General features: G+C 41.2%; 4 protein-coding genes and 3 long non-coding RNA genes across 9 annotated transcripts; 2 read left to right on the top strand and 5 right to left on the bottom strand.

Annotated features, from left to right (window-relative positions):
* Positions 1 to 56,914: 56,914 nt before the first annotated feature.
* On the top strand, positions 56,915 to 62,862 carry LOC311516782 (uncharacterized protein; the record flags this gene model as incomplete). The annotated part of the gene is made up of 5 exons (XM_084621119.1): positions 56,915 to 56,956; positions 58,274 to 58,455; positions 59,856 to 60,030; positions 60,109 to 60,225; positions 60,998 to 62,862. The coding sequence occupies 5 exons, from the start codon at positions 56,915 to 56,917 to the stop codon at positions 61,532 to 61,534; spliced, it is 1,053 nt and encodes a 350-aa protein (XP_084477245.1). The 3' UTR covers positions 61,535 to 62,862.
* Positions 62,863 to 84,396: 21,534 nt separating this feature from the next.
* On the top strand, positions 84,397 to 787,813 carry HDAC9 (histone deacetylase 9). Its single transcript, XM_084619569.1, has 28 exons — positions 84,397 to 84,581; positions 135,345 to 135,473; positions 226,789 to 226,896; positions 427,937 to 427,999; positions 499,912 to 500,153; positions 501,201 to 501,342; positions 503,062 to 503,182; positions 505,546 to 505,667; positions 525,874 to 526,005; positions 531,085 to 531,200; positions 540,236 to 540,358; positions 542,940 to 543,150; positions 543,581 to 543,798; positions 557,632 to 557,901; positions 600,912 to 601,089; positions 617,220 to 617,353; positions 629,958 to 630,082; positions 636,070 to 636,115; positions 655,006 to 655,113; positions 667,279 to 667,334; positions 667,578 to 667,665; positions 671,640 to 671,759; positions 672,073 to 672,170; positions 718,666 to 718,784; positions 758,892 to 759,025; positions 770,996 to 771,080; positions 776,401 to 776,554; positions 787,419 to 787,813. The coding sequence occupies exons 2-28, from the start codon at positions 135,452 to 135,454 to the stop codon at positions 787,456 to 787,458; spliced, it is 3,375 nt and encodes a 1,124-aa protein (XP_084475695.1). The 5' UTR covers positions 84,397 to 84,581; positions 135,345 to 135,451; the 3' UTR covers positions 787,459 to 787,813.
* Positions 592,937 to 596,389, bottom strand: LOC311515991. Of its 2 annotated transcripts, none has more exons than XR_014710284.1 (3): positions 596,123 to 596,389; positions 594,098 to 594,174; positions 592,937 to 593,361 (listed from the first exon to the last, which is right to left on the bottom strand). It is a non-coding gene; the product is annotated as an uncharacterized lncRNA (long non-coding RNA). The 2 variants fall into 2 exon arrangements; XR_014710285.1 differs by having other exon boundaries at positions 596,168 to 596,388.
* Positions 770,793 to 834,518, bottom strand: LOC311515993. Of its 2 annotated transcripts, none has more exons than XR_014710286.1 (4): positions 834,417 to 834,518; positions 830,775 to 830,877; positions 772,042 to 772,205; positions 770,793 to 770,817 (listed from the first exon to the last, which is right to left on the bottom strand). It is a non-coding gene; the product is annotated as an uncharacterized lncRNA (long non-coding RNA). The 2 variants fall into 2 exon arrangements; XR_014710287.1 differs by lacking the exon at positions 834,417 to 834,518 and adding an exon at positions 831,521 to 831,573.
* A 1,490-nt stretch (positions 834,519 to 836,008) lies between these two features.
* TWIST1 (twist family bHLH transcription factor 1) lies at positions 836,009 to 838,259 on the bottom strand. The gene is made up of 2 exons (XM_084620093.1): positions 837,368 to 838,259; positions 836,009 to 836,609 (listed from the first exon to the last, which is right to left on the bottom strand). Exon 1 carries the CDS (start codon positions 837,969 to 837,971, stop codon positions 837,411 to 837,413), a length of 561 nt encoding a protein of 186 aa, XP_084476219.1. The 5' UTR covers positions 837,972 to 838,259; the 3' UTR covers positions 836,009 to 836,609; positions 837,368 to 837,410.
* Positions 838,260 to 856,305: 18,046 nt separating this feature from the next.
* LOC311517305 lies at positions 856,306 to 862,458 on the bottom strand. Its single transcript, XR_014710654.1, has 3 exons — positions 862,070 to 862,458; positions 856,967 to 857,036; positions 856,306 to 856,635 (listed from the first exon to the last, which is right to left on the bottom strand). It is a non-coding gene; the product is annotated as an uncharacterized lncRNA (long non-coding RNA).
* Positions 862,459 to 862,600: 142 nt separating this feature from the next.
* Positions 862,601 to 863,433, bottom strand: FERD3L (Fer3 like bHLH transcription factor). Its single transcript, XM_084621727.1, has one exon. The coding sequence runs from the start codon at positions 863,213 to 863,215 to the stop codon at positions 862,718 to 862,720; it is 498 nt and encodes a 165-aa protein (XP_084477853.1). The 5' UTR covers positions 863,216 to 863,433; the 3' UTR covers positions 862,601 to 862,717.
* Positions 863,434 to 1,029,496: the final 166,063 nt, after the last annotated feature.

Below are 1,029,496 nucleotides of genomic sequence, written 5' to 3'. Positions count from 1 at the left end.
TTTGCTGCACTTTTAGGAAAGCAAAAATATAAACGCATAAAAGTATTTATATCCTGCTCTTGCAAAAACACACACATGTTTAACTTGGCCCACGTTAACAGTCCCACGGAAGTCTGTAGGAATGATAATCCCCAGTTAAGTGCACCAGTCTTTGCAGGATCAGGACCTTAAATTTCAAACAAGGACAGCATATCCCTGTTTTCAGGAAAATCTGTCTTGACAGTTCAGTATTCGTCCAGTTTTATATGTACTAAAATTATTAAAGCCTTCAGTTTGTACTGAAAGCAAAACTCCATAATCCCTGGCAGATCTTCAAGGTATGTGAAATTAGGCATGGGTAAGTAAAGTGTAGGGGGGAGTGGATAAAGGGTTATTGCATCACAGGTCTCGTGATGTGCATGAAGGGAAAAGTAGTAGTAGAAGTTAGAGAAAGCCTGGAACCAGAAATGGAAGAGCTCAGGGGACTTTATATTTGGTCTAGTTTGGACTTGGGAAGGGGAGGAAACCTGTTTTCTTTATAGTAGAGGGGTGAGTGGGAGTGGGTAATGAAGAATTCCACTAGGACTACTGAGTTCTAGAATGAACAGGTTTCAGAGTAGCAGCTGTGTTAGTCTGTATTCGCAAAAAGAAAAGGAGTACTTGTGGCACCTTAGAGACTAACAGATTTATTTGAGCATAGGTATTCCACTGCATCAGGCATTTGGATTTTCTTTACATGTTACAAAAAAGGACATAAAAGAATTATCATAGCATCCGATGAAGTGAGCTGTAGCTCACGAAAGCTTATGCTCAAATAAATTGGTTAGTCTCTAAGGTTCCACTAGTACTCCTTTTCTTTTTGCGAATACAGACTAACACGGCTGCTACTCTGAAACCTATCATAGCTTAATTTTCTTTCACACAAAGGATATTTGTTTACCAGAACTAAAAAATTATGCATAGCAGTAAGTCTGCATTCACAACATTCAAGTCTTCATCACATATCTAATTGCACTCAGCCAATTAGCTGCACTGTGCTTAGAGACAGCTCTAAAGGGGGCAATAGTATACCAGAGTGCTTGGTAAACTATCAGTTGTATAATTATGCAAAAACAGAGTGTAAGCACATAGTTACATAGCTATTTTTATATTGGTTGTACCCAAATTAGGTAACATCCACAGGCTGACATTAGTGTGTTCTCTGTGCGTGAGGTATGGAACTATCCAAATGATAAGATAAATTACAGTGTATAAAATGTAGGGAGAAATCATGAGCGAAACAGGAAGTGCAACTGTAGGGATTAAGTGAACATATATAGAGAAAGGGTCATTGTGTTTTGCTGTAATTGAATCATAGATGGTGTTCTAGTAAAATGGATACTTTGTGATTACAATCAAATCTCTCCTCTTTCTGCATCTTGAGTGCCCTTAAGAGCATAGAGTGGGATTTTAAAAAATAAACAAATGAATTAGGAGCACAAGTCCTATTGAAGAAGAAAAAACACTTTTGAGAACCCCACCCTAATTTCTTAAGTGTGCTATGTGCAGAAAGAAGGGACACTTGGTTCTTATAAAACAAAACATCCATTTGAAAGTCAACAGAACTTGTGCTTCTAACTCATTTAAGCACTTTTGAAAATCCCAACTGTCAATGTTACAAGAGTAGAATATTAGGCTGGGCAACTGTACATGCTACTGTGTCAGATGTCCCAAATTCTGGAACAGTATCCTTAACCTCAAATCTTGGCTTAGTTGAACAAACTCTCTCCTCTTCCTTCTCATAGTACAAGTAGCACTTCCTGACTGAGCTCAGTGCAGATGGGAAGCTTGAATTGGCCTCAATGCAACATGTATCATTTTCAAATTATTGAACCAGAGTTTAGTTATATAAATATATAGATATTTTTTCTTGTCATTAAAAACAAATCCTAACTAATACTTTATGCCTGACGTCTTCAAACCTATTCCTTCTTCTGCCTGACGGTTGGCAATGGCAAACAACATGCTGTGCAGGGAACCACCTAACATTCCTGTACTGGTGCAATGAAGCTACTGAATAGTGTATTCACTACTGTTCTTTATCCCTATATCAACAAGGATTCCGTGGACATGAAACATCAATATTGATACAAAAATTATCATCTATGAAAGTTATAATATAGTATTCTAACTTTAGGTTATCAGTAGTTTGACTTCAGAAGACAAGAATAATGTGGCTGCAAACCGCAGGAAGGAGGGTGCAAGGGAGGGTAGGACCACAAAGGCATTTACACAGTGGAACAGAAGACCCCCTAGCAGAGGAGTTATTAACATGGGGCAGCAGTGGGAGTATGTGGTGGGGAAGAGAAATGAAGGTCTGGGAGGAGAGTAGAAATTGAGGAATTAGGAGAGGAAGGCCTGCTGAGATTAGAATTGAAGTGTAAGGAATGGAGAGAACTGCATTTGCGTGGGTCATTGGTGGATTATGAGAAGTTGTGCAGTGAGGTTCTACTGCAATGCAGAAGTTTACATTTGCACATCTTATGCACATTTTTTCTGGCTTTTTCCTGTGGCAGTATAAGACAGTCTGGAAACAAGGCCATTCACACTAGATAAATGGATGACAATATGGATGGTCCCTTCAACAAAACTATTAAAGATAAGCTCAAGCCCTGTCGCGTAAAACCCAAGGACAAAACACTTATTTGCTCTTCAACAGGAACCAACTTCAAGGAACAATCCTGATACTAGGCTTGAGGAATCATTCACAAAATGCCAAGATCACCTGTGTGATCTCTCCAACTCATGGTACACTTTGCATATCACCAAAAGGGTTTGGTGTACCACACAAGATCATCCACAGCTTTTCCTGATCCAAGCTTGCCCAAAGGGCAGTCCCTGATTTTCTTTGCCTGTCCTGCGGCACTGAGACTTTGCAAAGCAATATTTAATGTATTCCTTGATGAACTTTGCTTTTAAGCCTGCAGCCTACACATACACCACCAGGGGATGGAGCAGAAAAGAGAATCTGAGAGTCCTGCAGTTCTGTTCCTTTAGATCTGTTGTGCACCCCTGGATACATTGAGAAATTTACCAGTGATTCTAGTAAATTATAGTTTGTGAAAACATTGAATTTATCTGCCCCTCAACAAAGTTCAGATATGGGCAGGAGGACACAGGAAAGACCAAAGGAAGGAAGAAAGATGATAGAAGAACAGGGTGGAGTGTAAAGAAAGAGATCAAACGGAAAAGATGCAGCAGTAGAAGGAAGAGATGCTGCTCTGACCTGAAAATGAGACAACAGAAGGGAAAGTATTAATTTTTCAGAAACTTAAGAGGACAACAGTGGTGGTTGCAGAGCTGTCAACCCACCTGGAAGGCAAAACCCAACAAACTCAGCAAATCACTGGTCATCTGCATTTGGAGAGGGCATATACTCCAGCTCCATCCCAGAAACTCCGAATTACAGGAGAGAAGACCAAGGGGAAGCGGAAAGATCTGAACACGGAGGAGACAGGAGAAGAAAAACACTAAATGCAAGAGGTGGAGAAGGCCAGACCAAAGAAAAAGGTCTACAAAAGAAAAGTGGAGAATAGGAAAAGAAGAGGAGACACAGTTTGTTCTATACGGCTCTTTGCTTTAATAGTTATTAGGCTTTTTCTAATTAGAACAAAAATCATCAAAAACAAAATCTGAAATTTCCCACTTTTCTTGGTAGGAGAACTTCTCCCTACTTTTACATATTATTGATCAGCCTCACTTTTTATTTTGACAGATTGTGTAGTTTAGGAATGGATAGATCCAAGTTTGACTTGATTCAATTATTCAGCCACCTTTGTTGTTTTCGTGACCCTTTCTGGTGGTCTGTTGGGAAAATGTCCATCTATACATAGCAAATCAAATGCCTTATGTGATGGAATAGCTGTTGATGTGAGACCGTTTTCAAGATTTGATACTGTTGCTAATACCTGATTGCCTAAAGTGACTGTGCTTTTCTTTTAAAAGAGGACCCAGAGGGTTGTGATGCTACTTATATCTCAGGGCACTCATATTCCAAATCTCACAGGATTCCCTCCTGCCACCTATTCCTGCTTAGTGTGCATGGAAGGCCATTAGAGAAGACTGGAGGATGTTTTGGGCTCCTGTGCCATCAGTATGCAAGTGAGAATCAGCACTACAGCTTATTGAATAGAGATACCTCCCTCTCCTTGGTTTCCCACTGTTTAGCTGAGAAAAGGTATAAGAGGAAAACTAACTGGTGTAACACAAGAGGTCATGACTGAAAGGATCAATCCAGACAAGGTTGATATCGGCAGTTAGAGGAAAGGATCTTGAGGAGGGGTTCTCAAACTGGGGGTTGGGATCCCTCAGGGGGTCATGAGGTTATTACATGGGGGGTCATGAGCTGTCAGCCTCCACCCCAAACCCTGCTTTGCCTCCAACATTTATAATGGTGTTAAATATATAAAAAAGTGTTTTTAATTTATAAGGGGGGGTCGCATGCAGAGGCTTGCTAAGTAAAAGGGGTCACCAGTACAAAAGTTTGAGAACTACTGATCTTGAGGAAATGACAGGTGTTATCATTGCTTCTTACGTTGTAAGGGGGATGCAATGCCCACCCTTCCTGTCAATATTTTAGCAGTTTTCTTGGAATTATCATTGCTCCTTGTGGCCTAAGTGCCTTTCATCATGTTTGGCCTTTCCTCCCTGATATAGATCTCACTACAGTTACACATACGTTTGTCAGCTCCGTTATGCTACACTGGACTACTCCAATGAGCCCAAAGGTTCTAGATTTTCTTTACTATTTTTACTTATTTGGAGCATTCAGGAGCTAGATTGTACTTCTGCATTTAGAAAAATGGATTTATTTTTATGGAGACAGCATAATTTAGAGATTAAATCGTTTCATTAGTCTATAATGACCGTGACTAAGATCATTTCAGAACAATGACGCAAGCATCAGTCACTCAGCTTGTGGCCATTCATTATCTGAACAGCATGCAAACAGAGTGTTTCCTGCGCCACTTACCACGCTGTTGCTGCTATGGGCAACAAGTAAATGAAAGAGAGTAGACAGCATGATTGGGAAAATAGGTATTTTAACTGGCCTGTTTTCATTAGTATTTTTTTCTTTAAATGGACTTTTAAAAGATCATTTTTTATTGTTTGCTTTCATTTTAAAGTGAAATCCTCCTTGAAGCCAGACACTTCAGTTAGTATGGAATATGTGGCCACATGTCACAGAAGTGGGTCAGGAGTTACAGGCATACATCTCTGTGCTCTGCAAATGCTCCCTGTCCCTATCAAGGTATTGGGTATTACCTATACAAATCTAAGTGACCTTTGACCTGGATGTCTGAGCAATGTCTCTCCTATGCCCTCTTGTGAAATGTTTGAATGCTCTTCCTCTTTGTCCTAAAGTCTGAACTCCTCCTGCCGGTGGCTGACAGGTTATTGTGGGTGAAGGGCCAACAGCTGTGAAATTTGCTTCCTCTTGAGCTCCATTTGACCATGACCATTTTTAGTACACACTGTAGCCTATATTTGTTTGCCCAGGCTATTTCTTTTGTCAGTGATCAGAGGAGCTAAAGAGAGGGATGGGCTTTATTTGTTCCAGTGGTTAGCAAGCAGGATTTGTTTGAATCTTTGTAACATGCACCCCTCTCCTTATGAAGATATGGACAATACCATTTATTAAAATAAAGTATGGGGCCAGAGTACTCATGTCAGCAGGTCATGAAATTGGTGATGGGGTGGTAGTATGGAAGGAGTATCTAGTGATCCTCTATATGACAGAGAGAGCACAGGTGACAGGTCACACACAAAGATGCTGTAATCTAGTGCTTTGTAGGTAGGGATTACCCAGGATTTCTAAAGGAACTGGGAGATTCTTGGATGGGAATGAAAGACTGAATCAATGCAATAAATTTGACAAAGAAAGGAAGACAGAGTCACATTAATGGCTGAATGACCCAAGGATAGAGGGAGCCAAAAGAAAAGGTGTCTTAAACTAAGTCTGCACTAGAGAGTTTACAGTGGCACAGCTGTACCGATGCAGCTGCACCTCTGTAAGATCTCTCATGTAGCCTCTCTATGCTAATAGGAGAGAGCTCTCATGTCTACATAATTAAATCATCCCCAACAAGCAACAGTAGTTATGTTGGCAGGAGAGGTTCTCCCTCCAACATAGTGCTGTGCACACTACCTCTTATGTCACTCAGGGAGCTGGGGGATTCACACCCCTAAGCGATATAAGTTTTGCTGACATAAGTGATAGTGTAGACATAGCCTCGCTCTGAGAGAAACATCAATAAGTTGGTAAAACATATAACCACCCCAAATTTTATTTTACCATTTTAAAAGGAAAACACTGGATTCTTAGTAGAAAGGGAAAAGAGGAAAGACCCGAGAACAGAGGAACTGGTTGTATTCTGGAGGCAGCTTAAATAAGAGTATATGTTGATAAAAGAAAAGGAGGACTTGTGGCACCTTAGAGACTAACCAATTTATTAGAGCATAAGCTTTCGTGAGCTACAGCTCACTTCCTCAGATGCATATCGTGGAAACTGCAGCAGGCTTTATATATACACAGAGAATATGAAACAATACCTATTCCCACCCCACTGTCCTGCTGGTAATAGCTTATCTAAAGTGATTTCCAGCACAAATCCAGGTTTTCTCACCCTCCACCCCCCCACACAAATTCACTCTCCTGCTGGTGATAGCCCATCCAAAGTGACAACTCTTTACACAATGTGCATGACAATCAAGCTGGGCTATTTCCTGCATAAATCCAGGTTCTCACATCCCCCCCACCCCCATACACACACAAACTCACTCTCCTGCTGGTAATAGCTCATCCAAACTGACCACTCTTCAAGTTAAAATCCAAGTTAAACCAGAACATCGGGGGGGGGGGGGGTAGGAAAAAACAAGAGGAAACAGGCTACCTTGCATAATGACTTAGCCACTCCAAGTCTCTATTTAAGCCTAAATTAATAGTATCCAATTTGCAAATGAATTCCAATTCAGCAGTTTCTCGCTGGAGTCTGGATTTGAAGTTTTTTTGTTTTAAGATAGCGACCTTCATGTCTGTGATCGCGTGACCAGAGAGATTGAAGTCATCTAAACTTTTTGGATGACAAAATCCAAATCAGGGTATCTGTATTCTTATGCCAAACTATTATTAAAATTGAAATATTGCTTAGGAACAGCTGTAAAAAATAGCAGTGGTTGCTAAAGGTTTAACAATGGGGGACCAGTGGGGAAAAAAAGACAGTGAAGAACCAAGCCATTCATTATGTGTTAAGAGAAGGAAATGGAGAATGGGGAGCATGATTCACCCCTGTAGTCCTGCTTATGCCGGGAAAGGGACAAGGTCCTTGTTATGCAAGATCAGCTGTAAACACCATCCTGAAAACTGTTAGAACTGTAAGGAAAAATTAATCTCAGTGCTTTGACACTTCATCAGAGAAAGTGTTCTTAATTAGGAAACATGTTAAACACGAGTTTAAGAAAGGCTGAGTAGAGGATTAGCTCCTTGAACATAAATTCATCATCCTGGAAAAGGAAAATATTAATCCATACCAGTGACTTTCAAGATTTCTTATACTATGGGTCACCTCCTGTCCCAAACTCCTAATCTAGAATCCACAGTTTTCCTGTGGCAACTAGCCTGCCTCCTGTGTACAAGAAAATGTATTATTAGGACAGTATTAATTAGACAAGATGAAAAAACTTTCTAACCATAGCATTACCAAATCCAAGCATTCACAGATCATTAGTCAGGTCTTAACATTTATTTTTTTTTAATCTCTTTTTTTTACTTTTTATTTGCCTTGTGGTTTTTGAACCTCTTAGGGTTCACTCAAGTCACATTTTCAAGCTTTTCTCCACAACCATGAGGGCTAGAAACTTAGTTCTGGCTTTCATTTAAAGGAAAAAATATCTCCTAATTACATGACTCCAGGATCTGAAATTTTAAGAAAATACACCAAATACTGTGAGGGTTGCAATAAACTTGGGAGAACTAGCAGCACTAGTTGTTATGACTATAGCTGGTTGGTTGTAAGCCTCTCTTAATGTGTCTCTCTACTATTTATTTCCTGTCTCCGAGTAGAGAAGTTTATTATTTGTAATGTATCTTCCCTTATTGCCTCAAGCCCCCCACTGCTCCACTCTTTTCAGGACACTTTGCAGTTTGGTTCTGTTTTCCCATGGGTTTGATACCCCTCCCATTTGGCACTATTAGCAAAAATTGATCAAGGTTGAATTTATGCCAAAAAATCACAATAAAGACAGACAAAATAATAACATAAGGTCAGAGTTGTTTGTATGTTTTTAAGTTTAGTCATCAAAACCTCTGGAAATCCTAAGAGACAAATCTGGAACTGGGTGACAGTTTGCAATAAATTAGGGAAAAGACTGTCCTGTAACGATAGTCACTGACTTATCTGAAAGCAAATAACTTGTAAATTGTTTACTCAGACCTAAGCAGTATCCACGGCTTTGTCTGCACTAGAGGTTTTACAAGTCGTGCTGATCACCTTATTTCAATTTTTATCTATTTAAATTTTCACAGTTGTACAAAATTATAGGGTTTAAGCATTTTTTATTTTTATGTATTTACATTTCAGTTGTGGGGAATTATGGGGGACAAGGGAGCAGAGAATAATTTAATGACAGTAGACACAGATTCAAAAAGTTAAAGCTTTATAACTGTTAAAACACAAATTGTCAATGTCACATCAAAATATACAAAGTAAATATCCTTAAGTCAAACTCTAAGAATTTCTCAAGAAACATTTTTCTTTACTTATCTGTAAATTTCATTATTGATGGAAATACTTTTGTTGGTTTGTGTGTGTTTGGTGAAATCAATGTTTACTGACATTTACTGATAAAAATCTAATCCTTCCAAGCCTACTGATCATCCACTCCTGTAGTGTCTTCCTACAATTTTCTCTATGTACCCAGAAGGGCAGACAAGTTCTCCCACAATTTTTTGGTAAAGAATCACAGAGCTGTTCAGTTTACTGCAGCATAAAGAACCATGGGATATGCCCCAGAGGTGGTAACTCAGACAGAGGAACACAGCACTACTGAGGACAGAATAACTCAGGTAGGGCTTTGAAGTGTGGCTGCTCACACTCTGTAGTGAAGATTTACCCTAAAATAGCATTATAGGATTCAGTGTTAGTGTCCTGCTGCTCCTATATCAAATCCATTCATTTTAATAATAAACCGAGGTTCTTCTGTAATTACCAACCCAGCAAACTTAGTCTGAGATCTTTACTTGTCACCCATCATTACAAGAAATAAAGATGCTGCAGTCAAATGATATCCTCACTTACACCTTTGCAATCACACTGCTGACATCATTTGGAGACAATGGAATTGCTCAGGATTAAGTGAAGATGACATTCGGCCTGCAGTAGAATTCTTCTGGATTCTGAATGCCCAGAGTGAGTTTGCAAAGCTTCAAACTAAACATGTTTCTTCTGGTATGACTTAGATACTTAGAGACAATAAACACCGAACCCTCTTACATTCTACTCCTGTTCTGGTCCCCTTCCTCAGTCACTGCACATTTGTGTTCCATCTTTGTCCCCCCAATAGGGCAAGCTATCTCCCTTTCTCCTCACAGAATTACCTCTCTTCCCTTGGATTGGGAAGGGACTCTGGCTAGTGTCTCCACTCTTTCTTCCCCAGTAGGGTGCAGGCTCTGTGGGGGAAGCATGCTCTCAGAAGGCAGAGGAGACTTGCTTTCTATCACCCACTGCTGGCTGAGGAGAGGTCTCATTTCCAGGGATAAGGGAGTGCCCCTGCAAGAACCCCTTCTGCCTCTGACCTTTCTCCCATTCCCTTTAATTCAAGGGGAAGTACTATTGTCTCTGTCAGGGTTCCTTCCCCACTCTGAACTCTAGGGTACAGATGTGGGGACCCACATGAAAGACCCCCTAAGCTTATTCTTTCCATCTTAGGTTAAAAACTTTCCCAAGGTACAAACTTTGCCTTGTCCTTGAACAGTATGCTGCCACCACCAAGCATTTTAAACAAAGAACAGGGAAAGAGACCACTTGGAGACGTCTTCCCCCAAAATATTCCCCCAAACCCTACACCCCCTTTCCTGGGGAAGGTTTGATAATAATCCTCACCAATTTGTACAGGTGAACACAGGCCCAAACCCTTGGATCTTAAGAACAATGAAAAATCAATCAGGTTCTTAAAAGAAGAATTTTAATTAAAGAAAAGGTAAAAGAATCACCTCTGTAAAATCAGGATTGAAAATACTTTACAGGGTATTCAGATTCAAAACACAGAGGATTCCCCCTTTGGGCAAAATCTTAAAGTTACAGAAAACAGGAATAAACCTCCCTCTGAACACAGGGAAAATTCCCATAAAACAAAAGATAAACTAATCCGCCTTGCCTGGCTTACCTATACTGGTTGCAATATTGGAGACTTGGATTAGGATGGGTTGGAGAAGATGGATTTCTGTCTGGCCTCTCTTAGTCCCAAGAGGGAACAAACATGTAAACAAAGAGCACAAACAAAAGCCTTTCCCCCCCAAGATTTGAAAGTATCTTGTTCCCTTATTGGTCATTTGGGTCAGGTGCCAGCCAGGTTAGCTGAGCTTCTTAACCCTTTACAGGTAACAGGATGTTGCCTCTGGCCAGGAGGGATTTTATAGCACTGTATACAGAAAGGTGGGTACCCTTCCCTTTATATTTGACAGTCTCCCTCTGCTCAAATTGAGAGAGGAAATGTCCTCCCTGCTCCTTCAAAAACTATCCAGTGTTGCCAACTCACATCATAGCAAGTCTTGTGATATTTTTTCTTATTTTCTTAAAGCTCCAGCTCATTGTGTCATGTGATTATTTGAGATTCTCAGCTTCAATTTGTTTGTTATCCCTCATGGCTGCAGACAAGAGCTTAAATATGTGAATTCTAAAGGCTTAAAAGAAGGGTTTCTTCAGGTATGTTGGCAACAAGAAGAAAGCCAAGGAAAGTGTGGGCCCCTTACTGAATGAGGGAGGCAACCTAGTGACAGAGGATGTGGAAAAAGCTAATGTGCTCAATGCTTTTTTTGCCTCTGTCTTCACTAACAAGGACAGCTCCCAGACTGCTGCGCTGGGCATCACAACATGGGGAGTAGATGGCCAGCCCTCTGTGGAGAAAGAGGTGATTAGGGACTATTTAGAAAAGCTGGACGTGCACAAATCCATGGGGCCGGACGAGTTGCATCCGAGAGTGCTAAAGGAATTGGCGGCTGTGATTGCAGAGCCATTGGCCATTATCTTTGAAAACTCGTGGCGAATGCGGGAAGTCCCAGATGACTGGAAAAAGGCTAATCACAGAATCACAGAATATCAGGGTTAGAAGGGACCCCTGAAGGTCATCTAGTCCAACCCCCTGCTCGAAGCAGGACCAATTCCCAGTTAAATCATCCCAGCCAGGGCTTTGTCAAGCCTGACCATAAAAACCTCTAAGGAAGGAGATTCTACCACCTCCCTAGGTAACGCATTCCAGTGTTTCACCACCCTCTTAGTGAAAAAGTTTTTCCTAATATCCAATCTAAACCTCCCCCACTGCAACTTGAGACCATTACTCCTCGTTCTGTCATCTGCTACCATTGAGAACAGTCTAGAGCCATCCTCTTTGGAACCCCCTTTCAGGTAGTTGAAAGCAGCTATCAAATCCCCCCTCATTCTTCTCTTCTGCAGGCTAAACAATCCCAGCTCCCTCAGCCTCTCCTCATAAGTCATGTGTTCTAGACCCCTAATCATTTTTGTTGCCCTTCGCTGGACTCTCTCCAATTTATCCACATCCTTCTTGTAGTGTGGGGCCCAAAACTGGACACAGTACTCCAGATGAGGCCTCACCAATGTCGAATAGAGGGGAACGATCACGTCCCTCGATCTGCTCGCTATGCCCCTACTTATACATCCCAAAATGCCATTGGCCTTCTTGGCAACAAGGGCACACTGCTGACTCATATCCAGCTTCTTGTCCACTGTCACCCCTAGGTCCTTTTCCGCAGAACTGCTGCCTAGCCATTCGGTCCCTAGTCTGTAGCGGTGCATTGGATTCTTCCGTCCTAAGTGCAGGACCCTGCACTTATCCTTATTGAACCTCATCAGATTTCTTTTGGCCCAATCCTCCAATTTGTCTAGGTCCTTCTGTATCCTATCCCTCCCCTCCAGCGTATCTACCACTCCTCCCAGTTTAGTATCATCCACAAATTTGCTGAGAGTGCAATCCACACCATCCTCCAGATCATTTATGAAGATATTGAACAAAACCGGCCCCAGGACCGACCCTGGGGCACTCCACTTGACACCGGCTGCCAACTAGACATGGAGCCATTGATCACTACCCGTTGAGCCCGACAATCTAGCCAGCTTTCTACCCACCTTATAGTGCATTCATCCAGCCCATACTTCCTTAACTTGCTGACAAGAATACTGTGGGAGACCGTGTCAAAAGCTTTGCTAAAGTCAAGAAACAGTAGTGTAGTGCCAATCTTTTAAAAAGGGAAGAAGGAGGATCCTGGGAACTACAGGCCAGTCAGCCTCACCTCAGTCCCCGGAAAAATCATGGAGCAGGTCCTCAAGGAATCAATCCTGAAGCACTTACATGAGAGGAAAGTGATCAGGAACAGTCAGCATGGATTCACCAAGGGAAGGTCATGCCTCACTAATCTAATCGCCTTCTATGATGAGATTACTGGTTCTGTGGATGAGTGGAAAGCAATTGATGTGTTGTTCCTTGACTTTAGCAAAGCTTTTGACATGGTCTCCCGCAGTATTCTTGTCAGCAAGTTAAGGAAGTACAGGCTGGATGAATGCACTATAAGGTGGGTAGAAAGTTGGCTAGATTGTCGGGCTCAACGGGTAGTGATCAATGGCTCCATGTCTAGTTGGCAGCCGGTGTCAAGTGGAGTGCCCCAGGGTCGGTCCTGGGAACGGTTTTGTTCAATATCTTCATAAATAATCTGGAGGATGTTGTGGATTGCACTCTCAGCAAATTTGCGGATGATACTAAACTGGGAGGAATGGTTGATACGCTGGAGGGCAGGGATAGGATACAGAGGGACCTAGTCAAATTGGAGGATTGGGCCAAAAGAAATCTGATGAGGTTCAATAAGGATAAGTGCAGGGTCCTGCACTTAGGACGGAAGAACCCAATGCACAGCTACAGACTAGGGACCAAATGGCTAGGCAGCAGTTCTGCGGAAAAGGACCTAGGGGTGACAGTGGACGAGATGCTGGATATGAGTCAGCAGTGTGCCCTTGTTGCCAAGAAGGCCAATGGCATTTTGGGATGTATAAGTAGGGGCATAGCGAGCAGATCGAGGGACATGATCGTTCCCCTCTATTCGGCATTGGTGAGGCCTCATCTGGAGTACTGTGTCCAGTTTTGGGCCCCACACTACAAGAAGGATGTGGATAAATTGGAGAGAGTCCAGCGAAGGGCAACAAAAATGATTAGGGGTCTGGAACACAGACTTATGAGGAGAGGCTGAGGGAACTGGGATTGTTTAGTCTGCAGAAGAGAATAATGAGAGGGGATTTGATAGCTGCTTTTCAACTACCTGAGAGGTGGTTCCAGAGAGGATGGTTCTAGACTATTCTCAGTGGTAGAAGAGGACAGGACAAGGAGTAATGGTCTCAAGTTGCAGTGGGGGAGGTTTAGGTTGGATATTAGGAAAAACTTCTTCACTAGGAGGGTGGTGAAACACTGGAATGCGTTACCTAGGGAGGTGGTAGAATCTCCTTCCTTAGAAGTTTTTAAGGTCAGGCTTGACAAAGCCCTGGCTGGGATGATTTAATTGGGGATTGGTCCTGCTTTGAGCAGGGGGTTGGACTAGATGACCTCCTGAGGTCCCTTCCAACCCTGATATTCTATGAAAAACCAGAAGGCAAATAAAAGGATCCAAAACTTATTTTTGAATAATGTTGTGACTTTTAAGCCAATCTTGTGTTTTTAGGGGCTGATCCATGATTTCTGAACACTGAGGGTTGGCTATACTGAAGCTCTTCTGTACTGATTTGAGAAGGGTCAGAAAGACCCCCCGGATTCAACAGCTATGTATCTCTGTTAGTCAATAGTGTCTAAATCCTGAAAACACTTATGAGAATGCTTAATTTTACTATCCAGTGACTGCTGAAGTGATTTATTTTTGAGACTATATAAAGAAAAATACTCTTTTCTTATCTGATGTAGGTAAAAATGTTGTAAGTGAAATCCTGGTTTTACATTATTCGCTATTTAGCTGGATACACAGTAGCTGTCTTTATCTTTGTAAAAAGAAAAGGAGTACTTGTGGCACCTTAGAGACTAACCAATTTATTTGAGCATAAGCTTTCGTGAGCTACAAGTGAGCTGTAGCTCACGAAAGCTTATGCTCAAATAAATTGGTTAGTCTCTAAGGTGCCACAAGTACTCCTTTTCTTTTTGCGAATACAGACTAACACGGCTGTTACTCTGAAACCTATCTTTGTAAATGCATTCAGAATCTTTACTGTCATGCCCACAAAGGCGTGATGCTGTAAATACTCATGCCTGTGAGTAGCCTGCATATACTGTCTGAATAAATGTCTGGCCTCAACTCTGCAAACAATGAGGATATGTAAATTCTGCTATTATGATAAAATATTTTCTGTCTTTTTTGCAGTCAACATTCTTATCACATTGAGGAGTTCGGTTGTCGATTAAAAGATTGCAGAGTGGGGAGCTAGAAGCAGCATTTTTGTGAACACGCAGAGTGAACTAGGTCCTTTGAGTGGCACTTTGTGGAGGGCTTTTTCCAATTAGAAATTTAATTTTAACAGTTTTAAGTTAATAGCTTGGTGGTTCAGATTCAGGTGTGTTTTACTAGTACTGTAATTACATAAAGTAATTTGCAGGATTTTAGAATGTGAGAAAGTACAGGAAGTCAAAGATTCTTAGGCTATTTTAAAGGCTTCAGTAATAATGTTTATTTTCTGCTGAGCGCAATAAAAAAATGAAGTCATTCTGGTTTTATTTTTATTCTCTTCTTTCTAGAGTATTAGGTAAACTGTGGGTTTTGGCTTGCCATTGATTTTGGTATGCTTTGGATTTGGCACTAAAGTAAGATGAAGATCAAGGGAAAATACAACTTCCATGGGCTTGTACATGATTGTAATTTGTCTCAAAAAGATTACTTTCAATATCTTTAGGTATAAACATTGACTTGACAATTTTTCCATCTTGTTAATCTTACTTCAGAATTTTAAAGGTATATTTTTTGTTGTAGTAATTATTTTGAGCACCCAAAAGTACACTAAATGCTTCACAGAAATAGAAAGAAAATTTATAGTAATTGTGTTATTTAGTCATTGTTGTCTGTTTGACAGGTGCTAACTCAGTTATGTATAGACTTCGTTGCTTTTAAATAATTTTACAGATGCATGCACCTATTACTAACTTCCTCGTTTGATTGTATAGATTTTTATTTTTAATTTGTAGTCATTTCTTAAACTGAGCAGTGAGGGTAGAGTCATATTATGGAGGATTTAATACCCCAAATTAACTCCCTACAGGCTTACACAGGAAAGGGAAAAAAAGGATAATGTGAGTAATAAAGGAAGTTCAGACAGAGTATTGTACAAGTTGGCAAAATGAAGAAGCCTGATATATCACTATACTAATGTTGAAAGCATGGGAAAGCAGCAAGAACGACTACAGGTTTTCATACATGAAAGCAATTACAGTTCTATTGACAGAGACAAAGTTGGATAAGTCACATCATTGCAATGCATATATCATTCCATGCTCCAGTCCTCCCTATACACAGGACAGCTGTGCCATGGACATGGCTGACCGACTATGCTACATGGAAAAGATCTGCACACAGTGGGCTGCCTATGTGGCTAGATCGTGAGTATTTCAGTAGGCTGGGCATTGTGTTAGAAGCGTTTGCTCAGAGCCTTATCCTGCAAGGGGCTGAACACCTGGCCCTTTTTTGGTATCACATACTTTTGTACAGGTCAGGATTATCTAACTGGCCTATTAATGCTACAGAAGCCAGTGTTCCTTGCCACAAAATTTGGTCCTTAAATGCCAGAATATTTTCCTTGCATATTCAAAACATTATGAAAACAGTGGAATAGAAGAATTACAAGTGATCTGCAAATAATTTATTTTAATTGGGCTTCTGTCCTTTTTTACCACTTCATGATGCAAATGAAGGCTTGCAAGTATTTGGGGTATTTGGCTAGGTTTTTTAACCTTAGGAATGTCAACTTTTTGTGGGTGTGTGACAGAATGCTGGGAAGCAACAGTTGAGCCAGCACTCTGATCACTTAAACTCCAATTAAGTCCCTCCAGTGTGGACCTGGCTGTGCCTAATTAATGGCTTAGACTGTGCTGGGCAGGACTAAAGAGCTAATTAGCCCATCAACACAGCGGATAGAAGGCAGCAGAGGAAGAAGGTGTAGGCTAGCAGAGTCAGCACTATGGAAGGCTTTCTCGGTGGTGAGATCTCTCCCTTCCTTGGCAGAGGAGAAACTGATGCTGTAAATGATGTGGTATATAGATCAGTTAAGATGGTGGGAAGAGCAATGTAAATAAGCTACACAGTGGTGTCTTAACAATGGAGGATCTCTGAACGGTAGACAGAGCAAGAAGACAGGAGTGGGACTGTGCCCTTACCCAGGAGAGCTCAGCTGTTTTGAGATCTTAACTGAAGGAGCAGGGTACTGAATCTTTAACAAAGGTAACCTTTCTCTTATGGATTCTTTAGACATTGGAGTTAAACTGATCTTTATCTCAAACAAAAAATAATTTGAGCATGAATCCCTTCTCCTCTCACTTATTCATCTTTGCCTCCTTTCTTTCTTATATTGTAATTTCACTAGAGGCCTGGATCCAAAGACCTTTAAGCTAGGCTCTGATTCCCTGATCACCAAGAGTATTCCACAGTAGATCTGAATTTCTAATGTAAACATTTTTTTTAAAAAACCATCAAGCCTCAAATCCTTCTCCTCTTTTTTTTTTTTGAGGGGTACTGGGGCTACCTGGGTTCTGTTGTGATTCAGCTGTGTGGCTCAGGGGAAAGGTTGTGAGTGGGTAGTGTCCCTGGTCCTAGGGGGTGGAGGATCAAGAGACCAAGAGAGAGCTGAGGAGACAGATTGGGAGCGGGTCCCTGAAGGAAGGTTGTGGAGGGTGGATGGGAAGCGGGTGCTTGGCACTGGGGATGGAGAAGGAGGAGGCCAGGGAAGGTTGTGGAGGCTGGGGAGTTCTGCAGGACAGGATGGGAGGCAGCTTCTGATCAAAAGTATTCTCTTGACTCTGTTAGAATTTGTTTCTCCTAATTAGGCTAGATTCACTGGTGCACTCTAGCTCCTATACAGTATTTTACAATGGAAAATGATTATCAACCTGCTCTGATCAAATTAACCCAGCTAAATTGGGTTTATAGAGTACCCCAAAAAGGAACATGCAGTGACTCTTGCTCCTTATGGGGTAGGATCAAACCCTATCCACCTAGTGTAACTCAGAAGATGTTACAGATGTTGGTGAGAGCTGGCTTTTAATCTAGGTCACGTAACATTTTTATTACATGGAATCACACATAGCATAACTTAGCTAGTAATGTAAAATGGACTAGCTATCAGGATCTTTGAAAAGTGCTGAGGATGTCGTTGTTTTAAGAAAGTGTTCGGGTTTTATTTTATTTTATTTTTAATTCGCTGGCAGTATGGATCCTTGTTTGGTTTGTGAGACAGAGAATGCACTATTGAGAATGGTCTGGGTATTTGTGACACTTGTTTGCATTTGGTGCTCAGCCACATGATTGGTAAATGCAAAGCAAATTGCAAGTTTTTCCCTGGGCAAAACTGTGTGTTCAGGTGTAAAGACTGGGCTTGAGTCTCCATTGCATTACTCCTTTCTTACAGTGATGCAACTTCATTCATTTACTTCCAGTAGAGTTGCATCAACTTGAAAGGCTCATTGGAAGTGATGTAGTGCTAAATTTTATAGTGCAGGAACCCCGCAGAAATAATCCCAAAATGGTAATTCTGTTACGTGAGACAGTCGACAACAGTGGTGGGCAACTTGCGACTTGTGCCGCTTCCTACAGCTCCCATTGGCCAGGAATGGCAAACTGCGGCTACTGGGAGCTGCAGGCAGCTATGCAAATGTAAACAAATGGTCTGGCGGCCTGCCAGTGGCTTGCCCTGATGGGCCACATGCAGCCCATGGGCTGCAGTTTGCCCACCAATGGTCTACAAAATCTATTATGTGTGTGATGCCATCAAAAGATTTTGGAGACTATTGTATGCAACAGAACTACCAACTTGAGAGAGAGTTTTTGTTTTGGGCTGTTTTATTTTATTTTTTTTCTTTCTTTCTTTCTTTAGGCATACCTGTTTTTGTAATACTATACAAACAAGTGATTAAATATCTCTATATAAAAATTCCTATGTTAATTCCTTCACTATGATCGTTCACGGTGTCTTTCTAATACTAGATATATATTCCTTGTTCCATTCTGATCTTTTTAGCTGAAAATATTAAAAATTTCATTTGCAAAGCGTCTTGACAACTCACTTCATTGAAAGCTCAGTGGTCAAAATGTAGCAAATATTTTAATAATATGTAACATATCATTTCCTGTTTATTGCACCTAACAGTTTGTTTACAATGGGGTGCACAGAAACAAAGAACTACTTAACAATGTCCCAATCATAACAACATTATGCATGGGAGTCAAGTTATTCACAAGTAAGTATTTGCTGGACTGAGCCCTTATATTGCAGACTATTAGGTGCAGAGACCATATCTTTATTTGCTGTTTAACAATTATTCTCCTTTATGTATTTCTAGAATTACTTGGCACAAATAGGGCTTTGGGTTTCATCAGCATCTCTTGAAGGACAAAACCCACAGCCCATCCTAAAATGTAAAGAGCAACTAACATCTGAGATGAAGAGTTCTTTCTTCATGCTCATTGTCCCAGGTTGCCCTGGTAATGGTTACAAATGTATACAAGTGTCCAGTTATCTTTTTAGGAAATTGTCAGAAATTCTCTGAAGTTCTCTTACTGACAGCATGTCAGAGGCAAGATGGCTCTTTAATTATACCAGCTGAGGCTTTCATCACAATACTTCTGAGTTTTGTTCCCTGTGTCTCCCTACACTCCCACTAGGCTGGGGACTATGCTATTTGAAGCACTTCCTCTAATTCTAGGGCCACACTAACTCCCTCTGTGCATCCCCTAGATGAGAACGGATAGCTCATGGCTCAGCCTGTGGAACACTTTAAACTTTATTTTAAAACCTCTTTTGGGGAGCCTGAAGGGAGGTTATAGCCCTCATGATATTGGGGAGATGGCAAGTTTCCATCCTGGATTGCTTTGTGTATGTATGTGGGGGAAAGGAGGGTGTTTCTTTGATCATCTTATTTTGGAAAGGTAGAGGGAGACCTTTGGCTGCGATGCCCCTTCTCTAGCAAGGAACTGTCAGGCAGGGAGATCCCAGTTAATTTGGTCTGTGATGCCTTTATAAGTCTTTCCCAGCTGAGTGATAGCCATAGTAGAGCCCATTCTTAATGATGTTAGATAAATTGCTGAGCATAATTCTTAAGAGCCTTGTTACCAGATATACGGAGCAAGCTGGGTAATGTCTTGTCCAAGGATTGGAGGGCTAGCATAATGCTCTATAGCAGTGGTTCCTAAACTTGTTCTGCTGCTTGTGCAGGGAAGGCCCCTGCCGGGCCAGGCCAATTTGTTTACCTGCCGCGTCCGCAGGTTTGGCCGATCGTGGCTCCCAGTGGCCGCGGTTCGCTGCTCCAGGCCAATGGAAGCTGCTGGAAGCGGCGCGGGGCTGAGGGACGAACTGGCCGCCCTTCCTGCAGCCCCCATTGGCCTGGAGCAGCGAGCCGCGGCCAGTGGGAGCCGCGATCAGCTGAACCTGCAGAAGCGGCAGGTAAATAAATTGGCCCGGCCCGGCAGGGTCTTTCCCTGCACAAGCGGCGGAGCAAGTTTGGGAACCACTGCTCTATAGGACCACTTGTATTATGCAGGAGGCCACAAAGGCTCAGCTTGGACTGATCAGTCACTTGAAGACCCTTGCGGCTAAGCAGACCTCAAAGTGACCTTGCCTCCCCTCTTATCTTATCTAAAGTAAAATCCTGTACCGTTGACTTCAATGGGAGCAGAGTTAGGCTGATTCTGAGCGCTTTTGAAAAACCCACACAACATTTTTCCTGCTACAAAGTACACTTCCCAATACAAATAAAAGATATGATTCCTGTCCCAAGGAGCTTCCAAACTAAGGGCAGATCTACACTACAAATTTACATCAGCGCAGCTGCACCACTGTGGCATGTCTGGTGAAGATGCTCTAAGCCAATGGGAAAGACCTCTTGCATCAGCTTAACAACTCCGCCTCTGTGAGAGGCGGTAGCTATGTAGATGGCAGAAGCTTTCACGATGACATAGCACTGTTGACATAGCGGGTTAAGGTTGGTATAACTGCATTGCTCAGGGGCGTGGATTTTTCACACCTCTGAGTGACATAGTTATACCAAAGTAAGTTTGTAGTGTGGACCAAGCCTAAGTTCTGGCATGCTCTAAATGAGGACAATAACAAAACAGAAGGGAGGAAGAAGGACAGAGGTACCAGTAAAATAACAGTGACTCATTGAGAGCTAGTGCAGAGCAAGGTGAATCAAAGGTATTATGTAGATTTTTATTTTTAACAAAGTCTTAGATGGCTAATTTCTTGTAGGCTTCACAGAAAAAGTTGGCCTTAATAGGGGCTATGAATTATAATGACATCTGATCTATTTACTGTGTGCAATTCAGCAAAAAGTAACCAATTTAATAAGGTATTGAAGAAATGTAGTTCCTCAGTGTATAATAATCCATTCTGGAATGTGCCAAAACATAAGACTTGTCTTCCTTCTTTAATACAACAATACAGATAATTAAATCTAATTATACATTTTTCAGACTAGTTTCCCCTGCCTCCTGCAGAAGTGCCAAATAAATTGTGGGTTAGCAAAATTAATGTTATCATAGAATTGTTTTATAATAAGATGTAATGTACAAGTTAACAATCTATCTCCATTGTTTCCAGATTTGACAAATTACAATAACACAAAAATATGTTCATACATTCTGAAGATTTCTTCCTGTTATGACATTTTGGACAGAATCACTTATCCTAATCTCTCCACTTTGGGGCTAAATTCTGCCCTATTCAGCATTGGTGCAAAAGGGGGCATAATCAGAAGCTTTAGAAGACCATTTTTTCACCACTTTCCTCCTCACCCACCCATCCACAAATAGCTAGTCAGGATTGTGTGAAAATTACAGTTAACTAATATACCATGTCCCCATCTGTCAATGACAAGGTATATCTACTTACCCTTCCTGCATCTGTTTAGTCTATATGCAACTTGATACCAGGTACTGTATAGGCTTTGTTTGCTTGTGTGGAACTTGTAGGCAGGAGCTCTGCTCCTACTAAATGATTCAGTCAGAGGGATGAAGGCAGGGAGAATCAACTGGCAATATGCTGAGCTTCCAATAAAGAATTTCATTACTACTAAGCAGTTGCTCCAAAACCTAACAACCTATGCAGCCAAACAACATGTAGGATAATCTGTAAGAGCACCATATAGTTACTTTCAGTGTTACACTGCTTCATCAGTTTCTGGAGTACATCTTCCTTTTAAGAGGGACAAAAAAGTGTGCCATGGGGAAGTGGAAAGACCCCCATTTTAATCAGGCCTGTGGTGCATTTTCCTGGTCCGTCTTGTGGAAATCTTGTCTTGTACCATCAGGATTACACATCAAGTAGCATCTAATTTCTCCCATTCTGTGCCAGTCAGAGGATGGTTTATCTAAATTACTCATTACTGTTAAATAGTTTATTTTATTTAAAGGCTTAAGTAAGAACTCCAACAAAATTTTAATATTATTATTAATTGATAACATTGTACTACTTTATGCTTGGTAAAACAGATCCTGTCCTGCCTTGTGCAGTTAGGTACAAAAGCTTCTTTGCTTAGCCCCTTAAGAAAGGGTTTATTTAAACAAACTAATTGTACTTTTTTTTCAGTGTTTTAAATAGACTTTTGAAATTCTAAAGCAGAAGTATGTGTTAGTACAGTGGGTACCTTGTTCTTCCCAATAAAGCAAAGAGTTTTTCTTTGGCAATTAAATTATTAAGACTATATAAATTTAGCACCAGGAATCAGAGCCTGCTATTGACTTCAGCCTGCAGCTTGTCTGTTATGCTGTGTAGTAACAATCTAGAGTCCCAAATTCCAATATGAAGGGTCATTTATTGACCTTTGTAGCCACACCTTGTATCCATACTATACAATAAAATCTCTTCCACACAGGGCCGTCTCTGAAGTCACATTGATTTTGTGGGAGATAAATGATGAAGTTGGCCCAATATGTGAAGTTTAGTAACACAGTAATTGTTTTAGGGTACTGTACATATGGCTAGGGTTTTTATTTGTAAGATATCAAAATTAGCAGGAATAGATGTTCTTGTCTGTGATGAAACTTCTCTTTGTAATGTTTCCCTTTCATTTGTTGAATTTTGCAGTAAATACTCAGGGATGTATATTGACTTTTATGCCTTAATTGCAAATGCATGTTTGCTTTCTGCCAGGCTCTTGCTTGCAAAGAAAAGTTCATAGACAAGTAAGCATCAGCCTGTGTGTCTGACAGATAGAGGGACACATTTTCATTTAAAATGGTGTGTGAGTCCATAAGAATTTCATATCTTCAGCAGAGTTGCACTAAACTTACACCAGCATAACTACTAGAACTGTACAAAATTTGGAATTTTAATCCCGCAGGACATTCTGATATTTCAACATTTGTTTTTATCCTGAAATGGAACAAAAAGTTGAAATGTAGAAATTTTCTGCAGAACAGAAATTCAAAAAAAATCTGCACAGAAATGCTGGAATGTTTTGTTTTGACATTTTCAAACAAAACTAAATATTTAGATATTCCCAAAACTGAAATGTTTTGTTTCAGTTTGCTGAAGTGATCCAAAAAACTTTGTTTAGATTCATGTCAACATTACAGGCTGTATTTCCTTATGGTGGTGCATTGCCTTATCAGAACTGTCATTCGAGTCCTTGATGCCCCCATTCGTCCTTATGGCCCAGTCTCCCTGGCAGTACTGCATCTCCCATAATGCATCCAAAGTCATGTGACTCCTATTACATACCACACAGCTTGGTCAGAGTGAAATCAGTGAACATTGCCTTAGGAAGATGTAATCCTCCAGGAGCTCAGCCCATTTCAGAGAACAGGGATCAGAACTACAACCATAAGGCAATGTACCCTGATAGAGAAATTCAGTTTAACATTTTGATGAGCTAATTTGAAATTAAACAGGTCAGTTAAAAAACCCTAAATATTCCAGTTCATGTCAAACAGACTCAAAATGAAATGTTTCATTAGATTGAAAATTTTCAGCAAAATTAAAATTCTGATTTTGGGTCAACTTCATTTCCCACTGGAAAATTCCTGACCAGCTGTAAGAGCATAATTGATTGCAACATTTAACCCTGTGTGTTTATCAGTTCTACTTCTTCCCCCCCTCCATCTTTCTGGAAGCAGATTTAATGTACACTTTCAATTTTTCTGAGTTCAAAAAACTTAGAGAATGGGCCAAATTTTCCTTCCATTGACACTACTGTAGTTCCATTAAAGTAAGCAGTGTTGCTGGAGTGTGACTGGAAGGAGATAGTGGCCCTATATGACTTGGTCATTTGAATCGGTTTACCCTTTGAATCCTTATTTACTTCCTTCTCTTCCCTTTTAAAATGAACATCTATACTTATGCACACCCAGCAATTTCTCAGGAAGTTTATGGGACCAACACCATCTGGCTCATCAGTAGGAACTGAACCCAGATCCTACATAGCTAAAAATATGAGAGTCTGTTATGTGAGCTAATGGAGTTAGGGCCAGATTTTTAAAAGTATTTAGGCACCTAAATATGCAAATAGGCACCTAGTGGAATCTTCAAAAGTGCCTAGGCACCTACTGCCAATGAAAATCCAACTGGGAACCTATCTGCATTTTTAGGTGCCTAAATATCTTTAAAAATCTGGCCCTAGTCCTTCAGGTGGAAGCCATAGCAAAATAAAAAATTTTATGTGGATCAGCCACTAGAGGAGGACAAAGATCCACACTATCCTTGTGTGGCTTATATATTTCCCTAGCCGGGGATGTTTGTTCCAGGTATCTGAGGTCTACTAGACTTCAGCATCCGCACTGAGCATAACTTTTGTAACTGAGGGCTATGACTGTTAGCGGGAAACACATTATGTGGACCAGACATTAGAGGGGGACAAAGACCCACATGCTCCTAGTCTGCTCCCAAAGACCCACATGCTCCTAAATATACATAATTCTTAAAAGGAGAATACCTTATAGAACAGTGGTTTTCAAACGGTGGGTCACGACCCAGTACTGGGTCATGGCGGCTCTGGTCAGCACCGCCGACGAGGCCGTTAAAAGTCCCGTTGGCAGTGCTGCCCGGCTAAGGCAGGCTAGTTCCTACCTGTTCTGACACCGTGCTGTGCACCGGAAGCGGCCAGCAGCAGGTCCAGCTCCTAGGTGCGGGGGGAGGGGGAGGATGGCAAAGGGTTCCCCACACTGCCCCCACCCTGAGCACAGCTCCACACTCCGGTTCCGGACAATGGGAGCTGGGGCGGGCGGGGACTGTGGGCGAGAGCTGCTTGTGCACCTTCACCTAGGAGCCGGACCTGCTGCTGGCCATTTCCAGGGTACAGCGTGGTCTGTGGTGCCAGAACAGGCAGGAAGCATGCCTTAGCACCCCCACTGCACCACTGTCCGGGAGCCACCGAAGGAAAGCCCATGCCCCAACCCCATGCTCCAGCCTCAGCCCCACCAAAATCCTGAGCCCCCTCCTGCATTCCAAACCCCTCATCCCCAGCTCAGAGCCTTGACCATCTACTATACCCCAATCCCCTGCCCCAGCCCTGAGCCCCCCCCAAACCCAGAGCCTCCTCCTGCATCCTAAACCACTCATGCCTGGCCCCACTCCAGAGCCTGAACCCCAGCCCAGAGTTCTGACCCTCCCACACCCCAACCACCTGCCCCAGCTCAGAGCCCTTTCCCACACCCTGAACCTCTCACCCCCTCCTGCACCCCAACCCTCTGCCCCAGCCCTGAGCCCCTCCCACACCCCAAATCCCTTGTCCCCAGCTCCCTTGAGTCACAGGTGTAGTGGGGCAATTGCCCCACTCCAGTAAAACAGGGTTAAAAGCAGCCAAGGTAGGCTGATTGGGGAAGCAGCCACAGCTGTGGCCAGCTTAATTAGGGCCCAGCTAGCTCTTATAAGAGGGTTGGGGGCTAGAAGCTAAAGGAGTTTCACTCTAGCCCTGGAATGGGAAGGGCTAGCTGCCTAGGAGCAAGGTACCCAGAGCAAGGCAAGGCAAAGGAGCTTGGGGGGCTCCAGCCTGGTAACGCCACAGGCCTTGAGGAAGGCCTATGAAAAGGTATTGGGGCTGCAGAGGGGCAGCCTGAGGATAGGCAAAGGTAGCAGGTCCTAACCCCTTGCCAACGATGAGTGGCTATTACAGATTGTAGTCTGCCCCAGTGGGTGGGGGCTAGATGATGACTGGCAGTAGCCACTGAGGCAAGGTGGGTTTAGAGGGGAGGGAGTTACCCTGGGAGGGGAGACCCAGAGAGTGGGGGTACTGCTGGGGCAGCACCCCTGAGGTAAAGGGTACTGGGGTCCAGGAGGGACATGGGGCCAGCGGCAGACGAGACACCGGCCTGCAGAGGGTGCTCTGTATGGTGGAAAAGAGCTAATTCCCAAGATGACCGGCAGGAGGCACCGTGCCAGTGAGTCTTTGCCTTGCTACAGTGGGCATCAACAATTTTCTTCAACTGGGTCACCAGAAAAAAGTTTGAAAACCACTGTTATAACATTTAAATTATGCCAGCCTTTAAGGTGCACAGGTACAATTAACGGGCAGAATAGAGCCTTAAACTAATCATTAAAAAGACAGAAGAAACATTCCCTTATAATACTACTACCACTTTTAAAAAATGTGCTATTGATAAGCAATGAAACCTGACAAACACTTCCAAATGTATGAGATGTTGTTGTCTGCCAGCAGCTTTTCAAATCTCTTTTTGATGTCACCAGGTTATATAAAATTAAAGGGAGTGCAAGAATATGTAGTGTGTATGTGCGTGGGAGAGGGAAGAAACAGACTGAAAAGTATAGTAGAGGAGTTCAGTAAAAGTAAGGAAGCCATCATTTGTCACTGTTATGTATAGCTATCAAATGCAAAATAATTATATTTGATGTAAAGTGAACTGCAATGTGTCTTCCAACACTGTGAGCTGTCAATACTTTTATTTCAAAAAGAGCTACAACTCTCTGAGGTGATTAATTCTGTCCAAAAAGTAATTTACTGCTTGGATGAGCATGACATCATAAGCCTACACAAACCGTGATCACTGATCTATAGCAACATCCTGTCTTCCTCTACAGATGTTTTTTTATATAGTAACTTGCTGAATGCTTCAAAATGGCACTATTCTTTCTAACTGAAATGCTTTAGAGACAACTAGATAGTGTGGTTATAACATGTTAATTGCAGTTTAACTGTAGATTACTGCATAGCAGATGTGTATTACTTCTAAAATACCATAACCGAGGGATTTGTTTGAATAACAGTTTTCAAACTTTGAGTTGAGCCGCCGCCCCCTCCCTCCCTTAAGTTACAATTTTTGGTTGTGCCCTCCCCCAATACCGGCCCCTCCCCCTCCGGTTTTCAGGGTTGGGGAAGGTGTGTGCGATGGTCTCTGGGGGCAGAGCGAGCACTGGGGGCGGAGGCTGCCGGGGGCAGAAATCAGCACAGCCGTGGCAGATTTTGGCACTGACCCACAGGCAGGGCGGCCCGCTGAGGTGAGTTGAGGTGGAAGTGGCGCTCCCTCCCTGAGCAGGGCTGGCCCAAGCTGCCTGGTGTCACCACTCTCCCCCCCCCGACCCCGGAATGTTCCTCCACGCCCGCTAAGTAGGTTTCCCCACAGGTTGGAAATCTCTGTGTTTGAATTATTCAAACTCCAGCCAAGTTCTGTTGCTTTACAAGGATACAAGTCAATGGAATTACTCCAGATTTACACCAGTGTAACAAACCCCCTTGCAGGGGGGTCACTGCGAGTATTGTGGGGTACTAGTCCCTTACATGTTTGGTAGCATCTTTGCTATAACAGAAGCTCAAAGGCAAAAGCTGTCGATATTCCAGGCACGAGGCTCTACAGGCTGTAGTTCCTGCAGTGGGTTCCTAAAAGATTCAGAGTGTGTGATGAAACACCAAAGAATTTCTTAGCTAGGGTTGCTCAGAAGAGGAGGTGCAAATACCCTAGGCACAATTGCTTTAGGAAGGATAAAGAGATGAACTGACAGTGTCTAACCCAGCCCTTAGGCATAGACCCTTTTACTGGAAACAGCGTTATAACCTCTTCATTCAATCTTCCAGTCAGCAGGCCATAGCCCTGTGGTCTTCTGTCTAGTACTGGTCCTGTGCCCTCACCCTCCCTCAAACACTGGGTCTAGGAAGGGAGGATGGGGTGCAGAGCTCCTGGAGCTGCCTTGAGGAGGGAGAGAGGGGGTAGAGAGCCCTGCAGCTGCTCCCCAGCCCCGGAAAGACAAGAAGTGAACCCTCTTCAGCTGCCCCCCCGACCTGCAGGGCCCCAAGAGAAGCAGAGGTAGGGCTGGTGGGAATGGGACAAAAAGATGTGGCACCTATGAGGTAGAATTGATACAGAGGCAGAACTGATGTGGGGGGTTGGGAATAGAGGCAGAATAATTGATGTGGATGCTGCGGGACCAGAATTAATTGCTGGCTGGAGGATAGGCAGGTGTCAGGTGGGGAAGACACACAATTAATTAAAATTATAAAGTTTAGGGATAAGCTGGCAGCCAGTAAGAGCTCCAGCAGCAGGAGACAAATTCACTTTACTCAATACAATTGGAAGTGCTGACAGCACTAATACACACACGCACTCATACAAACACACACAGGGGATGGGCAGGGGGAGTTCAAAAATCAAAAAACAACCAAAACCACACTACGGTCTTCTTTTTAAAAAGCTTTGATTGAGACAATCATAATTTTTTGGTGGTCTAACTCATGGGTTGGAGCTCTGGGGGTCAGTCAGTCCCATAGTTTGCATTACTATCTTGCTACTCGACTCTTGTACTCAGAAATGCAAGATAAGTAGCAAAAGGTATTTTTGACTCTAAAGAGGTACTGTATAATACGTATGTTAGATGCAAATTGGATACTTTACTCTTTATACAAACCTCTGGATTTGCTTTAATGCTTGCAGTTATCTAGTGGCTTTTCACAAGCATCTAAGTACTTAGGAGTACAAGTTCTACTGAAAAGCAATAGAGCACTGGAGGTCTGCACTTCATCTGAGTGCAGAGTAGCTGCCAGTGTTACATCAGGATGTGGGGTATGACTACAGAGACCAACCTCCATTCTATATCACGGAAGGCAGAGAGCTGCAAGATGCAGTCAACGCAGCCTGTTGTATTAGCATTATGCAATCTATAAATAAAAAAATAATCTAAGTGTTAAATACAAACTCTCCATAGGTAACATGCCCCTGGGTGGGTTGTTGACAGTGGGGTGTGTACCTGAGACCTTTGGCTCAAAAAGCATGAGGGTCTATGTGCCTGACTGAAAAGGTCCAGCCCTGTTAGCCAAGACTGTGGGAGGCCCATCAACCCCTTTAGATGGCTCAGCCAACACTACAGTGCTACACTGCTTGGTTGTAGGTTATACACTCACCGTAGCACGGTAAGCTCATTCTGAGCTTCAGGGGTCCACTCAGCTCAATTCCCTGTACAGGCCAAAGAATATCACAAACTCCTTCATAAGAACATAACTTGTGTTCCCTTGACCTTTAGGCAGAAAATTATAAAGCCCTTGAGACAGGACCATGTCATCCTATATGTTTGTGCAGCAACTAGCACAATAGGGCAACCATCTGGACTGGGGTCTCTAGATGTTACTACAATAAAAATTTTTAAAGAATGATAAATAATAGGTCCAAGAGTCAAAATATTCAAAAATTTGTAAACATTTAACAACATCTTAGATCAGTGGTTTTCAACCTGTGGGGTCCGCAGACTATGTCAAAAGGTCCATGAAAGATTGTCATTAACGACTTCTCTATGGTTTCAACCTGCTATGTCTCAGATTTCCAAAGGGGTCCGCCACGTCATTTGAAATTTTGTAGGTGTCCGCAACTGAAAAAATTTGGAAACTATTGCCTTAGATTATTTAAACATCAATCATTTGAAAAATTCAAACTTCCTTATATTATATATTGTTTATTTTTTGCATTTGGACAATGAATGTAAGGCCAAGGTCAGTGAAATTACATACACCGAAGTGAAAGTAGAATTTGGCCCAGAATGCTCAGTTACACTCTGGTTTACAGTCAGTTCACATGGTAGATCTATGTATTAGATCAATGTTGCTGATTTAAAAAATTCAATAAGAACAGTTTGATTCTTGTTTTGAAAGTACAAGAAAGAACGTTTAAAGAATCATGTGAACATTTCTGTTCATTTCAAGCTTGGTAAAATGATAGAGACATGCACAAAAATTTAAATGTTAATCCCCAAAAGACACTCATTGACAATATCTGAAAAAGTAAGAATATTGATTTGGGAGAAAGATGACACAGGTATAAACAGTTTACTATACAATGCCTGAAGCCAGTGTGGGTCTGATATTGTAGTGTTTACATCAATGACAGTTAATGGGAGCTTTGTTTGACTTAGAATGGCTGGATCAGGCCCTAGATTTGTGTTAACTGATTATTGTAAGTACAACTGAGACTAAAGCTAAATAGGAGGCATTACTGTTTATCATAATAATAGTATACTGGGATACTAAACAAGGATGACAATCTGATAGATTGCCTTTATCTTCGTGAGCTCATTCTGTATAGTTTTCCTTTATAATTTAGTTCTCTAAATAAAATAAAAAGTTCCACAACAATTTTCTGTAAATATGCGAGCAAAGCACTTTGCCCCCGCAAAAGTATACAAAGAATACTTGTTTCAGAATGCCCCTTTTGACCCATGCACAAATAATCACTCTTCCAACTCACAGGCCAAAGTCTAAGGACATACACACTTCTAGTCATCATTAACGACCTGTCAGAGGGGACTCCTAGAGCACCAGTGTACTCTTTGGTATCCTCGTTGGCCTTTGATTACAAGACTTACAGAGGACTACAGATTCTCTTTTCGCTCAATAACTAGTCCTGTGTTTGGTGCAAAAGGTCCCTGGTTCATTTCCCTGCTGGCATGACTTCTTTACAAATACTTTTTCACTAGATTTCACACACTTGGTTATTATATACCATGCACACCAAACTGTGATTTGTATGTACTCTTGGTAGAATATGATTATGAATTAGGCTGTTTTGAATTTTATAATTGTAAGTGATACAGTCCAAAGCTGCTGTTTGATAAAATGGCCAAAGAATTAAAAGCCATCTTTTACTTATAATGGTGTCCATAATAAAGTTATTGTATTTGGCAGGAAAGGCAGCTTGTTCTGGTAGGTAGAGCAGAGAAGGGGGATTTAGGAAACTTGAGGTCTGTTTCCCACTCTACCATAGACTTGCTGTATGACCTTGGGCAAGTCTCTTAACCACTCTGTCTCCCTTTCCCCAAATGCAGATAATACTGGTCCATCTTTGTAAAACACCTTTGTTTAAAATGGGCAAAGTATCTCATGCATATAAATTCTAGAACATTTCAAAGAAATGTATCTATAATCTTTTCTTGCTACTATGAATGGAAGGCAGCTGTGGCTTGTTCCACTTCGGCATGGTCCAGTTTAAAGAGAGGACCCCATCTGCCCTCTCCCAGGAGTTCTGGCCTGAGGCCCCAAAAAGGAATTAAGTGTAACACTGACAGACCCCGGTCATAAGCGGCCAGGACTGAACAAGAGACCTGTGGAGCTAAATGCATGAGCTAAAAGCCTTGTGTCTCTTAGCTAAGGCTGTAACAGACTCAATGTCTAGCTCACTAAGTGCCACTAGAGGGGGACAGAGCACCACACCAATCAGGCCTGGGTTACACAAACACCCAGGCCAAGCATCAAGCTCACTTTGAATATTTAATCATTTTGCATGTGATAATAGTCCAAAAAGCTGGCGTTCAGGAGGTAGCCAGATGCTCCCATTACTTGAAGATTGTGTGTATTCTGGTGACTTTCACAAATTTATACAGCACTTTCCAACAGCAATAAATTGTCAACCTGTGTGGGCTGTAGGGAACACTTATAATCCCTCTCCTTTAACATCATAATTAATGTCTCATTTACATATGAATGCATATATTCAGATTTCTTATTTAGTAGATTTAGAAGCCCGTAGGACTATCTCTGCTTCAGAATTCACCTATGGGGAAAAAAATAAGCAGCTGATGAAATTGTCAGGTCGTGACATATGTGTACGTCCAATCCCACTAGACTGAAATTTACAGCATGAAGAAATGAAAAATGACTGCCTGTTTTTAAAATATTGGTTCATTTTGCTGATCAGCTGTTACATTTGGAATCCAAACTGTTTGAGAAATATAGATTCTAAAAAATAATTCCCGATCCTGTTGTGTCTTTGAAACAGATTGATATCAGTCAAGAAATTATTCACATCAAACTCACATTTATTTGTGCTCAGTACCAAATTTCTAATCCTTTGCCAATATTCAAAGCCTAGTGCTGACTAGTGGCACATAGCTCCTAAAATATCGTAATGCTGGAGTAGTCATAACACAATACTAGTATCATCCTAGGCTTCAACTCTAGGTGGCAGCTTATTCCATTGCTTTTGTGAAACAAATATTGGCTGCAGAATATTGACTCACAAGCTTTTGCATTACAATGTAAATGTTTAAAAAGAAAACTAGACTCTTACACCGATTTGCTATCTTGATTTTATAGCTGAATGGCTAAATTCATCTCTGGTGTAATGTTTTGGAAGCGAATGGGTTACAGGAGGAATGGATTTGGCTCAGAAATGTGATTTTAATTTAAGATGAATATTTTCTATAAACTCAAGTTTTCTTTGGTTAATCTAGAAAAAGGGTCACATGTAAGGCACCCAAATGTCATTTTAAGCGTTATGAGGTTTTAATATCATGGTGCATATTCAAGACAACCACAAGCCAATTCTTGTACCATAATTGTATATTATTGAACTAAATTATTTAAGTTTGTGTCCTCCAATGTCTTCATTTGCAGATAGTGTAAATAAAGTAATTTAAAACCTCATATTAACTTTTATAGCATACACTAAAGAAGTGTAGGTCAGGTATTCTTACAGGATGCACAGAATAGGGGCTACTTTCACAGAAGGGACTTTCTGGAGGTGTAAGTTACACCTGATGCTACTAGCAAGGCCCCTAGTCCCCCACAGAGATTCACTGCAGGTATCTACTAACTGCCCTTTTTTGGTAGTTCCTCTTGGCTTCCAAAAGAGCACTACTGATAGAAGCTGCTGAGGGAATGCACTGAACCAGCACATCCCCAGACTGGTCTATTTACACCAGTGGTCCCCAACTTGTGGGGTATACCCCGCTGGCAGTGCTGGCCCCACTCCTGATCATGGTCCTGTTCCTGACTGGTATGGACCAGGTAAGCGTAAAAGTTTGGGGACAACTGGTCTACACTCTTCCTGGCCAGGTCCATCCAATCTTTGGTTGTATTGGCTCTCGTCAGGTAGTGGGGAAGCTACGGCTGCTTTTAGCTGCCTGTTTGTTTCTATTGCTGCACCACCTATTTCTATTGGTGGTTTTTATGCTCTTGTCTGTAGTAGATGGGACAGGTTGTGTTCCACTGCAGTACCTTCATACTACTGGAGTAAGCAAAAATGGTGGAAAAAACCCTTACGAAACACTGTTGACATGAAGGAGTTGCCTGGGCATTGTACAGATGCTGGAATAGTTGTGTTGCCCTTCTGACTCCTGCATGTCATTCCACCCCTTACAGTCGCCTGTGCAGGGCACATACTGGAGAAGGAAGGGGTCATAGTCAGACTACATTGCACTAGACCAGTGGTTCCCAAACTTTAACAACCCATGAACCCCTTTCACAAAAATGTCAGATCTCGCAAACCCCCTCCTAAAAATGAATATTTCCAGGGATTTTCTCCCTTACCCAAGCATAAATTATAAAAGTAGTGATCTTGGACATATAAAATTTGTTTTTTATGACACGCTTATTACACACTTATTTATCATTACAGTATTCATTTTATTACATTATGAAAACGGCAACACTCTTACAAGCTACCAAAGTGAAATCTTGGATCACTTTGATTAAGCCTGTTATAGGACAAGGCTCCTATGTTTCATCAAGGAGTATCAGACATGAAACAGCATGAAGGTATTTAAGAAACCAACTCAAATAAAGAGTTCCTCCAACACAAGCATTCAGGTCTTGAGGAGTCCAGGCAAACAACGCATGACTACAACAAAGCTTAAACTTGTTCTTCATAATTTTAAAACACTAGTAGACTATAATTTTAACACCAAACATATCCCTTTCCTTTTCTCAGAAGGAGCCTTGAAGTTTAAATCTCCTCCATGTGATGGATGCACTTGCTTTGATCTGCATAGGTCTTGGAAGTCCAGAACCCTGGAGAAAGATAAAGTCTCAGGTCTGGTTTGGCATTGAGTCTGCTTTGATATTTGGTTTTCAAATGTGCATTCGAGGAAGATTCTTGCAAAAGTATGTTGTTGAAAACAGTAACAAAACTGTATAGCTTTTTGTGCCAGAAGGGGATACTAATTTCTTAAAAATCAGCCTAAAGTTGATCAATGACAGATTTCTAAAACTACTTTTCAGTTCGTAATCACAGGAGATCTCTATCAATTTCTCTTTTTCCTCAGTGCTCAATAACTGCATTGAGTAAGTGGTATCATCAAAGGGTTGCAAATCCAGTCATTATCACCTGACATAGCTGGAGAGTATTCACTGGATGTTGTACAAAGTTTTTAGGTATGTAGTTATATTGGTTTTAGTGCACTGATCCAACTGAAGTTTATGTTCTGCCAGGAAGTCATGAAGAGTACTGGAACACTCAGTTTGATTGTTTTCCAAACACCTTTCCCCGAACTGCAACTTCTTTATCATGGATTCAACTCAGTCTTGCACATTGAAAACTGTTATATTGAGGCCTTGAAGAGAGAAATTTAGGTAATTAATCCTCAAGAAAATGTCTGCTAAATAAGCTAGGCTCTGGAGCCAGACATGATTTTCCATACAGCTGACAAGGTAGAAAGAGTGGCTGTTGAAAAAAAAAAACTTGGATTTCCATTCTAAGCTCAAACAAGCACACAGGGATTTTGCCCCGTGAGAGCCATCTAACTTCTGTATGGGTCAACAGACAATTGTGTACACTACCCATTTCTTTACAAAGTATGTAAAATATTCTGGAATTTGTTGGCCATGATTTTATGACACTCACCATTTTCACTGCATTGTCCAGCACTTTCTTCAGTCCCTCAGGCATGCGTTTTGCCACGAGGGCTTGTCTATGGATACTGCAATGAGTCCAAGAGACATCTGATGCAACTTTTTTTGTCTGAGCTAAAAATCTGGTATACTTCCCCATCATTGATGTGGCCCCATCAGTGCAAGTGCCTAGGCAATGAGACCAATCTATTTCCTTGTCTTGAAAATATGCATTAGTCAGACTGAAGATATCTTATCCAGTTGTACATTCTTTCTATGGTCAGCAAAACACCAAGTCGTCTTCAACCATACCTTCAGTCACATAATATACAAACAGTAGCAACATCAGTTGATTTATTCAACTGTATAGCATAATAGTGACTATTTTTCACTCTGTGTACAATTGTGGTCTCTACATTACTTGACATGTCATTAATTCTCTGCGACAATGTATTGTTGGACAAAGGTACTATCTTTTTTGCAGACTTTTCTCCAAACATGCAATGAACTACGTCTTTTATACATAGACCAATCAAGATCTTTTCTACAGTATGGGCGTCTGATGATTTTGCTACTCAGTACAACGCTTCAAGTGCATTTTCATTATCAATACTTGCTTTGGATACAAAACTGGTAATGTCACTTTTCCACTCGGCTAATTTTCACTTGAAAAAATCAACAGGCTTGTTGAGTTGTGCGGGGTGCCTAGTTTCTAAGTGGTGTCGAAATAGAGAAGGTTTGAGGCTGCTGTTTGCTAGAACATCACCACAAATTACACACTGTGGTTTTGGATGCTCTTGATCACCAATGCATGTAAAGCCATATTTTATATAATTGTAGTAATTTTTTTTCTTCATAAGCAACTTTCCAGGTCCATCATGATCATTTGACTTAGATTTTCTACACTTTGGACATGATGAAACACTAGCTGAAGTTGAACGTTTGTTTTCTAGTGTCTTTACACTTTGCATTTTCAGCCACTTGTCCATTATTGGGTGTACAACAGTTCAAATAAAAGCAGACTGAGAATGCTAACAAATGAACAAACTAGTAAATGAGAAGATTCACTCACCTCTCACTGGAGCAAAACAGTACTCCACAGTGAATGACTGAGTATCGACTAACTGAGGGACATTACCGCCACTACATTGGCTACAATGACCTTGGTTGTGACTGGTTTGATGCGCAACCACTTTTTCTTCCTCCATCACGGCTGTCTCTAGGGGGGTGCAAGACCAGGGATGGCCCCCCAGGTACAGCGTGGCTCCCCCTCCCACTCTGCCCCTCATGCCACCCGATTTCCCCCGCTGGCCCTGCCTGGGGTCCCTAGGGACAGCTCTGTCTGCCATTATGGATTTTTTTCTGAGAACCTCTTGTAACATGTGCAAACCCTCAAGGGTCCATGAACCATAGTTGAGGAACCACTGCACTAGACTCAGCTGTAGAACAGCCCTGAGTTGGCTACTTGTGTGTAAATTACTTTACAGTGTAAGTGTTTGCAGAATTTGCACCTATAAGTTTGTGGCATAATTGGCAAAGTTCAGGGAGTAAGCATCATTGACAGAGTCAATGTGACCTTAGGTGCCTCGGGTATCCCACACTGAAAAATGCCAAGGCCAGAGCAGGCTGCAAAAAAGAGCAGATTCTCCCAGAACTGATGGTTGACACTATAATTAGATTCACCAGCCAGTCACAAACTGTGCTCCTAATAACCAGGGAGGAGGGGGATCAGGGAGGAGGCGATCAAGAAGCTTAAAAAAAAAAAAACCACACAGCCCCCTTATTGCATTTCATTCTGTTGCTCCCAATCAAATAGGTCCACTAAAGTGAGAAGTTACTTAAAACTCTAAGGCTTAGAAGAATATTTTGTAATGTGAATAAAGGACCAGCCACATTACCAGATCAGTATTAATTTGGATCTTACCCAAAATACCATGCTGCCAGCCAATCCTTTAGTATCTAAAAGGAAAGGTTTATTAGACAAGAACAATCAGATATATACATATGACTTCAGAGTCCATATATCAGGTTCTTAGCAGTAGTGGTGCATTTGCTGACTTGTAAAGTCGTGCTGGAGCACATCCAAAGCCTGGATGGATCTACTAGGCATTTGTTCAAAGCTTCAGTTTGTAAAACATTTACTCCAGGAGGTGAGAAGTAAGACTGAAGACAAAATGAAGATGCAGCTTCCTTCTTATATCCTTTGCCATGTGCATCCTTTGTCCCAAACACAAACTCACAGTACATGGGTCACAGCTGACTTATAGATGTATCCCCCAGCTTCTCTCAATGAGTTCATTGTACATCCGCTTGCCCATCAAGCAGGCTGGATAGTGCTGATGCCAATCTGGGGGTATCAGCCAGATGCATAGCACAAGTTTGAGATATCAGTATACAATACATTTATAACTCATGATACAAAGATGATACATACATATAAACAAGCTTATCATATTTAGCAAATCATACCTTTTCCAATATCTTACATGGCAATTCTGGTATAGGATTTATTACAGTTTTGTAACATTGGTATCGATAATATAAGTGGTCCCCCATATTCCATATGTCACAGTCAGTGTGAATATATTCCTGCTTATGTCAATCCCCTCTTTGTACTTTCTGCACCTGTGCAAAGAGACAAAATCCAGGAGCACTAGAGGAAATTCCTAACCAGCGTGGCTGGACATTCACACAGTGTCTACTAGGTGCATGGTTTCAGGAAAAAGGAATAGAGCTAAGCCAAAATCCTGTGATCACATATGCTACCATGATTATAGTGAGCATGTTGCTCCTGACTTTGGAAGCAGTACTGTACACAAGCCTTGAACATCTGAGCATTTTTGCAAGACCAGGCTCTGCCTGTGGTATCCTGGATGTTTCTGGTATTGGACATGCTTTATGCTTATACAGCTGCATGGCTGCTGCCCACTCTGCAGGATTTTGGCCATAAGATTTGCCTCTACATGGGGATATTTGGATGAAAACTGACAAACTAGAGCTACTTACTAATCTTCATTGGCATAAGAATCAAATGCACAAATATTTCTGAAAAAATCTAAATAAAATTATACCACAGACAAGTCATTTTGGGGAAGGAAAAAAAGTGAAAAGAGCTAACATTTTAAAAAAGCAAACGTGGGCTCTCATTTGAAATCTCTAATTTCCCTAAGAATTCTCAAGTGAAGAATATATGAATTGAGGATCAGCAATAAAAGACATTAAGAGGTTATAAACAGACAAACCTACCCACAGGAAAGACAACCTGGCACAGAGAAAATCAGGGCATGGCTACATTTGCAGATGTAGAGTTAAACTCACCTTCGTAGAGCGCAGTAGGGAAAGCGCTGCAGTCTGTCCACACTGACAGCTGCAAGCGCACTGGCATGGCCACATTTGCAGCACTTGCTGCAGCATTGGGAGCGGTGCATTATGGGCAGCTATCCCACAGAGCACCTCTTCCCATTCTGGCACTGTGGCTGGTGGGAAGGGGGCGGGGAGTGCGGGGCATTTTGGTCCTGTCCCAACGCCCCATGATCCATTTGTTCGCATCCCAGCATCCCCTTTGCTTCTGTCCACATTTGGCGCCATCTTTCAATGTTTTTAGTACTGCGCCCTCTGTCTTCCCTTTTGATCTGCGGGAATGGAGCCTGAATTGCTGAGGAGTATGCTGATGAGTCTCGCCAGCACATCATGTTTGGCAGTCGAGTTATTCCTCAATGTGACAGTGAGGGCGCCGATGCTGATATCTACTCGAGTAACGCATATGATGCGAGTTTGCTTGTGGCATTCACGGACATGCTCACCACCGTGGAACGCCGCTTTTGGGCTCAGGAAACAAGCACTGAGTGGTGGGATCACATCATCATGCAACTCTGGGATGACGAGCAGTGACTGCAGAACTTTTGGATGAGAAAAACCACTTTCATGGGACTGTGTTAGGAGCTCTCACCCACCCTGCGGCGCAAGGACATGAGATTGAGAGTTGCCCTGATGGTGGAGAAGCGAGTGGCTATTGCAATCTGGAAGTTGGCAACTCCAGACAGCTACTGACTGGTTGCTAACCAGTTTGGAGTGCGGAAGCTGACCGTTGGAATCATGTTGATGCAAGTTTGCAGAGCCATTAATTGTATCCTGCTCAGAAGAACCATGATTCTTGGTAATGTGCATGACATTGTGACTGGCTTTGCACAAATGGGTTTCCCTAACTGCGGAGGGGCGACAGATGGCATGCATATTCCAATTCTGGCACCAGCCCACCTAGCCTCCGAGTACATTAATCGGAAGGGGTATTTCTCAATGGTTCTCCAGATGCTTGTGGATCACCATGGGCATTTCATTGACATTAACGCAGGCTGGCTTAGAAAGGTGCATGACGCATGCATCTTTCAGAACACTCGCTGGTTCAGGAAGCTGCAAGCTAGGACCTTTTTCCCAGACCAGAAGATCACCGTAGGGGAAGTCGAAATGCCCATTGTGATCCTTGAAGACCCCCGCTTACCCTTTAATGCCATGGCTCATAAAACCCTACACAGGGAGCCTTGACAGCAGCAAGGAGCGGTTCAACAACAGGTTGAGCCAGTGCAGAATGACTGTGGAGTGTGCTTTTGGCCGTTTAAAGGGCCGCTGGTGCTCTCTGTATGGGAAGCTGGACCTGGCTGATGTCAGCATCCCCACGGTTATATCGACGTGCTGTACCTTCCATAACATTTGTGAAGGGAAGGATGAAAGATTCACTCAGGCATGGAACTCAGAGGTTCAACACCTGGAGTCTGCATTTGAACAGCTGGAGAGTAGGGCTATTAGAGGGGCCCAGCTCACGGCTGCAAGGATTAGGGATGCCTTGAGGGAGCAATTTGAGGCTGAAAGCCACCAGTAGTGTCTAGTGCCCTGCACGGGAGTGAAGTGCAGTGGTTCCAATGTTAGTAGGAATTTGTGTTTGCTACGCTGACTTGCAGTGCCTGTTTCTTTCTTGGCTAAGGTATCTTTTACTTTATGCATAATAAAGAATGTTTTCAAAGCCAAAAAATCCATTTATTGAAAAGACACAACTGCTTGGGAAACAGAAAGGGCAAGGGGGTGCGGAACAGTACAATCACAGATTTGTCTATGTCCTGTCTGGAGTGCTGTGCAATGAGTGCTGCAGTTCAGGATGGCTATACTGCATGGTGATGGGGTTGAGTGCAGTGGGTAAGGGTCATAGTTTTCAGGGCTGGGTGGTGAAGCTACAGGTGTTGGAGGCAGCTGGTGGTGGTAAGAACCTGGATGTTGGGGAAAGTGGCTTGGAGGTGACATGGGGGCACAAGGGAAAGAGTTTTGGGACAAGGGCTGCAGGGGAAGCGGACACGGTAGTGCTCCACCTGCATTGCTACGAGCGCCTGTATCGAGTCCACTTGGCGTTCCATGATGCTTAGCAGCTGCTTCGTGCTTTGGTGCTGGCGATCCGCATTCTGCTGGCGGACCCTCCTTTCACTCTCCCGCCACTCCTGCACTTTTTGATTTTCATTACTTGAATGCTGCATTACTTCATGAAACATGTCTTCCTTGCTTCTACGTGGCCTCTTTCCGATTCTTTGGAGTCTTTCAGCCGGTGATAACACAGACGGCTGAGATCTCAAGGTTGCATCTGTAAAGGCAAAATGCAACACTTAACAGAGGCAGCATTGTTCACACCAGGCACAGTAATGATTCCCCTTTACTTAAGGGCAAGCACAGTCTACACAATAGCATAATTTGCCCGTCCCAAAGTGAGTGCACATAACCCACGGGAGCCCCAAAATGGTGAGTAAGCACAGGGTCAAGCGTGACTGATGGTTTCATGGCTGTACTGTCCTCTGGGTTTCTGTGCCTTGGGGAGAAGCAACAGCGGCAGGGGGCCTCTATACTGAATACTGTCCCCACATTTTCTACAGGAGTTCGTCCTGGAAGATAGGAAGATATCTCGCTGACCTGGGAAGCAAGGGAGAGTCTTCTACTGCAATGCGGCTTCCACCATGGCCCATATGCAGCTTGCCTGTGTGCAGCAATGGTCCCCCTGCCCCTCATGGCACAGTGGCGCGGACAAGTTAGCCTGACTGGGACAAGGATCACAGTGGCTCTCCCGAGAAACCTGCGCAAGCCCATTGCCCAAGTTCTGGATGAGACCTTTGAAGAGATCACTGAGGCCAGTTACCGCAATGTGAGAGAGCACATCAACACCCTATTCCACTTCTAGGCATGCATGCAGCCCTAACCTTCCTCGCCCCAAGAGCCCGCACCGAATGATTTCCTTACCAAAATAAAAGCCACTTACCAGGAACTTCCTCTGGTGTTTGTCCTTCCCCAAGCACTGGCCACCACGACTGGCTACCTTCCTCCTGGCTTGAGAACAGCTCCTGGCTGCATGCATCTGGGGATTCTGGGGTGTCTTCCTCCACCTCAGCACCCTCGCTCCCGCTTTGCTGCTCCTCCTCCTGCCTTTTTGCACTGGGCTCTCAAGTGTCCATGGTGGTCCCTGGAGTGGAGGTGGGGTCACCCCCAAGTATCAAATCCAGCTCTTTGTAGAAACGGCAGGTCGCTGGGGCAGCGCTGGAGCGGCGGTTTGCCTCGCAGGCTTTGTGGTAGGCATTCCGCAGCTCCTTCACTTTAATTCTGCACTGCAGTGTGTCCCAGTCATGGCCCCTTGCCATCATGTCCCTTGATATCTGCCCGAAGGTATCATAATTCCTACGGCTGGAGCATAGCTGGGACTGGACAGCTTCTTCCCCCCAAACACTGATGAGGTTCAGCAACTCGCCATTGCTCCATACTTGGGATTGCCTGGCGCATGGAGGCATGGTCACCGGGAAAGATTCTCTGAGAGCACTCCACGCCTGGCTGAGCAAACAGGAAGGGGATTTTCAAAATTCCCCAGAGAATTTAAAGGGTGGGTCTGACGGTTGGTCACCTGAGGGCAGGGCAATAGAGTTCAAAGTGATGACTACAATGGCTAGAACAGGCATTGTGGGATACTTCTGGAGGCCGATAAGAGCGCACTAACAGACCAGGGCATCCACACTGGCATTGCGGCACTCCAGTAGGGGCACAGCAAAAGTTATTCCACTCGCCAAGGTGGAGTACCAGGAGCGCTGTAGCCGCAGAGTCAGAGCGCTCTACGTGCCTTGCCAGTGTGGACGGGTAGTGAGCTAGTGTGCCCGGGGCTCCTTTATTGCGCTGTAACTCTCAAGTGTAGCCAAGGCCTCAGTGAGGGAAATGCCTACAATATTTACTGTAGATGGCCCACACCCTAAGAAATTTTAAACTAGATATTTAATACAAAATTAAATTAAGACCAACTAATGTTAAACAGTTTGGTTACCCCTAATGTAGAGCAAATGTTTCATGACTGACAACTGAGGTAAGAATAAATTATATAATCATAGAATATCAGGGTTGGAAGGGACTTCAGGAGGTCATCTAGTCCAACCCCCTGTTCAAAGCAGGACCAATCCCTAATTTTTGCCCCAGATCCCTAAATGGCCTTCTCAAGGATTGAGCTCACAACCCTGGGTTTAGCAGGCCAATGTTCAAACCACTGAGCTATCCCCCCTTCCTTTGGGGTTGAAAAAAAAAAATCTATGAATTAGTCTGAATCTGATTACTCAGCTTTGTGCCATAGACAAAAAGCAAATGTAGAGCATGACACTCTTAAGCACTGAGCATATTGTTAGAACTGAGATGGGTCAACTGGGACCGTTCTCTCTGGGTGTGAAACTGTGGATGATCAAACAGCCCTATCAAAACTGGCTTTTTATGGAACAATGACTTTGTACTTGGTGCTGTATGTATGTAGATATGGTTGCTGTTCATGAGAGGTAATATTCTAAATTGGATTTTCAGTACAGTTTAGACATACAAAGCCAGATTAAGTCTAGGAGCTGGCTGGAAAGATATGAAATGACTAGTTGGGAGGGTGGTTTAGGAAGAACTTAGGTAGTAGGTTGATGGAAAAAGGAAGCTAGAAGAAAATGTTACTCCCTTCTTGAAACCTATCTGAATGCCAGGAGAGAAAGAGGCTTTTAACAGCAGCATTCTGTAGTCTGGCTTGTTTTGCTTTTAGTGAACTACTTACTAAACAGACCAGTCCTGTTCCAATCAAAGGAAGTGGCAAAACCTATACTGACTTCAATAGAAACAGGATCAGGCCTACAAATGATGTCAGATGGGAATGTGTGCTTCACCTTATCCATTTGCAGGCTGTACCATATGCTAATTGCTTGCTTTAGAGTTGATTGGGATGAATCCACAGCATAGACTTAAGCATTGGTTTTTTTGCTTACTGTACTTTGTATAATAGTATCTCCCCTCCATAAGCTTGTGTTTTTATCCTTTGTGCTAAAGCAGAAATTCTGAATCAATAGTTCATGCAACCGCAGACAGTCATTTTTGGGTAATGTGTTTTTTCACTGGATTACCCGAGAGTATTTTTGGTACCCATGCTGTTTTCCTGAAGATAAGGCAGTGCTCTGTTCAGTAGCTAGCAAAACACCCATATCTAACTGACAGAGAGGCTAATAAATGCAGGTTTTGCTCTTTCAGTAGCTAATAAAAAAGTGTTCACAAAGGGTGAGAAATCAATGTCCAAATTTTCATGACAACATAAAAGCTTAGTTCAATATCATAACACATAATTACAATGCTCGAAAGAAAGTTTGTCAGATTCTACGTGTGCAGAGGAAAATGCTTAAACCAAGATAATATTCTGTTGCAAAGTGGAACATTTGTAACTTATATAAGGGCACTGAAGAATTTCTCATGGGACAATAATTCAGACCTAATGTATTTTGTCAGTGGCCTGTAATTCTCAAGTTTGTTTAGTTTTGAAGTGAAGATTCTAAAAGTTGTAATTTGTTAGTACACATGAATATTCTGTGATGACAGTTTTTACTGTAAGAGTAATTTACTTTTTGCAGCTGTCATGGCTAGAGCTCCAAAAATGCAGAGTTGTTATTTCTTTATTCATAAAGATCTAGCCCACTATCTATTTGTATTTAATTTCAATTTGACACAATCTAAGAAATAAAGTAGATATAGGGCCAGTCTGAGGGAATACAAGCTACCAGTCTGTGCTATTTACATACCTATCTTTTATTATATAGGATGGTGGGGTTAGGCACATCTCTCAGGGGTGTGAATTTTTCACACTCTTGAGTGGCATTGAGCTAGGTTGGCCTAAGTTTTAGGTGTAGACCAGGTCTTAGTCTCTGTGATGCTCAAGAAAGTCTTTAAAGAGTGCTGATGTCTTATGGAAAGCTTTGAAAAAACACTTTCTGCTTTCTTCCCTTTTGTACTCTGTTGCTAAGATCATTTGCATGAAAGCAGAATCATATCATCTGTTCCTACTGTTTATTCCATACATGAGGTCATTAATCTCCCCCCTACCCCGCCCCAATTCAATCCTTTTCCACTGCAACCAACTGGAATGTCAGAAACAGAGGATTATGGCCAGTTATGGAAGGCCTAAGTGCTTAATTTGTAATGGAAGAGATGCCAGGGCTCAAGCAGTTTTTTTACATTCATAACTAATGCAGCAAGCCCAGAGGTGCCAGGGCTATGAACTGCCAAACCTAGAGATGTCAGGACTCAGCCCTGGCACAAATTAAGCCCCGGAATGCCTGATTCTGCTCCCATTGAACCCAATGAGAGTTTAGTTGCATAAAACTTTAAAAATCCCAGGTTGTACATTTTGGCTTGAATGTTTTCAGAGTTTTCCATAGGGTGGGACACAATGATTGTTCCTTTTCTTGCTTTCTCTATTTAAAAATCTCTCCCACCCCCTACACTCTTATAAATAATGTATCTTTTAATTAGTGTTTCATCAGTTCTCCCTAACTCTGGTATTCACCCCCCAGGTCACTTAAATACATGCACATGTGCTGGAAAATAAAAAGATCAAGATGATTTGAACAAGACTGTGGTATAGTGGACTGAGCACAGGCTTGAAGCCAGGAGACCAAGGTTCCATTCCTGACCCTCTGATTTTGGCTAAATCACCGATACAAACATTTCCATTAACTTTGGATTTCTTCTTTTTTGTGCCCCCAACTAATTCACTTGATTTTGAGAGCTGCTAATGACATGCAGCTCCTATCAACTTTAATTGGAATTGAAGAGTCTTAGCAACCTCTGAAAATCTGACCCTACAGTAGGTTTCTGAAGTTGAGTGCTCAAAATCATAGACACCTGGAGTTTATGGATACTTGCATCTGAATATTCAGACCTTAACTTCATGCCACATTTTTCCCACCTGTAATATGGACATAATGTTTACACACCACTGTGAAGCACTTTGAAATCTACAGATGAAAATTGTTATAAATATTAATATTAAATTGCTAAAATTGCCTCACCATTTCAGTGCGATGGTGGGTGCCTTTGCTTGAAGCAATTTAAAACTTTCTATTTACTCAGATTTTGAAAAGAATGGTGCAAGTTCAAAATACCACATGTAGAAGACAGCAAATTTTAAAATGAGGGGATGGTCAACCAGGGTTCAGATCTCCATAGAAAAACTCATTTTAAATATACATGGCAATTCAAAATTATCTTGTGTCTAAGTTTCTATCTATCTTGTTTTTCCTGATGTGTCTCATCACCATGTTATCTCTATGCCTGCACTATAGAATTTGAGCACCAGCTGGATGTGTGTGTTTCAGAACTGACATCTATATAGAAGCATCCAGGCAAATAAAATAATTTACTTCAAGTATCAGAGTACCTTTTTCCATAGTGTGAAGTCTCTCAGAAAGTGCAGATCCCCAAGCTTATATCCAGATGTCCTAGTAAAATATCCCATTCCTCTAATAGCCTCATAGTCCATGGTTCTAAAAGAAGTCTGGAAAAAATAGATTTGATAATAAGAGAATAAAGAAGTTCATAACCTGAAGGACTCTTTACTTACACCTCAGTACAGAAACACTAGACTGAGAAACAATTATCTTCTACCTAGATCAGTATTCTTAGTCTGAGGCTATCCATTGCAGTTAATCCTGTACTCTGTTATGGAAACAAGACTATTTAGCGGACCTAATCAGGCCATTGGATGAAAATGTTCTATATCTGAAATGATTAATTTTCATCTTTTTGCTGGTTTGTTTCTTGTGTATTTTTTTTGTAAATGTCATATTTACAAGTCCTTTATGTTCTATCCAACTGCCGTGTGTTATTGGACCTGATCCTGCATCCTTCACAACCCCATAACTCCCAATGGTTTCAATGGGGGCTTTGAACGTGCAAAAACCTAAGATGTATGAAATTATTAGTTATGCAAATTGATTCAAAGAAGTCCTCAAGAGAGGAACTACAGCCAAACAGCAGCAGAGAGGCACATATGACCTCTCACTAAGGGGCTGATCCAAAATTCATTAATATCAATTAATATTAAATAAATAAATATTTATTAATTTATTAACTACTAAAATAACTACAAACAAAAGTTATGAGCCAACAGTAACAATACAGAGCTATGAAAAAAACCACAAGAAACCCATTTTAAAAAGTGGGTCAAATTGCAAGGTCACTTATGCTAGTATAAATCTGGAGTAACTCCACTGACTTCAGATGATGATTTTTCTAGAGCTAATGGCAGCAGAATTTTGGGCTGGGAATTTAAAAGGAGCCATAGGCATCCAAATCTTACTAAATTTCAATAGGAGTCAGGCACCAAACTGCCATAGACTTCACTGGAAACCCCTGCCTTAAATTAACGTCACAAGGACTTAGAAAGGGTTTCTCTTACTGAAATATAGTACAGATTATGATCATGGACATATGATCATAATATTATCCTGCTAACGCTCTAAAATGAGCCTTTCTCCCTGGTAAAATGGGGATAGCAGTTATCTACATCACAGGAACATTGTGATGCATGGTTTATGTAAAACTATTTGTATGATCGGTTCTGTATTGGTGCACAGTATTACTATAGCATAAGAAATAACTTTTCATTTTTGTCTACCAAACAGTTTAAGTTTGCTTCACCCTGGTGAGAAATTCCAGTACAGGCTCACTCTGAAGCAGTGAATGCACATTGACAGTTGTGACAAGATGATGTTGTTGTGCTTATGTTATATCCCCCCCAAAATTCACTGAGACCATCAGCTCATTTCACTTCTTACTTAGCAAGCCCAGACTACAAAAGCTTGTTGCTAGTTCATTTCTCACTGTGCCACTTAGACATTCAGGTGTGTGAAATACAATCTTTAGACAGAGATCTAATGGCTTATGGAAAGTTAGCCCTGAATTACTGGGCAATGTTACTACTACACTAGTGTCATGTTAATTCCAGAACATGTTTATTTGAGTAAATTTACATATCCTCAACTGTTCTTTAGTTCGTGGAGCTGAACGTATACAGAATAAGCTTTTCAAGAAAAACAACAATGAATAGCCCCATTTACACAAATGGTTCATTTTATCTTTGTTTTGCCAAGTCACATTTCATTGTCCTCCTTGATGGTGCAAAACTAATGGACTCTTATCACAGTTACATTACCTCTAAAGGCAGATAAAATTAATGCACGAAGTGGGTATTCACCCATGAAAGCTTATGCTCCAATACTTCTGTTAGTCTATAAGGTGCCACAGGACTCTTTGCTGCTTTTACAGATCCAGAATAACACGGCTACCCCTCTGATCTCTGATCATGGTGATCCTATCTGGTTAAAAGGGAAATAGATTTGCATAACATTGCTGCAGAAGCCCACAGCAGACTCTTGCAGCATAATAAATCAAGAAGTTCTCCAGGTTATCACGTTGTGCTCTAGTTCATTATTTTGTATAATTTATTTTAACCTTGGGTTGTCCCTAATACATCTGCTTTGCAGTGATTAATACTGCTGATGGAAATAAATTGTTGAAGGGCCGTGCTGTAGTGCATGACTAATTAGCCTATCAAGTTGTGTTCACAAATTTAAAAAAAAGATTGTTTCTATTCATATAAATACATCAAAGCTTGCTAATCCCCCATACCTGGAGTTCTGTCACCTGCTGATGTGACCTCTCCAAGGGGGTCCTTCACTTTCAGAAAGTGTGGGCTTGTATACACTACAAAATTAAGTCTACTTTATCTAATTTGACCCTGAGCCCCTGAATTAATGAAATAGATTGTGCATGGCCACGCTATGCTTGTTGTCTCAATGGAGTGCATCCTCACTAGCACTGCCTGCATCGATGCAAGCTATCCTAAAGTGCAACTTGCCGCAGTGTGTTTTGGGAAGTTTGTGCAGGGCCCCATGGGACCAACACATTGTCGCAGGGGAGAATGGGAACATTGCGCTTTGCTCCCTTTGCTCCCTCCCTCACATCAATGGCAAACAACCCAGTGGTTTTCGCGCCTTAAAACCGCTGTGTTTTTGTATGCCATAACCCCAGAAGCATGGAGCCTGCTCAGTTCTGTGCTCTTGCTGTGAGCATCTCAAACACCTCATGCCTTCTCCTGAAGGATTTCCAGAGCTGAAGCAGGGTCTGCCACGAGAAACATAGCAATGTCCTGCAAGCCCTGGTACAAGCCCATGCCAAGCACAGTAAAGGCACATTAGCGGCCACGTAGTTTGGCGATCCAGAATGTGTGTGTGGCGGGGGGGGTCTACATGCCCTTTTTTCCCCTGTGTAAGAGCACTTTTAATGAGAACTTCCCCTGTTTCCCCTAGGCGACCCTATGTGATATCAGTCTCCCGAGGGTAACAGAGTCGGAAAGGAAGGAGATGCTGCAAGCGTCTGGGTATAGACACAGTCCTTAGGCTGCTATGCTGTGAACCACAATGATGCCAGCACAATTAATTCAGGAGTTTGTGTGGAAAAAAGTGTCCTACCATGGTGGAATAAATAAGTCTGCCCTGCCGAGAAACCTTCTGCAAAGGATTGTAGAGTACCTCCACAAAAGTTTCCTACAGATATCCATGGAGGATTCATAGAATCATAGAATATCAGGGTTGGAAGGAACCTCAGGAGGTCATCTAGTCCAACCCCCTACTGAAAGCAGGACCAATCCCCAACTAAATCATCCCTGCCAGGGCTTTGTCAAGCCTGACCTTAAAAACTTCTAAGGAAGGAGATTCCACCTCCTCCCTAGGTAATGCATTCCAGTGTTTCTCCACCCTTCTAGCGAAAAAGGTTTTCCTAATATCCAGCCTAAACCTCCCCCACTGCAACTTGAGACCATTACTCCTCATTCTGTCATCTGCTACCACTGAGAACAGTCTAGATCCATCCTCTTTGGAACCCCCTTTCAGGCAGTTGAAAGCACCTATCAAATCCCCCCTCATTCTTCTCTTCCGCAGACTAAACAATCCCAGTTCCCTCAGCCTCTCCTCGTAAGTCATGTGTTCCAGTCTCCTAATCATTTTTGTTGCCCTCCACTGGATGTTTTCCAAATTTTCCACATCCTTCTTGTAGTGTGGGGCGCAAAACTGGACACAGTACTCCAGATAAGGCCTCACCAATGTCGAATAGAGGGGAATGATCACGTCCCTCAATCTGCTGGCAATGCCCCTACTTAAACATCCCAAAATGCCATTGGCCTTTTTGGCAACAACAGCACACTGTTGACTCATATCCAGCTTCTCGTCCACTGTAACCCCTCGGTCATTTTCTGCAGAACTGCTGCCTAGCCATTCGGTCTCTAGTCTGTAGCGGTGCATGGCATTCTTCCGTCCTAAGTGCAGGACTTTGCACTTGTCCTTGTTGAACCTCATCAGATTTCTTTTGGCCCAATCCTCTAATTTGTCTAGGTCCCTCTGTATCCTATCCCTACCCTCCAGCGTATCTACCTCTCCTCCCAGTTTAGTGTCATCTGCAAACTTGCTGAGGGTGCAATCTACACCATCCTCCAGATCATTAATGAAGATATTGAACAAAACCAGCCCGAGGACTGACCCTTGGGGCACTCCACTTGATACCGGCTGCCAACTAGACATGGAGCCATTGATCACTACCCGTTGAGCCCGACAATCTAGCCAGCTTTCTATCCACCTTATAGTCCATTCATCCAGCCCATACTTCTTTAACTTGCTGGCAAGAATACTGTGGGAGACCGTGTCAAAAGCTTTGCTAAAGTCAAGGAACAACACGTCCATTGCTTTCCCCTCATCCACAGAGCCAGTTATCTCGTCATAGAAGGCGATTAGATTAGTCAGGCATGACTTGTCCTTGGTGAATCCATGCTGACTGTTCCTAATCACTTTCCTCTCCTCTAAGTGCTTCAGAATTCATTCCTTGAGGACCTGCTCCATGATTTTTCCAGGGACTGAGGTGAGGCTGACTGGCCTGTAGTTCCCAGAATCCTCCTGGGCTATCCCAGTCCACATAAACAGTCTTTTCTGGGGGCCACTCTCTGCCTAGCTGGATTGGTCTCTTGTAAGCAGAGAACCACAGCACCTCGCTTTTTCTTCACAGTAAACATGTAATACCACCAAATGCGTGTACCTGCTAAAGTTTAACTGGACTTTCATTTTAACTGTATACTCACCAAGGGTGCTTCCCTAGCATCGCGGTCAGCCACCATGATGTCCTGTGAGGCTCCAGGGTTAAAAATATTTCCTGGTTCTCAGGGAGAAAGGATCCACCACTCACCTGTCTTCTATTATCCTCCTCATCCACCATATAATTCTCCCTGTTGTCCCTAGACTCACACACCTTTGAGGTGTCCACATTGCTGGTGGGGGTGCTGGTAGGGTCACTCCCGAGAATTGCATGCAGCTCGTTGTAGAACCAGCATGTGTGGGGTTCAGCACAAGAATGACTATTTGCTTCTCTTGCCTTCTGGTACGCCTGGTGAAGTTTTTATTTTCATACAGCACTGCTGTGTATTCCTCATGTAGTCCTTCTCCCCCATTCCACAAACGATCTTCGCATAGATGTCAGCATTTCTTCTGCTGGATCAGAGCTCTCCCTGCACAGACTCGTCTCCCCACACAGCGATGAGATCCACCACCTACTGTGCAGACTAGGCTGGAGCGCATTTGGGGCATCTAGTTTCCATGATCAGCTGTCCTCAAGGTGGCACACTCCCAATGCTGATCAAACAGGAAATGGGAAATCAAAAGTTCCTGGGGCTTTAGCAGGGGAGGGGCTGTTTCCTGTGTACCTGGCTGTAGTGCAGCAGAGTTGAGAATGATCTCCGGAGTGGTCACAGATGTGCATTGTGGGACACCACCTGGAGGCCAATTAAGTCAAATTACACAATGCTGTGTCTGCACTACCTCGCAGTTGGCCCATGAAAATCAAACTAAGTGCTACGCCTCTCAGAGATGTGGATTACAGAAGTATACATCAGAGGTGACTTAGCTCAACATAAAGGACCCGATAGTGTAGACACATACATTAACAGGTCGACTTAAGGCAGCTTTCTTTAACCTAACTCTGTAGGGAAAACAATTCCATTCTTAATACAGGCCTGGTCTACCCACTTTAATTTCCCTCCATTCAGCCCCTGTATCATTTGCCATCTTTCCAGGAGGCTACCCTTTGGAATATGACAGTGCCATTATTTCTTTGCCCAGAGGCTTCACTGTTGAGCAAAGTTAGGTAGTAAATTCCTTTCAGGAAATCTCTCCTGTCCTAGAGAACAAATATCAGGATTGAGTCTGAATGGAGTACGCAACATTATCACTGCGTAGTCAGGATGGCCACTAACTGAGGAATTAAAAAAAAATAAATACCAGTGGTATTTTTTACTCTTCAGAAATCAGGCATGAAACTAAAACCACCAACAAAAATATTGTATTTAAGATTTAAAAAAAGCTATTCCTCAGTGGCAGGCATTTCCATGAAGCGAAAGCAATTAAACTGTTCTACAGAGATCAGCATGAAAAGGTGGCATATTTGAAATCTGGTTTAAGGTAAATTTACCTTAAACTTTAATTCAAAACCACATTTACTAACTAAATTCACTGGTTCCAGTTCCTTTAAAGGCAAAATGTGTCTGGGAGTTTAGATTCCAAATGGGGAGGGGGAAGTTCATAGCTGTTTGCTTTTAAAATATACTGTAACTAAATGAGAGACACTTATTAACAGACCACGAAGCTTATTACCATTTCAATGGGGGTGAAGGGTGGGAGAGCAGAGATTTTGAATGCTTCATTAAAAACACACCACAGAATTCTTCATCAGAGACTAAACCGCACATGTGGAATTTTATGGAATATCTATTTTGTCATACTGTCATGGTACCAGAGAAGCTAATGAAGGTGTAGGGAATATGGAGCAATGCTTTCTGAAGAATGCAGAAAAGGGGAAAAGAGGTTAGAGAAAACCTGGGCTCAGGATGGGGAAAAGGGCAATATTATCTGTCTTCAGATGTAACTTCCACATTCAACTGCTCTAGAAAAGTCCAAAAAGAAAAGGTAGTTTGCTAGAGGAGGGTCGTATGTTGAAACTATCCATTGCTATATAAGAGAGCGATAACTTTAACTATAGTTGAACTAAGACCAGCTTCCTGTTTAAAATGTGATGCTTCCAAGTGCTCTAAAATCCATTTGGTTACTTGGATTGCCTTGAAATGTGGCATGCCTTGTGGGAGCGTGAGGTACTGTCAATGATCCAGATTTGGGAGTCTGTAACAGTGTGGCTTGCCTTGGGAGTTGGAGAGCCTGGGCTAAACCAACCTGATTACAGAATAAGCCCCACCTGTAAGGGTGGTTTTGCCCAGCAGGCTGAGCTGAAAACATGCTGAGAAAGAGCCCCAGAGAGTGCAGAAGGAATTTTGTTTCTGTTAAAGATACTCTTGGACTTTTAGTTTGGGGCAATTGTGACCTTAAAGAGGGTAGACTAAAGTCCCAGCTCAATGGCTGAGTTACCAAGCAAAACCAAAACAAACAAAACCACATACACCACAGTGCCATACAGATCATTGGCAGGGGGTGCTAGCCCTGTGAGAGCTACTATGCCACACAAGGCCATGAGGGGGCATCTAGTGCTGAGTGCACTCTGTTAAAGGGTCATTTGACCAAGGGATTTCTGAGATACAGCCCCCTCCCAAAACAGCTTTTTTTTTAAATTGTGGACACATTCTGGCAACCTTTTTTGTGCCCACGTAGAATTCGAAGTGGGGCTCTAATCATTGAATCAAGGTCTCAGAAGCTGGAGCGTTACCCCCAAAAGAATGCACATCACCCACCAAGCCCTTTGGGGGAAACTAAATTAAAATGATATTTGAAAAAGAGTTTACTTCTATGGTAAGGTGTGCGCCGAGCAGCTCTAAGGCTCAGGCTTATTTGTACACTTAGTGGATTATACTGTACATGTGCACAGAGAGAGAGGCTAACTATCTGGAAAAGTACTCTGACGTCCCAGGAGGTGTGTGGCTCTGAGATATGTCATGGCATTGACTCCACCCACCCAAACACTGAATTCAAATTCAACTCAGGGAAGAAATCTGAAATAAAAAACCCCACATATTCCTCCAAACTGCCTGTCTGAGGGGGGGTTTATTTTGGGGAGATGTAATCAGTACAACAGAATATTCAAAAGGTGCTGAAACTATTTTTTGAAAACAAAATAGATTACACAAATGCTCACTGGGAGGAAAGTATGATTGGGTTGGAACAGCTAGTGGGAATGAGGGAGAAGGGTTGTGAGATCAGGTGATGGGGACTAGGGGCAGTGGGAAGGAAAGATGGGACAGAGGTATATGGGAGTGAATGACAGGGGATCTGGAGGAAAATAGGGCTGGGGCACTTGTTGGAGCCACTTTCTCCTCCTGTCTCATCTCCAGGGGTGTGGTCCCTCATGTGATCCAGGTTATGGGGGCTTGCCTGTCAGAGGGAGATCTGAATCCCTCCCCTTACCCCTACTATGTGAGTTGGGAGTAGGAGTCTCTGTCCCCTTTGTTCCAGGCTATGTGGGGCTGCCTATCTGAGGCAGTCTGACCTGCTATCCCTGCCCCACCCTGATGTGAGACAAGTGGGGGCTCTTGTTTTTCTGGAGGTGTCTGAGACTACCCTCTGTGCCCCCTCCCCCCACTATCTCCTGGGAGGGCCCCAGGATCTGGGGAAGCCCTGGCCCTCTGAGTGGCTTAGAACAGGCATGCCCAGAGCATGCACTACTGAGGGAGGTGGGGAGCTGAGAATGGGCATGTCAGAAACTCTACAGTCCTGGGGAGGGGAGATGAGAAAGGCCACTGACTTGAATGGAGCAATTCATATCTCAGATCTAGTATTTCAGGCTATTTTCATCTCCACTGGGTATTCACTTTCAGATAAGAATATCACATTGAGATGACTGGGACACTTCACACCTCTCTAAATCTGCTAAGCTACTGATGGATGTGTAGAGACCCTCTGCTCCATTCTCCTTTTAGTTTCATACAGTAGTATAATGAGGCTTGGAAGGATTAGGTTTTTATGAATTAGTGTCCATAAACATCAATCTCACTGTACACACAAATGGAGGACAAATATTTCCATCAGTAGTAATCAAAAATTACAGATGGGCAAAGAAAGAAAAATGCTGCTTGAGAATTTAGAGTTTGATTTAAGGATATTTTCTCTGTATTTTGACATGTGTTGTTGATCATTTGTATTTTAACAGTTACAAAGCTTTACCTTTTTGAATCTCAAGATCTATTATATAAATTGTCTGACTCTCCTAGAGGTTCCCATAACAGAATTTAAATTTATAGAAAAATGTAACATTTAACAGAATTCTGCCAAGCATAATTATAAAAGAGCACCAGTTTTGCTCTAGCTTAGGTGGGGAAGCCTTTCCTGTTTGAAGGACAACTCTAATCTAAGAGCTGTGTTTAAATGGATTGTCTTGACATTTGCTATGCCACCTGAGAGTTTAGGGTAGGGTTAGTGATCCAAATGTGGGGTCATTTGAGTAAGGGGTTCCAGAGATACAGCTCTGAGAACAGGTTCATTAAGTGCACCCTGACATTAGCAACTTTGAAGTTTGAAACCTGCCTTGGGCCTCTTCATATTGTGATGTTTGGGTGTGTTTTTTAAAGCAATCTAATCTGAGTACAGCAGAATATTCAGAATTACCCTGCATCAAGGGATATCAGCTACACAACTGACCCCTTGAGAGAAGGCAAGGGATATACCTTATGACTTAGCAAGGCATGCATGGACAGAACTCTAAGGCTTCCAGGCCATGTGCTGGGCAGCTTGTGTTTGAAACCAAGGAAATCAAGCTGCATGGCAAAAGACTATAAAAGGCAGCTGCATCTCCTGCTTCTTGTCTTCAGGCCTGCTTTTTGCCTCTGGAGTAACCTTTCTACAAACAAAGCTCTGATCAAAGGACTGAATGACCCATCCAAGCTGTGTGGATGTGTTCCAGAGGGACTTGCAAGCCAGCAAACTCTCCCATACTGCCAGGAAACTGATATGAGGACTTTGAAGTCATTGTATGTATGTGATTGTTTTACCATTTAACAACTCTCTTCTTGTTCTTTCTTTATAATAAACCTTTAGTTTCAGACACTTAAGGATTGGCTGGAAGCATGGTATTTTGGGCAAGATCGAAACCTGTTCTGAACTGGTATGTGGCTGGCCCTTTGAGGTCAGAAGAACATTTTGTATATGTGAGCAGAGTTTTTTAAATAATTTCTCACTGTGCTGGAGCTAGGTGCTGATTGGGAGCCAGATAACTGGAATGCAATGGGGGTGGGGTGATTTCCCTTTTTGCTTCTTGATAACCAGTGGAGGGGATCAGAAGAACAGTTTGTGGAGTTTAACTTCAGGGTTACTCACCAGTCTTAGAAGCCTAAGGCTTCTAAGACTGGTGAGTAACCCTGAAGTTAAACTCCCCAACCGTGGCATTTCCAGTGGGGGCTGCCCCAGACACACCAGGTCACGTGGATGTCTGTGGATTTGCAGGGCTCTATTTACAGTGGCTGGGCTGAGGCTCTGAGGCACACCCCCATGCACCAAAACTAGGTTGGGGAGAGCTATGCAGGCAGCTGTGGGAAGCCATCATGGACCCGGGCAGGGAGTCTGGGGGGCAGGGATGCTGCCAGGGTCTGCTTTCAGCCCCTCCTCCCCCACCCCACAGGCAGATGGAGGGCCCGCTCACCCAGCTCTCATCATGGTCAGACTGTAGCTCCAAGACCTTCTCCCCCCAGCCAGGTCAGGGTGAGCTGGGTAGGCAGGTGTTGGGAGCCATGGCAGACCCTTCACCTGGCCTGGGCGGGGGGCCCCCCGAGTAGCCCCCGGCCTATGTCCCTGCCAAGGTGCTATCCACAAAAATGGTCCACGGATATCGGCATCTACAGATGTGGCTATCCATGGATATAAAGTGGTTATCCACAGATTTGTAGAGCTCTACTTACATGTTAATGGCATCTACTGTGCCAAATAATGGCTTAATGGGACATGAAGGGTCAGGGGAGCTGGAAATGTTGGCAGGGGGCTACAAGTTGCAGGGAATGATGGGGCAGGGGATGGTGAAGGAAAGACACACACCAGTCTTCTCTCTCATGCTTCAAGTAACTGTAATGACCTTGTAATAAAGGCATCAAGGTTTGGGGATATAGAGCACAGATGAGATTTCTCTCCCCAGGCCTGTTAGCAACCACACATTGCAAACATTTCAAAGCACAACCATATCCCCATTGTACTATAACAAAGCATACAGGAGCTGAGGGAGGAGCATCAAGGAAACACATAGCAACCACAGGGCATACTGGAAAGACCCCTGGCCTGGGATTATTCGTAGTTCTGGCTGACCTTGAGCAAGTCACTTCACCTTTCTGTGCCTCAGTTTCCCATCTGTAAAAGGGGGATAATGATGTAAAATTCTTTGAGATCTAGGGATGGAAAGCACTGTATAAAAGCTAGGGCTTGGTCTATACTAAAAAGCTAGGTGGACATAGCTACATCAGTCAAGGGTGTGGAATACACATAAAACACTGACTAACACATGCGATGCTGACCTAACCCTTTATGTAGATGCAGCAATGTCAGTAGAAGAATGCTCCCATCAATGTAGCTGTTTGCTTGGGGAGGTGGTGTTCCTACACCAAGAGAAACCCCACTTCCATTGTGTAGGATATGTCTATACCAGTGGCTCTCATCCTTTCCCAACTGCTGTGTCCTGTTCAGGAGTCTGATTGGTCTTGCATACCCCACGTTTCACCTCCCTTAAATTATTAGCTTACAAAAATCAGACATAAAAATACCAGTGTCCCAGCACACTGTTACTGAAAAATTGCTTATTTTCTAATTTTTACCATATAATTATATAATAAATCAATTGGAATATAAATATTGTGCTTATGTTTCAGTGTATATAGAGCAGTATAAACAAATCATGGTATGACATTTTAGTTTGTATGGACTTTACTAGTGCTTTTTATGTAGCTTGTTGTAAAACTAGGCAACTATCTAAATGAGTTAATGGCAGACTTCTACATGTACCCCTGGTTGAGAACCACTGATCTGTACTACAGGTTATGCCTGAACAGCTACACCAACATAGCTATGCTGGTTGTCAGGTAACCAGGATGAGGGTGGTCTATCCTAGTGGTCAGAGCAGGAACCAAGTATCAGAACCAGGGACTAGGGTCAGAACCAGAGTCAGTAGTCAGAGACCAGAGCCATGGCTCAAATTAGAGTGCAGGAACTGGATACCAGAACTGAAGGTCCAGCCAGAGGCAGTAGTTAGAAGCCAGAGCCATGGGTCAAAGTGGAGATCTTGCACTGGAGCCGCCAGGGTAGCGGGTAAAGAGTGATTCAAGGCAGGGGCAGAACCAAAGCAAGGCTGAGGGCATCATAGGAGCTGCAGGAACAAGGTAACACAGGAGCAGTTACAGTGGCAGGTATGAGCACTGAACAGGCAGTGAGCTCCTGCTGGCTTAAGGGCCAGTCTGCTGGCCCCTTTGGCCACTCAGGCAGCCTGCAGCAGGCCAGCTGTACTGACAAGGTTGCTTGGACACTAGGTCTTTTGCAGACCCTGCTTCTTGACAATGGTATAATCTCTGTAGTATAGACATAGCATAGGTCTTTTGATTATTACCAATAATAATCCCATTCCTCTCTTTCAGACACGTCCCCTCTTGTCTGGGGCTCTCTCTCTCTTCCCCACCATTGATCTAAGCCTAACACTTTCTCATTCTTTCACCTGACCAGACTTGTGCATTTTCTTCCCCCAACCCCAGGGATGCCATTTAGGGAGGAAAGGGGAAAGGTTTCATACTGGAGGTCTGCTTGTGACACATGCCCCAGCTCTTACCTGGCAGCACCATCAGACCTCCAGGAGTCATGGTTCTCCAGCTGTCATGGTTCTCCAGCTATGGCTTCCATGGTCAGTTTCCTCCATTGTGCTAGCTCACCCACCCTGCCCCCTCATCTGCCTCCCCCAGCAGCTGAGAGGATACAGAATGACTTAACTGGCCTGGGGTAAAGAGAAGGGGGTCACCCCCTTTTACAAAACTATGATAGATTTTGCAAGGTATCATTTGAAAACTCAATTTGCTGATCATTATTGTCATGGTAAAATCTGTGGCAACATTATATGTAAGGTTAAGTGAAGGGTTAATGTCTAGCTATTCCACCTGGAAGCAGGCGGGGCACACCCTGACTGTTTCCTAGGAGCAATGCACACATTGCTCTATCCAAGGACAAGGGCTAGATATGAACCCTGAGAACTTGATTGTTTGGACAGCAACTGTGGGAGGTTTCTTTAGCCTGGGCTCAAGGCCTGAGAACAAGGATTGTAGTAGATAGAGGATGGTAACTAAGCATATGAATCAACGTCATACATTCCTTTGTGTAGCAGTGTGTAATGCTTAGGGGGAGAAATATAATAAAAGGAGAAGGTGGAAGGCAGGGGGCAGAACAGCCCATCTCCGCTGACCAGCCTGTTTGCTTGCATAAAGCTGTGTTCTGTCTCATCACTGAACCGCAACAACTGGCGCCCAAACGTGGGGCCCTCAGCACTCACCTCGCCCGGCAAGGGTTTCAGACGCGTCACTCATCCACTTCGTGGATCCCGGTGAGTATTTTTCATTGTGGTAAGTATGGGAAGCTCCCTCTCTGCTTTGCAAGTGCAACACCGTAATGAGCTGCAGTATTTGCTGCGTAAGGCTCAGCATGACTGCCCGGCTCGAGAACTCACTCTCCTGCTACAGGAGGTGCGTGCCAAGTGCCCGTGGTATCCTGAAGCTGGAAGCCTTAAGTTAGCGGACTGGGAGCGATTGGGCCAGACATTGCACAAAGAGCCTCGGGCACCCGTGCAGGCTTTACATGCCTGGCACCTCTGCCGCGACGTGGTACAGCGTGTCGCCTCAGACAGACCCTCCCTCGCGAGGCTGGTGCTCTCGCCGCCCCCGTCCGCCCCTGCAGTCATCCCCCCTCCTGGCGATGCGACACAGCGTGTCGCCTTGGAAAGGCCCTCTTCAGCACCAACAGAGGAGCTGCCGATCCTGCCACCCCCGTCCGCTCCTGCAGCCATCCCTCCCCCTGCTTCGCCCCCAGTGCCTCTATTACCACCGCCTCCCTGGCCTTCCCCACCGGAGCCGGTGTGTGATCACCCTCCCCCCATGGGGCCCCCCGGAGAGTCATCTGCATCTGCTCAGAAGCTTTCGCTGGTGCAACAAATGGTTCACACAGCGAAAGCTCGATCAGATCTTACAGCAGAGGAGCTGGCTGATCTGGTCTCCGTTTGCCCGGTGACCTGGCAGAATGATGACCAGGGCAACCCCGTGGGCACCTGGACCACTCTGCCATACTCGGTGGTTAGAGAGGTAAAGGAAGCAATTCGTGAATTTGGCCTGACTAGCACCTTTGTGCGTGGTCTCATTGAAGGGATGGGTGCTGGGTACTCCCTAATCCCTGAGGATTGGAAAACGCTGCTGCGCATGATGTTGTCACCCAGTCAGTATGTTATTTGGCTTAGTGAGTATCGGCAGATGGCAGAACGCCAAGCCCAGGTATATAGAGAGCAAGGTATCATTTATGAGCATTTGGCAGGGGAGGGCCAGTTTGCTACTATTGGGATGCAGTCTCAACTCCCTCAGGCCGTCTTCCCCATTATCTCCACCTGTGCCCAGCATGCCTTCAAGAAGGTCCCGGATTCAGGCAAGCCTACCAAAAGCTTTGTCAGTATCCGTCAGGGTGCCTTAGAGTCCTTTTTGGATTTTACCAACAGATTGCAGGAGGACACGGACTTTCAGCTGCCAGGGGAGGTCTGTGCCATACCTACACAGGTGATGGGACCTCTCCCTGCCGGCTTTGTAGGTCTTGTTCTCCCTCGCTCACATGCTGGGAAACAGGGCTTTTTTGTCATTCCAGGGGTCATTGATGCTGATTACACTGGCATTATTAAGGTTCAGGTGTGGACTCATCTTCCACAGTCGCTCCTGCGTGGATGGTCAATTGCACAATTGATTTTAGTCCCCTATCAGGTGCCAGCTGCCGAGGATCGAACTCGGGGCGGAGGAGGCTTTGGATCTACGTTGTCTCACTCGCCGTCTCACAGCGTTCAGAATTGGCTGCTGTTATTTTGGCCTTTCAACTTTTTGCTGATTGTCCCTTTAATTTAATTGTGGATACCCATTATGTTTATCAGGTAATTGATCATTTACCCCTTGCCCTCATTACCCCTCAGGTTGATGCAGACCTCCTTCACCTGTTTTTGTCTTTACAGCATTTTCTTGCCACTCGTCATTTCCCTTACTTTGTTGCTCATATTCGCAGTCATACCCCTCTGCCTGGGCCACTCACTGAGGGCAATGCACGCGCCGATCGCGCGTTGCGTGGTCAGGTAAATTCCCTTTTTTCTGACCCCATTGAAAGCCATGCCTTTTTTCATCAGTCTGCCTCTGTTTCGGCCCGGCAGTTTCACATTCCTGCTGATCATGCACGTTCCATTGTTCGTTCCTGCCCCCACTGTGCTGCTGCTGCTCCTACTTTTTCTTATGCCGTTAACCCCCGAGGTACAGCAGCAAATCAGCTGTGGCAAATGGATGTTACTCATGTGCCACAATTCCGCCCCTATTCATTTTTACATGTTTCCGTTGATACTTATTCAGGCTTCCTTTGGGCAACCCCACAACGTGGGGAAGCCACTAACAAAGTTATTCACCATTTGCTGGCCTGCTTTTCTGTTATGGGTCGCCCTTGCCAAATTAAAACAGATAATGCCCCAGCCTACTGCTCTGCAGCCCTCTCCACCTTTTGTGCCCGCTGGGACGTCCGTCTTAAACACGGAATCCCTTATAATTCCACGGGCCAAGCCATTGTTGAACGTGCCAATCGCACACTCAAAACCTTGCTAGATAAACAATTAAAACAAGGGGAGCTGCATCTCCGAACCTTAGGAGACATTCAACAACAGATGTATATTCTCTTGTTTACTTTAAATAATTTAACACTGAATGCAGATCAGCAGACCCCTGCGGATCGGCATTTTCACAAATCTGAGGTACTGGAAAGACCGCGTGTCTTTTACCGTCAGCTGCCCGATCCACAGTGGCTGGGCCCAGCACCTCTAATCACTTGGGGTCGGGGATATGCTGCTGTGTCTCTCCCTGCAGGACCGTTGTGGGTTCCAGCCCGGTGCGTGCGACCAGCACTTAAACAACATGGCATGGCACCAGGGGCTGTCGAATCCCATACCAGAGTTTCAGCTGACCTTGGAGGAGACCGCGTTGCCCCCCGAGTCGACAACGGCGGGACGGAAACGGAGGAGGCGTAACGTCCCAAGCCAGCCCGTGACAGGGGGAGCAGTAAAAGCATTGGTCGCCACGGCTCAACGAAAACTGGCAGCAGATCAGCAGCCAGAAACTCCTAAGACTTTGTTTGTGGCGATTCTCGCCCAAATCACTGCTAATTCTGTGATGATTGTGTGCCTTTTGTGCCTGCTATTTTTTGTAGGGGTTGGCTCGGAAGCGCCTCCCCCGTTACAAGCCCGAAGGAGAATAAGATACTGCTCTTTGCTTATGCTAATCTTTTCTCCCAGTATTTTAGCATGGCTAATTGGGGCCCGGCCAACTATACTCTGCCTCGCACGGCTATATTCCTTCACACACCGTACCCGGCCGGGGCTCACAATGTCACCTGTGCGCGTGTAGTTAACTGCACTAGTACAAAGGTGCCATTGGGCTGTCAAAAAATTTCTTAATCCCTTTTAAATTGTTCCCATGCTGTTAATGTTTCATATAATTATGGCCATATCATCCTACCATCAGGATGGGTTTTTACTTGTGGTTCATGCACCTTTAATTATATTCCTGCAAATTTAAGTGATGGCACCCTTTGCTGTCTTAGTAGAATGATACTTATATTGCCTTTTGCTGGTTACAATTGTAGTAAAAGAAGTGTATCCCTTTTAGATGATTATATTGCAGATGTTAAGTTTTTGGTTATTTTGTGTTTGTAATTATTGGGCTTATTTTTTGTTGCTGCTGTGTACAATGTATTCCTTTCTTGTTAAGACTTTGTAAAATTTTTGCCCTGGAAAGCTCCCCAGGTTATGTCCTTGTCTGTCTGGGAGTTAATTAGCATGACAAACAAATTGGCGGCTACCATGAGATGGCCAATTATCAATAAACAAAAAAGGGGAGATGAAGGGTTAATGTCTAGCTATTCCACCTGGAAGCAGGCGGGGCACACCCTGACTGTTTCCTAGAAGCAATGCACACATTGCTCTATCCAAGGACAAGGGCTAGATATGAACCCTGAGAACTTGATTGTTTGGACAGCAACTGTGGGAGGTTTCTTTAGCCTGGGCTCAAGGCCTGAGAACCAAGATTGTAGTAGATAGAGGATGGTAACTAAGCATATGAATCAACGTCATACATTCCTTTGTGTAGCAGTGTGTAATGCTTAGGGGGAGAAATATAATAAAAGGAGAAGGTGGAAGGCGGGGGGCAGAACAGCCCATCTCCGCTGACCAGCCTGTTTGCTTGCATAAAGCTGTGTTCTGTCTCATCACTGAACCGCAACAGTTAAGATTCTATTGTAGGATATTACTAAGACATGTTCTACATCTGGAGAGCAATCACAAACCAGTTCACCAGAGATAAAAGGCTAACCAATGCCTCCATGAGGTGCCAATGAAATCAAATGGACCATCACCTTGTTAAGTGGCCACTCTCTAGCAGGAGAGAGGGTATGGGTGGAAAAAAAATCTACACCTGGAGAAAGAAACAGGTTGGCATTCCCACCCACATAGACTGTCTCCTGAACCTCAGCTGGAGATGATTCTCAAAGAGAGAGCTATAAGAAGGGTGAGCAAATGCCCCAAATTATGTCTCCCTTTCTCTCCCCACAGCATCCACAACACCTGAAGACCAAAGGCAACAGCTCTGGACTGGGGAAGAAATCCAGACTGAGAGATTCAGCCAGTAAGATTGCTGAAACATTTAGAGAGAGAGAGAGAGAGAGAGAGAGAGAGGGAAACCGTTGCTTTGAATTCACTTAGCCTGTTAAGTTAGTTGCAATTTACTTTTATTTTCTTGTAACCAATTTTGACTTTTATGCCTCATTACTGATAATCACTTAATCTATCTTTCTGTAGTTAATAAACTTGTTTAACTGATTTTTCTGTTTGGATGGAAGAGTTTGGGAAACTCCATTGGGGATAACAAGATTTGTGCAAATCATTTTCTATTAATGACATGATGGACTTTATATGAGCTTGTATTGTCCTGGAGAGAGCAGGACAGTACAAGATGTACATTTCTGGGGAAAGTCTGGGGCTGGGTATTTGTTGGGGTTGCTCTGCAGTGTAATTCAGGAGTGGCTGACTATAGCTCTCATACAGCATAGCTGGGAATAAAACTTACATGCTAGAGGTTGTGTGTGGGGAGGCCCAGGAGTAGTTGCTCTCACAGTGAAGCAGTGCAAAAGGCACCCCAGGTTGGAGAACGGAGGGGACACAGCTATTCATTGGTCCAGATTGTGTGACAGATTTCTGTTACTAATCTGCCTGAAGCGTCAGGTGATCAGTCTGAGGCCACAGGATTGTTAAGGGAGGAGATAACGGAACACACCAAATGTCTGAGTTTTAAAGCTTTATTGATAAAATAATAAAATAACATCACTCAGAGGAAGGAAGAAAGCATTAGTGCCCCAAGCCCTAACCCACTTTCATACTCACACACGCACTACCCGAGGCTGGCCAGGCCCGGGTGTAACGTAAGAAGAGGGGAGAAGGGTGGATGGGAGTTCTGTCCTGGGCCCAGGTCATCCAGGGTCCGCTGTGATCTCCAAGTTGCTCCAGCTCTCAGGAGGGTTTTAAGTCCTGGGCTCCTTGTGGGAGGGAGGGTGCCAGTCCAAACCGGCTTTCCATGTTGTCTTCAGTTTTCTCAAAACACCCCAGCTCCAGGGATGCAAGGCTCGGCTCCCGCTCTTGCCGTCTCACCGGTGTTTTCAATCTCTGCAGTCTTAGACCTTGTTTCCTACTTTGCTGGCCTTGCAGATCTGTACAGTTGGGTTTTTCTCTCTCATGGCTGCTCCAGCACATTCACACCCCTGTCTTTCTCGGCTGTCAGCCAAGTCTCGGTTGTGAGCAGTGTCCTTGGGCTGGGGCCAGTGTCTTATCATTGGACTGAGCTTGCTAGCTACAGTGTTGAGTTAACCCATTCTCTGCTCTCTTTCTCCTTCCCCCTTTGGTCTCTTGCAGCCCGCAAAAGTATCTTTCACTCTTCACTCACACCTTTGACCCTCACCAAAATGCTTTGCGATGCTTGCAACAGTGTTAGCAACATGCAGTGCTGATCTGCCTTCCCCAGGGGAACCGCTGAGGTTGTGACAATTGTACCCTGAGTAATGTAACAGTGAGTTCGGCAAGGAAGGGATCAGTCGGAGTGGGGGGGAGAGCACAAGGTCCCCAGTACTGGTGGGTAGGAGGGGGGAAAGCACAGGAGCCCCAGAGGGGAAGGAAGACGAGGGTCCCTGGCGGTTGGGGGAGCAGAGGAAATGTAGGGCTCCCTATGGTGACAGTAGGAAGAGGGGGGCACAGGGCACTAGTGGCAGGGCAGTTGTTGGAGTCTGGGGGGATAGTGGGTTGGGAAAGGGAAGTCAATTCCCAGGGGAAGAGAGAGATGGCATAGGGCTGTGCCCTGAGGGAGGGGCAGTGAGTGTGGGAGAAGCAGCGAGGGGGAACAATCCCTGGGGCAAAGATCTGGAGGGAGCAAGAGCTGAAGAAGGGTGGGGGCTAGGAGGCACTAAGAGGGACTTGGGGTCCATTTGTCTTCCGAAAAGCAGGGAGTACCCTCACCTCTCCCTGGGAAGAGACGGGGGACAGACCCTTCCAGTCCAGAGCCATCATGTGCACTAGTGGTTGCGGCTTCAAGGACAGGTGTGTATTCACCCTCTGCTGCAAATTCTGCCAGAAGTGCTGAGCTCACAGGGGACGAGGGCTGTGCTGCAGCATCTGGCCAACACAGATCAACCTGTATGCCACCAATATCCCACTCACCAGGCAAGTCCCTTCAGCTACCATCGGGCATCTCAACAGCTGACTAATGTTCTAGTAGTGCTCAAAGACCTTAATCAATAGGAGTCCCTCATTGTGCTAGGCACCATATAAATCATTAAGATGGCTCAGTTCCTGCCTGTAACAGCATCAGCACTTGCCTCTCATGAGCACCCCCTCTCTGGCTGATATGTGCCTGCAATCACTCAGTTTTGAGTGAGGTGGCACCAACCTTTTGCAGGCACCCCCTTTCTTGGGGGATTGTGAGCCTGTTTTTTCCCAGTTCTTACAACACAGTGCCACCTGCCTCTCATGAGTGCCTGCCCACGCCCCAGCCAATAGTTCTTTTGGCAGGTCTTCAGTGACTCAACCCTCTGGCTGAGTCACACACACACTGTCCCCCATTGCGGGGCATATAGTCTCTAGTTCTTGCTCACAGCCCTCATATGAGGCCATAGTTCTAAGGCTTCCTCCCCAGAGGCAGTGCCTTCTTTAATCACTCAACAGGGGCCCATCTTAGTACCCTCAGTTGATGTCAATTTAGCAGCCCTCACCTGGGCTCAGTCTTCAGCCAGACCATCAGGGCCCATTAGAGTACCCTCGCCCAGTCTGGCTAGGTTCTGGGCTCAGTCCCCTGGACTTAGCCTACCCACATTGACCTGTCCATGGTCCTGCAGCTCTTCCAGCTAGCCAGTCTTCAATAGCCTTACCTAGGCTCAGTCCTGCTTGCAGTGAGCTGTCCACAGTCCTGCTGCTCTTCCAGGCACCCAGGTGCGTAGGTCTCCCTTTTCAAGTTCCAGGCAGCAACTAACTACACAGCCTCTGCTGCCCCTTTTTATAAGATCCTTCTGGCCCCTGATTGGCTGCTCCAGCAACCCCTCTGATTGGCTGCTCCCCTGCAGCCACTCTAGGCTGCCTGGAGGACTTCCCCTCTGCTCTTTTCTGAGGCAGGGCCATGAAGCCTCCAGCAGGGGGCCTCTGGACCTAATCCACCCTGTCACACTGCCCAACAGATCTCAATCTAATCCTTATAATTCCAGATGGCAGGCAGGAAAGTATTATTATTCCATTTTACAACAGTGGGAACTAAGACACAGTGTCCAAACACAGAATGGTACTTTAAAGAAACATATATACAAACTTTAAATAATAAACAAGACTCCATTTTTTTCTCAACTTTAAAATGTGGAATTTTCTTGATGTTTGGTTTTAAATATTCTCCTGTGAGAACTGCAACTCAGTCATTCTAGTGTTGTGTTTAAGAGCCTTCTGGAAAGTGACTAGCCTTTAAACAGAAGTGAAAGTGACTTGAAAGTGTCAGTTTCACTTCTGTTTAAAGTCAGTTTCTAGTCTATTATTATTTGTAGTAGGGTAACACCCTCTAGAGCACTGGCAGGTGCAGTATAAACTCATGGGGCCTTGCCCTAGTAGGATGTTTCCAAAAGTTAAATGATCTATTCCAAGCTTGGTGAACTGCAAAAAGTAAGCAGCCTAAATGATAAAAAGTAATCTAGATTTTTCTACAATTGTTGTATTCAAGAGCTAGTAACAAGGTAAGAATATACATTAAAATTTAAGCCTAAGCAGTGTCACTTAAGTTTCTTGCCACCAGGTGTCAGAGCATGTTAGTATTAAAGCTAGAAATGTATCTCAGCCCTGATCCCCATTCTGCTACTCTACCCTCAAGACCGCACACTCTCCTAGTTAATGACCTAGCCGTAGTTACAAGCACCATGATCTGTCTGTTAAGGCACAGCAGGAGCTAGGCCAGAAGGTACTTGAGCTAAGTAGATTGTGTGAAACTCGCTGGTCGTGCCAGTATAACTTCCTCTGATAACTGCATTCAAGATATGGCATTGTAGTGGAAACACTGGAACCCATTATAGTTCAGAAAGCTGATTGACCATGAGCTAGCACTGCAAAGGTCTTGATGGCAAGGATAAAGAGCTATTCCTTTCTGTTGAGGCTCTTGGTTTTGTAAAGAATATTTGAGATTTTGAATAGTGCTTCAGAAGAATTGCAAAATGAAAACCTGAACTTGTCAAGTGCCATGGAATTAGTAGCAAGAAATGTTGTTGCTCTTAAAGAAATGAGAGCATCTGAGAGCAAATGGAAGGAGCTATGTGGTGAAGCTGAAATCATTGCCAAAGAATTTGAAATTGCTATTCCAGGTCAGGCGGTCACAACTGCTGAGCACAGCAATAAAACCTTACAAAATATCCTCCACGCTGGCCTTGTTTTTTTGTTTCTAGTACACTGGGTCGGTCATCTACACATGATGTTCTCAAGAGCACTCAAGAATTTTTAAAGTCTGGTGTCTGCTATCCTGTTATGAAAAGAGATCTTGCTGAGGAATTAGACACAGTGTTCCTGTCAGCTAATTTCTAAGTTATTATCTGCAAAAAACAAACAAACAAACAAACAAACAAACAAAAAAACCTCGAGTTTTCAGGTGTCTAAGTATCCCCTGGAATGACAGTTAAAGTTGTCCCCCACATAAATCTGAAATGGTGCCTTTGCTCAACCCCTAATATTCCCCATAAATGAGACCATAGTCTACTTCCTTTCCTGTTCCCCTACCTGCAAGGTACACTCCAGATCACATCTTCTCCACCCTTGAGATCCACCTAGATTCCATTTTCCCCTCCCTCACATCCTTCAGTACCCTACTCTCCTATAAAGACCCATCAGATCCCATCTCCCCTCTCTCTATAACTTTCTTTTCAATAGACCCCCTGATGGACTTCCTCTCTGAGACATCTCCAGATCAGTCTTTGCAACCTCCTTGCCTAAATACAACCCATATCCCCTTCTCTCCTCCCTTATGAAACCACCATATCCTAGCCTCCCATCCCCCCCAAACTTCCCTACCATATACCATCTTCTCTTGGAAGGGAAAGGAAAGAGAGAAATGATCCAAATTCAACTAATAGCTGAACTGAGCCCTGACATCATGTAGCATCAGAACAGTGGATGCTCCAAATGCTACCAAGTGAGGCCATCACAAAGGCCACAAAACCCCTTATCTGCACATAAGAAAAGCATTTTAGCCATCAGGAAAAGAATCAGTGTTGTAGTTTAGCAAGCTGTTTGTCTTTTTTAAAAAGTCTATTTTTTCCCCATTGTTGTATGAGTGAGCTGCTATTTGAAACCAGGATTACCTTCTGTTTAGCCATTTCACATCAGAGAATGCAGCTGAGGTTGCTTATTCTTAAATACAGGGGAGCTGGGATTTTGTGACTATAAAAAGATGACTTTACAAAATGTTGGCACTAAATTTGCTTTGAATGTCACCTCTGCAGTTGATATATGTAAGGTGAAACATTGCATTTCATTGGAAAAATAGCCTCATGGATAAGTACAGTTCATATTTAACACAAGGTCCTATTTTAAACCTGATAAGTTAGATCCATTTCTCTTCCTTCTTGTCCACAAGAATATTTGTTATTGCTGCATATAGCCTTGCTTTTAATGGCTTTGAGCTACATTATACCTTCTACTGAAGAGCGGCAGGCCCTCCCCCCCCAGATCCCAGAACACACATGGGGCACTGAGAGAGAGGCTCAGACCCTACATAAGGGCAGGCCCCCAAACTTGGCTCACACACAGGGCAGGGAATGGGGCTCAGCCCCTCCCTGCCCTCAACTGGCAGGGCCCTCCTAGATCCCAGCACTCACACAAGAGGAGAGAATGTTGGGCTCACAAGTCCCTACCCCTAATCCCCTGCTCCTATTTCCCCTGCCACTCACCCTCATGTCCCTTCTCCGTGTCCTTCGTATACCCCAATCCCCTACCCTTGGCCTCCCCACAATTGCTCTCCACTCCCCTACCATCCATCCCCTTTTATGCAACTTGCCACAGCCCCAAACCTCTCTCCCCCTAGGCCAGTGGTGGGAAACCTGCAGTCCATGGGCCACACACAGGCCATCAGGGTAATCCACTGGCGGGCTGCAGGGACATGCTGGCTGTCACTTCCCACAGCTCCCATTGGGCTGGAACGGTGAACCTTGGCCACTGAGAGCTGCGAGCCACCGTGCCTGCGGATGGTCAATGTAAACAAACTGTATTGCGGCTCACCAGTGGATTCCCCTGACAGGCCGCGTATGGCCGTGGGCTGCAGGTTGCACTCCACTGCCCTAGGCCCTGCCTCTCCTTGGCCTCTAAATCTCTCCTCCCGGTACTATCCCAACTCTCACACCCACAGCGCTTCTCTCTCACACACACTCATTTCCCCCTCGCTGCTCTGGTCCCCCATATTCCCCAGATCTCCACCAAAAAAGTTATAAAAATCTAAAAGTTTTCTGAGTACCTCAGAGGACTGTATATTAGGAACCCCTTGACCATAAACTCACTCAATCCCATTGCTCAGGAAACATGATTACATTATCCTGTCTTTCATCTGTCCTATAGAAAACGCTGACTCCAGGTGGAAAAGTATCAACATGCCCAGCATCATTCTCATATATCTGCCCAGTGCATGTGTAATTTATTATTTTTCAGAAAACAGCACTCTCTAAATTATCAGGGCACATTTCAAAAAAAGAAAACAAAGAAACAAACAAAACCCAACAACATAACAGAGGCAGATAATAGCAACATGCCTACAGATTTCTGCTGAGGGTATGGTTCAGATTTACTGTGCATGGATGTAGCTCAGATTCAATGATAACATGTCCCATTGAGCCATCCAGTTACTATGCTGATGGGCTGCTTAAAAACCTTCTTACCTAGTCTTGCTACATATGAACGTTTCGATCTCTTTGGTGCATGAGTGTTTGGCAGATAACTTTCTTGAGAGCCACACACTTCCTTTAATAACACTTTCAATATTGCTTCCAGAAAGGAGCAGTGCGTGCCATGCACTACATGAGGTAAAGGTCAACTGACTGAGATCAGTTTTGGGGACAAGCAGAGCCAGAGGTTGAAACCCAGGAGTGTGCAATTAAAAAATTAAGGATTTGTTGATTTTGTAAAATGCTGTTTTTTGTAAGGCAGTATCTCAGGAACCCATTGCTCAAATGAACCCAGATTTGCACCGCTAACACTACTAATGAGGAAAATCAAATGTCAAGACAATCCAAGTAAGCATGCATATTTAGAGCACTTAGAAAAAATGTCCTTTAAACAGACTTAACTTTAACAATAGAAGAGCTGGTGCTCTGCTATAATACTTCAGAGGGAATGAAAGTTTATCAGCTTTAGATTAATAGAAGTTTCATCTATGCAGAAAATTACTGCATGAGAGGAACATCACAGTTCCTTTAGCAGGAACATTGTGCCTCCTGAAATGACAACTTTCAACCCTGTAGCAATGAATGTATATGTAGAATAACTCTGCACATTTGAGTAAAACTTGTACAACAGTATTATAATCTACTGGTAAGTGGGGGGGGGGGAACACCAAACCCTGCCCCAAACCCGCATGGGTTTGCTACATAACTGTCAGTCAAGTGTATCAAAATGTCAAACACTGAGACATTATTTCCCCATTCTCACCCTTGCTCCTGTGATAGACAGCATAGTACCCGCCTAAATCAGCTCCTCAGGTCAAAAAACACTAATTAACTCTCAGAAGTACCAGTGTCTTTGTAGAAGTACCTCTTAAATTGTTTTAATTGACATTACATTTTGCTCATTTTGCATTCCTCTTTTAAAAGTTCCAACTTCCTTCACTGGAAAAGTAGTGCAATGAAAAAAAAAACCTGACTTGCAACCACTAATCAGAAGAAAAAAAAATTGTCATCTTCCAGGAAGGAAAAAAAAATTGGTGTGTGTGTGTGTGTTTAAGTGAAATAAATGCTTTCCCTAACTATGATCGCAGTTGACAAAATGCTGGATGTTTAGGTAGCAATTATAGCTCTTTCAGAAACTGTCAAATCTTGTCACAACATGTATTATAAACAAGGACAGATTTAGACATCCTTTATGACAGTTATGTGTAGGATGTGGATGGTTGGCAGTTAAATTTCATATGCAGGGAAATTTTCCTTACAATGTGTTGCTTGTTTATTAAGAGGGAGTTACTTTGTGCATTGAATCTTGCATCTACCATGTGCAACTCCTGATACTTACAGCATTTGATGTTTCACTTTAATGTTCTTCATGACAGTCATCTGAATATAATCTGAAGTAAAAGTAAGCTACAGTGCTCTGGAGATGTATGAAAGTTTTAAAGCTCTGAGTGTTTTCATACTGAGATTACAGTTGAAAATATGTCATATTATGCATGGATGGGTAGACAGCAGGAAAGCAAATAACAGTGAGTGAAACAGCAAAAAGAGAAGGAGGAAGCTTCGTGATGTACACAGATGCTGGAATAATATGTTAAGCCCCATATATCATGTCAGATCTGTAACTATACATAATAATAAAAATTAATTAATTAATAATAACCATGTGCATCATATAGCATTTTTCATCTGACAATACCAAACTGTTTGAGAAGATTACAGACCAGATGATGGATTTTAAACCATTGCCTATGCTAAAAAGTCAACGGATGGCAGGGAGAAGGATGTGAAGAGGCGTGTGGAGCAGGAGGGAGATATCTGTGGTACTGTTTATGAGTATGATACGTTCTTCAGTTTAACTGTTTGATGTTATCCTGTCTGGTTACTTAGAGTTAAGTCAAAGGAGGCTGCTGGGGGCTGTTGAGGAAGGTGAGGAAGCAAACAGGAAATTAAACAAAGACATAGAGAAGACTCCCTAAGGGAATAATGGGGGGAACTATTAACTGGAAAATGTTCCTGCCTGTCTCCAACCAGGCTGGGAAGGTTTACTGTTCCTAGGCCTGGTCAAAAGGCATGTTAAAATCGTAAAGATTGTTTTTACCCTTTGCTCTGCTTGCTATGTACCTCTGGGTGAATAAATAATGCTGTGTTTTGCAGAAGTTGTTTCTGAGTCACTTTAATCAGCTGCTGTGGCATGCTCCTGGAGGAAAAGGGCTTACATGTGCCAAACATATTTGGGCCTTTCAGGTTAACATGATTGGGAAACAAGAAACTGCAGCCTAGTGATCCCATATAAAAGTAGTCGGACCAGGTGGTTCCACCCAGCAAGGTCGCAAAATATAACTCCAGAGAACTGCACTCGAGAAGGACTAAAAGGGGTCTAAAGTGCATGTCTCCCTGTAACTGTGACAAGGGGATCACATTGTTGTGGAACCCCAGAAAGAATTTTGGCTGAGTCAGCTTGAATTGTCATTGGGACTCTTGGGGAGCAAATACTGGAGCAACATCACCACTCCAGTTTAAAGGAATGTAGCACATGCCTGCCCACCTGCACCAGTCCAGTTCTGTTATCCAGTGCCGGCAGAGTGGGTGGAGCCCTGCAATCACCCCACCCCCTTTTTTCTAAAGCTAGAGTCACCACTACTTATGAAAAGTGCTAACAATACTCCCTAACACCTGAATTATTCCTGGACAGGTCCCTGAACAGGAATGGGCAGGGAGAAGTATCCTTACCATACTTTTCCCAATCTTTGCACAATTCATGTATGATTGCCCGCAGTCTAGTACGAGTGAATTTTGTTCCACAAAAACCCAGTGAAATAGATAGTTAAGTGTAATTCAACCATTTACCAGAGATCGGGAAATAGGGAGGTCATCGATGACATATAGCATCAAGGTCTCACAACGTGGTCCTACTATTTAGCTGAAGTATTTATATCAGACATTTTAAAAATAGCTAAATAGTTAAAAGTATTTGGTTACATCCTGAAAAGTAGGACAACAGTTTGGGGGCCAGGTTGCATTGATGTCAATGGGACAACTTAAGTGCTTAAAATTAAGTGGGTGCCTAAGTCCTTTGCTGGATCAGGGCTAAAGTGCTCTGTGCATTGGAGAATTGAGCCCCAAAACTGGAACATTGTGGGCAGTTATACTATGCTTTTTAGAGCATTGAAGTTTTGTACTTTCTACTGTCATAGAAGTGATAGTGTTATATAATTACGAAAGGGATGCACTCATGCTCATTCCTAAAGATCATAAAACATTTAGAAATATTTATGAAGTTCTATCTTGGCTCAGACAATTAAAGCCCTTGAATTTTGAAGGGAGGGATTTTGGGGGATCTTTTTCATTTTGTTTTGGTTACAGACCATTCACTTAGCCCTAATTACATGCATACAATTAAATGCTTACCACTTCACAAATGTGAAAACAAATGTACTGTTTCTATTTTTCTCAAGACATCAGCATTTATTGCCTCATTTGGGGAAACAACAGACAGTTCATTTATACTTTACTCAAATACTGTTTTGAAACATGGACTGACATCTTGCACCTTGGAGTTTCCTTACAAAGGCTGACCATGGGGTTATATGCCCTCAGCCATCCTCCTTTCAATCAATTCACTTGTACAAAGGAATATTTAAGGGGAAGAAGACCACAAACCTCTTGAGAAATATACAAATCAACCTATGTACAAACTGCTAAAATCTACAACATGCTAATCTCTTCTGATTTGCTCAGCTGATCAAACTGATTTATAGCACGTTCCCTTTGTCTATTATTGACTTCAGAAGTTTATTTAATGTTCAACCACCCTGTGTGTAAATAAATTCTGCTTGATATTCTGTTTCCTTTTTAACCATTCAATCCATGAGTTCTTGTTATAAATAATTTATTACAAAATGTTTGCTCTCCTGAGAAACCTCCTCTGTGTCTGTTTAAAACAAACAAAAAAGATTAATGACTTCAGAAGTAGTTATAGAAATTATAGATTTGGCACTGGCGTATTTATCGGCTAATTCTACACCCTAAGCCACAGTGTTCAACAAATATTATTGTGATGTGACTGTGAGGAAAGACAAAATCTCTTTTCAGTTTCAGCCCCATTTATTGGTAGATTCAAAAGGGGACTTAGCCCAGGTCTACACTGCAAACTTACATTGGTACAACTGCATTGCTTAGGGGTATGAAAAATCCATGGCCCTGAGCGAGGTAGATATACTGATCTAACCCCCAGTGTAGACAGCACTATGTTGAGAGGAGAGTTATGTTGACAGGACATAGCTACTGCCTGTCCCAGGCATTGATTAACTATGCTGACAGGAGAAGCTCTCCTTCACTAAAGCACTAAAGTGGTGCAGCTGCGCTGCTGCAGCACTGCATGTGTAGACCAAGCCCTTAAGTGTTGCAATGCTGAGTATTGCAGTATCTATCTTTCAGGCACCCTTCCTCCTAGTGGAATTCACAATCCTGACTTATGCACCCAGGATCCCTATATAATGCAGTGGGAAAGTTAGCTGCCTAAAAAGGAATTATTTGGTTTTCCTGTTGACTCAATATGCAAATACAGTTCCCATTATCTCTGGCCAACCTTGCTCCATGTACATTTAAGATTTGGGCAGACAGACAAGTCAACTTTCCTTTGTCTGGGAAACCTTTGCTTATCAACCATCCTTGGTTTGCTAGGTTTAAACATATATTCAGTATAAACACACAACTATTTAATTGTTGTCTGTACATACATCACACAATTATCATGATGACCAACATGATATAGGTATTTGTTTGATACCGTACACAATATTCTTTGTAGATAAATACCATGACAGCGGTGTTAGGTATAATGAGTTGGTCAGGCCAGACAGACATTGCTGTTACATAGCAGCAAACTCTTTGCCAGTTGGCATTGAGGGGCTCTTACGCTCACACATGGTCATTCAGCATAAACAAGATTTAATTAAGTTATACAGATGCAGAGGTATCCAAACTCTACAAAATCCAAAAGCCCCACCTCACTGTTCTTAAATTGGAAAGATGTATGTGTTCTGGAAGCAGGCACCCACTCCCCACTGCAGAGAAGGAGGCTATAATTCCCTGCACTATTCCCACTCCCCAGGGTCAGGTTGTTGGTAGAGGCCATCTGGAGCCAACCCATGCTCTCCCCTGGGCAGGGGAAATGTAAAAAACATCCCTTCTCCAGGCTCTCTGACATCACCTCTGTGGCATGTGAGGTCATTTGGAGGCTGCCCTACCACTGGGGGAGGGGAGCGTATACCACCCCACCCTCCCTTAACCTTTGTCTCCCTGACGTCAGCTCTTGAGAGGGTAGAATCCAGGCAGGGGCCCTCTGGAACCAGGAGCTGCTCTTCATTGAGTTGAGCTCTAATTCTACTTTTGGGCACCTATATACAAGTGGCTTGATTTTAGAGATGCTGAGCACTCATAGCTCCCACTGAAGTTAAAAGGAACTATGAAGTCACCAGCTGGGACAGACGATGTTTATTTAGTAACGTACTAATGTAGATTTATTGCCTAATTCTATCTGCCTATAGTTTAAAGTGTTGGCATAAGCACCCAGGACTAGTACTACATCTCCACTGGTTGTCTGAGTTGATTATTTTAGCCTTCAGTGTCTCCTAAAAGGAAAATTGACTTATACTGTTACATTAGGATTTTGAATCAGATAGGTCCCTGCCCCCTATATTAGTGAAGGCTTTATATATGTTCTTATAATATCTTTCCATAGGACATTGTTAAAGGTAATTTATAATTCCAAGCCCTCTTCCATTATTTTTTTATGGAATTATGGCCTCTTTGGCACAAAACTTGGACACATAATAGTTGTCAGTAGTGTTTTTTTTTTTTTTAAATGTCACAAGTTTTAGGGCAAATGTAATTGGAGTATTCTCCCACCATCATGCTGACCACTCACAGCTTGAATTTGAAGGTTGCTTCATATGGTTGTTTCCAAAAATTCAAGGGTCACAATAACAATATTGGAGGAAAGGAGAGGCCTTGCCTTTTGCCTCTAGTTAACTTCAAAGAATTTGAAATAGCTGAACTGGGTTTGGATTCCTGTTGGTTATTGTATAGTATTTGGACACACACAATAAAATTGGCATAAAATCCATTTTTTCTAGTATTGTATTAAATGTGCATATTTCTATACACTGTATTAAAAAGATGATTCAATTCAACACTATCAAACGCTTTAGTCATTGAGAGGTAAAACAATGCATGAGAACAGCTCCTTTCTAACCAATGGGGTACTAATGCAGTCAGCTTCAAATATTTTCATTATTAATCCTGTTTACTCTTGAGGGGTTATAGTGCCTATATCTTTTTGTAGTCTGCTCACAAGTATTTTTGACAGTATCTTACAATCACGTTGCGAAAGTGAGATCAGTATTAAGAAAGTCTTTGCTGGGTTTTAGCAATAGGGGTAAAATGTGCCATGTTAGTAGAATGGGCAACTGATCTTTCATCAAAAACACAATTGGAATCTAGGTGCCAAGACTTGTTTATTGGGGTGGGAGAGTGAGTTAAGGACCAGAGAACTTTGATTTTATTTTATATATGTGCTGGTGAATATTTATATGTCAGGATGGGATAGGCACACTTTTAGGTTGTGTTATTATTTGTGTATATATTTTTGTATATACATTTTTAACATATGGGATGGACATTCAATGCATAGATGGATGTCTAAAGAGGCTTTTATAAATGCAAACAAAAAGAAACATCAAAATCAATAAACCTATATTTTCTCTAAAAGCTCACCAGTAAATCCATCTGAGATTTATTTAAAGTCAGCTTTTGAGTTTTTAATCTCTTGTTTGTATTTCTTATGAATAGAGTAATATACACTTGTTTAATCTGAACAGACTATGTACAGGGAAAATGTGAGTTTAACAACCCGTTTGCTTATTTACTGGTATTTATTTTTCCTTAATGAACTCCCTTCTGAAGACCTTACATTTGTACTCAGGCACTCCCTCAATAGAATTATTTCCTGAATAAAGGACATCGAGATTGGGCTTATAGTTCAGCTGCCTGACAAGAAAAAGACAGGGATATAGAGAGAATGGATTCTCTATTCTCTCATATTCTCCTATAATTCTAGTAGTTTAATTCAGTGCAATGGAAAAAGTTTAAAATCTCTTAGACACCAAAGATTACTCACAAGGTGAATTTCCATTTTACCCTAAACCTCCTCTTCTAGGAATTTTAATAATTGTTGAGGTAAAATCTCACACACATGCACACGCGCACAAAAAGCAGCTATCAGCTGCACACAGGATAGGTATATGAAACAGTATTATAACATTTTATTTTATAACCTTCAATGCATAATACAGTGTTACTCAAGGGTTAGCATGAACAAAGACGTAATTCTGAATCTGCCTCTTTCTCTCACATACATACACACACTGAATGTTTTACTCCAGCTGAATAGGTCGTATTCAATGGGCATATATATTTTAATCTAAAGTGCCTATTACATTTTGTGAAATCTTTCAGAAAGTGGGCACTCATGCAGTACAATGAGGATGTGTGACCTCTACACCGTTATTCAGTTTAGTGTAGAAGATATTGTACACAGAAGGCTGATAAAAGCTGAATCAGAGGTTGTTGTCCAGGAATATTCACTGAATTGAAAATGGAACTCTTAGGGCAGAGAGATACTAATTGTGACAAAAAGCACAAAACTACCCAGTGAACCACACAAAGTTATGCAATATTTAAATATTTCAAATATCAATGAGATTTCTGTCAAAGTAAAAGACATCCTTTGTTAATTTTGATCTTGATCTTTCTTTTGAAAGTCTTTAGTTTTTTGTCCTCCTCTCAGATGTTTGTGCCCACTTTTGTCAGACATCTTCAACATTTTTTTTATGTTGGGTCTCTAAGAATTGTCTGTAGCCTGCTTTTTAATGTAGCTTTGAGTTTGTGATGCATTGTACTTTAAACTATTGGTGCTATTAAACATAGTACCCCTGTTTGATGGCAATGTACGTTTTAGCATTTATTGGTATTAGCTTTTGGAACTCAGGAACTACTTAAGGGTAGGCCTGTTTCTACTACAGACTAAAAAGGTGTTCTTATTTTTCTTGTCTGATGAATTTCCTCTTTAAAACTTCACGTAATAAAAATGAATCTGGTAAAGAGTTAAAGGAAGCAGACACCTTTTGGTCACTGTATGAACAATCTGAAAGTGGTGTTTTGTACCTTCACTAGAATGGTGGCACAATGCAACATAAAAAGGAGCTCTTTTTCAACACACATTTGAAAACTGAGAGTTTGATGATGCAAGGTGCTGAGGTCCATAACTCCCACTAGATTCAGTGAGAGATGATGGTGCTTAGTACATCCTTTGATTAGGCCGTTAATATATTGCCCAGTCCTTCATGTGTTGAGTGCTTCCTGTAAGCTGTTCAGAATTCTCAAGTCTTACTGAAGTCGTTGGATTGAGCCCTTAGCAAACTTGTGAGACTACAAAGATTGAGTTGCACTATTTATACTCTAACAACATACGCATACTGTACTATGAGTACTAATATTTTTATGAGAATATTTTTGAAAAGTAAAAAGTGATAAGATTTGTGGGCAGTAATCACAAAAAACAGAGATGATGGCTTGTTCCTTCTCTCACTCGCTGTCACACAAACATTTTCTTTTCAAGATAAAATGTAAATGGAATTGATTATTTTCCGTAAATAATATTATGTTGTTGATGGTAGGTGAGTTCCAAAAGGGAGCTGAAATTTTTCAAACAGAACCCAATCACATGACAATATTTTATTCCAATTACTCCATTTTCATTATCCACATCAACTTATAATAATATATATGAATTTGTAAAATACTAGTGTTCATACCAAATTGCCCTACAAACTGAAGCCATATGTAGGGAGCTGTTTAAAGAAGCTGAGAACTCTAATGCTACTTAGTAGGGCTGGCTGGAAAACAAGAATTTCACAATTTTTTTGAGATTTCAAAATGTGTGGCTCTACATCAGAAGGAAAGCAAAACTTTTTGAAAATGAGGTCAAGAGAGACCCAGGAATAGCCAATAGCTCAGTGGGTAGGGCACTCACCTGGGTTGTGGGAGACCCTGATTCAGAGCAGCAACTTGAACTTGGGTGTCACATTTGCCATCTGAGTGCCCCATCCACCTGCCTAAAGAGTCAATCTCTTATGTTGGAGCTATTCCACTTGAATAAGTAATTAAATACTCACTGGGATACAACAAAACTGACTCCATAGCCTAGTAGTCAGGTCACTCAGCTGACATGAAGGAGGCCCAGGTTACAGTCCCTGCACCTAATTAGGCAAATCAGGGACTTGATCCTGGGTCTCCCATAGCCCAGGTGAATGCCCTTACCATAGGGTTGGGTCTCTTGCTCACATAAAAGTCTATCTTAGATCTGATAAATCTTCTCATGAAAGGTTTGTCAAAAGCAATATTTTTCAGTGACAAGTTTGTTCTTACAAATCAGTTTTGTCAGAAAATTTCCAGCTGGCTCTACTCCTGAGAAGCATCCTGCAGTCCTTACCCAGGCACCGCTACCAAGCCAATGAAAGTTGTGCCTGAGCCAGCAGGAGCAATGACAAACAGCTGCAGCAGTTAACAGCTCCAACTTGGGAGGGGGAGCCAAGACCAAGCTGGGGATACCCCTTGCTCTAAGACACTGAATTATGCAGGGGAGAGTCCCTCTCCAGGGACACCAGGCCTCATATGGACCCACCTCTTCTCCCAGCAATGTGATCTCATGGACGAAAAAATTCTGGAAGAGGCCTTCTTGAAACTGAGCCAGCAGGAGCAGAGCGAAGGAGTCATGCAGGGACCTGTAGACACTGATTATGTCAGCAGTGCCTGACTGCTTTTTACAGGAGTTACTCTGGCCGTTCTCTCCCCTGCCGATTAGCTGTTGGGTCCAACTCCCTCCTATCCCCTGCTGCATTGTCTTTTCACATCACTCCACCTATCTCCATGCTCCCTTCTATCATTTTTTTCTTTTCCCCTATCTTCCTTGTCCCTACTTCTTAGTCTCACTGTTCAGCTAATACCCCTCCCAAGCCCCTTCCCCCAATAAATAAATAAACACAAACAAAACAAGAACACTGAAAGAAAGCAATAACAGAAACTGTGGAACTATCATGACATTTGCATTTGTTCACTCTGTTATATACCTTCCCTCTTAATTCCTTGTCTGTTGTGTCTATTTTCAAATAAGGTCAGGCATGTAAGCCTGCTACTGGTACCACGTAACCCAGTACAACTTGCCATGGATCAGGCACTTGGCAACTAAACCATGAATCCCCTACCAGATACCCATTGGAATGAAAAACAATATCCACAAAGGAATGATGCCATCTGGTGCTGCTGCCTTACAGTAGGTAATTCTTGGCTGAACAAAGGCTAGGGGAGAAAATCCTGAATCAAATCCACTGCAGAGAAAATGTCAGGTAATTGGCACTGCAACTCAGCTCTGTCCTCCAGCATCTCCTGCAGCAATGCAGACTTCCAAATGTCTTGGTCTCCAAGCTTTTGGGGTAAGTCGGTACCACAAAAGGGAAGGCTTTGATCCTAAGGCAAGCATCTGGCTCCTTATTTTTTCTGCCTGGGCGTACATGCCAAAGGTTTGTATACATTGGTCTCCCTCTTCGAAGTTGCTCGTTGGAATATGAAGACAATGTTCACCGGTATGTCAAATTATCTAGAGGAGGTCAATAACTCAAGAAAGTCTGTCAACATTGATAGAGAGATGGAGAAGTTAGACATTTATGTAGCCACTCTCTCTGAAACCTGACTTGTACAGGCTCTATACACAAGATGCATGTACTTTTTTCTGGCATGGAGAAAGACCACTGTGAACACAGAGTGCATTTTGCATTCAAAACACTCATTAACACTCATGTTCTAATGTTCTGTTGCAACATCAGAACATATCATGTCACTAAAAATATTTACTACAGATGGCTTTGCCAATATCATCAGTGCATATTCCCCACCACTTTCCTTCATCTCTGAAGAGAAGGACTTGTTCTATTAGCAACTTGACAGCATTATCAATAAGCTACCATTGAGTTAGCAACTATATCTACTGGGAGCTTTCAATGCTAGAGTTGGTTCAGATCATGAGATGTGGCCACCATGGAGGTGGAAAAATGAACAACAATGGGCAAAGGCTACTGGAATGCAGCACTCCGCAAGGACTGTGCACTACCAATACCTATTCCAAGGCTTTCATCGCTGGAAGGTCTCATGGAGACAGCGCAGATCTGGACACTGGTACCAACTGGATTTAATTGCCACCCGCAGAAAACATAGGATCTTCCCATACTCTTAGTTTTCACAGTGCAGAGTGTGACACAGACCACACACTTGTATGCTAAAAACTAAAATCAGAAATCCCCTGCAAAACCCAGAAATCCCATAATGTCAAACAAAGCTGTCGCCCACACATTAACATCAACAACACAAAAGATAAAGGAAGATGTCTCCAATTCACTATGAATCTCAGGGAAGCTATGTCATCGACTGTACCTCCCCTGAATTCCACTGCAGCATGGAACACACTCAGAATGAATATCCATACAGCCGCAACCTTAGCTTTTAGTAAAAAGTCTGTAGAAGATACAGACTGGTTTGCAGCATACTCTGAATATATGCTTCCAGTAGCTGAAGCAAAACGCACAGCATATCTCCACCACAACATGAACCCCTCTCCTGAGGCATTTGCTAACCTCAGCATGGGCAAGAGCACATTGCAATGAAAAGCAAAGGAATATGCTGAGTCATACTGTCTCCATCTGTGCGAGAAGATACAAACATCCTTTGAGATTGGAGGTATGTAAGAGGTATGTAAAATGAAATCAAGAAAGCAACAGGTCCTTCAGTCAAGGAGACTGCTCCTCTCAGATCTCTTAATGGAGACGTCATAACTGATGGGAAGCAAATAGATGAAATGCTAGGGGGAACACTATCACTATCTGTTCATGTGAAACCACTGCTGAATTTTGAATAAAAGACTCAGGCTATGTCTACGCTGCACTTTCGTCGGTAAAACCTTTGTCAGTCAGGGGTGTGGAAAAAACACTCCCTTGACTGACAAAAGTTGTACTGATGAAAAGCACTGGTATGGAGAGCACTTTGTCAGTGGGAGATGTTTTCCCCCCAACAAAGCTATCGCCCCTTGTTGGGGGTGGTTTTAATTTGTTGGCAGGAGAGCTCTCTCCTGCCAACAAAGAGAGGCTACACTGCATATCTTACACTGGCACAGCTGTGCTGCTGCAAGGTGTGCAGTGTAGACATAGCGTCAGTTACCCCAGATGAGGTTGAACTTCCTGAAGCAATTTGACTTGAGGGCTAAGTCACATCCACAGCGAAAGTGGGCTGAGGACCATGTGGGGAAGCTGAGGCAGAGAGCTGCTGTATTGCTATGGCCCTCTATGAAGGGGTGTGCTGGAATGGCACCTTTTACAAGCTAGCTCTTGACTGAGGATCTGGGCAGATGGATTAGTGCTTAATTTGTGCCAGGGCTTGCCAGGACTGAGCCCCAGCCCCTCTGTGCTTGGCAGTTCATAGCCCCAGCACATATGGGCTTGCTGCGTCAATTAATGTAAAAAAATTGCTTGAGCTCTGGCACCTAATTGCTTGAGTTCCAGCACCTCTTTCACCCCGACTGTGGGGATCTGAACTCTGAGAAGGCGTTACTAGAAGAGGATCTGTACCCTGACAGTCTGTCTAGGGACCCAGAGTGAGAGACAGTGGCCCCTGCTCAGGAAGCTAAAAGAGCATACAGAACACAGCTGAGTTTGGCCCCAGCCTGCTGAGTGTTCAGAGAGGGGAGCTCCACCGCAGGGTTGTGTGTATGTGATGGACATTCATGCCAAAAAGCTCCAATTCCCCTTCTCTACAACTAGGGGTTACCTGAACCAATTCTCAGGCAGAGTCAGAGACAAAAACAAGAATAAGGCATAGCAAGAAGCTTTTAACGTTTTTGTCACATAAAGAAAAAAAAATCTGAAAACAAGCTACAAGAAAACAAGTAAGAATCAAATAGAAACAACCAGAATAGATGAAACTTCTCTTCTAATCATCAACATAAATATGTAGATAAAATGTTTTTCCCAGGAACTTGAGAACTCCTCAATAAAATAAACCAAACAAATATAAATCCAAATTAAAATTCTAAAGCCTGTATCCAGGCTGAGGCTAGTGAAAAATTTGAGGAGCTTTTGGATTGTTCAAATTTTTGAGGACCAAACTGCTTTGAGGCTATCCTCCTTCTGCAAGGGAAGAAATAAAAAGTAGAAGCTTGCTTTTTTTCTAAGCAAAAGAGAGGCTAAGATATAAACATAAATAAAACACATTCCCTCCCCTGAAGAGCTCCTAGTGCATATAAAACAATATATAGGATAATATTTTAGGAGAGGGAGGCTGTGGGGATTATTAATTATTAGAAAAGGAGAGATTTAAGAAAAGTTTTTGAGGAAGAGGGGCATCTTGTGGATGAAAATAGTAAGACTGTTCCAAACATACCAGTTTGGCAGAAAGAATAAAGTTGAGCCTGAGAAAAGGAGGCAAAATTGGGAGGTGAAAAGGTCTGCAGGCATAAAGGCCCAGGGGAGTGAAGTTATCTACTCTGTAGTGGAAGGCAAAGTAGCTGGCTAAAATGGGTGCTTCTTCCAGAACTAGAAAGTCAGAGACAGATAGAACCAGTGGAAGATGCCACCCAGGAGGTGACTTCTCCTTTGGCAACTGGGGTCTTCATTACGCTCTACCCCTAAAACGTCCCACTGTCGCAGCTCCACCGGTTGCACCACTGGTCAAAATGCTAATGGGGGCCAGCTGCAGCGTTGCAAATCATCCCATGTAATCCTGCAAAGTGCAGGTCGACATAAGGCAGTAGGGGAAAGCAGGGAGGCTGCTGGTGCCTACTTTACATGAGCGCTCTCACCGTGGGTACCACCATCAAGCCATACATGAAGAGAAAGCGCAGCATAGACAAAGCCAGCGGGAAATGGAGCATCAGACTTCACCAAAGAGAGGGTCGGGTTTAAAAAAACACGACAACAAAAAGCCAAGGTAAATCAGGTTCCCAGGGGAGGTCAATGAGAACTGTGTGGCACTTGAGTCAGCGCCCTCCCTTTCCCTTACAGGGTCTAGTGGGAAGGAAGATGGGATGATATCCCAAAGGAAGGGCTCCACTCCCAGTGCACCTGCCCTCAGCCAGGCCGCTTTCCTTAGGTACCCCTGGCTGTCCCCTGGGCGCTGCAAAGCGCAGGGCCAGGCAGGCCCACACCCTAGGGGCTATGGGAGGGAGGGGGCACTGTACTTGGGGAGCAGCCTGCTACACTGGGCTGTGCCTCCAGCCAAGGAACCCTGCAGAACAAGCCCCCCATCCCCCCGACTCCAGGGCTTTAGCCAGGGCTGCACGCCCCGGGGACCCAGCTCCCGTGGCAAGAAAGCCAGGCGCCAGGCAGCCGCCCCCTCTGCATAGCCCTTGCCCCCGAGGGCGCCTCTTCCCTCCCCCCGCTCTTGGACCATCACCCCCGGGCCGGGCTCCCCCTCCACTCCCCTCCCCGTCCGTGCGCTCGCCCCCCCAGCGGCGGGGCGGGTTGGCTCAGCCCGCCGGCCTCTCCTCCTCCCGGTAGCGAGGGGCTATTTTTAGCAAATCCTCCCTGTGTCGCCACGGGCTGTGCTCGCTGCTCAGCCCCTCGCTGGTTGCAGCCGCGGCTGCCTCCCTCCCTCCCTCGCCGCGCGCTGCCGCCCCTCAGCCCCGCACACACTGAGCCAGCCCCGGCTGCTGCCTGCGCGCCGCCCGGGCCACGGCCAGCTAGCCTCCAGCAGCCGCGGCAACTTTCCCTTCCCCTCCCGCGCCCTTGGAAGATGGCAGTTTGGGGAAGGGCTGGAAGTTGCAGCCCGGGAGCGGAGCGGTAAGAGGCAGCGGCAGGGAAGGTGAGTGGCATCAATGCCAGGGAGCGGCGGGGGCTCAGTGCTGGGTGGCTCCTGTTAGCCAGGTTGCAAAAGCCTCTGATCCACCAGTCTTGCGAGCCAAGGGCTAGCTCTTCCCTGGGGCCCCCTCTCCATCCGTGCCCGGGCAGGCGGTCCCTTGGGTCTCCCACGCCAGCTGGATTTTTAGGACCATTTCACTGGGCTGTCAGAACTTCAGCTCTTGGTTGGGTCAAGCCTGGTGGGCTAGTTGCATGGCTCTTTCATGTTAGGGTGGTGCTGATGGTGTGGAGGGAGGGGTGTGTGTGTGTGCAGGGCATGAGGATCTGCTGCTGGAGACGATTATTCCCCAACGCATTTTTATCTCTTTGGAGAGCAGATACATAATGAGAAGTTTCTTTTAATAATATAACTTGTACTGGGAGGGAAATCTTCCTGACTGCCTCCCTTCGTCTCCAGCAGCGGTTGTCACTGTGCTCTGCAGTGCCCTATCCAGCGACAATGTTAATAAAACAGCCAGGTTTTCATGAAAGTTCAAGAGCTGACAAAAATAATTTCTAGGCCGGTGGAAGGTGAATAGGAAATTATATGCTCGTTAAGGTTAACTGGGTAATTAAAACCTACACTGGGGTGTCACAGTGGGAGATGTTTTGCTACCCACTGCACAGGTGGAAGAGCTCATGTCTGTATCCACAGTATTAAGTGGTTTTTTTCAGTCATTGTAACCTATACGGATTTTGTTTTAAGGTGTGCTTTCCTGGTGTAATAAGACATTTGGTTAAATAATAGGAATGGGCCAGATGTAGCTATTTTAGAAGTATTTGGATGATGCAGTGATAGGAAAAGTAAAGATGCATTTCCTGATGCTAATTTGAATCCTCATTTGAGACTCTTATACCCCTAATTTCAGGAAGGTGTAAGTTTTTATTTTTTATGACTAAGTGGTTGAGTGACTTCGACTCCCAAAAGCTTGTAAGAAACTGAAATAAGCCTAGAATGACTGACTAGTTTTGGCTCTTTAGAATAAGGTAAAATTGTTTTGATATTTTGCAAACAGTGTAAATGTGCCTAAATTTCCTGTATATTACTGTACAGTCTGAAATAGATGATAACGGTAATACTTGATAATTTATACTTCAAGTTACTTTAGAAAAATAGGATTTATGATTGTGAATACTGCAGAAAATGTATCCACCCTTGAAAGATTTACATTCATCATGATGGAGTTTGTAGTTTTAAGAGCCATGCAGCAGTTTCAAAACTTAAAGGTGTTATTAAAATATACAAGAATGAAATGAATTTATGGAAGGAATATTTAAAACAAGCCTAAAACAGGCTTAATGAGGTGTGTTTTGGGAACCTTTTGACATTTGAAAAGGTCTTAGCGTTCTTTTCTAATGCAATAGGTGTTATGATTCTTTGTCATAAACAACACAGATAAAAATTATAATGTAAATCAAGGAATTCATATATATTTTTGCCTGTCTACTTTATGACACATTTAGTTTAATGAAATGATAGAAGTAAGAACAGTTTTGGGACAAGCACGTAAAGCAGTTTTAATACATTTGTGAAGTACAAGGGCTTGCAAGCCTTACCGTAAACTCTATGAGCAATAGAGGAAAAGCAATTCAGATTAAGGCTTTCCCAACTCTTTCCTCTCAGCACCATCTTCCTTGATCTGCCTGAGTTGTAAAACTCTTGATTTTCATCCTGTTTTGTTTTCTAAATTTTCTGTGACAAGCCTACCCATTCCTTTCGGAAGGGCCCAGTCCCACATTTGCTTCGTACCCCAAACTCCTATTTAGTTCAGAATCATGCTCTAACGCAGTACCAAAGTAATATTGTTGGAAGGCAATTCGCTGCCCTCACACAGAAAAGTTGTATCATTTTACAGATGTATATTATACAGTTCACAAGTGTATATATAACTCAATCAACACATTTGTAAAATTAACATTACAACAATACATCATTTTCACACCTCCTTTTGACTGTATCAGCAAACAGACCTGTTCCAACCCTAGAAAAAACATGCCTTTACCCCAGCTGTATTGTGCCTGCCATTGGGGCTAGCCCCCTCACGCACACATTGAAATATCTCTGCTCTATGAGTGCATCTACGCTGCACCCTTCTTTTGGCAGTGTGTAGCGTACATTCATATATAGTCTACCTAGCATGGATATAAATAGCAGCAAAGACAGTGAGGTGCAGCTTAGGTGAGTAACGGCATGCCTGAAGGTTGTGGGTCTGTACTCGAGTACATAACCTACATGCTTCTCTACTTGCCCAATCTGTGCGTCCCTGTCTACACTGCTCTTCTTAGCAGTGTAGTGTCCCACTGTCTTCTCACTGCTGGAGCCTTTCCTCACCACAGAAAAAGACTCTGGTAGTGGGGAAAATCTCCGCCAGCAGGCAAGCTGCTGGGAAAGTCTCCAGCAGCTCCCTGATACTAGGCCCCTTCCAATACTCCCGCAGTGAGGAAAGGCTCTGTCAGCTCCCCATTGTTGGAACCTTTTCCCTCAGCAGGGAAAGGCTCTGGCAGAGGGGAGGCACTGGGAAAGGCTCAGACTTTTCCCTCTGCCTCCTGCCTGCCAGAGTCTTTCCTCCCCGCAGTGAAAGGCTCCAGCAGCAGAGAAAAGCACTCCATTCTACCTCTGCTGCTGTCAAGGTACTCTCACTTACAGCACTAAAGGTTGAGTAAGGTTAACCTTACTCAAAACACTGTTCTCTGTCTCATATTCCATTTCATTCTGATCATTTAAAAATGCACATAGAGATGCAGGTTTTCATCCAGACTAAAATACCAATTTTAGTATTTGGAACCAATGACTCCTGGCCTACTGTTCACCTTCTGTAAACTAGTACTTATCCACAAATGAGTAGCAGGCTTTAGTGAAAACTCCACTAAAGACTGGAGGAACAGTAATTCCTGTTAAGTTGCTTTTAACTTACTACCACCACCTTTCTTCATCTGTCACGAAGATTCTAAAACAAAAGTGAAATAGTGATTTGACTTTATATGTTTGAGACAGATGTTTCTTTTGGAGTTGTAAATGAAAAAAAATAATTAAATATGAAAAACAAAATGAAAAGTCTTAAGGTCAAATATTTAAAACATTTCAAATTTCTGAGGGGGAATAATATAAAAAAGGTCATTTTAAAAGAAAATGTCTAAATATTAGGACATCAGAAACATTCTAATAATGAGAAATCATTTACTTATCCCAGCACTCTAATTAATTTAAATTGAAGGTTTCCGGTATTGCTAAAGGATATAATTCACATGCAGAGAACCACGATCAAATTCAAGCACTTATAGTAGTGTGAATGGTTAATAGTCATTTATAATAATATGATCATTGCAAGCGAATAAAAATGATAGGAGTTAAACTACTGGGTTAAGCTAAACAGGAAAAGACATTCATATTGTGGAATAGGAGTGTTAACACATGGAGTTAAGTAGGAACAGTTAATCAGGAACAACTCCATGTGTAGACATGCAGTGTTTACTACCATGATTGGGCCCACTGAATCAGTGGTACTGCTTGAGTTTACACTAGAGGATTAAGTGCTAGTAGGCAAATGCTGACTACCTTCCCTGTAGCCATGAAAGGCCTTGAATACAGTCTGCTTGTGTGAGGTTCAGGAGCACCACACAGGGACTACAGTGGCAAGCTGTACTCCCCTGTGCCACCACATGCAAGGGGATTTCAAGGAGCAGCAGCAGCTGCAGGGCTGGTGGATCCATGACTACACCGATTCACCTGCTTCTCCTCTGGTTTCTTCAGCCTTGAGGTTGCAATATTGGCCACTAGCCCTAGAGCTGCTCATCTGTTGCTCTGTTGTCTTTGGTGGGAGGAATCTAGCAGGGTACTCAGGGTCCCCCTCACAATGTGGCCTGATTACCCAGGATGGGCAGTGGCAAGAGGATTTGCATGAGAGTGCACTCCTTACCCAGGCAAAGTTCTCATTTAAGTCTGTGCATTCAGAGTGAAGCGTGGAGCATTTTGCAGAAAGAAGCAAAATCTTCCTCTTGTTTGCTAATAAACTGTGTGCAAGGGTGACTGGCCCTTTTAAGTTCAACCTATGACTAATTAGTTGCTTTGCAGTGGGCTCTGATTGAGGGCACCTGGCTTCTGTAAGGAATCAGGCAGCAGTTGAGAAAGGGGAGTAGGGAGAAACTGTAGGGAGTTGCCTGTATAACACCTGAGAGCGCAGAAGTTGAGGTAACAGTACACAGAGCTAATAGGAGAGTGCTGTGGTTGAGAGCTGTTTGAGAGAATTGGACTGTTGGGGGAACCTACTGAGTAGAAGGCTCATGTCTCCCTCTGGGCAAAGTGGGAGAATCAGCCCAGTTGGGGCAGGCTGAGCCCAGAAAAAAAGAGGGTTATATTTTTGTAGAGGGAGGTTCTTATGAGCAACTGCTCAGCAAAGGTAGTACTTGCAGGCAATGGAGGCCTGGAGGTGGAACATTGTGGGGAGCCCTCTTGCAGAAGCCTTGAATTGTGAACTATGGAAAAAGAGTCACAAGAAACATGAAGAACTGCCATAGGTGTGGAGGCTCTGGAACTGGGGCACAGGAATTGAAGAGGAATGATTGTTAACTCACAGGTAGATGGCATGGAGTTTGGGACCGGAACCGTAATAGAGGAATTGGACTCCAAGATTATGTCTGCACTAGAAATAGTACAGAAGCACAGGGGGTTCTTCTATTGCTGTAGTAAATCCACTTCTCCAAGAGATGGTAGCTAGGTTGATGGAAGAATTGTTCCGTTGACCTAGTGGTGTCTGCAGTGGGACTTAGGTTGGCTTAATTACATTGTAAGGGGCACAGCATTTTTCAAAGTCTTGAGTGATGTAGTTAAACTGGCCTACCTCTGGAGTGTAGACCAGCATGAGAAGGACAACATTGTTTTCCTGGCAGGGGAGGTAACCATCAGTCTGATCTGTGGAGGAGAAAATGGTCAACTTCCATCTGTAGGTAAAAACTGGAAGGAGTCACCTGTATCATTGCAGAAGGGTGTCTTTGCATGAGAAAGCTCTGTTTCACTGAAATGACAGTCAAAATAAAATAGATATATATCTTGGCTCATTCAAAATGAGGTACTTTGATTTATGTTGTTTGTTTTTCAACTCACTTAGTTTGTTCAGTGAAACTAGACTGGGTTGGTTAGTCAGTTTAACTTTCTGATTCCTATATGCTAACACAGTCAGTGGCTTTGAAATTGCAGTCCATGGAGCACTTGCTGGTGGTCTGGGGAGAGCAAACATGTCACATGGTGCTGTCTTTTTATCCAGCTGCTAAATCATAATTAAAGACAGATAGAATAATGTCAAGGTTCCTCCCCCACTCTGAACTCTAGGGTACAGATGTGGGGACCTGCATGAAAAACCTCCTAAGCTTATCTTTACCAGCTTAGGTCAAAACTTCCCCAAGGTATAAAATATTACACCCATTACCCTTGGACTGGCCGCTACCACCACCAAACTAATACTGGTTACTGGGGAAGAGCTGTTTGGACGCGTCCTTCCCCCCAAAATACTTCCCCAAAACCTTGCACCCCACTTCCTGGACAAGGTTTGGTAAAAAGCCTCACCAATTTGCCTAGGTGACTACAGACCCAGACCCTTGGATCTTAAGAACAATGAACAATCCTCCCAACACTTGCACTCCCCCTTTCCTGGGAAATGTTGGATAAAAAGCCTCACCAATTTGCATAGGTGACCACAGACCCAAACCCTTGGATCTGAAAGAACAATGAAAAAGCATTCAGTGTTTTACAAGAAGACTTTTAATAAAAAATAGAAGTAAATAGAAATAAAGAAATCCCCCCTGTAAAATCAGGATGGTAGATATCTTACAGGGTAATTAGATTCAAAAACATAGAGAACCCCTCTAGGCAAAACCTTAAGTTACAAAAAAGATACACAGACAGAAATAGTTATTCTATTCAGCACAATTCTTTTCTCAGCCATTTAAAGAAATCATAATCTAACACATACCTAGCTAGATTACTTACTAAAAGTTCTAAGACTCCATTCCTGTTCTGTCCCCGGCCAAGACGACTACAGACAGACACAGACCCTTTGTTTCTCTCCCTCCTCCCAGCTTTTGAAAGTATCTTGTCTCCTCATTGGTCATTTTGGTCAGGTGCCAGCGAGGTTACCTTTAGCTTCTTAACCCTTTACAGGTGAGAGGAGCTTTCCCCTGGCCAGGAGGGATTTCAAAGGGGTTTACCCTTCCCTTTATATTTATGACAAATACATTGCTGCTTCATATTACTTACATGGAAAAGTAACTGTCAGTGTTTGTGAACGGTTATGGAGGCAGTTCACTGGAAAATCTCTATGCAGATATGGTCCACACTATGAAAATAAGTGTAAGAACCTCTGTGTAGCAAAATCTCATTGTTTCTGGAAGTCCAGTACTGCAGGAGTAACAGCTAAATTTAAAAACCAGCAGACTGGTTTTCATTGGAATTCTCAGAACTATGCAAAAATACAGTTTTTAAAAAATTGAACCCAAACTTTAGCTTAAAGTTACACTGTCCCTTTGCCATTTGTGAATAACCTTCACAGAAGTAAAGAAAAACAAATTACAGCAATAGAGAATAATGGACTGTATACTGACTAGGATAGGGAGGAGAATATAAAACAACTGATGAAAATATCTTCCATGCATATGTTATTCTGGTGAATCTTCCAACTTCTGCTTTGAGTCCCCTGCAAATAATCTGTGTACTCTTGAGTGAAGAAGACCATCCCTAGTGTTAGCCTGTTTGTATGTAAAAGGTATATGTCTACACTAGGAAAAAAGGTATATTTTTAAACATGAGCTAACATATGCTAAAGTCCTAATGAAGACAAGGCAATCATAGTTTTAACATGTCAGCTGGTCAAGGTAAAACTTATGGGGGAGTCTAGAGTTTATCTTGACCAGATAACACCTTTTAACACTACAACTGTCTTGTCTTCATTGGGACTTTAATACATTGGGCAACGTGTTAAAAATACACCTTTTTTCCCAGCATAGATAAGCCCACAGCACACACAGTTCTCATGCGACATAACACATTTTAGAATGTTTTTGAAAAATTTCCATCAAGTACTATGATAAAAATTGTATTATTTTTAAAGGACAAGAATGTTGAGAAATTGCATGAAGATATGGATGATCTCTCAACTGCACAAATCTATAGGAGAAAAATTGTAATAATTGATTACTTATTATCTATACCTCCTTGAAGGCACAATAGATGACTCACAAAACAAACAGACAAAGTCACTGACCTGAAGATTTTACAATCTAAAAAGACAAGAAATGGAAGGATAAGGGAAAGGAATACTTTGTATAAGCAAAATGATGAGCGTGATCACTGGCAAAATTTTGGTAATTCCGGTTAAAAAATTTATTATGACAAAGTATCTACAATTTCCACTCTACTTGGCTATTGTTAGTTCCATTTTTAAAAATATAAACTCTACCTAGTTGACCTTGTTGCTACCAGTGTAACCATGACTTGTCAATTCCTTATGGTAACCCGGGATAAAGGTTCCCTCTTACATCACCTCCTGCCTTCCTGCTCCCACAGTTACCTCCTGCTTAACCTGGGGCAAGGAAAGAAAGAAAACAAAAGAAACACTTTGTGAAGGAATGTACTACGCCTTTAAGGGACAGGTCGGAACACTCTGGGGTGTAATCAAGGATGCTGTGCCCTACCCTAGAGCTGAGCTATTTAAACAGGAAGAGCACTAGGTATGCTTAAGAAGCTGGGATCTAGAACCTAGGTCTGTAGAGCCTGCAGTGGTTGATGTTCCCCCAGTGCCACCAGAATGCTGAACAGGAAGCTGAGCAAGTGAGAGGGGAGTAGAAGCCATGCAAGGTGCAGTGAATGGTGATTTCTCTCTGTTTCCAGGAGACTTGCCTAATCACACTCAGGGATTTTGTTTTGTGGACTTTAAGGTTGGGAGCTCTGAACCAGGGTCCTGAGGTGAGGACCTGATGAAGTATTTATTGTCATTGCTCCTCTCCTGAAATCTTATTAAAACAGGATAGGCTGTTTTGTTAATGTGTGTTGGCTTCACCTTACCCTGGACTGTTCAAGTGAACCTATTACTACCCCAACTGAGGGAAATTAAGGCAGGGCATGTCCACATTCCCAGACTGGGCTGCAAAAGGGGTGCAAGGGGATGACATATGCTGTTACATACTCAAATGTTCAAAATTTCCATTATCTAAAGGTTCTTCCTGGTGCTGGCCAGAGGCAGGAGGGAGTAACTTACCCAAGAGTAAATAGCCTGTCTCAGGTCTCTCCTGTCTGCTCAGTTCATCATAGACTTTCACACAAGAAGAGTTGCTCGAGTGGATTTGCTGCTGTGAGCTTTTGACAGCTGAGCTTTGTCTACACAAGAAATCATAATTCCTAGCTCTTATAGAGTGTTTTTATAAGTAGATCTGAAAACAAAGGAGATAAGTATTATCTGTATTTCACATATGGGGGGAAAACTGAGGCACAGAAAGGGAAATGACATGCCCAATGGTACCCAGTCACAGAACTATGAACGAAACTCAGATTTCCAGAGTCCCAGTCTAGCGCTCTATCCAGGTTACACTGCCTGTTGAAAGAAAGTTGAGAATTCATTTAACTTGTGATTTTAAAAACAAATTATTTTTTTTAAAGATTCAGTTAAAGCAGTATAGACACTCATTTCAGTCTGAACCCAGCTTACTTTGGTTCATTGTAAATTGATTAAGAGTTGGTTTATTTTGAGTCATCTTACTCTATTTTTAGAAAGGAATGAGTGCCCACATCAGGGGTTTCACTGGTTTCACTAAATTGTTTTAAATAATGATTTTAGGCCTGGTCTACACTTAAACTTTTGCCCCCATACCTATGTTAGTCAGAGGTGCGATTCCCTCCCATCCCCTGACATGGCTGTGCTGGCAAAAGCCCTATGATGCAGTTATATTGACAAAAAAGTCCTTTTTGCTGTATGGCATACTCTGTTGGGGTAATTATGAGGGTTCTGGGTGGGCAAGTACATCCCATGGTGAAACGGCAGTAGCAGACTTCGGTGCTCCAGTATCCGTGTTAGCTAGATTAAAGCTAGCTCGTGTATGTCTATATGAGCTGCGATTGCTGTGTAGGTATATTGCTGTGTATGTAGTTCAAATGTCTTTTTGCAGTATGGCCATTCTCTTTTTAACTTGAGAGGAGTTTACTCTGCAGTGAAGACATAGCCTAAATGTCCTAACTGCACAACCGTGGGATTACTCTGCAAATGTACATATAAAATGCTGTTCATTTTTGAGGTGTTTTCTCCAATTAATATTTTAATCTTAATTTTTTTTAGGAAGTGGCCGATGGAAGGTTAGCACTAGGGGACTGATCTAAAGCCCAATGGACTTTGGATCAGGCAAGTCTCTTCAGTCACTCCAAACTGAAAGTCTGATTTTCCTGATTTATGCTTTCTTCTGTCTAGAGCTGAGTGAATAATGGATTTTCAGTTCTGGGACCAAATACCAAAAAAAAAAAAAAAAAAAAAATCAAAGTCTAGTTTGTTTTAAACCAAAACTTTCTATTTTAAATTTAAAAATTTGGTTCCACGTCAACTGAAATGTTTTGGGTCAATTTGAAACACAATTTTTTTTTCAGTATTTTTATTCATTTTGGGTTGACAAAAATGTTTTGGTGAATTTGGCCATTTTCAGGTGTCTTCCACCGTGTGTGTGTGTGTGGGGGGGGGGGGGGTTAATTGGCCAGACTTGAATTTAAAATACTATTTTGAAAGAGGAAAAAGTCAAAATGAAACAATTGCTGAAATGAAATGTTTTGACTTTCAGGTTTTTTTCTTGGCTGAAAACATATGTTGAATTTAACCTGAATTTATGAATAGTTTTGGAGCCCTGAAAAATGCATTTTTTGCTGAAAAATGTTTGTTGAAAAATTGCTTTGCTCTACTTCTGTTGCCTTTCAGCACTCTATACATGAACTATACATTTAAAATAAAAAATCCTGTACACATTCCTTCCTTACACTTCAGCACAGCACTTCACATTGATGAATATGACAAGTAGTAAATAGATTAATAATTTGGTACAAGATAATGCACCATTATGGCATTGATCAAAACCACAGCTCCTTGAAACCCATAAAGTTGATTTTAAAAGTTCATAATAAATTCCACTGGAGACTTATTTGTGCATCTTATCTACAGGAAACTCAAATGCACTGATAATTTTTGGCATGTAATGGTTCCTTAATCATTTTACCTTGTAATATGAGGTGGTGTGACATAGGAATTTTATTTTGAAGCTCCTTACATACAGTACTATGACTTCTTTATAAAAGTTAAACAGGAAAGTTGCATAACACAAACATTGCAGTAAGCCTTGGTGTTTAACTGAACAAAACCCTAATTGTTCAGGGTTTTTTTGACATCTATCATTAGGCCTCGAAGAGGCAAAGCTGTTAAACTCAAGCTTTGTTTTCAAGAGAGATGGATTAGCTTGAGGCAAGAGTATAATATTTCCAAGAAGGAGGGGGAAAAATACTGGAGGTATAAATCCCAAATAGAAAGCAAACCTTGGAGTTAAACAGCTATAAATATGGCTCATGTGGCACGCACAAACCAACTGCACTAAATAAATAATAAATGGGTGTGAAATGACTGACTGGTATTTAATTTGTTTGATTCACTTGAAGTAACACTTGAAATCAAGTAACACTTGGAAACAGTTGTCAGTGTATGCACAGAAAATTTGAACCTTTTCAGTCCTACACTCCTCCTCTGGCCTGTCTACATCTAAAATTTAGGTTGATCTAGCTACATCTCTCAGGGCTGTGAAAAATTTCATACCCTCTGCTGTGTAGTTGGGTTTACCCCCGTTATAGCTGCAACTAGGTCAGCGAAAGAATTCTTCTGTTGACCTAGTTACTGCCTCTGAGAGGTGGATTACCTACATTGACAGAAAACTCCCCTCCACTGATATAGGAAATGTCTACACTTCAGCATCACAGCAGAAGTGCCATAGGTACGCTGCTGTAGTGTAGACGTACCCTTAATAAAGTCTGCTCTGTTTAATTATGTTTTCTCCAGAGGCTCTATATGCTATTCTGATTTAAAAGAAATGTTTAATATTCCAAAGTATTTGTTCCCTGACAGTATGCTGTAGGTATAATTACTTCTTTAACGTTACAGCTATCCCTATTCTATAGATCGTACAACCACCATGAATTAACAAACCAGATTATGGATTCCTTAAACTGAAAGCTAGGTATTCTACACTGAAACTGAAACTACCATTTTCTTTTTATATTTACAGTATAGACACATTAAATAAACTTTGAAAAGATGGTATGAATGAAAGGATCAGTGAATCTAAATGAAAATAATAATCAATAGTTGAGTAGTGACTTTTGATTTGTTTTTTTACTGATTTAGCATTTACCTAAGAGAATGTTTTTAAACCTCCACAAAACAGGGGCCCTAGGAGAAGGCAGGTATAAGACAGAGGTGGGCAAACCTTGACATCTGGGCCAGGGAGGCTAGCTCTGGCCCCTCCCCCACTGTCCCCCCTTCCCTGCAGTCATGCTGCTGTGCAGAGCTGTGCGCTCCTGCCGCTCTGAGCGGTATGGTAAGGGGGCGGGGGTTGGGTAGGGAGTCCCGGGGGGCAGTCAGGGGACAGGGAGTGGTTGGATGGGGCAGAGATTCTGGGGCGGTCAAGGGTTGGGAACAGGGGGGGTTGGATAGGGCGTGGGAGTCCCGGGGTGGCCTGTCAAGGAGGGGTGGATAGGGGTTGGGGTAGTCAGGGGACTGGGTGCAGGGGGATTGGATGGGGGGGGATTGGGGCAGGGGGTCCTGGGAGAGGGCGGTCAGGGGACAAGGAGCAGGGAGGGTTGGATGGGTCGGGGATTCCAAGGGGGGCAGGCAGGAGGCGGGAAGTGGGAGGGGGTTAATAGGGGGCGGGGGCCAGGCTGTATGGGGGGCACAGACTTCCTTACCCGGCCTCTATACAGTTTCGCACCCCGATGTGGCCCTCAGGCCAAAAGGTTTGCCCACCCCTGGTATAAGAGAAGCAGCTGCAAATTGTCTACTTATTGTACTTTCCAATTTTCTGAAACATGGAGACTGTCTAGTCTACATCAGAGTATAGATGCCTATAATAGAAGCTGATCAGAGCATATAGTCATTCTGTATCATTTAAAGGGGATTTGTAGAGTGGATTGCAAAGAGTCTTAGTTGTCAGAATATAGCTACTATAATCCTCCCTCCCTACTCATTCCCAAAATATTTCTTTTTAAACAATTATGTTTAATGTTTCTAGGTTGCATATTGCATTAGTGCAAACAGCAAGGAAATAAGCATTTAAGTCATTCTGCACCCCATCTTTCATAACTATGTGGCTCCTCTTCCCGTAGTATCTGAGTGCCTCACAGTTCTACTGTGAGGTAGGGAAGTATTATTGTCTGCATTTTACAGGTTTGGAAACTGAGGGTCGGAGAGTCTAAGTGACTTACCCAATGTCACATAGAAAGCCTGTGGAGGAGCAGAAAATTGAACCTGGATCTCCATAGCCTAGGCTGGTGCCCCTAACCAGTGAGCCATCCTTCTTCTTCCATCTGAACATGGTTCTGTCTAAAACAAACAGTAGAAATAAATGGTTTGTTCATCATGGCAAAAACATTGGGGTGCCCCATTGTTAGACAAGTTAATGAAACCTTGCTTAGTGTGCATTGGTCATCAAAAACTCAAAGAAAATGTTAGGATATGTTCGGATTGAAGATTGGGATAGAAAATAATACAAATAATATTATAATACTATTGTTTAAATCAATAGCATGTCCTACCTGGAAAATAGTGTTCAGTTCTAGTCAACCTGTGTATGTGTAGTAGAAATAGGAAGAGGTTCCAAAATCAGTAATAAAAATGGTTAGAGCCAAGGAGAGACTTCTTTATGATGACAGATTGGAGCGTTTAGGTAGAGACAAGACAAAAAAAGATGGGACATTTACCCTTTCTCATAATACAATAATGGGAGGCATTCAATGACAGTGAAAGGCAATGAATATAAAATTAATAAACAAAAATACTTCTATATACAACATATACTTAACCTGTGGAACTCATTTCTACAAGATATTGAATTGCCTAACAGGACTTACAAATAACCTGGAGATTTATAGGGATAATAAGGATATTCAGTTACATTAAATAGGATACAAAGATTTTTTTAAGGGCTATAAATCCTTAGACTTCAAGATATAAGACAACTAATAATGGATAGGGTTAGGAATAAACTTTCCCTATGGTAGTGGTTCCCAATATTTTTACAGGCATGAGCCCTGCCAAACTTTTGGTTTGTTTTCACCAAAAATAACAACCAGAAACAACCAAAACATTTTTCTTTAATAATAATATAATAATAATTAATAATAAAAAAGTTTAAAAGTTTCAGTTTTTGAAAATGAACATTTTTGTCAAAACCCAAATGTTTTTGTGTTTCAAAAATGCATTTTTGTTTTTTCTCTGAAAAAACTAAATATCTTTATGGGAAATTTATGTTTTCCCCTTGTTACAACATGCAAATGAAGTCAGGCTAACTTTTAAATTATCCCATCTCCCGCTTGTAGCAAAGCGAAGAGAAGTTGTTGTTTTGGGTCCTCCTAATTAGGGTAATAGCTCATAATGTAGCCATCTGTTTGTCCTCCATCACAAACACAGCTCAGGTGTGCTGTGGTTCATGAATCATTCAGTCAATGTAGGTCAAGCTGGCTAAATTTGAAACCAGTTCAAGTGAACTACACCCCAGATTCAGTTTACTGTCTCCCTTCTGTGGGATGATTTTCACTTTTTGCATGCCAACAGAAACTCCCCTTAAATCTGAATGTTTTCAAGTGACCTGGGGGACTCCAGGCTTCAGCCTTCCTTAGATGAGTGTGCTGCCTCTCTGCCTAACCCCGTCTAACAGCTTCTGTGGGGATCCTTCTTCCCCTGTCTGAAGTGCTCCTTATCGCATTCTGGTAAGTCCTACAGAGCCTTATACTGTCCTTGATTTATATGTGGATTACTGGGGATAGAATATGCTGCTTTGTCAGCTGACTTCACTTTTAGTTCTCACCGACAGACACTACAATAATTCAGTCTTAGAGAAACTAATTTAGTTTTCTTTTTAAAACAAATGTTTAATTGTAGTTTGGCTAAAGTAAGGTAGTAGACCTAGTCACTTCAAACTTCGGGTTATTACAGCAATACAAATAATAAATAGAATCACCTAGAGTCCCCAGTTGGGATCAGGGCTCTGTTGTACTAAGAACTGCAAGTGCAGATAGTGATTGTACTTTGAGAAAAGATGTAACAAGTGCGTGTATGACAGACATAAGGAGCAAACGGGGAAGAGGGATGAGGATAACCAAATAACTTCACATAGCTCTACAAAGTAAGCTATATGCACAGCTAAAAGCGGCTTGATGGTTTCAAGTGGGTATGTTTGTCATTTTCAATGTTTCTCCAACTGAAGTACAACCAAACCATTCTTGGTTGGATGTTTTTGTATGTGTCACTGAAGAAGAGGGTTTTGAGGAATGATTTGAAGGAAGAGAAGGTATAAGGTTTATGGTTTAATTCAGGGAGGATGTTCCAGGCACCAAAGCCAGTGTACAAGGCATGAAGGTGATTGTGGAAGAATTGACAAATAGAGCCAATGTAATATTTGACTAAAGTGCAGTTAATCACTGCAGTCCTTAAACTATTGATATCAAAGAGGGATTTATTGATATCAAAGAGAGATTTTCCAGGTAAATAACTGCCGTTTAACTACATACATCAAAAAAAACCCCAACAACCATGAATCAGATAAAGTCAGCCATTGAGCTAGTGTAAACCACACACCTCCTGGGTGTGGTGCTCTGTCCCGTCTAGCGGCACCAAGATCACTTAGAGAGAGATTAATGGTAATCTCTACAGCCTTAGGTAAGGGCCATATGACTTTTAGCTCATGCAGTAGTGGCTCATGCACTAAGCTTCAGAGGCCCCAGGTTCAATCCCAACGGATGGTGTTACACTAGCAGTACAAATGCTAGTGAAGTTTGGTGAGCAAGTCAGTCTAAATTACTGAAAGCCATAATCACTTTTTAATGATATACCTCAGGGTATCCCTCAGTTAAGTCATATAATGTACTCCATTTTATAAGCAGGGTCTGGCTTGCATGAGCATGTTCCTAGTTTAGGGTGGATGCTTTGTGCATAACACACAGCACCGTTTGATATGAAGTAACACAAAAATTGAGTATAGTGTTTAGGCATGTTAATTCCAACTATTGAAAATATGTTAGCCTCATGTTAGCAAGAGCTTTAAATCAAGGAACACCTAGAGGAAAAAACTCTTCTTTAAGACTAGATTAATATGTAAATAGTGAGATGGAGGAGCACAGAGTTTCTGCACTTGGACTTTACTTTTAATCATTCCTTCACCATGAGTGTTCACTAAATCTACCCTTTTTCCCCCACTGAAAGAAGAGCAGGATCACCAGATATTAAACTATCACTACATTTCAATATACTTCAGTTATCATGCAACAATAAGATTCAAACATCCTTAAGTTAGGAAATAAAGTTATCAGTGATATTTGGACCAGTAGGCTTTCATTAGGAACTGTTGGTAGAGAAAGAGATGTGGGGCTGGTGTGATTCATCACTGCATTACTGTAGCTTTATACTCCATGGATTTCAGTGGAATTGCATTGGGATAAAACAGGAGCACCACCAATGGTGAATTGGACCCATAGCTGTGATAAGATTTGTTCCACTGTTGTTCAAATAACTGATATACCTTTTCTCTCTTTTTCTCAGCCTAATGTATGTTGTTGGCACAGTTTTTCAGATAGGTAAATAAGTTACAGAGGAAGATGATAAGGTGAGAAATCTGTATGTGAGTTAATGTGAGCAGTTTATACTCTATAAAATACTCGGATTACAGTGTGTTTAGTAACTTGCTACCCAGTACATTGTTTTAAACAGTATAGTACTAATGTTGAGACTGTGACAAATGTGATCCCGGATTTCTACCGGATGTTCTACCATTGACTTAAAGGGGGTGAGATCCTCCTTGTCCTCTGGCTCCTTTATGCCAGGAAAAAGAAACTGGAGTGGTGAAATTTGGATTGTAGTTTAGGCTTTACAAACAGAAATGACAGGTTAGAGCAGGGGTGGGCAAACTTTCTGGCCCAAGGCCCGCATCGGGGTTGAGCAACTGTATGGAGGGCCAGGTAGGGAAGGTTGTGCCTCCCCAAACAGCCTGGCCCCCACCCCCTATACACCCTCTTCCACTTCCCACTCCCCTCAGAATCCCCGACCCATACAACCTCACCTGCTCCTTGACCCCTGACCACCCCCTCTCCAGACTCCCCCCATCCAACCACCCCCTGGGACCCTGCCCCCAGCCAACCCCCCTGCTCCCCGTTCCCTGACTCCTTCCCCCCCCCGCCCAAACCTCTACCCCATCCAACTGCCCCCTGTCTCCTGACTGCCCCTCGGGACCCCCTGCCCCTTATCCAACCTCCCCACTCCCTGCCCCCTTACCATGCTGGAGCCAGCCACGCCGCCGCCACGCCTGACAGGAGAGGCGGGCTAGAGTGCTGCCCGCACAGTGGTGTGGCTGTGGGGGAGGAGGGACAGCAGGGGAGGGGTTGGGAGCTAGCCTCCCTGGCCGGGAGCTTAGGGACCAGGCAGGATGGTCCCGCAGGCCATAGTTTGCCCACTTCTGGGTTAGAGCAATAGAAATGTTTCCATGAATTTAAAAAAAAATCTGTATGCTCTGATGTGTTTGCAATCCAAATACTGCAGCACTGAGAACGTAAAAGTAAGTCTATTTTCACATGGTTGAGGCTGACAGAAATATAAATGGCAAACAAGTGAAAAGTAAATTAGATTTTTAAAACCTCTTTTGGGGGCAAGTTCTCCTTGCTTATTCTGGTGAAAGCCCATTTTCTTGCATGAAATTGGTTAGTTTTAAGATATTGAGGTATTTATTAAAATATCAGATGATTCTGTCTTTCAGATATTTTTAAGGTGCCTTTTCTTGTGGTTTCTAGAATATAATTTTATACTAATGCATTTTGAGAAAGAGAATACTATGTAATTACCCACCGTCTTGATCCAGACATGTAAAACAGAAGATATTAAGGGCCAAATTCTGTCACCAGATAAGTGTATTTTTATACATTGAAGTCAATGGGAGCTCTAAGCACATATCTAAGGACAGAGTTGAGTTTTAAACTGTTTATCTTACTCTAAACTCCTTGGGAAATCAAATGTGATTCACGCCAAAGGGCAGTAGGATGGAGTCAAATCCACAACTCCCTCACCCATCATGGGTGCATAGTCTTTAATCCTTAAAACACTTACGCACATGAGTAATTTTACTGCATGGGACTTACATATGCATAAAGTTACTCGTGTCCCCCTGCCTTTTGGGGGGGGGGAGCTAACATTGCTGGTATTGTTAGTCGTCCTCTGGTGTCACTGCATCATCTCCATTTTGTTTTCATTCTTGCTTATGTTCCGTTCTCTTGTATCCAAGCTATGGAATATTTGGCCATACATTGTCTAACTCGTCAGAATATGTAAGATGAAATTTTCAAAGTTGCCTATAGAAATTCAGCATACAAATGCCCTTACTTTTAATGGGAACTGGGTTTCTAAATCCCATAGGCAGCATTTGAAAATCTCAGCCATAATGTAAATTTCTATTGAATTAAAAGCAAAGCCCTGTTTGTTTAGACAGACTAAATCAGCATTACCTGAAACATAGCTGCATGTTTACTAGGGCAGTGGACTGCTAGCTGTGAGTATCCTTATGGCTAAATGTTGCTGTATTGCTCCAGAGGTACTCCAGATTAATACTGCTGTGTTATATCAGGGTGCGTCTTGGCTACCACACAGCATAATGGTGTGTTCTCCTCTCCTGCCAAATTCAGCTAGAGGAAATAATTCTCTTGGAATTCAAGTGGGTCTAACTCTCTGCCAGGGGTCACTTGTTTGGGGCCAAAGTTTGATACTCTGAATGTATGCAAGAATCACTGAAGTTAAGTCTCAAACACCACTTGTAACCACTTATATTTCTCTTAGTTTCCATCTTGGAAAAATGTGTGTGTTTGGTTTTTTATACTGAGAAATCTGATGCCATTTAAAACAGAGATAAGTATGAGAGGAGAATGTAAAAGATAATTCCTAACTGGAATAGGTTTGGAAGCACTTAGGGCCACAAACTGCATGTTAGTACAGCACCTAGCACAATGGGATCTCATTTCCTAATAATACCTTTAGAAGCCTTAATGCTGATATTTCAAAGTAAGTTAATTGATTTTCTTTTACAACATAGGGATATTAATAGCGACTATTAGCATTTTCTTGCAGTACTAAGCATAGGAGAGAAAGTGTGACTGCTATTCAAAGAACTGTTTGCAGAATAATAAAAGCTGCAAAACACCTCATTACAAGAGCAACCAAAAAGAAAACTAAATGTTCCAAAAGATGGGGGAGGAGGAAAACAAAAACTAGAGGCTTTGCATTTGATCACTATCATCTAAAGCCTGTGGCCAGTGCAGTCTGGGTAATTGGGTTGGAGATGGCTGGGGAATGCACAGTCAGTCTGCATTGATACCACATTAGTTTTTGCTTTTCCTGCACTCCAAGAAATAATAGGTAGTGGTTCTGTGTAATCAGATCCACCTGTCCCTGCTTCTAAACCCATTTTGATAGGATTTAGAGAACCACTGCAAACCTGTTCTCTGGTGTATGGGGAAATAGCCCTGCTCATAGGGTTTCCAAATCTTACCACTCTTCCTTGGGGAATTCCTGGGGAGTTAGGATCCTCTATGTTGTAGAAGGGAAAAATAACTGTTGTTCTATAACACATCGGTGAGATGTTCAGGCAACTAATGATGAATATACTGGCAAAAAGCCATAGTGTGTATGAGAACTGATGGCATTCTCATCCTGCTGTAAATAGAGAACACAAGTCGTATAAAGCCTTTACCTTTCCTGGAGTGGAAATTCCATAAAACTCCTGTTCTTGGACCAGGTCCTGGACTACTGTACCCTGTGTATCAACCCAGCAGATCTGACTGAGTTCTGGTATTCTTTCCTTCATGAATCAGTGACCAGTGATTTCAGAGGTTTCAGAGTAGCAGCCATGTTAGTCTGACAGGTTTCAGAGTAGCAGCCGTGTTAGTCTGTATCCGCAAAAAGAAAAGGAGGACTTGTGGCACCTTAGAGACTAACAAATGTATTTGAGCATAAGCTTTTGTGAGCTACAGCTCACTTCATCCGATGAAGTGAGCCACATGTCCTCCTTTTCTTCTTTCAGCGGTATACAGACAGCCTTCTCAAACCAAAGTATTATTTGTTTTAACAGGGAACAAAGCTTTTAGCAAAAAGGATTTTGAAACAGACTTACACACGTCTGTCTTATCTAAAGGCTTACCATCCCCTGAGGGTAACACCAGTAGGCCTAACTTCTTCAGACGCCCTCAGCGAGTCCCTGTGCTCTGTCTGGTTCTTGAGAGAGAGTTCCTCTTGGACCTTGCTGTTGTTTTGTTTTTTTCCGCTCTGTTCTCCTGCTTTGGTCCTTCTGGACCGAAACAATCCTGAACACTCAGGAGGAGATCAGGCCAAGTCCTCAGAGCCAATGGCTCTGCCATTGGCACTTAACAACCCTCATGTGTATACTAAGGCTTGGCTTGAGCTTTTTTCCCCCTTCCTGCTTGTTTTTCCAACAGCCCCTAATTAAACTAAACTAATATATTTGTACAGTAAACAGGCCAATAACCACGTCAACATATGGTATTCATGAATTATTACAGAGAAGCTCCAAATGCATCACAGGTCCATTAATTTCATCACAATATCTAGTTTCTAACACATAGTATGCCACAATGCCCCAAGACATTATTTCTAAAAATCACTAATGGCAGTGCAACTTCTCTCTAGGTCTTGCAAGAAGTATGAAAATATCCCATGATACCAGAAGAATTTGATTCTGTGTCCATAGGCCACACAGTATGGATGTGATTACCATGGTTTCAGAAATTCATGCATGGGTTCCATTCAGAAGCAGTGCAAAAGACTGTGGGAGTCAGGGTAATGGAGGAGCTGAGGGAGAGAGAAGTAATTGCTGGGGAGGAGCTTGGGAGTGAACCTGGACGGTTGTTGGGTTTGGGTAGCAGAAGTATGGAACTTTTTTTTTTTTTGGAGGGCGGAGGAATGGATAGGTAAGGACCCTGGCTGATCCCTAGCCTCTCCCATTCAGTCAGGCACATCTGCTCGTGTCCCTGCACCCCCACCTCCCTGTCCCCATGTATCCCTGCACTTTCAGCCAGGCATAGGTGTCCCTCTGTCCATGTGTCCCTGCACCCTCACTCAGCCACTCCCCATCCCCATGTGTCCCTGCATCCCCACTCCTATTTAGCATCTGGCTCAATGTTGTCATCCCACTAGCTCCTATGACCCCTCCAGTGTGTCCTGCCACTGTCCAGTGTGACCACCCCCAGCAGCCCTGTATGCCCTGCTCTGTCTTTCCCATGCCTCCTCACCTGACCCCATGGGCAGGGCACTGTGAAGAAGGCAGCCTCTGGCCCTCCCTCTCCGCATTTGGGTGCTCCAGCCTGTGAGCCAGCTGCTCTCTTTTCTGGTGCCACATCAGCCCCTGATGTGTGAAAGGTGTATTTGAAGCTTCCCATTGCCTCGCAGTCGAATCAATTATTCTGCAGCGGAGGAATCTGTGGAGGACATTAATTCTGTGCTTGCACAGTGGCGCAGGATTTCCCCAGGAGTAAATTGTAAAATATGTCTGAGACAGGAAATATACACCATTGATGGTGTAGAGTTACTCTGTGTATCTATATGGTTATGATTAAAGATTAAATCAGAACCCTATAGATATGCAGAGTAACTCTACACCAGAAATGGTGTCTATTTCCTGTCTCAGACATATTTTTAATCTTCGTCTCCATTCGAAGTCTAAAGTCCTCAGGGTGTCCATTACTGATCTTCAGTATGCTGATGACTGTGCCATCCTTGCACACACTGAGAATGCCCTTCAGTCCACACTGGATTTTTTTGCACAAGCTTACAGAAGCCTAGGATTCTCACTTGATATTGAGAAGACTAAAGTGCTTTATCAGCCTGCTTCAGGCCTTGCACATGACCCACCACAAATCACCATCAAGGGACAGACTTTGGGGATGGTTGAGCACTTCTGCTTCCTCGGTAGTCAACTTTCTCAAAACACAAAAATCAACAGTGAGATCCAGTGCACAAGTGCTTCCTTTGGGAAATTGCTCTGACGCGTTTTCATGGACCATGACCTATGGCAGGACACTGAGATCCAGGTCTATAAGACAACTGTTATCCTTACATTCCTTTATGGATGTGAAACCCGGGTGACTCATCAACAGCACGTCAAGAGTCTGGAGAGGTATCACCAACGGTCAAGTGGGAAGATCACTGCACTAACGCCAGAATCCTCACTGAAGCCAATGTCACCAGCAATGAAGCAATGATCCTCATGCACCAACTCTACTGGCCTGGACATTGTGTGTGGATGCCAGACTCTCTCCTCCCAGAACAAGTCCTTTACTCTGAGCTCACCCATGGTCAGAGATCCTATGGTGGTTAGAGGAAACACTACAAAGACACACTGAAAGCGTATCTCAAGAAAACTGACATGGACATCACAAGCTGGGAGGAACAAGCCACCAACCAACCCCAGTGATGCCACATCTTCGTTAGGCAGTGGCCCACTTTGAGGTGAAGTGCCTTGCCCACAAAGCTAAAGAGAAAGAGAGAAGGAAGGAAAAAGAGAGAACTTTCTCCCAGCAGGCATCTGGCCTGCCAGGAACTGTCTGTACCTACTGCGGGTGGATCTATGGTTCCAGGATCAGACTCCTGAGTCATCTCAGGACTCGTATGTAAATCCATGGTAGCTATCATCCTCAAATCAAGGGATCGCATATGATGATGATATTGTTCTACATCTTTCCTTCTTGTCTGTAGATTTTTTTTCTTTGTTGTTTAGCACCACTTCTTCCTTCCTTTCTCAAGTCTGATTATGAGACAAGTGGGGCTATGCGCAAGAGATCAACAATTATCAGATTTATGTAAGTCAAGCTTGCTTTCCATGGTTTCCTGGGAAATGGAACTGTAGTTAGAGCCTTACTAGGCTACGAAAAGCCCAGATGCTGGATACTACAGACCTAGGCAGTCTCTGGTAGGAATCATGGGATGAAAATGGGGGTAGGGGGTGTCAGGTAGGAGTTGCATCTGTGGGACAAAAGTGTTACAAGAAGAATGTTTTAAATTATTCTCTTCCTTGACCAGTAGGGATTTATAGGTGTTAAGGAGGCACTGTGAATGGCAAATAGGATCCAAGTGAGGGTTTGTCTGGGAGATCATATCTAGTTTATATTTGGATTCAGCATCAACAGGAATCCAGTCTAATGTTTTCATCCTGAAAACTTGTGGATAAAACCCCATTGGCGGGGTGGGGAGGGGTGTTTGTACTTCAATACATAGCACAGTGACCTGTACTGTGTACACTAATACAATAAGTGAAGCTTGTTCAAAATGCACAGTAACCATTACAGCTGCTATTTTTTTGTTCTTCTACAAACAGGCTGAATGGACAAAATCAGGGCACAGCAAAATAAATGCGCAACTTACATAAAGGAAAGATAGCACACTGCTAACAGAACAGAGGGAATCTAAATGCACCATAAAAATACCTTGCAGTGGGAAAGTAGAAACAAAATGAACTAAAATTAAAGCCCACTTGAGAACACACTCAAACATAACATAGAAAGTTAACACCGAGTAGAACCTTCCGAGAGGAAAATAGAGCCTCTTACTCAGTACAGCAGTCAAGCTGTCCAAAAAGAAATGAGTACAAACATTTGATTTAGTCATTTTTAAAACATTAAGAGCACAAAGGGCCAAACCTTTAGAGCAGTGATACTGAGACTGGCTTGCAAGACGCAAGTGATTTTTTTTTTTTGTGTGTGTGTGTGTGTGTCCTGTGACTCTGAATAGCCCATGATATTAAAGCATTGTGTGATTTTTTTTAAATTATTAACCAATTAGGATGCATTTACTTAATGTTAACTGTTTGTAGTTGATAAAATAATACATTATATCTATATCTATATAGTATAGTAATATAAATAGTAAATGAAACAACAATTTCACGCTACTCTGGCTCTCTTGGGTAATGTTGATCACTGATTTGGCTCCGGAATTAGAGATCTGAGTATCACTGCTTTAGAGGCTTCTACCAGCAGCAGTGGAGGATTTCTTATTTGCTGTTCCCCATCACACTCTGACGTGGATGTGAAGTCAGGCTTATAAGTGCCTGAAGTTTTTCCCATCCAAAACCGAGCACCTTTATATATCCTGTCTTTATGCACACAGATTCCATTGACTTCAGTGGGAGTTTATTCACTTAAGGATAGCAGCACTGAATTATTGTTGAATTGTAATAGTCTATTCCAGAAGAAAAGAATCTTGTGCATAGAAACCAGTTGGGACCACAGATAGTACCCACATTAGTTTTGAGAATATATACCATACCATCTTCAGTATACTTTGCAGAAAGTAAATTATATTAATATCAAGGGAGTGGAGACTCTAGTTGTACTTTAAAACTGAAGTAGCAAGATCATGTTGGCAGCAATTTCCTTTCAGGCCTGCTATCAAGATTTAGCTATATTAAAGTTTGTAACTAACACAGAGAAAAGCACACCGAAGATGTCTGAAACAATATTGTCTGGTGAAGCAAGCACATGGAATTTTGGGCCCAAATCCAATTATGTGTTGGGTAATCAGTAGTATTTTCACTGACATTGGTCAAGTTTTGTTCTAGGCGCCTGCGCACTGCGGTTGCTCAGAACCTCACAGCATCAGGCGTAAGGACAGAAATTAAGCAACACCAATGACAATAAAAGTGATTGCTCATCACGTTACTGATAGCAGCTATTTCACCTCCATTTTCAAGCTTTACTTGGTCTAACAAAATGGCTTTATATAGTTTTACTACCATAATATATATATTTTTCCATTCTCAGTTTAAAACAAGCTAACACTTTCCTTCCCTCCCCTCTTCTTCACAGGGCTGAAGTAGGAGGCACTAAATAAGAGCAAAGTCATAGTAGTATGCAATTTTAATTTTTTATTAATGATCTCAGTCCTGTTCTGAGTGGCTAATGCTGCACATCACAAAACCAATATCATATTCAGCACCAGTTAGCATTTACAGCCTGAATCACCATGGAGACTAAACTAGCTTCTTACCACTTACCCATCAGGTTAGGTTTGAGGCACGTTGTCAGGACAGTGCAGAGACACTTGCACTGATATTGTCCCTGTTGTGTAAAAATAAGCAGTTTCTGTCCAAGGGATTGTCAATCCCATTATCTTTAATATACAGTAAAACTAATTAAAAATAATTGGGGGGAGAGGTGCTGTCAAGGGGTCTTTAAATTAAACTGCTGTTGGTGGGCGTTTCAAAAGCACTTCAGCATTTAGCTTAATTCAGGTCCCACTGAAGCAGCAGTTAGGCCAAGGCTGAGTCCTTATGAAAATCCACGAAGAAGTCCACGAGTTGAGGTTGTAACACAGGTATGGGATAGGTGAGGAATATCCAAAAGATTGGGAGCTACTGGGGGGGGAAGGGGAGAGGTGTGTGGAAATCATGAGGTTGGAAAACCAGTAAATAAGCAGTTGAGTGCTTTGGTGTGTGGGTTGGAAGGAAGAATATGCCACTGAAGGAAAATTATTTAATAAAACTTCTTAAACAGCGTAGGACAAGATCTGGCCAGTATTTCCTTGTCATGGCTTAATCCTCCCCTCTATATTACTCACTTCTTATAGCAACCTTATTTTTTAAGGCATTGAAAAATTCTTTCCAATAGTTAATATAATAATTAAAAAAGGTTATTGGCAGGCCCTTTAATTGCCTCCTTCAAATGTATGAGTACAATCACTTAGCCCACGCATGTTGGGTAATTGAGAATGCAAATCAACATTTGTGTTTTCAGGTTTGTATTCTGTACTTAAAAATAAGGATTGCGTACTTATAATGGCTGTACTTGAATATTTTGCAGGTGCAATTCTTCAAGTGCCAGGCCCTCTAGGCATTCGCTGTGGGGTACGCATGTGCTCTGTGTGCCCAGTACTGGAAATTTTTCAATGCCAGTGTTCATTGTTCTGCACCTGCATGCTATGCTGCTTTGTGCTGCAACCTGAGAGCATAAGTGGCAGTATGGACTGCCCACCTTTCTTCAGTTCCTCTTCTACCGCTTGCGGGCTAGGATGGAATCCTCTTGTGTCCATACTCTCCAGCTTGTTCAAAACTCTACTCCCTATAAATATTGTGAATTGTTTAATTAGCACTTTTTAGTATCTTAGTGTAGTTAGTGGGGTTTGGAGGGTTCTCGCCATCAAAGCCAGGGCACTTATGCCCATGGTCTCGAGCTTCAAGCCTTGTCTTGCCCGCCCCTGGGTCTTCCTGGTAAGCAACCTGGACAAAACCTGCCTCAGGGAATCACACATCTCATTGAACTGTAAGTTCTGTTGCTCTTTCCCCCTTTGCATTAGGCAGTCTCAGGAGTTCAGTCTCTGCTGACACCTAATGGAGCTTGCTATGAAACCTTTCTCAGATCTGAGACCCACCTCATCAGCCGGAGCTGCTGAGCAATGCCCTGCCGGCATTACTGAAATCCTCTAGCAGACCCAAAGATTCCATGAAATGGAAGCATGATGATAGTAAGGAGAGGCACCCTTGTAAGAGGTCAGACAAATCCTATCAATGATGAGTGGCTTTCCCCTTTCCCTCAGGACTGAACAAAACTCCACACTCTGGAGCTGGTGTGCCTGGAGCTCATAGGGAATGGGGGAAGGCATCGACAATAACAGGAGCTTCCTGTGCTCCAAGATTGCCAGCCAAAGCATTAAAGGACATTAAACACCACTCAGCCCCTATATCACCAGCAGTACCACACTGTGCTCCCAAGCCTGCACCGATGGATCCCAGACTGACTCTACCTGTTCTCCTCTAGCTAAACCTCGGCATGCCCTGCTCAAGGACCCAGCAATATACAGATCCGGAGTCTCCAATCCTGACAGACCTGGTGTTAGTGAGGGACGTCACTTCACCATCCACATGCTACTCAACTGGTATTGAGCTCGAGCAGAGCTATGGATGCTCGATCCCTCCAGGGCACGACTCTTTAGAGCCTACGTCAGGCCACGTGACCTTAACATAGCTGGTGTCAATGGCTTAACAGTTCCAGTATTTTTTTTAAATTTCTCCTCATGGAAGCTGTTCAGTACCCTTAATCATTTTTGTTAGAGGTAGAACAGGAAGCAGCGAATACTGGATTGAAAGTAAATACAGAGAAAACTGAGATAATGAAGGTAGGAAACTGGACAACAGATGCAAAGGATGGAAAAGAAATCAAACAGGAAGAAGAGATGCTGTCTGGGGAGTGGTGACATTTGAAGGTGGCTATGATAAAGAGATTCATACAAGATTGGGAAAAGCAAACACCACTTTTGCTGGTGAACATCTGGTGAAACAGAAGTGTCTATACCAAACTAACGGTCAGATTATACCATGTGATTGAAAGGAAACAGAGGCACTGGGAGCCAGGGTAAAGAGACCCCAGAAAAGAACACAGAGATGATACCAGAATGACCAAGACTTCAGGTAACAGCTGGGACAGTGCTAATGAGAGTTGGACAAGGCTAACACTTCATGAGGGAAAATTGTTGGCCAGTTGGTCAGGATAGAACAGGAGTTGGCCTGAGGACAGGTGGAAGCTGAGACAAAGAAAACAACGCTTGGCTTTACAGGAAGCATTGGCCCAGGCCCAGTGGGAGAAAACTCAGAGGGCTACAACAGAGACCCAGACAGATTTCCGAGTTCAGCAGGATACTGGGGGACCCCAGGCTAAAATACCCATTTTGCTAACGAGCACAGAGGCCCAGACAGAATCTTCCCAACAGGGACAGGTGAAATAGAAGGGCTGGAGTAGAAAACAGAACATTAGGACAGGGAAGAGAGTAGTGCAGGCAGGTTTTATAAGCTCCCTCCTAAGGGGTGATGGCCTGGCAAAATGACTTGAGGCAGCAGCAAGTTAACTGAGGATGGAAAAACAGCACTTGCTCTATGCGGTATATGATTTTGAGACACAGCTAGAGGCTCAGCATAGAGAGACCCCCAAATCCAGGAGAAGAAAGTGAGTCAAGGGACTACAGACATGCTCTCCAGGTAAGGAAGGCCTGGGAGAGTGGACCCTGAGAGACCAGGGCAAAGACTAGTCTGCAGGAGAGAGCTCTGATTAAAAAGGGGGCAAGGACTAAGATGAACTCTCAAGGTGGAGAGTCCTCAGAGAAAAAGGACCCTGCTTGAAAAGGGCATAGAAACTATGAATAGCTCTCCAGACAGAGATAGGGAGGGAGAAGACCCTACTAGAGTGGGGCACTGGGTAAGACGGGACATTACCTGCAACAGAATCAGCACCCTGATCATGTGTGAGGGGGGGAGGTGTGTGACAGGGTGTTGGAGGCCTCAGTGTCCTACCACACCTTGTCCAGAAAGGAGATGTGGAGCTAAATCCTCCAAGTGACCTAAAGGGGCTGTTGTGGGGGGGAGCCAATTGGAGGGAGGCTGCAGGGAGCAGCCATGTACAGAGCCCAGGAGGACTATGTAAAAGAGCTGCAGAGCTACAGATAGCTAGTTCCTTGCTGGAGTTAGAGTGCAGATGGTGCTCCTGGCTGACCCAAGGGAGGTACAGATGCAGAGAAGTGCTGGCAGAGATCAGGGGAGCAAGAAGGAGCTCTTGGCTGGCTTCTGGGACTGAAGATAGACAAGCCATGGTTGGGGATGCAGGGAAGTGGCCAAGGGAAATGTAGAAGCATCGTGAGTGGTCAAAAGGATGCAGGGGACAGCTGCTATTCATAGGGTCCCTGGGCTGGACCTGGAGTAGTGGGTGGGCCTGGGTCCCCCCATTAGTCACTGGGGAAGTAGTCTGAATATTGGACTTTGACATCCCCTAAGAAGGGGATCTGACCTGTGGGTGGCCTAGCTGGGGCCAGAAGGGCCCAGAAAGGGTGAAACTATTGCCTCCTGGGGGCATAGCCCCACACCAGGGCTGGGACTGTGTAAAGACTTAGAGGCTTTGTGGTAGGCCCTGTGGACTGTTGATCCTGGAAGGGGTCTGCTTTGTTTGTTTCACACAGATTGTGACTTGGCCAGAGGGCTCAGTCACTGAAACCACCTGAGAAACTACAGATAGCTGTTAGGGGGCTTATTCCTTCACCCACTTACTTCCCTGGTCCTTCTCACATGAACAGAGAGCAACAATACCCAAAGTCCAAAGGTGCAAATAATTTGATGTTTATTGGGGTGAACTTCCAGCAAGCATGATTCCAGTTTTCTTCCTTAGTGTCCCCCTTCCCAGCTCTAACACCACAGAGCCTTACCTGTGTCCCTGTTCCCATTCCCCCCCTTAGCAAAACATGATTCCAATTCCCCTCCACCCACACACTTCCTGATTGACTGCAGACTATATAGTAAAACATAAGTTCTGCTTAGCTATACCTTAACCAATCATTTTCCTGAAATTTAACTAACCAATCCTAACATGATTATGTAACCAATTATATCCCACCACCTTAATTAGTTTACACCCAGCAAAATTAATTATACAGCAGACAGAAACAATCACAGAACCAGACAGAGATTATACAGACAAACAATAGCAAAATGGGAACTATAATGACAAAACAATACAGAAGTGAGGATTTCACATCCCAGCTCTTGATAAGTGAGTTCTTGCCAGACAGGATGCTATCAAACTAAGTTTCCTTTTACATTTTCTAGGCACTTCCCTTTCTCTGGAGGCGATAGGCATTATCAGGACAGGATTGTATTCCTAACAGCCCAATAGCACCTTATTTCAATGTGACTAGTTTGGAATGTGAGGATATGACCATTCACTTCCCAGCTTATGGCTGTCTCTGTTGCTTAGCCAAAGATCTTAGCCTAAGCACAGGGCCTCAGACTGTCACAGTAAGAGAAGGACCTTACACCGGCAGACATTGATTTTGATTCTCTCTTTTATACCTCTATAACTAGCTAAGTGATAAGAATACACCTAAATTCTTAGAGTAGAGGCCTTTACAGACAGGCCTGAATATCTATATCCTAACAATAGCTATCACCACAGACTGCCAGAGGTGCAGACACACACCTGGCCAGGGGGTGCTCGGAAGAGGAGTGCCACCATGTTACACAGTGGCTAACAAAAAGAGGTTGGAGGCTGCCCATCACAGATGGCTGAAGAAGATATTACACATGTCATGGAAAGACCAAATAATAACTGTGAGAGTAAGGCTGCTGACACAGCGGGACATATTAAAAAATATCATCAGAGAAAGAAGGCTCAGGTATTTTGGGACATGTACACTGTATGGAAGATGGGAGGCATGTTAAGCAAGTATTGAACTGGGCATCTGAAAGAGGAAAGAGAAAATGAGGAAGGCCAAGGGAAGAACTAGTGAAAGACTGTGATAGAGGATCATGAACGTGTTATCTTCACTTGGGAAGAAGTATCACAACCAGAGAGAGAGAGACCATAATCAGTGGAGGAACTGGACTACTCAACATGTCAGTGGCACAGGAGGAGAACTAAGGTCTAAGGTGAGGGTGTTGGATCAGACCCATAATCTAGTAACCTGATTTACAGCTGGTGGTGATCTGCATCACCTGGTGTTTTAAAGGGGTGTGTGTTTCACAGCTAATCAGCCATTGTACCAGGTCTCTGCCTTCTAGGGACATTATAGTGGTCAGGGTGCTAACCTGGAACTTATAGAACCCTGCTTGTGTGTTCTTAGGTAAACCACTTTGTCTGCCTTAGTTCCCCATCTGTAAAATAGGAATAATAATATTTCCTTTGCTCACAGGGGTGTTGTGAGGATAAATACAAATTGTGAGGCAATCAGAAACTACAGTGATGTAGATAGGTTCTGGTCTGCCTCATGTTTCCCAACTCTCAAGAGAATTTAGTAATTTGTTGGGCTAAATTAATGTTAAAATGTTTTAAGAGCCTCTAATGAAATATTATAAAAATATTTATTTCTTACGCTAATTGGTATCCAAAGCACTAGTGAAGAAAATTCCAATTGGAGGTGTTAAATCTGGAATCTATAGTTTAATTATTGTAAGATATTGACTAAGTTGATCTCATTTTCTGAAAACAGAGTTGTAGCTTTGCCTCTTTATCTGAACCCAGGTTTAGCTTCGGCAGGGAAACAATAATAGAAGGTGTTTTTCATCAAAGCAGCTGCTATAGTTTCATGCCTTTTTTCTGGCAGACACTTATATTTAATTGTGACTTCCATTGCTAAATATAGGTCCCTAAATTTTCTCCATCTTGTGAGAAAGGTGTCTTGCTTATTGGCAGAGATTTAACAAGCTATTTCTGAGTTACAGAAGACTTACTATTTTAGATTAATCATTTATTATTTTTGCTTCTGGACCTTTAATTGAATTCTTTTGTTATATGTAGTTTTTCTAGTGCATCTGGAAAAGTTATTTTAAATATAAGTTCTCAATATCTGTTGTGTTTATTTATCTTTTTCCTGGCGCAATCCTAATTGTTCACTATTCACTAGACTGCTAAAACAAACAAAAGAACACATGAGATTCTCTCTCTCTCGGTTTGTTGGCTTGGTAAGTACCTCTCCATAAAGACTTATTTTACTAATGGCAGGGTGGGGGGTGTTGGGGAGAAAACAAGGGGACAAAAACTCTTACTTTCTCTTTATTCATAATGGGGTAATCCTTCCTTGTAATACCTCATGTTTAATGAAACAGTTAGATAAAGCAAACAGTACACGTTCCTTATTGTCCATAATTGTTATGTCAGTTAACACTTAAAATGTTATGAAACTAGAAGTAATCACACAATTTGGTTACATGGTAACTTGCGCAATTTTTTATATTTATGCTATTGTATACATGACTTATTAATCACTGAAGTGTCTTTATTCCCCCTCCTGCCCTTACCAAGTGTGTCACTTTACCTGTATTAGCTGGGGTGTGGAGGTGGTACTGCTTTAACTATACTAACAGACTAAAAGTGGTACCATACTCCCAATCCCTACACCCCAATTTTTTCCTTTTGTGGAGAAAGCAAGACAATGTCTGTTTGCAATATTGCACTAGGGGCACGCAACTTGTGGCCAAAGCTCTTATAGACTGTATTTGTTGCCAGATGGAGATCTGAAATATGGAATGCTTTTCAGCTGTAAGTGTTCATAATCAGGATATTATAAAAGGAATATTCTCAGAACAAACTTGGTTCAAAACTTAAATTTTATAAAAATCTTATTTTCACAAAACCTAAGGCCAATTGAAATGTTTCCATTAATTTAAAAAATTCTATTGCAAACAATTTTTTAAACATTCTTCTGCATGCAGTATTTGCAACTCACAAGCTTCAGCTTTGTGTGAGAGAAGCTGAAAGTGAAATTAACTCCTCTGTTTTCATTGTTCAAGTTGGGAGAAATGAGCAGCATTAAAAAACGGTAAATTATGTTTTTATAGTCCCTGGTTCTAATCTAATTTTTTCATGTGCTTCAGTGTATGTTGAAGCATTAAGCACTATGGGCTGTAACATTTATCTTGAGAGAATTTCGAGTTATGATTTCAGAGAAGCCACTGATTTACATTTTATGTCTTTTTTCCCCCTCCCAAATCCCTTATCTTTTGGCTATTATTTGCCCAGTTCCATGAATTCAGTTTCAGCTGCTGGTGTTTGGGGAGACAGTGGGGCAACTGAAGATCACCATCCACTGGGATTATAGTTAGCTCAGCACCTTATCTTCTAAATTCTCTGTAGACTATGAGGTCCAAACGGCTCTTACTGCTTAAGGCTCTGATCTGCACCACTGAGGTCATAGGAGCTTTGTCATTAGTTTCAATGGGCATAGGATGAAGCTTCAATACATTAACAGATTATTGATCTGCTCTACTTCTGCTTTCCCCGAAAGCACTTTTTCCTCCAATCTTCCCATCGATGAACACTGAGACATTGGTGGTACTGTTCCATTTAACATCAAAAAGGTGCAGGACACCATGCATGCTTTGATTCACTTACTGTACAAATTGCCATGAACCCTTTTCACTAATTTCCTCCACTTGTGAAGATCCTCTAATCTGTGAATGAAAATTCATGTTTGAAACCTTTAAAGTCTTACTCCCTACTTCTCTACCTTGTCCTCTTACATTATCATTGACTGTCTCAGCTGGAGGCCTATCTCAGAATACAGTTGAGAATTGTCCTTCTGTTTTTGAACTCTCTCCATGGACTTACTCTAGTGAATTTTTTTGACCTTTATCCACCTACTTTCTTGCCTATTTGCTCTGTTTCTGCAACTTTGACCTCGTCTCTCCTCTTGACTGTCCACAATTGGAACTTTTTCCTGTTTTAAAAAAGATCATACTACTTCTCTTTACGAATGGTTCCCATCAAACTCTTGTGATGCCATATAAAGTGCATTTGTGAATGTGAGCCTTGGGGAGGTTCTTTTGTGCCTTTGATAGAGGTTTGTTTCTATGTTCTGCATTTCTTGGAATATCTAGAGTGATGTATACTACTGTTCAGTTTTTTTATTTATTAATTCAATAATAGTGTTATGGAAGCATCAGGAAGGCCAATGGGGGAATCACAAGATCATTATGCTAGGCACTGTGGCCCTGATCCTGCACCATTAACGTCAAGGAGTTTAGGATCAAGCTCTGGAAACATATGTAGTAGTATTCACACACCTTCTATAAAAGTTAGATATGTGATTTTTTTTAGGGTATTTCTGGGTCTCTCCTTTAAGCTTCTCTCTGAAATTCACAAACATTGTTTATTCCTGACAAAGTCTGTGATAATTTGAGAGAAGTAAAGTGTGTGTCTTTTAAATCAGTTAGGAGGTAGACTATTACAATCAACATGCCTGGCCACTGCTCTCTCCTGGAAGTCAGTCTTTACTTAGAGAATTCCCTACAAATTAGAGTTTCTTGGTGCTTGGTTTTGAGTCTGATTTTTTCGTTGAAGTTTAACCATTATTCAACATTTCAGAGTGGGTTTCTTAAATAGATTGAGATCCCCAGAAGTGAGACAAGGCCAACATTCATTTCATGCAGGACCTTCAGGCATACACAGAGGTTGGGAAACAGGTTTTATTGAAGAATCATGCAACCCTTTTAAACTGTGGCCCAGTTTAACTGCTTATTCTGCAGTTACCTTTAATTTTGTGTGTGCATAGCTTTAATTCTGTTTCCCTAATAAACAAATAGGGTTAAAGTCAGAGGGTTGGAGTTCTGATAGTCTTTGTTTCATTACATGATGATGTCTTGCAGTTAATGTTTTTGTGTCTTTTTCATATTTGAATTTTTCATTCATTGTGACTTGTTAATTTAAGGCATTTCCTGTGATGTAATAAAAATTAGGGCTGTAAAGTGACTAAAAATTGCACTGTTAAATACTATAAATTTTTGGATTTTCTACATTTTCAAATATATTGATTTATTACAACACAGAATACAAAGTGCACAGTGCTCACTTTATATTTATTACAAATATAATCACTGTAAAAATAGTATTAATTCACCTCATACAAGTACTGTAGAACAATCTCTATCATGAAAGTATCTGACAAATGTAGGGTTTTGTTACATTGTTTTGTTTTTGAGTGCAGTTATGTAAAACTTTAGAGCCTACAAGTCCACTCAGTCCTACTTCTTCTTCAGCCAGTTGCTAAGACAAACATGTTTGTTTACATTTATGGGAGATACTGCTGACTGCTTATTTACAGTTGCCATGTTATTCACTTGCCATGTGAACACCTGTTCTCACTTTCACTTTTGTAGCTGGCTTTGCAAGGTATTTGTGCCAGATGTGCTAAAGATTCATATGTCCTTTCATTCTTCAACCACCAGAAGACATGCTTCCATGCTGATGATGATAGTTTGAAAATATGCATTAATTAAATTTGTGACCAAACTCCTTGGGGGAGAATTGTATGTCTCCTGGTTTTTTACCTGCATTCTGCCATATATTTCATGTTATAGCAGTCTGGGATGATGACCCAGCGCATGTTCATTTTAAGAATACTTCCACAGCAGATTTGACAAAAAACACACAGAAGGTACCAATGTGAGATTTCTAAGGACAGATACAGCACTTGACCTAAAGTTTAAGAATCTGAAGTGCCTTCTAAAATCTGTGAGAGGGATGAGGTGTGGAGCATGCTTTCAGATATCTTAAAAGATCAACACTCCAATGCGGAAACTACATAACGCGAGCCACCAAAAAAGAAAACCAACCACCTGCTGGTGGCATCTGACTCAGTTGATGAAAATAAACATGCTCTGCTTTGGATCATTCTTGAGCAGAACCCATCATCAGCATGGATGCATGTCTTCTGGAATGGTGGTTGAAGCATGAAGGGACATAAGAATCTTTAGCGCATCTGGCATGTAAATATCTTGCAACACCAGCGCCATGTGAATACCTGTTCTCACTTTCAGGTGACATTGTAAACAAGAAGCAGTCAGCAGTATCTCCCATAAATGTAAACAAACTTGTTTGTCTTAGCAATTGGTTAAACAAGAAGTAGGACCGAGTGGACTTGTAGGCGCTAAAGTTTTACATTGTTTTGTTTGAGTGCAGTTATGTAACAACAAACCCCTACATTTGTAAGTTACTTTCACAATAAAGAGATTGAACTACAGTACTTGAAGCCCACAAATGTTGTAGGGCTGGGTTGTTGCCCTTTGAAAACTTCATCCTATATATTCAAGGCACCAGCTGTGGTAATATGGTTATAGTTTGTTAATTACAATTAATATTTACATTTGGCCATATGAAATGCCACTTCCAACACTTGAACAGTTTCTTACTGGATGCAACACTGTCTAAAGGGATAGTCCCTGACTATAAGTCAGGAGGCTGGGTTTATTCCCAGTTGTACCATTAATTCACTGAGTGACTATGGGCAAATCAATTAACTTCCTGTGTCTGTCTATTCATCTATAAAATGAATCACAAAACAAACTGGTTTAAAAAGGAAAGCAAATATGCTGTCATTAGGAACCAAAAAAGAATATATAGTTAATATGGTTCCCTCATAACCTGAGAATTACTTATTACCATGTATTTAATACCAATATTTAACTCCTTCAGTATTGGTTTTACGTTCTGAGCTATGGTCATTCACATTAATGGAATTACTCGGAATTCACACTGAAGTGATTAAGATCAGAATGTAATAGTCATAATGGAGCTAATAGATTGTATGTGTAGTTAACATGTCAATTGTCAACTTGTCAGTTTTTTTAGGTTTTTTTTGAGATTGTGGTTTATTAACCTTTAATTAAGTTTTGGGGGAGGGGGAACAAGCCCCTATAGATAGAAACTGAAATAATTGTGCAGACTGCTATTTTCAGTCCTAGTCAAAACTGGAAGGGAAACTGAGTCAGTCAGTGCCAAAATATGTCTGTCTCATTTGAAATAGGAAGAGGAATAGCCCAGTATTTTTCATATTTGTGGACTGAGATGCAGGAATCCTTACTACAGGCAAGACTCTGCATTTATAGGATGTGAAATTGTGTGTCCGGTTGATGGTTACAGTTTTGTGGGCACAGCTTAATTGAGTGTTGCCTCTGAGGCTAGGACTTGAGATAATACAAAACCAGTGGTTTTATAAGAATACTTAAAATGGAAGTATTTCTTGGATGAACAGCTATATTCAGGGAAAAACTATTTGGACCACACCAGGCTCTACAGTACAACCGCATTTGCTCCAACCCCTCAGACAAACACCTACAAGATCTCTATCAAGCATTCTTACAACTACAATACCCACCTGATGAAATGAAGAAACAGATTGACAGAGCTAGAAGAGTACCCAGAAGTTACCTACTACAGGACAGGCCCAACAAAGAAAATAACAGAACGCCACTAGCCATCACCTTCAGCCCCCAACTAAAACCTCTCCAGTGCATCATCAAGGATCTACAACCTATCCTGAAGGATGACCCATTACTTTCATAGATCTTGGGAGACAGGCCAGTCCTTACTTACAGACAGCCCCCCCAATCAGAAGCAAATACTCACCAGCAACCACACTAACCCAGGAACCTATCCTTGCAACAAAGCCCGTTGCCAGCTGTGTCCACATATCTATTCATTGGACACCACCATAGGGCCTAATCCCATCAGCCACATTATCAGAGGCTTGTTCACCTGCACATCTACCAATGTGATATGCCATCATGTGCCAGCTATGCCCCTCTGCCATGTACATTGGCCAAACTGGACAGTCTCTACGTAAAAGACTAAATGGACACAAATCAGAGGTCAAGAATTATAACATTCAAAAACCAGTCGGAGAACACTTCAGTCTCTCTGGTCACTCGATTACAGACCTAAAAGTCGCAATTCTTCAACAAAAAAAACTTCAAAAACAGACTCCAGCGAGAGACTGCTGAATTGGAATTAATTTGCAAACTGGACACCATTAACTTAGGCTTGAATAAAGACTGGGAGTGGATGTGTCATTACACAAAGTAAAATGATTTCCCCATGTTTATTCCCCCCGCTGTACTGTTCCTCAGACATTCTTGTCAACTGCTGGAAATGGCCCACCTTGATCACCACTACAAAAGGTTTTTTTTCCCTCTCCTGCCGGTAATAGCTCACCTTACCTGATCACTTGTTACAGTGTGTATGGTTACACCCATTGTTTCATGTTCTGTGTATATAAAATCTCCCCACTGTATGCATTTGATGACGTGAGCTGTAGCTCATGAAAGCTTATGTTCAAATAAATGTTAGTCTCAGGTGCCACAAGTACTCTCTTTTTGCGGATATAGACTAACACGGCTGATACTCTAAATTCTTTGAGTCTCTGTATTCCAGGGCATATTTCCCAATTCTGTAGGCATGGTGGGTCTGCATTCTCTGTTCTTAGATGTTAAAAAAATATTGTTTGCATGGATCCTGGTTAAGTGATCGAAGACTGTTCTGTCAATTATTTACTGCTCTGCCAACCTGTGTCATCCATGTATATGCTGATCAGCAGTGATTCTGTAATTACTTCCAGATCATTGAATGTCAAGCCTAGTATGAATCCTTATAAAAACCCTATTAGAAACACCCCCATTTAGAGATGATTCCCTATTGACAACTACTTTAATATCCATCAGCCAATTCTTAATTCACTTAAGATGTGTGGTACTGACATTGTATAGTGCTACTTTCTTAAATCAGGCTATCATGTGGTACTAAGTCAAATGTCTTACGAAAGTCTAAATATATAACTTTTGCAATTACATTGACCAACTTGTGATGGGGGGGTACCAGGCCCTTTGAGGCCCCCAGCTGGAGGCCCTATTATACCTCACCCCAGAAAAGGACAAGTGAAGGTGGGTCCTCCAGGCCTACCTAAAGATGCTGCAGGTAAACAGCCAGAGTGTAGCAGGTTCACTTAAATGGAGCTGCAGGGGCTGAGCAGGTCTGACCCTTACTACCAGAGGAGTAAGGAAGGTTGCTCCTTAATGGTGGTTGGAGCTCAAGGGAGAACCAGAATATGGTGACAGTCCATGAGGAAGGAGCAAGAACTTCAGCCCTGAAATAAGAGTGAAGAGGAAGGAGCTATGTGGGAAGTGGCTCAGGGAACAGCAGTAGCACCTATTACATGAAGCAGCGCATAGCTGCTATTTGTAGGATCCCTGGATCAGAGGGTAGGCCTGAATCCTCCCACCAGCCACTGGGGAGGTGGCCTAAGCCCCAAGAAGGATATAAGGTTTGTTTAGAGGCCCAAGTAAAGGGCAAGACTTAAAGGGACACCAGAGAACTGGTAAAGGTCTAAAGTCTCCAGGGAGAAAGCCCTGGGGGCACTACACTATATCAGGGCAGGCACAGACTTAAAGCAAGGCCAGAACGGGGCTAAGGCTTGAGCCCACAGGCAGGGCTAAAGATAGTAAGAAGGGTACAGGGATAGGCCCTGTTAGACCTTTGGCCCCAGAAGCAGTTTTCATGTGTTGAGACTGTGTGACTTAGCCAGATGTCTGAGCCACTGACCCACCCAACGAGGGCAACAGCGAGCACAGAGGGCAGGTTTGCACACAACGAACAGGAGATGCTCACAAGAGGTGATTGCACACTGACACAACACCAAAATTATAATAAAAAAATCAGCTTTGACAGTTTTCCATAAAACCATGTTTACTGGCATTATATTCCTGTTTAATTTTTTTTATTGAATCCAGTGTCTGCTTTTGTTATTTTGCCCTACTCTAGGAACGCTGCCAAAGCACCCTTTTGCACTTGTGCAGAGGCACAGGATTTTTCATTTAAGTTCTGCTCAGTTTTTGGATCCAGCACCCATTGAAGTAAAAAGGAGTCCTCTGATTAAGCCTGATACTGTACCCATTAGAGTCAATGAATGCTGACTGAAGGCTACCTTATCTGCAATATTCCAGAACTTGTAAATTATGAGAAAATATTGAAATCCCAAATGTTAATATGCACAGGGGTGAATTCACAGAAATTTCCTTCTGTATTGAAAGCATTATTCCAGATCTCTCAGTGAAATCAGTTTAACTACCTGCTGCTGGAATTTAGATTTTCTTTGCTTCTGTTCCATGGCTGGCATGCCAAAGCATTGATTGAATCTTCTTGTGTTACTTAATGCCTGCCAAAGTAGCTATTAGCATACAGTAAGTTATATTAGAATCATGGGCAGAGTGTGAACAGCCAGCTGGGGGAGGCTAGGCCCCAGCTGCACCCCTTCTGCCTGAAGGCCCACCCCTTCTGCATGCCCCCTGCTGGGAAGCCCATCGTCCCCCTACACGGCAGCTATTGCCTGGAGCACCAGGAGGGTGGGCAGTGCAGCCCCTAGACCTTGGAGCCCTGGGAGGGTGGGCAGCATGGCCCCCTGCCTTGGAGTGCCAGGAGGGCGGGTGAAGCAGCCCCCAGCCCTAGCTGGGACCATGGCACAGGGGAACTGACAGAAGGGGGCCTGAGGGTAGACGGGGCCATATCTGGCTGTTTGAGGAGGGACAGCCTCCCCCAGCCTATACCTGTGTCCCATGATTAGATTATTATAGTTCGGACACAAGCCAACTACTGCAGAGAAACCCACAATTAAAGGGGTATTAATTTATATTTACTCCATAACTTAAATTGAGAGACCAAGGTTTATGTTAAATAAGACCAATAGATGTTTCTACAATTAAACAAATTGAATGCAAATAGTTGTGTTTACACCACAACTATTTATAAGTTTTAAACTTTCCTTTGCAACATTTGGGTTTCAAACACTGCAGCACTGAGAATCCAAAAGTGAAAATGATTATAAATAAAAGCTGACAAAGCTTTTCATCCTCCCTGTTTAGAGGAATTAAACGCAGAGTGTATCTAATGACAAGTGGTTGAATTTTTAAAAATTTAAACTGTTAATAATCTGAGGCATTTCTAATAGATCGGGATGGAAAATGTCTCTCCCCAATAAACTTCTACTTTGTCAAAAAAACAAATGTCATTTCTAGGAACCAACAACCACACAGTTTCGGCCAAAAACTGTTGAAAACCAAAAATTTGGGAGGTTGAGTTTTCAGTTTTGATCAAGTAATCTTTGCTTTCCTCAAAAACAACCAAAACAAAACCCCTCCCCCACTTTCTTGTGATAATTGTCATTTAGTCAAAAACCCAATTTTCCATTAAATAAAAGCATCAATGGGAAATACTTTGACTAGTAGCTATTGATTGTTTACAGCATATGAAACATTCCTCTAAGATTGAAAATTGGGACAAAATTTCACATATGGGTTACTGGTATGTAACTCCTATTGAAGTCAATGGGAATTGTATGTGCCAGTAGTTTGGGGGCAGAATTTAGCTCCTTAACAGTTTCTCATATCTTTCTCCCTCTATTAAATGTCCTTCTCCTTTTGACTTAACCCATCTCTTATTTAAGAAAAAGAGATGGGAAGAAAAGCACACATTATGAACAAAACAAAGTCAATATTTTAAAAACTTATGCATTTAAGATGACATTTGACAGCAATCACCGACTGTTTTTTGTCGTTGTATTCCTTTTTCACACCCTTTGTCTGTCTAGTCTATTTAGGTTGTAAGCTCTTTTGGGCAGGGGCTCCCTGTCCTATGTGTTTGTACAGCACCCAATACAATGGAGGCCCTGATAACAGTTGAGGCGGCTACATGCTATTGTAATATGAAAATAAAAGTAATTGGCCATTCACTCCTTGGTAAACATTTTGAGACATGACAACTTGTACCAGACTATTCTTTCTTAGTTCATGTTTTATCTTTCTGTGCAAGCAGTTTCTGCTCTGTAGCCACATCAGCTTCTTTAATTCCATCATTTTCTCAGAGTCCCACAGGACTCTGTTCTGAGTCCTTTGCTTTCTTTTATGTCAAACTATTTTCCTAAGTTTTTAAAATAGGATATAAATTTTAGATAGAGATTCTCGGATTCAGTATGAAAAGAACAAAATCCAGTGAATCATAAATCCAAATACTCATTGTCAGTTTGGATTTTACAGCATATCAATATTATGTTCTGTTTTCTTTGAAACAGCAGCAGTAATATCCAGCTGAAATAAGTGCCCCTCTAGCTTTCCAGAAGCCAGAAAGAAACAATCATACCAAACTAAATTAGGTTAAATTTGAAAAATCTTGTTCTATAACGTGGAAGGGATGCTGTGTCTAGGACTGGAGATAGTTCCTTTAATGGGGAGGCAGGGCAGTTTGAAACATTTGCTAAGGGTGAGTCTCAACTTACTTTGCCTTTCTGCTTATGAAAACTATTTCTCAGTCCTCAGACAGCAGGCCCGCAGTGTATGACCATGTATTATAAAATGAAATTTCCCCTTCATGACATTTCATATTGATTTATAGAGAGAAAGGGTAGCCTTGTGATTTCCACGTCCTTTAGCTGGTTTACACTGTCAGCTTTTTGGGGCAGAAATGATCTCTTAGAAAAGGGCTCAAAATCTTCGTGGGGCATTCTTGGCACTACTTTAATAGAAATAACAGTTTCATTCAAACAATGAGTATTTTGGTGGGGTATCATGGTTTCAGACAAACTGTGTAAACCATGGCAGATATGCTTGTTTCACATTGTTCTGCAGTTCAATTAAATTCCAAATTCAAAGCAAAACTTAGGTGTGAATGCACATGAATCTACTAACCTGTCCAAAAATATATTAAACCCTTTGCATATCAAGACCACTGAATTTAGCACAGCTCTGTAAATAGCTATATTAAAAACAAAACCAGAAAAACCCCAAACACTTACCTGGTGTTGTAGAGAGATTTGTAGAAGATCATAATTTAGAGATGCTCCCTAATAAGGGACAGTATTATGAACATAGGTATTTGGAGATGCAAATGGAGGCAGGAGTTGGGAACGCCGCCTGGCTGTGTGCAAGCAGTTCACCAAAGACGTTCTCTAGTTTGTTTTTTTGAAGTTTTATTCCTTGCTCAGTCATTGGTTTGTTATTTAATGAACTCCAAGATCATTACAGTTGTTGCACTGAAATTAGAGAAATATATTTATTTTTATGCTTCTAGCATGGGATTTTCAGAAGCCATCAGCCTTGGTCCAACTCTGCTCCTATTGAAGACAGCAGTAAAACTTCTGTTGACTTCATAAGGAGCAGAGTTAGGCCAAACCTGAGCACTTCTGAAAAATCAATGTAAATGGAAGGACTGAAAATTCTGTATTAAATTTAACAACGCAGGAGGGAACAGAGATAGTATGCGGGGGCAGGGGGAGAAGGCGGCACTCTTGATAGCAATGAAGTCTAAAGCAAGATAACACTAAAGATTATTACACATGAGGAAGAACTACTAAAAAAACAACAATTGGAAACATTATTGACTCTCATAAAGATAATTGTTGTTCATAATCCTTCTTGAAGTGCTCAGGCAGAGTACAATGTAATAAAATACATAATTAAAAAACTACCTCTTAAGTCAAAGGGATAAAACGAATAAGGAGATCATGAAATTAAAATCATGTCACCTCAATATCTTCATCCTTCTTCCTGGGCTGTATGTTAGCTACTCACACTCCTCATCGAGGTTCGTTATCATGGCCCACCTTGATTATCACTACAAAAGGTTTTTTGTCTCCTGCTGGCAATAGCTCACCTTACCTGATCACTCTCGTTACAGTGTGTATGGTAACACCCATTGTTTCATGTTCTCTGTGTATATAAAATCTCCCCACTGTATTTTCCACTGCATGCACCCGATGAAGTGACCTGTAGCTCACAAAAGCTTATGCTCAAATAAATTTGTTGGTCTCAAAGGTGCCACAAGTCCTCCTTTTCTTTTTAATCTAAAAAAGATGTTTTAATTCTTTTTAAAAAAAAGCTTCTAAACTTTTGATATAAAAGATGAGCCAAGGGTAACACACTATTTTGTGTGTCTGTTGCTATCTATTAGACTGTTCCAAAGAGTTCAATTTGCCTATCCATTTCCAGTTCCTTAAAACTACCATTTTTTGCTAGTGCTCTAGACCAGTGGTTTTCAAAGCCGGTCAGCCGCTTGTTCAGGGAAAGCCCCTGGCGGGCCAGACCGGTTTGTTTACCTGCCGCGTCTGCAGGTTTGGCCGATCACGGCTCCCATTGATTTTTTGTGAGCAAGTAGTTTTTAAGTGAGGTAACTTGGGGGATATAGAAGACAAACCGGACACCTGAAAGGGGTATAGTTGTCAGAAAGGTTGAGAGCCACTGCTCTAGACAGATACTGTTGTTGGGATTTTATTCAGTTTGTGTAAATCCTTAATGTTCTGGTCTAAGACCCTACATTTTTAGGCATAGGGAATTATATCCCTTTCCCCTCCATTGTGTCTGTCTTGCCTATTTAGAGAGTAAGCTCTTTGGGGAAGGGGTTGTCAACTACTTTATTTGTACAAGGGGATCCTGATCTTGGTTCATTCCTAGGCCCTACTGTAATAAACACAATATCAGTGTTTAAATGATATTTAGTCTCCTCTTAATTTTTCAGAAATCCTATGTTTTTAGGGCAATGGGCAAACTCCAGACAAAGGAGAGGATAATTAGGTTGAACTCAGCATGAGTGTAAGCAGATGAGCTCTGTTGATATAGGTGGAGTTGTGCTCCTTGGACTTCAGTCCAGACTTGGTGCAATGTGCTTGCTTTGCCTGATTCCTGGAAAAGCAAAGTGGGGAAAGAAAAAGATACATAGAGTTCTTCATACCAGAAGTTCTTTCAAAATAATCTATTTGTAAAATATTATTGAGTTCAGTAGCCAACTCTGCCCTACCTCTTCTTCCTCCTTGGTGTGAAACTCAAGGAAGGGAACTACAGCAGAGAACATCTCTTCCAAGGTTCAGCTTGCATAAGTTTCTTCCTGATTGTTGTCAGGAGACTGGGGTGTCTCCATTTGGGAACATGCTGTGGGAACTGCCCACAAATCCTGTGGGATCTTCTGGATGTTGTGTGTCTCCCCCCCTCTCCCCACGCTGGCACCCTCCCCACTGTCTAATGTGTCTAGGCCCCAGTTCAGACAGGTGCTGAAACACAAGCTTAAATTAAGCATGTGAGTAGTTCCATTGGCTTCAATGGGACTAAACTTGTGCTTAAATTTTAAGCATGAGAGTCAGTACTGGGAGTAAGTCCTCTTACCTCAGTAGCAGGAACACTCATTCAACCACCATGCACTTTGTGTATTAGGAAGAGAGGGTGAAATAATGCTGTCAAACAGGGATAGATCCCTGTATATATTTTAGAAGCTAAAAGTCAAGCTGAGGAGATAGAAATCAAGTATTTTCCCCACTTATGATTGGGCGAGTGGGTTGTTCAAATAGTGATAAATTCATTCTTTCCCCAATTTATATGCAAGATAAGGGGAAAGTACAATGACATAAGTTACACAGAGAGAGATGTGCATTTCTTGACTCCCTAGTGAGGAGCTGCCCTACTTTTAGTCATACCCAATGTATATTTACCAGCTTCTTATTATTTTATAGACATAATGTGCACTCAGTGGGATCATGTTTTTCTTTACCAACCTCTTACCCTGTTTTTGGTCCCTGTAGCGAGGTGATGACTCACTGGTAGGACACCTCCTGCAGGTCATCTGGGAATTAGCTCTTTTCCAGCTTACAGAGCACCATCTGTAGGCCAACATCTCACTTGCTGCTGGCCCCATGTCCCTCCCAGACCCCAGTGCCCTTTACCTTGGGGTTCTGCCCCAGCAGTATCCCCACACTCTGGGTCTCCCCTCCCTGGGGAACCCCCAACCCTCTAAACCCACCTTGCCTCAGTGGCTACTGCCAGTCATCATCTAGCCCCCATGCACTGGGGCAGACTGTAGTGTAATGGCCACTCATCACTGGCAAGGGATTAGGACCTGCTGCCTTTGCCTATCCTCAGGCCCCCCCAGTACCTTTGTAGTCCTTCACTAAGGCCTGCAGCCTGGGGTTTATCAGGCTGGAGGCCTCCCCAGCTCCTCTTCAGGTACCTTACTCTCAGGCAGCTAACCCTTCCCATCCAGGGCTAGAGTGAGACTCCTTTTGCCTCTGGCCCACAGCCCTCTTATAAGGGCCAGCTGGGCCCTTATTGAGCTGGATACAGCTGTGGTCAGCTACACAGTCAGCTTCCCCCAGCTGTTCTCACTCCTCTCATTACCAGCCACAGCCTTCTCCAGGGCTGCTTTTACTATTGGCTGCCCCAGGGAAGCTCTCTCCCAGGGCTGTTTTAACCCCTTCAGGGCCGGAGCGGGGTGACCACCCTGCTACAGTCCTCAATCCTACAATGACTAAGGTGCAGGTGCAAGAATCTGATTGCCCAGAGGTCATTGCAGAATTTGGGCCATAGTTTGTTTTTTAGAGCTAGAAATAAATGCATATTGCACTCTATGAACAGGCCTCAGGCCTAATGGCTTTACACATACTTCATTCTTATCTTACTGTATTAATTTTGTTAATATATAAATGTAAAATGTACTAAAACCAAAATAAACACAGGTGTTTTTTAAAACCAGTTTGTTTCAGTTTCACGTATGCATTTCTTTAGACTCCTGACCTCTACCCTGGAACTGTTTGTCTCCATGCCCTTATACCATCTTATTTCCTAGTCTAATTTTTATGGTTTATGCAGGACTTGAGTGGTGTAGACTTGGAGTGCTGTCTGTCTGCACAGGGGTCAGTTTACCGCTATCTAAGTTTCAAAGTTTGCTGTAACCTGAATTGTGGTCTTTCTGTTGCTATACAATGTTGCAGTCAATTTGATCCATCTTCAATAGATTTTCACTGTATCAGAGTATTTTATGAGCAGGTTCCACCATATATGACATTGATACCTCTTCATAATTATGGTGTTAACTTCCATAATTTGGAATAAGTCCGTTTTTATGTTGAAGAGGCCTGTTCTTGCTGCCCTGTAGGGATAGTTGTTGTTGAAGGTGATAAGAGGGTAGGGTTTGTTTTTGAAGCCATAGAATTTTTTAATACTGTATTTCCAACTATAGCACACTGCAAAACCCATTATATTATTGGACAATATGGACTCTATCAGTACTAACAAAGGATTTGGGTCTAAAAAATTCATATACAACAGCTTTAGGAGGAAGGGTATTTTCTGTGCTACTTGAGGTCAAAGGGCCAGAGAATTTGAGGTCAAAATAAAAGAGAACTTTTGCAGCAAGTGATAAACAGAAGCTACTCTTGTAAAAAGAAAAAGAAAAGCAAAAATAGATGGAAAGAGATTCTGATTACTTAACATGTTATGAGGGATGCCAACCTGTTTATAATTTCAGGGAGTACAGCATGCTGTATCTTTTTTTGTAAAATCTATGCATAATTTCCTCATACACTTTTCAAAGGGAAGTATTTTAGAGAAAGGTGTAAAATCCTTCTGGAGGGGGCTCTGGAGATTTCCTCCTTAAGAAATTATTTCAAAAGTATATGCCACTGGGTGCATTTTGAAAGCGCACACACACACAAATGTTCATCTGCTCGGGGTGGGAGGGATTGGAAATAGATACGTCTATTTTATCTAAATTCTGTTAATTTCTATTCAGTGCATCCTATTTTAGAAACCATATTCTCTCAAATTTTGCAATATAGGCACAACATAAAGAATGGGAGTGAGTGAGTGGTCTGGGGAATTGGGGTGAAAGAAGAGGACAGTGCTTAAAGGAACAACGTTAACTTGAAATTCACATTTCTGTCTAAAAATGTTGTACCTAGTTACAATCACAAGAAGCATCTAAGCTTTATTGTGACCATAGGGAAAGGAAATCTATCACCTCTGAGGCTGGTCAGGATGGCACTAACCTTTGCAGCACCTGCTCCACTGTCTTCCCTCTATGAAGGAAATGGCTGGTGAATCCACTGGGCCTGCATTGAGCTATCCTTCACCACCACCCACCATCCTGGGGCATGTAGAGTGCAGATCTGTATAGGATCCTAGCATCCTGAACCACTCCTTGCACATGGAACACTAATGGTTCTGCTGGGGTCAGGACCTTTGCACCTCTACTTGTGGGTGTGGAGGAGTTGGGGAGATGGAATTACCCTTCAAGGAGAATTAGAGTGCCGCACATAAAATGTTGACCTAATGCCAGCACTATTCTGATTCTCTTCAGTTCAAACACAACACTAAAATACATCTGGGACTGCACTTTGTACTGTAGTTCACAATATGATATTCCCTCCAGTATTTCTCTGCACATCCCATCTCACTAAGAGAAATGAAGTATACCCGCTTTTAAAATGTAAGTGTATTTGAATGAGAGTGATTGGATTGCATCTGTACTTCTGTAAGTGATGGTCTGGTATGTTTCATGGGACTAAATGGGAGCTCTGAAAACATGAATCTTGTTGTCCGGGTTTGATTTTAACAACTCTTCAAACCAAATATTGTACTATATTAGAAATAAAAACTCTGTATTTGAAAGAAAGAAATGGAAATATACTGTCTCTTTAGGCAGGATGCCAGTTGTCATTTTGTAAAATATATTACCAGTGGAGAGGAATTTATAAAAGACTTCTATGCAGGTATTTTATACGGATCCTAGCAAAATACTTAGTTATACAAGAGTTATTTTCAGCAAATCTATCCTCCAATAAATATTCAGTGCTGATTCTCTTTATCAGTATCTTGGAATTCAAGGGTTTTCCATTTCATATCAAGGCTCTAAAAAGAAGCAGTTTAATAATGAACGTCGGTGAAATGACTTCCACAATGCAGACAACCACAATTGTTAACTTTTACTGATGAAGCACTGAATGTTAACTAAATACTTAAACAATTGGGTGTCGCAAAGTACATGTAAATTGACACTAATGGTAAAACTCTCTCAAATACAAAAAGTAGTTTAACCTTTTTTTGGGGAAAAAGTCAAACACCTTTTGGTTTTGCCTCTAATATTAGATGCAATTGAACGGCCCGTTCAACCCATCAGATCCATCATTCTGAAGTGATGGGCATTTTTCTCCCAGCTGGTGATAACCAAAATGGTGTCTGGATCTCTGGTAAACTTTTTTTCCTCTTTGGATGGCTTTTTTCTTTCAGTAGTTCAGTGGACATTCCTTGTAAACAAGGTGGAGTTGTCACTTACTGAATTAAAAACATGACTTCTGTCAGCCTTCTCCCAAGTGTTAAGCAGGATCAGGACAGCACATCATATAAAATTTAACATAGTAGCCCTAGATATGGTGGCTGAAATAGTGCTTTTGTAACATTTGGAGCAAATTAAAAGACCCCAATTGTTTTGTTTTATTTCATTTCAAAGCATGATTTAAAACCCCTCCTTGAAAACACTACCAAAGCACTATTTCAGCCACCATATCTAGGACTCCTTTGATAATGCCCACAGTAAATGAGTCATTACAATTTATTATTTTATACCATTATGGTAGTTATTTCAAGGAACCCTCCCCCCAAAGAGAGAAACTTTATCTAAACTACTAAGATATGCATGCACTTAAAATGAATCGTTATGTAACCATAATTAAGGCTATGATTCTGTCATGGTATGTGATGTTCCAGGACTTCTGTGAATCATAGAATATCAGGGTTGGAAGGGACCTCAGGATGTCATCTAGTCCAACCCCCTTGCTCAAAGCAGGACCAATCCCCAATTTTTGCCCTGATCCCTAAATGTCCCCCTCAAGGATTGAGCTCACAACCCTGGGTTTAGCAGGCCAAGGCTCAAACCACTGAGCTATCCCTCCCCGCCTGGGGGAAGGCTGGAGCAGCTGCTAGTCCTGGGACTTCTGGAACAGCTGACTGGCGCAGTGGCTGGGGGTCAGCCCCCTGCCACAGGGGCAGTGGTGGACTGGAGCAGCTGCAAACCCTGGCAGGGCTTTCTTTGTGTTCCTCCCTCCCCTGAGTATTTTTAGTAAAAGTCAGGGACAGGTTGTGGGCATCTGTGAATTTTTGTTTATTGCCTGTGACCTGTCCCTGACTTTTACTAAAAATACCTGTGACAGACTCTTGACCATAAGTGCTGTAAGCCTCATTCATTCTTGTTCTATCCCCTCCTTGTTTGTCTGAAATTTAGGGCCTAACGTTCTATGCATGTTAGTTTAGCTATCTAAGCAGTTGTATTGAAGTCAATAGGAGTATTTGCTGTAGGAGTTCATATCTGAGTGTTTGCAGAATTTTATGCTTAACTTTGTTAGTTTTCTGAGGCAGGAATTGTATTTTTATTTCTTTGCTATGGAGCCACTAGCACACTTGTTAGCTCTATGAATTGAATAATAGTTGTTCTGATCCAAGACACTGCCTTTTTGTTTTGTGTGAAACCTTCGATCTTGGATAGTACAGTGATTCCCCACAGTAGCATTTACTCTAGCCTTGTAAATGGAGAAAAAATACACGGCGCAGACTAATCTTAGGAACTATTCAGGTTTAGTAGCAGCCTTCATTGAGTTGAGGACACTTGCCTCTTGATGTGACTCATGGTAAAGAATTTTGATTCAAATATAATTTTGGAAAGTTTTAGCTTTTCGTAACGTTGTGCTGCACTCTCCCCACCACCACCTTATCTGAATATTAGATATCTGAATGCCAGGTATATCCAAGTATCAGATCTGTGTGAATTATGTCTTTAATGGTGACACTAATACAGGTTCTTCATCTAAACAGGTGAGACTCTCTCTCCCTGCATAGCTAATGTTGATAATGCAAAATTACCAAATTTTGTCATTCTAATTTATTAGCTGAAATTCATCTCAGCTCTGCTTGAAACCCCTTAGTGTCTAAAAAAACATTTTGACAAAATACAGCATTAAAATATCTTCAGACACATCTACAGCACTGATTGAATAAGGTAGTCACAGTTACAAAGCACTGCAACTGGAGATAGAAGGTTGTGCATTATGCTATTCGTATCATGCTGGAATGAAAATATACCTCTGAAAGTGTAACATATCTGCAACTTTCAGTTTTTAGTAGGTAAAGTATTACAAAAGCTTTGCTTCTTTTTGCTTTTGCTCTGACTGTAATATTCTGGAAGGGTATGAAAAAATTCAGTCTAACAGCAGAACTGTGTCCAGTTGTGGGCGCCACAATACAAGAAGGATGTGGAAAAAATGGAAAACGTCCAGCAGAGGGCAACAAAAATGAGTAGGGGACTGGAACACATGATTTAAGAGGAGAAGCTGAGGGAACTGGGATTGTTTAGTCTGCGGAAGAGAAGAATGAGGGGGGATTTGATAGCTGCTTTCAACTACCTGAAAGGGGGTTCCATAGAGGATGGATCTAGACTGTTCTCAGTGGTAGCAGATGACAGAACGAGGAGTAATGGTCTCAAGTTGCAGTGGGGGAGGTTTAGTTGGATATTAGGAAAACCTTTTTCACTAGGAGGGTGGTGAAACACTGGAATGCGTTACCTAGGGAGGTGGTGGAATCTCCTTCCTTAGAAGTTTTTAAGGTCAGGCTTGACAAAGCCCTGGCTGGGATGATTTAGTTGGGGATTGGTCCTGCTTTGAGCAGGGGGTTGGACTTGATGACCTCCTGAGGTCCCTTCCAACCCTGATATTCTATGATTTCTATGAACTTTCTTGACCTACTCTCAAGCCAGCCCACCCTACTAGCGGCATTTCCCTGACGGTGTCATAGATGTCATTAGTTAGTAGTAAGAGATCCATTCAGTGATGCTACACATTTCAGCAAGGAAATTTGTCTATTTCTAAACAAGGTAAACATTAGAAATTAAGACTGTATATTTGCTGGAAAGAGTTCCCAATGTGAAACTGTTTCAGAAACCGAAAGCCTAAATTAGGAAACAGATTGTGAATTAGCCATTGTTTAACTGAAAGATACTAATTCACCTACTTTATCCTCAGGCCTTTCAGTTTCCACAGTTAATCCTCTGACCTCATGGTAAGAGAAATCATGCCTTTGACTTTTTTTTTCCAAGCTAATTTTGAAACTAGAGATGGGCCTAAGCTGCAAATTTAGATGAATTTGAACTTTCCTAAAGTTTGAGGATGTTTAGTTTTAAAGTTTTGTTTTTTGGGGCCATAGCTACTTGAACCTACAGAGCATGATTGTAGAAGAAATTTTGTTTAGAAGAATTGGCTAAAGTGTGCACGGATAGTATATTGTTAATGCACAGATCTATGTTTTTCATCTTTAGATTTCATCTTCAGATTCACCTCATCTTGGCCAGAACATTACAGCCTGGTCTACTGCTGCCGAGATTTGGGCTCAATCTGTTAACAATTTATCGTTTCATCAGCAACGATGAGCTCCACAACACAGCCAGGTCAGTTTTTTCAGATGTCACAGAATATTAACATTTGTTGTAATTTTGCAGAATTCTTCATTCTGTGTCTGTGTTCAAAGCCGAACTAGAGGTGGCAAGTGACCCATATGCCAGTTTCATGTAATTAAGATTTGACTGTCATATGAAATGAAATACAGGAGTATGCATGAAGAAATTATATTGTGTGGATATTTTATCTCAGTTCGATTACAAACTGAATGATTCTGTAATTCTTGTGTAATGTTTTCCATATGACTTGTTTAGGAGCCAAATAATCATAATGAAACACAAATAGACATATTTAACATATTTTTATTCTTTCTTAATATTTGTATACTTGTGCATTAAATTACTGTGCACCTTTACATTATAGCCGTGTTTGAACAATCTGAGTTTGAGCTTCATTGCTCATCATATCCCTATGGTGGAAGGATACTTGCCCACGCAGTCATCCTCTGCTATGTTTTTCTTTGTAGGCACATGCTTAGTTAATATAAGTCTGAGCACCTGCTTTATCTGATGTCAGTAGAATGAGCTAGTTCTGGTTCAGCTGGCAGGAGATGAACTGTGAGCGGTACAGCCAATACCCATCGTTCTAGAGAAAGAAAAGTTAATATGGAACACGCCTACTCTCCACTGCTTTGAGGAGTGAGAATCAAATCTGCACAATGTCCCATATAGCCCACACTCCAGTTCACCTCCACTTTAAAAACATAACACTGTGCAGGTGATTTTATTTATGTCTGCTTTTGGCTTTTGTGAAAATAATTAGCATAAAACAAGAAAGAAATTGTAATAATAAGCAGGGCTCTTAACTGAATTTTTTGTGGAGGATATCATGCAGCTCAATTTAGGAATGTTTTTCAGTTAAGATTTTTTTTTAAAAGCAATATCAGAGATATTGTGATGGAAATGAGGAATAACGGTATCCACATTAGTGCCTCAAAAAGTGGCCTGAATTTCAAACTTGGCCTCCATTTTTGCAAACACAATTTTGCATCTGCAATAATTGTCAGGAAAAAGCTTGAATGACCTGCGGTCAAAACTGATGGACGTAATTTATTGTGGATACAAAATATGCCTCCGATAATGGAGGCCTGATTTAAAAATCAAGTCACTATTGTTCTGGGTCTGAGCAGAACAAATTTTGTAGAAGAGGACTAGATGATCTGAACGTTAAGGCTGTTGTTGACTTCTCCTTCTGCTTTCTTGAAGGAGTTGTGCTCTGCTTTTTGGCTCTGTAGTCTCATGGTTTTGTATGTGTCCCCTTGGCAACAAATATGAAATGTATTACTGTGCTTTTCTCATATACCGTACATGTTACAGCCCTCCACTTTGCATGGTGGTTTTCTAATGTATATTGCTGATCTTTAGTTGATTTATTCCTGGTGTAACTCTCTACTCCAGTTGGAGATGATTTGGCTCTTAATGCAAGGTGTCAAATTGACCCTCGTTACTAGGAGGAAGAGGATTATGGGTGCCTATTGAAGTTTCTACTGTCATTCCAAATGCCATAAAGGAGACCTCTTCAGTTTGATGAGCAGGGTAGTAGTGATATGAGTTCTGTTTGTAGGGTCTATTCCTGCTAGGTGCACAGTACTCAACTCCCAATGGGTCTTTAACTGACTTCCATTAACGTTAAGAGTTGTGTGTTTATGACCGTGCCTCATGCTGAATATTTACCCCTAATAGACTAAAACTGGAACTCTGATTTATTAAAAGAATTAGCCATTGTTGGGTGGTGGTTGGTGTTTGTGTCCACCCCTAATATAAAGAAATCTTTCCATTCTGTGTAGAGGTTGTTTTTTTTTTTTATAAAAAATTGAATGTGAAGTCACCGTATGGTAATCTAGTGTCTCTAACTATTTGTAATTAGGTCATTCAGTAAAATTGTTTTGTGGCAAAAATGGCTATCTGTAAAATGGAATCACTGTTGAATTTAAAACAGCACTAATCTTACTACAGTACAGCCTCGCTATAATGAACCTGTCAGGACCCAAGCCTTTTGTTCATTACAGCAAAAGGACAATTAAAATGAATGGGTGGTAGAGCTGGGGCTCGGCTTCAGGCTGTCAGCCCTGGACAGCTGGGCCTGGGACTTTAGCTTCAGCCCTGGGAAGTGAGGGAGACGGGCTCAAGGGCAGAAACTGAGGAGTTGGCCCTAGCCCCAACGTATGAGGCTAGATAAAAATTGTGCATGCGTGTGCAACATATTTATTTATTTATTTAACAGTACGGTATTGTACTGCAGTAGGGATCCAGGGACCAGGTTTGTTATAGCTGAAGTTTTGTAATAATGAAGGGTGTTATAGCAAGGGTGTACTGTACAAGCACTCTAGAGTACCCAAAAGGCACGGTCTGATTTTCAAAAGTTGTGGATGACTTATTGAAACTACCAGTCATGCTCCACTGCCCACAGTTATGGCATTCAATTGGAAAGTGGAAAAATTGAAAAGTTTCATATCTAACAATTATTATAACCCCAAGTTGCATAGCTTCCTTCCTTTTCCTGTTGGGCTACACAATCAAAGAATGAGTGGGGGAAAAAAACCAAAACACTGCAAAATCTTGGGAGTAGCCGACTGGATTGTATCTGGTTTGAATGAACAATTAGTGCCTCTCTCAGTTGACTTTTTCAAGAAATACAGTATGAACTACTCAGTGCACTTGACCTGTGTATAAATGGATTATCTCTTCAGTGGTTTCAGTTCTTATTCCAAATGGATGATAGAAAATGGTTAATTCTTTCTTACCTTCATATATATGGAGCATTTGTAAATTGTGTTCATCTGTTCTAATCTTCATCTTTGTACATTGTAAATCTGCAGGGTATGAGATCACATTGTTTTTATCTTATGTACATGTAAGCAGCGTCAGGATGAGCTCCACCCTGCCATCTGGTGGAGAGGTGTGGCAAGTTGTGGAAAAGAACTTCAGGGGCCGATCTCATTTGCATAGACACACCCACCCCGCCTAGAATGAGGCCATAGCTGCCCAAATGGTCACTTTGGCTGCTGTGGGATCCCCAGTGTCTCTGTTATTGGGGCAGGAAGAATAAATTGTTATTACCCTGATTATGGGAACTGTGCTTGGAACTGTACTTGGCCTTTTGTTATTATGGAGGGACTCACCATCAACTAAATAGCACTCGCTAGGCAAGGGTCATGGGTTTTAAAACTCTGTGAATGGAGAGAGGCTGGGGATAAGTATTAATACTTGGTGGCATGGGCCCCTTGGTGAGGGTCTTACATGCTAATTGCACTTCCTTCTCTCTCCACTGTGGAATATCAGAGCTAATTTTGATTCCATTAGGAGTCTAGTTACAGGCTGCTGAGCTCACTTTGGGCTAATAGTGTACCAGCACTGAGGCTCCCCTACTACAAGCTGAATTCACCTAAGAGCTGAAATCACTGAGTGTTGTGTTAAGTAGCGGGGGAGCCTGAAGATATATTGTGGAGCAGTTTGCGGGACGGCTGGAGTGCCTTGTGGACAGGCTGGTAGAGCAGTGCGTAGGACGGCGGGAGCTGCTGGTCGGACACGGAGCAGTTTGTGGACCAGCTGGTGGAGTAGTTTGTGGGACGGCGGGAGCTGCTTGTGGGCTGCGGAGCGGAGCGGAGCTGAGCGAAGGAGTTCGTGGGGCGGCTGGTAGAGCGGAGGCCTATGGAGCTGTGGGGCGGTCAGCTTCAGATCATGTAAGGTGCCTCTTACCCCCGTCCCATCTCCACCCAGGTTGAGAGGTAAAGCTCCACAGATAAACTTTCGAACTCTGGGGCTGCCCTGACCAGGGGCAGAGACTTTTGGGTCATTGGACTTTTGGGACTTTGGGTGATTTGGGGTTGCCGGACTCAAGAACCAAAGGGAAAGGGGCATGCCCCAATTTGCTTGGGGTGGGTTTTTTTGCTCATGGGTTGTGTTACGAATCCTGTTGGTGGTGTTTCCCCAACATAATGCCACATTGTTTCTCTCTGTTATTAAAAGGCTTTTTGCTACACTCAGGCTATGTGCTTGCGAGAGGGGAAGTATTGCCTCTTGGAGGCACCCAGCGGGGGTGGTATATATTTGTCCCAGGTCACTGGGTGGGGGCTCGAGCCGGTTTGCATTGTGTTATTGGAATGGATCCCCTAGATATTGAACCCGGCCCTTGTTGCTGCCAACTCTGACGGGCAGAAGGGTTACATACAATACTGTAAAATTACATGGAGGCAAGATTGATCCATGGTATTTCTAAGGTACCTGTCACCTTAATGTATCCCTGCCTCATCCACGGGAAAGCTCTTGTGCTTTAACCAAGATTATATTGAGATTACACTGGGTGAAATCCTGGCTCCATTGAAGTTAGTGGCAAAACTCCCATTGACTACAATGAAGCCAGGATTTCATTCAGTAGCTTTTTAATGCCATGGGGTTTCACATTGAACATCAAGGAGAAAACAAAATATTGAATAGCTGCTTATTAAGTAATCACTGTTAATTCTGTACACTGAATGAGGCTGGGGTCCTGTGGAAAAAACAGCATGTGATCATGTAATTAAAGACTCCTTCATATGCATATGCACCAGGGGGCTAAATTAAGGTTGACTAGGCAGCCTTAATTGTGGCATTTAGTAACCTTTGAATGCTTTATTTGCAAACTTAATGTTCTTTTAACAAAGGTTTTTTGAGTGTATGTAATTTCCTAGGTTTTTAAAAAAACAAACTGGAACACGCCCTTACCCCGAAATTCCACATGAGACACTGTATTGATACCCACATGAGTCATCAGCAGGGTTGGAACCTTTTGATCCACGACACAGACTTCTGCCACTTGAGCTAACAGAGTAACTGATAGCTGTAGTAAGTTATCATCTTCAGTGTAGACTAGCTATAGAGGGGGATAAAACATGCTTTGCCACTGTGTTTCAAAAATATTTATTGATAGCAGAGGAATTGTGAGACTTGGGAATCTTGGGTTTAGGGTTGTCAACTTGCACCACCCCTCCTCTAAGGCCCTGCTCAGGCCCCACCCCTTCTCAGTCCTTCCCCCCTCCCTCTGTTGCTCGCTCTCCCCACCTTCACTCACTTGCTCATTTGGGGTGTGAGGGCTTTGGCTAGGGGTGCGGGCTCTGATGTGGGGCTAGGGATGAGGGATCTGGGGTGCAGGAGGGGGCTCTGGGATGGGTCAGGGGATTGGGGTGCAGGCTCCAGCTGCTGGTGCGTGCTCTGATGTGGGGCAGGGGATGAGGGGTTTGAGGTGTAGGAGGGTTCTCCTGGCTGGGACCAAGGGGTTCGGAGGGCGGGAGAGGGATCAGGGTTGGGGCAGGGGGTTGGGGCATGGGTGGGGGGTGAGGGCTCTGGCTAGGGGTGCAGGATCTGCGGTGGGCTGGGGATGAGGGGTTTGGGGTGCAGGAGGGTGTTCTGGGCTGGGACCAAGGGGTTCGGAGGGTGGGAGGGGGATCAGGGCTGGGGCTGGGGTTGGGATGCGGGGGGACCTCAGAGGTGCAGGCTCCAGGCGGCACTTACCTCAAGCAGCTCCTGGAAGCAGCAGCATGTCCCCCTCCTGTTCCAATGCCTAGGCGTGGCTAGGCGGCTATGTGGTTCCCGGCCAATGGGAGCTCTGGGGGCAGCACTTGGGGCGGGGGCAGCATGCAGAGACCCCTGGCTGCCCCTACACTTAGGAGCTGGAGAGGTGCCATGCTGGCTGCTTCCCAGGGGCCACGCGGCACAGAGAGTCGCAGGGAGCCTGCCAGCCCCACTGCGTGGCGCCACCAACCAGACAGTTAATGGCCCGGTAAGCAGTACTGGGTGGAGCCACCAGGATCCCTTTCTGACCAGGTGTTCCTGTTGAAAATCGGACACCTGGTCACCCTACTTGGGTTACATTCCAGACTCTGAGGGTCTCTGCTCTAATGGATAGACACTTCTGCCCATCTCCCCAAGCTTAACTTCCTTTGTGCTGTCCTCTCCCCATTCTGTCCCTCTTCCCCATTCCTGGTCTTTGTCCCAAGTATCATTCTCTGCATCCCAGTCAGTCTCAGTTTCCATTCCACAGACTTCTCATCCTAGTCCCAGTCTCCTTGACCAGTCATTCCTATTTCTCCCTAGCTCCTTGTCCCCAGTTTTGTTTAGGGTTTTTTTCATGCAGGTCCCCACATCTGTACCCTAGAGTTCAGAGTCGGGAAGGAACCTTGACAACAGCAGAAATAGTCTGCCTGCTCTCAGTTCTGGTGTCCAGCCCTGGCCTTGCCTACAGCAGCCCAGAGCTGCAGTTGCAGGAAAATCCTATTTAGCCCCAGGCTGGAGCATGCCCAGTGCAGATGGAATCTTTGGGGAATTTAGCTGTGAGACTCTGGTAAGTCTTTACTGAGCATGTGTGAACTGAGATTTTTTTTCCAAAGGCTTGTAACTTGTATTTTCACAGGAACAGCAAAAGGCACATATCTGACAGAAAGACATCCCTGGCAGATTTCAATACATGCTCCAGAATGCGGGGTGCTAGAGCTGTTCAAAGAAAAAGTTGCTAGAATTTTTTTAATGTGGGCAAAAATATTTCCCCTCCCCTGCCTCATTCTTGAAACAGCTAGATTGTTTGCTGATTTCTTCCCCCTCCCCATAAAAATTCAGCTTGAGGCAGAGACACACAGTGTGTAAAATTTCATTCCAACTGGTTAAAGATTGGCAAAGTTACGATGGGAGGTATCAGGCAACTTTAATAATGGCAGAACTACTAGCCCTGCCTATAATACACTTTTAAGTGTACATAATTCATTTGTCCCAAATTGTCACCCTGGAGATGGGTCAGGAAATATCAGTTTCTTAATTCAGAGAGAAAAAGGGAGAGAGTGAACGATGGTGCTATTACATTTTACTGCGTGTGTGTTAGTGGATTGGGATGTTTACTGACATCATAAAAACCTTCTGGCCTTGGTGCTGGAGACCTAAATGGGTATCTTTTTATGGCACTGCTTTGTGCTGCCACTAGACTGCCACGTTATCCTATGGAACTATTGTTAATAAAAATATCCACAGGCTTCACTTTTCAGAATTGCACATGCATAGTATCTAATCCAACTTCTGTTGAGGTCATTGGAAAGACTCTTGTTGACTTTGGTGGGAGTTGGATTATTAATTATTTCTATTACTGGTTATATTACAATAGTACCTAGGGTCTCCAATCCAGTTCAGGGCCGTATTTGTGCTAGATGGTGTATAACAACATAGATCTTGCAGTCTAAATAGTCAAAATGGACGAGGGGGGGGAAGGGGAGAGAGAATGCAAAGGAGTGAAATGGTCAATGATGGCAGAGCCGAGAACAGTCCTGGCTTCTAAACACAGGCTCAAGTTACCTCCTTAGTCTACACTTGATGTCCCTGATAGGTGAAGCCATGCCACATGCTCACTGGACGATGCTGGATGAGGTGTGATTCCTCCTAGTGTGCTCAGGCCTATAGTGAGACCTTGCTGCTCCTTAGGTAGATACAATGCTGCATGGGTGACCAGCTCTGACCTTTGTGTGGCAACTCTCCCTGAGGGGCCTTAGGAGGGAGTTTATTTGCACCTGTCTCTGTGCAAGGAGATGGAGAAGTAGAGGTAGGGGAAAGGGAAAGGAAAGCAGCCTACCTTTACTGTTCCCACCCTTTCTACCACCTACATGGCAGGCCAGCCACAAACTGGCCCAACATGCGTCCATGCAGTTCTGGACTCTGGGCCATAATTGCTATGCAGGTATCATTCTTCCTGTACTGTGAATATATGATCAGATTCCAGATCTAGACAATACAGGGGCACTGACTTCTTTAGGTCAAATATTTTGAATTTTTTTTTATTGGCGGAGCTCCTGGAGGTCAGGGCCCCACTATAAAAGGCACTATACAAATATATAACAGAAAGATGGTCCCTGCCCAGAGGAGCGTACAGGCTGAGTTTTAAGATGATAGACAGCAGGTAGATACAAAAGACAGGTGGAGGGGTGGGAGTATAAGGTAACAGTGAGAGCTCTAGACCAGAGGTTCGCAAACTGTGGTCCACGAACTCCATTCAGGTGGTCCACTGATAGTTCCCTCTAAGGTGTACATCTGGGTGGCCGCACACTAGAGAATGAAGGATCACCCACCTAATTAGTGGAGCCGCGCAGGTGTGGCTTCACTAATTAGGTGCCTGGACCCTGGAGAAGATGCACATGTAAGGTGAGGTGGTGGCTTTGGGGGGGGGAGGAGGGAATAGTGGGTAGGTGGGAGGGGGCAGTGAGGTGAGAAGAGGGGGCGGGGTGAATTTGGGACATGCAGAGCTGCAGCGGTCAGAGAAAGAGGCAACTTTCCCCAGCTCCAGTGCTGTGGTTGCCGGGGAGAGATGGCCCTCCTTCCCAGTCTCAGCTCTGTGGCTGCTGTGACGGGGGAGAGACCCTCCTCCTTCCCAGCCCCAGCTCGGGGGCTGCTGCGGCAGGGGAGAGAGGGCACATCCATCGCATTAGAAAGGTAAGACTACTGATATTAAAATATGAGTTATGTGCTTTTATTTGTAGAACAAAAAAAGTTAGTTATTGATGCTTTTTTATACAGCGCTTTTATCTAAAGCGCTTTACAATAGTTAGCTAATGGTACAAACAACATTTGAAAAGATCATTAAGTGATCTGCTGAAACCCTCAGCAATTTTCAAATGGTCCGCCAAAAAAAAATGTGTGAGAACCACTGCTCCAGACAGTGTAACAAGCAACAATTACAGGTAATATGGTAATGACTATGATATGACACAAAAGTATAAAATAGTTGGTCAGTGTTTCATGGGACTAGTTCTTTTAAAATTTGACAAATGAAATAATTAAAAAAAAAGGAGCTCTTAAAATAAACTGCTGACCTGATCCCAGCTTTCAATAGGGCCCGGCCTGTGACCAGGCTGCTTTTTACTATTTAGAGGTAGGTCTACACTTACGGTGGCATTTCGAGTACAGACGCTGCATCCCCAGCTAGCACAGGTATAAGTAGCTGTGTAGGTGATGAGACGTGGCTTAGGTGAGTAGAGTGCCTAATCACCTGAACCCCCTAGTGTTTATACCCCACATGTCTCCTTACATGCCTGAGCCCACATTGTTTTTAGCAGTGTGGGGTCCTGGTGACTCCATGCTGCTGCAGCCTTTCCCCTCTGCAGTGAAAGTTTCTGGCAGGGGACAGGCAGTGTGGAAGAAAATTAAGAAGGCTACAATGGATAGTTTTTTAAGACTCATTCTTGGTTTTAATTTAAAAAATGTGTCTCATCTCGAGGGAAACATGACTCCAACTGATGGTGGAAGTGACACCTTTGTAGCTTTCAGTAATTGTGCCTATGGCTGTGTTGCTTCAAGCTTTGTGTAACAAAATAAGATAAATTAGTAGTATTAAGTTCCACTTGACTTAATTTTTTTTTTTTAACAAATAGAGTATATATGTTTAGAATGACCTATCTGCAGGTGGAAAGCAATTTATAACCTGTAGCTGCTTCAGCACCATGCAGGGTAGCAGCAAAAATCTAAGAAAGTTCATATAAAAAGAAAGTGTGCTTTTAGAAACATAATTCCTGTACTATATATCAAACATAAGAGAATGAGAATGTAAATTTAAATGCTGCAAATAGATAACTTGTGATTTGCTGATTTATGCTGTTATTCCTGAAGGCTAAAATCTGCTCCTCCCAAATAAAGTCCCTATGATCAGGCTCTTGTTAGGCTGGAATGCAGAGAAGTTAGGAAGGTTAAATCTACCCCGCCCCATGCCAGTATTAGTTCTGATTGAAAATCCCCACCTTCCCCATGACTGCTACCTCTTCCCATTCTTAGTTGCTGTTCCAGCCAGTGGGCTGGAATAACAACCTTGACCCCACTGCATGAGTTACCCCTGGGTTTTCAGTCCTTTTGCTAACGTGGATCCTTTAAACCTTCCTTTCCTGGCCTACTCTTGGTTTGCCTACATCCCTCTAGGCTTTGTGCAGATATAGTTTCCATTGCGTATAGGCAGTCCTGTGCATCCACTCCAACTTCTGTTCCCCATGTGTGGTATAGAGGACCTTGTGCTGGACCTCTGCCTACCCATAGCGTACAGTTATCTGTCATCTGTATGTGATGTTGAACTCATGGATTTGTATAGTGTATTCACTTAGTACTAAAAAACAGGAACTCTGTGTTAATAAGCATACTTGCTTGCACACATTGTCGTCAACCCTTGCAAATTTTCCTGCTTTTCATAAAATCCCGGGTCTTGGAGTCACGTGAACATGAAAGAACCTCAGCTTTTATTTAAAAAAAAGAAAAAAAAAAGAAAAGGGGGGAAAAAAGGAAGCTTCATGGTTGTGGAGAAAAGCTTGAAAACACCAACCCTAGAGGCTTAAGGGTCACAAGATAAATCAGATTAAGTCAATTTCGTGATGAGGGGGGCTGATTTGTGATTTTTGAATGGCTTGTGGTTGGCAACATTGGGATTCAAGGTGGAAGGAGCATACATCTTTTTCGTTACAGATGGTACTACATACATAAACTGCATCCCCTTCTACCAGTGGGTGCAGCTATACTGGCAGCGGAATCCATCCCTGGGCGTGGCCAGCAGTAGTACTACAGGCTCCCTCCCTTGGCAGTTGCACCTTGAGGAAGCCACTTTTAAGTTTTGTCAGGGGCTCCAGAGCTGCCTGACTGGCGGAGGCTCCCCGGAGGCGTGTTGAATCGGGCTACAGTAGGCTAGCACAGGGCTTGCGGGTAGCTTGCCCCATTGCACTACCGCTCCCGGTGGCCTAGATGCTTCCAGGGGCCCATGTCTGACCCTGGAAAGGCTATTCTGAAATAGAGCCAGAAGCTGAGAAGGATTTTAAATCACTTTTCAGTAGGGAATGATTGTTGGACTTAATCTGTCAGGTTTACAGTACTGTTGTTTTTCCCTTGTGAAGGAATGGAATGCTCCCTCATTTGAAAACAAACCCACCATGAGGGAGCCATTTAGGGATCTGGGGCAAAAATTAGGGATTGGTCCTGCTTTGAGCAGGGGTTTGGACTAGATGACCTCCTGAGGTCCCTTCCAACCCTGATATTCTATGATTTTATGATTCTACACACATGGTTAGAAAGAACTGCAGGAATGCTATTGGCATTGGTGGTGGTTTGAGCCACTGGTGTAGATGTAGAGAAAAGTTGCCGATAACGCGTTTGAGTTTACATTTTATCTTTTATATAAAAATAATAACACACATGCTATTTACATAGAAGGTGACAGCAATAATAAGTGAAATATCAGTTTGTCACTGTGGTGTCATTTATGCATTTAAGTGGTACTGGTATGTAAGTGAATGTTCCATGCTGATCCATTTTATAGATGGGATACTCATTATTTATTAATCTTCTTTTAACATCTTTTCAGATTTTGCTCAAGTGTAAAATGTTCTGCTAAACTCATTTATAATTTCAGAACATGAGCTGTGGAAGCGTTCTGGGCGTTGGTATTGCTAGAAACTTTGAGGGCTGGAGCAATAAGAGGAGGAAATAGTTACTTTCTTTAGACAAGCTGTATTTTAACAGGCTTCCCTTTATATTGAGTTTGTAAACTCATTGTCCAACAAAACCATTGAAAGAACAGATGTGGACCAAGCAAGAGTTGTACATGTTTTATCCAGATGATATCCAAGGAACCTCTTTGGGTAGGCTTTGTTTCCAGAACCAATACACATAATAAATATTTCCTTACACTGCATGATGCAATAAATAGGCCTCCTGTGTAGCAACATCTACTTACAACAACACCATAACCCAATAAGTTGAAAGCAGCTCTGTGAACCTTTAGGGACCAGGCCCTGGCTAAATGAGTGACTAATTCATGTAGCTATAAAGTAAATGCTGAATCCCAGTAGGGGGTAAAATGCCTGTGTTTGATTGTTTGCTTTGCTTGTTATAAACTGTAAGATCATTAAGGAAGTGTTTACATCCTGTTGCTGTTACATGTTCTTAACCAATCCACGTACATAAAAGTGTTGGGGGGGGGAAAAAGAAAATATTTGCTCTTAAAGGGTGTGGTTAACTTGGTATTGTTTGTGGAAAACTTTTCCTCCTTTGTTTGCTTGCCAATAGTGGTTAAATAAGCAAAACCCCCAGTAGTGGATTAATATATACATGGATATTTTTTATGGCGAGAGATGCTTAGTGGTGTTTGTGTTTACTTCATAATACATAGTCATCAGCTGAGAGCTGGCTCTTTTTTTTTTTTTTTTTTAATAATAATCCATGGTTTTGTGGCTGGGGCTTTGTCTACATCAGATGAATGCCAGTTCTGTTTCTGATGGTTCTATCTCTTGCCAACATGCTGTTTTTATAAGTCTCAGGAGAACAGTTTAATAAAATTGGGTGACAATGAAAGGTAGTTATTTTATGTTAAAGGCAGTTGTCCAGACTTTCAAGGGAAAGAAATATGTGCACACCTGCAAAAAGGAACATACTTCTAATATGCCTGCAAAAAGCAGGGTTATGTAAAAACACTGGGTTTTCCCCCAGTAGGTTTTATTGTTTTCCCCCATTTTTTTTTGAACCAGTATGTCACTCAAAAAGTTCTTACATCAGCAGAATGTATTATTTGAAAGTTTTATGATATTAAAAATAGTGGCCCTAATTTCCATCTGTCAATGAAAACTTTATTCTGAAAGAAGGAAAGTGATGCAAACATCAGTTTTATGAGGAAACTTTTAAAAAAAAGGGTTTGGAGCTGTTTCGAGGCCAGGAGAAGAAGGGGATAGGATGGAGTCACTTGTGGTTGGAGAGAGCGGTGTGACTAATGTCATTACATGTTGAAGACAGGGAAATGGGTGGATTCTGAACTGTCAAGGGTCTTGATCTTCTAGAAATTACCAACTTCTGAAAAGTGGGCAAGGTGTCTCATAGCACAATTCAATATAAAGCTGACTACTTCTTATCCAATTTCACAGTAAATTTACTAAGCAGGTTTTTTTTATTCTCACTGTAGCACATGTGAAAGCTACTGATCAATATATAAAAGGATGTTTAGTAAGAGTTTTTCTACACCCCCAGAACCATGCCCCTTTTCCAAAAGCCTGTGAGCAAATGCTGAAAAGCTAGGGACACTTCAGAACATGGTTTTGCATCCCTGTCTATCCTGGCTAATAGCCATTGATGGACCTATTCTCCATGAGCTTATGTAGTTCTTTTTTTAAGCCCTGTTATAGTCTTGGTCTTCACAACATCCTCTGGCAAAGAGTTCCACAGGTTGACTATGTGTTGTGTGAAGAAATACTTCCTTGTGTTCATTTTAAACCTGATGCCTATTAATTGTGCAGTCTCAATGTTCCATTAACATAGTTTTTGTATTTAATTAGAAATAACCTGAGCACCCTTCCTTTATGCACAGAGATGCTGGTTTATCCAGAGTTACATGAAAGGTTATTGTCATTGCCACCATGTGTTATTAATAGGTAATGCCCCCAGTTATATTTCAAATCTGCTTATTCAGGTTAGAGGGGGGGGAAAGGAAATTTGAAATATGGGAAGAGAGGCCTCTTGAACAATTTTAGATGGCTTCTTTTTATAGGAAGCAATTCCGTTCTTATGTCCGTTCAAAATCCATTACATTTATCTCTGGCTGTGTGCAGGCTTCCTCCCTTCCAGTACAAACCCACCCCAGGCACAGCCCAGCCTACAGTTAGTGTGGCAGTCCCAGGCTGTTTTCCATGCTCTTATTACAAATAGGCTTTGACCTTAACTGCTGCATTTTCTGCATCCTCAGTTCACCAGTCTGGAAGCAGTGATTGTTCTCCACTTTAGGCAAGGGTCTATGAGAGTAAGCGGACTTTCCCCCTATCTGTGTACTATTCAGCTTGTTTCCTCCATTTCTTTCCTCACTGAAAGGCAGTGGCCTTAATAACATTCATGTGTGTTCAGGAGTGAAAGTAAGTTAGAGGACTTACTGGTACGCCGGAGTCCTGAGCAAGGGGCGTGGCCTCAACCGGAAGAGGCATGGCCTCAATGGGAAGAGGCAGGGCCTTAAATCCCCGGGCCCTTTAAATCTTGATTTAAAGGACCAGGACTCCAGCTGTGGTAGTGGCGGGGCTGGGAGCCTGGGGCCCTTTAAATCACCCCCGAGCTACCAACTGCAGAGGCGGCTGGGAACCATGGGGCTCGGGGGCGATTTAAAGGGCCCAGGGCTCCAGCTGCTACTGCAGCGGAGCCCTGGGCCCTTTAAATCACTGAGGAGCCCTGGGGGCTCCTGGCTGCCACCACTACCCCAGGGCTCTGGGCTCTGGCAGAGCTTTAAAGGATCTGGGGCTCTGCTGTGGTAGCGGCTGCTGGAGCTCTGAGCCCTTTAAAACCCCGCTTGAGCCCTGCTGCCCGAGCCCTGGGGTAGCTGTGGCTGGACTCCATCGGGGATTTAAAGGGCCCCGGAGCTCAGCCGCCGCTACCGCCCCGGCCCTTTAAATGCCCGCCGGAGCCCCACTGCCACTACCCCAGGGCTTTGGCAGCAGGGCTCCGGCGGGATTTAAAGGGCCGAGGCAGTAGGGGTGGCTGGAGCTCCGGAGCTCTTTAAATCCACCAGAGCCCCCCACCCCAGGGCTCGGGTAGCAGGGCTCAGGCGGGGATTTAAAGGGCTTGGGACTCCAGCTGCTGCTACTGCCCCGGCCCTTTAAATCCCCTCTGGAGCCCCGCTGCTGCTACCCCAGGGCTTCGGCAGCAAGGCTCAGGCGGGGATTTAAAGGGCCCCGGAGCAGTAGTGGTGGCTGGCGCTCCAGGGCCCTTTAAATCCCAGCCTGAGCCCTGCTGCCCGAGCCCTGGGGTAGCGGTGGCGGGGCTCTGGTGGCGATTTAAAGGGCCCCGGAGCTCCAGCCGCTGCTACTGCCACAGGGCCCTTTAAATCCCCACCTGAGCCCGCCGCCGCTACCCCAGGGCTTTAAATTGCCCTCTCTGAAAGCTGGTCCTGGTACAACGCACCGGCTCTTACCGGTACGCTGTACTGGGGTATACTGGCTTACTTTCACCTCTGGGTGTGTTGTTTTTCTGTTCTCCATTTTATTTTTTCTAAGTTATAGCAAAACTCGTCTATTCCCTATTTAGCTTGCTAGTTTAGATTCCTTTTTGATTATGGAAGCCACAACAACTGGGAACAGTCTACAGGTGGCATAAAGAATCTGGCTTTTATAGTGATGCCTGTTGGTTTAGCAGCAGAGTACAGTACAATGATTTCCCCCCCCCCCAGCAATCTAGGAAGTGGCAATTATACTTCTCACTCAAGCCAAACTTACTGATCACACTATTCTTTGGCTGTGGGGCCTGCTTGTAGTAGGCCAAATTAAGTACATTTAAAATGCAGGTGGTGGGGTTTTTTTTCCCCCTTCAGATAATGCTTCCACATCATTTTGTTTATATGATCGTCTTGTTATTTTATATTTGTCCCACCTACACTTTCAGGGTCCTTTTCAGTTCCTGATTCCTGGCTTCGTTCTTTGTGACTTTTCTTTTCTCTCTCTCTCTCCTTCCCCCTACTTCCTTTCACTTTCTCATTCTCTAACTTAATGAGATGTCAGTAGCTATTTAAACAGTGAAAGTAAATTTTCTACAAAATAAAATTCCCCATGACTCAAACTACAAACTGTTGAAACACATGGTTTCTCATTGACCAAAATCTCATGTTTCTGTGATTTTTGTATGTGTTGTATTCCAGGTTTGGTATGGAAGGACTTATGACAAGGGTGTTTTTACAGTGACACCCCTTGGAGGAACAACATTGGGAACAACATGTAGAAGTCCCTGTTGGCTGGCTAGGATTTCTTCTGGTCTTTCCTCCTCTTTAGTGCTTTTGTCCACACTTCCTGCCTGGTCTCCAGTAACAGTGTTAACCTTTCAAAGGCTTTTATACATTGCAAGAGCTTCTTGTTGTTACAAGAGTTCATCAGAATCTGACTTTTTCTTGATGGACTCTGAAAACAGACAGAAGGCTTCTGTTGAATTGTTCCTCTTCCCACTTCTGCGGCTCCTCTGTGCCACCTTGCTCTTTTGCTCTGGTGGCAGTCTTGATTCTTAATGTTCCTGTCGTAGAATAGCTTGACTTGATCTCCTCCTCATAGTGCCCACTCCCATGTTTCTCAGTTGTTTACTCTTCCTGTCCTCAGCTGTTTTCTTGTTCTGGTTTGCTTTTATTTTTAAAATCTTTTCTATGGTCCCTACAGTGTAGAAAATGTACCTTAATCCAGTGTTAACATTCACCAGTAGAGGAAGGAAAACATCCCACTAGTAGAGGTGGGTAACCCCAGCCTGCTGATATTATCAGACCCAGCAACAAACACCATGGACAGATGAAACCAGAGGAAGTTTGAGGGACAGACTGCATATGGCCACTTTTTAATATATCATCCTCCCAGGTAATCATCTTCACTCATTTTGGAAAATATTTCAGAATTTAGTGCTCACAAAAGATGCTTGATGGATGGAACTGGAGAATGTCTTCTGTTAATACGCAGAACATATATAGCACAATTGCATATGTGCTGTCAGTTCCATTGCAGTCAATATAACTGATGCATGTGCTTGAGCACTTTCTTGAATTGGGGCCTAACTGCACATTGAGGGAATCAAATGTGTTTGTGGTTTGCCATGATTTTTCATTTTGAGGTGGAATGCAAAAGTACCTTTGAATAAAACCTGAGCCAAATTTAGTCCTAGTGTAAGACCAGTGAGCTCAAGGGAGTTGCAGTGATTGACACCAGTGCTGAATTTGGCCCAGTAATTATCCAAATGAATAGATGCTTATTATGGCTTAACAGAATTCATGTCTGGCTTGCTATTGCATCTGCACTGTATATTAAAAGAAGATAAGTTCTGTAAGCTCCTGCAGATTGAACTAGGTTAAAGGAAGATTCATTTTTTAACTTTAAATGCAATGCACAAACTCAAGTGTTTTGACCTTTCAAATCTCCTTACAGACATCCAAAATAGCCTTAGTCTGACTGTGCAACCTGACTTGTCCCTTGGTGAGGTCTGAAAGAAGTTGCTGTTTATAGAGTATATATCTTTCTTTTTCTCTCATAGTGGGTTGAACCCTGAAGTCCTTACTCAGACAGTGTGGGAGTTTGCCTGAATAACAACTTGAGTATGAATTAAAGATTTGGTTGAAGATGTTGCATTTTTTTTTATGTCTGTTCAGCTGCTTTTTCCCTTCAGTTCCCACAGAAGTATTTTAGCAGCTTTCAAACAGGTGACTAGAAGCCTGCTTACCTAATACATGCATGCACACACATTATCAATAGTTATTTAATTGACCTTTTAATTCATTTACATTTCCATATGGAAACAATTCACACATTTTTTCACAGAAAACAAATAATCAAACGGTAAGATTCTCCTACTCCTTGCCCTTATTGTGCAGTTCTTTTGGTGCATGCTTATAGATTCCTTACCGTTGATTTCCATGCTCATTTTTCAGTTTTTAAATGCATACTTAGTGCATGACAGTGTCTTGGAGGCTAGATTGCTGTGGGACATAGAATGAAACAGTTCAAGGTTGGTGGCGTTCATGGAGGAGATGGTGGAGCGCTGGTTCTCAGCCCGAGAAACAAGCACTGACTGGTGGGATTGCATTGTCCTGCAGGTTTGGCATGATGAGTAGTGGCTGCAGAACTTTCAGGTGTGCAAGGCCACCTTCCTTGATCTGTGTGCCAAACTCACCCCAGCCCTCCAGCACAGAGATGCCAAAATGAAAGCAGCCCTGAAAGTTGAGAAGCAAATGGTAGTTGCACTGTGGAAACTTGCAATACCACCGGTCAGTCAGAATTCATTTTGGAGCTGGGAAATCCACTGCAGGGGCTGTTGTCATGCAAGTGTGCAGAGCCATTCATCACCCCCTGCTATGCAGGATGTCTCTGGGCAATGTGTAGAATGTAGTGGATGGTTTTGCAGCAATGGGGTTTCCAAACTGCAGCAGGGCAATAGATGGCACGCATATTCTTATTTTAGCAGCAGACTGCCTTGCCACAGAGTACATCAACAGAAAAGGGTACTTTTCTGTGGTTATGCAAGTGCTGGTAGATCACCAGGGATGTTTAACATCAGTGTGGGCTGATCAGAGAAGGTGCATGATGTACACATCTTTAAGAACACAGGACTGTTCAGAAAGCTCCAATTGGTGACACTGAAATGCCAGTAGTGATCCTGGGCAACCCAGCCTATCCCTTGCTCCCATGGCTCATGAAACCATACATCAACCTCAACAGCAGCAAGGAGCACTTCAGCTACAGGTTCAGCAAGTGCAGAACAACAGTTGAATGTGCCTTTGGTTATTTAAAGGGTCTCTGACATTGTTTACTTACAAGATTGGACTTCAGTGGAAAAAAATACCCCAATGGTTATAGCTGCCTGCTGTGTCTTGGGTAATATCTATGAAGCAAAAGGGGAAAAGCTTCCACCAGGGCAGAGGTAGTGTGTCTGTCTGCTGAATTTGAACAGCCAGATACAAGGGCTATAAGAAGAGCTCAGTACAGAACTATATGGCTCAAGGAGGCATTGAAAGGCCCTTTTAATAGTGAGCCATAGTGGTTTGTGGCACCTTAGAGACTAACCAATTTATTTGAGCATAAGCTTTCGTGAGCTACAGCTCTAAGGTGCCACAAGTACTCCTTTTCTTTTTGCGGATAGTGGTTTGTGTTGATGTAGTATGCTCTCTCTGGCCTTGCTCTTTTGGGGAGCAGAATGAATCTTGTAGTGATTGCTAGGTATGTAGGAATATAACATTGTCAATGCACCTTTTAATATTGTTCGTGAATGAGGTTGTGGGTTCTCTGACACTGCACTAACAGGAAATTGATCACTATCAGATCTGCTCATCAACAGCCAGCATATGTTGTGAACTAATAAAGATAAATTTATGTTCTAAAAAAATAGAATTGTATTCTGTAACATGAACCAGGCAATTAAAAAGACATTTAGAACTTTCCATACACATACACCAACCGTGTTTTTCTCAGGTCAGTGTATAAGAAACTGAGATTATCTTTAATGTCCCCCTGGATGGAGTGATAAGGGTAATGCACCGACCTTTGATGCCACATGGAATGTTGAGAGGCATATATAGGAAGGTCCCAATATAGAGTTCTTTATGGGCTGCAGAGGGAGACGAGCATGGGATTGTTGAACCTGTAGGATCACCAGAATCTTTGGCATTTCTGTTTGCTGTCTGAGAAGCACAAGCATCTGGTGCACGTCCCTCTCCTTTTCCTGCACCTTTCTCCTCTCCACTCTGCCCTTGTCCATGCTGTCTGCGAGGGTGATCCTCCAGGCTCTGCTCAGTCTCTGATGCAGCACAGGCTTGCAGTATCTCCTGGAACTTTTCATCCAAAGTCCTCTTTCTGTTCTTTTTCTGGTTCAGGCATTCTGTGGGTGTGGAGGGGGAGACCCTGAAGGCCACAATGGCAGCAACTGCAGATAAAACACAGAGGTACCATTGTCAGTGTATTCATGATGGAAATCAAAACTTAAGATGCTGAACTGACTCCCCTTGTGCCCGAAAAGTTGTAAGCACCATTCTCATTTCTGCTTGAGATTGATAGAGCATGGTGCCAGTCACAGCAGCCATGGTGAGTGTGGCCCTCAGGGGGTTTGGGACATGAGGAGGGACTAGGTCGCTTGCATTATTCTAGTTGTATAGGCAATAGAACTGGCACCATTTTCCACAGGCAGTGGTGATTTTAGCTGATATCTCACTCCTGAGGGTAACCGAGGCAAAGAGAGCACAGCTTCTGTTGGCATCCCAATTCTTCCTGCGCCTGTATGCTGCTAGTGTGTGTACTGTAATGGTGCCTGCTGAAGTAATTGCTGAGTGGCTTGGGAAAATGTCCTTCTGTGGATGAAGAAATAAGTCAGCCCTCCCCAGAAACCTTCAGTGGTGGATTGCAGAGTACCTGCTTGAAAGTTGATCTCTACAGAGGATTCACAGGACATCCTGGTGCACATAAACAACTGCTCCACATGACCCCTACTGCCTAACTTTGGAAGGGAATGAAAAGCAGAGCAACTCAACCTCTCTTGGTTGTTCCAGGACTTCTTCTAGCAAAAGTAAAAATAAATCAATCAAAAGATGTCCTGCTACTTTGGGGGTAGCTCCCTGGCCTTCTGGTTTGCCTGTCACAGCTCATTGGCTTTCGCTTGACACTGCTGCTGGTCCCTGGTTGTAGCCCTTTTTCTGCATCCTCTGAGCAACGTGCTTGTAGATGTCCACATTCCTCCATCTGGATGGGAGCTGTGCCTGCGCAGCCTCTTCTCTCCGCAGGCACAGGAGATCCAATACCTCCTGTCTGTTCCAGGCAGGAGAGTGTGTCTGGAGCGTCTAGTCATCATGGTCAGCTGGGACGTTGCAAACAACAACGGAGAGTTGCTGGGTGGGCTTGCCAAGCCGGGAAACCAGGAAAAGAAATTTAAAAAAATTTGTGGGACTTTGAAGGGGAGGGGCGGCTTCCTGTCTTCCTGACCTCTGATAGCTGAGTTCACAACAGTGACCAGAGTGGTCACTGTGGAGCATTGTGGGACAGCTCCTGGAGGCCAGTAACAGTTGATATAAGTAACGTAGTGTCAACATTAATATTCAGAGTAACAGCCGTGTTAGTCTGTATTCGCAAAAAGAAAAGGAGTACTTGTGGCACCTTAGAGACTAACCAATTTATTTGAGCATGAGCTTTCGTGAGCTACAGCTCACTTCATGCTCAAATAAATTGGTTAGTCTCTAAGGTGCCACAAGTACTCCTTTTCTTTTTGCGAACATTAATATTGTCGATCTAATTACACTGACCCCGACTCTACGCTGCTTGGGGAGGTGGTGTTAGTAAATTGTCACAGAGAGGCATTTACATCACCAGGAGCCAGATTAAGTGAAGAAACTTCCACAGCTAGGTTGACGTAAGCTGCCATCCCTCGACCTAACAGTGTAGTGTAAACCAGGCCTTAGTCACAATAAGGCATGTTTTCTAATCCTTTTTTATTCTTGTGGCTTCTCTGAACCTTTTCCAATTTATCAACGTCCTCCTTGAATTGTGGACACGAGAACTGGACACAGTGTTTAAAACTGCTGCGTGTAAATTATCCAGACTTGCTGATTTAAAAATGTCTAACTTTAGTAGTTGCTGTTTAACACTCTAAGATACTACGGAATGGAAAGAGTGTTATCATTATGTGATCTGACTACAACACCGTTTCCCCCAACCCCCGTTCTGCCCCCCAAACATGGAACAAATATTTATTGAACACATTCTACATTATTACTGATAATCCTACCATTTCTATCAAATGGTACACCAATACCTTTGTTAGGATTCTTTTTGTTCATTATACACTTTTTTAAAAACATTCTTGTTCTTAACTCTGCTGGCTGTAGACTTCTCTTAGTGTCCCTTAGCCTCCCTTATCAATTTTCTGCAATTCCTAGCTTTTGATCTGTATTCGTTACTATCAACTTCCCTATTTCCCCCCCACTTGTTATATATTATTTTTTATAGCTGCCTTAACTTCCCCTCTAAACCAAGTCTTTTTTTAACCAATATAGCCTTCTTCCTCTACTGTAAAACTGTGGGTTTTGGGGCATGTTTAAACTTATTTTAACTGAAGGAAGAGTTCACACCTACCAACCTCAGGGGAGTTTTAACCCCGCCCCAGACAAATTTTCACCCAGCTCATCACAATATATTAGTGGTCTGGACTGAATTCTGTTTGTACATTATATATCTGGTCAAGTCATGATCGCTTGTACATCAGGTATCAATTTTTAGTTCTGTGACCAGTTCCTCTTTATCTGTCAAGATGAAATCTGATGTAGAATTCCCTCATGTTGGATGTAACACTTTTTGAGTTAGGAAATTATCTGCTATATTTGGAAATTCCAAGGATGTTTTAGTACTAGCAGCATCAGACCTCAAATATCACTCAAATTGAAGTCCCCCATGATCACGGAGCTTTTTCTACTACATATTATAAATGGGGACTGATTGTCCTATTCCCTGGTGTGATTTTGGTTTAACAGATCAACCAATACCCCATCATGTACTTTATCTGCTAGGATATTAATCCATAGGCATTCAAGTTAATTTTCTTCTGAGTTGGAAACATTTTTTGACGTAGAGTGCTGCTTCCCCTTGCCTTTTTCCCATTCAATCCTTCCTAAATAGACTATAGCCATTTATTTTTAACATTCCAGTCATGTGAATCATCCCACCAGGTTTCAGTAATACAACTAGATGTGGCATATTTCAATATAATAGTGTGATGGAATTCACTCACCAGAGCGGCACCTCCTGCTGGCCACCTTGGGGACTAGCTCTCTCAGCTGACGCGCCCGCTCCTGGTGGTGCCTCTCTCCCTGCCTTCTCTTGTAGGCTCTCCTCAGTCCAGGAACCGCAGCTTCCTTTTCATAACTCAGCCCTCTGGCCGTGCCACCATCTGTATTTTCCCCCTTCTGGGGGAAAAGTATCTCCCAGTTCTATAGTCCAGCCACTTCCCCAGTGGCAAATGGGAGGAACCTGGGCCTGCCTACTACTCCAGATCTTATAAATAGCAGCTCCTGCTGCCTCTCCTTAACTTCTCCACAAGTGCTGCTTCAGTTCCCGGGGACACTTCCCCGTGGCCCTAGCACCTTCTGTACCCTCTTCCCAGGGCCTCCAGCCATTGGGTCCCAGCAGCCAGCCAGGAGCTCTCTTCTGCTCCATTGGTCTATACCAGCAGCTGCTCTGTCCAAGGTGCTATCTTCATGCAGCCCACTAGGAACACCATTCTCTCTCATTGGGCTCCCTGCAGCAACTGACCCTGCTCTGCCCTGCAGCTCCCTTTTATGTGAGCCCAATGAGCCCTGATTGGTTGCTCCATGCAGCCTCTCTCTGGTTGGCCGCCCCCGTGTAGCCTCCCTAAGCTGCTTTTAACCTTTTCCTTTCTGGTGTGGGGTGAACACCCCCTTCACAAATAATCTTTTGAAGACATCATGCTTCCCAGGTCAGATATCTGTCACAGGTAAAATAATTAATGCCAATCAACATGGTTTTATGGAAAGCAAGTCTTGTGAAAGATGTTATCTTTTATTGATGAGATCACAAATTTGTTAAAGGTAATTGTGTTGATATAATATACTTACCTTTCTGTAAGGAATTTGATGTACTTCCATATGACATTCTGCTTATAAAACCCCAACATACTAAATAAAATCAATAGCCCATGTTACATAGATTAAAAACTGGTTAACTGATAGATCTTAAAGTAATTGTATATGGTGAGTTGTCAGCCATGGAGGTATTTTTAGTGTGGTCCAGCAAGGATCTCTTCTCTGCTAATGTTGTTAACATCTTGAATGTTAATGATCTGGAAGAAAATTAATTCACTAAATTTTGTAGCTGACAAATTGGTGGTCTGGTAAAAAAAAAAAAATGGCCCGGGCCAATTATCCAGGGCAACCTGGTTTGCTCGATAAGGTGGGATCATTTGAACAACTCCATTTTTAATACAGCCAATGTAAAATCATACATCTATGAATAAAGTGCGTAGGTCACACTTACAAGACTGAATCCTGGAATGCAGTGACAATAATTACAGACGTGAATAGATATCCAATAGAAAATGAGCTCCCAGTCTGATGCTGTAGCTAAGAGAATGGATGTGATCCTCGGCTGTCTGAGCAGGAGAATATCAAGTAAGAGTAGGGAGGTAATTTTACTTCTGGGTACTTCATTAGTGAGAACATTACTGAAATATTCTGTCCAGATTTACATTAATTCATATGAAATAGCTAGAGGGTTCTGGTGTCCACACTTCAAAAAGGGTGCTGTAAAACTGGAAAGGGCTCAGAAAAGAGCTGCAAGAATGATTTGAGGGCTGGAAACCATGCCTTTATAGTAAGAAACTTAAGAAGCCCAATCTATTTAATTTATCCAAGAGAAAATTAAGAGCTGACTTGATCATAATTTAAAAACACCTGCATGGAGAAGAGATTTCTGATAGGAGATGGCATTTTAATCTAGGAGAAAAAGGCATAACCAGATCCAATTGTTGGAACCTGATTCTAGACAGTCAGACTAGAAATTGTGTGTAATTTTTTAAGGTGGTAATTAGCCACTGGAACAACTTACCTAGGGATGCAATGGATTCAACACCAGTTTTAAGTCCTTTAAAGTGGAGTGGATGTCTTTCTAAAAGATATGGTATAAAAGAGGGCTTGATGTAGAGCTCACTGGGTGAGGTTTTTTAGCCTATGCTATATAGAAGGTCAAAATTGTCTTAATGATCTCATCTGACCTTCAAATCCGAGTCCTGTCAGGGAACTGGAAACTGCTTCAACTGGGTTTTAATATCTGACAAAAATACATCATCAACCCCTGTGCTAGCCAGATGGATATCAGCATGCTACAACAAATTTGGCGAGCTATATAGGTAGAGTCCTGTGAAATTAATATCTTCTATCATTTTTCTTTTTATTTTCAGGAATTAATTTTATTTTGTTTTATCCCTCTGGGGGTGGGGGAAATAAAATGAAATAAAATGAAATTCCTGAAAAATTCCCGGGGAGGAGGGCAGCTTCTAGCTGTAGATGATGCCCTTATGCTTGATGACCTGTCTCCCAACAAATACTTAGTGGAAAAAGTGAAGACAGAAGTAGCTGTCTCATGCAATTCTGGCCAATATTGTGTTGCTGTTCAAATTGAGAGAGTCTTGTTCTATTCCAGAAGAGAGTCACTACCACTGCATGACATCCCATTTGACCTTCAGCTAAAAAGCCTAGCCTTATTACAAGAAGCCATGGCTCTTATAACTGTATCATTCTTCCCTCAGTGAACAGTCAGGATCTAAGAGTGATCCAGGCTAGCAAAATGATCCCACAACATTTTATAATCCTAGTACATGTCACACACATAATGAGCTATGATCCAATCCTCTTGCTGGGCCCAATGGATGGTGCTGTGGCTACTACCATCTAGTGAATTTTCTATTTGTTCTAGCAGGACCTTCACATATGACTAATGTTCAGATTGTATCCTGCAAGACTGATCTTAATGAGCTACTAGGGTGTCCAACTTGATTAAACAATGCATCCCAAAGTCTTTGAGGTTCAACCCACTAAAATCAATAGCTCTTTGTGGTACTGCAGTTAATCGCACCTTGGTCAGGAAATTGCCATGTCCACGAAGAAGCCTGACCAAGTCAGGGGACTGGAAAGGTGACTTCTCTGAGCCTTACCAGGGCATGCTTTCTCTCTGCACACTCCCATAGTACTGTATTCACCCAGTTTCATTCTGATTGATCTTAGAGAGAGGATGTATTCATTGGCCCCCTGAAGGTTATTTCAAAGAAGAGCCTGGCACCAAAGTTGTCACATGATTATGCAGGTACTCGGTCTCCAATCCAGAAGTCCTCCCAGATGCATTCAGACTTGCTAGATAATCCATTGCTGAATGCGGCAAGCAAGAGCTTAAAGGCTTGTGAGGTAATAGGGTGATACAGGTCCTTCCATAAGAATGCAACATATACCCAACTTTCTCCATGCCAGTGGATAGGAGAACCCATACAGGGAATGGGGGAGCTGGTTGTGCAGGTGTAAGAGAAACTACCAGCAAGGCATGCTAGCACAGTGGATGGTGATGACAACATATTCACAATTGTTTTAATTCTGGAATTTAAAAAATTTCAGCCAACTCCAATTGTGCCATGTTATTTCTCACACACTTCTAAATTTATAAATATTACTTCTGATTCCCAGCAATCTGACTCTTACACACATGGGCGCACACATGCACAGCAAATTTATAGGGATTTTTTTTAAGCAAAAACATTTTTGCTTTGTTGAAACAATCACGTTGTGTTAATAAGATTAAGCAAATGTTAATTACCCATACAATTTTCCCTTGTAACTAACCAAAAAAAAATCCTTATGTTTGTCCTTTTAAAAATCTCACTTGAAATTTTTTTTCAGAACAACTACATTTCTTTTCCTAAATGCTTCCTTCTTTTTATTGTCTGCTGGTCCAGGATGTCTTGGGTCTAATACTACCCCTCTGGTATTTGGTCCCTGGTTGGCTCACTGGAATAAATGTCCTCTGTATTCTGTCTCACCCCTCCCCTGGCCCCAAGGTTTGTGCTGACTTGTGGCTCCTGCTCTTCGTATCTGTGGATGGCTTTACAACCTCTGGGCAGGTTCCAGCATGTCCTTTGGATCTTGGAGCAATGATTTAGCAAACCATAATGGAGCCCATTAGAGTTTTTGTGGTACTGAAACTCCCCTGAAGTAGCTACACCTCTCTCTGGTGGTTCTTGGCTACTCTGGGCTGGTTTGGTTGCTATAGCTCCACTGTGGCTTCGGTTCTAGCATCCCTGACTGTCCAGTTCTGTCCATGTCCCTGGGTAGAGTTTCTCTGTTTTCCACTACAGTTGGTATGCACCATAATAGGCTCTCCAAGACCCTTTTTATTTTTTTTTAACCTTAAGGGACAGTCTCTATGGGACAGTCTCTAAGCTACAGCTCAGTCTTCCCAAGCTGTACAAAGTTAACTTGATAGCTCAACTGCCCACCTGTCCTCTGTACTTGTTGGGCTTGACATCTGCCCTTGGAGGAGCTGCTTTTTCAGTACCCAGCTTCCAAGGACTCTCCCAGGTCAGTGCTGATCTGTTTTCTATCTAATTGAGAAGATTTTTTGTCAGCCAGTGGAGCCAAGTCCAGGGACCTGGCAATGAGGCTTGGGTATTGCTAACTTTCTCTGCGTTTCTTGCAACCAGGAAAGAGAGAACTAGGAATTGCCCAACATTACAAAGCCCCTATCCCAGATAGGCTGTGAACTACCAAGAATGAATATTGCCTGCCCTGGATCATGGCGGATGGTGGAAAAAGGAAACACTTCTTTGGCAGGTTGTTTAAAAGAAAAAGCAGGAGCCAGTTGCTTGATGCTGCTCAGAGTGCTGGCATGTCACAGGTAATCCTAATGGGCAAGGTGCACATGAAGTGTATTATATCTTTACATCCTTTTAAGACAATCATGCTCTTTTTAATTAACTACAAAGTCTTTTCATGGATGAGACTAACAGCAAGAAAACACAGTAACAACAAAAAAGTGTCATATGGCCCAGTATGTGGGTCTTTATGTACAAACTACATCATTCATTCTTGGGTTCCCTCTCCAACAACAATTGCAGTGGCTACCAAATGACAAGTCCTTTGAACTCTGCTACACAGAATGTTCTAGACCCCACACACATCCCGCAAGGTTCATAAAGCTCCAGTCACCACCAAACTGCTAAAGGTATGTGCAGAATGCATTTTTTTTTCTTTATCACCGGGACTTACAGTTCAGCACCTGGATGTCATAAACACATAGTCAGTGTACGTGTATTTCTACAGATACACAGATAATTGCAGAAATAAGATGTTTTAAACAGAAAATTTCACAAAACACCCTAAATAAATACAAAGTAAAAAGTGTTATAGCATCGCAAACTTTTTCTGTAGTTTCTGAATTCACTAATTAGCTGCATAAATATCAGGAGAAATAATTGGAATAACAGATTAAGTTGAACGACCAAGGAAAGTATGTTTGAGAACTTTTAATTTTTTTTTACCCACACACCACTTCTTAAGTTTGTCTCTGGCAGCCCAGATGTGTCTGCAGAATAAGTGATTCTGTAATGATAATGAGAATACTTATAACAGGTAATTTGCAGATTAACTCTCACAAAGTGGGGCTATTTTGTAGCACCTTGATGTGGAAGTTGGTGCAATTTTAAAACTGTACAGCGTAGTGTAAAAGGATACAATGTATTGAGCATCATATTCTAGAAGGTGACACGAATGCTGGCTTATTAGTTAATTTTAAGCATGCTACCTCGGAACTTTACTCATAACTAGTTTTAGACACAGATTTTATCTTTGCCCAAGTCGCCTCATGCCATAAATGGTGAAACATTAAACTTGTTACAGAAGGTTCTTTATGCGAAGGAAATTAAGGAAAATAATTTCACGCTCTTGTAAGATCTTTGCATTATCATGTCTGTCAAAAGCCACATTTTGATGTTTTGTGTTCTCATATGGCTTTATGGAATCTTGTGTGTTGTGTAGGAAGTTATCAATTAAAATAATTAACATATACACATCCATCACCTGGTTTTTTTTTTTATTTTTTAACTGGGTTAAATGTTGGTCCATTTTCCAGGTGCACTCATTGCCTGAGCTCGGGACTTGAACTGTTTTTCATCACTCACAAAGCGTTGGGGAAAGGTAATAGTTGAAGCAGAATTTCAATTTTGCAGAAAGTATAAATGCACAGAAGTAAAACTACAGAGGTAGCTTATTCATTAATATTATGCCTGTTTAATAACACTATATTTGCAACCATGAGTATAAGATTTATGAATGACTAATCCTGGGGAAAGTGATGTGGCAAAGACATGCTGCATTTTCTGTAGGTGCACAGTCCTGTTACTCATCCTGTTGCCTCTGTGTTCTGTGAATCAGTCATTGCGAATCAAAAAAGAAATATTAACTATTACAGGAAACAACAAGCTCACTAGCTTCTGGGACTACATTAGTAGTCCTTTTTCCTCCCAAGAATGTTCGGCAAATCCTGTTGATTTTACTCAGCTACAACCTGCATGGAGCACAGTGGGACTTGTGCCTGAATAAAGACTCCAGGGCTGTAGTTCATTGGAGATATTCAGTGTGACTAAGGGTGACAAATCTGATGGTTATTAAGCTGTATTTAGGTAATTCATATTAACTTCAATCAACCCAAGATTTCACCCTAAAACCTTACCTCTCAGAAATTCTGATTGAGTTCTTTTTTGTTTTTACACAAATATTTATCACAGATTCCTCTAGAGGGCATATGGGTGGTGGTTGTCCCACTAGCCTGAGGGTATGTCTATACTACGAAATGAGGTCGAATTTATAGAAGTCGATTTTTTTAGAATGATTTTACACAGTCGATTGTGTGTGTGTGTCCCCACTTAAGACCATTAAGTCGGTGGAGTGCCTCCACAGTACCGAGGCTAGTGTTGACTTCTGAAGCCTTGCACTTTGGGTAGCTATCCCACAGTTCCCGCAGTCTCCACCGCCCATTAGAATTCTGGGTTGAGATCCCAATGCCTGGTGGGGCAAAAAACATTGTCGTGGGTGGTTCTGGGTAAATGTCGTCAGGCCCCCCATCCCTTCCTCCCTCCCTCCATCCGTGAAAGCAATGGTAGACAATCATTTCACACCTTTTTTCCTGGGTTACCCGTGCAGACACCATACCATGGCAAGCATGGAGCCCGCTCAGCTCACCATCACCGTACGTCTCCTGGCAGATGTGGGACTGCATTGCTACACAGCAGCAGCTCATTGCCTTGTGACAGCAGATGGTGCAGTACAACTGGTATCTGGTTGTATCGTCGTATCCTGGGTGCTCTTGGCCGGCCTCAGTGAGGTCGGTCGGGGCGCCTGGGCAGACATCATGCTCCTGGCAAACCTCAGTAAGGTCTGTCATGGGTGCCTGGACATAAATGGGAGTGACTCAGGTCATTCTCTTCTTTAAGTTTTGTCTAATGGAGATTCAGTCCTGCCTGGAATATTGGCAGAGGGATAGCTCAGTGGTTTGAGCATTGGTCTGCTAAACCTAGGGTTGTGAGTTCAATCCTTGAGGAGGCCATTCTGTCTCAGGCTGCTCTCCCAGCCAGCAGCACCGCAAGCACCCAGGAGACAATGTCCGCTAGCAATTGTACTGCACAGTCTGCTGCCAGCCTACCCCTTGCTCCCTCTATGAAAGCAATCATCATTTTGCGCCTTTTTCTGTGCAGGCACCATATTGCTGTCAGCATCGTCATACACCTGCCGCTTCTGCTGCCACTCTGCTCTGCTGCTCACGCCATACCATGGCAAGGATGGAGCCCGCTCACATCACCGCGGCAGTTGTGGCTGCTCTAAACCCCATTTGCATTATCCAGCAGTATATGCAGAACCAGAATCAGAACCTGCAAAAACAGGAGAGTAGGTGACGGCAGCGCGGTGAGGAGAGTGATGAAGACATGGACACAGACTTCTCTCAAAGTACAGGCCTCGGCAGTGTGGCCATCCTGGTGGCAATGGGGCAGGCTCATGCCATGGAATGCTGATTCTGGGCCCGGGAAACAAGCACAGACTGGTGGGACTGCATAGTGTTGCAGGTCTGGGACGATTCCAAATGGCTGTGAAACTTTTGCATCCATAAGGGCACTTTCATGGAACTTTGTGACTTGCTTTCCCCTGCCCTGAAGTGCCAGAATACCAAGATGAGAGCAGCCCACACAGTTCACAAGTGAGTGGCGATAGCCCTCTGGAAGCTTGCAACACCAGACAGCTACCGGTCAGTTGGGAATCAATTTGGAATGGACAAATCTACTGTGTGGGCTGCGGTGATGCAAGTAACCAACGCGATCACTGACCTGCTGCTATCCAGGGCAGTGACTCTGGGAAATGTGCAGGTCATAGTGGATGGCTTTGCTGCAATGGGATTCCCTAACTGCGGTGGAGCGATAGACGGAACCCATATCCCTATATTGGGACTGGACCACCAAGGCAGCAAGTACATAAACCGAAAGAGGTACTTTTCAATGGTGCTGCAAACACTGGTGGATCACAAGGGATGTTTCACCAACATCAACGTGGGATGGCCGGGAAAGGTACATGACGCTTTCATCTTCAGGAACTCTGGTCTATTTCAACAGCTGCAGCAAGGGACTTACTTTCCAGACCAGAAAATAACTGTTGGGGATGTTGAAATGCCTACAGTTATCCTTGGGGACCCAGCCTACCCCTTAATGCCATGGCTCATGAAGCCATTCACAGAAAGTCTGGACAGTAGTCAGGAGCTGTTCAACTATAGGCTGAGCAAGTGCAGAATGGTGGTAGAATGTGTATTTGGATGTTTAAAAGTGTGCTGGTGCAGTTTACTGACTCGCTTAGACCTCAGTGAAACCATTATTCCCATTGTTATTACTGCTTGCTGTGTGCTCCACAATGTCTGTGAGAGTAAGGGGGAGACATTTATGGCAGGGTGGGAGGTTGAGGCAAATCATCTGGCTGCTGATTACACGCAGCCAGACACCAGGGTGGTTAGAAGAGCACAGCAGGGCACGCTGCGCACCAGAGAAGCTTTGAAAACTAGTTTCATGACTGGCCAGGCTACGGTGTGAAAGTTCTATTTGTTTCTCCTTGATGAAAACCCACCCCCTTGGTTCACTCTACTTCCCTGTAAGGCACCCCCCTTCCGCTCCCCCCTTTGATCACTGCTTTCAGAGGCAATAAAGTCATTGTTGTTTCAAATTCATGCATTCTTTATTAATTCATCACACAAATAGGGGGATAACTGCCAAGGTAGCCCGGGAGGGGTGGTGGAGAAGGGAAGCACCTGGTGGGGTGGTGGAGGAGGGGAGGATGGAAGGACAAGGCTACACTGCACTTCAAAACTTGTTGAATGCCAGCTTTCTGTTGCTTGGGCAGTCCTCTGGGATGGAGTGGTTGGGTGCCTGGAGGTCCCCCCACCGCGTTCTTAGGCGTCTGGGTGAGGAGGCTATAGAACTTGGGGAGGAGGGTGGTTGGTTACACAGGGGCTGCAGTGGCGGTCTGTGCTCCTGCTGCCTTTCCTGCACCTCAGCCATACACCAGAGCATATCAGTTTGATCCTCCAGTAGCCTCAGCATTGCATCCTGCCTCCTCTCATCACGCTGTTGCCACCTCTCCTCTTGCTCATCCCTCCTCTCCTCTCCTCACATTCATTTTGTGCTTTCCTGGGCTCTGACATTGTCTCCCTCCATCCATTGGGCTGGGCTCTTTCAGCATGGGAGGACTGCATGAGTTCAGAGAACATTTCATCGCAAATGCGTTTTTTTCGGCTTCTAATCTTTGATAGCCTCTGGGACAGAGATGATACATGGAGCGATGAAACATTTACAGCTGCAGGAGGAAAAAAAGGGAGATTAGTCTTTAAAAAGAGACTTTTAAAGAACAATGGGTAGACTCTTTCACAGTGAACCAAGCTGTTAAGATTACATAGCATGTGTGATTTCTTTACAAGGTCACATTTTGCCTCTTATATTGAGGGCCTGCTGGTATGGTGTGAGAGATCACACATGCAGGGCTGGTGGGCAACAGAATTCAGCTTGCAGGCAGCCATGGTAAGCCACAGTCTTTTGGCTTCTTTAACCTTCATAACATGTTGGGAATGGTTTCAAACAGCAGCACCCTCATTTTACATACCAAGTACCCATTGGATTGGCCCTTTAAAATGGGTTTGTCCTTTAAAAGGAGAGGCTGCGGTTTTCAGGTTAATGTGCAGCACAAACCCAACTAACCACCACCCCCACACACATACAATTCTCTGGGATGATCACTTCACCCCTCCCCCCACCGCATGGCTAACAGCGGGGATGATTTCTGTTCAGCCACAGGCAAACATCCCAACAGGAACGGCCACCTCTGAATGTCCCCTTAATAAAATCCCCCTATTTCAACCAGGTGACCATGAATGATATCACTCTCCTGAGGATAACACAGGGAGATAAAGAACGGATGTTGCTTGAATGCCAGCAAACATCAGGACCATACGCTGCCATGCTTTAACTATACTAGTATAATAAAGTGGTACAACACCCCTTCTCCCTCCCATGTAGCAGAGTTATACTGGCATAGCTTATTCTCATATGAGAACATAGTTGCTGGAACAGGGGGTGCTGCTGTAATGGAAGTGGTTTCCATTATATACAGGGTTTACCGTTTGGTTCAATGGCTCTCAGCACCCCCACTATACAAATTGTTTCAGTCCCACTGTATGAGAAGGGAAATAAACTGTACTGGCATAAGCCACATTTATGCTGGCATAACTGTGTCAACAGTAAGGGATGTGCTGGTATAATGATCTTGGTTTTAAAAAAAATCACACCCTAACCAAAATAGTTATATTGGTGCAAAATCTGTGTGTCGACCAGGCCTAAGAGGCAGACGGAAACAGCAAAGAAATATAGGGAGGAATGGGAGAAAGCAGGGGAGGGGGAAGAGGAGGAAAACTCAGGTATGAAACAGAAAACAAGAGGAGATGACAAATGAAAGAGACTGGAAAAAATAGAATGAGGGAGGAGTGTGGGGAAGATGAAAAAGAAATAGATGAAGAGAGAGAGAGGAAGATGAGAGATGGACGATACTGAAGTACCCACATAGGCAAGAGTAATAATAATTTTTAAAAAGATATGGGTAGGGGGCCCTACCAAATTCACAGTCCATTTTGGTCAATTTCATGGTCAAAGAATTTTATAAATCAGAAATTTCATGATTTCAGCTATTAAAATTTGAAATTTCATAGTGGTGTAATTGTAGGGTTCCTGAGCCAAAAAGGACTTTGCGGGAAGGTTGCGGTACTGCTACCCTTACACTGCCTTCAGAGCTGGGCAGCTGGAGAGCAGCGGCTGCTGACCAGGAGCCCAGGTCTGAAAGCAGAGCCGCTGCCACAGAAGTAAGGGTGGCATGGTATGATATTGCCACCCTTCTGTGCTGCTGCTGGTGGGGCGTGGCCTTCAGAGCTGGGCGCCCGGCCAACAGCCGCTGCTCTCCGGCTGCCCAGCTCTGATGGCAGTGCAGAAGTAAGGGTAGCAATACTATGACCCTCCCTAAAATAACCTTCTGACCCCCCTGCAACTCCCTTTTTGGAGACCTCCAATTTGAGAAACACTGGTCTCCCCTGTGAAAGGTGTATAGTATAGTGTAAAAGTACACAAAAGACCAGATTTCCCAGGGGGAGACCAGATTTCATGGGGGTGATGAGGTTTTCATGGCCATGAATTTGGTAGTGCCCTAATTATGGGGAAATGCCTCAAGCTCCCTCAGATATTGATGTCATGAGAAGTCCTGGACCAGATTCTCTCATGTGCTGAGACCCACCCTATGCTATGTCAGGGAGCAGTGTGGGAGCTGGGTATGCTGACTTTATGCCAACTCAGAGCTTCTCTGCTGGACGAATTCTCAAGTGGCCCAATGTAGCTAGCTTCCAGATCTTTTTTGTTTCTGGGGCAGCTCAAAAGGACTAGGTTGGGTGAGACAATCTTAGCAGCTATTTAATAAAGAACTTTCTGATTTTTGTATATGCTGTATATTTTATTGCAACTGAGATGGCATTTAGATGTACACTAAAATGATGAGGTTCTTGGAAGGGATAAAAATCTCAGGTTCCAGATCTTAAAACAATCACTAACTATTAGAGATTAGCATGAGACTTTCATGGAGGGCAAATTATCCCAGTTCTATGGGGTTTCTTGCACGTTCCTATAAAGCATCTGGTGCCGGCCACTGTTGGAGAGAGGATACTGGATTAAATGGACCATAGGTCTGATCAAGTATGGCCATTCTTATGTTCCTTGGTTCTTAAAAGCAGATTTGCCATCCAGATGAGAGGAGGGATTTTGTGTGCGCGTGTGTGTGTGTGGGGGGTTTGTTTTGTTTTTGTTTTTTTTAAATTATAGTCTAGATGTTTGCTAGGTAGTTTGCAGGATGTTCCATGCAGAACAGGTTTAGGAAAACAGTTTTCTTACAGACTTTGAGAATCTTTCAAATGCAAACACACCCTTGCAGCAGTTATGACCTAGTTCTTGCAATATCCTGTGAAACATATTTTAAACATCTGGATTTTAACATGCATTGTTCAAGCGAGCAATACAGCACAAATCATAGATTGGTTGGTAAACTGCCTAGCTCTCATCCCAACCCCAAAATACCAGTTCCTGATATTTGTCTCCAAAAATATCTATATTTGACTCCTTAATGGTAAAATGTGACAAAAATAATATATATTTTTAATCAAGTACACCTCTATTCTTTAGAAATAGTGTACTCTAATGCTAAACATGGTTGGTATTCTTAAGTAATGTGCATAACTTGCAATATATATGTAAATATTTCATTTGTTGCATGATGCTGAAAAGCATGAAGATCTTTATTCATCTCAGAAGTATAATAAACCCTTGAAGTGTCTTATAATTCTGACATTGGATCTCCAAGTAAAATAAGGTTAAAATACTAAACTTGTGCATTCACTGGGTTCATGAACAGTGACATGGATATGACATTGCCGAACATTAAGAGAGCTTAATATGTGTCCAGAGTTCTGAAACCATTGCCTAATAGTTATTACAGAGTATCCTTACATCACTCACTGTAGTGGTCAAAAATCTGTTGTCATAAATAAGGAAATCAGTGAGGGCATCAGAGTAATCAAGTAGCTCACATTCCTAGAAGAGTAGCACGCAGGGTGAAAGCCTGACCCCAGTGAAGTCAAAAACTGATTAGTGATTCAGATTGCTCCCCTATCATAGGTGTACTATAAATAGTTGACTTATAACTGTATTGAAGACCATAGAAAGATCAAGGTATTCTGATGGCACCTTCTCAGTCAGGAGTGGGAAGCCATATTCAGCTTTCTGTTTCCATGCTGCAGCACTTCTTAGATTGGCTATTCTTCCGTGCAGTGGCAGCAACCATTACTGGGTGTCAGGAGCACTCTGTCTCATGGTGCAACTGCTGGCAAATGGATTGTGAGTCAGCTCTGATCCCAGAAGACAGGTGCTGGGTTATGGTAGCATGGGTTTGGCTTGTTTTCTGAAGAGGAGGGAACAAAGAGAATAAAGCCCCAAACACTTTACAGGCTAATATGGGGTCCAACTGAGATCTGAGTTGAAATGAGGGACTCAAAGCTGGTACAATTTACACCTTCAGCTGGAAATCTCAGCATCAGTTAAGACTCCCTTAGGCACAGACAGCCCAATGTGGGTGTCATTTTGGTGACTTTATTATAGCTCAGCTGCAAAGACTGGCTTCTAGGGAATATCTTCAGAGCTGGGGCAGTGCTGCCCACCCGTGTGACCCCCCCCCCATCACAGCCCCTTGCATGGCAGTGTGACTGGGGCCCAGAGTGGGAGTGGCCAGAATGCTCTGTGCACCATCAGTTCTGGATTGCAGAGCAGGCCATTGGTAGCTGTGGACAGCCCCCATAAATTAGAGTAGTTCCTGATGTGGCGCGAACCAATGATCCCAATCTACTTTGTCCCGTTTGTCTCCTTTCAAAGGAAAACAGTCTCTTTCCACATGAGAGGTTTTCTGTGCCCCAGATCATACTGTTGCCCATCTCTAATTCCACAATATCTTTGTTGAGGTGGAGTGTGTGACCAATACTGCACAGTGTATTCTAGATGAGGCCACACCATTGATTTATGTAATAACATTATAACAGTACACATCAAAGGGATAGAAGGGAATGATGTGTTAGGGAAGGCACTTACCAGTAGAGTGGAAGTACATGGAAGTTAAAGTGAGGTGCGTCTAACGGGAATAAGCTGCTTGCTTGATTTGGTTCAGTTACATAATATACAGCATGACTAGCACTGTCTACCTTATATTATTCTTTGAATTGCTTAATGCATAACGGACAATACAACTTCTAGATGTTAATTCTCTAATTTAGGGGTATAGTTGAGTATGCCATACCAACACTTCTCAGTTATACATTTTTAAAAAAAAGGTTTAAAATAGGGGAGAAAAAGCATAAATGTGAACGTGCTGTTTCACTTTTCCCTGAGTTGAAAGCTGAAATAAACCCAATTAAAGGGACAGATTTAAGAAATTAATTTTTCTAAAACAAAGCTATTCGGATTGAAGATTTCTGGAGGCACTCTGGCAAGTTGGGCTTCGGAATTCATGTTTGTTGTGGGAGGGACTTTTCACTCCATCTCAACAGTTCTTGTTGTACAGGGCTGTTTACCACTTCCATTGGATGTTCATTCCAGAACTGAAACTGATTGGAATTTTAAAAACCAAGGCAGACCGAAGTACTAAAAGATTAAATTCAGTTTTACTCTTTATGTATTGGAAGGATATAAATCACGATTAAGGTTCTACTTCACTTGCGATATTGCAGAAATGGTGGATTCCACAATGTTAGGTTTCTTTGCACAGCCCACAATTTTGCATACATTTTTTTCCTCATTAGAGCACACACACTTTTTTCCTCATTAGAACATTAAATGATCTTGGAGAGTTTTGGGATTCACCTTCAGTTCTACAACATTTTCCAGAGTTAGCAGAGACAGCAAAGCAACCACTATCGATCTTAATTCTGTGGATTCTGAGTGTGCAGTATCTCGGTACGGACAAATCTTCACAAAGCAAAGACAGGGCATGAAGGAGACCATTGTAGTAGGGTGTACTGCACTAACATTCAATGCCTGTAAAATATAAATGGCTAAAGTGACTAGACTCGATTTCTACAGCAGTTGTGTTTAGACTTTTAGTCTTCTGAATTTTATAATTAAGCTGTCTTTCTTTTTAAATGAATGTGATCTAGTTGCACCAGATTTTCTGGTTATCAAAAAATTTGCAGGCATAGCATAATAGTTGAGTGTTTATATCATTCTAGCATTTTTTTCTTAAACCAGTAGGTCTACTGTGGCTTTTCCAAATTACTGCTATTAAGAAAGGTCCATTATTAATTTTCTGCAATTTTCCATGTCTTGTCCAAAACTCAGCCACAATTATTTGAAGATCATACTGTGATTCAGGTCAGGTCTTAATTGTGATGACTTATTTCTATTTGTTTTGCTCATTCTCCCATCATGTACTGTATGTACTCTAGTGCCACATACCAATTTCTTTCTGTGAAAAAAGTCTGTTCTTAAGGAAACAAATATTGCAATATCAAATTGCATATGCAGAGATGCTGGTTGACTTTAGTTCTTGCTGCATTTTATTATAGCTATGTGTCTGCTTGATTTTTTGACTATATAATGATGAGGTCAGTTTGTATGTCTGTATTATACAGTAATAAATATGAAATTCAATGTCCTGGCTTGAATGTTTGTCTTCTGCATGCATTTGGTATGTGTGAAAATTAAGGCCTGATAATATTGGAAAGCTTTAAATTTAACAGGTCTCTGCATATTGGTCTGCTAATGCAAGTAAAGATTGAGGAGTAACACCCTTACCCTTACAGTTCTGGGGTTTGTCTTGAACAGAGACCGCCAATCATTCTGAACTGTACAGTAGTTTTTTGCTTGGTACCAATGTCCTAAGGAGACAAAGATCAACCAAATCAATTTTCACTACGGAGGTAAACTATATGAATAAAGATCTTCATGGGGAAAAAAGGCTTTAATAGAGTTATCTAACTCAGGTTTTTTCACGAGTGTTTTGCTTCCTTCGTTGTTCAATTCTCCAGTTACTCCTTGCAATTTTGTAAAGAGTCAGGGAACAGACAGGTCTTTTAATTGGGCCACAAGCTATTTTATTCAGCCTTCTATCCATCTTGAACAGTTCCTGTGCCACAAGAATTGCACAAACTTCTTAACTGTAGGCGGTTGTTCATTTATTAATGTAAACACCATGTGCCTTGGATGTGTGAGCCCTAAAAATAAACTTAGAGATAAAAATAGATCTCTGAGAGTTTTGAGATGCTGCTTAATCAGAACCAGCTGCAAGCTGTCTAGAAAATGTAAGTTATATGAGCCAGATGGCTTTTGCCCTTTTTGCTTTAGACAGCATGTAATTTGGGTAACTGCAGCTATAGTAATATATTTTGTCAGTCAAACTGTTTGATAAACATATTTGTTTAGAACAGACACTACCAATTAGAGAGCCAGTAAAAATGTTAATTTATTTTAATATTTCCCCACATGGGTAAGTCAAAGAATGGTTTCATAATGCTAAATTCATAAGAACATACCATATATGTTCACAAGAAAAGCCCTATTTGAAATGTGCCAAATTTGCACATTTAGAATAATAATTTACTCCATGAATAGTCCCAATGAAGTCACTGCTTGTGGAGTAAGGTATTAAGGGACTGCTTGTGGAGTAAGGTATTAAGGGTAAAGTACTATTCAACATGAGTAGGGGTATCAGAATCTTGCCTAAGATAATTACTAATATTTATATTAGCATAGTACCCAAAAACCCTAATCAAGATCGGGTCCCCATTGTAACAGGTATAGGTAGTTGGAACATTTTTGCTGAAATGTTTCACAGAGACTTAGTAATTTCCATGAGACTTTTGTTGGGAAGGTTTCTGGGTCCAGGTCAACAGAAAGAGTGTGAGAGAGACTCAGTTGGGTGGGTGGGTAATGGCCTGTGATGTGGAAGATTAATATTGAAGTCCCTGATTTGGAGTGATCTGGGAAGGTAATCTCATTATGAATCAGGCAGAGCATGGACTTTAACCTGGTTCTCTCACATCACAGGTTGGTATCCAAACTGCCCACCTGTAGACACACTCTCCTGCTCTGTACCCATCCCAAAGACTTTCCCAATGAAAATATTGTGGAAAGCCCAGGCCAGCACTCTAAGACCACCCAGGTATATTATCTCTTTCTCTCACACGCTCTCCTCTCTCTTGTTTTCATTTTCACAGATGTGGAATGAAAACTGATTTCAAAAGTTGCTGGGAAACAGAATTGTCATCTGGTGGTCAACTCAAATAATAGGTGCCATACATACGCAAGTTCTGTTTCAAAGAGCTTAAACATGTTTCAGTACGCCTCTGTGGCTAATCCTAATGCTGTATTATATCAAATGTTCCTCTGTGTAGAATCTGAGCATCTCATTATAATTGTACTTGCAGGTACAGATTTGAATATTTTCTGCCTTATCACACACAGAACTAACTGTCAAAGAACTCATGGTAATGTACATCATAAGAACTGTATAAAATGCATTAAAATAAAAGCCAAATCAAAGTCTGACAAATATAATGAATCATGCAGGTCCCAGTATAGGAAAAGAAAAAGTGAAATACTATAGAGCCAAGAACGGTCAAAGTAAGAATAACCTCTACAATAAACAGTTGGTTTTTTTAACTAAAGCGAGAGAAATGGAATAAGACAAATTCCTGGGGAGAAACAAGTAGGCTTATTGTAGGAGCCATAATGGCAACAGCCAAACTGTGCACTTGCTTGAAACATGGTAGCAGGATCTGAAAACATTGATAGTATCTGAACACAGATACCCTTTATGTCCAAGGCTCAAAGAGAGGGGTCTTAAATAAAGTGAAGTTCCATACCCTTGTCCCATCACTTCCTTCCATTTTCTTTGAAAGTTTGTTTTGTTAGAGCATTAAGGTTTTTCTTAAATCTCATGTTCAGTTTCCTTTTACTTTTGAGGTTTGGAATGCAATTTCTACCCTAACTTTTGCTATTTGCTTTAATTAATTTTAGCTGTTGCATTTTACTTCATTGAGAAGACCTAAATACTCCTTTCCCCTACTTTAAAACTGTTTTCTGTGCCTCTGTGTTCAGCAAGCAGCATCTTTACTCCTTCCTTCTACTCCACACCCTCACTCAAAAAACTAAGTGCCACAACTACAGTTTCTACCACACAAGTAGATTGAAATCAGAGGCAATGCGTCGGGGGAGGGGAGGCGCCATACAGGGTCACGTGCCCCCCCAGAGTTGCTGCTTGATTTATACTGAGCATGCGCACATGGACTGAGCATGCTCAGTAACATCTGTTGAATCTGTCACCCTCATTCTGCCCGCCCCTCCCCCCCCCACACCCCTCAGCAGGTACTGGTCATCTCTGATGAAACTGCCATTCTCTCCTCGACATGTAATTCTTCTGCATCCATCACAAGTGATGGGTTTGGGGTTTTTTTTGAAATGCAGAAGAATCACGTTAATCAGTCTTTATTGGGCCTGTAAGTTTTTGTACTAACTGATATTAAGCAGAATTTTACAATTTCCAAAAGCTTTTGGAAGCATTTCAATATAAAAGCATGAAAATAACTTTCAAAAGTGACTTAGAAGTGGATGAATTTGTTTTTTAAAGAATTTTTTTTTATCATTGGTTGAAACAAGTGATTTAAAACTTGCAGGTCTGACATCTCCTGCATGTGATTGCATGTTCCACTTACAAGTGGATCTTAAAATAGTACCACTTGTAGTCAAGTTCTAAGATGTCTTAAGGGGAAATCAAACGGAGTGTTTATTAGTTTTTGACAGGAGCAGCGATAAAACTACGCAGATGTAATTTTTAAAGTAGATATATACATGGTTGCACAACATGGGGTCTTAAACAGATGAGTTTCCAGATTTAGATCACCCCAGCTGTAGGAGCAGTTCCGTGATTAGTATGATTGCTCCAGTTTTTTTAATTTAAATATTTAGTCAGTGATAGTAAATGGACTGGAAACTATTTGTGTAAGGGATGATTGTGGCCCCATTCCCTAAACGGGCATACAGGGGAGTAAGGCCCCCTGATGATCCTTGCATAGCCTTCATTCTGGCTGCAGGTGGAGGAGGGAGAGTAGGGGTTGAATAGCTAGCATTCTACCCAACCCCCTAAGCAGATAGGTAGAAGGGGGTAGAGAGGGGCTGGTTTTGGACAGAGCATTGGTTTTACTCGAGATGGGTTGGCCTACAGACCTGAGCCAGTACAAGGAGGGAAGTAGGCTGCACTCAGTAATTACAGCAAGTTATTTCATCGCCCCAGGAGCAGCGGGGTAATAGGGAATGTTATAACTAACAATTTCCTGCTCAGTGTTACATCTAACATGGGGGAATTCAATGTTAGACTTCAAGTTGGCAGACAAAAAGGAACTGTACACAGAACTAAAAATTAATGATAGGTTAGGTACAAGTGATCAAAAATGGGAATGATAAATGGGAATTATATAAAAACACTTTACTAAATGCCCACCACAGCCACAATCCCATAACTGAGTAACACAAATTGTCAGGTTTAGAGGACAAGTGAAGGCAACTATTAAAAAAAAAGAAGGCAAATGGAAGAAAGGGGATAGAAAAATAAGGAAAGCAAAGGAATATAAGGAGAAATCTATGGCCAGCAGAGTTAAGGACAATAAGGAGTTTTTACAGTTATTAGGAACAAAAAGAATCCTAACAATGGTCTTGGCCCATTACTAGATGGAAATGATAAAATTCTCAGTAATGCAGAAAAGGCAGATAAATATTTCTATTCTGTATTTGGAAAAAAACTACTGATGTAATTGTATTTTATTATAACATTCTTTTCATTCCACTAGTATCTAAGAAGGATGTTAAACAGCAGCTACTTGGGTTACACATATTTGAATCAGCAGGTCTGGAGAACTTACATCCAAGAGTTTTAAAGGAGCTGGCTGGATCAGTAACGTTGATTTTCAATACGTTTTGGAACACCAGAGAAGTTGTGGAAGAAAAGAAAGCTAATGTTCTGTCAGTATTTACAAAAGGTAAATATGATGTCCCACCTAATTTATAGGCCTGTCAGTCTGACATTGATACTGGGCAAGATAATGGAGCAGCAGATAGGACATCAATTAATAAAGCTTTAAAGGAGGCTAATATAATACATGCCAATCAACATGGGTTTCTGGAAAATAGATCCTGCCAAACTAACTTGATATGTCTCTTTTTCTAATGAGATAAAGATACTAGTATTAATGTAATATACTTAGACTTCTGTAAGGCATTTGACTTGCACAACATTTTGATTGAAAAATTAGAAAGATGTAAAATTAAGATTGCACATATTAATTGATCAATAAATGGTTTGACAAAGTTCCTTCTCTGCCGTGGTGGGTACTGCGCTTTTTGGCTGATTTGTTCACCTCAGAGGTTCACGGCAGCTCTCAGTTAGGCCGCTTCTGCTAGAGGCTCAAACCTGCCGTACGCTCGGCTAACCTCATCACTGGCCAGCATGGGGGAAAATGGAGAACAATCTCCACAGCCTGTTGTCCCACCTAATAGGTCAGGGACAGGCCAGATCCCTTTCCAAATTAGACCTTACCTTCTGGTGTTGCTCACAGACCAGGTCAACTCCTCCTGTGTCCAATCAGGAGTTGGGGGAATGGGGGAAACCCGGGCCCACCCTCTAACACTGGGTTCCAGCCCAGAGCCCTGTGGATAGCAGCTGTCTACATCTCCTGTATCAGCCGCGTTACAACTACAACTCCCTGGGCTACTTCCCCATGGCCTCCCCCAAACACCTTCTTTATCCTCACTGCAGGATCTTCCTTCTGAAGACTGATCACGCTTGTACTCCTCAGTCCTCCAGCAGATGCCTTCTCACTCCCTGCTTCTTGCATGCCCTCCACTAACTGATGGGAGGTCCTTTTTAAACCAAGTATCCTGATTAGTCTGCCTGCCATAATTGATTCTAGTATGTTCTTAATTGGCTCCAGGTGTCTTAATTAGCTTGCCTGTCTTAATTGGTTCTAGCAGGTTCCTGATTGCTCTAGGGCAGCCCCTGCTCTGGTCACTCAGGGAACAAAACTATTCATCCAGTGGCCAGTATATTTGCCTTCTACCAGACTCCTGTACCCCACTGGTCTGGGTCTGTCAAATATCCTTCCCCCTTGCTCAAAATCAAGGGGTTGGGCAGCTTGGGACGCCAGACAGTGCACACCTGACAAGTCATTGGCATTGATATGATGGCTCCCTGCTCTGTGTTAAACACGGAACTGGAAAGGTTGGAGGGATAAGAACCACCTGGTCACCCTTGTGTTCTTCTCCTTGTTCTGCTGCATCCATTGAAGAGGGGCATGGTCGGTCATGAGGCCAAATCTATGCCCAAGCAGGTAGTAGCGCAATGTTTCCATCGCCCATTTTACGGTGAGGCACTCTCTTTCCACCACTGCATATTTTTGTTCCCTCGGAAGGAGTTCCCTCCCCCCATCTGTGATAGAACAGTCCCCAACCCTACTTCTGATGCATCTGTCTGCAGGATAAATTCCTTGGTGAAATCTGGGGCTATCAGTATGGGGTTACTGCAGAGGGCAGCCTGTAGGTCTGTGAACGCTCTCTCTGCTGCATCAGACCATCTCACCAGATCAGGTCCATAGGCCTTCACTAGGTCTGTCAGGGGACTTGCCCTTGTGGCAAAGTGGGGGATAAATAGTCTGTAATACCCCACCACACCTTGGAATGCCGGACTTGTTTCTTGCGACTTGGTTGGGGCCAATTTTGGATGGCCTCTAACTTATTCAGTTGGAGTTTTACCAGACCTTTTCCCACAATGTAGCCAAGATATTTGGCCTTGTCATAAATATAAAGGGAAGGGTAAACCCCTTTAAAATCCCTCCTGGCCAGAGAAAAAAATCCTCTCACCTGTAAAGGGTTAAGAAGCTAAAGGTAACCTCACTGGCACCTGAGCAAAATGACCAATGAGGAGACAAGATACTTTCAAAAGCTAGGAGGAGGGAGAGAAACAAAGGGTCTGTGTGTCTGTCTATATTCTGTCTTTGCCGGGGATAGACCAGGAATGGAGTCTTAGAACGTTTAGTAAGTAATCTAGCTAGGTACGTGTTAGATTATGATTTCTTTAAATGGCTGAGAAAAGAACTGTGCTGAATAGAATAACTATTTCTGTCTCTGTATCTTTTTTGTAACTTAAGGTTTTGCCTAGAGGGGTTCTCTGTGTTTTGAATCTAATTACCCTGTAAGGTATCTACCATCCTGATTTTACAGGGGGGATTCTTTATTTCTATTTTTATTAAAAGTTTTCTTGTAAGAAAACTGAATGCTTTTTCATGGTTCTTAAGATCCAAGGGTCTGGGTCTGTAGTCACCTAGGCAAATTGGTGAGGCTTTTTACCAAACCTTGTCCAGGAAGTGGGGTGCAAGGTTTTGGGAAGTATTTTGGGGGGAAAGACGTGACCAAACAGCTCTTCCCCAGTAACCAGTATTAGTTTGGTGGTGGTAGCGGCCAATCCAAGGACAAAGGGTGGAATATTTTGTACCTTGGGGAAGTTTTGACCTAAGCTGGTAAAGATAAGCTTAGGAGGTTTTTCATGCAGGTCCCCACATCTGTACCCTAGAGTTCAGAGTGGGGGAGGAACCTTGACAGGCCTCCGTAAATCCTACAGCACACTTGGCAGGGTTTGCTGTAAGGCCAGCTCCCCTGAAGATATCGAGGACTACCTTCACCTTCTCTAGGTAGGTTCCCAGTCTGGGGTATGGATGACCACATTGTCCAGGTAGGCAGCAGCATAATTGTTATGGGGGCGTAATAGCTTGTCCATGAGATGCTGGAAGGTAGCTGGGGCCCCATGTGGTCCAAAAGGGAGGACAGTATATTGGAAAAGACCCTCTGGTGTAGAGAATGCAGTCTTTTCCTTTGCATCTTCAGCAAGGGGAATTTGCCAGTACCCCTTTGTCAAGTGTAGGGTAGTCAAGTACCGGGCATTGCCCAGACAGTCCACTAGCTTATCTATGCAAGTTATGGGGTATGTGTCAAACTGGGATACCTCATTTAGTTGCCAGAAGTCATTGCAAAATCTTGTGGTGCCATCAGGTTTGGGCACCAGCACAACTGGGCTGAACCACAGACTGTGGGATTCTTTGATCCCCAACTCCAGTATTTTTTTTTTACTTCCGCTTTTATTTCCTCCCTTTTGGCCGCTGGCACCTGGTAGGGCCTCATTGTTACTCTGGCCCCAGAGTTCGTGATGATGTGGTGATATGTCTCAGTGGTTCGACCCAGTTTTGTCGAGAACACATCTTGCTTCTGGAAGATCATCTCAGACACTTCATTCTTCTAGTCTGGTGTTAAATTGGGAGACGCTGTCACCTGTTTGGAAGGTTTGTTTTCCTGCGGTAGGTCTTTTCGGACAGCTGCACATGGCTTTTGTGCATGCCAGGGTTTTAGAAGGTTGATGTGATATATTTGCTCTTGTTTCCAACGTCCTGGTTGTCACACCTTGTAATTTACCTCCCCTACGGGTTCAACTATTTCATAGGGTCCTTGCCACTGAGCCAAAAGTTTACTCTCTGTTGTGGGTACTAACACCATGACTCGGTCTCCGGGCTGGAACTGCTGAACTTTGGCCTGGCGATTGTACTGAGCTCGTTGGGCCTCCTCTAGGTGTTCCTGCACAATGGGAGTGACCCGCGCTATCCGGTCCCTCATTTATAACATGTGCTCGATTACATTCTTCCCCTCATTGGGCTCCTCCTCCCTAATTTCCTTGGCTATGTCCAAGATGCCCCAGAGGTGGCACCCATATAATAGCTCAAAGGGAGAAAACCCAGTTAAGGCCTCAGGTACCTCCCGGATGGCAAAAATAAGGTATGGTAGTAGGGTGTCCCAATCCTTCCCATCTCATCTTACCACCTTCCTTATCACAGCCTTCAGGATTCAGTTGAACCTTTCTACCAGTGCATCGGTCTGTGGATGATAGACCGAAGTCCTCAGGGTATATATGTGGAGTAGGACACATAGGTCCCTCATTAGTTTTGACATAAATGGGGTTCCTTGGTCCGTCAGTATCTCCTTTGGTAGCCCCACACAGGCAAAGATCCCCACTAGCTCTTCGGCTATTGTTTTAGAAGCTGTGTTCCACAGGGGGATGGCTTCTGGATACCATGTAGCATAGTCCAGAACGACATGTATATATGGGTGGCCCCAGATAGTCTTCTCTAGGGGTCCCACTAGGTCCATGGCTATTTGCTCAAACGGGACCTCTGTGATGGGAAGAGGTACCAAAGGTGTCCTCAAGTGGGCATGGAGATGGTGCAGCTGACACTCTGGGCAGGAAGCGCAGTATCTCCACACTTCTTTGTGCATCCCAGGCCAGAAGAACCTTTGTAGGATCCTTGCCAGGGTCTTCTCTACCCCTAAATGCCCCCCCAAAGGATGACTATGCGCGAGGCTTAATACAGCCATCTGGTGTTTGTGAGGCAGTCGGAGCTGCTCTACCTTCTGTCCCTGTCCTGGTGCAACCCGGTAGAGGAGATCCTTCTTTATGATGAAGTAGGGGCCAGGTCCCTGTGTTTTCCCTTCCACGGGGACCCAATCTATTTCTGTTACCTCCTTCCTAATGTTGTCTTACCTTGGATCTTTGGCTTGGTCCTGTCCGAAATTTTTCCTCCCGGGGCTGGTCTGCCCAAGTTCTAGGGGACTGGTCTCTACTGCTTCTGCTGGTTCGGAGGCATTAGGGTCTGGCTCAGGTGCTTTTCCCTCCTGGGCAGCCTCCTTTTCAGCTGCCCGGTTCCACCTACTTACAAGGGTGACCCTCTGGCTTTGAGTCAGTATTCGGCTCTCAAGGCCTTAGCTGCCCTTCTTTCCCTTTTTGTCTTTCTGCCCCGCCTGGGAGTGGAGAAAAAATTCTGGGGAAATTTCAGAGAAAATTGGGGGATGACACTCTATCTGCCGTGGACTCCTCACTAGCTGCAGGGTCCTCCCTTTTCTCTGATTCACCTACTGGCAGTAAATCATCCAATCCTGGGAAGTCCCTCCCTATGAGCACCAGGTAAGGGAGTTTAGGCACTACACCTGCTGCTACCTCTGTAGCGGTTCCCCTGGATTTCAATTTTTACCAGGATGGTGGGATAATAACTAACTGTCCCATGGACGCATGTCACCCCTGTGCGTTTTACCTGTAGTAACTGACTGTTTCATGAGCTTTCCTGAGATGAGCGTGATGGTGCTCCCCGAATCTATCAGTGCTGTGATCTCTACTCCATTTAACCTCCAGTGGCCTGGTATATTTGTGTGGGGTTAGTGCAACCCCCACAATGTGAATTAGGGAGCATGGGTTTTCCCAGTTGCCTAGGTTACGTTGCACAGACTCCTCAGCACTGGGGTACTGTGCAGCTATGTGTCCCCACTCCCCGCAGGCGTAACATCTGTATGGGGCCCTAGGCTTTCCCCGGCCTCTTGGTTTGGGCAGTCTAATATCACAATCCTCTTCACCCTCAGTGCTCTGACTTCTAGTGGCCTCTGGTGGGCCTTCAGACCCTTTCTTTTTCCACCTGGGCCTTCCTGGGGGCTCAGTTGCCTGAGGTCTAGGGGTTGGTGCCACTAGTTTAATCTGGGGTGCCTCTTCCTCAACTGGTCGGGTCAGTTCCCTTGCTGTCCTACGCCTCTCTACCAGGGCGGCGACCTCGTTGTAGGTGGAGGGGTCATTCTGACTTACCTGGGTGTGAAGGTCTGGCGGTAATCCTCACATGTACCGGTCGATGACCAGAACCTCTAGTATCTCTTCTGGATTCTGAGACTCGGTTTGTAACCGCTTTGGTGCGAGATGGATGAGGTCATATAATTGGGACCACTGGGTTTTGTTTTCCTGGTACCTCGACTCGTGATACCTCTCGGCCCTCACTGCAGTCATTACCCCAGATCTGGCCAGGATCTCTGTGTTCAGCTGGGGTTAGTCTGCCACAGTCTTTTCAGACATATCATAATACGCCTTCTGGGCTGCCCCACACAGGAATGGAGCGAGGATGCCAGATCACTGTTCTTGGGCAAAGCCTCCTGTAGGGCTGTCCTCTCAAAGGCCAGGAGGTATGCGTCTACGTCATCCTCCTGCGTCATTTTCTGCAGCCAATTGCTGGCCCGTATGACCCATGTCCGATCATGGCTGCAGTTCAGCTCGGTAAGGGCCTTCACTTGATTTACCAGTTCCCACAACATAGCACTGTCTTGAGCGGCCTGGTCCTTCAACAGGTGATTGGTCTCTTGATGCAGCCGCCCTGCCTCCTGTTGGGCACCTGCCTGGACACGGGTAGCCTCCTACAGAGCAACTGTGGCTTGCATCAGTGCCTGCACTACGTCCTCCATTGTGGTGAAGAAAAATAATAAGCCCTCTTTAAACAAACAAACAAACCAAACACCTCCTTCTTCCACCACACTGTGCACCCAAACCAAAGCCTGCCACCAGTGTGACAAAGTTCCTCCTCTGCCTTGATGTGTCCTTTGCTTTTCGGCGGATATGTTCACCTCAGAGGTTCATGGCAGCCCTCAGTTTGGCCAGTTCTGCTAGAGGCTCACACCTGCCATTCGCTCAGCTAACCTCATCATTGGCTAGCATGGGGGAAATGAAGAACAAGCTCCGCAGTCTCTGTTGTCCCACCTAGTGGGTCAGGGACAGGCCAGATCCCTTTCTAAATTAGACCTTCCCTTCTGGTGTTGCTCACAGACCAGGTCAACTCCTCCTGTGTCCAATCAGGAGTTGGCGGGGGAACCAGGACCTGCCCTCTACACCGGGTTCCAGCTCAGGGTCTTGTGGATAGCAGCTGTCTACATCACGTGTATCAGCTGCATGACAGCTACAGCTCCCTGGGCTACTTTCCTGTGGCCTCCCCCCAGCACCTTCTTTATCCTCACCACAGGATCTTCCTCCTGAAGCCTGATCACGCTTGTACTCCTCAGCTCAGTCCTCCAGCACCATGCCTTCTCACTCCCTGCTCCTTGCATGCCCTCCACTAACTGATGGGAGGTCCTTTTAAACCAGGTGTCCTGATTAGTTTGCCTGCCATAATTGATTCTAGTATGTTCTTAATTGGCTCCGGATGTCTTAATTAGCTTGCCTGTCTTAATTGATTCTAGCAGGTTCCTGATTGCTCTAGTGCAACCCTTGCTCTGGTCACTCAGGGAACAGAAAACTATTCATCTAATGGCCAATATATTTGCCTTCTGCCTGACTCCTGTACCCCACTGGTCTGGGTCTGTCACACTGGTTAACTGATAGGTCTCAAAATATAACTGAACAAGAAAATGCCATTGAGCAGCTGTTTCTGGTGGGGTCCTGCAGGGATCAGTTCTTGGCCCTGCGCTATTTAAGATTTTTATCAATGACCTGGAAGTAAACAAAATAATCACTGATAAAGTTTGAAGATGACACAAAATAGGGGGAATGATAAATAATGAAGAATACAGGTCACTGTTATAGAGCGATCTGGAATGCTTGGAAAACTTGGCGGAAGCAAACAATATGTATTTTAATGTGGCTAAATGAATACATCTAGAAACAAAAAATGTAGGCCATACTTACTGGATGGAGGGGCAGAGGGAGACACTCTATCCTGGGAAACAGGGACTCTGAAAAGGATTTGGTGGTTGAGGTGGATAATCAGCAGAACAGGAGCTCCGGAGTGACACTGTGGCCAAACCAGCTAATTCAAAACCCTGGATAAATAAACAGGGGAATCTTGAGTAGGAGTAGAAAGGTTATTTTACCTTTGTGTTTGGCACTGATGTGACTGCTGCTGGGCTACCATTATCCACAATTCAGGAAGGGTGTTCATAAATTAGAGAGGGTTCAGAGAAGCCACAAGAATGATTGAAAGATTAGTAAACATGCCTTATTGTGATTGAGCTCTTTGAGTCTCTATTTACCTTCACAAAAAGAAGGTTAGAGGGTGACTTGATTACAGACTATAAGTACCCACATGGGGAACAAATAAGTGATAACAGTCTTCAGTCTAACAGAGAAAACATCCAGCATAACAGCATCCAGTGGCTTGAAGCTGAAGCTAGACAAATTCAGACTGGAAAAATAAGTTATAAATTTTTAACAGTGAGGGTAATTAACCATTGGAACAATATACGAAGAGTCACAATGGATTTTCCATCACTGGCAATTTTAAAATCAAGATTGGCTGTTTTTCTAAAAGATTCTGTAGGAATAATTTTTGGGAAGTTATATGGCCTGTGGTATACAGGTGATCAGACCAGATGATCATAATTGTCCCTTCTGGAAATCTATGCATCTATGAATAGGGAAGGAATTGTGACTCTTACCCCATTATTAAATGGCAGCATGCCAAACTGCGGTAAGCCAGGTTTAAATTGATGAAGGCGTGTCCACACAGTTGCCCCTATTTAACTAACTCAGTGTAACATCAGGCTTTAAGACATATGGTCTTGATCACACTGGAGTTGAGGGTATCCAGCACCTTGCAGAAGTTCTCAGAATTGAGCACTACCCCTCAACTCAGACTCCCTCTCAATCCCTGGTGCATCTCTGCCTTCTCACTGGTGATTATTTTTTGCCACACAAAGTCTTAGGAACTATTATGAACTATACCTTCTGGAGGTTCTTGCAGGTAGCAGATCAGTTTGGTATTTTACAGCTTGCCCAAGTTTGCAAATGGAACTGAAGTATTTCTGTGTTGTATGTGTCTGAAGCTAGTTTACACCCTTATCTAGACAAGGAAAGAAGTTAAACGCTGTGGAAGTTCCAAGATGACCACAGATTTCACACTTGCACTACCTCTTTTTCTGCAGCTAAATTTAGACTTTTCAACAGAAACACAGATTTCTATATTTCTCACATAAAAATAAGTGTCCAAGCACTTCTGCATATTGAATATTTTAACTGATTTTAGACTGAGCAGGAAATCCTCCTTCTAGTGATGAACAGAAAAAGAAATACGAAACTGGTAGAATGAAATTACTTTTATTATTCTACCAGGAGTACATCTTTGTCTCCTTTTTAGTACAAACAAACTCTGCTCTCTTTCTAAAAATATGATTAGTTTTAATTAAAATGTCCTGCTTCTAAAAAATATCAAGTTTTGCAGTAATTTGGGACAAATTCTGAGGACTCTAAACATGAAAGCGGAAATACTAAATATTTGTGCTCCTAAAACCACCCAGGATTTTCTCCCATGATCCCATTTCCCAGAATCATTTGCAATATGTCAGTCAAGATTTCTAAAAGTGCTATAATACATAACATGCTAGATATTTTAAGCTCATTGTGCCATGTATCGCTCAAGTAGGTACAGACATGCAGGGAGCCAAATTCAGCATTCATTTACAGTTCTGGAAATCCAGAGTAATCCCATTACAGCCAATGGAATTACTCTGAATGTGAAGCTTTGTAGCGGTGTGCAGAACTGGTCCTCTGCATTTAATGTTGATATTTTATTTACAGTATATGGGAAAAAGCATATAAATTATGGGGCAGATTGGGATCACACAGAAAGGGACTCCTCAGTCCTTGCTCTTCCTTCTCTTGTCCCAAATTTAACCAAAAAGGAGGCAGAGAGAAGGTAAGGCAGCAGTCCCATATGTCCTCCACATTGGCGTGCACAGTGAGACCAACGTACGGGGGGGGGGGGCAATTTTCATCATCCCTGTGTACACTGAACAGTCTTAGGAGTAACTGCACCTGAGGCACAATCACTGATGAGGCTCCCTGAGGTGTGGTGCACCTCCTTGACATTCCCCTTCCCCGTACAGAAGGCTTTGTCCAAATGGCACAGATTCACCCTGTGTATTTTGGTTGAAAATATTTTGCACATTCCCCAATCTGGTACATCCAATTATCTCAGTTCCCTTTGGAAGTTTATCTTTGAAACCAGGTGGGGTAGGTTAGGAACATCCTATTACAAATCATTTCAAGTTATAACATTTTTGCACCTGCCCTATCCACCCAGAAAACAGTTTCATAACTCATCTTGGAGTTGCAGACCCAAGTCTGAGAACAGCTGCACTGGTTTTTTTTTTGTTTTTTTTAAACACCTAGCCCCTCCTAAACATCAACTGCACTTACACATTTTGCAGTTATTTAGATTCCTCCTCTTGCAGATTTACCAGTTGTCATTAGCAATAATTTTCACACAGGTTTGCTTCCAGCCCTTAAATTTAGACAAGGATAATCACTGAACAAATGGAATATTGTGATGTACATTTATAACTTTCTTCTATCTTTTCACTATAATCAGATGGATTTAGGGCTTTCAGAGGTCCATTTTCATGTAAAATCCAATATTGTATTTCTTATTAAACATCACTAGGAATTAATGACCCTTTCAGATTTAGGGGATTGATAATACTGGAATATGGTCTGTCTTTTCATCTCTAGCTCTCTAGTTTGATTTGAGCCAATGTTGGTATGGGTGCAGTGTCATTGTCATCTGCTGCCTTTTGATGACCTATAAGAAATTAACTGGGGGTGTCAGTCCCTTTTCTAGTGAACTATTGACATTTTATATAATTTATAATAAGAGATATCCATAGAGTTACCTTGCGTTCAATATCTATGTACATGGATAGGTATTTGCGGGATTTTGTTTCTGGGCCTCTGTAAGGTCTTGAAAGTGACTGCTAGTATTATAATGTGGCTTCCCATAATTTTTGTTCTTATCTCTTCATGTTAGAAGAGATGTTGATCTTATGGCTCAGTTCATTGTTGAGGGATACTGCAGTTGCCCTGTTACATTGAATTGGGCATACAGAAATTAGACAAAAACTCAGATTAAAATTTAACAAACAAAGCAATTTTAGTATAAATTAAATCAGGCAAGTGGGTAGTAATTAGGATTCAGAATACCTAATACAGCATTATGTGGGCAAATTTCTCTTAAAATAATTTGAGTTGAAGTCTGATGAGACTTTCAAATATACTTTTCCTAAGTAATTTAGAATTTATTTCCTCCGTACACCTTGTTAATAGTAAGATGTGGAATTCCTGGGACAAAATTATTTTTATGTTTTAATAAATAACAAAATGTCACCTTGATGGGAAATAGTCTACGTTATTTCCTTTGTTATTTCTGGGATCTTTTTATTCTAATGACCGAAGACTCTTGTGCTGGTAGATGCAGAAGAGGAAAGGGTCAGCTTTTTCTGCCTTTTCCTTGACATATTAGGTGTTTAAATCTTCTGAAGGCATATTCCGGTTAAAACTCAACTGATCTTCACTGGTCCTTTTGATGATTGGCATGAACATTTCCACAATATACTATGCTGCAGTTTTACCTCTCTCTCTGAAAATAAGCTGTATATAAAGGTCAAAATATTTGAATAGCTAATCATTATCGCAGTTCCTCCCAGGTGGAAGTAAAATGCCTAATTCATCTGATAAAACAGTCTCCCAAATTTACATGAGAAAAGCACTTTTTTTTTAAAAAAAGGAAGATGATAAGGCTGTCCCACCCAGCCCCAAACCTGCTCAGCATCAAGTAACAATAAGACATGCTGCTTACTGTCACCTTGCCTCCATTAAAAATATTATGAATTTTTTTTTTTTTTTTACTATCCTACATTTTTGCATGTCAGGCTTCTATGTTAAAGAGTTCTGTTGTTTCTCTTGGATTTCTGATTGTAGTTTGAAAACTACTGCTGGTACTCTTTGATTTGGTGACAATGTGACCCGTGTCAGTGCTTATCTGATGAATTGCATGCTTTGAACGTTTCTTTTCTAAGCTGCCATGCTAATACTTTTCTCAATTTTCTCCCCTCATGTCAGAATAATTATATTTAAGTCTCAGGGCAATCTTCTGTGCTCGGTATGTGTTCAAAAGATTTATTTGCATTTCTATCCTGAATAAATTAAAATGATTTTGTTGGAAATAGCTTCATAGGAATTGAGTTTCCATATCTTTCAATTCCTGTTCAGGTTTTCTAATCTGGTGGAAATGTTAACAATTTAGAGGAAAAAGAAATGCAAATACCTTGTAGGCATTCATTCAGCAAGTCCCGGGGGTGCTCAGAGAGATAAGATTACTTATTAATTTCGAAGAATTTACTAATATTGCTAATCTCGGTTTCAAATTCTGGATTTTACTTCGCTATTTTATTTCACCTTCATTGATAGGAAATGGGGATTTTTTAAAATCCTAGCGTGTAGTAACACGGTTAATTGTATTGATCAGATACTGTGTAACAATACGCTGAGTGTAGCAAACTTGTTAAAATAGTTTAACTTTCCAGAAATTAGAGAAGAAATTCTAGTGTGTGATGTGCAAATATACAAGTAAAATGAGTAGGCTCACCTTTTACATATAAATTCCAAATACTATATTATACTGAATATCTTGCAAGGTTGATTACTTGCAACTGCTAGTGAGATTTTTCCTCTCCCATGGCAGGTCTTAAGTATCCATCTTTTCCATTAGCATTTGGATATATACAAGTACTGTATAGTTATTCATATTTCCTTGCATTTCAAACTAAATGACTTCCAAATTTTCCAGAATAGAGTCAATATTGATGATATTATAAATAGGAAATTTTTCATAGTTGACTAATCTTTTGGTTTAACTGCACACACACACACACACACCATGTTTTCAATATCAGTAAGATTTTAGGATTGCAACAGTTTTCTCAGTTCAGAACCCTCTTATATGCAGTATAGTACATGGTATTGTCTCCTCCTTTCTGATTCTCTTTTCTATCCTACTTCATAATTAGCACACCATTCTGAAACCGTTTTTGAAACTAGTTTATTTTTAGTGCAGATGCAAACAGGGCTGCAATGTTGGTAGAAGTTGCATGTCTGATAAATGGACTATAATGATGATGTTGTTGTTTGTTACTACAAGCACTTATTTGTTGCCCATTACCATGGTATCCTTAAATGTAAAGACAATCCAGCAATATCCTTGAACTTGAATTAATATACTAAAATATGACCCAGTTTATGAAATTAAATGCTCATGCATAATATGCTTTTTATATACAGATTTGCAGTCCAATGCCACTAGAAATGCTTACAATAGTATGCTTCAATCATTTAAACTTGCAGTGTCATACTACAAATGTAGGATCACTGAGCAACGTTCCTTTGAGGGTGGCTATATTTATTTTCTTAAATAGTTTTTGTTAATATGTATGTAAAATATTGTAATGTGTCATATTCAGATTTTAAAAAATGGGATAACACATACAACTACAAAGGTTAAGCTCAGGTCATATCCCTATATCACATACATAGTTAATTAGCGAATACAATAAAGATTCTTGTCTAAAAAGAGAGTTGTTTTATTTTTATAGCACAGTGGGTCAAATGGTAAACTACCTTTGATGAAAACTGACAAGTTGTCTTGTTAGGATCCACAAAAGTTGGCCTGGTGGCTTTCACTTTGTGTAGTGCCACCTGAATACAATTATAAAATCAAAGGCATTCCAGTGAAGGATGGACAGCAAATTCAGTGGGGGTAAGGAACAAGGGGAATTCAGACACATCTTTCTTACACTGAACAATGATTAAAACATTAACATATAAGTAGTCCTCCACTTCTGAGAATTCCAAGAAGCAGGATTGGCTGGCTTTCTGGACCTCTACCACTACAGTTTTAGCCAAATTAATGTCCCAGAAGACAGAGTCAGATTATTAGCTGGTATGAATCAGCATAGCAACACTGTCTGCAACAGAGCTATGCTGATTTACACCAGCTGAGAACCTGGCGCTAAGAATTTTTCTTTCTGGATAACCCAGGATTTTTCAGGGAATAATATAGCTGTTTGCACTTCTGGATGTTCACATGCCAATTTCAGAGGTGCAAGCTCATTCGGATATGCTTCTGTGATGGTGCTCAGGTAAGGAAAAACAGTAACTTGAACTTTATAAATGGCTATTCCTAAGATGCTTCCAGAATTTGTTCCCCGCGACTTGTGTTGGACAAGGTTGCAGTAATAGTGCTGCTTCTATTGTTCTCTTGTTTTGTTTTTGAGTGTAGGGATTTTATAATTCCTCTCCACAGTACAGTGTGCAATTTTAGGAGTTGGAATGGAGTTTTCTATGGCATGGACTCAAGATCAACATCATGTAGAATTCCCAGGATATGGCTGTCTTAAACCTTGACTTGGTTCTCAGATGCTTTCAGTTTTAATTAGCAAATTGTTATTTTTAATAAGTAATCTTGCAAGTTTGTTTTTTTAAGATCAGATTCTATATGGCCTATTCTCCACTAATTTCTGGAAACACTTGAATATATATAAGGCTATCAGCATCCCAGAACTTGACCCCCTTTCTCCTCTACGGAAGAAACAGAGTTTTAGCATCTATATGAAGAACTAAAATAGCTTGTTTAAAAGATCTTTCAGAGACCCTTTCTCTTCAGCCAGTATTTCAGAGGGGCAAGATGCTGCTGGTGAACTTTAATGTGGCCTCGTCTTTCTGTTGGTTTCATTGTGCTTTGGATCAGGCCCATAGAACTCCAGAGTAGAATTTGACTAGTTAGAAATAGGCTACGATTTAGCTAATTAAACAACCATCAGCACTGGGAAACCTAGATCAAGTGCAGCAGAGATTCAGATGAGCAGGTTGATAAAACTGCATCTCCAGCTCAGTAACTTTGCTCTAGCACTAAATCGTATTTGCGGTTCTAATATCTGTGAACAGTCGGGTGTAAATAATCTAATCGTTAATTGTTTGCACCATCCAGAACTATTAGGGAGATGAGGGACAGTCTCCTGAGGCAGATTACTGGCTTCTGTGTAGCTCACATTCATCACAGTATGCACTCAGTCTTGCAGGTGCTAATAAATTATAGATCACTGGATTTTTCTCTTTGCTAGGCTCGCAGACATACAGGGCAGTGTAAAAGGAAGAGATCTTAGAGGGAATCACAAGAGAATACAGAAAATGCTATATTAGCATCTACTCATATGGTTAAAGAGATGCTTGTACCTTAAATTTAGGAGTTTACCTTTTTATTCTCTGGATGTGTCAAACCATTTCATTATTGAAACAGCACCCTCTGCAGTAAAACCCTGAAGAGACTCCTTCTTGCCTCCTTTTCTAACCATGTAGATTCAATTAATTTTGTGTGCTAAAATCAGAGGGGCAGAGTCCACTTTTGGTTATACCTGGCAGTAATATTTAAGTTTATATGTAATTTAGGACAGAATTTGGTCCAGAAGAAAGATTTTTTTTTTTTGTAAACAGAAAGAACGGTTGGTAAAGTAGGTATAGAAATAAAAATGAAGGACTGTAATAAACCACGTGTAAGTGAAAGTTACAAGAATGTTAGTTTTTTCCAAGTTGTTCAGTGTTATTTATTTGTATTATAGTGGTGTCCATAGGCTACCATAAGGATTGGGGGGGTCCCATTGTACTATATGCTGAACAAACACATAATATAAAACAATCCCTACCCTGAACAGCAATTTGTAAGGCATGCAGAGTTTGATTTTCAGAGCTGCTGAATGTCCACAACTCCATTGAATTTAATGTGAGCTAAAGCTCTGAAAAGCAGTTTGGTTTTGCACAGTTTTATCCTGACGTACTGAACTCTGGTTAATGAAAACTCATGATTAATCGAAGGTTGGTTCTGTCTCCAAGGTACACGCTTCAAACTCTGTTCCTGTGGATCTTACTGTTCTTCCCAGGAGCAGAGCTATAGAGAAAGAAAGTCATCCATCTTCCACATGGCCAACTTGCTCAGCATAACCTGTATGCATAACAGTGTAAAATCAGAGCTCAACTGTATTCAGTAAATTACTTGAGTCAAAATTCTTCACTAACTCATTACCAGATATTTCTAGCTCTTAAACTATTTCTAGGCCTAAATAATAAAGGCTTGATTATGTAATCCTTACTCACATTGTGTAGAATTTGTGAATGGTCCCCTCGAACTAGTAAGGTTTTTTTTGTACGAGTATGAATTACTCTATGTAAGGATTGCACGATATGGCCCAAAGTAACTATGTAAATAAAGAAGTGCATAGTTGGTAAGAAATGTGTAAATATTCCTGTATTTGCTATTTAGAATATTTTAGAAGAGAAAAGAAGAAAAATATTATAGTACAGTATGGTACTTGTAGATAATCTGTGTTTCCATGCATTTCTTTATCAGTATATATCTACTGATCTAAATCAATCTAAATCAGTACATGATCTAAATCAGTCATGATAGTTGTAAGTGGCACTATGCAGGATGTCTGTCAGTCTGAGTTCACAACTCCTATTTATTTCAATGAGATTTTCACATGCAGCCATTTTTATCAAAAGAGACCTGAACGGAAGACAAGTTAGTATCTCCTGTAAAGAACAGTGGAAATATATAGCTACTACTGCTTCTATAAGATGTGTAGGGCAGTCTTAAACAAAAAAAATTAGCATCACAAAAGAAGAATGCTATCAGGCTGCAAATATTTATTTTGTGAGATTTGGGGAGCTGAACATACACCTTGGCTTTCTTTTTGGCATTGCCATAGTGTTATATGTCACACCATGATACTTGTGAATGAGTAAATAAAATGTTTCATTGACTGTGAGGGTTGCTGTTCAAAGTTTCTGTGGATCCTAAACCTCAGAGAGTGTGTATGTTTGTTAAAGTAGCACTAGCTGACTTCTTGGTGTTCAAATGCCGTATGGTCACTGAATTAAATTTGAAGTATTTTTAAAATAATTCAAGTTGCTCCAGCTAAATGCATGACAGAAAAATCAACTGGGGAACACAGATTTAGAAAAATGTTTGTCAGAATTTTACACTAACAATTTTGTTAGGAGATCTAACTCTTTCTTAGCACTCTTTTAAATTGCTTCTTAGGGCAGGATAATATTGTTATTGGGAATGCTACCATCCTATGTCCAGAAAACATTATGCATTGCAATAAAAGGTAGCCAGATGAGTGGTTTTGATGTTGGATTTGTTTTCACCCAAGAATTTCCATTAGGGGGAAAATGTACATAAAACTCACATTTTGCATAAGATCTTCTGAGGACTGACAAAGAAATCAGTTCTTGATTCTTTCTTAGTTCAAGTAATGGTGGAGGGTGTACCGGAAACAAGCCTCCTTAAATTAATCTTCTTGTAAGTAAAGTTGGTCTAAAGTAATATGGAAACTAGCCAAAAACCCAATAAGTTTATCTGAAGTAACACTTGCAGCTTTGTGGAAGTATGTGGCTGAGTGATGATATAAAAATAGCAAGTTATTTTGAGGAAGAACTTATGTTCTGTAATAATGAGAAACTGGTATACAGATAAAATAAATTGCTTATCTAAATATACATTTCTGATGAGAAGGATCAGTAGCTTAGTGTTCTAAGTTCTGTGCTAGAAGCAGTCATTAAATGTTGTCTCAGCTTAAAAAATGGGGGGATTTAAAGATGCACTATCATTGTAAGATTTGCGTTGCTTTAGAGATACATACTTGATAGCCTGCCATTGCATTAAAATGAATGGCTCTCTCCTTAGATTTGGCAATACAGTGGTAATTGCATAGTTTTCATTTACAGAACTGTACAAAAGTTGCTTTGTGGAACACTCTATTTGCCTCATGTTCAGATCATGTCATCAAATGCAACTGTGCGTCTCTTATGCCTAGGGTTGCCAAGCCTCCAGGATTAGCCTGGAGTCTCCAGGAATTAACGATTAATCTTTAATTAAAGATTATGTCATGTGACGAAATCTCCAGGAATACATCCAACCAAAATTGGCAACCCTACTTGTGTTCCAGTTCAAGAAAGCACTTAAGCATGTGTTTAATATGCTTTCCTGAACAGGGTTAGATTATAGCATCCTATTGAAATAGAGGGGATTTAGGAATGGCTTAAGTGCTTTTCTGAATGTGGATGCTTTTCTGAAATGAGGACACAGAAGAAAGTCTACCATAATATAATTTATTCTGATTTGGAGTGAAATACTTCTTACTGAATGTCAGAACTGAGCATTTAACAGTTTTAGCTGGGAATCAATCAAGGAAAAAAATTGAGGAGCTCTGAGTAGAACCATTTTCACATTATTTAATGATTATAAAGTGATTTAGTCAGAGTGTGTGTGTGTGTGTATATATAATATTCAGTTTTCCATTGTGAAATTGGACTTTGGCTATAATTTATTTGCCAGTAAGAGAGATAGTTATATAGGTCTGAGAGCTCAATCAAAGGAGGGCCAGGACAGGAAGGGGAAGGTTTAAAAGCAATGTTTATCACAGAGAGTCTGGTGATTTAGAACAGTGGTTCTCTACCTTTTTGGGCCCAGGACCCATTTGTAAGTGTTTATGGCCTGTCGCAACCCAGTAAATAGTCTGAGGGTGGAGATCCTGGGGTGGTTTCGGTTGGGTTCTACCTGGCACTTACCCCAGAGTAGTGACTCCTGCAGCTCCTCTGCTGTGGGGCTGGCTGGGCTTGACCCTTGGCTCTGGGTGTTGCAGTCTCTGGGGTTGCAGTAATGATCAGATTTGGCCCTGCCCCTCTGACTGGACCAAATTTGTGACTGTGAAGTTGTGACCAGGCTCATGGGATTGCAGTGCCATTCATTCAAATTTGGCCTACCTGTTGTCATGATGGCTCGGCCAAACCTGTGTGGTGCAGGGACCCCAGAGGTTGCAGTACATGGAGCCAGAAGGTGAACCCAGCCAGTCCAGTGAGACAGGAGCCACAGGAGCTGCCACGTGACCCTTTGAAACATTCTGGTGACCCAGTTATGGGTCCCAACCCACAGGCTGAGAAACCCTGGTTTTTGAAGATAAAACACTCCCTGTCATAGTCACTTGTGAGACCCAGCTCAAAGGGAGTGTGCACTTCAGTGGATGAGAGATCACTGAATGCAGCAAAATTGCTCTTGTTACAATAAAGTTGAGGTTTAAAGCAGTGTTTTGAGGATTAAAATACTTCTTTCCGGGGAGTGCCATAGAAAGTACTCTACTTCATGGCTGGTTTCAGCAAAGTTCTAGCACACTATAACTCTGGGATTCTCTTGCTCTGGGAGTAAATAAGGGACAAATAGCCACCAATCCCTTTATCCATTTAGCCATCATGAACGTGCACATTCTGCTCTAAAAATCCTTATGTTATCTGATCAGTGATCCTTTTAAGCCTCTTACAGAGCATACCAGTTAAAGAGCTGGTTTACATATGTCTTACGCCAGAGCAATACAGTCACAGAAGATATCAAATTACAATCAGAATTGTTATAACTAGAATTGCTTAAAATCTAAAACCCCTGTAAATGAGATTGAGCTACAGACTGCTGTGCTTTTTAAGGTCTGATCATTCAGCATAAAGCCCTGTCTGATGCTCCCAAAGTTTTAATAACAGTAGAAGTTGTCTAAAATAAAATATGCACAGACTATGCAGTTTTTATAATGTGCTTTTCAGAGGATTTTAGTGCCAGGTTGAAAAATTTGAATGTTTTGGTGGGACAGCTTTTTGCCAATTTTCATTTGGGTTTGGGAAGAGGGAAATTTCTCTGTTTTCCTGTACCCTATGCATCCCAAAAATTGAAATTCCACTTGCTGTGTCATCAGTTCTCAATCTGTATGACATGGATCAGAGGTTCTCAAACTGTAGTGTGCGAGCTCCATTCAGGTGGTCTGTTTATAGTTCCCTCTAAGGTTTGTGCCTGGTGGCCGCACACAAAAATGAAGGGTCACCCACCTAATTAGTGGTGCCGTGCAGGTGTGGCTCCACTAATTAGGTGCCTGGACCCTGGAGAAGATGTACATGTAAGGTGAGGTGGTGGCCTTGGGGGGACTAGGGAATAGGTGGGAGGGCACAGTGGGGTAAGAAGAGGGGGTGGGGGAAAATTTGGGATGTGGAGGGCTGCAGCGGCCAGAGAAAGAGGTGACTTTCCTCAGCTCTGGGGCTGTGGCTGCCAGGGAGAGATGGCCCTCCTTCCCAGCCTCAGCTCTGTGGCTCTGCTCGGGGGAGAGACCCCTACCCCCTCTTTCCCAGTCCCAGCTCAGGGACTGCTGCAGCGGGAAAGAGAGGGCACATCCATCACATTAGAAAGGTAAGACTACTGATATTAAAATATGAGTTGTGTGCTTTTTTGTAGAACAAAAAAACATTAATTATTAAGGTTTTTTTAATACAGTGCTTTTATCCAAATGCTTTATAATAGTTAGCTAACGGTACAAACGACATTTGGAAAGATCATTAAGTGATCTGCCGAGACCCTCAGCAATTTTCAAGTGGTCCGCAAAAAAATAGTTTCAGAACCACTGACCTATATGATCATGCAGGTCTCATGTACCATAACTGGGAGAGATGTTGGCGAGAGATGTTGGCAAGTGATAGTGGTCATGTGGGTATCTGAAGAAAATCTTGGGGGGAGAAAATTCAGTTGACAAGTGGCATAAAATCCCCAATCTGCCTTTTGTGGTTTTATTTTTGTTAAAATCCTTGAGGCTAGAACGTATATGGTAGCTGGTGTAAACCACGTGTGTTGCTGCTATTTGGCAGGATTGTAGTAAGGAACAGAGAGGGAAAGAGAAGAAAAATTCCACAAAATCAGACTGGAGAATGTTTGAGAAGTTAGGAGAGAGTGGAGGGAAAATATACCCACCAGGAAATCCCCCCCAAAAGTTTTCTCTGTAAAGAGAAAAAAGCAGGAGGCAAGTGTGACAAAGTTCTTCCTCTGCCTTGTTGGGTCCTGCGCTTATTGGCAGATTTGCTCACCTCAGAGATTCACGGCAGCCCTCAGTTTGGCCACTTTTGCTAGTGGCTCAAACCTGCCATCCACTCAGCTAACCTCATCACTGGCCAGCATGGGGAAAAGGAAGGAGAACAATCCTCGCAGTCTCTGCTGATCCACCTAGTGGTCAGGGGACAGGCCAGGGACCTTCCATTCTGGTGGGACCCACAGTCCAGGCCAACTCCTCTTATATCCAGTAGTGGGGAGGGGAATGGGGGAACCCAGGCCCACCCTCTACTCCAGGTTCCAGCCCAGGGCCCTGTGGATCACAGCTGTCTACTGTGTTTCTTGTAATAGCTGTGTGACAGCTACAACTCCCTGGGCTACTTCCCCATGGCCTCCTTCCAACACCTTCTTTATCCTCTCCACAGGACCTTCTTCCTGTTGCCATATAGTGTTTGTACTCCTCAGACTTCCAACAGCAGTCTCTCACTCTCAGCTCCTTGCACACCCCTTGCTGCCTGAAGTGAGGTCCTTTTTAAACCAGGTGCCCTGATTAGCCTGCCTGTCTTAATTGATTCTAGCAGCTTCTTAATTGGCTCCAGGTGTCCTAATTAGCCTGCCTGCCTTAATTGGTTCCAGCAAGTTCCTGATTGTTCTGGAACCGCCCCGTTACCTTACCTAGGGAAAAGAGACCTGCTTAATCTGGGGCTAATATATCTGCCTTCCATCACTTTCCTGTAGCCCTGTCACACAAGGTAAATATAGTAACAACAGCAGCTCCTTTGTTTATGATTCCCTGAGAAAGGGAGGTCTGGTTCTCTTATATTAAGTACTGCCAAAGAAGAACATACAGGAGATAAGTGGAATACCTTATTTATGTCTATTAATGCTTTGGGATGGGGGCACACTGGTCTGTTAGCATCTGGTACACTTTTGGTGCTTTCTATTAATCACAAGAGGTACAGTAGTAGTGTTTAAGGTGAATTTAGTGACCTTACTGCATTCCCAAGAACTTTTAGCATTTTCATATTTGCTGTGTTACGCATTCATTTTTTGTATAGCCTTGTTGAGAGAAAAATAAGCCTTAATAATCAAAATGAAAATTAAGTACACTTCTACCCCGATATAACGTGACCCGATATAACATGAATTCGGATATAACACGGTAAAGCAGCCCTCTGTGCGGGCAGGGCTGCACGCTCCAGTGGAGCAAAGCAAGTTCAATATGACGCGGTTTTACCTATAACATGGTAAGATTTTTTGGCTCCTGAGGACAGCGTTATATCGGGGTAGAGGTGTATTTGTTTTTAAGGAAAAAATGATTCATTTACACAACCTACTTAGTTATGGTTGGGCAGTTGTCTTTAATGCTGGTGGCCTGGGTTTGATTTTGGTCCTGATTTTTTCTTCCCCCCAGCTCTGGAGGCCTTGATTTCAGCTCCTAAATGACATTTATGTAGCATCTTTCATCTAAGCACTAATGAAGCCTCACACACTTCTGAGAGGTAAGTGTTCTCCAGAATGGGAAACTGAGGCACTGAGCAGTTATGTGATTTACCTGCGGCTGTACTGTGAGTCATTGGCAGAGCTAGCAATAAAACCCAGGAACTCCACTTTCCTACTCTAACCACTAGATAACACTGCCCAATAGTGACCTCTGGACAGTTAAAGAGCAAAACTGATTAGATCCAAGGGTGGTTCCAGGCAGTGTGCAGTCCTCCTCGGATAAAATGAGCCATTTTGGGTACTGGATATGGAGAAAAAGTGGAGGATCCTTGGGTCTGTCTAGTATGCAGAGGGCCCCCGATAGGAGTGATCACAGCGTCGGATATTTCTTCCACACAGAAGTTTCCAGTTTCTACGGTGTTGCACTTTTTTTTTCTAATATGCTTTATTTCATTTATTTAATTAATTAATTCTAGATTTTAAAAGTTCCATCCCAAAGACCACTCTTCCTGAGCCCTGAGCCCCCTTGACTTACATTAAAGGTACGATCAAGAAAAGTTTATGCAGTCAATCAAAGCAGCAGCAGCACTTGTCCTTCCCCACCCACATCTCATACTAAAAAGCAGACCCAATCTGAATTAAAACTCCCACCCCACACTCTTTATTTTATGACTATATGTTCCCAAATATACTGGACTAGTATATTTAGGAACATATAGTTCCAACGCTAGTGATTTTCAGTGCCTTGAATTTTGGGTGCTCAACTTGAGGCACTTGCAAAGGGCTGAGCACCCTCCCTCTAAACATCAGACTCCTTTAAAGCATCTCAGGTGGGGCACCCCAAATTACTAGTAACTTTTGAAAATATTGGCCACTTGTACTTACCATGTTTTAGATTTGCTGTCCAGTGTGCCACTTTTCATACTTCACCTCAAATTCAATTTACTTTCTAAAAGCTAAAGGAAAGTTTAAAGGCCCATTGGCAACCTATCTTAGCCTGCTGTTTGACCTTGTTTAAAGTTCTTATCCTTTGGTGGGAAATGCTTTCCAGATCTGACTTACAAATATAGCTATTTTGATTTTGGCCCATTTCCACTCTTGGCCCTTTTTAATTCTGAGATCTCTAAGATGGGGGAGGGCCAGAGAGTTCATCCTCGAGGTTCTAGTAATTTTTAAACTTTCACCCCAGGCAGCCTCCAATAGTCATTTTAGTAATGGAATTATACACAGTCTTTAGTGTTCAACTTGTCTTCTTCCATACCGAGAGTATTGAAAATAGAGAGAAAGTAGTATAGAGGGTATGTGGACAAGAAAGAGGTGCTGCAAAAGATCTTATTATCATTTCAGGCTCAGATGCCTGTGGAAAACTCTGAAGCTGAGGCTTTTCGTTACACAAACGTTCCTGTAAATGAGAGAGCACGGCACAGCAGATAGGAAAACCATTAAACTTCAGCCATCAAAGGGCTGGTCTTGCGCATGAGATGCTGATCTCAGTGGGTTTTGACAGGTCTATGTGCAGAATCTTAATTTACAGAAAAAGTGGACTAGTGTCATCCTGATAGAACGTAGCACTTGAAGAGTTTTACTGAAATGTGAAACCTTTCATAATAGTTTGACATTTAGTGCTGAACTCATCTCCAGTTTCTAAATCCAGCTGTGGAGTTTAGACCAGATCACACAGGGCAATGCAGAGATGTTAGATAATGAGAAAAGACATTTGCTGAGAAAATTAAGGTGTCTGCAAAGATTTGAGATCCTCATTGCCTTTTCCAACACATTCAGTCCATGTTATAGGAACATAGAACTGGGAAATGTGGTCTCTACTCAATCCTTAGGGACGGCAAAACAGCATAATGAGATTACTGGGGGAGTGGGGAGCATGCAGTGTTGAATGAAGAGGCTCCACCCAAGCTACTAGCACTGACCCAGAGACTGGGTGTTTTATTTTTGTAACCTTTGGAACGTTTTTTTCTTTAAACTTCACTAAAATTTGAACCTGCTAGAAAACTGTAAAGTGAAAGAACAAAAATGGGGAGTGTTGATCCTCATCTACAGCAGTGGCCCTTTATACCACAGCCCTCACTCTGGCCCCTTTATGTGTGAAAGAGTTGGAGTGTCATAAAGAGGCTTTAAAAGCCCCATGTCTGGCTGGGTAGGATTTTCCTGGTGTAGTTCCTGTGGAAGAGAGCTGTAAGGCTGCACTCTGAGGATACCCTTGCAAACCTGTTCATGCCAGGTGCAGGGCTGCAGAGATTCTGGGCAGCTAAGGAATCTCCCATAGCATGGACAGACTTCCTCCGCACCCACCCCTGAACTATCGAAATTACACTGGAAGCCTCTCTAGCCCCCAGAGCAGCTCAGTGGCTGCAAAGGTGGCTTAAAGCCTTCCCAGGCTGCCCCACGGATGGCAGAGCTTCCTGGCATCTCTTAGTGCTGTGGTCTTGTCCATGTCCAGACTCTAGACGCACAGCACAGAATCTCACCCAGGCTTTAAGGCCCCTTTGTGTTGCCAGAGTGGAGTAAAAGGGCTTTGGTGTAAATGAGAATCAGGCTCAAAATATCTTTTCCCACAAAATACAATGAAGACAACTAAAGCAGTCTCTCTGGTACAATTGTTTATGGAGGGTGTACAAATTCTATAGGATCTTACAAAAACTCCCCGATTTTGTAATAGGGGCAAGTGCAAAATACTGCAGGAATTGTTATAGTAATTTTTAGCCATCTCAGCCGTAAGTTGATACGTAATGGAAAAAGGGGAGTTCTGCCTGCTTATTGGATCAGGCCCATTAATATTACCTTGATAATTGTATATAGGTTTGGCAGAATTTGATTTTTTTAAAATAATTTCCATGGATAATATCAATTTTCATTTTTAAGGATTTCAAAAACAATGTTATCCATTTTATTTTTCACAGTTGTGCAGAATTATGGGGTTTGCTTTTTTCCAATTTTTATCAATTTAAATGTTCACAGATGTGGAAGTTATAGGGATGGGATAGGACAATAGGGAGGTCAGACAATAAATTAATTATTGTGGACATTGCGATTCAAAAAGTTAAAACTTTATAACTGTTAAAACACACGTCAACATCACATGTCAAAATATACAAAGTAAACATCCTTAAGGCAGACTACAAGTTCTCAAGAAACATTTTTCTTTCTTTGCTTATCTGTAAATTTTGATTATATATTATTTTCCATTGGCTTGCAAGTGTATTGTGAAATTGCTGTTTACCAACATTACTGATTAAAAAAAATCTAATCCTTCCAAGTCAATTCTATATTGGTTAGGACGGTCAGATCCTTCCAATCAGTTAGAACATTCTTTTCACTCACATTGAAAGCACTGCTTCTCAGGAGCAACTAAAAGCCTAGACTGTGCAGGCCTTTCTGTGCTGACCACTGGGACATGGAAACACTGAGGCTTTCAGGTAAAGACATTTTGATGTCATGAAAAATTTAGTAAATGTTTCAACTGTAAAAATAAAACTCATTTTCCTCTATAATGCCTGAGGGAAGTCATTTTATAGAGCCAGATTGTGGCCTTTCCTCTGTCACCTTTCAGGGGAATTTTTTAGGGGTGTAAGGTGCTTTCTTACTTCCTTGTGCCATCTACTCAATCTCTGTGGGGTGACTCTGTCCCCTCTGTACATGTGGGTGGATGGAGTGTGAATTAGAAGGAGTAGCTCCACTTCCCTCCCCACAATTCACCAACCAACAAGGCTGCAGTGGGAGATGTACACTGTCCCAGATATAGGTGCTGTGGCACAGGGTGTGTTATGCCAAGCAGAGGAAAACCAGGAGGTAGATTGTGACTCTCACAATCTGTTTCCTGGTCTGCTTCTGGAGCAACACAGCTGCTTGCTGCCCCATACGTGGAACAGATTGTAAAATAATTTTGCTCGTAAAAACCATGGAACCTTGGAACCATGGAACCTTCTCCCGGTACATTAGAAAGCAAGACACTAAAATAGGATAGGACACTAAAATAGGATAATTGTTTTATAGTAGTTTGATTTACTAGTAATATTTAAAAGTCAGTTTTAAAAAGACAATGTATGTTCTGTGAACATGGCCGTTTGTCTCTTGAAAAAAACTGTTTTTTCCTTAGGCAAAAATATTAAAAAGAAACAGCGTGGGGAAATGAAACAAGCTGTCCAAACTTCTGAAAGTTGCACTTCCTCAAGGAATTTCAGCAATGCATAACTGGTCTAAAAGGGGATTGGAGCAGTTGAGATATTTTTATTTTCTTTATTTTTATTTTTTTAAATAGGAAGGAGCATGTAATGATTTCTCAAGAGAGCAGATGAAGCAATGTTTAGATATCTGTCTTGAAATCATAGGGTTATATGTTACTTATGTCAGCACAGCAAACAATTATTTATCTACTAAAAAAATAAACAGCCCTAAAATAGCAAACATATTTATTTTTCACTGGGTTTTATTTTAAATTTAAAAAGTCTGGAAATCTTTTCTGTTACATTGTTATTAACTGAACAGAAACAGTTGAATAAATGCAGCTGTGTGTGTATATTGAATGGTGTGGATAGGGGATGGATATAAACATTGTGATACTAATATGAACATGAACTTTCTGGTGGATGTTGAGATATTGACCCTAAATTGTATATTGAAGAAGAAGAAATGATAGTCATTATGCTATCCCAGTACCCCGAAATGAGCGGAATATATACATACTTTGTTTCCAAGTTGCTGCAACTAAGTATATTGTATTCCTAGGTTTTCCTGAATGTTGGGATTTCAGCTGGTGTTGAGGACTTTTTATTGTCTCCTGTTAAGAAGCAGGTAGCAGCCAGTTTATGTGGACACAGACCTGGAACATTATTAACTGTGTTTTAGTTGCCTTCAGGTTGGATTATTTTCATGCTCTGGGTCTTGCTTTTCTCTTTGGTTCAAAAGAGCCCAGATTTGGCAATCTTCAAGATGCTCTGAAAGAGTCTCAGGTTTTTCATGATGAGAGGGTTTGATGGGGATTATTTTGGTGTGGATGCTGAAGAGGAATTTATTTAATGGCTGGGGAGCTGACCTGAGGGCTATTTATATTCTGTGGGGGATAGCTGGGGTTAATGGGTTGCTGGGTCTTTTTCATTTTACATTTGGGGAAATATTTTGAGAGAACCTCTTAACTGACCTTTTGAAAGGTTTAATAGGGTATATATGCCTTGCAGTGGCACTTGCATGATGGTGATATTGACACAGCAGTTAATATGCTGGTAGATAGTTCTGTTGAAGTGCAGCTGGGGAGTAATGATGTAAAAAGTATTGTGCTTCCATGATGTTCACCTCCACCTAAGTCATGTTTACTTTTAGATTAAGTCCTAGACTGTGCAAATTAATCCACTGTCCCTGAAGGCAGTAAATTTTACACTGAACAGTGGTCAATTCACTGTTCAGTCTTAACCTATTTTACATACACCTGTGAAATATTAGGATTGATTTTGTGTAAGTCAGTGCAGTTCCATTGAAGTCATGATGATTTACATCAGCTCAGGATCTGGCCCATTGAGTTTAAGTGCCTTTGGACTTCTTTTTATGACACACAACAGCTGAAGTCCTGGTCTATTTGCTAAACATGGGAGGAAAGTAAATAAGGCCGGATAATTTCCTGACATAGATAACTCCTGATATGATTGACTCTGTGTTCATATATAATATATATAAAAGCATTGCACCAGATTTATTTCATTGAAGAAAAGGCAGGTGTAGGATTGTTCTGGCTATACTGTACATCTTAACAGTCAAATTACCTTAGCTTTTGTTTAACTGTATTCTAAACACCTTCCTATCTAACGATCACCTTATGCAATACTTGGTATTTTTAGCCTTTTAAGCATAGATCAAGCACTGTATTTAAACATTTGTCTTGAAGACTAAAATTTGCTCAGTGTGAATAACAGATACTCAGGAAAATAGCAATTCAAGATGTCCTGAATTTGTTATTATTCTATCTTTTTCTCTAGGTATAACTTATGTAATGTGCCATGTCTTGGAAATTTTGTATATAAGAACACATAATTAAAATCAAATGTATCTCAAAATGGCAATTGTTTGTATGAGATTTTAATGGACCAGCAGTTATTTGGATTCAGTAAACATAAGAACCTGAAAATATATTGTGAAAAGTCACATGGCAAAAAATATAAAAAGAGAGCAAAAAACAGAGGCCCAGTTTCTGCTTTAGATTACACATGCAAAAAGCCTCATTGACCACCTCCATCTGAAAGCAGAAAGGAGCATAGGGTTTTCTTGGAGGATGATTGTTTCATAAATGGTCGATGTGGCACCTAGACGTGACAGCAATGGTGCTTTATACAGTGACGGAGGCTCGCAGTGTGCACCACTGCTATAATTTGTTTAGAAATGAACATCTTAAAAAAATGAGCAACCTGTTAAAAGAACAAACTTTCTTGGGGCCTGTGTCCTGGCTAAGGGCTGGCTTATACACTCTGCGTTTTGCTGCAGAAGCAATGAAAGTCATGGAAGACCCTCTAAAACAGCCCCAAATCTATCAGGCTCAGCTCCCTTCCTTCAGAGTGCCACCATTTCACCATTCCTGCTACTGTGTGGAAGTCCGTGCTCACAGTCTCCACATAAGAGCCCTGTGAGTTCAGTGGGCAGCACACCTGGGCAGGGAAAGGGCGTGGATGAGGGAGAATTGCACTGTATGATATAATCTGGTGAGTATATAGTCTAAGAATTAATGCCATAAAATGATCTAATGGAACGCTGCATATTAATCCTTAAAGTGCATTTGCTAAGATATAGTGGGCAAGATTATTGGCAGAAGCCAAGGAGAACACAGTGCAGCTCAGGAAAGGTGTGTGCAAAGATGGCTTTCAGAAACCTTTGAAAAATGTTCTGTTCAGAAATAATTTTGTTTGTGCATCTTCTGAGCCAACCCTGCCTTGCCTTGCACTTACAGTACTCATTTATACCTGTGTTAACATGGGTGTAAAATGCATTTTGCACTCACTTTGCATACATGTAAATGGCTGCATTAAGTGCAAGGCAGGGGAGAGTCACACTTTCTATTTTGAGTAAGAAACTTCTGCTTCTTAGAAATCGAACTGCTCACGCTTTTTATTCTTTGCTTTAACTGATAATCCTCTTTGTCATTTTGATTTCATAATAACATTGTCAGCAACTGATTGTTAAGATTGTAAAGGATTATGACTTTGCGTGAGGAGAATTTGTGAGATTCTGCAGGAAATGATGGAAAATCTGCTTTACAATACACTGTTTCCTGCTAAAAATGATCCCCATCTTCTTAAAGCTCTCAGCAGAAAACACACATATCAGTGTTCCCCATGGTAATATGAATATGCAGCTGGACAGAGAGTTATGTTCTTGTTTCAAAATGCTGACCTGCATGTGTAAAAGGAAGATATTTACATAGCTGAACCTGATCCTTGGGGTTCAGTTTTGTCCTCTGAGGCGTCAGCAATCCCTGATTTTCTCCATGCTACAGCACACAATGTTGTGCAATATATATGTTGAAAATGGGGTCATGCCTGTGTTCCTGTTAGTTGGAGGGTCTTTAAATTTTGTATTGACTCCCAAGTTTGAACAGTAATAAATAATACACAATACCACATTCTTCCACCCCCAAAGTGGTCCAAATTTTATTGGCATAAATTCTAAGCAGCAAAGAGGGTAGATACTGTTAGGGATAACTCTATAAATTGGTACTTTAACAGATAAATTTACGAGCTTATATCCTGGGAAACTGAAGCTTTGTACTGCTTGGACAGTCTATATCTAGTTTCTTCTGCCATATCATGGCCATAGTCATGTAACACCTGCACTGAATATAACCCCCTGAAAACTAGTTATATTTTAAAACAACCAAAAGGAGGAACTTGGTTGGAAAGTTGAATGATGTGTCTACGGCAGGTACTGTTACAGTGGGAGGGAGTAGTAATAAAAACAGCTAGTTGACTAACCACTTCCCTTCATTGTTACTTGTAATTTTTTAGGTCAGTTATAATATTAGCAGAGCCCTGCTAGTTTTCAAAACCACTGTGAGCTATATAAATGAGACAAATGTACACTCGGATTGGTAAGTTAATTTTATTTAAGATCTAAGGTGAAGGTTAAAGTGGAAATTAAGTGCAATGTTAAAAACTTTGTTTTACAAGTTGCAGCCTTTGGATAATCATTTGAAATACAGTATAACGGATTGTGTTATGTAGAAAAATGCAGATCACATAGATACAGGTGCTAAAATAACAAGTTGACTTAAAGGGAGGTCACGCTGTCTGCCGAGGTGATGAGGAAATGTATATTTAACTACTGATTCTTCTTAATGCTGTTTATTCTTCAAAGTATTAAGAGCACACAAAAAAAAGGTGGGGAGGGGGTTGGGGGACAATCCTGAGTTGGGGAGAGTAGAAAATGATAAACAGATTAATTGATTAGTTGATCTTTTTGCAGTGAGTTGAAAATGTAGATCCGTATGTAAATGTTAAGTATTAGTACTTCATTGTGTGCAGCCCTTTGCCCCCATGTCACTTGGTTGAATGCAGCCTCATTTATTCCTGTAACCATTTGGTGGCTGTTTGCTAGGTCTAATTTGGTGGTCTCAATCCAGTTCCTAGTAAATAAGTGTTCATGTAGCAGGGAACATCATCACAGTTGATGCTACAGTGGAAATTCAGAGTTACGAACCTCAGGAATGGAGGTTGTTCATAACTCTGAAATATTTGTAACTCTGAACAAAATGTTATGGTTCTTTCAAAAGTTTACAGCTGAACACTGGCTTAATACAGCTTTGAAACTTTGCTATGCAGAAGAAAGATGCTGTTTTTAACATCTTAATTTAAATGAAACACCACAGAAACAATTTCCTTACCTTATCAAAGCTTTTTTTAAACTTTCCCCTTATTTTTTTTAGTAGTTTGTTTAACACAGTACTGTATTGCATTTCCTTTTTTTTTTTTTTTTGGTCTCTGCTTCTGCTTGATTGTCTACTTCTGGTTCCAAATGAGGTGTGTGGTTGACCGGTCAGTTCGTAACTCTGGTGTTTGTAAGTCTGAGGTTCTATTGTAATTTGAAAACTTGTAGCTTGTCTAAGCAGTGGCCACGGAATGGATATTGAACCATCCTCTTACCCCATCCGTGGTGGAGATATATCACACTAGTACTGCTTCTGCCCGGTGTGTACCTTGTTGATGAGGATTTCATTCTCGGGGGGTATGATTACATGGCAGTTGGGAGCATGCTTCCCAGCATGGGTAGACAGATGGGTGCTAAAAATACCAGTGAAGCAGGGGTAGCATGGGTAGCAGCTCAGGTAGCTGCCTGAGTGCAACCCACCTGGATTCCCTGGGTACATACTTGGGTGGCTAACCCAAGCTGCCACCCATCCTGCCCCAGCTACAATGGTATTTTTAGCATGCTAACTTGAACAGCGCTAGTGTATTTCTGTCTGTCTACTAAAGCTGGGAGGGTGAGACCAGCACTAAATAACCTGAATTGAAGTAATGTTATTTTAGACTTATATAATTAAGGCTGAAACTCTAATCTTAACTTACCTCATTAGGCTTACCCACTATTTGGAGACCATTGCAATTTAAGGCCCTGATCCTACATTTAATTGGTTTAAGTGGGAGTTGGATTGGATCCTAAATACACAAGCACAAATATTGACAATGGAGTTTCAGCTGTTTTTTTTTTTAATACAGCACCTGTGATCTGAGTATCTAAGCCCCAAACAAAACTATAAAAAAGCAAACAAATTCAAAATAAATGGCATGTTCTGTCCTGGGCTGCTAGTTTACAGGGATGGGTCAATTTATATGATCAATTATTTTTATTTAATTATGAGTGTTGTTCCTGGGGAAAGCTTTTTCAAAAATGTGTGACAAAAAATAAACCGATGGCTTTTTAGGAGTCATCATCCACAGTAATGCCATCCTGGAGTCACTTCAGTTGGTATGTGAGCACAGATGTTAAGCTCTATAGTCTGTGTGGTTACTTCATCACCCTCTCAGATTCCTACTTTTTTTTTTTTAAGTAGTTTCTTCCTTTTGCGAGTGATCACTTTAAAAAAAACAAAAACTGACTGGATTATACTTGGCTTTTTTGTTTTAAATAGTGAAAGCACTCCACTAAATCACCTGGAAACTTAATGAAAACAAACAGATGTAGTACAGGAAGGTAAAACAGCATCTGAAACCACTAAACATGCTTGCTTTGCCTGCTGTTCTCTCACTGAAAAATTGTGGAAATAATTTAAACAGGTTAGTTTAAGGTTAGTCCAAGAAAAAAACGTGGGCACCTGTGATTCAAGTTTCAGCCAAGAGCAAAATGTTATATGCCAGCTATAGAATAATGGGCTCTTATATTGTAATAAACCAATATTTTATTACAGAAGCTTAATCATAAAGTATCTATACCATTAATGGCACTAGAGGGCACTGCCATAAAGAAGCACATTTTAAATCCAGTAGGTAAGGGAACAAAACATTGTGATAACAATACTTACAGTGAACAAGTTATGCAGTAGCAGGGGCTGCAGAATGCATTACTGTTTAAGGTCATTGGTCTCATTCATCTGAGTGAAGTGGAGAGACATACAGTCTTGTCATAAAATAATTTAACACTGAGCTATCACACAAATCAAAACTGGCTGGCTCATCTGGCCTGTTTTCAGGGGAGATTGATACACCCAATGTGCATTACCTTGATTTTCTTCATTGAATTTCTACATTGAATTTCTTTATTATTCTTTTGCCCAGTTATCTACTTCTGTTAGTTCCTTCTGGAAATCTTCATGGTTCTTCCTAATCCCTCAAAATATTATGTGTGTCATAAATAGATTTTGACTCTTCATTCTTCAGTGTTGCGACTACTGCAATATTTGGGGTCAGAACCTTAGATGCTGTAAATTGTCATAGCTTCATTAACCTCAGTTGAGTTATGATGATTTACCCAAATTAAGGATCTGGCTGTTGCTGTTTTTTCCCAAAGCCGCAACTGGAATCATTTGAGTATCTGAGTTTTTAGTTTAAATAATAATAATAATAAAAAGTTTTCTAGCCCTCATGGTTGAGGTTGGCAATACTGTATGCACCCTCCACTTCAGCATCATTAATACATCAATTGAGCAGCACTGAACCTAGTATTGTTCTTTAAGGCAGCTCACTATTAATCTCTTTTGGAATATAGGAATTGCCGTACTAGATCAGAGCCAATGTCCTATCTCTGACAGTGTCTAGTACCAGGAGCTTCAGAGGAAGGCATCAGAACTGTTAGTAAGTTTGTCTGCCCCATGCATTAGATCCTATCCTGATCTCTAATAGTTAGGTATTAGCTTAATCCCTGAAGCATGAGGTATAATATCCCTTTCAGATTTTTTGTTATTAATTATAACTCTGGATATTCGTGTTATCCATATAAACATAATTTCCCTTTCTGAATCTTACCAAGTTCTTGGTATGCTTTTGCTTCTGAGATATGGAAAATCTATTTTTCCAAGCCCAGATATGGGGCCTGCTTTTCAGACTTGGCCTTCATTTTGACAGGTACAAGTTTGTGACCACGATTCATTCTTTTTCCCTTGCAATTGTGAGTGTAAGGCTGCATGCAAGTGTCACATACACAATTTATGTGTATCTTAGTGTAAATGTAATTTTTTTTTTGGAGGGTAAGAACTGAAGGAAGTGCCTGAGCTATATTTTCCAGTGTCATTTCCCTAAGTGTTTTATAGTATGTAGAGTGGCAGCTTAGAAAAGATATTTTGCATATTGCAGCTTTTCTGAACACTTCGACAGCTGGAAGCAAGCTTCCAGAGAATCAAGGTGATTTCAACAGAGTAATCTTGCAATATACATTCAAAGAGCCAGTAGAGAGAGTTAAATACACTGGGGATTGACTAGCATGATTGACCAAATAAATTTCATTTTTGGGTCTCTTTCTCTACCCAATTCTAGGGAAACAAAAGGTGTGCTGTACAATAAACCAATCCTGAGATGTGTGAATCATAGGAGTGGTTGTGTGTATGTTTGTGTTTTTAAATACCTACTTGAGGTTGCTCTAGAGTGGAGGCTTCAATGTTTTTATCCTGTTACTTGAACTCCTCTCCAGAACAGTATCACTCATGAAATATCAGTGGTGGCTAATCACTTTAATCCCATTCCTGGTTCTTTTGTGCAAGTATTGTACTTCTGGGAATGATGATTCCCAAACTTCGTGTATCTCCAGTCAAAATTAGATAGAGCAGGCAATATACTGCATATAATTTAGTCAGAAAGCTTTAAGCAGCTTTGTATTTGGGGACAGATTTCTTTTAATCTTGCAATGAAACAGCAGATGCTGATAGTCATTTTCACTCTTCCTATCCTTTAGTGCTGTTGAAATCTTCAAATTGTGCTTAGCTTTGTTACTCATTTAATATTCTTAAGCAAGCCTGCCACTGGAGCTCTTGTTATTTCATTTTCATGATTACTTTTGGCTTCAGAAGTGAAATTAATCCTGCTACTTTGTAATTTACCATCCTGTTACTGTAGTTTATTATTTAGTCTTAATTTTATTTTTCTTTTAAAAATGATCAAATCTTAGATATCCAAGTGATTATTATTACTGTTGTTAACTTAGGAGACTGCTAAGGTTGTATAACCCAAAGGGCCACTACTTTGTTCACACCACCCCAGTTTGCAAATGCTATGCAATTCTTTACAAATATATAGATAAGAATAAGTGAAACAAAAGCTTCAGGGCTCAGTAGAGCTGATCTAATACTTTAAAAAAATCATCAAATAAATCATTTGAAGAAAAACAGCAAAGTTTGCTGAATAATGTTTATCAATAATATTCAACCATTTCTAGTGCCAAGATTTGTGTGTGTGTGTGTCTGTTTATCCAAAGCCTCAGAGATGCCCATCACTGGAGATGGGACACTGGATGGGATGGGCCAGTGCTCTGAGGTTGCACAGAATGTTCTGCCTCTCAGGTAGTAGGCTGGCTGGTTCATGCTCACATGCTCAAGATCAAACTGATTGCCATATGTAGGGTTGGGAAGGAATTCCTTTCTTCAGACTGACAGTGACCTTGGAGTTTTACCCCCTTCCTCTGCAGTGTGTAGTGTGGGTCACTTGTCAGGATTGTCTGGGTATATCTCACTGAATCATTTCCCTACTGTTGTAGGGGCCTTGGACATTGGTGCACCTCAGACTCTCCTATTTTTTGCCAGTGGAACATAATAGTTTAGTTTCCTGAGGGCTGCAATGCTTTAATTTAATTTAATTTAATTTAATGCTCTAATTTCGGTTGTTGGGTTTAGTGTGTGGTGCTGGGTGGTGGTGGTGGTCTGTGATGAACAGGAGGCTAGACTACATGACCTGGTGGTCCCTTCTGGGCTTAAACTCTATGACAATGCAGGATTGGGGATGTTTTTCCTGGACTCCCTGAAGCCAATGGCAGTTTTGTCACTGACTCATTTTAGTGGGGGCAGGATTTTGTGGTGATGCTTTCCCTGGTTAATGATAAGGCATTTGACTGTGTAAAGTGGAATTATCCTTTTATCTAGTCAGTTGGTTTGGATTAACAGTTAAATTTAGACATGTACAAATAGTATCATTATGTAACAGTCCTTTAGCAAGAATTTTAATTAATTGCATCCTCTCCAAGTCCATTTTTTCCTATGGAGGAACAAAGCACATCTTATGAAAATTCTTTTTTGTGTATGATCAAGCCTTCATCCATCTCTTTCTAATATGTAATGCATATCTATTAAGAGTTTTTAGTGTAGAGATTAAATTAAGAGACCAATCCTGCTCCTGGTGAAGTCAATGACAAAACTTGGGGTATATCTACCCCAGACCTTTTTTACCTCTAGTTAGTAAGGGCTTGGGCAAAGGGCAAAAAGATGTAGCAGCGCAGCTGTAGTGCTTCAGTGCAGACACTACCTACGCTGATGGGAGGGGTTCTCCCACCACTGGATCTACTACACGTCCCCAAGAGGCAGTAGCTAGATGATGGGAGAATTCTTCTGTCGACCTAGTGCTGTCTAGTTGTGGGGGGGCTGAATCGACACAGCTACATCTCTCAGGGGTGTGGATGTTGCCAGTGTAAGTTCCCAGTGTAGACCAGCTCTTAGTTCTCAATTTGTAGCCCAGATTAAAGACATGGGAAGTGTCCACATTAGCACTGTGAAAAATATGTTAAATGGCAATCAATTAACTTGAGGTAAAAAAGTTTTTTTTTCTCTCTCTTCAAACCAGCCCCTACTTCAGAAGAACCAGACTCGAACTCTACATTAGCATTATAGACTGAAAATGTGTTACTTTTCCTGATCATTTTCCTTTTACCTCTGTTTTTGGCACTGGTGCGATGGCTGCTGGAATACTGTGTCCTGTTCTGGTGCCCACAATCCAAGAAGGATGTTGATAAATTGGAGAGGGCTCAGAGAAGAGCAACAAGAACTTTCAAGAATTCGAAAACATGCCTTACAGTGTTAGGCTATGTCTACACTATGAAATTAGGTTGAATTTTTAGAAGGTGGTTTTGTATAAAGCATTTTTATACAGTCGACTGTGTGTGTCCCCATACAAATGCTCTAAGTGCATTTAGTTGGCAGAGTGTGTCGTCTTCCAGAGTGTTGCACTATGGGTAGCTATCCCACAGTTCCTGCAGTCTCCACTGCCCATTTGTATTCTGGGTAGAAATCCCAATGCCTGATGGGGCAAAAACATTGTTGCAGGTGGTTCTGGGTTCATATCACCAGGCCCCCCCTTCCCTCCCTCCCTTCCTCCCTCCATGAAAGCAATGGCAGACAATCGTTTCGCACCTTTTTTCCTGGGTTATCCCTGCAGACACCATACCACAGCAAGCATGGAGCCCGCTCAGCTCACCGTCACCATATGTCTCCTGGGTGCTGGCAGATGCGGTACTGCATTGCTACACAGCAGCAGCTCATTGCCTTTTGGCAGCAGACTGGTAGCAGTATGACTGGTAGCCATCGTCGCCGTACTCCAGGGTGCTCTTTTAGCCAACCTCGGTGAGGTTGGTTGGGGCGCCTGGGCAAACCTGGGAGTGACTCAGCCAGGTCATTTCCCTTTTAAGTTTCATCTCATGGTGATTCAGTCCTGCCAGCAGTCGTACTGCACCGTCTTCTAATGAGCAGCCAGGAGACGATGATGGCCAGCAGTCATACTGCACCGTCTGCTGCCAGCAAGATGTATAAAGATAGATGAAGTGGATCAAAACAAGAAATAGATCAGATTTGTTTTGTATTCATTTTCTCCCCTTCCTCCCTCCCTCCGTGAAATCAATGGCCTGCTAAACCCAGGGGTTTGAGTTCTATCCTTGAGGGGGCCATTCTGTTTCTCCTTGATGCAAAGCCACCCCCTTTGTTGATTTCAATTCCCTGTAAGCCATGTTGTCAGCACCCCTCCCTCCATCAGAGCAATGGCAGACAATTGTTTCACGCCTTCTTCAGCGCAGACGCCATAGCACTGGGAACATGGAGGCCGCTCAGATCACCGCAGCAATTATGAGCACTATAAATACCGCGCACATTATCCAGCAGGATATGCAGAACCATAACCTGCAAGAAAAGTGAAACCAGGTGACGAGGAGGCGACTGCAGGATGGTGATGAGAGTGATGAGGACATGGACATAGACTTCTCGCAAAGTACGGGCCCCTGCAATGTGCACATTATGGTGTCAATTGGGCAGGTTCATGGTGTGGAACGTTGATTCTGGACCCGGGAAACAAGCACAGCGTGGTGGAACTGCATAGTGTTGCAGGTCTGGGACGATTCCCAGTGGCTGCGCAACTTTCGCATGCGTAAGGGCACTTTCAAGGAACTTTGTGACTTGCTTTCCCCTGCCCTGAAGCGCAAGAATACCAAGATGAGAGCATCCCTCACAGTTGAGAAGTGAGTGGTGATAGCCCTGTGGAAGCTTGCAACGCCAGAAAGCTACCAGTCAGTCGGGAATCAATTTGGAGTGGGCAAATCTACTGTGGGGGCTGCTGTGATGCAAGTAGCCAACGCTATCACTGAACTGCTGATATCAAGGGTAGTGACTCTGGGAAATGTGCAGGTCATAGTGGATGGCTTTGCTGCAATGGGATTCCCTAACTGTGGTGGGGCTATAGACGGAACCCATATCCTTATCTTGGCACCGGAGCACCAAGGCAGTGAGTACATAAACCGAAAGAGGTACTTTTCAGTGGTGCTGCAAGCACTGGTGGATCACAAGGGACGTTTCACCAACATCAATGTGGGATGGCCGGGAAAGGTACATGACGCTCGCATCTTCAGGAACTCTGGTCTGTTTCAACAGCTGCAGCAAGGGACTTACTTTCCAGACCAGAAAATAACTGTTGGGGATGTTGAAATGCCTACAGTTATCCTTGGGGACCCAGCCTACCCGTTAATGCCATGGCTCATGAAGCCATACACAGGCAGCCTGGACAGTAGTCAGGAGCTGTTCAACTATAGGCTGAGCAAGTGCAGAATGGTGGTAGAATGTGCATTTAGGCATTTAAAAGCACGCTGGTGCAGTTTACTGACTTGCTTAGACCTCAGCGAAACCAATATTCCCATTGTTAATACTGCTTGCTGTGCGCTCCACAATATCTGTAAGAGTAAGGGGAAGACATTTATGGTGGGGTGGTAGGTTGAGGCAAATCGCCTGGCCACTGATTATGCGCAGCCAGACACCAGGTTGGATATTAGGAAAAACTTTTTCATGAGGAGGGTGGTGAAACACTGGAATGCGTTACCTAGGGAGGTGGTGGAATCTCCTTCCTTAGATATTTTTAAGGTCAGGCTTGACAGAGCCCTGGCTGGGATGATTTAGTTGGGGATTGGTCCTGCTCTGAGCAGGGGGTTGGGCTAGATGACCTCCTGAGGTCCCTTCCAACCCTGATATTCTATGATTCTATGACCGGGCCGGTTAGAAGAGTACAGGAGGGCACGGTGTGCATCAGAGAAGCTTTGAAAACCAGTTTCAGGAATGGCCAGGCTACAGTGTGAAAGTTTTGTTTGTTTCTCCTTGATGAAACACCCCCTCTTGGTTCGCTCTACTTCCCTGTAAGCTAACCACCGTCCCCTCGATCACCACTTGCAGAGGCAATAAAGTCATTGTTGCTTCACATTCATGCATTCTTTATTTATTCATCACATAAATAGGGGGATAACTGCCAAGGTAGCCCGGGAGGGGGGGAAGGAGGGAAGGACTAGGCCACGCAGCACTTTAAAACTTTAAAACTTATTGAATGCCAGCCTTCTGTTGTTTGGGCAATCCTCTGGGGTGGAGTGGCTGGGTGGCCAGAGGGCCCCCCCCACCGCGTTCTTAGGTGCCTGGATGAGGAGGTTATGGAACTTGGGGAGGAGGGCGGTTGGTTACACAGGGGCTGTAGCGGCGGTCTGTGCTCCTGCTGCCTTTCCTGCAGCTTAACCATATGCTGGAGCATATGAGTTTGATCCTCCAGCAGCCTGAGCATTGACTCCTGCCTTCTTTCAGCTAGCTGACGCCACCTACCATCTTCAGCCCGCCACCTCTCCTCGTGATCATATTGTGTTTTCCTGCACTCTGAGATTGTTTGCCTCCACATATTTTTCTGTGCTCTGTCAGTATAGGAGGACAGCATGAGGTCAGAGAAGATTTCATTGCGAGTGCGTATTTTTTGCCTTCTAATCTTCGCTAGCCTCTGGGAAGGAGAAACACATGCAGCTGGTGGAGGGAAAAAAAAGGGAGAGTGGTAGTTAAAAAGACACATTTTATAGAACAATGGGTACACTCTTTCACGGTAAACCTTGCTGTTAACATTACATAACACATGTTGTCATAAATATAAAGGGAAGGGTAAACCCCTTTGAAATCCCTCCTGGCCAGGGGAAAGCTCCTCTCACCTGTAAAGGGTTAAGAAGCTAAAGGTAACCTCGCTGGCACCTGACCAAAATGACCAATGAGGAGACAAGATACTTTCAAAAGCTGGGAGGAGGGAGAGAAACAAAGGGTCTGTGTCTGTCTGTATGCTGGTTTCTGCCAGGGATAGACCAGGAATGGAGCCTTAGAACTTTTAGTAAGTAATCTAGCTAGGTATGTGTTAGATTATGATTTCTTTAAATGGCTGAGAAAAGAATTGTGCTGAATAGAATAACTATTTCTGTCTGTGTATCTTTTTTGTAACTTAAGGTTTTGCCTAGAGGGGTTTTCTATGTTTTTGAATCTAATTACCCTGTAAGATATCTACCATCCTGATTTTACAGGGGGAATTTCTTTATTTCTATTTACTTCTATTTTTTATTAAAAGTCTTCTTGTAAAACACTGAATGCTTTTTCATTGTTCTCAGATCCAAGGGTTTGGGTCTGTGGTCACCTAAGCAAATTGGTGAGGCTTTTTACCAAACCTTGTCCAGGAAGTGGGGTGCAAGGTTTTGGGAAGTATTTTGGGGGGAAGGACGCGTCCAAACAGCTCTTCCCCAGTAACCAGTATTAGTTTGGTGGTGGTAGCGGCCAGTCCAAGGATAACGGGTGTAATATTTTGTACCTTGGGGAAGTTTTTGACTTAAGCTGGTAAAGATAAGCTTAGGAGGTTTTTCATGCAGGTCCCCACATCTGTACCCTAGAGTTCAGAGTGGGGGAGGAACCTTGACACATGTGCTTTCATTACAAGGTCGCATTTTGCCTCTTATTGAGGGTATGCCGGTTTGGTGTGAGAGATCACTCACGCAGGGCTGGGCAACAGAATTCGGCTTGCAGGCAGCCATGGTAAGCCACAGTCTTTTGGCTTCTTTAACCTTCATGTGCAAATGGTTTCAAACAGCAGCGCCCTCATTTCCCATATGATGTAGCCGTTGGGTTGGCCATTAAAAATGGGTTGGCAATTTAAAAGGAGGGGCTGCAGTTTCCGGGTTCACGTGCAGCAGAAACCCAACTAACTCTTCCCCCCCCACCCCCACCCCCCATAATTGTCTGGGATGATGGCTTCACCCCTCCCCCCACCGCGTGGCTAACAGCGGGGAAGATTTCTGTTCAGCCACAGGCAAAGAGCCTAGCAGGAGCAGGCACCTCTGAATGCCTGCTTACTAAAACCACCCTATTTCAACCAGGTGACCATGAATGATCTCACTCTCCTGAGGGGAACACAGAGAGATAAAGAACTGATGTTGTTTGAATGCAAGCAAACACTGGGATCATACGCTGCAATGCTTTGTTCTACAATGATTCCCAACTACGTGCTACTGGCCTGGTGTGGTAAAGTGTCCTATCATGGAGGACGGAATAAGGCTGCCCTCCCCAGAAACCTTTTGCAAAGGCTTTGGGAGTACATCCAAGGGAGCTTTGCGGAGATGTCCCTGGAGGATTTCCGCTCCATCCCCAGACACGTTAACAGACTTTTCCAGTAGCTGTACTGGCAGCGAATGTCAGGGCAAATTAATCATTAAACACGCTTGCTTTTAAACCATGTATAATATTTACAAAGGTACACTCACCAGAGGTCCCTTCTCCGCCTTCAGGGTCTGGGAGCCCACCTTGGGTGGGTTCGAGGGCTACTGGGTCCAGATCCAGGGTGATAAATAGATCCTGGCTGTTGGGGAAACCGGTTTCTCCGCTTCCTTGTTGTGAGCTATCTACAATCTCCTCACCATTATCATCTTCCTCACTCCCAAAACCCGTGTCCATGTTGCCTCCCACTCCTTGGACAGAGTCAAAGCACAGGGTTGGGGTAGTGATGGCTGCACCCCGTAGAATAGCATGCAGCTCATCATGTCTGGGGCTCTGAACCGGAGAGGCCGTTTGCCTCTCTGGTTTTTTGGTAGGCTTGCCTGAGTTCCTTAATTTTCACGAGGCACTGCTGCAGGTCCCTGTTATAGTCTCTGTCCTTCCTGCCATTGGAGCTTTCTTTTTTCAAATATTATGGCATTTCATCTTTTTGAATGGAGTTCTGCCAGCACAGATTCGTCTCCCCGCTGGAGCTCTTCGGCGATTCTGGGACTGCCTGGTCTCCTGTGATGATGAGCTCTGCATGGTGACCTGTGCAGGTGAGCTCGCCATGCTGGCCAAACAGGAAATGAGATTCAAAAGTTCACAGGTCTTTTTCTGGATACCTGGCCAGTGCATCTGAGTTGAGAGCGCTGTCCAGAGCGGTCACAACTGAGCACTCTGGGATAGCTCCTAGAGGCCAATACCTTTGAATTGCATCCACAGTACCCCAAATTCAACCAGGCAAGGCCGATTTCAGTGCTAATCCCATCGTCAGGGGTGGAGTAAAGAAATCAATTTTAAGATCCCTTTAAGTAAAAAAAAAAAAAAAAAAGGGCTTCGTCGTGTGGACGTGTGCAGGGTTAAATTGAGATAACGCTGCTAAATTCAACCTAAACTCGTAGGGTAGACCAGGCCTTAGATTCAAGGAGCTTAGTCTATCTTAACAAAAAGCATGTTAAGGGCTGACTTGATTACTGTCTTTAAGTACCCTCTTGAAGGGGAACAATATTTAATAATGGGCTCTTCAAATCTAGCAGAGAGAGGTATAACACATTGGCTGGATGTTGAAGCTAGTCAAATACAGACCGAAATAAGGCATATTTTTTAATGGTGATAGTAATTAACCACTGGAACAATTCACCAAGGGTCATGGTGGATTCTCAATCACCGACAATTTTTAAATCAAGGTTGGTTGTTTTTCTAAAAGATCTGCTGTAGGGATTATTTTGGAGAAGTTCTATTGTTCCCATTCCTTTTTTTGTTAAATATTTCCTGAATTGCTAACCACAAGGGATTTGGGATCTCAGTTCTCCCACCCTGTCCAATTTTAAAGTATACACTGACAGTGTTAAGGCTATCACTTCCCACTGCTCCCTTCTGAATCTCATATGGTACAGGGACATAGACACTAGAACTGTTCCTGTGCTTCATCTCGCCTACACTCTCAGTATGCTGCCTCCTTCTTTCCATCAAATTTCTCTGAAAATAAGTCTTGTCTCACCTAAGTAACTGACTGTTTTCAGAACTGATTTAGCTGTACCCACTGCTGACCCCTGTCTATGCTAGTGAAGTTTATAGTCATAATCCAGCACCGGTGGAGTCCCACCAATAGTAGCTGTAATATAGATAGGACTCATGGGAGCAAGGCCGGAGGTTAACACTGCATCTTGTAAGGACTTAATTCTACTTTAATTGAAGTAAAGGGCAAACTTTTCATTGACTTCTATGCTGCAGGATCAGAGCCTGAATGTATTGCACCAGTGGTGAATTATGGCTCTGAAATTGGTTAATGTAGACAGGCCATGTTGTGAGCAATGGGTAAATTTCCTGGTGTTGACCAGGCATTGGAATGATGGCCCTTACGAAGTTCTTACGAAGAGATTTGCATGCGTCTGGGTTTGCGCAGCACTCTGTGTGCAAGGAACCTGAAGCTAGAGCTGTGTTTTCTGGAGCGCTGGCAGTGGAGCTATTTCTGTCTCCGTTTTGTTACTAGTTTTACTGCTTTGTCCATCTTTGTTTAACAGGAACAATGTGCATGTGGTACATGAAAATAAGCAAGGCAGCAATATCTTGAATCTAAAGTACACTTATTACTTTCCCACCAAAAAACTAAACTAGTCCCAACGCCCAAACCCTTTGTGACTATTTGGGAAAGGGGGCAATTGGATGACAGAAAATATGCATGTCAGACATCAAATCAGTCTTTTGTGAAGTGCAAGAAATATAAATGAATAAAACAATGGAGTTAATTAAAACTCAGTTGGTTATTAAACACTAAATTAAAATGACAGTGAAAGAACAGCCTTAGGTGTGTGACTATGCATTTCAAAGCGTTACATTTAATGTTTATGCAAAAGTAAGTCTTTTTATATTTTAAAAAGTGATTAGCACCTTGGTAGTACAGCTCTCAAGATTTTTTTTCTTGGTAACACTGCATAAGTTTTTAAGGTTTTGTTTTAAAAATTTGACCTACTTTAAAAAAAAAGTTCTGCTTAACACCAGCATAATATATTCCCTCTGTTTTGCAAGTACCTTTGGGTAATGTAGAGAAAAGTAATCTCATCTAGGAGTGTAAATGGACCTTATCACATTTAAAGATTTAGTTTATTCACTACTTCTGCCTAATTTAGCCCTCGGATACAGACCTGTGTTTAATGATACTAAATTTTAATAATACTACATTCTATCAACTGGAGGTACCTTACCAGCAAACTTTGGCTGATTAAAAGAAAAGGCCTTCCCTTGAAGTCAGATGGCATGACTTAGTAAAGCTTAATCAGTCTCTTTTTGTTACAAAGACAAGTTTTCACTTACTTTTTTAGAAGGTCATAACACAGTGTAGTTAGCTGAGTATCGATGTTTAAGGCCTAGGGTTGCCAACTTTCTGATTGCAGAAAACTGAAAACCCATGCCCCATCCCTTGCCCCTTCCCTGAGGCCCCACCCCTGCCCCTTCTCCGAGGTCCCATCCCTGATCACTCCATCCCCCCTCCCTCCATTGCTCACTCTCCCCCACCCTTGCTCACTCGCTCATTTTCACCAGACTGGGACAGGGGGTTGAGGGGCAGGAGGGAGTGAGGGCTTTGGCTGGGGGTGCGGGCTCTGGGATGGGGCCAGGGATGAGGGGTTTGGAGTGCAGGAGGGGGCTACGGACTGGGGCTGAGGGGTTTGGAGTGCAGGAGGGGGCTCAGAGCTGGGGAAGAGGGTTGGGATATGGGAGGGAGTGTGGGTGCAGGCTCTGGGCAGTGCTTACCTTGGGCGGCTCCCTGGATGTAGCCAGTACGTCTCTGCGGCTCCTAGGCAAAGGCATGGCCAGGCATCTCTGCACACTGCCCCTGCCTGCAGGTGCCGCCCCTGCAGCTCCCTTTGGCCATGATTCCTGGCCAATGGGAGCTGTGGAGCCAGCACTCAGGGCGGTGACAGCGCACAGGGCTCCCTGGCTTTCCCAGAGCCTAGGAGCCAGAGTGGGGACATGCCACCAGCTCTGCGAGCTGTGTAGAGCCAGGGAAGGCATGGAGCCTGCCTTAGGCCCGCTGCGCAGCTGACTGGACTTTTAGCGGCCCAGTCACAGGTGCTGACTGGAGCCGCCAGGGTCCCTTTTCGATCGGGCGTTTCAGGTGAAAACCAGATGCCCAGCAACACTAGTAGGGCCCCAGAAGACCAAAATTAGTACCTCTGCCTCTGTGTGGGTTAACCTATCCATTTGCAAACTCTGCCTGCCACAAAAGGTAAAATCAACACCACACAGCTTCACATCAGTGGGCTGCAAAGGTGCTTGGAAAAGGAGATCTCATAAGCGAACACCATTGAGCATAAAAATCAATTTTTTAATTTAAATTGGATCTTTGAAATTTGTTTAATTTTTTTATTTAAATAAAATATAGGTTTATTTTTAATAATCTGTTTTAAATTACTTTTGACAACCCATTTTAAGGCCTAAATAATTTAAATTAAATACAAAAAGTAATATTAAGCAGTACATATTTTCTGCCAAGTTTTAAAGAAAGTCAGACCACTGAACTACTGGAAGTCACTGACTAAGAACCTGGAAACAGAGTTTGTTGAAGTGTTAAACCAACTTTTGACATCAGTACCCTCTCCTGCAGAGATCTTCTTCAGCTCTGGAAAACATTCTCTATGTGACTGCTGAATACAAGGTGGAGCAGATTGTTTAACAAACTCCCCCCAGCTGCCTCCCGCTCTCACTTTTATTCCCCCCCACCCTTTGACTGGAGGGGTGTTAATGGGCCACTTCACCTTGAATGGGCTCTTGAAATATGTGTTAAGTACTTAGGCTAAACAATCTGTTCCATCTTGTATTTAGCTGTGACACTATGAGCCCTGGTCACTGCTACAAGGTTAGGTCGACGCAAGGCAGTTTACATCAACCTAATTCTAAGGTATGTCTACACTGCACACCTTACAATGGTGCAGTGTGCCACCACAGCTGCACCATTGTAAGATAGGCAGTGTAGCCACTCTTTGTTGCCAGGAGAGAGCTCTCCTGATGACAAAATAAAATCACCCCAACAAGGGGTTGTCCACACCGGTGCTTTTTATTGTTAAAACTTTTGTCTTTCAGGGGGTGTTTTTTTCACGCCCGAGTGACAAGAGTTTTAACGACAAAAGTGCAGTGTAGACATAGCCTAAGTGTCTACATTAAAATTTCACTCCAGTATAATTCGCCCATGACACTGACTTAATAACTCCACCTCCATGAGAGGTGTAGAGTCATTGTCAATGTACTTAGGTCAACTCAGTGTCTATATAGACACTGTGTTGCTTACATTGACTGTTGCTGGCTTTTAGAATCAATCCCATGATGTCTGACACTGACAATTCAATTTGTGCAAGCGCTCCTGGTAAGGATGTACATCACTGACAGAAGGAGGTAGTCCTGGGGGAATTCTGCACCAAAAACTTTAAAATTCTGTGCACAATATTTTAAAATTCTGCAAAATTCTGCATACTTTATTTGTCAAAATAACACAATATAATCACAGCAGTTTCAATTAATTTGGTAATTTATTTCAAATACCTATCAGCAAGTATGTCTGTAACAATACAGACAACAAAAGATGCTCCCCGGGGTAGAGAGTTAAAGAAACCCCTATGACAATCCAGTTCCTGTTTCTCTGTTATGCTTTTGTTGGATGCCTCAGTCTGGTTGTGTCACATGTCAGCTGGGTATGTTTTGGAGAGAACTCTGCCCCTCTGCTATCAAACACCTGCACTCCATACTCCCCAGGGCCCAATTGTGCCCCTGCCCCCCGAGCCCAGACACTTACATCCACCCCCATTCCGGACACCGGCACATCCATCCCCCCAAAGAGCCCAGCTGCAGGGCACCCCCCGCCCCAGCCCAGACACCCACATCTCCTGCCCCCCTCCATCCAGAACCTAGGGATCCAGAGAAAGAAACAGCCTGATGCTGGATCCAAGGCTTGTACAGCATTTCCTGCACATTGCCTCCTTCCTTCAGGATGTGCCTGGAACCACAGCTGCAGCTCCCCCTCCCGCTCTCCTGGACAGTGTCCTGGCTCTGCTGGGTCCAGCGGCCCCTAGTGGTGGCCAGCAGCTCTGCAGCACCAATTCTGTGGAGAAAAATGAAATTCTGCACACAGTACATTAATTCTGTGCAAATTCTGCATTGCGCAGTGGCATGCAATTCCCTCAGGCGTACAAAGTATAGACACACACAAATAATGTAACTACTGCTGTAGCTGTATGCTGATGTAAGTTATGTCGACTTAATTTTGTAGTGTAGATATGCCCTGAGTATGTTTTCCAGACCTAAAGAAGAGCTCCATATAAGCTCGAAAGCTTGTCTCTCTTACCAGCAGTAGCTGGTCTGATAAAAGAATTTGCCTCATCCACCTTGTCTCTCTAATTCTGTTTCTAAATTTTCAGCTGTGAAGAGCCTGAAGACCTTTTAAAATTTCTTCCATATCAAAGCAGCCAAGGAAGAATTGTCTTAGTTATTACATTGTGGTAGACCTACCAATCACCAATATAATTCAAATAAATCTGTATTAGCCTAGGTAGATTCTAGGCTATACAGTACACTTAAAATGCTACAGTGGCACAGCTGCAGCTGTGTTGAGGTAGTGTCGTAAGCGTAGAGACTTACTACAGTGACGGGAGGGGTTCTCCTGTTGCTGTATGTAATTCACCCCCTCAAGAGGTGGTAGCGAGGCTGAAGGAAAAACTATTCTGTCAACCGACTGCTGCCAACACCGGGGGTTAGGTTAGTTTAACTATGTCCCTCAGGGGTGTGGATATTTCAGACCCCTGAGAGACATAGCTATGCAGATGTCACTGTTCGTTGTAAACCAGCTCTGTGACTCCACTCCTGGGTTGAAAGGTGTAAGGAAGTACTTGGTCTGGCTTTGCATATTTGCTGCCAAGAGAGATACCGCTTGGAACCAAAAGCAACCTCCCGGGGTTCTTGACCTTAGATGCTTATGAAGCAGCAAAAGGCAAACTATAATTTCCATTAAGAGGCACATAAACCTTGTAGTTTAGTTTAGCTTTTTTGACTGTATAAATAAAAATATCAGTCTTGCTTATAGTGGCAGCCTTTTTTATAGTGAATGGTTATCATACTTGACATCAAGTCTAAAGTTTTAATGCCTGATTGAATAAAACAAGAAGGCAAAATTAATGAAGAAAAGGCCAATACTTCCCTCTTAGGACAGTCAAGTAAATTTAATAATTAGGTCCAATTAAAGTAATATGCCTATTGTTTTCAACATCCGTTTAAATACTGGTATTTCCTCGCTACAGTTAGAAAAGACAAAAAAGATGTCAACACTACAGCTTATGTCAGCATAATTTATGTTGCACAGGTTGTGAATAAACCACCCCCAAGCGATATAAATTACACCGAGATTAGCACCGGTGTGGACAGCACTGTGTTCGCAGGAGAGCTTCTCCCACCGACATACCTACTGCCTCTTGCAGAGGTGGTTTTATTATGTCGGCGGGAGAGCTCTCTCCCATTGGTGTAGAGTGCCTTCACCTGCATCAGTGCAGCTGCTCGCGTTGCCAATCCTCCAGGATTAGAGATTAATCGTGAATTAAAAATTATGTCATGTGACTAAATCTCCAGGAATACGTCCAACCAAAACTGGGAACCTTAGCAGCTGCACCACTGCAGCGTTCTATGTGTAGACAAGCCCTACTTTTCCGCGTAGGTGTTTTCTGAAATGATTTTTATGACAAGAAATACCATTTTGACAAGGATATCACTTCTAATTTGTAGTAAGTAATTAAAATAAACGCTAAGATCTATCACAGTATTATTTTCCATTGTGGAATATGGTTAAAATGATCATTTTCTCTCTTGAGCTGAAAGTCACAAGACTGAATTTTGGGGTTTTATTTTGTATAGCCATTGTTAGCATATCCACTATTTTGCATAATAGCTCTTGTTTCTTATGGATTTGTGTGAGGCTGCTACATTTAAAATGCTTTTGGGGGGAACATAATGTCAACTGTTCATTCAGGTAGAGAAAGTTGACTATAATCAAAATTGTGTTTCATGTTCCTGTACTTAGTGTTTTTCTTACTTTGCGCTAAAATGGATTTAGATGGAAAATGTTTGGGATGCATTACAGAAGCCTCTTATGAGAAGCATCTTAACTACCCAGAACGATTTGGACGCCTGCAGAGGGGTCATTCTACGGTATCCCCCACCATGTATTGGAATAGACTTTGGGGCTATGGTAAGTAATGTAAATACATTTTAACACAGGACACAAGTGTTTGACAAATATATTTTTTCTCTTTGCATTGGATTTTCTCCTCTGAGACCAAGATATGGTATTCTAAGATCATTCATCCATACTGTAAAGCAATTTCATGCTCGGTAATGAGAATGAATGAAGCAAGTTTAAAAAAAATAGTCCAGTGTTGATGGTTTTTAATTTTCTGTTGCTTGTTTTTACTATATTTTAAAATAGTAATATAGCTGTCACTACTAACATTTTATTTTCGCAAGCTAATTGCTTAGAATGAGACGGCAATCTTATAAATTAATGTTTTTTGCTCACAAATACCACAGAGAGTAAAAAAGAGGGCTTCTAGATTAGGCAGAAGTAAATGTTCAGTTATGAGTGAGTTTTCCAAATGTGACCAGCTAATTTTGGATATGTAGGAAAACTTATTCTGGACAACAGATTTGTTGTGTTTCACTTGAGGGAATAAGTTGTCATTACATAAGGATGCTGAGGCTATATCAAAGTTGGCAGCTACACAATTCTCTGGCAACAACTGCAAAGTGTGAGATTGCTGTTCTGGAGTATACCTGCAGTATTATCAAATTATACCTTCACTCTTGTCTTGACACGTTATCAAATGTTTGGCTTAATTTTTGATAGGACTTTCCCATTCTTATTGTGGGAAATTATTCAGGAGTGCAACTGAAAATGAGATTTTTTTTTTTGGGCTGACCAGTAGCACAGTCCAGTTAAATTAGGGCCCTATTCTGCAAGGTGCTAAGCACCATCACCCTATCATTCTGCTCAGTGGGAGTTTTGGCAGAGCCAGAAATGTAGGATCAGGCCTACGATGGATATGTCTGAGAGGGTTTGTATTTATATGGCACATTTTCATAGTTACTTGAACTGCAAGATAATATATCAAATTTCAGACTGTCTGAGAACAACAGACATGAGTAAAATTTTTGTATGATTGTGCACACTAGGATGATATATGTTGGGAATAATTTACTGTTTCTGCGTTGTTGTATGTTTTATTTTTGATTACTTATTCTTAGGTATTTTTTTTTTAATTTTGTGATTGACTTCTGAATTTTTAACAAATGTGTTGTATTATAAATTACCTGAGAATATTTTCTCAGTCCATTCACAAGCAAATATATTGCTCAGTAACTTGATTTGTATTGCTTGGAGTACACCTCAGTAATTCCTAATTCCTTACCAATAAAATTCACTTATGCTCTTCAATAGCTGGAAACACCCAAGGGCCACCCATTTATAGATATTTCTTTCATTTAGCCGTGCAGTTGTTTTTATGTTATTAAGCATTATTAAGCAGCTTTTCTGAGAGCTTAAAAAATTTAACCCGTTGGCATAAAATGCTGTTATAATTCAGTTATAAAAGCACATACAAATTTGGCTATCTGAAAATAGCTCGAGAGAGAAGTCTAGAAGAAAAACAGCATTTGTCTAACACTCTATATACCTAAGCAAGGAAGTAGTAAAAATTTAGCTCTATTCAGAAGATCATGCAACTGTAGTCATTGTTATAGACCAGGGATATTTTACTAGTACTGAAAATGTCACCTAGTGGAACGATCTATTAAAATGATACATGGCGATAGTACTAGCTAAAATGTAGCTTCCATGGATTATGGGCCTAATCCTGTTCTTAGTGAAGTCTCTGGCAAATCCCCGCTGACGATGCCCTGTACAGGCTACAGGAGCTCTCTCTGTGCACACTTGATCGCTATAATACTGCTGTGCACTTACATAGTGCTTTCACTCCAATGATCTCAAAGTACTTTATCAACATGAATGAGTTAAGCCTTCCACACCTTTGTTAAACAGTTGAGGAAAATGAGGCACAAAGAGATTAAGGGCTAGAGTTTACCTTTAGGTACTGTCCTGAACAAGGGATAGTGTGTAAACCCCAAAAGTAGCACTGGTAGTCACTGGGCCTCAGAGATGTAACTGAATCACATTTGCTCCCAGGGAATATTAATTTTCTGCTGAACTGTACCAGTAATTAATGACCGTGCTCTCTGTGTTGGCTCAACTACAATGGCCAGCAGATTAGAGGCATTGAACCAAAACTGTACTTCACCCCCCCCCCCCATTCCTTGTCCCTTCCCGACCACTTTCTACTCTGGGAAAGGAGTAAGCAGACAGACAGCTCCACCTACACCTGTGCACCTGGACCTAATGAGTGGGATCCTCCCTCCTGTTCTAGCCACTTTTTGCCATGTAAAAGGGCCTAAAAAGCCCTGGTCCAATGTGGGGAGGAGTCCCGTGGTGAAGATACTGCAGTAGGGAGCCATAAATCTGCCTTCCAAGGACTCCTTTGGAAGTTCCAGTTTAGAGGCTGTCCCAGGAGTGGGGCTGGGAAATGGTGGGGGGGGGTGTTGGGGCTGGACTGCAGCATGTATGGTGTGTAGATTCTGGGCAGTACTGATGCTCATCAGACAGCCTGAGAAGACTGCTGGAACTCAGACAGCCCTGGGAGGCCTGTCTGAATTATGCAAGGGGCTTCTCCATCCCCCAGAGCAGGAGGGCGCAAAGGTGGATTAAACCACATTAGCCTCTCCTGCCTCAGGGCTGCAAGTTCCAGACTGCGCCTCTTAGAGGCACAGCTCAGAATTTTGCCTGAGGTCTGGATAGCATCAGTAGGGGCCTATGGGAGGTTGTTATCCTTCTTGCTTCTTTTGTGCAGTTACATATATTTTGAATCATAGTTTAGTTCTAAGTTACTTGGCCAAAGACACACAAAGTTTGCCGTGTGGCCTTGACTCCTGACTCCCAATCTTTTGTCTTAACCATAGGGCAGTCTTGCATCTCTTAGGAAGGCCTTTCATTTGAACTGAAATTTTGAAGTCTGACACACTCCAGCACCACAATCCTTTCCAAATGTTTGTTTGCAGACAATATTCTCCCTAGTAATTACTAGCCCATCTGTAGATCTGCTGAAGCAACTGAAGTGGCCCTGTTCCTTTGGAAAGGGTTTGGAGGAGTGAAAGCTAGCCTGGGTAAAGGGGATGATGTGCTAGCCATTATTCACTCCAGAAGAATGGAACATGAAGGTGTAATTTTACTAGATTTGCTGGTACATCAAGTCACGTTGGAGTTGGATCAGTCCCATCGAAGTCAATGATCATCCTTCTATTGTCTTTAAAGGGAGTTGCATTAGGATTATGGAGAGAGCGACTGTTACAGTGCGGTGTGTAACAATGTGTGCGTGAAAAATGGTGTGATCCTGCAGGATTACAAAGGAATTCATTTCTTTCTCAATGTATATAACACAAGTGTTAATGAGAGTTGGACATGTAAATCTGCCCCTTGTTTAAGGAAAAAAAAGAAGAAGAAGAAGAAGAAAGCATGGATTTCCAATCTATTCTTACTAGAATATTGTCTAAGAGGAAAAAGTAGACAGTGGTTTCATGACTGGAAGGTAAGGAACAATCTGATAGTAATGTTTTTGTTGTTACTATTATTTTTTATTGCGCACCATCTATGTGATTACACTGTGGAAATATAGAGGAAGGCACTGTCCCCTTCCCACAAGGATCTTACAGTTGAATGACACGGACAATGTATTCAGACAGGTTACATATAAACTCTCTCTTTCGCATGTGCAAGGCAGGGCTGGTAGCACAGTCTATTATTAAAGTTGCCCAACACTTCCCATGTTTTCAGTTGCTTGTAACTTTGACAAACTTGTAATCATTGGGCTGAAATTGTCCGTGCTAGTTTAATGCCTCAAGCTGGATATTGTGGGGAGTGGGAGAATAATTACCAAAATATAGTTCAGCTGTTTCAGAGAACAAGGATAAGGAAAAATACTTCATTTTGCCCAGGTAAAAAATTCTGGCAACCATTTCTTTGAAAAACTCAAACACCTCCATGCTTTGCAGCAGGGATTTTAAATTTGGCAGGGGTGGCCTTTGTGTCAGTATTGTGTCTCTTGTTGTCCCCATGAAAAATCTACTAAAATTTGGCCAAGTGATAAGCCTTTGAAACAAGTCCTTAACAGCTAAATTCCCTGAAGGCTCCATCCGCACTGGGCATGCTCTAGTGTGAGGCTGAGAAGGGTTTTTCCTGCAATTGAAGCTCTGGACTGCTGTGTGCGCTATGTCAGGTCTCGGCACCTGAGCTGAGAGCAGAGTGCCTCTTTCTCCTGCACTCTTAATGGACCAGGTAGTATGGAGGAGGAAACTGCCAGATTAGATTGCAGAGGGGATAAGAGTCGGAGGCTAACAGAGGGGAGGGAGACTTGGACTGGCTGGGCCAGGAGACTGGGACAGAGAGTTGCGGGAGACTGATAATGGCTAGACAAGCAGATTGGAACTGATAACCACGAGGGTTGGGGGAGAGAGGGAAGACAGACCTAATGGTGGGGGCTGGGATGTTGGGGGAGAAGTAGAACTGGCTGGGCAAAGAGACTGGGACAAGTTAGCTGGGAAGGGGCACACTGAGATAGGACAAGGAGATTGGGACAGGGGGAAAGACTGGTTAGATGAGGATTCCAGAGGGGTGAGAGTAGGACTTGCTGGCCAAGAACACTGGGACTGGAATCAGAAGCCTGAGGAGTGGAGACTGGGACTGGGAGTTAGTGGCAAGAGAAAGGAGAGACAGATGGGCGGGGGAGAAATTGGACTGGCTGGGTAAAGAGGTCAGAACTGAATGTGGGGAGTAGGTGAGGCTGGGAGTGAGAAAAGGGATTGGGACCATAGAAAGCCCAGAGGGGGAGACCAAGACTGCGATGAGAAGCCTGAGTACTAAAGAATGTGCGTGGGAACAAGGAATGGGGAAGAGACAGATCTTGGACAGCAGCACGTCAGAGTTCCTGTGTAGTGCTGGGCAAGTTACTTAAACCAAACTTTTCAGAGGTGGTCACTAATTGCATGTTCATAATTTTTTGAGTACCTGAATTAGTACCCTGTGGCACGCACTACAGTAGTTCTGCGTGATCACAGCTGGGACTAAAGTCAGTGGGAGTTGTTCTTTGAACATATAAAGTGCTACAGAATGCTAAGTACTCTGAAAAAACAAGTCCTAGATATGCCAAAATGAGTGGAAACTTTTGTCCTTAATCTGTCTGTGCCTCAACTTTTTTACAGTGGGAATAATACCTTACTCCTTAACCTCACGGGGCTTCTGGAGACAAGAACTGTTTGCAAAGCAGTCATACTATATTGATGAGCACCACAAAGAAGCCCATGAGGAAATTAATAATTCTGTCATCCAAGCAGTGTTTTGAATAGTGTACAATAAATAAGATATGGAGCCACACACTGAAAAATGAGGAGAAACAAAATATTGAGTAACTGATAGGGCTGTCAATTAATCTCAGTTACCTCATGCAATTAATGCAAAAAAAATTTGCAATTAAAAATTAATCACGATTAATCACACTTATAACAATAGAATACCAATTGAAATTTATTAAATATTTTTGGATGTTTTTCTACATTTTCAATATTGATTTCAGTTACAACACAGAATACAAAGTGCACAGTGCTCACTTTATATTATTTTTTATTACAAATATATGCAGTGTAAAAATGATAAACAAAAGAAATAGTATTTTTCAATTCACCTCATACAAGTCCTGAAGAGCAATCTCTTTATCTTGAAAGTGTAATTTACAAAGGCAAATTCTGTTTGATTACATAACTGCACTCAAAAACAAAACAGTGTAAAACTTTAGCCCATACAAGTCCACTCAGTCCTACTTCTTAATTCTGCTAATCACTAAGACAAACATGTTTGTTTACATTGACGGGAGATACTGCTGCCTGCTTCTTATTTACAATGTCGTCTGAAAGTGAGAACACGAGTTTGCATGGCACTTTTGTAGCCAGCATTGTAAGGTATTTACATGCCAGATATTCTAAACATTTGTATGCCCCTTCATGCTTCAGCCACCATTCCAGAGGACATGCTTCCATGCTGATGATGCTTATTTAAAAAAAAAGTTTCAATTAAATTTGTGACTATACTCCTTGGGGGAAGAATTGTATGTCTCCTGCTCTGTTTTACCCACATTCTGCATATATTTCATGTTATAGCAGTCTTGGATGATGACCCAGCACATGTTCATTTGAAGAACACTTTCACAGCAGATTTGACAAAACACAAAGAAGGTACCTATGTGAGATTTTTAAAAATAGCGACAGCACTCAACCCAAGGTTTAATAATCTGAAGTGCCGTCCAAAATCTGAGAGGGACAAGGTATGGAGCATGCTTTTAGAAGTCTTAAAAGAGTAACCAGAGCTGATCCAGAGAATAGAAGGGTGTGCTGTCTTCCAGGTGCTAAGATGTAGACCTGAGGTTGTAAAGGGAGCAGGAAAGAATCTCCTAATTATCCTTCATGTGGGAACAAATGATAAGGCTAGATTCTCGCTGAAAAGTATTAAGGGAGATTATGCTAGGCTGGGGAAGACGCTTAAGGAAATCGAGGCTCAGGTGATCTTTAGTGGGATTCTGCCTGTTCCTAGAGAAGGGCAACAAAGGTGTGACAAGATTATGACTATCAACAGATGGCTTAGGCAGTGGTGCTATAAGGAGGGCTTTGGAATGTACGGCCACTGGGAGGCATTCATGGACAGAGGACAGTTCTCTCGGGATGGACTTCATCTGAGTAGGGAAGGAAATAGACTTCTAGGATGGAGGCTGGCACAACTGATTAAGAGAGCTTTAAACTAGCAATTTGGGGGAGATGGTTGGGAGATGTCCAGGTAATCTCTATGCCAGATTTTAGCATTGTGAGGGAAGAAAATGAAGTAAGAAAGGATACAGCTGTGGATAGGAGAATGTATATAAGGAGGAAGGGCAGTGTGGATTCCAGTCTAATAGGTTATACTGGCTGTAGAATGACCGTGCCTAATAGGGTACAGAATGTGAGCGAGGCCAAACAGCAAAAATTAAGATGTTTGTACACCAATGCGAAGAGCCTCAGTAACAAAATGGAGGAACTAGAGCTACTGGTGCAGGAAGTGAAACCAGATATTACAGGGATAACAGAAACATGGTGGAATAGTAGTCATGACTGGACTACAGGTATTGAAGGGTATGTGCTGTTTAGGAAAGACAGAAATAAAGGTAAAGGTGGTGGAGTAGCACTGTATATCAGTGATGAAGTAGAATGTAAAGAAATAAGAAGCGATGGAATGGATAAGACAGAGTCCGTCTGGGTAAAAATTACATTGGGGAAGAAAACTACTAGAGCCTCCCCTGGGATCTAATTTGGATATAGAATCATAGAATATCAGAGTTGGAAGGGACCTCAGGAGATCATCTTGTCCAACCCCCTGCTCAAAGCAGGACCAATCCTCAATTTTTGCCCCAGATGCCTAAATGGCCCCCTCAAGGATTGAACTCACAACCCTGGGTTTAGCAGGCCAATGCTCAAACCACTGAGCTATGGATAGAGCCCTCTTTAATGTTTTTAATGAAGTAAATACTAATGCAAATTGCGTGATCATGGGAGACTTTAACTTCCCAGATATAGACTGGAGGACGAGTGCTAGTACCAATAATAGGGCTCAGGTTTTCCTAGATGCGATAGCTGATGGATTCCTTCATCAAGTAGTTGCTGAACCGACTAGAGGGGAAGCCATTTTAGATTTGGTTTTGGTGAGTAGTGAGGATCTCATAGAAGAAATGGTTGGAGGGGACAATCTTGGTTCGAGCGACCATGAGCTAATTCAGTTCAAACTGAACGGAAGGATTAACAAAAATAAATCTGCAACTAGGGTTTTTGATTTCAAAAGGGCTGACTTTCAAAAATTAAGGAAATTAGTTAGGGAAATGGATTGGACTGAAGAACTTGTGGATCTAAAGGCAGAGGAGGCCTGGGATTACTTTAAATCAAAGCTGCAGAAGCTATCGGAAGCCTGCATCCCAAGAAAGGGGAAAAAATTTGTAGGCAGGAGTTGTAGACCAAGCTGGATGAGCAAGCATCTCAGAGAGGTGATTAAGAAAAAGCAGGAAGCATACAGGGAGTGGAAGATGGGAGGGATGAACAAGGAAAGTACCTTATTGAGGTCAGAACATGTAGGGATAAAGTGAGACAGGCTAAAAGTCAAGTAGAGTTGGACCTTACAAAGGGAATGAAAACCAATAGTAAAAAGTTCTATAGCCATATAAATAAGAAAAAAACAAAGAAAGAAGAAGTGGGACCGCTAAACACTGAGGATGGAGCGGAGGTCAAAGATAATCTAGGCATGGCCCAATATCTAAACAAATACTTTGCCTCAGTCTTTAATAAGGCTAAAGAGGATTTTAGGGATAATGGTAGCATGACAAATGGGAATGAGGATATGGAGGTAGATATTACCATATCTGAGGTAGAAGCGAAACTCGAACAGCTTAATGGGACTAAATCGGGGGGCCCAGATAATCTTCATCCAAGACTATTAAAGGAATTGGCACATGAAATTGCAAGCCCATTAGCAAGAATTAATGAATCTGTAAACTCAGGGGTTGTACCGTATGACTGGAGAATTGCTGACATAGTTCCTATTTTTAAGAAAGGAAAAAAAATGAGCTGGGTAACTACAGGTCTGTTAGTTTGACATCTGTATCATGCAAGGTCTTGGAAAAAATTTTGAAGGAGAAAGTAGTTAAGGACATTGAGGTCAATGGTAAATGGGACACAATACAACATGATTTTACAAAAGGTAGATCATGCCAAACCAGCCTGATCTCATTCTTTGAGAAAGTAACAGCATTTTTAGACAAAGGAAGCGCAGTGGATCTAATTTACCTAGATTTCAGGAAGGCGTTTGATACCGTGCCACATGGGGAATTATTAGTTAAATTGGAAAAGATGGGGATCAATATGAAAATTGAAAGGTGGATAAGGAATTGGTTAACAGGAAGACTACAGTGGGTCCTACTGAAAGGTGAACTGTCAGGCTGGAGGGAGGTTACCAGTGGAGTTCCTCCGGGATCGGTTTTGGGACCAATCTTATTTAATCTTTTTATTACTGACCTCGGCACAAAAAGTGGGAGTGTGCTAATACAGTTTGCGGATGATACAAAGCTGGGCGGTATTGCCAATTTAGAGAAGGACCGGGAAATCATACAGGAAGATTTGAATGACCTTGTATACTGGAGTAATAGCAATAGGATGAAATTTAACAGTGAGAAGTGTAAGGTCACGCATTTAGGGATTAATAACAAGAATTTTAGTTATAAGCTGGGGACGCATCAATTAGAAGTAACGGAGGAGGAGAAGGACCTTGGAGTATTGGTTGATCATAGGATGACTATGAGCTGCCAATGTGATATGGCCGTGAAAAAAGCTAATGCAGTCTTGGGATGCATCAGGCGAGGTATTTCCAGTAGAGATAAGGAGCTGTTAGTACCGTTATACAAGGCACTGGTGAGACCTCACCTGGAATACTGTGTGCAGTTCTGGTCTCCCATGTTTAAGAAGGATGATTTCAAACTGGAACAGGTCCAGAGAAGGGCTACTAGGATGATCCGAGGAATGGAAAACCTGTCTTATGAAAGGAGGCTTGAGAAGCTTGGCTTGTTTAGCCTAACTAAAAGAAGGTTGAGGGGAGATATGATTGCTCTCTATAAATATATCTGAGGGATAAATACCAGAGAGGGAGAGGAATTATTTAAGCTCAGTACCAGTGTGGACACAAGAACAAATGGATATAAACTGGTCATTGGGAAGTTTAGACTTGAAATTAGATGAAGGTTTCTAACCATCAGAGGAGTGAAGTTTTGGAATAGCCTTCCAAGGGAAGCAGTGGGAGCAAAAGATCTATCTGGCTTTAAGATTAAACTCGATACGTTTATGGAGGAGATGGTATGATGGGATAACATGATTTTGGTAATTAATTGATCTTTAACTATTCATGATAAATAGGCCCAATGGCCTGAGATGGGATATTAGAAGGGGTGGGATCTGAGTTACTACAAAAAATTCTTTTCTGGGTATCTGGCTGGTGAATCTTGCCCATATGCTCAGGGTTTAGCTGATTGCCATATCTGGGGTCGGGAAGGAATTTTCCTTCAGGGCAGATTGGAAGAGGCCCTGGATGTTTTTCGCCTTCCTCTGTAGCATGGGGCACGGGTCACTTGCTGGAGGATTCTCTGCTCCTTGAAGTCTTTAAACCATGATTTGAGGACTTCAATAGCTCAGACATAGGTGAGAGGTTTTTTGCAGGAGTGGGTGGGTGAGATTCTGTGGCCTGTGTTGTGCAGGAGGTTGGACTAGATGATCGTAATGGTCCCTTCTGACCTTAGTATTTATGAAAAAACACTCTGATGCAGAAACTATAGAACCCAAATCACCAAAAAAGAAAATCAACCTTCTGCTGGTGGCATTTAACTCAAATAATGAAAATGAACATGCGTCAATCCTCACTGCTTTGGATCGTTATCAGGCAGAACCCATCATCAGCATGGATGCGTGTCCTCCGGAATGGTGGTTGAAGCATGAAGGGACATATGAATCTTTAGCTCCTCTCGCATGTAAATATTTTGCAACATCAGCTACAACAGTGCCGTGCAAATGCCTATTCTCACTTTCAGGTGACATTATAAACAAGAAGCAAGTAGCATTATCTCCTGCAAATTGTAACCAACCTTGTTTGTCTGAGTGATTGGCTGACCAAGAAGTAGGACTGAGTGAACTTGTAGGCTCTAAAGTTTTATATTGTTTTATTTTGAATATAGGTTTTTTTGTACATAATTCTACATTTGTAAGTTGAACTTTCGTGATAAAGAGGTTGCACTATGGTACTTGTATGAAGTGAATAGAAAAATACATTTTTTTTTGTTTTTTACAGTGCAAATATTTGTAATAAAAATAAATATAAAGTGAGCACTGTACACTTTGTATTCTGTGTTGTAATTGAAATTAATATATTTTAAAATGTATTTAACCTCCAAAATTATTTTAAATAAATGGTATTCTGTTGTTGTTTAACAGCACAATTAATCACGATAAATTACACAGAAGGGAGGAAAATTAAGGTTGTCCAGGCAACTTTAATTCTGGCATTTTCTTAACTTTTGAGTGCTTGACTTTTAACACATTTTTTGTGTGTTTATAAAATACATATAAAATCAGTAGGTTGAAAGTAGAACCATGAAACTGCATTTTTGATGGTTTTGCTTTATTTGATTTCTGGTGGGTGTTTTTGAAAGTCTTTGTGGAAGAAGAAGATTTGATTTTTAAATGAAGGATTTGAAAGCAGAAAGAAAGCTCATCTGGTGATACATATCCATCCCCCTAAGCATTTCTCCAGTAAGGTTCATAATCTAATGTATATATGGTGATCTAGAGCCCGGAACCTCCAGGCAGAAAATGAAGCCCAGCATTCTCTGTATACATTTTACTACTCTCATCAGTCTTCATGTCAATTTAAATAACCTCATTAGTTATACAGCAAAATCCTGCAAACTTTTCTAAAAATGCTTTGTTTCTTTGTCAGCGTATTTATTTTAAATAGTTCAGGGACCTGCTTGCTTAATTTTAGATACTATAAGCAATTAAATATTTTGACAAATTACCACCAGCTTTATTCTACTTAAAATATTTTGACAGATGGGAAAATGTTTCAATCTCAGTTCAAAATTATTTTGAGCTAGGAAAAAATTGGAAAGAGGTAGATTTGATCTTATTTTTGAAAACATCACATTCAGATGCTTCTCTGGTACAGTGGAATGCATGGGACTTAGGGCTTGTTTTGGTCATTGACTGTTGTGTTTGCTGCATATCTTTTCTAGTCACAATATTGTGACAAGAGCAGATGATCTTGAGGGTTATTGCTCTATATGCAAAGGACGTATGGATCCATAAGCAAGAAAAAATATTCTCACTTCTTTGTTATTTAAAAAAATATATATTTTGTTCCTTGTTCTTGAAGCCATAATAGTGGATGTATTTTTCCACACTCCAATAAGCACTGAAAGGTCATATTCTGCCCAAGTCCATTGACTTCCGTATGGGAGTAAAGTTAAGCCAAGGCAGAATTTGTCCCAATGAGTAGAGCTGGTTGGGAATGTTTTGATGAAGTGTTTTTCATCAGAAAATCTGATTTATTGAGATGGGTTCTAAGGTCCAGGGTAGAATTTCTGGTCAAAATGAAAGACAGAGAGCCCCCAGAATAGTCAGTAGCCCAGGGCAGAAGACTCAGCCATCCCCATGAAGAATTTGGGAGACACAAGTTCAAGTTCCCATTCCAAGTGAGTGCCCTAACTACTGGGCTATAGAGTCAGTATCTTGTTGGCCCAATGAATATTTAATTACTTATACAAAGTAGAACAGCTCCAAGAAGAGAGATTGAGAAACTGACTCTTTAGCCCAGTGGTTTGGGCATTTGCCAATCAGGAAAAGCAGGGACTTGAACCTGGGTCAGCCCCATCCCAGGTGAATAAACTAACCCCCAGGTGGTATGTGTGTATCCCTCCCCCTTTTGCTTTGTTGTTGCTGTTGTTTTGGCCCAAATTTTCAAAAAAGCTTTTTTTTTCTTCTTTTTTTTCCAGTGCGGTTCAGAAACCTATTTAGAAACTTCAAAACTTTTTTGTGAAACAGAGTTCTTGTTTTCCAGCCAATCCTACCCAATTAGTGCTATTTTGATTTAACTAAGAGAGTTTACAGTAATTAGTGCAAAACACTCGGCCAAATTCTGCCTATTCATACAACCTCATTGGCATTTTTGAAGTTGCAAGGGGAACAATGAAGAACCCAATGCTGAATGAATTTTAACAAATGTCATTTTCTCTTGGAGCTATAACTGATCAATTGTCTTGTGGTTAAGATGTGTGACTGGGAGTCAAAATTCTGTTCCTAGCTCTGCCACGGATGTCCCTGTGTGACCTTGGGCAAGCCATTTAACCTCAGTTTCCCAATTGGTATAATGGGATTAATTATACGCACCCTGGGGTTTGTGTGTGTGTGTATCATAGATATGTTGTGATGCTCAGTTTGTTAATTTTTGATCAGTGCTCACACACTGTGATAATACACCGTAAAACAGAAAATTTTGCTCTCAGATTTAAAATAAGTGAGGATTAAGTGCCTAATACAACAAAACTCATTGAAGTCAATGGTATCTTTCTACTGATTTCAATGGGCTTTGGATCAGACCCTGCATGGAAAAGAAGGTAGAACTTATGCCTGTGTTATAAAATGATCACTGATACACTATTTCTGAGGAAGTTACTATAGTTTCGTTATTTGTAAGTGAAGTAGGTGCTTTCTTAACGTTGGGCATAAATTCAGACAAAATATTTAGTGTCAGGTTTGTTTTTATGGTGATAGATTGAAATGGTATCCACCCAGACCACAGTAGAGATTCCTAACAGTACCTGTAGCCTGCAGGTGGTGTAGAGGCAGGTGAAAGTATAGTACTGTTTTTTCCCCCCAATGAAAAAAAGGGAAGAGGATGCTAATCTCTAGATACTGCACACATGCATATGCACATATCCTCTCACACGCACACGTATGCACACACCTAGTAAAAGCTAAAAGTACCTTTGTTAAATAGATTGAGAAGTTGACTTTCAGTGTTGGACTCCAAGGGTTGATGGCCTAACACAAGTAGCTATCCACCACAAGTCACTGCCAGGACAGCACTCTATCATTACCTGGACTATGCACATTACTGTATAAAATATTCTTATAAATGTCAGCTGTCTGATCATAACTGAAGTGGTGATAAGTACTCCTCATCTGTGCCTCTTTCTAATGCACCCAAATCTAGAACCTAGATGAGCTACTAATGGCAAATGCTTAGGAATTCTTTAAAAGGTCTCTAATACCATCTTATCATGGACCTTTTATTTTATACGTTTGGATGTATCTTATCTGTGGAGCTCCTATATACTCTGAAATAGTCTGAGGAAGTAGTCTGAATAAACAAGGATAATAAGCTCATCCTAACTTTGCATTCCTGTGGTATGTTTTTCAGCTTTGATGTACACAAAACAGATGTTTAACACTTACAAATAAAATGGTCTAAAACAATTTGACCTGCTGAAAAGTCAGGGCCAAATTTAACCTAGGATGACTCCATTAGCTCTGTTGGAATTACAGTGGAGATGAATTTGGTCCATGATATTCAGTGTTTGTTAATGAACTATGCAATGAAGTCAATAGTTTTTAATGACCAGTCCTTTTTTACTGAGAGGATTTTCCAGTTTGAAGAAGTACAATTTACTTAATCAGCTATATTTCAGAGTCCAAATACTGCTTTGTATGTGATAGATCTCATCACTTAAGAGCAGAAGGCTGTCATGGAAATCAGCGTTGTGTAAATCCTGTCACTTTAATGCATCTTTAACAGAATTTCCATTTTCCTCCATTGCTCTTTTGCAGTTTTTTCCTAGCCATTAAGCAGTGCTTTGAGTTAGCTAGAATGTTTCAAGGCAGTGAAGCATCTGATGTGACCGTTTAAAGTTTGATTGCATGCACAGACATGTAGCAGAAATTTCTAATGTTCTTAACAAAATGGATAAAATAGCTGAAAAAAATTGTGTCAAATAAAAACGGCTTGGGTACTGACAGAATACATCCTATATAATGTATGACTTTCAAGTAAACATTGATTATGGGAACAAGTTCCTTTAAGATGGATTTACATCTCAAAATGTAGAAACATCTCAAAATGAATTAAACTTTAGTTCTTATAGTTCATATAATTGTCTGTTTTATCCTTCAAGAGATAATTATTTATGCTAAGTATATGTAAACAGAAGCATGCTCCTGTATAACCTTCCTCTACCTTTTCACATCAGAGTCATAATTTTTTACTTGAACTTTCTCAGTGTGGAATAGGCAGGTGGGAGGATAAAACAAAGCATAAGGTCTTCTCTGCATCCACATATCTCAAATACAATAAAAAGTATCAGTTCTGAACAGAAAACAATAATAAGCCTTTTGAAATGCAGATGATTTAAATGTGCATGGTATATATATTTTTTATTTTATTAATGGTAAATGGGAAAGTCCATTTTCATGAAAATATTATACTTTGACCCCTGATTGTCACATGTTAAGGCTGTTTAATTTCTCAGGTCTTGTTAATGTGAACCCTATATTCAATGCACATCTCAACAAGGTTCTTGATAAAAGTCAGCATCCTGTAATTGTAGCAGGGTCACACAACGGAAGACTGTCTGTTGTCAGTCTTCTGAGATCACAGTGTTTTGCTCTTTGAATGGTAGGCATAGGTAGAAACTACTTTAGAAAAACAGACATAATGATGATGGGTTTTAATATTAAAAGGGGTGCTTATCACCATCAAGATTTGCAGGCTCCTGATAGTACAGCATTTTTATTAACTGTTTTATGATAGTGATTCCTTGGGGAAGAGAGATACTGTGCCAAATAGTATTTAAAATGCCAAATACTTAATCTACAGTCCATCCACTAAAACTTTAGTTTTCATTAGCTGTGATGTTGAGCCTGACAATTTTTACTGTCATTCCACTGTGAGTTATATATTTGAAAACCAATTGTACTGTGATCTGAGATGTCAGCTCTGGCAAAAATTGCTGTTGTCCACCATACAGTGCACTTTCAGGACACCTCTTTAGTGTGGTTGGAGGCATTATTAAAGGTAAAAGGAGCCAGTGTTCAGTGTGGAGAATAAAATAAGTATCAGTACAGAGATTAGTCTCGTCTAGACATTTTAGAAATGTCATATTTACATAACCAATTCACATGATTATTTATTTATTATTTATATGGCACTAGCAGATACTTTACAGGAAGTTATGAATATATTTGGTCAGGCCAGCTGTCAAGGTTCCTCCCCCACTCTGAACTCTAGGGTACAGATGTGGGGACCTGCATGAAAAACCTCCTAAGCTTATCTTTACCAGCTTAGGTCAAAACTTCCCCAAGGTACAAAATATTCCACCCTTTGTCCTTGGATTGGCTGCTACCACCACCAAACAAATACTGGTTACTAGGGAAGAGCTGTTTGGACACGTCTTTCTCCCCAAAATACTTCCCAAAACCTTGCACCCCACTTCCTGGACAAGGTTTGGTAAAAAGCCTCACCAATTTGCCTAGGTGACTACAGACCCAGACCCTTGGATCTTAAGAACAATGAACAATCCTCCCAACACTTGCACCCCCCTTTCCTGGGAAATGTTGGATAAAAAGCCTCACCAATTTGCATAGGTGACCACAGACCCAAACCCTTGGATCTGAGAACAATGAAAAAGCATTCAGTTTTCTTACAAGAAGACTTTTAATAGAAATAGAAGTAAATAGAAATCACCTCTGTAAAATCAGGATGGTAGATATCTTACAGGGTAATTAGATTCAAAACATAGAGAACCCCTCTAGGCAAAACCTTAAGTTACAAAAAAAGATACACAGACAGAAATAGTTATTCTATTCAGCACAATTCTTTTCTCAGCCATTTAAAGAAATCATAAGCTAACACATACCTAGCTAGATTACTTACTAAAAGTTCTAAGACTCCATTCCTGGTCTATCCCCGACAAAGGCAGCATACAGACAGACAGAGACCCTTTCTTTCTCTCCCTCCTCCCAGCTTTTGAAAGTATCTTGTCTCCTCATTGGTCATTTTGGTCAGGTGCCAGCGAGGTTACCTTTAGCTTCTTAACCCTTTACAGGTGAGAGGAGCTTTTCCTCTGGCCAGGAGGGATTTCAAAGGGGTTTACCCTTGCCTTTATATTTATAACACCAGCAAAGGTGTTAACTGAGATCAATGGACACCAATTTACACCTGTTCAGAATCTGGCCCAAGATATTCTCCTCAAAGAGCTCACCATCTGAATAATCTATGTAGAAACTACTAAGGGGTGTTGTTGAAAAGATGTGGGGTTTAGCTGTGGCAATTTCCTCTTTCTTTCTGTCTTACTTGCAGAGAGAGAGAGAGAAATTTCTATTATTAATTTAACACTTCTGTCTGGGGAGGATTAGGATTTGGATTAGGCCTTTTGGTAGAAATGCTTTTTCGGAAGGGAGTTGGAGTAGTCTAATGACAGGTTGCAGAGTAACAGCCATGTTAGTCTGTATTCACAAAAAGAGTTAACTAAGAAATATATCTGGAAATGAATTTGCCTTCATTATTGGAGGCTTTAGACTTTGGGGATGAAAAAGCTGGGTGCTCTCAAACTTCTTGCAAGAGTATGCAGCACAATGGAAATTTTTCATCCAAGAGGTGAGGTGTTTCACCAATATGTGACAGGCATGCTAAGGAGGTGGTAGACTTGTCTCCCATTTTTTGACTATGTACTGATGACGACTATCAACTCTCCAAAACCATGAAGCATTGTACAGCCTGTGTAGCATGCCACAAGTGTCAAAACAGATATTTAACATGCTTTTCACTTGCACACACACCACAAACACTCATTACCCGTAGCTTTTATGCAAATCCTGACTTCTTAGTTACAGTAAACATGAACTGCACAAGTGTTACATGATAGTTGACCTGCTTATGTTAACACATTCTCTCATGGAACTGTTTTTAGATTGATCTTTGGGATCCTGGTCTTTCAGCACAATTGTAAATGGGAGTGTGAGAGAACACACAGATACTGATGTCAAAGTCACAGACAAGAACAGAAAGAGGCAATAAAAAGCCAAGCAGGAGCCTGGAAGCACAGTGTGACGCCAGAGGTTGGCACCACTATGTTGTGTGACGGACACCTGACCAAATTACTGTACTTAATGATGGGCATTGGGAGGGTTACATCATTCAGCCATTCAACGTTTCTTAAAAAATTACCACGTACCTCAACATTTTTATCACAGACACTTGTGTCAGTGTACGGACACATTGCTGACCCCTATGTGACGCTGGAAAAAAAGCTAGAGAGAGGCTTGGGCACTGGTAAGCTAAGAAACTGCTCATTTTTGTTCTTGGTTCCTTCTGCTTTCAGAGACACAGGACTTCGTACATTTGTTGTAAGTAAACAAGATTGCATCAAACTAAAAATACGTGGCTACCACCAATTTCTATTCTCAACTGAAACACACACACACAGACTCAAATTTTGACAAGCTGTTTAGGTCAAAAAGCGCCAATGCCCCCAAAATTCAGTCTGTCACCTAATTTGAGACTAGCTATTAACACCCACCAGGTCAGAAATAGACTGCTCCAACAATCAGATTTACATGCCGTAATATTTGCTGCAGAAGTTGTTAAACATTTGGTTCTGCTGAGGAGTTAGTGGGGAGGGACTGCAATTCTAGACAGCGTTGGTCTTTTTCTTTTGTTTCCTTTGGCTACTCACATCCTTCTGAGATAAAATGCATCCTAAGGAAAGATCTGTTTTATAATCTGAGTTCACTGGAATGTCCTAATCTTCTAATGAGGGCTTTAGAACTGCAGTATGGTAACTACAGGAGGAACTGCCAATTTGCTAAAAGTGGTGCTGCCCGGATTATATAGAGATCTGCCAAAAATTTGGAGTTAAGTGTGAGACTCTCCCAGATGGTAGTATTTCCTTTTAGAAAATTGTTCCATTTAAACAAACAAACAAAGAAATCATAATGGAAGGGACAATTAATGGAAACTATATTTTCCATGTTAAGGAAGATTGTAGAATGAAAAATGAGTGAGTGACAGGGGAATAGCAAATGTAACATGCACAGGGGTCTTAGTCCATTGACCCCCTTTAATCTCATTTTGGTTTGTGCTGATAGATCCCTACTCACCTTGTTGAAAGCCAACCTGTTTTTTTCTTTCTGTTATAGTGAACAGTGGAGGAATTTTAAAGCCTGCCTTTGCTCTCCTAGCACCCCTCTACAGGAAAGGGTGTAGAGCAGCGGTCCCCAAACAGTGGGGCATGTCCCCCTAGGGTGCGGGGAGGAACGTTCAAGGCGGGATGTGGAGGAACCAGGGCCAGCTCACCTGAGGGGCAGGGAGAGAGTGCCACCCCGCCTCGCTCTGCCCCCAGCTCTAACCCCACCCATAGTCACAGCTGTAACCCCGGATTTTGCGCCCAGCCCCAGCCCCAGCCGAGGCCCACAGCTCCTGGCCCTGCCTGCGGTCCCACTCCCTGCTACAGCTCCGGCCCCCGCCTCAGTCCCTGGTTCCCGACTGTGGCCACAGCTCCTGGGGGAGGAGGTGCAGACAGATTCCATTAAAGGTAAGGGAATGACAGAAAAAGTTTGGGGAACACTGATGTAGAGACTGCCCATATCTCTCTAGTGTGGGGGAGTCCTGAGCAGATGTAGAGCTGATGTAGCCGGCTCCTATGCCTTCCTTCCTGCAGCCACTAGTGGAGGGGGCATGCTGGGACAGAAAGATCAAAGTCATGGTTTGGAGGAGGAACTGCCAGAAGCTGATGTGCTGCAGGTATCCCGCAATTGTGGATGATCCCTGTGATGTTACGCACATTTCTTCATAGAAATATTGTTATGATATGAATATGGCATAACTAAGGTATACTTTATGCAAGATGGCTCATGTAAGATGTCATTGGAAAGGTTATGAATTACTGATGTGATTATCCAATTTGTATGTATGTATCATTTCTTTATCTAAAGTTAGGAATATTGACTATGTAACAATTGAACTCTGTGTATACTTGGGGGGAATGCCCACCAGAGAGTAGGCAATCCTCCTGAGATGCTTCATTGACACTGCAAAGTCAGGTGGTGATGTCGCCTCTTGGACACTGCTGGTACTTTTCCACTGTAGGGGGCTGGGGATCAAACAAAGAATTCCCGCCTTAGGTAAATCCTTTTTTAAGGACTGGGGAGGGGGTTGATATGGACTCTTCTCCATTGCCAACCCAAGAAAAAGGAATCATAGAATCATAGAATATCAGGGTTGGAAGGGACCTCAGGAGGTCATCTAGTCCAACCCCCTGCTCAAAGCAGGACCAATCCCCAACTAAATCATCCCAGCCAGGGCTTTGTCAAGCCTGACCTTAAAAATATCTAAGGAAAGAGATTCCACCACCTCCCTAGGTAAAGCATTCCAGTGTTTCACCACCCTCCTAGTGAAAAAGATTTTCCTAATATCCAACCTAAACCTCCCCTACTTGCAACTTGAGACCATTACTCCTTGTTCTGTCATCTGCTACCACTGAGACTGCTGAAAGAACCTGAAGGGACAAAGGTACTAACCTGAAGTGAAAGGCAGGGGTGAGTCCAGGCTGAGACAGGGATCCAGTCTGTAAGAAGAAATAACTGGAACTCGAAGCTACTGAAACTCTGCAACTTACCTAAAATAACATTTAGGGTGGGAAATTGCTTCTTGAAACCAGTTTCTTTAAGATCCCAAGCTTAGTATGTGTGTTTTGTTTTATTTCCTTGGTAATCTGCTTTGTTCGGTTTGCTATCCCTTATAATCACTTAAAATCTAGCTTTTATAGTTAATAAACTTGTTTTTCTTTATTATTAGACCCAGTTTGTGCAATCCATATCGGGGAGGGAAAGAAGCTGTGCATATCTCTCTTCACATTGAGGGAGAGGGCGAATTTTTATGAGCTTGTGTTGTGCAGTTCTTTCTATACAGTGAAAGACAATATACCTTTGAGTCTACAATCCAAGGGAGGTGGGCACCTGAGTGCTGGGGCAAGTCCCTTCAGCTGAGTCTGCCTTAGGCCTTGTCCTCACTTGGAAAAAAAAGGTGTGTTTTTAACTCCAGTAAGCTAACTTGAGGTAAATCCTAGTGAAGACAAGGCCGTTTGCAGTTTTCACACGAGTTAGCAGATCTTTCACTCAACCTTCTAACTTGTGTGACAACTGCAAATGGCCTGTCTTCACTAGGACCTTATCTCGAGTTACCTAGCACACCATTTTTCCTAAGGGATTGTGACAGGTTGCCCCCCTTAAAGTGCCACCTGATGTACTGGGATACCACTGAACCCTCCTGTTCTGCCAGGCTTTACCTTTACCCAATCTTGCTGAGTCAGGCTCTTAAGCCTCCTCTAGCACATACACAGGCAGGGCCACACCCAGCTGCAGAAAGACAGACACTCAGCTGAAGGGACTGTTGCCAGAAGACAACAGAGCAGCTCCCAGTTAGAGCAGCTCCCAGTAGTGCGGCTTGGTCTGGGCAGAGAATCAGCTAGCTGTAGCCAGTTCTCCAGCAGCCCATCTCTGATGCTTGCAGAGAATCTAGCTCTAGGTTTTGACAGGTTTGATAAGCTGAAAAAAATCAATAAAAGAATGGAGCACTGTTTTCAGGGTGATGTAGAAGAAGTATCTATTACTGGCAGACTTGGAAAAAATAGTAGAATATTTGGTAACTGTATTGTTTGGTTAGCTTTATAATCAGCAAGATACTCAATGGTATTTTGCTAGTTGCTGTAAGTGCCAGATCTGTTTTCTCAGAGAACCACTTTATTAAACCACATACTAAAAACACTGTTGAGAAAAGGCAAGAAGTCTGTATCTATTTGTGGAACTGTTGTTTAAAGACAGAGTGAACTTCCTGCCTGTGGCAAGGTAGATGGTATGAGACCTTGCTGCATATCACACACCTCTCGTCATCTCTTTATCTTATTGCCTGGCCATTGCTTCACAGCTTTGTTTGCCATACACAAACAGAAGACTTTTAAAACATCCAGTTTTGCTCAGGAGTTGATTTGGGAAGGGCTGAACTACTCAAGAGTGTTAGTATATTTCATTAACTTAGACCCCTTTTTAAGATAACACTTTTAAACTTTTTTTTAATGAGGAAAGAGCTGGTTTTGTAGTGTGCATTCAGTGCAATTCAGTAGGCTCCAAAGGGCATTGTAGTCAATGGGGGTCTTTCCATTGACTTTAATGAGCTTTAGATCAGGTCCCTAAAAAGGACCTGAGAACCGAAGTAAGATAAACAGGCCAGCCACCATCAGAATACGTTTTAGTATTTGTTTGGACCAATGCCTGTCATAAATCATGTCAATGTTACATTGGCCGTTGGTTAGGTTGCAAAGAGAGATTATATTTTGAGATCAGTTCAGTAAGAATATTGAGAGGTCCAGGTTTCATAACCTCTTTCCCCTACACATATGGATCCTTCTTGAAGACCCATATTTGTCTTTTGTGATCTACTTCTACTGCCTTTTGTTGACTGTTTGCATTCCAGGTCATGTAAAAATGAACCAGATAAAGTGCTGCAAAGCAGCAATATTAGAGGGACTGACTACAATGAAAAATACTGGCAATCTGACTTCAGGGCATTCCTGTTTATAAAAAATTAATGCATTTAAGTTGAGAGTGACCTGAATGCTTATTTAAACTGTCTTGGTAATTGTCTTTTCTTTGTAAGCGTGATGATTTTGATGTGACCTGTAGTTTGCATGCTGCATCCTTCTCCTCTCTTGTATGAAAGGTCATCAGCACTCACCACATCACCTGCCTGTTTAAAGGATTTCCTTTTCTTTGCTCTCTTTGATTCTGAGTGTTGTGTCCAAAGACAGAATGAAATATTTATTGCACTTGCTGTGTATGACAGTTGAGCCCGTTTCTAAATGTTCTCAGACTTTGTGTAGAAATGGACCCTGAAATGAAACTGAACCTACCAACAACTATTAGCTCATAATGGTGTTATCCAAAAGCCACTCTTTATAATAAACTTTGCTGTAACATTATTATGCACACTTCAAAGAGATGAGAATTGGCAGAGCTTCTGAAGTAGGATCAATGTAAGGTGAACCGACTCTGACTCAGCCTATTTGTGTCTAAGGTAGATTTTTTTTTGATTGTGCCCACCATTGTAATGGCCAAGTTCTGGCTGCTTCTGGAGCGAAGTCTGTTGGTAGGGAATTATTTGGAAGGGGCTATGTCTACACCATCGATGATGTGATTTCTCCTTATTAGACCATATAGTAGCAGTACCTGCACCTACAAATTGATTTCATTTACTGGACAGAAGACTGGGTTTTCCTCTCAAATGCAGACCTTGCACAGTTTTCATTATTACTGATCATGTGCATTATGGTAGTGTCTAAGGACCAACTAAGAATGACGCCCCATTATGCTAGGCACCATAGAAACAGAGTAGCAGATAGAAAGTTGTGAATATATGACACCTGTGTTCACGTCTCTGCTTTGGCTACCTTTTCATTTCTGCAGAGAGTTCAGTGCTGGTGATGATTTTCAAAGGCCTGAACAGCCCAGGAATCAGTTAACTGACAGATCTTCTTCTCACTCTGTACCCTACCACAGCACTGAAGATTAAGTACTTGCTATCAGTAAGTTTGAAAGAATGTCTTCCAATACTTTCTTAATTGAGGTCCCGCCCTCCCGCGTCTATAGTTTTTGCTTCCCTAGGCAGCTCAACAAAGCTGTAGCCTTGCCGGGCTCTGGGCATGATGCAAAGCGTTTTGTTTAGCTTTTGGTTAATTGTTTCTCTTTTGTTCTGTTAGACGCTACAGAAATTAGTAAAATTACATGAGTATGTCTAAATTCCATGGAATACTCTGATAAACTGTGCTTTTCAAATTAAATGGTCCTCTTAAAGCACTTTTCATGTGCTTCCTATTATTGAGCACCAAATATAAATATACGAACATGCAGCATTAATGGCTCCAAGACTGTGTAATCTTGAAAATGTCACACCACAGACAGTATGAACAGCATCAGGCTAAAGACAGAAATAAACCAAGCGTACACTCCAGCCAGGTAGAAATACGTATATATGGCTTGACTGCTCTTCATGTTGTTAGCTGCTGGTACTTTTAAAAACAAACAAAAAAAAGTGCATAACCTGTTATAGTTTGCCTTCTTGACTGATCAGGATGAAATGAGAAAAGGTCGTGTTGGTTTTTTGTTTTTTTTCCCCCCTTGTAGGCCAACTTCTGATAACCTTCTTGGTGCTGAATAACACCTTACTCCAAAAGCTGTTCCTTGACATCAGTGGAATGATTCATGCAGTAAGGTGCTACTTCACATGAATAAGGGTATCAGAATCTGGTCCTGTGCATCTAGAATCTATTTTATTTAATCTGGTAGTAATTGTTCTCAGTTGGCAGTTTTTGAAATGTGAGTTGCCTGTATCCTTGACAGCCTGGTCTACTAGCGTGAAGTGGTCTTTACCGAAATTCTGTTCACTGTAACAATAGTATAAGTGAATGTCAGTGGAATTACTGATTTACTCCAGTGCAAGTGAAGTAGAATCTGGACCTTTCTCTTGAAAAGGATTTCAGAATCAGGGGAAGAAGAGTTACTACTGCTATCAAAAGCATAATCTATGTATTAAATAATCTGCCTGCATGTAGAACAAATCAGTGACTGAGTAGGATATTTTTCTAAAAATATTTTGCATAATATTTCTTATAATTAATTTTATTAAGAGATTAAAAACTTCACAACATGTCACTTATATCAGATTTAACAATAAATTTGATCACATTTTAGGGTGTTTGTTTGGTGGCTTTGTTTTTTTTTTTGTTTTTTTTTTGCTGTGGGGTTATGGAGTGAAGGATGGGTTTGTGAGTGATCCAAAAATACATGTTTGATCACAAGTTGAGTTCCTCATGGCTCATTTCCTTCTACTCAAGCTGGTCTTTGCTTGCCTCGGGATATCTGAATTTGGCCCCCTGTAATTAATAGTTAATTCCCATGTCTACGGGTTCTGAGATCACAGACATTGTTTTCTGTCTTCAGTGCAGGATTGGATTGAAGGTGGGGCAGGACTGGGTGAGAGATCACGCTGAACAAACACTAATACCTGAAATACTGAAAAATTAAATTAAAAAAACATATTGGTAGATTAAACTGCTTTTTGTGTAAATGTTTCCGTCCCTTCTGTTCCCCAAAATTCACTCAGCTTTGAAAGTGGCTCCATAAAATATGTCTTCCAGTGTAGCTATTTGCCTTCTGCATTCAGTGTATGTACCTGAATAGAGCCACTCTACCTCCCTTTCCCTGCCAGGTGGAGCTATCATTATTTTGGGAGGTGCCATTGCATTGTCTTATAGGGAGCTGCAGAAATCATCATGGCTTTAATCACACACCCCCAAGGGCAGCAGAATGTTCCCAAACTGTGCAGGCTGACAGTGTAATGTACTGGCTTTGTGAATAAGTGAGTGATATTGCCCCTGGAGGCAGGTCCACAAAAGGGATAGAGGACCTATTGCTAGGAGCTATAGCAGTTACTCTGCTCAGGAGTGGTAGAACTCTGTGTTTCTGTAGCAGAAGTACGAGGAGTCTAGTCCTGGGTCCGAGCTTTACATGTTCATTAGATTTTATAATGATTGTATCAGTTGTCTGTAGCATGTGAACTTGTTATAGTGGGTGCAGACCATTCCTGGCTTGCCTATGGCAGCAGAGCCCCGAGAGCTGATCCAGACAGGAAGTCCTACAATATTGTGACAGTGGTTGAGTGATACAGATACGCTAAATGAGGGATGAACGTTTCAGGAGCACTGCTGTTTTACAGATGTCAGGCATGCACACTCCAAAAACCGGCTTCATGACCCTGAACTAAACCAGCTTCTCTACTTTTGAACGAGCAAATGCAGGGAAAGAGAGCTGCCTTCAAAACCTCATGACTGAAGATTTTAATACAAGCCCCTTACTTTCTTAACTGGAAGTTTGTTGGTATAGAGGTCTAGGGTAAGCATATTTTTGCAGTTTTGAGTCTCTTATTTGGGATTCTATCAAAAGTAGGGCATAGATTTAAATACTTCTGCTTACTATGGGTAGCCTAGTTCTTAAAGAGGAGTTTAACATTTCCAGCTGGTGAGATAATTTCTTTCCTTTTCAGTGCCTACTATATCTTTTGGTTCCTAGTTGAAAACAGCATGTAACTACCTTCCTGTGAAACAAAGAATCATGAAGCACCCATCTGGATTTCATCCCTGAAACTTAGACTAAACCAAGATTTGTTTTCCAGGTAGCACCACGATAAAAACAGACTAAACATCTTCAAAAGCCAGCACAGTAGTAGCTCCCCAGCTACTTTTCTGCATTTGTCTGCCTTAATAGAATTAACACAGGTGCAGGTGGTGGTGGTTGTTGTTATTTGTAGTGTAGTAGAGCCTAGGAGCCTTAGCCATGGACCAGGATCCCATTGTGCTAGGTGCTGTACAGACACAGAACAAAAAGAGCAGTGATTCCAAAATGGTGTGTTCCACGGTCCACTAGTGGACCACATAGATCTTGCTGGTGGCCTGTGGGGATAGTCACAGTGTCAGCTCTCCTCCTTATTTCCAGCTGTTAAGTCACAGTAAAAGAATCACAAGGTGAATCAAATACTATCCTAATATTACTTTGCCATATAGGTAATTGCTGTATTTGCCATAGGGATGCTAGGTCACTTCCCTTCTGATCTGTGTTTGAAAGTATGATCAGACATTGGACAGGAGATATCCAAGAGAAAATGACCCAAATTAATTATTCTGCTAAGGCCAGTTTATGCTTCACATTCATGTTGTACAAAGTGGCCTTAAACTGGCTGAAGTTTTCCAGCAGAGCTTTCCCCTGCTAGGATAGAGGACCCCACACTCCACTCCATGTAAGAAAGAGCACTGTCATGTGCGGGCTGAGGGTGTGTCAGGAGCAGGGAGGTGTGACAGAGCTGAGCTTCTTATCCTTACACCAGCACTGTAAATTAAAGTAGGATTCCTCCTGCTCTAAATTGTGAGAAGCTGGGGCAGCCCCAAGGCAGGGAACCACAACCAGCTACATGCTCAAGAATCAAGGCTAATATCTTTGTTTTATGATATGGCCATATTCTGAAAACATTTGAGTACCCTGGGGCTGCAACACTGGTTACAAGAGCATATCACCTTTACTGTACTAGACAATAGCAGCATAATGGCTCATGTGGGCTCCATCTTAGCCTGCGTGCATACACTATGACAGGTGCATAACCCTTTAGTTACCGGATTAAATAATTGTGTAAAGGACATATGGAGTGAGTGTGTGTATCTGTTCCTGAGTTTGAAAATTGAAACCTCTTGTTCTGAGGAAGAAGAGACAAGAAATTACCAAAGGCAGTAATTTATGATTAAACTAACATGGAAAACACCCAAACGAAACAGGATGAAGGCAAATAATCTGGGATGTCACCAACCTATATTTATGTAGTACTTGAGTATTGCAGTGTTTCAGAAACTGGAGTGTTACTCAGGCTTGGTCTACACTTAAAACTTAAATTGATGTAGCTACATTGGTCAAGGGTATGAAAAAACCACACATCTGACTGACATAGCTATGCCAACAAAATCCCCACGGGTGCAGTTTTGTCAATGGAAGATTGCTTACATCAGCAGCATAGCTAATATTGTGTGGAGTGGTGGTGTTCCCACACCAGCCGAAAAACTCCTTCTGTTGGTGTAGGCTGCATCTACGCTATGGGGCTATGCCACTATAACTATGCTGGCATAGGCTGTAGTGTAGATATAGCTTCAGCATATCTTCCACATGTTTCTGTCTGGGAGAGAAGGTGCAGTTTTAAATTCTGTATATCTAAATTGCCTCTTGCACTTTTAACTGGATTCTTCACTTTTGTCTTGAACTGTTAGGCGGTATTGCTATGAACTGTGAAGGAACTCTCACCTTTCACTCAGAAGGTAAATACTTTGTGCAACAGTGAAATGCAACCCTTATACGTAGTTGCAAATCAGTTTTTGAACTCTGAGTTAAAGATTCTGTAAATTGTATTGTTTTATCATTAGTATAAGTCTGGGAAGAATATCTAACTTGCCAATCCTCTTATATATTAGGGATGTATTTTGGGCCATTAGGGGATAGAGACCATATGGTTTTGAGTGTGATTTCATTGAAGTTAGTGGCAGTTTTGCCATTGATATGAGTAGAAACAGAATTGGGTCCCTAATCTTTGTAAGAAAGATGAACTTGTTGATATGTAAACTTCTATATCTATTTATATGTGCTTGGTGCTGTACTAATACAGTCATTGCCAATGTAGTCATTGCCCCAAGGAGCTGACCATATAAATATTATACAGACCATTCTGCATATAAAGCTGCAAACACATACATAAAGGCCAGATGTATATAAAGCATGGATGATATGTAAGTGGAATAGCATGGTTTTGTTGCTGCTGTTTATATAGATCTGTCTATCTCAGTGGTTCTCAACCTGTGGCCTGCGGCATGCATGCGGCCCAATCAGCACACACTTGCAGCCTACATGATATCCTCAGGGTCATATGGGTAGAGTATATATATTGTGTGGATGCGGCCCACATAACACATAGAAAGCTGCATATGCGACCTACAGTGGTAAATAGGTTGAGAACCACTGGTCTGTCTTGATCATATTAGTTTATCCATGTGTCTTGGTACTTAGCTCTTGTCATTAGAGGGCTTTGCCATACTGCATGAATGTTAACTGTGTTCTGTGAATAGTCAGATAATGTGGACAACACATGAGCCTGGGATACTTTCTTTGAGGTTATTGGTCACTTCCCAACTCCTTTGTCCTGAGGTAACCAAGAGAACTTCTAGCCCCAGATTTAAGACCTGGGGAGAAGAGGAGGGGAGTCTCATATTTTTAGTTGTAGTACTACTCTGATCTTGAACTTCTTTTGTTTGAGATTCAGATACTATTTTAGTATACAAGATGATGCTTAAGAAACATCTGTTTTCTCTGTCATATCTAATGGGGGTTTGTCGGCTTTTGTTAAAAATTATAAAGAGCCTTGGGATTGTAATGTGACAGACTTCACTTGTGTTGTAGTACATTAAAACAGTGTTAACAGTCACATTTTGTTCCAGCTCTATTTGGACAGCTTTTTAGCTGAAAGCAGACTTGAGCTTTCTTAATTTTATATACAGGATTTGAGAGTCATAATTTGTAAATACTCAATGCTTGTGAGAAAGAGAGAGAGACGTTCCTAGGAACTGTGAAATCTAGCCAGTCTCCCTCATACATATAGACTTGAGAAGTATATTAGAATAAGTGTTGAAGGAGGAGGAGAGATGTCTATAAACCATTGGCCAGGAACGGCAAACTGCAGCCACTGGGAGCTGTGGGAAGTGGCGGCCTGCATGCCCCTGCAGCCTGCTGCTTTCCGCAGCTCCCATTGGCCAGGAAAGGCAAACCGCAGCCACTGGGAGCTGTGGGGGGCTGTGCCTACGGACGGTAAACATTAGCAAAATGTCTCACAGCCCGCAATCAGATTACCCTGATGGGCCGCATGCAGCCTGCGGGCCGCTGGTTGCCCACCACTGCTATAAAGAGTTGTAAATTGAAGAGCAGAACATAAAAAAACCCAGCAAAACAAATATAAAATAGCAAACAAAATATCCTTAATTTACAAGCTTTCAAACTAAATCAGCTGCCCCAAAACTTTTTTAAATTTTTTGGGGAAAAGTTCTTGTTTTATTTTATTATTTTGGTACTGTTTCATAGGGAAAGAAGTCTTGGAACTAGTTTTATTTAATCCCTGGTTTCTTTCAGAATATACAGTGTATTTTATGGCAAGGTACTTTAAGATTACCCCAAAACTATACGTGGTAGTTTGCTGTAGATCATTCAGCATCAGTACTATTATAAAAATATGATCATTCTATGTTGAACTGGGATGCTCAGTTCTCTAATGTTCGGAACTATTCTGCCATAACTGTAGTTACTTGCTAAACTCGTAATATTGGAAAACAAACAGCTAACTTGCTATGCTTCAGTTATAAACAAACAAAACAAGGACTTAACTTTCAGGAAAAACAAAATAAACCCTGTAACAAACTTTTATATCTCCAGCTATCCATGAGGTATCTGTCATCACCACTACATTTAAATCAGCTTTAACTAACACAGACCATTAAACAATACTGAACTGTTATGGTTTTTAGATCCAAATAGCCTTATAATTGTAATAATTTGATAATTAAAAATCAGGGAATTTTACCTAACTACTTTTAATTTTTAATTTGACAATTCATTGCTGAAATATGGGGGCAGGGCAGCAATCCAGTGTAACCACTAGTTCTATAGACCATACCGAACCATACATTTTTTTTTTCTCTGCAACAGAAGTTAATGAACAAACTTTGTCCAAGAGATAGCTCATTTGGAGATGTCTGAACCCAAACATCTTTGGACACTATAACAAGCTGTACAGGTTATGAAGGCTGAGCCTTAAATGACTCAGATATTTGGTTTGACTGAACATTCAAAAAGCTTATTCAAATTTATCAGACCTCTTTGGTCAATAAATGAAACTGGAACCCCTAGAAAATAGCTTTCTTTCTTTCTTTCTTTCTTTCTTTCTTTCTTTCTTTCTTTCTTTCTTTCTTTCTTTCATAAGATGTTTTGGAATTGAGGTTGAAAGTACCAGGAGGGTAGAAATATTCCCCCCCAACCCAAGTATCTCTGATACTTCTATTTTTATCTTTGGCTGAAATCAGAAAGTGCGAGTGCATGGGAACTTTAAACAACAACACAAACAACAAATACAATATTTTTAACCTACAGTAAAACTGCTAGTTATTCTTCGAGCGCTTGCCCATGTCCATTCCATCTTAGGTGTGCACGTGCCGTGTGCAAAGTCGCCAGAATTTTTTTCCTTTGGTGGTATCCCTCTGGTGCTGTGCTCTCATGCGTCAACATAAGGATTCTGCCTGACCCCGTACCCATTCAGTTTCTTCTTACCACCTGTGACAGTTGCTGGAATGGCTCAAGTGGTCTTAGATTACTACCTTTCCCTTTGTTTCTTTCATCCCAGTTCTTTATATCTCATTTGGACTGTTGTCAATTTGTTGTCTATAGTTGGCATTTTTTGCTGTGTAAGCGGAGACTTCATCGCTCCTGGTGCAAGGCATGCCTTGGTCTCTGGGTTTTGAGCTCTGTGCCTCCTGCGGCAAGCCTATGCCTATGAGCAACCTGCACTGCAGTTGTCTGAAGTGCCTGAGAGAGACTTGTATCAGGGATTGTTGGAAAATCTGCCAGGACTTCAACCCCTGCACTAAGAAGGACCAGGAGGCCAGGCTGAAATTCCTCCTGATGGAGGCCGTGCTCCAACCCTCATTGGAACCAAGCCAGTTAGACTTGGCACCGAGTACCTTGTCATGATGCAGAGTGCTCCTCCCACCAGAGTGTCATCTCTTGGCACTGTTCCCCTTCACTGGTGCCGAGGAAAAAACGTAAGAAGCAGCTGGCTGAGAGGGGGTGTTGCCCGACTCTAAAGAAAGCCAAATATGGGGAACACAGTGGAGTATGACCTGAATCTGGCCACTCTTCTGCCCCTGCTCCGAGGGCAGTACTGTTAACTTTGTCCTGTATGCAGGCTCTGTTGAGTCTGGTCCCAGACCAACCTTTGACACCGGAGGGACAATGTGGCACCAATGGGATCGCGGTTCCATTTACCCTGGAAGCATTTGTTTGGCAAGGAACTTGCTGGTGCTTTCGGTACAGCCATCGCCGGCAATACAAGAGTTAGCAGCGTCTGTACCAGTGAGCAGAAGGGGAGTTAGCAGCGACTGTGCCAGTGAGCAGAAGGGAGCATATCTTGTTACTGCCTAGAGGGAGACTGGCTCTGGTGGTCTCGACACAGGTCCCCTCTTGGTACTGTTCCCCGGCACCGATGGGTCCCCAGAGGAAGGCTTGTCATTGGACTTGGAAGTGGCGTTGTATCCTCAGCCAGTACCCCACTCCCCCCCCAGTCAACTCTATCTGGTTGTGGATCTGGGTGCAGGGATACCCCCGAGTACTTGGCAAAGTACAGTCCACATGACGGCCAACAGAGGTCCAGCAGAGAAAACGGATGCAAAGCTCCATGGCCTGAAAGACTCCAGAGCAACCTTCAAGCCTCTGGGTCTCTACACCCCAGCACCTTTGTGGAAGTACTTCAGGCTCCAGCACTTCACCCATTTCTCAGCTCTGCCGCCCCATCAAAGACGCTCTCCCTGCATATATATGTCAAGGAGTAAAGAATGCCTGGCTGTCAGGTGTTCTTACCCCACATTGCAAACAAGAACATGCTAGTGCTCACGGACAATATGCCATATTTTACCTCAACAGGGGCAAGGAAGGGCTTTCCCTTCCTCCCTGTACCAGGAAGCTATTTGCTTTTGGGAGTTCTACATAATGCACTCTATCCATCTCACCTTTTGGGGGCCCAGAATGAGCTGGCAGATCACCTCAGCAGGTATTTCTCCAGTCTAATGGTCCCTGTAGTAACAGTAGTTTGCCATCAGTGGGGGATTCCCCAGTTAGACCTCTTTGCAACCAGGCAGAATAGAGAATGTCACAAGTTTGCTCCCTGTGAGGCCATAGCCTGGGCTCGCTCACAGATGCTTTACTGCTCCCTTGGATGAGGCTCCTGTTCTACTGCTTCCCCCATTCCTCTTGTGCGCAAGGTTCTGCTGAAGAGCAAGCAGGACAGAATGTGAGTCATTTTTGTAGCCCCAGCCTGGCCTTGCCAGCACTGGTTTGCCACAATGCTAGGTCTTTCAGTAGCAACTCCAATGACACTCCCTCTCCTCCCGGACCTGATATTGCAGGACCATGGTCGAATGCTCCGCCCAAACCTCAGCACCCTTCACTTGACAGCTTGGGAACGATATGGTTAAATGCCAAGGAGCTGATCTGTTTGGAGCAAGTCTGCCAGGTTCTGCTAGGTAGCAGGAAGCCTTCTACCAGAGCCTACACACATTGCCAAGTGGAAGCGCTTTTCCATTTGGTCTTTCCAGCAAGGTCTCTCACCCACCCGGTTGTTACTGCAAACCATTCTGAAGTAGTTGGGACATCTGAAACAGCAAGGTCTGGCAATTTTCATTAGTTAAAGTACACCTGGCAGTGATTCATTAGTTAAAGTACACTGGGAGCTCTCCTATTCAAGTGGATGACCGATTGGTTTTCTTGCATGAGATGACCATTCATTTTATCAAGGGACTAGAAAGACTGTACTCACAGAGTCAGGAACCCAGTCCCCTGTGGGACCTAAACATGTCAAAACTCACAGGTCTTCCATTAGAGCTACTGGCAACATGTCCCTTGTACCTTTCCTGGAAGGCAGCGTTTCTGGTAGCTATCACTTCAGCCAGGAGGGTCTCAGAGATCAGGGCCCTTACGTCAGAACCCCGATACATGGTCATCTTTAAGGACAAGGTATAGCTTCGTCCTCACCCTGCATTCCTCCCAAAGGTGGTTTCGCAATTTCACAGTAATCAGGCTATTTGCCTGCCGGGTTTCTTCCTGAAACCACATGCGAGCAGGAACAATATCTCTACACACTAGCCTTCCTATTTCAGAGGATTTCATCCTGGATCACATTGTGCATCCATATATGCTGTGAGCAGGTATTGGGTTCCACCACTGGTTATATTGATGGCTCATTGTACAAGGGCATAAGCTTCCTCAGTGGTGTTCCTGGCCCAGGTCCTGATTCAGGACATCTGTAGAGCCGCGATTTAGTCGTTGGTACATATATTTTCATCCCACTACGCCATCACATAGTAAGGTTTTGGCCGGTTTTGGTCAAGCTGTGTTGCGGTCAGCATGTCCATGAACTCCAATCCCACCTCCTGTGGTACTGCTTGGGAGTCACCTAACTTGGAATGGACATGTGTAAGCACTCAAAGACCAAAAAACAGTTACTAACTTTTCCGTAACTGCTGTTCTTCAAAATGTGTTGCACATGTCTATTCCACGAACCACCGTCCTACCGCTCTGTCAGAGTTACTGGCAAGGAGGAGATCATAGAATCATAGAATCATAGAATATCAGGGTTGGAAGGGACCCCAGAAGGTCATCTAGTCCAACCCCCTGCTCGAAGCAGGACCAATTCCCAGTTAAATCATCCCAGCCAGGGCTTTGTCAAGCCTGACCTTAAAAACCTCTAAGGAAGGAGATTCTACCACCTCCCTAGGTAACGCATTCCAGTGTTTCACCACCCTCTTAGTGAAAAAGTTTTTCCTAATATCCAATCTAAACCTTCCCCACTGCAACTTGAGACCATTACTCCTCGTTCTGTCATCTGCTACCATTGAGAACAGTCTAGAGCCATCCTCTTTGGAACCCCCTTTCAGGTAGTTGAAAGCAGCTATCAAATCCCCCCTCATTCTTCTCTTCTGCAGGCTAAACAATCCCAGCTCCCTCAACCTCTCCTCATAACTCATGTGTTCCAGACCCCTAATCATTTTTGTTGCCCTTCGCTGGACTCTCTCCAATTTATCCACATCCTTCTTGTAGTGTGGGGCCCAAAACTGGACACAGTACTCCAGATGAGGCCTCACCAATGTCGAATAGAGGGGAACGATCACGTCCCTCGATCTGCTCGCTATGCCCCTACTTATACATCCCAAAATGCCATTGGCCTTCTTGGCAACAAGGGCACACTGCTGACTCATATCCAGCTTCTCGTCCACTGTCACCCCTAGGTCCTTTTCCGCAGAACTGCTGCCTAGCCATTCGGTCCCTAGTCTGTTGCTGTGCATTGGGTTCTTCCGTCCTAAGTGCAGGACCCTGCACTTATCCTTATTGAACCTCATCAGATTTCTTTTGGCCCAATCCTCCAATTTGTCTAGGTCCTTCTGTATCCTATCCCTCCCCTCCAGCGTATCTACCACTCCTCCCAGTTTAGTATCATCCGCAAATTTGCTGAGAGTGCAATCCACCCCGTCCTCCAGATCATTTATGAAGATATTGAACAAAACCGGCCCCAGAACCGACCCTTGGGGTACTCCACTTGATACCGGCTGCCAACTAGATATGGAGCCATATGGAGATATGGAGCCATTGATCACTACCCGTTGAGCCCGACAATCTAGCCAGCTTTCTACCCACCTTGTAGTGCATTCATCCAGCCCATACTTCCTTAACTTGCTGACAAGAATACTGTGAGAGACCGTGTCAAAAGCTTTGCTAAAGTCAAGAAACAATACATCCACTGCTTTCCCTTCATCCAGATGAGCAGATGTGGGGTTGGCCAGACGCCTTATATCAGCTCATGAGTTCACGGCACCAGAGGCTGCTAGAGCTGACCCAACAGATACTACTGAGGGAAGAAATTTCCGGCTACTGTGCATGTGGCATGTGCACACTTAAAGTGGAATGGACATGTGCAATACGTCTCAAAGAACAACAGTTACAGAAAGATTAGTAGCCGTTTTTTCTTATTTTACCCAGATTAGTCACCAGTCCTTGTTTCTGTGGAAGCTGAAGTCATGGGGCTAGTTCAATGAAACAGTTGCGTCAATCACTTCCATTCTCAGTGTCCTCTTCATCCATTTCCTCCTCCTGTCTGTGCCTTTTTAAACACAGTCCTCCCAACCCTATTTGCTAACCCTGAGCCCTTCATTCAAATCCCTAAAAACTCACTTCTTTGTTGTGTGAAAAGTGCATTAAGACATTATATTTCATGAATGGTGTGGAAAAAATGAATAGAGAAGTGTTGTTTACCCTTTCCCAGAATACAGAAACAAGGGGTCGCCTAATTAATGTAATAAGCATCAGGTTTAATACAAACAAGAGTAAATACTTTTGTACACAATGCAATTAACCTGTGGAACGTATTGCTATGTGATATCATGATGGCCAAAAGTATAACTGGGTTAAAAAAATAATTGTGTAAGTTCATGGAGGTTAGGTCCATTAATGGCTATTAGTCAAGGTAATCAGCGAGATATCCCAAGTTCTTGTATGTAAATAAACTAAAACATCCCAGAAGCCTCAAGATGTGTATGTGCCTTAACCAAGTAACCACATGATTTTATTGTTACCGTTGTCCTCCCTCTTCCCTCCCTCTTCATGGTTTGTCTTTTAGCCTCTTTTGTTGTATCACATTAGAACTTAGGTCTTGGTCCTGCAAAGGTTTACGTCTGTGAGTAAAGTTATACCCATGAGTATTCCCAGTGACTTCAATAGAAACTACTCAGGAGTGTCAGTGTTTTCAGGATCAGATCTTAGAGTTTAGCTTTTTGGGGGCAGAGATGTTTCTCTAAAGTCCATAGCACAATTCTGAGCACTCGGAAATCATTTATAATGAGAATTCCATCCCCCTTCAAAATACAGGGAAAATGATGTCTCCAGTTAGAAAAGAAGAAAATCAGAGGCGAAAGAAAGCTGTTTAAAACTATTTTAAGGCTCTTACTAACAATGAGAATATAAATGATAAAACTGAAACTTCATAAAAAAGTTATTGGTCCCTTTAAATACTCAAATGAAAAGAAATTACCTTACAATAGTTGTAGTTTAACATTAAAGATCTAATTAAAACCCATAAAGGTGAGAACATTTGAAATTAAGGTAAAAATATACCATATGTCCTCCAGAATTCAGGCATACTGAATGTAATGCCTGGATATTGTGCCTTGATGTAAGAGAACATTTAATTTCAACCTTAACTTGACTCTTTTTGCCATTTTTGGGGTTTCACTTGGATCTTACTTCTAACTTAATGCAGTTTTTATATAAAAACAAACACTGAAAAGTCAGAAATTTTTGTCATTATCTCTGACTGGTGATGATGATTTATGAAGCAGAGTGAACGCAGCTGCAGTTTCTTCCGCTGTGTTAAGCCTTGGTTGCTGAGAATAGCAAAAACATTACTGAGTAGATAAAATGGACAAACATTGTAGAGATAACTGGAGTGGAAGTGGATGTGTTCAAGGTTACATTTTTTAATTATAATTATGCCTATGTGCATTTTTATACTGGGGGATCTGTGACTTGTTCGCATTATAATCTTTATTTTTAAATGGTTTACAATACAGTTGTTATAACTTTCACTGAGCAGACATTAGGAGTGCAGTTTACATGTCAACTGCTCAACTGTAATTGTATTTAGTGTTTTAACTAATATCTCATTTAGTTTGTTTGCTTCAGTTAAATCAGCAGCATATATTTTTGCACATGCAGTCACGGTAACTTTGCGTAAAAATACAGTGCACATTTGTGCACAGACCTGCGGCCTCCTTTTTAAAAGACTCTAGAAGAAACAGACTCTTATCCTACAGTGAGCTCCTAGGCAGACCCCTCTGGTCAGTGCTTTGGGGGTTCCACACAAGCACAGGAACTGGCCTGCATTCAGCTCATTGCAAGTTCAAGGCCTAAATTCTGTATGAAGATGCTACTCCATCTTCAACTCTTTGTTGTTCTAGATATTATAGCACCTGTGGCAGGAAGAATCCATCCATTGCTCTGGGATCCCTGGTAGGGTTGTCAGCTTTCTAATTGCACAAAATGAAACACCCTTGCCCCTTCCCTGAGGCCCTGCCCCCCCACATCAGTTGCTCATTCTCCCCACCTTTCACTGGGCTGGGACAGGGGATTGGGGTGCGGAGGGGCTGAAGGCTCCAGCTGGGGGTGCAGGCTCCAGGATGGGGCCAGAAATTAGGGGTTCAGGGTGCAGAAGAGGGTTCCGGGCTGGGGCAGGAGGTTGGGGTGCGGGAGGGGGTGAGGACTCTGGCTGTGGGTGCAGGCTCTGGAGTGGGGCTGGGATGAGGGGCTTGGGGTACACGAGGGGGCTCTGGACTGGGGCCAAGGGGTTTGGAGTGTGGAAGTGGGCTCAGGGCTGGGGCAGAGGGTTGGGGTGTGGGGCCTGGGAGGGAGTTAGGGTTTGGGAAGGGGTTCCGACTTGGGGCAGGGGGTTGGGGCGCAGGTGGGTGTGCGGAGTTTTGAGTCTGGGAGGGAGTTAGGATGCAGGAGGGGGTTCCGACCTGGGGCAGTGGGTTGGAGCGTGGGAGGAGGCCCAAGGTGCAGGCTCCGGCTGGGCGGCGCTTACCTCAGGTGGTTCCCGGTCGGCACCGCAGCAGGGCTAAGGCAGGCTCCCTGCCTGCTCTGGCTCAGTGCTGCTCCTGGAAGCTGCCAGCATGTCTAGCCCCTCAGCAGAGGCATGGAGAGGCGGCTCTGTGCATTGCATGCTGCCCATGCCCGCAGGTGCAGCCCCGCAGCTCCCATTGGCTGTGGTTCCTGGCCAATGGGAGCTGCGGAGCTGGGAGCAGGGATAGCACGCAGAGCTTCTCTGATTGCCCCTGCATCTAGGGGCTACAGAGATATGCCAGCCACTTCTGGGAGCTGCGTGGAGCCAGGGCAGCCTGGGAACCTGCCTTAGCTCCACTGCGCTGCCAACCGGACTTTTAAGGGCCCAGTCAGCAATGCTGACCGGAGCTGCCAGGTCCCTTGGTCAAAAAACGGACTCCTGGCAACCTTAATCCCTGGACTGCCTACGCACACTGTGGTTGACTAAGGATAGAATGGGGTGGGTGTATTTATATATTTTTTTAAAACTTCCTTTGTGCTATTGACGTGCAGGGATGGTTTCTTTAGCATTTCTCTATAGCATTTCCAGTCAGTTGCCTTACCAGGTTGCATTCCCTTTCCAACCATTTGATCCTGCACCACGCCTGGTGCATGTCAACACTGCAGCTGGGAGTGAGCTGCCCAGCCTGGGTAGACAGACTTGTGTTAGCAGGGCCCATGTAGCCTGCAAAAAAAATAGCTATACGTACATTGCAGCACTGGTGATGGTTTGAACTATCCACCTGTGCTTGAACCTGGGGGTAAGGTGGGCTTGAGCTCAGGTGGCTATCTGAAGCCTTCACAGGTGTCACAACGTCCACATGGCTATTTTAGTGTGCTGGCACAAGCCCTGCTAGCATGAGTTTGTCTACCTGGCTGGTAGGCTCGCTCCCAGGTGCAGTGCAGACATACCCTAAGAGCTTTACCCGTGGCTGCACTTTTGCCTGTACTATACTGTTTAAATGCATCATGTTAGAAAACAAGCTAACACGTTTTAAGTAGCCCTGTGTTAAGTGTGATGTTACCCGTAGGGTTAACCATGACTAGCTAACACGTTTGTAAACATGGCTGTTTTTGTCCAGATAAAGAGCAAAAGTGTGTTTAACATTCCGTTTCTAAAGCATGTTACCATGATGCAAAGTTTCAATATAAACAAGGGTTTTGGGTGATACAAGTGTGGCATTCGTAAAGTACCTCATTTTGCAGCCTTCCTTAGAATTTTGTGTATTTTGGAGAAATTTAGAAGTCAGTTTTTACCTTGAAAAGTTCATTGTAAAATATTCCTGAAATTTAAATGAATCCTTTATTTCCTCTTTCTAATATGCATATTAATTACTAAATCTAATGATAAATAATATGCATATGAGAAAGTGGTATTACAGGATTTATTGTAATTGACATTATCTAGATGCCTGTTGTAAAATCAGTTTGGTTAGGTGGTGGTACATTTGCTTGCTTTGTATTAAATTACTGTATGTCGACAAAAATAGAGCTATTTAAATTACTCAGTAGCTGCAAAGATATATTTCTCTTGAGTCAGGTATATAACGTTGGAAACAACAACAAAAAATGTAAAGCGAGTAGAGCTTACTTTCTGGTATGAAGTATCAAAACTCTTCGTGAACAAAATAAATTGTTGACTTCCTGCCCTCAAATCGCAGAATCTCTAACAAGGAGGAAATCCCACCAAACAGCTCATTTATGGTACAAAGTAAAGGAAGAACGCATTCTTACTGAGGAAAAACCTGCCAATAAAACCTAACAACACCAAAGCTTAGAAACAAACAGTACAAAAGTATGCATACACAAGGGAAGAAAGTCACACACATACAAACTTACGTTAAAATAGTATTTAAAGATCTGGCTTAAACTGAGAGAAGCCAGAAACACTAAAACCCTTTTCCTTAATGTGTCATTGCTGCCAGCATATATAAAATTACCTACTCCTCAGAGGATCATATAAGCTTCATTAACTGGCCACAACAGAGTAGGATGACGAGAATGTCAATCTTAACTGCACTTCCTGGCTTATATTTATTTAAACCAAGCCCTTAAAGTTATTTGAACCTATTTTTACTACATTTTCCCCATTTTTTTGTAACATTAGTTAAAATGATGGAATAAAAATATTTGCTTATAGATTGTTGAGACCACTTTTTGGCAGGATATCAGCAACATAAAAATCATATTTTAAAACAGATGATTAAAACAGAAAGAATTGTAAAAATCTCATTTACTTTTTTACCCTTTATGCTTTTTTGTTTGCTCTTCACACTTCCCTCAACTTGAACAGGGAAACAAGCCTGTTCTGTTCAAGAATATTTACTTTCTCTTTTGCTTCAGTTTCACTTCCCAGTTTTCATGCATTAGTGCAGAGCTGATGAGTTCACATTCACAATGTACAGAGGAATGTTTAACTTTTTTTTTAATATTTAAAGTTTTTCAGAATGTTCTGAAAATATTTCTACATATTAGGTTTTGTACAGCCTTCCTTTAGAAATACAAACCTCCCCAAAACCAAAACAAAAGACCTAAATAACTGATACCCCAGTTTCAAACCAAACTATTTATTTCCTGAGATTTTGAAGGGGGGTGATTTGAAGGTTGGGGGCTTATTTCAAGGGTTTACAGTGCCATTTATTCTGTGGGGATTACGATCTTGTTATATGGGTAGGGTTTTTGTTGTTGTTACATTTTGATTGTGTGGATATTAAGGGTTTTTTCCCCGTCAATTTTCAGAGGTGCTGAGATCCTCAAAGCTCCGGTGTATGATCTGTGTGCTTGCCCTGCTCTCGCACAGGAAAAAAACACATGCACTGTCTCTTCCTCTTCCCCCATCCCCCTACAGTTTGGCTTTCGTACAAGGTAACTCAAAAACAAAACAAGCCCAAGCCTCTTCCCCAGGCCCTAGCTGCTTTTCCCAGAGGGCTACTTCCAACTTCCCTTATATCCATGGTGACATTAACGATCCACATTTACCCAGTAAGTCAGGAAGAATCACCATACAGTGAGTAAAAAGGATGATCTAGTGGTTAGAGAACTAACCTGGAACTTGGAAGACATTAATTCAATGCCCTGCTCCACCACAGACTTTTTTTGGCTTTGGGCAAGGCTAATAGAACTTCCCTACCTGACTGGGTGTTTAATGAATACTCTTAAAGGTTGTGAGTCACTCAGATCAAACAGTAATGGTGGCCATATGATCGAAGATTGAGTCTGCAGCCCATTCCAGGGTTAAAACTGAGTGGGACAACCACTCTACTGACAGTGATCTTGCCACCCTTTTAGAGTCTCATTGATCTTAATAGGAATTGGAAGTGCCAGCATCTCTGAAAATAGCAAGTGATTAGGATGGGCAGAGAGAACTGAAATAACTTACTAAATTATATGTAATATATAAAGAGTATAGTGCTCCTATTCTAATTAGGCAAAAAATAGCGATGGCTTCTCCCGAATGCTTGTCTGGCATGATGTCCTACACATAGGTGATAGCTACTTTTTCCTAAGTGTAACAGCTCATTCATTATTCATTTGTGCATGAATGCCCCAGAACTTAAAGATACAAATCCACAGAAGTACACAAATGCAAGCCTAACGAAAACCCAGATTTGAGTTATACAAATGCTCCAGAAACCACCAATTCCTATTTTTATTTTGCATTCCTATAGCTTAAGAATAGCCAAACTGATTTTCCCTTGACATTTTGTAAAATGAATTTTCTCTAAGGCATTACCTGATGGTGTATGCCAGATCGTAGCTTATGGAGCATTATTGTATGCAAACTGTAACCCTCAAAAGCAGATGCCACGGACACCTCTTTATGTTCATTTGTACTGGCAAATGCTTCAGTAATACAGCCATATGGAAAAATCTCCTAAAAATACAACTATGTAAAATAGAGTATATAGGAAGATTACTCAGAAGTAAAGGACTCAATATAAGATCAGCATATCCATTGTGGTTCATGAATTTTGCAGAAATATGACAAACAGTTCTGACAGGAAGCACAAGAGAAATTAAGATCAAAGCCTAGAGATAAATAAAAACAAATTATATAGTTTGTGCTGACTAATTAACAGTGTGCTTTGCTTTTGGCCTGTAATGATAAACCAAATAGGAAATCAGATTAGGCCACTTTTATAATCAGAAATAGAAATGGCACTTCAGGCTAAAAAGAGAAAAATGATTGCATTTATCTTCACATTGTTTTTATTCTTTCATTGTTGTTTCTCATCAGTCATATTCAGATTAGTTGCCTAATTTTAGTCAGGCAACCAAGTGTGTAATAAATGCATGAATTCCATTTGGTTAAAATATCCTTGTTTAATTATCTTGTGCTTTTGTTATTAATCTCAACTGTTAGCATAATGGCAAGAAGAGTTTTTAGTAATTAAATAGTTAGTAGAATTATTGTAAGGGACTTTGACGGACCAAAACCATTTAATTATAACTATTAATAGTGCCTAATGGCTCCTGGGAGGGGTGGGACTGCGTATTAAGAGAGGAGCAGTTTAATTGTGCATTTCCTGTCCTGGGTGTGTAGTTGGAAATATCTTATTTATGACTTCTGCATTGTTTGCCATTTTTTTTAACAGGGTGTTTAGCTTTTCTTCCTCTAAATTTCATCAGTTTCACATAGCTGCTGAAGAATAATATAGTACTGCTGAAAATCACTTTCCTATAAAACTGAAAGCATTCTTATTTGCTCTTGGGAACCACAGCTACAGTGTTCTCAGTGGGCTGGGATCATGGGATGATGGTTTGTTCCAGGTGAGAAGAGTTCTGTGGAGAGCAGAGGCAGGAGGTTACCCAACGATTCATAGATTCCGAGGCCAGAAGGGCCCCCTGTGATCAATGATCATCTACTCTGACATCCTGTATAACACAGGCCATAGAACTTCCCCCAAATAAAATCTTGATTTAAAAATTACCAGTGATGGAGAATCCACCACGACCCTTGGTAAATTGCTCCAATGGTTAATTACCGTCACCAGTAAAAATTTATGCCTGATTTCCAATCTGAATGTGTCTGGCTTCATTTTCCAGCCATTGGATCATGCTATATACCCTTCTCTACTAGAATGAAGAGTCTATTATTAAGTACTTGTTCCCTCATGTAGGTACTTTCAGTCTGTAATCGAGTCACCCCTTAGCTTTCTCTTTGTTAAGCTAAGTTGATTGTGCTCCTTGATTCTGTCACTGTAAAGCAAGTTTTCTAGTCTTTCATTCATTCTTGTGACTCTTATCTGAACCCTCTCCAATTTATCAATGTAATTCTTGAATTGTGGACACCAGAACTAAATACATTATTTCAGCACTGGCTTTTTGGCACAGCATCTCACTAGGACCTCATGTTCAGCTGTTTATCTGCTATCATCCCCAAATCTTTTTCAGTTATTGCTTCTCAGGATAGAGTCCAACATCCAGTAAATATGGCCTACATTCTTTGTTCCTAGATATAGACATTTAGCTATATTAAAGTATATTGTTTGCTTGCATCCAGTTTACCAAGCGATCCAGATCATTCTGTATCAGTGACCTGTCCTTTTAATTATTTACCACTTCCCATACTTCTGGGTCATCTGCAAATTTTATATCTGGGATGACTTTGTTTTCTTCCAGGTTAAAATGTTAAATAGTGTAGAGCTAAGAACCGATCTCTGCAGGACCCCACTAGAAACTGATTTGTTTGATGATGAAGAGGGGAGCAAATGTGGAAAAAATATAAGTAAGGCCAGTGCGGTATGTGAATGAGATTTGTGGAGTTAGACCCCAGTACAAGCTGCCGGGTTCCACTTCTCCAGCAGCAGAAAAGCATGGTAGCAGTCTAAAAATCATTCTGTATTAAAAATAAGTCTTTGGGTTTCTTAAAGGGAACAGATGTGATAAAGAACTATCTCTGGCTTTTCTGTAAATCCTAAGGGTGGCACTAGGATAACTCAGAGAGGTGGTTCTGTTGCTTTTGCAAAACTGTGTTCCTTATGAAAGAAGTTAACTAAAATCCCACTCCAGTTCTGGCTCAGACCCAAAGGGAGAAATATTGGATACATAATAGTAATAATAAACAGATAGAGACATTCTCAGATCCAGTATCAAAATAAATATTGAATATACAAAAGTTTTGAAGTAGAGCTGGTAAAAAAAGGGGTGGGGAATGAGAAGAAATATACATATATTTTTAACATTTAAAGTTAAAAAATTCTAAGCACTATACTGGAAGTGAATAGTGGGTGTTCAAGCACAGTTATTTTTAAAATATAGTGGGCCTTTGAAATAGTCTTCAATATTTTGGACTTAAATAGCTTTTAACACAAAATTTATTGACAGAAATGTTGTTGAATCATGCAGTATCACTTTAAGAAAATTGAGGGCCATATTTTGAAAAGTTAACACCTAAGGGGTACCTGCAAAATATGTGTGCATGCTCATTGAACTGGCATTTTTGTAAAGACTGGCATTTGCACCTACAACTAGGTCATTGTGTACATCAAGTATATATTTTCACAGGCACATACAGGGATTGCTGGCACAATATAACCTTGGAAAAACTGTCACTTTAGGAAGTTCAGTTTGGCATAAATCAGTGTACGTTTCAGAAATGGCAGGCAAATGAAATTTTCAAGATAAAGGCCAAGACTACACTAGAAACGTTTGCCAGTAATGTTGGTTTGGGGTCTCATGTTTTTATTTTTTATATTTGTATACCTGCAAATGCCCTAGTGTACCTACTGTTATACCAGCCAAAAAGTGCTTCTGCCAATATAGCTTATTTCATTTGGGGAACTGGTATAACCTGTTCTGGCACACTTCTGAACACTGAAGATGCATCTACAATAGGAGGATTTGCTGGTAAAGCTATATTAGTAAAGCTATGCTGTCAGAACCTAGGGGCTGGTCTTCATGGAGAGAATGCACGACCAGCCAGTGTGTGAATCTACAGCACACTAGCTTACTGGCCATTTGGATCCTGTTACGGCACACTAAATGTTCCATAGTCCACTTCGGCATACTGCTGTTTCAAATGGAAGTACGTCAAAAGGCATAGAACTTTTTGTCAGAGGCAGCAGGGTCCACACGGCCAGTTAGTCTATTGTAGATTCACACTCTGGTTTGCCACACACTAACTTTCCGTGTGGACAAGCCCTTTGTTTCAAGGAAGATGACTAGATATTTCTGCCAATGAATATTGACAAAGGAGTCAGCTGAGGTCTAATGGATAGTAAACATGGTTTGGGAGCCAGGAGACATGGGACTTACAGCTCACTGCCTCTGATGTGCTATATGACCATAGTCAAGTCACTTACCTCTTCTTGACTCAGTTCCCTCTGAAATGGGAGTAAAAATGCTTTTTCCATTTGTAAAACGTTTTGAGATCTAGTCAAGAAAAGCGCTATACTAAGTGTTAAATATTTGATAAGGCCAAACTAATAATCAGGGTGGCTATTAAATTATTCAAGTAATTACCATATTTATTTTTTTTGAAAATCCATTTACTCTGATTCTGTTGTAATTTCAAGGTGTACAGGATTAGCATCAACGTAGTGTTCAGACAGCAAACCAAAGCAATGTGATAAAAAGACTAGCTGTTATGTTAGCATTATATATATAAATAATTTTAGACTTTTTTCTACATTACATTTTGTGGATTTTTAAAGAGGAACTGAAAACCCAGCCAACTTTCAAGTGTCCCTTTTCCATACTTCTGCAATTTATTTATAACAAAATGTGACCTTCCTTTACTTGTTCTTTCCCTCTGAAGGGGGAGTTACACTGAAATTGGCTTAAAGCACCTTTGAGCCATTTTCCAATATGTTGTAATTGTGCTGGCCTCTGTCTTTAGAGGACACAGTGGTTATTTTTCTAGTGTAAATTGATTGCATAGTTCTGGGACACATGAATACTTAGTTCTATAAAAAGAACATAGTGTGCTGTAGTGGATAACATCTGATGCAGTGTTTAAAATAAATTGTAAAGCTATGGCTGCTCTGTCTTGGTTTATATATGAGCCCACGGGAATTAAGGGTATAGAATTCGGTTATAGGTTTCAGTGTATTTGTTGGATAAGTGTTTATATTTCAGCTGTTTGGGGTTTTTTAATTATTTGATAAGATTCTCAAAGGGTTGCAGCACTCTTTGTTGGTGATTCAGTTCTTTGACAGCAGGCTCTTCTCCTTTCTAGGCCCACTCTGCCACCTTCAGCTACCTTTCCCTGTACCATCTTTGATTTCGGTCTTCTCTTCCCAGCCCCCTAAGAAGCATTCCCAACTCCCACTGAAAAGCATGGGGGATCAATGGAGCCCTGTACCTCACCTCTTTTTAATATTGCAGAGTGTAAGTGACATCATCATTTCCAGCTTGATAAACTACTTTTGAATGACTGAATTCCTCCCATAATCTTTGATGGCTATCCATGAATAAAATATTGCACCAGTCTCTGAATATCTGATAAGGAAATTAACGTCTATTCAACCATTAGCAATAATCACAGCTATAGAGATAAATCCACTGCTGTCATTTTAAAACTAACAGTTTATTGGTAGAAAACTGAGGCACTGAGGGTTTTTTTGAAATCCATTTCTGTCCTGTAACATGCAGCATTTAGGAAGTCACAAGAAGAGAGAATCTTTTTTTTTCCCTCGATTCTTCACAATAATATCCATACGGATAGTCCAAAGGTGTATCTTGAAGGATTTGGGTAAAAAATCCTCTGAGCAGAGTGATTTAGTTTCAAATGTTTAAAATAAAATTTTCCAATAGAGTACTTAAAATATGCATTTAACATGTGTGCATTTTGTTAGTTATTGCAAAAATCTACATCAAAACATTTTGATGGCATTTCTTAAGCCTCTTAAGAATGAGCTAGATGATGTTTACTAGCAAGGATCTCTCCTGCTTAGCGTTAAGCCAAGGATGCAGAGTAATCGCAGATATAATTTCTTTTTTGATATGGTAAACTAAACAACTCTTATTTTTTCCCTCTCCTCAGTCATTTTTCTCTTCTCAAGTAGTTTTCTATCCTATTTAAATTTTGGTTTCATCCAAAATGACTACAGCGAGAGATAAGCACTTCCTGTATCTCATATTGCTTTGTTTAAAAGAGCTCAATATGTGAAAAAGAAAAGGGGGAAGGAGCCCTAGCTTGTCTTGAGGGCCCTTTCAACTCTTTTAAATCCCCTTGTAAAATAAAGTCATAATATGATAGCAATAAAATAAGGAAATGCCTGTCCTTTGTGGCACTGTATCTCTTTCAGCATATTTACATTTGAAATGTTTGCTGCATTAATGTTTTGTTGAAAGGAAAATTAGCTCCCCAGCTTCTCCCAGATCAGCTCATTGAAACCTACTGTTACTAACACAGATTTTTTTTTTAGCCGTTTCAGCTCTTTGGCTTTCAGAAGTGTTCCTTTTAGCTGTTATGATCTGTGATTATCACAAAGCTAACCACGTTCCAGAAACAAATGCTTTCTTTGTGTGAGACTTGGGTTGGGAAGTGAATTTAGGACTCAAGCCTCCAGGCCAGTGGGACGGGGGCGGGGAGGGGGGCAGGAAGTCAGGTGTTGCAGAAGTAACCTGCTCAATCTAAGCAAAGAAGGAGAGAATACAAGGGTGGAGATGGCATTATTTGGTGCCTTGGAGGTATGGAACTTGGGAAAATTAATTCTTGGGAAGAAATTGATAGGTCCTACTGACTATTCCACAAAAACAACGAGGAGTCCGGTGGCATCTTTAAGACTAACAGATTTATTTGGGCATAAGCTTTTGTGAGTAAAAAAAACCCACTTCTTCAGATGCATGGAGTGAAAATTACGGCTACAGGCATAAATATACTGAAACATGTACCTTACAAGTGGAGAACCAGTGTTAACAAGGCAAATTCAGTCAGGGTGGATGTGGTCCACTCCCAGTAACTGATGGGGTGTCAATACCAAGAGAGGGGAAATTGCTTTTGCAGTGAGCCAGCCACTCCCAGTCCCTATTCAAGCTCCGCAGTTTCTCTTTGAAGTCTGTTTTTGAAGATTTTTTGTTGAAGGATGGCTACTTTTAAATCTGTTATTGAATGTCCAGAGAGATTGAAGTGTTCTCCTACTGGCTTTTGTATGTTACCATTCCTGATGTCTGATTTGTGTCCATTTATTCTTTTATGTAGAGACTGTCCGGTTTGGCCAATGTACATGGCAGAGGGGCATTGCTGGCACACAATGGCATATATCACATTAGTAGATGTGCAGGTGAATGAGCACCTGATAGTGTGTCTGATGTGGTTGGGTCCTCTGATGGTGTAGCTAGAGTAGATATGGGGACAGAATAGGCAATGGGGTTTGTTTCAGGGATTGGTTCCTGGGTTAGTGTTTCTGTGGTGTGGTGTGTAGTTGCTGGTGAATATTTGCTTCAGGTTGGGGGGCTATCTGTAAGCGAGGACTGGCCTGCCTCCCAAGGTTTGTGAGAGTGAGGGATCATTTTCTAGGATAGGTTGTAGATCACTGATGTGCAGGAGAGGTTTTAGCTGGGGGCTGTATGTGATGGCCAGTGGCATTCTGTTACTTCCTCTGTTGGGCCTGTCCTGGAGTAGGTGACTTCTGGGTATTCTTCTGGCTCTGTCAATCTGTTTCTTCACTTCAGCAGGTGGGTATTGTAGTTTTTAAGAAGGCTTGATAGAGATCTTGTAGGTGTTTGTCTCTGTCTGAGGGATTGGAGCAAATGTGTTTGTATCTTAGGGCTTGGCTGTAGACAATGGATCGTGTGATGTTTCCTGGATGGAAGCTGGAGGCATGTCGGTAAGTTAGTGGTCAGTAGATTTCCGGTAGAGGGTGGTGTTTATGTGACCATCACTTATTTGCACTGTAGTGTCCAGGAAGTGTATCTCTTGTGTGGACTGATGCAGACTGAGATTGAATGTGGGGTGGAAATTGTTGAAATCGAGGTGGAATTCTTCAAGAACCTCCTTTCAGTGGGTCAATATGATGATGCCATCAATGTGGTGCAAGTAGAGGAGGGGCGCTAGGGGACGAGAGCTGAGGAAGCGTTGCTCTAAGTTAGTCATAAAAATGTTGGCATACTGTGGGGCCATGTGGGTACCCATAGCAGTGTCTCTGACTTGAAGGTATAAGTTGTCCCCAAATCTGAAATGGTTGTGGGTGAGAACAAAGTCACAAAGTTCAGCCACCAGGTGTGCCATGACCTCATCGGGGATACTGTTCCAGACAGCTTGTAGTCCATCCTCATGTGAAATATTGGTGTAAAGAGCTTCTACATCCATGGTGGCCAGGATGGTGTTTTCCACTATTCCACCATCTTTAATTCCTACATAGTTGTCTTTGCCCAATATCTTTCTGACTTCTTCAAGAAGGCTGACAAGATGAAACATGTCCTTTGCCCAAGCCCCGTCCTTGCCTCACACCTCTTCCTTCTCCCTCTCATCCATATATACTTTCTCCTTTATCTCAGTCACTTTGAGATATCTTTCCTATTCTCACCTTCAATCCTCCACCTGCATCCTGAACCTCATCTCCTCCTGGTTACTGTCTTCTCTATATCTTACACTCATTCCAGCCTTCCTATTTCCTTTCACCTTCTTATCGTCAAGTGCGTTTTCATATGTATACAAGCAGGACCTGGTGTCTCCACCCTAAAAATCAAGAAAATATGAATATCCCCTACCCAAAAATCTTGAACCCACTTGTCTCTTCAGCAGCTATCCCATTTTCCTTCTCCCTTTGCCTGTAAGTGTACGTCTACACTGCAGTATGAGCCCAGAGTTTGAACTGAGCTCAAGTCTAACCCTCCTTTCGCCTACACACAAATTGCACTAACCAAGGGCTTGGACCCAGGTCCCAGGACCCCACAGAGGTGGAGTGTCCAAGCTTGAGCCAAGCCGGGATCCAGGATTCAACCCTATTGCTTTGCAGTGTAGACTAGGTCCCACTGGACTTGTGCTCTGGGAGTCCATCAGAAGTATCCCACAATCTTACAGGCTGACTTTCTTTGTTCTCTGGACAGTTACGTTTGGTGAACAGTCAAGTTTTCCCACACTGCACCAAGAAAAAAGGGCTAGAGTGTCCACATTTAGGGAGGGCACGAGGAAGTCTGGGATATGAGTCATTGGATTCAGGTCTCTGTACTGCAGTGTGGATGCCAGAGCCCTGGTTTTGGGCCCAGGTTAGAAAATTCTTAACCTAGGGTTGACAATCGTTGTAGATGTTCAAGCCCTGGGTTCCTGAACCCAGGCTCCGCTAACTTGAGTTCCACTAATGCTAGGCTTACATTGAAGTGTAGACATACCCAGTGCTGCTTAAATGGGGTAATTCCAACAACTGCAATGAGCTGGTCTTTTCTAACTCCCTCTTAAATCCACTCCAGTCTGGCTTCCATCCTCTCCAATGAGCTGTTCCTAGCCACGCCTCCTCATCCTCCGTCACACTGTCAGAGCACTCTCCTTAGTCCTACCTATCTAGAAAACTGTCTTAGTAAAGGGGGAGCAGGCTCCAGTTCCTCTGAGGTTGGTTTGTTATGTTATTGACACTTTGTTTTGGATGATGCTGGGATCTTTGGGGAGTTCATTCATGTCCCATTTTTATTAAATATTTTTCTTTCCTCGTTCTTTTAAAACCTCTTTTTCTTATTCCCATGTGTTGTGTGAATTGGATTACCATGATTACCATTGTCATGGGGTGCAGCCCTCACTTCCAGACTGGTGCCTCCTCCTGGTCATGCTGGGGATTAGCTCAAGGCCAACACCCATGCCTGTGGTCTGCACATTGGCACTCGGTCTCTGCTTGTGCCTATGGCTCCTCTTTCAGCTCCTAGAACAGCAGCATCCTCTTTGCGACTCAGCCCTCATTGTCTACATTGCCTACATTGTCGTCTGTGTTTCCCCCTTCTGGGAGGGGAGGGCATCTCTGTCCAACAGTCCAGCCACTTCCCCAGTGGCAAGTGGGCGGACAGGACCAAGGCCTGCCCACTACTCTGGGGCCCAGCCCAGGGACCCTGTAAATAGCAACCTCCTGATGGTCCTCTGAAGCCTCTGTCAATGTTGCTATATTTCCCTGGGTCACTTCCCCATCGTCCCAGCACTTTCTTTGTTCTTACCTCAGGGCACTCAGCTGTTCAGCTAGGAGCTCCCTCTCGCTCCCCCAGTCCCTGCTAGCAGCTGCTCTCCAAGGTGATTCATTCTCTCAGCCCTCCAGGGATACCATTCTTATTCCCTGTGCTCCAAGCAGCAACTGACCCTACTCTGTCCTACAGCTCCCTTTTTATCTGAGCCAGCTAGGTCCTGACTGGTTGCTCCCTGCAACTCCCCCCTGATTGGGTGTACTTCATGTAGCCCCTCCTGGCCTTGAAAGACTCACCTCCATCACTCTTTCCAGGTCAGAGCATGATTAACCCCACCTATGCCTGTGTGGGGTAGACACCCCAGCACAACCATCCCTTTGCCACAACCAACCCTGGCCTTTACTGAGACTCCTCCAAGATTAAAAGTGGAAAATGCATCTACAGGTCTGTGGAATCACAGAAGTGATATTGAATGTAAGTGCTTCAGCTGTTGGAATTCATGTTAGGGAGTGAACACTGAGTGGGGAACTGTCCCCCTCCACTGTGACAGCAGCGGAGCATTGGAGCACGCTCTGTAGTAGTGTCCATGCTCATTGTGATCCCTTCGCAAGTACACACTGTGACAGGGTCGGACCAGATGGCTACAGGAGAGTGATCCTATTGGGATCCGGGACATGGGCGGGCGAAGCCGGCTACAGGAGAGTGATAGAAGAGGCAGGCTAATTAGGACACGTGGAGCCAATTGAGAAGCTGCTAGAGTCCATTAAGACAGGCAGGCTAATCAGGGCACCTGGTTTAAAAAGGACCTCACTTCAGTCAGTGAGGGGTGCGCAAGGAGCTGAGAGTGAGAGGGTGTGCTGCTGGAGGACTGAGGAGTACAAACGCTATATGGCACCAGGAGGAAGGTCTGGTGGTGAGGATAAAGAAGGTGTTGGGAGGAGGCCATGGGGAAGTAGCCCAGGGAGTTGTAGCTGTCACACAGTTGTTACACAAAACACTGTAAACAGCTGTGATCCACAGGGCCCTGGATGGAACCTGGAGTAGAGGGCGGGCCCGGGTTCCCCCATCCACCCAACTCCCTACTGGATACAGGAGGAGTTGACCTGGACTGTGGGTCCCACCCGAGTGGAAGGTCCCTGGCCTGTTCCCCCCGACCCACTAGGTGGATCAGCAGACTGCAGGAATTGTTCTCCTTCCTTTCCCCCATGCTGGCCAGTGATGAGGTTAGCTGAGTGAATGGCAGGTTTGAGCCACTAGCAAAAGGGGCCAAACTGAGGGCTGCCATGAATCTCTGAGGCAAGCAAATCCACCAATAAGCACAGGATCCACCAAGGCAGAGGAGGAACTTTGTCACAACACATACATAGGACTTTAGAACACTTTTTGGGCGGTAGATCTGCTTAACTTTGGAACAGCTAGCCCTGCTCTGCCCTAACCTTCCTGCTGCTGCTAAGAGTGTGATGCCACAGAATGCAAATGGGGACATGGTTCAGCTAGATCAGATTAACACTGCTCATTTACCTAACAGTATAAACTGTTGAGGACATATTAAAACTTATCTCTGGAGTCTCCACTGGCTTGTGAGTGCAGTTCAGGGTGTTGATTATGATTTATCAAGTCCTATTTGGTGTGGGTCTCGGACCAGCTGTCACCCTGTGTGGCAGCTGAGTTCAGCCAGTGCATTTCATCTAACAGTCCACAGATTTGCATGCTGTAGTCTTGGAGATGGGGCATCCTCCATGGATAGCCTTCATCTCTGTGAATCACTCAGTTCTGCCAAAAGTCAGGACCCCAGAATGATGAGATTAGTTTAGAAATTCTGAGATTTTTAATTTTTTTGTTTTTATTTGCCTCTTTTAAAGCCATTAAGAGCCATGTTTTCAAGCTTTTCTCCAGGAGGGCTTACTTTTTTCTTTTCTTAAATGAAATCTGAAATTCTTACAACACAACATGACTCCAGAACTTTGAGGCTTTAAGAGAAAGATCAAATATCCTGAAACTCATGATTAAAATTGCAGGAGCTGGCAACAATGTAGGCCCTGATACTCTGGCTGAGGCCTTTGCTTAGGAACGGTGATTGTGGGTTCATGATTGTGTTGTCTTCATGTGTTCATGTTGGCTGATACATTGCTTTGGTTTTTAAATTGAGTTTATACCTACATCTAGAGGCTTGAGAGGGGGCACAGTTTTATAAAGGTAATATAATTAAATTAAAAAAAAATTCAAAGGCATACATGGCTCTTAAGTGATTCACAGAGATGAGGCCATCCATGGAGGATGCCCCATCTCCAAGATTACAGCATGTTTACATGTTACAGCATTTGTTTGCCTTGTTGACTAGGGATGTAGTAATTTCTGTGCATTTAGGCCCAGATCTAGCAAAATACTTCCTCTCTTTCCCTACCCCACAAAAACCCCAATTAAATCTCTAGAGAAGATAATCTTTCCTGCATGGATATAAACATAAATGGGTAATCTTCTGAAATGTTATGGCTTTTATGCAGTGTTTTCTTAACAAAATCTTATTGCCGTCTAGTATGTCCTTGTTTTTGTCATGTCTTGTGTCAATATACATGGGTCAGATTCTTAGCTGGTATAAACTGTCATAGCTCAATAGATCTGGTCCATAGTGCTTAGCAGATGGGAGAATCACTAGTAACGCTGTTGTGAGGGACTAAATCTTGTAAACTTTGACTTCTCCTTTAAGCCACTGTCGTGGTGCAAGGCAGCTAAGTAGACTGCATGTGCAGCAAGTACCAAAAACATTTCCAAACCAATGCAGAGAAAAAAAACCTTCTGGGGTTGAGGTTTTGCTCCAATATAAAGTGTCTGCCCATTATGCAGATGGACAAAAAAGAAAGAAGTAAAAGTAAGAAGGAGCTTGTTAGTACTCTTTGGCTACATCTACACAAGTTGTAATACCGAGCTAGCAGTGAAGTCGTGGCAGCATGGCCTTCAGTGCAAGCTGTACAAGTCCACCTGGAGCCCTGGGTAATTACTCAGATCACACTGAAGCCCAGCCTGTTGTGCCTTCACTCCTCTGATACCTGAACTAGCGAGATTAAAGCTATCTCGGTTGTGTCTGTATGAGCTGCAGTCACAGCCTGTGATTGCAGTGTTGACATACCTTTTGTAATATTCCCAGGTAAGGAAAAGCTGAGAGAAATGAGTGTCTTGGATATGAATACAAGCCTGAATCAGAGCATTGACAATCTCTGACTGTGAAATCATCCTCAGCAATAATGTTATGATGCTAAAAGTGGTAAACACACTAAAATTAGTTTAATATAAGATCTGAGATAAGTCACAGAACAGAGTTAGAAAAATCTACTTGCCAGTGGCAAATGGGAAGCTTTCCCAGGTGAATGTGGGGGCTTAAGATACCAGTTTTTGCAGAACATAACCTTTTGTTTTAAAAAAGAAATCTATCCATTGTGGTTATAAAGAACCCTTTCTACTGTGACAGGAATATAAACTGATTCAATATTATTTTGCTGTATCTTCAGACAGGTAGATCCCATGCCACAGCTTCTACTGCAACAGAGTGAAATTTACAAGACTGCTCAGTTTCAGTCCTGCTATTCAAAACCCTGTGAGTGGCATGAAACTTTAATAATCATGTTAGCTTCATGCTGCTGCTGCTGACTAGCAAACATATGAGCGGCAGCAGAGGCAGGCACAGGAGTTATAGGAAGATTCAGGTTTATTTAAAACCTATCTGCTCTTTTCCTCCTGCAGTTTTCTGGTGACAAAATGCATCTTACACAATTCAGGACCATATTCATATACACAATTCAGGACTTAAAACAAGGGCATTAGTTACTGAACAAAAGGAAGGGGTTGTAACTCTGGGGTCTGGGTGGTTAGTATGTACCTAAGTTTTTGCTGATTGCTCCCGTTGAATAGGAGAAGTGTTAGTGAACATTTCCTTTGCCATATCTTTAGACATGTATGCAATCAAGATAAGTCTTTCTGTATCTTCTGGTGGGCTCCTAAGAGATCTTTTTGTTTTTCTTTGTAATTAAGGTAACACAGAAGAAGGAGCTTGAGAAGAGAAGGGTTAATTGACCTTAATTAAGGTTTATTTGTACACTGTGATCAGTCATTGACTGAGTGTTGGGAGTGGGCTAATGAGGAAAGTGATGAACTGAACTAGCTCATTGACTACCTCCATCTACTTAATTATGCATTCTGCTAGAATTAAAGATGTGATAGAGAGCTTAAAATTTAAAGAAGACGTGGACTCTCTACTCCAACTAGGAGCAGTAAAACCAGTTCCTTCTCCTCATGGGCAGGGGGTTCAACTCAAAGTATTTCTTAGTACTAAAGAAGGATGGAAATTGGAGACAGATCTTAGATCTAAGACTGTTGAACAAGTTTGTAAAGCCTCAAAAGTTCAGGATGGTTACCCTGGCAACTATAATTCCTTTAATAGAAAAAGAGGGTTGATTTCGGCCCTCAACTTACAAAGTGCCTAGTTCCATATAACTATACACCCATCACACAGGAAATACTTACCGTATGTTTCACCAGAGGCCAAGATTATTTCCAGGACCGCGTGCTCCCCTTTGGCCTATCCTCTGCCCCAAGGGTGTTTTGAGAAGGATCTAGTGGTAATGGCGGCTTACTTTGGCAGGAAATGATCCTGGTCTTCCTGTACCTAGACAACTAGCTACTCAAGGGCTGCTCCTTCAAGACAGCGCTTGCTGTGTTCCAGGAGTTTGGCATACAGTTGAATGTAAAGAAATCCACATTGGTACTAGTACAAAGTTTACAGATAGGGGTGTACTTGGACTCCTTGACAACCAGAGCATATCTCCCTTTAGACAGATTTGTGACATTGTCAGTAGGGACAATTCAAGGAAGCCTTCGGATCATAGTAAGGAACAGTCTTCAACTCTTGAGCCATATGGCAGCTTGCACCTTTGTGGCCAATCACTCAAGGCTATGCTTCCACTGCTTCCAGGATTGGCTCAGAACAACCTACTTTCTGAGCAGGGTCAACTTGGACAGGCAGGTGACGAGCCCCTTGCACATAAAGAACTTCCTAAACTGGTGGAAGGAGCAACTCAGGCATCCTTTCTGTCACCCAAACCCATCAGTGACTCTGACTACTGATGCATCCCTGTTAGGATGGGGAGCCCATCTTGGTTCAGGACAGATGGACAGTTCACAAAGCCAGTCTGCACATCAATCTGTTGGAGCTTAGGACAGTCAGGAATGCTTGTCCCCATTTCCTGCGCCTCATTAGGAGCAAGGCAATCGGGGTCATGATGGGCAACATGTTCTGCATGTTCTACATCCATTAAAGCTCTGGAACTAGTGTATAGCACAACAAGATTTCAGCGGTCTACCTTCCAGGCATCCAGAACACAACAGCCAATACGCTCAGCAGACACTTCTTCCATGACTATGAATGGGAGCTGGACACTTAGGTTCTCCACAGCATAATCCAGAGATGGGGACAGCCAGAGATTGATCTTTTTTTGCCACCTCTGAGAACAGGAAGTGCCCTCTCTTCTGTTCAAGGAGGATCTGGGTCATTGTTTCCTGGGGTGGGGATGTCTGGAGAGAAGAGTCTGTTCTCTGCCTTTTCTCCAACACCCCTGATTCTAAGGGTGCTGAGCAAGATCAGACAGGACAAGGCCAGAGTTATCCTCATAGTACCTCATAGAAAAGCTTGGTACCCTTTCCTGCTTCAGATTTGTGTCCAAACTTTGATCAAGCTCTCGACCCTTCCTCATCTCCTGTCTCAGGATGTGGGTCTCATGCTTCACTCCAATCTAATGATTCTGCATCTCAGGGCATGGCTCCTGGATGATTTTCGGGAATGAAGGCTTGCTGCTCAGCAGATATACAGCAGGTGTTATTAAACAGTAGAAAAAATATCAACCCACACTACTTACCTGCAGAAAAGAAGAGATTCTGTCATTGGTGCAGTCGTAGATACCTCCGGCCTGAATTGGTTCCCATTTCCCTGGTCCTAGATTACCTGCTAGATCTGAAGACATCCAGGTTATCCATCAATTCAGTCAAGGTGTACTCAGCTGCCATGTCAGCCTTTCATTCCCCAGTTGAGGGTTGCTCCATTTCTGCTCACCCAGTATTGTCCCGATTTATTAAGAGTCTGCATAATCTCTTCCCCCTCATTAGACACCACACCCCATCTTGGGACCTCAACTTGGTCCTCAATTACCCTCACGAGACCTCTAATTGAACCAATGGCAACCTGCTCCCTACTTCACTTATCTATGAAGACTGTCTTCTTGTTGCTGTCATGTTGGCCTATAGGATCGGAGAGATTAGAGCCTTGATGGCAGATTCTCCCTTTACAGTGTCCTTTAATGATAAGGTCTCTTTATGTTCACATTCTAAAATCCTATAGAAGATGACTTTGGATTTTAATCTTAATCAATCTAGCCATCTATCAGATTTTTTCCCAAAACCTCGTAGTTCTCAGTAGGAATCCTATTTCCATACCCTGGACTTTAGAAGGGCCTTAGCCTTTAACCTGAATAGGACTAAGCAGTTAAGGAGATCACCTAGACTCTTAGTCTCCTTCGCAGATTGATCTTGAGGGGCTCGTGTCTCTTTTCAAAGACTTTCAAAATGGGTATTCGGTTTTTATCTCTACCTGTTATGAGTCTGCATGTGCTCAGCCCCTCAAGGGGCGAGAGCACATTCAGCCAGATTGTAGGCAACGTCTACTGCATTTTTGAAGAATATATCAGTATCTGATATATAGAGAGCCACTACTTGGACTTCAGTTCATACATTTTCAAAGCATTATGCCTTGCTCCATGCCGTCAGATCCGATGCTGCAGTTAGCTCCGCAGTACTATCTTCAGTTCTGGACTCTATTCCAAAGCTCTCTCCTCTTTTGGAGGGGTATGGCTTGGACGTCTCCTGAGGTGGAGCACCTGTAGGAGCACTACTTGAGAAAGAAGGAAGGATTACTCACCCTGTGCAGTAACTGGAGTTCTTTGACGTGGGTCCCTATGGGTGCTCTTCTTCCCCTCTACTTTGATTGTTCCTGAGAGGATGCCTGGGTAGAGAAAGAGGGTGTTTCATCTGCACACTCCTATATAGCCTCGATGTCTGCAACAAGGAGTCTTAGGGTGTGTGCACAGGCCAAGGGGACACTGCTGGCTAGAAATCTGTGATCAAGGGAGCACCCGTAGGGAGACCCATTTTGAAGAATTACAGTTTCTACACAACTTCCTGTTCTTTTCCTGGTAGTCGTCTTATGAACTTAATATATTGCTCTCATTCAAGACCACCAGTTGTGGATTCTTTTTTTGGGGGGGGGGTTCTGTTGATTTATTGCAGTATCCTTCTATTACTCTTCTTCAGTATTTTGGTTCAAGGACACTACATAATAAATAAAATGTAATGTAAAAAAGGAGAATTTTATGTCACTTCTGGGGACTGCATATGATACCACTGAGTCCCTCATTGCTCTAGATTTGTGAAGATCTGTGAAATATGAAGCAGAGACTGTATGCATTAGACTAAACATTATTTAGTTAACATCTCTGAGGATTCAGGTATTTTATTTTGGTGATGAATTGGTTCTCATATTTTCTGTTAGTGCAACAAAATGGAAGAAGGTCATGCTTCCAGCTGGCCTGTGAAGTTGCTGGGATCATCAAATGGTGAGGTGCGCATTTACCTGATTTGTGCATAATTATCCTCTTATATGTGAGTCTTGTTGATCCTAATTATTAGGGCTTTAGTGTTACAAATTGAAAAAGGAAATCATGCAATAATGCAGCACAATTGTTTAGTTAGAATAGTGCAAATTAAAAACTGGTGCAATAATTGTACAGAGTGCTTTGCACAAAGTGTGTCTGAGTAAGGTAATCACAAATAAAAAAATACCATATATATAACCCTGGATTACACTATTGATTATAATGAATGAATGAATCTTTCATGAAAGATTAAATATAACATGGAGTATTGTCAGAAATGTCCCTCCTCTACTCACCAAGAACTTTTTGCGGGCTTGAGCCAATAGATGGGTTTGGCAGTCTTATTTCCCATGTATTGCTTTTTCTTTAGTCTCCAGCATCCTGAAAAGCCACAGGTAGGTTATACTGGGAGGAGGATTCCAGGCTGCCACACCCAACCCTGCAGTTGTGAGGTTGACATTTAGTCCAGCCCCTCATCTACACGGGATATGGGGTTGAGAGATACATCAGAAAGACTTAAATGTGGTAGCAAAGCATTTTTAATGATGTAGTTAGTTACAACTACAGGTTTCTGTTACTCCATCAAACAGTGTTTATGCTGCATCACAACTCCCAAGCTAGTTTAGCCTAGTGACTGAACTTTTGCCTATCAGATGCTATGAGATGGGGAAGATCTCTCCCAATTCTAAAAAATAATTTGAAAGTCCTCACCCCATAAAGAGCTTGAGAGGAGGAATGGGATGTGGAATGTGAACTGAAGCAGGAGGGGAGGTTTGTAACATACTGAATAACCTCTCCAGAAGAGGTTGTGTCGGACATATCTGTATCCTGGGGTATGGGCTGAAGGTCTCTTAGAAAGGACTGAGGGGTTGTATAGTGTAATAACTGCTTCTGGATGCCTGAACATTACCCAAATGAATCAAAATATCATCTGAATATTATACTATTCACTTATTCTGCAGTTGGACTAGTTATTTTTGCATTATGGCTCCCCCTGCTGACCACATTATTGAATGTTTTCCAAATAATATGTTTGAGTATGTTTTCAAAGCAGCCTCTTCTGTAGTATCATTTATGCTACAGATGTGATAAAAGTGAACAGCAAAGTTTAATATTATATTGTATAATATACTAATGTATGCATAAGATTTCACTGCTTCTTATACTGCTAGAAATTCTTTGTTAATTTAAGAGGAAAAAATAGATCAAAGCTGTTCTAAATGAGTAAGTGCTGGAGGAGGCTTTATATTAAAAGGCATTAAAGCTATATTTAAATACTTTTGTGTGCTTGGTTAAGAGGGAGATCTCTTTTCCCAGTGCGGTGTAATTTGTTCTACATTGTTTAGAAAAAAATCATTTTTAAAAAAAGCACAAAATTCAATGAAGTCTTCCGAATTGTTTGTTTAATAAGTGTGTGTGTGTGTGATTATATATATTTATATGCATACTGGCATGCATATCTATACATACACAACCCAGAAAAATCATCTATTTCCATTGACACTGTAATTAAAATTTAGACACGAAGAATTGAAGGCACCAAGAATTCGGCTGTTTCTAGCATTACTCCCCACTCCATCCTTTGCTGCCTTCTTTTATACTGGTAGTTATTTCATGGGATTACATTTCATTTAAAGATTAAATGTTTTTCATTTTCTGCTTCTAGGCCCATATTGCCTCCTGTGTGGTTTAAAAAAAAAAAAGGGTTGTAGTGCCATTAGCTTCACAAGCTTCAATTTTTGAAGTTTCATATACATTTCTTTTCCAGCAGGCTGGATTGTCTCCTCCCTTTCTGTAGCTGAACAGACAGATGGCAATAGCCGACAATCCACAGGTTTTTCTGGACGTAGGCTAAGAAGGGTCTGATGTCCTAGAACCTAAATTCCATAACTATATTTAGTTAATATTTAGCTTTACTTGTGGGAACGGAGATCATGTCAAATGTGCATCTTTAATTTCACTAATCTATCTATGGAGCTTACTCAGCAAAGCAGGTTAAAACTAGAAGCTCTTTCCAGAACATGTGTTAATAGTATTCTAATTTGATTTTAACTTTGCATCAGGTTTAACTTAATGCTTCACATATTGTGAAAAACCCAGGTTCCAATGAACACTTTAAGTGCCGAAACACTAAACAAGCACAGACATTAGAGACGGAAAAGATGTATTACGTCATCTAAGTAATTTATCTGAGAATGCGGGATTACTCCCTGCAGTATATGTTGTTGTTGTTTTATATTATAGATTTACTGAGGGGTGTTGCATAAAAAAAGTCCCAGATCCCAGCACTAAGAGGTTCATGTGGGAAAGACTGAAACACACTATGTATTGTTTTGACTTGAGTGAGGAGGTACTGTAAATCAAAGCATTAATGCCAGCTTGTTTTGTAGCATACAACCTAGTCTTATGGACACCCTGGGGCCTTAGCATTTGTGTAAGGGTTTAATGTTCTTATCCCCCTGCTCTCATTTCAGATAACCCTAATGAAACTGGCCCTCTTCATTTTTATCAATAAAACTACTACAGGAATAAATTACTACAGTTGCTGAGCTCCAATAAAATTTGTTTGTGCCTGAGGATGGATTGGAATTTTGAAGGGTGTCAGATGTTGCTCTGGTTTTCACAGAAGATCTATGTTAAACTCGCGCATTGGAGGTGTCAAGCAAGACATTTATTCAGTCAATTTCAGAGGAATTTTGGAAGGGAAAACAAAGCCTGTAACCCGTTTATGCTTCTGCTTGATTAAAAATGGATTTTAGTGCTTCAGTGAAAGGACCCATTTTAATCCAAGATCACAGAATTGTAGGACTGGAATGGACCTTGAGAGGTTTTCTAATCCAGTCCCTGGCACTCAAGGCAGGACTAAGTATGATCTAGACCATCCCTGACAGGTGATCATCTAACCTGCTCTTAAAAATCTCCACAACCTCTCTGGGCAATTTATTCCAGTCCTTCACCACCCTGACAGTTAGGAAGTTTTTTCCTAACATCCAACCTAAACCACCCTTGCTGCAATTTAAGCCTATTGCTTCTTGTGCTGTCCTCAGAACAAGAACAATTTACCTCCCTCCTCCTTGTAACAACCTTTTATGTACTTGAAAACTGTTATCATGGCCCTCCTCAGTCTTCTGTTTTCCAAAATAAACAGATCCAATTTTTCCTCATAGGGCATATTTTCTAGATTTTTAATCATTTTGATTGCTCTTCTCTGGACTTCCTCCAATTTGTCCACATCTTTCCAGAAATGTGGCACCCAGAACTGGACACAATACTCCAGTTGAGGCTATCTCAGCATGGAGTAGATAGGAAGAATCACTTACTGTGTCTTGCATACAACACTCCTGTGTATGAGCCAGGTTGCCAGGTGTCTCTTTTTTGACCGGTATGCCCGGTTGAAAAGGGACCCACGCGACCATTAAAAGTCTGGTCGGCAGTGCAGCTGGGCTAAGGCAGGCTCCCTGCCTGCCGTGGCTCCGCATGGCTTCTGGAAGCAGCGGCATGTGCCCCTTTCAGATCCTCATGTGCCCCCACTCCAAGTGCAGGTAAGCACCGCCCAGAGCCTGCACCCGACCCCCTTCTGTGCCCCAACCCCCTGCCCCAGACCAGATCCCCTTCCTGCCATCCAAACCCCTTGGTCCCAGCCCAGAGCCCCCTCCTGCACCCCAAACCCCTCATCCCTGGCCCCACCACAGAGTCCTCAACCCCTCCCACATCACAACCCCCTGAGCAAGCCCAGTGAAAATGAACCAGTTAGTGAGTGGGGAGAGTGAGTGACAGAGGGAGGGGGGATGGAGTGAGTGAAGAGTGGGGCCTTGGAGAAGGGGTGAGGTGGAGTGGGGCTCCTGGAGGAGGGGCAGGGCAGGTATTGTCCGCGAACTTTTTATAATTTTACTCTGCCTGCCATTATCTAAATGATTGATGAAGATATTGAACAGAACGGGACCCAGAACCGATCTCTGCTGGACCCCACTTGATATGCCCTTCCAGCTTGACTCTGAACTGCAGATAACTACTCACTGGGAATGGTTTTCCAACCAGTTATGCACCCATCTTATAGTAGCTCCATCTAGATTTTATTTCCCTAATTTTTTTAATGAGAAGGTCATGTAAGGACTCTCTTTTGAGTTTCATATCATTGAAGATCTCCTGGTTAAGCCTGGGTGGTCTCTAGCCATACTTCCGATCTTTCATATTTAGTGGGGTAGTTTGCTCTTGTGCCCTTGATAATGTCTCTTTGAAAAACTGCCAACTCTCTTTTACTGTTTTTCCCCTTAGACTTGCTTCCCATGGGATGTTACCTACCAGCTCCCTTGTACCATTCCTTAGACCTATGGACGCTACCATTTCATGATTACTTTCACTCAAGTTGCCTTCCATTTTCAAATTCTCAACCAGTTCCTCCCTATTTGTCAAAACCAAATCTAGAACAGCCTCTCCCTGAGTGGCTTCCTCCACCTTCTGAAATAAAAATATGTCTGCAATGCATTCCAAAAAATCTGTTGGATAATCTGTGCTTTGCTGTGCGATTTTCCCAACAGATATCTAGGTAGTTGAAGTGCCCCATCACCACCAAGTCCTGTGTTTTGGATGATTTTGTTAGTTGGTTTTAAAAAGCCTCATCTACCTCTTCTTCCTGTTTAGGTGGTCTGTAGTAGACCCCTACCATGCCATCACCCTTGGTTTTTTTACCTCTTTTATCCTTACTCAGAGACTTTCAACAAGTCTACCTCCTATTTCCATCTCAACCTCAGTCCCGGTGTAGACATCTTTGATATATAAGGCAACACCTCCTCCCTTTTTTCCCTGCCTGCCCTTCCTGAGCACATTGTACCCTTCCATACCAATATTCCAGTTATGTATATTATCCCATCAATCTCTGTAATGCCAACTATGTCATAGTTGTGTTTATTAACTAGCATTTCTGGTTCTTCCTGCTTATTCCCCATACTTCTGCATACAGACATCTAAGATACTGATTTGATTTCCTCTCTGTGTTCCCTCTCTTCTCTCCCTTATCCCTGCTACAACAGCCCATGCTCCCCTCAAATTCCGACCCTTCCCCCAGGTCTCCATGTTTTTTGAATTACCTGTGGGCTTTTGTCTCCTGCCCCCATCAAACCTAGTTTAAAGCCCTCCTAACTAGGTTAGCCACTCTGTATCCAAAGATACTCTTTCCCCTTCCTTAATAGGGGACTCCATCTCTGCTCAGCAGTCCTTCATATTTTTACTATCCAGTGTTGATTTACACTGTAAACTAGAGGGAGGAGAAATGGTCTTGTGGTTAAGACACTGGACTGGGATTCAGAAGTCTGTGTGATATTCCCAGATCTGCCACAAGGTTTAAGTCCGATTCTAGGCCACTCACTGGACCTCTGTGTGGCTCAATTCCCAGTAGTCTACTTGTATGTTTTCCCCTTGTTCCCTCCCTTTGTCTGATTTGTCTATTTGGAATAAAAACCCAAGGCAGGGATGACTTTTTCTATATGTTTGTACAGGTTGTACAGGACTTTTACTATGTGTTTGTTGCACGGTGGAGCCCTGCTATTGGCTTGGCACTAGGTGCACCTGTAATACAAATAGAAAATAATACATTAGAACTATAGAGATACAGTTTTTATTAGCTATTCATTAACCCAGTATCAAGAAAAATACTCCCTAGTCTTTACTGTCTTGGGAGGCAGAATATTTTATATCTCGTGGCCCCACCATGATCAGCCTTAATCCTAATTTACCTTGAACATTTAAAGAACAGCACATATTTTTCTGTGTGTATTTAGCTGTTATTGATTTAGGTTAATTTGCATATTATCTGTTCTTTGCCCATTTATCCTACTGTTTCTGTTGTTTGGTGTCAAAATGAAAGTAGATTCCTGTTCCATTTCTGACTGATTTGCATTTTTATAAACTGGCCTTGTTGTGGAAGGTCAGAAATGCAAGTATTACTCCCAGTAGGGGTTAGGGTCCATTTATGCAGTTGTTTTGTGCACAGAAGTCCTATGAAGTCAGTGAGCTTTTCTGTATGTGGTGCAGCTATTAGATCAGGTCCATATTAAAACACATATTTCCCTCATAGTTCTAGAAAATTTGGGAGATCAGTCTTCTCGTTACATGTGAAAAACAAGGCAACGAGGCTCTGTCAGTATCTTGGAATGCAAATGAAACTGATACCAGCCTAGGGACTTGCTATATTGAATTCCTCAGCAGTGCCAAAAAAAAAAAAAAAGTTCTGTTTATGCCAAGGGACCAGTGACATTTTGGACATTGGGTATGTCATAAATAATCAAGGCAAGAAACGACTATTATCTACCTCTGGAAAACTGGAGATCTCATCTTTCAACAGTCAATTACAGTTGTTTCCAGACCAAAAAGCTTGAGTTAAGATGATAAAACCATACCATTCTGATTGCATTCTTGTGTCTTCATTCCTACACTTCAATTCAAATATAATTTTAGAAGGTACTGTCAACAGAACTGCTAAAGCTAGAAAACAGTGCTTTTGTAATATACAATTTAAAATCTTTCAAGTCACAAAAAGACTAAGGAAGTGATTTTTGAATAAATCAGGTGTATAAATCATGTTGCATGCACAAGTAACAATTAATGTAGCTATTCATGTGTGTGGTTCACCGACTTGTTCATGATTTGTTTAAAAAAACCCAATATTTTAATCTCTAAATGTCGCAATTCATCGGATACTGACTACTTAAAATCATTGGAGGTTAGAAGAAAGCAGCATGATCAGAATTATGTTATTTTTTTTAGATTATGAGTATTTCATGACCTATCATGGGCAGATATACTTTGAGGGATCATTTTTTCCCAGGACGTAAAAACAATATGGTACTGATTCTGGGAAGTCATCAGAAAGGAAAAATTTTCATCCTTGATCACCATTATTTCCATATAGTATATGAATGTCATACAAACACACTGTTTAGTTGTGATTTATGAGCTGCTGCTGAGAAATAATTGACCGAATCTTCTATTTTTGCAAACAAAATTTACAAGTTCTTCATCTATATACTTTGTGGCTGAGGCCTATTACCCACTAGTTAAGATCTGGATTTGAATTTCAATTCAACTATGCTCATGGGTGTTTGGATATATTTAATCCATTGTTAAAACAGGAGTTAGGGTGAAATTCACATCCAGATCTGGCTTCATAACCTGAACCCAGATCAAAGGCACAAGGCCCTTGCTATCCAGCATTATAATTTTGGCTTGTTGTATATTATATCATTATTTGACATATCAAAAATATTCAAACAGTTTAAACAGGTGGACAGCTCAGTTTTCTCTTTATTTCTGAATACAGTACATGCAGAGTGAACCATATATGTCTTTTTGAATTTTCTGATTTCATGCTCTTAGATTTTTCCCCTTCTTAAAAAAACAAAACAAAACAAACCCCAACCCCCTCCAAGCCAAAAAAAAAAAAAAAAGGATAGTGGGAGCTTTGAATTTCCATTCTACTTGAACAATAGGGAGAAGCCCTGCCACAAGGGGTTGGTTTGGAATAGTCCATTGCCATAAAGATAAACTACACAAGTTTCCCAGGAATACAGGTTAGTAACACACACAGCTATTTTTTATTTGCTTTTAAAACAGAAGGAATATAATCTATGCAGGATATTAACTAATATCACAGTGTCAAGCTTTGCAGGTGCAGCCATGGGATCCTGACCCACCACTAATACCCATAAGTACTATGACTATGCATGCAGTAGCTTTGTTGTTGGCATGTTTCTTCTTAACCTGTTTTTCAGCTTTGAGCTGCAATGGTTTGGAGAGGACTGGACTGTCTTCCAAGCTTTACCATTGTATAGAAATCTGATTAAAACTAAACAAATCATGTACGTTTGCCAGTAAAAAGTGTCATTAGAATAATGAGAACCAGTGTTTTTAATCATGCTGAAAATACTTGCTGACTTGCCCTTTTCTTGGAGAACACAGGGGAACCTGAGTGATTCACACAAATGGTCCACGCTCTGTGCCGCAGTGCCCAGTATGCAGGAAAAATGTAGGGACCAGGCTAGTGGATATGTACTGTATACATCAATACCACTTTGACATGAGAGGGCAATGGCTTTCCCCAGAATGTGCTCTAAGAACAGGATTTGGCCCTTACATTTTTAAAACTGATGTAAATGTAAATGGCTTGATGCCCCATCTCATTTTCATGCTGTGATACGCAAAACAGTAAGGCCTTGATCCAAAGCCCTTTGAAGTCAATGGAAAGAATCATTCACTTCAAAGGCCTTTGCATCAGGCTGTGTTAACTTGTTTTATAGCGGTTAGAACAATATGGTGATGTGACAGTTATTTTTGCTAGCACAAACATTACTTTGACTGCATCTCTCTCCTGATATTCTTCTAACAGTCTCATACGCCTAAAAATGTGAAATCAATAAGCATTTGAAACCTAGCTTAGTGCATCTGAAATCATTCTCCCTGATCAGGGAATAGAACTTAAATGAACATAAATGGAAAGAAGGCAGGCTACAAGCTAGAAACCTCTAGAGGGAGCTAAAGTCTTATTATTACCATTTTTTGCAGGGAGGGGGGTAGCTTTGCTTTTACTTGAGACACTTTTACAGAGAATTGAAACTAATTTCTGGAATAAGTTAGTGTGTGTTCCTCTGGGATGGTATTTTTCCTAATTTTTTTTATTTTGAGATTTAAACATACCGTATTTAAATACATTTTTCAATTGTACCAACAAGTTACAGACTGAAGTATACATTGCTGATCACAACCATGTTTTAACTTCTTGAAATGTAATGGCAATTAACATCCTTAATGCCTTTAAGTTTCCTAAAAGTTAATGAAAATTAAAAAAGGTTAAATGTAACAACACTAAAAATGTTTCTCAAGGTGCCCAGCAAAGGGAAAGCCCAACACAATCTTTCCAGTTTCTGCAAATAGGCAGAGATGTGAAATCAGAGACGAAAAGTAGCTGTTTTTCATTTTTTTCCCTTTCTTTCAGCAGCCCCTGTGTCTTCACGTCTGTTTGTTCTGCCAGTATACCCTTAGCTTCCCCAAAGTGAAAACTTTCATCTCATAAGCAAATTTGTTGACAGCCTCGCTATATTCTATATGCCTTTCAATGTAGGTCAGGCTCCACAGTCAGCAAAATGTCTACCAATACCTTAGCGAATCAGCAAAATATTTTCAGAAATGCTGTATTTCTATGAACCAAATACCCTGATGGTTATTGGATTTGTCACAGTATATAAGGTTTCTTCTCTAGCCATACTGACCTTCATGCGCTATTGTGTTACAGAACTAGCTCTTTATGTAATCAAATCAGGGTAAGAATGCTTAATTAGAAATAAATGACCCCATATTCAGAAACAAGTAATACAATAAATAATTGTATCCATCATTCGATACATACTTACAAACTCTGGTACTTAGAATTTTTAACCCAGAGACTTAGAAACCTTGCAGTACATACAACTATTTTTTGGAATGGAAAGGCTATCTGATAGATTTCAGCAGGACACCACATTTATGAGTGGACTTAGATCTCATAACTCTAAAGTGCCACAAAAATGAGCAGGTTATGAAAGGCTTTTCTTGTGAGCAAAATAAATGTGCTATTCAATCATAAATCATGACATATTCTTGTTATACCTCAAAGAATTAAAGAATGCTAAGTAAATGACTTTTTCGCCCCCTTCCCCTGTGCTTTTGAGCCTCGTTATAAATGCTGGATTCTGTTGTCAAGTGATCCAAAAGCTACTGTCGCAACCTTGTATTCCCAGGGAGCAAATTAATCCTTTGTAAGGAAATTGATGACATTATTTGCTGTATCTTGGGTATCAACAAGCATGCAAGTGAAAATGGAGCATAAAAACAGTCAACTTTCGAAACCACTTTTGCATGTTAGCAGAAATTTAAGCGATTACTTACTTCACACACATTATTACTTCACACACGCAGTAATATACTTTAAATATTTTGGGATGTTTTCTTCATGATTATACAATGTGTTGCTATTTTGTGTGGGAGCAAATATCTATATTGTAATGAGAAGTTTGTCCTAGCTATGGCTGGCATATAGAATTCATCATTTAGAAATGATGGAGAGAAATATAAATTAAATAAAATTGTATGTACTTGGTTTTAAATGTACTGTAAAACACCTATAGCTATTTCAGTATGGAGGAACTTGTTTGGAATGCCAGTCTCAATAGTGTTTTGTCTTCATAAGGACCCTCAATGATCAGACATGGCCCCCATGAATAAATGGATCAATGTTTGAATGGCCAGCTGAGTTCTGCCCTTCCACAACCATAAACATGAACACTTGATGTGGAGGTTAAAGGGGAAAGTAAAAGAATCTGGCATATAGAAATGATATGTTAATCTTGTATTCTAGATATACAGTTATTGTACATATAATAGTATATACATGCATACATTTTGCTTGGAAGTACTGTATAACAATACATATTGTGAAGAAAATTTGAAAAAAATTCAAAAACAATCATTGTATTTTCTCAAATGTGTTCTTTCTAGCTACATTCCTTCCCGTTACATGTGCTAACCACTTCTTCTTGACCTTGAATTGACCTTGAAGTTTATGGGCTAAAGGTAACAATTATGCAAGAGCTGAAATATGCAGACAGGGCTTTACCGCCTAGAAAGAACTGCTGTCTTGTATTTTGTTTGAATTAACACACTTCACTGTTTATGAAACTTCACTTCACACTATTAGAAAGTGGGAGAAAAAGACTGACAGTAGCTAATGTGCAGACGTGAATTCTAAAGGCAGAGGCGGGGGCTAGTGCAGAAGGGTGCCAGATGCATCATGCTAGATGAATGTCTATTGGAACAGTTGATGGTTCTCTTGGTTTTGGTTGGGGAGGGTGCAGCTTGATGATGCATCCATCTGCAGATTTAATGCTGAAAAAGGTTAGTCACAGTATAAATACATGGAGAAAATGAAAGGAAACCTTGTCTTCTAAAATACTGACTCAAAGTAAAGTGGCTAATAAGCTACACCCTGGTTTAGCTTATTAGCTTGATTTCATTATGCGTTATAACCCACAAGATGCCAAGTAGCTTTATACCTTTCATACACAATTACACGATACAGTAATGCAGCCATGTTACCATTGCTCTACATTGCAGTTCATTATGAGTAGAGACAGAACTTGAGTGTGATTATAGAGTGTGTGGTGTGTGACCTTGGTAGTGTTCATGAATCTCCTTCAGATTTTAAAATGAATTTTGTTACCTGTTCATAAACAAAGGTGGTTATCTGTAGTAAAATACCTTTTGAATTAATCTTCTATCCCATCATCCTGTGTAATGGCTGATAAATTCCAGTGCCCAATGACTGTTTGAAAATGGAGATATCTAGACATTCAGGTAAAGAATAAAATAGAAGTAGATTTGGCAGAGGACCTTTTTGATGTCTAGGTACTTCAAGGCATTGGATGCAATTAGTTACATACTTGCAGTACAGTGACTATGTAGGCAAATGAGACAGCTGTTGTGCCCTCACCATATTTTGGGCTTTAGAGCCTATTTACCTGTGAGGGTTAGCCTAGACACTGGAATTATCCTCTCTTTTTCCTGAAAGTGCTGTAAGACCTGTAGTTTTCATCTTGACTGTCACTTGCTTTCTCTCCACAACCTTGGGGAAAGTCACAAACTCTCCACCTCCTATCTCTAGGTGTAAAATGGGGTTAATACTTACCTACCTCACATAAGTCCTCATGGCAGTGAGTCGACCACGGCATCTCCCCCGTCGACTCCACTTACTCCTCCTGCCGAGGTGGAGTACAGGCATCGACTTGGGGATCGATTTATTGCATCTAGACGAGACACAATAAATCGATCCCTGATAGATCGATCACTACCTGCCGAGCCAGTGGGTAGTGAAGACTTACCCTGAGAGATTCTAACTAATGAGACTTTAGGGAATTACATTGCACAACAGGTGTTACTGTGCCTTTTCTAAATGGCTGTCTTTGCTGCCACAACTGGAAATGGACCAAACCTCTGGATCCAAGTACACGCTTCCCAATTTAGGAGACATTCAAATCCAAATGTTGTGGCTTAGATCTGGCTTATTTGTATCTGCAACACCATCATCATAAAAAAATCAATTAAAAATAAAATGTCCTTTAAATGCTTTTTCAAAACATAGAGCAGGGTAATGATAAATATAAATGTCAGATGAAAATGGGATACTACGTGGAGCATATTTTCCTTGAGGATTATCTGTTGCATATGTGTTGCAAGCACCATTGACCATGTAACTTCAGCTTTTAATAAATTAAAATATAAACAAACCCCAGGGAAAATTTTAGCCTGCATCAGATCATTGAGCTTACATTCAGAGACAATTTTGTGTTATCTTTCTATTGCTATCATTTCTGCTTATATTAGGAGATTACCAAAGAGGGTAAAATCCTGTAGGGAGAGTTGGAAAACACCAGTGATTTACCAGTCTAATACTCAAAGACTTAAAGAATAAATGTGATCTTATTTATTTTGGTGAATTTCCAACAGATTGAGCCCTTTTGCCAGGTTACCTCTAGAGGGAAATGCACTGTTTTTTATTAGGAGGAATAATAAGGATCGTAGAATTTGCAATGTGAAATAAGCTAGCTATAAGGACAAATATTAAAGAAACATTATACTCTTTTGTTAAAGCCCTCAATTCCCTTTAAAGTAAAAACTTACACCTCAAATTTGATTGCTTTTCACAATTCCTTTAAAACTGTCTATGGCTACAAAAAACTAACTTAGAGTAAATATGTATAGAGTAAATATGTCAGTGAAACTAGTGCTAAGTGAACATTTCAATAGACTTTGCATGAGGCCCTTGTAAATGAAATGTGTTTTAGCACCCAGAAGTCGAGATGCTTTTTACCTAAAGTATATCCAAATGTTGTGGAGACTCCTTGCTTAGCTTATGTGACCCTAAATCCACTCCCATCCACCTTCAGGGATCTGTTGAGGTACTTCTTATGTACCTGAGTTCACCACCTGGGGGATATTGCCACTGGTAGTAAAGAATAACAGAACATTATTGCCTTTTTGATTAGGGATTACCTTTTAAAATCAGATAAGCAATTGGCTAGTGCGTGTAACGTAACACATCTTGAATTAAAGAGAGGAAAGAATAGCTTATGCTCAACTTTACATACTCCTCAAAAGGAAGTGTAATGTATAAATAGGCCATTTCTCCATTAACCTGCATGATCTGCAGTCATTTACACCAGAGCCAAGTGGGCGTAAATACTACTAAATGAAAATGGCAGCCTTCTACACTCACTTTGCACTGGTGTGAATGATAACATATAAGGTACGCTAATGGAGAATCAGTCCCACTGTCTTTCTTTTAGCTGAGTGCTTATAGAAGTAAAAGGCACAATAAAAGGCAAAGAACTGCACGGCAGACTAAATTAATGGCATCACTTACAGTACCTATGTGATTTGGAGAGTAGATTGTTCCTAATCTAATGGAAAGTTTAACAAGCCAACTGGCTCCTCGGTCACTGGAAAGAAGGGCTGGAATCAGACAAGCTGTCATGGTAGGACCTGGCACCACTGAGCTTGGATCACTAGTGAAAGTTTAACCAGAAGCATTGAACATTGAGTTTATGCCTGTCAACTGTTTTTCCTTTTTTTAAATAACAGCTGCAAATTTAAACTGCATCTTTAAATCAAATTCAAGCATGAGAATCCTCAGGCTATACCTTTTGCAAACTCTTAACTCAAATTCCTCTGATCCGGGAAGAGGAAATCACATGTTGTTTCTGGCCTAGCCTACCTAGCAGTGTTCAAAAGGAGGTAACTGAACTCAAGATCCAAAGAATCGTATAGATTTGCGTGGCTTAGGGACCTGTGTCTTGTTTTTCAGCTTAACTTTCTCTGTTAACAGAGCAGAAGAGTTAAGTTCAAGCCATTTGAAGAAATGTTGCCTTCAAGGTTTTTTAAAAATATCTGGTTTACAAAGGCAATTTAATGTGGCACTGTCGTTTCTACTTCACACAGAGAGAGAATTTTTTTTGCCAGTCCTTTACTGACAGAGGCAAAAAACTTGCAGCCAATTTTTTGGTTGTTGTTCTTGAGAGATTCTCTCCCTTCCTCTTCTACTTTGGTCCAAATGCAAGTGCTAATTCAGCATTGGCTAGCTCTTTAGTTAGCTGGAGCACATTCCTGCTTTTACAGGAGTTGACATGAGTCGACCAACTAGAGCTCCAGGCAAAGTCCCAAAGGATCTATAGTTCTTCTAGTTTGAAGCACTTTGGTTGCAAGAGAATAGTCTGATTTGTTAAACTGCTGCACAATCTAACCTTTTAATTTGGGCTACTTAACCCCCCAGTGTTTTGTTGTGCAGCAGACCAGCATACGTGCCTCCTGTGACTCTCGGGAACTGGGTGAATGATTGATCTTGTTAGAGAGTCATAGAGTGTTAGAGTTTAAGGACAGAAGGGACCAGCAGATCAACTGGTCTGATCTCCTGTATATCACAGATCGCCAACACCACCCAGCGCCCCACACAAAACCCCAAACCGAAATTAGATCAAAGTATTCCATCCCTCAGGAGACTAGAGTATTGTGTGCCACAGGCAGAGACTAGGAGGGACTGAGGTGCACCGGTGTGAGAGGCCCTGCAATGACCGGGAAATGGTTAAGTGAAGTATAAACAGATAAGCCTGACAAATGAACTGCACTGCCACCCTGCAGATGAAGGCGACAACCCCCTTAGGTCACTGCCAGTCTGACCTGGGAGAAAATTCCTTCCCGACCCCACATATGGCAATCAGTTAGATGCTGAACATGTGAGCAAGAACCAGCCAGCCTAGCACTTGAGAGGGAGAATGCTCAGTGCCACCTCACAGCACTGGCCCTCCCCATCCAATGGCCCATCTCCAGCCATGCCACCTTTGATGCTTCAGAGGAAAGGATTAAAACAAACCCTCTCAGAATACATTCGGGGTGGGGGGGGCGGAATTCTTTCCTGACCCCTGTAGGTGGCCAGCTCAAGCCCTGAAGAATGAGCTTTTAGGAATATTCGACATAAACTGGAAGTGAGCCCTGTTGAGACCTACCCCCTAGCATCAGAAGCAACCCCATAATACAGTTGGACTCCTAAATTTGTCCAGCTGTTTCTTAAAACTAATTAAGTTGTTTGACCCCCACCCCCTCACAGCTCCTATTGGGAGGCTAGTCCAGAACCTCACCTCTCTGATGAGAGGGGAGGGATAGCTCAGTGGTTTGAGCATTGGCTTGCTAAACCCAGGGCTGTACGTTCAATCCTTGAGGAGGTCACTTAGGGATCTGGGCCAAAAATTGGGGATTGGTCCAGCTTTGAGCAGGGGGTTGGACTAGATGACCTCCTGAGGTCCCTTCTAAGCCTGATATTCTATGATGGTTAGAAACCTTCTATTTTCTAGCCTGAATTTGTAGTACTGCATCAAATGCTTTACTAAGCCCCGGTCTACACTAGGACTTTAGGTCGAATTTAGCAGCGTTAAATCGATGTAAACCTGCACCCATCCACACAATGAAGCCCTTTATTTCGACTTAAAGGGCTCTTAAAATTGATTTCCTTACTCCACCCCTGACAAGTGGATTAGTGCTTAAATCGACGTTGCCGGGTCGAATTTGGGGTACTGTGGACACAATTCGATGGTATTGGCCTCCGGGAGCTATCCCAGAGTGCTCCATTATGACCGCTCTGGACAGCACTCTCAACTCAGATGCACTGGCCAGGTAGACGGGAAAAGAACCGTGAACTTTTGAATCTCATTTCCTGTTTGGCCAGCGTGGCAAGCTGCAGGTGACCATGCAGAGCTCATCAGCACAGGTGACCATGATGGAGTCCCAGAATCGCAAAAGAGCTCCAGCATGGACCGAACGGGAGGTACGGGATCTGATCGCTGTTTGGGGAGAGGAATCCGTGCTATCAGAACTCCGTTCCAGTTTTCGAAATGCCAAAACCTTTGTCAAAATCTCCCAGGGCATGAAGGACAGAGGCCATAACAGGGACCCGAAGCAGTGCCGCATGAAACTGAAGGAGCTGAGGCAAGCCTACCAGAAAACCAGAGAGGCGAACAGCCGCTCTGGGTCAGAGCCCCAAACATGCCGCTTCTATGATGAGCTGCATGCCATTTTAGGGGGTTCAGCCACCACTACCCCAGCCATGTTGTTTGACTCCTTCAATGGAGATGGAGGCAATACGGAAGCAGGTTTTGGGGACGAAGAAGATGATGATGATGAGAAGGTTGTAGATAGCTCACAGCAAGCAAGCAGAGAAACCGGTTTTCCCGACAGCCAGGAACTGTTTCTCACCCTAGACCTGGAGCCAGTACCCCCCGAACCCACCCAAGGCTGCCTCCTGGACCCAGCAGGCGGAGAAGGGACCTCTGGTGAGTGTACCTTTTAAAATACTATACATGGTTTAAAAGCAAGCATGTGAAAGGATTACTTTGCCCTGGCATTTGCAGTTCTCCTAGATGTAGTCCTAAAGCCTTTGCAAAAGGTTTCTGGGGAGGGCAGCCTTATTGCGTCCTTCATGGTAGGACACTTTACCACTCCAGGCCAGTAACACGTACTCGGGAATCATTGTAGAACAAAGCATTGCAGTGTATGTTTGCTGGCATTCAAACAACATCCGTTCTTTATCTCTCTGTGTTATCCTCAGGAGAGTGAGATATAATTCATGGTCACCTGGTTGAAAAAGAGTGCTTTTCTTCAGGGGACACTCAGAGGAGCCCATTCCTGCTGGGCTGTTTGCCTGTGGCTAAACAGAAATGTTCCCCGCTGTTAGCCACAGGGAGGGGGGAAGGTTGAGGGGGTAGTCACGCAGTGGGAGGAGGCAAAATGCGACCTTGTAACGAAAGCACATGTGCTATGTATGTAATGTTAACAGCAAGGTTTACCCTGAAAGAGTGTAGCCACTGTTTTATAAAATGTGTCTTTTTAAATACCGCTGTTCCTTTTTTTTTCTCCACCAGCTGCATGTGTTTCAATGATCACAGGATCTTCTCCTTCCCAGAGGCTAGTGAAGCTTAGAAAGAAAAAAAAACGCACTCGCGATGAAATGTTCTCCGAGCTCATGCTGTCCTCCCACACTGACAGAGCACAGACGAATGCGTGGAGGCAAATAATGTCAGAGTGCAGGAAAGCACAAAATGACCGGGAGGAGAGGTGGCGGGCTGAAGAGAGTAAGTGGCGGGCTGAAGACAGGGCTGAAGCTCAAATGTGGCGGCAGCGTGATGAGAGGAGGCAGGATTCAATGCTGAGGCTGCTGCAGCACCAAACCAGAATGCTCCAGTGTATGGTTGAGCTGCAGCAAAGGCAGCTGGAGCACAGACTGCCACTGCAGCCCCTGTGTAACCAACCGCCCTCCTCCCCAAGTTCCATAGCCTCCACACCCAGACGCCCAAGAACGCGGTGGGGGGGCCTCCGGCCAACCAGCCACTCCACCACAGAGGATTGCCCCCCCCAAAAAAGGCTGTCATTCAATAAATTTTAAAGTTGTAAACTTTTAAAGTGCTGTGCTTAAAGTGCTGTGTGGCATTTTCCTTCCCTCCTCCACCACCCCTCCTGGGCTACCTTGGTAGTCATCCCCCTATTTGTGTGATGAATGAATAAAGAATGCATGAATGTGAAGCAACAATGACTTTATTGCCTCTGCAAGCGGTGATTGAAGGGAGGAGGGGCGGGTGGTTAGCTTACAGGGAAGTAGAGTGAACCAAGGGGCGGGGGGTTTCATCAAGGAGAAACAAACAGAACTTTCACACTGTAGCCTGGCCAGTCATGAAACTGGTTTTCAAAGCTTCTCTGATGCGTACCGCGCCCTCCTATGCTCTTCTAACCGCCCTGGTGTCTGGCTGCGCGTAACCAGCAGCCAGGCGATTTGCCTCAACCTCCCACCCCACCATAAACGTCTCCCCCTTACTCTCACAGATATTGTGGAGCACACAGCAAGCAGTAATAACAGTGGGAATATTGGTTTCGCTGAGGTCTAAGCGAGTCAGTAAACTGTGCCAGCGCGCCTTTAAACGTCCAAATGCACATTCTACCACCATTCTGCACTTGCTCAGCCTGTAGTTGAACAGCTCCTGACCACTGTCCAGGCTGCCTGTGTACGGCTTCATGAGCCATGGCATTAAGGGGTAGGCTGGGTCCCCAAGGATACATATAGGCATTTCAACATCCCCAACTGTTATTTTCTGGTCTGGGAATAAAGTCCCTTCCTGCAGCTTTTGAAACAGACCAGAGTTCCTGAAGATGCGAGCATCATGCACCTTTCCCGGCCATCCCACGTTGATGTTGGTGAAACGTCCCTTGTGATCCACCAGAGCTTGCAGCACTATCGAAAAGTACCCTTTACGGTTTATGTACTCGGCGGCTTGGTGCTCCGGTGCCAAGATAGGGATATGGGTTCCGTCTATGGCCCCACCACAGTTAGGGAATCCCATTGCAGCAAAGCCATCCACTATGACCTGCACATTTCCCAGGGTCACTACCCTTGATATCAGCAGATCTTTGATTGCGTGGGCTACTTGCATCACAGCAGCCCCCACAGTAGATTTGCCCACTCCAAATTGATTCCCAACTGACCGGTAGCTGTCTGGCGTTGCAAGCTTCCACAGGGCTATCGCCACTCGCTTCTCAACTGTGAGGGCTGCTCTCATCTTGGTATTCATGCGCCTCAGGGCAGGGGAAAGCAAGTCACAAAGTTCCATGAAAGTGCCCTTACGCATGCGAAAGTTTCGCAGCCACTGGGAATCGTCCCAGACCTGCAACACTATGCGGTCCCACCAGTCTGTGCTTGTTTCCCGAGCCCAGAATCGGCGTTCCACAGCATGAACCTGCCCCATTAGCACCATGATGCATGCATTGGCAGGGCCCATGCTTTCAGAGAAATCTGTGTCCATGTCCTGATCCCTCACGTGACCGCGCTGACGTCACCTCCTTGCCCAGTATCGCTTTGCCAGGTTCTGGTGCTGCATATACTGCTGGATACTGCGTGTGGTGTTTAATGTGCTCCTAATTGCCAAAGTGAGCTGAGCGGCCTCCATGCTTGCCTTGGTATGGCGTCCGCACAGAAAAAAGGCGCGGAACGATTGTCTGCCGTTGCTCTGACGGAGGGAGGGGCAACTGACGACACGGCTTACAGGGTTGGCTTCAGGGAGCTAAAATCAACAAAGGGGGTGTCTTTACATCAAGGAGTATTTCAGGCAGGACTTCACGGAGGGTTCCAATAAGAAATGGTGCACCTAAGTTATTGTTCTTATTGGAACAAGGAGGTTAGCCTGGCCTCTGATTGATACATGGCTAGATTTACCTCGCTGCACCTTCTCTGTGAGTGACTGCAGTGTGACCTAGAGGAATGAGTCCCCTAGACAGGGGAGGAGGCAAATGAGTACAAGACAAATCTGGTCTATTTTTTTTTTTTACCCACTCCATCTATCTTTTACATCTTTGGCTGGCAGCAGATGGTGCAGAAGGACTGCATGCCATCCACATCTCATGGCTGCTCGGCAGAAGATGGTACAGTACGACTGCTAGCCATCCTCATCTCTTGCCTGCCTGGCAGAAGATGGTACAGTACGACTACTAGCAATCCTCATCTCTTGCCTGCCTGGCAGAAGATGGTACAGTACGACTGCTAGCAGTCCGTATCGCCTGCCCGCTCACCATAAGACGGTTCAATAGGACTGACTGCAGGACTAAAGAGAATGACCTGGTCAAGTCACTCCAAATTTAGTCCCGGCGCCCATGTCTGCCCAGGCGCTCCCAGCCGACGTGGCTAGGAGCACCTCGGACATGACGATGACGGCTACCAGTCGTACTGTACCATCTGCTACCACAAGGCAAGGGGTTGCTGCTACTGTGTAGCAATGCCGTACCGCGTCTGCCAGCACCCAGGAGACATAGGGTGACGGTTACCTGAGCAGGCTCCATGCTTGCCGTGGTATGGCGTCTGCACAGGTAACTCAGGAAAAAAGGCTCGAAACGATTGTCTGCCCTTGCTTTCACGGAGGGAGGGAGGGAACGGGGGCCTGACGATATGTACCCAGAACCACCCGCGACAATGTTTTAGCCCCATCAGGCATTGGGATCTCAACCCAGAATTCCAATGGGCAGCGGAGACTGCGGGAACTGTGGGATACCTACCCACAGTGCAACACTCCGGAAGTCGACTCTAGCCTTGGTACTGTGGAAGCGCTCCGCCGAGTTAATGCACTTAATGCACTTAGAGCATTTTCTGTGGGGACACACACACTCGAATATATAAAACCAATTTCTAAAAAAACGACTTCTATAAATTCGACCTTATTCCGTAGTGTAGACATACCCTTACATCCAATTATATTAAGCCTGGTCTACAGTAGGAAATTAAGTCAATATAACTGCGTCACTCAGGGGTGTGAAATAGCTGCACCTCTGAGTAATGCGGTTAAACCAAGCTAATCCCCGGTGTAGACAGTTTACCTACGTTAACGGGACTGTAGGTAAACTGTCTGTCCCTAAAGCACTACAAAATGCTGCTGCAGCGTTTTAAGTATAGACAGGCCAGTAGATCTACTGCACATCCCTAATCTAAAAAGTCGGTTATTTTCTCAATGACAGAAATCACATTAATTTGGCATGATCTACCTTAGTTGCATTACATCCCCTTTACTGTTTACATCCATTAATTTAATTATTCTTTCCTTTACAGTTTGTTTTAAAACCTTACATACCACTGAGGTCAGACTAGCTGGTCTGGCTTACTTTTTTCCCCTTTTCTAAATATAGATACGATGTAAACAGAAACAATCTGTTACTGGTGTGCACAAAACTAGGTTTATTCTATCGCTCTTCATTAGGTGTTTCTTCCTGCACAGTGAAGGGTTTTTTACAATTTATAAATTGGAGAACCTTTGTCATTTTCAAAACAGGAACATGAATCATTGTAAATTAGTTAAACTTAATGATGGTATTGTATAGTAATAGAATTCTCAGATAAACTTTGCTTTCATGAATTTGAGGGCTACTTCTGGACTAATTTGGTCTAAAAATGTGGGAAAAGTAGAATAAATACCAGGGTATGCTACTGATAAAAGTAATTGAATGGACCAACATTTTACTTTAGAAAATTAAAATCCTGTGCATGCAGTTTGACTTTGCAGTGAAGAATGATCCTGAACTGTTAGGACTGCTGTTGACTTATTCTATTGAATGATGAACTGAGTCCTGTATGATCCTACCAAATTACATGTTGTATTTATCATGTTCTCTCAGTGTTCTTCCTAGATTTTACAGCAACAAAAAGTTTTCACTTACCAGAGTATTAAAGGATAATATACAATGAAAGGATATGATATTGGGCAAGTTTAATGTGTATTTTGTTTTACACAAAATATTAAAACATGTTATTTTTGTATGTCTCTAGGCAGTTGTGCATACTGTAACTGATGAGTCACAGAGAGGTAAAAAAAACCAGGTAATGCACCCAGCCAAATATGAAATGAGCAAGATATTCCTACCTAACCTCAGATGGCAATTAGTTTATAACTCGAAGCAACAGGACTGATATTGCTTATGTTTTAATGTAGCTAGAACAACATCATATGCTGTTCCTTATTCATATATATGTATAATCCTTTTCTCAATTTGACTAAATAACTAGCTTCAATAGTATCCTGTGGCAGTTCATTCTACAGGGTAATTATATGATCCATAAAAAGTATGCTAAGTTATCAACATAAGTAGTGCAGCTAGCATCTCTCATACTAGTAACAGAATTATGGTAATATCACATGAAGTAATTAAATGGTGTTTGCATCCATTCTTTCTTGGGCCTGGTCTACAGTACGCGGTTATTTTGGAATTAGCTGAGTAACCTCGAAATAAAACTGGTTCCATCCACATGACCAAACCAGTTTTTTCGATTTAAAGGGCTCTTTACTCCGATTTCTGTACTCCACCTCGGCAAGTGGAGTAGCGCTAAAATCGAGATCGCAGTTCCGGGTTACAGGTACTGTGGACGCAATTCGATTATATTGGCCTCCAGGAGCTATCCGAGAATGCTCCCTTGTGACCACTCTGGACAACACTCTGAACGCCGATGCACTAGCCAGGTAGGCAGTAAAAGCCCCGGGAACTTTTGAATTTCTTGTTTGGTCACCACCATCACAGGTGACCATCAGTACAGTCCACCATCACAGGTAACCACGCAGTCCCGGATTTGCAGACGAGCTCCAACATGGTCTGAAAGGGAGGTACTGGATCTCATTGCATGTTGGGGAGATGAATATGTTATGGCAGAACTACGTTCCAAAACAAGGAACGCAAATACGTATGCTAAAGTCTCCAGGCCCATGACGGAAAGAGGCTACTCCAAGGACACAGAACAGTGTCATACAAAAATCAAGGAGCTCAGGCAAGTGTACCAAAAAGCCAGGGAGGTGAACGGGCACTCTGGGTCACAGCCCCTAACATGTCGCTTCTACCGTGAGCTGCATGCAGTTATGGGGAGTGATGACACCACTATCCCACAACTGTCCGTGGACACCTGCAAGGGGGGAGTAGCATGGATTGAGGAGGATGAGTTTTTGGAAGACGAAGAGGAAGAGGAGGAGGACAGTGCACAGGCGGCAAGTGGGGAATCTGTTTTCCCCCCTAGCCAGGAACTATTCTTAACGCTGGAGCCAATAGCCTCCCCCTACTCCCAAAGCATGCTCCCAGACCATGACCCTGGAGAAGGCACTTCTGGTGAGTGAGAGCTTGATTGGAGCCACACGGTGGGGGGAAACAGCTGGGCTGTTCGCGTTTAGTTTAAAGGGCTCATCCCTTCTCAGAGCCTCACCAGAGCTGCGCTGGGCTGTTCACATTTAGTTTAAAGGGCTCATCCCTGCTCAGAGCCTCATTGGAGCCCCACAGTTTGTGGGGGGGGAGAGGGTGTTGTGTGAAGCGATCATCCCAGAGAGCCCTTAGGCTGCCTGCAAGATGAATTCTGTTGCCTGGCCACTGCCTGCAAGAAGAATTCTGTTCCCTGGCTGCATGTGTTGGCTTACTCACACCAAAGTGGGAGGCACTTCAATATAAGAGGCAAAATGCGACCTTGTACAGAAAGAGCATGTGCTGTGTACTATGAATTGCCTGTTTCACTGAGAAAGAGTGTCCCCTTTGTTCTCTAAAATGTATCTTTAAAATACTACCCTCCCTTTTTCTCCTCCTGCAGGTGCGAATGTTTCAACACTGCCCCTATCGACTCCGTCCCAGAGGCTGGTCCAGATTAGAAGGCGGAAAAAACGAACTCGGGACGACATGTTTGCCGAGCTCATGCAGTCCTCCCGCACTGATAGGGCCCAGTTGAATGCATGGAGGCAAATAATTATGGAGTCCTGTAAAACGTTACATGAATACAAAGAGAGGAGGGACGTGTGCAATGAGAGCAGGCAGGATGCTATGGTCAAGCTCATGAGGGAGCAAACTGACATGCTCCACTGTATGGTAGATTTAATGCGGGAAAGGCAGCAAGACCACAGACTGCCGCTGCAGCCCCTGACGCCCTCCCTCCTCCCCAAGTTCCATAGCCTCCTCACCCGGACGCCCAAGAACACGGAGAGGGAGGCTACAGGGACCCACACAGTCAACCCCAGAGGATTGCACAAGCAGCAGAAAGCTGGCATATCCTAAATTTTTATTTGGTTTCTGGACTTGTCCTTCCCTCCTCCTCCACTCCCCCCCAATCCACCCCCCCTCCGTCTAGCTTCTGATTTCTCTCAGTGTTTTGTGCAACAAATAATACAGAACTGTTTTTAAACAATTGTGACTTTACTTCCTTTAATATATATATAGGGGGCAGGTAACTTTAAGAGAAACAAACACAACTCTCACACCATACCCTGGCCAGTCATGAAACTGGCTTTCAAAGCTTCTCTGATGTGCAATGTACCCTGCTGTGCTCTTCTAATCGCCCTGTTGTCTGGCTGTGTGAAACTGGCCACCAGGTGAGTTGCCTCAACCTCCCACCTCACCATAAATGTCTACCCCTTACTCTGACAGATATTGTGGAGAACACAACAAGCAGCAATTACAATTGGAATATTGGTTGTGCTGAGATCTAACTGAGTCAGTAAACTGCAGCAGCGCGCTTTCAAACATCCAAACGCACATTCTACCACCATTCTGCACTTGCTCAGCCTACAGTTGAACTGCTCCTTACTACTGTCCAGGGTGCCTGTGTACAGCTTCATGAGCCATGGCATTAAGGGGTAGGCTGGGTCCCCGAGGATAACTATATGCATTTCAACATCCCCAACAGTAATTTTCTGGTCTGGGAAGTAAGTTCCTTCCTGCAGCTGTTCAAACAGACCAGAGTTCCTGAAGATGCGAGCGTTCATGAACCTTTCCCAACCATCCCGCATTGATGTCGATGAAATGTCCCTTGTGATCCACCAGTGCTTGCAATACCATGGAAAAGTACCCCTTGTGGTTTATGTACTGGCCACTCCTGTGTTCTGGGGCCAAGATAGGGATATGCGTTCCATCTATCGCCCCGCCGCAGTTAGGGAACCCCAGTGCATTAAAGCCATCCACAATGTGGTCCCACCAGTCTGTGCTTGTTTCCCAGGCCCAGAATCGGCATTCCACAGCATGAACCTGGCCCAACAGCAGCATGATCTCCCAATCACCACATGCCGTGCGGTCTGTGTCCATGTCCTCATCACTATAGTAATTGCGCTGTCGTCGCTTCCTCGCCCGCTTTTGCAGGTACTGCACATACTGCTGGATAACGCGTGAGGTATTTACAATGGTCAAAACTGCAGCAGAGATCTGATCGGGCTCCATGGCTATGGCGCCTGCACAGGCAATCCTGGAAAAAGGACGTGAAATGTAGGAGAGCAGAGTGGCAGTGGAAGCTGTGCTGTTTGGTTCACGGTAGCCAAACAAAGGCTGAAAATGGTTGTCTTCTGTGGCTTTCACGGAGGTGGGACCCCAGGACAGACAACATGGAGAAGCTTGGAAGCACGGCAATAGCGGGAGAGGAGAGTTGGCGGCGGAAGCTGTACTGCTCGGTTCACGATGGCTGAGCAGAGTTGAGTTGGAGAGGTGGATTCATAGTAGCAGGAGAGCAGCGGTGCACCGTCTGCTGAAAGCAGTGTGGCATCTGCACGCCAAAAAGGTGCGAAACAATTGTCTGCCATAGCTTTCTGACGACACACACCCAGAAACACCCGTGAGAATGTTTTTGCCCCATCATGCACTGGGAGCTTAACCCAGAATTCCAGTGGGCGGCGGGGACTGTGGGAACTGTGGGATAGCTACCCACAGTGCACTGCTCCGACATTCGATGCTAGCCTTGGTACTGTGGATGCAATCTGCCGAATTCATGCGCTTTAGTGGGGACACAGAAGACCAAATGTATAAAATAACTTACAAAAATTTGAATAAAATAATTTCGAAATAATTTCATACTGTAGACGTACCCTTGGTTTCAAACCCTGACAAGATGGCTTCTCCAGGACAAAAATCTTAATACTGATGGAAATAATATATTAATTTTACAACATATAGCACCTTTTATCCTGAAGCTGCCGAAAGTGCTTTTCAGGTTCTGAGCAATCCTTAGTTGTGCCAGTCATGCTTGACACAACTCCTGGGGAGGCATATGTGCCTCTAAGCTGATTTTCTGCCTTGCTAGTTAGAGCAGCCTAAGAGTTGCTCTAATTTATGTTTTACATCAGTGAAGCTTGCTGGAGCACAGCTTGGAAGAGACTGTAAGGTGATTGCAGTTGACAAAATATATAACTTTAATGGCTCTGTAGTAAGACACAAGGGCAGAGATGTAAGTGGGGTGGCCCCGGGCAGAGTCTTGAAGGAGAGTGTGCTTTTGATGTGACAGAGGGTCAGATTTCCTGCCATGGCTGTGGAGCAGTCAGTGCAGCTAGGAGGGATTTATGCAGAGATGCCTGGGGCTGCTCTGTGTTGGTTCAGCTTCCTAAGGGAGCCTGGGAGTAGGGGAGTCCTGGCAATTACCTCTTCATCCTGGCAACAGCCCCTGCACTGGCATCCTCTGCACAGGGGCCTGATCCACCAAGCTGAGGGCTTCCCTGTTCCAATGAAGCAGCTAGAATGTGGCCCCAAGATCAAACCCAGAACTGGAAATGTGTTGTATGGTCACTTCAGTTTAACACTGGTGTTTGGAACTGGCATTCTGCCATTTTTCCTTTAATTCTCTTACTATAGAGATTCATAGAGCTTAAGGCCAGATGGGACCATTAGATCATCTAGTCTGTATAGCACAGACCATTACGTTTCACCCACTTACCCCTATATTGAGCCGAATAACTTGTGTTTGACTAAAGCATAACTTATGTTTGGCTAAAGTATATATGCCAGAAAGGCATCCAGTCTTGATTTGGAGACATTAAGAGATGAAAAGTCTACCACTTCCCTTGTCAGTTTGTTCCAGTGGTTAATCACCCTCACTGTTAAAAACGTGTGCCTGATCTTTATTTTGAATTTGTCTGGCTTCAGCTTCCAGCAATTGGTTTGTGTTATGCCTTTCTTTGCTAGATTAAAAAATGCTTTAATACCAGTATTTTCTCCCCAGGATAGTACTTTTATATTCTGTAATCAAGTTGCCTCTCAGCCCTCCTTTTGAAAAGCTAAACAGATTCTTTAAGTCTCTCACTGAAAGGCATTTTTTCCAGTCCTCAAATAATATTTGTGGCTTTTGTTTTCAGCACGCTCTCCAAATTTTCATCATCCTTTTTAAAATGTGGACACCAGAGCTATATTCAGGATTCCAGTGTACTCACCAACGGTGTATACAGAGGTAAAAGCATACTTCTACTCTAGCAAAAGATCACATCAGCCTTTTTGCCATAGTATTGCTCTGGGAGCTCATGTTCAGTTGCTTGTCCACTATAACCTCTAAATCCTGCTAATATAGTAAAATGTTACCCACAATGACAAAATAGCAATAAAAAAAATTAGAAATGAGAAATGCCAACGAGGACATCTAGTGCAACAGTTCGCAGACTATGCGAACTTCTAGACTAGAATGCAAACTGGGCTCTCTGGCACACTCGCTGGCATTCATCATGGTACTGATTATCCTCCTTGCTTCCAGTTGTTAAATGGCATTTAAAGGATCTAAAAATACATTATTGTTCATATATTCCCTTTCCAAGTAAGCAGTTGCTATTCTTGCCATGGAGGCTGTGACTGTGACTGAGAAGGAAGGTGGTCTCTGTGTTTGCAAACAGGCAACAAACTCTCTATTAACATGTTATCCACCCTATGGAGAAAAAATATGGGGAATGACTGAGCTAGTCCATCTTCCTGCCATTGCAGGGTAGCTCCCTATCACTTGTGCTTTTTCATTTCTAGGGGAGGGAATTCTAGCTTTAGAGGAGACCTTCTGCTTTTCTGAGAAATGTGCAGTGGAGTTCCTAGCATGAAAAGAAATGTGCAACTGTTTGGAAGGCACCTGTGAACAAGTTCAAGAAACCCTAGCTTTCCCCCTCCCCCCACCCCACTATCTCTATATTCCAGCACTCTAGGATTTGCCAGCTGTGTGGATAGCTTTCTTCCTGTAATCGTCAGCAAATCAGTGAGTGTAGCTCCACTTAGAATCTCATAAATCACAGTTTTAATTAATTACATATCCTTTCAAACTGCCATTGAAAGAGAAACCTTGGCCAGATTTTTGCTGTCATGGCATGCTCTAAAGTCCGTCTTACGGTCTACAACGTTGCTGAAAACATTAATTTAGATGGTGGGCTGAACACATTGAGCTTCAGCAAACAAAACAAATCATTGGTTTATTCCTTATTCACATCACAAAGAAAGCTTCAGAGGTGAAAACAACACTCCCAATCTCACTCTCTGTATCTGGGATATGCGTTATAAAACACGTTTGTGTTTGGCAAGCAGAACACTATGTCAATAAATCATAAACATGGGCCGGTTGGGTGATTGGGCTATACAAAGAGCGCACTCCATTATAGCTAATTTAACTTGTTTGACTTTTATTTAGCCCTATTTGGCATTACACTTGAATGTTGTTTGGAATGTTGTGCATAAAGGTTGTATTTGTTCCATAACAGTTTTTCTAATGAACTATTTGTCCTCTGCTAGATGACATCTAAGTGCTTAAAACCTGTAATGAGATGTGAGGTGAATTGCATTGATTGGCACTGATGGACGGGCTTGCTGAAATACTGCAGGAGCTCTCCTACAGGGGCAGTACTGTAAAATTGTTGTTTACAGCATCATATCCCCTAGGCACCCAAGCTGTAATTACATAAACAGAGCCACTTCAGCCAGCCCAATGTGTCATCATGAATTTTCCAGCTAATCTATCCATTCATCTTAATGGTCCAGAACTTGTGCTTCATGTCACCGTCTGCCTTTGTTCCACTCTTTGATCTCTTGAAATGTCTGTCACGAAGAAAGTGTTTATCTTGAATTATGTGTCAAAGAAGGTTAGGGTGCACACTTCTAAAGCTCGGGCATGAAATTTCTTAAGCAAACCTTGCCAGTTGCTTCACGAACATAACTGAAGTATGGATTTCAGTTTAACATTATGTATTAATATTTTTGGAAGCCGTTTAAAATAATAGTCCTTTTAATGAATACTGAACAAAAAAATCCCATTGAAGTACACTTGGCATCTTCATTATTAACAAATGAGTTTATCTGTCATAATTAATATTACTACAATAAATATATAATAATTAATAATGGTTAGACTATTATTGTAAAGATTTTCTCATTCAAACATTTACTTGTATTGCATTTCAGCCTAATACAAGGAAAGATTTCAACAACCACTTTATTTCTTGGATATGCTTTGCATTGGGCTAATGCTGGTATCATATTGCTCTACAAACGCATGTAGAAAATAGGTGTATGAGGATGGGTAAAAGAGTATGTTAAGGATAAAGGACCTGTAGGATGTTGAGGTACAAAAAGAAACAAGTTAGGAGCTGCAGAAAGAGACTGGCTAACATGGATTTCAGGGTCCAGAACAGGACGATTTGTGATTTTAACTGCAGACTGCTTTAGCCACACTCTCTGTTCCTCTTTCCAGAGGATACTTTTAATTTAAGTCAGTACCCTCTCCTCACCCCTCAATAAGAGAAGGAATCTGTCTGAGTGTATCCTACTTCTTAGTATTTGCATGCCTTAGGACAAATTGCCTAGAATGTATTCAATCTGTTCTAAACACTGTTTGTAGATATTCTTTGCAAAGGTGCCTGGAGGTTTGGTATGAGGAATTAAAAATAATCAGATGTACTAGTAAGAGTAAAAATATGTTCAAGAAACTTCAGTATTAAAAAAAATGTTAAAGAAAAACATTCACTGCACAGGAACAAATAAATAAACCAGAACAGATGCATCCCGAATGATTATAGGACTTGCAGATTGAGGCACCTACGTTATCTGACTCCCTTGCTCATATAAAAATGTGGGTGTCTGTTTGCATTTTGGTCCAAATACATATTAAGCAATTTACATAAACGGGTCAAACTTTAAGCTTCTGAATAGTCCTATACAAGTCAATGTGACTACTCACTCGTTAGGCATGTGCTTATTTATCTTGCTTCACTGGGGCCTAAAATAGGTAAGGAATACACCCCACCCCCACCCCCAAACATTTTGTGTATCCATTCTAGAATTGCTTGTCTCAACGAGTTGTCAGTTTTTGCTAAATAGAGAGCTGAAAAGTAAGGGCATAATATTGGCATCAACTGGATTGGGGTACCTAATGGTGAAGCCCCTTCCTGGCTGGTGTGATGGAGGGGCGACTGGGTCAAATTTGCATGACATTGTGATGGCGTGGTGTCCACCCTCGTGTTCCCCCTTTCAGTCAGGAATGGTAATGCTTGTGAGTCCTGCCTCACTTCCCTTCACCCAAGTTATAAACAAGTCCAGGCAGATCTTTTTATCAAAGAGTGCCCCCTTCCAAGAGTCTCCTTTATTTACAAGAGCCATGAGTGTAAGTACAAGTGCTCTCAGCTACACCTGGGGCATTCATCGTCTCAGGCTTCATACAACTACCGGTCTTCCTTCAAGAGACTCTTCTTTCCTGGGCTTGTAAACACTCTGTTTCTGGAAACCTTTTTACTTCTTTCTCTGGGTTACTTCTGTCTGTCCTTCCTTAAGCAGGAATTCCCAGCTCTCCTGTCTAGAACTGAGCTATATTAGTTAGTCCCGCACTTTCTTCCTACTCAGGAGTCTCCCAAGTTCTCTTAATTAGATTCTCTTGATATTGTGAAGGCCAAGACTATTACAGGATTTAAAAAAGAAGTAGATAAGTTCATGGAGGATAGATCCATCAATGGCTATTAGCCAGGATGGGCAGGAATGGTGTCCCTAGCCTCTGTTTGCCAGAAACTAGGAATGGGCGACTTGATGATTACCTGTCTGTTCATTCCCTGTGGGGCGCCTGGCATTGGCCACTATTGGAAGACAGGATATTGGACTAGATGGACCTTTGGTCTGACCCAATAGGGCTGTTCTTATGTTCTAGTCTCTCCTTAGCTCTCCCCTCAACTCTCTGAAGCTGAGTTGTGGATTAGCCAGCCGAGCGGCCTTAACCAGCTTCTCCCCCAGCTGGCCCCTTTTCTTAGGCTTCAGGCTGCTCAGCAGGCCAGCTTTCCCTGCTGGTATCCACTCTGAGTGCGGAGACAGCCTTTATGATAAGGCTCCCCCAACTTATCCCCAGTTGGTAGGGAAGAGCGGGGGAGCCTTGCCCTGCCCTCCCTGCAAGGCTTCTGGCCCCGGAGTCCTTTAAGAAATAGTAATGGGATTTCCTCCCAAACATTTCTTACTCCCAGGACCGCTTCCTCTCTCCCAATGTCTCCTGGGTCCTCATGTATAATCAGACTTTTCAAACCCTTAGCAGCCATGCCATGCCACATGATGTGGTGGGCTGACCATTATGCCTTTAAGGGGCAAACTGTCCTGTCACATCACCTCTCTGGGTAAGAGATCTGGTTTGGGTGTGGGAAGGAGAGACCACACGACTGGGTGCGGGGAGGAGAGCTCGGAGCTGGGTGCAGGGCAATGTGTGTCTGTGCGGGGGGAAGAGCATAAGACACAGTGTGCGACAGCAGGAGGGGAGTGTGTGTGGACCTGGGTGGAGTGGGGAGAGAGTGGGTCTGAGTGTGGGGCAGCAGGGAGGGGAGCGAATGTGGGTGTAGGAGGGAGAGCTCCAGGCTGGGTACAGTGGCAGTAGGTAGGGGGAAGTGTGGGGTGCTGGGTGGAGGGCAGCAGAGGGAGAGCTCTATGAAAATTCTGGTTGCCCTTCTGCTGGTCAGAAATAACGTAAGGCATATCATGATAGATGTAATACCAGAAATGCAACGTGCTGTATCCAAATAATGTAATTAGACATGGGAGAGATTCATTGTATTAGTATTTCCAATTTAGAACCCAGGTGAAAATTTGCTCTCAAATAACACCATGCAGCACCATTAACATTAATGGGGTTGAATGGATGTCTTTGAGAACAAAACTGTTTTCTTTTTGAGTCCATTATCTTACCTGACGGGTGTATAAGGAGCTAGTTGGTACCGCACCTGTGTATGAGGCATTCATGTCAGGTCTGTACTCCACCTGCTTTCAGTATCTTAAAGCTGTTAGAAAACACTGCTGCTAAAGATGAACATTAGCTAAAATCCTTAGATCTGAGCAGCCCTCAGTTCTGAGAAGTTCAGACTCTGTTCCAAACTTTGCAGCCTGGAACCGTCTCTACTTATTAGATAGATTATTCAGATTAGGCACTAAAATAACAACTATTTTACATATTTTATTGATTCTTCAGATTCATGTGACTCACATACAGTACTTCTGAAATAGATAATTAAATGAAAGGACAGAAGAAATTCTCCTGGATATGGCAAAATAGACCTTAATATTTTAAAGTATCAATTTAAAAAGGAAATTAAAAGGAACGTTTTGAGGAAGATGATAGAATCAGACCAGTTGTCCTTAACAGTTAGCTAATGGTTAACTAACAGCAGGGTGTCAATATCTAGATGTAGTTAAGAAAGGCATTCTAACTTTCTATCTGTGTAGCTGCAGACATAATTATGTGTTTGTGTCAGACTGGGAGTCTCAGACTTGCATAGATTTTTATAGATCTTGCTCGTTTACATTATGGATGATAGAAGGGTGGAAACAGATGCTTCATCGGTTACTCAAGCCCTAGTACGGCTGTCAGTAAACCTTAAAGCAAGATTAAAATTGGCACCGAAATTCTTAGAGTTTATCTACTGTCTTTCATTCTACTACAGGTTCTTGACAGTGAGTTCCTTTTCTCGGAAAAGCAATGCCTTTTGTAGTTTTGTGGCAAATGAATGCAATGTCATGCTATTGAAATGTCATTGTGTTATACCAGTCCTTTCAGAACCAAAGTGTAAGTGAAACAAAATTAGCTCTGCAAGGACCATATATTTAATACCACTCTCCAACTTTGAACCTGTGAGGTAAATCTTCTTTATTGATCATTAACATTCTTCAGCTGTTCCTTGAAATTTCAGTTATCTATGGATGAGGTTATGATGGTGTATATATTCTTTGCTTTAAGATCATGACACTTCTTGTAAGTAATTGAACTTTTTTTAAAACAAATTTATAGCCTTGGTATTGTTGTGTTCTGCCAAAACCTACCAACCTGTGTTTTGTGGTGCAACATTTTCCTTTTAAAAATATATATGAAAACCATTACACTGGAATTTAAGATATTTAACTCATTGGTCTTTTTCTCATCTTGTTGAATATAAAAACTGTGCTAAAAAGCTTCAAGGGTGTGACTTAAAATTTGCCATAAAACCGAAGACATCCAGAATTAAAGATGACAGCTTAAGTCCTCTACTGAAAGGGTCTCATAATTCACTTCCATCTTAGCTCACCCAGTTATGTCATTTTATTGCAACTCCTATGTGCAAACTCTTCCTGCCTCTGCAGTGGCTATTGAATTTGAGCTACATTATGACAATTGATCAATGTTGTTAATTATTAGGCTTGATTCTCCATTCTGTTACACTGGTTTTACACCAGCATAGCACTCATAGACTTCAAAACCAGTGTAAAGGAACAGAGTATTAGCCCCACTACTTTGATCTAGGGAACAAATAGGCAAGTAGTCATACAAAGAGAAATCCTGTCTCCATTAAAGTCAATGGGACTTTGCCATTGACTTCAGTGGTTGGCTTTAAATGGCCAAGATTTCACCCGCGGTGATTTATTATATAATAAATTCTGTTATTTATCTATTTATTTATTTATTTATTTACTTATAATTTATTCAGTATAGTAGATGTGCCTGGTGCTTTACAGATAAATGACAGATCTCTAGCACTGGGGAGCGGTACAATGAAAGTGCTAGATCATGTGGCCCTGACTTGTAAAAGTAGGTCTTACACATGCAAAGAGTCCTGTTGAAACCAAATGAGAGTTGTGTGATTACATCCTAATTTAATTAATAGAACTCATTTTTTACATGGGGGTTCTGACATTGAAATTGGTAATGCACAAATATGCTGCTGCGCCCATGCAGAACCCCAGCGACTGTATCCGGACTCGGTGGTGCAGTGGGACATCTGCAGGTATGGCCTGTAATTGAATTACATTGAATATGTTCATCCTTGAGAATCTGAAAATTCTGTAGACTTGATACTCATGTTAGTGTGACCTGAAATAATATAAATGATAATACGTAGATAGATATTCTATGATGGAATATACACACATGCCCAACATTCACTGCAGCTGTGAAAATGTATGATATCATGCCCACAAAATTGTGTTCTTATAAAATTTCACAAATTTCACAAAATGGAATTTTGGCACCAAAATATGCAAACATTCAATTTTGGGCACATGTTTTTGAAAAGAAAATGGATCATTTTCTGAATTGAATTAAAATATCATAATTTTTTCTTTAAAATTAGGCCATTTTTGAGTAGTATGATTACATTTTTGTTAGTTATCCTGTTCTTCATTTAAAACTTTTTGTGTGTGTGAAATTGGACCATTTTGGGGAAAACCTCAAATTTTGACTTTCATTAATTTCTTAGTGAATATTTTACACTAAACTATCAATCATTGTAATTAGAAACATGTGTGTAGCTCTCTGAGTGTACTACTGAAAAGATATACTGATGGATTTAAGATAAAAAACAGATAATAATAACAATATGTTCTTTTTTCCTTACCTGCCAAGATCTGCATTTTTACAAGTGTAAAGCTTCTTACTTCCTTGTTGTGTAATTCAGTTTTAAAGACTATGGAATGCTAGTGTGGTGAAGCTTTATCCTGTTGCTTTTGTTGGTAAGAGATGAAGAGTTATCCACAGACAGGCTAAAGGAAATGGTTCATTTTTCACACCTCTTGAAAAATATTTAACCTCTCATTCCAGGAAACCTAAAGGAGATCTCAGATTCCTCAGTAGTTAGAACGGAAACTCCTAAAGCCCAAAGACTTAATAGATATGAGTTTAAATGATCAGTCAGCAAAAATGAAACAACTAATATCTAAGCATTAGGAAAAATAGAGACCAAAGCTAGCTTTGGAATAGTTGATGTTTGTAGGGTTTTGAGTGTTTATTCTATGGCTGGTTCATATTTAGTGACTGGAAGCTAGGGAATTGAAAATGAGACTGTATAGTTAAAGACAGTTTGTTTTTGATATGGTTAATATATTACAGTAACTTGCAGGTGACTAATAAAGAATTTTGGTATGTCCCTAGAGTTAGATTTATGCAATATTATGAAAGCAAACATAGATTTCCTCTTTGCCAGTATACTGATGCTCAAAGGATTGTGTACAGGATTCCTGAGATGATTAAATAAGCATGTAGACTTTCTATATAAATAGTAGTGCATATACAGTAATATATGTGTATATAGTATTGCTTTTTTCCCCTTTAATTCCTGCATGGATCTAATGAAAGAAAGATTCTTACATAATGCAAATGTCAGATTCATACCTTTTGAACTTAGGTTAAGGACACACTAAGAAGGATTAGAATAAAGAGGAGTCTACAGCTGGGTGAATTTTAATAACCATTTTTTCTGTTGAAGTTTGCAAAAAGGTAAAGTAAATCGCATATATCACTTTTGCAGTCAACAACTAGTGAAATCATAAAAATAAGGATCCCACAATGATCTATTATAAATAATTTGAAACATTTGGTTGAAGTACCCAAGCAATATAAGAGCATAAATCAAATAGCAATGAGATTTTGTCCAGTATCTGTTGTGTCTGGAAGATCTGAATATAGACATCCATTCATGATTCACTTCCATTTGCTTATCTGCTCGTTGAGATTTTCACAGCAGTGCGGGGGATTTAACCATTCATTTTCTGTAAAAACTTTGGAAGAGTTGAGTTGAAAAGTTGAATAGTTATAATTTGAATAGATATAATTTGAAAAGTTTCTAGCATAAAAATTCACTTGATGAGTATTTTGTCCACAATTAAAAAATAAGATCCATTCATCTGTACTTAGTTTATTAGAGTGCACATGTTAAAAATGGGTTTCAGAGTAACAGCCGTGTTAATCTGTATTTGCAAAAAGAAAAGGAGGACTTGTGGCACCTTAGAGACTAACCAATTTATTTGAGCATAAGCTTTCGTGAGCTACAGCTCACTTCATCGGATGCCCGATGAAGTGAGCTGTAGCTCACGAAAGCTTATGCTCAAATAAATTGGCTAGTCTCTAAGGTGCCACAAGTCCTCCTTTTCTTCATGTTAAAAATGTGTATGCGTTACACATATGTATGTGTGTATAATACACACGCATTTGGAGATAATATCCATGTGATAAATTACACAGCCATTTGATAGATAAATGTGTGTGTGTGCGCGCATTTGTATTTGAACACACCTGGTATGTATGTGTACTATATTATAAAACCCCAACCCTTTGCACTTGTGGTTTATTGTTGTTGAAAGCTTTTCACAATGTTGTGAATAAAACAAGAACAACAACAATCCTTTGCTCTCAGATGTGTTCATTGAGCTCCCTTTGAAGTTAATGGTGGCCTTGTACATGCAGCCAAGGCAGAATTTATCTTTCATTTTATATCACAAAATGTGAAAAATGTATAATGCATGTTAAAATTAATTTTAAAATGAGTAGAATATTTTAAATAGTGGCTTTGGGGCACGTGCAGCAGCACCCTTGCTGTCCACTGATCAGCTATATTATGAGGTGCCGTGTCACTGTCACCACTCTTTAGAGGCTGTTGCCGGTTTTGAATATGAGTTTCTGCACTTCTATAGAACTGTTGCTGTTGTTGGTGGAAAAAAATTTTTTTTTTACACCTGGTGCTTTTCAATTCAAAAACCATTTCACTTTCTGCCTTTTCAGTTTTTTTGAACTTCTTTTGACTTTGCTGGTAGAGAGAGCTGCAGGTTGAAGTTGTGCCCATCTGGTTAAACAATTCATCCATAAACACAGACCTTTCATTATTCAGTGGATGGGACTGCCTGTATAAACGGTTGCAGAGCTCCAGGGAAAGACCAGTTTCCCCAGTCACTGCATTCAGAAAATGCCCGTTTGGGTACAGAAAAAGGAGAAATCTGGAAATGTGAGCCCTGTATTGTGTCAACAGTCCACTTGGAGAACTGTTTTTAAAAGTAGGTGTTAATTTAAAATTGTAATGGCTCTTTTTAACAACTCAAATGCTGTATTCATAAATGGCACATGTCCTTGAAGGGATACCTGCATGATCCTCATTGTACAGCTCATAAAATCTGCAGGGTTGCATGTTCAGCATTAGGTTACTTTTGTTTTGGGGACTTGTGCACTGTTATGATATCCAGAGGGTATTTGATTTGGCTGAATATTCCCATAATATTCCATCTTACTCCCATTGTGATCCAGTTCCTGCTTTTTCTCCTTTCCATTCCCCTGCTAAAAACTGTCCTTCACATTCCTTGCTGAGCTAGGGGAGAGAATGACAGAAATATTTCTTCCCATGGGGTTAGCAGAGAAAGCAGTCAGATGTGTCTGTCAAAGAGAGAAGTTAGTGTAAGGGATAATCTTTAGAGTACTAGTTCCCAAACCATAGTCCATGGACCACTGCAGCTATGTAGAGGCTGGCTGATCAAGTGATGGTATCTCCTCCTCCTCATTTCCAGCTGCTTCTTCAGGTATCCAGGATCTTAATCGCAAAGAAGAGACTGGAGATCTGTAAAAGTAGCTGGAAAGAAGATTACTTTTTTTTAAAATATACACACCCTTCTTCAGAATTGGTAATATAAAACTCTCCTCCACACAGATTCTGTAGGTTTCAGAGTAACAGCCGTGTTAGTCTGTATTCGCAAAAAGAAAAGGAGTACTTGTGGCACCTTAGAGACTAACCAATTTATTAGAGCATAAGCTTTCGTGAGCTACAGCTCACTTCATCAGATGCATATCGTGGAAACTCTGCTGCAGTTTCCACGATATGCATCTGATGAAGTGAGCTGTAGCTCACGAAAGCTTATGCTCTAATAAATTGGTTAGTCTCTAAGGTGCCACAAGTACTCCTTTTCTTTTTACAGATTCTGTAGGCACTGAAAGCAAGTGTAACTGTGAACACCTGTTCATTAGGGACAAGACAGAGGCAAACAACTAAGCTGACAAAGGCAATTAACAGCCCCTTAAGTGCTTTGTCACAACCAGCCAATGCTGCATTCAACCCAGTGACCTAGGACCTAGAGCAGTAGTTTTCAAACTTTTTTTTTCTGGAGACCCAGTTGAAGAAAATTGTGGATGCCTGTGACCCAAAGGAGCTGGGGATGAAGGGTATGGGGTGTGGGGGTGAGGGTTGTGGCATGGGGCTGGGAATGAGGGGTTCAGTGTGTAAAAGCGGGCTCTGGGCTGGGGCAGGGGGTTAGGGTGCAAGAGGCAGTCAGGGCTTTGGGCTGGGGGGTGCAGGCTCTGGGCTGGGGCTGGGGATGAGGGGCTTGGGGTGCAGGAGGGCTCCGGGTTTTGGGGGGATCAGGGTGGGGCAGAGGGTTGGGGTGTGGGAGAGGGTCAGGGCTCTGGGGTGAGGCCACGGATGAGGGGTTTGGGGTGCAGAAGGGGCTCAGGGTTGGGGGGGGCCTCAGGGCTGGGACAGGGGATTGGGGAGCAGGGTTGGGGCATGGACTTACCCCCAGCAGCTCCTGGTCAGCGGCACAGCCTGGATGCAGAGGCAGGCTTCTCGCCTGTCCTGGCCCCGCGGATGGCGCTGTGCCTGAAGTGGCCAGCAGCAGGTCCATCTCCTAGGTGGAGGCGTGCAAGCGGCTCTGCGTGGCTCTCGCCCATGGAACTGGCCAATGGGAGTGCGGAGCCAGTGCTCAGTGTGGGGGCAGCACACGGAATCCTGTGGCCCTCCTGCCTAGAAGCTGGACCTATTGCTGGTTGCTTCCATGGTGCAGTGTGGTGTCGGAACAGGTAGGCACTAGCCTGCCTTAGCCGGGCAGCACTGCCCAGGGCAGTTGTAACATCCCAATTGACGATGCTGACCAGAGCAACCCAGTGTCTTACATGCCGTGACCCAGTACTAGGTTGCCACCCAAACTTCGAAAAATGCTGACCTAGAGGACAAAGACTCTATAATGTGACTCTTTCCTGCAAAGATTGAGTTTACAACTAAAACTAGACATAGTAATTCCATTTTTTTTTGGTTGGGTTGTGACCAGTTGTCCCTACCACTCACTGTGGTGAAGGTGTCTGTCTGCAGTGTCTCCCTCCTATCTCATGTTGTAAAGGTAATAGCAGAGAGAGATTTATTTAAGGGTCTGGGAGAAAGGATGACTTCAGGGATAGTGAGTATATATACTTCTATTCTATACTTCATTGGCAGAGAAGTGAGAGGCGGAGAGGTAATAAGGAGAAATTAGATACAACAAGGGAGAAAGCTGAAGAAAGTTAAAACAGCAGGGAAGACGAGTTGGAAGGGAAGAAATACTGGAGGTGTGAAAAGATTGGTCAAGCTTTTTTTAGGTTAAAAGGACTCCTCTGTGTCCAGAAGATTTTGTCTTAATTTCAATTTTACTGCATAGGTAATAGCCAGGAATCATCCTCTTAATTTTATCTATTTGTCAGACAACAGAGGAGTACCCAATTTTGCACTGGTGTCCTAGCTGGACAAAATGATCTGAAAAAAGGGTTTTGTTAGCCTTAATTTTCTTCTTTCTCCCACATGATTACACTTTAACTCCTTTAGAGGGAGCTAGAGTAGAAGATTTCACTCTATCTCTGCTGTTTTACCTTTGACTGTTGAAAAGATTTGGGCTGGGTACAGTTGAGGCCTTTTCTATTTCTATTTCCTCCATTTGGAACGTTGACTCTTTGCTTGCAGATAATCTTTTGATCCTTCTTTGTCTGGCCCACAAACTTGTAAATCATGTCATTCATGTCCTCATGGTTGCCAACTGTATTAACATTTAAAAATAAAGAAAGCCAGTATATTTTCTTATGGCAGACATCCTGGAGCCCTCTGTTTTGGATGTTATTGGCATCATGCTACACAAGGGCCAACATGAAAAATTCCTGAGAATAAAGTGATGGAAACAAATTTATATAAAAGATCTCCAGTTAAAAAAATAAAGGCTTTGCAAATTAGGAAACATTTTGGGACAGCAGATTTTCAAATAAATGGCCATGATTCAAGCAAAACTGTATTGACTCATAATCATATCAGTCTAACATTTCTCTCTCCCACTGGGTTGCTGTTTTGGCTTTTCCAACTCACTAATAACGGTGTATGACAATCCTTTTTTATTTCTGATACGGTATTTATGGATTTCCAGAAATTTTTTAAAATACAGCCGTGGTACTATCCTGGAGCTCATGGGATTCAGGCCCCATTGGCTAAATATTTTCTTGTTTTTTAACTTGTAAAAATTAAATTGAAAATGATCTAAATGACTTTAGGTTGTTTAAAAGAGGGGAAGATATTTAGAATCACTGGGGCAAAACTCTGGATGTAAGACTGTTGTTTGGTAGTGGTTTGTTGACGAGACTGTGTTTCTTCTGAAGTTGCCATCAGAAACATCCCAACTCAGCATGGGGGGAGGGATAGCTCAGTGGTTTGAGCATTAGCCTGCTAAACCCAGGCTTGTGAGTTCAATCCTTGAGGGGGCTATTTAGGGATCTGGGGTAAAAATTGGGAATTGGTCCTGCTCTGAGCAGGGGGTTGGACTAGAAGATCTCCTAAGGTCCCTTCTAACCCTGATATTCTATGATGTACGCATGTCTATAGTGTGTGTGTGTGTATATACACATAATTATAGAGGGAGCTGGTAGAAAACCGCTACAGTTAAATTACCTAATACTTTCCATTATAAAAGATTCTTGCAACCTTCTTTTGAGAAGTTCTTGTTTGCAGCAGGCCTTTGAAATTCAGCAGGGACAAAGCCCTCTGGTTAGAGATGTGCCTTTTTGTTTATCCCATGAATTTCTATTCAGGTTTATCTAAAATAGAAATAGTTTAAAAATGGCCATTTCCTTCCTGTTTGCATGCACCGAACAAGAACATTCTAAAGAGCTGGTATCTGCGTTGCCCAAGCAGCAGCAGCAGTTGGCTGGTGGGAATGCTCGGGAGCCGCCAGAGCAGCTGTATCAGTGGTGGAGGTGAGAGAGAGAGAGAGAGAGAGAGAGAGGCAGGCAGGACTCCCCCTCTGTCTAACCCCTAAACCCAGCACATGTACCCAGCGACCCCGTTCCCCTGGAGTGTCTCATGGGACAGGAGCGACCCAATTCCTGTGGCGGGGCAGTCAATAGGCAGACCAAATCTGGACCACCAGATGCTTTTGAATGGACCACAAAATCTTTTTATTTACTTATTATCATTATTGAATATTTTATTATTTTTTCTGAAGTCTGGACCTTTATTATACCTTGACCACAAAATTTGGACCTTGACAAAAAATTATGCATTACCCCTGTTGTGGGGTAGTGAGGGGAGAGCTGAACTAGGCTCCCACGACCATCCCTGCAGCCTCAGCACATGACCTCAGTGACCCATCCTCCCACCCCATGTAATAACTGCCTTCTGCTGTTCCCAGTTAATGTCTTTAGTCCTTCAGTTCATGTGATAGAAATGTGGGTTGCAGGGCTGAAGGTGCTAGGTTCAAATGCTGATGCATGATGTGGGGGTTGTTATGGTTGTACAGAATAGGATTTGATTTTTACCCTTTTCTTAAAAACAATGCTCCCATCGCACCCCCACATCCCTAGGAAATTATATACAAAACATTACACAAAAAAGACCATGGTTTAGATTAAAGTTAAAAAATGTCAGATTTCAGTTGCCCATCGGTCCTTAATTCTGTCTCCTTGTGCATATGTATTATGTATACAGTCTTTAATTACATGATTACGGGTGCTTTGCCTCATTCAGAACAAAGAATGGTGCATGAAGGCAACCTAAATAAATCTTACAATGTAATGATTTTGTATGTAATTATATATGGGGGGGGTGTGTGTTTAGGGACTCATAATTAATGAGACAGACTTTCATACATGTTCACATACACAAATACATATTTGCACACCGAGCTCACTGAATATGCAGTTGCCACAGTTGTACAATATGCACAATATGGGGTGCACTAATTGTGCCTGCCTTTGAAAATGTATTCCAAAGAGTCAAGTTTTAGAATACCTTTCAAACTGACACATTTAACTAACGCTATAACAGTGTCAGTGTGAATATGGCTCAGTACTGGAATGACCAGGGATGAATGTTAAAAACTAGACAATCCAACTAGCTTTTCAGTAGACCACACAGATATTTGTGATGTTTTAAAACAGACAGCACAAAACAGTATGCCATGTGAATTATAAAAAACATTTTCTTAACACATAGCAATTATTACTGTCGTAGTGTATAGTCTGAATATGACTCAGTCTGCAATCAGATCAGATCTGAAGTCCTATGTCTCTAGGGATGTTTTTAAACAGCTGTACAATGGCCTTTTCCTGAAATGCCAAACTACTGTGACACTTTGGTATTATGTTTTCTTAAAGATTGGGAGAAAAGAAGGGGATAGCATACAATGTTTTAATTGAATCAGTAGCACATACCAGGCTGATAGCATAGGAACTGATTTTGTTTCACAGATTTAGAACAGTTCAGGGAAGGATGAGTCTGGGTCCTTCTGTGCAACTGGAGAGCAAATCATTTTGTTCAACAGACTATTGGTGGGCATTGTAGATCTGTTTTGGCCAGTGATCTATCTCCCATTTAGATTTTAAAACAAAAATCAGTCGTACAAGTTATTCCACACAGACGGATTCCTTTACTTGCACGGTGCCCCATTAGCTTCGTGAGTTTTCCTACACAGAACAACTTGTAGAAGAGGAAACTTATGCTCTCTCACTCTTTTATTTTAAAAAAGAAAATAACTTCATTTGAATTCATAGAGAAGGATGGTCTTGTGTTGAAGGCACTAGCTGGGACTTGGGCTTTCTGAGGTCTGTACACAACTTTTCCACTGACTGTCCATGTGACTTTGGACAATTCACTTCATCTCGTTAGTGTTTCAGTTCTCTCTCTGTAAAATAGGGATAATACTCCGTTTCTCACACTCTTTGTTTTCCTCGTCGATTTAGATTGAAAGCTATTCAGGGCAGAGACTGTCTCTTACTGAGTGTTTGAACAGTGCCTAGAACAATGTGGCCCTGATGTCACATGGGCCCTCTGGGCACTGCCATAAACAATAAATAATATTTTAAAACCACAGTCCCAATACAATATAAGGGCCTCTAGAAATATATGTCCACCCTACAGTAAAGAAAAAGATCCTGTCTGTGCTAGTTCAACTGACTCATAAAAGTTTAATAGAAATTTACAGAAATAACCAAAGCCCCATATGTTCTGAGGCAAGTCTGTTGCAAGTTCATTGGATTAATCAGTATTTGAGTGGAAATTCTGTAAATACTTGTAGCGGATTCAAATTCTTAAAAATCAGCATTATAAATTATATATGAAAATGTGCTAACCTGATCAATGCATTACATTCAGTTTATTTTTTCACTGTCTCTGCAATGTCAGTTTTCAGTGGGCCATTGTTTTTGTATTGACAACACATAACCACATGCATCCGATGAAGTGAGCTGTAGCTCACGAAAGCTTATGCTCAAATAAATTGGTTAGTCTCTAAGGTGCCACAAGTACTCCTTTTCTTTTTGCGAATACAGACTAACACGGCTGTTACTCTGAAACCTATCATAAAAGTTATCATCAGCAAGCTGGAGGTTTTGGCTGCTGTGCAGAGGATACGTGGGGCTTTTGTCACCAGGTGAGGTATGGTTGGGATCACAGGAGCACAATCCCTAGCAGGATGTTTGTGAGGAAAATTAGCAGTAAAGAAATGATTAAGTGTTGACATCAGTGTTGCAATCATTAGGTTTCAGAGCTATCACCTTTAAGATGAGTGAGACAGCTCATAGCTCTCATCTCATTTGTTGCTGGCTGTCTGCAGACTCAAAAACAAAGCACTGCTTCATTTAACTTTGAAAATATAAGCCCATTGTTTTCTTTGCAACCATGAAGGCCAGAAACATTTTTAAATAACAGCTTGGATTCTGTAGAACGTTCTGTGGCACAGTGTGACTTTTGCAGCACTTCCAGCACTATTGTACAATAACTATCATAACTTAATTTAAATGTCTTATGTGTATATAAAGTTATATTTTTAGTTGACTCTGTTTGAACTGGTCTAACAAGTAAGGAACTCTACCCATAACTAATGCTATGCCTAAAAGAATAAAAACCAATGGGCCTGATCACCCCCTCCTGCAATAAAAGTTGCTGGAGGGGACTAAAGGGCATGAAATCTGAGGTTTGTCTCTGATCATTACACTGTAGGTGAGGAAGGTATGCTGCTTCTGCCTCCCCCAAACAACAGAATGTGACCCACAAACTGCACGGATCACTAGTGATCAGCAGGAAGCCAGGAGCATTTGTGCTGAGACCATGTTCCCTGGACAGATACTGCATTCCCTGCTGTTGCAGTTCAAATAGAGCCAGGCTCCATGGCTTCTGCAGCTGTTGTGGAGATCTCTCCCCCCCACCCCCCACAAATCCATCATCGGGGCTGATTTATTTTTCCCCTTAATGTGGAATCCCCAAAGCCTGGGGCCGTATGATCTTTCCTCTGTAATTTCTGTGTGCCACTTGGGCCTGCCATCAGCTCCCCTCTCCTTTGTGAGATTTCCTCCCCTTCCACAGACCCTTTAGAGAGCCCTATGAACACTAGAAACACTGCTGTTGAGGTGGTAGTGGCCAGTTTCCACTCAAGATAACTGAAATCTGCAAACAAAGGATTAGGGGAGGAGGGACTCATGGAGCAAACAGCATTTAAAAAAAGCTGTAGCTTTTCAAACTACAGTTTTCCTCTAAAATATGAGTATGGTTCATAAAATAAATATCTAGTGCCCAACTTCGATTACTTCAGTAGGGCTAGTCTCGTGACCAGAGATTGCTTTTGCAAGCGGTGCAGTGTAGATGGCGAGACCCTCGCATGCCTGAACCCTCTAGGGCTATGTACCCTACAAGATCTCTTCTCACCCAAGTGCCACTCCTGTGTACGCTGCTATTTTTAGCTGCAGGGAAAAGCTCCAACCACAGGGAAAGATTCTGGCTGCCCCCTGCAGCTGGAGCCTTTCACCGCCACAGGGAAATGCTAGAACCTTTCACGACCTCAGGAAATTGCCAGAGCCTTTCCCCCAGGGCTGGCCTTATGGGTGGGCAATGTGGGCGAATGCCCAGGGCTTCACGGTCAGGGGGGTGTTGTGGTCAAGAGGCAAGGAGCGGGATTGACCTGGGGTGTGAAGCCATGGAAGGGAGCTTGGGGCAATGGCGGGGAAGCAATGGGTGTGTGAGGAGCCCAAGGAGGCAGCAGGAGAGATGGGGAAATAGGTCGGGGGGAGCATGGGGAGATGGGCAGGGGGCTGGGGGAGGCAGCGAGGGCCAGGAGCCATAAGGGGATGGGTGGGGAGCCCTGGAAGGCAGCTGGGGACAGGGGCATCATAATACAAGTTCTCCCAGGGCGCCATTTTCCCTAAGTCTAGCCCTGCTTCCCCTCTTCCTCCTGCAGTGGAAGACTGGCAGGGAGAGACAGTGGGGAAAGACGCCAGCAACTTTCCACTGTTAAACTTTTCTGTGCCATCTCCCCTGCCAGAGCCTTCTAAATGACATTGCATCCACTGCAGCGTGGACGCAGCCTGCTTTTCACTGCAGTGTGTAGCTACACATACCGTACACACCACGGCACGAGGTGTACAATACAGCAGTAGCCTGAGAGAGAGACACACACAGATTTGTGTGTTAAGTGCAAGTGTCCCTGTGTCAGATTAACTTTGTTTGCCACTGACATCTCCTGTAGAGAACCAGATGCACACTCTGCAGGCTTCCCCAATTACAATCCCAAATTTAAGGAACGTAAATGTAAGGTTAGATATGTAAGATAGACAGAGCAACTTCCAGCTGAGACCTGTTTTCACAGCTCCTACTGACCTGGCGGAGGGAGGCTTCATTTTGGCTCACCCAGCAGAAATGCTGCCTATGTACCACTAGGGACCCAGTTGAGTCTCATTAGAAGTAACAATAATTCATCTACAGAATGGTGGTGGTGACTCAGTTAATTAGCTAGCTCAATTCTGTTTTCTGGGTACAAGGTGGCACAGACTATAATGTTCCCTTCTAGTGCATGCTAGAAAACTAGAGTGCTGTTTTGTCTTCTTGGCAAACTTTTTTTTAGTGTCATAAATTTGTGAGTGTGCGCATGTACTTTCTCTTTTATTCTCTATGGTCTTCCGCTCATTCTGTAACTCTGAAGCCATTATACATTTAGGGCAGGGCTTAAATTCTCACAGATTATTTCCCGGAGCCGCGCTCTCCTCCCGTCCTCCCTCCACCCCCCCCCCCCCGCATTCGGGCCTCCGGGCTTCAGCTCACGGGCAGGGGGTCTTGGGGCTTTGAGGGGGAGCAGTCAGGACTCCTCGGGGCTTTAGCTCCACCGGGGGGGGGCGGTGCCAGGGCTCGGGGCTTTATCTGCACCATGGCGGGGAGAAGGTGCTGCCAGGGCTTCTGCCCCACAGGATGCTCCCACGGTTTTGAAAATATTTACCGGAGCTCTGCTCCGGGCAGCTCTGGCTGAATTTAAGCTCTGATTTTGGGTCTAATTCTGATCTTATTTATGCTAGGGTAAATCAAATGTAACTTCAGTGAAGTCACTTGATTTACATTGGTAAAAAAAAAACAGCGTGAGATCAGAATCAGGCCCTTGTTCATTAGTATCTGAAAATAAATTACTAGGACAGTAAATAACTTAATCAAAGGTAGCTACAAAAATATTTCATTTTTAACTTGAAGATCTTTTCTTTCTTAAAAAAAAATCCCACATTCAGCTCTCATCATTCCAGGCCTCACTAATCAATTATCAGCTGTATTAAAATGTATAATGCTTTTAAGATCTGCCATAGGTGTCTTATGCCTAGATGGACTATGACCTATAGACAAAATCAATTTTCTTAATCTACAGTGAAACTTATCCCTGATTACCATAGATGCACACCGCTAATGAAAATTTCTGCTGCATACCATAACACATGACTCCCCTCCACCCCCCAACTCATTACTGTTCCCCTCAGCTGGTGTAATAGAATTTAAAAAAGGACATTGCGGGGATGAAAATCATATGGGCCAAATCATGGGCTTTTGTGCCACCTTACTGGTCAAAGTGACTTTAAAGCTGCCTTAAATGGGCAGGCAAAGAATCTCAATGAGGGGGAATCCTCAGCTGATGGGTGCTGAGGTGTGCTGGCTCATGTAACCTTTGCAGGGCAGCCACAGAACAGGAGGGCAGGTGGAAAAGTAACTGGAGACTTAGACATCTCATTATGAACTGTTTGATGCGGCAGAGAATTCAGCCCCTATATGTTTAAAATTCTTTCCATGCAACAAAATAGCACCCTCAGTTATTAAAGTGAAAGTATTTTGTAAATCTAATTTGTTACTGATTTTACCTTTTGCATTTTTCTTAGCTTGAACAACAGAAGCCATCTGGCCCAGCAATACTAAGCATTTACCTAGAGCTATACATATTCAAACCATAGTACACATAGTAACTAATTTAACCCTCCCATGCTGCTGTGAATTTAGTGTTACGAGACAGAGAGGTAAAGTGAGTCAGTGGCAGAGCTGTGATTAGAACTCGGTGCTTCCTGACTTCCAGCCCAGTGCCTACTGCCCCAGCCCAGGCAGGTTTCTGATAGAATGGAACATTCATCACTTTTGTTGCTGTTGCCTCACGTGACTTAAAACTTGGAGAAGGCCACTAGGGAAGGGAGGCCTCAGTCAGCAGTGATGCAAACCTCTGTACAGGAAGCCCCTTCACTTTGGGCACTGGATTACAAAGCCATCAGAGCTACTACTGGCAAAGGTTGGGGTTGGCTAGTATGCAAACTAAGCCTTCAAATGGAACTTCTGTTAGATTTTTTTTCAGCAGTTTTTGGCAATGCAGTTGTCATTGTGTTCAAGCAGAAATTATTTATCCCATGAAAAGTTCACAGTTGACACTGGTTACCTTTGCAGCTTGCTGTAAATTGCAGTCACTTGTGACAATGGGCCCCAAAGCTGAGCAAAATTGTAAGTTCCATCTACCACCCAGAAACACGAAGGTCCCCCATATTAGAGTCCCCTTTTTATGCATGTCTTGGCACACCATTTCACAGCTTGATATGATGGAGGCTGTTCATGATACACTGGGCTGTCAGGGAGGCACACTCTTTCCCTGTGTTCTGCATGGCACAGAATAAGGCAGCTTGCTCTCACTTGGATAGGGCATGTGAGGCAAATGACCCTAGCTTCTTTTGACCCTTTGCTTTTTAGCTAACTTTTAATGCTCTGCTAATCAACATGCTGTCTGAATGCCATGTGGGGCAATGTGCACCCGTCAGATCCCGAGGAGAGAGCAACTCTGTCCTTCTCTGAGCACATTGTTCCAGGCTTCTGTGTAGGGTGCGAAAGGGCAGAGAAGTCCCCATGTGCACTTGACCAAGGACCAGGGACAGTGTAGCCCAAAGAGAGGCAAGAGTTTTCATTGGTAATATACAAGATGGTGTGACTTCCTGAGGATACAGTGTAAGGAAGGGTATCGTGTAATATTCATTTATGTATGTTAGAATTTTAGGCCTGATCTTGCAATCTTACTCAGATGAGTATCTACACTGAATGGGATACTCTTTTAAACCTCCGTAGAACACTCAGGCTTACTGAATGGGGATACTCATTTAAGTAAGGATTATATGCATGAGTAACAGTTAAAGAAGGGTTAGAGAACCACATACAGCAAATGTGTTTTACTGTGCAATCAGGTATTTTCCAAGCTGTGTTACAATGTTTAGAGGACTAAGAAAGGGGCCTCAAAGCAAGACCCTCCCCTCCCCCCAAAAAGTGAATGCCTAAATGGAGACACTAGGGAATTAGAAGGGATGTAAGATAGTTTAAAGAGCTGAAACAACAAAGCATTTTCCTTGAACAAGTGGAGTGACCTCTGACCCTTAACCTAAAATTGGAGGCGAACAGGAAGTTGAGCTTGTTTTATATATACAAATGGTTTTAAAATTTATAACTACACTTTCCTACAAGGTAATATAAACGTATCAGCAGTACAAAAACCCTCGTGCTTTAGTTTCAGGGTTTGCAAGGTGAACAAATCGTGTTTTCAGTTCAGTACATTTTCCTGTTAGCTCTCAGGCTTGAGGAGAGCCAGGGCTTCTTCCAACTCCACATTTTCTATGTACATGCAGATCCCAAAAAACCCTGAATAAATAATTATCATTCATCCTTTTGCATAGGATCTGTTCACCAAACTAATAAATTAATGGTTTCCCCCAGCATGTTGAACCGAAGCAGAATAATAATAAATAACAATTATGTAGCACTGTGTCTCAAAAAGTGCTGAGTAGACATTAGCCAGAGATGAGTAGTTCAGATCTGGATCTTACTTTGTGGTTTAGGCCCATTTATCTTCTTAATAGATTAAAGGAATAGTAAAGCAAACCCTATGACTGGTTGTATCACAGAAAACATTCATACTAATTATGAATCAGTAGTCTTCATATTCCGTGTTTCCTGACTGGACCTCATTTCAGTGGCTTTGTACTTAAAAGCACTTTACTGTATTTAATGCCAACCCACTATGTTATTAAGCGTCTGAGACGTACAAACAGTTTGAGGGGTTCTTTTTAAGGAGGGAGAATTTAAGCTATTGTTTTATTATAATTTTTCTTGTGTCTTCAGTGGAGAAACACTTTTTCATCCAGTGTTTTTGGAGACCAGCCTGAGAAGGCTACAACCTTAGTTAAAAACCTGGATTGATTTCAGGAGCATGCGTAGCTACAACAGAAAGCAGTGCACAGATCTCCTCTCTTATGCCACTTCTCAAAGAATGAGTCAAAACGACTGGCATATTTCCTGCCCATTGCAGCTTGGCACAGTATCACCAAAATCAGTATCCCAAGACCACTCTCACTCAGTCTAACCTTAATTCCCAGCCCTGCCCCCCCAATGATTAATGTGCCTTCTTCCTAGTCCTTATAACAAAAGAACATGTTTTGACAGCCTTACTCTTGTTGAGCAGTACCCTTCTCTGCAAGTAGTTGGATTGAATTCAGTGAGACTATATGTGTAATAAGTAGGGCTCCATGTCTGTCACAGAGGTCATGGAAGTTACGGATTCCATGACTTTCCGCTACTTCCGTGGCTTCTGCCGCAGCCAGTATGGCTGACCCCAGGGCTGCCCAAGCAGCTGGCTCCAGGGCTGCTGCTCGGGTGGCCCCAGGGACAGCCACACCTGCCACTGTTGGAGCAACTCTGCAGCCAGCTGCTCGGGTGGCCCCACAGCCAGCCGCACTGGCTGCCGCTGGAGCTGCCCCGGGACTACCCAAGCAATGGTCCCTGGGGTGGCCAGAGTAGCTGCTGCTCAGCAGCCCTGGGCTGCCGGAGCAGCCTCTACTCAGTGGCCCCCAGCAGCTAGTGCTGCTGGCCCCGTAGCACCCCGCCTTCCCCAGCAGTGGCCCCTGGGGCGCACCATCCCCAGCAGCGCACTTCAAGATTTTTTCAGGGGTGTTTATAGTATAAGCCAAGTCACAGGGCCGTGAATTTTTGTTTATTGCCCCTGACCTGTCCATGACTTTTACTAAAAATGCCTGTGATGAAGTCGTAGCCTTATTAATCAGATAATGCACTTGAGTAATGGTGGCAGAGTCTCACCCGAAGAATTTGAACAATTTTTATTGTGGGAAGTTCTTGAATTTTTAAAAAATTGCTTTTGTTTTGTGAAAAGCAAGGATTTTGGAGAAAATGTATTTTCATTATAACATTTTGTTAAGAGTATTTTTCCCAGCACTAGTAAGTACTGGTCTAGGTCAGTAACTTGCACAATGGAAGTCAGAGCTTTTCCAAATTTGACAGTAACATTAGAAAGGGACATCATTTTCTCTTACAATAATATTTCCATTTCACTGCTTTCCACTGACATGTTCCTTATGGAAACTTTTCTTGTTCCTACTATTCTGATCATACTGCTCTGATTTCTTTAGGCGGGGCATTATTAATAACCTGGACAATGCTAAAAGATTTAACAATTGATTTTAGGCAGTGATTTTGAATAAGAATCATTCTTGTTTTATGTTGACTGATATCTCATAAAAAATCTATTAACAATGTCAATTTCCAGCGTAAATGTAACCAGAACACAAAACCACAGATAACCGGACTGATACAAAGCAGTATGCATTTTGAGGAAGTGCTTGTTTTTATTTTTACTTCATACACATGTTTCACTCAAGTTCAAATTATCCCTTCAATCTGTTAATTGAAACCTAGACTTTTTCTTTTTTTTATTAAAGTCTAATCTAGACTAGATTTCAAAAACTAAATAAACAGTCTGCTTGCCCATTAAAAATGAGTGTGTCGGGTTTCTGTGTATTTAAGTCTTTAAATAATCTCCACTTAGCTTTTCACAAGGGGCCTTAAAACCTTTAGGAAGAGGATACCTGAAATCACATTTTGACTGTGAATGGGGTGTGTATGTTGAGGGAGTGGGAAGAATCTTCCTATTATGACTACTATAGCACAAAGTTTTATGTGGTTTGTGTAGTCTTGCATAATCACAATATACTCTGTGTGTGCATGTGTGTGTTCATTCTGACAGTTAATTAATAGTGAACATTGTGGCCCGGATCCTCAGCTCTGATTGAGGAATACATGGGTGACCCAGGAAGGGAAATGCAAAGGAAGCTTTAAACCAGGGCTACACTGTGCCAGGTCAGCACTATGCAGGAGCTCGAGCAGCTTGATGGTACTGTAGCACTAACAAAGAGGGGCAAAGCTGCCCTCACACTGTGTATAATCTAGCCCAATATGTTTCAATTTGTACTAAAGGAAAATGTCTTTCGAGATACTGCTTAGAAAACATTGAGAGCAAGGTCTTGTCTACACTGGCTTTTTAGCTGTCACTGCAGCTGTACCACTGCATACCTTTGGTGTGGAGATGATTTGTACTTGTGCAGTGCCTAGTGAACATATGGTTCCAAACTGGATTAAGCTGCACCAGCACAAATCGTGTCTACACTAGGTATTTACCTTAGATGCATGTGGCTAAAACTCCAGAATATACAAAGTATAAGTGATATTTGTATTACACTATGCAATCTATTAGAGCCTCTCAATTGGAACACTTTGCTATTTAGATTGTATCAAGGCTTGCAACCATAATAACTCACAAAAACATCATATGGAAGTTATTCTGTCTAAAATCCATAAATAGAAACGGTTACCTTGTATGTCCTTCATTTCCCCAAAGTGGAGGCCTCATACCCAGCATCAATGGCTTACAGAAGAAATAAATAGCTACAGACTAGGGACCGAATGGCTAGGCAGCAGTTCTGCGGAAAAGGACCTAGGGGTGACAGTGGACGAGAAGCTGGATATGAGTCAGCAGTGTGCCCTTGTTGCCAAGAAGGCCAATGGCATTTTGGGATGTATAAGTAGGGGCATAGCGAGCAGATCGAGGGACGTGATCGTTCCCCTCTATTCGACATTGGTGAGGCCTCATCTGGAGTACTGTGTCCAGTTTTGGGCCCCACACTTCAAGAAGGATGTGGATAAATTGGAGAGAGTCCAGCGAAGGGCAACAAAAATGATTAGGGGACTGGAACACATGAGTTATGAGGAGAGGCTGAGGGAGCTGGGATTGTTTAGCCTGCAGAAGAGAAGAATGAGGGGGGATTTGATAGCTGCTTTCAACTACCTGAAAGGGGGTTCCAAAGAGGATGGCTCTAGACTGTTCTCAATGGTAGCAGATGACAGAACGAGGAGTAATGGTCTCAAGTTGCAGTGGGGGGGGTTTAGATTGGATATTAGGAAAAACTTTTTCACTAAGAGGGTGGTGAAACACTGGAATGCGTTACCTAGGGAGGTGGTAGAATCTCCTTCCTTAGAGGTTTTTAAGGTCAGGCTTGACAAAGCCCTGGCTGGGATGATTTAACTGGGAATTGGTCCTGCTTCGAGCAGGGGGTTGGACTAGATGACCTTCTGGGGTCCCTTCCAACCCTGATATTCTATGATTCTATGATAAACATGCAGTTTTTGTAAATTGTCACCTGAAGCTAGTATACACGTAAAAGCATTTAAGCAGTCCCACGCACAATCTGATAGAAATTGCTGATTACCTGGGAAGGAAAGGCCAGAGTTCAAATTTATAATTTTTCTTAAATTCAGTGGACCAAAATTAATAAATGTGCTAAATTTCAAGACACTAGCTCCATGGGACCATGGAAAATAATTGTCAGTCATTCACTCAGTGACCTGTTACAAGCATGTACTTTATATTACACACACATTGACATTTATGCATTCACATACATTGAAATGTTAGTGTGTGTATATTATATATGTACATCTGTATAATTATTAATATGAATATAGATACTTTTCACTTTCAACTTCCTAGCAAAATTATTGGGGAGGAGAAAAGAAAAGATCATTTTTAATAGAATTTTATCAAAGGCAGCAGAGCTGGTAGCACTTTCCAATATAAGACCCTGTTTTCAGTTACTTATAACTTAGCCAAACTTTAACTGTTTGATGTGAATTTTTCCATGCTGGGTATCTGCCTCAGGCTGTTTTCTCCTCCCTCAGCCAGAACAGTTCAGTTGTTTCCAAGAATGAGGCTAGGGAAAAATTGTTTTGCCCATGTTAAAAAAAAATTCAAACGTCTTCATTGAAAAGTTCTAGTGTCCTCATGCTTTGGAGCAGGGACTATAAATTTGGCAGAGATGGCCTTACATTCAGGGATGTGACTTATTCTATCCCCATGAAAATCCACCCAAATTTGGCAAAGTTATAAGCATTTGAAAAATTGCAGTTTGCACATGCTCAGTAGAGACTTCTTAGATTTTAGCAGCTAAATTCCCTGATGATTCCATCCACACTGAATGTGCTCCAGCCCAGGGTTAAGCAGGACTTTCCCTGCAGCTGCAGCTCTGGGCTACTACTGGCTGCACCACATCCAGGTCTGGACACCTGAACTGAGAGCAGGGAACCTATCTCTCCTATGCTCTCTCTCTGACCCCCTGTTGGCCCCAGATAGCATGGATAAGGAAGCTGCTTTATTCAGATGTAGAGGGGATCAGAGCCCGACCTGCAGGGAAGGAGACTACTGTCAGTTGGACCCCCTCCCTCAATTATTGCAGAAGCTGGAAAGTGTGTAGTAAATGAGGCAGAGGATTGCAAGGAGAGGAAGGAGGGTCTCTTGGTTAAGGCAGTTGAATGTTGCCCTGGAGATTGGATTCTATCCCTGTCTCTGCTTGAAAGTTCCTATCCGATGATGGGAAAGCCGCTTAAAACAAACTTTTCACTGGTCACTAATTGTGTTCCTTATTTTCTGGGTTCCTGATTTCATACCTGGGTTCTGACTTGCTGTCAGAAGTGCTGAGCACTCATAGCCACAAATGAAGTCAATGGAAGCTGTAGCTTGAACATATAAAGTGTTATATAATGCCAAGTACTCTGCAAAATCAGGACGTAGACATCTCAAATTGGGCCCTCCAAATTACTGGATACTTTTGAGTTTAATCTCTCTGTGCTTCAATTCCCCATCTGTAATATCGGGATAATACGAGCCGTTCATCTCACAGAGATGTTGTGAAAATAAATTAATCTTTGTAATGCACTCAGATAGTCTAGTAATGAGTGTCCTAGAAAAGTCCATGAGAAAATTAATAATTCTTTCTTCAGAGCAGAGTTTGACTAGTGTGCAATAATTAAGGCATGTGGCTACACATAGAACAATGAGGAAAAAACAAATGAGGAGCAGCTATTCAAATTAACATAGTCCATTCTGTGTACTAAATTAGGCTTGGTCCTGTGGGGAAAATAGTGTATGTTCATGTAATTAAAGACTGTATCTTAATGTATGTGCACAAAAAGGCCAAATTAAAGTTTTACAGGCAACTTTAATTCTCACATTTCCAGCTTTTGAGTACTTAACCTTGCAGTCTTAATAATGTTCTTTTAACATAATTGGGTTTTGTGTCTACAATGGGGACTACAGCGGCTCCGAATAACTTGTACTTCGTGTGCTAAAAATAAATAATCTTATTTCAATCAAGAATAACCAGAGAAATTTCAGCTCAAAATCTTCTTTCCAGAAATTGATATGAGATGAAAATTCTGGGATTATAATGCAGTTGGTCTTGTCACCTTTAGTCTAGCAATGCAAGAGTAGTGCAACTGCATCATCAAGGTCTTGCCCTATTAACTTCTAGGACTCTAATGCATAATAAAATACCCCTCCACAGGAGACACTTTATTTTTCCCCCATAGTATTAAAAGTGATCAAATCAAATTTTGGGTTAGTTGCTTGCTTGACACTGAAGTTATATTTGAGTGATACAAATGCAAAATAAAATAAAATAATACTTATTTAAAAAGAAATTGGAAAGAGGGGATCCTTTTCCTTTCTTGAACATCTGCCACCATGCTGAAGAACGCCAGACATGATGTTCCTCCTGCTAGCCTCTGGACGTGATTCTGCACCACTGAAGTCAATGCCAATGTTGCCATTGACTCCAGTGGGTGCAGGCTCAGGCAGTAGAAAGTCTGGACAGAACTACTAGCATGTTAGGTGGAGTAATTCGCTTGTGACTGACATAAGGTGAATAAACAAAATACATCCTCGGAGCTATCTGAGCTATCCTCTGTCATCCTTAGGATCTTTGTAGCATACTTTGGATCCCAATTCAGATCCTTGCTTGTATGGAATTGTTGATGCTTGTCTGATTTAAAAATAGCTAAACTGAGGTTTTCTTTTCTTACTTTTCTTTTGTTTTAAATTCAGTGCAAAAAAATGAGAGAGGGAAGAAAAAAGAAATTGTTGTTGAGCTGTCTTTACATACCATATTTCAGCCCCAAGCAGATTTTTATGGTTGAGTAATAAATCCCTGGAAATAAGCATTTATAATGGAAAATGCAAGTTAACCTTAACTAGAGCAGCACCTTACAATAACACATTTGGAACCTACAAAATCCTTTCCACCCCCGCCCCCCTCGGGTGGTGTCATAGAGAGGAAGGAGTGTAATAACAGTTTAATTTACCATAAATACATAACATATTTTATGATGATTTGATTGTGTTGAAAAATTTCACCTTATAGGTTTTAATAAAGCAACCTACTGGTAAACTTATTGCAGTTGGCTTTCTTTTCCTTTGACTAGTGGTCTCAATGGAGTGAAGTACAGAGCTTTTATAAATGGCTTTAGTTTTAGAAGCTGGCTAATAAAAATAGATTTCCTTTCCTTTTGACTTGTTTATGAAGCTGAAAAATGACTAGGCAGGTCACTAGTGTGTGACAAAGCTAATTTCTGTAGCATTGAGTAAAACAATATGGTATGACTGCATGATCCATTTTCCCCTGCAATCATGAAATTAAAAAGGGCATTTTCAGAGGCAGCAAACAGGAAAGTCTCCTATGACCCTCAGAACTAAAAAGCCAGATAAATCAACTGCAGAATCAAAACTGCAGCATGTGGAAGAATCCAGCTGATTATAAATTTTGAATATCAGTGTGAAACAAAATGTTATAACAATATGAAAAGGAACTGTTATTTGACACTGTTATTTTGATGCCTAATTTGCCTTCTTGTGTAAGTAATATAAACTGGATGGGGTTATTATAGCAACAAGGGAACTATTTATCTGGCCCAAATTTCCTTCCATGGGTTTTGTGGACTCTGGAGCTATTGAAACTGCTACCTCTTGTCCACTGCCAAAGTCTGTGTGATGCCAAAATTGGCCACCTAAGATGATGCCTGATTTAGGGGCGGATTCAAAGGGGAGGAGCCTTAGGGCGTAAATTGCAATAGCGTAAATTGTCATAGTTTCAATCACTGGACTTCAGTGGAGGAACGAGAGTTTATGCCAGCTGAGGATCTGTCCCAGACCCTGACCAATATAATTATTACTCTTGGAAACGACACCAGAGAATACTGAAGGTATCCAAAAATTGACAGAGTTCCTAGGGAGACTTTTTACCGCACCTCCTTCCCCAGTAATAGATTTAACATGTGTGGAATCTTGTTGGGGAAAATGGGGATGTTAAGTTGTGTAACATTTGCCTACATTCCCTTCATGTATGTTGTAATGTAGAAACACAGAGGCTGCTGCTGAATGTAATTTTATTATTACTTATTGTTACGTGTAGCACATCTCACATGTATTAAGCTGGTATTACACAAATAATTATAATGTTGATTTAGATTTTATTGATGGATTTTTGGCGGTTACAAAATTCAAACTGTAAAATTTCACATTTTTAGATTATGTGGACTGCAAGCTTCGTTCAGAGTTGAGAAAGAGAAAACCACAGCTGCATTCTGGGGAGTGGGTTTTATGTAAATTATTATTGGGGCAGTGCCAAAAGCCTCCAATCGGGTGTTCTGCTAACACATAGTCATTGCCCCAAAGAGTTTACTGTCTAAAAAGATAAAAGTGGAAAGGGGGGGAAGGAGAGAGGAAAGGATATGACCTTGGTCTGAAATCAACCAGATGAAAATCCGTAAAGACGAGTGCCAAGTACTTCACTTGGGAAGCAAAAATAAAACGTAGAACCACAAAATGGGGAATAAGTGGCTATGCGGTAGTACTGCTGTATAGGGTCTGAGGTTTATAGTGGGTCACAAACTGAATATAAGTCAACACTGTGGTGCAGTTGCACAAAAGGCTAAGATTCTGGGGTATATTAACAGGAGAGTCATCAGTAAGACATGGGAGGTGTCCCACTCTTCTCGGCACTGGTGAGGCCTCAGCTGGAGTACTTCTTCCGATTCTGGGCACCACTCTTTAGGAAAGTTGGGGAGAAATTGGAGAGAGTCCAGAGGAGAGCAACAAAAATGGTAACAGCTTTTAAAAAATCTGACCATGGGCATGAAGTCTGAGTGGGGAACCTAATAAGTCTTCAAATATGTTAAGGGCTGTTATGAAGAAGACAGTGATTAATTTTTTTCCACGTCCATTGAATGTAGGACAAGAAGTAATGGTCTTAATCTGCAGCAAGGGAGATTTAGGTTAGATATTAGGAAAGCTTTCTAACTATAAGGGCAGTTAAGCTCTGGAATAGGCTTCCAAGGGAGGTTGTGGAATCACCCTCATTGGAGGTTTTGAAGAACAGGTTGGAGAAACACCTGTCAGGGATGGTCTAGGTTTACTTGGTCCTGCCTCAGCACAAGAGGCTAGATTAGATCACTTCTTGAGGTCCCTTCCAACACTACATGTCTATGATTGTAAAGTCTGAACATACTAAATATCAGACTATATTTAGTACAGGAAATATTGTAGGCCCTTTTCATGATCATAGAATCATAGAATATCAGGGTTGGAAGTGACCTCAGGAGGTCATCTAGTCCAACCCCCTGCTCAAAGCAGGACCAATTCCCAGTTTTTGCCCCAGTTCCCTAAATGGCCCCCTCAAGGATTGAACTCACAACCCTGGGTTTAGCAGGCCAATGCTCAAACCACTGAGCTATTGCTCCCCTGCGCCAATGATATTCTTGAACTCTTGTGTAATGCTATCTAATAAGCAAGGTGGCTATATTTGCTGTACAGCATAATTTGTGCTTTGCTTATGTTGATTCCATTGACTAGTTCCATTGATTTCAACAGAGCTATGCCAGTTTATGTCAGCTGAGGATGTAGCCCCGGATTTCTAATACTGTCTGTCTTTGCAATAATAAAATCTGAGGACTGACAAGTGAAGTTGCTAACTTTCCTCTGCGCTATGCAATGGTTACACTTTCTTCCCTGGGTGTGGGAAGTCTTAAATGAAGTATGTCTGATGATTTGACTGGCTCCCCAGGCTCATTACCTGTCTAGACCCTCAGCCAGCCTCCAAATTCCCACACCCCAAAAATAACTTTTAATTATGGTTATATGCATTTTTTCACCACAGCGTAATCAATAAAGAGCATAGCCCTTCTAATTCCAGATATTGCAAGGTCTGTGAGGAAATCCCACACATCTCAGGATGCTGAAAATCCCGGATATTTGCATGGAGGCCCAGTGCCCATCCACCAATCCTGCACCATGGTTGTCTCGGCAGCCATGCTCCCAGCTTCCCTGAGTCCTCTGATGGTACTTTCCTTAGAATTGAGAGGGCCCTACCTATGGCTTTATTCTGGCAAAAATTTGCACTCATGGTAAGCTTTTTAATGGGACTGGTCACAGTACATCAAGTTAAGCATGAGTTTAGTCTTTCAGGATTGAGGCCTAATTTTGGAGCATGTTCCTACAGTATGGTGTAGTGTGAACAAGAAGATGGTATTCTTTTGTAATCCATTGAATTGGGGTGGAATGGATTCCCTAGTAATATGGTAACTTCTGTTATATTATTGGGGGGAGGGGGGAACTTGAATCAAAATAATCCAGAAACTGATGAGAGATTTTAAGCAAATGAGACATAGGAAGAGACAAAAATGACATGGAATCAAAATGATTTTAGTCAGGCTGTACAGCCTGTACCTAATGTTAAAGTTTAGCCTATGGATTTTACTACTAGGTTTTTTTGTTTTTGTTTACTCCTGTATTGCAAAAGCAACAACAACAGCACACTGAGAAATGTTGGTTTCATTCCACTGCTCATAAGGCAAGAAAGGGATACAAAACACATTATGAAATCTGTGTGTGCAGGAAAAAGCCAGACAGTTGGTTAATAAAATGATGGAGGAATATTTGAAAGTGTCATGAAGTGCACTGCTGTTTGTTCACTCAATTTATGGCCTGATAAGAGAGCACAAGTTGTGGTCACTCCTTACATTTGTGTTATTTCCCTTCATGAGGTGTCAAATAGTAATGGTAGTTCAGTGCAAGCTGAAAGCATAGTAGTGTTTTCTGAGAAAACATTTTTTAAGAGAGATTTTAATGAAAATGCAGAATACACACAATTTTGATCTTGCCAACCCCTAACATAGAAAAATCAAATACATTTTGGGTCTTTATATTTCCCTTTATGGTTCATGTTTTTTAGCCATTCTCCAAACAAGGAAGAAACTTAATTTAAAAAAAAAAAATGAAAGCCAAGATTCTGATGTAGTAGAGAGCCTCAGTTTTGGAGTCAATCAGAAAAGAAGCAATTCTTGCGTGACTTGTGATAAAATGTTGAGAGTTAGCAGCACTGAAATTTACTCTTGTGTAAATTTTATTATTTCCTTCATCAGTAAAAATAGTGTAAAATAAAACCTCTCTGATGGGGTGAAATTGACTCTTTTCTCTGCAAAGTCTAAAAGGGGGATGGGGGGGGATTGAAATGCACCCCAGCCTGCCGGCAGAGTGTGTAGGGCACCTCCATAGCTATTAATCCATCTTCAGGTAACCTGCATACAGCTCCCCATATTGGAGTTTTTGACGCCTGAATCCAAGTAGTTGTTGATCTAAGGGCAATGCAGAGTTGCACCAGAGTTCAACTTCATTGTGTCTAGGGCATATGGCTAATATTTATCATAGTATAGCTATCTTATGTTTTGCAGGCTGCTGTGGGAAGGTGAGAGATTGGACTATGAGTTTTTACCCTCTCAGTACCCCTAGAGACCAGGTCCCATTGTGCTAGGTACTGTTTAAGCACACAGGAAGAAACAGTCTGTGCTCTGAAGGTCTTACCCTAACCAGATAAAAGGGAAAACATAGAGAGAAGTGAAATTAGATGCCCATGGTCACACTGCAGGTTAGCAGCACAGCCAGGATTAGAATCAGGAATCCTGATTTCCCCGTCCTGAGCCCAATTGGCTAGATTACATTTACTGATATGTTCCTGAACACAGTTTGAGATCTGTACTTTCTTATCCAACTCTAAAACACATTTCATGTCACATGAAAACTGACATGGTTTTAACTGACGAAACAGGACTAAGAAAATTATTAGGAACACAATTTATCCTCCATTCTTTCTAGTGTCTGTATATGTACTGTATATCTATAACAATAGCATGAGAAGCATTTTACAGTACTTCACATCGTGATTAACAGAGATCTCTAACATCTGAATACTATCCATTCTTTGTGTATCCCACTTACAGGAAATATTTGAATGAAAGTTTCTGCTATATAAAAGAGGCAATTTTCTATCTACTGTTATTTTGCTGCTTCTATGATCCACTGCCCTGTTCTTTTTTTTTTTTTTTTTTGAACTAGATCAGATCAAAACTTTGGCTGATGGTTTGAAGGGAATCTTTGCTATATTTGTGAGTAGCTCTAGGAATCAATCAAAATGTACAAGGCTGGAACGTTACCTAGCTGTTAATTGGCAGGTTAAACTTTTATGGGTTTCTGGTACCCTGGCGATACATGACTATTAAAAATTGCAGGTGGTTCGGGGGAGGGGAAGGTGAGTTCCCATGCTAGTAATATATCATAAAACTGTATATTTCATGTGCCTGTTGTGAAAGTGGAGACTCTAATACTCCTTCACAATATATGCTGATAAAGGAATCTTTATGGATCTCATTAACTAAAGGTTTTCTCTGGGAACACTGAAAAGTGTAATGCTTATGGACAGAAACACAGAAAAATAATTAGCCTCAGTGGTACCTCTTTTGGCCTAACAAAAGCAGTGTGGTACCTAACTGCACCCATCAGTTCAGAGCTTAAATTTCTGTTGTTTTGTCCATAATTTTGTCCATAATTTTGAAGGCCCCCTCGCTTTCTGCTGGCAGAGGTGAGCAAAAGGAAGTGGAAATTTAGGCTGGGACTGTCTACAACCCCACACGCACAGAAGCACAGCAAATACAGACGTATGTCTCTTCTGCAACATGGACTACCATTACACATCAGCCCTGTCTTCCATTCTACACTTACTTCCCATAAAATATCAGATCAAGCTCAAGGTCTTGGTCCTTATCTTCAAGATGCTCCATAGCCTGGGCCCAGGATATATAAAAGATCACCTACTGCTCTGTGATGAGGACTGTGGTCAACAACTCTGCTCCTCAAGCACAATGGAATGTCCTACCATAAATGTAAAATGTACCTGTACAGGAGACAGAGCTTTCTTGAGAGCCAATCTAGGACTATGGAACAGACTCTCACAGGAAATAACTCACTGCCTTCTGCTCCAAATGCAAGCCTCCTTTAACATTAACACAACAGTGTTTATACTTCAAAAAACAAACCAACCAACCTCAAAACAAAAATCCTAGCAAAACATAGCACTGCATTGCAAGCACAATTCTCCCCTGGGTTGAACACAGTTCTTGGTTAGATGGTAGTCACATGACTTGCTGCATTAATGTTTGCTGTGTTGTTGCAGCTGTATTGGTCCCAGGATATTAGAGGGATAAGGTAGGTGGGATATCTTTTATTGAACCAACTTCTTTTGGTGAAAGAGACAAGCAAAGAAGTGCTCTGTGTAGCTAGAAAGCTTATCTCTTTCGCTAACAGAAGTTGGTCCAACAAAAGACATTACCTCACCCAGCTTGTCTCTTTAATGCATTAATGGAAGGCACTGATACACTAGGGCAGTGGTTCTCAAACTTCATTGCACCGCGACCCCCTTCTGACAACAAAAATTACTACCTTATCCCAGGAGGGGGTACCAAAGCCTGAACCGACCTAAGTTGGAGGGGGCAAAGCCCAAGGGCTTTAGCCCTGGGCGGGGGGCCTGTAACCTGAGCCCAGCTGCCCAGGACTGAAGATCTCAGGCTTCAGCTTCAGCCCCAGGCGATGGGGCTCGGGCTTCAGCCCTAGGACCCAGCAAGTCTAATGGCAGCCCTGGCCCCCACTTTGGGGTCCTGACCCACAGTTTGAGAACCGCTGTACTGGGGTGATGAAGGTGGTATAACAACTTAGGAAGAATATAATTGAAGCCCTTGCAGGCACACTGCTCAGCTAGGAGATGCTCCGGTTGGTTGCTTCTGGATCCCTGAGGGATACAGTCTGGTTTCCTCACAGAATTCTTGAAGGGAGCTTTGTGAGGCTCTTCCTGCAGAGGCTGCAGAATATTTTTTGTCTCTGGTAGACTTTTCCACAAAAAGGGACAATTGAACTGTATGGCCTGGGTTTGAAAATGTGCCCTCTTCATGTATATTCTTTAAATGTCAGTAATTATTGTTAGAGGGAAATGTGTGCATTCAGTTCACTAAGCCTATATTTATTTTGATCAATCATAGCAACCTTAAAAGATGGACAGTGATGTCCATTATGTTTTTTCCCAGGAGTAATTATACTTATCTGATCACATACATAAGGGAATAGGGATGGGGGAAGAGGAGAAAACATCATCCCCAGTTGAATCCTAAACCTGTGTTTTGAATGGGATAATAGAGAGAGAGTTGCCTGTGAATTTACACTGATATTTTAGAAGATCATTTTTCTCCCAACTTTCAGAGTAACAGCCGTGTTAGTCTATATTCGCAAAAAGAAAAGGAGTACTTGTGGCACCTTAGAGACAAACCAATTTATTTGAGCATAAGCTTTCATGAGCTAGCTGTAGCTCACGAAAACTTATGCTCAAATAAATTGGTTAGTCTCTAAGGTACCACAAGTACTCCTTTTCTTTCTCCCAACTGTTTGCTAAATGAAATGTTTCTTAGTGAATGCAGAGCTGTCTAGATGTTACTGTCTTAAAATGTCTTCTTAAACTCCTTCTCTGTGTAGACATACTGTGTTCCCAAGTGCATATATGATTGATTTTGTTGATTCTTGTTAGAATTCTGTCTGGCTTCTAAACTCGGACTCCGTTCATGGCTATTGGCTCTTTTTTCATTTCATAAGGTAAACAGCCCTTTGTATCTTTACATTTCAAAAATCCAGCTCCCTTCCGTGCACTAAAACCAACAATTGAAATCTTGGAAAGCTTTTCTTGAAAATGTTACAAAGCAGTTTTTGTGAAGTTTTTTTAAAATTGTATTGAATTAGAAACATTCTTAAAAACTTCCTTCCCCCAATACAAATCTGGTGGCTGCATTTTTATTTAATTAATTGAGAAGTCTCTAAATGAGATTAACTTGTTTGTTTTTAACTAGTGAGAGGTAATGTCTCTTGGCCTTTGTTTTCTGTCCAGTCATAGCACCACATTCAATGTAAATTAACAGAGTAGCAGGTATCAGACAGAAGATAATGACCTAGGCCCATATCATCCCCTTTTTTATGTAACCGGAGGAGACCCAACGTAGGCAAAATGCCCCTTTAGGGTATGGCAGAGAAAGAATGCTTCATTCATGATATTGTCACTCTATTCCTAGAACCTCCTGGAAGTCCCTCCATGAGACATTTTGTGGAGTCATGCTACAGAGCCCTAGAGCAGGTATCAACAGAGATCATGGCAGGGAAGGGGTGACACCAGTCACTCTTCACGGCATTTCTCCCAACTGGGCCCACGGGATACACCTTCTGGCATTAATGCTGACTCAGGCAGCATTGCTTCCTGTGAGGTCCCCTATGCTGCAGCTAGGACAATCAACCAATGACAATGTGGGCCCTGCTGGAACCATGCTGCCTGCAGGGGGGAGTAATAGTATGGAGAAGTGGCCCCTCTGTATGGCCAATCATGCATCTGTTAATCCTCCTCCCCATGGGTTCCCAGGATTTGTGATACTAGCAAGCTGGGCCCCAAAACTACCCCTACTACAGAGGAGAATGTGGCAAGACTCTTAAGTGTATTTTTCCACAGGAAGGAATGATTCAGTCATTAGTATTCTTTACACCATAAATAATATGGCTTATTGCATCCATCATTTACATATTTCAGAGTCACGACAAACTTAAAGTACTTGAGAAAAAAACTAAAGCAATCAAGAAACTTCCTCCATTTCTTTTTTCTTAAAGTTCCTGGGTAGCTAAGCTGTCATCTGATGTTTCGGGGTTGATGAAACACGTTTGCCGAAAATGAGTGTCATCTCAGTAATGATTATAATACCAGCAATCATATGCAAAACGTGCCTTAAACTGCTGAAGCAAAAGCTGAATGGGTCATTTCTTTTGTTTCAACCATATCTAAATAAGATGCCTAAACATAAACCTTAAAAGGGCCTTGCCACAGAAAAATATAATACCATATCACATTTGTTTCCTACACCACAAAAGTGTTTTTTTCAGTAGCATAGCAAGCATGAACGTTTGGGGCCAGTATAGTTTTTGTAGGCAGGAGATAACATCTACAAATAGTTACAGCCCATAATACTCATTGTTTTCAACACCGTATATGTTGTGAAGCAAATAAATAGGCCACTTCTAGCTGTGGTTTTGGTTTCAGATGTATAAAAAGGACAGAACACACTTTTGTTTTTTCTTGTTGAGAAATAGCTCCTTGATGCATTTATCTGATTGAGATCTCACTAAGCTGTACAAATAATAAGTGTGTGTGTAAATCCCCAAAAGGGTCAGAGTTAGGCAGACTGGGGACAATGAGCCTGAAAAGGGGAATGTCCATCCATCCAAGAGAACATCTGTGATATATTATATGGCACAAAGGGTTTAATCTAAGGAAGAATAGTTCAAGTTCTGTGTATCCTTCTAGTAGAACAGTGACCCTGAATGAGGCGGCAGTTAAACACTGTTTATTTGTTCATGAAAAGCATCCATTTTTCTTGTCTCTTCTCTTTATAAACTATTTATGTATTTTGTATTATTGAAGCAGCCAATCAATATTTGGACCTTTAAAGGCCGATGTTACACTCTCTTGTGTGTGTGCTCACTAACTAAGCTGCCAGGTTTGCAGGTGTTCTCTCTTAAAATGTTGGAAAAAACACAATAAAGCAATATACATCCAAGAATTCTTGATCAAACAACACGAGAGACCCTCCCCAATGTGTACTAATAAATGTCAGACCCACTGCTAATTATTGAAATTTGCATATTAGTGAATAAGAACCAAATCCATCAGACCTTACTCAGAGTTACTGTAGATTCAAAGAGTATTTTGTATGAATTTTGCTGGCTAGAGCCCAGAAAAGACAATTGGAGTTCTTCCATTGGCTTAAATAGGCTTTAGATCAGGCCCAAGTAGATAAATATTGAAAAAACAAGGATAAGGCATCACAAAACATACCATTTATCAAGACACCTGTGCAGTAGTCTATTCTAATTTTAACCACTTATAATGCTACATAATATATTAGTAAATGTATTGTAGTGCAAATAATTAAGGCTTAGTAATGCTACACTTCACTACATCATTCTTCTATTAAATCTTTTCTGAGAAGTCCTCTGTGTCTGTGTGTGTGTGTGAGAGAGAGAGAGAATTATAAAGTGTATGATTAGCAAAATACAGCTTGGCAAGCTCTAGTACGCTAACAAGTAACACATGGCTGCTAAGATCCTGCCCCTAGACATCATTAATGCTCTTACAGCTCTAATGGAAGACTCCAAGCATAGAACACCTTACAAATATCTAGTGCACATAGCACATACAATGAAATGTTCTCTGGTATCTCCCATTTCTTTGTTGCAAATGTTTTTGGCTCAATATACAATTGGTCAACTGAGTCAGCAAATACTTTGGACGTGTTTAAGACAGCAGAATGATGTCCTAATGCTCAGAGCTACTGTTCATGTCTGAAAGTTGATGCTGTCTTCAGCAAGTGCAGGGTAAAATCTGAGGCTAAAGCAGAGATTTAGGATTCTTTCAGCACAAATTCTTGAGGTAATCTTGCAATAAATAGTCTTTGGTTTCTGGCTTGCCAGTAGGACAAGATACTAAGGTCTAACAATTTGGTTATGCAGTTCATCTTTGCAGATATAGAGCATGACAGTTTATCAAAAACTGTTTCAAAGATAGCAGGCATTCACACATTTAAAAAAACAAATAAAAATAAAATTAGTAATTTCTCTACATTTTAATCTTCTTGCAACATCAAGAATACTTAAATTCAGAATTATTGCCTTATTTTCCATATTGTCCATCTGTTTGTAGTTCTTTAGTCTATTCAGTGAAGACAGCTACATCTTTGAGATCAAAGAGGTGTTTTAAATAGATCAATCCTCCATGCCTTGGTTGCTGGTGTTTGGAGCAGTAGCTTCAACTCTTTTGTAATACAAATAATCTCAGACAGACTCTATCCTTTTATGCATCACCTCCATGCTACTAAAAATACCACGCTCAGTTTTCTGTGAGAGTTTCTTTTAGCTTCTAAGCATAATTCAGCTAACAGTGGTGGAAAAATTAGTACAAGAAAGGGGCTGGAAAGAGATGTAGGGGTGTGTCCAATGTTTTGCAGCATCTTCACTAAAATTAGGTTTGTTTGGCTAATGCTAGCCAAACCTCTTCAAAGCAAGTACATTTGAAATTCTTCTTCGAAAGAAACATCACCCAAGGCAGTTTAAATAAAACAAACCTGGAGTAGCAAAAAAGACAGCTATGTTTTGGTTGCTGGCATTGCATGTCCCCAATTCCCTTTTGTATATCTCTTACACAACCACTATGAGCACATTCTTTGCCTTTATAGAAATTTTACTGGTCATGCTTGTCAAAGTAGAGCACCTTTTACACATATTGTCAAATGACTACATACCACGCTAATCTCTGGTGTCTCTTACCCAGAAACACAGCACTTAAGAATTAATTGTGCTCAGACTTGCAGAACAACAGATTTAGGTTTTTTTATGAAAACATCTGAAACCTCTTGGGGTCTCTCTCTCTCCTTCTCTCTCTCTCTCTCCCCTCCTGCTCTTCCTGAATAACATGAATATAACTCTCTGCATTCAGCTTTTTCACTATTGGTAATAGTGTCTTTCACTGGGTCTCTTCATTAATGTGTAGTTACCATTTTATATAAGAAAGAGCCATTATTGTGAAAGCACCTCACCAACTGACAAGGTTAAGCCAAAGCAAATCTCGATTTTATATCTACTAGGTAAATTCATCCATCCTCGCAGTTCTATTGAATAAAATCTATTATCTGTGAAGTTCTCAAGTCTGAAGAGTCAGTGAGGATAGACATGCCTGACCTACTCTTGCTAACTCAGTTTACCAGGTAATAGCTCTGACCATGGAATATGGGGATCCCATTCTACCTTTTGAGGCTTTTGGCGATCTTTCACAGCTACCGTAAAACTGACAGACAGAAGCCTTGGACAAGAACTTTAGGAAAGCTCTTCCTTACCCATTTAGATCAGTAGTCAGGTCTTTGGGTAGCGACATTTTTGATCATTGTCCATTGGTGGCTGCAAAGTTTAAGACCATATGCTGCCCTTAATTCACAGTAGATCTCCTGATGGTGAGGGTGGGAGGCTTGCACAAAGACTGAAGGATAGGCTACAGCCCTCTGCAATTGCTTACCGTTATGGCCTGATTCTGTCTTTCTACTTTTGGAATAAGGTATTATTCAGCTTGAGTAAGTGTCCTAAATTAGCGCTGGCCTCTAAATTTAATAAAACTGTTATTACAGCCAGCTTCATACAGTGGGGGAAAAAATGATGCAGAGCTCTTTTAAGATGTCTGTCTTTTGTTTATTTGGCCCCTGGCCCTTAATACATGTACAACTTAAGCATACAATTGCATACTAAGATCATTTGAAAGTATGAGTTTTGAATATCCTTATTAGGCATCGGAATTAGCACCCCAATAAAATGTGCAGGGGTAGTTCACATATATCGTAGAACTATTTTTCAGATTGTTTCAATAGTATTGCGTCAATTCAATAGTATTGCGTCATCCCTATTTGCGTCAGTCAAATTTAGAAAGTTAACTTCATGACCATAAAGAATATTATATATCAAAATCACAAGGAATATTTTATATTTATAATATTTCTTATGATTGTGAAGATAAATTAATATATAATTACATCTCTATCAAACAAGGCTGCATTTCAACAGAATCTAAATATTTCTTGGAGGCCAGCTAAAATACAATAAATAAGCCAGGAGTTTGACACCCTGATATAGATTATGAATTTCCTGAGTGGCTGAGTTTTTTTATTCAGTAGTATTTGGAAGGGGCCTGAGCCACACACATTGGATTCAGATGCAAATTTCACCTAAGTGCCCAGGTGCTCAGATCCATTGTTTTGGTTCAGCTTCATCTTCAATTATCAGTTGAGTTATTAGGTATTGTGACGTTGCCATTTGATTCCTATGAAAAAAATTAAATTATCAGGAGATATTTTGAGATTATTCAGTAGATCCACAGCAACTCCTGCTATACGTGGTGCAATTACAGTGTGTCAAAACTATGTCTTCCTGTCAGTAATGTATCATTTTTCTTTGTCAAGCTAGAAATGACTCTCATTCTTTGCTCTGCATGTTTTGGGTGACAAACACAGACATTTGCCCACTGTGTAAAGATATGGATTTAACCTGGTTGTGGAGAATGTGTGTGTTTCCATCTAGATATGACTTGTATGCTGATATATACAGTGATAAAGCCACCATAGTGTTACACTCATGGACTCAGACTTTAAGGCAAGAAGGGACCATTGTGATCATCTAGTCTGACTTCCTGCACACTGCAGCCCACAGAACCTCCCCTCCCACCCACGCTCCTGTAATAGACCCATAAACTCTGACTGAGTTACTGAAGTCCTCAAATCATAATTTAAAGACTTCAAGTTACAGAGAATCCACCATTTACACTAGTTTGAACCTGCAAGTAACCCCATTCCCCATGCTGCAGAGGAAGGTGAACCTCCCCCACCCACCAGGGTTGCTCCCAATTTGATCCGGGGGAAATTCCTTCCCAACCCCAAATATGGTGATCAGTTAGATCCTGATCATGTGAGCAAGACCTGTCAGCCAGGCACCTGGGAAAGAATTCTCTGTAGTAACTCGGCGCCCCTGGGAAGGGCTCTATTTGGAGAGGACAGGAGGGACATCTGCCCTTCCCCCTTGCAAGTTTGGTACCATGTCTGGGTGAAGTTTGCAGCAGGAGGGAAGATGCTGCCCCACCTCCCCCCACTGCCCTGCTAGGGTTGCCAAACCTCCAGGATTGTCCTGGAGTCTCCAGGAATTAAAGATTAATCTTCAAATTAAAGACTATGTGATGTGATGAAACCTCCAGGAATATGTCCAACCAAAACTGGCAACTCTATACCCTGCCCCGCTGCTATCTGCAGCTGCTGCGCTGCCCCTGCCCCTCCCACCACCATGAAGCTGCTGCTGGCCATGCTGCTTGGGACTGGGAGCCTGCCTCCTGATCTGCTGCGCAGAGCTGGGTGGGGAAGGGTGATGCAATAACCATACGCTTATGATCAAGGTTTTTTAGGGTTTGTGTTCCCAGATTAGATTAAACTAATTTTTCCAAACACATTTGATTTTTTTCATTTCTTTTTCCTTCCCTAGGGAACTTCTACAGGACAGAGTTACGGTTGTCTGGGTACCCTAACTGTGCATTTCAGTAGCATAACATGTCTGAATTTCTTTTAGGTTTAACTCTGAATTTCCTGGATTTATAATGTTTGTTTCTGGAATAATTACAACAGCCCTGTGTTACATTCTACCTTAAATTACTGACAATGACTGTCAAGTTCTCTGAAAACATCCACTCAGTGTAAGCAGCAGTCAAAAATGCTAACAGAAGATTGGAAATCATTAAGAAAGGAATAGATAATAAGACAGAAAACATCGTATTGCCTCTATATAAATCTATCTTGACTACTGCATGCAGATGTGGTTCCCCATCTCAAAAATTGTGTATCAGAAAAGGGCAACAAAAATGATTAGGGGTATGGAACGGCTGCCATATGAGGAGAGATTAATAAGACTTGGACTTTTCAACTTGGAAAAGAGACAATTAAAGGGAGATATGATAGAGGTCTATAAAATCATGACAGGTGTGAAGAAAGTAAATTAGGAAGTGTTATTTACTCCTTTTCAAAACACAAGAACTAGGGGTCACCAAACGAAATTAATAGGCAGCAGGTTTAAAACAAAAGGAAGTATTTCTTCACACAACACACACACAGTCAACTTGTGGAACTCTTTGCCAGAGGATGTTCTGAAGGCCAAGACTGTAGCAGGATTCAAAAAAGAACTAGATAAATTCATGAAGGATAGGTCCGCCAATGGCTATTAGCCAGGATGGGCAGGGATGGTGTCCCTAATCTCTGTTTGCCAGAAGCTGGGAATGGGAGACAGGGGATGGATCACCTGATGGTCCTGCTTTGAGGTCTCTTCCAACCCTAATATTCTATGATTTTATGATTACCTGTTGTGTTCATTCTCTCTGGGCCACCTGGGATTGGCTACTGTCGGAAGACAAGATACTGGGCTAGATGGACCCTTGGTCTGACCCAGTATGGCCATTCTTATGTTCTTAACTCTAACTTCATTTTAACATAGTTTTTGTCTAGAAATATGTACAAAACCTGTTTCTCCTCTCACTTATACAGGTTTTACATAGGTATAACTCCCTTGATTGCAATAGAATTACTCCTGGTTTATACTGCTGTAGCTGAAAGCAGGATCAGGCCAGTGGTATTTTTAGTTGTGACCAATTTTTATTCCCTACTTCAATAATTCTAAAAAAAGTTACATGACGTTGAATGTTACCAGCATTTGGGGATAAATTACCTTAATCTGACTATGCAAAATAGTATAATTAGGCTTGGAAGGATTAGATATTTGTCGGTAAATATTGATTTTACTGTACACACACAAACCAATGGGGAAAAAAATTTCCATTGAAAATAATCAACATTTACAAATAGGAAAAGTATAAAAAGGCTGCTTGAGAATTTAGAGCTTGATTTAAAGATATTTATTTTCTGTATTGTACGTGCTGGAGATTTTAACCTTACACTGTAAAATAATTTAAACAAATCCTCATAAGTCCTATTCCTCATATATTCAGAAAATGGCCTATTTCAGAACTGTGGTGGGGTATATAAATTCCCCCTCTGGGATAGGAGTTAAAGAGCAGTTTTGGTCATCATACCTGCGGAGTGTTCTCCGGCTGGAGGAGGAGTTTAAAAGAGAGCCAGACAGCTCAGAAAGATGGAGAATAGCAGATAGGTCCATCTCTCTACCCTATCTTGAGAGTTCCTGAGTAAGGGCACAGCAGGATTCCTTACTGCTGGAAAGAGGAAAGAGGGGAGGGGAGGGGCTCCACAAACAGCAGTTACCCCAGGCTCCGGAACAGTGACTAGCTTGTCTTTAAAAATTAAGGAAACTAAGGTGCATCTAAATTAGATGTTTGCATGGGCTTAACTGAAGGGATTTTAAACATTTTTTTTTATATAATCAAGGAATTTATTTGTAAAACATGCTGCTAGATGATGCAGGAATGTTTGATACTCCCTGTATTCTCATTTCAATGAATAAATGAACAAAGCAAAAACCTTGGCTTTTCCGGATATCTGATGTTGAAAAGGGAGGGTTAACTCATATAATCAGGATCCACATTCCCTAAACACTTTCATTTTGAATAGTAAAATCAGTCATTTGGTCTCTGTTTGAATTATGCTTCCTGATTGGCAGACCAAACAAATTCCTATTTCCTCCTTTCAGCTAGGACTTTTCATCTTGTTGTCCTTCAGCTTCCCTTTGGCATCACCATTATATTTCTAATGGTACATAAAACAAGTGCGGCGCTACAAGTGAATTATTATGCAAGGGCAATGACATCTGTGTTAATACAAAATAAATTCATTATCAGGAGCAAGCCCCAAATACATTTGTAATGAAAGAGCAATGAATGTCCTACCACTCATCAATTGATCCTGGCTTGTTGCCCTAATTGTTTGGTTTGCTGTTTAAATTTACTACATCTTTTTTAAAAAAACACATTGTTTCCTACTTGTGTCCTTGTACTCCTGTGAAAACAGCTGTTGGGATTGACCATCACAACATCCATCTTATTGCCATGTCTCTAAAACCACCAAATCCAGAGCTCCTTTCTTGGATTTTATTTGATACAACTCCCATGGAAGCAACGGAGTTTGCCTGAGTAAAAATTGAGGGCCTAATCACCATGGGAAGGAAGAGAAAATTTAGTAAGGTTTTCCTGGCCAATATGCATCTCCATTGTTACATCTTGGGCGCGGGGTGGGGAGGAGAGCAGGATTTTCACACTCATGGGTCAGGCTGTGGGACCCAACAGCAAACCCTCCCAGATCATTCAGGAGACTAGGGATACGTTTTTCTAGATGTCTTGTGCCTCCATTTTGTCTCTGTACTCCCAATAGACCCCAAGCAGCCAGCCGCTTCCTATAGGCCCCCATTAACAAGGGAATCTGCACTGTGGAGCTGCATTAACTTTATAGCTTGGAGCTGTATTAACTTTTTTTTTTTTTAAATGGGGAACTATACAGGGCCACTGGGGGTGGATGCATGTCATCTGCAGCCTGGACCACTCCCTAACCGTTTCTCACTTGTGAATCACTGATCACTGTCACAGTGATTTAGTACCAATTAACTGGGCTAATTGAAGTAGTCTTTCGGGGAAACACCTCCTTTCAGATGACAGTTCTCACTTTTAGGGTAGCATACGGGACAGATTCCTTTCCCACAGTAGGGTCCACAGCACAACAGTTCCTCTACTTCTATCCTTCTTGGCATTGAGCAGTTCCCATCAGGCCCTGTCAAAACCTCTCTATGGATAAAAGTCACTATATAAGAGTTAATTATTATTATTATCCTCCTAGGGTTGCTCTCACGTACTTTTAAAGAAACTGATCTTTTTTTTTTTTTTTACCTCAATAGACACTGCTTCTTGTGTCACTTCATTCTTCGTCCAGTGAGGAACACAACTGAGGATTATTTATTTATATTGTGCCCTGACACCATATCTGGGCATTTCAAAGAATGTAAAGAATAATTATAATTAACATAAAGCTGGGCCTGGTAGCCCAGAAAGAAATAGCCACTCTGCCAAATATTCGGAGATAGAAAGCAATAACCAAGAAAAGACAAGCTAATTTTTAACCCTAATTCTGTGAGTGACTATTCAATACTCCATCCATGGTCCAATTAGGCTGCATCAGTGAAAAACCTCACTAACTTATGAGGTGTGAAACTTAGTGGTAGATTTATGGAGATAATCATCATCCTTGTGAAATAATTGAAAGTTTTACGCAAATTGTTTTCTCATGGATGTGGCATGGTTTTCTTTACCATGAGGTCTGCGCTTCCTTTTGTTCCTTTGTCCATGAACAAACACTTACTGAAGCTAGTGCAAGGAAAACCAGACTTTAAACAAAACCAAAACCAAAACAACATACCTTTTATTTCCTCTGTGATCTTCATATACTGTCCCCAAAGTACAAGGTCCTGTTTCATGCTTATGACAGTTTCATTCTGTACATTTCCCGGGGAGGTCACTGGCTGTAATAGTTTTCCATTTAATACCGGGTTCAACACGTTTTTTTCAAAGTGGGGAGGGAGTTGTCGTCTGTTGGAGTACAGGGAGAAAGGACAAAAGGTCTGTTGTATTTCAGATAGTGCTTTTTCCCCATTCCTCTTCAGGTTTGTGGCACGGAGAATCCTCCAGGTAGAAAGATCCTTTTCAGGGACACACCAACTGCCACAGCTGTTCAAATCACTCAGTGTTGAGACTCCACAATCTGCAGGATCCTTCCTGTGAACTTAATGGCGGCAGTCCTAGTAGTACCCAGCATCTTTTTAAACCTTACAGGCCACCACCTCTATGTTGGCACCCCTAAGCAGTTATGTCTATAGCTTGTTGAGAGTCAGGGGAAAGGCAAGTTCTTAGATAAATCAATATCTCTACCCCATTAAGAAAAAAATCATTGTTTGGCTAGGGGCATAGGTACATGTTCTCGGTGGGTTTTTCTGTTTTATTGTCCTGAATTAACTCACCCATCTTTAACTGATATTAATAATTCCAGCATCTCTCTGCAGGACTATTTGTGGGATCAAAAAGAATTTCAGCATTAATGGAGATTGCCACAAATTCAGCCACAAATACATCAGTATTAGGTCCAAAGTAACTTTATAGCACAGCATTAGTGGGTGGGTATACTGTATTTTACTAAATCACAACAGGCTTAAACTGATGGAACATTTTTATTAATACTCATATTTGTTTTTACAGTCCAGTTACCTCAGAACACAGCAGTTTATTCAAAACAGGTATCTTGGATTTCTTTTCTAAAAATGTTTTGATATGTTTTATGAACTTTTAAAACCAAAAAGCTCTCTGTGTTAAAAACAATACATAGAGAGACATTTTATGACAATGACTTTTTGTCACACATTAAGAATGTGCTTATTGTGCCAGATCAAAAAATGAAGGCAGTTCTGGTTAGGAATAAGAGACTTAACTTATTCAACATCAGTTGGGCACAATCTTTGCAGCACCAATGGTCATGTAGACAACTTGTCAGGACCTCAAGCATTGCCCCTAATTTGCATAAAATATACATAGATTTGTGTAAATGTATGCAGCTGAAGGCAAAATAAAATGAAATGTTAAAAACAAAACAAAGAACCAAATGGCAACAGCCAGAGCCCCTTGGACTGTGATCTTTTTAGATCTCATAAGCAGGCTTGGGATGCTTGTCCAGTGCCCCAGGTGCTGGAAGAATTATTATTGGCTGTTCAATAGATGGCCCTTTTCCCTTTTAGTCAACACTAAACCAATGGCCAGCCACAACATTATGACTCACAGTTGTGCTAGAGAGTCTTTTAGATGTAAAACCAAAGTCCTGACTATATGGGATCGTTAAACTATCTCATAGGTGAAATCCCGACTGCTGAAAAAATTAGCAAAACTCGCAGTGACTTCAATGGGGTCAGGATTTCACTCACCCATGTACTTTTCTCAAGAGTAATGACATTTAACCCTGGTTCTTTTATAGCTTCTATTGGAAAAGAAGGTATGCTGTACTTCCTGTTATTAACTGTTTTCTAGCATTATTCATGCACTGTTCATGGCTTTGAATATCCTTCGACTGAGTGCCAAGGTTGTGCGTTTCAAATATGGGTGAAGTAGTCTCAGTATGTGTTGTTATCAGCTTCTTGAGTGCTTTGGGACTTTTAGATGAAATGTCTCAAATATGTCAGGGTTCTTTTTGTTCATTATTTAACATATTTTTAGCAGTCTAGAATTGCTATGAAGCTTGTGTATGTACACAGAGAGTCTGAACTTATACAGGACACTTTTTTAATCAAATTCTAATATGTCTTTATTTCAAGAGTAGTTGTACACTTTACGAATCCACAAATTATTGCCTTTATTGAAAGGTTTGTGTGTTATTCAAGATGACTTGTAAACTTTGGACCTAATACTGATATCTTATCAAAAACAAAAATATTCACAAGGACAATTATTAAGTTTGTCACCTAATCTCAAGTCTGGAAACGCATTTACTGTCTAAAGAAGATTTATGTTACTGGACACTGTGAGTAACTAAAATCATAACAAACAAAAATCCAACCATTGCTTTTTTATTTGCCGCCCTTGTCTTTATTTCAAGAGTAGTTGTACACTTTATGAATCCACAAATTATTGCCTTTATTGAAAGGTTTGTGTGTTATTCAAGATGACTTGTAAACTTTACTCAATCTTCCCTAGCAAGGGAAACAGGAAATACCAGAGAACACTAGACTCAGTAAACCTATAAAATTTGAGAATGGAGCCCATTATTTCTAGTGACTTTTCACATAACACTTTGGGAAGCAATGACTAATTAGTTTTTGGCTTTAACAATAACAGTTTCAGGGGCTTTTTTTGTTTTGTTTTTATAGCTTTCATATTAGGTAGAGGAGGGAAGGTGGCCCTGAATGATGAAATATTGGCAGTATATACACTTGCTTCTCAGTAGGAGCTCAACTCTTTGATCCCCAGTACAATTACATTCATTGCCCAAGCTTTATTGCCATGCCGGAAAGCTAACAAGCAGCCTCTACAGCCATGACAGCATCCTAATAGACTTTTGTTTAGTAGGTAATAGAATATTTAAAATTATTGTCTAAAATTCCATGGATTTTTGGCAATAATTGAATATTCATAACGTCTTATCGACTACTCCACACAAGTATGATGCATGAAATCAGATATTCTTGTCAGGCTCATACAATGCATTGTCACACTCACAGTAGCTGGAATAAAATATTTACCTTTTCTATTCTTTCCTATGTGAATACAATAAAGAGCACATTTATATCCTGGATTCATAAAAGGACAGAATTGTTAATGGGTAGAGGGATTTGAGCTGATTCCACAGCCTCTTGATGAGTCTGTCAATCAATTTTCAGTGTAATTTCATATCATATAAATGGATTGGTTACCAAAACAGCTTAAATTAAATTTTTAAAAGTTGGTCCTATGTATTACTAAGAGTATAGTTTACCAGTTGCCTTTCCCACTCTATTTTGTATCCACCGTCCTCATGAAGCTTATCTTGTAAATGTTATCTGATTATTATAGCTGATCAACAGAAAAGCTGATGTTTAACCATTCAACTAATAATACATAGAATTTACTGTACATAACACTTTCCACTAGGGCCATCCTTAGGATTTATGGGGCCCTACGCAGTATTATTAAACTGGTGCCCCTACACCTGCAGATTCGGCTCTGTGAATACTGGTGTCCCCATACTGCCCCTATACTGGTGCCCCTATGCTGGCACATTCAGCTCTGTGAATATGGCCCCTGCTTTCTGTCTAATAAGGAGACTGCAGCATGTGCTGGGTGTGCGGGAGCCGACCCTTTCTTAACTGCTGTTCCGGTCATAGGCACAGACTCCGTGGATGGGTGCTCTGGGACTGGAGCACTCCCAGGGAAAATGTAGTGGGTGCAGAGCACCCACCAGCACCAAGCTTCCCCCTCCGCTCCCCTCTCCCTGTGCCTCTCGTACGCCAGCAGCCCCACGCTTACCAACTCCTTCCCTTCCCTCCCAGCACTTCCAGAGTGCAGCAAACAGCTGATTGGCGGCGTTCAAGCTCCGGGAGGGAGGGGGATGAGCGGAGATGGGGCATGCTCAGGGGAGCAGGTGGGGAAGAGGTGGGGTGGGGGTGGAGTAGGAGCAGGAAGAGGTGGGGTAGGGGCTTGGGAGAATGGGGTTGGGGCCTGGAGCAGAGTTGGGGGGGGTCAAGCACCCCCTGACAAGATGAGAAGTCATCACTTATGGTCCCAGTGGTGCCCCAAATTTTCGGGTGCCCTATGCAGCCGTGTATGCCCTGCTTTCCACCTTCAACCTTCGGAGGCAATGTGGTCCACTAGGTCGAACATTAGACTAGTACTCAGGAGACTGGGGTGGTATTCCCAGCTTTGCCATCGATCCGCTAAGTGACTTTGGGCAAGCCATCTTACGTCTCCATGCCTCAGTTTCCTTTATTCTTTTTGTCTGTTCAGACTGTGAGCTCTTTGGTGGAGAATCTCTCTCTCACTCTGTGTTTGCAGAGTCTAGCGCTATAGGATCTTGATCTCAGTTGGGGCCTCTAGGCACTACCATAGTTCTGCTAATAAAATCAGTTTACAGGGATCTATTGACATATAACTGCACATCCAAGTATATATTAAAAAGTTTCAACTATTTATTTTATTTTACTTAGTCATTTAATTGGATAGCACAAAATGTTGGTTGTGAGCTAGACTATAAAAAATACTGATGAAGAATAAGTGACTGGGCCAAAATATGCCCAGATGTACCCTTGTTTCCCATTGAAGCCTACGTTATTAGGTGGAAGAATTTGGACCACTGGCTATACTTTGGGCCTCTGGCATTGTGTTCCAGTAGGAAAGAGTAGGAAATTTGAAAACAAAATCTTAAATTAACGCAAACAAATTTTTTTTAATAGTAGTAGGTTTTAACCCCCTCCACAAACACTCATCTATTCTTCTGCTCATGTTCAGCAGGTTTTAGAGAGACAACCTTACTCTTCATAAGGACATCTTCATGTTCAGTGGTAACTGGCTTGCTGATAAGTCTTGCTTCTGCCCATCCCTTAATTGTCACAGGACGATTCAAGAAAGCAGCAAAATCTCCTTTCCCAGGTATATAGTGGGTTTCCCAAATATAGACTGTTTCTCTCAAGAAATACAGAGAAATTGGGTTATGTTAACAAAGAAATTATGGAACAAATTCACAGGATTTCTACGTGTCCATAAGAGAGGGTTCCGTAGAGTCTATGTTGGTGTAACTTCCAAGAGAAGGGGCCACAAGATGTGTATCTAGCAGCAATTGAGAGGTTTAAGATAGTGCCGCCTCATCCCTCAAGTTTAACTTTTACTCTGAAACCTGTCATTATACCTTCCTGTCACTTCTAGCCCCTCAGTATATAAGATTAGCCAACAAAGTGTTCCTTACAAATCTAATCATTGTTCCTTATTGTTGTGTAACTTATACCATTCTACCCAGCACCTCTGAATTTGGCCTATTATCTGATGAACATTTCTGAATTTATTGATCATAGTTGCAGAAGTAATTCCATACTATCGGACTGAATAATAGGTTCATTCTTCAGAGAGAACACAAAGCTGTGTCATGGAGAATGACATGCAGCACTGACAAGATCACAAACACTGTTTTATATTTAGATACACCTTTTATCCCAAAAGATTCCAAAACACTTTATAAGCTCTACACATTCACCACCACCGAACTACAGCTGTCTTTGGTGTTGAGCCTGGCAAGCAGCTAATACAGGAAGGGGGCATTTTGACCAAGGACTTCTGTGCAAACCTCTACTCATATGAAAAATGCCATGGGATCTTTAAGATAATTGCAGAGAAAAGCTAGAAACAAACGGTAAGGTCAAATTTTTCAGACTTTGGTTTCTATTGATAAGTAGCTAAATCTATATTTGTGCAACTAAATAAGAGTGGCTTTCACTGTAGATGTGCTCTGCACTATAGCTGGGCAAAATTTTGGGGCAAAAAATGCAGATTCGGGTTGACCAAAACATTTTGTGATTTAGTGTCAAATTCACCAAACTGTTTCAGTTAAAAAAAACCAAAAAAACAAATCCCCAAAACATTCCACTGTGACATTTGTGAAATAAAATGTTTCTATTTTTTAATTCAAAATGACTTTTTGTTTAGAAATGTCCTTCAATTTTATTTTAAAAAGACTTTAAAGCATAAAAAGCCCACAATAAAAACAAAATGTTTTCTTCAATCCCAAACTATTTTTCCATAACTTCCAGCAAACCAAAAAATAAGTTATCTGCACAACTCTACCCATCACTCACGACACCGACTGAAATCAAAGGAAGCTCTGTGTACGCAGGACCTGTGAAAATTAAGCCTCTTATGTAGGTGTCTAAATATTGATTTTGGTGCCTAACTAGAGACACTCAAATCTGAAAATTTTGGACTAGGTTTTTAAGGTCTCAACACATAGTCCATATCCAGTAAACTGCATGTCACAGAGTATCTGCCAATTAAGGTTTAGCTGACCCCCTCAGAACCTGAACCTATGATTCCCAAGAGTCTAGCTATTTTAAACATGATGCTTAATACTGTGCTGCAGAAGTGGTAACTATGTGTTCACTGTTACAGTGGTACTCAGATTATCTCAGTGGGTGAGACTAGTTCTGTGTTCATTTCAAAGCACAGAACAATTCCTTCTAAAATGACAAATGTAGGACCAGATTCTGAATTTCTTTCTCAGTCCCACTCAGGAAAAAATCCTTCTGAAGTGAAATAATAGATTTCTCTGCATAGCATTTGACCCAAAACTGAGAGCTTGGTAGAGGTGCTGCGGGAAAGATAGAGAAGATGCAAGGAATCTTCTTCCTTCTTGCACCTGTGCATAGGGGCCATCCATAGTTCAGTTGGTAGCAGACTTACTGTGCCATGTTACCACTAGTGGCTGTGCTAGGCTGCCAACATGGGACTAAGGGGAGGGACTCGTCATGTGGCTTGGGTAAAAGTGAGAAGAGCAGGGGCTACATGCCTGATACTCTTTCCAGGAGCAGTTGAGGGGAAATAGTGAAAAATAGAAAATACTGAAAAATAGTGTCAGAATTTACTCCCCCTGCCTGGCCTCCTCAGACCAATGAAGAAACAGGAGGATTTGTGACTGGGTCATAGTCCTTGAAGCTCCTCCTGGATGGTGCAGCTGGGTGTTGCCCCTTACTCAGGGCGGAGTCTAATGATACAACCTAGCCCTTAATTTGGTGTGTCTGAAGATAAAATAAACTGGTCCATTTAGTTTAAGTAAAGTGTGTTCAGTTACTTTTGGGGGACTGGTGTATCATTGTCATGTTCAGCTAAATAATTAACATTTACCTGTCAATGAAAAGTTCTCCCCATAGAAGGGCTGCGGGGTCCCTGCTGAGTATTTTGGGTCAAAAAGTGAGCCAGGAAAGCAATTTAAGAATAGTTCTTGTAAGAATTCCATCTGTCCTGATAAATAGTTGTAGCTCTATATTTATCTGATGGAATTATAGCAACAAGAGAAAAGAGTACTTTGATTTTAAAAGTAAACTTTTTTCTTGAAGTTCTTTGCATTTGGAAGGTTGAAATATCCCATGTCCTGACAGTAAGTCTCTCTTGTAAATCAGAATACCAATGGATTATTTGCTCTATATATGCCTTCTTAAAGAAACTTTGTATTTGTTATATAAACCTTTGCTGAAATGCAATCTTTTATTATGAAACCTGTTGTATATCTAAAGTAGTTAACTAAGGAAACTACCAGGAGTGGGTTGTGGTATTTATTTTTCTGGAAGGGTGAGAGGTAAAGCTGATGCGATGGAAATGACTGACTCCCCAGTGCTGAAACTCTAGACCAGTTTGAGCTAATTCATTGATGTATGTGCCTAAACACATTAATAAGGCTAAAATAGACAGAGGCATCTAATGATGCATGCTGGGCTGGGGATAATGGAATAGCAGAGGGGTTTAGGGAGGATCTATTCCACTGGAAACAGAGACTTTATATCCTAATTAAAGCCCTGTAAACCTCCATTTAGCACTGGAAATCCAGTATCAGGTTTACTGAGCTGATTTTAATTAAAGCTGATGTTAGCCCCAATTCCATTTGGATTTCTGACTAAAATAATCTTTGGTAAGTAGTGTGCGTGTGTGTGTGTACATACACACTTCTGTTTAAGTCTTTTATAATTAAAACAGATTACCTTTGAGTTTAGAAAAGGTAATTTTCTTTATTTGAGGGGAATAATTACTTTTTTTTGTGTGTTATCTGTCATTTTAAATCTGAAATCAGGAGAGGACTCTAACACCCTCATGCCAAAAAACCTTGTGCTTCCCCCATCTATAAATAGGGCTAACCTTCTGTGCCTAATGGGTTCGGAATGAGATGTAATGATGCACCTCTCTACATAAATAGAACTTTAATATCCTAACTGAGGAAATTAGGATTTTTGCTTTTGTTTGTCTTTAGAAACCTGGTATAAATACCATAAATAGGCTTAAGAGCATAAATATAAACTAATCAGGTAGAAATAGAGGAAATATATAAAATACATTTAATTATTATGACTTTATACATACATAAGATGTAACAAAAATAATACATTTAATTATTACATTTAATTATTGTGACTTTATACATACATAAGATGTAACAAAAATATTAAAACATTAAAATTGCTGTGCAATCTAATTCTCCCCTCTTGAGCGTATGTATTATGTACCAGTCAATTACATGATCCCATACTATTTTTTCCACAGGGTCTCTGCCTAAACAGTGCACAGGATGGACATTGCTAGTGCATAGGTTGCTATTCAATATTTCTTTTTACTCTACTCATTCAGTGTGTGGCCCCAGGCTGCCTTATTGCACACCATCTAAATCCTGCATTGAACACAGAATTATTTTTTTTTTATGATGCTGATGACCAGGGTATCTAAATGTTTCACAAAGATTAGTTAATTTATTTTCACAACATCCTTGAAAGGTGAGATGACACCCCCCATGTTATAAATGGGGAACTGAGACACATAGATTAAAGCCAAAATTATCAAGTGACCACGAATTTGGGATGACCAACTTTAGAAGTCTACAGTCTGATATTGCAGAGTACTTTAGCACTTTGTATATTCATAGAACCATGCACTCAACTTCAGATGCAATTCGGAGGGCTGAGCACTTCTGCAAATCAGAACCCCAAGTATCTCAAGTCATTCACTCAGAAAATGAGGAATATGCTGTGGCCACTTGTGAAAACATTGTTTTAAATGACTTGTCCAACAACATAGAGGAACTCTGTGGCAAAGGCAAGGACAGAATCCAGTTTTCCAGTGCAGTATTCTATTGCCTTAGCCAGGAGACCACTTTTCTCTTCCTGCACTCTCTTTTCTCATTCACTACACACCTTCCAACTTCTGCAATAAGTGAGGTAGGGGTTCTACAGCAACATTCACTTCACGGTTGTTTCATTTCCTGAGCACCATCCATCCTGTGCACTGAAAGAGACAGGAATCCTGTGGAAAAAATAGTATGTGATCTTGTAAATTAAAGACTGTATTGTCATCATGCATACACACCAGGGGACCAAGTTAAGGTTACACAGGCAATTTTCTAATGTTTTAGTGCATGAGCTTGCAACCTTAACATTCTTTTAAAATGATTTCTTGCCTGTAATTTTCTAAATTTTTAAACACAAATTGGAAAAAAATCTATCACATGAATTGATTTTGCCCTTCCACATAGAAAGTACAGGACAGACAGTCATTTAGCTCATAGGTCTAGTGCCATGGAAAGTCCTTGCAGCCCAAAGGTGCAATTACAAGAAAAGTCTTTCTCAGCCCTGGCCTGGAGTGTGCATGCTCAGTGCACTCTGTGAGGGTGGAACGTGCTCAGTAGAAACAAAATGCTCAGGAAACTTCACTGCCAGCTTCTGCCTGCTGACTAGCCTCTATGCAGCATGTCCAAATAGTGATTTTTAAGTGATTTTTTAGATTCAGGTGAATTTTCACTGGGCATGGCAAAAGGCCTATTTCTGACCATAGGGTAACTCCCCAGCCAAATTTTAAGTCTCTGTTCCAAAGCTTGGAGGTACTCAAGCTTCTCAATGAAACTGCTATAAGAATTTTTTAACAAAGGAAAAAATACATCGTTTTGCCCAACTTCCTTCTCAGGAAGAGCTGAACTGTTTTAGCTGCAACTTTTCCCAAAAATTCAGCCTAAGGCAGACACATAGTATGGAAAATTACAGCCCAAATAGTTAAACTTTGGCAAAATTATAATCAAATGAAAAAAACCATGGTCATATAACGAAAAGTTTTGGGCAACCTTAACTATAGTCTTCGCTACTTGTGCCATCTATAATATCCCAGAAACTTGGGAATGCAGGTTCAAAGGGTCACACACAAAAGTCCCCATACTGTGAGGCGGTCAGCATCCCCAACATCCATTTAAGACCCTGGTAACTTCTCAGGATTGAGTGCCAAATGTTCAGAACAAGAATCTAGGCCCTTACTCCACGGAGGAGACACCTGCCTGGCCCAAAAGCAGTAAAAAGGATATCCTTCTTGGTTGTCTTGGGAGTAAGCATCGCCGACATGGGTCCAGAAATGTCTCCTCTCATCTTACAGTGAGGAGGTAAGCTTTGTGTAAGGAGGTCTCATTGCTTTGGTTAAGGAAGTCTAGTAGCCTAACTAAAATTGTTGTTTATCCTTGCAGTTTACAATATGCAGCCTGCCCTGGTAACGATAATTCAGAAGTGAGTCTGGCCTTTCATGAGGACTGACACATTGGTACATTTGGCAAAGGGAAGAAGTTTCTTTCAATTTACAGTGAGATATGGCATGTCTGGAAATACTATACCTAAATTTGTCTCTGAAAAGATATTTGCATGCTTGTCTAATATATACAGACCCCTTTTACAGGTTCCTAAAAGGCACATGTCTTTTACAGGTTCCTACAATATGTGACTCTCATGCTCTAAATATTTTGGCACTCAGGTTGTTTTAAAAATTTACAGGAAAATAATGTGACAAAGTCTGGAATCAATTACAATCAGAGTAACTCAGTTGACAACAGGGGAGTTACTCTGGATATGCCCCCTTGTACCTAAGACTGCAATTTGGCCCTGTAGCTTTTACTGTGATATTCAGTACACCATTTATGAGGCACATATTTCATGATTTTGGATGCTGACCTAACTGTTGCATCAGATCAAAGGAGAGATAAAAGTGAGATCACTATACTAGGTCATCAGAATGAATGACAATAGCTTACACCATTCTTCACCCTTTTCTGATGTATATTTACTTATACTAATAATAGTAAGATTGTTTATGATTTATTTTTGGAAGTTCAGGCAGATTTTGAAGAGTTAATATGTAGGGCTCCAGCAGGTGGCAGATGAGACAGGATTGCGAACAGGTGAAGTTTTCAGGTACTTGCTTAAATTAGCAAAGGAAAATTAGTTGTTTGGACTTAGGGAAACTGGTCAGTTTCACTTCAGACAGTTTTACTGAACTCAGATCAGTGCATGCAGTTGGCAGGAGTTTATGTCCTCTACGTGTTTCTTTGGAATGTTGTGTTTGCCTAAAATCCCAGTTGAAACTTGAATGAATTCTGATAGAACTTGCCCATCTTGGGAGTTTAGTCAGAAAGATTATAAAGTTCTTTTCCCCCTGTAAATTCAGTTGTAGACCGCAGACCAATATATGTGCCCTACGGGAAGGAAACCACAATAACAGCCTTGCACTCTGAAGTTATAATACATAGTAAAAGGGACACAAACAAAGGGGTTCTGATTATTTACACTTAGAGAGCCTGAGCTCGATCCTCAATTATAAGACTATAAATCTGAAGTAATATGACTGAAATACTCCATTCATACTGGCATGATTGAAATACTCCATTTACATTCAGTGTGAGACAGGAGCTGTATAATCCTACTGTATATTCAGTAAACCAGCTGCAGAAAATTCTAGATAATAAAGAAACTCTACATAAAAAATAACTGCACAGCACTGAATAAACCATAAAAAGCAAGCATATTGGGCCAGATGTCCTTTCCCTGTTCTTTAAGTGTCTTGCTGTATGCTCCTATGTACACATGAATGAAGATCACTAGCCTCTTATAGGGTTGCCAGATGTCCAGTTTTGGACTGGAATACCTGGTTGAAAACGGACCCCGGTGGCTCTGGTCAGCACCGCCAACCGGGCCGTTAAAAGTCCGGTCAGCGGCACAGCAGGGGCCCGGGACTAAGGCAGACTTCCTACCTGCCTTGGCTCCAGACGGCTCCCAGAAGCAGCCACCAGATCCCTGCGGCCACTAGGTGCAGGGAGGCAACACGCGCTGCTTGAGTGCCAGATCCACAGCTCCCATTGGCTGGGAACCACGACCAATGGGAGCTGCGGCGGAGGTGCCTGTGGGCGTGAGGGCAGCACACCATGCTGTGGAGCCTCTCTGGCCACTTCCTGGGAGCTGTGGTAAGCTCTGCCAGGACCCCACACCCCATTCCACACCCCAACTCCCTGCCCCAGCCCGGAGTCCCCTCCCACTCCCAAAGCCCCTCCCAGAGCCCATACCCTGTACCCGCCCCCCAGCCATAAGCTCTCTCCCACACCCCAAATCTCTCATTCCTGGCCCCACCCAGAGCGTGGCCACCACAGCCAGAGCCCTCATTTTCCTGCCCGTGCACCCCAACCCCCTGCCCCAGCCCTGTGAAAGTGAGTGAGGGTGGGGGAGAGCAAGTGACGGGGGGGGAGGGGATGAAGCGAGTGGGGGTGTGGCTCAGAGAAGGGGTGGGGCATGGGCATGGCCTCTGGGAAGGAGCAGGGCATGGGGTGGGATGGGGTGTTCAGTTTTGTGCTGTTAGAAAGTTGGCAACCCTAGCCTCTTAGCAACACACACACACACAGACACAAGCATATGTGTGAGCATATAGAATATGAACTGTGGAACAGATTCACTAAAGCCTGGCAGGCTGCATTGCCACCATTATCTTCCTCATGTTTTCTACCACAAAATATGTTTAATTTATGACTACAGCTCCATTGGATCCCTATCAGCAGAGTCTGCTGAGGGGATGTGCTGCCTCAGTATGGCTGCTGTCCACCCTGCCCAAGCCTGTTCCAAATAGAGCTGGTGGGAAACAGTTTGCCATCCTGAAAAATTTGAGATTTAAAATAAAATTCCCATTGTACACTGGGACAAAATCTTTTTAAAAAATGTTACAAACAAACCACACACCCAGATCCACCCCAGAGTAGTCAGTTGCCTGGTGGTTAGGGCATTCACTTGGGAGTGGGGGGTCCTAGCTTTAAGTCCCTGCTCTATCTGATTCAGAGTAGGAACTTGAACCGTGGTATCCTACATCCCTGGTGAGTGCCCTAATCACTGAGCTATTGGCTGTTCTGGCATCTTGCTGTTTCTCTGTGGTGTTGATCAGAAATTCCATTCTGGACCTGAGGAACTTTTCCTGACAAATCTGGATTTTCCAACCAAAAAAGTTTGTTGACAAATTTCCAACCAGCTACATGCACTTCGAGGCTATGCTGGCCTGCTATGACCCCCTTGGAAATGTGGATGCTGCAAATTCTCCATTAGGGACTTCCCACTGCCAAAGCCCTACACCTGAATTTACTTTAGTGGGGGGGGGGATCTCTGGCCTTGAGAAATTCAGTGTTCTAGTAAGAGGCTATAAGAACAGCTTTTCCATCACAGTGATCTTCATGTTCCCTCTATGACCCATTCAGATACCAAATTCAGTCTTTGGTGAGAGTAGGCACAACTTCACTGACTTACATAGAGAGCTGACATTGACTTTATGCTACATAAATATACAAAGGGTATCCCAAAATCAGCCAGTTACTGCAAATGGACAGACAGGAAACTAACAGGCTCTAAGAGGAACATTTTTCTGCAACAAACTACAAAATCAAATCAGCAAGTGCTCATCACTAGCCATGAAAAAATCACCCAGAACATCAGTCTGATGACATTTTTACTAGATCCTCACCAACAGGGACAATCAGTTACTTTAAGAATAATTAAAAAGGCCTGTCATTCACTGTATAATGAAGAAGTGTGTATGGAGGGTGGGGAATTTTACTAAAAAACCTGAATACAACAAAACGGAATCATTCCCGGTTTTCGGAAAGTCTCAAGTCTTTTTCAGTTTTCAAGCGGTCGTGGACAAAGACATGATTGTCAAATTTCATGCTTGAATTTGTTAGTATACAGTGAAGATTCTTTTAATATGCATTCTTTATAGGCTCAGTGTATAGAGAACAGGCATTACAATTTTCAATGAGATTTCATTTACTGTGTCTTTCAAAAGAGAAATATATGGGAGAGGGAGGGGTGTCTATATGAGTGTTTTCCAATTTATTTCATTTTGACTTTGCAGTTTTAGAATGTAAATTTCGGGCCAACTTCTCACCTCTGTTATACTGAATGCAACTATTGAAGATGGAGGAATTTAGGGAGATTTTGGCCCCCATTCTCTAAATACAAGTACATGTTACTACCATTCACCTATTCCAGGATGATACTAGCTAACTAATCACAACAACATTCAAATAGATGTATATAGCAACATGTGTGTTAAATGGGGAAAACACCGGGGCCAGCTCCCCTTACTCATGTTGAGTCAATGGGACCATTTGTGGCATATGGTACTATTCAGTGTGAGTCAGGGTATCAGAATCTGGCCTTATAGGATATTTCTTTGTCAACCCCACTGAATTACTATAAATATCCCAAACTGCCTTTTGTATTGTCCTGCCATGACCTTGTTCATGTAGCTAGGACTGAGTGGGAATAGGGTCTGAATGAAGAGGGATATGTGGGTGGATAATTTCAATATCATTTTATTCACTGGGCCCTTTTGGAACCAAAGTATCTATCAGCTCAAGGATAAGAGTTTTATAACTTTTATTTTTATTTCTTGTGTTCAGATAGAATTATTTACTGGGAACTTCCAGACTCCTGAATCTGCTGAATTGCTCTCTCTCCCTACCTCTGAGAACATATGCCCTGAAACTGAAGATGTTCCTCACATCTCAGGATCAGGTCCATAATGAATAGTACCAATATTTTTTTTAAATCTCTGATCAGCAATTAATTTCTCAAATTGTAGAAGAGTGTAAGTGATCACCTTATAATCCAAAGGTCCCCCATAATATATGGGTTACAGAATAGCTTGCAGTGTGCTGAGCATTTCTGTTAGAAGAAAATTGCAGCTGCAGAAAAATGAATAATGCAGTTTTTAAGACAACAATCATGTCACAGCCAACAGATTATGTACTTAATCAGCTGTAATCAGCTTGCACTGATCACGGAAGGTAAAATTAGTTATTAGTGTCAAGTCAAAACTTTCTTTAAGTAGTAGCCTAAATCTAATTAGAGTAAGTTACTTTAATTTTGCCACTTAATACCTCATTGTTGTCCACTGAAGATTTTGCTGAACCGGGGACCATTTATAGACAAGTTAATGTTATTTTGTTCTTCAGTAGCAGCTTTTAGGTTTGTGTCATTGGGTTGAACTGACTTTTTGTTTCTCACTCGAGGATAGCCTGCTTGCTTGATTAATGTTAAACATTTCAAGCTAGATCCTCAGCTTCTGTAAACTGGTATAACTCTGTGAGCTTCAGGATCTGGCTATATAGCTATTTCTATTTAGACCAAGGTTAGAAAAAAAACTGAATTTATTCTCCAAAGTCCTTTTTAAAAAAAATTAATAAAGTTTTAAATCAGTTTAAATTTTTTCAGTGCTAGCAGTTTTCAAAACTATTAAGGGTGCCATTTTCAAAAATGCTCTGGCCTAAATTGGGCTCCCCTTGAATTAGATTTGACTTCAGAGGAAGCAGAGTTAGACCAATGCTGAACACTTTCAAAAATTCCATCCTAAAAACCTGTAGGCCACAGGATGCCCTCCTTTGCATTGTGAAAACCCTAGTGAAAACGTTTAGGGTTGCAATGCTATCTCTGAACACACAGTTTGCCTCTGTGTATTACAAAACGTTCAGTCCTATGGCTATTTTCAACCTCCAACCATGGATAAATGGTTGTACTAGAACGGGTAGGAAAATGATAAATATTTTCCACAAAAAAATTAGAAAGAAAGAAATGTGTCTTGTTTTGCTTCTTAAAAAAATCTACAGACGCAGCAGGATGAAGGCCAAAATTGTCAACTCTTTGTCAAATAAAGGAAAGTTCAAAGAGAAAGTTACCTCAAAATATTTCATTTTGCAAAAAAGGTCATTTTGCATGAAAACAATTTCTCAAGTGAATATTTTTGATCAGTTATAATTTATGTTGTTTAACAGTTGAAAATCATAGGTAAGACTGCAAGTCCATCATGGAGGTCACAGAAGTCACGGATTCTGTGACTTTCTGGGACCTCTGTGACTTCTGCAGTGGCCACCACCGTGCCCTCCTGTGCACCAGCAGAGGACCTGGGCTCCGCCTACCCACCCCCCCGCCCCACCCCCCAGCAGCAGCGGGGATCCCCAGCTACGTGCTGCCACCAGCACCACCCCCTAGCAGCAGTGGGGGGTGCCAGGCTGCTTGGCCTCCCCCCACCCCAGAGCACCCAAGATTTAGTCAGGGATATATAGTACAAGTCATGGACAGGTCACGGCCGTGAATTTTTGTTTACTGCCCATGACCTGTCCAGTACTTTTACTAAAATTGAGGATTAATAGTATTTTTGAGGCAAGAAAACCATGTTCTTTGGGCCTGTCCAGTAGTTTATTCCCTGAATAGGGAGGGGTTTTGTAAGAGTCCACTTACACTGTGCCTGGCCAGGAGGGGTGCATAGCAGTCGCAGTGCCTCACTCTCCTAGTGCCTCCTGTTGATGGTCACTCCAGCTCTGTGGTGGTTTCTCTGTGTGACATTACCCACGATACAATCTGGACTCTTAAACAGCTTTGTATTGTCAACTCTCCAACCTGGGGTGCCTTTTACACTGCTTCTCTGTGAGAACAACCATTCCTGCTCTTTTCACCCACATGCAAAAAATGGACCAAGTGGAATGATATGAGTGCCAGTCACACCTGAATTATATTACAGAGAGATATCAGCAAGTTCTCAGTGCTAGACTTGTCCCCAGAATTGTGCATCTTGCACTGCCCTGCACCCTCCTGGACAATACAAGCTCATAGAAAATCTATCATTTCATTAATAGAAAATGATGTGCCCAAACCCACTTCCTGCAGCTCCCATTGGCCAGGAATGGCAAACCGCAGCCCCTGGGAGCTGCAGGCAGCCATGCCTGCAGATGGTCAATGTAAACAAACTGTCTTGCGGCCTGCCAGCAGATTACCCTGACAGGCTGCATGCAGGCCGCAGGTTGCCCACCACTGGTCCAAAGTGAAGTTCAAAACTCTTTAACAGAAACAAAAGGCTTCCACCCTCTCTGGGCTTTTCTTCTGCTAGGTCATGTTCAGTCTGTAGCCCCTTTGCTGAGCTCAGTTCATCTTGTGAAGGATTTGTATGGCCCCTCTTTGGGGCCAGTAGGGGAACACCATCCCACTCTTGACTCTAGGTTCCAGCCCAGGTCCCTGTACTGCACAACTAGGTCAAATCCTCTACCCACATGGCAGTTTTCCCTGGGCCACTTCCCACCTGATCACTCAGTGTATGTCTACACTGCAATAAAGCACCCACAGCTGGCCCATGACAGATGACTTGAGCTCATGGGGCTCAGACTGCAGGGCTGTAAAATTGCTGTGTAGACATTCAGGCTGTGGGTGAAGCTTGGGCTGTGGGACCCTCCCCCTTATGGGGTCCCAGAGCCAGAACATCTACACTGCACTTTTATAGCTGAGTCAGCTGGCACAGGCCAGCCGCGGGTGTTTTATTGCAATGTAGACATACCCATGGGACTGTTCAGGAGCCTCCCTGCTCCCTGCAGTCTTTTCATAGAATCATAGACTTTAAGGTCAGAAGGGACCATTATGATTGTCTAGTCTGACCTCTTGCACAACGCGGGCCATGGAATCTCACCCACCAACTCCTGTAACAAACTCCTAACTTATGTCTGAGCTATTGAAGTCCTCAAATCATGGTTTAACGACTTTAAGGTGCAGAGACTCCTCCAGCAAGTGACCCATGCCCCACACTGCAGAGGAAGGCGAAAAACCCTCAGGGCCTCTGCCAATCTGCCCTGGGGGAAAATTCCTTCCCAACCGCAAATATGGCAATCAGCTAAACCCTGAGCATGTGGGAAGACCCACCAGCCAGACACCCAGGAAAGAATTCTCTGTTGTAACTAAGATCCCACCCCATCTAGCATCCCATCACAGGTCATCGGGCATATCTACCGCTAGTAGTTGAAGATCAATTAATTGCCAAAATTAGGCTATCCCATCATATCATCTCCTCCATAAACTTATCAAGCTTTGTTTTGAAGCCAGATATGTCTTTTGCCCCCACTGCTTCCCTTGAAAGGCAGTTCCATAACTTCACTCCTCTGATGGTTAGAAACCTTTGTCTAATTTCAAGTCTAAACTTCCTGATGGCCAGTTTATATCCATTTGTTCTTGTGTTCACACTGGTACTGAGTTTAAATAATTCTTCTCCCTCCATGGTATTTATCCCTCCGATATATTTCTAGGTAGGAATCATATTCCTCTCAGCCTTCTTTTAGTTAGGCTAAACAAGCCAAGCTCATTGAGTCTCCTTTCATAAGACAGGTTTTCCATTTCTCGGATCATCCTAGTAGCTCTTCTCTGTGCCTGTTCCAGTTTGAATTCATCCTTCTTAAACATGGGAGGCCAGAACTGCGCACAGTATTCCAGATGAGGTCTCACCAGTGCCTTGTATAATGGTACTAAAACCTTATCTCTACTGGAAATACCTCGCCTGATGCATCCCAAGACCACATTAGCTTTTTTCACGGTCCTAACACACTGGCAGCTCATAGTCATCCTGTGATCAACCAGTACTCTGAGGTCCTTCTCCTCTGTTTATTCCAAGTAATGTGTCACCAGTTTATAACAGAAATTCTTGTTATTAATCCCTAAATGCATGACCTTGCACTTCTCACTATTAAATTTCATCCTGTTACTATTACTCCAGTTTACAAGGTCATCCAGATCTTCCTGTATGATATCCCAGTCCTTCTCTGTATTGGCAATACCTCCCAGTTTTCTGTCATCCACAAATTTTATTAGCACATTCCCACTTTTTGTGCCAAGGTCAGTAATAAAAAGATTAAATAAGATTGGTCCCATTACCCATGGGACCATTCAGGAGCCTCCCTGCTCCCTGCAGTCTTTTCCCTCTAGCTTTTCCCCACCTTGGCCCTCTCAGCACTTAAAGCTGGCTCCTTTTATACAAGAAATACCTGATTTCTCTCAGGTAGAGTCCAGACTGAAATCAGGGCTAGCTGAGACCCGCGCTCTCCAGCCCATGGAGCAAGCCAGCTGGTTACAGGTTTTCTTATCCCTTTTCAGAATTTTTGCTTTTGAATAGTTTAGGCAAACTAGCAATCCCTCTGTTGATTAATCAAAATAGGCCAGGTCTTCAGCTGGCATAAATCAGTTTAGCTCCATGGAAATCAAACAGTGTTTGTTCACACAAGGAAATGGCACTGATTCAATTTACAATATGATTTTAAACCACTTTACTTAAACTACGTCTAACCCCTGCATGGACATTCACATTAAATTAGTCTTATTTTGGTTTAGCATAATTCTAAAAAAAAAAGTCTAAAAGTCTAAAAATCTGGGACAGATTTTAACTAGACCAAAAGAAGTCACTCTTAAATAGAATTAAAGTAAAGGTGGTCACAGACACTTGCTCCAGGTTAACTAAATCAGTTTAAAAACCCATTTAAATTCAACCATTGCAATTCCTACATGCGAATGAGGTCTTGATCCAGTACCATGATGTGTGCAGATGGACTGCTGTACACATGGAGTTCCATGTAAATTGCTGGGTCTCCACCTGGGAGCAAGTGTCCAACCATGCGCACTGCATACAGGATTCAGGCTTAGTGTGTTCTGACCTCTGAAGGAGAACTCTGGGCACAAAGTATCCCTTACTTTTAGCCTTATTTTTCAACAGTTGTAAATGAGTGTGCTATATAAGCAGTTATTTAAAAGGGCATGAATTTAGGGTGATTTCTGTACATATTTATTGATATTTTTAAAGGAGCAATAGCTTTTAGCAGTTTATTTTTATATGGTGTTGTCTACATTTTGCAGAAACATTTCCTAAAGTCATTGCCAAAAATCTGGTTTACGATATTAACCTCAGTTTTGTTGCTACTGCACTCTACATGCTGTCTATGATCATTCTCACTCCAGCTCATTTGCCTGCATTGTAGAAGTGGTACAAAAGCACTGAATCCCTATCATTTTAGACATATTGCAGTGAATTTCCAGAACTACGTTTCTGTGCTGCAAAATGTATTCCTGCCCATTATTTGCTGTCCGTGTTAACATGTGGCACATCTTTTTTTAAATCTCAAAAGAAAGCTCAAAAAAATTCAGTATGAAAAAGCCCTCATGGTTTCAATAAGCAAATAGCATAATAAAAAGAAGGAATAAATGCGATCTAATGATATAAAAGTATACCCACTCCCCCCATATATATATATACACACGCACATGTATGGTTGAAATCATGATGATAGTCTGCATGAAAAGATTTTGTGATTTTTCCTGGTGAAAATTTTCCATGTGTAACAGTAGCATAGAAAAAAGTACAGAGGTGCTGGTGGAGGAGTGGGCAGGAGCTGATGGCTTGATAAACTAGTCGCTTTGATAAGTAGGGTGGTTCTAAATGGTGAAGGGCCTTAAAAGCAAAGACAAGGAGCTTGTGTTTGATGTGGTGAAGGATGAGGAACCAGTGGAGGGATAAAAAGAAAGGTGTGATAAGGTCAGAATAATAAACTAGGAAGATGATCTTAGCAGCAGAATTTATTCAAGGAGGACAAATATGACTGACATCAAGGCCAGAGAGGAAGGGTTTACGGTAGCTAACTGTCATCAGATGTAGTGAAAATGAGAAGGCAGACGTTATTTGTCCTGCTAATAGAGTTGAAATGCAAAGAGGTTTTGAGCTCTTCTTAGTGGTTTTCATAGATGTGTATGAAAAACTGCAACTGATATCTATGGGGAATTAAAGGAGATTTGGAAAAGAAAAGGTGTATTATTTAAATTAAATTACATCTTGGCCCTAGCGTAATTAAAACTGAGCTTTTACTTGCTGCTGATTTTCTTCTTAGTTAAAGAGGCAGAGAAAGAAAGAGGCAGTAGAAACCGTGTTACAATCTCCAGCAAATTATATACAATAGCATAAATTGGAGAGGATGCATATGTAAATAAAGGGGAGATAAAGGCACATCTCTGTGCAGTTACCAGCACAAAACTATTTCCCAGAGTTGATTGAAATTCTGGTGATAAGTTGCTTGAAAATTTGGGGACCTCAGGGAAGAAATCAAACAGTATTTTGATTTGCATTTAGTAATGTGAAGCTGAGCAACTCTCTCTGCTGGGCGAGTCATAACTAGCGGAGGCATGCACCACACAGATACACTTATCTACAAACTTAAGTAGATAGGTAAGAATGTGCCCCGTAGTTGAGTCAGTGTCTTATCGGTGTGGGTGTTCCAGACACTATTAACTGTTGGAAGAAGCTCCTTGTTACCGACCACTAGGTAATTAACATGGACAAATATGTTTTTGCTCAAGCTTTGCTTGATGGACCAAAATTTATTGTTGTTTTTTTTAAATGTATAGCTATGTTGCTTGGGGAGCTGTTACTTGGGGAACCGAAAGGGGAAGTAAACTTTCCTCCCTAAGGCTCTAGAGTATTATCTGTTGTCTGATTTTTTTAAATGATTTTGTTTTGGCTGGCCCTATGCTTCATGACTTCTTTGTTTTAGTTTTCATCAAGAAGGTTGGTGGTGATTGGACCTCTAACGTAGTGAATGCCAGTGAAGGTAGGATCAGAAGAGGCTAAAATATGGAAAGAACAAGTTAAAAATTATTTGGACAAATTAGATGTCTTCAAGTCACCAGGGCCTGATGAAATGCATCCTAGAATATTCAAGGAGCTGACTGAGGAGATATCTGAGCCATTAGTGATTATCTTTGAGAGGTCATGGAAGACAGGAGAAATTCCAGAAGACTGGAAAAGGGCAAATATAGTGCCCATCTATAAAAAGGGAAATAAGGACAACCCAGGGAATTACAGACCAGTCAGCTTCACTTCTGTACCCAGAAAGATAATGGAGCAAATAATTAAGTAATCAATTTGCAAACATCTAGATGATAATAAGGTGATAAGTAACAGTCAGCATAGATTTGTCAAAAACAAATAGTGTCAAACCAACCTGATAGCTTTCTTTGACAGGGTAACAAGCCTTGTGGATAGGGGGGAAGCGGTAGACATAGTATATCTTGATATCAGTAAAGCTTTTGATGCTGTCCCACATGACCTTCTCATAAATAAACTAGGGAAATGCAACCTAGATGAAGCTATAAGGTGGGTGAAAAACTGGTTGGAAAACCGTTCTCAGAGAATAACCATCAGTGGTTCACAGTCATGCTGGAAGGACATAATGAGTGGGGTCCCGCAGGGATCAGTTCTGGGTCCGGTTCTGTTCAATATCTTCATCAATTATTTAGATAATGGCATACAGAGTACACTTACAAAGTTTGTGGATGATATCAAGCTGGGAGGGGTTGCAACTGCTTTGGAGGATAGGATTAAAATTCAAAGTGCTCTGGACAAATTGGAGAAATGGTCTGAAGTAAATAGGATGAAATTCAATAAGGACAACTGCAAAGAACTCCACTTAGGAAGGAACAATCAGTTGCACACTTACAAAATGGGAAATGACTGCCTAGGAAGGAGTACTGTGGAAAGGAACCTGCGGGTCATAGTGGACCACAAGCTAAATATCAGTCAACACTGTAATGCTGTTGCAAAAAAAGCGAACATCCTTCTGGGATGTATTAGCAGGAATGTTGTAAGCAAGACACAAGTAATTCTTCCGCTCTGCTCCTCGCTGATTAGGCCTCAACTGGAGTATTGAGTTCAGTTCTGGGCACTACATTTCAGGAAGGATGTGCACAGATTGGTGAGAGTCCAGAGAAGATCAACAAAAATGATTAAAGGTCTAGAAAACATGACCTATAAGGGAAGATTGAAAAAATTGGGTTTGTTTAGTCTGGAAAAGAGAAGACTGAGAGGGGACATAACTGTTTTCAAGCATGTAAAAGGCTGTTACAAGGAGGAGGAAGAAACATTGTTTTTCTTAACCTCTGAGGATAGGACAAGAAGCAACGGGCTTAAATTGCAGCAAGGGAGGTTTAGGTTGGACATTAGAAAAAAGTTCCTAACTGTCAGGGTGGTTAAACACTGGAATAAATTGCCTAGGGAGGTTGTAGAATCTCGATTATTGGAGATTTTTAAGAGCAGGTTAGACAAACCCCTGTCAGGAATGATCTAGTTGATTAGTCCTGCCATAAGTGCAGGGGACTGGACTAGATGACCTCTCGAAGTCCCTTCCAGTTCTATGATTCTGTGGCCTTATTGGCCAGACCTGCACTGCTGTGCAGGAGAAATGAGTCCAATTTCCAGGCCTATCCTCTCCTCTCATTCCTGGGAGGAGGTACATGTGGATGTCTCATGTTATTCAGCTATGACTTTGTTGTCCAGTTAAGGCATATTATTACTGGGCAATGATGCTATATTACCAGTCTCAGTGTTGCCAAATGCTTTTGATTGGCTTAAATATTGAGAGTTGAAAAAATAATTTAAAATATCATTTATTTTTTAAAATACATTTTGGGTTCTGTTTATTTGCCTTCTGATTTCTGTTTTTAGGTTACACTTGGGTCACATTTTCAAGCTTTCCTTTGTGACCTTGAGGGCTAGAAACTTTTTTTAAAAATAAAAGCTGAGATTTCACCTAATCAAATGCATTCAGGAGGCAGAGCTTGAAGGGAAAAAAACCAAATATCACAAGACTCATGATAAAATTGTGAGAGTTGGCAAGGATGTGTGTTGGGAGCCACATCTAGTCATTCTTAGACCAAAAGAGGGTAGTTAAGATGTATTTTTGTTAACCTGGGGATTACCTGTGAGGAAAATACCGTAGGGGATTATCTTTGTATCCATTGCAGATTCAGTGGTACAGACAGTGATTTCAGTGCTTAACAACAATTAAGTACAATTTTCTGGACTATGGTCTTTTCTCCTGAGAACTAGCTTTACTTACATGGAATTGATTACACTTGATTATTTGCAGGCACATACTACCTTTACAAATGCACTTGCACAACATTAAGCAGAATATAAACTACACTGAAAAGATTCTCTCTCTCTCTCCCCCACCCGCTTTCTCTCCTCCCCCCCCCCCCCTTAATACCAAAACCATGGTGGCATATGTGCAACATTTAAAAACAATTCACAAGGCATACAAAAAATATGTAAATACAAATTTAAATAAAAAATTAATTCAGCAGAAATCTTGAATGTCCATGAATTTAATGTAAGTGATTATAAAGCTTTTAGTATTATGTTTTTACTCAGTCTTTCCTGGGGTTCTCTGAGATCATTTTATAACAGGTGTGAACATCCCTGCTACCAGGCAACCACTTCCCTGGTTAAAACTATAAATATGCAATTCATTGTCCCTGAGGGGACTTGGTAACTATAGGGTTCTCAAGGTATCAGCGTTAGTTGTTAGTATAATATTATGGGGACAGTTTTTCTTTCACTGACTGGTGATGCTGAGAAATAAATGGGGATGGGCTGTGCTGCAGTGTGTTACTCCCAGGCATTAGTCTAGTGCATCTTAATCTCAGATTGTCTGTAGAACAGGATGGTAGGTTCTTGATTGAAATCTTCTCAGTGGCTTCATTTTATTCACGAGTGATTGTTTTAACCTCTTGGAGACTGAAAAATATTCTGTGTACACATTTCCTTAACCATTCTGAACATGTTTTTTCAGGTTTATAAAATATGGTATGATTACATATTATTATTCTTCTATATGCAATATATGTATGAAACTGGAACTGACTGGTTTTTGCAATGACATCACACTGCAAGATCATTTTTACTGTGCTATCGCCTACCCATCACGTATGAGTCTTTTTTGGTTGTCCCTCTGCCTTTATCTGTATTATTCATTTCTTCTCCCCAGATATTGGACTTTGTATGATTGTTACTGAATCTCATCTATTTCACCCAGTCCAGTTACCTACCGTATCTTACCTAGGTTTCCTCTGTGTCTTGCATCCAGTTGTCACTCTGACAGAGACTTTTCCATTCAATCAGAAACTTCACTTATACAATTTCAAGTTTATGAATATAAGTTTTGCACAAGAGAAATCTTATGATCCCCAGCTCTGGGTTTTGCCAGCCCTTCTTTGGTAAACTGATAGTATTGATACTGGGTTTGCATATCTATGAAATATTACAGATAGCTGAAACAGGAACTTCAAATCTCAATCCCTGTTGAATTTCAGGTGGTTCAGATTTTTTGGATTCCAGGTGAAATCCAAAAAAGAAAAAATTTGTATCTTTTGGATTCGAGGTGAAATCGAAAAGAGAAAAAGACTTTCCTCTGTGCTGGCGATGATATAGATGAAAACTCAGAACATCATGCAGGTTGTGAAATCCTGGCTCCATTGATGTGAGTGACAAAACTCCCACTGATTTAAAATGTGGCCAGGATTTCACCCAAGATGGCAAAAGTGTTGTGATCGCTACTGTTTGTACTGGCAGAAATCTCACTACGTTATCTGATTTTACAAGATTCTGCCATTTGGGGATAAAATCTTGCAAGAATGTCATTAGATTTTGGTATGAAATCCAAACCTGAACCCTAACTTTGATTAACTGTCAAATACACATTCCAAAACATTTAGCATACCAAAGTGACATCCAAGCACCATTTTCCTGGCTCAACTTTGATTGCAATACAAAATGAGAACGAACAATAAAACTGAAATGACAATAATAGGAAAAAATGGAGTTCCCCATCTCAGAAAAAGATATAATATGATTGATGAAATTCTTGAGGTCCTCAGTCAAATCTGACACCTTTTTGCAAGTCCATGAAAAAATACCTCTGAAATTATATATGGCCCATCTCTTCATACTAGTGTAGTTCACACTTGATCACTCTGAACATCCAAAATTATATACACTTAGGGTCTAATCCAAAGCCCATTGAATCCAGTCAAGAGTCTTTGACTTCAATGGCCTTTGGATCAGGGTCTCTGAGTTTGTTGCTTACTCATCTGATAAATAGCATCAGACTTGTGCACACACATTAACAAGATACATTATAAAATGCTAAATCTAAATAACATGAACCTTCAAAAACATTGCATTAGGAAATATACTACTACAGTATTGTATGTGAACTTCTTCACAAACCATCATAATTTACAGCACTGTTTAGTATCCTGTTTCTGCTTCAGTTGTGTTTATCCTTTAACTTAAATACAATGTATTTTTTTTTTTAAAGAAATCAACATTGTTGCTTTTGGCAGCAGTCTCACTAGATTTCAGTTCAGGTCAGACAATTCCTATCTGAAGTTACATGTAATTTTGTAGAGTTATGACACATCAGAGATCAGGCTGTGTTTGCAAAAATCACAGCTTTTTATATTTAACAGTTTATAATATCTTTACATTGTGCACTTCAGCAAGGGATTTCCCTACGATGAAACTGTTCATATGCATAAGTTCCAATAGGACATTTTTATGAGACCCTTATATGAATGCAGTGAAAGATGGATTTATTTTAACAATAGTCAAAACAGTCCAATGCTAACTCCTTGCTAGCACTTGCAGCTACACTGCTTGTTATGCCAGACTGAGAAAATAAACAAGAGTTACAAAAAATGCTAGACATAGAATATTAGATTAGGGTGGTAGAAAAATTACAGCAAAATTAGATTACTTTTAGTAAAAACATTGTTGCGTCTATTCAGTAAACAATGCAAATGGTTTGTTTTGTCAAGAGGAAAAGGTAAAAAATACGGTTGGTAGAAAAGATTGAAATATACTCATCAGGGTGATTTAAAATTACTTTACTAACTGATTACAACTGGTATGAAAGTCAAGAGTGTAAATTTAAGACTAATTTAAGACTAATTCCCTAGCATGTAGCTAACATTTTTCAATACAGCTGACATTGACATTGGTGTTTCAGTGTGACTTGGGGAAAAAGTGTTGAAAATTGTGATCTGTCTCTTAAAAAAATAAAATGTATTTGTGAAAAGACTTGTTTCACCCACTAACAGAGGAGTATTGTTGTTCGCATTTGTCAGTATTTTCTAGTAATAGGAAAAGGATTATACCTGACAAAAACAGCTGTTTCCACCTAAATACATGCTTTCTCCATAGATTCGTTTGTGGGATTCTAACATTAAATATGTATGTTATAAATCAGGTTTGTACATGTTTTTCTGTTAGTTGTGATAATAGAATCATAGAATCATAGAATATCAGGGTTGGAAGGGACCCCAGAAGGTCATCTAGTCTAACCCCCTGCTCGAAGCAGGACCAATTCCCAGTTAAATCATCCCAGCCAGGGCTTTGTCAAGCCTGACCTTAAAAACCTCTAAGGAAGGAGATTCTACCACCTCCCTAGGTAACGCATTCCAGTGTTTCACCACCCTCTTAGTGAAAAAGTTTTTCCTAATATCCAATCTAAACCTCCCCCACTGCAACTTGAGACCATTACTCCTCGTTCTGTCATCTGCTACCATTGAGAACAGTCTAGAGCCATCCTCTTTAGAACCCCCTTTCAGGTAGTTGAAAGCAGCTATCAAATCCCCCCTCATTCTTCTCTTCTGCAGGCTAAACAATCCCAGCTCCCTCAGCCTCTCCTCATAACTCATGTGTTCCAGACCCCTAATCATTTTTGTTGCCCTTCGCTGGACTCTCTCCAATTTATCCACATCCTTCTTGTAGTGTGGGGCCCAAAACTGGACACAGTACTCCAGATGAGGCCTCACCAATGTCGAATAGAGGGGAATGATCACGTCCCTCGATCTGCTCGCTATGCCCTACTTATACATCCCAAAATGCCATTCTTGGCAACAAGGGCACACTGCTGACTCATATCCAGCTTCACCCCTAGGTCCTTTTCCGCAGAACTGCTGCCTAGCCATTTGGTCCCTAGTCTGTAGCGGTGCATTGGATTCTTCCATCCTAAGTGCAGGACCCTGCACTTATCCTTATTGAACCTCATCAGATTTCTTTTGGCCCAATCCTCCAATTTGTCTAGGTCCTTCTGTATCCTATCGCTCCCCTCCAGCGTATCTACCACTCCTCCCAGTTTAGTATCATCCGCAAATTTGCTGAGAGTGCAATCCACACCATCCTCCAGATCATTTATGAAGATATTGAACAAAACCGGCCCATACTTCCTTAACTTGCTGACAAGAATACAGTGGGAGACCGTGTCAAAAGCTTTGCTAAAGTCAAGAAACAATACATCCACTGCTTTCCCTTCATCCATAGAACCAGTAATATCATCATAAAAGGCGATTAGATTAGTCAGGCATGACCTTCCCTGGGTGAATCCATGCTGGCTGTTCCTGATCACTTTCCTCTCATGCAAGTGCTTCAGGATTGATTCTTTGAGGACCTGCTCCATGATTTTTCCAGGGACTGAGGTGAGGCTGACTGGCCTGTAGTTCCCAGGATCCTCCTTCTTCCCTTTTTTAAAGATTGGCACTACATTAGCCTTTTTCCAGTCATCCGGGACTTCCCCGGTTCGCCACGAGTTTTCAAAGATAATGGCCAATGGCTCTGCAATCACAGCCGCCAATTCCTTCAGCACTCTCGGATGCAACTCGTCCGGCCCCATGGACTTGTGCACGTCCAGCTTTTCTAAATAGTCCCTAACCACTTCTATCTCCACAGAAGGCTGGCCCTCTCTTCCCCATTTTGTGATGCCCAGCGCAGCAGTCTGGGAGCTGACCTTGTTAGTGAAAACAGAGGCAAAAAAAGCATTGAGTACATTAGCTTTTTCCACATCCTCTGTCACTAGGTTGCCTCCCTCATTCAGTAAGGGGCCCACACTTTCCTTGGCATTCTTCTTGTTGCCAACATACCTGAAGAAAGCCTTCTTGTTACTCTTGACATCTCTTGCTAGCTGCAGCTCCAGGTGCGATTTGGCCCTCCTGATATCATTCCTACATGCCCGAGCAATATTTTTATACTCTTCCCTGGTCATATGTCCAACCTTCCACTTCTTGTAAGCTTCTTTTTTATGTTTAAGATCCGCTAGGATTTCACCATTAAGCCAAGCTGGTCGCCTGCCATATTTACTATTCTTTCGACTCATTGGGATGGTTTGTCCCTGTAACCTCAACAGGGATTCCTTGAAATACAGCCAGCTCTCCTGGACTCCTTTCCCCTTCAAGTTAGTCCCCCAGGGGATCCTGGCCATCCGTTCCCTGAGGGAGTCGAAGTCTGCTTTCCTGAAGTCCAGGGTCCGTATCCTGCTGCTTACCTTTCTTCCCTGCAGGATCCTGAACTCAACCAACTCATGGTCACTGCCTCCCAGATTCCCATCCACTTTTGCTTCCCCTACTAATTCTACCCGGTTTGTGAGCAGCAGGTCAAGAAAAGCGCCCCCCCTAGTTGGCTCCTCTAGCACTTGCACCAGGAAATTGTCCCCTACGCTTTCCAAAAACTTCCTGGATTGTCTATGCATAATAAGTTATCTAGCCACTGCATTCTTGTGTTGTTTTTATTACAACAAACTTGGCCTTTAGTGGCTTGATAAGCCTTTAAAACAGTAATAGGCAGTGCACCTGTTTTTTATTACAGGCCTATTTATAGTGATATTCTGAACAAAGCACTAATTTTGTTAACAATTGTATTGTCAGCTCCTATCTCCAGGTGGGAAAACAAAACATTTGGATTGGACATAGATTTCATTGCTTTACAGTTTGGAGATTTTTTATTCATAACCTTTCAAAGGAAATAAAGTTTATTTCTTTTCCTATTTTTTTCAGCCAATCCAGTCCATCCTGTGGGATCAGTTTCACTCTATTTTTGGAGCTTATCAGTTGTAGGCAACTGTAAGCAATTTCCTATGAGTTACCTAGAGACCATATAAAGTCTTATTGTACATCAGATTGTGATGGGGAGAAAAGAAACCTATGTGAAGAATTTACCTTTTTATGTTTGGGAAGTTGTAGTACTCATAGCCGAGTCTGCCAGGTGCCCCGCCACCTCCACTTCTCCCACCTTTCCCAGGAAGCAATAGAAATAAACTGACATTATCACCTGAATATCCAAGCAGCCCAGGGGTCTAAGTAACAGCCAGGAAATTGATCACAGTCCTGTCAGTTTCAGTCTCATTGTGCTTGGGACCAATGATGCAGCAGCAGATGCTTGGGAATGACCTTTTTTCTAATGGCTCAGGAAGACAGCACTACAGCAATTCACATATATAAGGGTATCTTCCTACCATAAGTGCTGGAAATGTAATTATTTGTAATGAGAGCTCAAACTCTACAGAAGTTGATGGCCCCACACTCCAGTGAACACTGCTTGCTACTGGTAAATAGGCTAGTAGAGTTTTAAAGTCCTCCTATAAAAAACATTGGAACAGTTATCTTTATTCCGCACATTTAAAGGTTAATACCTATATTAAAGTACAATACATAATCAGAATGTCTACATACCTTTTTGCAGCACCTGATGCTGTTAGATAAGTGTGTGCGTTTCACACAGCTATAGTATTCCTTGTTATTTGGATTGTAGGCTCCTTAGAGCAGGATCCAGGGATGCAATCCGGGCCCTTCTGAAGTCAATGGCAAACTCTCATTGATTTCAGTGGAGCAGGATTTCACCCCAGGTATTTTACATGTTGATGAAGTCTGATACACATTTATAGCATTTCACAATCCTTCTTTGGAGTCAGGTGTTTTGAGTAGTAGTTCAGTAGCTTTTGCCAGCCTATCTGAGAGGATTACATTTAATATAGTTTGTTTGTTTTTAAACAAAACAGCTGTTGAAACAATCAAGGTAGCAAAGTTGATCAAGCAACTACTTGGCATTGCTATAGCACGCCCTCAACTCCAGGATGCCCCCTCATGCCTGGACACAGCAGTGCAGTACCATGTGTTGACCACTTCCTCACCTCTGTTTCTTGCCCTGGGCGTGCCGGGGCTGGACCATCTCTATGGCTACAGCTGTACTATAGGCTAGGAGTGTGATGTCCCTGCTCATGTGCACACACTTGCATTAGCTCTCATCAAGCTAGCGCAAGTATCAATAGCAGAGTAGCCAGAGTAGCATGGGTAGCAGGTGAGCAGACATGGCTTAGTCATGCTAAGTATGTACCCCGTTTCAGGGAGGGTTGTACTCCGCACAGCTAAGCCATGCCTGTGGTGCTGCTATCTTCATTCCACTACTATTTATCCTTGCGCTAGCTTATGAGAGCTATCCTAAGTATGTGTACACAATCATGGGAAATCACACCCCCTAGCTTGTAATGTAGGCATAGGTTATGAGTCTGTGGAGAAGGGGGCAGTGTTGGGTAAGAAACAGCTTGGGAGGGCCAGGTTACAGAACACTCGGATAAGGTACGTTTACACTTTGAGCTGTGTGATTCCTAGCTTGAGAAGACATTCTTGAGCTAGCTCTCATTGAGCTGGTGAATTAACAAACAGAATGTGACCACCATAGTACAAATTACAGGAAGGAGTAACCACCTCAAGCAAGTGTCCATCCAAGACCCTGGGTATGTCCTCAGGGTAGCTAGACCTCCCACAGCTCAGACTGCTGCAACCACATTCTATTTTTACCATACTAGTTCAATGAGAGCTAGTACAAGTATGTCTACTTCAGCTGGGAATCACCCCCAACCCCAAGGGACAGATGTACCCTATCTGAGCACTAAATGGCTTAGCCCTCCTAAGCTGTCTTTTACCCAACCAGTTCCCCATGGATCCTTCGCCAGGTATTCCAGCAGTTTACATCAGTGACCTCCTTGTTCTTTGCAGGTCCTATCTCAGAGCTTGAGCCCTGTGAGTCTCTTCCAGCCTGGCTTCCTTGGCCCTTCCTAAAAACTGTGTTCACAGCATAGTTTTAGTAGTTCATTCTCTCTCTCTCTCTGATCCCTCATAGTTGGGGTCAGCCATTATAACTGTATCCATCATCTTCAGCTGCGGCATAGCTGTCTGCTCACAGGTGAGGCTGAGTCTGGCTTGCCTTAAAGGCAAAGTAACCTGCATCCAATCGCGAGAAAACTTATCTAAGTCATAATGACTCTATTGACCTGATATCTTTTCTAAAGAAGTTTCATCTCTCATACTACAGCAGTGCCACTTCCCTTCTGCCTCGTTTTAATCTAACGTGTATTCTAAAATCCATCGAAGATTAAATAACAATGTACAAAAATGAATAATGTTAAAACATGCCTTGAAATAAATTTACAGTTAAATACCAGATTTCTTCCTTAACACACATCATCATCATCATCATCAATTATCACTTTTTATTTAATTAGTTATTATTTATATAGCACTCAGAGCATATTAGTTGATTTACAGATGGGTATGTAGACAAGGATCCTGCCCTCTAAACAGAAGCAGAGAGAAAAAGGATGTAAAGTGGAATGGGCCAAAAAGCCAGGTGACCAAGGGGTGAGGTTTAACAAATGTCTTGTCAGTTCCACAAGTTTTGTTTAGAAGGTTTTTTCCCCTTCATTTTCTAACATCTTGGAGTAGTGTTCACATTTTGCATTTTGAATAGGTGTTGATCTCACATACTATGGGTCAAGAGAGAGCCCTATAATTTAGGTCAGGTTTACCCTAGTACCAGCTACTGAGAACTTGTGATAGTTGCCTGAACAAGTTGCCTTGGACAAGTGTGTGCTACATATAAATAGATAGCACTCTATAGTGCAACTCTGTAATGCACCTGAGCAATAGGGCATTCTAAATCCCCTTTCATTCTACAAGGTCTCTCATTTTGCTGTTGTTTTTTGATCAACCATTCAGCCAAATCCTGTAAGTGCTGAGCATCCTCAAATCCCATTGTTTTGTATTCCCATTGAAGATGATGTGATTTGAGGGTGCCTCAACACCTCTCCAGAGGAGCTCAGCACTTCTCAAGGTTTGGCTCAGTGTTTGAAACAGCATAGCTGTGACGTGTTTCTAATTTAGATATGCCACTTCATCCTTTGTGAGTGTCTAAATTGTGGGTGGAGAGAGGGAGGGGGCTAATCGTGATCATATCTTTAGCTATATATTTAATATAAGAACAATAAGGGTGAGTATACCTTGGGAAGGTGAAGTCTGCTGTATTAACTTGTCATAAATATAAAGGGAAGGGCAAACACCTTTAAAATCCCTCCTGGCCAGAGGAAAAATCCTTTCACCTGTAAAGGGTTAAGAAGCTAGGATAACCTCACTGGCAAACTGACCAATGAGGAGACAAGATACTTTCAAAAGCTGGGGGGGAGGGAGAAAACAAATCTCTCTGTGTCTGTCTGTGTGATGCTTTTGCCGGGGACAGAACAGGAATGGAGTCTTACAACTTAGTAAGTAATCTAGCTAGATATGCGTTAGATGATGATTTCTTTAAATGGCTGAGAAAATAAGCTGTGCTGAATAGAATGGATATTCCTGTCTGTGTGTCTTTTTGTAACTTAAGGTTTTGCCTAGAGGGATTCTCTATGTTTTGAATCTAATTACCCTGTAAGGTATTTATCATCCTGATTTTACAGAGGTGATTCTTTTTATTGTTACTTCTATTAAAATTCTTCTTTTCAAGAACTGAATGCTTTTTTTTATTGTTCTTAAGATCCAAGTGTTTGGGTCTGTGGTCACCTATGCAAATTGGTGAGGATTTTTACCAAATCTTCCCCAGGAAGTGGGGTGCAAGGGTTGGGAGGCTTCTGGGGGGAAAGACGTTTCCAAATGGGCTTTTTCCTAATAAAATAAACCTGGTCAGACATTTGGTGGTGGCAGTGGAAGTCCAAGGGCAAAGGATAAAATAGTTTGTACCTTGGGGAAGTTTTAACCTAAGCTGGTAAAAGTAAGCTTAGGAGGTATTCATGTAGGTCCCCACATCTGCACCCTAGAGTTCAGAGTGGGGAAGGAACTTTGACATAACTGAACTCCATTCCCACGTGGCTAAACAGAAGAAATCAGTCACGTGTTTGATATAATCTGCCTTAACATAAGCATCAGAATTTTCTATAAAACAAGAAAGAAAGAGGAAATTGTAGCAATATTTATCACATATTGAAAGCAAAAGGTTGTGAGAGATTCCTGACTTGATGTTATAGTTATTGCTGACTCTCTTCTTTACATCTTTACCAGCATGTTTGTAGAGCTCAGCAAAGGAGTTGCCAGAGCTCAAGGCAATAAGACACTGTAGGTGTGACTTAACTAAGTGCATTGTATAAGCTCATGATGCTTATTTTAAACTCATCTTTTAATATAACCTAGTAATTTCTTTGCTATTTTTGCTAAACTGGCAGAAGGCACCTGTAAACACTAGTGTTACACATCTTAGTAGAATGATAGACCTCACACATATTTGTTATTGTTACTTCTATAAAGTTTGGCTTATCGTAAACATAGACTGAGCCACTGAGATGAGTGCTGATTTTTATTTTTTTTTTTACTTTTTAATTTGTGAGCTGTTGATTCTCCTTCCTTCATGCTTTCTGACATGCTAAATGGTGCATAGCATTATTTGATAAATAACAAATGGGCATACTGGACTCAGTGTTGCAAACACATATGCTTAACTTTATGCACTGAACAGTCACATTACATTCTGTGTATGTAAAGTTAAGCCTGTCTTAAGTGTTTGGAGGATCAGGGCCATTGTTATTTGTATGGTACCACAGTTGTGCCTGGCTCTTTACAGACACAAATAAGATGTGGGCCCTGTCCTGAGGAGTTACATTGGAAATGACGCAATGGGGGGTTGTGTAGACATTTGTCACTGTGAATCAACTAGCAAATAATGGGACTGTAAAAGTGTGAAGTGTATGGATGATCAGCACATGCCTTCAACATGAGGCAGGCAGCGGGCATACCAGAGAACAGAGAGAGAGGTAGTGAAAGGGTAATGGAAAGTGAAGTTGCAGATGCTGCCCTGTTGACAGCCAGAGGATCTGCTCAATCAGGCAACTGAGCAGTATTACTTGTGCTTCTGATGCTTTTCCTGAGCACCTTTTAAGCAAGGTACAGCTGAACCACGAACACATCCATAGAAAGCGAACAAAATACTGAAAGAGTGTGTGTGTGAGAGAGAGAGAGAGAGAGAGAGAGCTTTTAAACTAATTAACAATTGGATTTGCAGAGTCTTGCTTTATGTTTTGCAAGCTTATCGCTAAGATCCATGATGAGTGTTGTCTGGTAACGCTGATCATATGCTATGAAACCATCATATTTAGGTCCTTCTTAGTTTTTTTCCTGAAGTGCCACATTTGTTTGTTTTCCTAGCAGGCTTCTCTGGGTTTCTTAAGAGTTTCCCATTTCTGTTTGGGAACTACCTCATCACTCCTTCTTCTTTGTTACGCATTCAGCAGCTTCCTGTCCCTTCTCTTAGCCAGTCTTTCCCAGAGTACAGAGTGTGTCCTCTTTCATTAAAAAAAGCCTAAGTTAGTGTGATGTCCATTAAAAACAGTGCTTTCACACCCATTTGTTTCCCAAATGGCATGGAATGAAACTGGCTAAAAAGAGATGACCACAAACTATGGAAATCAAGTACACAAAGCTCCTGTTAAGTTCTCAGTGTATTTTTAGCCTCTGACATGTTGAGTCCTCAGAATCGTAACAATTTGGTGCCCTTTGGGTGTTTTCTATTTCTCTTGTCTGGTCACTGGATTTACATTGGCTTCGGAAATAAAATTGTTCAACTCAGGAGATGTTGCCTTTGTTCTTTGAGTAGATGACAAGTGGGTCAAGATCTCTCAAAGTCTTTGAGTTGCATATGAAGGACCACATTTTCTCAGAGAAGGATGAGAGACAAAATTGTAGCTTCTACAAAATCAAAAATGAAATTATCTGAATCTATAACACGTCACGATCCCCCTCCCCCCAGTCGTGTACTGGGGTGCAATCCACACCAGTGAGGGGTTGTGTTCACTGCTTGTCCTGTAATCTTGGGTGCCTCACAATGCTTTGCTGTTGTAGATCCCAAGCTGGACTACTCAGAACCAGCTGCCAGCAGGCAGGTCAAACCCTGAGAGTATGTGTGCTAGACAGCCCTGGGTCAGCAGCTCTGACCCAAGCAGCCTGTCTATAGCCCCAGAGCCCCCATTCTAGCTTCCTCCAGACTTGGTTACTACTTGTAGGGTGACCCCCCCAACACACTCCCAGTCCTGGTTTTTTATCCAAAACTGTGTGCTCTGCAATCTCCAGACCTCTCCTGGACAGTTCAGAGACATAATATGGCTTGTTTGCTACTTGAAGGAGACAAAACATACCAGTTTGGCACATTAACTGGAGCTGACATTCACTTTAGTACCAACACAGGACTATTGGTTTAGACTGAGAGTAAAACAAGCAAGCATATTAACAAACACAGATGGGATTGTAACTGAATTCAGATATAAGATAGAAAGTTAGATACAAGCAAATGAACATTAAAACATGCATCTAAAACAGGGGTGGGCAAACTTTTTGGCCCAAGGGCCACACTGGGGTTGCGCAATTGTGTGGAGGGCTGGGTAGGAAGGCTGTGCCTCCCCAAACAGCCTGGCCCCTGCCTCCTATCCACCCCCTCCCACTTCCCAACCCCCTCAGAACCCCTGACCCATCAACCCCCCCTGCTCCTTGACCCCTGACCATCCTCTCCTAGGACCCCCCACCCCTAACTGCAACCCGAGACCCCAGCACCTATCGAACTCCCCCTGCTCCCTGTCCCCTGACTGTCCCCCACCCAGAACCTCTGCCCCATCAAACTGCTCCATGCTCCCTGTCCCCTGACTGCCCCTTGGGACCCCCTGCCCCTTATCCAACCCCCCTCCCCCGCTCCCCGCCCCCTTACCATGCCAGAGTCAGCCACGCCACCACGTTGCCTGACAGGAGCAGCGGGCCAGAGCACTGCTTGCGCGGCGGCGTGACTGCAGGGGATGGGGGACAGCGGGGGAGGTGCCGGGCGCGAGCCTCCCCGGTGGGGAGCTCAGGGGCTGGGCAGGATGGTCCCATGGGCCGGATGTGGCCTGCGGGCTGCAGTTTGCCCACCTCTGATCTAAAAGTCTAAAATTTAATCTAGTAAATTTTGGCTTAAGGATTTGTTCAAAATTGCCTTTCTCATCTACAGTCTTCCAGCAAGAAGGTGATTAACCCTATCCTCTGTCAGGATCTCTTGCAGACGCCCAATGGTGCTGGTGCCTCTGTCTTCTTAGGTGAAAGAGATAACTGGGGTTTTCTGTCCTGTTCTTTTATAGTCCAGTGAACCTTTGAAATGGATTCTTCTGGAGGTTACCCCTCCAAGCAAAGTCTATTCAGGTAGGGAGGAAGAAGACATGGAGTTGTGGTGAAGGGGGCTCCATGTTCTTTTTTTCCCAACTTGTGTTTGCTGAAATGCAAATTGTTCTGTTCCCTGCCATCTCCTCCCCTTGCTGTCTTGTTGTCCCTGTTTACTACTTATATGTAAACTGAGGTAAACACACATTCCTTTGCTTAGGATAGGCCCTTTTAACAACATTTGCATAGGCAGGACTGTCTGTTTTGAACAAGTAACATCATACAGGGGGAATTCATAACTTTACAGATAATGTTGCTACAAACATTTCACCATGATATTATCGACCTGAGAGTTATTAGTTTTCAAATGATATCTCACAAGCGTATTTTGTACAAAGATAATGAAAGTAATGTGTAGGGTGTGACTCTAAGGGTGCTTTTGGGTCATACACCCTGCCAAAAACGAGGAAAAAAGAGGATTAGAAGTGTTTTTTGACTGTGACTGAAGTCTTCTTTTGGCTGGGGAACTCAAAGTAGGCGTATCAGTAGGTGGAAAAGACATTGAGTCATAGAGAAGCATGTACGTAGTATAAGGAAAGATGAAAGTCTGTGAGTACAACATGGAAACAAGTGGGTGAGGGAAGTGTTTTTGACTAGTACAACATGAAAAATTATTCAGGATGTATACATGAAGAACAAAGGGACTGGGGGTAAGATATGAATTAATGGATCAAAGAGTAAAAACTGTTCTGAAATATGTGATAATTTTAGGCAGCTAAGAAGATTAGAATTGAGAAGTATTAATCATAGTTAACACTGGGAGGGGGATTCTGAAGAACTTTATGGAAAATGGAGCAAATATGAAAAAATAGAGAAAGCAAGCATCAGAGGAAAAAGAGCTGTGAAAAGTGAAAGGAAAATGTGTGGGAAAGATGTTTATTTATCAGGAACAATGGGAGTCTAGACAAATATATTTGGTGTCAGCTGTTCCTTGATAGATGCCCTGGATTTATTACTGGAGTTCAACACAGACAGGGATCATGGAATTCTCAATTATGTGAAACAGTGAACAATAGGTTGGAAACAAATACCATTTCTAATTACTGCAAGGTGCTCCCCAAACCGATTTGGGATTCATCCAAATGAGCATTTCCTACAAAAAGAATGCAGTTGGTGGTATTCTTGGGAGTAGCAGAAATTTTGGATTAACAACAAAGTAGTACTGAAGCTGCAGTGATCAGAATAGAGTTATAATTAGGGCTATAGAGCCATGATCCCTAAATTCATGTCTGTTAAGGGGCCACTTTATGTTGATAACCATAATAAAAAAATTGTTGCAAAATCTACCTTCTTTTCTACTAGCATAAACCTAGTGCACATATAGTCTAATCAGCTTCAGACTTTTGGCCTATCACATTCTCTTAATAAAATAAAGTTAACAAACTAACCAAATAAATAAACTTGGATACATCCCTGAGTAGAGGAGTGAAAACTGATTTGCTACAGCAAATTTTGATACCCTCCTGGTTTCCAACCCATAATAAGTGTAAGAACTTTTGTGATAACTCAGTTCAAAAGGTTGAGTTCTTCAGAGGTTTGTTAATCTATGTTTTGAGACAATACATGATTCTGTGATGGAATCCTGTTGTGTGAGTCACAGATAATAGAGCAAGGTGAAAAAACAAAGGTTTCATTTTATTTTAAGGACGGGCTGTTCTGTTTGTTTGATGGGAATAATAACATATTTGCTCAGTCTGTGCATGGCCAACAGTTTCTTTATAATGACTATCTGTATCAAATTGGGGGGGTCTCCACACTCCAAGCAGTGCCCCTGATGCTCTAGTTGGGTATACTGCTGGATGGCAGACTGTACCATTAGTAAGAAAGCCCAGATGAATGGAGTAAAGGAACTATCACGTCATTTTAGGTTCTAGGAGATTCCAGATGTGACAATGCCTTCTTGGTGGATCCTGGGATTGAACCAAACACCTACAGAGCTAAAAGTGTGAGTTTCTACAACTTGAGCTAAAGAGCCATGGCTGTAACAGACTCACATTTTCTATGTATCAGGAACAGATGGCTACAAATAATACACATCGACCATTATTACTATTATTTATTAATACTGCAGAAGTGGCTAGGAGCACTCATCATGAACCATTGTACTAGACGCTGTACAAATACAGAACTAAAAGATAGCTTTTAAATTCTTTGAGGCAGGGACTAGGTAGAAGACAAGAGATTATAGATGGACACAGAAAGATACATGGGGAAACAATGAGACAGCACTGGTTGACATGACAGACAGTGGTCTCAGCACACCAGCAGTGTAGCACTTGTCAAGTTTTTTTTAGGCATCATGACAAAGGACAGTTTTGAGGAGGGATTTGATGGTGGATAATGAGGTGGCTTTGTGGATGTTTATGGGGGGCTCCTCCCAACTTTGAAGGGCAGCATGGAGGAAGGAAGCACTAAGGTGATTGCTTGACAGTTTAAGAAGTAGGTGATGGAGGCTGGCATCATGGGCTGATTGATATCAGGAATCTCTCATTTTGACACTGAATGAGAGATAATAGGCAAGATTGTGATAGGCTGTGAAAGGCCTTAAAAGTGAAGACAAGCAGTTTATTTAATGTTATAGAGAAAGGGGAGCCAGTGGAGCAATGCAAACAGAGGAGTGAGGTGATCAAAGTGATGGGCTAGGAAAATGACCTTCGGAATTGCATTCTGAATGGATATTAGCAGAGGAATATTACATTTGCTAAAGCAGAGAAAAGGATGTTGTAGTAATTGAGACATCAGATGATGAGGGCCTGGGTGAGAGTTTTAGCTATGTGGATGAATAGGAAAGCTGGACATGCACAAGTCCATGGGGCTGGACGAGTTGCATCCGAGAGTGCTAAAGGAACTGGCGGCTGTGATTGCAGAGCCATTGGCCATTATCTTTGAAAACTCGTGGCAAACGGGGGAAGTCCCGGATGACTGGAAAAAGGCTAATGTAGTGCCAATCTTTAAAAAAGAGAAGAAGGAGGATCCTGGGAACTACAGGCCAGTCAGCCTCACTTCAGTCCCCGGAAAAATCATGGAGCAGGTCCTCAAAGAATCAATCCTGAAGCACTTAGAGGAGAGGAAAGTGATGAGGAACAGTCAGCATGGATTTACCAAGGGAAGGTCATGCCTGACTAATCTAATCGCCTTCTATGATGAGATTACTGGTTCTGTGGATGAAGGGAAAGCAGTGGATGTATTGTTTCTTGACTTTAGCAAAGCTTTTGACATGGTCTCCCACAGTATTCTTGTCAGCAAGTTAAAGAAGTACGGGCTGGATGAATGCACTATAAGGTGGGTAGAAAGTTGGCTAGATTGTCGGGCTCAACAGGTAGTGATCAATTGCTCCATGTCTAATTGGCAGCCGGTGTCAAGTGGAGTGCCCCAGGGGTCGGTCCTGGGGCCGGTTTTGTTCAATATCTTCATAAATGATCTGGAGGATGGTGTGGATTGCACTCTCAGCAAATTTGCGGATGATACTAACCTGGGAGGAGTGGTTGATACGCTGGAGGGCAGGGATAGGATACAGAGGGACCTAGACAAATTGGAGGATTGGGCCAAAAGAAATCTGATGAGGTTCAATAAGGATAAGTGCAGGGTCCTGCACTTAGGATGGAAGAACCCAATGCACAGGTACAGACTAAGGACCGAATGGCTAGGCAGCAGTTCTGCGGAAAAGGACCTAGGGGTGACAGTGGACGAGAAGCTGGATATGAGTCAGCAGTGTGCCCTTGTTGCCAAGAAGGCCAATGGCATTTTGGGATGTATAAGTAAGGGCATAGCGAGCAGATCGAGGGACGTGATCATCCCCCTCTATTCGACATTGGTGAGGCCTCATCTGGAGTACTGTGTCCAGTTTTGGGCCCCACACTACAAGAAGCATGTGGATAAATTGGAAAGAGTCCAGCGAAGGGCAACAAAAATGATTAGGGGTCTGGAACACATGACTTATGAGGAGAGGCTGAGGGAACTGGGATTGTTTAGTCTGCAGAAGAGAAGAATGAGGGGGGATTTGATAGCTACTTTCAACTACCTGAGAGGTGGTTCCAGAGAGGATGGTTCTAGACTATTCTCAGTGGTAGAAGAGGACAGGACAAGGAGTAATGGTCTCAAGTTGCAGTGGGGGAGGTTTAGGTTGGATATTAGGAAAAACTTTTTCACTAGGAGGGTGGTGAAACACTGGAATGCGTTGCCTAGGGAGGTGGTGGAATCTCCTTCCTTAGAAGTTTTTAAGGTCAGGCTTGACAAAGCCCTGGCTGGGATGATTTAATTGGGTATGGGTCCTGCTTTTGAGCAGGGGGTTGGGCTAGATGACCTGAGGTCCCTTCCAACCCTGATATTCTATGATTCTATGATTCTATGAAAGGCCATGTCTTAAAGATGTTATGCAAAAACAATCTGCAAGATGTAGATATAACCTGGATGTGAAGATTTAGAGAGAGAGGTCTGAGTCAGAGATGTCGTGATCAAGGTTGTGATCGAGAAAAGAGGTAGTGGGAAGGCTTGGGGGGGTGAGTGGAATTCAGAGCTCTGATTTAGCTATGTTGAGCTTGATCTGATGGCTGGGCATCCAGGAGGAGATGTCAGAAAGAAAGGCTGAGATTTTAGTTTGGACAGAAAGAGACATGTCTGGAGTAGGGAAGTGGATCTGTGAGTCTTCAACACAGAGATGGCGCTTTAATTTGTGTTTGTGGATGAAGTTAAGAACATAAGAACAGTCATACTGGGTCAGAACAATGGTCTATCTAGCCCAATATACTGTCTTCTGACAGTGGATCTGCTGGTGGATTTTTGTTTTGATATAGAACAGGGCAGTTTTGAGAGATCCATCCCCCGTTGTACAGTCCCAGCTTCTACAGGTTGGAGGTTTAGGGACACCAGGAGCCTCCAGCCGTGCAAAAATATCTTCCATGGACAGCTGAAAAGTCCTTGGAAATAAGTACCTTGATATGGATAGATCTCTTGTGGTTCCAGAGTCAGGGGTGCTATGGATGGAGGTTGGCCAGACAGTTATGTAGTGGAGAAGATGCAGTTCATCATTGTCTATCATTGTTGAAGTATCCTCAGCCCAAAATGGAAGGAAAACTAGCTGTCCATGCCTGGCCCATGTTGGAGATGAAGTGAGCAGAGCAGGTGCTTATGACCACAAAGGAAGCTACAGCTGAATGGCATAAAAATGACTCCTCCATTCAATCTCAACAAGTCATTGTGGTGCAGATTTAAAGACCAAGATATTTACCCCCATGTTGAAAAATAATGTGTCATTTCCACCTAAGATATAAAAAGGGTTGGTTTTTTATTTTGTTTTTGCATATTAGGTATTTAATATGCACATTAGCTGGATTCATTTCCTGCTAAGAGTTTTTACTGAAGGCATCCTCTCAGTCATGTTGTTCCCCTTTATGAATGGGGGGATTGCTAATAGGAAAACTGGGGAGCTAGAGAGACAGAGGGTAAGAAGGCTTCTCTGCTTGACCATCACTTCTGAAAGCTACTTTCAGGACATCATATAGTGCTGCGAGGTGGAGGCAGTTGGCTTGAGTTCCTAGCAGCCCATGGGGAATCCCCAACATTGTACCCTAAAACCCGTCATCCAACCTCAAGAAATAATGTGCTGGACTATTTAAATGCTCAAGATGCCCTCTAGCTCTACGTCTCCCTTTTCAAATCTGAAAGTGCTGAAAAGACAAGAGGAGACCTGTCTCTCCCACTTATACAAACAAAATGGTGCCTCATGGAATGCAGCTGATGGCCACAGTACTGTTGAAATTAAATCTACAGTGTCCACCCTATAGACCACTGTGACTATGAGTGGGAGTGCACTACAAGCTCTATCCGGATGGATGGGTGAAACAGAAGGCAGAATTTCTGAAGTGAAAGATGATCTCAAAGAGAGCAAATTACAGGTTATGAAGAACTATAATGATATCAAGACTAGTAAGATCAAGCTAATTGATCTAGAACAGTGGTTTTCAACCTGTGGTCTGCGGACCTGTGGGGATCCGCAATATATGTCTAAGGCATATGCAAAAGGTTATTATTATCATAGAACAGTGGTTTTCAACCTGTGGTCCACGGACCCTGGGGGTCCACAGACTGTGTACGATTTCCAAAGGAGTCCGCACCTCCATTTGAAATTTTTTAGGGGTCCACTAATGAAAAGAGGTTGAAAACCACTGATCTAGAAGGCTACTCAAGATGACATAACATCAGGATTGTGGATGTCCCTGAGGGAACATAGAAAGGTAAATTCTCTGAATTTGTTCCTAAACTGGTAACTAAGTTGTTGGATCTGCCAGTGGATTTTTGTTTTGATATAGAACTGGCACAATGGGCTCTTGCCCCCAAGCCAGCTCCAGGAGGTGGTCCTGGACCATTGATTGTGAAGTTCTTGAAGTTTACCACTACGGAGCTTATATTGCAGAAATCCAGAGAAGAAAAAGGAGCTGTTATAGAGAAAACCAGCAATTAAAATACTGCCCCTTCAAGATTATCCCTGTGATATGGTTGCAATCAGCAAAACAACTGGCCAGGAAGATGGACTTGAAGTATTGTATTAAATACTTGGCAACACTCCACATTAAGAATGATGAGAATATAGTATCATTCAGTTCTCCTCAGGAGGCAGAAAAATTACTCAAAAATCTCCATCTCCTCTCTTGCAACAGGAGACACCTAGGAATCATCCAACCATGTGGAATTTATGTATTGCTCTCTGAGATCTGATATGGCTGCTCTAAACAAATTGATGGGTGCTAGTTGATACTGATACGTTAGTTCCTTTTCTTTTCCTTTTTTCTCTCTCATTGCGGTTGAAGGATTAAAGTGTTATTTTCAATTTACTTCCTATTGCCTTAATTCATGAAAAAGGATCATTGAAGTAAAACCTATAATTTGATTGGTAATTATATATGTGTGTGTGTGTATATATATATAGAGAGAGAGAGAGAGTGATGGGTCAGGTCAGATGGCTACTGGAGAGTGATAGAAGGTAGATATATTAGCCCCAGATTAAGCAGGTCCCTTTTCCCTGAGTAGGCTAATGGGCTGTTCCAGAACAATCAGGAAGTTTCTGGAACCAATTAAGGCATGGTAATTAGGATACCTGGAGCCAATTAAAAAGCTACCAGAATCAATTAGGACAGGCAGGCTAATCAGGGCACCTGGTTTTAAGAAGGACCTCACTTCAGTTAGTAAAGTGAGTGCGAGCAGCTGGGAACAAGAGGTGCAAGAAGCTGAGAGTGAGTAGGCATACTGCTGGAGGACGGCAAAGTACAAGCGTTACCAGACATCAGGAGGAAGGTACTGAGGTGAGGATAAAGAAGGTGTTTATCCTTAAGGGAGGAGGCCATGGGGAAGTAGCCCAGGGAGTTGTAGCTGTCACGCAGCTGTTACAAGAGAAACTGTAGACAGCTGCAATCCACAGGGCCCTGGATGGAACCCGGAGTAGAGGGCGGGCCAGGGTTCCCCCCATCCCTCCATCCCCCCAACTCCCTATTGGATACAGGAGGAGTTGACTTGGACTCTGGGTCCCACCAGAGTGGAAGGTCCCTGGCCTGTTCCCCTACCCACTAGGTGGATCAGCAGACTGCAGGGATTATTCTTCTTCCTTTCCTCCATGCTGGCCAGTGATGAAGTTAGCTGAGTGAATGGCAGGTTTGAGCCACTAGCAAAAGTGGCCAAACTGAGAGCTGCCATGAATCTCTGAGGCAAGCAAATCTGCCAATAAGCGCAGGACCCACCAAGGCACAGGAGGAACTTATATATATATATATAAAATCATTGCTTTATTAGATGGCGTTTCCTTATGGACTAATGTATGAAGGTTCTATTGGTAATATGTGATTACTATAGTTGTAATGTTTGGGGCCTCAACAGCAGTAAGGATCTCTAATCCAGCCACCTGATCTGGGTGCCAAGTGTGTATTTTTGAACTGTTTAAACAGATTCTTCCTTTTCATTGTATGGTACTAATGTATATTTCTCTCTCTATTATCTTTGCTGTTTCATTTTTTTCACTTATTTAACTCCTCTTTCTGTCCCCCTCCTGTTACTGTCCAACTCTGGGAATTTTCTTTCCACTCCCATAGAATATGTACTGGGAAGCAATACCCTACTCCTAGATTATATAAATTTTGCTACTGAGATGTGCAAGAACTGTATGTTGCTCAGGAAAATTTGCAATTTCTCATTTAGTCACAAAGTGACTTTATATTTTATCCAGTATATATTAACAACAATGGTTCCAATAATTATCTGTCCTGGAATATAGAGGGTTTTGATAACCCTAATAAAAGAAACAAATATATTCAATGTTTAAAAAAGAGAATGTTGGTATTGCCATCTGCCAAGAGATGCATCTGACAGAACTTGAAGTTTGTAAACTGAATAGAGATCGGGTAGGCCTCGTTTTCTAGTTACTTTAATTTTAAAGCAAGGGGCATTGAAACACCTACTCGTGGGGGCATTCTGCATCAAAAAATTAAAAATTCTAAAAATATTTTAAATTTCTGCAAATTTTGTCTAAATAACACTACATAATCACTCCAGTTTCAATTATTTTGATAAATGATTTCAAAATCACCTTTGTCACATTTATCCAGCTTGTCCTCTTCCGTCCACCATTCCATTTTGTTGTGAAAACATTCTTTCCATTACTAGCCAAAGAGTTTCATCATGGGATCAGCCCAGCACATTTTTGGTCTGCCCAGCAGTCGCTTGTGGTCTCTGTGGATCCAGTCACTGATGGGGGTTGTCCACGAATTGTCTTGCCTGTGGACTACATGACCTGCCCATCTTCACTTTGCATCGTACATTGCCTGCACTACATCAGTCACCTCTGTACGCCTTCTGATCTCCTCATTTGGTATATGATCATGGAACGATATCTTACACATTTGCCTTTCCATTGCTCTCTGGGTGACAGCGAATTTTTCTTCCTCCACTTTCATCATGTTTTTCAAAATACCTGTCAGCAAGTATGTCTGTAACCTACAGAGAGACACAAAAATTCCCCAGGAGTTATTGAATATGTTCAATGAGGCCAAGAATGAGCAAACTCTCCTGCCTACTTTAATAGAAACTGTAATTTCAGTTATTCCTAAACCTGGGGAAGACCTTGACTATGTAGTAATTACAGGCCAGTTTCTTTAATCAATTGTGATGCTAAGAGTTTAGCTAAAGCTCTTACTATGCGGTTGGACAAAGCTCTCTCACACGTTACACATGTAAGCAGAGTCAGGATGAGCTCCACCCTGACATCTGGTGGTGAGTTGTGGCAAGTTGTGGAAAAGAACTTCAGGGGCTGATCTCATTTGCATAGGCACACCCATCCCGCCAAGCATGAGCCCATAGCTGTCCACATGGTCACTTTGTCTGCTGTGAGATCCCCAGTTTCTCTGTTATTGGGGCAGGAAGAATAATCTGTTATTATCCTGATTATGTGAATCAAGGACAGTGGAACTGTACTTGGCCTTTTGTTAAGATGGAGGGACTCGCCATCAACTAAGTAGCACTTGCTAAGCAAGGGACATGGATTCCAAAATTCAGTGAATTGAGAGAGCCTGGGGACAGGTATTAATACCTGGTGGTATGGACCCCCTGGTGAGGGCCTTACATGCTAATTGCACCTCCTCCTCTCTCCACTGTGAAATATTAGAGCTAATTTTGATTCCATTAGCAGTCTAGTTACAAGCTGTTGAACTGAATTCACTTTGGCCAATGGTGCACCAGCACTGAGGCTTCCCTACTACAAGCTGAAAGCACAAAAGAGCGAAACTTACTGAGAGGTGAAATCACTGAGTGTTGTGTTAAGTGGGGGGGGGGGGGGCTGAAGCTATATTGTGGAGCAGTTCATGGGATGGCTGGAGCGGCTCATGGCACAGCGGCCGAGCAGAGCGGCTGGTGGAGCAGTTTGTGGGATGGCTGGAGTGGTTCATGGGGGTGGCTGGCAGAGTGGAGCCCATGGAGAGGTGGGGGCAATCGACTTTGAACCACGTAAGGTGCCCCCTTAACCCCCCCATCTCCACCCAGGTTGGGAGGTAAAACTGCAGATAAACTTTCAAACTCTGGCGCTGCACTGACCAGGGACAGAGACTTTTGGGTTGTTGGACTTTTGGGACTTTGGGTGACTTTGGGTTGCTGGACTCAAGAACCAAAGGGAAAGGACATGCCCCAATTTGCTTGGGGTGGGTTTTTGCTCATTGGCTGTGTTCTGAATCCTGTTGGTGGTGTTTCCCCAACATAATGCCACATTGTTTCTCTCTGTTATTAAAAGGCTTTTGCTATACTCAGACTCTGTGCTTGCGAGAGGGGAAGTATTGCCTCCTGGAGGCTCCCAGCGGGGGTGGTATATATTTGTCCCAGGTCACTGGGTGGGGGCTCGAGCCGGTTTTGCATTGTGTTATTGGAATGGAACCCCTAGATACTGAACTCGGCCCTTGTTGCTGCCAACTCTGACAGGCAAAAGGGTTATACACACACACATCAAGTAGGCTTCCTTTGTAATAGATGTGGTTCGGATTGTTCAAGTCAGCTGATTGATATTATTGCCACTTGCGAGATTATAAAGGACTCACAGCTGTCATTTCTTTAGATGCCAAAAAGGCCTTTGACAGCATAGCCAAGGACTATCTTTTACATGTGTTAGCAAGATTTGGATTAAGATTTTATACTGTAACCTGAATTCTAGGGTAGTTACCAATGGTGTTATTTATTACCGAGAGGTGTGAGGCAGGGCTGCCCCTTTTCTCCTCTTCTGTTTGCTTTAGCTCTAGAACCTTTAGCCATTGCCATCTGAGCAAATCAGCAGATTCATGGTGTTGGGGGGGGGCCAAGAAGAGCACAACATTATTCTCTATGCAGATGATGCTCCTATATTTGTATCTAAGACCAAGGTTACCATTCCTAATCTTTCAACCATTATTAGTAAGTTTGGACTAAGGATATAAGGATCTAAGGATATAAAAGTGATTAGGGTAAATCAGAAAATATTAGGCATTGGCAAATATGTCCACAAAGGCCTTTTCTTAAATTGGGACTCTTAAAGGCAGTCCTCTTATATGACACTTTTAGGAATACTGATTCCCAAAAATATTCAGGACATCACTAAGATAAATATAGAACCAATTATTGCCCATGTGGCTAATGATTTGGGGAGATGGAGTTGTTAACCCTCAGTTTGAGGGTTAAAACTAATATACTGAAAATAAATGTTTTTCCTAAATTTTATATATCCAGAGGGGTCTCCCTATTTCTATTCCTCAAACTTATTTTAAGAAATTCAATAATATTTTCACAATGTTCCTTTGGAACACAGGTAAGAAACCTAGACAGGCTCTGAACAAATTACAGCTACCCCTATCTCTGGGAGGATTTTGTTTTCCCAACTTGGAAAATTATCATATCTCCTATTTGTTAAGCCAGGCATCTTTGTGGCTGTTAGATATGACCACACAGACGCCCACTTTGGGTACAGTTGAATGATAATTTGTGTGCCCTCTCTTCCTTCCAGGCACTGTGGGATCAAATTATTATCGATTTGATGATTAAAGAGCTCCTACAATCATGGCTGTGAGACAAACTTGGTCAAATGTGGCTAAATAGTTCTGCTTCCATCCATTCTTCCATGTAAAAGCAATAGTATGGAGCAATCCTATCATTAAAACCTTTATGTGGCGGGATTGGCTGGAGAGAGGAATTATGACTGTGTTGAAGCTAATTTGCCAATGATAAATTTAAACCATTTGTAGATTTTCAACAACAATTTGGCTTGCCCTGCTCTGGAGCATGGAAATATCTCCAGTTAAAGCATTTACTTGTGAATGTATTTGGACTGGATGCATTGGGAGCTCGAGAACCTCAAGAACTTTTATTATTTTGGAGGAACTTCCAGGATTTTCTTAGCCAGCAGTATCCTATTATGATTTTCTGGCCTGAAAAACTGTGCCAAAGATTGATAATTTGAGAGTTGCTTGGAATAGAAATTTGGATACACAAATATTTCTGACCCAGGGAATACAATCGTATCTAATGTTAAAAAAAAAAAAAAAAAACAACCTACTATAGAGCTGAGAAAATGGCTTATTCACCAAAAGACACTTTTTGGAATATACCAGTCACCACGTAGCCTAATGTTAGTTGGCCTCATAAATGCTGACAGCTCTTCAAAATCTAATTCTCTTCGTGCTACATTAGCTTGTATGTTTTGGGAATGCTTCTGGTTCAAGAATTTCTGGTATGAGGTGAGTCAAAGGACCAACTTGATATTGGATGGTAAGTTGTAGCCCTCCTCCTTGAGTTTCATTCTTGGATATATATTCCTGATACCTGGAGGTCACCTGGTAATAAGGTAGTGTGGTTCCAAAGTGCAGCTTTGGTTACTAAAAAATTAATCTTGCAAAAATGGAAAAATTGATTCCCACCAAATATTGATGCCTGGCTCAGTGATATGACTGATCTTGCAGCTAACAAATCACCAGCATTCCACAGAAAGCAACTGCCCAAAAAATGTAAATTTATGCTGACTCTTTAGAAGTCTATGTTTAACGGAGGCCCTGAAGATAGATAGGTCACTTCCCCTTCCCTCCCTTTGTCCTAACCTCTTTATTTACTTTGTGTATTATGATGAATCTTATATTTTGGTATATTTTTTGTATTTGGGAAATTAATTTAAAATATTTTTAAAAAGCTACTTTAGAATTGATGCTCAAGCAGAGAAGCTTCTTTCTCCTCAGTGTTTCTACTAGATATTTTCCCATTCATAAAGTGGAACAACATGACTTCAAATGTTCTGAAGGGTGGGAGGTTGGATTAAGTATAACATAAGGACAACATTTTTTTAAAAAGGAAAACTTGTGTATGCTGTTTGTGCCTTCTTTATGTTGTTTAAGTAGAAGCCACCTAGCTCAGTGGTACTGGGAGATCATGTAGGGTTGTCTTTTCAACAGTGATTGTACCTCCCAACAATGCAAATAAATAAAAGACTACAGTAGACTCCTGCAGTTTGCCAATTTTAGGTGGCAAAAATGAAGCTTACAAATTATTATAAATAGATAAAAGGTGCTATGGAGATGTTAATGCTTTATACTCTAATCTAAGGAATGTATATGGCCCCCATTACCACAATGTTTGAGTGTCCCTCAATTTCTAATATATTTGCCATCACAAACCCACTGAGAGGTAGGGAAGTGCTATTATCCTCATTTTAGAGATGGAAAACTGATGTACAAGACTAACTTGCCCCGGAATTCCATGGCAGATCAGGGAATTGATCCCATGTCTTCCAGGTCCTAAGTTAATGCCCTAACCACTGCATCATCCTTCCTCTCTTGGATTGTTTTCTCTCATATTAAGTATTATAATAAATATATTAAATAGCCATTAACAGTGCCCTCCAAATAGGGGCTTCGCGGATAGTTACAGTACCTTATTAACATACAAAAAATGTTGTTGCTATGTATGTTCTTTACCTGTGTTACTCAAGAAAAATGGAAGCTTGCAAACTTAAAAATAACCAGTAATTTACTAGTGAATATTTGCCCTCCGGTATATGAACGGAACTCAAGGTTCCTTTCTGGCACAGCCAAACGCAACTGCTGCAGGCCGCACTTGCTGACATAGTACAGAATGTCATTGCTTCAGGTGAAGTAACTAATGTTACTTGTCGCTAGCTTGCAGAATAGAGCATTGGCTCAGGATAATAGTGGGGAGAATGAGTCACATTCAGGCTGGTTTGTTCAGCTTGCAAAAACAAGCCTTTGAAAAGACATCATGGATGCAGGTCAATATCTTTCAAATCAGACTGAATGCTGCCATACCTGTATCTAAAATTAAAATTTAAAAATTCTAGACTCCTTCATTAATCTGAAGATCGACAATTCTGGTTAATTTCACATTTATGTACAGCTGTTACTTATAGTAAAACCACTTGTTTACCCACTTTTTCCTACACAGTTACTAAAAAGAAAAAAAATCAATACAAAGCTTAGCAAACAAAGCAGCCAAATTGTATGGATTGTTTATCAGCCTTTCCAGTGACGTCAGCACAGTCTGAAATGTCACTCTGTCCTCTCACTGCACAAATGGTACGCTCCCATTGTTCTCTCTTGTAGGACACAGGACAGGAAAATTACAGGCTGCAGAGAAGCATGTGTATATGTGCGTGTATGCAGCAAGAATGGGAACAAGAGAAAGATCTGTGAGCTAGTGCAGTGAAAATCAGCTCAGTTTGAAATTATAGAAAGGAAAGGCTGAAGTTGGTAAAAATCCAGTAGAAATGGTTTCACCCTACGTTCTGTTTTCCATACACCTGGAATAGGATGATATGCAGAGTTATGATGTATAGAGCTGGGTCCTATGTAAGAAACGTTTAATGAACTGAAGAGAAAATTTCAATGTTAAAAAAATAATTGGTCCATGATTATGCATAAAAATAATTTAATTTAGACCTGTGCTGTCAAAACTGACCATGATTTTAATTTTGGGGGATTATTAGAGGTTTTGATTTTCAAATGCTTTGCAACCTGTGTCCTAAATATATTTCATAACTTTTAAAACAAAGACTGATTATTTGCTTTGTATACGCCAAGAGTTATAATCTTTAAGGGATGTTTGTTATACTGTCCTGGGACTCTCAGACATATAGATTGTCTAGAAAGAATGTCATCCTCTTAGAGCCTCCTAAAGATAACTTCAGTGGAACAGTTTAATACAATATGAAAGATAATTAGAACTTCTGTCACTGTAATTCTAATGCTAATAAGTAGAACAACGAGTCATGAGGCAGTAGTTATAAGTTTAATGCTGGCTGAGCCTTGAGACCAAAGGGAATGATGCTGAAAATCCTAAAATTCTTCTCCAGAAAGAAGCAGTGTCACACACAACAGAAAGGACAGTCCCAAAATGCAGTCATTAGATACTGCAAAGAATCTGGAGTTTCCACAAACTGTGTTTTTGTAATAATACGAGAGCAAGATGGGTTGGAGCCAGGGCTACCTTCTGATTCAGGAGTCATCCACACAATTTATTTCATGCCCTTCCTGGAAATACTGCATTCCAAAGTGACACTTAAATGGATAACTCCACAGGAAAAGATTTTGATGGATATTTCTGTTGGCAGCAATTCCAAGAATATTGCTAGTCTGTGGGGTCTTCTAGTAGGTAATGTGTTTTGGAACCTTGTTTGGAGGCTAGATAGTTGATATTTGCCAGCTGTTTAATTTCTAGATGAGACATAAAATAGCAAAATGGCCTGCTGGTCAGTGGCTCTCTGCTGTATTTGGAAGTGTCTGAAAATTTATGAAAGAAGAGTACCTGTGAATTCTTTAACGAAACTGATTGTAATGTTTTAGGCTCCAATTCGGCAAAGTATTTAAGCACTCACATGCTTAAAGTTGAGCACGTGGTTAAGTACCTTGCTAAATCCAGGCCTTAATACACTCTCATTTCATGTGTCTGTATAGGAACTTCAGGGTCTTGGAATGCCAGTGGCTAAAAATGCATGGTTTGCGTGGTGTACATGAACATGTACTGTGCAGTGTGTGTGGGAGAGAGATTTTTATCCTTAATGGTATGTGGATACGTACTCATATAAAAACTGTGACATGATTCAAAAGTTTAAATATAGCATTTTATTTTAATTTGACCAAATAAACCTGGCCCTCTTATCTTATTGCAGACAATAGCTGTGAAATCTAAGATCTATCTTGTTTTATGCACACAACTTGAAAATAGAGAAAGAAATGGACTGGGGATGGTAGGAAAATGAATTGTGAAGTATAACAATGCTATTTTTTAGAAGAATTCATATGATCTGTGCTGTGAAAAACAACTTTTGCAGGTTTATTCCAATTTCATAGCACTTGGTTATTTGCTTGTGTGGTTTTCAGCCTTGTTGCTGTTCTGAACACATTTATTTTTAGTCAGGGTGGTGCCCAGTTTTGCTACCCCAATCAGACTAAACAAAGGTAGAACCATGGACATCTTTTGGGCATGTTCACTCATCTCCCAAGACAGAGAAGACTTCCTCACCCATTCCAAACAAACATTTTTCAAGACACATTTTCTTAATGATACAATCTTTGTTTCTTGATTTGCTGTGAATCAGCCCATGATGAATCCTGACAGCACTAGGGGCAACAGTAAGGAGGACTCAGGAAATCCATGAGCACACTAGGCCATGTCTTCTTTAGGAAAAACAGGTATGTTTTCATAATGATATACATGACAGCAAACACATTGCACATTCCTCTGAGGTTCACTTCAGCCAGCAACACTGAGGTAAAACTGCAACTTGCCCTGTCTGTGCTAGGATTTTACAGTGTCATAGCTAGTGCATGTGTGCTATCTCATTGCAAAACACACCTATTTTTCCAAGTGTAGACATGGTCTAAGGGTAAGCGGATGGGTTTTAGGAACTGATAAAACAGTGAGCAATAGTCAGAAGCTTAGGAAGGAAAGTTTTATGCTGGACCTTAGGAAAATGTTCCAATCAGTGTGGCAGTGGAATAGACTGGTGAGGGAAGAAGTTGAGGCACCATCTCTGCAGATAGAGAATTCAGAAGCAAGCTAGCTCAGACATTACTGAATATGTGATCTGAGCATTTAAGAGCTCTGACTGGTTGGCCTAAGAGGTGTTTTTCCTGACAGTATTGTCAATATCTTCCCACCTGCTTTTACCAAGTACCAGTGTTATATGATACACTGAGGCCTGCATTACTATTAGAGGTAGGGACAAGCCACAAAGTTCTGATCCAGATTTTGATCACTGTGAGGTTCAAGCCCATGTCTGATACACTAACTCTGCTGCGAATTATGGGTTTAAGGCTTTGCTCTTCTTTAAAAAAAATAGCTCTTTTCCTGGACTCCCCTTTACATGGTGGCCTGAGTTTTGCCAACTTCCTCCTTCAGCATCCTCACTGAGAATATTTAAAGCGTAATGGGTCAAATCCTGGTCTTATTGAAGTCAATGAGAGTGTTCCCATTGACTTCAATGGGGCAAGATTTCACCCATTGTGGGTACTATATCAACTTTCATGAATGCAAAAACACATATAAAAGTGAACTGCAAAGAGTTAATGTGTCTGTCAACTGCTGAAAAGTTCATAAGGAAGAAATATGTTGCCCCCTTACTAACATTCAGTGGGGGTGTTTTGGTTGGCTAGCTCCCAGTACTGAAAGGGGAAGGGTTGATGGGAAACCAGGACCCTGAGAACAATGGGGAGGGGCAAATGCTCCAGGTCAGCCTGAATGACAGGGCGGGCAGGCTAATCAGGGAGTCAGGAGGCCAGGGAGGTCCCATCCTCCATGTGAGCTGGATTTGCCTGGGTCAGACAGAGTGGGGCCGAGCTAAGGAGAAAGCAGGGGCCCAAGCTGAGCTGGGGAGCAGAGCTGTGCCAGATCTAGAGGGACCAGAAAAGCAGCCCAGAGAGAGCAGACCCTGTCCTGGGAGCAGACCTGCAGCCCCACAGCCAGAGGCACAGCCCAGAGAGAGCAGACTTGCCCTGGGAGCGGAGCTGCAGCAACCAGAGCCAGAGGGGCCAGAAAAGCAGCCCAGGACACAGGTCAGTGCTGGGAGCAGAGTCACAGAAGCAGCCTGCAGAGCAGACCTGTTCTGGGAGCAGAGCTGCAGCAACCAGAGCCAGAGGGGCCAGAGAAGCAGCCCAGGGAGCTGGAGGCAGAGCAGCAGCAGCAGTGCAGAGACCGAGTGGTGGAGCTGGGTGCGGTGAGCAGCTGGGGAGAGCGAGGGGGACCCTGGGCAGCAGGCCCAGCAGAGGGAGACGCCTCAGCCAAGAGGCTCTGCAGGCCAGGTTTGGATCGTAACCCCGACAGGACGGGGGTGACGCTGGGAAGAAGGGGCCTATCACTTAGAGCCTGAGAGCGTGTGGCCACCACCAGAGCAAGTGTCCAACCCACAGCATCCCTGCAGCACAGCCAGGCCTGAGAAGAAGGCCTGGGACTTACAAGGAACAGACTGTGAACTGCCCTGACATTCCAGAGACACTGTTTGTGATGTTCCCTGCCATACAGCGGGTTGATGTGTTTCCTTTAACCTTTCCCATTTTTCCTTATTCTTTTTAAAATTAATTGTTGATTAAATAACTTGCATTTGCTTTAAATTGTATGTAATGGTCAGTGGGTCAGAGAAGTGCCCAGTGCAGAGAGAGTACCGCAGAATGGGGACACCCTAGCCCCTGTCCTAGGTGACCACAGCAGGGTTGGGGGTCGAGCCCCCCAGGAATCCTGGGCCCAGCCTTGTTTGGATTACGAGGACTCTGCCAGGCAGGAGAGTGGAAGGGGAGTCCTCAAGGGCAGGGAGGCCACTTGTTAAAGGAAGTGGGAGCGAGGACTCAGATCCTTCGCTAGCCCACTTCACTGGGGTAGTGCAGAAGCCAGGAAAGTTCCCCACAATAGTGGGACTATTCCCCCGCTTATATATAGCTGACTTAAATGGGAGTGTTGTCTGAACAAGGACAATACAGTGCATGTAATTCATTATTTTCCATAGTCCCTTGTAATTATCAGTTCTCTGTATTTTTCCAGGTACTGCATTATAAGGCCTGCTATTAAGTTTAGTTTTAAAATGTTGAATACAAATATTTAAAAAATCAAGAAGCCGCTCCAAGCTGTGATTTGGTAGTGCCAAAATTTGGTCTTCAGCATGTTACAAGTAAAAGTAATTTTTTTCTGTGTAGCCTGCACATTTAAAGATTTATTTGCGGGGGGGAAAACAAGCAACCTTTGCCCTAGTTTTATCCAGAATTTGGAAAGCTCAGTGATTTGTGTTTACTTTTATTTTGCTTTATTTGGGGTTTTCAGCCTTTTTATTTGAGGTTTGAATAAGAAACATTAAATTTACTGAACTCCTCAGGAGAAATCTCACCTCTGCTGATTTGCATTTATTTCATGAGGATTTAACCTCTCATGTTTTGCTTGGTTTTCAATGAAACAGTAAGGGGTAGATAGATGCTCAACTGTCCATGTAGCTATGAAAATGTATGCCAGTTGAAAGAAAAGGAGTACTTGTGGCACCTTAGAGACTAACAAATTTATTTGAGCATAAGCTTTCGTGAACTACAGCTCACTTCATCGGATGCAATGTATATTCCTGTTTTTGTGTCTTTTTGTAACTTAAGGTTTTGCCTAGAGGGATTTTCTATGTTTTGAATCTGATCAACTTGTAAGGTATTTACCATCCTGATTGTACAAAGGTGATTCTCTTACCTTTTCTTTAATTAAAATTCTTCTTTTAAGAACCTGATTGATTTGTCATTGTTCTTAAGATTGAAGGGTTTGGGTCTGTGTTCACCTGTACAAATTGGTGAGGATTTTTACCAAGCCTTCCCCAGGAAAGGGGGATTTCATGGGGTCCCATAATGAAAGTATTGAAAGGTTCTAGATGTGACTTTTTAATAATAGAGCAGTGAGTGCTAAGTTTGTCTCTGCTATCAGAGGTACGTTTGCATGTGTAATATTATTTCTCTGTGCTAGTCTGCTCTGCAATAAATACAGTTTGTAGAATAATGAAAGCAGAAAAGACGATCAGAGAGCACAACATCACAGCAGGGAAAAGTGGCATGTGAATGCATGTAACTACCATCTGAAATATAGTTGGTACAATAGGTCACATTGTTAATCTACCAATTTAAACAGTGCCTCTTTCAAAGTTTTATGTTAACCATTTGCCATGGGTTAATCTTTCAGCTGGGTTGTTGTTGTATTTCCTAACAAGATATATTTTGCTTTTTGTTTGCTGTTTTTAATCATTATTATTAAATAGAAAATACACTCTGGTTTATTTAAAAATTTAGCAGTGCAAGTGAGAAGCCTTAGCCATTATTTAAGCATCAAATTATCTCGTTTAAAAAGATTGTCCTGTGATTTTCAAGCACTTTATCATCAGTCCAGTAAATATATTGATAACACTGATTTTTATTTTTGTTGTGAGGTTGATTGTTCAAAAATTAACAGATATTTTCAAGAAAGTTACAAAAAGCCCCAGTGTGTTATTTTATTCAAAATGATACAATCTTATAACAAGACAACAGTATTAAAAGACTCTATATTATTATACAGGGGACTGGTAGAGGCCCCTACACTTTCCACTACAAAGGATCCTTGCAACGCTTTCTTCCAGAAGCTCTCACACCTCCACTGTTTGCAGCAGACTTACTATGCAGCCCCCTGAGGCTACAGAACTACCTTTTCTTTGTCCCAGGACATTCCATTCAGATATGATTGAGATAAAAAATGTTACAAATCACTATTTTCCTTCTCTCATTTGTAAGAAATTACCAACATCCCAGAATTGCAGAACACCTTGTGAGTGGGCTCATGGCAATGTCAAAGAATAATAGCAGCACACAGTGCATTGGGACACCAGTGAGCCGCTGGAGCAGCTGTAGTGGAAAGAAGAATGGGGGAATTGTTGAGCTGCCCCCACATGTAAACTCCCAAACCCAGCATATGGCCCACACCCATTTACACTTCCCCAGGTGCACTATGTGGGGAAGGAGCTCCCCTAACTCCAGGGGCGGTGGAGTGGGAGGAGAAAGAGATCGCACCAAGCCAACTGGGCTTCCCCGACCCAGTAACCCATCCACCCCTCTGGGAAAACAACTTTCTCTTGCTGCTAGCCAATGTAGTTAGTCTTAATGTAGCTTAGGTGGTAGCTGCAATGCTGAAGGTGCTAGGTTCACACCCTGCAAATGATTTGTAACAGGGTGCGGAGGCGTTAAAGTTGCACAGGATAGAATTTTTAAAACTTTTTTCTTTAAAAAAAAAAGTCCTAGAAAATTACACACAAAAGAACTTTATTAAAAGAAGGTTAGTTAGGTTGCAAAGCTGAGAACTCAAAAGTTAGGAAATGCCAGATTTTATGGTTGCCCCTTGTGCATATTCATTATGATACCGTCTTTAATTCCATGATCACATACTCTGTTTTCTCCAGAACTGCTGCCTCATTCCTCTGCAAAGGAAGGACGCATAAGAGGACCAAATTAAGGTTACATGGGCAACCATAAACCTGACATTTCCTAACTTCCAAGGGGCATGACATTGCAACCTAAATAGCAGTCTTTTAACTTCATTTTTTAAATGTAAAATCCATACGCTGTGAAACTTACATTAATGGAACATCAAGGCGGAGATGTCTAGCACTCACAAGCATGGAAATTCGAAAAGTTAAGGCTTCACTGAAACATTAATTAAGCCATCTTAAAAAATAGCATGTATATTGAATAGTGCAGATTAAAAAACAACCAGTAATTGTTTGCATTTAACAAAGAAATCAGGAATAAAAAATTACTACTTAATTACAATGTGGCTGAGTTATTCATGCAATAGAAGCCTTAACACTTCCTTATTTTTGAGTGCTTGATTTATCAACATTAATATGGCATTAATGCTGTTTTTTAATGTAATTTACTTGTATTTATTTATTTATTTCAAGTTAGAGGGGCAAAGAGAGAACAACATTGTGAAATCACTGTAATGAGATCTCAGTGCTGCTAGAGTGCTTTGGAGTTTCTTCAGTGTTGCTGAATTTCTTGCCACCTCATCACTATTATGTCACTTCAAGAGCGTACTCTTAAGACTAGTGTCATTAAAGCTCTCTAGGTTTAGGACATGCCTGGGGGGAAAAATGAATAGAAAACTCATGTTCCTGCATGAAAAGGCAGATTGAAACATGCATAGATTTAGAAATATGAAACAGATTTTCCTCTTTATCCTTCCCCTCTGGGGGCTATAAAAGATGTATATAAAATGATGTGATCACAACGTAGTTAAAGATTGTATTATAAGCACTGATTGAGCAATGCATTTAAGCATGTGTTTAAATCCCATTGAGATTAATAGGATTTAAGCATGTGCTTAAGTGTTTGCTGAAAAGGGATGGATTTACACACATGCTTAAGTATTATGCTTAAGCATAAGTTAAGCATTTATTTATTTAACTTGCAGATGGTACCAAGTTACGAGGGGTTACAAGTGCTTTTTTAAACAAGGAACAAGTGCTTTGGAGGATAGTATTAAAATTCAAAATGATCTGGACAAACTGAAGAAATGGTCTGAAGTAAATAGGGTGAAATTCAATAAGGATAAATGCAAAGTACTGCAGTTAGAAAGGAACAATCAATTGCACATATACAAAATGGGAAATGACTGCATAGCAAGGAGTACTGCAGAAAGGGATCTGGGGTTTACAGTGGATAACAAGCTAAATATGAGTCAGCAGGGCCGCTTGGAAATAGTGACCATAATATAATAACATTTAGCATTCCTGTGGTGGGAAGAACACCTCAACAGCCCAACACTGTGGCATTTAATTTCAGAAAGGGGAACTATGCAAAAATGAGGAGGATAGTTAAACAGAAATTAAAAGGTACAGTAACTCGAGTGAAATCCCTGCAAGCTGCCTGGATGCTTTTCAAAGACACCATAATAGAGGCCTCAACATAAATGTATACCCCAAATTAAAAAACACAGTAAAAGAATTTAAAAAGAGCCACCGTGTCTGAATAACTATGTAAAAGAAGCAGTGAGAGATAAAAAGGCATATTTTAAAAAGTGGAAGTCAAATCCTAGTGAGGTAAATAGAAAGGAGCATAAACACCACCAAATTAAATGTAAAAATGTAATAAGAAAAGCCAAAAAGGAGTTTGAAGAACAGCTAGCCAAAAACTCAAAAGGTAATAACAAAATGTTTTTTAAGTACATCAGAAGCAGGAAGCCTGCTAAACAACCATTGGGGCCCCGGACTATCGAGATACAAAAGGAGCACTTAAAGATGATAAAGTCATTGCAGAGAAACTAAATGAATTCTTTGCTTCAGTCTTCACAGCTGAGGATGTTAGGGAGATTCCCAAACCTGAACCATCTTTTGTAGGTGACAGATCTGAAGAATTGTCACAGATTGAAGTGTCACTAGAGGAGGTTTTGGAATTAATTGAGAAACTTAACAGTAACAAGTCACTGGGACCAGATGGCATTCACCCAAGAGTTCTGAAAGAACTCAAATGTGAAATTGCGGAACTATTAACTATGGTTTGTAACCTGTCCTTTAAATCAGCTACTGTACCCAGTGACTGGAAGATAGCTAATGTAATGCCAATATTTAAGAAGGGCTCTAGAGGTGATCCTGGCAATTATTGACCGGTAAGTCTAACGTCAGTACTGGGCAAATTAGTTGAAACAATAGTAAAGAATAAAATTGTCAGACACATAGAAGAACATAAATTGTTGCGCAAAAGTCAACATGGTTTCTGTAAAGGGAGATCACGTCTTACTAATCTATTAGAGTTCTTTGAGGGGGTCAACAAACATGTGGACAAGGGGGATCCAGTGGACATAGTGTACTTAGATTTCCATAAAGCCTTTGACAAGGTCCCTCACCAAAGGCTCTTACGTAAATTAAGTTGCTATGGGATAAGAGGGAAGATCCTTTCATGGATTGAGAACTGGTTAAAAGACAGGGAACAAAGGGTAGGAATAAATGGTAAATTTTCAGAATGGACAGGGGTAACTAGTGGTGTTCCCCAAGGGTCAGTCCTAGGACCAATCCTATTCAACATATTCATACATGATCTGGAGAAAGGGGTAAACAGTGAGGTGGTAAGTTTGCAGATGATACTAAACTGCTCAAGATAGTTAAGACCAAAGCAGACTGTGAAGAACTTCAAAAAGATCTCACAAAACTAAGTGATTGGGCAACAAAATGGCAAATGAAATTTAATGTGGATAAATGTAAAGTAATGCACATTGGAAAAAATAACCCCAACTATACATACAATATGATGGAGATTAGCGACAACTAATCAGGAGAAAGATCTTGGAGTCATCGTGGATAGTTCTCTGAAGACGTCCACGTGGTGTGCAGCAGCAGTCAAAAAAGCAAACAGGATGTTAGGAATCATTGAAAAAGGGATACAGAATAAGCAGAGAATATCTTATTGCCCTTATATAAATCCATGGTATGCCCACATCTTGAATACTGCATACATATGTGGTCCTCTCATCTCAAAAAAGATATACTGGCATTAGAAAAGGTTCAGAAAAGGGCAACTAAAATGATTAGAGGTTTGGAATGGGTCCTATATGAGGAGAGTTTAAAGAGGCTAGGACTTTTCAGCTTGGAAAAGAGGAGACTAAGGGGGGATATGATAGAGATATATAAAATCATGAGTGGTGTGGAGAAAGTGAATAAGGAAAAGTTATTTATTTATTCCCATAATAAAAGAACTAGGCGCCACCAAATGAAATTAATGGGTAGCAGGTTTAAAACAAATAAAAGAAATTTCTTCTTCACTCAGTGCACAGTCAACCTGTGGAACTCCTTGCCTGAGGAGGTTGTGAAGGCTAGGACAATAACAGGGTTTAAAAGAGAACTGGATAAATTCATGGAGATTAAGTCCATTAATGCCTGTTAGCTTGGATGGGTAAGGAATGGTGTCCCTAGCCTCAGAGGGAGGAGATGGATGGCAGCAGAGAGATCACTAAATCATTACCTGTTAGGTTCACTCCCTCTGGGGCACCTGCCATTGGCCACTGTCGGCAGACAGGATACTGGGCTGGATGGACCTTTGATCTGACCCTGTATGGCTGTTCTTATGTTCTTATGTTCTAACAGTGTAACACTGTTGCAAAAAAAAAAAGTGAACCTCATTCTGGGGCGTATTAGGAGGCATGTTGTAAGCATGACACAAGAAGTAATTCTTCCAATCTACTCTGCACTGGTAAGGCCTCAGCTGGAGTATTGTGTCCAGTTCCGGGTGCCACATCTCAGGAAAGATGTGGACAAATTGAAGAAAGTCCAGAGGAGAGCAACAAAAATGATTAAAGGTCTAGAAAACATGACCTATGAGGGAAGATTGGAAAAAAAATGGGTTTAGTCTGCAGAAAAGAAGACTGAAGGGGGGACATGATAACCGTTTTCAAGTACATAAAAAGTTGTTACAAGGAGGAGGATGAAAAATTGTTCTCATTAATCTCTGAGGATAGGACAAGAAGCAATGTGCTTAAATTGTCGCAAGAGAGGTTTAGGTTGGACATTAGGAAAAACTTCCTAACCATGAGGGTAGTTAAGTACTGTAACAAATTGCTTAGGGATGTTGTGGAATCTCCATCATAGGAGGTTTTTAAGAATAGGTTAGACAAACACCTGTCAAGAATGGTCTTTTATTATGTTGTCCTGCCTTCAGTGTAGGGACTAGACTAGATGACCTGTTGAGGTCCTTTTCAGTCCTACACTTCTGTGATTCTTCGCTTTGTTTAATCACAGCCATAATGCATGTGCACAAAGGGGAAGAATCAAAGTTGCAAAAGTCCTAACTTATTCCTTGATTTTGCAAAAAAAAAAAATTGACTTTGCAATAAATAACATTTTAATTTAGTTTTATATATAAAATTTAAAATGTGTATTCTTATATATGCTCAGATACAATACTGATGATCGCTGGTATAATAATTTAGATAGTATAGTATGTTTATGTTTTTATATATGTATGCTAAAAATTAAGGTTGCCTCAAGTTAGGCACTCAAGTGCATATTTATACTCCTACAAAATATTCTGATTTTTCCTAACTAAGCCTCCCTAACTTCTGTTTGAAGTCAAGTGGACCTGTGAATGCCCAGCACCACTGAAAATCAGTCCAGTCCACTTATTTAGGAGCCTAAATACGAATTTAGGCAGCAAGGTTTGAAAATTATGAACATTCTATACTGTATACCGTTTTTAACTTACCCTTTAGGTGGTATTCTGTAACACAGAATTTGTTGATTTGAGGCACTGAATTAGGAAACTGAGCCACACACTCTGAGTGGATGAAAGGCTTTGTGACATACATATGTGTGACAAAAGCTTTTTCTACACTAGAGAAATTTTCTATTCTAAGTAATGTTAGACTTTAACCCCAACCCCACTTGTCAGTCACCTCACACCCACACACAAACGTGCTCCATACTTCATTTTGCGCGTGTTCCACAAAAAAATGGATTATTCTTGCTTTCCACAAGTCTTAAGAATCATTGCTCTCTCAATAGTCAGTTTGCACTGCTCTTTTCCAGTATAGTCTGGCAGCTTAATGCACTTTTTGGCAGTATCTTGTTTTAGTGTCCATACAATGTTTTTGTGCATTATGGATTTCAAGACCCTGAATGCAAAGAAATTCCCTGATGACACTTTGTCACTGGAATAAGAACACCACCGCCTCCTGATTCACAAGCCAGATGTCAGTGAAATTACTTTAATTAAATTTCAATTATTTTATTGAACACTTCACACTAATATTTTGTTATGGAACAGAATTAACTAGGAGGTACAGATGATATATCTGTATTAGTGTCTGTATAAACCGTATAGCTTATTAGTACTTTCCTCTTATCCCCCCAAACCAAGACATCATTATATAGGTAAGAGCAGAAAGAAAAGGAAATGGGCCACTGCATCTAGAAGCTGTGAAACTGATGCTGCTTTGTGTCTTTGTAGTTGGATATGTCAATTACTTGTGATCCAAGGAATCCATGTCAGGTAACATCTTAGAGTGGTCTATGAAGGGTAAACATGTCATGCACCAAGTTCCAGGAATATGAAATGGCAGATGGAGTGACATGTACATTGAAACTACCTTCTTGAGTTATGGCCACAGCCATAGTGGCATCATTTGGATTACCCTGAAGACTTAGATTCGTAGCCTCCACATATGCAGCTGGCTGGTAGAAGACATTGCAAACATAAAGAGCACCAATGAGGCACAAATACAAGAGCTCTACAAAGAAGAAATGAAGTCAAGGATAGCTGCAGATGTGGGAACAGAGAAGCCACTAGTAAGAAACTAGAGCTGTGCATCAATCCTTTACACCCCACTAAGCACCCAAAGTCAATGGTAAACATTGTCAGTGGTGGAATGACACCACCATCCATCAATGTACATGACACTCTTAAAATTGGAATTCGCCAAATGCAAGAATTTGAACATGGCTGACCAAAGAGTTCTATGACACAATACTAAGGATAACAGAGCAACTGGCAGTGACAAAAAAGCACGTGCAGGTTGGTCCAACAAAGATATTTGATACTAACCTTATCTGTTCAAGAGGCTTACAAGACACTTACCAGGGTGAGCATCAAGAATATTTTGTCATGTGAGTTGGCTCCTGTATCAACCTCAATGTTCACTGGCTCTGGTGACATAAGGATTACCCATGCTATGTCTAACCTATAGAAGCAGCTGCAGGCAGAGGTGTCAACTAGGCATACTTCACAAGAGATAACCTGCACAATTATTGACAGTTCCGTAGTTCTTTGGCTAATACACTAGCCAGCAAGAGGTATCATCAACGACTTGTGACCAGTTTCAGAGATTATATTAAACACAAGGCAGCAGTAGGCGATGTATACCTTGTCTTTGACAGGTACAAAGACTTCAGCACAAGATTTAGCAGAGCTACAGAAACAAGCAGAGTGTGTCAGTTGAGTACAAGTACACAGCTTCCTCCACAGAAAGGTTACTTGATAGTAACTGAAAATAAGACACAGATGATTGGCATAGTTTGTACCAAACTCATTAACAAGACAAGAAATTTCACCAGTGACACACATTAAAGCACAAGCTAGTCATCACAGGCAGTGACAACACCACAGCTGAAATAAACAAGGGAGATGGAGTGATCAATAGAGAGTATATGGCCACCTCTCATGAGGAAGCCAACAACATCCTTGCACAACAAAGAGTGATGGTTGCAAAACATAGTCAGTTGGTAATATCATTATTATCAGATGACACTGATGTATTTGTCTTTTTTTTGCACCACTGCCTTGAACAGAGTCTAACCTCTTCCGTGATTTTGGAACCCAGGTACAAGAGAGAGCTGTAATAGACATCCATGCTCCTGCAGAGCAACACCAGAACATTGTACCAGGACTGTTAACTGCCCATGCACTCTCAGGTGATACAGTAGTTTCCTATTTCGGCCTCGGCAAAAGCACTATGTTTGAGTTTCTGTGAGCTGGATGCTCCCTCCCTCTTCTGGATGACTCAGTGCAGCAATGCCTGATGTCATTGAAATTCATGGCTGCATGCTACGGACAATCAAATTGTGCCACCATGTCAGAAGCATGGTAGAAATCAGTAGCAAAAAATGGCAAATGTCAACACCAAATCTCAGTTTCCTACCACTAACAACTGAAGCATTTATAGTAAATGTAAAATGAGTTTCAGAGTAACAGCCGTGTTAGTCTGTATTCGCAAAAAAATACATCAGGTGGATTTGTGCTGGAAATGGCCCACCTGATGATCACTTTAGGTAAGCTATTACCAGCAGGACAGTGGGGTGGGAGGAGGTATTGGTTCATATTCTCTGTGTATATATAAAGTCTGCTGCAGTTTCCACGATATGCATCTGATGAAGTGAGCTGTAGCTCACGAAAGCTTATGCTCTAATAAATTGGTTAGTCTCTAAGGTGCCACAAGTACTCCTTTTCTTTTTGTAAAATGAGTACATTTTCAAGCATGTGTGTGGAAAAGTGCTTTGAATCCAGAGACACCGGCACTTGATCCACTGCAGTATGGATGGATGCACAATGACAGTTCCAAGTCTCTGTTTTCAAAAACTGTACCAGACAATGTCATGCTTGCTTATAACAGGGTTAGAAAAAGAACTAGATAAATTCATGGAGGACAGGTCTATCAATGGCTATTAGCCAAGATGGGCAGGGATGGTGTCCCTAGCCTCTGTTTGCCAGAAGCTGGGAATGAGCAACAGGGAATGGATCACTTGATGATTACCTGTTCATTCCCTCTGGGGCACCTGGCATAGGCCACTGTCAGAAGGCAGGATATTGGGCTATGTGGACCTTTGGTCTGACTCAGTGTGGCCATTCTTATGTTCTCCTCCATATATTTTGGAGTTAATAAAGTACTCTTGTGAGAGTGATATGCCTTGTAAGTCTATGAGAAGTAGATGTAACAGTCCCAATCATATTGTGTGCATGCCAAGGAGGTGTATTGTGTTGCAATGATTTCAAAAAATCAGCATTAGCATTTGCAGATGAAAACTACAATGACAAGTAGTCAGTGGTATTACTCATATGCGGACACTCAACTGTAGTTTGATTGAGAGAGAACACTAGTAATCATTTATAATGATTCCATTTGTTGTTGTTCTTTTGTTGATATATATAATGTGTTGAATATTTTTTACATTAAAAAGAGTGGTCACTATATAAAATGATAATTGAGGTCCATGCTATCCCCTAATTTTCATCCTCATGTACACCTATTACTCAAATATTATTGTTATTGATGATATTGCACATGTTAAATACCTGCATTTCACTTATTAGAATTCTTCTGCCTTGATTTTCTTTGCCCCAAATCATGCAAACTCTTTTAATGATTATGGGGGGTGGTGAAGGTGGAATGAGAAGTCAATATTTCAATATGCTCAACAGTGGTAGAGGGTCATCATCAGGCAGATTCTTAAAATGTATGGTCTTGAGATACAGAATCCACAATAAAACCTTGTATGGACCCTAAAGCAAGGTTGATCAGAATGGCAGCCAGACTGCAGATGCAGGATTAAATTGTTCCAGCAGGCCTTCCGCTACTGACCTGCAGTGCATCCATGGTCTATATAAATGTCCCAGAAACCACTTCTGGGAGCAGTGTGGGGAACTACAGGATGGTTACCCATAGGGCATTGCAACGGAAACATTTAGAACAATGCTAATGTGAATCTGTGTTTACAGCTATAATGGTCTTTAGACCGAATCAGCATGACTAGTGTGGATGCATTGAACTGTCTGTGCTGAAACTAGTTCTATCCTGTCAGTTCAGTGACAAACAATTCAGTTCTCTACACTTGACCTAAAAGCAGAATTGAATCCATAGTTCAGCTTAGTAACCTTGCACCTCCAAGAGAGAAAAGAGGTATGGTTGAAATGGCTCAGCGATTAGTTGAGTCTCATAAGGACAATTGAACATGTGCATCTGCTGCCTTATTTGACTTTCTAGTAGCGTAATTACTAACCTGCTGTGGTTGCCTTCCCCTTCTCAGAACTGGAATACTCTGATGTACCTCTTGAGAGGTTTGTGGCTAGTTTATACTCTTTATATGGTCTATTAAAAAGCTGATATGGTTTGGCTAGAACAATGGTGCACTATTTGCGTACATATAGCAAACTCTATATAGCAATACTGAACCAAAAGAAACCAGGTGTATCATCTGTAACGTTGATTTACGTATCTACTTCTGTGTGTGCACGTATAAAGACCTTTGTACTTAGTTAGCAAATATAATCTGCACCTACCTTTTAAAATGCAAATAGACAGTTCTTGGGAGTAAGGGGAGAAGAGAGCAGGCAACAGCTACACTTGACATTGCATCACACAGTAGCTTGCAAGATGCACAGCAACATGTAGTTTTAACGTTTCTATGAAAGTCTAAAAGCTGCTATTTTGAGTCCACGTTTCCTTTTAAACTCAGATAACTGCAGTAAAAATTGTTTAGAGCTTAAGCTGTGAGAGAGGCAGACTAGTGCAGCTCTTGTCCAAAGACTAATAAATCACTGGAATAGCGCATCTCTAATATGCGGTACTGCAGTTGAAAACAGACATTAGGACTATATCAATCATCCTAAAAATGAACAAACTGCTTATAATGAAAGTGAAAAAATGGATCCCTCATTAATATGCCTCCCACCCACCGCAGTCTGATTGGTTTCAGAAGCCACTGCTTCTGAGCGTACTGTAGGACCTGAAACTAAAAGACAGCAGCAAGATTCTAGTGCTACAGCCAAGTGCAGCGTAGCCAGAGAAACAGGCAACAAAAATAGAATGCCAGGATTGCTGTGCGTGGGTGAGGCAGAAACCACATTATGAGCGAAAGCTTCCAGTATTATTTTAGAACCAATCCAGAGCCCTTCTCATTTTGTTCTCTTTTCACAAAATACCCATGGGGAGGATCGGAGGAGAAAGAAAGAAAGAAATAAAAGACATCTAGAATTTTAATTTATAGTTCCCTTCTTGTTTTCTTGCTTGAAAAGCTGCTCAGAAACATACATTTGTGCACAAATAAGTTTGACAGTGGGAAAGGGTTAATTACTTTTGAGGATTGGCAAGAGAATTGCAGTTTGAAAGACAGAGACTGGACAGCTGTGTTTGCTGTGGTATTTTTAAGTGCATTAATGCAGGCTCCAATCACTGGGCCATGCTTGACCTATTTTTGGCTCAGGCTGGCCATTGTTCTATTTCTGTTGCCTGTGGGCCACACTGTTGTTGATTCATATGCAAATGAGTTATCACTAGCTTCAGCCAACTTTGCAGAGACACAGAGAAAGGGAGATAGAGAGAGAGAGGAGAGACGGAGAGGAGAGAGAGAAAGGAGGAGGGCACAGAGACAGAAACACTTGTCAAGGCTGAGGGTAATTGAAACTAAGCCCTTAGGGGCTGAAGTCCCTGGAAACGGTGCTTATTTGGTTTTATTTTTTAAAGTGGCTTTATTCTCCCCACCACCACCCCACAAGAAAGCCTGAAGCACAAATACATTTCTTCATCCACCTGCTGTTGGCTTCCAGAACACAACTATTCCAACTCAGAGGTGCATAGTCCACTGAGTCCTCCTTATTATTTTGCAGCAGACTGGGGCAGAGCAAAAATGGATTGTTCTTTTGTTTTTTAAATAGATATTTATTCAAATGCTTAAATATTGTTAATTACCAAAGTCTATTATTTCTCCAACCCCCCCCCCCCCCCGTGAAGGAGGTAGGATTAGAGAGGGTAGCTCCTGACACCCCTGTATACAGTGATGAATCTTTCATGTAGCTGAAGTACAGACTGATTGGAATATGCTGCAGACAATTTACGAGAGCGAATCGTGTTTTTCCTCAGATGGAGTTTCTGGACGTGAACAGCTCTTTGCTCAGCAAAGAATGCACAGTATGATCAGCTCAGGTAAGAGGCAGTTCAATAACTAAGGCTTCTCTGTCTGGAGGATGACTTTCTCAGGAAATACAAACTGTCACAGTAAAGCACTTCTGCTTTAAGGAGTTGGTTCTATTTCAAGTTCTTTTATTCTGCTTTTTATTAAATGATTATCTCTACAACAATATTATGTGAACACTTGCTGCTGCTGTTGTGGTTTTCTTTTAAGCCTGCTGCTTCCAAGCAGAAAGAAAACTAGCAAGTAAAATGCAGTGCGGGGTTTTTTTCTCTCTTTTTCTGTGATGGCAAAATGGGGCTTGCAATGATTGCAGGCTCAGTCAGAATGAGACTCCATCAAACAAGACCGTATCAGCAGGCTGCAATTCATATAACTCATATTAGTCAGTTTTGTTCATATATCATTTTGTAAGCAGGAATAGGTCAATTTGTAAGTTTCTTTTTCTCAATTTACAGACAGAGTTTTCTGTAAAAGTCCTTTTCTGTTTTCATAATGCTGTCATTTTTGATTATTCTAAAGTAAATCTGTGTCTTTCTTACATAGGGCTCCCGTAACTTTAAACATATTACTTTACTTTAAACCTGTTTGTACCTTTAAACATATTTGGGAACCTTGGCAGTGCCAGTCAGATGTGATGACTCACTGAAAATGTAAGTTGGATGTGTTTTTAAAGCAGGTGTTTTAAAGCTGCAGTTACAGAATAACAGATATTATCTCACAGTTTTGAAGACCTTGTATTTTCTAGTTTCTGTAGTATCTGTGTTTTAGACCTTGCAAATGATGCACTGAAACTGAATTACGTTGCAAGAGTTTAACAAGATAACTTAGTAAAATAACCCAGAGTGCAAGTCAAATTTGGTCTCTCTCTGGTTAACACTGTGAGGTTCTGGCTTTGGTTTTACAGTGCTTAACTTCATTATGTTTGGGGACACAATGTTATCTGCTTTATGCACTTTCAACTCCTTGTTTCTGGTTCTCCTTTATTACAGTAGTTGTAAAGTTGGCTTTGCATAAGACCTGCATGTGAAATTTGCTGTGAATTGCTCACATAGACTTCAATCTTAGTTAACCCCCCGAAACAGTCACAAAACTTGGCAGTGCTTCCCACTTTCCGAAGTGTGAGCATGTCTGAAAAAACCCTTTTGCTGGTTCGCAACATGCCTGTTCTAATGGTCATATCCTTGGACCACCTGTTGAACCTTCTATGATTAGTATATATATTTGATATCTACTTCCTTTCCTGTTTTGTGGACAGGGATAAGCTGAGAGTTGTATTTGTTTCATACTGGGGTGGAACTGAGAAGCAGAATATTGGTTTCAGATATTAAAATAAATTGTAATGTTGTGAGAGTTTGTCAACTGGGAATGCCTGCCTTTTCAGCCAAGGCATATACATGTCTTAACAGCACAGTAAATAATTTCCGTTGCAGAAAACCCAGGCCACCTAGGAATAATTATACATTGAGAGAAGTGATGAAAGACTGAAGAAGTGCTTAAATGCAATCTCAAGCCTGGAGATAATGGAATGGGAGAGGGAACTTTTGACCAGTACTGCTTAGTATTGTCTGTTTTCTCTGTTGTAAAGCTTTTTTCCCCTCCCATTGTGACTCAGTTTTTGGTCTCCTCTTCAAGAATTTCCAAAGCTGTTTCTTTGTGTTTTGGGAATAGGTTTTGTACCACTCGTGCCAGGTTCCTTGTTTAAAAAAAAATCTGGGGGTAAATTTGTTCATAAGTGTAAAGGTTTAAGCCACGGCTCAGACTGAGGCTAGGCTCCGAAATTTCTTTCAAGCTTTCTCACAACTCTGCCAAGCCACCTAAGCATAGACCTGTTGTTATAATCACTGGCCTACTGTGCACAGATTAATAGGTGTATGGTGGTTTTGTAATAGGCACCGACATAACCCAGAGATCGGACTAGGACCACTCTTTTCGTTTTCATTTGCAAAAAAGCCAATTTTGAACACAGTTTTACAGAGGTGGAAAGTTAGTGCATAACCCTGTGCTTCCTTGAACTACCAGTCAGTGCCATTTGAATAACAGCAGTTATCTGATTTGGAACCCAAGAAAAGCTGGTACTTTTCTGTGAGATTATAGCTCTATTTTCCTTCCTTGGAGACAAGAATGTCAGATAACATCTGTCTTTTATCTGGTATTGTTAGATCCATGTAACACATAAAACTTCTTCTAAATCAATAGATAATGTTTTAATGGCTTCCTTTCTTAATTGGGAGACAAAAGACTGTCTTCCAGTTGAAGGCTTTAAACAGTTTAAAAGTTACTTTGTTTAAAACAAAAAACATTTTTCAGTATTTATGCTGACCTTTAAAATACACAAATAAAATACAACTAGTTAACAATTTACATAGTCTGCAGTTTAATCCATCACATGTGTGACTAGAGGGTCCAGTGTTATATGTTGGCTCATGTTTTACAGAACTTATGAAAAATGTCACATCAATCGATGAAATCTAATAAAACACTAAGGATCCATATATTTCTGAACTGGAAAGGTGCCTCCCGTTTGTTCTATAATATTTTATCACACTGTTATGCAACAAATAATAAATGAGATGCTGCTGTACCTTAATGTGATTTAAAATGAAAACACCCCTACCCCCCACATTTCTGAAATTTGTGAAAGACATCTGTGTCAGCAGAACCTGCTCTACTGCTTATAGGAGAGAGGAGTTGCTCCTCTAAGGCTGCTAGGGTGCTATATGGCTTTGTTAGACAGGGTGGCTAAATTGTCAGCTAATTGTAGTGGTTTTTTGTGTGTGTACACTAATAGCTTAGTGGTCTGTTTTCTCATGTAGACGTGTAACTTCCATTCCTATTAATGCGCTATGCATATTTATCATAAGAGACTAGACCTCTAAATATTTACACTGTGCACCCTTAATCCTTCAGAAATCTAGGAATTAGCACAAATTTAGCACTCAGTTAATGGATTTTTAGATTTGCAAATCTCCAGATTCACTGTGCACGCATTCCTCAGCTCTATTTTTAAGATAGATGGAGTCAACCCCAAAGGAGACACTTCCAATGGGCATCTGATATGTATTCGCAAACCAAACTCTCTGAGGAATTTCTAAGAATACCAGGCATATGAAATACTCCTGTCATGTGAAACAGCACTTCTGGTATTCCCTTAATTACTGCTTTGCCTGCCTGCCTCCATCTCAGCTTGTAAATCACCTTATGAATGGGATGATCTGGATAAGTACCAATCAAAGTATAATCATGAATGGGACAATCCAGATAGGCACCAAATCAAGAAGGTATATAATTACAAACACCTACACCCTATGTCAGACAATAAGAATATCAGCGATCTTGAAAAAGACTGTACTATATGTTAATGTATGGTATTATTTGCTCTGAAATGCACTACCACGTACTCGGCAGGTTTCTTTAACAAGACAATACTGATTAAAATTATGGTATCAACTATGTATTTTAGACAAAAGAAAGTGAACTTCTCTCTTTCTCTCTAAGGAAAAAATACTTTGTCTTGTTAATTTCCCCACTGAAAATGGGGAAAGTGTGTTGGGTCAAGCTGATCTCTAGTGAAAGGCCAGTAAGCTTAACAGAGCAAGGCAAATAATTTGCCCAGAACAATAATAATTGATGTTTAATACTACTAAGCTTTTTTAGAGCAGGGCAAAAATTTGCACTGAACAATAATAATTGGATTAAATGGAGCTTAACCAGTGATGAATTTGGCCTTTGTGTAGAGGGGAGACGTAGATTTACCATGCTGTGAGAACTGAGGATACATGGCTTTGAGAAGTAAACCCAAGATCATGAATCCTTTTATTCATTAAATATTCCTTGCCATTTTTTAAGAAGGGTAGGGATGTTGGTCCTGCTTTCCTGGCCATATTCCAACATGGATTCCTGCATTCTTCCTCCCTGCACTCTACCTGCATTTGTATTTGGATAAAGAATTCTTCTCTTCTGATCCTATACTGTTGTGTTGTGCTTACAAGCCTGGTCAAAGCTCAAGAAAGAGCTTGAGTTCTAAGCCTAAATGTGCTGTTGACTTGCTGGCCCTGGGCAAGTTACATAACTTGGTACATCTCAGTTTTTCCCGTAAAATCAGGAAAATAATTCTTACTTATCAGGCTCACAAGGATGTTCCCCGTGAAGTAAAATAATTCAGAATGACGTATTTGATTAACGTAGCCTCTCTATCTGCTTCCAAAAGATTTGCAATTTCCTGAAATCTAGTCAGTGCATGTATTTTCAAATATTTTATTCTGTGGTTTGATCAAGAAATTCAAGTTGCATTGCTTAGAGGTGAGTGGTGGAATAAATCATGTTTGTTCATAGAATCATAGAATATCAGGGTTGGAAGGGACCCCAGAAGGTCATCTAGTCCAACCCCCTGCTCAAAGCAGGACCAATTCCCAGTTAAATCATCCCAGCCAGGGCTTTGTCAAGCCTGACCTTAAAAACCTCTAAGGAAGGAGATTCTACCACCTCCCTAGGTAACACATTCCAGTGTTTCACCACCCTCTTAGTGAAAAAGTTTTTCCTAATATCCAATCTAAACCTCCCCCACTGCAACTTGAGACCATTACTCCTCGTTCTGTCATCTGCTACCATTGAGAACAGTCTAGAGCCATCCTCTTTGGAACCCCCTTTCAGGTAGTTGAAAGCAGCTATCAAATCCCCCCTCATTCTTCTCTTCTGCAGGCTAAACAATCCCAGCTCCCTCAGCCTCTCCTCATAACTCATGTGTTCCAGTCCCCTAATCATTGTTGTTTCTGTTCTGTGGTTAGATAAGTATGTGAATGGTCAACTGCAAATACTAGCATGTGTGACTTTGAAATCCACTTCCTAAGGCCAAGAAAACTCAGTTGCTCATATGTTCTTGCATGGTGAATGCAAAATGATCATAAGGATGGCTGAATCCAATTCATTTGAAGATTTGCTCTAATACAATGGTTCTCAACCAGAGGTCTGGGGCCCCCAGGGGGGCTGCAAGCAGGTTTCAGGGGGTCCACCAAGCAGGGCCAACATTACATTTGCTGGGACACAGGGCAGGAACCCGAAGCCCCACCACACGGGGCTGAAGCCTGGGGCCCTGAGCCCCGCCATCTGGGACTGAAGCTTGAGAAATGTAGCTTTGTGGGGGTCCTGTGGTGTTGGGCCCCAGGCAGTTGCCCTGCTTGCTATCCCCTAACACTGACCCTGGCTTTTATATGCAGCAAAACAGTTGTTATGGCACAGGTGGGCCGGGGAGTTTTTATAGCATGTTGGGGGTGGGGGGGCGGAGGCTCAGAAAGGAAAAGGTTGAGAACCCCATCTCTAATATTCATGGAAAACTTGAATTATTTGTCCATTTCAGTTAGATACCATATAGCATTTTATATTGGTAAGGGGCTGTATGGATCTTGTGATCCTGAGGCAATGGCACTGTGGCTGTTAAAACACTATTGTGACAGAGAACGCTTGATGTTTCCCTGAACTTGTGCTTTTTGGCTCTCTCTAGAGCTCTGGAAAGAGGATAAGCAGAAAAGCTGAGCATTAAGCATGTTCCAAGAAGCAGAGAATATTTTGCTGCTGTAGATATGAAACCCATAAACTCTTTAAAGCATCCAGAATTTTGCTGCCAAGGGAATCCATTTCTGTCCCACAGACTCAAAGGGAGAAAATAGGATCTATTCAGTGTTACGGCTGTTTAAATTCTGAGGCTTGCCATCACCTTTAATGGAATTAGAAGAGCCAAAGTACTGTGGATACTGCAGTCCTCATGCAGTGAAAACTCCATTGACTTCAGTGGAAGTTTTGCTTGCTCTAGGGCTGCAAGACTGGACATTGATACTACAATGAGCTGTGTGAACAGCCAAGGGGAACAGAAAGCACCTGCTAGATTGGCCCTGTTCTGAGCGACACTGTTTTTGGACTTTACCTTTCCTAAAAGAGGGCATGGATTTGGCCAATTCTCATTCCATCATGTGTCTTGCGATATTTGATATTTTTCTTAAAGCCTTAGCTCCTGGATACCTGAGATTATGTGAAAATCTCAGCTTTCCTTAAATTTCTAGTTCTCACGGTTATGGAGAAAAGTGTGAAAATACAAACCCTTAAAGGCACAACCCCCTCCCCCCGCCAGATTCAGATAAAAACAATCCAATATGTAATATTTTAAAAAAACTTTTAAGCCAGTCTCTTGATTTCCGAATGCTTGGCATTGAAAGTACTGCAGCTGCTCCTTGACTGAATTGCAGGTACTCTCTGATACCAACAACAACTCTGTAGCGTACAGTGCATGATAACTTTCAGTAGGGGAGGACTTAAACTCTTTCTGGTTTTTTCGTTATATTATTTTAGCCACATGTATTAAAATCTTCAGCTCTACTCCATAGATTGGTATGTATTGCACTTAAAAGCAGATAGTATGAACCAAATTCTGTCATAATTTATACCTGTGTATGAACCCATTGATTTCATGCACTGAGTGCAAGGAGAGAATTCGCCCCATTTAATATACAATTTGCATTGTCATAGCTTTAATCAAACTTCCATTTCTGCATTAACCATTCTTTCCCTTTCTCTTGCACAGTGTTTGTGGAGAAAGCAAAAGCTGTGAGAAGGCAGAATGACTGACCATGTAGTATAAAACATTAATACACATCTGTGTGTGTGTGTGTGTATTTGCCATGTGAGGTTTCAGATGGCATTACATGGTAACCCAGTATAAATACTGTTTCTTCTGATTAAAAACACAAAATAACCCAAAAGCATTCTGAGGAAAGAAGATGACAGATTATTGTTAAATCTATGAAAATCTAACATGCCCTATATTGTGGATCTCTTCAGAAGGCTGACTCCAATGGGTCAGTTATTCTTAGCCTAGTTATTTTCATCTTGTGGCATTACAGGTCTAAGATTAGCCTGCTAGGCGTTATCATTCCATCTGAGTTACCTCCTAATATAACTCTACACCGGAATGATTATTTATAGACAGAGCATTCTGTCATTTTTGGGTTATTTCTAGTAGTTTAAATAAAGAAGAGCAACATTCAAGAAAAACCACAGATTCCTTCCTGCTGCCAAAACAACATGATAACAGCCTGCTAAGGGGTGATGATATCGTTTAAAATGTGTGCTTGTAGCAGATGCAACATCCCTTTTATCACTACTACTTCAACTAAAAAGAGATGCCTTAGGATAGCGCTCTCTTCTCCACAGGCAGAGAAAGTGGTCCAGATTAACACACCATGTCACAGGGATCACAAGATTTCGGTTGACAAAGACAACAAGGGTCATTCAGGTTCTATTTTTAGGGGCAAGCACTGTCAAGCTCCGTGTTCAGTGCGAACATGTCACACATATACAGCTCCTCCAGCTTCGACCCTTCTAGTGAAAACTCATTAACCACAATAGAAACGTCTTCAATTCATCTACATGCCAATGTGCATTGTAATTCTCTATGCAAAGACACAATCAGCAACTTCAGTTCTTTGACACATTTTAGCAAACCCCTTCCGACTGCCCCTAAAACATACATGATTACCTGTACAGCTTCAAATCCTACATAGAGAGCTATAGGTCATAACTATGATGGGCTAAATTCTCCACTTGCTTACACCCACAGAACCCTACTGAAGTTAGTGTGGTTGCACAGGTGAAATGAAGGGCAGTAGTAGGCTCAGTGTAGCTTTAGTAGGCAATGTAAGAAGAAAGAATGAAGATAATGTGACAGATCTATAGGTACGTGTTGCTCAGGGAGCTGGTGAAATATACTGCAGTAATATCATAACAGTCTAACAAACTTTCCCCCCAAATTAAACAGCTTATTGTGACCTCTGTGCACATTCCTGACTAAACAAAATGTCCCTGGGTTATATCCACTTTGGAATGCAAGTGTTTAAAAATACTTGAAAAAATGGCAGCATCCATGATATGATGTGGCAGCGCTGCATTAATGCTTAACTCATATAATATAGGATAAGCAAGAGTTTGTTTTTGTCAGATATGCAGTTTTGTACACTACTTTAAGGCTACTTTGGCATTATCATCTGAACATAGCTGATACATCTGCTTTAGTTGTTTTTGTCTCCCGATTATAAACCACTTACTGCTTCGGGAAGCGTATAAACATGACAAGAGCTTCAAGAATTCAGGCCCTTTGTTGATGAGGGTGCTTGAAATGCAGGATGGTTCATTCTAATGATAGCACATTCCTTCTGGTATTGAGACTGAGTATAATCAAAATGAGACAAGACCGAGCACAAAATGAATTCTTTCAAAATGCCAATTTTCAAAATCATGTTTTTACAATCAAAGGTTATTGTTCTCTCCCAGGGTGCGTGCAGCTGGAGGTATGCATACCCCAGGGAGGAATGATAGCTATTCAATTTATGTGCAGCCTGGAATGGAATAATGAGAAAGCTTAATGTTAATTTAATAATTTCCCCCATTTGTTCTGTTCTTAATCCAAGTTTCCTTTTTCTTTCTTTGTGCCCGAGGCCATCGCCCTGTTGGTGTTGAGCAGTAACAATACTGCAGGGATGAGGGAATATAGCCTCTAAATGCCAAATGTTATGCAGTAACTGTGTTTGGTTTGTGCTTCTTCTGCATGCAACCACAGTAAATATGTTAGCAATTGACTTTATTACTTAGTCCTTCATAACTCCACTGTCTACTGAGAATATTTTTTTAGTCCTCTTAATCCACCTGTGTGATCCTTAGTTCACCAGTCATTTTGAAAGGCATGGCTTTTTCCTTGAACTGGATCAACATTATATTTTCATGGGTCTAAAAGAATCTAAACAACCAATCCCAATCTTCTAGACTGTTGTTTTTGACAGTCAAATTTGAATCGGTTAGAAATGACCTTGAAACTGTTTAAAATGCATGCGGAAAATGTATGAATTACAACAACAACAAAAAAGATTAAATACATTTAAACACAGGCTTTTGGGGAGTTTATTCTGAGATGAATAATTTAATGTCAGAGAGATTTAATATCTTGACGCACAAGAAAAAATGTATGAGGTAGAAAGAAAAGATTGCCAGTATATGTCTTTATTAATAAAAGTAGCAGGACAGGTGTATAGTATATTTTCCTTAAGGGTTTATGCCATTCTTTCGTGTCATTGTTTCTTTAAGACATTTGCCATCCAATGACTTTTTTTCAGAGAAAGACAACAATGTACATTTTTAAAGATTAAGAATAGTTTCCATTGAAATAATTTCAGCCTCAGTAATAATATTTAGCTCTCATGTATATTTCTTCAGGTAGTATGATAGATTAAGACCCCAGATGGAAAGTGGTTGGAAAAGGATGAGAGAGGTTAAGAAACATAGTACTTGGAGCAAAAAGGTTAACATTGTAGGTGCACCTCCAGAAAATGTTAAATGTTGCTGCCAGGGAGATTGGTGAAAGAACTGAAAATGAAAGGGAATTGCATAGGAAGTGGAAAAGGGAGATTGAAATACACATTAGCCAGCTAGGAAAGTGTACCTAAAATAAGGAAGGGGAAAACTATTCTGAAATAGCCACGTTTAACTGAAAGAATAGAGGATCTATACAAAAAAAGGAAAATAATGAAGAACACACGGAAAAAATGAGAACATTATGAAATAAGCAAAAGTTGTAAGGGCCAAATTCAGACACACGTTGATTTTCTCCCAAACAGTTGTACATTAAGGCACAAAAGCAATTAGTTCTGAGCCAATATTCAGGCATCCTTCTCCCTACCACATATAGTGTTTTGGCAGAACAACACGGGCTTATCTACATGAACAGTTAGTGCGCAGCAAGCTGGGATGTAAATCTACTTCGCGTAAGTATGTGGACACTAACTGTACGAGTGGTCCCTACTACCATGCACTAAAAGTTCCGTAATGTGGTTTGATCTACTCTGTTTTGAAACAAGAGTAGATGATTTATACCCCAGCTTACCATGAACCTATTTGTTCATCTAGACAAGCCCTTAGTTACCCGTCTAGTGTGGGGTGCATAGGACTATGGGCACGTTACGTGTGTCACAATGTGTGGGATACATCCCTAGGCTCCTTCTTGGAATGCACCTTGGCATTCATAGAGCACTTACAGAGCAGATTCTGCATAGGTTTGTGGGGACATAGAATTAGACCAGAACACTTACACTCATTTCTCCTCCCCTTCATCTTTTTGGCCAATTAGAATTTTGCACCTATTTGCTATTTTTGTGCTGATTTCAATACATAAAGGCTAATACTGAGGCAATCGGAAAACTTTATGCAGGAAGCAAGGAAATTGCAAGTGACAACAGTAGAAAAACCATGAGCAAAGTGGAAACGGAGACAAGGAAAGCTACTGTAACTAAGATTAATAGAGTGACACTGCAGATGACAGGTTTCAGAGTAGCAGCCATGTTAGTCTGTATTCGCAAAAAGAAAAGGAGTACTTGTGGCACCTTAGAGATTAACAAATTTATTTGAGCATAAGCTTTCGTGAGCTACAGCTCACTTCATCGGATGCATTCAGTGAATTCCACTGAATGCATCCGATGAAGTGAGCTGTAGGTCACGAAAGCTTATGCTCAAATAAATTTGTTAGTCTCTAAGGTGCCACAAGTACTCCTTTTCTTCTTACTGCAGATGAATAAATGGTAGTGATACTGACCTTACAAAGGTTCATGGAAATGCAAGAGACTCTGGGGGGCACATCTACACCACAGTAGTCAGGGGTGTAGTTTGCACCTTGTATTGATGTACCCATGCTCACTTTAATCTAGCTAGCTCTCTAAAAATAGAAGTGAGGACATAGCAGCATGCACTTCATTGTGGGCTGAACAAGTGGTTATGTACCCTGGGGGGTAAGGCAGGCTTGTGCAGACTGTGCTGCCACATCGTGACTGCTCTTTTTATTGAGCTAACTAGATTAAAGTTATTATGGGTACGTCTACATGGGCTGCAAATCACATCCTTGGTTCAGTGCAGATGTAGCCTAAGGCTCAAGGGTTAGGTGAGCTCAAACAAGCTTGCTAAGGCTTGTGAGTGGGGCCAATGATTCTCCTAAGGTTATTTGGTAGTTCTCCCATTCTGCAGGCTTCAGTAGGTCAACAGGAAGGGGGAAGCGCCATAAACCTACTGTTCTGTCCCCCATCACCCTCCACTTGCACATATTCTGAGGTCTGTAGCAGTGATGGATTCTCCATTACTGGCAATGTTTAAATCACAATTTGATATCTTTCTAAAAAGGTATTGTGTAGTTCAAACAGGAATTAATTCAGAAAAGTCCTATGGCCTGTGTTATATGGGAAGTCAGACAAGACATTCACAGTGGTCCCTTCTGACTTTACAGTCTATGACTCTATGAAAAGCTTCCTTCATAAGGATCTCAAGGAGTTTGGCCTAATTTGTTTCCTTCGAGGGGTGGTGGTGGTGCTGATAATTATTTTTATTTGTTTTACCATAGCAACTAGGAGCTCCAATCATGGACCAGGACCCCATTGTGCTTAGGTGCTATACAAACACAGATTAATAAATAATATACTACATTTTATTGCTATGCCAAACTTCAGTAGCAGGAGTTCAGTAAATTTAATATTTATTTCTTTTCTGCTTTCTCCTTTTTTCCCCTTTTTTGCTACAAAGTGATTTATTTAGGGTTCCATAACAATCCTCGGCCAACTCTTTTCAAATTTGGTAGAAAAATTCCACCTCATTCCCCAGTCTAGCTTCCCAATTTGGAAGTCAGGGTTTGGGGTTTTTTTTTCATTTTATTTTATTTTATTTTATAGGAGAAACAAAATTGATGGCAGTATACAGTAGAGACACACTCTACTCAGCTGTGAAACTCCATCATCTGCTGGCTACATTTATGTCTAAGATTTTGTCTGCTTCAACCAAGAAGGATTTGTATTAAGAAACTCCTTTGTATTCAACTAGGACTTTACAACTTGCTTTCTCTTTGAGGAATGGTCTCTTTGGAAGATCTCACTGAGTCACCTGAACTCTGCTGCCCTTGACCAAGGTTGCTCTTGACTGAGGTCTAGTCTACACTAGAAAATTAAGTTGGCTTAACTATGTCACTCGGGTGTGAAAAATCAAAACCCTGGAATAGCATAGTTAAACCGACCTAACCCCCAGTGTAGACACTGCTAGGTTGATTGAAGAATTCTTCCATCGACCTAGCTACTGCCTCTTAGGTAGGTGGATTATGGAGTTAGTATCTACACTGAAGTGCTACAGTGTCATAGCGCTGTAGCATTTCAAGTGTAGACAGGCCCTGAGTGCCTAGAAAAAGCACCTCTCAAAATTTAATTGGTAATTTGTATATGAAAAGACCAGAGCTTAGTATTTCACACCTAATTAACACTGTATTAAACACCACTTAATTACATAGCACTTCCCCATTAAGTGGAATGTGTGCTAATACTGTCCTGATTAAAGAGGCACCATTACCGTTCATTGTCCATAGGCTAAATTTCAGGATGTCCCAGTAAAAAGAAAAGACTATAATAATAGCTTACTTTTGTATTGACCCTGAAGTGATGGTTACATCAGCAGCCCACATATCAGCAAACACAAGTCAAAAGGGCCATATTACTGTAGTGCACCATTTGTTGGAGCTGAATACTGGGTCAAGTTTAATGCCCAAATCTTGATTTTCAAGGCTGTCAGTCGATTGTGCCTAAACTACCTTTACTAACCGCACTTCTTCCTTTACCAAGACCTCCCAAGACAATTATATTCATCCCTGCGAAACTCTCAGCAGAGTGTGTTAAACTGGTCAGCGCTGGAGATGGAGCCTTTTTGGTGGCTGGCCCATTGTGGTGGAACGCCCTTCCACACGAGCTGAGGATAACCACAGTCAGGGCAAAATGCAAGACGCACTTCTTTGTCTTAGCTTTCCCAAAGCTCTAATGGGAAACATAGACATATAAAACTAATAATAACAATAACCATTTTGCCTGCTTATGGAATTGGGTGAGAGAAGAACTGAAACACAAACTTAGTGATATGCTCAAAAATTCATCCTGCTATAGGAAAGAGCTCAGTTTCCTCTTTACTCCCACTCTTCTTTAAAGTGTGGTGCCCAAAACTGGACACAGTACTCCAGCTGGGGCCTCACCAGTGCTGAGTACAGAGGAATAGTTACCTCCCACATTTACATTTGATATTCCTATTAGTACACTCCAGAATAGCCTTTTTTGCAACCACAGCACATGGTTGGCTTATATTCAATGTGTGATCCACTCTAACCCCCAGATGCTTTTCCTAATTTATTCTAATTATTCCTCATTTTGATTTGTGCATTTCATTTTTCCTTCCTAAGTGTAGAATTTTGCACTTATTTTTATTGAATTTCTTGTTTTACTTGTTCATTTCAGACTAATTCTTCAATTCATCAAGGTCATTTTGAATTCCAAATTTCTTACAACCCGTCCCAGCTTGGTGCCATCTGCAAATTTTATAAGCATACTCCACTCCATTACCCAAGTCATTAATGAAAATATTGAATAGTACCGGAGCCAGGACGTGCCCCTGGAGGACCCCACTAGATACATCTTCCTATTTTGACAGCAAACAATTAATAACTACCCTTTGAGTATGATTTTTCAACCAGTTGTACACCCACTTTATAGTAAGTTCGTCTAGACCACATTTCCCTAGTTTGCTTATGAGAATGTCATGTGGGACAGTGTCTAAAGGTTAACTAAAATCAAGATCTATTACGTCTACAATATCACCTCTATCCAGAAGGCCATTAATCCTGTCAAAGAAGGAAATTAAGTTGGTTTGGCATAATTTGTTCTTGACAAATCCATGTCACTCTTTTATCCTCTTACAAATTGATTGTTTAATCATTTGTTCCAGTGTCTTTCCAGGTATCAAAGTTAGGCTCCTGGTCTGTAATTCCCTGGGTCCTTTTTGTTTCCCTTTTTAAAGATGGCTACTATGTTTGCCCTGTCCCAGGCCTCTGGGATTTCACTTATCCTCTAGGAGTTCTTGAAGATACTCACTGATGGTTCTGAGATTGCTTCAGCTGGTTCCTGAAGTACCAAGGGTGAATTTTGTCAGGCCTTGCTGACTCGAATACATCTAACTTATCTAAGTAGTCTTTAACCTGTTCTTTCCGTATTCTGTCTTGTACGCCTTCCTCCTTGTTAATATTAATTGTGTTAAACATCTGGTCACAATTAATGTTTTTAGAAAACGCTGTAGCAAAACAGGCATTAAACACCTCAAGTCTTCTTTATGTTATCTGTAATTAGCATATCTTCCCTGCTAAGTAGTGGACCAACAACTTCCTTCGACTTCCTTATACTCCTGATGTATTTATAGAACTACTTCTCATTGTGTTTTATATCCCTTGCGTGGTATAACTCATTTGTGCCTTAGTCTTTTTGATTTTGTCCCTACATGCCTGTGCTATTCTTTGTATTTATTCTTAGCAATTTGTCCTGTTTCCACTTTTGGTAGGATTCCTTTTTGATTCCCAGGTTATTAAAGAGCTCCTGATGCAGCCATATTGGCCTTTTACTGTTCTTATGTTTATTCCCAGTTTAAGGCCCCTTTACAGTGCCACAGTATTGTGTAAATGAGAATCAGATTTATACTTTTTTCACTCTTTCTTCATCTGGAAGTTTTTCCATATCTCTGGTAATTTTTTCATCCAATTTATGCCTTTTTTTAATTTTTGCTGTCTTTTTTGAGTTGGGATGACAAGAACTGAACACAGTATTCCTTGCAAAAATGCTCCATTGATATACATGGAACTGCTCTATTCCTAGTGTATTCTATACCATTCTTTATACTTCCCAAATTTGTTTTGTTTTTTTCTTCAAATTCTGGCTGCTGCACATTGACCTGCTGTTTACATTGAGTTGTCCACAATGCCACCCAGGTCTTGTTTAAAGGTAATGTAGAGCCCAGCAAGGTGCAGTTCAAATTATGCCTTTGTTTTGGGTCCAGTCAACCACCCTCTTTTGGTCACTGCTGTGAGGGGGCCCAGATGCTGGATCCCCAGGTATTTTAAGTCTCCAGAGCCAAAATGGAACACAGGCACTGGCCCCATTTTAGGGTCCCTGGGCTCACTCTTGAGTCACGGATCCTCTGCCTAGCGGAGAATTCTGAGAATTGGAACCTGTTGTCCAGCTGCTTAGCCCCTGGACTCAGTGCTGACCCCTCAGACATCCCTGTAACATAAGCACATCCTGTCCCAGAACTCCACTCAAAGGTGTGAACCTTCTGGTCACCTCTTCAAGGAGTATGTGGTAGATGTAAACACTTAACACACAGAGATAGAAACACTTTACATAGGATTCTAGCACCATTGCTCTTCCATCACACAGAAGGTACAGATAATGTAGAACACAGTAAACATTCTAAATGCAATGCCTGTCACTAGCTCATCCTTCCATTAGGAGACTGCCTGTGTTCCGGAGGGTGGGCAGGGTCCCCTGACTCATTTGAATCCTATATGCTATGTTGCTTTGCCCTCCTCTTGAGCAGGAGAAAAATGGCCCTGAAGAAGACCAGTTTGTTCCTGCCCTTTTATTGCTTTTAGCCCCCCGCTGTCAGGGATGTCCTGATCAGCTTTCTCAGGTACCTTTGAACTTCGTGAACTCTCCCCTGACAATCCAGTTCTCCTGGTTGGGAGCTTGTCTATTGTTTAGAGCTATTCCATTTCAAAGGAACAGCGCTTAATATCAAAGACCGTATTTTGCTATTCTTTTGCCACTAGCCTTTGGAATTTCATGAAGTCCTGTGGCCAACAGAGAAGGCAAAGGAGCAGAACATTCAAAATGGGGATAGCAGGTTGGTAAAGATACATACAGAGAGTTCATAATCTCACACAGTATTCATAGACTGTACTGAACGTTTCCCAGGTAGTCACAGCCTCCCAATAGGAAGTATCTTGCACATGACAACAGTGAATTTAATCTGCCAATGAGCTACCCAATCACATAGCTGTGCTAGGACCCCTAGAGTTCCTCACAGTCTTCCGTTGACTATCCTAAATAATTTTTTTCACTTACAGTTTTATCCAGATCACTGTTCCTCCTCCCATTTTTTGACATCATTAATAAATATATTAAAGCATAATACTGTTGCAGAACTTTGTGGCTTGCCACTGTCTACCTTGTACCATGTTTTACCATGGTTTATTCTTACTCTCTTTTTTTTAAACTCTAAAATAGTTTCTGATCCCAGATAAAACTTTAACTCTCAGCCTATGACTAAGTGAAGCCTGATCCAAAGAAGTCAACAGGTGCCCAGTCCTTAGTTTCCTTAATAACCTCTTGTGATGGATCTTGTGAAAGGTTTTTTGAAAGTCCAGATACATTTTTGGAAGCAGGTTGAAGTCAAGGGAGCTATGACAATTTTTCTAGCTGAGGCTCTGCTCCTGTCTCCTTTAGACCTATTTTTTTGATCCATTGCCTCAAATGCCCCAAAGTTGTATAACAAACATGTATAGCAAAAAGTCAAAGCTTATTACTACAGAACTACAGAACCAGTTTCCTTCAAACTTGAATTGTTCTGTAAATGTCAATAAGATCAAAACAAGCCATGTTTAAACAAAATTGATTTAGCTGTTGGGTTATGTGGGGGATAAAGTTTGAGAGAACATATGGTGAAAGGGCATCTCTCTCTCTCTCAATTTGCACACATACATAATTCAAAAATGGTTGAATGTATTTTGCTGAAACTTTACAAGATTAATCTCTGGATTGAAACAAAACATGGGAAATTTTAGCCTCAAAGCAATTTGTTTTAGAAAGAGCAACTGAAAAAGGGAAAGTAGTTAAAACAGAAACTGTATTTTGATTTTAATTGTAGTGGTCAAAACTATAGTGGCATAGCTTTTAAAACTAGTGAGGTAATTATGTCACTGCACAAATGCAGAGCTTGAGTCTCAACAGTTTAAAAGCTAGAGAAACATAAAGAAGAGTAACAAAACTGATGCAAAGTTGGGAGGATAAAACATATGAAGCGGGATTAAGGGAGCTATATTTATAGCCTATAAAGGAGAAAACTCAGGAGGCCCTGGGCACAAGCTATAAATAACTTCAAGGTAACAATATAAATGAAGGGAGGGAATTATTTGTTCTCAGACGGTGGTGAAACAAGAAATGATGGCCTGAAACAGAGGGGATGGGGAATTTTAGCTGATGAAAGATGCAAGAACTTTTTCATAACAGTAAGAGCAATTGAGAGCAGTGACATAGATAACCAGCCAAGGGAGGAAGCTGAAAAACCATCACCGCAGGTATTCACCAAGAGATCAGGATTAAGTGGAGTAACATAGGGAGAAGAGTTGCAGAATTGAGGGGGGTTAGAAGGGTGACATTAATATATTTTTCTAGCCTTATCTATGATTTTATGTTAACTAGAATATAGCATATAATAGCAGTAAAATGCCTACAGGAATGGGTGCAAAACTGATAACTTCCAGTGGGACAAGAGTGCAGTTTACTCACTCTGTCACTTAATTTCCCCACTGCTGCTTTCTGCCTCTGTCTAATACTTTTTCTGCAACAGAGGCACTGAGGCATTTTATTTTGCACATTACTTACCCAGGAAAGCTGAATGATGGCAACTATTTCTTCCATGGTATGTAGCAGACTGCAGCAGTAATGGGGAGAGAACATGAGGCAAGCACTGGTGGCCTATCGTCTCTCCCTGAGAGGAAGGCCAGAGGGACGCCACACCTCCTGGAGTAATTTGCCCCGCTTCCCTCCCCTATATTATGGATACTGAATCTCAGAGGGAGGTGCTGCAGTAAGTAGTGCTGTGTGCTGGTGATTCACTAGGTGGTACTGTTACCTCCTAGTCTAACGCACAAGTGCCCAGCATGATGTTAGAAGGAACTGTGCTGAGGAAGGTGCTGCCTGTCAGATGAGACCATATGTGCCTACAGTAGACCATCAAGAAACCAGACATCTAATTTGCATAAAATGTACATTTGCATGCTTGCAGCCTATAGAAAAATTGAGTGTTTCTGGGTTTCTCTTCCTGCTTCTTTTTGGAAGATCAGTTAGGTATTCTCCAGAGCATGTTTGTTCTCCTCTTCTGGCTTCCCTGAGCCACTCTACAGCCAGGAGAATTCAAGGACCAATCTGCTAGCTCCACAATGATCCCACTTACCTTGTGTGACTCAGGAAAGTAAGAAGGTTTTGTAACTTGCTTTGGGATCTTTAGGCATGAATGGTGCAAAATAAGTTCAAGGTACAATTTTATTACTGTTGTTGCCCTTGAGTATTAAAAAAATAACAAAATCTACAGTAGATAGTCCTGGCTTTTTTCCCCCTTGATACTAACGAGAATTGGCCACTAAATCAAACTGATACCAAAATTATTCATTTCCCAACCATCTGAAGAGGGCCTTGTCATCATTTGATGTTTCTTTTTTAGATAAAGGGATCTAAAATCCAATAGGTTTCAAATAAGTGAAAATGTCATGAATATGGAAAATCTAATTTTCTGGCATGTTGTTTGGCACATTTCATCATTTAATGTTTATTACATTTTGAATGAGCTGTCCATAAATGTTTTCATATATTTTCTCTGCCAAGAAGCAGCTGTCTCATACTGTAAAAGTCTTTATCATTTTGTTTATTCATGTTCTTGATTGACAGTATCCTTGTTTCATATAGATCTTCCCAAAGTTAAAGAAGTGATACTCAATTTTTTTATTAATATTTCTCCTTTGCAGTTTTTTTCCTTTTTCATTTTCTGCTCACCCAGAGCTGAGGATTTAATTACATTTTCTGAATGCTTGAATTATGTTTTGTTGAAAGTTATAAAATCTGTCCTTGGGAGAAGCGGGTGGGGGAACCAACCAAACAAGCTGTTTTTAAATAATTTAAAACTTGAAAAATATGAGTCATGACTTGTTTGCATTTTATGTAGATACGCAGTTTTTAGAATCAGCTCAAATTGCACAGATCACCTATACATATAATAGTCAATTTCAGATTTCTGCCAGACTTCCAAGGACATGTTTAGTTGCTTGAAAATCGTGTAGATACACTCTTTTCCCCGCCCTTTTCTGGGCCTCAGTTCCAGTCCACTATATTTGTTTTTATTGTTATATTCTTCTTCAGTAGTACCCTGAATTCTTAAGTAATGATGGACATTAAGAAACCTAATTAGCATTTATCACTGATGTGACTGTGTTCAACTTGCCCAAAATAATCTGAAAAATGGTTTTTTGTTTCTACAAAATGAAAATCTATACACTGTGTGTTAATGGCTGAAATTATATGGTACTGGGGTTAAAGGAGGCACCTTCATTCTAATCCCTATTTTCATGTGCCAATAGCTTTCCTGAAAAAATACTCTTTGGCTTGAAACTTCACATCCTTGTTTTGTGCACATGTGTGTAAAAGCCAGTTGTCCAATATTTAGTTGCCAGAACATGAATAAAATCATGTATTAAGATGTTCTTCAGACTTTTGGAGAGTTTGGAGATAACTCAAAAATGCCTATTTTTTAAAAATCTAGGCTCCAATGTTTCAAAGAGCTATGCACTGCTGACCCCAGTTCCGATGCAGATCTACGTATTCCATAGGAATTAATGTGCGCTGAGCCCTGTGCTGTGCAGAGCTACCTATTCCATTGTAGTTAATGTGGGCTCAATGAAGGCGCTGGGGTCAACCTGTGCAGAGTTCACTGAAGGATCAGTGTCCTGACTTGTATGTGGAATGAATGGCTAACGCAAGTTTTGTAAGAATTGGCTGAGAAATAAGTGAGGAGTGAAACAGTGTTTTGTGCATGTTTGGTACATCATGGGAAATATCCTGCTGAGTAGTCTAGCCCTGATCCTGCAAAGAGACTACTCTTGTGCTTAACGTTAGTCATGTGTTTAAGTACATTACTGGACTGGGGCCAGAGCATTCAGCACTTTGCAGAGTCAAACCCCATATCCCTTACTAATTTGAAATGGCAACCACTGCAACAGTAACTTGACCACACTTCATAAGTATATTATGGCAGAAATCTTTTTGTCTTTCAGTTGTAAGCTCTTCAGGTCAGGAGATAGCTCTTTATGTTGTGAAAATTTAAAGTGCTGCATAGTTGTTTTGTAATAATAATTTGCTAACAGAGTATTTACAGTTACTATGGTAAAGTTATAAAAGTAATTATTTTCTGTTAACCTAGTGGATATGTCCCCAGATATGTCCTTTGACTCTGGAAATACTTGGGATCTAATGGTAAGTATTCATGACACAGATACTAGTTAGGTTTTCAAAAATAGATATATACTCCCCATTGACTTCACTGGAAGTTGGATGAAGCCTTAAAGTTGCCTCTTTCCTTGGACTGAACATAAGACACCAAATGGAAGCAAAGAGACCCCTTCCTATAAAAATAAAGAACCATTTCTGACTTTATCTCAGTTGATTCCTCTTAAGGAAAAGATTTGTTTAAATGAATCGTCCTATAGAAAAGTCAGTGAGTTCCATAGAAACCACTCTAGAGAATGAGATATTTGCTGTAGGTTTTTGAACCATGGTATCAAAGTCTATAGCAAAGATATGATTTTCTGTTAAATTGTAGGACAGTTCAGAAACCTATAGCAAGTTTACAATATTTTATTAAATTCTGTGGAACTTTTCCACTAGTGTCAGCTGACTTAAGTGAATTTCTTTCTTCCTTTGAAAAGCACGTATGTAAAAGTGCTGTTGTGTTCATATTGCTTTAATTAAAATAATTTGTCTTAAAACAGAAATTAATATTTTGAAGTGGCACCTGTTGCATGGTGAGAAATTAATTAATACATTCTCTCATCCCTGGTTTCATTTTGACACAGAATTTGTAGGTGAAGTGAATTGAGAATTTGTTTAGATAGGAGTGAATCTTGCCAGACCATGTGTAACCTTGAATCAGGTATTTGGATAGTCTATAATATTCTACTACATCACACATCCAGAATCTTCGTACAAGGGTAAAGTACCACTGTTAGACACAGTCGTACATATAAAGTGCCTAGTCCAGGACAACGAACGGTGCTATATTGTAACTTGCAGGAGTGGCCCTTTTATGAGCTTGGGACTTCAGAAATGCATAGCTATCAATTACCTGGAATTACATTATTCAAGCCCTTTAGTTGGGAAGGTAAAGTGTAATTTAGGATGCCTCTGAAATCAAGGTGGAAAGATTATCAAGTCCAATTGCTGACATCATCTATTTCCCCCAAGTTTTAGCTAGCAGTTAACAGGAAGAGATCCAGTATGATATTTCATTCATCAGCTGTGGCTATTTCATTCCTTCAGTGCAGTGTATTTGCCTGTTGTCTGTTGCCCTTGGATTAAGGCCATACCTTTCATACCAGGTCTAAGTGGAATTACCCAGTCATAACTGTGGTTCAACACACTCCAGTTTGCTTGTAAACAGCACTGTATGGGAGACCCCATTCATCAGGGGAGCATGTGGTTGCAGAGAGAAGAGGGACTGGATAACCCTTTGTTTTATTATTTAAACAGAAATTAATCGGAAACTTTCTCATGACCAATGAGGCAACATCATTTGTTAAACAAACTTATATTAAATATATTTCATGGAAATGTTTATACTTTGTTCCTGAAAAATATGCTGAGTATATTATTAGTATAATACAGCACAGTGATCAATGTATAAACAGAAGGAGGCATGTGTGCAAACTGGTGAGGGGGCTGGGGGAGATTTGGGAAAACACACAGGACCTCTGTCTCATTCAATGCACAGGATAAACCTTTTCTGGGGTTGAATCAAAATTGTATTATGAAGGAGTTTATTGTCCATAGGACCCCTGCTTCATTTGCTCCAGACGGGATCTTGTGGGGGAAAATAGTATTTGATCAGGTAATTAAAGACTGTGTCATAATGCATACACACAAGGGAGCTGAATTAAGATTGCACAGACAACCTTGATTCAGGCATTTCCTGACTTTTGAGTGCTTAGCTTTGCAACCTTAATAATGTTCTTTTAATGTAGGTTTTTGTCTATACTGTATATTGAATTTGTTTTGATTTATTTTAAAGACAAAATATCTGTTCTTCATGCATATTTTTCTAAGGCCATGTAGTATTTAGCCATATCCAGAGAGGAGTGTCCTTGATTAACAGCAGAGAATATTACCCCAGTTTTCTGTTCAAGTAGGCAAAAATGTTGTGTGGTTCCTGGGAGTCATAAATATCCCTTCCAGCATATCACTGGTCTGGATCTTGTTACAGTGTGTTTAGATACGACGTCACAAAAGACAGAGACAGCGAGAGCAGAGAAACCAAATGCAGAAGATAATAGGATACAGGGACTTATGTCAGTACCTGTTGAACTATTATTATTATTTATTTGTTTCTGGTAGCATTTCTGCAAAATGGAAGTTTCCTGACCTGCTGCTCTGATCTCAGAAAAACTTCTGCAAACAAAGCACATCTCTTTTTCTCTGCCAAAGCGTTTTGTGTTGTTTTAGGTAATTTTCTGCCTTACTACTCAGTTGTTCACTCATTTATTTAACGACTGTATCCAAAGTTAGCCATCAGTAGTAATACACACACAAAAACTACATTAAAAGAACATAATTAAGATTGCAAAGTCAAGCACTCAACCATTAGGAAATGCCAAAACTAAGGTTGCTTGTGCAGCTCTTCATATGCAACTTTTCATAAACTCTAGGACAGTATCCAGGGACTTCTCACAGGTTCCCTTGTCTCTAGGTCTAGAGACTATGCACTGGGAAGGAAAGCCTTCTAATTTCTAAAACGCAATTGTTGGAGAACCTCCAAGCATTCTTTAGTTACTAAGCAAGACCTTAAAAGGCACTTAATGCCAATGAGCTCAGTTCAGAGCTGCTACTGCAAGAGTGGGAGGGATGAGAAGGAAGTCCTCCCTCTCTTGGTACTCTTGGGGGTGCTCAGAATACTTTTTAGTCTCCCTGGAAGACACCTGGAATTGTGGAATAGTGGCCGTGACTGGTGACCCCTGAAGATAGGAGAGTGGGGCAATCAGGCATGCTAGAAGTCCAGGATAGGATCTCCCTGACCCCTAAGTCCACTGAGGAGAATAATGGAAGGTAGGGTAATTCCAGGGGTTGATTGATGTTGAGTTGAGAAGAAAGAAATTGTCTCTTAGAAATCAACGTTTACGGCCTTGAACCGCCAAGTGAACATGAAGGGATTGGTTTACTGGCATCCCGACAAACCTAATTGCAGAATTCAGCATGTAAACCTTCCCGTATTCCAAACCCTTCAGGGTTCACCTAGCTCTTAATCATGAATACTGCTGAATTATTGGTTCTTTAAGAGTACACAGTATTGACAGGTACAATAGTTTTTTTGCTGTTCTTCAGTAAATTGTCTAATCCAGTGGTTCTCAAAGCTGGTCTGCCGCTTGTTCAGGGAAAGCCCCTGGTGGGCTGGACCAGTTTGTTTACCTGCCACGTCCACAGGTTTGGCTGATCGCGGCTCCCACTGGCCGCAGTTCGCCACTCCAAGCCAATGGGGGCTGCGGGAAGCGGCGCGGGCCAAAGGACATGCTGGCCACCCTTCCCACAGCCCCCATTGGCCTGGAGCGGCAAACCACCGCCAGGGGCTTGCCCTGAACAAGCGGCGGACCGGCTTTGAGAACCACTGGTCTTAATAGGCAACTTGCTTTATTGTAAAGGGGAAACATAAATGTTATTTCTGCACCTTTATTTCAATCCACACTGAATCAGATACGTAAACCTCGTCTGGATCTTGTATTATATTGAACAGTAATTTTACAGCTTTAATTTTGAGCATGAGAAAGCTGGAGGGATTCAAAATGTTCCAGCATGTCTTTAAGACTCTTAATGGTCAGCCACAGAGATCCCCAGAGTGATTTTATGCTATTGACCTCTGGGCTTCTAACATGTAGAAATTAAAGACAAGAAAGAAAAGACAATTTCATCCTTAGTTTGCTCAGCTGCTCCCTTGAAAAATTACCTTAGTTTAGTACTGTGGTATAAACTCTCTCTTTACTATTTGTGTAGAGGGCAGAAATGGCCTGTTTGCTCACTGCCTTTGATGATTATCTTCCCGGGCAATACATTCAGGTTTTACCTAGACCCAGAAATATTGCCATTTGTGTCAGGCCTTGCGTCAATGGAAACTGAATGAAATATTTGCTATTGTTTGCTAAAGATCAAGTCAGATGATGATGTTTTCTTTTGGTCAGGGATAGCAGTCTTCTGTATTGTTTGTTTTTCAGAATTGGTTTACTTTCTGATTGGAGATGATGCAGCAGTTGACATGCAACTAGGTCCCCATGTCTGGGGTTGATACAGTATCCCTTTAAATTCATTGTTCATTTCACAAATGTTTTAGTCAAACTCAGCAAGAAATATCTGATTTAACCAAATGTGTGGTATAGTGATGCCTCTGAGCATCACAGTGGCCCTTTCTTGTGTCCTGATCTTCCTAAAAACATTTAAACAAACCAATGGTAAATATCGCTATTATAAAGGTGACATATAAAATACGTAGCTATTCCAGGTAATTAAGGCCTCAAGCATGTACCTCACTTTAAACATATGAGTAGTCCCACTGAAGCCTGTGTGTATGTACCTTGATGAACTGGGGTCTAATAGATTGGCCTATGAAGGATTTCTCATAGGCAGGGCTGGATTAATTCTTTGTGGGCCTGGCACCAAATATATATTTGGGCCCCCAGGGGGGCAATCGAAGAAGGCGCAGGGAGGTCAGTCCCCAGAGTGAGGTACGGGCCAGGGGCAATGGAGCTTGGCATGGCAGGAGTGGCCCTGCTCCGCCCCAGCCCAGTGCCAGGGCACTATTTACAAACCTGCAGTTACCAGAAACACACTGGCCTGCCCGGTCCTGTGCTACCAGCATGTTCCTTCCCCTCAGGGGCAGGCCCATGCCGCGCCACACAGCCCTCCCTCCACCCCCCGGCCAACACCCCCCGACTCCCTATGCCCAGCGCCCCTGGACCCACTATGCCCAGCACCCCTCCCCACCAGACTCCCACAAATGCACAGTGCCCTGCGCACCATCACCCCTGCCCAGGGCCACCCCATCCAACACCCCACCACAACTGCTCAGGACCGCCCACAGCACCCCCACTCCTACCACCCCAACACAGACAGATCTCGTCCACTGCCCAGGTCCTGCTGGGAAGTGGCTGTGTCTGCTGGGCTGAGAGGGCAGTGCGGCCAGGGCTGGTTCCTGGCGGGGAATCATTCCGGTCCTTCAGGAGTGGCACAATCGGCCAGGCCAAGGCCTGACCCCACCCAAACCGGGGTCCCTCAGGACCCTTTTGCCTGGAGGGGCTCAGCCAAGTCCCACACACTGGCCCCTCCCCTCCACACTGGCTGAGACTGGCCAAAGCCAGAGCCACACTGGGATCCGGTCAGGGGCAGAGAGGAGCGAGCAGTGGGCAGCGGAGAGGAGCCAGCAGGCTGGCAGGGCCTCGGGGTGCAGCACAAGCAGAGCAGGCTGGGACCCTTCTGAGTGTGGGCCTGGCGCCGTGGCAGGTGACATTGTATATCCGGTACTGCTCCTAGGATTGGAGTGTTTCTTCATTATGTGAAATACTGTACCTTTAAGATTCGTTGACTTTTACACAGATTTGGAGGAACTGTATAAGTGGATTGGAATCAGACATGTCCTTTGTAGTACCTTATACCAGCATTTCTTACATGAAAAGAAACTGCAGGTTTAATATTTTCATTTTTAAAAGTTTCTAAACTTTACAGTAATGGAGAAAACGTTTCAGATGTGAGTGACAATTGCAATTCAAAATTTGAACAGCACATGGGAGGTAAGGATGGTGTAGGGGGAGAGAGCTCTGTTCTACTTTTCTCTGTCCCTTGTGCACTCAGGTAAGTCCCAGATACAGTCGAGCCCTTCTTCTGTAAAGCTTTATACAATCCCTGTTAATGCTAGTTGTATAAATGGATGATATTATTATTCAGAATAGGCCAGACAAACCAACAAGAGTTGTTGACGAATCTAAAATGTTTGATCAATTGGGAAAAAATATGTAATTTGAAAGGAAGAAAATACAATCTCTTTCCTGGGGAACTTACAGGCTAAATAGAAAGATAGGCAAAAACATCCTAGAGGACCCAGTTGAATGTTCTGCTTTAGAACAACATTTCTACTGGTGGGAAGGCAAAAGGTGATTCGTGGTACTTTTGTTAATCTGGGTTAGTGTTTGTGTACTTCCCAGTGAGTTCTGAGGATGGATTTGAATGAAAAAAAGAGAGAGAGAACTCAGTGCACTGTAACAGGAGGGAGCATAAAAGAAATGAAGAAAAGACAAAGAGGATAAATAGAGCGTGGTGAGATGAGATTCATTTGTGGAGGGAAATGAGAAAGGTGGAGAAATGGGAAGAAAGAAGAGCAATGAAGTAGGTAATCTAATGAAAACGTTGGCAATTGGGTAATCCCAGAGGCATTGGTCAAAAGTTTTCTTTATCTGGGACTTCTATCTGTATTTTTTTGGGGGGTGGGGGGTGGGAGATAGAGGGGTTGAGCAAATGCAGGGGTTACAGGGGCTATAAATAGCAAAATAATAAAAAGTAAGAGTTAATTAAATTATATCCTAGCAGCAGAAAATCAGATGCAAGATGACATTTTAGCTGCAAGGCCTTCTTTAGGCTGTTGAAAAATAGTGTAGTACTAACCATGTTCTATTTTTTCCACAGCCCCAAGAAGACCTCGTAGCTGCAGTGTCACAGCTAATTTGCTTTTACAATTCATTGCACTTTGATTTGATTTTCTTTTTTTTTTTTAAAGTTTGTTGTATTTCTTTTGAGTGTTGTAGTTAGATGTACTTGCTCACTGAAAGTAGATGGCTCTTAAGGATGATTTTACCTGTTATGAAGTGATGCTATACACTATTAATATAACTATTTACAGCGTGATTAGTGTCTTAGCATGAACAGGATGCCTTAGTAGAATTAATTCTATAACTTACTAGAATTATCATGAAACAAATACCAATAACAATGAGCAAGAACTAAGTGGAATTGAATAGTTTGAGTTTACTGTTCCACGGTTTCAGGGTACATCTCTGTTACTATGGCTCTTCTAATTCCCTTGTGTACAGGATTGTTTTTCAAAGTTTTAAAAAATAAATAGAAGAGACAAAGGCAGTGGCCATGTTGGGCCTATTTCACTTCTAGAGTAAGTGACTTGTAAGCAGATTGTACTACCCTTAATGTCTTGCTCCATGAATAGAAAGCTATCTGATACTAGGTAGCATAGTGCATCTTTTGGGGTACTAGTCTCATACCAATGTTAGGTTTTATGTAAGAAGATAGCCTATAAAACTGGAGCCCAGCTTGGCTGCGTCAATGTGTCTGGAGCGCACAATAAAATTGAGTTTCCTGCTTTAGCCATAGCTGGGTCTTAAAATAACTGAAGAAATTATAGTTCTGATTACATAGAAAGTGAAGGACTTAGAACATTTTCCTAATAAAGACATGGGATGACACAAGGCTTAGTCATCTGCCGTCTTTCTTTAACAGGCATTTTCAGAGAGGAAAATAGAGCTTTGAAATTGGATAATTTGATTTGCAGTCAGGCCTAATTATTTTAAGAACACAGCAAACCTTTCTTTTTGGCAAAAATAATGATGTGGAATCCAATCAGGAGAGAACAAGCCATTTGAACAATAATGGATACCATGCAGTTATAAGAAAAGGACTTCTTGTGGCACCTTAGAGACTGACCAATGCAGTTATAGGAAAACTGATGTCTTATGAGGAAAAGGCAATGTTTAGAATAGTGTCATCCTCTCTAATTTTCCTCATTGAGAGGGAATCCATTTCTTTCTGAAATAATGTATTATTTCCTTAGTCTATCACTCGTGATGATGACTGAAATGTTTTTGTTCAGAAATGTGCATAAAGCCAACTTCTGATGAATGCCAGCATGATGGGCCTGATGGTTGTGTCACAATGGCTCTACACTAGCATAACTCCACTGTCTGCAACTGAGTTGCTCCCAGTTGCAGGGCCAGCTCTAGGTTTTTTGCCACCCCAAGCACTACCGCCAAAGCAAAAAAAAAAAAAGAAAAAGAAAAAAAGGGGCCAGAGCGCCACCCTTTGAAAAGTCCGCCCCAAGCACGTGCTTGGTTTGCTGGTGCCTAGAGCCAGCCCTGCCCAGTTGGCACTAGTGTAAGATAAGAATCACTTGTTTACATAATGCTAAAATGCACAAAAGGCCCAAGACAATGACAGTATAGTCTACCACTCACTGGAGCCTTTTCATTTAGTCTTTTATTTTTCACAGCAGTGTGAATTAAGGGATGAATATAAGTCACAGCTCCTTCCATCCTCTTCATAGTATTATGTAACTTTTCAAGGGGAAGAAAATGTTTTGAGAAAGTAGTAATGAACTAACAAAGGAAAACCAGTGGCCTTCCACGTCAAAACATAGTTTTAAGAGCACTACTAATAAAATAAAAAGCTTGCATAACATAGTTGCGTAATACTGCCTGAATTAAAATATTATCCAAAGCTCCTTCAGCTCCTCCCATCACCTCTCCTGTCACTTTCTGTTAATTTAGGACCTTTATGGATCTCTAAGGGTATATGTAGACTAGAGCAAAAGGCATTTGTATTTTAGCACATTCTAGCTGGTTGAGTTGAAGCCTAGACGGAAACCTCTATAAATCTTAGGAGGAAGCTGACTGATACACTGGTTTGGTCTGATACAATTATTCTGTCCAAAATTTGCCACTGATTAGGGCCCCAAGGCCCTAATCAGTTAACATGTGTGAGAGTCAGTGGACTCACTGTAAGCCTAAGGGTCCACCGCCTGGATCTCTTTGCAGGATTAGGGCCTAGAGGACATGTTATTTCCACAGTAAAAATGATTAGCCCATTTGCCTCACTTAGTGAAGATTGTAAAAATATATCTATTTGGGTTTTTCTATATAAATGCAAAAATCACTTACAAATACCTAGTTAACGTATTTATAGTATGACTCCGGTTGTGCTAACTTTTCTATTGACAAATTGCCTTTAAGTACAGTAACTACATCAATTGTGTTACATAATGTTAACTAGCTATAGATGGCCATAAACTAAATAGCACAGCTGTGACTTATATTCATCCCTTTATTCACACTGTTGTGAAAAATAAAAGACCTAGCAAATGAAAAGGCTCCAGTGAGTGATAGACTTTACTGTCATTGTCCTGGGCCTTTTGTGTGTTTTAACATTATGTAAACAAGTGATGATTCTTATCTTACTCACACTTGTGCCAACTGGGAGCAACTCAGTTGCAGACAGTGGAGTTATGTTAGTGTAAAGCCATTGTGACACAACCATCAAGCCCATCATGTTTTGCATTTAATTTCATTCTTTTAATTATTTTTTCTCTGGTAGGTGTTTATAAACTGAATAATATTTATTCACATAAATATCCGATGTGCTTTTATTAAAAGGTGTTCCTATGGTACCCAATGCAGGGGTCTGGGATGTCCAAGTGTGGGAAGGCTATAGTTCCCATCGCCCTCTTATACCCATAGTTAACTCTATGGCCTACTGCAGAAGAGCAATAATGCCTCAAAAATCTCCCAAGTTTGTGTCCAAGAAGTTATGGACCGCTCAGGTCCGGGGGAGGGTGAAAGGAGAGCTCACATAAAAATATCCATAAACTCCCATACACTTCACCTCTCTGTTGGATCAGCCCCCCAACCCCCAACACTCACCCCCACAAATCCCCTGTTAGCGCAGCACAGTCCATAAGAGATGTTAGTCTTAGGGCTGGAGTTATACCTTTGCGTAGTGTCAAGAAGGAGAGAAGCATGCATACCAGGGAGATGGGGAGAGATCTCAGCTCTTCCTCACCTACCTTCTGCTGTGGTGGCTCCCTTTTCTCCTTGTCTCTTGGAAACTTCTAAGACCCATAGCTACAGAGGCAAATTTGGGTTAGTTAAAGCCCCATTATTACTTACTGCATATCCTTACTGAGGCCTGTTTCAATAAATAGGCTCGGCTTCATCAGTCTTGCACAGCCTTCCTGATACAGATGTAATATTGTTCTGTAATCCTTAGGAAATTTTTGTGGGAGGCAATCAATGCATATTCTAAATGGAATATCTCAGTCATTTATAATTTGTGCTTTTTTTCACCCCTTTAATTACTGAAAGGCAGCACTGCTCTTAATGGTTTAATGGCTTGGAAAAAATATTTCCAGAGACAAAGCCATTACTGAACCATAGGAGCAGAAGAAATTTATTTTAGAAAATATAAAACAGCAATGTTTGTAAACAGCCCCCACTTTATTTCCTTCTTCAAGTTTGGTAAAAAATTATATTAAATTTAGGGCTGAGACCTTTGCACTAAATTTCACTTAGGGGCAAAATGGCACAGTAGCATAAGTTATGAAACTCTGAAAATGGGATGGATATAGAATGAGTCTAAGTTACAGCAGTGGAAGGCCAAGCAAAAAGAACACAGCCTAGAGGATGAGCAACATAACTGGGAGTCAGGAGACCCTGGTTTTGTTCCCAGTTCTGCCACTGACTTGTTGTGTGACCTTGGGTAAGTCACTTAACCTCTTTGTGTCTCTTTTTTTCTTATCTAATGGGGATGATGATGCTTCCTCCTATTTGAAAGACACCTAACTCCTATTGGAGCTTTTGAAAATCCCACTAAGCATCTATCTGCACATTTAGTCAGCTAAATACCTTTAAAAAATCTGACCTAGAATGGTTATATATCTTGTTTATGTTGCTCTGACTGTTGAGGTGGAATTCTCATTTTGGAGAATCAAAATGGTTCTACCAGTATGTATATACTAATAAAGTTATAGCTCTAGCCAGTGGAGTGCTAGACAGTAACTGCTGTAATGCACTAAAGTGCTGGGTGGGTAAAACCACTGCTTGCTATTGCATCACAAAACTTACTATAAAAAATTATTGCCCATAATGGGGTCAGAGGAAATTGAAGTCGCCTTTGGCTCTGTATTATAGGAACTCTCTCTGAAGTTTCAAACGACAGAGTAACAAGCTAAATTCAGCAGCAGGGAAGCCTTCAATTAACTATATCAGTTCTATTTGTAGTACAAAGGATATGAATGGCCTACATAGCGTAAAAGAAAGGAGGCTAACTGGAACTTAAAGAGGTATGCTGCATATAGCACCCTGAAAGGAAAGCAATGGGATCACTGTCAGTCAGCAGTTTGAGACAGTAACTAATTCAAAGGCCTGGACTGAATTTAGGTGTAGTGTCTATCCAATAAGACATGCAGGCAGAATGTCTTTAGAAGAGGTTGAGAGAGACAAAATAGGTGAGATAATATCTTTTATTGGACCAGCTTCTGCTGGTGGAAGGCACAAGCTTTTGAGCTATACAGAACTCTTCTTCAGGTCTGGAGAAGGAAATCAGAGTGTCTGAGCCAAATACAAGTTGGGACAGATTGTTAAGCAGAAGAGGTAACACAGGTGGAGCCAGTTACTTGAAATGAAGTGGGCAACTGGGGGTTAGATTGTTATCCATAAAGGGTTTGAAGTGCACAATTAAGGTTAGCAGGCAATGTGATGTATTACAAATTGTTGTAATGAGCCATAAAACCAGTGTCCCTGTGAAGTCCATGGTTTTCAGTGTCTAGCAGAGTTATAAATTGAAGTTCCCAGGTTCGCATTTTGAAAGTGTTTGCACAGGTTTCTTTTGAAAGATCAGTTATGGAGTGATCATTCTGTGAATACTGTTTGCCCACAGGTGTTTTTGTCTTTTATCATTTTCCTGTGTGAGTTCATTTAAGAGCATAGTGATTGTCTGGTTTCACCCACATATTTGTTATTGGGGTATATGATTCACTGCAGGTCGTACACCACATGTGATAGGCATATATAGGACCCATGGATCTTGAAAGGTGTGTTGTGGAAGGTGTGGATCATTGTAGCAGTGGAGACATGTCCACAAGTTTTGCATCTGTTGTTCTGGCAGGGTCTGGTGTCATTTTGAGTTGGTGTGTGCTAGTCTGTGGGGAGCTTGGTTCTAATGATGAGCTTGGCAAGGTTGGGGCAGTTATTTGAAGGCCAGAAGAGGAGGTTTGGGAAAGATTTTTTCAGGATTTGGTCCCCAATAAGTATTAGTTATAACTCTTTGATAATCCTCTGTATGTGTTCCTGTGTGGGGTAGCAGATGACAAGTAGGGCTGTTTCTCACCCCCCACCCACTGAAGTAGGTTCTCCCAGGGTATTTAGGTGGCCCATTCCATGATGCAGTCTACTTCTCTGGTGGCGTGACTCTTTATGGTATCCGAGTGCTTGGCTGTAGAGAGCAGATTTTTTATTTTTTTAGTGTCTGGGGTAGTTACTGAATCTGTGGAGGTAAGCGTGCTGATCAGTATTAAAAGAAAATGAGGAGAGAAATGGAAGGTGCAACCAGTAGATGTTGGCATCACTTGAATATATACAGTCACAAAGAAACCTGAAACCTTACATCAGCATTGTTCTTCACATTAAAGCTAAGCATCCAGAGATGCTTAACTTTACAGGACCAAGTCCTGGAACCAGTATGCAACCAAAATGGGTGGGATCTGCAGTGGAGAGCCCTGCAGAGTTGGAGTGAAAGAACCCTTCTTCCACATGGAACACAGCCTCCACTACAGGCTTCGGGAACAGAGGAGAATAGCCCACCCATAAGCACATACTCCTCCAACCTTCTGTGCAATAAAGCATAAGGAGCCTCTGTGGAGAAGGGCTCTGTAGCCTGGTCCATAGATTAATTAATTATATTGATTACTAAGGAATCCCATTTATCACTTTGAGTGTTGACAGATTCTTGTCCCAAGATCAGGCCTGGTATTGTTAAAATTACTATATAGTTGGGAACCCCAATGTGCACAATTGCAGTACTCACACTATAGGAACTCTTTTATATTTCCAAATAGTTTATTAATACATTTAGCAAAGTCACAAACACTCTAACTCAGTAAGGTAGATAGAGAGACTACAGAATGTATATTTGCACATCCATATACTTATCCATCCATTGCAGGACGACCTAAAATGTTAGCCGTTATCTTCCTCATCGCCATCACCTTCTTCCTTATAACCAGTGATTGTCATTCTGGCCTCTTCCAAGGGCTACATCTCTCTCTCTCTTTCCTGTCTTTACAGGCTGGGATGCAGCTTTTATACTATGTGACACTGATGCCGTTGTATCTAATGCATATTCAGTAGGGGTTTTTCTCTTTTTCCTTATTTGTATTTCATCATCCTATTAATGTTGAGGGTCCTACTTCTATAGGTTAGTATACTGATACATGTACATACCATTTCAGGTCATACCCATCACCCCTTGCTTAAACTTTGCAGTTAATACTTCCATGTTCCTTGCAATAGCACTTACTGGAACATTCTACCTCCTACCATTGAGCAAGCCCTCCTTAGTTCCTAAAATCTAAATGTACCTGTTGACCTGTGCCAAGTGTTATGGCCTACTTAACCACACTTATACTAACTTGTGCTTCAGCTAATATCTTACAGGATACTGTAGGTTTCTTATGTTACAGCTGAATATAATAAAACCAGCCAAATATAATGAAGGCAAGGCTGTGAATACAGTAAAGGCAAGCCTGTGAGCTACAGCTCCATGGCATGCAGTGGATGTCAACCTTCTGCATAAGGTCTCCATTTCCTGCCTTCTGATTTTGCTGCAGAATGGTACTATTTCTGCTTAGTCAGGGTCCTCTGTGGTTGCAAAGTAAGGGGCAGGATTTGGCCTGGTCCGGCAGTACCCACTGAAATCAGTGGAAAGACTCTCAGGATTGAATCAGGCCCCTTAAGTCTCCAAAGAGGGATTTCTGAACTTGTTTCCTGGAACTCATGTGTCAGTTACATTTAACGTCAAAATTATTGAGCTACCATTCTGAGACTGTGGAAGAAGGGATTTTTCACTAGTCAAAGACACTTAGAAATGGTAAAGACAAGAATGTCAGAGAAGAATAGAGGTGACCTTACTTATGTGATTAGGCACCAAAAAGGAGCAAGGCTAATGTGAAATTTCAACAAGATTTCTTAATCTGAAGTGCTACCTATCTGTCACTTTATCCAACGGGTAGTCTCTCTTGGACATCCTTTAGATATTTGTAATAGTAAAATTGATTATAATCTTACCTTTATTCTCCAGTTGTACAGTAAAACATTTGTAAGAGGTTTTATTTTAGGAGAAGCATCATTTACCAAGTGGGGATGCCAGAAGGATTTAATTGAATTCTTCAATAATATAAAAGAGATAATTTATAAGAACTGAACACTGATATGACAAAAACAGTGACATTGGTTTGGTTTCATTGTCCAACATGTTTGCACAAACATAAACATTTGCCATGAACTCTAAAATTATTTATATTCATGGGGATTCTAGGAATTTTGTAAGTCAAACTTTCATCTGGACCAATCTAAATTACCTCCATGCACTAAAGGCCAAATTTTGAAAAGCATTTACTACACTTTGGGATGCAGTTTTTCATGTTACTTGCATTTTTCTCCCAAGTAGGGCATTTTACTCTTGTCCTGACGCTGGTTAATCTTTGCTCTCACTCTGTCTTCCAGCCCACGGTTTATCACATTTCTTCCCCTCTGTAGAGATTTAACTGCTTGTAGTGCAGAGGTGGGCAAACAACGGCCCGCGGGACCGTCCTGCCCGGCCCCTGAGCTCCTGGCAGGGGAGGCTAGCCCCTGGCCCCTCCCCCGCTGTCCCTCCTCCCCCGCAGCCACGCCACACCGCGCAGGCAGCGCTCTGGGAGGCGGGGCTGTGCGCTCCTGCAGGGCAAAGCAGCAGCGTGTGTAGCTCTGGCTGGTGGGTGGCTCGGCTCCCAGACATGCTGCTCTGAGCAGCATGGTAAGGGGGCCGTGGCTGGGGGGTTGGGTAAGGGGCAGGGAGTCCCGGGGGGCAGTCAGGGGTCAGGGGACGGAGGTTTCGGGGGGTAATCAGGGGGGAACAGAGGGCGGTTGAATAGGGTGGAGGTTCTGGGCGGGGGTTGGATGGGGAGGTTCTGGGGGGTGGTTAGGGGCGAGGGTTCCAGGAGGGGGTGGTCAGGGGACAAGGAGCAGGGGGGTTTGGATGGGTTGGAGGTTCTGAGGGGGGCAGTCAGGGAGCGGGAAGTGGGAAGGGGCGGATAGGGGGTGGGGGCCAGGCTGTTTGGGGAGGCACAGCCTTCCCTACCCAGCCCTCCATCCAGTTTCACACCCTGATGTGGCCCTCGGGCTAAAAAGTTTGCCCCACCCCTGTTGTAATGCTATGTGTTGCCCCAGGCTGATTTGTTTTCTTGGTGTTTTTTCTTTTAGTTTCAGCCAAAACAGTTCAGCCATTTCCGATAAGAAGGCTAGGGAAAATTCATTGTTTTGCCAATGTTAAATTCTGGCAGCTTTTTCAATAAGATGTATTCCCCCCACCCCATGCTTTAGAGCAGGGACTTGAAATTTGGCAGGGGTGGCCTTTGTGTCAGGATATGCCGTTCACTGTTCCCATGAAAACCCACCCAAATTTGGCCTTTAAAAAAAAATCACACATGCTCAGGACAGACTTGCTAGAGCTGTGTAATTTAGTTCCCTGAAGATTCCAACTGCACTGGGCATACTCCAGCCCAAGGTTGTCCAGGATTTTCCCTGCCATTGCAGTTCCTGGATAGCCTGAGCTATGCTGAGTCTGGGCAGTGGAACTGAGAACAGGCAGCCTCTCTCTCCTGTACTCTCAAAGCCTTCCTGCTGATCCTCAGGCAGTGAGGAGGAGGAAGCTACCTGACTCAAATGCAGAGGGCAGAAGAGTTGGAACTTAAGGGGGTTCGTAGATTGGGACAAGGAATATAATTTAACTTGGGAGGAGTGGGAATATAATTTAATTTAGGGGAGGAGTGGGACTGGAGACTGGTGGGTTGGACAAAGAACTGGGAATGAAGGGGGGAGAATGGGACTGGGAGGCTGGGCGGGAGACTTGGACTGGCTGGGCAAGGAGAATGGGATTGGGAGCCAAGGAGGAAATGATGGGGGAGAGGCTGGGAGCTAGCTGGGGGAAGAGAGGACAGGAGGCAGGGGTCCAGAGGAAAAAAATAGTGTTTGATCATGTAACTAAAGACTGTATCATAATGCATATGCATAGGCAACATCAGTTCTGACATTTCCTAACTTTTTTGAGTGTTTAACTTTGCAACCTTAATAATGTTCTTTAACATAACTTATGTGTGTGTGTGTATGTAATGAGTCCCCAAAATTTGATATTTTGAAATTTTGTTGTTCAGGTTCTGCAGTCCTGTTGGCTTCTCATGGAATTCTCATGGCTTCTCAAGGGCTACAGAATCAGATTCTATGTAGCTTTAGTCTAAATGAATTGGTGTGTTGCAAAAATAAATAAAAAATAACCCATAATATGTTGCATTAAGTAGACGGCTTTAAATAGTTTTAGACAGCTAAGAAATCTGATTTTATGGAAAATGGCTTAGAAAGTGTAGCAGGTGACACTGATTTGATTTAGAAATTTCTTTTTCATGAAGTAAATTGACTGTGAAATGATTTTCCATTGGCATCTGATCACTTGCTAATGTGTATGGACACGTGCCTTCCACTGTGTGCCAGGAGAGGATGCCCTTGGCAGCATGGCACGCTGGTCAAGGTTCTAAAACAGTAGAAGGACCCCCTCAGTTCTTGAAATAAGTCTTTAAATAGTCAAGTCTTCATGATTCTCTTTACATATGTTTATGTGTGTATATATATCAAAAAACCTTGAGCTGATTTTAATTGTCTAACTGCAGATTTATTTTTGTATTAAAGCAAATATGCTTTGGCTATAAATAACAGTTCATAGTTCTTTGTGAGGATGCATTTGAATAGCATTGTTGCAAAGCTACGTGAATCCTTGAGGCTCTGTACATGTTATCATTTTCTTATTAGAAAGCAGAGAGGGAAATTGAACCTCACTCTCTGCAGGCGAGTCGTAAGTGCCTGGACTAGAAAACTATCCTTCCTTTCTCTTTTTCTAAAGGGAAAAATACCACTCCTATCAATGTTCTTGGAAGACAAATAGAAAGGATGGCAAATTCCATTCAAGCAAGTTGTTTTTTTTTCAAATTACCATTCACGGTTACGTGCTACAGAACATGACAGCCACAGAGGGACTTGCCCTGCAGTGTGACAAGAGCCAGTTAAGCCACCCGGCGTTGATCATGCTCAGGACCTTGTACGACTGGATCCAAAAATGACCACAAAAATGTCAGGCTGTGAAATAAGTCAGGGAGAAGAAAATTGGAGAATGAAAAAAAGTAGTTCAAATCAAGATGCCTCTGTTTATTTAGCTTCATAATCCAGTCTCTTGCTTCAGAGTCTCTTACTGACATGTTGCTTTCTGAATGTGCCTGTCACTCAGAGGGTTTCTACACTGTCTTGTTCTCACAGAGTCCCCCTTCCCCGGATGGTTTCTTATCCTCCCCTGGGTCTCCTTTCCCACATGAAAATCTCTTCTTGGCCTTCAAACATAGATGCTGAAGAATTAAAGTTGGATAGAGAGGTGTCTTGCTCTCAAGTGAAGCACCCTGCAGCCTCTTGTGTGCTTTCCTTATGCTTGTTGCTCCTTCGCTCCTGTGCTGTGGAGGACAGAAAGGGAGAGTGGAAGCAGTGAGGAATCAGCTTCTGACTGTGAACAGGAACCCAACCAGTTGGTTCACAGGAGTAAGGTTTTAATACATGTTTTCTTTGCTAACAGACCCAGGTAGGAGAAGTGGGAGGAATCCCCTCGTAGTGACATTTTAATAAGTAGCTCCAGCTTGCTCCCTGCAGCACATCACTGCTGTTCCATGTTATTGAGCCATAATGTCTTCTATCTGCCTTCAAAAAGCATGGAAAGACTAGAGTGATAGTATGGGTTCATTTTCATATCTGCTCATTTTGGGTTCTTTGTCAGACTTACTGCAAAGAAATGAGCGAGTGACACAAGACTAAAGGCTGTGCCCCATGCATCTGTGGGATGGGGCAGAAAGCAAGGTGCATGAGTTGTTCATATCTTGGGTGCATATTGGGAAAGTGATTGAGACTTCTGAAAAAAGGTGTGGTCATGGCCAAAGGAATTCTGCTGTGTACTCCCCTCCAGAAATGGTGTAAATAAGTGAGTAAAGGTTGCAAAACTGAAAGCTCTCAAAAGCAGCCGTACAATTCTCCTTTTCATCTGGCACATGAGAGTGTAGCTGTAAGCAGTGCTGCTGTGGAGTTATTACTCTTTGGGGGCACTAAGCACTTCCATATCCTGTTCAGTGTTTAGTTTCGATTTAGTAAGTGCTGAGCCATTGAGACTGATTCTCCTAATAATGGGAAATCTATCTCTTCTGTGTGATTTGTGTCTGTATTCCATAGCTGTTATCTGTGATGATCAGTACTAAGCAGTCTTATCTGGTTGTAGACACACATCACAAATCTATCTTTTACATTCCACATTCAAAATGTTCATATTTCCTGACTCTTTCCTCCCTCGAGACATGGTAATATGTCGCATGAGACAACAGACCAACATCAAGGATTTGTGCTGTGCTCTGAAGTGACATGAATTCACTAAGTGGTGATGACAGCTGATTTATATTGGTAGAGACTTCCTATGTGTCGAATATGGACATAATCTGCACTTGTACCAGAGATAGGTGATTCCCACCTGCACAATGCTGCTTGTTCCAAACCCAGGTGAACTATTTTAAAAATCTTTGTCTTTATTGTTGTTCACATGCAGTATTTATAGGGGGGAAACTACATGGTTTGCCAATAGAACTGAAATAGTAGAGGATGATTCTTTGGATGACTTTCTTAAATCTTTCCATTTTATGATACATTCTTAAAGAGTACTACAGATATTTGTTCATATATTCTTATTAGGTATCTGGAGAGGGAAATGTATCCTGTCTTGTATGATCATTTCCCTCTGAAGGACAGTTGTATCCAACATATAATTCATGCTTGTATTATATGTATACTACTCTGAGCAGGTATTATCTGCTGTCTTTTATTATATCTGTATGTTCGTGGTAGACCCGATTGCTGTGTTCTACCTTCATAACTGCTAGCACAAATGTGATGAACAAATATGGCAGTGTTTTCAGATGAAAGTGTTTATAAATAAACAACACATGAAATTAGACTTTCAGATTTCAGGCTGTGTTTTTAGTTTTAAGAAGATCAGTAATAAATATGTTACTAAGTTACATATAAATTGTGCTGAAGTTACCATGGCCCAGCTGTTTGCTAGCAGCATAACAAATAGTGAATGATCAAGTTTAATCCAGTGAAACATTACTTAGTATGATGTCAATACCAAATCACAAGGCAGTCTTTACAAGAGAGCTATCATTGTATGATATCAGTCTTGCAAGAAAAATACTATTGCACTGTAGCTATTGGAATGTCAAAGAATCATACGATGTCCACAAAAACTGTCAATGTGACAAAGTAATAAATGCCATGAGTTGTTTAAAGATGCAGTGCAAAACCAAGAGATACATTTAAAAGAAAAGGAGGACTTGTGGCACCTTAGAGACTAACCAATTTATTTGAGCATAAGCTTTCGTGAGCTACAGCTCAGTCCACTGAATGCATCCGATGAAGTGAGCTGTAGCTCACGAAAGCTTATGCTCAAATAAATTGGTTAGTCTCTAAGGTGCCTCAAGTACTCCTTTTCCTTTTGCGAATACAGACTAACACGGCTGCTACTCTGAAACCTGTCATTTAAAAGAAAGTGTGCTCTCTGTACATGCCAATTTATTATTCACTTACCAAGTAATGTATTAAGCTGTCGTAATGGTGACATTTCCAAGGGCTTAATCGGATTTTGGTTTGTGCATGTGCAAACTTCTGTGTCTCTATTTTTTCAACTCTAGATGCACAGGTGAGAGATTCCAAAACTTGGACTGTGAGTGCTGCCTGCAAATCCCCTAGAGGAGTGAGTGGTGGAAGTAGGAAGGGGGGCCAGCTGTAAGCAGTAAGGTGCTGGCCACATGACTTCAAATAGAGCCCTGGTGCCAAGAGCATGAGGAGAGGGGAGGATCAGGGAGTAGCATGGAAAGCCCAACATGTTTTTCAAATGTCAAGCCGTGCATGAATACTGTGTGGTTCATGGGATTTTCTTGCAGATCTTGACACATCAGTTGGGTTGTAGGCCCAGCCTCCTGCTCACTTGAAAAAGGTAAACTCATAACTATTTTTTAACATATTTTTCTCCCCTGTGGGATTTTCTGTGAGTATCTGGCCTAGAAAATGTTCACTTTTCCAAGCAGCATTCCTGGATGTGTGCTCAGAGGTCATAAAGCAAAATAGTATGCAGTGGCTATAGGACTGATAAGATAAGTCAGTTTGACTGGCCAAATACTTTTACATAGGTTAATGGCTGTTGTAAGCAAGCCAGGGGCTGGGAACTAAAAACCTCACTAATCACAAGTGAAGGCTAGTGTGAATAAATTCAGTTCCAGTCTTTGTACATACTTATGGGCTGGGGGAGATTTAAAGCCCATAGGTCCCACTCAAATCTCTTCCTGCCGAGTCATTAGGATTTTTTGTATATGGTATTGGCTCTCCTTCCTTGTTTGCCATAGTCTCATGTACATTGAGGCAAGGGAAGCAGCTGCTTGAAGCAGCAGCAGACTGTCTTGTTCTCTCTCTTAGGCAGCCTTGGCTGCCCTCCCTAGATGGAAAAACAGCCCTTGTTACATTAGCTCTTCCATTTATTTAAAAAAAAAATTAAAAAGAAGTCCAGTATCTGCCCTGATGGGGATCACATGCCGAAGATTGGAGCATCAATCACAGGCCACTTCTCTCAGACCTTCCCAGTACTCTGAAGCCTGCTCTACCACTCTGGCAGTCTGCAGGCCCAGCCACCCCTTCCTAGCACTTTGCAGCTTTCTCCTACCTCTCTGCAATCCCAGCTATCCCTCTTGCCTTATCTCCTTCCTTCCTCTCTGTCCCTCCCCTCTGCTGTGCACTTCTACTACCTCTTTCTCACAGGCTAAAGATCATGAGACGTTTTATGTACTCCCTCTTTCTGGGGTTCCTACCTAATTCACACACCCTTATAGAGTGTGTTGAGGTGGGAGGCTATTGGGTTCTGTTTAGGTCTGCGCTGGTTTCTTGAATACCCGCCAGTCTCTTCCTGGCTAGATTTAGCTGCTCCCTGCTTTGCAGGCACATCCAGCAGGGAATGGAAAAAGAGAGGGGACTGTAGTGTCTCAACAGGGAGACAGAGACCTGTCTGGCAGTGAAGGAAGGGAAGTGACATTTGATATCACTTCCCCAGTGATGGACCCCATGTGGCAGCCAGGCTCAATAAAGCAGTTTAACTTCCCCCTGCATGGTGAGTGAGAATTCTGTCCATGTCTGTATCCCTTTTAACTAAGTATCGTTGCCCCCATCCATACTGTGAAACATCCACGCACTTTGTGGCCCCATCTTCCAGTACACACGATGGTGGTCTATGAAACGGCTCGCAGTGTCATTGTGTAGCAGCCATCAGCCTTTATGATGTGCCACCCCCTGCGCTGAAGTGTGTGTCACTGCTGTGCTATGTCAGATCTCTGCCAAATGTAGAAAGGATTAGATCATTCCTGAACGCAAGAGCTCCCAAGCCAGCAGACCAGCCAACTTCTTAGGTTTTAAGATAGCATCAATATGGTTTTAAGTAGTTGGTGCTAAATACAGAACTACAGTAGGTAGTTGCTAATGTATTTGTAGCCAAGCAAAGCATACAATGATCAAAATTCATGCCTGAGGAAATTCTAATCCCTCTATGTTTTGCGTGCACACAGCTCCCATTTACTTCATAATATTGGGGCCTAACTTTCTAAGGCCCTGATGCTACACTGGGATGCATGGGGGAAGTTCACTTCTCTCAGAGGCGTTGTTTCAGGCTCTCTTCAGACTCAGGCAGATGCTACTGCATTGTTTATACTTAGGTCACATTTTTGACCTTTCCTTCACAACCTGAGGCTAGAAAGTTACAGAAGAAAGAGAAAGAAAGCAAGTTTAGATTCTGACGTAATCACATAACCCTCAGAGCTGCAGCCCTGGGCATGGAACCTGTAGTCCCTGTGCCGTAATCCAGCTCTGTTTCACATATGTTTAACTTTACATTCAGTGGGACCACTCACATGTATAATTGTGAACAATGTATGATTGTTATGTGTAAGGGTTTGCAGGATTGAAGTCTTAGAGAGTTTTTGGTAAGTCTAGGTAGCTGAGCTGAGGCTGCTTTCCTCTTCAGCATCTCCCATCCCAGACTGACTGTTTTATGATAGCACTGAAACCCAATGCTTCTGCAGCTTTAGCTCAGAACTGTGTTTATTTGCTTGTGGCAGGTTTTATTACAAAATAAAGATTTCAAGAATCCTACTTTCAGGGTACTTTTTTCCCAAAGAAGATTATAGTCACTCTGAAGACTAAATGACCAAGTTTTAATGGCATGTAAAGATCCAGTGCAATATAAATCATGGCAATCGTGTATTTCAAAAAGAAACCTTAAGTGGGCTTTTTTTTTTTAACAGCAATGCAAGCTATAGATTCCAAAAAGCCTAGTAAAACCATTAGGAACAAACGGTGCTAGAAAATACAGGTATTTGGATACATTAATCATTTTACTCAGCAACTGAAGAAGTGTGTTAATACTTCTTTACTCCAGAGACTGTGGTTCAGTCCTTGGTGCCCATAGTCGGGAACCACAGTCATTTAGCAGGAAGTTTATACTGGTCTCGAATGTACCTTGCAATGTTGTGTAGCTGATTGTGGAAAAGGAAACCACAGAAAGAAGGAGTTACAGCATCTCTGCACTCCTTCCAAGGCCAATAAATACCACTAGATCAATGGCTAGTCTCAATAAGGTTCCACAATCAGATTAGTAGTTGGAGATGTTGCTTACATGCCATTCTGATCCCACAGATTTAGAGAGAGCATGATATGGAAGGAAATTTTTATAATAGTTTTTTTTTTAAATTATCCAATACATTGCAGTTAAATTTGGTGTCCATTTAAGTCCTTGTTTATTGCCACTCCTTTGGCACTGTCTGTGTTGCGATCCTCTGTGTTTTGTCAGTCAGATTGTTTATTTGCATACATTGCTGCTCCCAATATTGCTGTATGAGATAGGACATATGTTGTTTAGCTTGTGTAGAAAATAGTATTCATCCATAATAAGAGATGGGTAATAGCTGTATACTGAGTGGACTTATTGGCACTTTGCATTCTAACCTGTGTGTGTCATTTATTATGTGTGTTTATATATATATATAATATAAAATCATCAGTCATAATTACTGTAACATATACCAGTGGGGTTTTTTTGTAACCCAATGTGACATTAATGCATGAAACAAAGGTCCAGTAATCTATCAGAGAATAAATAGCTACAAATATGGTTTCTAGGAAAGTGTATCTCCTGATGTTGTTTTAAAGCAGGCAGAGTATAGGTAAGAAATTACTTGTAAAGTAATGCACACAATCATTGCTACTGTTTCGCTGCATCTTATTTTTTATCTTTGATTTTGGCAAGGTCACAAGCAGTAGTTTTTTGGAGTAACAGCCGTGTTAGTCTGTATTCGCAAAAAGAAAAGGAGTACTTGTGGCACCTTAGAGACTAACCAATTTATTTGAAGTGAGCTGTAGCTCACGAAAGCTCATGCTCAAATAAATTGGTTAGTCTCTAAGGTGCCACATGTACTCCTTTTCTTTAAGCACTAGTTTTTGTGAGGCTAAATGCATTGCCGTCTATCCCTGGAACCCGCCGAACCAACACTGTGCGTATAAATAAATGAAACCTACTTTCATAAGAGATTGAGTACATTTTATTGCATTGTGCCTGTGTACTCTGTGTCAAAATGATTCTCGTGTAGAAACAAGAGCTGTGAGATGTGCTGGGGAATAAATAGATATCTTCTAAAAAAAACCTGTTGTCTTGAAATACCAAAGGAAGTGAATCATGCAAGTCCTTAGAATTGAGCAACATTAACTATATAAAAATTTGTTTTACTTCTTGGGTCAGACTGACATTTGCTTCAGAATGAATAATGGTTATTTGTTTTTTCTTTCTCATAATGATAATGGGGAATTTGTGATGGAAAAACGTTTCAGCTGAATTGCACTAGGAAGTTGTGGAAGGCAGTTTGATAGACCATTTTAGCTTATTAAGACTCTTGACGTCACAACTGGAAAAGCCAGCGGAGCTTTAAGTTTGGTGGACCAGGAGCTGAGCCCGACTGTCATTATCAAGATATATGATGTGATTGTTATGACAGTAGTTAGAGCCCAGAAACCCTTGGAATTTGACACACAAAGAAGAGAGGAAATATAAATTGGATTTTTTTGAGCAGAAGATTCTATTTATTAGATTGGAAGATGGTGTGAGTAATTCTACATTCAATAAATGACCATAAGAGTGCAGTAATATGGGCTTAGGTATTGTCATCCAATATTACTACTATAGAGAGGAAAACTGATGCACAGTTTAAAGTAACACTAACTAAAACTAGCAATAGCTTATGATCTCAGCCTAAGAATGATTATACCTAAGTAGTCATACGAGTAACTTGACTGGTAAAGTTCCTCCATAGTCTAAATATCTATTTTTAAATAAATATAAATCTAATATTAACAATATATAATTTTAAAATAATCCGATAAAGCATAGCCATTTGTCATAAATATAAAGGGAAGGGTAAACCCCTTTAAAATCCCTCCTGGCCAGAGGAAAAAAATCCTCTCACCTGTAAAGGATTAAGAAGCTAAAGGTAACCTCACTGGCACCTGACCAAAATGACCAATGAGGAGACAAGATACTTTCAAAAGCTGGGAGGAGGGAGAGAAACAAAGGGTCTGTGTGTCTGTCTATATTCTGTGTTTGCTGGGGATAGACCAGGAATGGAGTCTTAGAACTTTTAGTAAGTAATCTAGCTAGGTACGTGTTAGATCATGATTTCTTTAAATGGCTGAGAAAAGAACTGTGCTGAATAGAATAACTATTTCTGTCTGTGTATCTTTTTTGTAACTTAAGGTTTTGCCTAGAGGGGTTCTCTATGTTTTGAATCTAATTACCCTGTAAGGTATCTACCATCCTGATTTTACAGGGGGGATTTCTTTATTTCTATTTACGTCTATTTTTATTAAAAGTCTTCTTATAAGAAAACTGAATGCTTTTTCATTGTTCTCAGATCCAAGGGTTTGGGTTTGTGGTCACCTATGCAAATTGGTGAGGCTTTTTATCCAACATTTCCCAGGAAAGGGGCGGTGCAAGTGTTGGGAGGATTGTTCATTGTTCTTAAGATCCAAGGGTCTGGGTCTGAAGTCACCTAGGCAAATTAGTGAGGCTTTTTACCAAACCTTGTCCAGGAAGTGGGGTGCAAGTTTTTGGGAAGTATTTTGGGGGGGAAGACGTGTCCAAACAGCTCTTCCCCAGTAACCAGTATTAGTTTGGTGGTGGTAGCGGCCAATCCAAGGGCAAAGGGTGGAATATTTTGTACCTTGGGGAAGTTTTGACCTAAGCTGGTAAAGATAAGCTTAGGAGGTTTTTCATGCAGGTCCCCACATTTGTACCCTAGAGTTCAGAGTGGGGGAGGAACCTTGACACCATTGTTACTGTGGATTCCACAATAAACTATTTTAATTTTGCTTTTAATGTCTTTAATATTATTCAGTTTTAATATTGCTTTGGGATTGTTACAGTAAGTGTAAGCTACTAAGAGTACTTTGCTGTATCTTTTTAAACAGCAATGCTCAAAATCAATAGATTAATATCATCGGGAAAAATGTTTAAAAGTTGGGTGAGGTGTGTGGAGTGTGAACAGGTAGCAAGTGTGAAAAATCGAGTCACTTTTTTTCAGAGGATGGGGGTTATAGTTGCATATATAAGACAAATCCCCTAATATTGGGACATTCCCAATAATATCAAGATGACTGGTCACCTTAGGTATCTGGCATGCATGACAAGGAAGCTCCAGAGCCAGTTTCTTTCTTTCTTTACTCAAGCAGTTTCTTGCTGTAGTGTGTTTATTTACTGAACTGCTTGATGATGGAATTTGAAAAGATAAATATGCCTGAGGGAAAACCAGCTCCTCTTAAATAACAGCAGTTTCACTTTAGGCCATGTTTGTCAAAAGAATCCGTGTGATCAGTGGGCAATGGCTTTTTGGCTGGAAAACTAACTTTAGTTTCCAGAAGTTATCAAACATGACTGCTTGTTGAAATGAGGTGAAGACTGAAGGATTAGATGCCTGTAGTTTTTTGATTGTTCACCCAAAATTCAAAATCTGTTTTGCTAAACTTTCCAAAATGGACAGTGAAGATTTCAAATTCAAATCTAACATCTTTTGGCTGTGGAATGTTGTTTTAATATGAGCTAACTAAGGAAAGCACATTTCTGAAAAATAAAATTAATGTAACTGCAAATAATATGGTATAAAATGCCCATTTGAAGTTCTAGAAGCATTTATCCCCAAAGAGCCGATCACGATCACCAACCTTGTCTCGCTAATATCCTAATATCTAATATTCTGGGACTAATATAGTTATAACAGTGCTCAAGGTCATTCTCAGTGTATTCCCCGTGCAATTCAGTTTTACCATATATCTATTGAATAGCGGCCCAGTTCATCTCTCATTGAAGTCAATGGGAGTTTTATCATTGACTTCAGTTAGAGCAAGATCAGGTCCTGCATAATCATAGAATCATAGCCCTGGTCTACACTAGGATTTTAGGTCGAATTTAGCAGCATTAAATCGATGTAAACCTGCACCCGTCCACACGATGAAGCCCTTTATTTTGACTTAAAGGGCTCTTAAAATCGATTTCCTTACTCCACCCCTGACAAGTGGATTAGCGCTTAAATCGGCCTTGCCGGCTCGAATTTGGGATACTGTGGACACAATTCGATGGTATTGGCATCCGGGAGCTATCCCAGAGTGCTCTATTGTGACCGCTCTGGACAGCACTCTCAACTCAGATGCACTGGCCAGGTAGACAGGAAAAGAACCGCAAACTTTTGAATCTCATTTCCTGTTTGGCCAGCGTGGCAAGCTGCAGGTGACCATGCAGAGTTCATCAGCAAAGGTGACCATGATAGAGTCACCTGGAGGTACGGGATCTGATTGCTGTTTGGGGAGAGGAATCCGTGCTCTTAGAACTCCGTTCCAGTTTTCGAAATGCCAAAACCTTTGTCAAAATCTCCCAGGGGATGAAGGACAGAGGCCATAACAGGAACCCGAAGCAGTGCCGCGTGAAACTGAAGGAGCTGAGGCAAGCCTACCAGAAAACCAGAGAGGCAAATGACCGCTCCGGGTCAGAGCCCCAAACATGCTGCTTCTATGATGAGCTGCATGCCATTTTAGGGAGTTCAGCCACCAGTACCCCAGCCGTGTTGTTTGACTCCTTCAATGGAGATGGAGGCAACACGGAAGCAGGTTTTGGGGACGAAGAAGATGATGATGATGAGGTTGTAGATAGCTCACAGCAAGCAAGTGGAGAAACCGGTTTTCCCGACAGCCAGGAACTGTTTCTCACCCTGGACCTGGAGCCAGTACCCCCTGAACCCACCCAAGGCTGCTTCCTGGACCCGGCAGGCGGAGAAAGGACCTCCGGTGAGTGTATCTTTTAAAATACTATACATTGTTTAAAAGCAAGCATGTGAAAGGATTACTTTGCCCTGGCATTCGCGGCTCTCCTGGATGTACTCCCAAAGCCTTTGCAAAAGGTTTCTGGGGAGGGCAGCCTTATTGCGTCCTTCATGGTAGGACACTTTACCACTCCAGGCCAGTAACACGTACTCGGGAATCATTGTACAACAAAACATTGCAGTGTATGTTTGCTGGCGTTCAAACAACATCTGTTCTTTATCTCTCTGTGTTATCCTCAGGAGAGTGAGATATCATTCATGGTCTCCTGATTGAAATAGGGTGCTTTTCTTCAGGGAACACTCAGAGGAGCCCGTTCCTGCTGGACTGTTCGCCTGTGGCTAAACAGAAATGTTCCCTGCTGTTAGCCACGGGGAGGGAGGAGTGTTGAGGGCGTAGCCACGCGGTGGTGGGAGGCAAAATGCGACCTTGTAACGAAAGCACATGTGCTATGTATGTAATGTTAACAGCAAGGTTTACCCTGAAGGAGTGTAGCCACTGTTTTATAAAATGTGTCTTTTTAAATACCGCTGTCCCTTTTTTTTCCTCCACCAGCTGCGTGTGTTTCAATGATCACAGGATCTTCTCCTTCCTAGAGGCTAGTGAAGATTAGAAAGAAAAAAAAAACGCACTCGAGATGAAATGTTCTCCGAGCTCATGCTGTCCTCCCGCACTGACAGAGCATAGACGAATGCGTGAAGGCAAATAATGTCAGAGTGCAGGAAAGCACAAAATGACTGGGAGGAGAGGTGGCGGGCTGAAGAGAGTAAGTGGCAGGCTGAAGACAGGGCTGAAGCTCAAATGTGGTGGCAGAGTGATGAGAGGAGGCAGGATTCATTGTTGAGGCTGCTGGAGGACCAAACCAGTATGCTCCACTGTATGGTTGAGCAGCAGCAAAGGCAGCTGGAGCACAGACTGCCACTACAGCCCCTGTGTAACCAACCGCCCTCCTCCCCAAGTTCCATAGCCTCCACACCCAGATGCCCAAGAACGCGGTAGGGGGGCCACCAGCCACTCTGCCACAGAGGATTGCCCAAAAAAAAGAAGGCTGTCATTCAATAAATTTTAAAGTTGTAAACTTTTAAAGTGCTGTGTGGCATTTTCCTTCCCTCCTCCACCACCCCTCCTGGGCTACCTTGGTAGTCATCCCCCTATTTGTGTGATGAATGAATAAAGAATGCATGAATGTGAAGCAACAATGACTTTATTGCCTCTGCAAGCGGTGATCGAAGGGAGGAGAGGAGGGTGGTTAGCTTACAGGGAAGTAGAGTGAACCAAGGGGCGGGGGGTTTCATCAAGGAGAAACAAACAGAACTTTCACACCGTAGCCTGGCCAGTCATGAAACTGGTTTTCAAAGCTTCTCTGATGCGTACCACGCCCTCCTGTGCTCTTCTAACCGCCCTGGTGTCTGGCTGCGCGTAACCAGCAGCCAGGCGATTTGCCTCAACCTCCCACCCCACCATAAACGTCTCCCCCTTATTCTCACAGATATTGTGAAGCACACAGCAAGCAGTAATAACAGTGGGAATATTGGTTTCGCTGAGGTCTAAGTGAGTCAGTAAACTGCGCCAGCGTGCCTTTAAACGTCCAAATGCACATTCTACCACCATTTTGCACTTGCTCAGCTTGTAGTTGAACAGCTCCTGACTACTGTTCAGGCTGCCTGTGTACAGCTTCATGAGCCATGGCATTAAGGGGTAGGCTGGGTCCCCAAGGATAACTGTAGGCATTTCAACATCCCCAACAATTATTTTCTGGTCTGGGATTAAAGTCCCTTCCTGCAGCTTTTGAAACAGACCAGAGTTCCTGAAGATGTGAGCGTCATGTACTTTTCCCGGCCATCTCACGTTGATGTTGGTTAAACGTCCCTTGTTATCCACCAGAGCTTGCAGCACTATTGAAAAGTACCCCTTGTGGTTTATGTACTCGGCGGCTTGGTGCTCCAGTGCCAAGATAGGGATATGGGTTCCGTCTATGGCCCCACCACAGTTAGGGAATCCCATTGCAGCAAAGCCATCCACTATGACCTGCACATTTCCCAGGGTCACTACCCTTGATATCAGCAGATCTTTGATTGCATGGGCTCCTTGCATCACAGCAGCCCCCACAGTAGATTTGCCCACTCCAAATTGATTCCCAACTGACCGGTAGCTGTCTGGCATTGCAAGCTTCCACAGGGCTATCGCCACTCGCTTCTCAACTGTGAGGGCTGCTCTCATCTTGATATTCATGCGCTTCAGGGCAGGGGAAAGCAAGTCACAAAGTTCCATGAAAGTGCCCCTACGCATGCGAAAGTTTTGCAGCCACTGGGAATCGTCCCAGACCTGCAACACTATGCGGTCCCACCAGTCTGTGCTTGTTTTCCGAGCCCAGAATCGGCGTTCCACAGCATGAACCTGCCCCATTAGCACCATGATGCATGCATTGGCAGGGCCCATGCTTTCAGAGAAATCTGTGTCCATGTCCTGATGATTCATGTGACCACGCTGATGTCGCCTCCTCGCCCGGTATCGCTTTGCCAGGTTCTGGTGCTGCATATACTGCTGGATACTGCGTGTGGTGTTTAATGTGCTCCTAATTGCCAAAGTGAGCTGAGGGGCCTCCATGCTTGCCTTGGTATGGCGTCCACACAGAAAAAAGGCGTGGAACGATTGTCTGCCGTTGCTCTGACGGAGGGAGGGGCGACTGACGACATGGCTTACAGGGTTGGCTTCAGGAAGCTAAAATCAACAAAGGGGGTGGCTTTATATTAAGGAGTATTTCAGGCAGGATTTCACGGAGGGTTCCAATAAGAAATGGTGCACCTAAGTTATTGTTCTTATTGGAACAAGGAGGTTAGTCTGGCCTCTGATTGATACGTCGCTAGATTTACCTCACTGCACCTTCCCTGTGAGTGACTGCAGTGTGACCTAGAGGAATGAGTCCCCTAGACAGGGGCGGGGGGGAAGCAAGGGAAGAAAGGTAAGCAGCAGGATACGGACCCTGGACTTCAGGAAAGCAGACTTCGACTCCATCAGGGAACGGATGTCCAGGATCCCCTGGGGGACTAACTTGAAAGGGAAAGGAGTCCAGGAGAGCTGGCTGTATTTCAAGGAATCCCTGTTGAGGTTACAGGGACAAACCATCCCAATGAGTCGAAAGAATAGTAAATATGGCAGGCGACCAGCTTGGCTTAATGGTGAAATCCTAGCAGATCTTAAACATAAAAAAGAAGCTTACAAGAAGTGGAAGGTTGGACATATGACCAGGGAAGAGTATAAAAATATTGCTCGGGCATGTAGGAATCATATCAGGAGGGCCAAATCGCACCTGGAGCTGCAGCTAGCCAGAGATATTAAGAGTAACAAGAAGGGTTTCTTCAGGTATGTTGGCAACAAGAAGAAAGCCAAGGAAAGTGTGGGCCCCTTACTGAATGGGGGAGGCAACCTAGTGACAGAGGATGTGGAAAAAGCTAATGTACTCAATGCTTTTTTTGCCTCTGTTTTCACTAACAAGGTCAGCTCCCAGACTGCTGCACTGGGCATCACAAATGGGGAAGAGATGGCCAGCCCTCTGTGGAGATAGAGGTGGTTAGGGACTATTTAGAAAAGCTGGACGTGCACAAGTCCATGGGGCCGGACGAGTTGCATCCGAGAGTGCTGAAGGAATTGGCGGCTGTGATTGCTGAGCCATTGGCCATTATCTTTGAAAACTCGTGGCGAACGGGGGAAGTCCCGGATGACTGGAAAAAGGCTAATGTAGTGCCAATCTTTAAAAAAGGGAAGAAGGAGGATCCTGGGAACTACAGGCCAGTCAGTCTCACCTCAGTCCCTGGAAAAATCATGGAGCAGGTCCTCAAAGAATCAATCCTGAAGCACTTGCATGAGAGGAAAGTGATCAGGAACAGCCAGCATGGATTCACCCAGGGAAGGTCATGCCTGACTAATCTAATCGCCTTTTATGATGAGATTACTGGTTCTGTGGATGAAGGGAAAGCAGTGGATGTATTGTTTCTTGACTTTAGCAAAGCTTTTGACATGGTCTCCCACAGTATTCTTGTCAGCAAGTTAAGGAAGTATGGGCTGGATGAATGCACTATAAGGTGGGTAGAAAGCTGGCTAGATTGTCAGGCTCAACGGGTAGTGATCAATGGCTCCATGTCTAGTTGGCAGCCGGTATCAAGTGGAGTGCCCCAAGGGTCGGTCCTGGGGCCGGTTTTGTTCAATATCTTCATAAATGATCTGGAGGATGGTGTGGATTGCACTCTCAGCAAATTTGCGGATGATACTAAACTGGGAGGAGTGGTAGATACGCTGGAGGGGAGGGATAGGATACAGAAGGACCTAGACAAATTGGAGGATTGGGCCAAAAGAAATCTGATGAGGTTCAATAAGGATAAGTGCAGGGTCCTGCACTTAGGACGGAAGAACCCAATGCACAGCTACAGACTAGGGACCGAATGGCTAGGCAGCAGTTCTGCGGAAAAGGACCTAGGGGTGACAGTGGACAAGAAGCTGGATATGAGTCAGCAGTGTGCCCTTGTTGCCAAGAAGGCCAATGGCATTTTGGGATGTATAAGTAGGGGCATAGCGAGCAGATCGAGGGACGTGATCGTTCCCCTCTATTCGACATTGGTGAGGCCTCATCTGGAGTACTGTGTCCAGTTTTGGGCCCCACACTACAAGAAGGATGTGGATAAATTGGAGAGAGTCCAGCGAAGGGCAACAAAAATGATTAGGGGTCTGGAACACGTGAGTTATGAGGAGAGGCTGAGGGAGCTGGGATTGTTTAGCCTGCAGAAGAGAAGAATGAGGGGGGATTTGATAGCTGCTTTCAACTACCTGAAAGGGGGTTCCAAAGAGGATGGCTCTAGACTGTTCTCAATGGTAGCAGATGACAGAACGAGGAGTAATGGTCTCAAGTTGCAGTGGGGGAGGTTTAGATTGGATATTAGGAAAAACTTTTTCACTAGGAGGGTGGTGAAACACTGGAATGCGTTACCTAGGGAGGTGGTAGAATCTCCTTCCTTAGAGGTTTTAAAGGTCAGGCTTGACAAAGCCCTGGCTGGGATGATTTAACTGGGAATTGGTCCTGCTTTGAGCAGGGGGTTGGACTAGATGACCTTCTGGGGTCCCTTCCAACCCTGATATTCTATGATTCTATTAAATGAATACAAAACAAATCTGGTCTATTTCTTGTTTTGATACACTCCATCTATCTTTTACATCTTTGGCTGGCAGCAGACGGTGCAGAAGGACTGCATGCCATCCACATCTCATGGCTGCTTGGCAGAAGATGGTACAGTACGACTGCTAGCAATCCGTATCGCCTGCCTGCTCACCATAAGACGGTTCAATAGGACTGTCTGCAGGACTAAAGAGAATGACCTGGTCAAGTCACTCCAAATTTAGTCCCTGCGCCCATGTCTGCCCAGGCGCTCCCGGCCGACGTAGCCAGGAGCACCTCGGACACGACGATGATGGCTACCAGTCATATTGCACCGTCTGCTGCCAGAAGGCAATGGGTTGTTGCTACTGTGTAGCAATGCCGTACCGCGTCTGCCAGCACCCAGGAGACATACGGTGACGGTTACCTGAGCGGGCTCCATGCTTGCCGTGATATGGCATCTGCACAGGTAACTCAGGAAAAAAGGCGCGAAACGATTGTCTGCCCTTGCTTTCACGGAGGGAGGGAGGGAATGGGGGCCTGACAATATGTACCCAGAACCACCCACCACATTGTTTTAGCCCCATCAGGCATTGGGATCTCAACCCAGAATTCCAATGGGCAGCGGAGACTGCGGGAACTGTGGGATAGCTACCCACAGTGCAACGCTCCGGAAGTCGTCTCTAGCCTCGGTACTGTGGAAGCACTCCGCCGAGTTAATGCACTTAATGCACTTAGAGCATTTTCTGTGGGGACACACACACTCGAATATATAAAACCGATTTCTAAAAAACCGACTTCTATAAATTCGACCTTATTCCGTAGTGTAGACATACCCATAGGACTGGAAGGGACCTTGAGAAGTCATCTAGTCCAGTCCCCTGCACTCGTGGCAGGACTAAGTATTATATTGATTATTCCTGACAGGTGTTTATCTAACCTGCTCTTAAAAATCTCCAATGATGGAGATTCCACCACCTCCCTAGGCAATTTATTCCAATGCTTAACCACCCTGAAGTTTTTCCTAATGTCAAATCTAAAGCTCCCTTGCTGCAATTTAAGCCTATTGCTTCTTGTCCTATCATCAGAGGTTAATGAGAACAATTTTCTCCCTTCTCCTTGTAACAACCTTTTATGTATTAGAAAACTGTTATGTCCCCTGTCAGCCTTCTCTTTTAGGGAAAGAGGTTCTTTGGTGGAAATGAATTTGGTTTCTCTAAAGGATTTTCAAAGTTGTCAGAAATCTCCTTTAGCAAGCTCTAAAACCAGGTTTTACATATTCTACTTGCACTAATGAATCAAAGGAAGGCTTCTGGAGATGTAAGGCAGTGATTGAGAGATTAAGGTTTGACTATGCTTTTTTTATTTGTGGTGTATTTTTAGGGTAATTTATATGATGGCTAGTAAACATCAAAAGGGCTAGAGATTTAATTAGATAAGCACCTGAAGTGTATATATCTTAGGGTTTTATACTTCTTCCCATCAATCCAGTATCTAAACCCTGACTTCCCTGGAGCTCTGCACCCTCTTCTCTTCTTCCTCAATCCATTTAATCTGTAATCAGTCCCCTCAACTCCATTCCCTCTTTCACCACTCCCCAATGCACCTTCCATCTCACAGACTCTCAACCCTGGCTCACAGCCCATATCTTCTGCTCCTATTCTCATCCCTCTGAATGCCTCTGGAAACAATCCAAGGACCTCCTCCACCACAGATGTATCCTCTCCTCCTTTATGACTATCATCTTTCTCACAAACCACTTGAATTTCCCCTCCCCAGAACTATTGCCTCTACAGGTTGTTCACTATCTTTGATTCCTTCCTGAAAATGTCTGGAAACGTGGCATGATCCCCTTGGCAACCCATATGGCTTCCAAAATATCTAGGCGGTCTTGTCCTCTCCTCCCTGGATGCTTTCTCTAAGCACTATCAGCTAGTTTTACAATCAAGATTTAATGTGATCTCAAAAAAGGTTTTGAGTGTATCTTTGCTGACTGATGGGATTTCACTAATAAACACAATTTTAGAGATACTACCTCACCCACAATTTTACAGCCCTCTAGTTTAAATGCGAACTCACCATCAATCCACCCATCTCAAAGTTGTCCCTTTAATGTAGTGGCTGGGTTTGTATCTGAGGTACTTATAGGCCCCATTATTGTAGTATTGGAGTGCATCAAAATCTTTAATATATTTATTCTTACCATATACCTGTGAGGTAGGGTAATATTTTGCCAGAAGCTGGGAATGGGCAACAGGGGATGGATCACTTGATGATTACCTGTTCTGTTCATTCCCTCTGGAGCACCTGGCATTGGCCATTGTTGGAAGACAGGATACTGGGCTAGGTGGACCTTTGGTCTGACCCAGTATGGCCACTCTTATGTTCTTAATATCCTCATTCTACATATGGGGAACAGAGGCTAAGCAATGTGCCCAAGGTCACGCAGGAAGTCTGGGGCAGAGTAGGCAATAGGACCCAGGTCTCAAGTCCTAAATTATCACCCTAATCACTGAACCATCCTTCCTCTTGCTTAATTGCAGGCTAGCCATTAATTGTGACCCCCGCGTAGCCCTATCCTTTTTAAAGTTTTCCTTCATGTCTGCCAGCATGACTGGTGTTTAGAGCAGTTACTCCCACTTAGTTCTTCACCTAGCTCTTGGTGTACCATATCAGATGCAATAATTCCATGAGGGATTGTGAGTCAGGTCCCATGAGTTGTAGAGGATGTCCTGAGAGAGCAGAAATAGAAATTCTTACCTGGTCATAGTCTTTATGTATCACAATATGACCCCTTCAATTAGGTTACAATTTCAGTTAACACCATTCAATTTTTTTCACAATGAACTATGTTAAGATGGTCTCATGTAACTATTAGTTCAGACCAGAAACAACCTAGAAATATTAGTTTTAATGTGGTAAATAGTTCTTTCAGTGTCTGGTTGATTAGGCTGGGATCCTTGAATTTTAATTAGACTCATTTGAAAATTCCAACCTGAGTGTTTATACTGGGTCTGATCCAAAGCCTACTAAAATCAATGGAAGTCCCTTACGGTCGGGCCTACTGCAGTCTTACAGCTATAGAAAATCTTGCTGGGGAAAAGAATCTTTTGTGAGAATCTGAGGAAAATGTACCAAAAATCCTCTTACTGGAGTGACTTGTTACCTGTCAGATATGAGGAAAAGAGAAGCAACCCACTATATATAAATTGATGTGCACAGATGCAGAAAACCAATTAATGGGTTATAATTTCTGTCTCAGTTTCTCTGAATCAGATGTGATACTTTACTTATTATTTCCTAGCAGCATGGTACAAACTTGTTCTGTGTAGTTACTTCATCTAATGGTCCTATTTCTGTATATATTTAGAAGTGATTCATTTGTCTAGGCAATTAGGTTATAGAGTATTATGGAACATACAAACATTTTTCTGTGATTTTTCAGAATAAGAGTCGTTTCCCTATCTAATGCAGCAGTACCTGGAAAGTTGCCATCACAAAAAAATCCTATAGTTTGTTTGCTTGGTGATTAAAAATTACAAAGGCCAACGTTTGTGTAAATGAAGGGAAATTTTAATTTCTTTCTCACCCAGTATCTTAAAAACCATAACTGTGCTTGTTCACAAGATGACTTAATCAGAAGTAAATTGGAGACAATCTGCTGTGTTTACAGTTGTTAGGTGAGCCAGCGCATGTCTAAAACAGTTGGACTAAGACTCATGGAAGTGACTTGAAGACAAATAAGGAAAGAACGCTAATCTGAATGGAAATCTGGGGTATTGTCCTGACAATGGGAATATTAGAACATCATTCTAGATCAACCTGATCACTCTACAGTCATACATGAAAGATTATATTAAGAGAAATTCTATTCATGGAAAACATTTCTAATAACAATTCAGGATTATTCTTCATTTTTGATAAAGTAAAGACCACACTAAATTCAACCTGATTTTAATTAAATTGCCCATTCATATATGTCTTGATAGAAACCAGGGAGTCTGTTTGCATTCTCTTTCCCTTGTATTTTCTTTTCTTTTAATTCTAAATGTGTTTTTATTGACTTAAAAATAGACTCCCTCTGGTGGCTAAAATAATAGCTTTACATTCCAGTGGATGTTAGCCATAGATCTATTTGGTATAGGGAATGTTGAGTATGCCTAATAACGTACAGTGTTTTTGGATTTCATTGTTAAAAAGATCTTAATATCTATGTTCTCTCTGAGTGTCGGATGGATCATATTTTTAGTGCTCATTATGTCTATCATCACAATATTCTAAATTGAATAAGAAACGTTAAACAACTTTGTGTTAAAGAAGCAAAATGGACCCTTAGCAAAATAAATAAATATATGAGCAAAGTCAGAGCTAAACAGACAATCCAGGAAGTTTTTGGAAAATGTAGGGGACAGTTTCCTGGTGCAAGTACTGGAGGAACCAACTAGGGGCAGAGATCTTCTTGACCTGCTGCTCACAAACCAGGAAGAATTAGTAGGGGAAGCAAAAGTGGATGGGAACCTGGGAGGCAGTGACCATGAGATGGTCAAGTTCAGGATCCTGACACAAGGAAGAAAGGAAAGCAGCAGAATACGGACCCTGGACTTCAGAAAAGCAGACTTTGACTCCCTCAGGGAGCTGATGGGCAAGATCCCCTGGGAGAATAACATGAGGGGGAAAAAGAAAAGGAATACTTGTGGCACCTTAGAGACTAACCAATTTATTTGAGCATGAGCTTTTGTGAGCTACAGCTCACTTCATCGGATGCATACCGTGGATACAGCAGCAGACTTTATATACACACAGAGATCATGAAACAATACCTCCTCCCACCCCACTGTCCTGCTGGTAATAGCTTATCTAAAGTGATCATCAAGTTGGGCCATTTCCAGCACAAATCCAGGTTTTCTCACCCTCCACCGCCCACTCACAAACTCACTCTCCTGCTGGTAATAGCCCAAGGAGTCCAGGAGAGCTGGCTGTATTTTAAAGAATCCTTATTGAGGTTACAGGGACAAACCATCCCGATGTGTAGAAAGAATAGTAAATATGGCAGGTGACCGGCTTGGCTTAACAGTGAAATCCTTGCTGATCTTAAATACAAAAAAGAAGCTTACAAGAAGTGGAAGATTGGACAAATGACCAGGGATGAGTATAAAAATATTGCTCAGGCATGCAGGAGTGAAATCAGGAAGGCCAAATCACACCTGGAGTTGCAGCTAGCAAGAGATGTTAAGAGTAACAAGAAGGGTTTCTTCAGGTATGTTAGCAACAAGAAGAAAGTCAAGGAAAGTGTGGGCCCCTTACTGAATGAGGGAGGCAACCTAGTGACAGAGGATGTGGAAAAAGCTAATGTACACAATGCTTTTTTTGCCTCTGTCTTCACGAACAAGGTCAGCTCCCAGACTACTGCACTGGGCAGCACAGCATGGGGAGGAGGTGACCAGCCCTCTGTGGTCAAAGAAGTGGTTTGGGACTATTTAGAAAAGCTGGACGTGCACAAGTCCATGGGGCTGGATGCGTTGCATCCGAGAGTGCTAAAGGAGTTGGCGGATGTGATTGCAGAGCCATTGGCCATTATCTTTGAAAACTGATGGCGATCGGGGGAGGTCCCGGACGACTGGAAAAAGGCTAATGTAGTGCCCATCTTTAAAAAAGGGAAGAAGGAGGATCCTGGGAACTACAGGCCAGTCAGCCTCACCTCAGTCCCTGGAAAAATCATGGAGCAGGTCCTCAAGGAATCAATTCTGAAGCTCTTAGAGGAGAAGAAAGTGATCAGGAACAGTCAGCATGGATTCACCAAGGGCAAGTCATGCCTGACTAATCTAATTGCCTTCTATGATGAGATAACTAGCTCTGTGGATGAAGGGAAAGCAGTGGACGTGTTGTTCCTTGACTTTAGCAAAGCTTTTGACATGGTCTCCCACAGTATTCTTGCCAACAAGTTAAAGAAGTATGGGCTGGATGAATGGACTATAAGGTGGATAGAAAGCTGGCTAGATTGTCAGGCTCAACAGGTAGTGATCAATGGCTCCATGTCTAGTTGGCAGCTGGTATCAAGCGGAGTGCCCCAAGGGTCGATCCTGGGGCCGGTTTTGTTCAATATCTTCATAAATGATCTGGAGGATGGTGTGGATTGCACCCTCAGCAAGTTTGCAGATGACACTAAACTGGGAGGAGAGGTAAATATGCTGGAGGGTAGGGATAGGATACAGAGGGACGTAGACAAATTGGAGGATTGGGCCAAAAGTAATCTGATGAAGTTCAACAAGGATAAGTGCAGAGTCCTGCACTTAGGACAGAAGAATCCAATGCACTGCTACAGACTAGGGACCGAATGGCTCGGCAGCAGTTCTGCAGAAAAGGACCTAGGGATTACAGTGGACGAGAAGCTGGATATGAGTCAACAGTGTGCCCTTGTTGTCAAGAAGGCCAATGGCATTTTGGGATGTATAAGTAGGGGCATTGCCAGCAGATCGAGGGACGTGATCGTTCCCCTCTATTCGACACTGGTGAGGCCTCATCTGGAGTACTGTGTCCAGTTTTGGGCCCTACACTACAAGATGGATGTGGAAAAATTGGAAAGAGTCCAGCGGAGGGCAACAAAAATTATTATGGGACTGGAACACATGAGTTAAGAGGAGAGGCTGAGGGAACTGGGGATGTTTAGTCTTCAGAAGAGAAGAATGAGGGGGGATTTGATAGCTGCTTTCAACTACCTGAAAGGGGGTTCCAAAGAGGATGGCTCTAGACTGTTCTCAATGGTAGCAGATGACAGAACAAGGAGTAATGGTTTCAAGTTGCAGTGGGGGAGCTTTAGGTTGGATATTAGGAAAAACTTTTTCACTAGGAGAGTGGTGAAACACTGGAATGCGTTACCTAGGGAGGTAGTGGAATCTCCTTCCTTAGAAGTTTTTAAGGTCAGGCTTCACAGAGCCCTGGCTGAGATGATTTAATTGGAGATCGGTCCTGCTTTGAGCAGGGGGTTGGACTAAATGACCTCCTGAAGTCCCTTCCAACCCTGATATTCTATGATTCTATGATTAAACCATTTCATGTGTTCAAAGAAGCCAAATTAGAAAAAGAAGCGTTCAAATACACAGTATAATAGATTAGGGAAGCTAGATAAGTCACATAATTGTGTGAACTAAATATTAGATCTCTCAGCAGCTTAATTTTGTTTTCAGCTCAAGAATGTAATCTGATATTCAAAGAAAACCCACAAAGTATGACTTTGCCAAGTAGACCTCACTGTTTACAGTGGAAAGAGTCCTATAAAATGTTGATTGAGTAGAACTGTGAATATGTGTTGTTTCTCTTCTTCTCTACCTTAAGCAATCCCCATACTCATTCTTAATAGCAGAGGGGAAAAAAGGCTGACTTGGGATTATTTTCCATAAATTGCTGTGGTTTGAATTTGGATGCTGTAAAACCAAAATGTCTTCATGTTTGGGAGGCAGTGGCATGCACTAAGTGTCCATGACGATTGATGGGTACTTCCTTGATTTCCTTTTTTACTTTCTGTTGTGTGTCCTTTTGTGTAATCCCTCACTCTGAAGCTCCTCTCTTATAAGCATAAACACCAGCGGTGGAAAAGATCTGTTGATTTATATATAGTCCATCCCAAAGCCAATCCAGGATTGTTTTCCAAAGTATACACCAGCTGCAGGAGAGGGTGCAGTGGGTATATCAGGGCCATCCAGTCCTCTATAATCCTCTCACCAGACCTAGAGGGGCCCTCCCAGGAAGCAAGTCCCAGTAGTTTCCCCTTCCCTTCTTCATGGGAAACTGAAGCAGTAGCTGACTTCTAATATCAAAATCATCTCAGCTCTGCATCTTGAGCCCTGTATAATTTTTCCATTGGTTGTTTGTCCCCATCATCCCACTCCACTCCTAAAACTGCAGCTCTTCATCGTACCAAACCTCATGCTGTCTGCTCATTGTGCTTTCCCCGCTTCTTCTGAGCCCCTGTAGTCAGCTGACCCTCCGCTTTGGCTCAGCTGTAATGTCTTGAGTCTCTTGCCCTTGGGTCCCCTACAGGAGCTGCCCTTTCCTGAGCAAACTTATTATTCACAGCAGGAGTTCAAGTCATTCCTGGGGTCTTTTTTGAGTCCAATTTACAGTCCCCTAGAATCTATTCCCTGGTGGCATTTCCCAGAACCCACCACAGGTTGTTGGCTAGAAGCAGCTCTCCAGGGCCTTCGCTCAGATTGAGTTTATTGTGTTAGATTGCCCCAAACAGGGTGGTTGAAGGAAAAGTTTTTAGTAACTGCCTCAGGCTGATCTGCCCTTGCTACCGGATATCACAAGTAGTCCTTGGCAGCCTCTCTACTCTTAGGAAAACTGCCCCCCGGCACCCCTTCTGTGGCTAATCTCGCCCTTCTAAACTCCACTTCTCTGGGTAAAGCATGTTCTGCAGGTGTGCCTAACTGGTGCTGCCTCACTGCAGGAGGCCTTTCCATCAGTCATCCCCTTTCATTTCCCCCTTCAGTCTACCCCTAAATTTTCCTGTCCCTTTATCCACTCACCTTATTTGCTTCAACAATGCGTTCGTCTTCCTTGTGTCAGCTACACTACCAGACACACACAAAAATATGGAACTGGAATGGCATGTGTCTGCTATCATCGTGGTCTCTTTGCATTTATGTTGTATCCCTTTGTGTTCTAGTAGTACCCAAAATATTCTAGGTGTGGCATGTGTACACATGCGTGCACACACCCACTCCTTTCCCCCCACCTCCCCACACACACAGTCCCTGGCCTGAATAGCATGCAGTCTAAGAAAACAAGGAACATATTAAAGGTGGAGGAAGAGAGAGATAAAATATACAATGAAATATATCATTTTTTACTAATAAATATAAACAGTAATTAACAACCTTGTATGTACAGGATCTTTACTCTTTGGGTAGCAGTTCAGGTTTCAGTATGTATCTCATTACCAGTTTATCCAGTCCCCCATTGCAAAAGACTTCTAAAGAGATATTATTATCTTCCTTTCAGGATTTTTGTTTCTCCTCTGTAGGAAGGTTCAGTTCAATGCCTCCCCTTTTCTGTTTCTGTGATTAGAAACCATGTTTAGCCCCCTGCTTGTCAAAGACCAGGGTGTTCCAAAAACATTGATTAAAGGCATTGAAATAATCAAGTGTCTTTTTTTTAATTTCCTGGGTATAATGACTTCTCAAGAGGTTGTGAGCTCAGTGAGTTGTGGCACATTAAGTTACACTATGCAATGTGATAAAACCTGGGCATTCTCATATCTCAACAACTTACACGTAGCTGTAGAAATTCAAAAGGCTGAGGCTTTCTAAGTATGCCTTTTAGAAATGTAAATTCTAGAGTCTTTGTTTTTTATATACTTTTTCTAGTTTATGTTATCTGCTGTCCTCTGACAGGTTTGCACTGAGTTGACTGCCTGACATAGCCCTCACTCATATTTTCATGGGCAATGGGTAGCCCATGTTTGAGCTTTATTTGTGGACAGTTTACTTGCACATGTCTGCCTACTGTATGAGCTGCATTTGGTAGCAAATGGTATTAGGGGACACAGCTACCAGCCCACTCAAGTGATACTTCCTTTGGGATCTCAGTGATAGGAGAAAATTCTTGGCCCCTTTCCTATACTTTTGTGATTTGATGGAAACTGGTTTTATCCCCATGCTGGAGATTGGTCAACTGATGGAAAGCCATTATAGCCACTAGCCTTCCTACAGTCTCCAGCGCAAGAGAATGATGGAGTAAGGAGGAGTCGTCAGAACATAGTGTGCTCTGGCTAAGTTTTATTGGCAGACAGTCCCTTGGGCGTGTTGGCAGCTAGCACTGGTTACAGGAGCCCTGAGAGCCATCAGAGCCAGGTGGCAGAATCAGTGATCCGTAATCAGCTGTGTAACCCTCCCGCAGCCTGTCTCCCACAACCATCCCTTTGTTTTCCGAGCCTATTCAGAGTAAACCAGGGAATCTGGCCCATGATTTTTTTACTATTCAATCTCAGTGACTGGGAGTAAAAATTACCTTTTAGGAATTACATTACATTCATTTGACCGTTTCAAAGTGGTGTTTGCTAAAATCCTTCTTTGTTAGATTTTGAACAAAAGTCATTGAGAGTTTTTTTTGCCTTCTTTGATTACATGCAGTAGTTTGAGATGGGAACCGCAGAATTGCTGAAATCACAGTCCAGGTTTTTATATTTTTGAAAGAAAGGAGGATGGGGAAAGCATGTGCCCAGTGTATGACAGCTATCCTTTACTTTTTGCAAATATGACAGGATATGTGCGTGCATGTCTGAACACCAAGGATTCATTCAGATCAATGTTTGTGGCTGTGTGTATACATAGACACACAGCCAGTGATATGCTCCTGTCTAATTTACACTTTAGAACTCTGTTGCTTATGTCACATGGATTGAAAACTGGCTACATGATCTTAAACAAGGGTATTGATAAACTGTATTGAGTCGGGGATACATGTGTATTTAGTTCTGCAGACAATGGTGTCACATTAGATCCAGTCTTCAGTAATGATCAAGAAAAGACAGGAAAACAGGGCTACAGTTGTGTCTGGTCATTGCATGGGGGACATAAGGGTTGAGGAATGCTTAAATAAAGTAAACTGAGAGGAGATCTGATAACAGTCTTCAAATATGTTAAGGGTCATTATAAAGAGGACTGCAATCAGTTGTTCCCCAGGTTCACTGGAGGTAGGACAAGAAGTAATGGGCTTAATCTGTAGCAAGGGAGATTTTAGTTAGATATTAGGAAAAGCTTTATAAGGATAGGTAAGCACTGAAATAGACTTCCAGGGAAGTGGTGGAATCTGCATCATTGGAGGTTGTTAAGAACAGGTTGGACAAACACCTCTCAGGGATGGTCTAGATTTACTTGATTCTGCCTCAGCGAAAGGGGCTGGATTAGATGACTTTTCGAAGTCCGTTCCAGTCCTCCATTTCTAGGATTCTATTATTCCATTTGTATTCTCACCTTCCCTTTCTTGCATACATATGCAGCGGTCAGGCACAATCTGGCCAGGTAGATACAGATATGACGTGTCTACACATAGCATTTATACTGTGTGTATATTATATTATATTAATTAGTTGTCACCATGGGTATAGCATGGACATTGGAGCTGTGAAGGAAGTTCAAAGGTTGGGGAGAGATTCTGCATTTTAAAATATATCTTTGGCATATTTTTATCTTGCTGGCAGGAGAAGTATCTAGAATTAAGACCATTCAGATTCCCTGTAAGAAAAGGGCAGTTTCTGAAAAATGAATAGTCCCATATGTCAGCAGGTGTAGAGAATCTGTGGGTAAGAACAGTACTGGCAGAAGCATAAATAGAGCAACATGGAAATCCAAATATAGCCCAGGTCTGACTTTGATAACATATCATCATGGTTTTGGTTTTAACAGATTTTGAATTTGTTTCAGATTTTAATGTAACATCTTGTGTTCATTTGCCTGTAATCCTCTGACCCCTGCTAGTTAACAGCAAGATGTTGGCTTGATGTTTGCAAGAAAACTGGAACGCTTATAAATGGAGCTTTTTGCTAAGTACTCACTAGTGAAGTAATAGCAAACACTAAAACATTTAAGAACTTTTTGGGTATTACAAATTATGTGGAATTCATGTTTGTATTATGGCTTGTTATGACTGTTTAACTCAAAAACATATTTGCAGAGAAAGAGTCTGAATTTAGTAAATCAATATAATACAGTCTTTGATTTTTAAAACAGCCAGCCAGCTAGCTTTTATTTCAGTGTTGGTATTTCAAGGCCTCTCACTGATATTTTAGAAGTTTGTGGTTGTCTGAGCTTCCTTTTCAGGCCCTTGGGAAATAAGAGAATGGTAAATCAAAGCCCAGAACGCTGTTTGCATTTATTTTACTTCTCATTTATGACATGTATGCAAATGCTTAAAAGAAAGAGAGAAAAGGTATAATCATGGTAAGATCCCTTATGAAGAACAAGGGGGAATACATTTCTAGTCCAATCTATTACTCTGCTGCTGGGTACTGTAACATTAGATGAGTGTCTCATCAGGTTTGGTAATTCATTTATATTTCCAGTTCACAATGGTCCTTTAAGAGTGATCTAAGTATAAATTTATGTTCTGGAAGAAAATAACTGTTATTTAATTTCTTGTGCTTTCCCTTCCAGGCCAATACAAAGGAGGAGAGAATTTCAAAGGCACAAATGGGCACCTAACTCCCATTGAAAGTCATTGTGCCATTTATGCTTTGAAAATCTCCCTGTGTGTATACTATCGGTTTTTTCTACACTTCCATTTTTTCTTTGATGTCCAGAGGACAGACTATGATAGAGAAAATGTAATTCATGTAAATTGCTTAGAGAAAATATTACAGTGAAATCTGTTAAGTGACCACTCCATGATTTACAGCGCAAGTGCCTTCACTTGCCAGTTGTGATGGTAGGGAATCATTCCTACTGATCTTACATTTTGTAAAACCCTTTTTTACAAAACCTAAATTTTAGTCCTAAATGAGGATGCTGGTGTCCCTGGAAGGATAATTAAAATGAGATTCTCCCCAGGCCGTCTAGATTCGTCTCATTCTGGTACTAGTGGCTAAGGTCTTGGGGCCAGATTCTCAGCTGGGGTAAATCAACTTTGCTCCATTGAAGCTGAGAATCTGGTCCTGGGCATCCCTTTCAATTTGACTATATCTCATTGCTCATGGACTGTCTGGCTTTATGTTTTCAATACTTTTAAAAATCAAAACTTCTAGCCCCCTTCGGCAATGTATGGGTCCAATCCTGAGATCCATTGAACACAAATAGCTCCTTCTGAAGCGAATGACAGTTGTGAGCACTCAGCTTCTCTCAGGAACATGTCCAAAATGATGAATTATTGTGTAACTATTTCACATTGGACCATTTCAATAATTTTCTTGCCAGACTCCATGTTTCCTCTATCCCTGGCTGTTCAAAACCATGCTGCTCTCTTAATTTTCCAGTATTCTCACTACTGACACATCACTCCATTATTTGTTTATTTACATTGGCTGTGTGGTCCTGCCACACCACTTTATCAGCATGCCAGAACTGCTCTTAGATTGCTCTTAGGTATGCAATGTTCCTGTAATTCTGTTGCCCAACAGGGAGAAATTTCTTCCTCAACTGACTCTGAGCTCCTGACCCCCTCTCCCTATACTCTGTCTCTGGATGATTGCAAAGATCTCCCTGCATGGGCAGATCTTCTTCAGCCTGCACCCTCTCCCAGTGGCCTTGCCTCACCCTACTTCTCTTACTCAGTCCCCACATGCCTGTCCTGCACTGTCCCATAGTTCTACCAACTCCCACTTGTGGCCCACTACTTCTATACCTTCCCCCACTGTCCCCCTATATCTCATTTCTGCAACCCCCTAGCACTCCATTTCTCCTACCCCCTCCACACACTGCTTCAGGACATCACAGCACTGGGGGAATTCCACGCCCCAAAATTAAAAAGTCTGCACACAATATTTTAAATTCTGTATATTTTATTTGTTAAAATCACACTACATAATCACACCAGTTTCAATTATTTTGGAACTTTATTTCAAAATACCTGTCAGCAAGTATGTCTGTAACAATACAGACAACAAAAGAGATTCCCCCAGGAGTAGAGCATTAAAGAAAACTATATGACAACCTAGTTCCTGTTTATCTTTATGCTTTTGTTGGGCACCTCAGTCTGGATGTGTCACATGTGCCAGCTGGGCACATCTTGGGGGAAAACTCTGCTCCACCAGTCTCAGACATCGCCCCCCCCAGAACTCAACCATGGGGAGCCCATGCAGCTCAGACACCCACACCCCCAACCCACCAGAGCCCTGCTGTGTCATGCCCCCCAGCCCAGACACCCATCCCCCTACACTCTAGAGCCCAGGGATCCAGAGAAAGAAACAGCCTGATGCTGGGTCCCAGGCTTGTATGGAGTTTCCTGCACGCTGCCTCCTTCCTTCATGACATGCTGGGAACTCCAGCTCCCCTTCCCCTCCTTTTTCCCCCCGGGCAGTGTCCTTTATTTGTGAGCTGGAGAACTGGGCTCTGCTGGGTCCAGTGGCCCCTAATGGTGGCCAGCAGCTCTGCAGCACCAATTCTGCAGGGGAAAAATAAAGTTCTGCACAGAACATTAATTCTGCATGAATTCTGCATTCTGCAGTGGTGCAGAAATCCCTGAGGAGAAAACACACCCAGCCTTTACCTCAGTGATTCCTCCCAACTCCTAGATTTTCTGCACGTAAATCCCAAAGTTCAGGGGTTAAAGTAAGAAGTAAGTTCAAAGCATTGTAACTGATTTTTTTAAGCTTTCCCACCACACCACACTCTTACCATTTTAAACTAATTTCTGTGGGTTCTCCAGCACTTTGGTTATGGACATGTGATGATTTGTTGCTGGTCAACCGATCCCTTCTATTTCCACATTGAAAAATATTAATTTTGTACATTAATTTTTCCTCTACTTTTGAATCTTAATTCAAGACTTCTATCTTCTCTGAATGTTCATAACTCTTTATTATGTTCTAGTTTGTTTTTGTTTTCGTTTTATGAAGTGAAGATAATGCTTGTGGATGGTGCTGCACAACTTAGTAATAATTTCAAGAATTACCTCTTTTGGAGAATATAATTAAAAAGAGTAGCACTAACATTTTCCCAATGATGCCCTATAGAAAGGATTGTCTATTTTTTATACCTTGTGTCTCAAAGTTGGGCTGACACTTTGAATAGTTTGTGTCCCTTTCTTTGAAGTTTGTTTCTTTGGGATTTTAATAAATCTTATAAGTTTTCAGAAATCCTCCTTTACCTCTCAACATTAAAATTGCTAGCTTTAGGAAAAGGACGGTTACCTGTTGTCTTTTACATATTCCCTGTTGCAATGTGTCATTTAATTTTAGCTCACCAGCTTTTGCAGCCCTCCTTCTCCCCACAGAAGAAGAGCCACTCCTCCAAACTCTAAAATGCTTCAGCTACCCTCTCCCCGGCAAAAAAGGTGACCAAAAAAACTTGACCTGATCTTAGCTTCTTTAACCTGTCTGCCACCCGTTCCCATCTGAACAACTCAACCTGCTGCCCAGGAAATTCAGTGATGAAGGGATTAACTTGAATTTCTATACGGCCAATGAATGCACTTACACAGTTCCTCTAGCCTCAGAACTGTAAATGAATCAAACAGGTTACAGTAAGCAAACCTATTAGAATTCTTCATTAAATTTCAAATAAAGAATAGCAGACAAATGGTAACCTGATCAGCAGATTACAGCATCTCTTGTAAAAGTTCCTGTATTTAAAAATGACATAATTGTGTACCAAGGAAGGTAATTGCCAAAGGATGGGAAGATTGTCCCTTTTGTGAGAAAATGGTGGTCAATGCCACTGATTGTTGTTTTTTCCTGATGTTTTCTTACAAAAATGGTGAGTAAGACCCTGATCTTTGAATAGGCCAGTCAGCGGAAATTTAAACTATGAGTCACTGGAAACAGCTTGAAATGGCATCCTTCAACAAAGGAGCTGTGCTCCTCCACTGATGCCCACGTGTAAGAGTGGCTTCAAGAACCAAAGCCTCAGTCAGTTAAAATCAGACCTTCTGTATTGTTATACATGAATATGCAAGCTCCATGTGGACCATGCTGTTTTGCAGGTGTTGCTAATATTTGCCTTAGTGTGTCAAAAACATTGCCGTAAGGCCCATATACTGAATGCAGCCTGTATAGAGACCCTTTTGTGACCCTTGTGCTGTTATATTTTAAGATTAAGGCAAAAGAAGCTCTTAAGGGAAACCAATATACTTGTTTTTGCAACTTGCTGAGTGTTTGTTCCTCTAACATTTTGGCATAGTTCCTGAATCGCTAGAGCTTAGAGTAACATCTTTAGTTGTCTCATCAGCAGACAGCAGGATGTCAAAGCTTACTGTTTTCTTTATGCCCATCTTCCCACTCCTTCAGCCAATGATTTTGGTAAGTCCTCAGATGGGAGACCTGAACCCATTGTTTCTTGGGATGTTTAAAAATTCCCACTCCTAGTTCAGCTGTGCACATGTTGCAAACACTGAAAATTAAGGCACCTTGTGTGCACTTGAAAAACACACGTGTTCTACTGTGATGTGGCTGTGCATAACACATGAAGTGTGATCAGAATAAACATTTTTGTGCCTTCTTTGATCTTTCTAAAATGAAAATGGTGGGGGGAAAGGAACCTCAACCATAATATGTCAAAGCTCTTATACACTTGAACGCCATTATTCCATTTTTACACTGATTGGCTCCCTCTATGTCATCCTCATGAATTGGTAGGAAATAACCATAATGAAAATGGCCCAAGACTATACAACAGCCAGCACCAGAGCAGTCTGTTTAATTAATGGTTTCATGTACATTTTGTTCAGAATCATTTCTGAGGTTTTGGTTGATGAGGTTACCAGGGATGCGGTCTCAGTACAGTGGTTGCCATTAAAAAGTCAATATCACTGTACCAATAGTTACTGCACAGCAGAATCCGAGATAACACAATTGCTACCAATACTTTTGACAGGAAATATCTGCATTGTCTCCAGGATCATGCGAATTTATAGGAAAATATTGACTCTTTAACAATGACCACTGTAAATATTGTGTACTGATTTACACAGTCTCTATTTCTGAATACCCACTCGTTGATTTTCTCCCCACTAGTGAGGATGGTAAGTTGAACTTGCTGAAGTGGAGCTACCAGTATGCAGCTAATATTAGAGCTGTGTGAATTCTTTGCAGCAAGAATTTGAATCCCTTCAAAGTGAGCGTGAGTTTCAGGTTTGCTACATTTTGCTGATTAAGAGAGGGAAATGTCCATTGTTAGAAAAATCTATTCACTTTCTCACCCTAACCAGATAGGGGTTTTCTGGGGATAGAGAGGTGGGATGCTTCTGGGAGGTACGATTTATAATCAGTCTTGAATCACCAGGCAAACATGCAGGGATTGGTTTGTAGCCAGTGCCTGCAAACCAAACTGCAGGGTTCAGTTTGCAAACACTATTGCAAACTGAACCCCGCAGGGTTTCCACAGCTCTAGTTACTATTATTGCCCCTGGTGAGGCTTATTATCCTGTCACAGAAGATGTATGAAAATCCATCTCTCCACTTTAAACATCATAAGCCTTTGTCACCTACAACACAAGTAATGTTAAAAATAGAACAGTGCCTATGATAAGATTGTGACTTGCAGGCGATGAGCCATTGTCCAAGTAACAGGGACTTATCTGGAGGGCCAGTCAACCTACACAGAACTGTCAGTTTGCTGATTGCCGTTTCTCTCTGAGTTTGATGAAATATTCATGTCTCTGCTCTGCTCTCTGGAAGCACTATTGATTTCTTGTATAAACGCTGCTATATTTAGTCTAGACAAATGGAATGTGGATTGCAGCTGAATAATTTGGATGAAAGGCTGGGTTCTTGACTGCTGCTTTCTCTTGGTCTGGGGCAATTATTTATAATCAAGAGTAGTTTTTGTAAGTTAAGGGTGATTTTTTACAATTTAGTGATTAGTCTCAGAACAAAAGCAAGCAGTTAGGCATAATCATTCTGTTGGGATAGCAGGTTAAGAAGTCAAATTATACTTTGAGGTTTACAAGCACTGTTTCAAGGAGTAAAACTAAATGTTTGATGTTACCAGTTTATTGACAAAGAGAATATAATAAAAAGGGAAAGATTTGGTGTCTCATGTCTTCTTTAAAAAAAAAAGTTTATTTTTTATTTCGCATGTGTCAGATGTCAAAGTATACCCAACAGATTTTAGCATATGCTTAGAACTCAGCTGAAGATGTTGGATGTGAGTTTTAGCTGTCACAGCCAGCATACTACTACTATGTGTTGGAATGTTTCTACTGTATTCTGTCCTTCTCTTCTTTGTTTCGAACCAAGGGAACAATAAAAGTAAATAAAACATGAGAGAAAATATGTATAGAAGTATGTGCAGCTCATCATTTTGAGACACTGTATTTATATCCACTAAATTTTTTTTCAGTAGAAATAGTTGCAGTGAACTAGTGTGTTTGTGTATAATTCCCCTTTAGTGAATCGAAACACTGCTCAGACTCTGCTCAGTGAGAACTGCTCAGACCCTATACTGCTAACTACCAATGGAGATTCTCTTTTAGCACAAGTGGTGGGTGCTTCTGCCTTTTTGGAACAGATAGATCTGTGTTCTACTCCCCTCAGTTGGTATGAAAACCCAAATGGCTCTGCTGTGTAGCATAGTGAAAATCATTAAGTTTGTATATATCCTTGGATTGAATTCAGGGAATAAAAGATCAAGGGATTCTTCATTACCTGGTTCGATGTTGTGTTAGCAGTTTATTCCATTACTGAGGATGAATTAAAACAGTCTTTTTAGCAAGATCTTTTCATTCTCTGATGAGTAATGCATTGTATGTGCCACATTCTATCTCCTGTAAGCATGTGAGTGTTCATTATTTAAAACTTTAAAAATATATTTTTCCCAGTATTGTCCCATATAATCCTGTGCGTCTTCCTCTGTGCGTAGCACATTTATGGCTCTCACTGCATAATGCAGAATATCTGTAAAGGTGTAAAATCATATGCAGTCAGTCTGAATGTAAGCTTTCTCCACTGAAAATAAGAACTCTTACAACTCCAGGGCTTTCAACTTATGCCAAATACCACAAGTATACTAAATGTGTATTGTTACACAACACTGCATACCCAGTAATATCTCACCAATTAAACTAAATAATGCTAAGTTTGCAAACTGGCAAGTTCTGACCTGTTGTGCAGTGTTTTGTAGGAGCTGGGGTTCTCATTATTCCTCAGGGGGAGATTTCTTTAAAAAATGGGAGGAAAGTAATAGGATGGTGTGTGAATGTGTTAGATTGCTAGTGGAAATGACTAGATTTTGCATATGGCTTACAATGACAGGCATTTTGCTAACTTGATAAATTGACAGGTTTCAGAGTAACAGCCGTGTTAGTCTGTATTCGCAAAAAGAAAAGGAGTACTTGTGGCACCTTAGAGACTAACCAATTTATTTGAGCATGAGCTTTCGTGAGCTACAGCTCACTTCATCGCTCATGCTCAAATAAATTGGTTAGTCTCTAAGGTGCCACAAGTACTCCTTTTCTTTTTGATAAATTGAAGGAATTTGGGGTGAAATTAAATTAGTTCTCCCCAATATGCAGCATAAATTCATTTTTATCTGCATTCATTTATATATTTTCCTTTTGTTGTTGTTACTTTATAGTGGATGTAAAGTCAGAGGTTCCTGTGGGATTGGAGCCCATCACACCACTGGACTTGCGAACAGATCTCAGGATGATGGTTCCCATGGTGGACCCAATTATGCGTGAAAAGCAGCTCCAGCAGGAGCTACTTCTGATCCAGCAGCAGCAGCAAATTCAGAAACAACTTCTGATTGCGGAGTTTCAGAAACAGCATGAAAACTTGACCCGACAGCACCAGGCCCAGCTCCAGGAGCACATAAAGGTAGCAAAATCTTTCATTTATCTTGGGGCTCCTCCACAGTAAGCTAAATATTCTCAGCTGAATACTGCAAAGGGTGTGCTCCTCTCCTGGAAGTTTTACTGTGATTTAAAGATGTTGTTTGAGTGATTATTGTTGTCCATGTGCATGGTATAGAGAAGTGATGGAAACCCACACTGGATTTGATGGTGATAACATTTGGCTATTAAAAAAAGATGGTCAAGCATAATTGGTAGAGGCTATTGCAGTGTTGTACTATACAGGCAGAAAATCAAGGCACTCTGAATTAGAATAGAATACTCTGTCTCATTCAGATGAGACCTTCTCAGTCAATCAAAGTCCACATTTTTAACCAAATTTTCAGTCAGGCCTCCATATGGCTGCCTTTTTTGTAGGAGCGATTTTGATCTGCCTAGTATATGTGACTGTTTTTTTTTTTTTGCACCTGCTTGAGTCTGTGTCCGCAAATCACATAGACAGGCCTCCTGCCTTTTGATATTTGCAAAAATGGGGACAGGTGCTGCAAATTTGGCACTTTGCCCTTCTCTAGGCTACCTCACAGAATATGAAACAAACTGATTTATGGGATTAAACCTGTCATGGAAGAAACACTGAAGTAGATTTTTTGACTGAGAGATTATGGTCTTGTTTTTTTTCTTTTTCTTTCTGAAATATCTTAGACTGCTGCTCTGCTAATGTGGTGAGCTCTTCTATGATGCGACTGACAAATCCAGTTGAGAATAGCATCTCGAGTCTGATGCTGCATTGGTAGAGAGTGACAATAATGTGCAGGTTATACCCACATTTGGCAAAAGAAAAGAAGCAAAACCAATGCAGCCAGCTACTTTGTGATATTAGAGCTGATTTTAGTGGCAGCTGATAACACAATATTCCACTTGAAAGAATAGAAAAGTGGGTTACGGAGTAATATGAGCACAGATGAAAGCTCTTATATCAGCTATTGAAGTGGGTTATTTTGGCCAACACTGACCTGGACAGCGGTGCAGACTGCATTTGCTCATGTCTTTTATTCTTTGCAAGTTACAACAGGAACTCCTCGCCATTAAACAACAGCAAGAACTCCTTGAAAAGGAGCAGAAACTGGAGCAGCAGAGGCAAGAGCAGGAACTAGAGAGACATCGCAGGGAACAGCAACTTCCTCCCCTCAGAGGCAAAGAGAGAGGCCGAGAAAGTAAGAGCCATGGTACCAGGACTCAGGATAAAAAGATTATATGTCCTTCCCCCACCCCCTGCAATGGGTAATGGCCAGGAGCAAGGCTAATAAGTGTGGTCCTATTCAACGTTAAATATTCAGCCACAGGAGTAAGTGGTGTGCCTGCAAAAATGCAGATTCACCTGTTACACCGGCTCAGCCACACTGTTAGTTTATGCAGATGTGGGGGGTTGCACCATGGTTATATATCTTCCTCTCAGATACCTACCTTGCCTTTTTAAAAATATAATGTTATGTAGTTTGAAAGCACAAAGCTTCGTTTGAGATCTTCTCTCTCGGATAGTTTCTTTATTACCTCATGCGGAGTGCACTACCAAAGAGCAGGGTGCTTGCTGGCAAAGAAATTCATTTGAACATTATTTCAAGATGGAAAACTTAATATAGCATTTAAGAGTATTTCAAGTGAGCACATCTGGTCTAGCTACATCACTAGTTCTTTTCAGACGGGCATATCAGTGTTGCTGATGCAGCTTCCCGAGATGTACCCAAGAGTTCTGTTTCCAGCTCCAGTGTGGCTTTAAGGCAAATGATAGAAAGAACATTGCTGGAATGTGATGCTCACTAGAGGGAGACAGATACAAATAATTCCCTCAGTAAGGTCAGTTTAAAACCAGATTGTTCCAGGGTATCAAAAATGTAAAGTGATTCAAAATGGAATTGCTCTAAGGAGATATTACTGCTGGTGCAGCTGAAGGAGCACAAAGAGCAAACCAGAAGAGATCTGCATACCATGCCCACAGGATTTACATTCCTCAGCCTTTTTTAGTTATAAGGAAAATAGTACCAGTTTTGCAGGAGCATCTATAATATGTTTTTGGTTTTAAAAACTAAAGACTCATTGGAACTCCCATCGCGTTAGTGGAAACTGCACACAAGTGTTTGAAGGCAAAATTTGTATCTGAAATTGTGTTTTCAAAAGATTTCCTCTCTTCTATTCAGGCTCTTATTTTTCAGGTTGAAAAAGTATGGCTTGCACTTGAAATGGAACGTGGTGGGTGAGTTCCCATACCTTGGGGCAGTTTGTTCTGCTGTCCCAACTGGCCCACAAGAAGCTGTCTCCAGCACAAATGAGCTTCACTCTTACTGTGGAAAGTTCCATTGTGTCAAGAGCAAAATTGTCAACCACAGGCCTTATCATTAGGTGATCTTTTAGGATCGCAAGCCTAGGTCAGTAAGTGCCTTGAAAATAAAGACTTAGCTCTGAGGCGTCATGCAGCATTCTGTTAGGGGTCAGTGCAGTAGGCAGAGGACAGGTTTGAGGGGCTATTAGCATTGCTTTAGTTCAGTGAAGATATTATCTGTGGGTAACTCAAACTCAAAGGGACTCAGACCATATTTTATTTCTGTCAGCATTTCTTTTTCCTAATGATTTGGGGATATTTAAGAGTTGGTTCTGTACCTGGAAAGGATTCACAGGAGAAAGGGCCTGATTCAAAGCCCACTGAAGTCAACTTAAATGCTCCCATTAACTTCAATGGGCTTTTGGATCAGCCCTGAAAGAGAAGTGTCCTGCAGAGTGAACATTTAGTTTAGACTCTGTCCCAGTTTGACTATGATTTCCACCAGGGCTCCTACTATTTTCCATCACTTTCCACAAGCCGTTGGCTCTTTTTTGTTTTTGTTTCCCCCCTGGTGTTGTGGAGAATGGGAAGAGCTTTCAATCTTTATGTGTTTTAGGGGCAGTGGCAAGCACAGAAGTGAAGCAGAAACTTCAAGAGTTCCTGTTGAGTAAATCAGCAACAAAAGACTCTCCAACTAATGGGAAGAATCATTCCACGAGCCGCCACCCCAAGCTCTGGTACACGTTTGTTCTATGTTAAGATGTGTTCATGTCTCACCGATATACTTGCTAAGGGTGGGCACCCGAATTCCTCACCAACAGGGATATTGAGAACCTGTCTCCAGGCCAAAGTAAAAATTCTCCCAAGAACATTAATAAAGAAACAAAATAAAAACACTTCTTACTGAATGGAGTAGTACTGAGAACCTGTACTCAAAGTGATGTACTTAGAGCTTTTCAAAACAAAGTGGTTTCAATTCACAGGAGTTTGTATTTTTTTTTCCTATTTCAAGTCGCAAGTGTCTCACCTTGAGTTTCACATTCAAACCATCCCCTATCAAACTCAAAGCAGAGCTCAGCCAAAACTGTCACATTTGGAGACAGAATATGTGAATGCATCCGTTTTCCACCCACACCCATAATTTTCCCAGGTTCACTCAAAAGCTGACTCAGGCTGGCTAAAAAGCTTGTGAACCTGGGCCAAGTTTAGTGTTTATAATGATGCTAGGCAATTTTTGTCTGGCTTTAGACCTGGTTATGAAAGTTTGCTGTGGCCTTGTGGTTCACCTGCTCATGGAGAACATGGAGAACAGATTGATAGACTCAGGGTGAGCCATCCCATTTCCAGAAAGGGAAGCTGATGTAATTTGAGGATCTAGGAGGGGTGGAGATTTCTTTTCAACTTTTCTGAAGTTTTAATTGTCTGTAATCTCTTCTGCTATATCATTTATATAAAATCTCAAGCGATCTTGCAAATCTGACCTATTTTTCCATTGGGAATGGCTTTGTGCTTGAGTCTATCAGATTAAGACTCAGACAATGAAATAGCCTCCTTTTAGCCTCAGGTATAATGCAAAGCCATGATATTGTAGAAGATGAAGTTAACAGATATTGTAGAATGCTGCTCTTCGGTCCAGTGTGTTGTGTGGGATTTTAGAAATAATTCTCTAGCATATTGAGAAGTGGTAAAAGATCTCTAAGCTTTTTTCACCATTCTTTTTGAAATTGTTGGCCCTAGGTATCCAAGAATGCACATTGATCTCAGAGAGAGACCTTAACGATGAGGTTCTCAGGTTACTGAGATAGTGATGCTGCTAAGCATTGCAATGGCTGCAAGATAGCCTAAGGGTTTACACTCTTACATTCCTCTGGTCACTTTTTTCACTATTTCAGTCCAGTCTTTTCTGCCATCCTTATCATAGCAGCTGTATCAATATAAAACAATCCTGCAAACAGGATAGTGGACATGTTTCCAAGAGACTTCAACACCATTCCTGAGTCTGCCTGGATAGAGCGAAATATATGGAGCATGCTGGTCTCACCTCCTTCCCAAGAGAGGCTTAGAGACCTGAGGAGCAAACCCAAGATTCCTACCAAGATAGTCTGTTGTGCAATCTACCAAGACACCTAGATGTCCCTTGATTAAACATTTTGATCTGGAGTTAGTTCTTTTTAAACAGTTATTAAAGATTTCCCTCTGGGGTTTTCACTGTATTGTACTCTTTGAGAATCCTGGTAACATGTTTTAATATGTAATTACATTGTTTCCGATGGCGGTACTGTACTTAATAGTTTGTGCTATATAATGTGCACTATTCTACTAACTATGTAAAATTTCTGGCCCAGCAGCCAAGAGGACAGGAGTAAAATGGGTAGATATGAGGTTCCACGAAGGGCCCCACAAGAAAAAAGCTCTGTAAATTATGTTGTCCTTGAGCCAAATGATGCAATTCCCTTGGGCATTTATGGTTTGAAAGAGCTGCCCACAGTTTTTCTTGCATTGCCCACGTGTCAGAAAGAGCTCTCCAGTGTGGGAGTTCACTGCTGACACTAACTTTACGTGCTGCAAAGTACTGCAGTTATGAAGTTTCATTTGCTGCCCAAACTAAAGACAAGGTTTTGCTTTCTCCTTTACGACTCCTGGCAAACTCATCTATATTTTTCCAGCGGAGTAACACCTCCTCTTCAAAATATTGGGTAATTGCCCTACAAAAAGTGATAACTGCAGAGTAAAGGCCACTTTAAATTTATATTTGTATTTAATAAACAGGAATCAAATGGCTTTGCTTCAGCTGGTACAGTTTAAAAAAACGCAACAACCTAAAATGTTCAATTCCCTGATCTGGTACAGATCCCTGTGGGGCAACATGACTCTTATCCTTTGTGACTTTTATGATAAGTGAAAAAGGGCATTCTTGGGAATCCTGAGCAGTTCCATAACTTACTGTAAAAGTGAAATTGGTTACATGAGTCTGTGGTTTGTGCACACTTGGAGGAGTAAGAACATAAACACAGCTGAGACATGTGGACAACATGTGTAGATGGTTACTGTTGGTCACCTCACTTACTGCTAATTCGTGACCTCTCTGTGTCTGCTACAGGGCTGCCCACCATACCTCACTGGATCAAAGCTCTCCACCCCTGAGCGAGGCCTCTCCATCATACAAATACACTTTACCAGGAGCACAGGATGCCAAGGATGATTTTCCACTTCGAAAAACTGGTGAGTCAGAGAAGTTTGTTCTAATCTCCTACCCCACAATTCTGCCTCACTTGGTTGTTAATCAGGCTGTCGCTTAGCAAGGTATATATCATAACCCGAAAAGCCTATTCAGCTGCATGATTCATTGGAAAGGTTCAAAGGTGCTAAGTGTATAGTTTTCCAATTTAGATGGACCCTGTGGTGTCAAGAACCAGTATCTCCCAATGCTAGCAGTCCTGACATATGTACTTGTTGTTAATATTTCACAATATCAGGGGAACTTGTGCAGTATTATTAATAAGTCTAATATTAATTCTGAGTTTAATTTGACAATCATGGCTCTCTCTCTCACATACAGTATATACTGCACTTACATTAAGGTCTTCAGAGTTCTTTTTCTTTTGGGAGGAGGTAGATAAGTATTATATCAGACCATTTTCTTTGGGTGGTTGCCAAGGTTAAATATATCTATTTTAAAATCCTTCAAATAAAAATGTGAAATATTTTAAAAGAAAGTGTTCACTTAGAAAACAAGCTTTAGCTCAACCTCTTTTCCTGACAATCGGTGAAGTGTAGACTTGACTTTGTCTACACCATAGAGTATGTTAAGGGGCTGGTGATGGAGACTTGGTGCCTCTTGCCCCAGGTTGTTGGTGAGGTGACTGGCATCCAAGAATGCAGGGAGACATTAAGGGGGTGAGGGAGAAGAGAAAAGAAAACATTAGATCCCTTATTGTATGCGGCTGCTGTTGAGTGATACAGTTACATTCTGAGAGAAAGTCTACCCCCCTGCTGTGCTAACTGCCTTTGAATGTGCTTCAATCACTGGGAGATTGAAAACTAACTGCAGAACTGGTACTGACATAGAAGAGATGTGGCATTTGAAACCAGTAAGCATCCAGAAAGAAAATCCAATCTACATCTAATTCTTCAGGACAGACACTCAGAGCTCATGTTATATCCCCTAATGTTTTCACAAGAATAGTTTAGTGCTTGTTTTTGTAAAGAATGAAAAACAAACTGCTAATTTATTCCGTCTGAATTATTCAGTCTGCTTTTGGTACACCATGGTGGCAATATAAGGATCCTATAAAAAGCTTGCTGAGGCTATTCTGTCATAATAAGCCCTTTGCAGTTCTTTGCTTAATGGCATTGTACAAGATGTATTTTCTGTGTCAACATGCTATATGTTTACATTGGTTTGGAAAACAAAAGAATAGAGTCTGCACCTTCTAAAATGCTGTGAATGTTTCTGCATTTTCAAAATGCAGGTTTTAATTTTCCTTCCATTTTTACATATTTTAGATAGTATGATTGATATTTATGATGTGTCAGACTGTTGATCTGTAAAACAAAACATTTTCAAACACTGTAACACTAAAGTTCTTGTGCAGCTGTTAATACTTTTATATCTCTGTGGGGGTTTCAAAATATTCCTTAATTCAATTCCCATTGTCTGTATAAGAAGACTATAATATAATTAAATGCAGATGTTTTCCATACATTATCCCAAATATTTGGGCATGCAGTGCATCAGTTACAAATAGAACTCATAAGTATAATTCTCTTTAAAAAATACACACAACATAAATAGACAAATAATGATATGATATATTCATTAGCGTAGCAGTCTTTTTGTCACTTCAGTGTTTGATACTTTTACTTCAACATTCTGCTATGTAAACTACTGATATGTTCAGTATGTCATTTCTTAGACAAGAACTCTATTTGATAGCTAGCTATATCTGTTAATATAACAACTCTTATAAATATCTTGTTTACCTATTAAATACTCCCAATAGCAGAAGAGTCTTAATTTAAGCCTTCAGCAACAGCTCCACAAAGGTTCCAATGATTGTTCCCCAGGTTCAGAGTAAAATCAACAGGAACTGGAACAACACAAGTCAAATGACCCCAAACTGATCTGGGTGGCTATAGGGCCATCCCTTAGGCAGAGGGGACATTGTGGAGCCTGTGTCATCCTCATGGGACCATATCAGACAAAGATGTCCCAGGAACATTCATATATATAGACAGGCTCTCTGCCTGCAGAAATCTGACCTTTGCCATCAGGGTGAGCCTTTTCCTGGGGCTATGAATGCTTATTGCCACTGGCTTTTAGCAGAATTCTGTTATTCTGATCTTGCATGCAGTCAGCAATTGCTATGAAAACGAACCTTTATGTTCTGTTGAACATTAAGAAAGGGATACCTAAAACCCAAATTAAGGGTTAGTTTTTAATAATAGTTCTGATTTGTTTCCCCAGTTCTTATTGATGCTCTTAACATAAAATCAAGAGGTGTCTTTCTCTTCTCTACATTTACATGGTGCCCTCAAAGGATACTTTTGATTATATTTAGTTAGTTTAGATTCAGCATATAGGAATGAGAAGCAAAGCTGAAAAATGCTATTCCAACAGCTAAACTGTGAACAAGAAACACAGTGTTAGGAAAGAAACATACATAAGTCATGAGGTTTTCCTCCTTTTTGTTTCAGCAGAATGTTTCCCCAACCTTCCCTTCCCCATCCCACCATTGTCATCATGGAGAAATGGTGTCTTGCTACTAAATCTGTTCAACTGTATTCAAAGGTCAGACTGTAAAAGGGAGAACTACTCTACTCAAATTCTGCCTACAAGCCACAAAAATCCGGAATAACTGGATATTGTAGCTAATTAGTTAGCAGTCTTGATATTTACATGCTCATCATTAGATTCCAGAGTAATCACCCCACTGCAGTGACTGTGAGCCCATGTATTGTTCCTTCCCCAGCCGGTGTAGAGGGACCTGTGTGTAGTAAAATTGGTGCAGTTCTAGTGCACAGGGGTTTGACACTAGTTTGCGGTCTTTAGGACAAGGATTGCAGCTCCTTGCACAATGGCATTCACATTTGTTGTTTGCAGTGTTGTTGTAGCCATATTGGTTGCAAGTGGGTGACGTGATATCTTTCATTTGACCAACTTCTGTTGATGGAAAGGACAAGCTTTTGAGCTTCACAGGGCTCTTCCTTAGGTCTAGAGAAGGGAACCATAATGTCCAGGCCAAATACAAGCTGAGACAGATTATTAAGCATAAGTGGTTCACATATGTTGTAGGAAACAACTTAAAATGACGTGGGCAATTATCACTACTGCAGTGATAGGATAAAGGAGGATAGAAAGCAGCAGGGTGTGTTACAAATTGTTGTAATAAGCCATGAAACCAGTGTCTCTGTTAATACCATGGCTTTTGGTGTCCCGAATTATGAATTTAAGTTTCCAGGCTCATCTTTTGAAGGTGATGTGCAGGTTTCCTGTAATAATGAGGACTGGGAGGTCAGATATGGAGTGATCACTTTGTGATAGGCTTTTTGTTGACAGGCTCTTGAAGGAGCTGAGCAGGAGGAGGACTGGGGAAGCCATCACTTTGTTAGACACATGGATTTAGATTTACCATGTAGAGGAGTGACACCTGTGTAATTGAGAGCAGAATTTGGCCTACAATATGTAGGGTCAGATTTTTAAAAGTGCTCAGTGCCCAGGAGCTCCCATTAAGATTAGTGTGGCAATTCTCAAAAGCACCTAGATGACTTAGATGATTTCCAATGGGACTTGTGCTCCTAAATCACTCAGGTGTTTTTGAAAATTCCACTCAATGGAAGCTGCTCAATATTGAACACTTTTGAAAGTCAGGTCATTTTTAGAAGGCCTAAAGGGAACTGATCTCTTTTGAAAATCTGGTCACATATTTTGGTGTCTATTTGAAAGCCATTTGGTGTTGAACACCATAATTCTCTGTGTGTCTAACTGGGAAGATGTTATCTTTAGACTAGGCTCCTTTAAAATGAATAAGAATAAAAAATATAACAAACCAGATAGATTTCATGGAGGAGGAGTTGTTCTCTACAAAACTTACTTTTCACCTTGTTGAAACAATACAAAATATTCTGGCATAAAGCCAGAATGTTTGCATTTTCTTGGAACTGTAACATTTCACTTTCTATGCTCTAGTATTGATGCAAACCAGTAAAAGCCAGTAAATTCCAAATGAAGATTAGCCCACTGTTTTAACTAAAGCCATGTGTCTTTTTTAAAAGTTGCTTATAGATGGAGCCTCTGCCTTCATTTTGCATCATTTCTTGGCGTTCGTTGGAAGAAATTCCAGAGAACACCACCATGGGTTGGAGTCCTAATCTGGCAATCGAAAGACTAGACTTTTGAATACCTTTTATATTGCAACATTCTAATAGGAGCTTCTTATCCTTTCTGCATGTTACTTTCATATTTAAATTGTGTTTTGCTCTTATAAACTGTTAGTTATGGTGCTATCCTTGAAATTGTTACTGAGGATAATGTTTTCATTTTTCTAGAGTTATAGATTGTGTTTCACCTGAGTGCCAGCTAGTGCTAACGACTAATGTTTTGGAGGTTATTTTCCTCACACTGAGCATAAATTGCAAGTTAATAGCTCTACAGCGGTGGTTCTCCACAGCCCTGGGGATCCGCAAACTATATCTAAGAGGTCCATGAAAGGTTGTCATTACCACAAAACAGTGGTTTTCAACCTGTGGTCCACAGACCCCTGGGCGTCTGTAGACTATGTCTAAGATTTCCAAAGGGGTATGCACCTCCATTCAATATTTTTTAGGGGTCTGCAAATGAAAAAAGGTTGAAAACTACTGCACCACAGCACAAATGCCTGAAGCAGACATTGAAAACCAGTGCTACTGATCAACACTTCTATTTCTGTAAGGAGCTCTCTAGATTTTGTGTCTTTAGTGCCTTACTTTGTTATGGACTCAACTGCAGACTTTCATCTGTGGTTTAGTACGATCTAAGAAAATTGTTTGCGGCTTACTAGCCAAATATTGGAAGTGTGTACAGATGAAACTCAGAACGGTATGTTTAGTTAGTAATTGCACAAGGTGCTGTTTTGATGCTAGGTTATATTATTTGAGACTGGAAAATAAAAACGTAGTGTAAGCAAAGAGTTCATTTGTGGTAAAGGAGAGGAGAGGTGTGCTGTGTACAGTGAAGCTCCAAACACAAAAACAATAGGACCACGTTGGACTAGCCTAATTAGGTAGCATACTAACAACACAGTTTTAGCAGGTAATCTTGCTTTATTATGGTGAGGTAGAAGATTCTTGTATCAGAATTCAGCAAATGTATTTTTTAAAGAAAGTAATTAAACTTGTTCCTTACTGTGGTTTCTGCTATGCTTATGGATTCACTAATCTGCAGGAGTGACTGAGGTTGAGAAGAAAAACATTTTGTGTGAGAAAGTCTTTTCTTCCTCTCCTTCCTGACCCACACCCCCACCTCATTGTGCCTCTGTCTACATTTTCTACATTACCCCCGCCCCTCCCGCATGAAGTAATACTATAGGAAAAGACTGCATTTGTAGGTTTCTTCTGGGTCTCCTAAGTGCAAATCTTCCATTTAAAAAAGTCTAGAAAGGGCCCAAATCTTCAATTACCAGATTTCCAGAAGGGAGTTATTTTCAGGTTCTTTGGGCATATACATAAACTTTTAAAGGTTAGGACAGTGTACACTGTTATTAAATGGCAAGGGCATATTTGTTGTTAAAACAGTGAAAATACAGCAAAGAAAACATACTTCTCCTTATTTGTGATCTGACTTTGAGGTGCTGACAATCCAGGGCTCCCCAAAACTGGTTGCCAAATTTAGTAGACACTCTTGAGAATTTTGCCCTAACTGATTTGCCCAAGGAGACACAGGAAATCTTTGGCAGAGCTGGGAATAAAAGTCAAATCTCCTGATTCCCAGGCCATTTGCTTTGAGACTCTTCTTCTCCTGTAACAGCTAATTACTAGGTGGAATTTTTAGCCTTGTTAAAGTCTCTATTGATAAGTTTGGAGGGCATAATTAGTAATAATAGGTTTGAGAAACAGAGGAGACTTTCACTTTTGATTAACGAATGAATCTGAAGCAAACTGACGTTAACAGCTTCTTCCGGATTTATATAATGAACAGACTAGAGGAAAGTTGCAATCAATTTGTACTGGAGCCCAATAGCTCTGAAGAAATCTAATACTGTTGCAATCTACTTGGTACTATTAATGTTCTGTAGCTACCTGAGTTAGAGCTGTAAACGTTGTGTTGCTGCAGTTTAGTCTGTGAAGCACTGCAAAATAATCAAACACAAAAATAACAATATGCTAAAATAAACCGAAAGACAGCGTCACAGAAAGGACCCTATTAGGGTTTGATCCATACTTAAAGTCCAGCAGGATGAAACCCTTAGTTCATCCCCCTGTCTGCGGAAGATTGTTTTTGTAATGTATTTTATTCACACACTCTACTTTTCAGTGTGTCAAACAAAAGGGTTCCCTTTAAATGACTATTCTAGCTCACTTTCAGGATGCTTCCCCCTTCCCCCCAGTATATTTTAATGTGAATCTTCTTTTCTTAATTTAGTCCCATTACTTATAGTTACATCACCTTGTATTACACTGAATAATTCCTCTGCCTCCTTAGTGGATAGATGATTACTGTGTCCCCAATTAGTCATCATTTAGACAAACTATGCAAAGTTAGTCCACGTACTGTCTTGTTAATGCTCCCTTTGTCTCCTTCATTTTCTGAATTGTGAGTGCTGCAGAGTTTTTTGATGATTGGATGGCAAGTCTTATGAATGGAGACTGGCTTGGATATTACTTTGGTGATTTTAAGTGATTGAGTTGCTAGGAAATACACATGAGAAACTTGATTTCTCAGTTAACAATGTATTTTGAGTGATATCTAATGTAAGTTCTGGTGCAGGATCAACACTTATGCTTACCTTTAATCATATAACCACTGATGCCAATTGGACTTCTCATGACTAAAAATAGCACAGCCATAAGCCTCAGCAAGATCAGGTCCTTAAATTGTAAGTTCCTCAGCAAAGGAAACTGGGTTACCACATCTCTAAAGACCCATACTTACAGATGGCAATATATTCATAATCATTTCTTCTTACATCAGTCCTCCCAGCCCTGTTATCATTTGTATTACTCTTCTCTGAGCTCACACTAATTTGTTTACTAAGTAGAAAAACAGTCAAAACTGCACCCTATGTATTTTACATTTGTGAATTGTTTAACATGATACATGCAGATTTTGTTACACAGAAAGCTTTCAAAAAAGGCTTTCAAATATGAACACACTTTGCATCAAAAGCAAACAGCAGACATTGGGCCACTTTCTCTACATGCTCTACTCAGGCAAAGATCCCTTTGAAGCCAAGGGAAACTTGCTTGAGTATAGAATATATCGCATAATACATACATATAGGTGAAGATTTTCCAAAGAGCCTTAGGAATTTAGGAGCACAAATCCCATGTAAGGTGAGTGAGACATGAGCTCCTAAATCTTTTGCGGGGCTTTTGAAACTCTCTCCCCTACAAATAAGAGAGTTCCCAGAGAGTCAAAATATGAGGGGTGAAATACTGATCACATTAAAGTCAATGGCGTGGAGCCAGGATTTCACCACTACTGTACCAGTGGCAGGGAAAAGTTGAAAACTGGGGAAAACAAATCAAAGCATATAGAAAGGTGACAAAAGAGAGAGAGGTGAATACTGGAAGTCACATGACATCAGCCCCTCCAAAATAGAATATGCTGGTTTGTAAAGATTATACTTCTTTAAACTCCTACAAAACATAGTTTCAATGAAAATCTGTTCAAACCCACAACTCTAATTAAAGGGTTTAGCTGCCAAATAACATGTTCTGGCTAAAGCCAAATAAGTATTACAGAGTTGTTCATGAATAACGGCACAAGCTTTGTACTTTGCTGTTGATTTTCTCATGGGAAAGTAATATAAATGAGAGTGATACCTCCCTTTTGGCTTTAACTGTTAGAAATGCAAAGCATGCTGAAATTGTACATAATTCTCTTCCAAAGGAAAGGAAATAGCATTTCAATGCTTTTCCTCAGTGTCTCGTTGAGTTATGGTGGTGTACAATTATTCCAGCTAAATTACTCTACCAGATGGAAGGTTACATTGTATATTTAGCTAATTAAGTTTTAGAGGACTGGAATTATATCCCAGAACAAAAAGAGCATATCTGAAAGTAAACTTGTTTTAATTAAGTTCATTGTGGATGTGCAGTATCTATGCCTAATTAAGAGTTTAAACAGGTGGTTTTCTCTCCCCTCCCTTTGATTAACATGACAGTTCCTTTTACAAAATCAACCTTCATACCTACAGAATCATAGGAATTATTGAAACATATGTTTAACAAATATTCAGGGCCAAATTCAGCCTCCACTGACTTCAATGGAGTTGTACTTTCTTATACGAGAGCTGAATTTGGCCCAGAGTTATCCATTCTGAAATCAAGACATATTGCTTTTTGTGTTTAGTTTTCTTGGCATCATGTACTGCTATAGCAAATTCCCTACATGCTGACATTCTGTCTTACCTTTGCACCATACCTAAGCAGTATGCCTAGATAGTGTAGACTTCCTGAGCTTTCATCTACTGAGGAAATTAATGTCCTTTTAAATTTGGAGAGAAGGTGGTGATGTTTAATACTGGGCTTCTGCAGGCTGGCGAAATACAGTGTTGTAGTTTGTTGTCTGCCATCAGATGAGTTATCACTGTTGGATTTTCTCCTAGATTAATATCCCTGGGATTTAATCATCACATTAAATAATTCCTTCTTGTGTGGGGACTAGAGGAAGTGAGCATGAATATTCTGCAGTCTACAAGTCAAGCATCTAAGGGTCAAATGGTGGCCCTGCAAAAGCTTGGAGTGCCAGGGTAAGGGGATTAGCTCTGGCACTTCTTCAATGGAGAGAGTCATTCTGCTTGTGTAAAGCGTAATGACTCCATGGATGTTAGGGGGAGTGGGACTAGCTAGTTACACTCACACAAAGTGTAGCTTTGTGTAGTTTCCCAGCTAGCACTGTTGGGTATACTGGGGTGGAAGAGAGGATGATGCTAATCCAATGCAGGGATATCTCCTTTAAACCAAGCACTGCCAGCCATGAGCCTGACCAGTGATGAGCTGCCAAAATCTTAACAACCGGTTCCCTCCTCACCCCATGAGGGGGTCGTAGCCTGCCTCCCCCCACCTCCCCAGGACCCCTGCCCAATCCACCCCCCTCCCCTGACTGCCCCCGGAACCGGGCAGGAGGGTCACGTGGACCACCGTAGTGGGGAGTCCCAGTGGTGCTTACCTGGGGCGGCTCTGGCCCTTAGGGGTGGGGTTGCGAAACTAGGGTGGGAGCAGGGGGAGCAGCCGGTCCGCCCACTGTTCACATCAAAAGTGGCAGCTTAGACACCAACTCCATGGGTGCTCCAGGGCTGGAGGGCTGAGACGCAAGCGGCAGCTTCGCGATCAGGCCCAGGGAGGCGGAGGCGAGCTGGGGTGGGGAGTAGTTCCCCTGCGCGCCCCCCGTGTTACCTGCAGGCAGCCCTCCTCGCGCTCCCCTGCCCCAGCTCACCTCTGCTCCGCCTCCCTGGGCCTGAGCGCAAAGCTGCTACCTGCTTCTCAGCCCTCCCAGGCTTCCCGCAGAGTGGAGCGGAGGTGAGCTGGGGGCAGGGTGGGATGGGGAGCTGCCAGTGGGTGCTCTGCACCCACCAAATTTTCCCCGTGGGTGCTCCAGCCCCAGAGCACCCACGGAGTTTGCGCCTAAGGCACCACTTTTGACCAGTTGTTAAATTTAGAAGCCTTTTTAGAACCAGTTGTCTCTCGCAGGACAACTGGTTCTAAAAGGGCTTCTAAATTTAACAACCGGTTTCAGCGAACCAGTGCGAACCGGCTCCAGCTCACCACTGAGCCTGACCCAACCCCTAACTAACCAAATCAGGGCTGTCCCTCACACAGGTGTACTGAGAGGTACTTGACTTCCTGCACCTTTTTCCTCCCATAATGTTAAAGTGGGGTCAAAATTTCTAAATTTGAGGGGTAAGGGAGTGGGGAAGTTCACTATGAAGTATTCATGATCTCCTTCCCCCCCTCCACCATATTACAAGACTGTTTTTTAATTTATCTATTATTCCTCTGTTTCTTATAGCAGACAGGATCCTCTTTTAAAATAATCTGGCTTTCCCTGTGATGCCACGGGAAAATTTAGGACAAGCCAGTAAGTCACAGAATTACACCATAACTTAATATAACAAACTTTTCTGTAGGCTAACACCAGAATTATGGGTCTGATCAGGGAAACACTTCATGCACATAGTTCTTATTGAAATTGACTTTTATTGGAGGCCAGTACATGGAGTGGTTACATACAAACTTATGTGAAAGCAATGTGAATAAATAGCTCCATTGCATAAACTACATAGTTATCTCACCCCATTAATGTGCGTAAGCCATGAGCTGAAATATATCCAAATTATGAATGGTATGGAGGGGAAAGAAAGAGACAGCTCAGTTTTGGCAAGAGCAGTTAATGACCTGAAGCTAGGTATGCACATGTCTAAGACTCCAGGAAACCCCGAACAAAATGTGGTCTATGCATCCTACATAATATGTATTAAAGCTCTATAGGTAAAATCCCAGGCCCCATTGAAGTCAATGGGAGTTTTGTCAAGGCAGATGCAGGGCCCAGATCTGGCATATACACACATGGGAAGAACTCCCCATAGCCAGGGAATTCTCTTCTGGCAGATGGCAGCCAGAATCTGTTGCCTTTGCTTCCCAAGTGACACAAAGAGGCCAAATGTCAATAGAGAATCCAACCCAGTGTTCATCATTTGCTCCACCTCCCTAGATTTAAAAGGCACCTAATTCTCTGCAAGAGGATATGGTACAATATAAAATATATAAACCTAAATCAGCAAAGACTTAGTGAGCCAAACTTAATGCTTCCTGGGATGGCCAATGAAACAGGTTTTACATTAATATGTAGACTATAGAGAAAAACAGTGAGGGAGATTCTAAAATGCATAGTAGAAATTTACAAATGGGCTTGAGGGGAGATTTCAGTTCTGAACCTTCTTTAGGCTACAGACGAAAAACAACTAACCTTGTTAAATCTGCTTCCATAGCCCGAAGAAAGCTAAAGGGCTGAAATATCCCTCTAATCTAATTAGCTGTTTTTAACATGTGTTTCACTAACCCTGTTTTTTTATTTAGGGGTTGGATATTTACCTTAGCCTGAGTAAATAAAGCATTTTACCTTTTACAAAACTAAAATAAAGCAAAGGGCTAAAAGGTTTCACATGTGATCAACATTCCCTTTAAACCAAGCGGCTGATCTGGAAACAGTTTCTGTGCATGCTGAAAACACATTAGGTGATGCAAGCCAGAAAAATAAAGCATCTTCATCCTTCACCACAGTACATGATGCTCTAGCCTTGTTGGGACCACCCAACAGTCAAGCCCATCTGAATGGATGCTCCGTGTAGTTCTTGGAAAAGCTTTAGAGGAAATGGTGCAAATGGCTCTCTCTCTCTCTCTCTCTCTCATAAATCTAACTTTAACCTGAAATGGCATTTTAAAATATCAGAATTAAAGAGCCAGTGACCTTTTAGTATAGTGTGCTGGCATTTCCCAGAGCGCCAACCATGAGAGATGCCCATAGTATCCAAAGAGTTAACTCCCCATTACTGGATCTTGTTGGAAAGTAACGTTATAAGCACAGAGGTCACTTAGTGAATCATAGGGTTGGGAGAACTAAATGGCACATCTTGGCCTTTAATAAATACAAATATTCTGAGGTAGCTGAAGAGGCTGGGGCAGCTTAAAATAGCAGCAGCAAGAAACCACCAGGCAGAACAGTGAGTATTTATGCCTCTCCCAGAACCTAGTGCACCCTGGGATGAAGTTGAGATCCTCACACACCTCCAGTAAAGTAAGGGCTACTGGTGGCTCTCTAGCAAACCACTGAGGGAGCAGGAAGTCAAAGCTGGCAACCCTCCTCTCTGAACCCCTTTCCCTCAGCTCTCTGCCATCTTTGGAAGGGTCCTGGGCATCCCAGAAGCTTCAGGAGGGAGCCTACAGCAGCGTCAACTACTTCTTGCTCATGGAGGTGTGGTAATCTTGTGCCCTCTATGCTGTCTAGGTTATTGGGAAGGACTTGGGAGCTTCTGGTCCCTCCTATCTCAGAGGTGTTTGTCTGTGTGTGTGTGTATTTCTCCTGAGCCCTCTTTCCACCCCTGCCTGCCCAGACTCTTGGGAAGCAAGTATGCTCCTCTTTCTTCAGCTGTCTTCACTGGAATGGCTGCTGAGGTGAAATGAGGCATGCACCTTAGCCTCAGATTCTTGGCGTGACACAGGTATTCCTCCCTCAGCTGCCTTTATTGGGGAAGTGTGTATGTGCGTCCTTCCCCCGGATCCTTTGGGGACAGAAAAGGACAAAGATGCTTACCCCCAGTAGTTTTCAGATTGCTGCCCTTCGAAATAGCAGCAGTCCCCTCTCTTCAGCAGCCTCAGTTTCCCCAAGTATTGCTGTGGCTGCCCCACCCATATTGATGTACAAACATACCTAAGTCAGGATGCAGGCTCAGGCTTTTGGAAACAAAGAATTAGGAGAAGAATTGGGGGCCCTCAGTATCAAAAATTATATATATTTTTAAAAGACTGTCCATTTATCTTCCCTGACCTTCACTTTTATAGAATGTACCAGAGGTACATGTTATCCCTTTTTATTATATATTTTAAACCACTCTGTTTTAGGGATGAGAGTATATTAAAACCAGTTTTGTATTATGTTAAGGTTTCTTTTTTATTTCAGTAATTGACTGGTAAATTGCTCCAGTCTAAAGCATCATCCTGCTTATTGAAAATCAGCCCTTGAAAATGTTATTGCCTTTATTGATACTTCTACGATATAACACTGTAAGTTTAAAAACAATTTAAATTATTAGAAATACAACTACTAGTCATGTCAACAATTTTATTTCTTTGTCAATACAATATAATATAGTATGGTAATACCACATAATTTATTCAAAATAAAATATGACCCTCCATGCCCCAAATAAAATGGTCATCTGTACCCGAAAATAAAGAGAAAATACCAACAATTTTTTAAAATTACTAAATAGTTTGCTAATTCTTTATCTTTGTCGTATTTCTCTTTGTGGACTTAAACACATCACAACATTCCTTATTATTATTTCTCTAAATGAACTCAGGAATAGTGATTTTAGCATGAGCTATAGGGAACAAATTTGACATTCTTACATGGGATGCAACAAATCTTGGAAACATACAGAAGTTGCTGCCTGTTAAACTTTAAAAAAAAATAAACAGTCACTATTGCCAAAGTTAGTGTCAACTACCTCTGCTTCCCTACGATTTTCTAAAACCAGCCTATGAGCTAATAAAAGGAAGTGCTTTCACTATAGATCCATCCTAAGCCTTGACAAAAGCTCACTTTCTGCTCCTCAGGTTTCCTATATATGGTTTTAGCCTCAAGATGAGGACTGGCTCACTATACCCCTATCCCATCCCCCATTTCCTGCCTTGGTTCATTAAATGCTGATTTGAAATTGGCACATACTTTTGTAATACAAAAGTACTATTGTTTTCTAGGCACCATCAGAAAGCAGTGTACTATTATCTGTTAAACACCCTTTCTTTATAAGGCTTTCCCCTTCAATGTTAGGTGTTTTGATTCCTCCAACAGGATTCTTAAATATCTGAGTATGTTCAATTAAAGAAATAGTCAAGGTAATCCTATCCAAGAAATCTCAGCCTTGTTTTCACATTGGGGAGTGATCCAGTTCTTGGACTGCATTCTTTAATGCCAGTATCTGTACATTGCAAGTAATTAAGAACACTGTAATATGTGACATGATTTCAGTGTATTACTTTTCTGTCTCCCATGTTTGTGTTACATCATCACACTATTCATGAGAGACTGGGCCTACTTGTGATATCATACAGTTGAGTAAGAGGGGTGATCTCAGTGAAATCATCTGTACTTATGTCAGTGTCATATTTTCTTTCTAATGTCAACAGTATAGGATTGCTGCTCTTTGCTGCAGTACTGTCTCCCTACAGGTACTGGCTACCTAAGTGTGAACTGTTGTATGTCTCACCCAACCATTAAGGAAATTTCCCTAGAGAGCAACTTGCAATGGTGTAAGGGGTGGGTGTCACAAAGTTTTAACCTACCATTTGGTTGATCCACCCCATTGCGACTGGCTTCCTTGCTAATGGTTCATACAGCTCTATAGCAGGGAGTAGTAACATCATCTTCTGCAAGGGCACTCAACAGCCACCTACCTCAAAATTCCAAAAATTCATTCTGATGTAACCCACCCTCCTTCCTCTGGGACCAGAAACATCAGCTCTGCAGAACTACCTTCCTCTCTCAGCTGAAGGAACTCGAGCACTCTTGCTATTGCTCTCAGCTGACCTCCTGAGTTGCCTATAGTTCTTATGTGCTGGTTTAAATTAAAAACATGTGTTGTATGATTTCTAGGTGTTGCCCATTTAGAATAGATTGGAGAAATAATATCGAATGATATTATGGTCAGCATTTCAGTAGACATTAAGCAAACTGATAACAATGGGATGCTAAACTGCCAACATTACTGAAAGGGCCCATAACATTTTAGATCTGAACACACACTGCAAATGAGAGTTGCATGTGCAGAATGATTCTCTAGTGCTTTGACACTCCACCAACTGTCTACCACCAACTTTCTCTTTTTGCTTGCTTTTATCCAAAGCAAACTTGAATAATACATTTTCCCTTCCTTAAATTGGGGAGATACCAGCAAAACTAGACACAAAGGGCTAGATCCACAAATGGAGTTAGGTGTTGCAACTCCTAGCTGCCTTCTGCCCAGTAGAATTCACAGCCCCAAACTGAGTGTCCAGGCTCCATGCATTGTATGGGAAAAGTTAGGCACCTAAGAAAGGGATTCACAGAAGCCAGCAAGGAAGCCACTTAAACTAGCCAAGAATGTGGGAGATCTGTTTTCAAATCCCTGCTCTGGAGCAGGGACTTAAATCCAGGGCCTGCTACTTCCCAAGAGAGTGCCCAGATCACCAGGCTGTTGGGTATTCAGAGACGAGTCTCTCTATCTCTCTTGTTGAAGCTGTTCCACTTGGCATAAATAATTAAATATCCCCAGTAGTTAGGGGAACTCACCTGGGATGTGGGAAAGTCAGGTTCAAGTCATTGCCCCAATGAATAGTTAATTATTTATACCAAGAGGAACAGCTTAAAAGGGAGAGATTGAGAAATGCACCCTAAAATACTCATTAGCATGGTGGCTAGGGCACACAGTTGGGATCTAGGTTCAAATTTCTGCTCCAAATCAGGCAGGGTTGGAGTTCAGATCTAGGTTTCCCACAGCCCAGGGTTGTGCTCTAACCACTGGGCTGTTGGGTATAATGGGAAATACACAGCCAGCCCCACAAAGTCTCATACCCAGCTGTCTTTTGTGAGGGTTAAGTCATGCTCAGAGCATTCCTACCAGACTGGCTCCTACATGTGAGACAGTCAGGGAACACCTAGTTTGAGAATCCTGCCATAGCTTAGGAATGAGGTAGGCACCGAATGACTCAGCAGTGTCTGAATGTAGGTGGTTTTGCACATGCCCACTTGCAGAAACTTAGGCACATAGGGGACTTTAGTGGCAGAAATTTAGGCACCCACAGGCTAGGCAGCAAGACAGTGAAAGTTTTGTGAATACCAGTGGCACCTAAATGTTGACATTAGGTACCTAAAGAGGCATTTAGGCACCTAAGTCCCTTTGTGGATCTAGCTCAAAGTGCTGTGCTGACTGGCAATCCAAAAGCTTGATGGAGCTGAGAGCCAGATGCAAATTTCTTTACAAGCTATGAGCTAGATTCATCTCTGGTTTATGCTGGCTTCTTAGTCAGCATAATCCCACTTCTGTCTCTGCCACCAGGGATGCTATGGAGGCCCTGAGAGAAACTTAAGTTGCCCTATCCCTGTATAGCTTCCCCAATGAAGGGCAATTGTGGAAACACCTCCTGCCCTGATTTAGGGATGCATCTTCTCCTTGGCATGTAAGGGACTGCTGGTTCAGGAAGGTGGAATTTGCGCCATCCTGTACCAGCCAGGCTGAATCTAGCTGTAGACTCTTGTTAATGGGACTGCTCATTTGCTTAAAGTTAGGCACATGCTTAAATATCATGCTGAATCAGAGTCTTAATGCATCAATGAACCATTATATGGAGTCATAAAAGTCTTTTTTGACTGATAATGGGACATAACAAAAGTTACTTCTAAGAACCAATAGTTAAACCATCATACCAAATACTCATTTAAAACCTACTACTGAATAAGTTTGATACTTCTTTAGCATCTTTATCCAAGGATCTCCAAGCACTTTATAAACATTAATTAAATAAAGGGACAATGAAATGTTAAAAATTATATAGTAAGAATTACTAATAAAAAAGCTTGAATATCAGAAGTGAAATAATGTAAACATATAATTTACTTTTCCCTATTTTTTATTTTAGTTTACTTGTTAGCATTTCACTCAGTTTAAACAATGAAAATTTTAATTCTACAAATCATTTATATGACTACTGAACTATGATAAACCTTTTTTAAGAACAAAGACTATATTTGGAGTCTAAACTACCTGACTGTATCTCTTTAACGCTGACAAAACACTGATAGATGCCTGTTGTTACAATCTTTTGATACCAGAATAAACTGAAGCCTGTGGAGATTGTGGGTGAAATCCTGACCTGTTGAAGTCAATGAGCATTTTGTCATGACTTCAGCAGGGCTAGGATTTTACCCTGTGGGCTTTTCCAAGGTAACAGACCAAATTGATATCTCAGCCAGGATTAGAACCCAGGACTGTTTCCTCAACCCTATACTCTAACCATCAGCCCTAACACCCTCTTCTTGCTGTATTAAAATCTGAGTTTTCACCTCTTATCATTAAGAGTCTTGTCTGGCATAGTGCTCTGAGTTTGCTGCATTTCACAACAGATATTCAAGAAAGTCTTTTTCTGAACCTCATACTCTTTCAAGCTTTAATTTTTATCTTTTATTTGGAATATTAAAAAACTGGGTTGTTTTCTTCCTCTTCATTTGAAAATTTATTGTTTTCATTTAAATAATGATATTCCTCTTTTATGCAAGGGTTTTCTTCTCAGCTGGCGCATAAACTCAGATATCCACATAAAAAGACTGCCATCTCTGTTTATGTGATTGATTGAAATGCAGAGTGTGATGGCAACATGGTTAAAAATAGAAAGGCAATCAGTGTGACTGGGCATGAAATACATTCATATACAAGTGGAACTTCTCCCCAGTGAACGCTGAAGAGCTCTTTCTCTGGACCCAGAGGATTTACATCACATTAGTTAGTCACTGGTATGGAAATCATCTCCTGCAGCTTGGGAGTTTGGAGAATTATAAATAGAATGAACCCTAACCGCAAAGTGAGTCAGCACAATATATGAGTTACCTTACTTCCAAATGCAATTATAACTAGATGAGATTCATGGTCTGAGCACACATAGATATGTTCCTAGTACACCAATGTAATCTTATCATACGTTAATTTGTAAGTTGACAGTTCTGTATCAAAACCATATCTTTCTAAAGAAATAAATCAGATTTGCTTTCCTGTGGATGAGTCATATAGTGACTGATAAAGTGTAAAATCAAAGTTAAATTTAAAATTTTCTTCAAAGATTTCTAGTTTTGTATCAGGGTGTTATATAGTTCCCCTGAAAGCAGCACACACTGTAGACCACACAGGAGGCAGTGTTCTCTCAGGAACTATTTAGCACCATTAGAAGAGGCAGTGGCTAGAGATATTGCAAATCCAACCAGTCCTGAGTTTACTAAACATTTTGTACCACTCTTGAGCAGGCAAAATGGCACCCCCATTGATCTATCTCAGGCATTTTGAATGTGCTCATCACTTTAGAAACTAATGGAACAACAGGAAACCAATGCCTTCACAGTGCATGTGAGAAGAGAGCTGGAATTAGAAATCCAGGCCCCACTGAAGTCAATGGCAAAATGCTACTGACTTCAATGTAGCCAGGATTTCATCTCTTCTTTTCTTCCTCCATTTCTAACTCTGTGTGAGTGTGTGCACATGTGCACACACACACAGGAGAGAGAGCATGTGAGAGATAGTTAGACTGTGTGTGTGTTAGAGAGAGAGAGAACTGATCCTGTTTTCCAACCCTCTCTACGTGTTGAGATATTGATGAGCCAAGATGTATGGCCAGACAAAAACATAAACAAATTCTACCCTAAATTTACCTGCCAGGTGGCTGCACTAATCCTTAGCAGTCTGTGTGTTACAGGCTTACTTAGAAGAGCAGATAAATGGGTACATGAAACATTTTTTCATATTAGAGATGCCACAAATTAATAAAGACCACAAAACCTGGTCTCTAGCATTCATATTCAAAGATTTGTCCATTCAGTAAAGGAAAAAGGTGGAAGAACTTGCCAGAATTCATTACATATAATCCCTAGGATTCCTGGCATTTGATCTTACTTCTTCCTTTTCAGGCTGAGTTTATATTTTCATGTATCAATATTCTCAGAGTACGGCAGTAAATGCAGTTGTTTTGGTGCAGTTATTCAGAAAATCCTGAAGGTTTAGGGCTCAGAACTGCTCACTAAGAAATGCTCTCCCAATGGGCTTTGATATGAATTATATGCCTATAAGAAATCAAAAGGCCTCAGCAGAAACTTCTTGCTATTTCTACCATCAGATCAAAGTCTAAACCCAGAAGGGGATTCCCAATGAGACTGTTACCAGTTTTCACCTACAGTAGGAATGTAGTAAAATGAAGCTTTCCTTGGCCTCTGGATAATTTTAATAATAAAACTGCATATTAATAATCCACATTTCTGCTGTTTGTTAACTGCTATGGAAAACTTTATCTATCCTTATGTTGAGATACTTTTCTTTGTATCACAGCTGGGATGAGAGAGAGAGAGAGAGGGAATAGCAGGGATTTCGCTAAGGACTGGAAACAAAAATAAACTCAGTGGCTGACTAGTGAAATTTCTTTCTTTTTCTTCTTTAACATACCCACCAAAATGCCACTCTTATTATAAATATCTTTGACAGCGTGGTAGGTCTGTACTCCATTAAAGAGAGGGAGAAGTATATGGGGAATATATCTGTTTAGAGACAATTTCAAAAGAACTTAAGGGTTTTAGGAGTACAGGTCTCACTGACTTTTAATGGGCTTTGTGCTGCTAAATCTTTCAAGCACATCTCGACCTAATACATTAGGTACATATATACTGTGACAAAGTTCCTGCTCTACCTTGGTGGGTCTTGCGCTTATTGGCGGATTTGCTCGCCTTGGAGCTTTATGGCAGCCCTCAGCTTGGCCATTTTTCTGAATTCACAGTCCAGGTCGACTCCTCCTGTGTCTGACCAGGAGTTGGGAGGATTTGGGGGAAACCCGGGGCCGCCCTCTACACCGGGTTCCAGCCCAGGGCCCTGTTTAATGCAGCTGTCTAGAGTGCCTCCTGGAACAGCTGTGCAACAGCTACAACTCCCTGGGCTACTTCCCCATGGCCTCCTCCCAACACCTTCTTTATCCTCACCGTAGGACCTTCCTCCTGGTATCTGATAATGCTTGTACTCCTCAGTCCTCCAACAGTCCGCATTCTCACTCTCAGCTCCTCACACGCACACCACAAACTGAAGTGAGCTCCTTTTTAAAACCCAGGTGCCCTGATTAGCCTGCCTTAATTGATTCTAGCAGCTTCTTGATTGGCTGCAGGTGTTCTAATCAGCCTGTCTTAATTGTCTCCAGAAGGTTCCTGATTGCTCTGGAACCTTCCCTGTTACCTTACCGAAGGAGAAGGGACCTACTTAGCCTGGGGCTAATATATCTGCCTTCTATTACGCTCCTATAGCCATCTGGCCTGACGCTGTCACAATACCATTCAAGTACTGTAGAATAATAACCACAGAAATTTATAAAACAAAGAGATTCAGTGATTTTGCTTAGAAGAAAAAAAGGAAATAAAAATAAAGTACTTTCTCTGCTGTCTTCTACCGTTGGCTCAGGGCTGGGGTAGGGGGTGGCTAAGGGGGCTTTCTAGAGTGGCACCATTTCTGGGAAGAGCGTATTTTAAGCTTCTCCTTCCTCCTCTGCTCTGCTCAGAGTTTAGATCTGACCTTAGGTATGAAGTGGTAAAAGGGGCTGAGGAGCTGTAATTAAATTGCTCTCTCTTCTCTGATTAGGTGGGGGCTGAGCGAGGGGTATTTCAAGGATAGGAAGCACTGTTTTGTGAAACAGCTTTTTAATTTTAAATTCTCCATTTTCTTCTCTTAATTCCCAGCCTCAGAGCCCAACTTGAAGGTGCGTTCCAGGTTAAAACAGAAGGTGACAGAAAGGAGAAGCAGCCCCTTACTCAGGCGGAAGGATGGAAATGTTGTCAGTTCATTCAAGAAGAGACTGTTTGAAGTGACAGGTAATTAAGGACTGGAGCGATTCTGCCGAAACAACTATGCTAGTTTAGAAGACCTGAAAAATAGTTTAATGGAAATGTAATTGTGTATTGAACATAGGTGTGGAGAGAGATTTCTCTGTCAGAAACGCAACCGTACTTAAGATACAATTGCATACAATAATTTGCTTTATTCACTTGTGAGAAGGGCACTGTCAACTTAAAAATCACACTTCCATCAGGACACTTTTTCTTACTTATAATAATAAGTACAAAAACAAGGAACCCATAGAATTGTTGGAATAAAAAGAGATTAGAAGGAAAAAGATTCTCTATTGTTCCTGTTTGTTTCGTGTGTGGATTGGTAGCACTTTTGTGTAGTCAGTGTCACTGGTTCATTGCTGGTCTTGCATTGCTCTCCTGTTCTGCTCTGTGGAGAGTGTACAAGCTCTTCCTCAGGCTCTGTAAGAGGCTGTTTAGTAGTAGCAGCAGCAAAGCTGAAATGTAAACTGAAAAGGCAGCTGTATGTACAGAGTGGAAGAGGAAGGAGGGAGGCAGGAGCAGTCCATGCCCCTCCCAAAAGACAGCAAGGGAATAGAAAAGCCGATATAATGCTTTAAAGGGATAAAAAAATGCTTTTAAAATACTAATATAGACTATGTAAAGGTTGCACTATCAGAAAAATAGATTAACAATACTTAATATAAACAAAATTCCTGTCCCTTTAATTTGAACAAGAAATGAATGAATAGCTTTCATCATACTCCCAGCTAAAAAGGGAATACTAAACCCAAATTAATCTCTTCGAGAAAAGCAGACCTTTAGGAATGTAGAGAATGAACAGTACACAGATTTTAACAAATCAAAGCAGTAGTTTAACAGGCTTGTGAACAGCTCTGAAGCCAATACAATTTAAGGTCCTGATTCAGGAAAGTACTTATGCACATGCTTAAATCCTATTAACTTCAATGGGACTTGGGCACATACCTAAATAATGTCCTGAATAAGTATGTTCTCTCAAACTAAAACAGGACAGAGCATTATTTGCAACACTCTTATGTGTGTGTGTTCGCTTGTTCTTGGGCTCTTCTAACCAAGAGGAGCGGAGCCGGATAACAGTATTCTAATTAATGCATGGGTAATAGACACAGATTTAATTTATCTATAGTTGCTTAACTGAAGACTATGCAAAGCATACTCATGTCTTGAGCGCACATGGTTAATCATCCATTAAGTCAAGAGGAGGGCTGGTCCCCTGTTGCAACCTGAAGTAACCAGCTGCAGCTCTCCCCATTGTCAAATGTCAGCTGCATGCACTCAGAGCTAGAATGATTGAGAAGCATCTGGCAGCTGACAGTGCTGGAGAGGATGCTCTACTGCAGTGGTTCTCAAAGCCGGTCCGCCGCTTGTTCAGGGAAAGCCCCTGGCGTGCCGGACCGGTTTGTTTACTTGCCGCGTCTGCAGGTTCGGCCGATCGCGGCTCCCACTGGCCACGGTTCGCCGCTCCAGGCCAATGGGAGCTGCGGGAAGTGGCGGCCAGCATGTCCTTTGGCCCGCGCCGCTTCCCGTAGCCCCCATTGGCCTGGAGCAGCGAACAGTGGCCAGTGGGAGCCGCGATCGGCCGAACCTGCGGACGCGGCAGGTAAACAAACCAGTCCGGCGCGCCAGGGGCTTTCCCTGAACAAGCGGCGGACCGGCTTTGAGAACTACTGCTCTACTGTGCTCTTGGCTCTCAGCAGCAGCCCCTAGTGGAGGGAGGGAGGCAGTACAGTGGCAGCCACTGAAGGAACTCTGGAGCTCATTCGCCAGAGGATGCTGCTGGAGACCTAACGACCTTCATGGGACCTCTGAAGTGTAGGGACCCACAAACCATATGAAGCTTTCTGGATGGGAATGCATGTGTCTGTATACAACTCCACTGAAGTAATTGAAATTCCACCTGCTTTTTGGCTTTGTGTGTTTTCCCAGAGAACCGAGATATGCTGTGTGAGAGAACTTGTACTCTTTTTTTATAGAGGGAAATGTTCCGTAATATTCAATAGCCCTCAGTGGCACTATTATGTCTTATGTATCTGCCAGCTTAGTTTATAGTGGGGTGATCTGACAGTTTAGTTTCTTTTGGAGTGTGCAGGTTAGAAATTCAACCTAAGTCTTTGGGATGTTTTTCCCTGTGTTAGGCTTTCTCTGAATTGAGTGATCTCCCAGGGTTAAAGAAATGTCTGAACATTTTGAACAAGATGGGCAAAATAAGAAATATCATCTTGATGATTTTTCCAAACATGGCGGAGGATACCTGATTCCTTAGAAGTGTTGCTTGGATTAACAATTTTGATGAGTGAGAGCTGATGTTTTCAAAAGAAAGAACTTGAAATGAGGGCAACTCTTCACAACCTTTTTGAAATCATATGTTTGACCACTCCTCCTGGTTCCCTTTGTTTGAAAATGTCAGCCTTAATTGTTTTTGATTTTAAGAACTCACCAAGGTATTATGTGACTTGAAGTATTTACAGACCTGCTTAAATATTCATTGGCACATTTTTCAGTCATAGCAGATGGTGCTGCTAGTAATTAGAAGGGATTTTTTAGCAGTTATAACATAAAAGTTTTGCACCTTAGGGAGAAAAGTTGCAGAGAGGGAAAAAAATGCAAAGTGAAAGATTTTAGGTTAATTAAAATTGGTTTTGAATTCCTTTCCACACATTTGAACTAAGTAAATGAAGAGGCCAGTTATCTTTGGATAATAAAGTATACTTTTGCATATTATGTATGCTCATAAAGTGGTTATATATGTTTAGCGTTAGTGTACCATTATCATATATGTTATCTTGGAAAATTATGGCTGAACTTTTCTTTGAAATGTCCCCTCTGCAAGCACATTGGAATCCATACTCCTGAACATGCAGACATTGGATGCTTTCAGGGCCTGGCCCATTAATCTGAATAGAATAGGAGAATCTACAATGTCTGCGCCTGATTCCGATGTCACTTGCTCTTGTTTGACACCACTGCAACTCCACTGGATCACACTTGGTTTACACTTGTTTCGATGTGATGAGACTTAGGCCTTGTGTATATAAGGGTGCTTGATTACTGCTCAGCTGGTTATATATATTGGCATCCATTAGTCAAGGAAGGGTTTAATTAAATCAGGGCATCTCACTGATTTTACATCACCATGTAGATATGACACAATGTAAACAAATTAAGTTCCCTGTCCAATAAGTGCAGTTTTCAGGACAGCTTTTCACAGGGTTTATTACAGACTATGGGATTGTGACATGGGTGCAAATGTAAAAAACATCACTCTCCTGTTCTTAATCTCCAGGGAGCAACTGAATACAGAGCTTTCCATAATATTGCTGTCTGACCAAGATATTCCCAATTAATTTCACAAACAATGGCGTTAAGTGTAATTGCTGAATTTGTTGGGGATCTAAGGGTTGGCATCTTATTGCTGATTCTCTCTTTACTGACACTCTTTCCATATATTTCTAGAGTGGCCCATTCCTTTGTGATACATATATTTTCAAGTGAGTTTCAAAGTAGAACATTAATGATTTTAGTAATAGAGCATTACCTATAGTCATAGTTAAAGTACATGACTGGGTGTTGGCACGTTTCTATTCTAATCCTGACTCTGTGACTGATTTATTATCAATGATTGCTTATATTCCTGAAATTATATTCTCAGGACTCAATTTTACAAGGTTGCCATTGACTTGTTTGTGATTTTTTTCCCCGTCATACTTTGTATAACCCCCCATCGGCTAAAAGTACAGCTGATCAAACATTTTCTGTTGAATCCTTTTTTAGAAAGAAAATGACTTTTTGACTAAAGTAAAATTGATACAAAAAACCGCAATGATCATAAAGTTGTTAGAATCTGAAAAGCAAGAATTATGAGTTTGTGATTTCATTTAAAAAAAAAATTAAAACCTGAAATATTTTTGAGCAAAAACATTTCCTGACCAGACCTATATTATTAGTTTATTGATGGGACAGTGAATTGCAGAAATGTACTCTAGCTGGGAGTAGGAATGGTTCCTTAACGTCACTAGCAAAACTTCCGTTTTCTTCAGTGACAAGAGGAGTGGGGACCTAGAAAACTGACCCCAAAAAGAGAGCAAAGAATTGGTGATAGCCATAAATTGATAGCTCGCTAATTAAAGAAATTCTCTAAATTATCTTAATTTTCTTGAGATAGTTTGTATGAAAGATGTTCTATAAAATATTCTTATCTCTGCTAACACCATACAATTCTGATTTTAGTTATTTATATTCTTTCCTTGTTCTGTACAAAAAACTCTCGTCATCAATATAGGATTTATAACAGTAAGATGTGATGAAGATCAACTAGATCATTAAGTCCATTCCTTTACAAGTGCAGAATACCTTCCCATGGTATATACATCACCGATAGCAGATGTATCATTTCCTAAACATATTACCTTTCGTCTTAACCAAAACTCCTGGGAGTTTTTTCACCAAACCCGAGTAAATTATAGCCCTCAAAATGCTATTTTAAGATTTTGTATGCTGCAAACAGTCCCTCATACCTTGCTGACAGAGATGTATTGCAAATGGTGTATTGTTTTTATTGGTTACTCATATAGAGGTTAGTTCACAACTAAATACTCCGGAGCCCTTCCCAAACAGCAAGGGAATGACAGTAGGCCTCATGAATTGATGACATGTTATCATGACCTTTGCAAGTCTACTGTTTCTGTCATTTTGATCTCTCACAGAGGCAGAAGAGTATGCAATAAAAAGTACTTCCTTTCCTTTTTCCTCATTAGGAGTTCTGTTTGTACATCTCTGCCTTCCACTGAGTAACTTGCCATCTTTGCAGGAAACTCAAGTAATAAATTCCCCCTTTGTGCAGAAGGGATCAAGAGGAGAAAAGAATGAAACTATCTATCTTTTTAAGATTGCAAACAAATTGGGACTGAGAGAAAATCCTTAAGACAGTAAAAAGTCCATTCATACAGGAAAACTATTCTTCAACAAAAGAAAGACTATGCCATAAGCAATATATTGTTCATTATAATCGCAGCTGGATTTCTGTGTTACTTGTAAATTCATGTGTGCTTAATCTTTTTTCAGAGTCATCAGTTAGTAGCAGTTCTCCAGGAACAGGGCCCAGCTCACCAAGCAATGGCCCTACTGGAAGTGTGACAGAAAATGAAACCTCACTTTTGCCATCTAATTCTCAAGCTGAGGTAAGAATAATACACTCAATCCTTTTATTGACTTTAGCTTTTTAAAGTTGGAAAGATTCCAAACAGCACCTTAAAGACCATAGTTGCTCTCTGATTTCCTTCCTTCACCTGGAAGTCACAGTAACTGTGTGTGAAAGAGAAACTGTCTTGTATTTCAGATGGCAGTGGAAACTGGTCTACGGCAGAGATATGATGGTGCTGAGATACATTGTGGAATGACTGTTTTGATATATCATAATGAATATTGGTATCTTAGAAATAATGAAATCCCATGAAATAACACCAGTGTTTCTAAATATTAACATAAACAACTGGTACGCAGGATACTGCAAAGTACTTTGCTTTGGAATCTTATTTGGAGCAAATGATACTCCAGCAAAATGCTTTAAGCTCTCACACACGTATAAACGTAGGGCTAAATTTTATCTGCTTTAGGGCTTGTCTACACATGGAATTATTCCTGAGTGACTATCTCTGTAGACAAGCTCTTACTCATGCTGAGTAGTACCTTGCTCTGTAAGTAGTCTTTTACAGTTTATGCTAGCTAAGGTCCGACTCATTCCTGTTCTGAGTTCCAGTCTGGAACAGAGGAATTCTGGAAGTTGTAGTTCCCTGAGGGACAAGGGAACTGTAGGCTGGTACAAAATATGCTGGGAAAGGGGCCAGGGATATAAAAGATCTCCTTTTTGCTTGCTGTGCAGGGTACAGCTAGCTGGGGAGGTTCTTCAGTGTCCAGGTTTTGAAGACCAGTGGTGGTACACCCAGAAGAGGAGTCAGAGAAGGAGCCCGGGGGAGCCATACTGTAGAATAAAGTGAAAGGAGTTGTGGGGGCAAGACAAATATAGGAGGCGGCTTTGAGGGGAAAGTGAAGCAATGACCATTGAATTTGGAGTGGGCAGTCACCTTCACTCTTTTGGTTTCTAGGGCCAAAGCATGAGCTCCCCTGTGGCACTAAGGTGCCAGCTAGAAGGGCTTGGTTATGCTCCTCAAAGGAAGGAGGGTTACACCGGGTTACACAGACCACAAAAAGAGAGCTATACGCAGAGTCACTGACTTGTATTGTGGACTTCTTGTTTTGCTTACACAGTAGGATATTTTCAGTTTAGCCAAAGGGCTAAACTCATTAAACCATGAAAGGGAGGCTTTGAGGAAACTGAGGTGGCAGCAGCCGTACCTGTGTCAGAGTGGTGAGACACTGTTACGTAGTCCCATTAATGTACATGGGAATGCTCATACAATAAGGCACTACTCACTGTCAGTAAAGTGGCACAGTGAAGCTATGATGGTTTCCAATGAAAACATAAACCAGAAGAGTGAAGCATAGCTCATCAGAACTGTGAATGAAGAAATACAGCCTTACAATATGCACACTTCAGGTGTATTGCATCTTGTTTAATGTGGGCAGACCAACAGAAAGCACAGATACGTAACATAAACTCCCCAAGTAATATATAGTAATTGACAACATTTACTGTTTTTCTTATGACGTATGTATTTGTTTGTTCTCCTACATATGTTTCTCAGAGGTAGTAAAATAATAAATTTAGGTGTTTTGTGGCAGTGTACTCCAGTAACTGAATTAAAAAAACAAAAACAAAAGAGAGATGCTGTAATCTGTTGATAGCATAGCTGTGAAATAGCTTTATATCATAGTTGTAACTAGCTGGCCAGGTGAGTTTTGCTTTGTTAATTAAATAGAGATATACATTCAAATATATGTTCTTGCAGTATGTTTAGAAATTCCTTTCACAAGATAATGTATTTAGTTTATTTTCAGATATGACACACACACCACAACACATCCAGTAAGGCATAATTGGTCTTAGCATCCCTCCAACTGCTGACAAATGTATTAGAAATCAAAGAGCAGATTGTACGAGCTAGACACAAGGGCTAATAGCTTTATTAATGGAGAGAGCGTTCCCATCGATTCCATAACGTATATTAAACCTTTACTATTTCCTCCACTTATAAGGCATCCTGAACTATAACTTTCTACATCTTCCTGTCCCCTCCCTGTCCCAGCCTCTATTATAAACAAACGGCAAGGAGAGGAGGAGGAGACTTGCAGCTTAAGATCCTGCAGGAATGATGCTAGAGGGGCAATTTCTTCCTCTGGGTTGTGCTTCCTGTGCATCTGCAGAGTGGAACCTCTATCTAGCAGACCTGAGCAGGTCTGTCAGATTTCCACTGCAAAAGGTTAACATCTCCAGTAAGACACTGTGGGGAGGGGAAATGGAGTGGGGCACAAAAAGGTTGCTGCATATACCCGGGTGTTTGTGGGGCCCCTGGACCTTTAGCTTCAAGGACCACACAACACGTAAAAAATTGCAAAAGGGGCTCATTTTAAATTTCCTATGTAAAAATTAGTAAATACTTTACCAAAAATAAATAAATAAAATTAATAATAATAATTATGGAAAATTCAATTGTCATCTGAAAACTCACTGTGCTATTTGGAAACAAAATTCTCAGTGAAATAGAAGGATTTTAATCCTGCTTCAAGTATATATCTCAACATAACCTTAATAATGGAGTCACTATTGACACCTCCAGAATTTGGTATTGACAACCATGTGACAAATTGTATTTATCATCATTGACTGCCTCACCTGCACTCTGCCCACTAATCCATTGCCCCAGGACTGCTTTTAACATTCCAAAACTCTCAGGTATGTCAAGCATCTGGCGTTATTTTAAAAATAAACTTTCTAAGGAAGTGGTTCCCTGTCCCTCAAAATGTGAATATTCTCCCTTCCCCCACCTCCAATTATGTTGGCCTAAGACCCAAATGGATATTAATCACTCCAGATGGGTGTAGAGTCCAATATCTTGTTACCTGTCAGAACAACAAACAGAAGTTCAGTGCTATAGGATAGTGGAGTTTCCTAGTTTCCCCAGGGGCCAACCAGCATATACCTCTAGCCCTGGAAAGTCTTGAGGGATTAGACAGAAATGTCCTGACATTTTTTATTTATAAACATGATTTTGTCATTTTTTGAATTATTTTGAATTTTAGTCATTTTCTCTCATGCTGAGTGTCATGCAGTTAGGCAGAGGGTATTCAAGGCCCTTACTCAGCAAAGCACTTACATCCAAGTTAACCTTAAGCAGTGAGTAGTCTAATTGATCTCTGATTGATTTGGATGCTTAAAATTAAGCATGTGCGTAAGTGGTCTGCTGAATGCAGGCCCTAATGAACTGGCTTTAAAGGGATAAAAAAATAGCTCCCAGCACACTACATATGTATACACCCCCCCGCCCCCCTACAATTTGGAAAACCTAACTTGTGGTAAGCAAAGTCCTGCCTTACTGCATTATTGAATAATCTATTAGTTATCAGTTATTATTAAAATGAAGGATGTGTGGCTAAAGCATAGGGCTGGAAGTCAGGAGTCTTATCCTCAGAGACATCATGTGTGCCCTTAGGCAAGTCACTCAGTCTCTCTGTGCCTCGTTTTCCCTATCTGTATAATAATTCCCTAACATAACAAAGGTGTGAGGAGGGTTCATTACTGTTTTGTAAAGCTCTCTGAGGTTTTTAGATGGAAGGCACAATATAGGTACTAATTATTTATTATTTTCCTCCCTCATACAATATTTGCAATACCCATGCCAAAGGCAGTTTTTCCCTATTAGTGCCAAAACACGCAAAAGGACATCTCATTCAATGCTAAGATTTGTATTCCACCCTATCTTCTGCAGCTAATGTCCATAATCATAACTACTTTGATGGCCTAGCTTGCTGTTAATTGTTTTATATTATCTGCTGATTAAACAAAAGAGCATGCGGAAATGTGACTTACCAGAGTTTGGGCTAATGGAGCTGTTTCTCCAGGTCAGTGGCAGGACATTCACCTCAAAAAAACTGGATTGGCTAGTTCAACCTCCAGCAGGGACTCTTTCCCATAATGAATTAATTGTGTGTGTGAACTATGATCCAGAGGGCAGGTAGGTGACCTCTGCACACTGATTAGTAGCCTCTCTGTGGCACAGAGAAAACAAAAAAGTTACATTGATGGCTAACATGTGGTTTTGCCTCATCGCCCCCGTATGGGATTGTAAAGAAATTCAGATTATGTATTGCAAAATATAAAAAAGTTCAGACCACAGACTAGTCAGTACAGTGGGATTAAAATAGCATATTTTCACCTTGGGAAGCACAACTTCAAATAATAGGGGTGTTAATGCTATATTAGATGGAAAATCATATGGAATTGGATACTACAGCTACTTGAATACTTTGCCATTAATGCTAACACCACAAAATAGAAAAGGGAATAATGATGCTTATTTGGGCTTATTTACAGTGTTTGGTACTCTGAATATTCTAGCTCCTAGACATTTGTACACATCATTAAACCACCACAGACACAGTTTACAATCCGGTAGTCTCCTTAGCGGATTCAGAACTTCCAAAGCCAATTTGCGGCAGCTTCATCAGGAAGAGCAGAGCCCTCTGACCACAACCAAAACTGGCCAGTCTGGTGTGATGGGTAGTCTCTGTTCAGGAAAGGTTTGGAAAGACTGAAGCTCTAGGACCATTAGGACTGTATTCTGTGCATTGCTAGAACGCTACATCGCAAAATCATCTTCCCTTGCTGTGCCAGGCAATGGTGGTATTAGTCTCTTACTATCATGAGGGCTGAAATGAGCCTAAAAAGCTATTTTAAAAGCTGAGCTCTATGTGCTGGAGCCACTCACTTAGCTCTTTGGCAGAACACTTGGAAGCTGAAACCACTGGCTTCCATTTCTGGCTCCAGTCAGAGACTTCTTTACCTCACTGGTTACTTGATTGTTAATTTTGTGGTCCTGTGGGTGCAAACATTTTTCCATAGATCTCAACATCAGTACATTTTGATTTTATTTAATAGTTTATTAGTAACCAAACAGCTGAATATTTCTTCTGTAGTTGAACATTAGCTGCCAGCTCTCGAATGGTCTTTATTTAATCAATTTTTTGTCAGACACACAAAGTACAGAGGTTTCTAATAATAGGTTGTGTTCTAAAATCATGCAAAATGTCACTTGTTTTGCCGTAACCCTGCATGACTCACTCTGCTGTTGTTTCCTAATAGTTATTGTGACATTTGCAGTAAGTGTTGTATTCACATCCGAGTGGGCGTATGGCCGTGGTATTCATGGTGGCAAATGAACATTTTTTGCTGGGGAAAAACAGGTTGCGATGACAGAAGAATCATTACCAGTAAAAATCTGAGTCAATACTGTAAATGATCACACTTTAGTGACTAGAGCAATATCAGTAATGAAATGTTGATTCTTTTAAAACATTTCTGCCTTAATCATTTAAATAGCAATCCCTTAAGTGTCTTAACCCACAGCGGGCAGTGTGGTAACCATTTATTTAAATTTTCTGAAAGCACAGAAGAGCACTGTGAGTAAGAAACCTTGCAGATAAATCCCTTGCTATCAATTTCTCTAATAGTGATTTCAGTAACCAGTCTGTTAAAAGACTTTCTGTTATTATATGAGCCTTAAAAGTTAAAAACAACTTTTATTTATAAGATGCAATTATAAGTTTATTAGACCTAGGTTTTGTCTCTGATGTTTCAAGATTCACTGCGGTAACTATTTGTCTGTTGGAGCAAACCATATATTTTCAAATGACATGCTGTGCTTGGCTAAATCCTGCCTGCCTTTCTCATGCAAGGATTCCCTATGACTTCATTGGGACAGCTTGCCTCACTAAGGCACCATTCAAACATAGGTGCTAACTCTAAGCACAGAGAGGGCCTGAGGCAAAGCCCAATGAAATCCCATTCATCCCATTCATCTCAATGGGCTTTAATTCAGGCCCATACAGAATCCACTTACATTTGGTGTACAGAACTTTTGGAGACTGGTATATTGAAGGTAATAGGAGAAACTGAACTGCCTGATTATATGGAGGACATAAATAAACACACATGGTATAAATGTCTCTTAAACCCATCTTGCATAATATTAGTTTATGAACCTCAGCTTTGAGAAGCACACTTAGTAGGTCTTCAACGGTAAAACTTTTAAGTCTCTAGCCAGCATTATGAAATTGAAATTCAATCCAAACATGAAAAAGGAATGTACTTAATTTTTAAAACTAACGAAAAGAACAGAAGTATAAAATAAAAGAAAGTTCTTACTTCTGAGTGCCACTTATTCTGACTGTTCAAAGCAATGGTAACTTCAGACACTGTGTCTGCAACTTGGAAGATTTAAAGCCAAAAGAAAATAGTCCCTTTTCCTCCAATAACGTGTGTGTGTGTGTGTGTGTGTGTGTGTGTGTGTGGGAAAGGGAGAGAGAAGTTGATATTAGACAGTAAAGCCACACACTGCTACATCTAATTACTGTACTTACATTTTAAGAATTAAGTGAACCTGACTGATAGGATTGTTTCTTTTAAAACACTGGCAAGCTGGAAATTTTCTGCCTCAACAAATAGATGTTGTGGGGGACAGGACTATGCTCCATTAGCTTAGGCTATGTCTACACTGGCAATTGAAAGACAAAACTTTTGTCTTCAGAGGTGTTAAACCCCGTCCCCCCTTCCACCGTCCTCCGAAAAGACAAAAGTTTTGCCACGACAAGTGCCAGTGCGAACAGGGCAAGTGCTGCTCATTGGCGGTAGAAGTTTTTTTGTCAGCAGGAGAGCCAACAAACAGCAGCTACACACACTGCACAACTTTTAGTAAATGCATGGCACAGCAGCCTTAGTAAATTGTCTCTAGAGTAACACTTACAGTTGCTCAAAGACAGACATAGGCCCTGATTCCACAGTAACCTCCATGCAAGTGGCCCCCTGAGTCAGCATAAAGCTCATTTCAGGATATGGGTTTCAATATGGCCTTAATCTGAGGGTTGTAGAACAAATACCAGTTGATTGTTAAAAGAAAATGACTATGTTGTAGAGGCATATTCATGCTGTTAAATTTCAGTGCAAGTGTTATTAATAATCAATTTTTTTAACACAGCTGTCTTATTACATATGGTTAACAGAACAGATTAGGAGAGATTCAGTTTTAACAGCCATGGCATTGCCTTTTAGTGCTTGACTTATTCCTTAAATCCCATCATTTCACTCTTGTTCCTCAATTCACACCTTGGAATTTAACAGTGGCATATCATAAAACCAAAAAGGAAACATATATTTTTTAAATGCAGCACCATATAGATGCTGCAACCAGTACAAGTCTGATGATGTCCTAAAAAGAGGATTACATGTTTACAGCATCTCTTTTGGTAAGATCTTTATAGCATTTCACACTAGGTTTGTGTATTTTGGACATACTTTATTTTAATAATGTATATATTTGGATGTTATCAAGCAAGTGCAATTTTAATGGGAAATTAATGTAATATACAAATGAAGCAGTTTTTTTACACTTGTGTTCCATACAGTCCATATCTCTTCTCTTTCATATGCTGTCTTCTAGCATTCCCAAGATACCAAGAGAAAATTACACATCGAGACTTCTACTGTTATTGTCTCAGTGATAGGTCTTATTTCCAAACAAACTATGAGGAAGGTTATGTTTTGGAATAACATCCTGTGTTTTTTGTGCAGCACTAGTTTTCAGTGACAGTCTGAAGTTGCATTGTATTAGCACAAGGTATTTTCAAAGTTAATTGATATCCCAGGTTTGTCCAGGGGAAAATCTACTGCTCCCCACAACATGCTTGACAAGTTATTATATTTACTTTAGTCAAAGCCCGAGTGTGCAGTATCCCTCTTGGAGGTGGTCTATTATTGGAGCCCCATATGCTTTTTGTTTGGGAAGAAAGCAGTCACTGTGTCATACTGTTACACAGGGTATTCTTTTTCAGGGATGTTGTTCCCTTGGGGACCATATCATGCCAGAGTTCCTAAGCCTAATAAGACCTTTGTAGCTCTTATTGTGTAAAAGTTCTGGGAGGGAAGTAAGAGTTAAACAGAAAATGTAATTCAAGCAACTATACTAGACCACATGTTGAAAAACATGACCATTAAAGCAGAATGGCAGAGGCTTCAAAAAGATTCCTCTTGCAGTAAGCATGTGATAATGTAACCTTTTAATGCTTCTTCCCACTGAATGTAAAATGGGTGCTTATGGGGGATCTTTTCAGAATACCTGTTTCTCTGTGCAGGGTAATTTAAAAAATCATATCAGAAATTATATGTCCTCTTCATAAACGGTTTTATCATATGGTTTCAAAACAAGTGTGGGGACTGTCCAGCAAGGTGTTGAAATTGGAGGGCGTTAAGGAGGCTAAGCACTTCATGGGGCAGCTCAGCACCCAACAGCAATGGGGGGGGGCATGTTTTTTAACATTATTTTTTTTTAAATGGCATTTGCTTCCTAAATCACTTTTTACTCAAACTTTCTCCGTCCATATTAAACACTGTAGCCTAATGGTAATTTAGTGGCAAGGGGATAAGATACTCAGAATGAATAGTGTTGAATTACATTGGGTGAAGTTTTGCAGCAAGGCATATGAATTATACTCCTTTAGAACTTTTTCTTCCATTTTAATGAAAATCTCATTTAGGTTATCTGCTCTAGTTCTAGCAAGGAGGATATCCCTCAGCATATCCAAATGATATCCAATACAGCTATATATGTGTCCTTACATCCATTAAGAGGTGAATCATCAGTGTTCCATAAGACATATTATGCAATCCTTCCTGAATATTTACTCAAGCAAAACTCGCATTGACCCTATAGCAATGAATGTGTGGTTGGTGGGAGAAGAGGTAATGGAGCAGGGAATCCTTAATGTTTTGGTTCGGCATAGGAATTTAACTGATTAACTAAGGCAGCATGGTAGGCAGGTGAATATTTGTCTCCATTTCAGGAAAAGAATCTCAGAGCTATCCTGGGGAAATATTAGTAGGCCCCAATACTCAGGATACTCAGTATATCAGGAAATGAAGTACTTTTCCCCAATATTTGGCATCTTAGGCACACTAACAAAGATAACTAACTAACTGGCGTTTGTTGCCAAAGGGTAATAGAAATAGGTGTTACAGATCTGGAGGTGATTTTTTTTCTTGTTTCAGCACTTGGTTTCTCAACAACGTATTCTGATTCATGAAGAATCGATGAACCTGTTGAGTTTGTATACGTCTCCTTCTTTGCCCAACATTACCTTGGGACTTCCAGCGGTACAATCCCAGCTCAGTGTAAGTGATTACTTTAAAAGGATGTCCTTTTTCTATCATGTTTTTTTCTTTGAGACCAACCTCCCTTATCCCTGCTTTCACCACCCCCTCCTCTTCAACTTTTCACTCTTCTGTCGACTTTCTATCACAATACAAGAATACTCTGGTCTCTTTTCTCCTCAAAAAGCCATCTCCATCTCTGTTTTGTCTTTTTGGAGTGTAAGCAATTCAGGGCAAGACCCATGACTTCATTTGTGTTATACAGGACCTGATACACTGTGGGCACTACTTGAAACAATAAATAATCACACTGAATAATAATGAATAAACAAACGTAAGCATAACGCTCCATACAGTGATGTACCAAACACAATTTCTGAATTATAGGTACAAATGCTTGAAGCCACAAAAGTGGTGAGAGATACCTGGGTGGGTCATACAATTTGACCTTTTGAACTACTTTTGTACTGGTGACTACTATCGTCAATAAAATTTCTTCCAGGAATACCCTTCCAAAGCCAATAGTCTTTAAGATGACATTCTAATACTGACTCAGGCTGTGTTGGAGCTAATATATTTGGAGAAGTCCCTTGCATTTAAATTTCTTTGTATTTAAATGTTAAAATAAGTGCATGACTATGTAGACACAGTAGTCTATTAATGAATGACATTTCATGTTTACTCATAAAGAGAATATCAGGTTGAGAAAAAGTCACAGAACTCTAGGGGTGAAATCCTGGCCACGTTCAAGTAAATTAAAGTTTTGCCATTGAGTTCAGTGGGGCCCAAATTTTACCCTAGGACTTCTTAGTTCAGTTTGACTGCCAATAAGGATTTAAAATAGGTTTTATGATGACTCTGTACAATAATATGGAATATTATTAAGAAATCTCTGCAATTTAAGATTTAATTTATGACACAGTGGTATGACTTATGAATTTGGTAGAATTTATATAAATTCTACATGTATAAATGAGTATGTGTCACTTTATAGTATGCAAGAAATTTCATTTTAAATATGCACTTTATTATGGTTTTCAGTATGGTAGTACTTAATTTGAATGCTAAATCTAGTTCAAGTTTTATATCATACCTGTTTCTTTTTTCCAATACAATATAATGTCATTATCTCTGATATATTGTTGTTACTTAGTTCATTTCTGAGGGAAAATATTGTACTATTTTCTAACATCAGACACCTGGAGAAGTTTGCAAAAGAAAATTTTGCAACTCTAAATAAATTCTCTAGGAATCTTGCATCAGACACTTGTAAGCAAATGATTCTAGTTAAGATACTGATCATAAGTAACAGTGAGTAACATTCCAAAATGCACTACTTATAAATAATTTTTCCTTTCTGCAAAAATGTCTTGTCCAGTTGAGAACAGGTACTAAGTAATGTCAAAGTAATTTATTACGTGAAATTAAAAGCTATTATCTTTAAAAAACACATACACACACACACACATCATATAAGCTTGTATTGAGATCAGTTAATACTAAATGCTACTTTTGGAAATTGAACAAACAGGGTATTTGATTTTTGCAAGGTAATGTTTATGCAATTGCTAGAATAAGATAGTGTAATTTAAATTGAATGTAGCCCACCATGGTGTTTTTTCAGGAGAGAATGGCAGAGGCAGAATGTGAAGTAAAAAGTATGTACAAGAAACTTAATGAAAAAAGTTAGGGTTTGCCTGACTAGAACATCTGGAATTCAGATAATCCGGGAATAGCTTTTTTTTACTATTACAAACTGAATGGTAACCATGTACAACCTGGGAAGACTCAATTGGATATTTATTATTGCTATTTATTACTTTTTTATCAACCCTTTTAAAAAATCTAGTTTATATTTTTCAGTGAAAATGTAAGCATCCATTAACTGGAACACAGATCTCAAGTAGATTTGCAATGGTAATTGGTCAAGATTTTCTGAAATGGATGCCTAAATTTAGGTCCTATAGTCTGTATTTAGGCACTTAAATCAGGGGGCTTTAAAGTGCCAATTGCCCAGCAGCTCCCATTGACTCCTGGAATCAAGATTGTTACTTTATAATCCACCCTGAGTAAGGAGGCAGTGTATAATTGTGCTGCCCCAGGAGTAGGCCAGAGAAGGAATTGCTTTGGGGGAAATAACATTCACCAGGTCTATACCAGCTGTAGTTAACATTCCATCTCACTTTGGCTCAGTATTGCTGATTGATCTATTGTGTGAGATGTGTGGAAAGCCAAAGCTCACCTGCTTCCCACTGAATTCAAGGCACCTGTTACCGTTGTTGCTCTCCTTCCCCCTGTACAGAAAGTGTTGATTTGAGTGAGTTATGCAGGGCACTAGGGAAGGCCACACTTCCTTACACACCATTGTAAGGAAAGGTCACAGTCTTGCCCTTCGAGAACAACCTCTTTATTTCTGGTTCCCTGTGCATTGATGCCACTGTGTTAAAATAACTGGCATGTTTTCCATTTTCAGTCAATAGACACAGGGTAAAATGGGGATTTTCTTTTAAATTATAGTATAAATAGCTCAGCTAATTATGTGGAGACCTAATGGACCAAGTCTTTGAAAAGCAGCTAACATTTCTGATGTGTCTTAACACAGGCTTCATCTTCACTCAAAGAAAAACAGAAGTGTGAGACCCAGACCCTGAGGCAGGGAGTGGCTCTTCCTGGACTGTATGGGGGAAACGTGCCTCCCTCTTCAGCTCAGCCTCATATTGCTCTAGAGGGAAAACCTAACAGTAGCCATCAGGCTCTCCTGCAACATTTGTTACTGAAGGAGCAAATGAGACAGCAAAAGCTTCTTGTGACTGGTAATTCTCACAGGCTTCACTGGAGTGTCCTTTAGAGCTTTTTTTTAAACTGGAGTTTTACAAGAGAGTGACTTCATTTTTAAATGAAATGCAATACATGAATGCTACAGTGCTCAGCCATTTGTGGGGGGTGGGGGGGCAGGAGGGGAAGCAGTGTGGTGTTTGATTTTTTTCTCCTGCTTCCAGTGAGATCTGCTCCAATCTCTTGCTTCTGCCTCCAAGGGTAAAATGATTGCAGAAAATGTAGTAGCTTTCTCTTGGGGCTATCAAACTTCCTGTTGTTGCTGGGCATGTGCTAGGAATATTATTTTATTGATATTACTGCAAAGTTCTTCAGTACCCCAGCGACCCTGAAGCTCTCCCTGACTTTTATGTTTTCTTAGTTTTACTGATCCTCATATTTGATGAGTGAAATGTCATTGTTTTGCAGGAGGGGTTCCTCTCCATCCACAGTCTCCATTAGCAACAAAGGAAAGGGTCTCACCTGGCATCAGAGTTGCCCACAAGTTGCCTCGTCATAGGCCCCTAAATCGAACACAGTCAGCTCCACTGCCTCAGAGCACCTTGGCCCAGCTGGTCATTCAGCAGCAGCACCAGCAGTTCCTGGAGAAGCAGAAACAGTACCAGCAACAGATTCACATGAACAAAGTGAGCTCCCAAACTAAAGCCTTTCCAATACATGCAGAGAATGAAAAACTAACAAGATAGCGTGGATATCTGGTACAATGCTGTACTTGAGCAGCACGGAAGTCCCTGCTACACGTGTACATTATATATACATAGGCATGTCAGGTCTGGGTGTGAGTGTTAATGTTAGACTACATATCCATTTTCTGTCATTCCTAAAGATTGTTCAAAGTTGGTTCTCTGGGCATCAGCATTAGGAAGAATATAATTAAATGAAACAGCAACCAGATTCTCTCAAAGTTTTAAATTACCATTTTAAGTCAGTTTCCTGTCGTATTGATAAATGATTCCTCAAAAGATTATTGGATTTATTTTTGACTTATTTTACTTCCCATTTCGCTGTTGGGAGGCAATTCTGTGTTGCTACCTGTGATTCATATTTTAAGCTTACTTGATTAATGGTGAGCAATACATTGGTACTTCTTCAAAATCCACCTCCTTTTCCATCTAGAGGCTTTACTGATCAGCCAAAGCAACTTTTTTATAACCTTCCATCAAGACACTGCTTTCCATATAAAATTGACAAGTAATAAAAAGTTCATTGCCTGCATGTCAGGATAAAAGATTAGTATGTCAGAGGAGAACCAACTATTGCTACTAATATATTTGGGGCTCAATTCTACTACTCTTCCTTATATAAAGTAATACCTTATTTTATTCGTAGCAGAGACAATATAGTTTAATAAAAGAGGTAAGTTATAGCCATGAACAATGCCACACTCTAATACTGAGATATGTGAGTAATTAAATGATCTAATCCCAGGAAAACCTTTTTAGTGCACACCCTTCCGTCTTACTCATTGTACTATACTCATTTTTGAGTTGAAGTTAAATGTATGTTTGCCAGACTGCTTTGAATAATTTTGACACATGTGAATCAATGCATCTTCCCTTTTTCTATCTTGTCAGAGGATTATTTGATGGGTATCTATGAAAGTCAGTCACATGGGAGAAAATAAGATGAAAAGCAGGCATGTTATCCTTGTACATCGGAGAAAGGATCAACCCATCTCACTGGTGAACTTCTCTCATGGGGTGCTGATTTCTTGGAATCTGTTAGGAATTCCCAACAAAATTAGAAACAAACCCAGAGTTTAAGTACATAGTTTGTACAGTGGTTTGGTTATTAAATCTTGTCTTAATTAGGAAAAATGAAGACCAGAAAACTTCAAAGTTCAGAGCTGATCCTTGCATGTTAACCCCTCTCAGCTAGGGTGTTTTGATTACTCAACTAGGACTCCAGTTGGCTTTTCTTTGAGTATGCGTTCCATATGTTTAATCAAGATGGCATATGTACATCTTTTAGCCTCCAGGTTTTGAAAATATTTCACCTGCCCTCAATTGTCTGAAAAAAAGAGAACGTTTTATTAGCGGGTAAAGGACTGAGTCTTCGCATTGTTAAAAGGTATCCACAGCAAACAATGATCATGCTTTTTTTCACAAAATGAAGAATCAAATCTATATTTGTATGAAAGATAAACCTGTGATTCTATTGTAAGACAGTCTGTAGCTTTTAGGGATAAATAATATGAGCTTTAGGGGTGTCTATCCTAAATGTGTCTAATGAAACTTGAATCAAACAACATCAGAATGGAATGATACTGAAGTAGTAATTACTAATCTTTTAATTTTATCCAGGCACACATTTCACCCCTTAGGAAGTGGACTGTAAAGGCTGTGTTTAGTCTGTGGTTCCATTGTGAAGTTTTTTTTCTTGGTTAAAATGTAATTCTAAGAAAAGAAACAAAAATTTATGGGACTAATCACGTCTTGAGACACATACACTTAATTAGTTAGTTAATCATTGGCACTGGAGAATAAATGCTTCTGAAATATTGCTCTTATTTATTGTGGGTAAACTTAACTGTGCCATGTTCAGCCAGTCAACAGCATCTAACCACTGATTTACATCTATGGTAGAAATTAGCAAGGACTATAGTATTCAGTGGCCCAATATCTCCTGAAAATACTTTGTCACACTCGTTTTTACTGGTCTTCTGATCACGAGATTGTGGCCATGATTTCTGGGCCAGCATCCGATGAAGAGGGCTGTAGCCCACAAAAGCTTATGCTCTAATAAATTTGTAAGTCGCTAAGGTGCCACGAGTACTCCTGTTCTTTTTGTGGATACTCTGAAACCATTCTTGTAACTGTACATCTTAGAGAGATTACTGAAAAATGCTGCTGTTCTGGTCATGTAGCTGTTCTCTGCAAACCTACACAAAGCAAGAGGTGATCTTCATATATCTAAAGGGAGAACCTGTATAAATAAATTAAATTTAAAGAACAGCCACCATGAGGCTATAGAAGAGAGTGATGACTGAACAACTGAGAAGGCGGGTGATCATTTTGAGTACTGTGGTAACTTAAAATGTTATATGAATGAGAGTGAAACATACAATTGTGTTATTAAATTATTGCTTGAGATTGAACAGCACTTCACTTACAATAAGCTTTTGATGTTTACCTGAACTATGAAATTATTCACCACAGAGTGTACTGTGTTCACTCTTAAATTTTTGCTAAAAAGAAATAATTCAAAACAGTCTTTTCATCTTCAGGTGGTCCGCTTGTTTTGGATAAAAACATTTGTAAAGGCATTAATCAACTGTATAGGATAGGGTTGATCAGCTAAAAGTTTGCTCTACTTGAAGTTAAAGTTATCTGTTCATAATATCCTACTAATGACTTTAGTTTGTGGGGCTATTTAAAACAAAATAAAAACGGCTGCAAAGCTGGATTATTTGGTTCTTAAACAATACAGTGCAGCGTCTTTCCATGTCCCAAGCATATATGTGCATCTAATGTTTTCCCACTGGTCCTATTGCTCATTGCATTTCTGTAAGAAGGCAGTAAAGTGAAGTGTCCAAAAATCTATCATTCTATTTCCTAAATTTTGTTTATGAAAAGGTGCACTTTATTTAATAAATCAGATAATCTGAAGCATTTTCTTAGCAGTTTTAACTTGGAAAGCCAGGAAAGCAATTTTTGAGATGGCAAGACTCTCGAAATAAAATAACACTCAGTTGTTATGAGCTCAGGACAAGATACTATCCCTTTCCCCTGCATCTTCTTACTCTGCCCTTCTGGAAATTACTGGCATTTCATGACATATTTATTTTTAAAACTTTAAATCAATACTTTTTTAATAATGCAAATGGAAATACTGTATTTGATGTTTCAGCTTGGAATAATTCTTTATGGCATGATATAAACCCCTGAATGTCAAGGAATCTCTTTTTATGGCAATTGGGAAAATTGAGCTATAGCAGTGACAAGGGGAAAAACAGTGGCAATACAGCTAAACTCATGATTTGTAAAGCATTATAGTTTGCAAAACTACAGGCATAAAATATGGTTCCTTTTCTTTGTAAGGGAAATATACTTCCAGCCACAAGCCAAGGCTGTGATTAGAGTGATAAAAAACAAAACCTAACACAGGCCAGAGGTAAAGATTTCCCTGGATCATTTCCACTCTAAAAAGAAACAAATCATTGAGCCAAGAGGTGTGCTTCTATCCTTAGTAACAAAGAGAAGATTCCCCTGTGGACTACTTCTGGTCAATTGTCAGATGGCAGGTTTTTGATGTGGGAAATAGTACACCTCCTCACTAGAGTCTGACTTTATACCTACGGGATCTAGTACACTGACCTTTTCAAAACATTCTAGCTGAAATGCAAATTTTGACATCCCATCCAGAAGTAGGTGGAAAGCCTTGCCCTTGCTTTTGAAAAATCAAATGTGTGGAAACCTGAACTGGGCTTTTCTTTTGGAAGATAGGCTTTGCTGTTGTCAGATTTAATACACTTCTGTCCAAATGACAGCTTATTTCCTTGTGGAGTCCTTTGATCAGCATTTTAGAACTTCATTTTACCCAATAAAAGGAATAGCATGTCTACAAACCCAGTTAAACTTATTGTAGCAGGTACCAAAATACTGACATTGCAACAAAAATCTTACTGTTTCGCTCCTTATGTTATTTGGGTATCTAAAGAACCTTGACCTTACTACTTAAAAGTAGTTTCTGCATAATTAATATAAACACAAGGCCATTGGCAGATGTCTGAATTTAGGAAAACCTCAGAAATTAAAGCAGTGAGGGAATTAAGTGAACATGCTCTGTTCCTTTAGAAGCAGTTTTATCAGTGCAGACTGTGAGTGAAATCCTGGCCCCAGTGAAGCTGATGGCAAAACTCCCAAAGATTTTGATGGGACTAGGACTTTACCGCATCAGTGTAGGAGCACTTCCACATATTGTCATTACATAACATATTTATATTGTACTAAGTGTTCAGTGTTACTTTGTAATGATGAAACTTTGTACTGGAGAGGGAAACTAAACAGTCAAGTTATGGGACAGTTTGCAATATACATTATAATTCCCAATGCTGCTTTCATAACTTAAAGATAAAAGAAGGAGGGCTTGACCTTCAGTTTTCACTTCAGGCTGTTAATCTGTTCATAAAGTCTTTTACTTGGATGAGAAAACAATGGTTAGGCATGACTGTGAGATGAGAAAAGGAGAAAGAAAAATACACAGGGAAATGAAATGAGAGTACTTTAGATTATAGCTCAGTGGTTTGAGCATTGGCCTGCTAAACCCAGGGTTGTGAGTTCAATCCTTGAGGGGGCCATTTAGGGATCTGGGGCAAAAATTGGGGATTGGTCCTGCTTTGAGCAGGGGGTTAGACTAGATGACCTCCTGAGGTCCCTTCCAACCCTGATATTCTATGATTATGATAATAACTGAGATAAAGCATATAAAGAGAGGGAAAATAATTTAGAGGTTTCTCATTCTTGACATGAGTTTGTTGACAGAAAAAACTGAGTTTTTCAATAGGAACTTTTAATGTGGTCAACTAATTCTCGGCAACTAAAGCAATAAATGAACAGCTGTTTAGCAAAATGCTAAAACTGGGTCTGGGCCAGATCTTCTGCGGGTGTGAGTTGGCATACCTCCATTGAGCTCACTCCAGCTCAGGATCTGGCTCTCCATCATATCCTTATGTGTGATCACCATGTCCAGCAAATAGTAGGGTGGAGGAGGGAACCCCAAACACACTTCCTGGTTTAAAAATTCTAATCACACTTTTTCGGACAAGACTTTCGCAACAATAAATGAATAATGCATTGCCGTAGACAGATTATTTATTGAGAACTAGAACCAATGCTTACTTTGGAAAATAATTTTGAATGAACAGCTGACTCATTAGTTTCTTATGTACATGCTCAATACAAAATTTCTATCTTCAAACAGGCCAATACACTGGTTATGCAAGCATAGCAGGTTACAAGCATAGCTCGCTAAGTGCATGGATATGTTGATTCAAAAAACGTATATGCTTATGGAAAATTGTTTTTCCCTCCTCTTCCAATGTTTATTTGATTAATAAATAAGATGATCAAGTTCTGATGGAAATAAATGTAAGTGGCTGTTGCTGCAGGTTCACTCTTGGTGCTTTGTACCTCGTATGTTTGTAGAGACATTTCATTTAAATAAAAAGAAAAGGAGGACTTGTGGCACCTTAGAGACGAACAAATTTATTTGAGCATAAGCTTTTGTGAGCTACAGCTCACTTCATCGGATGCATTCAGTGGAAAATACAGTGGGGAGATTTATAAACACAGAGAACATGAAACAATGGGTGTTACCATACACACTGTAATGAGAGTGATAAGGTAAGGTGAGCTATTACCAGCAGGAGAGTGAGGGCAGGGGAAACCTTTTGTAGTGATAATCAAGGTGGGCCATTTCCAGCAGTTAACAAGAATGTCTGAGGAACAGCGGGGGGAGGGTGGGAGGGGAATAAACATGGGGAAATAGTTTTACTTTGTGTAATGACCCATCCACTCCCAGTCTTTATTCAAGCCTAAGTTAATTGTATTCAGTTTGCAAATTAATTCCACTTCAGCAGTCTCTCGTTGGAGTCTGTTTTTGAAGTTTTTTTGTTGAAGAATTGCCACTTTTAGGTCTGTAATCCAGTGACCAAAGAGGTTGAAGTGTTCTCCGACTGGTTTTTGAATGTTATAATTCTTGATGTCTGATTTGTGTCCATTTATTCTTTTACGTAGAGACTGTCCAGTTTGGCCAATGTACATGGCAGAGGGGCATTGCTGGCACATGATGGCATATATCACATTGGTAGATGTGCAGGTGAATGAGCCTCTGATAGTGTGGAAGAGTACCCAGAAGTTACCTACTACAGGACAGGCCCAAGAAAGAAAATAACAGAACGCCACTAGCCATCACCTTCAGCCCCCAACTAAAACCTCTCTAATGCATCATCGAGGATCTACAACCTATCCTGAAGGATGACTCATCACTCTCACAGATCTTGGAAGACAGGCCAGTCCTTGCTTACAGACAGCCCCCCAACCTGAAGCAAATACTCACCAGCAACCACACAACAGAACGACTAACCCAGGAACCTATCCTTGCAACAAAGCCCGTTGCCAACTGTGTCCACATATCTATTCAGGGGACACCATCATAGGGCCTAATCACATCAGCCACACTATCAGAGGCTTGTTCACCTGCACATCTACCAATGTGATATATGCCATCATGTGCCAGCAATGCCCCTCTGCCATGTACATTGGCCAAACTGGTCAGTCTCTACGTAAAGAATACATGGACACAAATCAGACGTCAAGAATTATAACATTCAAAAACCAGTCGGAAAACACTTCAATCTCTTTGGTCACTCGTGGCAATTCTTCAACAAAAATAACTTCAAAAACAGACTCCAAGAAGAGACTGCTGAACTGGAATTAATTTGCAAACTGGATACAATTAACTTAGGCTTGAATAAAGACTGGGAGTGGATGGGTCATTACACAAAGTAAAACTATTTCCCCATGTTTATTCCCCCCCCCCCCCCCCCACTGTTCCTCAGACGTTCTTGTCAGCTGCTGGAAATGGCCCACCTTGATTATCACTACAAAAGGTTTTTTCCTCCCAGCTCTCCTGCTGGTAATAGCTCACCTTACCTGATCACTCTCGTTACAGTGTGCATGGTAACACCCATTGTTTCATGTTCTTTGTGTATATAAATCGCCCCATTGTATTTTCCACTGAATGCATCTGATGAAGTGAGCTGGAGCTCACGAAAGTTTATGCTCAAATAAATTTGTTAGTCTCTAAGGTGCCACAAGTCCTCCTTTTCTTTTTGCGGATACAGGCTAACATGGCTGCTACTCTGAAACCTTTAATAGTATCAGGAAATTACGGATTTTACAACAGCTTACTCATTGTAAAGGATACATGCATGCCATGGAAAGAGCTATAAAATGCCTGTGTTCAATGGCCAGATTATTTACACACTCTCCCTGTTTTCCTGTAGAGCTAAGCAGCCACAATTGTCTCTTAATGTCCTTTCTGGTTGGACTCTTGTATTAAATAATGCTTATGCATATTCCTTACAGCTTAATTTCCTTAAAACAAAAAAATGAAACAATATGGATTACAAAAAGAAAAGGAGTACTTGTGGCACCTTAGAGACTAACCAATTTATTAGAGCATAAGCTTTCGTGAGCTACAGCTCACTTCCTCAGATGCATATCATGGAAACTGCAGCAGGCTTTAGCATCTGAGGAAGTGAGCTGTAGCTCACGAAAGCTTATGCTCTAATAAATTGGTTAGTCTCTAAGGTGCCACAAGTACTCCTTTTCTTTTTGCGAATACAGACTAACACGGCTGTTACTCTGAAACCTGTCAATATGGATTACAGTAGCTTGAGGTCATTCTCTAAGCTGCTGTCTCAATTTGAATAACTCTAAAATGTATGCATGTTGTTTTGGAGAAGTCCAGTTTGTACAATTCTAATTTAGAACATTAACTGAAACATGGCTTTATCATTATTTTAAAGTATAGTCTCATTAGAGCTCAAATTAAGGACTCCTCTTTCCAGAACTATTACTAAATATTCATGCTAGCAAACAACATATTCATTTTCAGTATCAAAAATCTATGTATTTAACTATAGATTCAGAAACAAAATGATCAGACAAGTTGAAGGAGTAATATCAGGAAGTAAAGTGTAAACTGATGTTTTTAACATATCGAATCATAGAAGATTAGGGTTGGAAGAGACCTCAGGAGGTCCTCTAGTTCAACCCCCTGCTCAAAGCAGGACCAACCCCAACTAAATCATCCCAGCCAGGGATTTGTCAAGCCAGGCCTTAAAAACCTCTAAGGATTGGATTCTACCACCTTCCTAGTAACCCATTCCAGTGCTTCACCACCCTCCTAGTGAAATAGTTTTTCCTAATATCCAACCTAGACCTCTCTCATTGCAGTTTGAGACCATTGTTTCTTGTTCTATCATCTGCCACCACTGAGAACAGCTTAGCTCCATCCTCTTTGGAACCCCCCTTTAGGTAGTTGAAGGCTGCTATCAAATCCCCCCTCGTTCTTCTCTTCTGCAGACTAAATAAGCCCGGGTTCCCTCAGCCTCTCCTTGCAAGTCATGTGCCCCAGCCCCCTAATCATTATTGTTGCCCTCCACTGGACTCCCTCCAATTTGAACACATCCTTTCTGTAGTGGAGGCCCCAAAACTGAACACAATACTCCAGATGTGGTCTCACCAGTCTTAATAGAGGGGAATAATCACCTCCTTCAGTCTGCTGGTAATGCTCCTACTAATGCAGCCCAATATGCCATTTGCCTTCTTGGCAACAAGGGCACACTGTTGACTCATATCCATCTTCTCGTCCACTGATGATCCCCAGGTCCTTTTCTGCAGAACTGCCGCTTAGCCAGTCAGTCCCCAGCCTGTAGCAGTGCATGGGATTCTTTCATCCTAAGTGCAGGACTCTGCACTCGTCCTTGTTGAACCTCATCAGATTTCTTTTGGCCCAATCTCCAATTTGTCTAAGTCACTCTGGACCCTAGCCCTACCCTCCAGCATATCTACCTCTCCTCCCAGCTTAGTGTCATCCGCGAACTTGCTGAGGGTGCAATCCATCCCATCATCCAGATCATTAATGATGAATATATGTGACTAGAAGAGCCATGTGGTATCAGGTATATTTGGCAATATAATATGATAGTGCCAAGCTCTCTTTTAAACCACATAAACAAAATGAAAGTTCAAGGAGGGAGGGGAAGTAGCTGTAGACTCGTGGACTGAACATGGCTGGGACTCAAGGAAACTCAAGGTTCCATCTTCTAATCTGCCATGTGGTCTTGGGAAAGTTATTGCCTTGTTTTTATTTCTCCAGAAATAGGGACAATGTATACCCACCTGGTTAAGCACTTTGAGATCTATGAAACAAGGCACACATTTATTACTTACAAAGGCCTTGATCCCAGTGAAGTCTTTAGCAAATATCCAATGATTTCAGTAAGTCAGGATCAGGCCCTAACACAGCAATATTGCAGATTTAAATGCATGCCACCACTAAATGTAGTCTAAGAATAAAATACCCCTCCTATAGGTGCTTGCATCACTCTACTCATTAGGTCATCCAAAAATGTATTTGAGCACGTGCCATACTTAGGTGAATTTCCCCAAATGACACAATGGGGTTGCATCAGTAGCCTCATCAGCTTTCAGGAACAGTGCCATACAGTAGCATGAAAGGCGAGCAAGCCCACATAAAAGTGAGAAAGCACAGAAGAAAGGAGAGCAATAAGGAAATGAAATATGCTCCCTAACTGTGCTGTGGACTAGCTCTCAATCTCTCTTGGATTCTCCTACCGAGTAACCCACCTGATGTCAGACAACTGGCATATGGAATGTTTTACAGATGGATCAGCGTCAGTGACTCATGCTAGCTGTATATGATTATCTGTCACACAGATGTTTTAGCTTGTGTTTGCTTGCTAGCCAGCCAGCAGCCAGACTCTTTAATTTTATTTTGCTGCAGGATCACCAACAGATGTTTAACAAAAAGACAGATAATAGTCTACTATTCTGCATACATGTAGTTAGCTCCACTGCCTTCTTGGGCAGCATCAGCCCCTGAGAAATAACTGGAAGACATTTACTGGTATGATCTGAGAAATTTTCCAGATTCTTCTTTATAAGGAGTCAGTTAGCGTTAGTTGCGCTAGCAGGGATTCCTCTGCTTATAACGATGCCACCTGCAGCACTGAAGATGCATTTGAAGTGATAGATGAATACTAGAATAACAGAGAGATTTTTTAAGTGGGCTGCTGTGGCCCTCAGTACCAGTGTCCGAAAGGGTTCTCTCTCTTGCCTGAAGACTTTCATCATGGACATATTTTTTTAAATAGCTGTACTATTCGACGTAAGCGCTGAGCTTGCAAATGCAGCTGCACAAGTGGGTACACGCATCTGCTTTTAGGCTCAGCACCTTCAATGGCCTGGGTAATCTTGTCCTACTATGGGGGAATGACCAGAACCCCAATTATCCCTGTAACACACACAACTTGTTCAGGATCAACAATGGTAAAGTAACTTCTTTTAATTATTATTTTGCTGTTGCAGGCTCTGGTTAGTGTTAATGATTAGTGCCTAGGAGATGTAGCTCTTTGTTTCAATTACATCGCGTCGGTGCTTCCTAATGTTTATGGAAAACAATCTGACTGATGTGTTGTAGATGATCTGCATGTGGGATCTAGTAATAGAATAGAAGATGATTTTATGGCCTCCAGCACTTTGCTCATAAATCCTATGTCTACATGGGTGAAAGTGGGGTGTTAATTCTGCCCTTGCCTCAATCAGTGACCATCATAAATCTTTCTCTTTCACACCGGCCCATGATTCTGGAGGTGGACCATAGCCTAAAAGGGATGTTTTGCATTTATAAAAAAAACACTAATCCCAAATTTTAGGCACCTGCACATTATTTGTTAATTTTTTAAACATCATACAAAATGCTATTGGATAAATATCTCAAACTACCATAAATCCCCTCTTCCCAATCCACTCATACCCCATTAAGCCTTCCCTATGAGGCAAAAAAACAAACCCTTGGAAAATAAATATCACATCTCTGCTGCACCAAAAGGAGAATAAGTTCCAGAGTAGAGGGACTCTTCACTGAAAATTTTCTGCCAACCTCTATTCAAGCCAGTGCAGATCTGAAAATATTTTACATTTTGTCCTCAAAGACACGACTCTGCTACCACAGAAGACTTCTCTATGATAAATCTTGGGCTTGATCCTGTAAACTCTTATTCACTTCAAATCAGTATACTCACATGAATAATGACTAGTCCTGTGATTAGGCATTTGCAGGTTCAGGCCCAGTTGCATCTTTTCCAGCAAGTTAAAGGTGCAGTTACTGGACCCCATTCCAGAAACTCACACAAGGAAGTGCAAAACACACCTTCCTGCATCAGAAAGTCCTCTTACATTGCAGCAGATATTTAAGCAAGCAGATGGCTGACGATGTTTTCACTAATGCCTGTGCTCTGTGGTTGCTGCCGAGAGGATTCGCTATAATTTCAACAGGGAGTTCCATGTGAGCTGCACAGACAGGAAGGCCCGGATCCACAAAGAGACTTAGGCATTGTGATGGTGAGCGTTGCAAGGGCTAACTTTCCGGAACCTAGAAAACTGCAGGAACAACAAAGCAATTCACAAAGCTTGAGTTAAGTGCTTAGGCTCCCTATACAATGAATGGGGAGAGATAGGTGCCTAAGAATGCTCTCCACAAAAGCCAGCATGCTAAGCAAGGAGCTGCCTAAGCTAGCCAATGGGACCCTCTCATGGAGATAGATACCTAAGTCTGAACTGCTGGGAGGCACCTATCTCTGCTTGTGATCCACAGCCAGGAACTACCCCCTTTTGGAGACAGGTGGCTTAGGCGCTTAAGTTATTTCTTGTGAGAAAGAGCTAGGGGCCAGTTTCGCACAACACAAAATGGCTGGAGGAGGTGGTGGGGCTGGTGGTTCCAGTGTCCACCTTAACAATTTTAGCCCAGTGGTTAGATCACTCGCCTGTGGGAGACCCAGGTTCTATTTTCATCCTCCTACAAGAGGGAGAGAAAGGGTTTGAACAGGAGTCTCCCTGCTCAAGTGAGTGCCCTAAGCACTGAACTATGAGATAGTCTGATGGTGGGGGCCCCTTCAATCTCTCCTGTTGAAGTTGTTCCACGGTAGATAATTAATTAGAGTGATTGGGACAGAGAGAGACTCTGTAGCCTGGAAATGGGGAGACCGGAGGTCCAGTCCCCCTGCTACAATGACCCCTTATTTATACACAGTGAAACAGCTTCAATAGGAGAAACGGAGGGAGCCCCCACATCAGAATATTCTATAGCTTAGTGGTTGGAGTATTCACCTGAGAAGTGGGAGAGCCCTATTCAAATTATATTCCCCAGCAGGCAGAGGAAGGAACTAAATAAACCTGGGCCTCCCACATTCCAGGTGAGTGCTGTAACCATTGGATTGAAAGTTATGGAATGCCCCCCCCACACACACCTTTTCCAGTAGGCAGTCTCTGAGCACTCCTACTGGATTGGGCCCAATAGGGGGCGGAGCACCTATCTTCCCCCCACTTCATGGATCATACCGATGTTTAGGCAGGAGATAGGCAGATGCCTAGAGGGGGGTAGCAGTGTCCATACTCAGAAGCGGAAACAGAGACACCAAGGGAACTCTTGCAGTGAACACTTAGGGTTAGGCAGCCTTTTGAGGATCACAAGGGTTCCTAAAACTGGGAGTTAGACAGTTAGATAAGTCTGGGGTTTGGGTGCCTAAATACCTTTGTGGATCTGGGACAAAGTGCATATCTTGGCCAGTGCTATTCACTGTTTGAAATTCATTGATTCTCTGTGTCCTGGTAGACACCTTCTTGCACCACCTCCTCTTCCCTTCTAATAGATTCTTCACTTTGGGGTTCTCTACCAGGATTCACACAAGATTTAGCATGTATCACATTTTGCAAATTAATTTTGCCACTACATAAAATTTTCTTTTCATTATTAGGGCTACTTATTTGAGTTAAAGTAAATCATGATCTCTTTTTTTTTCTATCAGTAAACATGTTTCAATACTGATAATATTTTAACAAAAAGATCTGCTAAAAGCTAACTGCCCCTTAAAATAAAGGCCCTAGAGCCTCCCCTGGTGTAAATTGGCATAGCTCCATCAATGACAGGAAAGAGGGAAACCCAGCAAAGCACAGAATCTAACAAAAGCAGAAGTTTCTGTGCTTTGCAGAAGATAAATGGGGAAATGTTTACCACAAAATTTAGTTCCACAGGTGCAGACTAAATTAGTTAGATAGGGAAAATATATTAACCTTTCAGCTGCTGAAATTTTGAATATCACAGAAACCCTGTTTTTCAGCCTTCCAGTATTTGCAAGCTATACATGGAAAATGAGCTTTTAATGACTCAATTCTCCCCTTTTTATATTTTTGTGTATTGTTAATTCTGTTAAGCTTGTTAGAAGTTCAATGCAAACTATATTATGTAAAATGTACTGAACTGCAGGTCAAATATTTGAATTAAAACGTATTTATGTTTGACTGCTAAGGTATTTTAGGAAGAACATCATTTTTAAAAATGTCTATATGGAAGTATTTATAAACACGTCTGTTAACTATGTTGCTATATTGTTATTATTATTACATTTAATATTACTATAAAATGCTATATTTGTACATAGCATCTTCTAAATTGAAAGACGATAGGATCCTGTTAGTGAGGAGCTTACATTCTTCATTCAGATAAACTTCTGCTGCAAAGTTGCATCTTAACTAGTTTTGCCAGGAAAGTTTTGACTCACTTGTCAATACAAATATAGTAATCCTTAGCATGTGGCATCTGTGGAGAAATATTGGCAGTAACTTTAAATTTCTCTCTCTCTCTTTCAGCTGCTCTCTAAATCCATTGAACAGCTAAAGCAGCCTGGCAATCATCTCGAAGAAGCTGAAGAAGAGCTTCATGGAGATCATGCTATGCAGGAAGAAAGAGCTCCCTCTAGTGGTAACAGCATTAGGGATGACAGCTGCAGCGTTTGTGTGGATGACAGAATAGGACAGCACGTGGGGGCTGTGAAAGTGAAAGAGGAGCCACTGGACACTGATGACGATAATCAAACCCAGCAAATGGAATCTGGGGAGCAGGCTGCTTTTATGCAACAGGTAATAGGCAAAGATTTAGCTCCAGGATTTGTAATTAAAGTTGTTATTTGAACATCAAATGCATTTTTAGGGCTTGAATAAGAGATTGACTGTCTTTTGATTCATGGATCTAGCTAATTTCATTTTAGTGTTCAGAGAATCTAACAAAAGTGGGTGCATTTGTGTGCACTCTTAAAACATAGTGACGCTCATTTTAAAGGCCACTAATTGAGAAAATACTTGCTGCACTCAATTATTCTACAAAAGTCAGTGCATAATACAGAGAACTTGTTTTTGCTCTTGACTTCATCACATCAGTTAGTTCTAGGGAAACAGAACTCACTGTTGTTTAACTAATTTGTTGAGATCAGTAGTTGCTGGAGTCCGTTTCCAGAACTGATCAATGAAACATTCTTTCTCTGTTTTTGAATTCTTCTGATGTCTTGACTTTTTCCTTTCACCTATATGTATACAATGTATCATGCTGTAGTCTTGAACACTGTTAAGAGTAGGATTGTTTCCTCCATTAGGCAGATATTGGTTGCAATACCAGAGGCCCTAGGTTTGTGTATAGAGTATGATTATGGAGATATTGGGAGTGCAAAGTGGAAGTAAACATACAAGGCAAGGCACTATTTAAAAGGTTTTTCCTTTTGCACTTCTTAGTGTATTTTTCATTCTTCCCTATTTGATTATGTTGTCTACAAAGGCATGATCAAATGAAGCAGATTCAAATATTGGCAAGGAATGATATGCAACATTGTGTTCCAATCAGATATTAGGGTATATCTGTAATTGTAGAAAAAACACAGATCATCTGATAGTCAATACTTTTTTAAGAAAGACTAATCATATAATATTGTATAACCTTTACCATTAGGGTCTCACTGAAGTGCTAAATTAATGACATAGTGTGTAAGACACCAATATGGCAAAAGGTCATTTAATTTGGTAAAAAGTATTTTAACAATTGCTAAATGATAAATGCACTTATATAGATGGTACTTTCAGAATGCTGGTGTCCTTTTTTTTGCTATAAAATCAGAACAACTCTGAATGCAATAGAAGGCACTGTTTATTTAAGTCAGTACTTTGTCAGGTCCCTGCTGTTCTCCTGCAGAAAAGTGATTCTGTGGGGGTGAACAGGAAATGCCTTATGGAAACAGGAAGTCCAAGTGATTCATGTACTGAGGAATGTAAGGGGGTGGGGGAAGGAATGGGGGGATGGATAGTGTTTTACTCTGTTTTTAAAGGGCACTCTATGAATTGATTTATTGTCAAAGAAAATAACAAAGCAAGTAGGGAAATTGTTAAGGAAGCTTTCCAGTGAAACATTTCCTTCATATTCCCTTTTGATATGTTTACCTTGTTTTATAGGTTTACTTTTGTTAAGCTAGTTAAAGATTCATTGTATTAAGATCTCTTTAGTATGGATAATCCAAAACTGACCTGGAGTCCCTGTCAGTTTTTTTTCTATTCAAAATATTTATATTTCTAAAGCTAAGGTATTTTAAGGTGCAGTATCCTGTTTCAAAAGAGATAGCTGTTTTGCCAAATGTAGAAGTTGTTCTAATATATGTTATTAGTATGTGTTGTTTACATTTTGCTCTAATATTATAAAGTCCCTTATAAAATGTTGCGACTTCTAAAGATACATTATCCTTTTCCATAAAAAGTCTCCAAACAAATTAAATTACTTAAATAGTTGCTGTAAAAGAAAGGCCTCCTGAAACATTAATATCAGCTTTGATAGGAAAGACTTGTTAATTGACAATATATGGTTTTTGCTTAAATATACCCCCCCGTCCTCCGCGCTTAAATACAAAGAGGGAAAATAACATGCACATTCAACATAATGAAGCATATAAACATGTATTTTCCCATTCTGTTTATATTTCATTTCCTACCAAGCCTAATTTTAGCCTCACCAAAAAGGGATAGTCAATCTTTTAAAATACATTTTATTTACAGAGGAACTTGCAAATGAGAAGACTTTTGTACAATATCATTTCAAAGAAGTGTAACAAACAACAAAAGATATTTTTATAGTGTCATTCAGGAAAGTTACCCCAGTAAAGCCAGTGGACTTTAATTCTATTCAAATTTGATAGCCTCTGAATTGAATCAAGAAACTACCTGGAACCAGTGAAAAGGAAAACTGGGTTGAATAACCATATTTCTAATTGATAAATGTCTCTTACATTTTAAATCTACTGTATTTATTATAATCTACACCTTTGGAGGTGATCTCTTGTTTTGTGTTGTAAATATATTCTGTTTGTATGTTCCCTTTCTTGCCTTCTGATATAAGTCTATTTCTTTCTCAAATAAAGCTTTTTTTTAAAAGATCCCCTTTCATATATCTGGCTTTGTGTAAAGTTGATAGTTTTAGTTGGTGCTCTGCTTTTTGTATAACCAAATCTGCTGGCTACGCATTGTTGAAAAAATCCATTAAAGCTTTTAGGAGCAAGATTTTTTATTACACTATTTTTACAATGATTACACAAAGTCTATTTTGGTCTGTTATTTGATCCTACATCAGCCATTATAAACTGTAAAACAAATGGAAATAATATCTATGCATGCTCATTTTCCCATCATGGCATTTGTCTTGGACATGTGATTATCAATGGTACCATACAGAACAAATAAAATACAGATAAACCCAAATTTTCTGACCCCTGATTAGCCAATATGTGGGCTATTTGAAAATCATTTCCATTCCTATTTCCAAAACTCATATATAACCTACAATTTGTTGATCAACTGACGAAAGTTTTGGATGTCTCTTGAAACCTTGATTAAAACAAAGTTTACCTATAAATATAAATCTGGAGAGAGAATTTCAGACTAATTATAGGGTGGTTTTCAACATTGATTCTGAAAAGCACTATAACGATATGCTTAAGTGCTTTGCTGAATGGTGGGTGATGCTTTCTTGAATTGGACCCTAACTTTGCTTTAACTTTAACGAAGATATATTGGAATCATATTCCAATATACATAACTACTTTCGTTGTTAGGAGTCTCTGAATTTTGCTACAAAGAATGTGTGAAGGGCAAATAAAGCATCCAGAAAATCAGATATTGAAAAGGTGGCCTGGCAGAATTATTATCCATCTTCTCTAATTCTGCAATGGTTAGGTTCTTAATGCTTTCACCTCCAGTGGTTCTTGCACCAAGATAAATGGTTTCTAAAACAAATAGATATGAATAAACATGCTTCCATAAATACAGTTTTACATTACAGTTAATTGTATGAGCACTACTTTTCCATGATCTGAGTGCTATACTCAAAATACTTACTAGCTAAAAAGAATAATGGTAAAAGGCTTAATTTGAAAAAGTTAAACAGGTTAATTAGCATTAACCATACTGCTGTAACAACTTACCATATTGATCTCCTATTTATAAACTAAAGTCTTTAAGTAGAGAACACTGCTGACAAAAAATTTTGAAATGAGGCCTGTTATTTTAATAAATATGTCAGAATAGCAGTTTTAAACATTTTCCATCTATAACCCAAGAGCTTATTTTACAGCATTCATTTTCTGAGTGTAGCTAAAAGATTTCTTTATTTGCCATGTTTCCAAGCAAGTTGCGATGAAACAAAAGTTATAATCAAATAAATACCACATGTAATTTTTTTGGGAGGTAAGGTGTCTCTTCTTTGGAACAATAGGTATGTATGCTGTCCTGTTGTCAAAAATAAAGCCTGTATATGTAGCATTTGTGAACAATCACTTCGAAATTAGTAAAAATGCTTCATATAAGCTATGTACTCTGAGAAAACAAACTCTATTCAGCCATACACTGCTGTTATACAGTTCTTGTCCCTTTAATATCTGTTCATTGTTTGTTGTTAACAAAATAGTATTAAAAGCTGAATCTCTGAGCAGCGAAGAAGTAATCTGAGGAGTGCTGACATATCTCTACCATTCAGAAATTCAGTCATGCACCTTTATCATTACCATATCATCTTCAGGAACGCTAAGATTTACTCTGTATATCCATCCTGAGCAATCCAGCTGTACCCTGTTTTTATTTCACTGGCATTCTGAGGTAAACATTTTTGTGAACATTACTCCCAAAATGCTGGGCTATGAACTCTCCACAATTTGCAGCCAGAATTAGTGAGGAAATTAACTTTGCTGTATTATGTTCTGTCCGAGTAGCAGCCTGGCCTACTTATCCATTTAAAGGATGTTGTTTGCTTGTCATTTATTTGTTTACTTTCTGATTTCCTTATGCAATTCCCATCATCTAGGTGGCAGAGCTTTTTCAGTACCTCATTTGCTTGCTGGAGGATCATAGTTTTGAGCATTATACTGTACACTGACTGAAGTCCTCCTCAGGCAAAAGAGAAGTTCACCATGGGTAAAATTATCCTCTCAGTTATTCTGGTACAATCCCGTTGACTGTAACAGGCTTGCATCGGAGTATTTGGTTGTGTATTGTCCTTTGTGCCTTTCATCTTCAGTATAATTCAGCCCAACTTGATTTTTATTTTGCTTTTTATTCTAACTCTGTCAGATCTAAATGCATAGCCAAGGTAGAGTATATCAGTCTGTATTTTTCCAGTAGCTCTACAGTGTTCCTACCTGTGCTGCTCTAGCTTTATGCCATATGTTTATAGAGCATATATTTATTTTTAGCCCTGTTTTCTGGCATTTATGGTATACTTCAATTCTTAGGAGCGGCATCTGTTTTCTGTTCTATATCACAAAACTGAATGGTTCTTATATTTCTAAAAGCACAGTATAATACAACGGCCAGTTTCTTATCTATGACACAGTAGTGCCTAGAAGCCCAGTCAAGCTCAGAACCCCATTGTGCTGGGTGCTGTACAAATTAATGAGATGCCCTTCTTAGGAGGGGATGGGAAGAGTGTGGAACCAAGCACCACTTATAATGGTAAACTCTAGCCATAAATCAGACCAGGTAGATGTGCCTATCACAATGATGTGTACAGACACAGTTAACAATGCTAAGATTTTAAAGTGTTGCTACTGGGCTTCAGAGTCAACATTCAAAGGGGGGCAGTCCACAACTCCTAAGACCAAATGTTCATTTACCCCACATGGAGTGTGAATAAAGAGCTTTTCATGGAGGCTCTACGAAGGGCTGGGGAATAATCTTCCACAACCAAGTGGCTGGCTTGGAGCAAGCAGCTCTTCACAGGCTCCCAGTCCTAGGCCAGTTGTTTTAACCCCATGAATTCACTTGGCACTGAATCTCCTCATCACTCCCCTTCACAGCCCCCAGCGACACAACCAGAAAGCCCTGCAAGAAAGGTCCCCCTTCAAAGTCTCCACTTGCACAGTGTAACCATACTGGGTTGGGCCCATTTAGAGCCTTCTGTGTCTTTTGCAAGGGACAGCATTTTGGCCTTAGAGATGTGGCACTGCCGTTCGTGTTCAGAATAATGTCACAACAAGAAGGGATGGAGGCCTAATTCTGTTTCTGAATGTATTTAGAATTCTAGAGAAAATGTTGTGTCACCAGAAGAGTGTAGGTACAAAACTCCAGTGCATACCAGCTCAACTCAATGCCTTCAGCAATGATGAGATTACTCTTCTTTCTAGGCCAGCTCCTTAAGTCTGTGTCACACAGGAGCCAGGAGGCAGGGAGGCTGCCATTACACTAATCTTCTGCCCCTTCAGTCCTGGGAGCAGTTCAGCCTCAGGTGCTACTTAGAGCAGCTCAAAGCTGCTCTGAATATTGTAATCTGGTAACAGCCCGTTAAGGCCCATTATGCGTCCAGGGATTGGAGGAGGGTAGGGCATTCCAAGCATGTCTTCAGAACCCCCCTGCACCATGAGGGGGAGCTAGAGCGGGGATGTTTTGGTTACACATCTGACAACACAGGCCATTGTCAATCTTCTGAAGTGACACAACTTGTGCGCTGCAGTGACTCCCAGTGCTTGTTCTTTTATTCTTTATGTTATCATTTAAAATGTGTGTTTTCAGGATGAGATTCTGTCAGACTCTGAGCAAAACTGAAAGGGGAGCTTCCTCATGCTGCTCTGCGATAAACCTCAGACCTGACTATGGGGGACCTCTTCTAGGGCCTCTTCAGGACTGTTCAGCCTTTAGCTAGTCCCCCCTCTGCTGAGAATGCCTGTAAGGTTGACAGTTAACATTAATTATGCAGCTGAGTTCTTTATTTATCTGGTCACCCATCTCTTAGCAACCAGATTCTGCCAACTCATTTCACAGACACCACCAAACAGCAGCCAGCAGGACCATCTTTTGGATATATCAGGCTTGATCCATGGCTGAAACAGAGAGTTTTTCATGTCTAAATCACTATCTCATCAGCAATCCCTCTAAACCTCCTCTTTTTTCCAAGATAGATAAAATGCTAGAAGACCAAAAGTAACCAACAGTCTCTTATAGTTCTTCTTCTCTCTTATCTGTATAGTTTCCTTTTGTCTCAAAATGGAAAATTGCTCAAGTTTTATCTCCTGTGGAGTAGTGTGATGGATTGTCTTATGGATATTTTTAAATGTGCTGAATTCTTGACCATATGCTTATATCTTCAATACAATTTCTTCTGTAGTTTTGATAGAAGAAGAAAATAACACTAAATATGATCTCTATTCATCACCACCTTGCTCATTCCAATTACATTTCACTTCATCAAGTAGTTCAAATCTATTCATTTCTAGGGAAGAATTTGCATCGTATGCATTTAAGGCAGGGGTGGACAAACTTTTTGGCCTGAGAGCCACATCTGGATATGGAAATTGTATGGCAGGCCATGAATGCTCACTAAATTGGGGGTTGGGGTGTAGGAGGGGGTGAGGGCTTTGACTGGGGGTGCAGGCTTTGGGGTAGGGCTGGTGATGAAGGGTTGGGGTGCAGGAGGGTTCTCTGGGCTGGGACCGAGGGGTTCGGAGGGGGATCAGGGCTGGGGCAGGGGTGCAGGCTCCGAGCGGAGCTTACCTCAAGCAGCTCCCAGAAGCAGTGGCATGTTCTCCCTCCAGCTCCTATGCAGAGGTGCAGCCCCGTTCACAGGCACTGCCCCAGCAGCTCTCATTGGCTGTGGTTGCCAGCTAATGGGAACTGTGGGAGCAGTGTGCGGAGCCCCCTGGCTGCCCCATGCATAGGAGGTGGAACGGGGACATGCTGCTGCTTCCGGGAGCCGAGCAGAGCCCTGGCATGCGTGGAGCGGGGCAAGCCCCTGACCCCGGTCCCCAGCTGGAGCTCAAGGGCTGTATTAAAATGTCTGAAGGGCCAGATGTGGCCCCAGGGCCGTAGTTTGCCCACCCCTGCCTTAAGGCAAGCAATTTGGACTATATCAACTTGCACGAACCCCTTTGCTAACAGAAATGTCCTTTGTGCCCCATGAAGGACACTCTAAGTTTTCATTATAGTCTTTATATATATATATATATATATATAGTTCTAGCGATTTTCTTTGCACAGAGAGCCTTGGAAACCAATGCAAACCAAGTATTAGGGTTGGAAGGAAGAGCAGGGGAGCACCATTTCTGCAGCAGCAGGGGATGGTGAATACTGCACACGACACAACCACACTCTTTATGTAAAATAAACTTGTCAAATTTGAGAGAGATCCCACCGAATCAACCCTTGGATGTGTGATGAAGGTGGACTGGAATCCATTACATTTGGATTTAAGGGCAGGATAATATTGTTTTGCAGCCTGCCCAAAAGGACTCTGCATCTTGTAAGTTTCAGCCCTCTCTGGGACTGCACCAATTGCTGCTCTTGATCTCTCTAGTCATGTGCTCATATGGTCTCCCACCCTTACGGTATTTGAATCCGCTTGCATATTTAGAAATAAGGCTGTCTCTTTTACGCCAGCCTTTCAAAGAAATAACTCTGTTAGTTTAGTTATTTCACTTTAGAGAGATGGGGGTGCGGGGGCAGGTAGAGAAAGCTTCGTCAAAGAAATACGTTTTGTATCTTGCTCTCAATGTACTGAGGCCAGTGCTCATTCTCATCTCATCTGGCAGTGAATTCCACAGTCTAGATGCTGCTCTGAGGAAAGTTCTGTCTCCTGCACTCTCAAACTTCCCACTGTTGACTGGCAGTTTCACTCTTCCAGTGGAACATGGCTGTATAGCAGGTCATTGTCCTGAGGAAAGCACAACTGCTCAGGTAGCTAGGTCCAGTTCACAAAGGACTTTCAGTATCAGAACAAAGAGCTTGAACTGGACTTTTTTCTATGGGATGCCAGAGCTATGGGAAGGAGTACTTGTGGCACCTTAGAGACTAACCAATTTATTTGAGCATAAGCTTTCGTGAGCTACAGCTCACTTCATCGGATGCATACTGTGAAAAATACAGAAGATGTTTTTATACACACAGACCGTGAAAAAATGGGTGTTTATCACTACAAAAGGTTTTCTCTCCCTCCACCCCATTCTCCTGCTGGTAATAGCTTATCTAAAGTGATCACTCTCCTTACAATGTGTATGATAATCAAGGTGGGCCATTTCCAGCACAAATCCAGGGTTTAACAAGAACATCTGAGCAACAGTGGCGGGGGGGGGGAAGAGGAATAAACAAGGGGAAATAGGCTTGAATAGAGACTGGGAATGGTTGACTCATTATAAAAAGAAACCTAAGTTAATTGTACCAATTTGCAAATTAATTCCAATTCAGCAGTCTCTCGTTGGAGTCTGTTTTCTAAGTTTTTTTGTTGAAGGATAGTCACTTTGAGATCAGAAATCGAGTGATCAGAGAGATTGAAATGTTCTCCGACTGGTTTATGAATGTTATAATTCTTGACATCTGATTTGTGTCCATTTATTCTTTTACGTAGAGACTGTCCAGTTTGCCCAATGTACATGGCAGAAGGGCACTGCTGGCACATGATGGCATATATCACATTGGTAGATGTGCAGGTGAACGAGCCTCTGATAGTGTGACTGATGTTATTAGGCCCTGTGATGGTGTCCCCGAATAGATATGTGGGCACAGTTGGCAACGGGCTTTGTTGCAAGGATAGGTTCCTGGGTTCGTGGTTCTGTTGTGTGGTATGTGGTTGCTGGTGAGCATTCGCTTCAGGTTGGGGGGCTGTCTGTAGGCAAGGACTGGCCTGTCTCTCAAGATTTGTGAGAGTGTTGGGTCATCCTTCAGGATAGGTTGTAGATCCTTGATAATGTGTTGGAGGGGTTTTAGTTGTGGGCTGAAGGTGATGGCTAGTGGTGTTCTGTTATTTTCTTTGTTAGGCCTGTCCTGTAGTAGGTGACTTCTGGGAACTCTTCTGGCTCTATCAATCTGTTTCTTCACTTCCGCAGGTGGGTATTGTAATTGTAAGAATGCTTGATAGAGATCTTGTAGGTGTTTGTCTCTGTCTGAGGGGTTGGAACAAATGCGGTTGTATCGCAGAGCTTGGCTGTAGACAATGGATCGTGTGGTGTGGTCAGGGTGAAAGCCGGAGGCATGTAGGTAGGAATAGCGGTCAGTAGGTTTCCGGTATAGGGTGGTGTTTATGTGACCATTGTTTATTAGTACTGTAGTGTCCAGGAAGTGGATCTCTTGTGTGGACTGGACCAGGCTGAGGTTGATGGTGGGATGGAAGTTGTTGAAATCATGGTGGAATTCCTCAAGGGCTTCTTTTCCATGGGTCCAGATGATGAAGATGTCATCAATATAGCGCAAGTAGAGTAGGGGCAATAGGGGACGAGAGCTGAGGAAGCATTGTTTTAAGTCAGCCATAAAAATGTTGGCATATTGTGGGGCCATGCGGGTACCCATAGCAGTGCTGCTGATTTGAAGGTATACATTGTCCCCAAATGTAAAATAGTTATGGGTAAGGACAAAGTCACAAAGTTCAGCCACCAGGTTAGCCGTGACATTATCCAGGATAGTGTTCTTGACAGCTTGTAGTCCATCTTTGTGTGGAATGTTGGTGTAGAGGGCTTCTACATCCATAGTGGCCAGGATGGTGTTATCAGGAAGATCACTGATGGATTGTAGTTTCCTTAGGAAGTTAGTGGTGTCTCGAAGGTAGCTGGGAGTGCTGGTAGCGTATGTACTGTTAATACTTCAACCCCTGTTGTCTCACCCACTGCAGCAATATTTTGGTATAGATGTTGAATAATATCGATGAGACTGAACTTTGTAGGACTCTGCAGGTAAGGGCTCTGGACTCCGTCTGAGAGGAAGGACACAAACCATTTTGGGCTGATTGTATTCAATCTGCAGGACGAACAGGAGTTTTTATTGATCAACAGCATCAAATGCTTCAGAGGGGTCAAGAAGGAGTATAGCTGTACTTCACATATCTATGCAAGGAGAAGGCCATCCACCAGAACAAGTGTTGGGGCCTGACACCTATCTGAGAGGATTCAAGACACTAGCAGATAACAGGTGTGCCTGGAGATATTTTCTTTTAGTAGCTTATCGACCAGCAGGTGTTCGCTCCCAAATTAGCTACCCAGCCCACCATCAGAGAAGACCCACTCCCCATCTGACAATGCACACCACAGCCAGAGGCCATAGTACAGACCGTCTTCCACCATTGCTACAAAGAGAGGTCACAATACAACCACCTATCACAACTGATGCTGCTGTGAGGAACAGCTGTCAGGTAGGGGAGTCTTCTGGAGGAGCTTTTGGGGGAAATGTGGTGGGTCAAAGAAGTGTTTGGCTAGGGGAATAGGGATGGGTGATTTGGATTGAGAATATAGTGTGCTCAGGTTAAAGGATCAATAAGATTTTGAGTGGGAAAACCAGAGAGAATATCATGTATCACAGACCAAGGGAGAAAGGTTTTGAGGGAACTTCCTTTTTAAATATTGGCTGCAGTTCTAAAGTTACCTACAGGCGGGAGATAAAACAGCAAGGAAACTCCACAAAATGTTCTTCAAACTGTCCCTTTGGACAATTGTGTGGGGTTCACTGTGGAACTGGCTTAGTGTTCCTCAGAGAAAGCAGCATGAGTTCCTCAGCGTTATGGTGATAAAGAGCACAATAATTACAGGAACATTTGCTTTCTAACATTTGCTTTTCTAGCTTTATCAGAATAAAGAGAACAATCTTATCCCTAAAGCTATTATGTTTCCCTCTGCTTCACTGAAGAGCTTTGGCCTAGAAACTTCCCTAGCCCACCCCTTTCTGGCTTCCTGCTATGGTTTTAGTGGAACAGTTCATATATCCTCACAAGTCCCCAGATGTATCAGACCCACCACAGTGTTCCTTGGGCCTTCTGCCTCCTGGCTACATGGTCATTGGAAGGCATGTGCTGTTGCACAAAGGAAACCCTCTCTAGAAGGGTTACAAGCACAGAGCCCTAGTTACTGCTGCTTCACACAGTATTAATTTAGGTCCCAGGTACCTGAGTGGATAATTATGACTTCTGTGGGAAGGTAAACAGAGGACAACAGCACCTGCTGCCATCTCCAAGCCCACCCATAAGTTCTTCAGGAAAGAAGAAAGGGATGGGACAGAGGAAGATGGCACAGGAGCAGCACCCTCCACCCCTTCTAGCCCGGTCTGCATCCCCTCTCGTTCAACTGGATGGCGGGTTTTGTCCCTTTGTACCTACTGATTTGTAGCACCTCTGCCCCTTCCTCATAACATCACTGCTTCAATGGGAAGTTCTGGAATAGATAAAGACGGAGGATCCTGGGTTTTACCTACTACACGTAATAGTTTAGAGAACTATTTATCACAGCTGGTTTTTTTTTTTAAGTACAATTTTGTGATTTTTTTTCTATTTTTTTTCTGTTTTCCCAAAAAATCTAATAATTTGGACCAGCTCTATAGCTGGTTGAATAAATAAAATACAGATTTTCACTGAATATTTTCAGGGAGTCAATTCATGAAGCTTGAGAATTTTTGTTTAAAAAAGTTTAAATTCAAAAATTTTCTACCAACTATACTATTTATGGCTACCTAGCATGACACCCAAATTGATTGTTGCATTTCTATTCTTTGTGACTCCTTCAATGATGTTACATTTATTGTTAAGCAAGAATTTTCTTGGTCTAGTAATGGAGATTATAATCAGTAAGCACAGGATTAAAAAAGTAGAGAAAAAAAAACCTATCCTCTGTTCTAGTCTCTATACTTGTTACATCTAAATCTCAATTTAACAATTTGAGTGCATATTATAATAACCAGAGGCAGAGCCAACAGTATCAACCTCTTGTCATCTCTGTTATACCATTTATGAAATACAAATTTACACTATTATTTTTCCAGCTGGAAGACTGTACCCTGATTTCATTATATCATCATCAATTATTAAGACTAACATGTTAATACAGTGCCTGCCCTGAAATCTAAACCTCTTCAAATATCTGCTGAGGCTATGACCAGCTGCTACAGAAACACATTTGGGGTAAAAATATTAGCAAAAATACACAATAAATACTTAACCAAAAAGATATTGGGCACATTTTTCTTCGTTTCATTAAAATTATTTTAAAAGACATGTCTTGATGTGCCAAGTAGGATTTTCCCAGATTTTTAATCCTCTTTATGTTAAAAACACTTTATAATTTCGAGAATATCATATATGGGAAATGGTTTACCTGTCATTAGTCATCTCCTAGAAATCTCAGTGACTGGACATTTAAACCATAGTGACAATCATTCATTAATAGTGCCTTCCATTCCCGTTTTCAGTCTTGGCCCTATGGTGCAAAAAACTGTACCAGTGATCTAATCTGACATCCTCATCTAGTTAAAAGCTACTCCTAGATATTAGTTCCAAACTAGCATTCTAGATAGTGCTAACAACAGTGCCAACCAAAAACAAGAGTGACAAATTGCACCCAAGTGCAATTCATCTGGATATATGAAGGTGGAGATAAATGTGCGGTATCCTTCAGACAAGTTGTCACAAAATACGAAATTTAAGTTCACGTCATTACTAAAAGTCTGAAAAGGGATTTATCTTTCAGTTCTGAAGTATTTGTTGAGCTCTGGATTAGGATAAAATGCTGTCAGAAATGTGTTAGCACCTTGATTTCAAGCAATACCTGAAATTGCCCTTGACTTCAGTGTGGAGATTTCTTTTTTCTTTAACCTGTTTTCAGCTTGTCTTAATGAACATTCCTGAGTTTTCACATACCCTTAGCAGTTTGAACCACACCTTTAAAAAAAATAACTGACTTAACATTTGAGGACAATGACCAAAGACAGGGAGCTTGCAGAACATGCTGCTATTCTCACTTTAACATTATTTTTGTGGGCACCGTGCACTTCTAAAATGGTTACGCTTTCCCCCCAACCGTTGTTATATAAAAGATTTACTGTTACAGTTTGTGTGTGGCCAGGCAATGGCATATGGAAAACATGTTTCCTGCTATTTAATTTAATTACTCCAATCACGTGCCAGCCTCGGGCATGTCATTCTGGACCTCTGAGGCTCTTTGTCTGTCAAAGAGATGGACAATATCTTGGCTTTGTTTAGCTACTCTGAAGGCTGCAGATAAAACCACTGAAATACTGACTGTTTGTTTAACCAAAACTTTGCATTTTTACCATTTGGCTTTGATTTTTTGTTTTACAAAAAAGATGACATTTTGGCCTTGGTGAGCTGAAAAGGAAATAGTAAAGATATGAAGAAGAACTGTCACTTTTGGAGGTTTAATATACCAAAAAAAAAAAAAAAAAAAAAAGAGAATACTCTAGCTTCCTGGTCAGAAATAAGCTTTGTTAGCAGAAACTTAAAGCATGTATCATTGTGTTATTTCAGACTTGGCTGTTAGGACTTTTCCAGCTGCCCCACACTATGTATAACTGTTCCATCAGAATGCATTTAGTTCTTGTCTGACATGTATTGGTGGGTGCAGGTTTCAGTTTTTCTTTTTAAAAGATGAAATTATAAAAGCAAAACTAAGCGTGACTGCATTGCAAGTCATCACACAAGTAGCCTGATAAGGGCTAACTTTATAAAACACCTTTAGTAATTCAGAAGTTATATGAAATATATGTAACAAACTTTAACAGAAATCTGTGTGGTAAATCCTAGAATTTGGTAAAATGACATTTATGGTGCTGAACATTATAAGCCCCAATTCAGGAAAGCACTTAAGAGTGCTTAACTTTTAAGCATGTGCTTAAGTTCCATTGGCTTCAGTACGATCTGAGCACATGCTTCAGTGCTATCCTGAATGGGTGCTTTCTTGAATTAAGGCCACAGATGGTAAATGCTATTAAGTAATATTTAAAGACCAGAAAACCACTTGTAATACATACTTGAGCCTTTTGGGGCTATATCTTTCATGACAGAGAATAAAGAAAGCAAACTTTCACAGTGTCAGTTCCACGAAGCATCTTTAATCAAGGTGAATTCCTTGATTTAAAAAGAAAAGGAGTACTTGTGGCACCTTAGAGACTAACCAATTTATCTGAACATAAGCTTTCGTGAGCTGTAGTTCACGAAAGCTTATGCTCAAATAAATTGGTTAGTCTCTAAGATGCCACAAGTACTCCTTTTCTTTTTGCGATACAGACTAACACGGCTGTTACTCTGAAACCTGTCCTTGATTTAAGAAACTACTATATGTGGAAAGCCTTTTTATTTTACATTTTTTCAGAGCTGAACAAGTTAAGTGTGACTGCGGACAATAGTTAATAGCTTTGTAGTCAGTTTAAGTTAGAGACTTCACTTTCATGTATATTTGAGTAGGATACTGCACCTATGTCCTAGCATATTCAGGTGGAATTTGCTTACAAATGAAATCAAACTGGTTTCTCCAAAGTCACAAAGTAAAGTAATTCCCAGAGTAATGTGTCAGTAGCTCATTCTGAATCAGAGCTCTGGATCTACTTGGCTCTCAGTTTTTGAGAACCACAAGCTGACACCACTTCCCACAATATTAACAGGTGTTTCTCTCTGTTTTCCATTTACCTAGAAACACACATTGATATGCTGTGAAACCATGTCATTGCAAATCGATTATAGAGGTACTGTGCTGACAACTGTACATAGGTGTGTGCATATACCTAGACATTGATCTAGTGACTGTTTGTGGGTGAGAGTGTGCAAGCAGACAGGAGTCGGGTATAAAACAAAATAATATGTGATTGTAATCTGCATGACTGTGTTGTGGTGTAATGATGTGGAGCTTGAGCTTGATTCAGTAAAACGAAACCAGTGAAGTGATTCAATGGAGAGGTGATGCAACTGGAGCTTGGGGAGGGAGACAGCAGAGACCATTGCTTTTGCTGTGTCATATTGGAAAGAATAGGTGGTGGGAAAGAGAAGAGGCAGAGAGGCCAGGCAGGAAAAGCTTACATTAATCAAGTCAAGAGTTGACATATCTGTGAGCAATAGGTCAAAAATGTGGTTGTGCTGTTGGGCATATCTGGGGAGTCCCTGCTGTGTTTTGTTTTTTGTTTTGTTTTTTTAAACTGGAAACAAGGGACCTTCCTGGGGACATGTGGGCACAATAAACAAGTGACAGATATTCAGGGCCTGATTTTCAAAATTCTTGCAACTCCAGATCATTTGAAAATAAAGTGCCTACATTTGCACACACAAGTACCATAACTGCATATGCAAGTCAGGCACTTGCACGATGGTTTGCCTCTGCAGTTGTGGTAACAGGTATAAACAGGTATGGAATTGTCTTTGCGTACATCTTTGCACATGGTCTTATATGCCTGACGTTTTAAAGAGCTGTCCATCGGCGTATTAACCTCTTCTCACATTCAATATTTAACCTATTTAGAAATTACAATATATGTTTACTTGTATTTAACGGTCTGTGTGATATGCCTGTATGTATCTCTAATCCATCTACCAGCTAGCCTAATTTTTCATACTAAAAGCAAGTGAAATAGTTCTTTTTGATTTAGTAATCTGAACTAGACGTATTTCAGGTTAAATACCAGACTGTTATACAGTCACACCCTGTTTCAAGTCCTGGCCCTCCATTATGTGGTAATACAGGTTATGTAAATCCCCTGTTGTTGCTCAAAACAGTGTCCCACCAACCAATTTATTCTGAGTATCATGGCTTGCTGCAGAAAGGGATTTGCATGGAAGCAATCCTCCACTTAAACTGCCTCCTCTTGCTTTTCATTCTCGCATAACCTACTGTTTCAGCTTTGCTTGTACCCCTCTAATGGCTGGGTACCGTAGAGGAGACTGTGCTACTTCGGCAAGCTAACAGAGACACTCCTGTAGCTTAGGTGGTAGAGACCTCTGCTTTTACTGCTGATAGTCTAGGGTTCATTCCCCCCTGAAAACCTATGCTAGTGGCTTCTTAGACAAAGTTGCAGAAAGTACTGTAAACCTAAAAATATAAAAATAGTAGTTTTTGTGTTGGACAACAGGTGGTCTTTCTCCCTCTTCCTGCCTGTTCATCACAGACCAATTACCTCATAATTTCTCCTAACAGCTCTAAATCAAAAGGTCTGAGACTCCAAAGTGGGTGTTTTAGGGATGTGAAGCACCTAGTAAGTTATTGGAAACCTGCCTTCCCCATCAGTCTTTAGAGGCACTGGGCATGTTCAGCACTTTCCTAAAATCCACTAGTTCCTACGGGGAAGGAGCCATGGACTCCACCTATGGCAAAAAGGAGAAGCTGGTTGGCTGCATGAATACTATGAACCTTAGTGATGGTACTTTCACTCACCTAGAGAATTGCTCCATAGCTGTAGGGAGAACCTCACAAATTTAATCAGTTCTGCACCATGGAGCCACTACATTCGCTACATGACTCAAAAGCAGTAAATAACACATTACCACATTCATGCTATTGTCAGACAGATATGCCTTAAAGAGACACATGCTAAAGTCCTTAACTTGCTGGACAATCTTAGAACACCATCATTCATTAATTGCACCAATTCTGCTTCTTTAGTTCTATCACTTGGTGATGTCATATATTTGCTGTAGTTCTGATGAAGGATTGAGAATACTTATTCATTGGCTGAATTCATTCCATACAGGGCTTAATTCTGCTACACCAGTGTAAGTCCACAGTTGTTACCTTGCACACCAGTGTGACAGCAGAATTTGGCCCATACAGGATTGGCTTCAACTGTCTGTTTACTTCAGCTCTTATTTAAGTAGTCCTGGGTGGACGGTGAGGTGATTTTGTCAGGATTTTGGGCTAGATTTTTGAGCTATAAATTGTAAGCACAGATAATCTATTACTTTTGAAACTCTGTTGGTGAACATTATCCACTTTTTGGGCCTCGTGGTTTTGTTGCTGTTTGTGAACAGTCTCACAAATGGATGTTATTTTTTAAAAAACACTTGCATGTGGAGGAATGGCGGTACAAAGGCCCATTTTTGTATATGAACAAGAGCATCCTACACGTATGAGGGTATTTATTCTTTACTCTGTGTTATTCTATTTCAAAAGTTCCAGCCGTCTAAGCAGAGAACAGAATCAATATCAGGTGATTTTACATGGACAGTTATATGCCAAAGAACAATAAACGAGCCACTAGTTCTGAAATGTTATTAAAAGTTCTCTCTAATATAACATTAGTCTAAACAAATGTAATTTGTTTTCAGAATTTAATTTCTTCTGTAAAATTTTTTTATTGTGTGTTTTGCTTTAAGCATAATGGCTGCGAGGGTTGCTTTTCTTTCTTTGAGTTCCGACAGTTTTTATTTTTTAAATGCAATATGATTGAATGTCCCTTTGAAGATTGTTTATGGAGAGCAAACAGATCTCCACCCTGTTTGTGGCTCACCACAACCTCGCAGAAGGTTAGCTGGAGAACTCTAAAACAAAATGGTCATGGGAAGCCGCACAGCTTCAGACTTGGAATCTGTTGCTGTGTAATGTTTTCTGTGAAAATGTCCTCTGAGTGTATTTGGGCATGTAGTACATATAATCGGGACAAAGTCCATGCACATTTATACTGTGTCTGCACACAGGGTGAGCGTTTGTGCAGCAACTGATAGCCTCCTTCCCCTTGGGCTATGTCTAAGGTAGCTTTAAGCCACCTTAGTATCCTCTCAATTCTGCCCTGCGGCGGGTGCCCAATGTAACCTATGTTATGTAGCTCAAGCCAAACTGCCTATAAGGATAGCACCACATCTAATCACTGTAGTGAAGTCTTTCGTAAGCCTGATCCCTTCCACTCCTGGCCCATCCCCTGTAGCCAATAGCACCATTGGCTTGTGGAGTGGGCATTTTAAGACTTGCTGGCTCTTTTACTCAGTTCCTTATGCTGAAGGAGTTCTCTTTTGGCTGGATCTGGGACCATGGTTAGAGGAAATATCCCTCCCAGAATAACCTGCTAAATTAAGTGGAGTTATTCCAATTTTCCCCCACTGTACTAGACATGAGAGCAGAACTTAGGTCACTCAGTATAACAGGTTTCAGAGTGGTAGCCGTGTTAGTCTGTATCAGCAAAAACAATGAGAAGTCTTTGTGACACCTCAGAGATTAACAAATTTATTTAGGCATAAGCTTTCATGGGCTAGAACCCACTTCATCAGATGCATGGAGTGGAAAATACAGTAGCAGGTATAAATATTCAGCACATCAACAGATGGGAGTTGCCTTACCAAATAGGAGGTCAGTCTAACAAGACAATTCAATTAACAGTAAGATACCAAGGGAGGAAAAATTACTTTTGAAGTGGAAATGAGAGTGGCCCATTTCAAACAGTTGACAAGAAGGTGTGAGTAACAGGAGGGGGAAATTAGTATGGGGAAAATTAGGTTTTGTAATGACCCAACCACTCCCAGTCTTTATTCAGGCCTAATTTAATGGTGTCCAGTTTGCAAATTAATTCCAGTTCTGCAGTTTCATGTTGGAGTCTGTTTTTGACATTTTTTTGTTGAAGAATTGCCACTTTTAGGTCTGTTATTGAGTTGCAGACAACAACCTAGGAACCAAACCCTGCAACAAACCCCGGTGCCAACTCTGTCTACATACCTGTTCAAGGGACACCATCATAGGACCTAACCACATAAGCCACACCATCAGGGGCTCGTTCACCTGCACATCTACCAATGTGATATGTGCCAGCAATGCTCCTCTGCCATGTACATTTGCCAAACCAGACAGTCTCTACGCAAAAGAATAAATGGACACAAATCTTACATCAGGAATTATAACATTAAAAAGCCAGTAGGAGAACACTTCAATCTTCCTGGTCATTCAATAACAGACCTAAAAGTGGGAATGGTTGGATCATTACAAAACCTAATTTCCCCCATACTAATTTCCCCTTACTGTTACTGACACCTTCTTGTCAACTATTTGAAATGGGCCACTCTCATTACCACTTCAAAAGTAATTTTTCCTCCCTTGGTATCCTACTGTTAATTGAATTGTCTTGTTAGACTGACCTCCTACTTGGTACGGCAACTCCCATCTGTTGATGTGCTGTGTATTTATACCTGCTACTGTATTTTCCACTCCATGCATCTGATGAAGTGGGTTTTAGCCCACGAAAGCTTATGCCCAAATAAATTTGTTAGTCTCTAAGGTGTCACAAGGACTCCTCGTTGTTTTTTTCAGTATAATAGCTCACTCGGAAGAAGACTTAGTGAAAAATAAATACACTGCACTGAAGATGACAACAAAGCATTTGTAACCATAAACATATTAGACGATTAAGGAAACTTTCCACATATACAGTAGTTACCATTTACAAGTTGGCTTTTACCAAGAATTACAAAGCATTGCAAGGGACAACTGTGGTAATGGTCAGGAAATACTAATTTTAATTGTTTTTCTGTAGCTATGGTCTTCTATCTATGTTCCATTCATGATTTTCACCTTCTTTTGTTCCTAAGCACACCTCTGTAAAGCAGTTGCATATTCCATTCACAACTTTCAGTTATCCTCAATGGGATACATGAAGTCAATGAGCTTTGGATCAGTCCCTGAATGGGCAAAGTAACTTTCTCCAAAATTATCACCACTCTAGCCTTTCAGAATAATTAGTATAGAGTTTCTTACCACAAGCACTGTATCTGAACCAGTGTTAGTAATTTGAGCTTCTGCCACTGGTACTGGAATGGCCATCATTTTGACAGGTCCTTCCCACTGCAATCTCTGTGACTCAAACCCTTGTTTAGTGCAACATGCCAAGTTCTGTTACAGGTTGTAGCATGCATAAGTGAGTGGGAGATAGGCACTGGTGGTAAACTGAGCTTCAGATCTGAGGTGGACTCAAAGTTTATAAGTGAAGTAGGGAAGGAAGGAGTTTGCTGTCTGGTGATAAAGATGCCAAGGAACTTTCTGGGTAGTACAGCTTAATTGCCTAACTTTTCAGGAAATCATACCTGAGGAGATAGTCTCTTTCCTGCCATTTTTTCCCTCCAGTATGACGAAGAATTCAGTTTACACCAACCTGGGGAAACAGGTTCTAATCTAGACCAAATTCAACTCTGGCATGATTAAATACATTCAATGGACGCCTGTTCTGAATGAGACCTGAATTTGGTTCAGAGTTTAACAAATCTGTATCTCACCTATGGCAGTGACAGTGGTATTCTTTCCTAAAGCAGAAACTTGTACCATGGTTGCTGGTAGCATACGGATGATAAGCTATGTCACTGAGGTCAACAATAATAGCAACAGAGGAGGAGAGAGGTCATAGAGGAAAAAAATACTGTCAAAAGAAAGGGGCCTGAGTAGAAAACATAAGCAAATTTAACAATAAAAGGAATGTAGCAGTAGACCCCAAAAAGTATCGTTTGAAATTTTCTGGAGAACAGCATTCGAAGCATTTTGGGAAAGAGAGAAAAAAAAACTATATGAGACAAACCCTGTGAAATGTTACACCTTCAGTACAATCCCTTTCTAGCAGCTGATCATTTTACTAAAATCATTATAATAACCAGTTTTACACAGTTGAGGTAGCAAGATGAAAGATTTATAGTTTGCACTGGATTTAATGGTATGAGAGGAATTGGTTGCCAAATGGGGCTGTGCTTTGAATAGGGCGCCTTTGGTTTCGTTGGTGTGTTTGTTCTGTGGCTAGAGTTCACTAAAAGAAGTCTTTTGATGTGATGGCCAACAATAACTATCTGGGGAGGGGGAGAAATCCAAATCCTCCATGTTTTAGAGAAAGAACAGAATGAAATACTTGGGTATGTAGAAAAAAATAGGACAACAGATTCCATGATGGTGTGAAGTAGATCAATTCATAGGGTGCTTATTTGATTTGTCACCTTAAAAAAAGATTTATTGACACCAAATCATGGTGGTTAAAAGAACTACCTGGACCTATTTTTGAAGACAAGGCTGCTTGAGAAGAGGGGATAGTAAGTTTGGAACAGAGTCCTGAGCTTTAGAAACAACACTGCTGGTTTGGCTTAGTTTCCAATATTGTTGCCTACTTTTAAATCCTTTCAGCAGGACCTCACTCCATTCTGATGACCAATGAGAATTCCTGTGGAGTAGATTAACCCAACATTTCTCCAACTGCCTAATCTGGTTTCAAAGTGAATTTTTAGCATTAGAATATAAACAGAAGCAAAACGTTTAATATAATCATGAATCTAGGCTGCAATTCCACATATTGTAGCTTTAAAAGTACCTTAAACTCTACAGCATAACTGAAATAAGACTTACAGTTCTTAGAAAGACCTGACATTTCTGCTCTAACCTAGTGCTATATCTTTGAACTTTAACTGTGACTCTTGACTTGCCTGTGAGAATGGAGTTATCCATGTAACATCTTATCCTGTAAATCATTTGCTTAATGGACTCCCCCATTTGGGCTCTTTTTTTATTGCTGGGGATGAGTCTTCAGAAAGAATGTGTCTGTATTCCCTCTCTCTCGCTTGGCATTCTCTCTACTTCTTTGACACTCCTTCTGACATTGAGAAACACCTTTGCATATCATATCTAGCTTGAATTCTTGCAAAGCATAGATGATTCAAAGACTCTGGTTGAAAGTCTAGGCATCACTTTGCATGTCTTTTTAGGTATGGGAGACAGACAAGTCAAAAGTTTATTGCTATTTAACGTTGAATTAATGAGATCAAATGATTCTGTAGCTGTCCTTTATTTTCACTTGATTTCACCAACAAAAGATATCAAGTGCCTGCTCTGATTCAAAAATTTAAAGCAAACAAGAAAATATGTTTTTGTAAACATTTGTGGCACATGGGGTGAATGTTTAGTACAATGCATTAGGTTTAATCCACATAATCCCCACTAGAGGACATGGCAACAGGACACTTCAAGTTATTGATACTACATGATCGGCCCATGGGAGCAAAACAGTAAAAGTTGTTCTGGAAAATGCTAGTACACTAATTGTAGTAAGGAAGGTGGCTAAGTTAGGTATTTTTTACATGGTGTGGTGGTTTAAACAAGTTTAGTTTGTTAGCCATTTCCACATGTACAAACCTCTGTACAGTCATTTTATGGTTAAGGTAAAAACCACTAATGTGTTTTAGGCACTTATTAGGGATATGGCTATATGCCTGTACGTATGTGGGTCACTTCCTAGAGGGCCCAGAATATAATGCAAATGTTCTTTGCCATGCAATGAAAACATATGTGTATTTACTTAATACTTCCATGTGCATCAGCTCTGTTTTATGGGTGAATAAGGCTCATATAATTAATGATGTAGGCAGAGAGGGAGGTACGGGACATGGCAGAAATTCAGAATTATTTTATACACTCTCAAGCTTACTTCATATTTCTCTGAATATTGGACGATGAGGTGTGGGGGGTGGAGCGGGGGTAAAATCAGAAAACTCCACAGCCCTCTGTAATCTGAGGGATGAAGTAAGGGTGCTTTAAAAATTACACAAGAAAATCCTTAAAGTATTTGAAATATATTAAAAAATAAAGTGTGCATAGATGTGCGTATGTCACTTTGTTGCCTTTTCTAGTATTACAGTTAGTTCAGAACTAAAAAAATACAGGGACTCTAGTAAGTAGCATAATATAAAATTATATGTTGATTTTTCCATGGGCTATTAATATCTTCTTACTGTGAGACTGTGCTGGTTGGTGGTTTCTGGCTTAGTGATACTTGGCTTGTAGGTAAAGGGGGAAAAAAGAACTAGACCTCCTCCAACATGAATACTGACCTCCAACTGCTATTTAACATAAATTATTTTTGGTTATTTCCAAATTTATCTTTCAATAGAAGATTAAGATATTATGTCTTCCCAGCCTTATTCTGTTTAAGTTTATATATCCTGAAATACTTTAATCATGCTTACCAAGATCACGATCAAGTCAGTGTTAATCTTTGGATGCTGGATGGAATTCAGACTCTCATTCTTTGTGGCATTATAGTAGAAGATTTAGAACTGCCAGTAAGGAAGACAGAAGAACTCTTGCCAATGGTCAGTCATATGAGACAGTGGGAACAGCAGCACAGGACCAGTGGATAGTGTGTTCCACTAGTACAGTACATCTTATCCTTAGACATTTCTAAGTACATTTCATCCTAATCCAGCCCTTGCTTTTCTTTTATTATTATTCTTCCCCCATTTAAATAAGGAACAATGGTATTATTAAACATCAATGAGGTTCCATTGTTTGGAATAGAAGTTCCCTCCAAGTTTTAGAGTCTAGTGCAAGATTGAATTTCACTTTCCTTTTGAACTTATGAGGAATCAGGACCATTGAAAACATTGCCGTGTAGCCTGTGAATGTTAATGGTATTTAGTTATTGAAATAAAAACTATACGAGGGACTGCATGTCTGAGGAGGTTGGTAATTGGATACAGAGCCTTTCGCCTTTGCGTCAGAGGTTCAAATCTGTCTCTTGTGGATCATGACCGTGATCGGTTATAACCCAACTGTGGCCTATATAAAATGAATGCATAGAAACTATCCCCCTGCCAGTGAAGAATTGTTCTCTGTGGTACGTTTTCTAGTTAGTAGTTTGTCCAGTTTGTAGTGGATAGTTGTCCACATTAAAAACCACTAGAGCTGGTACTAACTGGCACCTAAGAAACCGTGCCTTCAAGATACAGATATTTTGTGGAGTGAAGCTGCATCATTCAAATGAGTGCTTTAGGAGGAACTCTGCACACAGTGGAAATAGCCTTGCTGCTACACCACTTCAGGGGTCGGGGTGTTGGGAGGTAAAATATACTCCCCTCACTGCTGGCCTCAGTTCCTTCCCACTCCTTATGGGGTGTCTTGTAGCCCAAAAGGTTCACAGAGGGAGTAATTCATGGGTATGAACACTTAAATTTCTCACTCCTAAAAGTCTCCACAATATTGTTTCCTTAGCTAAATGTCTGTGAGAAAATTGCAGGGCACCATTATGACATTTGGGGGTGTTCAGATCTGGGGGTTTGGTTCAGGTCATTGTAGACAGAAGGGCCATATATTAGTTCAGATATTGACTGGATTCAAATTCTCCCAAAGTTCAGAATAACTCCATGTAGAGGGGCTTAGTTTGGGCATCTCTCTAAAATGTAGGCATTTCAGTCAATGGGAGATTTCCCATGGACTTGGATGAAAGTAGATCAAGCCTTATCTTTTACAATGGCCATTTGTAAGTAATTAATTGTATTATATAGTGCCCTATACTAAGTGTGGAGAATTGCACATATATATATATATACACACACACCCACACACGAAGGCCAAGGCAATATTAAAGGTAGCTTTGTTGGGAATTTAATGGCTGTCATTGGCTGTTGTGCCATAGATGGGTGTGGTTTCTACAGACTGAAAAAACACATGACAGTGGCCAATTTCAGAAGTAATGCAAAAGGCAGTATAAATTAGACCAGTTTTCTCTTTGTGATTAGGAGTTTAAGTGGGTGTAAGGAAGGGGCTACTTTAAATCACACATTGAGCTCCCCGGCCTGTAAATGACACCACTTAGATAGTTTATCACAGGGTACAGTGGGCGAGAGGGAGTCTGAGTGTAAGGAGGAATTATGCATGGATTTCTGAATTTGGCCTGTCCTGCCCCATAGATTTTATAATCTAATGTTTCCTATTAAAGATGTTGAAAATGCAAATCTGTCTTTGAAGTGATTTAAAGTTAAATTCCCCTCCCTTGCAGTTTCAGTTTCATATAAACTAAACTTCCACTGAGAAAGCCCCCTCTGAAGCTAGTACCAGGACACCACCGTGTAGTGTCCAGCAGGTGTTGCTGTAAGAACAGCATGGCCTGCACTCTTTTCCAAGAGAAGCAAGTACAATCAGTGGGACTCCCAAGTCCTCTGTAAAATGCAGGTCTCTCTGTTGGCAGTGCAACTGACTGCTGCTGTGTTACTGGAGTGAACCCACTTCTGATATTCACTGTGCTAAAAACTTTAGTAGATGAGAAATTAAACTGATGATAGGGAAGAGTCTTTAGATTTGAGAGTCGTCAGAATCCTAATGGCTTCTAAAAACAAAACAACCAATCACACAGTACACAGTTTGCAGTGCATTAGCAAAGGGAACACACCACTATTTCTTCCAAACAAAATCAAAGTGTTAAATTGTTTTTTAAATGCAGATTGAGAGAAATGAAATTATGGGCAATAAGCTAGTAGCCAAAAAAAGCAAGAGAGGCTAGAATGTTGGTAACCAATTGCAAGCACGGAATCCAAGCAAAACATCTTGAATTGCTAGTACTGTAATAAATTACAGTTTTCACTTTTGTATTTTGTAAGTGAAAACAGCACTAAGTCAAGCTTGAGAAACGCAGAATAAATGATGACCTTTTTATTTACCTGCACCCATTACGAGTCCGAAGAACTACAGAGTGGAGCAATAAATGAAACAGCTGAAGCAGAGTTAAAGACAATCAAAAGAATAGCTGCATTAAGGGACAGATCCATCTCTAATGAAGGAGGGTTCCTGTGCGGCTGAAGAGTTAATTGTCAGGTAGCAATAGATGAAAGCCAAACAGTCTGTAGGATGGTCTGCTACAATGGCTGTTATCTCATTTTCTTCCATGGATTAATTTTCCCTCTTTAACTTTAATGAGATAAAAGTCTAAGGGTAGGAGGTGGCCCTGGAGTGTTCAAAGGGCAAGAAGTGGTCAAGAGCTGGTTTATCTCAAACTTTGATTAGCCTATTTGATAAGTGATACTAAGCACCCTGATTGGTGACTGATTGGGAAACTTGGCCTCCCCCAGCTGGATAGTGAACATGTAAACTCTCTCCTTTAGTTAGTATCTACCTTGGATAGGGGCAAGAGTGATTTATTTCCTGGCCAGGTCCTGGAGTGTATCTACTTTGATTGGCTCCCTTGATCTTGACATCAGTCATTTGGTTTTCAGAGAGAGGGGAACACAGAAGATAATGAAAGCTACATTAGAGAGGGTCTTACAGTTTTTGCAAATGGTATTTTATCTTCAAAGGCAAGTATCTTTCAACAGTAAAGGAGAATTTATTTCCTATTTAAAGAATGTTAACATGAAATACATTACTATTTTTTCCTTTGCTTTTACAACTTTTCTGCAGATTTTTCCTTCACTAGAACTGTAGTTAGTCTTGTTTAAAAGAGGAAAAAAGTGGCATGAAGTACCGCCCTCAAATACTGAATAAGACACGTTATGGTACTTTCCATACAGGTGCCCACAGGCAGCAGCTTGATGCAGAAGCTACCAGTCTAGCTTCTCCCAGAGTGTGTAGCCTAGGTTAAGTCTACACTAGGAATGAAAGACGAAACGAGGAGCGTGTAAGGGGCCTAGGAAAATAAGAGCAGAGATGAAGACAAGACAATTTGCAAGTCACACACATTACTGACTCTTAGTGTGTAACTTTCATACAAGAATTCATGGCAGTAAAAACCTTAACAGTTAAATAAAACTAAACTATACCCCAGATTTGGGCTTTGGCAAATATCACCAACATAGCGAACCTCCCCAGGACGGCTCTATGCCAGCCCCTTCTTGACTTTCAGAGTAAGGGACAAACCTGGGGTGTACTGAGGAAGAGAATAGCTGCACACTGCTATTCTCAGCAGGACAGCCCACAGAGCACAACTGTAGCACAGTGTAAGTTAAAGCAGCCCAATGAGCATACGGACCAAGACAGGTGACTTATACAATGGAGAACTGGGAGCATGTTATCTTCCCCAGATTACTATAAAATGCACAAACTCCTAAAAAACTGAAATGCACTTTAACATTATTAATTCTAACACAACAAAACTTCACTTAAATATGTCCTGTCAAACTCTTGGAAAATCCTTCAGCTGTTCTCCAAAATTAGCAAAAGTAATTCACGCTAGCTCCAGAGTGAAATACTTTCCTGCTTTCTCTTTGTTAAGCCACCCACCTGCTGATCTCCCTTGCTCAAAACCAAAAAACTGACACTTACCTATATCCTCCAAGATAAACAATTTCAAATATGCCTCCACTGAGTCAAAAAACCTACCAGTTGCACTTTCTGAAAGTAATGGACTTAAACTCTATAGTTAACTGAAGTGTTCCATACTTTTCTCATTTCCGTTTTATTAGTGATTAAGTACAGTTCAATGTATTTTAAAAGTGAAGGACTTACAATCAAGACATTACCATATAATTGTAACTTGATATGTCAAGGGTAAATAGTACAACACCAGAGTTACAAACTGACTGGTTAACCATACACCTCACTTGGGACCAGAAGTACACAATCAGGCAGCAGCAGAGACAAAACAAAACAAAAAAAGCAAATACAGTACAGTACTGTGTTAAATGTAAACTACTAAAAACATAAAAGGGAAAGCTTAAAAAAGATTTGGCAAGGTAAGGAATGTGTTTTTGTGCTTGTTTCTTTTAAATTAACATGGTTAAAAGCAGCATTTTTCTTCTGCATGGTAAAGTTTCAAAGCTGTATTTAGTCAATGTTCAGTTGTAAACTTTTGAAAGAACAATCATAAAATTTTGTTCAGAGTTATGAACAATCTCCATTCCCAAGGAGTAACACTGAGGTTCTACTCTAGCTACAATATCTAAATTTGGATAAAATAGTTTCAAAACATTTCTCATTAGTGCCCTTTTATTAATCAGTATCTTTCCAGGCAGTGGGCATAGTAGGAATTAATATGCTGACTAAATCTTGCAAGGAGATATTGATAACCAGGAGTCAAAGCATTTGCATTTCTAAGTGGAATACAACCCTCTGTCTGGAAGAACTAATCACGGAGATGTTGCCTGCATAGTCAGGATATTCCTAATATAATCATATTTTCACTGGAGAGGAATTACATAACTAGTTAGGACACACTATATAGCAAAAAAATAAAACATCTCCCAAACAACCACCCCCAGCAAAGTACATGTCCTCTTCTGAGAGGATTCTTTTCCAGTCCTGAATGAGGATTGTAGTGATCCAAAAGAGATCACTGTTACAATAGAACAATTTTCCCCAAAGCACTGTACTGATCATGCCAGGTACTGAGCACTCCATACAAAGTACTGAAATAGCTCATCTTCCATTGAGGTGAATGAGAATGAAGGAGCTCAGCATCTCTCAAGATCAGACTCTAATTGGCCATCAAAGCAAAACTAATATTCTGTACCCTGTACTTCTGCTTACAGTGATGAAGCTGGGGAGGTGTGTAAATTCACAGACAGGCAGAGAAGGGAGGCACGCGTGAGCAGGCAACACCAGTGAATGAACACAAAGCTACCAAAAATCTTACACAAAAGTGAGGTGAACAAGCTACTTCCAGGATCCTTTAACTTGTGGCCATAACAATTCTATAGCCAGTAAGCAAAGCTTTGTCAACACTGCAAGGTCAGTCTTTATGTTAAAAAAAAAAAAACTGCTCTTGGACAGTGTCTCCAATGTATTAGAGAGAGAGTATTCTTTACCATAACGTATGTATGGCTTTTGGGGTTCCAGCTTTCCCCCCCTTGTGTACACAGTTAGTGTGGTCAATCCAAGGAAAATCTGACCATTCATTGAAGTCTGTGATTCCCTTGTATCCCTGCTGTGGTATCCTAGAACAGTGATTCAATAGATAATCCATATACAAAATTCCTTGTTGGCTTTATTGGCTTCCTCTTTAAAACAAACCAACTCCGGTATAGTATAGGAGCTGGTAATCTGTGGGATAACCACCTTTCCTGAGAGTTCAATCTCAATTTAGTGACTAACGATCCAGAATTTTAATGTCACCAGTTGAGGATTTGCAGTGGCACCAACAGCAGAAAACACGCTGGCAGCAAGAGTGGCACAGCTGGGAGTATCAGCATGAAGCAGATGGGATGGAGATAGAACCCCTACACTGTGCCTTGAATGCAACCAGATTTTGTGCGCAACATTGTAAAGGACTACTTCTTATTCTCTAAGTACCGTGAACAGTGTTCAGTCAGTGTTTGCCAGCACAATCCAAAAAGAAGGATCTCCTTCCTCAGACATGCTCCACCAAACTGCAATTCCATTTTCGAGGTTCTTTTTACTTGTTGTAAGTCCCCATCAGCAGACATGCAGAAGAGCCACTGGACAAAGAAATGAAAAAATACTATGTGTATGCAAGTATATAAAATTAGAAGAGAGCTATAGCTGTGCATAAAATCCTTCATAAGAGTAAGTGCATTAATGTATTGGCAGATACTAGTGTATGTTTGATGATAAATCATGACTTGGTTTCTCTCTTCTCCCTTTCCCCTCCCAACAAAATGACTAAAAGCTTTCCCTCATTCCACCACCCTTTTTAAAAAAAAAAAAAAAAGTTAAAAGAGCCTTTTAAAAATTCCTCATTCTTAATGCTCTGAAATGCATGGGTTCATAAAATTAAATTACAATATTTTATCTGTTTGGGATCAGTACTGTTTCCTCCTTTGCCTCGTGTTTACTTTCCTGCAGTAGCTGACATCAAAATGTTTTCTGGAATGCTGGGACTAAATAAGTTATGCTTAACTCAATATCTAATGCAAATAGCCCTGGGGAAGCTTCAGCAACACAATCATAAAAGCTACAGTTTCTTTTAATAGCTTGCCACACTTTGCTGATATAGTATTTCTCTAATCACCAATCTTTACGTGCCTTCCTGACCTTGGAGCTCTCTGCCCAAATGACTTTGTGGTATCAAAGGCCTGTGTCATTGGAAGAGTGAATGGCTTTCATTTTTCCTCCTGAAACTTCCGGTTCCTGGCATCTGCAAAGAATTATTCCAAGTACTGCTTTGCTGCCTTGCGGCCAGTGCCCTATAGTGGCCTGACTGATGGAAGTGACTTTTCCCAAAAAGGTTATTGTGGTCAGCAATAGGTGGAAGCTGCAGTCAGCATGGAATCAGATCTGCTTTCTCAGCTGATTCTGTTTGACTATTAATTGTCACAGTGTCATTATGTTTGTGGTAGTTTAATTACCATCTCTTTTTAGCAGACTTCAAATAAACCAGCTCTTTACCATGTTATATAGGTTTGCTATATCAGAACAGGGGCTTTGAAAAAAGCCAGCCGCAGATTCAGAAAGCATCATGTTGCAATGAACAAGACTATTCAATTCAGTTGCATCTGAAGAAGTGTTTTTTTACCCACGAAAGCTTATGCCCAAATAAATCTGTTAGTCTTTAAGGTGCCCCCGGACTCCTCATTGTTTTTGTGGATACAGACTAATACTTACGGCCATTCAATGTCTATGTTTGAAGATTTGTGTAGCACTTGAAGTGAGGCAGAGGGGCTATTCTTCAGAACACTTTATATAGTACGTGGAGGCCAATAATTCATACATGGATGTGCAGTGACATTTATTAAAATATGCACTGACTTTTCAGGTAGATGGTTACAGAAGGGACAAGCCCTTGAATTTAAAGAAAAAGAAAAGCCCTTGAATACTCTCTCTATTCAGAAAGTCAAATGTTTCTCACTCATAGTTGAAAAATCAAACAAGTAATTCTGGGAACCCTGCACATCAGCACTGGGTTAAAGGATGATTTCCAAGTCACATGAGATAGACAGACCGGTTGGATTCAGATTCTCAGCAATGGGACCTACATTGAATATTGCAGTCAGACCCATAATAAGCGAACAATCTAACTTCTCTTCCACCACTCCCCTTGCTCCTCAGTTCCATCTCAATGTGTTTTTTAACTCTTATCTGTTATATGATTAGCTCTATCTAGAGAACCCCAGATAATTATTGTGGGAGGGCCAACAAATTGTGAGAAATGCACCACTTTTTTTTTTTTTTTTTTTTGGTGGTGGGTTCAACAATAAAAAGATCCCTTTTTCATTATTTTATTATTTGTATTACAATAGCATGTAGAGACCCCAACTGAGGTCAGGAGCCCACTTTGTTACACACTGAACAATTGCACAGTAAAAGACATTCCATGCCTTGACAAATTTACAGTCTAAATTGACAGCACAGATGAAGGGGAAACAAAGGCACAGAGAAGTTAAATGATATGCCCAGGGTCACACAGCTGGTCAGTGACAGCTGCAAACAGAACTCAGGTTTTAGGATTCCCAATCTAGTGCTCTGTTCACTGGGCCACCCACCCCAGGAATATTTTATTTAAATTCTCAGACTCAAGTCTAGACACAAAACAAACAAAAATGGACTCCAATCTGAATCCTCCACTGCCCTGCAAAAAAGCACCAGGGCTTTGAACCATTCACCCAAGTAAACATTTCCTCGGCATCTCTCTACCACCTTTCTTTGGAGCACAGCAGCTCCTTTTATTAAGAATGAGATCCACCTGCTTCTCTCCTTGTCTGCATCCTGGCACTCAGTGGTGCCTTCTCCCTTTCCATAACCAGAGGAAAGGAGGTAGCCACTGTGCCTGGTTATTTCCTGCAGGTTGTTTCCTTCGCACCCACCTCCCACCATTGTCATTAAAAAAAAACATGCAGGTTTTGATCCCAGAGGCCTCCTCGTCCACTCCTTTAGATCCCCAATGGACCTGTATACCACATACACACAAAACCAGCTGACAGGTGATAACTTTCTAAGGGCCATTATCCCAATGACACTGGCATTAGAGTCATGGAAAACAGATAAGGCGTAAAACTGAAGAGCCAGCTACCACGGTATGTGATCTTGGGGTTGGAGTCCTCATGGCCTAACGCCAGTGCAGAGATGCATGATCAGTTGCAGAATGACTGAGTTCCCAAATAAACAATACATTGCAGTGAATGTTCACCATAGCCTGGATTCCAAACCTGTATGGACAGAGATCATCACTAAGATCCAGAGAGCTTCATCCATTGATACAATAGTAGAGGCACCCATTTCTGAATAATCACACTCTAACTTTGGGCAGAATTGATTAATACTGTATGTGCTGGTCAGATGCTGGTAACAGACCCCATGGCAATCAGGCTGATCCTTTTTTGTTCCCTTAATTTTCGTGGGCAAGTGTCCAGTGACTGCAATCACAGGTGAAGGTCTGAGCTTGGCATCCTAGATACACACCATGAGTCCTTGTCCTCCTGACTACCTGGTTTGAGTTCCCTTATCCCATCACACTATCCACAGTGATTCCTTAGCCTGCTTAGCTATCTGTCCCAGCACTCAGGACTTCAGATATGGGCATGGTGGCTTCTCAGGACACTCAGCACTAGGTATTCTTCAGTCCACTATGAGGCATTAGCCAGCAGGGTCTGCTGGTACCAATAAAACCAGCTCTTCACTTTCACAGGCAGAACATCCAAGTACAATACAAATACCATAGAATACAATAATGCCCAGTCTAGCCATCACTGTTTGAATCTCTGGTTTCAGCCCATGGACTGCAGCATGCCAGTAGTTATACAGGTACATTTTTATTAGGAAACATGTAGTCCAGGTGAAATTATTGAACAGCTAAATCCTAAATACAGAACAGGAAAATCAAAAAGGGATTAAGAAATATAATGGAACAATGCCAATAAACAGGTAAACATCTGTTGGGAGGAATAAGCAAGCACAACCTTGTTTTTCAGCATCTCAGGATTTACTTTTTATGATTTTTTTTAAATGTTCTGCATAAACTATATGATTTAGTTTTGCAAAAAGAAAAGGAGGACTTGTGGCATCTTAGAGACTAACAAATTTATTTGAGCATAAGCTTTCATGAGCTACAGCTCACTTCATCGGATGATTTAGTTTGTCACTGGTCCCAAATCAAGAACACTTGGGGACAACTGTAACATAACCCTGAGTGAACACAGGGCCAACATAATTAGGACTAAAGACATGAGATGCGAGGGGAAATAGTCTGCATAATTTCACTTGGTAAACACCCCCATGGAAAGTGGCATGTAGGAAATCTGCATACTAACAAACCTGTCACAAATCAAGGACAACTAAATAGAACAATTAGAATTAACATTTTGCTTTGACTGGTTTTTAAGGCTCTTTTCACTTTTACTATATGCAGTTAAAATTGTGGTTTTTCACTTAAGGCAACATTCTCTATTACATTTTTCCTCTAACTTTGTTTGGGCTTTAGAAATACTCTCTCTTTTCTTTTCTGGGATTTGTTTTGAAGAATAGCTAGTGAAGGTCAAATTCTGCACTTCCTTATCCTAATGTAAATCCAGGGTAACTCTAGTGGCTTCAGTGGAATTAATCTAGATTTACACCAGCGTACATGGTAACACAATTTGGCCTCAAAACCAAATCACAATGATGAATTATGTTTTGTGAATCTTAATTTTAGTAGCCAGTTGAGTTAGGTGACTTCCTTCATTGACTATAGCACTGTTTTCTTCTCTAAGGTAACTAGGTAACAAAAGCAACCTAATTTCATGAAATATAAAGGCCTATGTTTTCAAAAGTGACCAGTGATTTTAAAAAAATCAGTCCCTTCCCTCCACCCCCAAAAGCTAGATTGGGGAAAGGTGTGTGTGTTTGTATATTTTAAAATATTTTTAAAAAATATATTTGTTCCTTCTTCTCTAGTTTGTTCCTTTTCAGCTTCTCTAATGGTTGCCAATTCTTGTGATTTTAATGAAAGTTTTGTGATATGTGAGGATGTACTAAAGTCCCACCTTTCTGAGAAGCCTGATTATGTGAGGAACTCAGCTTCCATTTACATAAAAAGTAAGTTTCTTTTCCCCAGGGTGTTAGAAGTCTGAAAATGTGACCCAAATGCACACTAAAGACTCAAAAAACAGAAGGCAAATAAAAAGAAATCCAAATATATTAATTTTAAAACAGCTCTTGATTTTTAAGCTAATCTCATTATTTTGCCCCCCCCCCTTTTAATGTTTGGAGTTGGCAATACTGCTCTCACTGGTTCACTTCAACCCCTAGTCTTTTTTTAAGTCTTGTCCTAAGTGGAATATGCATCGACTAATGTTTAATAGAGTCAAACATGTTATGTTTGTGTGAGATCAAAGTTCAAACAAGTTCACCCATCCTTACCATGCAACATAATAAATATTACGATTATTTCTGAAATGTACTCTGCCTTCCTTGGTCCAAGATCAGTTGGAGAGTCGAGAAATTGGAAACTACACTTTATTTTGCAGTCTGTAATATAGTATGTGCTGACACAGCACTATTTTCCAATTTTTTTTATCCTCTACTTTTTTGTAGATCAGCAAGTATAGATTTCCCCCCTCTCCCCCAATCAATTAACCCCCTCTGGTAGTGTTTTATTTTCTCTTCATATTAAATACAGTGAAACCTGAGGATTCTACTTGTAACAGACAATCCTGGTCTTTAGTGAACATTTTAAACTCTCCCCAAGGTTTCCAGTACAATTTTGTTCTCACTTCAGTTAAACATCCACTCTACCCCTCAACTGATACTTGCTGGTGGTTGGTTACAAGTGAGAAAAAAAAAGGGGGGGGGAGTTGTTCTTTCTTGATTCATAATGATGTATAGAGAAGGTCTGGAAAGCTTTCAGTTTTATTTTCTTAAGGGTCTTTTTCTCCCCTGTATATTTATATTAGGAAAAAAATCAGGTCTTGTGTCCTGGAAGACTTTATGACGACTGAAGAACTAGTGAAGTGATGACATCACAAAAGCCAAGGAGGTGAAAGCTGAGCTCTTGAGAGGGGAAGGGATTTTGAGTCAGACTGTTTAAAATTCTGCTGGGGGGGGGGGGGGAGGATTGTGTGTGTTTTTGTTTTTATTAACCCCCTGTTAAACTCCAATGACTAATATTTTGGAGAAAGGAAGTCTGTCAAGGATTCCAATCCCACTATAAGTAGGGCATGAGAACTAACAATATGCATCTCTGAAACCCGCAAAAAGTCCTCCAACAAAACAAGGTAAGACCAGATATTGACATCTCTGATATTTCTAAGGTTAAACATCCATGTTAAAAAAAAAAAAACCACAACAGCCCTTCTTTATTATTCACAGAAAACAATTGCGTACAGATTATGGCAGCCCTAAAGGCTGGCTGAGTTTGTGCTCCAGTTGCAGTGACCTATATGGCCCATGGCCAGGGCACAGGATTGCTGAGCTGTAAAAATGTGTTGACCACACTTATCTCTCTCCAGAATGCCCTCTGAGCAGAGGGCTCCTACTCAGGAGATGCAGTCCTGGCATAGCAGTCTTCTGCACAGGACAGAAGAGAATCTGTGCTAGGGGGCTTATGCTTCCCTTAAGGCAACAATGAATCTGGTCCTTTGTGCGTTCATATGTATGGTGGCAGTATATTGAACAAAGAGTTCCTAGCATTTCCTTCATACAATGGGGCTTGAGACTTCTCCCATTTGTACCACAAGAAATCTTGAAGCCAGTGGAGTTACACCTGTATAAAAGCAATGAAGTAAAAGTAGAATCAGGCCATGTATGTCATCAGAGCACATGGCCTATTGCTGAATTTAGTCCATACACTGTACTTTCTGCACAGAATGAGGGCCAAATATTTTTATTTTTAAAAAAATGGTGCTCATTGTTAAAACATATTTATAATACCAAAAATGAATTAACTGAGCAGAAACAAAAATGAAAGGACTGTAGGTTATGATCAGGGATGAAGTGATTCAGATAAAATAACCCATTCGTACTGGTTTGACAGGGTTTTTGGAGAGCATTGAGAATACAAGCTTCCTACAACTATGAACGGGTGGACAAGAGGCTTTTGTAGATGGTTAGCGAACCAGATTCTTATCTGAATTTTTTAAATGCTGCTGGGGTTATGTGGCAATATTATTTATGTGCTAGTACATGTAGAGCCTTGTATATGCATCTTAAATATGTATTTTCTTCTAGTTTGAATTGAATGTAAAATATGGGGATACATTAGTTTCTAGTAGAGTTCACTTTTGTGCATCTCTGCATATCTTGTTTCTGGTATGGAAAGCATCAAAATACTGAGAGAGATCCTTGTGCTATATATAGCCTGAGAAGGTACCAGAAATCTTGTACAACTTTTTTTTATTCATGAGATTTCCACTCTGTTTTGTTTTTTACCTCCAGAGTGTTGAAATAGTTATGAGAAGGTTGAGTCAGGAATCCAACCATAGACGAAGTACCATATTTACCTGAGTGTGTGGTGTGTTCAGTTTCCGTAAAGCTGGTATTCTGGTAAAGATGACAAGTCAAATACTTGCAGCTACACCTATGGGGAAAAGTCAGATCTTACACAGAGCAGGAAGCAAAAACAGCCCCCAGGTGGCTTTGGAGCCATCTTACCACAGTATCTCTCTGTCACTCCCAGACACCACTTTCCACTGTGGCTTTCCTCTTCATTTCTGTCTGCCTTCAGCCTAGTGACTGTCTTAGTCCCACTCTTTCCTGCTGCCTCCTTTTTTCACACAGTCAGGGCCACACACCTGTTTCCTCCATTTCTACCAAGTATTGCCTCTCTTGGGTTAAGGTACCAGAGATTCCTATTCTTTACTTCTCCCACAAGCCTGACTCCTTCACATCCATCATGTCAGGGCCCCAATCTTGTTCTGTCCCTCCTTTTGTGAATGTGGTATTTACTTATTTTTAAATTATGTGTAGCTTGCTATACATATATTTTAAATGGTTAATTCCTGAGGTTTTCTTTAAAATGATGGAAATTTTCAGTTTTGTATTTTTTTTTTTTTTTTTACAATGGGATTCCTGGGGTTTTGCAGTTTTATATGTGGTTTTTCAAATGATAGGACAACTAAAAAATGTAACCTTAAGATCTACATTATTAAAGGCTCCTGGCGGGTTTCCACTTGTATGTAGTTTTGCATTGACAAGTCACTTGTGTGAAGAATATTTGTGCACTCTTGCTTGTGAATGTATTTGTGCACATAAATAAGCACATAACCTATTTTTGCAAGATTTCTAAGTGCAAATAGGATTTTGGGTTTATTTTGTTTTTTTTTAAATAAACCTTCTTGTTCAGGAGTGTCTGCATCTAGAACTTTCTTCTGGAAAGACAAAGATAGGGCTCAGCTGTGAAATTTGGATCCAAGTCCTGGATTGTAACCTGACTCCAAACTTCTAACAGTTGTTCAAAGTTTGGAGTTGTTCAGATCCGGGATTTTGGCTCAGGTCCACAAAGGGGCCTGTGTAAGAAAAGATAATAATTCCTTGCTCTTACAAAGCGCTTTTCATCAGTAGATCTGAAAATCACCTTACAAAGTCTCATTCTTCCCATTTTATGGGAAAGAAAATGGAGGCATGGGCCAGTGAAGTGACTTCAGTATCACAGCATGTCAGCAGCAGAGCAGAGAACAGACCCCATGTCTTCTGAGTCCCAGTCTGGTGCTCTCTCCTGCAAGCAATAATGTCTCCCCGAGCTGTAGCTCACGAAAGCTCATGCTCAAATAAATTGGTTAGTCTCTAAGGTGCCACAAGTACTCCTTTTCTTTTTGCGAATACAGACTAACAGGGCTGTTACTCTGAAACAGATTTCTCAGCTGATTTAAATCAGTAACTTGTTCCATTCCTACTTACAGGAAACACAACTAGGCAAGAACATAAAAATCTCAAAAAGGAGATGGACAGGACAAGTTTCCTGCTCTTCTCTCTCTGAATCCAAAGCAAAAAAAAAAAGAAGTTGTCAGTCACTTATTAGAAAAATACAGTCTTCTAGTCACCCGTCCTTCCCTGGGAAACCTGGGCATAAAGTTCCTCCTATTCAGAGAGCCTGGAGAGGAAAGGACTCTTCTCCTTACTAAATACAGGTGCACCACACCAAGGTCCCTAGCAGTAGGAGTGGAAAGAGCCACCCCCCCCCCAAGGTGCTCCCTACATTGCCCAGGCTGGCTGGGGGAGTGCGTGCCCTGAACTCCACAGCCGGGGCGCGGGACACCCCCAAGGCGGAGACGAAGACTAGCGCCACGTAAGCTCTGCCCTGGTGCTGGTAAAACTCGCCAGGACAGGGTGGCTGGAGAGAGCCCAGCCCGGCAGCAGGGATTAGGCCCGGCTCCCCCATGCACACCCTTTGCACCGGGCTCGCCCTCCCTGGGCGCCCGAGCACGAACTGGCTACACATCGCTCCCTGAGCTGGTCCCACACCACCCCGCTGCCCGCGGGAGCCTAGCCCGGCTGCTCAGTGGCGGCCTTGCCACCCCCCGTCCTACTTCCTTCCGCGCGTCCCCCGGTCACACCGGAGCGCGTCGACCTGCCTCCGCCGGCCGCTCAGGGGTCCGGGCCGAACCGAAACCGGTGCTGCAGTTCCGCCTTCCGCCGCCAGATGCTGCTCTTGGCAGCCTGAGCTGGGGGGCGGCCGGCGGCAGAGGCTTCGCGCGCTGCGGGGCGCGCGGCCGGTGCCCAGCGTGGGCCAGCTGCCGCTAGCAGCCTCCTTGCTCCCGTGCGCTGAGGAGGCGCGGGGGGGCGGAGAAGATCCTCCCTTCACCAGCACCCCCCGCCTGCGCCGCTCCAGGCGCAGTGTGCAGGGGGGAGGCAGCCGGAAGCGGGGCTGCAGGGCAGAGAGAGGAGAGGGCGCAGAGCAGAGATCAGGAACAGCCTTCAGGGCTGGGGGAAGGTGCCTAGCCTCGGCTGCAGCAGGGGAGGCAGGGTCATCATCAGCCCTCAGAAGTGAGAGGAGGAGGGCCCCACCCTGTGCATGTATTTATTTTTGTGCATTTCCAGGTGGTTTCTGGAAATCCGAGCGCACAAAAAGGGGCAGTTTCCACAGGGTTAAAACCATGTTTATGCCGTTCACATGAGTTTTGAACTTGCAGGGCTGGCAATGCTGAGGCCATCGCATTTTTAAAAGGGCTAACATGATGACTGGGCATTACCCATGTTACAGCTCTGAGCACCATGTGCTAGAACAGTGGCTTTCCACTTAGTCTGTGCACCCCCAAGGGTCCACGGAACAATGTCTAAGATTTCCAAAGGGGTCCCTGCCTCCATTTGAAGGTCCCGCAAATGGAAAAAGGTTGAAAACAACTGTGTTAGAAGCACATCAGTAGAAGGTGCTGTAGATGATTATAAAGCATAAGCAAAGGCATAAGCAACCTGCTTGACTTATGACAACAATTCATTTGCACGGATTTCAATCTTAGGAAATTCGAATTTTGAACATTTTATAGGGATAGAAATAAAAAAAGGTTTCCCTGAAAAACAATGAAGAAATAATCCTGTGCAAAACCTGAAAAGTAGTTTTCAGAATAAAATAATTATATCAGAAAACAAACAAAAGATTGCAAAGAGAAATTTGAGCTCATTGTTGTGTTATTTCTAAATGGACAAGGGGAGGTACTCAAATCTGTAGACTAAAACTATCATGATAAATTGAACAGATAAAACAGTACAGAAACTACATAACTGTTTAGAAAAGGGGCAAGTAGACTGGTAGGGTTCCACGTGAAGAAACAACAACCTTCCAGAAGAGCATGAATGCACCTATTTTTTACTAGGCACAGAACCAAATAATCAACGGAGCAGAAGAAATTACTGCAGGTGGTACTAAACCTTATATCAGCTTTACAGCGAACAGAAGGAACGCCTGATCTCATCTTGAAAATTATAACTTCCTGACAACAACAAAATTGACTTACCTTGCTAAACATCAGGTAGCAACTCTCAGACCCATTGGAAACAAAGGAAATAACTCTCATTAAATTCCATAGTCTATACAAAGCATTAGGTTGATGGATATGAATCACATTTGTATATAACTTTCCTAGGAAAAAAATACATAAGCCCCTACAGGGAGCACTCACATCAAGTCTAAACTGAGATTGATTCCCTACAAGCAACACTTATTATGGTAATACTGGAAGAACAACAAGAATTTAACTTACATACCTCCAAAAGACCCATCTCCTTTTTAGAGACAGCTTTGAAAATCCTCCTCAAAATAATTACTAAGGGGCTGATCCAATGTCAAGAGAATTTAATGGATATCTTTTCACTGCCTTGAATAGTTGTTGGATCAGGCCCTAATTGCCTAACTCCTCTAATGAACTAATCTCATGCACCTGGAACAAACAGGCTTCATGCAGGGAGGACAAGGCTCAGATAACCTAAGAAATGTTCCAGATATATTCACACAAATCACTAACTACAGATGTGCAGACAGTTCTCTTGTCCTATCACTGGACACATGGACATTTGTTCGCAGTGCTACGGCACAGGGAATCCAAGGATGAATTCATAGTATTGAGCTAAGCATCATCCTTCCAAGTCCAGGTGCACTTTCTGGGAAACCAGATAAGGGTGTTAATTAACCCTGCTACTCTATACATTAGCAATTAAACCCCTAACCAGTGTGATACAGCATTATTCACAGATAAGGGCATAAATATATAGGAGGGGGAATTTCTGAATGCACTGCTATTTATCAAAAAATCAAAGAGCTCAGTGGCTGTGCTCTTTAACTTAATTCTGCAATTCAGCCTAAATCTCTGGCTCAAAACTAATCAAACCTAAAACAGAAGCAATGATGATAAGAGGACATCCGCTTGGTATCTAAAATCTTGATTCTTAAAGTAAAAGGGGCTTTGTGATATCTTGAAAGAATAATCCACCCCAAAATGAATTCCCATTATACAAATTACTACAAGTTATTTTAACAAATTTTAGAAGATATGCCCAGATTATTAGTTCTAGTGTTAACCTAGCAGTAGAGCAGTGGCTATTAAAATAAATATCCTACCACGATTCCTCTTTCTAAACTGGTTATGTCAAATAGGGTTGTTGCAATTTCTAGATACTTGTATAGGTTTATGTGGGGACAGACTTTGGCAGGATAAGAAACCCAGGAATTAGCTCCTCTCTCGGTCTTCAGCAAATTTTATCAGAAACTCTTGCTAAAATATCTGAAAAACAAGTTGTTAGATACAATACACTCAGCTTAATACACGTGTTAAAATCAGTCCTTCTGGCTACAGTTGAAAACAGTACCCTTTATAGATACCATGTAGATCAAACACAAATATAGAGTGCAGTGAGGTCAAAAGTATTGCAACTATTTAAAAGCACATAAAAAATATTGGATGTCCAATGTCCCTCTCCTCTTGAATTCACATATCCAGGTTCTCAGACTTTGCTCCTGCTTTCTTCCAGGAAACCACAGCTAGATATGAACAGAATAAACTCACTTAGATCGACTCTGCCTGTGTCCTCCACAGATAGAATGTTTCCTGTTTATGCTGCCATTGCACAACTATTCCTTCCCTTCGATGACCACTTCACACAGCTATGGCTACAAAAGACACATTCAATCTGGTGTACAACACATATCTTCACTAACACATTATGCAACTTCAGCAGATGTGTTAAAACAACATACTATTAAGCATTTTTGGCAAGGGGGATTCTTTTTAATGTCTGGTACCTGTGATATGTTCATGAAGGAGTTGGGTGCAGTGATTTCTTGAGCTATTACCAAGTAACTCTGGGAATTTATAACACCCTATGCCACCACCACTGAAAGAAGAAAAGAAGGGAAAAAATAGTTCATGACCTGAAACCAAGCAACTTTCGGTAAAAGCTCTTTTTATTTATTTGCATTTTCTTTCTATGTTGAGTCATTTTATGGCAATAAAACTAGGCAGTTTATCCTCTCTATGACTCAACATCATCTCACTGAAGTGGTGACTCTGGGTATTAATGTGGGTGAGGGGGCTTTCATGTCTTTTAACTGTTGGTTCCCATTTCATCTCATGTTGAATACTCCTCTTTTGAGCATCTGTCCCTTGGAAAAGCTTTAATTCCCTCTCCCACAGGACCACCACTTACATTTCACAGGATCTTGGATTAATTCTATAGCTAGCTAGGGGAAATAGTGTACTCCCGCCTGCTTTTGTGTACAAACTGAACTCTGCTTCCACTCTCTGAACATTGAAAAATACCTTCCATGGCAGGCTAGGCCTTTGGCAAACTGAACTTGCTATTGCACCCAGGTCTGCAGCAGTACTAAATGAGCCAATGCATTGATTATATGTTGCTTAGTTCCAAAGCAAATCGGTAAACATAAGTGCCTAGAAAAGAAAAATGCAGCTTATAGCCCTAAAATGGAGGTCTATATGTCAGTTATTTTTAGAGCTAAATATTTTTGTAAAAATCTCAGTTTTGCACCATCAGTTTTGCATCAGCAATCAGTTGTGGGCCTAAGACTGTGCATAAAAAATTAAGACTAGGGACAAAATTCTGTCTATATTGAAGTCAATGACAAAACTCACGTTGACTTCGGTAAGGCTAGAATTTCACCCAAGAGTGCACTGAAAAATTTTGCATTTCCACATTTTTTGATAAACAAAAAAAAAGGGATACATCTACCTTCCCTTATCTTCCCACATCTGTCTACTGTGTGGTACTTCCACTTTCCTCTGATGCATCTGGTACTGTCAGCAACAGGTTACGGGACTATATGGACCTGGCAATTCCTATGTTCCTAAATTTTTCACAAATATTTCTGTTAAAATGTTACTCATTTTCCAGCCATCTTGATGAAAATTAGATTGAGGCCTTTGTAAAATTTGGCCCACTAGATTAAACACATTTTAAGTGCAAGTGCTCAGAATCCTTCTCTTAGAATGAGGTACTAAAGGAAGATTTTTTTTTCTCCCTCACATAGTCTTATAACAGTACAGAGCCTGCTTAATATTATGTTATCAACTTATTAGAAAAGTCTTCAGTCAAATGTTACTCTCTGTGGGTAGAGCTGTTTCTTTCCATCAGTGAGAATTGAGAGATTGCCTGCCATCACATACTATTCAGCAATGCGGGCAGCCCCTCAGTGTCAGTGTGAAAACATCTGTTGAATGGATTTATTGACGAGGTCTTAGGTGGTTTTTTTTTTCACACTGTTTATTACAGCCCTGACCTAATGAACTTAATTTGTTGACATGTTTCTCTCAGTGTCTTACTTGATCCCTTCTCACATTTCTTTCTACTGTGCTGTTTTCTTGGAAACAGCAGATCCTGGAGCATCAACGTATCCACCAGTTGCAAATGTACCAGGCTCAGATGGCTACAGTTGGCATGGCAGGATTAGATAAACATCGACCTGTTTCCAGGACCCATTCTTCCCCTGCTGCTTCCACATTACCTCATCCAGCAATGGACCGGCCCATCCAGCCTGTCTACATGACTGGTAGGACTCCCTAAGGACCTCTTTTAATAGGCAGAGTGAATGCACTGTTCATTTGGGATCAACTGATTTAAATGCCTTAAATATCTCCTGTAGCAATGCATTCATTTTTAATCTCACCGTTACTGAGTTTTATGATGCTTTATTGGAATTAAATCAACCAATGCAGCTGATAAATCACAGGGTTAATATTCACACAGTCATAAATTATTATTGTCCACTGACTCTGGCAATGTAGCAACAGGTGCATTTTTGGTGTCTTTATGTCATTTACAATTTTTTCTTTCATTTCCCCATCCTCTGCCTCTCTTCTTCATGTTCTTTTTGCAAAGAGACCACCAATGCATTGAAAAGAGACCACCAGTAAGTGTCAAGGCTGGGATATGATTCTCAACATCTTCATTTGATTCCAGTGGGAATGTCACTCAGTCCTGCAGGGGTGCTGCTGTTCACTATGAAAAACAAAGTCCTGGCAGCACAAATGAGGTGATCAGTCACGGGACAGTGATGTCAGCTACAGGCTTGAAGTCTTTTAACAGTTTTGTGTGAAAGCTATCAGTGGAGAGGTTTTGCTGGGCAGTCACCATCTATTCCAGACATTCAATGAGCAGCTCATACGTATATGATCCATAGAAAGATTGAGGGGCCTGAAAGTCTCCAACAATAGGAAGAAAATGCCTTAAACAGAAAGCCTGGTTCCCCAATTGCAGCTAATCAGAAAAAATAGAATCTAACCTATAGGAATATAGGTCTTGGCCTAAAAATACAGTGTGTGCCTATAAGTGGGAGATAAATCATGCTTTGCTTACTCTGATAGGAAGAAAGGGAAAATGACTTGTAAATTTGCTTCTCTTAAAATATTATTTCTTAGGTTTCTCTCTTGGGTCTTAGCTCCTTAGCATGAGACTGGCAGAGCTACCCTAGCTCTTAAAGTTTATAATTCTTGAGGGCAGGGTAGTGGAACAGAGTGCAAGCCAGACCCCTTAATGGTCACCACTGATCAGCCTGTCAAGTATAGTCACTGCCCTCCAAATATTTCATTTACTTGACTATGCAGGAAATAAAGTTTACAGAGAGAAATGACAATTGGAGGTGATCATCATGATATAGAAAAATGTGTCTCAGAGAAAAAATGAAAAAGATGCAAAAGAAAAAACACCTGAAGAAGGTAACCTGTAAACACGAAGGGGAAGTGGGTGAGTGGGTTAATGACTGCAAGACAACATCCTCAGAGAAACGAGATAACAATTTAAGCATTTTTTCCTTCTCCAAAGATATCCTTGGTGTAGGATTCTCACTCTTGGAGAGTAAGAAGCTTGTAGATGTCCCAAAAGAAATGCGTATAAACCTGCAATGAGCAGCAGCAATAAAGCAAATGCCAATAGTGTGAGGGAGTTGTTATTATAGATAATGCTGGGAGTGCTATAAGTGTGATAGGTGATAGGTGCTGCTCGGCATGGAGTCTGGGATAATACGTACACACAAGAGGGCTGAATTCGGGTTGCAGAGTCAACCTTAATTTTGGCATTTCCAAACCTTTGAATGCTTGACTTAAAACTGCCATTGGTCTGTGAGATGTAGGAGAGAACGCTATTAGCAAAATCCTGGGATTCAGAATAGTGTCATGCAAGCTCTGCAGTATTTAGGCACACGACTGTGAGCTAAAGATGGAGAATGACGGCATTGTCTGATGTATATTCATTTGGTCAGTTTATATCAGACTTCTGACATTTTTTATTTTAGATTGTTATGCTGTTTAATTTATTAGAACCCCTTCTCTTGAGCTTTGCTGAAGGTATTATTGTTCTCAATGACTTTTTATGGCTGTAGCTTCATAGAAAATATTGTTATCAAGATATTTGTTAGCCACAATTTAGGTGTCCCCCCCATTGTTTCAAATGGTATTAAAAAAGTTCTTCCAGATAAGGAATTTTGGAATCGAATGAGATTTATGCAATCCTGACTAGGAGCAACTCACCTTTTCTGACACAAATGAAAGATAGATTTCTTTGGTCCCTTATCTTTCATTGCATGGTTGAGTGAGGTCACCATTCCATTCCATCACCAAGGGCCAGATGCTAACTTCAGTTACACTGGTGTAAATCCTGAATAACTCTACTGGCCTCAGTGGATTTACACAAAGGCATATGAGATCAGAATCTGGCCCGAGGCATTTCTTCTAGAAAGACAGAGTAACCGTCTTTTGCTAATGATCCACAGCAGCCTGCAATTGAAAACAGTTGTCTCTTCCTCTGTGGGGGTGGGGAGATTGTTGGCTGAATCCTGTTGGGGAAATCCTACAGGCTATTTTTAGCAGTGAGCGCTGCTGCTGCATTGTGGTATTGTACCAAACACATGTGCTTTGTGTCACTGAATTAGTTGCACATCCTAAATCAATTTAGATGCTTTCAGTAAATGAAAATGTGTATTTCAGTCTCTTTTTAAACCAAATAATCCTATTTAGAAGAAAATTATGCACTTGGTGGTGTGAATATCTTACCATTTAAAATTTTGGGGTGGATGTTTCCATCGTAAAATTATAGGAGTGACCCATTACCTCATCCAAACTGAACTGATTTTTTGATTTGGAGAAAATAACTCAATTACCATAAAAATTATATTTTTGTTTTACTCTGTATTAGAGAACATGCTAATGGAACATTATTGCCACCTCTAAAAATGTAATGTTTGCATAGTTATCTGCATTGCTAGGCATCATCAACCAATAGCCTCAAAATTGTCAAAGCCACATATGTCTATATCATTTCCAAAAAAGTTACTATTACACAGCACCTTTTAATTTATTTTAATAGTATTTTTATTTCTGTTGATTAGAATTGGGGTTACTCTGGGAGACCCTCTTCGGAACTAGCATAATCAGGACAAATCCCCGGGGGAGGGAGGGATACGTTTTATATGCCCTGATCCTGTAAAGACTTTGCAGATGCTTAACTTTAGGCACTGTGAGCAGAACCACTGAAATCTATGGGACTTAGGCACCTAACTTGCTTCGGTGATTTTTGAAAATCTCATTAGGTACCTACTTGCATCTTTAGGTGTCTAAATACCTTTTGAAAATCTGGCCATAGTACTTACCAGAGACATATGGTGTTAGTCAGTCTGAAAAAAATTGTGCTTTATTTTTAACCAAGTAATGCCCACTGGAAAGCTGTACACTGAGCATAAAAAATAAAGCTATATGGGCACAGAAGAGAGCATGTGAGTATGCAACTACATGAGTGTGCATTTGTTGGTTCTGAGAATTTATAAGCCCCTGTCATAAATATAAAGGGAAGGGTAAACCCCTTTGAAATCCCTCCTGGCCAGGGGAAAGCTCCTCTCACCTGTAAAGGGTTAAGAAGCTAAAGGTAACCTCGCTGGCACCTGACCAAAATGACCAATGAGGAGACAAGATACTTTCAAAAGCTGGGAGGAGGGAGAGAAACAAAGGGTCTGTGTCTGTCTGTATACTGCGCTTGCCAGGGACAGAACAGGAATGGAGTCTTAGAACTTTTAGTAAGTAATCTAGCTAGGTATGTGTTAGATTATGATTTCTTTAAATGGCTGAGAAAAGAATTGTGCTGAATAGAATAACTATTTCTGTCTGTGTATCTTTTTTGTAACTTAAGGTTTTGCCTAGAGGGGTTCTCTATGTTTTTGAATCTAATTACCCTGTAAGATATATACCATCCTGATTTTACAGGGGGAATTTCTTTATTTCTATTTACTTCTATTTTTTATTAAAAGTCTTCTTGTAAAACACTGAATGCTTTTTCATTGTTCTCAGATCCAAGGGTTTGGGTTGTGGTCACCTATGCAAATTGGTGAGGCTTTTTATCCAACATTTCCCAGGAAAGGGGGGGTGCAAGTGTTGGGAGGATTGTTCATTGTTCTTAAGATCCAAGGGTCTGGGTCTGTAGTCACCTAGACAAATTGGTGAGGCTTTTTACCAAACCTTGTCCAGGAAGTGGGGTGCAAGGTTTTGGGAAGTATTTTGGGGGGAAGGACGCGTCCAAACAGCTCTTCCCCAGTAACCAGTATTAGTTTGGTGGTGGTAGCGGCCTGTCCAAGGTGTAATATTTTGTACCTTGGGGAAGTTTTGACCTAAGCTGGTAAAGATAAGCTTAGGAGGTTTTTCATGCAGGTCCCCACATCTGTACCCTAGAGTTCAGAGTGGGGGAGGAACCGTGACATGGTGGCACAGTGGTGGGATTAACCTGAAATCATTTTGAGATCCAGTTGAGATTTTTTGAACTAGAAATACAGATTTTAAAAAGGAATTTTTAGGAAGTCCAGAAGGCAGCTTTGAAACTGAAAGCAGCTTGGTTTCTCTCTGCTTTGTGGCCAAGCAGAGACAAAAGGGGATTATCTTGTGAATTGCAGGTTTTCTTTGCCTGGAGGCAGGGTACTTAACTCCTGCAGGGAAATTCACAGTCTTCCAACCCAGAGGTTTTTTTTTTTTCTTTTCTTCCTAAAAGTAAATAGGGGGTGTGTGCTCTACCCATTTGCCTGGAGACAAAAGTGGCAGGGTTTTTTTTAGGATTTTGATTTTTTTTTTTTTGTTTTACAAGGAGCACAGGTTTGAAAAGAAATTTTTTTTCTTCTTTGGGCTGGGTAAGCAGGTTTCCAAGTAGTTGGAGGTTTTTTGCTTTAATTTGGGCCCAGAGCAGAGACAAGGGAATTGTCTTTTTCTGTAGGCTGACAATCACTATCAGAGAATAGGTATTCTATTCCAGCACAGCAAAATTTTACAGCCAAGTTTTGTTTGTTTATTTCTAAACCTCGGGTGTAAAGTTAGTTAAAAACAGAGAGGTTAGAATGGCCAAATCCTCAGCTCGACTACAGCTGGAATTAGCCAAATTTCAGGCTGAGGAAAAACAAAGGGAACATGAAAGACAGATAGAACTCATGCGGCTGAAGGAGGAGGAGAAGGAAAAAGAGAGGAAGCATGTGGAGGAGATGGAGAGGATAAAGGCCCAGCAGAATATACCAACAAACCCTAGCAATCCTTCTCCAGGTACCACTTCCCATCCCAGAAAGTTCCCCACCTACAAGGCAGGTGATGATACTGAGGCCTTCTTAGAAAACTTCGAAAGGGCCTGCCTTGGGTACAACATCTCTACTGACCAATACATGGTAGAGCTGAGGCCGCAGCTCAGTGGACCCTTAGCTGAGGTGGCAGCTGAAATGCCTAAAGAACACATGAACAAGTATGAACTGTTTAAATCCAAGGCGAGAGTCAGAATGGGGATAACACCCGAGCAGTCTCGTCGGAGGTTCAGAGCCCTAAGGTGGAAACCAGACATGTCATTTACCCGACATGCCTACCACATTGTAAAACATTGGGATGCCTGGATATCAGGAGCAAGTGTTGAATCTCCAGTAAATTTGCCCTTCCTAATGCAAATGGAACAATTCTTAGAGGGTGTTCCTGAGGAAATAGAAAGATACATCCTAGATGGGAAACCCAAAACTGTAATTGAGGCAGGAGAGATTGGAGCAGATGGGTGGAGGTGGCAGAGAAGAAGAAAACTGGTCGCAGTTGGAGCGGAGACCAGAAGGGACCACCCCAGACCACACCCTATTACCGGGGGCCGCCCAAAGCCCCACCTACCTCCCAAAGAACCCTCCAGACCCCTTATCGTCCCACCACCCCGTTCTCCAGCAACCCTCCTCGCCCCAGTGACCCGTCAGCTGGATGATGTTTTAAGTGTAACGAGCTGGGGCATGTAAAGGCCAACTGCCCCAAGAACCCCAACAGATTACAGTTCATTGCACCGGAATCACACCAGAGGTCCACAGGCCCAGATACCTCCCAGATACCCTTGGAGCGGAGGGAAACTGTGAGTGTGGGTGGGAAGAAGGTCACCGCGTGGAGGGACACCGGAGCACAAGTGTCAGCTATCCATGCTTCCTTAGTGGACCCCAATTTAATCAACCCAGAGATCCAAGTGACGATTCAACCCTTCAAGTCCAACTCTTTCCATTTGCCTACAGCCAAGTTGCCTGTCCAGTACAAGGGCTGGTCAGGAATGTGGACTTTTGCAGTCTATGATGATTATCCCATCCCCATGCTGTTGGGGGAAGACTTGGCCAATCATGTGAAGCAGGCCAAGAGGGTGGGAATGGTCACCCGCAACCAGGCTAAACAAGCCGTGAGGCCTAGCTCTGTTCCGGAAACTTCTATCAGGACCCAGTCAGAGGTGATGGACCTGGACCCCAGGCCAATGTCTGCAACAGCAGTAGTGGATCCAGTCCCAGAGACCCAGACGGAACCAGTCCCAGAACCGGAACCAGCCAAACAACCAACACCAGACCCCGTGTCAGCACTGAATCCAGTACTTGCAACCTCAACACCAGAGGGCCCCACCGAACCTGAACTGGCAGCAGCCGATAACCCTACACAAGAGGCTCAGCCGGAGCCTGAATCCCAACATAGTGCACCAGCGGAGAGCGGTTCACAGTCAACAGAAACAGCTCCATCCCCTATATCGCTTCCAGAGGGACCAAGCCTAGGTCCACAATCCCATGAGGAACTGATGTCTCCAGCATCAAGGGAACAGGTCCAGACCGAACAGGAAGCAGATGAAAGCCTCCAGAGAGCTTGGACGGCGGCACGGAGCAACCCACCGCCTCTCAGCTCTTCTAATCGATCCAGGTTTGTTGTAGAAAGAGGACTTTTATAAAAGGAAACTCTTTCTGGGGGACACCAGGAAGACTGGCATCCTCAGAGACAGTTGGTAGTTCCAACTAAATACCGGGCCAAGCTCTTGAGCTTAGCCCATGATCACCCTAGTGGCCATGCTGGGGTGAACAGGACCAAAGACCGTTTGGGGGGGTCATTCCACTGGGAGGGAATGGGCAAGGATGTTTCTACCTATGTCCAGTCTTGTGAGGTGTGCCAAAGAGTGGGAAAACCCCAAGACCAGGTCAAAGCACCTCTCCAGCCACTCCCCATCATTGAAGTTCCATTTCAGCGAGTAGCTGTGGATATTCTGGGTCCTTTTCCGAAAAAGACACCCAGAGGAAAGCAGTACATACTGACTTTCATGGATTTTGCCACCCGATGGCCGGAAGCAGTAGCTCTAAGCAACACCAGGGCTAAAAGTGTGTGCCAGGCACTAGCAGACATTTTTGCCAGGGTAGGTTGGCCCTCTGACATCCTCACAGATGCAGGGACTAATTTCCTGGCAGGAACTATGAAAAACCTTTGGGAAGCTCATGGGGTAAATCACTTGGTTGCCACTCCTTACCATCATCAAACAAATGGCATGGTGGAGAAGTTTAATGGAACTTTGGGGGCCATGATATGTAAATTCGTAAATGAGCACTCCAATGATTGGGACCTAGTATTGCAGCAGTTGCTCTTTGCCTACAGAGCTGTACCACATCCCAGTTTAGGGTTTTCCCCATTTGAACTTGTATATGGCCGTGAGGTTAAGGGGCCATTGCAGTTGGTGAAGCAGCAATGGGAGGGATTTACACCTTCTCCAGGAACTAACATTCTGGACTTTGTAACCAACCTACAAAACACCCTCCGAACCTCTTTAGCCCTTGCTAGAGAAAACTTACAGGATGCTCAAAGAGAGCAAAAAGCCTGGTATGATAAACATGCCAGAGAGCGTTCCTTCAAAGTAGGAGACCAGGTCATGGTCTTAAAGGCGCTCCAGGCCCATAAAATGGAAGCATCGTGGGAAGGGCCATTCGTGGTCCAGGAGCGCCTGGGAGCTGTTAATTATCTCATAGCATTCCCCACCTCCAACCGAAAGCCTAAGGTGTATCATATTAATTCTCTAAAGCCCTTTTATTCCAGAGAATTAAAGGTTTGTCAGTTTACAGCCCAGGGAGGAGACGACGCTGAGTGGCCTGAAGGTGTCTACTACGAAGGGAAATGTGCTGGTGGTGTGGAAGAGGTGAACCTCTCCATGACCCTTGGGCGTATGCAGCGACAGCAGATCCAGGAGCTGTGCACTAGCTACGCGCCAACGTTCTCAGCCACCCCAGGACTGACTGAACGGGCATACCACTCCATTGACACAGGTAATGCTCACCCAATTAGGGTCCAACCTTACCGGGTGTCTCCTCAAGCTAAAACTGCTATAGAACGGGAGATCCAGGATATGTTACAGATGGGTGTAATCCGCCCCTCTGAAAGTGCATGGGCATCTCCAGTGGTTCTAGTTCCCAAACCAGATGGAGAAATACGTTTTTGCGTGGACTACCGTAAGCTAAATGCTGTAACTCGCCCAGACAACTATCCCATGCCACGCACAGATGAACTATTAGAGAAACTGGGAAGGGCCCAGTTCATCTCTACCTTGGACTTAACCAGGGGGTACTGGCAGGTACCGCTAGATGAATTTGCCAAGGAAAGGTCAGCCTTCATCACACATCTCGGGCTGTATGAATTTAATGTACTCCCTTTCGGGCTGCGAAATGCACCCGCCACTTTCCAAAGACTTGTAGATGGTCTCCTAGCGGGATTAGGAGAATATGCAGTCGCCTACCTTGACGATGTGGCCATATTTTCGGATTCCTGGGCAGACCACCTGGAACATCTACAAAAAGTCCTTGAGCGCATAAGGGAGGCAGGACTAACTGTTAAGGCTAAGAAGTGTCAAATAGGCCTAAACAGAGTGACTTACCTTGGACACCAGGTGGGTCAAGGAACTATCAGCCCCCTACAGGCCAAAGTGGATGCTATCCAAAAGTGGCCTGTCCCAAAGTCAAAGAAACAGGTTCAATCCTTCTTAGGCTTGGCCGGTTATTACAGACGATTTGTACCGCACTACAGCCAAATCGCTGCCCCACTGACAGACCTAACCAAAAAGAAACAGCCAAATGCTGTTCAGTGGACCGGAAAGTGTCAGAAGGCCTTTAACAAGCTTAAAGCGACACTCATGTCTGACCCTGTACTAAGGGCCCCAGACTTTGACAAACCGTTCCTAGTAACCACAGATGCATCCGAGCGTGGTGTGGGAGCAGTTTTAATGCAGAAAGGACCTGATCAAGAATTCCACCCTGTAGTGTTTCTCAGCAAAAAACTGTCTGAGAGGGAAAGCAACGGGTCAGTCACTGAAAAAGAATGTTATGCCATTGTCTACGCTCTGGAAAAGCTACGCCCATATGTTTGGGGACGGCGTTTCCACCTGCAAACCGACCATGCTGCACTAAAGTGGCTTCACACCGTCAAAGAAACTAACAAAAAACTTCTTCGGTGGAGTTTAGCTCTCCAAGATTTTGATTTCGACATCCAACACATCTCAGGAGCTTCTAACAAAGTGGCTGATGCACTCTCCCGTGAAAGTTTCCCAGAATCAACTGGTTAAAATCGTCCTTGAGATGTGGAAAATATTGTTAGTCTTTATGTACTTGGTAGTATATTTAGAGATGCATGGGTCTTATTAACTCTGTTTTCCTAGAGCTCCAGGAAGAAATCCCAGCCAGTGTTTCACCCTAGCTGAGATTTGGGGGGCGTGTCATAAATATAAAGGGAAGGGTAAACCCCTTTGAAATCCCTCCTGGCCAGGGGAAAGCTCCTCTCACCTGTAAAGGGTTAAGAAGCTAAAGGTAACCTCGCTGGCACCTGACCAAAATGACCAATGAGGAGACAAGATACTTTCAAAAGCTGGGAGGAGGGAGAGAAACAAAGGGTCTGTGTCTGTCTGTATGCTGCGCTTGCCAGGGACAGAACAGGAATGGAGTCTTAGAACTTTTAGTAAGTAATCTAGCTAGGTATGTGTTAGATTATGATTTCTTTAAATGGCTGAGAAAAGAATTGTGCTGAATAGAATAACTATTTCTGTCTGTGTATCTTTTTTGTAACTTAAGGTTTTGCCTAGAGGGGTTCTCTATGTTTTTGAATCTAATTACCCTGTAAGATATATACCATCCTGATTTTACAGGGGGAATTTCTTTATTTCTATTTACTTCTATTTTTTATTAAAAGTCTTCTTGTAAAACACTGAATGCTTTTTCATTGTTCTCAGATCCAAGGGTTTGGGTTTGTGGTCACCTATGCAAATTGGTGAGGCTTTTTATCCAACATTTCCCAGGAAAGGGGGGGTGCAAGTGTTGGGAGGATTGTTCATTGTTCTTAAGATCCAAGGGTCTGGGTCTGTAGTCACCTAGACAAATTGGTGAGGCTTTTTACCAAACCTTGTCCAGGAAGTGGGGTGCAAGGTTTTGGGAAGTATTTTGGGGGGAAGGACGCGTCCAAACAGCTCTTCCCCAGTAACCAGTATTAGTTTGGTGGTGGTAGCGGCCTGTCCAAGGTGTAATATTTTGTACCTTGGGGAAGTTTTGACCTAAGCTGGTAAAGATAAGCTTAGGAGGTTTTTCATGCAGGTCCCCACATCTGTACCCTAGAGTTCAGAGTGGGGGAGGAACCTTGACAGCCCCGATGATGAAGCAGGAAAGCTTGTTAACTGTGAAATGCAAATAGTTGTAGAGAAAGGAAATTCTAAACTGTATCGGCAATGCCAGCAGAGCTTTTAAGCCATATTAGATGATTACCTCCAGATCTTGTTTTTTCCTTTTTTTTCCTTTAAAAGAAAACAAACCAGGTAAGTCAATACAAAAAGTTAGCATTAACGCACTTTTAAGTTTGTTAGATCAAGGATGCTCAATCAGCATGAATTTTGCTATGTTGCATATAGGTCGTTTTTCTTGCTCCTGTTATATGTAAACTTTACTAGCATATTATCATTTTGTAGTGCAATCCTACATTCATACCCACTGAAGTGAATAGAAGATCTTCCAGCACAGGATCAGGTTTAAAGTGCACAGGATTGGTAATACAGAAGAATTAAGGTATCAGAAGCACCATAATTTGGAATGCTCTACCTTTTAAATAGAACCTTAACTTTGCATTGCCCATAGTGCAAACAGGCCCCGATTCAGCAAACCACTTAAGCTTGTGCTTAATTTACACATGTGCTGAATGATGTGTTTGAGTGCTTTGTTGAATCTGAACTTTAATTTTATATTTTCCTCCCTGGCTGACTGTTCAAAAACAGCAGGCTAATACAATTTTACCAGAAATGTATTGGCATCCTCAGTGATCACAGAATATCAGGGTTTGGAAGGGACTTCAGGAGGTCATCTAGTCCAACCCCCTGCTCAAAGCAGGACCCATCCCCAATTTTTGTCTCAGATCCCTAAATAGCCCCCTCAAGGATTGAACTCACAACCCTGGGTTTAGCAGGCCAATGCTCAAACCACCTATCTATCCCACCCCTGATGTTGGTGCATAAGAGGGAGGTTTTAAGCATTGAATTGTGTAATTTACCAAAGTTGTTAATTTCAGTCCCATCCAAATGTAAGGGGGAAAAAATCCAAAGTTTTTCCAAATGAAAAAGATCCAAAGTGGTTAGGAACATATTTTTTATTTCAGTCATTTCTGAGGGAAATACAAACACCAGAGTTAAAATAAATAAATAAAAATGACTTGTCAGTGTCTTTGTCTACACTACAAAATTAGGTCAAATTTATAGAAGTCAGTTTTTTAGAAATCAGTTTTATATATTCGAGTGTGTGTGTCCCCACAGAAAATGCTCTAAGTACATTAAGTACATTAACTCGGCAGAGTGCTTCCACAGTACTGAGCCTAGGGTCGACTTCCGGAGCGTTGCACTGTGGGTAGCTATCCCACAGTTCCCGCAGTCTCCGCTGCCCATTGGAATTCTGGGTTGAGATCCCAATGCCTGATGGGGCTAAAACATTGCCATGAGTGGTTCTGGGTACATATCATCGGGCCCCCGTTCCCTCCCTCCCTCCATGAAAACAAGGGCAGACAAGCATTTCGCGTCTTTTTTCCTGAGTTACCTTTGCAGACGCCATACCACGGCAAGCATGGAGCCCGCTCAGCTAACCGTCACCGTATGTCTCCTGGATGCTGGCAGACGCGGTACGGCATTGCTACACAGTAGCAGCAACCCATTGCCTTCTGGCAGCAGACGGTGCAAAAGGACTGGTAGCCGTCATCGTCGTGTCCGAGGTGCTCCTGGCCACGTCGGCCGGGAGCGCCTGGGCAGACATGGGCGCAGGGACTAACTTTGGAGTGACTTGACCAGGTCATTCTCTTTAGTCCTGCAGTCAGTCCTATTGAACCGTCTTATGGTGAGCAGGCAGGCGATACGGATTGCTAGCAGTTGTACTGTACCATCTTCTGCCGGGCAGGCAAGACATGAGGATGGCTAGCAGTCATATTGTACCATCTTCTGCCAGGCAGGCAAGAGTATCAAGGGTAGTGACCCTGGGAAATGTGCAGGTCATAGTGGATGGCTTTGCTGCAATGGGATTCCCTAACTGTGGTGGGGCCATAGACGGAACCCATATCCCTATCTTGGCATCGGAGCTCCAAGCCGGCGAGTACATAAACCGCAAGGGGTACTTTTCAATAGTGCTGCAAGCTCTGGTGGATCACAAGGGACGTTTCACCAACATCAACGTGGGATGGCCGGGAAAGGTACATGACGCTCGCATCTTCAGGAACTCTGGTCTGTTTCAAAAGCTGCAGGAAGGGACTTTATTCCCAGACCAGAAAATAACTGTTGGGGATGTTGAAATGCCTATATGTATCCTTGGGGACCCAGCCTACCCCTTAATGCCATGGCTTATGAAGCCGTACACAGAAAGTCTGGACAGTAGTCAGGAGCTGTTCAACTATAGGCTGAGCAAGTGCAGAATGGTGGTAGAATGTGCATTTGGACGTTTAAAGGCGCGCTGGCGCAGTTTACTGACTCGCTTAGACCTCAGCGAAACCAATATTCCCACTGTTATTACTGCTTGCTGTGTGCTCCACAATATCTGTGAGAGTAAGTGGGAGACGTTTATGGCGGGGTGGGAGGTTGAGGCAAATCACCTGGCTGCTGGTTATGCGCAGCCAGACACCAGGGCGGTTAGAAGAGCACAGGAGGGCGCAGTACACTTCAGAGAAGCTTTGAAAACCAGTTTCATGACTGGCCAGGCTACGGTGTGAAAGTTCTCTTTGTTTCTCCCCGCCCCTTGGTTCACTCTACTTCCCTGTAAGCTAACCGCCCTCCCCTCCTCCCTTCGATCACCGCTTGCAGAGGCAATAAAGTCATTGTTGCTTCACATTCATGCATTCTTTATTCATTCAGCACGCAAATAGGGGGATGACTACCAAGGTAGCCAAGGAGGGGTGGTGGAGGAGGGAAGGAAAATGCCACACAGCACTTTAAAAGTTTACAACTTTAAAATTTATTGAATGCCAGCCTTCTTTTTTGGGGGCAGTCCTCTGTAGTGGAGTGGCTGGTTGGCCGGTGGCCCCCCCACCACGTTCTTGGGCGTCTGGGTGTGGAGGCTATGGAACTTGGGGAGGAGGGCGGTTGGTTACACAGGGGCTGTAGTGGCAGTCTGTGCTCCAGCTGCCTTTGCTGCAGCTCAACCATACACTGGAGCATATTGGTTTGATCCTCCAGCAGCCTCAGCATTGAATCCTGCCTCCTCTCATCATGCTGCCGCCACATTTGAGCTTCAGCCCTGTCTTCAGCCCACCACTTACTCTCTTCAGCCCACCACCTCTCCTCCCGGTCATTTTTTGCTTTCCTGCACTCTGACATTATTTGCCTCCACGCATTCATCTGTGCTCTGTCAGTGTGGGAGGACAGAATGAGCTCAGAGAACATTTCATCACGAGTGCGTTTTTTTTTTCTTTCTAATCTTCACTAGCCTCTGGGAAGGAGAAGATCCTGTGATCATTGAAACACATGCAGCTGGTGGAGAAAAAAAAAGGGACAGCTGTATTTAAAAAGACACATTTTATAAAACAGTGGCTACACTCTTTCAGGGTAAACCTTGCTGTTAACATTACATACATAGCACATGTGCTTTTGTTACAAGGTCGCATTTTGCCTCCCCGCACCGCGTGGCTACCCCCTCAACCCACACCCCTCCCCGTGGCTAACAGTGGGGAACATTTCTGTTCAGCCGTAGGCAAACAGCTCAGCAGGATTGGGCTCCTCTGAATGTCCCCTGAAGAAAAGCACCCTATTTCAATCAGGAGACCATGAATGATATCTCACTCTCCTGAGGATAACACAGAGAGATAAAGAACAGATGTTGTTTGAACGCCAGCAAACATACACTGCAATGTTTTGTTGTACAATGATTCCCGAGTACGTGTTACTGGCCTGGAGTGGTAAAGTGTCCTACCATGAAGGACGCAATAAGGCTGCCCTCCCCAGAAACCTTTTGCAAAGGCTTTGGGAGTACATCCAGGAGAGCCGCGAATGCCAGGGCAAATTAATCCTTTCACATGCTTGCTTTTAAACCATGTATAGTATTTTAAAAGGTACACTCACCGGAGGTCCCTTCTCCGCTTGCCAGGTCCAGGAAGCAGCCTTGGGTGGGTTCGGGGGGTACTGACTCCAGGTCCAGGGTGAGAAACAGTTCCTGGCTGTCGGGAAAACCGGTTTCTCCGCTTGCTTGCTGTGAGCTATTTACAACCTCATCATCATCGTCATCATCTTCTTCATCCCCAAAACCTGCTTCCGTGTTGCCTCCATCTCCATTGAAGGAGTCAAACAACACGGCTGAGGTAGTGGTGGCTGAACTCCCTAAAATGGCATGCAGCTCATCATAGAAGCGGCATGTTTGGGGTTCTGACCCGGAGCGACCGTTCGCCCCTCTGGTTTTCTGGTAGGCTTGCCTCAGCTCCTTAAGTTTCACGCGGCACTGCTTTGGATCCCTGTTATGGCCTCTGTCCTTCATGCCCTGGGAGATTTTGACAAAGGTTTTGGCATTTCGAAAACTGGAACTGAGTTCTGATAGCACGGATTCCTCTCCCCATACAGCGATCAGATCCCATACCTCCCGTTCGGTCCATGCTGGAGCTCTTTTGCGATTCTGGGACTCCATCATGGTCACCTCTGCTGAGGAGCTCTGCATGGTCACCTGCAGCTTGCCACGCTGCCCAAACAGGAAATGAGATTCAAAAGTTCGCGGTTCTTTTCCTGTCTACCTGCGCACTGCATCTGAGTTGAGAGTGCTGTCCAGAGCGGTCACAATGGAGCACTCTGGGATAGCTCCCGGAGGCCAATACCATCGAATTGTGTCCACAGTACCCCAAATTCGACCCGGCAAGGCCGATTTAAGCGCTAATCCACTTGTCAGGGGTGGAGTAAGGAAATAGATTTTAAGAGCCCTTTAAGTCGAAATAAAGGGCTTCATCGTGTGGACGGGTGCAGGTTTACATCGATTTAACGCTGCTAAATTCGACCTAAAGTCCTAGTGTAGACCAGGGCTTAGACTTGGTTTTAAATCATGCCTTGAAATGAAAGACTAGCACTGAGCCCAATGACCAAAATACCCTAAAAGCTTCTTGCTCCCAAGATACAACTAAAATTGACATGACACTGAGAGTTGTTTGGTACTAAATTGTTCTGGCCTTGGATGTATGAGTAAACCAAATTCAAAGGGAGCCTTGCATTTGGACCTGACAGCAAAATTTGGTCATAAATTCATGCAGGGTATAACTCTTTTCTTTGATGAAAGAAGGGTTTTGGCTCCAGCTGCTGTGTTTGTACCACTCACTTAAATGTCATATGCAGCATGTTTAAAATCTACATTTTATTTTCTATTATGTTCAACACATTGAATCAAACTTTCAGGAGCTGTGTGAGTGATTTCCCCATAATCTGCAATAAATATATGCCCTTCCCATGCCACAAAAAATATCAATTGAATAAACTGTAAATAAATGATTCAGTAATTCAATTGAATTATGCTACTTATTCAAAACTGTTCACAAGGTACTTTTCAATATAATTCTTTGCAGATTACGTGGTCTGGTAGCATTATTTCTCAGTGATTCTACTTTTCTCTTCTATGCTGGGACAAGATATTCTGTGTGTGTACAGTGTCTAGCATAATGGGAGCGTGGTCCATGACTGGGGACCCTAGGTACTGTCATAATAATTAATATGCACATTTGGGATCCATATTTTGATATGCCCAAAGTTAAGGGATGTTCAGATCTGGGAATTTGGTTTTGGTCAATTTGGGTATTAAATAAAATCTGTTCATGATGGAAGCACTATGTATAGAATAATATAACTTGTATTTCAGTTTTACTTCTATTTTCTTGTTGTATTGTCTTTATGCTGAAGGTGTTGTCTATGACAGTCTAATGCTGAAGCACCAATGCATGTGTGGCAACTATGCCAACCATCCCGAGCATGCTGGAAGAATACAAAGCATCTGGTCAAGGCTGCAAGAAACTGGGCTGCTAAACAAGTGCGAGGTAATAAAGACCAGGTAGCTTCAAACGGCAAAATAATAAATCCTAAATCTGTGTCACTTCTGTAATAATAGAATACATAGTCTCTATAATGATTGGTTGACATTACTAAAATATTGCACATTCTGATGCCTCCTTTCCTCTCCTAAAATGGGATCTGCACACTAACATTAATTTTTCCACCTGTAGTTGTGTAAATTTCTTCTACTTGTAATACCATAACATGAAATCCAGACTTCAGCTGTGTTCTCCACCTGGGGATACATAGAGAGAGATAATGTAAAGGATGGAAGGGATGGATGGATGGATGGATGGATGGATAGATAGATAGATAGCGATCAAAAGGGAGTTACAATCTTTCCAATAGGATCATTGTTTCTTCAGACAGCTAACAATTTCACTTTTGTAACAGCATAAGAACATTTGTGTTATTCATTAATCATCTCCATTGTCTTCATAATTGCATGCTTCACCTTGTCATGTTTCTGCATATAAAACTTGCTTTCATAAGCTTTTCTTATTGTCCCAGGAGTGAGATGGACATTGGGTCAGAAAATCAAGACACTTGAAGCCCAATTCTCCAGACAATATCTGGGCAACTTTGGCATTTAATGTATTTATATTTTAATTTCCTTTACATTTACAACATTGTTCAATATAAGGGAAGCTAAGCTCTGGAACAGGCTTCCGACAGAGGTTGTGGAATCCTTATTATAGGAGGTTTTTAAGAACAGGTTGAACAAACATCTGTCAGGGATGATCTAGGTTTACTTGGTTCTGTTTCCACACAGGGGTTGGGCTAGATGACATCTCAAGGTCCCTTCCAGCCCTACATTCCTATGATTTTATGATTGTGTATTAGTGCATAATAAGTTAATTAAAAGTGGACTGAAAACAGCCTACAGTCATCATTTTGCAAATCTTGGAAACACACACAAGGGGCTCAGTCTTGAAAGGCATTTAATGCCTCTTGAGAGGTGCTGAACATGCTCACATCTTATTGAAGTCCCTGGGAGTTGTGGGTGCTCACTGATTCTCAGGAGCAGGCCCTAGCAGAGCTCAATGCACACTACTCCCATAAGTAAAGTTAGCAGGTGCTTACGTTTTGCAGGATCAAGTCATTTCCTTGGCTCACATACTCTGCTTTTCACATTACAATTGTGTTGTTTACTAATATTTTTGCAAATCCACATGAACTAGCACTGTAGGTCACTTCTTCAGGAAACACTAACTATTCACAGAGATTTTTTGCTCTGTAGAGAACCGAGCACATAGAACTATGAAGTAACAAGCACTGTAATGGATTTGTTATATACACTAATTTAACAAAATGGCAACACTCTAACAGGCTGTTTTTTTCATTTGCTTTCATTTTTTTAATGTTTTAGTAGGCTGTGACTCGGCAAGGTCCTCAAGCACATGTGTAACTTCTAGCAGGAGTTGTTCCATCGATTACAATGGGTCATGAACACATGCTTAGTTAAGTGCTTTGCTAAATTTGAGGCCTAATTACTTTGCTGACTCAGGGTCATAGTGAACACAAAAGAACATAAGTAAGATGCAGTGTGGATTTTCGTTACATAATCTCTGCAGTCAAGAACCTGACATTACTAATCAGTAAACTGTGTCGAATCTTGGAAAGGCAGCACCTATAATGTGGTATAAATTGATTCTTAGGTATAAGTGTCACATGCCTGAGGTACATTATAGTTCTGTAGTCCAGTAGTTTTCTGGAACCCTTGAAGTTCCAACGGCATATCTCATTACAACAGCATATCATGGAGTCTGCTTTTACTCTTCATATTACAGATGTACCTAAACTGAAACCCTGGATCCTGACACTCCCAGTCTTTGGGAAAGTTGGATTTATGTAAGCGGGGGAATAGTCCCACTATTGTGGGGAACTGCACTACCCCGGTGAACTGGGCTAGCGAAAGGATCTGAGTCCTCGCTCCCATTTCCTTTACCCAGTGGCCTCCCTGCCCTTGAGGACTCCCCTTCCACTCTCCTGTCTGGCAGAGTCCTCGTAACCCCAACAAGGCTGGGCCCAGGATTCCTGGGGGGCTTGACCCCCAACCCTGCTGCGGTCACCTAGGACAGGGGCTAGGGTGTCCCCACTCCGGGGTACTCTCTCTGCACTGGGCACTTCTCTGACCCACTGACCATTACATACAAGTTAAACCAAATGCAAGTTATTTAATCAACAATTAATTTTAAAAAGAATAAGGGGAAATGGGAAAGGTTAAAGGAAACACATCACCCCGCTCTGTGGCAGGGAACATCACAAACAGTGTCTCTGGAACGTCCGGGCAGTTCACAGTCTGTTCCTGGTAAGTCCCAGGCCTTCTCCTCAGGCCTGGCTGTGCTGCAGGGATGCTGCGGGTTGGACACTCGCTCTGGTGGTGGCCACAGGCTCTAGGTAGCAGGGCCCTTCTTCCCAGCGTTGTCCCTGCCCTGTCAGGGTTACCAGTTCCCCTTCAAGTCTGGCCTGCAGAGCCTCCTGGCTGAGGCGTCTCCCTGTGTTGGGCCCACTGCCCAGGGCCCCCCCTCGCTCTCCCCAGCTGCTCACGACACCCGGCTCCGGACTCCTCCAGCCCCAGCTCCAGCTCCAGCGCCACTCTGTCTTAGCTCCAGCTCCATTCTACCTCAGCACGGCTGCTGCTCTGCCTCCAGCGCCCTGGGCTGCTGCTCTGGCCCCTCTGGCTCTGGCCCCTCTGGCTCTGCTTGCTGCAGCTCCACTCCCAGGACAGGTCTGCTCTCTCTGGGCTGCTTCTGTGACTCTGCTCCCAGCACTGACCTGCTTCCTGGGCTGCTGCTCTGGCCCCTCTGGCTCTGGTTGCTGCAGCTCTGCTCCCAGGGCAAGTCTGCTCTCTCTGGGCTGTGCCTCTGACTGTGGGGCTGCAGCTCTGCTCCCAGGACAGGGTCTGCTCTCTCTGGGCTGCTTTTCTGGTCCCTCTGGATCTGGCACAGCTCTGCTCCCCAGCTCAGCTTGGGCCCCTGCTCTCTCCTTAGCTCGGCCCCACTCTGTCTGACCCAGGCAAATCCAGCTCACACGGAGGATGGGACCTCCCTGGCCTCCTGACTCCCCGATTAGCCTGCCCGCCCTGTCATTCAGGCTGACCTGGAGCATTGGCCTCTCCCCATTGTTCCTGGGGGCTGTCAGTCTCAGGGTCCTGAATCCCCATCGACCCTTCCCCTTTGAGTACTGGGAGCTAGCAACTAAAACACCCCACTGAATGTTAGTAAGGGGGCAACAGTCCCCTTACATTTGGATAGAAATGTTATGAGTGGCCCCCTATCTACCTTTGTGATAAGCCAATCCCAAACCTTGGATCTGAACACTTCTAAAACTTTGGGAAATTTGGATCTGGAACTTTGTGGTTCAGACCCATACTGGAAAATGTGCAGAATAATGCAACTGGCATGTTAACAGGTTACGTGAAGCTGCAACAAGCAGCGTGTAAAAAATAATCAGAGAGACATCTAAAAGAAAAAAGCCTTATTGTTTACAAACACTATCAAAGCAGCTGCCATAATAGTTGTCTGGTCATGTGTGGTCTGCATGGTTTCCTTTCTTTTGTATACACTGTTATGTAAATCATTAAGGTCCAGATTCAGATGCCCTAACTCTGATCTTATAGCACTTTACTTCACAAATCATCCCACTGATTAGTTCTCAATTTTAGCAAGGGTGATATAATGGGACCCCAAACATTTTATAGGTCTGAATACAATTAAAGGTAAAAAAATGTTATGTTTTTATTATGTGTAATATTAGGCCAAAATAACCTTTTTCATATTAAATATATAAGATTTTCCCCTACAATTTAGTTATTTTAGAAGTTAAAATGTAGCCTTTCAGATCTTGTAGGATCTTGTAAGTTTGCAGGAGCTTTGAGGAAACAAAGCAGTTTAACTCAAGCTGCATTCAACTAATTTGGTACCCCTATGTGTTTCAAAGAAAGCATTTTGTGAAAGCTTACTTACGTTTTACAAATGACATTTCATAGCTTGTTGTATATTCATGTTTAATTATTTGAAGGAAAATGGCTTCTTTGTTGAAACTATTCAGAAATTGGTATTGTAATGGTTCCAGTGTAAAAATAGCCTTTTCAGCCAATAAAGTGAAATCTGAGGGGATATAAATTTGAGGCGCTTTGATAGGGAGATGAAGGGAAGTGCACATTGCAGGTGTTTGTCTTGAACTTGTTCTGTGTCTCAAGAGAGGATTTCATTTGACAGTCCAGTCTGTCTTTTACTTTTCATGAACTCTAAGGCCCAGTTTCAGCAAAGCATCTTAAGGACATACTTGACATTAAGCATATGCTTAAGTCTAACCTTATTTAACAAAGCATTTGCAGCATTGGGCTACCCGTAGACATTTTAGTTGTTCATATAAAGATTTGCAAAAAAAAAATGTGTTGAATGGAGCAGGTGTTTGTTTGTTTTTTACTCCTTCCACTTTGCTTTTACTCCAAAATGGCTGGATCATTTCCCCATCAACTTAAAGAAAAGTAAGAATTCCCATTCAGCCCATGACCAAACCATGAAAATTTTAGTTTGAATGGTGAGTTTTAGAAAGTTATTAGTGACTAAAAACAGAGGGTTAGAATGGAATAATTTATACAGCATTTGCAATACTGGGGACTTTAATTTGTGTGTAAAACATTGACATAATATTTTCATATAAGATGAGCTGTTGCTTGTGCATTTATTGATGCACCTACTCTGCCTGACAAAGGTCTATGGACATAGGATAACTGAGTAAGTGTCATGTGATACATCAGAACTGAGCAACTGAAAGTTGCAGAGTGCTACCTAGCTGCTAGATTGGACTTTGCAATGTTATCCTAAGTAAGGAGTGTTTTGATAATTGGGCCTACAGATTTACCCTAATTATTAGCTCAACTATGAGAAGTGACTGAAAGTATATAAAATGACACAATAGCCTATAGCAATAAATGTTGGTGGGAAAATGTGCAAATGGGAGACAAAAAGATTGAATTAGTCTTTCTCCCTTTTGGGATCTCAAAAGAAAAGTCTTGGGGGTGGGTGGGGGAATGAAGAAGAAGAAGTTGTCTGCCAGCAACCACTGCAGCAAGTTTCAACATCATGGCTGCCACCTGCACCATCTCGTGGGACACTGGGATCTTCTTTAACACTGCTGGGCCTCTGTCATTCTGATCCTGAAAGATGGCCTGACCAGGCTGGGCCAGAGAGGGGAAACCAGAAGACATCATCACCTCCACCGGCTTTGGCTAAACCTGAACCACACCTGGGATGTGAAACTTTGTCATTGCCGCGCTTCATGTGTCGTTTTTCTTCCCCACTGTGAACCTAGGTCCCCGTGTATTCACATACTACACACTACAGCAAGGATATTTATACAGAATATGCCCTGTGAGGTATCATTTGAAAACTAATAACACACTGGTCAGTAATATCATTACAAAATGAATGTAACCACATCATATGTAAAGTTATGAATGGTCTCTGTGTAATGTTAGTAGAACATCTTTAAAACCAGACGGCCTAACCCAGGTAAAAGTAATAAACAGGTTTGTCATAAACAAAGGAATGTGGGTTGACCTCAGTTCATATATTAGCAAAAACAAAGCCATCAAGCTAAATGAGCAGGGGTTATCCTGAAACTGTACTCGAGAGACAGAGAATGAACATGGTTCCTGCATCCCAGAGAGACACAGGAGACTGATTCACCAGGAGACCTTCCTGACTTTTAGGACAAAGACAATTCCTTTGGAACATAAGGGTCAAAGAGAGACTCCATCTTTATCTGACACCTGAGGAGACAAAGAAACCTAGAGCTTTGTGGTCCCTGTGTTGGGTCCTGGCCAGAGCATCTGGTCAGCCATGTTAAGTTAGGTCTTAGTCATTAGAAAGTGTATTTTTACTTTTGTTCATTTGTTCACCCATTCTAGCTTCAATCCCTTCTATTTGGTATCACTTAACCTATGTTAATAAACTTGCTTTATTTTTACTATAATCCAGCTCAGTGCCCTGTTTGAATTGAAAAGATTGTTCACTCCAGTCAAAATGATAAACTGCACTTTTATCTCTTTTAAGGCTCAATGAACCTTACTACTTCTCTGAGTGTTCCAGGAGAGGGCTCAAGACTTCCGAGCAGATGGAAATTTGGGAGTTGGAGTGTACAGCAAGTAGTCACCGAGGCTGCTGGAGACCAGGGTAGAGCTGTTGTATTGTAGGCAGCCTGCTGGGGTCAGAGTGCTGAATCAGTGTTGCACAGCGCACACAGAGACACAGGGAACTATATGCTTGTCTGCTGGCTGTTGGTGTACAGGCTGTGAGCACAGCAGCAGAGCATTTAAGGCACCTGGGTTTACAGAGCAGGCGGTGACACAACCTCTCACTGGTCTGGGTTGCACCCCAAAATATTACACTCACCTTATTCTCTTTTCATTCCTTCTCCATTTGTCTTCTGCCTAGTCAGAGTCTGACTCAGTCAGACAAGACTGTATATATTGCAACACTGGTGTAAGCCTGCAATCAAAGAGGCAGTTAAAAGCAATTCCCTAAACAGCCTGATGTTGGCACAAATTTGCTAATTTTCAGAGTGACTAATACAACTGTGTGCCATGCACGTGTTTATTCCAGCAGCAAGGTTGCAAGTGAATATCAACACAAGAGACAGAAGCTGCAGCTTTTATCTTTGCTATTCTTTTCTTTCGCCTTTTGTGTGTGTTTGTTTTGTTTTGTCTTCTAGGAAATAGGTTTGGATTTTAACAACTCCAACCCATCTCAACTAACTTTTTCTCTTTTTCCGCAAAGGACAATTACTACCATCTAAGAGGCTGTCAGACTAGGGTTATTTCCTTCCAAAGACTCTAAAAAGTTAAGAAGATTTTTAGTAGTGTACTTGCCATGGCGCTAAGCAGACTAAGAGCTCTATACACCAAACCCCGAACCTTATTTAAAACTATTTAAAGTTGGACAGTGAAAGGGTCATGTTGACACCTTTAACTCTTTGTCCCCATATAGTCCATCAAAATTAATACCATCAGGGCAGTGCAGAATTGTGCTGCCTCAGGAGCCAGAATAGTGACTGAATTGTGACTCACAAATAACAGTCTGATTACTGCTTCCCACTTGCTTCAGTGTGGGGAATAAGTTGTACCAACTCTTTTGCTGGCACAGAAGAGTACATCCCCAAATGTGCTGGCTCAGCTACACTGGCTGGCACGTGGGGGGAAGAGAGTAGAGACAAGGCTGCAGCTATTCCCCCCCTCCCTAGCATGAGATGGGAAGTAGCGACCCAGCCATAAGTGGCACATACCTCTTGTGTTTCGGGGAGGCTGACGCGAGTGCTGGAAGCTCCCTAAAAGTGGGAGGGCCACCGGTGCCTGAACTGTGGCCCTGCCCCCTCTTTAGCCCAAGGCCTTGCCCTCTCTTGGCCTCCTCCCCCGAGGCACCACCCCCACTCTGCCTGAGGAACCTCTCCCTCCTCCCCCAAGGCCCCTCTGCCTGCTCCTCCCTCCCCTGAGCCCCCCACTCCTCTCCACTCCTCCCCCGAGGCCTCCCCACCCACTGCTTGCTCCTCTCTGCCCCATCCTGCCTTAAGGTTGAGCAGTGGGGGAGAGGCGGTGGAAAGGTGCAGCAGCGGGCGTGGGGATGGCCTCAGAGGAAGAGACAGAGTGGGGGCAGGAAGAGGCAGAGCAAGGGCGAGGCCTCAGCGGGAAGAGGTGCCGTGCGGGTGGGGCCGTGAGGGAAGAGGCTGAGCGGGAGAGGGGCCTCGGGGCGGAACCCCAGTCTGGGTGCCGGTGGTTCGCATGGCACTTCTCAGGAGCGTCCAGCAGTGACACTCCACAGGCAGCAGGACTTCACACCTCCAAAGGGAGGTTTGCCACATCTGGCATTTCTTTCCCCGTTTAGGGAGGCTTAGCCTCCTCACGCCTCTTATACACGCTGCCCATGGACCCGGTCCTGGCTGCTCTCTCAGCTCACAATGTGACCTGCAGTGCTTTCACAGGGGATTAAGGAGATGTTTTATGCTGTCGGGGTCGGTACTACTGCCTTACTACATGGCTGCGTTGGCCAGTTCATGAGCTTTAACTTTCTGGGGGAGGAGAAGAAGTTTTGTTAAAGAAGTCTGAGACTCCTGGATTATTTTTATTATTGAACTTTGAAATAAAGATTCCTTCTTCATAATCTCACTTTAACTCTAAAGGAGACACAAAAGGCAAAAGTGCGAGTAGGAGAGTGATAGGGCATCAGGAGGGAGAGCTGTATGGGCACTTTAAAAACATTTTTTTTTAATGACAAACGCATTCACATGAGATACCGAAAGACCAGGAAAGACGAAGGTATGTACAGAGCAACAAGAACATGTCTTTGTGTGCATGTGTTTTTAAGAGAAAGATACGCACATATGAGAGCAAGAGCGAGACCCTGATGTGCTAACTGGGCAACAGGTCATTTTAGTGTGTGTGTTTTAAGGAACTGAGAGAGAATTTAACCACTGTGAAAAATCCCAAGAAAGATGAGAAAACTGTGAAGACCATTAGTTTGTTTATTTGTATGTTTGCAGACTAGAGAACCTAGTGGAATTTTAGAGGAAGCAGATCCCTCCATGTCGCTGTGATAAAGGAACTGCTTATACTGAGAGACTTGAGTGATAAATATTGTTTAATCCATGTTATCAATTATTTTTAGTTTAATACAATGGAGAAGATGTAGGCCCCTCCAATTCTGGCTGATTCTAGGGTGGACATTTCCCGTTACCCAACTTCAATATTCTACTCCCTTGACATATGCATACCTCCAAGCTGATGTCAGTGAGGGAACTAACCATGATTGGGAAGGAGAATATCGTGGAGTTCAGAGAAGAGAAGTTTGCCCTTGCTGTGGATCTACCCCAAAATGAGCCCTTTCAAGTTCTCCATAATACAAAACCAATGCAATCCATCTGCTCTGCTACATTATTGCTAATTCCTTAACAAAAGTGTACTTTATCATGATTTTACATCTTTTACTGTATTTTACTAAAGGTTGAGATACCTTCAGGGCCAATCAGAACTAATTAGGACATTACATTGGCCATATTTCAGACCTTGAAAGTATTAGGGGACACAGATAAAGCAGTTCACATCTCTCTGTTTATCCCCCAACAAATAAATTATATTTGTGTATACTTAAAGATACAGAAATGCCTATATTATGCTGTCTGACATCTTGTGGCCTATGCGGACTTAAAACAGGAACTTTGCACCATTGGAAAAACTGAGACTCCAAATTTTATAATGGGGTTACAGCATTTACTTATATAACCTTGGTAGGTCTTGACATATTGGACCTCAAAAACTTGACATTATTCTGACCTGAGTCCTGAGTAGTTGGAGTTTGGGTACTATAGAAATTGGCTTTACAGGCAAAAGGTTATAACAATTAATGGCAGTTAAAAAAAAACCTAACCCTCTTAAATATTTCTAAAATAGTTTATCTATAATCTGTGGGCTTGTCTACATGAACATTTAGTTAGCAGCAAGCTGGGGTATAAATCTACCCTGCACTAGCTTGCCGCACATTAACTATGTGGAATCTTCTGACACTCACTAACAGTTCTTTAGTGCACTGCGATCTAGTCCCATTTCAAAGTGAAGTAGATCAAAGTGCACTAGGGGCTAGTCTAAAGTACTATGGTAAATAGATCTAACTTACGCAACTACGATTACATGAATAACATAACTGAAGTCGACGTAGTTAGAGGCACTTACCGCGGTGGCTACACTGAGCTGTGTCAGCGGGAGAATGTCTCCCAGCGACTTCCCTTACGCTTCTCGGGGAGGTGGAGTACTCAGATCGATGGGAGATTGCTCTCCCATTGATTTAGTGTGTCTTCACTAAACCCGCTAAATCAACACTCGCTGCATCTATTGCAGCCGTGCCGATCTACCGGTCAGTGTAGACATGCCCTAAGGAACTGTTAGTGTGTGGCAGCAGTGTTCACTTGGACAGTTGTTGCATGGCAGACTGATGTGGGGTGGATTTAAACCCAGACTTGCTGCAAACTGAATGGGCATGTGGACAAGCCCCCTATGTGATCTAAGTGTATGAACATGCACCTAGTTGAGATGACCTGCTTATTGCACTTGGGCCTTTGCCACTTGTGACTAATACAGCCATTCCAAGCTCATTCTGATAAAATGACACCACATCTGTTTATCTATCTGATTAGAAAACATTTTTAGCTGACCTAAGAACTATCCTTCCCTCCCTATCTCTGTAGAGAATTGTGTACATATGTTGTGAAACAATTGATAGAAATATATACAATTTTTAGAGAGAATGGATGAATGAACAAATCTTACCAGTCACCACGCTTGTGAAGAAAAAATATTTTTATCATTGACTCCACGCAGAAACATAATGTGCTGATTTTGATTGTAGAACATTGTGTCAAAAGGATGTGAAGGTGCTGCTACAAAGTCTCACGTGAGACTGGAGAGGCCTGGAGAACTTGGAGATGAAAAAAGAGCTGATGTCATTTAGTCCATGGATTGTTCCCTAAATTTTATTTTCCATTGCTGTGTCCAGTCTAGTTTTAAATTATGCACCAAATAGGATTTCCACCATTTCCTTTTGGAGACTATTCCACAGTCCCCTAGATCTAGTTTTTAGGGATATTTTTCTGATTATTCAGAAAAATTTGCCTCTGCTTAACTTAGTATAAATTATGCCCAGTCTGGTTGGACACCTCTTTTCCCTCAAAACTTGCTCTCTTCAAATATACGTAGGGCCCTACCCAATTTATGGTCCAGTTTGGTCAATTTCATGGTCATAGGATTTTTAAAATTGTAAATTTCATGATTTCAGATATTTAAATCTGAAATTTCATGGTGTTGTAACTGTAGGGGTCCTGACTCAATGCTGAAGGCAGTAGAACAGAAGTAAGGGTGGCATGGGATGGTATTGCCATCTTTATTTCTGCACTGCTGCTGGCTGGGTGCTGCCTTCAGAGTTGAGCGCCTGGCCAGCAGCCACTGCTCTCCAGCCTCCCAGCTCTTAAAACAGCACAGAAGTAAGGGTGGCAATACTGCAACCCCACTACAATAACCTTGCAACACCCTGTATGATCCTCTTTTGGGTTGGGACCCCAGTTTGAGAAATGCTGGTCTCCCCCGTGAAATCTGAACTTTTGTGTACTTTTATCCTATACTATACAGATTTCACGGGGGAGACCAGATTTCACAGTCTGTCACACGTTTTTCATGGCCGTGAATTTGGTAGGACACTAAATATATGTAATTGTTGCATTTGTGCCCTGGTGAAGAGAAGAGTTTAGTGTTTTGCAATGTGTGTGTGTGTGGGGGGGGGTGGTTATGTAATACTGAGTGCTAGAAATTTACCTCCAGGAAAAAAAAAAGTTCCGAAATGGAAATTATCCAAAAGAAGAGTCATCCAAAGCATGGAAGTACATACTTTGAAAAATGACTCCATGAAAATAGCATGGGGGTTACATGTGTATTGTCCCTCAGTAAATTTCATATCTATTTACTTACATACAGAACATATTTGATGGGTGTAGATCGTCAGCCTGAGTTATGACAGTGTGCACCAGCTGAGGATTTGACCCATGCTGTTTCCAAATGTCAACACTGCAAATAAAACCGGGGATTTTTAAGTTGAGCTGTTTTCTTTCTGCTTCTACAGTAATAAAGATATTGTGATCAGAACTTGCTGCTGTTTATGCATGAACAAGAATAAAATCCATTTCACTCTGCTGTAGCTGTATCAACTGTGTGCAGTACTAACAGGAGAAGAAAGTAGTAAATGCTTATTTATGTCACTGTAGTAAGCAAATATAACTGAATACACACAGGGAGCAGCTCTGTTGAGTAAGCAAGTGTCATTTTTACAGTTTTTTTAACTGACTGTACTTTAATGGAGCTAGAAGAATAGTCCTTGAAGTTTAACATAGCTGTACGGGAAGGGTAACAGCTGGGTAAGTATTTAAAGGGCCAAACTCCAGTTACAATATGTAAGGAAGCAATACAAATAAAAAAGAGGCAGCAAATGAATCTGAGTCTGGCAGAATGAAACTCTATGGAGACCAACCCTAAATTCAAGAAAAAAAGTACTTTTAGCTTCCTTTAAATGTATGATTTTTATATTTTCCTTTCTAGAAGAATAAATTGATACTGTGGTAAGTAATAGTGGCCCTAGCAAAACACAGTGATCTTTATTTCAAAATTCATCTGTGGCTTCCAGGTGTGAATACACTGTTTTCTTTAATACACAGATATTCAAAGTGGATTGGGTTCTATAGAAAACACATTTATATTTGTTTTCTAACACTTATTGGCTTGTAAGAAAGAGAGAGACTTCTATTTTTTCTTATGTGAAATACTGTATCTTGCCAACTATAAGTTAAGACTCAAGCACAGCATTTGTGATAAACCACACATGCATTTGTTTTTCATCTACTATACTTTAATAAACAAATCAGTGTCACATTCCTGCATGACGCAATTTCAACCCATTATTAATCATACTAAATGTTATTTTGGACCTTTACTTTCCCCCCCTAAATATTGTCAGTGGAATATTGTAGGCCTCTGCTGTTTTCTTTCAGCGAATTCGAGGTCGAAAAGCCAGTCTGGAGGAAATACAGCTGGTTCACTCTGAACATCATTCACTGCTATATGGCACCAGCCCCCTGAACAGACAGAAGCTGGACCCCAGGAAACTCCTAGGTCTGTACAGGCCTCTATTCTATTGAGAACAGCACATTCCAGCACTGTCATTAGTCATAGCTGGTGTCAGTTTAAAATACTTGGCAAGCAGTGTGACAAAAATTCACTTTTTCCAAATGCATTGCTAAGTGAAATGAGAATGTTACAGTGGAAGCCAATATACGTTAGTAAAATGCACTGGCTGGAAAACAACAATGGAAGTTTCTCCACATTTGCTTTTACATCATTTTAATATTAACCCTTTAAGTCATTTCCGCCAGAAGTCAGTAACTATGGAAATTTGGAATGCAATAGATCTTCTATTTCTTTATGTCCTTAATCTAAAAATAAGAGTTAAAAATACACTTGCTTGTCAAAACTGTTCTTCTGCTGTTCTCATTCATTTTATTTATTTTAATCTTTATTTCGGTCGGGTTGAATATAGATACCATTCATCAGATTTTGCTGATAATTGAACTTTGTGTAATTGTGCAGTATGCAGTGTATAGTATCTTTGAGTAACATAAAATCATATTTAAAGTTTTAAATGGTTTTAATGGATATGTAAAAATAAAAACAAGCTATCAGCACTGATGCGTCTCAAGAATTATATTCGGATGCATGGTCAGTGCTGAGCATATACTTTAATTTTAGGAACGGTAGGGTTAGATTCAAATCTCAGATAGGTAGTGCACAAGGCAAAGTATCTTGACAAACCTACAATAGTGAATGTTGCACTCTACACATTAGAGTTCTTAGCTACTATTATTTCACCCAGTAAAAGACATGGAGCTTTATATTTATAACATGCCCTTCCCCTCAAAAGCTTTTTTTCCCCCAGAGATTCATTATAACTATTTCTACAACTACATTAAAACTACATTAAAATAGAATAAAACTACATTAAAATAGAATACATTAAAATAGAATCACTTCTAGACCCCTGAAGATTTGAAATATTTCATTGAGATGTTATCATTTTGATAAAAAGAAAAGGAGGACTTGTGGCACCTTAGAGACTAACCAATTTATCTGAGCATAAGCTTTCGTGAACTACAGCTCACTTCATCCAAATAAATTGGTTAATCTCTAAGGTGCCACAAGTACTCCTTTTCTTTTTGCGAATACAGACTAACAGGCTGTTACTCTGAAACCTATCATTTTGATCAATTTCGTTTTGACTTTTGTACTGTATTAATTGTAATATGTTATATACACACAATATTAAACATTATATGTAATTAGGTTTGGCAGAATTTGAATTTTTTTTATAATTTTGAGGGATAATAGTGTTTATTTTTAAGCTTCTTTATTTTTATTGATTTAGATTTTCAGAGTTGCAGGAAATTATGGGGAAAGTCACACAATGGGGGTCAGACAATAATTATTTAATGTCAGTACATGTTGAGATTAAAAATGTTAAAGCTTTATAACTGTTAAAACACAAATTGTCATCATCACGTCAAAATATACAAAGTAAATATCCTTAAATCAAATTCTAATAAGTTCTCAATCATCGTTTTTCTTACTTTACCTAGCTGTAAATATCAATTATTATGGATGGAAATATTTTTTTCATTGATTTGTGTGATACAGTGTAAATCAGTGCTTATTAACATTCTCTGATAAAAATGTACGCCTTCCAAGCCTTAATGTAATGTAATATAATGAATTAATATATAAATGTCAAAGCAAAATAAATTGAGATTATAAAGTCTACGTGAAATATTTCCCATTGAAAATTTCATGAAATCAATAAGTTCCTGCAAAGCATTTCAATTTCAACAAAACTGCATTTTTTTGACAGAAAACTGTTCTGTTGAAATATTTTTGACTAGCTCTACCATTTGGCTTCATGTGCTAACTCGAAGGAAAGATGATGGTTGACAAAATTATACACTCTTTTGTTCCCCACCCTCATCGACCGTTCACACAGTCATGCACAGTAGACACTTTTCAGTGGAACACCGCAGACCGTAGGCCTGGTGGAAACAACAGATTTATATGGCATTAAACTGTTTCATATTCAGAAATATCCAAACCTTTCGCTGTAGCTTAAAAATAAAAAAAGATACCGCTTAGGGCGCTACTGTTAAAAGTGACTTACAGGAGATGGGGTAAATCTAGCATGAGAAATGGAGTACTAGCTAATTAAGTGCGTGTTTTACAAATTACATATTAAATCCCTGATTCAGGAAAACATCTCTCTTCAAAAAGGGTGCTTAGCCACATACTTAAGTCCTGATAAATCAATGGGATTTAAGCACACGGTTATAGTTAAGCAGGTGCTTAAGTGCTTTCCTGAAGAGGGATGGATTTATCCACGTGGTTACATTTTTCCTGAATCAGGGCCTAAGAGTTCAGTTATTACAAATGACCATTTTACAATTTATGTAACTTTTTTAGAAATTATGTAACTTTGCACTATTCAGACGTTAAGCTTTTGATTACTCATGTTTCACTACAGTGTGTTAAACAACATGGCATGTTGCATTACATCTTGATGTGATGCAAATTAATACAGGAGATGATGTGTCATATTACGTTATGGTTTAATGTGACAGGAAACACCATTTCAAACCTCTTTTAACATGCAGAACAACCAGTCATTTCCATGTAGATCCCACAAGTTCAGTGTGAATTTTTTCTCTCCTGCCGTCATTATGAAAATGTTTCTAAAAAAGTAAAGTTTCCAATTACCACAAATTTGTAAATGTGAAAAATTTGCTGTCAGCTCATATGCTTCATTTTAAGTGGAACAAAAAGATACATTTAGACAGCATATGTAAGTATGTTACAATTTTTGTGCATTCCTATGTGATCACTTAGCAATACCCTCTTCAATCTGAGGGTTGATATTGGAAAACAGTTCAGGTCCCCAAACCTCCCTTGTGTTCTGCAAGCTTTCATCCAGTATTACTAGATTGTCCATCTTTCCACAAAGTCCTGTTTTGCTGCTGCCTCTTCTTTTGCACACCAAAGCCTCAATCCTGCACTGTGAGTCACTCACACAGACTGCAGCATCCATGTGGATTGCTGACGTGGCACTTAATTTTGCATCATAACCCTCTCCTCCAAACAGTTTCCTTTGTATGAGAGTTCATCAGAGAATCCTTTCCTTTGTGGTCTTACATATCAGAAAAGGGAATCTTTGTGATTCTCCTATTTTAATATTCCTTTATTTGTGCTCTATATTGTATCCGTGACTAATGGAGTAGGCCGCTGAAACACCATATTCCTCAGATCTTCTCCTGATGGCCATTTTCTTCAAGTGTTTGGCTCTCAATCTTACAAGACCTGTTCTGATGCAAGACTGAAGAACTTATTGTGAAATTTTCACTCTCCTTCCACCTAATCTGGTATATTCCAATCCTTTTTTTTTCCTTTGATACATTTTGTGAAAAATCAAGTAGTAGGCATTTGCCAAGTACTTTTGAATCTTTCCAAATATCATTAGGACCTCTTGAATTGTCTCATTTTGAACATTTTTACTGCTGGTTTTGGGTTGCTTTTTTTGGTGTGTCTTTTTGTTTTGTCAACAAAGCTGGAGGTTCTTTCATTGCTATGACGATCATTAGGTGACCGTCCTATTCCCTCTTAGCAAAACATTTTCATACTGTTCTTTCAAAGAGATCTTGATGTTTTTCCTGTTCTGTTATCACTTTGCTATCTGCTTCTCTGACAATTGTGCAATAGGGAATGAGTGTTTCTGGTAAATTTCTTGATGTGTTGAAAAGTCTTTGTACATATTTTCCCCTGTGTCAATACTTCAGTGTTGAATACTGTCTGTTGATGGATTTCTACATCTTGCTTCACCATCTGCTCTCTTTTTGTGACAATTCCTATATGCATCTAGGATTAAGATATCTGGGAATTCATCTTTCCTCTCTCACGTTCCATCAGTTAGCCACTGGATTTCTTGAAAAAAATTCTAGTTATACAATGTTTTCAAAATGTCATCCTTTATCTCTCATGAAACTTTAGTCACCCCCTCCTAATAGAATCATAGAATCATAGAATATCAGGGTTGGAAGGGACCCCAGAAGGTCATCTAGTCCAACCCCCTGCTCGAAGCAGGACCAATTCCCAGTTAAATCATCCCAGCCAGGGCTTTGTCAAGCCTGACCTTAAAAACCTCTAAGGAAGGAGATTCTACCACCTCCCTAGGTAACGCATTCCAGTGTTTCAGCACCCTCATAGTGAAAAAGTTTTTCCTAATATCCAATCTAAACCTCCCCCACTGCAACTTGAGACCATTAATACTTTGACAGCACCTCAAACCTGTTATTTTTAATTATGTATTTTTAGTGCCCTTTCCCAGACTTTTCCATCATCTCCTCAGAAAAATGTGAAAAAGTGCCATCCACCTCAGCCACTGGATCTGCATTGCAAGTGACCTGATGACCCCCTTCCATATCCCCTTTCTTGCATGCCCCAGAGCATCTACCTACCCTGGTATATCTGGGGTAATCATCCCTCTATGGCATACTGTAAGAGAATATTCTGTACAGCTACTGCATGTGCAATCCCCTTGCATAGTCACATGGGAGCTCTTAAATTGGTGCAGATGGCTTTGTTTAGTCCCTCTTTACCTGTATGATTTTCACCCTATGTTAATTGATCAATATGCCCTGTTCTGCTGATTAGAAATAGCTGCAAATTCAGTGTGTCTTGGGTTTTACTATCAGACTAAGGCACTTTCTTCCAACTTTCCAATCTGGTCTCTCACTGCTGAAAGACTATAGTTTATAATCTTTTTTATACACTTCATTTATACTGGTTAAACACAAGTAACTCTAGCCTTTGCCTCTTCCTCAGCAATGGATTGCTACTTCCTAGGCAGCTTGAATTGATCCACCATCTAGCATTCCCTCTGTGTTGAAGTTACAAAACTAATTCAGTGGTACAGTGGGGGAAATCTATGTTCTCTTCCACAACTGCCCTGGAAAGATTTGCCTAGAGCCAAATTACATACTCCAACAGTGAATGGGTCAAATTCTAAAATTTTTACCTAGTTTTAACATAGTCCTCAATAAGGCAAACACTAAGTTCAAAAAAAGAAAAGGAGTACTTGTGGCACCTTAGAGACTAACACATTTATTTGAGCATAAGCTTTTGTGAGCTACAGCTCACTTCATCTCACGAAAGCTTATGCTCAAATAAATTGGTTAGTCTCTAAGGTACCACAAGTACTCCTTTTCTTTTTGCGAATACAGACTAACATGGCTGCTACTCTGAAACTAAGTTCAAAGGTAATAAAAACTGAATATAGGACTGACTTAAAACTAAGTAACAACTGCAGGATCCAGTGAGTCATCATATTGTGTAAATTAAGGAAAGTAATACATTAGACTGTGTTATCTGTATGTTCTTTGTCTAAGTTTCATTTGGTATAGTAATGCTATCAATTCATATAGTACTGCTGAAGTATACAGTTATTTATGTTAATTATAAGCTATTAAAATACTGATATAATTACACTTTAAATGAGCTCATACTGTAATTGTCTGGACCATTAAAAGTACCGGCATTCACGTTGATTTTCAGTGAGGTTTCATGCCTAACCCCCATTCCTTTGGAAATCCCAGCCTAACCAGTTTAACAGCTTTATTAGTGTTTCAAAATTTAACCCCAAAATCCAAAGACTGATTCTGATCTTTTTAGTACAAATCACAGTGTTACTCTAAAGTTATAGTATTTTTGTTTAACTTCTGTGGGTGAAGAAGACAACTTTCGAGCGCCACAGATTTCTTCTGCAGGAAGACCTGAAAAAGAGCTCTGAGGAGCTTGGAAGCTTGTCTCTTTCACCAATGGAAGTTGGTCCAATAAAAGATATTACCTCCCCCATCTTGTCTCTCTCATAACCTGGGACCAGCATGGCTACAGCAACACTGCAAACTGTATTTTAGTTGACTAGTTATTGAGAGAGATTAATAAATTGGGATTGAATTAATGAAGATTATTTTTCAGTTTTATGTTTATTGTTGTCTTTTCTCTTTAACATATAGGCAGCGTGTCTCAAAAAATCTTTTCCTTGTTGCCTTGTGGGGGACTTGGGGTAAGTAGAGGCTGTTCCAATGTAATCTGTACAGCATAAATAGATTTTTAAAGTTATTGGTCATCTTCAGACTCATGTTCGGTGGGTCCTACGCTTGAGGAGCTAATATACAATGACAGAAAATAAAAATGAAGCTTTTGTCGTACTGCCATACTGATTTTTTTCTAGATACTGTCTATGTTCATAATCTGAGATTGCAGTATCACAGGGCAATATTTTTGTCCTGATAGGAGGTATGTTACTTGTCTGTCACTGGACATATTTTCTTTAGTGCGTTGGTTTTTGAGAAAAGTAATGTGATAATTAGAGGGGCTGTATTGTAGTGAAATGTTCTTAGCTATAGCGAAAGCCTGATAAAGAGTCCTGAATAGTTAATCCAGCACTATGTTCCACTAAAAGGAAAAAAATAAAGTACACACAAATAGCACTTTGCATAATGGGCATTGTTTACTAACTGTCAGGGCATAATTTTTGTTAATAAAATATTAAATAGAATTTTTGACCAACCTTTTTAATACCAAATTATGGAAACTATTTATTCTGCTACATTTTGAGCCAGTGGGTCCAGATTTCTAGGAGAAACTGTTCCAATATTAGGAAAAGAACCAAAATTAAAAAAAAAATCCCCCACAGAAGAGAGCTCTATCAACATTTGTTACCATTCTCCTATAATTTGCTGTTGAAGGTCATTAACAGTTAGAAACAATTTTCCATCTACAATTTTCTTCACTGGTGCTTTCTTTAGCTATGTTCTGTGGTCTAAATGGAACTGTAAACGATCACTGTCAATAAAATTAAGGTGCAATGCTTAGATTATTGGCCACTGATATGCTGGCTGAGAGTTGCACATTTGTTCTAGCTCCCTTTCACTGTTTTTGTCTTCGGGAGTGAAACCACAGTCTCTAGAGTGCAATTGGAACTAGAGGCCAACTTCCATTGAAATACTACAAGTTTGCTTTTTCTCTACTGAAGCTTGCCAACACATTGTATATGCTTTTGTCCCCCACATAGGATAATTTCCATTCCACTGTAATCTTTGCTGTGAGTTTTTCTTATTATGAGATGTTATCGTGAAGCTTGAACCTGACAAAAAGCATATCCAGGCTACCAGGCTTTAACAAACAATCAATTTCACTTTATAATTGTTGTTATTATTTGGTAATTTCTAAAGATTTCACTACTAGGAATTAAGGAACAGACTCTCAGAGGATGTAAATCAATGTGGCTATATAAGCTGAGGATTGGGTCCAGTGTTGTAAGACTAGCGACTAATGGTAATGACATGCTATATATATTCAGGTTGTGAGTGTGTGTGTGTCCAAATCAGGTCCTACTGAGGCAAAACTGTCATTGAAGTTATTGGGAATTTTGTTTGAGAAAGGACTGAGCAAGAAATGAGGAATAACTTCAGGAGATGTTATCTGCATTTATGAGCAAAAGGTAGTTAATAAGAGGTGCCTGATTGCTCGAGAGCATGGGAAAGTAGGTTGCCATGTGCTCACATTATTTTGGAGGGTACAATTTTGGAAAATCTTACTTCTGAGAAATAGGTCATCAAGATATTGACCAATGTGTGCAATGAGAAAAATCAGTGAAGAGAGAGAGAAAGGGGCTTTGCAGTGCTTCTAGAAATGGGAGGCATGTGTGCTGTTCTGCACTAACACAGGTCAGGAAATACTCAGCCAATCTTTGTTCTTTCAGATGTTTAGAGGAACCTGCACTTTGTCAAACTCATTTGACTCATTTCTGATTCAGAATCATATAAACAGAAATATATATTGTTGTATTACACCCTCTATTTAGCGTACCGCTAGTTAGTTTGCCTCTTTTTATTTTATTTTCGTGTTTGGTTAGGAACTCTTTGTAGAGAGGGAGAGGGGAGGTTATGACCTTTTCCAGAGTAAATGCTCAGTTGAGGAGACCTTTTTTTGGCTGAATTAGTTGTCTCTTAGTTAAAACGAGCTCTTTCTATTATGAGGGTGGAAGTAGTGAAGGGTCATTGTTATTTGATAGCTTTTGGGATAAGGTGGGGGAGGGGGTTGTACTGCATAATGCAGTAAACCCAGCATACTGCTTGTCTGAATGTTTTATGTGATGGGATGGATGACTTCGAATGTAGTTTTCTCATTTGCTGGTGAGCAGATCTTTATTTTCTTTTGCTTACTTGTATGAAAATGAAATTCAAGTCTGTATTCTGTAGCAGAGAATATAGTGGGAAAGAATATATGAAAGAATCCCCTTCTTTAAGAAGATCTTCTGAGCCTGTGTGAAGTTCTCTGTTCTGTGTTTGGGGCGTTGATAAATAATCAGAAATGACTTGCAAATGGAAATATCTGGTGCCAGATTGTCAGCTGGCGTCAATTGCAGTAGCTCCATTGAAGTCCATTGACACCAGCTGAGAGTCTAGCTCAGGGAAAGTTCACTCATTCAAAGTATATTATAAACAGTGGTGTTATTCGAAGAAGGTAGCTTTTCCCCTTTCTTTCTGTTATTATTATTATTATTATTTTATTTATTATTTGAGTGTGCACAGGGTGCTTAGCAAGGTTTATGTGATTTTCCTTTCTATGCTACTATAATAATATGTCTAACCTCTTTTTAAGCCTAGTTCCTTGCACAGGGGAGAGAATGATAAGATGCACATTTTTACTTTGACCTCCCTTGTAGTATTTTTGGAATTTAAGCCCTGATTTTGCAAAGAATTGTGCACATGCTTAAAATTAAGTAGGTGCATCATTTTTGGTAGGCTTGGGGCCATAGTGGCCAGCTTTATTAAGTTAAATATTGTTTTGGTGCTGGTTCGAAAGAAATTGTTTTTGTGCTGCTTTGCTTATTAAGTCTATGAGTGGGTTATTATAGTTAGTGACTTATAGAAAATTGTCAAGTTGTCTTGATACTTACCAAGTTTATCAACTCCTCTTGCATTAAAATATAGGGTATAGATGATGATTTGGTGAACCAAGGTCATCCTAGGGAAAAGCACTGCAACTCAACATAGAATGCTGGGTCTTGACTATGGATACATCTAGTACATTAGAAGAAAACAGTCCGAAGCACTACAGAAAACCAAGTGGTGTAAGCTTAAAAAGTTAGCAGGAAGTTTAAAATGAAAGTGTTAGAGGAGATCTCTTTAGAAGGCTTAAGAGAAAATACGAATCAAAGATAGATTCATGTAGCAAGCAAAATTCAAGAAAGTGCACAGAGCCCGCTTGGTGAACAGAAGCAAGAACCTTTGTCCCCAGTAAGATCTGGTGGCAGAATGAGAAAGTTTGAGAGGCTGAGAAGGAGAAGAAAAAGTGTTTTAAACTTTGGCAAGCAATGCTCCAACAGCAGGATTTTCAGAAGTATAAAAAAGCCAAAAACAACCAAAGAAAAAAAAAGGCAAAGAAAGAGATAGCAGCTGCTAAGGCTAAAGCCATGGAAGCCCATTTTAAATGCCCATTTTGAAATGAAGGAAGGTGAGAAATAAATATATTCATTGGCAAAGACCTGTGATAAGTGAACTAAAGACAGTAGTGAGATCAAAGTAATTAAAGATGAAAGTGGCTATAATTAATCAAGGAGAACCAGGTTAAGGAACAGTGGAGAAATTACTTTAAAAAGCTAATGAATGGAGAGAAACCAATAGGACCATGCCCTATAATAAAACCAAACCAAGACCTAAAAGGAAAAGTTATAAAAGCATTGAGCCACACGAAAAATAAGAAAAATCTCAGCCCTGGTGGCATACCAGCAGAGTATGGAAGTGCCTGGAGCAACAGACATGAACATATTGACATAACTGTTTAATTGTATCATGAGGATTGAGACAATGCCTGATGCCTGGAGAAAGAGCACATTAGTACCAGTATTAAAGAGAAAAGGAGACGTACAAGACTTTGGTAACCACGTTGGCATTAAACTCATGAGCCACATGATGAAGATCTGGAAAAAGTTATTGATAAGATACTACAAACAGAAGTAAAGGTCAGTAACAATTAGTTTGGATCCAGGCTAGGCAACTCAACATTGGATGCTATCTTTGCATTGAGATTGCTTGTGGAAAAATATAGAGAAAAGAGGAAAACGCTGTATGTGGTATTTATCAATCTTGAGAAGGCTTATGACCACATTCAGAGAGAAGTAATCTGGTGGCTTATGAGACTGGAACAGATACTGGAAGACTGTAAGTATGTCTAAATTTATGGCATCATGTAGAGTACAAACACTGAACACCCAACTAGCATGGTATAAATAGCATGGCATGCTTAGGTGAAGCAAGGAGAATAAAGTGCCCTACACAACTGAATGCCCAGGGTATATACCCTACATAGGCTCTTTACACACGGAAGCAGTCTTTTGTGTCTGCACAGCTATTTTCACCAGTGTAATGTCCCACTGCCTCCTGGCTGCTGGAGTCTTTCCCCACCACAGTGAAATGCTCTGGCAGTGGGGAAAGGCACTGGTGGGGGGAGGAAGCAGGGAGAGGCTCCAGCAGTGAGGAAAGGTTCTGGCTGGGGGAGACAGCAGGGAAAGGCTCCCCACTGCCAGAATCTTTCCTCACTGCTTCCCCGCTGCAGAACCTAACCCAGCTGTCTCCCGCTGCCAGAGTAGTTCATTGTGACATGTAGCTACACACCACAGTGGCAAGTGTTGATGCAGCCTGCCTTTCAGTATGGCAGGTAACTACACGTGTACTGCCTGTACACAACATGCTGTCGTAAATGTGGACATAGCCTATACCAGACTTATCCAGGACATGTACTAGGGTGCTGTTACCACTGTTAGAAGGCCATGTGGAGAAACTAAACAGTTTCTAGTAAGAATTGGAATATATCAATGCTCAGTCCTTAGCCCCTTTTTGTTCACGATGCACTAGCAGAAAACATCCAGAGAGTGGCACCCTGGCACATGCTCTTTCCAGATGATGCTGTGCTATGTGGGACAGCAAAAAGGAAGTGGAAGAAAGCTTAGTGAGATGTAGGTGTGTACCTGAAAGAAATGGCATGAAAATTAGCAGCATTGAAAGAGACTATATGGTCTGTAGATTCGATGATACCTTTCAGGAAGACAAAGAATACCATAAGTTTGAGGGGTCAGCTACTACTACAAACAGACGTTTAAGTCTTTAGGTTTGATTGTATGGGATAATGATGAACTCAGAGATGAATTAATAAGCAGAACAGGAAAGACATGGACTAAATGGAGAGAATTGAGTGGAATGAACTGCAACAGGAGAATTATCTCATTGCAAATTAAGATCTACAAGATGGTAATTACAAAAAGAAAAGGAGTACTTGTGGTATCTTAGAGACTAACAAATTTACTTGAGCATAAGCTTTCGTGAGCTACAGCTCACTTCATCAGATGCATTCAGTGGAAAATACAGTGGGGAGATTTATATACATAGAGAACATGAAACAATGGGTGTTACCATACACACTGTAACGAGAACCTTGTAACAAGAGTGATCACTTTCGTTACAGTGTTTATGGTAACACCCATTGTTTTGTGTTCTCTATGTATATAAATCTCCCCACTGCATTTTCCACTGAATGCATCCGATGAAGTGAGCTGTAGCTCACGAAAGCTTATGCTCAGATAAATTTGTTAGTCTCTAAGATGCCACAAGTACTCCTTTTGTTTTTGCAAATACAGACTAACACGGCTGCTACTCTGAAACCTGTCAAGATGGTAATTAGGCCTTCACTTTTGTATGGCTCTGAATGCTGGGCACTGAGGAAGAGACAGGAGCAGATCTTGAATGCAGTAGAAATGAAGATGTTAGGATGGAGGCTTGGAGTTGCAAGGATGGACCATGGAGTTAATGGATTAGAGGTGATGTGAAGATGGTAGAAAAGTTGAGAGAATCCAGGTTCAGATGGTTTGGGCGTGTGAAAAGAAGATTGGAAAAATATGTAGGAAACAGGGTGTTAAATTTAGAAGTGGAGGGTAAGAGAAGGGGTGGAAGACTCAAACCTAGATGGATGGATGTCATACAAAAGGATATGATTAGCTGCAGACTTTCCAAGGAACTGCTTCAAGACAGACTGGAATGGCGAAGAGTGACTCAAAGAGCTGATGCATATAGATAGGGCTAAGGCTAGAAGTAGTAGTTTGGGATGGCCTGGATTACTTACAAATGATCCCAAATGGGGGCCAGTACAACCTTCATGACACATTATCCTGTCAAATTCTTATGTGTATTATTACAACACCTAGAGGTCCTAACCAAGATCAGGGACCCTTTGTGCCAGGTACCATGTATAGACATAGCAAGAGACAGGCCCTGTCCCAAAGATCTTATAATCAAAATGGAGGCCAGAATAAATACTGAAGCCCATATTTTCTGTGATTCAGCTTTGCCCTGCACCTTTTGTACAGAAGCAAAATAGGTGTAAAATGCTACCTTTTGTAAGCATTTTATATCCACTTTGCCCTCACTTTCCTGTAGTGAAAATGATCATAAAAAGTACAGGTCACTGGTGAATTGGACTCTGTATGTGCCAAATATTTTTCAGAAAAAATATTTTAAAAATATTTATAGAGTTTTACAAGAAACTGTATTAGAAATAAATCTATTCCTCTTCCTATAAAGTCAGGCTGCCTTATACTACGAGCTGAACTGTACAGGTCTCACAGGGAGAGAGAAATGATGACTAATTCTAACCTCTTAAACTTTGCCTGAAATAGGTTCTTTCACACAAATATTTCAATTTTTAAGGTTTTATATCCAGGGCCCTTCCAGAACTAGCAGTTTGAAACTGTTGAATGGCTGGGAATCTCCCCTTTCCAGTAATATTCCTAATTTTCTTTTTTCAGAGATGCACGTTTTTGGACTTTATACTATTCCTGGACTATTATCAATTCCATACCTCATGCTGTTGTAATTTTGGGGAGAAATTGCACATGTTGGAGAAAGAAAAAGACTGTATTAAGGCCAGTGGTTTTAATAATAAATGATGACTCCCTGAAGTTGATCAGAGGTTTCGGATGTTCGGAGTATCCCAGGAAAAATGAATAAAGTGTTGGTGAGATGGCCAAAAGAGGATTCTAAATGCAAATTATCTTGTGCCTCTGATAATTATCAAAGGGTTCCACAGTTTTTTAATCACCATCTGAGATCTGATTGATCATTACATGATGCCACCTGAGATGCGATTGATTTATTACAACACCTCCCTATGAACTGTGTTATGAAGTTGATAATTATGGGAAGCAGAAACTAATTTTAATGTGGGCAAATTTATCTCCCCCCCAGTATGTCACTGAAAATAGTGATTGTTTTCCTGCCCATCTGACTTGCTGCTGTGTGAAGAAATCTTGAAATCATTTCTCAGCTATATTTTTTGTCCAGTTGATAGGCAAAAAACCCACAAAAGTAAGGAAGAGCAGGCTTTTATGATAATGTCATCATCGGCTCCCAGCTTCAAAAGCTTCTGTGGCTTTTGAGTTGTCATTTATAACTTGGAACTGAATCAACCCATAGTTCCCTTGATACATTTAGAGAAATTGATAACAGACCACTTCTTTTATGGCTCAGAGGAGGCAACTCCGATCACATCACTATTGGCAGTCAATATTATTTTCTGACATGGTTGTAAAAGTATAAAGAGGCTTATGGCATTTGTTTAGATGAGGAATGGGCTCTCAAGCTGTGCTAGGGTTTATGGGTCCAGATTAGTGAATAGCAAAGGGAATATGATGTTTGCAAACAGGATATGATTTTATTTAAGTTTGGGTTTCATACTTTGATCCCTGGGGACTGCCCTGCAGACAGAAGAGAATTCCACTTTTATCATGAAATAGGGCAGTCATCCAATACCAAGAAAAAACAACCACCACCACCCTGCGATGTGCAAAGTCAGATCTTTAAATTGGAAGAGGAGGAGCTGTGGAAGAGTCAAAACAATACTCTGCATGAAATCAGACTTACACAGCATCAATGTTGAGAGGACTAACTGAACAGTAGTCCATGTAATAAATATTGATGTAGTTTGATCAGTTTAGCCACTCTCTGCTGTGCATAATGGGTTTGGGACTATTCCGTATATGCACGGTGAATTCCTTGTAACTTTGCTTTCATATATACGAACCATAGGTAAAAGTATCTGCTGGTGTAAATGGGTGCAGTTTCACTGACTGCAGTGGAGTCCTGCTCATTTACACCAATAGAGAATTTTACCATCTGACTACCCAGAAGAAGAAAGTGTAGATGTGTGTGTTTATATAAATATATTTTTAAAAATGCATGCAGCTTTTCCCCCTAAAGTTACTATCTTTTAAAATACTGAATCAAGTTGGTGAATAATTTATTTGTTTATGTATTGTTCTTTTTTTCTCTGGTTTTAATTAATGTCGTGGTCTGATTGGTATTATCGTATCTCTCAGTGATACAGCTTTACTTCTTGATAGTGGTTTATTAGTGTATCTTTTGGATTGGTAGCTGCACAATTCTGAAAATCCTGGGTCATGTAAGTGGTCCTTACTCACGTGAGTTTGCTTTATTAGGGCAATGGTATTATTTCTGTTAGTGAGGACAAGTCATATGAGTAATTATTTGCAGGACAGGGCTGGACTTGTGCAAATTCAAGCAGTCCACACAGAGGACTACACTCTTCAGGGCTATCAGGGTAGCATCTTTCTCAAGCATGAAATGTATGTGAAAAAGAAAATAAGAGAACAAAACTGTGTACACATAAGACCTCATTTGGGTAGAGGCGCAAAGAAGGAATCTGGAAGGCACATTATGTAATTGTGATAATGTTGATATTTTTCATGTCCTGAAGCAGCCATTTGACAAACCTGTGGACATAGACCAAATCTGCTGAGTCCGGGATCTCGCAACTGTTTCTCTTCCCCTTTGAACGGATGGTGCTGAGACTCTACCTTCAGTTCACTGCCCACAGCACAATTCCCCAGTCTATACAGATTTAAGAGCAGATACTCTGTTCCAGTCTTCTCCCTCTGTAACACTCCTATGCCATCCCCCTCCCCCACAAGCCCCAGCACAGAGTCATGCTGGGGGCAGTGAGAGCTGTCCTGTGTTGTTTAACTAGCAGACAGTCCCTTGGCTTTGTTGCCAATGGGTAAAAGTTAGAAGAGCTTCAATTTGTTCAGTCTTGTACAGGCCTCTGATTGGGGACTGGACAGAAAACTGAAGAGATGTAACCCTTTGCAACGCAACTTTTCTGCCTGGTGGAATCTTGGTAAAGCAAAGAATCTGTCCCTTTAGATCTATTTTGCCTCATTTTTAATAATGAAGCTCTTTCTTAATTGCATTCACTATTTCACAGGTACTAAGACAACCCAAATTATAAAGCACCAAACGTCATTTGGAACGCAGAGAATGAATGTGAAGCTGATAAAGTGTCATAAATTCAATGCCTTGAGGATTTTATTTCATTTTGTGGCTTCCACAAAAATATCAAGTATCCCAAAGCTTGCAAAGTATAGAGTAGTATTATGTAAAACAGAGAATCCCTCTTTATTTATAAGGGTGGTATTGAACATTATACACATAAGTTAATTATAAATAATTTTATATTACATTATATACGGTTTACAAACATACATACATATGTTCATAGCCCCCAAACAAGCTTACACATGCGCACACACATGAGATTTTGATAGAAACTACTTAGCTTTCTGCATTTGTACTTTGAAATTCCACTGTGACATGCTTCAGTGATGGAATTCAGCCTCCAGAATTGGCACAAGAACTTCTTTGTATTTTTCCTGTAATTTTTATCATAGTAAATACCAAGGCTCCATAATAGCTCCATAGTGACTCCTAACAGAAAGAATATCATCTATGTCCAAGAAGAGGGCTGAAACATGATGCATCCGAAAAATGAACTCTGTAGTAAGAGGTCAAACTTTTCAAAGAGGGGGCCTGAGTTCTACATGTAAGTATCTGCAGTTACTGTGATTGCATGCACAAATGGCTCAATTTGCACATGAACTCATAGGAACTGCATCATCAAATACAGGGAGGCAATTGCATATGGATTTTTGCACACAAATACATTGAAAACTGAAGCAAATGTAGAGTTAAATTAATAGAATACTTAGGGCGAGGTCTGCAGTAACTTTTTTACCAGCATCTGGTGATATGTGCCACATATCTGAGACTTGAATCTGTGCCAAGCTGTATTATTTATGATCTTTTTCTAAAAATAAATTCTAATCCATCCTTTCCACCACCACTATTATATCCATCCAAATTTGGGTTCAAGACTTTGTGTTTTTGTGAGGTGTTTGTAATATCTTCAGCTGCTGCAAGAGACACACAGAACCCTGAACTTGAATCTTTCCAAGAATTTAAGGTGGGTTATTAAGTTCAACTACTTCTTTTAAAGATAACATTATTTTAATACTTTTCTTGCACTTATATCGATACAGTTTTGTTAGTGATTTGAAAGCCAAAGAAGATCATTTAAAATTAAAAAAATGAAATGTTTTCCAATTCACTTTTAAAAATCTATCAGCACTGCTGTTACAAGCTTGCTTCTTCAGGCATTTATGGCTCAGAAATTGAATTCACAATGGAACTTTAAGCCCAATCACCAATGCAACAGGGCAAAATAGGGCCCTTGACGTTCTTTTTTTTTCTTCAGCAGGAATATTTTCTCTAAATAAATTTTGGACTGTAGGTCATTCATGAGTAGCTAATTACTTGTATTTATTATTCCAAACTTTAGAAGTCTTGATTAGGGAACGCATAGGTAACATGGCATTTTTCTGTTCCTTGTTTGGAGTGGCTTAGCTCCAAGTATATATATGGCGTACTCTTATGGTATGTCTCTACTGCAATCAGAGGCGTGACTTTGCGAACTTGTTTTGACCTAGCTAGCTCAAATAATAACAGCAGTGAAACCAAGACAGAACAGGTGGCAGCATGGACTAGGCACTTGAATACATACCTAGAGTTCTGGGCGGTGCTGCAATGGTTGTTGTTGTTGTGCTGTTGTTATTCAAGCTGGTTAGATCAAAGCTAGCTCAGGTACCTCTAGAAGTGCTGTGGTCACACCTCTGCCTGCAGTGTAGACATACCATTATAGTAACATTTCTTGTGCAAATAGTTGCCTTTCTAAATTCAAAATTCACTCTCTGGCTATAGTCTCCAATAATACCTGAAGAAGAGCTCTGTGTAAGCTCAAAAGCTTGTCTCTTTCACAAACAGAGGTTGGTCCAATAAAAGATTTTACCTCACCCACCTTGTCTCTCTCATATCCTGGGACCGACACACCTATTGCAACACTGAAAACATTTTCCAAAATCTTCTTAAAATTTGCTGTTTCCGTGGACTTTCCAGCCAGTAGACTCATTTATTAGAATATTATCAGGGAGCAAACACAAATGGGGAGTGAACACAGCCCAAGTGAATTCAGGTTGTTGGCGTGGTTTTTTTAAGTAACTGTGAAAATATTTTGAGGTATTTATCTAGCTCAGATTCTAAAGGTTGCATATTTATTATTTCCTTATAAATCACACTGGAAGTACAAGTACATTCCTGAATAGCTGCTATTCTGAGTACTCGTATATCAGGAAAACCATTATCAAAGCAAAATCTTAGTAAACAGCTGCAGTTTTATAAGTAATTATAATATTATAAGACGCTCAGTATGCCAGTGTTGGAATATATTCTTTCTAAAGTATCCTACTCACACGCTTCAGATAAACGAAATTTATGAAGGAAACACCAGGCCAAGCACACATACTTTCTCTCCTTTGTTCACTATTGAGAGACATGGATGACAGGCCATTTATTAAGGATCGTTTCTAGGTTATGATGTACACACCTTAGCTTCTTTAGTCATGGTGAGATGAAACAGAAGCAGAGAAGCAAGACAGAGGCTCTTTTGATTCCTAGTGAAATCATGGATGTGATGAATGATCACTGTGACCAGTGATTCCATATGGATAGGAGACGGGAACTATTAGCATGGCAGCTGGAGTGTAGCACTGGGCATGGATATGAGCACACTGTTGCAGGCTAGTGCATTAACACTCTTTGGCACTAGCTCATTCCAATGATGACAGGCTCGTTGCTGGCAGACATATCAAAATGCCACACACACGTTTTAGAGGCTGTAATGCTTCAGGAAAATATTCAGTTACTACTTACATGCCAGTAACAAAAAACAGTGAAGGAAACATGTTTGCTCTGACAGAGTGTGAGACTCTGAAAACTTTTATACCTGCTAAGGCACATAAAATTCACTAAGCAACATACAAATTCCTGCGGATCACATGGTCACCTGGGAAATCTGTGATTTCGAGTGTATTTCTTACAGTTTTCTGTTGGTCCATTCCATGAAGGCCAATAACTTAGCTACTTAATATTACTCTGTTGCATTCCATCTTTATATTTACCGTGTCTGACCACAACATAAAATCAATGTAATGGGTTCTCCAGAGTATGTGTTAAGCTACCGATTTCCCCTGAAATATATGTTGGTACAACTTCCATCTGAGAATATTTTAGCACAACTCCTAGTGGTTCAATGGATGAGAGGGAAGTCCCTTTAAATCGCTCCGAAGAGCTATTACTTTTGAACCACAATTACCCGTTTTTGCTTTTGCCCAAGATACTGTGCATATAATATACAGTAACTGCCATTAAAAGGTCATCTTTTGCCAACAGTTCCCACCAACCGGCATATGATCCTACTGGGGGAGCTGCATACATTTTAATTCAATATGTGCGTGTGAGAGAGATGCATTAGGAGTCAGAGGGTACCAAGCAGATATTCTAGCCCTTTGCATTTGAGATCTAGAGCTTGCCTTCACTGCAGTTTTAGCTCAAGGTGTAACTCAAGTGTTACCCCTAACTGACTCCTAACTGATACACATTAATAGCTCCAGTTAAGTGGCACTTTAAACTCAGGCTAGCTGGCCTGTTAGGGGGTGTGGGTTCAAGCTCAAGAGCTGCTGATGCAGGACCTACTAATTCACTAGGGACTCAGCTACTCTGAACTGCTACTACCATCACTCTGAGCGGCTTGAGTGTTTTTTTGTAGTGTGACTGCTCTCACTAGAGTGAGGCTAACTTAAGAGCTGTTAACTAGAGAGTAGATCATTCAGGCTAACGCTGCAGTTGAGACAAACCCCCCAACCTTAAAATTTGAGTTGAATGCACTCTGATTTTTAAAGGATAATATTCAGTGGCAGTTGTGCCCCTCCAACTCGGACATGTTTGATTAATCAGAAGAACCTACAGAGCTTGTAAGTGTGGGACCTAAAGAATGGCCCTGATCATTGCCTTTGTCTTGTATTATTTCCCGGTTATTGGTATATGTGAATTTGAGACTGAGCTTAGTTTCAGAGAAGAAGATAAGCTGTAGAACACTCTGCCTGCCTGCCTGTCTCTCTCTGATAATTGGAAATGACACACTTATATTGTTATATTATGAACAGAAAATCTGGATCCCAAATGCCCACAGGGTAGAGTTGGTGCCAGGATCTTGAAAGGACCCTTCTTAAGGAGGGAGAGAGTTTGGAATAGAGATCAATGGTGGGGGCTGGGATATGTGACGGGTGAGAGAGAGAGAAGAGAGAAAAGTTGCAAGAAAAATGTTTAACTGTTTTTAGAATTTTTTCATCACTCTCCCCATCCCTCAGATAGGATCCAGGCCACCAAAGATAAGCGTATATTTACAGTATTAGGCATATAGTATTTCAGATTTTTGTAATTAAAAAAGCCATTAAGATAAACAGTCCCCCCCACCCACCCAAATGTATCTTCCCTCACCTCTCCACCTCTCCCCACACAATGCATCTGGCCGTAATTTATAGTGGTAACAGCTATTTTCAGCTACTAACCAATCCAGCCTAACACAGAGTGTCCCAGTCTTGCTGTTGTAACAAGCACCCTATAAACTGGACTGTTATGTGTTGCTGTGAGGTCTTTTGTTTGTTTGCTTGCTTTTGGAATGTTAAGGTTTTCATTGTTAGGCCTCAAGATACCCGATATAAATTGATCATAAGAAATACATTCCTATCAAGTTCCTTTTGGTAGTATAAGATATAGCATTTCAAGTGCATCCAACACTTGAAGCATTAGATGCTTTTAGACAGTATAAATGCTTTTCATTTAAGTCATTCTCTCTTCCTTTTTAATATCGTCACATCTACGTCAAGAATAAGTAGTTTAATTTTTATCATTTGCAGCTTTACAGAGTATTAGTGTTGCTATTCATACCAATGGTTGAGCTACGATAGATGTGCTTGAAAGAGCCTGCAAAGTACAGTGTTCATTCAGAAAACTCTGAATGAAGTAAATTCATATGGGTCTTAAAAACTTTACTCTTCAGACTGGGGTTGTGTTTTCTGGCTCACAGCATTATCACAGATTATTCTTATTCTTTGAAGGTCTGCATAAATGATAAGAACACTGATGCCAAAACACTGAGTATACTTATATTTTAATACTGAAGTTTTGGTGCTATCAAAATTCTATTAAAACCCCTTTTTGTTTTATGTTATGTATATTTTATTCTATCAAGATACTGAATGCTCTAGGTTAATTTTCAAAACATCCAAAGCATATGTTCCTCATGGGAAAATAAACAACCATTAATAGGGATTAAAGTGAAAGGATCCTGTGCTAGAAACCAATCGAATTTAGTATAAAATGCTAAATTTTATATAGGGTTTTATTTAAAATATTCTGTAGGAATATCTAACAGGGATAACATTTTCTATTAAAGTCTATAGGATGGTCCAAAACACCTATGGAAAAGACATCACTTTCTATTAAATTCTATAGGACTTTTCCATAAAGAAACTATGACATCTTTAGCAAGAATGTTATGCACTAAGTATATAGGTTGTCCATGAGGTGGACCTGAGGTAGGCAGGAAGTAATGATGGACTACACAAAGACTCAAATCCTACTCCACTTATTCATATATGTTGTCCTGTTGTATTCATCTTGTACAAGTAATCCAAACAAAAATTAGTCTTGTATACCTGACTGGACTTTAACACAGCAGTTGTCTTCACATTTCACTGGGGAACACCCAGTAAAATATTTAAATTAAACATCATTTGTGTAGTTTTAAATGTTTCAGGGGATTGCATTTGAGACATTTTCTGAGGAGCTGTTACCTATTTAATAAATAATCATTTATCTGTAGAGTCGAAATAATTGTAAATATTGCCCTTCAATTTAGTTAGAATTGTTTCTCTTCAAATACCTCTTTCAGACTATGATACATTCAGAAGATACTTAGATCGTGGTATAAGTTACATCCCAGTACATTGGTGTGAGTATATGTAGGTGGCATTAAAACACACAGAAGAGTGGGGTTGGAACAGAAAAAATAAACAAGAGGTGCATAAAAGCAAAAAGAAGCTTCCCATCCTCTTACATTCTGGCTACTTTTTCTACTACAACCTTCTCCTTCCTCTCCAATTTCTTACAGTAGTAACACACATACATTTACATTCAGACACTAGGTTGTTGCAGTGTCCAGCCTATTTATGACACCTCTGAATTTGGCCCATCGTGCGCAATCAAGAAGATACATAGGGCTACCTTCTGCTTTCTTTTACATCCCAGTGTATTGCAATTAAAGAGTGAAATCTAGGAAAACTAACAGACATAACTTTCACATTTGCCTTTTTATACAGTGGTAGTTCAATAGCATGCTGCTGAATAAACTACTGAGTAAATTGCCTCTAAGAAAATGTCTTAGGTCCAAGCAACTGAGATATTTAAAACTAGTAATAATAGGGAAAGAAACAATTCTGCACTGATAGAGGGATGAACTAGATCATCTAATAGAGCTCCTCCATTCCTGACCTCAGGAGTTGAATTTTATGTGCCAAGATCTTCTTTAGTTTTTTCTCAGGGAAATCTCCCATGGAGTTCAATAGAGATTTGCAGGAGTGTGGACTCCAGAATTTAATTTTTAAGGGGTAAAATGTAAAGCTGTATCTCCCCATGTTGATCATCCCTTTTTCGTGTGTGTGTTAATTTTCTTGTACCCTTCTTGCAGCACACACAGTTCCGCAGCTGGAAGTGTGCACCTGTTGCTTTGGGAGATCCAAATGCATGATATGTGCCATCCCCAATTCATCTGTTAAAGTGCTGAATTTCCCTTATACTCTCTGTTAGTCATATTTGAAAATACTTTGAGACATGGAGTACTTGTGGCAGTTTAGAGACTAACAAATTTATTAGCGCATAAGCTTTCGAGGGCTACAGCTCACTTCTTCGGATGCATAGACTGGAACATATAGTAAGAAGAAATATATATACATACGGATAAGTTGGAAGTTGCCATACAAACTGTGAGAGGCTAATTAGGTAAGATGAGCTATTATCAGCAGGAGAAACATGCTGTTTTGTTTTCCAATTTCCCATTATTATCTCAAGTCCCTTTAAAATTAGGCTCTCGTGGGTCAAGAGCTCATAGGGAAATTTCCAGTGGTAAATATTGGGCCTTGTTCCAATTCATTCTCCTTATCCACAGTAGAACACAGAAAATAGTTAACACAATAAACAGTCTGGGCAACAGGGATAGTGCTCAGCTGCTAGCAATCCTTTTCTCATGTTATAGAGGAGACAACCATTTTGAAGGGCGGATACATTCACAAACTGTGGTTACAATTTTTGACTCAACAAGCAAGTCTGGAAATGAATCATAGCCCCTCCAAGGCTGTAGGTTCCCTGCTTGCTTGTATCTTGGCACGTTGAACTGCAGTTGAATCATTTTCATCAACCACTGCTTTGGTTTTTTAACCTTCATTTGCTAGCCATGCACATGGTAGGAAAGGGCTCCTGTTTAGCCCTTCTCTTAATAAGCATTCAAATTGAATACAATACTGTGTTTATCCTACTCTATTGTGTTTAACAAATATCTTCTATTTTTTTCCATTTTTGACTTAAAATAGATCTTAATGACAGCTGCTTCATATGAAGCATTAGAGACAAACGCCGCAGGAGTGTTGTCTAATGGCTGAAGCTTCGGGACTTAGTGCTTGTTGGTTTCATTCTGCGATCTACCTATTGACGTACTGTGTATCCTTGGAAAAGCTGCTTAATTTCTTAAAAAAATAATATTACCCATCTGTAAGAGAAGCATAATAAATCATTACTTATTTGTGTTGTGAGGCTTAATTCATGTTTGTACAGCACTTTGACATCCTCAGATGAAAATACAAAATATCTTCATTCTACTAAGCTTGACAAGCAAATGCAAGTCTTACTATTCAAAGGGCCTAATTCTCCTCTCACACTGATGAGAATGTGGACTGACGCACTTGAAGTCAGTTGTGTTATACCAGTGTAACCTGGTGAAAGAGAAAGAGGAATCAGGTGCAATACACTGAAAAATGAGATCATTACGACAGCTTGAAATTTAATAGTAATGTAACATCAATGATGAACACATTTGACAGGTGTATAGAAGATCAAATTTCTTTCTATTTCTACTATTTCTAGAGAATTCCTCAGAAATTCCAGAGTCAATAACAGTTGCATCTATTTTCAATTACCTGATTTCGTTTTTGAGAAATTAAGAACAGAAATTCAAATTAAAAACATGTCTCAGTGTATTTGGAAACTTTAAAAAATAGGATCTGCCACCTAGAATTGGTATTTCTAAAGCTTTTTTATTTTCATAGTGGACTTGTGTGATATTTTTCCTATTTAAAGGTACTTCCTATAGAGCATCAAAGCAGGCTGCATATTTGCCAGATTCAAATATTTCATACTAATGTGTCTGCTTGGTATGAAATCATACGATGTAAATGCAACCCTTCACCATTTTCATTCATTAGTTTTTATTCTGCTTTGCATTCATTACTTTATGCAAGCACATTTAATGGATTATTGAAAACAGAAGTATTTCATAAGTGTAACTTTTTAAACATATTTACTAAAGTTCTTAATCTATGCTGTCTCATGTCTGCTGTATTCCCTTATTTTTTTTAATAGGTGGCAGGATCTCATTTAATACTTATGATAGAAAATAATTTGAAGAGTCAGCAATCCTGTTAATCTTTAATTAAATGTTAGTAGCTAAAACAAACTGGTCCGAATTCATCCCTGATATAACTGCATCAAATTCAGTGGAATTGCAGCAGAGATTAATTTTTCACATTGTATTTCTTCCTTATTTTGCTCCTATCTCAAGCATGAATCAAATGAATCATAAATGTATAGTTTGCATTCAGAAATCTAACAAACTATTTGATTATATTTCTATTTTCCACTAGGCAAATCCTAGCAAAGTAGCATATAGAAAATAGGATTGGGATTATAAAAATGTGGGATTATCCTGAGGATGCTTTTCTTTATCTGATTTATTATTTTAGTAGTTCTAATTTTTAAATGATTTTATTGAGTGTTCTCAGTAAATCTAAAATTTTCCTTCCATTTATTTAAGGAATATGAACGGTAGCTGTCGTCTTGCGAAGAATATGTGCTACTGATTTCTTAATAACACAAACTTTTGCTTTCCTAATGCCTGTAGTCAAAAATTTCTTTTAAATTCTTTCTTTGTACTGGCACTTGCAAAACTCATTTTCACGTATAACTAAGGGCCCTCTAAGTAGTAGATATATTGTATCTACTACTGAGCCTGGTGTCTAACAGGCCTGTAACTAGGCCAGATCCGGCCTATGTAATGCTGTTTGTAATGAGAAATCTAAACAGGGAATGGCAGTGAGGCATGACAGGAATGTGTTTCCATTGGAGAAGTCAGTGTAGAGAAAAAGTATAAGCAAAGCCATGTCCAGAAGGCCTTTTCAGCTGGCCAAGGCGGAAGACTAATGTTATTGTACATTGGCTGTCACCCTGCCAGCCCTCCCTCACTGATTTGTTTTCTCTTATACTCTCTCTCTTTCTTTCTTTCTTTTTTTTTTTTTTCCTTCTCTACTGACTGTTTGCTCAGGTGGACAGTGACACCATTTGGAATGAGCTGCATTCGTCCGGCGCTGCACGCATGGCTGTTGGCTGTGTCATCGAACTGGCTTCCAAAGTAGCCTCTGGAGAGCTGAAGGTGAGGTCTGGGTTGCGTGGTGTGTGGGAAAACGAGGGAAGAAGCTGAAAGAGAGATGTTATTTTTCTGGAGTTGTGGCAAGCGTGGAAGAGGAGAGAGTGGGAAAGATGGTCACTAAGGTGTGGTAATCTAAATACTCTGCTAGGTAGTTGGCAGATTTTATTACTCAAAACCTTCTGTTCACAAGGGAAAGGTTTGCTGTCGGTATACTGTAGTATTTTTTTTTTAACACAGAGGTGATTAGGGAGCTACAGTCCAAGTTAAAATTACTCATAGTATGTACATATCTGGCAAGCTGTACTGGAATTCCCTTTTGAAGTGATTTTTAATATGATTATTGAGTAGGATGTGTAGCCTCAGAATACCACCCAGAGAGAGGAAAGGTAACTAGTGGACTTGCAAGTTACAGAGGAATAGGGAAATTGTTGATTAGGGAGGTAATGATCCAGGGTATACTTTTCCATCAAACAACTTCAAACTGACTATGCTTCATTGTTCTTCCTCTCCCACCTTATTTTTCTCTTTTCTACATGATCTGAACAGAATGATGTACAAAACCCAAATTATTCCCAGTCTAAACAATTTATAAAAGCTCCAGACATGACAGACTTTGACATTTTATTTGGTATTTTAACACCTCTATTTAAGGTACACCATAACTCTTCTTGAATGCAGAGTTACCCCAATAAATATTGCTGGAGCTAACATGGCTTCTTAATGCAACTGCGTATACATTTTCTTGTCCAAATACTGGTGGACTTAGTCCCGTGATCAAAGCCTAGGTAGGAGGTAAATATTTTAGGACCAACAATGTATGTTGGAATGAAATTATGGTGAATTATGGTGAATTTCCTTCATCTCAATTTTACTTCCGTCAGTATTTCAATTATACCCTAGATAGCGTAGTTCAGTTAAGACAGTACTTTTTAGCTCAATTTCAAACCTGGATGTTGACATTTAGGTGCTTAAATCATGATTATTGTCTGACAGTTTCCTTGTACTCTCCTGTCAGTCTGTCTGTATCCATCTGTTGCCTTTTGTCTTCTACTTAGAGTGGGCAGTGTAAGCTCTTTTGCTCTGCGTTTGTACAGCGCTTGATTCCTGGTCCATGACTAGGGCTTCTATGTGGTCTGATAATATAAATAAATGAATAAATAATAAGTGTTTGTGATTTGAAGCACCAAATGAAGAATTGGGGCACCCAAACATATGACCATATTGTGGAGCCCTCTACTCAGGTTGAAGAGTAATCCTGCTGACTAAATGTCAGGCCTTTATGCACAGAAGTTTGAAAATTGGGCCCTGTTTAGTACTGTGCATACAGTTACAGTGCATTGTTCCTGGCCAGAGGGACCAATGAGGGACCTGTAGAGATTTTTAGCAAGCTTTTATCTTTGTTGACTGTAGGTTGCCCTGCAGAACTTAACAGAGTTTAAAAGGAGGACTAGATAAGAATAAACAGATATGTTGTATGTGCAGTTGACATGACCAGGATCTGCTGCAAGACCTTTATTGCTTATCTCCACGGATTTATGGGGTCTTGCACACTGTGTGATTCTTCTTGGTTGTTTATCTGTATGTAATGAGTAGCTGAGAAGAATAAAGTGTAAGCCACTGTAAGACCTCAGTTACCACTGAAGTGGTTGCAGTCTGGAAGTCAATATTTTAAATCTAGTGCTAATCTGCTATTTACTTTTTAAATAGTAAATTGAAAATTGAATTTGTCTATAATTTAGATACTCAAAACATTGTCATACATTTGTTTGAGACACAAAATGCAATTGTTAGGAACCCTGCTGATGAAGTCTGCACCTTAGATGTATTGAATCAGCACATTCCCCAGCCAGCCCTGCTGCATCCCCCATTCCTCTCACTGTTCAGCACCATCAACTTTTGGCACTACACTGGCTGACTGTAGACCCCTAGTGGTGGGAAGGTTGTGGAGACTTCTGGCACTACAATACAATTCCTGGTAAACTTTTCTCAGCTATGGACCCTCAACTTGGGTGTATGTAAGCGGAGGCCAGTGTCAAACCTAGGTGAATATTGTTACAGGAGTGCTCTGTAGATGAGAGATGTCTAGGTAAATAATTAATAGATAAGGTTCACTAGATGGTGCTCAGGAATACAGAACATAGTTCATGCGGGTTTTAGGACCAATAGTAGTTGTGCACTACAAATAACTTCTTGTGTATAGCTCTTCATATGTGTGAGATCTTATCAAATATGGCCCATGGACTTCATTGGTGAATTAGGCTTTTGGGATGAGATCCTCACCCCTATGCTGGGCCCTTTAAGACAAGTAAAGGGACCAAACATTCCTGTGGAAGAAGACCTTTGTCCTCCAGAGGGAGCATTCCCTCAGTGCAAGCCCTGGTGTAGTGGGAGGGAAGAGGCATGCTGGGAGTGAGTACAAGGCATTGTGGTGTGGGTGGGGTCAGTGTACACAGTGCTACAACCGATACAACCACCCAGGAATGCTGCCGTAATTCAGGAGAGGGCTACATGGCAATCAGAGGTGTGACTGCAGCACATGTGTGCAAACCCGGAGGAGCTTTGATCTAGGTAGCTCTAATAAGAATAGTGATGCAGCTGTGGCGCTGTCTAAGTACAAGCCTGCCCGGGATTCTTGTACGTACTCAGGCAGCTGGCCCATGCCGCTGCCCATGCTGCCATTGTTATTTGAACTAGCTAGATCAAAGCTAGTTTCGGTATGGCTATACATACTGCAGTCACAACTCCCGATTGCTGTCTAGAGATATTTTTAGAGAGGCTCCCAGAGATAGCCTAAGTTATGTCCGGGACTTCACCAGTCCCTGGAGCAGCCCAGCATCAAAAGGGCACACCTTTGCTTTCTTCCTCCAGGTTGTAAGTTCTGTGCTGCACATCTTAGCAGCACAGCACAGAATTTCACCCTTTAATGTTTAATGGAGCCAATAATTGCTCTCTGTGATAGTGTTTGGGTCTTTGGTATTTCCCTAGTGATAACTAAATTGTCATGATTAATACTGGTAACTTTTTAAAACCAGATATTTTACTATTATTATTTATTGTCAGTGCTTATTCATTATATTAGTAATGCTTTTAAGGCTCTAAAATTAATTTATAAGTATATAACAATAAGTAAATTAATACTATAATTGGTTATGTTTACACATTGCTCAGTAATATTATTCTTAAAAAATACTTTTTCGATGCTGCAATATTAGTTTTACTGGATAGTATCTTGTGAAAATGCAATCTCTGAGTGTCTTTCCCGGTTATGTAATGTGCCTTGGATTTCTTTGGCAACCCTGTCACACCTTCCCATTGACAGAAAAATTAACAGATGTGAAATGGGTTAATTCTTGAACTAATGTAGCTGAAGAAAGGGGCTGCCTAATTTGGGGACTAATTCTGCAGTGGGGGGCCTTTTGTAATTAAGTACTACTCAATGTGAGTAAGATTGCACAACTGGGCCTTTGGAATCCACAGGAACATTTCTGATACTCTTTTCTGCAGTTTCCAATATCCCTATTAAGTGCTACTATAAGTTGGAGTTAATTATTTTAAGCACAATACTCAAAATAAGGATTTCTCTTCATTTTATTTTTATATTCATTAAATATGTCAACATTGGCAATGGCAACACTCTATTCTGTGCGAGAAACACATAAGCACCATATATTTTTAATTTGACAAATATGAAACAGAAGAGACCTCTGCAAACAACTGTGAAGAACTGGTGGATTTTGTCTGGTTATTCCCTTTTGTTTTAAAAGTTTCCATGGCAGTAATGTGCAAGGACACTCAAGAAAAAGGCCAAATCAGTTAAAAGATGACAAGGTCCGATACTATCTTGAGCATCTAGTTAAACTGAACCAAAACAAACACAAGCCCCTTCCCATATCTTCAGGTGTGTGGGTGGGTGTAATTACCCTCTTACTAGACAGGGATCATTTAATTGAATTAAAACAGTTTGAAATTAATATCCTCAGAAACAAAAACTGTATCCTTTTATGGGGTGGTGCTTTGCAATATGTCAGCACACATCAGGAACAAAATAAATTTGCTGTATTCAGTCATTGTTACTGTGCTGTTTCCCTGCTATTTCTGGGTAACTGGAATTGAACTTGAAATTGTCATTCCAAATAAGTTTGGATACTGATATTGCTCAAGGCTCAAGTCATACAGGGCCAGATCCTGCCTGTCATGCTCATGGAACTAGCACTATAAAATCAGTGATATTATTCATGTGAGGAGGGTAAGCACAATTTGTCCCAAAATATTCTCCTTCTTTGTTACTCTTTAAAAGGAGAGGCATATATTTGTTCATTTCCCCCTTCAATAATGCACCTCTTTAAAAAAAATTTTTTTTAATTGCCCATACCCTCAGTTCAGATGTATTGCTAAAATCCAGTTTAGGCAAGCAGGGAAAAAGTTGGTTCAGACTTTACCGTGGGAGAAAGGTATTGAGGCCTGTACATAGCAGAAGACGGCATAGTTATTTAGTAGTCAAAAGATGGGCGGAACATGGATTGGAATACGGCTCTGCTTCTGCTTCAAAGCATCTTTATAAAAGTCTGTGAAATCAGTCGAAGAGAAGCACGAAAAGAGCTTTACTCCTGATCTCTTAAAAACAATTAGGAAAAAAACTTCTTTAAAAGACTATTCTAGGAACATAGGGACTGATTTAAACTTCATTGGAGACTCCTATTGACTTCAGTGGGCTTTGAATTAGACCCATATGCTTGAATATGGTGTTGGTCTCTGAACCACTGTCTCACCTCAGTCTATAAAGTATACGGTCAGACAAGATTAAGTGCATGAGATGCAAAAAATGTGCCATACAGTTTGTCAGATATTTTTGGCAGCACTGAACTTGGATACCAGCTGATTTGCGGATAGAGTGAGATGTTGTAATGTCCATATTGTTTCAATCATCATGAAAGAGTTGAATTAGTTGTGTTACTTGAATGTGTGTTGGTGTGCATAATAGATACTGGGGGAAATGATTTATTTTTTTTCTTCCCATCTTTGTAATATGACAAGTTATACCATTTGGGTACAAAGAACTATACTATTTCTGCTTGTTACATCACATAAAATGACTGAGGCATGTTAGTAATATGACATATTAACTTCATCTGTACCAATCTTCCTAATGTGTTACATATGCAGTTATATATTGATTATGTAAGGAACTGCTTCATGGTTTATGCTTTACTTTAGCAGGTATTTGTGTGGTACTGTTTTACTGATAAGTAGTTCTATAAGGCAACTTCAGATGTATAGCAAAGGGGGAAATGAAGAACAATGCCCAAATGCATCCCTGTTGAACTACACTGAAGTAAGTAAGAAATATTAAGGTATGAAGCATGAAAGAAAATGAGCCAGATTCAACCCCACAGATGCAATTTTCACCTTCTCCTGGGGTAACTGTTCCAGAGGTGATACCACTGCTACTCTGCCCAAGGAGTTCCGCTGGGGAATGGCAGTTTTAAAATTCAATCCCAGCTCCACTGTAACAGAGGCTTTTCAGCAGAGACTGATTTAGTTTAGCCCCCAGTAAATCTGTCTCTGCCTGCTCCTGTGGCCGTGGCCCCACTCACATTTGGGATTCTGCTGGCCAGCTCTGTGGGAGTGCAGCAACACAAGCCACTTATCTGAGAAGGACTTACCGCCAGCAGCTCTCATCTTCCTAATGAATGAATTAATGTCCATGGCAGGAGAGATTTCCAAAGGCACATAGGGCGGTTTGGTGCCCAGTTCCCACTGACACTCAGGATTAGGTGCTTAGCTGTCATTTCCACCTTTGAAAATCTCTCCCTGTGCCTATTGCAACAGCATCTATGCACACTGAGTTAAAAAGAAAGAAGAAAAAAGACAAACACAGAGTAAATTGCTATCATCAGAATTGCTTTGTTTATAGTTATTGTTATATTGTTTGTATTGTTTTTATAAAAGCTGGCAACTATAATTGCCTAGTATGGGTTTTTAAATAAACACCATTTCCTTTATTTGCTCTACTTTTAGTCTTTTAAAAATGCATTCAAAAACATCTCTTAGATGTTTTCTCCTAGTAATTATGGCTATGTTCATAGCTAAGTGATTGCTATTATTTTATACAACAATACAACTTGAATTATTCACTTGAACTTCACAGCAATTGTCCTTCTCTTCCTATTGTTTGTTTGATTTTTCACTAGGGTAGTTAATATACATGGCTAGACAGGCCAACCCAGGTACAGCCATCTTAGACTACAAGTCCCACGTTTCCAGTTTTCTCCAATGCTGTCATCTTTACAGAATTGTCACGGATGCAGACAAGCAGTTGCGTATTACTCTGTTTCCATCATACAGTTACATGTTTAATGGCGATTTCTTGTGTTTCTGGCCTCTGCTGGCTTCTTTTGTAAGAAATAATGGCATTCCTGCATGTTCGTTATAGTTTTCTTGGCAAATCTACATGCTGCTTGTACTGCTCTGTTAATATCATGAGTTCTTGTACACAGCATTCTTAGACACCAAGGGCCAGATGTTAGCTCCTGCTCTGGCAAATAGCCTTTAAAGCTACCCTAAAACAGACACCTGAAGATTCCCCTACCTCTTACACTCTTGTTCCCTCCACCATGAGGTATGGCATGTCTTGGGGTCATGCTGAAGCAGGATGATTGGAACACAGTGATTCTCATCCAGGATAATAGCTTCAAAGGGACTATTACAAGCTGGTGGGACTTAGAGCAGCCCTGTGGCTACTCCATGTTGTGCCAGGGAGCTGACAGTATCAGAGACTGGAGGAGCACAAAGGTGTTTTAAGGCCACCTTTGTCCCCTCCCATCGGCTGGCTGAATGGAACTCCTGCACAGCTGCAAATATGGCTACAAAATTATTTTTTTTAAATCACATAGGCCAACTATATTAAAAGTAAAGGTATTTAAAGTATGCTACTGTAAAGGATTTTATTTATGAAAGCATGGTGAACTTGTCATATACCCAACTAGTGCAGTCTAAACAGAGAAATGTAGTAGTGTCTTATGTCAATATTGGCCTGATCCAGAAGACTTGTGCACCCAATTACTATGTAAAAATCCAGAAAATTTGTTAAAACAGAGCTAAAGCCCTCCTATTAAAATCAAAGGGATGTTTTGATGACCAAGAATGGCACTTTGAATATTACTATTGTTAAGCCTTAGGTCCCAGCATCACACTGTTTTACCTATTTACACAGTCAAAAGACAAAGAAGGCTAAATTTTCAAAATTAGACAGCCAAGCTGTGTCTTTAAAAAAAACAGGGCTAGCTTTTTTCACACAAGTTGTCCCATTGGGATGCAGCGGCATGCATGACACTGCAAATGACTGGAACACTTTCTGGGGAGCATTTATTTGTCCTGTAGGGTGAAGTCATGTGAAGCTCATTTGTAAAGATCCAAAAGGTGCTTTCAGTCAATGCACAAGTGGGCTTATAAATATCATACAGTACCAGTTTTGTACTGAACTTGAGGATAGCAAAAGAGGATTAGATGTCTTTTTTCCAAAGGAACCCCTGCTTCTTGCCGCAATAAATATATTTTACAAATGCTGTACGTTTTTTGTAACAAGACATAATATACTAAATACCATTCATTTTAATACAAAAGTTATATTTATCAATTAACTAGTCAAAGTTGGCTGGCAGTGGTTTCAACTGCTGAATCAATGTTACCCTCTCAGGGCCTGACTGCAAGTTATTAATCATCCTAAACTCTCTTTGAAGCCAATGAGAGTTGATAGTGCCCAGCACCTCTAGAAGTCATTCAGCACTTTGTAGGAATGTGTCCATAAACACATGAATCATTGAGGATGGGTACAGGATATTTGAGAAGAACATCAGTAACCATGATCTTGTTCTCACATTGCTGTGAATGGACAAATTCACATTGTGGCAAAATGCTTCTTAGGCCTATATTACCTCATTATGCCGTGGATCCACCATAGAAGATCAGTGCATATAACCTGTACATAAACAGCAGAGAACCCAATAATGTGATGGAAACTATCCTTGACTGCGCATTTCAGCAGAAACAGGATGGATGTCTGATTGTGCTGTTGCATAGCATAGCATAGCATCAAGGAATTAAGTAAAATACTGAAGAAAAGAATGCTAGCATACATGACTGATCTCCCAGCTACTCTTTGGAAAGTAGGCATCCAGCCACATGTATAGCATTGAAAGGGAGCAGAATACTTGCCTTAGTACAGGAAGAGAATGAATTCTTCTTGTTTTTCTCTCCAGTAGCCTGGAGACAGGATCACATAGATCGAAAATGCATCTTCTCTGTGAATTGAAAGTTTGAATATATGACTCCTCTCTCATTCCCAGTTTGAGCCTGTGTAGACTTTATACCAGTGATTCTCAAACAGGGGTACACGTATGCTGCGGGTATGCAGAGGTCTTCCGGGGGTACATCAACTCATTGAGATATCTGCCTAGTTTTACAACAGGCTTCATAAAAAGCACTAGCAAAGTCAGTACAAACTAAAGTTTCGTACAGACAATGACTTGTTTAAACTGCTCTATATGCTATACACTGAAATGTGAGTACAATATTTATATTCTAATTGATTTATTTTATAATTATATGGTAAAAATTAGGAAGCAATTTTTCAGTAATAGTGTGCTATGACACTTTTGTATTTTTGCATCTGATTTTGTAAGCAAGTAGTTTTTAAGTGAGGTGAAACTTGAGGTATGCAAAACAAATCAGACTCCTGAAAGGGGTACAGTAGTCTGGAAAGGTTCAGAGCCACTGCTTTATACCATCTTAGTTGCAGGTCTACTCCTTATCTTCAAGTTTAACCAGAGAACTAAGTATATAATGCCACAGACGTGAATCTTTCTTTTAATGTGCATTTATGTCAGTCAGTTTACATATAATGGTTTCTGTATCCTAGTATAAATAGGTGTATGTAAAAAATGTTTTGAATTTATGTGTTCACTTCATTTTCAACATATTGTTCTTCGTTACTCTGTCTATCTCTACAGTGTATTTTTGCATTTCTGTCTAACCCTCAGCCAGAGCTGTTCAGAGCTCACAGTTTGGTATTTAAATATTGCCTAAATAAAAGAGCTGACATTCAGTTGTGCTAATATAGAGTATGTTTGTGCAAAGCTTGAAGCTAAAGGACATGTGAAGTGTTCTATCAGTTGCATGAATGTTGTTTTTTAATACTGTGTGTTAGCTGATAATCACTGTTCAGTGTTGCTCAATATGGATTAGATTAAATTAACTGCTTGATCACCAGCATAGGGTTTTTTCCTAAGAAAAATGTTTCCCCACATGCCTGTTGTAATGCACTGTATTTCAGTGTAATGTACGGATATATAATGCATGCTCCAGAGGGGTCACATAGGTATTTTGGATGCTCATAGGGGACTGACAGGGTTAACTACCCCAAGATGTCCCAAATTAGCCACTGGTAAGGAAACTAGATCTCCAAATGGATCATTCTAACAATTCTCCTTGCCTTTGTGGATTGCCACAGTAAAGACACAGAAGAGAGGAGTGTACAATGTATTTGTCATGCTGTCAAAAACAGGAAAGTGTCCCATTTTCTCCCCTTTAGATATCCCCATGATGTACTCTGAGAGATAATCATCTTAATTATGTCTATCTTTTGGGAATACTGATAAGGTTAGATAATAATGATCTGTGAACTGAGCAGGGGCAGCTATAATTCTTGCACTGATATTTCCAAATTGTTTTCCAGGATTGAAAGAGCAAAATACATGTCATAACTTGATGAGTGATGCCTCCTTGACTATGTGTTCTCTTGGTTTTCTACCTACATGTACTTGAATGTATATATTATTTAGATTTTCACAAATGATAGAGGGGAGAAACACATCTCAGAATTTGTCTGAATGAGAATGAAATTTGTTACATTCGCCTGTGAAACATATTTTGTGAAAAAAGAGGCCGCAAAAAGTACTAAGATTTTAGCTAGCAGTATTTCGTTTGACAGCTATAGGCTAGCCCATCCTCCTTCTGATTCACTATACTGTATATTAAGTACAATCAGCAGACTAATTACTTTAGACAGCCAGTGCTGTTCAGTATTGCCAACCCTAAGTATTCAAAAATCATGAATTAGATCCCCCATGGTCCGTTACATTGGCTTTAAAATGATGAAATTTTTTAAAAATAGTAAATTTGGGGTACTTTTAATTTGCCATCTGGCCTTTGAGCCTTCAAAGGTTACATTTTCAAGTTTTTCTCAGCAATTATGAAGGCTAGAAATGTTTTTTTTAATCACCTGACTCCAAGATCTGAAGCTTTATGAAAAACAACAAACCCGATGAGTGTAGGCAATCCTGGATATTCCTCTCTAATGGCTATGTAGTTGCCTTGGTTTTTGGTTTTCATTGCTGGTGAATTCAATCAACAGGCAATTTCTGTTCAATTGCCAAGGGAGATATAGCTCAGAACTGACACATATATCTGACGTGTGTGTCTCTTTTTGATAAAGTATGAACATTTATATGCAAATGAGGAGTATGACAATGAGAGATGCTGCCGAGTGTCCTGAAGTCTCTAAATGAGGGTCAGTGGAACTTCCTTTGCAGCTGCCTTGGGCTCCGTTTAGACTGATAACACAATAGTCTAGACTCTAGAAAATATTGTAGTTGGCTTCTCTAATTGCGTTTAGCCGGTAGGTTATATGAGATGCTATTGTAATGTTGCTTGGCTGTTAAATTAGCCTTCAGTAAGGCAACTGCTATTTTTACATTCAATGGCACTTTTGTCTAAGAAAATGGATCTCACATACACCAGTGTAGCTCCCTTGATTTACTTGTAGTTACTCATTATTTACACCTGTGGAAGTGAAAGGACAATCAGGTCCATCGATTCTCATAGTTGTTTTCCTGGATAAGTACTGCAGCACTGCAACCTAACTAGCCTCTTTAGTTCTAATTAGAATAATTTATCAATGAAAGGCATATGTATTCAACAGTACTCTACAGTGTTTTCTTAAAATCCATTGCTGCATTTTGTATGAGAGATTTGAGGCACTCCTTGTTGACTACTTAAAATATAGGTTTGGCTGCCAGAATTATGCATTGATTAGAACCTCATTTTTTTAAATCTCCATTGGCTATGGTTTTAAAGCAGTAGTTGAACACACAAGAGTCCAACTCTGCTCCCCGTCGCATCTGTGTAAACCAAGAGTAAATCTGCTAAAGTAATGGAGTTACTCCTGATTCACACTGGTATAAGAGGGAGTGGAATTTGGCCCAGGTTTTGATTAACAGTTTTTTCCTTATGATAGCAAATTATTTTCATGACTATCCAGCCTACATTTTTGAACAGCAGCTGTCCTGCAAGGATTTATAGATCTTTCCTTTACTTCATGTAGGGGGGACTTCATGGTTTTTTTTTTACGTGATGCATTGCAGTGAATCTGTAGGTTAAGGAATTCCTTGATCATCACTACTTCTGATAGCTGCTGTGTATGAAAATGTTCTATAAAACTCCAGAATGTGTGTTAGAAATTGACTAAGGGAATTCAATAAAGCTTTGGCAGGCCTCCAAGCTTAATTTATAGACTGGAGAAGAATGAGATTTTCATTGTCCTCCTTTTCTACTCTTAGGAATTGCCTTTTCTGTGTGCGAGTGTAAATTTATCATTTAGTTTACACAGAAGGTAGAGCCAACATTTCCAAACCATTGTATGTAAATATCAATGCTTTTTTCCTTTCTACTGTTTTATAGTCTGAAATGGATCAACAGGGAGCAATTTAATTTGGATGAAATGTTAATTTGGGTGGATCAGTGATACTTTCTCTCTACCAACTATGAATTCTGGACTAAAATGAATAAATCAGTTATGCTTGTGTCGTACAGAACAATAGCTATTGTGTATATTTGCCATCTATGTGCTGTACAGCTCCAAAATATCTTACTGTTATCCTGGCTATATTAGAGTCTGTCTCTTTGCTTCTCTTTAAGTTATGATATACATGCAGCTTTGATCACATATATTGTTTCTGCTAATTCTATGAAAGGGTAATGGGGGCAGCAAAACGTGCTCAAGAGCCTCTGGTAGAATCCAATTCTGTTTGCCTGCTGTGCTGTGTTACACAGAGAAACCAGCTTTTTTTTCCAAAAAAATCTGATAATTGAAAACCTATCTTGTTCTTACAGAACGGTTTTGCTGTTGTAAGGCCCCCAGGCCATCATGCTGAAGAATCAACAGCCATGTAAGTACCAGGGAATATTGCCCATCTTGGAGTGCTAGGGTTACTGGCAATCACCTGCACTGTGCATGTCTCTGAAGAACTCTAATTGTTAGCAGATGACTGAAAAGGCTTTCTAGGTACTCCCAGAAGCAGATTTATGGCTTCAGAGATCTTATAGGGTTTTTTTTAAATGCCCTGAACATTATTTATAACTGTTTTCCTGACTGATTTGCTTTCTTATTTCTGTTCTTCTCTATTCCACAGGGGGTTCTGCTTTTTTAATTCGGTTGCAATTACTGCCAAATACTTGAGAGACAAGCTAAATATAGGCAAGATATTGATTGTAGATCTGGTATGTATTCTTGGCAAGCATCACACTTTCAGTGCATCTTGATAAAATATAATGAATTTATATTTGTATGTCAGGCTTTCCTGCCTTTAATACTTACAAGAAATAAAAGTGTGTATTTCCTTTGAATTTGGGAACTCATTAAAGCCAGGATGGCAGTACTGAAACTATAAACATCTATGTTTCACTTTAATGGTGTTAACTGCAACTTAATGAGAAGAAGGCACAGATCAGGGCAACATTTATGGTCCTTAAATGAATTGATACTTCCACTGTTAAAATAACCCAACAGAACCCAAGTTTACTTTTCCCTACAGAATACAGACTTTAAATAGTCTGATATGCTTTAAAGAATGCTGTTGCTTTGGTAACCAAATTGGCCACTTCCCCCATCTGCTTGTTGAGTAACATTGATATTATTAAAACAAATCAACAAGTCATTCTCTCTGAAAAGTTTTCAAATCATATATGCCAGCTTTGGATGATTCCCTGCAGGAGAGCAAAATGATTAAAAGTCAACTTCATTGGATTAATCTAGTATTTTAATAGAATGCATTCTTACACAATAGAGTTCTAATTTGTTTAACAGATGGTTTATTTAAATACAGATGACGTTTGGCATGTTGTCTATATTATTTTCATGAATAATGAATTGGAGCTTTGCTTCATACTTAAAGGATCAGCTCAATACACAGCCTAGAGAAAGCTGAATGTTGATTTATGAGCACCATTTTTGTTTTGCCTACAGTTCATGAGGAGGTGTAATAGGTTGTCTGACAAAGCATAGACAGGAAATGAACCCTGGCATCAAAACCTAACCTGTTACATCTGCACTTAATTAATTTTTGCAGGTGATAAAAGATTTAAAGACAAAATATGTTAAAGGTTTTTTGAAGTGCATGGCTTAATAGTCTAAATCTTGTTCATATCTGCTCTCATAATTAAATCTTATTGTGAAGTCATGGCCTTACCATCTAGCACTTTTGTTTACTTAAGTGTGCATACTAGTAGTTAAGGAAAAAGAGGGGGGAGGGGAAAGTGTAAGCAAGAGAAATAGCAAATGAAGAAATATATGGTTAAAATAAATATAAAAGTAATATTGATATTCTTGGAATAGTTTTCAAATATTTATCAGAAGTTTTACCCTATGGTTTAGGAATGCACTGATGGAGAGAAAGAACAGCGCAAACATATTTCTGCAGAAACTCATCAGGATTTGTGAACAAATTCACTTCCACTGTATTTTGTGTCCATTTGCTCACTGGGGTTAGTCAGGTGATTGGGATTTACTATCATGAAGTAAATTTTAAGTTTATAAACTCCTAGCAAACCTATGTAAAGTTTAGATCTGCTTATAAGTGTTACTGTCATCCAGTCCGGGAAGAGAATTATAAACAAGAGGCCTATTTGACCAATCTCCACTAAGAAACCCAGCTTGAATTTTGAATGGCAAGTAACGCTCAGCTCCCCTCTGGCTCTCCTCCACAAACATGTTGAGCTGAGCTGGTACGGAGGGCTGGCACAGATGACTTCACCCCTGGAACAGTCACAGTCTGGTCTCTGATCTCCTCCAGGGTCAATGCAACAACGTGTTGCCCCTTCTATGAACATAGAGGCAAAGCCACAATCCAAATGTAACTAATTACCTATGAGAGCACTAATGTCCATTCAAAGCAAAGGAGAACTGCCCTTAGTGGTCTCACCTGAAAGATAACATCGAATCATAGATGTTAGGAGCGTGAAAAATCGACATCCTTGAAAAATGTTACTATGCTGACCTAATCCGCAGTATTAGGAAAAATTCTCCCATCAGCCTAGCTACTGCCTCTTGGGGAGATGAATTAACTACATCAGTGGGAGAATCCCTTCCGTGGATGCAGTCAGGGTCCACACTTACAGAGGCACAATTGCAGCGCTGCAGCTGTGCCGCTGTAGCATTTCAAGTGTAGATGTACCCTGGGATTTCTAATTGACCTTCCAGGCTATATGTTTATAGTGGCGAGCACAATGCGGCCCCAAGCTGACTGAGACCTGTAGGGGCTACTACAATAATAATAATAATAATAAGTAATAATAATTAATAATATTCAGTCCAGTGCATTCCTTAAAGTTCAGAAATGCTTTGGTATATATAACTTTAACTTCTCTGTTTTTCATTTTGAAACTTTCTACGTCTACGCCAGGGGAAAAAAACACCTCCCTTTCTGCTTTTCTTTTTTCATTCCTTCCTATGAATAAATCTCAGTTTTTGGATTGATCCATAGTTTCTGAATAAGTTATACATTTCATCCAAGAAGGATAGGCTCAGAACCCAGTCCATACACAAACCATATAACTGATTAATAGTAGAATACACTATCCTTACCATGCAGATATCTTTGTCTACTCAATGGCATTTCCGGACTATTTTCATTGGCAAAATTTAAGTTTACAATAGAAAATTATTTTTTGCAGGATAGAAGATGAAGAAGTATATAAAAGGCCCAAGTGTCTATTTTAATTCCTATAATTTAAAAATTGTTGGAACAAGAACATATTAAAAAAATCAAACCCCATGACAGTAGAAGCCAACTTAAGAATGGAGAGCACAGGCCTTTATATCATTTATTTTTATGTTCCTTTAATTTGTATCTGGTGCCCAGAGATCACAGTGAATAGATGAATGATGAACAGCTGGCAATTTTGTTGCGAGGTTTTGAATAAAATATTTTTTGAAGACTATATATCAGCCCAGATCCAAGGACACTCGTTTGTAATGAAAATGCAGTCAAAGCGTTAGGGTTGCTTTTCAAAATATTTTGTTTATTCTCCTTGCGGTATAGCTTCTTGAAATCTATATTTTTACTCAGATGGAGTAAAGAAGCAGAATCAACATCTGAAATCTTTCAGCCTCTTATAAGGTTCAATGTGGAAGTTTAGAAAAAAACCCCAAACCCTTCAGTTTTCTTCCACCACAGTGCACCTGGGTTTTCCCTTTTCACTTATAAAACCCCATATGTATCTAACCATATACTGTACAATGAGACAATTGTGAAGAAACAAAAAAGAAATTTGAAAAGTTTAAACCGTTATCCATTATCGTATGCTCATTCTCTAAATATTTTTTAAAATATTTTATTTAAAGAAAGAGATTTCCTGTGCACTGGTGTTCGGGCTGTTATATAATGTTTGAAATATGCAAATTGGCTATGGTCATTCCCTGGTTGTGGAAGGCACCATACTATCAGCTCTTCTCTGCCAGATGATTTAATAGCTAATGAGATCATACTGCTATGTCTTTGACTGTTGCCGTCATGATTTTGCAAAAATGAAGTATGAAGTCCTTCTGCATCTGGCATCTTTTGATGTGGATCTAACTGCTGAGGGACTGCTAACTGAACTGAATGTTTCAAGAAAGCCAATTTACTCAGCTGGTCGCAAAGCCTTTGACCTCAGTAGTGGAACTTGGCAAATCAATGAACGCACTTATGGTTAGTGTTCTGTCAAGAATTGCGAAAATGCTCTGTAAACCATAGATCCTTTTGCAAAATACTAGTTTGTAGTTTAAACATTAGTCTTTCTTCAGAGGCCAGTGAGGCTAGTTAATTAAGCCTGAGGGGTTATGAACTGTTGGCAGTTAATAAGTCATAAAATTCCTCCATAAAACAGGATGCTAGATTCCATCACTGAGGCAAGGAGTACAAAGAGCCGGTGTATAAATATCTAATTGTACAAAAGGACTGGGATTTCTCAATGACTGCTCATCTGGAGTCTCCAGGGCACGCTCACTGTGGTTTCCTGATTTTTAGAAGCCAGTTTAAAAAATGAGTGCATTAAAGAGTAATTTGCCTGAAAGTTCAGGAAGTATAGGGGTGGTGGAGGGAGTGGGAAAGAGAAAAGAGGAGGGAGGGGAAGAGAGAGAGAGAGAGAGAAGAACTTATCTCTACTCACCGAGTTGGACATTATTGCATTTGTCATCTATTTAATTTCCCCTTTAGGATGTTCACCATGGCAATGGTACACAGCAGGCTTTTTATGCTGACCCCAGCATCCTGTATGTTTCCCTCCATCGCTATGATGAAGGCAACTTCTTCCCTGGCAGTGGAGCCCCAAATGAGGTTAGGTTTATTTCTTTAGAGACCCATTTTTATTTGCATCTTTCAGGTAATTGCTTTGCATGATTACCCCTAATTTTCTCGTCCTTCGCTGGTGCTTTAAATTACACCAGATTACCAAATTGCCCATTGGGACTGGAGGACCAGTAGAGAACAAGTGTATAACCCAGAACAGTCCCTGTCAAACAAGGCTGGGCTGATTTGACATGGTGTTTGATGTTTGTTTCAAAAGCACACATTTGTATGTTTTCTTATTTTTTTCATCTCCCCTTTTCCTGCTCCCCTCCCCCTTTGGCACTTTCCCCTGTCTTTTCAGGTTGGAAGAGGCCTTGGCAAAGGATATAATGTAAATATTGCTTGGACAGGTGGCTTGGATCCCCCCATGGGAGATGTAGAGTACCTAACAGCATTCAGGTTGGTATTTGTTTCCTTCTAAAAGTGCCAAAACTGGCAGTAGAGTGAAAGCTCACACAAGTAACAACTATAGTAATCCTGAAAGACATAAAAAATGACCCATGGTGGAACTAGTTTAAAATAACTGTTTAAGCAAAATGGCAACAAGACCGCTAACTTTTTTACCTCTGACGTCTGTCAAGACTTGCAATTTGAAAAGTTATATCAAGAATATGCAACTTTATACCGGCACTATATAGCAAATATACTACAAAATATATAAAACTAGACTTTTTATAAAATTTATGATTCTTGGAAACATTATAGGTTTTAATAAACAAGCAATTTACTTGTTCTGGCCATCAACTCAAAATATACAAGAAAATGTTTGATAATTTAATCAGTCACTGATAAACATCATTATTATACGATAGCAGTAAACCAACTTTACATCTACCTCCTCACATGTACCACTATTAAAGTTAAATGTAAACAATTTTACTCGGTATGAGAAAAATACGTAGTTTTAACTGCATTGTAATTGTATAGAAGTATAGAAAATACCAGTAAAGTATAATATGGGCCAAATCCTTCACACCTTACTCAGGTAAAACTCCTACTAAGGTTCATGGATTTGGCCAAGAATGGTATCTTCTGTGCAATACAATAAGGTGTTATTTGCTTTAAAATAAGTACCTGTGAAACATAATATCAGTGAAATATCTCATTCTAAATGACGGATCACTCTTTCAGCCATGAAGCATTGGCTTTTGATAATCTGTTTTCATGGGGCCAGAGGAGAAAGAACCTATTTAAAACATGCCCTACTGTACTTACTTCCAGCAGCCCTACATTTCATACATCATTTCCTTTCACAGTAAAGCAGAATGCATTTGGTCTTATTGCTGTGGAAGGGCTTGGTGAACAAGTGCCAGTCAAGACTGGGCAAACTGTAACTGCTGGGAAATACCAGGCTTCAATTTGTAATGGCTGCAGTTCAAAAATGGCAGTGAGTCCACTAACTTGTACCTCTGACCCTGTCAAGACTTATAATTTGAAATGGTTTATCTAAAATATATAACTCTGAACCTGTACGATAAAGCAAATATACCACAAACATATAAAACTTTTTTTTTTCTGTAACACCTCTTGGGTGGTCCATGAAGTGGTATGTACAGTATCCAAGAAGGTTTTGTATTTAGACATCACACAACTGAATTCAAAGCCTAAACCCTAAACATAGAAAATTACGATCTGTTACTGTTTTTGTGAAAAGGGTTTTAATTTTACTTACACCATTTGCCTTACTTAAAACAGTCTAACCAAACAGCCAGTTATTTCAAGGGACATTATCAAGGTGGTAGGCCCCAAAATTTGACTCCCTTAAAAGTTTCATTTACTCTGTTGCCAAGGTCAGTCTTGTTCTTTGTTTGAGATTTTATAAAAGCAAGGAGATTGGCTGACTCAGGACTAATACTGGGCTATAGTGCTTCTCACCTCTACGTTCCTGGTTCAACTCCAGCCCAGGTTTGTAGTGAGTGAAATTGTCACCATATTATGGCTTATGTGAAATGAGTTGGTGGTCTCAGCCCTTTTTAATGGGTAGAAGTTTACATCACAGAGACCACTGCCATACTTATCACTGACAGCAGAGACAGGAAATTAATGATCCAGCCTAAATCTATTCCCCACAGGTCAAGTTTGAGGCACATTCATGAACACTGTGGAGAAGCTTGTTTTGCTCCTGTCCATGCTGTGCTGGTGTCATGACTAAAAAGAGGACTTCAGACTTTGAAAGGCAAATTTTAGAAAAAGAAAAATATTGTTATTTATTAAAGAATAAATAATTTTAGCAAGTCTGCAACCATACAATAACAACTTGTTCCAACTTTGAAAAAAAAACAGACTTTTATAAATTTAATTTTACTACTATGCCTTCACATAAAAATGTAGGCAGCTTAATTCATTTTATCTAGCTGTTATGTCAAAATTTGGTATTGCCATTCTAACAGTGTCCCTTTAAAACCCATAGTTATGTCCAAATAATGTGGATACCACTTCTGCATTGTTCTACAGTTATTATTATTTTATTTTGAAACTCTTTTTGTGAATGTGATGCTACTAAACAGCATGGGATTGTTTGTAATGGATACTGATGTGCTCCATTTATCTAAAAGAGCAGGTGTAGTAGTAAAAGTGTCCCTTCAGTACCACACCCCTGTGCCTCAAACCTTCCCTGAATAGGAATAAGAATAAGAGGATAATTCAGTCTATTTGCCTCAGTAATCTTTGCCTCTCTTTTGAGAGTGCCATCATGAATACAATTAGTACTAATTGTGATGATGGTTTAGCATAGTTGTCAATATAGCAACCTGAATGGAATTTGGAGGGAGGAGCGCAGGTTTCAGGAAGGAGGAGTTTGGAGGAGGCACCAAAGTCAGTCTGTGTGCTCTTGGCTTGAATGCTAGCTGCAGATACAGCATCTGTGTATATAGTTGTCTTAAAAAAGAGCCAGTTTAGCTCTTCGTTGAGTGCTTGCTCATGTCCATTCCATGTTAGGTGTGTGAACACGTAAGATGATTTGCCAGATTGTTGCCAGAGATTTTTCTCTCAGTGATATTCATTGGGCCAGCTCTGATGCCCTTTGGTGCTGCACGCTTATGCACATGTATAAGGGGCACTGCCGGCTCCACACCCTCTCAGTTCCTTCTTACTGCCCGTGATGGTTGCGAAGCCTATGCCCATGAGCAACCCACACCCCAGTTGTCTGAAGTGTCTGAGAGAATCTCATATGTAAGACCACTGCCAAATTTGTTGGGACTTTAAACCTTGCACAAAGAAGGTCAGAGTGATCAGACTTAAGGATATCCTGATGGAAGCGGCTCTTAGACCGGCTTCAGAACTAAGCCCCTTGGATTCAGCACTTCAGCCTCTGTGCAAAGTGCTCCTCCGCCACTGTGTGCATCCCGGCACTGCTCTCCATCCCTGGTGCCAAGAAAGAAGCACAAAAAGCAGCACACCGATAGAGGGTGCCTCGCTGCTGCCAAAGAAAGGGAAGCAAGGGGAAGGTGATGGAGTGCGACCCACGTTGGGCCATTCCTCCATCCCCGGTACCATGGTGGCACCATTGATTCTGCTGAGATCATTGAGTCCAGTGTGCTCCATCTGATTCGACGAAGCACTTCAGGCCCCAACAGCTGCCATACTTCTCAGCTCCACCTCCAAGACAGGAACCTTATCAGAGAAAAGAGAGAGGTTACAAGTGCTGTCAACTATTTCCATCCACCTCAACCTCCCGTCGGGGTCACAAAGGTTCTCTGGTGGGTCCAAGCAGGCATTTAGAAGGTGCACCCCAGGGTATTATACCACTTCCTGCTTCAGATCCTGCTTCCTCTTTATTTTTGGATTGGCTGCCCCACGTCAGCCCAGCATGGTCCTGCATAACATTGAACCACTGGATTCTAAATACTATGGCAATTTGTTATACTGTGCAATTTTTATCTACCCCTCCCTCCCACCCCTATTCCTGTCCCTCTTCAGGGACCCTTCTCATGAGCAACTCCTTTCCCAGGAGGTGCAGACCCTCCTATGGATGGGGGCTGTGCAGGAGGTACCTCAAAACTTGAGAGGGAAGGTGTTTTACTCCTATTATTTCCTAATCCCAAAGCTAATGGGGGCCTTCATCCCATCCTGGACCTGCATTGCCTCAAGAGATAGCTCAGAAACTGAGGTTCTGCATGCTCTTCCTAGCCTCTGTCATTCCCTCCCTGGATCCGCCCTTGACTTGAAGGACGCTTACTTTTATATTTCTATCTTCTGTGGCCACAGATGATTTGTCAGGTTTATTGTAAACCAGACTCATTACCAATTCACCGCTCTTCCCAATGGCCTGTCCACAGTCCCCCGGGTTTTCACGAAGATATTGTTGCCTGGAATAATGCCTGAAACACTGGAACAGCTGACAAAGGTGCTTGATGAGTGCTGTGACCCCAACAGAATGAGAATGTAGAAAGATTCTGATTTTTTTTTACCTGAAACCAAGAAGCAGAAGAGGGGATAAATTCTTAGGTTACAGAGCTGAGAACTGTGGCATCCACATTGGTGACATTAAACATTCCCTAATTAAAGACCCGTTCTCAGCTTACAGAAATGATTGTTGAGAGAAACAGAGAAATCCCTAGAGAAATGCCTCCAAATAGCAAGGGCAGCTAAATGTTCAGGGAAAGGATCAAAACAATAACAACCACTAGTGCAGAACAGGTAAACAGAAACAGTTAAGAGAATGCCAAGTTAAGCGGGTAGTCCACTACAACAAAGCCGAGGACCTGAGGTTGTTACACGCTGGTGAGCAGGTCTGAGTCCAGCTGTCCTATAGTCCAAAAGCAATGGCAAAAGGCAACTGTTGAAGTTGCAATGGGACAGGTTGTATGAAGTAGCAACAGACTCAGGACACTGATAGAGACAAAACCAAAGACAATGTCGGAGTAGCAGCAGTCAGCTGGCACACCCAGACAGATAGGGCCAAAGCCAGGACCAAGAGGATGTAAAAAGAGCATCAGGTGTCAGCTGGTCTGATGTTGAGAAATGAAAAAAATGAGGTATATGAGCAACACAGAGGACCAAGATGGTGCCACCCAACATAATGAAGGCAGTGACAGGGTAGAAGCAAATCCCCCTCCGATAGCGGTAATACAAACAGCCCTCAGAGCTCTGGCTTCTTCCCAGAATTGCCATAGGCTCATTTTTTAAAATGTTGGCAACTATGGCGTAGGGTGCCAATTATTGCTTGATTGACACTAATTTCACAACAGAGGCCCTTCTAAACAATAATGGCCATAGAAACAGACACCCGCTTTTTTCCCTCTATTAGATTTTTGTTTTATAGTCAGGTATTCGGCCTTCATTGATACTTTCGATGTCATGAATGTAATGCTTTATGTAGATATCTGTTCTTAGGAACCCGCACTCACACGCACAGAAATGCACATCTCGTCTGATATGCTGATCTATCACCGGATGAATCCAATTAACATGTCTTATTTGTGCTGAACAAGAGTAAATCTCAGTCTTTTCCCTCTAAAGCAACCTAGGAAAATCCTGTAGTATTCACAGAAGAAGTGAAAACAAACCACCTTCCATGTATAAGAACCCATGAACCCAGTTGCAGATGAGCTAGAAGCCTAGTACAGAGCAGTCACTTTAAAAGTGTGCTGGATGAGTGGCTCCCATGGGTGTGCTAGGAGAGCTGTGAAAAACCACCATGCTGGCTTGTGGCTGCCATGTTGGTTTCATGCTGTTTTATCACTTCTTTAAACTGACAGACACTCATTTATGTGCAAAACAAAACAAAAACACATTTCAGCACAGATAGAGTTCAGATCACGTATTTTTTTCAATACAAACAAAAGTTTTAAATGTATGCAGCCAGCTTGAAAATGTCTTTCTCTATTGTGTAAAAGAAAATGTTTTTCCTTCAGTTTCTTTTGCATTTCTGCTAAGACTGTTGCTTGTATGGTTATTCATGTTAAGTTTAACACATACTGAAGTGCTTGATTTGTTGACCACAAAGAGATAAGTGGAAAATTTAGCTCGATGCTAAAAGACAGAAGGACAAAGCTTTCTATAACACAAGTAGGAAAGTTGATGTTGAAAATAATTCAGAGTTTTCATTCTGCCAACTAGTTTTTATTTTATGCTTGCTTGTTTTGGCATCACTAAACACAACTGTTAATAATATTGAGGGACAGATTTGGATAAATATGAGGCCTGACACTCTCTCTCATTTATTCAGTTGTACATGCAAATTGGCTAATTGTTTATTAAAATAGTACTTAGATGTCTGTATCCATTCATACATGTAGTTTCTTACTTCATGGCTGACTCATTTTTCCAAAACTACCTAAAAGTATGTGCCCCATGTGTTAAATAGTATCAGTAAGTTAGTTATCCCCAGAGTTCTCAGGATATTTCACTCATGGGAAGAAGAGAATCTCATTTAGGCAGCATTTTCCAAAAGTATGGAGTGAGGAGTCATGGCAATGCTAGTTTCCTCCATGTTACCCTGCTAACCTAGAAGGATTGAAGTGATTGGTTTCATTTTCCTTAATGAGGAGTGAGGTTCAGCTTTCATGTCTGGGAAATGTTGGTCTAAGTTATTGGTCAGTATGAAGTACATATCATATTTTATGCTCACTACCTTTTTCAGACCTTTTGGCTGACCAGCACATAGCTGAGTATTACAGAGATGCCGTTTGTGGCTTCAGATTTAAGGTTGAGCTGAGTTTTGCACTTAAAGCAGGCACCCATCCTCTTAGTTAGATATGAGAAATATAACATTTCCCCCTAAAAATTCAGCACTTATTCTTTGAGAATAGACTGAATTTTCAGAGAATTTACAAGTAAATCCATTAATTAGTTTGAGAGTTAAAATTAATTAAATAATGGGTCTTTCAAGAAATTTAGCACCTGATGTCAGACTTTATTTTAACCCTAAATATTTCAGTAATGGAATAATACAGACTCTTCAAACTACCCATATAATGAAAACTCGCCACCCATCTCTGAAGCCCTTCTCTTTCTGCAATGTCATCTTTGAGATCAGAAGTGAACGTAACATGCCACATGATGGCGTACTATTGATTTATATAATAGTTGTATAATATTTTCAATATTATTATGGTACTATTTAATAAGTAGTATGCCCATTCTACAATGCTGTGTAAATCTCTAGCTGAGAATTAGTATTTTTTGGATAAAATAAGAAAATAAAATATGAGACAACAGATAATGTTTTCCCTAGCTACACTTAGAAGTAAGTGAACTATTAGGACATTAGTATAGTGACTACATGGAATCAATTCCACTATGGATATCCCTCTGTAGAGGAAATTGCCTCTTCTGAAAATTATTACTAGATATCCTTTAATCCGTAAAAAGAAAAGGAGTACTTGTGGCACCTTAGAGACTAACAAATTTACTTGAGCATGAGCTTTCGTGAGCTACAGCTCACTTCATCGGATGCATTCAGTGGAAAATACAGTGGGGAGATTTATATACACAGAGAACATGAAATAATGGGTGTTACCATACACACTGTAACCAGAGTGATCAGTGTTGTTGTATGTACTTGCCTGGTGACCTCAGCTGAGACCAGACCCCCCATTGTGCCAGGCATATGGTCCGAGATAGTCTCAATCCTGAATCCCTTACAGTATAAATAGATGAGATACATATACTGGTTTCTGTGTAAATTGCACAATGTAACCCTAAATTAGAAAGACAATACAGAGGAGTCACAAATAACTCTATAGTCAGATTTCAGAGCGGTAGCCGTGTTAGTCTGTATCAGCAAAAAAACCGAGAAGTACTTGTGGCACCTCAGAGACGAACAAATTTATTTGGGCATAAGCTTTCATGGGAGTGGGATTTAGCCCACGAAGGCTTATGCCCAAATAAATTTGTTCGTCTCTGAGGTGCCACAAGTACTCCTGTTTTTTTTCCTATAGTCAGAGTAGTCACACCTCTATTCAGGCTAAGAATATGTAATTTTGTTACTTTGTGGATCATCATACTAAGGCATTGCAGGAGTGAGTTTTACAGATGAATTTGTGCAAAGGGAAAATAACCACATAAACAATTTCTCATGTATGTTCTTCTGCCAGAGAAAATGTTTTGGGGAAAATGTAAAGGTAACTGGACAAAGCATCTGTGAGAGAGAAGGTTTTAAAATGCAGAGCTGTTTTGCTATGTAAATGTTTGTTTGGAATGCTCTCTCTCAAAATAGCTTAATATATGAGCTTCTAATGTGGTTTATTCAGTTGTCCTGAATGAGGACTGAGATTTTCTAGTAACATTTTTGAAAGTGTGGGTGGTAAATTTTGGAGCTATGCTGTTTTCTTTGTTTCCTGACATTCCCTCTGGATCTGAAGAACTCCAGAGTGACCAGTGCCATTTCACATTTAGATTTGCATTGGTAGATAGGGAGAGGTTGTTCTTTTTTTTTTTTTTTTTCTGCTCTGGAATCGAGAAGGGAGTCACTTGAAACAGTGCAAAAATGGCCTCTCATCATTTTGTTGGACTTCAAAGTTTACCATCAAACTAAAAGTGGCAACAGTGCTTATATCCTGTGACCTCTTGTTCTTCCCTCTTATGTATTTTTATTTGGAAATCCCAACTTCTCACCAAAACACTCTAAATCTTCTTGTCTCCCTAACTGCACCAGCTTTTTAAAATTGCAGATGAAGCTCCTTTAACCTACTGGAACTACAGAAATGGAACCTTTCATTATAGAAATTAATTAGTGTCGGCTTACTTTCCTACAGATGCACAGTTTCTTTTATTAACATGGCCTACTAGGGGGTAGGGGAGAAAGGATAATAAAATATGGCATGTGTCAAGTTTATGGGGTTCAGGTTAAAAACTATTTGATTAAAACCCTAAGCCATGCAATGTCCATGGTTTTCAAAGAGCAGGAATGTACCTGCGCTTTTGTAGCATTATTAGTATTTTCCAATTTCTGTCAAGCCAAAAAGATGGAAGACTAGGGATATATGGAGAATGAATTTGCCAACTTTTGAATACTCTGGTGAAGAGGTAAGAAATATCACCTCATATGTCCTTGAAGAAATTAAATAGAAAAAGTGGTATTAGAGGATTTTTCTTGATAGTCAAAATATCTGTACTATTTAGGGCAGGCAAAACCTCAGGTCTGAAGGTAAAGTCCTGCATCAACACTGGTTTATTGTGTAGTTGTCCAGCCCTAATTTAAAATTTTGTTTCTTTCTAATAACTTATGATAACTATACTATAGCCTATCTATCTATTTATCTATCTATCTCCACATGTTCTCCTCTGGAACAGCTCCAGAGCTCCAGACTGTAACAGAACCACTAGATTGCACCCTAGTGCTTTATGTATTGTTTAATTGTTTTCCTTTGGTGGATATTTTTAGTAAAAGCCCATTATCCAGAATCAGACAGAAGTGTTATTTCAAGAACAGCAGCAACAGAGGCCTTTCAGTTACATAGTTCTTTTTCATACCTTCTTTAGTTAGTTTAGCTAATGAGATCACCACCATTTTTTAAATACTCCAAGAAGAAAAAAGAAGTGGAATTAGTATTTGCCTCCATTAAAACATGATTTGGATTGCAGAGAAGTGCGTGCAAGCACCTGTGTCAGTGTGTATGTCAGTGTGTGTCCATCTGTGGTGTGTATGTGTATGTACTCATATGTGCACATGGGTGTACTAATGGTTGAGTAGCACAAACTTCTTGGGGTTGTATTTTTTAATCCTAGAGGAATTGAGTGGTTGTATCATAGATTGTTCATACCATAATTCCGTCCTTTCTCATACAAAATACATTCTACTCAGTACCTATACATGAAAAAGGCAAGGTGAGTGCGGTAATATCTTTTACTGGACCAACTGTTTGGTGAAAGAGAAAAGCTTTAGAGCGCCACAGAACTCTTCTTCAGGTCACTATGAACAATGCCTGTGCAGTCATTCCAAGGAAGAATAAATCTCTAAGGGACATATTCTAACACACTGTCTTATGCTGAGAAGCAATTGACTCAGTCTTTCCAATTTTTGTGATTTTTATCCTGAGTCCCATGATATAGTATTTTTATTAAAAGCCCCAGCACCTGGAATCCTGTGATTGTGAGAATTTCAGCTTTTATTTTATTTTTTTAACATAAATTTGTAGTCTACATGGCTGTGCAGAAAATCTTGAAAACATGATCCCTAAGGGTTCGTAAACAGGCTACAAAAAAGAGAACCCTCTTTTGTTTTTAAGTCTCATGTTTTTGGGGCACCTGGCTCATGATTATTGAAATTGGCTATACTGCTTTTATCCACAAACAGCCCCACTGAAGTGAATAGAACTCCTTGTAGAGTAAGGTGCTCCTCAGTGTGAGGTAGTGTATTAGAATGAGGTATTAAAGTTTAATTGCTTTTTTACAAATAGTAATAAAAGAAGGCTCAGATAGCAAGCTACCGTCGTCTATTTTTGATGATGCAAACATGGGCCTCCGTTTTATCCACACACCTGCAGAATTGTACACACCTGAGGATCAGGGCATAGGACTGAATCAATCAGCTGTATCGTAAGAAGGCATTGTTACAGGGTAAATTCTATACGTATATATTCTAAGGACTGAGTTCTGATACTTTTACTCACACTGAATAACAGCTTACTCCAGAAGTAATCTCATTAATGCTAGTGAGTGGTGGAACTACTAACAGGGTAAAGGTGGTAGAATCTGGCTTTAAATTAGTTATTTTAGCTATGTTTAAACAACTGTTCAAGTAACGAAAGTTAAAAAAATAATGCGCAAGCATTCACCTGCATCAACATATGCTGAAATAATTTGCTGTCCTTTTAATTATTTATTTAACTTATATGATTTGCCTATCTGAGTCTCTGTAGACACATTAACAATACATTTAAAAATACAAACATGTCAAAAAAAGAATGACAATAAAGAAAATGCATTAGACAGCAGTAGCACTGTAAAGGCTACAAGCTTTGTCTGACTTCTCCATCCTATGCTGAGTGATCCTGAGTTATTGGGCTGACAAGGAACTCTGTGGGTTTATTCACAAATACCCAGCAAGAGGTGTCTGGATGAAGGAACTGTGGCCATGAATATGATAATCTCTTTCCCCTTCCACCACTTCCATTCTCACAAGATAAGGTATCATCATTCCCTAGAGCTTAGGAGCATCAGCACAGCCCTGCCCCCACTCCCCCTCCACTAACTAGCTCCCTGGGGAAGAAGAAAAGGAGCTACAGCTCCTTTCGTGAGCTACAGCTGATTCAGTTTTTCAAATGACAATCAATATCCATTTATCAGACAATAAATGCTTTTTCTTCAATAAGAAACAAAAAACTAACTAACCACCAATAACCCTGAAAATCAAACAGTTTAAACATTGTTGCTATAATTTTTTTCATATAATCAATGCTAACTCAAAAAGAAATAGAGAATTTACAACAGCTCGGATACTGTCTAATGACTAACAGTAACTGACAAGGAAGGCAATTATTTCACTCCTACTTTGCACCATCAGACGCACTCTTAGGGAGGATCAGCAAAATGCCAGCTACCATTGAAAGACACCATTCAACAAATGGAGATTCTGGGCCTGATTCTCTGTCATTTACACCATGCAATTGGGTGTAAAATGTTACCAAATAAGAATGGTAGTAAGATGTGCAGTCATTTACACCAATCCAAAGCACCTGTAAAAGTTGAAGTGAAAGGGAGAATCACGCCCTCTGGTTTAACATTTATTTTTTCAATATATATATTGACTATTTAGCTATTTAAATGATTAGAACAAGTCATTTGCATTTTTCCTTTAAGCAATGGAAATGTATTTGCTAAGACTCCTCTGCACCCTTTTCCCTTCAAATTTCTTTCTTTACTAGAAGCACTCACTAAATTCTCTGAAACAGCATCTGCTTGCCTTCCTTTCCCTCTTACAACTCTCTTCACCTTCCCTGTCACAAACACAGACGTTTCTCATCTACTTGCCTCCTCTAAACCATCCACTTGTCCCACTGACCCCATCCCATCCCATCTGATCTCTCTCACATCCACTCTCATCTCCTCCTTTACTCTTCTCCTTAACCTCTCATTCTCCTCTGTCTTTTTCCCCGCACAATACAAATATATTTTAGTCTCTCCCATCATAAAACCCCTATCTTGGACTCCACTTGCCCCTCCAACTACCGCCCCTTCTCCCTTTCATCTATAAATTCATTGAGTGCGCTGCATATAATCGCTATCTGGAGTTGTTCTCTTCCAATTCCATCCTCGACCCTCATCACTCTGGTGAACAGAATCTGTTAGCTGCCTTTGACACACTTCTTGAAATCTTGTCGTCCCTTTGCTTCCGTGATTCTGTTCTCTTCCTACCTCTCTAATTGGTTTTAATCATGTGTGTTCTTCTGGTGATCCTCCTCATCTCTCATTCATCTTTCACTGAGGGTTCCACAAGGCTTGGTCGTATACACTTTCTCTCTGGGTAAGTGCATCCACAAACACAAATTCAGCTACCATCTCTATGGTATGCTCTTTACTCCAGACCGGTCTCCTTCTGTCCAAACTAAAATCTTGGCCCATCTGACATCTCCTCATGGATGTCTAGCCATCAGCTTAAGCTTAATATAGCTAAAATGGAGCTCTTAATCTTCCCCCCAAGTCTTCCCCATTTTTTCCTTTCTCACTCACTGTGGTTAACATAATCATTCTGCCTGTCATTCAGGCCCCTAACCAATATGTCTTCTTTGACTTGGACCTCTCTCTAGGTCCTTACATCTAGGATATATCCACCTTGGAGATTCTTTTTGCATAACCTTTCTAAGAGACGTCCTTTTCTGTCCATGCACACTGCTAAAACTCCAAGCTCTCATCATCTCATATCTCAAGTACTGCCACATCCTTTCCTCTTGTCTTGACAAATGCCACCTTGCCCCTCTCATATGCATTCACAATGCTGCTGTAATCAATATTTTCCTAGCCTGTCACTTTGACCATGTTACCCACCTTTACATCCCTCCACTGACTTCCTGTCTCTTTTGCATCAGACATAAACTGCTTGTCTTCACTTTCAAAGCCCATCATGGCTTATCCCCATCCTACCTATTGTCTTTAATTCAGTATCAAAATTTCAGCTGAGCAGCCCATGATGTCAGGTTCCATTGCCCACTTGTTACATTTTCACATGAGCACCTTTGTGCTTTCTCCCACAAACAGCCCCTCACGCTTAGGAGGAGTTCCTTGTAAACATCCACAAAACCATCTCATCCTCCTTCAAAGTCCTCCTTAAAGCTTTTCCTTGTGATGCTTACAAAAAAACTTGACCATGGTTAGGCCACTGGTAAGCTGATACCACTGCCTATCATGTTGACCAATATTGTGTTAAATTGTTTCGTTTGCTCCCCCATGTGTCTGTATCCATCTGTTATCTCTTGTTTTATACTTAGATTATAAGCTCTTTGGGGCAGAGACTGTCTTGTTCTGTGTTTGTACATCACTTAGCACAACGGGGTCCTGGTCCATGAGAAGGGCTTGTAGGTGCTATGGTAATACAAGTAATGATAATAATAATAAATAATGGATAAGGTATTCTCAGGCTAGCTTGGCAGATTTTTATGTTTGAATATGGTGTCTTGGGATACAATCCTTCCCAGGTCAGGCTTTGGAACACTGACCCCACCCTTTAGTTACAATTCTAAAGACCATATATGTACCTCAATATCAATTGTAGGATATGTATGATCTCATTAAGCCCCTGAGCCTAGATATCGTGTTGACATTTGAGGAAATATGATGATCATCAACAAAATGTAAGCCCTGTTATACACTATATCACTTCAAACAGAATAAGGTCATTAGGACTTAATTACATCAGAAACAGTATACATAGTTTGCTCGTTTATAAAATGTCACTTTCAGAAGTTGAGAGGTATAAAAGTTTCCTAAATTTGTATTATAGTCAGATTTCCAGCAGTATTCTCTGACAAACTAAATAAATTACTGAATGTATTGGACCTCCGAGGCTTGGGGCAAAGAATGGAAAAATTATTTACAAAAGCTTGAAAATATTTAATCACTAGAGGCAGGGGGCAACAGTGTTTTAATTAGCAGTTCCTCAGGCCATTGGCTGGCTGGAGGCTTTCTCAAACAACCACACAAACGCACTGAATAGCTGTTTGCCAGCCTTAGGGTCAGGCCTGAGATGAAACAGATAAGATAATTGGCTCTAATGAAATCCAGAAGGCCTTGGCTTTCTTGTTTGAGCTTGGATTTGAAAAGTGCGTGTGGAAGTGAGGCTTAATTCAAACCAGTCCTGAACTAGGTCCGTTTCTCAGTGACTTTGATATTGTTTGAAGTTCTAAAAGTGTTCGCCACACCACTAGCCTGCTGGGCTGGGCCTCCCCGGTCACCTTAATTACTGAGCTTTATTGCTGACTTTACTACACAGGAAAGGAGCCATTATATGTTCCATCAACATCAGCTCTCTTCAGATTGGAGGAAAGGGCAGGGTGAAAGGCCACTGTAGGAAGGCAAAAACTTCACTTTGAGGTAGTCAGATCATTTACCAGTGTTAAATTTCACTCTGTTATGTGTGTACATTCCTAACAACACAGAAGCCCAATTTCCATTTTTTTTAACAAGTGATTACTTTTCAAAACATTTTGTTTGTGCCTGATTTGCAGAAGGGCACATTTATTTTTCGGGCTGCAAAGATGGCAAATTATAACAAATGCCTAATTAATCATCACAGAGGAAAGAAATCTAGTTAAAATCTGTCATAAAGTGAAATTATTTTTAATGCTTCTTTGAAGTGGAAATAAGTGAGGAAACCCCTGTGGTGTGTTTGCAGACCTGACACCCTAAAGAACCAACTCCCTTATATCTGGCCTGATATCTTCAGGGTAACGTGAGTGAATGCAAAGGTGTTCTGCAAAAGCAAAAGGGATCCTGTGAACACCCCTACAGTGAATGCAGAGCACATCTGTGCTTTTAAAAGTGAAATACTGTAGCTCACAGGAACAACTGCAGCATTTCAGCACTGTTAGCTGTGAGTTACTCTTTCAAGGATGGTTGCTTTCAGAGTATGGTCCTAGCCCCATAGCTGCTTCTGCTGCTGGTGCTGCTGGATAAATAAGGATCTGCACTCATGCTAATCAATGAGTGTCCAGATCTTGGCACACCAAAGCAGGGAGTGTTCTAAGGCCCAAGCCCATTGAGGTCAATGGGAAGACAGCATTTAAGAAGCCTGGAATGAACCCTGCAAACACTTAGACAGTGTGTAACTTTATTTGTGCAAATAGTCCTGTTAGAGTCAATAGGACTACTCACATCAGTAAAATTACACATCTGCATAAACGTTTGCATTATTGGGCCTCTCAAGAAAAAAGTCTTTACTGTTGGCAAATTTGAGCCAGATTTTATATTACCACCACTGGCATGTTATAAAAGCAATATTAATTGGAGGCGGGGTCCAAACTACAAAGCTCAGATCCAGATCCAGACTCCTCCCCTGTCCCCCTGGCCCCCCACAAAAAAATACACATGCAGAAAAATAAAAATAAAAAAGTTATAAGGGACTGAAGAGTCACTTTTGAGGGCATCTATTTTGTTTTTTTAGTGGAGCATAACAAAGACACCTCACCCAAGTGGCATTTCAGTGATCATTCTCTCTCTCCAGCCAAATGAGCACCGGGGCTACTGTTAGGAAAACTTGTGCGCAGTGACTGTAGATATCATCATAACACACTCAGAGCCCCTTAAAATAATTGTCTTTCGATAAACAGGAAAGGACAAAATTGTGCATGCAAACTAAACTGTGGATCCCAGAATTTCAAGGTCTCCTTTAGTTATTCCTGGGTTCTTTAATATTCTCAACATTTTTAGATTCCATTGGGGGAAAGAATTGAATCTTTTTTATGTTCTAATGTTACATCTATGAGCTGGGATTTATACATTGCATAGATCCTCTGTTAATCCAGCAATATTATATGCATCAAGACACTGTAATCTGGAATTATGCCATTCTGTGATATACCTCAAATACTCTGCATGCAGCCATGCTACTTGTAACTGAAAAATATTTTACCGCAAATGACCCATGTATAAGAAGCATGTTTTTTTCTTTCCCTGTATATGTTCTATAATTTTAATGCATTTTACTCCGCTGAAAATAATTTAGTTTTGTAATGCTTTAAAGATAATCAGCATTGTCTGAGTCTAATCAATACCTTAGAAGAATTTAGCATGATCAATATATAGGTAGCATTATAGAGAGCTTTTTTATCTTGATGGAGATTTTGTTATCATTCATAAGCAACTTGCATGTAAAACTCTATGCACTAAGATGACAAAGTATCCATTTATTTAGTGATAATGCAGTAAAATATTCAGAATATAATGATTTCTCTTCTAATACAGAACAATCCAATAATAATAATAATATAATTGATGAGAAAATGTGCTCTATGTGTCATAGAGTGAATGGTTGTAAGTTTCAGTAGATAATATTTCCAGATGGACAGATGTTATGCTTTTTATTAAATAGCAGATTTTATTTGCTCTCATTTTTAGTGGCTAAATTAAAAAAATGCAAGAGACTTCCTCTTTGATCCCATACTTGATATAAGAGATAGTTTAAACTACCACTTCAGCAAACCAACATATTCTGGACTCATATTTGCCCAGGTAAGATGCAGTTTGAATCCCGTAACAAAATCAGATAGAAGCCTGATCATACCCGTCCTGTAATGTACTGGTGAAGCAGAAGAATACTTTGATGAATAGAATTGGAATGACTGATCTGCTTGCTGTAATGATATTCCTTTGTGAGGAGGCTGCGTGTGTTCAAGTGTATGTAAAATTTGCATGTCTCCACTTTTAACTATATTGACTGTATTTTGTAGCAACTAATGTGATTTTAGGGAATGTGTCTGTGTAGTATTTGTTAATGTTACACTATATTGGACAGTGATCCTTTGAATAGGTGATTTGATTTTATAATCCACTAGTAATTTAATTTGACCTTTGCATTTAGTTTTGCAAATTTTATGGGGCAAAGTTAAGGGTGGATGAATGATGTAAGTCAGGTAGAGTGATAATGAAGCATTCCATTGTTCATTCTGTTCATTTCCAGGCTTTACAGCACTTTTTTAAAATGAGTAGAGTGTTCATTATATAAATGGTAATTTTCTGGTGAATTTTCTCACTTCACTAAGTCATGTTTTCAACCATAACAATTTTTGTGAAAAAAACATTTTTTTAAGACTGCAACCTGAAAAGCAAAACACAATAAAAATATTAGTAAAACGGTCTTTCTGTAACACTGTGTATGTTTAAAGCACTGAAGAGAACACATAATGAATCACTGGCAGAGACAGGATTAGAAGTATAACCAACTCTATGCTGATTCCTGCAGGCCAAGTAGTTTTCCTGACTATTCTTTATGCTCAGAACATTACTGTTGTTGTTATGTCCTACTTTTCAATAGTTTTAAAAATGATGATTAGTAGTAATCCTTTTGTTCCATGTTCACTTTATGTATTGATGTAGCAACCTGTTCCCCTTCCGACTTTTTCTGAATTTAGGGTTTGCTTCTCTTCTTTCTTTAAATCAGTGTAACTTCACTGACTTCAGTGGAATTATTCTTCTTTTACACGTGCCAGTGACGTTACATGTAAAGTGCTTAATTTGTATTTTTGTATATTTTATTATGTTTTATATCTACTTAGAACTTTTTATCTTTGAAGTGCATTACCAACATTTAGTGTGACCCTACCAAATACAGAACTGTCAAAGTGTATCCTGTAGTAATTGAATAGGAAAACCACTTAATACACACAGTCTAATTCACCTCTCTAAGTAAGTATAAAACATAATATAATATTCTTTTTTTTTAACTACTGGAGTGTGGATGCTTCAGCTGTTGTTCTAATTCCAAATTACCTTAAAACAACAGTATATTTGTGCTGCTAAGGGAGAATGAAAGAGTTACTATAATGTAAGGAAATTATCTAGCTGATGTATTAAATGTGGCTTTTTTTGGCTGTGATATTTCATTGCTATACTCAGTAATAGCAGTGGGAGTAATTCACTGCAGAAAACGTGCATAGAGGATATTCTAGTTAGGTTATACTTTGGACTCTGGAATTCCATTGGGACACATTTCTCATACCACGGCACATGCTGCAGTCTCAAAGATTACTTTTGTGTGATGTAGGAGATCAAAGAACTGTACTTTTCCTTTCTGACTACAGTAAATGTGAAAAAACAAAAAGGATAATGGGGAACATCACACAAAACAAATGGTAGCTAGTGTGGTTTAAAGAATAGCACGCTTCTTTATTATTTGTAGTGGTGGTGTGAAGACTTACACCTGCTTGTTAACCAGGTCAAAATTGGGATTAAGAAAAAGCGTGGGGTGCTTTTTGTTGCCGTGTTTTCTCCTAATGTACTGAGTTGCTTTAATTTAATTCATATGTACAACTGCAGTGATTGATAGGATGGTAATGAAACTCAGGAAAACATCCAGGAATTTAAAGTTTCTTTAAGAAGCTAAAAATGGCAAGAGACTTCCTATTAGATTCCATTTATTATTATACTTAAAAAAATCTTAGCAAATGGGAAATGTTGTTTTTCTATCTTTACGTTAGAGCCATGGTTTATGTTTGTGAGGCGTCCTCTCTTGAGCCTCCGAAAAAAAGAGTGCAATAATTCAGATGAGATTAGCAGTAAATCCAGTTTTTATCTAATAGCTGCTTCAATCATTGAGGCAAGGCCCTATGTTCTACTTAGCATTCTAGACTTAAATTATGTGGCAGAGATCCTTAATTTAAAAGACCACTACTCCATTTCCAGTACAGTGCCCCTGGTGTTGATTATTTACATCACTATGAAATTGTTTACTTGCCCAGATTTACCAATGATTTTTTAACTGAAAATGCATAAATGTAGAAATCATCAGAAGGAAACTAAGGTTTTGGCAGCTGCGTAGGGGATGTTACTAGCATTCAGGAAAGCTTGGGAAGTGTTTTTGATTTTTTTTGGCACCCAGGAACTAGTTGAAGAATTTGATCTGGGGGATGGGATTCACCTCCTCTTTCCTTTTGCTTTTGGGCAAAGATGACTTTATATTTGGGAAGAGGAATTGAATTCTGCATTGTTCACCCCAGGAAAGCTTCACAGCTACTAAATGCCCCTCTACCTTGAGAGAGGATGGAGTAACAGTTCTGCTTGTTGGTGTCTTGGTATGTCTGTTTGGCTCTGGCCGTTGGACCTTTGATCAACCCTGTGATTTGAAGTCTCTGAGTGGTTAATCTCTCCCTGGTGTGAGGGGTGGAGCTGAGTTGAGTTAAACAGGAAGGCTTAGTATAAAATGTTATTTGCTAGGCAAACTTGGGAGCTGCAAACAGAGGCACCTAAAAGGGAAGTTTTGGAGGATTTAGGGGCAGACTCAGTGCTTGGAGGTAGCAGGATTTGGGGAGTTGTGCAGTTAGTCCATCTGTGGGATGTTTGTTTGCTATTTGTTAGTTCTCTGTGTATGGGCTGTATGTTGGGCTGTGGGTCCCTAAGTAAGCTGAGGCAGGTCGCTTGGTGAAGGCCATGTGGCTTTGACCCTCAGACCTTTGATCAGCTCTGCTGATTGAAACTTCTTAGTGGTTAATTGCTCCCTAGTACTGAGGGGTGGGGTGGAGCTGAACTAAACGGGAAGATTGGGTATAAAAAGGCACTTGCTCGACAAACTCAAGACCCATGAACAGAAGCAGCTAACAGGAGAGTTTCGGAAGGAGTTTGGAGATATAGTATAAGAGACTTTCCCTCCAGGTCCAGCTCTGAGTGTGATTCCACAATGGCCAGCAATGGAATAGTGGTGGTGACCTTCAGCAGATGTGCCATATTTTCTTTCTTGCCTAAAGCCAGAAGGGACTTCCTGTAGATGAAGTGCATGTTGGTGGCTGTGCTGGAAGAAAAGATTCTTGGATTGGATAGGCAGATAGAAATGCTACTGAGAATCAGAGAAGTTCCTGGACAGCCAGGTTCAGGAAACATCAATACCCCAAGTTCAAGGAAAAAAGGAATGGGGCACCAAGGAGTCAGAGAGAAGGGAAGTCAGAGAGGAGGTTTGGCAGTTCATAATCTCCAGAGGCAAGAGGCCAAATGGCATTCTATAGAGCTGGAGATAGACAAGGATGGGCAGGCTGTGCCCACCAGAGGAAGAAGGACCAGGAGGAATTTCACACAGTTAGGAATTTACACTCAATACTAGGTCCTCAACATGGAAATTGTGGAAGATATCTCTCAAAATCCAGGTGGTCCAAGAGAACGGAGAGATGTATGGGACACACCTGCGGACTGCTGTTTGGCCTGATGTGATGACTCATCTCTGAGTTACCCCTGAGCCTGAGCCTGCCTTATGCTGAGTTATCTCTGAACCTAAGCCTGTTTACGCCAGATGAGTCCTCCCAGAGAGTGTGATAAGTCATCGGAGTCCGTTATCTGCTGGTCTTGTGACAGGCCCTACACAATTCAACTAGGGTTTAGTCAATCCACAAGAGAGCCAAGGCAGGTTATAGACTCCTAAGAGAAGCCGTCTATTCAGTCTGCTCAACATCGCTACCTGGATGGGAACACTCCTATTGCCTATAGTTCTGATAGACTGCCATTGATCCTGCTCCTGCAGCAGCCAGCCCTTGCTTTGCTTCTGCTCTAGTGTGTGCCTGTTTTCACGCTAGCTAGCCTTTGCTACAGCCTGCATCTTCTTCTGCCTCAGCTGGCTGCCTGGCAATTCTGTCAGCCAACCTGTAAGAAAAGCAAGCTTTCCCACAGAGATCTCCAACCATTTAAGGAAGACAGATGATCCTTGATGCGGATTCTGTACAAAGAAGAATTGAAAGAACATTCTGCAAGGGACAGGCAAAGAACAGGATGGTGTGCTGTCTTTTGGATAAATTCTTTCTTAATCCCAATTCTTTAATGGCCTACATGACAATGCTAGGAGACCATGGCAACAAAGAAGAGGAACTGGAATTTCTTGTTGCTCTAACTCAGAAAGTGTTGCATCCAATACAGGAGGATTCTATATTAGATCTTGTCTTGACAGATAAAGAGGAGTTGATCACAGACTTAAAATTAATGGTAGTTTAGGTACAAGTGATTATGACTTGATCACATTTGTAATGTATAAACAGAATAAAGTCCAGACTAGTAGTATGTATCCTTGGTTATTTATAAGGGCCAATTTCAAAGAGCTGAAAACAATTATCAACCAGATCATCTGGGAGGAAGAATTTAGTCAGAAAAAGGTGAATGATAATTGGGAGTTGTTTAAGGACACTTTACTAAATGCCCAAAAATTCACCATCAAGGAAGAAGGCTGTATGGATTGAAAAACTGACCTCATTTAGAGGGAAGTAAAGACAGCTATTTTATGTATAATGATAGTAATGAATATAAATGAGAAGACAGGAATCACAGAAAATTGATAAGGGAAGCAAAGGAACACAAGGGAAAATCTATAGCTTGCAGAGTACTTAAGGGCAATAAGAAGGTGTAGAGAAAGTAGATAAGGAGGTGTTGTTTACTACTTCTCATAACACAAACAAAAAGAACAAAAAAATTCCTAACAATGGCACTATTCCATTACTAGATGAACATAGTAGGATTATCAATAATAATGCAGAAAAAGCAGAAGTGTTCAATAAATGTTTCTGTTCTGGGAAAAAGCCAGATGATGTAGTCATATAATATGATGATGACACTCTTTCCATTCCGCTAATATCTTGGGATGAAGTTAAACAGCGGCTACTAAAGTTAGTTGGCATCAGCATGTCTGGACAACTTCCATTCAAGAATTTTAAAAGAGGGGCTGAGAAGTTCACTGGACCATTAATGTCAATTTCCAATAAGTCTTGGAACAGTGGGGAAGTTTTAGAAGACTGAAAGAAAGCTAATGTTGTGCCAATATTTTAAAAATGTAAATCGAATGACCTAGGTAATTATAGGACTGTCAGTCAGACATCGATCCTGGGCAGCTCATACAGGAATCGGTTAATAAAGAATTAAAGAAGCGTAACATAATTAATGCCAATCAACATAGGTTTATTTAAAATAGATCCTGTTAAATTAACTTGATAGCTTTTTTGATAAAATTACAAGTTTGATTGACAATGGTAATAGTGTTGGTGTAATATACTTAGATTTCTGGAATGTGTTTGTGTTGATACCACATGACATTTATTTTAACAAGCTAGAATGATGCAAAATTAACATGGCATGCAATAAAATGGTTAAAAACTGATAGGTGTCAAAATCTATTTGTAAATGGGAAATCATCAAGCAGGGATTGCCTCTTGGCACTATGCTATTTAACATTTTTATCAATGACCTGAAAGAAAACATAAAATTATCACTGATAAAGTTTGCACTTGACACAAAAATTAGGGGAGTAGTAAATAATAACAAGGACTGGTTACTGATACAAAGCAGTGTGTATCGCTTGGTAAGCTGGGCTCAAGCAAACCATATGTGTTTTAATACAGCTAAATGTAAATGTATACATCTAAGGGCAAAGAATGTAGGCCAAACTTACAGGATGAGGAACTGTATCCTGGGAAGCAATGACTCTTATTTAATGTTTTCATTAATGACCATGGCACAAAAAGTGGGCGTGAGCGAATAAATTTTGTGGATGCCACAAAGCTGGGAAGTATTGCCAATATGGAGGAGTACTGGAATATTATACAAGAAGATTTGGACAACCTTGAAAACTGGAGTAATAGAAATGGGAAGAAATTCAATAATACAAAGTGCAAGGTCATGCAGTTTGGAACTAAAACAAATAATTTTTGCTATAAGCTGGGGGCGTATCAGTGGGAAGCGACAGAGGAATAGAAAGACCTGGCTGTATTGCTTGATCACAGGATGACTATGAGCCGCCAGTGTGTTGCAGCAATGAAAAAGGGCAATGTAATCCTAGGATGCATCAGGCAAGAAAGATGAATTCAAACTGGAACAGGTGCAGAAAAAGGCTATTAGGATGATCAGAGGAATGCAGAGTCTACCTTATGAGAGGAAATTTCAGGAGCGTGGATTTTTTAGCATAAAAAAATGAAGGATGAGGGGAGATATGTTTGCTGTCTATTGATACATCAGAAGGATAAACACCAGGGAGGGACTGGAGTTATTTAAGTGAAGGGTAAACACTGGCTCAAGAACAAATGGATATAAACTGGTCATCAATAAGGTTAGGCTTGAAATTAGATGAAGTGGAGTGAAGTTTTGGAACAGCTTTCCAAGCGGAGTAGTGGGGGCAAAAAGCCTAATGTGTTTCAATACTGGGCTTCATAAGTTTATGGAGGGGATAGTATGATAAGGTTGCCTACAAGGCATATGGCTTATCTACATCTGCTATGAGCAGATATATATGGCCGAGGATGAAACACTAGATGGGGAGAGCTCTGAGTTACTACAGAGAATTCTGAGCTAGGTTCTCGGTTGGTGGGTCTTGCCCATATGCTCAAGGTCTGACTGATTGCCATATCTGATATCAGAAATTAATTTTCCCAGGTCAAATTGGCAGAGACTCTGGGGGAGGTTTGCCTTCCTCTGCGACGTGGGGCCTGGGTCTCTTGCTGGTTTGAACTAGAGTGAATGGTGGATTCTCTGTAATATGAAGTCTTTGAATCAAGATTTGAGGACTTTAGTAACTCAGGCAGAGGTTATGGGTCAATTACAGGAGTGGGTGGGTGAGGTTCTGTGGCCTACGATGTGCAGGAGGTCAAATTAGATAATCCAAACTAGCCTTCTGGCCTTAAAGTCTATGAGACTATGAAAAAAGATGGGGAGGCGGGGTTGGGGTTGGTGGATAATCAACTGAACATGAGCCCCTGGGGCTACGTTTGGGCCAAAAAGGCTAATGCGATCCTGGGATGCATAAAGAGGGGAATCTCAAGTAAAAGTAGAGAGGTTATTTTACTTCTATATTTGGCACTGGTGTGACTGCTGCTGGGATACTGTGCACAGTTCTGGTGTCCACAATTCAAGAAGGATGTAGATAAATTGAAGAGAATAGCCATGAGAATAATTAAAGAATTTGAAAACACTCCTTATATCAAGGGGCTAAATCTATTTACTTTAACAAAGAGAAGTTTAAGGGGTGATTTGATCATAGTCTATAAGTACCTAGATTGAGAACAAATATTTGATAATGGGCTCTTGAATCTACAGAGAAAAGCATAACACTAATCAAAGTCTGGAAGTTAAAACTAGACAAATTCAGACTGGAAATAAGGTGTAAATTTTCAACAGTGAGAGTAATTAACCATTGGAACAATTTACCAGGGATCGTAGCAGATGCTCTATTACTGCCAATTTTTAAATCAAGATTGGATGTTTTTTCCAAAAGATGCACTAGTTCAAAAGAAATTATTTTGGGGAAGTTCTACTGCTTGCTATTCAGGAGATTAGAATAGATGATCACAATGGTCCCTTTTGATCTTGGACTCTATGAATAACCGTAAGCATATTAGCTTGATGTTTCTGCTAAACTGTTCAGTTTGAAATAGTTAACATTGGTGACAGTTAATATGAGATCATTAGGCTTCAGATTTAACACTGTATTTAGGTCCTGATAGAGGAAAACATTTCAACACTTGCTGTAGTCCATCTCTGTTCAGGACAATACTTATGCATATACTTAACTTTAAGCTTGTACTTAAGTCAAACTTGCTGTCCTGAACAGGGTTACTCCTGAATTGAGGTCTAAGATAATGGGAGTACTTTACACTTCTCTCAGAGCTAATATTTTAGGCTGTCCATCAGGAGACTTGAGCGGACCTCACTGCATCCAGTTTATATTTGCTCCACATGCTAAAAGTTAACTTCACAGCCAGAATGGCAGGATTCTAGAGCACAATTATGGGATGATTTTTGAAAAGGAGTGCAGTTATGCTGCCATTATACACGGGGTCCAACAGGAGAGGCTCAAGAGTAAGCTAGTGTGAAGGTAGGGATGAGGACAGAGCCATCTCCCTTACCTAGACAGGATAACCACTTCAGGTCGTTGATGAAGTAAGTAACTGGCGGGTCAGGTACTTAGTAAATTCTTTGGGGGCAGGGAATGTCTTTTTGTTAGGTATTTCTATGGCACCTAGCAGAATGGGGCCCTGATCCATGACTGGGATCACTAGGCACTACCTGAAAACAACTGATAAACAAAATAAAACTTTGGGGTGAGATTGCATTATAGCCCGTCCTGAGCAGTACCTTCACAAAGGGACTGTACACACAGCTGATAATATTTATATGAGTTTCAGAGAGGCTGAAATAGTGGAGAAAGGTCTTTTAACATAGTTAAACAGCAGCACATTCCTCAGGGAGATAGATGGGATCTGTCAAATGAAGATCTTGCCTTAGTTATACTTCATGTTACTGAATGAACAAGTCCTTTCCAACAGAACTAAAATCAGCGATCAGTGTGAAATCTTATGAGAAATCATGTGGGATCTTATGATATGTATGAAATAAGCTTGTGTCATGAGCAAAGAGAGAAACAGTCACATACATGTGATAGGTTCTGTAATTGACATTTTCTGAGATCATCTGCAGCTTGACAGAGTGTGTCTTTTTAGTTTCAGAGTAGCAGCCGTGTTAGTCTGTATTCGCAAAAAGAAAAGGAGGACTTGTGGCACCTTAGAGACTAACCAATTTATTAGAGCATAAGCTTTCGTGAGCTACAGCTCTGAGGAAGTGAGCTGTAGCTCACGAAAGCTTATGCTCTAATAAATTGGTTAGTCTCTAAGGTGCCACAAGTCCTCCTTTTCTTTTTGTCTTTTTAGTGTGATTTATTCTGTAATACAGTACACTCTGGTGGCTGCCTTCCAAAAATGCTGTCCTGAATAACTGTTTATAAATAGGGTTTTGCCAAATTACTCAGTTTCATGAGTCCAACATTTTATTGCAAGAGGCACTTTCAGATTGTGCCTCGTTGAAAATGTAAAATGCTTGTTACTGCTTCCATTGCACATAGCTATGCTTACACTGACAATTAGTAGTAGCCCTAGTTTCTACTAAATTCTAGTGTTCACTATAATATGATATGTCATGGAAGATAGAATGAAACAAGCTATCTTTGTTGTGTAGAATTTAGTATGGTCAAACTCTCTTTCCACTGATACCAGTGTAGCTCTTGGAAATTCAGTGGGAGTTGTTGTACATGGGAGAACTTGGCCCATTGTGTCCCTGGGGTAAATCTTTGAAAGTTTTCATAATTATGGAACTGTCATAGCAACTCCAGGTTCAAGATAAACAGTTTCCTTTCTAAAACCTATTTGGAACCTCCTGAACATTTTGGAATTACCCAATGCCTGATAGAACATCCAGAGCAGAGCAGTGGTCATGCTTTCTGAGCTGCCCCTTTTGGCTCAGGAGTGTCTGCAGACTGTGCTCTTTGGATCTGCAGAGCTTGTAAATTCCATATGCGAGTGAGCCAAGGTTCCAGAATCATACAGACTACTGGCACCAGAGCAGAGCTTGTGGGTCCCACAAAACAAAAACTGGCTCCTTATATGAAGTATTTTTAGCTGTTGGATATGGCAGTTAGAAGCTTCACCAGCTGTCGCAGGGGAAGGAGAGAGGAAAGTAGACCATGTTTGACTCTTGGGGAAGGGACTGTCTTTTTGTTCTGTGTTTGTATAGCACCTAGGACAATGGGGTCCTGATCCATAACAAGGACTCCTAGGCACTATGGTAATACAACTAATTTTTAATAATAATAATGTCTGAATCTTACTGTGTTGGTAATAACTTTGTTAGGTGCTCGACTAGAGTGATAATGAGTGAGATATATAAACACATAGGTAATGCTCTGGGAAATCTTTGCTCCAAGTGGAAATGATGGGCCAAATCCTGAGATGCATCCCATCCACTTCAGTGGACGCTAGCAAGTTGTAGGTGCTCAGACAATATCTTCAGAGTATCATTAGTGAAGGCCAGGTGTTGTGCACAAATAGCAAATGTTGTGAATCCCTCCAAGTGGATGGTGATCACATCTGTGCTTCTTAAAGTTCAATATCCTATTCCTACCACTGACAGCTGCAGGATTTTGTAGTGTTAGTTAATAGTTATTCTTTAGAAAGAAAGTGAAAAAATTATAGTGACTTCTAATTTGGGTTTTAGATTGAATTCAGATTAAGGATTATTTCTAGCACATTTATGGTGGGACAGATTCTGCCATCCAAATCACAACATACATGGTGCTGCATCGGTGACATATTAAGCAGAATTTGGCCTACAGTGTCAGGTCACCACCAATAATTTAATATAGATATTTAGGCCCTGATCCAGAAGAGATTTATGCACATGCTTAATTTTACATAGTATGAGTGACTTCAAATGCTTCATTTATATTGAAGCAACAGTCATTAAAAGACAGTCATTGACTGACTGTCATTAAAAGAAGTCAATTGGTGTTGAAAGAACTTAGCACCTTACAGGATTGAGTCCTTCGTCTTCATCTGCTCCAGGAGACTTGAAAAGAAAAAAGGGAAACAAGAAGAGCAAGGAGTGGGGAAACAGTAATGAGCAAAGAGATGAGAGAAAACAGAGGGAGAACATAGATGAGGCAGAGGAAAGGAGAGGAAAAGATGAGAGAAAACAGATGGAGGCAAAAAAAGCCAATGAAGTGAGAGAGACAAGAACACATTGATTTACACAAGGGATGGAAGAACTAGTCTGGATAAAATAAAAACCAAAGCATACCTTCAGTCAGACTTCAAAATGAACCAAATCTTTGACAAGATTTGAAAAAGTTTGGGAAACTTAAAACAAAACTATTGTGAACCTCTTCATCCTGGGACCGGAAAAAGAGATACTGTGAGAGGGATATTCTGATGATATTGGTGACCCCTCATAGATGAGCTTCAGATAAACATCAAAACATTTACATGTTTATTCAAGCCAAACCTCTTGAGATCTGTCCTTTGCTAATGTACACTTCCTCTTGAAGTTAAGCTGAACCTAAAATTGAACATATGTATAAAATACATAAACACAACCTATTTTCAAGCAGTTGATCCACAACACCAAATATCTATTTTATCTCTCAACAGTCCAGTCTCATAATTATGTATTTTGAGAATAATTTCCTGTCTCCTAAAAATATACCATAATTTATATTTGCCTGGTGACTTTTAGCCCAAAGAATCCCAAGGACTTTTGTAATCTATCTTTACAATTACTTCTTCATTAAAATGCAGCCACCTCTGGAGTACAGTGCAGCAACTGGTAAAGAGCACACAACAATACTACAGGAAATGTAGGTCAGGAGTTTAACCCAGTTGCACCTAAAGAGGGGGACAAATAGAAGATTCTTTTAAACCTTATGGTTGATGTAACAACATCATGTCACATTCCATTTTCTAAATTTTCATTTGTACTGTATGTCTTTTTACTTTTTAGTGGTATTTCACTTTTTAAAACTATAGCACGGTCTCCTAATTCCTTCTAAGCCATTCTTGATAAATTTTCACCAGTACTCAACAATACAGCTAAAAATTATGCTGCTCAGATCACAGGTGGCAGAGTACTTTTGATTCTGGGGAAATAGTTGGTCTAGTTACCAGATTTTTTTTCTCCACAGTCAGGGCAGAGCACACCTTTAGAGGTTCAAGGACATTTTAAGAGAACGGAGAAGAGTCAGGGGGAGGATAAGACCAGTCTTTGCAGGACAGGCTTCTTTTAAAGTATTGTTTGCTTCTTGGTACTCCTCATCACCATTTTTGCCTTGTTAGCTAATGTCATAAATATAAAGGGAAGGCTAACCACCTTTAAATCCCTCCTGGCCAGGGGAAAAACCCTTTCACCTGTAAAGGGTTAAGAAGCTAAGACAACCTCACTGGCACCTGACCAAAATGACCAATGAGGAGACAAGATACTTTCAAAGCTGGAGGCGGGGGAGGGGAGGGACGACAAAGGGTTCTCTCTGTCTGTGTGATGTTTTTGCCGGGACCAGAGCAGGAATGCAGGTCAGAACTCCTGTAAAGAGTCAGTAAGCAACCTAGTTCGATATGTGTTTGATTCAGTTTTGTTTAAATGGCTGATAAAATAAGTTGTTCTGAATGGGATGGATATTCCTGTTTTTGTCTTTTTGTAACTTAAGGTTTAGCCTGGAGGGATTTTCTATGTTTTGAATCCGATTACCCTGTAAGGTATTTACCATCCTGATTTTACAGAGGTTTTTCTTTTACTTTTTCTTTAATTAAAATTCTTCTTTTAAGAACCTGATTGCTTTTTCATTGTTCTTAAGATCCAAGGGTTTGGGTCTGTGTTCACCTATGCAAATTGGTGAGGATTTTTATCAAGCCTTCCCCAGGAAAGGGGGTGTAGGGTTTGGGAGGATTTGGGGGGAGGAGGCGTTTCCAAGCGGGCTCTTTCCCTATTATAAATTTGTTAGACGCTTGGTGGTGGCAGCAATAAAATCCAGGGACAAAAGGTAAAATAGTTTGTACCTTGGGGAAGTTTTAACCTAAGCTAGTAAAAATAAGCTTAGGTGGGTTTTCATGCAGGTCCCCACATCTGTACCCTAGAGTTCAGAGTGGGGAAGGAACCTTGACATGGTGAAAGGGTTTTTCCTCTGGCCAGGAGGGATTTAAAGGTGTTTACCCTTCCCTGTATATTTCTGACAGCTAACAAAACAGACCGGCGAGTGGATGGGACAATTATGCTGATTTTTTCTGTCTTGTAACAAGCAAGCCTCTTCCAGTTTCAGGTTTTCCAAGCAAGTCTCCTCAAAGATAGCCATTTCCTCCCTGACTGTGGGTCTCCAGTTGGTTTGCTAAGTTGCCAGGGTTTTGCAAATGTCTTGGAACTAATTGTCTTTGGAATGTGACCTTAAAGTTTAAGCTTTACAGTTTAACAGCACCATTTTTTAATTTGAACTCAAGGTGTACAATAATGTAAAGGGATTGTTAATTACTTAATGAGGACGTACATCAAATGCAAAAAGCAGGTTGCTGAGATGTGAAAGACACATTGAGAAGTTAAAACTGGCCAATAAACATCCAAACTATTCAAAATAATTTAACTAATGGTAGGAACAAATTCATCATATAAATCACTTGATGAATAATATTTGACCTGCTTATGCAGCAGGTTGAATAATGTGAAAACTTATTTGTCAATAATTTAAGAGGAAAAGTGGACCAAATCAACTCTGGATATTATCTGATCAGCTCAAATTTAAATCACAAAAGTCAGAATATGCTAACGTGACCCCTCCAAAAGCAACCTTAACTTGGCCATGTTGTGTATCCTGTTTGTAACCTTTAATCACCTAAGTTTTTGTACTAATATGCAGGGTCATTTGGTTTTTTAAAATATAATTTCCTGGGCTGTTCTTAAAGAAAAATGAAACAAAGAATAAAAAGTGTAAAACAGAACTAAATCCATAGCTATTCATCTTGAACAGCTGACAAATTCTTAGTTCTGGAGGCAGAAGTCCTCAGTCCTTTCCACTGTGTGGGCCATAACCTAGATTATCTCGAGGACTGTCTCCCCATCCATTTGTGATCACATAGAACACCTTCCCACTCACTGTAATTGCTTAACTTCCCTGTGGCAACTATGGTAACTTTTCATTGAAAAAATCATTTTATTGAAATATATATGGGTTAGATTCTCAGGTGGTGCAAATTGGCAATGCTTCACTTCAGCTGAGGAACTGGTACAATACAGGAATTGAATTTTTGCCTATATTTAAATGCGTTGTGGCAGGTGGGAAATGAAGAGCTCTCTCTTTCAGCAGCCAGATTTTTCAGAGCAGCAGCAAATACTTTGGGGACTGCTGGTAGTTCATGAACGACAGTTTGAAAACTACTGCTCTTGAGCACAGTTTACAAGCTTTACTGGCTATTCCATGGCAAAGGATTTAAAATGGCAAAACTGTGTCACAAAGCAAATGCTTGCTTTTCTCCTGTTTGCTTTAAGCACATTGAAGCCTATAAATACAACTCCTCGTTCAGGATTAATAAATGTTTATGAAGGAGCTTATGTAACTGAAGAGTGTGTGTACACGTAACTCCCCAATTTTGTGAAAGTCTTGGAGGACCTCCGGAATATTTGGAAAATCAAAATAAAATAAACCAAATAAAACCAAATTTGATTTCGATGAAAATTTCAGACATAAGACCAGATAAAGATTTTGGATAACAAGGGCTTCAGAGATTCAAACTGGAAAATGAGGATTTAACAGGTATACAACAAGTCTTGTGTAATTAGAATTATACATCCTCCTTACAGTGTTTTCCCAATAGATTATTGGAAGTTTATAGTCATTTACTCATGTATTTAATTTATGTCAATATGTTATTTTGTCTGTAACTGTGGGAGACAAGTGAGTGAAAAACATAGGTAAAAGTGGAAATCATGCTTATTTGCATGCACTGCCAACAGTTCCAACATATAATATAAATGTAGCTGCACATTGCATACGGAAATATGTTATTCAGTTCATTCTTAAATGTTGAAATTATGATCAATCTCAGTTCCCAAGGCAACTGACGACACAAAGATGGACCAGCCAATAATGGGAAACAGCTTTAAGTATTTTAACTATAACATATGGTAGAAAAAGTATTTCTTATTTCATGCGACTTAAAAAATGCTCATGAAAGGGGCTACCCAATATATCACTTCAAATGGGAATGAAAAAATGATTGAAAGAGGTGTGAGCAGTTTCGCTTCACAGGAAGAATGCAGTATCTTGTAAGTGAGTGAATGAATAAAAGGCAAATTCAGCAACATCATTTTTAAAGTGACGTTGGATGCTAGTGCAAATCCTGCCATGCCCCTTTCCTCTGAACTTGCCCCCTACTCTGTATAGGAGAACAAATGCCACCCCATTGCACTATTGTAAACCTCCCAGTGCCAGATGTCCTGGCTTTCTGTCCAGAATCTGCTGGTGGTGCTGCTCAAAGCTTCCATCTCACAGTACTTCTGGAAGAATTATGTCTGCTCTAGCTTTCACAGGTGTAATGCCACAGGGCCGCATGCATTAACAATGCATCTCTTACCCCTTTTTGGCAGAGCCTTAATAAAACCCATTTGGTGAAATACTGATCTCATTGAAGTCAACAGCAGTTTAATTAAATACTTATTTAACATCATTTTATTGCCACTTAGCTCTGTATTTTCCCTTTTTGTTTCTTGTATTGACCTCCCCAGTGTATATGTCTATTCCCCATTCCTTCCTGTTAAAAACTGGGGAATATTTATTTAGGCGTTCTGCCATTCCTGATTCCTCTGTTATTGCTCTCCATCCTCATTCTTCAGAGGTCCTACTTTGTCTTCAATCTTTCTTCTCTGCTTGATACCTTTGAGAAAAACATTTAGTTTCCATTCATTGGTTTAGTCAACAGGTTTTCATTGATTTTCTTTCAGTGTCTCATAATCTCCCAGTTTATCTCTTGACCTCTATCTTGTTTTCTGCTTTAGATAACAATTTTAAGCAAATCATTTCAGTGACATTGGGCTTTTATGAAACTTCATTTTGGTGACAGTGTTTCTTTTCTATTCTGGATTTCCTTCTTTATGAGATCTCTTTCTTTTATATTTCAGTGATAAAGATTGATTTTTTGGTTTCATTGAAATCAATGGCAAAATTCCTATTCATTTCAACTATACGAAAACAGGCCGCAAATCTGCCAATGTCTCCCATCCCTCCAATTACCTTTTTTGACCCCATCCTTTTAGATGGTGAGCACATTGTGTGATATACAAGGACCATGAACACCTTGCAGGATGGTGTACTTATGTTTTAATATGCCAGCAATCTGATATTGCTCATTGTGGTTCGCAGTCTCCTCCTTTTTGAAGTGTAGTGCTTTCCTTTGGCTGTCTGTGATACCACCCCTTCTTAATATACCTGCTTCAGTTGGTTTGTGATCACTGGCACTGAATTTCCCCACTACTTTGGGATCTGTTATAATTTCTTTTATTGTGCTGAGCAAAAAGAGAGAGGGAAAAAGAGAAAATGAGAAAAGCAGGACAACAGTGTTATCCAGAGCCAAAACAGGTCAGATTTCTAGCTGAACAGTATCTGGAACTTTTACAGAATCAGTAGTAGTTTCTAACACTGTGTAGTATCTAGAGGTTGTAGCATTACTATGAGCATTCTGCCTTGTCCCATGAACAAGGGAAAGGGGGTTTATGTAGTGTAACAAACAAGAGGCCAAAAAGTTGTACTGATTACAGCACATCACTGTAAGGACCTGACTTGGGACTCTACTAAATGTCTAATTATGCAGAATTCTGCACAGCCCATATTAGCAGAATTGGTGTTTGGTTTGTGTACTTCATTAATGTCTGTTCTAGCTGTAAGAAGAAAAGGAGGACTTGTGGCACCTTAGAGATTAACCAATTTATTTGAGCATGAGCTTTCGTGAGCTACAGCTCACTTCTAGCTGTAGCACTGTGGGTGTGAAATCCTGCTTCTTTTTAAATGCATGTTTGGAAAAGAATATAGTGATGTAATGGTTTTTTCTTTGGCAATATTGTGTCATGGTTTCAGTGAAAGGTTCATAGCCCTGCTGAGATAGAGAAGTGCCAACCATCCTGCGTCTCCTAAAAGGGACATGTTAGACACTGACACTGTCTGTAGCATCAACATCATCTTGCTGTAGATCAGAGAGACTCCCACATAGCCTAAGTGTAAGGAAATCTCCATGTCACTTTTCTCAACTCTTTCAGCCCGTTCTTGCCAGAGGGGTAGGGGACGGTTGCAAGGGGGAAACAGGATGGTGGGGGGGGGTGTGTCAAGTGGCAACCTCAGGTTTGGCTTGGTTGGAGCAGGTTATGGCGCACAGAACACAAGCAGGGGAAGGGGGGCCAAGCTGCGGGTGGTGCAATGGACATGGGCACCAATGCCAGATAGGCCAGAGGTTTTAATGGTTCTCCTATGGGATTACCCTAATAAAGCAGATGGGGCATATTTGTGGGGCATTCTGTGGCCAGGCTTGCAGTGTCAACAGTGAAAATAGCCAGGCCACATCATTATATATGAGTTATTAGAGAGATGTAGGAAGACTTGAAGGTGTGGGAACAGTTTCTGAGTCAATTTAATGGGGTGTCATTATGGAGGGAGGAATGGTTATTAGAGGCGGGTTTGAAAATCCATTCAGATGCTTCAGGGATATGGGTTTTGGGGTGTTTTACCAAAGCAGGTTGTGTTCCCAGAAATGGCCAGCCATCTGGATGCAAAACGGGGTAGTGCATGACATGACTTTCCTGAAATTTGACTCCATTTTAGTTGCAGTGGTTATCTGGGGACCAGAGTTAGCGAATAAAAGGTTGTGCTTCTGGTGTGACAACATGGCCGTGGTACTACATGTTATCAGTCACCAAACGTCCCGGTCACACAGAGTTATGATGTTAGTGAGGGCATTTGTGCTACAATGTTTAAGCCTCAACATCTGTTTGTCTTCCAAGCACATTCCTGGGGTGGATAATGGCATAGCAGATGCCTTGTCTCATTTTCACTTCCACAGATATCAGGAGCTTGCACCAGGAGCTAGCAACGAACCCGAGCAGATGCCGCTGGCACTACGGAGCCTCAGCGTACGATGTTGCCAGTGCTATGGAGATCCTTGGCTCCGGGCACATGGCTGAGTTATGAAGGAAATTTTAATGAATTCTTCCAATTTCAGGATCTGGAATGCTAGTCACCGATATGGCCCATCAGAGCGGGGCAGGTGTTGCAGTACATGGCCGTTGGCAATCCAGCTGCTGGTGTCCTTGACAATCCTGACATCATGCAAGGGGCAACTGAGTTATTCTGTGAGGATGGCTGTTCACCTCTCAGACTTGAGGGCTGGCATGTTTAGATGCTATAAAAGAGGCCATTGGGAGATGTCTGGGAACCCAACTGGGTTTGGGGTGGAGGGGAGCAGCCAAGTTAATTGCTGGCACCTCCTTGTGGCCGGTGTCCAGTGCAAGTACTCCACTGGGAAGGCATCCAGTGACCAGATAAATGGCCTGGTAAAGGAATAAAAAAATAGGTGCTGGTTAAAGGAACAGAATAGAGGGTGGTGTTCAGGGCTCCTATGATTGGTATGGCAAGGAGTCAACCCCACTTTCTTATAGCCCACCTTAACCCTCCTACCAGGGGGGATGGTAAGGTCCAAGCTATGGGTTGGCTGGGGGACCTGGATGGAGAATGAAGGAGGGCTGATGGAAGTCCTGGGTAGTTATTTGAATGAACATGAACATGGAGTTGCCTGCACTGTACACTTTTATCCACCGGGTAGTCCCAGACATCTAATAATAAAGTTGCAGCCTGGTTAAATTCATATCAAGTGTCTCCTGTCCTTCTTTTGGTATAGCCGGACAACAGCATCTCAGAGAGACTCCCTCATAGTGAATTTGGCCTGGGTGTAAGGAAATCTCCATGTCACTCTTCTCAATTGCTTCATTTTATACATTAGGACAAAGTAGGAGGAAATAACATATACATACCTCTTCCCTTTGAGGTAATAACTCTTAAGAGTTGACAAAATCAGCTTAAGCACATAAAAGCAACTTCTGAATTCCTTCAGTTCAAGGGAAAAGTGAGCAATGGAATAAGGCTGCCCAGAAAAGTTGTGAAATCATTACCACAAGAGCTTTTAAAGGCAAGAAAGAAAAAAGCAGAGGAACTACATTTTAGAAGCTATGCTAAGTATACTAGGAGCCAGACTAGATAAACTCTGAGGACACTTCCAACTTCACTTCACACAGCTTTCATTACATCTAGGAAAATGAATATGTGAAATATGGGGAAAAAATGTAAAAAGATAACTAAGTTCCATGCATAACACTGTTCCTGACTAGTGGATGTGAAAAGTGATATTTTCACAAATATTCATAAACTTGATCTGGGATTAAGCCTGCTGAGAATCCATGGTAATTACTAGGGCAACTAGCCCGTGCTGCCATCGCTTCATTACTACCGCTACTCAAGCTAGCTAGATTAAAGCTAACTCAGATATGTATACATGAGCTGCAGTTACCACCCATGATTGCAGTGTAGACATACCCTAATACCTTTTGAACTTTGGGGAATTTTAGGCTCTAAATTGTGGCTTGGCCTGTTGCTTTGTATGGTCTCTGAAACAAATAAAGGGTCCATTGGGTCATGAAGGCAGAATGTTTTTTAGTTTATTCCAAGCAGTACCCTTGGCCTTCTTCTCCCTACCCACCTGTTCAATATTCTTCTGGCATGTAAGTTAGCTACTAAATTATCCTTTCTGTTTTACCATTCTCAGATTATTATGTAGTTAGGGAATTCTTGATGTCAAATGCTTTGGAAAGACCACATTAAAAGGTAGTCTTTATTGAAAATACAAATTTTTCCATAGAAACAAACAATTCCATAGACAAGCTATCATTTGTTTTGTGCATTCCATAAACCACACTACATTTACTTACCATAAAGTCTGACCTCTCCATTTACTTATTTCTATTATTATAAATTTTGATTTTTTTTACTTGTCAGGAACAACCACATTTAGTATGTAATATTTAGGTTTACTGTGGGGATTTTAGTAGTATTGTTGGCTTATTGTGGCAAAGATTTAGGCCAAGTCCATTGATTTGTGTGATAAAATTCTGTTGAAAGAAATGATTTAGCGGAAAGACAAAACTGATAGCTATTTAAGCCTAACAAAAAGGATATGCTGTACGGTACCCAGATTTTATAGAAGTGAAATATGAGTGTTAAGCTCCACATTGCATGCCATCCAAATTTTAAAATAGAAAACTCTTTTTTAATCCCTATTATTACTTTTATATTTTATGTCAGAAAAACTTCTGGGGATTATATATATATATGTGTGTGTGTGTGTGTGTGTGTGTCTATATATATATAAAATAAAGTAATAACAGATGGGCAGTAAACGAGTTTCCAATAGGCACATGTTACACTACATGTGCTAAATTCTGGGCTAAGGTATTCCTGAGAGCAAAATTTTGTGGGGTATTTGTGTGTGTGCATAATGTATGTTAGTGTGGTTATAAGGTTTCATGTTTATCATCTTTCTGCTTCTCCTTAGTCATTGTGTTCAGTTTACAGGTAACACGATGTTGTTGTTTTTTTAACCCCCAGCCTTGCAGAATCTAGAAGTTAAGCTGGATTTCTTGCTTCTTGTGCATCTTCACCAATAATAAAGATCTTCAAGGTCAAATTAATCCTGCAGTCACACTTGTCAGTACCATGGTCCACAGCTGAAAGAAACTTAAATACTTTTGTTTATGATCTATAAGATGGAATGATATCCAACTTGATCAGTTTTTAGCTGTGTTGGTTCTGCAGAGGAGAAGGCCAAAAACACTTATTTCTATCACTAAAATACGTAAACACATATGACTATGAATACATGTAGGAGCAGGTTTGTTGAGTAAGCAGGTGCTATTTTACATACTGACCTTTCAGAATAAAACTGCTCTTTAAGGGGGCATACTATTGTATGTGTTCTCTTGGCCTCTTTTCAAATATCATCCACATATCACTTTGTATCTGCACGCAGATGGGCATCTAAGTTCAGCAGCAAATTCTGGATGGGTTTGGACTAAAGCCACATATTTGAACACTGGAGCCTGGCCATGGTTATGGATCTAAACTTCTCTGAAATTTGTCTCCATATTGGGCCAAACTTAAAACCCTATATCTAAACACTGCTAAGCTGTGAATAAACTGAAATCTGAATATAGATATTTATTCTCATTGTGGATGTCTGTATGTCATAGCTTCTAGAAGTTGGATATTTTCATGTGACAATACCATAAGCTCCTTCTTTGTAGTTTCTGAAAATTTCAAAGTAATATTTTTCTAAACTTCCTCCTGTTTGCTAATTTATTTTCCCCATCTTTGGTTATTTTTGAACTAATTCAGTGGATCAGATTTAGGCATGCCATAGATCAAATGTAGAAGGGCCCTTGTAATTACATGAAAACCACCTTTGTAAAGAATAATTTTAAAAATGGAAGGATCAGCACACATTGTAGTAAATATTTCTTATGTTTTTTGGTTGGTGTTGATGTTGCAATTCCAGTTGTAACAGAACTTAGGAAAATTTCAGGCAGGATGCCTAAATCATTATTCATTTAAAAAGAAACCCATGAATAATAATCTCAGGCTCAAAAATGTAAGTGGCAAAAGCCAAAAATAAATAAATAAATAAAAAGAAAAATAAAAGATGCAAAGCTGAGGGTGCCTTTAAACCTTTTGATTCAATGGAAATTGGTGGGGCTACTCACAGTAATAAAGTTAAGCACTTGGTTAATTGTCGGTAGGATTGGGGTCTAAGAAGGGAAGGTCCCTTAAGTATGCTAGAGATTCATTCCTGTTTTAAAACCCCATTTATTCTGATTTAGTGCCATATCCAAGGTTAGCTAGATTGATTAGAAGAGATAACTGTACTACATAATACAGAAAAAATTAACCTGAAGTTCTGGGAGGTGGGGGGAGGGAATGCAACATAGTTTTCTTTTATGTAAGTAGGTAACTTACATGATATTATATTAAAACATACATAAAAACAATGCGTAAAAGTAATAGATAGATGTTGAAGAATTGCCACTTTTAGGTCTGTAATCGAGTGACCAAAGAGGTTGAAGTGTTCTCCAACTGGTTTTTGAATGTAATAATTCTTGACGTCTGATTTGTGTCCATTTATTCTTTTACGTAGAGACTGTCCAGTTTGGCCAATGTACATGGCAGAGGGGCATTGCTGGCACATGATGGCATATATCATATTGGTAGATGTGCAGGTGAACGAGCTTCTGACTGTGTGGCTGATGTGATTAGGCCAGAAGTTACCTACTACAGGACAGGCCCAACAAAGAAAATAACAGAACGCCACTAGCCATCACCTTCAGCCCCCAACTAAAACCTCTCTAACGCATCATCCAGGATCTACAACCTATCCTGAAGGATGACCCATCACTCTCATAGATCTTGGGAGACAGGCCAGTCCTTGCTTACAGACAGCTCCCCAACCTGAAGCAAATACTCACCGGCAACCAAACACCACACAACAGAACCACTAACCCAGGAACCGATCCTTGCAACAAAGCCCGTTGCCAACTGTGTCCACATATCTATCCAGGGGAAACCATCATAGGGCCTAATCACATCAGCCACACTATCAGAGGCTCGTTCACCTGCACATCTACCAATGTCATATATGCCATCATGCGCCCCTCTGCCATGTACATTGGCCAAACTGGACAGTCTCTATGTAAAAGAATAAATGGACACAAATCAGACATCAAGAATTATAACGTTCAAAAACCAGTCAGAGTACACTTCAACCTCTTTGGTCAATCGATTACAGACCTAAAAGTGGCAATTCTTCAACAAAAAAATTTCAAAAACAGACTCCAATGAGAGACTGCTGAATTGGAATTAATTTGCAAACTGAATACAATTAACTTAGGCTTGAATAAAGACTGGAAGTGGATGTGTCATTACACAAAGTAAAACTATTTCCCCATGTTTATTCCTCCCCCCACTGTTCCTCAAACATTCTTGTCAACTGCTGGAAATGGCCCACCTTGATTATCACTGCAAAAGGTTTTTTCCCCCCGCTCTCCTGCTGGAAAAAGCTCACCTTACCTGATCACTCTCATTACAGTGTGTATGGTAACACCCATTGTTTCATGTTCTCTGTGTTTATAAATCTCCCCACTGTATTTTCCACTGAATGCATCCGATGAAGTGAGCTGTAGCTCACGAAAGCTTATGATCAAATAAATTTGTTTGTCTCTAAGGTGCCACAAGTCCTCCTTTTCTTTTTGCGAATACAGACTAACACAGCTGCTACTCTGAAATAATACTTAGTGTTGTCTAGTAACTAAAACAGTGGACATGCATTCTTTATTTCTGTTGTCTGTCCAGGTTTTTCCTAATGATCACTGTGTTACTTTAAGCAAGTTAGTTACCTGTCCTCTGCCTCAGTTTATTCATTTGTGAAATGGGTATAATAATGCCTACTTTAAAGGGATGTTGGGCCAGATCATAGCTATGCTGATTTCCACCAGCTGAGGATGTGGATCATTGTGTTTCTTAGTTAACATTTATAAAGTGCTTTGAGAACTGTGGGTGGAAAGTGCTACTTTTTTGTAGTCAGTGTGAATAATTGATGTTACTAAACCACTATGCCCTGTAGGTTCAGAAAAATGTGGATTTGCCCTTCAGTTATACTAATTACCACCCTCAATGTTCTGTGTAGGTTGTCTGTGCTTCCTCTAAAATTATAAACTCTATCAAAGTAGAGTGGTCATTTATGTCAACTTAGCCCTTTCTCTGGATATATTTGGCTTTATTTGGTGGCACATCCCGATGAATTTCTGGCTTGGGTACTTCTCTGCATGTCTTCTGGGAGAACAAATGTTTGGGAGCATGCTTCCCATGTGCAGTAAAACCACAAAAATAGAATAGAAGAATAAAAGGAATGAGATCAAGTAAATGGTAAAGTCTCTATAATGTCTTGCATCTGATGTTCATACTGTTGGGGAGGGGAAAGAACACATGCTTGATGTTTTCTCTAGGACTACACCCAACTGGAAGCCATCCCATGGCTTCTTTGCAGACAGCAGCATACCCAAATTGAATGCATTAATTCTATGGGGAAATCTCTTTTGTGGAACTAAAATTAATCTCTTCAAATTCCCAGGCACATGCTCTACTGCCAGTGCCATCAAACTAAAGGAGGGGCTGCATTGTCTTGAGTCACTCCACTATAGTTACATCCGATGAAGTGAGCTGTAGCTCACGAAAGCTTACGCTCAAATAAATTGGTTAGTCTCTAAGGTGCCACAAGTCCTCCTTTTCTTTTTGTGAATACAGACTAACACGGCTGTTACTCTGAAACCATCCACTATAGCTGTAAGGCTTAATGGAGTGAAGTAAACTCTGGTGTGAGATAAACCATGACCCGACTGCTCATGATTTTAAAATGTGACATGCAATTAGTGGCACAGCAAAAGGAAGAAAAGAGCAGGGAAGTCCCTAAAATCCTTTTCATCTGAATACTTTATATCCAATAATTATGGCTCTGTATGACACAGGATAACAGAAAATCAGTCTCTCTTTTGGATTTTTTTCTTTAGCGAGGGAAGGAGGGTATGACTAATAGTTAAAATATAAAACTCAGATCTAGTCAGACAATAGTATTTCCATCTAAAGTCTCAGAAATATCTTAGTAATAGATTTTGTTTTCTGTTATACTCATGCAGCCCAGCTGGCTTCCATAGGGTTGCACTACTGCATCTGATAGAAGAATTTGGCCCCTAGTGCACTATTGCCTGGATCTAATTCTTAATTCCCCTCCAGATAAAATAATAACTATCCTGAGTCTTAATCTTGGATACAGCCTCTATCTACAGAGACTTTTAGAGTATTTTTGTTGGGATTGTAAGAAGTGTTTTGACATTCATCATAACCAGAACCCGTCAGATGTGATATGCTATTGAGCATAGGTATGTCCTGAGGAATTAGGGATGGCTAACAAAATGATTCTTTAGAATACACCCAAATGTAATTTTATTGTTTTTTTCCCTCTGTTATTATCAGATCCAGACTTATTTTGGCTGAAGCAGGCCAGAGGAGAATTGCCATGGCGTGGGTGAACTCACTCTGGTGCAAACTCAGTGAAGCGGCTTATGGGCCAACTACCCCACCCCACACTGGTGTCATGGGTGTGCCTGAGGGAGGGTAGATCATGATGGAGCTCTCTGTGTGATGCAGATCCTTCACTAACGCAGGGTCCCAGGGCTGCTCTCTCTGATGCTTGGCCAGGCCAGCACAGGATCAGGGAGCTGTAACCTGCTCTCTGACTGTTCCTTCTGCCCGGAGCTAAACAAAACTTGGGTTCAGGGAAGAACAGAGCCTCAAGTATGGGCGGGGGAAAGGGATGGATCTTCAAGGGGTCCCCAGCCTCCTGATGAAGTGCAGCCCTGATGAAGTGCAGCTTGAACAGGGCTCTGCATGGTGGTCAACTTCTAAAAGCTTTTGCAAAGGACAGTTGTCCAGACAAGTCAAGGAAGTTGGGGGTCTGTGAGAGCCACTGTGACCACAGGGTTCGGTGCGCATTCTGGTGAAATGCATTATCTATATATTTGAGTCAAACAAATTATTCATGACAGCAACCCCATGGGGTATGAAATTATCACTGTCTTGGCTTTATAGATGGAGGAATGTAAGCAGAGATGTTCCATCACTTGCCTAGGCCATAGAAGGAGTCATTGTCAGAGCTGGACATAGAGAGGAGTCATCCCTGGCTTTCAATTCTACATGTAGTCCATTAGACGAGGCCTTTACCATACTTTACTTTACTTTACCATAGACCTTCATGATGAACTGCCCCGTCATGTTTACAGACATATTGGTTGTTCAACAGAGAAACCAGCTTAGATTCATGTTGCTAGGTTTGAGGGAGAGAGCGACATTAGTGCTATCAGTAGCAATTTATGGAGCACTGGAATCCATTACCATGTGAGTCCTCCCCAAAATCAGTGAACCTGCAGCCATGGTTTTCTTGGAGGCCAAAGACCAGCCTTGGGCTGCTGTAGTGAGAACCATAAACAACTAATGATTTTTAGAAGAAAATAGGGACTAACTTTCTATCCTAGCAATCAAATTATACTTTCCTTAGTATTTTGAAAAGAAAAGAACTATACATGTATTTTTATTATTAAAACATGAAAGATGAATTAGATTAAGCCTGATATTCCAGTTACCTCCAGATTTGGAGGGATGAAAGGGAGGGGAAGCAATGACACAGGTTTTCTGGTCTTCATAGGCCAACTCTGTGTGCAATATGCTGAATCGTACTAGCAAAAGTCTGCCAGTTTGTAAAGTAACTTCATTGTTTTGTGGAGGGAGTGGCGGTACTGCTCTGGTGTGAAATACATTCATCCAAGTTGATGCTTTACATCTGCATTCTCAAAAGCAGAATTTCTCATTCTTTTTGCTAATTTTCAGAAAAGTGTTTTAAGGCATTTACTCAACCTTATAGTCTCAGCTATCACTGACAGAACCGTACTAAATGTCACCCCCACCTTTCCAGTTACTATCATTGTAAAAGTCATCTCTTTCTTTTGTCTGGAGGTTTCCATGTATCCTCTCTGGACAGACTTTTTACTACCATTATAGGTGGCGCTAAATAGTGACGCCTGTTAAGTATGGTTGCCTGACATGTCCAATTGTAAGATGCTGTTTTCATTACTTATAACTTTCCCATAATTTAACCATTTCAGCTGAAATTTCCCATGCTGCGTTTTTGCTTCAGTCTGAATTTTTCTGGGACGTTTCAGCTAAAATGCTTGAGCTGTTTCTGTGAACAAGATTAGAGGAAAACACGTTTTGCCTGAGCTAAAAAATTCTTACAGCCATTTCACTGAGACACTTTAGTGTCTCCAGGCTTTGGAGCAGGGACTTGAAATTTGGTCCGCGGCAGTGTTCCCTCTAATTTTTGACAGGCTGTGTGCGCAAAAAATTTCTTCTGTGCAAATATTTGTGTGCACGGGGTTTAGGATCTGTGTGCGCGCCCACATGCGCACAGCTTAGAGGGAACAGCGGTCAGCAGATGGGGTGGGATGCCCTGATATCAGGGATAAGCCTATTGGCTGCCCAGGGGAACTGTGACCAAATGTGGTCAAGTTATAATAATAGCCTCAGTTTGCATATGCTCACTAGAAACCTGTTAGAATATGGGAGCTACACTTTCCAAAGATTCAATCTGTAGCGAGCATTCTCCATCCATTCACAGATACTATTTGATGACCAGGCTGCTCAACTGTAGAACCCATGATCTTCTTTTTATTTTTTATAATTGTTTTGTTTTAGGAATTTCTTGTTCTTTTATTTTACCCATTAATCCAGGCACCCTCATGCCCTCTTATATATCCCCCCTTGTAACAGGGCACCTCCGTCAGTACCTGGTGAATCTCGCAGCCTGGCCAGTTCAGATGGTTTCACCATCACAAACATACACACTGGGTTGTTTATCTTTCACCAAGGTGTGCATTTATGTCCCTCTTACAGAACAGTACTTGTGCAATACAGGCTTACAGCATGGTAGGTTCCCCTGCAGCCCTCACTGCCCAGCTCAGGCTGACTCTCTGGAGCTTCCTTCTGGGCACCTCTTGAGCTCCCCTGGCTTTCTGTTTCCTCTCCTTATATTCTCCCCAATTACCTTGTTAACCTAGTGATTGTCACCCAGGGGCTCACAATCCCCCATCAGAAAATGCGTAATTGCCCTCAGCTGGGCCTGCAGCCTTCTCCAAGCTACAGCAATGTCAGTGATCAGAATACTACTGCTGACACCTGTCAAACCCCTCTCCTATTGACCTTCAGCCCCCCAATCCCATTAGGCCCAGAAACCCCTTCCCTAGCCCCCTTAAATATTCCACCTCCCCTGCTGAGTCCCAGCCCCCCAGGTCCCCCATTAGTCCTGAGGACCCCTCACTTATTCCTCCTTATATATTTTCCCTGTTCTCTGGGTGAGGGGGAACCTAGTGAGGGGTTGGGTCCTGCCCGCAGGAGGTGGAAAACTCTGGGGGAAGAGATCAGGTCTTGCACCTCGGGGTTGGGAGGCCCCAAGGGGTTGCAGATAAAGCCCACCCGCACTCATTCTGCAAGAGTGGCTCCTGTCCTGCAGGTCTAGGCCCAGTTCCCCATGCCAGGCATTGTTACTTGGACATGGGTTCGCAGCATTGCTCAGGTTTGACCCAGCTGCCCCTTCATCAGTGGGGCCCGGGCAAACCTGTGCAGCACTGTGATCCCATGTGCCAGGTTGCAACACCCAGAGCAGGGATCTGGATCCAGCCCTGAAGGACAAGAGCTGCAGGAGCTGCCACTGCAGGGTGCATTTTTGTTTTATGCCATTTTTTATGTTCTTTTTCATTTTGTGTTATTTTGCATTTGCGACAAACATGGGGCTTTACTCATGCACCTTCCCCACAGAGACTAGGGGCCTGAGCAGGACTTCCCCTGCAATTGTTCTTTGTTGTGCTCTCAATGCTGCCCCTGCTGGCATGCTGTCAGCTTGGATAAGGAATATGCAGCCTGTCTGGAATGCAGAGGGGTGAGGAACCAGGGTGGTGGTAGGATGGCAGGAGAGATGCAGTGCTGTAGGTTCAGGAGCAGGAGCTGGGAGTATGAGGGAGAAGGGAGTTAGAAGCATTAACTGGGCTGGGACTTCACATCATCCCCACCTCATTCAGTGCACAGGATGCACAATGCTCTCAGAGAGAATTTGGGGCTGTGCAATGAAGAAGGCTGATGTCTGTAGGGCCCCTGCCTTGTTTGTTGCAGAAGCTGGAAGGTGTGTAGTGAATGAGGCAGTGATCATGGACTTAGATACTGTCTCATAATAAATATGCACGGGGGGGGGGGCTGGATTAAGGCTGCTCAGGCATTTCCTAACTTTTGACTACTTGCTTTACAAACTTAACGTTCTTTCAACATAGCTTTCTTTAAAGGTAATTACATAATAATTGTTCTGTCTTTATGGAATTGTCTGCATACTTGCATTGTAGTGCTTCAGTGCAATCTCAATGGAATAAGCGTAACAGACCTGCAGTAAAGCTGAACTCTCCTCTTTTCTGAGCTAACTTGACAGCCATTTGATTCTCCAGTGTCCTGATCCTACCCTCATTATTTAGATAAAACTCCAACTGACTGCAACTCAAGTGGAGTTTTGGGGGAGTAAAGAGTGCAGGATATGGTCACTAGTGTTAAAAGTACTGTTGAGGAATTTGGAACAAAACAAAGGAAATTAAAATGCAGAAACAAAAATCACACAGAATGGACAAGAACTGTTAACAGTCTAACTTATTTAACATGAAACCTAGATCCTTAACATGCTCTTCTTTCTCCTATGTGCAGTATCAGTAAGGAAATGGACATATGCTTTGAAATAAGGCAGGTGCTATCATAGTTAATATATAAAGATATCCATTTTAAGAAGAATTTCAGTCTGAAGTCTGGAGTTAGTGAATTTAGATTAGCATCTTAATTGACTTTTAATATAATTGAAGACCTTCAGAATTAAACTCAGTCAACAATAATAAAGTATCAGCGTTTGAACCTGTAATTTTTAAGCCAACGTATGAGCAGGAATCCTGAAAAGTCAAGTCAAAGAAAATATTTGTGAATCCAGTTTGAGCTTTACCTTCTCTTTAATAAATTTGCTTTAAAGAAATCTTTAAATGCTGATAAAAGCTAAGCTAAACAATAAAAATCCTAACCCAGGATAAAACCTACGTGAAGGAAAGGGTTAAAAAAACGAGAACATTTGGGAATGTGAAGCATTGAATTATCTGACTGAAACCAGCAGGGGTTGCTGTCACTATTTTGTGGTTGTCACATTCCTGCTATGCTTGACCTTGGAAAGGCTTGACAATGTAGCCTGGATTTGATTAAGGGAATTTCATGTTTTTCCTTTGCTAGAGTCACCCCCCACCTCGACAAACATTTTAAAATGTTAAGAAAAAATATGTTTGGAAAGCAAACATTTTCCCAAAAGAAATTTATAGTTCAAATTTACACCAAGTTCGCACTCACTGGAGCCGTCCAGGTTTCCACTGAGGCTTTGAATATTCTCTGTAAACCATTAGTCACTCCCCTGGAAGAGACAGCTTTTTATAGGCAGCGGGATAAAACAGGCACAGATGTGTGTGTAATATTAGAGGTTTTCACATGTACCTGTACTTTAAAAAAAACCCAGAAAATTGGAAAAGAAAAAGAATGAAAGCAGAGATGGGAAAAGTTGGATTTTTTTGACTAAATATAATGATGATGAATTTAGTTAAAGGAAGATATTAATGTTTTTGATGCCCAGACTTTTGTTTTTGTATAGAGGATTTTGGGGATCATGCCAAGCAGTATGCTTAATGAAGGTGTGAGCTGTAGTTTGTAACTGGCTGCCTTTTTATTCTGCAGGACTGTGATTATGCCTATTGCCAAAGAGTTTGATCCGGACATTATCCTAGTATCAGCGGGATTTGATGCTGTGGAAGGCCACGATGCTCCATTAGGCGGGTACAAAGTCACAGCTAAATGTATGTATAGTCATAAAGTGGTTATTTTTTTCTGTCCTTCTGGGACAGGTCTTCATTTTAGAACCAAACTTTGTCCTCATTTATACACATATAAAATTGCCCTGGTGTAACTGACAGAAGAATTTGTCCTTTAGTTAATATCCGTGAGTAGCCATAGAACTCGCAGGAACCAGTTGAATGTGATACAAATAAAATTATATCTTAGCTATTCTAGCTCACTCCTTGTTGCAGAGCCTCTTGGCATATTTCTGTATAGGTTTGAAAGCTTTATTTTGCTGGCATTCAAATAACCTTTCAGAGATTTCATGCTTTTTTTCAACAGGCCCCACTTCCAAATGAAGTAATAAATTAGTCATTTTTAAACTGTGTCGAACATGATAAATTTGGAGGCTTAATTCTGATCTCACATTGTTTTTATATTACTGTAACCCACTAAATGAGTTACTCCTGATTTACACCACTGTTCATGAAAGTCAAGTTTTTTAAAAGAAATTAGTGATGTGCAGTGCCTCAGTTTCTGGATGCCCAGTTTAAGCACCTAACGCAGTGATTCTCAAAGCCGGTCCACCGCTTGTTCAGGGAAAGCCCCTGGCACGCCGGACCGGTTTGTTTACCTGCCGTGTCCACAGGTTCGGCCGATCGTGGCTCCCACTGGCCGCGGTTCGCTGCTCCAGGCCAATGTGGGCTGCGGGAAGTGGCGCGGCCCGAGGGATGTGCTGATTAAATCAGTAAGAAGTAGGTGACACGGTCATTTTGAAAATTACAGTAGGTAGCTGCATCGTTAGGCACCTAAATACCTTTAAAAATCTGGCCCAATAACAATATGTAGAGCAATGCGCAGTGTAGCATTGCAATATATAAGACACTGTTGACATTCTATGCTGGAATACAAAATAGACTGTTTTCTAATCCAGATCCTTATTTAGTGTAATTTAAAATCACTCCATAGGAGTCAGTGGGAGTTGTGTGTTGGTGTGCAAAGGAGGGAGCACTGTGTAAAGGTTTAGCTCAATGAGTCCTTGCATGCCAGTGGGATGTATTAATCTGCAGTGGGAATGGAGAGGAAACAAGAACATGGCCATGGTGAGGAGCTGACCAGCCACAGAAGCTTAACTGCCATCTCCTTCAAGGTTGGGATGTTATCTGCATTGTGACATGCACGCAGAGTGCAAATAAAAAATGACCTTTAATTTATTATATCTCTAAATTTCTTCTGCAAAGATATGCACTGGGGGTGAAATCCCCCCTTGGCGGAGGGCTCATGCAAGTCCCTCCACGCTGCACAGTCCTTATTATTATCCTTTACAAATAAGGGGAATGGGTAGAGCTGTGATTGCATGAGCTCAACACTCCCAGTGTGCAGGGCAAGAGGGCTTCACAATGACTCTAAAATTGTTGGTTCAGAGGGATCCTTACTTACCTGGATGTCACAGCTAGGAACCCTTGCTCAGTGGGCTTGAGAGGTACCACTTGCTGTTCCAGGCAGGATGGGCTGTGCAGCAATTCCACAACCTACCAGTATATTGGAGGATGTATCTTATTCCCCCCCCCACCCCCCCCGCAACACTGAGAAGGAGAATGGAGTGAATTTCACCCTGACAGTGAAGAAAATTTTTCTTCATCCGCTCTGTGTTCTGAATCCACCCTACCCTCTTTGCGTAGCACATACAGAACCTGAAATTGTCTTAAAATTTTAGTACAAGAGGCCACACATACACACCAGTATAAATGTAAACAAAAAGTTGATTTACAGTAAGTGGCTCTTGTTTAAATTAAAGGAAAAGCAAATATAGGCCCAGATAATAATCACGTATCTAAAGGACGAATAAAGTCCTTTGTACAGAGCCAAAGGATTTTATTATTTCCCTCAACCAAAATTCTCAACATTTCACCATACGTTTTTAGAGCATATATCCTGCATATGGTATAGAGAAAAGTGCATACTGCCTATTAAAAAAAAATCACCTAACATTTGAGAGACAAATTCCATATTAAAGAAGTACAAAGATAATCTAAATGTGGATCCATGAAGAAACAGTAATATCATTGGTTACTTCTCAGACTTGTAAAACGTACAATACAAGCAAGTGCACAGAGAAATTCTAACATGTTTTTGCAGGCCAAACTGTAGCTTGTAGCCAAATGATTATTGTCATTTCATTTATATATTTTTAGTGTTTTGAACCCATTTAATACATTGGTCTCCCTGATTTCCAATGACCCAATACAATCTTTGCACTTGAGAATTAAGACATTTACATCAAAAAAGGAAAACTGATTCTTTGACTATTTTCCCCGCTTGGTAAAGAAGCAATACAGAGATGCTGCACCATTGATGGAGAGCATTTTATGGCCTTCAGTCAGAGCACAGTCACACAGGAATAGCTGTAAAGCGTTAACAGAACAGCAAGTCATGGCTCTGAAGAGCTGGGAGAAAAAGGATGAAGATAGATGATCCAAATGAGAAAATCACTGGGCCAAATACATCCCTGGTGTAACTCGACTGTACTCATGGAATCATATAAATATAGTGCTGCAACGGACCTTAAGAGGTCATCAGGTTCAGCCCCCTGTGCTGAGGCAGAACCATGTAAACCTAGACCATCCGTGACCAGTGTTTGTCTTAAAAACCTCCAATGATGGGTTTTCCCCAACCTCCCTTGGAAGCCTATTCCTGAATTTAACTACCCTTATAGTGCAGAAAGTTTTTCCTAATATCTAATCTAAATCTCTCTTGCTGCAGATTAAGCCCATTGCTTCTTGTCCTATCTTCAGTAGACATGAAGAACAATTGATCACCATCCTCTTTATAAGATCCCTTAATATATTTGAAGAGTTTTATCGGGTCTCCCCTCAATCTTCTTTTCTCAAGACTAAATATGCCCAGTTTTTTAACCTTTCCTTATAGGTCAGGTTTTCTAAACCTTTTATCCTAACCCTAACCTTTTATCATTTTTATTGCTTTCCTCTGGATGCTTTCCAATTTATCTACATCTTTCCTAAAGTGTGGCACCCAGACACCGTATTCTAGCTGAGTCCTCACCAGTGCTGAACAGAGCAGAACAATTGTCTTACGTGCAACACTCCTGTTAACAAATGCTAGAATGATATTAGCTTTTTTTGCAACTGCATCAAATTGTTGGCTCATATTCAATTTGTGATCCACTATAATACCCAGAACCTTTTATGCAGTACTACTGCCTAGCCAATTATTCCCTATTTTGTAGTTGTGCATGTGATTTTTGCTTCCTCAGTGAAGTACTTTACCTTTGTCTTTATTGAATGTCATCTTGTTGATTTCAGACCAGTTCTTCAATTTGTCAAGGTAATTTTGAATTCTTATCCTGTCCTACAAAGTGCTTGCACCCCCTCCCAGCTTGGTGTCATCTTCAAATTTCATAAGCCTACTCTCCACTCCATCATTCCAGTCATTAATGAAAATATTGAGTTGTACTATACCTAGGACTAACCTCTGCAAGACCCCAGTAGATATGCCCTCCCAGTTTGACAGCAAACAATTGATATCTTACTCTGAGTACGGTCTTTCAACCAACTGCGCACCCACCTTATAGTAATTTCTTCTAGGCCAGGGGTTCATCTAGACAAGGTGGCTGAGCCACCGCTTCCCACAGCTCCCATTGTCCGGGAATGGCGAACCGCGTCCACTGGGATGCTCAGGTAAGCAAATCGTCTCCCTCAAGGGCTTACCCTGAACAAGCTGCAAACCAAGTTTGGGAACCCCTGATCTAGACCATATTTCCTTAGTTTGCTTATGAGACTGTCAAGTGAGACTGTGTCAAAAGCTTTACTAAAATCTAGATATATCACATCTATAGCTTTCCCCCATCCACTAGGTTAGTAACTTTGTCACTGAAGGAAATTGGGTTGGTTTGGCATGATTTGTTCATGACAAACCCATGCTGGCTATTCCTTCTCACCCTATTATTCTTTATGTGCTTACAAGTTGATTATTTCATTATTTGTTCCAGTGTCTTTCCAGGTATTGAAGTTAGGCTTACTGGTCAGTAATTCCCTGGATCTTCTTTGTGTCTTTCTCCAGCCCCCTGGGACCTCACCTGTCTTCCATGAGTTCAGAAAGATAATTGCTAATGGTTCCAAGAGTGTTTCAGCTAGTTCCTTAAGTATACTAGGATGGATTTCATTAGGCCCTGCTGATTTGACTACATCTAACTTATCTAAAAAGATTTTAACCTCTGCTTTTCCTATTTTGTCTTGCATTCGTTCCTCCTTCTTGTCGATATTAATTGGTGTGGATTATCTGGTCACCTTTTTATTGAAGACTGAAGCAAAATAAGCATTAAACACCTCAGCCTTCTTGATGTTGTCAGTTATTAACTCTCCTTTCCTGCTAAGTAGAGGACCCACACTTTCCTACATCTTTCTCTTGCTCCAAATATATTTAAAGAATCTCTTCTTATTGGCTTTTATGTCCCTTGCTAGGTTTAACTCATTTTGTGCCTTAGCCTTTCTGATTTGTACCAGCATAGTTGTGCTATTCTTTTGCATTCTTCCTTAGCAATTGGTCCATGTTTCCACTCTTTGTAGGATTATTTTTTTTTATTTTAAGGTAATTAAAGAGCTTCAGATGGAGCCATATTGGGCTGTTACTATTCTTCCTACCTTTTCCTCACATTGGGATAGTTTAAGTTGTGTCTTTAATACTGCTTCCTTGAGAAACTGCCAATTCTTCCAAACTCCTTCCCTTAGATTTTCTTCTTAAACAGCAATAACTATCAGTTCTCTGGGTTTTTTAAAGTCTGTTTTTTTTAACCATTGTCCCTGCAGATCTCAATCCTTCCTTTCCTTAGAATCATGAAATCTATCATTATATGATCACTTTCACCCAAATTGCCTTCCACCTTCAGATTCATAACCCATTCTCATGTGCTGGTCAGAATAAAATCTAAAATGACTGTCCTGTTGTCCTTATGTCTTCCAATTTCTGAAACAAAAAGTTGATCACAATACAGTCCAAGAATTTATTGGAAATTTTGTGTTTTGCCATATTACTTTTCCAGCAGACATCTTAAATTCCCCCACTACTACCAGTCTTATGTTTTGCATATTTCTGTTATTTGTTCTAAAAACACCTCATCCACCTCCTGTTCTTGATTTCATTGTCTACAGTATACCCCTACCATGATATCATCTCTATTTTCCCCCCCTTTTATCTTTACACAGAGACTTTCAAGTGGTCTGCCCCTCACCTCCTTCCTTGGACCTCAGAACAAATGTATATATTCTTGATATATAATGTAACACCTCCTCCTTTTTCCCCTTCCTGTCCATCCTGAACAAGATATACCCCTCTGTATGAATATTCCAGCATGATATTTCCCAAGTCACTGTGATGCTAATTAAGTCATAATTTGGCTTATGCACTAATACGTCCAGTTCCTCCTGTTTATTACCCATACTCCTTGAATTTGTGTATAGACTAAGATATTGAGCAGATTCCCCCACTGATTTCTATCTTTTTGCTCCTATGACCCTACTGTAATTTTCCATGTTCCCCACAACATCTAGCTGTCAAGGTTGCATTTTTATGCCTATCTGTAGGCTTTTGTCACCTGCCCCCTTTGAACCTAGTGTAAAGTCCTCCTCACTAGGTTAGTCAGTTGATGGGCAAAGATGCTCTTCCTTTTCTTTGATGGACCCCATCTCCTCCCAGCAGCCCTCCTTTCCAGAACAGCATCTCATGGTCAAGGAAGCCTAATCTCTCCTACTGACACCATTTGTGCAGCCATGTATTTGTCTCCAGGATGTGTGCGTCTCTGCCTTGGGTTTTCCCCTGACTCAGAGGATGGACAAGAACACAACCTGCACCCCAACTCCTTTGCCATCACTCTCAGAGCATTGTAGTCACTGCTGATCTGCTCAGGGTCATACTGTTAGTGCCTGCATGAATGAGCAGCATGAGGTAGTGATCAGAGGGATAGTGAGCCTCAACAACCTTTCTTTATGTGTCAGATATGGGCTCTATGCAGACAGCACACTTCCTGGGGCATCATGACAGGTCAGATTGATGGATATCTCCATCCCCCTCAGAAGGGAGTCCCCAGCCACCAGCACGCCTCCTGTTAGGTGCTGTGGCCGTGAGCCTCCCACGCTTCATGGCAGATGGCTCCTTCTCCTCTGTTATTGGCATCACGTCCTGTTGCCAGTACAGCATACTGGTTCTTGACCACGTTGGAAATGAGACCTGCATGGAGGATGGAGCACTGTGTCCTACCCTAGGTGGCAGGCAGCCAATTTCCTCCACACAGAGCAGCCAGTTCTCTTTCCTCCTTTGGTGTTGCTGTAGTCATCTGTAGTTGGCTACCATCCTTCATCCCAGATGTTTCCATTTGCATCCTGTCAATGTAGTCCTCACGCTCCCAGATATTACACAAATTAGCCACCTCCTCCTTCAGCTCTCTTACCTCCTTCTTGAAGGACTCCACCAACAGACACCTCTCACACCAGGTGATTTCCCTTCCCTGGCTTTCATTGGCTCAGACATGAAGGCTGCATTCCAAGCAAGTCAAAAACAGGATCTTGGTAGAAGGCTCCAGGTCAGGATGCTTGTCTGACTAGGTACCCCACAGGTGCAGGAAAAGAAGGAGCTAGCAGTGGCGTTGGCAACACACTATTTTCCTCCCATTGTGGGTTCTTCCTTGTGGAGTTACCTGCAAGTTAACAAAAGGGGGGGGGAACAAAACAAAATAAAAAAACCTTCCTCCACTGGTGAACTCAGCTGGCTAACTCCCTTAGACTCCCAGTTGCTTTCGTCTCACCAGCTATGTGTCCAATGATTGTGGTCTGTTATTTTGGGAAGCATGTTTAATTTATAGCCTGTATTAATGCAATCACACATTTTTGCCTGTTACTTTATTTAAAATAAGTGTAGTCTGGGCCACTGCCCGGTCTCAGCTTCCGAACAGTAAATGAATACATCAGCAGCAAATGACTACTCCATACCCTTTCAGCTGGCTCCCATTCAATACCAGGCATGGCCCATGAAGCAGAGTCTTTCCCTGATATTCCCCTGGGGTGGTGGTGCTCCTTGCCGTGCCTAATAGAGCACTGCAGTTTAAAGGCACAGTTGAGTCCTCTGATGATAGTAATGCTGGTTCTGGAGGATCTGTCACCAGACTAACTTATTGCACAGTCCACAGCTAGAGCTATTCCTTCTTTGGTTAGCTTACCAAGTATTTATGAGCCAAATCCAGCGGTCTGTTGAAAGGCTGTGGAAGGAGTCAAAGGTGTCAAAGGAGTCAAACTGCACAGTTGCAGTTCATGGGGGGTCTGAGTCATGGAGAAGCCGTACCATGAAGTGGAGTTCTATAGAAGGGCTTTGAAGGCAATGAGGGAGAGAGGTGGCATGACCAGGGGGCCATGTGGATCCACTGCCTAAAACACCCTATGAAGAGGATTCAGAGGGACCACAGGTATTTCTGCAGTTTTGAGGCTGCAGTTGTGGCCCCAGTTAATCTTGCCAGCTGCTGAAGGGAGGATTCCTTCACCCACCACTCCTCTCAGAGCTACACCACCTCCAGCGTAAGGAAAGGGAAGGGGCTGGTTCAGTTATGTGACATAACAGGAGGGAGCCTGGTCAAGGGGAAGCCGTGGTCCTGATCCTCCACTGGCATAGGGCCTGTTATGGATCTTGTGTTAGCAGTAGAAGTTAGAGTAGGCCACATAGTTCTCTAGCTTCTATTGGGACCGGGCAGCTGAGGATCAGGGACCCACACCCAGCTCCCTGCAGCTGACACTTGTTACTATCTCTGAGCTGAATCCACATATACAGAGAATTGAAGCCTTAAACTTAAATGTAATACATACGTATGTGCTTAAGTGCTCTCCTGAACAGGGATGAGCTTATACACATGCATTAGTTCCTTCCTGAACCGGGGTACATGTGAACACTACTCTCATGCTGAAGTTACTAAAAGCTTGTCTGCACACAGTTTTGTACTAATTCAACTAAATTGATAGATAGAAAAATCATTTGGTTAAATCAGTGAAACCCCATAATGTTTCTGCAGAGAGTTTACAAAACACCTTTGTACTGGTATAACTATATCCACACTGGTGTGTTAAATCAATTACAAAAACTGTTTGTGGAGAGGACCTGTGCAATGGGAGGCTCTCTCTCTGTATTGCTGTTCTTTCAGCAAGCTATCATGATCCAGATAGAATGGCATTCCTGTGCAGCTGACAGCCTCTACTGGCTTAACAGGCATTATTTCTTTAACGATGCTACTTGTAAATATATGTGCAAACATCTAAGGGCACCATCCTCAGCTGGGGTGAAATGGTATATCCCCAGGTCAGTGGCACTATGCCAGTTTTCCTCAGCTGAGGATCTGGCCCAAAAGCTTAAATAGAGGTGAGATGGTAACCAGGTACATGCCCTAAACACATGCCAATCAAATCTGTACACCCCACCATCAAGTATGTATGTGTGTATTTATTATTGGGTTGAAGAAAAGTAATATTGAAGCCTGACTCTAAATTAATTTGTTGCACAATACACAGTTGTATGAAAAATGCAAAACAAACATATAGATTGTCTATTCAGCTTGTATAAACTTATACATGTTATCTAACAATCGGAGCATTTTCTGTCGCACCTTTCATCACACAATGTACTACTATTGATATTCCATTGGCCATTTACTGTAGCACTCAATAAAAGATTTACCAAAATTAGGACCATATACTGCTGCCTTTGATTTTCATACAGAGCAACTATTGATATTACTGGAAGTTCTTTGTATGGATCAAGTGCAGTATATGAGTGTTCATTTTAATACAATCCAAAAACATTTAAGGGGAAAGCCCATATCAGTTACTGAATAATCTTAGTATTTCTCTTTTATGGCTAATCTTTTATTAAACTTTCAATAATGTAACATAAAAAAATCAGTATAATATATAGTATATTATAAAAAATATATGAGCATAAAATACCATTTTTGATATTGGAGTAATGAAAATATCTCCATTAAGGATGAAAGGGAGGAAGGAGAAATGATGCTGAGAGTATGGTATTCTAAGATTTTGGGTTGGCTTGCTGAGCCTTATCTGGAACGCTGAGATGTAGCTGGTATGTCCTGTACTTTCTTTTATAGTTAATTTCTATAGCCTATGCTAGGTCATATTTTCATGCCATTTGATGTACTCTGCACACAGATCTAAGAAAGGACTGTCAGATCTGGTCATAAATTTGCAGTTTGTTGGATCTAGTAAAAGCAACAATTTCAAATTTAGCGATTATAAATAGAGAATTTCTCCCTGTAATATTATCCTTATGTGAATTGCTTTCTTTTTGTCTTATAGTATAGTCCTTAGTATACTGTCTGCAGTAAAGTCCCTTATATCATTTTCCCACTTAAGTAAGGATTATTGGCAATTGGTCATTAAATGGTGATCATTCCATAAAAACTGTAAACAGAGAAGTGTCAAGCAAGACTTAAGATGTTTTGGGGTCTGTTATCTTCTTTGACAACTGCATTTCATTAAGAGCTATAATGATCTGCTGAAGTTTTCCTGTCCTTTTACTCTCTTATCCCAGGGAGACTATTTGACACCAGGGTGCAAAATGAGATCAACAATTAGCAGTAGGAAAAGACGCCACTGCAGGCATTTAAAGAGTAAATCATTCAGTGTCAGGTTGGATACCTACTTACTGCTGTGTCAAATTAGTGACGCACGGTTGCTCAAGTATATGGAATCGATGGGTTCCAACTCACTCTAAGTTAATGTGCTGCAGGCCCATTATATTGCCCATGATGTGTTGGTTTGCTTTCCTTGTGCTTTTTTCTTGAAGAAAATCAAATTGACTTCTCTAAGCTTGTTGAAATAAATATTGCATTATCGAATACTTTGAATGGTGACTAATAAAATCAGTTGTAAAGCACTGAACGCATCCCACCATTCACAGCATAGGGAATGGGGCACCCTCTCATCACAGCACAGGGCCTGTCTCATTAATCACAGCACAGGATTCACTAACATCCTAAGCAGCAATATTTTTCCAAGAGACATATTGCCTTCTGCTGTAAAACTTAATGTGCAAATTAGGGTTGCTCTGCAGCTCCCATTTCTTGGATTAGCTGTGCTCACATCCTGTAGATCAAGCCCTCATGCTTTTTGGGTCCTGGTGGTGCTTCTCAGAACTCAGAGGGAGAATGGGCAATTTGAACCCTAGTTTCTGTTCTGCTCTTCAGATATTTGATCACAGTGTACATGCTTTACATGGGAAAATATGTCTGCCAGTAGAGGGGTCTTTAATCTAAAATCGAATGTTTGAAGTTGACAAATTCAGACTAGAAATAAGACCCATGTTTCGAAGCAGCTTATCTAGTATGATAGATCCATCATTACGTGAACCCTTTCAATCAAGATTATATGTGTTTTTAAAAGGTGTGCTCTAGCTCATCCAGGAGTTATGGACTTGCTCTAGGAATTACTTGGTGAAATTCTACGGAGCATATGTTCTTCAGGAAGCCAGACTAAATCATAATGGTCCCTTCTGACATTAGAAACTATGAAGTCGCAGGGAGTAGTAAATAATATTTTTATGCTCTTTTTTGGGTGCTCATTTCTTACATCAAAATAAATTATTTGGTTCTTTCTCTGTGTCTCTTCAGTCATGTGTGGCCTCCTGAAGTTTTTTCCCAGGTTCAAAGTTGCTACATCATCTCATGAAGTTCTCTTCAGTTTGTCTGTGGCATTAGATTTGTAATATGATTAAAAGGGGTGGATCTGAACTAAAGCCCTTAATCTTTGGGGGACTTTTGATCTGGAGCTAAACTTAGTGACTTAGGCTTGTCTCTATAAGCATGACTTTGATACTTGCTTTCACTAGGATTGATATATTGTTCTCAGTAACTATTTGGCTATTCCAATAACTGATCCTCTGTGGTCTTTTGACGTACTTTGCATTGTCCAGAGGGCTCACAAGAGAATGTTGTACAGTCTGATACAGAGTACCTTAGATAGATTGTAAACTCTTTAGGTCAAGGGCCATGTGTTCCTCTGTGTTTGTACAGCACCTAGCATAATGGAGTTCCAATCCTGGTTGGGTCTTCTAGGAGTTACTGTAATATACAGATAACATAATGTTATTATAAAGGAGACAGGCAAGGGAAGCCCATATAAATATATGATAGATAGCATATAAAATGAATGTTGGTTTGGTATCTTTTTAAGTGGAGTTCTAGTTTACAAAAATTTGTAAATTGTAGGGTTTCAGGGTCATTGTGTCTCACTGATGCCATATCAAATTTCCTCTCTCTACAAGCAAACAGCCAGCCCAACAAAATATGAGCTTTGAGAGTTCAGCATTACCTCATTTTTTCTGGATTCCCTGTTAGCCTGCTGCTTTTCATCCAAAGGGTGAGTTGGGTTGGAAAGCAGATAATGCTGTTTACTTTTGATGTACAGGAGCTCTGCAGGTGACAGCTTGGAGGTGGAGGAACAGTTGTCCATAATGTGAATATCAATCTCAGAGGAAGGTGGCTGCGCCAGGGAATTTCCATTCACTCCTGCTGCCTCTTGGAGTCGGGTCAGGAGTACTTGGTAACTGATGGTATCAAAGGCTCCACAGAGGCCCACCTGAATGACTTGGATGTACTTCCCCTGTTACAGACAGGAGAAGGTTATCTACCAAAGCAACAAGTGTTGGTTCCTTTACTATACCCAGACGTGCTCAAGGAAGATACAGGATAATTGCAGTATTGGCTTCTTCTCCATTAGCTTGCTTAGGAAAGGGATGTTAAACCATGGGAGTTTGTGAGATCTCTTGCAGTGATTTCTTTAATACTGGTTGAATTATTGCATGCTATAGAGTGGGTGGTAGATTCTCCTCATCAAAGCAGTTGCCAAGCTTATTGGCAGCATTCCATCAGTCATCCACACCTTCCATTTCTAAGGCCTGAATTTACATCACTGAAATCAGTTACAGCTTTGTTGTTGATTTCCGTGAGTGTAGGATCAGACACGTAATCTGCATTTCTAGTGTAATACATCTGAAATATAGAAGATTCCAAAACTATATCTGCATCAGAACAGAGAAACATATTCTGTTAGATGTTTTAGAGGTGGAACTGATATATGAGTTAGCTGTATACTAGATCAGTGGTTCTCAAACTTATTTGACCGGGGCCCTCTTTTTTTGTGTCTGTAATCATTTACAGCCCCACACCCCCTAAGTACATGTATCGCCACGCAGCTCTGAAGGCAGAGCGGAGAGCAGCAGCTGCTGGTCGGGTGCCCAGCTCTGAAGGCAGAGTGGAGAGTAGTGGCTGCTGGTCGGGCGCCCAGCTCTGAAGGCAGAGCTGTGCCAGGAGCAGCACAGAAGTAAGGGTGGCAATGTGAAAAGTTTCAGAGTAGCAGCTGTGTTAGTTTGTATCCGCAAAAAGAAAAGGAGGACTTGTGGTACCTTAGAGACTAACCAATTTATTTGAGCATAAGCTTTCCTGAGCTACAGCTCACTTAATTGGATGCATCCGATAAAGTGAGCTGTAGCTCACGAAAGCTTATGCTCAAATAAATTTGTTAGTCTCTAATGTGAAAAGTGATATTCAGCAATATCACTTTTCACAGCAGACTTAGTGCCCCATTGGCACCCTTACTTCTGCACTGCTGCTATCACCTCAGGGCTGACGGCCGGAGCCCCGCCACTTCCAGGTGAGGAATTGGGGTTGGGGGAGAGGTGAGCCCAACCCAGATGGCGGGGCTCCGGCTCTCTCCTTTATCCCCACCTCCCAGGTGTCCATGGTCCTTCAGCACAAGCCCCAGCCACCGAGGGCTGACAGCCAGAGCTCTTTCTGAACATTTTACCTACTATGCCAAGGTGAGAGAAATCCTCAGGTAAAGGAAGTAAACAATTGGCTAGAACTAGGGAAGGGAGAACTTCATAAATTGGTGGTTTTACTACATGCCCCTAACTGGATACTTATCCAAAGCATATCTGAACTATACAGAACTCTTCTTAGCACTGATTTTTTGTGTCCACATTTTCAAAAATTCATCTGGTTATCTAATGTACTTAGATTTTATCGCTGCAACTGTCACTTACTGCTTCCAGGAAGTGTCTGCCTAAGGAGGAAGTGAAGACAACTAAATGTATTAATAGATAAACACTCAATGGATCTACTCCTTCACTTACTCTTACTTTTTGTGAATCATCCAGGAGATATTTTCCTTTCCAAGTGCCGCAGCCCCCCAAAAGAAGATGTGTCTTCTAGCTAGTTAACTAACAAGCACAAGTGAAAAACCACCTGTATACTGTGTTCCAGATATACAGTGCTGACCCATCTGCAGAATACATCAGGTGCCAGTTACTTGATTTAAGGTAGTTTGCTGGTGACAGGGAGGAGGATAGATTACAATGGAAAGAGAACCCACTGCACCATTAAGAAACATTTTTCCCTCTCACTGCTCTTCCTTTATCTCTTTTCCCACTCACATTATTTTTCCCTTTGTGCTATGATAGAGGCACTGAATGATGATGAGATAATAACTAATACAACCCATGCAATAAATATTTTGGTGTTGTATTATCTAGATTCTGTAACTTAAACTCAATCAATCCACACTTTTGCCTGATATCAAAAAGGTTTGGGTAATCCATTGTAAGAGGGAGGAAGATGGAGAAGGATTTTGTTCCAGTCAGGATATTTTAAACTTGACAAAATTGTGAGGCAAAGAAAACCGATAACAGTTAAGCTTTAGGGCCTATTTGAAGGGTGTTGAGGGTGCTCAGCAACTTGCATGAGTTTCTTGGCATTTGTCTGAGAGGAGAATGTTGAAAGCAGTCTCCAAAATGTGAATTTCTACATAAAAGGAAGGGTCTGATCTTTTGCAGCATTGGTGCATTGGGAATTCAGCTTCTCTTTGGGAATTTGTAAAGCCTTTATTAGAAGAGCATGACTTATGTCTTAGAATTGAAGTATTCTTTGTAATAAATAGAAATGTGCCACAAGTATTTACTTGGCTGTGTCATGGGAACATTTCTTAACATATTGTCCAAAGCTTCAGAAAACTACAACGCAAGCCATTTAATTAGGGGGCAGAGCTCTCCTTTGTGATTTTTGACCACTATATTTGATTAATATTCAAAAAAAGAATTAGTGGCCAAAATGTTTACATTTCATTAGGCAGAGAAGGAGAGAGCACACACAATTTTGATTATGAGCTTGGATGGTTCATTTCTTGGGCTTCATATCCCCACTACTTAAGGCAGATTGTAACTTTAAGACGTTATCACTTGGCTGCACAAATGAACAGCCAGTTATGCTTTTTATGGTGGGTAGTTCTGAAACCAACAGGGGATTAGAAGATATTAACTTGAGTTTGTGGTTCCCTACTGGACTATGAAGGGTTCCATGGATTCTTGTCCTGAAAATTTCACAAAGCAAACACCTCTTATCTGTGGTGATATTCTCACACTGGCCTCTTGGCCATGGACTTCAAAAGCTGATCACAGGGAGGGCTAGAGAGGCAATAACCCTTAATATAACAGATCCTATCCTGATAGGGACAGACAGGGTAAAGGTAAAGGCATCTCTGAAGTTTGCTGCTGTGTGTTTAGCCTCAGGGGGTGATAAGGGGCCATCTGTTTTCTGGTCTGAAAACTCATCTCTTTCACACTGTCCCAGTATCAAGTACACTTCATGCTTGACTGGTGTCAGCAACAGGGATCCCTCAATTGTCTAATGATATTTTCTAGACTCATTTACATTGATCCAAACAATTGTCTTGTTTTCTGTTATTTTTGTAAAACATTCAAAATCAAACAGATATCAAATTTAAAACAAAGGTGTAGGAGTTTTTTGTGTCCATTTAGAGATTCAATAGAAAAGAAAAACCCATGGAATTATAATTGGAGTTGTTTTGGTTGAACATTCGCTGATGGGGCCCAATCCTGCAATCCTGCACAGGACAGTATAGTTGCAGAAATCTACTTTATGTGCAATATTGTGCATTATGCTTGAATTTTAACCAATAACTAAAATAGAACATTAGTATTGCTAATCCAAAAGTTAAAAAATCTTGAGTCAAGTCCCCCAAAATCATTAGATATATTAAAAATAAGAAATTTGGCGGCAGGTTTTTTTTTTTGTCTGCTTGTTTGTGAACTCTTAACATATGCTTGCTCCAATTTTCAAGCTTTTCTCTGCAACCATGAAAACTCGAAACTTTCTGTTTAAGGAAAGCTGAGATTCTCATGCAATTTCTTGATTCCAGCAGTTGGAGATTAATACAAGTACCAAATTTGATGCGATTTGCAACAAAACATGAAAGTTGGCAATATCAGAACATGATAAAATTATTACTTTTTATCAATATTTAAAAGATATTTTGTCAAAAGGAAATGGTTCATGCTTCTATCAATGAACGACCGTAAACTGCTAGACGTGCTAGAATGTAGGGTCAGATTCCACAAATCCTTATTCACTTGAGTTGTCCTGCTGACTTAAGTGGGACTACTCTACTAGCATGATTAAGATTTACTGAAATGAGTACTCTAATAATTTTGGGAACAGGCACCAGGTTTGTAAGTGTTAATATAATATATAAATATTCACTATAGGAGGAAAATGTCACATTCCTTCTCACATGAGAAATCACATGAGAAATATTAAAATGATTTAATATTTCCCTCAGTTTCATGGAGATAACTTGGAAGCAGCTGAAGCAGTTTTCCTAATAAAAAGCAGTGTACTTTAAAATGCATAAAAAAGAAGCACATTTTTAGATTCCGTTTTTCCCATTGATTGAGATTCAAACAACATGCACAAATATGTCCAAAAGGCAGATTGCTGAAAGATTGTTCAGTAAAGTAAGAGCAAGCCAAGAATAAGATACTGTACAAAAACAACTAAATATTGCCAATCCATCACAGTTCTCTTCCATTCTGGTTGCTCATATTTACTAATTACTGATATCTATTGAGTTTTTCTCTGTCTCTTTTATCATGTAGCCTTCTCAGCCTCATCCCCTATATACATCCTGGAAGGATGGCTCTTTGGCTGCACTGCCAAAAACTTCCAAAACAAACATCTGCCTATACACCATCCTTTGGGTAGTGCAAATTGATGGTGATGCATGCGTTTGTGAAGCAGCCTCAGTTCTACTTGTACTTGCTTCGCAATCTTAAAAAACACACAAGACTTTACCATTAAAAAATGGGGCGGGGGGCGGATATTCAGATATTTTAAGGGCTGTTCTAAAGAGGAGGACAGAGAGCAATTGTTCTCAATGTCCACTGAAGGTAGGACAAGAAGTCATTGGCTTAATCTGCATCAAGAGAGATGTAGGTGAGATATTAGGAAAAACTGTAAGACTAGCTAAGTACTATAGGAGGTTACCAAGGGAGTTTATGAAATCCCAATCATTGGAGGTTAAGAACAGTCTAGACAAACACCTGTCAGGAATGGTCTAGGTTTATTTGGTCCTGCCTCAAGCTTGGAAGGCTGGACTATATGAGCTCTTGAGGTGCTTTCCAGTCCTACATTTATATGATTTCCTTGTACATAAAGTGTCTGATTTTAAAAGTGGTAAGTGCACAATTGCATGCCTAATCTGCACATGTCACTACTGTGTTTGGGTATGAATCAGATAATCACTTGTATACATACTATAACCCAATTTGTGCCTGCAGTCATGCACATTACATGTGTGATTGCACAGACGATGTATGTGTGCAGTTCTGCATCGACTCTTCTTTAAAAAGTCCAGTTCTAAGGTTCTTTTTCTCTATGTCAAATCAGGTTTAAAGCATGGAAAAAACCCTAACTTAAAATCTTCTGCATGGGATTCTCATGCTGCCAGTAGATCCAGTTAAAATTTTTCATCCAGTACTTTTTTTCAGTAAAAAATGGCCTTTTCTCCAATCAAAGATGTTCATGGAAAATTTTAGTTCCTTGTACATATTTTTATTTTTCAGTGAAAAAAACAAAACCCTTTTGATTTTTCCATCAAAAGACGTGGAAGATTTCCACAAAAAAACTTTTGAAAAAATGAGCAATTTTTGTTTCTTTCAAGCTTTTTCACACTTTCCAACTTCTGGCATGCTAACTATTGATGTTACTAATGCTATCTTTTTTTCTTTCGTTTAGTAAGATAGCCATTACCTATAGTCTCAGATATGAGACTTGTAAATTAAATCCTTTATTTTCAAATACCATTCATAATTTACTCCAAATGAGAACTTTTGAACTTCCATATACTGGAGAAATAGCTTAAGAACAAGTTATTTGTTTGAACGTGATTCCTGTAAATGCTAACAAGTTCAGTAAGATTTGAAGAAAGCAGCATCTGGGGGCAGCTTTAACATGTACGTACCCATTTTCTTCAATATTTCAGAACACTTAGTGTAAGAAATAAAAGTGGTACATAGTATTTAATCTCACATTTAGTATATATGCATTTTAGTATATAAAAATTAACACAAAAAGATGCATTTAATATTTTCTTATTAAACTAAACATAAATAAGTGAGCAAGTTTGCTAAAGCTACACAGTATTAATCAGGTCCTGGGAACAGAATGAAGTAAATCTGTGAATCGAGTGATAACATATTGATTCAAATCTCATAATTTAATGTAACTAGATCAAAGGAAGAGTGTATAAAATTGTGATGTTTCTATACCTTCTGAAGAGAAAGTGACCTTTTGTGTAAAACTTTGTTTTTCTAGTTGTATCAGCTACCACTAATGGTTGTTTTAAAAGAGCACTTTAGAGGAGAGGGTAAGTGTACTGACACATACCTTTTTTTTGTTTGACCCTTCTTGGATGTGTTCGTTCCTGCATACAACATACATCTCTGGCAAATTTCCCAGCATGCCTACCTACATCTTGGTGTAGCGGCATCAGGGTCACAACGTTTGAACCAAAATGCTTAGAGGTCTATGGAAAACAATAATAGAATAGAAATGGGAGTATCCATCAAGAGTTTCTGACCTTCCATTTCACTGATGGTTACTGATCTTTTTTAATCATGTTGCAAATTTGAAAATTATCTAGGCTGACATTGGATTTTATAATGGTTAGTGTTATTGATGAGGAGTAAAGAAGATTACCTTAAAAATACACTTAAGGAGGCCTGGGCAGTTTTAATAGCTTGAGTGAAACAAAACACCAAACAGGATGTCTTGGTCCCCTTTGAACTTGAGGTATCACATGGACATGAAGCTACTGAATTCTCTGATTAGTTATGTGGTGCCAGACTCCCAGTGGCACTTAATGAAGATAAGTTTTTACCTAGTGCTTTTAAAGAGAACGGGAAATTAAATCTGCTGGACCACATTTAATGCTTTATCGCAGACATAGTAAAGTTTGGAGGGAAATACACACACATACACACTGAAAACATACAATGAATCACCCATTTGTCTTCTAAACAATGTACTAAAGATCAAGTAGATCCCCCGAGAGTATTATGTAGTCTGACTTTCATGGTTAAAAATAGAAATCAATAGTAAATAAAGAAAAAATATTGATAAGCTGCATCTTTTGTTCTGAAAGCTTTCAAAGTGCTTTACAGATCACTGACCTGACTTCTTTTTTTTTTTTTTTGCATTAAAGCAATGGGAGTTTTGCAACTGACTTCAGTGAAAACAGGACAGGACATATCAGATAATACACAGAGAGCATTTGGCTACTTTTGTAAAGCAACCTCCTCTGTGGGGGTACATGTCAACCAATCTGTATTTGCCACACTGCACATTATTTTAAAGAGGGGAAATGAGGAGTAATTTCTGCAATTTAAAATGGCATTACCATTAAAATGGATACCAAGGTAAATACAAACTTACTTTAAGCAAAAACTGGGAGGAGATATTTTCAATGCTTTAATAGTCAGGGCTTTTGTTATATCTCATCCAGAAGATAACAGCTCCTCCAGCACACCTTTGGCATTAAATCAATACTGATTCAGAGGGAAGAGTGCCACAGACTAAATCACCTACCCTACTTCCTGAATAACCCACTTTTTTCTTGGAAGTCTGGTTTTTCATCCTGTTGACCTGACTCAATTCTACGTAGTTTATGACAATGAATAACACTGTCAGCATGTTATGGTTGCAGGTGCACTGTGCCTTATCAAATTTACAGTGGGAGGGCCATACCACATGTGATTTGGGTTGTGCTCAGGTTTTTGCATCACTCTTAAGAAAAACTCATGTTTGTACGAGACTGCTTTGGAGAAGAACCATAAATAATGACATAATCAAAGAAGTCAGAGATGGAAAAGATCTGTTCTGCTAGTGCAGGATTATTCCCTCCTCTATATACCATATTACTGAATGCTTTTTCCATTCTCATTTTAAATTATTTTAGTCATGGTGCTTGTACAACTTTCTTTGGGAGGGTGGTCCACTTAAACTTAACTAATATTTATTCTGAAATTGCTCCTGGTTATATCTCCATAGATATTCCTTAAACAATAATTCCTCTCCCTTTGAAATTTTCAGCCTTCAGAGGCACATAGATTATTATTATGTAGATATGCTTCAAAGCCATATAGATGGCATCATTAAGCCAACACCAATAACACCAAATAGCTATAAATATCAGCTGTCATGCACAGCCTTGGAAAATGCCATTGCTAGGTAACTTGACCAAGAAGACCGAGTACACTATTTTTTCATTCAACTACCCCGCAAATTCAGTCAGGACACCGTACAGGGAGTACAGTAAACACTGACACAATAAGGGTTTGACATGTGCAGATGCTGCAGATTTTCTACTCCCTTTTTGTCTTCAGAAAACTAAAATAAACTGTTTTCAGTGAACTAAAATAAAAGCAGAATGACTCAGGGAGGAAAAAAGAAGAGAACTAAGTTCAGAAGAGAAGGATTTGATGTAGAAAGATATATCAGTGACTTTTCCTGTGAAAGATTATTGGGAATAAAGGTGTGGTGTTTTTATTTTATTTAATTTATTTGTTTGTTTATTTACAAACATGAGATAATAACAGCTTGTAAATCAAGAGCACGAAAGCCCAGTTTTATAATATGTGTTGTACTTTAATTTCTCTATATCTTTTTTTGCCACTGTTAAAAAAGCAGCCAAAACTTCAAAGGGAAATTGCATGTGTTCTGAATCAGGCCTTCAGTGCTGATGTGTGACAGCACAAAAATTAGATGTAAATAAATGTGCTGTTTAAACTCCCATGTGGCCCCCAAATTGTTTTTTTATGCATTCAGTTCCTTTAAGGGTGTGTATTTTGTTTTTTTGTAAATCAGCTGTATTGGTTTGATCTTACTTTACCAAACATGGCAATTTCACCATGGTAAAGACCAAAAAAATAGAGAAAGAGACGTTGTCAGAATATGTCTGAACACCGGTATCTGGCTGTTTTGAAGTTTGACAGGAACATAAGGAAGAAAATGAAGCTTTTCAGTGATTTGTCTGATTGTGAATATGAACAAAAATCACAGTTTGCCAAGGTTTTGTTTGGTAGCCAGGGTAAAGAATTGAAATAAAAAATGGAAGTGCAGCAATGAAGTTAAAAACAAGGTTTTAAATATGTTTTCCAGGCTGATAGATTTGGAAAAAAAAATGGGATAAGTTGTTCACAAAAATGTTTGTGTAAATTTCCTGGTGTTGTATAAAAAAAACCCAGCCTTCAAATTTTGAAACATTTTGACCAGCCCTAGTTACAGATGCACTTTCTGTTACTCTCTTTGTAACCTATCCTGCAGTTTGTTGTTCTCAAAGGAAATGACATATCTGCCTGTCTCCGCCTTGAAGGGCTCCATGTGGGTGTACCAGTCCATTTGCATGTATCAAATCACAATTTTGGGGCCTTTGGTGTGTCCTTCATTAAACAGTACTTACTTGTAGAATTATCATTTGCTGTTCTTCTGCCAAGTCGTCTTTACTTTTATCAGCACATTCTTTATGTTTCATCAGGTAGTGGATTGAAATGGAGGCTAGTGACACGGGTTAATGTTAAAGCTGGTTAAATGTGAGTGCTCTTTTTTTAATCAGCAAACATGTGTTTGAGTTTCAAACCTCTGCCCATTCCAGCCACCTTCTTCCCCCTTTTTATTTCCTATTCAAAAATAGTTACAAGCACAAGCTTTTGTTCCCTTTAATGTGTGAGGAGCAGCTGTTCCTTGTATGACTACCTGGGTATGTGTGTGGACAGGAATATTTGTATTTATTACTCTGTCTTGTCTAGTCACTATTCTGCTGTGTGTAAAGCGCCACTCAGGGAGCAGAAACAATACCATGTAAGTTTGGTGATCACCCATGTGCCATGAATTACTACTGGTGAATGGTCAAAGCGAACAGTTAGCAAACAATCTATAGTTTGAAGTTTGTTGAACAGATTATTTGGCAAATACTAACAAATGCATTCACAAACCATTTATGAACATAAATCGGAGCTAAATGTGTTAGATAATTTATTTGCAAATGAATCATTTAATCAGCTGTAATCATTTAAGGCTTGATCCTGCTCTCATTGAGTCGATGGGAAAAAACTACCACTGACTTCCATGAGAGCAGGATTGGGCCCTTAAACAGCATGCCGCTCGTATTGCACAAAAGCCTGTCAGGCTGGGCACCATTTGTAGCATATCTCAAGGTGAATTGCAGACTTTGAGATATTTACTATGTGGTAGCTAATTTTTCTCTCCTCTCCCATGTAAAACCCGCTGGACAACCCAAGATTCTCTTTGGTCCTGGACCGTTAGAGATTTTTGGTGGGCACTATTGATCTAGCAGCTACATTTTTATTCATGGTAAATTTTCTAGTAAGGGCTTGAAGAACCATACCCAAACAGAGAGGTCTATCACTGCTTCAGTGCACTTGCGCAACTTCTAGCAGTGTAATGAAAGTGATGTTCTTGCACTGAGGAAAGAAAAGATTTTAAAGATTAATTGAAATACTGCTTTTAAAAGAATAAATACAATTATTTGTGTTCTTATATAAATACCATAATTAGAGGAAGAGCTGCAGCAACCTCTTTATTTAGGTTGCCTAACACTTTCCATTATAAAGGATTCCTCTGATCTTTTCTTTGAGAAGCTCTCACAGCTCCATTCTTTGCAGCAGACTTTTGATATCTGGCAGCAAAAACTCCCTCAGTCTAGGGAAATGCCTCTTGTTTGTCCCATAAAATTCCGTACAGCTTTTGCTGAGATCTGCTTGTGGATCCATTAAGCTAAGACAATATATACCAGACGAGATATAACTTAAAAATTGGCATTTCCCTTTTCCCACTTTCATTCTTCAGTAAAATTTTAGCAGTTGGGCAAAATAAACCCATGAACATCCTAAAGCTAGACCCTGCTACCACTAAAACAGCAACTGCAGACACTGCATTGGGAGTTGCCAGACCAGCTGGACTTGGGTGGGAGAAATTGCTGAGCTAGGCTCCCCCAGAAAGTGGCACATGTGTGCCCCAGTGGCCCATGCTCCCGCTTCTCTGGGGACACCATGTGGGGCTGGAGTTCCCTCAATTCCCAGTGGATGGGAGAGAGAGAATGAATGCTGGGCCGGCTTCCCCCCCAGCAACCAGCAGACCCAGCATGGGCCCCAGCAGCCCTTCTCCCCTATGGGGGCAGGAGTTCCTCCATCTCACAGGTCGGGGGAGAGAGAGCTGGGTTGGATTCCTCCACAACCAGCACCAGGACTTTGTATCAATGGGCCTTTCCCGCCCCTAGGATAACAGGCTTCTCCTATTAGCAGCTATTATAGTTAGTAGTGCTTTTGTGGGGGTTGCCAGGTTAACTGTGTGCATAACTTGAAGACAGTCTAATTGCACACAGATCCATGAGGTGATAATCTGAAGGTGAAAGTAGGGCTGCACAGGTGGCCTTGCCAATGTACTTTAGTTAAAAATGTTTGATAATGTGCACGGCAAAAAATAACTCCGTTCACTCTCCCAGACCTGTGCTAGTCCTGCAGGGCTGACAATATTCAAATCAAAGAGAAAAATTCTGTCTGGGCCTTATCCCGGTGCAAAATAGGGCAAGGATATGAGGTAATGAGGTGATATCCACAGCACAGAGGGCATAAGAACCAGGAAGAAATTCAGCCCCCTCCTCTTCAAAGAGCACAGGCACGGCTGCTTCCCTGCTTCCTTGAGTACCTAGAGTATCCCAAAGGGGGCCGGGAGGAAACCGGGCCACAGAGCCTCACTACACACGCACACACACACACACTCAGCCACCCAGCTAACCAGTGGTGCTGTCTGGCTGGGGTAGTGTGCTCTACCCTGTAAAGGGGTGTGAGCTCCTGCGAAGATGATGTGGCCCCAGTGCGGGGCTGTGCCTACAAGGTTAAAAGGTTAAAAAAATCCCCAACAAATTACACATGCCCTCCCCTGTGCTCCACAGGCTCCTGTTTTCATCCTCTTACAGTCCCTCTCCCTTTTTATGTTGCTCCCACTCATGACTCCTTACTATTCGCTTCACCTCATATTGGCCCTGCACCTCCTGCCCTCTTGCCCTCAACACTTGGACAAACCATCAGAACAAAACACAGTATGTAAAAACATACATGATGACAAGTTTGAAAGAGCAGCTGCCCTACAGAACTGTAGGACCACAGTTTGGATGCTATTAAGTACTGTCTAGTTTAGGTGTAATTACAGAAGCTTATGAAAATCTTTAATGCCTTGTGATTGCTATAGTCTGTATTCTGCTTCCAAACATGCATCTCTGTCCTTTTGGCTTGAATGTAGATGTTACACACAATTTCTAGGGTTATTTTTGTGATGATTAAAGACTGGGGAAGATATTGCAATTATTGGGCTAAATTCTGCCCGCTGTTACACAGGTATAACTCTATTGTAGTCAATGGGATTACTTCAGATTTACATTGGCCCCCACTGACTAACATGACTGAAGCAATGATACTAAACGTAGCTGAAGCAGTGACAAGGGGTGAGATCTCCTCTTGGGCCACATGCTTTTTGTCAAGGGCCTGGCTATTAGGCTATGGCTTCACCGCAGCCTCTTCCTCAGGTGTTCTCCTCAACCCGCCTCCTAGCTACACAGACTAACTCCTCACCTGCGTTAAGAGATGCTTTGAATCAGGTCTAGTTGACACAGCTGGGGGTGTGGGTTAGAGCTCAGGTTCCACTTTCACTCAGGCTGGTAACTTGCCCAATCTGCAGTGAGGATGCAGGCTGAGCTGCTTGAGTGTTGATAGTCCAGTCCTCCAAATCCCCCCATGTGCCCAGAATGACAGACGAGTTCTCCCAGAATTCACGGACAAAGAGAGCAACTTACTGCAGCACACAGAACCATGGACAATGGCCCCAGTAGTGCTGCCAAATCAGACAGAAGATCACTCAGCACCGGTGAGGACACAGTGACTTAGGTATGACTTTGCAGTCTGGCTGTTCAGACACAGGTTAGGCTAACCTGGTTGCCTGGTGCTGATCGCCCGGTCTAACCCTGCAGTAAAGACGTACCCTTAAAGACTTAATGGATGTATCTGATCAGGACTTTTCTCACACTTGGTCAAAGACAGCATGAGCCAAGCCCTGGGTCCAGGAGCACTCCCCACACTGGATGGGATATCAAGGAGAGTTGAGCAAACAACTGGTAACAATGACTGATATCAACTCACCCTTCCAAAGTGAATAAGAAAAATGGTCAATAAATTCTGCTGTGTAAAATCAGAAGCCGAGCTACATATTTGGCATAAAAGTTTTAGAAATGATCCACTGCTACTTATTTTTTCTCTTTTTTTCATCAGCCTTTCACAGGAACGTCCTCCTTGATTACATTGAAGGTTATATTGGAATTGTCTTCATGGGAGGTGGGATTTGCGCTTCCCATGGAACTGGCTGGGGGTTTGGTCCCTAAACACATCCTCCGAGGTCCACAGGAGCACCATACTTCAACACTGACCTCAAGGCTCTATGGCAGCACAGCTCCATGGACTTCCCTGCTGATTGTTGCCCCTGAATTCTCCCTCAGAAAGTGTGATTTACTGTGTAGTGATCTACACTGTCAAGACAGTGCTGGATTGGGTCAGTATTATCCTGCTTTGGGATGCTGCATGGGCCTGTGAGATCTAATGTTGCAGAAAGCATCACTCATGACCCCTTCCCAGGTTCCACCACCTCCTTCTCCAGCCCACCTCCTGTAAACACACATTACTCAGTCCATGTGAAGCACCTACAAAGGAGCTACCAAAGCATCTCCCCTTATTCATCCCCCTGGGGAGATTCTCTGGCTCTAGGTCCCCTCTGTTTGTAGAGGGAAGTGATTTATCTCTAAGCCCTCTCTGCTCCCTCCTCCTTCCAAATCTCATGATGGGATATACAGTACAGGAAAATACAATTTGTCATCCTTCTGGCCCCATACATACATTCATTTCTACTGTTGCTCACCCACACAGGAACTCAGATATCTAGTCTTCTCCCTTACATGCTTATACTGTCTCTTTGGCACAAACACACACACTTATTCATTGTCATACTCATTCACTGACACACCACACACACTTATCCCTTTTCTGACACACCCACATCCTCTCTGTCTTACACTAGGGTCCAGCTGTGACATTTGGATCTGAATAGCAGAGTGGTGTTTAGATCTGGAATTTTGGTTCTTGCCTATCTTTCTCATAAAAAGAAACTAAGGAGTTCTGCCAAAACTGAGAAGGGAAAAATAATTTCCCCGCATGCAGTAGAACATCTGAAAAGTTGTGATCTGTGGAACTGCTCCAGTTTTAGAACAATTCAGTTGATCTTGTCTGTTTGTACCTAGTGAGAGAGTCAAAGACTTCTTGCTGTCAGGAATTTTGGAGTTGCTTTGCAAATAGGACTGCTTAGCTTTGGATTGAGCTTTCAGCTTCTGTGGCTGCAGAGCTGTGTCTGTTAGGGGACAAATGCAGTCTTTTTTGCTGCAGTTCAGTACATGCTGTTCAAGAAGGTCCTGGAGTTGTTGGAGATCTTCAGGATCTGTGAGCTAGCTCCTTGTCCCTCCTAGTTAGTAAAAGTCAGGAGAGACACAGTGGCTATTATTGTAATTGATTGCCGCAGACAAGATGCTTTCTTCCCTTAAGGAAGCTATTGTTATTGTTGCTGAAGAAACCATCTCTTAACACAGAGAAACTCTCCGTTTATTGCCCCATCTTGAATCTTCTGCTCTAAGGAAGAATTACTGAGAAGATTATGAGGTTGCAGCTGCAGCAATATCTAGATTCCTCGGATCACCTCAATACCAATCTGTTTGGGTTTAGGGCTGGGTATGGTACAGAAATTGCACTGTTGATTGATCCTTCTGCTGATGAATGAAGATTAGGCATCCCACTGATTTCTTTTTAGAGATCTGTCAGCTGCCTGTGATGCTACTCCAATACTATGGTGACAGGGGCCTAGATAGCTAGAGGCCATTAACCTATCTGCAGAGCCTAGTGGGGAAGATGCAACAACTCAAGTGGCGAGACCCAGAGGGTAGGATCAGACAATTGCTGATCTGCCTCAAGGCCTTTCTCATGCGGGGGTCCTATGGGAATATGTAACTGGATGCCAACACTATTTCAAAGTTTCCCTTTGGAAAACCAGAAAACTAATGGATGAGGATTTCCAGACAAAGCTCTAAATACTGAAAATAGCAGTCCTCAAACTGTGGTCCCTGGAGCCACTGGTTTTCAGTAGTGCACAGAATGAAACATTTGAGCACCATATATTGGGGGGTGGGAGAGGGATGTTCTGTGGAAGAATTTTATTCTCATGTACATGTCTACTGAATGAAATAGCAAGAAAACCCTTGCTCTAGATTTTCTAAAATCCAAAGCATCTGAGGTGATGCAGTCACATGTTTTACTTCAGGAAGTAGCAAGAAAGAACTTACCCATGAAAGCTTATGCTCAAATAAATCTGTTCGTCTTTAAGGTGCCACTGGACTTGTTGTTTTTGTGGATACAGACTAACACAGCTACCCCCCTGATACTTGACACCATGCAAGACACTAAATTTAGCCGTATGGAGTGGAAATCCATCAACCTCAAAAAATACTCACACAGATACAGACAGACATCATCATACTCTCCAAGTGCAAACAGATGGACATCATACCAAATGGACTGAAGGTAAAAAATCCATTGCGATCGACATACTACACTGACTATGGTGAGAGACTGTGCCGTACACTCTCAAAGAAACTGAGGAACCATCGCCATCTGTATAGCAGAAAGGAGAAGATCAAGAATGAGCTCTCAAAACTGGAGACTCCCATACAAAACCAACCTTCCACACAAACTTCCACGTGGCTGGACTTTACAAAAACAAGACAAGCCATTTACAACGCACTCTTCACTTCTCTACAGAGGACTAAGGACACTAAACTATCTAAACTCCTACATGCCACAGGGGGCTACAACAGTGGTACCCTCAATTCATCTAACAATATGATTAATCTATCCAACATACACTTAGCCCAGCGGAAGAGTCTGTCCTATCTCGGGGACTCTCTTTCTGCCCCACCACCCCCACGAACATGATACAGTTCTGCGGTGATCTGGAAGCCTATTTTCATTGTCTCCAACTTAAGGAATATTTTCAAGACACCACTGAACAGTGACCCAAAGGAACCCTCCTACCAACACTACAAGAAGAAGAATTCTACATTGACTCCTCCTGATGGTCAAAATGACAGACTGGACTTCTACATAGAATGCTTCCACTGACGTGAAATTGTGATCAAACAGCATCGCTTGCCCCATAACCTCAGCCGTACAGAACGCAATGCCATCCACAGCCTCAGAAACCACTCTGACATTATAATCAAAGGGGCTGACAAAGGAGGTTCTGTAGTCATAATGAACACATCAGATTGTGAACAGGAGGCTGCCAGGCAACTCTCCAACACCACATTCTACAGGCCACTATCCTCTGACCCCACTGAGGAGTACCAGAAGAAACTACACCATCTGCTCAACAAACTCCCTGCTGCAGCACTGGAACAAATCTACATGGACACACCCCCAGAGCCCCGACCAGGGGTATTCTGTCTGCTACCAAGATCCATAAACCTGGAAACCCTGGACGTCCCATCATCTCAGGCATCAGCACTCTTACAGCAGGATTATCTGGCTATTTGGACTCTCTCCTCAGACCCTATGCTACCAGCACTCCTAGCTATCTTCAAGACACCACCAACTTTCTGAGGCAACTACAATGCATTGGTGATCTTCCTGAAAACACCATCCTGGCCACCATGGATGTAGAAGCTCTTTATGCCAATATTCCACATGAGGATGGACTACAAGCTGTCAAGAACAGTATCCCTGATGAGGCCACAGCACACCTGGTGGCTGAGCTTTGTGACTTTGTCCTCACCCACAACCATTTCAGATTTGGAGACAATCTATACATTCAAGTCAGTGGCACTGCTATTGGTACCCGATGGGCCCACAGTATGCCAACATTTTATTGGCTGACTTAGAACCACTCTTCTTCAGCTCTCGTCCCCTAGTGCCCCTCCTCTACTTGCGCTACATTGATGATATCTTCATCATATGGACCTATGGGAGGGAGGCCCTTGCAGAATTCCAACTGGATTTCAACAATTTCCACCCCACCATCAACCTCAGCCTGGACCAGTCCACACAAGAGATCCACTTCCTGAACACTACAGTGCAAATAAGTGATGGCCACATAAACACCACCCTATACCGGAAACCTACTGACCGCTATGCCTACTTTCATGCCTCCAGCTTCCATCCAGGACACAGCACATGATCCATTGTCTCCAGCCAAGCCCTAAGATACCCCTGAATTTGCTCCAATCCCTCAGACAGAGACAAGCACCTACAAGATCTTTATCAAGCATTCTTAAAACTAGAATACCCACCTGGGGAAATGAGGAAACAGGTTGACAGAGGGAGACAGGTACCCAGAAATTACCTACTACAGGACAGGCCCAACAAGGAAAATAACAGAACACCACTGGCCAGCATGTACAGCCCCCAGCTAAAACCTCTCCAGCACATTATCAACGATCTACAACCTATCCTGGAAAACGATCCCAGACCTTGGGAGGCAGGCCAGTCCTCGCTTACAGATAGCCCCCCCAACCTAAAGCAAATACTCACCAGCAACTACACACTACACCACAGAAACACTAACCCAGGAACCAATCCCTGAAATAAACCCCATTGCCTATTCTGTCCCCATATCTATTCTAGTGACACCATCAGAGGACCCAACCACATCAGCCACACCATCAGAAGCTCATTCACCTGCACATCTACTAATGTTATATATGCCGTCATGTGCCAGCAATGCCCCTCTGCCAAGTACATTGGTCAAACTGGACGGTCCCTATGTACAAGAATAAATGGACACAAATTGGACATCAGGAATGGTAACATACAAACGCCAGTAGGAGAACACCTGATCACTCTTGTTACAGTGTATATGGTAACACCCATTGTTTCATGTTCTCTGTGTATATAAATCTCCCCACTGTATTTTCCACTGAATGCATCCGATGAAATGAGCTGTAGCTCACGAAAGCTCATGCTCAGATAAATTTGTTAGTCTCTAAGGTGCCACAAGTCCTCCTTTTCTTTTTGCGGACACAGACTAACACAGCTGCTACTCTGAAACCTGTCAATCTTCCTGGACATTCTGTAACAGATTTGAAAGTAGCTATACTTGAACAAAAAAACTTCAGAAACAGACTTCAAAGAGAAATAGCAGAACTAAGATTCATTTGCAAATATAACGCCATTAATTTGGGCTTGAATAGGGACTGGGAGTGGCTGACTCATCACAAAAGCAGCTTTGGCTCTCCTGGAATGGACACCTCCTCATCTATTATTGGGAGTGGACTACATCCACTCTGATCGAATTGGCCCTGTCAACACTGGTTCTCCAATTGTGAGGTAACTCCCTTCTCTTCATGTGTCAGTATATTTATGTCTGCATCTGTAATTTTCACTCCATGCATCTGAAGAAATGGGGTTTTTACCCATGAAAGCTTATGCTCAAATAAATCTGTTAGTCTTTAAGGTGCCACCAGACTCCTTGTCATTTTCTACTGTGTTTACCTGACTGTGAATCACAATAAAGTGGAGTAAATTCTGAACCTTGGTCCCAGTTCTTCGGACTGGCTCTGTGGGGCAAAGGTCCTCTGTTGGAGCCCAGATGGCTGTATGCCACCTTTGTGTATTCCCTGGGGCAGCTGAGAACTGGTTTTGCCTCTGGCATAAGTTAGTCCAGCCTCAGGACTCTTCCTCCCTCTGCTGTCTGATAACAATGTACCTGACAAGACTCTAACATGATTCCTACATTAGGGGAGCTGGGAGGTGGTGGTATAGATTCAGCTATGTCATTCATATGCCATCCATGATTTTCCTCACACCGGGGGAATCCTTACCTGCCCTTTCAGAGCATCCTTTACAGCCCCTTTGAACCCTCAGAGAGGCACAAAGTGCTGTCGTATGAGGCAGAATCTGACCCTTCATTCTCATATATCTTTTTAACAGACTACAGCAGAATGGTGCTCAGTGTATTTAATTTGGAAATTACGATTATTGAAACCCAAACCCAGTTTCAAGACAGTTTCCTCTCTTTTGCTGAATTTTACACACTGCTTCTGCAATAATAAATGACAGGCAGTGCATTTTTGGGTTATTATAACATGTGTCAGGTGGTGTTTGAAGGCATAAAGCCAGAGACAAAGTGACTAACTACCCAGTAATCCCTTAGAAATGCACTTCCTTGAGTTCCTCTTGCTAGTAGGAAATCGAGTTTATTAAACATAAGGGACCAACTCATAGGAAATGCAAAGCACCCACAACTCATGTTGACTTCACTGGTAGAGTGGGTGCCAATTTGAGCCAGGAAATTCAACATTAACCCTGAAGCTACCTGATCATTGAAAACCCATCCTTGCTGTACCCATTGTAGGTATTGCCGTAATCTCAGCATGGTGCATTATTTTACATATGGGGACCAGATCCTCAGCTACTGTTCATCGGCATGTGCTGCTTTACATAAGCTGAGGATTTGTCCCTGAATTTAATGATTATGTAGGTGTGATTGGGTAAATACATGACAAAGTGAGAGCCTTAGTTCACAGAATGATAGATCTGCACACTGTGAAAAGGTCAGATCGAAGATATCTAGTCCATTCTGCCTTTTTGGCAGAATTCTGTAGACCTTATCCAGTCAGCACCAATCCGTTCTGAATTTCTGAGCCGTGGGCTTAAGTCAGAATCTTTGGGGAGCACCACGGAAAAAAAATTAGCAGATGCTTAGATAAGGGGCACACTAGGATTTTCCTTATCTCCTGAGGATCTCTGTGAAAGCAGCCCCTGAGAACCATCGACAGCTGATGCAGATGGGAGCAGCCTTGAAGCTCATCTGATTGACACTGGAGACTGATCCCAGGCTCTGGGGCTGTCAAGTTGGCTTCAAGTCACCTTTTGCCCTCCACTTCACAAGTCCTGCCCCAAGCACCATTCAGCCTAACTGGAGGATCTGGCCCTCTGTATTTTACTTAATTTTCATACATAAGAACGGCCATACTGTGTCAGACCAATGGTCCATCTAGTCCAATATCCTCTCTTTCCACAGTGCTCAATGCCAGGTGCTTCAGAGGGCATGAACAGAACAGGGCAATCACCAAGTGATCCATCCCCTAACATCCAGTCATAGCTTTTGGCAAACAGAGGCTAGGGAAACTCATAGCATAGGATTGCACCCCTGACCATCTTGGCCAATTGCCATTGATGGACCTATCCTCCATGAATTTATCTAGTTCTTTTTTTAACCCAGTTATAGTTTTGGCCCTCACAACATCCCCTGGCATCGAGTTGACTGTGCATTGTGTGAAGAAGTACTTCCCTTTCTTTGTTTTAAATCTGCTGACTATTAATTTCATTGGGTGACCCCTAATTCTTGTGTTATGCGAAGGAATAAATAACACTTCCTTATTCACTTTCACCACACCAGTCACAATTTTATAGACCTGCTGATTTAAATGATAGGTTACATACCACAGTTAGTTGTTCTGCAATTTCACAATAGAAATGCATTCTAAGGGACAGATTTTCTGGTATGGTATGGCTGTTTTGTGCCACACACCCAGCAGAATGTGGCCCTAATCTAGCTCCACTGTGGAGAATCACTACTGGGAAAAGGTGATTTCTTGTGTAAGGCTCTTATCCTTGCCCTGGAATAGCAGGACAAGAGAGGCATGGGCAAAGGAAAGGGTTTGGCCAGAATACCTTGTGCAATGCCAATCCTAGACTGTGGTTTCAGCCCAGTCGAGCTGTTTGCAGATGGCATAAATTAGAGCAGTCCTCAAGATGCTCTAATTCAGAGGTCGGCAACCTTTGGCATGTGGCCCATCAGGATAATACACTGCCGTGAGACATTTTGTTTGCATTGACTGTCCGCAGGCACAGGCCCCTGCAGCTCCCAGTGGCTGCAGTTCACCGTTCCCGGCCAATGGGAGCTGCGGGAAGTGGCAGCCAGCACGTTCCTGTGGTCTGCGCCGAAGGTTGCCAACCCCTGCTCTAATTTAATGTAGGTGGAAGAGTGCAAGCCAAGTGTTATGCACCCCCCATGACTGGCTCTCTTTGGAAAACAGCTGTATCTCAGGATCTGGCCCTTAATCTTTCTAACAGAAATTATAACATGATGAAAATCCCAATCAGTTCAGAAACCACAAAATCTTGCTGGAGTTTATTCTTCTTTCTATTTTCCTCAGTATGATTTCACTGCCAATTTTTAAAGATGCCTTTTTGCCTCTAACTGCTCCTTGATCATAATAGTCTACAATTCTAGTTTAAATAAGTGGGTGCTGAGGTCCCTTGGCAAGTCACAGGGGATACATAACACCTTGCAGGATTAGACCAGTAATTTGGGTGAGCCAAATCCTCTGCTAGTGTAAATTGATGTAGTTCCATTGACATCACTCATGGTTCCCCATGAGAAGCAACTCACCTGAGAAGGGGCCAGCAGGAAGCCCAGCCTTTAAGCCAATTCACTGGGTGGAGCAATCTGTGCCAGCCTAATGACTTTACTTAGTGTGCCTGCCTCTCTCCTGGGCTGGTGTGGCTCTGAACATCCCCCTACACATAGCTGTGGCATAAAATCCAAGATCTAGCCCAAAGCTTTATTGACCTCAGTGACAGAGCCAAGTTTTCTGGTATTTAGACCTTCTCCATTTATCCCTTCCACTCTACCTCTCTGACTTCACAGCCACGTGCAATACTTTCCTATACATTTCTCCAGTTCTGGCAACTCTTTCCCCTCCTTGTGAATGTGGACCCTTGTTCAGTGTTCAGAGGTCACTCCCTCTTGTTCTGGCTGATCCTCCTAGAACTCTCTTTCTCTTTTAGCCACTGCGGCAATTGCTCTTTAAACACTTTCTTAAAACCTTCATTTTCTCTTTAGCCCTATAAATATGTCTGTGAAAGTTGTAGCCATACTCTGTATTTTGGATACTACATAACGATAAAATGCATTGCATTATTCCACTGTATTTAGTTACAAACGAAATGTTATAACAGCACTAAAAGTGAATAGTTCCCTTATCTTGTACCTTTCCATTAATTTTATCTATGTATTACAGTCATAGAGATAGACAGTGCAAAAGATAATTGAAGGAAGAGGTGGGGGGAACTGCTTCTTCCCTCATGCACTACCTTTGCCTCTTGGAGAGAAGTTGGCTGACATGTCTGCGCTATCCAAAAGGGGCCGCCTTGTGGTAGAGGTGCACAAGTTGCTTCTTACAGAAGGAGTAGTAAGGAGGCATTCAGGGGATGTGGGCCACCGTCGAAGTACCTAGAAAGACGGGGGCATTGCAGTGCACATGGCTTCTGAAGCCCGAGCCATTGTGCCCAATGGGGAAGGCTAGCTCCTGTACTCCCCACTCTTCTCCCTCATTCCAGCACATATTTGGTGAGACGGGTCAATATTACTTGGCTTTCAGTTAGGTGTCTTGTGTCTCCTCAAGTATGTACACCATAGAGGTTTGATAACGTAAGATAGGTACACGGTAGCAGTTAAAAACCAATTAATTATGAAAAACATACTACTGTAGGACTAACAACTGTGTAGGAAAACATCTATTATAGAAATTGTTAATCCTCCAAAAATGCATTTCTGAGAATGCTGGTATTTATTTAATGAACAACTACTGTCTAATTTAATCTAAATTAAATGCCTGCATGAGACATGTAATTTAAAGCTGAGCTTCTTTCTGTAGTATTAAAACCATGAAGTTACCAGCTCTGCCGGGAGGTCAAATATTCGTCTTGTAAACTCAGGTATTTTAGTACTGGCATTAAGAACTTCTGCCATTTGGAAAGTGCCTTTCATAAGAATGTATTTGGCATTAAATGCAGAATCCCTCTCCCTCATTCACTCAAAGTCCAGATCCTATTGACTCAGGCAAACCTCTGATGGACTTCAAAGGAAGTTTTGCTTGAGTAAAAGTAAGGATCAAACCCTAAAAGAATAACTTGTTCTCCAAACAGAGGACAAGCTTTGCAAAGTGCTTTAGCTGTAGCCCAGCACTGGAAGGGTCAACTGTCATTTGACTCCTGTGTGGAGATATTTATTTAGGACACGTAGCCTGATGACTCAGGAAGTTATGTAAAAACTGACCCACTTAATTTTAGATGCGATTGTTGGAAGAATATCAATGAAAAATAATCAAATAGTCATGAAAGAACCGCAAGGATAGAGTGCAGAACACTGGTGGGTAGATTCTTGGCAGTGACCATCACAAAAGTTTTAATGAGAGGAAAACACATTCTCAAGTAAATTAGAGAGTAATGACATGATTAAATGGTAAATAATAGTTAAATGCATGCCTGTAGGTCCAGGACAGAGACTGTGGAGTTTTTGTGTTTTGGGAGTATTTCTTTCTGTACTGTGCTGAATAGCCAGAGGAGATCACCAGCTGTCTGCTAGTAATTTAGGGTCAGATTGTGGCTTTTAAGATACTGACTATGCTGGGGGGGGGCGGCACGGGGGGGGGGGGGAAAGAGGGGGGAAGTGCACAAAGACCCTGCTGCAGCGGAGCTCTCAGGAGGTTTTCTGGGTAATTTAGCAGCTCCACCACCCTTTCAGTGGCTGCACTGTCCCCTCCTCTTTCCACCAACCACCTCCTCAGGAAAGGCGGGGGACCACGTCTCTGACCTCACCCCACCTTTTTACCCAGCTAGCAGGGAGCAATGTCTGTACAAGATAGGACTGTCTTCCTTGTATACAGTAGAGGTGCTATGCTCCCAGATGCAAGCACAGTTCCCATTAATTTTTTAAAAAGTGTATTATTATACAAAAGAATCCTGACAATGGTACATCCCTCGGCCCACACCGCTTCCCGCAGCCCCCATTGGCCTGGAACGGGGAACTGCAGCCCATGGGAGCTGCGATCGGCCGAACCTGCGGACGCTGCCGATAAACAAACCGTCCCGGCCCACCAGTGGATTTCCCTGATGATCACAATGGTTCCTTTTGGCCTTGGGACCAAGAGCCTATTGAATACAAGTTTTGCACGTGCACTGATGAGAGAATAGAGACTGTGCATGTTACAGTTTATGGAAAACATAAGTAGCACAATACTGGCCTGGAGCAGCCCTTCCACATGTGACTCTCCCATCTGCTTGGAGAGAGGAGCACTGAACACAGTGTATTAACAAGTGTTCCTTATGGTCTCTTCCATGGTTACGATTTATGATACAATATATTCTTGAATATTTCATTCTCAGAGTGACTATAGGAGAGATTTTACTTTAAGGCATCTAGGAATACAATATGTGATTTATCCTATGGATGGGTTAACATTAGGAAATGACTTATCTCTTTGCTCCCTACTCACTAACTCATTACGTCAGAGTGCTTTGAGGGTGACCACCAGGTAGCTAGCTCATTTGTGCAAGTCTCCGCTCCAGGGGGTAACTTTGCATACTCTGCTTTTGACCTTCATCATGGAGCAGTACGGCAGGCTGTTCACCCCAGCCTAGGATTGTATGCTGTCTGGTGCAGTAGAATCCAGCACCCCTTAACAGGGCCCACTTTAAAATATAAAGCTTGGGGGGGGGGGTGAAGGGAAAATAATTTGTAATTTTTTTTTATTTGGAATTTTATTAAAATTCCAACCAGCACTATATTTAATCAGAAAATGGGGGATAGGAAGGGAGAGAGGGAGTGGGGGAGTAATATGGACATTTAGTTCAAGTCAATGGGGCCACTTGTAGTGTGTGAAGTTAAACGTGCATCAATCATTGCAGGCATGGGTCTGTAGTTAAGAATACCCATCAAGTGCATAGCCTTGATGTATGTTGCTAACCGTGTATGTCAGTGTCAAATTTACAATTTGCTGTTTACACCATTGCTGTTTAGTTCTACTACTCAACATTTTTATAATTTCTACAGATTCCAAAGAAAAAAATTTGGTTTATAAAGTCTGATTTTCAACCTGGCCATAATCTATCCTTCCTTTCTGAGTCTAGAGATTTGGCACAGTTTGGCACCCACGATTTTTTGTTGGCAAAATTTAAGGCAGTTAGGAGGCAGGCTTCTAGAAACTGCTCCGCATCATCTTGACTGTGGTCCCATTGAAGTCAATGGAAGTTTTATCATTGAATACAATAGGCTCATAATTAGCCAATGCTGGGCACTTTTGCAAACCACCCCCTGTATATCTAAGTACTGGATTTGAGAGGGAAACAAGTACTTCAATGTATGAATTATAAACAGGGTGCCTGAAAATAATTGTTGACACAAAACCATGCTCACAGTTTCCTGGCACAAAAAAAAAAAGGCTATTCTAAAAAATCTGGCTACTGGTGTGTAAGTATTAAGAAATGTACTGATGCAGCACATTCACGGTAGCATTTGGGAAATACCAGCCTGTGTTTAATCTTTTCCTTATTATTTATCCACTTGAAACAATCAATTGTTAACATCCATAGGGATGGATGTTTTCAAAATGACATCCTCTTTTTATACCCTCTCTCATGGGTGCAAGTATTTGTGGGCACAATTAAGCCATTTACGCATCTAAGTAATGGACTGCACTCACCAATTAATGTACGTAGATGTCTAAATGGCCTGAGTTGTCCTTGCAATTATTTCTGTCCACCAAATTGCAGGCTCAAAAAGGGATGCCCATTTCAGGCTAAGCTGCAAATCAAGCTCTTAGTATTTTTAATATGACTTTCCATTTTAAACCTCTATCGGAACCTGTTCTGTTCGCATAAAATGCTACCATACTATACATCTTACACACCGCAACAAAAGCAGACCCTTTTACAGTATGGCAAGGCCAAACTGAAACTGTTTTTTGAAGCCACCATCACAACTGGCACCATTGTCAGCAATGTCAGGAAAGAGGCCAAGAATTGAATCTGCCACTGGTTTTTAAGGATTCGGGTGAGTCTGAAGGTTTAGGATTAAAAATTGGATTGTCTGACCCCTTCCTTGCCCCAGTCACCCCAGTTCTGGTCACTTGGGAATTTAGAGACATGCTCAGTCTCCTTATACCAGGAGAGATGACTGCTTCTTTTCACAGTGCTTGTTTCCCTTTCCTCCCCCATATCCCTTAATTATTTGACATTATTTGGCAATATTGTAACATTGATATTTGCTAGTAGTTTGAGGAAAGCAAGCAAATGAAATAACCTGGTAATGATCTCTGTCACAAGTACTGAGTACGATTTTCAAAAAGAAGAAAAATCTATTGGGAGAGTCTCTGAATTTATTGCCAGAAAATTATGGTGTGGCTGCAGTGACCCTTGTGTTCGTATATCGTTTTCAAACTGTGCAGGGTATTGGATTCAGTAGAACTTTCCCTTCCTGACAGAAGCTGTGTGAAGTGAGGGATAATCGCATCTCAAAGTCCTGTTGCACTTCCCACAAAGCTGAAGGGAGAGTTACACAGCATGTGGATGTGGGGAGCCCAGGAACTATTCATTCGTCTTCATTTCCTTTGAATGCTATGTGTTCATCTCATGGTACCACTGCTGGCACTGTCTTGATATAAGTCTGAAGATCCCATGTGTAGTCTGCAGACAGAAATAAATCCTCTAGGTAAAAGAAAGTGGAAACTGGCTAATGATCAAAGGTTATCCTCATTCCACTTCTTCCTTCACTTTTATTATCCTACTAAATTTGGTCTTTTGCAAAGCTTTTTTTTTTTCCCCCACTGTGAGTGAAGGTTGAGCTTAAATGAGAGATTTAAATTTTTGCTTGTTTTTCAAACCATGTGTAATTTGAAGCACAGTATAGTGGCTTCTGTAGAGTCAACACTGCAGTTCTTACAGAGCTACACTAGGCTGTGAAACGGTTTAAAGAATTAACATTTCACTTCAAGTGTTCTGGGATCAGCCCTGGGACAAGCAGCAAGTAGAATTTTGTGAACAATTAGGCAAAATGTGGAATAATTAAGGACCCGATCCTGCAAACAGTTATAGCCATGCTTAACTATATGTCCCATTGAAGTAAATGGGGTTACTTGTGTGCTTACTTCTTAAGCATCTGTGTAAATGCTTACAGGGTCAGGGCTTCAGGCTGTGTCTCAGAACATTTCTCCAGAATATTTTTTTCATTTATTGCAATGTCGAATTTCTACATTCCTTTCTCACTGGAGCACAGTAAAAATGTCTTTCTGGAGCCCTAGACCCCTGGGTGTCTTTCCAATCTGTTTATTAAACCAAGGGGACATGAGGTGCTCTGGAGATGGTAGGGACCACTGGCGGAAGAGCAACTAGAACAGAGTGGATAGAAGTGTGAGACCCAGGCTGCAAGTGTGTTTTGAATTTAGCTTAAAAAGTCTCAAGGCCTAACCTGCCATTAACCATTGGAAGGGAGGTCAAGCAAAAGCAAAAACTGCCCTTGGAAATTACACAACCATTTTCAAAATTTTCCTCCCCAAATTATCTATCTTTTTATGAAATTTGATTAAACAAAAATAAAAGAATTTCACCGAACTTTAATCTCAGATGAAATTTAAGTGGTGGTGTTACCTGAGTTGAATACCCTCATAAAGCTGGATACAATGGAACTCCATTGGGAGCCTCTGGTTGTGATGCAGGGAAACAGAGTGTTGTGGATCAGGACTGAGGAACACTAGCAGAGCTGTCTGGTAAACCTTGAACAGTTTCAGCCTGCACTAAGCCTGATTCCAGAGATTGTTGTTAGTGCCCTGGCTTTAACAAACACCAAAATGTAACATATAGTATTATTTATTTTTTACACTTTGGTAGTGCATTAAGATCAGGGCCCATTGTGCTGGTCCCTGTACAAAGTGAAAAATGCATCTAAGAGTCTAAAACTTAATTTAGCAAGATACAGTCTTTGTTCAAGATAGTTTCTCTTACCCACAGGCTCATTTTCAGCTTTTACTAGCCTGCCTGGCCAGGATCCATCACAGAGCTCAAATCACTTGTTGTTGGTTTTGTTTTTGTTTTTTGTCTCCTATGGTGAAGGATAAAGGTGGATTCTCTCTTTGTTCCTTATATCCCCAAAGGAATGTCTATGTCTTGCAGGTTAGGAAGACCTCCTGGGGATTTAGTCTCCTGTGTTCTCCGGGATACAGGAATCGTGTTAAATCTCTACCTCTTGAGTTCAGGATCAGGATAAATGCCACTGGTTTAGCTTCATGGTTTTGTTTACTGCTAATATGTAAACTGGGGTAAATCTGCAATGTCTTTTCTAGGACAGACCTGTTCATCACCTTTACCTAGGCTAGCCTGTCTGGTCGTAAACATGTTCTAGTAATGTCACACAGTGGGAATTCACAGCTTCACATATAACTATGTGAATGTGTATCATTTTACAATGATATTAATAACCAGTGTGTTATTAGCTTTCGTATGGTACCTCACAAGGCATATTTTGTACAAATCTCATTGCAGTAGGGTGTGAATACAGAGGTGCCTAGGGTCAGAGTTACACTTTCTTCTGTAGCATTTAGGGCTGACCAATGTTGGAGCCAGGTTACTGAAATAGATGAACCATGGTCCTGATCTTATATTTTTGTGCAATAGCCTCATGTTTCCTACTTTCTGATACAACAGATGCAAAATACGTCATTAATATTTGTTCTGCTTTAATAATTTGCACTACTGTCTTTGCATGCTAGGTTTTGGTCACCTAACAAAGCAGTTGCTGAAGCTAGCAGCTGGTCGTGTGGTGCTGGCACTGGAGGGAGGACATGACCTTACTGCCATCTGTGATGCGTCTGAAGCCTGTGTAAATGCCCTTCTAGGAAATGAGGTAAAAGACAAGTCCTAGAGTTTCAGAGGACAATCCATGTTTTCGAACAGTTCTGTCTTTTTGTTTTCTTTTAATTTTCCCTGTGTGTAGAACTAAGTGCCTTTTGCACATGTCTTAGTAATGAGCAAAATGCAAAAGAGTTGGAAGTTATTTTGGTTTTGATAAGCACCCCACCATCAGATGTTTATATGAATCTCTAGGGTTTGCAAAACTAATCTTGATCCTGAGAAGGACTCAATATGCTGTGCTGAGAACCTGCTGAGAACCTGCCTTGACATCAGTGGGGGTCACTGATGCTCATCATTGATCAAGTCTTCGAGTGAGCTATCATGGAAAAACAGGCTCTTCTTGCAAGATCGTTGGTAATTTCTTGGACTGAAAATAGCAAAAGCACATTTTCATGCCTGTTTTGAAACTTCTCTTTCCACCATTCACTGGCAAATTTCTGCTCTCTGCATATGCTCACTCTGTGGTGAAAATGATAAAGGGTAAACCTGCTAAAGGCACATACAAGAATCAAATACATAAAGGCAATATATCTTTACTTTAAATTGTGGCCCTGTCACATGTTCTCATGCCGTGGTCTGTGAAATCTTGTTGTGGGGAGCAGTATTGCAAGTCATTATTTTTACTGGAAACTGAGACAGCTACAATAATCAGTATTCTTTAGCGTACTTACTCACTTACTAGTCTCCTAATTCCTTTTCAGGGCACCATTTTATGTCTATTAGATTGGTGTGAAGTGCTGTTTCTTATAGTGGAAATTGCTTATAACCTGTAAGATCACCTATGAACGACTTTGTAAAGACCTTTGTGCCCTTTTTTGTTTTGTTTTTTATGATGCATACAGAATGCCTGAAAGGGTTTTTTTCTGCTTGTTTTACTTTATAGATAACAAAAATGTCACATGAGGCCTTCCCTAGTTTTTCTGGAGAACCTATTGAGCATCTCAGAGATGTGTATTGGGAGCTCTCAAACCTAAATCAAAAGGGTAATAGTAATGAACCTTTAACAAAGATATCTTTTCTCTCAAATGTTCTTCAAGCATTTGAGTTGAATACATGTTAAAAAAAAACAATGTTAAACAATTTGTCTAAAAATCCTTTCCCCCTTTCAGCTGCTCAGTTTTCTATCTGTTGGCTCTGGTGAAGTCTCAATTTTATCAATTCTCCAGTATCCATAGAAACTTCCAAAGTAGAAAAGACATGAATTTGTAGTGTTAAAAACAAGCAGGAAACCCCCATATCCTAAGCCTTTCCCCCCTACTTTGAACCAAAACCTTTCAGGCTTTCTTTATGTATCACAAAGAAGCAATAAAGGACACAAGCTCATAATTTTTTTCCTTTGCAGGTTAAGGAAAATTTACTATATGCCAAGTCTTGAAGTTAGTTTACATGTCAACATAGTATGCCCCAACAGGCTGCATATGCTAGCTCTGCATCATAATGGCCTGTTTTGAGAACAAGTAGACTGATTCAGAAGGTACAAGGCACCTCTTCCAGGAAAAGGAACTATAGAGCTTCTTGGGAACAGGAAATTAATGCAAAGAAGCTCTTCTGAGCAAGCCCAAACAGTTCCTCAGCCTTCTCCCTTGCAGGCACCAGGGACAGTGTAGGAATTAATACATTAAGGGAGTGCCACCATGGAGGGGTGAGCAAAGAAAAATGCTACCTTGTGTGAAGGTGGTTGGGGTTGCTGGTTGGGGTTGGAGTAGCTGGAAAGGTCTCTCCTCTCCCCATCCCATTGCGTTCTGTGGGAACAGGTGTGCCATAACAGAATATTCAGGCCTATTTGAGTTCCATGCTGGGTGACCTATGATATGGCCCATAAAGAAAAGTTTTCAAAAGTGCTGAACATCCAGTGTCTCCTTTTGAGATGGATGATCAACACTTTTGAATGTTTGGGTGTTGAAATATGAATTTAGAAGCCTGACTTCAGGCACCTCTGTTTGAAAATCTTATTCATAAGGTTTGGTTGCCCCTCCTGATCAGCCTGCCCTCCTGCCCATCCTCACCCACACCATCGTTCATGAACTTCATATCTGTACACTGCAGTTTCCTGTGGTGGTGATGGTGGCATATCCTCTGAATCCTTCTCCTCCAAAATCAGCCATAACAACAATGTTCTCATGGTGCAATCTTGCCCAGCTTTAGCCTGGAGATGTGTCAGCCTGATTTATGCTTGGCTGTGGTTAGCTTGGACACATTTAAGGTAATATCTCTCTGAGGTTTGCAGCCTCGTGGGGAGACAAATAATGCTAATGAAACTATGCTCCAACCACCATGCCAGGGGCCTGACTCTCTACAGCCAACGATGACCATTTGGTGACTTTGCTTCTTTGTGAGAAAGGCCTCGTTTTGTTTTAATGTTGGATCACCCCTGCTACTGCTTCTACAGCTGCTGACCCTCTGCATTCTCAGAAAAATATCTACAGTTGGAAATAGACATGAAATGTATTTCACTGTGAGTTATGTGTGAGTGTGCTGAAATATTGACCTAACTCTATTGGCACTTAAGGGAGACCAGTAATCTGAGGCCAATAAAGTAGGCTGGGTGATTCAATGGGTTTATCTGTTTGCAAAATATAGCGTAATAAATGAAGGAAGGACTTTTAATAATGGAAGATGAAGACAAGTGTGAGTGCATGTGCATTATAATTCACTTGAGGAAAGACATGAACATTAAGATCTTGAAACCTCTCACACAAGAAATATTCTTCCATGTACACTTACATTATGATTTATAATACAAGCATGCTTATTTTCCAAGTATTAAATCTAACTAGGGACATGCAGGAAACAGGCAGACACACATCTCCAAACCAAAACTGAACAATGTTACAGGAAGGAGAGAGTAGATACTGCTCCCGCTAATTTTGGAGATGGAAGATTCAGAAACTATGTCATTATCACCACCATAAGAAACTGCTCACAGAAAATCTGTGACTAAAGTTATTGATGAGATGGGTAGGCTGATAAGGAAGGGCATATAGATATAGGGCATATAGATATAGGGCCTTGTGTAAATTGGCACAGATCTATCGACTTCCATGGAGTTATGCCAATCAATACTAGATGAGGATATGGACCATAGCATATATATGATGTACACTGCCTCATTTCAACAGAATACTTGTAGATTTGCACAGCCAACTACAAAGTCTCCTCCAGTCAAGGACAGAAAAAATCGGTTCCTTTAAGTCACCAATTATTGTAATTTGAAGATGCATTCTTCCTTGAACGCAATTATTTACAGGTGATTAATAGGGTAATTATAACTTATTATCTGGCACTTCACTTTTACAAATAATGATAGGTATTGCAACCGTAGTTTAAAAACATTGGCAAGACCAACTTTGGCTTCTAAACACTGCACATGCAATTGAACTCAAATTAGAAAGGTCAGGAAAGGCCTTTGTAAGGTACTCTGCAGTTTGTCAGTTGTATTTATTCATGTGCTGAGGATTAGAATTCATAAACATTTTGTAGGGTTTTTTTAAATTCTTTTTTCTTTGCCTATGTTGTTCTTGGCCAGGACCTGTCAGTAGAGCAATACACTGCTACGTATGTCTTCTTATCAGCAGAATAACTTTTAACAAAAAGAGTAACCGTAAAATTAGCAGTAACTTCCAACTTTCATGAGGAGCCAGTCAGACATGCAGATGAAACAACAGACTTACAAAGTAGAAATGCTTGCTTTAACTCATTTGTGTCTGATTCTCTGCAAGAAAAACATGTTGACACCCCAAAACGACAAAACCAAAAGAAATCCCTCAACTCCAAACCCAAACCCAAACTTGCTTTTAATTACATGTGGCCTTCATGAAAGTGATCTGTTAAGGAAGATAGCTTTTACTTTTCCCTTAATAATTATGAGTTGGGTCAATATGAAATAATATGCTATTGAATTAACTTTGTTAAATAATTTGAGCATGGTAAAGGAAAGTCCTTCATGCAAATGTTGACTTTGAAGACTCACCAAAAAATCCATTTCAGAAGGTCTCTTTTTCTTGGAAGACCTCAACATTTAAATGAGTTATCAGCACAATCAATGGGTGATGAATACTTTTGAACTTCTCCACAGAAGTGTTGTGACCATTAATTTTGGAAATTCCACAGAAACATATATGGAACTCTACAAAATAAACACCATTGGCATTTTTTTTTAATCAGAAAGACTTAGCGTAGCAGTTGTTTATTTGTACAGACAATAAATGAAGCAAAAATTAAACAATGTAGACATAATTGTGGACATAAATATATCTAGATTTCAGTTTTTATCATTCAGATTTTTGTACACAAAAAGAAAAACCTGAATTTCTTTTAAGGACAATTTACTGAACTAAATGCAAAGCTAATTAGAAGCACCCTGGGTAGCCTCCTAGGAAGGAAATCTTCCCGAGAGGCGAGAAGTGATTAAGCAATTGGATTCCCCTGAAATCCAAAATCAAAACAGTGAAATCCTTCCTGCATGTACAGAAAGAAGGATGTGGTTAAGTTGCTGTAAAATGTCCTAGACATCTTCTGTTAGTGCTTTTAGATCACATCCATTACATGGGCACCTGTCAAAACAAAAGAAAAGATGGTTTCAGCTAATTAGAAAAGAGAAATTACTTTTAAACCAGGAAGCTGTTGAGATGTTGATACCTTACACTGAAAATTCAGCTCCCGCATTTTCTGTGAACAGTGGCTTTTCCCCTGTTGGCTTCCGTTACTAGCTCAGTGTTGCCCAATCTTATTACACAGGAGGGCCACACAAACCCAAGCACAAACCTTGTGTGGGCCAAACACATTCTACATATTTTAATAAGGTTTAAAGTCACCTGTATCGATTTATATTTTAAGTTCCTCTTGTTTTGTATGTATTTAGATAGGTTGTCTCTATGTACAGTAGTGTCTGTATACACACTTGTGTAAACTAAAATGATGTTAACATGAGGACAAAACACTGATGAATCAGCTGTTAGTGTACTGTGTTGAAGCAGGCCATGGGCCTTATGAAATGCTCTGGTGTGCCATGTATGGTCCACAGGCTGTAGGTTGGGCACCCCTGGATTAATCCATATTTTTCCATCACCGATTAAGTGAATTACTTTACTATATATGTATTTGGAGTGGGTGTTGGGCATCTCTGTGAGGGTGGTAGTGGTGAGAATCTTATGCCCAGGCTGGGGAGTAAAAGTGGTCCCACACCATGGCTTCAAATACAGTCATTGAGCTAGAATAGCCTCTCTGGCCCTTACATTACCATGCCCTGGTAGGTGATGGCTAATAATATATCAGTGCAGTGACGGATTTGCTAAACCTTCTTTCCCCAGACTACTTTGGTTTGAAGTCATAGGCTTAATTCTTCTCTCCACAACAACCTTTCCAACCCCCATTGTAAGCAGCCATACAGGATCTCCCCATAGCTCACAGTCAAACCAATACGAACCCTGTCCCACAAAAGAAATGGTCTCTGGGTTAACTATTAGCCCGATGGTCTGGAGCAAGTGCTAACTTGTACCCTATGCACCTTGTCCCCAAGAAGAAATGGTCTGTGGCTTAGGGAGGTATCTAGTAGCCAGCCCCGTATGCTGTAGCAAGTGTCCCAGAGTCTGTAGCAAATGCTAACTAGTACCAGATGTCCTCCTGCTCAGAGGGAGCAGCAAAGTGTAGTCCATTGTGCATTCCACTCAGCGGGATCCTTGTAGCAGAGGACACACCAGGAAGTGTGTCTGCTCTTTCTTACTGTGCTGGCCAAGGCTGGATTTGGCCCAAAGTAGGAAAATATTTTTCAATGGCTAAATTTAACATCTTCTAGTAAATATTCTTCCTGCTTGAATTATTCTTCTGAAGCGTAATCTGACAAAACATCATGATTGGTTGGCTACCACGTGCATTTAAAAATCTGTACTGGACACTGTTGTTGTAAAGTGTGAAATTTGTGCTGCTTTCTTGCAATTAGTGGATCTTGGGTTTGGGTGTGTGTGGCCATTTAAATGGAAAATTAGTGCTCTGCAGCTTTCATTCAGATGATGAAAAGTTGGCATTTCCCCATTTTTGCAGAATTTGGTGTGAATCTGGGGAAGCTTGCCAGCTATGCAAAGAGCTCTGCTAAGAATGCAGACACGGCATTGAAAAAAAGGAGGGGTGGGGAGAGGAGTGTGATTTGCCAGAATAGGTAAATGCTTCTCTCTCTAAAATGGAAATATTTCCCAAATAGCATACATATAAGTGAAAATTGCCGGAGATCAACTTTAAATTGAAAGTTAAGCCTGGTCACAGCTCATATCTTCATTGTTAATTTGAGTTTGTTATTATTGCCAAGTAATTAATACAGTTACAATCATTGGTTCACCTGAGGTTTATGTCAACTCTGGCTGGCATAAACCTGGGAGAAGGGGCCCAAAAATGAAAAGTCGGCTGTGGGAGGAGTCTACAATAGTGCAAAGTATGTGCCAATAGGGTGACATTATAGTCCCAGAAGTGACCAGTGCTAGCCAGGAGATGGCTTGGCCAAGCAGACTGAAGAGGAACTGGTTTAAAAATTGATATATTACTAGTGAGAGATTTTCCAATGCACAAATGGGAGTTATGTGCCTAACTCCCATTGACTGTCCTTGGGCATTAGGTTCCTAACCACCCTTAAGACCTTTAAAATATACTCCCTAATGAAAATGGATTTACTCATGTTGTACATAACAGTTATGGATCACTGAAAAATTTCCACCTAAAAATAGTTCTATATAAACCTAAAATATAGAAATATTCAGAAAATTCCTAACATTCAAAACAAGAAGGATATATGACTCCTAAATGAAATCTCTCCTAGATTGAAAGACTAGATGGAACAGCATTGTTCCAATTCTGATACAACCTGGGGATACCTACAGCTATCATCAGGGCACAGCTTTATGTCTACATACTTACTACATAGCGTGGCTCCTAACAGGGATTTTCTAATATTTAAAAAGCTGGTTCAAGCAAAGGAAGGTATCCAAATAAAGAGTAGTATAAGGAACAGGACCTCAAATGGAAGCTTTGAGCCATTTTAGAGGAAGAAACAGGGGAGATTAAGAGTCACACTTTAAAAAAAAATGTGTGGGTATAAGCTTTCTATATTTGAAAGGGGATGAATTTCAGGTGTGTTTATTCTCACTGCAGATATTGTACTCAGTTCTGTTATCACCTCCCCTATATTTAGGGGCTAAATGATCAAAAGTGCAAAATTATGATCACTGGAATATTGTCAGAGGTCAAAATCTACACAGGATGGAATAGGAGCTGTGCTGGGTCAAAGATCTTTCTCATGAACCTACTGTTGGTCAGGTCTGCCCCTAGTGAAGTCAATATAATTACTAAAACTCCTGGGAATTGCTAACAGAACTGTTGAATGGAGTTGGAAGCAGCAAACAGCCTGCTATTATGACTTACCCAGAACAATGGTGACTTTGACCACCTCAGGTACCAGAGGGGTAGCCAGGTTAGTCTGCATCTGTAAAAGCGGCAAAGAGTCCTGTGGCACATTATAGACTAACACAGCAAAGAGTCCTGTGGCACCTTATAGACTAACAGACGTATTGGAGCATAAGCTTCCGTGGGTGAATACCCACTTCGTCAGATGCATGTAGAGTACATGCATGTAGAGTACATGCATCTGAAGAAGTGGGTATTCACCCACGAAAGCTTATGCTCCAATACATCTGTTAGTCTATAAGGTGCCACAGGACTCTTTGCCACTTTGACCACCTCAGTCATGGCTCCTATGTGTGTGAGACTCCACATACCCTTCTGGCTCCACTTCACAGAGCTGTAAAATGGTTATCAAGTCAAACCTGTACTAAAGAAAAATCCCGTCTCCAGTAAATCTATAAACCCCCCATGGCCTGTAGACCCACTTTGAAGTGTATGGTTGACTCTCAGGCATCCATGGGATCTGTGGACCCCGTATCTATTACCATCACCATCTCCTTCTCCAGAACCCTTGCTTTAAGCCTGAGATTGCCTAAAATGTTCCTGGGTGTCATTTTTTCTCTAAACAAATTCACCAACACCCATGAATAAATCTAGCTTCTACTCCTTAAAACATGGCAGGGCTAAGGAGGCAGTGCAGTCAGGTACCAAGTCTGGGCTGCTCATCCAGTGCAGATGACAGTTGTCTCAAATTCTGACAAACTGCTTACACCCTTACCATCACTTACGCCACCTTCCAAGCATGTGAAAATTTGATAGGCGGTGTATTTTTATGCCACTTGCTGATAGGACACAATTCAGTTATGGCAACTTTTGACTACCCAAAGTATGTGGTGCACAAGTTGCTTTTTTCCTTTGAAAATGTTTATTGGACACACATTCCATTACGTTCCCTTGGGCACAAAAAAGCCCAGTTTAGTGGTGCAAACCCTTTGAAAATTTTGCCTTCTGTAAATGATCCAAGCTCCCCCTTAAGTGACTTTGTTGGTCCTGCACTGACCTGAGTCATTCCTCTCTGAAAGATTCTGTTCTGCAAATATATTTCCAGTGCTCTTTACGACTTCTATTCTCTTCGGCTCCAGTTCTAATAAACTGCATGATTTGAATGCCAAGAAGTGTAGGAGTGAAGGTGATGGTGCTATGACTGTCAGGTGTAGAGTGATTTCTTTTGTTCACTGTTGGGTCTGTGTCCTGATATTTTCCAGGGACACCCCTATGTCTATGTAGCTATATCCAAAAAGTGGATCACTGCCAACTGAAATTATTCTCCCTGATGCAGAAGGCCATGTTCCAAAGGAGTATAGAAATAGCTGTAATAATCCACTGTCTTTATTTTTACAGTGTTTTTGTAACAATAGTGCATCAGGGTTGAACAGGGTATACAATATAATGAACTTATGTCTGGAGTCTGATGTGGTTTTATTGATATGGAACAGGATCCAGCATTCTGCTTGGCTACTGCAAAGAATATGGAGACAGAGCACATTTCTACAGTTGAAACCAAGCTGGAATAGTTACAGGGAGGGTTTTTTTTTTTAATTTATTTTTTGGGTGGGGTGGGGAAGAAGTTTAGATAACAAACACTGAAAATCCATGTCAGATACTGGTCTGTTACAAGAGCTGACCAAAATGTTCATCTTGCATAATAATGATTGCGAATTTGGCCCTTTTTTCTGTCTGTGGTTGATTCATGAACCTAACCTGATTTTTGTGCATGTATTTGGTATTCATAAGTATTGATCAGACATTTTAGATGAGTTAGCCTATGAGTTATTTGTGAACTCGTCACTTTAATTGTTCGTTGCTGGCTAATTAAGGTGTGTGATTGGCCTCCTAAATAACACAAGGCCATGTCATTGGACCCCAGTCCAACCAATTTATGGACGAGATTCCCTTTGATTAGGAGAAACACTGGTTGGCATAGAGCTACAATAGCTATGGCTGCATCACCAGCTCCTGTCCAAGAGAAGGAGTGTGCAGGGGGACAGGAAGGGTATGTTGAAGATGGAGCAAGGCACAGCTGGAGCATCTTGCACTATGACAATCCCACGGCCTGTGCGATGGCTCCCAGAGGTGCAGGTTAGCGTAGCCTTGACTCTGTTCTAACTTACTCCAGAAGCTAAATTGGGTCCCAGTAGCCATAAGGATTGGAAGAATGTAAGAATGTGGCTTTAAGCCACCTTTGTTCTCCTGCCTGTGGACCTGTGCTGAGCTCAGCCCAGCTGGTCCTGAGCATTGGGCCCATAGTATTTTTTCTGCTTCTTGGTTGGATGCCTGAAACATTTTAAATAGAGAATAATGTATGACAGAAATGAATAATAGTTATTAACAAACACCTGATTTCCGGTATGAATTTTCAGATGAATAATCACTTGTGCTAAAATTTGTGAAATTAGTGATTTGTGAACATTTTCACATATCCTCAGCTTTCATCCAAGTGCTTGCAAATAAGCGAATACTAGGACCTATGAAGACCACTGAAGCAAAGTTGACTTGTTAATTTCAAATATATCACTTACTTTGATTTTTATTATTCAACTAGCTCTAATCCTAAAGCTGGATTGGCATGTCTTAATGCATCAGTTAAAATAGCGGCAATCCACCATTACAATCTGGCATCCTCAGTGGTTTTTTGGAGTTAGTATAGGCTGATATTTGTACCATCCTTTTTCTGGCAGTCCTGTTGAATTCCAGAGAATTTAAACATTTATATTACCTTAATATAAATTATGTTGCTAATTCTTATGGTTTCAAAGAAAATCTTCCAGGTAGATTCCCCATGCAGGACTATAGGCAGATAAAAACAAGAAGTATGAATAGCACCATTCATCTCATGAGAATTAACCCAAAAGCCTGATGATAATTGGAATTTCATCAGCATTAAAATATTTCTCTGCTGATCATTTTACCTGAATCCCAGCAATTCTGAGACTTTGGGTAAATTTGCTTAGTTTGTCACCTCTTTATAATCCAGGCTAACCTCCTTGACTTAATGACTAGAGCTGATCTAATCATTGACAATGAATAAGTGAGACAATTTTGCCTCTTTTTCTGCCCACGGAATATCCATATAAGTTTGAAATTCTCTCCAGAGTATTCATCATACAGATTTATTCAACAAATATATTTTTGAATTTGTTTACTTAGTTTACAAATATTCAAAAGAAGAGCTAGTTTCTTAGTCATGATTGGGCAGATGACTCACATGATGTTATTCCAGCCCTTTGACTGTATGGGTATGCAAATACTTCTGCCATCAATATCTATGTGTACAAATTTCAGCTGCTATTTCCATGAGAACTCACACAGATGGCTGTGAGTATTTGTGCCAGTAAAACTTAATTGCCCTAATATGTGTAGAATGGAAGGTATACAGAAAGGGGCATAAGCACAGCTGAATTCATTTAAAAATTGAAAGGAATGTACGTGGAACATGATTTGCCTTTTTTGCTTAGCTCTTGTGATGATATATCATCATGCATCATGATACAATGTCATCATGTCAGTGCTCAATATCATGACATGTTGATATTTCACAAGTCCCAGTGTTTAATTTAGGATCCATTCATGTCTGATATATTAGGTTCTCTATCCAAGGTACTTTTTAGCTACCATTTCAGTATGAAATAGAGCAGTACTATTATTCCCATTTTACAGATGGGGAACCAAGGCAGCAAGACACTAAGTGATTTGCTTAAGGTCATACAGGAAATCTGTTGGTTTATGGGGGACTTGAACCCAGGTTTATAAAGGCTTTGGTTAGGCCCCTAACCACCGCACTAGCTCTCCTTTCAGAATAGTTAGTGCCATTGAAAATGGAATTATAGGGAAAACAACATATAAGTGTTGGCATTTTGTTTCATGCATGTGCACACTCAAACACATAAACAAACTAAAGGGTATTGAAAGTAAATGTAGCCAGTTAAAAGTACAGCGGAGCCCAAATAAAATTTATATGACTTTTATTGTTGATATGCTTAAGCATTTTGTCTACTATTTTACTTGAAATTAACGCAAGACTACTAAAAGCAGCTGTGTTTTATAGTTTTCCACTGTAAAATGTTGAAATGTGTAAGATGGTTAGATGTAATAACACTAGAAAAATAAAGATAATAGAGTGCACACTTTAGTCCCAATGCGGCTTCAGCAAGGTTTTGTTTGGAGTGCCCAGCTGCACATACAGACGCAATGGAATTTGGTTTGTGAAGAACCTACAAAAATTACACAAATAACTAACATTTTTTTTAATGAATAATACACAGACATGCACCTGCTTCAGAGACTCCATAGATTAGTCTTGCAGCCAATAGAAAAGCCCCTTGGAATTCAATTACATGGCTGAAAAACAAAAAACAAAATTGTGGCTATACTTTTAGAAGCGATACCAACAAAATATTAACTAGTTCTTGGGCTGAGCTTCTCTTGAGGATTAGGCTGTTTCAGTTTGGTTTATTTCCATGTGTCTTATAGTAAATTCATAATATTCTGCTCATATTATTCTGTTCTATTCTTGCAGCTGGAGCCTCTCCCAGAAGATATGCTGCACCAAACCCCTAATATGAATGCAATGGCTTCTTTACAAAAGACCACTGAAATTCAAAGTATGTTTCAGTGTTTTTTCTCATTATTAATTAATGTCAGAGAAAACTGATTAAACTTTTGCTACAGAGTAAAGACTAAGCAAAAATATGATATCTGAGCATATTCACGATATATGTTTATCACATGTATGCTTGTGCTCTTGTTTCTTTGGCACATCTTTTGTTTCATTGATGATTTAACACTTAAAATGCTGAGTTGTTAACGTTAATCAAAGTGTTCCTATTCCCATATAGTTGAAAATCTTTCATTTGCACAACTCTCATTTCAAGCATTTTAGTCTTGCAATCCAGTGAGAGAAATATGTGTGTGTAGATATATGGTGGGTATATTAGGGATATGACATTGTCTCTTTGGATTCAATTTGTAGACAAATATCTTTTCAGTGTATTCATGTTGAGATGGACGTGAGTTTAAAACTACAGTACATCCGGATATTTAAAATGGCTGCTGCCACATGGGATAGTCATGGAAAATATTCAGTGCTTCCCTCCCACCACCCCTTCTCTATGCATATTACTTATGCATCTCCACACCAGTCCTGAACCTTCCCCACATAAACTCTCTGTGGCCCTCTACTGCCACCCAGTTTTTGTTGCTAAGTTTTCCACCTGCTCCTTCCTAACTTGCCCTGCTCCCAGTTGCCTCAACTCAGCTATAGAGACCTTCCTCCACTTGCCACCATGTGCTACCTCAAGCCATGCTAAGTGGGTGGGTGGGGGAGACTTCCTGTTTCCTACCTATCATTTGCCAGTTCTTTCTCATCACCCTCTGGTGCCATTTAGATTTAGATTTGGTTTGAGTACCAGATGTTCTGCTAGTATTAGGTGAATAAAAAAAAGCAGATTCACCATATTTTAAAATGTGCATAATACAGAATTATTGGTTAGTTCTTTATATATTTCTTCACGTGTGAAGAGACACTGGAAAACTCGTGTGAAGCGACATAACTGATAAGTTTACCCTGCTCCCACTTATGCACTCAGGTAAATGAATGTCGCCGTTAAATCAGCTTTCTTCAGGACTTCAGGATAAATGTCAGTGTCAGGTTTGAGGAGATATGTGTAGTGGAGAACTGCAGGAGCTGCTGCTAGGTTCAATCTTCTTTAATATCTTCTGCTAACGATCTGGAGGAGACAGTAAGCAGCTTGTTAATGAAAATCACATACCATACAAAACTGGGTAAGCTGCAAATGCTAATGAGGGCAGAGAAATAATACATAGAGAGCAAGAGAGATGAGAAACCTAGACAAAAAATAACAAAACACAATTCAATTTGAGAGAAAAAATATTTGAGAAAAAGAAAACAGTTGAATGGAAAGAGAAATCTGGAATGCGGTTATGCTGAAAGAGACCTAGAGATGATAGTGGACAAAAATGAGACATGCATGTACAAGGTAATATGGCAGCAAAAATATCACAGCAACTTAGGTGCCATATTCATCACAGAGCACAAAGGCAATAGTCTTTTTCTATAGATCTCTGATGTGACCTGAATCTTGCATTTAGTTCTGTACAATTTATAACCAGAAAAATCTTGACAAAATGGAGAGAGTTCAGAGAAGAGCCATATTAATATGGAAGTGATTGGAGGAATTGACTTAAAAGAACCAAATCTGCATAATTTGGCTAAGAGATGACTGAGAGGATATAACAGTCTACTCATATTTGAAAGGAGTAAACACTAGTGATGGAGAGGAACTAATATGAATTTTACATGGGGGAGTTAGTTCAGTAGGAACAACTGGATGAAATTAAAAGAAGGAAAATATAGGCTGAATATCAGGGACAACTTTTGGGGGTGAAATGTGTTAAACTGTAGAATTATAACCTGGGGAAATCCATCACATATAACATTTAAAACTAGACAGGACAAAATACTGACAAATTCTGCTTTGGCATGTGCATTACTTAATGCTTATGTTTCTGTGATACAGCTCTGATGTCAAGTATTTAAATGTTACGACCTCTGATGAGTGTTTTAGTCCAAGGATTGCCTTTGCTCCATCTCTGTTTCAAAAACAGGCTGGAAATTGCAGATTTTAGATCAGACAAAGAGAAAACCCAAATTGTTTCTAAGTAGAATGGAATTTGTATAAACTTCTTTGTTTGTGACAATGGTATCATGTATTTATGGGAATACGATACAACTGGAAGTAGTATTCCCCACAACCATACAATATGTATTTCTAAATAAGTTGTTCTCACTCGCTTAGGCACCACCCCGGAACCGAGCTCTTTATACATGGAAAATGTCATCCTAAGCCACATACAACATTCCCACATACTTAAAGGAAGTTTGAAATGTCTGTAACCAAACTACATGATATAAACATTCACTGTTACTATTTCCTTTGTGAATGGGAAATGTTCCCATTGCCTTATTGGAGACTTGAGCACTTTTTCATACATCAAACAAAAGCATACCTAGATTACTTATATGGTTTCATAGTTTATTCTTAGAAGTAATCTATGCCACAAGCTGGGCATGTATGGGACCAGCAACCCACTTCATTCCACTTCATAAACTCCCAAATGTTCTTATTAGAAAATATAACAAGATTAGGGGGATTTCACATTTCTGCCTTGGAAAGTGAAAATGTCAGTTGTGAGCTGTTTGTCCCTGGTGCTTTTGTTTCAGACAGAGCTGGATTTTAATACTGATTTGGGCTGCTAGCAAAAGTAGTTGTGCAATTGCCTCCACTATGCAAATACAATTGCTGAGACTGTTCATGCAAATCAGGTAGTCAAAAATACACAAAGGCCCAATTTGTACATTCACTTGTAGTTGTGCATGAAAAATAGGTGATAAATTACACATGCCTTTTGTGCACAGTGTTGGTCATCCCATTGTTATAAAAACAATCCTACAGGTCTCATTTTCCAAAGAGAGTCATCTTGGCATAGGATACAGCTTTGTGTTTTTAAGAAATTTATCTCATATTTTCTTGTAAGTTATCAGGGAGCACTTAGTCCATGAGCCTGTTTAGTGTACCCTCTGCTAACTGGATGCTGTCCCTAATGGGGACTACTTCAGAAGTGCCTCCCCAAACACTGCTCATTCCATCCCCCAGATATCAATACCTAGATGCGATGACCACTACCTGGATACTGCCACCTGCTTCCTGTCCCTGCTCTGCAATTCCCCTCCACCTCCAAACCCCCTCTCATAATGTTAATTGAGTGTAGGGAAAGGGAAGGGGAGAGGGTAATGAATGATTACAGGGGGTGGAAGGTAAAATGGATACTCAGTGCTAACAGATATGCTTGAATTTGGTTGTTAGTTTCAGTGTTAGAAGAAAGTCAGGGGCAGGGGGCAGCTGCTCTGTGTGTGTGTGTGGGGGGGGCGTGTATTTGATGTAGCAGTCCTCTCCGATGCTGTTTTATTGTTGCTGCAGGAGAGCAGCACAGTAGTGGCTAGTTACTACTATTTTATTTTATGAATAGGAGCCCTTGAAAACTCCAGCAGTGAACATGGGTTCATTTCTTTTACGGGCAAAACTGTGTATTATTCCCATGCCAACAGATCTGATTTTCTTGCACATCTGTTTCTGCAACAAAAACCCTGCCCACTTGTGAACATTTAGCCCATAAATTATCCCGTGTATATTGCACAGTCTGATTTTACATATAACTGCTGTGAGAACATTGGGGAATGCCTAAATAACTTTTTTATTTTTTTTTATTTTAAAGACTAGAGAATATGGTCTCCATAGAATATTTTTGTCTTGTTTTTATAGAATTTGCCAGGCCGCAGCCATTTGGTTTAGTGTTATGTGCATAGTTTTTTAGCCATGGCTCTCATGTGTCTGGAGGAAAATCCAGCTTCTAACACTTAATCTTAACTTTGTAGTATACTTAATACACTTTAGATTTTATTCCCCCCCCCATCCCTATTATTTAAAGATCCTGCTAACTATTCAAACATGCACAGTACTAGGGTTCAAAGGAACACCCGTCTTCCATGCTGCCTATCGATCATGGAGATTGACTCATGCTTTCATCTTTTGAGTATATTTTAAATAAGGTTATTGCTATCTTGATTGACTGCTGCTGTCTCATTTGACTAAAAACACTCATCTTTTGAAAAGCCTGGAATGGTGTTATATGCCATGTTATCAAAGAAGGAATTTTTAACACTCAGTCCAGAATACACAGTAGTACAATTGGCCCTGTCTGCCAGTTGTTGAAACCCTCCAGCTATCCCACAGCTAAGCACCTTGACCCAACCCACCTCCCAACTGCCAAAATCTTCCTCCTAGTCCTTGGAAAAGTTCCCCTACTTGAGCCCCCCTCTGTCACAGCTGTTGAAACCCTTCCACTAATTCCCAAATAAGTGCTCTGACCCTGCCGCTGGCCCAGCGGCTGGAAGCCTCTTGCTAACCACTGGATAAGTGCTGGTCCCAAACTCCCTTCCAGCCCCCTTCCAGCTCCTACTTTCCAGGTGGCATGCACCTGGAATTTAGTAAGAATTCTATGGATTATTATACTATGAGGAATATGTATGCAAGTTTTAAGTTGTTCACCTGGTTACCACTAATTGACCCCAGTTCTTGAATAGCATATTACTGAGTGATTATTTTTCATTCCTACTCACCTACACTTTATTTTTTGCTTCACTTGGGAAGTTTTTCAAAGTCTTTTTTGTTGCAGGCAGAAGGCTGACTACTCTCTCACACTTTTATTCCACTGGTGTGTTTTTACCCCCAAAACCAGAAAAATGTCTTTCTTATAATACCTAGTAGCATTCCAACAAAAGCCAGTGCATATATGAATGTTTTAAATAAATTATTGTTCTAGTACACACCCTGAGGTTGGACGAGAAAGAACATCCAGGACTAACAAACCTGATTGTTCTGGCAACATAACTGCAGGCCATGCTGGCATTCATGACTCCACCCCCCACCCCCTCAAGTCAGTGCTATGTGAGCATTTTGTACAATTATTTTCCTTTTTCTATTCCCATTTGTTGCAAATGCACCTATTGCCCGGCACTATCATACCTATCTGCTCTGAACTTCCTTCTCCTACCATAGATATAGCCAACAGTCTGACTGATAATATGAGTTCGTTAGGCTGTGTGTTACTCCTTTAGTTTATTACCTTCTGGGGAAGGGTGTGACACAGTCCTTGGAATGAGAGCACTTTCCAATTTGGCATTCTTAGATCCGTGGCAGCTTGAAATCCCAATTACAACTGCTTACAGTACAGATTTTAACTTATAATCACTCTGCGCTGGACCGAAGTGATTACTGTGCTTATACCACCATGCTAGCTAAAATTCCCATAAATTATTATGTGTGGGGTTTTTTTTTTTTGTAGGCAAGTACTGGAAGTCAGTGAAGCCGTATCCTGTGCTAGTGGGTTGTGCTCTGGCTGAGACTCAGAAACAAGAGAGAGAGGAGACGGAGACTGTCTCTGCGATGGCCTCACTGTCAGTGGGTGCTGAACAGTCTTTTTCTCGGGAAGGCAACAGGTAAGTGGACATTGTTGGAAACCCAGATGGCAAAATTTTGTACCCTGGTGTTGTAAGAACCAGAACCCAGATTTTGAAAAGCATTTGATAATTTTGGGTGCTTTGGGTTTTGACTCCCCAGCTTGAGACCATTAGGAAAGTATATTGAGTTGGGCATCCAAAAAACAGAGTCACCCTATATGAGGGAATCACCTTTGAAAATGTGTGTATAAATATTTATTAAGATCCACAGTTACTAAATTCCCCCCTTCCCCCCTCAAAAACTAAATTAAAAAGCAAAATACTGATGTGAAAAAATCATGAATTGCCAAAGCATAGTTGATCATGGTCTTCTCCTGAGAGGCCATTCAGACCTATTTTAGATTTGACTTTATAAAAATACATTTAAACTGCTTTCAGACAGACTTAGTCATGATAGACTGAAATCACCACTGTGTTACTTCAGTTTTACACTAATGTAATTCCACTGAATTCAGTGTATGACATGATGTAAAACTGGAGTAAGACGGTGGAGAATCAGGCCAACTGTATTTAGTGTACCACGATGAAGATAGGTCATCAAATAAAGAGTGCTGATTTTCCCTTCCTGTCAGCTGACATTTCACACTGATCCAGTAAGACCGACTTGGATGTGAATGTAACAATTCTATAAAATGGAACAATAACTGCCAATGCGCTTTTGTCAATACTGTATTTCAAAATGAAGCACTGATGTCTATTGAATAGGGCCATATGCAGTACAATGTTTCTTTAAGGAATTGTTGGAGTCAGAAATGTCGCTTTATAAAAATTACATTATGGAGTTTCCTATTTATTCTCCTTCACTGCCAAACGTGCCTGGCCTCTCTGCAGTGGAGACCCAAAAATGCAGTGGAACCTTCTGATTCCACTGGACAAGAGGAAAAAGGGGCAGGAGATAGGGAGGCCCTACAAGGGGACTCCTCAGCTCCCTGTGCACTGTGAAGCTGTGCTCCATGACAGCTCTCTCCACAGGAGCATCGAAGGGAGGAGACAGTTGTGGGTGGGCCAAAGGAGCAGTGGGAGTGTAGCCAATGGATCCATGACTTATGTGAATGTACTGGCAGTTGCTGCCTGTGGGCTGAGTGGTAAGGTTCTAGTCCCTTCAAAACCTGCACTGGCTGTTTTAATCTGAATTCAGCTGACAATTTTACTGATGATGCACAAGGGGGATAACTATAGAACTCAGCAGAATATTGTAGAATCTTCTGTAGTTGTATCGGCTCTCACAAGAGTAAAAACTTGGGTTTTTCAGTAAAGTAAGCAGCTGTGACTCAAAGACACAGATCTAGTGATCTGCACTTGAATAATAGATTATGATTATTGTTTCAGAGTAGCAGCCGTGTAAGTCTGTATTCGCAAAAAGAAAAGGAGTACTTGTGGCACCTTAGAGAATGCGTCCGATGAAGTGAGCTGTAGCTCACGAAAGCTTATGCTCAAATAAATTGGTTAGTCTCTAAGGTGCCACAAGTCCTCCTTTTCTTTTTATGATTATTGTTGTTATTATTATTACAAATACATAAATGCATAGGAAGGAACCATTTTTTTCTTTCAGTGACAGACAGTTGGTCCATATGAGTGATCTTATTTTTGATCCACAACATTGTCAATTAACCCTCAGCTAAGGAATGAACCCAAATGTTTATAATCTAAGTGTGTGGTAATTAGTGCTCTCGTTTGTTAGCCAAGGATGTAAAAACCTTTTCCACATATGAGTGAGGGGCTAATGTAAAGGGACTATAATTTAGAGTTTGGTAACTAATTAATATGATGAAATAAAGCCAAGTTTTAGGCTCTCTTAAATAAAATGTAATTAATTTTGCATATAAAATTACATAGGTTAGAATAATCAGTAATTAAAAGTCATGTTATAAACCTATATTAATCTAAAACTATAGCTACTTCACAGTAATTGATTCTATAATCACTTCAATAAAGCAGTACTTCTGCGAACAACGTATATTCTTAATGCTATGTAAATATATCACCTGACTACTGATAACCTGTGGCAATTTCTACCCCTTCTTGACATGGAATGAATTGAGAGTGCAGCTGAAGGGAGTGTGAGAAAAACGGATGTACTGATATGTATACAAATGGAATTCATTTGGCTGCCAGGTTCACTACACTTCATCAGTTCTGGACGGTAATAGGAATGAATCTGTCATGAATTGTTCTGTGGAAAAATGGCTCCACTTGAAATATCGTTTGTGGTGCTGCAGAGGTTTTTCAGCAGCACAATAAAACCTTTGCATGCCTACATTGCTGATTACACTACCACATTCATAACCTGGACAGTGGTCACTCAAAACCAGCCTTTCCATAAGTGAATGACAGGGGCACCTTTGGACCTGTCCTGTTGGACCAAACTGATAGCCAGGCTCTCCAGTAGCTTTGGCCACCATGTTTCCTTCTCCCCCCCCCACCCGCACCTTCCTGTTAACAGAGACAAACAAAAATAGTTACTTCTAAAATCTGCTTTCTAGGGCCTGCTTTCTTTGAGATGCTGGGAACCTCCTGAGAGGAACTGTGTGTGCTTAGCACAGGCATGGAGGAACTCTAAAGCAGTATTAGAAACAAAGGGCCTGATTTACCACTGCATTACTCCAATTTTACCCCATCTTAACTCCCTTAAGTTCTGTGAAGTACAGCAGCATAAAACTGAAGGAGCACTGCAGTGAGACAGACCCATACAGGATAGTAACACATATAACAATTACAGACCAAGTAAGAGAGCCTCACCCCTGCTCCAGGACGTTTATGGCAGATGTAGAGGGCCCCTCTAAGCTCTGGTTTCAGCTGAGTGAGCATTGCACTGAAACTGGCACTAAAGATGAGAACTGTAAGGCTGCCATCGGAGGATCCCCTGGCAAGCCCTGGTACACAGGGTATGCCAGGTCATGTTGAAGGTAGGGCCAAAGCACACAGTGCTGCAGTCCACATGACAGTCTAGGGAGGGTGCTGTAACTTAGACAGGCCCCCAGAACTGTATAAGTTATGCTAAGAGCCTTTCCACAGCTCAGAGCAACCGGAGAGGACGCAAAGGTGGCTTAAATCCCCTCCCTTCCTCCCTCCACGTACACAGGCATCTGGCCTACAGCTTCTTTGCTGTGCTTCTAGGAGGGGCATCCTAAGGACTCAATCCTGCTTCACTGAATCCATGGTAAAGATCCCACTGACTTCAGCTGTGTAGAATCAGGCTCCCAGATGAAGAGAGCAATAGCAGGAGAGTCTCTTTGTAGGAAACTCTTGCCAGTTATGTTGGAGGATATATTGGTGTTTGGAGTGAGATGACTCATTTTAAACTCAGATTTTGGGTAAAGCAGCTCTTTTTCTGGCCAACTCATATCTGACTCATTTACCACTGATGAATAAAGGATAAAATGCTCCTGGCTAAGAACCATTCTAAGTATTTTTTTTCATTTTCTTTCTTTCTTTCCCTTTTATTTTATTTTATTTTTTTTTGCAGGGGTAAATGACAACACAAAGTAGACAGTTGTTTCAATTTGATTGGCCCTGACATGCTGAGTGAAACAGACTTTATGAAAAGCTATTTTTGTTCTTGGTGTTTTTTTGTTAAAATACTCTATGCATTTTAATATACATTTGAAACAAAATTGTAGACTTCAGAAGAGAATAGATAAGGGAGAAGTGATTTATGGATAGGACAGAAGGGAAAATATGAATGATGCAAATACAAATTTAAATACAGAGACAATTAAATAAACAGCCATGGTCCTATAAACATGTTTAACCACAACACATTGTTTGTGTTGATAACTACTTGTTACCTAAATGAGATACACATTTAACTGATTAGAGCTTTGTAGTGGCCAACAATTGTTTTACAAATCTTTTGTTTTGAAAAAGTTCAGTACAATAGTCTCCTTGATTCTTTTACTTCTTTTTTTTTAAGGAGCAAAGGCTATCTGGTACTTAATTGTTTTACAGCAAGTCATTATAAATTTTAGGAATACATTTAAAAGAATTTAAATTCATGCCCCTGGTTTACCTGGATATAGATTTTATCCAACTAGAAATGAGATATGAAATAAGAAAAGGAGTACTTGTGGCACCTTAGAGACTAACCAATTTATTTGAGCATGAGCTTTCGTGAGCTACAGCTCACTTCATCGGATGCATCCGATGAAGTGAGCTGTAGCTCACGAAAGCTCATGCTCAAATAAATTGGTTAGTCTCTAAGGTGCCACAAGTACTCCTTTTCTTTTTGCAAAGACAGACTAACACGGCTGTTACTCTGAAACCTGAGATATGAAATGTAATTCCGAGATGTTGGATTAAAATCCATTTTAGAGGATTCTGTGGTTTCTGAACTAAGGATTGGGATTTTCATCATGTTATAATTTCTTTTGGAAAGATTAAGGACCAGATCCTGAGATGCAGCTGTTTTTCATAGACTGCCAGTCATGGTGGGGGGTGTATGTGCAGAGGTGCATAATGCTGGTTTTTGCACTCCTCTGACCCTAGTGTCATCTCTGCGCAGGACTAATCCACCTGCATCAAATTAGAGTATCGTGAGGGCTGCTCTAATTTATGCCAACTGTAAACAGTGCGAGTGGGAGGAAACCACACTCTAGGATTGGCATGGCACAAGGTATTCTGGCCAAGCCCTTTCCTTTCTTGCCTATCTTGTCCTGCTATTCCAGGGCAAGGATAAGAGCCTTATACCAGAAATCACCTTTACACAGTAGTGATCCTCCACAGCTGAGCTAGACGAGGGCCACATTCTGCTGGGCACTGAAACAGCCACACCACACCAGAAAACCTGTTCCTAAGAATGCATTTCTATTGGGAAATTGCAGAACTACTAACTGCAGTTTGTAACCTATCATTTAAATCAGCTTCTGTACCAAATGACTGGAGGATAGCTAATGTGATGCCCATTATTTAAAAAGGCTCCAGCGGCGATCCCAGCAATTACAGCCCAGTAAGCCTAAATTCAGTACCAGGCAGATTGGCTGAAATGATAGTTAAGAACAGAATTATCAGACACATAGATGAACATGATTTGTTGGGGAAGAGTCAACATGGTTTTTGTAAAGGGAAATCATGCCTGACCAATCTACTAGAATTCTTTGAGGGGGTCAGCAAGGATGTGGGCATAGGGGATCCAGTGGATATAGTGTACTTAGATTTTCAGAACGCCTTTGACAAGGTCCCTCACCCAAGGCTCTTAAGCAAACGAAGGTGTTATGGGATAAGAGGGGTAGGTCCTCTAATGGATTGGTAACTGGTTAAAAGATAGGAAACAAAGAGTAGGAATAAATGGTCAGTTTTCAGAATGGAGAGAGCTAAATAGTGGTGTCCCTGAGGGGTCTGTACTGGGACCAGTCCTATTCAACATATTCATAAATGATCTGGAAAAAGGGGTAAACAGTGAGGTGGCAAAATTTGCAGATGATACAAAACTACTCATGATAGTTAAGTCCAAAGCAGATTGAAAAGAGTTAAAAAGGGATCTCATAAAACTGGGTGACTGGACAACAAAATGGCAGATGAAATTCAATGTTGATAAATGCAAAGTAATGTACATTGGAAAACATAATCCCAGTTATATATACCAAATGATGATCTTGGAGTCATTGTGAATAGTTCTCTGAAAACATCCACGCAATGTGCAGTGGAAGTCAAAAAAGCTTACAGAATGTTGGGAATCATTAAGAAAGGGATAGATAATAAGACAGAAAATATCATATTGCCTCTATATAAATCCCTGGTACTCCCACATCTTGAATACTGTGTTCAGATCCGGTCACCCCATCTCAAAAAAATATATATTTTGGAATTGGAAAAGGTATAGAAAAGGGCAACAAAAATGATTAGGGGTATGGAACAGCTTCCATATGGGGAGAGATTAATAAGACAGGGAATTTTCAACTTGGAAAAGAGATTAATATGATATGATAGAGGTCTATAAATTCATGACTGGTGTGGAGAAAGTAAATAAGGAAGTGTTATTTACTTCTTCTCATAACACAAGAACTAGGGATCACCAAATGAAATTAATTGGCAGCAGGTTTAAAACAAACACAAGGAAGTATTTCTTCACACAACTCAAAGTCAGCCTGTGGAACTCTTTGCCAGAGGATGTTGTGAAGACCAAGACTACAACAGCATTAAAAAAAACCAGATAAGTTCATGAAGGATAGGTCCATCAATGGCTATTAGCCAGGACAGGCAGGGATGCAAAACCATGCTCTGAAGTGTCCCTAGCCTCCGTTTGCCAGAAACTGGGATTAGGTGATAGGGGATGGATCACTTGATGATTACCTGTTCTGTTCATTCCCTCTGAAGCACCTGTATTGGCCACTGTTGGAAGAGAGGATAGTGGGCTAGATGGGCCAATAATCTGACTCAGTATGGCTATTCTTATGTTCTTACGCTATTTGAGCATTTGACAGTCCTCTGTTGCTTAGAACCATACCTTGTACTTTTATTTTTAATCTCAGTGTGATGATGTTGAGCTGAGAAATCTGTGTAATTCCAATTTCTAAAATGAGGAAAACACTTTTTTGGTGACATACAATTTTTTTCTCCTGTATTCTTAACAGTGAATGAAAAAATATAGAAACAAATCATTTTAAACAGTATTCCAAATAAATGTTTTAATTCCAGATTTGGGATCAGAAGGAGGATTTTTTTTTCAGCAGGCTGATTTTTGAAAACCAGACTGTTCATTAAGGGCAGAATAACAAAGTATCTGAAAGATCATAAGATGTTAGGATCTAGCCAGCCTGAATTCTGCAAAGGAAAATCATGTCTCACTAATCGCTTAGAATTCTTTGAACATGTCAGTAGAGTAGTGGATAAGGAAGAACAGCTGGCAGAATTGGTTTAGACTTTCAAAAGGGCTTTGACTGCTACTAAAGATATTAAATAGTCATGGGGTGAGAGGCAAAGTGCTGTAATGCATCAAATACTGGCTCGGAGACAGAAAGTAAAGAGTAATTTTTATCATGGCAAAAGTTAACAAAGGGTGCCTCAAAGGTGTGTAGTAGGTTCAGTGTTATTTAATATGTTTATTAATGATCTGGAAAGTGGGGTGAATAATGAGTAGCAAAATTTGACTCAAAGTTATTTAGGTTAGTTATCACCAGAGAGGACTGAGTGGAACTTCAGAGAGAATTAAACAAGCTATGTGAATGAGCAACTTGATGGGAACTGAAGTTCAATGCTGATAAAGTGCACATTGGAGGGAAAAAGTTGAACTACTCAGACATTTTTCAGGCATCTAAATTAACGGTATCAGCTCAAGAAAGAAATATGGGGATCATTATAGACAGCTCAATGAAGACCTCTGCTCTATGTGCAGCTATAGTCAAAAAGCAAACAAGAAGTTAGGATGCATAAGGAGTAGGATAGCAAATAATAAAAAGAATAGTATAATACCTTTATATAAATGAGTGGTGCACCCTTATCTGCAGCACTGTGTGCTGTGCTGATCACCCCATCTTCAAAAAGCAATTACAGAACTAGAGGGGACTCAGAGAACGGTGATGAGAGTGAGCAAGGGCACAGAAAAATACTTGTATGAAAAGAGATTGAAAAGATTAGGACTCTTGACCTTAGAGGGAGACGAGTAAGAGGGAACATGATAAAGCATATAAAACAATGATGGTATGGAGAAGGTACATCAGGATCTTCAGTTCTCCTTGTTAAAATACAAGAACAAAGACAAAAATTGAAAACTGAGAAAGGAAATGTATTAAACATTGCCACAGAAGTCATTGAGGCCAAGAATTTAACAAGATTCAAAATGAGATTGTTTATTTATATGGATAGCAAGAATATCCAACATTATCGTTATTAATAACAAAATTTGGAAAGGATTCCAAACCTCATTCTTCAGGTTTCAAGCCAATCTCTAACTCTAAGAGACAAGGATGAGACCTAATGTGCGTATATGTGTGTTGGGAGGTGGAGGTGGGGTGGGCAGATTATCCCAGACCTTTCTACAGTCGCCTTCTTTCACCTTCTTGGAGGGATCTACTACCAGTCACTCTCAGAAACAGAACACTGGACTAGATGGATTTCAAGTCTGATTCCGTATGTCAGTTCCTAGATTATGATGTGAGAATGAATTCAAAGGAAGATGGATTAGTGAGCAGAGAAACCAGGTGAAGTGGTCAAAGTTGCAGGATAATATATTTAAGAATCCATGGATTTTCAATTTGGCATGTGGGTATCACTTCTACATAGGCGAGTGTGTGTGTGTGTGTGTAATGATATATATACACAGACACATATATTATATATATATGTAAAATATGGTCAATTTCTGCTTTTAGCTTAATCCTTGCAATCCTATTGAAGTCAATGGTTTGCATGAATATAAAGGAAAGAAAACGGTCTGTTAAAATCAACACAATTGTCAAAATCCCTAAAAACTATTCTCTAATAACTTTTCTATACATAAAAATAGCATGACTTTATAGTCTGATATTTTGTGATCTTCCAGGGCTCTAAGTGGATTTAGTGAAAAGATGGGACTCTCCCCTTGGAACTGGTGGGAAGCTCTGAAGGCTAGGAAGCTAATAGACCTGTAGCCTGTCACTGGTATAGGCTCTGATCCTTCCAGATGAGGGATAAATTAGAATATGGGCGAATTCACATTGTGGGAAAGATGGCTGTGTTTATCCAGCCTGTTGTCTGTAGCACAAAATGGCAGCTATTTGAAACTGCTCAGAAGTTTGAAATATTAGATGCATCCTCTGGGGAGATGGATTAGCAGAGTTCAGGTGAGACAGTCAAGAATCACAGAATCATAGAAAAGCCAATACATCAAGTATAGAATCATAGGAATGCTATGATAAGCCTTGTGGAGAGGTTATGCTAGGAGGCTCTCTCTTCACCTCCACTGGTAGCAGATAGGCAGAACCTAGTAGCTTCTATTCTGGGACCCATTTCTGTTGACAATGATGTGCATTTTTGGGGGCAAATGCTATGAAAACCCTAGGTTATACAACACATCCCTACTCTCTCACACAAATCAACCATCCTAAGATAATTTGTCTATCTGTAGCTTGATTTTTGTACATTTTGTCTGTTAGCCTTAATATACATGTTGTATACACAGTGATGACTCACTTCGAGATGTTGTGATGAGTGCATATTTACCACAGAGTCAGTGGGGCATTTATACCCTATCACTGGAATTCAGTGCACCACACTGAGTAGTGGGCCATGTGTTAGTGATCTCAAGAGGGGACTGGGACGCCTTCATCAGGCCACAGAATGGCTGCGTAGCTCATTGAAACATTTAAAAAATACCACTGAAAAATTTAACCTACTTTTTCCCTAAAATGTCCATGAACATGGGCATATGCTTATGCCCCCTTCCATGTGTGGCAATAGTCTGTCTGGAAATAGATACACCAATCCTATCCAGCCCTGCTCCTGCCACATTTTCAAACATACCTTCACAGAACTGTATGCATGGGAGTACACTTCTGTAGAGCTCCCATAAATTCCATTCCCTTTCAACTCCCAGGAGCAGCAGAACGTGAGTGGTTACGTTGCATATGAGACCCTCCACAGCGTGGGGAAGGGGGAAGGATTTGTGCTTTATGAATTAATAATCCAAACACATTGTAAAAATCTTTATGGAAAGTAGTCAGTTACAAGATATTTGCTTTTTCATATTACACTCGTTTTATTTTATTTTTTTCAAAATACCAGAAGTGATTAGTGATTGGATTAATAACCTGTATAAATTCCTTTAAAGAGACACTGCTGAATTTTCATTGGAGGAGCCTTAAATAAAGTCCAGATTCAGTTAAAGTTCTTTGGCTTCCTTGCTGCAGAAACCCGTGTAAGACTATGCAAGCCCTAAATAATTAATTTTCTAGGGCTTGCATGAGAGCTTCCACTTCCTGGGGGAGGTTTTATTGAATCCAAACGTTAAGTGAGATTTACTGGTGAATGCCTCTTTTTGGTTTAGCCTTCCTCTCATGTAAAAAAATGGCTTGAACTGCCTTTTTTGTTTTTCAATTGAAGTTCCAAGCTTAGATATTGTTTGTCAAATTATTTCTTAGGAAAAAAAATGGTCATGTCCAAATTCTTAAGATCTTCAACAATGAGGTTTCTAATATAATCTTTGACAATCCCTTATATAGTGGATGCTGATACTGGGGCAGATCCTCCGCTGGTGTAACTTGTCGTAAAGCTATGACAGTTTATACCAGCTGTACATCTTTAACAGTCGATTTTGGTTTTGCCTGAGTGGAATGTCTCCCAGATGATTTCTAATAAAGGATAGGTGTCTAATCTGATTATATATTATTAATAGATGCCTGCTGTATGGCAGTGATCTGCTAATCAAATTCAGAATTTGGTCTTAGAAATTTTAGGAAGGCATGCAACCAACCACTGTAGTTACGAAAGTGCAGAAGCAAAAATCAGAGGACTGGCATGTCAGCTAACTACATGGTGACTATTTGGTTTTAATGGTATGGTCCCAGTTGAAGAAGAGTAATTAATTTTTAGTTGCAAATGCTTGAAAAATAAAAGTATTCCAGCTAATTTTTTCATTAAATTAATTGACTCTGCTGACACAACGCATGTACATTTCTGAACCTGACATTATAAAATATTCTGACATATTTTAATATAAACAGGAACATTTGCAGTGATTGCTTAGATCTAAAATGTTTTTCCACTTGACATTTGTTTATACTTCCTAAGAAAGAAACTCTATTTATGGATAACTGAATAACACAAATAAACATCAGAGAGAGTTGAAAAATCAGCTTTGATTATGCATGAAAATCTACAATGTCATTGTGTACTCTTGCGCTGTATTCTGATTGCCTGTTTATTTTTACAGAGCTGCTGGCGAGCCCATGGAAGAAGAACCAGCCTTGTGAAGTGCCAAGTCCTCCCTGATATTTCCTGTGTGTGACATCATTGTGTATCCCCCCAAAGCACCCTCAGACATGTCTTGTCTGCTGCTTGGGTGGCACAGATCAGATGGAACATAAACACTGGGCACAAACCTCTGAACAGCAGCTTCACTTGTTCTTTGGATGGACTTGAAAGGGCCCTAAAGATTCCTTAAATGTAACCGCTACAATTCTAAAGTTACCATAAATCAGGCTTGAGAGAAAGAGCCTAGTGCATGCTTTTAATATGCTGTGTGACCCACTCACTGACATAAATTGTGAAATAGAAATATTAAAATATTTTACATGATAGATTACTGATAGCTACAAAAATTGCAACATCCAGCAAAATTCTGGGGAAACTCCACGAATCACTCTTTCTGACATTCTGAAAAACTTTTTACTGGGTAATCGTTTTCACACTGTTAAATTGTTAATAGAACTTGTTGTCTGTGCTTCGTGTAATGAAATAATGGATAGTTCATAAACCGTGTCTTTTTAAGGCAATGTACTGAATTCTTGTTTGGATAAATTAAAGACGTGTAAATTAGGATGAGAGAATTTTAGCTAAAAGGAAAGCACTGCTTGCTGTACTTTAAGTCCCCCAAAGTACTGTGCTTAGTGGTGTGTTGTTTTATTTTCTCTCTTTCTAGAATTATATCCATGTTTAATGTATAATTTTATATCAATAACACCATAATCAAGGTTCTCTACAATGAGTGATCTTCTGCCTTTTTAAAAATGCTGCACTCTGCAGAGTTGACAGTAGCTTTCAGCATATGTGCGTTAGAGACTCATATAGTCTCTGAAAAATGGATGACTTTTCAAAAGTTGTTTTAGTTTGTTTTGCATCCTGACTCTAAGAAGAGAAAGCTTAAGTATTTGTGTGAGCTCATTGGAAGCTCAGGTGTTTCTGCAGTGATAATTTGTTGAGAGGTTTTTTTACACGTCACCATCTGAATGCAAACAGATTATTTTCATTACTGCAGACTCACAGAAGTTAGTGTTGCTTAAAAAGTTTCAAAGGGTTTAGTCTATATTTTAGATCCTTAAAAGTAGCAAAATGTCCTTGAAAAGTGACTTTAACTCCTTAAATTAATGTTTGAGAGTGTAATATAGAACTGTGCCTTTAGCAGATAATGAACACTTAAACTATTACACATGTTGCCTTATTGTCAGAAGGTAAAAGGGAACAGGGCATTTATGTAGAATACTTTAAATGAACACAAATTGTGATACAGCAAGTTTAGTTTTGTTTACAATGTCCCCCAACCCCCACACCAGTGAACCCTGGGAGCTGTTTTACTTACCTTGAAGAATTCTACTTGCAGTATTTGAAAGCTGGCTTTGCTTTTGAAAGTAAGTGATGTTCATTTTTTATATATTTTCCAAACTCAAAGGATATATTAAAGCCATAAGTGAAGACTGTCATGCTTTTTATTCAAAAATCTCAAAGAAACCTTAATTAAAACAAGATTTTGGGGAATGCCATGATATGAAAGATATGGAACAATATGGTTTCAGTTATAGGGGACTCAAACCTGTAAATCAAAGATGAAAGATTTCACTCAAATAGAATTATATAATTCTCTTTTGTTATGCAGTCAGACTATATTTTTCATGCATTTAGGTTTGTTTACAATTAGCATTTTAATTTTAAAGACTTTTATTACTTATACAAAAACTCTCTTGGAAATCTTGGAAATTTGAGCCACTCTTTGAAATAGGAAATCTAAAAGGAATGTAATTTCCTATAACATGAAGTAGACTTCTATTTTGAAAGAGTTATGTTAAAATGGATATATACCATTCATTAATTTTTAAAATAAAATAAAATTCTGCCCACACCTTTTATGAGCTAATTCCTGCTTGTTTTACTAATGAAAATAGTCCCAACAGGCTAAATTCATTCAGGTGTAATTCTCTCCCATGGAATTAAACCAAAGCTGAATATGGTCCATTGACTTGAATGGGACTATTCAGATGAATAAAGCAATCAGGATTTGGTCCTGTATTATCAAAGGAGCTAGTTATGACAATCTTACCTGTCAGTTATTGCAATTTTCTAGTAATCATCAAAGAAACTGTGCTCCAAGGAAACCAAGAACCATGGCTGATGGATTGGGTATTTTAAAACAGTTGTCCTGATTTAAAACAATGTGATGTAATATTTTATTTGGATACATAATTGGGAGGATTTAAAAATAACCTAAAAATCTATTTGCATTTTCTAGCATATATTCAAATAAGAATGACTGATCTACACTAATTTAACTCTGTATTTATGGGGGGAAATGTGCAGGCATCAGCTAAGTCAGTCTTGGTAATTGGAATCATTTTACAATTTCCAAGACCATTTGGATTAAAAATACATTATTAAAGCAATCACACATTCATGCTTTCCTATAGACAGACATTCATATATGAGACTGTACACTGTTGGTTCCAGTTAGAATCGTTTGGAGAAGCAAATGTGCAGATAAACTACACATAGGATTAATGACATATGACTGTGCCTGCTCTTGTTCCCACTGAAGTCAATAACAAAACTCTCATCGATTTCAGTGGAAGGAAGATTGGGCCCTGTATTTGCAAGTTCAGAGCACCATTGCTTTTTGATTATACCATTACAAGATACAGCATAGCCCTGTGGGACATGACTGAAGCTTATGGAGAATATCAACACTCTCTTTAAAACAAACCAGTGCTTTCTGAGAGGGCAGTTTCACTTGCTGCTGTTTTATTTTCATTGTTTTTTTTTTTTATTTTGATTACCAACAATAGCTCCCCATGGGATGCTGTTTGACTCTCTCCCATTTAAGCACAGATTTTAGCCATATCTCTTGGTCAATAATCACACCCACCCACTTAAAAATGCTTGTTTTTAATTGAAATCAAGCCCAAATTTCCAAAAGTGTTCACTAATTTTAGGTGTCTCCATTTTTCAGTTTCCAAGTTTAGACATGTAAGAATTGACTTGCAGAGGAATGGCAGACTTGTAGCAACCATTGACTTAAACTTGAGTTGGACATGACTCACACTTCTGAAAATTAAGTCCCCAGTGTCTAAAGTTGGCCACCAAAAAAATGAGGCTCACAAAATTAGATTACTTCTGAAAATGTGGGCCTAAATATTCATACAATGGGACATTCATATGGGAGCCATTATGTCATGGAGAAGGTGGAGTCAAAGGAGGCATACAGAGGCCTGGGACCTCCATGTGATTCTCTTACCTACTATGGAAGTCAGAACCTCAGCCAGTTTTGGGGACAATCACTCCCCTGTCATTTCTATAGGTGTTCATGGTTCAGGTGGGAGACCTTGCAGGAAATTCAGAATCGAAACTCATAGTGATTCCAAGCCCCTGTATCTGATAAACCAGATGGGGATAGCATGTAGCATAATATCAAGACCAACTTGTTTTTCTGCACTATAATACCTTTACTGGACTGGGGTGGAAATAACGATGAATATTCAACCGCTAATAACTCAGTGTATCCTGTGGTTCATTTTCTAACTTTTCTTGTGGGAATCATATGTGTACTAATTTGTTTTAGTACAAGGTGCAGCAATTATGGGCCTGATTCTGTGGTTCTTACTTCCCATAAAAGTAATCTAAGCCCACAGAAGTCTAGCCAATGTAAAGACTGCAGGATGGGTCCTTTGCTTGCATACCTACTTAATTTTACTTACCATGAAAGTGAGGAAACTAGTTTGAGGAAATCAAACCTGAAAAACCCACTAACCTCTATTATATAAAACTAATAAAATAACTAGAGAATAAAAATAACTCTTATATAAGCAAAGCTTACTTTGTCTTTTATATTAAAAAAAACCCCAACAAAGCACAGCTAAGGATAAGGTGGCAAAATTATTCTCTGACTGGAATATCTTGGGGTTTTTTTTCCTGCAGATATCTTGTCTGAATACAGACTCCCTTAGAAGCTGGGACGCATAATTGGAGATGAAATATTAGAAAGTTTGTGCTGAAGCCAACTCCAGAGGTACTGCAGAGACCAAGAACTGGAGACAGACTAGTTTGTGTAGACATACAGCTAAACACTTCCAGGGCAATCTGTCTGGAACGAGGAACCCAGGGGAAGATTGCCACAGCCACAAATGGCAATTAGACACCTAAGCCCCATTAACTTGTAGCACAAAGTGCCTAACTGCCATCTACACCTCTGAAAATTCCTCTCCCCTTCCAAAAAAAAAAAAAAAAAAGTAAAAAAAGAATAGCGACAATTAGGTGCCCTGCCCTTAAAATGTGCTCCATGTAGTCATCCCTCTTACCTAAAATGCACAAGCCTCGAGAAGAGATGCTGTCTAACATGAGAACTATAGAGAAATAGAAGGTTCTGCTCCAGTGGTCCTTCCAAGGGCCTAAATAACAGTAAACACAGTTGTTTTATTTTAAAAGGTCGCTCATAGGACCTGGTGAACCACTGTAAAGTGTGTGGGGGGAGGGGAGAGGGGTCATTTTGGTTATTTTTTTCAGACTCCATATGGAGGTAAAAGAGAATAAATATGTTGATAGGGGAAGCCTCCTGGGAAAGAATTTCTCTTAACTCTGCTACCTGGAATTGGAAGGGTTTGGGGATTTTGTTGTTTCTTTAGCTTTTACTTTTCACTTCACTTATTATGTGTTTCATTTTGACTATGCTTTATTTTGCAGAGTACAAAATCTGTTAGTTCTGACAGAAGCCTCTATGCTTGATGTGGGAATAAGAATAACTTATCTCCGTCACTTCTCACAGAATAAACAGTCTTCTTTATTTGCAATTAAATGCTTAGTTTTGTAACAGATCCAAACTGGAGTCAGTATTTTATTAGTTCGATTTCACTGTCTGTCTGCTGATTGTTGTGACTTTGAAACTAACATTCCTTTCTAACCTCAAAAATGGCCCATTTGGGGACTAGCAAGGTAATATTTTCATTTGGTCCGAAAGGGGGATTTTTGTTCCATGGCATCTTGCTACCAGCTCAGCAGAAGCGAAGTTTTAGGCACTAGTAACTAGCACACCACAAGAGAAAAGCTAAAAACAAAAAGAACTTTCCAGCTGGTACTGCATATACTGTATGTACTCTCCAGTCCCTCCTCATAGAGCTGGATTCTGCAGCTCTGCATTTTATGACCATTTATAAAGTATTCTGCATATGAGGCTGCTTGGTTTTAAAAGCTGAATGTGAATGATTAAGCTGTAACACTGTAGGTCCAGTCATGTAGTACTTGGAGTGTGCATAAGGTCCGCAGAAATATGAACCATAAACCTTAGGAGCTCTGTCACTATATTATGTGAGAGGTGATTCTTCTTTGCTAAATCTCCAAATGCTTTTCCTGAATTTTAAGGTACTCCCCAGGGTATTTCTGGATATTCGCTGCCTGTAGGCACATCTGCAAAGGCAAAGTTGCATGGAGCCTGATCCAAAGTCCACTGAAGACAATGGAACATCTCCCATTGACTTCAATGTGCTTTGGATGAGGTCCATTAAGCAGCGCTGGATCCAGACCTAAACTCTGGATCCAAACATGCCTGAACGTGCACATCTGCCCAAGCAAAAAAAAAAGAAAAAAAGGGTGCGGGGGGAGGGCCGGAATTGTGCCGCCCCAAGCACGTGCTTGCTTTGCTGGTGCCTAGAGCCAGTCCTGCTCTGCAGACCCCTCACCCTTGCTACTTTATTTATTACCATGTTAAACTACCTGTTAGGTTTAACATTTTAAAATAAGGATGCAGTAGAACAACAAAAAGCAACACCTGGTACATTTGTTGTTAAATCTTTCAGAACAAGCTTGTTGCTGTGTATGTCAACAATGCTGCTTTTTTCTCTGGTCTAAAGATGCACAGTTGAAATGTCAATTTTTAGTTTAAATTGTTGTTCGCTATCTGTTTCTATAATAAAAGCGATACGTTGGGTTCTCTGCTTTAAAAGTTTCATCGGTCATTTATCTTTCCAGCTTCATTAACGTAGGAGCTGCTGAGAAAAATTTAAATTGCCAAACCTGTTTGGAAAGCAGTGGGATCATCCCAAATGTGCAAAACTCTTCTAGAATAAAAGGTTAATATTAATATTGCTGTGCAACTAAGAGGAGCCAGTGGATCATTATTAGTCCTGATACGTTTTTGTATCTGAAAGCATCCATTGGGTGACTTTGAGTAGTGTTGTGCTCCAAAAATTTGTTGGTTGTAGATATATAGGCGTTGGACTGGTGTAAGTAGACTTCAATCAAGTTGTGAAAATTCCTTTTGTCTTGCGTTTTGTATAATTATTTGACTATTAATCTTGTTCTAGTGTGAATAAAGGCTATTTGAAATAAGATTGTTTCATACTCTGCTCTGGTTTTGCGGGTTTTTTTTCTGTTATTAAAAATCTGGATTAAATAGATGTTCAGCATCTGAACTTGCCACCCTGGTTGAATCAGAGGAATTTGACTAATAAAACATAAAGGGTTGAGTGTGATGAAGCTGGAGTGCATAAAAAACTGAACCGCAAACGTTAATGTAAAAGTAATGTTATATGTCAGACTAAAACCCACATAAGGCAAAAAAGACTCAGAATTAAGGCTGAAAACCCAAGCTCATATTCTGTACTTAATTTTGCTCATTGTTCTGAGGCACTGCGGAATTTGCAGTGGGCCCAATTCTCCCACTATTGAAATATGTATTATCACACACCCTGTTTTGAAAGGTCTTCAGAATCTACTCCTTTTGGGGAAGAAATATACAGTATACTACTGTAATAGTACAAACACTACAGTGTACTACCATATTACTATAATTTGGGGGCTTACTATTGTGTGATAGCATACTAGTTTTCATTTAAGAGCTAAAGACCAGGGTGGAATAAATAAAAAATGTCATATTTAACTTGGAATAAATTTTCATCATATTCACATAATCCAAAGAGGCCTCTGAATTTAGGCCTGTGAAATCCGTTCCTGTGTGTGGTATTTTGTGCTCACAGAATTGGAAAATCTAGCATGCAAATGGCTAGTTGGGTGCACAAGTATCTGATTTGCAAAGGAAAATCCCTGTTTGCCTACACAAATGGGGATTTTGCAGGCACTATTTCAGAGGCCATTTAAAAAAAAAGCCAAAAAAAAAGCCTTATTTCAGTTTAAATTAGTTCTCCAGAATTCAATGTCTTTTTATTTCTTAATCATCCTGATGAGGGGGAGTGGGGGGAAATCTGCCTTGTACAACACATTGTGATTATATAACATTTATATTTGTAGCCATATAATTTACATGGAATATTAAAAAAATGTTCCATGCCCCCAAACAGCTTATATGTCTCATCTATCTGCTTCTCTGGTTGTCTGTAGTTAGTGATATCCATATGAAAAACTGCAGAGCTATGTGATAAATTACACTCATCAGTCTCCTTTTGCAGCCTCACCTGCACACTGTGCATTAGACCATCTCCCCATGGACTAGTTCTAACATTCCAAACTTCTGAGAAACTTCAGACAGACACCAATTCTGTTTTAAAACCAACCTGCCACAGAAATGCTCCTCTGTCTGAAAAAGGGAGGTGCTCTGGTGGACTGGCAGAAGTAAAAGACACTCCTGAGATCCTTCTGCCATTGGGAATGAGTTCCTCCCTACCTCCTCTTGGATTCCTCCTAGCTGGGGAGAGGTTTTCTTCTCAACAATCACAGCCCACCAGCTGCTTTGAAAGGGGTAGAGGGAATTGTCTGGCCCCTTTCTTCTCCTCAGAGGAGATAAATAGCCCTTCAAGGATTGGAGTGTATGTCCACATTGTGCATTCATGTTTGATACCTTGCTTTTCCCCTCCCCTCCAACCAGAGTAAGGTGACATCAAATTTCTGAGGATGCTGTGAGTATTATGCCAATCATCATTGTGTGTGTGTGGTGGGGGAAAGGAAAGGGTGCTGAGAAGGACTTTTTCCCCTCACTAGACACTATGGGTCATTTTGCCTTCCCCACAGGTAGCCTGGATGCTTGAAGTAAGAGATATGTAGGATCCATGTGTGACATTCCATGCTTATTGCACTTTGTCTGGGGACAATGTGGGGGTTGGCTTTGCATGGGGGCCAGTTTCTGAGTAAACCCAATTACAAGGCTTGGATGAGATTCCCTATGTGGCAGAGCTAGCTATTGGTGCCAATGTTTTGTGCAGCTATCACCCTCTTTGCCCTTAGACTGTGAGCTCTCTGAGACAGGGACTCTCTCTTCTAACAAGTGTGCAAACACCCATCACATGGTGAGCACTACCATAACTAAATTAATAATGATCAACTATTAATAACTAACTACAACAACTTTTAATGAATGATGTTTTTACTTACAGAAAACACTATTTTAGGAACATTAATTTTAAGTTACTTGCAGCAGGTGTGACATCCCAGGGTACAATGCAGACCAGGAAAGGGGTATGTCACCCCTACCCTGCAACCTTGGATTCCTTACAATGCGTTGCTGCAGTAGCTCCCACCTCGGCCCCTCACAAACACCCTTGCAGCATGCCACCACACCCCGAGTGTCTGTGTGTAACTGCAACCTGCCAGCCACACTTGGTTTACACTTTGGCTTTTACCAGCCTGGGTTACACTGCAAGGTGACCCCCAACACACTCCAAGTCTTGGATTTCCCTCCCAAAAAATGTGTCTTGCACAGCCCAGCCCTCTCCTGGACAGTCCAAATATATTAAGTCCATTATTCCTTCATAATAATGGGAATAACATACACCAGCTTATTATCTTAAATAGAGTTACCCAGACACTTTAACTTAAACACACTGGATTAACTAAAACAATACAACTACTATTAACTACAAAGAGAGAGATTTTAAGTGAGTACAAGCAAAGCGGCATATGAGTCAGAAATGGTTACAAAAGAAAATAAAGATAAAATGCTTTCTAGCACCTAACTTAGCAAACTATATTAGATTCAAGGCAAAGTTTCTCACCACAGGCTTCCAACAGCATTACTAACCAAACTCTTCAGGTCAGGACCCCTTCCCCAGAGTCCAATAGCTGCTTCTTTTGTCAGGTGCAAAGAGTGAGCTGGACAGGGAGAGAGAGGGGAGAGGTGTCTTTGGGTGCTTGGCCCTCTTTTTTATAGTTTCAGTTCCCCTTCCTGAAAAACATTTCCAGCTGAGAATGTAAGGGACTTTGGATTAGGCCCATACTGAGGCATAATAGTTCCAACCATGGGAGCAGCAGCAGTGCAATCTGTGAGAAGGGAGCAGGTGGAGAGGAGAACTTCAGAAATAGTGCTGCACTCCAGTTGTCTTTTAGCATGTCCAGGCACATCACTCCTTGACTGGGATTAGTGCAGTGACAGACTCTTGTCTAAAATGTAAGTTTTGGAGCCTTTAAGGGACATTCTGGTGCACATATGATGCCAAGGAAGAAAACTACACCTTCATAGGCCTAACCTGAAGCTGATACTATCGCCTTTGAGGCCTGCACTGTAGTTGGGCTGTGGATCTAAGGTGATGTCAGTTAAGTCCTGCTGAATCCTCTTGGTGTGGGTAGACAGGCAATTGGGGTATTTATTCATGATGGCATCCCTTTCTTTTGCTTAGGAGTGTCTCTTTCTATGTCTGTCAGTTTGTTGAGGAAGATAAAGAGTAGTTGAATCATCATCCACCACACACCTCAAACCTCCCCATTCAGGTCTTGACGCTCTTCTTTAGTGTAGCTAAACATGGCCAAAAGGGATGCATACGAGTTTTACCAAACCTCTAAATGGGCCCCAAGTGGCAAAGGGCATCCAAGCAAGTACATTGCTGTATGGGGACAACATTCCTTTTGATTCCTAGAAGGAAAGATCACAGACTAAGAGCTTCAAATGTTTTTTAAAGGTTGTTATTTAGTACAGTATTCACCACCACGCTTTGCCCTGTTCACCTAACAGTGGCGCTATACTGTCAGCATGACTGAGAAGTGACAGAATGAGTCAAACGACCCACACTTACACCTATTTCTATTCAACCCCGCTGACAGGAAATTTTGGTGCCAATGACGCTACATAGGTGTAAGTGACGGCAGAATTTGGCCTTTGGGAGGGAGTCCCAGTCCCTCTTGCAGCTCCCTCTGCCACAATCCCCCTCTGCACATGGATCACTTTTATTCCCTCATTTTATTAGCTCATGTAGCAAAACAGACATTTTCCGATGGCAGTGTGCACCAGCTCTCAACTGGTGTTCAACACCAGTAGGAGTTGCTTAGTTTCATATTCCCTGTAGTTTGCTTTCTTTTGAATAGCAAAACAGCCATGATGTCACAATTACATTTGCTCTCATTGGGCAAAAGTTATGGGACCATATTGATCTATTTATATGCCCCTTGTCTCTGTAGTATTCGAGGCCCAGATCCTCAAAAGTATTTAGGCACCTACCTCCAATTGCTTTCAATGTGAGTTAGGTACCTAATTCTGGTGAGGCTCTCGGCCCAAGTGCCTCACGATCATTAATAGATTTTTATCCTCACAACACAATGAGGCGGGGAAGTATTAGCCTCATTTTACAGATGGGGAATAGGGTGAGTTAAGGGACTTGTCCAAGGTCAGTCTGTGGCTGATCCAGGAAGCTCCTGAGTCCCAATCCTGAAACCTAATCTAATGCCCAATTAAGCCACTTCCATCCTTCCACCGCAATATATTCATATGGGTCTTTAGATGTGTTTCTTTAGCTACTGAATGTTCCTCTTCCTCTAATTTTAGCTCCCCCTTTTGAGCTCCCTTGGTCTCTAGTATGTGTAAAGCCAGGGTAGCCAACTGCTAACTAGAACATTGAAAATAAAGCTTTTGTTCTTGAGTAAAGAAGAATTTAAGAGCTTATAGGGAAGATGTGGCATTTATATAAATCATATTCTGTAGTTTTCTTGTTTTTTCTAACTACCACCTTTTTAGAATGATCTGCAGGAAAACCAAAAAAGAACTATTTGGGCTGTGTACGAAATGCAGGAATAACCGAATTAAATATACTGAATTAGATAATTCCATCAGTTTATTAGATAAACTGTTAGGAATAGTTTGAATTTTTGTTATGAAGAACAAACACATATAATTAAATACTGCCTTTGTTTTTAATCATGGCAACCAAACTACTTCGGGTCTCCTATAATGCTGCTGTCAGTACACTTGGGGATTTGAAAGGAAATTGGATCAACAGCATCCTTTCAGGTGTACATATAATTAGAGAATAGGGCAAGACTGTCACTTGCCTTACTCCCCCTCTCCTGCTTTCCCACATGGTGGGTCACAGCTTGAGGGATGGAGGGGAAGGGGAAGCAGCCTCTGTATGGCCTCTCTATTTGCATCTCCATAGGTGGGCAAACCCCAAGCATTCAAAAGTCATGATTCAGAAAAAAATCCCCCCCCACACACAAAAAAAAATCTCAAGAGTGGCTTAAAAATAAAAAATAAAATGTTTAAAATGATTTATTTATTTGGCCTTCTGGTTTTTGAACTTTCAAAGTTCACATCTTCAATCTTTTCCTTGCAGCCATTGCAGATAGTAGCTTTTTTTCTTTAAAAAAAAAAAAAGAAATCTGAGATTCTCACTTTATAACATGACTCCAGGAGCTTGGGCTCAAATATACGCTAAATATTGCAAGACTATAGCCCTTCAGTCTCAAAGGGCCTTTATTTTACATTGAGAGCAAGAAGATCATCTTGAATGGTTTTATGGGGAATGCCCCTGCAGACAAGTGGGAGAGGGGGAGGGGCGGGGCAAGGGTGCTCTTTACCCTTAAAGATGCAGTACACAGGCACAAGTCATAACAGATACAAACTACATGCACCATCACAACATAGTAGAAGGTAGTGCAAGGCCCTAGGGATGAGTGTTGATTCTGGAAATTAGATCAGGCCTTAGGAGCTTTATAAAACCCTGTTTCTCTGTAGGAAACTGATTTCGCAGAATTCCCTCCGCATGCCTGTTTCTGATTGTTTCGGCTTCCTTTGCGTTGTGTATTTCTGAGGATGCCATTTGTTTAAGCTGCCCATATTATGTACAAGCTGGCTCCTCAGACCAAACCTCTCCAAAGGGAATATCTTGCTGTCTTGTGGTAAAACACTCGGGTTGAGAATTGGAGAGTCCAGGAAATTCTGTAAAGTTCATCTTGCAGTATTTTCTTGGAATGATCCCCTAGTAGAGGAGGCATGTGGGGGAATCGATGGGAAAAGGAAGATACTCTGCCAGCTCCAATCAGGAATGAATCATTAACCCTGTGTGTGGATAGCAGATTGGCATCAAAGCAGTCCAGAGGGAACCATGGACTGTTGTGCAAGCAGATGGTGCTTCCTGACCAGCTGAGCTCCAAGCCCAGGTACATGGGGTAAAAGGGTTTCTGAAGGCCAAGAGAAAAGGGGAAGCACCAAATTATAGGACTAAAAATAAGGCTGCAAACCATACATATGATGACATTGTCATCTCTCCATAATATGCATATGTTTTAGGAAAGGACAGTATAGGAGCGAATAATTAATAATAATAAAAAATAATTAATCACAATGACTATGTCAATAATGCCAACGGACAACTCTCTGAGACCACCTACTATAAAGAACTCAGGGAAAACCCCTCACTCCAGGTCACATGGGAATTTAAATATACCATCAAATCCAATGCCACAAAAAACTCTATAGCCTCATCCCACATGAATCCCACATGAATCTATATGCTTCTCAAGATACATGAACAAGGGAACCCAGGCAGCCTCATCATAGCTGGGCCATGGCACTGAGAGAATATCGGGACTTGTAGAAATCATCCTCAAACAACTCACTACATAAAGACAGGTTTCAGAGTAACAGCCGTGTTAGTCTGTATTTGCAAAAAGAAAAGGAGTACTTGTGGCACCTTAGAGGCTAGCCAATTTATTTGAGCATAAGCTTTCGTGAGCTACAGGCCAGCTTCCTGAATACACTACCGCAACTTCACCAACTTCCCCCTTCCCCTCTGAACACTACCCTTACCATGATGGCATCACTGTCTGTCTCAAATACCTACGAGATAATGTACAATGCTTGGGAAATCCACCCTAAACACATTGCCAAACTCATCTATGTCATCCTCATCCACAACAACTTCACATTTAACAACAAACACTTTCTGCAAGCCATGGGTATTAGGACGGTGCCTCAAAATACCAACCTCTTCACGGGCCACTTCAAGGAAGAATTTCTGGGGGAGGGGGGAGAAATGCACCACAAAATCACCACTATACCTGAGATATATCAATGATATTTTCATCCTCTAGAATTCCCTCATAAATTTTCACCACAACTTCAACCACCGCCACCCATCCATCAAACTCTCTGGAACACTCCCACGCCAGCATCAAATTCCTGGACACCACGATCAGCTTCAGCAATGGAACCCTACAACTGAGTATATACAGTAAATCCACAGATCAACACACTTTACCGCCACAGATCCAGCAACCACCCCTGACATACAAAAAAATCTGTTAACTACAGCCAGGCATCCAATTATCCATCTGCTTTCTCCTGCCCACACATCTTTTGTCATATTTCAGTACAATGAATGATGATCCCAAGCATAAAGTTGAATGAGAGACAAAGTCTTATGTGCCCTGAAAGGGCAAACATGTATAATAAACCTTGTGAAGTCAACAGACGACATCATTTAACAAGCAGATGCCCTTAAACAGTTAATTGAGGTTACGAATGAAAATAAAGGGCATGTTGACTGAAATTTGTCAGTTTTTAGCTGTAGTTTATTCCCATTTGATTTAGTTTATTTTTCCACCAAAACTTTTGGCTTGTTTGAGCTATTGTTTCCCACAATAAAATATGTTAACAGACTGGTAAAGCTTTCCAAAAGGGTTCCCCACCCCCACCCCACAACTTACTTTGGGAAAATTGTTATGTGTAAACTGCTGTATGAATGCAGGCAACGGGTGTGCACTAAACCTGATACGTTTATTTTATCATTTGTAGCTCAAGAGATGTAATTATTTAAGTGGGTGTAATTTAATGTTATGGCAGCCCTCAAATTGCAGTACTAAGATGGCTTAGAGCTAGGCTTTGGCTGGGGAAATGCATGAGACCTTTAAGAGCACACCAAAAAAAACCAGTAGAGAGCTCCAGAGAAGTCCAAGTGACATCTTTTCAGGAAGCCGTTGTATAAGTACTATTTACAAGGTTCACTTTTATGTCTATTTACCTTTTCAAGTAACTCTTTACCAGCTCATCATGCTAGATTAATTTGCCAACAGGCTGCATGTTTATAAAACACTAACTGGGAACTCTATGAAACTATATTGGACACTGGGGCTTCTATTGGCTGCGTAAAGTGCTGCATAGTGCTGCCATTCAGAATCTCAGCCCCATCATTTCAGTGAGAAAGCTACAGTGAAAAGTACTGTACTGTATGTGTGTTTTTGCAGGTACAGCCTTAACAAAGCTTCCCTAACTAAAATTAGAAACACTTAGTTTACCAGTTTCTACCAGTCTTTATGTCAGGCAACATCTTGATAGCAACAGCAGCAAAAATATGTTCAAATGATTCCCGCAATTCACTATATTCAACCTCTTAAAATACTGTACAATTTTGCAACAGTAAAAAGGAGTCTCAGGACTGCTTTCTAGCAACCACTATTCACAGTGAAAATCGTTGTGAGTGCCTAAAAGGGTAGCTTGTTAAGAATCTTTGGTTTATGAACTGGGTGTGGTATCCTGTTTTTTTTAAGTGACTTAAGCACAATTTGAACTATGTAGACTGTGTCTAGTACTTTTGCTAGAATGGAAATACCAAAGTCAGCTCTTATTATTACGGGAATCTCTTCTATGGAGAGCCATCACAAACAGAAGGTTGTCATATCTGGTGCTAAAATAAATTTAGTTTCCTAACAACTACATAGTGATGTTGGGCCAACTCCTATTCCCGTTGAAGTCAGCAGGGATTTGGCTGCATTTAATCTAAGATAATTCCAAAATTGGGGAACTATAATTTCAGTTAGGCATTATGCCTTTTGCCTCAACTTAGCACCAAGTTAAAATTACTTCTTTTAATACACCAAAGTATTGTATTTCCCTTTCATTCCATCTCCTTCTGCCACACATGAAGACTAGGAGACTTGCCTGGGTTTTTTGTGTGTTTATGAGTAACTTTCTTTTTTCATTGTGGATGACTTTATCAGCTGCTCCATCTCCTGATCTCTCAGGGAAAGAGCCAGCTCTGAGGCCTTACAGAGACAGAAGTAGGATGGTTTGCACCTTCCCAGTCATGATGCAGTGGAGGGCTGTTTTGGCTGCTAGGCTGAAATCAAGGTGCAAGCTGTTTTGGATGCTAAGATGAACTCCCTAGAAACACCTAACGCAAACCCTGCTCAGCCTGATTTGCCTTGGGACATCTCCTGTGCTAGGAGCTTCTCCAGGGTGGGCAGGACCAACTCTGTGCCTGGTGGAGAGATCTCCTGCACCAATGGTAGTCACTGGGAAGGGTCCTTACACTTGCTTTCCAGCCCTTTAGCATCAATGATAGCTGATGCTAAGGGACCGTAAGGCAAAAATGAATCAGACCCTGTGACTGTAAATTATACAAATGGGTGAAGTATTGATGCAGTTATCTCGTTGCACATTTTACCAACAAATACATAAATTGGTGAAGAAAACACCTACTTTTTATCTTTATCAATCAACATAAGCAATTTACACTTATCCTTACTTTGCTAGCTACATGCCCCAGAACTGAAGGTAAGCTAGAACATACTCCCTGTGGGTGCCACCCCACAGTAGGAGGCCCTGGCACTAAAACCTCTCTTCCTGATGATCCAGCACTGCACAAACTTCCACTTCTACTGCTTGAGGTGATACTAGAGATACAAAACCACACACATTGCACAGTGCTTTGGTGACTTAGGCCCAGACCTTCAAAGCTATTTAGGTACCTAATGTTGTTGCCTGTCCATGAGTTTGTTTTGTGCTTGCTTGCCATGTGCCTCCTTGATTGAAGTTGGTATTCTGGACTGTTTTGGCGGCTGTGTGCTGAGCCTAGTGACCTGCTAGGCAAGGCTGAGAGCTTCCTAATGAGGCTCTAGCCCGCTATGATTTGATCCCTAATTCCTTTAGGATCCCTTGACAAGGGAGCGGGTCTAACTCAGAGAGAACGGGTTTAATAAAAGCCAGCTCCTAAGCAATCAGAGAAGCAGCAAACAGGGCAGTTTTGCAAGGACGTTCTCCAAGTGAATGAGAAGCAACCACATGACCCTCGGGGTGACTTTGTTGTCTGTTAGATTGTTTGTTGTGTGCTGCCTCGTTTGCTGTGCAAAACAAGCAAACAGCAACAGCAATCAGGGGAGTTTTGTGAGAGAGTTCAGAGAGGGAGCATGAGCCAGATACACCTAACAAACATACTCTAAACTTAGGCCAATAACCCCACCCCCACCCAAAAAAAAATCCCAAAGAACAAACAAACAAAAAGAACCCTACAAGAATCAAAATCATGGAGGCAGAAGTCCAACAGCAGAATGGAGGCTATCCAGTGTACTGTGCTGAATGCAGCATGTATGATTACCTGCCTTGTGGGCAGGTGGCATATTTGTGCATTTGGTGCAAGCAGCTCATGGCCCTCAGAGAGTGAGTACAGGCTCTTGAGATCAGAGGGCTGAACTCGCAGAACTAAGGGAGACAGAGGTACATAGATGAGACTTTCTAGGACATAGTAGAGCAGTCCCACCCTATTCTGACAGCCTTTTGTTGTTGAGGAGGATGAAAGCCTTGGGGAAGCAGAACATCAAGCTGGAGCAAAGGGAAACCTCCTTCCAGATGACATCACGATATCCTCTAAGGAACCGCAGTTATTAGGAAAAGACAGGTAATGGGGAATTCGATTATTATAAATATAGATAACTGAGTTTGTGATCACTGGGAGAACCGCATGGTGAATTGTCCATTGGGTGTGAAGATTGCAGACCTCTTGAAACATCTAAACAGTATTGAGGAGGAACTGGTGACTGTGGTACATGTAGGTACCAATAACATAGGGAAAGGGAGGAGAGAGGTCCTGGAGGCCACATTTAGACTGGTAGGTAAACAATTAAAGTCCAGGAGCTCCATGGTAGCATTCTTTGAAATAAGAAAAGGAGTACTTGTGGCACCTTAGAGACTAAGCAATTTATTTGAGCATGAGCTTTCGTGAGCTACAGCTCACTTCATCGGATGCATACCGTGGAAACTGCAGCAGACTTTATATACACACAGAGAATATGAAACAATACCTCCTCCCACCCCACTGTCCTGCTGGTAATAGCTTATCTAAAGTGATCATCAAGTTGGTCCATTTCCAGCACAAATCCAGGTTTTCTCACCCTCCACCCCCCCACACACAAATTCACTATCCTGCTGGTAATAACCCATCCAAAGTGACAACTCTCTACACAATGTGCGAGGGGGGTGAGGGGGTGAGAGAACCTGGATTTGTGCAGGAAATGGCCCAACTTGATTATCATGCACATTGTGTAGAGAGTTGTCACTTTGGATGGGCTATTACCAGCAGGATAGTGAATTTGTGTGTGGGGGGGTGGAGGGTGAGAAAACCTGGATTTGTGCTGGAAATGGCCCAACTTGATGATCACTTTAGATAAGCTATTACCAGCAGGAAAGTGGGGTGGGAGGAGGTATTGTTTCATATTCTCTGTGTGTATATAAAGTCTGCTGCAGTTTCCACGGTATGCATCCGATGAAGTGAGCTGTAGCTCACGAAAGCTCATGCTCAAATAAATTGGTTAGTCTCTAAGGTGCCACAAGTACTCCTTTTCTTTTTGCGAATACAGACTAACACGGCTGTTACTCTAAAACCATTCTTTGAAATGCTTCCAGTTTCCACATGCAGGATGAGTTAGACAGGAAAAACTGCAGGATCTCAATGTGTGGATGAGATGATGATATCTGGGGGAGGGCTTTAGATTCATTAGGAACTGGGGAACCATTTGGGAAAAGAGGAGTCTATTCAGGAAGATGGGCTCCACCTAAACAAAATTGGAAGCAGACTGCTGGCATGTAAAATTAAAAAGTTTGTAGAGATGTTTTAAAACTAAGGGCTGGGGGGAATGCCAACAGGTGCAGAGGAGCACATGGCTCAGACAGACACTTCCCTTATGGGAGGATTTATTAAAGCGGATCCTCAACATCCTAGTAAAGAGGAGAGTATAGAAATAGATAAAGTACAGGTAGAAGCAGAACAGAAATAGTCAAAGGAAAAAGAATCCCATTCAATTACATCACAGGAAGGCAGAGAACTAAATATTGACAAATTTTATAAGTGCTTGTATACAATGCTAGAAGTCTAAATGCTAAGGTGGGTGAACTTGAGTGCCTGGTATTAAATGGGGAGATTGATATAGAAGGCATCACAGAAACTTGGGGAAATGATGGTAATCAATGAGACATGGTACTACTAGGATACAAAATATATAGGAATGACAGACAGGTCATGCTGGTGGGGGAGTGGCACTATATATGAAAGAAAGCATCGAGTCAAATAAAATAAAAATCTTAATCAAACTGTACCATAGAATCTCTGTGGGTAGAAATTTCATGCTTGAATAATAAGAGCCCAGCAGTAGGAATATACTACCGACCACCTGACCAGGATAGTGTCAGTGCCCATGAATTACTCAGGGAGACTAGAGAGGCTACAAAAACAGAAAATCCAATAATAATGGGGGATTTCAGCTATCCCCACATTGACTCCTGACCTGAGGTGGCAGGTACCCATTCAGAGATAAAATATTTAGATACCTTTAATGACTGCTTCTTGGAGCAACTAGTTCTGGAACCCACAAGGGAGAGGCAATTCTTGATTTATTCCTAAGCGGAGCACAAGATCTGGCCCAAGAGGTGAACATAGCTGAACTGCTCAGTAGCAGTGACCATAATGTAATTAAATTTAACATCCTTGCAGGGGAGACAATACCAAAGAAACCCACCACAGTAGCAGTTAACTTCAAAAATGGAAACTACGCAAAAAATGAGTAAATGGAAATTAAAAGGAACAGTCACAAGAATGAAATGCCTGAAAGCTGCACGGAAACCATTTAAAAACACCATAACAAAAGCTCAAACCAAATGTATACCCCAAATTAAAAAAACAATTGGAGGACCGAAAAAAATGCCATCATGGCTAAGCAACAGAATAAAAGCTGAAGTTAGAGACAAAAAGGCAGCCTTTAAAAACTGGAAGACAAATCTTACTGAGGAAAATAGAAAGGTGCATAAACTCTGGCAAAATCAAGTGTAAAAGTACAATTAGGTAGGCCAAAAAAAGAATTTGAAAGCAACTAGCAAAAGACGCAAATACTAACAACGAAATATTTTTAAGTACATCAGAAGCAGGATGATACAAAACTACTCAAGATAATGAAGTCCAAAGTGGACTGTGAAGAGTTACAAAGAGACCTCACAAAACTGGGTGACTGGACAACAAAAATGACAGATGAAATTCAGTGTTGATAAATGTGACATAATGCACATTGGAAAACATAATCCCCAGTATATATACAAAATGATGGGGTCTAAATTAGCTGTTACCACTCAAGAAAGAGCTCTTGGCATCATTGTGAATAGTTCTTGGAAAACATCTGCTCAATGTGCAGTGGCAGCTTAAAAAGCTAACAGAATGTTGGGAATCACTGGGACAGGGATAGATAATAAGACAGAAAATATCATAATGCCTCTATATAAACCCATGGTCCGCCCACACCTTGAATAGTTTATGCAGTTCTGGTCACCTCATCAGAAAAAAGATACGTTAGAACTGGAAAAAGTAGAGAAAGGGGCAACAAAAATGATTATGGGCATAGAACAACTTCCACATGAAGAGCAATTAAAAAGGCTGGGGGTGATCAGCTTAGAAAAGAGAGTGCTAAGCGGGGGTAGGGTGAATGGAGGTTTATAAAATCATGAATGGTGCAGAGAAAGTGAATAGGGAAGGGTTATTTACCTTTTCCCATAACACAAGAATCAGATGTCACCCAATGAAATTAATAGGCGGCAGGTTTCAAAGAAACGTAAGGAAATACTTCTTCACACACCACAGAGTCAAACTGTGGAGCTTGTGGCCAGGAGATGTTGGGGTGGCCAAAAGTATAGCTGGGTTCAAAAAACAATTAGCTCAGTTCCCGGAGCGTAGGTCGATCAAGGGCTATTAGCCATCATAGTCAGGGACACAATGCTATGCTCTGGGTGTCTCTAAACCTCCAACTGCCAGAAGCTGGACTGGGTGATGGGCTGGATCACTCAATAATTGCCCTGTTTTGTTCATTCTCTCTGAAGCATTTGGCACAGTCACAGTCGGAAGACAGGATACTGGGCTAGATGGCTCATTGGTCTGACCCGCATAACCATTCTTATGTTCTTACTTAAGTTACTTTGACATCAATGGGAGTGAGGCGTCTAAATATCTTTGAGGATCTGGGCAGTAGCAACACAGTCTTCATACAACCCATAGCAATTTACAGCTTGCTCTGTATTTGAACAAGGAAATGTATCTTGATCCTGAACTCCACCCATTCACATCACTACTGGTGAATGGCAGATAAGCCAACACAGGGAACAGGAAGTGGGCAGCTGCATAAAATTTTTTTCAAAATGGTTGCCGCAGACACAAGGATCAGTTAAGTCAAAACAAGTAAGGAGAAAAGAGAGAAAAGGGTGTTTAAGAGTATTGCTTTTACCCGTAACACTAGCACATCTCTGTAACCAACATTATTCTTATTATGTGTTTATTCATTTCTTGAATGCAGTCAGTGTGACTGACAGAAACTTCCTTGCTCATGCAAACTATCTCAGAGACTTCAACATGGCTACATGCCAGAGTAAGAGCTTGCAGAATTACTGTTAGAGAGACAGTACACAGTATTGCCAAGGGCCTCATCCAAAGCACACTGAAGTTAATGGGAGTCTTATTCCAATTACTTCAATGGGCTTTGGATCAGGCCCCAAATGATCGGAGGGTTGCGTCTCCAAATGCTGCAGATAGCTATCTTTTCCATGGCTATTGAAAGACTTAAGAACTACCGAATGCAGCTGTCAATGAAATTTAACATATTATATATTTTGCTGAGTAATTTCCTAAGGTGCCTAACGTGATGTCTATTTGTATCTACAAGGAGGTGAGTTATTTGTGCACGTAAGAGGAGAAAGTGTATTCTCTCTTATATTCTCTCTTATGTACAATGTGAGTTTCTATGGGGATGTAACAATATGAACTGTGGTATTTCTGGTTTCAGAGTAGCAGCTGTGTTAGTCTGTATTCGCAAAAAGAACAGGAGTACTTGTGGCATCTTAGAGACTAACAAATTTATTTGAGCATAAGCTTTCGTGAGCTACCGCTCACTTCATCGGATGTGGTATTTCTATATATGTTGTTGTCCATTGCCCTATTTCTGTCACGGTATCACTTGCATTATACACTCTGTCTCAGCATCATCGTTTTTATCTCAGTTTGCTGTCTGCTTTCTTCATCAGGTCTACTTAGAGTGTGCCCTCTATAATATGATATTCCCAGATGTGCCAGTTTTGTGTTTTTATTGTTTATATCTCCATGCATTATTTTGCCTCAAGACGTACTGTGGTTGGCTGCGGTAATGTATTGCAGTAAATCTGAAGAGCAGACATTAGTCTTGACCCATTTTCCATTTGTACAAATGTTGCTTCACAAAGGAATTAACATGAATCATTTTTAAAAGTGTAAACTGAAGGTGAGGATGTTAAGTGTGTTATGAGGTGAGTAGAGAGTGTGGGGATAATAGAATAGAAATCCACCTGGATGTTCTGTAGAAACTGTTGTGCCTTAAAAAAAAATACAGTTTTTAATCCTTTCTGATTATGGAACCAGCCTGAAGTGTTCTGAAGGGAAACTGTGTTTGCTGAATTAGTTTTAAAGTGCTATTCTACTCTGAAAAATATGTATTCCTGTCAGCCCTGGAGAAGAAACACATCTGTGGGAGACAGAACTATGTTCTACACTGCTTCAAGCATCATAGACAAAATTGTTACCTTAGGGCCAGATTGTGAATGCCTTATTCCCACTGATCAGCAGCCCACAAGCAATCTTATTGAAGTCAGTGGGATAACTCATGGGAGTAACTCCTCACTAGTAGAAGTAAAGGGGTCACAATTTAGCTCTGCCTTTCTGTTGCTGACTCTTTATTACAGTTACATATAATTCATGTGAGAGAACTAACAGCTTGACTTTCGGATCCAAAATTGAGTTTGCAGGTCTGGCAGTTAGAAAAAAAATTTTTTGCTCTTGGAAATGAAGCAAATTAACCAGGGAATTATTGGATAAATGCCAGACCACCCTGGGCACATTTAGGTTAGCTACCCACATTCATCACAATTTATTTGGGACCCAGAGTGCTAAAATATTCTATGTAAGTCTACCTATGTCTAGCTGTACATACTGCATCAATGACTGTGCTATCTGGACCATCGCAGTATCTAAACAATAGGGAGTAGATCCTCAGCTGGAGTAAATTGTCATAGCTCCATCAGAGTCAAAGCCAGCTGAGGATCGACCCTCATAGGCAAACTTACATGACATTAAATTTTGCCATAGATTTCAGTGGGACCAGGTCTTTATCCTTTGTCATTCAATTTTTTGCATCTATTATAAATATGACTACAGAGCAGTTCACTGTATGAAGTGGAATATTCTAATATCATGGAGTATTCTGTTAAATTTATATTCCACAGAACTGTGCTGAGAAATTTCTCCAGGTTTTATCAGCATTTCCTATAGATTCCAATTGGCCCAGAGATTATCTTTACTTAGGGTACAATTTAAAAAACCTGAATTTAATACCTCAAATATCTGAAATCTTTCTGTCTTGTATTGATTTCTGATATTAGTGAGACCAACAAGAATGGGAATTAAAAAGAAGAAAGAAAATTGCCCATGGAAATTTCAAAGCTTGAGGATAAGTAGAAGAGAACTCTCCAACATTTGTGCCAAAATATCACTCAGAAAATTTGACCAAATTCCCATAAGTGTCTGTTTTCTCTGGCAATGGGTGGTGATTTTACTTGTTGCTAACTTTAATGAATATCCTATAAAGTAGCAATTTTAATTAAATAAATACAGTGGCTATGGTGTGAGGTGATGCTAAGTGTTGTGACCAAGCTTATTGTGTTACTTAAATTTGGCCAAGAAAAACTTTATCTGATGAAAACAATAGTTCCCAGAATGCCCTCCTTTTTAGTGCAAATTAATTCTTTTCAACTCTATTTTCCAAAATAAACATACGAGACTATGTTCAATTTACTTACACAAATTCATAAGGACAGGCTAACAAAGCTATGGCCCAAATCAAGATAGCTCAAGATTGTATGCTGCCCCTTAACTCTGGAGCTTCATAATAATTGCTCACTAGTTTCACTTCTGTTTCAAATCCATCCATATGGATTTTGGTGTGTAAATACAAAATAGTCTGGGATAGAGCTTTTTTAAATATTTTTTTGGAAAATAGAGATGGAAAGAATGTTTTTCACAAAATGGAGCAGATTCCATGAGTGATGGTTTTCAGTTTGAGTTATGAATCCAAAAGGGATTCCTACCTCCCACTGAATAGAACCCAGAATTTATATACTTTCTTTGGCCAACGTCTGGATCTACTTTGAAAGCCAGATATTAGAAACAAAGTGTGCTGGATCGTTTGCTTTCTTCTCTCAAGCTTTTGCCCTAGGCACATATATTTTGGGAACGTTTTCAGAGGGGAAAATACGTGCAATTTGTTCATGTTGACAACTTCCCCCCCCCTTTATATGTCATCGCTGACCTCTATTCACTATCCACACTCCCTTCATGTGACTTCCAAGCTTCTTGGAATGCATGCCACATGGCAAAAAGGCAATAAGCCTTTATATGATCTGAATAAGAGATCCAGGCAGTTTTTTTATCCAAATCACATGAAAATCCCTAGAGACAAAACCACTCCCCCCAAAAAACTTACAGCAAAAATCCTTTCTTATTGTAAGGTTAAAGTAGATATTTTAAACACAAATATCTCAATCTTCTGGTTTGGCAGAGCTCCGTTTGGTGCAGGGCACAAAGAATGGTGGGGTAAAGGCTGCGGTATGTGGGCTTTGTTCACCTACAAATTCTAGAGCCAGTTTGGCCCCCAACACAAGTCAGAGCAACCTCAGAGATACTCTAGCTTACACTCAGTTATAATGGCCACAGAATGCAGCCCCTTTTCCTGAACTATCCCATATACTGGAGCCCAGGAGAAGGTAGCCTTAAATCAGCTAATCCAGGGATTTCCCCTATGTTGGAGGAACACTTGAGGTGCTAGCTAAGCCAAATCCCAAGCAGCTGCAACAAGGGGCCAGGACCTGTCCCCAAAAGAGCATGACATTTCTAGTTAAAGCTCCAAAGCCAGCCTTAATTCAAACACATTGCTTATATGCCATCTAATTCTGTATTCCATCATATGATGCTATAGTCTTCACCCACCCTTCCAGCAAAGAGAGGAGGGTGCTCTGGTGTTAGATCTGCACTGCAGCCCATATCACATATCAAGTTCTCCTGCACAGATCGCTGTGCACACGTATTCATTTCTCTCCTGCTGTCACACATCCAGTGGAGTAATCTGACCGAATCACCCACAGCCAGTAACAGCACCACAGCAGCATGACATAGCCTCAGCAAATTGTCAGTGACACTTTGTGGAAGATCCAGCAGTGGGTTACAGTAATCTGTCCTTGAAAGGATGAATGTCTCACATAACATTTCACATCTTTCCTGTTTAGACTGCGGCTCAGTCTGGCAATGTTCTGAAGGTGATTAAATGATGGCTTGATAACAGAAACACAGCCAGATTCACTCCAGGGGTTGCATGGCTCCAAGCCAGAGGTAACCACGTTCTGGGCTCTCAGTGACAGAAAATCCACCTAGAGCAGAAGCACAATGATGTAAATTACCCACCGCACTAGCTCTGCTAGAGGGCTTGTGGCTGACTTGCATAGCATCACAATGGGTTGGAGATGGCAGAGGACTGGTGAAACCCAGGCCAGCTGGGACGGGAGATGCTCTCACTCCATGCCACTCCCAAGCAGTCTCCGTGGGAAGGGCCCCTAAAGAGCCCAGGCTAGAATTTACAGCTCTCCTCCCCCAACAGAAGCCCAGGGGAAGAGCAATAATAGCTTCATGATTTGCTCTCACCTGGAATGAATCCCTTCTCTAGTGCAGCTGCTCCATGGGTGTGTGGGGCGGGGGGAAGGGGCAGGCACATAAATTGCTACCCCTGTGTCTGGGAGAGTGAATCTGGCCTGCTAAATATAGATCAAATGATAGCTTTGAACAGAGAGTAACACTCAGGGTTACTGTAGCTGAAGCTAAGATGATTGTGCTATTATCAAACTGAATTCCCGGAGAAAGAGCCTTTCCCAGCAAACAGCTGGGATGGGCCAAGAAACTTTCAGGCCAGCTAGAGATCAATTAATAAAAATTCTTTGCCATGCAAGCAATTGATCAAAAAAGTAACAGCTCTGCTGCAAAATATGCAGTGACGTGTCTCCCAAAGGAGGCCAAGTGAAAAAGAAAGTGTTCCGACAGAATCCAATAGAGGGGCCATGCTTTCTAGGCCAGCTGCAATTTTGAGGAAAGCTTTCAGCTGCTTCTGCCCACATTGAAAATAAGTCCTTAAAAAAGTTCTAAACACCCTTATTTGCTAAACACACACACACACACACACGCAAATCTAAATGCTCATAGATGCTGTGTACACTAGCCTGGATCATGCCAGGTGCGCGCTGCTCCATGCTGATTAGAAGTCTAACATAGTTAGGCTGTCGTGCCACCCTTTAAAAAAGGTGCACTGTACACGCCCCTCTGCAGCCGGCATATGCAGAGGTGGGGGTTGGGCTGTGACCCTGCCTCTTTCTTGGCTCCTTAAAACAACTAGAGCCAGTAGCAGCGTTACCCTTGTTCAGGTGAGTCTCAGGACTCTGACCATTACTCAGCTCTAGTGCAGGAGTAAAAGGGAGGCCCCATTCTTGTGCATCCGCACAATCTAGCACCATTGTATGCATATACAGTAGTTAAATTACCTTGAAACAGGAGGGGGAGGTGTACCATTAGCAGCAAGAAGGGGAGTTATGAGGGATCACTGTTTACTCAAGCACAGGAGAAGAAAGGAAGCTTATAGCAGAGGACGGGATCTGTGCTGCCCTAAAGCCCCCTTAGTTTAACCCTTGTATATATATTAGCCACAAGCAAAAAGAGACACTTCTTCATTGCACCACTTGTTTGAGAGGGAAATATTAAAAGACAACAAAATAACCAGCCTGCAGGCAACAACCAACATGAAAATGAATCTAGAATTGTGTTGTTCCATGTTTGGATCCCGCTTTCCCAGACAAGGTTACAGGGATCTAAGTTGTCACGTAAAATGATTCACCCTCAACACCTGTTTCACCCGAGAGATCCCTTTCCTTAAACGGAGTTTCCAAGAAGTTTCTAGCATCTCTAACATCAAGGGGGGAAACAAATTATTACCCTCCAAATTTAGCTGGATGCATGATAGATGTAGTGCTCAAAAAAAGCAGTTAGAGAAGCACTTTTGGCAGCTGACAGAGAGCTGGGGAAGGTGTAAATATTTGTTTGCCCTTCTCCTGCTGCATTTCCCTTTTATTTTGTTTATTGCATTCATATAGTACAAGACTTTGTCATCTGAAGTGGATTTATAAATAACTTCACAGCTGACCACCAGTGATATCCCAGATTCAGAAGCTAAAGTTGAAGATGAGTTCTTCAGCAAGTGCTGCTTTTTCATTTGTTTCTTTCGGGGGGTGGGTTCCTGTCAGGATTTGTCAGTCCCTACAAACAACACTTCCCTTACAAACAAGTAGCCCGGTGCTTGGGTACATCTACCTATATCGCCATCAGCAGAAGTCCTAGAACTAGCTATTGGGCCAGATTTCCATACACATGTAGTAGCTTAATTCATGGGTGATAAATCAATTGGATTAAATGTGGAGTAAGAAACTACTCAATGTGATCAAGGGTATCAGACTCTGAAGCTTAATATTTGCACATCTGGCTGTGAGAAGCCTGAGGGAGGGTTGTCTAGCTAGGGAAGATGTGCTCTCTCTCTCTCTCTCTCTCTCTCTCTCTCTCCCTCTCAGAACAAGGTGTGTCCTCCACCAACCACAGTTTTGGAGCTAGCAGGAGAGGGGTTGGCAGACCCATATAGATTTTTATTCTTTTGGTTCTTTAAAATTCAAGACATTTCCTTTGTTATCATTTGGTAAAGGTCAGAATGGAACCTTCCCCAATATTACAGATGGATCCCCTCAGAAAAAACAATGCCACAGAACCAGATGCAGGCTAGGAAGTCTGAGGTTATACAGGCCCCAGTTCAGAAGAACAATGTCCACCACAAGTAATAGGTATAAATGTTTTTAAAGCTACTGAGGTGAGGGGGGAGGGGGCTTGCCATCAGCTAGTCCAGGGCTAGCACTAGCATCAGCAGTACAGGGGGTGCTGTGTGGCCGTAAGACGGTAACTAAAAACACTTCATCCCATGCTTTTAGGACAGACACATTCACTCCATGTGTGCACAAGTACATTGACCCGGGTTCCCTTTATATGACTGCAGATTTGATGGGCTTGTCCCAGCTGCCTCTAGGAAGCCTTCTAGCTGGGAGCTCAGATAGGAACCCTGGACCTGTGTACCCATTTCTGTGAACTGGGAAATGTCACACACTCATATATATTTTGACTCCCATCAGAAATAAGGCCCTGATGCAGTAACCCCTCTGAACATAATTTTAAACATGTTAGTAGTCTTAATGAGCCAGTAAAATCAATGGACTTGCTCACATACTTACAATTAAATGCTTTACTGGAGTGGGGGCTTAACAGCATAAGGACAGTTATTTTTAATGTTTAATTATTTTTAATATTTTTAATATTTAAAAGTTTGCAGTCCCAGCTAACAGCAGCCAGTTCTGGCATCCAGCATATGAAGAATCTCTTCTTAGGCCCTGTCCCATCCCTTTCCACCCAAACACAACCATTTTTTTCCCTGCTCTGCAGGCAGACTTGAGAAGGGGATAGGATGGACTGTGCAAACCAGTGTCATGTACAGGATAGGTACACTGAACATGCATCCCTGTGTACCAGCAGGTGTGTACAAGTGGACTTTTACAAAGTTAAGCCCTTGTGATTCTATGAGGAAGGATGGTCTAGTGGTTTGAGTACAAGGGCAGCACATAGACAAACTACTCAATGGTACTACTTCAGGTAAGTCACTTAGGGCCAGGTATTTAGGTGCCTAAATGTGTACCTCGTGGGAGTTTCAAAAGCTCCTGAACAGATTGGATCCCTAACTTATTTTAGTGCTTTTGAAAATCCTACTAAGCATCCATCTGCCTTTTTAGGTGCCTAAATAACTTTTAAAAGTCCAGTCCAGTTGTGCCTCAGTTTCCCATTTGTGAAAGGGGGATAATAGCACTTCCCTAGCTCACAAAGTTGTTTTCAAGATAAATGCATCAAAGATTGTGAGGTGTTCACATAAATACCTAACATACATAGAACATGGAACTACAGGTCCAATGTGGGTGATAATCAGTTCATCAGATGTAGTGAGAAATTAAGATGCTTTCCCAGAACTACAGAGAGACAAGGGAATTGATCTGATTTGCTAAGAATTTCCAGAAAAATGCAATAAAGATTACAAAGAAAATGACCTCACCGCTGGAGAGATGCAGCAGAATTATTACCTAGAAAACAGCAATCATACAATCTAACAAAAACTTCTCAGGAGGCTCAAGAAATAGTGAATAATATTTCAAATATGAAATAACCCCTTTTAAGTCTAAGAACAAATGTAAATTTAACAATGTGGGCCTGCCAAATAGCCTTCAGCAACAGAGACATTTAAATACATCTCTCTTAGGATAACAAAAAAAATCAAGCTGTTTTACTCCTTCCTCCTCACCAATAAGAAACACAACATTATTTCTTTTCAACTATTTCTCCTTTCTCTTGGCGTTGATGGCAGGATATAGAGATGTTACAGCTCTGACACTAAATGTGCCTTTCCCATGGACCCCAGGAATTTTTTGCTGATCATTCCTGAAACCAAATGCAGATGAAGTCAAGGTAACTCATTTCCAAAAGACAATTTTTTTTCCTCAGCTTTGAAGGTAGGGCTTCAAGTTGCACATAGTGTTGTTTATGGGTCTGATCCTGCTTGAATTGAAATCAATGGCAAAACTCCCATTACTGTCAATGGGATTGGGTCCCATAGTGGCGGTTACACTGGGAGTTGGGGAATGAGGGCCATTTGAAAGAGAGGGCCTATTATACGCTGTTGGAATTTTCTTAAGAAACAATCCCCCAAAACCCAGCAAACACAGAAAAGTAAAGCCGAGGAGAATCCCACACATGAATGATGCTTGAAAAATACCATGTAGCTGAAAAGTCTTTCCATGTCATGCTTTCTGTTCCTAAATGTTTACAGCAGTGTATAGCCATCATAGCAAACAATTATTTATTGGTTCTGCAAAAAGCAGAGCTGTTGTTATCCCTTCAGTTCGCGCTGATTACATGTTGCTGGGATGGAGCCACGTGAAGTCAATGGAGCTGCACCCATTCATGCCAGGGCTAAGTTTGGCCCATCTTTTTTAGTGAAGGAAAACAAGAGCCAGACTGGGCTAGCCAGGGAATCTTTCCTCTTCCATTTTCCTTTTTCAGCACGAGAAGAAGGAGAGCCTGAGTGAGATCTGCTTCACTGAAGGGCAATGAGAGAAGGCCCTGTGAAAGACACTTTTCTTGTCCCCGGCTAAGTAGGAACAGGAATGGCAGAGATTCCCCTTCTACTGAGGACTGAGCCAGAAAAAGTTGTCTCCATGCCCGCATCCAGCACCATCCAACAGTAAAGTACTACTCAGTGTGGATAAGAGTGGTAAAACTGGGCCCATTATTACTCCTTTATTTGTACTATCATGGTATCCCTGTGTGCTTGATGCTGTCCAGACACACAGTGAAACCCTGGCCCCTTTGAAGTCCAGGGGAGTTTTGCCACTTACTCAACAGGACTTCAGTGCCATTGAGTTGACCCGTAGCCTGCCATGAAAAGCTCACAGCTTCAGAAGACAAAGAATGGGATGGAGAAGATGAATAAAACATGAGGTAAAAATGTATTCATTTCAAACATTAAAGAAACATCAACATTCTCCAAATGCCCCTCAACCCAAGCCAGTGCTAGTTGGCTAACTTCTTGCAGGAAACCTGGAAGAAGTGGGTCTTGAAGAGAGGTAGGAGAGAAAAGTGGCCTTACAGATCAGTTCAGGGAGGGCACATCATTCATAAGAGACAGCATGGAAGAAATGCACCAAGAAATGTATGCAAGGCAGACAAACAGGGAAGGCAAGGCTGTTATCGCTGGCAGAGCCTATCTCCATGTGATCATGCAAAGAATTTGTTCTCCAAACTGCACATCTTTGTCAAGCAGGTAATATTTTCAGACAGCATCAGCTCTCAGTGTTCTCACTGGATTTTTTTTCTTATTTGTAATTTAAATGAGAGCAGAGATACCACTCTACCAATGTAGTACATTCCTTGAAAGGTTCCACTCCACATCTGTTGCCTCTACTTAAACCCATCAGCTAAATTATTGGCTGAAGTTCAACAGCATCCATAAGTTTCCTCAATTAATCCATCAGTTAGCAATTCCCAGTTGGTGACCCTAATGTGCCTTGTGGATTAAAAGCCCCCAAGTCCTTTTTTTAGCTGAGACAGAACAAAAATCTATGTTAATAATCTTTCAGCGGTGAATGACCATACATTTGTAGTACAGCGCTGTGAATATGATCCCTTTGCAATTATACAGCACTGTATGTAACTAGTTTAAGGTTCTATGGGTACAGATGTAATGCATCGGCCAATTAGTCATAATCCACAATTAATACTCCTTTTTCCCTATCACCTATTTAGCATAGAATGAGGCCGGTGTGTACTTGAATCCTCATGTGAGTCTTGATTGCATTGCAGAATATGATCAAAAGACTCCAGCTGAACGTGCATGATTGTGTTGCTTGCTGCACTCAATGGCAATTTATTTAAACATGATACTCTGCAGGAGAACTCGGTCAACGTAAAGGCACAACAGGCAGTTTATCATTTCCATGCGAGGTATTTAGGATTTTTGCCTCTCAAAAGCTTTAAAAAAAAAAAAACCCCTCACAGGATACTGCTAGTGGGAGGAGTTAAAATCCTGATATGTTCATAAGGCCTTTTATCTGTGTACAGCACAAGTTAGACCCCAGAGATTCAACAGCTTGGTGGCTTCTCTGTAGCAGAGATCAACTTTCCACACTGAGGAGGAGCAGAGGTAACATTATCAGTGGCCTAATGTATTATAGAAGATAATGCATCTGGGGGTAGAACATGCTGTAATTTTAAATATTCAGTATTGATTACATACCTTACCAGCCCTCCCGCTCCACTCATTTCAGGAACATTTCATTAGCACTAGGGCATTATAAAATTCTACTGAGCTGGCCCAAGCCTGCTCCCACCGAAGGGAATTTTGCCATTGACCTCACTGGAAGCAGGATTCAGAGCATACAGGTGCCTTTTGGATAACCCTGTCTGAGAGGATGAAACCTGTGTAAAAGACTAGTGGGGTTCAATCTTTTTCATAACAGAACCCCTTCAAACCACCTTTCTACCTAGCCAGTCTACCCAGGATTTCTTTCCCATTTAGCAACATGGGAAAGGGAGGGTGAGCAACTTGTGAGCCCTGTTCATGACCCCATGTTGAGAACCCCTGTAGCAGGCCACTCTGAATTGCACTCTAAATGTTCCGGACGATCTGGTGCTTTCAGGCATGGCCCTGAACAAGGGTTGGTATGTAAGCTGCATGACCCCAGAAGCAGACCAAGAGATTGTAGTTCTCAGAGACACTCCCCTCTGGCACAATTCTTCCCTTTGCACCTTGAAAGGGTGCAACTTAGTCCCCGCTTTCTTCCTCCCCAGCTACTCTGGCCAGTGAGTTGGGGGGAGAACAAAAAGCAAGGCTCCACCCACCCACGGGATCTCTCCATCCGGTCCCTACCTACTGGCTCATATGGCAGTGTATCCAGACAGCAGGAGCTGAGGACCAAGAACCCAGTAGGACAAGCAAGGGAGGGGCTACTCAGCTAAGTAAGATGAGCACCAGTCTAGCTTTCCTTCCCAAAGCTGCCCCCAGGGCAGAGCAGTTCCATGCCACTTCTTACAATCAACCAGAATCCAGCCATTTGTTGTCATTTTGATGGGCCAATGATGTAGATTAGGGTGTAGGAAATGCAGCTGTCCTGGAAAAGCAAAGCAGGTGACAAGCCACAGAGGGATCCGTCCTTCCCCTTTATCAATAACTGTCCTGTCAGTAAGACCCTTGTGTGAGAATTTTCTCAGGCATGGAAGGGTTGTAGAACATCCAAAATGCAGTGAAAGCAGCACAGGACAGAACAGGGCATGGGCAGATCATGTAGGGGGATTGCTGACTCCCTGGGTGCAACGAAGCAAAGCTCTCTGGGCATGAGCTGCAAATCTCTGAGCATCTTGCAGAGGTAGGATTTGGAATGGAAGCCTGTGTACCTGCAAATGGGCAGATCTGCTGGCCAAAACCAGGTTGCAGGCTAAGAATGCTAGTGCTGCTCGTAATGGAATTAACAGTGGCTGCAGGGAGTGCGTGCTTCACATTCTTACTCCAGAGTATACGTGGGTTATGAAGAGTAAATATTTATTTAACTTATCCCGTCGTGTTTAGGTGTTGCAGAAGATACAGGGTATGCTACACGACAACAGTCACTCACTGGCTTGAGACACCAGCTGTACCTAGGCATGATGAGGTAAATTAAGGCTGGAGTATCCGAGCAGCATTTCAGCTTTAACTCTCAATTTCCTGGCTTTTTGTGGGTTTTAGGCAGACCCTTAACGTTACTTTAATGTAGGTGTTTTTTTTTTTTTGTGGTTTAATATTTCTAAGGGCAGTAAATTATTTCCAGCATATGTAAAAAAGACAAATTTCTCCTGTGGTTAGTGACCACAAAGCAAAACAAGAAACAGAAATACTCGAGAGTGCGCTTCTCAAGAAAAGGTTATAGTGCTTTAAACCTCGACTTTGATGTTACACATAGGAAAGGAAAGTTCAGTGTGGAGCTGATGGCTGATACCTTTATGAAGCATAGCTGCAAATAAACATTACCAAATACATCATCTCTGCCTGTCGGTGCAAAAGCTTTTTGTCTCCTGCTGCACATACATGCAAACAATCGGAGACACTGCCCTCCTCCCATACATACACAAGATAAAAACGAGCTGCTGAATAACAAATGTATCCTGACTAGTGAGGATAAATCCTATTACTGTCAAGTGGTGAAGAAAAGACAGAACTGAGAAGGCTCCTATTGCTGTTTGGTTCTACCGCTAATTAAATATCCGTATTTTGTCAGTCCCATGGAAGGGAAACAGAACAAGATTGATAATTGATATTGCAATAATGTTTTTACTAGAGCTGAGTGAATGGAGTTTTCAAAGAGCTAATTGATATTATTGGGTGAAACCTACTCCACCTGCAGAGAGCCAAACTCTATGTGGGTGAAGCCCGGGGAGTTGAAGAGGTGAAATCTATCTCCCCAACCAAGGACCAGCCTTCTGCAGTGTGCTGTTTCAACTGCTGGGCTAAAATAATGACCTCAGCCCCTGTATGCCAACTGAACAAGTTACTGGACCTGTATAAATGTGGATCAATAGCTCCTCTTCCTACCTGCCCCCACCTACGACTGGTCTGTCAGCCTATGCGGAACTAATGCATTCTCTTTCCATGATGCATAGAGGGTGGGCAGATATCCCTGCTGCAATCACTGTCAGCAGACTGTCCACATATGCTGAAAATGGGGCTTTAGTGGTACAGAGAATATTGTTTGGGCCATCCACACCCTAGGTGAATTTCACCCATTGTGCATAAAGCCCAATAATTCACTTTGTTGGTGCCTGCAATATCTTTGCTTATTTGCAAACATTTGGGAGAAGGAGTGTTTGTTCACAAGACTGTTTTCAGGAAGCAAAAACAGCGGGGAAAAGTAGCACAGCTAAATCTGCATCAAGGTGTTTACACTGGGCTTGTTCTCATGGCCATTTTGAAAAGCTCCTTTTATTATTCACATCATAGATTTGCTGAGCAATTAGAAACATTCACTGTTAATTTGTGACCAGAAAGAGAAGCTTCCTGTTTATAAAGCGTATATCATCGAATCATTGACTTCAAGGAGCTCCACTAGGCATCAGAGTCCACCCACAGTGATCCAGAGGCAAGATCATAGCCTAGCTTTTAATCCAAAATATGTCCGGGAAGCAATCTGGGAAACCACAGAACAGTGGGCTGGCTGAACTGTCTGGTGGACTGGGTTCAAGAGCAACATTCAGCTTCCTCACTCCATCCAGGAATGAGTGAAGGAGTAGGAAGATATGGGCATGAAGAGGATGGTCACATTCATTGTTTTTTCATATTTCCTTACAGTGTATGACAATGAAGTAATACTGCAGGTCAGAAGAGTCTGCCTAACTTCATGGTCTCAAGGGAAGAGGAGGGACTACAATTGCTAAGACACACAAACAAAGAGTGCCTACATGCCTTTGAGGCTCTGGGCCATCTACATCTGCAAAGCAAAATTCACTTTAGGCCATGAGCCTGTGTGATGTCCAGCCTAAACAAGTTATACAAACACCACTTCCTTGAATTAGCAATGTTTTCCCAGGAGAAATGAATAAGTTAATTAGAAATATTAACAGTTCATTTTAAAATAATGACATGTGAGCTTGTTCCAATATTCCTAGCTGAAGCTGAACTCCCATAATTATTCTTTTACTTCTGTTGGAAAGAATGTAAAAAGGTCATCGTTCCCCCTGCCACCCCTCTGTTTGCAAGAATTATTCACTTTATGCTACAAGATCATTACTATGACTGGAAGACATGTTATTACTGGCAAGGTGATGCACAAAAATCACTCCACCAGTCACATTCTACTTTGTGAATCTATTTTTTCCCTCTTGCATTGGAAACCTATTCTGACTTGCCAAAAGCCCTCAATAAATGCGAATTTTTGCCATTTCTTGTGGATCTTAATTCTTTTTCTAAAAAATAGAAGCAAGAAATTCTAAGGGCCAGATTCCAAGACCTCTGCCCATGTGGAATTATTATTTGTTTATTTAGTTGCATTACTGTAGCAAGTAGTAGCCTTAGTAATGGATCAGGCCCCCATCACGCCGTATGCTGTACAAATACAGAACCAAAAGACAGTCCTCATACCTGACTCCATGAATAGCTCAATTGGCTTCAGTAGGCCTATTTATGGAGTGAGGTGCTACTCAATGTGAGTAAAGGGGTCACTGCAGGGTCCAGTAAGTATAGCATGCTGCATGACTGGCTACATAAAATAACCAGAGAAACACCCCCCTACTGCCCTCTCGTACCTTATGTTATATTTTGCTTACAGCAAATACAGATAAAGGTAACATCAACACAGGCTGTTTGGTTCAGCTTGAACTAGATTTCATTTCAGTTTAGGAAAGGAGAAAGAATTAAACAAACCAGGAGTTTAGGAAGAAAATAAAAATATTTAATGTAACACAAGCATGCTATATAATATAGGGGGGCATAAAGGGAAGTACTCAGAATGGCATAGTCATCTTCTGTTGTGAATCTTCATAATAGCTGACTGCTTTAAATTAGCTAAATATCTACACATGGGTACATAACCCATAGGTTATAAAACCTATAGATTATGTTCCCACTGGTGTAATATATATTGAGACAGAGAATAGTAAAATAATACCTTGCACTGACAGCATCTTCCGGCTGAGGACCTCAAAGCACTTTGCAAATATTAATGAATTAAGCCTTGCATCATTCTTTGAGATTAATCAGTACTAATTAATCAGTATTGCCCCCAATAACTTGCTTGTGTTATGCAGGAAATCTATGGCAGAACTAGAGGGGGGAAAACATATCCCACGATTCCTAACTCTCTCCCTTAAGTACCAGATTAGCCTTTCTCTTTGTCCATACAATACATGATGCCATGGTACAGTATAAAGATTCTATTGGCATGAATTTGGGATGGCTGCATTACTCAGGCATGACGAATCTATGCATGACTGGTGCAGGGCTTCACAATGGGCATCAATAAAACCTTTATATCATACCAGACCATCATGTATCCTTAATTCCACATGTTTGGAATAAAAATGATATTTTAGAGTGTTTTCAACATTTGGGGGGGAGGGGTCTATTTTTCATATTCCTGGCAATTAAGGCAGCTCCTGTGAAGCCAGGCTGCCTTAATTACCATGAATCCAACTGTACAGGTCTCCAAGGAAGAGAAAGGTGATAGCTAATAAATGTTAGAAACCTCGACACACTAAATAAAATAACTTTTTTCATACATAATGTCACAATTTGTCCACTATTTCAGGACCTGCCAGGTTAGAAGCAAGTGCCGTATTCTATTGGAAAGCTGGAAAACTGTGTTTTTCAGTGATATCAGACTATAAACCTGCCATTGCTCCAGGCCTAATTATTTCCTGAACTGTACCTCATTCCATTGTTTTGGATTGGTTTTAGATGTCATCTTTGTGGGATTGGAGGGGGACAGTGAGGGAAAGGCAAATTTGTCTGGCAGTGTTTTGTTTTTCTTTTGCTTGTAATGATGCCTATTTGAAGCTGATATCTGGAATATTGAAAACAGCCCCAGTGTAGACAGATTACTGGGCAGAGTGAAGGTGAGACAATCAAAGAAACATGATTAAAAACAATTTGTCACACAGCTTTGCAATTTAACACATAGATGTCTCCACCACATGATGAAAGGGGGAAAGGGTTGTGTTGGTGCAAATGTATATGTTGTAACAGTTGTGATATTACTATTTCCCGCTTTACTTGCAGTCTATTAAAATACAGGAGTTAAAACAGTGACAGCAGTGATGTGTATGTAGTGTTATTCCTGCTAATTCTGGCATGTATAATCTGATTGCAATCTTAAATTTGAAAGAGTGACTCTTTAGAAGTGGAATGGCTCTGAAGAATATGGCAGGCCCAGGAGCCATATAAGAATTCACGGATGAAAATGTTGAGAAGGCCTTCTCAAACTATTTTATCTCAACCTCCTACATTAAGCCAGAAGAACTTTACACAACTCTTTCCTTTATTCAATGCCTTGTCTTAGCTATGCCATGTCACTCTCCAGGGGCCTGATCCAACACCCACAGAAGTCAGTGGAAGACTCCAACAGCCGTCAGATCCAGCCCTTGGAAAACAATCCCCTGCTTGACAATACCTTTGAAAAATCATTATGTTGAAACTATTTCTAACTTTAAAATTTGGGCCTTGCTTTTTATTCCACTATGAAATGATTGTCTCCTGGTTTCACTTTCTTCCTAGGCCCACATACACAAAGGAGATAACTCATTTCAGACGGCAAGAATCTCACCCATGCAAATATTCTTTTCCTATTGACTATACTAATAAATGCTAAACACATGTTGTTCTCTGCACATAGATGTTCAGCATCAATCTATCATTAAGCAGTATGCAGGTAACCTCCATGGTCACTGATCTATCTTTAGTACCAGCTTTAGAGGCCCTGTCAGGATTAATTACAATTTCAGTGGCTTGTGTTGCCTTTTGGGGGGACAGGGTCTTGACCAGCAAATATGAGAGTATATTGTTGAGTTTCCTCCCAGTATCAATACTTACTATCACGGGTTTGGTCTTGTAAGTGCTCCCATATGTTTCAGAAATAATTAAATTGTTATTGACATTTTGGCCTACCTCCTAAAGATGAATATCCTTCAGCTGCTAAACATTTGATAGGTTTGAAGTTTAGGGGAGTTTCTTTTAATTTTCTTGAAAATATACATGCAGCAGGACAAAAGTGATCCAAGCCATTTGATCTGGTTGGCAAACATGGGAATGGGGGTGGGGAGAAGCAGCCTTTTTCTTTAAGGCCAGACACCATTTTTAGTTACATTTACTTGGCTTTTGTCCTGTGATTAAGGTTTTTACACTAAGGAGCTGTTAGCCGCAAGCCAGTAAAAGCTGACTCAGTCCCGCAATCATCCTCCAGGTGAAAAAACAGGTCCATATGCATACTGAGAGAAAATTAAATCTATATAGACTGTTTGTCCCCCTCTCCCAACTAACCTGTTCTCTACCTTCTACCCAGTAAAACTTTATCTGTGAATTTGCAGATAAACTAATAGCAGGTAAACTGACATGGGCTACATTACACAGGCTTGTAATATAGGTTCGGAACGCTATAATCAAATGTAGTTGTATCTATCTAGGTGCCTGGACAGCTATCTTTTATAGCATTAAGCTTTGTAATAATTTGATGATACCAGCGTGAGACGTTAGATCGTCTGGTAACCTTTTTATTTAATCCCATTAGCAAAATCTCCATTGACTTCAATGGGGGAAGGCTCAGGCCCCAGAACTTCCATTACAAATACTGACAGGTTTCAGAGTAGCAGCCGTGTTAATCTGTATTCGCAAAAAGAAAAGGAGTACTTGTGGCACCTTAGAGACTAACCAATTTATTTGAGCATAAGCTTCCGATGAAGTGAGCTGTAGCTCACGAAAGCTTATGCTCAAATAAATTGGTTAGTCTCTAAGGTGCCACACAAGTCCTCCTTTTCTTATTACAAATCCTAACTGTCAGTGTCTGTATATTGCTATTACTGTCCTCCTGGACTATTCTTCTCAATACTCAGGGCTCCTTGTTGTCTCTGATCTATTCAGTGTTGGTAGTATGCATAACATTTCAGACGGAAGAATTTCTTCTTCTTTGAGAGAAGTCAAGGAGTGGGTGGCAACTGTCTTCTCCCACCTTTTCACTGCTACAAGAAATCCGATGCAGCTTCCAAATATTGAGCCAGATTCTGATGTCCTTTACTCTTAGTGAGTTTTTTTCCCTTGCTTCACTCCCATTGATATCAATGGGAATTTGGGCTGAACAAGGAATGCAGCTGCTGCTCATTGTCTTTGTGAAGTGCATTAGAGCAGGACTGCTACAGTGTTTTACTGTGGATGTTCATCTAACCCATTTCTCTGCAATTGGACAAACCTATTAAACTAGTGGGTCATCAGTAATTCAACCACAATCGATTTCTCCTGAGATTCCAGTGCAGTACTAGCATTCCTACATGCCTCATGTTGCCTGGTGCCTTCTGAATGCATGTGGGTCCCCTGCAGTTCCTTTGCCCAGGTTGGCACTGACTAGATTGCCTCAGGGATTGCTGGGCAGAGAACGCCTGGGTTTGCCTGGCTTGGGAACTCCTGTGGTAATGTGATCATGGGGTTCGAATTCTTTAAAGTAGACAACTCATAAATGCACAACCAGGCCCCAGAGAGGGCTATGAACTGCCCAGAACAGTGTTAGGGAAAGTCACCCTATGCGTGAAGGGGCCGTCGTCTTTCATGGCTCCATGAGGACAGGTTCAGTTCCGCGGGTGTTAACCGAAGAGACACCAACCAAGCACGTGCATGTTTGGAAGACACTATTCGGACCACTCTTGCTAGTGATCTGTTGCAGAGCTGGTGCCCCTCCTGTTAACCCAGCCCAGCTACTGAAGGAGCAGCCATCACTCGCCCTGGCTATTGGAAACAGGTTTTCACACAAACACACGCACACACACCCGCCCCCGATTCCTGCAAGGTAAGAGGTTTGGCATCTGGAGGTGTCAGGAAGGAGCCTTTAGCCATAAATCACCCTGAGAAGCATTCAAGTCAGACAAACGCCTTGAGACCCCTAAGAGGTTCACCTCCAAATGCCTAGATCAAAGAGCATCCCCTCCAGCCATAAACACCTATTATATGCAAAGGCCGACTTATCGAGAGGGTGCATTGAGTAAAGATGGGGGAGGGAGGTTGATACAGACTAATAGGGCTACCCCCCTGAAACCTACAGCCGCAGAACCCCACAGCTAGGAAACGCCACGAGCCGGCGAACGCCCAGAACAGACCTTGCAGCGAACTTGCCTTCGCCTTGCAGGGACCTTGGTGGTAAGAAGGTGCTGCGCGTTTACTCAGCAGAGGTATACGCTTCGCCCTCGGCCCACCTCCCACCCTATGCTCAGATACAAGCTGGGCGAGGAGACCACCCTGACGGTCAGAGGAGCCACGTTTTAAAGATGCCTTAGATTTCCACCCCTCCAGGAGAATCAAAAAGCCCTGGGGCAGAACAAGCCCTCCATGGGGCAAAAGAAAATTATTCTATGTTGTGTGCGTTGGGAGGCGGCGCGGGGGCGGTCAACGAAGCTGACAAAGCTGCTTCAGCACAGGGGTTTACACATGTTCAATGCAATCCAAATACATGGCCCTATTCTCCTGAGAAAGAATTATATCAGATATTTCAGGGCGCAGGTATTAATTCTAAGGGACCAGGGAATTAGGTTTCTGCGTATTTTCTTCCTTGGCTATCAGTATTGTTATCTTCTATCCAAAAGCCAACAGTGCCAGTTTTAGGTTTTCTTTCTTTCTTTCTTTCTTTCTTTCTTTCTTTCTTTCTTTCTTTCTTTCTTTCCCACAAAACTTCCTTGTGCACAGGGTCTTATTATCACTAGTGATCAGGAAGGTTTCCCATTCTTGCTGCTGTTTTTTAAACAAACAAACACAACAAAAACCAGTGCCATAAATCCACTCTCGAAATGAGAAGCACTGAGGGCAGTGTAAGTTAAAGGCAGTATCCAAAAGGCGCAGACGAAAGCCTGATCCCGGGTCCTAATCACACAGACAAAATGCCTCTTTCCAATCCATTTCTTCTGGTGATTTATGCAGCCCTTTGATCAGAAAAGAGTTTTAATTGTCTTAACCGCAGGAGCAGACATATTCTTCATAAAAACCAAACCTAACCCTCTTTCCCACGTCCCCCTTTAATTCCCCTCCCATTGAAGCCTGATTAGATTTTATTAATGCCCCATATTCTTAAAATCATCTTTCAGAGTAACTCTAGACATTGATTGCCAGGTTTGAAAAAATGCCCTCTCGATCTAAAGTGCCCCTTTCAGCCACAGAGCTAACTCCCACACTGCGCCAAGATGAGCTCAAGGTGCAGCCCCTTGGAAATGAAAAATGACTCTAGTAATGAAGAGGGAACACGAGGCCTCAGAGGAGGATTTCTGATGGGAACGAAATGAGGGAATGATCAGAGAAACGCACCGTTACACGCATTCCAAGGAGCGGAATATTTATAGAGAGGAAGAGGGCAAACCAAATACGTATTTTATCATAATTTGGGGGCTGGGAAGAAAGTGGAGTTGCCGAAGCAGGCATTGTCAGGTATTAATAGGACAATTTTCATTAAAACCATATCCTTGAACAAAGGATTTTCTTTCATGTTTTCTCTTTATTACTCTGACAGGTCTCCTAAAATCAGGGATTTTCCAAATCAAAGGCACAAAAGTTGTCTTATTTTTGTGGCTCCCCCTAATCCAACCTCCCCCTCCCCCAGCTTTTACTGTCATTATGCCCGATACAGATTCCTGTTTAAATTCTTGGTTCAAGCCGGAGGACATTTAATAGCTGACTGGATTAAATATTGCAGACTCCAGCTTCGATTCTCTTTGAAAGTACAGGTCGAGCACTATGCCTAAATTCGTTGGATGAAAACTGATCTATGATATATGTTTTAAGTTTAGATCTGAAGTGGGTGGGGAAAGTCTCTGTTTTGGATCTGGTTTATATTGGTGTAAAAAAATTAAAGTTGAAAGGTGCTCCAAGATGCATGAAAACAGAAAGAAAGAAAGAAAGAAAGAAAGAAAGAAAGAAAGAAAGAAAGAAAGAAAGAAAGAAAGAAAGAAAGAAAGAAAGAAAGAGCCAACACAACCGCAAAATTAAATAATTAACCATGTAACTATCCACGTGGGAAAAGGATATATTTTCCATCGACAGAAATTAAATTTGAAGCACATCAACACATTTTGAAAGTGCTGAGGTTCCATGGAAGAATTAGCCGCCTGTTTGAAATTAACACTAATTTAGCTCCTACATCAACAACCCCTTTATAGACAGCACATCACTCTGTCACTAAACGTGTTTGATAGCTCCAGGGTCCGAGAGAGAAAGAGGGAGAGTGCACGGTACCTACGCACGAAGAAAGATCTTAGTTCTTTGTTAAATTAAAAGGCAAAAGAAAAAAAAGCTTCTCGGCCATATTTTTGTCAAGTATATAATGTATTGTAAGGAAAGTTGGCTTTCGCGTCACTGCATAATTGAAGTGCATCATTTATATTATGAGGTGGATAACAAGGAAGAAAGACCCCAGAGTTAATCTTTTGTTTTCAAAATCTTGTATGTGCGTTCGCTTAAAACTTTTTACGAGATCATGTGAGAGGGACTCAAAGGCAATAAATCTAGATTAAGAATCCCGAGGGATTTTTAGACTGATGCTATAGACTATAAACAGTGCATAGCAAAGCAGACTATTCATCTGGTATTATACATACCTAAATTGTCATCCCTAAAGCTAATGTGATCAATTACATTTTTTTTTATCGTTCAAAAGACACAGTAAATCTGGGCGCATTTATGACTACCTCTGTAGACTCCCGATGTCGCAGTTCAACCAAAGAACTATTTAATAGAGACCCACATTATACAGAGCGTCTGTCCCCAAATGCAGAAGACAGAAGATAGACTCGCTCTGGATACTCGCCTGAGTATATGAATATATGTGCAGAAATAAATAAGGAGTATGGACAGTTGGTTGCCATTTTCTGCAACTCGCCAAAAGAATAAGCCGTGGCTGTACCAGACCTATGGAAGACACACACATCTAGGGAATGATTCCTTTCCTGGACTGGAATTGATATTGACGCCTCGTTTAGGCTTTGCAGGTTGTTAGCTTTTTAAAAGCGACAACAACTGAAAAACTGCGGTTTCCCCCCATTCATAAGATGTAATAAGCCCTGTGAAATTACAGGACAGTGCCTGTTTAACAGGACTTTCTCCTTTACACTAAAATATACCTAGATTTTTTAACGTTAGAATTCTGCCTAGAACGAAGGATTTGTGCATTTGTCCTTTAACTTCTTTCAAGTGGCAAAGAAAGATAGTGCCCTGCTGAAGTGTCAACCTCTGGGCAGCTTTTGATTTCCTGCATAGTCGTGGCGTTACTTCTTTTGTCCCAGACCTGCCGTTCACTCACGCCAGATATTTATCTGCTCCTGGCAAGCAGACCGCAGGCAGTGGCAGCCAGGCTAAACGCGCGACAGAATGGGCAGAGCTCTACAACCTGGAAGTAGCATACCAGCCTGTCTTCCCTTCCAGCCTGGAGTCTCCTCCTTGGAGTTTGAAATTTAGGCTCTGTCCGGAGAGGCATTCCTCCACTCTTCTTATCAGCCGCTACCCACCTTCGAAACAAAAATTGATTAGTCTCAGCTTTTTCCCAACCGAGATCCGATACTTTTCTCAGGATCAAACGATTCTGAAAGGGGCTGAGGGGGGGGGGGCGGAGAGAGAGAAAATAACACACACACAACCAAACCCCAAACCCCAACAACAACAGAGAGAGAAGGTGGAGTTTAAAAGACTCCTAATCTTCAGACAGAGGGCCCCTGGATCACACATGGGCGTCCTCCATTCCGCAAACAAACAAAAATTAATGTTTAAATAAAGCCCATTTATAAAGGGGGAAAAAGGCAAGACTGATTTATGTTCGATTTTCCTTCCGTGTAGTTAGAAGGCGTGGCTCCATTTGCGATTGTACATCTGTTCCTTTCACGTGACGTTTTCCTAAAAGCTCCAACATCTGGTCAAAATAAACCTCTTTCAGGTACCTGCTTAACTTTTCACATGTCAAAAGCCCTCCACCTCTGAAGCTCCCCTTTCCTCCACGGCTGCTTTGTGTGCTGCTTTCCCCCACAATGCAAAAAATAAAATAAAATAAAATAAATAAAATAAAATAAATCCTAGCCCTAAAATATTAAAGTGCCAATACTTTCGCTTCCCCCCCCCGCTTTGACCCCCCAAAATTCCAACTTTTGCTTGGATTACCAAAGGTAACATCTCACACCATCCCAGTGCAATCCTTGTGCGTTGGTTTCTGCTCTGGACCAAATAACGGAATTCGAAACAAAACACACCCCTGCAATTCTGGCGTATGCTAATATCTTCCCTGCACTCTTCCTTATAGGAAACGCTCCGCAGGCCAGGTGTTGATAGCTTAATCGGCTAAATCCGAAAGCGAGACACTTTTATTCTGCTATTAATGATAATGTTTTCGACTTGTTTTGCAACGAGATGGTTTGGGAATGAAACTCAACCCCAGTCTCTTGTAGGTGTTCTCAAAGAGCGCGAGTTCAACTGATTCAGTTCCTTTAAGTTTCAGATCACATTATAAAAGTCATTACCGACGTGTTGGTTACTATATACGACAAAGCGATGGAAATAAAAACGGTATAATCCTAGCAAGGAGGGCATTAGACACAGGCAGGGCAGGGTCTCACTGCAGTTTTCCCACTGGGCTGTTCCAAACTATTTTACTATTTCTTTTGGGTTTTTAAAACGTGTGTTACTATTTGTAGCTCTTTATTGTTCCTACTTTTTAAACGTGTGCAAAGTCTTCCAGAATTCTTATCACTTGGCCCTTTTAAATGGTAGACTCTTAAAAACAGGGCAAGGGGGGGAATTTGTGCAAGTGATTTTAACCTGCTCCACCTTCAAGTGACCTGCCAAATGCTCTTTCTTATTTTATAGACATCTGGGAATTCCATACATGCCTTAAACTCCAATTACACACCTTCTTCAAAGGACACGTGCTTTGATTTGCTAAGAACATTAAGCGGACTGAAGTCTAAAGAAACTGGTGCAGAAGTTAATGTAAAATGCACCCTGTGCAATGTTTACTGCGGGCAGATTGTGTGTTGTTCAGCAAATAAAACAAGTTCTGGCGCGAGCTAAATGTGTGCGCCTTCTTTGCTCTTAGCCACATGCATCCCATGGCAGTTGATTCGGATCATTTCCCCCCGACTTCCAAAAGATACTAATTTATGGCAAAGCCCGCTTTTCACAAGGGGTCTGCTCCCAGCTTGCAGGGATGCAGGTGAAGTGACTGATCGTGTGAACAAGGGCACACAGGACTCTGAAGAATGGCCCCAAAGTCGCTTCCGCCTCTGTTTCCTTACAGTTCTCTTTCGATACATTCTGAGGGTTCAGGGACCGATCCTGCTCCCCACAGACGCTCTTTGACGGCAAAGGGACCAGGATCCTTCCCCATCTTTTACAACCTTTTATCCTGTATCTATTGGTCTCCTTTTAACGAGAGCTTGTCGCAGCTGCAGCATCGGTTGCTAACTGCGGTTCCCATGTGGGAGGGATCGGCACTGTATTTACCCGCCAGGTCCTCCCTATCCACACGCAGGGGCAGTGCTGTTTACCCACACCGCAGGTGAACCCCTTTTCTCTACTGAATTTTGTTTGGATTTCCGTCACATTTGTTCCCCCACACGTTTGTTTGTTTTTCTTAAAATTACAGATGCAGGGAAAACCGCCTGACATCATGAGAGCGGGACAAACGCTCACTTTGAAGGATTCCTGGGCAGGACTTCAAGTGAAATCATATGCCTGAGAAGAATTTGATACTGGACTAGAGAAAATCGCTAGTTCTGAGCTTGCCAAACCGTGGAATGTGCAAAATGCTCCACTCTCTTGCACAAGGCCGAGGGTAGCGTCCTAAGAATCTCCATGGAATAAACTGAACCTCAAAATTGCAAAGCCGTGAGGTTGTTGCGTGGGGCAGAGAGATACCAGCTATACATCTGGGCCTGAATCCTGGAACCTTTCCTCGCTCTATTAGCCTACAGGCGTGAGTAAAAGTTCCAGGATCCGGCCCCTTGTTCCCTGGCTTTCCTTGTAACAGGCATTGGGTTTGTTAGCCTGCACAACTATCCATGGATTGCCAACAGAACACGTTTAGTGTGTTCATAGCTAGGGTAACAAAACATGGGAACATTCTGCACGGGAACCTCATCTATGCTACATTTTGTTCTGGAAATAAACTGTCCAGCTTTGTGCCTTGCAAAAAGAATCAATCAGAAATCATAACTTTCAAAGACAGAGTCAGTTTTTGATTGCAGCAGTGCTTAACATTCCCAGAAGAGGAATTCATGTTTTTCTTCAGTAAGGCTGAATCTGAGTTAATAGCTCTTGACTCAAGTGTAGGGGGCCACACAGTAACAAAGTACCAAATGGGAAAGGTCACGTTTGTAGTTTTAAATCAGGATCATCTCCTGTTATTTTTTTTAAATAAAGATAACGATTGATACTAGACAAATAAAACAGACCCCTTTTGTAATGGGAACAATAAAAATATTGGGTATATGGTATTTGCCACCTTTTTATAGTGATCACTGCAAAATACAGATTAAATTTCCTCCTAGGAAACATACAAGGCAAGTAAGGATAGTATATGCAGTAATTAAAAATGTTGGAAGTGACTTGATCCCCCGCCCCTCCTCAGCGTATTGCAAGTTGCTGGAAAGAGTTGATGTAGATTGGGCCAAATTCTGCATTCACTTATGATGGTGTCAATCAGGACAAACGACGTCCAACTCAGCTGATTTAGTCTGGATTTTTCACCAGTAAAATGGGAGCAGAATTTGCTCTTCCCCCCTCCTCCCCCATGTTATTATCCACTGGTCTGCTTTTTTATATTTAGTAATAAAATAATCTGTTCGGTAAATTCCCCTTTCCTTCAAAATTACCCAGCAGTTAGTTACCTATTTCTCTCTTTTGCAAATTTAGGACAAATTATTCTTTAGCATTTGTCATGATACTGAACACATTTTCTGGTGAGCCTTCCCCTCTCTAAGAGAAAACCAGCAAAAGGTACAAGACATTCCTCTTTTCACCATCTCTTTACGTAAGCAAAGGTAGCAGAGATAAGCATTACCTTCTCCTTGATGGTGGGCTCTCATCATTGCTGGAGCTTTTCAAGAAATCTGAATATCAAGCGATCAGACCTTGATGGAGAGAGTCAGAAATCCACTTGTAGGACCACCAAAAATAGCGAATCCCTCTCTAGCACACACACACAAATTTCACCCTTCTGTCCGATGCTTAGTGCTGGGACCACCACAACCCAAATCCAATTTTCAAAGTCCTCGCTAATCCTTTAATATAAACAAACGCTGCAGGCTTTCTACTGTAAACATTGCGCGCTGGTCTAAAATATGCACGATATTAAATTCATAATACTGTTATGTCAGCAATATATGGTAATATGTGGATATGGAAACAAAAACAGTCAGGCAATAAAGTAAACTCAACCTGGGCTAAGCAAACATGACTTGTTTTGAGTAAACACACCATCTTATTTACCCTAGACATTGACTGAATCTGTTCAGCAAAAGGAACTTATAGTTTGCAACCCACACGCCTTTTGTGAGTTACTACGATTTGATCTAGAGTCTTATTTAGGAGCTAAGCAGTGACCGCCCACTTTCCTGTTAGTATGAGCATATTGATCACAACCTGTAATTTACAAAATAAAATAAACGAAGCATTGCTTGTCAGTTTTGTGGTTTGCTTTAAATAAAAACAACAGCTATAGCTAGCTGTGTATATTAATCTGTGGAATACAATACAAATACAATGGTACCGATGACTATACTAGAGAGACTGGCTGTTTTTAGTATTTTAAATAGCTGCCCCTTCCACAATTACTTTGATCATTGAAGCCCGAAGATATTTACAATTGCAGTTTTACCCTACATTAGATTTTAAACCATAAAAGCGGAGAAAAATAGAGACAAAAATGCTTCCTAAATGGCGAAGCCCTCCTGTTTATAGTTAGAAAAGGAAACCAGCGTGAGGTTATTGTATCCCACCCCTTTTTACAACCAAAAATAAGGCTTGTAAGCCTTGCAATTCAAATATTAAAACAACACCTTCTTCATAAAACCCAAATATCCATTTGGTTTCTTATTCCAGCCTCTCTTTGCCTTCGCCTTGTCTGTTTATGGGCCTCTTTAAAACGGATGCGCTCTCTGTCCTCGACTCTTTTTTAGCTAAATCAATACAATTTGCTGTGCACAGAGCGATGGCAGGGGGCATATGCCATCTTTCTGGCTTACATGTCGGAGGCAAATGGTCTGGAAAAAGAATGCCATTACTTTAGATCGGTGGCTAAAACAATTCCGTTCTTCACTTATTGTAACATTATTTGGAGTTCTGATTAAAATAAAAAGACACAGAGAATTTCCGACCCCAAAGTCCAATGAGCACTAAAGTAGAATAATAAAGCTGTCTCTATAAATAACTTCCCGGTGTCTGCCAGTAGCTAGTTTATTTGCGTTTTTCGCCCCCTTTGTTTATATTAGTGCCCCCTCTCTCTTGGGTGTCTTTACAGCTCTACAAGCAGGTATTTATCTCCAGCTTCAGCCCAGCGTTTTCATATAGACCAAACTTTAAGGTTCTTAAAATTTCAATCATATTTATTTATTGCAGAAAAATAATATACAATGATATTTACAAAACAACCATAAAAATATGAATGCATTTAGACACCGGATCTATTTGCATTTTAACATGGGTCATCAATAAATAAATAAAATGTTTATTTTTTTTCTCAGAGGAAAAAATAATAATAAAAAGTAGGAACCGGGTAGGTTTGTGTATAACAGTTTGAGCCCAGTTTGTTTTCCCCCTAAAAAGTGTTCGTCTCTAACGTTTGTTTTGTTTTTCATTATGACCATTCAAGAACGGCGAAAGTCCACAATAATGTATTTTCCTTTTCTCAATGGATCATAGGCCCGACCTCTTGGGAATGCATGCATGCAAAAAAAAAATTAAATTCCAACATTCTTCGTCAAAATTAAAAAAAAACCCAAACCACTGTTCAGACTTCTATCAGAATGCAGAGAGGTGTGGATTGTGCAGATGCCTATCTGGGTGGTCACTGTCCAAGCACCCTTGCCTCTTTCTTTCTTTAAGTGCTCCCCACGCCCTGCTTTGAATTTGGATATAGCTCTTCTAATTTCCAAGAAAATCCTTGGCATATTTTTTTTTTATTTTTTTAAAAAATGGTATCCAACTTCAGAGTCTCTAGACTGTCCATTTTCTCCTTCTTTGGAAACAATGTCATCTGCAAAAACCCAGAGAGGGGGAGGAAAGGTTTGTTACTGATTCTTTTTATTAAAAAAAAAATGTATGCAGAAGGGGAAAGAGAGCGAGTGAGCTGTGCTGTTTTGCATGCGACACAACTGCCCGTGATCCACCACAGCAAAACAATCAGGAGGAATTAAAGCACCCGGCGGTGGGGGTGGGGTAGGGGGGACCATAGCAGGGGGGAAAGGAATTGGGAAACGCACACTGGGAAGTGTACCAGAGACACCGATTCCTCTGTTTAAAAAGCGAATTTACAATGAAGGTTTGGTGGACGAATAATCTCTCTCTCTCTCTCACACACACACACACACAGAGCAAGGACAGGAAACCATCCGAACCCCCACCTTTGCTCATGCAACGTTGGCCGAAGCGACCGCGTCCCCCCCCCCTCCCCGCCCCCCGCACGGGAAGCCGTCTGTATGTTACACCCGCCCACGCCTTGCAAATGTACCGAGTGGTTCTGGTGCCCGGCTCGAGCCCTCTCCCAGGGGCCTGGCCGGGGGGCGCTTGGCTGGGCACTGGCTGAACAGCAGGCCCCTTCCAGACGTCTCCCGCTGGGCACCCAGCAAGCGGAGCCCTCTCCGCTCACTGGCGTTGGGCTCCCTCGGTGCAGGCCCAAGCCCTGATATTTCCCAGCTCTGCCCCACGGCTCCATCCCCCCACGCTCTCCGCCCCCCCCCTCCCAGCCCCACGCGCGCAGGGATGGGCTCGCCCCCGTGCCGCGTCCTCCCTTACCTAGGTCTCCTTCCCTGGGGGTGCGGGTGGGGGCCCCTCCCTGCTAGTGGGATGCGGACATGGACCAGGCGCCCTCCATCCTCCACACGGAGAAGGCGTAGCTGAGCCGCTCGTGGGCCACATAGCTGCAGCTGGCCATCTTGGAGTCCAGCTCGTCGCTCTGTAAGACCTGGTAGAGGAAGTCGATGTACCTGGCCGCCAGCTTGAGGGTCTGGATCTTGCTGAGCTTGTCCGAGGGCAGGGTGGGGATGATCTTCCGCAGGGCGGCGAAGGCTTCGTTCAGGGACTGGGTGCGCTGGCGCTCCCGCACGTTGGCCATGACCCGCTGGGTCTGCAGCTCCTCGTAGGACTGGGGGCTGCCTCCGCCGCTGCTGCTACCGCCGCCTCCCCCGGCGCCGGACTTCTTGCCTCGCTTGCCTTGGGCCGGGCTGCACGGCTCGTCCCCGGCTCCGACGGCCGCCCCTGTGCTGCGCCGGCTGGATCTCCGCTTGCGCCCCCCTCGCTTGCCGCTGGGCTGCTGCTGCCGGTCGGGCTCCTCTTCGCTGTTGCTCAGGCTGTCGTCGGCCGGGGAGACTGGAGAGCTCGATTCGTCCTGCTGCATCATCTCTGGGGGGGGACACACGACGCGGGCCCGGAGGGGGGCAGGGAGAAGAGGGGGGCACCTAACCCGCCAGCTCCCCCTGGATCGCGGCTTGCGGGCCTGCGAGGAGGAGGAGGAGAGGGAGGAGGACCTCAGTTCGGGGGGTGGGGGGATGGCATCAGGATCCAGGAGAAAAAAAAAAACCCACCACAACCCACCCCTCCCGATCCCTCCTTGGAGCCCCTTCGAGGTGTCTGGGATTGGGAGAAAGTTGCAGACTTGGAGGCTCTTATAGCTCCTGCTGGCGGAAAGTTTGGGGCAGCGGCGGTGTCATCGGCCTGACGTGGAGAGGAGGGACTTTGCTGAGCTTTATAGGGACGTTTCCGCTCCCCCCCTCCCCCAATTATGTTTCCAAACCATTCACAAGAGATCTACCCCCCTCCCTCGTCCATCCCTCCCGCTCGGGCTCTTCCCGTTTACACGACCGCTTGGGGGGGGGGGAGGGCTTTGCCACTGCGCCCTGAGCCCCGTTAATAATTGGGAGCACGGCCCTTATTGTTCGGGCTGCACAGGGCGGGTTGTCCCAGCTGGGGCAGTCTGCCCCTCTCCCAAGTTCCCCGTGCGATGGGCAACGGCTTGCAGAACTAAGGGAGGGAGAAGAAATTAACAAGAAGACGCAGTGTGCGGTGCTGGTACACACACCGCTCGCTCCCATCACCTCTGCTGCATGGGCTGCATTTCCGGGGGAGCCAAGGGTTTCTTGGGCGGTCTGTCCTATTGGGGTGATGTAATCTGCAAGGGGGAAGCCTTCTTCTATGTAAATATGGAGAAATGCTGATAGTAGCTCATTTCACGCATATCCTGGAGTTCTTCTTCTGACTTGGAAACCCCCTACCCCCCACATATTTGACATAGTACTGACAATCCAACACTTCGCATACAGAGGGAAGTAAGTGAGGAGACTGTGTTGTATAACTCCTCACTGCTGAGATTTCATTACTGGGGATCAGGCAGTAAGTTTTCCCTCACCCAGATGTGTTTTTTTGGGGGGGGGAGGGGGAACATAGCGCCAATCTGTTTTACATTTGGTTTTTTAGGTTTGCATACACCGCTCTTGGTCCTCCCCTCCCAGTTCCCTACCAGAAAAGGGCAGGTGCTGTGCATTTTTCACAACATCTCAGCTGCAAACCGTAGAAAGCCTGAGTTCGAAGGCGAGGAGTTGCAATGCGGCCAGTCAATATTTTAGATCACGGTATCTGGAGAGCGCAAGGCTTTAATGCAGGGTTTACACAACACTTTGTTAGCTCTCGCTTCTCAACCTTTTGAGTGTCTGTCTGGGTACCTTGTCGAAAGCCAAAGCACGGGACAGTACAGTTATAGTCCCGAATTTACATTGCTCTGTTCCCCGCACGTACTGGGTTAGAAGAAGAAAAGAAAGATGAAATATACAGACTGAAGGAATCCAGAATATTAATACGGCTGTTCTAAACAGGAAAGATGGATGGGGGAAAATCCCAAGAAAGGGGGAAAGCTCACACTTTTGAAGACAACGGTGACTTGTTTTATTAATGACTTAATTTAGTTTTATCCCCCCCCCCCGTCTCAGACTGTTTACTATGAAGAAACACAGAGAGCCTCAGCAGATCCCCAAATGGTGTAAATTGTCATAGTCCCTTTGACTTCAGTGGAGCTGGGGCAATTGACCCCAGCTGAGGATCTGCTCCTGGGTGTGTTGAGGCCGTTTGCGATGGAAGCTTTCATTGATAAAAATCGGAATCCCATGCCCTGATTTCTTTATGCATGGCTTGAATCTTCATCGTTGGCATGCATACTAGATACTATTCTAGCTGGCGTTTCGAAATAACTGTGCAAACTGGCTACTTCGTTGTTGTTTTATTATAGTTACGAACAATGAGGTTGGTCTCCTGGTTGCATTTCCCCCACTGATTTAAACAAAAAATTGCTCGATCCTTTATCGATGGGGTGTGAAAAGCAGATGGGTTACTCACTGAGAAGCGATAAAGGCGCCACCCAGCTCCAAGAGCTGCCCCGCACACATTGGCAAGGTGCAGGTGCAAAGCGCTAGTTGTCATAATGCCATTGGCTTTGCGCGTGTGTCACTCTACAGTGACCAATAGGCCTTTCCCCTTTGACATTGTCACCCTCCCTTAGAATGAGGGCTTGCCTGGGTGGCACCATTTTATCATTTGTTCCCAAAGGAAGATCTGCCCAACTTCTAGATTAGAAGTAATCTAGTACTTCTGCTTTGATGGCAGCTGGCAATGCAAGCGTAACCTTTGCTAGGATGACAATAACATCTTTCTTTCTTTCTTTCTTTCTTTCTTTCTTTCTTTCTTTCACTATGATGCAGGCAGTAAAACTGCAAAATGCGTGGTATCGGAGGGCAAAATGTAACCTAAATATTATCTAGCCAGGAAAAAATGGTGAAGGAAGGTGGTGGGGAGGGGCAGAGAGTCCACAGTAAGCTAGTCAAAGAGTAAAAGGCTTTAGCCTAAAAGGATACAATCAAAACAGCCTTGCCTGCGGAATCGCTGATCCCCGGGGCGTGGTTGTAAGAGAAGTGGCACCCTTCCTTCACCGGAGCACTGAACTTCGAGCGCGCTTCGTAGCGCGTGGCGGTGGTGGATGGGGCGGGAGAGTCTAGTCTGCGTGTTACTGGTTAATCGAAAGGACACGGTGAGAGGAAAATCCATGCGAGGAGCCTAAAGAAACGTTCTTTCTTTCCCACCTCAAAGAAAACGGAAACAGTGGCTGGGGAGAAAGTGATCTTTGTGGATGGATGGACTTCGGAGTCACTCTTCTCTACCTAATGAAAAACTCAGGGCAAGCAAATGGCCATAGCTCGCAGAATAAATGTTAAACATGGTCAAGAAAAGAAAAGAAAGAAAATCTCCTAACTATGGGGTTGCTGACGTCTGCCAAGCTCAGTTATTTTCTTATTGCAACTGGGGTGAAATGCCCTGTTTTCTTAACTGCACAGGGGATTGTCAGCCAGCAGTTGCATTATCTGTAATTTATACCCTCCGATCTGCTATAACCACCCAACAATCGACATCAGATTGATTTTTAATAAGCCACAAATCAGTTGCTAGAAAGAGAATTAAGCTAAGTCCCTTCAGGTACTGCCAGCACAAGAAGAAGTCTAGAAATCGAATGTGTACTTCTCACAGCATGCGAAAGTATTGTAAGCGAGCTGCTAGGCAGACAAGTTAAAACTGGGAAGGACTTTCCATTCCAAACCCTTCTTTTCAGCTGGTCTTAACGTTTTCAGAAATAGCCTTTTGAAGTTTGAAAGTTCTCTTGATTTCAGCCCAAAGGTGAGAGGTTCCTCTCTGTGTGTGTGTAAAGTTCAAAGAGAATCAGTTCAGTATTTTCGAATTATGCAACTGCGGGGGGTTTTCCACTCAAAAAGATATCTTGGTCATTTTGTGTGCTCAGATAACATGAAACTATCTTTATTTAAAATCTGCCAACTGGGATTCAGGAGCGTGTGGTTTCAATGGGAGGTTTGCTTGAGCGAGGACTGAAGGAGACAGTTCCTTGGCATTTATGAGATTGGATCTTAGACTGAGAGAGAACACTGCTTAGCACACAGCAGCAAAATGACTTCCTTATTGAGCCAGAGTTTATAAGACTGTAATATTAAAATATATATTACAGATGTATAAGTGCATATTGAAATGAATAAATGATGGGGCTCATAGGAAGTTGAGTTTGCAGCAACTAGATGGTTGAAAGATCAGGTCTGTGCTGGTCAGTATGACCTTGATCTTATTTGGGTTTTAAAAACTGTCATGGGTGGTCATGGCTAGTATTTGGATGGAAGGCCTCAAAAGGAACAGAGTCTGTGAAACATGTGTACAATTTAGGCACAATCCAGTGTAGGACTACCCCAGACTGAAAAATAAAATCAGATTCTCCTTTAGCTTAATAGATAACCCCACTGCTTTTAGGTGTAGTGGCTCAGTGTTCATTTACAAGTTATGGAACCGTGAGAATTCTAGTTTACATTTTTTTAAATCAATGAAATTCAATAAGAGCGCATACAAATTGAAACACACAGTCAATGAATTAGAAAGGTAATGTTTCTACCAGTGTTAACTCATTACACACACATGCAAGCACAGATTTAACAGGATGTCCAGTAATGCGACATATGACACACATACAAGGTGGCTGCATTAATGATGATGTGAAAAGCCTTACATGTAGAATCTCCTGATATTTTGTACGTTTAGGGCCTGAACCAAAGCCAATTAAAATCAGGAGAAATCTTTCCACTGGTTTCTATAGACTGTGGTCAATCCTATACATTCTAATCCTAAAGACAGAGAGTGAAATTGTGGTCCTTTTAAGTCAATAGCAAAAGTCCTCTGACTTCAATAGGGCCTGGATTTCACCCACCTACTTTCATATTGAATACTATGTTCAAAGCGTGTAGAGGGAAAATGTGCATAAATTCTATAATGCTACAGTACAGACAGATTCAGAGGAGCACAAACCAGAGAGATATGGTAAAGTATAAGTGAACAGGACAGATACAATTTTTCAGTTTCTTTTTCCTTTCTTCTTTTACCCTGTGCCACCTTTCAATCTTTCCATTGTTATTGTTGTTGTTGTTCAGAAACTATCGCTATATAAACTTTAAAATTCAGGTAGTCTCGTGATTGCTCTGGAGGAGCAAAGATTCATGAGTTCAACTTCTGTTCACTTGGGACACTGTCTCAAAAGTGTGTGATTTTTTTTATCCAGTTGTAAGTATACATTACTTGCAAAGGTATTGTGCTGTAATGCTAATACCACAAGAGGGCACAATTTCCTATAGAACCCCGTTTTAAATAAAGGTAGCTCAGGAAGAGCTTAACTAGGACATCAGTGGAGGAAATGGTAATAATTTACCTCTCTTTCCTACTTGAAATGTTGGTATAAAAATATGCAAAAATATACTTATTTGCTGTTGAGTAAATCCAGAGTAACTCCACTGATTTCATTGGAGTTACATAGGATTTACACAGGTGTGTCTGAGGGCAGAGTTAGAGCCTGTATTTTTCCTTTCTAGTAACATTGGGCTTGAAGAACATCAAAATCTCAGGGGTACAGTAAGTCAGAGTGGGTATATTTTAATTCACCACCACCATTTCTTCTTAGTCCCACAAACTCACTACCGCCCTCTTCAAATGCAAATTTGCTTTTTCTTACAAGTACCAATGAGTGATGCCATGAGCTAGACTTTAGTGATTGCTTATGAGGCATTTCCAAGTTGTTCATCTATGTTCGGACACCTCTACATGGAAATGAAACCATTGACATTTCTAATATTTTTCTTACGCTTAAAGTAATTTTTTACCTGTTGAAAATTTGAAGGAAATCAAGTCATTTAATTTAGTTAACGGCCAAAAGAAACAAAACAGGACTTAAAAAAAAAATGGAACTCTGCTATCTGTTTTTTGAGTCACTAAAATTCTGACTAGCTGTGGATCCACTGTACAGAATAGAATGTTACTGCACCTTTGATTCTCCTGCTTTGAACAGAAATCATTTCATTTCAACATGTGCTTACCTTTTACAGTGTTTATTTCCCTTTCACTCCCCTTCCATTTTGATCTCTATTTTTTCTGGGACTTTGATTTTTTTTAAAAAGCCAATCACTGTATTTTCAGAACCAGATTTGTGTTGGGCTCTGCTTTCCCTACGGGTGAAGACATCCTGCTTTAAAACACTGTCGTAGCTTCATTTAGCGGGACTCCCGCCCCCAAATGTTGGTTTGTCATATTTCTCAGAGTATATCATAGTACATTGCCTCTGTTTTTATTTGCTTATAGCAGGTAACCAGGATAATGGGCTGTTTGTTGACCATCAGTCCTGATTTATGTTCCACGTACAGGACTCAGCTGTGGCATTGAGCCATATCTAGCAGGACGGGGGTGCAGCTCCAGGAGGCATTAGGATTCAAGGCTACAGGAGCCTTGGGAGAGCATGCACTCCCACATGTCCTTTGCTCTCTGGGGAAGAAAGCCCTAGTGTGTAACAGCATCTGTGTATTCTCCCCTTTACAGATTCTCACTCTCATCCCTCTCTCTCTTGCAAGCTCATGTAGGGCCAGGCACAATTAAGCCCACAGTCCTGTGGCAATGGTTCTTACACTGGGGCAGAACTCCTAATTATAGTTTTGAACCTTATGTATGTGGTTTTATGTCTAAATTTTAGTAGAGTATCAATTAAAAACTGGCTTAATTGCCGAGAGTTTATATATTCCAGAGGAAAATGGTTATTTATGTTAATAATGCATCTTATTTGCTATTTTAATCTTTTTGGTTTTTTTCCCTTTCACCGCTGTTAAACCATATATTTCCTTTTCTGTATTCTGACTGTTCTCACATTTTACTCAGATTTCTAGGCCCCAGCCTTCAGTGTTGTGGGTTCCTGGAAACACCCTGAGACTCCTGGTCTTTTCAGCCACCGAAGCTACTTTCTTGTCCAAGGAGGAAAAATTTCCTCTCTTTTTTAGGCACAGATGATGGATATAGCATTGCACAAATGCTCTCCTTTTAAGATAGGTTTCAGAGTAACAGCCGTGTTAGTCTGTATTCGCAAAAAGAAAAGGAATAGTTGTGGCACCTTAGAGACTAACCAATTTATTTGAGCATAAGCTTTCTTGAGCTACAGCTCACTTCATTGGATGCATGCTGTGGGAAGTGTAGAAGATCTTATTATATACACACAAAAAGCATGAAAAAATACCTCCTCCCACCCCACTCTCCTGCTGGTAATAGCTTATCTAAAGTGATCACTCTCCTTACAATGTGTATGATAATCAAGTTGGGCCATTTCCAGCACAAATCCAGGTTTTCTCACCCCCCCCCATATATATATAAATATGTATATAATAAGATCTTCTACACTTTCCACAGCATGCATCCGATGAAGTGAGCTGTAGCTCACGAAAGCTTATGCTCAAATAAATTGGTTAGTCTCTAAGGTGCCACAAGTACTCCTTTTCTTTTTCCTTTTAAGATGTGGATTCTGTGACTCACCCCAGAGCCCATGGGATTCATGTTAGAATCATACAAATTGTGAGGGTGAGAGTCTCTTCCCTTGCTAAGACAACAGTAGCCACCTGCAGGAGAACATCAAGAACTTGCTGCCCAAAGGGTCTCTCTGTCTGGCTGATAGCTGCACGGAGGGAGATACGGAGATGAAGAAAGGAGGCATAAAAGAAAGGACAGTGACTGGGAAGACTCTGCAGCAGATCACCAGTCAGTGGAGTCCCCACCTCTGCTAAAGCAGACAGCAAAAGTGGGTGTGAGTGAGATGGAATGGAAGGTTGTCCCACCATACATGTATGTTCTCCTAGGTCAATAGCAGTGTTCTCCTGATTGGAAGTCTGGCTGATTGGAAGCCAGGTTGGATCCCATCCATCTCCTCCTCCCACCCAGGAACCACAAAAGGAGATTACAATAGCCCTGTGGATGAGAGGAGTTGATTAGGGGAAGTCAAAGCTTATGTAAATGAACATGTACCTCATACTTTCCCTAGTTATCCTGGTTCTCAGGACAGTCTGATTCCTTTCTAGGGCCGGAATAGCTCTAGGGAAGGGGTTTTGTTTGCATCTGTGTCAGGTTATCCTTTCTTTTAGGTCTATCTGGGACAGTAGTGCCAGGATCAACAAGTTTCTGTAGATGAAAAGATCATGAATATTTTGTGCTGTGTAGGGCCTTCTGCTTTGACACCTTGAGGCTCTACAATGGAGCATAACTTCTAAATGCAACCCAATTATCACTTTATGGTCCTGGATCTCATTTGCCTGCCTCTGGATAGCGCATTGAATTGGGTGACCAAAGTATAACCTCCTGCTCTCCTGTGTTCTGTGCAACCCTGCCACACTGCTCAGTGCTGCAGTGGAAATGTCCAAATGTGATGCCCAGGAGTTTCCTCATAGTTCAGCAGTGGAATGTGCAGCCACTTGTTTCCTTTTGCTGTTGCCACCAATTTAAAGGGACACAGAAAGGAGATGTTTACATTACTACTATTGCTGCCTTAGCATGCTGATATCTTAATCAATCAAACGGTGATAAAAGAGTGTTCTGAATGGAGTATACGGGACCCGATTAAATCTGTTTGAACCACTGGGGCACTGTAGAATATAAACCATGGTAATAAGTGAATACAGAATTAATGTCCAAGAGTCTTGGACAATTGAAGGACAGAAACTAAGTTTATAACAGCTGTAGTCCAAATGCTAACAAAACATAGCACCTCGCTTTAGAATAGAGGAGCGGTAATCAAATGCTCTGTGAGTAAATAATTACCACTAATCAAGCATGAAATCTTATTTATTAATGTAAAAACTTAGAGGATAGCTCGCTAGCTAGAGTGCTAACAATTGCCATTGCTATGTAATGTTGCACCTTGAATCCAAGGATCTGTAAGTGCTTTACAGACAGGAATGAATTTAATCTCACAACCTTCAGTGAGGTGGGTTAATAATATTATTATCCCCATGTTACAGATGGCAGCAGAGAGATTAAGTAACTTGCCCAAAGCCAGCCAAGAAGCCTAGTGTAGGTCAGTTACAGAATCCGTGTTACCCAGCTCCCTGTGCAGTGCGCTAGCCACAAGATCATCCTTCGTTTCAAGGGGGTCAATCCCAAAGGGTGCTAAGTAGCTTTTGTGACTAGCTCAGTGCTCACAGATCCCACTGAAATCAATGGGAGTAAGCATGCTCAGTCCCTGGAAGGATCAGGTCCTAATCATTAGTTGAACACAGATTTTTTTTTTAAAGAAAAGAAACCATGATACATTAGAGCCCAATCCTGCAGCCTCTTTACATACAAGATTGCTATTGATTCCAGTGGGAGATCTGCACAAGGAATAACTACAGCACTTAGTTATGGGATCACAAGCTACCTTCCTCTAGTATTCTAGGACCAATAGTACAGAGTTCACCTCCACGAGCCAACTCATGTCAAAATACAACGTGCTCGTCTACATTAGGGTTTTAAATTGTGGGTAAATAAATGTGTTCGGTAACAGGATATTTAACATATCCCTTTTATGCCAGGGTAGACATATCCTTTGTGGAAAGGAGAAGCTATAAAGTCTCTGTAGATGGGAGAGTGCAACTCTGTCATTGTCCAAGCCATCACAGAATACTAACTGCTACCCCTCAATGCAGTATGATTTTCACAGTGTCTGATAGGATGGGAAGAAAAAGGAGTCTGACTTAAATCCCACTCTAGCCTCAAAAAAGTGGTTCATATGCCTTGTGTTGGCCCTCTGCACAGAGGCGAATTTAACCCTAAGTGTTTATGATGATGTACACAACTAGAAGACAAGAGGTGAAACCCTCCCCTGGCTCTGTCCCATTTACACTGTCTGAAAGGAATCGAATTAAGAGACCCTGAAAGTCTGCTATGCAGTGAGGGGAGGATCTCACTATAAGACGCACTGCAGGAGACAGCTGTAGGCTGCCTACCCCTGACCCTCACACATCCCGGTGTAGGGGATGTGCTGGGGGGGTGAGAGAGGTATGTCAGTGTTGGGGCCACAGCATGCAGTACTGTGGAGATCCTGGGCAGTGCTGCGACCATAGGACAGCCAGGGAAGGCTGCTGTAACTTAGACAGGCCCCAAGGGCTTTCTAAGATAAGGCCAGGGGCCTTTCCAGCCCCCTGGAGTTTAGGAGTTTAGGACTGAAGGTACAGAGATCGCTTTAAAAAGACCCTTACCCCCCCTGGCTGTGAGTTCTGTGCTGCACATCTTAGAGGCACAAACACAGACATTATTTCATGCTGAACCTACTTCCTTCCACAGGGTCCTTGAAAGATACTCAGCCAGGGAACCTTCTTTGCATATGGAGCTTGTTTATGACTATGGCTTAATTCTGGGCATAAATAATATGTTCTATTTATTTTATATTGGAGTTATAAATCCACAACAATTTATTTTGAGATACCATCTTTCACTACTCACAGTTCGACAGGAGTTAAAAGAAAATGTTTTCTAGAAGGGCTAGTGGCATATTAGCATTATATATATGTGATGCTGGCATACCATGTGCCATCTCTGGCCAAGGCTTTTTAGGCCGCAGCTGAGCACTGACAAATGTATTGTTGGAAACCAGTCTAGCTCACCTATGTGTTAGCATAGTTAGGATGGAGACTGGACTTAAAACAATGTTGTTAGTGTTTAGATTTTATTAAATGCTTGAAATGTCTGTACCCCATGCTATCAGGTAATGCTTAAGTGTTTACTCCATAACTGTAAAATGTTTGTTCCAAACTATGTAACTTGCTAACACAAAACATTGAATATTTACAGAAAGTGTTCTCTTCAGCTCATCAGGAAGGACTATTGAATCCAAATTGGCCAGTGTTACATTACAATACGAAGGCTTTGTTAATTGCCCCATCACACCCATGAAGGTGCCACCTGCAAGAAAGCTTGTCCCATCAGCTTGAATTCTGAAAGAAGGAAATAAAGATAGCTGACATGAAAATTTTCCATCTTTTAGGCTGTCTGGACTCTGATGGCAACAATTCCTAAACACGTGCAAGAAATCCCCATGCTGTTTGGCATGGGTTAGCCCTAAAAGACATTTTGGTGCTGACAGATTACTACAACTCTGTCATCTTTTGGAACCATAGACTGTAACTCATTTGTGTATATATGTTGCCTGCTTTAACCTGTAAATAACTCTCAATTTCCTTTTTCCTAGTTAATAAATCCTTAGTTAGGATTGGCTACAATCCTAAGATTGGCTACAAGCATTGTCTTTGGTGTGAGATCTAAGGTACAGATGACCTGGGGTGAATAACTGGTCTCTTAGGACTGGGAGCTACCTGAATATTTTGTGTTTTTTGGTGCAAGTGACAATTTGTCACTAAATCCATCTTGCTTGGGTGGCAAGACAGATTGGAGTAGATATATCCACAGTCTGTGATTCCATAGTAAGACTGTTACAGTGCATCAGGAGTTCACATTTGTTACTGAGTTGGTGAAATCTAGCAATTATAGAACATACACCTACGATGGGGTCTCTGCTCTGCTTTTTGACAGTCTGCCCTGTGGTTCACACTCATGGTTGTGAACCACTCCTGACAGCATGACTATATATATAGCATATTAATACAGATTCTACCCTGAAATTTGTCTACTGTACTGAACATACTTTCATATCCAAGTCCATTATTCAACCTTGCTGCACTAAAAATAATTACCAGCAGGAGCAGAGAAATATTTGTTTCTTCTTTTAAGACATTTGCGGTCAGTGATCATAATGGGCCTGATCCACAGTCCACTGAAGTTAGTGAGAGTGTTTCCAATAGCTTCAAAGGGCTTTAGGTCAGGCCCTAGCATGTGTAAATTAAAATGACATGTGGCCTGGATCAGTCAGGGAAACAGGGGCTTTCCTGGGGCTCATAGGTGACTGATGCTGGTGAAAAAATGTTTGGAGAGGTCCCTTTTGGAGCACAGGGTGCAAATTAGTCCATCCAGTACTCACCCACTGTTCATTAATATTTATTTTAATTTTAGTTAAAGGGAGTTGATGAAATTTCCAGGAGTGAACAAAATGTTTCATTTGATCAAAATTCTGGCTCAATTGCACTCTTGAGAACTTGAAAATTCCTTAGCGCTTTAAAACTTTGTTTTCAAAGTATGTTGGTCAAGTAAGTGCAAAGGGTGTGTTATTTCAATGATATGTGTATGGGCTGGGTCCTAAATTGTAAGATATGACCTAGATTGCCAGAGGTGGAGCAGGGACTTCATTCCAAAATATTCTCCTGCCATTGAAATATTTCCAAGTTTATGTCTGTGTTCATACTCAGACAGGTCATGAAGTTTTCTAGTGTCTGATTTAATGTTTTTCTTTGCTGTTACACATTTTGCAAATGGGCTAATACAGCCCTCGGTGATAGCAAATGTTGTAAATAATTAGAAGGTAAATAATCTATAATGGAATGTACTAAGAGTTCCAGAATGAAGCAGAGTGAAGTTTATGTCATCTCTTGGGTCAGTAATCCTTTTCCCCCCAGCGACACATAGGGGATAGCAATACACATATTAAAAGAAAACCATTATAAATCCAAATTCCAACCCCCCAACACTTACCCCATTGTGTCCCATGTCCAGACTGAGGGTCATAACGTTGGTTGTTTTTACTCCTTATCCCAAAAGTTTGGGTAATTTGAAAGAAACATGTCTCCTGGAGTTTCTGCTGAACATTGATTATTCAATGAAAGTCATAACGAATAAGAGAGTCTGTCCTGGGTCTGGTACTAGTCCATCTTTTTGTGGAGCGTATGCGTCTAAATTTTGTAGATGACACTAAGATGAGAGGTGTTACAAGCACTTTGGGGAGGACAGGATTAGAATTCAAAAGTACTTGGATAAATTGGAGAATTGGTCTGAAATCAACAAGATGAAATTCAGTAAAGACAAGTGTAAAGTACTACACTTAGGAAGGAAAAATCAAATGCACAAATACAAAATGGGGAAATAACTGGCTAAGTGGTAGTACTGCAAAAAGGGATCTTGGATTCATAGTGGATCATGAATTGAGTATGAGCTAAGAATGTGATGCAGTTACAAAAAAGGCTAATCTCTCTCTCGGGTGTACTAAAAGGAGTGTTATATGTATTACCTCATATCTATGACATGGGAGGTAGTTGTTCCTTTTTACTTGGATTGGTGAGGCCATAACTGCAGTCCTGTGTCCACACCACACTTTGAGAAAGATATGGACAAATCGGAGAGAGTGCAGAGGACACAAAATGATAAAAATATTAGAAAACCTGATCTATGAGGAAATCTTTTAAAAACTATGATTGTTTGGCATTGAGAAAAGAAGACTGAGGAGGGAGCTGATAACCATCCTCCCATATGGTAAGGGCTGTTGTAAAGAGGATGCTGATCAACTGTTCTCCACATTCCGTGAAGATAGGACAAGAAGTAATTGATTTAATTTGAAGCAAGGGATATTTAGGTTAGATATTAGGAACCATAAGGACAGTTAAGCACTGGAATAGGTTACCAAGGGACGTTGTGGAATCCCCTTTATTGATTTTTAAGAAAGTACCTGTCAGGGATGGTCTAGGTGTACCTGGTACTGCCACAGCGCAGGAGGATGGACTAGACGACATCTCTTTTGAGATCCCTCCCAGCCCTACATTTCTATGATGCTATGGTCATTCATTACAGATAAATATGTGTCTGGTCACATAGCTTTCCATGGCCTGCAGCCATACAAACTCATGTTGTGATCTTGTTGGATCAGAAACGCTAATGAGGGTTAGGACTGATCTCTACTTAGATGGGTGACCTCTAGCAAAAATCCACAGGACTTGAGGAAGTGGTACAGATGATACAGTAGATGTGGCATTTCCTCTCTGAGTCAGTGCTGATTCAATGTCCTCACATGATAGTAGAATATATGGTTATGGAGGTGCCACTGATGATGATTATATATTCTTTGCATTATAGTAAAGTGCACAGCTAGGTGCTGTCTGCATCGGAGGAAGACCTTACAGTCTAAAAAGGAAAGTAGCATATGAAGAGTGAGGAAGCGGGATAAAATATACAATCCCATTTAAAATGCCCCTCAACCCAGCCATTATCAGTCAAGATCTTAAACTGAGCAGCAGACTTCTTTTGGTCATTGAAAATCATAGAGCAGCCTTGAAAGAGTAAAGGTGTTAACCCCAATGCCTTGGCCAAATTCTATTATGGATAATACAGCTTGTCTATTTAAATTTAACATCAATAGTTGCTTAGCTATGGTATGGTCCAATTGGCTTACATTTCAAAGAACCGTGGTAATTTTCTATACTTCGTGTCCTAAATTACTGTGTAGTGTTGCTGTGCATGGTGAAGCATCTCCTGGAATCTCCTCTGGAGGTGGCTGCATTTTAGTGGAGGCTGAATTTGGCTTCCAATTTGGAAGCAGAATCTTTCAACCCTAAATAATTGTGCCTGGTTTCTTTTCTTTTCTTTTCTTTTCTTTTCTTTTCGCCTGCAATTAATTGCAGGAACAAATGATTCCATCTAGATGTTAAAGTGCTTGTTCTGTTGAGGAAGTCAGCTAGTTAAATGTCTAAATGTTTCCATTCGAACCAACAATAAATTGTGCACAGAAATTTTCATTTAAGGGGAAAAATGGGGGAGGGGAAATGGTGTTTGAAACACAGTTTAATTGTGTTTAGAAAATTATGGGTTAGGTCAGTAGTTTTCAACCTTTTTCATCTGTGGACTCCTAAAACATTTCAAATGGAGGTGAAGACCCCTTTGGAAATCTTAGACAAAATTTGTGTATCCTCGGTCCTTAGACCACAGGCTGAAAACCACTGTCACAACTTTTCATGGACCTTTAGACATAGTCTTCAGTCACCCAGGGGTCTGCCAACCACAGGTTGAAAACCACTGGGCTAGATAGTCCCTAACCCTAGTTTAATTGTGCAAGGAAGGGGGAAGGCCCTTCACACTCACCTAAACATTCTGTGCAAACACTGGGGCAATCCGAGTGCAAATCCACCACACCCCCATGGGATGCAGATGAGTGGGTCCGTAACCAATTCAGCCAACCAGTTCTGCAGGCCATACCCTTTACCTTGGATGTGCAAAGCTGACCATATGCAGAGGCTCACTGTAAAGGGGGAGCAGGCTGAGCCGTTCTAAAGGATAGTGCAGCACATGCTTTCCCTGTGTAGTCCCCGAAGCTACAGGAGTAGTGTATTTCTTCAGACACTGTTCTGGAGCAAAGAGGTTTGACATTGCCTCTAACTCAGGTTTATAGCTAAATGACTATATAGCTAAAAAGTTGCAAGTAAAAGTTGCTCAAAAATATTTTAAAAAACAGTTTAAAATGTGAGGTTGAGGTCAAGATTGGACTAAACACCATTAAAAAATCCTCATGGTTCAGGGAACTAATACATGACACTATCATAGCACTGGAATGCTAGAGGGAGACAAAAGCCAAAGTAGCTCACACTCTCACTGCATTAGTTAGAAAATCTTCCCAATACAAGCAGTATGTTTACTCTGTATGGATTGCACCTAATAGAAATGTTAAACCTCTCTATGCGGAACAACTCTTGTTCAAATAAATGGAGAAAAACAGAGCAAGTGACATTTATAAAATGTAAAAGACAGGAATATGGGCACAAATCCTTCCACCCTTACCCATACAGAGGTCCAAGACTCAGTGGAACCACTGTGGTTATGCTGGGTGCTAGTGCGGGGTAGGGTGTGGGGCTGTGTGTCAGGAGCTCTTCCCTATTCAGATGTCCCTGAGAGGGCAACTCTAATCATATTCACAAATAGTGGCCCTGTGGAGGTTGTGAAGAGTTTGTAGGGCCTGCTTCTCAGTACTTCCCCTGCCCCTGCTTCTAACTATCCGCTTTGGCTCTACAGCTTGGAGAGAAGACTTCTAACCCTTGTCCCCAAAGAAACCCCTAGTCAACTACTTGGGTTATGCCCTGGGGAGGGGATTTGAGCCCAAGTGCATATGAGACTTGTATGTGGATAACACTTTAATGTTTTTAGCCATGTTCAAGAAAGATATGCTAAACCTCCACAATACCTCTGGAGGTACTTTCAAATCTGCAAGTGTATTGCCAGTAATATGGGGCCAGATCAAGCCCTCCTGCAGAAAAACTCGCAAAGGCAGTACTCGGAAACTTCATGCATTTAAACTTGTGGCGTTTCCAAGGTACCATGTTGTCAGGGTGTGGGGTTTGCCCACTTGTTGAGCTGGCAATCAATGTGGCCTTCATAAAGCCCGTTAGTTACTTATGGTATCAAACATATAATTGTGAGAACTGACCCACCGTTTGGGGAAGCATGTACAGCTGGTATGGTAAAATAATAGACAGAGTAGTGGGGAAAATACCCCTAGATCTAATAGCTTGATATTGTTAATAATGTTAAAGGTTTGAACTATCTTTTGCATCTAACCAAGGCTTGCTCTTGCAATACAAGGCATGAAGGGCACATTGTTAGGCTGATGGAGAAATCCACCTCCACCCACAATTAAGAATTGGAGTCTATGTATGGCTAGGACAGCATTTTATGAAGAGCTAAAATATCAACTTAATGGCAATGCTTCAAGATATCTGAGAAGACTTGGAAATTAAAAACAAACTCAAACATAGGATAAAATTAATTCAGAGCTTCCCTTAGTACAACAAGGGAAGACCTCTGAAAAATATAGTTTTCATTGTCTCTCAGTCACTTTATTCTTTTTCCTGCCTGTTATTCACCCTCCTCCAACTTCTCTTGGATTTAATGATTCTCATTGTAAGGTTGAAGGATACTGTGGAATCATTTCATTAATGCTATTCATACATATTCTAACACATCTTTTAAAATGGGGATTTAAAGGTTCCTCAATTTTTCTGTATATTCAATGAATATGTGATCTGCTGTTATGGCTCTTTACTTTTTTCTTTTGTATATATAATTACAACAATCTTTTTAAGCCACGCAGTGTAAACCATTTATACATTTAAGGACTCCCAAGTGTTCCAGGGAATAGTCCTGAGTCTTAGATCTCACATTAGGATCTCTGAATCAGCTTAAAGATACTTAAAAAGTATGTATTCAGCAGCTCCATTAGCTACACAGATCAGTTGTATACATTATTTGTAAAGACGTCACTTGTAACTTAGGTGGCCAAGACTGGGTCCAAACGCTCCTTGAAAACATAATAATCTATGAAGTACTTTGGCATTTGGATAATTCCAGCCATTTGGGGCCAACACCCACTTCTCTTTGGAAATCCACTTCCCTGCATGGAAGCAGACAACAGATGGATCTCTGCATTTTAGAAGATGTCTGATTTCTGGCAGATAGTCAGCTAAATGAATGGGCTGTTTTCAGATCGTCACTTGTTTGGCTTATGAGGGGGCGGGGGAAATGCAGTTACATAGAATGGGCTGAGTGGCAGCATGTGGGCACTCATGCCAGTTTGCACAGACATCTGACCCCTGTTGCAACATGAGATCTCATGCATTGTTGCTGGATTTAGCCCTAAGGGGTTTCGTGTTTATTTTAAAAGATTTCAATTAACGTTAGTCACCCTTCAAGGGCTCTATGCTCCCCTCTGCTGATGGTGTAAAGAGGAGTGAAGCAGTGAGGAAAAAAATTCAAAGAGCCTCTTGCCCTGGAAGAGGGGAGACTATGCTGTATGAGTCCCCTGAGCTTGCAGAAGCCTCCCCTTCCCCGTGATAAATAGTGTCTGGCCAAGGTTCTGTTTCATTGTGTTGGGTTGTGGGTGAGGCGGTGGAGCTTGGGAGCAACTACTCAGGATGGAATGTTCCATTTCAAATCATTCCAGGTCACTAGCTCTAGGAGCCATGTGGCCATTGGCTCTTCCCCACCCTACACATACCCCATGCTTGCTCCCTCCCTGATCTCCAGAGGAGGTAGAAGGGTTAGTTAATGTAGTTCATTAGGGCAAGGTAAAATACATGCTGGCATTCCATCCATTTTGAACATGTTTGTTAATTGAACAGCAAACGTTGAGAATGGTGACAGTGAGTGAAGAAGAAATGATAACCTTTAATCCAGTGGAGCAAAAGTATCTATGATTGATGGCTCCTGCTGACCAGATTCCATAGAATCTTTGTTGTGCAAGGCAGAAATTTACATCAGCTCCAGTATGCACAGATTCTGAGCCCCACACTTTCCAGTGTGTTTGCACACTTTAGCATTTGCCTGACTTACACACATGTACTAGACATTTCACACACACATACAGAAGCGTACAAGTGCACCTGCACACATCCATTTGAGCCTGAGTGTAGAAGGGTGTTCATTATTTGGAATAAAGGCCAACATTTTCTTAAGTGACTAGTGCCCAATTTGGGACTCTTTAAGGGGTCCTGATTTTCAAGTAGTGCTGAGCACTCATCCTCTGAAAATCAGGACTTTTGTAAGGTATCTCAAGTTGGGCATGCAAAAATGGAGGTCGCCCAAAATCACTGGTCACCTTTGAAAATTTTGACTATTTTTTTTTATCTAATGAGAAAGAATCATCTGCAACATTAGGGATGAATCAGAATTGTTGAAGAAGCTCTGGTGGGGCTTGGCTTCAAGATTTTGAGATTATATATTTACATTACAGTCATCATTAATAAGAAATATTGTCCCCGTTCCCTCTGACCTATGGAATTCCAGATTTAAAAAATAAAGCCATTAACGAAGTGAAGGATGCTACACTAAGTAACATGTAGTAGAAAAAATATATATCAAAGTTTGGATCATCAACTTCTGATCTGTGCATGGAAAAGGACCCTCTACACACAGTTCTCCCCCCTGCCATGTAGACATCTGTGAAAGGTCAGCTGCCTTTGTAGCATCACTCCCTACCTTTGGGGTCCTGGGTTCATGCAGGGTTAGGGGGAAGAGACTCGGTGACTCAGAAAAGGGAGTGGACACACATGGTCTCCTTCTGGCCCCATGAACTGAGGTGAGAAAGGTGATACAGCATGAAGCTCTACTCTATCTTCTGTGGAGTTCTGGAAGGAGGGAGAATATGCAGGTGACAGAGCTGGTGCAGAGGCATGAATGGCCCTGGCCTCCCATGGATTCCTGAGAACCAGCCATCCTCGGATCATTCAGATTTGGCATTAAACCCCCTGGTCTACTCCTTGGCAGTGAGGTCCATGCTCCTGCAATGGGAAGGAATTCCATGAAGGGATCTTTGTAGAAATTTCCTCCTCTTAAATGCTTTGCTATGGGAGAAGATGATCCGAATGCCAGAATGTTACAATTAAAGCCATTAAAATGTATGTAAATAATTCTAAAGTTAAGATAATATACATAAATATTTGAATACCTTTACAGTTCATATGTTCTCTTACAAGTATATATACACATGTAAATATTAACATTATACATCCCAAAACTAAGGATCACCCCTTTAACTTTGAATTCTTTGGTTAAATCAATGGGAATTTCAAATGGCCAAGGATTGTTGGACTGGACTCTCACTATTCTTACCTCCAGTGGAGCCACAGTAGAAAATTTTAGAGGATAAAAGCCTGCTGTAGACCAGACCTGAGAGTCACCTCTGAAATTAGGGGAGAAAAAGGTGAGAAACAAAAGTATTTGTAAAGAGGTTCAGACAACATTTAAGGTCATATGTTATTCAGCTGAATCACATTCTAAGGTCTATCATGTTAACATAAAGACCTACCTGAGGAATTTTTATCAACCAGGTCTATATTCCATTAAGGATTCCATCCTACAGTCCTTAAACAGACAAAGTCTTGAAGGCAATTGCAATTGAATTCTTGATCCCATTGAAGTCACTGGTAGTTTTACCTGGGCATACTGTCAATTGTCGAGGCTGTTTGGGATCAGTCTGTTCTTTTGCATCAAGGCCTAAATGAGAATGCTTCAGATGTAGCAATTCTTTAAAAAGTTTTGTGTAGAACTGTTAACAACCTTTTCATCCTACCCAACAGCCTTTGCAACTGTTATGGTGTATGCATACTAGCAAAAGCACGGTTTGCCCTATTAGATTACAACTGTCCTTCTCGAAAGATGATGGTACAAGCGCCAAAGCAGTTACAATGGCCTGATCTACACTACAGACTTATATCGGTATAACTACGTTGCTGAGGGCTGTGAAAAATCCACACCCCTGAGTGATGGAGTTATACTGAGATAGCCCCAACGTAGACAATGCTATGTTGATGGGAGAGCTTCTCCTGTTGACACAGCTCCTGCTTCTCGGGGAGGTGGATTAACTACAGTGATGGGAGAAGCTCTCCAGTCGGCATAGTAGCATCTTCACTAAAGCGCTACAGTGGTGCAGCTGCACCAGTACAGCAGTGCTGCTATAGGGCTGCACGTGATGACAAGCCCGGTAACGTGCTGAAGTGTCACAAGTGGCTAAAAAGTCCTATTCTCGAACGGCAGTCTGTGCCACCAATGGTGCAGGCGTAATGCACAGGGCTAGTATATGAAACCGGTGCTCTTGAGGCCTGCTGCACTTTCATTATTATGGCTCACTAATATCAACGCACAGAAAAAGATCCTTATGAAAACCGGTCCTACATATATGGAGCAGTCACACTTTAAACCTCATTATCTCAGCTATTTGCAATTTTTAAAAAAATATCAAAGGGTTCAAGTTCATATTAAGAAGCAAAATAGCTGCAGAGAAAATCATCTTAAGAAACACAGCTGATCTGAAGTTAAAGAAGTACCAAAAAAAAATAAATAAAAAAAGTCTAAGCCTCCACCCCATCTATTCTGCTTAGTACCCCTGTGACTTTAAAACCTAATTTCTTTTAAATTTTGCAAAAGGAAAAAAAAAAAGAGTTGTTGGGCAAGTCCTCACTTATCAAGTTTCATCCTGGAGGGAATTTTTATAGCTGAGTTATAAACCCTCCACACTAGTGTGTTTATAATGGAAATGCTGACAAATGTGATAATAAACACCAATCATGGAGCCTTAGTAGCTAGTCAGAATGTGGATGCAGGAGTTTTCAATGCTATCATAATATTTTGTTCTGTTTCCAGCACTAATTTGCTTAAATCTGCTTTCAGGTTGGGAAGTTGTAAAACAAGATCAGCCTGACTATAGATTGTAAAGTCTTTTGATTATTTTTCCTTCTCTTGGAAAGCTTGGTAATGTCTTTCAAATATGATTTCATTTAGACTTATTTTTTGGTTTACATGTCTGAATACTAAGAGTAACCTGATAGCTATGAGGGAACTCAGCTTTTTACCAAAAGGCAGCCTTCAGTGAGCAAAGAGAATATAAACAAACCCGCCTCAGAGCAAGATCTAAAAATGGTATTTGTTCAAACAGCTCTAAGACTTAAAAAACCCCATTATTATCTTTTCCCAGGAATAATTGACACCATCAGTTTTTCTTTTTAATGCGGTGATAAAGGCATGGTCCTTTAGGAGAACCAATAGCTGTGATTAGCTTGTGCATTGGAGGCTGCTGTGTTTTGGAGACCTTTAAATATACTGGGTAAAATCCTACCCCATTGAAATTAATAGGAGTTTAGCCATTTACTTCAATAGGGCCAGGATTTCACTGGATCCCATTCTGATCCCAGATATACCAGATTTATACTACTCCATTGACTTTAGTGGTGTTACCCCTGAATCAGACCAGGGTAAGTGAGATGAGAATCAGGCCAATTGTACATTTGATTGCAATGAGAAGGGATTATACTGCAGCTGGAAACCTGCCCAATATGGTTCCAAAATGTGTTTACATGTCTGGCACACCATGGCCCCAGTATTGCAACTGGATCAACAGGGGCAGATGGATGAGCCCATGTGGAATCCCACTGCCTTCAGTGCAGTCCCACAGGGGTGAAGGGGTCTGCCTGAACAGATCTAGTTACTGTTGTTGATGGGAGCACAAGAGAGCTCTGCACCAAGGATGCGATTGCATCAGATCATGCTTTTTTTTATAAAGTCATCCAAGTCAGTGATAAATCAATTGAAGCAAGCAAAGCCAGACACTTGCACTTGATAGTTGGTTTGTAGGAAGACATTTGTCAGCTCCTCCCCTCATGTAAATCAACACAGAATTGGAGGAGCTCCCTTGAAGGCAATAGTGCGATAGCAATTTACACCAGTGGAGGTCCTTGACATTTGCCCTGAGCTGTTTATACATTTTCTCCTCTGGCATAAACTGCAGTGGCATTTTTTTCTTCAAAATCAATGATTCAAACAGGAATTTCACTATAGCTCTGACTTACCATTGTCAAATTTCCAGTGAATTCTTTAATAATAATTAATTATAATGGATCAGGATTTTGGGTCATACATAAATAATAAAACACAGACTTTGCTTTCTGCTTTTTCCTAATTGTTAACACAAGTATGAAAACAATTTGGATCTTGAAATGTTCCAATGTTTTGTTATTAAGCCAAAAAAAGAGAAAACCAATAATTTCTGAATTATCTGACACAGACATGTTTACATTTTGAAGCTCTTAGCTTAAAATAAAATGGGTTATAGAGACCTAATTTTATCCAGTGACACAGAAAAGAACACTCATGAAGAGATACACAGCCTTTCTATGGAGAGCACAGTTATATAAAAATTATAATATAGAGTAGTTTTAAGAAATGAAAATCTAATTGCACACTCCATTGTCCTTAAAGAATCTATCTTCATGTTGATGCTTTATACAGTGGTAATAACAATATACATCTGGACCATTTGTTGATTTGAGGGGTTTAATCTTCACTTCTAGTTAAATTTTTCATTTTTAGCAGAATATATTCTAATACAGGAAGCACCCCAGTTTTATAGTGAGGTCTGGCCTGTATTAGCCAGCCCACCCTCTCTTAGAAAAGATATTTCAACAACTCAGAAAGCAGATATATTGCAAAGCAACTGATATCTGAATTAGGAAGGTCAGCACAGGTAAGGAATAAGCATCTGGCAATGCAAATGTTAATAGCAATATTAATAGTAAATAATAAACATAATGAGAAACAGCAATAACAATCCTTATGGGAGTTAACAAAACCATGGACTATAAATCATAGATACTTGGGCCAGATTCTGATCTCAGTTATATTGGCAAAAATCCAGAGACACTCTTTTGATTGGCACTGTTGCAGATTTATACCACTTAATTCAAAGGGAGTTCTGTCACTGACTTCAGTGAGGGCACACTCAGACCCTAACCTGTTTATTAAGATGCTTTTGATGTAAGGTCAGGGTAAATAAACCTGTTTTATTTATCTCACTGGAGAAGAAGTAACAAGGGAAAACCATGAGAAATGAAGGTGAGAGGGAGCAGGAACACTAGAAATGTATGTGGAGAGAGAGAGAGAGAGAGAGAGAGAGAAACTTGTCCGCAATGTAGATATAGATGTTCCAGATTTAGATTATAGGTGTTTGGAATTTTCTGAATTGCAACATTCTGAATTTTTTAAAAATTGGGGGGAAATGAAATGAAAAAATTACAATTTTCTTCTGTTTTCAGATCACCTTTAGGGCTAGCCAATTTTTAAAAAACTTTTCAAAATCTCAAATTTATTTTTAGACAAGTCAAATTTTCATTCCCAGGGGCCCCAATTTGCCCACCCTCCTTTCCCCAGATCAGATGCAATTCCAGTGATACTAATAGTGGAGGCAGATTCCTAGAGTCCAAGGCCAGAAGGGACCATTGTGATCATCTAGTCTGACCTCCTGCATAACTCAGGCCAAAATAATTCCTAGGACAGATCTTTTACAAACACACCCGGGCTGGATGTAAAAATGGCCAGGGGTGACTAATCTCGGTCAGTTTCCCCATTGCTTTGGCAGAGGAGCTGGAATGCACATAAGGCGCGAGAGCCAGGCCAGACCTGAGCTCACAAAGCACTCAGGAGCCCCTGCAGGGGACTCAGTTCGCAGGGCAAAGGCCAGAGCTATTGCCGGGGAAAGCAGCCCCGAGTCAAGGGCAGATGGGGGGGCGGGGCAGCTGGGAGGACAGGGGGCTTTTCCCCTTCGCTGCTCATCTCGTCACTCGCCGCTGGCTCTTGCCACTGGTCCCGGGCACATGGGAGCGGGTGACCCCGGCGGCGCTCTCGGATAATGCCAAAATAATTAAACTCGCCCCTCGCCGGGGCCTCCGCCCGCCCCCACCTGCAGGCGGAGAGACGGCAGCGAGCGGGCTAGCGCAAGCCAGTTAGCCTGGGCTGGGCCGAGGGGGCACAACGGAGGACGCGCCGGGCTTTCTAGGGGCGCCGGGCCGCTGCGCTCAGCTGTGTGCCCGCGGGAGGCGAACGGAGCCGGCCTCTGCAGCCGAGTCAGAGACGGGGGGAACAGGGACCCCTCCAGGATCCCTCTGGCCTGCCTCGCTCGCTGGCTGCCAGGCCGGCTCCTTCATCGCAGTGCCTCAGCGGCGGTGAGCCCAGGGAGGCCGGCTGATTGACGCCAGCCGGGGATCGGGCCCAGGGGCGTGTGTTTCCCTGCTCACCCGGAGCACGGATCGCTCCTAGGGCACGTTCTTCCCGGGAGCCATTGGCTCCCCTCCCCCAGGCTCGTCCCCCTCCCCCCTTGTCTCTTTCTTTCCTTCGGGGACTTTTCAACATCGCCTGGACGCGGCTGGACTCTCTCCCAGACCTTACCCGCGGCCCCGTCCTTTCCCAGCACTCCTTTCCCAAGAAACTTTGCTGGGCTTGCTGGAAGCCCCCGTGCCAATTCCCAGCTCTGTTCAAATGGTCCATTCGACGCGTGAGTTGTTATGTGATGCATTAGATTGCCTTTTCCGGCTAGGAGAAAAGAGTGAGGACTTTCGACAGGCGAACCCCGCTAACATGAACGGAGCCCATAGGCAGCACGTGGAAAGCATTTACTCCCCGTCTCTGTAAGGCAGGGATGCCTCCAAGGAAAATCCCTTTGAAAGCCACCAGGTCTATGTCAGCGGGGGAGCCTCAGACCTTTCCCCCAAAGGCAGCAGGCTGCAAAAGTTTTAAGTAAAAAGAAACAAACAAAAATCATCGTCGCTTTTTTTCTTGCCAAAAGTCCCATTAGATATCAACGACTGTACAGATGGTGGCGCTTTCCTCCCTGCCCCGCCCTCCCGTAGTGCCCCTTGATTTGATCTCATCCCATCGTCCCCTGAACCCTCTGCGTGACCCCGGACACTAGCCTGAGCGCCAGGAGCGCTGCCCCTGCTAACCTGCGCCCCCCGTCCTTTCTCCTCCCCCTGCCCTGGCTGGGATGCTGCTGTCCGCCTCCATCCCTGGATGGAGAAGCCCTGCGTCCTCGGCTCTCTAGCTCGCCTCCTTCTTGTTGCAGCTGTCCAAGAGCTCAGTCATAAAGGAGATGTAGACTATGGCCAGGCGTAAGGTCTCTATCCGGGAGAGCCGCTTCTCGTAGGCGAAGGTGGGCACCTTCTTCCTCAGCTGATCAAACGCTTCGTTGAGGTTGAACATCCTCTTCCTCTCCCGTACGTTGGCAGCCTGGCGCTGGGCATAGGTGATGACTCGCTTTCTCTTGGGTCGGTCCAGCAGAGACGTGCCCCTCATTCTCTCCTCCTCCTCTTCCTCCTCTTCTTCCTCGGGGTCTCCATCATCAAAGGGGGCCAGCGGCAGCCCCCTGGCCATGCCCTCTCGGAGAGCCAGGGCTCTCTCCCCAAACGGAGGTGCGGAGGAGAAATCGTACAGGTCCAGGCTGGGCACCCCTCGGGGGTGGCACTCAGGAGACCCCAGGGAGAGATCGGCCACGAAGTCCAGCACCGAGGCGCCCACCGGCCCTTCCTGATACGCCATTTGCTGGGCTCGGCTGGGTATTTCATCGATTCTCCCAGGGCGTGTGCGGGCTGGGAAGAGGCTGATATCTCACTCCACAGAGGGCTTGGCTGGTACCATCCCCAGCCCAACGGCGCGAGGGCATTAATATTTATAACCCAGCAGATAACCGGATTAGCTGGACCAAAGAGGAAGGCTATGAACTGTTTCCCCTCGATGCTGATGAGAGGAGACAGGCAGCCCCTCGGGGACGCGTGGATGTTCCAGTGAGAGAGGTCCCCAGGGCTTCAATCCTGTCACAGCGATCAGGGGCAGTTCCTTCTTGGCAACCGTCCCTAGCTCTTACCTGCTGCGCGCTTTTGTCTCTTCCGACACCCCCGCAACCGAGCGATTTTCAGCCTCTTTCAAGCCCGAGCGGCCAAGATTGTTCTCCCCTGGGCTAGCTTCCCTGCTCGCTGCACGGATCTCTGCACCTTGCGACCGTGCCTGACAATTGATGTCAGACAAGTACATGTAGGCTTTTAATGATGTCCCGAAGAGGGGACCTGCATGCAAAGGGTCACCGGGGAAATGTTTACCCTGTATCCCAGTGCAAGGAGAGCTGAAAGGCAGGACCTCCATTAGCCTAAGCAAGCATTGTAGGGGACCCCATATTGCATTCCCAATAGTAACTGTTGGAATCGGCTCCCTCCTCTCCACCCTTTCAACTAGAGTTCAAACATCTATCCAGCGGGGCAGTAAAACACTGGCTTGTAAAGCCCATTTTGTTTCAGCCAGTCTCAAAGCACTTGATGTGAAATTCTTTCTTCCTGCATTTGAGAAGAATATAGGCTTTAATCCTAATCAACGCCTGGGCATATTCGAAACCAGCTAAAGTCACGCAATGAGAACAATACGATTTTTTAAATCGGAATCCTGCTGACTACCGTTGACTTGCCGAGTTAGCGTTTTTAGGGGGCAGGAGGGTCGTATTTTTCAGTTCAGACACCACCTACTGTATTTAGATATGCACACTACCCCTAGAGGTATAATCATTTGTGAGACCCACCACTCTTTAATTGGAATTGCATCTCTTTATCGATTTCCTACTGTACATCGTTGGTACACGGGGTACCTTTTGTCCTTGACTGGAGTTTATTTCTGAAAAGCAAACGTATCGGCATTTTCTTTAACGCTTATCATGCATCATCAGCACACCACGTCCGCTTTGGGGCTATTTAGCCTTTAATTTTTTGCTGGGATTTCAAACCCCATCACACGTCCCCAGAAAAAAAATTCCCCAGAAACAAAACAAAAACAAACAAACAATCCGGGAAAATCCTTCCTGTTTGGCTACAGGACTGCAAACATTGCCAGTCGATGGCAAAGCTCTCCTCCTATTTCCAACACACTGAGTAGCTGCTGCAAACCAAATATCTTTTTCTGTGAACGATGAGGTTGGAACTATGTCTCCCACATGACTCTCACTCTTCCTTACATATATTTTATATGAAGCAATTCAGGGCTTCCAAAGACAAATGGAAAGAGCTATTCCGCACAGTTAGATGTGATCAGGAGAGAACAGAGGCGTCTGGTACATCACCTAGTTTGGGACACCACCCTGAAGGTAAAGCGACAAGGAGAGAGGTACATTGGACAGCTCCCGGAACTCAGGAGCGTTCATGAGCGACCCAACAGGTAAGCAATATTTCTGCAAGTACTCACCGTCTGAGTGCCAATTAGTATAAAATAGAGGCAAAATGCGCCATTTTCAAATCAATCGGTGCTTTTTTTCCTGCCCTTTTACTCACAAATTAAAGTGCCCCTTTTTTCAGCATCTTATTACACCCGCATTATTAGTAGTGTTATTTCAAAGTTTAGTGGCTTTTTGTGCATTTAAATTACTTAACTAAATATCTAATAATAAAGAAACAGAAATAACGCTGAGATTCTGTTCACTCTCACTAATGTGGTTAGGAGGCTTACATTAAAAAGGAGAGAGCATACCACGACAGTGTGGTATTTATTGTGCATATGTTTAAGTAAACATTTGCTGTAAACCAAGATCATCACAGAGCACTATGGGAACTGTAACACAAGAAGTTGAAGAGTTCAAATTGTTCAGGAGTGTCTGAAGAGCGAAGATGAGCAATTAAACGCATAGGGCGATTTATCTGAAAAGGAACTAACCATGCTCTCTTCCATTTTACATCGTTTCAAATCTGTTTTGTTTAAAGATATACAGGTACAAATAGTTTAAAGTTGTTTGGCAAGAGGGATAGCTGACAACAAATTATTTCCATTGCAAAGTTCCTTATCAGGAATATATTTACGTTAGAAAATGAAACCAACCGGGATGGGGATTGAAAATCTTCAACTATATACATCTCCTCAACATTTCCACTGACGTATGAAGCTAAAATAGATCGGAAGAAGTATCAGATGATTAGCCTAGGCTCCTGAAACACTGATTGGTGTTCTTGGAGGTTTTTGTTGGTTTCTGGTCCAAATTTTGAATTAAAAATTTTAGGAGACAAAACACAAAGAGCAAAGCAAGCAAGAAAGCAACCAAACCCCGATGCTTGCATCACAATGGGTACAGAATACAGTAACATACACAGGGAAAGATTATTACAGAGTCCACCTGCTATTAAGGTTTGAATAAAAACATAGTATTCTGATTGGACAAATGAGAAGTTCTAATGGAAAAGGTACATGGGTATAATCCAAGGGCATCCTGTTGTCAATTTCTGTTCAGCTGTAGGATTGTTTTTAGCTCTTTCCAAAGAACGTAAGCTAAAATATTAATTTTATTCTTATTTCAAAGATGCATAAAGTAAATTCAGTGAGCTATCATTTCAGACATATTTTAACACATTTTGAATGCAGCAGATTGTAACAGCTTGAGAGAAATGGAGGGGATGAAATATATAATGTCCATGCAAAACTTCTGTATAGAGGTATTCCATTTCAACGGAAATAATGTGGGGGGAGGAAGATACTTTTCTGTAAGAAGCTGCTTTGAAACCTTCCCAGAACAGCTCTGTGGTTGATGAAACCTTAGATTATTATGTTCTATGTTTGTTTGAACCAGACAAAGTAATTGCTCAGTGATCATTTAAACTAGTACTCTGAAATTTTGTCAGTGCTTCACATTAATTTTTGAACCTCAGCTTGTTGTGTGTCAAAGGCTGGGTTTTTTTCAGTCACAGACACCACATAGTTTAAAAACAACATCTAGAACTTGTAGATAGATGGTTTACATCTTCAAAGAACTGTGCAAACATTTAGTTATTCACATTTCGTTAAAATCACCTACACCACAAGTCCAGGTGCTTGTATGAATCATTGAAAATATGCAGGATTAAAACCCACAAAAAATTGGCTTGCCTGACCAACCCATCCCGACCTACAAAAAATATAGCTTCCCAACAAAATAATTATAGCTTTCTCACTCAGACAGCAAATCTGGTGTCTCTTAAACCAAAATAAATGGGGTGGATGAGTTCTAGAGCTCAAGGCACTGGTATGGAAATACCCCCGCTGCCTCCCTCTTAAACCAGGATGCTGACAGTCAGCCATTTTGCTGATCACAACTGGCACAGTGTGGCACCAGGAGGAAGGGGTCATTCAGAGAGCCAGGTCTCAAATGATTATGGGATTTGTAGCTATAAACCAACACCTTCAATTATACCTGGAAACTAATTGCAAGTCAGTGTTGATCCCAAAGTTCTCATGTTACCTGCACTCTTTGTGAAATGCTATTTAATAGACAGGCAGCTGCATTCTGCACTACCTTAAGTTTTTGAAGGTGCAATACTGTACAGAATGCATTACAACTGTCTAATCTTAAAGTGACAAAGACATGGATAAATGTAGGTAGCTCTGCATCCAAACAAAAGGCCCCAACCTTCTTCCTAAACTCACATGGAGAAAAGTAGCCTTGGCTACACTTGATCTAGGATCTGCCAAAGGTCTCACACAACTCTCAATCTGTGACCCTGAATATCAAATGTTAGGGGTGCTCTTGGAATCTGGGAGGGCTGATGTAGTCTCCACTAGATATTCCAGTTGCTTTCTCCAATGTTACCTCTGTCTTGTCTATTGTTGTTGAACATTACAGTAGTACTCATGAACCCTATCAAGAATTGAGGCCCCATTGTGCTGGGTGATGTACAAATAAACAAGACAGCCCCTATTCCAGACAGTCTGCAGTTCACATGTCAGACAGAATGCAACATACAGACAGAACAGCCAAGAAGGGTGGGTGTGGGTTAGAGATTACAATAAAATGATGAATAGCGTCTAGCAGAACTCTCAGCTCGTCACACACCTTACAAATGGCAGATGGGAGTGATTTGCAGGGATCACCACAGAGTAGGCATTAAGATGTAAATGAGGATAGAAGGCAGCTTTATAGATTTTAACAGAACTTTTCTTGTGCATAGAGGGCAGGATGGAGAAAATCAAGCAATTGGGGCTGGCATTCCTGGAAGAATGAAGGGGAGGGCTGATGTCTTCATAAGTTAGTAGATATGATAGTTAGGGAGTGGCTAAATGATGAAGGATCATAAAGGCGAAGACAAAGAGCTTGTGTTTGATCCAGTGATGGAGTGGAAGCCTAGAGTGACCAAAAGCTTCAGGTGATGTGGGCAGAGCAATGAGTCAGGAAGATGAGCCTAGTAGCAGTGTTTTGAATGGATGTGAAGGAGACAATGTAGCTGGCATAAAGACCAGAGAAGAGGAGAATATAGAAGTCAGTATGCAAGATGATGGAGGCCCTTGGCAATCTAGAGAGCCAGAAAAGGCCTTTGAAATGTTATGGAAATAGAAGCACACAGGCTAGAGACACAGCCTAAAGACAGGGTCTAGAGAGAGAGCTGAGTTGTCTGGGCCTCAAGCAACTAGCCCTCTGCAAGCTGCCACCACACACCAAGTGAGTTGCTTGACTACACCATCTGGGGAAGACAAAATAGAGACACAGAGCTGGGAGTTTGTGTGTAAGCATTCCAACTTATTGAAAAAAATAAAAGCAACCATTTCAGAGTTTTTGTTGAACTGGATTGATTGGAACTTGGAATCTGTAAGAGACCTCTTGAAATCCCAAGATTCAGATTAGCTTTCTGCAAAAGCTTGACCCTAACATGCAGTATAAATTCCTTGTGTTGATGACATATCTTTTCAGCACCATCTGTTTTCAGAGTTAGTGAATTATTGGAGTTGCAGCCCAGGAGACAGATTCTGATCTCTGCCTAAATCCAGAATAACTTCATTGAAGTTAAAGGAGTTAACACTCTTATTGACATCAGAGTCTGGTCCCTGAGACCATTTTAGGCACTTATCCCACAGTCCCGATGGCGGATGGACCACCACATTCCAGTGTGACGTCAGTAGGACTCTATAAGGGTATATAGGCATCTGCTTGAACAGATCAGATTGCAGGATCGGGAGTTTCCTGAGATATGTGACATTCACTACAGTGCAGCTTCCTGACGTAAGAAGCCAGGGGCAAAATGCGCATTCTGGGCAAAAGAAATTAAAGCAGGGAGCATTCTGCCAATAATGTTCAATTCATTTCCATTTACAATTCTATTACACAGCATTTGGAAGGTTTTAAGAAAATACTTCTTGATATTTCCCCAGAAGGGACTGAACGACCAAGAATGAATGTCAAAAGTTCAGTTTTGGGTAAATCATAGACAAATTAAATGTATAGCTGAGGTTGGGGTGTGATGTGATTCATCATGTGTGCACAGTTTTATGAATGACACTTTATTCTTTAGTCCGTAACCTGGGGCTGAGGGAAATAAGAACAGGGCATGTATTATTGAATTTCCTAGCTTTTTATCAGGTTGTGTGAAAACTGTGATGTAATTTAAACATAGCTTCATTCATCTTGATTTCTCTATATTGTTATTTGTGGAAACTGAAATATAATATAAACATATATTGTTTACCTAGGAGAGTGGAATGTTTTTCCCCATGTCATTATTATAATAATTAATTTTATTATGATATAAATGATTATTTCTTTATAGTTTTTTTCTCCCCTCACCTTTGAAAGAATGTGAGGGTAATGCCAGATTGAATGCTCTGGAGATGGAAGTCCTTTGTTTATCTATCATCAGATCAGGTACAGCACAAATACTGGCAGAGAAAGATTCACCAACCAACCCTACCAACGTGCCTTAACCTTGATCCGGTAGGACCATCTCTAGGCTGAATGGGTAACTGGGTCTTTACACCAGCTTAATTTCTGGTCATTCTTTGGAGACTGTCCTTGCTCATATGACAGTTACAATATTATTGTTTTGGTGTGATATGGAGACTTCTCCACTGAGAACTGGAGGGAGGAAGACCACAAGCTTGTTTCATCCATCACATGGCATTTACTTTCTGCCACTAACAAAGTAGGCTGGGATTTGAACTGATTTGACACAAAGGTTCTGTTTCCTTTGCGAAACCACTGAGCCAGCCAGTTGTCTCACTCACCATTGTTTTTGATACCCTCTTAGAAGTTTGGAAATATTTTTTCCATGCCCATCTTGCTTCTTTCCCTTCTGCAATAAAATAATAGTAGGAAAACTTAACACTTTCCATCTTCAAAGCAGTGTGCAGACATTAACTAATTATCACTTAATCTTAAAAAATGTTTGGGAGGTAGGTAGATAAACACATATCATCATCTTACTGATGGGAGGCTCAGACATGGAGAGGTTAGGGATCCTACAACATTACTCATTTGAATAAGCCTTGTCCAAGGTCACATAGCAAGTTAGTATCAGAGCAATAATTAGAATCAGAGGGTTTGATTGTCCCATCAGTTGTGCATGTGTAATTCCTAATGAAATATATGTTCAGTCCACTACATCACAGTTACCGCCTCAGAGTGGAGTTTTCCTTGTGCTTTGAATAGAGCAGAAACTGACATCTGTTATTGGTTGACATCCCATTTGGTTTAGTCACCACCTAATCATCCCAAACAATCCATGCACAACAGCACCATCAGCAATTTTCACCCTGCTTTGGGAACAGAATTAGCCTTTTGAAGCAGCAGCAGAAGAGGATCACCAGAACCCTGGTTTCTACAAAACAAGAGACTGTTTATGTTTTGGTGTTTTTATTTCTTCACAATGGACCAGTAGACTTGTTTTTTCAAGAAAAATATTTTGTATGAGGAGAACCTTTATGATTAATTTGTAGCAATGAAGCTAGCTTAAATTCTCTGCCTAAACCTTGAAAGCATCTCTTGAAACACACACACATATAAAAACATAACCACACCCCCAAGTCCCACCCCAAAAATAAGCTGTGCTAAAAGAATATAATTAAGATTGTAAAGTCAAGCACTCAAAACCATGAAATGCCAGAATTAAGGATGTCTGTGCAACCTTAACTTGGTCCCCTGGTGAATATACATTATGATATAGTCTTTAATTACATGATCACATACTGTTTTTTCCACTAGACTATGCCTCATTCCAGTGCACAGAATGGACAGTGCTCACTTAATGAGCAGCTATTCAATATTTTGTTGTATCCTTATTACTCAGTATGTGGGCCAATTTATTGCACACTATTAAAATACTGCTCTGAAGAAAGAATTATTAAATTTCTAGTGGGTTTTTCTGTGGCACTCATCACTATAGTTTCTGAGTACTGCACAAATGTTAATTAATTTCTTTTCACAACACGCCTCTGAGATGGAGGGGTATTATTATTCCCATTTTACAGATGGGGAACTGAGGCTTCAAGAGATTGTCAAAACTATCCACTAATTTTGGGTGCCCAATCTGACACATCTCGGATTTGACTTTTCAGAGTACTTAGAAGCTCTTTATACGTTTAATGCACAGCTCCCATTAACTTCAATTATAGTTGTGAGCGATCTGCACTTCTGGAAATCAAAGCCCAATGCCTCAAGTCAGGCACCCAGAAAATGAGGAACACACAATTACTGACCACCTGTGAAAACTGACTTGCTCAATGTCACATAAGAACTCTGTGGCAGGGCCAGGAAAGAATCTAATTCTCCAGGGCAGCATTCAATAACCTTAACCATGAGGTTGTTCTTTCTCTCCCTACATATCCCCTGCTTCATTCACTACATACCTTTCAGCTTCTGCAGCAAATAAGGCAGGGATCCTATAGACAATGGCCTCTTTCATCACACAACCCTGATTCATCCCCAGAACAAGTTCATCCTGTGCACTGAATCAAGCAAGGGCCTTGTGGAAAAAATAGTATGTGATCATGTAATTAAAGACAGTATCATAATGCATATGCACAAAGGGGAAGGGGGCTGAATTAAGGTTACACAAGCAACCTTAATTATGGCGTTTCTTAACTTTTGAATATTTAACTTTGCAACATTAAGACTGTCTTTTAATATAGTTTTGCGTGTATGCAATTTCCTAGGTTTTTAAAAAGCAAACTAACCCCCCACCCCGAAGTTCCATTATGTGACATCAGATTGACACCCACACGGGTCATCAACAGGAGCCATTAGATCCACTACACAGACCTCTGCCACGTGAGCTAATGAAATAAATGAGAGTAATAGTAGGTTGTTATTCTCTAAGTGGACCAGCTGTAGAGGGGGATGGGACACTTTGTCAGTGAGCTTCACAAGCATTTACTGACTGGAATGGCGAGGAATGGCGAGAGTCAGAAATCTTGGGTTCCATTCTGAAGTCTGGAGGGGACTGTGTTCTCGTGGGCACAGGGTCTTCTACTCATTCCCTCCAAGCTTGCCTCCTTCTGTCTTGCCCCCCCCCCAACCTTTCCCTGTCCCAATCCTGCATGGCTCTTCATCCCAGTCCCATTCACCTCACCTCACTAGTCCTAGTCTCCACTCCTCAGACTTCTCATTCCAGTCCCAGTAGCCTCGTCCACAAGTCCTAGTTTCACCACCTCTGCAGAGTCCCAGTCTGGAGCAAGGGAATTGGAACCCCATATCCCAGGTGGATGCTCTGACCATTGGGATATACATTCATTCTCAAAGGCCTAATGCATTTTTGTTTTTTTGTACATGGTGCAACAGCTTCAACATGAGAGTTTAAGAGCAACATATCACAGAATATCCCATAGCCCAGTGGTTAAGGCAGTATTCTGAGAGGGGGGAGACTAAGATCTTCTCTACATCAGACAGAGGGGGGAAATCTAACCCAGGTCTCCCATATGCCAGGTGAGTGCTCTAGCCGCTGGGCTAAAACTTATAAGAGGAGGCACCATTACCTCTTCCTCTGGTATTTTTTGCAAGGAACTGCTTAGTTACCTAATTCCAGGAGAGGGTTCACAGCTAGGAATCCCAAGCAAAGATAGGCACCTCCCTCCATCTTGGATTTAGGTGATTAAGTCCCTTTGAGGGGTGGAGCTATTGGCTTGCTTAACCAGCTCCCTGCTCAGTGTGCTGGCTTTTGTAGCTCCCATTCTTAGGTGCCTAATTGTCCCCATGTGTTGTATAGAGAGCCTCAGCACCTAACATGGGGCGCTGGATTTCACTATGTGGCTAGACACGTAGAAGTTAGGTATTGCAATGTTCAGCCTTACAGTGCCTAAGTCCCTTTATGGATTTAGCCCCCAGCTCTCGGAGTCATGGGAATCTCAGCTTTCTTTTTTTTTAAAGTAAGTTTCTAGCCCTCATTACTGCACAGAAAAACTGGAAAATGTTATCCAAGTGCACCCTACAGGCTCAGAAACCAGATGATAAATGACAAGAACCCCCAAATGTGTTGTTTAAAAAATATAATGATATTTAAGTCAACTGCACAATTTTGAGAGGCCTGACTGATTCATAATATTTGACTGGCTTGGGTTGGCAATACTGAAATCACCATGGAAATATAGTTTATTTTGTATGTATGTAATCACATGCTTCCTGTAATACATTCAGCTTGTACTGCACTCAACAGCATTTAAGAAATATATTATTTTTTGTAGTGGATTTATCTTTTATCAAATAATAATTACTTTCTGACCTTGTAGTTTTCTGAATGTTTGACTAATCAATGCTACATTTATATCATCGTTAGTCTCCACAGACCCCATCCAAAGCCTTGGGGAATCTTTTCCACTGATTTCAGTGGACTTTTGGATTAGACCCTACATACTAATATATTCTGATTATACAAATATTTTGTCTGTAAGGTTAAAAGGTATTTAGAAGGAGTTGAGTGTAACAGCTGGGGAGAACACAGAAAACAAGTTATAGGTATATGCCAATATTTTACAACAAGTTTTTAAATAAAATGAGCTTAATATGTCTGGATTAGCCAAGAAAAGCCATTTCCTTGATAAAGAATATGAATTGAAATGTGTTCATTTTAACTGGACCTGTTAATAATAAAAAAAGAAGTATTGAATCCCAGCCAAAGTAGAAGCATTAGATTTTGGGTGCATAATCTTTTCTGCAACTTGATTAGAATTAGCGAGTGGACAAGAGACAAGGTGATCTGTTAAATGGTTTACAAAATAAGTATGTGAAGATCCCAAGGATAGTTCATTGTGACATGTTTCGACACCTTTAATTGTGTGACAAATCCTTCCACAAAAAAGAAATGTTGGGTTAATTTGATGTCAGTAGTAAAGACACATTTCTGTTGGTTTGTTTTGTGTGGCAATCCAAAGAAGGAAAAGTTCACTTTAATTTTTATGGGATGCCATTTGGATCTCTATTATTCTAGAAGAACAACAGGGGAAAAAATCTTTGTGTATGGCTAAGATTGTGTACTTCCTTATTGTGAGATGGTCTCATTTCTATTTCAGATTTATTTGTCCTACTGGCCTGCCCCGTAGGTGGCAACAGTGTACGAATTCTGCAAAATGCTCAATCTTCAAGGATTCAAGTACATAATGGCTGCACCCAGGATCAGTCTCAGTAAGCGTGGGTCACCCTCACTTCTGGTGTTGCTACTGGTTCTGAAGACCAAAAGAGGTGTTTGATCAAATTCTCTCCCATGCTCAGTGCAGGAGGGGAGGGTTTAGGGATTGTCAGGGAGCTGGTTACAGCTTCCTGATCTGAAGGCCAGCAGCAGCCTTGATATCACTCAGAGGTATTTGCTTGTGAAAACAGACTGAATTCTTCTCGTGAGAGTAGTCTCGACTTTCAAATGCAGGTGCAGGGGCTCTGCTGGTTGTACTACTCTGGGGGCTGAACTCTGTGCTGTTGGGCAAGAGTTCCATTTCATGGCTTCACAGGCTACCTTGTCATTGCCATTTGTCACACATTCTTTAGTGCATTCTCAATCTCACTACAGTCTCATCCCCTAGCCTCAATGTTATACTACCCTCAGGAAAGCTATGACCATGTTCTAAGATCCTGTGTGAATCTCTTCATATTGAACAATGAAGGCTAATAACACACAGAGAGCTTGAGTCTGCCCTGTCTGAGACAGAGTATTATGAACCTCTTAATGGATGCTCTGTAGTATTTTCTGAGTCCAGCTGAGCTGCCTTTATTCCTCCTGAGGCACAGAATGAAATCGAGTAGATCCAGCCGAGATCCCAGACTTGTTGGTTTTCATGTGAGCCATTCATCCCCACTGTCTTGATTGGACAGTCCCACTTTGGTGCATGGTTAATGGAGGGATGTACATTGGGACCACATTCCAAACCAGCAGTGATGGACAAGGAAGAGGGAAAACATGTCGGGAGAGGGGAGCATCAGGCTTTTTAAAATTCTGGCCTGGGCTCACCTTACCCCATTACATGATTCATTATCTCTTGGTGAATTTACGTATAGACTTTCACACGTCTACATCTCTCATGACCTCCCTTTGCCTTCTTTCCCCTACAAATGCATTGCCAGCTAATTTGGAGGCCCTGTGGTTGCATTATTTATTCAGCAAAGGAAAATGTATGGAACTGCCTCCAAATCACCTGATTGAAATCCACACAGTACAGTGTCTAGTCTGTTTTAATTTTCCTCTGTTTTAGGTGATAGCAAACCAGCATAGCTCATGCACTATGTCCTGTAGAGAACATTAAACCTAAATTATGGATCAGGACCCTGGAATTATGCAGCACAGTCATCTCAAGACCTCTCCTTCTTCCCACACCAGTCCAATCAGTACAGTGCCCCTCATGTTATTTAGTTTGCTATTTTATATTATGCCAAATTCTAAATTTGCAGTGTGCTGCAGTTTTGTACTGAAAAGCACAAAGTACAAGTACAAGTAATTACACTGTGGAAGTTGCCAGCGACAAAGCTGGAAGTCTTCACAGCTGAGTAGGGGAAAATTGGGTCTTTTAGCACCCAGAGAGGCCTGGGAGGTGGTTTTGGTTATCCAGGAAGCAGCTGAAGCTTTTCTTACTGGTGGGCAGGTACATTTCTTTCTTTCCTCTCCCAGTTAGAAAACCTGGGGTTACTTTAAATGGTTTCTTGTGGGAATATGAATTCCTCATTTTCCTCGCACCGGCAATTCTTCCAAGCAACTAGCTGTCCTACCACATCTGCCCCAAAATCTGCCATTACATCAAACAATGATGGATTAGCACCCTAGTCTGATATTTTTGTTAAAATGACCTGCATTGAAATAGTTAATGGTGGCATTTAAATTGGCATTTTAAACTTCAGTCTGAATGCCCATTGAGATACAAAAGACATCTGAAATTTCATATGCCTGGCCTATCACTCTGACCATAGTAGTCCCCTCTTTGATTCTACCCTCTAGCTCCTTGTTTCCCTGGGGGCAAATTCAAATTTCGTGACCTTCATCTTCAAGACCCTTCACATCTTTGCTCCGCCCCGAACAATTTATCCGCTGTTGTCGCTTTAGGCCTGACCCAAAGCCCACTGAAGTGAATGGGCACCTCAATGGACCAGGCCCATTTTGTGTTGTCCCGTCCCCTGCAGTCCTCTAATGATGCCAGTCTTGGCTACCCATTATTATCTTTGTGCTTTCTCCCAAGATTCCTTCACTTAAACATGGAACATTCTTTCTGAACTGGCTAATAAACTCACTACACCCTTCTTCTTCACTAGCTACCCCCTAGCTCTTCACTTCTGCTGCAATGCCTACAAGAAATCAGACAGCTAGTAATGGATAGACTGAGAGGCAGCTGATATTTAATTGAGTATTATTTATTTATTTAAATGGACCACCAAGCTGCACAGATATCTGACCAGTGTAACCGCTTGAACTTAATTCTATTAGCCTTGTCCTCCCTCCATCTTGCCTCTTGTCTGTCTTAATCCCTTGTTGCTTCTTGTTTTGCACTGGATTATAATATCGCCTAGGTAGGGACCATCTCTTCCCATGTGTTTGTACAGAGTTAGCAAAATGGGCTGCCCCATTATTTGATTGAGCCAGTTGAGAATTGTCATAATACTAACTGTTCACACTTCTCTCAGGGCTATTGTTTCAGGCCATTTGCAGGCTCAGGCAGAGATAGCTGCATCAGTGTACATTCAGCTCACAGTTCAAAAGTTCTCTCTGCAACCACAAGGGCTAGAGACTGAGGGTGGGATTGCGTGCTATCCCTTTAAGAGACACAGCACACACAGACAGGCAAGGGAAGGGCAAGCAAAGGTGGCATTAATGTAGCTTTAGGATCTCCAGATTCTGGGCTGGTTGGGGGCCAAAATGGTCCCTGGTGTAAGTTATGCAGTCCATGTGCTGCTCGAAGTTATGGCAGCCTCCCTTGTGCTGCCTATGAGCAGTTCCAAAACCCAGAGCTGTCCCAGAATCTAGCACTTTATATGCATTCCCTCCCATCCTGGACATGCTCCTCCTGCTCTAGACCCACCCCAGCACACTCCCCACCCCAGAGTTTGTGGGGTTTTGTGTAAAACAACCTATAGCTGTTCTATGCAATGCTCGCACTGCAGGGATTTTCTCCCGGCCAGCTAAGAGATGCTCTGGTCCTCGTACACTGGCATACAGGGATCATAATGGGAGGAAGAATCCAGCCCTTATATGTTTTTAAAAAATGTCAATGCCATGCAGCAGTTTAAAAATAACCTGCAGTTACACATTAGTTTACATGATCCTGGAATACACGGGGCCTTAATGACAGCATAGGAATCTTTTGGTTATGACTGGTATAAAAATAGTTACATAGCTTAATAATATTACATTACTTTGCACTTTTGTAGGGTCTTTCATTCAAACATCTAAACTGACCTCATAGGCCACAATGCCTCTGAGTAATACCTAAATATATTGTACATGATACATTTTACAAAGTGGTAAACTGAGACCCAGGAAGGTTAAATGATACCTTACATCAACCAAATGAGTTAGTTGCAAAGTTGAGAACAGAATCACTAGCTGCTGAATATCAGTTTGCTGCTTTAATCACTAGGCAATGCTACTTCCCAACTGCAGTGGAAATCAGTAACTTGTACCTTTGAGGTACTAAATCTCAGCAGGATTATGTGATTTGGAAAGCGAGGTCAGATCCAGTCAAAAAGAAATTTGGGGATGAGATGTCCCATTTTATTTGGTGCTCCAGAAAGACAGCAAAAAATGGACATATTTATTTCAGCGTTCAGGGAAACAGAAAAGAAAGAAATAGAAATCCATTTTGCTTAGTTCAGGTACATTTATAAAACCAGCCCTGTGAATTAAGCTACTGACATACAGTACATACTGTTTATTGAAACGGAGTATCCTAGGACATTAGAGATAGCCACGATGGTTATGGTTTAGTCTTTAGTGTCATGAGAGATTTTTTTCCAGGATTTCTTGACTCATTCCCTTAAGCCTGTGTTGAAAGGGAGTTTCTTAATGCATTCAGAAGCAATCCATATCAGTTGTGAGGTTTTCCCCTCATCATTAGTGCTAGAAGAAACTTCTTTAGGACATTTTAACTAATGCACTCGTTTTTCCTAATTACATCACGTATTTGGTTAAAAGTATTAATTTAATGTTATTGTTATTGCAAGTCACACACCCAGCGAGTATTTAAAAAAAAAGTCTGTGGAACAAAGGGTCCTCGTCAAAAGCTATTTAATACTCAAATCAATAATCCCATCACTAATTAAGTTAAAAACTAATGAATGGAGGAAAACAAAACAACTTCATTCCCAAACCTAGGAAGTTGCGTACTATTATTAAACAGATTCCTCATGACACATTTTGGCTAATATCAGTGGATACAGGATACTTTCCCATGACAGATCCCAAGGTCACATATTAGGACTTTTTGCAACTGAGAATTTGTCTACACTTAAATTGCTGCAGCTGCACTGCTGTAATGCTTCAGTGTAGACACCACCTACTCTGACATGGGGGGTCTCCTGTCAGCATAGGTAATCCACTTCCCTGAAAGGTGGTAGCTAGGTCAACAGAAGAATTCTTCCATCAACCCAGTGCTGGCTACACCAGGGTTAGGCTGGCATAGCTGCATCTCTCAGGGGTGTGAATTTTTCACACCCCTGAGAGATGTAGCTGTGCCGATGTAAGTTCCTAGTATACACCAGCCCTGATTTTTTATGTGCACAGGGATAAAAACACCTGCATTAAAATCATATCCTGCTATATTTTCCAAGTCATAGATAAAATTCAATACAAAGTTTTCTGGCCAAGATATTCAAAGATGGGTAGCTCATTTTAGACTCCCACTTTTGAAATTGCTGGACTCAAAATGTAGGGGCAAGAGAAGTTCTGATTTAAACCAGCAGAAGCTAAGTGTTCACAGTTACAACAGAAAGTTTTCCAACAGTGATAGAGGAAGGGAGGGAGGGTGGTCCAGTGGTTAGGGCACTAACTGAGACTCAGGAAACATAGGTTCAACTCCCTGCTTTGCCACAGATTTCCTGTGGGTACCCTGGCAAGTCATGTAGTGCCTCAGTTTCCCCATATGTAAAATGAGGATAATAATGCTTTTTTACAGGGCTGTTGTGAGGATAAATACATGATAGATTGCAAGGACAGCATGATAATAGGGTACCACAGTTAAAAAATGTAGCAGCGAGGAGCCACCAGGTGGCTTTGTGAAAGGGGGGATAGCAAGATGAGCTATCCCTCTTGCCCCCAAGCTGATGGAAGCCCTGCCTCCACTTGGGCCTTGTCTATACCACCGTGGTAAGTTAACCTAAGTTACGCTAGTCCAGTTGCATGAATAACGCAGCTGCAGTCAACGTAGCTTAGGTGTCTTCACTGCGCTGCATCAATGGGAGACACTCTCCCATTGACTTACCTTACTCTTCTCGTTCCAGTGCAGTACCGGAGTCAACCAGAGAGCGCTCTGCCATCGAATTAGTGGGTCTTCACCAGACCCGCTAAATCGACCCCCATTGCATCGATCACAGCAGTGTCCATCTCTGGTAAGTGTAAACATGGCCTTGAACTCTGCAGATCAGGAAGTAGCAGAGGGGGGAGGCAAGAGTAGCCACATTCCACTGTGTGAGCCCTCCTGACAGATATCTGCACAAGACTTACTGCTAATGTTCCCTCTAGATTCGTGGGCTTCAAAGTTCTGGACCCTGCAAATCTCTTCCTCCTGCGGGAAGCATTAAAAGGAAACTCCACATGTGAACCTTGAGGCGTTTGCCAGCCTTTTTGTCTCCCTCCCCTGGGTTAGTCACTGGGTGGAGATGGTCTGGCTCTTTGTGCCTAGGTATTGGTGGAAATTCTGAACTCTGAATGTTTATATATACACATCTATTATGGGGGCGCTGGAAGCCAAGAACTCCCGGATTCTAATCCTGACTGGCTTTGACACTGATTAAAATTATGTGCCTGCTACTTTACTAGCACAGATTCAAAACCAGCAGTTTGGTCCCAATACAGCAAAACACTTATTCACGTGCTTAACTATAGACAGATGAGTAATCCCATTAACTTCAAGTCCCATAACAGTTTTCAGTTAAACATGTGCATAAGTGATTTGCCTTACTCCTTCTTTAAAATGTTTCTCTCTCTCGTGTGTTCTGTACGGGGGCCGGGGCTGAATGTTCAAAGCTCATGAGTAAAAGTAAATAAATCAGTCAAATCAATAATGATTTAAGCAAGTCATTTGGGAGACAAAAAGTCTCCAGGAACTGACTGAGATGACTTGTTTGCTAAACATTTCAACCACCCACGCCAGAATCTCTTTAGTGTCCAGATCATTACTTTAGGTGCCAGTATGGACACAGGTTCCATAGTGAAATAGGGAGTATCAGAAATTCAAAATTAAAACAACATATCCGCTTGGAGTACACTTAATGACTAGATGATATATTACCTACAAAACACACTGGAAACTCACTAATGCATACCATGCTGCAGCAGGTACTTCATAGGTCATATATTTTTCCTTTCTGCTTCAGAAAGGAACAAATCTTCAGATACAACTACTATTTTCTTTCCATACCTTGTAATGTGCAACCCTTTTAAAATCATATGCAAGATTCCACCCATTTGCAGGTTGGATTTCACAGTACTATAAATAACTGAAGTAGAAAATGTCTGTATTGGTGGTCAGTTTTAGTCCATTTTGAGTTGATGTGCAAATTATTGAATTTTCACCAGGTTTTCACAAAACTCCCAAATAGGGTTATCAATCATAAAAAAATAATGTTCCTTTATTTGTTTCCATAAGGCTGTGCTGTAAGATATCCTGTGATGGCAAAAAGGCAAAAGAGAAATACATCTTATCCCTTTCAGATATCTGTTAAATGATTGTTTTACTCTGTTCCAATCACTTTTTTTTTTGGTCATTTTGAAGTGCTCTTTGGAAATAGGTGATAAATGAATGTATTCACAGAGATAATAATTTTTGTCTGTTGAAAACTAAAGCAGAGATCCTGTCTGAAAATTATTGCCTTATTTCTCGTCAGCTGAATCATCCAGAAGATTTGTGGAATTTTAAGAATGGAATTTGTTTTTCCAATCATAAAAAAAATATTTTGCTTACAGGAATCTCTTTCTCTTTTACATGCACAGACCACAGACATACAGAGGACTATCTCCTTTTACACTATGAAATATATAAAATATAATTTACTTGTGTGTGTGCACACACACACAAACATAGGCCTATTCCCTTTTACATTGTGTAATATATGAAGAAATGTAATTTACATCCTCTTGAAGACTACGTTATACTGCTGGAACAGCATAAAGTGGCCTTAGTTTAAATGAGAATTGGGTCCATAGATGTTTATGTGTATAAATAAATGTGTTTGCTATTTTATTTAATAGAAAGGAACTGTTTGTTCCATATATGGGACATTGTCCAAATGAATTATAATTATGTAATAATTAATGTATATAAGTGAATAAATACACATACATACTTTATATCCATTTGATCACTGCTGTCTCTCTACCTTGTTATCATTCATGATCTATCTATACAAGGCAATCTCTATCTAGCCATCCACCCAGATGGTTGATGTTACATATGATTGTATGAAAGCTCTGATATGAAATGCCTATGGTTTACTGGATTACCCTCTGCCCACATGTTTTAAATTAATGATAATAAAAACATAAAGAGCCAGTGCAATCCTGCAACAAAAGAACAAGACTTTATTGTATAACAGGACTGCAGATGTGGAAAGGTGCTCATAATAAAGTTGGACTATTTTTGTTTCATTGTGCATCTGGAATGCCAAAGGATCGCTAAGTCACCAGGAACTAATGCTAGACAGTCTTGGTTTTGTGCTTAATATAACATTCAGAGAAATTATTCTTTTTTCAAACTCTCTGCCATTCATCATCATATTGCCATTGCTGTAATCCCAAAATGATTTACAAAGTCAAGATTTTTTTTCTAATTTCTGAAACAATTTTAAGACATCAAAGAGTTGCAGAAACCAACATCAAAGAGCAGCCCAAATCAGAGATTTCTGGCTAAGACAGTTTAGTTCATTTAATATCCTCTGGTTTTCTAAGGATTAAATTACAGCATATAAAATTCTTGGAATCTGGCTACAGAAGCAGTACTGTATATTTATTATTTATTACAGCCTGGTTCTTTGGTGGGGCAAAGGACTTTGTGGTAAAGAAGATGCCATCTTTTCAATTTATCAAACCAGCAGTGAAATATTAGAGGTACAGTGATCTAATCCTAGTGGGAGTTGGGATATGTGTTAACTGAGGAAATATTTGCACATGAGAGTCCAGGATGAAATTCAGTGAGAAGCACTTAGTTCTTTCTTTGTAACCAACACATTATAGTGAGCTTCTGACATGTATCGAACAAGAATACTGTGGACAGAAGACAGAGAGAGCACAAGAATGAACTGGCTTTTTCACAGGAGCAATACTTTCAGTTGCCATAGTTTCGTATGGCATTAATGGGCCAGGATTCTGATATCAGCTATGATCTCAATGGAATTACTCCAGATTTACAGCAATGTGAGAGCACAGAAATTGGCCTACTGAATCCTGGGTACTGCATGCCACCCTGGCACAGTGTGCAAAACCGTACTACACATCACGCTGACTGTTGGGAAGATGAATTACATCTTTCCGGTAACTGAAGAGAACAAATTCACAAAGCACAGAGAGTATAACGTTGCTCTGCTAAAGTAGTGGCTCTGTAAGATAAGTGCTTTATTCCCTCCGGAAGAGAAGGAAAAAAGGAACTATGCTGGAAACAACAGAGGATGGGGGTATTATGTAATTGGCTGACCCAGGTAGAAGGGAAGGGCCTGTGTGGGAGATGACTTTTGTGACATGAAAGGAAGGGGACTCCATATGGAGTCTGTTCCTATAGGTTAAGAATTTGTACTTCTGGATGCTTATCCCAATCAAACTCATACTTTTGATAGTGGCCCATCAATATTTAAAAGAATTGAACTACAGAGATTTGGGTCCCAGGCAAAAATGTAACAGGTTTTTGTCCTTAAGGTTTCTGCTGTGATGTGCACACAAACAAACTGGGTTAGATCCAAGATAGTTTAAAAACAAACAAAGCAACAAAAAACAGGTTTCTATGACAGAAACCAACATTTCTTGTATTTCCATGTCTTGGTTTCTGGCTCAGAAGCATAATAAAATCACATGTAGAAAAGGTTCTCACTTCAGATCTTGAAAACAGAACTACTGTTTGAGATAAAGATGTGGATGAAAGGTTTCTATAGCTATTCATTAGGAAGGAATGAACAGTATATTTGACTTGAAGACAAAATTCTAACCTTTCAGATTTTTCACTCAAAAATTTGCAGTTTTAATGGGTTGTAGATCTGCTTGAAGGGCTGTGTTTCTTAAACGGTTTAAAAGTGTTTCTTAAAACACTTAAAAGTGTTTCTTAAAAGGAGGAGTTATAATTTAGTAAATCATTGCGGTAGGTTGGAATTTGTAATTACTAGTTTGGCTAGATTTTTGGTACCTATCTTAACTTGTTAAGCAAATAACATTTTTGTTCACATAACTATTCATTATTCATGTTTTTCTTCAGAATATTATTCAACAAGTCACAGCACTGGAAATTATCATAGATTTTATGCTGTTTGGGGCAGGGACTGTCTCTTGTGTGTTTGTACAACACCTGAGATGTGGGGCTCAGATTCTGCCTCTGGGCACTACTGAAGTATATGTTACATAAAAACAATAACATCAGATTTATTGCATCCCAATGAAGGAGAGGAGCACTATTTGAGGACTAACAGTGATGTGTTTTCGCCATTTAACAGGGTCACCAATGTATTCATTCCTATGGTGCCCATCACCCACAATATCTGAGCTCCCTATTCAGTAACGGAGATTCATAATTACAATATGAGCTTTTTATCCACCCCTGTTGGTGATTCAGGATATTAATTGCTTTACAGTTTTGTCACAAGAACTTTATAGGCTTGCAGTGGCCATGTGTGATTTCTTGAGAGTCTGTTCTGGCATGTTCTTTATTCTGGATTCTAATTTATTGTCAAAAATAGTGGCAATGATATTCCTTATCAGCAACGTTTCTAGCAATGTTTGGCATCAGAAACAATAAAAAAGATGTACGTAAAGCATGGAACCATAACACATGCAACCTGTATAACCTTGTTTTGATGCCACATGACATCAAAGTGGTAAAATAAAGTGGGTTCAGTTTCAGAGTATTTATTAATTTTTTTGACAATGTCAGTGCTTAGGTATGCATTCAAAGCACTCATAAATGGTAACACAGAAGTCCTTACTTGACCTGCACCTCTTAATTGCTCTGTTGATGAGCCTACCAACTACTGCTGCATCAACATTTTGTTGCATCAGGAACAGTAGCTTCCTCAGCACTAGAGATGAGCCAAACCAAACACTTTGAAACTTGATTCAACGGGGGTTTGGGTTTGAATCCCTAGATCTGAACTTGCCCTTACGGTTTTGGTTCTGGGTTTGATCCCAGACCATACAAACCAAAAAGCTTATTGTCTGGTTCTAGCATGGATGCAGTTTCCAGGATGCAGTAATCTCATGGAAACAGCTCATGCAATTTCCCCAATTCAAGACAGCAGAAACCACACATGCTCAGCTGGTGGAATGAGATTTATGCAGTTTGATGCCAAAATCTTGTGAAACCAGCTCTGAAATGTCAACATCTCCAATGGCTGGACTAGCCTTCATAAGCCTTTCCATGGCTTCTCCGTGGGGCAGAAGATCAGAGGGTCTCTGTAGCAGGGGCTTGTGTGGCACCATCTATTTCATGCCTTCATGCTTCTTCTCAAGGGGCTTGCATAGAGCAGAGGCTCACACTGCACGGGATGAGCACTACTACATCCAGCCTCCTCTCTGTGCACTGACTCTGCCCCAGTCTGAGGAGCCTCCACAGTGGACTGGGGCTGGATTTGCCTCTGACAGAGCTCTTGGAAAGTCAAGTGTTCTCTGCTATAATCCTTAAATAGGCTTTAAAGAACGAAACAGCTCATGTGGATTTGCTATATATTCTGATACGGTCAAAGGGCTGAGTCCTGTGAGGTGCTGAGCGCCCTCAACTTCAGTAGGAGTTATGGGCAATAAGCACCTCTCAGGAGGTGCTCAACTTCTCATGGGCCCAAGCCCATATATACTCCAAATACTGGGTCAGATCTTCAGCTGGTATAAATTGGCATATATTTCACCACCACCAATTCAGCTGAGGATTTGGCCTAATACATCAAGTCTTTGTGGCTCAAAAGCCTGTGTAAGCTTGGAATCATAAAATCAGGGCTTCAGAGGGGCACAAACAGACTCCACATGTTTTACTGAATTGGACACTTGATGCTTGAATTATAACTTAAAGGAGTTCATGTTCATGCTAGTTTGTCTCTGTCAATATGTTCTCTTCAAGATTCGGTTCTTTTGAAGATGGTTAGGCTACTCTAGTACATGCCAGATGCTCACCACCACTCCTCCCTTTAATTGCTTTCATTTCAAATAGGTTAACAAACAAAGGTGATGGATATGCATGATGATAATGTTAAGTTTCACATTTCAGTAGTCGGGCTGTTCACTCTTCATGTCTTGAAAGTCCTAGAAATTTAGTCCCCCAAAGACGTAGGCTCTTAACTCTAGGACTTTCTTTTAGATCATGTATCATGTAAGTACAAACTTCATTATATCACTGCTTGTAAAGTCTGTGCCAAATTGCAAAACTTTTAACTTACAGAAAGGATTTACCAATGCTTTCTGCTTCTATTATTTTCTTGCGTCAATGACTCTGCAGGGATTGCTGTGGTTTCATTATTTGTGAGACATGATACAGTTTGGGACATGATAAAAAAAATATAAGGAGTCCCTTGATAATTGTCCTAGGCAACACTATCTGCTTGTCAGACAGTTCATATGGTAAATGTGTTTATGTGAGCTCACTCTGGTACTATAAATCTCATGTCTTGTACTGTAGGGGGGCTTTAAGGTGTTTTAGGCTAGCTTTTTCTGCTGCTACTCTTTTGACATTATATTCATATAAATAAAAATGGTTTATAATACCCTGGCAAAAATGATGCCTGCAAATGAATGTCGAAAGACCACAACAAAGATGTAGCATTCCAGCTGTAACATAAAATATGTCTTTTTATAATTCGATGCCAAATAAGTAATTTTAAATAGTGCGCCACATAAAACAAATTTATAGCTGCATCTGAGCAGTTTCAGGATTTCACAAGACAAGGATGATATTTCTTACCTAGTGGCACCTATGTTATGCCTTGCTGAGACTGGTAAATATAAATATGGAAATATACATGCATACTAATAAATAGTATTGCTTTAAGAGCCTATAAATCTCTCTTAATAAAAATATCTAGGGAAATTAGCATGTAACTTGAATAAAACATTATTTGGAAGCCAAACTAGGTTTTGAAGGAGTACTTCCCTGATTTCTGTAAACAGTGGAAAAATATTTCTCAGCCCAGCAACTGTACCCTAATTACAGCCTGAGATACTAAGAAATAAGATAATGATGGAGATTGTCAGGCATAACACTTTCTGGCGAGCCACTGCAGCTATTTTTTTCAACGATATGGTTGACATCCTTCCTTTAACCCTTCTGTCCCTTAACTTTCACATATGCTGGCATGTCTGGCCCTGCAAGTATTTGAACGACCATTTTTTAGTTGTTAAGCATTAGGAGACAATAAGCCATGGGAATCTTGCACAATAATTTCTATAACATTCTTTGAGGCTTTCTATTTGCACGAATAAAGAGTGGAACGTTTAGCTCATACATTGGCATTATTGGGATTTAATCGGCTTGGGATTTAAGTTGCCAGCATCTACTAAGTGACAGCTCAACATTTTAACAGGATTGCGTGATTTCATTCTGAAAAGGTTTAAACACTAAGGTTCATATTCATATTAATGTAACCAAGTGTGCAACTCCATTGATGTCACTAGATCGTTCCCACATAGACCACTGATTAATTTGGCCCTGAATTTCCATTCTTGAATGCAAGGCACTTTATAAGGTAAAAGTATTCTTCTTAGAAAAAAGAAAGCAGAGATTCTGGACAATCTGAATACGTCATATGGGCCACATAAAACAATTGAGATGGATGGGACATTTTTTATAGGTAATTATAGTGTTGGAAAATAAAGATAATCCTTAATTTGATGTTTAACTCACTGGGTTGCCTTAACACACCTTACCACTCCTCTCTACTCTGGCCTTGGAGACTGGCCAACCACAGAGAAAGGAACAGGTTGCACCTTCCCTAGGCTATTTTACTTCATCAAATTGATTTTGATCACAGTGGAATTTCACACCTAGTTATGTCTGTGACATTAATTTTTTAAATGCTAGCTATAAAAAAGCAAAACAGTTGCACTGCTACAAAGATGGCCAATTATGGCCATGGTACATAGAGGCACCGTAGATAAGCCCAATCCTGCATCCATTGAAACCAATGGAAGTTTGGCCATTAAATTCAACACGATGTAACCCTTTAAGAGGGTTCCCAACGCTGCTGCTATTGCATAAGCATACTGACCATTCCCTAGCAGAAGGAAAAGCTGTGCGCTCTGTAGGGGGCATGTAGCTCTACTGTGAACACTTAGGCCTGGTCTACACTGAGGTGGCGGGAAATCAATCTAAGATACATAACTTCAGCTACGAGAATAGCCTAGCTGTAGTCGACGTATCTTAGATTGACTTAGAATCACTTACTTCATGTCCTCGCGGTGCAGGATCGACGGCTGCCATTCCCCTGTCGACTCTGCTTCTGCCTCTCACTGTGGTGGAGTTCCGGAGTCAACAGCAGAGCGACCAGGGATCGATTTATCATGTCTACACTAGACGCAATAAATCGATCCCCAATAGATCGATCACTACCCGCCGATCTGGCGGGTAGTGTAGACGTGGCCTCAGAGAATGTCTACCCTGCAATTAGACACCTGCGGCTGGCCCACGTCAGCTGACTCAGGCTTACGGGGCTCAGGCTAAGAGGCTGCTTAATTGTGTTGTAGACATTCGGGCTTGAACTGCAGCCTGAGCTCTGGGACTCTTCCACCCCCCAGGGAGCTAGAGCCCTGGCTTCCCAAGCTCGAATGTCTGTATTGTAATTAAACAGCCCCTTAGCACAAGCCCCGCAAGTGCAAGTCAGTGGGACCAGCTGATGGTTTTTAACTGCAATGCAGATATACCCTTAGGAAGATATCAGTCTCGTTCTTCTCTCCTATCACCTTTCTTCTGCTTTGCTTGCTCTCTTATCTTTTCCTTCTCCTCTCTCACCATTTTGCATTTTCTTTTCTTAAAATGAAATTACAACTAAGGAAATTCAGCCCCAAATGCTACACGGATGGAATATTAAGAGTGAGATCTAACCCTAAAGAGGTCAGGAAATTCAAAGATAAGATTTCTCCTCTCTCCTTGGTCTCCCACCATCAGTATTCTTACATCTCCCTTCCCACATCTCCTTTATCTTGGATCCCTTGTGAATATATATTAAGATAGGCCTGTCTGATAGAGAACCTCTCAGATGTCAATTTACCTGTACAATCTGATAACATACTGAAATTAGTGTAGGAAATGAGTCTTTGTTCTTGGCCTAGCTAATGAATATTTGTAAAATAAACATTTGTCCCACTGACCAGAGCTACATGGTCATGTAATCAAAGCTCCTAGGCATGAAAATGGTGATAAGGAGCTGTGTAAAGGAATAGAATTTCATATGCTTAAGATTTTTGCTTCAGAACCAAAGAAGAGTGGAGGAAGGTCTAGAGGCAGGGACAGCTGAAGCTTGCTGGGTATATTCTACTCAGTGTGTGATTTTTTTGTGAACTGGACTCCACTTTCAATGGGACTGTTTACAAAAGGTAGGAGGATAGAAGAGATCTTGGTAGTGTGGGATGTATGAAAGATCCCCACTATGTTCTATTCAAGGGCATTAGAAAAACAAAACTAGAAACACTGAAGAAGTCACTCTAGGCTTTACCTAAATTCCAGTGCATGCTGGGAGACAATACTCTGGGAGTTTTACTTATTGAACAAGGAGATAAAGCTTCCATAGAGCAAGGAGTAGTTAATAAAGCTGATCTTTCTGTATTACTCCTGTGAGTTACTCGCTGCTCTACCACTGAAACACTATGTGCACTTGGGTAAATCAGATCAGCTCCCTGCTTCAGTTTCTCCATCTAAAAATGTAGGTGTCAAGGTTCCTCCCCCACTCTGAACTCTAGGGTACAGATGTGGGGACCTGCATGAAAAACCTCCTAAGCTTATCTTTACCAGCTTAGGTCAAAACTTCCCCAAGGTACAAAATATTACACCTTGGACAGGCCGCTACCACCACCAAACTAATACTGGTTACTGGGGAAGAGCTGTTTGGACGCGTCCTTCCCCCCAAAATACTTCCCAAAACCTTGCACCCCACTTCCTGGACAAGGTTTGGTAAAAAGCCTCACCAATTTGTCTAGGTGACTACAGACCCAGACCCTTGGATCTTAAGAACAATGAACAATCCTCCCAACACTTGCACCCCCCCTTTCCTGGGAAATGTTGGATAAAAAGCCTCACCAATTTGCATAGGTGACCACAAACCCAAACCCTTGGATCTGAGAACAATGAAAAAGCATTCAGTGTTTTACAAGAAGACTTTTAATAAAAAATAGAAGTAAATAGAAATAAAGAAATCCCCCCTGTAAAATCAGGATGGTATATATCTTACAGGGTAATTAGATTCAAAAACATAGAGAACCCCTCTAGGCAAAACCTTAAGTTACAAAAAAGATACACAGACAGAAATAGTTATTCTATTCAGCACAATTCTTTTCTCAGCCATTTAAAGAAATCATAATCTAACACATACCTAGCTAGATTACTTACTAAAAGTTCTAAGACTCCATTCCTGTTCTGTCCCCGGCCAAGACGACTACAGACAGACACAGACCCTTTGTTTCTCTCCCTCCTCCCAGCTTTTGAAAGTATCTTGTCTCCTCATTGGTCATTTTGGTCAGGTGCCAGCGAGGTTACCTTTAGCTTCTTAACCCTTTACAGGTGAGAGGAGCTTTCCCCTGGCCAGGAGGGATTTCAAAGGGGTTTACCCTTCCCTTTATATTTATGACAGTAGGTAAGAACATTTACCCCAAAGGGGTGTTGTGAGGTTTAACTGATGTTTGTATGCCATTTTGGAGATATAGAATAATTGCCAGTTATTTATTATTCACCAAAGTTTTAGAAAGCTGATATCTAGTTAAAGATACATCTGCAGAGTATGTGCCTGATCCTGCTTTCACTGAAATCAATTAGAGGTTTTTGTCATTGACTTCAGTGGGAACAGAATCATACCCTGCATGTCCCCCTTGCACTAGCATCAACTTCCTGGACACCACAATCAGCTTCAACCCTCCAGAAAACTATATACAAGAAACACACAAATCTCCACACCTACCTTCACAGATCCAGTAACCATCCCAAATACACCAAGAAATCTGTTACCTACAGCCAGGCACTCAGATACATGGAATATGCTCCAAGGAGACAATCAGAGATACACACCTTAACACACTTAAAACCACCTTCACCAAACAAGGACACTCTACTAGAGAAGTAGATTGCATCATGGAACCGGGCACCCAAGTACCCCAAGAGAACCTGCTTCAATACAGAACCTCCCACCCTCAGTCCAACTGCACACCCCTAGTTGTCACCAAAATTCTCACTGGAAACCATATGGGGTATCATCAAACAACTATAGCCCATACTTGATGGGGACCACATCCTGAAAGAAAGCTTTCCTGAATGCCCTATTCTGGCCTTCAAACAACCCCCCAAACTCACCAAGCTCATAATCAGAAACAACCAGCTTCCCCCCACCCCCACCCACAGCCATTGTCCCAAAACTCTTTCCCCTGTGCCCCTATGTCACCTCCAACCCACTTTCCCCAACAGCCAGGTTCTTATTGCCACCAGCTGCCTCCAACACCAGTAGCTTCACCATCCAGCCCTGAAAACTATGACCCTTACCCACTGCACTCAACCCCCATCACCATGCAGTATAGCCATCCTGAAGTGCAGCACTTATTGCACAGCACTCCAGACAGGAAGATTGAGTATGATAACAGGACATACGCAAATCTGTGATTGTACCATTCCTCACCCCACCCCCTTGCCCTTTCTGTTTCCCAGGCAGTTGTGTTTTTTTCAATAAATGCATCTTCTTTTCAATAAATGGATTTTTTGGCTTTGAAAACATTCTTTATTATTCCATAAAGTAAAAGATACCTTAGCCCAGAAAAGCAACAGGCACTGCAAGTCAACGTTGCAAACACAGATTCCTACTAACATTGGAATCACTGCACTTCACTCCCGTGCAGGGCACCAAACATTACTGGTGGCTTTCAGCCTCAAATTGCTCCCTCAAGGCATCCCTAATCCTTGCAGCCCTGCGCTGGGCCCCTCTAAGAGCCCTGCTCTCTGGCTGTTCAAATTCAGCCTCCAGGTGTTGAACCTTCGAGTTCCATGCCTGAGTGAATCGTTCACCCTTCTCTTCACAAATATTATGGAGAGTACAGCACGCAGATATAACCGCGGGGATGTTGTCATCGGCCAGGTCCAGCTTCCCATACAAAGAGAGCACCAGCGGCCCTTTATATGGCCAAAAGCACACTCCACAGTCATTCTGCACTGGCTCAACCTGTTGTTGAACCTCTCCTTGCTGCTGCCAAGGCTCCCAGTGTAGGGTTTCATGAACCATGGCATTAAAGGATAAGTGGGGTCTCCAAGGATCACAATGGGCATTTCGACTTCCCCTATGGTGATCTTCTGGTCTGGAAAAAAAGTCCCAGCTTGCAGCTTCCTGAACAGGCCAGTGTTCCGAAAGATGTGTGCATCATGCACGATTCCGAGCCAGCCTGTGCCAATGTCAATGAAATGCCCATGGTGATCCAGAAGCACTTGGAGAACTATATAGAGAAACACCCCTCCCAATTAATGTACTCAGAGGCTAGGTGGGCTTGTACCAGCATTGGAATATGCGCCGCATCTATCACCCCTCCGCAGTTAAGGAAACCCATTTAGGGAAACCCGTTTGTGCCAAGCCAGCCACAATGTCATGCGTATTACCCAGAGTCATGGTTCTTCTGAGCAGGATGCGATCATTGGCTCTGCAAACTTGCATCAACACGATTCCAACGGTAGATTTTCTGGTTAGCGACCGATTAGTAGCTGTCTGGAGTTGCCAGCTTCCAGATTTCAATAGCCACCCATTTCTTCACCATCAGGGCAGCTCTCAATCTTGTGTCCTTGCGCCGCAGGGTGGGGGCGAACTCATCACACAGTCCCATGAAAATGGCTTTTCTCATCCGAAAGTTCTGCAGCCACTGCTCGTCATCCCAGACTTGCATGACGATGTAATCCCACCATTCAGTGCTTGTTTCCTAAGCTCAAAAGTGGTGATCCACTGTGGTGAGCATGTCCGTGAATGCCACAAGCAGTCAATATCATCGTCAGAGTCCTCACTGTCAGTTTGGATCTAAAGGAGTAACTTGACTGCCAAACGTGATGTGCTGGCAAGACTCGTCAGCATATTCCTCAGCACTTCGGGCTCCATTCCCACAGACCAAAAGGGAAGACAGAGCACACAGTACAAAAAACATTGAAAGATGGTGCCAAATGTGGACAGGGATTGCTGGGATGCGAACCGATGCATCACGGGGCATTGGGACAGGACCCAAAATCCCTCCCCCACCCCCTTCCCACAAGCCACAGCACCAGAATGGGAAGAGGTGCTCTGTGGGATAGCTTCCCATAATGAACCGCTCCCAATACCGCTGCAAGTGCCGCAAATGTGGCCACGCCAGCGTGCTTGCAGCTGTCAGTGTGGACAGATTGCAGCACTTTCCCTACTGGACTCTCCAAAGGCTGGTTTAACTCAAAGCGCTCTACATCTGCAAATGTAGTCATGCCCTTAATAAAGACACTGGATTTATGGTTTATTACAACAATCTGTAACCCACTAATCTGCCTTTTTTGTCCAGTGACTACAGGGGTGTTAACAGGCCACTTCACCTTGAATGGTTCCTAAGAATATGTATTAACTGCTCATGCTAAACAATCTGTTTCAACTTGTATTTAGCTGTGACACTCTGAGTACCTTTCCCAGATCTGAAGAAGTGCTCTGTTATGTAAAGACTCGTCTTTCTCACCAACAGAAGTTGGTCTAATGAAAGATATTACCTCACCCACCTTGTCTCTCTGAAAATTAAGAGACAGTCTGATTTTTTTCCCCTGAACTAAGATCTTATACATTACAAAACAAATTCTTCAAACATTCTTGGGAACCAAGTTAAAGAGTGATTAGAATCAGTGTATGGTTGGCAGTACTTTAGGCATCATAGGTAAGTAAGTCCCATATGATAGGTTTATCATAGAGTGCAGAGTTATCTGATCCAGCTGACTTAGTACTCAATACTGTGGCTGGCTTCCCTCTTTCATTTATTTGCTGGCATGGATATGTAAATACTTACCCACTTGAACTATGGGGAAAGTAAATTCTTTTCCACCTTATTTGCAATTTGTAATGGTGACATGGTCCAGCAGTGACAAAAAAAAATATTAATTAACAATGGCCCCACAAGACCAGATTCTGATTTCATTTACACCAACATAAATGCAAAGTAATACCATTGAAGTTAATGGAGTAAATAAGATCTGAATTTAGCCTTGTGTGTGTGTGTCGTGGCCCTGCTCCTCACCCTGTCTGTCCCAGCCTTTTTGAATGAAGACATGATATGCCAAGCAAATGGATGTAATTTTAATAACTATTTTCTATTCTTCCTGTCAGCAAAGGGAAGGGGTCTAGTAAGCTGTCACCTGGAATTAAGCATGATTCTGTGTTGTTTACTTTCATATAGTAGTTATAAATTAAAAGATCTAAGGTCTGCTGCCATTGAAGTCAATGGGAGGGGGAGGGGTTCGAATATATAATTTTGTTTCCCTTATCAATGTTGTGGCTTTGAGCGAGTTGTAGATGCTGTTGTAAGTAATCCATAAAATATTTGCCCCACACCCAAACATGTATTATGAATTATTATCAATTAATATGTATGTATTTGAACTGCAACAGCTCCAAAGGATCTGGGCCCTATGGTGCTAGTAAGAGACATAGTAAAAGACAGTCCCTTTCCAGAAAAATTTGACCGTCTAAGAGCTACTGAACATTGTGCTGCCCTGCATATTTGATTGCCTTGATAGCTTTCTGTTTGGTATGTATGGTAAAGCCAACGCTGATATGACTGAGGTGGGCCTGAAACAAATCTCTGGATCCAAACAGCCCCAATCTATGGGGAAGTTTGGATCTGGATGCAGATCTGACTTGTGTGGAGATGCCCTAATCCTGTAATTGACCATACCAACCCCCTGGATCCAAATAATCCTTGAACTTTGAGGAAGTTGTAAGTGCTGTGACCAGCTTTGCAGCTCAGGCCCATCTCTATATATGGCCAAGTGATGCTAAATGTAATGGTGTTTTCTCCACATTTCTTCTAGCAGCCCAATCAGGTTCATCAAATGGACACACGATTTTCAGATTGTTAACAGATGTCATTGCTGATTATTAAAATTCAAAACTAGATAAATAACCAGTGTTACTCTGTCCTCTCTAGTGGCACTGAACCACTTAGAGATTAATGAGTTTGCTACAACCTTAGCTAATGGCCCCTTGCCTTTTAACTCATTCAGTAGATGCTCATGCATTTAGCATCAGAGGTTCCCAGGTTCAATCCCGCCCGCTGTGTTACAAGTGGGAGCTTGCCCAGGATATCAACTGGGAAGTCTCAGAAGCTCAGGACATGCTTCCTCAGCTAGGGGGAAGTATGTAACCCACACACCTCCTGGGTGTGGTGTTCTGTCCCACACCAAGACCACTTAGAGATAAATGAGTCTGCCACAGCCTTAGCTAAGAGCTATGTGTCTTTTAGCTCATGCAGTAGAGGCTCAAGCATTTAGCTCTAGAGGTCCAATCCTACCTCCTGATGACTGGGGTCTGTCGGTGTTACATTTTGTGTTCCTAGGGGGTTGGTATCCTCTGTGCTACAATGTCAGCATTTACTGTGTCCAAGGCCTGGTTTCAAATTCGAGCCCATGACCTTGTCAGTCCAAAGAGAACAGTAATATTAGCTGAGCCATGCTAACAACAGAGATGTGATCATTAGTTTATCTCTGTTTTCAAATGCAAAGTATGAACAATATCTCCTCTGTCCAACTAATAACAAACTTGACACTACTATTTGTTTGACCTTGACATTAAATACATGCACAGCAAAGGCAACACAAATGAAGAAGTAAAGCACCATTGATAATTATCAATACACTATACTTACAGGGTTTTTTAGTCATATGGCACTACAACAACAAAATGTGATTGACCCTAGAGGACTATCCAAAGCCAAATCCTATCAGCTCCAGGCCTTCAAGCTATTTCAATTCCTTCCACCTCACTTTTTGGCATGATCCAAAAGATATGATTATTGGCTCAGCAGGAAAAAAGCTCTATTCTTCTTGTGAGATTTTTCTATCCTAAAAAAGACAAGGGCCAAGATTTTCAAAGTGAATAGTGATTGTGGGTGCCTCAGTTTTTGGAGGCTAAACTTGATTGCCCACCCTCTGAAATTCAGTTCCCTTTTAGGCTTTTTAAATTGGACACCTAAAGATTGAGGAACCCAAAAATAACTAGTCACTTCTGAAAAGCCAATAATTCTTTTCCATACAAACTCTGTAAACTAATCTTGGCTGATGTTTACATGATAAACCTAGCTGAATTTCTATTTTGAGGGCACGACAGAATATGCCATGTGTTGTAGCTGACTTACTGCCTGTTAGAATATCAAAGTACTCAGAAGTCATTCTTGTATTCCACATAACCATGCAACTTTAAATTCTTAATTACAGTCATTTATAAAGGCATTTATCTGTCTCCTGGTGGTAGTTGCTACTTTAACTTCACTTATTTTCCTAACAGAAAAGCAAACACAATGCTTGCATTCCAAGCGTTGCTATAGTGATGGCAAGAAACTGCAGCGGTAGATCTGAAGGAAAAGACGGAGGTAATTTCAGGCCCCAGAGACTTGGTAAATATGAACTGTAAAAAAGCAAACTAAAATAAAGTATCCAAAAATATACTTCATTATAATGATGAGTTAGTCAAGGGCCAAAAAAAGTTAGATTAGCTGTGACGTGTAAATACTTTTTATGGGGTTTCATGAATTTATATGATGACAATGATTTCTCCCCCATCCCTCTGCCCCAAGTTTAAACACTTAATTTCACACTCAGATTGTCTGAGTCCTGACCTCTGAACATAAAAGTTTCTGGTCAGCACCACACAGTTACGGCTAGGACAGGTAGTTAACGGACAACCCTGCATTGCTATAGTGCAGAACCACCCAAATACAAGGGAAGCACAATCATTCCCCGGCGTGCACAGGGGATGAGTAGAGGTCACTATGCTTTAGTGTAGTGTAGCCTGTTCTAGGGGCCAGCGTAAAGGAGGGTGAGGTTGTGTCCACATCTCCTCCCCATGACATTGGGGGTGCTGGGGACTACCGGGAGTGAATTGGTTAAAGCAGCTCATGCACTCCCCTGAGCACAGAGACTTCAGCTGCAGCTGGCCCCTATCCAGGCTCCTTATGCCAGCCTCCCCACACAGCTGTGTAAGGGGCAGCCACCATCTGCCCTCAGTGTCTGAGCCCCTCACAATCATCAGTAGATTTAACAGTTTCACCTCCTGACACCCCTGTGTGGAAGAGAAGGATTATTATCCCAGTTACACAGAGCAGGAGCCTAGGCACAGGGTTTGTTAAGTGACTTCCACCAGGTCACACAGGAAGTCAGTGGCTGAGCTGGTATTTGAACCCAAGTCTTCCCAGGCCAACCCCAGCACTTTTTCAAGTAGACCTTAAGGTTTTCTGGCAAAACACATATACTGTGAAAACACTGGGGGTTTGCCAACGCAGGAGATCTTTTCCACTCCCCACCTAAGTTGGAAGAACTTTCAGAACCAGATCTAATGGAGCTTCGTCTGTCTTTTGTATTTTTATCCTATTACTCACGCAGCTCTATTCATCCAAAATTAATGGAGGAAAGTAGCAGAACTCTTATTGGAAGGAGATTAAAAGGCCATCAGAACTCCCCGTCCAGGTGACAAGTTACTGCAAGTAAGCAGGGCTTGACTTGGTAACGGAAAGAGAGATCTGATGAAGAGGAGAATGGGCAGTGGCTTGGGCCCCTTTGGAGGAGAAAGGAAGTCTACATGTTTCCTAAATGCTACTAGGGCCCTTCAATACGAATTACACCCAAAACAGCTATGTTAAAAGAATATTATTAAGATAGCAAAACCAAGAACTGAAAAGTAGAGATGGGCGGAGAGATGTATTCTGTTTTGTGGAGTATTTTGCTATTTCAAAATATGGTTTTGTTCTGATTTGGAATTAAACCCCAAAATTTTGAAATTTCCTGTGAAAGAGGGTGGTGTCCCAGGTCTGGGGCTGTCTGCATGGTTGGCTGCCCTGGAGCCATGACCCTGCATGGGGGTCCCTGGCCTGAGGCAGTCAACCTGGTATGCTGTCCTGGACCTGCAGCTCCTGGATGCCCTAGGGTCTCTGATTCAGAGGCAGCCCAGCTGATGGGTTGCCTCAGAGCTGTGGACCTGGAAGCCCTGGGGTATCTGCTGCCTAGAAGTTGGGGTGAGCAAACTGGCAATAAACCAGGCAGGTTTTTGTTGGAACTGCGGGTAAATTGAAGGACAAAATTCAGGATAGAGAAATAAGGCAAGAACAGTAATAATGGCCTGAAATTAGACAGGCATGAAGATTATATGGAATAATATACCCAGGGAAGTCATCAAGGCACTAACACTTGCGGAGTCCAAGGGGAAATCAGAAGAACAGGACAGATGAATGCTCGAGTACGGAGGTGGACTGAGTGTCCCAGGAAATTTCTCCCACTTAAGATCTGTGAACCTTTGTTATATGGTTAGCAAATGATTAGACTCCACTAATTTGCAGATTAAATGTCAGGGTGAAGATTCTTTCTGAGTTTCTTTCAGAACTACTGTATATAGGATTCTGAGAACAATTCACATGTAGATTTTTAAGTAGGCAATAAGGAATTTGGGTAGAGGATTAGACATTACGTATTTGTGAAAGTCCTTACTTGTCTCTATATGCAGACATATTTCTCTACAAAAACACAGCTAAAGGAGCACTGGAAAAGTAATATAAATCACTTGAAAAAGAGGAACTGAATTAACTGAGTTATGTACTGTCATGTTCACCAGGAGACACAGACATTAAAAGAAATGCATAAGCATGAGCTAATATTTCAAAAGCGCTTAAGTGATTTAGAATCCTAAGTTCCATTTTCAAAAGTGACTGAGGGATTTAGAAGCCAAACTCTCACTGACTTTCAATGAGACTTAAGTGACTTAGGAGCCTAGTGCTTTTGAAAAACTTAACCATAGCACCTATGCTTTATAAGGGACAAATGAACAATCATCATGTGTTCTGATTTATTTCTAGATTTACTGAATTCTCTAATTCTGAAATATAATAAAATAAAGTTTATTAAATTAAACAAAGTCACCTCCCTGTATGCCTTTAACAAACAGGTTTGTCTCAGGCTTTTACTTGGCGTATTTTCCCGAGCACAATGGTATTTTTTTTGTAAAGGCAAGCAGCAATAATTAACTAAATCATCTGAAAGGAATATGCATTCTTTGTACCCTCATCCCCCAAAAGGAGACTAAACAGAGATGAAAGCTTGGTAGGGTGGTTGTCATCACCAGAGGCATGGTGACCCTGCTTATAGTAAAGTCAATGTCAAGACTCCTGGTGACTTCAGTAGGAGCGGGAGTAGGTTTTAGTTACATGTCTGACAGTGTGCAGCCTTGTAGCAAACTTTGAATCCGTCCCCAACTCCTCCAGATACAATCATAATGAAAAGCAAACTTTCATTTCAAAATGAATTCTTAGTTATCTTTTCTGGGCTCACCTACTTGTGTAGGACTTTCATTCTTAGTTATCATGGCATTTCTTTCTCCCCTCATGCCACAGTGACCCAGAAGCAGATCTCCCATATCCTGATTCAGCCTTCAGAATGTTTTAAAGAAAGAATTATGTGAAAGCCATTATTATTATCATCATCATTTTGCTATTTGAAACAATGAAGGCAAAGTGCTGGCAAAAAAATACAGCAAATTAAAGCTAAAAAGGTAGGCACCTCAAAACATTCCACTGTTTTGTGATTAATAATGCATTTGGCTGTTGTAGAACTTCAATACTGAAAACTGAACCATAGCAAAAAGCAAAAGCAAAACCAACCCCCAACCCCAATAGCATCAACACCAAAAAATCTTTTATTCAAATTTGCACTATGTAGGAAAATAAGGAAGTCCCTTTCCATCCAGTATTGAACTGTCCTTGATAAAGTACATACCAGTGAAAGACCTGATACACCCATGTGCTTTGTTGTAACTTTAAGCAAATTGGGTGACTTTTGTGATTCGCTTCAGGACTCTTAGTCAATGGAACAATTTGTATAGTGGAGGTGCTGAGAGCCATTGAACCAAACTGAAACCCTGTATATAATGACAGGTTTCAGAGTAGCAGCCGTGTTAGTCTGTATCCGCAAAAAGAAAAGGAGGGCTTGTTAGTCTCTAAGGTGCCACAAGTACTCCTTTTCTTTTTCCTGTATATAATGGAATCCACTTCAAGCCAGGGGGTGGTGGTGCAGCATCCACCACAACCTAATTTCAGCACCTATGTTGCTAGATTGGGGTCATACAAATAACCCAATCTTTTATTGACAAGATAATGGAACAGATAACTTAGTGGGCTGAGTTTAAAGAAATATGTATCTAAGGTGCACATGGAAAAGATCCAACTTCACATACAGAATATTTAGCTCCTCAATCTACACTTTTTTATTGTGGAATTTGTAACTGGCTTCCCAATTGTCTCCTTTTGCACACCAAATTGCCTGTTTTGCATGCCCAAATTTTGCTTCATGTATTTGTACAGTTAGCCCAGTAGGTCCTTTCCACTTCAATACCTTTTTGAAAATTGTTAAAATGAATATTTGCTCCAAAATGCATTTTCAACTAATTTTATAACCAAGTTGCTTCCAAAAAAAATAATATAATCTCGGAGTGTTGTGTCAGGATGACTTACTGAATAAATTAACACTTTCCCTTATATCCCAGAATGCACCAGTTTAATATATAGCATTTTTTGGTCTGAGAAGAGTTGGCTAGTCACATGATAGAATTCCTTAAAGTGGGCTGATTTTCAGAGAATAGGTGCACAGCACTTTCTGAAAACAAGGCCCCTTTAAACTGACTCAAGTTGGGGACCTACAATATGAGGCAACTAAGGTCACTAATCACTTTGGAAAATCTTGATCCCTTTTCTTAAGGGATTTCCACCTAAATAAAAGGGTTGAGCTTACTTTTGGGATACAGAGACATAAACTTTCTAGGTATACCTCTCTTCTTGGGCCTGTCTCTCATAAATTGCCCATCAGTTTTCATAATCCCCACAGAGCTACTCCAGCTTTCTTGACAAAGGAACACTCTTCTTTAAGGCACAGTGAAATAGAGAAACAGTCAGCCAAGAGGAGATGGCACCCTTATTACAAAAGGACTTCACAAATAACTACCCTTTTCATTTTGTTGAGGAGGGAAGGACATGAAATTTAGTTGCCTTCTGGTCATCTTGAGGGAGACTGAAAGGAGAGCCCTAAGGCTTGCACACTGCTAGTCCAAAAACACAAGTCTCTTTATTGCTGTTAATTGAACTACTGTATTTTGTAATTGCTTAACCTCCCCCACCCAATCCCCTTCACCAAAAATAAAAGACCTTTATCCTTTCTTCAGTAAGATACCAAGACAGAAACATATTCAGGATGAGACAGAATCATTGCTATCAACAGAGAACTACAGATAATGGAAAATGAAATATCCAGTACTTTCAGGCATTTCTGCAGGGCTTTAACCTTAACTGGTGATAGGCATGACACATTTTCCGCCTGCAACAAAGAGCCATCTCAAGGCAATGATAAATGTATGTGTGGGTGTGAGAAGTGTAGGTGACTGACCATGAGATAAAATTCTAAAAAGCCTATTTTTAAAATGCAGGCATTGATAAGAAAAAAATTAAGTACAGAATAAAATGTTTATGCTGAAAAAAATGCTTATCATAAATCTACTGACTGTACCAACAAAGTCCACATTACAGATTTGCAGACATGAACTCAGAACCTACCTTTACCTACTGAAAAAAACATGCTATATCAAAACCAAAAAAGAAAGCTTCTATAAACACAAATATACCCAGCAGACTCCTGGGACTTCACAAAACAGTAAATCAATTGACTACCACTTTTAACTTCTAAAGATACCTGAGGGGTGTTCAAGCCAATCAATTGGTTTCCAAGAATAATATTATGATCTGATATTTAGATTTATACTGAAGATTAATAGGATTCCTTGACATCCATCTATGTAGGATTTTAAATTGTGATAAATATTGTTAATTAGTTAAATGAAAAATAAAACTAAGCATTGACATATAAGCTGAGTACCTCATAATGTAAAACAGTTTCCACTGACTTCTGCTTTCTGATATACCAACATGGGGTACATTCAGATTCCTATGTAACCATTCCTCTTTTTGATTATGTTGAATACAATACAAGAAAGTAATGAATTAATTAAACAAAAATAAAAAATGCAGCTACAAAATCAATTAGTTGATCAAATCCAGAGAATCATGGGTGAATGATGCAGCCTCTGACATCAAGAAAACTGTTAGAGACTGTAAAAATGGGTTGCCAGGAGTACTGGGGTTGGGTGAGGGCCTTTAAAACTCTGTGATGGGTAGGGTGGTATAGGAGGCAGCTGGAAGAGGCCTTGTGATGGTGGAGCCCGCTAGGACTGTAGTTACGTTAGTGCTGATCCTGCTGCTCATATGTCAATATTGAAAAATACTGAAATACAATGAACTAAAGGAGGAGTGAGGTGGGGAAAAGGACTGTGACTGGGCTGTGCATGAAAAATGTATCCTTCCTGGTACTGAACCTGCTCTCACTGAAGTCAATGGGAGTTTTTCTCTTAAATTCAGTGGCAGCAAGACTGAGCCCCTTTATCTTCGTGGTGATGTATTCTATTTTATTATAGAACACGTAGATTGTAATATGTGTATTTTGTGATCCTTTTGTGCTGTTGAATTATATTTTTGGGACACAATTGAAAAAAAGTTACATTGATTTTCTTGCCCGTTTTAAAAAAAAATTCTTCAGAATCTGAAGAAAAACCCCAAGCCCCCAAATTTTGCAGGATTTGACAAAATTTCCCATAGATTTTGAGCAACCGTTACAGACATCCTTTTTATACTGTATATTTACTATATAATAACCTATTTCTGTATGTGTGCAGGTAAGATATGACACACATGCAGAGGCACACAGATGTATACACACAGCATATAGTTGTATTTTCCACTCAGACTCAATTTGCCCTTTTGGTAATGAGGCTAGGAAATACTACATTACACCAAAAATTTTACTCCTAATAAAAGTAATTCCTTCTGTGACTGCTCTCTGTGCACATTTTGGACCACCAGGTCTTTTAATTAATTTCCACTCTCATTTGTAATGGAACACCATGATGTAGAGGGTAATGGTAACATGGCTGCGTAAGTACAGTACTCCTTCCCAGGACTACACTGGAGTGCATTGTCTTATGTCATGCATTCTGATAACTTAGCTAGTAGAATCCGATATGTTACAGCTACACTTTAGAAACTCCCTGTTATGTCATCAATGCTGGTCGTGCCTGTGTTCTGCACCCCAGCTGCATCACTTCATAACTTGCCGTGCTCACATTTGCTCCAGCCTGTAGCTTTAAAATAACTACCCACCTCTTCTTGGCCAAAATGTGGGGTCTTTACTTCAGGGCTTCTCATTGTCTTCCTCAAAGCTATCAAGATGTGCCTGCATGTCCAGGTTCTCTCCCTATGTCTGAATGTTACTAGCTTCTCAACTTGTTCACTCACCCTTCTGGTTACCTACTAATGCTCGGTGCCTGAGGTAGAGTGAAGACCAATTAATATATAAGAGAATGAGTCTCTAAACAGACAGAATGGGCCAGAGCAAAATGATAGTTGGATGAACCCATCCAAGCAAAATTTAAAAGTAGGTCCCTCTCCCTACACAACTTCACACTGCTCCCCAACCCAGAGTTTGCCCCTTTCTCCTCATTCACCCAAAATGTCTATCCTAGCCCATGCAACTCTGACTGTCATAGAGGCTACCACCCTCCATTTCCATTTCCCCTCCCACCAGGTGGCTGCCAGATTCATCGCTACTTTGCTACCACCTTCTCTCTTTGCCCTCCTCCTCCTCTCCCCTGTAGCTGATGGCTGCCATTATGTCACAATGAGTTACTAACTTGTGGCAACCTCTCCTCTTTGCCAACCTTCCAGCTGTTCAAGACTCCCATTTAATACTTCTGGTGGCTAGGCAAGTGGTAGCTTCCCATGCTTGCTCCCAGGCAAGAAGCTTGAGCCCTTTCAAAGAACAGCTGCTTTTCTCAGCTCCCCTGCTTCAGACCATCAAACAGCAATGGGAGCTATTCTCCAAGGGAGAGAGGAAGGGATTTGGCAGCATTCTCTACCCACTGCTGCTCCCTTTGCCTCTGGGTATTTGTGACACCATGCCTGCCTACGTCGTCCTGCTTCGTTCCACACAACATCACAGTCCAGTCAGATTGGCTCCTCACCCTCCTCCAACCCTTGCAGTTCCTGCTGGGCCTCCCATTTCTCTAGCACCATGCAGCTGGAGGGGTGGCAGTTACACACCTGTTAATGGGCCAAACTGATAATGAAATAATAATTAGCAGGGTACATGTACCATGCTTAGGTACAATAATAACTGAATTGCACGTTCCAGATGCTTTGCAAAATTAACCAAATTCACACAACACCCCAGTGATACAGTTTTCTCTTATGATCTTTATATAATTCAGATTTAGTAACTGAGCCAGAGCTTAGATGGTATGTCCAAAGCTGCATAGTGAGGCAGTAGCAGGGCATGATTGGAACCTAGCTCTCTTGACTCGCAAGCTCAAGCTGTAACCACTAGGTCATGCTACCTAACAAGTGTCTTCAATAGGAATACACAAGGGACAATACAGAATAACATTTCCATGAACAGAGGTATACTCAACTCTAAAGTACTTACCAGAGTGCTACATTAACACGTGCATCTTAATTTTGTAGTGTAAAAAAGAACTTGAGTGTATATATAGTATAATTGGCAAGATCTGAGAGACATATCATGATACTATGGCCATAGTTAAGTGTCCTGTTATGTTTTATTATCTAGGTACTTTATCAGACTATCTATCTTATAAAAATACTTGCAAAAACACTAGATTTTGCAAAGGAATATGCACAAAGTGAAAACTGGTATTTTTCTAGTTGCTAGCCAAGAAAACTCTTTGGGGAAGGGGGGCTGCAGTACGCATTACCCTGAAATATCTCCCATCATTGCTAATACTGGTGCCACTCCATCAATGTTTGCATGTGGGAGCCTTAGTGTAGGCAAAGCTGTCAGAGCTGCAATTGTTTTTAACACCATGTCATCTAACCCAGCTTAAAGGAAGGTCTAAACAACATGGTGTTCAAAATAGTGTTATCCATGGGAGACTTTCAACACTAGCCCACCTGATGCTGCTAACATCAGAGTAAGCAGTGGAGGGAGACTCCTCAGAAAAAGGAGTCTATATGTTTTGCTAGCACAGACTTTGGGCATTTAAATGGACGGTTCTCTTTTCTAATAAAGGTGGCTTTGTGGGGTATCTTTCATTAGGAGAAAGCAGCTTGTTAACAACGAAGGCTTGTATTTGCCTTGGAAAAGGAGAGGAGGTCAAAATGATGGCTTGGCATAAGTCAGTAGAACCACATCACTTTCTGTAATCTGATCTAAAGTCAGTTGGCCATTTCAGTTCCTCCCAGAAAAATACATCCACATTACGAAAAACACCATTACAACTGGCACGCTGCTGCTTCTTATGCTGCACCTGAGCTGTGATTGAATACAGGACTTCATGTTCCAATTATGTCATCTCCTGCAGCTTTCCTGGATGCTAACTTCACTTCAGATAATGTAAACAAAACAAAAACAGAAAAAGTACCGCGACAACAGAATTTTAGGAAATCAGTTCAGAGTCAGCCTATGTGGTAAGAAAGCCGATTTACAGTTCAGGAGACAAGAGGATTGGAAATGGTAGTTGTGCGTGTGTTTGATCTTCTGATGTTGCTTTTTCACTGTCCTAGCTGCCACTTTTAGCCCTGCCACTGTGACTTCTGGGTTTAAAAGCTGACTGTCTTACCATATCATAGTATGTTGTTCAAAGAAGTAGAACTGGCTTAAATGCACACATACGGATGAGAGGGAGACAAAAAGCAAGTGACCATAAGAGAATGATATGCCTAGCAAATACATAATGGTGTCATGTGGTATAAAAGCTTTATTGATATGAGTTTGGAATGGTCAAATTCTTTATGAGTAGAAAAACCATGAGTGAATTATTCTAGTCATCCCAAATGAGTACCAATAAAACCTTTCAACCTCACTACTCTATTCTGTATACACCACAATGCTGGCAAAAAGTGTTTTTATAAATATTTTTAAATGTCTAAAAATTTTGGGGGGCTATAGTAATGCTATGTGCCTTCATTACTATAAAGTCCAACTATACAAGGTTCAGAGGCTGAAACGAAAATCTATAAAATAAGACCCAAAATAGCTTTTTTCTAGATACATTTTTTCATACCAGGGCTAGAGTGCTGGATCCCATCCAGAATCTGGGGGTTTTCCCTTCCCAATATTAAAAAGCTCTTATTTCTACCCATGCAGGGCCACAAAACTGTGGAAGCAAAGTAGTGGCATAGAAACATAGAAATGTAGGGCTTGAAGGGAACTTGAGAGGTCCTCTAGCTCAGCCTGCCGTGCTAAGGCAGGACCAAGTGGTTCTCAAACTTTAGCAACCTGAGGACCCCTCCTGCGGAGCCTCCCTGGGTGCGCCTGTGCCTAGAGCTACAGGGATCTGGCAGCTGCTTCTGGGAGCTGTGCAGAACCGGGGCAGGTAGGGAGTTTGCCTGGGAGGGAGGGGAAAGGGTTAAACGGTGGGGTCTGCGGACTCCCTAGAGTTCCCTCATGGACCCTCAGGGGTCCATGGACCCCAGTTTGAGAAACGCTTACCTAGACCATCCCTGACAGGTGTTGGTCTAATCTATTCTTGAAAACCTCCAGTGACAAGAATTCCACAACCTCCCTTGGAAGCCTATTCCAGTCCTTAGCTACCTTTAGAGTTAGAAAGTTTTCCTGCACAGCTAACCTAAATCTCCCTTGCTGCAGATTAAGCGGATTATTTTTTGTCCTACCTTCAATGGACATGGAGAAAAATTGATCACCATCCCCTTTGTAACAGCCCTTAAATATATTTGAAAACGGTTATTAGGTTCCCCCTCAGTCTTCTTTTCTCAAGACTAAACATGCCCCCTTTTTTAAAAAAAACCCCACAATTCATCATAGATCAGGTTTTCTAAATCTTTTATCATTTTTGTTGCTCTCTTCTTGACTCTCTTCAAAATTTGTCCACGTCTTTCTTAAAGTGTGTCACACAGAACTAGATCCAGTATTCCAGCTGAGATCTCACCACTGCCAAGTAGAGTAGGACAATTACCTCCTGTGTCTTACATGTGACACTCCTGTTAATACACCACAAAATGATATTAGTCTTTTTTTGCTACTGGATCCCATTGCTGGTTCATATTCAATTTATGATCCACTATCACCCCTAGATATTTTTAATCAGTATTACTACCTAACCAGTTATTCCCCAATTTGTAATTGTGAATTTGATTTTTCTTTCTTAAGCGGTGTACTCTGCAGTTGTCCTTATTGATTTTCATCTTGTTGAATTCAGACCAATTTTCCAATTTGTCAAGATTATTTTGAATTTTAATCCTGTCCTCTGAAGTGCTAGCAACCCTTCCCACGTTGGTGTCATCTGCAAATTTTACTCCATTCCAGTGTCCAAGTCATTAGTGAAAATGTTGAATAGTACCAGACTCAGGACAGACCACTGCAGGACCCCACCAGCTATGTATGCACATATCACAGTGAACCACTGATAACTAATAATTGAATATAGTTTTTCAACCAGCTTTGCACTCATAGTGATTTAATCTAGACCACATTTCCCGAGTTTGCTTATGAGAACATCATGTGGGACTGTGTCAAAAGCCTTACTAAAATTAAGATCTGTCACATCTATTGCTTCCTCACTAGGCATTTCTTGGGGGCCAGAACTGAATCTTGCATGAGCCATATCTACTGTGAGTAGAAATATACTTTTGAGTAACTCTGGAGGACTTTGGACTCGGATAGAGTTGATACATTGGACTCTCTTGCTGATTTTCTTGTATTCTCAAAGTGATAGAACTTTGAAATCCCTCCTTACCTATATTTCTTTTTCCCACTTCTACAAAAGCCACTAGGACTGCTGCTAGCTCGCCAACACAATTTCTGTTTGGTTTCTGGTAACCGTGTCAATTTTTTTATATTTGCCTTTGTTTCCCAGATAAGTTGTCAATTGAATATGAATTGTCATATTGTGACACTATGAATTTTTCAGACCATCTGAAGAAAAGAGATTCGGGAGCACGTCAATCCTCACCAATGCGAGCAGTGTTGTCAAAACAAGTTTGTAACCCACAATTACATGTTTGCTACATAATGATGGACTGGTCATCTTACAGAATGCCATTGCTAGTGGGAACATTATACAGATGGTCAGCTTCTGGATTTATAGTCATATGAATGAGAGGCCTTTTGTATTATTTAAGAGTCTCAAAATGCATCTTAAGGTTCTCTGCTGTAAACTAGCTACCACAAATGTTATATTTGTAAGATCTTTCACCGACATGGAAATTAAGATTTACCTCTGAAGCACTATCCTTGCCAAAAGCATTCCGCAAAACTTGCATCTCTGTTTAAATAAGGACTCCAGTGTGCTTGGCTTAAAGTCATAAACAACAGCTACTTGACTTAAGCTGAGGCCATGTGTTGTGCCATGCTATCATGAGACTGGGTGCTAGCAGCCCTATGTTTGGCACTAAAATCTCTATCAATCAAAGGGCTGTGCATGAAGAATTGGTGATGGGGGCACGGAATATCGACCTATAAACAGCCAATTTCCATCTACATTTTTATTCCCTCTGGTTTCTGAAGAACTTTTGAATTTGAACTTTTCTTTGTCTTGTAAATTTTCCCGCAGACTCTCACTTGCCTTCTTTATACTTGAAACAGGTGATCTCAGACAGCTCCTTCCCATAACCACCTTAGAGGTGTGTTTGATAGGATTATAATTGTGACATAATTCATTCTTATTACTTAAAACTTCAATATAATGGAGCTCTGTTGATTTGTATAATCTTTGCCATTATATGAAGACCCTTTGCACATGAGTCTGCTTCTTCCCAAAGACCCAGTAGAGGCATCTTTCCCCTTTGTCTCCCAGCACAGATCCCTCCAGGAAGTCTGAGGGGGAGCAGAGAAGGGTAGCAACCAACACACCCAGCAATAGTCATGTTTCAGTCAGGGCAGTCCTGGGTTTTGAAAACCCATCCTGGGAAACCACTCTTAGCCAAATACCTCGTTACATCTACACTGCATGGGTTCCAACCCAAGCCCAAACAGCTACACTGCAATTTTATAGCTCCAGAGCCCTAGCCCTAGGAGCGCAAGTCAGCTGACATGGGCCAGCTGCAGGTGTTTTATTGCATCGTAGACATATCAGTGAGCCTCATAAAAGTTGTAAAGTGGCTATGAGGCTAGTACTCATCTGAGTCCTAGAGTTACCTACATTCCATGATACAAATTTGGTGTCCTCTCATTTTCATTGCTGAAATTATTTACATCAGAAATGAAGACTCCTGCATTGGCGGGTACAGAAAGCACTATCTGTAGGAAGGAATTAATCTGACAGCACACCAAGCTTCCTGCATGGATACTTTGTATGTGTTCCTCATTTTGGGTCTTTATCGTATACTGGATCCCACATTTAGGCCCTGGCAGGGTGAAGGTTATGCCCAGCCAATGCTCTGGGAATGTGCAGAAGGCAGGTGTTCAGCAGCCCCTTCCTCCACTCCCTAATGTCTGCTTTTGTCAGCTTTGATCCCCTTCAGTTACCCCTAAAGCCAGGCTCAGCATGCAGTAGACAGCAGCAGCCTGCGAGGAGCTGGGGGGGTTGCACACTCTATGTGAGCTAAAAGAAGCCCAGGCAACGGGAGAGAGATGGGACAAATGGTGGGGAGCAGCCCTTGGTGGGAAAATAGGCTGGAAAAAGAGAGAATCTACTGGGAGTAAGGGGATCTGCATTGGTAGCACAGAGGGGAACTATGTTTTTTTTCCCAGGGATGATTTTTCAGATCAGCCAGAGCCACTAGAAGTTGTGGCTTCTGGGAGTTTTGGGTGACTTTTTACTGCCTTTCCCCTCATTAGGGAGAAAAAAACAACACACACACACACACACACAGAGCAACCACAACCACCATCACCACCTAAGCAACCGAACAAAACCCCACCAACTGAAACTCAGCAGAATCCCAAAGAGCTGAATGTTGCATTGGGGCCTGGCAGCCCGTCGGCCCTCTGCTTATTAGAAGAGTTTTCCCTGCCAAATCGCTCACAGGTTGCCATCCAGGCACAGGCGAGAAAAAGGAAAACAAGTCCAGGGCACTGGCTGAGGGAAGGGGGGAATAGAATGGAGGGCGAGAGTGAAGGGGGAAGAGAGTGAAAGAGACTTGTCTCATGACAAATCTAGAAACATTCCTCCCAGATAGTAGCAGCATTTCAGGAACCAAGGTGGCACAAGGAAACAGTGAGACCTCATCCAGCAACTGAAGTGATTCTGTCGCAGGTACCAGGGAAGTATTGGGAGGAAGGGAAAGTCCAGCAATCAGCACTGGGATGATGATCAAATGAGACAGTTTGGGAGAAGGTTTGAGCTAATCTGTGGATGCGTCTATTTGTGCTGAGTGGGAAGGGGATTCTGACATGTGGCCTTGCACTCAGCGTTTGTGAATATTAGGGGTAGGATTCCCCAAAGCACACAGCACAGCTTAGCTCTCCTCTCACTGACTTCAATGGGAGCAGAGTTGCTCAATCCGGAGTGCTTTGGAAAATCCCTCCCAAGGCTGGTAGGCATGCACCATTGTAGTGAAGTGCTTTATTTAAAGATATCCTATTGTCCGATGTCTTATCCCTTTAAGACAAATACCCTGGTTTCTTGAGTTTTTTGTGCGAGTATAAACTTTTTTTTCTTTTTTTTTACACAGTATGTCCAACAAGATTCTGGACATATAGTCAACAATTTCCCTTATTTATATATATTCTCATTTCAGCAGCTGTGTAGAATAGCTTTTCAGTACTATGAATGGTATGCAAGTCATGCATAAGATGTAAGATTTCTATAAAATGAGTGCTTACAAGGCCTGTATGTTTTCAGTTTATCTCAGCTTTACCTCTCTACTTTGTCAGTGACTCCTTTGTTCTCTTTTCTCTTCATAAAAGTGTCTAGATGTCTCAGATTCATTTAACTATTTATTTCAATGGCTTTACTTGCCAATATAGTCCATATATTTACTATTCTTTGAGTGAAATATTTCTGACTAAAATCCTTCTTTACTCTTATATTAAGCTTCTACCTCTGGGGTTTGAACTGTTCTTTAATGATGATAGTTTACTATATTTCCCTACGTCAACAGCAATCAAATTTTCTTATGGCATTTTGCATTCACTTCATCCATCCTAAAATATTCATGCTTCCTATTTATTAAAGCTTCAACTCTAGTGGTTATGGACTAAATCCTGAGCTTCTTACTTGCTTTTTATTGAATCCTCACAGGGCAAACTCCCACTGAACTCAAATTGAAAATCAAACTGAATCTTACATCTTATCTTCTTATACATCGCTAGGTCACCATGCACACTTTATAAAGTGAAGCTTCCTGTACTTAACTGATGTGAAATGTTGCTATGCACAGCTGCAGCATTCTACCCCAGTAGTGGCTGCATTATAATTCCTAGTTGGTAAAACACTTCGAGTTCTTTTGGATGTTTCTAGGGATAGTTCAAAGATATGCATAGTTTCTGGTGAATTTCTCTTTCCCTTTCTTTCCTCTAAATGTGAGCGGCAAGAATGCTCTTTACCAGTCTGTTCTCTTACAAAGCCCTCTAGGTAGCCATACTATAATTAAATATGGAAGAGGATTAACAAACCAAAATTGGGAGGTTTTAGGGTAAACCATGTTTTGAGACGTCAATTACCTAGACAGTTGGCATTCCTTTTTGCTTTATAAGGCAATTTTTTTTTTACCATATTTTTCAGCTGAGTGCTGTATAGTCACATGGTGTGAGACAATGCTAGCTTATGTGATATCTGGCATTTTGGAGAACATCAGAAAAAGACTTTCAAGCTTGTTCTGTCAGTGGTTTTCTATAAACCTCCTTTACTGGGAGTCACAGCTGGGAAACTGGAGCTAAGTCAATAGCCAACACTTTAAGTTAGTTCCATATACCTAAAATGAGCCTCAAAACCAAGCTACAGAAACTCTAGTCTTTGTGAATACTTGGTCTCTCAGAACATTCAGCCATAAAATATTATTTCCCAGCAAAACAAAGCACAACACTCTGCAGTTTGGAACATTTTTGCCTTTTTATGAAACTGCAATAGGCTTGTTTTTTTCCCATTTTATACACAATGTGGTTTTACTAATAACATGTATTTTGCACCAACAGTTAAGCAAAAATCATTTAATGGCTTAGTGGGAATAAAATAGTAATAAAGGAGAAGAAAATGGAGAAGCTGCTTGCTGGTAAGCACCCCACTATTATTAATTGTGAACCATGTGATCTGGCAACCCTTTGATTTACCAGCACAGTCCACTCCCTTGTAAATTCTAGTTGGCTTTCCCATACATTATTATGTGGATTCCTTGCAACCACTTCCCTTTCTGATTTTCCAGAGACAGAGTATAAAGTTTCCCCAAATGCCAATAAAATGTGAAATCCTATCCCACTCTAAGTTTGCTTTGTGCAGTCATCTTCTAAAATAAGAACGGGCAAAAATGTTAAACATTGCTCTTTTCTATTTTTACGCTCATTCAATAGTTGCTATTCTTCATAAACATCACAGTTTTTGTTTTAACATCTGAATTTTTGGTTGTTGTGATTGTTTAGGTTTGTTGTTTTTTTACTGCTGGCTCTAATACTGAGAGCAATTGTAAGTATTTCCTTGTTTCTCTTTTTAAAAAAAGTTTAGGTTTCCCTAAAATGAATGAGCATATTTCCCTCCTCATATTAGTTTGGCTTATAGTTATGTTATTCCATGCAACAGATGACCATAGGTGAATGAAGTTTGAGTGAACACATTAATTAACCACATCCAACATGTCATTTTATATGTTAGAATAATCCTAAAGCAAAGTAGTGGCCTTGTATGTAATTTGCTTTATACCTGAAGTGTCATGCAATCTGCCTTTCAGACAACTTGGACACTACTGTTTACTGGAGTAGTTAAAGCATCAGGTACTTCACTGTAACGTTTGTTGACAAGTTTTTTGGGGAGGTGGGTGGGTGGGTGGCTGCGGGTGGTAGGCAGCAGCCTTCATCATCTATATTTTTTAATTTGGGAGGAAAGCCTTTTTTTTTTTGCAGGACAGTGACCTGTGAAAGTCTGAACATATTTACACAGCATTACATCATTTCTGTTCAATTATTTCATGCTCTTGGGAAGCTATTCTCATTAGCATTTGGACTCAGGTAGTTGGAAGAATAAAAGGCAACATACACGAATCTCTAAAGCTTCAACAGGAAAAAATAAAAATAAAAAATTCATGCCTCATGAGAGACTAGAAGTGGCAGAAGGAAAACAGTGGGATTGAAACAGGCATAAGCCAATCTCTAACTAATGGAGGGCTAGGAAGAAACTGTAGTGTGGGCAGATTGCTCCGTGCTTGCCTATAGGTAGGCACTGGCCACTGCTGGGGACTAGATACTGGAATAGACAGGACACTGGTCTGATCCAGTATGGGAGTGCCTATATTCCTAGAAATATAGGAGCCGAGCTACACTTCACTCCTCAAAAAAAGAGAGAAATAAAATTAAATACAAAGTTAGAGAGACAGCATGCTCCAGAGAAGAGTTTTTAAAGGTTAAACAAACATTTTAAGAGACCAATTAATAATGCAGGAAGGTACAGCTTATTTAAGAAGAGTGGCAGCTATATTTGAAGATGTGTAAAGCATGTGTTAAGTGGTCCAGGTAAGTCCCACAAAAATGCTTCTTGAGGCTCTAAATATCCTCCAGCAATTTCTCCTTCAACCCCACCCCCCTCTGTAGCATTGCAAATTCCCACCTTGCCTCACTATCCTTCTCTCCATTACTGTAACTCTGAAAGGGGCTACCCACAATTTCTTGTGCTCTGCACTACTGCAGCCATAACTAGTGGGGAGCTTTTGGCACTGCAAGTTGTAGCTGGTCAAGTCAGCCCACCCAGCTGACTTCCTTTCCACTCACACAGAGCTCCAGCTGCTGTGCTCTCGGCTCTTACAACTTTCAGTAGATGGCGGACTTCTGCAGGGCAGAGAGGAGAGCTAAAAGGAGCCAGCACATACAATGTAAGGAAACATCTCACAGCTTTGGGAGTATGGCAGTGAGACAAAAGCTCAGGAGACGTCATGAGAAGGTCAAAAGCTTGGGAGATCACAATCAAAACAAGGAGACTAAGAAGGTGTACAGCCAGCTATATGCCTTCATTACACGAAAGAGATCAAATACATGTACAATACCACCCTGATTGACCTATGGTGTCCAGGAGCTGTAGAAACTTTCAGACAGAAGGGATTCAGAAGGTCAGGGGAGGTACCCTGTTGATTTCAGAGGGTTCTGGTCAGTTTTAAAAGGGCTGTATTCCAGCTAGTACAGCTGCTTTAAAGTTGGCCAGTCTGCAAAGCAACTATCTTCACTGCTTTCCAGATGGGAGGAACTGGGAACAGAGGCTTACTGGCTGGCTGGGCTGGAATCTTCACTTTGCTCTGGGCCCGGGTAATCTGGAGCGCAGGCTTTCTTTGCTGGCTGGCTGGCTTTCTAATTCTTCACTTTGCTCTGGGCTTGGAAAATGTAGAAGTGAGTGAAGAGTTCAATATGACCCTTGGGGGCATTACAAAGCTTTGGTTAACTGGGAGTTCCACTTAACAAGTGTTCAGTAAATCATGGTTACATGGTATTAATGTACAGCATGCAGCTCTTCTGACTTAGTGTAAAGACCTCTGCATGGATCATTTTCACCTCTTGTGTTTATTGTGTTTTTTCTTCATCTAGTTCCTGCTCTTTTCCACATCTGCATACCTAGAGCTGGGATAAATCTCTCTGCGCAAACATTTTATTTGGTTTCACACTCCTAAGTTTGGGGTTTGAACAATCTAAAAACTGCAATGCAAAACTTAGTCAAAACTGCTGAATTTCTATCAATACCATGTTTCAGAGTAGCAGCCGTGTTAGTCTGTATTCGCAAAAAGAAAAGGAGTACTTGTGGCACCATAAATTTGTTAGTCTCTAAGGTGCCACAAGTACTCCTTTTCTTTTTATCAATACCATGTGAACCAGCAGATTTTCCTTGACTTCAATACAAAACCAAAAATTGGCCCCATGTTTGCTCAAAAGGTTTGTGAACCTGGTTTACATTTTGAGCAGTTGCAGCAATAAGATCGAAAACAAATGAGTTTCATATACTGTTGGGTTTCACTGTGAACATTTTAGTGCAGTTTTTACTGACATGAGGGCAATAATGTATGGCTGAATCATCAGTGATAATTCACACAGCGGATTACAAACGTCAATATAGATGCCGTTCTCTACACATGTGTTTTAAAGGTCTAATGGGTTTTAGGTTGGCTTAGGTTCAGAAGCTCATTTTTATTACAGCTGTCCTCTGGCTTGATATTAATATTCAAGCTTCTTAATTTTTCTAGCAGCTTATTAGGCAGCTATAAAGATGACACAAAATTTACTAAGTGTACAAATAAATGAGTATCAGTGACTCTGACAATCCTTTTGATATCAATGGCAGTTTCTCACATGGATAAAGGATAATATAGGGCAGTCAGACATCATCAGAATTAAAGTTAAAGCAAACTATTAGAAATTTGATCTTTGGCAAATAAGCCCTTTTCACTTCCTCGGATAGCCTTAAAAATGTATTACTTTTCAGTGGTTAGATTGAAGAAAGCTGCATCTATCATACTGAGAGAATACCTGATCCACATAAGTTTGTGATGACCTCATTATTCACTCGTGAATAATGGAGGGCTTCCCAAACAAGTTGCAATACAAATTTTATACCATAACACCCTCTCACACTTTGTTTAGTCCACATATTTGTCCCTTTTTGTAGGTTTAAAATTCTCTAAGCATTTTTTCTATTTAAAGTACAATAATTACTATGAAAACCATGACATCCTTGGTGTAGGTGGAGCTTAGTGAACTCCACAAGGGCAGAATATAGGTAAGGAAATATCACACTAATGTATAGATCATATAGAATGCATATAAATATAGTAGATAGAATAATAGACAGAAATTATTTTCACCTATAAAAGTATACTATATCAACCAGTCCATGTTTATGCTAATGTAGGATTATTCCATGCAGCATATTTTGTCCCTTTTTTTCAATGTAGTTTTAAAAGTCCCAGTAAATTGGGCTTCCCCTGCTTCCCTATGGAGACTACTGTACTGTCCTCAGACATTTCACTGTCAGGAAGTTTTTCTTTATGTTTAGCCTAAATTTGCCTTTTTTATTTAGTTTCATCCCATTAGTCCTAGTTGTACCTCTCTCTATCACACTAAAAACAAACCCCTTCTTCCCTCCTTGATATTTACATTGAAAATATCTGTAAGATGCCCTTAACTGTAGATCTGCCAAGCCACACACATTTAATACTTTTAATATTTCCTCAAGTCCTTTGCCACTATTAGCTGATTTCCCTCTGGTTTGTTTACATCTTTCCAGTCACACGGAGCCCACAATTACATGGAATTTTGTAGGTGATATCATATGAGAGCAGTCTGAGATATAAATTGGAGCCACTAAACTGAACTAAAATTAAAGTTTGTAGTAGAATATTACTGCCCCCCCCCACAAGTTGTGAGATACATATAAATGTTCCAAGCACAGGGCTTTTTTGCCCTTCTCTGCTTTGGGACACAGGTTCATGTAACTCTCTCAGCCAATGGCTTGACAATAAATAGTTTTTGACACTAAAATCTTTTGACCAGGTGAGAACACTAATGTAAAACTATTGTGTGTCATACCTTGCTTTCACAATCTGACTGATCAAGCTAGAGGGAAGCAATGTAAAATTGCTTTTGACAATACAGCTAATCAGTTTCAAATGTAAGAAATCTATTATTAGCCATTGGCTCAAGAAACTGTGTTAGCTAAACAGCATAACAGTTTGAATCCCCTATCCTTTCTCCTCCTTTTGGGGTTACTATCACTTCAGAGTTCCTGCTGCAGTGGGTTGATCTTTGCTGCTCTCCCAGATAAAGGTCATAGAATACTAGGGTTGGAAGGGACCTCAGCAGGTCATCTAGTTCAACCCCCTGCTCAAAGCAGGACCAATCCCCAATTTTTGCCCCAGATCCCTAAATGGCCCCCTCAAGGATTGAATTTACAACCCCGGGGTTGGCAGGCCAATGCTCAAACCACAGAGCTATCCCTCCCCCCAATGTGTTTTTGGAAATTCTGATTAACCAGCAACACACACACGGTAAATTGCACATTAAAAGAGCTTTGTTTTGCTTTTTCTTGGACATTTCTGTATTGATTTAAATTAAGCCCTTCCTAGGCAACTCTACTCAGAAGTCTCATCAGCACTGAATGTGAGTGGAATTAATGAGTGGTTTTGGTGAGGGAGGGGAATCAGTGAAAGCTCAGTTCAGCTAGGGCTACTAATGTTAGTAAACTGTTAAGAAAGAACAAAGAACCCTAAGAAACAAGCTTTAAATTAGGGCCACACAGCTTTGTATAGCAAGCTTACTGCTAATTGAAAATTAGGCAGAATTGTGGTTTGTTTAATGACGAGGCTAGAGAGTACACATTGGGCTGATAGCAAAGAGACCAAAATGCAAAGACAGACAAGCTCTGCTTGATTATAGTGATTACATCATGGTCATTAGAATTTAAACTAACTAACCCAAACACAGACATCATATCTGCATTTGATAGCTGCAGTCTAGTAAATAGTGGGAAAGGATGTTACGTAGGGATTAGGCTTGTTGAAATGAAAACAGACATTCTTTTTGAACTTGTCTGGCATTGAAAATGAAAACTTCAAACTCAGGCAGTAAAGTGAACTTATAAAGCCAACGGCCTTTGATTGTGCAGGATCTGCAGAGTGTTTTTAACCATTCTGTGTTTTACAGGAAAGCCACTTCAGCAACCGGGTATGAGGCATCCTTGCAGAGTCTGTAGTTATGTAAGATGTTGACTCTCCAGCTGTGGGAACACATGAAGATTAGCAATGTTCCCCTGTCAGTTCCAGGGTTAGAATTCTCTCCTTTCTATTTTATGAGTCATTGTCAGCTACTTATGTCCTTACTGAGCACTGCTTGGACTCGCAATGATATTCAAGCTATGAAGTAGGTGAGGTGATGGAATAAGCAATCAGCACCTGAGTACAGTGCATAACAGTATTTTATGCATATTAACCATTTAGCATTACAGCTAGGCACTAATTGTTATATTGAATCAACAGTATAAATATTCTTGAGAATCCAAATTCAAAGCTATGCCCTGCATTTCTGTCTAATATTTGTATATTTGCCAACAGTGCACAGTAAATTGCCAAAGGCAAGACCATTCTCAAAAATAGTTTGGGCCAGATTCTCAGCTGATGTAAATCATCATCACTCCACCGATTTCCCTCAATACCAATAAGAGGAGATAGGAAAAGTTAAAAGGGGAGTAAACACTTCAGGACTTTGTACAGCACCCAGTCCCCACTAGGCCTTTTGATGCTTTCATAATATAAACATTTACTACTAATAGTAATAGTTACTACTCTGTGTAATGAGGTATGCACCATCCCCTGATGTCCTAGGAACCTCTCAGGTTCTGTCAGTAGGTAGCAACTTTATTTATAGTCCCATCACTAACACCAATACAGTAACATGCAGCTAAGTATTTACAGCGTTTCTGCCCATTAGCCTTTTTCCACAGGCCCAGAGGTTTCCCTTGCTTGAGCTATCAGTGCATACTGGGCCCAGCTAACCCAAGTTCCCCACGCAGCCTGTATCTTCTTTTATACCCCTCAGCTGATGGCTGATTGGTTCATCAGCCCTCGCAGGCTAATTAACTGCATAGTCCCAATCAGCCATCTCCAGCAGAACTGACTGGTGCCTAAATGATTAGAATGCTTGTTCACCTGTTATCTTCCAGCACTCGGTCACACTTTGAGAGATGAACACTTACAATAATGTAACAACAGGTTGTTAAAAATGAAAGTAATAAAAAGCCATTATACCCTCTATGGACAAACACACTGAGCCAAACTCCGCCTTGACCTCAGTAGGAGCGTCTCTCATTGCCATCAACACCACAACTGACTGAATCATGACAAAGTTCTAAAACTAAAGATCCCACCAAATTCATCCTCCTTCTCTTTCAAATAGCACAAAGTCCCCACTATACCAGTTTGCTATTTAGACCTCTAGCAAAGTTTTTCTCTTCTGATAAGTTGCAGTTAGCAAATGGAGATTGTGAGGAATGAAAGAGCAGAAAGTCAGGAGAAAAGGACAACAAAGGGTTCATCATTACTTACTAGCTGGGAAGGAGGCCTTTGAAACCTGCATCAGTCAGAGGGATTAGGGTTGCAGCTGGTTATCTGTCCCAGGTCCCTGCAGGAGAGCATCCCAGCCAATCTCTCATTTCCACTTCCCTACGTATTTTATTGGGTAGATTAACATGAAGGGCTCCACAGACCACTGGTGATGCCCTTTTGAAGAACCAGTTGCCTTCGGTACAATTTATTAAAAATAAGTAATAAATAAAAGAAGTAGGACAGCTAAAAAGTGACAAGTTTTTAAAGTGCTTATATACAAATGCTAGAAGTCTAAATAATATCGGTGAACTAGAGTGCCTCGTATTAAATGAGGATATTGATATTACAGGCATCACAGAAACTTGACGGAAAGAGGATAATCAATGGGACACAGTAATACCAGGGTACAAAATATATTGGAAGGACAGAACAGGTCATGCTGGTGGGGGAGTGGCATTATATGTGAAAGAAAGCGTAGAATCACATGAAGTAAAAATCTAAAATGAACCAAACTGTACCATAGAATCTCTATGGATAGTAATTCAATGCTCGAATAATAAGAATATAGCAGTAGGGATATATTACCGACCACCTGACCAGGATGGTGATAGTGACTGTGAAATGCTCAGGGAGATTAGAGAGGCTACAAAAATAAAATACTCAGTAATAATGGGGGATTTCAACTATCCCCATATTGACTGGGTACGTGTCACCTCAGGATGGGATGCAGAAATAAAGTTTCTTGACACCTTAAATGATTCCTTCTTGGAAAAGCTAGACCTGGAACCCACAAGGGGAGAGGCAATTCTTGATTTAGTCCTAAGTGCTGCACAGGATCTGGTCCAAGAGGTGAATATAGCTGGACTGCTTGGTAATAGTGACCATAATATAATTAAATTCAACATTCCTGTGGTGGGGAAAACACTACAGCAGCCCAACACTGTAGCATTTCATTTCAGAAAGGGAGACTACACAAAAACAAAGAAGCTAGTTAAAAGGTACAGTGCCAGAAGTGAAATCCCTGCAAGCTGTGTGGTAACCATTTGTAAACAATGTCTTTAATGGTGACTCTGAAAACATCCATTCAATGTGCAGTGGCAGTCAAAAAAGCAAACAGAATGTTTGGAATCATTAAGAAAGGGATAGATAATAAGACAGAAAATATCATATTGCCTCTATATAAATCCATGGTATGTCCACATCTTGAATACTGACTGCAGATGTGGTTGCCCCATCTCAAAAAAGATAAAAAAAGGTTCAGAAAAGGGCAACAAAAATGATTAGGGGTATGGAACAGCTTCTGTATGAGGAGCGATTAATAAGACGGGGACTCTTCCATCTGGAAAAGAGATGACTAAGGGGGGATATGATGGGTCTATAAAACCATGACTGGTGTGGAGAAAGTAGATAAGGAAGTATTATTTACTCCTTCTCATAACACAAGAACTAGGGGTCACCAAATGAAATGAATAGGCAGCAGGTTTAAAGCAAACTAAAGGAAGTATTTTTTCACACAATGCACAGTCAACCTGTGGAACTCCTTGCCAGAGGATGTTGTGAAGGCCAAGACTGTAACAGGGTTCAAAAAAGAACTAGATAAATTCATGGAGGATAGGTCCATCAATGGCTATTAGCCAGAATGGGCAGGGATGGTGTCCCTAGCCTCTGTTTGCCAGAAGCTGGGACTGGGCGACCGGGGATGGATCACTTGATGATTTCCTGTTCTGTTCGTTCCCTCCGGGGCACCTGTCATTGGCCACTCTCAGAAGACAGGATACTGGGTTAGTTGGACCTTTGGTCTGACCCAGTATGGCCATTCTTACGTTGTTATGTTCTTGCTGTGGACTCTATTGTATTTAAGACTACCAGAAAGAGGTCCTAAATCTGCTCATTCAGCATGTGTTCATTCACAGAGGCTGAGGAGTGACTGAAAATTTCACACATGGAAAGTAGCATGTGTAGGTATGAGTCAGAATGTAGTGGCAAAGCTCAATAATGGAAGCAATTACATCCCATCCCACAAATGTTAAACCAATGCAGTCATAACCTTCCCTGCTCCCCCTCCCATCAAATAAAATGTGCTACTCTGGCAAGATTGGTTTCAGAGTAGCAGCCGTGTTAGTCTGTATTTGCAAAAAGAAACGGAGTACTTGTGGCACCTTAGAGACTAATCAATTTGTCTGAGCATAAGCTTTCGTGAGCTACAGCTCACTTTATCTGATGCATCAGATGAAGTGAGCTGTAGCTCATGAAAGCTTATGCTCAAATAAATTGGTTAGTCTCTAAGGTGCCACAAGTACTCCTTTTCTTTCTGGCAAGATTGGTAAATCACTTTCATTGCTACAATATGTAGAGAACTCCATTTCTAATGTTTCCTTCTTTATCTTCTCTCCATTTCTTGTTTATTGCTATGCATCAGTTATAAAAATATAAAACATTAAACGTTACCTAAATCTGTAATTAATTTCAAATCACATATCAGTAAGCTAGTGTCTGAGCATCAGGATAAAAATAAGCTAAGCAAACTATTACTAAAAAACACCTTGTCTTGCATGTTCATTTATGGGAATAAGGGGGGGGGGAAAGCAGATTTTTGTATATATGCTGTGTAATTCATCCAACACCAAATGCAGCCTCCTCTAGGATGGAATACAGCAGAATGAGTACAATTGTTTGACACATTATCATTTAGGTTTTCGCTACACTCACGTGCATCCAGATAACACAAAATTAAACAGAGAGAATGTACTTCAGTGGGGTATTTTTTGTTCTGTTCACTTTATCTTTTTTATGTACAGGACCATATATGTAGGATTGGCAGAATTCTATTTTTTATTTGTTTATATTTTTGACTGATATTATAACTGTTTATTTTAAAGTATTTTTTACAATTTTTATCTATTTAAATTTACCAATTTAAATTTTCACAGTTGTGGGAAATTATGTGTGGGGCAGTCAGACAATAGTTATTTAAGGAGAGTCGACGTTAAGATTAAAAAAAATTAAAACTTTATAGCCAATTAAAACACAAATTGTCAACATCACATATCAAAATATACAAAGCAATACATCCTTAAATCAATCTTTAATAAATTCTCAAGAAGCATTTTTTTTACTTTGCATATCTACACATTTTGATTATTATCAACAGAATTTTTTTTTTCTGTTTGTGAGTGGTGACACTGATAGTTACTAACATTTACAGATAAAAATCTAATCCTTCCAAGCCTTCATATATGAAACCCAATTTGATGCTGACTCATCAGTCTGGTTGATGAGTTGACCTTCAATCCCTAGTCTGATTGAATAATAAGATTAGACTGATAATACATCCAATGGGTCTCTGAAATACTTGATATCAGGAATTTCAAGTCCTACACTTTTAATTTCACCAGATTAAATTTTGAAGTACTACAGCCTTGTAATAGCTTTGCAGCTTTCATTCTTTGTACTAAATAAGTGAGTATGAGAACTAGAATCGTCCCCAGGGAATCCTCTCATAAGATTCTCAGAAGCGGGTATTTTAGAAAGTGCCTAAGAAGGCACATGACATTATAAGACAATTTATATAGTACAAACAGATGCAAAATTGGAATCCATACTCTAGTTCAGTCCCTCAAGTTTGTGTCAGTAAATCTTCACATATAAAAAGAAAACAAACCATTCATATAAAGAAAGGAATAAAAAAGGGTTAAGCACATAACCATATCATACGCCTTAGTACCTGACAGTAAGCAGCGGTTCTCAAACTGTGGGTCAGGACCCCAAAGTGGGTCGCAACTTCGTTTTAATGTAGTTGCCAGGGCTGGTGTTAAACTTGCTGGGGCTTGGGGCCCAAGCCCAAGCCCCAGCCCCACCATCTCAGCCCAGGGTGGCAGGGCTCAGGTTACAAGTCCCCTGCCTGAGGCTGAAGAAGCCCTTGGTCTTTGGCCCCTGTGCCCAGGATGGTGGGGCTTGGGCTTTGGCCTCCCCCACCCAGGGCGGCAGGGCTTCGGTGGGGTCAGGCTTCAGTCACGGCTCCTGGGGTCATGTAGTAATTGTAGTTGTCAGAAGGGGATTGCAGTGCAGTGAAGTTTGAGAACCGCTGCAGTAAAAGATTAAGCAGTTGAATGTATATATTATTACCGTAACTGAGCGAACTAGAAGGCGCTAGATGACTTGCCACTGAATCATATTTACGCGGATACTCATTCACTTGGGATCCATTCCCATTTATCCTGTTGCCTATTACCCACAGCAGTATTCCTTTAATGGGAAGGGCAGATGACAGGCCAGCACAGCTGCTGTGGCTACTATGACTCTGAGCAGACACTGCAAGTCTAGGTGCTCTTCCTGTACTTTTCAGCTCAAAAAGCAGTCTCTGCTGGTATTAGGAATTTTGATATTTAAATGCAATTTATAGTTAAATGCTAAGTTATAGATTTATTTAGAGCTAGCTGGAGCTGAATGTTGTTAGAGCTTTTAGCAGGGAGCATGACACCTCAGAGACTGATTTAGAACAAGGCAATGAGTTATGGTGGCAAATTATCAATTACAAAATATTTAATAACCCCCCTATCATAACAAGTCACATCTTTCGTATATTTGTCTATGTTCTAAGCTAAATGCCTTGAGCACCAATGCTAGAGTCCTGTGAAAATCAGCATTTTTGCATCACACAGGGTTCATTTGCACTTTTTCCATGGTTTTGCTCTTTGCAAGTTTTCACCTTCTTTCCATTCCCTCAAGTTTCAGGCATGCGAAACCCCTGCTTGCCATTCATATCATGCAACTGGTCACATTTCCTGCTCTCTGATTGGGATTAATTATATTTTTTAGAGGGAGAATAGAGAGGAAATAATGAACGCTACCACATTTCTTGCACCTGTTCATGAAACTTTGGGGATTCATCAAGCTTTTTATGGATACTGTACCAGCAGGAGCACAGTGTGAATATTTGGTAATACCAAATAACAAGAACCCCAAAGAGAAGCAAACTGATTTTGAGTATTTTGTTCATGACTATATTTGCAAATCTTTTTTCATTATTTGACCAGCTCTAGTAAATAGGCAATTCTTCATTTTTTTTAAATTGGAAACAAGTTCTATTAACATCTGTTAGTGGAACCCAGATAGCAGTGAAACACTGTTTTGTCATTGGCTTAAGAGGTCTGCAATGCCACCTATCATCAAAAGTCTCACAGCTACATTTTTTTGCAACCCATAGACAACCCATAGCTTATCTGTATGGGGACTGTTACTTCAGGCACAAATGCTCTTCTTGGTGCACAGCTTTAACAAAGCGCCTGTGTGCAAAGAAGGTCCATGGGAACTGGTGGTGGTGGTGCGGGTTGTGCCTATCTCAAGAGGCAGCAACAGAATGTCTCCACAGCAGCTACCACAGCCTCAGGGTTGTAACACCCGTCTGACCATCGCTAAGGGGGAATCTGTGTAGTCTCACAACTAACAGTCTAGCATCTTCTTGGGAACGTGCCACTTCCTTTACGCACAAGGGCAGAAAACCTCCGGAAAAGCAAAGCTGTCACGGTTCCTCCCCCACTCTGAACTCTAGGATACAGATGTGGGGACCTGCATGAAAAACCTCCTAAGCTTATCTTTACCAGCTTAGGTCAAAACTTCCCCAAGGTACAAAATATTACACCTTGGACTGGCCGCTACCACCACCAAACTAATACTGGTTACTGGGGAAGAGCTGTTTGGACGCGTCCTTCCCCCCAAAATACTTCCCAAAACCTTGCACCCCACTTCCTGGACAAGGTTTGGTAAAAAGCCTCACCAATTTGCCTAGGTGACTACAGACCCAGACCCTTGGATCTTAAGAACAATGAACAATCCTCCCAACACTTGCACCCCCCCTTTCCTGGGAAATGTTGGATAAAAAGCCTCACCAATTTGCATAGGTGACCACAGACCCAAACCCTTGGATCTGAGAACAATGAAAAAGCATTCAGTGTTTTACAAGAAGACTTTTAATAAAAAATAGAAGTAAATAGAAATAAAGAAATCCCCCCTGTAAAATCAGGATGGTAGATATCTTACAGGGTAATTAGATTCAAAAACATAGAGAACCCCTCTAGGCAAAACCTTAAGTTACAAAAAAGATACACAGACAGAAATAGTTATTCTATTCAGCACAATTCTTTTCTCAGCCATTTAAAGAAATCATAATCTAACGCATACCTAGCTAGATTACTTACTAAAAGTTCTAAGACTCCATTCCTGTTCTGTCCCCGGCCAAGACGACTACAGACAGACACAGACCCTTTGTTTCTCTCCCTCCTCCCAGCTTTTGAAAGTATCTTGTCTCCTCATTGGTCATTTTGGTCAGGTGCCAGCGAGGTTACCTTTAGCTTCTTAACCCTTTACAGGTGAGAGGAGCTTTCCCCTGGCCAGGAGGGATTTCAAAGGGGTTTACCCTTCCCTTTATATTTATGACAAAAGCCTAGCCCCTCCACTGCAGATGATAAACCTAATTGCGCCCTTGTAGTTATGGTTCTGAGCCTTCCACTCCAGTTGGGAAAGACAGGACTTGCCCCTGAGTTTTGCAGAGAAAAGATGTAAGTGCAATTGCCAATGATTACATCAACGCAGGAATATCTGAGGTCACCCATTATCATCGCTCTGATCGGAATTTAACATCTATACATCCTGAAAAATCTATAATGAAATCGGAACAATGTTTTAAATAAGGCTTCATATGCACACGCCCTTCCCTAACCTCAATATCTGAGGACCAGTAGTGGACATCATTGCCGAACCTGGTGGTCTTGGGGGCAGACAATTGAAATAACCTGAGAATGGAGGTGATTAGAGGGGCATGTCTTAAAAATGATCCTCCATGTAAATTCCCATTGTTTGGTTGTTTTGGCAGAGTTTCTATAAATGCCTTGCCTTTTGTTCCTTAATTTTTTTGACAGGAGCAGTGGGTACAAGAAGAATGCAACTTTGGCCTTTAAATATCTATATAAACAGTGTTGAAAGGAGAACTAGAAGCTGATATTTATCTCTTAAATCCAAACCATCAGATACTCAAAAAAAAAAAATCCCAGATTCTATTTTTAAGAGTAATGTGATCCCTGGCATGGATAGCTCAGAATAAATGCCTAGAAACTGTTCTGCCAGGAAAAAAAAATCAATTTGAAACCAAAACGATAATTTCACTGTCAGTGTGCCTTAAATGAGAAAGTTTGTGAATAGTAATTTCTCTGAAAAGCAGTTCAAGACTGGTAAGACTGAAGCCTTTAAATTTTCCAGGCTTTCATTTGTCTTTGTGTGTGGAAGTCGGACTTTTCAAACAAGCAAAGAAAATAACCTGAGTCAGAAAAGGTTGGGAGGAGGAGGTCCAGCTGAAAAGACAAATAAATTAGAAGCAAGTATCTTTATTTATATCTTTGTTAATAAATATAATACATTTATATTACATGGTATTTTCCAAAAAATATAACACTTTCTGTAAAGCTGCACAGACCGCAGCTCTGTTAAATTCTAACTACAGACTATTAGTTTGAGGTACTAATACTCTCTTTCGTTTTGTTTGGAAAACACTGGACGTGATGATACAAATCCAAAAGGCTTTTTAAAAAGAAGACCTTTTCCACCTTTAAAAATATCTTGTAGCCATTTTGAGTCGTGCTGGTCTGGAAAAAAATAGATTAGGATGTTTGATAATCGAGGAAGGAAATATTATTATCACAGCTTGAAATCTGTTAACAGGGCTTTCCAAATGGGGCAAACATTGAAGTCAAATACAAACTCAATTACAAGAAGATTTTCAACTTGTCAAAAATAATTGCATTAATGTCAACAATGCTGAAGGTCTAAAACAAGGAAACTATTGTATGATGTCTCCAGAAAGAAAGATGAAAGGAATGCATGGTGTAGTTGTAGTAAAGGGTCCAAAAATGCTCACATTTATTTTGGTTTTAGTACGGAGGCCAACGACCACAATACTGCATAAAACTGAAACATGAATCTGTAACTTTCAGACAGTTGTTACATCATATATTGACCATGAAATAGTAATTAAGATGAACCATTTAGTTATCTGGCTTGTCTAGAACCTAAAGTTGGATTAAAAACAATGTGGGAGAGAAGGGCAGGCACTTTGGGAGATATAAGTTACCAGCTGCCTGAAAGCTGACTATTATTCCCATGACATGATGTTCTACATTTTGCTGGTAGCGCTTCAGCTAGGGAAAGTGTATTTAGGAAAATCTGGTGACTACTAGAGAAATTACATGTCATTATAGTCCCTTATTGATTTAAATGGCAGATTTTATCAACATTCTACTTCTGTTCTAATCATGTTGAGAAGTAAATACAGAACATATGGTACCCGGGGGCCAAGTTCTGCTCTTACTTAGACTGGAGTAATTCCACTGACTTTAACAGAATTAATCCAGATTTAGTATAGTTGAAATAAGAGCAGGATGTAGCCCAATATCTTCCTTCTTTAGGCAGAGTTAGCTACATAGCTATCTTTATAGCTTCTCAGCAACGTAAGACCAGTGGAGTCTTCTCTTTTGGATCATAAAGCACAGAATTGTGGATCTGCTAGGAGTGGTGGTTTTGGGGCAGATTTTCACGGGCATCAGGCATCAAGGCACTATTAAAAATCCATTAGGTGCCTATGTAGGTGCCTAAATGCCTTTAAAGGTCTGGCCCTTAGATCCTAAAACATGGTACCCACAGATTCCAACAAAGAAATGGGGGAACATCAGCATTCTTTTATCTTAGTCATGGCTGATGTAATCTAGAGCTAGCTTCTGCTCTCTGTTACACCAGTTCGAGTATCCAGAGTAGCTCCATTCAACTTTTGAGGTTCTCATATAACAGAAAATTTTTAAAAACATGAGGCGTGATTTTCATTTTCACTAAAGTCTCTTTAAACTTCTCTGGGACCACTTTAAGGCCCCTTTACACTGTCACAGTGATGTCAAAGAGACTTAGTATAAATGAGAATGAAGTTCATAATCTCTAAATCTAGAGATACATTAGAATGTTGTCTAGTAAAAACAGGCTGAAATTGAAGAAAGGGAAAAAATATGGTATTAAGAATGAATACAGTATTCTTTAAGCATGGATGCAGAGGAGACGTGGGAGGAGGCATGCAGAGTCACCTGACCCTCCCTCCCCATTTGCTGCTTGTGTAAGCGGGGAAATAGTCCTGCTATGGTGGGGTACTTTCCTGGCCTCTGCACTACCCCGGTGAAGTGGGCTAGCAAAAGGATCCTCGCTCCCACTTCCTTTACCCAGTGGCCTCCCTGCCCTTGAGGACTTTCCTTCCATTCTCCTGTCTGCCAGAGTCCTCGTAACCCCAACAAGGCTGGGCCCAGGATTCCTAGGGGGCTCAACCCCCAACCCTGCTGCAGTCACCTAGGACAGGGGCTAGGGTGTCCCCACTCCGGGGTACTCTCTCTGCACTGGGCACTTCTCTGACCCACTGACCATTACATACAAGTTAAAGCAAATGCAAGTTATTTAATTAATTAATTTTAAAAAGAATAAGGAAAAATGGGAAAGGTTAAAGGAAACACATAACCCCGCTCTGTGGCAGGGAACATCACAAACAGTGTCTCTGGAATGTCCGGGCAGTTCACAGTCTGTTCCTGGTAAGTCCCAGGCCTTCTTCTCAGGCCTGGCTGTGCTGCAGGGATGCTGTGGGTTGGACACTTGCTCTGGTGGTGGCCACACGCTCTCAGGCTCTAAGTGGTAGGCCCCTTCTTCCCAGTGTCGCCCCCGTCCTGTTGGGGTTACAATCCAAACCTGGCCTGCAGAGCCTCTTGGCTGAGGCGTCTCCCTGTGCTGGGCCCGCTGCCCAGGGTCCCCCTCGGTCTCCCCAGCTGCTCACCGCACCCAGCTCCAGACTGCTCCAGCCCCAGCTTCACCACTCGGTCTCTGCACTGCTGCTGCTGCTCTGCCTCCAGCTCCCTGGGCTGCTTCTCTGGCCCCTCTGGCTCTGGTTGTTACAGCTCTGCTCCCAGGACAGGTCTGCTCTGCAGGCTGCTTCTGTGACTCTGCTCCCAGCACTGACCTGCTTCCTGGGCTGCTTTTCTGGCCCCTCTGCCTCTGGTTGCTGCAGCACCGCTCCCAGGGCAAGTCTGCTCTCTCTGGGCTGTGCCTCTGACTGTGGGGCTGCAGCTCTGCTCCCAGGACAGGGTCTGCTCTCTCTGGGCTGCTTTTCTGGTCCCTCTGGATCTGGCACAGCTCTGCTCCCCAGCTCAGCTTGGGCCCCTGCTCTCTCCTTAGCTCGGCCCCACTCTGTCTGACCCAGGCAAATCCAGCTCACACGGAGGATGGGACCTCCCTGGCCTCCTGACTCCCTGATTAGCCTGCCCGCCCTGTCATTCAGGCTGACCTGGAGCATTGGCCTCTCCACATTGTTCCTGGGGGCTGTCAGTCTCAGGGTCCTGATTCCCCACTGACCCTTCCCCCTTCTTAGTACTGGGAGCTAGACAACCAAAACACCTCCACTGAATGTTAGTAAGGGGGCAACAGTCCCCTTACACTTGGCTTGTAGTGAGCATGCTCGTTTGGACTGATCATGCTCAGTAACACTGCTGAAGCCAGCTGCCCTCACTCTGCGACTCCCCCCATCAGCAGGCATGGATCATTGCATGGATGTCACAAATTTATTAAAATACTTTCGCTGTGTAATTGATTATTTGGGAGTTCATTTGAATAGGAACTAAAACTTTAATAGCTTCAGAAGTCCTACCATCTTACTCCAGATTTACACATCTGTTTTCATCGGTAAAATGTTCAAAAGCACCTAAAGGATGCATTTTAAAAAGTATTTAGGCAGTTAAGATGCAGGTTAGTATCTAGTGGGATTTTCAAAAGTGTCTAAGCAAGTTAGGTGCCTAACTCCCATTGGTTTCAATTGGATTTATGTACCTAAACTTCTTAAGTATTTCTGAAAATTCCACTGGGGCTTATTTGCATCTCTTGGCACCCACATACCTTTAAAAATCTGGCCTTAAGTACTCAAGTCACTTTTGAAACTGGAACAAAGTCTCCTAAGTCACTTAGGTACTTTTGCAAAGTTTACCCTAAGTCTGATAGTTTCTCCACTTTACTGGTCCTGGTGAATTCTCTTTTTGGCAGAAACAGGAACTAATTATGATGTCAACAACAGCATGTGATTCAGACAGTTTTGCTGGGAGGGAGACTCATTGAGGAGGTACAAATGTTAATTTTCTTTTAGGTTTTGTGAACTATTGAAGTTGAACATAGTTAACATTCAATAACACATGCAAATATTTTAATAAACTACTTGACTCCCACACTTTAAGATCCAGTATTTTGCTAACTGTCAGGGGTAGTAACACTTTGGCAGGGCAGTCCAAACACATTTTTCTAAGCCTACTTCATAGACTGATGATGAGAAGGAGAAATGTTCAACTCCTGCCATTATTTGTTTAAAAGTGCAGTCAAAAAAGTGGATTCGTTTCCTTTTATATAGTCTTTTCACCTTGAAAATCTGCTCCTATCCTTAGCACTAAATCTGCTTCCAAATACTTTACATTGTCAAAAAGCTGTGATATTTTAGAAGTTATACAACGAATGTATATAATGCCAAATATTCCCTGAGTATATATTTGCTGTTTATTTTATATTAATTCCATAAAGAAGTTAGCAGATCAATTTTTCATGCAGCAGGAGAATGTGTATGTTCATGTTAAAAGTCAGATTGAACGTTTACTTGGTCTTGAGTAAGGGTGTGGTGCCCAAGGAATTATGACTTAGACAGCTCTGAAGAGTGACAATTCCTCTGGGTCTCTTGTTGCACAAGCAGGGGAATATGCTGTGTAGATCCGCTACCAGATGTGGCACATGATCCCTTTAAGTCCAATGAGCTCTGCTGGCCGGCACATTAACGAGACAAGTAGGGATGGAGCCATTACGTGGAGAGTAGGGAACATTTAGGCACAGATTTTTAAAGGTATTTAGACATTGCTGCACTCAGAGTTGCAATGCCAGAAGTCTTATTTTCAAAAGGGATTTCGGCACCAGTGACAATGGGATTTAGACTTCTAGATGACTACATCACTTTTGAAAATGAGACTTAGGCATTGCAATGCTGAACAAAGCAATGCCAAAATACCTTTGAAAGTCTGGACCTTAGCCCCTGGTCTCTTCCCGTACCCTGAATGAAGAGCAGGGTGGGCTGTGGTGCAAAGGTTTGTAGTCTAGTCTAATGGCATTTTCCTTTCATGTGCAGTTTCATAGGACTGCTTCATAACCTAGGCCTAAATGAGCAAAATCCCACATTTGCCTGTGTAGCTTAATGTTTGTGTGTGTAAATCAGGCAACTACACTTGCAAATGGCTATTTATATGTGAAAGTGTGGGATTTTGCCTACATGGTGGGTGCACATAAATTTTGCATGGTGCTTTGAAAACCATGGCCCTGTAGGAATCAGCTGGTAGCATCTTTACCCAAGCTCAGAGACATGATACCACATCAGAAATCAAGTTCAGTATACTGAGGGCTGGCTCTTTAATTTTTCATTTGTGCCATCAAAACTGCCAGAAATGTCAGACTTCGGTGATCAGGACAAGCAGTCATGATCCTTCCCAGCAAGAAGTTCAGGGTGAGCTAAAAACTCTGTTTTAAAAAATGGTAATAACTGCAGGGAAGATTCAGGCCCATTTATCTGCTATTTGAGTCTTGCTATGGCTAATTAGCTGTCCCACTCACTACAGATCTGCATCCCCTGCCATCCATATCAGAAATACACCATATGTAATTTAATCTCTTGATTGTATTGCTAATGTGCTGTGATAAAGCAGTAACAATATTGAACGATACAAAGGTTGTGCTGTTAAAACAGATGCTACTGTCATATTCTCCTGAGTGAACTGCATAGGAAACTGATTGGAAGACAGTCTTATATCTTCACTTAGTGTAAGAGAGAACTTCCAGTACATTTCCAGACTGCAATTTAGCAAGTGCTCTTTCAGAATTTTGATAATGGATTAAATTGTTTTGAGCACAAAAATATAAAGCATCTCCTCCTACTGACTAAAATTTATAACTGTGGCTTACATAGTAGCTTAGTAGTTCACATATGGCTTATGTCAATGGCAGAAACCATGTTATTTTCTAAATCACATTGATTTGTTATGTGGTACTGAAAGATCTTAAACAGAATCATTGGCTATAAATTACAGCATCTAGTCTTCTATGTTCTTATCTGTGTTTCAGATCCATCAAAATGAGCCCAGGACTCAAGTCTTCTATGTACACAATGCTACTAGTCAAAGAATCAGAACTAAGACCATTCAATTTCCTCCCTTTTTGGAGTCAGGCCAGGCTGACATTTTCCTTTCTGTTAGTTTTGGCAAAGAGGAAAGAGAGGGGAAACTTTACTGCTCTGCTACGGATGGATTTTTTATTTTGTTTTTATTAAAAATGTTGAAACATGGGCCCTATGTCAAAATTATTTTATTATTGAAGGCTGGGTGGGGTGAATGAACTGGCAACAGTTCAGAAAGCCATTAACAGTGCTGATAACGGAGAATCCTATTCAGCCTCTACAGTGCAGCAACGTTTAATTGCAATAAATTTTACTACAATCTGGTGACTGATATGCACAGTTAATGAATCGGTACAGATTCAAAGGTTAATCTGCTGGGAGGTAACAAGCTCTGCCCATCTGATACTGTAACCAAAATATGATATTTGTTAGTTACATGATGATATTTTTTGGGCATGAAACAGAAAGAATGAGCTTTTGTTGGCTGCAGATTTGTTAGGTCTCCAAGACCAAAACACTGAAAAAGCAACAACCCTAACAGTGATTCTTGAACCACGTACAAAACTTAAGTATATTAGAGGTGAAACGTGATCCCCTGAATAAAATGGATTGTTCAGCATCAAAGAACTTACATGAGAAACAGAGTGTTCCATGAATAAAGCTTGCACACGTGTCAGAAAGCCCTCACACCCCAACCAGCCTTTCTTAGTGCTAGTCCCCTAGCCAGTTATAAACAAGAAATGGGCAGAATTTTCTTAGGGACCACAGGGGCAAACTAGTCAAGTGAACTTGAAAGTGTGAAACTATTAATGTTGAGACCTCCTTTACTAATTAGCAGTATTATAACCAGACATGCCATACCCATGAAAAAACCTCAGAAATTGGGCTTGGTTTTGGCTTAATTGGCTTGTGAGTTGCTTGTTGGCTAGTTTTTGGCTTGTAGCTTGTTGTGGCTTGTTGCTTCTTTTTTTTTTTTAATCAGCTCCTGGCAAGCAGGGACAAGGGGCAAGTAGGGACAAGGGGGAGAGAGAGTCAAGAGTGTACAGGGGGCCCACCATAGTCCCAGACAGGGGTGATCTAGTCACATATAGTGTTGGGGTTCTTAGGGATTGGCTTGTTTTGGCCTTGTTTTGAAATGGGATTAGCTTGATTTTTGGCTTACTGTGAAAGTCGGAGTGCTTATTTACCGCGTGAAAGTTGGCAACTGTGATTATAACCCACTCACGCACCCCTCCAAACCCAACATTTGAGAGCAATGGTGAAAGCAAGGAAAGTGATCGAAAAAAGAGGAAGGATGGCTCAGGAGTTAGATTGTTATTCTCAGATGCTGGAGACCTGCATTTAATTCCCTGCTCTGCCACACACTTCTTATGTGACCTTTGGCACATCTCTTAGCCTCTCTGTGTCTCTGTTCTCCATCTGTAAAATGGGGATGATAGCTCTCCCCTGCCTCACCAGGGTGTTCTGAAGGTAAACACATTAATGATTATGAGACCTGCAGACACATTGACCATATAGGTACCTATGATAGAGAGACAATGTGCTATTGGAAGCATTCTCATTGTTTGTTTGTTTCTAACAATAAGGCCTCAGTTCTGCATTGAGACCCATAAGGCCAACGCCCATCCCTCCCCACACACTGAAATTCTGCACAATTCTCAGTGCAGGATCAGGGCCTACATAGCTGATACCATCGGAAGCAAGGTGTGAATCGTTGAGAATAAAGGATAAAAGCTAGTGGTGGCAGCATGGGCTGGTCACATGAGCACTGGACTGTAAATCAGGCAGACCCAAGTTCTAATGCCAGCTCTGCGACTCACTTGTGGTGTGGTGTGGCCTTTTGCAAATCACTTCATTTCTTTGCCACCATTTGCCCAACTGTCTAACAGGCATAGTAATGTGTATTGACCTACCACCCAGCAGCGTTCTGAGGATTCATTTGTTAATAGTCATAGCACACTCTGAACAGTTGATTGTGTGCTGGTCTTGCTGAGTAACCACACCATGAAACTGTTGCTACCTTTGTCTTTCCTGTCCCCTTCCCCGACTCTATGGTTATAATCCACTTGTGAATGTCAGGTTAAATTTAGACTGACATTCTTCAAGGTGGGGATGATGTTCTTACATGGTTTGAGGGGGCCTTCTAGGCACTCAAAAAAGATGATGAATAGTATAATAATGTAATAAATAATAATAGTAATAATTGTCTATAAGTGTATTAGTAATGTGAACTTCTCCATGGCAAAACCAAGAAGATATTGTAGTTTTGATATTTATGCAACTCTGAGGAGGGGTTAATAGCTCTTACATAGAGTTTTGCAGCAGTAGAGCTCCAAGTAAAGTACTTGACAAAGAAGGTGTCATTATCTCCATTTAAAGACAGGGAGACTGAGATATTAAGTGACTTGCCCAAGGTCATCCTGGAGGCCAATAGCAGAGTCACAAATAGAACCCATATCTCTGGAGTCCCGCTCCAGTGTGCGATCCACTAGGCCATACTGCCTCTCCTTAAGACATAAATCTTCCTCCTCTCTGTAGATGTGTGAGTTGGATATAGAAAAAGGAAATTAGGCCATATTCATTCTGACTGAAGCAAGGAGGTGAAGCCTGCATCTCAGTGTACCAGTGTGGACTGTTGCACTTCAGGAACAAACACTGTCTGCTTTCCCTCACAGGTTATGTCAAGAAAAGGCAACTTTAGTTCATACCAGGAGCCCCACCAATGGAGGCTGTCAAAGAATAAGCACATTACTGGCCACCTTTTGGGACATTTTTCACTAAGTGTTTGCAACGTGCCTACCACAGTGGGGCCCCAGTGTCATTTGGGTCCTCTAAGTCCAACTGCAATATTTTTTATTGTTATTAATCTATCCCCGATGGACCAACAGCTGCCACTGGTACCCGCAGCTACTAGCATAAACCAGAGGTGAGTCCCATCTGCAATGTATGAAGGTTCGCAGCCAACACCAAGAATTCTCCCTTTAGCACTGTAACTTGTGAAAGGGAAAAAGGAATTAATGTCAAGAGCCCAGACCTTGGATCTGAACAGCTCCAAACATTGTAGGGGTCATTATCCAGATCCAAACCCCAGTATTTCACTTCTGGCTGATCTCTATCAGTTAAAGTATTTACTTTGCCTGGGGAAAATCTCTTCCTTCTGTGCCCTTGTGAGACCCACTTCTGTGACAAATAGATGGTAATTAAGGTAACTGAGAAAGGTTAATCAAATTACAGATATTTAGATATTTTTTATCTAAAAATCTGGGCCAGATTTTTAAAGGTATTTAGATGCCTAAAGACGCAGATGGTGCTTTTGAAAATCCAACAAGGTGCATTGAATTTTAAAATTACATGAGTCCATCTTTCACGTGTCTTTTGTGCCTTTTGCTAGGAAAAAATATTTGGTCAAGATTTTCAAAAGTAACTGGTGACTCTAGGTACCTCAAATTTTTGGGTGCCAAATTTGAGACATTTCGAGGGGCATCAGAAAGTGCTGAACACCCGTCATTTGAAATATCGCCCCCTTTTAAGATGTCTCAAATTAGCCACCCAGGTATGGAGGTATCCATACTCACTAGTTGCTTTTATGGATCTTCGGCATTTTGTATTTAAATAAAAGTCTTCTCTCTCACCATCAATCTTCTGTGGTAGCACTGACATGAGTCCTCATAATGCTGGAGTTGTGGTGAAATCACAATAATTTCTTTAAAAGAAAAGGAGTACTTGTGGCACCTTAGAGACTAACTAATTTATTTGAGCCTCCTGAAGGATGACCCAACACTCTCACAAATCTTGGGAGACAGGCCAGTCCTTGCCTACAGACAGCCCCCCAACCTGAAGTAAATATTCACCAGCAACCACATACCACACAACAGAACCGCTAACCCAGGAACCTATCCTTGCAACAAAGCCCGTGGCCAACTGTGCCCACATATCTATTCAGGGGACACCATCACAGGCCCTAATAACATCAGCCACACTATCAGAGACTCGTTCACCTGCACATCCACCAATGTGATATATGCCATCATGTGCCAGCAATGCCCCTCTGCCATGTACATGGGTCAAACTGGACAGTCTCTACGTAAAAGAATAAATGGACATAAATCAGATGTCAAGAATTATAACATTCATAAACCAGTCGGAGAACACTTCAATCTCTCTGGTCACACGATTACAGACATGAAAGTTCTGATATTACAACAAAAAAACTTCAAATCTAGACTCCAGCGAGAAACTGTTGAATTGGAATTCATTTGCAGATTGGATACAATTAACTTAGGCTTGAATAGAGACTGGGAGTGGCTAAGTCATTATGCAAGGTAACCTATTTCCCCTTGTTTTTTCCTATACCCCCCTCCCCCAAGCTATTCTTGTTAAACCCTGGATTTGTGCTGGAAATAGCCCACCTTAATTATCATACACATTGTAAGGAGAGTGGTCACTTTAGATAAGCTATTACCAGCAGGATAATGGGTTTGTGTGTGTGTGGGTGGGGGGGTGAGAAAACCTGGATTTGTGGTGGAAATGGCCCAACTTGATTATCATACACATTGTAAGGAGTGTGATCACTTTAGATAAGCTATTACCAGCAGGAGAGTGGGGTAGGGGGAGGTATTTTTTCATGCTTTGTGTGTATAAAAAGATCTTCTACACTTTCCACAGTATGCATCCGATGAAGTGAGCTGTAGCTCACGAAAGCTTATGCTCAAATAAATTGGTTAGTCTCTAAGGTGCCACAAGTACTCCTTTTCTTTTTGCGAATACAGACTAACACGGCTGTTACTCTGAAACAAATAATTTCTTTGTAACACAACATGATACCATAAATAAAGAAGCATAACATCAGGATCACACAGTGGAGACAAGGTGTGATATATCCGTATCGATCTATCTCTATGTCTATCTTTACAATAAGAAAGAGAACACAAAATTACTGGCAAAATAAATTGCTTTTTGTACAGATGTTATTTTATGTTGTTTGCTTTAGAGTCTATCTCTGAGTTTGCTTTTACTGTGATAAGACATTAGCTGTTTTCAGCAGGTAGGGATAAGTTTGTACTAGAGAGGGTATGAATTTGTCTAGGATACAGATACAGTCCCTTTGGTACTTATCTACCACTGTGCAAAACAAAATTAGGTCTGCTTCTTTGGCACAAGAAACAGGTGCAATGTTTCTTCTTTGTCTTTGTCTGACATGAAAGATCCTAGCACCTCTGTACTCCACAGCCTGTGTCCTTTGGAGTAAAGCTCCTTCCGTTGGTTCTCCGCACATACTGGCAGATGGTCAACTTCTTTCCTTGGCTTCGCCAATGACAATACTCTGTGCTTCATTGTTTCCTTTGTGTATTTGTGTCTGACATGATTTTCCTTGAACACAGAGAAAAGTACACAGTCCTCTGGTACGAGTAAAACAAGTTGCCTGCAGACATTATGCAAGCTAATGTTGCAGTAGAGACTGACTCGGGGATGTCACAATTCATTTTGTTAAATCCAGGATTGTCTTTCTCCTTTGTCAGGATCTCTTGAACAAGGGAAGGAGGACAAAACTCTCAAATTATGATTGTATTCTTGCATCAACCACAATGTGCTCCTACATATTTGACAGAACCCTGATACCAGTTATTTCACAGATTGATGCTGTCCTGATCTCTTTTATGTGTCTTTATGTCCTGCTAAGAGAAAAGGAGTACTTGTGGCACCTTAGAGACTAACCAATTTATTTGAGCATAAGCTTTCATGAGCTACAGCTCACTTCATCGGATGCATTCAGTGGAAACCTGCTAGTTCTCCAACTGGTTAACAAGCACGTGTTCTTTCCCACAAAAGACAACAGCAAGTGACATGCATACCTCTACTTGATTTGACCCTTTCCACATTGACGGTAGCATCTCATGAAAAGATAGCCTACTGACCAGAAGCAGCATCACTCTGGAAAGAAAAAAGCAAATTTATCTATGATGGGAGAGACTTTTCAGCTCATTACATGCTAAATGAGCTGAAATCTGAAAATCTGACCCTGCCTAGAGAAATCAAATGCACTATAGAATGGACATCAAGTGTCATATTTTTAGCACAAATGTCCCATAGTTAGTACAGCCAAGATTTTCAAAAAGTGATGAGATTTTAGGTCCCTCCATTTTTGGTTACTCAACCTGTGACACTTTGAAATGGCTTGATTTTCAGGAATTGTTGAGTATTCCAATTGGCCTATATATCAGGTAATATTGTGTTAAGTAGAAAGTTTGGGATAATTTCAAATATTATCTAATGTCTCCAGAACTCATCCAACAGAAATTAAAGAATATTTCACATGGATGTAATATTAGCTACGCTAGTAACAGGCTTACATTTTCTTTGCCAGAACATGTAATGCTGTCCTGTGTTGGTACCGATGACATAAGATAAAGTTCATAGCTTGTAAAGTTCATCATGTCAGTTTCACCTATAGAAGAAGTTGTGACAGTGAGAAGTCATGTATGGCATTATAGATTTGTTTTATACTACACATTCAGATTTTTTTATTGGCCTTGAGTTTAGAGAAAATCTACACAGGAAACCAAAGTGCAAAACTAACACAACCAGATCGGACATAAAATGTAGATTGAAATAGTTCTGTGATCTCAGTTTACCAGAAATTCAAATTAAGATATCAAAACAGGACAAGAGGAGGGAAATAAAGAGAAAACTTTAGCATGATCAAATTGCAGCTCTGGTCAAAGATTTGCCTGTGCAGTACAATAAGTTCTTACTGTCTATGGAACTTCAGAGAACTCAGTATCCTTTGCCTGCTCTTTGAAGTCACCAAGACACCATTGCCTGTGATAAAAGAGTTTATTTATAACTTGCTTGGTTTATGTCTTTTCCCACTAAACCAGCAGGCTTTCCAAGGTTTGGGGATATAATTTCAAGGCCTGTTAAACCTCTGTCAAAGTTTTGTTGCTCCCCTAAGGAGCCCGACTATCCAACATTCTGTTTGCTGTGACAGTGCTTCATGTGAAAGCATTCAGAAAACTGACAGCTTGAAGTACTAGAGTTTTTGTAACTCAAAGTGGCATTTAATCTGAAAAATAACATTAGCAAATCAGCATATAATTGGCTTTTTACTTCCTGTCCTCCTCACCTCCCATGCCCCCTTTGCTTTCCTAAGAGATAAGTCAAAGCATGATGCAGTAAGTTCCTGATCTCTGTGGAAGGATGATACTTTTACCTAACCCAGCAAAGCTTAATATGCAGCAATTGAGGATTATATTATGGTTCTACGTGCTACAGAAAACCACTAACATAGATTATAATAAATATAGTAACAATATATTAGGATCATACAAATGAGAGATCCTGTCTAATAAATATTTCTCACTGTGCATATTTTTATGACTCTGTCACGGTTGTGATGTTGGTATTAATCAACAAATACTTCTCTCTTATTTTTATATGCAGTGCAATTGTAGGCATATCAGTCCCAGGATATTAGAGAGACAAGGTGAATGAGGTAATATCCTTTATTGGACCAGAAATTGTTTCAGTAAAATATATTGCTTCACCTACTTTGCCTCTCTCTTATTGTTAGACATTCATGTCCTGTAATGTCTTCACAGTAATTGCTTCACTGATGCCACTAGCTAACTTGTACCTTCAATTAGAAATATCCAGACTAAAAATGCATTCAAAGAACAAACTGCTGTTCTCAGGTCCACAGAGTAGATCCCAGCTGGTAGTCTGCTGTCCAACATGCACAGAATCCCAGGTATGTGCATTTGAAGTTTTGAAAGCAGAATATTAGAGTTCAGAACTGTCATCTTGATTTCAGGGCAGAATTTTGAATGTGTTATTTGTTCCTTCAGGTCTCACCAATGAATGACAGCAGTGAGCTTGGTGGACATTGTTCTGGCCAGTTTATAAACTACTGTAATGACAGAAGAATGTAAAAAATTGGAAAATGGTTTTGGTTCACATAAGCACCCAAAATTTCACATGGATAACTAAACCTTCAGGCCTCCAAAACCAAGCTCAAAATCTCATGAGAACAGGCTAATGTGCAATTCTCAGTAATTCCTTATCTTGATCAGGCAAGAACTGCCACTCATTATATTTCAGAATTTTATGTTCTTGTATGGAGAAGTGTAAAAATGAAAAATAAGGTAACTGAATATTTCAATTGGTTTAAAATGGGTTTGGCTTTAGAAAGGGATAATTAGCTAAATGGGGGGGCTTTCTTTTTTATTCCAAACTACTGTAGTTCACTCATTCATATTATAACTCTTAAAAATGGGAATTGAGGGAACACTATTAGATTGCTTATAGCTAATGGTCAGACAACCACGTAGTAATTAAATCCAACAGAGAAGATATCAACCATCCTAGCAGTGTAAGAAAGAAACTTAGAAAGAGAAGAGAGATATATGGTCAACAATCTGCCAGTTTTACCAAATCCAAGCATTCAAAAATCACAACTCAAGTCACATAAAATCTTGAGATTTGCTTAAAACTCATGCGATTTTAAAATAACATTACATTTGGGGTTCCTTTTATTTGCCTTTGGGTTTTTGAACCTTTTGGGTTCATGTTTCCAAGGCTGGAATAAGGGCTGGAAATGGGGGTGGGAGGGATGAAAGAGCAGGGAGCTGAGTTTCTCACATAGTCGCTTGATTTCAGGAGTTGGGCCTTTAAGAAAAACACCAAATGTCATGAGATTCATTATAAAAACATGAAAGCTGGCAACACACGTCTAGAGATAGTTGGATACATGTTTAATATTGTGAGGCCCTTAGATAATAAGATGATTAGTGACACAGATATGTCAACAACTAACTAAATACAGGTAACCAAATAGCAAAACAACTAAATGCAATGCAACCTTAAGAGCAGTAGAGAAAATACAGAGAAGAAATCAGAAAGAGAAGAGTAGACATTAATAAGATGATAGAGATGTTACATTTGAATCCGTTTGAAACATACTAACTACTTGCTTCAGTCATAAAATAATCTTAATAACACTGATGCCTATAATGTCACTGTAGCCATAAAATAGCTAATCAATAAATAATGTAATCGTCATATACTTTGAGCTCAATCCATAGCCTAACGGAAATCTTTCCATTGAGATCTGTAGGCTTTTGATCAGGTCCTTTGTGGACGTGAGAGTAGGAAAAAGTTTTAATCCTGGCTCTGCCGCTGATATGCCATATGGAACTGGGTAAGCCACGTCACCTCTCCATGAGGCCGATTCTCAGCTGGTGTCACTGCTCTGCTGAAGTCAATCAAGCTGTGACAACTGACACCAACCTTAGATCTGCCCTCATGTCTCTGTTTCTCCATCTCTAAGATACTGCGTATCTGCAGCACAGGAGTATTGTGTGAGGCAATATTTGTAAAGCGCTTCGTAATCATTGGTTGAAAAGTGCTATAAAAGGCCAAGTATTGTTATATGTCCTCAGTGTTAGTATTATTAACTAATAATCTCTCCATATTACCCAAACTGTTAAATCACAATGTGAAGTATTTTGCTTTGTGCCAGTGTATTGACAAAAAATGTATTGACTATTTCCTGCTTTGATGTCACAGTGCCTGAAACATATTATTTTGGAAAATAAATACTCTGTCACCATGGCTGTGTCTGTTTGTATTGTGTATCTATTCAAATAAGGAATTGCTTTTGCCATGTGGTTGCACCCATGGCTGACTTAGGTAGTGACAGCTTTGGAAGTCCACTTATATTTTAATCAGGAAATGACTCAGTATTTTTGAAGTTTTACTTCAAAGCCCATTCCCTTACAATTTGCTAAAAATGACATCATAGCTTTAGAATGTTAAACAATTGCGCTGAGCCCAGAACTTGCTGCTGAGTGTGCACTTTACCTGTTCAGTTTTAAACTGATATTTTTCATGCCATTTGTAAACATATCCCATGCTGCTATTTGTCATACCCTGGAAACTAGGAACTAGAGTGATATACATGTTTCCCAGGTCGATGAAACCTTTTCCAATAATGCATAGCATACTACTTTATGTTCCAGTACATATAATTTGCCTGAAGTGTCTTAGAATTAGTGGAGTTACGGTTTTATGAATCTCTTGATACTGTGTCCCAGTATTGTGTTAGCTGGAACGGAATCCCTTCAAGCAAAGGTGGTGATAAAAAAAGATGTCAACCAATCAAAATCGTTTCAACAAATGGTCAAATGACAGTGGAAAGGGAAATACTTGAACAAAGCAAAGTTAATATAGCCCAGAACCAATGCAAATGCAGTCCCTGGGGAAGAATATCTCAGGAAACACTATATTTTTGGCATACTGCACTTTATTGCATGCTCCACACCTTTTTTTCACAAAGCCACTGTATATTTCGGTTTGAAAATCTAAAATGTAAAGTCTTATACTTAGCAGCAGTTGAAAAAATACAGGAGATTTAAAACAGCAAGAGTTCTGCTGTGTGCGTACAGATTTTTTTAAATTTGGGGGGGAGGGCAATTGTATGTGATGCACAGGATCCATCACAGAAAGAAAAAAGGCAGATAGTGCATGCACTTTCTAGGTTGGATAATATGAAATTACTGGATTTTTTAATAACTGGAGCATACTATGTTTGTAGGTGCTATTGTAACAAATAAATAGTAATGATCATCAGATACATTCGTACTGTGAACAACTTCGACATCACAATGCATGGATCTTGGGGAAATCATTGGACTCCCTGAGCTGAGCCCCCATGCACGTTCCATTGTCCCTTTAGAAGAGTGATCTGGAAAAGTCTGCAAGAGGAAACTCTCAGGTGAGACCCATAGTGTAAGCATGGTTTCTGTGACTGGTAGCATAGATATTGTAGAACATGGATCTACGGTGGTTCATAGTACAAATACCTAAACCAGATAGATGGCTTGTTGCAGCAGCACATTTAAGCAACACTAATCATATTAATCCCTCCCTGCCTCTTGACCTGTAAAATAGAGTATTGATTTTAAACCTGCACTGCCTGTCCCTGGCAAGCAGCAATGTGGAGATTCTTGGAAGTGCTGGAACCCAGAAGACAGCACTGAGAGGCTTCTGTAATTTAAATAGGTGGTTAGGGCTGTTTAAATTACACAGGGGGCTTCTCCAACTCCTAGCACAATCCAGATTGGAAGAGTGCAAAAGGTGGCTTAAAGCCACTTTAGCTATCTCTCCCTCTGGGTAGCAAGTTTTGTGCTGCCCCTTCCTTAGAGGTGCAGCAGAGACGCTCAACCTAGATATTTACCTGATTACACATTACTACCAGGGAGCCAAAGGTAATTCTTCCATAGATAGAAAAGGAGGACTTGTGGCACCTTAGAGACTAACCAATTTATCTGAGCATAAGCTTTCGTGAGCTACAGCTCACTTCATCGGATGCATACTGTGGAAAGTGTAGAAGATCCTTTTATACACACAAAGCATGAAAAAATACTTCCCCCCACCCCACTCTCCTGCTGGTAATAGCTTATCTAAAGTGATCACTCTCCTTACAATGTGTATGATAATCAAGTTGGGCCATTTTCAGCACAAATCCAGGTTTTCTCTCCCCCCCCCCCCACACACACAAACCCACTCTCCTGTTGGTAATAGCTTATCTAAAGTGACCACTCTCCTTACAATGTGTATGATAATCAAGGTGGGCCATTTCCAGCACAAATCCAGGGTTTAACAAGAACAGCTTGGGGGAGGGGGGTATAGGAAAAAACAAGGGGAAATAGGTTACCTTGCATAATGACTTAGCCACTCCCAGTCTCTATTCAAGCCTAAGTTAATTGTATCCAATTTGCAAATGAATTCCAATTCAACAGTTTCTCACTGGAGTCTGGATTTGAAGTTTTTTTGTTGTAATATCACAACTTTCATGTCTGTAATCACGTGACCAGAGAGATTGAAGTGTTCTCCGACTGGTTTATGAATGTTATAATTCTTGACATCTGATTTGTGTCCATTTATTCTTTTACGTAGAGACTGTCCAGTTTGACCAATGTACATGGCAGAGGGGCATTGCTAGCACATGATGGCATATATCACATTGGTGGATGTGCAGGACAGTCTCTACGTAAAAGAATAAATGGACACAGATCAGATGTCAAGAATTATAGCGTTCATAAACCAGTTGGAAAACACTTCAATCTCTCTGGTCACACGATTACAGACATGAAAGTTGCAATATTACAACAAAAAAACTTCAAATCCAGACTCCAGCGAGAGACTGCTGAATTGGAATTCATTTGCAAATTGGATACAATTAACTTAGGCTTGAATAGAGACTGGGAGTGGCTAAGTCATTATGCAAGGTAACCTATTTCCCCTTGTTTTTTCCTACTCCCCCCCCCCCCCCAGACGTTCTTGTTAAACCCTGGATTTGTGCTGGAAATGGCCCACCTTGATTATCATACACATTGTAAGGAGAGTGGTCACTTTAGATAAGCTATTACCAACAGGAGAGCGGGTTTGTGTGTGTGGGGCAGGGGGTTTGAGAAAACCTGGATTTGTGCTGGAAATGGACCAACTTGATTATCATACACATTGTAAGGAGAGTGATCACTTTAGATAAGCTATTACCAGCAGGAGAGTAGGGTGGGGGGAGGTATTTTTTCATGCTTTGTGTGTATAAAAAGATCTTCTACACTTTCCACAGTATGCATCCGATGAAGTGAGCTGTAGCTCACGAAAGCTCATGGTCAAATAAATTGGTTAGTCTCTAAGGTGCCACAAGTACTCCTTTTCTTTTTGCGAATACAGACTAACATGGCTGTTACTCTGAAATCTTCCATAGATGTGTGGGAAGAATACACAGGGGCTACTGAAGGATGAATCAGGTCATGAGCTTCTTCACCAAAAGAAAAACAGAACACAAAACGGTGAGGGCTGAGCCTCAAAAGATTTGGCAGCTGGATATCCCCACTCGTTGGCTTACCTTAGATTTGAAAATTGGGCTGCAATTGTTGTGAGATCAGGTTTTCTGTTAAGGTTTCCAGAAATGGCTAGTTTCTGCAGGCTGCAGATACTTCAGGAACAGACTTTTAAGCAGCGTTTCAGCACTTCAGCTTCCAGAAGAAATGAGGAAATTCCGAGTTGTGCCAAAATTTTAAAATAAATATAACTTTTTCAAATCATTATATAACTTATTTCTGAGTTTTGTATCCAGGGTCAGCCCTCTTCTTACTTTATCCAAACTCGCTCTGAATTGAACCAGGATTCAGTTCTGGACTATGCCTATCCTTGTTTGCTCAGCTGATACTTCTGTGGGGCCTAGCTCTACGGACCTTTCTCAGACATAACTCCCATTGATTTCAAGGCTTTTATTGTCTCAATCATTTGTTTGATTTTTGCCCCAATATATTTCTTTTCTAAATCATTCCATTTCCTTGACACTAGTAAGCTGGATGTCCTGTATGCTGCTTTGTCCATTAGTAAGATGCATATACTCTCGCAGAGGTGGAGTACAGAAGTTGACTTTGCAGGCCACCGAGGTTGGTGGAAGGGACTCGGTAGTGTAGATACATACATTATTAGATCGACTTAACATGGCTTATGTCAACCTAAATTTGTAGTGTAAACGAGGCCTTACAGATTGCAAGATTACACACAATTGTGCTACTCTGAACTAACTGTTGGTGGATAAGTGGTACCTTGCTTTCTTATCTGTGGACACAGCAAAGTTAATACATCATGTTTTAAAATACTTCATGAAGAATCAGCACATTGTTGATGACTCCATATTATTGTATCAGCATTTCTGGTATTAAAACACCTTTCTCACCAATACTCCTTTGCATAGACGGTTGTTTCACAATTGCAAGTGGCATGAGGAGAAATTAGCAACACAGTAGAGGAGTTGGGAATAAAGTTCTGCACTAACTTCAACCCAAGGTGATCCTTATGTCACATGTTCAGATCCTCAGATCTATAGAAAGGGAATCATAGCATCTTTACATACTATTATGGGCCCTGATTTTCCTCTCATTTACTCAGACTTTTCTTTCTTTCTTTCTTTCTTTCTTTTCCTTCACCCTCGGATACACAGGGTGTCCACCAGTTTCTGCCATTAATTTCAGTCTTGCGCTGGTCTTTTCAGGCTGCTGAGTGTCAGCTCATAGTTTTATATCAGTATAACTCCACTGACTTCACTGTAATTGCTCCAGATTTATATCAGTATGAGAGGAGAATTAAGCCTCTAATATTTTTCCTGGTGTTTGTCTTTGTTTCTATATGGAGCTATTCATATGACATGCTAGTAAAGAGCTCTTTGCAGTAAACTCTCCTTAGCTACCCTCTAGCAGGCAGCAGATATTGTGCTCCCCAAAGGGATCCTGGCTTGCCCTGGGCAGCAGTACAAGAGAAGGAAGTTCTTGTCCTCTCCCATACTTCCATGCCCACAGCCAGAATTTGGCTTGTAGTACAGTGGGAGGACGGGGGCGGGGGGATCTTGTTCTATTAATTTTACAGCTTTTTAATGATTAAACTGAATTCTTCTGATTTTGGATTTTACCAGTCTATTTCCAGGACATCAAAAAACCTGGTCAAACAAATGAGGTTCAGATCATTTGGGGAAGAGTTGAGAAAGATACTTACACTGTGGTTTGGGGAGCACTTTTCTGTGACTTGGTAAAGAAAGAGTCTTACTTAAGTAGTACTTGTACAAATAGGGTTGTACTATATGTTGTATTCATTTGTTCTGTCAGCACATTTCTGAACAGGTTACCAAGAGAAAGCATCATTTTACATTCTCATCTTTTATTAGAATTCTGAATGATCTCAAAAACGCTTGGGGACCCCACATAATCTAGTCATGGTGAAACATCAAAGTAGGCAGGAGATTAACAGTGTAGACAGGCACATGGATCTCAGGGAGAACTTCAAACAGCATAAGTGATTTGGTCCATCTAAAGTTCCCCAAGAAAAACATCACTTCTTATATGAAACTTGACCCTTGAAAAACGTTAATATATTTTTAATGTGCTCACCTCACTATCTGTCATTTCACAGCACTTTTAGGGGTCTTATTCATCATTTCTATAAACATAGTTACTTCCTGTCTTTATTCAATTGCTTAGAAAGAATGAAGCATGACAGTTGCTATATTTGATTCCAGTACAGTAGCTTGGGAAAGGCTTTAAAAATGGAGAGCCCCCATTTTCCTGGGGACGCTAAAAGCAGTAGCTATTTTTTTGTCACTTATCTTTAAGGGACTCTCGAGTTAAAAAAAATCTCTATTTTACTGTCTTTATCCATACTGTTAATAATTCTCTATATTACTAAACACTGAAATAATTTGAAAAATAGTATGTTTCACAAGATCTGGATAAATATTGTCATCAAGTATTTTTTAATACTCATTAGATTTAAAACCACAAATTTGCTTCAATATATTCACAACCCCCTTTATTAGTTTTTATGAATGTTCATATCACTGAATTTTCCTATTTCAAGAGTTTTCTCAAGGGGTGAAATTTACCTCTGGGCATAAGACAACAAAAGGGCTATGTGCCACTAAAGTGAACCCTATTTTGGATGGCATCATGGCATGGCAGTAGGGTATATGTATAGAAATGGTGTGTGTATTTTTTTCCAGGGATCTCAAGTCATCTGCACAGAGCACTGTCAGCATTAAGCAGTTTGTACTCCACCCCAAGCAACTCTGGAGCATGATTAGTAACTAGCATATTCATCTGTCCTTGTGTTGGATCATATTAAAGAAGTTCTGTATTAAAATCACAAATGAGTTTGATTCCCCGTAGTTTAAATTCCAGGGTATTACTAATTAAGAGGTCTCTTGGTTTTTGGTACTGTTTCTATCCCTCTATGTGTGAAACTTGCAAGCTGCTAATTGCGTTAGTACATTCTAAGACAGAGTCTGTTCTCAAAGCAATTCACACAGAGAGAGACTCAAAGCAATACTCTGTAACAACAGAAACAGCACCCAGAGACTCCCCGCCCTTTTGTTGTATTAACAATTGTGATTAAAATAGAGATAGAGGATGTATGTGGATGGATGCTTGGTGTGGATAATAACTGAATGATCAGGGAGGTGCCAGCCTAAGAATGCAGTGTCCATCGGCTGAAGAAGGCATCAAGTGGAAATAACCAGAGGACCCCCGGAGAGCAGACTGGAATCCACCCAACAGCCTCAAGAATGGGAGAACCAAAGAACAAGATAACATCTGGCAGCATGGAGCCGTCAGGAATGTGCTATCTGTGATTGATTCAGCAACAGCATGATGAAGCAATTCCCATAGACTGGCATAGGAAGAAATTCCTATAAAAATGGACTCTAGAAAGTGAGAACTTTGGGGGGTCTGATTCTGCAAACCAACTTCCAGGAGCATCAGATGGGCATCTGACAAGGCTCTGCTCCCTCCTCATGTCCAGGCCACCTGGCCAGTGGCTTGGCAGGAGCAACTCTAAGGCTGGTAACTATGATAACAACCTTGCAGAACTTGTGTGTGTGTGTTTGTAGGAATGAATGTGTAAATAAATATGAGATTGAATGGAATGTTATAGCTATAACTAACTGCTTACTATGATTCTTTCTGTATTCACAATAAATGTGGTATTTTACCTTTTTCCCTTTAATAAGATCCTGCTGGTTTTTAATTTATTGGTATAACACGTGGTGGGCTGGATTCCCCATATTCTGGGGACCTTCAGTGGCTGCATGTGTGGCAGCAGTGTTCACACCAGCCCTAGAACCAGAGCCACTGCTAGGCCTCAGGTAAAGTCCTAGTCCTACTGCAGTCAATGAGAATTTTGCCTTTGACTTCAATGGGATCAGAATTTCATCCCTTGTCTTCCAGACTAGGTGTAAGATTTATCTTTGGGACATTGATTGGCACAAGCATGTTCTGTGCCACCATGTTATACTTACAGTAAGTTATTTCATATTTTAAAAAAGAGTTATTGGTTTCGTGCAGTAGAGAAAAGCAAATGGGAAAGGGATAATCCACCCTCATTAGATCTTTGTTTCTTCAGATTAGCAGATAGCACTGATTTTCATCAGCAGATCAGACGGTTTTGTTGGATAATACTTGATAACATTTTACAGAAAGGAATGGAAACAATGGTGGCATAAGTAGCATTACAGCTTTGTAACTGCACTTTGGGCTGATGTTTTTGAACCTGCCTTTTGAAAAGGAAACTATAGCCTAATTTTATCGTTATTTGATACTTTTTCATTATATATATCAGCAGACTATAGAGATGAGGCTTCACTAACATAGCATACAAAGTGAAAAATTGTGCATACAGAACTATGCAGGAAATGTACAAAATGTCCTTAATTTCTTGCCTACTTTACCCTGCCAATACATTTGGAACAGGGACTCAGTGCTTCATATAGGCACTTTAGCTAACTTCAGAAGGAGAGATTAAAAAAGACTGGGGCTTTTCAGCCTGGAAAAGAGACAGCTAAGGGGGGATATGATAGAGGTCTATAAAATCATGACAGTTGTAGAAAAAGTGAATTAGAAAGTGGATGACAGGGGACAGATCACTCAATGATTGCTTATTCTGTTCATTGCCTCTGAAGCACCTGGCATTGACCACAGTCGGAAGACAGGATACGGGGCTAGATGGACCATTAACCTAGCCTAAAATGGCCATTCTTATGTTCCAAAGACTCAGCCATAAAAGCCTACTATGATTTAGGGGCCAATCCTGTGAATTGCTCAGTGCTCTCAGTTGGAAGTGAGGCCTCAATTCAAGAAAGTATATAAGCACCTGCCTAACTTAAGCATAGGAGTCATTGCACTAAAGTCAGTGGGACTGCTCATGTGCCTACAGTTTGCTGAATCAGGGCCTGAAGGTACTTGGCATACCAGGTTTATTTCCTGGATGGCATTTAATTTAGCTTAAATGGTTTAAGCTGTTACCTTGCACAATTTCATATTTCAACTATGTTTATAATAAACATTCTGCTAGCAAGCCAGCAGTTGCTCCTAATGTTGCACAAGCTTCCAACGGACGATGTTCTGAAAAGACAAAAATATTTTTAGTGTGATTAAAGAAAGGATGTGACTTTGCCATCAGCAAATTTTCTTATAATGAAATTACTGCCTGCAGAAGAGCACACAGTTTTGTGTTGCTGTGCTGTACTGTGGACGAACAATGATGAGACTAGAGAACAGCAGAGATGGAAAAATGCACTGTGTCCAGTGCATTCAAAAAACTAATAAAAATCTCAAGTCATTGCCTCTAAAACCAAAATCATTCATAAATCAAGTTAAGATTTTTCATTTTAATTTATCTTCTTCATTCCTTTAATACCTAAAGAGAAGATGGTCTTTACATCGGAAAGGAAAAGAAAAAAATATATTTGACAAATAAAAGTTATCCCAATATACAATAACTCTGTCCTCAAATTTCACAGCTTCATAGTTCTGGCTCCTTTTGCTGCTTCGAGTTGGTTACACAGCAGCTGTCTTGTTTGTGGCACCTACTGCATGTCAAATAGACAAAGGGATTTACAATAGCTACAGCTGAGATCCCATGCCAAATGTACCACTAGCTACCTCTTCATTTTTTTCCAGCTATGGCACTCTCTCACATTCAATACACAAAGCAGAGTTACAGTCAGAAATCTGCTAAACAGATACAACTGATGGTGAGGATCATTTTCATCCGAGGCCATCTGGAGGAATGTTGTGCAATCTTCAGAAAAAAGCACAGAACAGTGATCCATGTAGTCCTGAGTTCTCATCCCAATATAAAAGTTATCACCATTCTAGTTGATTTTTTAATGATTTGTGTTACTACATTTCTTAGGGCACAGTCTAGTTTTTACATATATTTATTTATTTGGATACATGAGGCAGCTATCTCATGTACTAGTCACCCTTAAGAATGGTTAAAAACCAATCAATTTCAACAGAATTTCCTTCTGACTCTAAATATGGTGAGCCCCTACATTCTGTGAATGTGAGCCCGAACTGCCATAGTTCAATAGTTAATTCCACTCATCGTTTAAGATGACCAGTGGAGACCAGCCAGCTGTCTTTTTTCTATATTAATACGAGAAAGTATATTTTGACAGTACCTCCAGAGATAAGGAATTCCTTTATTTATGTTGCAGGTGCGTATAGTTTTGTGAGGACACTGACTTTTATAAGACCAGGATTTTATCCAGTCTCTATCCTGCCTACAATTTACACTTGCAGAAAAATTTTTGTGGGGGAAATTAATTGTGGCTAAAGCAAAGAGTATATACTTGTTTAACTGTCTAACCACACCACAAAACAGATATATACACACACACACAGAGTAGCACACACAATTATTTTGGATTTTAAAGAAAGAGAAAGTGCGGAAAACCCTTTAGAAACTATGTTCTGGCCTTTTATTTGATTGTTTCTCCTTTCGAGCCAATTCTGCAAACCCCGTGCATGTGGAATGACAATTGAAGTCATTAGTTTACAAAACAGGGAGCTAGAGAGCTTGATGACTGTAGTAGACTGATTTGTCAGCCATACAAGACCTTTGGTGTTTAGGCAGTAAAGCTAGAAATGCCTGCAGTGTGCTCTGTAGCAAACACAGAATTAACAGTGCTTTAACTGAGGGTTCCATCATCTGAAAGCATAAAATATACAGCATAAAAAGCAGCAGCTCTGAACTATGGAGGAATAACACCACTGATGGGGTGATGTTAAAAACCATATGAGAAAAACTCCGGTAGTTTCTGTAGCAAGTGCACCAGAATCCTGAGATGAAATTCCAGCCCCATAATTCACCATTTCCTAGACTTTTTATTTCATACAATGTATGAATTAACATTTTAAAAAATCCCTCTTTCTCCCTCATTCTCTGCTATCCATTCCCTTCTCACCTCTTCTTCCAAAGCCTGCAGTGGGCTCAACTGAAATATCTCCACTTCTTTGAATGCCACCAGAACGACATGTCTTTGAACACTGCTAGGGTGGCTTTACTTCAGATGCTGTCACCACAGCAACAGTGTCTAATGAGGATTAGCACCTTCCTGTAACTGGTGGATTTCAGTCATTTACAAGGGTGACATTACTCCCATTGGTCTCATTGATTTTGCTTCATAAATCCCAGGTGTGATGTTATCCCCCTATATTTTGAAGGTTTTGTATTGGAGTGGGATGTGGAGGGAGGATATATGGGGAAAACTGCATGGCTTGCAGTGTTTTAATACTCCACTCCATGTGTTTTATTTTAACTTTCTTTAAGTTTAGACTGGCCAATTTTCATCTTAAGCTTTGTTTGTTTCACTTACCATTACTTTATTTAGCTTCCTTCAGTTTTTCACATGTTATCCTTGCTTTCTACCATCTAACTCTGCTGTGTGTTTGGAGGTGCTTGGACTCAGTCTTAAAGGAGGTCATGCAGAGTTCAGAAATGTTTGGAAAAGGGGGAAAAAAGCCTGAGAAAGTAAAAAAAAAAAAAAACCAACAACCACCCTATGTGTGTGTGGGGGGGGGGGGTAGTTATGTGACTTCTACTGTAGTTGTCATTCTGTAGTTGTCAGGCTATACTCTGTCATGGCATATACATTCACAATAGTGTGCAGTGAGTAACAATGTTGCTTCCCTGCACTAAATTGTAACTGCAGACTAGAGCTATTTCAGGGGGCTATCAGTCCATTTCAGATCAGGTGATGTTAGAATTTTCTTGCTACTAAATGTGATGACATACCAACCTAGTCCTCAGTACCAGCTGCTGGATGTCCATATTACCTTTCTATAAACTTCTGATAACTGCTGGCCCAGCATCAGTTTGTGTAATTTATCACATACCCTTTAAAACTCTGAATTCATTTGAATGAGTCACTGAGTTATTAGTTCCTCTACTCTCCCCCTTCCCCTGCTGGGTAGATAATCAGCAATTCAGAGGGTTATTTAAAGCACCAAAATATAGTACATAAAAATTATCTAGCCAGGACATTAGAGTGTGTTGGGTTTTTTTTAAAGAGAACCAATAACCATTGGCTGGGTAAAACATTTACACATAACTTTTGGCTTTCTCTCAGGCAGAGCTTTTGCAAGGGATTTGTAGGTCAGATAGGCTCAGCAGTTTCAGCCGATTGCCCACCCTACCTTAACAAAGCTTGCATGTGTTTGTACAGCTGTGCTTGTAGCTGTGGGAGTCCCAGGGATCCCAGAAGCCTTCAGTTCCTCTACCTCCCCTTCACCATTGACCAGCACACAAATGCACACAGAATGAAACTGTAGAAAAACTGTCTGACAAACAGGTTAAAGGCCCAGAATTCAAGCCCTGTTTATTTTCTTTCCTTGATTTCCTGCTGCTACAGTGAGTAAATGGTCTTTTCCCCCCCTCACATTTTTACCTGTTTATCTATCTCTAGCTGGCTGAGAATGAAAGAAACCATTTCCTTGAGGGTCTCTTATAGGATTTTAAGGGACATATATGTGCTGTTCTGGGCCTCTAGTGTTTTGCCCTAGTTTGGGTGTGGGAGCTCAGAAGACAGACATCACATCTCAATCTCTTATAACTCCACACTGAGAAAAGGAGTTATTTTAATTAATATTAAACCAAAGCACAATTCAGTCCAGTGAATGATGTGATGCTAAGCAGTATGCAGGCAGTTAATATACCTTTTTGAATTGGTGCCATGAATTACAAAGTCTGCTATCAGGGGAGGCATTACATTTGAAATTAAAAGAGAGAGAGAGAGAGAGAGAGTTCAGACATTTCTGAAAACTAGCAAATAAATTCCAGTCAATCTAATGTTCATTTGGGTTTGTTAAACAGCAAAGCAAAACAGGGGAAAATATTTTAAAATTATATCTATTAACCTAATGAAGTCAACAAATGCAGAATTTCAATTAAACATTAGATTAGCCAGTGATTTTAGAAGAAAACCTATTTATACTCAAGTACTGTTGTTCCCAGAGTCAGATGCCAATTTCATAAAATCAGAAAAGTATCAAACTCAACTAACAAACTAAATTAAAAACTGATACATTTTTTCAAGGGATCCTGTTACTTAATTTGTGGAGACACTTCTAATTAGGGAACTGTGAGGAATGATGTTCATTACCAACTGATATCTCAGTAACTTGCCAAGATTTTTCTTTTCCACAGGCATTTAGGCCCCGATTCTGCTTTGAGATCTATACATACAGACCCAGGTACCCAGGCTGAACCACGTGAGTTTGCAGGATTGCAGCTCTATTTACTTGCAAGTCCTCTGCTGTTCTGATCACTGGGCCTTGTTTTATTTCACAACACAATCAAGGAAAGGAAATCAGAATCCTGAGTTGTCTTTAGCCTCAATAAATCAAAGGACAGTTTTCATCTGATATGCTTAAAAGCAGCCCCTCTGCAGGAAGAACAGATGGGAGGTTTATTAGTAAAACAAAAGAAGTAATTCTATTGGCATATTGGAAAAAATAAAAATATATATATTGACCATTTTAATGGTGATCCAGAGTTAGCTGCTAGAGTAGAAAGATCATGGTCTTATTTCAAAACTCCCTTCAAAATGCCTTATTCAGTAAAGAAAATAGGACATGATGAGTTAGGCCCCGTATTTGCCCTCAAAGTGGGGAGTGAGATACTAGTCCCCATAAAACTCATATGAAGTATTAAATTAAAGTAAAAGGTCCTTTCTGAGCACCAACTTTTTGTGGGGTGCCGTATTCCACAGTGCCAGGCCCACTACATAAATATAACTCTGTTTTCCTTTCCCTCTCTGGCACTTTCTCCTTGGGACAAGGTCCCATTGCCTAAATAATAGGAAAGGGAAACATAACTGGCACTTGCCAGCTTGGAGGAAAGAAGAAAGGAAGAGAGAAAGAGAGTGAACACAAACAGCAGTTGCAAAATGGCCACCTTACAGATGCAGTTGCTTGGTTCTGCCAAATTTAGCCGCCCAGTCCCAGAAAGACTTGATGGGAAAGTTTCTAGAAGAGAACAACACTGCACTGAGAAGTGTCAGTAGGGACCAAGAAATCCCCAAGCTAGGTGCTCTTGAGAAATGTGCTGCAAGACTGACAAACCCAAGTGTTCAAAAATCATGAGCCAGGCCTCCCAAAACAATCAGATTGATTTAAAATCATAGCGTTTTGAAAAACACTAATGTTGGAGTTCTTTTTATCGGCCAGGGTTTCTGAGCCTCTAGGGGTCTCAATTTCAAACTTTTACTGCACAGGGCTGGAAAGTTACATTCTTTTAAAAAAAATGAAATTCTCATGTCACCCACGTTGCGTCCCACCTCTGGGCCTTCATGAGTTGAGAGGTGTGTCTCTCGCCATGCTGAATCAAAGATAGAGGCATTGCTACTGGAGCTAATTTTTCCAGTAGAATACATACAAAGGACCTTTGAGGCTCCCTTCCAGAAACACAGACAACACACTTGACTCCTGACTCAACAGGGATGTGTATGTCCCTGAAGCATAGACACATTGGCAAAGTGAAGGCTGGGAATGGAATTGCTGCAAAACGTGGGGAATGGATAATCAAACAGCAGCATAGAGACAGGCAAAATAACAAACCTTCCCTACGTTTATACTATGGAAGTGTGATAAAATGTAGCCATTGTTGAAAAATAAATAACTATTAGGCTGAAAGAGAGGGCAGATCAGCTGTTTTGGTTTATGAGGAGAGCGAGGCCATTACCAGTGAGTACAGGAAGGCAATGGAGGGACTGGAAGGGTAGAGACTTTTCCCCTTAAGGTACATTTGGAAAGAGATCTGTGGGAGTGCTGAGGGGGGCTTTGTTTAGCTTTCTATGTATTTGGGCTTGTTGTATTGCATGGCTAATACAAATTGACTTAGTGTTAAAGAATATACACCATGACATAGTAATCAAAACAATATAGCTGCGTGAACAGTAGTAATCTTGCTAAACAAAGCTAGCCTTTGGAAGTAGAGAGAGAATGGAAGAAAACACAAGGGCCTGTAGGACAAAATAAATGCATACAAAGGCTCTTCACAGTATGTACAGAGGATTTGCACAGAATAAAGTGCACAAGGAGGAAAAAAGCTCCCCAAAACATACCACTCTCTAAAAACTATATAGATTTCTGCAGAACCCTAGAGTGCTGATCCACAGCCCATTCAAGTCAATGGTAATGATACATGGTGACAGTTTTATCAACCAATAGACATTGGTCCTGTGTGAAAGAAGTTTGGTGGTCTCAGTCCACTTCTTAGTAGACACATTAGTGGGCACCTTACCAAAAGCACCATCCCCACCCTAATCAGTGTCCTGGGAGTCTTGGCAAAGGACTGAACAAGCATAAAGTCTTACTCACCTTCTCCCTCCAAGTCAAGTTGGAAGAAGGGTTATGAGGAAGCTTTCCTATGAATGAATGCAGGACATCAGTCTATAGAACTCTCAAGTAGAGCTGGGGGAATAGTTGATTTTTCAGTTTGGACAGGAAACCAAAAAATGGGAAAATGTCCAAAATTTGTCAGCAAATTTGAAAAATCCATTTTGGCTTACACAAAACTTTTCATTCCAGGCCACATTCAGAAAACCATGTTTGTCCCTTTATAAGCTTTACCTCAGTGATTAGGACACTTGCTTGTGTCACAGGACAGGCAGGGTTAAATCCCCATGCTGAAGCAGAGTATTTGAACTCAACTCAACCTCCTAAGAGAGCCTACCCACCAGGCCATTCTAGGGTGAGCTGCTTTCCGTCTCTCCTGTTGAAGCTGTTCCATGCTGTATAAATACTTAAAATTTCACTGGAACATGGACTTAAACTCAAGTTTCCCCCACTAGCAGGGGAGTGCCCTAATCACCAGGCTATACTGCTCACGGTATCTCCTGTTGAAAACATAAATATCAATTTGGCCAAAGAGAGTGAGCAAGGGAATGACTCTACAGCCTGGTGAGGTAGAAGACATGGATTCAAATCTTCTCTCTATTTGATGCAGAGAAAGGATTTGAATCCACATCACCTATCTCCCAAGGAAGGAACAGAACTTCAGCAACTTGGAAGTGTCCTTTGTGTCTGAGTCCCCACACCCATACACACTCTGCAGAGGTTCCTGACAGTATGGTGACTTTTTAAGGCTGTTCCTGCTAGTCCAGTTGTCCTGTACCTTGTCAATGACTGACAGGAAACACTGGCTGCAGAAAATGTAACACATTGGAAAAGAGATTCATTGTATAGCAGGAGTGGAAGCAAATGTCTCACCTCAGTGAGAGCTTCAAAATTATGGAGACAAGGTAACCAAAAGGTAGAGAGAAGAAAGGCAATGGAAATAAGGAGCAGGTACAGTCACTGTAGCTGAAAAGTGCAGAGATAGATTTCTCCAGGAGACCAAGCTCTGCAATGGAGATTCCCTTCAGGAGTCTATAAATCTTTCCCTATGGTGAAAACACATTTTCCAGAATAATCTATTGGTGTGCGGATGAACAGGTGACAGAATGAAGCTGGAAGAGGGGAAGAAAAAGATGATAAACTATTGGGAGGGAAAGGAATAAAGGAAATAGTCAGGAAAAATTAAATAAACACACCACCCACAGAGTTCTGATTACAATTTTAATTGGTTTGTTCTTAAACCACAGTTGAAATATGAAGAGCCCATTGAACCCTACACTCTGTGCACCAACTAGAACCAAAAGCTCTGTAGTTCAGAGCAAGTAAGTCTCATGAAAGGGAAACCTCTGCAATATATGTAGGAGATAAGCTAAATGCCCCTCCCCCATGCTTCAGGGTCTTAATGATGAGTTTATACTGGGCCAGATTCTGTAGTGACTTACATCACCATTGGTTTCAGAGGGGTTACATGGGAATCAGGGCGTTGCAGAACTTGGTCTTAGAGTGAAATCTTGGTCCCATTGAGGTCAATGGCAAAACACCCATTGACCTCAATGGTGCTAGGATTTCACCTATGGTCTCTGCTTTAGAAGGGAGAATTAGAAAGTTAAAGAGAGGAGACAGTGTAAAGAACAGTACATACAATGAGATATTTCAATAAGGTTTAATGGGTAATCATCCTGATTTCTTACATAAATTTACCTGAGTTATTTTAATGAAAGAGCATGAAAAGTAATCTCAACAACACCATGTGTTTCTTCTGTTCATACATGGTTTTTAAATATGCATATAAAACGACATACTTGCATAGTCTAAGAAAACTGTCCTCTCACTTTTGTTAGAAGAAACACCATATGAAATATTTCAAGGACAGTTTGGTGTTCAGCTATTTTTGTAGGCGTGCAGTTGGCTCTCTTATTCTTCCTCCTCTTCAGCTTGGAGAGCAGCACTGCAATTAGCCTGAGCAGTCAGTTTCTAGTATACACTTCTTTAATCATGGTGCATTTTAAAAAACAAAACAACGGCCAGGCTAGAAAAGAAAAACACCCAGCAATTATTTATTGGGCTTGGCCTGGTTATAGCAGCAGCAGAGAGGTGTGCCAGTATGCTCATTATGGGTTCTGACCCCCCGTCATATGTCAGTTTAAGAACTAAGTTTTCAGAAATAATAATGTTGGGAAACTGGACAGTTTGTTAATGGCATAGAGAACCTTCAGCTTCTGGTAGCTAGCATGGACCCAGGCCTGGTTGCACTTTGCCCATACTGTACATGTTCTGCCTAATAAGTAGAGGATATATGCAAATCTCTAGGACTGTCAATATGGTGCTTTTCATGAGCACTAAAAGATGCATCCAAAAATCTCATACAAAAGTGCTGTGAATACTATGAATGAACTGCTCTTCTGTGAACCATAATGTTGCTCTCTAGTACATACTCTATGCTTGTACCATGCATGGAACAGCCACAGAAATCAATCAAATGTTTTATGTGTAGCATATGCAGTGTTTTCCTTTGTTGCATACAGTAAAATTTGGGAGAGATCTACAGCAGGAAGTTCTGTGTCAGATTGTCTTAAAATCCCATTGCCTTTGATAGTCCTGGGGGAAAGAAATCACCCTACAATGCTCACCCACCTTAGATGAAACAGTGAATGAGAAATGCTAAACTGACGTTGTTCTCTAAGACCACGATATTCAAAACTAGAAGCTTTGAAGTTAGGCTTCTAAATCTATGTCTAGGCACCTGTCTGACTTTCAAAAATGCTGCCTCCCAATCACGCCAATGGGAGCTGTTGGATGCTCAGTACATTTTTAATCAAAAAGGGGGTCGAAATATAAGGATTCAGGGGCTGAACTTTAAGCTCCTATTTTTGAAATTCTTGGCTTAACAAAACAAGGCATGAAGGCATAAAGAATACAGGCATGCTAGGTATTTACAACTCAGTTTTCTAAAGCATGTTTGAAATGATGTATTTCTCCATCTGTTTACCTAGATGCAGCTGTATGCCAGATAAATAGAATGCATACAATCAAATCTACGTGTTTGTGACGGAGTCCACTCTTTCCCTATAATTCTTGGACTCAAAGGCAATGCTGTACTTTCAAAGTCAGGTAGAATGTAGGAAAGAAATCTGATCTGGGCCTTTCTCCCACAGCTTTGCGACGTGAGGATAAACAGCGAGACGTATACATTCTCTACAGTTTCACATCAAACCTCGATGTCTGTCTCTTGTTCTTAGCTTTAGCTACCATTAAATGCAGCCAGTTTGAAACATTGGCTTTATCACCACCACCTATGAATACAGTCAATTAGCCCAGTAGACCACAGTGTACAGTAATGAAAGACCACTTCATTTTGCCTGTTTTGCAGGGTCGAGGATGTTTCTCTTAAAGTCTACCAATATATGTCGGTTATATCGCCTGACTACAGGAATCTTTCTAGTCACCCCATCAAAGCCATTGGAGTGATATAAAACCCAGGGCTGACCTTTAGGGGCACTGGAAATTGCTCCAAGCAGCAGTCACAGGTGCAAGTATGCAGTCGGTTCACTTATCTTCCTTAAAAAGACACTATTCACTTCTTAGAGAGACAAGGTGGGTGAGGTAATAGCTTTTATTAGACCAACTTCTGTTGGTGAGAGAGAGCAGCTCGAAAGCTTGTCTCTTTCTCACCAACAGAAGTTGGTCCAATAAAAGCTATTACCTCACCCACCTTGTCTCTCTAATATCCTGGGACCAACACGGCTACAACACCACTGCAGATAACTATTCACTTCTGTTACCTTATGCTTTAAAGAGCTGCTGATGCATCAGAGAAAACTTTCCACTTATATAACCCTTTCCAGCCTAGGATCTCAAGGCTCTATATCAGCCAAATGGATTTCAAAAGAATCCTGTTAATATATTTTCTACATGTCTCTTGCTTGTTTTTTTAAATTATTAGGGATACATATGTGAAGTTACGGTATTTATCACTAAGGATTGGTCTGCCCTCACTGCTTATTCTTCACTTAAAGTCATAGGGCCTAATTCATACTGGCTATGGTGAATTTGACCAATATTATTCTATTAGTAACATTACCATAACTCTCACAGAAAACAACTATGAAGACACAAACAGACATCACATTATTTTCTTACCAGAAATATTCATATATAAAGTTGTGTGCAGAATAAGCAGCCGGGAAAGATTAACTCTCAAGTCAGAATTTAAAATCATTTAAGCATGCAGCAGCATAGGCAATGTGTGTGAACACTTATATGACTAGCTGGCATGTAGAATTACCATGACTGTATGTGAAAAGTGGGTGATTGTACATACAAATAATCAACACTGCCATTTGCATGTAAAATCATCTCATTTGCATATGCAACGGTGGTCATTGCATTCATAAATGAGGGACACAACTGCAAGCCAAAATGCTTTAAAATGTAGTCTTTAATAATAAACGTCCTGTTTCCATACAAACGTCCCCAATAGTGAAACACATAGGGAGAGGCGTACAGAGAATACACAAAATTATCTCACAAGAATGTTAGTGGAAGATTTTCATGTGGCGTCACTGGATTTTGCCCAATGGCAGCTATTGTCAAATGGCACTGTTGAAGGAATTGGTATGAAAGACACCTGCTAAACAACATGAGTGCTGACTGCAAAGAGGAAATGGTCTGGTGCTTTTATCAACTGCCATTTCATTTTGCCACTATTAATTTATACTCTGATCAAACAACCATTTCAAGTCATTATATTTCTGGCCTTGCATTGCCTGGGTTTGACCCTAGCCAAGGACTGCGCCAAGGGAATTTCTAACTACTTACAGGAAATGACTTGAGATGTTGGCCCTTTTAGGAGACTGCCTTTGGGCTTTCACCATCTCTTCAGTATTGGTTCTCTCTCTCTCTTCCACAGTATATCTCAGTCCTTCCACTCCCGCAGTACAATCTTATACTGTTACAACAAAGTCAGGTATCCTGCTTCCTCTACACTCAGCAACACACAAACAGCCACTGGGATTTGCGAAAGAACAAACCAGCATAAAACACCCAGTGCTGCAGTTTGGATGGGCACATGTCCCAAGTTATGACCTCATTCTGAGTCCATTGTATAAAAATGATTTGTGGTTCTAAGCCATGAGACTCTTAATAGTGCACTTTGAACAATGATGATGAATGAGCTTTGTATATTAATACTGCACTTTGCAATTTCCATTATCTAGTGCATTTCATCTGAAGATCTAAAAGCACTTTACAAACATTAATTAAGCATCACAACACCCCTGTAAATTATATTACAATCAATTTACAGATAAGAGGATTTTCCTCAATCCCAACCAAGTTAATGGCAGAGCTACAAATGAAATCCAGACATCCTGACGACTAGTCTCTCCTGCACTAGCCAATAGAAACCTCCATTAGTTTTTCTTTGACCCTTATTAGCTGTTTCAAACCCAACTGTTTAATACATATGTTGGTGACAGCGATTATTGTTGTAAAGACTCAGCTAGTCTGAGTTCTCACTGTAGCGAGGAAGCCTTACCCTGGGACAGTGACAATTTTGGACTTTCGCACAGCCCTAGTCCCAAACACTTTCAGGCATAACATCAGAACTATGGGCCGTCTCACACTTTCCTATGGTAAAATCAGCAGGAGAGGGCTCGGGGGGGAAATGGCCACAAAGCCTGTTCAGACACCCATCTGATCCCCTGAAGATCCATGGGAACCCAGGGCCATCCCTGCAGAGGCCTTATAATTTCACTGCAGCTCAGACCTTGGGGGCTCTGCTCCACATCCCCAAGTAGTGTGTGTCCAATGCAGCTCTGCAATCTGGAAAACTCCCTGAACCAGGATCACCCAGGCATCACTTTCCTATGGGGATTCTTACTGTGAATGGGATTTCACATAAAAGATAATGTGGCCCCCGGCTGTATTATCTTGTTTTCCAATTAAAATCCAAACTGGAAGAAGGATGATTCATGCATGTTTGCATTCCCTTCAACCTGGCTGTGGCTTTCCCGCTCCCTTCACAGTCAGTCTACTCTCTGCCCACAGTCCCTACATGGCTCCCCATACCACACAACACCCTGTGGGATCTGGAGAAGGGAGAAAATGGTGCTACAAAGGAACGGTCCCCACTGCAAGCAGATCTGTGAGGGATGATCCCCTCTAGGGTATTTAGTTAGGGTTCAGTTTCATAAACTAAAGTGAGAACAATACCTCTGTTCAACACCAGCTGTATAATTTTAGATAGCACTCAATATCCAATTGAGCAAGATTAATTCCAATCTGTCAGTGTAGTGTGGTTTACTCTGTAGCAGGAAGTGTTGTTTTTGGAGCAATGTTGAACAGCCATTGCCATTTTACTGTCTACTGACAGAAATTAATAGTGAAGGCCTTATAGAGCAATTTATCAACAACCATTTGAATTCACACTTTTTCAAACCTCATATCTCCAGACTAGTGAGCAGTTGCCTGCCTATTTATGTCAAAATGTCAGTGGAAGGGAGAAATTGACCAGGATAGACTCTTGGGAGTAACTGATCTTAGTGACGCAGAGTTTGGTTAAACTCCTCAAGGACCAGTCTTGAAAGGAGCTGAAAGGCCCCAGAGCAGGCCTCTGACTGATCACAGAAGATATGTAAACACAGATGCAGCAGGCAAAAAGAGACCAGCCCTGCAAGTAAAGTGTGCCAAAGATATTGCAATTAGCACATCGTGAGACAAAGTGCCAGAACAGACTCTTGGAAATAAACAATCTGTTTTTTTTTTTAATTAAATTTTACACTGTAAAGCAGAAAAATCTGGAAAAGACAATAGAAATGGGAAGGAAGTTAATTTTCACTCCAGTTATTTTAAAGAATGTGCATTCCAATTCAAAGTGAACTATGGCCATTTAAAACTCATTTGCCAATTCAGTTTCCACTACTAAAAATACAGGGCTAGAATTAGTGCTTTTTAGTTATCCAAACCTGTGTTTTTAAGAGATATCCTATTACCAACAGCTATAACTGACACTGCTATACTATTGGAAAAGACTGATTCTTCCAAATATACCATATTAGTCGTGCTAGTGGATCCATACAGAGTCAAGGCTTTGGCACTGTCCTTTAATAATACATTAGCATTAGAATGACTTTCAGCCATGGATTATCTGCTTTCCTTTCAAGCAAAAACTCTTTGTTGAAAGAACATTTATATATATAATTTGGATAATTTTTTTAAGCAGCAAGTGGATTGAAGTAACATTTACCAACAATAAAGACATTACAATTAAACATTACAATTAAAAATCAAAGTTTGTTTTACTATGCTCTAAACTTTAGAGAACTTTTAAAAGGAGCAAATTTTTAAGCATGTAACGAGCGACAATTTAAATAAAACTTCCTCTGTATGCAACAACTCTGAAATAGATTAATTTCTAGATAGGTCTGTCCATATTGGGTTTTTTTCATAATCTAGCACCACTGGGGGGAAAAAAAGACTTTACAGCCTTGTGGAAACTTTTAAAGCACATTTTCCAGTAGCAGGTTTTAGTTTCAGCAATTTATCTTGTGCTGCTTCCTCTCTTTGAATCTAACTTTTGATGCTCTTTTGTGTGAAGGATAACAGCAAACTGCCTGAAAGAGCCTCAAATAGAAGGGAAAAAAGGCTGCCTTGCTTGACAAAGAAAAATAATCTTTCCAGTTCTTTCATGCAAGCAGCTGAATTTTCCAGTATAAAAATGTATCGGGTCCTTAACTTTCTGGCAGCGTCTAACAGAACCTGCATTATTTGATCCCGTAAACACAGCACCAAAACACTGAAAATTCAATTAGGTCAAATCCATTTTTTTGTCTTCCAAGAAATTTGTGCACTGATACATGTGGGTTTTTTGTTTTTGCTTTTATTTAAAATGTGTGATTTTTGTTGCAGGTCAAAAGACTTTGGACGTCCAAGCCACGATTCACACAAAAAATCTCACACACAAGGAGGTGTACGCTCTTGCTGGATTTGGAAGACAGCATGCTGACTACACTCAAACAAACATCTTTATAGAATCTGCCTCCCACAAAACTGATTGGCATATGCCTTTTTTTCACACTGTATTGTTTGCTCTCAATAATCCTCTGGGTGTGTTAGCTGAAGTTTACCTGCACCAGTTATTAGTATGGGATTGGATGTGCAAATGAGAAAGTACAATGGGTGTGACCGTGCTAATATTGACTGTGTTAATAGTCTGAGCATGCCAGTGTATACTAGGCATGTGTCTTGGAGGAAAAGACCCAGCACCTCCATTAACTGTACAAGCACTCCGTTCAATTCTTCTGCTAAGTTTAGTCAGAGCAGAGACTGAACTCAGTGCTTGTGCAGTTGATAAAAGCGCTAGGTCATTTCCTCTAACAGACCTGCCTCCTGAGTGTTTAGAAACATTATTTGGTATGACAAGCCAAAGATGGAGCAATCCATTATTACAATTCCACTAGGTTTGCAAAGAAATTATAACACTCTTGTAGAAAACTTAGGCTGTATAAGCAATATTTTGGATGATTTCCCATTATCACAAAGGCCACAGAGAAGGCCTTAGAGTCACAAGCAACTGGTCCATTGGTACAGTGAGTGGTGCTGCAAGTACATGGGCCCAGATTTAGGGTTTCCAGGTGTCCCATTTTTGATTGGAATGCATAAATGTGTCCCTTGCAATACAGAATTCCATTCTGGAACATGAACCTTGAGGTAGTTGGGTTGTTGGCATTGTCTAATGTCTGACTGCTTGAACAGCAAAGGGATCACTGGGCAGCAGCGAATGGATGGCAGCAATCAGGTTACGGACTGCAGTACCTATAATGAAGTTCAAAGGATTGTGGACAGGCCCCATTGCCGGGTTCATAGTATTTGTCCTTTCTAGAAAAGGCGCCAGCCTTCCCATTCCTTGTGCCTGAGTAGTAGGCAAGCATGAAAACAAACCACTTAAGGAAGTGGGAGCAGTATGCTTGTCATTTGTGCAGGTGTATGGCCATCTTAGATATTCCAGATTTTTATCATCAATGATAACTTAGATTGGGGCCCTCGCCACCTCCAGGAAATACTACCATTCCTCAAAGGCTAACTTGTTGGCCAGTAGACCTTTATCTAAGACATTGCAATCCTGCTCCCCTGGAGTCAGTTTGCATGAATAGAAGGCACAAAGGTGAGGCTTATTTATTGGAGTCAGACAGCTGGGAGAGGACTGCTCCCAGTGCAAAATTCAAGGCATAGTTGTAAGTGGTCTAGCTGGCTCTGGCTGGATCAAGATGAGGACTGTGATGAATCTCTGTTTTAAGTGATCGAAGGCAGCCTGCATTTCCAGGGCCAAGACAAAATGGGTTCCTTTCTTCAACAGGGTGGCAAGGGGGATGACCAGACTGGAGAACTCCTTAATAAACCACCTATAGAAAGTGGTGAAGCCCAAGAAGCATTGTATCCCATGGACATCCTTTGGTGCCACCCAATCCAAGAGGGGTGCCACACAATCCAAGATGGCTGCCACCTTACGTGGGTCCATGACCACTCCCTTACGAGAGATTATATAACTGAGATTCCATTTTGTCCCATCAAATTCACATTTCTCCAGCTTGGCATACAGGTGGTTCTGGTGAAGTTTTTCAAGGACACTACATACATGGTGTGAAGTGCCTGCTCCTCAGGAAAAAAAGACTGTCATCCAGGTAAATAATAAAAAATCAGTCCAGCATGTCCTGGAATATGTCGTTAATCAGGTGCTGGAAGGTTGTTGGGACCTTGCACAGACCGAACAGCATGACCAAATACTCAAGTGCCCATACCAGGTGCAGGAGACTATCTTCCACTCCTCTCTCTCCTGCATACACACCAGGTCTAGTTTCATGAGAATTCAAGCAGAGAGCAGTTGATCTAAGATTTGTGGATGAGAGGGAGTGGATAGCAGTTCTGAATAATCACCTTGTTGAGTTCCAGATAATTAATGCAGGGCCTCAAGTAGCTGTCCTTATTTACAAAGAAGATTGGGGGCCCCATCAGAAATCTGGACAGATGGATAAACCTCTTCTGTAGGTTTTCTAGCAGGTAGGTGTGAGGAGCCTGAAGTTGCGATTCAGCGAGGGCACACATAAGACTGAATGGAACCTTGGCTCCAGGCTGAAGGTTGATTGGGCAGCCATCAGTCCAGTGAAGGGGCAGGGTGTCATCATTTCCTTTGTCAAATACGTCAAAGTCATGGTACTTGTGAGGTATCTCTGCAGCAGCAGGTGGGACTGTGGGGGGCACTGTGCCTCTTGTGGACACGTTTCCTTACATCAGGGGTTGCAGGCATGTGCATTACGCAGCTGGTGCTCTGCTGTTGCTGCTGGGCTCATAAATCAGGCTGCTGATCCTGCAGCCAATCAGGCACTGTGATTAATCAGGCAGCTCCAGGGCAGTGCAGCTGAGCCTATTAGTTGCCTAGCAGTGAATTCAGCAGGACAGCAGGCCTGTAACTGGTTTTAGCTGGCCTGACCCCTGACAGCTAGTCAGCCAGTTCAGGAAGGATATTCCATCTATCATGATGGGGTGGAAAAAGGACAGAGACAGTTGCAGCATAAAAAAACCAGCACTGCACTCCTCATTCTGTGCCAGACCGCCTTTGTCACCTGGTGTGGAGGAGTGGCAAGGCCATGGTCATACCTCCTCCCACTCCCTTTGACATGGCTTGTGAATCTGGGAATCTTTAAGGTTGTAGTTCCTGTAATTAGAAGAGGGCACGGACTACGAATGGTCCCTGGCTACTGCATCCATGCAGCATCTGAGGATGATCTGGCTTTAATTAATTAGACCGTATACATGACCCCTGTGAAGGAGGTAGGGGGCATTGGTCACTACAGTAGAAAGAGGCAGCTAATTAATAGCGCACAACAACACTGCACAAGAACTTGGGATAGGAAGAGAAGAAATATATCCATGCCCAACTGAAATTGCAGGGCTAATTTAAGATAATAACCTGAATTAGAATTTGGACAAGAAAGAAGACTCAGTACCCTGCTTTTATGAAATGTATCATAAAATCTTTAAGACCTTCACTGGCTAGGATCTCGGTTTTACATCTCATCTGGAAGACAGCAGCATTCATAAATGTGTCTCTTGACAACACATAAAAGTATTGGCTGTATACTGATTCAGATAGAACAATGTCACCAACAACTATGAATCATCAGCACCATTTCTTATAAAATGTAGAGGCTTTTTCTGGTGGTTTTCTGTCTAGCTATTGAACTAATCAGAGCCTGCCTCAACTGTGAGATCTGATGAGCTCACCACACAAGATGGTATTTTTACTGTATTTTTTTTTGTTATTCTTAGAAGAATGCTCACTCTTGGTTGATTGATGCATAAGGAATGGAGGATTGGGCAAGTAAAATCTTGACCACAGTTCTGACTCTGACAGGTCACAACAGTTTAGCTATAAGACACGAGAGGCCACTCTGATACATAATTTCAAAGGTGTATCATATCATTTTTGAGAAAAGAGTTCCTTCATCTTGACAACTGGCTAATCTGAATGGCAGGCAGCCCTTTCCCACTTGTGGCCATAACTCCCCAACTTAGAATTGGGCCATTTGATTTCCTGTTAATTGAAATCCTATCAGTGCAGATAGCCAGATGTGTCAGTTTGTGAGCTTTACAATGAGCTATCCATATTCATGCTGTACTGGTTTGCCAGGTTATTTCAGCAGACAAAGCGTCTCTCTGCACTATAATCAGCTTTCCCAATTGAAAATAGGTGTTTATTGCTTGAAAGTTTGGTAGAGTTATCCTTTAATTACATAAGTATGTTATTTGACCTATTACAGAATGCTGTATAATTCAGTTAGTTCTTATGTGGCTTTCCCAGCTGAACTAATGTGCTAAGCCAGGGTACATTTGGTGTATATAAGATCTGAAATGGCTTTACAGGTTCTAAGCTGGAAGAACTTTCTGGCTGTCACATTGTGATTTTCATGGCAAGATTGAAATTTACAAACATTTTAATTATGTTTTAACTGGTTAAACTTCACCAAGTAAAAGTCATTATGTTAATATATTTGTAATTTTCAAAAGCCAAACACTTTACATGATACATTTTGGACACTTCTACATAGGACATAAAAAGTGCACTAATAGATATAGAGATTTGGTGGTACTTTTACAAAGCTATGAACATCTTTATTTAGCAGTTCCTTTTCTACACTGCGTGGTAGGGTTGACTAACATTAAACATAGAAAGTGATCATTAGTAAGCCTGTCACTATTTATAACACAGAAGTTATGCAAAAGTATAATGCATTCCAAGTGCTGTATTTAATATTTGTTAGCAAGGCTGAGCAGATATCTTTTAACAAATAATTTATTCATCAAATTTTGTCACCTTTTCTTTTTATGGAATATCTATTGTAATAATAAATTACACAGTATACGTTAAACATTTAATAATTTATTCATTCTGTTTTTTGCATTTCATTTACCCTATGACTTTCTATTTGAGATGTGTCACTCACTTGCGATTGGTTACATAAGCAGGACTGGCCCGTTTGCCATCCTAAAACATTTTCAGCATCTTTCACAATGGCGAAACAAAACACAGAAGTTAGCACCCAGGGCAACTGTCCTGCTTACCCACCTGTCCCTAGAACCGTGCCTGTACATAGGTCACATGGTGATGTTTCTGTTCTCTGATTGAATGATCATAACTCTTATCAGTGGTGCAAATGAACATAAAAAGCAAATTTAAAAATAGCTACATATGAGGTTTTTAGCATGTTTTTAAAATGTGCTTTCCACAAGCATTTGAGCTTGGAAAATTTGCTTATACAATTGCTTACAGAAAAGGAACACAAAAGAGTATAGTAAATTTGCCAGAAAATGCAGCTTTTGTGGTACCAAAACTATTTGTGAATTTGCATCAAATGCAGCAAATAATTTCGGCCAAAGAAAATGGAAAAAGTAAAAGTGGTTTGTTTCAGCCAATTCAAAAGGAAACATTTTATTTTGACCATTTAAAAATATTTTGTTTTGACTTTCCGTTTTGAAACAGTGTTTGAAAACTGAGCTAATTTTAAAAAAACAAACCAAAACAAAAAAGACTCTCAAAAATGACGAGAAATAGACCCCCTCCCTGCAAAAAGTTTGATTCAGATCGAACTAAATATTTTGTTTGACCCAAATGATATTTTTGTTCGGTTTTCATTTTGGTGAACAAAACCTAACCTCCTTCCCCTCCCCCCACCCCCGGGGAAAAAACTTCGTTTCTGTTTGTGCCAAAGTGAATTTTTTTTAAAGTACCATTCACCCTGAACCGAAAAATCAGTGATTCACTCAATTCTAATAATAAGTCTGCAGTTGCACAAGTATAGAATCCAGCTAACTCTCAGCACACCAGTACAATACATAAACAGAGGGGAACATTGTTTCTCTTCTTGCAACTGTCAGTCTCATTCACTGCGTATCCTGTGTTGTGATTTGGACTGGGGTCCTGTGGAGCTAGTAGAACTTGATTATATAGGATGTGCTCATGTAACTAAAAACTGCATCACAATGCACGGACACAATGGGACTGGATTAAGGTTGAGTAGACCATCTTAACAATTTTTAAAGCTTGACTTGGCAACCTTAACGTTCGTTTAATATAGTCTTTCAGTGTAATTAAAAAGTACAGCTGAAATTATTGGATCCCTCTCCCCAGCCTGGTTATCAGCAGGGTTGGAGTCCAATACGTTTAGATCCACCACACAGACCTCTACTCCTTGAGCTAAGGGAGTAACTGATAACAGACAACTGGGCTATCTTCCACGTGGATCAGCCACTAGAGCAGTGATGCTCACATCTCAGTGGTTCAGGAGCCAATTAGCGATCAACATTACCCAAAGGTCCACAGTAGTGTGAATTCATTGTTTCATTTACTATCTATCAATCTATCTATAATTCTCACAGCAAAATTGGTTAATAACATAGTAAAAGCATCCTGATTCGTTAATAACTTAGATTGGTTAATAATTAAATCACACAGTGTTTTAATATCATGTGCTGCAGAGAGCCACATTAGAACATTAAAGAGCCACTTGCGGCTCAGGAGCCTCAATCTGAGTATCACTGCACTAGAGGTTAATGTAACACATACTTTGCCATTGGTTACACAGCTAATTGCTGTACAGTGGAGGAATGTTGGAAATCAGGAATGCTGGATTCTAATTCTGCCTCTGGGAATGACCATGGTCCAGTGGTTGCAGGGAGCAAAGCCAAGCGCATATATTTGACATATTCCTTCTGAAATGGCCAAATGGATGAAACTGGGATCTACCATATTAGTGACCTAGAATCAGATTATACCCCTGCTGCTGCTCCTTTTCATTGCTCCAGTAACATGGAGGGACAGTAAAGTAGGGTGAATGCTGGGGAATTCCCTCAGTGCAGGGACAGTGTAGGGTTACCACACACAGCCATGCACTGCCCCTTCCCTTAGAGCCCTCTAGTGTATGGGCATACCAGGGGGAGGGTGGGTGGGAAGGGACAGGGCTGAAGCCCAGAGCTTTTTGGTAATTCAGGGCTGTGGAGAAGCCCACAGAGACCCAAATAACTTCGCACCTGCCCCAGAGCCAGCTGAAAACTGGAAGGCAATTTTGCCCCCTTTGTTCCTGGGCTACACCTTCTGTGCTGAGCCCCCTGAGAACTACACCCTCTGTAAAATAGGGAGACTGACATTAGGGTTACCAACTTTCTGATAGCACAAAACCGAACACCCTTGCCCTGCCCCTTACCCGAGGCACTACCCCTGCCCCGCCTCTTCTCCGAGGTCCCACCCCCCACTCACTCCATCCCCCAGCCCTCCATCGCTCACTCTCCCCCATCCTCATTCACTTTCACTGGGCTGGGGCAGAGGGTTGGGGTTAAGGAAGGGGTGAGGGCTCCAGCTGGGGGTACATGCTCTGGGGTGGGGCTGGGGATAAGGAGTTTGGGGTGCGGAACAGGACTCAGGGCTGGGATTGGGGTGCAAGAGGGGGTGCTGGATGGGGGTTCCAAGAGGGAGTTTGGGTGCAGGAGAGGTCTCAGGGGTGGGATGTGGGAGGGAGTGTGGGGTGTGAGCTGAGGCTGGGGTCTCAGGGTTTGGGGTTGGGGTGCAGGGTGTGGATTCCAGGAGGGGACTCAGGGCTGGGACAGGTGGTTGGAGTGTGGGAGAGGGTGTGGGCTCCAAGAAGGGGTTCTGACCTGGGGCAGGGGGCTGGGGTGTGGGTGGGCTCCAGCCGGGCGGCTCCTACCTCAGGCAGCTCCCGGTCTGCGATGCAATGGGGCTAAGGCAAGCTCCCTGCTTGCCCTAGCTCCGCACTTCTCCTGGAAGTTGCCGGCATGTCCAGCCCCTAGGTGCAGGGGCAGCCAGGTGGCTCTGCACAGTGCGTGCTGCCCACACCTGCAGGCACTGCCCCTCAGCTCCCATTGGCTACCGCTCCCGGCCAATGGGAGCTGCGGAGCCAGCTCTTGGGGCAGGAGGAGCATGTGAGCTTCCCTGATTGCCCTTGCACCTAGGGGCCACAGGGACATGACAGATACTTCATGACAGGGAGCCTGCCTTAGCCCCGCAGCAGCACCGACCAGACTTTTAACGGCCCAGTCAGCAGAACTGCCAGGGTTCCTTTTCAGTCAGGCGTTCCAGCCAAAAACTGGATGCCTGGCAACCCTACCTGACCTTCTAAGCTAGCGGTATGAGGCCTTATTTTATAATGAGGGCTGAGAAGTGCAGGGAATTCATACCATGAGTTGGGGAAGATCTGAGGGTAGAAATCACAGTGGGCACCAGAGACCTTCCTCTTGGCCAAAGTGGGAGCTGCTGTCTTATACTGGGGCTTCAGTGGAAATAGTGAGAAATGGCTGGGAGGTGGTGCCCCCCTGATTCCTTCCTGTGGTGCTGAGGCCAACCCAAACCCTTCCGTTTAAATATTGAAGTGTGATGTTTCGGAGACATATTTTCAATTAATAATGAAATACAAATTTTCTTCTTACCACTGTCACCCTCGAGGGTCATAGGGAGGACAAAGGTGGCCCCAGGGCCACAAGCTGGACATCCCAGTTCTAAAGATCTTTGAAAAAACAGTTGAATGTTTTAACATTGGCAAAATGACCTATTTCCCCGTAGCCTCGTTCAGACAACCCCCTGAGCCATTTCTGTTGAAACTTAAAAATACCTAAATACATTCAGCCTGAGGCGGAGACCTGGCATGGAAAAGTTCAGCCCAAATGGCTGGAGTTTGGTAAAGTTATAAGCCCCTGCTTTAAGTTGCTTATAATGGAAAGTGTTAGGAAACTTAGAGAGCTTTGCTAACAGCTCTGCCTATAATATGACTGTAAAAGCCTGCAATTTAGAGGTGTACATGAGGCCCCATTGTATTAGGCAGGCCGGCAGACAGTTTTGTTATTTTACATATTAAGAAATGTGACAATATGGTTTCCATGTCCTCTGTAGATGTTTCCTTTTTTTTTTTTCTTAAAGTTGGTGCATGTTTTGATAGACGAGCAGGAGCGTTGTTGAATTCAAAAGCACAAGTTATAGTAAAGAGCTGAAGCCCCAACCTACAGGGTTCTTTGAATGGGTTTTGCACCGACATTTGGTTTAATATTTGATGTTTTAAACACACCAGCCCCCCATTCCCCCCACTTTATTTTATTTAAGTGAAAGATGTAACAGCTCATCTTTTTTCTTTATTCTTTTCTTTTCTTTTCTTTTCTTTTCTTTTCTTTTCTTTGACAGCCAAACTACTGTAAAGCCTGGTTTGGTAAGAATGAATGCATCCATTATGAAGAACTCCCACTAGAAACCTTCCGAAAAGAAACTGAACATTGGCACGGCGTACTTTAGCTGCTTCTAGCCCGTGCTTGGAGAGCTGCCACTGCAGCCAGTTGCCATTGTGGCTGGGAATCTAAGTGAGAATAATGTTATCAGGCTGCTGGGTAGAACATTAATTAATACATTTTTAATGTCTCCTAAAGCCCAGTCCTGGAGGAACTGAGCCTTTCTTTCTGTTTGCAGGTTTCTTAGTGCACACAGCTGGAAAGTAAATCTCCAAAGACATTTTCTTTATATAAAGTAAATGAATTAGGCTTAATCTTTAAAGTGCTTTAAACGGTCCTTTTAAGTAGAAAGCGGAAGATTTCTTATATTATTTAAACTGTGGCTCATCACTTGAGCGGTTTGCTTGGAGTTTCCATATGCCGACATTGTATGGGGCAGAGCTGTGCTGCTGTTGAGCAGTGGGAAGCACTTGCCTAGTGGTTAGTGGACCACGTCCACCCAGTCTCTAGCCCCACAGTCCCTTGAAATTAGATGCTGGGTCTAGGAATCAACCTAAAATACGACCACTTGGCCACAAGGGTGGTCTGGCTCTTATAAAGATTTATAACAGAGATTTAATAAAGGCATTTGCTCTTAAATCCTTGCACTCAAATGCCAAATAACATAGGCAGTCCAGGAACCATATAGCTCTGCTGGAGTCAGATGAGTATTTGTAGTGTTAGTTTAAACACTGCTTTTTTGCTGTGATTGGGTAAGAAGATTGGGAGAAAATCCTCCTGGAGTGGAAGTTCTGGTGTGTCACGGATCAGGCATATTCCCGAAGGAACAAATGTTATTTCCTCCTGGGATGGAGGCCACACCTCTATACTTGAAATATAAATTATCCTTTTCTTTAGAACAGAGGTTATCATAGAATGAGACCCAGAGCACAAAATAAAATGAACATACCTATCAATACATGGAAAAATGTCACTGATTAAGAGGCGTGTTGCTTCTTCTTTTACAGGATGCAAATTAGAGTGGGTAGGATGTGACAGGGCTTCTAAAATAAGCTTTATACGAGGTCCTGTGCATCACAACCAGGATACTAGCAAGATGGTGGAGACAGTCAATGAGAGATGCAGGACGGAGCTACGGAAGGCTCTCTGGAGTAGTGGGAAGAGGAAAACCACGACTATACTGTATGGAACGACAACATTCAGAGTTCCATTCAATGTGATATTGTGTTTTATGATGTCTGCTGAGATACTTGTTAGAGGCAATACATGTTATAATATTGTATTATTATTACTGAGTATTTTAAAACCTAACAGTATGCTCAGTGCTGTACAGACAAAAAGACAACCTTGGGTTCCTGCCCCACATAGATTGCACGCTGAAGATGGCTCTATTGTCTATTGTAAGGCACCCACTGGGGGCAGTGAGGTGGCCCAATACCCCAGAACCCATCCCTGGGCACCAGTCAGCTCTGGTTGTTGATACAGAGACATTAGGGAGCCATGGCTCCATCCCCTCTCTATCCACTGTAGACAGCCAGGAAAACAGCCCAGAGTAGCTTTGCAGATCCTCAGCTAGTATAAATTGTCAATGCTTCACCGACCTCTCTTCTTTACAGCCCCACCCCAGTGCTGGGCCCGGTTTTGCTAGGAAGAAACACAAAGCAATTCAGACACAATGTACTGGATGACTACTCACAGTGGGCCTACTCCCATGAGTAAAGTTACACACATGCTTAAGTTCTGCAGGACCAGAGCCTAAATTTCTATTACTCTGGAAATAGAGGAAGAGTCTGAGGAAAAGGAAAAGAAAAAATGGGGTCCGATAACGTTGAAGTTAGTTGCCATTTGACTTTGGAAAACATGTCACTTAAATGCCTAGCTCAGGAATGATTGACTCAGGCAATGACTGTTAGGAGATAATGCAGATAATAGATTACATACAAAAATTATATTAAAGAATATTAAGGTTCCCAAGTCAAGCACTGAAAAATTAGGAAATGCCAGAATTAAGTCCGTCTGTGCAATCTTAGTACACTCGGGTCTATGATTTAATTACATGATCACATATTTCCTTCCTCTTTGCTTTTTTCTGCCTCTGTTCCTATCCCTGTCTTCCTCTGCTCCTATCCCCTCTGCTACTATTTTCCCCTTAGCCACCCCTGTCGCCCTCCACAGCCTGTCCCTTTCTCACCTCTGCTCCTCACCCTTCTGTTTTCCATCATGCCACTTCCTCCTCTTCCATGACGCCTGGCCACATAGGCAGTGATAACCCATTGGGGGCCCTAAGCAGGAATTTTTATGCCCCCTGAAACACATAATAAAAAGCAAATACAGGGGCCGCCTTGAGCTGCTCGGGGCCCTAAGCAATTGCTTAGTCTGCTTATGCCTGGTGCCGGTTCTGCCTGGGCATCAGCAAAGGGAGCACTGAAGGCACACAGGAGAGTCTCATGACTCAAAAAAGTCTCCCTTCTCTCAGTACTAGTGACTGGCGCCAGAGTGGCCCCAGGCAACTGAGAAGAGTAATTGCAGAGAAAGTCCTGGTCATCCGCTGGAGCCATGGGGCATGCTTGGTGAGCACTGTGTAGGGCTGGAGCTTGCCCAGTATGCCTGGCACAGAGTTCTGTGCTGGGGGAGCATACTCACTGTGATTTGCCCAGAGTTCTCTGGGGATGGAGCATACTCCGTACAGATGGAATCTTTGGAGAATTTTGCTGCTAGCCTGCAATATTCAGAGGCCAAAGATGGGTGGATTTTCATGGAGAAAACCTAAATTACCTATGTGATCGCAGTGCTTCTCTCTGGCAAATTTCAAGTCCCTGATCCAAAGCACTGGAGGTGCTAGATCTTCTTAATGAAACAATCACAAGAATTTTTTAACATGGTGCAAAATGTTGTATTTTTTGCAAACCTTATTCTCAGAAATGGCTGAACTGTTTTAGCTGAAACTTTCCAGAAACATTCAGCGTGAGGCAGACACAAGTATGGAAAATTTCAGACCAAATAGTTAAAGTTTGGCAAATTATAAGCAATTGAAAAAAAGTCTTAGAATGGAAAATGTTATGTAACCTTAACTATAGGTGTAACCACCAGCTCCCTCGATAACAACATCTGATAACGACTAGGCAAGTAGCAACTCATGATTGTTGCTACTGATGAAGTAAGAACTGCACACACAGCTAGTGGTTTCTAAAATATCTTGTTATTTTGTTACCTATTTCACCCTGTGTGTGACCTCCCCCCACTTGTTTAACTCCTCTCCCGTTATGTCTTATCTTTTAGATAGTTCCTAGTCTTAAACTGCTCACAATCAATTATCACCTGGTTTTACAGTACCTGGCACAATGAGGCATCGACCAGGTTGATGCCTTATATCACAATATAAAATGTTAATAATCAGACTAACAATAACAACAAAACTGGCAACACAGGCCACAGGCAACATCGGTGCCAGTGGAAACAGCCGTACCGGAGGTCCTGAATGAACCAATGCTGAAGGAGGTGAGAGATGCCATGGGAGCACTCATGGCATGGAATGCAGCTGGGCTGAAGAGGGTCCAGTACCAGCTCCATCCCCACCATGGGAAGGGGAGTGTCTGGTTGCAGTGCTGACAGACACAGAGGTTCTGCGGCTCACTCCATAGGAGGGGCTACAGGTGGCACAGTCGTGGGAAAGTCCTGGACTGTGAGGGCGGGACCAAAAGGCAGAGGAGGTCTGTGGCTGTCTGATAAGCCATGGACTTGGATACAGTCAGTACTGGCATCTCACTCCTTCATCGGTACTGAACTCAGTGGAGGCCTGGACTCTGGAACTGGAGTCAACAGTACAGGGTTTCTTCCTTCCCACTCGATACCGGGGACGGGTCAGCAGTACCCGTGCCATCCTGCATGCCGGAACTGGCCCCGTACCAGTCCGTGCTTCTCCTGGGGGAGGCAGAGGAGTTGTCCCAGGACCTGGAGCGGTCCCGGTTGGTCTTATGAGACCTATTCCTTTGTGCCACTGATCGAGAATGGCTCCTCTGTCTCTTTAGTGAGACGCCTACCCCAGAATGAGAGGCAGCAGTGCTGAGCCTGAGGGCACTCTTTGGCCTGAGGAGGGCCTCCGTAGTGTATCAGGCCACATCGCCATTCAAGCAGGAGCTGCTTCAGGCAGAGCTCACGCGCCCCTTGAGTCCATTTCTTAAATGATTTACAAATAGAACAGCGCTCTCTAAGGTGGATCTCGCTGAGACAAAGCAAGCACCGTGTGAGGGGGTCGCTGTTGGGGACCGCCCCTCCACATGAATGACAGTGTTTAAACCCTGGTGAGTGCAAAAGTCTCCAGCTTCGGGGCGCTGGGCGTGCACATGCCTACGTGGAATACATGTCTGCATCTACTTGAAGAACTAGGTCTTGGTGTGCTACCAAGAACACTCAAAATCACAGAGCAAAGACCTACTGTGAAAGTATCCTAATAGGTGAAAGTGCAATTGTGATTTAAGGATTTGGGAAAATGTTACTACCATTTGCACAGGAAACGGGCAGCTAGGGACCTGAGGCCAGCCCTTACGTGAAATCAAATGTTTAATAACAATTTAGAGAAGCAGCTGGAGAATAGTGGTCCCATTAAATCAACCAGCATTGTAGCACATGTGGGTTTCCCCTTTAGGTGTGATCCTAAAGAAACTGCATGCTGCTCCATCATACTGCTGAGCATATCCCAGGCATGAGTCAGAAAATAGTTATATAACCTGCTTCTATGTTCTGCGTTATTCAACCGCATAGTGAAGATATTTAGGTCATGTAGCAAGGGGCACCCACATAGCCGGGTTAAGAAGCCACATCCTGTCATTAGGGTAATAAAGTAGCTAAAGGAGGATGTTGCCTTTTTGGATGTCTTTTTTGGAATGTTTTCAGGGCAGAGCTATGTGGTAGCTGCAGTCGATGTCCAGCAGGGATTTACAATTACCGGGAAGAGGAGAGCTCTCAGTACTTATTTTCAAGGTTTCTAGTGGTCCAGAATTAATGAAAAAGAAGGTGTCAGGAGAAATGTTACCTTATTTATTAAATATTTCCCACCGTGATCACGTCAGTCATAGCTGGAGTGAGCAGCTAGTAAGATGATCTTTTAGACACACATTTTGGAAACTCTTTAGTCAATTATCACACAGGCAGTAGATTTAGGGCCAGTGATTAAATTACTGAGGGCTTTTGTTCTGACGTATTTGCTCCTCAATATATCTTTCAGGGCCAGCTATGTGCCTAGGGGTTCGTAACCACACTGTTAGCCTCTTTCTTGCTTTCAGAGGTCTCATTACAGGTTGCTGGCACCAGCAGCTAGTTCCCTGCTTATTTCGGGTGACCACACCACTCAGGAGAGACTGAGCGCAGTAGACAAGTCAGTCAATGAATAGGTCACATGAAGCTAAAATGTGCATTTCTCCCTCAGAGGTGGAGGGTTTTATTTATTAAATATTTGAGGAGTGCTATGATTTTTACAGCATGGATAATTACGCCAGCATGGGTAATCTTCCTATAGCCTCACATTCACATAAGCCAATGTCAGGCTTTGGAAGGAGGCACAGCATGAGGAGGTTTTGTATGAAGTGTCTCACAAACTGCTCTGAGTGACAGGCAGTAGAAAGGATCACTGGGCCAGATTCTCAGCTGGTGTGAATCATGGAGGTAGCCAGTAGATTGAGGGCTAGTGATTAAATAATGAGGACTTTTGTTTGGGGTACATATTGTGGTTTATTCCTATCATTTGGTTGCCACCCTGCTCAAATTATGCCAAGAAAAATAGTATTTTTTCTTCTAAATTACTTTGCTGATTAGTGAAAACGTTAATACACACATACTAAATCTGATGTATTCTTACTGAAGTGAAAAGGCCAAGTCCTCAGGTGAGTTGAGTAGAGTTTACACCGGATGAGGATCTGGCTCAATGTCTTTAAAGAGAGAGAAAATAAAATACTGTCCAAAGCTGTTCTCTGTTACAGCACTTCGGCTTATGTGAAATGCTTTGGGGACATGACATTGGGATTTTTTTTTTCCCAAAAGGATCAAATGCAAAAAATAAATAGGCATGCAGTGTCTGCTTCCCAGGTTGTTCTGGTTTCGGAACTCTGTTGTTTCTTGCTGCAAAGTCTTTCCTTTTGCTTTGGTAAAACATCAGAGTGGAGAGGGTGACCCTGTGCACTTGCTTCAGATGAGTGTAAACAGAAGATGATATTACTTGTCTGAGTGAAGTGGACTATCCCATGGAGGAGAATAATAGCTGTCTCCTAGCACTGTTTTTTCTCAGAAAGACTAGTGAGAACTTAAAAGTCAAAAGACCCAAAGAAGAGGGTGAAAGTTGATTACTTTAAGGATTAAACTGTTACCCTGGTGAAGTCAGCAAATACTGTTTCTAAGCAATGATTTCAGTGTCTCCTGAGCGCTATGAATCTCAACTGTGAGATTAGGAATGTATTTTTTTAAGATATAAATATAATTTTATTAGTCTTTGAAAATGTTATTTGATGTTTCGACTTCAATAAAAATACATTTGACAGTGATGCATAACAAATTCAGTTCATGTTGGGAATTTCATGAACATGTGCGTGTTTAAAAAAACATGAAAGAAAGCCCCAAACGATACTTTTAAAAATTGTAAAATCTCTTGACTTTGCATGGCATTGTGGAGGGTTGTGGTTCTTTTAATAAATATATTTGCACTTAAGGTTGATTCAGTCCCATTTATATTTAATTGAAATTCCATAGACACATCAGTGACTGACGAATGAAAGGTACTATAGTTTCTAGTTAGGAATGTAGCTATTTTTCACAAAGTTTTGATTATTATTTCATCAAGAAACTAGGTAGATATTAAAGGTTACCCAGATGGTTTATATATTACTATAATAATCTTTTGCATAGAAACTCTCACAAAGAAAATAATTAATCACAAACATACTGTGATCCCTGTAAAGCAGTGACTGTTTTAAGTTGAAATCCCATAATGGCTATGACCTTTAACCCCGATGTAACCATTTTTATCCTAGCTACTAAAGCGGCTGCTCATGAAAGGCCATCAAATGCAGAAATAAATGCAAAGGTTAATAAAGTTAGTGGACCAAACAAACTTGATACTGAGAATGAACTTTCACATGTAGCAAAAAAATAAACACCACTCTCCCAGGCTGATCTATACAGGAGGCTTGAAATGCCAAAATATTAAATGTTATTAAGTGCATAATCTCTATTTTACAGATAAGTGTTTACTCTAGGGGTTACCATCCTTTCAAATTGATAGCAAATCTTCACTCAAAAGAGTTCATGCACTAATGTGTTTTGCATGAGATCGTTTTTGCTTAGAACTCCCCCAAAGGCATTTGTTATTGAGTTGGGGAGGGAAGTAGCTGCATCATGACCCATATACCTAGAAATACCTTTCCGGTGGCACAGGAGCTAACAAATTCTGCTTTAAAAAAACCTTTTCTGGAAGGCACTCTTTGCATCAGTCAGTGGTTCACGAATCTGATTTCTTGCAGGAAGGTTACAATTTTGAAGTTTTTAATATTCCATTTCCCCTGAACAGGTACAAAAAACCAGTCTCTGCTCTACTATATCTTTGCACATTTTTTCAGAAACGCGGGCAATCATGTAATATTTTGCTGGTCAAGTTCAACAGGACAGGATACTAAGCTATGTCACAAACACTGAGTGAAGCTGGCAATAGGAAAAAAACCTGCTCTTCCTCAAGGTTGGCATGAAAAGCAAGTTCTGATGTGGCTGGCAGTGTGTGCTTGCACACCAGTAGTTAGAGAGGATATCATCAGGTGAACAAAAATCAATGTATGTTCAGATAAATTGTACTAGCCGAAGTAGCAGTAGCCGGTGCATTTAAGGATCCCACACCAGTGGCTGGAGGCATTCTGCTTGCACAGCATTTGGAGAGCACACACAGATGTGGCCATTTCTATATTGTATCATAGTGCAAAGGGCATTCCTCTTGGGTAGAACCTGCCCTGCTGGCCAGTGCTTGGTGGCAGGGCCATGGCCCAACCCTTTCAGGGGTATCTGGCACCAGTTGGTAGTTCTATGGCTCTACAAGTGCTGCCTTGGATGCATACTTGGCCAGATCCTCAGCTGATGTAATTCAATATAGCTCTACTGACTTCAGTGGAGCTACAGTAATTTATACCAGCTGATGATCTTGGCCCCATGAAGAGCAAGTTTGCATTTCCCACTGTGAAGGAGTCTTGAGGGTTGTGGGGAAAGTTCCTTATTTCCACTATCATCATCATAACCTTGTGCACCTGCACAAGAGTGGCCAGAAACTGGTCCAAAATGTAAAAATGCATAATGAATCATTTTTAACCACATCTAGAAAAACTTTCCCATTAACAGAATCAACTTCATAGCCACAGGTTTAGTCAAAAAGTGACATGTTGTGGGTTAGGGCAGAATATATAATTCAGTGAGGTAAAAGAGAAAGAAAGGTTTTGGTTATACACAAAACTTGACAATGGGGAAAGATATTTCCGTAGTCCATAAAATCATTTTTCAGGTAGATCAAAGAGAGTACGTTATTTCTGCACAATTTCCAGTTTTAACAACATTAAATACCTTTTCTCAACTTGGATATCACTCTTTGAAGTCTTTGAAATTGTTATTCCTTTGAGAAGAAGGGTATTGAATAATTCCTACCAGTTATGAAATTCAATATTCTCCAGATGGTTGCTGAGACAAGGTTTTATACACAATTGTAAAATGCGTGTAAAATATCCTGGTCTGTGATTGACTAAACAAGTCACATGGCTAATGTGTACAATTGTGAAAAATTTTTGTTCAAGTAGGTGACCTTTTAAAACCATAACCAAAAATGCACTCAAACTCTGGCTTTAGAGCAGCAACTGTAGATTCCAAATGTATCTGGAAATAAATTTTGTTATTTACAAGACAGAGAGAAAAAAATAAAGGCTATTCTGGGTAAAAAATTATACCTGTGACGTTGGATTGTTAAAAAAATTTTATTTCCATGACTTTGGTGCTTTTCCACTTGGCCAGTCCTCTAACTTTTCCTAGAAGCAGCATAACTTCTAGATTTAACAAGTTAAACAGTGTCAGACCATATTAGAATTTGAATGGGACAGCTCAGAAGATCAACAAAGTCCTGCAGAAAGTGATGATGGTTATTCAGTAAGTGGCACTGTTTACTGAGTCAGGAATGAACCTGTGTCCCAGGAGGGTGGAGGTACATACCATCGTAGTGGAGGTGTGGAATTTTGGAAGAGACATAATATTGTGGTTCTAATCACTTGCTGTCATAAAAATCCCATGCCAATTTATGTTATAGTTCTTAGTAGTAGTAGTTCAGTACTGCCTAAACACCCCAACAAAGATCCAATGGATCCATTGTGTTAGGCACTGCACAATCACATAGGAAGAGTCAGTCGCTGTCCTGATGGTCTTACATTCTAAATAGGCAAGGCAGACAAAGGGAAGGAGAAACAGAGTATTGTTTCCCCTATATTACAGATGTGGGACTTCCGAAGCACAGATTAAATGATTTGCTCAAGTCACACAGGAATTCTATGGTCAAAGCGAAATTGTACCCAGATCTCGAGTCCCAGTCCAGTGCCTTAACCACAAAATCATCCCTGCTCTGAAAGGCAAGACATTAGCATCAGTTCTTAGACTCAGATTCCTGCCTATCAAAATGTTCCCTGTAGTTTGAATTGGTAAATAAGTTTTCCTTTATTTCCTGTCCTAATCTGTTGTGGACAGTTGCTGGAAAATGGAAAACTGCTGTATAGCTCCACACCAAAAATGGCTGCATTTCAAAGATGTTTGAAATTTTCCCTTTACAGTTTATGCATTACTTAGAGGCACCCATTCAGGAAAGCATGTAAGCACATGCTAAAGTTAAGTATGCACTTAAATTCTTTACTTAATTGGGGCCCAAGTGTTTTAGGATTCTTTGGGGTGAAAGGCTATATAAAGGTAAGACTTTGTATTAATTATAATAATAATAGGGAATAATGTTGGTTGTGGATAAAATCCTACCCTAACTGAAGTCAATGGCAAAATTCCCAGTGACTTCAGTGGGGCCAAGATTTCACCGTAAAAGTTTTCCACTGCAGACAGCTTGCAGAAGCCAAATATTAGTGATCAGCATTAATACTATGATGCAGCTTGATGAGAAACACATATTCAGGGATTTGTTTTTAGAGAAAATTGTGTTTATGTGAAAGGAAAACAGGAAGGCAGATGAAGTGGTCGAATCTGGTATCACACTTAAAATGAAGTTGCAGACCTTTTATAATCTTAAAGTGCTCTCATTTTTTCCTACTCAGAAGGATTCCAGTTATTGCATAACTCACCCCACTAATCAAGACATGTTATTTATTTCTGGACTTTTTTTAACTTATCTAATTTGCCTGGGTTCCAGAATTTCGATTTAAATATCACTAACAATATTTGTAAAAAGCTCCAGTATTAGCAATGAATGTGAACACCTGAAAAGTTCATTAATGCCTGGAATTGCAAGTGCTGCAAAATGCAAAATATATTTAACATATTTGCAGTTTAAATATTAACCACAGATGCTTAACACTGTTCAGGAAGCCAGGAATGTACATATTTATACATCCCAAAGAGTAGTTATGATTGATTGTTCTTTCATGTCAACCATTTTGTTTTGCTGTAAGACAGAACTAAAATTACAGCAGAACTGGGCAAGTTTGGGAAAAGCTGCCTTGTCAGCAAGCTTCTTTATATAAAGAAAAAAATCTCCAAGTTTGGCAGGCTCCTGAGCCTTAATTGAAGTCAACAGGGAATTGAAAAAAAAAAAAGAAGAAGAAATTAATAAAGGCAGCAAAATAAAGAGAAAATGGTTTATTATTTTATGAGAACTTTCACTCTGATGGATTGTCCTATCATTCAACTCTACTGAAGGATAAGCCATGGTTCATACACAGCTGTGTATATGTGATATACATGTACTTGCCACACAGCTGGATTTTTCAGGGGATCATTCACAAATGTTGCAGAGAGATAGAACTTTCTATGGTCACTGGCAGTGATGATAATATTGTCTTCCACACTGGCCTCAGTGCTTGAGCCAGATGCATTCCACATGCATTAACTTCTGATTGTGAAGACCTGGTTCTGCTCTCATTTACACTGGCTATTTACACTAACCTCACTGGAGTTACTCTTGGTTACACTAGTGTAAGAGGAGTCAAGCCTTCTAGGTCTCTTATTTCTGAACACTTCTCTTCAATATTAGGGGACAGGAGGGGATTCTGGTAGAGATGAGACCATTTTGACTGGAATGAAAAAACAACAGGAGGTATCACTGTGTGCAAAAATTTTTAGCATTTAGTTCTACAGCAGCTCGTGGTCTAGTTCTTTTAACAGTTACTTCACCAATGAAGTAGAATGATGGAAGGCCACTAACATAGATACGAAATGTACATTCTGCTCACAGCAGCTCTTCTCTGAATTGTTCATTGATTTGAGAATATCCTGGGTATGTTGGACTGGACTGACTGGGAACCAGCACTGTATAGCCTGTTCCCTTACTCAGGCTTCCAGGGTTACTATTGCCTGTTCGTCCACTTGCAGAGTTTCCCACAGCTTCTTCACATTAGTCATGTGTATATTCATCTGTTGGGAGAGCTGATGAGCTAACACAGGCTGAATTGCCAGCAGCACCTAGACAAATCCCAGTTCTACATTCCCTTTACGTCAAATGTAAAGAGCATCCTCAAATGAAAGGCTTAGCTGAAATTAACACCTGGAAGTAAAGTCATCTCTGATTAAAGTTGAATACAGGTGAGACTAAGGGTTTGTCTATGCTGCACCACAGTGCTATGAACTCCAATCTAACTGCCCCATGTGGATGATGCTGGTGTGAACTAAAAAGTACCTAGTTTGCATTAATATCTCTTTCCAATAGGACTACATTAGTGTGAAGTAGGTCCCTTTTAGTTTGCACCAGGAGCATCCACCTGGGGCACTTTGATCATAACACACTGGGGCGGGCCGCAGCTTACCTCCCAGTAGTCCTTACTGAGATGGAGTGTAGACGTAGCTTAAGATGATGACAGAAGGAAGAACAAAGTGCTTTGAAGAATCTTCCTTCTCTAAAATATTCCCCCTGTTGAGGATATCTGTCCTTAAACTGTTAAGTATGTTTGCAGCCTTGATGTCCTTTAGGACGCCTCACTGTTACTGGTTACTCAAATAGCTTTGGTGGCAACCCCCACCTCAACTTCCATCTACAACTGGTCAGAAAATTACACCATATTTTAATTAACACAGGCCTGACTATGGTGAGTTATGCATTCATGACCTTTAAACTGGATAACTGCAGCTCAATACATCTAGGAATGAAGTGACCCTGAAAGAGCTCCTGCTGGTACAAAACTCCGTTGCCCAACTGCTTAGTAACACAGATTGTCATTAACACATTACTCCAATGCTCCACTCTGTACCCTGAATACAGAGTCCAGATCAAGATTTCTGTTTTCATATTCAGAGCCCAATATGGGATTGGCCTTAGCTATGTGACAGACCCCCCTCTTCCTCTGAGAACATGACTTTCCACAACAGCTATGTTCTTCTGGACCAATGAAGTTGTCAAAATTAAGGAGAAGTTTGTGAGAGTGAGAAAGAAAACTTTCAGCGAAGCAGGATTGAGACTACAGTCTGAGAAATAATAACATTGGACCCACATCATTTCAGAACAAAAACCAGAACACCTGGCTTCAGTGTAGCTTTGCCTCAGTAAGAGCTTGATCATGCAAGGTGCAGAACACAGTGGCTCTCAATCAGCAAACACATAAACCTTTATATTCTGCCATACTGACCTTTGTATTTTTTCTCATTTTGTTGTAAATTTCATTTTTCTTTATTTTCCTTTATGCAATAAAGATATTTGATAAAGAAGTTGTCAATAGCTTGCTAACTAGACAACGATACAGTCCCACCTACTTGCTTCTGAAGCTCCATCTGCCCCCACTCTCTGCCACATAGCCAATGCCCATGAAATGGGGCTTCTCCCCAAATCCTGGGCCCACCTTTTGCTCAGCAGAACACTGCTTCTGCTGCAAGGAAACCCTGGATGGCTATGGATTTGACAATCAACAAACACCTTAAATGGCAAGTTTCAAACTTCTGCTAAATAAGGGTTGTGATGTGAAGAATTTAATAAGCTAGTTCATTGCTGAACATATGTGCAGCATGTGGTTCCTCAAGGGAACACTTAAGGTACATCTACACTGCAAAAAAAAAAAAAAAACCCAAACCAAAAAACCCCACGTGGCAGCAAGTTTCAGAGCCGGGTATACACACTCAAGGTTGTGGGGCTCGTGCTACAGAGCTAAAAATAGTAGTGTAGATCATAGAATCATAGAAGATTAGGATTGGAAGAGACCTCAGGAGGTCATCTAGTCCAAGCCCCTGCTCAAAGCAGGACCAACACCAACTAAATCATCCCAGCCAGGGCTTTATCAAGCCGGGCCTTAAAAACCTCCAAGGATGGAGATTCCACCACCTCCCTAGGTAACGCATTCCAGTGCTTCACCACCCTCCTAGTGAAATAGTGTTTCCTAATATCCAACCTAGACGGCCCCCACTGCAACTTGAGACCATTGGCCCTTGTTCTGTCATCTGCCACCACTGAGAACAGCCTAATTCCATCCTCTTTGGAACCCCCCTTCAGGTAGCTGAAGGCTGCTGTCAAATCCCCCCTCATTCTTTTCTTTTGCAGACTAAATAACCCCAGTTCCCTCAGCCTCTCCTCATAAGTCATGTGCCCCAGCTAGATGTTTCTGCTTGAGCTAGAGCCCTGGCTCTGAAACCTGATGATGGTAACGGACTCAAAGCCTGGGCTCCAGCCTGAGTGGGAGAGTCTATACTGCTGTTTTTAGCCCCATGGTGCAAGTCCTGTGAAACTGAGTCAGATGACCAAAGGTCTGAGACTTGCTGTGTGGGTTATTTTGGGGAGGACGGGACACAATATAAATGGACCATGAACCATTAGAGTGAAGGAAAATCTATTCCTGTTTTCATCTTACTCAGTATGCAGTATTCAAACACTCAACACTTGGTTCCTCCACTCAAAACCAGGTTCCTCCATGTAGCAAGGTCATGCACTGCTCCTCACTGGGAGGACTATTTGCAAGTCAAATTGGAACCTACAGACATCAGCTATTTCAGCTGTAGGTCTGACAAACAGCAAAATAGCACAAGCACTCTTCTAAAATGAGACACATCTTCTATTATCTCAAGAACAGCAGAATCATTTTTACTCAAACTTTCAAAAATCAAGCATGGAAAATGTCAGCCCAAAAGGCAAATGTTTAGCAAATTCTGATCATGGGAAAATAGGGGTTTATAATGGAAAGCATTTTGCAAATCACTATACCTGCTGCTTCTGCCATTCCCCTAATAATAAAATCTTTAAAAGTGGTAACAAAAAATGTCTACATTAAAAAAAAATCTCATTTTACTTAGATTCTTTTTGCCTGCTGACTGATTCGTATAATTAAATCTCTCTACAAGGAGAGTATCTTGGAAGTGATTTCACTAGTTTTCAGATGCTTCCCCTACATACTATAGGGCCAAATTCTGTTCTCAGTGAAATTGGTAGAAATCAGATTCCAGAATGACTCCATTGATTTCTGTGATCTTAAAGCCTGATCCAAAGTCCAGGGAAATCAATGGAAACCTTTCACTGGGCTTTGAATCACACTCTTACTTTGCATTTACACATGTAGAACTAAGAGTAGAATTTTGCCCTCCATATATCTTCATGGAAAAACTCTTTGCTAAAAGCAGTGCTGTATTAGAACTGCCAGAGTTTCTCTTGTTATTTTTCAATCACTGATGAGTAGATGCACAGTAGAAAATTGCTGTTGGTCACCATTTGATCAAATGCACTCTGTAGAAATATTTTTATGTTGACAGAACCCTCTCCCACTCCCTTCTGAGACAGACAATAAGTCAAGCCTTGGGCTCACTGGCAAATGATCCCATGCAATAAAAAAGGCAACACCACCACAAAGCACATCCCAGATCTATGGTCTATCAAAAAGAAAACCCAAGACAGAAACCTTGGAGAAGAGTCCATAGCAAAATTAATCAATTAGGAAGCTTCTGGATTTTTTTAAAATGATCCTTGAAAATAAACCTAAAAATATCAAGAGAAATTTCTTGAGAATTTAACTTGAGAAATAAATGATGTTTCAATGAATTTTCATAATGATATTTTTAAAGAGGCTTGCAAATGCCACCAGCTAAGCATTATTTCATTCACTGCAGTATTATACAGTAATTGCCTCCCCCTCTCTCAGATCTACTTATGACAAGAGCTATATATGAGCTAGGCATTATTATTATCTATTGTTATCCTCAAAAGCTTCGCTCCAGTCACTACTATAATGATGGGTTCATGGTTTGAACATTAAGCTTTTTATCAACAATTCTGTTAACTACTTTGCTTAGAAAAGTTGTTCTCTCCTAGTATCTTGTTAGCGAAGCTATTATTAAGCTTTTCCTTTTTTAGTGAGCCTGGTGGGCAAAATGAAACAGAAGGATAAGTTAGTTTACTGTGAAGACTGCAGTCAGATTGCTTTATTTAAAGGAAACCTAATACGGGAGAAAAATGTGCCCTTTTTGCTTCTTTCTGAAGCATAAATAAGTTTTATTGGGTTTTTTTCCTGAGGTGTTCTCAACTTACTTTTAACTTTAGAAACATCATGACTATTAAGCTCTCTTTTCCCAGTGGCTGCTGGCAAACTCCTTGAATGGCTCAAGAAATAGATTGTGAGCTCTCTCAACTGTCAGTTGAAGGGGCAGAAGTGTTGCAACTTTCACAAAGAAAGCTTTTATCCCATGTGTTCATCTGGAGCTTGAGGTATTCATATAATAATAGTAATTAAAAAGAACAAATAATGACTAAAAATCCTTTTTCTTTTTAACTGCTCAGGTTTCAGGCCCTGGAGATGTGCTAATCCCACTGGATTGCCAGTCCTCCAAAGAGATCTCCCTCAAAAACAGGGAAGTCAGAAGTAAATATTTCTAATATAAGCAGTCAGCCAAGACACCTTTAAGAAGAGTGTTTGCTAGCAGGAGGAGCAGTTCAATGAAGCCCTAAATTTATCGGTAGCATATTTAGCAAAGTAACTGGGGTTTAATATTGTTCAAATGTTTTCCAAAGGATAAAAGTGAGCTGGGCTATAAGGTTTTTAGAGTAGGGGGTTATTAGAAGTGCATATTTTGCTATATAACTTTTAAAGCTTTCATTTTAACAGTTCCTGTTAAGTACAGACCTTGTTCCTCTCACTGATACATGTTCCAAGCATTATAGAACACGCAGGGATAGTCTCAGGGGCTTCATTGTTATATGTTTGCCTCACAAAGATTTAGAAATGCTGTCTGTGCATATTCTGTATTACAGGTGATGGTTTTATACAGTTTCATTCATAACCTACACACGCTAATCAGACTGTCGCTGACAGTCTGAGTTACTGGGTGAAACTGTGCACTAAAGGTACAATTTCTCAAAGACCCAGATATGTTTCAGCCCAGGCAACACTTGCATATACTCTCATTCTCTATGTGGACTCATTTTCTAAGAAGAGGTAGTCAGCCTAAGCATGATAAATGAGAGTACATTAAAATTCAATTCTGAATATGAATTCCAGAAGAATTGCTGAAACCCCAAAGAAAGAATTCAGATTTTAAATGGCCTGCTCTGATTTCTTTCATTAGGGACAAAACCTCAGAGTGGGCTTTGTTCATTATGCTACAAATGTTCATTATTTTTGCAGTGGATCCGGCATGCATTTTCATCCTTAAGAACTTATTTTTTAGTCTCAGCATTTCCATTTTGACATTAGAAAAATATACAACCAAAATCTATAAGACTTTGATTAAATGTTGATACAGCTGATTTCAACACGGCCAAAACCAGTGACCATACATGGAATCTAAACAACAGCTAGTAATTACAATGTCAAAGGCATGTATACACTCTGTGTTATGTTTCATTGTCTGGCATGCAAATATAGCCTTGGTTTCCTTTGCACTATTTCCAAAGTATAAAGAAAGCTAACCAGAGAGTTCTGTTTCGTTTACACAAAAGAACAAGGTTCAATCATGTTTGATAAGTTGCAAATTACTGGTAATACCACAATTGTTGTTACAGCTGCTAAGTGTGGTTGGGAGGATGTACAAAATACAGCAACGGCATGAATCAAAAGAAAAATTCTAAACAATTTTGAATGATAGTGTATAGTACTGCTAACTTTAACTTGGTGCTGGGGCCTGCAAAAGGCATCTCGGGCAGTGGCGAGATATGCAGAATAAGTTGCCACGTATGTAATCAGTGTTTTTCTGCTGAACTCAACTTACCACTTCGTTTGTGCAAACAAAACGGACTCTTCTCAGTTGTATACCATAAATGCAGAACACATGGGGGAGAGGAGGGACTCTTGGGGACATACAAGACTTTGTAACGTCTTTGATAACGCAGCCAAAAAGCTTTGTTTTCTGAACTTGCACCTGGAGAATTTGATGGATACTTACTGTATATGGCACCTCTAATTATGTATGTTAAATATTTGGGGAGGGGACAGTTCTTCCTCCTGCCTCCCTGGATGAGACGGCCTTACGTGGAGTGGAACTGATTTGGCGAGGGGGATCCATCTGGGGAGGCTGCACAGGAGGTGCGCATCGTCAGCAGACACAGATCCAGAGCCTCGGCTCCTCTAAGCCCTGGCTCTTAAAGCTGTTTTAAGGCAGCAGCTGAAGAGTCTCCCACACAGGGAAATCCTGCTCTGGTGTAGGGTGTCCCATAACGCGGGGATTCCCTGGGGATCTAATCCCTGGAATCCAGGTATACAGGGAACGTCTGTGCCCACTGCACATGGATCATCTGGAGTGGGTCAGAGGATCCATTGCTACATGGATCATATGGTCCAGGGCTTAAAGTCAGCCAGAGCTGCCTGGAGCAGAGCTCTGGTAAACATTTTCAATCCCCCCTGGAGTTTTTATAGCATGTTGGGGGTGGGCCTGGGGGGCTCCGGGAAATACTCTATGAGAATTTAAGACCCAATCTGGTCCGATTCTCTGCAGAGTGATTTGGGCCAGAATACCAGCTGTTAGTTTTTCTGCTCTTATTCTGAAGCACAGGAAGGAAGAGTCCTCAACTACCTTGCCCCATGTAACTTTCCCAACACCCCCCACTAAATTATTCAGACCAGGTGCAGGGCAGAGGATTTACACCTCGGTTTTTAAATAGTCTTAGATTTTGTATTTTTTCTTTTCTCGTGCATTTGTACAAATTATTATAGGACTATGTGATAGTTTGTATGGTCTCAAATAAATAAATGTGTGTAACAAAAGAGAGAAAAAAGATGACAGATATATCATTCCAGCTGCTGATATATAAGGGTGAGAGATTACAGAAGAAATAAATGGCAATGGTTGAACTGGCAACATAACCAGCGATTTCAATGGGACCAGGATTGGTTTTATTTGCTTACAGAATATCATCCTGTTTTGAGTTTCAATAAAGCTTAGTTAACTAATTTTAAAAACAATTTTTATACTACCTCTGGAGATCCTGGTTTCATCTAGCACCAGAAGAAGATGAATTGAAATACAACATAAGGCTGTTCTCAAAGTGTACCTGTCCTTGTGAAAAACCAGGTCGTGGAAAATTTAAAAAACCGAACATTCTTATCTCCTGAGACTTCTAGGCAACAATAGCATGGATGTGAGTCAACCTTTTTGTTCAAAACAAAGTGGAGGACAAAACAGTTTGGTATTTATCACTAGAAACTGTATCTTTTTTGTTATAAATAGGAAAAAACTAAAATGACAGGAAAACGTTAAACGACAAAAACATCATATCATTCATGGCGAACACTTTTCACAAAACAATTGCTCTATATTTGGCCTCTCAGTCCTCATTCTCAAAGGAAATCTGCACAGCACCTGAAAAAGACAATCCTGGGCGTTTAAATTCATAACTTTGCTAGACACTAAACAACATGGACTGAATTTATGGACACTGGATTTATGGCTTATTATAACAATCTATAACCCACTAACACCCCGCCCCCTGTCCCCCAGATGCCTTTTTTCTCCTCCCCTGCCTGCTGTTCCCCCTATGACTGGAGGGGTGTTAATGGGCCACTTCACCTTGAATGGTCCCTTGAAATGTGTGTTAACTACTTATGTTAAACAATCTGTTCCACCTTGTATTTAGCTGGAGTACCTTTCCCAGACCTGAAGAAGAGCTCTGTGTAAGCTGGAAAGCTTCTCTTTCTCACCAATAGAAGTTGGTCCAATAAAAGATATTATCTCACTCACCTTGTCTCAGTCATCTATCAGCAACGTATTAACACTCTAAATCAAATTCTGCTCTTGATTATATGGGTCCACCTCTGCTTCAATATAAAGGAGGGGCAGAATGACCTTTTTCATTAATTTATTTTGCTGTATTTTTGATGTGAATCATACATCACAAGGGAACTGGGTATTATTTATACCTAGTATGGGTATTATTTCCCTATTCCCTTGTATGGCTGTGACATTCCTAAATCTACAAGTAATTACAATACACAGGACTCTGCATTTTTAAGTGAAGCATTTCTTCTGTAGCCTATTCAGTCAGGATGTATTCCACAACTGGAATAGCTTGCACTAGGTTAGCCCCCTGGGAAAGTTCTAATTTACAAAACCCTGTTTAGAAATATCAAATCTATTTAAAGGCATTACATTATAAACATAAACTCCCTAATGAGCTGTAGTGCAATGGCTCTAGGCTATAACTTGTGAAGTTCAAATGATTTAGCTTTTTTCTGCCATGTATTATTTTCATTTAATCGGCATCACTAGGACTGTAAAGAGTCCAGCTGTTCACAGTGAGTCTTAAAGATTCCAGCCAAATGCAAAGGCTTGTCCAATTGTCCCCTTCTTTACAATGTTTAGTTAAAGGCTTATTAATTGATAGATCAAATGGTTCAAAAGTAAAAATGCAAGGCAGACATTTGACTCGAATAGAAAAAAATACACATGGCTAGAAAGATCTGGAAAAAAGAAACCAGGCAATTAGTGATGCCAGTATCATTTGTCTAAACTAGAAAGAGGTAAGGAAGGGAAGTTCCAACCAACAGTAAAGTCCTGACACTGGGAATTGTGGGGTGATGTTCTACCCTAGGTCCAAGGTTGCATTTCCATCGAAAACTGAGAGCCGTATATTTTGAGAGCCTGATTCTCCTCTCACTTTCCCAGTTTTATACTGTTGCCAACCCTACTGATTTACATTCGTATTAATGGGGAATCAGACTCTATGTCCTTATAATATGTATGATCCCTGCATGTAATAATTAGCTCCTGTCCCACTGAGCACTCTTCTACAGGAAGTTTGAGAAGCCCATCTACCAAGTCATTTAAAACAGGACTGGACAAAGCAATGGAGAATATATAGATATTATGGTGGAAATGTTGCATTAGAAGAGGAATAGCCTGGATAACCTAACAGGTATTTTCAATCTGAAATTTCTGTAATTCTTTCAGAGGAGACCATTTTACTTTTAACTACTGATCTTAGTTTGCCTCAGGTTGGCTTTAAGAAATGAAATGCCCAACTTAATTATATAATAAAATGGTAAAATATAATGTCAGCACTTTATACAACTGATTACCTGCTCTTTTCAACACTTATTTCCAGAGCCCAAAAATTCAAAAGGGCGCACATTACAGGACACTGAACTCTGGTCTGCTCAAAATCATCTGACATTTATAAACATTAAAAAGCAATATTCCAAAACGTCTAAGTATTAAAGCCTCAACTTAGAGGAAAAATGTAACAAAACCAAATTGTGTATTAAGAGAAATGGTACGCTCTTAAATTGTAGAGATGGAGTAAAGAGTTTAACAGTTTTCTGTTTTATATAATTAGTGTAAAATATATTGCATTTCAAGAGCTGTTACACAACGCTTGTAAAAGGACAGGTACAAAGGACAAAGTTAAAAAGTTTTCTTTATTCCTTTACTGGTAGTAAGATGTTACTGGTTTGAGCAAGTAGTTCCTATACTGATGATAGGAAATTGCACTAGAACTGGTACAGCATCTAAGGGTACATGGTAAAAGAAAATTATTGCGAACTGCCCATTGTAAAGAAAAGTGTGTGAATAAGAAAATGAGAGGGGATGAATATTCTGGGCCTGATTTCTTATTTTCATTATACACCACTCTAGCAGCATAAAGCGGTCTTAAAGCAGATGTAAATGTAATAGCAATGTACTTTTCACCCATTTTAAGACTCATTTGCATTGCAGTAGTGGTGTAAAAGGGCCATAGGGTGAATGAGACTCAAACCCCAAATAGATTGTGTCCATTCTACATGCCCTTTACCTCTCCCCCTCAAAAGTGAAATCATTTCCCTCATCTGTGTGTTTTCTTTGGTTGTTTGCCTGTAATTTTATCACACAGCAAGCATATGTAAAAGCCATTCACCTCTGGTGACTTGGATTCAAATGCTGAATAGACCACAAGTATAAATGAGTTTGGTGGTCTCATCTCTATCTTTCAGAAAAATGTACATGTACCACCAAACTGCCACACAATTCAGCAAGATATGCAGTTTGTTTTAGGATTGGCAGGGATATTACACAGTAGGCCTGACTTGAGGGGCCAGATCCTGGGCTGCAAGCCAAGAGCATTCAGTGCAGCTCCAGATGTGGGGCACAAAGATGGCTTTAAGCCAACTTTATACTCCCCTGATCCTCGGGACATCCCTGCACCAGTTTGGTCCCCCGATATAAATTAGAACACCTTGGAGGCTGATCTATGTTGGCTACTTATGGCTCCAAAGGGCCATTTTCAGCAGTCAGGGATCAGTTGTGCATAAGGGAATTCCAACCACACCCCTGTGCCAGGGGCCTATAAGGTGTGACCTGGGAGCTATTACAGAGGTTCTACCTCATGAAAGATTCCCCTATCAATTGGGGATCCTCCAGCCATTGGCCAAGTTGGGTTTAGGGTAGCGTTGCAATGGGAGAGGAGCACAAAGCTGCTCTAGTGTATTAAGAATTAAGGCATGAGAACTCGATGTAGGGGAAGTTGGATTATTGTATGGTTATATTACAGAGTTATTAACTACTCATGTTCAGTAGTACAATAGTTGCACACACTCAAAGGCATGAATTAGATAACCAGAGCTGAAAACCAAATGAAACCACATACCCAGCTGGTGTAAATTACATAGCATCACTGAGGCCAGTTTCCACCAGCTGAGGATCTGGCCCTAAAAGTGGAGCCACCGAGTTTGACAATGTAGTCAGTCTGTATTTTTTATTTATTTGCTTGGATTCCGGGAGCGATAATGAGACTGCAGCTTGGGAACTAGCAACATGCCTTCTCAGGGTAGGTATGCTGAACTGAATCAAGCTGACTGACATGCTAACGACATACAACCTCAATAAAATGTGCTGACTGATTGTCTCAGATTAATGAATTACTTATCACTCAAAATGTGCTCAGGATAACATTTGGCAATAACACTGGACACTGAAATAACAATGCATCTGCAGCAAGACAGTGAAGAATTGGTCTCCGGTTTGTGTTAGCAAGCAGTTATATACACATTCATACTTTGCTTAAATATACATGGAGAAACAAGTGTCAGTCATTAATGCTTTTTTCGTCTTTCCACATAATTAGCTTACCCATTATTCCCTATTCCTAGGACTGGATTTATTGAACCTTACCCTCCTGGGAAGAAAAGTGCTGACAATGCAGGTTTTCACTTCCCCCAATGGCTAATTCATGGAATATAACTGGCTGTACTTTTGAAGGACATTGCTTTCTTCATCATCATAGCTAGATACAAGAGGCAGTTCCGGAGTCCAGAGTTTGTTGTGGTTTTTTTTAAATTATATATGGTTATTTATCTAGTTGTGCAGGGTTAAAAGTGGCTAATAATCATGAGGTGGAAGAAAGTCCAACCTGCAATGCCTGCCTTCTCTGTTGCAATAGGTTTGGCTAACCAGTGAAAAATGGGGGTTTTGGTGTTGTATTCAGATAAAAGCTGGCAGTGGAAACTGAGGGCCAGACTGATTTGGGTGGAGCTGTGTCATTTTACACTAGCTGAGGATCTGGCTTCTGCATTCCTAAAATTTCTCGTAATCTATGGTGCAAAGAGTAAAGATTTCCCATTTCTAAGGACTGATATAAAATTCAGTAACATTTAGCATGGCATGAGATGTGTGAAGTAGGGTGACCACCTTTACTGGATGGAAAGCCACATGAAAAATAGGAGCTAACACTTCAATTTAAGGGACATTTTAGGGAAACACCATTTCCTTTAGAATAGGACGTATTTTTCTCGCAAATGTACATTTCTATTGCCCTCAAATGTATAATGGAATTATCATTAGCTTCAATTTAATGTTTAAAATGGTACTTAGGATCAGTTTTAATACATTTAAATGCATCTTAAAATAAGGGACATGTGGTCATCCTAAGGGACAAATCAATGAAATAAGGGATGGTCCCTTAAATAAGGGATGGGTGGTCACCCTAGTGTGAAGTCACCATGTCCAGGCAGTAACATACTTTCTATAACATAGACCATGCCTAGGGAGCAAGAATTTAAACATAGAAACAATGGCTTTGCAATAATAGAGATCACTGCAAGATTACACAGGAAAACATGCAAGCTATTACCATGAGATTGCTCTGTACACTAGTGCAGTAATATTTGGAACTGCTTCTTTGGTAATAACTTAAAAATTAGGAGACCCAGCTCAGATAACTTATTGGCTTTCTTTGGGTTGTAGCTCAGTTGAGTTTAGGCTATCACTGGTTTCTGCATTTTCACAGAGCTCACTACCTGATACCCATGTCTACTCACACGCTGGTATCACCCACATATCTCCAACTTCCAGGCACACACACATCATCTAGGCTGTACTTCCTCAAGATGAGGCATTAGCAATTCTGGGCAATTCAGGTCAAAGCCACGTTTTGCTGTCCTACTCCCACGTGTAAACAATTCTTGTTCACCATTATCACACCTCTTTGCACTGGGCCAGCCTATGAATTTGAGAGGAAGCTAGTGAGGGGATTCTTTGAGATGCCCCCCTCCCCCATCCCAAACACTTAACTGGCTCAGTCTACATAATAAATATGTTTTTCTGTTTCTGTCATGGGATGGGGGTAATCTTCAGGTGTGTCCCCCGCGAAACCCAACTACTTGTTTCTTCCATTCCTTGTGATTGGTTCACATCACTTTGCACCATGTTACCCTACATTTTCCAGGCTACCTTTGCAAGGAAAAGGATAAGAAACATACTCTTCTTATGCGAGCTGCCATTCTTCTCTGCCTTTCTAGATCTCCCAAATGCAGGCTTTTGGAAGCTGGTACACATGGGAATGCCAGACACTCACCCACCGTTAACCAAAGTGGAAGATATCAAAGGACTTGTTCCACCTCCAGGTTGTGTCAGTTCATACATACACATCACCTGTGCACAAGCACTGTATTCTCAGCAATGCCCATTACAGAGAGATAAAACCAAACAGAGTCAAATAGCGCAAGGAGTACGGAGAGAAACAGGACACGTTAGTTTCCCAAGCCTCTTTGGTGACATTACCACCCACTTGAACGATAAACATCCCCAACTGCGCTGTGGAAACAGTCCTAATTTTTTAAGCTCCTTGAAACAGTGTGGCAAAGTTCCAAAGCGTTAGTGTTCCTGGAACTCCAAACACAAAACAAGCATCAGCTTGACTGAGAGGAGAATGATTTGCTAGTGAGGGTTGAGTGAGGATTATGAGGTGCAGCAGGAAACAGAGGAAACACATTCAGTGTAGCATAACATATTTCGCTTTTACAGGGTAAGTTACTGAGGGCCAACCAGTGTGAGACCACCTACCCCTGCCCTTACTTCCTTTCCATTCAGTGGACGAGGATTAAACTTAGATGGAGTAGCTTCGTATAACCGATGGAAGGCCTGATTTTCATCTTCACTAAGGCTCCTTTACACAGGCATAGCCAGTGTAAAGGGGTCTTAAAATGTGAGCAAAATGTCTTTTCACCCACTGTAAGGCCCCGTTTGTACTGCAAGGGTTTAGAATAAATTAGGATCAGACTTTTAATATTGCCTATTCCCTGAAAGCCCTTATGGGCTGCATCATTATCTCAACTTGGTTACATTAATGAACAGGTTAAGGTCACCCCCACCCCTTGCATAGTCTGTGCAAGAGCCAGGGACATTTGCAGTCCCCAAGCCTGAGGAGCACAGGGAAACAGCTCCCCTCCTAGCACCCCTGGATGCTCCAAGGGGCAGTGAGGAGGCAGACCCACAGCACAGGCCTGGATGGTGGAACTGGGGCTAGCGCCCCCACCATGGAAATATTGGGGGGAGGGCTGATCTATGTTTCTGACCCTGCATGTTGTTTTTAAGCAAGTTGTTTCTCATGCTCAGGACAGGTAGGGCCCTGTGGCTGCTGGGAGGTGGAGACGAGAGCAGGACCCAAAGGGACTGGAGTGGCTGTCAGGGATAGGGCTGGAAGCAGATAAGAAGCTATGTCATTGGGCTGGGACCAGTAGCTACCCCTGGAAAGAGAGATGTGAACCGCTGGGATCCCCATTCCCAGCCTAGAGCTGACTCCCCCACCCCCAAGTCTCAGTATCTCTGCTTGCTCCCTTTGCAGGGCACCAACCCTGACTCCCTCAAAGAGAGCATCTGCCACCTGTGGCACGGGCTGAAGGAGGAGCAGGGTACAGGGATGGGCATACCATGGTGGAGGAGGAGACACCAAAGTACACTCTCTCTGCTTACCAGGATGCTGCAGGAGGGACTGAGTCAGAAGCCAGAGTACCTGTATTCTTCCATAGCATATATTACCAAAAGACTTTTTTAAAATGAATTGGAAACATGACACAGCTTCACACAGAGTTGGAGCAAATCTCCAGAGGGGACTGATTTTATTGAATCCTTGGTGAAAGGAAAAAAGAAACTGACTTAATGGTTAATGGCTATATTAAAAAAAACAAGATCACTACATGTAAATTTAAAAGCCAGTGTAATTATGTCTAGCAGCAAAACAGGAGACATCGCTATTTGACAAAAGAAAATCTTTTAAAACCAATGATGTTTAGGAAATAAACATCTCAACCAATAGCTTGCAAGGGCTCATGCTGTTTCCTGTCCCGAAAAGCTGCTGTCTCTCTGGACAACATGGAGAGCAAGGAAGTGTTAGTTGGAGCAGTTAGGAAAAGCTGACATCTCAGTGGCCTGACATCTCTTTTACCAAAAAATCTTCCATTCACACAATGAATGTGAATGTGGAATGAATATTTCCTCCCTTTCCCAATAAGCTGTTTAGTATTTGCTTGCATCAAAGCTTTACCTCTGCACCTCTTGCATGAGGCGAGACATTTATTCCATTGTAAAGTTCATTCTGTAATCCAATATTTCTAATGAGTTAACTCAATTGTAAATTATATGATATAAATGACAATTGCATCTAATTGAAGGCAGTATTCTTTACTACTGTATAAATTAGCAATGGAAGAATCAGAAGGGATTCTGGTTCTGATTAAGCTCTGGTTTTGGTGAAGTAATTTTTTTTTTAAATTTGAATTCGAGCCAGCACCTGTTAGAAGATAACAGAATAGAGTAAAACCACATTCTAAAACTCTTTAATCAGGAAACAAACTAGCAAAAAGACTGAGTTCTCAACCCCGCTCTCCAGTCAGAATATCTGTTATTAGTAAAGCAAGACTGCACTGAGACTACTTGCTTTTGTCTTCAGGCTCAGCATGAAGAGGAAACCTCCTGGATTTGCCCTTATCCAGGCCTGGTTACTCACTCAGCCATCCTGGGTACTTGCTAGTTAAGAAAGGGGCCAGAGTATTCCAATATAGCGCACATGCTGTGAGTTTTAGATGTTCTTGCCACTCTATTTTGCAGCCAGGTCAGATATGAATGTAGGAGTGCTGTTTTAGGAGATTCCTTGGCAAGGAGGTTAGAGGCCTTCTCCCAAGGTGACCCGAATTCAGAACCATCCGTCCTCCCTCATTGGCATGTTGGATGGAGCCACTAGAAATATGGAGGTTAATTCCATCTATACATCAAAATGTTAATGAGTGAATTCCTGGCCCCACTGAAGCCAATGGAAATTGGAAATGCAGATTTCTGCCCACCTTTTCCATGGTATGCAAAGATGGTGCTGTAGATATCAAGGAGATAATCTATAGCGTACTTCTATATTGTATTGCACACATTCAGTACATTAAATAATTCTGAAATTTAGTTGTAGTTTTCCTCTTTAAGGAAAAAGCGACACTATGGCTTTAAAATTGAATTTCCCTAGATAAAATAATGGTTATGCCTTCCATACCTTAACAATACTGTTTCTAGTATTTATCATGTGACAGAGACCAACACCAACCACATTACCCTAAGTGGGTGTGGGAAGTAGAAATTTCAAAGCCAACACCATGTAAGATTATATACGACAAGCCATCAAAACATGCCCTTTTGGTATGCAATTTCACATGAACTAATTGCATCCCATAGCTGAAAGGGGAAGAGAATAGAGACCAAAGTATTCATGCCAATGAAACAGAATGCAGAGGAATCATGACTCCACTGAGACTAGTGAAAGTATACAGTGTCCCTCTAAACAATTGTTTTCAGTATCTTTTATTTGTTATTTCAATTTATAAATACTTTGAGGAGCTAAGATACTACAGAGATAGGGGCCATATAAAAGACAGATAGATACATAGATAATTACAGAACAGCTTCATCTTTAGCCTCATCTGTGTCATGCACCCATAAGATTTACAATAGCAACAATCTGTTTTCATGACAGCATGTTTCTGTAAATCCAAAGAGATAAACTTTCTCAGCTATTTATAAATCATGTTTACATTGTGATCACCAGCTAGTAACTCTGCTCTGATGTGCTGAGTTTAAGAAACAATATTTGTTACTGTAATGCCAGAGGTGAGGAAACCCAATGGAATTCCCTACTGGAGCTCCAGGGGGGTGCTGAGATACTGTCCCTGTAGGATAGAGGGATTCAGGTAGTCCAGCGAGTAGAGACAAGACTGGGAGCCAGTTGCCTCGCATTGTATTTCAGTCCTGCCACTAATTTGCTGTGTGGCCTTAGGAAAGTCATTTGACCTTTCAGTGCCTCACTTTACACATCAGTAAAGTAGGAATGATGTTACTTAGCTACTTCCAACAGGTATTGTGATAAATATTTGCAATGCACTTTAAGAGTACTAGAATTTGTATCCCTCATACTGACATTCAATTACTATTAATTATGCAATTAGGATTATTAACAAACAGCAGACAGAATAGGTTTCATAATTTCAGTGACAATACACTGAAACACTTCAGAAACAACTCCTAATCCATTTAAAGTATCATTGTCTTTAAAAGAGTTCAATTCCTTCACTCACACACACACTGAAGTAGAATAGCTGGGTGAATAATTCATAATGCATCATTCATGTTATGAATTTCACCTCTCTTTCTGGTCACAGATTGTCCCTATCATGAGCAGATCACAAGTTTCTCAAATATAATTGTTTGAAGTTATTTATTGAATAATTTATGCAAATAATTCTTGGCATGTACTTAGCTAGCATTCCAGTTATTCAAACCTCAAGCTGTTTTGATTGGGTGCTTACGTCACATGATATATTCCTGATTGGCAAAAAGAAAAGGAGTACTTGTGGCACCTTAGAGGCTAACAAATACCCAATGAAGTGAGCTGTAGCTCATGAAAGCTTATGCTCAGATAAATTTGTTAGTCTCTAAGGTGCCACAAGTACTCCTTTGCTTTTTGCGAATACAGACTAACACGGCTGCTACTCTGATTCCTGACTGGGTGACTGAAGCTTTTGGAATCAGATCTCTGGAATGAATATTTGGATTTGAGAATTCAAAACACACTATTCTCCAATATTTGCTTAAAATTTGCTGATTCTGTTAACATCCCTGCCAGTAAATGCATTCTGCAGAATAGTCATATGAAGTGAACACAAAAGAATATAATATAAACAAGGCCAATATAAATTTGTTTTAAAATTCAAACAAATATTCACATTAATTTTTTTATAGTTTTTGCTCAGCTCTACCTAGCAATTATCACAGAAATATCTATATATTAGATAAAAAGAAATAAGATAATCATGTTAACTGACATGGATGACATAAAGGAGCAACAGGCCAGTTAGTATCTATTATTAGACCACCACCTTATGCTTCTCTACTGATGACATGATAAATATATAACACATTAAATAGGATATTAAAAAACCTTTTTTCTGACACTAACATGATAGTCTTGGTCTTCCCTCTCACTCATATAAAAGATCAGGGGAAAAGAGCATCAGAGGAATGAAGGCCAGGTAAATTAAAGAGTTGAGAAAGCCCTGCATAAACAATATACACATTAGTGAACTTACAATACAAAAATGACTTCCAGTACAAAGAACAAGTTTGTGATATGAAGGAACCTGTGAGCATTTAATACCACAACAAGCAAACTGAAAAAACAAAGCAGGTGTATGTTGTCCATAAAGAGCTCAGCCCAAAATGAGCTTGTGCATTATTTCACATATCTATCTATACACACACACCAGAAACTGCTACTGGTGACCCTAATATTACAATTACTAAACATTTCCCATTATAAGAAAAAAATCCAGACATTTTTGAAGCGTTCTAGTCCCTCCATGGGTTGCAGCAGGATTTTGAAATTTGGCAGGGGAGAATTCCTGGGGTCAGGGAGCTGCCTTTTGCTACCCCCATCAAAATCTATTTAGATTTGGTTGAGTTAGAAGCATTTAAAATCACCACTTGCACTCTGAATTAGTCTCAAATTACCCAGCGAACATGCTCCCCAGAGTCTTCTATCAGCATCCCACACAGAACTGAGTCTCCAGATGGGACACGGACAAAATGGATCCTTCCTCACCTTCAAAATAGCCTTTGGCCAAGTATTATGTGCATTGGGTTGATTCTGTCTCAGAAGGATTTTAACTGTCTTAGCTCCCAAACCATCCTCTCTCCCTGTAGTCCCCTACCTCATTTTCCACACACTTTCCAACTTCTACAGTCAACGAGGAAGGTCCTCCATGCAACAACCTCATTCATTACACTACACTGATCCTTCCCTGAGCACCATCCCACATCTGTGCTGAAAGAGGGACTGTGCCAAAATAGTATTTGAGCATATAATCAATGACTGACTAGCGTAATGCAAACACACGAGAAGGTCAAATTAAGGTTGCATATGCTTTTCCCCAAGTTCTGTGTACCTGACTTTGCAACCTTCATAACAACTTTTAATATCATTTTTGTATAGAATGCATTTACGTAAGTTTATTGCAGGGACAGGACCACAGCCACATTTCCTCTTTCCCTGTTTGCACAGGGATTGCAGTTGTCCCTGGCCCTTGCAAAAGAAGTGGAAGATTCCTGGTGTCCTTCACCTATACACCCATGCAGGGACCAGATACTATCTAGCCCTTAGGTTAGGGTCTCACTCATTTTGCTGCACAGAGATGCTTAGTAGAGGAGAGTCAGTTTGTCTAGTGGTTAGAGCACTGGAATGGGACTCAGAAGATCTGGGTTCCATTTTTGGCTATGCCAATAGCCTGCTGGGTGACCTTGAACAAATCACTTCACCACTGAAGTTACCCATCTATAAAGTAGGGATAATGATCCCGTGTAAATGTCAGGAATAAGGGCCTGCTGCTGAGCCTACCCAGTCTCCTGACTGCCTAATGAGTACAGTTCACTGGCTGCTTAAAGCATTTGCTCCTGGCTGTATTACTCCTGTGCCTGCTTGTTCCCAGCCTGCTCCTGCCCTGCTCCACCTCAGACCCAGCCCTGCCTTGCCTCTCTCCAGGTAACCCAATTCTGACCCTTGGTGCCAATTCCTGGCTTCTGACCTTGGCCCTGACCCTTGGCTCTGGCCCCTGACTCTGGGCTCCGATTCTTGGCTGTTGACACCAGCTCTGACCAATGAGGCCCAACTGTCCATGTCTAGGTCCCTGACTGTAAAGTGCTATATATCTACTGATGGAATGAAAGGCTCTATATCAAAGCCACTTATTAATGGCTGACTTGGTGAGCTGAATTTGGCCAGTGTATGTCTGCTATCTATTGGCATAAATGGGTAAATGCCATGATTCAGACGACAAAGAGGAAATAAGTGAAGGGTTATTAGAGTGCATTATGGCAATATAAACAAAAAATCCCTGCAAAAACTGGAAAAAATCTGTACAATTTTACTAATATTGTTTATGTCTTTCAGCTTTGAGTGCAGTTTTCCACTGGCCCCAACATAAGTGAAGATATCAAAATATCCTGATTGGCTTGTTTCATTCATCATGAAATATGATTCCCACACCACCATATTTTGGGACAATCCATCTGTTAGTATTTCCAATTATGAGATCTGAGCATGCCAAATAGAAATGGAAAATTATTGTAATCAGGCGTTGCAAAATTGTATTAGCTCTTCTGCAAACAGTTTAATGTGATATTAAATTACCTGAAGTCTACAAAGTGAGAGGAAAATGGAAAGAGCAGGATCGCTTTAGCTCAATTGAGAACTGATGAAACATATTAAAGCTTTTTATTCTAAACTGAAATAATGAGACTGTGAATCTACAATTATAATTAAACTGCAAGTCACAATCATAACACAGCTAATTCTGTTTTCAGCAGCATTTACTTGTACATTCTTCTGAATAATTTTTTTTTAAAAAGAGCACGAGTACTCATTAATTGACATTGTCAAGGTTGACCCAGCCCAAATAGGATCTCTCTAAAATTGTCAGATTTATCCTGAAAATTGGTCTCTAAATCCTCCAAAATAAAGTCTGTAATGGTCTTAACGAGAAAAGCTTTTGCTTGATGCAAAGTAAATGTAACATGCCCAGGAATTTGAGTTTAAATGCTTGTAACGGTCTTCTGCTTTGCTGGAAGGGAAGAATATGGAACCCTTGAACACTGAAGAAAACTCCATGGATGACTGGGAGGCGTGATTCAGTTTCTCTTCAGCACTGTGAAGCCTACAAGCAGTTTGTGGGCTGTTCCTAGTCTGCCCAGGGAAGAGCAGGAGAATCATACACATTTGAGATCGTAATGATCTACCATTCTAGGATATGTTGTCCATCCCCAAACTGGAATTTTTATCACATTGGTCAGAGTAAGTGGATACGAGCTCTTATCCCTCAAGCACATTTGGGATTACTCTTAAAGTTTTCTTCTCACCTGGCTTTATAATGCCTATCTGACTCAAGTTTCATCTAATTTTCCAGTTTGCAGTGGTAGGGTATGAATGTGTGTATTGAGGCAATTTGGAAAATCCTTATTTTTCAAAAGCTAGAACAGAGAATTGTGTGGATTATTGTACAATTGTTTGTTGTGGTGAAGCAAAAGGAAATATTTATAGCCAGAGATGTCAGAGGACTGACAAAATCTATTTCTCGTAACCTTCTGTTCGGGATATGTACTGACTTTGTGGAATCACTACAGTTAACACTAAATGATGTATGAAATGAGTAATCCCTGCCTAGAGAATACAAATAGTGCATGCAATCACAAACTGGCTGTGAAATGGGGTGTAATATTATGCTTACACGCAGCCAGAACAGAAAGAAAGAAGGGGGTGGGAAAACAAACAACCCCTCACCATTCCCAACATTGTCAGCCATTTTTGTTCTAATATTTTATTTCTAAAATGCTTTCCATCCTCCCTTTATTTCTTCCACTCAGGTTGCAAAGCCAGTCAGTGTATAAAAAAATACCCAGTCCTACAAAAAAAACCCAGTGATATAAATTTCACTATCATGCACTAGTCTGGATTTACAATAGGAAGACTATGCAAAATACAAATGCCCTTATTGTGCAATGCAAAGTTTTCTGGGTATTTTGAACAGTTTGCTTGTCATACAGCCCAGTGAAAATGTGGCTAGGAATATTCCCTTTTCACCTGAAATAAATGGGAGTTTTGCCTGAGTCAGGACTACAGAATTAGTTGCATAGTATTTCAACACAGTTTTGAAGGTTTTATTATTTTTTTCTTCTGATTCTGGTATATTGGTAGCCTATTTTAGTTAGACACAAAGTAAGGCCCTGATCCTGCTAAGACCTTCACACATGTTTAACCTTACGCATGAGATCAGTCCCATTGACTTAAATGAAGCTACTGATGTGCACAAATCTTAGATGGAATTGGCCTAAATGGCTCTTGTGAAGTAGTAGGTTACATGACACATGAAGGGACTATTGAGCCAAATAGATGTCCTTACACATTTCTTCCTATGTTAAATTATCTCAAATGACTGTCTAAACTGACCAACCCAACAGATACAGTGAGTGGTAAACGATCAATTCTGGGTCATCATCCAACGCTGACTGGAAGAAAAAGCATGTGAAAAAATCAAGTATTTCCCACTTGGATGAGAAACAAAACTCATTGTTTCCATGTTAAACGAACAAACAAAAAAGCTGAGAAAATTGAGACTACAGTCAAGATCGATTTTCACAAGCAAAATATTCTTATTAGCCACCCAGCCCAAGACAAAATTGACGAAAAGCTGTTTCTACAATAAAAATTAGCTACTTTTTGAAACTCTGTTTTCAGATCAAGTATTATTTAGGAGTGAAAACAGAAGATTATGCTCTGCTCTTCTAGATGCATATTGACCTTCATAGTCACACATACTCTGACTTCCACCCAAAACCAGGGCAGATCCTTCAACACCTCACCACTTTTTAAGGAACAGGCCCCTGGTTTGGCCATGCCATCTTCTACTAACTAGATTTGGACGTGATTTTGTTGACCAAAAGATATAGTATATAGATTAGAGTATCCTGATAGGTATCCCTGCATTTACAGAGTAAAGGGATATGCTGATAGATCATATGGTTTTATACTGGAGCTCAAAATCCCTGAATGGATTCTTGAAATATCAAAAATGACCATGCAATACTGTTACCTAGCAGTATAGCGTCTTTTATGAAAATTTCCAGAGAGATTTCTCTTTAATCTGCCTTGAAAATAAATTTTTAAAAGAGCTTCCTAACTGTTGATAATAGTCTCAACTTTCACTGTAATGAGCCCTCAGTTCTTAAAAAAAAGAAACGGTTTCAATTCTATACATGTGGAAAATACTGGCTCACGTTCCATGTCTATAGAAAATACTGACTACAGTTCTACACAGAAGAAAGATAACCTTTGAATGATTCTTGTAAAAATAAATAAAGGATAACAGCAAAAAGCAGAAGCTACCCCAAAAGCTCAGCTAACCACCAAGCAAACATGAGCACCAATAGTCTGACTGACTATTACATTAGCAGAAGACAGACTCATTTAGAGATGGGCAAAACCAGGAATGATTACAACATTAGAGATCATCTAATTTTTAAACGTGTTGTGATGAACATCTAGGGAGGGAATGAGAAGAGGAAGGACTAGGGTTTTAGCGCAGCAATACAATTGTTCATATAGCGGGTGATTCTGTGGATACTAAAAAGGCAGGTCCCTACTATCAAGGATAGGAAGACAAAACAGAAGAACCAGCAACACCAATGAAATCATGGTCCATCCAGCACTGCTATTCAGATCAGGGCATGTGAAGAAGGCCACAGAGAAATACACAGATAGAGGGTCCCCGGACAGAACAAAAGACAAACATGGCTACCTAAATTTTCAGCTCACAGCTAATGAATCGAACAAAATTCCAGGATGGTGAAAGCAGGTCATGGGGGAAAAATCACCCATTTGGTAAAGGAAGCATACATTTTTTCAGGAATGTGCGATGTGATGGATGCCATCTCAAGCCCACCCTGCACTATCCATCTGAGCTTGCAGTACTCAGGAGGGAACAGGATTACATGACTGTTAAAGGTTACCTGAACACCAGTCACAATGTCTGCCAAATAGCCCATCAGTCCATAAACAGTCTTGTCTCTGATGTGAGCCCTAAAACAATATCAGACACATTTCCTAGCTTCAAGGACACTGGGAAGGAAGTCATCACCCGCAAGCAAAAATACACATGGCAGCAACCCAATGTGCTAAGATACAGATACAGTTGATGTAGTAGATCGAAGAATTCACTGCTCAAATGCCACAAGACAATCACCATACAGACCTTCACAGTGCACAGGTCTTCACTGGACTCACAAGTCCTTATCTGCATCCATAAGAAAGGTGGCCCCACAGGCAACGCTAATGATGGTTTGAAACAGAGACCTTGTCAGAAACAGGTATAGTACATTAAACACATGACTGTTTTATTGAGGAAATCACACAAGGGTCAAAATCAAAGATCACATATATCCTGATTTGCCAGGTCACATCAGCCACACAAAGGTACCACAGAACCGGCAACATAGAACACGTACACTTTGTGCAGGGCAATATAAACCCTGGCCTGTGATGGGATGTTAGATGGGGTGGGATCTGAGTTACTACAGAAAATTCTTTCCTGGGTATCTGGCTGGTGAATCTTGCCCATATGCTCAGGGTTTAGCTGATCACCATATTTGGGGTCGGGAAGGAATTTTCCTCCAGGGCAGATTGGAAGTGGCCCTGGAGGTTTTTCGCCTTCCTCTGTAGCATGGAGCACGGGTCACTTGCTGGAGGATCCTCTGCTCCTTGAAGTCTTTAAACCACGAGTTGGACTTCAATAGCTCAGACATAGGTGAGAGGTTTTTCACAGGAGTGGGTGGGTGAGATTCTGTGGCCTGCGTTGTGCGGGAGGTGGACTAGATATTATAATGGTCCTTTCTGACCTTAGTATCTATGAACCGTTGTGCCAAAGGTTAGCAGAATTAGCCTCAGCTATAAATCATACAAAACAAAAATTTTGACTTTTGTATAGTGAGGACTACATCTTAATGGGCTAATGAGATTCTCTTGAATCTCCCTGCTCATTCCTGATAGAGCAACATTCTTGTGGGAACTATAGCAGTTGCTTTCTGCTGTATATAGGAATAGGTTTCATCATCATCATGTTCCTATTATGTCTCTGGCGTTTCGGGCATCTCTTTAAATATTTTATGAGCCCTCTAGTGGTGATTGCTGTGTTCTCTGCTTTAGAAGCCCCCAGAAACCAGCTAGAGCAGCAGTATGGATGTAGTTAGGCCTGTGTGTATTTAGTAAACAGTTATTTGGGATCCAACTGTGCTCCTGTGGTTCTTTCATATTCGTTTTGTTGCATAAAGAGCAAATAACACATCACTTACATGGGAAGTAATATCAAAAAAGTCTTTGTATATTTTAACTGTGTTGGAACATTGCCTTAAAAAGTAATTAGCACACTCTCCCTACCTTTTGCTCTTCATTTAATCCCCAATCACACCTGTTCTGTTCCTCTCTTTGCTCCTACTTCCCTGTACCCGCTTCTCTGCAGCCTGGCTCCCTTTCTCCACTTGGAGTAATCCCAGTGCAGTGGATGTTTCTGCAACATTATTAGTTATTTCAACAATGTGTCCTTTACAACAGTACTTCATATCAAATAGCACCATCCCAAACCAACTGTCTGCAGGATCATTGCAGCTTTGCTCTATGTCCTGCTAGGAAACTTCTTAATAAAATAGGAAAGGATAAACTAAAAACAGGAAAATAATTTCTCTGATGGTTTATTGCACTAGATGACCATCTGAGAAGCATGATTCCAAGCTGGGCTCCTATAGTATCTGTCAGTTCAGTCATAAAAAAAAGAGTTCTGCACATGGAGGACTTGTAGCAGTAGGCCCAACAGAAGCATTAGCACGGTGAATGTAATTATACATAAGGAGATACATGACTTTGAGACCAGAATGGACCACTATAACAATCATCAAGTCTAACCTCCTACATAAAGGCCATAGAATTTCACTCCCTACAATGGAAAGAAATATTCTCTTCTACGTAGCTGAACGCTATCTAGCCCAATAAACGGCAGCCGAACTAGAGCAAAGCTTTCAGGAAGACACTCAGACTCAGTGTAAGGACTTCAAGTGATGATGAATGGTTTAATTACACACACTGCTAAAAAGCTGCATCTTATTTCCAGTTTGTCTTTTTCCAACTTTATTATCTGAAGAAAAGCCTTGCCCCCAGGAATTTAAAAGGTACATGTGAAAGCACGTGTCTTTTCACATCCATGACTATGTACCATGCTCAGTGCCCATGTTTTCCGCAGTTCTCACACAAGTAAAGGAAAAAGTTTAAAACCAAATATAGGACCTTTTTCTTTTTCAAGGGCAAGCCAGCCAAGACACCCCACATCCAGCCTTTCTGGGTGGGAGCAGGATCCAGCTCTTGCATTGCTAGGATGCTTTGTCTCATCATATTTATCAGGTCAATAATAAACTCATCCCGGGAGTTGAAAAAATATCAGTCCTAAGGCATGATTCCTCGGTAGAAAAAGTGTGTCCGACTTTTAGCCATGATCTTGGAAATAATGGACAATTTCCACATAATACAACACTTCCTTTGGGAGGCAGAGTTGTCCAGTGGTTAGAGCAAAAAACCAGCTGCTAGGGTTCCTTTCTTGGCTCTGCCATTGGTTCATTCCATGTCCTCTGGCAAGTCTTTTAATCTTTTTGTGCCTTTCCCATCTGTAAAATGGGGGTAATCCCTACCTCACCTGTGTGGTATGAAGCTGAAGAAATGTTTGTAACTCCCTCCAAGGTTCTCAGAAGAAAGACACTGTAATATGCTGTATTACTACTGCAAGGCTCACCTCAGGATTTCCCTTCCTTGCCAAGTTTCTGTGACCGAGTTCAGCAGATCACCAGGATAAATAAAATTTTAAAAGATGGGTCTGATCATGGTGCCCCATTATGTGGCAGCACAGTGGGGGTGAGGGGACTGGAGGCAGTAAGGAGCCTTTCCCTTCCATGTCCCACATTAGGGCAAGTTACAACTCCTACTCTCAGACAAAGTTGGTCCCCTAGGAGCAACTTGCCTGAAAGGGAGGAGGGGAGTGGGTAGAACCATGACTCCATGCTTCCTTTCCCCACCACACCTGCAACCAACCCACCATGCACAAGCCAGCAGAATTTGCTGGCTACATAGAGGAGACTATGCAGCACCCTTAAACGGTGTCACGGATTGCTCGGCATACAGTGCAACTGGGGGCTTCAGGAGTGCGTGATGATCCCCCTTGCTTGGCACCCTCTTCCCCTAAATGACACAATCTAACAATCTAACACAATATACTTTGCAATTCTAAAGTGCCTTTCATCATAGGATCTTAAAAGTGCTTAACAGATATTTTACAGTCCTCCTGTGAAGTAGGTATAATGATACCCATTTTACAGATGGGCCAGATGGGCCACAGAGAAGGCAAAATGACTTGGCCAACGCCACACAGAAAGATGAGTCTAGAACTAGGAACAGTATCCAGGAATCCTGACTCACCTGTCCTAACCACTAGAGAACACTGTCTTCCAAAAGAAATACAAAGATGCTCAAAATGTACACTTTCCCCTTTGCAAAACGCTGATACAGCAGTAAAGTAAAACAGGAAACCAGTCTATGACTGCAGTTTGTAATTAGTCCAGCTTTTGGCAGGATTATCTTTTGGCTTCTAAATATTGCTCTGGGAGGTTCGTGGTGCTCTTGGGATTTTGTTACAGTTTAACTATTTTCTTCCTGGCTAATTCATTTAATAGAGTGCAAACAGTGACACCTTAACACAACATTATCACTGTGCAAAGACACAGATCGGGGATGGGGGGAGGGAAGAATGCATGATCGTCTCATTTTATTCACTAAATATGGAAAGGATGCACGACATTGACACGGGACTGAGAAAAGAGTCTTACCACTGAAAGCCAATGACAGCCATTCTTCCTTCTTAATTTCCCACCATTGAGGACCTGATGCAGTGACCATTGCCATCAACAGGAATCTATGTAATGGGCATTGGATCAAACCCTAAACTAACTATTAGAAGTTTAGGCACCTGCTCTATATGAAGAAATATGAGTTAATTGTTTATGTATTAACAAATGTTCTAGGGAAGGCCTATTTATCTTAATGGAAGGAAAAGGGAACATATTTAAATCAAGAGAGAATAATATTAAACCAGAGAAAAGGAAATATATTTGTATGCAATGCAGAATTAACGTGTGGAACTCCATTTCATTACTAAAACAAGGGCTAGTTGCATGCATTATTTGAATATTTATGTAAATAGAAGTGTATATGTGAAGCATTTGAGAGGAAACCAGAGATCAGGATGGAAAAGCTTTCTATTTTTAACTCAGGTAGTGAACATCATCCCAGCTCTACAAAAATTCCATAGACAGGGCCAATTCAATTATTATAGGAATGAATTCACTCCCCCACCACCTGCCCCCAAGGGCTTCTGTAGTTTCAGATACAGGACCACTCTCTTCACAATTAGATGCTACCTTTAGAAAGGATAGTGTCCTGAACCCTACCAAGTCCTTGGGGCAGCATCTCTCTCCCATCTCTGGATCTTCAGGGATCTTGGGTGCCATTCATCCCTCATGCAGATGTTTCAGAGAAGAAGGTGCTCCCCGGAAAAAGCAACTGCCTTCTTTGGTCCCCGAAACGTGTTCTAGAAGCTCGCCCCCACATAGGGCTGCAGGAAAACAGTCACAGTCAAGGTTTAGCCCTGTAGTGGATAAGGGAGTGATGAGGAATAGAAAGTGCCTTAGTGCTGAGCAGCTAGGGACCTTCTGTGGTAGCTCCCTAGTCACTACGTGCTCGAACAACTGTCAATAAACAAAAACTGTCAATAAACTGTCAGAACAGTTGCTAGGATACTTTCATGTTCACCTTACGAGGTGATGCTTCCCCCTAGTCAGTTCCTGAACAGTGGGAGTATGGCTGGTGTTAGAGAGACAGAGACAGAAACACAGAGAATGAATGAATCTTCATGGCTCCCTATAAATAGGGAAGAGATGGGACAGCTAAGTGTGGAGATACTAGATTTTTTTTCATGCTGGTCTGTGTCCTACATGAAGCAAAATCTGTGTGTGAACCAGCAGAGTTTCATCTGAGGTCAATCCCTGTTGACAGACCTCTGCTGGGTTCTGTTAGCACAGCCCATGACACCTGCACTATGAAGGATTCATGCATCCCTAGTACTAAATAGATTTCCACCATCTTCTCTGTTAGCTTTACTCGCATGCTTATATTACATCTTTCTAAAAGTTCTAGCTTATATACACAAAAATTACAGCTACCATACCATACCTATTACTTCCATATAGTTTCTAATGAACTGGTCTTCTCAGATGGTGAATTTGGAAAGAGAAAGTAAAGCACAAAAATAAACTGTCAAAATAAAACACTGACCAAACTATAAACAAACAAACAAAAAGAGCCAAGCATGACATACCCAAAAGGAGTGTAAATATCAGTCAGAACAACAATATGTTTATTAACTAGAAAGGTGAAAAATAGTTGAAATTGAGATGTGAGGATCATTAAATACTCACAAAAAGAACAGGAGTACTTGTGGCACCTTAGAAACTAACAAATTTATTTCAATTTCCCACAACCAATAGCTTTATTTACTCTCGAGAAGAAACATTATTGCTAATAGTGATGATAAACAGTTCCCTCTTTTTTCAAAGGTTAGAAGCATTAGATTATGGAAATGAGAAGTCGGCTGTTATCCCACAAATCCAACATAACATAGGATCACCCATACATTTTAACATAATCCAGTATGAACCTGGGTACTGTTATGCTACCAATCACAAAATATGGAAATCTTGTTTTAACATGTTTATTTGATATATTTTTATTTATTTATTATTTACAAAAATAAGAAAAGAAAGTGAGTACTTGCTTCCTGACCCAAATTCTTCTGCATAATTAGTAGATAATTTTATACTCAAAGTAGATTGGACACGTGAATTGGGACATTTCTAATATTAACAAGAACTAATCTGTATTTAGCCAAGTTTTAATTAGCTCTCTGATGCTGAAGGGCTAGTAATGTGACTTTTGTACACTATCATCAGGGAAAAGCACCAGTAGCCTTGATTACATAGAAGAACAAATTACTATTTAAATTGCAATATGGTCCAGACACCTCAGTTAGATCAAAGTGCCATTGTACTAGACTCTGTATAAACAGATAGAAAGACACTATTAATATGCAAAGCCAAGGACTGTTCACATCTGGAGTTTTTGTTCAGCCTGTTTTAGAAAGAGGGTCCAGCTGCAAAGTTCAAATCCAAATTTTAAATTCCTCAAACTTTGGGGGGGGGGGGGGGAGGAGGAGTGGGACTAAAAGAGGAAGCAAAGGAGAGAGAAGGTGCTAGAAGAAACCCAAAATGGCTTATAGTAAAAGCAAAGGATAACTCTCTCATTTAAAAGGTCAACAGGATTTCCTTAGTTACCTCATGTGCTCACAAAAAACCACTGATAGAACCTTCAGCTGTCAAACAATAACCACAGAACTCTGTGGCACCTCAAAAAGTAGGGGGAAATATATTGAAGGAATGAGACTTCTGCTTAACAGAAGTAACCTATTTACTTTGAATCTAGTTCAAAAATATGAACGGAGAAATGTTTCTTCATACTTTTAGAAAGCAGCAGATTGTGGGGATTAATTAGCACAATAATTAAAAATTAGATATCCACTTTAAAGTATTTTCCTGTTTTATCTCAGTCTTTCCAAAATTATTATTTTTTGTTCCAGCAGCTGCACTCACTATCACACTTTGTCACATCATCAGTCATACAGCTACCAACTGGACTCCCCGCAGCAGAAAGGGACACTTGTGAGTTTATATTACTGCCATAAATTTTGGGGCAGTAAATTTCTTAACAAATAATCCCATATTCTCCTGTATATACAGCACTCAAACTTGCTAATAAAAATGATCTCTGCTCAGGGATTTGTGGAATGCCTCCATCTTCAATCAAACTTGTGGACAAAAGTATCTTACAAAATATATTGGAAAGCTTGGGATTTGCAAGGGAAAACTCCACCTCGTGAGAAAAGCAGATTTTTATTATTAATAATTAGTTGTAGTATTTAAAATTCTACATGTTCACCAGGATCACGAGCCAAGGAAAACCTTAATTACAGTCAATGGAGAAAATTGAGCTTTTAAAAGTTGGTCTTTTGGGATTTGTAACACTTGAAGAACTTAAATTACAAAACAACAACTTATTTGTGGGATTTGCATTGTGAACTCTTTATCCCTTGGTCCATGCTTCTCCTTTTGGTATTGTATGTCTGGTGATGCTTGAAATCAAAGCACTCTTTTATAATGAACTTTGCCATTCTTCCTTTCCTTGCTCTGGGCCCAATTCTCATTTACGCTAAGGCCCCTTAGTGCTGCTCTGGCAATGTAAAGGGGCCTGAGAATGGGAGTAATATTTGCTCCCAATTTAACAGCCCTTTAACCTGCAGTGTAAATGAGAATCAGACCATCTTTCTTTACAATTCTTTTAGATTATATAGAGCTTCAGGTCCTGCCTTCAGTGTCTTGCCAATTGATATATATTCCTCTTATATTTCCTCCCTCCCCGCACAAGCTAAACTGGATACTGGCATATGCAACAGTTGAATTTGACTGTCAGACTTTCTTTACTAGAATGCAATATTCTACTCACTGTTTTGGGACTGGGTGAATAGCAAGAAAAATCATTTGCAAACAGTTTAGTGATTTCTAAATAAAAGCCAGTCCCAACTCCCATAGCTGAGATTCGTTTAATAATTACAAAAATCATTTTATGATCAAAATAAATTAGTTTGTAACACAGAAGCAATTTGTAAAACTTAGGTCATCCACTCAAGGAGAAGAAACAGTACCATGTGACTTAGGTGACCAAAGACACAATCTGGCTATTGAATCATGAGTACCAAATTCCTGAAGGAATATCACAGCAAACAGTTCACGAGCAATCCACAGGCTGAAATGTATTGACAAAAAATGTTCACCAGACTGTTTGGAAGTGAGAACAAATTCATAAAATTGTGTTTTGTTTGTAGACAATTAATTAACAGAAAAAGAGCAAATTTGACTGGATAGATTCTTGGTTATGAATTAGAGGGGTAGCTGTGTTAGTCTGTATTCACAAAAAATGGCTGTCTCACTACAAATGCAAATTTTTCCTCTCTTGGTATTGACACCTCCTCATCAATTATTGGGAAGGGACCACATCCACCCTGACTGAATTGGCCTTGTCAATACTGGTTCTCCACTTGTAAGGTAACTCCCTTCTCTTCATATGCCAATATATTTATGCCTATATCTGTAATTTTCACTCCATGCATCTGAAAAAGTGGGTTTTTTACCCACGAAAGCTTATGCCCAAATAAATCTGTTAGTCTTTAAGGTCCACCGGACTCCTTGCTGTTTTTTTGGTTATGAATTGTTCATCCAAGCGTACCATACTTTTCATTATTATTTAATGAGAATTGCTGATGTATTAGTACTGTACAAATGTAATAGGACACAGTCCTGCTTGCCCCACAAAGTCTAGAGTCTAATTCAGAAACAGATATTAGAGTATGGAGGCATATAACACACAAGGTGACAGAGATGATCAAAGCAGGCAGATCTTCTCACCCATGAGACACTGGGTTCCAAGAAAGAGTTTTGATGGAAGAGAATAAACTAGCTTGAGGCCTGATACAAAGCCTACTGAAGTAAATGGGAGTATTTTCATTTGACTTCAGTGGGCTTTGTGTCAGACCTTTGGTGCACAGGAGCAGAAAGGCAATTCCAAGTATACGGGTTTGTCTACACTAAAGCTGGAAGGTGTAAATTCCAGCTCAAGGAGACATACCCACACTAGCTCTGATTGAGCTAGCATGCTAAATATAGAAATGTAGCCACGGCAACCTGAGCAGCAGGAGGGGCTAGCTGCCTAAGTATGATTCTGTCCCAGTTCATAAATATGTACTTGGGATAGCTAGCCCTCCCACTGCTTGCACGGTGGCAGCTACACTTGTATTTTTAGCTTGGTAGTTAGATTGGAGCTAGTGCAGGAATGTCACCTTGAGCTGGAATTTACATCATTCAGCTCTAGTGTAGACATATCCTAAGAGGCAACATGGACAAACAAAGAGGAGGGTGAGAGCAGAATATAACAGGAACAATTGGGAGGGAGGTCTTGCCAGAATAAAAAGAACAAACAGCATATCTAGTAGAGCACTTGACTGGGAACCAGGAGAGCCAAGTTCTATTCCCACCTTTACAGCAACTTGCTTTGTGATATCAGCAAATCACTTCACTTCTCTCTTTGCTTCTGTTTTCCCTCCCACCATTTGTCTGTCTTGTAAGTCTCCCGGGCAGGAACTGTTTCTTACTTTGCGTTTGCACAGTACTTCATACAATGAGAAACTGAGCTCAGATGGGGTTTCTAGGCAATACCATAATACAAGTAATAACAAGGAAGGGAGACCACAAATGTATTCCGGAGCAGAGTTACGTGGAGCCTTGAAGAGGAGGATGAAAAGCCTGAGCTTGATAACAAAGGCCAGGAGAAAGTAGAAGAGTTTGAAGAGAGACATGACATGGCCTAAAGAATTGGGAAACAGTGATGAATTTGGCTGGATCCTTTTGGATGGAAACTCGACAGGGAAAGATCTGGGATGCCCACACACTCAAATGGGGAAAATCCTTACTCAGAAAAAATAGGATGCTATTGCACCTTCCTTATGATGCTACCCAGTGTCTGAAGTGAGTGATTCAGGACCTGATTCAGCAAGGGACTAAGAATATATTCAACTTGAAGTCAAGGGGGCTACTTGCATGTTTAGTTAGGTACTCAGCTTAGTACCTTGCTGAAACAGGGCCTTTCTGAGGACAGCAGCGAGTGCAGAGGCTATAGTATTATTGTGGAAAGCCTAGGGATAATCAAAATAGAAAAAAATGTGCAAGTACCTGCCCTTTGGTGCAACCTACTGTATTTCAGAGGCAAAAAAGTGTTCTTCAAAAACATCTTTCTGAGGTAGCAATTAAAGTGAAATGGATGACTTGCAGGATCAGAAAAAAGAGAGCTGAATTTCACAACGAAAGCAAGCACCCCTCCTCAATATTCCTCACAATTTAAATAACAGCGTTACCCTTTTTGGCTTGTCGTCATCAACCAAAAACACCGAGTCCTATGAGCTCAATGGACATCTCAAGTAGGGCTGGGCAGACGTCTTGACTAAACCTTTTTTCCAGAAAAAAAAATTAACGCAGGAAAAAAATGACACTGAAACATATTGTGAGTTGTGTGTCAATTTTGCCTACTTGCTTTAGTCAAAAACAAAAAGAAATAAAAAAATTCTGAAAACAATGAATCAATGTTCCATTCTGACATTTTTTAAATGAAGTGTTTTATTTGAATGGGGAGGGAAAAAAATAAGATTTTTGTTTTAAAATTGTTGTAATCAAAACAAAATGTTTAATTGTGAGTTTAACAAAATGTTTTTGTAACGTAACTGGGCCAGCTGCCTTCCATGCTGGCCTAGGGCCAACCTACAGGCAGCCTACCTCAGTTTCCCTTCTTGCACTGTTCAAATAAAGCTGCCCTTCAGACTTTTTGCTAGTCAAAATACCCTCCTTGGGGACTACATTTATTAATATAACAAACTGCAAATAAAACTCAAAATCCCTAAACAATCTATTCCTAAATCCACACAACACAAGTTTTCTCTTCTTGCCTGGGGGTCTTTGCAGTCTCTCCCAGGCCTCCATACCTGCATCAACTCCCCCTGAAGAAGCCTATCCTCACTCTCTACAGACTGTAACAAGGCTTCCTAGTCTTTGCCCCTTTATTATAGCCACCTGCTGCCTTTATAGGGAATTACCTGATTGCACCCATGTGTGACTCTTTCTGTAATCAGGGCCCTCATACACCTGAACAGCAAGTGGCCGTGCACAGCAGTGAGTCTCAAAACGCAGGTTAATAGACCCAGGCTTATGCTACAAATAGCTGCATAAACTACCTCCCTATGCTTCAGAGCCTGAGCCTACACAGCTATTTGCTAGAATTGTAGCATATGTCCCGCAAGCCCAAGTCCTCCAGTCTAGGCTTTCAGACTTACTGTAGCATGCTGCCACTCACTGTGTAGATGTACCTGAAGGGGTGAGTTATTACAATTGACCTGAAACATTTTTTTCATATTTTAATTTGCCACATTTTTTAAAAAAATAGTTTTGGTTTGACAATTTTTTAAAAGAAATATTTTAGAATGGCTAGCAAACTAAAAAAATCTTATTTGCTCAGCTCCAGTCTTGAGTAATATTACCAGGCAAATATCAGTACACTAAAGAGCTTGGGAGAGGGAGTTTTATTTTCTCTCTGTTTATAAGTTCCAGTGGATGCTTTGCTACATCTCTGCTCCTGAGTCTGTGCACTTCTGAGACACTGTAGACTTGTTGGTGTCCAGTGGTGGAAGGTTACTGAGCATTCCACAACATAGAATTTGAATTTGCTTTGTTACCTTGGGGAATTCAGCTGTGCTGGTAAATTACAGTTTAAGGATGCCTGGCATTTAATTTAAAAAGAAGTGAGTCATTGAAAATAAATCCCCCTTCTTGATTATTAGAAATAGAGTATGATTGTTTCCTGGTTGATTTCTAACCACTTAAACTATTTGAATCTGTGTTTTTAAGTCATTTGGTTAAATTCGAAATCTGTTCACACATATATCATTTGACATACACAGTACTTTAATAACACACATTGTCCAGTTCAATAACCTATTTTAATGTAAAGAGTGATTTTTTTTTTTAGCAAGATTTAACTTTTCTAACTCATGCAGCATAGCCTAAAATAATAAATGTTGTAGTTTAAAAGAACACTATTAATTGGCAAAGGCAGTTCAAATAAACATGTACCATCAGAATAGGTGGAGAATTATTATTCATTTATTAATTTTTGTAAAAGAGGAAAATGCACCCTAATAAAAATTTAATTCGATGCTTTGTAAAAGTCTGAGTTTCTGTAATATGTACAGCACAACTCTTTTTAAAAAGGGAGTAAAAAATCAATAAAAATACATGAACATCTCTAATGTACTAGCGTCCTCTCTGTTCTGGCAAATGGAGAATTGTTACCTTACAGTCAAAGGATTCTACCAGAATGAGGGTAGCTTTTCTATTATTTGTAGGATATCTGATTGTGTGAGCAGTAGGAGCGGATGAAGTGGGCTGGGGTTGGATCCATGCTTATTGAAATCCAGTGACTGGTCCCCCCAAGTCATGAGTGCTGAGGATCTATGAATGCAGTGCTAGTCCTTAGGCTGGAGTGGCAGCTGTGGAAGGGTTATGCTGAAGCCCTATTATTTGCCCCTGGGTTATGGAGATAGATCCCATCTCACACACACCCCACAAATCCGAGTGAGGACACCCACAGGCTCAACAGGTTTCCTGTATTTCCTCCTCTGTGTGTGTGTTCCTTGCTCTTTCCTTTCTTTAAATCACTGAAATATAACGAAGAGATATGGTTCTTACAAAAAACAGCTTACAGCCTGATCCCGCAAACACTTAACTCATTCACATAGTCCTTATGACAGTAAAGCAGTCCCATTAACTTCATTGTAACTAAGTAAGGGTATGTGCAGTCAAGCTCTTATATTATTAAAACTGAAATAATTTTAATATCTAATTTATTGCTTATATTTTATGTGTACTTTTGGGGCAATGAAAACAGACCGCTTTTTTTTCTAATCAGTTTATACTCAATTTCACTTTCTGGTTCTCATGAGTTATCACTAAGGTATAATGTTTGGGTTGCAAACACTTGGTGGGAATATTTAAATCCCATGTAAGCATGATATATCACAGGAATACACTCATTAGAAAGACCTTTATTCTGAAATTCTCTTGTTCTTTTCTTGCCATTAGTAATTTGATATTCACAAATCTTTTACAACATAATTGTATTTTTCATTGTCTTTTTACAAAATGTATCCAAAAAGATTGCACTATGTTGAATAATAGCAGAGACTCAGAATGCTAAGTGGTTAGGAAAGACTTGTATATGTTTTCAGAAGGGATTTAAAAAGTCTAGTCTTTTAAGATATAGCTCTATAAATTCCTAGTGCAGTTTTAAAGTGGAAAAAAGAGAGAGAAAAGTTATAAAGGGAAAGTAGGTAGAAGAAAAACAGATTCCAGAAGAACCCTCTCTAAGTTTATACTGTCAACATGTTATAAAAACTAGAGTGAACCTTCTGGATCAGATAAATCAAAGAGGGATGTGTGTATTGTGCATGAGTATTAATGTATCATTTTAACCTGTTATTTGATTCTGTGAATGAAATCGGGTATGCTTACAGGGATTGAAATTTGTATTTAAGGAACTAAATACACTTAATTTTTTTTAAAATTGGTTTTTGTTCTCCCTGCACAGACATTTTTGGCAATGCACTTCTAAAAATCTTGGCACAAATATTTCAATTCCCTCCCAATACCTTAAGCCTAAAAATATTTAAAAAAACTTTCTGGGTGATGAAAATACTCACCTGGGGATCAATCCTCAAAAGGTCATGAACAGCAGTCAGTCCCGGGAGATAAAGGGATCTCTGTATGGGCACAACTGCATCACCTTACTTTCCTGCTGTCTTAAAACTCATATTTCTACCAAGTACCTAGACCACCTTAGGACAAACACTGTTAAGAATAACAGGAAACAAACTACGTTAAACCAAGCTCAACATCTATAACTAAAAACCTGTTTCATCAGTCATTATTTGACAAGCATACTTCACTAGTATTCATAAATTAAGGCTATGGGGCTACATACTGTTTAAAAAAAAAAAAAAAAGCCTGAGGGTAGGAATTGTCCCTCCAACCCAGTGCCTTCCTGTGGAGTAGTTCCACGGCTGCTACTGTGACTCCAGGCCTGTAGGAGGGATTTAGGCCCTGATTCTGCATACGCAGTCACATGTGCTTAACCTTAAGTCAGAGCTACTGAATGTATCAGATTTTGTGGGATATTCCTCATTTTAGTTGCCTTGAACTGCCTTACCCATTGAGCTATCAAATCAGGGAAAGTTCCACAGACATGCATGAAAAAGACAGACAGACCTACTCTCAGAGCACTAAGCCGGGAGTCAGGTTTCTAGGAGTTCTGGCTTCAACTCTACTGCCTGCTGTTTATATTTCTGTGCACTTCAGAGTCCTTATTATTGAACAAGGCCTAATCTTTTACCCTAGAAGGCAGTCAAGTATAATTTCCCCATTTTACAAGTAAGTTAATTAAGAGGTTCTACAAGCCATTTTAGGCAGACCTGGGAATGAAACTCAGGTCTGTATTATGACAGATCCAAGTCTTCTATACTCAAGTGCATTGCTTCTCAGAATGAATGTGTCAAGTCTATAAGAACATAAGAATGACCTTCTGGGTCAGATCGAAGGTCTATCTAGCCCAGTGTCCTGCCTTCTGACAGTGGCCAGTGCCAGGTGCCCCAGAGGGAATGAACAGAACAGGTAATCATCAAGTGATCCAGCCCTGTCACTCATTCCCATCTTCTGGCAAACAGAGGTTAGGGACACCATTCCTGCCCATCCTGGCTAATAGCCATTAATGGACCTATCCTACATCTTTGGGCTTGTTTATCCTGTCTGTAAAACATTGTTCTGAACACTAGAATGTGCTCCTCTCTAGAACCAGGAAGAGGACTCAGGAATCCTGATCTCCCACATTCTACTGCTGTCTAACACATATGTAACCTCCTGTATCAATCTTTCCTCTGTAGTGGCTGGATCCTGAAGGATAATAGTCACTCCTTTAGCTCAAATGGTAAAGGTCTGTGCCTGGAATCTGAAGATGCTGGGTTCAGACACATACCATTAAAAATAAAAAGTTGTATTTGATTGACACAGTGAGAAAACATCCTTAAAGGGGTTGTATACTAAAAAAACACCCCTGTATAATATATCAGTTATGGCATGATTCACAACAAAACACTGTTGTTCCACATTTTTATCATTTGTCACACATTTTGATTTCTTCTGTCACACAATGGAAAATTAGAAGGTGGAGAGGTGTGTTGTGTGTTAAGCACTTGAAGTCCCACTGAAGTAAGTGAGAAGAAGAAAACATATAGTTTTGAAAAGACTCTCTCCATGATCTACAAGACTTTGAAAAGAACCTAGCCAAGGTTTCATAAGACCCACTGAATGCAAGACTATACATTTTTGAAAGTTTTTGATAAAATCTATTGTAGGAGACCAGCCCAAGTGAGTATGTTCAAGAAAGATAACCCCTTTCATTAATGAGTCTTCATATAATTAATTCAGGCTCTTAGTGGTCTAGGACTGGGACATAACAAGCATGTTAGCTGAAATGGATATTATTAAAACATCTAGGCATTAGTAATCCACACTAGGAGACTATGGGTCTTTGTCTTCTTCTAGTGGCTGGTACACGTAAGAGGATAGGTGCCTACTACATGGTCAAGGCTCATGCTTTATCCCTGAAGGTCCCAGGTTCAAACTTTTCTGATGACCCAAATGATGGAGAAAGGGGCACCATGCTTTACACCAGTTTTACACTGATCTCAGAGTTGTACTGGCATAAAATTGCAGTAATGCAGTAGTGAGTTAGACATTTAGATTTTTATGCTAATTACCAGCATTAATAAATATGCTTTCCTCATCTCACCTTCCTTCGTCTTTACTTTTGTCCCCTTCACCCAGTCTTCTCGGCTACGTAATATTGTAGCACATTATGAGAGTCTGACAAATGAAAAATAGGTCTATGAGATGCCATGGATTGGGCACAATGGATGTATATGCTCTAAGGCCCTGAGCTAACGCTTAAGCACATGCTAACTTTAAACATGCAATTATTTCAACTTAAGTCAATGGAAAGACTCACATATTTAAAGCTAAGCATCTGGTTTCATACTTTGCTGGATAGGGGCCTAAAAGTATAAAGCTATTAGTTAACTCCCTCACCTACCTCTGTAAACTCACTGCTCTTTATTGTAGTATATGCCTTCACTTCCCAAGCGCATGAAGCAAAAAGATCCACTATTGGAACCAGGTAACCCAAATTGGCATAACTAGTCTAACAGCTGCCAGTGAACCGACTATTAGAAGGCAATTAACCATATGTAACCAAGGACTATATCTGACTTTGGGGCAACTGATGATTTTTTTTTTTATTTCTGTAGAAATGGTATATTTAATTCAATTGCCTGCCAACCCTCCCTTCCACCCTGAATGATCCTTAGTCCAAGTCAATGTATTATTTCTCTTATTTTCCTGTCTTTTTTTTTTAACTGATCGCTTTTCTTTAGCAAAAGACTCATTGCCTTCCAAGAGTCACTGTCTGCAAGAAGGAAAGGAGCTCCCTCTAGTCACCAGCTTTCAGAACAGCACAGATACTCTGCCCCACAGCACTTTCCCTTAAAAGTGGGTTTATGTTTATGTAGCAGTAAAACTGTAATCTGAACATCAGTGACAAGTTTGCAGCATAGTTATTAAGCCTCTAAATTATTATCTTGGCTTTTTAGTGGGAAGGAAAAACAAATGTTTCTGAGGGCAGAGAGAATGCCATCCTGACACACACACAAAATATCAGCCACAATAATAAATTGAAAATAGTCAGAATAATTTTGGATGAAACCCTGATTCAGAAATATTTTTTTGTTTTTTGGGGAAAAGCCAACAGACCATAATAGGTTTGGGGAAAATTATCCTCAGATCAGAAAAAAAAAATTAGCTTGGAACAAAATTCAAAATATCCTTCTCATTTCAGATCACTAAACAAAGTTAGGAATAGAAAATATTTAGATTTCATGTTTTATTTGTATTCTCAATATTAACTTGCAGCGTTAAGTCTCACCATTCTTTGCCTGATATAGTAACCAATATACTTTTTTAATGTTGGTAGAAAGTCAACTTTGAATGCTACAGAGCAGACTAGAAAAAGCAGATCAACATTCCAAGTAAAACGATTCCAAAGTATATATTAGCTCTGCCAAACCAGTAGGACTGTAAAATAATCTCTATCAAGTGGTTGAAGCAGACATGGTGTAGACACCTCACAAACAAACCAGCAACCATCCTCCAGCACCACTCTGCTGAAGACTTTTCCCATAAACCACCATCAGAGGATATGAGGAAACTAGGGTGGAGTAAGTGATACTGAGATGGAAGAGTGGAAGGTAGAGCAGAACAAAAATCAGAATAAGGTAATATTAAGGCAATAATAAGGAATAAAAAACCCAGAGTGATATAAAAGAGGGAAGAAAGTGGAGGATGATAAATGCCATTATAAAGCCTTAGACAGAATTAGAGGGGGGAATAAAAATGTTTGGTGTAATAAGGACAGCAAAATGCAAGACAAATCAAATGTGACATTAATTGTAGGCTTGCATGGTACTTTCGTAACTATGGAAAGATACTGAGTTGTGGGTTGCATATTATTTTCAGTATTTGTCTGGTGTTTTTGAAAAGTAAACTTCTTTTATTGTATCATATGATCAAACCAAATAAATTAATGTGAGAAAGGGGAGTTAAAATCTCAGTACAGTGGAAAATGCATATAAGTATTTGTGATCACAGGCACTTAGTCCATTTTCCACAGGATCTAGGCTTTCCTTAATAAAAAATCAAGAGCAGCTTTAATCTCTGTTTGGGACTCCACGGGGATCGTGCTGGGTATAGTGGGAAGGCACCGAATCAGTATATCCCCCCTGCTGTTCTAGCCAGACACTCTTTCCAGCCAATGATGACCACATTTTGGGGCTCTTCTGCCTGCCGGAGGGCTAGAACTGTTCAACATTTATTCATTCAAGAATCGCTTTCAATTAAAATAAAAAATGTACAGAAGATAAGGAATGGCACCACGCTGTTATGAAAGGGTGTTACAGTGGTAGTGCTCCCCCAGGGCTCAAGAGAGTCAAGTAACTTCACCTATCAGTGAATCATAGGGTTAGAAGGGACCACAAGGGCCATCTAGTCTAATCCCCTGCCAAGATGCAGGATTTGTTGTGTCTAAACCATCCATAACAGATGGCTATCCAGTCTTTTTTTGTAAACCTCCAGTGAAGAAGCTTCCCTAGGCAGCTTGTTCCATTATCCTACTTCTCTTACAATTAGGAAGTTTTTCATGAGATTTCATCTAAATCTATTATGCTGTAGTTTGAGCCCATTGCCTCTTGTCCTGCCCTCTGTGGCAAGAGGGAACAATGTTTCTCCATCCATTTTATGGCATCCTTTCAAGTATTTGAAGACTACAATCATGTCCCCCTTAATCTCCTCTTTTCCAGACTAAACATAACCCAGTTCCTTCAGTCTTTGCTTATATGGCTTGCATTCCACTGATCATCTTTGTCACTCACCTCTTGATCCCTTCCAGTTTCTCTACATTCTGTCTAGACGTTGGTGACCAAAACTGGACACAGTACTCCAACTGAGGCCTAACCAGCACCAAGTAGAGCAGTACTATCACCTCCCATGACTTGGATGCTATGCCTCTGTTAGTGCAACTTAAAATTGCGTTTTTATTTTTATTTATTTTTATTTTTTTTGCAACTGCATGGCATTGTTGACTCATATTGAGGTTGTGATCCACCACAACTCCCAGATCCTTCTCAACAGTGCTGCTGCCAAGCCAGTTGTCCCCCATTCTCTATTTGTGCATTTGGTATTTCTTCCCTAAGTGTAGCACCTTACCTTTGTCTTCATTGAATTTCATTTTGTTGTCTATAGGCCAGTTCTCCAATTTATCAAGATCCCTCTGAACTTTAGCTCTACCCTCCAAGGCTTTTGCAACCATCCCTAGCTTTGTGTCGTTTGCAGATTTGATCAGTCTGCTCTCTATACCTACATTCAGGTCATTAATAAAGATGTTAAACAACACTGGACCCAGAACAGATTCCTTTGGAACCCCACTTGAGACCTCCTTCCAATCTGACATCATTCCATTAATAGTTACTCTTTCTTTGTGGTTGTTTAACCTATTATGTTTCTACTTAATAGAAGTTCTGCCAAGCCCACATTTCTCCAGCTTACTTATCAGAATGTCATGTGGGACTGTGTTAAAAGCCTTGCTAAAGTCGAGGTATATTATGACTACTACATTTCCCCATCTACCAAACCAGTTACCTTGTCAAAGAAGGAAATCAAGCTGGTTTGGGTTTGGCATGATTTGTTCATAGTAAATCCATGCTGGTTGCTTGTGATCAGCCCTTCATCCTCCAGGTATTCACAAATTGAACGTTTTATATATTGCCCTAGTAGTTTCCCAGGTATCGAAGTCAGGCTAACTGGTCTATAGTTCCCCAGCTCCTCCTTTCCCTGCTTTTTAAATATGGGCACTATGTCGGCCCTTCTCCAATCTTCTGGGACCTCTCCTTTCATCCATGAGTTTGCAAATATTATTGCCAGTGGTTCTGAGATTTCTTCAGTTAATTCCTTCACCATTCTAGGATGAATACCAACAGGTCCCACTGACCTGAATTCATTCAAATTAGTCAGAGAATCTCTGACGTGTTCTTTACTTATCCTGATCTGCATCCCTTCCCCTTTATTGTCAATGATAATGTTGCTAGTCATCTGGTCACATGTTATTTTGTGTGTGAAGACTGAAGCAAAGTAGGCACTGAGCAGCTCTGCCTTCCTATTATCTTCAATTACCAGCTCACCTTCTCCATTGAGCAGTGCACCCACACCATCCCTGATCTTTCTTTTTTGTCTGACATATTTGAAGAACCCCTTATTGTTGTCTCTAACATTCCTTGCCAGCTGTAACTCATTCTTTGCTTTGGCTTTCCTGCTTTTGTCCCTATACGCTTGCACTATTCCCATGTATACTTCCTGGGTGACATGCCCCTCCTTCTATTTCCTATATATCCCTTTTGGCTTTTAGATAGCTAAAAAGCTCCTTGTGCAGCCACATTGGCCTCCTGTGGCTCTTCTTATCTTTCCTCTGCATCGGACTAGCTTGAGGTTGAGCCTCTTGTATTACATTTTTTAGGAACTGCCAGCCCCCTTCCAATCCTTTTCTTCCTAACTGATCTTTCCATGGGGCCTTGCCTACTATTTCTCTGAGTTGGTTCAGCCACATCTAAGATGGAATGTGGCAGCAGTTTAAGAGCGCACAATAATACTGCATAACAGATTGTGACAGGAAGTGAAGACTAACGCATCCATTTGAAACCACAGGGAGATTTTAGGTAAGCAGAATGTACTTACTAGAGCTAGATGCCTACTGCAAATATTTGCTTGATTTTTTTTAAGTGTATTACCTTTGGTTGGCACTCCTACTATTTGTATTTACTTTTTGCACAAATTTGTGCAATTGGAATTCACTTTCCCTGGACATTTGTGCCAGTAAAACCTGAAGAACTATGCATGAATATTCTAATACACTATATATTTGCTTAACACACTCATCCTCTTAGAGACCAGAAACAATACCATGTGACCTATCTGACCAATCACAATGAAACAGTGCAGCTCAAATGACAAACAGCAAATACTTGCAAAGAATGGTCCATGATCAATTGATAGAGTTTAAATTATTTGAAATTATTCTGTTTTTATAAATACTAATACATATGTGGAAATCGTGATCTGCTTATGGATATTCTGCCAGCAGGAAAAGAGGGATATTTATCAGCTAAATTAGTCAGTTAAATTATCAATTGCAAATTATATGCTCAACAATGTTAATTATCCAGATTTGTATCAGGGCCTGACTTTGGGATTAATAGCCATAGTCTTGCAAAAGAACTACAGTGAACACTGTGGGTCAGACCTTCAGCTGATGCATATCAGTGTAATTCCATAACTTCTATAGTACTATGCCAATTTACACCAACTGATGATCTATCTTTGCTTATTTAAAGACCATGAGTAGGACTTGGGTTTCCATCTAATCTAATAGGAAATGCAGCGCAGTGCCTTGTACCACCATGCTGTCACATTTGGTTCAATACTCAATCAGTATTAAAGGAATCATCAACATGACTTCTTGCAACACCCTGATTTTTCCTTGAAGAACTTTTCTCACTTCCACTGTTAATCAGATGCAAGACTACTTAGCTTGTGAAATCTGACAAGATCAGATCAGAAGACTGAAGGAATGATGCCGACCAAGATAGCAGAATCAAATGTGGAAGAGGTAAGTGACTTGAGAAAATATCTGGTTAACCTGTCTGGAAAGGGCAACTCCTCTACAAATTATGATTTGATTTAAAAATATACTGTGAAGTTTATTGTAAATGCTTTCATAAAAATGTAAGTAAAACAGGTTTCAGATGAA

Source organism: Lepidochelys olivacea (genome assembly GCF_965140295.1).
Source record: "Lepidochelys olivacea isolate rLepOli2 genome assembly, chromosome: 2".
Lineage (NCBI taxonomy): Eukaryota > Metazoa > Chordata > Testudines > Cheloniidae > Lepidochelys > Lepidochelys olivacea.
This window is presented reverse-complemented; position numbering and strand designations above follow the sequence as displayed.

Excerpts from the sequence above, each read along its gene's own strand:
- HDAC9 (XM_084619569.1), top strand. The coding sequence starts at position 135,452 with ATGAGCTCCACAACACAGCCAG. Across the intron at positions 636,116-655,005 it reads TGCCTTGTGGGGGACTTGGG|GTGGACAGTGACACCATTTG; the intron begins GTAAGTAGAGGC and ends CTGTTTGCTCAG. Across the intron at positions 759,026-770,995 it reads ATGCCCTTCTAGGAAATGAG|CTGGAGCCTCTCCCAGAAGA; the intron begins GTAAAAGACAAG and ends CTATTCTTGCAG.
- TWIST1 (XM_084620093.1), bottom strand. The coding sequence starts at position 837,971 with ATGATGCAGCAGGACGAATCGAGCTCTCCAGTCTCCCCGGCCGACGAC.
- FERD3L (XM_084621727.1), bottom strand. The coding sequence starts at position 863,215 with ATGGCGTATCAGGAAGGGCCGGTGGGCGCCTCGGTGCTGGACTTCGTG.